The 958319-nt window shown below is 42.0% G+C and overlaps 3 protein-coding genes, 1 long non-coding RNA gene and 1 pseudogene across 11 annotated transcripts in view; 3 read left to right on the top strand and 2 right to left on the bottom strand.

The window, feature by feature from the left end:
- The window catches only part of WWC3 (WWC family member 3), a 230235-nt gene extending 111087 nt beyond the window's left edge, over nt 1-119148 (top strand). Inside the window, exons 2-23 of one of the 4 annotated variants that reach the window (XM_033949184.1) lie at nt 1-28; nt 3963-4136; nt 5198-5274; nt 9378-9457; nt 26031-26160; nt 31928-32077; nt 34106-34179; nt 55014-55256; nt 60657-60746; nt 62204-62781; nt 72655-72775; nt 75721-75795; nt 78604-78690; nt 86191-86383; nt 94882-95046; nt 98717-98868; nt 100998-101157; nt 103894-104058; nt 105961-106053; nt 109113-109343; nt 114813-114940; nt 118344-119148. The exon at nt 1-28 is cut by the window's left edge and continues 82 nt beyond it. In XM_033949184.1, the coding sequence (XP_033805075.1) occupies nt 1-28; nt 3963-4136; nt 5198-5274; nt 9378-9457; nt 26031-26160; nt 31928-32077; nt 34106-34179; nt 55014-55256; nt 60657-60746; nt 62204-62781; nt 72655-72775; nt 75721-75795; nt 78604-78690; nt 86191-86383; nt 94882-95046; nt 98717-98868; nt 100998-101157; nt 103894-104058; nt 105961-106053; nt 109113-109343; nt 114813-114940; nt 118344-118410 (3261 nt within the window). In that variant the 3' untranslated portion in view covers nt 118411-119148. Of the gene's footprint in view, nt 29-3962; nt 4164-5140; nt 5275-9377; nt 9458-26030; nt 26161-31927; nt 32078-34105; nt 34180-55013; nt 55257-60656; nt 60747-62203; nt 62782-72654; nt 72776-75720; nt 75796-78603; nt 78691-86190; nt 86384-94881; nt 95047-98716; nt 98869-100997; nt 101158-103893; nt 104059-105960; nt 106054-109112; nt 109344-114812; nt 114941-118343 lie in introns of those variants that run through there. The other 3 variants (XM_033949183.1, XM_033949185.1, XM_033949186.1) reach the window with 3 other exon arrangements.
- A 19762-nt stretch (nt 119149-138910) lies between these two features.
- Nucleotides 138911-225079, top strand: CLCN4 (chloride voltage-gated channel 4). Its single transcript, XM_033950642.1, has 12 exons — nt 138911-139354; nt 146423-146577; nt 157068-157167; nt 168621-168808; nt 175228-175350; nt 179304-179510; nt 182349-182429; nt 187365-187910; nt 191982-192168; nt 200169-200567; nt 214461-214677; nt 224506-225079. The coding sequence occupies exons 1-12, from the start codon at nt 139174-139176 to the stop codon at nt 224594-224596; spliced, it is 2475 nt and encodes an 824-aa protein (XP_033806533.1). The 5' UTR covers nt 138911-139173; the 3' UTR covers nt 224597-225079.
- A 163727-nt stretch (nt 225080-388806) lies between these two features.
- On the bottom strand, nt 388807-894403 carry MID1 (midline 1). 4 transcript variants are annotated; one of them, XM_033949016.1, is made up of 11 exons: nt 894290-894403; nt 554776-555509; nt 533610-533732; nt 491495-491590; nt 470391-470498; nt 462618-462766; nt 442947-443074; nt 433308-433451; nt 424492-424653; nt 398416-398623; nt 388807-389435 (listed from the first exon to the last, which is right to left on the bottom strand). In XM_033949016.1, exons 2-11 carry the CDS (start codon nt 555451-555453, stop codon nt 389087-389089), a joined length of 2145 nt encoding a protein of 714 aa, XP_033804907.1. In that variant the 5' UTR covers nt 555454-555509; nt 894290-894403; the 3' UTR covers nt 388807-389086. The 4 variants fall into 4 exon arrangements, with proteins under 4 accessions (XP_033804907.1, XP_033804906.1, XP_033804909.1 ...); XM_033949015.1 differs by lacking the exon at nt 894290-894403 and adding an exon at nt 623101-623530; XM_033949018.1 differs by lacking the exon at nt 894290-894403 and adding an exon at nt 568983-569120.
- Nucleotides 850342-850678, bottom strand: LOC117362520 (annotated as a pseudogene).
- A 1-nt stretch (nt 894404) lies between the features above and the next one.
- Nucleotides 894405-920766, top strand: LOC117362521. Of its 2 annotated transcripts, XR_004539907.1 has the most exons (4): nt 894405-894539; nt 900259-900392; nt 919285-919330; nt 920474-920766. It is a non-coding gene; the product is annotated as an uncharacterized LOC117362521 (long non-coding RNA). The 2 variants fall into 2 exon arrangements; XR_004539908.1 differs by lacking the exon at nt 919285-919330.
- Nucleotides 920767-958319: the final 37553 nt, after the last annotated feature.

Below are 958319 nucleotides of genomic sequence, written 5' to 3'. Positions count from 1 at the left end.
GGTGTTTATTACATGGACCATATAAATAGTAAGTAGCAAAATTCTTTTGAAGTCCAACATAATAGAAAAATAAGCATTTTCTATCTTTCTATGACCTGCAAATATAGAATGTCTTAGTGATAATATAAAGAGTGTCCCAGTAAGTATTTGGCCCTATGTGGCGAAACAGCCAAGGGTTAGCTAGTTACGTCTCAGTCCCTCAAAATTACTGAGCTATATGTGGAGAGATTCTGTCCATCACATCCTTTCCCCTTGGAGTAAATATGATATTTGGGCATCTCGAGGGATATTCTGCTCTGGCTGGAGATTTATATATTCATAAATCTATTTTGCACACAAAGTTTTTAGAATGAGGTCTCAAGTAGTAGTGTTTAGAAATACAGTTGTAGTAATTTTTATCTTGAAACAGCGTAGCGTGAAAGTCGTACTGCAGCTTTTTTCCCTTCAGTAGTAGGTAAGTTTTTTGTTTGTGTTTTTCCCCCTTACTTAAAGAACAAAAATTAATTCTAACTGTATAGTTTTTAAAGCGTCTGATCACGTAATATCTGCTTCCAGCATCTTTCCTATAGCTTATTAATGTCCCCCTCCCCCTTCTTAACAGAGCTTAGGCAGTGTTGGCCCTAAGGACTGACGGGACTTCCTACTACTACTACTACTACTTATCATTTCTATAGTGCTGTATATTAAACATGTAAAAAACAATCTCTGCGTAATAGAGCTTACAGTCTAATTAAAATAGACAAACCAGACAAATAGAGGTTAGGGAATTTCTCACAGAGGGCTTGATAAAACAGACATGGGTAATTTACTAGTGAGTGGGAGTTGGGAGTTAAACAGCTTCTGCTTTTAAGTTGGGATTTCTGCTTCAAGACATTACCACTATTTATGGCCATCAGGGTCAGCCACTTTTCCTTTCTCATTTCTTTCCCAGGATTGAATGCGTCACCTGCTTCACTTTTATACACTTGAGCACTTTATCAGTAATTAAGATATTGCCTCTTGGGGTACCTTAAGCTTTTCAGTGCTGCTGACATTTATACTTTGTGACCTTTCTCAATACAGTAGTTCCGTGTAATACAGCTAACTTTTATTTGATGGTACTTGTATATTGGAAAATATCAGAAAAAAGGTATACATACAATCCTGCCTCTCACTTATCTCCCCATCCTCTTGGCTGTATGTTTCCTTTATTTAAAGTTATGTCTCATTTACAGTTCTGTTTCTCCTCTCGGTTCTCTCCTGTTTGGTTGTTCTATTGATTCTTCATTGCTGGGTCTTTTTCATTTTATTGATTAATGGTTGTATGTTGTTTTTTTTTTTTTAAATCTATTGTAATTCGCCTTGATATTGTTATATAGTCGGTATATCAAATAAAAAAAGACTAAACTGAACTAGAACACTTTATACAGTAATGCTCAATTCACAGAATTTGTTAGTATTGTAATCTGGTTTCACTTACTCAGAAATGCTGCAGGTAAGGCAACCAGAGCAGAAGTGTGGGGAAAGAAAGGAAGTTATCTGAACATTAGAATTGGCCCTTCTATTAAGTGGACCAGACATCTACCTAGAGTGTCAGAAGTGATAAGAAGGGGGCAGGAGGGGTGGTGGTAGCAGCATGGAACTGGCATAGCATACAAGCCAACATCGGAGCAACAATGGGCATTTGAGAACTCGGACGTATTCAAGGCCTAAGTCTCACCCTCCTCTGACAGGAAGTCTGGGAAGAGGGTAGGATCAAGTTGTGAGTGCACATAGGTGCTCAAATGTCCCATGCTGTGCTAAGGTTTGTTCTCATGTAGGCTTAGATTGGGCAAAGGATGGAGTGTAGAGGTAGCAAGGGGAAGAGATAGTAAACATCTTGGGGAGAGGAGGACGGAAGAGGAGGATACTGGACATCTGATATGGGTAGGAAATAGAAGATGTTATATAATTTTGTGGGAGTATGATAGGAGAGTCTCTATGGGTCAAAATTCCAGGAGCCAATGGATTGGAAATGAAGATCAGCATCTACTATCAACCCCCAGGGCAGTCCGAAGAAATTGATGGAGAAATGATAGATGAGATCAAACGCAACTGCAAGGTAGGCAATGCAGTTATCATGGGTAATTTCAACTATCTGGGAATAGACTGGAACCTAGGCACCTCCAGCTGTGGTAGGGAGACCAAATTCCTGGATGCTGTAGGCGACTGCTTCCTGGAACAACTTGTCAAGGAAAACACAAGAGGAAATGCAATTCTGGACTTAATTCTAAATGGACTACGAGGATAGGTGCAAGATGTAGAAGTAGAGGGAACGCTGGGAACCAGTGATCACAATATGATCCGCTTCGACATGGATGCAGGGGTGAAACATCGATCCAGAATGACAGCGATGACACTGATCTTCTGAAAAGGGAATTACAAAGGGATGAGACTCATGGTGGGGAAGAAGATCAAAAAGAGGATAAGCACTGTAAAAATGCTAGTGGAGGAATGGTCCCTTTTTAAGGACACAATCACCAAGGTACAAAATCTATATATACCGCGTATCAACAAGGGATCCAAGAAGAAAAAGAAGAAAGAACCGGCATGGCGGCATAGCGGTGAAGGAAGTAATCAGATACAAGAAGACTTCGTTTAAGGAATGGAAAAGGTAAAAAATGGATGAAAACTGGAAAAAGCACAAACAGCATCAACACAGATGCCATAAAGCGGTAAAAGGGGCCAAAAGAGACTAGGAGGAAAAAATAGCCAAGGAGGTGCAAAACTTCAAGCCGTTCTTTCGATATATTAAGGGGAAATGACCCGCAAAGGAAGCGGTGGGACCATTGGATGATTATGAAATAAAGGGAGTGCTAAAGGAGGACAAAGCCATCGCCAATAAACTGAACACATTTTTTTGTCTGTATTTACCAAAGAGGATATACACAACATACCGGAACCCGACAAGCTATACGCTGGAGGCAAAGATGAGAATCTGACATGGTTGACTGGATGGCATCCATCCAAGGGTCATTAAGGAACTGAAAGGGACTATAGCTGAACTGCTTCAACTAATAGCCAATCTGTCGATCAAATCGGGAAAGATTCGGGAAGACTGGAAGGTGGCAAATAGTACACCAATCTTCAAAAAAGGTTCGAGGGGAGATCTGGGAAAGTCTGATCTCAGTACCGGGAAAGATGGTAGAGGCGCTGATAAATTCTCCTAAGGGACTAAAGGGATTAGGGCTCTTCAGCTCAGAGAAGAGATGGCTGAAGGGAGATATGATAGAAGTCTATAAAATCTTGAGTGAACATGTAAATGCTAAAACCTGCTAGCGCAGTTTAATAGAAGAGGGGGCAAGTTTGTAATTTACTAGATATTGTGGGGTAAAAATTCATTAGTGCCTATAGTAGTTAAACTTTTTTGTGAAGGAGCATATATCCTGAAAGTTCACCTTAAAGGCTGATGATGAGGTGGGTGTGTAAAGCTCATTGCAATGAAACAGAATTGAACAGTGAGTGACACTGCTGAAGAGCTTAAGAGAAAGAAGAGAGTGTAAAATGTGGAGTTAATATTGATATATATCCTCAGAATAGAGACGGTGATTGTATGTATCTTGGGATAAAATTTTGAAGTGTTGACTACATTGTGATGAAAGTTCACCTAGGAGAGCGGTGTCAAATGTCGGTCCTCAAGGACCGCAATCCAGTCGGGTTTTCAGGATTTCCCCAATGAATATGCATGAGATCTATTTGCATGCACTGCTTTCATTGCAAGCTAATAGATCACATTGGGGAAATCCTGAAAACCCAACTGGATTGCGGCTCTCGAGGACCGACATTTGACACCCCTAACCTAGAGCATAACATTCCCTTGGATTGGCCCTGCTCAGTATTTCTTGCATCCCGATGCTAGATTAAGAAGAATGAAAGTACTCAATAGTTTCACTACATGTTGATTTGAGGACTGCTTTCTTACTTCTATATTTTATCACTCACAGAGCTCACCCAAATCGAGGACCCGAGGGAGCAGTGGAGAAGGGAGCAGGAGCGGATGCTAAAGGAGTATTTAATTGTGGCCCAGGAGGCTTTAAATGCAAAGAAAGAGATCTACCAGATTAAACAGCAGAGGTTTGAGCTGGCGCAGGAGGAGTACCAGCAGCTGCATGAACTGTGTGAGGAAAGCCACTCCCATACCAGCTGTACGACTCTTTTTTTTTTTGTTACCGTTCTGCTGCATTCCTTCTTACCCCCTCCCCCTCCCCTACTTCCTTTTAAGCTGTACATACTTCCACTGAGATTGTGTTCCTGTTGCTGATGCTTATCTAAAAGTGCACCAACCTTTCAATGCAGGAGATGAAAAGATGGTTATATAGCTATCCTCTTCTAAAATGTGCATCATCGTATACCCCTTTATATTTCTGTGTATGCTTTTGGCAATCTACCCACTCAGGGATATATAGATAGATATACACCCCCTGGGTAGATAGGGTGCAAAACACATTGGGGGAAGGGGCATTCATCTATAACCCTTGACAGACTAAGTCAGCTTTTTTTCACATGCAAATTGGCTTTTGGAAAATCACCTATCCTCAGTGCAAATATCCCATAGTCCTGAACTAGTTGGGTGAGGAAAATAATGAGCATCAATTGCACTTTCAAATCTCTGCTTGTTGTTTTTCTTTAAAAATTTTCCTTGAAAATATTGTGCATTTACATACTGTACTTGAGAGAAAAAAATCCAAAGCCAAATCCTGTGCATAAGTTAGTTTTAATTATTGGCACAAAGCCTGTGAATAAAAAATATATGCAGTAGTTGCACCTGATTTTTTTCCCCTGTAGGGGTCATTTCTAAAGCCATTTATATGCATTTGGTTTGTTTTAGAATTTTGTTTATATATTTGTATGTTTATTATTTTGGTGGTTCTGCTTTTTTAATTGTTTTTCTGATGTTTGATGTTTTGGTTTTTAATTATCCAGTTCTAAACATTGTAAATCATTTGGAACAGGATTTTTGGCAGTAGTGACTGATAAGTTGAACTAAATGAAATTGAGGTGAATATACCAGTTTACCCTCGGAAGTCTTCTTGAAAGTTGACCCAATAATATTTTATGGCACTGTTTTTTCCCTTTCTTTCTCTTTCTTCCTCTTTCTCTTTCTTTCTGTCTAAATGGTCAGATATTTGAAGAATAGTCCAGAAGTCTTAGTAAAGTGGAAATATTTGCTACTTTTCAGCCTACTCTGGATTTTCAACCAACACAAAGTATGACCCTTATCAGATTAAGGCAGAAATAGCAGGTCGTCGAGACAGAGTAAGTACCAGTTTCTGTGCATTTTTCTGTTTTCCTGTTTATAGAAAACCATCTTCATTGATATGAGAGAAGAATCAGACAAGACAGTATAGTTATAACAGTATAGTTATAAACTAGTATTTTAGCCCGTTACATTAACGGGTGCTAGAATATATGTCTGTCTGTCTTTATTTCTGTCTCTCTCTCCCTCCCGCTGTCTGTCTCTCTCCCTGGCCCCCTTTGTCTGTCTGTCTTTCTGTGTCTCTCCCTGCCCCTATGTCTTTCTTCTTTTCTTTCTGTCTCCCTTCCTCCCGCTGTCTGTCTTCATTTCTCTCCCCCACTTCCCTGTGCAACAGCCACAGCAGCATCCCCTCCCCCTCCATTTCCCTGTGCAGCAGCATTTCCCCCACCCTACTTCCCTGTGCAGCAGCAGTATTTCGATCCCCCCACTTCCCTGTGCAGCAGCTACAGCAGCAGCATTCCTTCCCCCTCCATTTCCCTCCCCCACAACACTTCCCTGTGCAGCAGCAGCATTTCTCCTACCCCCCTTTCCCTTCCCACAATCTGGCCGGCTCCCTTAGTCCCTTACCGCACCCCCCCCCATCAGAGACGCAACAGAGCAATTCAGGGCAGTAGAAAGCCCCGAAGCAGCGTATGTAGAGTGCTACAGATGCTGCTGAAATTGGCAGGTTTGGAGTCGGGACCGCGGGAAGGGAAGGGGGGGTAGCAAAGGACTAAGTGGGCCGTTCAGACATCGCGAAGGGATGGGAGGGTCAGACCACAAAGAAATTACTTATGGAGTGAGTGGGGAGCCGGCAAAGCGGCTGGAGTCTTTTTTTGTCGGCGAGCTGCCACTGCAAAATACTTTATTAAGGGAGCCAGCGAGACCGTGAATGCGGGGCCGTTGTAAGCTCGTATATACACTCTTGCCGGCCATGGACATACGGATCAGGGAACACGCCGGTAAGAGTGCGCATGCATGGCTAGGGTTTTATTATATTAGATGTTAAATTCCGTTTGGTTCCAATAAATCGTTAACCAATTTTTAAGGTAATCTCCTCCTTAAACAGACCAAATCAAATAACTCTACTTCTCCCCCCCCCATCCCATATCTATGAAATCAGCACATCACAATTGTCACACTTAAAGGGAATTCAAAAGAGTGCTAACCTTCCATCAGAGAGGGCCTGGATGGTACTGGGAATGCATGCCAGCTCCAAGTTTTGGAGGTTAATTTTCAAGACCATCTCTCAGGTGGGGGGTAGTAGCTGACAGCGTCTTTCCTCCCTTGGTTCAGTCATGTCACTTTTGTGTTGTGCCTGGCTACAGCCAGCCCTAATGAACAGCAGGCTCAAACCAGAGTCTCTTGCACCTGAGCTATGGTGCCAGCCCAGCGGTAGGGGAAGGTGTGGTTCACTGGTAGAGCTGCTGCCTTTGCACCCAAAGGTTGAGAGATCAAATCCTAGTGCTGCTTCTTGTGACCCTGGGCAAATCAATTAATCCTCCAGTGCCCACCGCTTTGAATGTCAGCTTTGAAATACCAAAGACACAAAAAGGTGGCATACAAGTCCCCCTTCCCTTCCCTTTTATTTTACTATAACTCATATCCATGTACAGTATATATGTAAGTATGTGATTATACATGGGTGGGACTGAGAAAGCTTTCCATTGGCTTAGAGCAATGACAGATGTGCATGCTTTTTTCACATTTGCTTCAGACAGGATTTGACATCATACTCTTCTCCTTTGTGCCTGCGTAATTAGGAATAAATACAACCATTTTTGGTCAAAACAGATTTTATGTAATGTATGAATAAGGTTCTACCCTAGAATGTGGGAAAAGTCAGCCTGGAAATAAGGAGACAGATTTTAAAAAATACCTCCTTAAATTTTACATATTGTTGCTTTCACTATTTTTATAGGTTGTCTCTAGGTTAGGGGGGCTGGAGGAGGACTTCTGGCAGCTTCTTGCCATCAAACTGCAATTCTGAGGCATTTGTATCACTGCACCAGCCTGAAGGTTTTGTCACATGAACAAATACATAGCTTTGCAATGCTAAGATCTGTAGACAGATGAGCCCAGAGACTTCTTTGTTTAAAAAGGTTTTGATGGGATCAGATGTCAGAGACATGGAAGCGCATTTTGCTTGCCCAGTGTGGATCCTAGGTATATCAGGAGGCCATAAGCTGTTAAGGAATGAGCCAGAATGGGGGTCCCAAACCAACTTTGCTCTCATTACAACAAAAATTCCTATAAACGATACAGCAAATGACATGAAACAATTTTCTAACTCCCATCTCTAATAGCTATTAGAGATGGGAGTTAGAAAATTGTTTCATGTCATTTGCTGTATCATTTATAGGAATTTTTGTTGTAATGAGAGCAAAGTTGGTTTGGGACCCCCATTCTGGCTCATTCCTTAACAGCTTATGGCCTCCTGATATACCTAGGATCCACACTGGGCAAGCAAAATGCCTGTTCACTTCTGCCTATGGCTGTGCTGAATCCCAAATGGTAGCTCTTATCTCTCTCCATTGTCTAGGTTAGTGGTTCCCAACCCTGTCGGGTTTTCAGGATAGCCCTAATGAATATGCATGGAGCAGGTTTGCATGCCTTGCACCTCCATTATATGCAGATCTCTCTCATGCATATTCATTAGGGCTATCCTGAAAACCCGACTGGCCTGGTGGTCCTCCAGGACAGGGTTGGGAACCACTGGTCTAGGTTACTACTGCGAGATTATGGTGAGACTAGTGTTTAATCCTGTTAGATTAACAAGTGCTAGAATAGATGTGTAGACTTAACAGATAACAAAATTTAATGAAAACTTATCGTGTGAGCTGTCTGTCTTTTTTTCTTTGTCTCTCTCTCCTTGGCCACTGTCTGTCTGGGTTTTTTTCTTTCTCTCTCTCTCTCCTTGGCCGCTGTCTGTCTGTCTGTTGTACCAATTCTCCTAAGGGACTAAAGGGATTAGGGCTCTTCAGCTCAGAGAAGAGATGGCTGAAGGGAGATATGATAAAAGTCTATAAAATCTTGAGTGAACATGTAAATGCAAATTGATCTTTCAAAATGTACAGAGATTAGGGGACACACCATGAAATTACAAAGTAAAACATTTAAAATAAATAGGCTACTGCAATTTACAGTATTTCTGTATTGCTTCTAGATGTAGGCAGTACTGTACACAACAAAAAAGATGATTCCTACTTGACAGAGCTTACAATCTATTTAAGACAGACAGAATAAATAATAAATTAGGAAGTGTTATCATGGAAATAATTAAGACAACATTACATTAGTGATTCTATTCTGCCATTAGTGATTCTATTCTGCCATTACCTTGCGGTTCAAGGCGGATTACAAAAGACGATATCTGGGAATTTTCAAGGGAAGTAAAGAGTGGATCAGGATGCTTCGGGGAAATAGGAAGGTGCAAGCGGTATTAAGTCAATTTCAGGAATTTCTTGAACAGTAGTGTCTTTAAATAGGTGAACAAGGGGCTAATATTTAAATGCAGCCTCAAAATTGCGTAGTTAGACTCTGGAACTGATTGTCAGATGATGTGGTAAAAGCAGTTAACGTAGCTTGATTTTAAAAAGGTTTGGACAAATTCCTGGAGGAAAAGTTCATAAACAGTCATTAGATAGACCTGAGAAAAGCCTCTGCTTATCCTTGGGGGAAAGTAATATGAAAACTACCTACTTTTTGGATCCTGCCAAGGACTTGTAACTTAGATTAGCCACTGTTGGAAACAGAATACAAGGTTTGATGGACCTTGGGTCTGACATGGTGATTATATTCTTAATAAACCATAGCTCAGATCTGTAAGGAATGTTTTGGGGGCTATGTGGGAGTAATGAATTAAGAGTTTTGTAATTATTTATTGTGCCTGCCAAACCAGATAATTTTGTGTTGTACAACCCCCCCCCCCCCCCAAAAAAAAAAAGGTCTCATGCAAAATCTGTTTTTATGTGTTCTTGCAATGCCAGCTTGTGTTGTGTTTTAACAAAGACTCTTGTCAAAGGCACAATACAGTTCAGATTTTGTGGTTGAATGAATTAAGCTAATTTCATGTGCTATGGTTGCACATTTCTTTATTACTGAATGATTATTTTGTTTTTAGCTTTCTAGGTTGAAACGAGAATTGACCCTGATGAAGCAAGAACTTCAGCACAAGGAGAAAGGAGTGGAGACATTACAAGAGTAAGTTCAGAGATCTTCAATGGCTGGTGCAAGGAAGGGAGGTTCTGTAGGATGTTTTAAAGATGAATCTTTTGTTTAGAATTTCACCTTTGCAATGTGTAATGCTTTGGTTACCTCTTTTTGTTGGACAGCCAGGGTACAGTGCGGGTAAAGGCTGGTAGTCTCAATTCTTCATGGTTGGTGCTAGGTAGAGCAGGTGGCTGAAATTTTTTCAGGGCCCTACATTCTGTGAATGTGGGGTCACTTTGGAACTTTGCTTGTGGTCAGCTCAATATGTCAAGAAATAACATAACATAACTTATTCTTGTATACCACCCACCCATAGAGGATCCGGGCGGTTCACAGAAAAGAATAACTGGACAATCAGTGATGTTTACATAAAATAAGATTATACATTAGCATTAAAACAATAAGATCATACAAAGTAGCATTAAAAAGGTAGTACAATTGAAACAATAAAAAAGATTATGTAATAAATTTATCAAACAAATGTGTTTTTAAAACCTTTCTAAAAGCAATTTACAAATGATTTTGAAAAATCAAAGGACTCAACCAGGAATTCTGTTTGCCTAATTGAAAGGCAATTGCTTTGCTAAGAAATCTCTTGAAACAACATGACTTAATAGTAGGATACATAAACATGAATTCATTACGAGTATTCTTTGCGGAGCTATAAAACTTGAAATTTTTCCCACTCTTCCCTTTTGTTCTATTCCTTCCTCCCCCCCCTTTAGTATGTCTGTTCCTGTATTGTTTTTTATTCATTATTTTATTTTTTATTTTAATTTTACAACGTTTTGAAATGTAATGTAAAGCATTTTATCAAATTTTTAATAAACTATAAATGAAAGGATAAATATTTTGGGGCCAAACCAAAGAGAGCCTTAAAACAAAAACACCCCAAATTTAAAAAGGACCCGTGCCTCAAAAGGCAACCAGTGTAATTGTTGGTAGAAATAACTAATATGATCATATTTCTTTAGACCAAAAATTAGGTGTACAGCTGCATTTTGTATTAAACAAATACACTTTAAATTTTTCTTGGAAGATGCCAGGTAGATAACATTGCAATAATCAAGAATTGACAGAATTAAAGACTGTACTAGAAGTCTAAAAGAGTCAAATTCAAAGTATTTTTTAATAGCTCGTAATTTCCAGAGTCCGAAAACATTTCTTCGTCATAAGGCCCGTATGCTCTTCAAATGCTAAATATCTATCTAAGATAACAATCCCAATGTCTATATTAGATTCTTCAAAACAAATGTATAGCCAAGCAGAGGAAAACCAAAATGTGAAAAGAGTAAGGCAGAACAGATCTTCAGGTTCCTTGAGTTCTTTCCATTCTACTAGATCATCTATTGTTCTGGTTTTGATAGTCAAGGTTCCTCTTCTCAGATGTCCTCCACTATCCTGTTGAGTGTTTGAGTTGCATCTTTTCCTCATTGTAGCTTCATGGAATTCTCTCCGATTCCTTGGTTCAAGAAGCGTCTTGTATATGTGGAGCTACAAATCCATAGACCTACTCAAATAGGGAAAAGACTTTTGTCATTGTGCACAGACCAACCTGACCCAAGACCCACTATTTCAGTGTCCAGGTACTCTGGCTACAAGTTCTGGCCACTTAAAGGATTGAAATTGTTTTCAGAAGAACTTGTCTTTCACTTGGCTGCTCAATCACATAACATTGAATTCCCTTCTCTCCTACGTTCTTATGAATCTTTTTCTTTAAATTTACTGCACATCTTAACCATGAAAACAAAAACATTTTGTTTTTCTGCCACCTAGGATATTTGATCATGCCCCTGTAATACTGAAGTTGAAAGGTTTTGAAAGTTCCTTCTCCCATATTGGCAACGGGTTAATTATCTTTGGAATGTAGAGCACACAAAGTCATGTTTTTTAATCATTTTAACAAAGCACTCCAAAATGCTTTAGTGTTGCTATACAATAATGCAAACATCCCCTTACCTACCTCCAGGGTGTCTACGTGCCGAGTTTATGTTGTACATATGATTGATGTGTCTTTATACAGATAAGCGGTATCCTACTGTGGAACATTTTCTATATATCACTGTATACCTTTTCCATTAATAAAATGCCAAGTCTTTCCATATTGTTGACATGGTTCGTTCCAGAACCTACCTATTCCTCAGTGGTATTTCCCAGACTGAGAGAAGAAACACAAGGGAAAAACTGCAGGAAACACACAGTGGCCATTTCTTTGAATTCCCTCTGTGGTTCTGTTGTGGGTGGACGGTGCAGCTGGAATCTAGGAATTGATAAAGAGGCCAGTCTTCGAGCTTGCCCTGCAATTGTGTAGAAAAATTGCAATGTTCTGCCAGCTCTGTCTTGTTTCCAGCCTAATTTGCTGCGTATTGCTAATGCAAATATGATTGGCAATGATATTCCACTGTTCTTCCAAAATCAGATGTAAGGCACAAAACAACCCAATCTCCACTACTCTTTTTTTTTTTTTAATATATAGCCTCTGCCCCTCTCCTCCAGAATTGATGTTCCTTTTATCAATGTGTCCCGTTGCTATTTGGTTCTGATGGCTAGCAAAGGTCAAATTTTGCTTAGCCATCCACCATAGTTCGATTCAAAAGCTTAAGATGTAGCATTAGCATTCTGTACCCTTGTGAGATGAAAACAAAACAAACCTTCTTCTCGTCTAAATCAGGGCATATAGATACTATGCTTCATTTTGCCATGGTGAGCATTTTCTCTACAGGCCATTCAATCCTTGAATTTTTTTGTTCACGTACTGCCCCCATCGGCCTTCTCTCTCTTTCTGGAAATATTGCAGGCCAGAATCCTTGATGTTTTCGTTTTGTTTTTTTCCCCCCAGCTATGTTGTGCTTCCTTTCATGTAATGCCTGATTTTACAAAGTGCTGGGCATTATTGTGTTTTTGTTTCTTGGGGAGAGGGTAAGGGGAATTTTGAGAGGGAATGTGTTTTAGCTTCAGAACAGAATGACTTTGCTAATTTTTTTTTATTTTATTTATTTATTCAATTTTCTATACCGTCCTCCCATTGGAGCTCAGAATGGTTTTACATGCATTTATTCAGGTACTCAAGCAGTTTTCCCTCTCTGTCCCGGCAGGCTCACAATCTATCTAACGTACCTGGGGCAATGGGGGGATTAAATGACTTGCCCAGGGTCACAAGGGGCAGCGTGGGTTTGAACCCATAACCTCAGGGTGCTGAGGCTGTAGCTTTAACCACTGCGCCACACTCTCCCCTGGTTCAAGCTGGCCGTGAAGCTGTATGAGGCACAAGGCCAAGGCCCATGATAGAACATCTGATGTGGTCAGTACCCGGAGATAACAGGAGGCCACTGAGAAATTGTATGGGACCCCCCCCCCCTCCCAATAAAAGGCTACTGTTGCTGGTAAGGGACAGGTCCTGCTGAAAGAAATAAGAGTCAGGAAAGGAGTTCATTTTGACAGTATCTGCTGTTGGTAGAAAGCCTGCAGAAAGCAGGTTGTGGTTAGTGAAGGCAAGCTGCCAGGGCTGCTGATGTCAAGGGCAGGAGGCCATAAGAAAACTTTCCATTTTTTTAACTAGGTGTTCTGTGGCACCATGCAGGGCAAGTAACCTGTAAGGTTGGCACTGAATTTTTCCTTCAAGATGGTTTAAAAATAGTACTTTAGGTAGTAAATTGTACCATTGTGCTTTACGCTGTGCCCTGCCAATGAAACTTTACCTTATACTTAAAGTTGTGGGGGTTTTTTTAACGCTATCTGAGTACTATACAGATTTGTGTCCAGCTGTTTTTGGACTTTTTTGCATTTATCAATTATGACTTAATTGTGAAGTTGCTCTAAGAGTCACAAGAGTGAGTATTACCTTTTGCCAACTTTTGTGTTTGCCTTACTGAGTGTCAGCATTTAGTTTTGTGATATATAAATTTGTTGTAACTAAATAAAACAAAATCATAGGCAATGGCAGTATCTAACGTCCGGTGTGTAAATTCTGAAAGGGAAACTCCACCCTCTCTACACCTCTGCTCCCCCCTACACGCACGCAGGGGGAAACGCTGACATCTTTTCCTCCCATTTAAAAAGAGCATTGTTTTAGCAACTTAAGTTGTGCATAGTCTTCGTTCTTTGTGGATTAATCTGGTTGCATGATGTAGCCAGTTCTCGGATTCTGCATTGCTCACTGCACTAAAATAGAACACAACGGAGCAGTTTTGCTTTCTTTTTTAATCCTAGCGAGAGAAACATAAAAGGCAATATTTCTGTGCACAAGCTGTCTCATATGGCCTGGACCAAAGGGGAAAGACAAGAGGCAGAAGCAGGACTTTGGGAGGTGCAGACAGAGGGGGAGAGTCCCTAAGGAAGAGCAGAGAGAGGCAAGATCATAACAGAGGAGGGAGAGAGAGAAAGGGAGACCTGGAACAAAGGTACAAAGGAGAACTGACACTGGATCTGGGGGCACTAAGGACATAGGAAGGAGGCGCTGGGGACACTAAGGACATAGGAAGGTACTGGGGGCACTAAGAACATAGGAAGGAAGAGGGAGGGAATAGAAAGGGACAATTGTTGGGCCTGAGTGCATATCACCTAATAAATAATTAAAAATAATTTATTAGGTGATATAAAAATCATGGAGATATAAATATATTAATAATAAATTTTGGTGAAAAAATGCATACGGGCAGCCAATGATGAGGTGCCACGTAATTCTTCCCGCAATCAAGAATTAACATAGTGGTGGAGTGGTGGGGCTGAGGCTTCCGTTAACATATATAATAGACAACGGGATCTTATGTGAGTGGATTCGGGTTAAATAGATATTGAAGTTGTATGCCATTGATTTCTGAAGTCATATGGGCGACAGGCAGCAAATTCTGCACCCAAACAGTTCCTGCTGAGTGATGCAAAGCTAGATAGCTCAGGCACAGCATTCATCATTAAAGGTATTAAGGGTAGTCTATAAGCCCAGTATTAGGTGCCAACTGCGCATATAGGTTATAGAATACGCACATTGGTGCCAGTAATTGGCATTTACATGCATAAGAGTCAGCACTTCCCAATTCGGTCCTGGAGTACCCCCCCCCTTATCAGCCAGGTTTACAGGATATCCACCATGAATATTCATGAAAGAGATTTGCCTGTACTCTCTCCATTATATGCAAATCTATCTTATGCATATTCAACGTGGATATCCTGTAAACCTAACTGGTACTCCAGGACCAAATTGGGAAACAGTTTAAATATGTGCCAAATATGCATAGCATTAAACTGCAAGGAGGGGTGTACGTGGGAGGGGTGTACGTGTAGGAGGAGCATGGGGGGCCTTGGGCATGAGATGAAGGCAACTTATAGGATACTGTTAGGCATGCCAACTTGCATGAACCATTGATCTGTTGTAAGTGGATGCACCCTGAATCCGCGGCATTGCAATCTTGGCGCAAAGTTATAGAAGTGCCCCAATTGATGCAGTACAAGGGGAAGAAATAACTGTAATGGGTAATAGGCTTCCATGTTAATATATATATATATTTGTAAAATGATAAATGCTGGAAATTAGCTTTTTCCACAGTTTCTTAGAAAGCTGTTGTCAATGCCCACCCCTACCTTGTCATTGATGAGGTGAAATTTTAAAAAATGCTTTCCATTTTGGGGAACTAAATTGTGTTAGATTCTAAAACACAATGCTGTTTTTATCTAGAAGGGCAATAGGAAAAATAAGTAATTATAGGTGGGAAATATTCCTTGTCTATAATAAAAAGGCATCACCTTGATACAGAGTAGTCATTTTCAATTTGTTTTTTTTCTCAGTTTTTATGTGCGTTTTCAGGTGTTTTTATTTGTTTACACATGTATATTTAATGAATGCATTGTATGTATGCAGATCTTTACATACACAGATCAATTATATGTGTGTTAATTCAAAAGTATGCATTTGTAGAATTAATTTGTGCACACTAAATTTTTTTAGACCCTAAATTATCATTGAGGTGGAAGTTAAATTTTAGTGGGATGCAGATTTTGTGAAAGAGGATACATATTCCAGAGGGAAGAAAGGAGCAGAGCCTGTGGATAACTAGCTCTTGAGCCTGAGCAGAGCAAAAATCTCCTGGGAGTGGTACAGAGGAAATGACCATGAACTTTGGGCTGAAGCCTGAACCTAGAAGTTTTCTCAGCGACTGGAGAAAATGGGTCATATGGAATAGTGGCGTAGCTACGGAGGGGTCTCAGGGTCCCAACCCCCCTCCCTCCAAGTTGGTCTTGGCATCTCTCCCCCAGCCAGTCCCTTCCCTCTACCCATCTGCAGCCCTATGCTTTCATCTTTTCTTCATGCCTCCCAGCTTTGCATTTTTCTGATATATCAGCAGCATCACAGATCAATCAGGTGTATTGTCTGCAGACCCCGGAAGGTTTCCCTCAGCATCGTTCCACCTACATAGGAAAAGGAAGTTGTGCAGAGGGAAGATTTCTGGGGTCAGCAGGCAATGCGACTGCCTTCAGTCTGTGATGCTGCTGATATATTAAAAAAAAATACTAGTGCCTGGAGGCAGGAGGAGAAGAGGAAGACATCAGAGTTTGGGTGTGTGAAGGAAAGGGGAACATACTGGGTTGCTGGGGGCAGGGTGGATCTGAGGAAGTGATAGACAGATATGGATAGATGATGTACCCATGTGGGGAGGGGGGATAAAGAGAGATTTTGATGATGCACCCACGAGGGGGAGAGATCCTGAGGGTGGGAGAGAGATGGATGATGCATCCATGGGGAAAAGGAAGGGGAGAGAGATGGATAATGCATCTGTGAGGGGAAGATCCAAAGGTTGGGGGCGGGAGAGAATGAGATGGATGGTGCACCCTTGGGGGGGAAAGAGATGATACTTTCGCAAGGGGAGTGGAGGCCAAGGGAGCAAGAGAAAGAGATGAATGATATACCTGTGAGTGAAGGGAGGTCCAAGGGAGATGAGAGAGATGGCTGATGCAGAAGGGAGAGAGAGAAAGATAGGTGATGCATCTGTGGTGGGGGTGGGAGTAGGAGGAGAAGAAAAAAATGCCAGATTGTGGGGAATGGGGTTGGGAAGATAGAACTCGAATGAGGAGGTAAAGAAGTTGAATTCACAGAGGGAAAGAGTGAAGATGGACCCAGAGAGAGAGAGAGAGAGAGAGAAAATGGGACCTGGATAGTAAGTGGGAGACAGATATGCTGGGATGCGAGAGGTAGTAAGCAGAGGGAAAAGAGTAAGTTGATGGGGAAGGGGAGAGATGCTGGCCCTGGGGTTGGGGATGCAGAAGATAGAGAAGGGAATAAGCTAAACAAAGGGAAGGATGGAAATAAAGAGATATTGGCAGAGAAGAAATAACAAAACAGGAGAACCTGGAAATAGCGGAAGATGGATGGGATTGGGGGGTGGGGGGGGGGGGGGGGGAGAAAGAGAACAGAATAAAATATGGATGGGACTGGGAGGAAAAAGTTGAGTTTCTATTTAAGCATCTGTAATAATTCAGCTGGTTTGGTTTTCCAATAAACATACTGATGATCAGGGTCCCACTACAATATTTACTGTATTGCATTTTCCTAGGTAGGATCTTTGTTGTGTTTCTTCTGTAAGTCAGTGGTGTTATGGTAAAGTAGATTAACTCTATAGGTCCTCAGAGATTTGTGTAGCCTTTGTATTTTAGGTACATCACAATATGCTTGGAGAGGGTCTATGATTATTATTTTTTTTTTTTTACTGAGATTATAGTAAAATCTTTTTTTTGTATGTGAGTTCCTGAGGAAATGCCCTTTTTTTTGCTTTGTATCCATTCTTAGAGGAGTTGCTATGGGGGTTTCAAAATATAAGTTTAAATTAACAGCTTGATAGTCCAGTGTGTAGTGCTGAGACCTCATTTAGAATATTGTGTATATTTCTGGAGACAGCACCTTCAAAAAGATATAAATAGGATGAAGTCGGTCCAGAAGAAGGCTATTAAAATGGTGCATGGTCTTCATCATAAGGCGTATGGGGACAGACTTAAAGATCTCAATATGTATACTTTGGAGGAAAGGCGGGAAAGGAGAGATATGATAATCAAGTCTCTTTCATTTGAAGGGAAGCTCTAGAATGAGAGGGCATAGGATGAAGTTAAGAGGTAATAGGCTTAGGAGGAAATACTTATTTACAGAAAGGGTGGTAGATGCATGGAACAGTTTCCTGGAAGAGATGGTGGAAGCAGAGACTGTCTGAACTCAAGAAAGCGTAAGATAGGCACATAGGATCTCTAAGAGAAAAGAAGAGATGATGGTTACTGTGGATGGGCAGACTGGACGGGCCATTTGGCTTTTATCTGCCATCATGTTTCTATATTTAAACTGCTACTCCAAAGAAATTGTGTCCCTGGATACTATGAAATGTGTTGAGATGTTAACCAGACTCAAGTTTATATAATGGCAAAGTTTAAGTTATGGGATAATGTAACTATATTTTAAAATGCCAGTGTTCCAAAGTTTCCATAAGTGTGCATAGGGTTTATGTATGCAGGACAGCTGTTGGCAGAGTTTACTTAGAAACCTATCATCGAGTGCATTCTTAAGGTATTATTTATGAGTATACCGAGCATTACTCACACCTATATGCCTAGTGCCCCCCCTCCCCCATGTTGAGTTTGGGCACTCCCAAAATGTCAGTTCTGGCTATGTCACTGACATGGAAGGGATGACCTATGAAAGCAAAGACAGGTATAGAGAGTGCTCACTCAAAAATAAAGGTTCTAGACTTTAAAAAAACGAACGTTGTTCAGATGAGGGATTATGTGAAGGAATTGTTATCTGGAAGGAGTAGAAATGCAGTGGGCAAAACTGAAAGGAGTTAATGTAAGGACAAGACTTTTTTGTGAGGCAACTAAGTAAAAGTAAGAGGAAAAGGCCGCTTTGGTTTTCAAAAGTGATAGCTGAGAAGGTAAGGAATAAGAGATTAGCTTTTATAAACTACAAAAGATTGCAGAAAGAGGAAGACAGACAAAAATATCTAGAAAAGTTAAGAGAGGCTAGCCGAGTAGTCAGGAAAGCAAAGATACAAATGGAAGAAAAAATAGCTCATACGATAATATGGGGAGACAAAACATATTTTGGATATATTGGTGATAGGAAGAAGTACAAAAGTGACATTGTGAGACTCAAAGGTGAAGGGGTGAAATATGTAGAATTAATAAAGAAAAGGCTGAATTGCTTAACAAGTATTTCTATTCTGTGTTCACGGCTGAAGTGCTGGGAGCAGGACCGCAGAAGACAAATGCGAATAGGGATAAAGTAGTGGTAGACCCTGATCAATTTTCAGAGTATTACGTTCATGAGGCGCTAGCTAAAATAAAGGTAGACAAAGCAATGGGGCTGGATGGATGCTATGGTGCATAGGAAGAGGTATGGCCAGTAGGAAAAAGGAGGTATTGATGCCCCTGTATAAGACTCTGGTGAGACCTCATTTAGAATATTAGTACAATTCTGGAGACCACACCTTCAAAAAGATATAAAAAAGATAAAGTTAAGAGGTGATAGGCACAGGAGGAAATACTTTTTTACGGAAAGGGTGGTAAATGCATGGAACAGTCTTCCAGAAGAGGTGGTGGAGACAGAGACTGTGACTGAATTCAAGAAAGCATGGAATAGGCACATGGGATCTCTTAGAGCGAGGAAGAGATAATGGTTACTGCGGATGGGCAAACTGGATGGGCTATTTGGCTTTTATCTGCCATAGCACTGTTATAAATATAATCTGTTATCTTCATCTTATCGTAACTTTACGTTGCTATTTATCCCCAACAGGTCCTGTCGGACATTACCTACTAAAATGTACATATTACATTTTCGCTCATCAAATTGTATTTCTATACTATTGCCTCCTGAGGTCTCTGATCTGTGTATTTCCTCTGAATATCTACTTATTGTATTTCGCTGAATGTCCAGCACTCTTGATTGTAAACCGCCTAGAAGTCGCAAGATTGTGGCGGTATAGAAGAATAAAGTTATTATTATTATTATTATTATTATCATGTTTCTATTACAAATTTTACCAGGAGGTTCATGTCAGCTTTGAACTGAATTGCATCTACAACTGTAGGGACAGAACGCCTAGTGAAAATGAGTTTACCCCTCTTCACAGTGTTCTGTTTGTAAATCACTATTCTCAGACTGTCATCAGTCGCTGCTGTTCTATGGAAGACTGTATACCACGGGACTTCATTCTTTGCTAACCCAGGGTTTAATTCACCAATATTAGCATACCTCCAAATGTACTTAGTACTGTATTGATGTTCCTTGTTGGCCTCTGGGCAATCTCATAATGGACCCTGAATCTGGCCACAGGTGGTGCTGTTGAGTGATGAACACAGTTCTAGTCTTGGAAATAATGAAATGCAAAGAACCTGGGTTTTTAAAAAAAAAAAAATTTTGTTGAGGAAGCATTACCACTAGGCTAGTGATACAGCACTATAGGCCTGAAACTGGTTTGTGCATGTTTCATTTTATATGAGTTCAGTCAGCTTTTTTTTTCCCTTGAATTCAAGTTTCTATAGAGATGAGACTTCTACATGATATCCTTGCCTTGTAGCAGCACTGAAGCTGACAGAATAATTTTCATGGTATCACATCATTTATATTTTCTAATAAAGTGTTTGTTTTCTAAGATTATGACTCATGATATAATTTGAACCCCCCTCCCCCCAGAACCGGCCCTTAGTTAAGAGCAGTTGAGTCACATAACTACAGCAACATTTTCACATGGGTTCTTCTCACCTGCTACCCAGATTCCATCTAAATTAGTGACATTAATGTGACCTTGAATGAAAGCCAGGACTGGTCTGCATCTTTTTTAATAAACTCTGAGGTAGAACCCTCAAGTATCAAGACACCTGTTTATAATAGAGCCAGGCCTGGTCTTGGCAGGCTCCCCACTCAGTTGACATGCTGCTTTCTCTGGTTGTGGCACTTGCTTTTCATTTTCTCATTATAGAGCAGTGTAAGGTTAATGGGAGGGACGTTTCATATATGGTGATTTATTTATATGCAGTATGACAGAGCCTTGTATTACAATAGGCCTGTTAATAAGTAGGCTTTCTTAGCTGCAAATGTCTCCCTCTTGTCTTCCTTTTTACTACACTTCAGCACCCTGCCCTTTGTAAAATATCCACCTTTCTATAAAATAGGTAGATCTTTTGTTCTGTAGGCTCATGATGCACATGCATATCTATTCATTGTGCAGTAGTGTGTGGCACAGTGGTTAAAGCCATAGCCTCGGCACCCTGGGGTTGTGGACTCAAACCCATGCTGCTTCTTGTGACCCTGGGCAAGCCACTTAATCCCCCCATTGCCCCCAGGTACATTAGATAGATTGTGAGCCTGCCAGGACAGATGGGGAAAAATGCTTGAGTACCTGAATAAATTCATGTAAAACCTGTTCTAAGCTCCCCTGGGAGAGCTGTATAGAAAATTGAATAAATAGTGTGAAAGGTTTCAGCCTCTGATAACCAGAGCTGCTATTGTGACATCATAATGCCTACTTCCACCAGTGCCTAAGAACCAACGTCATCAGTGATGTCACAATAGCTTGATTGTCCTATACTTGGCTCACTTTTACTACATTTTGATTTCTAGAGTGTCGCAGTGGTTAAAGCTACAGCCTCAGCACCCTGCTCCTTGTGACCCTGACCTGGGCAAGTCACGTAATCCCCCCCCCCATTGCCCTAGGTACACCCCACCAAGACAGACAGGGAAGAATGCTTGAGTACTTGAATAATTCATGTAAACTGTTCTGAGCTCCCTTGGGAGAACAGTATAAAAATTTAAATGAATGACTGGTGCTAGAGGGTAGCAGGCTGCGGATCCCTTACTGCCTAAAGTAGGAGCACCTTGAGGACAGCTACCAAAGCAACAATGTTGGAGGCTATTGTGACTCATCATTTTGTGACAGGTTATTTTCCATTGGTCTCTTTTGCTTGAATGCCAAATGAATTGAGATCAAATTTTTTTAATGTTGTGACTTATTTCATTCCCAAAGTAGCTATAATAGTTAAAAAGATTTGGTTAAGTTGGGGAAAAATTAGATGAGAATGCAGCATCCACAGCTGAAGCGGAGACTGGGAAATATAGATTTTCTGGCATAACAAGTATAAAGGTACAAGAAGTATAACTATTTATGGTAGAAAGGAAACTCAAGAGCTAGGCAGAAACTAGGGACAGGCTGTCATTTGCAGCAAGAAGAGAAATGTCAATAACACATCCTGTGTTTGCATGTCGTTGCCAAATAAAAACGAGCAGTAAAAACACATTTTGAGCTTTGTCGTTCTCTAAATGTGCACTATATGGGAAGAGAGCGCATTCTTTCCTGATAGCAGAACTACACTTCTCCCTCAGAATCCATGGTTTCAGCATCTGCGGATTCGGTTATTCACAATTTAAAAAAAAAAAAAAAAAGCTGCATTCCGAACCTTCCCTGCCTCCCTCCCGCCTTCCCCCCCGGCATCCTGGACCTTACCTGGTGGTCTAGCTGGCTTTTGGGACAGGAGCGATCTTCCTATGCTCCTGCCCCGTGCAGATAACTCATACAAAATGGCTGCTGTGAACTCCCGTCGTAGTCTCGAGAGACTATGGGAACTCACGGCAGCCATTTCCTATAAGTGATGTGCATGGGGAAGGAGCGTAGGAAGATCGCTCTTGTCCCGAAAGCCTGCTAGACCACCAGGTAAGGTTCGGGAAGGCTGGAGGGAAGCGGTGGGGTGTCAGAGCCGGCCAAAATTTTATTGGTGAATTTTCAACATTCGCGGGCCGGCTCTGCCCCTAACCCCCTCAAATACTGAGGGAGAAGTGTACCACACATGGGTGAACCATTGCACATGCACAAACTTGAGCTGTCCTGTGTAATATATTGCTGGAAATAGAGTACTTGATTTCTGAAATAGTGCATACTATTTCTAGAAAAGGGCAAAATGGCCAGAAAAATCAGAATAAAAATGAAAATTTCTGTTAACATGGGAAAATGAAAAATTTCTGGCTGTGCCTCCCTAGTAGAAACCAATGCTATTAAAAAAAAAAAAGCCATGCCATGCCATGCCAAAATGTTTTCCATTAAGTAACATTTGCCTCTGCCATAAATGTTAAAGGTTATTGTACTATAACAAAGAAAAACTGGAAACGTTCTTAATAAAAAGTTTTAATCATAAATGTTCATCACAGATAAAAGTGATGCAGGCAATTCAAAATCAATCCAAATGACACACAGCCTCTGATTGGTGGTGCGATCCCCTTTGGGGTCCGATGGAAGTACACCACAAAATTTAAGTTTGCATGAAGTAATCCAACTGTGTGTGGACCAGGGTTCTTCAAGGCATCCAAGTACTGCTTCTTCCTCCATTGGACCCCAGAGGAAGGTTTTTCAACTGAAACACGGAACGTGTCGTGTCTGCACCACCAATCTTTGCTGTGTGTCATTTGGATTGATTTTGTATTGCTTGCATCACTTTTATCTCTGATATTTGTGATTAAAACTTTTTATGAAGAGCATCGTTTCCACAGTTTTTCTTTGTTTTTGGATTTTCCTTGTTTCCTGTTGAAGTTTTTGGTATTTTTGTTGTGGATTAAAGGATATTGTACTTTTGGGGGGGGGGGAGTGGGGGCGGGAAGACCAGTAGTTTCCTCCTATTCCTTTTGACCTGCCAGCTCACTTCTGTTGAACTATAGCACCATGAGCCTTCCTCCACAGTTATTTGTGGTTTCTGTCCTATTTTTATATCCCTCTTTTAACTCAGTATTGCAAATGCCTTTGGCTAGGGGCCCCAAACCACAGCTGCCTCTGGAAGTCAGCTAATGAAGACCCTGATCTGGCCAGAAGGTGTCATAGCCAGCTGAGGTTTCATCTTGTCTGGGCTTTTCAGTGTGGCCTCCAGAACATCCCCATCTTCAGAGGAAGCCAAACCTGGAATCAAACTGTTTTTTCTCAGGGGCGATGTCTGTGTGGCATCAGCAAATCCTCTTCCTTGTTTACAAACTATAGTTTGTTAAAGAAAAGTCTCTCGTGGTATTTAGGAAATATTCAAAAGGATGCAGAGGAAGAGTACTTTGATTTGTTGGACTGCTATGCTGGTGTTTTTGGCCCTGACGAAGTGGCGTTGTTGACCATGAAATGATCGTCGGCTGCACATAGCCTTTCCTTTACTATTAAATAGACACACAGTTTTCTTGTGGTGAGAAAATTTTTTATTCCTATGACGTTGGATTGGTAAAGTGAGGTTTCCTCACCATTAACACTGAGGCTTTTTCTTTCGCCTGAAAATTTTTTTGCCGCCATTAATTAATCAATAATGTGGAGTTTATTTAGCTTTTCAGTTATTTAATTCACCCCCATTTCTCCTTTAGTTTTTTTGTTTTATAAATGATAAAGCTATCACAAGACACTTGTGTTAAGTGCTCATTATTATGTAACACAGTTTAGTAAAATTGCCCTTTAGATTGTGAACCCACTAGTCACAGAGAAAGTACCCGAATATAATATGTAAGCTGCTTTGGTTGTACCTTTACCAATATACTGCAAGTGTGATTCAGATCATTCAAGATGGTTTGCAAGAATAATACAATAAAAGCATAATATAATAAATAGAAACAAGTTTAGGATATTGCTGTCTAATGGACTCCCATCCTTTAGCGGCCCTTAAAAACAGAGAGCATTGATTTTTCAGCTTCATGCTTATTTTGAGAGGGAGCTGTGCCATAAAATATGAGCTGGTAGCTTGGTTTATAGGCTATCATATTTCATTTATCCGTCCACTTCAGTGCACCATACATACAATAAATGCAGGAAAATATGGATGGAAAACAAAAGTGGCAAAACGCTGTAAAACCTCTGACTTTACTCCTTATGGCAATCTCATACCCTGCACTTACAATCCGAAGACCTGCTTGCTGTACTATCAGTCCTTTGAGATTGGTTAGAATTCACCAGATATTTGATGGGGCTTTTTTGCCTTGCCTCTTTCCTTGGGAATCCTCCTCCTACAAAGAATTTAAAGCTGATCTCAAAACATATTTCACTTTGTCCTATATAGAGAGTTGGCAGCTGAGATAAGTGGTGGCTGCAAGCAGTCTACAGTATCTGTTGATTCTCTTTGCTTTTGGCTCTTTATCACCTGATACTACTTCTATTTTCCTGTTTTTAATGGAGTTCTTTTGTTTTATTTCTTTCCTGAGTGCATTTTTTTAAACAGAGTGCATTTAAAAAGAAATAGAATTGTAGACCTGCTGCCATAGGTGAGAGGTGGTGTAGTAAATTTTAATAAAGATAATTCTGAATTTGCCTGATTTCTAGGCCACGAGACCCTTCACCCTGAATCTCTTTTCCTGCTGGAAAGAATTTCCTCAGTGCATTAGTTTAGACTTCCTTACATCTTCAGTAGCTCCAGCTGTATCTGAACAGAGATATGAGTAACCTTTTGCCGTGCTCAGTGGTGATTTTCCACCAACTTATACTGGGTGAATATCTGGAGCTTTTATGAGCTTTATTCCAGTTTTCCATTATAGTTGATATGGAAGGTGAAAACCTAGTACCTATATTTTATTTTTATAACATTTCCACTAGGTGTGCTATTGTCAGTAAAATCTAGTTGGCTCACTAGCATGCGATATTTTATTTTTGGGGGGGGGAGGTTCAAACCCCATGCTGCTCCTTGTGACCCTGGGCAAGTCACTCAATCCTCTATTGCCCCAGTTAGATTAGATAGATTGTGAGCCTGCTAGGACAGATAGGGAAAATGCTTGAGCACCTGATTGTAAACCGCTTAGATAATCTTGATAGGTGGTAAATACGAGAATATCTAACAAAAAATAAAATAAAAATACTTTTTGTAAAATATCTTTATTCGTTTTAAAGCCAAAAATAAGTGCAACATATTTTACAGACATTTTACTCTTTAACAACACTTAAATTCTATCAAATTATATTTATGACAAATACATATATTAACCTCCCCCTTTATACATACCCAACAATTGCACTCTAAATAAACATAACTCCCCACCCACCCTCCTTAGACGTGCATGATCAAAGGACCAAATCAACAATCACTCCTTGCAGAATTCTGTCAATGGCTCCCAAACATCCATAAATTTCTTATAATGTCCCTGTTGTATGGCCATCATACGCTCCATTTTAAAAGTATAACAAAGAGATTCCCTCCAGAAAATGTAATTTAATCTATCACAGTTCTTCCAATTCCTCAGAATAAGTTGTATGGCAACCCCTGTCATTATAAAGAAAAGTTTGTTATTTTGAGCAGTTATTTGACTTTTAGCCCTCATTAACGTACCAAATACTTCTTATCGACTTATGTTCTCCTAGGTCCTTATAAGCATGTTTTTTGTTGCTCCGTGGGCCCAAGTTCTCAAAGGATTTCTCCCTTTGCCTAATCAGGCTTCATGTCTATCTTTGAATTGCAAGAGGGTCTAAGTTCCTATTGATACTGCTCTTCACTGTCCTTTTGTTGAATAGAGTTGGAGCCCCACTTCTGTTTGATAGGGAATCAAAACTCACGAGCCATTACTTTAACTTCAAAATTGTGTAACTGATTTTGTTTCCAGGATTGATCGTAAAATGTCCGTTGCTCACACCAACTACCAGCTGGATGAAGCCCAGGCTATAATGAATGAGCTCCGAACCATACGCAAAGCCATTTACATGGGGGAGAAAGAAAAACGAGACCTTTTGCAGGTAAGACTTTTGTCGTGATTGGGCTTTCCTGGCAGTCATTTTGAGGGAAATTTTCAAAGCTGTATAAGTGTGGAAACTGTGATTTTTGGGTGTGTAACTTGGCTGAAGAAAAATTTTCCTTTGTTCATTATAGCTAAGTGTTCATATAATTCTAGGCTGATTTAGAACAAGTTTTAGGAGACATGCTCTTAGGTAAGAGATAGAAAATAACATATTTAGACTATATTGTAAGCACTAAGCACATTGTCTTATGTGGAAAAAACACCTGCACAAAAAGTTGGTGCAAATGTGCATAATGTTTCTAAGATTAAGCACATAGTTATCAATGTTGGCTTCCATTAAGGTGTGTTATTTTACCATTAACTTAGGCAGTTCTAATGTGATGAGACCTAGTTATTAATACCTAGGGTTAAACAGTGAAATAACATTTTAATGGTAACACAGATTGATAATCCCCCCTCCCCCAACAATAGCTGAAAATACACATACTCTTTGAAAATTGGTACCAAGTCCAAGAGTTAAAAGTCCACATGTACTGTGTTCTATTGCCGTTTGAAAATTGCCCCCACCCTCTATGTGTTTAGAGGAACTGATGTTGAAATTACATGCGGAGACGGGTGACTCAGGAAGTCCTGCACAAAAACAGGAGCGAGCATGGCGGTGACAAGTGATTTAAACGGAGAGGAAATGGAAAATAAAAAAGGGAGGGGTCTTGGTGGGAAGTACAAAGCTCTAGATCTGAGTAAGGGGGAAGTTAAAAGGCAAAATTAAGTGGGAACTAGAAGTCTTTAGGTAAAAGTGATGTAGAAATTACATCCCTTGATAAATTTAAAAGTAACTTGACGGCTTTTCTTTTTAAAGACGCATATGGTGTATAATAGCCCTTTTAAGGACGGTAATGGAAATCTATTCCTTGCCATCTTGTAACCTTTTTAGCTTATTTTACATAATTCTAGACTTTTTATACTTTGTTCCCCTTCCTATTGTTTTGATCCCTCTTCCCCTCTCTTTCTCTTCATACAAATTGTATTTCTGCCCCTCTCCATCTTGTATCGGTAAGTTTATGTTCGTCAGTGAGTTTGATTGTTTGTAACACTGTTTGTAATTTGTTTTTAATGCATGTTTTTACTATACTCTGTTTTTATATTATGTAAAACCGCTTTGAATTTTTAATAAGGCAGTATATCAAATTTTTAATAAACCTGAAACCTGACTTTATTGGCAATCCCCCCCAAATATGCCTGCATGCCTGTCACCTCTATTATATGCAAATTTGCCTCATGCATATTCATTAGGGATATCTTGTAAACCTGACTAGCTGGGGGTTCTCCAGAACAGGTTTAAGAACCACTGCTCTAGTGGATATATGTGAGAGATTTGCATGCCTACTACCCCTGTGGTATGCAAATCTCTCCTGAAATCCTGTCCCAATGGTGGCCTTAGAGGACTGGAATACACTTCTCTAAATTAGAGGGTTATCTCTCCTATATAGAGAAATGCAAAATAGGAAATATCTATTCTCCTACCTAAGAAGGCAAATAATATAAATATCCTTTGACTGGGAGGAGAAGGATGTACCCGGAAAACAGGTCTTTTCCTTACCAGCACTGCATCTCTCAGGATGCACCTGGGTAACCATTCTGAGCTTTCTTTTTACTTTTTTCCTTCCAGGCAGGTGAAACCTCAGTCACATCTTACTTTATTTGATATACCACAATTAACAAAAACGCTAAACCAAAGTGGTTTATAATAACCCTAGTTTGCATATTTTGACATTGGATCAAAAAATTTCTGTTTAGATGGAGGAGAGTGGGGAAGTATTCTGTGGATGGTATTGGATTAATGGTGCCTAGATAATGCCAATGTGTGGTGCTAATTCAGCAAATTTTAATAGACAAATATATTTTGATGACTTTATCCATTTAACCAGGACCATATAAATACCTTTCAAAATTTTAATGAATAACTTACCTATTTAATTTTCACTAAGCACTAATTTTACCATGAGCCAGCCCGTAGGAATTCAGTGAGTGAGCATTTATCTCGCCGTCCTGTGGTAAAATGCTCTTACATCGCTTAGCAAAAAGAGCCCTAAGTTTGATTGCATATTCTGTAGACTAACCTAGCCAGATAAACTGGCTGAAAGTACACTTGAAGATATCCAAATAATTATTACTTTTATAGTATTTTATGTTATTTATTAACCATCCCCCTCCCCCCTTTTATGAAGCCACATTAGCTTTTTTATCGCTGGCCGCGGCGGTATTGGCTTTGATGCTCATATGAATTCTTTGAGTTTCAGATCTAATACTGCTGCGGCCAGTGATAAAAAAGCCTAATGCGGCTTCGCAACAGCGGGGGGGGGGGGGAGGGTAAATATGTATGAATTCAATTTTATATGCTGGAATTGTATTCATGAATTGTTAGCATTGTAAGGTTCCTTAGATAATCTTTTTAAGCTTCAAAGTTAGCTTCAGTGTCTCCAGATAATTCCTTGTGCTAGCAAAATAGCTATTATCTCTCTATCATGTCTCAAGGTGTGCCAAACACTAATGCGTGCATGCTAGTCTATGGACGCATTAACGTTTAGCGTGCGCTAATTCAATTAGCACGCGCTAATCGATTAGCGCACCTTAGTAAAAGAGGGGGTAAGTTTGTAATTTTTTACTGGTTAAATAGTTGTGAAATTTACAGGAAGGATGTCTTTATGAATTTCTGGAGATACTCGCAATCTTCCCACAGGAAATGTTCATCTGCATCAGTGCTTCTCAACCTTTAAGTGTTGCCGTAGCAACATCTTCCTATAGGTCCTCTATGTCCAAAATAAGAAACGTTCTTGAGTCCCTGCTCCTTAGGTTAAACCTAAGCTGCAATGTGATATAAAGGAGGCTGGATTTCATTTTTATTTACAGGGCAAGAGTAGTCCCCTCTCAAAATGGAAGGGAACTCCTAAAAGAGTTTTGCATGAAGGATCTCTTATCTCTCTTTCACAAGGAGTCTAGTGAAATAAGAGAGACTTTGGCTGTGGTTATTTTACCATGCTGGGGGCATTGGGTTTCAAGTGCTGCTGAAAATAATCAGTTAGCTCCAAACTGCTAGGAGCCATTTCTGACCAGTGAAATCGCTTTGACTATCAACCCCTACAAATTTATTTATGAAAATTGTGGTGGCAGGGTGTTAACTCACCATTTTTCTACAGGTTTTCAATCTCAGGCAAGAGGGGACCATCCTTAGAATATGCCTTAAGACCTTTCACTTGATCTTATCCTAAACGGTACTGTGCTGAGACCTAATATGAAACCTCATTTCTGGTAAACAATTTTCATGATGGTTGGATGGATTTTCACAGCATTCTTACTTAAGTACGGGTGTCTCTGGAGAGCATATCTTGAATAAGATTTAAAATATGTAACCATTATTCATAGGATGTACTACTACAAATTAATTATGCAATTGGTTTGTGAATCAGACGTATTTATTTATAGCTCTTAAGTATAAACTGCCTTTACAGACAAATAGCAACTATAACATTACAGTAGTCTCAAGTGGTTCATGGGATGTGTTTGTTGTAATTATAAACACCCCTTTTTACTTAAGGTGTTTTTGCAAGGTGGAGTAGCATCCCTTTCTGTTCTCAACAATCTTGTTACCTTTTAGCATGGAAGAGTTTACATAATATAGATTAATGACTGGGTTGTTGTAGAAATGATCCTAAATTATAATACCAGACTTTTCATACACGTTTGAATGCTTTCATAAGTGGCAGTCCTTGAGAATTTAACTTGATCTACTGTATATTACATCAAGTTTTCTGATATGTTAATGAATACTAAATTTGCAGATTTTGGGTGTGTGCCATAGGCATGCCTTCCTGTAATTATGCAGTGCCTTGATTTTCTTCAGGGTTCCATTTTTGCTTATAGTTATTCTGTTGTACAAGATTGCGACTTACTTAGGCCTGGATTCTATAAATGTCACCGTTGTCAGTGTCTGCCTTAAAAGCAGCCACCAATTGCATGTCAATCATGCGATAGCGCCGTTTATAGAATTGCAGCTTCGGAAAAAGTAGGCGGCAGAAATGTAGGCCAAGGTTTTCAAGACCTACATTTCTGGCACCTACCTTTTACATGAATCGCACCTATGGAGGCACTTTTATGATGCCCAGTGCCACTTCTGGTGTTAACCACGCCTACAGTGGCATTAGGCATCATAAAGCACCTCTGTAAACGTGATTGCAGTGCCATTTTTTTAGGCACCAGTAAGGCGCCTGCATTTTTCTTTTAAGTACTTTTTAAAATGGCAATTTCAACTGAAGTTAGGCACCGATAGGGTGCCTTCTTGCGCCTAACATAAGGCACCATTTATAGAATACTTGACACACTGTGGTGATTTTATCTAGATGGCATTCCAGAGACTATCATAATCATAAAACTTTCTAAGACTTGAATGATTAAAAAAAATTGTAGCCTATCCCCAAGTGTAGGAGTTGTTACACTAAAAATCATGCTTTGAATAGTATCTTGTTTCATGTGATGAACTTAAGTATAACTAACACATTCTGTTGGGATGATCTGAACATTCTATTTAATGAGAAAGGGATTATTAAATGGGACAAAAACAAAATATATCCAGAGGAGAAACAGTCTTGTGTATCAGGATCAATCTTTGAAAGGTTGACCTGCTAACCTGTGCTCTTTTTTTAATAGTGGTGGGGCATGATCATATTAGCAAGCATCAGTGATCAGTTTCAGCACCATATTGTGAATTAGTTGCAATTATCTGGAAGCAATTGTCCTTAACACTCAAACAAAAGACAGTAGGATAGTCCAAGAAGCTTATCACTAGAGCATACACCAAAATTGTTGGAGCTTTTTAGCCAATAAGGATCCATAAATATCATTAAAGGACACTTTTTGAGGAGAGAGAAAAATGAAATTGAAAATTTAATTCTCTGTCAAATGTTATCCCCAGAATTTTAATGGTGTTTATAGGAAGTGTTATTCCTGACATTTGCAGCGTATTGGAAGGAAGCTGTTGCCATTCCTTGAAAAAAAAATTTATAGTCCTAGTCTTCTCAAGATTTTGAGTTTAGGCCTATTACTGGATAACCATTTAGTAATGATTGACAGTTGGTATAACCTCCCCTTAATATAGTGATATAAAAATTCAATAATAGTGATTGCCCCAATATCAAACCTTTCAAAATAATTCTGTAAAAATATGTAATTGTATATGTTTATGTTTATTGTTCACTTGATACCCCGCTAGTGCATAGCCTTCATGTGAGTTAATTATATGCTGATGCTTAAGGCTGTTATGGCCTGTAGTACAGTGCTGATTTTCACCTGCTTATTGTTCCCTCCAAGGAGCTTCTGCTCTAGGTGACCTGGCTGATCAGAACCGGGAATGGTGGGTATGGGGAGAAGGAAGTTTATTCCACTGATCAGTAATGTGTTTCAATGTAAGCTCTCTATCATACACAAATATGAAGAAAATCTCTTTAGACCTAAAACCAAAACTGTGAAATTAACGGCCTCTTTTACAAAGCCGTGCTAGCGGCCCCGAAGCCCATAGAGATTTAAAGGGCTTCGCGGCTTTGTAAAAGAAGCCGTAAATCTCTGTTGCCAATTCTGTTTGAAGTCTTGCATTTTAATTTTTAAAAATGTGGCATAGTCAAGATGGTAGTATTGAAATAATAATAATACAAAAAAAGCTTAAGAGAAACCTTCTCAAATGTTTTGTAATCCTTTCTTGCATTCTGTTTCAGAGTCTCGCCAAGTTAACTGGTGGCTTCAGGAATAGCTGTTGCATCACAGACTCTCTGCAAGATCTCCAGCACCATCCAAGCACATTGTATGATGTCGGATTACCTCAGCAGTACTGCGATGCGTGCTCTCAGACTGACAATGCTGGGGAGGTATATCCTTCAGTGCAATTATGTCATTGTTTGTCTTTTTTTTTTGCCTAAAGATATAGAATAGGGAAGGGGCCTTAGTAAATCAGTTTGTAAAGGAGCTACTTCTGATCTGGATGGAGAACCGCCTCCCCCCCAAAAATTCACTAGGCTCAATGTTGGAGGGATATAGAAGGATAATAGAAAAAGATCTCACCTGCTAGCTCCTAGGTTTAAAGAAAATTTGTCAAGCCCTGCTGTATTATATAGCTTGTGCCTTTTCATTGGTGACTCAATGCGAGTTTCATTCAAGTGCACTAAGTATTTCCCTACCCACAGAGAGCTTCCAATCTAAGTCTGAACATGAAGCAACAGAGGGTGAAGTGACTTGCCCAAGATAGAGTGTTTAAGTTGAGTTTAGTCTGCTACACTAAACTTGAGAGTTCTTCTCTGTTATATCTCTCCCCAACTATGGTCTGCTCCCCCTAGCTTTGTTTTAATTATACCTGTGAGGTAACTTCAGATGACAGAAGGGCAACCAAGAGGTTATGAGAAGAACAAAACCTTAAATTCTGTGACGGTCTCCAAATGGAGGAAAGAAGCTAAAATCATAAATGCAAGTTCTTATAGATGTGAAGACATTTTAAGAGAAATAAATATTAAAATACTATTAGGCTCGGTGGTTTGATGATTACAGTCTTTTTGGGACTCCATTATGTCAAGCATGAGTGCTCTAGAAATGAACTGGGGCTGCAAAAACCGAGGGAACAGTACAGTTTAGGGGGTGAAGTACTTTTGTACATTAAAGAGGAGCAGGACTTGGGAGTGATAATATGTGATGATCTTAAGGTGACCAATACTTTTTCCAGTTAAATAGGTGAGACATTCTAGACAGATGGATTGTGTCTCCATGGCCACAGGCCATCTGCAGAAGGAATCCACTCCGGATTTTTTTTCTATGCCTCTAGTGCACTTCACTGGACTTCTTAGCTCCACCTACAGTTTTTCTCTTCTGCACGCGTGCCAGCAGGAATGTGTTTGTTCTGCTCTCCCCATTTTATTATTTTATTTTGTGTTTTTTGTCCCATTTGGGGGGATTTCTTGGGCTTGGAGCGTTTATTCAGCTCTGCCTGCATTGAGATCACACAGACTTTGGTCTGTAGCTGACAGTCCAATCCCTAGTGCCTGTTAGCCAGCCTGCATTTATTTCACAAGCGCTTAGGGCTGTCCCCATCTTTCTCCTTCTGCCAAAGAAAGGTTTGAGCGCAGGATGTTGAATATCCATAGGAGACTCAGAGGTGTCTCGCAGGGCATTGGCTGCATCTCACCTCCACCTGTCCCTGAGCACATTCATCGGTCCGCAGGGGTGAAGGCATAGGGTCTGACTGGCAGCCTGAAGATCAGCATCGAAGGGGCACTCCTAGCATGAGGCAGTGATTTTCTGATTCCAGCTACTGTTAGAGAGCTGAGGCAGGCTGCAGCATATTTTCAGCACAGGTCACAGAGAGTAAAGGCTGTCACAGCCTTTGAGGTGAATATGCAAGAGGCAGATTTGCATGCCTGTCACCTCTGTTATATGCAAATCTGCCTCATGCATATTTATTAGGGAGATCTTGAAAAACCGACTGCTGGGGGTCCCCCAGAACAGTTTTAGGGACCATTGGGCTGAAGTAAAGATCCTGTATGGAAATAGCAGAGCCATCTGAGCTGAAGTACAGTATGGCCCAAATGAGCTGGTAGGGTATCCTGAAGCTACTGAGTCCAGGCATCCAGCATATGGAATCCCTTGACTCAGAAAACTTCAATACTGCTGGATTCTTCTTGACCAATAATGTTTGCCTGGTCTTAGGAGGCATCAAGCAGTATCCCTCTCATCATGCAATTGTCTTGAAGCATGGTGGTACCTGAACACTGTTAGGGATTTGTCTGCCAAAGAGGGATGCCAGGAGTGCCATATTGAAGCAAATCGTTGATGAGACCTTCTGAAAAGTGTGAGTTTCATTATTGGCAAGGATTACTTTTTGATTTGGTTTTCTTTCTTCCCAATTGAAGCTTGGCTTTGAGGATAAAACAAAATTGGTGGACAAAGTAAGACTTAAGTGGCAGTATGAAGAAGCAAAAAAGAGGTAAGAAATGAATCTTAAAACTGGTTGCTCACTTTTTTCTTTGCAAATATGAACGTAGGTTTGGGAACCATATAATAATTATTACTAATATAATATTTCACAAAATTTTGTTAGGTATAATTTTGTTCAAGAGAATTTGGATGGCTTAAGGAGAGCTACCACATGGTTTTGTTCTAAATAATTACAAAGAAACCCTGCAAACAAGCCACTTCTCATACATACTGGAACCCCATGTTACTGTCCCACCTGCCAGTGATGTCAGAAGTAACAGCAGCAGAGTGAATAACCTGCTCCAGGAGTGGCATAGCCACAAGGGAACATATTACTGTTAGGTGTGACCATTTAAAGCTAGCCATAGAGATGGTGAAATTGTCCATGCCTAAATATCAAAGATATACACTTAGGCCTGGATTCTATAAATAGCACCGCAATCGGCAGCCACCCACAAAGGGGAGGCTGATCATGTGTCGATCATGCAACGGCGCCATTTATAGACTGGTGGCTACATCACAGTTAGGTACCAGAAATGCAGGCCAGGGTTTTCAAGGCCTACATTTCCGGCGCCTGTCTATGATGAGTTCACGACTATGGAGGCACCTGCCGCCGCCTAAGGATACTTCCGGTATTAGTCACACTTATTTTACCCTTAACCCTTTCAGGACCATAAGGATCGTAGGCCAATTTTTGTGGTTTTGACGACATTTTTATGGTAAAAAGGGCTTGCAGATGCCAAAAAATTGATTTTTTTTGGTGAAATATCATTATTTTTTTTTTATAAAATCAAACTTCTGGCTTATGGACAGTGTGGCAAGTGAATCTTCTCGTCAATCTGGCAACGACGCTAATGAATGAATGTCGGAACCAGTTTGTTTACATAAAGGCAGTATCATATGGAATCCGTACATATCAAATTTAGAACTGTAGACTATCCCAATCAAAATTTATAGGATTTTAAATTTATGGTACAAATATGTCCCTTGGTCCTGAAAGGGTTAAGCGCATCTGCAGTCACGGTTCCAGTGCTTTTGTGGAAGTTCCATCTTTTTTTTTTTTTTTAAATGAGATTTTAATTGCTTTTAAATGGCATGATCAGTTATGTCGATTAAAGGCAATTAAGCAAGTTAAAAATGGCACCGTTAAGGCCCCTAATGGCACCTTACTAGTGGTGCTGTAAATAGAATTTGAGCAGGCCAGATTCTGTATAGTGTGACCAAAATTGCATGTGTGTGCTGCTGATTTGTGTGGGCTACTTAATTGTTAACAAGCTAATCAGCGCTGAAAAGTAGCAATTAACAAGTAATAATTGACACTTATTAGAAGTTATTCACACCACTTTCTAAGCACATTCTATAAAGTGGTGTGCATAAATTCTAGTGCGTGAATCTCAAAAGGGGGTGTGGCCAGGAGAGGCGGATTGTGGGCGTTCCTGAAAGTTAGATACACTTTTAGAGAATACACCCAATCTGCGCATGACTTAGGCGCAGGCATTTTGGCCTGGTTTTCATTGGCCTAAATGTTACGCTTAGTGCTCATACATGTGACTAATTCTAGAAATGGCGAGGACTTTTTACAAAATTGCACTAAGTGCTGTTTTGGTCGGCATAGATGTTTGTTTTGTTTTTTTTTAGGCACCATATATAAAATTTGGGGGTTAACTTTTAGTGGGAGGTTCACCCGTTCTTTGGGCAAACCCACTTGCAAATACACGCTATCCAAGATATATATATATGAATCACAATTCCTTCAAAGCAGTGTACAAAAATAAAAAACTGATCATTATCAGCGAAATTTCATAATATTCAGATTATAAAAATTCAGTTAACATGTTTAACAAACAATTCAATTTTTAATAACGTAAAGTGCATATTAGAGAGTTGCACGGGGACGGAAATCCCACCCATCCCCGCCCGTCCCTGCCAGGATCCTCTCCGTCCCCACCCGTCCCTGCAAGGAATTACCTCCATCCCCGCCCATCCCCATAAAAAGCAGCAAATACTTCTGACAAGATCATCAATTCCACAGTTTCTTTTGTGTTTGCGCTGCTGTTTTCCTTGTGGAATCTCTTTGGTGGAACCCTTTTTTTGTTTTCTGTTCAAGTAATTAACTTATAAACCCCCTCTTTTACTAAGGCTGATGTGTCCATTATATTACATGGACGAACTCTGCTTCCAAAGCCTTCCATCCCCGTGGGAGACCCCGTTGGCTAGAGGGGGGTCCACGTGGGAGTCCTGTGGGCCAGAGGGAGATCTCCGTGGGAGTCCCGTGGGTTAGGGGGGGATTCACGCAGGATCCCCATGGGACCCGCAGGATTCCCGCGATCCCCGTTCCCGTGCAGACCTCTAGTGCATATAAAAAGTAGAATTAACAAGAAGGGGGTGAAATTCAGAATCCCACAAAGCTGCTTGGTAAGCAAATTGCCGTCTGACATATCTTTTGTGTGAGCAACCTTTCACCGAAGGAAAATCGAAGAAAAAAAGACTTCGTGATAACATGTTCTAAAGATGCAAACAAAAATGCATCAACTAAATATTTTGGCAGTGAACCATTTAAAGCTTTATATAAAAAATACAGCCAAATTAAAAAATTACTTGTCCCGCTACTGAAAGCCAGTGCAGCTTTAGATAATAAGGAATTACGAGGGGAGTGCTGAAAGTTCTCAACCAAGAAGAGAATGACGTGGATATGGTTCAATCAATAATCTGAAACAATGTCAAAACATAGAGGGAGTCTTTTACTAAGGCACACTATCCGACTTACCGCATGCTAAATGCTAACATGCCCATTATATTCTATGGAGACGTTAGCATATAGCACGTGCTAAATCGACTAGCACGCCTTAGTAAAGATCGCCAGAATTTTGTTTCTGCAAATTTGCACTTAACAAAATAAGACGGCACTCTCTTCAGCTACAGTGGCAAAATAACGTTCAGAATTTTAGGAAGTTGATTGGGCTGAGAACTTTTCCGCCCCTCCCCCCACACCCCGTATATGTTCGTATTGTGACAATTTAAAAATCAACTGAGGACTGGGTTGAGAATCTAAGCCGAGAAGTCATGTGTGTGTTGTCATACATCAAATGAGCACTCAGGATTCCAGTTATGAGATGCTTACCACTGGCAGTGCACATCTTTTGAACACCGTTCTTTCTCTTACTATCTCTGTGGTTACATTCCTCATTTATCATGCATTCCTTCCTCTTAATTTGCTGGCATTTCTGTGAAGTTTTTATCTCCATTAGCGTAATTTTGTGTGTGTTGAACTTTACGTGACTTGTGAACTTTCTCCTCTTCATGCACAATGTGAGTGAAGGAATTTTGCTGCAGTGCATTTATATAGTTTTTAAAAACCCTCTGAGGCTGAAGTGCACTTCCCCCTCCGTATTCGCAGTTTCCGTATCTACGGTTTCGATTATTTGCGATTTTCTGCCAAAAAAATCATTTTCAATTTTTGGGCTATTTTAAGCCCTATGAGCCCCCCCTTAAGCCTTACCTGGTGGTCTAGCAGGTTTTCGAGCAGGAATGATCTTCCCACGCTCCTTCCCCTGCAGATCGCTCACAGGAAATGGATGCCTTGAGCTCCCGTCGCAGTCTCGAGAGACGACGGGAGCTCAAGGCAGCCATTTCCTGTGAGCGATCTGCACGGGGCAGGAGCATGGGAAGATTGCTCCTGCCCGAAAACCCGCTAGACCAACAGGTAAGGCTTAAGGGAGGGCTTATAGGGCTTAAAATAGCCATGGGGAAGTAGGGGTTAGGGGCAGAACCAGCCCAAATATTATTCACAGTTTTTAAATATTCGCAGGCTGGCTCTGCCCCTAACCACCGTGGATATGGAGGGAGAAGTGTAATGTTGATTCACTCGCTTCCTTTGGTGGTTCCTGTAGCTTTCCACATGAGAATGTTTTCTTCCTTCACTTTTCACAGATCCACTCCCTTCTGCTTATTGGAGAGCCAAGTATCTTTGCCCTCGCTTCTCAAAGGCAACACAAAATTCCAGTGGAGTCTTTTCATTTATATATACAGTGGAACCTTGGTTTACGAGCATAATTCGTTCCAGAAGCATGCTTGTAATCCAAAGCACTCGTATATCAAAATGAATTTCCCCATAGGAAATAATGGAAACCCAGATGATTTGTTCCACAACCCAAAAACTAATGTATAAAATAACCCCAAAACTAATGTATAAGATCAAAACTAGAAAGATGTCGAGTCGCCAGAGGAGGAGGAAGAGGAGAAGAGCTGCAGCTGGTGCTGCCTGCATAGAAACTGGGTCATTTGGGAGTCCTGAAGGTTGTCGGGCTGCTAGCACAGGTCCCATATTTGTCTGAAGTTTGCTAAAATTCTGCTATGGCCACTGTCCGTGCAATACATCATACCCTAAGCCTTTGCTGCTAAAATAAAACAAAGTTCATTCTCTGTAAACTGCGCACTCCCCACCTTCTGATTCTTATCCACCAACCCTGCAGCTCTGACTGGGCTCGGTACTGCTGCAGCTCACTGCCGTTGCCTTTGGGTAAATTATGCACGATGTGCTCAGCAATGCGACACGTGACAGCCATATATTGTGCATACAGTATTTGATTACTCATTTTGCGCATCAACGCTTGTTTTGCGAGTTAAAATTTGCTGGAGTGTTTTGCTCATCTTGCAAAACACTCACAAACCACGTTACTCGGAAACTGAGGTTTGTCTGTGTACAATTATTATTTTTTTAATTTCTGGATTGCTTTTCCCAGTTCAACTTCAAGTGATGCACAATATTTTTCAGATACAAGTACCTGACCCAAAGTTTATTGGTATGCCCCAATATGACTTTGAAGCCTTTAGACACCTAAATTCAGTCCAATGGGCTACATAAGAACATAAGAACATAAGAATTTGCCTCCACTGGGTCAGACCAGAGGTCCATCCTGCCCAGCGGTCCGCTCCCGCGGCGGCCCATCAGGTCCGCGACCCGTGAAGTGGTTTCTGACCTCTTCTATAACCTACCTCAAGTTCTATCTGTACCCCTCTATCCCCTTTTCCTCCAGGAACCTATCTAAACCTTCCTTGAACCCCTGTACAGAGTTCTGGCTTATCACCTCCTCCGGAAGCTTGTTCCATGTGTCCACCACCCTCTGAGTAAAAAAGAACTTCCTGGCATTTGTACTAAACCTGTCCCCTTTCAATTTCTCCGAGTGACCCCTAGTGCTTGAGGCTCCCCACAGTTTGAAGAATCTGTTCTTATTCACTTTCTCTATGCCCTTTAGGATTTTGAAGGTTTCTATCATGTCCCCTCTAAGTCTCCTCTTCTCCAGAGAGAACAGCCCCAGTGTTTTTAACCTGTCAGCGTAAGAGAAATTTTCCATACCTTTTATCAGTTTAGTTGCCCTCCTCTGCACTCCCTCGAGTACCGCCATGTCCTTTTTGAGGTACGGCGACCAGTATTGAACACAGTACTCCAGGTGCGGGCGCACCATTGTGCGATACAGCGGCATGATGACTTCCTTCGTCCTGGTTGTGATACCCTTTTTGATGATGCCCAGCATTCTGTTTGCTTTCTTTGAGGCTGTTGCACATTGCGCCGATGGTTTCAGCGATGTGTCAACCATCACCCCCAGATCCCTTTCAAGGTTACTCACCCCTAGCCGTGTTCCCCCCATATTGTAGCTGAACATCGGGTTCTTTTTCCCTACATGCATGACTTTGCATTTCTCTACGTTAAAGCTCATTTGCCACTTATTTGCCCAGTCTTCCAGTCTCGTTAGGTCCCTTTGCAGGTTTTCACAGTCTTCCGTGTTCCTAACCCTGCTGCAGAGTTTGGTGTCATCAGCAAATTTGATAACCTCACATTTTGTCCCCGTCTCCAGATCATCAATAAATATATTGAACAATAGAGGTCCCAGCACTGACCCCTGTGGAACTCCGCTCGTGACCCATTGCCAGTCCGAGTATTGGCCCTTTACTCCAACCCTCTGTTTCCTGCCTGCCAACCAGTGTTTGATCCATCGGTAGATATCCCCTTGCACCCCGTGATTCCACAGCTTTTTTAGTAGCCGTTTGTGAGGTACCTTGTCGAAGGCTTTTTGGAAGTCAAGGTAAATGATGTCTATGGATTCCCCCTTATCCATCTGGCTGTTTATTCCCTCGAAGAAGTATAGCAAGTTTGTGAGGCACGACCTTCCCTTGCAGAAGCCATGCTGGCTTGCCTTCAGTTGCCCATTTTTTTCTATGTGTTCGCAGATTGTGTCCTTTACCATTGCTTCCATCATCTTTCCCGGAACCGAGGTCAAGCTCACAGGCCTGTAGTTTCCCGGGTCACCCCTTGATCCCTTCTTAAAGATGGGCGTGACATTTGCTATTTTCCAGTCCTCTGGGATCTCTCCAGTTTTTAGGGAGAGGTTACATATTTGGTGAAGTGTCTCTGCTATTTCGTTTCTCAGTTCTTTTAGTACCCTTGGGTGGATGCCGTCCGGGCCTGGTGATTTGTCGCTCTTCAGTCTATCTATCTGTCTGAGGACATCCTCTTTGCTTACCTCTAGTTGTACCAGCTTTTCGTCATGTTCCCCGTTTATAATCACCTCGGGTTCTGGGATATTGGATGTGTCCTCTCTGGTGAAGACTGACGAGAAGAATTTGTTTAACCTGTCAGCTATCTCTTTTTCCTCCTTTATCGCTCCTTTCCTGTCTCCGTCGTCCAGTGGTCCCACTTCCTCTCTGGCTGGTTGTTTCCCTTTCACATACCTGAAGAAGGGTTTGAAGTTTCTTGCTTCAGTCCAATGGGCTCTAAGGTTATTTTGTTTCATTTTCCGATCTATGTGGTTTTACATACTTTCAAATAATGCACATTAGAATGATAAAGGTGATATTCCAGGAACTTTTGTGTTTTTTTGGCTATGACAAATGAATTTATGTTATAAATACATAACACCTTTCTGTTGATTCCAAATGTAATAGGTTTGATGTAGACCTCCAAAGCCAAGATCAGACTGAGGAAGAGATAACATAATATTCTCAATTCCACTCTGTAACTTAGATTGAATCAAGTTAAGATTTGCAGCAAGTGTCACAGATGAGGGACTGGTTCTTCCCAATATTTTTTGAACAGAAACGTAATAAGCAAAAATTAAAGAAAAATTCCCAGGTGTGGGCTATTTTCAGAGAGGATGTATGCTTTTGACAAGTCTAAACAATTAAGAGGATTCATTTGCAAAATCCTACTGGAGTGTTGTAGGAACCTTGGCACTGATTTCCAGGATTAAGCCTAAAGAGAATGTGTGTTCTGTACTTCCATGCCATACATAAAGTAATATGATACTAAGTCAAGCTCTTGCCATAAACTTTATTTATATCTTTTAGATCAGTGGTCTCAAACTCACGGCCCAGGGGCCAAATGCGGCCCACCAGGTACTATTTTGAGGCCCTCGGTATGTCTTATCATAATCACAAAAGTAAAATAAAACAGTTTCTTGATCATATGCCTCTTTAGCTATAAATTACAATATTATTATTAAGACTTAGCCTAAAGGAAAGATTTATAAACTATAAAGAGTTTTACTTCATGCAAAATTGTCATTTTTTAAATAAGACATTAACTATTTTTTCTGAGGCCCTCCAAGTACCGACAAATCCAAAATGTGGCCCTGCAAAGGGTTTGAGTTTGAGACCACTGTTTTAGATCATTGGAAATTGGTTGTCCCTTAATAGAGAATGTCTTGATCTTCTACCTTCATTCAGTCCTCATCGATCCATTTTCATGTTGTTATACAAAATCAGATATGCACTTAATTTGAATATTGATGAATAAATCTTCTCTCAAAAAACAAAGATCAAAATCCACGTGCAGGAGAGAGAGCAATCCAACATAGCACTGCTGCATCAGGATCAGAACTCCTGCAACTTCAGTTTCTTTAGCATCTGACGGAAACAAACAAAACGGGAAGAAACCTTCGGCACACAAATGTTGCATCAAAAGAGCAGAGGTGTCTGAAAAGAAGAATAGACAAACTAGAGATTTTATCAACTTTCTTTATTGCAGAAATAACCTTATACAGCCAGGTTTCAGCATAGGTGCCTGTATCAAGGATGACAAAGATTCCAAGAGGAAAGTGTGGTTCTAATGACACAGCAGTGTGTGGCTGCTCCTTCTGTCTCTAAAGATTCTTTAATTTAAAAACACATAAGAACATAAGTAATGCCTCTGCTGGGTCAGGACCTGTATAGTAATCCTCTATCTATACCCTTCTATCCCCTTTTCCTTCAGGAAATCATCCAATCCCTTCTTGAATCACGCCCTTTGGAAGCACATTCCAGGTGTCCACCATCCTCTGGGTGAAGAAGAACTTCGTAGCATTGGTTCTGAATCTGTCCCCTTTTAATTTTTCTGAATGCCCTCTCGTTTTCAAAAGTTTGACGAATCTGTCCCTCTCCGCTTTCTCTATGCTCTTCATGATCTTGTAAGTCTCAATCATATCCACTCTAAGTCTCCGCTTCTCCAGGGAAAAGAGCCCCAGTTTCTCCAATCTTTCAGTGTATGAAAGGTTTTCCATACCTTTTATCAAGTGGGTCGCTCTCTTCTGAACCCTATCATACCCTATCATAACTCGATGTAAACCGCCTTGAACTCACATGGGTATGGCGGTATATAAGAATAAACTATTATTATTATTATTATTAATATCCCCTCTAAGTCTCCGCTTCTCCAGGGAAAAGAGCCCCAGTTTCTCCAATCTTTCAGCATATGAAAGGTTTTCCATACCTTTTATCAAGTGGGTCGCTCTCTTCTGAACCCTCTCGAGTATCATAAAAACATAAGAACATAAGTATTGCCTCTGCTGGGTCAGACCAGGGGTCCATCGTACCCAGCAGCCCGCTCCCGCAGCGGCCCTCCAGGTCCTTGACCTGTAAGTTCCCACCACCTGAATTGTTTATGCCCTAATCCTGAAGTACCCAATTTCCGGGGCACAGACTTCGCACGCATGGGAGATTTCGTCCATCAGACGCTGCAGGACCAAGCGGAGACCGATGATGTAGAAGCTAAGTGGTTAACACTGAAATCAACCATACATGAAGCAACTAGCCGCTTCATAAAATCAGTAAATAAACGACAAAGAAACAATAAACCCCAATGGTTCACCGCGGAGATCTCGCACCTCATTAAGGAGAAGAAAAAAGCGTTTCTCTCCTACAAGCGCACGGAGAAAAGAGAGGCAAAAGTAGAATATAGGACCAGGTCTACAGCGGTCAAAATGGCAGTTAGGGAGGCAAAACTTCGAGTGGAAGAAATTCTGGCAAAAAACATTAAAAAGGGGGACAAATCCTTCTTCAGGTATATTAGTGACAGAAAAAGGAACACAGGCGGGATAGTACGCCTTAGAAGACCGGACGGAAGTTACGTGGAAGCAGATTCCGATAAAGCCGAACTACTGAATGAATACTTCTGCTCAGTCTTCACCTGTGAGGCACTGGGACACGGTCCCCAGTTGAAGGCAACACAAAGCACAGAAGACCCGTTTCAGAATTTTGAGTTCACACCAGGTGAAGTTTACAGTGAACTGGCAAGACTCAAGGTGAACAAAGCCATGGGACCAGACAATTTGCACCCAAGAATGCTCAGAGAATTGAGCGATGTCCTGGCGAAACCGTTGGCTGAGCTATTCAATCTCTCCCTAAGTAAGGGGAAAGTTCCCCTGGACTGGAAATTAGCTAATGTCGTTCCTCTGCATAAAAAGGGTTGCAGGGCAGAGGCTGCGAATTATAGACCGGTGAGTCTCACATCAATAGTGTGCAAACTCATGGAAACACTAATTAAAAGCAAATTGGACACGATCTTGAATGAAGGGAATCTTCAGGATCCCAGTCAGCATGGATTCACCAAGGGTAGGTCCTGCCAATCCAATCTCATCAGCTTCTTTGACTGGGTAACAAGAAAGTTGGACTTGGGAGAGTCTTTGGACGTCGTGTACCTGGACTTCAGGAAAGCTTTTGACAGTGTCCCACACCGCAGGCTGCTAAGCAAGATGGAATCGATGGGGTTAGGAGAGACACTAACTGCATGGGTCAATGATTGGCTGAGTGGCAGACTTCAGAGGGTGGTGGTTAATGGTACCCTCTCTAAAACATCGGAGGTGACCAGTGGAGTGCCGCAGGGCTCGGTCCTGGGTCCACTCCTTTTCAACATATTCATAGGGGATCTGACTCAAGGGCTTCAAGGTAAAATAACACTATTCGCCGATGACGCCAAACTATGTAATATAGTAAGTGAATGCAGTTTACAGAATTATATGGCGCAGGACCTGCTTACATTGGAAAGTTGGTCCTCAACCTGGCAGCTAGGCTTCAATGCTAAGAAATGTAAGGTCATGCACCTCGGAAGCGGAAATCCATGCAGGACGTACTTCTTGAACGGAGAAACTTTAACTAGGACTTCAGCAGAACGAGATTTAGGAGTAATCATCAGTGCAGACATGAAAACTGCCAATCAAGTGGAGAAGGCTTCATCTAAGGCAAGGCAGATATTGGGTTGTATCAATAGAAGTTTCGTCAGCCGAAAGCCTGAAGTCATAATGCCGTTGTACAGGGCCATGGTGAGACCTCATCTGGAGTACTGTGTGCAATTCTGGAGGCCACATTACAGTAAAGATGTGCGCAGAATTGAATCGGTTCAACGGACGGCCACCAGGATGATCTCGGGGCTCAAGGGTCTCTCGTACGAAGAGAGACTGAACAAATTGCAGCTCTACACTCTTGAGGAACGTAGGAAGAGGGGAGACATGATCGAAACATTTAAGTACCTCACGGGACGTGTCGAAGTGGAAGATGATATTTTCTTTCTCAAGGGACCCTCGGCCACAAGAGGGCACCCGCTCAAACTCAGGGGCGGAAAATTTCATGGCGACATCAGAAAGTATTTCTTCACAGAGAGAGTGGTTGATCATTGGAACAAGCTTCCAGTGCAGGTGATCGAGGCAGACAGCGTGCCAGACTTTAAGAATAATTGGGATACCCATGTGGGAACCCTACGAGGGTCAAGATAAGGAAATTGGGTCATTAGGGCATAGACAGGGGGTGGGTAAGCAGAGTGGGCAGACTTAATGGGCTGTAGCCCTTTTCTGCCGTCATCTTCTATGTTTCTATGTTTCTACCTTGTATAGTACCCCTCTATCTATACCCTGTAATCCCTTTCTCCTTCAAGAAGTCATCCAAGCCCTTTTTGAAACCCATTATTGTACTCTGTCCTATCACCTCTCCCTCTGAGTGAAGAAGTACTTCCGAGCATTTGTCTTGAATCTGTCTCCTTTCAGTTTTTCTGAGTGCTCTCTTGTTTTTGATGTCCCTGCTAGCCTGAAGAATCTGTCCCTCTCTACCTTCTCTCTACCTTTCATTATTTTATATATCTCAATCATGTCCCCTCTAAGTCTCCAGCTTCTCCAGCCTTTCGGTATAAGCAAGGTTTTCCAGGCCCTTAATCATTTTTGTTGCTCTCCTCTGGACCCTCTCGAGCATCATCATATCCCTCTTTAGGTACGGCGACCAATATTAGACGCAGTACTCCAGATGCGGGCGCACCATCGTCCGATACAACGGCAGGATAACTTCTTTCATTCTGGTTGTAATACCCTTCTTGATTATACCTAGCATTCTATTCGCTTTCTTAGTGGCTGCTGCGCACTGTGCCAACGGCTTCATTGTCTTGTCCACTATTACCCCCAAGTCCCTTTCTTGGGTACTCTCACTCAATGACAGCCCTCCCATCGTGTAGCTGTACCTCGGGTTTCTGTTTCCTACGTGCAAGACTTTACATTTCTCTACATTAAACTTCATCTGCCATCTCGTCGCCCACTCCCCTAGTTTGTTCAAGTCCCTTTGTAAATCTTCATAGTCTTCTTTAGTCCTAGCCCCATTAATTAGTTTGGTGTCATCTGCAAATTTTATTACTACGAACTTCGTCCCTGTTTCTAGATCATTTATAAATACATTGAATAGCAGCGGTCCAAGCACCGACCCCTACGGAACACCACTCGTGACCCTCCTCCAGTCCTAGTAGTGGCCCTTCACTCTTATACTTCTTGGAAAATTATGTTTTAAGAATCATTGAATATGAGCTTCCACTGTAATGCTGTTAGAAGCTCTGTAAAAATAATTGGAACAAATGTAAGAATAAAATTCTAAGTAATATGCAGAATTACCTTAACTCGTATTCCACTGAAAAGTTATCTGGTATGAGGGCTATGATGCTCAGTTTTTGAGAGAAGAATTATTTATCAAGAGCGTACCAGATTTTGTATAAAAAGGGGGTACTTGAAAGTGAAGGGGCCAGCGTGTGGCGGGGAAGGGGTGCCCCTGCCCCAGACGCCCCTCACCCTTACTACCCTTACTATGCCACTGCTAACCAGATAAATGTTCACTCTGCCCCTGGACCTCACACATATTAGCTGGTTATCCCAGGACAAGCAGGCAGGTATTCTCACTAGTGGGTGATGTCATCAGACAGAGCCCGATACGGACGTCTCACAAGCACGTGTTGCTTGTAGAAACTTAAAAGTTTCGAGATGCCCGCACCGCGCATGCGCCGGTGCCTTCCCGCCCGGAGAGCCGGGCGTGTCTCCTCAGTTCTTTTCTTTCCGCGGAGCTGAGAAGTTCAACTTCATCATGCGCTAGCTGAATTCAGTTAAATTTGCCTTCCTTGTCCGCGTTTTTCGCTTTCTTTTAATTCTTAATAGTACATTTCTTTTTCAGTTTAAAAAAAAAAAAGATTATTTCCTCCGGCGGGTCGAACGGGCCGGCCACGTGGCTCAGGCCCACTAGCTTCGACCTCGCGGCAGAGATTTTCCGGCCTATGTCCCGGCCAATCACCGGGTTTAAAAAGTACAGCAAGTGCCAACGCGCGATTTCACTCACGGACCCGCACCGACGCTGTTTGCAGTGTCTTGGTCCTGACCACATTCCGAAATCGTGCAGGCCTTGCTCTACCCTTACGGCACGCTCATTCAAACGGCGTTGCCTATTGTGGGAGTCGATGTTCAAGATGGACGCAGCTAAGGATCCTTCAGCTTCCACTTCATCTGATACCTCCCCGGTTCGTGCGAAACCGGTATCGACCCCTCCTGCATCGAGTGTGGTGAAACCGGCATCGTTCATCCCGACACCATCCACGAGCTCGACGTCGGTGCCTACCCCGGTCTCCTCGGTTCAGGTACCTCTTCCTCCCACAGTACCACCAGTGGTCATCAAAGTGCCGAAAGCTACCAAGCAGAAGCACTCGACCTCGAAGGAACGCGATGACCGTGCAGGAGGACCCCCTTTCGGTGCGGATCCCTCCTTATCGGCTTCGCTACGGTCCATGCTGGAAGCTCAATTCGTTGAGCTCATGCAGACCATCGGACCCGGGCTCATCGCTGCCATACAGGGTGACCTCCCGGTACCGGTCCAAAGGGGCGGTCCGCCCCCTCCCCCTCCCCCTCCCCCACGCTGGTCGACCTCGACAACCGACGAGGACGAACGGGGGAGGGCGGCGATGCCCATGCGGCAAGCCTCGCTTACTGATATGCCGCCATTAGAGCCCATTACGCCCCCGCGCCAACATGGGACCAGACCTCCGATCGATAATCAAAGCCCTGGGCATAGTCAGGAAGAGTTCTTCCGCACTCCTTACCAGACTTGGGTAGCATCACAAGAACCCGCATCGCAACCCCAGTTGCGATCCACCGCTTCCAGCCCTATCCATCACTTGGGGGCCTCGGGAGACCATGCGATGCACAGACGATCCCGATCTCCGTCCCGCCACCGAGACGGACATCGATCCAGACATTCATCTTGGCACTCTTCACGCCATTCGGAGGTGTCACCGCAGAAAAAACTGCAACGTATGGGATACTCCTCATCAGAGGTATCCCCTCCGGAGGGACCGGAGTACGAGGAAACACCCGTACCCGATTCTCCTTGCCATTCCCCGATGTCCATGGACCCGGAGGCCTCTTCCTCCTCCAGCCCGTCTCACAAACCGACGCTGGCGGATCAATTGTCTTTCTCATCATTCCTCCGACAAATGGCGGATGATCTGGATGTGACTCTTGACACGGGCTCCCGATACTCCAAAGAGTATCTGGACACCATGCATTTACCTAACCCTCCAACGGAGTCGCTTCGGCTCCCTCTGCATAAATTGCTGGATCAGACCTTCATGCAGTGTTTTGAAACACCGTACTCCATACCGGCGATTCCCAGCAAACTCGATGCTCGATACCGCATCGTGCACCATAAAGGGTTCGAGGGCCCTCAACTCTCTCACCAATCCCTACTGGTCGAGTCCTCTCTCAAACGCTCTCATTCCTCTCAGGTCTACGCCTCTGTACCGCCGGGCCGAGAGGGGAGAACGATGGACAAATTTGGTAGAAAATTCTATCAAAACTCCATGATGGCGTCACGGGTGCTGAATTACAATTTCTTTTTCTCTTCCTATCTGGAGTTCTTCTTGCCGGTGCTCCGCAAGTTCACTCCTTTCATAGACACCCAAGCTCGATTCGAGGAAGTGGTAGCCTCCTTCTCCCAATTACGCCTCCAGCTGATGCAATCCTCCTTTGATGCATTCGAACTCTCGGCACATGCTGCTGCAAGCGCGGTAGCCATGCGTCGCCTGGCATGGCTCCGTACAATCGATATGGATCCCAACCTCCAGGACAGACTCGCCAACGTACCATGTGCGGGAGCTGATCTGTTCGATGAGTCTATCGAAACTGTTACCAAGAAGCTGTCGGATCACGAAAAATCCTTTCAATCCATCCTGCGGCCCAAACCCAAACCTCAACAGTCTCGACCTTCCAGGCCACCCCTGATTTACCAGCGGCGTTACATGCCCCGACAAACACCCGCTGCGAGGCAACCTGCGAAGAGACAACCTCCCCAGAAGTCTCAGCAAAAACCCCAGCCACCGGCTGCACCTAAGGCTACCCAGCCCTTTTGACTCCCTTCCTGGGAGCATAACCGACACCGTTCTGCACCCCTCAGCCTCTCCCATAGGGGGCCGCCTCCATCTTTTTTACCATCGATGGGAGGCCATAACCACGGACCTATGGGTCCTCACCATCATAAGAGACGGATACTCTCTTCACTTCCATCGGGTCCCCCCGGACCATCCCCCAAGAGAGTATCCTTTAAGCTCGACACAGATCGCCCTTCTTCTTCAGGAAGTCCAAACCTTGCTTCAGCTTCGGGCCGTCGAGCCGGTCCCGTCAGACCAATTGAACCGAGGGTTTTACTCCCGGTACTTCCTCGTCCCGAAGAAAACGGGCGACCTGCGACCCATTTTAGACCTTCGGGCCCTCAACAAGTTCCTAGTCAAAGAGAAGTTTCGTATGCTGACTCTGGCTTCTCTCTACCCCCTCCTCGAGCAGAACGACTGGTTATGCTCCCTGGATCTCAAGGAGGCCTACACTCACATCCCCATTCACCCGGCCTCCCGAAAGTTCCTCAGATTTCGGGTGGGAAATCTGCATCTACAGTACCGAGTGCTACCATTCGGCCTCTCTTCGTCCCCCAGAGTCTTCACAAAGTGCCTGGTGGTAGTGGCCGCGGCACTCCGGGACAGGGGTCTACAGGTGTTCCCATACCTCGACGACTGGCTCATCAAGGCCCCGTCAGCCCCAGAGGTCACTTCGGCGGTCTTGACTACAACTTACTTCCTCCAGAATTTGGGCTTCGAGATCAACTTTTCCAAGTCTCATCTACAACCCACCCAGTCCCTCCCCTTCATCGGGGCAGTCCTGGACACCATTCAACTCCGAGCATTCCTGCCTCTTCAACGCATGGAGGCTCTTCTTCATCTCTGCCAGTCGGTGTCTACTCGCCAAACCCTACCGGCGAGACAACTGATGGTGCTCCTGGGCCACATGGCCTCCACAGTACATGTGACACCCTTTGCCAGACTCCATCTCAGAATCCCCCAGTGGACCCTGGCATCACAGTGGAATCAGACGTCCGATCCACTAACCAAACACATCGTAGTCACACCTGCTCTTCGGCAGTCTCTACTTTGGTGGATGACCTCTTCGAATCTATCCAGAGGTTTGCTGTTGCACTCTCCCCCCCATCAGAAAGTTCTCACAACCGATTCGTCGAACTATGCATGGGGGGCCCACCTGGATGGTCTCCGCACCCAAGGATTCTGGACCAGTGCGGACAGACTACATCAAATCAATCTACTGGAGCTCAGAGCCATCTTCAATGCTCTCAAAGCTTTCCAACACCTACTTCACGACATGGTGATCCTCATTCGCACAGACAATCAGGCCGCCATGTATTATATCAACAAGCAAGGAGGCACGGGCTCGGCCCTCCTTTGCCAGGAAGCTCTACGAGTCTGGGACTGGGCGGTGCGCCACAACGTCTTCCTCAGAGCTGTCTACATTCAGGGGAAGAACAACGTCTTAGCAGACAATCTAAGTCGTCTTCTACAACCTCACGAATGGACTCTCCATTCCAGCCCCCTTCACCAAATCTTCACACAGTGGGGGACGCCTCAGATAGACCTCTTTGCGGCTCCCCACAACTCCAAACTGCCTCAGTTTTGCTCCAGGATCTACACTCCTCATCGCCTCGAGGCAGATGCTTTTCTACTGGACGGGGGGAAATGATTTCTATATGCGTTCCCACCATTCCCACTGATCCAGAAGACTCTGGTCAAGCTGAAACTCGAACAGGCCACCATGATTCTAATAGCTCCTCGGTGGCCCAGACAACCTTGGTTCTCCCTTCTACTTCAACTCAGCAGCAGGGAACCAGTACCACTTCCAGTGTTTCCTTCACTACTTACTCAACATCAAGGATCACTGCTTCATCCCAATCTGCAGTCTCTCCACCTGACAGCTTGGTTCCTCTCAACTCACAAGAAGTGAGGGAGGTCTTGGAGGCTTCCAGGAAGCCAGCCACTCGACAATGCTACTCCCAGAAATGGACTAGATTCTCCTCATGGTGTGTTTCTAAATCAAAGGAACCTCAGCGAGCTTCCTTATCCTCCGTACTGGACTATCTCCTACACCTATCTCAATCTGGGCTCAAGTCTACATCCATACGAGTCCACCTGAGCGCTATTGCGGCTTTCCACCAGCCTCTACAAGGGAAACCCCTCTCGGCCCATCCGGTGGTCGCCAGATTTATGAAAGGACTCTTTCATGTTAACCCTCCTCTCAAACCACCCCCAGTAGTTTGGGATCTCAATGTAGTTCTTTCCCTTCTCATGAAGCCCCCGTTTGAACCACTCAACAGGGCTCCTCTTAAGTATCTCACCTGGAAAGTGCTTTTTCTTGTAGCCCTTACGTCTGCTCGCAGAGTCAGCGAACTCCAGGCATTGATGGCGGATCCACCATTCACAGTATTCCATCATGACAAGGTGGTCCTCCGCACTCACCCGAAATTCCTGCCGAAAGTGGTCTCCGAATTTCATCTCAACCAATCCATTGTACTTCCAGTATTCTTCCCTAAGCCCCATTCTCACCACGGAGAATCGGCCCTTCACACTCTGGACTGTAAACGTGCTTTGGCTTTCTACCTGGATCGTACCAAGCCACACAGAACCACTCCTCAACTTTTTGTCTCCTTTGATCCTAATAAGTTGGGAAGACCCGTATCAAAGCGCACCATCTCTAATTGGATGGCGGCTTGTATCTCTTTCTGCTATGCCCAGGCTGGATTATCACTCCCCTGTAAGGTCACAGCCCATAAGGTCAGAGCAATGGCAGCCTCAGTAGCATTCCTCAAATCAACACCAATTGAGGAGATTTGTAAGGCTGCCACTTGGTCCTCGGTTCACACTTTCACCTCACATTATTGTCTGGATACTTTCTCCAGACGGGATGGACAGTTTGGCCAAACAGTGTTGAAAAATTTATTCTCTTAAGTCGCCAACTCCCCCTCCATCCCACTGAGGTTAGCTTGGAGGTCACCCACTAGTGAGAATACCTGCCTGCTTGTCCTGGGATAAAGCAATGTTACTTACCGTAACAGTTGTTATCCAGGGACAGCAGGCAGCTATTCTCACGTCCCACCCACCTCCCCTGGGTTGGCTTCTCAGGCTAGCTACCTGAACTGAGGAGACACGCCCGGCTCTCCGGGCGGGAAGGCACCGGCGTCTGCGCGGTGCGGGCATCTCGAAACTTTTAAGTTTCTACAAGCAACACGTGCTTGTGAGACGTCCGTATCGGGCTCTGTCTGATGACATCACCCACTAGTGAGAATAGCTGCCTGCTGTCCCTGGATAACAACTGTTACGGTAAGTAACATTGCTTTTTGAACCCTTATGAGCATCGGCAGGAGAGTTTCCTTGCAAGTAAGGCTATTAAAAACAGTCTTAAGGAAACCTTTTGTGCATCGAGGCTCATGATTTCTCTCGTTTAGATATAGTTCTCCTAAAGTTAAGCATCTACAGCAGTATGCCTAGCCAATAGGTTTAATTGGCACGTAACACCTCATAATTGACGTATTGTTTTGAAAACCACTCTCACTATATCCAATGAAATGGGTAAGCTAGTAGAGAACTCGGGCAACCTGTAACCTGTTATGACCTCTTTGGGGAAAACGGGGGTGGGGAAACGGGATAGAAAACAAATTAAATAAATAAATAAAAGGGAAGCCGGCAGAAGACATAGGGAAGAGAGTATTCTGACTGGACATTTTCGAGAGGCAGTATAAGAACACCGAAATCAATAATATTATGTGTAAAGACGGCTAAAATTAAGTAACACTGGTCTGTACAAAAATCTTAGTGATAGTATATGGACCGCAATAATTTCCCTGACTGTTACACAGTTGGTTTAAGGCCCAGCACTCAGTTATTTAGCTGCTGGGAAAACCAGCTTTCCTTGCAATGCATTTCCTGAGCTCAGAACAAACTGTAGGGTGGGGTGGAGCAGAGGAAGCTCTGGGAGGAGGGGGCTCTCTTCCTGTTTGATTAGCAATGTAACTAGAAGCCACATTTAGGATGATAAGGGCTGTCCATAGAAAACCCAATATATTTGATCATTCCTGGCTTTTTTTTTTTTTAAACTTGTTTGTTAAATATGCTGATTTTCATGCATCCATGCGAGATCATGAGGAGTCTTGCCAGAGACTGATCTATCTTTTTCTGGAGGTTTTTTTTTAATTTCTTTAATTTTTACAAAAAGCAGTCTCTTCACAAACACAAAGAATTATTTCAGAGATTTTTTAACCAAAATTGAATTATTAATTTTATACTATAATTGGATGCGAGTTAGTTATATGGGTTTGATCACCATTGTTGTAAACCCTGTAGTATAAAATAATGGCATATAAAATTTGGATTAGATTAGATATGAAGGGGCATTTTCAATATGATGTCTATATCCAAGTTTAGATGTTTGATGGAAAATGTCCAAAAATCCAGTAGGGAAAATGACCATTTTTGAAACAGGAAAATATCTCTTTTAGTTTCAAAAACAGCCCATTTCTTAGATGTGTTTGATTTATAAAAAAAAAAAAAAATCCAAATAAAAAATGCGCAAAAAACATTCATTGAGACATAGGAGTAGGGTTACCAGATTTTTGTCTGGAGAAACTCGGACACGTCCCCCCCCCCCCCCTTGCAAAGTATCATCTTTGTTTTCCGACCTCCGGGCCCTGTCTGGAAGGTCTCCGAGCATGCGCGAATGCATGTGATATCCACGCATTCTCGGAGGCCCTTCAGATGTGGCCGGGAGGTCGGGGCTTTCCAAACCCCGGACAAACTACCAGGTTTGGAAAACCCATTCGGGCAACTGGACAGTCCTCTAAAAAGAGGACATGTCTGGGTTTTCCTGGACGTCTGGTAACCCTACGTAGGAGGGGCTAGCATTCTTAGAAGACTGGCCACACAGATATCCTGGCAAATCAGGGGGGGGCACTGCAGTGAACTTCAGTTAAAAGGTCCCAAGTACATATCTCATCATAACCCCCTTACACTGTATTGGGAGTTGCCAAAACTCGCCCAAAACCTACTGTATCCAACTTGTAGAATAGCACTACATGCAGTTACTGTAGAAGCCTAACTGTTATTTACCCCCCATTTGGGCACCTAAGGGCCACCTAATTGATGCCTAACTTGTGGCTTATGACAATATATAGAATTAGGGGGATATGTGGTTTGTATGTTGTAGCTCGGACCTTACATTAAGGGCTCCTTTTACTAAGGTGCGCTAGCGTTTTTAATGTGCGCTGCATTGCCGCGCGCGCTAACCTCACGCTACGTGCCAAGAACTAACGCCAGCTCAATGCTGGTGTTAACCTCTAGCATGCCTGCTAAAACCGCTAGCGCAGCTTAGTAAAAGGAGCCCCAAATCTGTTCACTACTACTAGATCATTTGCAAATTAGCTTAGTTCTCAGGTGCATGCAGCGAAGAGCACAGATGAAGTAGTATTTGGCAGCAACTTAACATTAATACAGCACTTATTTGTACTTGGATATGAGTGGACTGCTGTAAAACCAATGCATGCACAAAATGGAATGGTCTAATGAAAATAAATTAGGTTGTTTCCATTAACATGATAGATTTGAAAGCAAAATTGGCAAGATCAGTTCCAGGTGTAAACACACCGTCTGCTGATCTTATAAGACTTTCACTGTCAAAGGGCTTTAGTTTTGGATCAGTCAGGCATGGTTTGCTACTGAGACGAAAACCCACAGAGCATCAGGACTATTTTTTTAAAGACCTTTGATGCATTTAGTAATATCTGTAGGTACCAAACTTTTTGCAGTTTTTAAGCTTGTTCACCCTTTTAGGAATCAAGGGACAGGGAACAAGTTTTATGATGTAGATATTGATGTTTTGCAGATGTTTTCTTACCCTGTATGCTATATTTTCCTCTCAAAAGAGTTTCCAGTATCCAGCACCAGCTGGCCTTGCTCGATAATGAGTCTTGGCCAGGGATGGCCGAAGCGGACAGAGACCGTCTCCAGCTCATCAAAGAAAAAGAAGCCCTCCTTCAGGACTTGCAACTTATTAGTCGGCAGGGAAGGTCTGCTGAGGATGTTGCACAACTGGAGAAGGAAAAGAGGCGCTTGGAGGAAGAGATCCAGAGAGCTCTGTCCACATCTGCTCAGGGGGCCACTGAAAGGTATGTGCATTTTAACAGAATAATTTAAAAAAAAAAATATCTTTATTCATTTTAAAATCAAAAATAAGTGCAACATATTATGCATACATTTTATACTTTAACAGCACTTAAATTCTATCAAATTATATGACAACAGAATCATTTTCTAGTTTAGGGTAAGATTGAAATTGAAAGTGGGTTCTACATTTTAGGAAAGCATTCACTTTAACATATTTGATTTAAATCCAAAGTACCCAATTTAAATTGTTTGTTTGCATGACCAATGTGGTTGAGTTGCCATTGTTTGCAAGTAAAGGAAGACTTGATTTTAATGATAAAGCCAGGTTGGGCAGATATATGAGATTATTGGGATGATTTAAGTTGGCCTCACTGTCCATATCATTGTTTGGAGCAGATTGGTATGTACTAATCTTCCACATCAGGAAGGTTCTTTTCCTTTATCATATCTTAGAAAATAGACCTGAAGAAAGACCAGCCTTCTTAAACAATATAAATAGAGCTTAAAAACAAAATAGACATTAATTAGTGTCAATATTCAATGACACTGTCTGGTTAAGTGCCACAGAATATTGGTGGCTGGCCCACTGAGCACAATTTTTAAATGGGCAGGAGCCTCTCTTTCCCACTGAAATTATTTTGAATATCAGTCCTATTGTTTATTCTTTCCAACCCTTGGCAAAGGGGAAAGAGCCCTCCCTTCCCCCGGGATAATTTTCAGTGATGGTGGTGACCATCATAATTTAAATGCTGGCATCAGCAGCATTGAATATACTGTATATGTTACATCGTAATGGCTGCCACTGCTATCCATTTAGTTTGGGCCTGCTAAATCAACAGGCCTAAACTAACCATACAGCTTATACAGGCAGTGGCTAAATATTGCTGCTATGAAAATAATTTTTGAGTGCACCAGTTGTTCTACCTTTAAAAATCTGGTGCAATGGCATTAAATGTTTAGATACATTATTACATGTGGTTTCATTTTATTTTTTATTTTTTCCAAACCAACCGACATTCAGAACTGCCTCACTCATCCAGATTAGAGAGAGCGAGGCAACATAGAAACAAAAACACTCACACAGAGATACATACAAATAAAGGCGTTGGAAAGAATTCCATGATCTTTGTGTTGCACGTTTTCCCCTCATATGTTTTTAAGGCAATTGTGAGTATATTTTATAACCTTTTATGTAATACTCATTCCTTGGCATAAGTGATTTTTTTTTCTCATTTTGATTTGGTCTATTAAAGCCAAATAATAATAAATAATACACAAGTGATTAGGGAAGTAGTAATACTTGGCATGATTCCGTCAAACATCATATTTTCTCTTCTATAAATCATTCTCTTTCTTTTTCCTACCCATGTATTATGCCTTTTTTGCAGTTTAAAAAGTATGAATCTTTTATGATGATGACAACCTCTGAGACTGCAAAGTTTTGTTTTCAGAGCCCTTTTGTTTCAGGTGTATGATATGTTCTTGCTGTATGTATAGCAGTGAGCCTGCATAGTGAGTGATATTGGTTGTTAGGTTTCATATAGCAGGAAAGGCTTAATCAGGGGCATAGCCACAGGTGGGCCTGGACTGGTCCGAGTCCCTCCACTTTTGCCTCAGATCCAACCAACAATAGTACCTCATTGGTATAATTGGTGAGGATCATCAAACTCTGCCAACTGAAGCTAGCTGGATCCTGCTACCCCCATTGGAAAAGCACGATAGTGACAGCCCTTTGAACCTGCTGATATTGGCACCATAAAGATATTACAGAATAAAGCCTTAAAACATCTCCCCAATGTAAAACATTGAATAGTAAAGAATGAGGTAATTAGAAGATAAAACACAAAAATTCTTATCAGTCTCTAAACAATTTTTACCGTTATAATAACAAATACCATTGTGCATCTTATCTCATATGTTACTTCTGTATAGATTCTGTTATATATCGTTCTAATTTTTACTTTAATCTAAATAATCCATAAGTTGTTTAGAGATTGATAATAATTTTTGTGTTTATCATCTAATTACCCCATTCTTTACTATTCGATACTGGCACCATAGGCATAATTGGTTTCTGTGCAGGAGAACTGAGCATGCCCTCACTTTTGATATCAGAGGATCAAATTGATGCCACTTACTGACACATTTTTCTGAGTTGGGGTGTCAGGCTCTGGATGCATTATATTTGAAGTGGCTTAGGAATCCATACCAACTAAAGTATTTTCATTTTTAAATTTGGTGGAGGAGGTGGAAGGGGAGGATTAAGGAACGATGAAATGCATGCTACCAGTTGGGCCACGCACAAGTTTCTTTCTGTCTATGGTACTGGCTTAAGGGGGAGAAGCAGTCAATAGCTTATACTACTGAGAAAGGAACTGAATGGAAAGATGCTCATAATTAACAAGCTCATAAATGAAAAAAAATAAAATATTTAATTGGGAGAGAGGCGTCTATCTTCTTGGGTGCGAGTCTACAAAAGATAAGTGTCTATCGCATGGCACCTATTGGTTCCTAACACCAAAGTAGGCGTGTTTAGGGGTGAAGAAAGACTTGGATGCCACTAGGCACAGTTCTTTAAAGCACAGTTTTTCAACCGCTGGTCCGCAGAAAATTCTTGCCAGTCCGCGCAGGACCAGCGAGATCAATTTCTTCAATTTCCTGCCGGTCCGCGCAGGACCGGCAAGATCGAGGAGCGCAGGGCTGGAGAGATAATGGGGAGCCTCAGACTGTGCTTTCTTCCCTCCCAGCGGCTCTCCTTATAAGCGCAGCGATTCAGGAAGGAAGCCTTGGAGCTTTTGCTGAGTCGAGCCGCCTCTGATGATGCAACTTCCGCTTTCCTCAGAGGCGTGCGACCCAACAAAGGACCCGAGGCTGCCTTACTGAATCGCAGCGCTGGCAAGTAAGGAGAGTTGCTGGGAGGGGAGAAAGCTGCTGGGCATGGTGAAAAAAAAAGGGACAGCTGCTACTGGACCTGGAGAGGGAGAAGGAGAGAAGCTGCTGGGAGGGGAGGAGGGAAAGGAGTCTGGGAAGTTGCTGGGCAAGGGGAAAAAGGGACAGCTGCTACTGGACCTGGATAGGGAGAAGGAGAGATGCTGCTGGGAGGGGGGAGGGAAAGGAGTCTGGGAAGCTGCTGGGAGGGGGGAGGGAAAGGGACAGCTGCTACTGGATCTGGAGAGTGAGAAGGAGAGATGCTGCTGGGAGGGGAGGAGGGAAAGGAGTCTGGGAAGCTGCTGGGTAAGAGGGAAAAAGGGACAGCTGCTACTGGACCTGGAGAGGGAGAAGGAGAGATGCTGCTGGGAGGGGAGGAGGGAAAGGAGTCTGGGAAGCTGCTGGGCAAGGGGGGGAAAGGGACAGCTGCTACTGGACCTGGAGGGAGGGAGAAGGAGAGATGCTGCTGGGAGGGGAGGAGGGAAAGGAAAAGGAAGAGAGTTACTGCTGGACAGGGGGAGGAGGGAAGGGAGAAGAAAAAGGAAGGAAACAGCTTGCAGGGAGATTAGAGGAAGGGAAGGGGAGAGAGGAATGAGATGGGAAGGGGGTCAGCAGAGAAATTGAGAGGGACAAAGATGCTAGATCTGGTGTAGGAGAGATAAAAATGAAGAGAGCAGTGAAGCTGGAGTGAATTGTGTAAAAAGGAAAGAGGGGCATAGGCTGGATGGAAAGGGGAGAGGGGCATAGAAAGAAGACAAATACCATATGGAAGGGGGAGAGGTCAGACAGTAGATGGAAGGGGCAGACGCTGGAAGGAAGAGAGTGAAAAGAAGATGAAAGCAGAAACCAGAGACAACAAAAGGTAGAAACAAATAATTTTTTTTCTATTTTGTGATTAGAATATATCAGATTTGAAATATATATCCTGCTAGAGACATAACTGGGGACTGCAGTATTCTGTTAGCATGATATTTCTATGAACTTGGCTTGTTCAGTTTTCTTGATAGTAGAGGGGATATATGTGAAGGGGAGGGGAGACAGGGGTTTTGTTGGTCCGTGCTCTGTATATTTGTATTTATAAAATCACAATTGTTCAGAATATTGTTTATTTTTATACTTTAATAAAATACGTTCAATATAAAATCATAATTGCGGCTTGTGCAGATGGGATCAGATGGTTTGTGGGGACCGAGCTTGCGGAGATGGAGCGTAAACGGGGTTTTTACATTTTAGTTCTATTAGTTTGCCGATCCACAAAATAATTATTTTATTTCTGCCGGTCCACGGGTGTAAAAAGGTTGAAGAACACTGCTCTAAAGGACTTAGGCACCTTGAATGTAGGCCTTTAAAACCCTGGCCTAAATTACAGATGACTAAGTGTGGTTGACAAGAAATAGGCACCTAACTTTAGGTGCCTATCTTTTAGGGGTGACAATTACAGAATCTGGCCCTAAAAGCATACTTATTTCAAACTAGAAAAATGTTTTCGCTCTGCACAATTTCTGTAGCTGAGTTTTAAAAGGTTTGGACAAGTTCCTGGCCTAAATCCATTAAGGGTTATTAACCAGGTAGACCTAGACTAGATCTCTACTTCTTGCTGGGGAGTAAGCAGCAAAGTATTGAGAAACTGCTGAGAACTCTGGGTAAGATTCAGCGGTATATCAAATTTGAATGAACATAAACATTTTTAGTATCTGCCAAGTACTTGCAACTGTGCTCAATAGTCCATTAGCCTAACACAGCATGACAGTTCTTACAACTAGCAATATTTAATGCAGAGTTTCCTGAACCTGTCCACAGCTGATCAGATTTTCAGAATACACACAATGAATCTATACTTGAGATAAATTTGTATATTCCAGTAATCAAGTATATGGAAACTTTTAATGCATATTCATTCTGGTTATCCCGAAAATTCAACTGACCTTAGACGCTCCAGTACAGATTTGGGCAGTCCTGAATTAAGATGATCAGATTACTGTACTTGCTATACAGGACAGGATGAGCCAGTTCTGGTCTTACCTCTACTGCATATGTAAGCGTGTGGTCTCAGTTTCTGAAAATAGTAAAGTAGGATGACCAGGATGAGGTACAACCCAAGACTTGTCTCATCTTGTCCATTATGACATAGGCCCCAGAAAAGAGAGCAATCTGTCTAGTTGCTGTGAAAATTAGCATGTGCTAATGGTTAAAGTGGTGTCATAGTAGTTAACACATAGTAATTTCTGTGTTACCAGGTAATGTAGAACTGGACAGAGAATGGGCAGTGCAGTTAACACCATCTGAATTGGTGAAGCCTAAATGCATCCTTTTATCTACCACTTGGTTATTGTGTGGTAAAGAACTCAATGGAAAATAGTTAAAAGTCCTTAAGAATTAACACGGAACGTTTGCACCATTGCTTGCTAAGTTTTCACATGCTTTATTAAATAGATGGCATTATCTTATTTTTATTTTTTATTTTTCACAAATAGGTTGCTGATACAAGAAAAAAGAAACTGTCTTTGCAAACATCTGGAAGAAGCTACGCGCTTAACATCTTATTTACACTCCCAGTTAACAAGGTGTGTCTCTATTATCTCTCATCTGTATTTTGTGCATTGGCTTTTCTTTCTTTGAATAGATAATGGGTTGAATTTCTTGAATGCGGTCATCTGCTCACCAGTGTGCATTTGGCCTAAATCACTTGCAAAGTCAGAAGTATTGTAAAAGTCTATATCAAATGCAAAAATAGTTTTATTATAAAATACGTAGGAGTCAGTATTCAGCCATTGTGCAATGCGCATTTTGTTTACCGCTCACAACTATGTTCCCAGATATTTAAAACCAGGACCTTTACGGACTTTTTGTCTTTGAATATAGCTGTTTTTAAGCCATTTAAGACATAGCTGCATAAGCGATGAATGTTGACTTCAGTGGCCATGGGCTACCGCATAAATGCTGGGTTTTACTAAGCAGTGTAAGATCATTTTTTCATGGGCTGGCGAGGTAAATGCTCCGACGCTCATAGGAATTCAATGAGCATCAGAACATATACCTCACCAGCCCGCGGTACAATGCTCTGATACTGCTTAGTAAAAGGAACCTAAAAAATAGGAGAGACGTTTATGCAGTAAACCTGGTCACATGAGGGCTGAATATCGGCTCTTAAGTGGCCAAGTGCTGACTCCACCCGTGGAATGCCCCCAACATAGCCGGCTGTGAGTTCATCACTCACCACAAAATTTGGTGACACTTATCCCCCCCCCTTTTCTTTTTTTGTTTTACTAAGCCACGGTAGAGGTTTCTACCATGGCCCTGAGCGGTAAATGCTCCAACACTGCTCTGCCGCTCTTAGAATTTCTGTGAGCATTGGAGCATTTAGCGCTCTGGGCTGTGGTAGAAACCTTTACTGCAGCTTAACAAAAGAGGGCCTTACTGGTTAAGTGGCACTGAATATTTAGTGGCTAACTCCGACCAAGCGATTTAGCTGGTCAGCTGCTAGCTAAATCACTTTGAATATCAGGCCCTTAATTTTTGGGTCCCAAAGTACTGATCTCTCTCCTCTATAACAAAACAAACAACAACAAAAAAACAGCCAGGAGTGGAACCGGGAACAACACATAAATGTTAATAAAAATACTTTGACTCAGTTTTTCAAGGATTTTAAAAATTAAGATTTGAATTTTACAAATACCATGAATGGCTGCTTTTGATCCTTGTTAGTCTCTGCTCTGCCCTTAGCCTGGGTACACTGAAACATAAACTTAGACCATTCATGGAAACATCCAACCAGGTATCCGCTCTATGCCTCAAAACAAATTCATCTTTACCCCTGACAGAGATGCAGGCAGTAACCGAACTCAAGAAGGTACATGATAAGCACAGAGGATTCATAGTTGCAGAGAAATGATGGGAGGGAAGGGAGTGCAACTGGAGGCCTATGAAAATGGAACCAGTTAAATGGGCTGCTTTATTTTTATCTGCCTTCATATTCTCTATTCTCTGAAGAATGAAAAATGGTTTCTTTCATGTGTTTCAGTATATCTGCCAGCACTCTCACCATGTCTTCTAGCAGCAGTAGGGGCTCATTGGCATCCAGCCGTGGATCGCTGGCATCAAGCAGAGGCTCTCTCAGCTCTACCAGTTTCACAGACATCTATGGCCTCCCACAGTATGAAAAACCAGACTGCTTTGTGGACTTTGGACAGCACTTGCGCTTCGACATGATTTCCTATGATGCACTCTGCAGAGACGCACAGCTTTGTGACTCGTTCGGGCACTCAAACCTCAACAAGCAGAGGATGTCTTTGGACACGCCTCAGTCTCTGGCCTCCTTGTCTTCCAGGTCTTCTTTGTCGTCCTTATCACCTCCCAGCTCCCCACTGGATACACCCTTCCTCTCTGCCTCTCGAGACTCTCCCCTTGTTCAGACATCTGAAGGGTTTGAAGAGATTGTGGGTGGGGGGACTCTGGAGCAGCTCCAGCCACCGCAGAGCACTCTGGAAGAGGAGGTTAATGTGCAGCAGGCAATTTCATCTCGGACTCCTGAATGTCATGCAGATGGCAAAGGACCCAGAGAAAGGGGATCACAGACAGCAAGAAACCAAACTGCTACAGGTAAGCTTACAAGGCTAGGGAAATGGTTGCACTCTTTGGTTTGCCATGTTTTACATTTAAAATAACATAAAAATGGATTGGTTTTCTATGTATTACCTAAGATAGCATACAAAGCAGCAGATATGGTAGATAGTTTAATACAGAGATTTCCAAACTTTTTTTCACTTCTGGACCCATTTAAGAATTAAGAGTATCTCCTGTGGCCAAACAAGATAACAGTACATTAGAGATTTCTATTCCGCCAATGCCTTGCGGTTCAAGGCGGATTACATCAAAGTTAACAAGAATTACATTAAAAGTTTGCAGGAACAGCATAAGCAATGTCATAATATTTACTTAAAAAGTACCAAAGAGTTGTCGAGATCTTAAGGTGATAAATGTTGGTTAAAGAATTACCAAAGAGAAGTCGAGATCTTAAGGAGATAGGTATTGGGTAAATGAGAAGCATTTTAGACTATGTTGGGTAGATAGAAGAACATTAGAGAGTATTAAGGGTATAGAGAGGGTTGGGGGTTGGGTAGGGACTGGTCGTGCTAGATGGGTTTTATGTATTTTTTGAAGACTATGGTTTTAATATCTTTCTTGAAGGTTTTGTAGCTTGTTGGCGATGATAACAAGAGTGGTGATTTGCCTGTCCAGTTTAGCTGCTTTGGAGGCCATAACCCCATATCTTAGTGCAAATTATACGTTCATCGATACAGTACTATGACCAGTATTATGATTCCTTTCACATTAAAAATCAACCATGAGTAGAGTAAGGGGAATAGAGAAGGACTAACTACATGATAGTGGGCAAGATCCCAAAGGTTTAGTGTAGAAGGAAGCTGCCCAGATAGTTTTCAGTCATTTGGGTATCTTGATAAGAAAGTTTTATGCTCCCAAGCTTTTATGTTTAAATGTATTTATTAAAACAAAGTGCACAATAATCCACAATGGCAATACAACTTTTTCTGCATACAAAAGCACAAATAACAACCTCCCATCCACTCCCCCCATCCCCTCCCAACAAAACCCAAAGTAGGCACAAAATACAATTGAACAGAATATGGACCATGTATTCAATAGACGACTTCTCGCAAGTGGGGTAAGGTCCCCCCAAAAGGATGTCCCAAATCAGACGAAAGCGCTTTCTCGCTTCAGAGTCAAGGTCCACAAATCTTTGGTGTTCCAAAGAGGCCTTCACAAGCATTGTCAATCTCCACTGGCTGTAGGTTGGGGGCGCACTGGAAAGCCAACCTGACAGGATTATCTTTTGGCCTGGTAGCATAACTTGTACAATAAACACTGACATGCCATTAGGCTTAGGAGAAGCTATCATATAAAAACCAAACAGTGATCTTGGAGCTGGAGTCCATCGCCTGCCCCACAATGCAGATGTAAATTGTCTCAGGCAAGCCCAAAAAGACATTATAACTGGACACTTCCAAAACATATGACCCAAGGTAGCCTGGTCCTGACCACACTTGGGATAACCATGGGCGTGTGCGATTCCCATGCGGAAAGCCCGCATGGGTGAAATATAAAGTCTCAAAAGAAACTTCAGTTGCAATTCCCAGTGCAATACATGGCCTGTTAATTTCCGTGAGTTTTTCAATCGTTGTAATTGTTGGCCAGTAAGAGTACAATGTAAATCTTCCTCCCAGGTTGTGGCCAGAATCTCAAAGTTAGTACCAGGTTGGCTATCTACAATGCTTACGTGATGGAATCGTAAAGGAATATTCTGTTGAGCCGAAGCTCCTAAGCTTTTATTTTGTGCCATAGTATGAGGGCAGCAACCTCAAATAAACACTTTCATTTTAGTAAAGCTCTTCTGGGCCTGATTTTTCACGTGGAAAAAGCTATACTGGCATGCCATAAGACAGCTATGGGACCTTTCTCTTTAACCTGTAGTAAAATTACCAGAACCCACCACAAAATGGATAGCATGCTTCAGTCAGAATATATAAAATATGAGGCTAGGGACTATGGGGTGGCAAATGGGTAGCTGCCCCTATTTCCTCCTTTCCTTCCTTTGGTTCTCCACTGTCTCTATCCTTCCAGACTGAATGGTTAGCTGCAAGTTACCCATATTTGATTCCCCTCTTATCATCCATCCCTACAGACTAGCAGCAGGAGATAAGTTTAATGTCCACTACTTTGGAACCAATTCTCACAGAAAGAGTGGCAGCAGATGATGTCAAATTAAACCCATCTGCTTCTGCTCACCAATAGGGAGGCATGGAAGGAAGGGGATCAAGTGTATATAATCTCATGGTGGACGGAGACTTAGGAAGGAGGGGTGAGGGGGAGAAAAAAAATCTGAAGGACAAGCCAGGCCAAGAAAAAAGGAAGATCCTCTTTAGAGGGAATGAGTGAGAAAAGGGTAATAGCCTCAGTAGGGAAAAAAAGATTTTTAAAATGGCAAAATGCATCTGGAAGGAGGAGGTAAAAAGAGAGAAGAGCATCTAGGGAGAGGGAGAAGTAGGAGGAGGAGGTTTAGAAAGGAGGAGGAGACAAGGCAGTGGGAGACTAAAGACTGGAGAGGAGAATGAGAGAGAAAACCTAATTGGGTCTAAGATTTGAGAGCAGTCCTGCTTGTTTTGTTTTCTCAATATAGGTGTACTGATGCTCTGGGCCTGGTGTAATATTTAAAGTGCTGTATTTTAATAGATTGGGTTGCTGCAGTTTTAGTGGTGGGTTTTAGTACTGTCATGGTGAGTTCTTTGTATAGGTTCTTTGTATAGAATTTGTGCAGGGTTTTCTGCTATTCTGCAGTGTTTAGTAGCAAAAGGAGAGTTATACTGTTCTGAGTTGACAACACAATTTTTGTTTTGTTTTTGTGGGGGTTTTGTGTTTTTTATTCATTTTTAGTATGGTGAGCTGAAAGGGGAAATATATTGAAGAAATGAGGTGCAGGTTTTATATTGAAATTCTCTCTAATCCTGTCTTACAAAATCATTAGTTGAAATCTGCTATTTCAAGATATCACTAATGAATATGCAAGAGGCAGATTTGCATGCCTGTCACCTGTATTATATGCAAATCTGTCTCATGCATATTCATAGGGATATCTTGAAAACCTGACAGGCTGGGACTCCCCCAGGACAGGTTTAAGAATCACTGCTCAAATCAGTGTATCGCAACCTGTGTGCCCCAGCAGATTCCAGGTGTGCTGTGAGATGCCGGCAAAGAGGAGAGGTGCTGGCGCCAGCTGACTGCTTAAAGGACATGCCTCTCGTGGCGAGAGGCACGTCCTGTAGTCAGTCAAATGGGGCCTGTACCTCTCTTCCTCGCCAGTGCCTCTGCTCCTTCTTCTCACCTTTCCTTCTGCTGCACCCCCCATTGGCGGTAATAGGAGGCTCAGGGCTGCGGCTGGAGGACATCCATGGATGCGTGGATATCGACATGATGACATAACGCATGCACGCGACATCATTGCGTCAATGTCCATGCATTTCCGGGTGCCCTCCAGCCGCAGCCCCGAGATTAGTGTGCCGCAGCTTAAAGAGTTTGCAACCCACTGGCTTAGACGATCTGTAACATTTGAAGAAAGGCAGTTGGAAGATTTTTTTTTTCCAGCAAACACACAGAGAAGAATGATTTGGCACAAGTTAGAGGCTTTCAGGTAGCAGTTCCCATTTCACACTTGTTCAGCCATTTTCCTGTGTGCTGTACTAGGTGTGCCGAATAGGGCTGCATACTTTTTCAGTGATATTGTTAGACAGGACATGGCGTAATCTTTCTTTTTAAAGGAATGCCATTATAGGGAGTAGCTGGCAACCATGACCTGAGAAACGAAACTATAGTACTTTCTCTAGCATCATCTCCCTTCCTTCCTTTTTACCCCCCTCCTTTCCCTCCTAGCCAAGAAATCTTGTAGAGATTATACATTGCTTATAACAAGAGCTGTGCACTGGGGCTGAATTCAAGCAGCTTCCTTTATTAGTTCATCTGCTGCCATCTTCTGGCCCTGAAATACATTACACTTTCCCTTGTATCCAATGGCAGTTACTTGGTCAACTTGTCTTTTTTTTTTTTTTTTTTTAAAAAGCAGTTCATGTGTAGAAATGTGTTTCTCAATATGGGGAGTTGTTGACATTAACTGCAATCACCCATACTATGGACAGACTAGTAAGTCTGAAGTTTGTCCATTATATGTGTCTATCTCTGAGGAACACAAAGTTTAACCTGTTACTTCCATGCTGGAGCCTCCTCAATGGAATTGGCAAGGTTATGTGGTTGTGCTATAACCTGATATGATGTGTTTTGACTTGCATAACTTTCTCTTAAACGTTTGCCTTTCTAGGTCTGTTAACTTCTCGATTGTCTTACAGCAGAGCAAGATAACAGTATAATATCATAATACACCATACTGGTGAGCCCTCCAAAACCCATCCAAAACTTACTGTACCTACATGACACCTGCAAGCATAAGGGCTGTTGTTGTGGTCGATTTTGGAGGGTTCACCATACAACATAAGCAGGTTATAGTGATGTGTAACTGAGGCTTTTTAATGTGACTTTCACTGCGGTACCCCCTAGAGCAGTGTTCTTCAACCTTTTTACACCTATGGACCGGCGGAAATAAAATAATTATTTCGTGGACCAGCAAACTAATAATACTGAAATTTTTTAAAACCCCATTGCCGCCCTGTCCTTGCGAGCTCGGTCCCGTTAACCATCTGATCCCATCCGCACAAGCCTCAAATAGTTATGATTTTATATTGAACATATTTTATTAAAGTATAAAAAGAAACAATATTCTGTACAATTGTCATTTTATAAATATAAATAATACAGGGCAAGGATTAACAAAAACCCCGTCTCCCATCCCCTTCACATATATCCCCTCTACTATTAAGAAAACTGAATAAGCCAAATTATTACAGAATGCTACACAAATATCATGCTAACAGAATACCGCAGTCACACATGGCAGGAATGGTGTTAGGGGGAGTGCAACTAGGGCAATTGCCTCCTGGTCAGAGAGAGCCCTAAGCCAGCTGGAAGCTAAAGACGCACTGCCTGGGCTTTGCACTCCCCAGTTATGTTTAACATCAGCTCTAGCAGGATACATATTTTAAATCTGATATATTCTAATCACAGGATAGAAATAAAATTATTTTTTTCTACCTTTTGTCGTCTCTGGTTTCTGCTTTCATCGTCTTTTCACTTTCTTCCATCCAGCGTCTGCCCTCTGTCTCTTCAATCCAGCATCTGCCTCTTCCATCCACTGTCTGCCCTCTACCCCCCCTCCCATATGGTATCTGCGTTCTTTCTATGCCCCTCTCTCCTACACCAGATCTAGCATCTTTGTCCCTCTTTCCTTACTTTTCATCTGACCCCCCTTCCCAGCATCAATCTCTCTCTACCTTGTCATTCCTCTGTCTCTCCCCTTTCTCTCATCTGATCTCTCCATTCCATCCTGACTCCTTCCCCTCCTCTAATCTCCCTGCCCTCTAATCTCCAATGTTCCTCCTCCCTTGTCCAGCAGTACCTTCTCCCTTTCTTCCTCCCCTTATCCAACAGTAACTCTCTTCCCTTCCCCTTCTCCCCTGTCAGCAGTAGCCCCTTCCCCTCCCTTGTCCAGGAGTACCCCTTCTCCCTTTCCTCCTCCCCTTATCCAACAATAATTCTCATCCCTTCCCTTCCCCTTCTCCCCTGTCAGCAGTAGCCCCTTCTCCTCCCTTGTCCAGGAGTATCCCTTCTCCCTTTCCTCCTCCCCTTATCCAACAGTAATTCTCATCCCTTCCCTTCTCCCCTGTCAGAAGTAGCCCCTTCCCCTCCCTTGTCCAGGAGTACCCCTTCTCCCTTTCCTCCTCCCCTTATCCAACAGTAATTATCGTCACTTCCCTTCTCCCCTGTCAGAAGTAGCCCCTTCCCCTCCCTTGTCCAGGAGTATCCCTTCTCCCTTTCCTCCTCCCCTTATCCAACAGTAATTCTCGTCCCTTCCCTTCTCCCCTGTCAGAAGTAGCCCCTTCCCCTCCCTTGTCCAGGAGTACCCCTTCTCCCTTTCCTCCTCCCCTTATCCAACAGTAATTCTCATCCCTTCCCTTTCCCTTCTCCCCTGCCAGCAGTAGCCCCTTCCCCTCCCTTGTCCAGGAGCACCTCTACTCCCTTCCCTCCTTCCTTCTCCAGCAAATGTTTCCTCTATGTAGGCTAGCGACAGCTCTGTGTGCTTTTAACTTCGGCACACAGGTGCCCCTAAGCAGTATTTTAGCCGCGGTTTCATGAGGCAGCCTCGGGGCCTTTGGTAGGCCGGCCCGCTTCCATGATGTGATGTGGGCCGGCCTACCAAAGGCCCCGAGGCTGCCTCATGAAACCGCGCTAAAATACTGCCTAGGGGCAGCTGTGTGTCGAAGTTAAAAGCACACAGACCTCCCGCTGCTTTTCTGGGGGTGCGGAGACATACGCGGCAGGAGTCGGTGGTGGCAGGCAGGAGTGCAACAGGAAGTTGCACGTCAGCTGACGCCAGCACCTTTTTCTGCGGCGGGGTCCTGAATCCTTTGCGGACCGGCAAGATTTTTTTGCAGACCAGCGGTTGAAGAACTGTGCCCTAGAGTGCTGCTCTGCTCAGCTGTCTGTAACCAGTTTCCTAAGAATGCTGGCTGCTTGGGTGTCCCAATAGCTCATTTCTGTGCGGTTTTTCATTTGGATATCTTTGTATTCAAAAATGGCCAAAAAAGATAGATATACTAAGGCAGTGTTTTTCAACCTTTTTTGGGCAAAGGCACACTTGTTTCATGAAAAAAATCACGAGGCACACCACCATTAGAAAATGTTAAAAAATTTAACTCTGTGCCTATATTGACTATATATAAAGTAATTCTCTTGAATAGGAATCAAATAAACACAAAGAAAGTATTTTATAATTACTTTTATTATGAAATATTAAGTAAACAGAATAGTGAAAAATTATAAAATACTTTATTCAGTGCGAAACCTGGGCCTGTTTGGCTGAACACAAAGCTGATATTCTGGCTGGAATCGAAGAAAGACACACACGTAGCTCTTCGTCAACAGCTCTCAGTCTCTCTCTGTATTTGGTTTTTATAGCATACAAAAATAGACAAATATACCCTCCATCCTTTTTATTAAACCACAATAGCAGTTTTTAGCGCAGGGAGCTGCGCTGAATGCCCAGCGCTGCTGTTGACGCTCATAGGCTCCCTGCGCTAAAAACCACTATTGCGGTTTAGTAAAAGGTGACCATATTGTAAAATATAGACAGCAGATATAAATTCAGAACTGTGCATAGTAAGTGAAGGGAAGTTTTCATCTCTGGGAATTTGCCCAAATAACTTAATTTACCCAGTTAACCCAAATAAGGGAATTTACCCAGTTAACTATTAAGTTATTTGGGCAAATTCCTTTGAAAACTGTGGTAAAACTACCTCCACTTTGCTAAATTTAAAATAAAATCATTTTTCCTACCTTGTCTGGTGATTTCTGGTTGCACTTTCTTCTTCTGACTGTGCATCCAATCTTTCTTCCCTTCTATCAGCCTGTATGCTTTCTCTCCTCCACACCTCATTCCCTCCCCCAACTTTTTCTTCCTCTCTCCCTGACCTTTCTTTCTTTTTTTCTGTTTCTCTTCTTTCCTTCTGTTTCCCTGCCTGCCCCTTTCTTTCTTTCTCCCTGCCGTTCCCCAAGCCACTGCCACTGCCGCTGCCATCGGGAAGAGTGTCTTCACGGGGAACAGGACCCACCAATGGATAACAGGCCCCAAAGCCGACGCCGACGCATGCTCTCCCTGACGTCAATTCTGCAATCGGAGAGGAAGTTCCGCCCAGCCAGGCAGCGATTGGCTGGCCCGAACTTCCTCTCCGACTGCAGAATTGACGTCGGGGAGAAGAAGACTTATCGGCTCGATAGATTAGATCGCCAAGACAAAGTGAGTCCTGGGTGATCGACTCACTTTGCCTTGGCGAGCTACTGGCGCCCCTGCCTCGGGCCCCCTGTCAGCTCCGGGCCCCTGAATGCAGGACTGGTAGTACTGCCCTGATGGCGGCCCTGCGGCACACCAGGCAACATCTCGCGGCACACTAGTGTGCCGCGGAACAGCGGTTGAAAAACACTGTACTAAGGGCCTAAACATCTTGCTGTTTCAAAAATGGATATTTTCTCTACTGGATTTCTGGACGTCTTTCCCTAAATGTCCAACTCAGACTTAGACGTCCTATTGAAAATGCCCCTCCACATTTCTTCACAGACAGGTTGATATGTTTATTTGGTTTGGTTTTTTTTGGAGGGGGTTGTTTTATTTTATTTATAACCCACCTTTCCCAAGACGGCTCACAATAAAAAAAAATACATATAAAACACAAACAAATAAGCGACCAGCGCTTACACAATTACAAATGCCTTAGCACCCATATTTCATGTTACAGAATAGATGTCTCTTCAATAACTTCTTAAAATCATCAAAATAATGTACAAAGGTAGCCGTTTATAGAACAGCCTCTCAGTGGAGGCTACAAAGATAGAAACCATTACAGAAGACGTAAGTATAAGCAAAATAGAGAACTTGAGAAGAAATGAAGGGCAAGCTAGAGATCTTTTAGCATTTGAAGTTGCTGAAGAAAATAGAAGGCAGAGTGAATAGACCTTATAGTTCTTATCTGCCTAATGTTATAGTGATGTAGTGATGCCTGTTCCTTATCTGTATGGTGGCAATTGCCCTCTTTTCCCCTCGTTACCCGAAGTGTATCACTTAAGTGTACCCATACACACTTGATGAAGACTTGATCTTGACCGTAAGGTACCATAGTAACCAACTGTATTATCTAAGCCACAGAATATTTCTGCTCTCAGAAGTAATTTTGCCTTGACCTAAGAACAATATGCTCTCTCATTATGTGCCTCTCCTTTTGTATCCTGCTACTCCTGTTTGGCACATGAGCAGGCATCAGTGTAAGTGAACTTGGTAAATACTAGCTTGCCATCCTAGTTTCCATGCTTTGATGGTGATTGTGTTGTGTTGTGGCTTATGGCTTGCATGAAATTGTAAGAAACATTCAAACATCCACTTGACTATATAATAAAAGAATGATAACCAAAAAGCCAAAATATCAAAAAACAAAATGTGGTAATGGTGGAAAAAAGCCTCCTACATGGAGTATAGCACCACCTGGTGTCAGTATATGGTATTCATATTACTTCCCCTTTAATCACAGGCAAAAAAAACCCCCACCAGCCACCTATTAATCTGTTTTTTTTCTTTTCTCTACTTTTTATAATCTTTTTCTATAATCATTCAGTGCAAAAAATTCCCTTAAATATAATATTCACTCAATAGTATATAAATATAAAAAAAATACTATAGTTTCACTAGTAGACTTATATACATTCTCATTAGGCACAGGCCGAAGGTTGGTGTAAGTGATTGCACTTTTAATTAAAGAACATTTTCAGACAGTTACATTTCAAGTGTATATAGTAATTGCTATACTCCTCACCATTAACTCATCTAAGTAGTTTACTATCATTAAATATTAATAAAAAGGAGGATAACATATAAAAAGAGAGAGAGAGAGAAAAAAAAAATGCCATGAAGAAAAGTTACTCTAGTATAGGGCTTTCCATCATGACCCTAATGTGTGGAGTCACGACCTGAGCAAGAAATGTCATCAGCTCTGGGATTTGTGTGCTTTCTGTGGCCATGAAAGTTTCATAAGTACTGGTCTAGTAGTTTATAGAGAAAAGTAAATGCCTCTTTTTATTTCTAAAAATTGGCTTAATAAAAGGTGCATTAAATAGTGCTTTTAGTAGATGCCTGGTTATAAAATTATCATCCATGCATGCACACAGGGTAGAACATTGCTTCACATTTGGATGCCATTTAAGTGTACTGAATTCATGATACTACTTTTCTTTTCTCTTTTTAATCTGTAGCAGCAACCCTGCGAGAGGATGGAGCCCGAAAGATGGAGAGGAGAGCCAGGCGGGTTTCTGTGGGCCTGTCAGATGATTCGTTGGCCAGTGACAGTGGCGTTTTTGAAGCCTTGAGTAAAAGGTCTAGTTTCCCATTTATGAATTCTCACAGGGTCATTTTAAAATGTTTCTCTCTTGGTAAAGCCTGATGCACAAGTAAAAGTGTGTTAATACGCCATCACATACCACCACACCTCTTTTTTGGCACAAAAGTTTTTTATCCCCTAAACTGTTCTATTCCCTCGGGTTTTTGCAACCCTAATGCATGATTCTCTGTATTTCTTACCATTAGATCTTAGCTGCCAAATACTGGGCCATTCTTCAAGCTTCACTAGGTCCTTCCTCGTGTTTTCTACTCCACCAGGGGTGTCTATTAGTGCTGCCCAATTCACAATTCGAATCGATTCACCGATTCGAATCAGGTGAATTGATTCGAATCGATTTAATTTCCCAAAAAATCGGCCTCCCGACTCAGTGATTGACCCTTCCCCCGTGCCTGCCAAAAGCAGGAGCTGCAGCGCTGCCTCTTGCTGGCCATCCGCTGCCGCTCCTGCTTGAGTGGGAATAGTCAGTCAGAAAAGCCTCCCCCAGCTTCCCCACTCTTACCTTCTTAAGGTTAACATGGCAGCTTGCAGGCTCATTGGTGTTGTAGCGATCCCTGCAGCTGCCCGTCATCCTCAGCGGCACGTTCTCTCTGCTACTTCCTGCCCCTGCTCTGACGTCAGGGACAGGATCGCAGCAGAGAGAACGTGCCGCTGAGGACGACGGGCAGCTGCAGGGATCGCTATAGCACTAGCGAACCTGCAGGCTTCCGTGTTAGCCTAAAAATAAGAACAGGGAAGCTGGTGGAGGATACAGGCTTGAGGGGGGAGCAGGCGTTCGCGGTGGGGAGCAGGCGTTCGCGGCAGGGAGCAGGCCGAAGAGTGCCTTCACAGCAGGAGGGCAGGCCATTGCAGGGCGGGGCAGGTCTTCGCGGGGGGAGCAGGAGAAAAGAGTGTCTTCACGGCAAGGAGGCAGGCCTTTGCAGGGGGAAGGGGCAAGTCTTTCCGGGGGAGCAGGAGAAAAGAGTGCCTTCACAGCAGGGGGACAGGTCTTTGCGGAGGGGCAGGTCTTTGCAGGGGGAGCAGGAGAAAAGAGTGCCTTCACGGCAGGGGGCAGGCCTTTGCAGTCGGGGCAGGTCTTCGTGGGAGGAGCAGGAGAAAAGAGTGCCTTCACGGCAGGGGGGCAGGCTTGTGCAGAGGGAAGAGGAGGAAGAGTTCCTTTGCGGTGGGGAGGCAGGCCTGTGCAGAGGGAGGAGGAGGAAGGAGTAAGAGAGGAGAGGAGAGATGCCAGACCTGGGGTGAAGGGAAGAGAGAGACCAAACAAAAAAGAGGGGGAGGAAAGCAAAGGAGAGGTGCTGGACTAAAGGAGAGAGGGAGAAGAAATGCAAGACCACAAGGAGGAGGGTACAAGAGGGACAGACACTGCTCCAAAGTAGGTGGGCAGGGTGCAGGATGGCAGGAGAGATAGTAGGAGAAAGCCTGTACCTGGGGAAGGGGATACAAGAGGTAAGGAAGAGAGAAAGAGCAAGCTGGATATGGGAAGAGATAAGATGCTGGACATGAAGGGAGCATAGGAACAGGGACACAAGGGGGACAGTACTGGAGAGAAGAATAGGGACAGGGACACAGAAGAGAGATGCTGGATGAAAGGGTAGTTGAGAAAAGGAGAGATGGTGGATCTGGGGATGGTGGGGTTCATCGCTGCAGCTGCGGGGGAATGGAGATGAAAAAAAAAAGATAGATGCCAGACCTCTGGGGGAGGAAAGGGAAACAGAAGGGGAGCACAGAGATGGAAGATGGATGGTTAGCACGGAGAAAGAAGAAAGAAGGAGAGCCTGATCAGAAGACAACTAGACCAACATGGGACCAACATGATTTGAAAAATAACCAGACAAGAAAAGGTAGGAAAAATAATTTTATTTTCTGTTTTGTGATTATAATGTGTCAGATTTGAAATGTGTATTCTTCCAGAGCTGGTGTTGGACCGTGAACGTGAGCTAGGATTTAACAGAGAGAGGAAAAGTATTTTTTTATTTGTTTATTTTGTTTACACCACAGGACCAGTGTGGGTAGGAGAGGGCAAAGGGGGTGAAGAGGCTATAAAATAAACCCACCAGGATATTTGGAAAAAACCACCCAATTGGGCAGGAAAATCAAATCGAAAAATTGATTCAGTAGGCTGAATCGAATTGAATCAAATCAAAATTTTTTTTCCTGAATCGGGCAGCACTAGTGTCTAACCTATTGCAGACTTTGGTAGCATCCACAGATAGGCAAATCTTATCAGACAACCCTTAAGCAATATCAAAAATGTTTTGATTGTAACTGTAGAAAGGTGGTATATCAAATCCCCTCTCTGTTTCCCTTTCTTTTCCCTTTCATTATTTTCAATTGCCTTTTGAATCTTATTAAGTAATGTTCAGACTTTCTGCCTTCATGGCTCTTTGACACCAATGCTTACTATTTCCACGGTCTAATTGTACACTTCCTTCCTTGTAGCAAAAAGTTAGTGATTTTATATTTATTTTATCTGCTTGTTTTATTATTATTATGTAACCTAGGCCTTTCTGCTGTTAACTCTGATCTTTTATGTCTGTTTTAATTCTCAAGTTACTAGTTTATCTGTTCTTTTTTTTTTTTTTTTATTGTGAACCACTTAATTTTTGAATACCAATAGGTGATGTATCAAATTGAATGTGAGAGGGAGACATGAACAGTTTGAGTACTTCTGTCTTTGGCCGGAAGTGCAGCACAAATATTAATTGTGAATATCCTGAAACACTGACCTATCTGTGAACGTGAAAGTCTGGATTTGGGAACTACTGGTTTAATATATTTCATTGGATGCAGTTCTGTATGTTGCATTAAGATATTAGTCTAGCTTGGTGTCACTGTCCTTGGCAAGTGAACAAGTTTCTTCTGGATATGTTGATTTGTCGCCTGAATTGATCACTATATCTTACGGTGCTCCACTTTCTTCTCTCAGAATTGAGGAAGCTAAGGGACATGTCTACAATGATGCTGCCAAAAATGAAGACCCTCAGATACATGTGGGACTTTTGTAAGTAGGGACTGCTCATACACTGAACTGGCTTTAAAACATAAACATTTCTTTGTGTTGAGAATCCAAAATTGGACTTTTTTTTATTATAGTTTGGGGAAATTATGTTGGAGGGGTGGGATTATTATAGGAAAACAATGTGATTTTAAAAACCTTAAAATAAGAACATACTGGGATAGACCGAAGGTCCATCAAGCCCAGTACAGTATCTTGTTTTCAATAGTGGCCAACCCAGGTCCCAAGTACTTAGCTAGATCCCAAGTAGTAAAACAGATTTTATGCTGCTTATCCTAGGAATAAGCAGTGAATTTCCCCAAATCCATCTCAATTATGGCCCATGGAAAAAGTTGAAAAGCCATTATAGTGTGGGACCAATTTAGATTGTAGGCACCAATCCACATGGTCATATAGAAATTATGCCAAGTAGCGATTCTTCCATTCTGGGTATTTAAGCATGTAACATCTGTATGTAATCCAGTTCAATTCCTTTTTCCCACCTCAATATCTTATGTGAGCCTTCAACCCTTTTCCTACCTCTGTCCTCCATGATGATTCAAAGTATGCACTGAATCTATTCAAGTACTGGTCACATTTCAAAACAGCTTTTGAACAAGCCATAGAACTACTAAAACTAGCAAAGTCATTCTATAGTATATTTGGCCTTTCCATGCTTGTTGAATTTTTGAGTTAACTGTAGACGCTTAATGCAGGTTACCTCAACCTTCTAGGATATGGTCATACCACTATTAGTGTTGAAACAGACAGACATTCATGTACTATATACAGTACTCCCCCGATATTCACGGGGGTTCCATTCCAGGAACCGCTGCAAATGTTGAAAACCACAAATACGTTTTTTAGCAGGGGAGACAGGAGAGGGCAGCCGGAGCGCCGGCGAATGAAGGAAATCACTTGTGGTATGCTCTGACCGCTTCTTCCTGTACTAAAGTCAGGCCTCACCAATCAGGAGCTGTGTGTCAAAGCAGCTCCTGATTGGTGAGGCCCGACTTTAGTACAGGCTGCTGAGAGACACAAGTTACAATTTCTACTGTCTTAGAAAGGAGGAATCAGTTAAAAACATTTAATAAAGGAAACCGTGACTAAATGAAAATAGAGTTTGTAAATGTGAAAGTATGTCTTTATAAAACTGAAAGAGTAAAATTGGAAACCTAAATTTGTTTTACCTGGCTAAATTCCATTTTTTTAATCCTGCATGTCTGCTGAAGAATACTCTTTCAAACAAAAAAATAACTTGCTACTTTTAAATGTGTGATTGAAAATTATTTTGAGTGAAGCTTCAAATATTTTCTTACCAGATTTGTGAAGAAAAGCATTTTTGGACAAATAAACTGACATAAACTTTTGGGGAGTGTTTGGCAGAATGAAATTTGAATAAAGATTCTGAGGTTAGACTGTTGAAAACACATAATGGACGTTATTAGTAATAGAAAATGATACAGGGACACATTTTCCCCCGTCCCCGCAGGAACTTATTTTCCCATCTCGTCCTGGTGACTTTTTTTTCCTGTCCCTGCCCCATTCCTGCAAGCTCTGACCTCAACCACACAAGCCTCAAGCACTTTAAAATCATAAGTGTTCAAGGATTGTGTAGTTAAGACAGAGCTTACAGGAACGGGGCAGGGATTGGGACACCAACAAAACTTGTGAGGACAGGACGGTGAAATTGAGTTCCTGCGGGGATGGGGAAAAATTTGTCCTCATGTCATTCTCTACTTAGAAGACAGCAGGATACGTCAGACACACATATCCACACCCATCTTTCTGGGGAGTTGGCAGTTAAAGAGGGTTTCTTTTAAAGTAGCGGCTGCTTAGGAAGTCCCTCTGAGGGAGGACTCCATGTTGGTGCCATTCAATGATATCACCCACATGGGTGTCGGATGTATTCAGCTCTCTCTAGAGAGATCCTGAGTTACAGGTAAGCAATTTGGGTTTTTAACATTTCTTTCTAGAGGTTCTTTAATTCATTTTTAACCCATTAAAACTTAAAAATTAGCCCCCTCTTCTATTAAACTGTCCTTGCAGTTTTTAGCGCAGAGACATGCTGAATGGCCCGCGTTGCTCCCGACGCTCATAGGAACTCTATGAGCATCAGGAGTAGTGCGGGCCATTCAGTGCGGCTCACTGCGCTAAACACTGCGAGCGCAGTTTAATAGAAGAGGGGGGATAAAAGTTTTTGTCTAATCCTTTCCTGTCGGAGGATTTATGGTGGCTTTTGAATTTCTTGCCATAATGTACCAGTCTAGCTTTCTGAAGTGTACACCTAAACTGCATGCTGGAACATTTCCTGTCTGAACTTTGAAAAATGTCCAAACAGATCAATGTTGAGTAGTGATAGCACTACTACTACTTATCACTTCTATAGCGCTGAAGGGAGTATGCAGCACTGTACATTTTGACGTTAAATAGAAGAGCTTACAATCTAACTTGGACAGACAGACATGACACATAGGGTTGGGGGATGCAGAACCCAAGTTTGAGAGGAGTTAGGAGTTGAAAACAATCTCGAAGAGGTGGACTTTTAACTGGGCCTTGAACACTGCTGGAGACGGAGCCCTCTGTAGGGATTCGGGCAGCTTGCTCCAAGCATAAGGCGCAGACAAGGCAGAAGGGACGGAGTCTGGAGTTGGCAGTTGAAGAGAGAGGTACAGATAGGAAGGACTTACCAGTTGAGTGGAGCTCACCGTGGGGGGGGGGGGGGAACATAGGGGGAGATAAGTGAAGAGAGATAGTGAGGGGCAGCCAAGTGAGTACATTTGTAGGTCAATGACAGCTTCCTTTGTTTCCTAGGCACAATAGTGGCATTGATTGTCTCCTGCTCCATGTTTTGCACCTGAAGAACATTGATGGGCTTGCTGTAAAGGAAGACTCTAAAATGTAAGTTGTCCATTCAACATTGTATTTATTTATTTATGTATTGATTTTTAAGTTAATAATATACTGCCTGTCAATAGAGGTTGTCTAAATGGTTTACATTCTGGTACTCAAGCAATTTTCCCTATCTGTCCCAGCGGGCTCACAATCTATCTAATGTTCCTGGGGCAGTGGAGGATTAAGTGGCTTGCACAGGGTCACAAGGAGCAGCACGGGGCTTGAACCCACATCCTCAGGGTGCTGAGGCTGTAGCTCTAACCACTAGGCCACTCGTTAAATTGTACATTTTTAAGAAACTTTGACACCATGCTTTATTTAGACTTTTGCTCCTTATATTTGTGAAGAGAAAAAGATGTGATGGCATTTTATAAAATGAAATCCTTGGACAAATATGAAGTAAGGTAGCCAGCAATATTCTTGTGTGGTCTTAGGCAAAGATGGCTTAATGTAGCACCCTGAAGTCCCGAGACCATCAAAACCCATAGTCCCCAGCTGTACCTTTAATAAACATTATCGTGTATTTGTCTCCTCCAAAGTGTTTTTGTGAAGCTATTTTTTTTTCTTCTTTTAAGTAATACTTTGACCCTCAATCTGAACAGGCTATAGTTTTGTGAACTGGCAGGCAGAACTATCAAGAGTTTACCCCCCTAATTTTTATTTAGATAGTAACATAGTACATGATGGCAGATAAAAGACCTGAACGGTCCATTCAGTCTGCCCATAAGTTATATCCATTAAAAAATACATGATTAGATGATTCGATTAACTTGTCTGTTCTTTGATATTTCTAGGCTGTAGACTGTAAAGTCTGCTGTTGTCCTAGGTTCCAAATGCTGACGTTACCATCCAAGCTCACTCCAGCCTATCCAACCATCCCGTTGTTTGCAGGATATCTACCTTAAAGTCTGGCCAGTAACATCCTCATGTTCCATATCAGTGGAGTTCACATTGATGCCCATCCCAGCCCATCCTACACCGAAACACCATATATGGAACACAGACCGTGCAGGTCTGTCCAATACCGGCCTTAGTTCTTTAATTTACATCCTTCATTTTCTAATTAGAGATCCTCAATTTTTATCCCACGCTTTTTTGAATTCCTTCACCATTTTCCTCTACACCACTTCTCTTGGGAGGGTATTCCAGGCATCAACTACCCTCTCCTTGAAGAAGAGTTTCCTAACATTGCTCCTAAGTCTTCCTCCCTGTAACCTCAGATTATGCCCTCTAGTTTTACCATTTTTTCTACTCTGGAAAAGATTTGGTTCTATATTAATGCCTTTCAATTATTTAAATGTCTGTATCGTATCTCCCCGGTCCCTCCTCTCCTCCAGAGTATACATATTTAGGTCTTCCAGTCTCTTCTCATACTTCTTTTGGTTCAAACCTCTTACCATGTATTTTGAAAATTTCTATTCCGCCTGTCAACTAGGCAGATTACAGATTTACATACATAAAATAAATTACAGATACAAATTCAATAAGTAAAAGTAATTTTAAAATAATATGTTAGAACTTCATTTTAAATTAGTCTTTATGAGAGAACTACCAACATCTTACCTATAGAAAGCCTTAACAAATAGGTGAGTCTTCAACAGTCTTTTAAATGATCTGAAATCAGAACATAATCTCAATGACCCATGCATTGCATTCCGTAATCTTATAGTGGCGGGACTTGATCAGGAGCCACAGATCACAGGTATACCCAAAATCTGGCTAATAAATATCCCCTCTGTAAAATGACTGAGCGTTTCTACCACCACCTCCCCCAATGTGCCCAGCCAGCTCAGAGAACAGAAGATCAGAGTAAGGAATCAGATCAGATCTGTACTGGCCACAGAGCCATAGGGCTGGCCAACAAAACACTTTAGACAGGCAAGTTGTTCAGTATAGGGGACATAATCAAAACTTTGAAACATCTAAAAACTCACCTAAGTCAATACTTGGTTGTCCTAATAGCAGGGATGTACAAGTGCTGATAATCAAAACCAACTTTCTGGGTGTTCAGCAGCACTTCTAAGCTGCTGTGCGTCCAGAGCTCAAAGGGGCGTGTTGGGAGGTGTGTTATGGGCGGGTATCATGTGGGCTTAGACCTGGACTTCCTGAGGGAGTAACTGAAGCATTCCTAGGCAGAACTTAGACGCAGGGAATTAACCTATTTTAGTTGCGTCTAAATTTACCAAAGTTGCCCAAACTGACAAGAAGACCACTGGAGGGTTTAAGGCATGACACTCCCTTGCTCCCCCAGTGGTCACGATCCACTCCCACCACCCAAATAGGACATCCCCCCCACACCCTGCCAAAATATAAAAGCAAAAACACAAAGCCAAAAATAATTACCAGAAGAGGTATTATAAATCCAACTGAATTTTGGGCTCACTATGAATTATATCCCAAAACTTAGGAAATTCAGGATTTCCCTATAAGATTGGGAAAATTTAGCAAGGAAGTGTTAGACCAAATAGCACCATTCCAAACTTACAAAAAGAAATAAAGGGTGTTAAATGAGTGGTTCGATTCAGAACTACTAGTTTTTAAACGGGAATTGAGAAAATCAGAGAGAATCTGGCATAAAACAAATAAAGAGGAAGACAAAATACACTGGAAACTAAAAATGAAAAATATATAATTCAGTTTAAAGAGAAACGTTCAAAACACTACGCACAGAAAATAGGCACATCCAAAATAAATAGCAAAGAACTGTTTAAGTTGGTAAATAGGTTAACAGATACTACCCGGATCCTGCAAAAGGATAATGAGTGTATTCCATCGGCTGAAACCCTCACCAATTTTTTCAATAATAAAATCTTAGATTTAAGAGCAGCTATACCTTTGTCTACATATGACTTTGAATTCCAATTTGGATTTCATGAAAAGGAGTCAAGAGTGGACATGGACCATTTTGAGATTCCAAATTGGCATCAATTTTTGACTCTGTTCAATAAATATACTAAATCAAACTGCTTGCTGGACAAATGTCCTTCCAAGATCTTGAAAGCTGCAACACTCAATTTTAAAAGGGATTTATTTAATTGGTTAACAACTACTCTTACTAAAGGTATATTTTATGAGGAAATGGGACACATATTGATTACACCTATCCCTAAAGATCAGAAGAACTTGATAGCCCTGAAGACCAACTATAGGCCCATAGCGAGTATCCCCTTATTCACCAAACTACTGGAAGGACTGGTCAACTTGGAATTAGTGAATTACTTAGACAAATTTAACATTCTTAGTGAACATCAATCAGGATTTAGAAAAGGTTTTAGCACCGAGACAGTTTTAGCTTCAATTCTTAATCACCTTTACGGTCTTTTTAGTAAAGGTACAAGTGCTCTGATTTTACAACTAGACTTCTGTAGTGCTTTTGATCTAGTTGATCACGAAATAATGTTACACAGCCTAGATGCAATGGGACTTGCAGGAAGAGTTAGGAACTGGTTTCAGGGTTTCCTTACAAAAAGATCATACTGAGAGGTTAGTGATGGGACTTACTCTAACTCCTGGAAAAACCCTTCAGGGGTACCCCAGGGTTCCCCACTATCACCCACATTATTCAACATTTACATCTCATCCATAGGACACCTACTGCAAAAGCTAAATTTAAACTACTATATATATATGCTGATGATATTTCCATTTTAATCCCTTTGAATAGCATAACAAATGAAACTTTAGAATACATTTCTTATATTATGACTGAAATAGAACATTAGTCAATCAACTTTAAACTGAAACTAAATACAGAAAAGACAAAAGTTTTCTTAGCAAACCCAAAGGATAAAATTACTAGAACATCGCTATATCTAAAAGATCATGATCACCCAATTTCTAAAACTATAAAAATATTAGCAGTCACCTTAGACACACATTTGACTATGGTTGAACAAACAAATATAGTGGTGAAGAAGTGCTTTTTTGCACTATGGAAATTAAAGACCATTAAAAAATACTTTGACCCTGTATAAGAACATAAGAACATAAGCAATGCCTCCGCTGGGTCAGACCTGAGGTCCATCATGCCCAGCAGTCCGCTCACGCGGCAGCCCAACAGGTCCAGGACCTGTGCAGTAATCCTCTATTTATACCCCTCTATTCCCTTTTCCAGCAGGAAATTGTCCAATCCTTTCTTAAACCCCTGTACTGTACTCTGCCCTATTACGCCCTCTGGAAGCGCATTCCAGGTGTCCACCACTCGTTGGGTAAAGAAGAACTTCCTAGCATTCGTTTTGAATCTGTCCCCTTTCAACTTTTCCAAGTGTCCTCTTGTTCTTTTATTTTTCGAAAGTTTGAAGAATCTGTCCCTCTCTACTCTCTCTATGCCCTTCATCATCTTGTAAGTCTCTATCATATCCCCTCTAAGTCTCCTCTTCTCCAGGGAAAGAGACCCAGTTTCTCCAATCTCTCAGCATATGAGAGGTTTTCCATCCCTTTTATCAAGCATGTCGCTCTCCTCTGAACCCTCTCGAGTAACGCCATATCCTTCCTAAGGTACGGAGACCAATATTGGACGCAGTATTTCAGATGCGGGCGCACCATCGCCCGATACAATGGCAGGATAACTTCTTTCGTCCTTATTGTAATACCCTTCTTGATTATGCCTAGCATTCTATTTGCTTTCTTAGCGGCTGCTGCGCACTTTGCCGTCGGCTTCATTGTCATGTCCACTATTACCCCCAAGTCCCTTTCTTGGTTACTCTCATTCAATAATATCCCTCCCATCGTATAGTTGTACCTCAGGTTTCTGTTTCCCACATGCAATACTGTACATTTCTCAACATTGAACTTCATCTGCCATCTCGCCGCCCATTCCCCCAGTTTGTTCAAGTCCCTTTGCAATTCTTCGCATTCCTCTTTAGTCCCAGCTCCACTAAATAGTTTTGTATCGTCCGCAAATTTTATTATCTCACACTTCGTGCCTGTTTCTAGATCATTTATGAATATATTAAATAGCAGCGGCCCGAGCCCTGAGCCCTGCGGAACACCACTCGTGACCCTCATCCAGTCAGAGTAGTGGCCCTTCACCCCTACCCTCTGTTTCCTACCCGCCAACCAGTTTCTGATCCATCTATGTACGTCTCCGTCCACTCCATGGTTCTTCAGTTTCCGGAGTAGACGCTCGTGAGGCACCTTGTCAAAGGCTTTTTGGAAATCAAGGTATATGATGTCTATGGGGTCTCCTCTGTCCATCCGTTTGTTAATTCCTTCGAAGAAGTGCAATAAGTTCGTTAGGCACGATCTCCCCATGCAGAAACCATGTTGGCTTGCTATCAAAAGTTCGTTTCTTTCCAAATGTTCATCGATGTGTTCTTTAATCAGTGCTTCCACCAGTTTCCCCGGAACCGAGGTCAAACTCACTGGTCTGTAGTTTCCCAGGTCACCTCTTGATCCCTTTTTAAAGATGGGCGTGACATTGGCTATCTTCCAATCCTCCGGGATCATGCCTGTTTTCAAGGATAGGTTGCAAATTTGCTGCAGTAGTTCCGCTATCTCCTCCTTTAATTCCTTCAGAACCCTGGGATGGATTCCGTCCGGACCCGGGGATTTGTCAATTTTAAGTTTTTCTATCTGTCTGTGTACATTATCAAGGCTCACTTCCATGTTAATTTTTCTGCTTGATTTCCATTGAAGATTTGTTCAGGTTCCAGTATGTTGGTTGTGTCTTCATTTGTAAATACAGACGAGAAGAACATGTTGAGTCTTTCTGTGACTTCTTTCTCCTCCTTCACCGCTCCCTTCCTGTCTCCTTCGTCCAGCGGTCCCACCTCCTCCCTAGCTGGCTGTTTCCATTTAACATATCTGAAGAACGGTTTGAAATTTTGTGCCTCCCTGGCTAGCCTCTCTTCATACTCTCTTTTGGCTTTTCGAACCACACGGTGACATTCTTTTTGATACTTCCTGTGCTCCTTCTGGTTCCCTTCAGTTTTATCCTTTTTCCATTTCCTGAATGAATTTTTCTTATTGCCTATCGCTTCCTCACTATTTTAGTCATCCATACCGGGTCTTTTGTTCGACCCTTTTTGCATCCCTTTCTGAATCTGGGGATGTGCAGATTTTGTGCCTCGCTCACCGTGTCTTTGAAAAAAGACCAGGCATGTTCTACTGTTTGCCATTTTCTGGAAGTGTTTCCTAAGTTTCTTCCTTACCATATCCCTCATTGCTTCATAGTTTCCTTTCCTGAAGTTGAAAGATGTCGCTATGGTTCTCTTTCCGTTTGGTATTCCTACTTCAACCTTGAACTTGATCATATTATTGATCGCTGTTTCCCAACGGTCCCACTACTTCCACTTCCTTTGCAGGTCCCCTTAGTCTATTTAGGATTAGATCCAGAGTGGCATTTTCTCTCGTCGGTTCTCTAACAAGCTGCTCCATGAAGCAATTCTGTCTCCCTAGCGCATCTTGAGCTTCCAAGACTCCAGTCTATCCCAGGGTAGTTGAAGTCTCCCATAACAACTGTGTAACCGCTTTTGCATTCTTGCTTCATCTCGGCATCCATTTCTTTATCGCTATCTCCGGTATCTTAGAATATTGGTGCAGTCTTTGGTTTTATCCATATTAGACTACTGCAATATCGTTTATTTAGTTATACCTAAATAAACAGAACACGGCTGTCCACTTGATATTTGGATTGAAAAAAGCGACCATGTTAGTCCCTACTACAGACTGCTGTACTGGTTACCAATGGAGGCACAAATAATGTTTAAGTTTTCTTGTATTTGTTTTAAGCTAGTTTGGGGACTAGCTCCTACCTATCTTTTATCTCATTTTGTGTTATATAGTCCTACAAGGATAACCAGAAATTGTAAACTTTTTGCATACCCAGGCATTACTGGCTGTAAATACAAATCCTTTTTGGATAGGACTCTCATGTATCAAGCAAGTAAACAGCAGTCTTGGTTAGGTAACTACATTAATGGAGCTAGGCTGACCTACGGCGCCTTTAGGAAAGAAATTAAAACTGCATTGATTGATAGATTATCTCCTAAACAGAATTTACAGTAAATCTAACAATTTTTATTATGTCTATTCTTGAGTAATATGTTGTACTTTTATAATTTTATAATTTGCATATTGTAATTCGCTGATTGTCCAGCTCTCTTCAGTGTGAACCGCCTAGAAGTCGTCTGATTATGGCAGTGTAGAAGAATAAAGTTATGTTATGTATGCTCAGAATGACGGGCCTTCGCCCTCCCAATACATCTTGGGATGTATTAGGAGGGGCCTAAGGGCTTGATTGGCTCAAAATTGCGAGTATGTGACACAGTGATTAGAGCTACAGCCTCGGCACCTTGAAGTTGTAGGTTCAAATCCCATGCTGTTCCTTGTGACCCTGGGTAAGTCACTTAATCCCCAATTGCCACTAGGACAGATAGGGAAAAATGCTTGAGTACCTGAATGTAAATCACTTAGGCTATAAGTGGTATATAAATACTAAAAATAATTAAAAAATAATAATAAATATATTTTGTTAGACTGTTCTATATTTCTCTCTCTCATTAGACACATCCGCATCTATTTGCCCCCACTTGACAATAGCACACCCAGTGCTTACTGCTCTCAAAGTTTGGCATTCCAGAACCCCTTGATGATTAATGAGGTTTTCCAAATCCCGGCTTATTCAAGCATACTGAAGCTTAAGTCTTTGCAACTGTACATATGTTCTATTGACCGCCAGCTACAAGAAGAGTTGCTGGTGAGTGGCATTATTTTCTTATATGTTCCCATATGAGAAGAGGGCTGTGGCTTGGCACATGGAAGATTGGAAAATCAGTTTTGAAGTCCTAGGAAATGAAATCTCTCTGTTGCTCATTATCTGTGAGTCCATGGAAAAGTCAATGCAAGAGTAGCTCTAAGGTGGACAGTGATAAGATGATTCTGTTCCTGCCCTTTAGATGGATACTTTCAAGTTGTCCACATACCAGAAGTATACTGTCAGGCTGTAACGAGTGTTGCAATAATTTTATAATGTTTTATGGTCATGAGAATTGCAGTTTGATTGTGGCAAACCATACTGCTCAGTATCTTTCCAAAACAATACAGTTCTCTGCAAGGAATCTATGCAGTTTACAATAAGAATTAGATCAAGTTTTGGAAGTTACATTTTTAGGGGGGGAGGTTGTTGGGAGGAAGGGGTGAAGATAAAAGAGTGGTTATAGGGAGAAGAGGTATGTCTTTAGTTTCTTCCTGAAGACGAGGTATGTGCTGGGTTGACTTAGTTGTATTGGTAATTTGTTCCAAATGTGGGAAGCTTGGTATTCAAAGGTAGCCTCAAACATCTTCCACCATATTTTTTGAGGTGACAGGAGGGGTAGTTTGAAGCATTGTGCTACATGTAAATTGAAGAAGACATGTTCCTCCAAGTTTTTCCAAAGGTCGCTTTGTGAACCATGCAGGCTGTGTTGAAATGGATTCTCTTTTTCATTGATAGCCTTTGCAGTTGTTCTTTAGAAGGTATTTCTCCAGGGATCTCAAAGTCCCTCCTTGAGGGCCGCAATCCAGTCGTGTTTTCAGGATTTCCTCAATGAATATGCATTGAAAGCAGTGCATGCACATAGATCTCAAGCATATTCATTGAGGAAATCCTGAAAACCCGAAGAGGGACTTTGAGACCTCTGCTCTAAACCGTTTTTATTATATATTTTATAAATTAGGTCACACCTAAAAAAAAGTATGAGCAGTTTAAGTAGATGGTTGCTTGTGGAGTAGAAATGTTCAGGAGAGGAGTTTGGGCAGAGTGTAGGCAAAATCAGAACATATGCACGCGTATGCACCTAGGTGCTTAGGTGCACAAGAAAGACTAATCCAAATTATAGTTACCTGATGTTAGGTTCCACCTTAGGAGTTGGCACCAAGAAAAAGATCCTAGGTGTCACTGTGGGCGATATGCTGAAATTGTTTGTTCACTGTTAAGTGGTAATCAAAAAACAAACAGAATGCTAAACATTATTAGGAAATGGATAGAAAATAAGACAAACAATATTATAATGCTGCTGTATCACTCCATGGTGTGACCTCATCATGCATATTGCATGCATTTCCGATCGTCATATCTCCAGAAAGATATAGCGGAATTGTAAAAAGGAAAGGAAAAGAGTGAAAGAGAATGGGACTTGTATACCGCTTTTTTGTAGTTACACAACCACACTCAAAGCGGTTTACGTATATACAGGTATTTATTTTGTACCTGGGGCTATGGAGGATTAGGTGATTTGCCCAGGGTCACAAGGAGCAACCCTAGGATTTGACCCCACAACCTCTCAGTGCAGAGGCAGCAGCACTACCACTAGGCCACTCCTCACTTAGGTTCAAAGAAGGGCAACCAAAATGATTAAGGAATTGAAACTCCTCATGTGAGTAAAAGGCTAAGAGGTTAGGGTTCCAGCTTGAAAAAGAAAGAGCTGAGGGAGGAGGGATATGATAGAGGTCTACAGAACCCTGAGTGGTATAGAACAGGTTAAAAGTGAATCATTAATTTTAAAATTAATTATATTATATTAAATTAAATTAAAATTAATTAATTAATTAAAAAATATTAACATGTAACTTCATTGAGTGTCCCCCTAGTCTTTGTACATTTTGAAAGAATAATCAATGAAGTTAATATTTTTAAAATTATTAAGAGGAAATATTAGCTTTGGAACACATGGTAACAGCAATTAGCATAGCTGGGTTTAAAAAAACAACACATTCCTGGAAGAAAAGTTCATAGTCTGCTATTGAGATAGAAATGAGGAAAGCTACTACTGACCCTGGGATTGGAAGCATGGAATCTTGCTACTATTTGGGATTCTGCCAGGTACTTATAACCTGGATTGACCACTGTTAGAAGCAGGATAGTGGGCTAGATGAACCTTCAGACTGCCCCAGTACTACTTTTCTTATAAAATTATCCTCCTAATACTGAAGCTTTTATGAAAAGATAATTGAAGGACTAAAACACATCCCATAGTGATTCTTCACCTGTGAGTAGATTATTACTGAGCTCATTGGCACCAGTTTCTATCTTTTACTTATGGAACTGCACAAGGGAATATGTTATAAGTTGACCATCAGCCAGCTTCTAATTGGAAGATTTTTGTAATTACAGAAAATAGACGAAGTTCTCAAAAAATAAGAAGGTAGAGGTCATCAGTATCCCAAAATTGGTGTTTTGACTTTTTTTCTGTATTAAAATTATGTATTGTTGTGGCTTTCTACACATGGAGATGTCTCTTAGAAAGGATATAGAGAGGGGAATTGAGATGTCCAGGTTGGGATGTGGAGATTTCCCACAGTATTTTACAAGAGACTCAGCCAAATGCTACCCCCCCTCCACACACACACACACACACACACACCACACCTGATTTATTCCAGGTGTCCTTCCTTCAAAAAAGAAGAGTCTATACTGGAATCCTCTGTCAGACGCCCCTCATCCCCATTCTCAACCTTACTGGAGTCACTGATATCTAGTGGGAGCAAGAATGATCCCCACTGACCCCATTATTAAGGCTCTGGGTTAAAATATGGCCAGCATTCATAAGATTGGCAGCTATCAAACAATCTATATTTTTTGTTTTTCACAAGAACATAAAAACATAAGAATTGCCGCTGCTGGGTCAGACCAGTGGTCCATCATGCCCAGCATTCGCTCACGCAGCGGCCCTCTGGTCAAAGACCAGCACACTAACCGAGACTAGCCCTACCAGCACCCGTTCTTGTTCAGCAGAAACTTGTCTAACTTTGTCTTGAATCTTTGGAGGGTGTTTTCCCCTATAACAGCCTCCGGAAGAGCGTTCCAGCTTTCTACCACTCTCTGGGTGAAGAAGAACTTCCTTACGTTTGTACGGAATCTATCCCCTTTCAACTTTAGAGAGTGCCCTCTCGGTCTCCCTACCTTGGAGAGGGTGAACAACCTGTCCTTATCTACTAAGTCTATCCCCTTCAGTACCTTGAATGTTTCGATCATGTCCCCTCTCAATCTCCTCTGTTCGAGGGAGAAGAGACCCAGTTTCTCTAATCTTTCGCTGTACAAGGCCATCTGGACACCATATAAATTATTGAAAATTAAAAGAGATAACTCTAATAAATGCAGGTCATGTTCAAATGAGGTTGGCACACTAATGCATTTGTTATACTACTGTGATTATATATGTGTTTATTGGCAATGTATATGGGATACCATCTATACTTTACTAGAAATTAAGGAATCACTTATATTAGATGTTATAGTACTGGGCCATTTAGGACTTCAGCAGCCAATATCTGAATACCATTCTAAATTGCTAAGAATTTTACTTAATTTGGCCATCAAAATCAATTTGCAACACTGGAAGGATGCTTCAAGGGTGGAATATGTAACCTGGTGGACTACTGTTTGTCTAACTGCCAAATATGAACATGTTGTTGCAGAAAGATTAAATGGGTGAAATAAATTTAATAAAATATGAGAGCCATTAAAAGTCACGAGCCATTTAAACCATGATGATTCAGCCAGTGGCGTACCTAGGGTATGTGGCACCCAGGGCCCATCATTTTTTGACACCCCCCCCCATGTAAAAAAATATTTTTTGTAATGACCATGAAACGGAATAAATGGTCAGAATAGAAACAGGCAGTGAAAATTTTTTTTTATTGAACCTCATTACATTACATTGAACCTCATTACATTACATTACAAGCAGCGCTGTTACAAACATATTCTGAAGATCAATGCTAAGGTTAACAAAGTTTCCTTCCTTGGACCAGAAGGAGATACTGACAAACCACTGGAAGAGATCCCAAAACATTTACCTAGGCACAATACCCAAAGACCCACTCAGTGTGTGAACCAGTTGAGTGGAGTGGACTAACTGGGGGGGTGGAAATGGGCCCGGAGTTTGCTCAGGAGAATTTCCCAGACCACCTCTTCCTCTCAACACATTGACACACTGCCGCCACCACCACCACTAGGAACACCTCACTGGGTAGGCCAGCAATGCTTATAAACTTTATAAAACACATTATTATATTTTTTTATAAAGCACATATTTTAACTGAACTCTCTGACATCCTCTGCCTTTCCATTCACAAAAATAGAAGGAAGAAAAGTTCCCATTTCCTGCTGTCTCATGTCCCCGGCCTATACAATATTTTTCTTCTGCAGACCCTTCAAAAGTCTGACCAAATCCTCGTTTCACTTGCATTATAAAGTACTGAGGATGCCATCTCTCCCCAATCCCAGGTCCTAAAATCTAAGACAGTAACCATTATTCCAAACATAACATAACATAAATTATGTCTGAATTGTCATGACATCAGAAGTACATATGGAGTAATTGCAGGTGATGCTTGGGACAGTTCTGATTGTGTTAATTCGGTTTTATGTGTTTTTTTAATAGAAGGGTTTTTATTTCTTTTTTGAAGGTTTTGTAGTCTGTGGTCAAGGTCAATATTTGGGGGTCGAGTGTTGCAGCTCGAATGACTAGGAGGTTGTTGAACAGTTTTTTTCTTTTGACGTTTTTGGTTGGAGGGTGTGTGAATGATACGTGAGTTCTCCTATGTCTGGTTGAGGTGGATTGAATTATTTAGCTGAAGAAATTAGTTACCCCCCCCCCCCCATTCCACACACATTAATTCTCTTCCATTTTTGTTCCCATTATAAAAAAAACACTGATAAGTTCCCAGAAAAAAAATACATTAAAATAAGAAGTGAAATCAAAGGCCCCTACAGATGAGAACATAACATAAGAATAGCCTAACTGGGTCAGACCAATGGTCCATCATGCCCAGTAGCCCATTCTCATGGTAGCCAATCCAGGTCACTAATACCTGGTCAAAATCCAAAGAATAGCAACATTCTATGCTACCGATCCAGGGCAAGCAGACACTTCCCCCTTGTCTTAATAACAGACTATGGACTTTTCCTCCAGGAATTTGTTCAAATCTTTCTTAAAACCAGCTACACTATCTGCTTTTACCATAACTTCTGGCCACTTCATTTTTTAAGTTTAGATCTTTCCTTCCAAACAGAGACCTTGCTAGATGTCAAATACAGCACAAGGTAACTTCACACGGACTTAGCTGTGCAGGAAATGTTTTTTTCTTTCGATCACTACATAGCCTAATGCCATACAAGCAGCGCTGTTACAAACATATTCTGAAGGTCAATGCTAAGGTTAACAAAGTTTCCTTCCTTCAACCACAAGGAGATTCTGACAAACTACTGGAAGAGATCCCAAAACAACTACCCAGGCACAACACCCAAAGACCCACTCAGTGTGTGAACCAGTTGAGTGGAGTGGACTAACTGGGGGGTGGAAATGGGCCTGGAGTTTGCTCAGCAGAATTTCCCAGACCACCTCTTCCTCTCAACACATTGACACGCTGCCTCCACCACTAGAACACCTCACCGGGTAGGCCAGCAATGCTTATAAATTTTATAAAACACATTATTATATTTTCTTATAAAGCACATATTTTAACTGAACTCTGACATCCTCAGCCTTTCCATTCACAAAAATAGAAGGAAGAAAAGTTCCCATTTCCTGCTGTCTCATGTCCCCGGCCTATACAATATTTTTCTTCTGCAGACCCTTCAAAAGTCTGAACAAATCCTCGTTTCACTTGCATTATAAAGTACTGAGGATGCCATCTCTCCCCAATCCCAGGTCCTAAAGTCTACGACAGTATCACAAACACAGATTCAGGAAAAAAAATTTCGATTCAGCCTATTGAATTGGTTTATCGATTCGATTTTAATGCCCAATTGGGTGTTTTTTTCAAACATCCTGGTGGGTTTATGTTATAGCTTTTTCAGCCCCCTTTGGCTTCTCCTAACCACACTGGTGCTGTGGTGTAAATAAAATAAAGAAACAAAAAGTACTTTTCCTCTCTCTGTTAAATCCTAGCTCACGTTTGCGGTCTAACACCAGCTCTGGCAGGATACACATTTCAAATCTGACATATTGTAATCACAAAACAGAAAATAAAATTAGTTTTTCTACCTTTTGTTGTCTGGTTATTTTTCAAATCTTGTTGGTCCAAGGCTCTGGTTGTCTTCTGATAACTTGCTTGCCAGGGTCTCCTTCTTCCTTCTTTCTGCATGCTAACCATCCATCTGCCATCTCTGTCCTCCCCGTTTCCCTTCCCTCCCCCGGATGTCTGGCATCTTTCCTTTTTTTCGTCTCCCTCCACAGATCCACCTTTTCTTAACTACCCTTTCATCCAGCATCTCTCCCTCCTTCCCCACCACCCCAGGGTCCACCATCTCTCTTTTTCTTTTCCCAACTACCCTCCTAACCAGTATCTCTATTCCCCCCCTCCACAACATCCCTTGTGTCCAACTTCTCTCCCTTTCTGTTCCTACCCTCCCTAAAACCCATGGTCCATCATCTCTCTCCCTCTCCTCTATTTTCATACCCATTATTTCTTCCCACCCAAAGTCCAGCATATGCAAGTCTCTTTGAACCCCTGCCCCTTCCCTCCGTGTACTTCTGCACCAGGGCCCCCTCCCCTGAAGGCCTGTCCCCCCCTTAAAGGTCTGCATCCCACCCCTGAAGGCCTCTCCCCCCCCCCCTTTAAGGCCTGCACCCCCCCGAATGCCTGTCCCCCCCTTGAAGGCCTGCACCCCCCCTCGAAGGCCTGCACCCCCCCTCGAAGGCCTGCACCCCCTCTCGAAGGCCTGCACCCCCCCTCGAAGGCCTGTCCTCCCATTGAAGGCCTGCACCCCCTCTCGAAGGCCTGCACCCCTTCTCGAAGGCCTGCACCCCCTCTCGAAGGCCTGCACCCCCCTCGAAGGCCTGTCCCTCCCTTGAAGGCCTGCACCTCCCCTTGAAGGCCTGCACCCCCCTCGAAGGTCTGTCCCACCATTGAAGGCCTGTCCCCCCCTTGAAGGCCTGCACCCCCCCTTGAAGGCCTGCACCCCCCCTTGAAGGCCTGCACCCCCCCTCGAAGGCCTGCACCCCCCTTGAAGGCCTGCACCCCCCTAGAAGGCCTGTCCCCCCATTGAAGGCCTGCACCCTCTCTCGAAGGCCTGTCCCCCCCTCGAAGGCCTGCACCCCCCCTTGAAGGCCTGCACTGCCTCTCGAAGGCCTGCACCCCCCCTCAAAGGCCTGTCCCCCCCCCTTGAAGGCCTGCACCCCCCCTCGAGGGCCTGCACCCCCCCTCGAGGGCCTGTCCTCCCCCTTGAAGGCCTGTCCCCCTGAAGGCCTGTTTCCTTCCCCCCCCCAAGGCCGGCCTGCCTGCCCGCCCGCCCGACCCTGAAGGCCTGCATCCCCCCCTCCGCAGGACCACTCGCCCTCCCACCACCTCGAAGGACCGCTCATCCGCCCAGCTTGCCTGCACCATTTACCTGAAGCAGCCTGCAGCAAGATCGCGATCCCAGCGATCTTTGTGCTGCTTTGGCTCTGTTTCCTCTGCCGCGGTCCTGCCCCTCCTCTGACGTCAGGGGAGGGCGGGACCGTGGCGAAGGAAACAGCCGAAGCAGTGCAAAGATCGCTGGGATTGCGATCTTGCTGCAAGCTGCTTCAGGTAAATGGTGCGGGGAGGAATCCAGATGCGAGACGTCGGGGCTGAACCGGACGCAGGGGGGGGAGAACCGGACCGGGAGTACCCCCTCAGGGCTTGGCACCCGGGGCGGACTGCCCCCCACACCCCCTTGGTACGCCACTGGATTCAGCTGAACAAGGTGTACATCCATCCTATCCTTTTCGTTGTATCTATGATAGCATTATTGGTTGTTAATTGTCATTATAGCGCTATATTGTTTTGCTTTTTTTTTTTCTTCTCTATCTTTTCTTTTCTCAGTGAACATTTGACTCATGTTATCTTATACTGTTGTATTCATTTATGTATGATCTAATTAAATGTCATTAAAAATTATTGCACTAAAAAAAAAATGGCCAACACAATCCCTAGTAGTAATCTTGAAGTATTACTGTTAGGACTCAGACTGCAAATAGGGGTTTTGTAATTTATAAGACCCTTCAACTACATAGCATGACTTTGTAAATGGGATAGGGGCTAGGGATATGCAGTTGTTAACAACATTGAAAAGACCAAGGGTATTTGTTTTAATTCATGCATTTCGAACAAAAAAAATGACACAGCATAAGTGAGCTAAAAATGAGAAATAAAAAAAAATTGGGGGTAAAATGAAAATTTTCCATGCATATCTTGTAAAAACGGGCAGTCTTCTTACTCTGTTTGGGCTGTCATTTACCTTTTCCATAGGGCATTGCTCATGTTAGCTTGGCAGACTATGAATGCTCCAGTGACATGCTTCTTCAGTGGTACCCTGTCCAGATTTTTACAGGGGCAGAACCGCAGAGAGTTTACAGCAATCGTCAGGAGAAGGAGCCTGTTGAATCTACTGGAAATGGGGCTTCTGCAAACACGGTAGGTTTGTCATTAACTGTTTATTGTTTCTTAATGAACTGTGCTTTGTAGGGGTAAAGCAAAACAATTTACAGATTCTAAAATTAGAAGATTAAAAGTGGGAAATGAGCTCTGTAATATGCATTCATACAAAAGACTCATTACTTACCTATGTTCAGAATATAAACAATAACCGTGGAAGAAGAGATCTTGAAATTGTTTTATGATACCTGACTAAAGATTCTCCCTCTGTTCTTGCTTTGCCTATATCTGCTCTTTTAGCACTTATGGCAGTGAACAAGCACAGGAACACATTTATTGGATGATTGTTCAACAGCAGTAAATTATGAGGGTCATTTCATAAATAATGCACACTAGTTTTTAAAATTTACATGTTTTTTTATTTTTATTTTTTTCAAGTATTTCTTTACAATCCTTCAATATAGGCCTCCTTTTATTAAACTGCGCTAGAAGTTTTAGTGCGGGGAGCTGCGCTGAATTCTTTGCGCTGCTCCCGACACTCATAGGAACTCTATCAGGAGCAGTGCGGCTCCCCGTGCTAAAAACTGCTATCGCAGTTTAATAAAAGGGAGAAATAGTCTCCCTGCTTGCAAAGACCAAGTCCCAAAGTCCAGGAAGCTTCATTATTCCATCCAAGACACCATTTTTGTTCAGTTGCCAAATGGCTCGGGTAACGGCGGAAGAAAGCGATGTCCGCACATAGGTTGTTTCAACTTTGGAAAAAGGTCAGGCATTCTTGAATCTCATTGTTGCTATTGATGAAACGTGGGTCAGAGACTTTGAGCCGGAGCTGAAATCACAGTCCAACGAGTGGAGAGCTCCATCTTCCCCACAACCAAAAACATTTTGACGAGCTCAATCAAAAGTCAAACAAATTTTTTATTTTATTTCTTCCATTTGTGTGTCGCACATACCTCTAGGCAACATTACAGATGAAGGGGTTAGAAGAGGGTAGGGAGGACCATGGAGGGCAGGAAGAAGTGGAGAGGAGAGAAGCATGTAGAATATTTCATAGAAATTCCTAACTTTACAGATAGGAGCACCATCTATGGAAATGATATCTAAATGAATTAAAGTAATTTTAAAAAGGGAATAGAAGGGAGGAACCGTTAAACAATAGAATTCAGGGAAATTCAATTAATAAAATAAAAAGGAAAGGGGTAAAAACAATGGAATAAAATTTAAAATAATTCATAAACTGGGATAAAAAAAAATCAAATAAGTCTGACAGAAGTCCAATTTCCTGAAGCAGCTTTGTCACCTCAGCATATTTTAAATAATCCCAACGGCAAAAGTCCAGACGGGACAGATATCAGCTCGGGCTTTCCAGCTGCTGCAGCCCCAACTCATCGCTTCCAGGCAGAAGATGCACAGAGATAGAACAATCCAGCGCTGGGCTGCACTGCTCTCGGTGGATGACAGATGCTCATGGGCAGCTCCTAAAGAATGATGATTTTTGCTTATGATTATGAAGGCATCATCATCATCACAGACAAAGTTCCATGTGGAAGAAGTGTCATAGCAGTGTAATATTGTGATTTTTTACAAAAAATGTGTAGAAAAATACACAAGACTCGACCTCAGTTGCTCTTGGCTAGCCACTCATTGTTCACGACAATGCTCGCCCGCACACAGGGAATGTCGTCATTGAAAAACTACGCGAATATGGCTGGGAGGTGTTACCTCATGCTCCCTACAGATTTCGACCACCAGACTTCTACCTTTTTCCAAAGTTGAAACAACCTTTGTGTGGACATCGTTTTGCATCTCTGGAAGAGCTTTCTTCCGCCGTTACCTGAGCCATTCAGCAACTGAACAAAAACGGTGTCTTGGATGGAATAATGAAGCTTCCCAGACGTTGGGACTCGGTCATTGCAAAGCAGGGAGACTATATTGAAGGATTGTAAAGAAATACTTGAAAAACAAAAAATAAAACATGTAAATTTTAAAAAATAGTGTACATTATTTATGAAATGACCCTCGTATGAATAACAGTTGTGATAGTGCCAAAAGAGAAGACAGCAGTTTCTTTTTTATTCCTATTTCATCTCTACCTTTATATGTGGGGCACACCGCTAAATTTTTCGCAGTTCTACCCAGTAGAACAGTGTCCCGCAAACTTTGTTGAGCCACGGCACACTAAACGTAGTGGCCCCGGCTCGACACATCCAGAAATGCATGGACGTTGCTGTGATGATGTCATCACATTAATGTCTGCGCATGCACAAAGGCCCGCCAGACGGGCCCTGAGCTGCCAGTGGTGGGTGCCCGTAGCGAAGAGGGCCGGAGAGAAGGAGAGGCGCTGGCTCTGGCTGACTGCGTACAGGACGTTCCTCTCGCCGCAAGAGGCACGTCCTTAGGCAGTCAGCTGGCGCCTCTCCTCCTCCCCACTGTGTTGCGGGGGCATGCTAGTGTGCTGTGGGCATGCTAGTGTGCTGTGGCACACAGTTTGCTATACACTGCAGTAGAGTATTCCTTGGCTGGAGGAATGTTTGATGGCCTAGGCCAGTGTATCGTAAACTGTGTGCCCCAGCAGATTCCAGATGCCAGCAAGGAGGAAAGGCGCCAGTAATACTTGTTGATTTTTTGTCTGCATACAGTGGTACCTTGGATTACGAGCATAATCTGTTCCAGGAGCATGCTCGTAAACCAAAATGCTCGTTTATCAAAGCGAGTTTCCCCATAGGAAATGATGGAAACTCGCTTTGATACGTTCCCACCCCCGAGGACAGTGGCGCTGCTCTATCCCCCCCCCCCACGAGAACCGCATTGCTCCCCCCCTGCGATCCGGCATCCTCCCCCCCCCGTGATCCAGCACCCTCCCCCCCCCATGAACCGGTACCCCCCCCTGCTTCTTACTGTCATCTGGGCCTGGGCACTGGCATGTCCTGTGCGTTGGTGCTGGCATGTCCCTGTGAGTTCACGTTCTCTCCGAGATTCTCGGAGATCTCGGAGAGAATGTGAACTCGCAGGCCTTGAGCATGTGCAGATGCTCAAGGCCCAGCAAGAGAGGAGGCCGATCTTCGGGCACCAGCACCAACACACAGGACATGCCGGTGCCCAGGCTCAGATGACAGTTAGAAGTGGCGGGGGGAGTGCCGAATCGTGGAGGGGGCTGCAGGATCACAGGGGAGAGGGTGCCGGATCGTGGGGGGAGGGTGCCGGATCGTGGGGGGTGCCGCTCGCAAATCGAGGCACGCTCGGTTTCCGAGGCGCCAATTTTGCGAATGTTTTGCTCGTCTTGCAAAACACTCGCAAACCGGTGCACTCGTAATTAATGCATGGAATAGCATGAAATACCAAACATTATCAGTAACTTAACCTAGGGTTCATGCTCTAGGTCTCTAGAGTCCATTCTAGAATCATGTTGTGAATATTGTTTCTACAGCATGTTGAGTGTCAGTTGCCCTGGGGAATAGAATCCCAGGCCAGGAATCAAACCCAGGTTCTCTGCAGGGCAGAGTGCAATAGTCCCCCTTTGTCATCAGGCTGGCTTGGTGATTGCATTACTATTTGTTACCTAATTACAATATACACATAACATAATTTTTAGTTAGAAATAGTTGTACAGCATAACTTGATGGCAATCTTTATTTTGACTGTTCAATAGCTGTCTTAAACTGACTTCTAGTTAAGTAATCATCTCTTGTAATCCTCTTGCTTCTTCTAGGACGCAGTGTCGGCCCTGCTGGCTCGGACCACCGCTCAGCTAGAAGCAGTAGAAAGAGAACTGGCAGAGGAGAGAGTAAAGCTTGAATACACTGAAGAGGAAATCCTAGAGATGGAGAGAAAGGAAGAGCAGGCAGAAGTTGTATCTGAGAGGTGATGACATTTCATCAAACACATTTTCACTCGGAGGGGCTGTTAGCTTGTGATTTTGCATCTGCCAAGCACACTTGCCATCTTCATACATTTGCAAGAATGATGGACCAAGATCCAACAGCTTCAGAGAAGTACTGTTCTAGCTTTCTGTTACAATATCGAGAATAGATGAACCTGTGTGTCAGATGTTAAAAGGCAATTTTATAACTGGGCACATGCATTCCAGCCTATTATATAAGATAGCATATAACTGCTATAGTACATAACTGCAAGGGGATGGAGCATGAGCGGGGCATGGGCGTGTCTCGAAACTTATGGAATCCTGTAAGTTACGTGCAATGATTGACACACCAAGGCATGCCCATTTATGCCTGTCATTGACCTGGTGTAAATAGTCATGCCTTAATTTAGGAATGACCATCTGGGTTTCTGGTAGTATTTTATAATGAAATTGGATCTCCCAGATACTAATATAGAATAAATGCTCCCTGCCCTGCATTGGGGTACCCTGTTATAGAATTCCCCCGTTCCCCTACCTATAATAGTGAAATATTACAATTTAACATAGTAAATGATGGCAGATAAAGACCTGTGTGGTCCATCTAGTCTGCTCAACAGACACATTCATTCTCAAGGCATCAAAGCAGTAATTACTCATTTTACTGCCTAAGTTTCAGTATAAGATGTCCTTTCCCTGGATAGGTAAGACCTGTACTCAGACAATTTGAACACGGTATAAAATGCTTATAATTGCTCTTGATTCTTTTTTTCTGCATATGGGACAGAGACCGTAGAAGGCTTCCGACATTGGCTATTCCACCCCATACTGCTCCATGGCTGGAGTTGCCATAGCAGCTAACTCCAGCCCCCTCTCCCCCCCCCCCACCCCCACGATCTGTCTTGCCATATATGGAACATAGACCATAGAAATCTGTCCATCATCATCTTCCTTCCATGCTGCTGGGCTTCTATTTAAGCATCACAAAATGAAGATATAGTTTTTGTTCTGTCGCGTTTTGTGTCAAAACAATCCTCTTTCTGTTTAGGGATCCTTTGTGTTTATCCCATGCATTTTTGAACTCCGTCACTGTTTTTTGCCTCATCCTCCTCCAGAGGGAGGGCATTCCAGGCATCCACCACCCTCTCCTTGTAGAAGTATTTCCTGACATTACTCCTAAGTCTACCACCCTGCAACCTCATGTTATGTCCTCTAATTTTACTGCTTCTCCCTCCCTGAAATACGAGAGATTTGTTTGTAGATTAATACCCTTATAATTAAATTGGGTCTCCCAGATACTATTATAGAATAAATGCTCCCTGCCCTGCATTGTAGGCATCTTGTCATAGAATTCCCCTACCATAATGATCTTTTTTTCTTGGGGGGGGGGGGGGCTAGAATCTCCTCCTTTTTTATATTTGTAGCTCTTATGGAACTAGAGCTGGGATCCAGTGCTATGAGTCTTTATTTACAAATACCAGGGGAGGTTTGCACCCCCTGCTTTCTTTTTTCTTTTTATATCCCCTTCAATGTACTCTAGTCCCGTCTTCATGATGAAGAGCCTCAGCCAGGATCCCTGCAGCAGATCCCTTTCCGAGGCTTGCAATCATGGATCCTAGATCTGGTTACCCAGGTGTCACCATTGCACAATGAATATTGTTTTAACCCTCAGATGATTCAGAGAGTGAAAGACTGTGATGGGAATTTAGCCCAAATCCTCTCCATAGTAGTGCAGAACGCCGTCACTGCACCATCAGGCAGTCCCCATAACCACTGGTCTCATTGTATAACATAGTACCTGTGCTAAAATAGCACAAGTTGGTGGTAAAATAACATGCCTTAATGGTAGCTCATGTTGATAGCTACACTCCTGAGTTCTATACAAAATTGTGGTTTCTTAAGAGAGAGTGTACATGAGTTTTTGAAACCACAATGGCCTTTTTGGTGCTGGAATGGTCAGATCTGAAGAAGGGACCATTGATCTCAAAAGCTCTTAAGAACAATCTGTGGATGTTCCTTTACTGGTGTGGTCAAAGGTACCATAGCCTGCAGAACAAAATGTAATTTATGCATTTATGTTGAAACAGCATATAGGCCACTGTTCATATTTGTTCAAATGGCCTGTCTTTAGGAGCTGGCAAGCAGAATCTGTTGATAGTGGATGTAGTAACTGCACACAGCTCGGTCCCGCTTATCCGGAAGTGTGCTGTGGAGAACCTGTCCATGGGTATTTATGTGCAGGACAGTCAAGCCAATATAATTCTCGAACAATTCCAGCTCCACTGCTCAAGGTAGGTTGACAAAACGTAGGCCGAAGATTTTTGCTGAGGCAATTTTACTAGCTGGAAAATCACACCATAGCAGAATAAATGGGAATTTTAGTACTATGACAACTGAGTAATTGTGAGGGCTTGCCCAGAAAAATATTGTAACTCGTATATTGAAAAATATTGAAACTTGTATTTTGGTCACAATGGTATAGCATTACCACACAATTCTTTTTACTAAGGGCCCCTTTTATCAAGCTGTGCTAGAGGTTTTTAGCGCGAGCCGGCATGGTAAATGCTGTGATGCTCATAGAATTCCTATATGTGTCAGAGCATTTACCTCGTCGGCCCACGCTAAAAACCTCTAGCGCAGTTTGATAAAAGGGGAGGGGTAAATTTGGTTGCATTTATTACAAAGTTCTATTTGGCTTAGTACCAAAATATTTAATTAAACAACTTCCAAGTTTTATTATTTCTTTGATATACTATCAAAATATATCTAGACGGTTTACAATCGATAAAAACATTTTAAAACAAAAATAAAAACAGTATCAACATATTACAATTAAGTTTCTCCTAGTCTTTTCTTTTTTTGTTTTTCCGTCTTCAAAGGGTTGTCTGCGAAAAAAAATAGATAATTTTCTTACTAAGCTGCTTAGTGGGGCTCAATTTCATCTTTGGTTTTAGCTTCAGTTTCTTACATGCATTTTAGGAAGTTACTAAAAACTTTTTTGTATCCAAAATTTTTCTGGAATTATTTTTAGCAGTGTTCTATTGATACTTCTTTTTGGTGGATGTATATTCACTGATATATTCTGCTTATCCTTTATTAAACTGCATTGAACCGAAAGGTATTGCAATTTATATATAAAATTTTATATTATGTTAATATTGTGTATTTAAAGTCATGGGATAGGCAGTAATGTCCTTTTATGGAATGAGAACTGGTTGAAAAACAGAAAACTGAGAGTGGGTTTAAATGGTCAATATTACCAATGGAGAAGGGTAAATTTTAGGGTTTCCCAGGGGATTGTGCTGAGACCACTGCTTTTTAACATATTTATCAATGATCTAGAGATGGGAATAACTGGTGAGATAATTAAATTTGCTGATGACACAAAGTTGTTGAAAGTTGTTAAATCGCAAGAGGATTATGAAAAATTGCAAAAGGACCTTGTGAGACTTGAAGACTTGGTGTCAAAATGGCAGATGACGTTTAATGTGAGCAAGTGCAAAGTGATGCATGTGGGAAAGAGGAACCCAAACTATAGCTATGTGATGCTGGGTTCTGTGTTAGGAGAAACTGCCCAGGAAAAAGATCTAGGTGTCATTGTTGATAATACGCTGAAACCTTCAGCTCAGTGTGCGGCAGCTCCTAAGAAAGCAAATAGAATGTTAGGAATTATCAGAAAAGGAATGGAAAACAAATATGAAAATGTTATAATGCCCCTGTATCGCTCTATGGTACGGTTGCACCTTGAATATTGTATGCAGTTTTGGTCGCCATAATCTCAAAAAAGATATAGTGGAATTAGAAAAGGTACAGAGAAGGGCAACAAAAATAATAAAAGGGATGGATCGACTTCCGTATGAGGAAAGGCTAAAGTGGCTAGGGTTCTTCAGCCCTTTTTTTCTTTTCTTTTCTATTTAAATGGAGTTCTTTTCTTAATTTTGATTCAATTATATTGTAAACTGTTTGATCCTTTTTGGCTGTATATGTGGTATATAAAGATTTTAATAAACATTACAGCTGTTTGAGGAAGGCAGTGCTAGGATGGCCTTGGAAGTTATGTAGACATTGGCTGTATTCAATGCTGATGCCTTCATAGCCGGCCTGGCAAGTAGGACCATATAAACAGCAGTCCTGACTTTGTTCAGTAAGCTGTGTGGGTGCGGTTCTGAATATTAGCTGTACCTGCAGAACTTTTGGGTACTTTTATAGTACTTTTGGGCTCTTTTGCAGCTCTGTGCAACATTAACAGTTTTTAGCATATAAGTATTGTTTATGACTGCCATTTTTTGTCTGTTGGTCTGAAAATTATATGGTGAAGGTTTTTTTTAATGATAGATGGTAGTAGGAAGCAGAGCTAGAGGATCTCAGCTCACTTCATTAGACACATTAGAAATGGTTTTGAGTGCCTTCTGAGGCTTTTTCTCCTTCACCTATATTTTCTCTGTGATTATTAGTACATATATACCAGTTTACTGGCGTGTGGTTTATTGTGTCTTACAATTGCACTTGTATGTACCTCCAGCCTTTCCCTACTTTATATTTTGAACTTTTTAGTACTGCCATTCACTCTGATATTCAGTGCTGGTGCCTGGACAAGGCCTGGCCTTCAATATCTGGGTATGATTTAGCCAGTAGTGGTAAATTGAAGGGATTATTTCCCAAACCTGCTGTCTATTAGTTGCATTGGGCTTAAAAGGTTTTGGAAATAAGCCCTTCAGTTTAAAAAATGCTCATAACCACTGGCTTAATATAAGCTTCACAGTGTGTAACTGCTCTGAGCTTTATTTGATGCATTGTCAATAGATGTAATATATGTGTTGTCTAAACGATGGCTCAATGTCTCAGTTCCTTGAGCACATGGAATGTTTGCTTCTTTCCAATTATAAGAATTGTAGTGCCTTTCCTATTTCTATTTTACTTTGTATTTTTCTAGATTTGCTCTGCTACTTACAGTTAAAGGTGGTATAGAAAGTCCTAAATAAATATAATCTAATTGAAATATATTGTGTTTTTGTTATGACCTGCAGGTAGATAAGGAAACCAACACAGAAGATCTCTTCCCAAGGCAGGTAGCTCTTCTTCCAAAAGACAGGGCTAGCCGTAGGTCTCGTGGCTCCCCTTTTGTTCGGAGCAGCACTATTGTTCGTTCCCAGACTTTCTCACCGGGAGCACGAAATCAGTATGTTTGCAGGGTAAGTAAAAAAAAAAAATCATTATGGATTTTTTTTTTTTTTTTTGGGGGGGGGGGCAGAAGCAGGAAGTTGGGGTTGAAAGACCCAGCTAGTCATCACATTCTCTGTGGACTTGCAGCACAGTTTTACTTGTTGCACTCGATGACTACAGGGATTGTGGTAAAAGGAGAAAGAGAGAGACTGGAGGTTTCCAAATGTTTTCTGGGGTTGCCTTTAGTGAATATGCTTGAGAAAAAATTTGTATGTTTTGGGTCTCCAGTGGATGTAAATATGTGTTGTGTGCATTTAAAGATCAATTCTATAATCCAGGCACCCCCTTTTACACACCCAGATGCTGTTATAGACGAGGCTCTGATCGCATGTCCTCAAGGCACCCAGTTGTAGAATACTCCCCTCACTGTGGATATTCTGAAATCCCAAGGATATCTAATAGATTAGGATCCTGAAGGATGGGTTTGAGAGTCAGCGTTCAAGTATTAAGTACCAGTAGCTTTCATTGCCAGAGTGTTTCCTTGGCTAAGACACTCATCCTTCTTTAACTCCGTCATTGCTTGGTTGAAGGCCTCTGACTTCTGCCCTCTTCAAGGCTTGGCATGTGTGCCTTGTCCAGTAGATAGCTTGTGAATAAAAGTCAGTTCTGACATTTGGACCTGTCTTGGACAAACAGCATATACTAATGTTTCTTACAAATTATTTATGCTCCATAAGTACCTGACAGTGGACCATGGGAGGAGAGGGTGGTGTAGTGGTGAGAGCTATAGCCTCCGCACCCTGAGGTTGTGGGTTCAAACCCCGCACTGCACCTAATGACACTGGGCAAGTCACTTAATCCTCCACTGACCCAGGTACATTGGGACTTATATACAGGTACTTCAAGCATTTACCATATCTGTCCTGGTGGGCTCACAACCTGTCTAATGTACCTGGGACAGTGGAAGATTAAGTGACTTACCCAGGGCCACAAGGAGCAACGCACGGTTTGAGCTCACAACCTCAGGATACTGAGGCTGTAGCTCTAACTACTGCACCACACTCTCCAGGCCTATAGCCCGCTGGGACAGATAGGGAAAATGCTTGAAGTACCTGCATGTAAACTGCTTTGAGTCCCAATCCCTTTCCCTAATATATGAAAGGGTTTTTCCTATTATCTGTCTGTGGAAAAGAATGTCCACTACATACAGTAAGTCCCTATTTGAGTAAAAACAGGGCAATGTAGGTTGACAGCATTAGATTTAGTAACAAATATTAAATATTTTTATGGACTAACACCGGTTTCAAGTTCAGATCCTCTCCACGTGTCGGAGGTGGTCAGGCAATGTGCACCACAAAGGTGATATGCTTGATCCAAGGAGGAAGAGAACCGCAGTGGCTACAGTGATGGCCCATGGCAACTATAAGAGACTGGTGGCATAGTAAGAGAGGGGCGGAAGGGGGCGAACCACCCCGGACGCCATCTTGGTGGGGCGCCGGCACCGCTCCTCCTCTTCGTTCCCTCGCTACTTCCCTGCTGCATGTTCATCTTCAATTCCCTGCCACCCTCTTAGCCAGCGAGCAGCAGCTCCAACCTGTTGCTCGCACTGGACTTGGCATGCCCCTCTGACGTTACTTCTGGGTCCCCCGACTAGGAAGTGACATCAGAGGGAGAGCTGGCAAAGGCAGCAAGTTAGAGATGCTGCTCACACTGGGGAGGGAAGGGGAGCACGCATGGGAGGGGGCTGTCACCCCTCCCCCCAGGTGTCTCCCACCCTCACTATGCCACTGAGTGAGAGTTCTCCAGAACCTTGCCATCTATGGGACTGGATCAAAAATGAAGAAAATGAGTTTATAAAAACAAACTCCCTTTTTAGCTGTTATTGCATAGCTGTCTCTAATGTCTTGCTATCTATTCTCTTTCCTATCCAGCTGTATCGCAGTGATAGTGATAGCTCTACTTTGCCCAGAAAATCACCTTTCATCCGGAACACCTTAGAAAGACGAACACTGCGCTATAAGCAGGTATTGTGTAGTGTCAGCATGGATATTGGTTTGTACTAGGATTTACAGGGTATATATAAAGAGAGAGAAAATTAACCACTAAACCTGACCTGTTTAAAATTTCAGGGTGAAACTCAAGAGAATGATGGAGTTACTAGAGCAAGGCTGCCTTTGAATTTCATTTTTTACATATGATTAATAATACTGTGTTTCCCCGAAAATAAGCCCTAGCATGATTTTTAAAGATGCTTCTAATATGACCCCTACCCCCCAAATAAACCCTAGTTAAGATTGACCCCCTGACACTACCCGACTCCAACCTGACACTAGTGCTACCCAATTCACCAAAAAAAAAAATCAGACTTGTCGATTCAGCGACCCCCACCCTGGTGAGATCTGACATACCTCCGTTCCGAGGCCTCCTAAAGCGGCGGCAGTGCCCGCCGGGGCCTTCTCTCTGCCACATCACTGATGTCAGTGTTGCGACAGAGGGAAAGACCCAATGGGGAAGGCCACAAAGCAGCCCATTCAGAGCGCTGCCGCCACTGCTGTTTTGGGAGGCCTCGGAGGTACGGTATATCAGTCTCATGGTGGGAGGGTCAATGGGGTTCTGCTGCAAAAGGGGATGGGTGAGAGGGGAGGAAAGATGCTGCATATGGGAGGGGGGGAGAGAAAGGAAAGAGGAAGAATTGGTGTAGAGGAGAGGAAGGGAGAGAGGATTGTTGTACATGAAAAAAATAACATCCCCCCCAAATAAGCCCCAATGCGTTTTTTTGGAGCAAAAATTAATATAAGACCCCGTCTTATTTTTGGAGATACACGGTATATACCAGGCTAAAGGGAGGATGCAGCAAAAGTCTTTCAGTTGTGAGATTTCTTGTACAAAATATGAACAATCATATGCATCTAGGATAGAATTTTGCTGGCACAGTACATCTGGAGAGTTAAAGGTGTGTACTTGTCCTCCCCTGGCTTAAATACACGGATGAATATGCCACCTTTTAATGTGCAAGCTTCTAAACCACATTGAGGAGAGCTGGACTATTTTCTACTGGAAAAATACCTTTTACCTGAAAACAATTGCTCTGAAAACTGCACTTCTGATTTGCAGCCAGTGGTAAAAATGCTCTAGAACTTCTAGGCCCAAATTGCCAAAATATAAAATCTGATGGTACTAGAATAATTAGCAGAATTACATCTGGGTTATGGGTAATTCACACAGAGCTGTAGCTCTCTTGAATAGATTTGCCAGAAGGTTTCCTTGACATCAAATCTCTGGTACTTTGTAAAGTGATGACATTTATTCTTATACTAATATTGGCCCTCTTTTTTACTAAGCAGCGATAGAGGTTTCTACTGCAGCCTGGAACGCTAAATGTTCCAACACTGCTCCAATGTTCATTGGACTTCTATGAGCATCAGAGCATTTAGCGCTCTAGACCGTGGTAGAAACCTCTACTGTGGCTTAGTAAAAGTGTGTGTGGGAGGGGGAGGGAATTAAGAGGCAAATGATATATATCAATCAAACTCAACCATAACAAATACCACTCTTATTTAAACCGGAGGAAGAAAAGTCTCTGTAAACATACTGCTAATCTCTACCTCTGACATAAAATCCTCCTTGAATTAATCAAACTGAATAACTTGTATATGTGAATGCTATAATTTTATTTATTTACAAAATTTGTTTTCTCACTCTTTCTCGCTTTCTGGGTGGATCTATTCTATTCTATAACATTTGTACCCTACTCTAATCTCAAACTAGATTCTAGTTCTAGATACACTATTTAAAAACATTACTTCAAGATTTTCATAAATTCATACATTAAATCAATTAAAAATAAGTTTATACAATTTTTCAAAAAACGTAATATGAAAATTTTTTCCTTAATTCTGCTGGAAAATCATTCCAAAGCTTAGTACATACTTGCATTGAAAAAACATACAAAACAATCACCACTTCACAAATTAACAAATAGAAATAAAACAAATAGTGAGAAATAAGAAAATTCCATTTTATTGTACTAATCCATTTTTCAATTAGCTTTCAGAGGCCAAATCTTTCTTTACCTTCTTTCTGTTTCCGTGAAGGAAAGACCCGGCAGCGAGGAAGGCCCGAAGCAAGCAGGAGCAGCGAATTGAATGCCTCCCTCCCTGTCCTATCTCCTGCTGCCCTAGCCAGCAAGTGACTTCGCCCATGCTCCGGAGCTCTAACTCTGTGCTTGCAGGCTTCGTTTCTCCTCCCTCCCCCTCATGACGTAACTTCTGATTTCGTTGGAGAAGGGTCAGGAAGCCAGCAAGCACACCGTTAGAGCCCTGGAGTATGGACGAAGTCGCTTGCAGGCTACGGCGGGAGATAGGGCAACTGCCCTGTTTGCTCCCACCTAATGCCGAGCAATTTTGGGGGAGGTCACAGCCCCTGTGGCCCCCCTCCCCATTCTGAAGCCTATGCATACCTGTATATATTCAAGCGAACATGTTTAATCGTTGAATAACTAAGCTTTAAGACAGTTGAAAATTAGAAGCAATTTACTAGAAAAGATAGATACCTCAGTAAACCCTTTGGTCCCATACCATGTAATAATTTGTAGATCAGTACAACCAGTTTAAAATTGACTCTCTTCTCAATTGTTAGCCAGTACAATTGACTTAACAGTGGAGTAACCCAATCATATTTCTTTGTTTTAAAAATTAGATGGGCTGCTATATTCTGAAGCAGCTGTAACCTGTTTCTCAAATTCAATGTAAAACCACAATAATCCAACTAAGGTAAAATAATTGCTCTCACTGCTGTTCGAAAACTAAAGATAAAACAGAACAAATTATACACAGTTGACGCAATCAACCTCCCACCCCCCAACCAAATCATTTACTTGATTCTCAAAAGTCAGTCCACAGTCTATTATAATAACCAAGACCCCAGCTTTCTCTTGAATTAACTATGATTTAACAACCTGGGTCTGACTCATAAAGGTTCTATTCTCTGCTGATGTTTCTGCAGATGACAGTAATGTGTTCCCGCTTCTTTGTTGTTTTAGGGGGCAGTTAATATAATGTGCATTGTTTTATCTGTATTTCAGCAGTCCTGCAGATCTTCTTTGGCTGAAGTTATGGCTCGGACATCGCTAGACCTGGAGCTGGATCTCCAGGCATCTAGAACCAGGCAGAGACAGCTGAATGAGGAGATAAATGCTCTGAGAGAGATGAAACAGCATCTGGAGGACATCCAGCTCGGAGGGCAAGTTGAATTACCGCAGTGGGTTCTGCGGGATGAAAGATTCCGAAATCTGTTGAAGGAAGCAGAGAGACAGGTATGCCTATTTATTTATTTTTCAAATTTGATGTACCTCCCTCCTAGTATAGACCAATTAAAGTGATTTACAATAATTGTTCAGCCACAAAATCCCACCACTGTAGAATCTAAGCATACATATTATAACCACTATAAAACCTAAACATACACGTTATAATCGCATAATCTAGATGTAAAACAATCAATACACTTATTGTGATTTATTAGATTTTCCACATTGTTGCCTGTCTATGCACGCCCCTAACTACTCAATGCCATTTAAACCTTTCTTGAATTTTTTATTCTCTTGAAGGGAGAGAATGGAATCATAGTGAAATTTTCATGATTCTCCATGGGTAGATGAGGCATTAACTCAATAGCAGCAGCATAGCCAACATCACGAGAAAACCACACTCCAGATTTGTGGATTTTAAATCAGGGTGTTTTTGGCTTGTGTCATGACTTTATTTGCCAGAAAAATGAGCCAGTTTACAGCAGTAGAATTTTTATTTTTTTAACCTATGTTTGCCATAGAACAGGTACATTCTCCAAGCAAGGTCATATTCACTCTCTTTTTGTAGTCAGAAGTAGTGAATTGGACTGTGTGAATATATTGTATTTTTAAAGGCATTTCTATATGCTTGTTCACTTGAGGCTAACCAATAAAAAGGTAGATTTTGCTTCCTGATCCTGAGTACTGGCAAAATAGTTGAACAGAGCTTCTGCTTTTATAGAGACAAATTATCCACTTCTCTGGTTCAAATGCACTAGTTTTTGCATATTTCTAACCCCCCCCCCCCCCCAAGTTTGATATATTTTGTTATTACTCTTGGATTAATTTTGGTATGATGATTTCTTGCTGCTTCTTTGAAGTTCCAACTCAAAATGGATCCCTCTTTGATTACAGTTCTACGGGCCTTCATTTAAATCCAAACTTAACAATCCAGCAAGCAACTGCATGAGCAGGAAAGGGGGATGGAGGAGGGTTATTATGTGTTTACTCTGGTTCAGTCTTTCCAGGTTTTGTTCCATAGATTGCTAGAACTGAGGGATGATCTATTCCTTATATTCTGTTCTTTTTATGCCAATTGTTCATATCACACTATTTCACCTTGGTAGTGGATGTTTGAGACATGGACGTCCAATTATTCAGTACCACCTGGCAGAAATTATCAATTAACCTCTCCTCCAAAGAAGCTTATTAACTCACCATGTAGAGCAACACTGCTCTTTGTAGACCAGTCCAGTAAGAGTGAAATCCCAGCATGGTTTGAAAACATTATACTGGGAGCTCACCTAAGATGGCAGCTTGAGGTCTACATGAAGATGCTGTTGGGTTATTTCCATTAAAACTATTTTTATATTTACCTTATGGTAAAGAGAAAATCTAAATCCCGGGTTATCCCGAAAGAATCTGATATTCTAACCGGACCGATGGATGCCTTTCTGCAGCGAGGGACCTGAACACAGGAACCAGAGGGAGAATCCTCGGCGTGGAGAGACGTTCAGGCTGAGGCGTGTAATCTCTCTTTCGAGGGCGCCACCTTGTCTTCGGAGGAGTGCAATCCACTGATTCACCCTGAGGCAACGGAGGGAGTGTTGGAGAGAGAGCCAGCCCGGAACGTTATCATGCCGACTCAACAGAGTGCGGATTCCGGCTCTGGACAGGGGCTAGAGAAGCTTATTCTATCGGAGCAATCGGTGAGAAGGAAGGAACAGGATCACTAAGTTATTTCTATGATGGATGTGACTGCTATGGAATACAGATACTTTAATTCCTTCAGTTGGTACTGGAAACGAGGTTTTACCTCTGCAAAGGCCAAAAGTTTTCAATATGGAAACAATTTGGGAGGCAATATCAAGTATGCAACTCTCTTTAGGTACACAAATACAGCAGCTTTCTTTGTGTTATACAATGGTACTTTCAGAAAATTTGGATTTAAAAAATAAGGTGTCATCTTTGGAAAGCAAGAAGGAAGACCACGAGACCATATTAAAAACTGTCGAAACGCAAGTGTTAACATGGATTAAAGATAGTGGAAACCTTCATTTTAAGCTAGAAATGCTGGAGAATACTGCTGATGTAACTTGAGAATAATCCATTTTCCTAAAGTGTTTTCCATTACAGCACAATATGTTTAAAAAATATCTAAAATAAAATTCTGAAAGTACCTGAGACATCTTACCCACTTCTCTCAAAAATTTATTATCTACCAAGGAGAATTAAATCTTTAAATCCCAACCAGCAGAATTTATCTGCTGATAGTTTGGATTTAACAAATTTCCTAGAGAGGTCAGATAATGAAGTCCAGATCACATCTACTTTGTTGGTACAATTTGCCCTAGATTCAGATAGGGACTGGATGCTTAAGCTTTTTTTTAAGTATAAAGATATTCCCTTTATGACAAATATTATAAGGATGTATCCAGATGTATCTCGCTCTACCCAGAGAAGAAGAAAACAATTTCTAATTTTGAGACGCCAGGCAGTGCAGTTAGTGGAGACATTCGTTTTGAGGTACCCTTGTAAGTGCATTTTGGTATACAAAGAGAACCGTTATGTTTTCTTTGAGCCCCAGCAGTTATCAAAATTCATTTCAGCCCAAGTGTAATGTTGACATAAGATCAGTCTAAACCAGCTCTACCCTTAATTATTGTGGACTAACATTACATAGAATTATTTTATTGCCTTGTTAAATAGTGCAAGATATTATTGTACTGGTGACGAATGTATTCTCTTTTTCTTTAATCTGTGTAATTTCTTTTTACTTTGACTGATATGGCTGTCATTGTTAAAAATTATAAATAAAGAATAAAAAAAGAAAAAGAAAACATTATACTGCCCAATTGTGCATCTTGCACGCTAGACAATAAATTAGAGGAGATCAACAAACAGTCCAAGTCTGGCAAAATAAATGGTATGACTGAGAGAAGGTAAAATATGTCAGTAGGATGTAAAATCCTCCAGGGTTCAAATAAGTCCACCATGCTGATCAATGTCTAATAACCACTCATTCTGCCTGAAAGGGCTTAACAACAGAAGCAGATTGCTTATCCACTGGCTTATCCAAAGGCAAATTAAAATTATCTACTACCACTACGAGTACATTATTTATTAGCATTAGCTCTTTGGTAACTTCCTGGAAGAATGGCACAGATTTAGAATTAGAATAATTATTCAAAATTACCTGTTTTTGTCCATTCAGCTCTGTTCTTGTTGTTAGGTGACTTGATGAATTGCGTATCTAAAAAGAAATCAATTTTGTGCTAGTCCAGAAAGGTCCTTCAGCGTCATCCCTATGGTTGTTTCCAGCCATCTGATTGCAGGTCGCCCTCTATATCTGGTTCCTTTGATCTTCCCAAACATGATGTCCTTCTCCAGTGGTCTCTCTCTTCTGATGGTGTGACCAAAATAAGACAGTCATAACTTCATCATTTGGGCTTCAAGTAACATAGCTGGTTTGATCTTTTCCAGAATTGATTTGTTAGTTCTTCTGGTAGTCCACGGCACGCCTAAAATCCTTCTCCAGCACCACATCTCAAATGAATCAATCTTCTTTCTGTCTTGTTTTCATAGTGTCCAGCTTTCACATCCCTAACTGACCAATGAGAAAATGAGTGTGTGGTCAAGTCTGTTCTTCGTTTGGAGTGTTACCTCTTTGCCTTTGAATACTTTGTCGAGAGCCTTCATTGAAGAGCGAACAAGTGCTATTCTGCAGAGTATTTTCTCCCTCCATTCAGCTCTAGTACCACTAAAAACCATCTTCCAAGAGTATCAGGTTTTTGATACAGAATCTGCAGCACATTTATCTGTTTCCGGATCAACAAGATAATCCCATTCTTTTTGTGTTGCCTTTCCCTTACTCCAGGCAGAGAAGAAGCAACATTTTTGAACCCATGCTTGGTACAGCTTGCAGGCAACTGGGTTTCTTGCAGACAATAGACAGCTTGAATGTCTCACAAGTATGACAGTTTTCTGTCATTTAATAAAATGGTTCAGTCCATTAATATTTAAAGAAAAATTTTTAAGGCTATTCTTCATGACACCTGGAAGTTGATATAGGCACTAGCTACGTCTCATACTTGTCCTTACCACAGTAGATACAAGAGGAAGGAAGGACAGAACAGTAGTCCAGTTATCTAGGAATATGGCAAAGCAACAGAGAGTAATTAGTTCTGGTCAAAGGTAGAGACATTGGGCCCAATATTCAAAGAATATATGTTTCTAACTTAGGCCCCCTTTTATCAAGCTTTGCTAGAGGTTTTCAGCGTGGGCCAGTGCAGCAATTGCTCTGACACTCATAGAATTCCTTTGAATGTCAGAGCACTTATCTTGCTGGCCTGCGCTAAAAACCTCTAGCAAAGCTTGATAAAAGAAGGGACACAGTTACGGCCTCTTTGAAAATTTACTAGGACAGTCCATAATTTTATACTCAAAATTTCTGTAAACACCTTCATTTTGGAGCATAAAAATTGGGTAGGAGCAGGGGCAGATTTAGACTCATAAATTTAAGCAAAACACCAGAAGAACTGGTTCTCCACAATAATTGGTAAGCAAAAAAAGGAGTTGGGCTAACCAAAAGAAATAAGCTGGAGCTGCTCCAAGAGATCAACTAAACACAACTTCCAAGTATATCAGGCCACTTTATTCAGCATATCATTACTCGGTCCAAAGACTCGACACAGACTGTGTTTCAGTTATGCCTGCATCAGAAGTCCAGGGTTCTGTTAAATATCTCCAACTGGTGCAATCACATGTAGAGTGAGAATGTCTGGCAATCACTATTGTCACTAGAGATGTACTGTATGTACTTTACATGCATCATTACTTGTAGGCCTACGAGGGGGTGCTGAAAAGTTCTCAACCCAACTGACCAACTTTCTAAAATCTGAGCATTATTTTGCCACTTTAGCTGAAAAGAGTGCTCTCTTATTTCATTAAGTGCCAATCTGAAGAAGCAAAATTCTATGTTTTGACATTGTTTCAGGTCATTGATTGAACCATATCCACGTCATTCTCTTCTTGGCTGGGCTAAGAACCTTTCAGCATCCCCTCATAAATATATAGACATAACTTTTAAGCTCCCAGGACTTTTATCTGAAAACCTATACTTCTAAATTTGGCTTAAAATAGGCCACAAATTTAGGAGTTCAGCTTTTTCTGAATAGTAGGATCATTGTTTGATAGATTGTGTATGTGGAATCTTCTGCATTGGTGCTAGAGTTCCTACTCCCTGCCAGGTGGTTTCTGATATAACCCATTTTCAGGGACCAGTTTGTGAGCCCATATTCAATTCAGGTGGGGTGATTTGCACAATGGCTGATAACATAATACTTGCATTTTCTGCTTTGTGCCCCTTTTCCTGGGATATTGAAGAAAGTTTTGAAAAGAAGGATAATAATTTAACTTGTCTATTGGACTGAAGTGGGATATTTTATTCTTTTTTTTTTATTATTGAATACCTTTTATTTTTAAATTGCTTTTCAGACAAGACAGACCAAACTCGAACAACGCCAAGAACAAGCAGCTGAGAAAATGCTTAAGAAAGCATCCAAAGAAGTATATCAGCTGCGCGGGCAAAATCAGAAGGAGCCAGTCCAGGTGCACACATTTAGGTAAGCAGGATCAGGTACTAAAAAAATGGGACTTAGTATCAGTACCTGGGAAGAAAGTAGAAAAAGTTTAATGGATCTTTTTCTTCTCGTCTTTCCTCTTTTACTCCGTGGAGATACTATTATTTGAAAGCTCACAAATCAACATCATGGTACTATATCAAAGAATATAAAAGGAATTATTCTGATTAAAATATTATCTTTTTAATGCGTTGAAAAGAGATTTATAGCACATAGAGCAAGTGGCTTATTGAACCAAATTTTAAAAAGAAATCTAAAATACACAGGGTGGCTTTCAGAATGCAGCCAGTTGGCTAAATCTGGCCCAGTGCCAAGATCAGTCTTTTATTCAGGCCAACTGATGCCCTAAACACAGTCCAACAGTAGTGCCCCGGGGCCCTTCCATTGCTTAACTGACAAGACATTAAGAATCAAGTAAGTGTTGAGAAATATCATTATTGTAAGAAATAAAGCATTATATATATTTATTATGATTATAAAAACACTGAAATTCATGTTGGGTAATGGGTGTGGCAGATGACAACATAAGGATTAAGAGCATGAAAGCTTCCCATGGTGGCCAAAGCACAGCTTACCATATACAGTACATTATACTCAAAGATAAACCCTTCAGAATATAAACTGAGATAACATTTTTCCCTGAAAAAGGGAGGAAAAATGTTAACTCAAAGATAAACTGAGGGTTTATATTCAAGTACCAGACAGCTCTGCATCTACCCACCACAGGCTTCTCTCTGGGCCTCCCTTAAGCCTTGGTGATCCAGGTCAGGAGCAATCCCTCCTTCCCCTGAGGTGAAGTATTGGGTCTTGTCCTGGCCACCTGTGCACCCACTGCACCTCCCTCCCAGATCCAGTGCAGGCCTCTCCCTGAACCTAACTTAAACTCTGGTGGTCCAGTGATGAGTCATGCTGGAGTGATCCTCCTATGCTCCTGCCCATGCAATTTCATAAGTAAAAATGGCTGCCGTGGAAACTCACAGTAGCCATTTTTACTAGCGAGACTGCACGGACAGGAACATAAGAGGAAAGGGGAGGGATAGGGGAGTTATGATAGACATTTAAATACTTGAAATGTATTAATATACAAATAATTATTTTCCAAAGACTGGGATGCAGTACAACTAGAGTATATGAATTGAGGTTGCAGGGAGTAGGAGTAACTTCAGGGAGTACGTTTTCACAGAGAGCATGATAGATGCCTGAAATGCCCTCCTGTGGAACTGGTGGAGGCCAAAACAATGATAGAATTCAAAAATGTGTGGGATAAATACAAAGGTACCTATATGGAAGAGGATGGCATTGAAATAAAACAAAGCTTTGCGATTATTAGGTGGCAACTCCAGTAGTTCATAAGTAAGGCAGTGCCGAGCAGACTTCTGTGGTCTGTGTCCCGAAAATAGCAAGGACAGATCAAGTATGCACATTTTATATCTTATACTTACAGTGTATGAGATGAATATCTCGTGCGGGTAGGGGAAGTAAAATAGTACAATGTCAGCAACTTTGTTCAGTTGGTTTAATCAAGTATTGGCAATTCAATCAATGTGATTATGCTGCAACCAGAATGATAAAACCACTGTTCTAAGATTGCATCAAATATAAACTATCTATATGTGGTTGGCATTATGGTGAATTGCCAACTGCCCTGTTTGTATCTGATCATGAAGCAGTGTAACCTGCATCAAGTAGAAAGTATGGTTCTGACTGCCTTGTTGAGCAGACTGGATAGTACCGTGCGGGTCTTGATCAGCTGTCATCTACTATATTTACTATGATAAAGACACCAAACACTTTCTTTTCCTTCAGGAATAGAAAAATAATTAGAAATACAATTGCTTTCAAGTTGTATTCATTCATAAAATATTCTTTTGATTTTGAATTAGAACTCATGTAAGTTATGTTCTGATATCGAGGATATTTCCTTGCCTTGAGATAGTTTTTGGGCTAGATTGTTGCTGTTTAATATAGCCCCATTATTATCAGTGAAAACCATTTAATAATAATGTGTGCTATTGCAGAAATACAGGCCAGTAAATTTAGTCCTGTTTTGCCTTGGAGGAAGGAGGACCTGCCCACCAGGGGATACAATATCTTCTTACACTGAGGATGTGTCTCCAAGGGCTTCTGCCCAGGAGGGAAGGGTTAGGACAGCTGTTGTAGTTGGTGATTCTATCATTAGGCATATAGAATAGCTGGGTGGCTAGTGAGGATCACCTGGTTACTTGCCTGCCTGGTGCGAAGGTGACGTACCAATAGGAGGAAATATTTTTTTCACTCAGAATAGTTAAGCTTTAGGACACATTGCCAGAGGATTTGGTACGAGCGGTTAACCTAGCTGGTTTTAAAAAAGGTATGATCAAGTTCCTGGAAGAAAAGTCCATAGTCTGCTATTGAGACAGACATGAGGAAACCACTGCTTGCCTGGATTGGTAGCATAGAATGTTGATACTATTTGAGTTTTTGCCAGGTACTTGTGACCTGGATTGGCCATCGTAAAGATCGGCTATGGGGCTAGATGAACCATTGGTCTGACCCAGTAAGACTATTCTTATGTTATGTTCTTATGTTGTACCTGAGACACTGTGAGGAGAAATGACTTGCTCACATTCACAAGAAGTATTAATGGGTTTTGAACTCTGCCTTCCCTGGTTCTTCAACTGCTGTTGTAAACATCCCCCTCCTCCTCTAGGGTTTTCTATACACTTCCCCCTCCCCATTTTAGCAATTGCGATTTCACATATTCACGATTTTTTGGGGAGGGGAAAACCCCCCCAACAGTTTAGCCTTCCCCCCGGCATCCCGGCCTTACCTGGTGGTCTAGCGGGCTTTCGGGGCAGGAGCGATCTTCCTACATTCCTGCCCTGTGTAGATCGCCAATAGGAAATGGCTGTGGGGAGTTCTCGTTGTAGTCTCGAGAGACTACAGGAACTCACAGCAGCTATTTCCTATTGGCGATCTGCACAGGGCAGGAGCGTAGAAAGATCGCTTCTGCCCCGAAAGCCCGCTAGACCACCAGGTAAGGCCGGGATGCCGGGGGAAAGGCAGGAGGGAGGCGGGGGAGGGTCAGAGCCAGACCAGAAGATATTCGCGGTATTTCACCTTTTGCGGTCCGGCTCTGCCCCTATCCCCCGCGAATACGGAGGGAGAAGTGTATAGCTACAAAGACATGATTTTAATTGCTCCTCATTTGGTGATATTCATTGCCACGAAGTCTCTTTGATACAAATTCTCATCCATCCCAAATGAGATAAGACTTTGTCTGTGAGATGTGTGTACTTGCCCTCTTGTTGTCCTATACCCTTCACCTCCAACAACCCTACTACCACCAACACCACTTAAAATATGCATTTTTCTAATCAAAGCTGTTTTTTGCTTCCATTGACAGGGAAAAAATCACATTTTTTACACGACCAAGACTTAATGTACCTCCTCTGCCAGCTGACGACGTGTGATATGTTACGCTGTACACATGAAGTATTTATCTGTCCATTTTATTTCTATGAAATTAGTAGACTAGGTAAATTTATCTCTCAAAATAAAGTTTGTTGCAAAATCTATTAATATACACATTTTGTAAAAATTAAAAATAGAGGCAAACAAAATATATGCATACATATCTTTATCTATACTTGTGTGTACATATATATATATATATTATATACATATAAATATATATATTTTATAATTCTAATGACTGCAGCAAGGCCTGGTTTATCCTTGCTGTGACATTTTGACATCTCTGATGATGAGTTATTTTATACAAAAAGAGTAAAACACTTAAAAAATCAGCTATCTTGTTAAGTGTATACAGTTTTTAAGCTGTTTTATGTGACTTAATAAAGGCTGGAAGGCAGAAACAAAGTAAGTTCAGGCCATTTCACTGTATTGTAATTTATTTATACTGGGTTTTTTTCCTTGAAGGAAAATACCTACTTTAAGATGTATTTTAAGACTGAATTGCTTCTCCTCAGTATTTTGTTTGCACAGTTGAATGGATCGGCTGAGCTTGTGTAGTTTCTGATACCTAAAATGAAAATATTATGTGCTGGGCCCTTTCATTTTCATCAGCTTTTACTGTTTGTACCTTTTTATTATTTACACTGTAGTCTTCAGCACCGTCTTCTGTAACCTCTTAAAATATTATCACCTGCAATGTTTTTCATATGAATTAAAGACTTCATTAAATGTTGTGGGCTTGAATCCCTAGTCCTCTGAGAAAGCACAGACTGAGTTGCTTGTGTTGGTGTGTGTAACTGCTTGGATTTTGGCATGTTGTAAGCAAAAACTGCAGATGGTAAAAGGTAAATTATTGAGAATATCACTTCCTTTCTTTTGCTACCATCCTCCATCCCCTTCTAATTGGAAAATGATGGACAGAGAATGGAAGGCGAAGGGTAGTCTTGAGAGAAGCCGCTTCCACCCCTCTCTGTTTCATTTTGGGTTTATTCATTTCCATTTTTAATGTTATTATTGAGGGGTCTTTTGACTGAGGTGTAGTAACATCAGTGCTTAGTACTTTTTTTTTTTTATTGTCTTTATTAGCAATTGCAAAGGGAACATACAACCAGGATCAAACAAGCATAAAAAACATAGCCAGCAAGGAAAACAGCACTTGAAAACTATGACAGCAATTGTGGACAGCAAATATTTCACAATACAGGAACCCAATGGCTTAGTACATTCTAACATGAGACAACATGCTTTGTAGGCCTTTTTCTTCCTTTTTTGGCAGATCATGTGCCAGTTTGCATTAGCCTATGACATCTGCAAAAAAATAATGTGGAAGCACTTACCACCTCCTATTTAGGAGGCATTAAGGGCTTCCAACTCTATGCTATCCAGTGAGTGCTTGCTAATCAGAACTTGCTACCTGGATAACACTTCCACACCCATTTTCTGCCTATAATACTCCCCCTCCCAAAATTATTTGTACAAAATAGTTAACATATGTTTTAGTGCATGCTAATAGGAAAAATACCACTAAACACTATAATGTATTTTGTGGTAGGCCTGATTCTCTTTTGGACACCAACATCAGCGGCCGCTTCACGTGTCAATCACACATTGGCGTCCAAAAGAGAATCGTATCTACAGTCCCGGTCAGACACCCGAAATGTAAGCCAGTATTTTGCAGGCCTATATTTAAGGTGTCTGGCTCGTGTCGCGATGCTTCAGCCCGCCCAAAGCTACTTCCTGGTGAAGCCATGCCCACACCCCGCTTTGGGCGTACTTAAGCAGCACTATGTATCTACGTAGACATAATCTGAAGGCCTACAATGTGGGGCATCCTGACAAGTTTTTATTTTTTAAATGTGCGAACTGATTGGCTGCCAGACAGCGGTAGGATGCTTACCGCTGCCTGCCATCGGGACACGCGTTTTTGAGAATCAGGCCCTAACTATGCTTTGAGGCTTCACTCCCTTTAATAAAAAAAGGCACTGTAGTGGCTAAGAGCGCATTTATATAAGAAAGTGCCTAGACACAAAGGTGACTGCATATAGAATTACCCCAAAGAAGTAGCATAAGCTGTGGCTAAAATGAAGCCATACTATATACACTTATGCAGATGTAAATGTTTCTGCCTGTTTTATAGAGTAGATGGGTAAATTACAATTTTGCCTACTTATACCAAAGTTAGAAACATAGAAACATAGAAAAAAGCGGCAGAAAAGGGCTATAGCCCACCAAGTCTGCCCATTCCATGTATCCCCCCCCCTGAGTTTACTCACTTAAAGATCCCACGTGAGTATCCCATTTTCTCTTAAAATCCGTCACGCTGCTGGCCTTTATCACCTGGAGTGGGAGTCTGTTCCAATGATCCACAACTCTCTCGGTGAAGAAATACTTCCTGAAGTCGCCACGAAACTTCCCTCCCCTGATTTTCAGCGGATGCCCTCTGGTGGTCGAGGGTCCCATGAGCCGGAAGATATCATCTTCTGACTCGATGCGTCCCGTGATATACTTATACGTTTCAATCATATCTCCCCGTTCTCTTCTTTCCTCAAGTGAGTACAGTCGCAATTTCTTTAGTCTTTCCTCATACGTGAGATCCTTGAGCCCCAAGACCATCCTGGTGGCTGTTCGCTGTACCGACTCGATTCTCAGCACGTCCTTTCGGTAGTGAGGTCTCCAAAACTGAACGCAGTACTCTAAGTGAGGCCTCACCATGGCTCTGTACAACGGCATCACAACTTCAGGTCTCCTGCTGACGAAACCTCTGCGTATACATCCCATCATTTGTCTTGCCCTGGAGGAAGCCTTCTCCACTTGATTGGCAACCTTCATGTCCTCGCTAATGATCACTCCTAGGTCGCGTTCCGCTGTGGTCCTAACCAAGGTCTCACCATTTAGTACATAAGTTCTACGTGGGTTACTCTTTCCCAGGTGCATTACCTTGCATTTTTTAGCATTGAAGCCAAGCTGCCAAGTAGTTGACCATTGTTCCAGCAGCAGTAGATCGTGTGTCATATTATCAGGTAATAAGCTTCTGCCTACTATGTTGCAAAGTTTGGCGTCGTCGGCGAACAGCGATACCTTTCCCCTAAGTCCTTGCGTCATATCTCTTATGAATAAGTTGAATAGAATCGGACCCAGGACCGAGCCCTGCGGCACTCCACTTATCACGTCCGATGCTTCAGATGGAGTACCATTCACCACTACCCTCTGATGTCTGCCGCTCAGCCAATCCCCAACCCATGTAGTTAGAGTGTCTCCTAATCCTATCGATTTTAGCTTGTTCAGTAATCTTCGATGAGGAACGCTATCAAATGCTTTACTGAAGTCCAAATACACTACGTCCAGTGACTCTCCTGCATCCAGTTGTCTAGTAACCCAGTCAAAAAAGCTAATCAGATTAGATTGGCAGGATCTACCTTGGGTGAACCCGTGTTGGTGTGGATCACGCAGTTTTTCTTCGTCTAGGATTGTGTCAATATTCTGTTTGATCAGTTTGATCAGTGTTTCCATGAGTTTACACACTATAGACGTGAGACTCACTGGTCTGTAGTTTGCTGTTTCTGTCCTGCAGCCCTTTTTGTGGAGTGGGATTACGTTGGCGGTTTTCCAGTCCAAGGGGACCCTTCCTGTGCTTAGGGAAAGATTGAAAAGAACAGATAATGGTTCTGCCAGGACTTCCCTTAACTCCCTGAGCATTCTGGGATGCAGGTTATCTGGTCCCATGGCTTTGTTTACTTTGAGTCTTGATAGTTCGTCGTAGACGCTACTGGGTGTAAATTCATAATCTTGAAACGGGTCTTTCTGGTTATCTCCCGTCTGTAACTGTGGACCAACTCCCGGCGCTTCTCGGGTGAATACTGAACAGAAGTATTGGTTTAGCAGTTCTGCCTTCTCAGAATCTGATTCCGCAAAATTACCGTCCGATTTCTTCAGGCGTACTATCCCATCTTTGTTTCTTTTCCTGTCACTAATATAGCTGAAGAAAGATTTATCCCCTTTCTTAATTTTCCGTGCTAGCTCTTCCTCCATTCGGAGTTTGGCCTCTCTGACTGCTGTTTTGACAGCTTTAGATCTGTCTAGGTAGTCCTCCTTTGCCCCCTCCCTGCCTAGATGTTTGTAGGTGATAAATGCGTCTTTTTTCTGTTTAACTAGGTCTGAAATTTCTTTACTGAACCATTGGGGTCTTTTGTTTCTCCTGCGTTTACTTACTGTCTTTATGTATCGGTCTGTTGCTTCGTGTAGTATGGATTTCAGAGACGACCACATATCCTCCATGTTGTCAGATTTTGCTTGTTTTTGTAGCTCCCGATGGACATAATCTCCCATGCGGTTGAAGTTTGTACCTCTAAAGTTGAGAACCCTTGTTGCTGTGGTTGTCTTAGGGAAACCTTTCTTAAGGTTGAGCCATACCATATTATGGTCGCTGGAGGCCAGTGTGTCTCCTACTGAGACTTCCGTGACGCTATCTCCATTGGTGAGGACCAGGTCTAGTAATGCCTGATCCCTGGTGGGCTCCAACACCAATTGCTTGAGACGTGCACCCTTTATGGAGTTCAATATTCTTTTGCTGCTACCCGTAGTCACGGAGAGTGTGTTCCAATCTGCATCTGGCATGTTGAAGTCTCCTAGCATTACTGAGTCTCCGCGCAGCGTGATGTTCTCTATGTCCTCGATTAATTCCATGTCTTTGTCCTCCTGTTGCCTGGGAGGTCTATATATCACACCAAGGAATAGGCATTTTTCTTTCCCTCTGGCCAGGTTCACCCAGAGGGATTCCCCGGTGTATCTAATATCTGTGATTCTGGTGGTTTTGATGCTTTCCTTAGTGTATAGCGCTACTCCTCCTCCCAATTTTCCCACTCGGTCGCAACGAAGTAGGTTGTACCCTGGTATAACCATATCCCACCCATGCGATTCCGTGAACCAGGTTTCGGATATCGCTATCACGTCAAGATCGGCATTTGTTATCTCAGTCTCTAATTCTAGAATTTTATTGCCCAAGCTGTGTGCATTAACATACATAGCCCTCCATATCTGTGAAGAGATTCCTTTGTGAGTTAGTGTGGCTCCTAATTTATCAGTGATCTTTCTCCCTGAAATGTTGTGTGTATCCTTGGTGCTTACCTTAGACTTTGTAGTGTGAATGCCACTTGCCTCTTCAGGGTGGTTTCTTACTGCTCTGGGATATAAGTATATACCCTCCCCCAACTTACCTAGTTTAAAGCCCTATGGAGTAGGCGGGCTAATCGATGTCCAAATACGTTTCTACCTCTTCTGGTCAGGTGGAGTCCGTCTGGTCCCTGCAGTCCCTGGAGCGTCTCGCCGTGGTTCAGGAATCCAAAGTTCATTTCTATACACCATTCGCGGAGCCATTCGTTAGTCCGTTGAATACGCTCTTCTCTAGCTCTGCCTCTGTTTCTCACTGGAAGAATTGACGAGAAGACCACCTGCGCTCCTATCTGCTTCAGCTTCTTTCCCAGTGCTCCAAAATCTCTGGGGATGTTCTCTGTGTCGTTCCTAGCAGTGTCGTTTGTGCCTATATGGATGAGAAACATGGGAAAATGATCGTTAGGTTTTAGAATTTTGTCTAGGCTAGCGGTAATATCCTGGATCCTGGCTCCAGGGAGACAGCAGACCTCTCTCTCCTGCAAATTAGGCCTGCAAATTGGACCCTCGGTGCCCCTTAGCATGGAGTCACCAATGACTACCACTCTTCGTTCCTTCTGAGGGGGTCGGTCTGCATGCTCTGGATTTGACGTTGTGGGCTGGGTATCCTCATGAGCCTCTTCCGCTGTTTCCTCGGTGGTTCCATCCTGTAAGATCTGGAATCTATTTCTGAGAGTTAGCTGTGGTATAGATGAACGGCTATCCTGATGAAGAGAAAAAGAAGAAGAAGAGGGTGAGAATGAGGTGGGTTTATTTCGCTTGCCCGTAGAGGAGGTTACTAGTTGCCAGGGACCAGCATCTCCAATCATCTCCTGTACTCCAATCCTTGTGTTCAGTGCTGTGGGTTTGGGTGTATCTAGGATGGACCTGTCGTGGGTTCTCTCAGTGATGTGTGACAGTTCCAGGATGGCGTCGTCGATGAAGGCCTCGTCATTCCTTATGCTTCTTAGGCGCTGTACCTCCTCCCTGAGTCTCAGTAGTTCCTGCAAGATATCCTCGTCTAAGTTCCCTAGCTCCTCAGTCTGCGTAGAGACTGTAGTGCACTTTGGGAGGGGGGGGAAGGTCTCGGTCTGCACTGAGACCTCTGCCCTCTGATCCATGTCTCTCTCTGCCTTCTGTGCACAGACCTCGACCATCCCCTGGGTCCCTCTGGATGCTGGAGTGTCGATCTTGATAGTAGCTTTGGTACTCCGTGTCCTCCCCGCCATTTCCAAGTTAGAGGGATTTATTTCTGTAGAGAGAAAGGTTGAGATTTCAGAGAGTATGTAAGGAGAAAGATGTAGATAGAGATATTAAAGAAACCCTTGTTTGTTTGTTTTTTGTTTTTTTTTTTTTAATTATATGTAGAGTCTGAGAGGTTCAAGGGAGGATTGATTATCTGGTTGAGAGTGTTAGAAAGTGTATGGGTGTGTGAAGAAGAGAGGATGAGTGTGACTGATCGAGTGGTAGAATAAAGAGTTTAGATTAGGCCCTTCTCAAGGCCCTTCGCAAAGGCGCTCTCGCTAAGGCGAGCGCCTTTGCCGCTCGCCTTTGCCGCGCGCCGAACGGCTGCGCGCCGTTGGCCCGCCTCCTTTTATGGAGGGGCCCGGGCGCCTTCTGCTGATGCGATGGGGGTGGGCGGAGTTACTCTCGCCGCTGCCCCGATGGATGTACAAAAAAGTTTGCCGCTCGCCTCGCGCTTTCCTGGCTCACCACGCGCCCTCAGCCGCTGCTTGAATGAGACGCTGCGTCTCTCTCTGCCCTCTCCTGCTAGCAGCAGAAAGACAACCGTCGGCTCCTCCTTTTATGGAGGGGCCCGGGCGCCTTCTGCTGATGCGATGGGGGTGGGCGGAGTTACTCTCGCCGCTGCCCCGATGGATGTACAAAAAAGTTTGCCGCTCGCCTCGCGCTTTCCTGGCTCACCACGCGCCCTCAGCCGCTGCTTGAATGAGACGCTGCGTCTCTCTCTGCCCTCTCCTGCTAGCAGCAGAAAGACAACCGTCGGCTCCTCCTTTTATGGAGGGGCCCGGGCGCCTTCTGCTGATGCGATGGGGGTGGGCGGAGTTACTCTCGCCGCTGCCCCGATGGATGTACAAAAAAGTTTGCCGCTCGCCTCGCGCTTTCCTGGCTCACCACGCGCCCTCAGCCGCTGCTTGAATGAGACGCTGCGTCTCTCTCTGCCCTCTCCTGCTAGCTTGCTTTCTTGATGTGTTTACTTTTATGTGCTGGGTGATTTGATAAGAGGCATTTTACACACATAATGCCTTTAAAAAGTTACCCTTTTACTGAGTTATACATGAAATACATAAAGAAGCTCAGACAGCATGAGCTAAATACAGGCCAGATTCAAAACTAGGAAGTAGGAAGGAGAATGTGAGCTGAAAAGATGTTAGTTCAGAAGCTTGATGACAAAGGCCTAATAAGACTGTAGGAAAAAACTAAAACCGTATTGTGGGATACCAAATTTTAATAAACTTGGAAAAGGAACAACATGGTAAAAAAAGAGAGAAGTGGTTCCAGTATTAAGAAAATCAGGAGCAGAATCCTTCATGTTGAGGAGCTTGTATACCACTTCAAAATCGATGAAATTCACGTCTTCCACCTTAGTGTGGAAAAGAAGATTTTGATGAGGGAAACTGAATTATTTTGCTGTTTTTCCTTTTACAAACAGAGCAAACATGTTTTTGAACCCCTAAACGATGACACTACAGAACTTATGTTCCTACATCAGTTCTCGTTACTTCAATCATCATTACAACTTTGGCTCCATTTATTTTTTTCCCTACTGACGCAAAATGGGAGAGAAACTTTGTTACTTTGTTCTGCCTCCACAACTTCATGTTGTTGTGATACCTCATGCATAAATAAAATTCTTAAAATACAGATACTATACATGGTATAAACAGGGCTCTATCTTTGTTCTGGAAATAGGAATGCAAATTCAATTTTATGTTTCAATTGTGACCACAAAATGGGGATACTGTTGTATATATGAAAAATCAAAAAAAGAGAACGTACTATGTATTGGTTTAACAGAAAAACCCCACTCACACTCAATCGTAAATCAACAGACAAAAAATAATAATAGTGAATGTAAAAAATGGAGAAAAATAGGCCTCATCCACGATTGGCCGGGACTACACAGTACCCTAAGCCTCTCGTATCATCACTGGTCCGAAAAAAAAACTCTCTCTCTATATATATATATTTTCTTGCAATCAATCTTTCATTTCATAAGTTACTATTGTGACCACCTCAGATTCAACAAGATGCATGTTTATACCCCATTGCAAGAAAAACTACCTAAAAACTAATCATTCCTTATTTTGTTTAGCTTATTTAATAGTTTGAATGAGTAGCTTATCTCAGCTGGAATCTTGCATCTACATTTTGCAAAAAATAAAGTGTATATATGCATGATTTCTCTCAGAGTTACAAATGGAATTTTATGCAATGGCAGAACAATTTCATTCTATGTACGTTAAAAAAAATACAGTTCTGCAGTATTGGAAAATCTGTACAATTCCTAACCACAAAAGTGATGATAAATGAATTTGGAGGTCACCATTGGGTGTTAACTGTATAACTCAAAGTTCCCTCACCCCAATTCCCACTTCACTCCCCAGACTAAGGTCAAGTTCTTCCATGACAAGGTTCGCAAGATTATCCTTGAGTTGTCAATGGGCTCACCTCCACCTCTCCCTCTCCTGGTCCATTCTGTCAACCTCCCTTCAACCTGACTCAGTACGTCGACTTCCTTCTCTGGCAGTATTCAAATCCAGGATAAAATCCCACTTTTTCAAGGCTGCTTTTAATGCCTAACTCAGACCCACTTGTAAAGTACCCATGTCTATTTTGTCACTCCCTCTATAATTCCCTCCCCCAATTGCCCTGTTTGATTAGATTGTAAACTCTGCCAAGCAGGGATTTTCTCTTACATGGTTAATGTAATGTACAGCGCTGTAATAATGTACAGACATTTAAACACTTGAAAGGTATTAATATAGAACCAAATCTTCTAAGGTCTATGGCCCAGAAATAACAAAGAAAAAAAGACACTTTAATGTAATCATGAAATTGTAATGCATGTATTTAAAGGGCAGATTGGACGGACCAGGTCTTTATCTGCTGTTGTTTAAGTTACATTACTATGCTATAGAAATGATTAGTAGCAGCAGTATAAGTCCTGTGTTTTCAAAATTTGGGCCTGCCAGTTGCATACATTCTGGACAGTGAGACAGGCCAAAGGTTGTGCAGGAGGAGGCAAGATTAGAGGTGTTACAGGAGTAGAACCAGACGTTTGTAGTTAGCAGTAATAGCTATCTGGATAATATCTACACAAATTGTAGTCCTAACTTAAATGACTCTTATCCATTTATCTAAACAGAGGGTGGCTGAATTTCACATATAAAGATAATTTATTTCACTATCTGCTTATTTTTATATAACCACTTAAATAGGGCACACTCTCATATGCTTGGAAAATTTCCATTCCTTTCTTTTTTTTAAAAATGTATACAGGAGTAACTTACAATTCATTGCAGTTTACAATAATAAGATGACTGATTATGTCAGTAAAATACACACACACACCATATATCATTCCAATAAAAATTTGTTAAATAAGTTTTTAAAGATTGCATATAATTCTTATAAGTAGCACCTTTGTGATTTTACAGCGCTGTGTACATCTGGTAGTGTTCTAGAAATAATAGTAGTAGTAGCACTAAAATTCAGGGAATGGTCAGGTCATAAGTGCACTACCTGAAAGGACATCAGACGCTCAACAAATTGCTTTTGAGTTCTACCCCTCATGGAGGGGAAAGCAAACACCAAAACAGACCTAGAAGGTTGACTATAGATAGCAAAGACAAATGGTCCAGCAAATGGTTTGGCACTAAACCATGCAGAACTTTACATAATAGTCAGATTTGACCACAACCCTGGATTCCTATGGGAGGGGCCTGAAGCATCTGAGCCAATCAGGGCCTTAGGCCCCCCTCCCCGGTGCATCCCAGGATGCACCGGGAAGAGGAAGGCCCACCATTTTGAAGAGGTGGGTCTGCTGGCTGGAGGGAGTAGACATCCCTCGGGCTGGACTTCCTTCAAGAAAAGGGGTGGGGGATTGGGTGTCGAGGTGGGCTCTTAAGGGTGTCGTGAGTTATTAAGGTTCAGGGGTATTGGAGGTTCAGGGGTTGTCAGGGTTTGGGGCTGGTGTTGGGAGTTCAGGGAGGTTGTTGGCAGGAGGAAGTGGGCATCCCTCCTGTCAGTCTTCATTTAAGGAGGGGGGAGATTGAAGGGGCTGGCAGGAGGGAGTGGGCATCCCTCCCACCAGCCTTTGTTTGGGGGGTTGGGAGATCGGCAACAGGAGGAAGTGGGTATCTTCCTGCCAAGCTACAATTGAGGGGGGGGTTTGGGATGGTCAGTGGCGGGAGGGAGTGGGCATCCCTCCTGCTGATTTAGGGGTAGGTATCGGGAGGGTCCTCTGCTGCAGTCAGCTCAACTGATCGTGGTAGGGGTATTTTCACCCCGATCAGCTGAGCCAGCAGGACTCTCTGAAGCACGACTGGGCAGTCCTGCCAGCTCAGCTGATGGGGGATTCCCTGGCTGTGATCAGCTGATGGCAAGGGAACCAAAAGCAAAGACCAGGCTAAGGTGCAATTCTCTAACCGGCACCTGTGGGCGCTGGTAAGAGAATTGAGGGGTTAGGTGTCTGTCCATCAGGGCAGATGCAATTCTGTCTAGGATGTGGTACTCGATTCTCAGCCACTTCTTAGTCAGCCGCCGATACCAGCACCCTAATATCCTTTCAGGAATTCTATCCCCACCCTCCAATGTCTTTTGCATGAAGCAAATCATCTCGCCTGCACAGTACAGAGAAGGAGAAAGTGTTTGATTTATGTTTTTCTACAAAGGACAATTTTCAAAGCAATTGAAGAGCGAAAATCCTTCCCTAAATCCTGGGTAAGTGTACAAATGTATTTGCCCTATGGTACATGTACCTTCAACCACATTTTGAGGAGACGTTCTTAGAAGTATGTTGAAGTCACATGAAAGTTCATGCAGCTCCATTTTCAAATCTGTATGTGCTGCATTACTTGTGAAATATATCAGTTTGAAAAACTAGTGCAAACATCTGGGGGAAGGCTGTGCACATGGAAAGTTTCAAGGTGCAAAGTACGTGTGGAAATTCACTTTGAGAACTGTAACAAAGGGCTAGATTCACTAAGGGCATGGATCAGATCCGATCCGTGAGGGATCCGACCAGTGTCCAGGGGGGCTGATTCACGAATTGCCCTCATGCAAATGAGGATGATCGGAATCACGCCCCCAACCGACTGAATCAGATAGCTGAACAGCGATCCTTGAGCATGCACAGACCATCTGTAGAAGATCTGCGCATGCACTGGCCCTCCGTGCCCGGCAGAGCAGAAAATTCTTTTTCTTCCCAAGCCTGTGCTTTTAACCCGCATAAGTCCGCTGGTTAAAACCACAGGCTTGCACTGCGGGAAAGGGTAGGAGAATCGGGGCGGCAGGAGAGATTCGGTGCGAGAGCAGGGCAGCGAGTCGGGGTGGCAGGAGAGAATCAGGGCGAGAGCAGGAGATCGGGGCAGAGAGGATCAGGGCTGCCAGAAGATAGCAGGAGATCGCGGCAGCCAGGAGATGGGGCAGAGAAGCAGTACAGAGAGCAGGGCTGCAGAAGGCAGGGCAGTCAGAAAGGACCTCAGCGACTGGTCCTCAGCAGACGCTTATTTTTGGATCAGTCAGCCCAGTTGGTGTTGCTTTTTTATTTTAGTGAATCGCATCCTGCCTACATTTCAATGCCGTTCCCCCTCATTTGCATGCGTGGATCGGAGGATGATTGGAACAGAGGTTAGTGAATCTTGTTGGAGGAAAATCGGGTCATAAAGGGGTCACTAAGCGGTCGGAAATCGATCAGTGGGCTTAGTGAATCTAGCCCAGGGGTCTCCAAAGTCCCTCCTTGAGGGCTGAATCCAGTCAGGTTTTCAGGATTTCCCCAATGAATATGCATGAGATCTATCTGCATGCACTGCTTTCAATGCATATTCATTGGGGAAATCCTGAAAACCTGACTGGATTCGGCCCTCAAGGAGGGACTTTGGAGACCCCTGATCTAGCCCAAAGTCAGCAGGATAGAGAATGCTTGCTGATATTGCCTCAACTATATTTAGGAAGGTAGCTTTTTAAGAAATCTATATTTCCTTTTACCAGGAATAAAAATATTGGCTCAATATTCAAACAAATAAAGAAGAGCAAACAATGACAAAAACAGCAAAAGATAAGCTCTTAAATTTGTCCCCAATTTTTGGTTAAATTTAGAAGCTGAAAATTCACCTAAATTTAGGACTGCCATCTTGTATTAATCTAGATTTAGAAGGTTTATTTAGCTGCTTGTGTGTGTGCTTTTGAGTCAACCACTGACCCATGGCTGCATACACAATGAGGAATCTGCACTGTGATGTTTCAAGGCAGTGCCTTGAAGGAGTAGTTTGTCATTGCCTTCTCCCATGCAGTGTGTGGCTCCACTGTGTTGCTGTGGGCCAACATAGGGCCCTGCAGCACCTGGTATTTGAGTGGTCCCCCATTCAGGTACTAGCCAGGCCTGACTTAGTTTCTAATAGCAAGAGTGGGTCTACCCAGCCATAAGCATTTAGGTGCTTAGCACTGAAAATCAGTGCTAGGCCCATATCTTTTTCCCTACCTTAAATCCACCCATGATCCCATTTACTTTTTTTTTAGCTTAGTGATACTAGGCTTGTAAACTTAGGCACTGGTATTCTGCGAGTGGTGTTCTCTCTGCTTAGTCTGATGTGGAGATGATGAGGACACCCTCACAGTAGAAGTTGCATTTAAAACTTAGATGATGCAGAATGAAGAAGGGAACTGTAGTATGCTGCCTTTTTTTAAATTGTGGAAGAACTTTATAGAAACAAGTATCTTCATCTTCTTCAGCCATATGGAGATGGCACCAGCCATGTGACTGTATTCTCTCTCCAATCCTTCCAAGGAATGCATTATGAGTATAGCTGTTAGTAGGCTATATTTAACTTGCTCTTTGGAAGTGATGGTGGCATCAGACTAAGTCGGCACTTGGACAAACATTTCCCAAATACGTCCTAGTGCCGATAATAAAAATGGGTTTTGGATGTATTTCTAAATGGCCTAGGCCTACATAGTGCCGCTGAATGACCAAAGCTAAATGGGGCATTTTGGGAGGAGTGTCGAGGGCGGGAGTTGGGCAGAACGTGGGCCGGCTTAGACTTAAGTCATACAGCATGTATAACCAAAAGTTATACAGCCCACGATCGACGGAACTTGAACGTTGTGACTTAGACCATAACATGGTCTAAGTCACAAAAAAACCACCTAAAGTGACCAGATAAGCACTGCAAACACACAATACAGACCCCCCACACACTACCCCAGTGATCACCAACCCCCACCCCCATAAAAATATTAATCACACTTTTAAAATTCAGCCTCCATACCATCATCACCTGGCCGCCTAGCATAGGAAAGCCTAGTCATCCAGCACAGAGGCAGCTTAAGTCGTCTTGGGGGGGGGGGTTTAGGGACCTATAGAGAGGAGGACCCATGCCCATAAGCCCCTGTAATCACTGCCTTGAATCACTGCCTTAAACATGTGCACTCCCCTATACACCCCCAAAACCATTTCTTACTGGCATATAAGTGGCTCCTGCAGACATAAGGGCTATTGGGGTGGTAGATAAGTGGGACTAGGGGATTCTGGAGGTGGTTTGGGGGCTCACCATGACCTATAAGGGAGCTGTAGTGAGGAGAAGATATGGCACCCTTTTTTTGTGAAGTTCACAGCAGTGCCCTGTAAGGTACCCCACTATTTAGGTGGCATGTCTGGGTGTTCAATCCATCAATTTACAGATCCCTTCCACGTCCAACAGGGCTTGTTCTAGGCGTTTTTGACTTGGACGAAAAGTTGGATGAAAATGTAGTATAAATCTATCAATGTAGTGTTAAATCTATCATCTCTTAATATACTAATTCATTCCTTAGTAATTATTTGTATAGATTATTGTAACGCCCTCTATAAGGGCATCACTAAAAAGGAAATAAGGCGGCTCCAGATTATACAAAACACTGCTATTAAAATCATTTACGGTGCTAGGAAATACGACCATGTCGCCACCCTTCTAATTAATGCCGACTGGTTACCTGTCAAACACAGAATTAGCTATAAAATTTTACTATTAATCTTCACCACTCGTTCATTTGGTTTACCAGAATTTATTGACCGATTACTTATTCCCTATTACCCTGCCAACTCTCTTCGTTCTACATCACAAAATCTCTTAACTGTTCCATCTCTTAAGATTATCAATACTTTAAGAATCAATAATTTCGCTGTTACCACGCCTACCCTATGGAATTCATTGCCTCATCATTTACGAATGGAATCTTCAATAAAGCAATTTAAGGCAAACCTCAAAACTTTTTTATTTAAGAATGCCTTTGGATTAAAAAAAAAAAAAATTGTCCTTTTCAGGACTAAACTATGCTAGTCTCCCTACCTACCTTGTGTTTTTACCTTTAATGTTCTCTTTATTTAAATTATTGTAGTTCTTCCCCCTTTCCTACTTGTGTGTAGTCAACTTACGTGCTTCCTGTTTAACCCCTATCAGACTAACACTGTCTTGTTTTTATTATTTTAATACTAAATGTTTGTTTTATAAACTTTACTTTTTATTGCTGTACACCGCTTAGAGATTTGAATAAGCGGTATAACAAATATTTTAATAAACTTGAAAACTTGATGATTTAGTGACTTGGACAATCAGATCAGCAGGATGTATAGTTAGACGATTTTTAAAACAAAAAAATTTTGGACGTATTTTTCGAAAATGTGTCCTAGGCTGTTTTTTTACTTTTGACGACTTGTGACTTAGACAAAAACAGACTTAGATGTCCCTTTCGATTATGCCCCTCTAAGGAAATTACCCCTCCCTGGACACAGTCAATGAGTTGGATCAAATATTGAGGGTACTCAGGCACCCACAGAGCCGGCTACTTTGAGTAGGATATATTATTTCAGTGATAAGGGTAAAATTTGGGACATCAGATTTTCAGTGCAGTAAGATTTCACCTTTCAAGACTTTTCTCAGGAGCTCCAGAAAGAACACCAGAGCCTTTTAGAGGTTACATGCATGCTTCAGAAGAGAAATCTGAAATATGCTATACTGTACATAGGATGGCAGTAATTTCCTGTATTACAGAGAAGGTGCAATGTTATTTGGCTTTTCAGCAAAGGGGAGAAATGTTTTTGATGGAAAATATTTTGCATCAGCCTCTACTATTAGTTTCTATATGGGGATGATGTCAGGTCTCCTAATCGGTGAAGAAATTTGAGAAACTCTGACTCAGAATTTTATTCACTTTTTGCTTTGTTCCTTTTATTTTTTCATATCTTGTTTGCTTAGGGTGAGTTGTGGTGAGAAGGCACTAGAGAGCTGGGGTTTACCTTGTAGGGCTGCTCCCTGGGTAAGGAGCACAGAGAAGGGTGTAGGTGAGTACTCTGGTCTCCCTCATCCTTGATACTAGGCCTTAACAATCTGGAATGTATGGACCATGGGAGATGGGGCTGCACTGTGTTGGATAACTATGCAGATTGCCAATTCTACATATACTAGAGCAGTGTTGGTGGACCAGTGGCGGTCCACAAAAATTTCCTACCGGTCCCTGCAGAATTTGAAACATGAAGTTTTGCAACTTTTGCTTTTTTTTTCTTTTAGGTTTCATATTTTTAAGTTTATCAGTCTTTCTTTAATCCTTTTTATTTTTTGAAGATTTGAGACTATCGTCATCACGTTCTGATGACATTGTATTTTTGGCGCAAGGAGAAGAGCTTTAAATTAGTTTCATTTTCCCGCGTGGTTTCATTTAGCAGCAACGTCTTTCAGCTCAAACAGAAGCCTGCAGTGTTCTATAAATTTGATAAGCCTTTTTGGATTTGTTTTCTAACTTTGACTGCCTCTTTAAATATGCAGAACATCTTAAAATGTTTTTTTACAAGTGTTTTTCTTAAGCTTTCTTTAAATAAATCCTGAACTTTTGATTTAGCATTTTAAGGTATCACGTCAAGGAGCAGGCCCCTAACAGGATAATGCTCGCCTTTTTTCAACTTTCAGGTCAGTTTCTTCTGCCTGTGCTTACACAGCTTTTCCTTCTTTTTCTTTCTTTCTCATTGATTCTTTGTATGCTATATTCTAATTTTTGTTTAAAACGTATGTATTAATTGGACGTTTAATTTTTACACACTTACACCTTATATATTTTTGCTGGTACATAAAATAATTATTGTATTTCCGCCGGTCCATAGGTATAAAAAGGTTGAAGAACACTGTACTAGAGAATGACACAGGGACAAATTTGTCCTGTCCCTTCAGGACCTCAATTTCCCTGTGGGTTTTGTCATTGTCCTTATCCCTGCCTTACCCACACAAGCCTCGAACACTTATGATTTTTAAGTGTTTGAGGCTTGGGCAGATGAGGTCAGAGCTTGCAGGAATGGGACAGGGACAGGAAAAGAACTCGCTGGGACGAGGAATTCTATGAGTGGTGGGAGCAGCGCGGAGCATTCAGTGTGGCTCCCTGTGCTAAAAACTTATCACAGTTTAGCAAAAAAAAAAAAAAAAAGGGGGGGGGGTTAGTGCTTACAACAGGGAAAGTGTTTCTGATCTTATAGTGGGTGATCATTTTGACATCCAGTGATCACCATATGGTGTGGTTTATTATTAAAGACAGGAGTAGAGAAGACTCTTTCAAAAGTGAAGGTTCTAAACTTTAAAAACACTGCCTCCCCCCCCTCTCTTTTATGAAGCTGTGTTAAGGTTTGTTTGTTTTTTTATCACTGGCCATGGTGGTAAAAGCTCCAACACTTATAGAATTTATATGAGCATTGGAAATTTTAAAACTGCAGCCAGTGATTTAAAAAAAACCCTAGCGCGGCTTCATAAAAGGGGGGAGGGGAAGTAAATTTGTTCAGAAGGGAGATTATGTCAAGGAATTGTAGTCTGGATGGGAACATCTAGAAAAAGTAGGAAAGCAGTGGGCAATACTGAAGGGAGCCTATTGTAAAGGCAACAAACCGTTTTGTAAAAAAAGTATGTAAAAGTATGAGGAAAAGAAGGCTGCTTTGGTTCTCAAAAGTAGTAGCTGTAAAGCTTTCATAAGCTACAAAGGATCACAGAAAGAAGGAGACAGGCAAAAATATCTGGAAAAGTTAAGAGAGGCTGGTCGAGTAGTCAGGAAAACAAAAATACAAATGGAAAAAAAAACAGCTGACAGTAAAACGGAGAGACAAGCCATTTTTTATAGATATATTAGTGATAGGAGGAAGTGCAAAAGTGGCATTGTGAAACTCAAAGGTTAAGGGGAGGAATGCATAGAAGCTGATGAAGATAAGACTGAATTGCTTAACAAATAATTCTGGTCTGTTATCACAGCTGAAGTGCTGAGACTGGGACCATGGAAAACAAAAGCAGATAGGGCTGGAGGTATGGTAGACCCTGATTGATTTTCAGAGGATTGTGTTCATGAGGATATGAATTGAAGTTGTGGGGTGGTAGACTGAGAAGTAAAGTCAGGAAATTCTTTTTCACAGAGAAAGTGGTTGATGCCTGGAATGCTCTCACAAAAGAGGTGTTGGAGAGTAAAAATGGGGATGAATTCCAAAAGGATGATCTCTAATTAGAAAATGAATGGTATATTAAAAAAAAAAAAAACTTGAATGGTTGCACATGTGTTTGATATGTCAAGTGGTGCTTAGATGGCACCTCCAGCTGTTAAGAGCTAAGGCCGCCACTGGGCAGACTTGTATGATCTGTATCCTTTTATATGGTAATTCATTATAGGATGTGCTGGAGAGGGCATCAATGGAAGTTCCAGTAATTTGAAGCATACGATTTGTGTCCGGAAAGTGACAAAATGATTCAGCTAGGTTGGAGTGGGCTTAAACAGCAACTACATTAGTTGGAACCAGAGAATGACACGGTGACAGAATATGTCACAGTCGCCGTCCCTGCGGCTTACCGCAGGAAACAATCCTCAGTCCTACACCAGCATTTCAATGCAAGGCTTGAGGGTCAGTGACTGTGCCCATTCATATTCTGATTCTTCCTTCTCTCTTTAAAGAATGACTTGGGGATGGTGTTCTGTGGTTACCCATGAGGATGGGGACAATGACAAATTCTGTCACTGTGTCATTCTCTGGTTGGAACCTAAAAGAACTAAGGAACGAAATAGCGGGAACACTCTGACAAATTTGTAACCTCTCCTTGAAAACTGGGGAGATCCCGGAGGACTGGAAAATAGCAAATGTCACACCTATCTTCAAAAAGGGATTGAGGGGTGACTCGGGGAACTACAGGCAGGTAAGCTTGACTTCAGCTCCGGGCAAGATGGTAGAAGCACTGATAAAAGACAACATCTGGGAGCACATAGAAAAAAAATGGACAACTGAAAGTGAGTCAGCATGGCTTCTGCAAGGGAAGATCATGCCAGATGAACTTACTGCACTTCTTTGAAGGGATAAACAGTCAGATGGACAAAGGGGAACCCATAGACATAATTTATCTTGACTTCCAAAAAGCCTTTGACAAGGTACCTCATGAGCGGCTACTTAGGAAGCTGTGGAACCACGGGGTGGAAGGGGACGTATACAGATGGATTAAACACTGGTTGGCAGGCAGAAAGCAAAGGGTTGGAGTAAAGGGCCACTACTCAGACTGGAGGAGGGTCACGAGCGGTGTTCCGCAGGGGTCAGTGCTCGGACCGCTGCTGTTCAATGTATTTATAAATGACCTGGAAGCGGGGACGAAGTGTGAAGTTATAAAATTTGCGGATGACACCAAACTCTGTAGCAGGGTTAGAACCATGGAAGAATGTGAAAACCTACAAAGGGACCTAAACAAACTGGAAGAGTGGGCAATAAATGGCAAATGAACTTTAATATAGGCAAATGTAAGGTCATGGATATAGGGAAGAAGAACCCGATGTTCAGATACGAAATGGGGAGATCTGTGCTAGGGGAAAGTAACCTTGAAAAAGATCTGGGTGTGCTGGTGGATACAACAATTAAATCAACGGCACAATGTGCAGCAGCCTCAAAGAAAGCAAACAGAATGTTGGGTATTATTAAGAAGGGTATTACGACCAGGACAAAGGAATAATACGTAATAATGGCAATGGTGCGCCCGCATCTGGAGTACTGTGTCCAATTTTGGTCACCGTACCTCAAGAAGGACATGGCGATGCTTGAGAGGGTTCAGAGAAGAGCGACGAAAATGATAAAAGGGATGGACAACCTTTCTTACGCAGACAGGTTAGAAAGGCTGGGGCTTTTCTCCCTGGAAAAGCGCAGACTCAGAGGAGACATGATAGAGACTTTCAAGATCATGAAAGGTATAGAAAAGGTAGAAAGGGACAGATTCTTCAGCCTATTGGAAACCACAAGAACAAGGGGGCACTCAGAGAAATTGAAAGGGGACAGGTTTAGAACCAATGCCAGGAAATTCTTTTTCACTCAGAGGGTGGTGGACACTTGGAATGCGCTTCCGGAGGTTGTGATAGGACAGAGTACCCTACCGGGCTTCAAGGAAGGATTGGATAAATTCCTGAATGACAAGGGGATTGAGGGATACAGTAAGAGGTAGAGATAGGTTATGAAAGAGCTTAGATAGAAGGATAAGGGGATTTAAGGGTTTAGACAACGATCACCTTATAGGTCAGGGACCTGATGGGCTGCCGTGGGAGCGGACTGCTGGGCGCGATGGACCTCTGGTCTGACCCAACTTAGGCAACTTCTTATGTTCTTAAGGACAGTGCCAGGTGGACTAATATGGTCTATGTCCCAGAAGTGCCAAAGAAAGATAATTTAATCATGAATTAAGGAGTACAAATGATGGGCAAATTCAGTGGCATAGTAAGGGGGGGGGCAGTCTGCCTTGGGTGCTGTCTTGGAGGGGGCACTGGCACCTGTCCTCCTCTACACCCCTTCACTACCACACATGCTTCTTCCCTTCCCCTGTATCTCTGTAACGTTCCCGGCGTGAGTAGGAACCCCAACCTGCTGCTCATGCCAGCGTCAGCTCTTCCTCTGATGTTACTTCCTGGACCCGCGCCTAGGAAGTGACATTAGAGGACAAACCAACGCTGGCGTGAGCAGCAGCATGGGGTTGCTGCTCATGCAGGGAACGTTAGAGGTATTGGGGAAGGAGAGGACAGGGGTGGTTGATGGTGGAAAAGAGAGTGGGGGAGGGGCATTGTGGATGGACTGTTCAGGTCTTCATCTGCTGTTATTTACTACGTTACCACCACTGTGGACCCACTAGCCTTATGAGCTACTAGAAAATCACTTGACAAATAAAAGGAAATTTCAAAACAGAGGAGACACCCAGCACTAAAGACTCTGCAGTATCCACGGAAACAAGTGCTGAAAGTCCAATAGTGGGGCTGTCAGAAATCCAGCAGCAGCCGCCTAAAATCTCCCTCTTAGAACTGAGTAGCTTGGCAGCTCTGATAAAGTGCTCTCATTTTAAGCAGTGCCTGCATTGGTTTGCATGCTCAAATTTAACCCACTCCCAGAGGATTTTCAACCGGTCTCGTTCTATGGAACGTGTATGCAGTCACGTGACTGTTTACAGCTTCCTCCCTGTGACGGCATTGCCAGTGCAGCCTGTCAAGTGCAAAAGGGATGCTGTCTCATTGCCGGAGACTGGACTGAAAGATGTTGCATTGCAGGTAAGGGGCGGATTTCATGAACAATCTTGTTGGATCGGTAAAAATAAAAATTGTGCAGTGCGAGATGGAAAGCATGCAGCGTGTGTGTGTGCAGTTGCAGAGAAAGACTGCTACCTAGTACTCTGCAGTTATTTTTCCAGCTGAAATCCTTAGCCCAAACGCTGACACTTGATTCTGAAAGCCTAGGAAGCCCGTGGCCTAGGCTTTCATAAAGGTTCTTTTGTATGTTAGGGCTAGATTGACCGTTCAGCTTTCTTTCCCTGGCGTAATGAAAGTGGGCTCACAGCATTTATTTTCGTCTGGGTAGAGGGCCTCTCCATTTTTTTTTTTTTTTTTTAACACATGAAGCAAATTGGTACGATGTAACAAAATGTTTTCGGTATTTTTGAACAGTTATTGTAGCTATGAAGTAGAAAATGTGAATTTAGCCTTGTAGAAGAAAAAGATTAAGAAAACATTTTTGTATGATTTTTTTTTTAAAAAAAAAGCTTTGTAGAGAGAATGAACATATTCTGGGTCTCACGTTCTAAAGTGCACAATAACTTTGCAAACCTGCACTGCATGAAAAATAGCAAAAGCCAACTGGAAATATGCAAAAAACCAAAAAGCCAAGTCTCAGCATTTTGCATTTTTAAAATGTAAAGTGCAGGTTTTGCAAAGTCATGTCACAAAAGTATATATCACAATAATAAAATTGCTCATAATTTTTGCTTCTTATGAAAGTTCAAATTTGACAATAATGAGGAGGTTATTAATGCCAAGATGAGTAAAAATGTGTGTGTAACCCCCCCCCCACACACACACACACACAAAAGCAAAATACTACCCTACTGCAGGTGTATTTCTTTTTTAGGAGCTGGGGGGGACGACGACAAAATACCTAATTTTGTGCAGCAGCAATACTGAAAGAACCCTCATGGCCCAAATCAGAAGGATCCTACTACCCAGATTCCAATCTGGGGTCCAGTTCCTGGTAGTTCAGTAGCTGTCAACCTGTCAGAGCCTAGACTTTGGCCACAAATGTTTATAATGAAATGGTTACCTCAGATCCACTTTTCTCTCTGTTCCTCCCCCCCCACACACACACACACACACACTGGCCCTAGGGTCCTCAAACTTACTACCATGTTTCCCTGAAAATAAGACAGTGTTATATTAATTTTGGGTTAAAAAAATGCACAAAAGCTTATTTTCGGGGATGTCTTATTTTTTTCAAGTACAACAATCATCTTTCCCTTCCTCTCCTCTACCCCAATTCTTCCTCTTTCCTTTCTCCAACCCCCCTCCCCATACAGCATCATTCCTCCCCTCTCACCGATCCCCTTGTTTCAGCAGAACCCCACTGACCCTCCCACCGTGAGACTGACATACCTCTGCTCTGATGCCTCCTGATGCAGGGGTGGGAGTTGCTGAATTGACGAGTCTGATTTTTTTTCAGCAAATCAGGCGGTTCTAGTGGCAGGGATGGAGTCAGGGAGTATTAGGGACATTCAGGAGAGGGGAGCTTTGGAGGTCACCTTTAACTAGGGGCATCTTTAAAAATCATGCTAGAGCTTATTTTCGGGATAGGTCTTATTTTCGGAGAAACAGGGTACTTAGTGCACTAAGCTGAACTCTTCCCACCCCAACTTGGGGCATAAATTTTGGAGGAACTTGAAATCCCTTCTCTTTAGATATTCAAAGACTAATGATGGCTGATCCTGTCCCTCCTTTCCAATCTCACTGGGATCCTGATGTATCCCTGAGTTCCAGGGTATGTTGGGGACAGGAAGGATCCCTACTCTTTTCTCCTCCGATAGCTGCATGTGACACAATAAGAAAGGGCGATTCACTAAAGCCACAGATTGGATCCATGGCCAGGGGCTGATTCACGAATCTCAGAGCGATGATTGGGGCAGGGGCAGAAGCAGGGCAGCGAATGGGGCAGAGAGCAGGAGAGTAGGAGAGTTGGGGTAGAGAACAGGAGACTCGGGTCAAAAGCAGGGTGGCAAGAGGAGAATCCAGGCAGAGAGCAGGAGATGCAGTCGGAAAGCACGTGAGCAACTGGTCCCCAGCAGTTGCTTTTCTTATTGGTCAGCCAGCCCAGACGGTGTTCCAGATTTCTTTAGTGAATCGCTGCCTGCCTACATTTGCATGCCGTTCCTCCTCATTTACATGCACGGATTGGAGGTTGCTCGACACCAAGGTTAGTGAACCGGGTCAGGGAACAATCGGGTTGCAAAGTGGTTGGGACACGATCGGTGTCCTTTGTGAATCTAGCCCGATTTTAAGCTGCTGAATAAGGGAGTGTCTTCCTATGTGGCAACTTGGCCCTTAATGATAGGTGCTGTGACATTATTGCTAGAGTTCAGGTGGTGTTTTTTGAGAGCTGCAGCTGCTGAGGCAGTAACAACTGGGGTTTATTATGTCATGCAGTATTTGCCAGACTCCTTGAGTAGCTCAGGGTCCTAAGAAGTGTGTAGAAAGCGAGGCTGGCTTTTAGCTTTTGAGTGTTTTAAGAGATGTGACTTACAGTGAAGGTTTTTATAACACTATTGTCCTGAGGTGGGACTGAGAACTGGTACCAGGGTGCCACTAGACCAGTGTTTCTCAACTCGGTCCTGGAGGACCCCCTTGTCAGCCAGGTTTTCAGGATGTCCACAATGAATATGCATAAATTTGATTTGCATACACTGCCTCCCATTATATGCAAATTTATTTCATGTATATTCATTGTGGATATCCTGAAAACTTGACTGGCAAGGGAGTCCTCCAGGACCGAGTTGAGAAACACTGGACTAGACCACTAGTGTTTTGTGGTCCCCCCTAATGGACATTTCAGGGAGGGATCCTTTTTTAAACATTTATGCTCTGAGTCTGCGTTAGGGATGTGGGGATAGGGCAGCAGTAGACCACTGGAGAATGAAAGCACCCTGAGTAACTCAATGACAAAAAAAATACAATTTAAAAAAAAAGTTCACATGTGGTGGTCATGAATGTGCATACTTCCCGGCCATGATAACATGCAAAACATTTCTTGCACAATTTAACTATGGAGAGCCTGGAGCTCGTTTGCATCACATAGCCAATTTTTACCAAAACAAATGCTAATCTGTATGTTGAAATGGCTCACTACCTGCTTTTACAGTAAGCATTGAAGATAATGTTTTCATTAGAACATGTTGGTGAGCAAGCTTGGTCTTACTGATTATTTTTTTTATTTAATTTATTGGGAGTATTGGGAGCAGAGCATTCAGCGTGCTGACCTACGCTAAAAACTGCTATCGCGGTTTTATAAAAAGGGGGGGGGGGAATTGTTTTATTTTTGAAGTCCTTCATTGTCTATTTTGACCAGCTATTTCTCTCCCTCTCTTCTATATACACCCAGCTCACTTGTAATCAGGGCTGGAATTTGGTGCATAAGCCTTTACAACTATCCAGGGATTCCTACATCACCATTTCCCCTATCTGTTTTATAATGATGCTTCCTCCCTAGCAGAGAGAGGAATTTGACTGCAATCACACCTTGCTGTTAAATATCAGGAAAGAAATTCTGCCATTCATATCTGATTGATTACTTTGAATGGATGATTAGAGATCTAGATTGAAGTCGCATGCTGGATATGGTTTACTTCTTAAACCTGTCCTGGGGGACTCCCAGTCAGTTGGGTTTTCAAGATATCCCTAATGAATATGCATGAGAAAGATTTGCATGTCTGTCATACATTCTGTGGTATTTTGCCTGTTAGCGTGCACTAAACATGCATCAACTATTTAAAAATAATATTTTTTTTTTAGAGGTGGTATGTCATTGGTAGAATGGTTGTGGAAGATTTCAGGTGTGCCGTGGCACTCTAGGGAGGAGGAGAGGCGCAGGCTGACTGCCTAGAGGATGTGCCTCTCGCAAAGAGAGGAACGTCCTGTAGGCAATCAGCTAGCGCCAAGCCTCACCTTCTCTCCGACCCTTTTCCTTGCAGGTACCCCTCACTGCCAGCACAGGGCCTGTTTAAAGGGCCTTTGTGCATGCACTGATGTTGATGTGATGATGTCACAAGTGTGTGTGATATCATCAGGGTGATATTGTACACTTCTGGGTGTCTTGAGCCGCGGACAGTAGGTTTGGTGTGCCCCGGCTCGAGATTGATTGCGAGACACCGACTTAGGAGTAAGGAGGTGGAAAGTGAACCCCGGTTGTTTTTGCAAGTCCTGCATGACAATAATAATAAAAAAAATAATGCTGGGTCTGAATAATAATAATATAAAAGCCCTAAATACTGCGCTATTGAATCTGGACAGCATGCAGTTATTTCCTATTAAGATGCGCTAAGGTCAGATTCTTTTTGTTGTTGTTGTTTCTTTATCTTTGTTAATGAATTTGAAACTTTATACAATAAAAAATATTGCTACAGAAAAACAGGATAATTTCCAGAATAACACAATTAATACAGGAAAAATCCCAAGGGCTCCTTTTACAAAACCACGGTAGTGATACTGCCATAGTAAATGCACCGAAGCCTATTCCTTTGGGTTTCAGTGTATTTACCATGGCAGCATTGCTACCACAGCTTTGTAAAAGGGGCCCTTTAATTTTCTTGTCCTCTATTCTTATTCTTTTATTTTTAAACCAAGAGCTCACTTTCTTCTTGGTCAGTTGGTTGTTATTTTTGTTTGGACAACTCTAACTCACTTCTCACTGGTCTCACTCCTGTTTTGTGCTGCCTGCAATTTTTACGTAGCTATCTCTCGTCACCTCCTTTCACTGGCTATCAATTTTTGAAAGAGATGACTGAAAATTCTCACGTTTGTCGCAAGCTCACGGCTGCAAGGCCAAAGGGATGTGGCCAAAGGGGCACGATACGCCCCTTTTGAGCTCCTTCGGAGTTCCAGGGAGCAAGAGGTTATCGACGATTGATATCATGGGAAAAAGGAAGGCGAAGATAATTCCATCTCCTTGGGTGTGGGACCCATGGACCGTCATCTTCAGCCTTTAACAATACCTGCGCTGGTAGATAAGGTAAACTTATCCACTCAGTCTGCTTCCTTAACCTCAGGAGAACCATCACCACCTCCCCAACCTAATTTAAATTCTATTGGAGGGTTAGATTCTGGTGGATCACGTGGGGGGCGAAATGAGCGGGGTGGGGTGGGGGGTTGGCGGATCACACGGGGGGGCCTTCATGGGTGGGGGGAGCAATGCCGGTTCTTGGGGGGGGTAGAGCAGCACTGCTGGCCTCAGGGGATGGGGGTGGGTGGGAACGAATCAAGCGAGTTTCCCTTAGTTCCTATGGGGAAACTCGCTTTGATATATGAGTATTTTGGTTTACGAGCATGCTTCTGGAACAAACTATGCTCGTAAACCAAGGTTCCACTATATATTTATAGATCCATCTCAGCAAGAGAATTTTTTAAAAAGATAAACCATTACTTGAGAAAGTTTCTGAAACTATAACTGTGGTTGATGATAATAAGTGACGTTTAAAATAAGGCCTATATAAGTTTGCCTGTGACGATCAAATGATTACCTTCTGGATTTTTTTTATTAGTTAAAAAAAAAAAAAAATTATTTCCTGTAATTTTGGGCTCCTTTTACTAAGGTGAGCTAGCGTTTTTAGCGTGCGCTACATTGCCACATGCGCTAACTCCATGCTATGCACTAAAACTAATTCCAGCTCAATGGTGGCATTAGCATCTAGCGTGCACGGGCAATGCAGCTTACGCTAAGCGTGCGCTAAAACCGCTAGCGCACCTTAGTAAAAGGAGCCCTTTGTTTTCTCCAGATACTAAGGTATTAGACAGCCCTAATGATGTGGAGTAGGTCAGTAATAATATTTTATTTTTTATGTTAAATTCCTGATACTATTGATGTACCTAAAATTCTGTTATGTGTTGTATATAACAAATAATAAATAGAACCAAGGGAGGCTGTTAAATAAATCTATATCCACATAACACAACCTCAAAAATATAGGATAACAAGTCCAAGTGTTACTCTCAAGGGAGAAAAGACCTCAGTGTCTAATAGGGAAAATCAAAGCAACCCATATAGACAGGCTAGTTGCAAATATCACTTGCAGCCAGCAGATACATCCTCGGTCAAAAACTCCCAAAAAGTTGAGGGCACAATTTCACAGTGAATTTCAACAGTCTTAATTCTAAGTTTCAAAAAGTTTTCAAAAAAAGACTTATCTGAAAATTGTTGTCTTCTCAATCAAATTGCAAACACAAGAACGTGATCCTGGAGCTTGGAAGCAGGAGAAAATTACTTCATTGGAGACAAACTCAGAGCATAGCAGCTACTAAATATCACCACTAGCATAATCCAACAGGGTTCCCTGTTTCGCTGGTACGGTTCTTCAGGGATTTGAGCATCGATTCACACGCTTCAATTTCTGTCAAGAAAACAAATGTATAACAAATATACATATAGAACAAACTGAAAGTATTTAAAAAAAAATTCTCATGTTTGTTTAGTGAATGATACAGAGCATGTCAGAGTTGTAGAATTTCCAATTTTTAGTTGGGTACCATTGACAGAAAATAGTCTCATCCAGGTTTTAGAACTGTAACTTTCTGGTCTAAAGGCTTCAGATCTAGTAATCGACAGCACCCTTCAACCCCCCTATTCTTTCCCCCCTGCCCACCCCAGCAAAAATAGCTTTCTGTTGGTTATGATATTCAAACTTTGTTATTAGTTTAAGCCAGTGGTCTCAAACTCGCGGCCTAGGGGCCACATGTGGCCCGCCAGGCACTATTTTGAGGCCCTCGGTATGTTTACCATAATCACAAAAATAAAACAGTTTCTTGATCATATTTCTCTTTAGCTATAAATTACAATATTATTATTAAGACTTAGGTAAAAGGAAAGATTTATAAACTATAAAGAGTTTTACCTCACGCAAAATTGTCATTTCTTTAATAAGACATTAACTATTTTTTTCTGAGGCCCTCCAAGTACCGACAAATCCAAAATGTGACCCTGCAAAGGGTTTGAGTTTGAGACCACTGGTTTAAGCTTTACAAATAGTGGGTGAGGAGAGGGTTGGTAAATTGTATATTTCACTTTCTAACATAGATTTCATTACCCTAAAGGCATTACTAATATGGTTAATGTGGGAGAGATGAATGGTTTGGGAAACCTAATGGATTTCCTGGATGAACCACTTCCTGATGTCGGGACTTATGAGGACTTCCACACTATCGATTGGTTAAGAGAAAAATCCCGTGACACAGACAGACATAGAAAGGTAAGTGGAAAACTTTATTTGGTCAACATTGACTTGACAGCCTGTAACAACAGTAGCAGCATCTGGAAAAAAATTACCAGTTGTACTTATAATTGTGGTTCTTTTCTAAAATTAGTTGAACTGATGGAGCTCTTTGACCAAAAACACCTCCTGTCTGTGCTCATAAATATGAACCATTGCAGGGTTTGGATCAAGTTTAGACTCAATAAATATCCCTGTTTTTGTAGATAACCAGGAATGTCAGTCTGCTGATCAAAGAAGTATTCAATCAAAATCAACAAAGATCATTCAGAAAACCTAAACAATTATCTTAGAAAATCTGAGAAAAAAATGTAAAACAATGCCTTAGTTTTTCACATGTGTTATTTTTCAGCAGGTTTTTGCATTACGAGTATTTAGTTGGTTGCTGGGAGTCTCAAGGTTCCATTTCATTTAAATTGCTTTTTTTTAAGCATCCCAATATGTCACAAAGTGGTCCTTTCATTAAAGTGGGATAAGATTTTGTAGTTAGCACATGGGGAGCATAATGTCTATGTGGTAAATATTGAGAGAAAACTCAAAGTAGGGTCAAAAAGATAACATTTCTCCTGGGAATAGTATCCAAAAATGAAGTCACAAAACCCAGCATAGTACCATGTTTTACCTTCTTCAGGGGTTATCCAACTAATATTGGATACTATGTACAAACTATATACAAGGAGGACCATTTTCAGTAGAATTTCTTAAGTCTGCCCAAAGATGACCAGAACTGGACATCCAAAAAGTTGCAGCGATAATCGAAAAGACGTCCAGGAAGAATAATACATTTTGAAAATGTATTATATGTGTCTTAAAAATCACCATCTAAGAATCATTCGGGGACATCCAAGTGTTTCAATTATACAGCCTACAAGATGTCTAAAGTAAATGTTCCATAAATTGTCCCAGAAAATATCCCTGATGACATCAAAACATCACCGCGGTAGTAATAGAACATTTCTGATGTCCTGCACGTCTTTATATAGCCCTTCACATGGAGTGACATTTCTTTGTGGGTGTAGTGAAGAATTTGTTGGTGGAGAGAGGAGAGTTGCTATAGAGATAAAAATAGACTGAGAAAGTAAGAGAAAGAGAGACTGAGAGAGTGCTAGTATATGAGAGAGAGAGATTGTGAGAATGAAAGCTAGAGTGTGATAGAGATAGAGAAAATGAGAGACAGAGTGTAAGAAAGCGTGTGAGAGAGAATGACTTTTAGAGTGTATGATGCACCGGGGAATGGCCTATAGCCAGCATTTCACAGGAGCAGGTAGGAGGAGCAGGAGAGTCTGACTGGGCAACCCTGAAGGTGGGTGGGGGCCCAACGGCAGGAGGGAGTAGGCATCCCTCCTGCCATATCTAAGTTCAGCGGTGGGGTTCAGCAGGGGGGAGGGGGGAGTGGGCCGATGGCAGGAGGGAGTGGGCATCCCTTCTGCCATATTTAAGATCGGTGACAGTGGAGAACGTCTGGTGGTAGGAGGGAGTGGGTATCTCTCCTGCCATATTTGTGTGTGTGTGTGTGTGGAGGGGCAGCATCTGGTGGCAGGAGGGAGTGGGCATCCCTCCTGCCATATTTTTGGGTTCCGGGAGGGAGGGGGCTTTGAGAGGCTTTTTTTATTGGGCAGATATTTTGTGTATGTAATACATGCAAAATATCTGTGCTATTGCAAAAAAAAAAAAAGAAGAAAAAACCCCACCCCTTGGCTATATTTAAAAACAATTATAAGTGGCTTGAAAGCAAAATAAAACAATAATCCTATGGGTGTGGCAATCTATATGGAGAATGCACAGTCTATTGGATTAAGGTATTGCCACCTTGATGATGATTTCATTTTCACAACTCAAAGCAACTGACAAATGGTGTGGCAGTAGAATGGAATATATATTAAAAACACACTGAACAGAAAACTGCTAAGAACGCCAGCGCTGAGCAAGATCTTGAGGTTGGAGGTGAGGGCATTTTGAGTACACAGTTCACTGTGGCAAAGAGACGGTGAGGGTTGGAGCCGAGAGAGTTGTCAAATGGGTATAGTAGTCTTGTTTGGCAAGTGAAAAAACAGACTGGAAGGAGGTCAGGAGGAATTTGAACTGTATGAAATCAGCATGAGTACAGAATTTGAACCACAGATATCCTGCAGACCTGCTACAGGAAATTGACTTACAAGTGCATTTGCTCTGCAGCTCTTTAATATCTCTCCTCTCTTATCTCTCCCTATACTTCTTCTGGGGAACTTCATTTATTGGGCAAGTGTCTCTTATCTGTACCCATCTCCTCTACTGCCAACTCCAGACTACATTCCTTCTCCCTTGCATCATATGCCTGGAACAGGCTGCCTGAATCAGTACGTCAAGCTCCGTCCCTGGCAGTACTCAAAAGTCCACCTTTTTGAGGCTGTTTTTAACTCCTAACCCCCACTCGCTTGTATAATACGCATGCCTGAGAAACTCCCTAATCCCCTACTAGTCCTGTTTGTTTGATTAGATTCTAAGCTCTACTCAGCAGGGACTGTCTCTCGAATGTTATTATGTACAGCACTGTGTACATCTAACAACACTATGGAAATAATTAATAATATCTTCGTAAAATCCTAAAATAACTATTCTATCTTGTAATGGCAAAGGCTTCCTCTGCACTGCACTATGGGTTCATTTGACACTGGCTTACCTTTTCTAGATACCCACATAACAGATGATCTTTCCAAATTCAGAATTAAATTTTTTACTCTCTAGAACAGGCTTGTGGAAATTCAGTCAAGATCCGCAAGTAGGCTGTTTTCAGGTTATTCATAATGAATATGCAGGAGAGAGATTTGTGTGCAGTTATTACTAGTACATTTGGAGTTCTCAATGCTGATTTATTGTCTCTGATGTTATTAACATCCATCTCTTAAGCTGCAATGCATTATACTGATCAATTGTTCCAAGGGGACTTTAATATTCACTTGGATAACCCACCATAATGTTGGGACAAAGCATTTATTCCCGCTGTGGGCTCTTCCAACATTTTTACTTACCTATATATTCAGCAGGATTTACTTTCGAGTGGTTGTGATGTCAACTGAGGGGAAACTTCTAAAAAGAGCATGGTGGATAAAAAAGTTTAAAAGTTTTTTTAAAAAAGTTTACTTAAATAATGGCAAAAAAAGAATGTGATCCAATGAGGAATGAAAACACCAGTATTCCCACCAATATTGAACACTACTAAGGGTGGAGGAGGTGTATCTGAGGCCACATTTTGTTACATTTGAAATATATGAGAGTATGTTTAACAATTTGTAATTCTATGGAGGGGAACGCTGGATATTTTGGAGGTTGGGTAAAATATTGGAGAGTTGTGTTATATGATTCCCAACCATAAATGAAATAGATTTAAATAGTGCCAATAGTGTGAGTGCACAGTTTTAAAAAAATGTAAGCAGATTGCTCCACCGAGAAGTCACCCTCACACAACGACCTGTTGGAAAATTTTGAACGATAAAAGTAGGTGATCCTCTCTGTTCATTACACAGAGTGTTCACTTTAATACTAATGAGCTTGTTGTAATACATTTGTATAGGATTACTGGCAAAAGCCACACAGAACCCCTTTACGCATAACTTGTGTGCTAGACAGGCTACAACCAGTCAAAATTGAATGTTGCTAGCACAGTAAGCTTTAAGCATCAAGGCCTGTGTGATTTTGAATTGGTTTGCTACTCTGTGATTGATTTGGTTTGATCACATGATCATCTTTAGTTTTGTTTATTTTAGATGTTCCAGGTGCCAGACTCTTATCATTCAAGTTTCAAGTTTATTTAATGTTTGATATAATCGCAATATCTAAATCCAATGCGATTCACAAAACTAAAAATATCAAAACAATTTCAACAAACATGGAATTAAAAACATTGTGATTATAAAAATACTAAGAAAAAAAATAAGGGGGAAAAAAAATAAAATTGGATTAAATACAATGTAAAAATAAAATAAAAGGGTGGGTAGGACATGAAAAGGTTGGGGACGGTACCAACTTGATTTCTATTTAACAGTATTCCTTGTCCAGATAAGTTCTAAGAAAAAGTAAAATGATTAAACCAGAAAAAGGTCAGATAAAAGCATCCCTAAATAGCCAGCTTTTTAGTAAGCCTTTGAATTTAGCGAGTAGTTTTTCATCTCTAATATTGAGAGGTAGGGAATTCCAGATTTGGGGAGCTGTAACAGAGAAGATCGTGTCTCTCCTTGAATAAATAATTTTTAGTGAAGGAGTAACCAGCAGAGATTTTTCTTCTGATCTAAGAGATCTTGTAGGTATTAAAAATCTTTCTAAAAATACTGGAGCTTTATTTAGTAATATCTTATGTGTCAATAGAGCTATTTTATAAGTGATTCTCAGAAACTTGGTGTATTGGAAAGTCTTGTCTCTCACTGTTCCTCCTTTCCACTTGATTTTGCATCTATTCTCTGTCTCTCAAGGAATAGATTAGTTTGTGAAACTGTCTTTGGGGCAATGTCTTAGATAAAGTTGCCTCTGCTTCATCTCAACACCATGTAGGATTTGTCGTCTACTGTATCATCAAGGCCACCACCTTTTAAAAAAGACAAGGTAGGAAGGCTGAGAGATATTGGTGAAAGAATAAATCCTTGCAGGGAACAACAAAGATTTTATAGGGATTTGATAAAATTAACTAAAAGAACTTATTTACTCCAGACAAATTAACACCAATGATAATTATCCCCAAAATTGTATGCCTTAGTAAATAAATTGATTTCTTCACATCCTGGGATGATCTTATGGGCTGTTTCAAGCCCCACTACACAAGATTTGGCAAATCATCATGTTTCCAAGATCAAGAATTTTCAGAGAAGATTCACTCAGCTAGCTTTGACTTAATTGGACCCTCTGCAATTTGCAGCTCTTGGAATTCCATTAATCTAGTCCAGGGGTCTCAAAGTATGGCCTATGGGCCAGATGATTTTATCTGGCCTGCGGAAGAATTGTGTGGAAATGTGCCAATAGGACTAATTTTCCAATGAGAATCCGCAAAAATAAACCAAAAACATGGGGTGTTGATAGATTTCAAATGCATTAATTAAAATTGTGTTCAAAATATAATGATATTCCATATTTTGTTAATATTAATATTATTCACAACTTTATTTAATACTGAATCATAATTGTATACTTTGCGGTATTTCTTCGTACTTGTTCAGCCTCAATCGACAGTGTCAATTCACAGCGTTGTAGGTAGTTCTGATGCTGTGACTAATCTTTAAATTGAATCTGGAAGTTTGTTACTAGTCATTATGGTTAATTGTCTATAACAGGGGTGCCCAACACGTCGATCACGATCGACCGGTAGCTCAGGAAGGCAACGTGAGTCGATCGCAGAGCCCATCCCGGGCTCCGTGATAGACTCGTGTTGCCGTCCCGATCTACCGGGCCTATCAGCCTTCCTCTCCACGACGTCAAAGATGCCGACGCGGGCATTAGGCTGTTTTTGTCATTTCGGGTGAGGGGTGGCAGCGGCAGCAGCAGCAGCCTGAAAAAGAAACCATCCTGGCCGGAGTCGGTGTCATGCTCCGGAGCTTCTACAGCCTTCCTATCTCCCTCTCCCTTCTACCTGCTTCCAGCCATACCCCCTGCTCCGCGGCTCTCTTTGGCAACTCAGCAGCAGCGAACGACACAAGCTTCTGACGTCGGGGCCTACCCTCTGCGAGTCCCGCTTGTTTCAAGTTCCTTTTTCCACAAAGGCGGGACTCGTAGAGGGAAGGCCTCGATGTCGGCAGCTTGTCTTGATCACCGCTGCTGACGAGTTGCTGAAGAGAGCCGCGGAGCAGGGGGGTGTTGCCAGGTGCAGGTAGAAGGGAGAGGGCCAGATGCAGGACTCGTGGGTGAGGGAGGAGAAGAGAGAGAGAAAGAGAGAGAGAAAGAGAGAGGGGAGGGAAACAAAAGGAAATATTTCATACTGGGCTGGGCCGGAGTGGAGGGAGGGTGGAAAGATTCTGGCTACCGGGTGCAGTAACAAAGGAAAAGGGGGGAAAGCTGAAAATGGAGATAGTGACACAAAGAAGAGAAAGGGTAAGCAGGACCTACTGAATAAGGATAGAGATACAGAGGGGACATGAAGAGGAGGTGAAATAGAGACATAGAAGTAATGCTGAAAAAGTGTGGGGGGGGGGGGAGATAAAGACATTGAAAGGGCAAATGGTAAACATGGGGTAAAGACAAGGACAGAGACAAATTAAGATTCTGAAAAAGTGGTGAGATAGGGATATAGGTGAGATGGACACGAAGGGTGATGCTGGAAAATAGGTGGAATGGTAATTCTGACAAACACAGAAGGGAAATGCTGGATCAAGGAGAGATGGGGCTCAGGCTGGATGGAATGAGGAGAAATGCCTTGTTGGCCCGGAACTTCCTCTCCTACGTCAGAATTGACGTCAGGGAGCGGAATGCTGGTCAGCGCGACACTTCTGCAGGGAAAGCTTGGGACGGCGGTGGCTTGGGGGCTATTCCCCGATGGCGGTGGCAGCAAACTGAGTGGCTTGGGGGAGGGCACGGAGAAAGAAAGAAAGAAAGGGGGAAGACAGGGAGACAGAAAGAAGGGGGAACAGGGAGACAGAAAGAAAAAGTTGGGGGAGAGAATGAGGTCTGGAGGAGAGGAAACATACAGGAGGCTGAAAGAAAGGAAGAAAGATTGGATGCACAGTCAGAAGAAGAAAGTGCAACCAGAGACTCATGAAATCACCAAACAGCAAAGGTAGGAAAAATGATTTTATTTTCAATTAAGTGATCAAAATGTGTCTGTTTTGAGAATTTATATCTGCTGTCTATATTTTGCACTATGGCTCCCTTTTACTAAACCGCAATATCGTTTTTTTAGAGCAGGGAGCCTATGAGCATTGAGAGCAGCGCGAGGCATTCAGCGTAACTCCCTGTGCTAAAACCTACTATTGTGGTTTAGTAAAAAGGGAGGGGGTGTATTTGTCTATTTTTGTATTTTGTTACCGAGGTGACATTGCATAGAGTCATCTGCCGTGACCTCTTTGAAAAAACCCGGAATATGAATAATTAACATTTTCTCTGCCTTTCATTGTGCTTTGTGTTTTTTTAAAATTTTATTGTTGGTAGATCATTTTGACTTAGTCATTATAAAAGTAGCTTGCAAGCCCATAAAGTGTGGGCACCCCTGGTCTATAAGAATACTTGCAGTGGTGCAGTACTCAATTTGTAATTGCATTAATGTGCTGTATATTTAAAGGTGCGTATTCACTTATTTACATATTTGCTGGTACGGAGTTCTCGTGATTTCAATAAAACTCACATATCTACATTATTTATCTTTTTTTTTTTTAACCTCGGCCCGCTTAAAAGTGCTGAAGTACCCAATGTGGCCCTCATGGTGAAAATTTTTAAGACTCCTGATCTAGTCTCATGTCTTTCCCTTGAAAACATTATCTTGTCTATTAAGTAAATGATTTTTAAATTTACTGTACATTCTAGAACAGTTGTTATTTTCATTTCTTCAAGTGCTATGAATGTCCAATAGTACTATAAAATAATATTATTAATAATAAGCACTTCTTCTTTTCTGAGAAACACAAAAAGAGTTTGACTTTTTTTTTCCTGAAAACCCACAATAAAGGTCACCAACTTGACCTAGCAACCTTCTCCTCCAAAGATCAACTCCACCCCAAGATTCTCTGGGAGCTAGCCACTTGGACAGATTCCCTATTGTCAGAGCACCGACTATGCAACCTCCAACTTAACTGGCAAGCAAGACGTCACCCATCCTATCCCAAGCTGGAAAAAAGAATTAAGAAAATGATATCCACTAGAGCAGTGGTTCCCAACCCTGTCCTGGAGGAACACCAGGCCAATTGGGTTTTCAGGCTAGCCCTAATGGATATGCATGAAGCAAATTTGCATGCCTATCACTTCCATCATATGCAAATCTCTCTCATGCATATTCATTAGGGCTAGCCTGAAAACCCGATTGGCCTGGTGTTCCTCCAGGACAGGGTTGGGAATCACTGCACTAGAGGCTTTATAAACCCAATGGAATTCTGGTCACACTATGACCTCTCCTCCAACCCGGATCCCGACTCATTCACAGCTGACTCTTGGACCAGCACAAGCACAAGCACCAGATCCTAAACACAATGGCCCCCATTAAAAATAGAAATATGAGAAACAAAACTACGGATGGTTGGTTTGACACTGAATTAGGATCAGTGAAACGGGAATTACGGAAACTCGAAAGACTTTGGCTGAAATCTGGTGACAGTAAAGAGAGAACAAATTGGAGAACAAAATTAAAAGAATACAAAAAACTTATAACTACCAAACGCAATAACTTCTACGCACTAAAAATCGGCTCCCCTTACTCCGACATCAAAAATCTTTTCAAAATAGTCAACAACCTTTATGACATTCAGACCCTAACCCGTCCTACCTCAGAATTCCCTCCACCGGCCAATGCCCTAGCTGAGTTTTTCAACAGCAAAATCTCCAATCTGAGATCCTCCCTATCGGGCGTCACAGCCAACCATCTGAACTATCCAGTTGCTCAGCCCTTTGACGAACCTAGAGCGGATCTCCTCTGGAACAACTTTACAATCCCAACCTGGCAACAATTCTGCACGCTCTATTCAAAATGCGCCAATTCCCACTGCAAACTAGACTGTTGCCCACCTAACGTAATGAAAGTTGCCCCGGTCACCTTCAAAGCCAAGTTACATACTTGGCTCTCTTCCCTTTTACAATCGGGCACTTTTCCTGAGGACCTAGGCCAGATCCTAATCACCCCGATTGTAAAAACTCCCAAAGAACCCATCAACCTGACATCAAATTTCAGACTCATTGCGAACATCCCCTTCTTTGCAAAGTTAATGGAAGGTCTGGTCAACCAAGACTTAGTAACCTATCTAGACAAATTCAACATTCTAAACGACAACCAGTCAGGGTTTCGACCCAGTCACAGCACCGAAACAATTATTGCCTCTCTACTAGATTCCCTCCATTCCCTGTTCAGCCAGGGCACAAGTGCACTAGTCCTTCAGTTCGACTCAAGTAGTGCCTTCGACTTAGTTGATCATACATTCCTCTTAGACTGTTTGGAGTCAATCGGTCTCTCGGGCAATGTTTTAAAATGGTTCCAGGGTTTCCTAAGTAAAAGATCATACCAAGTTTACAGTGACAATACACATTCCTTCAGCTGGGTAAATACATGTGGAGTCCCGCAGGGCTCTCCTCTGTCCCCCACTCTGTTCAACATCTACCTGGCTGCACTAGGGAACCTATTGCAAAGCCTGAAAATCAAATTCTACATTTACGCTGACAACATTACCATAGTTTTTCCCCTAACCAGCGTAACTCCTGAGACAAAAAGTCACCTGGCATCTATCCTTAAGCAAATAGAAATATGGATGTCCGACTTCAACCTGAAACTCAACTCAGATAAAACCAAATTCTTCCTGACAAAATCAAAGACTCATCAATCTCCTTGAACGGTCAAGTCTTTCCCATCACAGATACCATAAAAATTCTAGGAGTGACGCTAGACCGCAACCTCACCTTTGAAACTCACACCGACTTACTAGTCAGAAAATGCTTCTCCACCTTATGGAATCTAAGAACCATCAAAAAATACTTCGATGCATCCTCATTCTGCTTACTGGTGCAATACTCCATCCTGAGCTTACTCGACTACTGTAACATTATCTACCTGGGATCCATCAAAAAAACCATTCAAAGACTACGTATCATCCAAAATTCAGCAATTTGACTGATCTTTGGACTAAAAAAATGGGAAACATAACTCCCTACTACCAAAAACTCCACTGGCTGCCCCTGGAAGCAAGAGTGCTGTTCAAGTTTGCCTGTCTCTGTTTCAAATCCATTCTTGGTTCTGCCCCCTTATACTTGGTTCCCCATTTTACCTTAGATTGTCCATCCAGACCCACTCGCAGAGCTCATCTCTTCAGCCATCCAACTCTAAAGGCCTGCCGTTACAAAAGATACCTGAACAGAATTCTAGCCTTCCAAGCAGGTCATCTAAACGATTGGCTGAGCAACATTATCTCGCGTTCCTCATCCTACCTAAACTTCAGAAAATTATTAAAAACTAATCTATTTAACCGATTTGTAGCCTAAGACCCCTTACCCGACCCTTGCCCCTAAGAACTCTTTTTTCTTACCTTCCTTCCCGCTCACCTTACATTTGACCCCTTATATTGTACCTGTTCCATGTTTACATATATTAATTGTATCTGTATCTGCTGATTGTACCCATTCGCTGATTGTCCAGCCCTTCTTTATTGTAAACCGCCTCAAACTACTATGGCTTTGGCGGTATATAAGAAATAAAATTATTATTATTAAATGGACTTTTATTGGTTTAGCCTTTTTTATTGTTGTTGCAAAGTCACTGTCAATAAACTTATTTATTTTTATCTTAAACCTTTATTTTATCTTTCCTTGTTGATTATTCACAGATAACCAGCAAAAGCAAGGAATCCTTGTTTGAGTTTGTCAAAGGGTTGCTGGATGCCTGGTCAGGATGGGCTGTAATGCTAAAGATTGGACTCCTGGCAGGTAAGTTTGATGTGCTGAAAAATTGATCCCTGGAAATGGAATTAACTGTTGTAATGCAGTTCTAGCTGTATGTCTTAATGTGACTTGCCCCCTCTTTTACTAAAGTGCGCTAACTGATTAGTGTACGCTAATTGAATTAGTATGCGCTAAACGCTAACGCGTCCATAGACTAACATGCACACGTTAGCATTTAGCGTGCATTAATTGGTTAGCACACCTTGGTAAAAGAGGACCTTGGTGTGAGAGTGATTTTGTCTTTGAGGTCTATGGCCCTGATTCTATAAATGGTGCCTACTGATGTAGACGCCTAACTTAATTTTTATAATAGGTTCAGTCGGTGCTGTTAATTGAACAGTACCATTAAAAACCAATTAAAAAATTATTAAAAAAATACTTTTCGGGTATATGCCTACATTGGCAGATGCAATGTAGGCATTTATACTGAGTTGCCTACACATGGATAAGTGCGGAGTTTGGGTGCGGATTTCCTTAGTTGCCTGTAGGTGTCCTTATTAGGTGCTGGTAAATTAGGCCAAGAAAACCCTGGCCTAATATACCGGCACCTAACATTATGAGGCCTACTGGCGCTTTAAGTCAAATTATGCGCCTCTAGAGACTTCCGGTGACGTCATCTGAGTGATGGCAGTGTAAGAGACGAGCTCCTCTTCACCCAGCATTTATTCACTTATATTTAGCATTTGGTGGACCTTTTCAGGTGGTGTTTGCCGTCCCGACTCTACCACTTGCCGTCCCGACTCTACCACTGGGCGTCGAAAAAAATTGCAGACTAATTTGCGCACTTTTGCTTTTCAAGCAATGGCGCCCGGGGATGTGGCCTGCACGTCGCGGCACTGCGGCAAACAATCGAGTGAGCACCGTGAGCTGAGTTTGCAACAAGCAAAGGGGACCCCTTTGGTGGAAACGCCCATGTCTCATCTGGAGCTTCAAGGTTGGTTTGCTGACCTTAAAAATACTATGATGGTGATGCAGAAGGAATTGCATTCCAATGTGGCTGCCTTGCGAAAGACTGGTGGATATGGGCCAGAAATTGGGTGAATTTGAGAAGCGTGTTATTGATCATGATGGTGATATTCTAAATCTGCAACAGCTATGCAAGGGAATTAAGGAAAAGTACGAAGAGCTTTTGTTAAACAACTTACGGGCCTGTGGAGTCCCGGAGCAAGCTAGTTCTCAATCGCTGGAGGAAATTATGCGTGCAATTTGTGGAAAATTTGTGCTAACCGCTGATCCCACTGTTGTCATCCCTTCTATGGAATTTGACAGGGTTCATCGGGCAGTTGGGGGGACTTTTCTGAATCGCCCACGAGATCTTATTGCTTGCTTTCATCGTTTTCCTTTAAAAGAAAAGGTACTTGCGGTAGCAAGGCAATTGAGCCATATTGAGTGGGAAGGCGTGAAAGTTGAGTTGTATGCTGATATGTCTGCCCTCACTCTACGAAAACGGCGGGAGTTTCGGGATATCACTAAGTGCTTGATGGCTCATCAGATTCGCTATAAATGGACTTATCCATTTGGACTAACATTTCCTCTGCAGAATCAAGTTCATAAAGTGGCGACGCCTGAGGAGACTAAGTTAATTTTGCAGCAAGCACAGATATGGTCGGATGTGGAGATTCCCCCAACTGTTGCCCAACCACAGAGGAGTAGGGTATTGAGTCAGTCCAGATGGCGGAGAGGGGAGAAGAGCAGTCAGCGTCTTCAACACCATTCTGATGCAGCTACAGCGACTCTCCCCACTTGATGTATTTTGGACTGTTTGGGGTTTAGTGTGTGTGGTGGGGCGAGCATGTTGGTAGTAAAGTTCAGTTTGCTCTATATAGTAGGGCTGGGGTTCTGTAGGTTAATTTGTGGGTTGGTTTCCTCGGGCTTGGGGTGAGAGGTGGAGAGAGGTCAGGTAAGTTAGACTATGGAGAATGTTTGGGGTAATTGTGTGTGGTTGGGGGACTTTGTGTTTGGTTTGGTATGAATGGAGGGGTGCTTGGATATTGGGCTGGGTGAAGGTGGAGGGGGGTAAGCTGGAAGTTCTTCTATGTGGTGGGTTTTGGAGTGGAGGGGGAGGTTTGGGGTTTTGGAGTGGGTTGGGGGTTTGGAGGGGTGGGAGGGAGAGGTGGGGGTTGGGGGATTTTGAGGTTCTGAAAGCGGGTTGTGGGTTGTTTGGATTTAAGTGGTGTTTTTGGAGTATTAGTTTGTTATCTTGGAGATCTCTGTGTGGGAATATTGTTTGTTTGTTTTTTTCTGTATTCTAGTATGGTGCGATGGATGACGCTTAATGTGAGGGGACTGAATGTTCCCAGGAAGTGTCAGTTGTTAGTTAAGGAAGCAGAACGCTTAAGGGTGGGAATTGGCTTCATACAGGAGACTCATTTAACATAGAAACATAGAAACATAGAAATAGACGGCAGATAAGGGCCACGGCCCATCAAGTCTGCCCACTCCAATGACCCTCCCTATCTATCTTTGCGGATAGATCCCACATTTGGCCTTAAAATCTGGCACGCTTCTGGCCTCAATAACCTTAAGTGGAAGACTATTCCAATGATCAACCACCCTTTCGGTGAAGAAGAACTTCCTAGTGTCACTGTGCAGTTTCCCGCCCCTGATTTTCCACTGATGCCCCCTTGTTGCTGCGGGACCCTTGAAAAAGAAGATATCCTCTTCCACCTCGATGCGACCTGTGAGGTACTTGAATGTCTCGATCATATCTCCCCTCTCTCTACGTTCCTCGAGTGAGTAGAGCTGCAACTTCCCTAACCGCTCCTCGTATGGGAGCTCCTTGAGTCCCGAGACCATCCTGGTGGCCATTCTCTGGACCGATTCCAGTCTCAGCACATCCTTGTGGTAATGTGGCTTCCAAAATTGCACACAGTACTCCAGGTGCGGTCTCACCATGGATCTATACAGTGGCATAATGACTTCAGGTTTACGGCTGACAAAACTCCTGCGTATGCAACCTATGATTTGCCTTGCTTTGGATGAAGCTTGCTCAATTTGATTTGCAGACTTCATGTCTTCCCTGACAATCACCCCTAAGTCTCTTTCTGCTTCAGTTTTCGTCAAGATCTTGCCATTTAGGGTGTAAATCTTGCATGGATTTCGGCTTCCCAGGTGCATGACTTTGCATTTTTTGGCATTGAAACTGAGTTGCCAGGACCTAGACCAGTGCTCCAGTAGAAGTAGGTCATGCATCATATCATCTGCCATTGAATTATTGTCTGTTGTGCTCTTGTTCACTACATTGCTTAGCTTGGCATCATCGGCGAATAATGTTATTCTTCCTCGGAGCCCTTCTGTCAAGTCTCTTATGTAGATGTTGAACAAGATCGGGCCCAGGACGGAGCCCTGTGGCACTCCACTTATCACCTCTGACATTTCGGAGGGGGTGCCATTCACCACTACCCTCTGAAGCCTACCTCCAAGCCAGTTCCCAACCCAATTTGTCAATGTGTCGCCCAAACCTAAAGAACTCATCTTGCTTAGCAACCTGTGGTGTGGTACGCTATCAAATGCTTTGCTGAAATCCAGGTAGACGATGTCCAAGGACTCACCAGCATCCAGCTTCCTCGTCACCCAGTCAAAGAAGCTGATCAGGTTGGATTGGCAGGATCTCCCCTTAGTAAATCCATGTTGGCGGGGATCCCGTAGTTTCTCCTTGTCCATGATTCTATCCAATTGGTGTTTGATTAGGGTTTCCATTAGTTTCCTCACTATTGATGTGAGACTCACTGGTCTGTAATTTGCCATCTCCATCTTGGAGCCTTTCTTGTGGAGTGGAATGACATTAGCTGTCTTCCAGTCCATCGGGACGTTACCTGTACTAAGGGAGAGATTGAAGAGCGCGGATAGCGGTTCCGCTAGGACATCACCCAACTCCCTGAGCACCCTAGGGTGTAGGTTGTCAGGCCCCATTGCCTTGTTGACCTTGATTTTTGACAGCTCGCAATAGACGCTGCTGGGTGTAAACTTGAAATTACTAAACAGGTCAACTGATTTAACCCTTGTCTGTGGCTGAGGGCCGATTCCCGGCGCCTCGCGGGTGAAGACTGAGCAGAAGTATTTATTTAACAGTTGGGCTTTTTCCGAGTCCGTTTCTACATAGTCTCCATCTGGTTTTCTGAGACGTACTATCCCGCCTGAGTTCTTATTTCTGTCACTGATATACCTGAAGAAAGATTTATCTCCTTTCTGGATGTTCTTTGCTAGAGACTCCTCCATGCGGAATTTGGCCTCCCTAACTGCTGCTTTGACGGCCCTTAACTTGGCCAGATATTTTACTCTAGAGTCCTGTGTCCCTGATTGTTTGTAAGAGATGAATGCTTTTTTCTTCTCTTTGATGATGTCCGAGATCTCCGTAGAGAACCACTGTGGCTTGTTGTTCCTACTCCGTTTGCTTACTGATTTAACATAGCGGTTTGTTGCTTCCTGTATGGTGGCTTTCAGAGTTGAGAGGAGCCGGCTTCATTTCCATCGGATTGTAAGAAGCAAGGAGACATTCGAAGATGGCATATATCCCCTGATGTAGCCTGTTTTTTGGCGAAACAGAAAGTCTTTTCTGTCGGGACGAGGAGTTGAAAGCCTCTGTTGAAATTTCACACTTTCAGATGAGTGTATTTCTTCCGTAATTGTGATTTTTGTGCTCCATGCCTCCGAAACGACTTACATAATTGAAATTGAGCTGTAGCCTTCACTATTAATATAGTCAAGCTTGGGGTTCTGGTCACTAATTGTTGACACGTATAATATATGGAATTGGGTGTTGAGGGTTGTTATCACACAAAAAAGTTCTGAAAAAAATGTGACTTGGTATGAATGGAAACCCTACTTATTTCTATGTATGCGGAGTTTTTTTATAAACCCGTGATGATGTGTTGAGGGCTGGGTACTTGTGTAGTCCCAACCTCTCACAATTGAGGTTTATTTTTCTCCGATTCAACACTATTATTATCATTTTGCACACAGTTTATGTTACGTCAACTACTTTTGTGTATGTGGCCTGAATGAGCCCCTGCTAGTAACTATATTCTACAATACGTATTTAATATATATTTATTAGTCACTACGATTGTATCCCAGAAACTTGTCAGGCTTTCAGAGTTGACCACATTTCTTCCACGCTGTCGGTGTCTGCTTGGCTTTGTAGCGCCTGGTGAACAAGACTTATGCATGAACATTATCTTCATCATAAAAAGTACCCACACATGTATTTGGCCTCAAATACTGTAGCAGGGAGAAAAAATAGGGTGGGAATTTTCATAGCGCGAGACTTAGCTCCTGAAGTACATGGGGTTGTTAGGGATAAACAGGGGTGATATGTAATTGTGAAAGTTACAATTGATCAGGAAGTATTTACTTGTATTAATATTTATGCCCCTAATAAGGAACAGGGCTGCTTTTTTGAAGAGTTGGGACAGGTGATGCAGGATTATCTTGAGGGACATGTGTTGGGGGGTGATTTCAATTTATCTTGGTACCCATCTTTGGATAATTCGGCGGGTGGGGTTAGTTATGGTCATCAGGAAAGGAAAAAACTTGTGGAATTTTTTGATCATTGGGGGTTGAAAGATCCTTGGCGCCACAGTAATCCTGGAGTTCGGGATTATTCTTATTTTTCTGAGGTACATAATTCTTACTCTAGGATAGATTTTTGGGGGTTCTCGGCGGAGGTGTTATTGTGGGTGGATGAGGTGGAGATGGCATCAAGGGTGTGGTCTGATCATTCTCCGGTGTGGTTTTCTTTATTGTGTAGGGAGGAGAGTCATGGCAAGAAATTTTGGTGTATGAATGAGGGGCTTTTGCTGGATCCTTCTAATGTCTCTCAACTGATGGAAAATCTTAAAGAATATATTCAGTATAATCTTACAGAGGGGATTTCTCTGGTAATGTTCTGGGAGGGATTAAAATGTGTAATGAGGAGGAGGATTATATTCTTGGGGGCTTTTTGAAAGAAGGAGAGAGATCAACAGGAGAAGAACCTCCGGGCGCAGTTGCTGAAGTTGGAGCTCAACATAAGCGGGAGAGGGGGAGTGCAGAGGTACTAAGTCAGATTCGGAAAGTGAAGGGTGATATTCAGGAGTTGGAGTTGCAAGATATTTCACAGCATCTTGAGATTTTGAAGAAAAATTATTTCAAATTGGGCAATAAAGCGGGGCGTCTTCTGGCACATAAGCTTCGCAAACAGCATCAGCAAAATTTTATTCTTCAGTTGAAGGGTCCTGATGGCGAGTTATTTAGATCATCAGGAGATATTGGAGATTTTCTTACCCAATATTATACTGAGTTATATAAGGAGGAGGATATAGTTTCGGAACAGGCGGTTAAGAACATAAGAACATAAACAATGCCTCTGCTGGGCCAGACCTGAGGTCCATCGTGCCCAGCAGTCTACTCACGTGGCGGCCCAACAGGTCCAGAACCTATGCAGTAATCCTCTATCTATACCACTCTATCCCCTTTTCCAGCAGGATATTGTCCAATCCTTTCTTGAACCCCAGTACCGTACTCTGCCCTATTACGCTCTCTGGAAGTGCATTCCAGGTGTCCACCACATGTTGGGTAAAGAAGAACTTCCTAGCATTCGTTTTGAATCTGTTCCCTTTCAACTTTTCTAAATGCCCTCTTGTTCTTTTATTATTCGAAAGTTTGAAGAATCTGTCCCTCTCTACTCTCTCTATGCCCTTCATGATCTTATAAGTCTCTATCATATCCCCTCTAAGTCTCCTCTTCTCCAGGGAAAAGAGACCCAGTTTCTCCAATCTCTCAGCATATGAAAGGTTTTCCATCCCCTTTATCAGATGTGTCGCTCTCCTCTGAACCCTCTCGAGTAACGCCATGTCCTTCTTAAGGCACGGCGACCAATATTGGACGCAGTACTCCAGATGTGGACGCACCATCGTCTGATACAATGACAGGATAATGTTTTTCATTCTGGTTGTAATACCCTTCTTGATTATGCCTAGCATTCTGTTTGCCTTTTTAGCAGCCACTGCGCACTGTGCCATCTGCTTCATTGTTGTTGATTATCTGGCTCAGGTGACCCTTCCTAAACTATCTCTGGAAGAGGTGACGTGGTTATCTTGGCCTATTGAGGAGGAGGAAACTTTGCTATCTATTAAGGCTTTACCTTTGGGGAAAAGCACTGGGTTTGGATGGGTTTTCCAATAAATTTTATAAATGTTTTAGATCCTTTTTGACAAAAAATGAAGAAAACAAAAAATTGTCCAAAAAACAAAAATCTCATATAACAGAGGACAAAAATAGATTCAAGTAACCAATAAACTACCAGAGCTTATGTTTCCCAAGGCATCAATTTATTCAAAACATTCTTTGCCCTTTTTTTGGGATAAACAATCAATTCATAGTCGTCTAGTAAAGTGATTTGTACTGTGCAAAAGATGTATTTTCAAGAATAAAGTGCTTAAAGTGCATAAAGTGCCCAAAAAAGGAAAGCACCAATTCTACTCGCCCGACGGCTGCCCAACTGTTTCAAATTTTCATCAGTTTTGATTGATGAAGTGGTGAGGATGTTTGAGGAGTATGGTGAGTCTGGAATATCTGGATGTGAAGCAATGATATGAACACACCTGACGCAGCGATTTGATGCGAAACAGAGGGTTCTCCATTGGGTGTAAGGACTGCCTGGCCTGGATTTGGAGGCCATTAGCAGCTAAGTTATTTTTCTTGCTTTTGCTGTGGATGTTATGAGCTGGACTATACTGCCTTTTGTTACATTCACCCACTGACTTTCATCTGTATCAGGTGTGCTGTTTGATACCACCTGGCAGGCTACTTTAGTTGCCTTGTTTTCTTGAACTATTTTTCAGCATTTACACATAAACAGCTTTTGTAGGAGTGGAGTTTTTTTGGCCAGATGAAGCTGAACTGAGGCCTTTTTCTCCACTTCTTTTCTTTTTCCTTTTTCCCTTTCTCTTTGGGGAGTGTGAATGTTGTTGGTTGTAAGTAAGGCCTTGTAGTGTTGCTGGGTGTGTGTATCGTTTGTCCGTGTGGGGCTTGTTTTTGAGTGAATAAGGGATAAATTTGCCCCCATGTCATTCTTTAATCAGCAGCTCCCATCACAAGCATACAAGTATCATAGTGAGTAAGGCTGTTACAGCCTAAGGGAAAAATCGGGAGGGGGGCTCTTTAAAGTGATATTGGACTGTTACTGAGGCTAGGGACAAGATTCTCCACCTGAGCCTGGAAGCCTACTTATTGTTCAGAAAGGCAGAGCTACACCTGCAGGCAATCTCCACGGTGCATGTTGCTAGAGTGGACAATGTCCAAGCCTATTACCTCATCAGGCAGACCTTAGACCTAGAGGAATGAATGTTATTTGTAGCAGCATTTCAGTCCATCATTCTTTGATGGAGTTGGCCAACTTTTGATCTAATGGCTACGGTAAGGAACAAGAAGGCGGACTGATTCTTAAGTCGAAGAGCCAAGCCCAGAAGTAAAGGGTTGGACACCTTAGTCCAGCCATGGCCAAAGAATAAGTTCTTGGTACGTGTTTCCTCCATAGCTCATGACAGGTCGAATACTTTACAGAATAGCAAACCACCCAGGCAGAGTGGTCTTTGTAGCTCCAGAATGGCCACACAGGCCATTGTGGACATCATGCGTCTTCAGAGGGATCAGGGTCTCAGACTACAGGTATAGCTTGATCTTTTATCTCAGGGCCTAGTGGTCATAGAAGATCCAGATCACTTTGGTCTTACAGCTTCCCCCATGTCTTTCTCAATGGACTTTTCCTCCAGGAACTTGTCCAAACCTATTTTAAAACCAGCTACACTATCTGCTCTTACCACATCCTCTGGTTTAACTATTCTCTGAGTAAAAAAAAAATTTCCTCCTATTGGTTTTAAAAGTATTTCCCTGTAACTTCATCGAGTGTCCCCTAATCTTTGTAATTTTTGATGGAGTGAAAAATCAATCCACTTATACCCATTCTACTCCACTCAGGATTTTGTAGACTTCAATCATATCTCCCCTCAGCTGTCTCTTTTCCAAACTGAAGAGCCCTAACCATTTTAGTCTTTCCTCATACGAGAGGAGTTTCATCCCCTTTACCATTTTGGTCGCTCTTCTTTGAACCTTTTCTAGCGCACTATATCTTCTCGTACTCCTTCTTATTATCTGCTTTGGAACAAACTGGCCCTCAGGAGCCCTCTGGAGAAGGAGGAGGAGTTGAAAACCTAGCAAGGCAAGAATCTAATCTCTTTATCTGTACTAAATACAATCACAATAAATAAATGTCACACTATCACTCTGACTCACAATAAAATCTGTTCTCCAAACAGTATAAATATCTCCAAACTTTATTAGTGCATAAAAGATTAAAGCCACAGTAACTATTTTTCATAAATCTGCTACCGCCACTCTTCTGGAACCATAGTTGACTATGAAATAAGTTAAACAGTCGGGGCGGGGTGGGGGCAAAGAGTAGGCATGTTCTGCATTAATTGGTCAGCTACATTGCTGCATGCCAACCAATTAGCATGTGGTTAGCATGGGAGCCCTTAAGGCCTACAAAGTAGGAGACAAAAGGGGCTTACATACTAATGGTGATGTGCTAATGGGTAAACTAACCTACAAGTATGTTCATTCTGCTGCCCCTCATTATCTCTCCTCTTTTCTCTCTCCTTATACACCTCCCAGAGAGCTCCGTTCCTCAGATCAGCTGCTCTTAGCTGTACCCTTCTCCTCTATTATCAATTCTAGACTTCATTCCTTTCATCTAGCTGCCCCATATGCCTGGAATAAACTACCTGAGTTTGTCCGCCAAACCCCTTCAATCCATTACCCTACTCCCCACTGCCTGGCCAGCAGATTAACTATTCCCCCTAACTGTATCCATGGCATCTGTTCGTCTGTTTGGATTGTAAGCTTCTCGAGCAGGGACTGTCTTCTTTATGACTCTGTACAGTGCTACGCACATCTGGTAGTGCTATAGAAAGAATTAATAATAATAATAGTAGTAGTAAATTAGCATGTGGTGGTTAATAAGAAAAATAGAAAATGGGACCATTTTATTTCTGTACTAAAAGTTGCCTCAGGCGAGTGTGATAGATCCGAATTGGCCACTTTTTAACGCAGCTTAGAAAAAGGACCCCATAATCCTTAATTAACTCTGGTGAAAAATTTCCCTTTTTGTTCTCTAATTGTGGGTAGCCTACAACAACAACAACAACAATTTATTATTTCTTTAGTACTACCAGGCGCATGCAATGCTGTACATTATACATGCAAGGCACGGTCCCTGCTCAGAGGAGCTTACAATCAAAGAATGTGTTTGAGATGGGTGGGAATTGGGAAAGGAGAAGAAAAAACAATGATTTAAAGTTTTTAGGCCTAGAAACACAAACAGATTTAATGAAGCAGCTGATGTTTCTTCAAAACAGTACTCACAAGTTGTGTTCACTCATTCCTTCAGTGCATAAAATCTTTCTCAAACATATTGACTTTGGCAATGCTGAAAAACAGAGCTGGGAAACACTGGTATACACTGCAGAGGGGTGAACAGTACGTGCTATATGGAGGCCTGCTGTTATCTTCACTTGCATTCTGTAGACCCTTTCTTAAAGATTTTCTACTAGTTGCTTAGCAACAATATGCAAAGGTATGAGACAGGTTATGCACATCAGTGCACATGTGTGTTCTATTATTTCCCACTCTTCAAAAGAATTGAAAGAAAGAAGATAGCGTGTGTGATTTAAAATGTTCCAGTAAGTGATTATTTTATGGATTTTAGTAAGTGATCAGAACATGTTTAAAACTGACTTTTCAATCTACATGTTTAATAACCCTGATTTGCTGGTTCTGTCTGTGCATCTGCTGTCTTACCTGTGATCACCAGAGGGTGCTGTGAGCCAACCCACATGGGCTTTGAAAGTTACAGGTGCAATGAAAAATACGTTTTCGGGAGGAGGTATTAAGATCAGTGTTGTTCAAAGTACTTAAGTAAAAGTAAAAATACATTTATTTTTTAATACTTAAAAGTAAAAGTACAGTGAAGAATAAATTTAAAAATTTACTTAAGTAAAAGAGTTATTGTCTAATATACCCCCTTTTACAAAACCGTAGCGTAATTTTTAGTGCCAGCCATGGCAGTAAGAGCATGATTTTTAAAAAACCCAAATTGATTCACCAAAGTGAATTGATGAATCGATTCAAATTGGCGAATCGGGCAGCACTGTTCTCAACACCTCTTCAGGACAAAAGCAGTTGGGGGTCTGGGTTACCTATTGTTTCTAAAGTAAAAGTGATGTCAGCAACACCTCCTGAATGAGCCACTATCAGGGCACTATTGTTAACTGAAAGGCAACTTCTCCTAACCACAACTCTAAAACATTGCTAATGTGCACATTTTTTATAGTTGGCAAGTCAACAAATCTAGAAGATGACATTACATGTGCTAAACTATTTCTATAATTTTCTCTCAGGCACTTTGGCAGGAGTGATCGATTTGGCAGTAGACTGGATGACAGATTTAAAGGAAGGTATCTGTTTGTCTGCATTTTGGTACAGCCACGAGCAATGCTGCTGGCGATCAAATGAAACAACCTTTGACCACAGGTACAAATGTCCCCAGTGGCAGACATGGTCTGAATTGATGGTTGGCCAGTCTGAGGTAAGCAGGACTTCATTGATAATGTTGATGGTAATAGAGTGGGTCTGAAATAGAAACTGCAGTACGTTGCCGGCATTAAGGGATCGCAACCAGGGTAGCTGTCCTAGGCCCCCATACCACCAGGGGCTCTAGCCTGCCCAAAGCAGAAGAAGACACAACCTTACAGTGGGTTTTAGGGACCTTTTCTAAGTTTCTGCCCTGTGCCTCACACTAACTCCAACTTCTCCATCCTCATGTGTTTTCCAAGTTTAAGTTTATTCTATATTTGATATACCAACCATCAGCAGGTACCTGGTCGGTTTACAATACTAAAATTAAGGTGCAATTTTAAAAGAAAAAAGGGAACATTTCATAAATATAACATGAGTGACTGACGAAACACAAACAATCTTGGTAAGAGAGGTTCTGGGGTAGGGGCATTGTGAAATACATCGAGATAAAAAATAAATTTTAAAAGGAAGGTAAGAGGGGGAGGGGATAAAACAAAGGAGGGGGTATCGCTTCTTAAAAGCGGTTCTCAGTCATCACTGAGCTTAAGTGGAATTAGCAGGGGATATGATCCTATCTCATATTTGATATACGTCCCTGAATAAAAATGTTTTGAGTTTGCTCTTATATTTGTCAAGGGATTCTTCGAGTCGAATGTTGAATGGGAGAGCGTTCCAGAAGGCCAGGGCTGTAACAGAAAATATAGTATTGCAAGTATAGAAGCTGAGAAAGTAATGAAAAAGAGGTTAGTTCAGGAAAGGAATAGAATGGAAAGCAAAGATGAAAATGCTATAATGCCCTTGTATAGCTCAATGGTATGGCCACGCCTCGAATACTGTGTGCAGTTCTGGTCACCGTATCTCAAAAAAGATATAGTGGAATTAGAAAAGGTACAGAGAAAGGCGACAAAAATGATAAGAGGGATGGGACAACTTCTTTATAAGGAAAGGCTAAAGCGGCTAAGGCTCATCAGCTTGGAGAAGAAATGGCTTAGGCATGATATGATAGAGGTCTATAAAATAATGAGTGGAGTGGAAACAGTGGATGTGAATTGCTTGTTTACTCTTTCCAAAAATACTAGGACTAGAGGGCATGTGATGAAGCTACTAAGTAGAAGATTTAAAATAGACCGGAGAAAATATTTCTTCACCAACATATAATTAAACTCTGGAATTCGTTGCCGGAGAATGTGATGTGAGAATGATTAGATTATCAGGGTTTAAGAAAGGTTTGGATAATTTCCTAAAAGAGAAGTCTATAGGTCATTATTGAGATGGCTTTCGGAAATCCACTGCTTATTTCTAGGATAAGCAGCATAAAATCTGTTTTACTACTTGAGATCTAGCTAGGTACTTGGGACCTGAGTTGGCCACTGTTGGAAACAGGATGATGGGCATGATAGACCTTGTCTGTCCCAGTATGACAATTCTTATGTTCATAAACTACAAAAGATCACAGAAAGAGGAAGACAGGCAAAAATATCTGGAAAAATTAAGAGAGGCTTGTTAAGTAGGCAGGAAAGCAAAGATGCAAATGGCAAAAAAATAGCTGACATAGTAAAACAGAGGGACAAGACATTTTTTTAGATATATTAGTATTAGGAAGAAGTGCAAAAGTTGAATTGTGAGACTCAAAGGTGAAGGGGAGGAATATGTAGAAGCTGATAAGTTTGAATTGCTTAATAAATATTTATGTTCTGTGTTCACAGCTGAAGCACCGGGAGTAGGACTGCAGAAAACAAATGCAAGTAGGGATGAAGGTGTGGCAGACCTTGATTGATTTTCACAGGATTGTGTTCATGAGGGGTTAGTTAAACTAAAAGTGGGCAAAGCGATGGGACCGGACAATGTACATTCGAGGGTACTGAGGGAAGTTCTGGCGGCTCTGCTGGCTGACCTTTTCAATGCTTCTTTAGAGTTGGGAGTGAAACCGGAGGACTGGAGAAGGGTGGATGTGGTCCATCTCCACAAAAGTGGAAGTAAGGAAGAAGTAGGGAACTACAGGCCGGTAAATCTGACTTCTGTGGCAAGTGAATTAATGGAAACACTTTTAAAACAGAGAATAGTGCGGTTTCTGGAATCCAGTGGATTACAGTACCTGAGGAAACATAGATTCACAAGTCTTGTCAGACAACTCTGATCAATTTCTATGACTGGGTGACCAGAGAATTGGATAAAGGTGTGTTTAGATATTAGCAAAGCCTTCAACAGTGTTCCACACAGGTGACTAATAAATAAATTGAGAGTTCTCAGTATGGACCTGGTTGAGTGAAAGGTGACAGAGGTTAGTGGTCATAGGAGATCACTCTGAGGAAAGGGATGTTACAAGTGTCATGCCTCAAGGTTCGGTTCTTGGGCCTGTTCTTTTTAACATTTTTTGTAAGCGATATTGCTGAAAGGTTGTCGAGTAAGATTTACCTTTTTGCGGATGATACCAAAATCTTCAATAGAGCAGACATTCCTGATGATGTGAATAACATGAGGAAGCACCTAGTGAAGCTTGGAGAATAGTCTGAAATTTGGCAGCTAAAATGTAATGCTAAGAAATGCAAGGTTATGCATTTGGGCTGCAAAAACCCAAGGGAATAGTACAGTTTAGGGGGTGAAGAACTTTTGTACATGAAAGAGGAGCGGGACTTGGATGTGATAATATGCGATGATCTTAAGGAGGTCAAATAGGTTGAAAAGTTGACAGCAAAAGCTGGAAGGATACTAGGATGCTTAGGGAGAGGTAGGGCCAGTAGGAAAAAGGAGGTATTGATGCCGTTATAAAAGATTCTGGTGAGACCTCATTTGGAATACTGTGTACAATTCTGGAGACCAGGATGGAGTCAATTCAGAGGAAGGTTGCTAAAATGGTCGGTGGTCTTCATCATAAGGCATATAGGGACAGACTTAAAGATCTCAATATACATACTTTAGAAGAAAGGCAGGAGATGGGAAATATGATAGAGAAGTTTAAGTACCTACATAGCATAAATGTGTATGAGGTGAGTCTTTTTTTCATTTGAAAGGAAGCTCTGGAATGAGAGGGTATAGGATGAAGTTAAGCTCAAAGAACCATCAGCACCTATTTAAAAGCACGAAGTCCACTTGTGTGTTTTCATAGAACTGTTGAAGGGTGATCATGGCTGTGCAGTTTATCAAAATTTTGGAGGCAGGAGTTAATGGGCTAGGGGCTGGAAAATAAATTAAGGGGGGCACATAAGGCTGAAGGTTTGCCTAGGGCAATGTTTCTCAACTTGGTCCTGGAGTACCCCCTTGCCAGTCAGGTTTTCAGGATATCCATAATGAATTTGCATAAACTTGATTTGCATACACTGTCTCCATTGTATGCAAATTTATTTCATGCATATTCATTGTGGATATCCTGAAAATCTGACTGGTGAGGGGGTACTCCAGGTCCGAGTTGAGAAACACTAGCCTAGGGCACTCAATTTTCTTTGTTTTGGAGTTTTTGATTAAAATACTTGGGATGTGAAGTTCTCTATAAGTGAGTGACTTTCTGAGTGTGTGTTACACTCTCGTTTCTCGCTGGAGTGCTTGCTGCTTACATCATAAATGGAATTATTTTCTAGGAATGGCTTATTTACAATGTACAGGTACAACCAGAATTCCTTAATGGCGCAGCCTCAGTATCACAAAACTTTATTCTTTACTCATATTAAAAACTCAAGTTCTGCTTCCATCGCATAACTGTGATTGAAACAGTGACAGAAATAATGCTTAAATATTATGTTTTCCTGGTAAAATCCTCTTAAATAATTACAATTTAGGGTTGTATAGGCATTTATTTATTATTTTATTTTATTTGAAAAAATTTATAGCCTGTGCTTTCCAATATACAATCACAACATATATCATAATGTGGAAAATATTACAAGCACAAAAAAAAAAAAATCCACAAAATAAAAATAAATCACATTAATAATCAAGTTATATTATTCATGTATACTTAGGCACATATTCTATAAACAGCGCCTAAGTTAGGTACCTAACTTAAGTTGAAAATGCTGTTTAAAAAATTTGAAAAGGAAAAATGTAGGTGCCTATTGGCACCTTAAAAAAACAGCACCTGCATTGTGCCTGCGGAGGCACTGTATGACATCTAATGCCACTGTAGGCATGGGTAACGCACCTCTTTAGGTGTGATTCACATAAAAGGTTGATGCCGGAAATGTAGGCCTGGCAATTCTATAAATGGCACCATCATTACATTACTGACTTCGATTCCGCCTGAACCTTGCAGTTCTAAGCGGATTACATCAAAAAGATAACTGAACATCTCCAGGAAGAGAATTACAATTAAAGGCGTTGTGACTAATTCAATTTTGAGGAGAGGTTACAAAGTGATACATGATCAACAGCTGTTTTTAAGGTAGCCACCAACAACGGCACTGTTTATACAAACTGGGCCTTAATGTCTTTAAAAAGTCTCCCTAAACAGGCAGGCTTTCAAGAACTTCATGAATCAAAGAAAGCTACCAGTACTGTACGCTTCAGTTCAACTGGAAGTAAGTTCCTAAAGCTTGCTCCTGCCAAAGTGGCTCCCAAACCTGTTCTGGTGAATCCCAAGACAGTCAGGTACTCAGGATATCTACAATGAATATTCATAAGATTGATTTGCATATTGTGCTTCCATTGTATGCAGATATATTCTATACATACAATATGTATTCATTGTGGATATTTTTAAGAATTGACTAGCTGAGATCAGCCTGTCAGAGATTTTTGGCTGAGACATGGATAGCTATTAAGAAGGGGCCCCTTGAGAATAAAATAAAATGGGGGGTGGGGGGAGTGGGTTGATATAGAAAGCCTTGCACTAGAGGCAGGACACTCCAACCTCTTTCCCAGGCCCCCTGACCCTGTATCTTAAATGAAGCAGGAGTGATACCCTCTCTCCCTTGTTTCAGATGCCATCAACTTCAAAATGTCAGTGCTTGGCCTGGTATGATGCATTCTGTGATGCAGTGTATGGAATCGGTCTGACTTATGGAGGTGATGCACTTTGCAGGGCTGGACACTGTCATTTTAAAGATTATGGTAACAGAGGCAGGACCAAGGTAGCCTTATTTCTGTCTCATGTAAGGGGAGGGAAAGAGGATAATGTTGGAGGGGGGTACCTAGAAACCAGGGATGATATTTAAGTAGCAGGGAGGGGGTTGGGTTCGGTGGAGTGGGGGTTGGATCAGCAAGATAGGGGTGCCAGTATACACTAGAGCAGGGGTCTCAAAGCCCCTCCTTGAGGGCTACAATCCAGTCGGGTTTTCAGGATTTCCGCAATGAATATGCATGAGATCTATGTGCATGCACTGCTTTCAATGCATATTCACTGGGGAAATCCTGAAAACCCGTCTGGATTGCGGCCCTCAAGGAGGGACTTTGAGATCCCTGCACTAGAGTAAGTTTCTTAAGTTGGGGAGAAAGGGAGTGTGGACAGATTGAGTCAGTTTGGGTTAGGTCTGTGGGGGAGGGGGGCAGTGCTGGTGCACAAAACTAGTGAGGCAGGGGTGTCGGGTTGGGCTACATTACCCTGGATCTGGTGAAAAAATTCTGACAGCAACTGCATATTGGAGGCCACTGTTTCCATTTCTGCATTGCTTTGCCATATTTAGTGGCCTCATCTGCGTTCATTTGAATGCAGTATGTGGTCAATCCATGCTTAACTCTGTTGCTTAGCCAGTAACATATGCATACTGTATATCCCCTGGTAACTGTGTGGCTGAGTGGTAGCATTCTGCATTGGCCCAGAGTACAGATGCTCAGAGATTAAGTTAGTTTAATTATCGCTACTTCAGGGCTATGAATAGGTTAAAGTACTCACCCCATCAAAACATCTAAAACATCAGAGAGACAAAAATAAGACAACGCAAAACAAGGAATTAATGAAAACCTGGGATAGGAATCTGACACAGGAGAGAACAATCTGGCGGAACAAAGCAAGAGATACTCTAGGAATCAGGAACAGGAACACTGACCCAAGGCTGAGCAGAAGCAGGTTTGAAGAATCCCTTGCTCCCTGAGCTGGACCCAAAAGACACATTAAGGCAAAACAAAACCCAGACAGGAAACAGGAGGAACCACATAGAACAAGGATAGGCCAAGACGTAAGAAAGCAGAGAAAACATTCAACTCCAGAAAGACACACAAGGAAAGAAGGGGAGAAACATGCCCTGAATGACAGAGGTCTAACTCTGTGCTGTGCCTTACACCACTAGAACAGATTTGGAAACCACTGTCTTAGAGAATAAAGGATCTCACATGTACCCACACACATCTTATATTGTAAGGTAGCCTCTAAACAGATAGGAAATTGGCAGAATGCCATCCTTTTCTATTGTCCTGTAGCATGCAACGTAATACTATTGGATAAGTGCCTGGAGTGTCTGGGAATGCATTTAACCAGGTGTTTTGCTTTTCTTTTTCCAGGGTGCCAGTGCTTATATTCTGAATTATTTTCTCTACATCCTATGGGCACTGACTTTTGCTTTCCTGGCCGTCTCCCTGGTTAGAGTCTTTGCTCCTTATGCTTGTGGCTCAGGGATCCCAGAGGTGAGATTCTTTTTTCCTTTAGTTGCAGTTCATTAGTATTTTCAAAATCACCATGGCTTTTCCTCCTGGTCGACACGTGTCATACAAGATTCTTCGAAAAAGGATGATTTCAGAGAAAAATGAAGCTCCTACAGAGTTGGCCACCTTTTTCACCCTTGTATTATGTTGTAACAACAAATGTTGATAGTTGGTTTCAAACCTTGAGTCACAGCTGCCTACAAATTTAGGTAGATTTTTCTTAGATAAATAAGGGTTCCTTTTACAAAGCTGCAGTGGCGATTCCCCCGCGGCAAATGACTCGAAGCCCATTCAGTTCCTAAGGGCTTCGGTGCATTTGCTGCATTTGCTGCATTTGCTACCACGGCTTTATAAAAGGGACCCTAAGGACTCGCATGTAGACATCACACTGATACTCTCAGAGGAGAGTATGGCATAGTGGTTAGAGCTATGGCCTCAGCATCCTGAGGTTGTGGGTTCAAACCTCGTGCTTGCTACCTGTGACCCTGGGCAAACCACTTAATTCTCCACCGCTCTAGGTACACTAGATAGATTGTGAGCCCACCAGGACAGATAAGGAAAATGCTTGAAGTACATTTATGTAAATTGCTTTGAGTGTGGTTGTAAAACTAGAAAAAGGTGATATACAAGTTCCAATCCCTAATCCTGCAGTAATCAGTTACATGTGCTGATGTGATGTACTGTTTAGCACAGGAATGGCCAGCCCCAGATACACTCCTTCCCCCCCCACTAAATACAAATTTTTTTTAAATGCCTAGATTAGCATGTGCTAGTTTGGCATTCTTCAGGATGCTTGAGCATATCCTGCAGTACACCATTTTAAGCGTTAGGTGTGTGTTAATGTCTAAGGCAGTTTAGTAAAGGGGCCTCTAAGTTGTTGTAAAGAACACTCTTTCATGCTTATTTTCTTTCAGTCCTACAGAATTATTAGTATTTAATGTTTTAGCAGTTCTTCCTGCTCAGCCAGATAAATGGAAAACTGATGTGGTGATGATACCTAACAGAATTCCATGCTGATATCACAATGATACAGACAGTATGAGTTCAGGAAAGAGATTGCTTTTTCTGTTCTACTTCTCTTTATTCCTCAGTAGTTTCATGACTGTTCACATGGGCCAGCAGTAGTGACTGTGGCGCCCTGAGCCAATTTTTGCACTGATGCCCTCCCCCACCCCAAATCTGGTATTTCTTTCATCTCCCCCCTTCTCTCTCATCTCCCCCTCCTGCTTGACCAGATGAGGTACTGGCTCAGGGCACTGATGATAAAGGGTTCATAGATTGAGCTGGCCCTGACCATCGCTCGATTCAAGGCCCAGAACCCCTTTGGTTATCATGAGCTTTCATTCACAGCTGTCAGGTGTTTTCTCTGACACAACCAATTCCTCACTTGCTCTGTTCCATCCTTCATCTCTAGTGTGGTTGGCACAGTGGTCCTTTTCCCAGACTGGTACGAGTCGCTTTCTGTCAGCGATCATGTATCACTGCTACATGACCAGCCTGATCGTCCTCCCTTTTTGGGATTGCAAAGGCTGCCTTCACAACCAGCCATCTGAGGAAAAGGGGTGGGTTCAGAAATGAGTCTAGGTCTCTTTTAGTACCTGAATGTAATTCACCTTGAGCTACTACTGGCTAAATCCTTAATAACCCCTCCTGTGATAGAGTGCTGATGCAGGTCTACTGGGACAGCCCAAGGTAGGCAACATACAAGTTGAGTTTTTAAAGAATACACTACTTAAATGGAAAGTTTTCACTTACAAATAATAATAAGCACTTTTCCATAAATACTTCCTGTTAGTGTTTCAGAAGGATGGCAATAGGTACTACAGTACAATGCTATCAATATTTATCCCACTTGCGTATTCATTCCATGGCTTGAAATGTTAAGATGGTGATTCTACAGTAGCAGACAAATAACCTACTACTGACTCTGTAGTTTCTGTGTACTGTTGCCTATCTGGTTTATTTTGTAGAAGCAAAGAAGATTACAAGGTAAAACACTATAGAATAGATTCAGTAGGGGGCACTAACTGATTTAGCATGCCCTAACAATTAGCATGTGTTAAACACTAAGACACCCATTTAGCACGTGGGAAGACATGTTGACCCCAAAACTACTGCAAGATGCCTGAGTGTGTCTTGTGGTGGTGCTTTTTAACCTGTGTTAAGCACACATTAGTGCTCACTGCAGATTAGTAAAATGGACCCTAGATGTTGAACTCATTTCTTTTATTTCAATTGCTGGAACTTTGCAAGCGTAGCATTTTAGAGCAGGATTCTACAAACGGCGCCGATATCTGCAGCTGCCTAAAAAAAATGGCTGCCAATCGAGTGTCAGTCACACAATGGTGCCGTTTGTAGAATCGTGGCTACCTAAAACAGAGCCATCCTCACAAGTGTTTAATAGTGTTCAAAATCAAAATCAACAAAACAAGAAAACTTCAATGATGTGACTAAGGATAAAGAACTTCCACTATGGGATGTCAGATTGACCATATAGAGTAATATAACTCTTAGGCCTGTCAATTCTTCACTCATCCCAAAGTATTTTTTTCATAGTATCTATTTTCTACTTTTGTTGTGCATTTTTCAAATCTTATACGACTAGAATAAATTATGTAGTTAAAATGACTTAGCTTTTTTTTAGATGCATATATTATTTAAACCATGCTGCACATGTTTTCTCCAGAGGGGAGCGTTCTTTTCAACGCTAGAGAAAACATATGCAGCATGATTTAAATAATATATGCATCTAAAAAAAAAAAAAAAAAAAAGCTAAGTCATTTTAACTACATAATTTATTCTAGTCGTATAAGATTTGAAAAATGCACAACAAAAGTAGAAAATAGACACTATGAAAAAAATACTTTGGGATGAGTGAAGAATTGACAGGCCTAAGAGTTATATTACTCTATATGGTCAATCTGACATCCCATAGTGGAAGTTCTTTATTCTTAGTCATATTACTGAAGTTTTGTTGTTTTGTTGATTTTGATACCTAAAACAGAGGCACCTTAAATGTAGGCCAAGTTTTTGAAGGCTTACATTTCTGGCGCCTGTGTTTGACATGATCTACAGAGGCGCCTAAGGTTGTTTCTGGCATTAATAACACCTACTTCTACCTTAGGCGATCTAAGGCACCTCCGTAGACGTGAAGATGGTGCCATTTTTGTAGATGCCTCTAAGCACCTACATTTTAAAAAATGATTTTTAATCTTTTTTAACAGCGTTGACAATTAAATTCCCCTTTTTATTTTTTTTACAAAACTATAGCGTGGTTTTTAGCGTCTACTGTGGCGGTAACAGCTCCGATGCTCATAGGAATTCTATGAGCATCAGAGCTAATACTGCTGTGGCCGGTGCTAAAAACCATGCAAGGGTTTTATAAATAGGGGGGTAAGTTAAGCGCCTATCTTAAGGCATCTTTTGTAGAATATGCCCCTCACCAGTACAAAATATGTGTATATATGTATGCCGTTATATCACTACTTTCATTTATTTTGGAATATTATAAAGAACAGTTTTCAAAAACAGATTCAAAAACCATTTTTGTTGTTATGGATTTTTTTTGCTAAGGTTATTTTTGTTAGTTTATATCTTATAAAAATTTTATTTATGTAATTTTTTGTTAAATAATACCCCTGCAGAATAAAGGAGCTTTAGCTTCACTTTGGGTCCTCAGGTCTTCCTGATGATGCACTGTCTCCCAAGAAATGTCTCCTTGGGTAGACATTATTCTGTAAGTATGTGAAGATCTCATTCCACTTATAATATTACGATCAAACCCATCAGTTATTTAGGGGCGTATTTGGATTTACTGTAAACACATTTTTCCAAATATTTATGTGGCACCGATTACAATTTTGGAGCTTTTTTGAATTGCTTACTCTAAGTATTGATGACTGTTCTTTTCTTCTATCTTGTTTTTTGTTTATCAGATAAAAACCATCCTAAGCGGTTTCATTATCAGAGGTTACCTTGGCAAGTGGACTCTTTTGATTAAAACCGTCACACTGGTATTGGTCGTATCTTCAGGCCTAAGCCTGGGCAAAGAAGGACCCTTGGTTCATGTGGCTTGTTGCTGTGGGAACTTATTTTGCAGCCTATTCTCAAAGTACAGCAAGAATGAGGGAAAGAGGAGAGAGGTGAGTTGTGGGTCTCGAGTACAGTTCATGGAGCACATGGGGAGCAGTGTTCTTCCAACACCAAAAAATTATAGGGCACATGACACTGCCCTGGGCGGGCCAGAAATATAAGAAGCCTGTGCAGGCTGAAGAAAAGAGAAATTTGCTTTGGCCTATATGGACAGACATGAGGAAGAAGCAGCAAAAGGTGGGAGAGTTACATGCTGGTGAGGGATTGGATTAATGTACTGCTTAACACAGTGTATTAAAGCGGTTTACATTAAAAGAAAAAAAAATGTATACAAAATCCAGCTATAACTAGCTGCTTCAGTACAAAATTATAAAATCGACTAATATTAAGACCAAGTCTAAACAGAAAAAAAAAGAAACCAGATTCATCAACAATAACATAGCTAGCTTCATAATAACACAAGATAGAGAACAAAAACTAAAGCAAATAGCTGTGTCTTTAATGTCTTATGAAACCTAGATAGCTTGTAATAGTGCTTATGGTGGCTGGAAATATATTCTACAATGAGGGGCCCAAGTAACCAAAAGCTCGCCTCCTAGTCAACGTCAACTTGACCATTCGAAGCGTAGGAAGCTTCAGTAAACACTGCTGAGAGGAATGCATAAAGAAGCGTTGTTGATCAAATCTAGCTAAAAGTATTTAGGGAGGAAGGGGGGAAGCTGTGGAGGTCAAAGGGAAGTCAACTTGACCATTTGAAACATAGGAATCTTCAGTAAACACTGCCGAGAGGAACCCATAAAGAAGCGTTGTTGATCGAGTCTAGCTAACACATTCGAAAGGTATTCAGGGAGAAAGGGGGAAGCTCTAGAGGTCAGTGGGAGGAAAGTGGGAGAATACTTAAGTTGAAGGAAAGAGAGAGAGCATTGAATTAGGGGAAGGAAGAGCGTGCTGAGATTTGGGGAGGGAAAAGGAGAACATTGGGAATGGAAAAAGGCTGAAAGGAAAGTGCTGGGATTTAGGGAAAGGGGAGAAGGATGGGTGGGTTAAAAGAGGGAGAGTACTGTATTCAGGCTTGGGGGGAGGGAGAGATAGTATAAGAGTGAAAGAAAGAGAATGGGTGGGAAGGAGGTAGAGTGTGTGCAGGAGAGAAAGCTCACCCATTTACTCAGTCTAAGCCAGGGGTGTCCAACCTTTTGGCTTCCCTGGGCCTCATTGGCTGAAAAAAATGTTTCTGAGGCTTCACAAATGCGCAAACGCTGCTGCAAGACAGAGGAGTACAGAATAACATGTTTTACTGAAGTAACAATTTCACCAATTTTCACAACTTTTACTCAGTTACATCTGAAGATAACTGTTAAAAATAAAAATTGCAAGGGAAATACAATATACAGTAAATGACGATTCCTCACTCAACCAACTGAAATAGCAAAACTGGGAACAGGATTTTGCTATTTCAAACCTCATTGCACATTTAGTGGATCATCTTATTTTAAATTTTGCAGTTCAGTGAATATAGCTTATAAGAAAGTGGAGTTGTCTATGTTTGTTGGACTGGTTTCTTACTGGTCTCCAGCCAAACAGAACAGTGATGAGTTGGGTCACTTTGAAGTGGAGATATTGCTGAAGCTGGTAGCAATTTCTAGGTGAACAGACTGCTGGTCATCCCAAGGGAAATTTTACATTGGGGTGACTGTCCACTGGATTGATAGAGCCATTAGAGAGGGATTTTGCTTGTATGATCTTGAGACTGAAGGGTTCCCACACGTTTGACGTTCCTGCATATTCAGAGTTTGCCATCAGATGAACCATTTTCAGAACAACAGACAATGATTCCAACTTTGTGAGAGCTTTCTTTATAATTGGACAGCATGGTGATGATAATGAAGATAAAGATGAATATGCAAGTGATGAGTTAGACAACAATACTTCTAATGTAGATGATAATGACAATGATGATGATAAAGTGCTCTTTGCTTTACAGAAGTCAAGTATTTCAGACAGATTCCCTTGATCAATACATTAAAAAAAAAAGTCAGAAAAGATCAGTAGTATTGCAGCCTCACCTGATTTGAAGGAACCCCTTTAAAAAAAAAAAAAAAATCAGACTGAACCAATCCACTTTCTGCTAGTGCAGTTGTTGAACAGCTTTTTAGCTGTGCTAATTTACCCTTCCCCCCTTTTACGAAGCCGTGCTGCCAAGCAGTGCGAGTTAAATGCCGAGACGCCCATTTTGTAATCCTGTGGGTGGCTTGGCATGTGGCTGCGTGGCTTGAGAAAAAAAGGGGGATTAATGAGTCGCAAGCACGCTCGCACGAGTGACACTGATTTTCCAAAAATTTAGTTTTACTAAATGCAAAGTAGATTGAATTGCAGAGCAATAAGGTTGTTGGGATAAAAATGTTAGCAATAGTTACATTCACTGTAGTTATATATTACTTAAGAAAAATTTTTTCAATTTGTTTTTCATTATACTTTTACTTTTAAGTTTTAAGTTTAAGTTTTATTAGGATTTTATATACCGCCTATCAAGGTTTTCTAAGCGGTTTTACAATCAGGTACTCAAGCATTTTCCCTATCTGTCCCGGCGGGCTCACAATCTCTCTAACGTACCTGGGGCTCTGGAGGATTAAGTGACTTGCCCAGGCTCACAAGGAGCAGCGTGGGGTTTGAACCCACAACCCCAGGGTGCTGAGGCTGTAGCTTCAACCACCGCGCCACACACTGAAGCATTAAAATATGCAATTACTTTTACTTAAATACTTTGAACAACGCTGCCTCTCTGCAGGGGAAATGTGGGTTTATTTTCATTTTGTTTACTTGTTTGCCTTTTAAAATCTTGCTCTGTGCCCTAAAGAACTCATGCTTTACTGCTAATGCTTGCCTTGCAGGTGCTCTCAGCAGCTGCAGCCGCGGGAGTCTCTGTTGCTTTTGGTGCTCCAATTGGTGGTGTGCTTTTTAGCCTGGAAGAGGTAAGGACATGAAATCATGTTGACTTAATTATTATTATAATTTTGACATATATAAAACCTTAAATCAAGGTTCTCTACACTAAATTACATTTTAATTTAATATAATTTATCAATTTATATCCCACCCGTCAAACGTAGCACTCAAGGCAAGTTACAATGAATCACAAAGAGCAAAAAGGAGAATTATCTGCCAGATGAATTAAAACAACCCTAATGACTATACATTCAGTTCATTTTCCATAAAGCCATCGAAGGAATACAATGAACATCAAATACCGATACACACAAATAGAAAATAATTAATCTAATCAACAGAAACATTAAGGGCTCCTTTTACTAAGCTGCGATAGCGTTTTTAGCGCGCAGAATTTTAGCGCATGCTAAACCCCGCGTTAACGCAGCTAGAGCTAACGCCAGCTCGATGCTGGTGTTAGCATCTAGTGCGTGCGGCAATTTAGCGCACGCTAAGCGCATGCTAAAACCGCTATCGCAGCTTAGTAAAAGGAGCCCTACGTAAAATTAAAGCTGTGATTAACAAAATTCATCAGTGAATCTGTAAAACTAAAGAAAGAAAGTTAGAACCTGATTTCACAGTCTAGGCCAGTGGTTCCCAAACCTGTCCTGAAGGACCCCCAGGCCAGTCGGGTTTTCAAGATAGCCCTAATGAATATGCATGGAGCAGATCTGCATTCCTGGTATCTCCATTATATGCAAATCTCTGTCATGCATATTCATTAGGGCTATCTTGAAAACCCGACTGGCCTGGGGGTCCTCCAGGACAGGTTTGGGAACCACTGGTCTAGGCATAAGTTATTCTGTGAAAATTCAGGTTTAACATTCTACCTAAAGCATACATAAGCTGGATCATTCTGCAAATTGGGAACAACCAAGGAAAACACGATCTAATTAGACAAATTGTGGTTCATGAAAGCGCCTCCCGAGAAGATCTTAAAAAGCAATTTGGATAATGCTAGGACAAATGCTTGTTATATATTTTGGCCCTTTTCCACTCACAACTCTACAGCTTGTCTGCATGCGTGCCCTCCTGTATCACTTCGGGAACTCAGGGACATAGGGCTCCTTTGATCAAGGTGCGCTACGGGGGTTAGCTCGTCGGACATTTCATCACGCGCTAACCCCCGCGGCACACCAAAAAACTAATGCTTTGTCAATGGAGGCGTTAGCGACTAGCACCGCAGGAGGTTGAATGGGCGGTTTTCCACGCGTTAACCGCCTACCGCAGCTTGATAAAAGGAGCCCATACTGTAAATGGTGCGGTGTTTAGCACCAATTCCTGCACTTAACTTTGGATGCAAGACTTTCACCTCCTGAAACCTGGTGTAAATGCCGGTGCTCAAGTTAGGGGCTCTATTCTGGGGCACTATTCTGGGGCTCTATTCTGTAACAATGGGGAAATAAGTCAAGAAGCAGACCATATGGAGAAAAGGTGTTTTAATTAGGGTGGCACATCAATTAATCATAATTAAAATTTTTAACTGCATAAAGCACCGCCCCCCTCTCAAATTTTCTTCGAGTCGTACAGTGGCAAATATAGACAGCAGAAGTAAATTCTCAGAACCGTCTTGTTTTATTTACCAAAATGAAAATAAATCATTTTTCTTACCTTTGTTGCCTGGTGATTTTAAAAATGAAACAAAATGATTAGAAAAATTAAATCACCAAGCAACAAAGATAAGAAAAATGATTTATTTTCATTTTAGTAATGAGAATTTACTTCTGTTGTCTATATTTACCACTGTACAAATCTAGAAGAAAATATGAGGAGGTCACTATATGCGATTAAAAATTTTGATCACGATTAATCGATGTGCAGCCCTAGTTTTAATCAATGCTCCCAGGAAGTAGTGCTCGACATGGCTGCGTTTCACCAACCAGGCTGTAGTTTAAATAGAAAGAAAAGATAAGAGATTTACACTTACTTTCGCTCTTCATCCATCCCACTGTTCCCTCTCCACCACCACATCTAACATTTCTCCCTCTCATCTCTCTCTTTCCCATGCATCTATACCTCATGCCTCTCCCACCACAATGTCCAATATTTCTTTCTCCCTATTAACAGCAAATCTCTTTCTTCATTTCCCCATGTACACCATCTCTTTTCCCTCTCACTCAGACACCCTGCCCAACAACTCTCCCTTTCTATTCCTTCCTCCACCTCAGCATCTCTTTCCCTTACTCCCTCCATTCTTCCATCCTATGTCTCAAGTTCATGCTCCCCTCCTTCCCTCTATTCTGTGTCCCAAGTTAAACTTTTCGATTACAGCTGCTGGATGACTAAGTCTAGGTCGGCCCACATCCCGCCCAACTCCTGCCCTACCCACTCCTCCAAAAACGCCCCTTTTCGCTCTGAGTGCACAGAGGCAGTAAAAAGGCCTAAGCTGGTTTTAGATATGTCTAAAACCCTGTTCGATTATCGATACTTGGATGACCTGTCTTTTTGATTGTCCAAGTGCTGTTTTAGGCGGGTTTTTAGATGTATTTTGATTATGAGCCCCATAGAGTACAACCAGAAAACAGAATAAGCACATTAGCTATTTCATATATCAATAGAGAAACATAGAAACATAGAAGATGACGGCAGAAAAGGGCTATAGCCCATCTAGTCTGCCCACTCTAACAACCCCACTCCCTTAAATTTACCCCCCTAGAGATACCACATGTGTATCCCCTCTACATTTTTTACCTCCCTAGAGATCCCACATGTGTATCCCATTTCCTTTTAAAATCCGGCACGCTGCTGGCCTGAATCACCTGAAGCGGAAGTTCATTTCAACAATTGACCACTCTTTTGGTGAAGAAGAACTTCCTGGTGTCGCCATGAAATTCCCCACCCCTGATTTTCATCGGATGTCCTCTTGTGGCTTGCTAATGTGCTTGCTAATGTGCTTGCTAATGTGTTTAACCTGTTTTCTGATTATACTCTATATATGTTTTTAGTCTTTGCTAGTAAGATTATATAATTTATTTCTCTTTTTAACTTTAGACACACAACATCTACCAGAACTGAAAGAAATGGTCCTCTTTTAATAGATCCACGATCACTTCAGTTCCGGTGGATGTTGTGTGTCACCAGCTGGTTGGATACCCCTGACACAGACTAGTTGGCGAAACGCAGTCACGTCAGGCACTACTTCCTGGGAGCATTGATTAAAACACCTTTTCTTTATATAGTCTACTTCTTGTCTTGTTTCCATGTTGGATCTAGTAGACTGTCTGCCTTGTTATTTCTTTACTTCTGTAACAACAGGCATAAGTTTTCAGAATGCCCCTGACACACCCGTGGCCACTCTTCCGTTTTGAATTACAGTATGTGCTATTAGAGATAAGCCCCATGCCTTATAGCATGAGTCCCCAACCCTGTCCTGGAGGGTTTTCAGGATCACCCTAATGAATATGCATGGAGCAGATTTGCATGCCTGTCACTTCCATTATAGGGCTAGCCTTAAACCCGATTGGCCTGGTGGTCCTCCAGGACAGGGTTGGGGACCACTACCTCATAGAATACATGCGGCTAAATTTGTGTACATATTATAATGGGTGCCAATTAATGTCAATTATCGGTTGTTATTTAGGTTAATTGGCTTGCTAGCCATATGGTTTGTGCACTATCATTACTGGACACATTAATTCCTTTTTCAGCATCTGGTCTCCTCCTGGATAAGCATGAAGTTTTTGTATTACAGGGCAGTGGAGGTGGTTTACTTATATGTAAGGCTTTAATCAGCAAAAAGACTATCCCCAAAGTACGGACTGTTATGGACCCACTCTCGTACCAGAGTTGTGGTAGTATGCTACACCATATTATGTTAATGGAGAAACAAAACACTAGTTTGTCCTTTAAACACACAAAAAAACAATTTTTGTTGGTCTGAGACTCCCATACACATTCTCTTTCTCCTAGGGCAGGGGTGTCAAAGTCCCTCCCCGAGGGCCCCAATCCAGTTGGGTTTTCAGGATTTCCCCAATGACTACGCATGAGATCTATTTGCATGCACTGCTTTCATTGTATGCTAATAGATCTCATGCATATTCATTGGGGAAATCCTGGAAACCCAACTGGATTGCGGCCCTCGAGGAGGGACTTTGACACTCCTGCCCTAGGGCCTGAAGTTTAGTGCTTAACTCATAATGTAGTAGACATGGGAAGGTGGCTGGGAGGGTGGATGCATCCTGCTTAAAGACCTTCTTTTTTTGGGGAGGAGGGGGGGGAAGATCAGTTGATAAGATGGGTTGGGGTGGGGTAGAAGGGAAGGGGAAGATATACAAAGGAGATCTAGAAGATGAAGCACTTCTGCTTTAAGGAGTGAGAGGCTATGAGACACAAGGCCTTTTGCTACAATTTTGGTTCAGCTAAGTCAATTGCTATGTAAGCTGTATACTCTTATTCTGATCTCCAATTGTTCATATTCTTTCTTGGATGCTATACTTTTTTTTGTATTTGTGAGCACAAATTATGTTTAAATCTTTTTTTGTTATTAATCTTGGGAGTGTGCCCACATTTTGGCGCAAATCTAGGTGCCATATATAGAATTTGGGGGATAATTGACATCACAATACTATAGGAGGTAATTTTATAAGTGGGAGTGCACCTTACTGCAGATCCAAACTGGCACCAATTAGTACCAGTTAGCACCCAATTGTTGACACTAATTGGCTCGTTAGCCTATTTAGTTGGGAATACATCTTGGATTGGTGCCCAAATATCAGCACCCAATTTTGGGTGCTGTATATAAAATCCTCAGGATAGTGATTGAAATTACATAGATAGTGAACATACATGTTCACTGGCCGCCAGTGAGCTAATAATTGCATATGAAAATAAGCTTGAATGTATTTAAGATGAAATAGGGATGGAATAAAAGTTTTTTTTTTCCCTTCAGGTAAATTTCTTATCTTCAGTACCTCTTGTTTTAGGTTAGTTACTACTTTCCTTTGAAGACACTATGGAGGTCATTTTTTGCTGCTCTGGTTGCTGCCTTTACCCTGAGATCGATTAATCCCTTTGGAAATAGTCGACTTGTTCTCTTCTATGTTGAGTATCATACACCCTGGTACATGGCTGAACTTATTCCCTTTATCCTGCTTGGAGTCTTTGGAGGCCTGTGGGGAACCCTTTTCATCCGCTGTAATATTGCCTGGTGCAGGAGACGCAAAACCACCAGGCTTGGCAAGTATCCAGTTCTGGAGGTCATCGCTGTCACTGCCATCACAGCTATTATTGCTTACCCCAACCCATATACACGGAGGAGCACCAGCGAACTTATCTCTGAGCTTTTCAATGACTGTGACGCTCTGGAGTCCTCACAACTATGTGACTATATCAATGACCCCAATATGACCAGAACAGTTGATAACATTCCTGATCGACCTGCTGGGTTGGGAGTTTACACAGCCATGTGGCAGCTGGCTCTGGCCTTGATTTTCAAGATTATCATCACAATATTTACTTTTGGTATGAAGGTAAGGAAGACAATGACCCTGACCCCTCCTCCTCTCCGCCCCTGCTCCTTCCTACTTATCCTCTCCCCCTCGCCATACGCGCACCTTCACTTCCCCCCCTCCCCCCACTGTACCTCTATCTCTTCACCAGTACGAGCAGCAATTCCAACCGACTGCTCATTCCAGCGTCAGCTCTCCCTCTGGGTCCCGCACCTAGGAAGTGAAATCAGGGGGAGAGCTGATGCCAATGTGGGCAGTGAGCTGGCGATGCTACTCATGTCAGGAAGGGGTGTGCATGCATGGTGGGGGTGGGGGGTGGGGAAGGAGTGGAGGAAGAACACTACCACCTTAGATGCCTCTCACCCTCACTATGCCACTGAGTGGATTGGGGAGGAGTTGGCCACTAGGAGCTAGTGATGGTTCTGAAACTATCCTTAAATTTATAGCCTGCCTATTTATAAGGATCCTAAGTAGCTTATAACTCTAAAAATACTTTTCTTAGGAGTACATTTCATAACAGTTCATTATATAAAAATAAATTACATGAAATATACATGTCTAGGAAATTACCTAAATCACAATGTTATATATGGTCCGGATATTACCTCAATATTTGCCACAAGTGTAGTATTTATCAAGACGCCTCAGCCCCACCACTCCACCGCAAAAGTTTCATTCAAATCGCGGGAAGTATCATGTGGTGCTTCATCATTGGCTAAAGGTTAAAGATCTTTTGCTCTTTAACCTTTTGGAGTCGGATGACGGCGGCGTACCTCGGGAGACCCTTGAAAAAGCACGATATACGTGCGAAACATGTCGGGTCTGGCTCCCCTAGTTGGCTGAGATAAGTATTATCCTTTAAGGATTTTATACTCTAATTCAAATGCAATTGAGAGATTCAATATTAATATAAAAAAGGAAAAAAAAGTTGGAAAAAAGTTAAAAAATTGTTTATGAAATCAAAGACAGCCAATGATGAAGCACCACATGATACTTCCCGCGATTTGAATGAAACTTTTGCGGTGGAGTGGTGGGGCTGAGGCGTCTTGATAAATACTACACTTGTGGCAAATATTGAGGTAATATCCGGACCATATATAACATTGTGATTTATGGTGTTGGCTGGATGAAGATAATTATTAAGGCCAATATAAATAGATGTTTTAGGAAATTACCTAAAGCATTAACAAATGTCAATCAAGGATTTTAACTCATGATAAATTGGCACACTGTATAGAAATTCACACAGAATTAACCCCATGATGATTAGAGCTGTAACGTGATCTTATTTTTACAAAATGACATCTCAGAGCCCTTTTTCATGCTGTCTAAAAAGCTATTTTGATTTCTGCCTTTTGATAAATGTGATCTGACCATGCATCAAGCAAGCTGACCTCCATTTGTGAAGCTTGCTGAAGCATGGATGGCAAAATGAGATTTTAGAAAGGGACACCTGATTTCATCTACTTTACATGCCAATGATAGATTCCTCAGAGTGTCATGCTTGTTATTGATTGTAAAATCCAAACTACTAACCTCCCTTTTATAAAAGCACGGAAGAGGTTTTTAGCGCTGGCCGGCTGGCAGCAGGGATGCCCATTCCCTCCTGACACTAGATGCCCTCATACCAGGACCCCCAAACCTCCCCCGTACCTTGTAATTTGATGACAGCAGGAGAGATGCATAGTCCCTCCCCCACAGATTGCCAGGAGGGAGGAGCCTTAGGCATCTGAGCCAATTGAGGCCTTAGGCTCATCCCTGTGTATTCCTAATGTGTCTGAGCCAATTGGGACCATAGTGCCCACCCTGTGCATCCCAGGATGCACTGGGAAGGGTAAGGTATGTCATTTGGCAGTGGCAGCCTACGGAGCAGGAGGAATTAGGCATCCCTCCTGCTGTCATCAAATTACAAGGTACTAGTGAAGTTTGGGGTGTATGAGATGGTGGTGGCATCCAGTGGCAGGATGCTGATTTTATTTTTAATGAAGGTGAATGGGCAAGAGGAGGAGAGGGGTCTGTGTGTGTGTGTGGGGGGGGGGGGTCGTCTGGTGGGGAGGATTAAGTTCAGTGGGGAGGAGGTCGCCACAGCAGGAGGAATTGGGCATCCCTCCTGCTGATCTTCAGTTGGGGGGGGGTCAGTTCATGGGGTGTCAGGGGTTCAGGAGGGCCAGTGGCAGGAGGGAATGGGCATCCCTCCTGCTGATCTTCAATTGGGGGGTCAGTACAGAGGTTCTGGAGGATAGGGGCCAGTGGTAGGAGGGAATGGTCATCCTTCCTGCCAATTGCGGTGTCAGTGGGAAGGAGGGACTATCAAGTTGTGTGTGACTTTTTTTAATGGGTGCAGATATTGTGCATGTGTAACATATGCACAACATCTATGCTATTATGAAAGAAAAAAGCCCCAACAGCTGAGTGACAGGAGGCTGCTTTGGGGCTTCCTCTGCCACTCAGCTGTTCGGGCTTCCCCAAACCGGCTATGTGCATGTGTCAGTCATTCACTCAGTTGCTGTCACAGCGATTGATCAGACGGGATTCTGACGAGCCTCCATGCAAATCATTTGCATGGAAATTTGTTAGAACATCAGTCGCTGTTCCAGAGTCTACCAAAATATCGGCCAACAATGACTCATACGGTCTCAATGACTGTGTTTTGTGCATCTGGCCCTCAGTGCAGTTTGTTTCAGTAATCATTAACAGTTTTGACATAAGCTTTGATGAGACTTGGAGACTTTGAGACTCAGAAGCAGCTCTTTTAAAATAGTATCCACTGGAATGATATATATGCCTCAGGCACTCTGTAGCTTTAGATAGTACAGTTTCCCTTAGAGCCCTGTGGTTATTCTTGGATCCCTAGTGGACAGGATGGAATCCAGGTCACCTTGCTGGAATAAATACACAGAACAGTCTCTCCTCGGTGTCTCAAGAAGGAGGGTGAGGGTTCCCCATGGCCTACTCCAACCACAGGACAGATGCTTAAATGGCTTTCTGACACCTTTCTACGCCTGGATTTTAACTTGCTGGGTGGTTTATAAGGCTTATTCTTAAGTTTGAAGTGTGTCCTCTTACATCTGAGGGAAATCTCTACATAAGAACATAAGAATAGCCTTACTGGGTCAGACCAATGGTCCATCAATCCCAGTAGCCCGTTCTCATGGTAACCAATCCAGGTTCCTAGTACCTGGCCAAAACCCAAGGCGTAGCAACATTCCATGCTACTGATTTAGGGCAAGCAGTGGCTTCCCCTATGTCTGTCTCAATAACAGACTATGGACTTTTCCTCTAAAAAGGTTTCAAAGATGAATCAAGGTTTTTACAGTCAAGGGAGTTTCCTTCGGACACATCTCTATCCCCTGGTTACAATCCAATATAATACAATTTTTATTTGTATACCGCCAATACCTCATTCAAAGTTCACAATGGTTCACAAACAATGATAAACTAATATAAGGTGCTTGGATAAAAAACATCCCTAGCTGTCTAATAGGCTCACAATCTAACAAAAGCACCTCAATAAATAATTGCTTACACACATAATGAATTACTTCCAACTTTTCCCTCTTTCTGGAAAAGGCCATAATATACACAAGTCAGATATTGCTGTGTCTGCTTTCTACTGAGGTCAGGAAGGAGATGAAATTCTATTGGTCGATTTGTTCAAGGCAGAGGCACTGAAAATCTAAGCATCATCCATACTACTAGATTTTCTGCTGCTCTACAGGTATATTAGCCAAATAAATGGCAAAATAGCAGGGAGCTAGTGATGTAGATTCTGTTGTTAAATTTTGTGCTATAGAAAAAAAATGGATTTCTGTGGTGAGAGCTTCTCTCTTTAAGCTGTGTAGTTGAATGTAAGATAAATTACATGTACGATAAATTATATGCAAGATAACTTGCAACACTGTATAAAATCAATTATTTTTGGCTCAGCATAAATTGACCATTAGCTTGATAGAAGTGGTCAATGGAACAGTGATAGAATAACTTTTATCAGTTATATGCTTCTCTTATAAGGATTGCTGAACAAACACAGCAAAGGATATAGACTCAAAAATTTAAAACCTTTCTGATGTTTGTTTGTTTTTTTTCTTTCAGATCCCTTCAGGGCTGTTTATTCCCAGCATGGCTGTTGGGGCAATAGCAGGAAGAATGGTTGGAATAGGGGTGGAACAGCTGGCTTACCACAACCATGATTGGATCATTTTCAGTAGCTGGTGTAGACAAGGGGCTGACTGTGTCACGCCAGGCCTGTATGCAATGGTGGGAGCTGCTGCTTGCTTAGGTATGATATATACAGTGCTTAATTTGTCAATGAATAGCCAAGAGTAAAGTACTACCGTGTTTCCCCGAAAATAAGATAGTGTCTTATATTAATTTGGGTCAAAAAAATGCACTAGGGCTTATTTTCGGGGAAATCTTATATTTTTCATGTACAGGGATCATTTCTCCCTTCCTCTCCTCCACCCCAATTTTTCCTCTTTCCTTTTTCCCCTTCCCCCCTTGTGCAGCATTTTTCCTCCCCCTCACCCATCCCCTTGTACAGCATATTTCTAACTCTCCCTCCCATCCCCCATGCAGCATTATTCCTCCCCTCTCACCCTTCTGTCCCTCCCTTCCATCCTCCAGAACCCTGCTGACCCTCTTGCCCATCTCCTTGCGCAACATTTCTCCATCCCTCCCTTCCATCCCCCCGCACAGCAGAACCCCACCGACCAACATACCTCCATTACAAACAGTAGCAGTGGCAGCACTCTGAACAGGCTGCTTCGCAGCCTTCCCAGCTGGAGCCTTCCCTCTGCCGCATGAGTGGCACTAATGCGCAGACAAACTTTTTTTCCTACTCACCAAACATCACTACCTTAGTCACTGACCAATGGGAGTCACCTGAAGGCTCTCTAAAGGCAACCAAAGCTATGTCTAAGCTCTGTCCTATGGCTCTGGACTTTCAGCAGCTGTTTGTACATCAGAAGGTTGACTCTGCAGTAGCCTAAGTGACCACGCGCACCTCCCTTCCTACTGAGGGTAGAGTGATGCTAAAGGATGCACAGGACCATAAACTGGTTGTGGTCCGTAAAAGACAATTTTTAGCACTGGCTTTGGGTATCAAATCTGCAGCAGTTGTCTCCTTCATGGCACAGACCTGTCATATCAGACTGTGGACTAGTTTCTCGGAGCTTGGGGATTCCTGTCCTCACATGTTTAAGGAGGGAATGGATTATGTGACTGATGCTCTTTATTATTTCATCTGAGTTCTGAGTAAAGTTTCGGTTTACTCCATTTCTGTCTACCGGATACTCTGGATCAGACAAGGGGCGGGCGACTCAGCTTCCAAGGCCACACTCAGAAGATTGCCCGCAGATGCTGTTTGGCAAAGGACTGGACAACCTCATGGCTAGTGTTGTGGATCACTGTCCCAAATCACTCCCGAACGGCAGGAGCCATCACTATACCGGGGACAGTAGAGGCAATTATCGTGCCTCTAGAAGATCTGGCCAATTTTCCTCTGGTGACTTGTCTCAGAGATCTTTTAAGGGGTCCCGACAGAGATTTGGCAGTTACAGGTGGTGGTAGCTTGGACCCCAAGAAGAAACAGTGACACCAGGACAACAGCCACCGTTCTTCATATCAGCGGGTGGCTGACAGCTTTCAGGAAGGAATGGGAACAGATTTCATCCAACCACTGGGTTCTGGACATTATTTGGGAGGGGACACAAGATTGAGTTTTCTTGGCCCCCTCCTGATCTGTTCTTCAACTTTCCTACCCGTCGGCTGGAGAAGGAGGTCAGAGTCAGAGCGACAGTGCAACGACATCGATATTTTTGGATGTAGAGATATGCATTCCACTTCTGAAATGGGGAATATGGGCTTAGAGTTTTGGCCTATTCTTATTCCTCCCAAAATACACTCAGAACACATCCCCTTTCCATATTCACATTTCGGTTTCAGCTTTAGGCATGCATATCCTGGTTTTATAAAATGAAATTTAGATGTTCATGTAATATAAACATATAAATACTGGTTTATGCATCTGGATAAATACAAAGAAACAATAAGCAGGTCTCTGAAGAAAGAGGGATTCATCACTTTGTGTTAACACAGCAGTGGAGAATTTCAACAGGATATTGAAATCTAAAATATGCTATTTTACAGCACACAGAGGGCAATTCTATAGAGTGTCCAAACTCTAGGTGCTAAGCTTGTATTCTATAACAGCCAATTTTTGCACCTAATTTGTTATAGAATACCTGCAGAAGTCAACAGTTAGGTACCTAAATTTACTCTTGTTCTATAGCAGGTACAAATAGGCGCACCTATAGGACAGTATTCAATAAAGTGCATTCTAAAATAGAACAACTGTGACCTGTCCATGTTATTCCCATGTGGGCACCCCCCTTTGCAGATATGTGCTGGAACACTTAGGTGCCAAGTTTCTAAGTGTCCTTATTCTTTGATATACTGTTTATCAAACCGGTACCTAAACGGTTTACATAGTTATAGCATAGGATTTAGGTGCCATTTCAACCCCCCCTCCCAATTTTGGTGCTTAATTGCTGTTTGAGTCCTTAAAGTTACAGTTACAATTAAATCATTTATATTCTGCTATTGCCAACAATACATATTCTATCTAAATTAGCTATACTGTAGTTATATGAGCAAATGTATTCCAAATCCTGTCTGCTAGATAATAGTCATTCATGAAAAAATAATCTAAGAATGAGATATCTAAATCCCAGGGTGTCACATGTATATGCAATTCTGCAAACAAATTATTTATCTTCATTTGAAAATAATGTACTAATTGAATAAGCGGTTTACAATAAAATACAGGTACTTAGAACTTCCCTATCTGTCTCGAAGGCTCACAATCTAGCTAAAGTACCTGAGTAAACAATTATTAAAATAGAAAAGATATAACAAAATGCCAAGAATTGGGAGGGAAAGGTACAATGCAAATAATAATGAAAAAACAAAGATAAAAGAAATAAAAAGAATAAAATTAAAATATTCAATTAAGTTTAAGAGATTGGAGATTAAGCAAAATAAATTCCAATCTGGAATTATAATGCTGCATATCTCCAACCTACACAACACTGCATATTATCAATAACTTCTCCTTGTACTTATGCCTATTTGTGCAAGCAGAAAGCCTGCAAAAATAAGTTGTGCATCCTGGGATAGGGAGGGACCTTAAGCTCCTGAGCCAATCAGGGCCTTAGGCCCCTCCTAGTGCATCTCAGGATACACCGGGAAAGGGAAGGCCCACCATTTTGAAGAAGCGGGCCTGCCAACTGTAGGGAGTGGGCATCCCTTTCAAGGGACTGGGGAGTGGGAGCTGTCCAGGGGTGGGTGGGCAGGGCCTGTCAGGAGGATGGCGGACCCCGGTGACAGGAGGGAGTGGGCATCCCTCCTGTCAATCTTGTACAGGGTGTCGGGGGGGGGGGGGGGCGTGTTGGGGACTCTAGGCAGTGGCAGGCAAGGTTGGGTGTCGGCGGGAGGAGGGACTTTTCTGCCTCTCAATCATCTGAGTCAGCAGGATTTGGGGAGACCTGCAGCTCAGTTTCATCAGGGCAGGGAGATCAGCTTTGAAAGAAGGGAGGAGCTGTGCTTAGCAATTGCTCTTCTGAGCAAGTGCCAGGCACAATTCCTCCCTTTACCAGCGATTCTCCGCACAAATAGTGTGCATATAATTTGCATGCTATTATGCCGAAAATCATCTATAAAAGAAAAGTTGCTCCCACTATGGTCACTACATTGACTCACCAGATTTTACAAGTGAATTTTGAGGATCCTGCCCTGATTCTTTTTAGACTGCATCAGGAATCCTCAGAGTTCAAAAACAGCCAGTGGAAATGAACTTACTGCCGGGAGGGGCAGAGTTGTTCTGCTGAGTCAGTTTCTTTGTCCTTAGCTGCCTACCAGCTGTACTTGAGTTCCAAAACAAGCATCAATGTCTCTATTTCAGGTTTTCACTCCATGCAGCAATTTGACAATATATAGCTTGCAAGCTAAATAAAAGAACAAATGCAAATAATATTAAGAGAAAATGGTAGGATTATAGTACAATTGAGTTAAAAGGCACTTCATATTAATTTTAGTTTGAAGGAGAAAAGCTGAGTCAGCATTAGGTAATCTATACAGTCACCACAAAAATGTGAAGTTGGCTCTTCTGTGCATTAGACTAATTAGTGTGTCTGTAAATCTCATCTAACTGACATCATCGTGGAAATATGCTTACCTTAAAAAACACTGAAAAGGACAAGAGCCTTCTCATTCAGAACATCTACTGGTCATAGGCTTTCAGAACTGTCTTCAGACTGCCACCACATACCCCATTTCTTTCCCTAGCTGGTCACATGCTCTGTGCTGCCTCTCACATACAAATTGCTATACTGGAACAAACTGAAGGTCCATCAAGCCCAACATCCTGTTTCCAACACTGGCCAACCCAGGTCCCAAGTACCTACCTAGATCCCAAATAGTAAAACAGATTTTCTGCTGCTTATCCTAGGAATAAGCGGTGGATTTCCCCAAGCCATTTCAATAATGGCCTATAGACTTCTCTTAAAGGAAATTGCCAAATGAATTTTGGAGTTTGATTACATGTTGTGTGAAGAAATATTTCCTCAGGTCTGATTTAAATCTACTACATAGTAGCTTCATCGCATGCCCCCTAGTCCTAGTATTTTTGGAAAGAGTAAACAAGCAATTCATATCTACCTTTTCCACTCCACTCGGTATTTTATAAATGTCTATCATATCACCCCTAAGCTGTCTCTTCTCCAAGCTGAAGAGCCTTAGCCACTCGAGTCTTTCCTCATAGGCAAGTCATCCCATCTCTTTTATTTTTTTTTGTCACCCTTCTCTGTAGCTTTTCTAATTATGCTACATCTTTTTTGAGATATTGTAACCAGAACTGCACATGGTATTCAAGGTGCGGCCATACCACAGAGCAATACAAGGGCATTATAGCATTTTCATCTTTGTTTTCCATTCCTTCCCAATAATTTCTAACATTCTATTTGCTTTCTTAGCCGCTGCCGCACATTGAGTTTCTGTTTATGTAAATGATGGTAAACCTGTCTACTTTGTTCTGGGCACTACCTGCAACAGTGTCAGCACGTGATAAAGCAGGGTTGCCCACACTTTTTTGGCTTGCGAGCTACTTTTAAAATGACCAAGTCAAAATGATCTACCAACAATAAAATTTTAAAAAACAGAAAGCACACTGTATGCAGAGGAAATGTTAATTATCATTTGTATTTGGGGTTTTCATCAGAGGTCAAGGCAGATGACTTTAAAATATGCAATGTCACCTCAGTAACAACTATACAAATATAGACAATATACCCCTTCCCCTTTTAATAAACTGTGATAGTGGTTTTTTAGCCCAGGAAGCTGTGCTGTAATGCCCTGCGCTGCTCTCGATGCTCATAGGTTCCCTGCGCTAAAAACCGCTATTGCAGTTTAGTAAAAGGGGGCCATAGTGCAAAATGTAGACAGCAGATATAAATTCTCAAACGGACACATTTTGATCACTAAATTGAAAAAATAATTTTTTCCTACCTTTTTCTCTGATGATTTCATGAGTCTCTGGTTTGCACTTCCTTCTTCTGTAAAGCCAATATTTCTTTCTTTCTGCCTTTCTTTCTCTCTTCCCCTGCCCCCCCTTTTTCTTTCTACCTTTCTTTCTCTGTCCCCCTGGGCCCCCCCCTCTTTCTTTCTGCCTTTCTTTCTCTCTCCCCCATGCCCCCCCTTTCTTTCTGCCTTTCTTTTCTCTCTCCCCCTGCCCCCCCCAAAGCCATCATGCTGATTTTCTCCACTTCCCCTATTCTTTCCATACCCCCAAGCCACCAACGCAGTTTCTCCCTGCTGCTTCTCCAAGCCAGGCCTGGCTCATACAAGTGACGGGCCCACAGGACTTCACTTCCAACGTCAATTCTAACGTCGGGGAGGAAGTTCCAGGCCAGCCAGGCAGCAATTGGCTGGCCCAGAACTTCCTCTCCAATGTCAGAATTGACATCGGAGGTGAAGTTTTGTAAGTCTGGTGCTTGTACGCGCCAGGCCTGACTTGAGGAAGCAGCAGGGAGAAAAAGATTGCAAAGGCAACCGCATTGCCTTTGCGATCTACTGGTTGATCGTGATCGACCATATGGGCACCCCTGTGATAAAGTACACACTAAGGGGGAAGTTCTATAAATGGCACTGGAGAAAGTTGATGCTAAGCGCAATTCCATGAAGGGCACATACCCTTTATAGAATAGCACATAATTTCTAATTTGTGCACCTAACTTTAGGCACCTGCTAAAACCTGATGTAAATACGGGCATCGAAGTTAGGAGCACTGAGGCAGTATTCTATAGCTAAGTGTGTAACCTTTTTGGAATACTCCTGGCCATTGCATGACCACACCCCATTCTGCGTGTAGAGTTAGGTGCCATGTGTTATAGAATAGGTGCAGCCGGATGTGCATGCAAATTTTAATTAGTGCCAATTAACTTGAATAATTGGTTGTTAGCTCCCTATTAACATCATTACACTGGTTACCAGTAGAGGCCTGCTTAGTATTCAAGCTATGTACTTAGTCCATCAAATTTTAGATGGTGTAACCCCATGCATATGCAAAGTGTAGTTGATCTACCTGGTAGAAATCCTAGAGCTGGCTCGAGGGAGTACTTGATCCTCCATTATCCAAAATGTAGTAAATTAGTTTATAAAACTGCTCATTCAGCTTGGTTTGTGTTCCAAGCTACTAAATGGTAGAATTAATCGCCTAGGGAAATACGATGCCAGGTTAATTATTCTTCTTTTAGAAAAATGTTAAACCCTTTTTTATTTCTTAGATACTTGTTTTAAATCTGATTAGACAGCTTAGGTAGATAAGGTGCTTTAATCTATTTTATTACCTGAGCTTGGTTTTCATGGGATTCTTTATGGGTTTTTTTTGTTTTTTTTTTAAGATTGTAAACTACATTGAATTATTATAGACTAATGTGGGATATAAATGTCAATAAATGTAAATTATTGATAGTTAAGGGCTTGTTACTCAATTCATTTTCCCACACATGTTGGGCATGCAAACCTTGGTGTCATTTGTAAATTTCAGGGGTGATTCCCCGACCATAACTACCCAATTTTTGCCCCATAACAGCATGTGAATTAGTGTTAATTGCCATGTTCATGTGCTAACTTTTAGCACTTGTTAATTCTATTAGGCCCAATTGCCTGTTTCTAAATTTATGCTGGCTATTTCCCTTTAAGCCATGTTTATCCATATGACCAGTAATTCTGTTCTAGCTAGGTACTTGGGACCTGGGTTGGCCACTGTTGGAAACAGGATGCTGGGCTTGATGGACCTTCGGTCTGTCTCAGTATGGCAATTCTTATGTTCACCTGATATCTGGACAATTACCGTTGACGTTCCATTTTACACTGAATCTTGGCTTCCCTCGGGACCTTTAAAAAAAAAAAAAAAAAAAAATTGGCACTACACTGGTATGCTGCAGCCATTAGATATAGAGGTAAATTTGAATGATAGAGTACAGTAGCAAGTCTTCTATTTAGTTTGTCAGTTTACTCTAGCACATCATGATTCACACTTAGTTCCTCTGAATTGTCACTTACAAAGAATGATTCCAGCATAGTTATCTCCCCCAAAGCAAAGAATTAATTTCAATTTTCTACTATGGCCTTATAATCTCAAAGTACCCCTTTTACTTCCTGGTCATCTAGAGGGCAAAACTGGGTGCCTCCATTTAGATACCCTGAGGATACATAGTAGGATCCTATTCTATAAAATAACTTGGGTACTCAGTTTCTTTGTAACCCAGTATAGGCTTGCCCAATGTTTATGGGCCTACAGTTATACCAGTCATGGATCTGGAATACTTGTGGGACAGTTTGTCCAGGTTTTGGAAAGCCCCAGCCAGCTCCAGCTGCGTATAAAGGACATGGATGACATCACACACATCTGTGCATGCTTGAGGCCTTCAAAACGTGGCTGGAGCTGGTTACGGAAGAAGAGACAAAGCTCTATAGGGGCAGGGCTGGGGATGGAACTGGGCGTGGCTGGGAATGGGACGTGGCTGGGAATGGGGTATAGCTGGGAATGGGGCGGGGTCATGTGTCCTGGTTTTGTCTCTGAAAATATGGTAACCCTACTTCAGTGATAAACAGACTGCTAATATCTGTACAATTCCTAACAGCAGAAAACATAGGCTTATAATTTTTCAGTGCCTAAATGCAGCAAGTGAGACAGATCTCTCCTTATCTTCCTGTGTTCAGGTGGAGTGACCAGAATGACTGTCTCACTGGTTGTGATCATGTTTGAATTAACTGGAGGCTTGGAGTACATTGTACCACTAATGGCTGCTGCAGTGACCAGCAAATGGGTGGCTGATGCTTTCGGGAAAGAAGGAATCTATGAAGCACACATTCACCTAAATGGTTATCCCTTCCTGGATGTTAAAGATGAGTTTACACACAGAACCCTAGCTACAGATGTCATGAGACCAAGACGTGGGGAGTCCCCTCTTTCAGTCCTGACCCAGGATAACATGACAGTGGAGGACATAGAAACATTGATTAAAGAGACCGATTATAATGGCTTCCCTGTGGTGGTCTCCAAGGATTCAGAACGCCTTATTGGGTTTGCCCAGAGACGAGAACTCATTCTTGCAATAAGTAAGTGGATACTTTTTACTAGATACTTGTAAAGAAATCGAATAATTTTATAAAAGGCACCTAACTTGTGCAGCAAGTTTCACAAATTTTCAGAGGTAAAACATATCCAGTGACCCATAAGACTCATTCATTTGGGAGGTCGAGCCTTAGATATGTTTTACCTCTGAAAATTTATGAAACTTGCTGCACAAGTGAGGTAGCCTTTTATAAAATTAAAATTTGATATAATCGCCTATCAAAAGATTTTTAGGCGAAATGCAGAAATAAAAACTGTACATTGCTAAAACTGCATAGACATAATTCCAAACTAACCAGACATACTGGAACATGAAGGGGAGACGGGGGAGGAAATACATTTGTTATAGGATAGAAAAACATTCAAGGTAAAAGCATCTAGGGAGGGGTAGTTGAAATTAAAGAGAATTTTTTATTATTGGATATGGGCGTTTAGTAAAGCTGTGGTTATAATGAGAAAGCATCTTTGAACAGGTGGCTTTTCAGTTTCCCTTTGAAAAGGTTATTTTTCTTCCCTTAAGTCAGGAGGTAGAGCATTCCACAGCTGAGGAGCTGTGACAGAGAAGATTTCTAAGCGTCTTGTACCGATTATTTGTAAAGAAGGTAGGTTAATCTGTGGATCTAAGTGTGTATAAATTCTGGCTTTTTTGAACTAATTATTTTATGTATCAACAGAATTATCTTAGTCTGAGTCTATGGTTCCAACCATCTTTCACAGAGGCGCTAAAGTCTCTGTACCAAAACACTAGGGCATTCTCCCTTGGTCATGTGTGCAGCCCGGAACTGCACCCAATAGCGTTCAAGTGACTGTCCTAAATAATCTAACAGTCTATTTAATGTTTTGATAATCAGCAGCCTGCTCAGCATTCAGGGTCTGGTATGCCTCTAAGGCTCGACCTCCCAAACATGGAATGAGCCTTATGGGCCACTGGTCCATAGGCCAGTGTGAGGCTAATGCTACCTGCTCAAAATCCAAAAGAAAGTCCTGAATGTCATCTTCCTGGTTTAATTTATTTAATCTTATGGGCTCCACAAAAGGAGCACCTACCAGACTGCTTGCTGCTCCAGTGGTGCAGGCACTTGTGGCGACTGGAAGTCGAGCCAAGTTATTTTATCGCCTAAACTTGGGCTCCTAGCTGCTGTAACAATTCAGTATGACGAGACTGCTGTGCTTGGTGCTCTCCATAAGTTCGACTGTGCCTTTAGCGACTCCTGAACATCCAAGTTTCCAAGTTTATTTAAAATTTCCTATCCTATCCTAGGGGAGAACCTTCAGGGTGGCTTATAATCTAAAACATAGTCAAATAATTAGTGTAGAAAAATAATCTATACATAGAAACATATAAAAAAGCAGCAGAAAAGGGCTATAGCCCACCAAGTCTGCCCATTCCAAGTATCCCCTCCCCTGAATTTATCTCCCTTAAGATCCCACGTGAGTATCCCGTTTTCTCTTAAAATCCGTCACGCTGCTGGCCTTTATCACCTGGAGTGGAGTCTGTTCCAATGATCCACTACTCTTTCGGTGAAGAAGTACTTCCTGGAGTCGCCATGAAAACTTCCCTCCCCTAATCTTCAGCGGATGCCCTCTGGTGGTCGAGGGTCCCATGAGCCAGAAGATATCATCTTCTGACTCGATGCGTCCCATGATGTACTTATATGTTTTCAATCATATCTCCCCGTTCTCTTCTTTCCCTCAAGTGAGTACAGCCGCAATTTTTTAAATCTTTCTTCATACGTGAGATCCGTGAGCCCCAAGACCATCCTGGTGGCTGTTCGCTGAACTGACTCGATCCTCAGCACGTCCTTTCGGTAGTGTGGTCTCCAAAACTGAAACACAGTACTCCCAAGTGAGGCCTCACCATGGCTCTGTACAACGGCATCATAACTTCAGGTCTCCTGCTGACGAAAACCTCTGCGGATACACCCCATCATTTGTCTTGCCTGGAGGAAGCCTTCTCCACTTGATTGGCAACCTTCATGTCCTCACTAATTGATCACCCCTAGGTCGTGGTCCGCCGTGGTCCTAACCAAGGTTTCACCATTTAGTACATAAGTTTCTACGCGGGTTTCTCTTACCCAGGTGCATTATCCCTGCATTTTTTTAGCATTGAAGCCTAGCTGCCAAGTAGTTGACCATTGTTCCAGCAACAGTAGGTCGTGTGTCATATTATCAGGTAATAAGCTTTTGCCTACTATGTTGCAAAGTTTGGCGTCGTCGGCGAACAGTGATACCCTTCCTCTAAGTCCTTGCATCATATCTCTTATGAATAAGTTAAATAGAATCGGGCCCAGGACCGAGCCCTGCGGCACTCCACTGATCACGTCCGATGCTTCGGATGGGGTACCGTTCACCACCACCTTCTGAAGTCTACTGCTCAGCTAATCCCCAACCCATGTAGTTAGAGTGTCTCCTAATCCTATCGATTTCAGCTTGTTCAGTAATCTTCGATGAGGGACGCTATCAAATGCTTTACTGAAGTCCAAATATACCACGTCCAGTGACTCTCCGGCGTCCAGTTTTCTAGTAACCCAGTCAAAAAAGCTAATCAGATTAGATTGGTAGGATCTACCCTGGGTGAACCCGTGTTGGTGTGGATCACGCAGTTTTTCTTCGTCTAGGATTGTGTCAAGATTCTGTTTGATCAGTGTTTCCATGAGTTTACACACTATAGACATGAGACTCACTGGTCTGTAGTGTGCTATCTCTGTCCTGCAGCCCTTTTTGTGGAGTGGGATTACGTTGGCGGTTTTCCAGTCCAAGGGACTGTGCTTAGGGAAAGATTGAAAAGAACAGATAATGGTTCTGCCAGGACTTCCCTTAACTTCCTGAGCATTCTGGGGTGTAGGTTATCCAGTCCCATGGCTTTGTTTACTTTGAGTCTTGATATTTCGTCATAGATGCTACTGGGCGTAAATTCAAAATCTTGAAACGGGTCTTTCTGGTTATCTCCCGTCTGCAGCTGTGGACCAGCTCCCGGCGCTTCGCGAGTGAACACTGAACAGAAGTATTTGTTTAGTAGTTCTGCCTTCTCAGAATATGATTCCGCACAGTTACCGTCCGATTGCTTCAGGCGTACTATCCCATCTTTGTTTCTTTTCCTGTCACTAATATAGCTGAAGAAAGATTTATCCCCTTTCTTAATTTTCCGTGCTAGCTCTTCCTCCATTCGGAGTTTGGCTTCTCTGAGTGCTGTTTTGACAGCTTTAGATCTGTCTAGATAGTCCTCTTTCGCCCCCTCTCTGCCTAAATGTTTGTAGGTGATAAATGCGTCTTTTTTCTGTTTAACTAGGTCTGAAATTTCTTTACTGAACCATTGGGGTCTTTTGTTTCTCCTGCGTTTACTTACTGTCTTTATGTATCGGTCTGTTGCTTCGTGTAGGATGGACTTCAGAGATGACCACATATCCTCCACATTGTCAGATATTGCTTGTTTATGTAGCTCCTGATGGACAAAATCTCTCATGCGGTTGAAGTCTGTGCCTCTAAAGTTGAGAACCCTTGTTGCTGTGTTTGTCTTAGGGAAACCTTTCTTGAGGTTGAGCCATACCATATTATGGTCGCTGGAGGCCAGTGTGTCTCCTACTGAGACTTCCGTGACGCTATCTCCATTGGTGAGAACTAGGTCTAGTAACGCCTGGTCCCTGGTGGGCTCCAATACCAATTGCTTGAGACGTGCACCCTTTATGGAGGTTAATATTCTTTTGCTGCTACCCGTAGTCGCGGAGAGTGTGTTCCCAATCTGCATCTGGCATGTTGAAGTCTCCTAGCATTACTGTGTCCCCACGCAGTGTGATGTTTTCTATGTCCTTGATTAATTCCATGTCTTTGTCCTCCTGTTGCCTGGGAGGTCTATATATTACCCCAAGGTATAGGCATTTTTCATTCCCTCTGGCCAGGTTCACCCAGAGGGATTCCCCGGTATATCTAACATCTGTGATTCTGGTGGTTTTGATGCTTTCCTTAGTGTATAGCGTTTACTCCTCCTCCCAAATTTACCCTCTCGGTCGCAACGAAGTAGGTTGTACCCTGGTATAATACATAAGTAGGGGTTCGAGGAAAGAAATACAAAAAGATTTAGCAAAAAAAGAAATTAAACATTTAGGGATATTCTTCTGTTTTCCAAGATACCAATAGTGCTACCTCTTAGACCTGAGAATATGCATCAGAGAAAAGATAAGTCTTTAAGTTTTCCTTGAACCTATTATCAATTGAGGTTATTGTTTTGAGTGCTAGTGGTAACAAATTCCAATACTCTTTCATCTGGCACCTTTCCACCTCCAGACCAGCCATGAATTTAGACAGCTCCGCCTGGAAAGAAACAAACAAAAGAACAACCTAGTGTGGCTCTTTCACCACTATATCTGACTCTCAGGCTTACTCCGATTGAACCCCTTACTCTAGTTATCCACACAAGCCCCTCTTTCTAGGTACTTTTACCTCAGGATATTTTTATTCCTCTTGTTCCTCTCCTATGGAATGTCTATAGATTTTCACTCAACGATTTAAACTTTCCATCCCTTCTAGGAAAGAAATTAAAGGAGTCAAGAATTTCAGCCTTTCTCTGGATTTTAAATTTCCCCAATTATGAAATGAACTTCCTTTAATTTTGAGGTGTCCCAGCTCTTTCCAATCTTTTCATAAATCTTTAAAAACTTTTATATTTGCTAAACATTTTGAAAATTAATTCCCGCATATTTTAGCATATTTTTTAAACTTATTGTTAGCCGTGTCGAGCTTCCTCTGGTTGAAGACCTGGTATATAAAGTTAAGTTTTAGTTTAGTTTAGTTTATCTCTGCTTTGGGATCTTAGGGCCTCCCTAGCCATTCAATTGTCCTCGACCTCTGGGACTCCTCTGGTCTGGTCACATGATCATCCTCAGCTACTCTCTCCACACAGGGTTCACTGCTGCCTGCTCTATACTCCACCTGTGGGTCTTGAACCACGCCCTCTGAGTCCTCTAATCTTCTGGACTTCCTTTTCCTTTCTGTCTTTCTCAAAATTTGAAATCCAATCGGGACATTACTCACAGTTTGTTCAAAACAAACAGGAAAAATTGCTCTACATATAATCTGGCCTCGATGGGTTTCAGTCTCTCTTAAAGTGATTAAAAAAACCCCAAACTTCCTTGGATTCTCAAATACTGTTCAATTCAAATTGCTGCAAAACTCAGTTCAAAATCACCACTCTCAATCTCTCCAAAGACAAAAAGACACAAAGGTGAAGAAAAAAAATCCAGTTCAAAATCCAAAGAGGAAACCCCCCCAAAACCCTCCTGTTGGTGTAATTCCAAAACCAGCCTGTGGGTGGCGCTGTATCCCACTTCTGACACCATACACTTGTTGCCGAGCAGGGACCTTCCAGCAGGGCAAGGCCTTGCTCGGGCCATGATCCTTTTGTTTAGCAGCTTTGAAAATGCCAGTGTTTCAAAAGAGTGAGTTTTATTAAACACACAAAAACCAAAATGATGTATCTTTTCCTTTTCATCAAAAATAGCCAAGACACTGCCTCGCTTCATGATTTCACACAGTTCAATGCACCATTCTATATTTGCAGTTCATGGCAGGAATCATTGCATTTTCACAGTCCAAGGAACTTCAATTCAGAACTCCTGCTTATAATTGTGTCCTTTTAAAGTGACCCTCTGTCCCAGACCCTTTGGCTTGCTGGCTGGGCTAGGCAGCAGCTTCTGCCAGATATATTCCTACTCCAATCTGACAGCAGGACATTTCTATACACATAACTTCCTTTGTTTGTAACTATTTTCTGTATTTATGACACTCACAGCACTGACCCGAGCCCTAGCTAGAAACAGCCTGTACGGAAACATGCCTCCCAGTAAATAATCAGTTGACCCTGACTCCCCCCCCCCCCCCCCCGTGTTTTCTTGTGTCATTCACTTTTAGAAACAATAAAGACAGCTTTTAGGGCTTTCTCTTCCTAATACAATCAGGGTATATCCCCTGCTTACTGGAGAAATATTAAACACACTCACACAATTTCACTTTTCCCCTCAAGGATGACGTTAGCCTTTCCAACACTGCTTTCACACACACTTTTTCCTTTCAAACCTCAATTCAGGATCATCACTTTAAACATAAACTATAGTTTTTTTTTGTTTATTTCTCACCCGCCCTTATCCAGGGTGAATTACATATTAACATAAGAAGATGCCTCCGCTGAGGCAGACCAGAGGTCCATCTCGCCCAGCGGTCCGCTCCCGCGGCGGCCCATCAGGCTCATTGCCTGAGCAGTGGTCCCAGACTATCCATATAACCTACTGCTACTCCTATCTGTACCCCTCAATTCCTTTATCCTCTAGGAACCTATCCAAACCTTCTTTGAAGCCTTGTAACGTGCTTCAGCCTATCACAGCCTCCGGAAGCGCGTTCCATGTATCCACCACCCTCTGGGTGAAAAAGAACTTTCTGGCATTTGTTCTAAACCTGCCCCCTTTTAATTTCTCCGAGTGCCCCCTTGTACTTGTGGTTCCCCATAATCTAAAAAATCTGTCCCTGTCTACCTTTTCTATACCCTTCAGGATCTTGAAGGTTTCTATCATGTCTCCTCTAAGTTTCCGCTTTTCCAGGGAGAACAGCCCCAGCTTTTTCAGTCTGTCATTATATGAGAGGTTTTCCATACCCCTTATCAGTTTAGTTGCTCTTCTCTGGACTCCCTCAAGTACCGCCATGTCCTTCTTGAGGTATGGCGACCAGTACTGGACACAGTACTCCAGATGCGGTCGCACCATTGCACGATACAGTGGCAGGATGACCTCCTTCGTCCTGGTTGTGATACCCTTCTTAATGATACCCAACATTCTGTTTGCTTTTCTTGAGGCTGTGGCGCACTGTGCCAACGCCTTCAAAGATGTGTCTACCATCACTCCCAGGTCTCTTTCAAGGTTACTTACCACTAGCCGTGATCCCCCCATTTTGTAGCTGAACATCGGGTTCTTTTTCCCTACATGCATGACCTTGCATTTCCCTACGTTAAAGTTCATTTGCCATTTTTTGGTCCATTCTTCTAGCGTCGTTAGGTCCCTTTGCAGATCTTCGCAGACTTCCATGGTTTCAACCCTGTGGTAGAGTTTGGTGTCATCCGCAAATTTAACAACTTCGCAATTTGTTCCAGCCTCCAGGTCATTAATAAATATATTGAACAGGAGCGGTCCCAGCACCGACCCCTGCGGAACTCCGCTCGTGACCCAATGCCAGTCTGAGTAATGGCCCTTTACTCCAACCCTCTGTTTCCTGTCCGCCAGCCAGTTTTTGATCCATCAGTGGACCTCCCCTTGCACCCCGTGTTTCCACAGCTTTTTAAGCAGTCTTTCGTGCGGTACCTTGTCGAAGGCTTTTTGAAAGTCAAGGTAAATGATGTCAATGGATTCCCCTTTATCCACCTGGCTGTTTACCCCCTCAAAGAAGTACAATAAGTTTGTGAGGCATGACCTACCCTTGCAGAAGCCGTGCTGGCTCGACTTTAGCTGTCCATTGTTTTCTATGTGTTCACAGATACTGTCCTTAATCAGTGCTTCCATCATCTTTCCCGGGACCGAGGTCAAGATCACCGGCTTGTAGTTTCCCGGGTCCCCCCTTGAACCCTTCTTGAAGATGGGCGTGATATTTGCAATTTTCCAATCCTCCGGGATCTCTCCAGTTTTTAAGGATAGGTTACATATTTGGCGAAGTGGCTCTGCTATTTCGTTCCTTAGTTCCTTGAGTACCCTTGGGTGAATGCTGTCTGAACCTGGCGATTTGTCGCTCTTTAGTCTGTCTATCTGCCTGAGGACATCCTCTTGGCTTACCTCTAGTTGGACCAGCTTTTCATCCCGATCCCCATTTACGATGCCCTCCGGTTCCGGAATATTGGATGTGTCCTCCCTCGTGAAGACTGACGTGAAGAACTTATTTAACCTGTCAGCTATCTCTTTTTCCTCCTTTACCACTCCTTTTTTGTCTCCATCAACCAATGGCCCCACTTCTTCCCTTGCCGGTTGCTTCCCCTTCACATATCTGAAGAACAATTTGAAGTTTGTTGCTTCCCCCGCCAGTCTCTCCTCATATCCTCTTTTAGCTTTCCTAACCACACGGTGACACTCCCTTTGGTGTTCTTTGTGCTCCTTTTGGTTATCCTTTGTTTGGTCCTTTTTCCATTTTTTGAATGATGCTTTCTTGTCACTTATCGCCTTTTTCACTGCAGTTGTTATCCACGCTGGGTTTTTTATTCGGTTTTTTTTTTGCACCCCTTCCTGAATCTGGGGATGTACAGGTTCTGTGCCTCTTGCACCGTGTCCTTGAGTAGGGACTAGAGAGCTGCACGGGAACGGGGATGACGGGGATCCCGCGGGTTCCCCCTTTGGGTCGTGGGGACGCCCCCTAGGGTCGCGGGGATCCCGTGGGGACGCCCCCGAGGGTCGCGGGGTTCCTGCGGGGTTGGATCGCAGTGCACTCGAGCCGCGAGGGTAGTCTCCTCCTCCTTACCTGCCCTGTCGCAGCACACAGCCGAACGGAAGTCTTCCCGATGTCAGCGCTGACGTCGGAGGGAGGGCTTAAGCAAAGCCCTCCCTTCCTCCGACGTCAGCGCTGACATCAGGAAGACTTCCGGTCGGCTGTGTGCAGCTGGGCAGGTAGGAAGAAGGCAATGGCGTACGAAAGACGGGGAGGGGGCGGTCCGCCCCGGAGAATGTGCAAAGCCGGTCAGGTCCCCCAATCGACTGACAACAGGCCCGGCCGACAAATCTCCCTGCCCTGTAGCCGCGAATCTAAATTACCTCTTACAGCAGCTTCACTACTCTAGCTGCTGTAAGAAGGTACTTTAGATTCGCGGCTACAGGACAGGGAGATTTGTCCCGACCGGGCCTGTTCTGTTGTCGGTCGGGTGCGAAAGCGCCACAAAGGGAGGGAGGAAAGGTAGAGTGGAGAAGAAAAGACGCTTAAGGGGGGAGAAGGCCGTTGAAAGTACTGGGGAAGACAAAGGGGTGGAGAAGAACGCTGAAAGGACATGGGGTAAAAGGGAGGAGGGGGGGGAAGGATGCTGAAAGCACATGGGGAAGACAGAGGGGGGGAGAAGGACCCTGAAAGCACTGGGGAAGACAAAGGGGTAGAGAATGCCACTGAAAGTACATGGGGAAAACAGGGGTGGAGAAGGCCGCTGAAATGACATGGGGAAAACAGGGGGGGGGGAGAAGGCCGCTGAAAGCACATGGGGAAGACAGGGGGGGGGAGAAGGACACTGAAAGCACTGGGGAAGACAAAGGGGTGGAGAATGCCACTGAAAGGACATGGGGAAAACAGGGGTGGAGAAGGCCGCTGAAAGGACATGGGGAAAACAGGGGGGGGGAGAAGGCCGCTGAAAGGACATGGGGAAGACAGAGGGGGGGAGAAGGCCGCTGAAAGGACATGGGGAAGGCAGAGGGGGAGAAGGATGCTGCTTGACAGGACATGGGGAAGATGGTGGGAGAGAAGGACACTGAAAGGAAATGGGGAAGAGGGAATGGGGAGAAGATGCTGGCAGGGAAGAAGACAGAGGTGCCAGACTATGGGGGGAGCGGAGGGAAAAAGATGGGTGCCAGATCAATTTGGGAGGGGGGAGAAAGGGAGAGGCACAGTAACAGAGCAAATGGAAGACACAGAGAGAAGAGAGGCAGTGGAAGGAAGGAATTGAATGAGAACATGAAGAAAGCAGAAACCAGGCAACAAAGGGTAGGAAAAAAATTTTTTTTTTTTTTTTTGCTTAAGGATAAAGCAGTATATTAGTTGTGTTGATAAAAATTTATAAACATTAGAGGCTCTGGTAGAAACCCGTTTAAAAGTATGTATTCTTCCCAATTAATATTTCCAAATTAATAAAGTCTTTTTGCTTATTTTTAAATGGGTTTCTACCAGAGTCTTTAATTCAGTAGCATAATTAAATGAAATAACTATTTCTGTAGTTTATAGGGACGGGCGGGGATGTAGGGGATTCCTCGCGGGGACGTAGGGGATTCCTCGTGGGGACGGGCGGGGATGGAGGGGATTCCTCGTGGGGACGGGTGGGGAAGGAGGGATTCCTCGCGGGGACGGGTGGGAGTCCTCACGGGGACGGGTGGGGACGGGTGGGATTTCTGTCCCCGCACAACTCTCTAGTAGGGACGAGGCTTTTTCTACAGACTCCATCTTCCTTGCGTTGCCGTTGAGTTTCTTTACCACCATTTTCCTCAAGCCATCATAATTCCCTTTTTTGAAGTTGAGTGCTGTCGCTGTGGTTCTTTTCACCTTTGATGATCCAATTTCCAGCTTGCACTGGATCATGTTGTAATCGCTGTTTCCTAGGGGTCCTAGCACCGCCACCTCCTTTGCAGGTCCCCCTAGCCCGTTGAGTATTAGGTCAAGAGTGGCATCCCCCCTTGTTGGTTCCGTGACCAGCTGTTCCAAGAAACAGTCCCTCGTGGTTTCCAGGAATTTGGTCTCCCTCATGCAGTTTGAGTTGGACCAATACTCCAGTCTATCCCAGGGTAGTTGAAATCCCCCATCACCATCACACTTCCACTTTTGCATACCTGCCTCAGCTCAGCCTCCAGGTCCTGGTCGAGTGCTTCTGGTTGTCCAGGTGGGCGATAGTACAGACCCAATTTTATGTCTGCTCCAGTTCTTCCAGGTAACATTAACATACAAAATAAAAGATTTATATTTATTGTACAAAACACTATAATAAATTACACTATAATAAATTACATACTTACATATCAAATCAAATTACATATAACATACATGTCGCATCAACGACAAATTTCATTTAAGGCCAAAGCTGGCCAAACACACATACATCAAAATATAAAATTCTTTAAGTCATACAAGATGCTTCAATAACAGACATCAGTAATCCAAATAAAACAAACCAGACCATCGAACACCTCCGTGACCAGCACTCGAGTCATCACTCCTTCACCATCAACCAAAACCACCCCCCACATCCCCAAAAAAGCCCCCACCCCCGAGGCCACTGGTGCGCTTCTACATCCCCCCCCCCGTGAACCGGCATCACCCCCCCGCTCACAAACGCGCCCCCACGTGAAACGGCATCGCTCCTCCCTTGCGAACGCCCGCCTGCCCAAACTGAAGCCTTACCCCTATCTGGCTCCGGTACACAACACCAACTCACAAGAGGTGCCAGTGCCCGAAGATCCTGCCTCTTGCCGGACTGGGCCTTGAACATCTGTGCATGCTCAAGGCCTTCTGGCTCCCGCCTCTCTCTGAGATTCTCGGAGAGAACGAGAGCCAGAAGGCCTTGAGCATGCGCAGATGCTCAAGGCCCAGTCTGGCAAGAGGCTCGTCTTGCAAAACACTCGCAAACCGAGGTTTGACTGTATTTCATTTTACAGAGCAGATGTCTTTTCAACAGTTTCCTAAAGCTCTGAATATTTTGCTGCTGGCGAATATATCCTGGAAGATTGTTCCACTCCCAGGGGCTGATGCAGTGAAAGACATTGTTTCTGGAAGAGGAAAAACTTAACTTCCTTTATTTCCCTCATACATGCACTCCTACTACATAAAATACCCTTGCTCAGGGGTGAAGTCCATATCCCACTCTGTGTCACTGGGCGAGAGATTGTATTCTTCTGTTTCCATAAAATCAGCTTCCTCACTCTTAGGTTCCCCACCTGTGGGTGAAAGGGCTTCTCAGAACTTTCTTCTAGTTACCCTCAGAGGAATATTCTTCTTCCCAATAAGGCTTAACTTTGAGTGGCAAATACCTGTCTCCCTGGCAGCTCTCTGCCTCCACTTTCCTGCTAGGTGCTGGTAAAGAAGCCTTCCTTTGTGGGGAGTCCGTATGCCTGCTGAGAGAAACTGCAATGCCTGGAGTTCTGAGCCGGGGATGCTCCTCCTGTCTCTGCACAGCTGAAGGGCATTTATTTACCTGCAGGGGCTAGCTCTTTCCCTCTACGTGCCTGAGGCTTCCTGGAACAGCTAGTACCTCCCCTTTCACTGATCTGCTGTTTGTGTGGCTGCCCTGCTGCTGAAACAAATTCAACCCTTCCCCTAAATGTGGGAAAAGAATAATAGGGAAGAAAGTTAGTTTTTGGAGCCCTCCCCACCTTGATTCCAGGTTTCTGTGTCTTGAAGGGACACTTCATCTTTCTCAAGCTGCTTGAAAGTCTTGTTTTCCCCCTTAAGCATAGGCTTGCTTTCAGCCTGGTCTCTGAGCTGGATTTTTAGACATGGCTGGTGCCCGCCTGCCACAATATATACATTCTCATTTTTAAACTACCCTACAGTAATTACCCATACAGAAATTCACCTGCTCTCAGGCATGCACAACTTTGATGGTTAGTTTTATAAAAATAAATTTACACATGAAAACTTTGTCCCTGGGAATGTCTTTGACTAGATCATACAAACTTATGCATATATAAAGTACATGTGTGTCTGTTTAGGCACCTGTACCATGGATAGTTTTATGGATGGGAGTGGGGAGTTGATATACTACCTTTCTGTGGTTACAATCAAAGCAATTTACATATTATATACAGTAGAATCTCAGTTAACCGGAAAAAAAATTGCTTGGGAAAAAAAAGTCCCCCAAAGCAGCAACAGTGGTCCTGATCCGTGAATCCCCTCCCTCCCTCAAGCACCGAAGCAACAACAGTCCTGAGCAGTGAGCCCCCACCTTCCTCTCACCCTGAAACACCAGCACGGCAAATTCACCCTCCCTCAAGTCCAAAAACAGCTGAGTCGTGAATCCCCTCTCCCTATCACCCCAAAACACTGGTGTGGCAGCTATCCTGAGCTGCAAAGACCCCTCCCTCAAGCCCCAAAGCAGCAGAAGCAGGTGGCAGTCCTGAGCCAGGAATCCCATCACTCCCTTTCTTACCTGAGTGGCAGCTGGTTAGCAGGAGGCAGCGCTCAAAACAGGCTGCTCATTGCCATCCCCGGCAGGGTCTTTCCTCTGATGCATCTGAAGTGACGCGGCAGAGGAAAGGCCCTGCCAGGGCTGGCCAGAAGCTACCTGTTTACTGGCGCTTTCTCTGCTCGCTGTCTGCCGCTACAATGTTGGGTGAGGGAGGGAAGGGGTTGTCTGGATCAGCTCTGCTGCTTCATGGAGGGAGGGAGGAGGTAGTCAGGGCTGGCTCTACTGCTTCGGGAATGGAGGGAAGGGGGTTGTCAGGACTGGCTCTACTGCTTCGTACAATATGTAATAGTAAAATTACCCCCCTTCCCCCCCTCACCATTGAACTTGTAAATTTAAGGGAAACAATGTCATCTAATCAGTACAATACTTTGTTAATGGCTCCCACACATCTTGAAATTTCCTGAAACATCCCCGCTGTATTGCAATAAATCTCTCCATTTTATAAACATGACATAAGGAATTCCACCAGAAATTATAATTTAATCTACTCCAGTTTTTCCAATTATACGTAATTTGTTGAATGGCAACACCAGTCATTATGAGTAATAATTTGTTATTATTTGTAGAAATCTGACTTTTTGCTCTCATTGCCATACCAAACAGCACAGTATCATATGATAATGCCACTGGGTTGTCCAATAAACAATTAATTTGGTCCCAAATTGATTTCCAGAAATTCATAATAAATGGACAATAGAATAATAAATGATCTAAAGTCCCTGCTTCGAGATGACAATGCCAACATCTATTAGACTTAGAGCTATCCAATTTTTGTAACCGAACAGGGGTCCATAATGCTATATGTAACAGAAAAAAACAAGTTTGTCTCATAGATGCCGACACTGTACATCTCATCCTCCAAGACCAAATTCGTGGCCATTGAGATGCAGTAATTTGATGCTTAATCTCAATGCTCCAAATGTCTCTCAGACCAGCTTAATGTTTCTGTTTGTATTTGCCAGTTCTCCTAATCTTTTGTGTCATGTAGAGAATGCAAGAAAAAGGCAGGATGGTGTGGTGAGCAATTCTATCCTCTACTTCACGGAAGATCCGCCAGAGCTCCCTGCCAACAGCCCTCACCCGCTAAAGCTTCGGCGTATTCTCAACCTAAGCCCATTCACAGTGACTGACCATACACCCATGGAGACCGTGGTAGACATCTTCAGGAAGCTTGGACTTCGACAATGTCTTGTCACTCGTAGTGGGTAAGCGTAACCAAAATATCACATGAAGTGCAAATCAATTTGTCCAATCCCTAGTCAGAATTTGTTTTCTTTATAAGTGTAAAGCTGCTGTGGTATATGTATAAAATAGAATGCTACTTTATTTTTTACATAAACTAGTTTTAAACTCACATTTATATATAAAATAAAGCATCCTGAATTCATTAATAATTCTACAGTATGATTCTTGTTTAACAGTCCCATCGATTAACAGCACATCTAAGGCAAAATTGAAAAAAAAGCTATCTATATTCAGACTTTTTTTTTTTTTATAAAGAAAACATAGTTGCCTGGGTGACTGTTTAAAAATGTCATCTAGACCCAGGCCCAGCTATGTAAGAATTTATATCTGTTCTGAAGAAGGCATAAATAATTTGTTCATATTCTCCATCCACATAAATAGTTTATAAAATATGCAATACATTGGAATTTTGCCTCTGCTCCAGCTACACTACATCTCTGAGCATGCCTATTCACAATCTACTTCAAAGGAGACTCTTTCAATGCATATATCTTTTACACATGCTACTGCTACTATTAATTATTTTTGTAGCACTACCTGATGTACGCAGTGCTGTACAGAGTCACAAAGAAGAAAAAAGTTTCAAGTTTTATTTAAAATTTGATATACCGCTTTAAATAAATTGTCAAAGCAGTGTACAATATCAAGACTATTAAAATCCGGGGGAAGACATAAAATAGCAAGACTTTACTGACTTACAAGATACAGTTTGGATTGAGGGGGAAGTACAATTTATAATAGGAAAGAAAGAACATAAAAGGTCAACACATTGGGAAGGGGATATGCTCTTCCTTCTATAGGCGATCTAGCATCTACTTGTCATATGCATCTTTAAAAAGGAAGATCTTTAAGTTATTCAATTTGTCTATTGAGATCTCTTCTCGAAGATGAGAAGGAAGAGAATTCCATATTGTTGGTGCTGAAACCGAGAAGATTTTTTTTCCTTGTGGTGTCATAGAATAAATGCCGTGGGGAGGGGAACCATCAGAAGGTTCTGGTTGCTAGATCTCAGTGTTCTAGTTGGGCAGTATGGGATAAGAAGTCCTGGAGTTCGTGTTAACTTTGTTTTGTAGATGAGTAGTGAAATTTTATATGTGAATCGATGATTGATCGGAAGCCAATGTGATTTAAAAGCAGGGGGATGACATGATCAAATTTTTTTGCATTATATATTAGTTTGACTGATGTGTTTTGAATAATTTGGAGTCTTCTTATTTTCTGTTTGAGAAATGCCCTGATACAGGGAATTACAGTAGTCAATTTGAGATATTACCAGAGAGTGTAGTAAGATATTGAGAGAGGAGGGTTCTAGTAGACTCATGATTGATCTGATCATTCTTAGTTTATAAAAACTTTTTCTGACCACTGCGCTTATCTGCTCGAAAGAGCTTACAATCTAAACAGACAAGACGGACAAACAGGATGTTTTGGATACAGTTAAGAGGAATGGCTGCTGCCGCCAGTGCTGTTTAGCACCTTTTCACATCGGGACAGGCAGTCCCGCTGCTGCCCGACCCAGCCAGCTGAGAGGGTCCTTGGGAGGATCCTTAAATCTTCGGATCAGCCGTGAGGGAGCCTGCCGCCAGTGCTGTTTAGCACCTTTTCACATCGGGACAGGCATTCCCACTGCTGCCCGACCTAGCCTGCTGAGAGGGTCCTTGGGAAGATCCTTAAATCTTCGGACCAGCCGCGGTACGCGGCCCGCGGTCGCGAGCCGAAGGGGCATCGCCAAAGGGGCTCGCCCCTTTTGAGCCCCTTCGGAGCCCAAGAGGAGTAGGGAGTAAGGTTATCAACTCTTCAATATGGGCAAGAGGAAGGCCAAAGCAATACCATCTGCTGGAACAACGGGCCCGATGGATCGCCACCTTATGGCTCCCATTTTGCCACATGCTGAAGAACAGGTAACTCCTAATATCCAAGCTGTCTCTTTATCCTCTGGGGAACCAACACCATCTCCTCAACCATTCCATACGGTTAGAAGAATCTCCCTCCCTTTTTAAGGAGGGAATAACTTCTTCTACCCCTCAAGTATCCTTGTTATCTGGACTGGAGGTTTCAAGTCAACCCTTGGGGCAAGCTAAAGAACTAATCCCAGTACAGATGGTTACTGGGCAAGGCTCGGATGTTTTCCCCAGCGATAAAGTGATCACTCTAAATGATGTTTGGCTTAGCATTAATAGAATAGAGTCATCATTACAAAAAAATGTTTTGAATTTATGTCAATTTTCATCTGATGCAATAGTTAAAATTAAAGAGCAAGATATTAAAATTGGAGAAACAGCTGTGAAGTTTGAAAAGTTAGATCAGGCAGTAGGTACTTTACAAACTAGTGCTGTTTCTAATATAAAGGATAGTATGATGATACATGCCAAATTAGAAAAAATGGAAAATTCTATCAGGGTTAAAAATCTTTGCTTGTTAAATTTTCCAATCACACATTATCTGTCCCTGATGGAGCTTTTGAGAATGTATTTTAAAGAGATATTACATTATACTAAAGTGGAGACCTTTGAGGTTGACAACCTTTGTTACATCTCAAGAGATTCTAAGGGAAGGGCAGATGAAGGTGAAATGGATAAAATAGTGTCACCTGATAGTCTGAATGTGTCACAGTTTTTAGAATCATCTAAAGACATAATAGATAAGCGAGCAACTCTTCTCATGACCTTCAAGACAGAGCTTGAAAAATAAGATATTCTAAAATTATATTTTTTGAAAAAACAAGAGATGTTTTGTGGTCAACGGGTAATAATGTTTCCGGATGTCTCTAGACAAACTCAGTTGAAAAGGAAACAGTTCCTTCAACTAAAGCCAAAGGTTTTGACAGTTGGAGCTACTTTCGTTTTGAAATTTCCATGCATATGCCTTATTTCGTATGGAAGTGATAAATATGTGTTTTATGATTCAGTTCAGTTAGAAGATTTTATTAAAGAGAAACCTTTGTTGAAAGTTTAATTTCTAATACTGATTTTACTTTTGGAGGATGATGTATAAATATACAGTGGTACCTCGGTTTACGAGTGCACCGGTTTGCGAGTGTTTTGCAAGACAAGCAAAACATTTGCAAAATCGGTGCCTCGGAAACCGAGCATGGCTTGATTTACGAGCACCCCTCCCGCAATCCGGCACCCCCGCCACGATCCGACCCCTCCCACGATTGGGCACCCCTCCGCCACGATCTGACCCCCGACCCGATTGGGCACCCCCCCCCCCGACATGATCCGACACCCCCCCCCCCCCCGCCGCTTCTTACCCTCATCTGGGCACTCTTGAAGATCGGCCCTCGTCTGCTGGGCCTTGAGCATCTGAGCATGCTCAAGGCCTGCAAGTTCACATTCTGAACGTGAACGTGAACTCGCAGGCCTTGAGCATGCTCAGATGCTCAAGGCCCAGCAGACGAGGAGTCCGATCTTCTAGAGTTCCCAGATGAGGGTAAGAAGCAGCGGGGGTGCCCAATTGTGTCGGGGGGGATGTCGGATCGTGTCGGGGGGGGGTGCCCAATCATGTTGGGGGGGGGTCGGATTGTGTCGGGGAGGTGCCCAATCGTGTCGGGGGGGGGATCGGATCATGGCAGGGGGGGTGCCGGATCGCAGGGGGGGTGCCTGATCGCATGGGGGGGCCTTCGAGGGGAGCAATGCCGGTTCTCAGGGGGGGGAACGCATCAAAGCGAGTTTCCATTATTTCCTATGGGGAAACTCACTTTGATAAACGAGCATTTTGGATTACGAGCATGCTCCTGGAACGGATTATACTCGTAATCCAAGGTACTACTGTATATAAATGCCATTTGCCTGTCCCTAGATAAGTAGACAGAAAGATTTGAAGTTTTATTTTAAAATACTGGCGACCAGCGATAATGTGGACTAGGACATGGTTGATTAATTGCCTAATATGTTTTGTTGTTCTTTATATGGAATTTGTATTTTTGTGGTCATTCATGAATATTTGTTATTAAGGTATTGTAATGATTAATCAAATAAATAAATTAAAAAAAAAAAAGAGGAATGGCTAATCAGCTGGCTGGGTTGGTGGGCAGAGGAGTAGGGTTAAGGATTGAAGGCTATATCAAAAGGGTGGGTTTTCATAAAACATAATTTGCAAACAGGAAAAGCTTTGAAAAATTACCACCAAAAGGGAATGTTATAAAATTTGTTGGAAATTTTAATTAAAAAAAAAATTCAATTAAACTGTCAAGACTTAGATACCAAAATATATTCTCTTAATAATTTTAAAATGTATATTGTAAGACTTCAGACTTTGGCAATACCAGCAATGAGCATAGTGTAAATAACAGCCTGTCTCACAATCTACAGTATGTATAAAAGAAATAAGATAAGAAAATAACAATGGTGGTGATATATATATATATATATATATAAATAAATAATTGCTCTTATGAGGATTTGAGGGGTGGGTGGAAGAAGAGTAGGGGGATTTGCTCTTTGCTTTTTCCTTTCTTTTTCTAGACCTTATTTTCTCTCTCTTTTTTTTTTTTTGTTTCTCATCGTTTTACAGTTTATCTTTGTTTCATAATTCAACATTAAAAATGCATTCTGGATGTTAGACATAAGTAAGGTACTGTAAGCTTCAGGTTGTTGTCAGTTGTATTCCAGAATGATTGCTAAAGATTGAATAATTAAAAAAATATCCATGTATGAAGTAGTTGGCATATGAAACAGAATGTAAAATACAGTTTAATTCAAACAGTTTAGAACATTTTACATTGTGTCTCAAAATGGTTAACTGCTGCCAGTAGAAAACAAACGAGAAATAACATTAATAATTTGTAAAGTCAAAAGCAGACCTTAGATAACAGGGATAGAGGGAAAGTTTACAGATGGAGGTATACAAACAGAAAAACTAGGAGACTTTGGGCTCCTTTTATGAAGGTGCATTAGGGCCTTAACCCGTGAAATAGCGCGCGCTAAAATGCCACACACGCTAGCCGCTACCACCTCCTCTTGAGCAGGCGGTAGTTTTTCGGCTAGCGTGTGCTAATCTGGTGCGTGCGCTAAAAACCTTCGTAAAAGGAGCCTTTTGAGTTGAAACCCGAGATGGTTATTAAGTAGGAGCAATTATTTGCAAGGAGCTGAATGTGTGTCCTGTCACTAGAACGGCTCTTTTGTACCCTTCCATGGGATGTTATTGATTTAAGACTAGGAAGTTCATGATAAACGGAGGATAGTATTTGGTTGCACCAAAATGAGATGTGCCACCAGATGTCACTGTTGCATTACATGAAAAAGTGGTGCAATCAAATCAAACTAAAGAATGGCATGAGGCCCACAGTCGTCATCACTAATGTTCTTTCATGACAGAGCAGGAGCTGAAGCCTTGATGATATTACCTTTCACAAACTGTAAACTCATGCTGATTCAATCACATCTCTGTTGCCATGTATCTCTTATACAGTATACTTGCCTTATGCATTTTTCTGTCCTTGTACTAAATATCTGCAAATAAGGACAAGAAAATAATTGAAGGTGATGCCGTATTGTTGGATTGGCTTAATATATCAGTGATCAGCTTTCAAAAGTTATCCATCAACTCAGTGAAGAAACAGTACAGTGACACTAGGTTTAAATAGTACAGTATATATAGTACACAGTAATCTAGGGGCTCCTTTTACGAAGCCACATTAGCGGCTTTATCGCACGCACCTTTTTAGTGCGCACTAACCCCCGCGCTAGCCTGCTCAAGAGGAGGTGACCGGCTGGGTGACGGGACTAAATCGCACGAGACAACGGCGCGCAGACAACTGAGTGCAAGGTCGACGGCGCGCCGAAGAAAAGCACTATTTTAAAGGGCTCCGACGGGGTGTGTGGGGGGGGGGAACCCCCCCACTTTACTTAACAGACATTGCGCTGGCGTTGTGGGGGGTTTGGGGGGTTGTAACCCCCACATTATACTTAAAACTGAACTTTTTCCCTAAAAAACAGGCAAAAAGTTTGGTTTCAAGTATAATGAGGGGGGTTACAACTCCCCAAACCCCCCACAACGCCAGTGCGATGTCTGTTAAGTAAAATAGGGGGGGGGGGGTTCCCCACCAACACCCCTCGTCGGAACCCTTTAAAATAGTGCTTTTCTTCGGCGCGCCGTCAACCTTGCGCTCAGTTGTCTGCGCGCCATTGTCTCGCGCGATTTTGTCTATGAACCGACCGGCTGAGATCATCTGAAGAGATGGAGGGAATAGGACCAGTTAAGGTTGCCATATGATTCCAGATTTGCCATTCCTGGGTTTTTCATGTCATGCAGAAGCTTGAAGTCTTGATTTTCTTAAGAATACAACTGAGAAGTCAGAACTTCAAATTCCAGCATACACTGGGGTAAACGTAGCACAGCATCAACCTAGTCAGGCAAATTGAGAATCAGTTGGCAACCCAGTATTCTAACCAGCCACCTAAAGCTGGAGAAATGGAGGCACAGGAAAATAAAGTGACTTTCCTAGAGTTGCACACTGAGTCAGTGGCGTGAGGGGGGGCACTCACCCTTGCGCCACTGCACTGAGTCAGTAGCAGAGCTGGATTAGAACTGAGGTTCAAGGCTGGGATTAGAAGTGAGGTACCAGAATAGATGTGATAAGGAGATTTTTAGAATTGTAATGTAATGTAGTCACAGTGACAGGAGGCAGGTTCTGGTATCAATTTTAATTTCTTAGCTTATTAATCACCTTTACAGAAATAGATCAAAGCAAAAATAAGCCAGACAGCACAATTAACATTGTCCATCCTATATAAAACACAGACAATAAATGAAAACAGCATAACAACATACAATAACTCAACCTCAAAATGCCTATCCCAAGCAACCAGTAACAGGATGACAACAATGATGCAACTGCCAAAGAATGGAAAATGACAGAATCACAAAGATTCACATTTGACAATACTTGACACATCTCATAAGCACAGAAAACTTACTCCAATTAAAAATACTTATCGTTGACCAAGCTTTGTTTCTAGCCTAGACCTTACACAGATGATGAAGCAAAGGAAGCATCAACGCTTCACAATCACGTGAGTGGCTAACACAGGGATTGGAAGGTGAGAGAATGTAAAACGAGGATCCCTGTAGACCCCACGCCATGGCCACTTTATTTGAAGACCATGTGCTTTGGATCCACGGATTCCTCATTTTACCCAATCTCCGTTATTTATCTGCCTCCTGTGTCCTGGGACTTATGGAGCAGGATTTGTGAATGAAGCCCGTCTAGCTAGCTCCCGAACACCTCCTCCACTCCTAGTAACCTACTTGCTGATGCAAGTATACATTGAGATATGCACAGCCGCCATTACATATAACCGTGGTCCAGCTGTGCCCCTAAATCCCGCGTCCTCTTCCCCAACACCTGACACAAAGCAGTCCCAGGGTCTCCTATTCATCACCAAGCATACTACAGACACAACAGCCTTCCTGTCCCACCTGCCTCTCAAGTACTTCTGCGCTGTCATCACCCCCATGAAGAGGAAGTTCCTGGGCCGAGAGAGCAGGTGTGCTTTGATGTAGCTGGAGGAGGAGCCCAATTGCTGTGCTGCATATTGATTGGTAAGCTTGCAGCATTCTAGGGATTCGTGAATCCTCTAACATCAGTGTGCTGAACAAGCTAAGTAGGAGGAGCTGGAAGTGAGCCCTGAGCCGGATGCTGCATATTGCTTCAGCTTTAGGGTAGTCATTGAATACCCTAAAGGTCCTGACTGCATGCCACTTCTCTTCACAAATTCAGGTTCCTCTGAGTCTCAGGAATAGCCCCCTGAATTTCTCCCAGTCCAATCTGTGCCCCACCACAGACAGATCCCACACAGGGAGTAGGGAAGATGCCCCTGCCCTTCTCTCTCTCTATCCTTACCTGGGGGTCCACCAGGTTAATATGTCCTCCAGGATGTCAGCAGTCCCTCTTCAATACTGCCTGGGTTGGTGCCTTCTCCAAAATGACACCTAACCTCCTAGTGGTTGTCTGATGTGGTACCACTGTAGTAGCTTGAGACAACCATTAGGGGATCAGATGCTACTTTGGAGGTGCTGACCTAGATGGCAGTGGAGAAGGCATAGTAACCCAGGGGTCAGCTTCCTGAGTGATGGTGGTTCCAGGGGGGGGGGAGGGCAGTAAGGTTTGGCTGTGTCTGGGGCAGGACTTTTCAGCAGCAAGGAGCCAAGTTGAACAGGGGGTGGGGGACAGACTGATTCTGGGACTTAGAGGAGCCTGAATTTGTAAGGAGGGGTTCGAAGTGATTGAGTAAGAGTGGAGGCTGGGTGTGAGTCAGAGGGTCAAGGTTGTGGCTTAGATGAGGGTAATTGTGTTGAGACAAGGCATTGGGAGAGGGACACTGAGTGAGAGGGGTCAGGAGGGCTGCTGCATTCAATACTGTCACCGTACTACTGAACTGCCATCAGTGGGGACAACTAGCGCGTGGTAAAGACCCATGTGCTATCACAGCGGGCCACTCTTCCTCCCATCCATGTTAGGCCCAGATCCAACCCACTCCCCTATTAGGCAGCTAACACAGTGTTTTTAACACAAAAGTCCATGTTTTAGCACAGAAGACATAAGCAGAGGCCTGTGCTACTGTATACCATGCTGATAAAATCATGTTAAGCTGCTTAATGCAGCTTAAGAAAAGGGATTTTCTTCTCATAGATATTAGACTTGAAATTTCCTTCAAGAAATTTAAGGTTGCCATTAAATCGTGGCTCTTTACTGATTTATGGGTTATCAAACTTTCTTATGCTAATATTTATTTAATTTTTTTCTATCCCGTTCTCCCCAAAGAGCTCATAACGGGTTACAGGTAAAACATATATAATATGCAATTAACAGGTTATTATTCACCATAGTTACAGTACAATTTTTGCAATACAAGTTTGTAGCCTAACTTGATACATACTAGGGATCTATATAATATATCAGTTATTTTATTTGACTTGTCTTTTTCCTTATTTTTTTCAATATATATTTGTAGTTAGTTTCTGTCCTTACCTAGTATTTCACTGTTTTATGCAAGTTTATTTAAAATTTCTTTTTTTTTTTTTTTTTTTTTTTGATTTTAAAGACTAGCATTAAAGTTTTGGTTTGTTTTTTGTTTTTTTTATATTATTTTATTTATTCATTTTCAAGATTACATTAAGTGTTAAAATATATTCAATCACATAAATAATGAATACATCACTTAGAAATAATCATTGGCATATCTCACATATTCTTATACCCAATCAAGCCTTCTAGACCAGTGTTTTTCAACCTTTTTACACCGATGGACCGGCAGAACTAAAAGAATTATTCTGTGGACCGGCATCGGTCCGTGGACCAGCGGTTGAAGAACACTGGGCTAAGTTGTGGGCCAGACCCTGCCCATCTCTACCCAATCTCCACCCCAGACCCTGCCCCCATAATATTACTAATTGCACCTTGCACGTCCCATGCCTCATCTAGAAGCCTTCCCTCTGACGTTGCAACGTCAACGAAGGCTTCCGGTTCAGGCACAGGATGCCCGTAGGATCTACTGCCCATGGTTTTGTGCACTGAATCAGTGAGGAAGAGGGAGCTGGCTCGAAGATAACGCTGCATCGATCGCATCGTGGACCGGCGGTTGAAGAACACTGTGTTGGGCCTGATGCACGTGCTGGCCCTGTGCCGGTCCACAGAAATTTCCTGCCGGTCCACGAGCCAGCTCCCTCTTCCTCACTGATTCAGTGCACAAAGCCACCTTGAAACTTGAAACTATACAAATCTCTGAGAATAAATACATTTATAATGAAAAATAACTATCTTTACTTTATATTTTTCCATTTAGAAGGCTTCTGGGCATTATAACCAAGAAGGATGTGTTGAGACATATGGCTCAAATGGCAAATCAGGACCCTGAATCCATCATGTTTAACTAGGCTGCTGAACAGTTCAAGAGCCAGAAGAAAACTACTGGATGTAATCTCCAGCAAGAAGGCCATCTACTTCATTTCATTACTATATATATAAAATATATATCATAACAGAAGGAAAGGCCATGGGCTTAAACTGAGGTCCCTAGGAAGGGATGAGTGGTGACAGTCTTTGAGTCAGATGCTCTCTTACGCCTGAAAAGAATCAGGTTGCATTTTCCTAACAAGTCGCACACGGAGTCTGCAAGGATGTGCAAAGCGGATGGCTTCTGTTGCAAAGGAGTGGGAGAAAAGGCACCAACGCATTACACAAACTCTCGGAAACAATACTCGGAGCAAGCACAAAGAGCCAGCCCTGATCAATAAGAGCATGAGCCAATGTGAAGATTTGCATTCAAATGTGTAAGAACCACTTTTTTTCTCTGCATGTGAATAGAAAGGACAAGCCGTGTTTTATTTGTTGTCAAAATAAAGTGAAATTCTTTTCAAGGTGAGAGGAATACCTTTGTTTGGTGGACAAATCTATTTGTAGATTTTAATTTTTATGTTTAACTACTGGAATTTAACTTGTGAGATTGTGGAGCGCCAACAAAAGGTGTATTCTGTAATCCCTTCTGGTTTTCTATCTTCTGTGTTAGCATTCTGTTCTAGATCTATCTATAGTTGACTATTTAGTACTAAAGAGACACTAATTTGTAAGACTGAGCCTCCCAAAATTTGCAATGCAAGTTGTAGCACTGGAATAAAAGTAGTTTAGATTTTTTCAAAGTAAGAAGGAAAAATATGACATTTTCTTTAATATTTTTTCATCTTACTGAAGCTGCTTTATTGATTTGTCCAGTTGTCATTGTCTGTGTGTGATTTCTGATCACCTGGAATTATAAGAAGAATATCATGTATGAAATATTTATTCTGGGGCTTCTGTACTAGTCATTTTGTTCCATGGAGACAAAAAAATTGGGAAAACCACTTTTGTCCTGCACATGATGGCCCTTTTACTAAATGGGGTCCTTTTACTAAGGCACAGTAAACGATTTTGCACGCGCTAATCGATTTAGCGCATGCTAAATCGATTAGCATGCCTTAGTAAAAGGACCCCTGTATTAGGTGCTAACATGCACCTAACACAGCTTAAAATGGCATACTATGGGATGTACTCAGGCATCCTGCAGTAACTGCCAAATCAGTGCATGATAACGGTGCACTATAAAAATATTTTAAATTATTTTTGAGGGGGCGGGTCAGATGGCAGGGCGTGTGCGTTCCTGCTCTAATCAGCACAGTTACATTACTATGCACTGACTAGTTAGTGTAGGATTACCATGTGGGCCTTTGAGCTAGATTTACTAACATGTGCTAATGTGAGTTAATGAATGCTCTATTATGGTCAATGGGCCTATTTACTAACTAAACACTTAGGCCCTGATTCTCAAAAAGTGCGTCCCGATTTTAGGCAGCTGTAGGCGTCTTACAGCTGTCTAATCAGCCAATCGGGATGCACGTTTTTTAAAAAAAATGCTCCCCAGGCAGGCCTGAAGGCACCTCCGGGAGCCTAGGGAGACCCGCAAGACGCCTAAGCTCGCCTAAGGGCCTTAGGCGAACCTAGGTGGCCCTACGCGTCTCCCTAGTAGAGGAAGAAACCTTAAAAATGTAGGCCAGCAAAATGCTGGTCTACATTGTAAGTAGACGCAGCTGCTATACTTATCGCGGCAAGGGATCTCTCTGCCGCTATAAGTATAGCGGGCTGCGGCCTGTCCGATCGGATGCCCCCCCCCGACACTACCGACCGCCCCCCCCGACATTACCGATCTCCCTCCCACCCCGACACTACTGATGCTGGCAGGATAGTGTCCAATCCCTCCTGCCCGAAGACGGCACATCCCCCCCCCGGCGCTAACAACCCCCAAACTAACCTGTTCTTCGGGCCAGACGGTTCTTTCCCGTCTAGCCGGTAAGCCCGCCTCGTCGAAATGAGGCAGGTTCGCCCCTTCCCGGCCCATCCCGCCGAAGCCTAAGGCCTGATTGGCCCAGGCTCTAGAAGCCTGGACCAATCAGGCCTTAGGCATAGCGGGTCCGCCCATCCCCACTTGGCCAATCAGACCTTAGACTTAGTGGGGATGGGCGGACCCGCTATGCCTAAGGCCTGATTGGTCCAGGCTTCTAAAGCCTGGGCCAATCAGGCCTTAGGCTTCGGTGGGATGGGCCGGGAAGGGGCGAGCCCACCTCATTTCGACGAAGCGGGCTTACCGGCTAGAAGGGAAAGAACCGTCTGGCCCGAAGAACAGGTTAGTTTGGGGGTTGTTAGCGCCGGGGGGGGGGATGTGCCGTCTTCGGGCAGGAGGGGGGGTGCCGTCTTCGGGCAGGAGGGATTGGACACTCTCCTGCCAGCATCAGTAGTGTCGGGGTGGGAGGGAGATCGGTAATGTCGGGGGGGGGGGGCGGTTGGTAGTGTCGGGGGGGGGCGGTCGGTAGTGTCGGGGGGGGGCATCCGATCGGACAGGCCGCGGCCCGCTATACTTATAGCGGCAGAGATCCCTTGCCGCGATACGTATAGCGGGCGGTGTCTAATCTAACCTAACCCGATTCTCTAACCAGTGTCTGTAACATGGACGCCGGTTACAGAATCGGGGTTTTAGTGTAGGCCGATTCTGAATAGGACGCCTCTCCTGGGCGTCCTATACAGAATCAAGGCCTAGGTGTCTTGCGGGCCTCGCCTTCAATATAGGCGGCCTGCCTGGGGAGCATTTTTTTTTAAAAAACGTGTATCCCGATTGGCTGATTAGACAGCTGTAGGACGTCTACAGCTGCCTAAAATCGGGACGCACTTTTAGAGAATCTGGGCCTTAGATTGTAAGCCCTATGGGAAAGAGATCTCCAACTATGCCTTCATTTGTAACCTGCCTGGAGAAAGGTGCGGAATGTAATACAAATTATTATTTTTCCTATCTAGTTTTCTGGTTAATAATAACAATTACATAGGAGCAAAGTGTATCCTTCAGTCTACACAGTTTCTGGCCAGTTAAAGAAGACCTGAATTTTGGTGGCCTCTGAATTGTCACAGTTAGCGGTGCTTCACTTTATTGTATATTCAGCAGCACCAGCCATTTAAAAAGGTGCCTTGAATATATGTTTTAATGGCGTTACTATGGAACCTCGGTTGTCAAACATAATTTGTTCCAAAAGGCTGTTTGGAAACTGATTTTTTTTTTAAACCATTTTCTTATAAGAATTAATGTAAAATGGATTAATCTGTTCCTGAACCCCTGAAGATTGCTTATTTAAACCTGTAAAACAGTACTTCATGCATAAGATCATATACAAAAACATGAAAATGCATAAAATCTTACACAAAATGAATAAAAACAATAAATAGATAAAATATAGAAAATTTAACTTTTCCTGTATGGGAGAGTTCATGGAGTAAGTGGAAGATGGTGAGGAAGGGGAGAGATGTTATTATTTGGATGGGGAGTTCCCTTCCATAAAAACAAAAGGTAACTGTCCTGGGGTTTTTTCCTCTTTCTCTTTTCTGTCTCTTGGCACTACTCAATTCTGCATGAGACTCACTGGGCCTCTTGTCTCACTAAAAACCTGTCCAATGAGATTTGTTTTTGCCTGTGTTTTAAAAAGTTTCTGAAGTATGATATGGCATTGTCATTATAAAGGTTTATGATACAGTTTGCTACAGCTTTGTCAGGGTGATATTGTTCCACAAAACTTTGCACCCTACCCAATTTCGCACACATTTTGTTGATCAAAGAACTAGGAACATCTTCCTTTCTTTCCTCTGTCTCTGAAGACATTTCCTCCACCACCATTTTTTGCTGCTCCTTCTGAAGGTGTTTCAGTTTTTGCATGGTGAGCTCATTCCTCCACATCTGCATTGTCATCTTCCAAGCCCATGCTTTTGCCCAGAGACACAATGTCATCGACAATACACTCAGTTTCAAGGTCCTCAATGTCTCTGTCTGCTACATAGTCAGGCCACAGTTTCCTCCAGGCCAAGTTCATGGTCCTGTAAATCACTTGCCCCCAGGCTTTGTCAGTGATACTTAAGCAATGGAGGATGTTGAAATGATTTTTTCCCAGAATTCTCTGAGTGTTAATTCTGTGTCAGAGGTCACTTCAAAACATCTTGTGCTTCGATGTAGAGTTTCTTAACGTTTGACCTGCTGGTCCATGGGCTAGATTAGAGGAGTCGTGTTAGGGGCCAGGAACTTCTCTGTGAGAAAATCATACTCCACCAACTCGTCCTCCAAGCCTGGAGAGTGAGCAGGAGCATTGCCCATCACAAGAAGGCATTTTATTGTTAATTATTTTCTCGAAGGTATTTTCTCACACTTGGGGGCAAAGACTTCATGGATCCACTCATTAGAAAATGGCCTGGTTACACAAGCCTTACTATTAGCACTCCACATAACAGATCATTTACTTTTCAGCAGGTTATTTATCTTAAACACCCTCAGATTCTCAGAGTGGTACACAAGCAATGGCTTGACCTTAAAGTCCCCACTTGCATTTCCAAATAGCAAAAGAGTCAGCCTGTCCTTCATTGGCTTGTGTCCTGGCAATACTTTTTCTTCCTGTAGGTCATCCTTGGTGATTTTTTTCCAAAATAAGCTGGTTTCATCACAGTTGAACACTTGATGTTGGAAGAAAACCCTCAGCCTTTTACAAAGTCACTAAATTTTTGCACATATTTCTTAGCAGCTTCTTGGTTCAAACTCGCAGCCTCCCCATGCCACTTCTCCTCTTAAATTTCTCAAACCACGCTCTACTAGCTTTGAACACTTCAAATCAGTACCAGCACTCGTACCAGGGATTTTCTTTAACAGGTCATCATGTATTTGCCTCGCTTTTTTACAAATTATAGCCTCAGAAACACTATCACCAGCTGTTTCTCAATTATCCAAATCACCAACAAATTTTCCACTTCTTCATTCGTTTGTGTGGTAAGAATTTTCTCTTCTTTTTCAACATCAGTTCCCCTGATTACCTCTTTATTTTTGAGTATAGTACAAATAGTTGATTTTACCACACCGAACAACATAGCAAGATTTGAGATACAAATACCATTTTCATGTTTGGAGATGATTTCTTTTTTTCACTTCTATCATCATTCTAACAACTTTTCACTTTGCTGCTATCGCTATCTCCATTGTTGCTTGCTTAAATAATAATTTATTTTTTTTAAAAATCACAAAGAAAATCAAGAAAAGGCACTGTAAATTCGAGCAGGTGTCTGGACTGAGTGGAAGCAGCAGTATAACCGATACTCTCTCAACATACATCTCAGCCTGCAGAGCACATGGTTGCTGGTTTGCCTGCTTGGGAACCGAGATTCTGTTTGGAAACTGGTGCATTTTTTGTCTGAAAATATGTTCGGGAATAGATTTGTTTAAGATGAGAGTTGTTTGACAACTGAGGTTCTGCTGTATATGTTGCTCCTTCTTTCCATATGCTAGGCCTGCCTTTTTGCTGGCCTGTATATGTGCAGAAGTTAATTAAAAGGAGGAAAAGAAATCCATATACAGTAGAACAGCAAATACGACCTTAAATTATTTCAAACATTCCAGAATGATTAAAAATAATTTCAAAACAGTTTCTATACTCCATTCCTGAAATGGCCAATGCTAGGCGTAAGGTAGCAGCCTTCAATTGAAGGCACTGACTGAATTTTGCCACTGTAGGTACAACTTTACTTCTTGTTCCTGCCAGCCCCAAACCTTATCTCAAGGTCTATGCATATGTTTTATGCACAGAATCCATGATGGCAGAATCTGTGCTTAAATCAAGCTTAGAATAATGGCAGATTGTCTTGATAAAGACTCAGTGGTGCAACCTCATCTTGAGAATTGCATTCAGTTTTGGTCTCCTTATCTCAAAAAAGATATAGCGGCACTAGAAGAGGTTCAAAGAAGAGCAACCAAGATGACAAAGGGGATGGAACTCCTCTCATATAAGGAAAGACTAAAGAGGTTAGGGCTCTTCAGCTTGGAAAAGAGACGGCTGAGGGGAGATATGATTGAAGTCCACAAAATCCTGATTGGTGTAGAACAGGTACAAATGGATTGATTTTTTTTTTATTGCATCAAGATTTTACAAAGACTAGGGGACACTCGATGAAGTTACAGAGTAATACTTTTAAAACCAATAGGAGGAAATATTTTTTCACTCAGAGAAATAGTTAAGCACTGGAATGTGTTGTCAGAGGAAGGGGTAAGAGTGGTTAATTAGCTAATTTTAAAAAATGGTTTGGACAATTTATTGGAGGAAAAGTCCAAAAACTGCTGTTGAGAGACATCGGAGAAGCCACTGCTTGTCCTGGATTGGTGGCATGAAATGCTGCTACTATTTGGGATTTTGACAGGTACTTGTGACTTGGATTGGGCTTCATGAAGATGGGATACTGGGCTAGATGGACCATTGGTCTGATCCAGTAAGGCTATTCTCTATTCTCATCCAGTAACGCTATTCTCAAGTTCTTATGCTTTTAATATTGCTATCAACCTCATAAACCTTTTTAAATATCATGGGGCAGAATGATTGAAGATACAGAAAATAGAAGCCTAGATTCAGTAAAAATCCTAAAACCAGAAAAAGAATCTATGTGGAAAGGCGGAAGCTCACAAAACCTCTGAGTTCCATTTTAAGTAGTTCTTCCTAGTGCTGCCCGATTCACGATTCGAATCGATTCACCGATTCACTTTTGAGTGAATCGATTCGAATCGATTCGTTGTTTTTTTTAAGAAAAAATCAGCCTCCCGATTCGGTGACCAATCCTCCTCTTGCCTTCAGGAGCGGCAGTGCTGCCTTTTGCTGGCAGTCCACTGCCGCTCCTGCTTTAGAATACCTGAAGGTAGGAGGAGGGTTGGTCACTGAATCGGGAGGCCGAGGGGGAGGGCCTGGAGCTGATAGTGGATCTCCGGTTTTACCTTAGCCTCTGATCCGAGTTGAAGTCACACACAGGTGGAGCGCTGCATTGTGGGCACAGATTCGCCTTAGTGTAACAGGACAGAGGGGAGCCAGGAAGTAGCTCCAGAGAATCAGAACTTGGGATCCCCTCAGGAGACCTGTAATGGATTCCCCCCGAATTGGGCAGCACAGAAACTCATTTCCCTGGTCCTGTTAGAGTGCTACTCCTTCCATCTTGCAGCCTGGCTCCTCTGTTACTGCACTTCCTCGGTCACTTCTTCATTTTGCACCCGGAGCTACCAGCAGCAACCTCAACATTCTATTATTACTGTAAAAAGACTCGGCAAACTTCCCCCTCTGCTGTAGCCAGCCAATAGGGAGGGAGAGGGAGGTGGGGCGAAGCGACAGGAAGAATCCTCCAGAGGGTGACTCTGTTGCTTACGATTGAACCTCGAGTGATTGGTGGAGGGAGGACTCAGCTGGCTCGGGATAGGCGGAGAAGTGGCAATGGGGATTAAGGATGATCTTTGTGGGTTTCTTTTTGGGTTTCTGGACTAGCGTTTTTTTTTCCCCAGTAATCTATTGTTTTTGGACCTGTGTTTCTAGCTGTTTCAATAGGAAATAATTTCTTAGTCTGCCCCTTATTCTTTTTTTTTTAAAGTATTTAAAGTAGCTTAAGCCAGACCTTTATTTTTGAGGAGCCTTAAGCCCACAGTAGGTGGACACAAATTTGGGCTTTGGCTTCTTCCCTGATCTCTATACCCTCCTACCCTCCCTCCCCCAGTGACCTCAACAGCTGAACAGGTTCTCCTCCTGAGGCCAACAGCCAGAGGCTCCCCAAAGCTAGCAGTTGTCATCACTTTCCATGGGCTGTCGCAATAACTCTCTCCCTCTACCACATACACCTTGTATGGTCAGTTTTTGTGCATGCGTGAAAGTCAAGCATGCTTGGGAGGGGGTGGTGCATGATGGTCCTTGAAAAATACATACCAGTGCTGCCAACCATGACTATTGAGAAGGCACCAAAGTAGCACTTGTGCTGGCAGGGCAGGGCTTTAGCACCAGGAAGCAACAGCATTGTTTTGCACACTACATAAGAATCTAGGCAGCACACACATCAGGTTCACTATTCCCTCCCACTACAGCATTGTAAACATTTTAGTGAGCAGTACAACATCAATATACCTATTGCACGGGTGTTAAACTCAGGCCTGCAGGGTAATTAAATTTGTCCCACGAGAAAATACCCTGTCCCCTCCATCTCATTGTCCACTATCTCTCTCCTGGCTTCCCGGTCTCACCTTCAAAGCAGCCTGCAGAGGACTGCTGGTTGGCTGTAGCGATCCTAGCAGGCTGCTGTAGCCTCCGCAGCATGTTCCCTCTGCCACGGTCCCATAAGTTACAGAACTTGGATACAAGGGATGGTATGGAGGGGGGATACAGATACTGGATAGGAGAGTAGTTGGGAAGAGAAAGGGAGAGATGGTGGACTCTGGGGTGTTGGGGAAGGAGGGAGAGATTCTGGATGAAAGGGTTGTTGAGAAAAGGAGAGAATGGATCTGGGGATAGTGGAGTCCATTGCTGCAGCTTCAGGGATGGAGACAAAAAAAGGAAAGATGCCAGACCTCTGGGGAAGGAGAGGACAGAGAAGAAAGATGGATGGTTAGCACGGAGAAAGAAGGAAACATAAGAACATAACATAAGATCATAAGCAATGCCTCCGCTGGGTCAGACCTGAGATCCATCGTTCCCAGCAGTCCGCTGACGCAGCGGCCCAACAGATTCAGGACCTGTGCAGTAATCCTCTATCTATACCCCTCTATCCCTTTTTCCACAGGAAATTGTCCAATCCTTTCTTGAACCCCAGTACCGTACTCTGCCCTATTACGCCCTCTGGAAGCGCATTCCAGGTGTCCACCAAACGTTGAGTGAAGAAAAACTTCCTAGCATTCGTCTTGAATCTGTCCCCTTTCAACTTTTCTGAATGCCCTCTTGTTCTTTTATTTTCCGAAAGTTTGAAGAATCTGTCTCTCTCCACTTTCTCTATGCCCTTCATGATCTTGTAAGTCTCTATCATATCCCCTCTAAGTCTCCTCTTCTCCAGGGAAAAGAGATCCAGTTTCTCCAATCTCTCAGCGTATGAAAGGTTTTCCATACCTTTTATCAAATGTGTCACTCTCCTCTGAACCCTCTCAAGTATCGCCATATCCTTTTTAAGGTACGGCGACCAATATTGGACGCAGTACTCCAGATGCGGACGCGCCATCGCCCGATACAACGGCAGGATAACTTCTTTTGTTCTGGTTGTAATACCCTTCTTGATTATACCTAGCATTCTATTCGCTCTCTTAGCGGCCGCTGCGCACTGTGCCGTCGGCTTCATTGTCATGCCCACCATTACCCCCAAGTCCCTTTCTTGGGTACTCTCATTCTACAAGATCCCTCCCATCGTATAGTTATACCTCGGGTTTCTGCTTCCCACATGTAATACTTTACATTTCTCAATGTTGAACTTCATCTGCCATCTCGTTGCCCATTCCCCCACTTTGTTCAAGTCCCTTTGTAATTCTTCGAAGTCCTCTTTAGTCCGAGCTCTACTAAATAGTTTGGTGTCGTCCGCAAATTTTATTATCTCACACTTCGACCCTGTTTCTAGATCATTTATAAATATATTAAATAGCAGCGGTCCGAGCACCGAACCCTGTGGAACACCACTCGTGACCCTCCTCCAGTCTGAGTAGTGGCCCTTCACTCCTACCCTCTGTTTCCTACCCGCCAACCAATTCCTGATCCATCTATGTACGTCTCCTTCCATCCCATGGTTCTTCAGTTTCCGAAGTAGGCGTTCATGGGGTACCTTGTCAAACAGCAGACCCTAGCAAGTGAATTATCAGAAGACAACCAGAGCCTGGAAACAACATGATTTGAATAATGACCAGGCAACAAAAGGTAAGAAAAAATAATTTTATTTTCAGTTTTGTGATTACAATATGTCAGATTTGAAATGTGTATCCTGTCAGAGCTGGTGTTAGACTATGAACATGAGCTAGGATTTAACAGAGAGAGGAAAAGTATTTTTTGTTTATTTTGTTTAAACCACAGTGCCAGTGTGGGTAGGAGAGGGCAAAGGGGGGTGAAAAGGCTATAAAAGGGTGAAGAGGCTATAAAATAAACCCACCAGGATGTTTGAAAAAAAACACCCAATTGAGCAGGAAAATTGAATCGAATCGAAAAATCGGTTCAATAGGCTGAATCGAATCAAATCAAAATTTTTTTTCCTGAATCGGGCAGCACTAGTTCTTCCTTTGTAGTCTTTTGTCATTTTAAAAATGTATAGAACCCATAATAATAATAATATTAAGATAGAGCTCCAAAAGCTCCAAACAGTGCTGTAGGTTGAGAAATTCACATCTGTCTTCAAAATATGAGGGTCATTTCATAAATAATGCACACTATTTTTTTTTTTAATTTACAGGGTTGTTGTTTTTTTTTTTTCCAAGTATTTCTTTACAATCCTTCAATATAGTCCCCCCTGCTTTGCAATGACTGAGTCCCAACATCTGGGAAGCTTCATTATTCCATCCAAGACACCGTTTTAGTGCAGTTGCCGAATGACTTGGGTACTGGCGGAAGAAAGCTTTTCCAGAGATGCAAAACGATGTCCACGCATAGGTTGTTTCAACTTTGGACAAAGGTCAAAGTCTGGTGGTCTATTATCTAGACTGTAGGGAGCATGAGGTAACGCCTCACAGCCGTATTCGTATAGAATTGCACTTAGGCCTGGGTTCGTGAACCAGCGCCAATATTGGTGGCAGTCTTAAAAGTGGCCACTGATTGTGTGTCAATCACGCATCGGTTCTGGTTTTGGAATCGCGGCGCCAGAAATGTAGGCCAGGGTTTTCCGAGCCTACATTTCCAGAACCTATCTTTGTGTGAGTTGTGCCTACCTAGGTGCTGTAAGCTGCCTAATGCCACTTCCTTTGTTGACCATGCATACTTTGATACATAGGTACGATTCTGCCACCGATTTTCTAGGCGCCAGTATGCGCCTCTAACCTTGGTTAAAAACACATTTTGGATGGCATTTTTAACATAGGTATGGGCACCTATCAGCAACTAGAAAATTGGTGACAGTTTGAGAATCCGGGCCTTAGTGTTGCTTCCTACTCCTAACTTTAGGTACCAGACTTACACTTGCTAAAACCTGGTGTATATGCTGGCACCCAAGTCAGATGTACTGATGCTATATATAACATTTGTGACTTTTTAGAATGCCTCTGACACGCCCATGGCCACGCCTCCTTTTAAGTTACATGCTAGTAGAGTAGGGCGCCCTGCCTTATAGAACAGCATGCAGCTAGATATGTGTGCAAATTTTTAATGAGTGCCAATTAACTTTAATAATTTATTGTTAACATTCAATTATTGTTAAGGGTTTGCTACTCATTTAAATTGTGTGTGCAAATCTGGATGCCATATATAAAACCTGGGGAGAACAGCCCATGCTTTAACTTTCCCTGGAATGAACGTGAAATACATTGCAGCATAGTTACATGTATTTGGAACACAAACAAAATGCTTTTCACGCTCTTTGGGGGGGGGGGGGAAGTTAAATAAAGATTATATTGTGTGGGCTGTGCAAATTGACCGTTGTGTTGCTGAATGAAAACAAGCCACTTTGGAATGAGACAATATTTGTCAAGTTAAATGGAGACTTGACCTGTTTATGAACTCATTTTGTGTTCTGTAAATCCATCTGTCCCCATTTACTGGGTTTCATTCACATAGTATTAGCACTGAAGGGATCATATTTAGAACAAAAATCTCTGCCCTAAGGCTTTAACAGATTTTACAGAAATCACATGCTTTTTGAAACTGAGCTTGACAGTTTAACAATGAGAAAAGTTGTTTTTAACATATGTATGTACCAGACAAACAGCATTTTCTTCATATAAGCAAAAGCAATAGAGTGTTTATTGATATTTCCAGCAGCTATTCAGTTGGAAAGAAGAAAAAAATGTGTGCCAAATATCCTTTGAAATACTTCAGTGTATTCAGCCTTCCCTTCAACTCAGTTTGCACGAGCTCTGGTTGATAAGGGTCTGGCTTCTGATGCTCTTTTGAAGTGATTTTTACAAGGACACATTCCACTCAAATATACAGTATACCGTAACAAAGACTGGCAAAATCACATCCTAGCTTCCACCATCATTGTAATCGATGTTCCATGTGAGCAAGTGTTGAGATTAGCTTAGGTTTTAAACAAGGACAACTTTTAATTCTGTATTAGGATGAATGTAAAAAACATTTCATATTTTTAACTGTGTACATGTTCTTGTTAGCACTTTATTTCATAAAATTGATGTTGGTCTCTATTTTTAAATAAATGTACTAGGACTACAGAAAGCTTTCTCTTGTCGGATGTGTAACATCTGTTTGTTTGTTTCACCTACGCTTACACCACTCTTTTGAGTTTTAGAAAGATGCCAATGGTTTCTCTTTGGAATTCTGTTGAAGTTGAGCCCCAGTGAAAGATTTGGGACACAGACTGAATAACTTGTTTCAAGGACTTGCTGAATAGCCTGGTCAAAAAGATATTGAATGAATATTTCTATTTGTTACATTGTGTTGATATAGAATCTTACTGTTTTGAAATACCTATCCTTCACCACCTATACAAAAGAACACTCGGCTATGCCATCAAGAGTTTTTCTCATTCTCTACCGATGAGAAAAACCTTTGACAAACCAGCTCCATGGAGTCTTAAATTTCTCCTTTCAAAACAACTTTCTCCTTTGGGGATAATCTTATAAACCAGTTTTGCACATAAAAGGCCTCACCAATTGGTATAAACTTATGTGTCATGACATGGTGACATGCACTTGGTCAGTAGTCATTTATGGAGGCAGAGGTTGAATGGAGGATGGGCCAAGTCTGCAAGCAAGTATATAGAGTAGTAAATTGCAAACTGTGTGCCGTGGTGAGATTCTAAGTGTGCCACGAGACTCTCCTCCTCACTGGTGTGCCACGAGACACCAGCGAAGACGAGAGTCGCTGGCACCGGCTCACTGCCTACAGGATATGCCTCTCATGGAGAGATGCATGTCCTGTAAGCAGCCGGCTCCAGTGCTTCTCCTCCTCCCCGGCACCTTTCCTCCTCTCCACACCTCTCCTAGGCACTTTAAGCTGCCTAATGCCACTTCCTGTGTTGCATTAAATTCCCAACGTATACCCAAAATAACGAATGTGATCTTCAGGATGCCAATGGAGTAATATAACTCTTATCAGTAGCAATTGTCATCAATTCCACATTTTGGCCCTGATTCTGCAAAGCGTACCTAAAGTTAGGCACAGTTTGGGCATCCAAGGTAGAATCGCACTCAGGGATGCTCAGCACTGTTTAGGCATCCAATTTTTGAGACGTCCTGTAGAGAATCAAATTTTAGGCAAGAGTTAGATGTCCAAACAATGTCCTTAATGTTATAATAGTTTATTATGATGATGTTATTAGAATGGCAATTTTATGGTGTTTTTCATTATAATTGCGATACCAGGAGTTTGATTTATTTCTCTTCCATCAGAGAGAGTGACTGGGATTCAGACCAGTAACATTAGGGTAGAAGGCTGTAGGTTTAACCAGTGTACTACACAGTGAGGTAGCAAGTTGCATAGCAATTGTAAAACTAGGTCCTATAGGGGTTTACTTTTCAGCATAGTTTGGGCTTTATATAGATCTGAGTTCTATGGAGGGAACTTAGGCACAGTTTGGACGTCCTTTATACCTGTGGCTCCCAACCCTGTCCTGGAGGACCACCAGCCAGTCGGGTTTTCAGGATAGCCCCAATGAATATCCATGGAGCAGATTTGCATGCCTGCCACTTCCATTATATGCAAATCTCTCTCATGCATATGCATTAGGGTTATCCTGAAAACCCGATTGGCTGGTGGTCCTCCTGGACAGGGTTGGGAACCACTGCTTTATACAATCTGCTCAATGGGTTTTTATTTTTGCTTTATTAAGCTCAAAATACATTTAATAAGGCACCACATAAACAGGGCACATCAAAACAGATATATTGCATGCAGAACCTTCTATTTTTATGAACAAACAGCAATGCTATTTGCTAATTAGAGGAAAAGATCCATTAACTAAATCACAGCACATGAAAAGCACAGCTTTATGTTTCTTGCTAAAAAGCTACCCCTTTTTTCTGACTAAACAGTGCTCCAATCAGCTCATTACTGAAAGCAAGAAAAGCACATGAAAAAAAATATAGATTGCATACATAACTTCATTTGCAAAAGCTTAAAAACTGAAGAACACCCCCCCCCCCCGATACAGACCTTAACATGGCTTCTACTTCATTGCAAATGGAGGTGTGCAGCTGCACAATGCTGACCTCATTGTGAGATCATCAAGGTGCACCTGCAAGGTCGAATGCCACAATTAAAATATGTGCTGGGATTTGAACCTAAGACTTCTTGAAGAGGAGCACAGAGCTTTTACCTGGTGAGTCACAGCTGCTTCCTTTTGGTTGTGGGGGTTCCTACCATGAAAGCTTAGTGTTCCTAGCCATGTGAAGGTGAAAATACCTGAGAAGATCTTAGCTTAGCAGATCCCTAAACTATCATTTCAGATGTGGGAAAGAAAGATCTTAGTGGAAGCTACTGCAGCTCAAAGGGTAAAAGCCCTGTTCCCATCTTACAGATTCTTACAAAGCCTAGTGGTAAGAGATTTGAGAGGGCTGAGGGTTGCATTAAATTTAAGAGTTGTAAGAATCAAAGAGGAAAATGACACAGTTAGAAATAATCTACCAGAGGAGGTAACAAAGGCAAATACTGAGCCAGAATATAGGAACACTTGGGACAGATATAAAGGACAGTGATAGGAAGAAGGGTGAGATGCTAAATTAATGACAATGGGGGAGTTTGCACTGGTTTTAGTAGGGAAGAAGAATCAGTGTGGAAGATATGTGTTATTTCCATTCCGTCTGTTCAACAATTAATCCCCACAGCTGCTCAGTCAGAGACCTCCATCAGTTTCTGCTTTACTTGGTATGCTAGGGAATGCCAGCTCATTTCAGAGTAAGACAGTTACAGAAAGGATTTATTTATTCCCTCTGCTTTGGATATATTTCCTTTAACCCAGACTTGATTCCCACCTGCTGACTTTACCTCTAACACACTTCATTCGAGATACACCTCAGGTCTGGATCCTCTTGGTGGGTTTCTTTTTTTCTAATTCTTTTCATTTTCAAGCATGTTTTGTAATTCCTTATTCTCATACCTGTTGTCAAATTCATCCTGCTTTCTTTGACTTCCCTCAACATTTCGTAATTACTATCCTTTGATATCATTAAAGATCTTCATTTGAAACTTTTATTGCCAAAAAAAGTAGGCATGATTTTGTGGAACATCCATTTTGACATGTGTATATTTGTGCATACTTTGATAACAGCCATTACAACAATTACTAAATTACACCCTTAGAGGATGTGGAGGTGCATTTTTAATATGACGTCCAGATTTGAGTATGGAAGCTTTGTGGAACATACACAAAAATCCAGTGTTTTGAAAATGCCATTTCTCAGATGTTCACAGTGCATCTTTCGTTTTTTACTATTAAAAAAAACAACAACACAGGTCCAAAAGAAAAACGCACAAAACAAGCCATTGGGATGTAGGAGGGGTCAGCATTTTTAGTAGACTAGGGGGTACTCTAGTGAACTTCACATAAAAAAGCCCAGGTACACATCTCACCATAATCCTCAAAATGCATGGTGAACTCTCCAAAACCCACTCAAAATCTACTGTATAGATTGCATATATGTTCATATGGCAAATGCAGATAGTTGTTCTTTAAATCTTTAAAGCCCCAGGATGCAGGAATTAGAAGGCGGTGTGATTTTTGATGATCTAAAATGGGAATATATACAGTATACATTTAAAAAAAAATTTCTGTGTCAACTTTTGTACCAGCTCCATGCCACACATAGATTATGTCAAAATGTTTCTTTCAGCCAGGATAGAGGGGTTAATTGTGCTTCCTTGGTATTTTGAATGTTAAACATATTTTTATTGAAAGTGAAAAAGGTCACAACCAGTCACAGTACAAAAGGTACATCAAGAGTGTAAAAACGTCCACAGATAAAAGATAACCAGCAAGAATAATAACAGCAGCCCCCGTAGCCGAAACCCCCCAGGCTCTCAGAAGGACAATAGAGCAAAATGAAACAGGGTTCGGCTCGTCCAGAGGAGGCGTAATAGGGCAAAAAGTACACTAAAACAGAACAGCAAACATCGCAACCTTCCACCATTTTGTGTTTAGGCATTTTGAATGTTAAAGATCACCTTTTGGGAATTTGCTCCTTAATGGAGCCCCTAGCAGTAATAGTTGTAGCTTTTATACTTATGAGTGTCAAAAATCTAATTTTCCCATATAATCATTTTCACATATGTATGTGGAAGTTGCTGAGTGATGCTGCATTTTTAGCTTTTTCATAATCACTGATTTTTCTATATTTTACTGGTAATACACATCCATTTTCTTATGTCCTTAGATGCTTTTCAGAAAAGGCTCCACAATTCAGCAGATCCTTCTGTAAAAATACTGGGGAAATTGAGAATGTTCTAACTTGAATGTCCCAGTCCTTCACATTAGATTTCAAACTTAGCAAGTTGAGTCGATTCCAAAAAAACAAACAAACCAAAAACAAGAAAATGATATGTTGTCCTACAGAATAAGATCAGATCCTAGCCCTTAAATTATAAGGAGTCAAAACATTGGAACTGATCAGTACAATGACAAGAAGTCTACCACAGCAAGAGACAATCTGAAATAGTTAATTAAGAACCTTGGCTGAAGAACTCCATAATTTTGTAGTTTGGTGGCCTACCACAAAAGGTTCCTAATCATTGTTGAAGACATTGCTGTTTGATACTGGAAATTCATTTTTAGTGCCATGCATTTTTGTAATTACATAACATAACATAACTTTATTTTTGTATACCGCCACAATCAAAAGAATTTTAGGCAGTTTACACAAGAGAGAACAACTGGACAATCTGTGAAGTACAATATTAAAATGAGAATACGGCATATTAACTAAAAGAACAATAAAAATTTTAATAAAAGTGATAAAATTATTACATTAAGAATGAAAACATCGAATTAAGAAATAAATTTATCAAATAATACAGTTTTAATTTCTTTTCAGAAGGCGCCTTTAGATAACATGGCTCCGCTAATATAGTTACCAAACCAGGACTGTTGTTTATTTGCTTGAAATGCAAGCATCTTGTCTAAAAAAGACCTAACTTTACAGCCTAATATCTTCGGGTATGCAAATAAGTTACGATTCCTGGTTATCCTCACGGGATTATATAGCACGAAATGAAATAACAGGTAGGTAGGGGCCAATCCCCAAACCAACTTAACACAAAGGCATGCAAATTTGAACATTACTCATGCTTCCACTGGCAACCAATGTAATAATCGATAATAGGGACTGATATTGCTTTTCTTCAGCCCAAATATCAGGTGAACTGCCATATTATACACTATTCTCAATTTTCTCACTACTTTCTTGAGTGCGCCCAAGTAAACAATATTATAGTAGTTCAATATAGATAGTACCAATGCCTGCACCAACAATCTAAAAGATAAAGGGTCAAAATATTTTTTGATGGTCTTAATTTACATAGCGCGAAAAGCACTTTTTCACCAAGAAATTTGTATGTTCTACCAAAGTTAGATGGGAGTCTAAAGTGACTCCTAATATTTTTATAGATTTAAAAATTAGGTAATCATGCCAAAGCGATGTCCTAGTTATTTTTTCATTTGGACTAGCTAGAAAATTTTATATCTTTTCTGTATTCAATTTCAATTTAAAATTGGTTGTCCATTGCTCTATTTCAGTCATGATATAAGAAATTTGTTCTAATTTGTTTGGAGGCGATTGTTTTTTTTTTTTTTCTTCATAATGAGAAAACATTGCATTGGTGGAGTTGAGGTTTGAACTGGCTCTGGCCTGGGACCCTGGGGACTACAGGGTGGTCAACTGTTGAGCCATGGCAGGGGTCCCTGTGGAGCTAGCACCTCCAACAGACTTTATCATTGCACGGAGGAGATTGTTTTTTTTTGGGGGGGGTCATAATAAGAAAAAATTGCATTAGCAGGGCTGGGGTTTGAACTGGCTCCAGCCTGGGACCCTGGGGACTACAGGGCAGGTACTCTGACTGCTGATCCACAGTAGGGGTCCCTGTAGAGCAGGGATCTCAAAGTCCCTCCTTGAGGGCTGCAATTCAGTCGTGTTTTCAGGATTTTCCCAATGAATATATATTAAAAGCAGTGCATACACATAAATCTCAAGCATATTCATTGGGAAAATCCTGAAAACCCGACTGGATTACGGCTCTCAAGGAAGGACGTTGAGACCCCTGCTGTACAGCCAGCACCTCCAACAGGCTATCATTGCCGAGGCTCAGAGGCGATTGTTTTTTTTTCTTCATAATAAGAAAACATTGCATTGGCGGAGCTGGGGTTTAAGAACATAAGCAATGCCTCCGCTTGGTCAGACTTAAGGTCCATCGTGCCCAGCAGTCCGCTGGGGCGGCGGCCCAACAGGTTCAGGACCTGTGCAGTAATCCTCTATCTATACCCCTTTATCCCCTTTTCCAGCAGGAAATTGTCCAATCCTTTCTTAAACCCCAGTACCGTACTCTGCCCTATTACGTCCTCTGGAAGCGCATTCCAGGTGTCCACCACACGTTGGGTAAAGAAGAACTTTCTAGTATTTGTTTTGAATCTGTCCCCTTTCAACTTTTCCGAATGCCCTCTTGTTCTTTTATTTTTCAAAAGTTTGAAGAATCTGTCCCTCTCTACTCTCTCTATGCCCTTCATCATCTTGTAAGTCTCTATCATATCCCCTCTGTCTCCTCTTCTCCAGGGAAAAGAGACCCAGTTTCTCCAATCTCTCAGCGTATGAAAGGTTTTCCATCCCTTTTATCAGACGTGTCGCTCTCCTCTGAACCCTCTTGAGTAACGCCATATCCTTCTTAAGTCACGGCGACCAGTAGTGGATGCAGTACTCCAGATGCGGGCGCACCATCACCCGATACAACGGCAGGATAACTTCTTTCATTCTGGTTGTAATACCCTTCTTGATTATACCTAGCATTCTATTCGCTCTCTTAGCGGCCGCTGTGCACTGTGCCGTCGGCTTCATTGTCATGTCCACCCTTACCCCCAAGTCCCTTTCTTGGGTACTCTCATTCAATAACATCCCGCCCATCGTATAGTTGTACGTCGAGTTTCTGCTTCCCACATGTAATACTTTACATTTCTCAACTTTGAACTTTATCTGCCATCTCATCGCCCATTCCCCTAGTTTGTTCAAGTCCCTTTGCAATTCTTCGCAGTCCTCTTTAGTCCGAGCTCCACTAAATAGTTTGGTGTCGTCCGCAAATTTTATTATCTCACACTTCGTCCCTGTTTCTAGATCATTTATGAATATATTAAATAGCAGCGGTCTGAGCACCGAGCCCTATGGAACACCACTCGTGACCTTCCTCCAGTCCGAGTAGTGGCCCTTCATTCCTACCCTCTGTTTCCTACCCGCCAACCAGTTTCTGATCCATCTATGTACGTCTCCTTCCACCCCATGGTTCTTCAGTTTCCGGAGTAGACGTTCATGAGGCACCTTGTCAAAGGCTTTTTGGAAATCTAGGTATATGATGTCTATGGGGTCTCCTCTATCCATCCATTTGTTAATTCCTTCGAAGAAGTGCAATAAGTTAGTTAGGCACGATCTCCCCTTGCAGAAACCATGTTGGCTGGTTATCAGAAGTTCGTTTCTTTCAAAATGTTTATCGATGTTTTCTTTTATCAGTGCTTCCGCCATTTTCCCCGGAACCGAGGTCAGACTCACTGGTCTGTAGTTTCCCAGGTCACCTCTTGATCTCTTTTTAAAGATGGGCGTAAGGTTGGCTATCTTCCAATCCTCTGGGATTATGCCTGTTTTCAGGGATAGGTTGCAAATTTGCTGCAGTAGTTCCCCTATCTCCTCCTTTAATTCCTTCAGAACCCTTGGATGGATTCCGTCCGGACCCGGGGATTTGTCAGTTTTTAGTTTTTCTGTCTGCCTGTGCACATCTTCAAGGCTCACTTCCATGGATGTTAATTTTTCTGCTTGATTTTCATTGAAGAATTGCTCAGGTTCCGGTATGTTGGTTGTGTCTTCGTTTGTAAATACAGACGAAAAGAACATGTTAAGTCTTTGCGTGACTTCTTTCTCCTCCTTCACCACTCCCTTCCTGTCTCCGTTGTCCAGCGGTCCCACCTCCTCCCTAGCCGGCTGCTTCCCGATAACATATCTAAAGAACGGTTTGAAATTTCATGCTTCCCTGGCTAGCCTCTCTTCATACTCTCTTTTGGCACGGTGACATTCTTTTTGATAGCAGGGGCCTGGGACCCTGAGGAATACAGGGCGGGCGCTCTGACTGCTGAGCCATGGCAGGGGTCTCTGTACAGCTTTACCATTACCGATGGGGACTACAGGTAGGTTCTCTGACTGCTGAGCCATGGCAGGGGTCCCTGTACAGCCAGCACCTCCAACAGACTTTATCATTGCTGAGGAACATTGCATTGGCAGAGCTGGGGTTTGAACCAGCTCTGGCCTAGGGCCCTGGAGACTACAGGGTGGGGGGCTCTGACTGCTGAGCTATGGCAGGGGTCCCTGAATAGGCTGTACCTCCAACAGGCTATCATTGCCGAGGCTTTGGAGGCGATTGGGTTTTTTTTCTTCATAATAAGAAAACATTGCATTGGTGGAGCTAGGGTTTGAACCAGCTTTGGCCTGGGACCCTGGGGAATACAGGGTGGGTGCTCTGACTGCTGAGTCATGGCAGGGGTCTCTTTACAGCTAGCACCTCCAACAGACTTTATCATTGCCGAGGCTTGGAAATGATTTGTTTTTTTTCTTCTTTATAATAAGAAGACATTGCATTGGCGGAGCTGGGGTTTGAACTGGCTCTGGCTTGGGAATTACAGGGTGGGGGCTCTAACAGCTGAGCCGCAGCAAGGGTCCCTGTACAGGCAGCACCTCCAACAGACTTTATTATTGCCGAGGATCGGAAATGATTGGTTGTTTTTTTTTTTCTTCATAATAAGAAAACATTGCATTGGCAGAGCTGGGGTTTAAACTGGCTCTGGCCTGGGACCCTGGAGACTACGGGGGGGGGGGGGGGGGAAGGGGGGGCTCTGACTGCTGAGCCATGGCAGAGGCCCCTGTACAAAGAAAAAAAACTTGTCTAATTAATTATCTCCAATCAAAATCAATTCATAGGTGAACTGTGCTCTCAGTGCTGATACTTTTGTGCTTCATACTTATATAAAGTGCTTTTGTGCAAGATTGAAAACTAAAACCGACACTTATCTCTTTATGACTTTAGTGCCAGTATTGTTGTAGCAATATGAAACTTATGCCCAAGGGGGATCCGTTTCACCTAATAGCGGCTTCTTCAGGGGTCTGCTTTATGACTACAACAAAACAAAACAAACAAATAACATGATCATTATTCACACCATATCAAAGATAATATATAAAACTCTATACGAGGTTACTCACTGTGCAGCTACGCTCTGGCTAAAGAGCAAAATGGCACTGTCAACTATCAAACAACAACGCATGCACTTATAAGCACTCAATGTCATTGCTATTATAGATGAAATCTTAGTGCATGGGTGTTGGAATATGTTAATTAACTTCATGCTGACTATGAATCAAAAATTATTGAAAAATAAAAGCGCAAATAAACTGAAGAATGGTGTCTAACTGTAGTTGACAGGATAAAGTTATCTGGTTAACATTAGAAAACTTATTTGTGCATCCTGCTTAACTGGATAACACTGGAATCAAACTATGCCTACAACACCATTCTCACTATCCTCCACCTACAGTTCTGCCTGTGGGTTGTGCTGTTTCACTATCACATTTTTAATAGTGATGGACAGGCAAGCACTTCACCTGTCTCTAGCCATTGAAAACATAATAGTGAGGCACCATCCCTGACTGGCTGCAATACAGTTGGAGGACTCACTTTCAGCTTAGAGCAGTGGTCTCAAACTCAAACCCTTTGCAGGGCCACATTTTGGATTTGTAGGTACTTGGAGGGCCGCAGAAAAAAACAGTTAATGTCTTATTAAAGAAATGACAATTTTGCATGAGGTAAAACTCTTTATAGTTTATAAATCTTTCCTTTTGGCTAAGTCTTAATAATAATATTGTTATTTATAGCTAAAGAGACATATGATCAAGAAATTGTTTTATTTTACTTTTGTGATTATGATAAACATACCGAGGGCCTCAAAATAGTACCTGGCGGGCCGCATGTGACTCCCGGGCCGTGAGTTTGAGACCACTGGCTTAGAGGGATCAGTAGCCTCCAGGCAGGGGGGAGGAGGGTGAGAGGGGTACAATTCAAATCTAAGACTTAGCTATACAAATCTTATCCCAGGACAAGCAGGCAGCATATTCTTAACGCATGGGTGACGTCACCGACGGAGCCCCGGTACGGACACTTTTAACTAGAAAGTTCTAGTTGGCCGCACCGCGCATGCGCGAGTGCCTTCCCGCCCGACGGAGGAGTGCGTGGTCCCCAGTTTCTTCGTTTCCGCGGAGCGAAGAAGTCGCATGTGTTTCAACGGCTGTTGAACACTTAGTTCTGCCTTCCCGCTCACGTACATTTTTCATTTTTTCAGTTTTTTCCTTTCAGATCCCGTTAATTTTCTTTAAAAAAAAAAAAAACTCGTCGAGTTTTCTTTATTTTTTCAGGCCGGCCCCGGCGGGGCCTGTTGCCACCATACAGGCCTCTGGCTTTGATTTTGCGGAGGCCGTGTTTCCCTTCATGCCCCCTCAACCGGGCTTTAAGAAGTGCCAGCGGTATGCACGCCCGATCTCTCTTACCGACCCGCACAATTGGTGCCTGCAGTGCTTGGGTCCAGAGCATCGGGCGGATACCTGCACCCGCTGTGCTACGCTTAAAAAGCGCACTTTAAAAAATAGGCAGATCCAGCAAAATATTCTATTCGGTACCGGATCTGCCATGGAATCTGCCGCGACGTCGACGGCACAGCAAAAGTCGACACCGACTACTTCGACTCCACCGGATCCTTCTTCGGGGTCGCTGGCCCCAGGTAAGCCAGCTAAGAAGCCTTCCACTTCCCTTGAGCGCCCTCCTGCCACGGTTGCGACACCGGCAACCCCGGCACCACATCGACCCCGCAAACGCTCCGCTCCGATATCGGTGAGTGCCTCGTCATCGGCCTCCTCATCGCCGGAGCGTAGAGCGGCACCTATGGTACCGAAAAAGAAAAAAGCGGTACCGGTGCCCCCACTGGACGACCGCATTGCGGCCATACTCCAAACCCAGTTACAGGAGCAGCTGCAGCAACAACTCCAACAACTGTTGCCGGCGTTACTGGCACCGCACCTTCCGGTACGGGACCGGTCCGAGCCTCGCACCGTTCCATCGGTATCGACCCCCTCGGTACCGCTCAACACTTCCATGCCGGTCCTCTCGGCTGAGCCTACGGTACAGACCCGCTCTGATGCCAATCCTTCTCAGTACCAAGTACGGCACCGGTCTTCCTCACCTGGTACCGCCTCAGTCCGCTCTGGCAAGTCTCTCTCCAAAACCCGCCATGCCGAGCCCTCCACACCGATGTCCCGCCATGCGCACCCCGACATCAGGGACCCAGACTTATGGGAAGAATCCCCACACGGTACCGAGGAAGACGCTTCCTCCACGGACAAGGAACCTTCAGTGACTGATACCGTTTCAAAACCTGAACAGTCCTCATTCACCAAATTCCTCAGGGAGATGTCTGCTGCTCTTTCCATTCCCTTAGAGTCCGACTCTAAAAAGTCACAGGCCTTTCTCGATGCCCTAGACTTTGAGCAACCTCCCAAGGAATTCCTCAAGTTACCCGTACATGACATCCTACAGGAAACTTTTTATAAGAACTGGGAGAACCCCCTCACTGTCCCTGGGGCCCCTCGCAAATTGGATAGCTTGTATCGGGTCATTCCCATCCCAGGGTTTGACAAGCCTCAATTGCCCCATGAATCTCTCCTGGTGGAGTCCACCTTAAAGAAAACTCAGGGCTCCAGTGTCTATGCCTCCACCCCTCCTGGCAGAGAGGGAAAAACTATGGATAAGTTTGGCAAGCGCCTTTTCCAGAATGCAATGCTGGCCAACAGGGCTAATAATTACACCTTTCACTTCTCCTTCTACATGAAGCATCTGGTGCAACAACTCTCCGCCTTACAAAAATACATCCCTGAACGTGAGGTACCTCTTTTTCAACAACAAATTTCCAGTCTACTCCAACTCCGGAAATTCATGGTGCGCTCCATTTATGACTCATTTGAGCTGACCTCTCGAGCGTCTGCCATGGCTGTTGCCATGCGGCGTCTGGCCTGGCTGAGAGTTTCTGACCTCGACTTAACCACCAAGACCGCCTGGCTAATGCACCTTGTCTTGGTGATGAACTCTTCGGGGAGTCCCTGGACTCAACAACCCAGAAACTCTCGGCTCACGAGACCAGGTAGGACACCCTGGTGAAGCCTAAAAAGAAGACTCCGCCTGCTCGCCCCTACAGACAGCAGTCTTCCTACCAACGCAGGTTCTCGGCCAGACCTCTCAACCCGCCTCAACAGCAGCCTCGCCGACCTCGTCAACAGCATCAAACTCAGGCTCGCTCACAGTCTCACCAACCTGCCAAGCCTCTCACTCCGTCAAAACCATCTCAGCCCTTTTGACTTTTTCCTCCAGGGCATAGCCAGTCTCCCACCATCATTGCCTCTTCCTCAGCCTATCGGAGGTCGCCTCCAAATCTTCCTCAGCCGTTGCGAGGTCATCACATCAGACCAATGGGTCCTCAACATCATTCGCCATGGCTACTCTCTCAACTTCCAGACTCTTCCTCCAGACAATCCTCCCGTAGAGTCTGCTTCTCACTCCTTCCAAACCCCCCTCCTCCTGAGGGAGGTCCAATCCCTCCTTCTTCTCAATGCCATCGAAGAGGTGCCTCCGGACCAAAGGGATCAGGGATTCTTCTCCCGCTACTTCCTGGTTCCCAAGAAGACAGGAGACCTCCGTCCCATCCTCGATCTCAGGGACCTCAACAAGTGTCTGGTCAAGGAGAAGTTCAGAATGCTCTCCCTTGCCACGCTTTACCCTCTTCTCTCTCAACACGACTGGCTATGTTCCCTGGACCTCAAAGAGGCCTACACTCACATCCCAATCAATCTGACTTCACGTCGCTACCTACGGTTTCAGATACAGCACCGTCACTATCAGTACAAAGTGCTACCCTTTGGCCTCGCATCATCACCCAGGGTGTTCACCAAGTGCCTTATTGTGGTGGCGGCCTTCCTCAGGTCTCACGACCTCCAGGTGTTCCCCTACTTGGACGATTGGTTGGTGAAAGCGCCTACATCTCCGCTTGTGCTACAAGCCACTCATCACACCATCTCACTCCTCCATCTACTGGGGTTCGAGATCAACTACCCCAAGTCGCACCTACTTCCCACACAGCGACTTCAGTTCATTGGCGCAGTTCTCAACACCACTCTGATGAGGGCGTTTCTCCCCTCCGACCGACAACGGACCCTGCTCCACCTCTGTCGTCAGGTGTTCCTTCATCAAACCATCCCAGCTCGGCAGATGATGGTCCTCCTGGGCCACATGGCCTCGACGGTCCATGTACTTCCTCTGGCACGACTCCACCTCAGGACACCTCAATGGACTCTAGCCAACCAATGGTCACAGACCACGGATCCTCTTTCTCATCCCATCTCTGTGACATCGTCTCTTCAGCAATCTCTTCAATGGTGGTTGAACTCCTCCAATCTTTCCAGGGGTCTACTCTTTCATCTACCCCTCACTCCATGATCATAACCACAGATGCCTCCCCCTATGCATGGGAGCTCACCTGGGAGATCTTCGCACTCAGGGACTCTGGACCCATCAGGAGCGTCAACATCACATCAATTTCCTGGAACTCAGGGCCATGTTCTATGCTCTCAAGGCCTTCCAGCACCTTCTCTACCCTCAGGTTCTTCTCCTGTGCACAGACAACCAAGTCGCCATGTACTACATAAACAAGCAAGGCGGCACCGGATCTCCCCTCCTCTGTCAGGAGGCCATCCGCATCTGGACCTGGGCCACGGCCCACAGTCTCTTCCTCAAGGCTGTCTATATCCAGGGCGAACAGAACTCCTTGGCCAACAATCTCAGCCGCATCCTTCAACCTCACGAGTGGACTCTGGATCCTCCCACACTCCATCTTTGCTCGCTGGGGCACTCCTCAGGTGGACCTCTTTGCAGCTCCTCACAACCATCAGTTGCCCCAGTTCTGTTCCAGACTCTTCTCTCCTCATCGTCTGGCCCCGGATGCATTCCTGCTCGACTGGACGGATCGGTTCCTCTATGCCTTTCCTCCACTACCTCTGATGTTGCGGACGTTATTCCAACTCCGCAGGGACAGAGCCACCGTGATTCTCATCGCTCCTCAGTGGCCTCGCCAACACTGGTTCTCCCTCCTGCTCCAGCTCAGCACCAGGGAGCCCATTCCTCTTCCTGTGTTTCCTACTCTACTTACACAGCAGCATCAGTCTCTACTACATCCCAATCTGTCCTCGCTCCACCTGACAGCTTGGTTTCTCTCGGGCTGACCTCTCCAGAGAATCTGTCTCAGCCTGTCCGTCGCATTTTGGATGCCTCCAGGAAACCAGCCACCCTCCAATGTTACCATCAGAAGTGGACCAGGTTCTCCTCTTGGTGTCTACTGCATCACCACGATCCCACCTCATTGGCGGTGGAAACTGTACTGGACTATTTGCTCTCTCTATCCGATGCTGGCCTCAAGTCCACCTCAATCAGAGTCCACCTCAGTGCCATCACTGCGTTTCATGAGCCTATCCTCGGAAAACCGCTTACGGCTCATCCCCTGGTTTCCCGGTTCATGAGAGGCCTCTTCAATGTCAAACCACCTCTGAAGCCTCTTCCAGTCGTCTGGGACCTGAATGTGGTTTTATCAGCCCTCATGAAACCTCCGTTTGAGCCTCTTGCCACTACTTCACTCAAATTTCTGACATGGAAGGTGCTTTTCCTCATTGCCATCACCTCTGCCAGGAGGGTTAGTGAGCTGCATGCACTGGTTGCCGACCCACCTTTCACTGTTTTTCACCATGACAAGGTGGTTCTGCGTACCCATCCTAAATTCCTTCCCAAGGTGGTCTCGGACTTCCACCTCAACCAATCCATTGTGTTGCCTGTCTTTTTCCCTAAGCTCCATTCTCATCCTGGGGAACTGGCGTTACACACGCTGGACTGTAAGCGCGCCCTTGCATACTACCTTGACCATACCAGGGCCCACCGCTCGTCACCTCAACTCTTTTTGTCCTTCGACCCTAACCGTCTAGGTCGTCCTGTCTCCAAACGGACGCTTTCCAACTGGCTTGCTGCCTGCATTGCGTTCTGTTATGCTCGGGCCGGTCTCTCACTGGAAGGTGCTGTCACGGCCCACAGGGTCAGAGCTATGGCTGCTTCTGTGGCTTTCCTCCGCTCCACGCCCATCGAGGAGATCTGCAAGGCTGCCACTTGGTCCTCAGTTCACACGTTCACTACCCACTACTGTCTGGATGCCTTCTCCAGACGGGATGGACACTTCGGCCAATCTGTGTTACAAAATTTATTTTCCTAATGGCCAACCATCCCTCCTCCCTCTCTGTTAGCTTGGAGGTCACCCATGCGTTAAGAATATGCTGCCTGCTTGTCCTGGGATAAAGCACATTTACTTACCGTAACAGGTGTTATCCAGGGACAGCAGGCAGATATTCTTACGTCCCACCCACCTCCCCGGGTTGGCTTCTTAGCTGGCTTATCTTAACTGGGGACCACGCACTCCTCCGTCGGGCGGGAAGGCACTCGCGCATGCGCGGTGCGGCCAACTAGAACTTTCTAGTTAAAAGTGTCCGTACCGGGGCTCCGTCGGTGACGTCACCCATGCGTTAAGAATATCTGTCTGCTGTCCCTGGATAACACCTGTTACGGTAAGTAACTGTGCTTTTTGAATATCAACTCCATATTATTAAATCATAATTGTGACAGGTATGCACACTTTTCTTTGCCACTCCTGATTGTGCCCTCAAGATCTCTGATTTTCTAGTGTATTATATTAATATACTGACTCTTATCAGACTTCTAGGCTTTCATCCTTTACATAGGTAGGTAAATCATAATTTGTGACAAAAGACACAACGCAAGGCTAGTTTTATTTACCTCATACTGGTGTTCAGAGAGTCTAGGGAGAACAACATTATTCAGGGAAGAAAACAAAATAAAGCTTCTCACTTTGGCATGCAATTAACTTTCTAGTTAATAAAACTTCCCTAGGGGGTACAGTCGTTTGATAAAATTCATTTACACACAGTTTCTGCTCAGCAAATTTGACACCTAAGGAGATGGAGAAAGCACATGGTGCAGTTAGTATGACTGTACAAATGCTGTGCATTCATTAATGGGTTATAGATTCCAGACTGCATTCACATGCCAGAATGAGGACATGGTCTGTGTAACACATAGTGGAGCTGTTTATGCTCTGTTGTTCAACAGGAAAGAGAAAATGGAAGAGATTCTTAGATGTACTTCACTGACAGATAAAAAGAACCGACATGGGCCCTGTTTCAGAGGATAACTGCTTGCTTCAGGGGTCACCAGTACTTGACGGATATTTTATTATGTTAAAAGAGGTCAAAGAGCAGAGTCTGCATTTGATAGTACCCACAGTGTGCTAAATAAAAGGCAAAAAAACCCCTATGCCGTCAGGTCTCAAAACTAATACTGCAAAAGCACCAGTGGAATTATTTCCAGATATTCATTGCCGGCCATGACTGGGCACAGGCATTGAATATCTGGGTTTACGTGGCTGGCTATCTCTTATGTGGTTAAGTACGATATTCAGCATTTCATTGCCTAAGCAACACTGCATAAAGATAGATCTGCGTTTTATGTGGTCTGATTTGGCTGCTCAGCTTTGATGGTGAAGTGCTGAATGTCGGCACTTAACTGACTCCGACCCTGGACTGCCCACAAAATAGTAGACTTTAAGCTTAGGTTAAATGCCACTGAATATCGGCAGATAGCCCTACACAAGTGAATTAAGCAGCCAGAAGCCTCTGCTGGCCACTGAAATCACTTTGAATATCGACCAGCTAGTGTTTTTCATTTTGTACTAGTGAGTAGTCTGATTTTCACCCAAAATATTACCACACGTTCCCCACAGAAGATGTCTTTCTTTGTCCTCTGCACTTTGACCTTGATTCTATAAACGGTGCCTAATTTATAAGTACCGTTAAGTTCAATTGTCAATCATCAGCTAGGTACCATTTTTAGGTCTAAATGATTGCGCCTAAGTTAAGCGCCTACTAGAGCTAAGTCAAACCTTGCCCAAAATCTACCCAGAATCTGCCCCTAACTACACCTACTTTCTGGTACGTGCCTCAGAGTAGTTGCCTTCCTTGAAGTGGTAGTTGCCTACCAAGTTAGGCGCCTACCAGATAATTAATTTTTCAAAATTGTTTTAAAATTATTTTTTAATGGTGTTTTCAATTATCAGCGCCAATTAAGTCAAATTGATTAAATTAGGTGCTAACCTCAAGCACTGTTTTTAGAATCTAGGCCTTCCTGCCTCTTTCAGGCTCACATTTACTAAGCTGTAAAAGCATTCAAAGCAGCTCATTAATATGCAAAAAAAGAGAGAATGCAACAGCACACACAAAACTTTACAAGTTGTGTTATTCCAGGATAATTAACTAAACCTCCACACTTTAGATGACCAGCAGACAGATGATAAATCTTACCTCAACATATTGCAAATTTTCTGGTGATCCTAGTGAAGCCCTGTAACCCTCTCTCCACTTCCACATAGATCTTAAAAACACCCTTGAAGCAACCAACCCTGTCCAGAAGCCTGCCTCCTTTTAAAAATGCCTCCTGTCTTCCAACCCCCCACCCTATCTCCAGATTTGTCAAACATTCTTGAGATCTAGTAAGGTCAACAGCACTCTCTTATTTTCTTTAATGTCTTCTGCTGATCCTACATTCTTCTTTGTCCAAGCTGATGTTAGAAAGGAGGTGTATTCAGAAAAGGGCAATGCTTCTTTGAACTTTTTAAAGGCTTGCATAGGGTGTGATGGGCTCCAAAAAGTGGCCTCAGTACCTGGGTAGCCCATGTACTAAAAACAGTGCAGGCCATTTTTAGCACAGTTTACTAAAAGGGCCCCATTGTGTGTAAATGAAAGTGGGGCATATACATATGAGAGCATGGACATGGTGAGGCTCCTACAACACATTTAACTTATAAATACTGTAAGTTACATGTGTTCACGCTGACTAGAATTTGTAGTTCTCTACTTCATATTATCTAGATCTTAGTTGTGGATCAAGTTCTGCTAAGTTACTTGTAATCCCCTGAGGAAGGCATAGCTGAAACGGGAATCCTAGTCGGGACTTCATCAGAAAGATTTGACTCCTAAATAAGTAACTGTATTTGGATTTCACTGGATATAGTTCAGCTTATGGACTTGATTATAATAAATGTAACTGTCTTTTTGATGGTTTAGACATCTTGCTTGCCTCTTCTGTCGTATGTATCAATTTATTTTGAGGCAAGTCCTTGTCTTCTCTCTTTTTGTATACAGCTACATATCCACAATTATGCCAGGTCTACGGCTGGTGGGTTACACTAGCATTTGATAATGAAATCTGGGCATCCATATACTGCTATAGAATAGGGTCCCACTGTGCATCCTTGGGGTGCCTAAATCAGGGGTGTAGCCAGACACCCAATTTTAGGTAGGCCTGGGCCCAAGGTGGGTGGTAAAAAGAACCAACAGGTGATTCAGTCTTCCTTTCCACTCACCTGCAGGGTATCCTGTTTCTTAACCCCCCCCCCCCCCCATGCATTTTTTTAACTTTAGATCTTTTCTGGCAGCGAGTAGTGACTGATATACACTGCTTGCACTGGTCCCACAGCCTTCCATGTATACCTGCATATATGGAAACAGGAGGTATATCAGAGGGAAGGTTGTGGGACCAGTGTGAGCAGTGTATATCTATTGCTGCTTGCTGCCGGCAAAGATCTTTTATTCAAGAAATTTATGAACTGATTGTTTTTATGATTTTTCAATATTGCCTGTTTAACCGGGTTTGTTTCTAGTTATCTGCCTTATTGCCATCTGTCTGGAACTCATAAGGACTATAGCGGAATATAAAAGCTTTGTAATGTAATGTAATATTGGAGGGAGAATGCCTGGCAGGACTTGGGAATGCCTGCCAGCTACATTATATGAGTGGACCTGAGTCCAAAGTGAGTAAGCCTAGATCACAGGCTTACCTGTAGCTACACTAATTGCCTAAATGGAAGTGCCTAGTTATAGAAATATCCCCAAGATGCCCCGAGAAGAAAGGAGGGTTCATCAGGGAGATGTCATCCTGTCCTCACAGAGGAGTGAAGAGAGAGACAGAAGCTATAACCAGTTCTAGATTCAAATAAGGGAAAAGAGTGGAAGCAGTGTGAGTACATACTGAAAGCCTGTGTTAAAGGAGGTGGGACCCAGCCCTAGAGGGATCCTACTTGGAAGACATACTAAGCCAAATTGACAACTTACAATGATAAATCACCTGGACCAGATGGAAACATCCCAAGGTACTGAGAGAGCTCAAACATGAAATTGCTTGATCTGCTGTTGGTGATCTGTAACCTGTCACTACAATCATCTGTAGTAACTGAAGACTGGAGGATGGCTAATGTTATGCAGATTTTTTACAAAGGATTCCAGGAGAGATCCTGGAAATTACAAATCAGTAAGCCTGACTTCAGTGCCTGGCAAAATAGTGGAAACAATTATTAAAAAAAAAATAATTATGGAACACTTAGGCAAACATGATTTAATAGGACAGAGCATGGGTTCATCCCAAGGAGGTCTTGCCTCACCATTTTGCTTGACTTCTTTGAAGGTGTAAATAAACTTGTGGATAAAGGTGAGCCATTTTATGTAGTGTATCTAGATTTTCAGAAAGCTTTTGACAAAGTTCTCATGAGAGACTCCTGAGAAAATTAAAGTCACAGAATAGGAGACAATTTTCAGTCATTTATTAGGAATTGGCTATTGGACAAAAAACAGAAAATAGGATTAAATGGCCATCTTTTTCAGTGGAGGAGGGTAAATAGTGGAGTGCTGCAAGGATCAGTATTTATAAATTATCTGGAAATTGGAATGCCAAGTGAAGCAATTAAATTTGAAGATGACAGAAAATTATTAAAAGTTGTCAAAACACATGAGGACAGTCAAAAACTGCAGGAAGACCTTAGGAAATTGGAAGACTGGGCATCCAAATGGCAGATGAAATTTAATGTGGATAAATGAAAACTAAAAACAAAAGGAATTGACCCCAAAATATCCACAAAGAAGAAAATCCAGAGAAAACCAAAAAAACTCTGTGGAGTGACGATGTTCCTAAATGGACTTTATTTGAAAGTGTCAAAGTTCCAAACGTACACTAAAATCATCCACATAAAATAATTCCATCCACATAAAAGTAAATCATCCACATAAGAGCCTTAAAGGACCTAGTCCGCTAGGGATACAGGACCCAACACGGTCCGCATTTCGACAAAAAGTCTTCTTCAGGGGTCCCTGGGGGTCCTATAAAGGTGCGTATGTGGGAAACAATTGTGGTGGAATTATTTTATGTGGATGATTTTAGTGTACTTTTGGAACTTTGATACTTTCAAATAAAGTCCATTTAGGAACATCGTCACTCCACAGAGATTTTTTGGTTTTTTAAATGAAAACTAATGCATATCAGGAAAAATAATTCAAATCATAGTTTCCTGATGCTAGGGTCTGCCTTAGGAGTCAGCACCCCCCAAAAAGATCTGGGTATCATTGTAGACACTACGCTGAAATCTTCTGCCCAGTGTGCAGCTATGGCAAAAAAAAAAAGCAAACAGGATGCTAGGAATTATTAGGAAAGGAATGGTAAATATGACTGAGAAAATATATAATGCTTCTGTATTACTCCATGGTGCATCCTCACCTTGAGTATTGCATAGTTTTGGTTGCTGTATCTTAAAAAATATATAGCGGAATTTTAAAAAGTTCAAAGAAGAGTGATCAAAATGATAAAGGGGATGGAACTCCTCTTGTATGAGAAAAGACTAAAGAGGCTGGGGCTCTTCAGCTTGAGAAAGATACAGTTAAGGAGGGCTATGATTAAGGTCTACAAAATCCTGAATGATGTAGAACAGGCAAGAGTAAATTTATTTTTCACCCATTCCAAACGTACAAAATGAAATTACCTTGGAATACTTTTAAAACAAATAGGAGGAAATATTTTTTTACTCAATAGTTCAGCTCTGAAACTCGTAGCCAGAGAAAGTGGTTACAGCAGTTAGCTAGGTTTACAATAAGTTTGGACAAGTTCCTGGAGGAGAGGTCATATATGGGGGAAACCATTGCTTGCCTTGGATCAGCAGCATGGAATGCTGCTTTTATTTGGGTTTCTGCCAAATACTGTGACCATTGTTGATAACAAGAGACTGGGCTAGATGGACCTTTGGTCTGAGTTAGTATGACAGTTCATAGACAACGGCGCGAAAGACAAAGGCACGCCCGGACAATTGAGCGCAGCGCGAAGGCGCATGCCGTTGTAAATGACTGTTTTTAGGGCTCCGACGGGGGAGGGGGCGTGGGGGGGAACCCCCCACTTTACTTAATAGACATCGCGCCGGCGTTATGGGGGGTTGTAACCCTCCACATTTTACTGTAAACATAACTTTTTCCCTAAAAACAGGGAAAAAGTGAAGTTTTCAGTAAAATGTGGGGGGTTACAACCCCCAAACCGACACAACGCCCCCATAACGTGGCACGGTCTATTAAGTAAAGTGGGGGGGTTCCCCCCCACACCCCTGTCGGAGCCCTAAAAACAGTAATTTAGAGCAGCGCGCACCTCTGCGCTGCGCTCAATTGTCTGGGCGCGCCTTTGTCCTGGCGCGCTTTTGACCTGACACCCAGTATGGCTGTTCTTAAAAATTTTTGGCCTCCTCTATCAAACTGCACTAGCAGTTTATAGTGTGGTGAGGCGCGCTGAATGGCCCGCGCTGCTCCCGATGCTCATAGAGTTCCTATGAGCGTCGGGAACAGTGCAGGCCATTCAGCACTGCTCTCTGCGCTAAAAACTGCTAGATAGAAGAGGCCCTTTATTTTTATTCTTTCACTCTTCTTTATTTCTTGTTAAATAACCTTTTCAGTAGATAGGAAATATGTATGAATCTTATATTCTCTATTAAACTCCCTTTCCCCTCCTCCAGCCTTACAAATGAGCAGTAGGTCTTGGTGCTTTGTAAAAACACCTTGAGGTTCAACTGAGTTCCATATGTTTTCAGGCTTCTATTATCACACCCCATGTTGTGTGAGGTCATTGCAACATTAAGACAATTTCTGCAGAAAGGAAGAAACATATGTCTCTGGATTTTTTTTTTGTTGGGAGATGGGGGAACATTTGGGTACAGTAAATTTCTTACTGGCATCACAGATTGATGATTAACACTTGCATCCTTTTTTGACAATTCATGCAATCATTTCGCATATGTTTTGACATATGAAGGGGTTCCAGTTTTGGTGAACAGTTTCTGCACAAGTGAAAGAAATGGTTTCAATTTTTCATGTCTATATAATTTCAAACTGATGCATATTTTAAGTACTGAAATAGATTTATTGGTACATTTTTTTTTGTTGTAATCTGCCTTGAGCATATGGTGAAATACAGAATATAAATTTAAATAAAGAAAAACTTTTGTGTGCCAGAAAAATTATTGACTAGAAATAATGTGAAAGATGTTAGACTCTGCTCATAATAGTACTATGGTTTTCATTGTGTATTTTTTAAACAATTGCACATAAAGGGGGGGAATTCTATAAATGACATTCAAAATTCAGTAATGATATATAAGGGAGCCAACAATACTTACAAATTGCGCTCATTATAGATCTATTTCTCCTGAAGCAGCAGGAAGCCATGAAACAAGGGGCCCTTGTCGGGGTTGTTTATCCTCTTTGGCTGGCTTTGGCTTTATAAGACTGCTTGAAAGAAGTTATATGGATCTGATGTGGATTTTTTTTTTTTTAATTCGATGGATATTCAGGATATTAAGATAAGTGTTCATATGCCTGAGGGGATTACAGTGACATTTTGTTGAACTGCTGGTGCTTTGCATAGGGGGGTTCTGATTTGGAATTAGGAAGTTGGGTTTTTATAGAACAGTCTTTTTCTCCTACAATACTGTGGAGGTTTTTTTTTTTTACTGTTCTGTTTTTTTTCTGACGATTAAAAGCAAGCTAGTGATATGAGCTAGGCTTCTGATTCTAACAGTGGTTTATTTTGAAGCCCATTTCCTGGTTTTGAGGCTTGCTTTTTGTTATTTTCCCGGATAACCCCTTTTGCAGTTCATCATTAGCAAACTTGTTGTTATTTAGTGCAATTTTATTGTAACTCAAAATTCAGCACAAGAAAAAAAGATACGATTCTATAAAGGGTGCACAACTTATACAGAATCATGCGTAGTGCTGATTCCCATGCTTAATTTTAGGTACCAGGCTTACGCATGCTGAAATGTGATGTTTCAAGTTTATTTATACTTGATATCCCGCAAATTATGTTACAGCTAAGCGGCTTACAATGAAATTATTATGGGTATGAATAACTAATATTATTAGAGAAAAAATACAGCAAACAATAAAATAATTTTAAAAATGTGCGACACAGAAGGATAAGAGGGAGCAGATATAATTTATAATAGGAAAGTTGGGGGAAGGCTAACACACTAGGTCTCCAACTGGTATAATCTGTATTATGAGTTATAAAATCGGATGCCTAAGGAAAAGCACCAGTAAATAAAAAAAGTTTTGAGATCTTTCTCACAAATATTAAGAGATGACTGAAGTCTGAGATGACTAGGAAGAAGTTTCCATAATTCTGGACCCTGAACAGAAAAAATTGAATTACATATGGAATCAAGAAATATTTCTCCAAAAAGTTTGCATAATAGGAACTACTAAGTGATTTCCATTGAAGATCTTAGAGATCGAGAGGGAGTATAGGGTGTTATGAATTTACTGAGAAATAATGGGATATCTGTAGAGCAGATTTTAAATACTAATAATAGAATTTTATAGGTGATTTGATGTGATATTGGTAGCCAATGGGCCAATTTTAGTAATGGTGTGACATGATTGTATTTTTTATGACCTGTTATAAGTAAAAGTTGCTGCCCAAATTAGGCATGGAAGCACTACTTTGTAATTATGTGCACAACTTTTCAGAATGTCCCTGACATACCACTGACTACACTCTCTTTTGAGTTATGTGTTAGCAGACTAGGCACCAGCCAGACACATGTACACATTGTAATAGGTACCAGTTAACTTTAGTAAATTGTTGTTAGCACCCAAATAGCTCGTTATCCAATTAATTTGCACACACATCTCAGGAGCAGGCCTAAATTTTGGCATGCAAATCCAGGCACCATATATAAAATCTGGGAGAAAATATGTAGGAAGACATTGAAGAGACTCTTCTAAAGCAATAAAGAGAAATGAAAAAAAGAAAATCCGAAACAGATAAGTCCACTTAATTCTCTTGCTTTTTAAATTGTTTTTTTGAATTGAGACTCTAAGAGCCATATTGTGGACTAGTGTGATGATTGAAAATGATTGCTTCCTCACTTTGATTGAAAAATAAGCACATATATATGAGCTACCTGTATGTTAACACTTATAAGGAGAAGAAATGCAGTAGTATCAAACCACTATATCAAAAACCAAAAGTGCATCTCACACTCACTCCGCAGAATGACTGACATAAATGATAATTTACCAAAGGGGCTCAAAGTCAGTCGAGATAATGACCCCAGGTACATAAAGCACCTCTAAGGAGTACTTACTCTAATCATCGGCCCACCCCGAAAAGCAACCATGCATATTCATTGGGGAAATCCTGAAAACCCGACTGGATTGTGGCCCTCCAGGAGAGACTTTGACACACCTGGTATACATTGATGAATCTTCAAAAAATTCTTTCAATCTGAAACGATGATTATAATCCAAGCCAAAAGCTTTCACTGCATGACAAATTCAACAAGAGTCCTTGTTTCGCAATCCACTGCTTCAGGAACCAACTTCCTCTTCACAACTTGGAACTTGGAATTGTTGGAAGTGTCCCCTGATGAAGGCATCATCAGTATCGAAACTTGGATCCTTGTTGGGAGTTTAATCATAATAAAGGTTATATTTTGGATGAATAGGACACCTCTCATGCCTTTTCCTTTTCTTTGGTTTGTTTGTCTTTTACAAGGCAAGTACTCTCTATTTGTTTTGCAGAAAAACTTCCAAGTCATAAGCCCATTTTAGTCCCGCCCACAACACACCTCTAACTACGGATCAACAATATAGATAGCTGTCTAGAAAATAGGTTTTTAAAAATAGCAAATTGGAAGGGCTTGGCAAGAAACCTGCTGCTTTATGCTACTTTTTGGACTTTTCTCTTTTGAATGTTCCCCAGAGTATTCTGTAAGTTGCATGCATAGATTAGAGACATGCCCACTTCCATTTTTCCTTTGCATTTATGTACTATGAACTTATCTGTTACCTTAAAGAATAGCATTTACTGCACCTAATGTGCATTAATGGCGCTTTTCTGTGCACTTATACATGTGAGGTGTATATAACTGCATGCACTCAGTTGCCCATATGGTGTTCAGATAAACTAGTTTTTAATTCTGTGAAAACTATTATGCAAACTTTTTGATCCTGATAAAACCTTGTCATACATTTTGACCAGTGGTGTGTCTTCTGTGCCAGAACAGATGAATGGCAGAACTGATGTACACTATCTGTGCATTAATAAAGGATGCACTATTATCTTATATTTTTTTTGTCCTTTGATGTTCTCATTTTGGAAGTCAATTTGGAGTAAGATAATATATATTCTTGAGGTACCCATACCATTATCATATAGAATGATATTGTCATGACTACATATTCACTTAAAAAACACAGAGATAATCTCCTTCTAATCATGACGGGTGTTGCCTTACAAATATTATGAGAAATTGGAAGCAATGGGATCAATTAAATTTATCCTTTTGGTTGGAGTCTCTTTGTTTATATTTTTGTTATGAGAAAATACTAGCAGAGGAAATTGGGGATTTCAAAAAATTTAAAGAAATCTGGGGATCATTGGAGTCTTATATTAAAGATCTCTAATAAGGTTGTTTGTTTCTGTCTGCTTTTGATATTCTAATGTCATTTCCAGACTTGGGTGGGAGTGGGGAGGAAGAAGGGAGTGGGGAGGTATTCTTACATTTAGGGCTCCTTTTATGAAGGTGTGTTAGGGCCTTAACGCGCGGAATAGCGCATGCTAAATGCCATGCGCACTAGCCCCTACCGCCTCCTCTTGAGTAGGCGGTACTTTTTCGGCTAGCGCACGCTAATCCGATGCATGTGCTAAAAATGCTAGCACACCTTCATAAAAGGAGCCCTTAGGGTATTATGGTAGAATATAAGTGCTTCTCTGTATTTCTTGTTCCATATTTCTTGCACTTTCTGTATGTATGTTGTGCATAAAATTAATAATAATAATAAAAAAGGATGCACTATTGACATGCTTATTGTTTTGAAGCATGTTTGCGTTTTTTTTAAGAAGAGCAACATTCATTTCTTAATTTTCAATATTCTGGCAGATGGATGTTTGTTAGCCTCATCAAATAAAAATATTAATATATATATTAATATATCTAATTTAATCTAATCCTTAGGTTTGTATACAAACATATTTTCTTACAAGTTTTCTTACCCTCCATTTGTTTTTTCCTTGTATGTAATCTTTACTATACTTATTGTAGTTCTCCCTACTTCCCTTATGTATTGGTACGTCAGGTCTGTTTGTGTTGGTTTTAGTTAATAATTAACACCCCATTTTTAATTGTAAATCGCTTTGAATTAATGATATTGCGATACATCAAAATTTTAATAAAACTTGAAACTTCTTAACACAGGAAATTAATATTTTTATTTGCTAAGGCTAACAAACATCCATCTGCCAGAATATTGAAAATTAAGAAATGAATGTTGCGCTTCTTTAAAAAATTATGCAATCATGCTTCAAAACTAAAGGTGTTAATGACAAGCATGTCAATAGTGCATCCTTTTTTTGATCTTGCATTGATTTTTATAATGCACATGACCCCCACATAACAGCAGAAGAAATCCCTGTTTTAGAAGCCCTTCAATATAGTTTAAGGCAGAGAGTAGCAGTTTATTCCAGAGGACAGAGGACAGCAGTTTCTCCAACTATAGCACAGAAACATCAACATTTTTAAAAATGGAGATCAAGAAATTACTCCTTTCTAACTGACTATCTTTCTCTCATGGTCAAATGTCCACATCATCCGTTCCTGATATCAAAATACCACCAAATGAGCTAGCCCTTTCACCTAGGTCACCTACCAAACTGACTACAGTAAAGTGGTACTATTATCTTGCATATGGCTGGTGGCCACCAAGAATCTTTTAGGTCTGCAACTAAATACCTATATCAAAAATAGAATACCAGTTATATCTGTTTTCAGAAAGCTATAGCCAACCTTATGGGAAAATACATCACACAGACAACTGATAAACTGTGCAGACAGGATGCCATAGATAATAGAAATGACCACCCAATTGTAGAAATTGTTTGCGAAGTCTGGCAGTTGCAAAATCTGGGACAAACATAATATTTGAATCCTTATAAGACAGATTTTTTGTTTCCTTTGCCACTCTTAAAATTTCTAAAACACGCTGAAAACGTAATAGGTGAAAAATGATTGGTCTAGGTCTCGTCTGGCCATGAGGTCTCCTTCCTGGGATCCTATGTGCCCATCTATTTCTAGTCAAACTATGTGAAAACGGCTGAATGTTTCCTTAGAAGACTTAATCAATTGTACCTAAGATTATTTCTAAGGTGCTTTACAATTCTCCTTCCCAATCCAACAACTACTTTAGACTATATATTCACAATGTTTTGAAACCCTTCTTGTTTTCATGAAACCTCAGAACCACCACTCCTCCGTCCCACCAAGGTGTAAACGCGGGGAGATACAAGCAGTGAAATCCTCACTGGTCTCTATTGATTTAAATATTGTGCATTTCTTAACATGTTATTGTTACTTAACTTAGCAATGGTGAAATCTCGCTTTTCATACGGACTATACGGTGAGACCCGACATGTTTCACTGAAGTTTCATCAGGGGTCACCACCGCAGCCGTCCATCTCATGTCCGTATGAAAAGCGAGATTTCACCATTGCTAAGTTAAGTAACAATAACATGTTAAGAAATGCACAATATTTAAATCAATAGAGACCGGTGAGGATTTCACTGCTTGTATCTCCCCATGTTTACACCTTGGTGGGACGGAGGAGTGGTGGTTCTGAGGTCTCATGAAAACAAGAAGGGTTTCAAAACATTGTGAATATATAGTCTAAAGTAGTTATTGGATTGGGAAGGAGAATTGTAAAGCACCTTAGAAATAATCTTAGGTATATCTATTTCTAGTGGCCCCTTTAAGTTAAGGGGAATCAGTTTTCGAATGATTTCTTCCAGAAAAGTTAATATATTCTTTCCTTCCACCCCTTCCTTTAAACCCAGTATCCTCACATTGTTTCTTCTTGCCTGATTTTCATAATCTTGTCATCCGCTTTTCCATTTCTTGAATAACCTTGTGATCCTTTTTCCAGTGCTGCTGCTCATTCTCCAGTTTCTCCATTCGGGTCTCTATCTGATCCATTCTGGTATGGACCATTTCCATTTTGTGTCCCAGATTTGTCACTTCTTCGTTCACCGCTACCATCTGCTCTGTAATTTCTTTCAAAGCCAATCTAATATTTCTCAGCTCCTCTAATAGCTCAATCATGTCTAAAGCGTCCACAGGCAGGGAGTCTTGGTAGGAGTGGGTGGATCTTCTTTTAGTCTTTTTGCCTTCCCACCTGATTTTGAAGCTGTTTCAGGCTTAGATTGCTTATTAGAAGCCATTATTTGAAAAAATTCCAGACTTTCTGCCTTTAAGGAGATAAGTTTTAAAGCTGAAACCCAACAAAAGGGTGCCTGGGGATAAGAGCTTCTCAGCTACACAGCCATTTCCTATGTCTCCAAGTTCCAGCTATTGGCTATTCAACAGGCAGACGATATACAGGGTATTCATTATGCAGGTCGAGAATATAAAGTCTCTGCATATGCAGATGATATTTTGCTTCATTTGAGGAATCCTGAAACTTTCATTCTGCATTTATTAGATTTGATCGACTGGTTCGGCAAGTTTCCTGTTCTTTCACTAAATGTACATTGTCCAAAAGGATTATTTGACACATTTCCATTTCTTTGGAAGGAAGAGGGTATAAAATATTTAGGTATTTGGATACAAAAAACGGAAGAGACAATGAAAGTAAATGAAAAATCTTTATTGCCGAAGGTCACAGAAATGTGTGAGCAATGGAACCCATTATTTTTGTCTTGGTGGGGGAGAGTTCAAACGATTAAGATGATGATTTTGCCTGTGGTTTGCTACCAAATGGGCATGTTACCAGTGTTTTTCCAGGGGAGCTTTTGCAAGAAATTAAATATTCTTACTAAATTATATTATTTGCCAAAAGCCAAATATCTTCCCATAATAATAAACTTCTATGTGTTATGAGAGGGGTTGCCATACAGCTTATTTTGAGGAATTGGAAAAACTGGGATCGGTTAAATTATACGTTCTGATGGGGATCTCTATGCCACATTTTTAAAATGGAGCATATGATGGTCATACAACAGGGACATTATAAGAAATTTATGGATGTTTGGGATCCATTGACAGAATTCTGCAAGGAGTGATTGTTGACTTTGCCCTTTGATCGTGCACGTCCAGGGAAGGTGGAGAGTTATTTCTATTTAGAGTGCAATTGTTGGGTATGTATAAAGGGGGAGGTTGATATATATATTTGTCATGAATATAATTTGATAGAATTTAAGTGTTGTTAAAGTATAAATTGTCTGTAAAATATGTTGCACTTGTTTTTGGCTTTTAAATGAATAAAGATATATATATATATAAAAAGAAATGACCAACCATTGACAACAATGGGAGTCAAACCCAGATGTCTCAATCCATCCTCCTTTTCTGGAGTCTCAATCCATCTTTCTTTTTCTGGAGCCATATGGTAACAATACCATGGCTGTGTTAAGCACTTAGTCTTGAAACTCAAATTGTCTGAAGACTTATGGACAGTGTTGTAGCAAGGGGCGGTGGCGCACTTCCCACTCTCTGTCCCCCGAACACCCATTGAAAGCAATAGAAGTAAAATCTGGATGTCTCAATCCATCCTCCTTTTTCTGGAGCCATATTCTTTAACTTCACCAACGCAAGCATAGAAACATGATGGCAGATAAAGACCTAATGGCCCAGCTAGTCTGCCCATCCACAGTAACCATTATCTCTTTCTCTCTCTGTGTCACCAATTTGCTGCCCACATTGGGTCAGCTCTCCCTCTGATGAATATATATATTTAATAACATAAAAACATGAGAATTGCCATACTGGGATAGACTGAAAGTCAATGAAGCCCAGTATCCTGTTTTCAGCAGTTGCCAATCCAGGTCACAAGTACTTGGCAAGATCCCAAAAGAGATTTATTCTGCGTTTCCTGGAAATAAACAGTGGATTTTCCCAAGTCCATCGTAATAATAGCTTATAGACTGTGGTTTTAGGAAATTATCCAAGCCTTTTTAAACCTTGCTAAACTAACTGCTTTCACCACATTCACTAGCAATGAATTCCAGAGTTTAATTACACATTCAGTGAATAAATATTTTCTCTCATTTGTTTTAAATCTGCTACTTAGTAGCTTCATTGCATGCCCCATAGTCATAGTATGTTAACCCTACTCTTTGTTTTCTTTTAACCAGTTCTTAATCCACAATAGGACATTAAGTTCTGGAACAGGATACTGTAACAATTGGAAACAGGATACTGGGCTTGATGGACTTTTGGTCTGTCCCAGTGTGGAAACTCTCAGGTTCTTATGCTCTTAACTATTTATTTCCTCCTATTCATTTTAAGAATATTACTATGTAACTTCATTGAGTATCCTTTAGTCATTTTTAAAGAGCAGAAAATTGATTCACATCTACCGGTTCTACTTTACTCAACCTGCCCCCTCTTCTCCAAAGTCTCCCTGAGCTTGAAGGAAAAGTTCATATCTACTATTAAGATAGACATGGGGAAAGCCATTACTTATCTCTGGGATAGGTAGTATGGATTCTTGCTACTATTTGGGATTCTGCCAGGTGATCTGGATTGGAAGCAGGATACTGGGCTAGAAGGACCATCAGTCTGACCTAGTAAGGCTATTCCTATGTTCTTATGATCTGATTATCACATTCCAGCCCCTTTAACCCTATATTTGGCATTGTTGCTCAGAAGCAACATTTGTTTCTTATGGCTCTTATGGGAGATCTGCGTCTCCAAATGCCTGTTACTTGGCACTGTTGCTCTCGTTCAACATCAAGTTACATAAAGCAGCCATTTCACCATCTGCCAATTAAAGGTTAAGAAGTACCTAAGAGCACAAGGCCAAGGCTTTGCAGCTCATTAATCCCAGGACAGGAAAAGCTGGTGGTATTTTTCCAGGAATAACACAGCTTGCGGTATTCTTTATCATCTATTAAGGGGCAAATAACATGTATTATGACTCTCAGAATGGCCAGTACTAACTGGAAGCCGAGCTTGATGAACAGAGCTAGGCAAGAAATATTGCTGTTTTTGAAGATAAAGTAGCTGTATAACATTACTAACATTCAGTGCTGAAATCTGCATGACAAAAGATATGGGGGAGTTATCGTGATCTCAAACATGCAAGGGTAGTATATTTTCATTTGTTCTTTTCAAAATTAGTTTCAGATTATCATGGATTTCCTCAAGCTGTAAATCACCCACCTCCACTGGGGAATGAGGTCACACCCCATCTGGAAGTGATTGTTTGAGAGGTAACCAAAGGCTTAGATTTCTGTTATTTATCAGTTTCACAACCTTATGAAGACATGTGGATGAAATACAAGTTCAAAATTTTTTATTTATAATCTTTTACAATAGATGTCAAGAACAAGCTATAGCAGAAATTAAATAAAGGAAAATAAAAATCAGAGTTATCCCCAAGCGACATCAAAATTACAGTTTTATTAGTCTTAATATACCGTCCAACTGCCAAGGCAAACACTGCGGTTTGCAATTAACAAGTATAAAATAATTAAAATCAGAAAAGAACTCAATTCTGCAACAGGACAGCCCCATAAAAGGACCCTCCACCAATCTTGAAAATGAAATAAAACACAAATCAAAAATCAATAAAGCCTGTACTCCACAACCTCACATTCCCTAATGTTATGACCCTCTGGCAAAGAGTACCCAAAGGCCTGATTTAAAAAGTGGGCCTATCTTTGGAGGGGAGTGAGAGTTCGCCTCTCACTCGCGCTGGTGTAGCTGCCAATGAACAAAGGGGGACATGGGCCTAGTATATTTGAGATACTTGTGGACTGTGGTTTGCAACACATCAATGAATGGTTCCGGGGCACCCAAGATTTCATTTATACAGATTTGGAAATCTCTCTATTATGAAAGAAACATGTCAGACTCTACTGGGGAGCTCAGCTATATGCGTTTTCAACCTTTGCAGTGGGTGTAGAGGTGGATATACCACTTCCATGATATTTACTCTACCTGAACGTCCTACGCAAAGGACATTATAGACCTGGCAGAGGTGGAATAAACAAGGGATTATTTATTTGTTTCACGTTATGAATGAAGATGACATATTGAAATCATTCCCTGCACTAAAGGACAAGTTTTGACTTTCTGCAAGGGGCTATTTTGCTTATATACAATGGTGGCATTATAGTCATCTCCCGAGGAACTCACTAATCATGGATACATAGGAGCTATTATCGACTGCATTCACTTTTGGCTCTTAAGAGCATGTCCCCTTGAGAATTCATCACATGTACATAAAAGAACACTCTCCAATGATGGACTTTGCCACTTTGCTCTACAAATAGAGGCTATGTCCTCTTGTGCGGTCTCCAAGTTAAAATCACTTAGATTCAACATGTCTTTATGGGAATTACAATATAAAATCATTCAGAGACTATACTGTACTGTATATTGTTCCTGACAGAGCCGACTGGTTGCATGTAGTGGCCACAGCTTCCTACCCGAAATGTGGACACATAGAGGCCTCCTTGAGGCACATGCTCCGGACTTGCACTAGGACTGTGGTTTTCTGGAAGCAGATTTTTCATTTCATCTCAAATATCTGCCCCCCCCCCCACACACACACAGAACTGTAATGGTGAGCATACTTAATTCATTTTGTTACAATGGAACGTTGTAATATTTCTGACTTTTTTTCACCACATGGTCAGTTTTTTCAGGCAACCTGGGAACCATTCTGGAATACATTAACACCTTTGGCCTGTAGCTGGATTTTGAGCTTATAAATGCTTTGATGTGCAGAGGTGGGTTGGTTTATAATATAAATGAAGGTGAGGAGGGTTTAGGTAGGGGAGAGGGATTTCAGGTGGGAGAAAATGAAAAAGTTGTATTTATTTAATTTGTCAGGCATTGTATATGTTCAGCAATAAAAGATTTAAACATAAGTGAACTTTCAACCATTTTCTAAAGCAAAACAAAGATGGCTCTTCATGCAAATCCCCCCGGCAGGGCATTCCACAGTATATGAGCCAAATTTTAAAAAAACCTCTCCCTTGCATTTTGTTTCCAAGTGTGTATGCCGAACTGCTGGAACTTGAAGAAACAAAGTCAAAATCGACCTTAAAGCCGGTATTGGCACATAGGGTATAACCAAATCACTCAATATAATTGGTTGCTTAGTATAAAAAAAATGTATATATTGACCAAATGTTTAAAACATATTGAATAGCACAGGCCAACAAAAAAAAAATTTCTTGGTGCCTTGGGTTTTTTGACATGTTCGTGGGGTTATTTGGGGTGCTGATTCACAAAATTGCATTGGATAGACTGGATCAGCTCTAGTTTCATAGATATGGTATCCTTGCTTTTTATGCCTTTGGGATAGTAGAGTCAAACATGAACATTGGGCAAAAAAAAATTGGCTTCCGAGAGAATATATGGTGGTTGGAGGACAAAATGTAATCAATTAATCTTTGGTAGCACAAGATAGAATCATACTGCCACCACTACATATAAAGCTAGGCCTGATGAAACAATTTGTAAAGGCTTTGAATAAAGACAGTTCATGCATTGTTCCTGACAGAGCTTACTGGTTGCATGTAGTGGCCACAGCATATGTTACCTGGATTTACCATGGAAAAACTGAAGGCAGGAATTTTCAATGGTCCACAGATCACACAACTTATAAATGATCCACATTTCATAGCATCAGTGAATGAAATCGAATCATGTGCCTGGTCTTCTTTTGTTCTTGGTGTGAAAAAGTTTCTTGGCAACAAGAAGACAAAGCTACACACAATTAGTAAAAGATATGCTTTTTCATTTCAACAAGTACCATCATTATCAAATTGAAATCGTATTGAACACTGCAGTGATTGGTTGGTGAGGCTGTGATATCCTACCTTCATGACTCTGAGCGGAGCTAGTTCAGAAGTCGATATTCACTTGATTAAGATTGCTTGATTTTGATCTTCAGAGTGACTATTTCATAATATTTGGACTATCTATTTTTAGTCACTCAACAACAAAACAAAAAAAAATTGTTGAGTCAATTGCCCTCTCTTTTTGATTATTGACTTTCATTTCAACAGGCTTGTGTTAAAGTCCATTATTTGCACGGTCGCTTAGATCGCATTCCAGAGAACCTTGGTGACTTAAGTGAAGAACCAGGTGAAAGATTTCACCAAGACATAAAAACAGTGGAACATGGGATGCAACCTGATGGCAGACTATTGTTGAAATCTTATGCAGGATTGTCCTGGCAGATCCCATTCTCAGACATCTTACAATAGGAGTTTCTTGTGTGTCGAATGACTGGAAATTTTGTATCATAAAAGGTATGAAATAAGTAGATTTTCATGCTGTACGTGTTTTTTTTAATTTTTTTAAATTATTTATTTATAGAATTGTATAATATTACCAAGCATAAACATCTTGTACAGCAAAGTGCAGTCAAAAACAAATAAGCTGAATTCCCAAAATCGAAATACACAGTTAAATTTAAAAATAAAATTACATAAAATAATATAAACTGATTTGATCGCACACTAGTCCTCAATAATTGGATCCAAGATTTAAAGAGTAGAACAAAATAAGTCAAAATAAATTATCAAGAAAGCCATGTCTACCACAGTACCTTAGGTTTTTTTTATTTTTAATATACTTCCTTCATGCTTAAAATACTACATTAAAATATCCTTTTTTTTAAATGGGTGAGCAGAGTGAAGAGTGGTATACAGCACATGTTCTGTATCTCAAAAACTAGAACTGCTGCTTGTTAGGAGAATTCACACGCCCTCCAGGCTTTACTTGATTTGTCAGATTCTCTCCGTCTTTGCATATGTAAATTTCAGACCACTGAGGAAGGAGTGTTTTCCAAAATATGGACCGTGTCGGGTCCAGTGGACTCACACCTGAGAACCATTTAAAGAATATTTTTTATTTACTTTTACTCATTTTTGAATGCTACATTGAATCTTCTGTAATAAAGATTAGGTGTTTACACCTTGTACATCGTATCTGCAATTTTTCCTTTGTTTAGGAGAAAATTGGTGCCATTTTTAGAATCCGCAGGTCAAATATATCCAGCAACAGGTCTAACAATTGAGGCACAAAAATGAGTGTTGGCCAGTGTAATACGCTAGCAACCAATGATGTCTAACAAAAAGAGGTAACGTTCAAAATAACCCACTGAACTCAACAGTCATATTGATCCACCAGCACTGTATTTGCATAGTCCAACTGAGTCATAAACAACACATGTATCAAAATCAAAAATGACAAACTGATTTTGGTGCAGAGTTTGTTGCCACTCTTTTTTGTGAAACTGTCAATCAAGCCTCGCACAGTATGTAACCTCCCCAAAGCAGTGTAGCCCTGCCAAGCCAAACCATCCACATAAGCCGAAGTGGTTATATTTTCATCAATCAAAGCCACCAAATATCTACAATAAGACACTACAGGCTGTACGGTAATTGACCAAATAAACTCACAGCCAAAGTAGGCAGCCCACAACATTATGAATCCGGCAAATAACAGGTTTTTTTTTCTACACTCAGTGACATATGATGGGATACCAACCAATTTTCCACTGCCGTCAAACAATTCAGTAAAGGAGGTAAGAACATAAGTACATAAGAGTTGCCATTACTGGGACAAACTTAAGGTTCATCAAGCCCATTCAGTGGTGTAGTGAGGGAGGTTGGCGGCACCCGGCATCACAGTGCCATGCGCCTACACCCTTCTCCAACACTTGGGTGCCCCCTGCACTGTGTACCTCATGAAGTGTTCACCTGCGTGAGCAGCATCTTCTACCTGCTCCTCACGTTGGCTTCGGCTCCCATCTGACGTCACGTCCTGGTGTGAGCAGCAAGTGGAAGATGCTGTGCAAGCCAGTGAACATTTAGAAAAGTACGTGGGAGGGAAATGAGGAGAGGTGCCGGTGTACCCCTTGAAGACAGTGCCTGGGGCAGTCCCCCCCATCCTTCCCACTTTCCCAGTTTTCCCAGTTTCCTGTTTCCAAAGTGGCCAACCCAGGTCACAAGTATCTGGCAAGATCCCAAAGAGTAAAACAAATTTTACGCTGCTTATCCTAAGAATAAGCAGTGGATTTCCCTAAGTCCATCTTAATAGCTTCTTAAGGACTTGTATTTTAGAAAATTATCCAAACCTTTTTTTAAAACCCTGCTAAGCTAACTGCTTTCACCACATTATTTAATTACATGTTGAGTAAAGAAATATTTTCTCTGGTTTGTTTTAAATCTACTACTTAGTAGCTTTATCGCATGACCCTAGTCTTAGTATTTTTGGAAAGCATAAACAAGCTATTCATGTCTACCCATTGCATTCCACTCAGTATTTTATAGATCTCTGTCATATAAACATAGAAACATAAAGGCAGATGAAGGACAAATGGCCCATCCAGTCAGCCCATCCCCAGCATCCACTATCTCCTCCTCTCCCCAAGAGATCTCACGAGCCTGTACCATGTGCTAGCTGTCGCAGTGAGCCACCCGTCACACTCTGATCGATGTTAGAAAGCTCATGATGGATTTTTACCACAACAGCTGTTTTTTTAGCACAGGAGACAGTAGCACAGTAAATCCTTGCACAAAATGCTTAATGTGACTTAGTTAAAGGGTCCTATAACTGATGTATCTATTTTGATTTTTTTTCCCAACCAAGCAGGCAGCTGATTCTCCACTTGATAAAATACACATATAACTTGCAAATCCAATCCTGTTCTGCCCAAATCCAATTCTGATCTGTCCAAATACCTCCAAGAATACCTAGTTTGCATGTGTATATTGTCACAAATGTTTAAAACAACAATTTTCTGAAGAAAAACATGCTTGACACACGAAATGTGATTTAAATAATTATAGCCCCATATATGTGTGTGTGTGTGTGTGAGCATTAAGGTTGATGTCTTGGTTGATCTTGGTTGATGTCTGAAATGCATTTTAGGAAGAGTGCAGTATCTATTTTGATTTTTAGCAGAACATGCACAGGGTTGGAAAAAATATTTGCTCCACTTTCCAGTGTGCACCTGATATTTCAACTTAAACCTCTTGTCAATTGTATGGGAACTACAGGATCTGAACAGAGTGTTTTGTTTAAGGCAATATCCAGAGTTCTAACAAGGCAATTGTAAATATCTTGTATGAATGGGATTTGAAAGTAAGATAGACTGTGAGGGGAGAGGTGTATACACTAAGAAAGATTTGTATCTTCCAAATGTATTCCCTATTTTGAATGTTTAGAGGGTATTTTACCATTTACCTAAGTCTAGAGGAATATGACCCATAATGTTTGACATTCTCTAATTCTATATATAGGGCTCCTTTTACTAAAGTGCACTAGCGTTTATAGCGCGCGCTGCCCCTGCGCTACGTGGAAAAACTAACGCCAGCTCAATGGAAGCGTTAGCATCTAGCGCGCGTGCTAAGCGCACGCTAAAACCGCTAGCACTGCTTAGTAAAAGGAGCCCATAGTGTTCAAAATTGTGTTGAAATTTAGGAATGCGCCCAAATTATGCGCACAATTTTAATTGCTTCACAAGATAATTAGAGCCAATAATTGAGTGCTAACAATCAATTTGTGCAAATTGGTATCAATTAAAATTTACACATGCATCTTGCTAGATGCTATTCTATAACAGTGCATCGCAAATTGTGCGCCGCACACACTAGTGTGCCCCGGCTGATTCCAGGTGTGCCGCGAGATACTGGCGAGGAGGAGAAATGCTGGTGCTGGCTGACTGTTTACAGGACCTGCATCTCGCAGTGAAAGGCACATCCTGTAGTCAGTAAGCCGACACCTGTGCCTCTCCTCCTTGGCGGTGCCTCTGCTCCTTCTCCTCACCTCTCCTTCTGCTGCATCCCCCCCCCCCCACCAGCGGCAATAGGAGGCTCAGGGCCGTGGCTGGAGGACATCCATGCGATATCAACGTGATGACATCATATCCTTAAAAGACACCATGCGCATGATGTCATTGCATTGACGTCTGCACATTTCTGGGTGCCCTCCAGCCACCGCCCTGAGGTTAGTGTAACACATGTTTGCGACACACTGTTCTATAAAGATGCGTGCGTTCATTCTTATGTTTGGATCTGAAAAGGGGGCATGACCTTGGGAGGGACATGGGCAAGTCATGAGTGTTTTAAGAATTTGAACGCACTGTTACAGAATACGCCTGATCTGTGCCTAATTTAGGCATGAGGATTTACACCAGAGTTTAGCTAGTATAAATCCTTGCACCTAAAAGTTAGGTGCAGTTCTCAGTCCTAAGTGTTATTCTATAAATGGCATCTTACAGAATACTGCTTGGCGCTCATTTCTTTGGAGCCATTTCTAGAATTTAGTCGCATATTATCTTCTAATAAAGAAAAAACTGGTGAAACACTTCCGCAATAAGAATGGCTTTGAGGGGTTGTATTTCCTATACAGTCAAACCTCGGTTTGCGAGTAACCCAGTTTGTGAGTGTTTTGCAAGACGAGCAAAACATTCTCGCAAACCGAGTGTTGACTCGTTTTGCGAGCACCCCCCTAATAACCGGCATCGCTCCCCCCCGGCTCGAACCGGCACCCCCCTCCTGCGCGAACTGGCACCCCCCGCCCGAACAATTTAAACTTACCCCCCCCCCGGGGTCTGGCACCGGCAAGCAGCCCACAGGACATGCCGATGCCGCTCAAAGATCTTCCTGCTTCTGCCGGCCTTGAGCATGCATCTGCACATGCTCAAGGACTTCTAATTCTCCCTCTTGCTGAGATTCTCGGAGAATATTTGACTCCCCCTTTAACGTCATTCTTTTAAAGTTGTTTCCGCTCTGAGTTACATGCTCATCAAGATATTTCTACAGAACAATCTCTGGACTATCCCCAAGTCATCTACTTAGTAAGAACGGTCTGTTATTCATTTGCTATTCAACTGTTTATGATGTAATAATACTCATCTTTTTTAAGCGAGGGACCTTTTCCACACTTATCACATACCGTGTTTCCCCCATTATAGGACCTCCTCCTTTAGTAAGACACCCCCCTTTTTTTCCCCACCTGGGAAATATAAGGCCCCGCCCCCGAAAATAAGGCACTATTTGGCAAGCATGTCTTGGCGATCCAGAGTACTGGTACAGTACCGTATGCGTGGTCACACAACTTCCTGCTTCCGCTGTCCAGGAAAACAAGCCCAGGAACAGCCTCTGTACACCGAGGCCCTGATTCTCCAAAAGTGCGTCCCGATTTTAGGCAGCTGTAGACGTCCTACAGCTGTCTAATCAGCCAATCGGGATGCACGTTTAAAAAAAAAAATGCTCCCCAGGCAGGCCGCCCGGAAGAGGCGTCCTATACTAAATGCCGATTCTGTAACCGGCGTCTTTAGAGAATCGGGTTAAATTAGACGCGGCCGCTATACTTATGGCAGCAAGGGATCTCCCTGCTGCAATATGTATAGCGGCCACGGTTGTTGCGGCCGCCTGTCCCATCACCGACAGGAGAATGCCTAACTCCTCCTGTCAGAACCCCGAGCCCCCTCCCCCCCAAACTCGTAATCGCCGACAGGAGGATGCCCAACTCCTCCTGTCGGAAACCCCGGACCCCCCTCCCCCCCAAACTCGTAATCGCCGACAGGAGGATGCCCAACTCCTCCTGTCGGAACCCCGGAACCCCCTCCCCCCCAAACTCTTAATCACCGACAGGAGGATGCCCAACTCCTCCTGTCGGAACCCCGGAACCCTCTCCCCCCCAAACTCATAATCGCCGACAGGAGGATGCCCAACTCCTCCTGCTGGAAAGCCCAACGACCCCCCACCCCAACTAATCTCCCTCCCCCAACTAACCTTTCAATGTTGGTCAGCTGGACGGGTCTTGCTGCCGTCCAGCCGACGGGTCTGCCTCGTGGAAATGAGATGGCACGCCCCTTCCCGGCCCATCCCCGCTAAATCTAAGGCCTGATTGGCCCAGGCTGTAGAAGCCTGGACCAATCAGGCCTTAGGCATAGCGGGTCCGCCCATCCCCACTAATCCTAAGGCCTGATTGGCCAAGATGCCTAGCCTGGGCCAATCAGGCCTTAGATTTAGCGGGGATGGGCCGGGAAGGGGCGTGCCGTCTCATTTCCACGAGGCAGACCCGTCGGCTGGACGGCAGCAAGACCCGTCCAGCTGACCAACATTGAAAGGTTAGTTGGGGGAGGGAGATTAGTTGAGGCGGGGGGGTCGTTGGGCTTTCCGGCAGGAGGAGTTGGGCATCCTCCTGTCGGCGATTACGAGTTTGGGGGGGAGGGGGTTCCGGGGTTCCGACAGGAGGGGTTGGGCATCCTCCTGTCGGCGATTACGAGTTTGGGGGGGGAGGGGGGGTCCGGGGTTCCGACAGGAGGAGTTGGGCATCCTCCTGTCGGCGATTACGAGTTTGGGGGGGAGGGGGCTCGGGGTTCCGACAGGAGGAGTTGGGCATTCTCCTGTCGGTGATGGGACAGGTGGCCGCAACAATCGCGGTCGCTATACATATTGCAGCAGGGAGATCCCTTGCTGCCATAAGTATAGCAGCCGCGTTTAATTTAACCCGATTCTCTAAAGACGCCGGTTACAGAATCGGCGTTTAGTATAGGACGCCTCTCCCGGGCGGCCTGCCTAGGGAGCATTTTTTTTTTAAAAACGTGCATCCCGATTGGCTGATTAGACAGCTGTAGGACGTCTACAGCTGCCTAAAATCGGGACGCACTTTTGGAGAATCAGGGCCTTAAATGTTTTTCTGGTTTGTGATACAGTTTTTTCTGGTTTGTGATACAGCTTTTCTGGTTTGTGATGACCTGTACCATATACAGGTAATAAATGTCTTTTTTTCAGCAATAAATGTGTACTGTATTCTTCTTCATGGAGAAATAAGACATCCCCCTGAAAATAAGACCTTGTGCATATTTTGGAGTTTTTAAAAATATAAGACAGTGTCATATATTCGGGGAAACAGGGTAATACTTCTTTTGTGCTTCTTTGTGCAATATACTCAGCTTTCTGTGAAAAGGATTAACTTTGGTTGAGAAATAGAAAAATGAGTTAAGGACCATTATTAAGACACACTAGGGCCCCATGGTGAAAGTAAAGCATGGTACCAGGTGCCTTGCAGCTCTGCCTCAGTGGCTCTAATAAATATTCCTGCTCTGGAGTTGAGGAGTAGCCTAATGGTTAGTGCAGCAGCTTTGCCTTGTGACTGGATAAATCACTTAACCTTCCATTGCACCAGGTGCAAAATAAGTACGTGCATATACAAGAGTAAATCAAAAAGTAAAGGCAAAATACATTTGACAGCTTTAACAGAAGTAACTGAGCAGTTTATCATATCACTTTTCCACATAGTCCCCATGCAAGATGATGCATTTGTTGTACTGTTCAACTAGCTTCTGCATTCTGCAGAGAAGACAATTTTCAGCTGTTATTGAAGCCAGGTGAGCACCACTTCCTTTACTTCATCATGCTTTGTCTTTTGCTCTCCAGGTAAAAGTAATGCCCCCATGTCTCGTCGCCGGTGACTCTTCTCCAGAACACTCGGTACTTCATATCATCTCTGGAACTGGGTCGCAACCTCCATCAAGCTTAATTACCAAATGTCGTACCCAGGGCTGGATTTTCCTATAGGCTAACTAGGCTTCAGCCTAGGGCCTCAAGATCAAGAGGGGCCTACATTCAAATTGTTAGCAAAATTAAAATTACATTATTCTAAAAACAGTGAACACTAAAACACTGAACCAAAAATAAGGAGAAATTCTTTGCATATGACTAATAAACAAACATAAAAATGTATTGGTTAAGATCAACGCGTTCGGCTCATTGGGTCTGTTCGTTTGTATATACTAGATTGCACCAAAGTATAGTTCATACGTTCACTGATTGCTATGGCAAATATTGACGTGCCTTATGCTACTAAGCTCTGGTTTGTTCTTGCATAAATAAAGTGCAGATTGGTGTAGATTGGAACAGACAAACGAACAGACCTATTGATATCCCGACGTTCGGTTATATTCGTGTTACTTCGATAATATGAAACACGTGTTAATGTTATTAGAAAAGATAATTATTATGAAATAAATTTATCTGAATTAAATTTGGTTTAATCTTCAATGTATTGAATATATTTAATTTAATTTTATAGAAAATATGATAATTTTTATTGCGTATTTTATTTTCATAGTCAAAGATTTTCATTATTTGAATTTTGTTTCTTTGTAAATGTTGTGTGTTATGTTTGATTAGTTATAGTTACAAGTACTATATATGGTGCTGAGAATAAATGTCCAAATAAGTGTTCTCGACTTTTTTTTATTTATTATCCGTGTCACATTTTTTATAAAGGTTAGTACCAATAACAATATGTTTCATTTAACATATTGATATATATCACAGTAATGATGTATTTTATTATCTCTCATGTAATTTACAAACTTAAAAATGGGAGGTGAAAGGGCCTCATAAGTGGAATAGCCTAGGGCTTCTTTTCATCTAAATCCGGCCCTGGTCGTACCACAACTGAAAATAGCAAACCTTCACCAACAGAATCAGGGCTGGTTTTTAGAAATGCTGGGGCCCCATGGGAGAAATTAAGGAGGAGGCCTCCACAATTCCTCTCCTTCCTGCCCTTCCCCAATTTCCCCACTCACCAAATGCCCTCCCATCCAGAATCCCTCCCTTCATTTTAAATTCAGCTGCTCCAGGGGGCCCCTAGGGGCCAAGATGTCCTTTCCTTCTCCCCACCCAGTTCCAAAGCCTTCCTCAACTGCAAAAATGCAAGGAGGTCACCAGCATGGCAGAAATTCTCTAACACTGCCTGGGGCCTCTTTGGTGCTGTTCTTTTGCTGCAGTCTGCCCAAGCGGAAACAGGAAGTTGCATCAAAGGGAGTAGACTGCGGCAAGGGAACAACACAGAGGAGACCATGGACGTGCTAGAGAATCACTGCCACACCAGTATCCTCCTTGCAATTTTATATGTGAAGGGTCTTTGGAACTGCGTGGGAAAAGGAAAGGAGCTCCCAGCCCATGGGGGCCCAGTGCATCTGTTCTGATTTCCCCCCCCCCCACTCCCACCAATGCTGGCCCAGAATGGAATAAGCAATGAGATCATATCCTTCTAGTCTATAATAACTCAATCTTTCTAAAGGCCAACACTAACTTATTAGCCCCATCTATTTATTAACATTGTTCATATAAGGACATTGTACAGAAGGATTTCACTAGGGAAGTAATATCATTAGCATAAATCTTCAAATCTAAGTGAAGTGATTGAAAAATGTTTAAGATCAAAATTAAACAAAGTTGCTGAAAAGGCAGATTCTTGTGTTATACACACTACAATGGCTTCCAGGTAGACTCAAATCCATTGCAAATTATCTTGAACAATGGCTTGCCAAGAGTGACTTAGGCCAACTTGGTACATAGTTGCTAATCCTAAAAGAACAAAAATAAGAAATTAATATATGATCTACTGCATCTAATGCTACAGAGATGCCAAGCATTATCAATAGCATATGACTCACTTGATCAAGATGTCATCTAATTGTGCCATTTGTAAGAATTAATTTATATATGCAGCCATGGGGAAAGCTTATTGAAACCCAGCCCTGACGCAGATTGCAAAACATGCATGTTGGCATGGGATTTGGCATTTAAGATAAGTAAAAATTACTACAAAAATATTATAAGCACTTTATATATTTATTGAACAAGATATTTAAGAAGTTATTATGCTTTCGGTGAGCTGGTGAGGAAGCTTGCGGATTTATACAAAAATCTATTGGGTCATTGCTCGTATGAAATAAGCTGCTTCTGAGGCACTATGGAGAGATATTTATCTCTAATTAGAGAGAAATAATAACTTGATATGTTAACACAATAAGAGTCTTTTTGAGAGGGTGATTGGTGTTTCTTGATATCTAATTGCACCTAGCATTCCAGCTATTAAAGTTTTCATGCTGTGATCTTTTTGAAAAACACATAGGCATTCATATAGACATCTGTAAACAATTCTTTAAATGCCACATCATATATTTCTCCAGAATCTTCTCAAGAAATGGAATGGAAAACAAAGGTGAACATATCTAATGCCCTTATATCGCTCTATGGTATGGCCGCAACTTGAATGGTTGCCGTATCTCCAAAAAAAAATAAAAAATTGTGAAATTAGAAAAGATGCAGAGAAGGGTGACAAAAATGATAAAAGGTTTGGGTTTGACTTCCCTATGAGGAAAGGCTAAAGCGGCTAGGGCTCTTCAGCTTGGAGAAGAGACGGCTCAGGGGTGATATGATAGAGGTCTATAAAATACTGAGTGGAGTGGAAAAGGAAGATATGAAACACTTCACTCTTTCCAAAAATACTAGGACTAGGAGGCATTCAATGAAGCTACTAAGTAGTAGATTTAGTTCAATCTGTTTATTAATTTTAGCAGGTAAAAACAGTAGAAAACAAGTGTGGTTCAAGAATGTTTACATGTATGAACAATAATCAGAAATATCCATTGTAACAATGATTTAAAACAAACCAGAAAAAAATATTTCATCACATAATGTGTAATTAAACTCTGTAACTCTTTGCCAGAGAATGTGGTGAAAATCAGTGGAATTTAAAAAATGTTTAGATAATTTCCTAAAGAGAAGTCCAAAGGCCATTATTGAGATGGCTTGGGGAAATCTCCTGCTTATTCCTAGGAAAGGCAGCATAAAATCTGTTTTACTACATGGGATCTAGCTAAGTACTTGGGACCTGGGTTGGCCACTGTTGAAAACAGGACACTGGACTTGATGGACCTTCTGTTTGTCCTAGTATGGCAATTCTTATGTTCTTATAAAATGGTAAGCTCACAATTGGATGATAATTCCGAGTTTGGTGTCCACTCCCTGAACCACAAAATGCACTTCTGTTTTTCTCAACTCCTCCGGAACTTTCCCAGGATAAAAGGAGTACTTATTGTAATAATCAACATCAAAATTGATTCAATAGACAATGCCTTTTGTTGTAACTAAAATATATGGATGCAACAGATCAAGGCAACTTATTCATTTTTAAAAATAAAGAATACAACTCAGTGTAACCAGCTGAATATTATTCAACCTGAGAACTTGAGGAGTACATTGTACTAATTCCATCATACTGTTAATGTTACTGAGACAAATTCTGTCCTAATAATTTCAACTTTCTGCATGAGAAGAAGGACCAATTCTTCAGCTGAAGAAACTAGATTTCTTAAAATTTGGGTTACATATCGTTAACCTCTTGACTCATGAAAATAACTCCTGAGGATATCTGATAGCTTGCCTCAACTTATTCACACTAAAACATCTATTTAATTTTCACATCAACAACAATGTATGTTCATCAGCTGTATTTGTACATACTGTATATATATTTTTTCAAACAGCCCAGTAACTTTGCATGTTTTGTCATATGGGGTTTTATCCAGATTTACGAGGGGCCTCTTAGCACAACCAAGAAGAGAATGATGTGGAGCCATGAAACTTGCAAGTTATTCCACACTTTTTTTGACACTTTTCATTTCATATCATTGAAATGAAAAGTGTCAAAAAAAAGTGTGGAATAACTGGTTCATAGACAATGGCGTGAAAGACAAAAGCGCGCGCCGACAATTGAGCGCAGCGCGCACCGCCGCGCCGCTCTAAATTACAGTTTTTAGGGGCTCCGACGGGGGGTTTTGTTGTGGAACCCCCCCAGTTTACTTAATAGACATCGCGCCGGCGTTATGGGGGGTTTGGGGGGTTGTAACCCTCCACATTTTACTGTAAACTGAACTTTTTCCCTAAAAACAGGGAAAAAGTGAAGTTTTCAGTAAAATGTGGGGGGTGACAACCCCCCACCCCCCACAACGCCCCCACAACGCGGCACGATGTCTATTAAGTAAAGTGGGGGGATCCCCCCTCCCCCATCGGAGCACTAAAAACAGTAATTTAGAGCGGCGCGGCAGCGCGCGCTGCGCTCAATTGTCTGGGCGCGCCTTTGTCCCGGCACGCTTTTGACCTGACACCGGAATAACTTGTAAGTTTCATGGCTCCGCATCATTCTTGGCTGGAACGAGAACTTTTCAGTGGCCCCCTCATATACTTAACCTTGAATCTGTAGACTCACGCTTTATTCTTCCTTCATCATCTTACTCAGTTTAACCCCATCAGATCTGGAACCCAAGGCGTAGGTGATTCTGTCCAGCAGTACAAACAGATTCTCCCATTGACCTGGTTACTAAATCTAGGAGAATGAGTTTTCACAACTCATGCAACAAAGCAGTATGTTGCAGCTCATAGACTTGTGGGACAGCAGCCTTCAACTGAGAAATGATTTTATTTGGTCATGGCCAAAATAAGTTCATTTGTTCCTAATGCTAACAAAAGTGAAAAAAAGCTTTGATAAATCGGTTCTATGTTGCTTCATTATGGACTGCTTAGATTCCTGCGATGCTATTTTATATGGACGAATGGACTCAAAGAGCACCTCACATCATTGCCAAAAACACGGGAATACTCTCCAAACTAATTTTCAAGTGGTCTCTAGTGTTAACTGAACTGGTACTAAGTTTCCAGAGCGCCACTTCCAAAGTTGCTAAGGCATGTTAATCTTAACCTGATTGGCTTGAGCTACGTGTTTACAATGAACTTCTGGAGGCCACAGCAATCAGTTTTTGAATTAAATTTTCTTTTTAGCAGACGATTGTGTGCCACATTTATCAAAGCTGAGCTAAATAAATAAAACAAAAAGATCTGAAAGGTTGGAAATTGAAGAATTTGGAATGTTCTTGAGTTTCCAAGTATCTTATGTTCTTATCTAGAGGGATTGTATATGGAAATATGCCAGAAATATTAACATTGTTGAATGACTTAGCTTTTCATATATGTTTCATTTACAAAATCTTCAATTTTTTAACAAATATCGATCACAGCACAGGATACAACAATTACCGGTATATTCTCAATTTTGGAACATTAGTTCATTTCTGTATATCTTGATACACTTACTACAACCTGCAGCTGCATTTCTCCAATCACCCAAAATACGTCCCTGCTGGAAATGCGCACAATGAATATCAATTCTTTTAAGCTTAAATGAGACAAAGTGACTGAAAAGACATTTTACTTCTGTTTGTCAGAGCTTGCCTGGATAGGATTGGTGGGGACACAGTTGGTGGTCTGGCCAGTCTTATCCTCTTCTAATCTTATGGGCGGACAATAAAAATAAATAATGGCTTCAGAAGGCAATGAGATGAGAATCTGCAAAAAAAAAAAAGGGACGGAGGCCCCTAGCCGTGCAAAGCTTGCAAAACCCCCTCCCCCCTCCACACCATGTATATACAGATAATCCACAGGGAATATCTGAAATGATGGCAATTTGTAGGAAAAAAAGCATCTAACAAGATTGGCTCCTCTGTAAATAATGGGGAAAACAGGGGCCATTGTTCAGAGCAAAAACATTTTGTGGCTCTTTATCAAACAATCCAAGGTTATCATTGAAATCAATCCTTGTGCTGCAGGGCCCATTAAGTAAGATTCCTTCTCTGCAAACCCATACTGGCTACAGATTTCCCTCAATAGCTTTTGTCTGACCTTCATGGTAATTGCTCAGGATGCATAATTTTGTTTTAAGACGTGCTTTGGATAAAGTGTTAAGCATTCAATATTTCTTTTCAAGAGTGATAGCATGAATATTTAAATCTGTTCCATGGACTTGATTGCTTCAACTGTTGTACAGGTCTCTCCGTAAAATAACTGTTGGATGAGATTTTTGAATTCAGGCAAGAGCTGTTCCCAAAGGCAAAATGTTGACGAGAAAGCCGTTTTCTTTTTATCAAATAAATTCTTTTTTTAAGGTTAAAATGTTGCAGTTATTTTGCATATACAGTACCTATATTTTTTCACTGTTATGAGATTTCTTAACCTTTAAAAATCACTAGTCAGAGTACGCACATCACAGGTGGAACAAATTCATTGTGCTAACGAGCAAAGGACTATTTCTCCTCAGTTGCATGAATATTTATTGAGGTTAAAGGGACTGACTTAGTAGAAATTGAAGCTCCATTGTTACAAAAGCCTTAGTGGAAGCTATAGTGAATTTACTGCCGCTGATCTGCACATGATTACAGACAGTAGGTAAAATGAGGATTTGGCAGAAGACTCAGGATCACAAGACACAGCCAAGTACTAAGATCTTTAACTAAAAGGGCAATGATTATGCCATTTATATATGACAGATCTGTGAGAACGGTTGCGATAACAAGAACATAGATTCACATAGAATACCTAGGGAGAAAGGTCACTATAGAAATAAGACAGCAAGCATGATAGAAGGTAATCATGTGTTGCCATTTCACTTTATCATCTTATTATCCACATAGTCAAGGAACAAAGAAGATTATTTGTGTGTGTTTTTGCTTCACATTTCTCTGAATCCAAATAACCTATAGGAATCGAGTGGTTTAGATGTTTAGATATATACCATGGTGCTTTCCCCTGCATCATTTTAAAAACTAACAGCCGGAACTTAAATTTACTATAAATAAGAGAGTGACTCAGGTAAATTATACCACCCACGAGATAGACCCGCTGTACAGTAACTCAGTTCAGAGACATGAAACTCTGAAGAGGGGGAGGTCACCCCCTCTTGGGGCAAGAGTTTACCATCCAATCATAGCTTGATCATTGATAAAAGCGGGTCCAACTCTAAGGTGTAAAACAAATTGTATCTGTATATATATCTCTCTTAATTAAAATGTGATATTCAATGATTTCCAAAAATTTTTGCACTCAGGTTAACACTGGAGACTTAAAAAAAGCCTCACTTAACTTGATTTCGGGGAAGAGCTCATCAGGGTCCCAACGCGGCCCCGTTTCGGTGTCTGCTTCAGGAGACCGCGCCAACTGAAAATTGTATTCTGCTAAGGAGTCACACCATGTTAAAGTTCAAAAACTGTGATCTGAAATGCAAAAACAATAAGCACAAGAATGTACACCAGATACGGGCACAGAAGCTCTAAAGGCCACGTAACCGTGCAAGTCAATTAAATATTTGTCGCTGCCACTTCAGAGAGGAAGCACGCACAGAATACATACCGGTCAAAAAATGAAAAAGTTCCGTGCAACGGAGAACGCCGGCACCCGCTCCGACTTTTAAACCGGAGTGGGAGGAGAAAACCGAGCGTAAAAACATGATGACATCATAAATTCACTGAACAGAAGCATCAAAAAAATTTTTGAAGAGGGAACCTGTAAAAGATAGGTCAGACGTGATCAGAGGAACGCTACCCACTCGATCTCATTATTGAGGCCATTTGGGTGGAGAGTGTTTAGATTGAAGATCCACTTTTGTTCTTTTCTCCACAGCATACGGGCAGTGTCACCACCCCTGGTGTTTAATAAGCAGTCCAACACTGTAAATTTAAGATCATTCAAAGTGTGATTCTCATGTTGTCAATGTTGCACCAGAGGGGCTTCCTGTACTCCTGTCCGTATTCGACTCATATGTTCCCCAATACGAAGCTTTAAACTTCGAGTAGTGCACCCCACATACACAAACTGACACGGGCATGATATTGCATATACTACATGATGGGAATTGCAATTGGTAACTAGCTGAGTGTACTTATGTTGAGTCGGTAGTGACATTTGTTGAATAGTGACACTGTGTTGACATACCTTACAATGCCCACACGGAGAATGTTGTCCCCGTGATGAATTTTGAGGAGATTGGCTTAAAAATTGAGAATGTGTCAGTTTTTGTTTAAGATTTTGGGATTTGGAAAATGCAAATCTAGGAACATCTTGAAAAGCTTCATGGTACTGCATAACAGGCCAATGATGTTTGATGATTTTCTTGATTTGGAAAGCATGAATGGAATATGGTAAAACGCAAACCAACGGGCAGGAGTCTGACTTAGGTTGTGACTGCAATAACAGAGAACGGTTGGCATAAAAGCCTCTCTTGTAAGCTTTCTTAAGTACTAAGGGTGGATAACCCTTTGTTAAAAACCTATACCTAACTTCATCTGCCCTATAGACATATTCTTCCACCGTGGTGCAGAGTCTTCTAAGACGTAAAAATTGTCCAGTAACTCTCTGAGTTACTGTACAGCGGGTCTATCTCGTGGGTGGTATAATTTACCTGAGTCAGTCTCTTATTTATAGCCAAGCTTCTTTTCTGACTCCTTTGATATATTGTCCCTGCTGTATTGGGAACTTAAATTTACTGCAAAAGGGATTGGAAACCATTCCAGCAAATTTTAGAGATGTGATTCATGTCCAGTCTTCCATTGACCCATTGGCTGCTTCATTTTTAAGAATTTGAAATATTCTTAATTCTTAAGAAGGGAAATACAGTAGTTCAGACTGAAACGGAACTACAGTAATCTGAAAAATCTGGCCCTGATGCTGTAAATGGCACCTAGCTCTTAAGCTAAGTTCAGCTAACTCTGTGGGTTGCAGTAAGGTTGATGTCAATGACTTGATATAAGGTTCCTTTTACTAAAGCACATTAGAGGTTTCTACTGTGGGCCTGCGAGGTAAATACTCTGATGCTCATAGGAATTTAATGAGCGTCGAAGCATTTACCTCACAGGTCTATGGTAGAAAGAAACCTCTACCGCAGCTTTGTATAAGCCTGTGATAAATAGGTTGAATCCTTGCCCCAATGTAACCAAAAGACAATTGATTGTAAATTTTCTATTTAATCTATTTTTATGATGGAAAACCAAATGTCCTTCTAGCAATTGATTCACCTTGATTTTACAAAAGAAGGCATTGAATGCAAAGAGCAGATGGGCTCTGCACTGATAAAGTCTTAAAGACAAAATAAGCAATCTTACATTTTTACTCCTGTCTGAAAGAGCGGACATTGATGATTTCAACTCGAACTCAATAGAATGGAGAATAGAGACTACCGATGGGAATTACATTGCTCACTAAAGCTTTTTTCTTAAGAGGTATAGACACATTTGACAGCTGTACTCTGAGTGGGTTGGTTGCTGAAAGGGTCCTGGAAACCTTTATCCACCTGGGACTGCTGACTGATGAGGCCCAATTGCGCTTTCTTCCAAAACTTTTGAGGTGTGGCTCCATGACTCACTACAATACCTATGAGCTTCTTATCATTTAATATACACTAACTCATTAATGTGTACAGTGGCATAGTAACATTGAGAGGCACTCCTCCCCCACCCTCTTCCATGTCCTCCCTGCAGCGTGCACCCCTTTCCCTGTACCTTTTTAACTTCTCCGGCATGAGCAGCTTGCCCACATTGGTGTCGGTTCACCCTTTGATGTCACTTCCTAAGCACGGGTCCTGGAAGTGACGTCAGAGAGAGTGTTGATAGTGATGCGGGCAGCAACCTCGTGCTCGGGAAATAAAAAAAAAAGTATGGGGAAGGCAAGGGGCATGTGCGCACAGCAAGGAGAGGTGTGGGGGTGGAGAGGAGGAGGGGCACCATACCATTAGGAAGAGTGACCACGGGGTGGACCATCCCCCGCTCCCCCCTCACTATGCCACTGAATGTGCACCAGATCCATTAGCACATCTTAGTAAAAGGTTTAAACATGTTTAACAATGAATTTTTGTTGTTTGGATTACATTTTAGTTTATTCTTCTGGACATATTGCACTGTGATTGCTAAATGCATAATTTTAAACCTAGTAGGTCTACATTATCAAAAGACAATAAGGCCACTATTATACCACAATTAATATTCAAGCAATTGTACAGTATACTATCACTGCTGCTGTGACAGGCTGCAGTTCTGTCAGGCTGTTTAAGAGTGTGCCTTGTCCCCAAGAGACAACAGATGGGACAGATTAAAGAAGGAGATGGATTTTGAGTCCAAAGGTTCATAGACAACGGCACGAAAGACAAAAGCGCGCGCCGACAATTGAGCGCAGCGCGCGCCGCTCTAAATTACAGTTTTTAGGGGCTCCGACCGGGGGTTTTGTTGGGGAACCCCCCCAGTTTACTTAATAGACATCGCGCCGGCGTTATGGGGGATTTGGAGGGTTGTAACCCTCCACATTTTACTGTAAACTGAACTTTTTCCCTAAAAACAGGGAAAAAGTGAAGTTTTCAGTAAAATGTGGGGGGTTACAACCCCCCACACCCCTCACAACGCGGCGCAATGTCTATTAAGTAAAGTGGGGGGGTTCCCCCCCAAGGCCCCCCCGTCGGAGCACTAAAAACAGTAATTTAGAGCGGCGCGGCGGCGCGCGCTGCGCTCAATTGTCTGGGTGCGCCTTTGTCCCGGCGCGCTTTTGACCTGACACCAGTCCAAATACCCATAAAAGAACTTTCCCCCAGATACTTTGCTAGCCACTTTGTTTTGAAATGTGACAAACAGCTGAGAATGTAAGCCAGGACTGAAAGATCATGTTGAATTGGGTCATATCTGGGGTGTGGTGGCTGTTCTGCTGAGTTCTCATACCCATTAAAAAGAGCTTGGTGCAAAGGCATTGGTCACATTATGAAGTAATGATACAAAAAGGAACTTTCTGGCAAGAAACTGGTTAGAGGGGCTGAAGCTAGGGCTACTCTGAATAAAGCTGAATGATAGAACTCTAAGTTGCATATGTCCTGAGAAATGAGGGATTTTGGGAAATCACCCTGATCTTAAAGAGTAACAAGCATTAGGGATACTGCAGACTAAACTCATTGCATTGTAGTTAAGCATAGAATGTGACTTTCAGTAATGTAGAAGCCTAGTTTGTATATCGTTTGAAGAACTCACCATGAGCATAAAGGATACTGAGAATTAGGGCTACTGCTAACTGATTTCATTATATTGTGGTAAAGCAAGTGGTTTTCAGTAAGGTAGAAGTCTAGTTTGTATTTCTTCTGATAAATGAGGGATCTTTGGAACTCATTCTGAGTTTAAAGGGTACTGAGAATTAGAGCTAGTGTAGGCTTAGCCCATTACATTGTGGCTAAATTAAGCTAGTGGCTTTCAGTAAGGTAGAAGCCTAATTTTGCATGTCATGAGAGATTTTGGGAACTCACCCTGAGCTTAAAGGATACCAAGCAATAGGATTACTACAGGTTGAACTCATTGTATTGTAGCTAAGTATATTGCTTTCAGTAAGACAGAAGCCTGTGAAATGAGGGATCTTTAGAATTCACGCTGAGAATTAGAGATACTGCTTGTCAAAAGCTTTTACAAACTCAGATGTTAAGTAGAATTCAAATCTTCATTAGATAATTTTTTCTCAGATAGCAGACAGTAGGGAGAAGGGGAAGTTTGGAAAAGACTGATGCTGATATGTACAGAACACAGATGGATGGTTTGAGCTCCAAAACCTAGGATGTGGTCCCTTAAGCAAAAGAGGAAGATCTTACCTGAAGTTGATAACACATAGATACATAGCTATGAGTACTTTGTATTGAAATTAAGACTCTGATGGTTTTGTCAGAGTTTATCAATAGCATTCAAAGGTAGAAAAAAAGATGATAAAATGTCAATGACTTACCATTAATAGGCTGAATATTTGCTCCAATGTAATTATAAGACAATTCATAAAGTTTTTATCTATTTAACCATTTTTAATTATGGAAAAGCTTCCATCCTTCTTCTAGTAATCCTAAATTCACCTCCATTTTCCAAAAGAAAGTACTGATTGCAAAAAGCAGATGGGCTCTGTCATGAGAAAGACAAGGACAAATCAAACATTTAGCTAAATTGAATCACTAACCAGTGAAGCTCTTTCAAAACAGGAGATAGTCTATCAAATTTATTTGCGCTTTAAAATCAGTCTAGCTGAAGTATTCTGCATCAATTCTAATTCTAATTTCAATAATCTAAATTAGGTAACAGAATAGCCTGAGAAATTCTACAAAACTTAGAAGCATCTGGTAGTTACAAGCTCAGCATAGTCTTTGGTTAGCAGTTTTCTTTTAATTTTCAGCTCTTAATCAGAGTCCAAATCATTATTAGAGAACTTTTCCCCCAGATGTTGACAAGTATAGAACACAGATGGATGGTTTGGCCTCAATATCCTGAGATTTGGTCACTTAAGCAGAGGAGGAGTTGATACCCTTCCCATCACCACAAGTTCAGCGGAAGATGTTTGAGACCTCTTTTGAATATCAGGAACCTCTTCTCTGGAAAAACTACCATTATAGCAAAGACAATCCACCTAGGCTTCCAGAAAAAAAACTTAAAACATTTCTCTCTAAAGACATTAAGAACATAAGACTAGCCTTACTGGGTCAGACCATATAGACATCAAACCCACTAATCCTTTCTCATGGTGGCCAATCCAGATCACTAGTACTTTGCCAAAACCCAAGGTGTAGCAATATTCCATGCTACCAATACAGGGCAAGCAGTGGCTTTCCCATGTCTTTCTCAATAACAGACTATGGACGTTTCCTCCAGGAACTTGTCCAAAACTTTCTTATAACCAGCTACGATATCCACTCTTACCACATCCTCCGGCAATGCGTTCCAGAGCTTAACTATTTTCTGAGTAAAAATTTTTTTTCCTCCTATTGGTTTTAAGAATATTCCCTGTAACTTCATCTAGTGACCCCTAATCTTTGTAATTTTTGATGGAGTGAAAAATTGATCCACTTGTACCCGTTCTACTCCACTCAGGATTTTGTTGACTTCAATCGTATCTCCCCTCAGCCGTCTCTTTTCCAAGCTGAAGAGCCCTAACCGTTTTAGTCTTTCCTCATACGAGAGGAGTTCCATCCCCTTTACCATCTTGGTCGCTCTTCTTTGAACCTTTCCTAGGGCCACTATATCTTTCTTGATATAAGGAGCCATCCTAATACCCAACCCAAACAACCACAAGACCAGGCTTAAATGTGCAACTTGATCTAAATCTTATTGTAAATTGCATTGATTCCTTGCAGAGAATTGGGTATATTAGACACTGTATTGTATTGTATCGATAACACATAGGTAAAAAAGCTTCTTTGTATTGCACACTATATTACTCATACTTAAGAAGCTGTTTTGCACATAATATTACTTATGTGGCATTTGCACACTTTAAGTGCACACACTTTAGTTGATTCAACAAACACATATTTACATTTCACAGTCAATCAATTGAAGTCTCTTCATATGCACTTTAAAAAAGTTTTTTCAAGCTATAAATTCATTGAATTTCCAAAAGAACTTTTTAAATTTATATGAATTTATCACATTAATACAAACTAATATTTTAAGTCTCTTATCTATTTGTCTTAGTCTATTTATCATCAAAAACAATATATATTATAATAATATCAAAATCAGTTATAATAAATTCATTAGGGAATAAAGTATTAATAAATTTATTAGGGAATAAAATTTAAAATTAAGTAGTTGAATAATAACCTTTTCCTATTGTAATAAATTTTACGTTACGCTGGTTCCAATCGTAATTATTTTAGCAAAGTTATGTATTATTCACCGTTATCATTTACGGCTATTGTAAACATAATGTAAATAAGTCATAAGTCTGTAAATTCAAATATTTTGTGTTCCTGGCTCTTTATTAGTCCAAAATAACAACAAAAAAGGAACAATAGTGAAAGTTATAAATATCTTTCTAGAGCGGCGCTCAGACTCCAAGAATGGAACTTGAAAGTTCAGCTTGGGGACCTAACCCCTACAGAAACTTTCAGTGAATCTATCATTGCACCGTCTAATTTGAAAGGTTATAAAATAACTTCATGAAGTGGTAAATGATTTTTAACTCTCAAAAAGTGCATAAATGTCCAGTGCTTAACAAGTGCAAAGTTCAAACTACTTAGCTTCAATGCTTAAACAGCGATGGTCCGGCGGGGTTCTGACGCATTTCGCCAAACCGGCTTCTTCAGAGAACCCGCTGTGCTGTAAGCCTCAAATATTAATACTTCCTAAACAAAAAAGACAAAGGTGATGCATTTCAAAATCATATACTTGAAAAAGCAAATTAAACACAAACTCACGACTCTGTCAGCTGGGTACCTAGTTCAAAAAGGAAGGACTCTCTCATATCCTTTATTAGTCCATACAGACTGTATGGCAACGACATTTTTGGAATGTCCCGTCATCCAGGACACACGATAGGAAAAGGATAAAATATTTTTTGGTAGGGGGAGGTGGACATATATGATTATAACAATATACAAGACAGGAACCTGTAATGGTATACATCATAGGAGGTTCCAAAGAATGAAGTCTGTATAATTTATGATATGTCCACCACTTTTGCTTTAAATATTTAATAGAAATATTGAATAGGAATTGTGATTCAGTATTAATACTCTTATGAATATTTACATAGCCTTTAGAAATCATTGATCTAAAACTTTACATATTAGATGCTATGATGGCTTTGATACCGTTACAAGCATAGTTAGAATTGATTGCCTCAATAAATTTCATTTATACATTATATTATCTTCCCTTCCAATTTCTCTTGTTATCTATTGTTTGAGTCTTAGGGATGATATATATTTAAGGCCTTATTACATATTATCTCTAAGGTTATCAATACTGACATTATTAAACCATAATCAATACATGGGTTTCTGTAAAGATGTTACAATACAGAGTTAGCATTTTATGAGATGGTTTTCAATACAGACATAGTCAAATCATAATCATCCTACTTATTTGTATATATATAATGATCAAACTAACAGCTTATATATATACACATATATTAGTATCATGTACTGTGTTCATACTACTCCTATTTCTTTGCATGTTTTGTATCTGTATCATGTTCTTTGTTCATCTTCAAAATACTAACTTCCAGATAATTCTAGCTATCTGTTCTTTATCTATCATATCCTCTACAATTTTGGGTTTCCCTAATGTGTTTATCCTCTTGTGATCCTAGTGGGGACTAGCCTATTTCTCTTCTATGTTGCATTAATGGCTAGTCTGTGAAAAGAATGGTCTTTATTGCTTTTTTCAACTTTCTGGTGTCCTTTTCTATTAACACAGGACCGGTAAAGAACAATGTGGGAAATGTCTCCCCCCCCCCCCCCCATAGTGGTCATGATAGATTTGTAGCTACCTTGCCTTACAGTAACTGCAAAATCTAACATATTTTGGTAAAAGGGTTTCTAAACATTAACCAGGTGTTGTAAAAATTAACCCCTCCCCCTTTTACTAAGCTGTGGTATGAGGAAACTGTACAAAAAGGGACTTACTGCCACAGAACAGTTTAGAGGGGCTGAAGAGATAGTTACTCTGCTTAAAGCTGAATGACAGAAACCTAATTTGCATATGCCTTGAGAAATGAGGGATTTGGGGAACTCACCCTGAGATTAAAGGGTACCAAGAATTAGGGCTACTGCTGGATGAACCCATTGATTGGGGATTTGTTAAGCCAGGTGTTTGTTCCCATTTAGCCAAAAGCCAATTCATAAAGCTTTTTATATTTAACCTTTTTTGATGATAGGAAACCTGGTTAAATCTTCTAAAATATGTAGCATAATAGTAATCTTAAAAATAATGTCAGAGAGCATCAAAAGCTTTCACAGATTCATTGCTTAGCCTTGACTTAGCAAACTCTAGAAACAATGGATTCAGCCAGCAATAGCCCTAATTCTTACAGTTTAAGCTCAGGATGAGCAAGATCCCTCATTTCTCAAGGCATATGCAAATTAGGCTTATGTCATTTAACTTTATGCAGAGTAGCCCTCCCTACAGCCCCTGTATACTGTTCTGTAGCTGTAAGTTCCTTTTCATATGGTTTCTTCATAATTTGACCAATTCCTTGCCGCTGAACTTTTTTTAATGGCTAGGAGAACTCTTTGGAACAGCCATCATACTCCGGAGACTACATAACTCAATGTGATCTTTTGGTCCTGTCTTCCATTTTCAACTCTTAATCGGAGTTCAAAAGAAAACCATCAAAGTCTTCATTTCATTACAAAGTAGCTTTATTTCCATATGTTATCAACACCAGGCATGAACCTCCTCATTTTCTTAAGGGACTGCACCCCAGGATTTTGAGGCCAAGACCATCCATCCATGTTTTATACTTCTCAGGATCAGTCTTCTCCAGACTTTCCCCTCTCCCTAACTTTGTCTGCTATCTGGGGGAAAGTTCTCTAATGAGGATTTGGACTCTGATTAAGAGCTGAAAATTAAGAAAACTGCTAACCAAATACTATGCTGAGCTTGTAACCTCCAAATGCTTTTAGGTGTTGTACAATTTCTCAGGCTGTTCTGTTACCTGATTTACATTATTGAAATTATCTATATTACATTACATTAGAGATTTCTATTCCGCCATTACCTTGCAGTTCAAGGCGGATTACAAAAGAGTTATAAAAGATGGGTTACAATATTGGATCATTGGTACGTTCAAGAAAAGTTGAGAAAGCGGATTACAAAAAGAGATATAAAAGAGAAATACATAGTGGGATACAGTAAATTATTGGTGAATTCAAAAGCAATTGAGAAGAACTGGTAGTATCTGTGGGGCGGGGTGAGGGCAGGAGGATGGACGGTAATTGATATGTTAAGAGTGATTCAGTGATTTTTCGAAGAGAATTGTTTTTATTTCTTTTCTGAAGATCTTGTATTCAGGGGTGGTTATCAGTAGGTTGGAGATTTGGTTATCCAGTTTTGCTGCTTGTGTTGCCAGTAGTCCGTCATACAATTTTTTCCGTTTGACTTCTTTGATTGGAGGGTGTGTGAAAGGGGTGTGTGTTTTTCTATGTCTGGGTGATGTAGTTTGGTTAGAGGCGGTTGTTTAGGTAGATTGGGCTGTCTCCATTTAACGATTTTAAATAGCATGCAGTAGAATTTTAAATAGTATTCTTTCTTGAATTGGTAGCCAGTGTGAGTCGATGTATGCTTCTGTGATATGGTCGTGTTTCTTCAGTGAGTAGATGAGTCTCAGAGCTGTATTTTGGATTGTTTGTAGTTGTTTAATCATTGTTGCAGGGCAGGGGAGGTAGAGGATGTTGCAGTAGTATATGAAGGTGTTTCCTTGAAACTTCTGATAAAAGCAGAATTGATGCGGAATACTGTGGCTACACTGATTTGAGGTGCAAATAAATTTTGTTAGAGTATTATTGCCTGTTAAGAAAGAGCTTCACTGGTTACTGATTCCATTCAGCTAAAAGTTATTGCATGATTTGTTCTTTTCTCAGGACAGATCCTATCTGCTCTTTGCAATCAGTGCCTTCTTTTGTAAAATGGAGGTGAATTGAGGATTACTAGAAGGATGATAGCTTTTCCATAGTTAAAAATAGGTTAAATACAAAAAACTTTATGAATTATCTTTTAGTTACATTGGATACAAACCATTTCCTCACCAATAACTTGTACTGTCTTAAGCCCTCTGGTTTCCTGTAGCTCACAGTAAGGGTTTTTCAGGCTCTTAACGAGAGAGCTGCTATTATACGCTAAGTTTTCTGCTACAGACTCTGTCTCTCATCTCTCTGATCTCCCTGAAGCTCACAGGCTCTATGCATGGGCCCATCCCCCAAGTAGCTCCCACACCACCCTGTAAGTCAGTGTGTCGCAAACTGTGTGCCGTGGCACAGTATCCGGGTGAGAGGCACGTCTTGTAGTCAGTCTGCCTGCACCTCTCCTCCTCGCTGACACCTCTCCTCCTTCAGAACCCTCCCCCCCCCCCAGTGTAGTGATAGTAAGCTCAGGGCCCCATCTGGAGGGCCTCTGCACATGCGTGGATGTCGATGTAATGACATCACACATGCACGTGACATCATTGCATTGACATCCATGCATTTCCGGATGCCCTGCAGCCACAGCCCCGAGTTTAATGTGCCGTGACTACAAAAGGTTTGCAGGACACTGCTATAAGTGCTCTAAATTTATTATTTTTTCTTCCTGTTACTCTTACTTTTCCAACCTGCCCCTGCAGCCCAGCCTTCAGCAGCACCTATTTCCTGTTCAGGAGAAATGTACTCGTGTTGCATACTGTATAAGTTGGAAGCAAGGACAATTTTCAAAGGGCCTATCTCTGTAAATAAAACTTATTTACCTGTGGAAAATCCTCTTGAAAGTCGCCCTTATAGGGGATAATTTTATAAGGAGGGTGCCAACATATAGAAACCAAGAATGCATGCAAAATGATCAGAACACTGGTATTGCCCATATGTGTGCATATACGGTAGGTGTATAAATGGCAATATTTTGGTAATGCATTATTCTATAAAATATTACCTCAATACGAAGATAAGTGGCCACATGGGAGGAGTTTGGGTGGGGCACAGAGAATCTGCATAAATTTTACATGCATTCTTTTTTTTAACAATCTAGGCACAAGTAATGACGTGTCCTATGGCTCTAAAGAAAAGTCGGTACCTACTTTCTTTTCTAGAATAGTCTCCAAATAGGTGTTTTCTTGGTCCATAAAATAAGTTCCCCTTAAATTTGATCCAGTCATATAACGATAGGAAAAGTTAGTTCTAATATTTGTTTCTAACAAAATATCACTGATAGGATATCTCAGTGATTGTAGAAGAAATAGAAATACAAGATTTTGCCTCTAACTTCTTCATGAAAAGTGAGGATAGTGCAGAGGATAGTCAGGAAATTGCCTAACTCAGGAGTTTAGCCCCACCCACGACAAAAATTTCTACCAGGCTATCTGTAGCCAGAAAGGAATAAATTCCTTGGATGTTCTGGTTATGCTAGGGACTTTCTGCATAACAGCTGTGACCTGTACTTCCCAGTTAAGAAAAAACTGCCAGAATCTGCACACCACTGTGCACTCCAAACTCGACTCTTTCCAGAGCTGGAGATTTAATATGAGCAGAATTGCTTCAGAATGTGGCTTCTCGCTTGCCAAAGGGCAAAGAGCTCACTTTCCCCAGGATTAAGTTTCAGTCAACCTCAATGATGTTAAACATGTTATATAAAGGAAAATAGGCTATGCACATCACTAAATTCTGTCAGAGGCACTTCCCTGTTTTCAACTACAATAAATCTGTACAAATGGAACTGATCACTTGAAGGGTCATCAAATTTTGACTGATCATTCTAAAATGGTACAAGCTCAATTGCAAAAAAATAAGCATTCCTTTTTATTACTCGCAATAATACGTATTACTAACTTAGGTTGGATAACCAGAGAAAAGACAGCAAGTTTTTAAATTGATGTATTTTTGTTTGCTTGTCTTTATAGAGCAAAACAGAGAGTTGATGTAGACAGGGAGGTTTCCTGTACCCCCCTCTTTCTTATGTTTATTATTACAGAGTTTGACATTGCTTTGGTATGAACTGAGGAGCTGGGGCACAGCTCACTGAGGAAGGAGATGGAGGCGGAGAAAAGAATGTGACTGATGCCTTCTGCTGAGTCTTGCGACCAGTCAAGGATAAAACCCAGTTGTTCAAGGCTCATATGCCTTTCTACTAGTGCTGCCCGATTCACGATTCGAATCGATTCACTGATTCATTTCGGGTGAATCAGTTCGAATCGATTCAAAAACAAAAAAAATCGGCCTCCTGATTCAGCGACTGACCCTCCCCCCATCGCCCCCTAAAGCAGGATCGGCAGCGCTGCCTCTTGCTGGCCGGCCGCTGCTGCTCCTGCTTTAGAGGGCGAGTGGGGAGTGTCAGTGCTTCTGTCCGGCTTCCCTCCTGGCCTCCCGGTGTCAATTTACCTCATTTCAGCAGCCTAGTGCTAGTGCTAGCGATCTTTGCAAGCTGCCATTGGATCTTCCGAGCTGCCTTCTCTCTGCCGCAGTCCCGCTCCTCCTCTGACATCAGGGGGGACAGGCAGGCCATGGGTGCAGGCCTTCAGGGGGGACAGGCAGGCCTTGAGTGCAGGCCTTCAGGTGGGACAGGCAGGCCTTCAGTGGGGACAGGCAGGCCTTGGGTGCAGGCCTTCGGGGGGACAGGCAGGCCTTGGGTACAGGCCTTCAGTGGGGACAGGCAGGCCTTGGGTGCAGGCCCTTCAGGGGGGACAAGAAAGGCCTTCAGGAGAACAGGCAGGCCTTGGGTACAGGCCTTCAGGGGGGACAGGCAGGCTTGAGTGCAGGCCTTCAGGGGGTCAGGCAGGCCTTGGGTGCAGGCCTTCAGGGGGGACAGGCAGGCCTTCAGGGGGGACAGGCAGGCCTTGGGTGCAGGCCTTCAGGGGGGACAGGCAGGCCTTGGGTGCAGGCATTCAGGGGAGACAGGCAGGCCTTGAGTGCAGGCCTTCAGGGTGGCAGGCAGGCCTTGGGTGCAGGCCTTCAGGGGGGACAGGCAGGCCTTCAGTGGTTGGGTGTAGGCATTCAGTGGGGACAGGCAGGCCTTCAGGGGAATGGGCCCAGGTGTAGAAGTACACGGAGGGAGGGAAGGGGGGTTCAAAGAGATGTGCATATGCCGGACTTTGGGGGGAAGAAATAATGGGTCTAAAAATAGAGGAGAGGGAGAGAGATGATGGGCAATGGGATTTAGGGAGGGAAGGAACAGAAAGGGAGAGAAGTTGGCACAAGATGGTGTGGAGGGGGGATAGAGATACTGGATAAGAGGGTAGTTGAGAAAAGAAAGTGAGAGATGGTGGACCCTGGGGTGGTGGGGAAGGAGGGAGAGATGCTGGATGAAAGAAACACCCAATTGGGCAGGAAAATCAAATTGAATCGAAAAATCGATTCAATAGGCTGAATCAAATCGAATCAAAATTTTTTTTTCCTGAATCGGGCAGCACTACTTTCTACTGTAACCCGTACTGAGCTCCTTGGGGAGGATGGGATAGAAAATGAATGAATGAATGAAATAGGTTTGGGTGACCATGAATCACCATGTTGAACAGCTAAGTGCACAGTCCATGCTTTTACTCTCATGCATAAGGACATAAAAAAGGCAGCATTTAATGGCTAAGTACACTACCTGTTGTTCTATAAGTGCTTTGGTAGTTTTACAACCACTCAAAGTGGGTCGCATACAGGTACATCAAGAATTTTCATTATCTGTCCCGGTGGGCTCACAATCTATCTAATGTACCTGGGACAGTAGAGGAGAAGTGACTTGCCCAGGGTCACAAGAACAACGTAGGGTTTGAACCCACCACTACATGTTTGGAATTTGTTTATTGGTTGTATTACTGAATTTTAGATTGTAAGCTGCCCAGAAGGATTGCCATAGGTATGGGATTGTAAGATTTTAATAAACTCGGAAACTTGGATATATGTATTGAGCAAAACATTTTCACAGAAATTTCAGAGAAAGAACCGATGCTGGCGTGAGCAGCAGGATGGGGTTGCTGCTCAGGCCGCAAATGTTAAAAGGGTACAAGGGAGGGGAAAGGGACATGTGCAGTGTAGAAGGTGGTTGGGGCAGACGGGAGGGTGGAAGAGGGGTGTTACCGCCTTGGGCTCCTCTCACCCTTGCTACACCACTGCCCAGGGTCAAAAGGTGCAATGTGGATTTGAACCCACAACCTCAGCATACTGAGGCTGTAGCTTTAACCACCGTGCCACAATCTCTCCAACATCTATATAGATGGAACATGGGCATGCCTCCAACATACATATATGAACTTACAGAATACTACAAGTTACACCCTTTCCATGTTACACTTAGGTGCACCCATTCAGTCAGCCATTGACCAGGAGTAAGTGAGCACACCTAATTTTAGGTTTATGCCAGTATCTATAACAGAATCTGGGTGTCCGATGCCATTCTAGAATAGGGGTTCCTCATTAAGGGCAATTTAATAAACTGCTGTAAATTTGGGTGGCTAAATGTTAGGCATGCCAATACTGGGTAACGTTACTATTCTATAATGGAACGTGTTTCACGTGCAGAAAAGATTCCGTGAAAATTTTTTGCCCAATACATACATCCAAGTTTCCAAGTTTATTAAAATCTTACAATCCCATACCTAGGGCAATCCTTCTGGGCAGCTTACAATCTAAAATTCAGTAATACAACCAATAAACAAATTCCAAACATGATTGTGAGGTTAAAGGTCAGCACCCTGTAGTTGTGGGTTCAAACCCCACCTTGTTCTTGTGAAAATTATAGTAAGGGATAGGGATAGGGATTGAGACTTGTATACTGCTTTTTTGTGGTTTTACAACCACTCAAAGCGGTTTACATACAGGTACTTCAAGCATTTTCCCTATCTGTCCCAGTGGGCTCACAATCTATGTAATGTACCTGGGACAGTAGAGGATAAATGACTTGCCCAAGTTCTTGTGACCTTGGGCAAGTCACTTATCTTCTACTGTCCCAGGTACATTACATAGATTGTGAGCCCACTGGGACAGATAGGGAAAATGCTTGAAGTATCTGTATGTAAACCGCTTTGAGTGGTTGTAAAACCACAAAAAAGCGGTATACAAGTCCCAATCCCGATCCCCTATCTCTTACTACAATTTTTATAGTAAAGGAGGAAAAAGGTAAATACAATTTGATAATCTTGTGTTCTTCAGAACTCCTCCAGCGCAGCTAAATCTGCCATACACTTCATTTTATTAACAGAGTCTATTATTATGTTTAATAAGCACCTGCAAATAAAAATGTTGTAAGGTCGGTCTTGACTATTTCTAAAGAATTCAACAATCTAAGAGATAGTGGTAAATAATTCCAAAATGTAGGGCCAAATTATTGAAAAAATAGAAATACTAACATGTTCGTGGACTATTTTTCGATATATTGGGATTGAAAGACAATTTTGAATTCCTGGTCTCAATCAGCCTCTTTTACAAAGCCGCGTTAGCGGCTGTGCTGTGCTAATGGCCCCGAAGCCCATAGAGATTTAAAGGTCTTCGGGGCTGTTGCCGCGTGACAGCCGCTAGTGCAGCTTTGTAAAAGAGGCCAAATGTCTTTAGTGGCATATATGGAGTTAGTAAACTCATAAGATATAAAGGTTCTCCTGTATTTAATATTTTTAAAATAAATAAAACGATTTTATAAGTGATTTGATTGTTTATAGGCAGTGGTGTAGCTAGCATATGTGACACCCGGGGCCCATCATTTTTTGGCACTACCCCCCCCCCCATCTGTACGAAAAACATGATTTTTAGTAACAAGCCACATTTCACACATGAGTACCTAGGAAAAGGCAGCATCTTACATACTGCAGTGAGCAGTACAACATCAATACACCCATTGTAAAACTAAACAAGCCAGACTAGTACAGATCAATCCTACACCATCAATCCTAATAGAAAACCATGTCTTTCGAACACACAGAACACAGAAAACACCTTCGCCTAGTATGGAATATGTCATCATAAACTAACCCCTCCCCCTTTTACAAAACTGTAGTGTGGATTTTAGCCACGGTGGTAACAGTTCTGATGCTCATAGAATTCTAAGCATCAGAGCTGCTACCACTACAGCTGGCACTAAAAAATGCTCCACAGGTTTGTAAAAGGGAGGATAAAATAGAAATACATAGACAACTCCTGGTTGTATGTTCCTTTGCAGTTGTTAATAAAGATAATTTTGAAAAAAAAAAAAAAAATTGAACCAGGAAGAAGCTGGATTCTGCATACAATGCAACACCACAGAAACAGTGACACATGTCTCCTAAAGCAATAAATAGAAAATTTTTTTTCTACCTTTGTCTTCTCTGGTTTCTGCTTTCCTCATCTTCTTGTTACTCTCTTCCTTCCATCCACTGTCTCTCTTCTCTCTGCATCTTCCATTTGCTCAGTTACTGTGCCTCTCCCTTTCTCCCTCCTTCCAAATTGGTCTGGCACCCATCTTCTTCCCTCCACTCCTCCCATAGTCTGGCATCTCTGTCTTCTTCCCTGCCAGCGTCTTCTCCCAACTCTCTCTTCCCCATTTCCCTTCAGCGTCTTCTCCCCACTCTCTCTTCCCCATTTTCCTGCAGCATCTTCTCCCCACTCTCTGTTCCTCATTCCCCTTCAGCATCTTCTCCCCACTCTCTGTTCCCCATTTCCATTCAGCATCTTCTTCCCACTCTGTCTTCTCCATGTGCTTTCAGCGTCCTTCTCCCCCCTCTGTCTTCCCCATGTGCTTTCAGCGTCCTTCTCCCCCCTCTGTTTTACCCTGTTTTCCAATCCACCCCACCTTTTCTTCCTTTCTCCCTCCCTGCTCCTTACCTTCGTGGTGCTTTCTCCCCCTCCCCCCGGCCAACAGGCCCGGTCGACAAACCTCCCTGCCCTGTGGCCGGTGATGTCTAAACTGCCTTCTTAAAGCAGCCGGAGCGTTGTAGTTGCATATGGCTGCCGTAAAGGTCGTCTCTGATGCAACTTCCGGTTGCATCAGAGATGACCTTTACGGCAGAAACATGCAGCTTCAATGCTCTAGCTCAGGGGTGCCCACACTTTTTGGGCTTGCGAGCTACTTTTAAATGACCAAGTCAAAATGATTTATCAACAATAAAATTAAAAAAAAAACCACAAAGCACACTGTACGCTGAGAAAATGTTAATTATCATTCCTATTCTGGGGTTTTTTCAAAGAGGTCAGGGCAGATGACTCTATGCACTGTCACCTCAGTAACAACCATACAAAAATAGACAAATACCCCTCCTCCCTTTTTACTAAAGCACAATAGCAGTTTTTAGCGCAGAGAGCTGCGCTGAATGCTCAGAGCTGCTCTCAACGCTCATAGGCTCCCTGTGCTAAAAACGCTATTGTGGTTTAGTAAAAGGGGGGCCATAGTGCAAAATATAGACAGCAGATATAAATTTAGACACATTTTGATCACTAAATTTAAAATAAAATTCATTTTTTCTACCTTGTTGTCTAGTGATTTCATGAGTCTCTGGTTGCACTTTCTTCTTCTGACTGTACATCCAATCTTTCTTCCCTTCTTTCAGCCTGTATGGTTCCTCTCCTCCAGACCTCATTCCCTCCCCCAACTTTTTCTTCCTCTCTCCCTGCCCTTTCTTTCTCCCTGCCTCCCTTTCTTTTTTTCTCTCTCCCTGCCCCCTTTCTTTTTCTCTGTTTCCCTTCTTTCCTTCTGTCTCCCTGCCTGCCCCCTTTCTTTCTCCCTGCCCTCCCCAAAACCATTGTCGCCGCCATCGGGGAACAGCCTCCCAAGTCACCGCAATCGGATAACATGCCCCAAAGCCACTGCCATCCCAAGTTCTCCTTCCCTGCATCTTCCCTGCATCGGGCCAACCAGCATTCCTCTCCGCGACGTCAATTCTGCCATCGGAGAGGAAGTTCCGCCCAGCTAGGCAGCGATTGGCTGGCCCGAATTTCCTCTCTGACGCAGAATAGACGTCAGGGAGAGGCAGGCTGATTGGCCCGGTAGAATTTTCCGGACCTGGCCGGCTGGGCACCCCCCTAAGGCTGCACCTGGAGCGGACCTCCCCCCCCTTGGTACGCCACTGTTTATAGGTAGCCATTGAGCTTCTTTCAAGAAGAAGGAGCACTTCAGGGCATACTGCAGTGAATGTCACTTCTTTATTCAAGTTACTTTATTCATGTTTTCTTCTGTTTGAGATTGCATTTATAAGAAGTTCTTACAACGACTGTTTGCCTATGTCAGTCAGTTGGGATAAGGAGTTACGAAATTTGTTTTTGCTGTCACATTTGTATATACATTTCAGAAAATGATTAAAATCAACTTTATTTGTAAGGTTTTTAGGAAAATAATAGCGATAATCGTCACTCCGTAGGTCACTGTGGTTGTTCGGTTTCTTGTTTTTCGATCTGAGATTTTGCGGTTTAGAAATGTAATGTAACGTAATGTAATGTTAACAAACTGGACCTCAAAAACCTGAGGATAAAACTCTTAAAGTCATCAGACTTCACTAAAGAGTATATGTCCATTCTGGAAACAAAACTGGAAAGTAAAAACTCCCAAATTACGGGAGAAAAGCTTTCCAGCCAAAAAAATGGGCCTTAATTAATCTGCATAGACAAATCACCTAACACTAAAGAGCTAAGGAGGAACAATAAACAAACTAAAGAGGGACATTGTATGCTAATTCCATCCCATCAGCTGAAATCACACACCCAAACACTTAAGGATGCAGTACTGTGAAATCGCTCAGCCAGTAGTTCAGCTGATAGTTGTAATTCAGAAAGCCTCTATAGGGATCCCCTTGTTTCTCCCATAATTCGGGAGTTTTTACTTTCCAGTTTTGTTTCCGGAGCGGACCAATGATAGTCACATATACTCTTAGTGGTACAATATCCCTGTGGAGGTGGAGGTGCAGATGGAGATGGAATATGGGGAGAGTGTGGCACAATGGTTAAAGCTACAACCTCAACGCTCTGAGGTTGTGGGTTCAAACCCACGCTGCTCCTTGTGACCCTGGGCAAGTCACTTAATCCCCCCAATGCCCCAGGTACATTAGATAGATTGTGAGCCCGCTGGGACAGACAGGGAAAACTGTTTGAGTACCTGAATAAATACACGTAAACCGTTCTGAGCTCTCCTGGGAGAACGGTATAGAAAATTAAATAAATAAATAAAATATGATTCCAAGAAAAGCATGGAATAAGTACAGAGGAACAGGAAGGGATTGTATCAATAGTAAAGAATATTAATATTTGATTGAATGCTAAAGGAAAGGATGGGTGGGAAGGGAATAAATTTATTTATTTGATGTTATACTAGAAAGAAATTCAAGTGATGTATTTAATTTTAAATGTTTTATTATTTGTACACTTGTTGTAAGACTTAAAAATGAATAAAGAATTTTAAAAAAATATGATTCCAAGAAAAGCATGGAATAAGTACAGAGGAACAGGAAGGGATTGTAGTGCTTAATAATTATCGGTGTGGCTTGGTAAACTAAAGTAGACAAAAATATTGATCCTCACTTGCCACCATTCTTCAGTGCTTCCGTTTTTCTAATGAACTTACGGTAGGTTTTCAAGGATATCCACCGTTTATTTATTTATTTATATACCGCCTAAAAATCTTAGGCAGTTTACAATCAACATACAAAGTAATTAAAAACAATACATCACATATTCAATAACAATGAACATGCATATCTCCTTTGTAAGTAAATCTATCTTAGGCAAATTCACTGTTGACATCCTTAAAATCTTACTGGCTGAGTATGTCCCAAGGACTAGGTTCCAAACCACTGCCTTAGAGGAAAGGAGAGTTTGGGGATGGGGGATGGGGGAGAGAGGTTATATGATAGAGACATTTAGATACCTCTAAATTGTAAAGTAGGAAGTGGAAACAAAACTTTTTCAGAGGAAGAAGGCTTTAGAACAAGGCCCCACAATGGTACACTCAATGTATTTGTATACTGATTTACACAAAGCAGGTTTACAAAATAAACCATACATAAAATTTAAGATTCCAGAGCCATATGTTAGCTATAACATGTGTTTCATTTTCAAAAGGATCTCAAATGTATTTGGTTTGTGCCTTTAATAATGCTTCTTGATTAAATGGATAAAAACATATTTCTCAACTTGGCAGAAACCCTGCCTTTTGAAGTACAAGCCAGGACCCTTTTTGGAGCAGTCACCACAGATAATGGCTGACCTTTTAGTTTTACACTTGGCAGTTTTCTTCTTTTCCTTTGAGATATCAGCTCAGTTGGAAATGAGGCCAGGATCTTCATTTATAACTACCGGTACCTAGAGATTTTTTCCCCCTTTCTATAGTTCAGCCATTGCTAATTCAGTCCTTGGGGCAAACCTAGCCCCACTGGGTTTTCAGGATATCCACAATGAATATGCATGAGATAGATTTGCATGCACTGCCTCTAGCGGCAGTCTCATGGCACTTCACAGTGGGAGGATCATATCATGGTTTGGGGGGGAGGGGGCAGAGGAAAGTAGGCATCTGATGGGACCATCCAAAAATGTCAAACGAAGAAAACTATATGACAACCTAATAGCCACCAAAGCAGCCAAACTGGACAGACAAATCACCAATCTGCTGTCCTCGACCACAGACTACAAAATCTTCAAGAAAGAACTAAAACCCTACTCTTCAAAAAATACATAAAACCTATTTAACACGACCAGTTCCTACCCAAACCCCACCTACCCACTCTATACCCATAACAAACCTAATATGCTTTTTATTACCCAACATGTATCACCTTAAGGTCTCGACAACTCTTATGTAATTCTTATGTAACTCTTACGACAACTCTTATGTTATGTTATAATTCTTTTAACCTCCTGACAACTCTTATGTAATCCGCCTTGAACCGCAAGATATTGGTGGAATAGAAATCACTAATGTAATGTAATGTATGTAGATGCCCTTATAGTAGTGTCCCATAAACTTTTTTGAGCCGTGGCACATTAAACATAGTGGCCACGGCTCGAGGCAATGTCTTGTTTTGTCCTCCCCATTTTTTATTTTTTTTAAATTGTTATACGCATTGAAGTATATGATATTGCGTAGATAACAAATCTTAATAAACTTGAAACTTGATCCGGAAGTGCGCAGACATCACCTTGATGATGTCACACGCATATGTGACATCATGTTGATATCTGTACACACTTGAAGGCCCTCAAGATGGGCCCTGAGACGCAGGGAAGCGTGCTGGAGAGGAGAGGCACCAGTGCTGACTGAATGTCTACAGGATGTGCCTCTCCTCCTCCCCAGTGTGCTGCGGAAAACCTGACATCTCAGTTTGCAATACGCTGCCTTACAGAGTGGAGGAGTAGCCTAAACAGATAGTGTAGCAGCCTGAAAACCAGGGAAACTGTGCTCAGTTCTCACTGCAGATCCTTGTGACTCTGGACAAGTCATACCACCAAGCTTTCGTCATGCAACATGGATCGTTGTGGTTGAATACTGATTCCACTCCTAATTCTCCCGTCTGGTTACAACTGGAAAAAAGTCTGCATGGTCACACTCGCCTTGCCTACACTCTATGTATTCCTTTACGGATAAAGGAGCTTTCCATTTCGCCAGGTGCAAAAGCTGTACCTGTATATAATGTATAAACTGCTTTGATTTTAACCACAGAAAGGCAATACATCAAATCCCATAAAGCTCATCCCCAGTATTCAGCCAGGACCCACATAAGCTCCTGCAGCCAGCACCTCAGCAATTAGGCTCAGATATTCATTGCTGGTGGCCAGACACGCCCACCATTGAATTTCTAGGCCTTTTTATGCCCACAGAACAGGCCTTGTTTTGGTTAACCTTGAAAATAAAGACTAGTATACCAAGAGACTGTGGGGACAGGGCTGCAGGAAGATTATTATTGAATTCGAAGAGACTTTTATTCTTAGTTTATAAACCCCTGATATTCAGCACTCTTTAACTGGTCAGCAACAGCCGCTGACCCCTTAAAGAGCATTTTATCGGCTATCTACGAATATTCAGCAGGGGATCATTGGTTATCTCTGCTGAATATTTATGGTTAGTGTAAAGTGGCTAACTGGCTATATTGCACAATATACTGTACAGTAGACAGTTAACGCAGATATTCAGTGCTGGGTTTAGCAGTTAAATAAGACTGCATAAATAGCAGTCCTATCTTTATAGTTTATAAACAATTTTATTGATGACAAAGAAATAATATGAACAAAGTAAGCAAAGGCATTCAGCCAAATACAATCAAAAGACAGCCAAAAGAACAGAAGTGCAAGACATCAAAAGTTTTTGCAATAAAATACACCCATCCAAACCTGTTTAAGATGCAACAATTTTGTTGGTAACAGAACAACAAATTTACCAAAATAAGTGCCAAAGAACAATGTACTGTCATCTAGTTGTAGACAAAAAAGAACTTACTCAAATCCCCAATCCCTAGAACCCAACAATCAAAAAAAACCCAGCAACCTAAGGACCCCAGCTTCTAAAACACAAAAATAAAGGTTAGAATTCCATCCACAAATCATTGATCAGCTGCAATTAAACAATCCATATTTTTATGTATTTCAAAAAAGCTATATGGACATCTTACAAAATCAAAAGCGATACATCAGATAAATGTTGGTCATGTTTAAAAGAGGCTGGCACTTTAATCCGTTCACAGTACTGCTGTGATAATATACGTGATTACTGGGCAAAAGTTTGAGACACTATGGGCTCCTTTTACTAAGCTACGATAGTGGTTTTAGCGCGCGCTTAGCATGCGCTAAATTGCCATGCGCGCTAGATGCTAATGCCAGCATTGAGCTGGCATTAGTTCTAGCCGCATAGCGTGGGTTTAGCGTGTGCTAAAATTCTGTACGCGCTAAAAACGCTATCGCAGCTTAGCAAAAGGAGCCCTATCTCTAACTTGCTGAGAATTAAAGAACCGCTAACATTGAATATTATCGTATTGGGTCATTTTGGGCTTTGGCAGCAATATCTGATGATCATTCTAAATTGTTAAGAATTTTGCTTACTTTGGCCATTACAATCGTCTTAAAGCACTGGAAGGATGCATCAATGGTAGAATATATAACCTAGTGGAATACTGTTAGGATAACTGCTAAATTTGAGTGTGTTGTTGTAGAAAGACTAAATGAGTTAAATAAATTTAATAAAATATGGGAGCCATTAGAACATTACAGTCATGCGCCTGTTAAACCATGATGATCTGTTTGAACGAAGTGTACATCCATACGGTCCTATTGTATTTATGATAGTATTAATGAGTAAGGGCTCTTTTTACTAAGGTGCGTTATGGCCTTAACGCGCGGAATAGCGCACGCTATATTGCCGCACACACTGGACCTTAACGCTAGCATTGAGCTGGCGTTATTCTAGAAGTGTACCTTGTGGTGTAGCACGCGGTAATTTTGTGCATGCTGTAACTGGCACTAGAGCCTAGCCACAGGACTCCACAGTGTCCCTAGTGGTTAGATTTAGAAAAAGCTGCACCGGCGTGTGACCCAGTATATGGAGTCACCCTGCAGACACTGTGTTAATATGAGTAAAACAAAGGAAAAAACAGAACCAATGCACACAGCTTCAGGTTCAGTTCTCCAAGAGAACATTTAATTGTCAGAATGGTAAAAGTCCAAAAACAATTCAATTTGCAAAATACAAAGAAAAAACCCAAAAAGAGAACTCTGAGAAAAGTTCAGGATTTCCTCCTCACCACAGTCAATACTTTGCTCTATGATTCTGCTCTCCACAGAGCTGCTGATAACAAGGCTTCCAAAGCCTGCTCCTTAGCATGTTGCAAAAAGAGTTCAGTACTCTGTTATACTGCTTCAAACACTCACAGTCTCTGCAAAGACACAAGCCTCCAGCTTATTTTAACACTGCTGGGAATAGGGGAGTGCCTCAAGTTTGCCTTCCACAAGCACACAATAGCTTTCAAAAATCCCGCCCAGTTGTTGACAAACTTCTCCCCACTAAAAAAGCACTCTCAGCTTCTTTCACAAAATGAGCAGAGAACAAAACAGCGCAGTAACAAAACCCCACAGTTTAAATATTCAATGAAACTGGCTGGAAAACAAAACCACCTAAACCAGAATAGCAAACAAAAACAAAACTCACGGTTCTTTGCTCAGTCCTTGAAAATGGAGGCCAAGCCTACTTCCATCGGCTCAGGAGCCACTCCCAAGCCCTCAGGTACCAGCTCTCCTTGTATCTCCATTGATAACTCCTGGTCTGCTTCAAGCAACCCTGAAGTAGGTCCAGCCTCTTCCACTTCCATGGAGTCACAGGTATTACCTGTGCTTGAGCTGGGGAGCTCTTCTTTAGGGAGAGACCTGAGCTTCCTCCCCAACCTGCCTAGTAGCTTGCTAACCTCTATTGGCCTTACAAGAGGGGAGCCATGCCCTGCTCTAGCTGAGCTTGCTCTCACCTGGGCTTCTCTCTGGTTCTCCGGTGAACAGTAGAGCAATACTATTCCTCCCATTCTGGTTCAGTGGCATCCTCAAGCAAGGCAGATTGGTACTGGGAGCTAGCCTTGGCAATCCCCTTTTTGGGCTTCTTGGCACCCTGTCTTCCTACTTTCATAGTGACCTTGGCAGGCACGGAGCCTGACTGGTCACAATGCGCTTAAAACACTAGCGCACCGTAGTAAAAGGAGCCCTAAATGTTAATTGTTGTTTGTAATGTTTCTTCTTTCTCTCTTTTATATAACTCTTTTATATAACTCTCTCTTTTATATAACTCATGATATAAAGTATTGTTCTGTATTTTGTGCAAATCCCAATAAAAAATATTGAACTAAAAAAAAGAAAAAGAAAATCTTCCACAGAATCAGGAGCCAGTATTCTTATGGCTCCTGCATCTAAAGGATACCCAAGGTCTTGTTTCACCCCTTCTAATGAAGTCCCCTCCCCCTCCCCCCCATCCCCACCCCCAAGAGAGAGTAGGTGAAGGTATCAGCGTAAACAGGACAAGACCAACCATCAAGACCAGAGTACTAAAAAACAAGTCTCCAAAACCTCTTGACACAGTCAGGACAATGTCAGCTGATTCAATATGTGACTACTAACCCTTGGGCTCAGAGAATGGATATACACTTCCCAGATAGCATAAAAGCACCTCTGCTGTTTGAAAGTAAGCTGTAAGGCTTTAAGCTCCATCAACAAAAGAGTTTGAAGTCTATTGCGTCAGTGTGAGAAGGAAGGAGTTGCATTCTGAGTCCAATAAAGAAGAATCGTCTTCACCCCCATCACATAGGCCTTTCGGACCCAAAATCTCTGCCCCCTTCCCCGAACCCGCAATGTGGACAACTGTCCCAACAATAATCCAGCAGGGTGTAAACCAAGGGTTTGACCCAAGATTCACTCTAAATAAGTAATAATCGATCGGCAAAAGGGCTGAATATGCACACAACCCCATAAGGCATGAACAAAAAATCCATCTCTGCTTTGACATTTCAAGCACACAGCCCTGTCACTGCTAGGAACTTAATCAGGTAGCCCTGGATATTGGCTTAACTGGTTATGTTCTGGTGACCAAAAATGAAACCAGAAATTCAGTGTCAATCAATGGATATGGGACAGCATTGAATTGTTGGGTTACGCCTGAAAAGGGCTTTAACCACACTGCCACCACCAGCTGAAAACGTATCAGTTCCAAAGTGTTTGTTTTACTTTCACCTCTTTCAGTGGCTGTGCCAGTTAATGGCCATACTGTAAACAAATGAAAGGAAGCAAACCCCTAAACTCCCTGGATGAAGGCCCGCTAAAGTCAGTGTCTTCGTAGGCTAAAGGTATGTATTTCTAACTAACCCCTTCCTTTACTAACATGTAGTGCGGCTTTTAGCAGCAGCAACGGCGATAACTGCTCTGACGCTCATAGGAATCCAATGAGCGTCGGAACACTGCTGCTGGCACTAAAACCCGTGCTACACATTAGTAAAGGAGGGGGTAAATGTGCATAAGAACCAATAATTTATTAATCCCTAAATTGACTAACCCATGAAAATAAATTTTTTTTTCTGATATGAAATCAGTTCACAGAGTTTCAACATACACATTCACACAGTATCGCAGCAACCTCAGCTTTATCTGCAGATCCAAGTATTTTTGATTCAGAAATAATGAAGCACCTCAGTGATTATCTCACAGTCTCACAGCTTCCCCACACAGATCCTGATAGTGCTGTATATCAGGAACACTAATTGGAAACAGCTCTGCACCGCAGAACCTCTCAGAATTCCAAGACAAGAGATCACTCTTAAATTTTTAGACCTTCAGTTCTAATTTCGGATTCTCCAAACTTCACAGAATGGTGTATACTGGTTATGGGTTCAGCAGATTAGTAATCAGAAAAGACTGCAGGAATGCACTCCAGCAGAAAAACAGCTGAATACTAAATTAAATACAAAACATTTGCCTTAAACACTAATAATGTTAGGCAATCCGAGTTGAATCAGTGGTCTTACACAGTGAAGGGATTAAAACTCTCTATTTCCCAATATTTAATACTTCTTTTTTAGCAACAGGAGTCACAAAAATCCAGTTTAAATTCTAAAACACCCTATGAAAGTTCTTATCAATTTTCCTTTGAAATATAGCTCCAAACTTAGGGCTCCTTTTACGAAGCCGCGTTAGCGGTTTTAGCGCACGTAGCTTTTTAGCGTGCGCAAAACCTGCGCTACGCAGCTAGAACTAACGGCCAGCAGTTTAGCACACGCTATTACGCGCGTCAAACTGCTAACGCAGATTCGTAAAAGGAGCCCTTAATTTAGAAATCTCAATAAATCATGAGAACTAGCAGGCATCAGATGAGTTCTTGACCCACACAAACTCAGATGCATCTTGCTTTGCAGTTTTCTCAGTACATACCTTAACTCAGCAGCCCATAAGCAAGTTTAATTTGCAGCATTTCTCATGAAATCAAACATTTACAGGAAATACTATTTCCACATACACACAACCTCCAGAGCAGACATACAAATTTTCACTCAGCAGTGACACACCATTTTCTCACCAATTCCATGGGTTGCCTTAAACTCTCTGCTCTCATAGCTCACAATAACAGTCCTGGGGCTCTTAATGAGGTAGCTGCTATTGTACAGCTTCTACTACTACTACTACTACTATTTATCATGTCTATAGCACTGAAAGGCGTACGCAGTACTGTACATTTAACATACAATAGACCAGGGCTGCCCAAGTCCGGTCCTCAAGATCTACTGGTAGGCCAGGTTTTCAGGATATCCACAATGAACATGCATGAGAGAGATTTGCATACCAAGAAGGCAGTGCAGGCAAATCTCTCTCATGCATGTTCATTGTGGATATCCTGAAAACCTGGCCTGCCAGTAGATCTCGAGGACCGGACTTGGGCAGCCCTGCAATAGACAGTCCCTGCTCAGAAGAGCTTACAATCTAATTTTGACAGGACAACTAAGGGTTGGAGAGATTATGGCAAAGGAAATGATATAGTGGGTATAGGTATCTGACAGCAGTGAGTGGGAGTTAAGAGTTGAAAGCAGTTTCAAAAAAGTGGACTTTTAGCTGCACATAGGCCTATCTCCCGAGCATCTCCCAGCACCCCTCGTAAGTGCTTTAAATTTATTATTTTTTTCTTCCTGTTACATATGGACATTATAAGGGTTTCATTCAGGCTGTGAACTAGGTTGAACTCTCAACTATTTTTAAGGATGTTTCTTCTTTTGGGTGGGGTTTTACCCAGGAGATATTTTTTATTTTTCTAAACCTGAGTGGGAGTTTTCCCTATTTTGGTCAATTCGGCCAATATGGCATAATTTACTGCTAAATGGATTGACCTTTAGTTTCCAAATGATGGAAGAGATGCCCCATCAGAGATTTACTTCCCTTTCCCACCCCATGGTAACAAGATAAGAACCCCCACATTGCACCCCACCCTCCCCATCCCCATCCCAGAACAGCAATCCCCCTCCTACCATTGCTAGGGTTTTTTGTTTGTTTGTTTTTACCAGAGATTTTCGCCAGAAGCTGTACACCTGAGGCTCCTTATACTAAGCTGCGATAGCGGTTTTAGTGCACGCAGAATTTTAGCATGCGCTAAACCCGTGCTACGTGGCCAGAACTAACGCCAGCTCAATGCTTGTGTTAGCGTCTAGCGCACACGGCAATTCTAGCGTGCGATAAAATTCTGCGTGCGCTAAAAAACGCTATCGCAGCTTAATATAAGGAGCCCCAAGTTTTTAGAACTTGTCTTTAAGGGATTATATCCTAGATAAAACACCCCAGGTGCTTTGAATTATAATTGTGCCTGTGTTCCTTTGTTATTCCTGAGTTTTGAAGAATTAAAACTGTGCTGCTGGAGTCCTGTGGAGTTAAATGGACTGCAAATGCACTCTGTCATTGGCCTGATTTTCTTTTTTTTTTTTTAGCATTGCTGCTTTCTCTAGTTCATTGTCTTACACTGCCTGCTTTCTGGTGTGCTGCCTTGGGCGTGACATCATTCACTCTGTGATCTCTTTTTCCACTGCTTTTATTTTTTTGAAAGATATTTTTTGATTAGCTGATTACAATTAAATCCAGATCCTAGAAATTGGAAGGGGAGAAGCAGAAAGGAGAAAAGGACAGAAAGATATTTGATAATGAATCACATCTACCCAAAAGAACTGAGTCATTTCCAGTTCTGGTCTGAACTTAATCCAAGCCACTGTGGCCTAACTCATCTCACATTTTAAGGAGAAAAGGATAACATTTTGATGGAAAAAAAATAAACGCTTTACTTTACTTTAAGAAAATGAAGCCTGAGTCACTTTAACATCAGGCCTGCTACCAGTCCTAGCTTAGCTACACACCATTTCCACAGCTCTCAGCAGGTGTGGCCTAGCAGTTTAGGCCTGCCTGCATTCCAAAGTTACTCCTTCTTCTAATGTGGCTGCAAGCTATGATCTTTGCAGCTCACCAACACAGCTGTCAGTGCCATGTCTTACTGGCAGCCATGCCATTGCCTGCCCCGGGTCTGATCCCTCCAGTTGCAGCTATCAGCCACAGCAGTCAGGCTGTCCTGGCCCAGCCTTTTTTTTCTGTCACAACACAGCCTCTGTACAATGTTTCCCCATTTTGAGCTGGCTTGACCTTCTTTGGACCTATAGCATCTCCAGAACCCATGCCAACTTGGGACCTGCAAACCCTATGGAACCCCTGCTAAATATTTTATTTTCAACATATTTTACACCTATTATGGATCTATAAATCCAAATCAGTTATCCTTATTGAAAGTGGTATGTAATAGAGAATCACACAGGGATAAATTTTTCCCGTCCACGTGGGAACTCATTTTCCCGTCCCCGTGAGTTCTTTTCCCGTCTATGTCTCATTCCTGCAAGCTCCATCCTCATCTGCACAAGCCTCAAACAATTTAAAATCATAAGTGTTCGAGGCTTGTGTGGTTAAGGCAGAGATTACAGGAATGGGGCAGGAACATGCACAGCGACAAAACTCATGGGGACAGGATAGGAAAATTGAGTTCTTGCGGGGATGGAGACAAATTTGTCCTCATATCATTCTCTAGTATGTAAGTGTCATTGTGCAAATACGCAATAGCAGGCTTAAACAGATAGCAGCAATGACTCTGATTGCAATAAAAGAACAGCAATGTGTTCATTAATTTAAAATTGTGTGCCTTTTCTATCAGTATTGTGGTTCCTTTTCTTTTCTCCCAAAGTTGTAAACAGCCTTGATGTTCTCAAGAGGCAGAAAATAAGACTCCAAATAAACATAAATATAAATGCCAGTGCCCAAAAATCCAGTTCAGGGTTATTTTTTTTTCTCATGAATGTTCTCAAGTGGAAGATTTGCTGTTTTTCACTTCAAGGCAAATGATTGTTTTTACACATCTGTGGTTCCTGCGACCAGCACATTTTCCTGCAATATTGTTGCAGATGGCAAGTGGGATGTCACTTCGAACAGAGCATTTTTCCCAGACAAATCATGAGAGGAAATGCTTTGTTAATTTCACAGGTAGGAAATAAAATAGAGGAAGCATTAATGAACTGGGAGATTTGGTTCCCTGATTTTATTTAATTTACATATCACAATTGCCTCTTTGTTGTAGGATTAAAAAGGAACTGTGGGAGGAAATTCTTTGTCTAGCAGTTTATTATATGCAGACTATGAGAATGTATTTTTAAAATGTATTATTTATTTATTTAAAAATTTATATACCGCATAAAAACTATGCGGTTTACAAAATTACATGCATACATATTAAGAAGTTGCCTCCGCGGAGTCAGACCATAGGTCCATCCTGCCCAGCGGTCCGCTCCCGCGGCGGCCCATCAGGCCCATCGCCTGAGTAGTGGTCTATACCTATCTATACCCTTCAATCCCTTTTTCTTCTAGGAATCTATCCAAACCTTCTTTGAAACCATTTAATGATTTGTTGTCTACAACAGCCTCTGGAAGCGCGTTCCATGTATCCACCACCCTCTGAGTGAAAAAGAACTTCCTAGCGTTTGTTCTAAACCTGTCCCCTTTCAATTTCTCCGAGTGCCCCCTTGTACTTGTGGTGCCCCTTAATTTGAAAAATCTGTCCCTGTCTACTTTTTCTATGCCCTTCAGGATCTTGAAGGTTTCTATCTATTAAAAATACTAAAACATGTTTTGACAGAACAAACACAATAAAACATTAACTAACAGTATCATTATTAAAACCTTTTTTTCAAATCATCCAAGATGGAAAGACAAAATCCCATAAAAACATTTACAGGATGATAAGGCTTCAGCAGCAAATAGCATTAGCACATGAAGGCATTAACAAATAATTGTGTTTTCAACATTTTCTTAACATTATTTTTTAAGTGGAAATGCAATTAATAGAGATTTTTTTTTTGCCAGACAATTTGGAAAACCAGTTATATGGATATATATAGGGGCTCTTTTACTAAAGTGTTTGAAACTGGGCTTAGTGCATCTTAATATGGGACTTTCCCACATGCTAAACCCATTTTGGAATTTTTTTTTCAGGTCACATGCTAATGTTGCTTTTTCTTGTGTTACCTGTAAAAAGTTCTCAAATTCAAGAAGACTCCACACAAGCCTTTGTTTTGGCTAGATGGCCTTCATCAGCAGTCTGAAACATTTTTAATAGAAGTTCAACTAGAACACATCAGAGACTTCTGTCAGAGTTTCCATATCCAAAGCAAAATCCAGAGTTTCAATATCCAAAGCAAAATCCATATCAATTTATCCCAAAAAATATATAATACACCAAAAAACAGTAAATAATAGTATTCAGCAAATTAACACCTGACACACCAGCAGCAATGTGATTCACAGTGTTGCAATTAACATCATAGCACCATCACCCTACTGCCAAAAAAGAAGATGTAAAGAAAAGTAAACATAACACATCTTGTTGGAGTCTTCACCATGCAGTCATGAAGAGGGTGGAATCACTATTCTTCAATGCATCTTGCTGCCAGTGTTAACTCCCAGTGAAAAAATATAAATGTGACCCACAAACAAAAAAACAATAATATAAAGTTTTTGTAAAGTTTTTCCAAATTCTTTTCCAAGGTGAGTCAACAATTCAAAACTCTACTATTCCTCTTCCCCTACATGAAATCGTGTTTCACTTTTGCTTCTTCAGGAGGAAGAATTCAATCAGAAGCAAAAGACCTTATCGTCAGCTGTGCTCAGGTATACCACATACCTTTGTGACTTGCACATGTGCCCCGTGCGTAAAATTACTGAGAACTGACAGTGTTGTACGCACCGCACATCAAAACATAGAAAAGACAGTCCCTGCTCAAAAAAGCTTGCAATGTGGTCAAGACAGACAAACTGAACAAGAAGGTGCATCAACACACTGTGCTCAGGAGGGGGAATTACAGATATTGGAGCTTAGAAGGTGGGTTTGTGTTTAGAATTGAAAGTATCTTCAATTAAGTGGGCTTTGAGTCTAGATTTGAATGCTGCCAGAGATGGAGCCTGACGTATTAAGTCAAGTAATTTGGTTCCAGGCAAGCAAGGTAAAAGGGATGGAGTTTGGAGTTGGCTGTACTGTAGAGGAAAAGGGTACAGATAAGAGAGACTTATCCGATGAGTGGAGTGCCTGGAGGGTGGGGGAGTGTGGGGAGAGATGAGAGACGAGAGATACTGAGGAATTCAGAGTGAATACACTTGTAGGTCAGTAAGAGGAGTTTGAACTGTATGCAGAAATGGATAGGGAGCCAATTAAGAGACTTGAGGAGAGGAGTAATGTGGGCATAGCAACACTAAAGGCATATGAGGTGTGCAGCAGAGTTCTGAATAGAATGACGGGGAGACTGATACCTACTGTATCTGAATGTAACTAGAAAAGGCATGAGCTAAATCCAAAAATGTATTCACCTTCTACACAAAGGGCCCAGTTCCTAGAATTTAAGTGTGATAGCTGAAAGCTTGGATATAGAGGAAGGTGAGTAATGTCAAAATGCTACAAAATAAAAAGATGCAACACAGAAACTATAAACTGTATAGAAACATAGAAACATAGAAGATGACGGCAGAAAAGGGCTACAGCCCATCAAGTCTGCCCACTCTGCTTACCCACCCCCTGTCTATGCCCTAATGACCCAATTTCCTCATCTTGACCCTCGTAGGGATCCCACATGGGTATCCCATTTATTCTTAAAGTCTGGCATGCTGTCTGCCTCGATCACCTGCACTGGAAGCTTGTTCCAATGATCAACCACTCTCTCTGTGAAGAAATACTTTCTGGTGTCGCCATGAAATTTTCCGCCCCTGAGTTTGAGCAGGTGCCCTCTTGTGGCCGAGGGTCCCTTGAGAAAGAAAATATCATCTTCCACTTCGACACGTCCCGTGAGGTACTTAAATGTTTCGATCATGTCTCCCCTCTTCCTACGTTCCTCAAGAGTGTAGAGCTGCAATTTGTTCAGTCTCTCTTCGTACGAGAGACCCTTGAGCCCCGAGATCATCCTGGTGGCCGTCCGTTGAACCGATTCAATTCTGCGCACATCTTTACTGTAATGTGGCCTCCAGAATTGCACACAGTACTCCAGATGAGGTCTCACCATGGCCCTGTATACATCTGCAAGGTAAGAGTATCCATATTCACAATTTGAGTACTAGTATAGCTTGTGTATACTACCAATGGACTCTGATACCCTCAAGAGACCATCTAATATGGTCTTTAAAAGCTGTTCATTGTCTAATGTACTTCCATTCCTATTTGCCTTCTGCAGTCCTACGTCCAACTCTTCACCTGTGAATATGGAACAGTAATAGTTAAGCAATTCGGCTTTATCTTTATTAGCTTCTACATATTTCTCCCCTTCACCTGTGAGTCTCACAATGGCACTTTTGTACTTCCTCCTATCGCTAATATATCTAAAAATTGTGCTGCCCCTCATTTTACTGTACTATTTAGTTTTCTCTTTGCTTTCCAGACTACTTTACCAGCTTCTCTTTGCTTTCCCAGGTATTGTTGTCTGTCTTTCTCCATTCTCTTGTAGTTTATAAAGGCCAACCCATTTTCCATACTTTTTCAGGTACTACTTTTTAAAACCAAAGCAGCCTTTTTTCATCTTACTTTTATTTAACTTCATCACAAAAAAAATAAATATTGTTGACCTTAAAATAGCTCCTTTCAGTTTTACCCACTGCTCTCCTACTTCTTCCAGATATTCCTATCCAACTAATGACTTTTTGGGATAATTCCCCCCATCTCAATAAACTTAGGGGCCCTTTTACTAAGCTGTGCTAAAAAGTGGTCTGTGCTATTGTTAGCATGTGGGCTTCCTGTGTGCTGAGGCCACTTTAATACTGCCATTTGTCTAACCACACTGAAGCAACTGCTAAACTCTTTTCTCTGCACCCCCAATGCTGCTGTTTGCATGACCACGCTGAAGCAAGTGCCAAACATTCCTCTCTGCACCCCTCCAAATGCTGCCATTTGCACAACCACGCTGATAAAAAGCACTGAGCTTTTTTCTTGGCACTCCAGGAATGATGTCATTCAGGGCGCAGAGTCAGCAAGATGAAAACCGTGAACAATCGAAGTCGCAAATGCTGAACCTGCAAATATAGAGGGAGAAGTGTGAAATCTGTTTGTTTTCAGTGTGTATGTACTATGGACTTCAAAAGGAAGCTGTGGAGAGTGCGAGCAAAAAAAATCTGAGTGATTAAGATCATACCCCACATTTTGGTTCAGGAGTGAGGTTCATTACTGTCATGGTACGCACAAAACTACCATGTAACTATGAGTACAGTATTTTTGAAATTACTTCTGAACTGATTGAGTTGTAATCCATAAACTGAATGTAAATATGTACTTTCTTTTCATACCACATGTACCTCTATTATTTCCCTGCAATTTATTATATATAGGAGAAACTTCCTGAATGTTTAAAACTTGAATGGATGAACATAAATATTGCATTAATAAACATAAATCAGAGACACCCCTAATTCAGCACTATTTTGATAAGAATCATTCTTTTCTGGATTCAAGATGTTGGGTAATTTACCAGATTCTGTCTATTCTAATCCATGAGGTGGTAATTTGAAGAAATCACTTCTTCAATGGAAACAACGTTGGATTTTTGGATTGAATACTAGAACTGACAGACTTAAATGTAGTGATTGAATGAAAAGCTTTCCTATATCAGAGCTTGGCTTCTGATATAGCCCCTCCGCCCCCCCCACCCCCCCTCCCACCCCCGTTCAATAACAGAAACATAGTACATGATGGCAGATCATTTTAATATTAATGACCTCGTTTGCATGGCAGTATCGGAGACTGCTAGAAAACTCAGAAAAGACCTCGGTAAGCTGTTTTGATAATCTGCTGCTAAAATACCTGCATGCTAAAGCGGCTAGAACCAGTTTAGCGAGCACGTTAAAGGCAGGTTTTAGTTTTGAGAATCTGCCCCTCGGTTTCCGGAGAGCGATTGCAATCAGCAACTCCCCATTAGAAGAATGTTTTTGTTTAAAGACAAGATTGTTAAAAGCACACAAGACCCAAGATAATCAGTGACATCGCAGTAAGAAAATGCAATAGGATGTAAGAAAATGAGTTGGCAGACCGTACGCTCTAAAACGCAGACGGTCTAAAACGTCATATTGTGTACAGGAAATCAGGCTTGCAAAAGATTTAACAAAACATGAAGGTCAGAATTTTGACAAAGATAAACTTTTCAGAGGCTGGCACACCATGAAGAAAATGAGTCAAACATAAACACTTGCCTATTGTTCCTTTTCTGCTCGTCTCAAAAATAGATTTGGTACTTGAAAGCCCCCATTTATGCCCATAATTCTGGAATATAGCCATTTCCTTAATGTATGCTTCAAAATATCCATTTACTGCTACAGTCCTCTACAACATTCCAAGTGTGCACATGAATGTGATGAGAGGTTTATAACACGTCATGTGTCTCTCCCAAATTCCCATTCTTATACTTTTCAACTAGTACAAGGGTAAATTAAAAGTAAAGGCAAAATGCATTTAACGGCTTTAATAAAAGTAACTGTGAGCAATTGAACATATCACTTTTCCACATAGTTCCCATGCAAGATGACACATTTGTTGTATTGTCCAACGAGTGGATCGATTTTTCAAAAATTACAAACATTAGGGGACACTCGATGAAGTTACAGGGAAATACTTTTAAAACTAATAGGAGGAAATATTTGTTGACTCAGAGAATAGCTAAGCTCTGGAATGCATTGCCAGAGGTCATGATAAGAGCAGTTAGTGAAGCTGGTTTTAAGAAGGATTTGGACATTTTCCTGGAGGAAAAATCCATAGTCTGTAATTGAGAAAGACATGTGGCAAACTTTGGGTTTTGGCCAGGTACTGGGGACCTAGATTGTCCACTGTGGGAATGGGCTACTGGGCTTGATGGACCATTGGTCTGACCCAGTAAGGCTATTCTTATGTCCCTTATACTCCTGAAGCCAGTTGAGCACTACTTCCTTTACTTCATCATGTTTTGTCTTTTGCTTTCCGAGTCACAGTGATGCACCCATGTTTCATTGCCGGTGACAATTCTCTCCAGAATCTTCTTTATACTGTCTCAGGAACTGGGTCGCAACCTCCACACGCTGTTGCTTGTACAGATCAGAAAGCTGTTTGGAAACCCATCGTGTGCAGACTTTCCTGTATCCCAAGTCATCAGGCATTAAGGCAAATGCAGATCCATAGTGGATATCCAGATCAGCAGCCAATTGAGACACCGTTATCCATCGATCTTCTCTAATCAAGGCATCCGCCCTGTCAATGTGCTCTTGTGTGTGTGATGATGGTCAACCAGAATGACCTTCATCGGTTACAGCTGTTCTTCCCACTTTAAACCTAGAGAAGAGAAGACTAAGAGGGGATATGATAGAACATAAGAACATAAGAACATAAGAAGTTGCCTCCACTGGGTCAGACCAGAGGTCCATCCTGCCCAGCGGTCCGCTCCCGCGGCGGCCCATCAGGTCCGCGACCTGTGAAGTGGTTACTGACCAATTCAATAACCTACCTCAAGTTCTATCTGTACCCCTCTATCCCCTTATCCTCCAGGAACCCATCCAAACCTTTCTTGAATCCCTGTACAGAGTTCTGGCTTATCACCTCCTCTGGAAGCTTGTTCCATGTGTCCACCACCCTCTGGGTAAAAAAGAACTTCCTAGCATTTGTTCTAAACCTGTCCCCTTTCAATTTCTCCGAGTGACCCCTAGTGCTTGTGGCTCCCCACAGTTTGAAGAATCTGTTCTTATTCACTTTCTCTATGCCCTTTAGGATTTTGAAAGTTTCTATCATGTCCCCTCTAAGTCTCCTCTTCTCCAGGGAGAACAGCCCCAGCTTTTTTAACCTGTCAGCGTATGAGAAATTTTCCATACCTTTTATCAGTTTAGTCGCCCTCCTCTGCACTCCCTCAAGTACCGCCATATCCTTTTTGAGGTATGGCGACCAGTATTGAACACAGTACTCCAGGTGCGGGCGCACCATTGCGCGATACAGCGGCATGATGACTTCCTTTGTCCTGGTTGTGATACCTTTTTTGATGATGCCCAGCATTCTATTTGCTTTCTTTGAGGCTGTCGCACACTGTGCCGATGGTTTCAGTGATGTGTCTACCATCACCCCCAGGTCCCTTTCAAGGTTACTCACCCCTAGTAGTGTTCCCCCCATTTTGTAGCTGAACATCGGGTTCTTTTTCCCTACATGCATGACTTTGCATTTCTGTACGTTAAAACTCATTTGCCACTTGTTTGCCCAGTCTTCCAGTCTCGTTAGGTCCCTTTGCAGGTCTTCACAGTCTTCCGTGTTTCTAACCCTGCTGCAGAGTTTGGTGTCATCAGCAAATTTGATAACCTCACATTTTGTCCCCGTCTCCAGATCGTTTATAAATATATTGAACAGTAGAGGTCCCAGCACTGACCCCTGCGGAACTCCGCTCGTGACCCATTGCCAGTCTGAGTATTGGCCTTTTATTCCAACCCTCTGTTTCCTGCCTGCCAACCAGTGTTTGATCCATCGGTGGATATCCCCTTGCACCCCGTGATTCCACAGCTTTTTATGTAGCCGTTCGTGAGGTACCTTGTCGAAGGCTTTTTGGAAGTCAAGGTAAATGATGTCTATGGATTCCCCCTTATCCATCTGGCTGTTTATTCCCTCAAAGAAGTGCAGCAAGTTCGTGAGGCACGACCTTCCCTTGCTGAAGCCATGCTGGCTCGCCCTCAGTTGTCCATTGTTTTCTATGTGTTCACAGATTGAATCCTTTACCATTGCTTCCATCATCTTTCCTGGAACCGAGGTCAAGCTCACAGGCCTGTAGTTTCCCGGGTCACCCCTTGATCCCTTCTTGAAGATGGGCGTGACATTTGCTATTTTCCAGTCTTCTGGGATCTCCCCAGTTTTTAGGGAGAGGTTACATATTTGTTGAAGTGTCTCTGCTATTTCGTTTCTCAGTTCTTTTAGTACCCTTGGGTGGATGCCGTCCGGGCCTGGTGATTTGTCGCTCTTTAGTCTGTCTATCTGTCTGAGGACATCCTCTTTACTTACCTCTAGTTGAATCAGTCTTTCGTCGTGTTCTCCGTTTATAAACACCTCGGGTTCTGGGATATTGGATGTGTCCTCTCTGGTGAAGACTGACGAGAAGAAATTGTTTAACCTGTCAGCTATCTCTTTTTCTTCCTTTATCGCTCCTTTCCTGTCTCCATCATCCAGTGGTCCCACTTCCTCTCTGGCTGATTGTTTCCCTTTCACATACCTGAAGAAGGGTTTGAAGTTTCTTGCTTCTCCTGCCAGTCTTTCCTCATACTCTCTCTTTGCTTTCTTGACCTCTTGATGGCATTTTTTCTGGTGTCTTTTGTGTTCTTCCTGGTTTTCCTTTGTTGGTTCCTTTTTCCATTTCTTGAAGGATGATTTCTTGTCGCTTATCGCCTTTTTAGCTGCAGTTGTTATCCATGCTGGGTTTCTAGTTCGATTTTTTTTTCTCCCTTTCCTAAACCTTGGGACGTACAGGTCTTGTGCCTCGAGCACTGTGCCTTTAAGCAGTGTCCAGGCTTCCTTTACGGTCTTCACCTTCCCTGAGCTGTTTCTGAGCTTTTTCCCTACCATTTTCCTCATGTCCTTGTAGTTTCCTTTTCTGAAGTTAAGTGCTGTCGTTGTGGTTCTTTTCACCTTTGGTGTTCCCATGTTTAATTTGTACTGGATCATGTTGTGATCGCTGTTCCCTAATGGTGCTAGTACCACCACTTCCTTTGCGGGTCCCTCTAGCCCGTTGAGGATTAGGTCTAGAGTGGCCTCCCCTCGCGTTGGTTCCGTGACTAGCTGCTCCATGAAACAGTCCCTTATCACCTCTAGGAATTTAGTTTCTCTCGTGCAATTTGAGTGTCCAATGTCCCAGTCTATTCCCGGATAGTTGAAGTCTCCCATAACCACCACCCTTCCACTTTTGCACTCCTGCCTCAGTTCGGCCTCCAGGTCCAGGTCGTTAGCTTCTGGTTGTCCTGGTGGGCGATAGTACAGTCCCAATTTGATGTCAGCTCCTTCCCCTCCTGTCAGTTTAACCCATAGTGACTCCAAACTGTCTGCCCTTGTTGTTTCTGTTCTGGATGAAGGAATGGAGTCCTTTATATACAGGGCTATTCCTCCCCCCTTCTTGTGTGCCCTGTCATGAAGGGCATAGAGAGAGTAGAGAGGGACAGATTCTTCAAACTTTCGAATAATAAAAGAACAAGAGGGCATTCAGAAAAGTTGAAATGGGACAGATTCAAAACGAATGCTAGGAAGTTCTTCGTTACCCAACGTGTGGTGGACACCTGGAATGCACTTCCAGAGGGCGTAATAGGGCAGAGTACGGTACTGGGGTTCAAGAAAGGATTGGTCAATTTCCTGCTGGAAAAGAGGATAGAGGAGTATAGATAGAGGATTACTGCACAGGTCCTGGACCTGTTGGGCCGCCGTGTGAGTGGACTGCGGGGCACGATGGACCTCAGGTCTGACCCAGCAGAGGCATTGCTTATGTTCTTATGTTCTTAACCTTTATACCCACTCATAAACCTTTTGTTGATTCATGGTGCTATATACAAACTGAGTCAATATCCGACAGTGAATTTCCACAGGATTCACTCTCTGTGCCCAAAGAAAGTGCACTACTGCACATTGTTCTTCGATGGTTCAATATTGCAGTGACGCATCCATGTTTCTGACGCCGTGGCTGCCACATGACTAAAGGCTGAGCGCTGCACTGTGCGTGAACAAACTATCCAACAGGCAATGTACGAATACATACGAATATGTACGAATACATATTGCATTTCGTTAACTCAGTTCCGGTTATTGCATAATTTAACAATTGCCTTTTATTTTTTATTCGCCCTCGTGTGTAGATGAAGTTTTGGAGCTGCAACATTTTATAAGAAAGTTTGCATAGAAATACGGGCCTATGACTATTGTGCACTGCTATGGGAGAGATCCAGAATAGATTCCTGAACCCAGCTTCTACTAGCCAGAAATAAGAGTAATATGAAGGCAGTGCTCACTGCTCCCAGAAGAGGTTGAGTAACTCTTGAACAATGCACCACAGCAAGGCCCCCCTGTAGCTAGCTTTGCCACTGGTTGATGGAATAGTATATATGCATTTCTGTTAAGCCTTAGAAGTCCTCATTGCTGTTTATACTAACCCCCTCTTCTACGAAACCGCGCTAGCGCAGGGAGCTGCGGTGAATGGTTCGCAGTGCTCCCGACGCTCATAGGAACTGAATGAGCGTCGGGAGCAGCGCAGGCAATTCAGCGCGGCTCTCTGCGCTAAAAACCTCTAGCTCGGTTTCAGAGAAGAGGGAGTAAAACTGCTCATTCAACATCCATTTTTAGCAATTAATACATACACACAAAAGAGTAAATGTCAGCTTAGCCAGTAAAGCTACATGGCCAATTAGAGTGGCAGCTTCTGGGGTATTGCAACAAACAACTGCAGTCAAAGCAAATCAATAGATCTTGACAGCCACATATAAGAACATAAGAGTTGCCCTACTGGGTTAGACCATAGATCCATCTAACCCAGTGGTTCCCAAACCTGTCCTGGAGGACCCCCAGGCCGGTCGGGTTTTCAGGTTAGCCCTAATGAATATGCATGGAGCAGATTTGCATGCCTGGCACCTCCATTATATAGTTGATGGAACACTGATAGTGTATATAATGTGATTTTGATCAAGGGAAAAAAGACCTCAACATACATAGTACATAGCACTAATGGGCTTCTTCAGGGGTAATGAAAAGGCTTATTAACTCCCCGACCGGCACGGAGGGGTGGACCGTGCCGGTCGGGGAGATCTTTGAGCAAAATGAAAGTTCAACTGGCAAGTTAGTAAGCCTTTTCATTACCCCTGAAGAAGCCCATTAGTGTGAAACGGACCGGGCCTCCGTTGGGGTTATTAGAGATAAATGCTTACTACTTTCTAAATATAAGCATGACGATTATTATGGTATTGAATCAATAGTTGCTGGTCATTTGAATGCTCATTTGTCAAGAAGGAAATATTGATAGGAAATTGATATACACTATATTTATCACAAAAGAAAATTTTAAAAAACTAATTAAAATTAAAAACATTAAAAAATCAAGGGTTTTTGACCTGTGATGATACCCAACCCCGAAACAGTTGTGACTTCATTGATCACACTATAGGGGTATTTTGAGGTCTTTTTTTCCCTTGATCAAAATCACATTATATACACTATCAGTGTTCCATCAACTTTGTTGGATTATATTATTATTTGGACACCACATTTTGTTTTCCATTTTTCAATTCAGTTGATACCTCCATTATATACACATTTCTCTCATGCATATTCATTAGGATTATCCTGAAAACCCGACTGGCCTGGGGGTCCTACAGGACAGGTTTGGGAATCACTGATCTAACCCAACAAGAGCGTCCCAAGCGGAAATCGTGGCCTGCATAACATGCCCCTGTCTTGCTCACTGCTTTGCAACCATTGTAGGGGAGACAGGGAATAGGGAGTGATTTTTGTGCTTTCATTTCCCTTTTCCTCTTATGCAGTACATCACTAACACACTTGAGGAAGCCCTGTAGCATAGTATCTGGTCTCCAAACGAGACAATCGAGGTCACAAGTTCCTGGTAGAGTTCCATAAAAAAATAGTAAGATTACATATATTAACCCCAAGGATAAGCAGTTCATGGACTTTAAATTCAAAAATGTACGCAAACCTTGTAAAACCCCAGCTACATTAACCCTATAATTGTATAAAAAGCACTGAAAATGGTGTGCACAAACTTGGGCACATATCCGATTTGCACATGGAATTGAATTGAATAACAAGCAAATTAGTGCCAATAATTAGTGTTTTAACAAACAATTACTGATGCTAATGAGAATCAATTGCAAGTTATGTACAAAAATTTAGGCGTGGGATCCTTGCCTAAATTTCACACCCTAGTAAAACAAATACGCAAGTCATGGGTGGATCAGGGGCATTCCTTTAAGTTACATGTGTAGTTATAGAATAAGAGCATCCATGCCTAACTTTAGGCATGGCCATTTGCACCATGCCTAAAGTTAGGAGTGGTTTCCAGTGTAAGCGCTATTCCATAAACTGCACCTATCTTTAAGTGCAGATTATAGAATAGTGCTTTTTTGATGCCAGTGTGTTAGGCACTGTATACAGAATTCCCCCTTAACTGTTTTTACTTTATCTAGGAATGTGAGTGAACATTTTTTTTTCCTATTTGTTTTAAATTTGCTACTACGGGGCTCATTTTCAAAAAAGAAAAACATAAACATTCAAAAAGCAGCACAAAGGGGCAGATGGACATTTTTCTTGTCCAACCCTTCCAATTCACTGCTTTCAAAACCTATTTTCTAGATGGTTTTCTATGCAGTTTGCTAAAAGTGTGTCTATGTTTATGTTTTATTGTTTTTTATATACCGCTCTTCGATTAAAACATCAATGAGGTGTACATCAATTAAAAAGGGAAAGGAACCCCAAATAATCATGATACAAGAATAAGAAGAAAAAGAAAGAGAATATTAAAATAAAAAAAATAAAAAAATCAATTAGTTGCTGTATTGAGAGGTGCCTAATTGAAAATTAAAACCAAATCGTAAAAGAAATTAAAAACATACTTAAACTAAAAGAAAACACACCAAAAACTAAGAGGGAAATACCAATCCAAATAAGTAAGTTTTTAGCTTGACTGTAAATGTAATATAAGTAAGTTCAATAAATTAATTCAGAATGCAAAATATTGATTTATTAGACATTTCTTGATTTCCTTATTTAGTTGATATAAGTAAGTTCACCATGAAGTTCATTAGGAAGTGAGTTCCACAAGAAAGGTACTGATGCAAAAAATGCAAAATTTTGAGTTGACTTAAGTTTAACCAGGAGGCGTTAGAAGCGTGCTCTTGGTGGGGTTAGGGTGGGTTTATGATTTGGACATTTTTCTATGATAATCGAACATTTTAGAAAATGTCAAGGGTGCAATTTGGATGTTTGGGTCTAGACCCCCTTTTTAACAATGAATAAGTGCAAAAAAGGTGGCCAAATTGACCAAATGACCACTGGAGGCATGCAGGCATGGCCGCCCTTATTGCCCCCTCCCCCCTCCCACCCACCAAAGTTGTGAATGAAACAGTACATACCAGCCTGTATGACAGCTTCAGATGTTATGGCTAGTCCTATTAGAGCAGCAAGCAGGTCTCTGGAATAGCCGGGTGGTCAGTGCAGTGCACTGCAGAGAATGGGATCTAGGCACATATCCCACTCCAGCTACTACATTTGTGCTAGAAAGTGTGAGCCCAAAAGGAGAAACTGCAGATACAATGTATCTCGATGCAGGTGCTTTATTAACACCAAAAGGATATTGTAAAATGTTCAAATTCGCAACAAATCAAATGCACAGATAAAATCCACATGTAAAAATTTCCATATAATCCACAAAAGTTGTGTCAGAAAAGGACCCAAGTGTGAGCTCACCAAAACCAACCAAAAACCTATTATACTGACATATAGGTGGCTATCAAGGACCCCTTATATGGAACAAACTGCCAACATAATTAAGATAACCTACCAAAAGTTATGCAGTTAAGTGTGGCAGTTTGAGGAAATTTGAGAAAATATAGGATTATTTACGTTTGATTGATATTTATGATTGATTGATGTTATATTTTTTTGGATTTTGAGTTACAACACCCTATGACTGACTTATTTTTTTAAAAATATTGTGTTAATACTAGTCTATGTTTTGTTAGAGTTTTGTTAGAGTTAGGGTTTTCTTTAAAATTTCAATAAGCTATTTGTGGGTAAGATAACCCACCAATTACCCGGACATCCAGAAGAAACTAAAACCATATCTCTTTTCTCTATAACCTACCTCAAATCCTTCACCTCTTCACTTTAACAATCATAAGATCTGACTCAAAAAACATGTAATTCTTATTGTAAACTGCATAGAGTCCTTGTAGAGAATTGTGAGACTCTGTATCGTATTGTATTATAACTGCAGGCATACAGGCTATTGGGGGTGGTATACATTTGGGTACAGTAGGTTGTGGATGAGCTTTGGAGGGCTCACCATACAGAGTAAGAGGGTAACGGTGAGATGTATACCTGTGACTTTTAATGTGAAGTTCGCTTCAGTGCACCCTAGGGTGCCCTGCTGCTCTGCTGGGATGTCTGTGTAGCCAAAGAATGTGGTGAAATCAGTTAGCTTAGCGGGGTTTAAAAAAGGTTTGGATAATTTCCTAAAAGAGAAGGCTATTGGCCATTATTGAGATGGCTTGGGGAAAACAACTGCTTATTCTTAGGCTAAGCAGCATAAAATCTGTTTTATTACTTGGGATCTAGTTAGGTATTTGGGACCTGGGTTGGCCACTGTTGGAAGCAGGATACTGGGCTTGATGGACCTTCAGTCTGTTTCAGTATGGCAAGTCTATGTTCTTATATCCCAATGGCTAATTTTTGTGCATTTTTCATTCGGATGGTTTTGGGGGTTTTTTTAATTCAAAAAAATAGATGCATTGAGGGCAAATACATCTAGAAATGGTCATTTTCGAAGAAAAAGAAAAAGTTTTTCTGTTTGGAAAATGGTCATTTTCACTAACAGATTTTTGGATGTTTCCCCCAAAACTTCTAAACTTGGATTTAGATGTCATGTTGAAAATGCCCCTCCATGTCACTTCATGGAATTTCCTCTAGTCAAATTCTAATAAAAAGAGCCATCAATGTGTATTTTTGTCAACAAGGAGGGTCAGCAATTTCAAATAGACTATTTATGTGAATAAAAAGCTTTTGTAAATTGCCCTCTTTGTCATGCATAGATAGTCCTATAAGTATGCATCAATATTAGTCAAAATTGAAGCTTCCATTCCAAAAAGGTATGAGTTCCTGGAACCAAGTTTCTTTCAAATAGTAGCTTCCTGGAGCAGAGGAAGCTGTTTAATGTGAACTAATTTGATAAACAAAACTGCAAATCAACTTTTCACATATTGAATGAAACAGTTCACCGAGCCAAATCTGCATTGCACAGGAACTGCTAAAATCATGCAAATATTAACAGAAACACTTGGAATGCGCACAACAGATTACAGTAGCAACATGTGGATCTTTATCATCTGTATCACAAAAGCTGCACCTGGCAGTCAAGCTTGACTTCAAATTTTAATTTGGAAGTAAATATGAAGTCCCAACACAAATGAAGGAAGTGAATTTGAGGCAACTAATTTCCTTCCTATGAAGACTTTAGGGCAGGGGTGTCCAATGTCGGTCCTCGAGGGCCACAATCCAGTCGGGTTTTCAGGATTTCCCCAATGAATATGCATGAGATCTATTAGCATACAATGAAAGCAGTGCATGCAAATAGACCTCATGTATATTCATTGGGGAAATCCTGAAAATCCGACTGGACTGCGGCCCTCGAGGACCGACATTGGACACCCCTGCTCTAGGGAGTTATAAATGTTCTGGTGGTTGAAACTGTAATGGGATCATACAAGGAAAACTATAGGTTTTAAAAAAAAAATTTGCCACCAGAAAGTGTGATCCGTTTGTTGCTTATTACTTAGGGTTCGTTTTACAAAGCCGCGATAGAGGTTTCTACTGCGGGCCGGCGAGGTAAATGCTCCGATGCTCATAAGAATTCTATGAGCAATTGGAGCATTTATCTCACCGGTCCATGGTAGAAACCTCTACTGTAGCTTTGTAAACACCAGCGTTAATCAAGTATAGGATTAGCTAAGTTGGGAAACAAGGACAAACTGTCATTAATGAACATTTATTTAAAAAATTTATATACCATTTAAAACTAAACGGTTTACAAAATTTACATACACAATATTTAAAATACACACATAATAAAAACAAATACATAGTTGAATAAAAATATAAAAAACATAAAACAGTCTTCAAGGAAATACCGAAATGTGGATAAGAAAGATCATGGATAGTTCATCAACTTTATCAAGAGTAACTAAAAAAAGGCATCTACAAATAGCTGTGTCTTTAGTAATTTTCTAAAGTTACCCTTTTCACAGAAACTTTGTATCTGACCCATAACTTAACTCCTGTGCAGCAGAAGGTCATTTTACCGGTCTCAACAAGTCTTGGGTTCACAGACGTCTTCAGTAAAGCTAAATTCTCAGAACGCAAAGATCTTATGGGTATATAACTGAGCATATTACTTTTAAGAAATTCTGGGATTTTCCGTACATAAATTGATGGCAAATCATCACTGCTTTATACTGGACTCTGAAGGTGACTGGAAGCCAATGCAATTTTTTTAGATATGGTCAAACCCATTATCAGATGTGCTGCTGCATTTTGTATGACCTGCAATGTTCTGCATCTTGCCTTTGTTATCCCAAGGTAAAGGGCATTGCAGTAATTGAGCCGTTTATACATTGTAGTTCAACTTGCCTGCCTTTTGTTCCTGTATTGTCAGAGTCTAAAATAGGTCACTTTTACTGATACCCCGTTTTTATACTTGTAAATCGCTTTGAAATGTGATATTGCATTCCATTGGATAGATCAATCTACCTGCTTTTAAATATCAGCAGCAGTGGGAGAACAACTGCTTTTACACCTAAGCAGCATTGGGACCAACCGTAACTACCAAGAGCCCATAGACCAGATCATGACAGGAGTGTGAGCTCCACACCTCCTGCAGTCCGCTAGGAAGATCAACTGCTTTAACACCTAAGTAGCAGCAAGACCAGCTGCCTATAATAGGAGCCCTTGCCCCGATCCAACCAGGCATGTGAGCTCCTCCCCCTATATCCCGTTTAAGAGATCAATCTACCTGCTTTAAATATCAGCAGCAGTAGAAAAACAACTGCTTTTACATACAAGCAGCAGCGAAACCTACCGCAACCACCAAGAGCCCACAGACCCGATCCTGCCAGGAGTGTGAACTCCTCCCCCTGCAGTCCATTGGAGAGATCAATCTGCCTGCTTTTAAATATCAGCAGCAGTGGAGATCAACTGCTTTTACACCTAAGCAGCAACGAGACCAGCCACAACCACCGAGAGCACACAGACCCGATCCTACCAAGAGTGTGAACTCTTCCCCCCATGCAATCCGCTAAGAAGATCGACTGTCGGCTCCGGGCGGCTTTCCCACAGAGGAGAGAATCCTGCATTCACCGTGGGCCTCATCTGGGGCAGCCTCCTTGGAGCGGCTGGGGCACGGGCAGTGTGTCTGGGAGGGAATGCATGGATGGGAGAACATCGCAGGGGAGGAGACATAGGCATCCTGGAACTGTCTGTCAAGTCTCTTCCCTGAAGAAGCCCTTTCTGGAAACGTCAATCGCTCCTCCTAAACTTACTTGCTCCACTTCATCACTGACGCTGAAACCGTGGATTGAAGACAAAGTTTTATTTTATTTTTCTTTCCAGCTTATGATTTATCTTTAATCTTATCTATTGTTTTGCCTTTTGTCTTTGTTTTGTTCTATTTCTATCATTTAAATTTCTCCAGAATTCTACTGTTCAACGGCTCCCCCTTCTGCTTCTATTCCTTTCTCTCCTCTCTTCTACCTTCCAAAGTATTTAGATCAATGCTGTCTTGTTAAAATGTTTATTTTATTTTTATTTTTCCTCTAACTCTACTTTTCACTTCTCTATTACCCTCCAGGTACTTTAGTTAGATTGTGAGCCTTCGGGACAGTAAGGGAATTTTTTCAAGTACCTTTCTTATTTCTAATCTTAATGTATATTTTCTGTAAACCGCTTAGAACCTAACGGATGTAGCGGTATATAAGAAATAAATTACATTACATTACATTACATTGCGATTACCGGTAAATCAATTTTTAAATAAACTTGAAACTTAAAAGGCAAGGAGGTTTGGAAAGTCCCCTTGGAAAACATAATAGTGACTCTATGTAATTCCTTCCTATCTCCATAATCCAAGAAACAGAGTAGACCAGAAGCAGCAGACAAGGACAGCAGGATTTCAATCTACAGGAAGCTAGACTAAACTAAATCTTGGGCTTATATACTGAGTTATCTCTGAGAAACAAGGTACGACTCGGTTAAAAGTAGTTGTAATTAATAGAGAGAATTGACCTCATGGAAACTTATCTGCTAGAAAACACTGAAACAGTACTTTTCAGGATTTTTCAAAAATCTTGAAAGGATAGACAGAATCTTATTTGAGAAGGTAGGTTGTTCCCCAAATGACTGTTAATAAATAGTGGAAGGAATTAACAATTTTACTGTTAGACCTGGCACCTTTTACAGTGGGAAAAGAAAGTTTAAATACATGGACAGCTCTGCAATTTGAGGATCTCGAAGAATTTAAAGCTAGAGGGACCAACGAATCAAAGATACCATGTAAGATTTTATAAACTATGCAGGCACATTTAAACTAAACTCTCAATCAAAAAGGAAGCCAATGAAAACTCCTTAACAGAGGAGACACATGGTCATACTTTGTTTTACCAAAGATCAGTCTTGCGGCGGTATTTTGAATTAACTGGCGTCTTTTTTCATTTCCTTTGCTCAAACCCAGGTAAATGGAGTTACAATAGTCCAGTTGTGCCAAAATGGATTGGACCAAAATTGCAAAATGATGTTGATAAAACAGGTGACGGACACTTTTCAGTGTATGCAAACTGAAGAAACATTTCTTAATCAGATGGTTTACCTGTCAATGGAAATAGAAGGAGGAGTCTAAAAAGACTCCCAACACTCTAGACTTCTTGTTTTCTCATCCCTTCCCTTTAGGGCTCCTTTTACTAAGCTGCGATAGCGTTTTTAGCGTGCGTAGAATTGCCACGCGCGCTAAACCTGTGCTACGCGGCTAGAACTAACTCCAGCTCAATGGTGGCATTAGCGTCTAGCGCACGTGCTAAAAACGCTATCGCTGCTTAGTAAAAGGGGTGTCAGGTCAAAAGCACACCGGGACAAAGGCGCGAGCAGACAATTGAGCGTAGTGCGGAGGTGCGCGCCGAAGAAAATTACTGTTTTTAGGGCTCTGACAGGGGGGGCGAGGGAGGGGGAACCCCCCCCCACTTTACATAATAAAGATCGTGCCGCATTTTGGGGCCGTTGGGGGGATTTAGGGGGTTGTAACCCCCCACATTTTACTGAAAACTTCATTTTTTCCCTGTTTTTAGGGAAAAAGTTAAGTTTACAGTAAAATGTGGGGGGTTACAACCCCCCAAACCCCCCACAACGCCGGCGCGATTTGTATTAAGTAAACTAGGGGTGCTCCCCAACAAAATCCCCCGTCGGAGCCCCTAAAAACAGTAATTTTCTTCAGCGCGCGCCTCCGTCTTGCGCTCAATTGTCGGCGCGCGCCTTTGTCTTCCGCGTTGTTGTCTATGAACCGTAAAAGGAGCCCTTAGTATTTCACCTAGAATCAAGAAACCAGTCAAGATTTAGAAGCAAAAGGCTTGAGTTGTATTTTCAACTGACATTCACTTTCTGGGTACCCAAGCAATATAATCGTTTCTGATTTCTCTGACTGTCCATGTGTGCCTCATTAGGCCAGGTACTGTAGCAATTGGATTCCTGCTGTGCCTGCCAGTTCAGATAGACAGTCTTAACGCTGGGATAAACTTTGCTTTGGCACTGCTATTATGCTGGATTAATTTAAGATTCATCCATTGCTATTCAAAATCCATGCAAACTGTTTTACAAATAATAAAGTAGGAGAGAATATAAAAGTAAAGAGAAATAAAGCAAAACATCAGTGCTAGGCTTTATAGGCTGAAACAAATAATAATGTCTTCAATCTGCTTTTAAAGTCAAACAATGAAGCTTGATCTCTCATATCCTGAGGGAGGGAATTCTAACTAAGTTCTCTTATAGTGGTTGTATTGAATTATTGTTTTATATTTTGTTTTAAATAAGAAATCAATCACTTAAAAATGAAAAACGAAATGCTAAAAATATCAGTGTCAACCCTTATTTATTACCCTTATTATTGGGGCCACACCTAGCCAGTCAGGTTTCCAGGATACCCACAATGAATATGCATGAGATAGATTTGCATACAATAGTGGCACTGCATGCAAACTTATATCATGCATATTCATCGTGGGTATCCTGGAAACCTGACTGACTAGGGGGTCCTTTTACTAAGTTTCGCTAACGGATTTAGCGCACGATAATCGATTTAAGCATGCGCTAATCAAATTAGTGCACGCTAATTGCTACGGTACCCATAGAATATTAGTTAGCGAACCTTAGTAAAAGGACCCCTAGGTGTATCCTAAGGAGTGGGGTAAGAACTCCTGCTTTAATTTAATGTGATTAAGTTTGCGAAGTCACACGATTCTTAACGGATTTCTGATGTAATCAAGGCAATAAACCCCATGGGATACAAGCAGAAAATGTCAAAGTAGGGATGGAACTATACACATCAACCAGAGATAAAAACAAACAAATAAATATTTATTAAGAACCAATAAACAATCTCTGTGATATATCGAATTACGCTATGTTGTATATTCAATGAAACAGTCTCTGTCACATATTGCATTGAACTGTGCATTGTAGACCTGGCAGGGTCCATATTTCGGCATTAATGCCTGCCTCCATCCAGTAGATGGCAGACTTATGAAATCAATGGTTGTTTATCACAAATAAATCGGGTGCAATGCTAAAGGAATGTATCCTGGAAATCAGGAGAGTATATAGCGATTTATCTCTCCTGTCGATCTTTGATTTGGGGTTTGTATTTTTATATTTTAATTTGCATGGGGGTGGGTCTGAGCTGTCAAACCTTACTTTCCTATCAGTGCCTGAGCCAATCAGGGCTCAGGCACTGATCAGAAAGTAAGGCTATGACAGCTCAGATGTGTCGGCAAATTTTGGCCGCATTTGTGGCACAATGATATTAGGGAATCGCTCGACGATGATAGAGAATTGCTCAGAGTGCTCATTTTAATAGTAATGACCTCGTTGTACTACATTTGCATGGCAGTATTGGAGACTGCTAGAAAACTTGGAAAAGGCCACGGTAAGCCATTCTGATAATCCACCACTAAAATACGTACCGTGTTAAAGGCAGCCTTAAGGTTAGAGAATCTGGCCCTGAGGGCAAATTCTATAAACAGTGTCCCGATTTTAGGCAGCAGTAGGTGTCTTACCACTATCTAACCAGTCAATCGGGACACACATTTTTTTAGAAAAAACCTACCTGAGGCAGGCAGCCTGCACTCTAGGCATTTCTGCGGGTCTAGGAAGATGTGTATGAGCACCTACGCTCGCCCAAGGCTAGTCATGGGTGTGGTTTCGTTAGAAGTAGCCTTGAGCGAGTTTAAGTGGCCCTAGGCATCTCCCTGGAGTTGCAAAAGATGTCTGAAATATAGGCCATTAAAATGCTGGCCTGCAGCTCAAATAGATGCGGCCGCTGAGCTGATTGCGGCAAGAAATCTCCTTGCAGTGATCAGCTTAGTGGTCTTGGCAGGGAACCCCTGAATCCCACCACAAGTCAGCCAGCAAGACAGATGCCCACTCCCTCCTGCCACCACCCTTGAACCCCCACCCAACATTGTACCCTGCAGCAGGGATGCCCAATTCCTCCTGCCAGAACCCCTGAAATAACCCCTCAATGGCAACAGGTAAGAGGCTGGCCACTCCCTCCTGCCACTAGGCTCCCCCAAACCCATGACCCCCCCAATCTATGATACACCTAGATTCTAACCTGTCATACCCCCCAGACCTGAACCCTCCAGCTTGGCACCTCATTACCCCGACCCCCCTGTACCTTTTGTAGTACGGCGGGCCAGAGGGAAGCCTACTACCTCTGGCCACCAGTCCTGCCTCTTCACAATGGTGGGCTTTCCCCTCTCCCAATGCATCCTGGGATGCACTGGGGAGGGGCCTAGTTGCCTAAGGCCCCTCCCATGGATACCTGGGCCAACTAGAGTCTTAGGCCTCTACCCCAGTGCATTCTGGGATGCACTGGGAGTGGCCTATATCTCTGATTGGCCAGATACCAAAGTCCATGGGTGCAGCCTTTGGTTTCTGGCCAATTGGCCTCCTATCGGAGGGGCCTTAGGCACCTGGGCCAATCAGGGTCTTAGGTTCCTCCCTGATGTATCCCAGGATGAACCAGAAAGGAGAAGGCCTGCCATTGTGAAGAGGCGGGTCTGGTGGTCGGTGGGAGTAGGCATCCCTCTGGTGCACTGTAGTACAAAAGGTAAGGGGGGTCAGGAGGGGTTGGGTGCCGGGGTGGGGGTGGGGTTGAGTCTGGGGGGATCCCCTCCAGGGATAGAAAATTACCTAAAGTATCTGAATGTAAATTGCTTCAATAGACTAAGAAATTATAAAGAAAGAAAGAATTACCTGGAAATTGCAAGTAGGGCTCCTTATTTGGCAAATTAAGAAGAAAGCACATTCTAGATAGTCAAAAAGAGAAAAATGCAATAGTGACCTTTAGAGAATAACATGTGCAGCTGTACAATTGAGATATCCAGAGAGAGCACAACTGTGTTGAAAGATTCAAAATGCCAAAAAAATCACAGATGAAGTAAAAAAAGACAATAAGGAAATCTCAGAAGAGGCTTATTAGTAATAAAAAATTTAGCTCTGGGGCAAACAGATGGGGAGAATAGATCCCCAGTGGAATTTTATTGACTTCTGGGTTGAGAATGTTAGCAATACAACCAGCTGATGTCCTTAATAATATTCTGATTACTGGTTCCCTGATGGAAACAATGAACTAAGCCAGTATCTCAGCTTGAAAGGCTCCTGTGCAAGCTGCAGACCTACCTCTGTAATATAACATGAAGTCAAGTTACTAGCAAAAATCGTGGTGGAAAGGATAAAAAAAAAAGCTAAGCAGAAGCTTTAATACACTAGCCAAAGTCATGGAAGACAGATCTTAGAGAATGTGCAAAACATAATTAATATTATACATGTAGCCCAGAGAGAAAAAGCAAAGACCTTGCTTATCTTGCCTGATGCAGGAAAGCTCTTGTCAAGATAGATTGGAAATACCTGTTCACACTGCTAGCACATAACAACTTGGGAATTAAAACTGTAAAATGTATCTAAGCCCTACATCAACACTAGGGCTAGACTAGAGAATGACACGGGGACAAATTTTCCACGTTCCCATGGGAGCTCATTTTCCCATCCCAATGAGTTTTTATCCAGTCCCTGCCCCATTCCTGCAAGCTCCATCCTCATCTGCACAAGCCCCAAACACTTTAAAGTCATAAGTGTTCGAGGCTTGTGAGGTTAAGGCAGAGCTTACAGGAATGGGGCAGGGACAGGAACAGTGACAAAACTCATGGGGATGGGATGAGGATATTGAGTTCCTGAGGGGAAGGTGAAAAATTTATCCCCGTGTCATTCTCGATTGCCCCTCATTGCCTGCAAAATTGAAATGAATGAGAACATCAAACCAATCAAAATAAGGGATAGAGACCAAAAAATGCCAATGACATTTACAAGATATGTAATTGCTCAATGAAATAACACAAGCTATAGTAAGCTTTGGTAAGCATGTGCTTACCATAGCATAAAAAGGCTTACAATGGGGCATTAATTTTGAAACGCATGCTTCCAAACTGTGCATTGAAAAAATATTTTTATTTTTTCACTGATAGGGTATGTCTGAGATGAACAGTGGGCAGGGCAATGGTAAAAAGTTAGTGCACTGGCATTCCCACATGCCAACTGATTAACTACAAAATGGGTAGCAGTAAGGGTTCACACACTAATGCCAACATAAGCGCCTGGCCATTAATGCCAACAGAAAAGTGGCCATAGCACACGGGAAAAGCACACTAAGGCCATTTTTTTTTGCCTCAGCTTGGTGAAAGAGTTCCTAAAGCAGCAATCTTAGAAGATTGTAAAACTCCATTTTTGGTTGATGCAAGAGTATTAGTTGGCCTATTTTATTTTATATGTTGTAATTATTAATCTTTGGTGCTCGTTTGTCTTGACTTGTTGCATTCTGTGTCTGTTTATGCTGAATTTGCTGTCCATTGGGGGAGGGGGAGGAATTGATCAATATGTGCTACTGTTAAGTTGTGCTATTTTAGCACAAGTTGTGCTATTTTAGCACAAGGTCTCATTGCATTGAATCTGCTCCTGTTTTAAAATAGCACAACTTGTGGTAAAATAACCCATCTTAACAGTAGCACACATTGATAAAGTCCACCCTTAGACGGGAATAAAAATAGTATAAAATAAATATGAAAATGACTTGAGGAAAAACTGCCGGTTTTTTTTGTTAACAAGTGAGTTTGAAGTATTAAGGGAAGGGGAGGAGGAGTTGGCATAGATGATTATACCGGGATAGCCGAATGTGGACCTGAGATAACATAGGTTATGGAAGGTCCTATGCACTGTGAGCCACCAATGACATATGATATGCCTTTCCTCCTAGTTGTTTCACCTAAGCCACCAAGAGAAGTTTTGTGTTAGATTTAGAGCAAGTTAAAACTATTAATGGACTTATCTTAAAAATTATTCTATAAATTGTTAAGCATGAGATAGCCTTTTTGATCTGTATAAAGAAGTTAGTACCCGGGAACCCTATTAGTTCACTAAAATTTATTTATTGGGTTGGGTTACATATAGAAGGATCCGTTTTTTTGGTAGTGACAGAAAATTGTAGAATATGGACCCCTGATACAGAAAATCAAGGTGGAATGAAATAAATGAAGCATGATGCCTTCAAACTGATTAGATTGTCCCAAAGAGAAATATTCCAGTATAATAATCTTGATACACTCCAAATTCATAAGGAGGAATGAGATACGCGATCCTCAGAGGGTCAAAAGCCCAAAAGTTCAAATGGGTAACAACCCATAGAACCCAATCTTCATGGGATCCAAATGTATCTTCTTTATTGTATTATTCATTTTATATTTTTTATACTTAATCTTCTATCCAAAAATAGATCATAAATAATTTTTACTTAGATTGTATTTAATTCATAACAGGGAGCGCCTCCACCAACATGTCCATGTTTCAGACACTTTCCTCAGGGTCGAGGCTCCCAAAACATACCTACAAAACATTTGAATATCAAACATTACTCCTAGGCCGTAAATAATTCAATTTTTAGTAATTTTTAGTAATTTTTTGATTATACAACGTTTAACCAAATGATAACATGTCTAATCAAGTTCAAGTTTCAAGTTTATTGATTTTGATATACCAACCATCAAATTAATATCTAGCTGGTTTACAATAAGATTACAGGATAGAAAAGAAAAAAAAATAACAATAAAAGTATATATATAATTAATTTAATAGTATTGTGTGAACATAAATAACATTACAAGACAAACTGGAAAGTGAGGGTGGAAGGGAGGGAAGGTTAAAAGTTACATATTGGAGATAGAAAAAGGTGACAGTGGGGTTAGGATAAAACATGAAGGGGGGGTCATAATATCAGAGCTATTTATTGTTTGCAAAAGAGGGAATAAATGAGACTCTATATGATATCAAATGCATCGCGGAAGAGGAAGGTTTTTAGTCCTGTCTTAAATTTGTCAATTCGTGGCTCGTTGCGGAGGTACAGTGGTATGGAGTTCCAGAGGGTTGGGGCAGTTACTGCAAAATTTACTTTTCGTGTATTGTAAAATTCTTTTATGGATGGGATGAATAATAGGTTTTGATCTGTTGATCTTAATGTACGTGGGGAACTATGAGGAATGAGGAGTTTATCTAGAAATAGGGGAAGATGAGAGAGTTTAATTTTAAAGGTTAGGATGATGATTTTATAGGTGATACGGTGAGTGATGGGAAGCCAATGTTCATTTTTGAAAAGGGGAGTTACATGATCATATTTGCCTAGTTTATAGATAAGTTTTATTGCCGTGTTTTGTATTAGTTGAAGGCGTCGGATTTCTTTTTGGGGTAGACCGTTGAGGAGTGAATTGCAGTAATCTAAATGGGAGATTACTAAAGAATGAATCAGGATAGTGATTGAGCTGGTCTCTAAGATAGAAGTTACAGATCGGATGATACGTAATTTATAGAAACAGATTTTGATAACTGAGCTAATGTGATCATGGAAGGTAAGATCTCTGTCGATAATGACGCCTAAAAGTTTTATTCTGGTATCTATTTGAATTGGTGTAGATTTGATAGAAATGTTACCTAATAAGGATTCCGTAGTTTTGATAGATAATAGCATACTTCGAGATTTATCTAGGTTAAGAGAGAGTTTATTTGTAAATAACCAATCGTAGATAATGTCTAATTTGTTATTAATTTCTTTTATATCAGAAATGTTTGATGTGTTAATAGGATGGAGAAGTTGAATATCGTCAGCATATGTGAAAATAGTAAATCCTATGGATTGGGCTAGTGTAAGGAGAGGAGCTAGAAAAATGTTAAATAGTAGTGGGGATAGGATTGAACCTTGAGGGACACCGTAGGATTGTGTTGTAGCTGCAGAAGTAGTATTGTTTACATAGACTATGTTGCGACGTTCATTGAAGAAAGATGTAAGCCATAATAAAGCTGTACCTGATATTCCACAGTCTTTAAGTCTGTTGATGAGAAGAGAGTGATCAATGGTGTCGAAAGCTGCTGTTAAATCTAGGGAAATAAGGACAACTTACTCATGCACACGGTAGAACTCGCTCCATTCGAGAAAATTTCATAGTGAATTGGGAGCGTCTGATGTCAGTTCCGGTATTTAAACCCTAGACTAGCTTACTCAGCAACTCTCATACCGGAAGCGGTCAGGATATTAAAAGGACACGTTATTCCATTCAAACTAAAGACATCCAATCGATTTCCTCGTTTAACCCATTAGGTGATAAAGCATTCAATTCAAATATCCATCTTTGCTCCTTGATGTTAAGAGCTTTTTTATAGTAAATCATTGGCGGGAAAAGCAGCACTCTTGGCATGATATTAGATGGCGCATTATTGATCGAGTAACAACAGGGAAGGAGGGTGGGAATTATAAAAAAGCTCTTAACATCAAGGAGCAAAGATGGATATTTGAATTGAATGCTTTATCACCTAATGGGTTAAACGAGGAAATCGATTGGATGTCTTTAGTTTGAATGGAATAACGTGTCCTTTTAATATCCTGACCGCTTCCGGTATGAGAGTTGCTGAGTAAGCTAGTCTAGGGTTTAAATACCGGAACTGACATCAGACGCTCCCAATTCACTATGAAATTTTCTCGAATGGAGCGAGTTCTACCGTGTGCATGAGTAAGTTGCCCACGATTTTAAATTGTCTTGATTAGACATGTTATCATTTGGTTAAACGTTGTATAATCAAAAAATTACAAAAAATTACTAAAAATTGAATTATTTACGGCCTAGGAGTAATATTTGATATTCAAATGTTTTGTAGGTATGTTTTGGGAGCCTCGACCCTGAGGAAAGTGTCTGAAACATGGACATGTTGGTGGAGGCGCTCCCTGTTATGAATTAAATACAAGCTAAGTAAAAATTATTTATGATCTATTTTTGGATAGAAGATTAAGTATAAAAAATATAAAAAGAATAATACAATAAAGAAGATACATTTGGATCCCATGAAGATTGGGTTCTATGGGTTGTTACCCATTTGAACTTTTGGGCTTTTGACCCTGTGAGGATCGCGTATCTCATTCCTCCTTATGAATTTGGAGTGTATCAAGATTATTATACTGGAATATTTCTCTTTGGGACAATTTATATATATATATTGATTCCAGTTTTTGTATAGCCATTCATTCAAGGACTCTTCAAACTGATTAGTGCATTTAAGGACAGCGAAGATGACCATAGATCCAGGGTAATATAATTATTCTCAGTGTTACCAAACAAACCCTCTCCTTTACTAACGCTTAGCGCGGGTTTTAGCGCCGGCAGTGGCAGTAACTGCTCCAATGCTCATAGGAATTCTATGAGTGTCAGCGCAGTTACCACCACTGCCGGCGCTAAAACCCATGCTACACGTTAGTAAAGGAGGGGGGAAAATTCCTATTAACTTCTTTACTAGACTTAACAAACTGATACGCAGATATATCTAGGAAGGGAAAACAGCAAGAATAAAATTAAGCTGCAAATGGCCAATAAAAATGGGGAAATAGTCTGTCCAAACGGATGTGTGGAAACTATTAACAAAATATTGTCAGGATTAAGTAAAATTATTTCCCTTATGTTTATCAGTTTATGAGGTAGGGAGGGGGGTATTTTATTATTACATATATCATACAATAATGGAGTATATGGTTGGGAGGGATGGGCGAGGGGTGGGGATAAGAATCTATGTAATATTCCAATGATTGTTTATAAGTGATGTACTTATTGTTACCGTGAATGAAAATATTAACACTTAATGTAATTTGTGAAAATGAATAAAGAATTATATATTAAAAAAAAAAGATGCAGTGCTTTTGGAACCAGACCTTCTTTTTAATGGTCAGTCTCAGGATGCTCAAAGTCACAGCTAACAGAGAGACAACTAAACAGAATGGAAAATTCTACAAAAAAAGTTATATGGAAAAAAAAAAAAATCAACATTACGGGGTATCCACTAAAATAGAACAAGTGGCACACCTATTGGACAAAATTCATACACATATCCCAACAGCACATTAAGGAGAAGACTTTAAGAAGATCTGCATATCACGTGTAAATTGGCATACATGTATAAATAAAGGTGCAAATTATATGCATAAAGAGATTTGAGAGGCGTGTTCAGAATGTGGTTGGGTGAGCCATCAATATGTGTATTCCATATTTTAGAATGGCAACTTCATATATCCCTCCCAAATTCTGTGCCTGCATTTACACTTATCCTAAGCCACACATAACTGTCGGTTAACTTCTCATTTGGACTGGGGTTTAAAGGAGCAGATGAGCAGGGAAGTATGTTTACCTATCTGGAATCAAAACCATTTGACTTGCCAATATTAGTGTTATGCTATTATCAATATTAATATTGGTGTTAATATTAGACCCCCCCCTCCCCTGTTCGCCTCATCGGTCCCTTGTAATCCATTACAAGAGCAGTGTGAATAGATTTATCTTTTTATCCTGTATATCTATCATAATTCGATTGTAAGCTCTTTTTAGTGGGGACCATCTCTTGCATGCTTAACGTACAGCACTGCATGCGTCTGATAGCACTATAGAAATAATAAATAGTAGTAGTAGTTTTAGAGGATGATTCCTTAGTCAGTTCCTAGTAGACATATAAGCTTCCAAACTTCAACACTTACATGTGTGAGTGTCAATACTTAGAAGTATAAGAACAAAGACCAATGCCTCCAGGACCAAACCTGGACCTGGAGGCACTCCAGCCAGTCGGAATGTGTCTCACCTCTGTCACTGAGCTCATGTATGCCAGCCATGAGTTGTTTCCAAGCCCAGAGAGGGCTGTATACACAGCTAGGGGATGCACAGTTTGTGACCTCTTCAGCATTTGTCTCCTGCAGAGAGTCTTCAACTGAACCCATGGTTACTGGGAACTCACAGGAGAAGCCTTAGGTATCTGAGCCAATCAGAGTCTTAGGTCCCTCCCTATGCATCCCAGGATGCATTGGGAAGGGGAAGGTCCACCAATTGGAAGAGATGGGCCTGCCTGCAGGAGGAAGTGGGCAACCCTCTTGCCGATCTTATATTTAAAGATGGTGGGGGTCAGGAATGTGTGTGTGGGGTGGGGGTGGGGGGTTCCCAGGTGGCCAAGGCAGGAGAGAGTGGGCTTCCCCCCTGACAGTTGTTTTATAAGTTCGGGAGTGGGGGAGGTGGGCCATTATTGGGGTGTCTCGGCATGATAATGGGCACAGATCTTGTGCTTGTGTAACACACGCACAACATCTGTACCCATTAAAAAAATAAAATTCTACCCTTCCTGCCCCAAACAGCTGAGCAGCAGGAGGCTGCTTCAGGGCTTCCCTTGCCACTCAGCTGTTTGGAGCTTCCCCTGCTGGCTCTGCACATGAGTCATTCACTTTCTCCAATGACTGATTGGATGGGATTACATTGGACCTCTGCGAAAATCATTTGCATGCAAAATTGTTTCAACATCGATCACCGTTTTCAAATCGGACCATTTACCGGCACCACAGCAACCCACTGGATTTTAATGCCGATTTTTAAAGCATCCAGCATCATGTATTTTAATAAAATACCTTCTGTTCCTAATGTAACTCACCTTGGGCTGCTGCTACTGAGAAAGTTATGAGCTAAAATCACGATATAAATCCTAACACACATGTTATCATTGAATGCTTTCTATAAAAACACACTTTCTCTATGAGATGCAGAAATTGCTCTTTTAAGATGATGTGTATTAGCACATAAATGGTTTTGAATAGGCACCTGAATGCTGAGAATAATAAAGAGCTGAGACCTCACTGACGTTGCATGTTTCTTATTACTCTATTAACATAGTGATGTCTTTGTTTGATTTCTTGTCACTGCTCACTGGAGCTTTTGCAGAACAAAGCTTGACTAAAACCATGCTGCATTTAGAGAAATTTGTGCCAGAAAAATAAGAGTAAATTAAATATACTGTAGGTATAGGCAATCAGAAAAGAATGCTATGGAAAATGAAAGAGGGAGCACTTCAAAGGAATAAATATCACTGGGGTAGAGAATTACAAGCAATTAAGGAGGGGGGGGGGGGAAGTTATCAAGGTGGGGTGAAGGTCAGGCTTTTACCTCAACTTTATTTACCACAGAAGGCACCAAGCACCATGTGGTACCTCAATAGTACAGATTGTTGATTCCAGTAGTAAAAGTATAACTCTACTTTCGAGCCACCTCACAAGCAGCGTTTTGCCGTGATCCTAGCAGCATGAAGCTCTCAAGCCATGGCTACATCTTAAAAGGGCTAGCACACAGTTCACCTGCGAGTGGGCTGAGTGCCCCTCCCAATCACAATGACAGACTCTTGTGTATGCAACATTGAGCCACTCAATCAAGTTTCCCCACCTCCAATTGAAGGCCTCCATCATGTGCTCCCAGGCAAGCCCCCACAATCAAACCCTTCCCCTCCCCCCCCTCAATCAGGCCCACTCATCAAGGTCCTCACTGTCAATGTCTCCTCCAGCTAGCTTTACCCAACTAGAAGCTTTCTTCCCAGAATGCCCTACTTTCAAACAGTCTCTCTTCAACCTCCGTCCCAAGAATCCTCCTCAATATGTACTACTTCCAAACAGGCCATCCCACCCCGAGCCTCTCTTATATCATCCTAACAAATCTAATGGGGGTCTGGGCATGAGTGACCCCCCTTGCTTCTGTTCTCAAAGGTATCTAGACTGAAATTGGTACCAGTGACCCTCTAGTGGTAGTCTCACAGTACTTTTGATAGGGGTCATATTTCCATATAAGGTAAGGTCTTGATATGGAAAAATGATCCATATGCTGAGATAACCAATAGGGGTCACGAGTGCAATTTTTAATCCCAGTGCCAGTGATGGCAGGAACAAAGGCAGATTTGCTTCTGTCTAGAACTCCATTAGATTCATAGGGATGATGTAAGTTAGGGTGGGGGAGGGGGCTATCTGAAAAGAGGCATGGGGGGGAGTGAAGAAGCCTTGGGGAGACCTTGATAGGTGGGGGAAGTCTGATTATTGGGTCTTCAATTGGGTAGACTTTACTAAGGCCATGTGATAAGGAGCCTCAATTGTGAACCTGAAAGAGAGGGCTCACTGGGAGAGGAGCTGTGATTGGGGGGGGGGGGGGGGTAGGGGGGTAGGGAGGCAATCTCCTACTCATATGCAATTTTATTAGGATTTATTTACTGCCTTCTTGAAAGAATTCACTCAAGGCAGTGCACAGCAATCTGAGTGCCAGCCCCTTTAAGCTGCAGCCCAGCAGTATTGCAGCTGGGGCAATAAGATAACCCTTGCTTTCAGCTAGGGCTATTATACTGGCTATACCAATGTTTATCAAACTTTTTTAGCTTTGGCACACTAAACGGAGCAAATGTTTTACGTGGCACACTAAACGCAGCAAATTTTTTCACAGCACATTATAATTGAAATTATAAAATTGCAAAACCAACAAAAAAATTTAATTTGAGAGTTATTTATTTAAAGTTCGTTAAGCTATGTATAAGTAATTGTAACAATGGTGAAACTAAAGTAGATAGAATAGAATTGCTAATCAATGTGATGGGTGTGCTTGTTTTTGAATACAAATTAACTCAAAACAAAGCTCAATAGTTGACAAGCAAACATGCATTTCATCATCCACCATCTGCAATCATTCTCTTTTTTCAGATTTAATTTTGGGTAGCCCTTTCAGGACCAAGGGACATATTTGTCCCATAACTTTAAAATCCTATAAATTTTGATTGGGATAGTCTACAGTTCTAAATTTGATATGTACGGATTCCATATGATACTGCCTTTATGTAAACAAACTGGTTCCGACATTCATTCATTAGCGTCGTTGCTAGATTGACGAGAAGATTCACTTGCCACACTGTCCATAAGCCAGAAGTGTGATTTTTTTAAATAAAAATAATGATATATCACAAAAAAAATCAATTTTTTGGCATCTGCAAGCCCTTTTTACCATAAAAATGTCATCAAAACCACAAAAATTGGCCTACGATCCTTATGATCCTGAAAGGGTTAAAGCTGAAAATTCAAGATAAGATAAGAAGATCCAAAAGGTAACAATGCCTTGATTGCTTTGTTGCTCAAATTAGGATAGTTACTGCATAAAAAATAAAACTAAAGTTACTTGCAGTTAGTGTTCAAGGACCAATCACATCAAAGAATGACACTTGTCTGGGCAGTTGTATCCTTCTGCACACAGATGCTCATAACATTGACAGACTCTTGTGTATGCAACATATATGTCATCTATTCTAATGGATAATTATAAAGGAAATTTATAAAATAAAGTAAAATTCTGAAATCTCTCATGGCACACCCAGAATCTCTTTGGGGCACACCACTGAGCCGTGGCACACAGTTTGAGAGACACTGGGCTATACTATATCTTCTGGTGTCCACTGTCCACCTATGCACGCTGTTAACCACAGTATGCTATTTATATAGTAATGAGCTGCTTTACAAGCAATTGCATGTTTTGCATCTCATTATTACCGTGTTTCCCCCAAAATAAGATAGTGTCTTATGTTAAATTTGGGTAAAAAAAAAACGCACTTATTTTGGGGATATCATTTTTTTAATGTACAACAATCATCTCACCCTTCCTGTCTTCCATCCCAATTCTTCCTCTTTCTTTTCTCCCCTCTCCATGTTCAGCATCTTCCCTCCCCTCGCACCCATCCCCTTGTGCAGCATCTTTCTATCCCTCCCTCCCATCCCCCTGTGCAACAGAACCCTGCTGATCTTCCTACTATGAGACCGACATACCTCTGCTTCGAGGCATCCAAAAACAGCAGCGGAGGCAACGCTCTGAACAGAAGGCCTCGGAGTGGAGGTATGTCAGCCTCATAGTGGGAGGGTTAGCAGGGTTTTGCTGCACAGGGGGATGGGAGGGAGAGATAGAAAGATGCTGCACATTGGGATGGGTGAGAGGGGAGGACAGATGCTGCATATGGGAGGGAGAATTGCAGGTGAATCGGGCAGCACTAGTGTCAGGGATGGAGTTGGGGAGTATTGGGGATATTTGGGAAGGGCTTCGGGGGTCGATCTTAAACAGGGCTTATTTTTGGGTACGGCTTATATTAGGAGCACCTTTAAAAATCATTCTAGGGCTTATTTTCGGGATAGGTCTTATTTTTGGGGAAACACGGTATATACTGCAGAGTAATTTGTTTAGCGCTGAGTTGGGGCACTGTCTGCACCCAGTGTTAGAGCTCTTTAGTCCGCCTTAAGGAACAAATAACAGGGGTTAGTGCCCTAACACAGCTCAATAACTTCCACCTTATGTCTACTTTTTTTGGCTCAAGTTGTGCAAATCTACCATCAGCTTTTCTTTGTTTGGAACGCTCTATCTTATTTATTTATTTTAAAAAAAAATTTAATCTGCTTAACACCTAAGCAGATTGCACAAGAACATACATAATAACATAGGAAATACTACATAGAAAATGACATCAACACTTATCCATTATACACCCTGTACTGCAAAGCTTATCCCAGACATAAGGCAAATACTACAGTCAAAAAATGCCTTAACAAAGAAGTGTTTTTTGGTTTTTTTTAAAAAAAAGCTTTTTAAACTGTGCAGTATTGCTGCAGAATCGTAAGATGCCTGCCAGAGCATTCCATAAGCGTGGGCCTGTCAACGGGATAGCTGCTGCATGAGTTTCAGCATACTTTGTTGCTTGCTTCCAGTTCATCAAGTGACAACTGCATCACCTTCTCAGATCGCACCTGCCACCCTGTCTTGTTCATGAATTGGGATTGGGATCACATGGATTTCAATGTGGTTTTACAGTTTGTTTTGGACAGTTTCAACAGACTATGATTCATTCTCTTCAGTATGGACTGCTGATACACATTATTGACTACTGAATATTAGAATTCCAGTTGATTTTTTTCTATCAGCTGAAGATAAGTCCTTTATTTATTTATCATCATTTCTTGTACACTTTTCCTGCTGAAATTAGATCATCGATGTTAGATCTGTTGATTATTAGTGTTTTCTGTCCTTTTCACTGATGTTCTAAGAATTTTATTGTATGTATTATTAACAATTTAATTATTTGCAATGTAGATTGATTTACTGGATTCTCTTGTTAAAATAAAATTAGTTTAGAGGAAAACATTGCTCCTCTCCTAATCTCACTAGGCACATTGAGCAGAAAGTTCACTATGGGTTCAAATCTCCTAAATTCTGAATCTCCATAACTTACAGTTTTTCTTTTCATCCTGAAAAGTCTCTCTCTCTCTCTCTCTCCAAATGTTTATCAATTTAATATATGGTAGGGATATGCACAGGCAAAATATTTCCATTTTGTTTAGGGATGATTCTGAATTTATTCCTGTTTGTTAGCATATTCATTTTCAATGCATGCAAGAGCAGATGAATTTTCTAATATATGAAGATTAAGGGGAAATTCATCAATGGGTGCCTACCGTGTTAGTGAGCACTACACTTCTCCCTCCGTATTCGCTGTGATAGGGGATTAACAGACCCGCAAATACAGAAAAACCATGAATCATTTTTTCATATGTTATTTGCTGTTTTCTATCTGTTTGGATTGGGGAACCTTCTCCATCCTTTTGGGACTGGAGGAATCGTTTGCATGCTCTGCTGCTGCTGGAGTGTAAAGATGCGTCTTACAGCTTACGACGAAGGCGACTCTTTCTTCGGATCTGGGATTCTTACCTTTTTTCATTATCACCACGGGCTAGAAGTGACATTCTAAATTCCTTGTGACTTTTTCTGAGACCTGGGCTTGTTTTCCATCTTTGAGGGGCACCAGGTATACAGTACTTCTCTTTCTCTTTCTTTCTTCTCCTTCTTTACTCTCTTTCTTTTTTCTTTCAGTGTTGGTGTTACTCATTGTCTTGGGCAGTGGGCTATCTGAGTCCAAGCCTACTGCATTACAATTTTTCCCGCTTCAGACTAGGGGGTTTGGGGAGGGGGGGTGGTGTGGGTGGGATTGTTGGATCTACTATTTTGTTTCTGATGTTTTCTTCTGTTACTGTGGTTCTGACATATTGGTCTGTTCTGTGTTATTTGATAATAAAAATCGATTCAACATAAAAAACATTGTGAATATGGTAAAAACCGCAAATAACATGGTGGGAGACCTGGTCTGTTCATGAAAGAGGGGCAAAACACGGTGAAAAAAGTGCTAGGAATCAGCGATTTTCTCTGTAAATGCTTGGAATCAGCGATTTCTCTATGCAAGCTAACGTAATTTGGGGGGAGGAGCCAGCAAGCTAAAAACCGCGAATAATCGAAACCGCGATTAATGAAACCGCAAATACGGAGGGAGAAATGTAATCATGTTAGTGCATGCTAAAGATGCCCATTATATAAATGCTCACCAGCGCAAACAGCATCTTCCATCTGCTGCTCGCTCCAGCTTCAACTCCCTTCTGACATCACGTTCTGTCACGGGACCAGCATGTGACATCAGAAGGGCGCCAAGGGCAGTGCAAGCAGCAGGTGAAGAGGCTGCTTGCTTCGGTAAACATTTACAGAGGTACAATTTCAATTATAATGTGCTGTGAAAAAACATTTGCTCTGTTTTTTAGTGTGCCGTAGCTAAAAACGTTTGCAAGACACTGGGCTATCTGCTACCATCTTCTAAACAGTGTCTCCATGCTGAGGTTATGTAAAGTCATCTGTAAAAATATTAAGCAGAATTATGTCAGGTCTTTTATAAATTAGTGCCCATATAATCTTGGGGATCAATCCTGTCAATAAATCTCAATAAACTACCTTCTCATGTAGAAATCTAAACCTTTACCATGGATTTACTAACTTAACTTTTAACTGGTTTTATTATTTAGAAGTCGGGAAATGATCTTATTGCTCCTTGCCACAGATTTTACAACCCTGCCACAGACTAACACATTTCATGCTGAATTTATTAACTATCTTTCCATTTAAAACATTTTCAAAGGTTTTTACAAACTCATAAAGATGTTTGATTTATAGACGTTCACTTTGTGCCAGTGATTCAATGATAAATCAGGACCCTATGGCGTTGCGTAAGGTTCCAAAGAATGCATTTTTAGACTCTTGTAAAGTTTAAGAGCTTGAGAAATGGGTGGTGCTGATGACCTGGCTCGTCATGAAGGATTCTGCCTTTGAGGCTTGCAACCTCTTGAACTTCAGAGTTCAGAGCTCTTCAGCTCACCACTTCTGGATGCTGCCTGATGTGACAGTGCACTTCAAATGGGAAACAAATCACCAACGGATATGTTTTCAAAAGGCTTCCTTGTGTTCTGGCATACCTCTGCAAGAAACAAAAATTAGAGAGGAATGGGCTTATACTCATACGTCAAAATTTTTTCAAGGGTAACCAGTATACAGCACTGTATGCATACCTCTGCAAGAAACAAAAATTAGAGAGGAATGGGCTTATACTCATACGTCAAAATTTTTTCAAGGGTAACCAGTATACAGCGCTGTTGTATACTGTATACTCACTGCTATCATGGCGGTTATTTTAGAAGTCTTATTTGCATTTGTACATGTAAATACCAGCATATATCGTGTATACTTGTAAAAGCCTCCCCTATTCTACTATGCAAATCTACATTACATGGAGATGTCAAGGGGGTGTGGTTTGGGCATGATGTGGGCAGGGCTTGGGAGGAACTAAAATCTACAAGTGTATTTCACATGTTGCTGGTACAGTGACAGATGCACAAACTTTTCCTCAAAGTGCTTTACATACATACAAGCTGCTGAAGTTCCAACTTCTATTCCACAAACTTGATGAAATAGTTGATCATTAAACTGAAAATAATTGCAAGTCATATTTAGAGTAAGCAGCTGGATCAATATAATTCAACCCTTGCAGAACAATCTGTTGGTATCAGATAAGATCATATAATTCCTACTGCTTCCAGTTGCAGCACATTTTTATATAGAGATGCGATTTTCAGAGTAACCATTAACCAACAATTTGGCCTACTGAAGAAACTAATTAAAAAACAAAACTGTAGAATCCTTCAAATACAAATGTCTTTGTGTCACCAAAAGTCTCAAAAATTGATCTATATCGAAAGCAGAGAAGTAGCTAGCACTGGACTTTGGGAGAGGTCCAGGGCAATACATTTCCTCCCTGCACCCCTACCCCTCACTGCCACCATCATGACATTAATCTTACCTTTGCTGGTGGGGATGCCCAATCTCTGTCAGTGGACCAGATCAGTTGCCTAAACTGCCTCAGCACTGCCTGAGCAGAAAAAGGTCAGCAGCCTCCTTTCCAGCCATTGATTTCTGCACTTTTTGCACGAATGAGCATGCACAAGGAATGCACAGACATTGCCGGCCAGAAAGGACACCACGGATTTCTTTCTGCTCAGGTCGCATTGGGGCAGCATGGGCAGCAGGTCTTGTCCACTGGTAGGGATTGGACATCCCCACCAGCAGGTGGCATAGCAAGAGTGAGAGGTGCCCGGGGTGGTGGCCGTCCCTCCCCCGCCCTCTTCTCCATCCCCCCATCCGCTCCTTCCTTGCCTCCTCCTGCCACACGTGCCTGCACCCCTTCCCTTTCCCCGTGCCTTTTTAACGTTTGGGACGTGAGCAGCAACCCCAACCTGCTGCTCGAGCCAACGTCAGCTTTCTCTGACATCACATCCTATGCGTGGGTCAGGAGGGGAAACTGAAAAACATAAATAATCCACATAAACACAAAAGTAACAACTCTCAAGCCACTCAAACCTAAAGCAAAAAATATACACATAATTACAATGAACTGTCTTATACATAATATATACCTTATAACAGCTTGTATTCTATGGTGAAAGAACAAACCAGGGTACAAATCCGCAAGCAAATCACAGAGAAAGCAGCGAAAACAAACCATTTAAATCAGTGGTCTCAAACTCACGGCCTGGGGGCCACATGTGGACAGCCAAGTACTATTTTGAGGCCCTCGGTATGTTTATCATAATCACAAAAGTAAAATTAAACAGTTTCTTGATCATATGTCTCTTTAGCTATAAATTACAATATTATTATTGACTTAGTCAAAAGGAAAGATGTATAAACTATAAAGAGTTTTACCTCACGCAAAATTGCCATTTCTTTAATAAGACATTAACTATTGAGACCCTCCAAGTACCTACAAATCCAAAATGTGGCCCTGCAAAGGGTCTGAGTTTGAGACCACTGATTTAAAACTCTAATGGTCCTCTGTGGTCTCAGTAGGTGTGTATGGTTTTAGCCAATGCCCTTCATTGCTGTGTAATGACGCAGTTCCTCTATTGGGGCTTTAAATGAGAGTTGTTACTTTTGTGTTTATGGAGGTTGTTTATGTTTTGTAGTATCCCCTCCTGAGGAAGCGAGATACTGCGAAACTCGAGTCGAGGGGTCGACTTGTGTTTCTCAGCTTCAGGAGCTCTGTTGCACGGTGTCCGTATAGGATATGCCCAGATGACGCGACCTCTTTGATCAACCAAGCATATACAGAGAAGTTTCTGGTTTCAGCTCTTTTGATTCTTATCTATGAGTGGTTCAGCGGTGGAAGGACAAGAATGTGCTATGATGGGCCGACTGGGCAACCTATGCTTTGTTCACTTCACATTGAACACTAATAGGTTGTGGGTCTGAGCACTATATATTCATTTAAGCATGATTTTTTTCATCTGTGATAGTGTGGTAGATTGAGTTATTTATCACAGTTGTGTAATTTATAACATTTTATTGAAGGAATAAAGTAAATGTACACTAATATAATACAATTACAATTAGGGCTCCTTTTATGAAGGTGCGCTAGGGTTTTTAGCGCATGCAAAAAATTACCGCGCGCTATAGCGCGCGGTGGCTGAAAATCTTCTGCACTCAGGAATTTAACACGTGCTATTGCGCACGTTAAGGCCCTAGCACAGCTATGTAAAAGGAGCCCTTAGATTTATAATTGTGATATTTCCATACATATTTCTGTCATTCCTCCAAAATATATTTCCATATGACCTATTCCATCCCACCCCTACACCCCCCTGTTCCCTTCCTCCCTTCCTCCCTTCCCTTCCCCCCTATTCTTTTTATTTCCAATTTAGCACAGTTGTTTAAAATAATGTTTTACTCCCTTGTTTATTTAGTTGAATTACAGTATCTTATGCAGTTAAGTGCTGAATTACAAATTAGCTGGGTTTGGTTTAGGCCAGGGGTGTCAAACCTGCGGTCCAAGGGCCGCATGCAACCCCATGAAGTATTTTGTGCGGCCCAGGTCTATGGCAATGCAGTGTTTTCCTCTGCTGCCCCTGGGTGTTTACCATCTTGTCGGCTCCCTCCTCTGTCTTACTGCAGCGTATGCGCAGCCCCAGAAACATTTTTTTCGGCCAATGTGGCCCAGGTAAGCCAAAAGGTCCCTGGTTTATTCATTAATCATGGAATATTCAGTGGCACAGTCCAGTTAAATGCAGCTGAATATTCATAGTTAGCCCCAGGCAAGCAATCTAAGCCTGCAGCCTCTCCTGGCTTTTTAAATTGCTTTGAATATAAGGAAAAGTATAAATGTAGGATCTTGCAAATGCAAGCAGTGTCTCACTTCCGGTTCACCACACAATTGGACCCCCAGGGACCCCTGAAGAAGACTTTTTGTCGAAACGCGGACCGTGTTGGGTTCTGTATCCCTAGCGGACTAGGTCCTTTAAGGCTTTTATGTGGATAACCCTATTTTTATGTGGATGAATTTATTTTATGTGGATAATTTCAGTGTACCTTTGGAACTTTGACACTTTCAAATAAAGTCCATTTTGGAACATCGTCACCCCACAGAGCTTTTTTTGGTTTTCTTTGAATATAAGGAGGCAAATTCTTTAGACCTGATTAAACCTTGTGTTAGTTCTCCCCCCAGCAATATTTCTATCTCAGCTTGAAGGTGGGACAGCCCCGAGAGAGGGGTGAACCCTATCTCTGGCCACAGTCTGGAATCCATCGCTTTCAGGATTTTTCCTGTGTTTAAGTTTGAAAGAAAATATAAAGACAAGTAATTTATCATCCTTCTTTAATAGTAGCTCATAACTTTGTGATGAATGCTGCCCCTTCCCACAGCTAAACCTTTGAGGTGCTGCGAGTGCTCTTTTTTTTTTTTTAGGTCTGGTTCAAATGAACACCATTTTCTGAATGTGAAGGAAATGATTTGTAGTGTCTTTTTGAACAGATGGTCTATATATAGAGGTGAATGTAAGTTTTTCAAGATTTTATGTATCTGTACTGTGTTTGATACTTGCACAGATTTTTTTTTTCTCCCTTTTATGTGGTATAATTTCCACTCAGGTAATATTATAAAGCCATTTTATTACTACTACTTATCATTTCTATAGCACTACTAGACATATGCAGCGCTGTACATCAAAACATAGAAGAGACAGTCCCTGCTCAAAAGAGCTTACAATCTAGGCAAGACAGACAAACTAGACAAGAAGGTGCACCAATACATAGTGCTCAGATGGGTAAATTGCAAAGGGCATGATAAGAAAGATCTTGGTGCTTAGCAGGTGGGTCGGAGTTTGGAATAGAGAGTTGCACAGGGATAGAAATCCCGCCTGTCCCCACCCCTCCCTGCCAGAATCCCCTCCATCCCTGCTCAACCCCGTAAGGATTCCCCTTTGTCCCCACCAGACCCCCATAAAAGTTACCTGTCCCCATAAAAAGCAGCAATTACTTCTGCCAGTTTTGATTTTTTTTAAGTCTTAGTTTATTGAAACCAACAATAAAACAAATAACAGTGAGCAGAAATAAGAAATGCATACATCATCGGAAAGAATTAGAATAGACATTAGATCATGTGACTGTAGGGTCAACCATTTCTTGTTAAGAGAAATAAAAGAGTTGGATTTTTTGGCACTATAAAGCTCATATCTGTAGAGCAAACAAATCTGGTTCCACCATCTGTTTTAGGTAACTTGAGACAGGTACTTCCATGAGCCACAAATAGTTTTTAATGCAGCAATGAGTAAAGAATCAAACAATACAGCATCAAAATCATTTAAAGCAGAATTGAGAGAGGCAATTTTCAGGACAATGGTTGCATAAGAAAAATGTGCCTAAACTCAACTGGAAACCCCAAAACAAACTCAGCAAGTACCTCATTTTGTACTAAACACAATTGGTGGTATAACCATGAGAGCAGGCTTGGCCTCCCACTTTGAGCTTAGCCCTCTCAAAATGAACATCTCCTTTGCTGCAGCTGGTGGGACATTTTGTTTTTCCATCATCTTGGTCCCAGTTTCAGCTTTGGTCTATCTTCTACTAATTCTCTTTCCAGGACTCTGGAATCCCCGGTTCCATCCCCGTGGGAGTCCTGTAAGCCTGGGGGGATCCCCGTGGGAGTCCCGTAGACCTGGGGGGGATCCCCGCGGGAGTCCCGCGGGACCCGTGGGATTACCGCAATCCCCGTTCCTGTGCAGACCTCTAGTTTGGAATTGAAAGCATCTTTAAAGAAGTGGGATTTGAGTCTAGATTTGAATACTGCCAGAGACGGAGCTTGACGTACCAAGTCAGGCAGTTCCATTTTCACGCATAGGTGGCTTCTTATAAAATACTGACCAGCGTATAAGTATGTGTAATTCAATAATAATCTTCCTTCAGGCCTGTCCGTGACAGGACCTTACAGTCTCGATGTGCACTAGTCTTTGTCTTCAAGGTTCATTAAAACCAGGCATGGCTCTGACATTGCTTCAAGTATTGAAATTCACACAGCTCCAAGATAAAACTTGGCCTACCTGAATTAAGCTTCTGGGCGCTGATTCTATATAGACGACTACAGTTAGGTACCTAGATTGGCACACCTAGATAATCCAGTTAATCTTTAAGGTTCATAGACAGTGGCGCGCAAGATGCCAGCGCACTAACAATCCAGCGCCGACAATTTGGCGCAAGACAGAAGCGCACATGGGGAAAAGTAATTTTTAAAGAGGTCTGACGGGGGGGTTTGGGGTGGCAACCCCCCACTTTATTGGTTAGTGTTCGCGCTGCTGTTGGAGGGGGGTTTGGGGGGTTGGAAACCTCCATTATAGCAAAAACGGAACTTTTTCTGATTTTTTTTTGGAAAAGTTCAGTTTTCTCTATAATGTGTGGGGGGGGTTCACCCCCCCACACCCCCCCCGCAACAGCAGCTCGAACACTAACCAATAAAGTGGGGGGGTTGCCACCCCAAACCCCCAGTCGGAGCTCTTTAAAAATTACTTTTTCCCCCGCGCGCTTCTGTCTTGCGCCGAATTGTCAGCGCTAGATTGTCAGCACACTGGCGTCTGGCGTGTGATTATCCCATCACCAATCTTTAACCTTCGTATATTCGATCATATTACCACTTTCTTGAAAGTAACCCATTGACTTCCAATTTCTCACTGTATCTATATATATAAAATCGGAGGTATGTATGTGTGTATGTATGTGTGTGTGTATGTGCCGCGATCACGCAAAAACGGCTTGACCGATTTGAACGAAACTTGGTATGCAGATCCCTCACTACCTGGGATGATATGTTCTGGAGGTCTCGCGGCCCACCTGCACACGTGGGCGGAGCTTCAAACATAAAATCAGATTTCACCCATTCATGTCAATGGAAAAAATGTAAAAAGCTGCCATTCTCACAGTAATTCAAAAACGGCTTGACCGATTTGAACAAAAATTGGTATGCAGATCCCTCATTACCTGGGGTGATATGTTCTGGGGGTCTCGCGGCCCACCTGCACACGTGGGCGGAGCTACAAACAGAAAATCAGATTTCACCCATTCATGTCAATGGAAAAAATGTAAAAAGCTGCCATTCTCACAGTAATTCACAAACGGCTTGACCGATTTGAACGAAACTTGGTATGCAGATCCCTCACTACCTGGGGTGATATGTTCTGGGGGTCTCGCGGCCCTCCTGCACACGTGGGCGGAGCTACAAACATAAAATCTGATTTCACCCATTCATGTCAATGGAAAATATGTAAAAAGCTGCCATTCTCACATTAATTCAAAAACGGCTTCACCGATTTGAACGAAACTTGGTATGCTGATCCCTCACTACCTGAGTTGATATGTTCTGGGGGTCTCGCGGCCAACAACTCTATGTTGCTTGCTCAAGGGTGGGTTCACCCAAGAATTTATATGTTCTTGCTCCAGGAGGTGAAACTAAAATTGTTGTTTATAATCACGTTTTGCGTTAGTTGTATTGTATTCATTTTGTCAAATATTTCACATTATTATTTGAATATTGTACTTTTTATTAAGCTGTAAAAAAATACTTTCATTCACCACTATAAAGTATCTTTATTTGAATCCATTTACAGTGTTATTGCTATAATTAAATACCCGTGCAACGCCGGGGCATCAGCTAGTTACTTATAAAATACTTTTACTAACTTTTAAAGTGTTAACAACAGGTGAACCACCTTATCTTGCATGGCTTTTGAGCCCCATATGCTCCACATAGATATCTTAGATCTCTTTTTACAGATGCTTACCCTAATAGATAGTTGTTTAGCTCCTGAGAACATTCTGCAAGACATGGAAAGTTTGACCCTAATTACAGAAAAATCTGTAATAATTGCATTTCGATTACTTACCTTATATGTTTGATATAATGTGATTTGATTATATTGTAACCTGATTTTAGATTGTACCCTTGGTGTGGGATAGAAAAACATTAGTAAACTTGGAAATTAAAAAACTTGGAAACTAGGTACCTAATGTTTTTTAATTGGCTTAATCAGCACTGATAATTGAAAGCACCATTGAAAACCAATTAAGTATTTAATTTGCTGGTAGTTGCCTACCACTTCGAGGTAGGCATCTAAACTGAGTAATCTAAATTGGGTAATATACGAGACTCTACGTTATCGTTTCAGCAGCAGATAAACAATTTACCCTCTTTTACCAAGCTGCGCTAGAGGTTTATAGCATTTACCACCCAGGCTCATGCCAAAAACTTCTATCTTGTTAGAAGAGGCCCTTTGTAAATGGTTCCTCAGTCTCCATAAATTCAAGTCAGTATGAGCACTATTTTATTCCGTCTATTGTATTAGCCCAGATGGACTACTACAATTCAGTATACTATAATGTTAGTAAAGGCAATCTGAAACAATTGCAGTTAATACAGAATATGGCAGCTCTTTTGATTTTTAGTAAAAACAAGTTTGAACATATCATGCCTCTCTTATGATCGTTACATTGGCTTCCTATTCAATCTAGAGTGAAGTTTAAATGTGCTTGTTTAACTTTTAAAATTGTCCATGGTCAAATAAGTGACTCGGTCATACCTTTGACATTATGCTCGTCACCGCAAAAATCATTCCAGATCTTCTACTGCTTATAAGCTGTTATTTCCATTTTTTAAAGGTGCTCTGTCTAAGAGTCAAATCTCCCGTTCTCCTTCATATCATTTTACCATCTTCTGGAATGAATTATCTGTCACTTTAAGATCATGCACTACTTATCTAATCTTTTGGGTGAAAAAACTAAAGGCCTTTTTGGGTTTTATTTCCTTGGACTAATTTTTAAAATAGTAACATATATATAAATGTATTGTAGCATTCTTTAAGTCTTAATATGAACTGTACTGAGCCCTATTTTATATGGATGATGCAGTATATTTATTTATTTATTCAATTTTCTATACTGTTCTCTCAGGGGAGCTCAGAACGGTTTACATGCATTTATTCAGGTACTCAAGCAGTTTTTCCTGTCTGTCCCGGCAGGCTCACAATCTAGCTAATGTACCTGGGACAATGGGGGGATTAAGTGACTTGCCCAGCATCACAAGGAACAGCGTGGGTTTGAACCCCCAACCTCAGGCTGCTGAGGCTGAAGCTTTAACCACTGCGCCACAGGAAGTTTGTCCTACCACAATGTACATTGGATGTCTGCATAGCCTCTTCATGATCCCCAGTGTTCCAGAGGCAAAGGCAGTAAATTCAATGCAAAGAAACCAAGAAAAACATGTTTTCTTCCATTTTCCCACAAATCCTTCCTTCTGCTATTGTAGCACAATATTACAGTCATTTATGTGTGAATGGCCACATACAGGCATGAGTGACCTCTCATAAAATACTATCCAGCACAAAAGTGTGCATTTTGTAATGATGGCATGTACTTTGCTGGTGAGTATACAGAGGAGTAGAGTTTAAGCAGAGCACGATATGCATGCATACATTATAAAAGACAATAACGTATGCATGTATAATGTGACCAGGGTTACCAGATGTTCATGTCCTCTTTTTAGAGAATTGTCTGGGTGCCGGAATTGATTTTCAAAATCCAGCAATTAGTCTGGGTTTTGGAAGGCCCAGAACTTAGGGACGTATTTAAAGGGCCGCTGAGTATGCACAGATGTGACACGATGAAGTCCCACATATGCGCACATGCGTGTGATGTCATCGCATTTGCATCCAACATGCTCGGAGGCCCTCCAGACTTGGCCTGGACTTGGGGAAGAAGGGACAAGGTTTGTGTAGGGGTGGAGCTGGGGGTGGTATAGAGCAGAGCTGGGAGCAGAAGGAGGCGGGGCCATGTGTCCTCTTTTTCATTAACAAATCTGGTAACCCTAATGATGACAAATATTGGCATAGACATTTAGGCCCTGATTCTGAAAAGTGCGTCCCAATTTTAGGCAGATGTACACGTCCTACAGCTGCCTAATCAGCCAATCGGGATGCATGTTTTAAAAAAAATGCTCCCCAGGCAGGCCACCTATATTGAAGGCGCCTCAGGGAGCCTAGGGAGGCCCGCAAGACCGCCACTCAAGCCTTAGGCGTAGTGGAGATGAGCGGACTCGCTATGCCTAAGGCCTGATTGGTACAGACTTCTAGAGCCTGGGCTAATCAGGCCTTAGACTTAGTGGGGATGGGCCGGGAAAGGGCGGGCCCGCCTCATTTCAACCAGGCAGGCCTGCCGGCTGGACGGTAGCAAGTACTGCCGGCCGGCCAACAATTTAGAGGTTAGTTGGGGGGGAGGTTAGTTGGGGGGAGGTTAAGGGGGTCATTGGGGTGGTGGTAGCGTGGGGGGCGTTAGCATGGGGGGTCCATAGAGGGTGCAGCTTTCTGGCAGGAGGGGTTGGGCACCCTCCTGCCGGCGATCAAGAGTTTCGGAGGAAGGAGTTGGCGTTCCGACAGGAGGTACTGGGCACCCTCCTGCCGGCGATTGGGAGTGTCTGAGGGGGCGTTCCAGCAGGAGGTGTTCAGCACCCTCCTGCCGGCGATTGGACAGGCGACTGCTATACTTATCGCGGCAGGGAGATCCCTTGTCGTAATAAATGTAGCGGACGCGTCTTTTCTAATCCAATTCTCTAACTGGCGTCTGTTACATGGATGCCGGTTACAGAATCGGGGTTAGTGTAGGCCCGATTCTGTATAGGATGCCCCTCCTGGGTGTCCTATACAGAATCAGGGCCTTACTGTATATCAACTCTAAGGCTGGTGGATATCTGCATGCCTGCCACTTATGGAAGTGTTTAGAAAGACTAGTAGGCACTTACTGGTCTTTATAAAACAGGCTTCACATAGGTGCCTTAATATATAAACAGTTTTATTGATGGTAATAATAAACAGTCAATGACAATTAAGCCAAATATCGCACAAAACAATAAACCAGAAAGCAACAATGTCAATGTGATGAAAGAACCGTCATACTTTTTTTTATACAAAGAGTGCTGCTGTCCCCTTCCCTCCCAAACCCCTCGAACCCCTAGTATTCTAAAGTATTCTAAAGTCAACCCCATTAGGAATCTGGACTCTAATGGTCCCTGGAAAATATCAACCCTCTGCCCCTTGCCCCCCCCCTTCCAGGGATTACATAGTTGCCTTATATGCCAGTGTAACTAGGCACCACTGTTCCTTCTGAGCTGCCAGTGGGTGGTGCTCTTTCATTATCCCATGATCAATAATGATTATGCAAAACACAATACGTTGGTTTCTTAATACACTTTTAATTAGCTCCAATGGCTTAAATATCTTTTTTTAAAAAAGAAGCTAAAACAATACTTCCACATAATTTATCTGTTTTTATATATTTATTTTTCCAATATTCAATAATAATTGATTGAAGCGGGTGGCGAGCGTTTGATGAACCTGATCTGAAAACTTTCCTGTTATGCTGCCACACATTGTAATGAAGGCGCTGTGAGCAACCGTTCCCTGTAGCTCCTACTGACGCCTTTGGAGTAAAACACAGTCTTGTATAGAGCGATTGCAGCTTACAGCATGTAGATGACGATTGTGGGACTGATAATACTTTGAAGAAAACGATTTGAAACATCAGCGTGTGGAACTTTTGGATTGTGTAACAGTCTTTCAAAGATCAAGTGAAATGATTTTGAACAGACTTTGGTTCACGGCAACTTGTTGGTTGTTTAGCGTGGGGAAGGGTGTTCATGGTGTTGAATCATGGGTATTAGGAGTGGTGCATTGTTAATATATTTATTGAAAATATATATATAAAAACAGATAAATTATATGGAAGTATTGTTTTAGCTTTTTTTTAAAAAAAGATGTTCAATAATGAGAGACAGGCAAGCTCTGCAGGACTCCAGGGAACCTGTCTGTCCCTAGTAATTGAAAACACAATAATGAAGAACCACCCTCCACTGACAGCAGTGCAGTTGGAGGATTCCCACTCAGCTTAAGTAGGGTTACCATATGGCTCCAGAAAAAGGAGGACGGATTGAGACATCCAGGTTTTACTTCCATTGAAAGCAATGGATGTAAAACCCGGATGTCTCAATCCGTCCTCTTTTTTTCTGGAGCCATATGGTAACCCTAGCTTAGAGGGAACAGTGCTAGGCAGTCCCTTATAAAATTAATGTCTTTAGTCAAATTGATGATCTATAAGCTTTCATAAATAAAACTAAATGAACAAAAAGTACAGGGCCATTCATATCAGCAATCATGGTAAAGTTTCAAATGCTCTTTGCCATTGTATATATCAGAATTATATCATGACCCATTGCCTCTCTAGCAAGTCTTTTTTTATTATTGTTATTTTTGCTGGATTAAATGTTTGTATAAGCAATTTGATTAATATAGCTTGCCCTAATATCTTATCCAGAAGACATCACCACAGTGGAGTAGATGGATAACATTTTCTCTTCATTTCTGACTACTCTGGCACCATTTTCTTGGAGAATGGTTAAAACTTTTTTAATGCAAGTTTTATTATATAGGCCTCTTAGTGCTGGCTTTGCATTCAGAGATAAAAGGTCACCTTTATGAGAGTTATTGAACACTAATGAATTTTCCACATGCTACAGAAGATGAAGCATGCCAAATGTCTAAAATGTCCCATGGCACTTCAATTCAGTTCTGATGATCCCATTATAGTAACACATGGGTAAAAGCCATACAGACCAAATAAAGGAAAACTCAAGTCTGCTCAAAAAAATTCAAAATCCAAATCTATAGAGAAAACAAACTTATGACATATAACTAACTTATTCACAAGGCCTCATACACCCAAGGCACTACTTGAATTTCTTTCGTGCCCTTACTGGGGTAGTGCATTCATCATTGGTCTTTTAGGCAAATACATATTAAATATTAATTTTTAATTTTGGGCTGTATTATACATGACTGAAGAGCACTTATTATACAAGAAGAGCACTTAACTTCTGTCCGCTGTCCTTGCTGGGATTCCAGGTTCTGTTTTCCTCTGGCTTTCTTCCTATCTCTCCCATCGTACTTTCAGTGTATGTTATGGTGGATCCTCCTCCGCTGCCATCCCACTGTCTATCGGTGTACCTCAAGGCTCTGACTTGGGCCCTCTCCTCTTCTCCATATATACCCGCTTTCTCAGAACACTACTGCTACTACTACTATTAATTATTTCTATAGTGCTACCAGACTCACGCAGTTGATCTCCCATGATTTTCAATATCACCTCTATACTGATGACCCCCAGATCTACCTCTCCAGACCAGATATCTCTACGGGAATTCAGGCCCGAATCTCAGCCTACCTGTCTGACATTTCCACAAGGATGTCTCACCACCTCTAAAACTGAATATGGCTAAAACTGAATTCTTTATCTTTCCACTTAAACCTACTTCCCCACTCCCACCATTCTTTATTTCTGTGTTTAACACTCTCCTCATCCCTGTCATGTCAGCTTGCAACCTCAGGGTAATCTTTGACTCCTCTCTCTCCTTCTCTGCTCAGATCCAACAAACCGCTAAAACCTGTCGCTTTCCTCCTCTATAATATTACCAAAATCCAACCTCTCATCTCTGAGCCCACTACCAAAACCCTTATCCATGCTCTCATCATCTCTCACTTAGACTACTGCAACGTACTTCTCTCAAGTCGTCTGCTCAACCATCTCTCTCCTCTTCACTCCATTCAAAATGCTGCTGCACAGCTCATATTCCGTGAGAGCTGCCACACTCAGATTACCCCTCTTCTCAAGTCACTGCATTGGCTCCCCATCTGTTTCTGAATATAGTTCAAATTCCTCATACTGACTTACAAATGCATTCACTCTATAGCCTCTCAATATCTCTCCTCATTTATCTCCCCCTATGTTCTCCCCCCATGAACTCCATTCATCGGGTAAGTCCCTCTTATCTGTACCCTTCTCTTCCACTGCCAACTCCAGACTCCGTCCCTTCTTTCTTGCCGCGTCGTATGCCTGTAACAGGCTGCCTGAGTAAATATGTCATGCTCCGTCTCTAGCAGTATGCAAATCCAAGCTAAAAGCCCACTTTTTTAAAAAGTTGCTTCCAACTCTTAACTCTCATTCACAGTCAGATACCAGCCAACTCCCCAACCCTGAGATGTCCTGTCTGTCTGTCCAAATTAGATTGTAAGCACGTCTGAGCAGAGACTGTCTATTGAATGTTAAATATACAGCACTGCATATGTCATTCAGCGCTATAGAAATAATAATAAGTAGTTTAGTAGTAAGGAAGCTTAATGACCATGTTTTGAATATTATATCAACATCTGGTTTTCCAAGCTTATTTTAGTTTTTTAAATGTAATAGAGATATGCATTTGTTATCACACATTTGGTTCATTAAAATGCTTTAAAAAATGTTATCACCTGATAAATTGGTTTAATTCATGTTAACCTACATATTAGCATGTGCACAAACAATTTGATTTACATGTGTTCAAAAAATGTTATCCATTCAAATGCATGAAACAAATTGAGAAAACATCTGAAAATTGGGAAAAACATCCTAAAATGTTGGGGTTGGGCAAATCCCTGAAATATAATATGGGCCCACCAAATTCCAGGAACAAACTTACATCATTGTACTGTTAATTAACACTGTTTGAGACTTCAGCCCGGAATCCTGGACTTATCTCTGTTTTTCATGTTCATCCGATTGAAGTATAATAATGTCTCTTGTATATCGGATTCAGAACCCTGTTGAGATGTTTAGTCTATTGCATAATGTCCAAAATCTGTGATTTAACTGTGGTTTTACTTATGTTGTACTTAAATGACAAATTGTCTGTCAACCTATGGTGGATGTTCTCTTGTAACCTGTTCTGGGCTGTTCTTGGAGGAGGGGATAGAAAACCAAATAAATAACGTAAATTAAGTAATAAGGCGTAACAAAGTGCTGTAGTTTCTGTGCTAAATGTCATGATGACTTCTACCGTTTGAAGCCCCAAATCATTTCATGTGAAATCTCTGATGGTAAGCAAAAAGTCTGGTAGAAATTCGCACTGTGCCTTTGTAAGCAAGAGGGCCTTGTTGAGAGGAAATCATTCACATCAACTTAATTTTGTATGACTTTCTGGGATCATTTTTCATCTTCTAGACATAAGCTCTGGGCACTAAGGCATTCCAGATGTCTTATCCTATGGATGTCCCACTCACTTAGTTTATAACTGCTGATAAATGTATTTAAAGACCTTTTAACACTGATAAGTTACTTGGGAAAATATTTTTGGAGAGCCTGTCACCTGTATTCCACAAAATGTAAGAAATGTAAATAAAATACACTGCTTCAACAGCAAAGTATTTACGTGAAAGGACAATAATTCCTTTGCAGTTTGCAATCTTCTTTACGGGATACTGGTTCCAAGTGACACATTCTAATATGACAAAGATCTTTTTAATGCTGTGGGAATATTGGAAGTCTAGGCTGGCAAAAGCTAATTTTTATGTTAAAACATTTTTATTGAAGGAATAAATACATTTATATTATACATAAATATATTCTTTACAAATAATTTCACAAATGTTAAAATTCTAATCCATATATTCTATAAAATTCTATCATTCCTCCAAACATTTTATATAATAAACCATAGTCCCCCATCACCCCCTCCCTCCCCTTTCCCCCACCCTTCCTCCCTCCCCCACCCCTCCTTCCAAATCTTTTCAGTTCCCCCCCACTTCCAACCCACTTCCATCCCATAATCCATTCCCCCTCCCTGTATGAAAGGTGACAACCCCCCCCCAAAAAAAATAAAAAAAAACCCTGGAATGCAATTTAGACAACCATAAATTCAATGTAAATCATTAAGAATTAAACTTCTTGCTCTAGGTGAAAGGTTTTGAATATAAGGATCCCAAATGTTCATAAAAAGCTGCTTTTTTATTTATTTAAAAATTTGATATACCGCCTGGAGTGGGAAAGAGAATTAGAAAGGAGAACCAGAGAAGCAGACAACTGCATGTAGAGATAAGAGATACTTGGAACACTCAAGGAAGGGAACAGGAATCTTCAATTTAGAGGGGAATCTTTAGATTTTGCATTGTGAATCACTGAATCCTGTAATGTGAATATGTTGCTATACATTGCAAGGTACCAATCTCTGCATACACGGAGGGCCATTTTCGAAAAGGACGTCTAAGTCCAATTTGGTTGTTTCCTGCTAAGTATCCAAAGTCAGAAGCACAGAAACATTCATTTTTGAAAGCCAAATTGCTAGACGTCCAAAAATATTTTTTTCCAGAAAATTGTCTGCTTGGATGTCTAGGCTGAAAGGATATTCAATCTTAGGACACCTAACTTTAAATAAAATAAAAGACAACTATGTTGAAGTAACTTGATAATTGTTAAGAGATTATGGACTCAATTAATTTGGTTAATAAAGGTATATTAGCAATATTGGGTGATAATTTGTCGGAACAGATTGATCTAAGGATAGACCTTTCAATAAAGAGGTAAGAACCACATGACTCATCAATCTAGAAAACAGTTTATCAATGAAGTTGACCAAGAAATAGGCTGGCCTGGAATATCTAAAAAAATATAAGATGGACATGGATCCTGGAGAGATTTCAAGCATTTAGTAAGGGTATAAACAATAGTCCATCCATTCAGATAAGAAGGTTGTTGTTCCCATAACACTTGAGATAGGCATAAGATCTTAAATATTGGTTGATATTTAATTGGTAACTAATGAAATTGCCTTAATAGGGGACGGAAGAGGATAAAGATAAAGCTTTGATATTGAGAGAGTGGCCTGCAAAACAAGGTCTTGCAAGGTCTCTTGAAAGATTATAGTATAGTAGAGAGCTTTGCAAATTTTGAGAATATTATAGACAGCTTTGCAAATTTTAGATTAGAAACATCATTTGATCTGGACAAAGGAGAAAATACAATAATAATAATAATAACTTTATTTTTCTATACCGCCAAAGTCAGTCGACTTCTAGGCGGTTCACATCGAAAGAAGGCTGGACATTCAGCGAATTACAAATGCATGAGGGGAATGTTACAGAAGAAAAGGGTTGTAGGGGAGGGAAAGTAAGGGGGGGATGAAGGGGGGGGGGAGTGAGAGGGGTAGGAATTGCCTGAAGATTGCTTACAATCACTGATAGACTTATAAAGAAGCAGTAGAACTGGAAGATAAATGACTCCTGAGCTAAGTAACTACTATAAATTTTGATATCACTTTTTTGTGCTGAATAATCTTTATGAACAATCTAATTCAGCCTGTTTTTTCTCCTTTAAGCAAAAGGGAGGTTTTTTTCTCTGGTGTTTCCAGTAGTGGACCAATGATTAAAGGATGACTCTTTAAGGGAGCTTAGTTCTCCCTATTTAGTAGATACTTTTTGTTGTTCGATTGATTACTGAATACAAATAGTGGTAGACACATTTGGGGCTCCTTTTACGAAGCCACGTTAGCAGCTTTATCGCACACACCTTTTTAGCGCGCGCTAACCCCCATGCTAGCAGAAAAACTACCGCCTGCTCAAGAGGAGGCGGTAGCGGCTAGCACGGCCGGCAAATTAGCGCATGCTATTACATGCATTAAACCGCTAATGCAGCTTCGTAAAAGGAGCCCTTAATGCATATGTTATACGTAATGGGGGTGGGGGGGTAACATGGTCATATTGTGTAGAAAAACCTAACATTTTTATAGCCACATTGTGCAATGTTTGTAGTCTTTTTTGCTGTTTCACTGGCAGACTTACATATACCACATTACTATAATCTAATTTTGACGTAAATAATGTATCAGCAATGTCTGAAATGCTGTTTGATCAAAATATGTTCTTTTTGATCTCAACTATCAAAGGACAAAAACCCCTGTTGTCACAACTGAATTAATTTGTTCATTAACCCTCCCCCCCCCCTTTTATGAAACTGCTTTAGGCTTTTTTATCGCTGACTGCAGTGGTATTAGCTCCAATGCTCATAGGAATTCTATGAGCATTGGAGCTAATACCGCCACGGCCGGCGTTAAAAAAGCCTAATGCAGCTTCATAAAAGAAGCCCTAAAATTTAAATTGAAGTCAATCCAAACCCCTATTTATTTAAATTTAGGTTCAGGAGTGAACGGAGTGTTAAGTAATATTGGATTAACATTGGGAGGTCAGCATGACCAGTTAACCATCAGACTGATGTCTTTTTAATATTAAGTACCAATTTGTTATCATGTAACCAATCTTTCATCAGTTTCAGAATACCTTGCAATGCACCTAAATCTAATGTTAGTAGGGTAGATTTTGCCAGTATACGACATAACAATAGGTATATCATTACTATGAATCAATGTTATCAGCAGACTAAGATATATATCAGTAGCATGCGGTGAGGTCTTCCAGGGGATTCAGTGAATCCCCAACTATACAGCTCTGAGGTTTTTCTTTGTATGCTTACTTTTTGCTTGATGCAGTTTGATTTGTTGAATAAGCATCCTGTTTAACCAGTCCAACTGCATCAAACAAAAAGTAACCCCCTCCCCCCATTAAAACAGGGCTTTTGGGCTGGGGATTCTCCAAACCCCCTGAAGGCCCTGAGAGTACGGATCTGAGTTTGATTGGCTGAGCATCATCTGCCTGTTGCCTGCTCAGTCAATCAAATTCAGGGCAATGCTCTCAGGGCCTTTAAGGGGTGGGCCAAATCCCCTGAAGGCCCTGACCACATGCCACTGGTATATATTAAACAGTAAGGGTAACAATTCTGATCCCTGAAGTACTCCACAATCCAGATGGAATTCATTACTATATCCATCATTCCCTCTAAGTACTAACATTCTTTCTGTTAGAAATTATTTTTTCCATGTGAGAGCTTTTTCTTTGACAACCAAATCAGAAAGTCTCGTTAACAGTATGTTATGATCCACAAGATCGAAAGCTGCTAATAAATCCAATGATACTGCTAAAGAGTAATACCCACTATCCATCATTTGCCAAGTGTCACTAAGCACTGCAGTTAAAATGGCTCTCAGAAGGACCACTTCCAGCATACCAGCTCTGGTGCTATCCCCATCCATCCACAGGCAAAGCATTCCCTGCTTGGCCACAAAAATAGCAACATAGAGGAAACGCCAGTGGTCCACACCCAACTCCTGGTCCAGCAGCTCGGCATCATGGCCCAATACCAAAATTCCATAGGACCATTGAACCGGCACCCCCAGGATATTGACAAGGAAATCCAGTACCCCATTCCAATAAGTGCCCAGGACGGGACATTCAATGATCATATGCAATAAGGTCCCAGGCAGATGCCCACATTTCACACAGTCAGCAGTCTGTTCCTCTTCATTAGAGCTGTTTTGGGATTTGACTTGTGTACTGCTTTGTTGCCATACACTGTGTTTGGATATCGTTTGGCTGTTTTTGCTCTGTTTGTTTGTTTGCTTCACAATAAAGATGTGTTAAACAAAAAAAAAAAAAAAAAAAGGCTTCTGTGCTATGGCTCCTCCGAAATCTAGACTGTTTCGGATGTGGAGCCCGTGTTGTTTCCATAAAAGTTTCCTAACTGCTCCAATATGACTCCACAAATGTAGCTTCTAAGTTAAGATCAGATACAGGTCTATAATTTTCTGCTAACTCTGGTTTCAGTTTGGGTCCCTTCAGTATTGGATGTACCGAGGCACATTTTCAGTTAGCAGGCAGAATGGCACTGTGTTGGGGGCTGCTGTCAGTCATTTGTACAGCCACACCTAACATGCTGGGTTTGCCAAAGCATTTTCTTCCTTCTGTCTCCTTCAGTGCTTAATCAAGACCTTCTCTTCTCTCACCCTGCTCTCCCCCAGAATGCACCAGAATACACTAGAATGCTTGCTAGTGTTGCTGTTAAGAAATGGCAGCAGAAACAGTCTCTGACTATTGCAATATTTCTCCTCATGCTAAATAGGTTATCAAACGTCTTTTCCAGGAGCCTTCCTACTTCCATATAAGTTGTAGGAGTCAATCAAAGCAGGTCAGCTTTCAATTGTTTCAGCTTCCTCAAGTATCTGCACGGGTTCTCAGGACTTGCATATCATTTAACGCCCAGGAAAAACATCCCTGTCTCTGGGATATCACCTCCTGAACCCAAAGGCAAGGAATTCACTTCGTTTCCCAGAGGTGTCAAGTATATCTATCGCTCATTTCCCACTCCTGTCCTTTAATTGTGCCACTGTTTCCTTTCCTTTTATATTCTTTTTTTATTTTTTTAATCTTTATTGATTTTCAAATTAAAACAGTGCAATACAAATAAAAGAACAATAATTACTACATACATTGCACTATTAACTGCACAGGTAACATATATATCATTCAAAATTCTCCCATTTTTCCTACTTTTATTAGTAACACAACATAGGACATAATATGTAATAATAAAATTAAATTACCCAAGTGTAACCATCAAAATTTATTTCCCTCCCTCCAACCCCCCACCCTGGATGTGTAAAGGTAAATATGAAGAAGAAAAGAAAAGATAAATAAACATTATTATAATTTTACAAATTTAGTCAATGGGCTCCACACTTTATTAAATGCACTACTAAATCCCCTACATTCTGCGTTCATTCTTTCATATCTGTACACATTCACCCACCAAAAAGTGTAACTTAGTCTGTCATGGTTTTTCCAGTTACTTGTGATAGCTATACCTGTCATAATCATAAAAAGACGGCTCTTATATTTGTCTAAAGTGGGCTTAACATGTAGTATCATTCGACATATTATGGCTTCATATGTTAATGGAACATTTGATTCAAGAACAAGATTTATTTGTCCCCAGATTGACTTCCAAAATATAAATATCAAAGGACAAAAATATTAACAGATGATCCAAAGTCCCTACATTAATATGACAATGCCAGCATCTATTAGACTTAGAGTCATTTATTTTATTTCAACGATCTGGGGTCCAGAAAATCCTATGCAATAAAAATAACCATGTTTGTCCCATAGATGCTGACACTGTGCATTTCAATCTCCAAGTCCAAATTTGTGGCCAACGAGACACAGAAATATACTGCTTTATCTCAATACTCCAAATGTCTCTAAGGCTATTTTTTGGCTTCTTATTTAAAAGTCCAGAAATCAATTTGTACCATTGGGCAGCCTGATGTCCTACTAGATCTGTTTGGTAGCAAAGGGTAGCTGCCGTGAGTTCCCATAGTCTCTCGAGACTACGACAGGAACTCCCCACAGCCATTTCCTATTGGCGATCTACACGGGGCAGGAGTGTAGGAAGATCGCTCCTGCCCCGAAAGCCCGCTAGACCACCAGGTAAGGCCGGGACACCGGGGGGAAGGCTAAACTGTGGTTTTTTTTTCTTTTTTTCCACCTCCCCCCCAAAATCACAAATATGTGAAATCGCGATTGCCGTAACCGCGAATGGGGAGGGGGAAGTGTAATGTCCTAATACCTGCTTGCATCCAATTCTTCCAAGCAATCCCAGCACCACCTATTCGAATCTTGGAGTTTAACCATAAGCACTGCAAAGTAGATTTCATTATAGGAACATCTGTTAATTTATCAATAAATTTAATTGTTTTCCATGTGTCCAATAAAATTATGTTGTCCTTGGCATAGCTAGGTATTCTGATATTTAATATATGAGATAATTGCATGGGGGACATAATCTTACATTCAAGATATAACCAATCTGGCTGATGTTCCAAGAGCTCAGGGAGGATCCAATACATACCTTGACACATTATATAGGCTTGATGATACCTATAAAAATATTAGTTGAAATGGAAAGGAAATTGATTTATGCAGTTACTAAAGAGAATACTTTTATGTTCTTTTTACTGTTTGATTTTAAAATGTTTTTGTTTTTTTTTAATATATTATTTCTTCCTATGTCTGTTTATATTTGATGGTGTAGTAACTTGTTGCTTTCCAGTATTGGCTTTGCCCTTCCTACTATTTGTCTTCCAAAATAACTTGTCCCACTTGCAGCGCTACAGTCTCCCTTGCAGCAAACCTTAAGACATACCAAAATGATGTATTAACCACACTTTAAGTACAGATTCTGCTCCAAAAAGTCTCCTTTGTGTCAAATATGTTCCAGCCCTTATAGCATTAAGAGACGCTGCTGTATGCTATTTGGAAATACCACTGAATCCCTTTCTCCCAGAAGAAGACAACTGTGAAATTCTACATCAAGTGAAACCAAATAGTCTGTAGCATCCCACAAGTGACCTCACATGAGCATGAGAAATTGAAAAATAAAAACCCAGCCCCAAATATCATGACCTGCCGAGGAATGCCAATATTTTCGTAAGGATACCATTTCACAAAATAATATATCATTTATATTCATGCAAGGAAATCTCTAAGTACTGCACTTTGTTTAATGTGCACCAGGACTGTGTGTCCTCTTTTCCCTCTTCATAAAAGAAGGAAAGAAATCTGAAACATAAGAAGTGGTCAGATATCCAAGAATTTTGGTGGGGACGCCTCATATGTTAAGTATGATTTCCCTCTGAGGGTTGTAAAACAGTTCAAAAGATTCTATTATTTTGATAGTCTGTTATTTTTTTTCAACTAATAGCCCCTGGGGGACTATTTTAATATAATATTTAAGCTCTTTTGAGAGATGCTGTAAATGGCCCACACTATTTAGTTGGCAACCTGTTTAATACTTTTTCAGGTCTTTACAGATCTAGCTTAGCAGAAACATTAACACATGTACTTAACGTGCCACATTAGGGTAATGGTTTAAATGTTTGTTAAATGTATCCTTAATTCTGAAAGAGGTTAATAGAAATATGTGACCTGGTCTGATGAGCCTGCAAAAAGTTTATCGGTTCATCAAATTGTTTTTCAAGCTATTTACTCATACGGGTGTTTGCCCATTTTTCTTTTTATTTAAAGCTTACTTGTAAAGATGTCACATTTCACAGAGATAAATTTTGTGAGGTCTGGAGAAGACAGATTCAAGATGCATGTGTGCAAGCATTTGTGTGTGTATATAGAAAACTGGACATTTCCCCTAGTAAATCTGGGGAAAATGTGAAAATTCTTGATCTGTTCCCTTTCCTCCTAGTCTTATTCCCTTCTCCTTTTCCCCTATTTAAGTAATTTCAAATGCATTTTCATTTGTAAGGCTTTCAAGCTTGGCATATGAGGCTGTTCATGGCATCCAGGAAATGGAGATTTTGTATAACTTACAAGAAGGAACATCTTTGGCTTATTCTGATGCTGGCTCAATAAAAGTATCAAAAACCAACAAAGAATCCAACTTATTCCAAAATCAATACAGCTATTAAAATTGTGGTCTAAAAGACCTCCTCCCCCCCCACCCCATACAGTTATCATGCTGCTGTAAAGGTTATCATGCTGCTGTACTGGGCCATGGTACGCCTTCACCTGGAGTACTGCGTCCAGCACCATTTGCCGTATATGAAGAAGGACACGGTGCTACTCGAAAGGGTCCAGAGAAGAGCGACTAAGATGGTTAAGGGGCTGGAGGAGCTGCCGTACAGCGAAAGATTAGAGAAACTGGGCCTCTTCTCCCTCGAACAGAGGAGATTGAGAGGGGACATGATCGAAACATTCAAGGTACTGAAGGGGATAGACTTAGTAGATAAGGACAGGTTGTTCACCCTCTCCAAGGTAGGGAGAACAAGAGGGCACTCTCTAAAGTTGAAAGGGGATAGATTCCGTACAAAACGTAAGGAAGTTCTTCTTCACCCAGAGAGTGGTAGAAAGCTGGAACGCCCTTCCAGAGGCTGTTATAGGGGAAAACACCCTCCAAGGATTCAAGGCAAAGTTAGACAAGTTTCTGCTGAACAAGAACGTGCGCTGGTAGAGCTAGTCTCAGTTAGGGTGCTGGTCTTAGACCAGAGGGCCTCCGTGTGAGCGGACTGCTGGGCATGATGGACCACTGGTCTGACTCAGCAGTGGCAATTCTTATGTTCACCCCCCCCCCCCATGCAGTCCTTGAAAAGACTGAGAAGTTGATTCTGTATTTGGCACCTTCCGCAATAGGCATCTAGAAAACTGGCACTTGCCGCGTGTCAATCATGGACAGATGCCACTTCAAGAATCGGAAACACCAGCACATAACAAGGACTTTAGGCAAAGGGTACCAGATTTGTACTACTGTAAAATCTGGACCCATGGCCCTGCCCCCAGGCCCATCCAGATCTACCCAGCTCCACCCTGTTTTGCCCCAGCCTCGCCCCTTCAACCTGTTTTCGTGCTCTGAGCCACGTCAAGAGGGCATCTGTGCATGCGCAGGTGTGATGTCACCATGTTGCATTCATGCATGCACAGATGGCCTCCCGACACGGTCCCGAGTTGGAAGCTTTTCAAAACTCAAAGTGCCTCTAAAAAGAGGACATGTCTGGGTAAATCCGAACATCTGGTAATCCTACTTAGGCACTGGAAATGTAGGCCAGGGTTTTATAGGCCTACATTTCCAGGGCCTAAGGTTCTTGCAGAATTGCGGCTAGTGGCGCCTAGTGATGCTGAAGTCCGGCGTTGCCCCTAAACATGCCCACTTCTGCTGGTCCCAGAGAGCACCTATTGGTGCATAATTTTTTTTTAATGAGTTTTTAATGGCACGACCAATTATTGCACCACTTAAAACCAATTAAAACACTTAAGTTAGGCTCCAGCAGGCATGATCTAGTAACTTTCAGCAACTTTTAAAGAATCTGGGCCTAATTATTTTATCAAGTTTTTATCGCCCTAGCTGGGCCCAGTTTAATTTCTTTTCTTCTGCAGCTTCTCTCCCTTGGGGATATTCTTATTCTACTCCTTTCCTTTTTGTTCTTTCTCTGGTAAGGTTACTAACTGGATGCAAATGTGCCCGACAGGTTTGGTCCAGTCCTGGGTTTACCCCCATTGCATACTGTGATTTGTAGTTCTGATTTCCCCGACATGCAATGGGGTAAACCCAGGACTGAATAATTCCTGTTGGCTGAATCTGGATCCAGTTGGAACCTTACTCTCTGGCTGTTATGTGACTGAATCTATAATGATTTTTGGTTATTTTTATGTTCTGTGTGTCCTGTTAAGTACTTTGTTACTATTATATGTCAGCTCTGATGATGAACAACTCCTCCTCCTCCTTTGGTTATTCTCAAGGTGCTTATCTGTTTTGCTTATGAATTTTTGGTTCATGTACACTACTTTGCTGTTCTTATGAAAGGTGGTTAAGCAAATCATTATGAACAGTTTGCGCATGCTAGCACCATTATTGTCCATTATCTACTACTTGTGGAAACCAAAAGGAGTGGAAAAGGGACACTAGTCAAACTGCTGCAGAGACAATATGACCATATCTTAAAAAATTGCATTGGCTTCCATTCGCCTTCAGAGTCCAATATAAAGTAGTGATGCTTTGCCATCAATTTATGTATGGAAACATTCCAGAATTCCTTAAAAGCAATATACTCAGTTATATACCAAAAAAATATTTGCGTTCGGAGAATTTAGCGCTACCGAAGACATCTTTGAACCCAAGACTTGTCAAGACTAGAAAAATGACATTATTCAAGTTTATTCAAAAATTTATAAACCGCCCAATTGGCCTTCTAGGCGGTGAACATTATATTATAAACATATATGGGGTAACTATACATCCTTTAAAACAATAGTCATAATTCAAAACATTTAGAAACATTACAAAAACAAACAGGAACACAATGAGAAAAAGGATAGAACTACAATTTATCAAATAAGAAAAAGAACATATAGGGAAAGGACAAAAGGGAGGATATCCAAAAGTAGATTAAAACTACGTAGCCCTAAAAAGGGCATTTAGGTCTTGAAAGCATCAAGAAATAGAAATGTTTTTAGTTTTGTTTTAAAATGGTTAAGATTTGATTCTTCCCGTAAGTGAACCGGAGTATTATTCCAAAGAGATGGTGCGCTGACAGAAAAAATGGTAGACCTCATTGTATTGATAAACTTCAGAGATGGAACAGATAGCAAGTTTTTAGACGAAGATCTTAAAGATTTAGAAGAACTATAGGGAATAAGAAGGTTATTGATAAGTTCTGATTGACTATTATGCTGCACAGGAGTTAAGTTATAGAACTCCTTGATGGGTCAGATACGAAACTGCTGTGAAAAGGGTAGCTTTAGAAAATTACTAAAGATGCAGCTGTTTGTTGATGCCTTTTTTAAGGCATTTTTGACAAAGTTGATGAACTATCCATGATCTTTTTATCCACATCATGGAATCTCCTTGAAGATTGTTTTTATGTTCATTTTATTATATGTTTTTTAACTACCATTTGTTTTTATTATGTGTTTATTTTAAATACTGTGTATGTAAATTTTGTAAACCATTTAGGGCTCCATTTACAAAGGTGCGCTAGTGGTTTTAGCGTGCGCTAAAATGCCGCGCGCTAGCCGCTAATGCCTCCTTTTAAGCAGGCGGTAATTTTTCAGTTAGCGCACGCTAATCATGTGCGTGCGCTAAAAACACTAGCGCACCTTAGTAAAAGGAGCCCTTGGTTTTAAACGGTATATAAAATTTTAAAATAAATAAATTTCAAAATTAAAATTACGAGCTTTCATATATAACATATGCACAGGATGTGGCAGGCATACACAAGTCCTTTATAATAAAATATATACTGGACCCCATTCCTTCAGATTGTAATGTACACTGGACCCCTGCCACATCCTGTGCATATGTTATATATGTACTAGTGTTTAAGCCCTTTACATTAACTGGTGCTAGTAAAGCCTCCTTCCCTCACATGTCCCCTATTTTCAGCCCCAGCTCCAGCTCCAAACCCATTTTTACCCCCACAGGCCCCTTCTCCCATCTTTTCCCTTTCAGCCCCAGCCCCCTTTTCTCACCAGCAGCATTTCCCTCCCCACTCCACATCCCTGTGCAGTAGCAGCAGAAGCATACCCTCCCCCTGCATTTTCCTGTGCAGCAGCAGCACCATTTCCCTCCCCCAACCCACTTCTCTGTGCAACAGCACCTCTTCTGTGCTCCCCATGTCCCTCTTCCTGCTCCCCCGGTCTAGCAGTACCTCTTCCCTGCTCCCCTGGTCCCTCTTCCCTGCTCACCCGGTCCAGCAGCTCCTCTTCCCGGCTCCTCCTCACTGCCTTCCACACTTTGTCCCTCCCGCACCCTCCGAAGCCAACCTTCCTGCCAGTAGAACCCTCTCCCCCCGCCACTATCGCTGCCGTTCATCCGACCCCACTGAGCCTCCCACCGCCAGACGACCGTCGAACCTCCCGGCCCCAGCAGCGGCCGCATCACACTAAAGATGCTTATTCATGGCCTTCCCATGCTCTGATTTCTTCTGCCACGTCTCTGTTGACATCATCAGAGACGCTGGCAAAGGAAATCAGAGCATGGGAAGGCCGCAAAGCAGCGTCTTTAGTGTGATGCGGCTGCTGCTGGAGCCAGGAGGTTTGTGCGTCTCACTGTGGGAGGGTCAAAGAGGGTTCGTGTGCACTGGGAAAGGGTGCACGGGGGGAGGGGGCGACGACGGTGGTGAACTTACAGTGAAGGAGGGAGTAGAAGCGCGCATACGCACTCTTGCTGGCAGTGCCCTACATCTCATGGAAAATGGAACCACGCAGGTAACAGTGCGCATGCGCGCTTAGGGTTTTATTATATTAGATACTTGCAATTTTAATTTTGAAATTTATTGATACTTTAATAAATTGATTGTCTCTGCAGCAGTTTGACTAGTGTCCCTTCCCCGCTTCTTTTGGTTTCCACATATACATGTGGGGTTGTACTTTTCCTTTGCATTGTTTGATACATTATCTACTACCTGTGCAAGGTTCATTGCAGAACATAACATGTGATAACAACATCAACAGTTTGTAGATGACTCCCATGGATGGCTCCATGAGCTTTTAGAGGAAAGTATTGGTTTGGAACTGAATTGTGCTGAAAGTGAGGTGGATTGTGGAGAGCAAACTACGAGTACGCAGATGGTGTTCTCACCAGTCCTCCCTGTCGAGGGTCAAGATCAAGGCAGAGAAGCTTGCATCCTTGAGATCAATGCTGTATGGATGGTGTCATTGAGAGTGTTATGGTTTCCTGGATCATGGGATGGTTTTCCAAGGGCTACTGAAATGAGAAGGTGTGCATCTATCAAAGAATGGAAGAAGTGTCTTCATCAGCAGACTGGTTAGCCTACTGAAGAGGGCTTTAAACTAGAATTGGGGCCAGGTAATCAAAACTCCCAGGAACATATAAGCCCTCAGGTAAGTGAATCTTATCTACCTCGTTACACATGGGAAAAAGGAGCAATGTCTGGAAAGCAGTATATACTAATGCCCATACTATGGGAAATAAGATTCTAGATCTCCTTATCTTCTTGAAACTCCTTCTATTATAGCTAAATACTATTTAAACCACATTGAGATCATGTCTAATGTGGTATAACAAGAATAAACTGAGACTTGAAACTTGACCTAGAGGCTGTGATGATTTGACCAATAAAATTGCACACTAACAATCTTCTGGACCTCCATTGTTTGTTCCTACTTAAACCTCAGACATTTAGTTTGGTGTGTTCATGACTGCTGCGGTGAGAGTGAACACCATGGTGAGATCAAAAGAGCTGTCTGAGGCCTTCAGAAAAAAAAAAATTGTAGCAGCTTATAAGTCTGGTAAGGGATTTAAAAAGATCTCGAAAGAATTTGACATTAGCCATGCCCCGGTCCAGAAAATAGTATACAAGTGGAGGACTTTCCAAACAACTGCCAACATGCCCAGGTCTGGCCATCCAAGCAAGTTGACTCCCACAGCAGACTGCAAGATGCTAAAAAAGTCTCCAAAAGCCCTAAAATGTCATCACAAGACCTACTGTGCATGCCTTTACAATCAGAAAGAGACTGTACAAATTTAACTTGCATGGGAGGTGTGCAATGAGGAAACCTTTGCTCTCTAAGAGAAACATCAAGCCAGACTGAAGTTTGTCAGAAAGAACTTAGCCAAACACCAGGACTTCTAGAATAGTGTTCTATGGATAGATGAGTGTAAAATTGAATTATTTGGACACCAGAAAAGAGAACATGTTTGGCGTACACCAAATATAGCATTCCAGGAAAAGAACCTCATACCAACTGTGAAGCATAGAGGTGGAAGTGTCATGGTTTGGGGATGCTTTGCTGCAACAGGACCTGCCTAGCTCACCATCATAGAATCCACCATGAATTCTACCGTGAACATGTGAGACCATCTGTAAGAAAATAAAATCTGAAGCAGAACTGGACCCTGCAACATAACAATGACCCAAAACATACCAGTAAATCGACTGACTGGCTGAAAACTAAGAAATGGAGAATCCTGGAGTGGCCGAGTCAAAGCCCTGATCTTGATCCCATTGAGATGCTGTGGGATGATTTGAAATGGGCTGTACATGCAAGAAATCCCTCAAACATCTCACAGCTGAAAGAATTCTGCATTGAGTGGGCCAAACTTTCCTCACACCGATGTCAGAGACTGGTAGATGGCTACAACAAATGTCTCACTGCAGTTATTTCAACCAAAGAGGGTAACACTAGCTATTAGGGTATCCTAATTTATTCCTCAGTTAGAATACACATTTTTGTGGATATCTTTTGTTTCATGAGTAAATCAAGGAAAATATTTGTTGTTTACCTGCTTTCTTTTCCAGAGATAAACAAAGATTTGACATCGATATGTGAACATTTCTTAAGAAAGAACTGAATATTTCATGGGGTGTCCTAATTTTTTCACATGACTGTTATGTGGCCTTAAACAGAATGACATGGTGACAATATTTGTCACCGTCTCTGTTCCCGTGGATAACCACGCGGAACCATCCCCATGTCATTCTTTAAGGAGAGAGGGAAAAATCAGAGTCACTGACCCTAAAACCTTGCGTTGAAAAATGCTGGTGTAGGACTGAGGTTGAGATAGACACTAAAGAATGACACGGGATAGTTTCCCGTGGTTATCTGCGGGGACAGTGCCAAATTCTATCACCATGCCATTCTCTATTATCTTTAGATAATTATTATTGGTAAAATAAAAGGTATCAATTTGCAACACATCAAGTCATCAACTCACTCATTAGTTCTTTATTGGCGTGGAAAGAGTAGCAATTCCTACTGATCCAGCATTACTCCTTCTTGCTACAACCTTGAAGATTAGTCTCCCATTCACACATTAGGAAAACCAAATCCCACCCAGCTTCTGAGGTCTCATCGGGTCAAAGCCTAATGCACTACAATTCACATACTATAATTACCACTTACTAAAAATCATTTTTCAAAACACAACAGAGAAAAACAGAAGACTGCCGTATGAATGCATTTATTGTAACATCAGGAATTGCATTAGACACTATAAATTAAACAGATTTAGTGATCATTTTCAAGTTTCCATAGCAAATGAATAGTCAAATGCTTGCCATGCCATTGCTCTCTGAGACCATACTGAAGAGACCACACTTACAAAAGATGGGTCTGGAGTTCAGTTGCTACCAGTTGAATTCATTTCCGTATTTACTGCATATCAAGCACTGACCAATGTGAATTCTATGTTGTATTACCAGTAGTAGCAGGGTTCTGGGGAGGATGTAGTTTGGTTGACAGTAGGATTCAGTATTGCATTAAAAAACCTGTTACGACTCTAGAAAGCAGACCGTTTTTCAGCTGAAACATGGTCAACTTTTGAAATGAAAGGAAAATGATTGACAATAAATCATGTAAACATGGGCTGTGTACTCAATCCAGCCTGATCACAGTTTGCAACACACCATTAGTATTATTTTGAATTCAGGCTGATGACAGATTTGCTACATTTTTATGAAAAAGAGTTAAGGAACATTGCAGAAATGTGGTCTATTAGGCATGAAGTAAATGATCTGCTATGGATGTTAGTGTCCAATGTTTCTTCCCTTCTACTCCATGATTTTGTAGCAGCTTATTCATTTAAGCTATAGTTCCAGTCCTTAATATTAGAGAATGACAAGGGAACAAATTTGTCCCCAACCCCACAGGAACTCAATTTCCTCGTCTCCGCGAGTTTTGTCATTGTCTCTGTCCCATTCCTGTAAGCTTTGCCTTCACTGCACAAGCCTCGAACACTTATGATTTTAAAGTGTTTGAGGCTTGTGCAGATGAACAGAGCTTAGGCATTGGTGGAATCAGGCATTATGACATCACAATCTGAGCTCTAGAATGTTGCTATTTATGATTTAAAGCAGGGGTGTCAAAGTCCCTCCTCGAGGGCCGGAATCCAGTCGGGTTTTCTGGATTTCCCCAATGAATATGCATTGAAAGCAGTGCATGCAAATAGATCTCATGCAGATTCATTAGGGAAATCCTGAAAACCCGACTGGATTCCGGCCCTCGAGGACCGACTTTGACACCTGTGATTTAAAGTGTTTAAGGCTTGTGAAGATGAGGACAGAGCTTAGGCATTGGTGGAATGAGGCATTATGACATCACAATCTGAGCTTATGATTTAAAGTGTTTGAGGCTTGTGCAGATAAGGACAGAGCTTGCAGGAATGGGGCAGGGGCAGGGGCAGGAAAAGAACTTGCAGGGATGAGATGGAAAAATATGATCCTCTGATCCACATTGTACTTTTCTTCATAGACTATCTTTTGTGAAATAACTTATTATCCCCCCTTTTACAAAGCCGCGCTAGGCTTTTCTTTTTCACCGACCGTGGCAGTATTAGCTCCAACGTGTATTGGAATTCTATGTGCATCAGAGCTAATACCGCCATGGCCGGCAATAAAAAAGCCTAATGCAGTTTCATAAAAGGGGGGTATATTGGGTTTAGTTGTTTAATGGATATCCTAAAAACAATATGATAGATTTTATTTTTCTTATTGCCTACAATATGCTGCTTTAAGTAACAGGCTGGTGTTTTGGAAATGTTTCATGGTAGAAAAATGTCTTCCCTTTCTGCATGGAGAAAGACATCTCCATTCATAGAACGTTGGTCAAAATCTGGCTCATCTGTAAACAGTCCCTGGGCATGTGACCTGAAATTTCGATATGTATTTGTTTAGAAACAAGCCATGTAAGCATGATTCTGCTCAGAAGGTGTTTAAAATACTGTAGTATCATACGGCAAACGTTTGCTTTGAACTTTTGTATACCTACTTTAGAAAGCTACATCCTAAAACTCTGAAGCTACCTCCTTTGATTTTGGGCTTGTTTGTTAACAAAGGGGTCCTTTTACTAAGGCGCATGCGCTAAATACTAACGCGTCCATTATATTCTACGGATGCGTTAGCATTTAGCGCACGCTAAATCGGCTAGCGTGCCTTAGTAAAAGAGGGGGAAAGTGCATTAAAGGACACACAAAGCAAGATTATAAAACAAACAAACAAAAATTATTAGAGACCACTTTTTGTTCAAAAGGAATTTTTAAAAAATCATGTTACACATCATCAACAAATCTGTCTCAATGGGAAAATATTTCTTTCTAAAGGTTTGCTGTCACATGTCATTCCAAATCTCCCACATTTCCCAAAATAATCACACATGCATAAACATTACAGTAAACATACTGGGTCCTGTAATCTAACAAAGATACCAGTGTAAGGGAAAAATACACAAATTAATGATCATGCAGACAGCTTTCATCTTTAAAGCCCTATTAATAAAAGTCTAGCAGTCTGACAAATAAATACCACACTTCTCCCTCCGTATTCATGGTGATAGGGGATTAACAGACCCGTGAATACAGAAAAACCGTGAATAACTTTTCATATGTTATTCACGGTTTTCTATTAAAAACCAGTGTGAATATGGTAAAATCGCGAATAACATGGTGGGAGACCTGACCTGTTCCCGAAGGAGAGGCAAAACAAGGTGAGGAAAGTGCCCGGAATCAGTGATTTTCTCTGTAAAAACTTGGGATCAGCGATTTCTCTATGCAAACTGATATAATTTTGGGGGAGGAGCCAGCAAGCTAAAAACCGTGAATAATCGAAACTGCGATTGCTGAAACCGCGAATACAAAGGGAGAAGTGTAATTTTCCATGTCGTTAGCCTCTTTCAAACTGCTGCTTTATACTGAGTTTCTGTGCTCCTCACACACTACTCTGCACAAGAATTTTTTGCAAAAGATGCAAGGGCTCTAATTTTAAAAAAAGATCTTTTAAAAGAAGAGCCAGCATTGCAAAATGACTAAAATTATGTTGTGTCATAGATCTCTATGAAAAGTAAAGTGAAACCCAAAGTATGATTCTACAGTAACAAACCTGCCTGCTGCTTTTCAACCCTGTCACAAACAAACTTTAGCCTATGCTGGAATGAACACCTGTCATAGAAAATGGGTGAGGTTGGAACATTTACATTAAGGCTTACCCTGGCAAGCAACCTAACACACCTTTAAAGCCTCAAGATCCAGAAGGGAAAGGGCTTGAAAAAGATATTTGGTTGATTGCCGCTTGGGTTATATATGTATATCACTGGTGTGTGTATATATATATATATATATATATATATATATGTGTGTGTGTGTGTGTGTGTGTATGTTTGCATAACTCTATCAAAACATTATCAATTTCACAAAAAAATTGGAACATATACTGAATAAATCTGCAATAAGCCTACAGCAAATGTTCAATGTTGGTATACATCATGCTCTTGGTAATATGTACACATGCTTGGAGTTATTTTCTCCATTGATCAACCACAGTATCAATGACACCCTGACTCAAGCTGGCCAACACCTCAGCCAGAAGCTGCTGAGGTTGTCAGTGTCATGAATAGAGCTTTCGTAAACACGCTGCCACATAAGTCCCCAAATCCTGTAATCAACAGGATTCAGGTTGGGATTTTTAAGGAGCAACAAGTCTGATGAAATGAAATCAGAGTCATTTTCTGTAGCAGGTAAATGGTTTCATGAACACGATGTGCACTGTCTTCCTGAAACAGATAAATGTTGCCAGCAATACATTGAATGGCCAGTAGCACTTGCTTTGATAGTTAAATTTAACAATAGTACTCTGTTCTGCCCCCATTTTATGTGGGTATTTGCTCAGTTTCTTGTATAGGAACTAGTATAAGTGTATAGTGTATAGTAAAGTGTGCTCTGTGGACTTAAATCCCCAGAGATCTTTGCTTCTTCTAGACAGCTAGGTTGCATCCACAGAGCTGAAGCCCCGCCCTTCTTCTCCAATGTGAGCGAGAACAGTTGCCATTGTTGCAGACCGCATGGCTATTTGAGAACTTGAGTTAGCATTATTATCCCACCAGGTTTTGCACCTTTTATTTCTAACAATCTAACACAGCTTAGTTTTATATCTAAGTCTGGAGATCAGTTCCCAGCCCATTTTTGGATAGGAGAGCTGGTTGAGTGAGAAGATTCTATGACAGAGTTAAACTGCCTTGACGTCATCAATTGTGAGTGTTTATTCTTTATTTCATGCCATTAAAGAAAGTTGCTCAACAAATACAGTCTGGCTGGTAACACTAAGATTACAGAAGTAAGGGTTGGATGAATGGGGAGCTTCTTACAGTTGCCAATATAACTCAGAGGAGTCCCTGCTTTCAGCACAAAAACATGAGAAAATCTAAGGTTTATATTCAAGCACATACAGATCCTCCTGACTGAAAACTATTGTAACTGTTTATGCTTAAAGCAAGATGATGCCTATGTGTTATGACAATAATCACTAGGTTTTGGTAACTTTGTGTAGGTGAGGTGGGTGGCATGTCAGCTTATTTCAATCTTATTCTGGATGATGTAAATCAATTTTATCGAAATTGGTTAAGTTTTGACAGAGTTATGCAGAATACCAGTTTTGTATAGTTAAAAAAAACACAACACAGTGTGTGTGTGTTTCTAGATATGCTAATACTTACCTACATATATGATATTTTCTTTTATGTGAATCTAGTCAACAAGGTATGGCCCAGATAGAAGAACAAAATACGTTGCATTTCCATTACAGTGGTACCTTGGATTACGAGCATAATCCGTTCCAGGAGCATGCTCGTAATCCAAAATGCTCGCATATCAAAGCAAGTTTCCCCATAGGAAGTAAGGGAAACTTGCTTTGATATGTTTCCACCCCCCCACCTTCCCCCCCCCCCAAGGCCAGCAGCGCTGCTCCCCCCCCCCACGAGAACCGACATTGCTCCCCCCGAAGGCCCCCCTGCGAACCGGCACCCCCCGCCGCCTCGGGCACCTCCCGCCGTGACCTGAGGTCCCCCCAACCCTCTTCTTACTTTTCTGTAGCATCCACAGCGGCACCGGCACCAGCATGTCCTGTGCATGGTGCCGGTGCCTGAAGATCTGCTTCCTGTGCTGGGCCTTGAGAGTTCACGTTCGACGTGAGAGTTCACGTTCGACGTGAACTCTCAGGCCTTGCACAGGAAGCAGATCTTCAGGCACCGGCACCACGCACAGGACATGCTGGTGCCGGTGCCTCTGCGGAGGCTACAGAAAAGTAAGAGGATTCGGGTGGGTTGGGGGGACCTCAGGTCGCGGTGGGGGGGTGCCCGATGGCGGCGGGGGGGTGCCGGATCACGGGGGGGGGGGGGAGGGTGCCGGTTCGCATGGGGGGTGCTCGCAAATCAAAGCGCGCTCGGTTTCCGAGGTGCCGATTTTGCGAATGTTTTGCTCATCTTGCAAAACACTTGCAAACCGGTGCACTCGTAAACCAAGGTACCACTGTAATTTTAATGCCAAGTTGACATCTCTTTTTGCATCATCAGTTTTATAGCTATTCTTTGGAACTGCTACAGTATCTTAATCAGAATAGATACTAGTCTCAGAGATCAGCTGAGATGAATGCATTCACCCAACTGGCCTTTCAGGGACCATTTTTTTCTCTCTCTTCCTCAATATATAAAAGTATATATACATACATATATATAGTATATATCAGTATATATACATACATATATATAAGTATACATACATTGTATCTACAAACAGATGCAGGATGGATTCTTCAATTTGAGCAGCAAATAAAAAGCCTCATTTTTTAATTTTTTATCTTCACTTATACTTTGATGGTGAGGAGAGTTGCAAAGCTGCTGAAATCTGTACTGGCTTTTAAAATTCTGGGTTCCATAAATGTGAACAAAAATGCATCCTTTTGGCACAGATTGCACTACATAAGTTCCCTGTGAGCAAGTAAAATATATATGTGTACGGTATATATACGTAATGGGATTATAAAACTGTAATGACCTGGGCCTTTAATGTGCAAAAACATGTAACTTCTACAAATTTCAATTCAGATTTTTTTTTTTTTATAAATAAAATTTATAAATCTTCCTATAAGAGCCGAAAAAAAAAAAAAGTTCAGAGAAATCAAAGCCATCTCTTGTGCAAAATGCACAGAATACAAACATAGTTAAAGTTCAAAGGCGGACTCTTGGACAATATATAAAATGTATTCATGGAAAGAAAAAGTCAGTTCCAGGCAGATTCCTATGAATGTTCTGGAACCTGGTATTAATCATGGCAGCTGCTCTATGCAGTCCAAGTGATCTGGTATTGGAAGGCCTGTTAAAACTGTCAAACCTTTATTCCACACAGTGAGTGTGGGGCACACGGGCTGTGTGAATGATATGTCATAGGTGTAAAGATGCATGGCATTGACAGCATCATAGAACGCCAGTGAACCATTGTCATAGTCCAGCAGAATGCCGATACGACGGAGATGGGGCACTGGCTCTATAGCATTCTCCTTGCTGTTGTGCCTTACTACCCAGTTATTATTGCAGCGACAGAGTACCCAAGAGGCAGAATTTTTCCCGATCCATTCATGTTTTGGAGCCGATTTATATGCAATCCCAATAGCATACCTGAAAAATAAAAAAAAAAGAAAAGCAATGGATCATGACATACTAAGTCCCCCAGACCACCGTGGTATTCGAATTTGAACTGCATAGCATAAACAAGCCTGCTCATGTTATGGTGCTTCTGGCTTGGCTAATGTTCAGTGAAGCTTTTTGTCAATTTCAAATCTTCATTTCTTACCATTTTTTAACATCGTCATTCATTCTTTGGTTATGTCTAGGCTTGATTATTGCAACACATTGTATCATGGTATAACCCAGAAAGAAATAAGAAGACTACAAATTATACAAAATACAGCAATAAAAATTATTACTAACTCAAAAAAATACGATCATGTCACCCTCTTCTCAAAAAGAACACTGGTTACCAATCTCGCATAGAATAATTTATAAAATTGCACTTTAAAATCTGACAAACCAACGCACCAATATTTCTGGATCGTTTTCTGATACCATATTCTTCAGTTAGGACACTTACCGTATTTTCACGCATATAACGCGCGCGTTATACGCGTTTTTACCTACCGCGCATACCCCTCGCGCGTTATATGCGTGAGCGCGGTATACAAAAATTTTTTTACATAGCTCCCACCCCGCCCGACGCCCGATTCACCCCCCCCAGCAGGACCGCTCGCACCCACACCCCGAACGACCGCTCGCACGCGCTCCCACCCGCACCCGCATCCACGATCGGAGCAAGAGGGAGCCCAAGCCCTCTTGCCCGGCCGACTCCCCAATTCCCCGACAATATCGGGCCAGGAGGGAGCCCAAACCCTCCTGGCCACGGCGACCCCCTACCCCCACCCCGCACTACATTACGGGCAGGAGGGATCCCAGGCCCTCCTGCCCTCGACGCAAACCCCCCTCCCTCCAACGACCGCCCCCCCCCCAAGAACCTCCGACCGCCCCCCCAGCCAACCCGCGACCCCCCTGGCCGACCCCCACGACACCCCCACCCCCCTTCCCCGTACCTTTGGTAGTTGGCCGGACAGACGGGAGCCAAACCCGCCTGTCCGGCAGGCAGCCAATGACGGAATGAGGCCGGATTGGCCCATCCGTCCCAAAGCTCCGCCTACTGGTGGGGCCTAAGGCGCGTGGGCCAATCAGAATAGGCCCTGGAGCCTTAGGTCCCACCTGGGGGCGCGGCCTGAGGCACATGGGCCCAACCCGACCATGTGCCTCAGGCCGCGCCCCCAGGTGGGACCTAAGGCTCCAGGGCCTATTCTGATTGGCCCACGCGCCTTAGGCCCCACCAGTAGGGACAGCGCACGGAGAGTCGGGGCAGTGCACGGAAAGTCAGGGCGGGTGAACGGAGAGTCGGGACAGTGCACGGAGAGGCGGGGCAGTGCACGGAAAGTCAGGGCGGGTGAACGGAGAGTCGGGACAGCGCACGGAGAGGCGGGGCAGTGCACGGAAAGTCAGGGAGGGTGAACGGAGAGTCGGGACAGCGCACGGTGAGTCGGGGAGGGCGAAAGGAGAGTCGGGGAGGGCGAAAGGAGAGTCGGGGTGGCCAGAGGAGAGTCGGGGCAGGCGAAAGGACAGTCGGGCTGCATGCGCGGTATACCCGTGAGCGTGGTATACAAAAGTTTTTGTACATAAAATCGTGGTTTCTGCGCGCTATACCCATGTGCGCGTTTTACACGCGTTATCTGCGTGAAAATACGGTAGATCAACAGAACAGCATTTGCTGACTATCCCTTCTTTAAAAATAATAGGTACTAGGAGATCTACCATTTTTTTGGTTATAGCACCCCAGCTCTGGAACAATTTACCAATTTACTTTAAAAGCTCATTAAAAAGTTACGGGGCTCATAATCGAAAGAGAAAAACGTCCAAAAACCGGCCTAAGTCGGCACTTGGATGAACATTTCTCAAAAACGTCCAAGCACTGATAATAAAACCGGGTTTTGGACATATTTAAAAACGACCTAGGCCTTCATAGTGCCGCTCAATGTCCAAAGCGAAATGGGGCATTTCGGGAGGCGTGTTGAGGGCGGGAGTTGGGCGGGACGTGGGCCGGCTCAGACTTAGTCGTACAGCATGTATAACCCAAAGTTTTACAACAGAGCCTTGACGGAACATGGTCTAAGTCACAAAAACCCACCTAAACTCACCAGATAAGCACTACAAACACATAACACTGACCCCCACACACTACCCCAGTGATCACCAACCCCCCCCCCCATAAAAATTTTATTCACAACTTTAAATTTCAGCCTCCAGACCATCATCACCTGGCTGCCTGGCATAGGAAAGCCTAGTCGTCCAGCGCAAAGGCAGCTTAAGTCATCTTGGGGGTGGGTTAGGGACCCATAAAGAGGAGGACCCATGCCCATAAGCCCCTGTAATCACTGCATTGATACTGAAACATGTGCACTGCCCTATACACCCCCAAAACTCTTTTGTACTGGCATATAAGTTGCTCCTGCAGCCATAAGGGCTATTGGGATGGTAGATAAGTGGGTCTAGGGGATTCTGGAGGTGGTTTGGGGGGCTCACCGTAACCTATAAGGGAGCTGTAGGGAAGAGAAGCCATGGCCCTGTAAGGTACTCCACTATTTAGGTGGCATGTCTGGGTGTGCAGTCCATCACTTTTCAGACCCCTCCCACGTCCAACAGGGCTTGTTCTAGGCATTTTGGACTTGGATGGAAAGTTGGACGGAAATGTGGTATAAAGATAGACAATTTAGTGGCTTGGACGATCAGATCGGCAGGACTTATAATTAGACAATTTTCGAAGTAAAAAAAAGTTGGACGTATGTTTTGAAAATGTGTCTTAAGCTGTTTTTTTACTTTGGACGACTTGCGAGATGGACGTAAACGGACTTAGACGTCCCTTTCGATTATGCCCCTCCACTTGTATAAGGACGCATTTGAGACATAGATAGGATAATTCATCTATCATTAATGCTTATGCTCTAATACCTAATCTTAATCAGATCTTATGTATAGGTCCCTTACCCTCTCCTCTAGTCTTAGCCATGTTTTCTAAATTATTCTTTGTTACCCTCCAGATGTTTTTTCCCTAAATGTATCTTTATCTTTTTTAAAGATTGTAGTTCACCCCTCTCTCCTTTTGTATCGATAATTATTTGTATGTATACATTGTACGGTTATTTGTATAAAATTGTTTTATTTTTTGTTTTCTAATTTTAAATTGTCATACGCATTGAAGGACTTGATATTGCGGGTACAACAAACTTGAAACATCCAGATCATGCAGACGTCATAAGGGGCCTTTGTACTAAAGTGCGCTAAGCAATTACCCCCAGATTCTATAAATGGTGTCTAAAATTTGGTGCCCAATTATAGACTAGGGTCAGTTACATGCATAACATAATTGCATAATTGGCACTTAATTTGAAATATGTAGCAACAATTGGGATTAATAAGCAGTAATTAGCAGTTGCACGCATAAATGTCATGGGATAGCATGGGTGTGCCAGGGGTATTCCAACTATTCCTGCACACACTGTATAGAATAACTGAACTTATGTGCCTGAATGCTGATTTTTCGGTGCCAGCATTTATGCCTGCTACAGACATGGCACAAGAGGCCATGCTTAGCATTTGGCACATATCTGCTGACTTGTGCTAGTATTCTAAAGCAGATTTGGTATACAGCTCTGCTATTATAGAATGCTAGTTTAGTGCCCAGTTTGTTAACTTTAGGCCTCATTTATAAAATTCTCCCTGAGCATGGATTTGAACATGTTCTAGCTGTTAGCACACAGCCACGCTAATGTTTGCCATGCACTAATTAAACAGGGGAAACAAAACCACAAACACAAAACCAAAGTGGAATTGTCCCAATCAGAATGGTGTGCACTAAACAAAAGTGTCCTTCAACTCATCTGATAAATCCAAATGCCTTTATTCATCCAAAGTCTCATAAAAGACCTCCAATGACTCAATGACCCGACATGCACATGTTTCGGCCTAACCGGCCTGCCTCAGGAGTCTTGCGAGTCTTCACCGTGTCCATTCGAAAAACCGTACAAAGTACAGAAACACACACATCCTCCAAATGCTAAGTGGTTTGTCAACACTTGCTTATCATCTGCAGAGTCTCATTTAATTATTTTGTAGCCATGTGAATGACAAGGTGGGATTATGAGTCATTGGATGTATTTTATGAGACTTTGGATGAATAAAGGCATTTGGATTTATCAGATGAGTTGAAGGACACTTTTGTCTCAATTCTGATTGGGACAATTCCACTTTGGTTTTGTGCCATGCGCTAATAACAGCCGGTGTAGTATAAACCTTGTACATCCTACTTAGTATGGGACGGGGCAGTGACTGAGTGGGGCAAGGACAAAGATTGGATATTGCAGCTATGTAATTAGTGCACGCTAATTGGCTAATTTTCAAGTGTGCAGTTAACATGGGTGCACTTAATAAATACCCCCTCAGGAGGTGACGTCTGGTCCATCTGCACTAATTGCGCTCAACATTAATGCGCAATAGGGAAGTTATCCGTGCAGTAACTGCAGGGAGAATTCTCGACAGCCGCCAACAATTACTGCACAGACTTTGCAGTTACCAGACACTAGTTGCGGCCTCTAGTGCATGGCAAGTGCAAAAGCTAACCACACTTTATTAAAAGGGCCCTTAAGTCAGACAGAACGGCAATTCAAGTTATTTAATTCGTTCTCTATCCCGTTCTCCCCAAAGAGCTCAGAACGAGTTACAAGTTAGACATACATAATACACAGTTAACAGGTTATGATTTGCCATAATTACAATACAAGTTTTATGATGCAAGTTTTTAGCCTAACTTTTTTATTTTTTTATTTTATTTTATTTTTTTAAATCTTTATTCATTTTTAAACTTATAATAAGTGTGATAACATATCCATACAAATAACCAAAAATATATCACTTAATAATCAACAATGATACATATAATATTCTCTTATCTCCCCCCCTTCCCCACCCTTATCTATCATATAATCAATACTTATATAACATGTAACAATAAAAATACCCTCCCTCCCACCCCATAATTAAACTTGTAAATTTAAGGGAAACAAGATTTTTCTAATCATTACAATACTTTGTTAATGGCTCCCAAATATCTTGAAATTTCCTGAAACAACCCTGTTGTATTGCAATAAGTCTCTCCATTTTATAAATATGACATAAGGAGTTCCACCAAAAATTATAATTTAATCTATTCCAATTTTTCCAATTATATGTAATTTATTGAATGGCAACCCCAGTCATTATAAGTAATAATTTGTTATTATTTGTAGATATCTGACTTTTATCCTAACTTGACACATACTAAGTTCTATTACTAATATACATAATATACAGTTTACAGCTTACATTTTGCCACAGTTATCCTTACAACGCAAGTTTTTTCAATAAAAGTTTTTATCCTAACTTGCCTAGGAAAGATGCTTTCATGATGATCTCCTGAGGCAAACTGCTGGCCAGTTCATTACTTGGGACTCAGTTGGAGAGTGAAGGACAATGCAGAGTCAATTATCTCTGCGCAGTCACAGACCATCTAAAACTCCTAGCTTTCTGAAATAGGTTATTCTGGGAAATGAGAGTATGGTGTAGTGGTTAGAGCTACAGCCTCAGCACCCTGAGGCTGTGGGTTCAAACTTCGTGCTACTCCTTGTGACCCTGGGCAAGTCACTTAATCTTCCACTGCACCAATTTCATCAAAAAGGATTGTGAGCCCACCGGGACAGATTGGGAAAATGCTTGAAGTGTCTGTATGTAAACAGCTTTGAGTGTGGTTGTATAACTACAAAAAGACGGTATATAAGTCCCAATCCTGTGCAGTAGTGTCTTCCTTTGTTGGTGTGTGCAGGTATGCACCACGCATATAATTTAGGTTCAGTAGTGAAGGAAAGGGGAGATGAGATTTCCTTCCCTATGCATTTCTCATTAATATTCCCTTTGCCTTTTTTAAGGGAGGGAATTTGTATGTGGTTACACTAGGGTTTGACACATGTTAGTGAAAGAATGTGAGCACCTTTATGTAAGCGTGTGTATGTGTATCTTGCATTATGGGCTGATTCTAACACTTCACTGTTACCCACCACCTACTGCTTTGGATTCCATCTTTCGCCTTTTCCCCTCATTCTCCTTACCTTTCTCTTCTCAGTTTCCATTTGACCCCTTTGTTATCTCTTTTCACTCTACCATAGTGTTTTACATGTTTCACTTAACTTCCACTCCATTTTTATCTTATAATTTATTTTTCCCCATCCCTTCCACTTCCTTCTCTTATTCCACTACCTTCATAACGATCTTTATCCTTATTATACCTTCTTTCCATCCCTCCACATCTTGCTTCCACCAATTCTTTAATGTCTCTTTCTCAGTCCATCTGATCCACTTCTGTCCTTTCCCAGCATCAGCTATCTCCACCATCTTCCTTAGAATCTGCTCACATCTGCATCTCCTACTTTCCACCTTATCTTCTTTCCCCTCTTCTTTCTCTGTCCAGCGTCTGGCCCTCTTAGCATTTTCCCCTTACCCAACATATGTCCTTGCTGTTCTCCACTTTCCCAATTTCTGCTTCCATACCTCTTTAACACCACTATGGGTTATTCTTCATTCAGACAGCTGAGAGGGATGGATGAGGATGTTGTTGAGCCTTTGAATTATGTTTAATTTGGGTTGATGGGAAGGAGGGATGGGGGAGGGGGGGTATCAGCCTCATAAGTCATTTTTCATTTGGGCAGTTGGGAGGGAGACATGGAAAAGCTCTGCAGATTAATCTTTGTTCATTTGGTAGGAGGAATGGAAGTCTGTTGGCCTCGTGGGTTATTTTTCATTTGGGCAGCTGGAGAGAGGGATAAGGGAGGTAGTGCTCCGATTGCGTATTTATATTTGGGATGATTTTCAGCACAGATCAGTTAAGTTGTCTCCCACCCACTAGCAGTCTGACTTTACTATGAGACCAGTGGCTCTTGCAATCCCTTCCCATCTGCCTGAATGAAAAATATCCTATGGGACTGACAGCCCAAATCCCTCCCAAACATCCACATTCCTCCCCTTCAACTGCCATAAAGAAAAAGAGAACAAAAGCACCCACATTCTTTCCAGGTACATGAAAGATTTTCAGTACTAGCTGGCTGTTTAGGTGCCCAAAGATGAAATTAGGTGGCTATGCTTTCACTCCCAGATTCTATAAAGGTTGCCCAAACTAGGGTACAGATCCCAGATCGAAAGCAAGCTAATTCATTAATGAACCATTAACAATGTTAACTGGGCACTAAGTAGGATTTCCATTTGGATCTGCCTGCATGCTATTCTATAACTCTGTGCACCTAAATTGATTTGCATACAGCTCAAAAGGGGAGGAGGCCATGGGAGAGGGCATTGGCAGGTCAGGGGTGTTCCCCAAATTTAGGCACAGTTTTATAGAATAGTTGCCATCAGTTGGGAGCCAGGATTTACACAAAGTTTCAGCAGTCCTTGCACAAGAGGGGAATTTGGATTGGCATACTCTCATAGAGGGTCAGGGGAAGAGGTGAGTTTTAATTGCTTTCCTGAAGCTCAGCAGAGCTTCTAATGATCTCATGTGGGTAGGTAGTTTATCCCAGAGGTGCGGTAGGTAGTGTGAGTAAGTTCTTTTCTGGGTGTTTTCAAGATGAAGGGTGTGTCCCGAGGGCATGCATAATCCTTTTTCATCTTGTCAGCGGAGCACTCGATTCAGGGCGTAGGGTAGAAGTTTGTAGGCCATATAGATCAGTACCATGTCATGGAAGAGTTTGTAGGCCATTACTAGGCCTTTGAATATATATCATCTGTCGATCGGCAGCCAGTGGACAGTGTGCAATTGGGTCTAGTATGCAGAGGTTCTTCAAGAGTTGGATGGCAGCATTTTGTACTCGAAGTCGATGGAGGTTTTTTGCAGTAAGCCCGTTTAGGAGCATGCTGCAGTAGTCCATATGTGAGAGGACAAAGGTGTAAAGTAGTTGTGAGAAGTCCAGCTCTGAGAAGTAGCATCTGATTTTCCGTAGTTGTCAGAGATGGCAGAAGGAGGCAGATACTACTTGGGAGATATGGTCAGAGAGCAAAAGGTCGCCATCATGGATTACCCCTAGGCCGTGTACTTTGTCTTTGGCCGTGAAGGTGGTCGATTCCCAAGAGATCGACAGGTAGGCGAGTTCGGGGTCACTTCCCCGTATACAGAGGAGCTCGTTTTTTGCCACGTTTAGTTTCATCTTGTTTTGGGACTTTCAGCTTTTTTATTTCTGAGAGGCAGTTGTGTAGTTTGGAGATTTGTATTCTTCCTAGCACCTTATTTTGAGCTGCAATTATAGAATTTTTCCCTAACTACTTGGATTTAGGAGAGGGGGGGTACTTGAAAATATAACTGGCTAAATGTGTCTTAAAATCAGCCTAACTTGAGGGCCCTGTTATTATATCTTAGCATGCTCTATTGCGCTAATGTCCTTTAATGCACATTAAGTTTTAATAAAAGAATCTTTTTGCTAGCCAAAATTTAAAGAGCTGAGTTGGGCACATGGCCATTTTCAGAAAATTAGCTTGTTAGTTACCCAACAAAATTACTTTGAAAACTGGAATTTGCTAATTGGCTTGTTAACTAATTAAGCTGCACATGCAAATTGCCATTATACACACCTTTGGCTGCAGTATACAGAAACTGGCCCTAAATGCATAAAATTAACCCATTTAGAGCATGACTATATCTTTTGTGTAGAATGAAGTTGTTAGGATTCACATCATTCCCAGGAAAAATAAACTCTTTACAGATTACAGCACTTCTTTGGGACCAATCTAGTAATTATCCACAGATAGATCCCTTCTTTGGCTGTCTAAACCCCACAAGACCTATCATCTGAATAATTCTTAGACTGAACCCTTAAAAGTATCAAAACCTACAAAGAATCTAGCTCTGAGCCGCACGTGTTTATTTTTAGTCTGAAAACAAGGAACACGAATGCATGAACATTAGCAAAAATAGCCACCACCAAACATTACATCATACCATGTACTTCCGGTAATTGCTACCTCCCAGTAATGGCGTCCGCTATCAATAAATACGTTGCCAGCGACCCCGTAGCTTCCTTGGCTGCTAAAGCGCTCTGGTGTGTGGCTTTTCTTGGAGGAAGTTTCATCGCGTTCAACTGTCAGGTTATCGTGAGACACCTTCAATTTTCGGTGGGCAGTTTTAGGGTCCAGCTTGAATGGTTGACCTAAAATAATAAAAAATGAAATACATTTTTGATGAAATTTGCCTAAGCCTACTGTGCACTGTATAAGAGATTTTTGTTGCAGGCAATGTTTTTTGTTAATCAGCAATCATCATTTCATCTTTCTCACAGCAGAAATGAAACAGACATGGGGACAAATTTTTCACCATCCCAGCAGGAATTCAATTTCCCCGTCCTGTCCCTGTGAGTTTTGTCCCTGTCCCTGCCCCATTCCTGTAAGCTCTGCCTTAACCGCACAAGTCTAAAACACTTATGATTTTAAAATGTTTGAGGCTTGTGCAGACGAGGACAGAGCTTGCAGTGATGGGGCAGTGACAGGAAAAGAACTTGCTGGAACAGGAAAATGAGTTTCCGTGGGGACTGGGAAAAAATTATCCCCTTGTCATTCTCTAATTTTATGTGTGTGTGCATTGGGAGGGGGAGGGGGCAAAGGAGGTCTTTTCACTAGGTCACAGTTACAACTAGTGAAAGCAGTTTTGTGAGGAAGTGAATTTAGCATTTATTAAGATCAGATGAACCATAAAAAGTAGTGAAAAGTAGTGATTTGTAATTATAGCATGCAAATAAAAAGTCAGCATTGTAATTTTTTTTTTTAACACAACGCTACACAGTGTGTTAAAAATTCAATTTCCCCAAATCAGGAGTTGTCTGAGATCATTTCAGGAAAATCAATTTTTAACAAAGATACCTGGAAAAGGAACGCCAGTTATAGGTATTGCAATATTAATTGTGACACCTAATTCAACACAAAAGAAAGGGTCAGTGGCTAGAGGTCAATTAACAATCAAAAAATCGAATAATTATGAAGGCTGGAAGAAAACATACATAACAGACTTACTGTAGATTTCATTTGCAGGGAAATTAAAAAAAAAAAAGTGCTTCCAGCTGGAGATCACCAGGACATAATAAAAGAAATTCCCTTCAATGTTTCTGAGTTCCCTTGGTGACATCAGGAAATGTCCTGATCTTATAGTTAAGAAACAAGTCATCCCCTGTGCTTGAAAAAAAGATGTATGAGCCAATTGTGATTTGACTTCAAAACAAATGAAACTACCAGAGCAGCAGTTATTACCAAGTCAGTGTCTGAAGTTTCCAGAACACCAGAAACATCTAAATTCCAGGAAACAGCCCCTAATTCTCCTATATTTGAGATCTTAGCAATAGGGAGGTAGCATGGTTTCTCTTTATTCTTGTTTTTCTCTTTCCAAATGTTTTACTTGGTGAATGTAATGCTTGAAAATTGCAATAATAATACAAGAACTTCAATTCCACCTACAATGTGTGAAAAGCTATCCTGCCAATGATGCTGCTGTCTATTATAGAAACATGATGGCAGATAAAGGCCAAATGGTCCATCCAGGCTGCCTATCTGTAGCACCCACTATCTTCTCCTCTCCATAAAAGATCCCATGTGCCTATCCTATGCTTTCTTGAATTCAAATGCAGTCTTTGTCTCCACCATCCCTACTATGAAACTATTTCACACATCTACCACCCTTTCTATAAAAACATATTTCCTTAGATTTCTCCTGAGCCTATCACCTCTTAACTTCATCCCATGTCCTCTCACTCTGGAGATTCCTTTCAATTGAAAGAGACTGGCCTCATGTGTATTTATGTCATGTAGGTATTTAAATCTATCTATCATATCTCCCCTCTCCCGCCTTTCTTCCAAATATACATCTTTAAGTCTGTCCCCATAAGCCTTATGATGAAGACCAATGACCATTTTAGTAGCTTTCCTCTGGACCAATTCCATCCTGTTTTTATCTTTTTGAAGGTGCAGTCTCCAGAATTGTACGCAATATTCTAAATGAGGTCTTACCCGAGTCTTATTCAGGGGCATCAATACCTCCTCTTTCCTACTGGCCATTCCCTATGCACTCAAGCATCCTTCTAGATTTCACTGCTACCTTTTCAACCTGTACTGTCACCTTAAGATCCTCTATACCAGTGTTCTTCAACCTTTTTGCACCCGTGGACCGGCAGAAATAAAATCATTATTTTGTGGACCGGCAAACTACTAGGACTAAAATTTAAAAACCCTGTTTACGCCCCATCTCCGCGAGCTCGGTCCCCGCAAACCATCTGATCCCATCTGCACAAGCCGCAATTATGATTTTATATTGAACGTATTTTATTAAAGTATAAAAAGAAACAATATTCTGAACAATTGTGATTTTATAAATACAAATATACAGAGCACGGACCAACAAAACCCCTGTCTCCCCTCCCCTTCACATATATCCTCTCTACTATCAAGAAAACTGAACAAGCCAAGTTATTATAGAATGCTACATAGAAATATCATGCTAACAGAATACTGCAGTCCCCAGTTATGTCTCTAGCAGGATATATAATTCAAATCTGATATATTCTAATGACAAAATAGAAATAAAATTATTTTTTTCTACCTTTTGTTGTCTCTGGTTTCTGCTTTCATCTTCTTTTCACTCCACCATCTGCCCGTTTCATCCAATGTCCCCGTTTCTATGCCCCTCTTCCTTGTCCATCCTCCTCTCTCCTTTTTTCATCATTCATTCCAGCTTCACTGCCTTCTTCATTTTTATCTCTCCTACACCAGATCTAGCATCTTTATCCCTCTCTCATTTCTCTGCTGACCCCCTTTCCAGCATCAATGTCTCTCTACTTTCTCATTCCTCTCTCTTCCCTTTCTCTCATCTGATCTCTCCATTCCACCCTGACCCCCTTCCCCTCCTGTAATCTCCCTGCCAGCTGTTTCCTTCCTTTTTTCTTTCTCCCTACCCTCCTTCCTTTTTTTCCTTCTCCCTTCCCTCCTCCCTTTATCCAACATTAACTCTCTTCCCATCCCTTTCCCTCCTCCCTCCCAGCAGCATCTCTCCTTCTTCTCCCTTCCCTCCTCCCTCTATCCAACATTAACTCTCTTCCCATCCCTTTCCCTCCTCCCCTCCCAGCAGCATATCTCCTTCTTCTCCCTTCCCTCCTCCCTCTATCCAACAGTAACTCTCTTCCCATCCCTTTCCCTCCTCCCCTCCCAGCAGCATCTCTCCTTCTAACTCCCTTCAAGTCCAGTAACAGCTCTCCCTTTTCCAGCACCTTCCCAGCCTCCTACAGTGGCTTCCTCTCCTTCCAGCAGCTCTCGGTACTTGCCTGCAGGAAGTTGTCGGTAAATCACTGCCCTGGCAAATTGGAGAGCTGATGGGAGGAGAGACAGCCACTGTGAAGGCTCCCCAGGATCTTGTTCGCACACACTGACCATCTCCCTCCACCTGCACCTGAATCTGCAGCTCTCTCCGGTCTAATCGCAACTTCCCGCGGCCCTCTTCAGCAACTCAGCAGGGGTGGCGATCAAGACACGCTGCCAACGTCGGGACCTTCACTCTCTGAGTCCCGCCTATTTTGTTTCAACTTCCTGTTTCCGAACAGGCGAGACTCACAGAGGGAAGGCCCCGACGTTGGCAGCCTATCTTGATCGCCTGAGGCTGGGAGGAACATTAATCAGCAGGAACCGCAGTCAGGAGGAACCGCAGTCGGCAGGAAATTTAACTGCCGACTTGATCTCGCCGGCCCTGCGCAGACCGGCAGAAATTTTCTGCGGACCGGCAGCGGTCCGCGGACCGGTAGTTGAAGAACTGTGCTCTATACCACAAAGTGCAGAAACAGAGATCCTAATTTTTTAATAGAATGATTAGGTCAGAAAATAGACATTTGTGCATTCAAAATCCACTAATATTTTATGGAAAGCAGTTATCTAGTTATAACTCCCCACTTATTCCCACTCTCATCCTACCTACCTATTCCCATGTTCCAATGAGTTACAAGTTTAACAGATAGCATATGATTCCAAATCAGTGACCAAGTCTATTGGTATATCCTCCATGTCCTAGGAGAACCTTGTCTAGCACCCAGTTTTTCCATTTTCAATAGATAATAAATCTAATTTTCTACGCTGTCATTGTAGGAGGGCATTGTTGTTGAAAACAAGCTGGTATGCACTTTCTAGCCAAAAGAAATACTTTTTGCAATAAAGAGTGCCTGTTCTAGTTCCCCCTTTGCCACAACATTTGAATTGTATACCCACTTACAATGGTATACTCCGATCAAGTATAACATTAAAAAGATCATTAATTATTTGCTACCAAAAATCTTGAATTCTCTCATAAAACCAAAACATATGTGAAAAAATGGCTGGAGAAGTTTGGATATTTAGGATACTCCACTGATTCCAAAATGTTTGCTAAAAAGACTCGATAAACTGCTATAAACATACACAGCAAAAACTGTGTTGTTCCTGCAAAACTGCATATCTTGAAACTTTAGTATTTTTTTTATTAGGATGCGTAAGCCATCACCAGTTATCAAGTTATTGCTTGCCAGTTCCCTATTCCATGCTGCCAACCACTTGATCTCCCATTTCAGAACTATACTACTTAGACTAGCTCGACAAAAAGGATGCACTGGGAAGACAACCCCCCCCCCCCCATTTTGAAGAGGACCTGCTGGTAGGAGGAAGTGAACATCCCTTCTGCCATTTCTTCTAGTTAAGATACAGGAGGTTGAGGGACCATATGAGGGCCCTGAGGCAGGAGGGAGTGGACATCCCTCCTGCCGATTCAATTTAAAGGTGGGGGGTTGTTGGGGGTCCCTGAGACAGGAGGACATGCTCACTTCGCAGAGCCACTTACAAACCTTTTTATCAACTCCTCATCAATATCAGCCAGAAAACTTAAAACATTTCAATTGATCCCTCCCTCTCCCAAAGATGTAAAATACAAACAAAACAAAATCCAACGAATCTGCAGTAGTTTTCGAACAGCAAAAAAAACAAAAGAAACTACAGGAATGATGTACAAGATGCTGAAACTATTGAAATCAATAAAATTTTGTTGCCCAAGGAATAATTCACTTTAGTTTGAAACCTGGACCTGACACTGTCCATGTTTTGAAAAAAACCTTTTTCCTCAGGGGTCCAGAAGGGAGAAGGGGAGCAAGACGGTTGGCCAAAAGACGAGAAAACAATTTCAAATCAACATTAAGTAAAGAGATCGGGCGGTAAGACCCCGGGTTGTCAGCTTCCTTACCCGGTTTCAATAACAAAGTTACCAACGCCTCGTTAGCATAACGAGGGAAGGAGCCTTTAGTTATAGCTGCATTGTAATAATCAAGTAATGGCTCACAAACACGATGGGAGAGAATATGATAAAACTCGCCAGAAAACCCATCAGGACCAGGAGCCCGGCCCGACTGAAGAGATTTTATGGCAACCTGCAATTCCAACGCATGAAGGGGTTCATTAAGACGGGCTGCGACGGCCGGAACCAAACGTGGCATGCCCGACGATTGTAAATAATCAGAAACGAGGTCCCCAGAGATCTCATCGGGAGCAGCATACAAGTGAGAGAAAAAAATCAACAAGCCTCTCTGCCACCTGCGACGTTTTCGTAACCCGACCCCCACCTGGTGTCTTGAGGGTCAGGATTGGTTTGCGGCCCAGACGAGCATCTACCAGGCAGGCCAAAAATCGCCCCGGCCTGTTACCAAATTGGTGAAATCGATATTTGTGAAAGGCCACCCATTTCATTGAACGTGAGTGGAGCAACGAGTTAAGCGTAGCCTGAGCAGACAAATAGCGTTCCCGTGTCGCAGGAGAGGGAGAAGCCTGAAAGGCACGCTTAGCCGCGCGAAGATCACGCTGGAGGGTCAAGATACCACTGCTAATGCGTCGATGTCTGGCACAGAGGAAGGAAATAATGTGACCTCGAAGCACGGTCTTGGCGGCTTCCCAAAACAAAATGGGATCCTCTTGATGGGGGCCATTATGGTGTAGATAGTCATCCCATTGTGACTCCAAAAAGGTTTTAAACTCCTCATCTTGGGCCAAATAAAAGGGAAATTGCCAAGAGGAAGAACGAACATAGGACGGATCCAAATGAATATCAATCCAAATGGGAGCATGATCAGAGACTGCCAGGGGGCCTATTTCCGCTGACGACACCGAAGAGAACAGACCCACCGATATAAAAATGTAATCAATACGAGACCAGGTATTGGGAGCTCTAGAAAGATGGGTATAGTCACGGACCTCCGGATGTAAGAGACGCCAGGGAGAGTGTCACAAAGATCAGCAAGAAGATGCCCTCGAGTCCCAAGAGTGGCGGAGGAAGGTCCCGACTTATCCAGGACAGGGTCACCAACCAAACTGAAATCACCCACCAAGAGCAACGGATCGCCAGCATATCAGAAATGGAGAGAAACCAAATCACGAAGAAACGGCTTCCGACGAGTTAGGGCCATACACCACCAGTAACAGATAACTCCGGTCCCCCAACGAGATTCGCAACAGTAAGTGGCGAACTTCCGGAGATTTATCGAGGACCTGCACTCCAAGCGGGGAAGATTTCCGAATCAGTACCGCCACGCCCTGATGACGTCCCGGAGAAGATGCAAAATAAACCTCCCCCACCCAAGAACGACTTAATTTAAGATGTTCCTCATCAGTGAGCCGGGTTTCTTGTAAACAGGCAATATCAGTATGGTGACGTTGAAGCGCGGCCAAAATTTTAGACCTCTTTATCGGGGAGGTAATACCTCCCACATTCCAAGAAGTAAGCCTAAAAGGTAAACTTACAGCAGCCAGAGGAGAGAAAAGAGAAGACCTATGTAAAGATAAAACCACCAATCAAAAACCCCAGGAGCCCAGCCTCCCCCAGGATCCACAGCACCACTGTATGGCAAAACAGGGAACGAGAGGAAAAGAAGAAACTCAAGAATCAACACATTGTGTAGGCTAGAAAGAAGAAAGAAAGAAAAAGAAGAAAAAACACAACCCCCCAAACACCCCAGAAGGAGCAGACAATGCAACAAAAGATATAATCCCAAAAAACAAAACCCAGCATCAGTGAGAGAAAACCACCCCCTTCCAAAACCCAGCCCAATCGAACCCAACCCACTCCCCCAGAACCAAATCCCAAGTCCCAACATAAGCACACTCCGTGTCCCACGAAAGCAGGACAGAGAGAAGGAGTCACGAACCAATGTAACCCAGGCCCCAGATCCCCCACCCCTCCATCAATAGCACTGATCACATATGAGCAAAGAAAGCCAGTCACATACATACTCCCCCGACCCCAAAACTCCCACAACACCTCCCCATACCCCAGCCCAAACGAGCCCAAAAGTAGAAAACCGAATCAAACTGGAGCAACCACATGGGGAAAGACCCATCAAACCCAGAAGACAGCCTCCATGTGACCCATCCCTTCAAACACCCCAAACACCAAGCTGCAAGCACTCAAGAAGATGCACCAAGCAGGGAATCCCCAGGGCAGTCTAAAAGCGCCCAAACCCAGCCCCGCACACAAAATGGCCCAGCAGGATCCCCATACAGGCGACCAAGAGGGAAATACCAAGCAGACAGGAGTTAACCTGTCTGAAAATGGGCACTATAAGGACTAGCTAGCCCTTATGACAGGCAAAGCAGGCCCCAAGGAAAAACAGAAGCAAACAGCAAAACCAACTGCAAACACACAAGCCTCATCCAACCCCAAGTCTCACACAAACAGCACACCACACACCAGCAATCACACAGCAAACCAATACCCCATAGAAATCAAGCCTCCCCCACTGAAGGGCGAGAACAGGGAAGCTGAAGAACACAGGTCCATAGTCCACAAATCCAGAAACAGTCATTCCAAAGCAGAGAGGCAGTGGTCCCGGGAAGGATCAGCAAAGAGCCATGGCACTCAAAGGGCTCTATCAGGGCGCCGATGAGGGACCCGGGTCAGCCGGCAGCGCATCCAAAAAGTCTTGAGCGGCTTCCACGGTGGTATAACTCTGCCATCCCGCGCTGGTCCATATCTTCAGGTGTGCCGGATACTGGAGCATAAAGCATTGCTTACGGTCAAATAAGGCCGAGCACACCCTGGAGAAATGTCTCCGACGTTCTTGGAGAGCCAATGAGTAATCCTGAAACAACCGGATCGGAGAACCCTCATATTCAAGGGTGTTACGCCGCTGTTTGTAAGCTCTCATCAAACAGCACTTGTGTGCAGAGTTGTGCACCTTCACAACACAACCCTGGCTCTAGTCAGATCTTCAGAGCACCGGCCCAAACGGTGAGCCCAGTCCAAACGAAGAGGCCCCATTCCAGCCGGCAGGGGAAATTCTTTTGTAAGCCAGGCTTCCAGGGTGGGCAGAAGACGAGGGTCTGGCACCATTTCTGGAAAACCAATCAGCCTGATGTTATCCCGTCGCGACCGGTTTTCCAGATCATCGATTTTCTTGGCTTGATGCTGCACAAGCTCTCTAAGGGAGAGGAGGTCAACCGCTGAGGAAGTGTGCGCCTCCTCCACCAGCACCACTCTAGATTCAAGCTCCCCCGTGCGCCTCGTAGTGTCGGTAAGCAGAGTCTCAAGAGTGGTAAGCTGCCCCGACAGGCCATCAAAGCGCGAGTCCAGCGCTTGGACACGGATGCGGAAAGGGCCTCTATATGCGCTTCAGAGAGGGGCAGCGTGGAACCCGCATCAGCGGTTGCCACCGCCGCCATTTTTGCGACAGATTTAGAAGGCTGCGGCTCCTTATCTCTGTCCTTCCGCGTGGTCCGTCCGCTCATTGCTAGGCTAGTGGATTGGACAAACCGGTCCATACACCGACCCGATCCCCCGAAAGGAGCAGCGAAAAGCAACAGCAGGTTAGATGAGGCGGGGAGGATCATGGGGCCCAGGAGCACGAGCTAGGCACGTCCTGCTCTGCTCAACACATCACGTGACCTCCCGTTTGCACTTTTTATAAGTTTTCAAAATTAATAAAGATTAAAAAAAACAAAAACAAAAACCCCCAAACCCTTAAAACCATAGGGGCATTAAAAGTATGAGGGCTTAGATCAAAAATATAAAAGAAAATGAAAGCACTCTTATAAAAGGAGAACTGGAACCAACTTATGAGCTATAGGTGGTGGGCACCAAATCTTTGAAATAAAACAGATAAAAAAGGAAAGATCGATACCGTAGTTTCAGTTGTAAGGGCTCAATACCACCCACAATAAAACGGGTGCTTTAAAAGCTTTGGGGCCCGAACATTAAAAACTAAAGCTACTAGTGTAAAACCTAGGGCTCCTTTTACGAAGGTGCATTAGGGCCTTAGCGCGCGCTAAAATTCCGCGCACGCTAGCCGCTACCGCCTCCTCTTGAGCAGGCGATAGTTTTTCAGCTAGCGTGCGTTATAGCATGTGCTAATACGGTGCGTGCGCTAAAAACGCTAGCGCACCTTCGTAAAAGGAGCCCCTAGTGAATCCTGATTATATGTGAACAACTGGCAATAAAAAGGAATTTAAAACATGCTTATCGTGCCAGAGATGTGTACGCTAGGAGCGAAAGAGAAAACACGCCGCCGGAAAAGCTAAGTTAATAGAAAAGTGGCGTGATGACGACAACCAGCGCGTAGTGGCGGTGTGAGGGGCGTGTGAAAATGATGTGGGGCCAGAACTTATGTGAAAGCACTAAGATCCAAATAAAAAAAACGAGATGACAGATTTACTTTGGGCGAATTTTACGGGGGAAACAGAGTGAACAGATTACAAATCATTAAATATGTATCTGAGAACTAATCGGTTGTGTGTTATGGAATGTGTGCTCTGATTTGATATGTGTTATGGGTCTGAAGACTGGATGCTAAGTATTAATGTGTATGGGATGTGCGAGTCTATGGGAATGGACGACGAGATGGTAGATGAAGTTCAACGTTGAGAAATGTACAGTATTGCATGTGGGAAACAGAAACCCGAGGTACAACTATACGATGGGAGGGATGTTATTGAATGAGAGTATCCAAGAAAGGGACTTGGGGGTAATAGTGGACATGACAATGAAGCCGACGGCACAGTGCGCAGCGGCCGCTAAGAGAGCAAATAGAATGCTAGGTATAATCAAGAAGGGTATTACTACCAGAACGAAAGAAGTTATCGTGCCGTTGTATCGGGCGATGGTGCGTCCACATCTGGAGTACTGCGTCCAATATTGGTCGCCATACCTTAAGAAGGATATGTCGATACTCGAGAGGGTTCAGAGGAGAGCAACACGTCTGATAAAAGGTATGGAAAACCTTTTATACACTGAGAGATTGGAAAAACTGGGACTCTTTTCCCTGGAGAAGAGGAGACTTAGAGGGGATATGATAGAGACTTACAAGATCATGAAGGGCATAGAGAGAGTAGAGAGGGACAGATTCTTCAAACTTTCGAAAAATAAAAGAACAAGAGGGCATTCGGAAAAGTTGAAAAGGGACAGATTCAAAACAAATGCTAGGAAGTTTTTCTTTACCCAATGTGTGGTGGACACCTGGAATGCGCTTCCAGAGGGCATAATAGGGCAGAGTACAGTACTGGGGTTCAAGAAAGGATTGGACAATTTACTGCTTGAAAAGGGGATAGAGGGGTATAGATAGAGGATTACTGCACAGGTCCTGGGCCTGTTGGGCCTCCGCGTGAGCGGACTGCTGGGCACGATGGACCTCAGGTCTGACCCAGCGGAGGCATTGCTAAAAAAAAAAAAAAAGAATGTATGGCATATGAAGCAATGCCTAGGACAAATACAGCATGACAAGATTTGTACAGCATATAAAGCAATACACAGGAAAAATACAAAATAATAAAATCCACAACATGATAGAACATAATTGTTTTTTTACAATGCTTGAAACAATGAATAGCCATGAAAAATATATAGTATATGTCACCGATGGGTATGCTTTTTTGATTTTTGATTAGGATAATGTGCAGCCAGATTGCGAAAGCATGCACAGTGTGTATGGAGACCTATGTGATATGGCATGTACATAGAAACAAACCATAACCATAACTTAGGCCCTCTTTTACTAAGGTGCGCTAACCAACGTGTGCATGTTAGTCTATGGACACGCTAGCGTGTGCTAATTCGATTAGCACACCATACATTATTAATATACCACAATAAATTATCTGGAAAGATTTTGCATCATAAATGGATACAAACTGTGGTCCCGTATATACAGTAATTTAGAACACAAAGACATGAATTGTCTTGTTCCAATATACAGACTGGATATGATGACGCGCATGTATGGATGTGAAGCAGAAAAAACAAGCACTAATCACTTAATATTCTCTGTCTCTCGTTTTTAATGCGTTTGCATAGGGTTCTTGGTGGCTGCTACAACCATTGGTAGCAGCAACCACGGAGAACCCTTTTCCGCATCTGCAAGAAAGACTGGTTAAAACCAGTTTTACTTGTAAGGAAACCTTTTATGCATCAGGGCCCGAGCCGAGTCTGCTGTTGTGCCCTGTCAGCCAAGGGCGGTCCTTGAGAAGGAAGTATACTGGGAAAACAGCTGCTGGAGAAAACAAGTTCACTTTTTCTTCAGCCTCTCATTAGTGGTGAGTCATAGCACAGCACTTGCCTTGGCACAGATACCAAAATATAGAGTTCCAGAGAGCCTAAAAAAAAATGTGCCTGGAAATCAGTTCTACAGAAATACCTTCTGAGTTGGTGTCCATGGTATTATGCTAGAATTTCTTTGTGCTTGCATAGTTCTTTCTAGAGACTGACCTCTAATTGTCACTTTGAAATGGTGCCCACACATTACAGTATTAGTACCGTGCATTCAAATGCAGGAAATGAATTAAAACCCAGTAGAAATAATATGGGAGAGAAACATTTCTGTTGCTATTGGCAAGTATTTTATGCTTTGGAATGGTTCTTTTGGACAATAACAGGATGTAGTAAGATGGGATGTCTGCTCTGAGCCAGACAAGCTTCTGCTATTGTGCAACAGATTAGAAAGACCCTTTTTGTCTCTGCCAAAGAAGATGCTTGCACCATTTGGAGGAACATATACGATGCATGTGACCCAGAAAAGCTTTGTCAACTAGTCCCACATGTGGGAATCCTTTCATTGATCCAAAACTAAAAGGTCCTAGTTGATGCTTTTTTCCCCCCCTGTATCTTTTTCTTCTGTTGCCAACATTTGATTCTGTGCACTGGATGCCAAGAAAGACCTTCCTGAACAGTCGTGCTGTGAACTATCTCTACCATATTAAAATCCTAGTAAATTCTATATAGTCCCCCTAAAGTTTGGTGCCTATATTGGCTTCCTATCTAATGGCGTAGTATTGTGTGTGTGTGTGTGTGGGGGGGGGGGGGTGGGTGGACAACCCCAGGCACCAACTTGGTGGGGATGCCGGTACCTCTCCTTTTCTCCACCCCTGGTCCTATCCTTCCCCTTCCTGCCGCGTGCATGTGCTTTCCCTTGCCCATATGTCTCTAACTCTTCACCAGCTCCAACCTGCTGCATGTGCTGCCTTCAACTCTCCCTCTGAAGTAACTTCCTGGTTGCGGGACCAGGAAGTGACATCAGAGGGAGAGTCGAGGCCGGCGTGGTCAGCAGGTTGGAGATGCTGTTCGTGCTGGCAAAGTTAAAGAGGTACGGGAGAAGGGGTGTGTGCGCATGTAATGGGGGGCAGGGAGAAGGTGAGGAGGCGGAGAAGGAAGGGGAGTGCCACCACCCCAGACGCCTCCCACCCTCGCTATGCCACTGTACCTAGCCAATGCAAGCACCTAACTCATTTGATTAATTGGCTAATAGGTTTAATTGGTGCTAATTGGCACTTAACACCTCATAATTGTCATTAATCGGACTTAATTAATCTTTATGAATTTTAGTAGCATGAGAAGGCAAGGAAAAGAGAAACGGTGGGATTTTTTTAAAGTGCCTATACCGATGCCTAAAACTCTGAATGCTTGGAAGGCAATTCTAGAATTTGATGCCAAGATGTAGACGTATGGACATCTAATGCATAACCACCTGACCTTCCAGATAAGTGACTGTATTACTGAATAAGGATGGTGGTGGGGAACAATGAAGTGTAATGATGGTTCCCATGTTCCTTTCTTTTCAGTAGGAGAAATATATGGCACTGAGCACTTCTTTCACTAATAATGTTTCTTTTTGAAGACATTTTAGCACATGGGTGGTGTTTATTTATTTATATTTTATTCTTATTTTTGAAGTCCTGAAAATTTTACCAAGATGTAGATGACAAAATGGATCATGCTTAGTACTAATTCCATAAAGGCACTTAAGCGCACCTGTACCACCACAAAATACCAGAACAAAGCTGCATTATTCAGAACAGTGGCATAGCAAGGGTGGGAGGTGCCCAAGGCAGTGACACCCCCCCATCCTCTTCTTCTCCCCCCCATTATGCACACATGCCCCTTTCCCTGTACCTCTATAACTCACCAGCACGAGCAGCAACTCCAACCTGTTGCTCACGCCGGCCTCAGCTCTTCCTCTGACATCACTTCCTGGTTGTGGGGCATGGAAGTGACATCAGAGGGAGAGCCGAGGCCATCATGAGCAGCAGGTTGGAGTTGCTGCTCGAGCCTATGAAGAGTCAGAGGTTCGGGGGGGGGGGGAGTGAAGGCATGCACACAGCAGGGGAGGGGTGTGAAGGAATAGGGTTACCAGATTTTCCATCTGGTAAAGGAGGATGTGGGGCCCCGCCCCTGGGCTCGCGCCATTACACCCCCGGGTCTGCCCCAGCCCCACGACCTTCTGCCCCCAAACCCAGTCCCACACAAACCTCTTCGGGCCGGGGCTGGAATGCAGCTGCGTTTATGCACCCACTACAGGTCAAAGTGCATCATGCAATGTATGTAACTGATAATGTTCTATAAATTGCACACAATTGGCAATCTGACCATGATCTCTCCATGCTCCGTCTACATGTATACCCCATTGGAGATAAACGCTAAGCAAATTTGGCACGTGCTTTATAAAATACTTATGCGTTTACATGCATAAGTGCCAAATATTGGCACCTTTGATACACGTGTACTAGAATTCTGAACATTACTTATGCACTTATTTATTTATTCATTCAATTTTCTATACTGTTCTCCCCAGGGAGCTCAGAACGGTTTACATGAATTTATTCAGGTACTCAAGCATTTATCCCTGTATGTCCTGGTCGGCTCACTATTTCATGTAACTGGGGCAACAGGGGGGATTATGTGACTTGCCCAGGGTCACAAGGAGCAGTATGGGTTTGAACCCACAACCTCAGGGAGCTGAGGCTGTAGCTTTAACCACTCTAGAAATCAAAACATGGTAAAAGTGAGCCAAGTATGAATCTATTGTGACATCACTGATGAGGTTGGCTCTTAGGCATTGGTTGAACGAGGCATGTTGATGTCACATTACTAGCTCTGGTTATCAGAGGCTGAAACTTTTCACACTATTTATTCAATTTTCTATACTGTTCTCCCAGGAGAACTCAGGATGGTTTACATTAATTTATTCAGGTACTCAAGCATTTTGATCTGTCCGTCCTGTCGTGCTCACAATTTATCTAATGTACTTGAGGCAATGGGGGGATTAAGGATGCTAAGGCTGTAGCTTTAATCACTGTGCCACACTCCCCCACCCCCCAATTCTGTATAAGTTGCCCAAATTTGGGAGTGGATCCTACATTCCATGCATCAACTAATTATACAATTAGATGTTAACAATAATTTTTATTAACAAGTATTTAATTGGAAATAATTAGGAATTACGCACAAAACTGCCTAAAACCCTATTCTATAACGCATGCACCTAAATGTTTCAGAATACCTGCATTTGCACACATAACTGCCATCAGCTGGGAATTAGCATTTACAGCAGCCTTTGATAGGCTTAAGTGCTTGAATCCAAAGCTAGGTGAAAGTGTACTAAGCTAGTATTTTCTAAAGGGCACACTTCGCAGAGTGCACTTTACAGAATTCTATCTTAGGACAGACCATAACAGCACCTAATTTTGGGTGCCATTTACTGAATCTATCCCTTGATGCTCAATGGTACTACTACTACTACTACTACTACTACTACTATTTATCACTTCTATAGCGCTGAAGGGCATACACAGTGCCATACATTTTGACATTAAATAGATGGTCCCTGCTCAGAAGAGCTTGAACAGACAGACATGACATATAGGGTTGGGAAAGCAGAACCCAAGGTGAGAGGAGGAGTTGAAAGCAGTCTCGAAGAGAAGGTCTTTTATCTTGGACTTAAAACACTGCCAGAGACGAAGCCCACTGTAGGCATACGGGCAGTTTCTTAAAGGTATAAGGCACAGCGAGACAGAAGGGATGGAGTCTGGAGTTGGCAGAGTAGAAGGATACATATAGGAGTGATTTACCAGCTGCGTGGAGCTCACTGGGGTGGGGGGAGGGAGTACATAGGGGAGATAAGTGAAGAGAGGTAGTGAGGGGCAGCCGAGTGAATGTATTTGTAGGTCAGTAAGAGGAATTTGAATTGTATTCAGAAACGGATGGGGTAACTTGAGTATAGCAGCTCTCATGGATTATGGGTCGTGCAGAGTTTTGGTAGTATACTTGAGGAAAGGTCAGATTTTGATAGTACAGTATTATAGAGGAATAAACAGCAGGTTTTAGCGATATAATATAATATAGAATGGACATCTATGAACCATTTTTGATAAAGCATTTACTCTCTGCCAGTGTACAAACATGCATGCAGTTGAAAGGTCAATAGATCATAGGAAATCCTGTAGCAGCTTGAAATGTGCTAATTGGAAAATATTCCTCAGTAATTTGCAGAAAGTGTACAGCCTTCTTCTCTCCCTTCTTAAGCTTCTCAGGAAACTGTCTGATAAGTCTGTCAAATTGTACGAGCACCATGAATCATGGATCAAACAGTTGCCAAAGCACCAATAAGAAATATCAAATGCTTAAAATCACATGCATCAGGATAAAATCTTTTTATCACAAAGCAGGGTCTGTCTGACCAACTAGAATCTCACGTAGACCGTCCTGGTATCCCCTAGGAGAGGTAATCGAAATGACCTTTTAAAGTCTTGCCTTGTATGTTGCTGTGTACAAACAGAATGGGCAGCTGCTATTCTGAAATGGAAAGGACTATATTAAATCTCAATGGAAAATAATTCAGACCAAGATGTTGCTATTGCTGGTATGTGGCTGACGTCCGAAGATGTGCAAAATCCCCCAGATTCTATAAATGGCACCCAAAACACTTTTCTATCAAAGGTAAATGCAGAGTTTTGCAGTTTGGATGCAAGACGCCGCGGGAAAGGACTGTTGAATAACTGATGGAGCACCGCTTACCATTTAAGCAAACTAAGTGAGTTTTTGATTTTTCTGTTGTTGCCTGCTATTGGAGCTGATTTACCTGTATAGTGCTACTTTGCATTATAAGGACATTGGAAATTATTGTTTTTTTTTTTTTTTTTTATTATGCTGAACTAAAACCTACAGAAGAACTTATTTGAGCATGGGAATTTTTTTGGCCAATGAAGCTCATCTGAAGCCTATTTTCGCCCAACTTTTATATGCACCCTCCCACTTAAACAACCGCCTAAATAGGAACCTCTATTCCAGACAAAGGAGAACCCAGTCCCCTTTCTCCTACCCCCCTTATAAAGGAACTAAGCGCAAAAAGATGTACGACAACCTACTAGCAACACATGCAGCTAAATTGGACCCCTCCATCACCAACCTACTGACAGCTTCAACTGACCTCAAAGCTTTTCGAAAAGAAATCAAAACCATACTATTCAAGAAATACATTCTAATTTCCTAACCCCACTCCTCTCCCCTCTCTCCCCTTCTTAGGATCCTCCCTTCAACATGTGATTTAGACCTAACGCCTTTAACTGTATTCCTCTTCCTGAAAACGTCCAGCTATCGTTTAGATGTATTAGGCCCTACGTCGTTAATTGTATTCCTATTCCTGGAAATGTCCAGTTATCTTTTTGTTGTAATCCGCTTAGAACTGCAAGGTACAGGCGGAATAGAAGTCATTAATGTAATGTAATGTAATGTAATGTGCGGGGGTAATAGTAAAGGAGCAAAGTAATTTTACTCTGTTAGGAGGCTAGCTCCAGAATTTTCAGCATACAAGTTAGATGGGGCACAAGAACCCCCACCCTTCCTGCTGGCATCTCTCCCTCCTTTCGCCTAGACAATTGGGGGTCTCTTAACCCTACTCCCCCAAGTCCTTGTACCTTTTAAGTTCTTTTGTACCTTGCTGGTAGTGAGCAGCGACTCATACTTTTTGCTTGTGCTAGCCCTGAGCCTTCTTTCTGATGCAACTTCCTGGTCCTGCGCGCTTAATTAAAGACCCACCAAGGACCCATCTACACATATAGCTCCTTTCATTTACATGCTGGACCATTTGTTTGCATGTTGCATGCTGGCGGCAGGATGGATGAGGACGTTCAAACTACAATGAAGATTTTAATTATCGGCGAGAGTGGGGTGGGAAAGTCCAGATAATCCCTTCCTGAGGAAGCATGCATATCGCGAAATTCGAGTCGAAGGGAGGACTTGTGTTTCTTGGCTTCCAGGAGCTTTTTAACAATTTGTATGAGCACTTTACAACATGTCACGTGACCATCCACTGCGAGTTTACCATCATAAAAGATAAGTCATGATGCTATTATTTTTATAGATTGGTTAGAGATTTGTGTGGTGGTACAGACATAAATGGTGTTATGATGGTCTGATGGCAGCCTGTGTTCTGTTTTATACACTTGAACACTATGGGGCTCATAATCAAAAGAGAAAAACATCCAAAAACCGGCCTAAGTCGGCACTTGGACGAACATTTCTCAAAAACGTCCAAGCGCCGATAATAAAACTGGGTTTTGGATGTATTTAAAAACGACCTAGGCCGTCATAGTGCCGCTCAACGTCCAAAGCTACACGGGGCATTTCGGGAGGTGTGTCGAGGGCAGGAGTTGGGCGGGATGTGGGCCGGCTTAGACTTAGTCGTACAGCATGTATAACTCAAAGTTTTACAACAGAGCCTAGACAGAGCTTGGACGTTGTGACTTAGACCAAGTAAAACATGGTCTAAGTCACTAAAATCCACCTAAACTCACCAGATAAGCACTGAAAACACATAACACAGAACCCCACACACTACCCCAGTGATCACCAACCCCCTCCCACCCCCATAAAAATTTTATTCACAACTTTAAATTTCAGCCTCCAGACCATCATCACCTGGCTGCCTGGCATAGAAAAGCCTAGTCGTCCAGCACAGAGGCAGCTTAAGTCATCTTGGGGGTTGGTTAGGGCCCCATAGAGAGGAGGACCCATGCCCATAAGCCCCTGTAATCACTGCACTGATACTTAAACATGTGCACTGCTCTATACACCCCCAAACCCTTTTTTACTGGCATATAAGTGGCTCCTACAGCCATAAGGGCTATTGGGGTGGTAGATAGGTGGGTCTAGGGGATTCTGGAGGTGGTTTGGGGGGCTCACCGTCACCTATAAGGGAGCTGTAGGGAGGAGAAGCCATGGCATCCTTTTTGTGAAGTTCACAGCAGTGCCCTGTAAGGTATCCCACTATTTAGGTGGCATGTCTGGGTGTGCAGTCCATTACTTTGCAGACCCCTCCCACTTGGACTGAAAGTTGGACGGAAATGTGGTATAAAGATGGATGATTTAATGGCTTGGACGATCAGATCGGCAGGACGTATAATTAGACGATTTTCGAAAGTCAAAAAAAGTTGGACGTCTCTTTCGAAAATGTGTCTTAGGCTCTTTTTAACTTTGGATGACTTGCGAGATGGACATAAACGGACTTAAGACGTCCCTTTCGATTATGCCCCTCTATAGGTTGTGGGTCTGAGCACTATTTAAAAATTTTTTAAATAATTGATATATTTATAATATTGTGATGTGAGTGTTGTTATGTAGAATAATACCTAACATGTGTTTGTGCACATTATACATGCATAAGTCTAGTATTCTATAACTTATTCGCAATCAGTACCTAACTTTAGGTGTTAAATTATAGAATAAGGGGCAAATGACTTTCACACTTCAAAAAAGGCAAACAGAGATTTAATCTGACCATCTTCAAAAATATATCAGTACAGCCACAGTAAGTAGTTATCTTACCGTTTTGCCAAACTTCATTCTATCTGGCTTAAACAATGCATTAAGGTCCTCAGCGGGCCACCACACACTCAAGTTGTTTCATTGTGTCTGGCTTTATGCTCCCATTCCTCATCGGACCAATAGATATTTTTATAAATATTTTAAAGACTTATTAATTTAAATATAATTTTAAATATATGCTAAGAATACTTAGCTTTGTATGTTCGACGCTAGTCGGGAGGGAACAGCAATCGCCAACATGTTTCGCCCGTAAAATTCCAAGGGCTTTATCAAGGCTCCCTCTCCCTAAATAGATATAAAATACACCCAAGTGTTCATAAATATTTTAACCCAGCATATATATTTATAACATACTTCATTTAGATCCTTACAACGTTAAAAAAATTTTTTAGCTCTCACCATTCACACAGCTCTCTCCACCATTGCGTCAGGAACGAAATGGCGGTCACGCTCTAAGTCAGCTGATTTATGCGTAGCCCCGACAGTGACGTCAGGAACTAACGTCATAATAACTACAGTTTTAATAGCATTTTTTAGCAAATGTAGTACAATTTAATGGATGACAAAAAATGGGGAGCCCCCGGGGGCATCTATTATATTAAGGAGCCCCACTCGAGCTCATTATTTAGACCATTTGGGACTACAGTATTCAGACGATAAATCCATCGTTGTTCAAGTAGATTCAGTTTACCTTCCCAATCCTCTTCATTTTCATCTTCACTAATACTGTCAATAATTCTCCATTTCAAATGTTGGATACCATGCCCTTTATCCACCCAGTGCTGAACCATCCATTAAATTGTACTACATCCATCCATTAAATTGTACTACATTTGCTAAAAAATGCTATTAAAACTGTAGTTATTATGACGTTAGTTCCTGACGTCACTGTCGGGGCTACGCATAAATCAGCTGACTTAGAGCGTGACCGCCATTTCGTTCCTGACGCAATGGTGGAGAGAGCTGTGTGAATGGTGAGAGCTAAAAAATTTTTTTAACGTTGTAAGGATCTAAATGAAGTATGTTATAAATATATATGCTGGGTTAAAATATTTATGAACACTTGGGTGTATTTTATATCTATTTAGGGAGAGGGAGCCTTGATAAAGCCCTTGGAATTTTACGGGCGAAACATGTTGGCGATTGCTGTTCCCTCCCGACTAGCGTCGAACATACAAAGCTAAGTATTCTTAGCATATATTTAAAATTATATTTAAATTAATAAGTCTTAAAAATATTTATAAAAATATCTATTGGTCCGATAAGGAATGGGAGCATAAAGCCAGACACAATGAAACAACTTGAGTGTGTGGTGGCCCGCTGAGGACCTTAATGCATTGTTTAAGCCAGATAGAATGAAGTTTGGCAAAACGGTAAGATAACTACTTACTGTGGCTGTACTGATATATGGTTATATTCTTCATTCAAACCTACGTTAATACTGCCAAGGGGTTTCATCTTCAAAAATATACATACTGAGATCTTTAAGTCTGTCCCCATATGCTTTATGACGAAAATCACTGATCGTTTTAGTAGCCACCTTCTGAACTGACTTAAGAACATAAGAATTGCCATATTGGGACAGAAAAAAGGTCCATCAAACCCAGTATCCTGTTTCCAACAGTGGCCAACCCAAGTCCCAAGTACATAGATCCCAAGTAGTAACATAGATTTTATAATGCTTATCCTAGGAATAAGCAGTGAATTTCCCCAAGTCATCTCAATAATGGGCTATGGACTTCCCTTTTAGGAATTTATCAAAACCTTTTAAAAACACCGCTAAACTAACTGATTTCACCAGATTCTCCAGCAAAGAATTCCAGAGTTTAGAAGAAATATTTTCTCCAGTTTGCTTTAAATCTACTACTTAGTAACTTCATTGTATGCCCCCTAGTCCTAGTATTTTTGGAAAGAGTAAACAAGTGATTCACATCAGTATTTTAAAGACCTCTATCATATCACCCCTAAACTGACTCTTCTCCCAACTAAAGAGCTCTAGCTGTTTTAGCCTTTCCTCATAGGGAAGTTGACCCATCCATGTTATCATTTTCATTGCCCTTCTATGACTTGTGCTCAAATCCTGCATCCTGTTTATATCCCTTTGAATTGTACACAGTGATTTAAATTAGGTTTCCCCAGGGACATACAGAAGCATTATCATCTTTTCCTGCTGGCCATTCCTTTTCCTAGGCACCTAAGCATCTTTTTGATTTATGTCATCAACTTTTCTGCCTCTTTTGCCATCTTAAGATCATCAAAAGTCCCACTCTTGTTTCCTGCACAGAAATTTTTCACCTTCTATACTACTATATTTTTCCCTCCATATGACACACTTTTTTCCCCCAAAAAAGTGGGTGGAAAAAAATGTGTGTCCTATGGAGCGAATGGCCAACCTCCCCCCCCCCCACCCGGTTACCTTATTTAGATCCTCCGGCGGTTCAGCCCTTCCATCTGGCTGACTCCCAAACTAGCCAAGCCAGACAGAGCCCCCCTCCCCCCGAACGCCCCGTACCTTATTTTAGTTGGTCCGGCGGTCCTGCCTTTCCCTCTAGCTGAGCTAAGCAGCATCAGATCGGCCCAAAAGGCAGGGCAAGCTCCTTCCTTCCGGCTGAACTAAGCAGCGTCAGATTGGCCCAAAAGGCAGGCGCGTGCTACCTTGTCCTGCCCCACTCCGTGAATGGCTGCAGTCAGTTTTCGCGAGAACTGACTGCAGTCATTCACAGAGTGGAGCAGGACAAGGCAGTGCGCGAAAAGCTAGCACCTTTCTTTTGGGCCACTCTGACACTGCTTAGTTTAGCCGGAGGGAAAGGCAGGACCACCGGACTGCAGGACCAAATAAAATAAGGTACGAGAGGAGTTCGGGGGGGGGGAGGGCTGCTTGCCTGTCTGCCTGCTTGCCTCGGGGTGGTGGCCCTGCCTGCCTGTCACTAGGTCACTAGGCCTGCCTGCCCTTTGCCCTGTCCTGGCCTACCACTAGACCACCAGAGAGGGGACAGGGTACAGAGCCTGGCAGGGAGAAGGGACAGAGTGCAGAGCCTGGCAAGGAGTGTGGGGTTGGGTGCAGAGCATGGCAGGGAGAATTTGGTTCAATCTGTTTCTTTTCTTGTTTTCTTCCTCTAAATCTAGGGTGCGTCTTATGGACAGGAGTAAAAATACAGTATATTGCCCTCTTGGATTTTTGCAGTGCAAATGCATGACCCTGCATGTTTAGCATTAAATCTTAGCTGCCAAGTTTTAGACTATTCTTCAGGAATTGCTAGATCTGTGCTCATGTTATGCACCCCATTTGGGACATCTATCATAAGGTTATCATATGGCTCCAGAAAAAGGAGGATAGATTGAGACATCTGGGTTTTACTTCTATTGAAAACATTGGAAATAAGGAGGATGGATTGAGACAATTTGGGTTGGTTTTTTTTAAAAAAAAAAAATTATTTATATTCCGCATATCCTACAATTCTATGTGGATTACAATGAAAGCAATGGAAGCTTACACTCGGATCTCTCAATCCATCCTCCTTTTTCTGGAGCCATATGGTTACCTTAATCTATCATATTTCAGATTTTGGTATCATCTGCAAAAAAGCAAACCGTATCAGTCTTTCCACAATATCACAAGTATTTAAAAAGAACCGGACCTAGAACTGATCTCTGTGAAAGATAATAGGCACTTCCATCTCATTTTATCCCTAAATACAGATTCAGAGCAGGCTAACAATAAAAGTAAACTGAAACATAAATCAAGAAATTACATCATTAATCTAAACTTATAATAAGAACTTTGAAAATAAAAATAAAACTTCAAAGATTTACGAAACTGAAAATACTATGAACATAAATGAAAGTTCTGTGCTATTGCATTCCAGTGTTTTACCAACTTGAAATAAATAATATTTATTATATAAAGACTTCAGCCTAATACTTTTAAAAGAGGGATATTGTAATATAAGATAGATAGTTTTCATGATAGCTGAACTCAGAACTAACAGAGTAATTAATTGAGTTAAGGCTGTTGGACAGTTGCTCTCCAATGTTTTGAAAATTATACGGGCCTTATTGGTAACCAGTGAAAGGAGACCAGCAATGGAGAAATATGATCACATTTAGCCTTATGAAAAATCATATTAGTGGCCGTATTCTGAATCAATTGTAGTCTGGTTAATTGTTTTTCAGTAGTATCAACATATAGTAGAATGAATTGCAATAATCACGCTGTGATAAAATCAATATGGGTGGGAGGGATGGAAAAGGGGAAGGGATAATAATTTATGAAATGTATCAATGATTGTTTGTAAGTGATGTATTTATTGTAAATGTGAATGTAATTTTGAAAATGAATAAAGAATTTAAAAAAGAATAAAAAAAAAAATCAATAGTTGTATAAGCATTATAATATGACTAAGGAGAAAATAAAAGAGTAAAGTAATTACAACTGTTTCATTTTACTACTACCAATCATTTCTATAGAATTGCTAAATGTATACAGTGCTGTACATATTACAATAGACTCTCAGTTAACCTGTACCTAAGGGGATTGGTAGATGCTGGATGAATGTAGTTTCTGGTTGCTTGAGAGTTACTATTAAAAACAAGCCTAACTAATACTATACCCCATATCATACCATAAACCCTGTATTGACTTGATATTAATATTGAAATAGGTAAATAAAAGCAAAGACAAATAAAGACAAAATACAGCTTTGTGGATGCAGTGTGTAATTTAGTTAAATGACAGTCAATAAACTTTTCAGCTTAGTGAACTTCACTAACATAATTTTTTTAACTTCAAATAACTTAAAAAAAAACCCCCACACTCATACACACTGGACTGAGTCACTCACTCTTCCTCTCCCTACTACCACTTGTAGGTCCGGTATCTCTAAATCCCTTCCCACCCTCTTTTCTAGTCAGGGTCACTTTATCTCCAGCCACCCCCCACCTTATGGGTCCAACATCCACCAATCCATCTCCCCTTCCCTCCCCTTCCTCTACAGGACCAGCATCCATGTACCTTCCTCCCCCCCATACTATTGGTTCACCTACCCCCCCACCCCCGAGACTGCCTTCTCTCCCTCCATGCAGGTCTGGCTTCCAACGGACCCCCCTCTCCCTGTAGAGCTGGTATCGCCGAAGCCAACAAAAGTAAGTGTATGTGTGTGTATGTGTGTGTGTGCATGTGTGTGTGTGTTTGTATGTGTGTGTGTATGTGTGTGACAAAGAGAGAGAGAGAGGGAAGGAGAGGGCAAGAGAAATGTTGCACCCAATTGGGGAGAGAGGGAGGGAGGGATTGAAGGAGGGAAGGAAGGAGAAGGAAGACCAGGGAAGAGAGATGCCAGACAATGGGGAAAGGAGGAAGGAAATACAGAAAGAAAGGAGATACCAAACCGGGGAGGGGGAGATGTCAGGACATGGGTGAGGAAAGTGAAGGAGATAGAGATGACAGACCAAGGGAAAGGAAGGAGAGGAGATGCCACATCATGGAGGGATGGGAAAGATAGAAGGGAAGGAGAGGAGAGAGATGCCAGGGCATGGAGGAGGGAAGGAAAGGAGATAGAGATGCTAGACCATGAGGTGGAATGAGAGGGAAGGAAGGAAGGAAATGAGAAGAGAATGATGACAGAGCATGGGGAGGGGTGGATACAGAGAAAGAAAAATGGAGAGGGGGTGAAGCTAAAATGAATCATGTACAAAGGAGAGCAGGGGCACAGGTTTGACAGTTTATGGAAGGGGCATAGAAAGGGGGAAGATATCATATGGAAGAGAGAGAGAGATAAGGCAGACAGTGGATGGAAGAGGCAGAGAGAGGACAGATGCTGTATGAAAAGAAGAGAGTGGAAAGAAGATAATTAAAGCAGAAACAACAAAAGGTAGAAAAAAGATTTTTTTGTTGCTTCGAATAAAGTAATGTTGTAGCTGCGGTGACTCTTATGTTATGTTCTAATAAAAGTTTATAAACAGGAAATGGAAATCAGACAATCTTTTTATTGGACTAAACCCCCTTCCTCAGATCAGGACAGGATACCTTAACAGTACTGTACTGATCTGAAGAAGGAGAATTTGGCCTCTGATAGGTAATTGAAAAAAATGTATAAACCACCTAAAATAAGTTTTAAAAAGCTTAAGTGTGATAAGGATGGTGGTGGTGTCAAATTCCCAAGCTTGACAAATTTAAGTCAAAACTAAAAACTTTTCTATTTAGGGGTGCTTTTCAGACCTAAGAAAGGACGCTTTACACAGCTAACATGATCAACCTTAGTAATTAATAAGAACCATTTTTCAGACGCAACTTTCCCCCCTAATGTTCTTTCCATCCCCTTCTATCTCCCTTTAAATTTTTCTTTTACCTTAATGTATTTTTCACCATCCTGCCCTCTGATTCCCAACGTATCAATGTAACTCGTCTTGTCTGTCTATCTTCTTTATACATTTTTTCTTTTAAATTTAGTATATCAAGTATAAAATAAACTTGGATCTTTGTCCTGGATCTAATGTACAGGTAAATATAACTTTATATCTAGGGACACAATGTATATGTATATGTAAATATAAATTGATAAATTTACAATATATCATAATGCTATAAATTTTTATTTTGAAGCTGGTATGTTTTTACTGACTCCACCTAAAATTGCTTCTAACTCCAACGCCGACTCCAAAGCCCTGGTATCCTGTCTCAGCTGCTCATGAAGCAGAATCCAGGCCTTCTCTATGGTGGTGCGCAGCAATGGCCCTTAAGTCACCAGCTAGCCCACAAGAAACAATTTCCTACCAGATGTTTTGAAATTGCAAAGAGCACTTAGTGTTTCTACAGTAAGGTTCTTTTCTATCTTCATCAATGCATTTTCAAAAGCAGCTCAGAACAAAACCCTAGAAGGCAGTGCTGGTCATTGTGTCACTTACTATTGGTTTTCAATTTGCCAGGTTCGCTGCTCCTACTGCCAGCCTGGTTAATTGCTTTGACGATGAAAATGTATTTGGTGCCACTCTGGAGCCCATGCACTGTGTAGTGGTTCTGTTTGATATTTGGAACAATCATCCAGCTGTCGGCAGAGTTGCATAAGCCTGCAATCCCAAGGGAAGATGTTGGGTCAAAACAAGCACATTATAAGGATTAAGAAAATGCTCACTAATTCACTGTATTTTTTTCCCCATTTTTATTTACATAGTTAGAGCTGAAACGATACAGAACTCCCCCACCCCACAGTAAACTAATCTACTTTACATAATGTAGATAATTCTCTAAAGTTGCCAAAGTTAGGTGCTTAAATGCTAGAATTTATACAACTTAGATCTATCCAGTAGGTATCACGTATTACAATAACAGCATGCCATGCTGAGAAAGCCAATAAATCCCTTAAATGTGGTCATTATCTTTTCCAGTTAGCTCAATAACATCCATTAATCCTTAAGAGCTAGCAATAATATCTAAAGGTCATTATCAATCAACTATTTTCAATACCAAAATATCTTATTTTCCCCTTTTCAGGTTTCAGAAGTGATACTCTTGACCAAAGTCTTATGTCTTGAGCTTCCACTGCTAAGCTTCTTCATGTCAGATTTGCATACATTAATTGGTACTTGTTTTTATATTCATATTCCATTCAAAATCACTTATATGAATATAAAAACAAGTTTCCCGCAGTCAAGGGGACTCCCTCTGGTTCTCCCTTGGACAAAGAACTAGCCTTGTCTCTCGGGTCTCAAAGAGACTGGCTTTTCATTTCTGGCAGCATGGGAAAATCGGTACAGGTCCCATTTTATTGCTGGGACAGGAGGGATCCCATCCGTCTCTTGTCCCAGCCGACTCTAATTTTAACCTTTTCCTATCGTGTGTCCCGGATGATGGGACATTCCAAAAATGTCGTTGCCATCATGGATAAACAGTCTGTCTGTATGGACTAATAAAGAGCCAGGAACACAAAATATCTGAATTTACAGACTTATGACTTATTTACATTATGTTTACAATAGCCATAAATGATAACGGTGAATAATACAAAACTTTGCTAAAATAATTATGATTGGAACCAGCGTAACATAAAATTTATTACGATAGGAAAAGGTTAAACTTTTACCTCCCTCCCTCTCCCCGGTGTACCTTTAAAATCCCTGGTGGTCCAATGGTGGGCCAGGACAGCAGAGATTCTTCCCGCCTCCTGTTCCAGCCAATTATAAGAATTTTTACCTCCCTCCCACCTTCATCTGTGTACTTTTAGAATCATTGGTGGTCCAGTGATGAACTGCGGCAGGAGTGACCTTCCTTCACGACTGCCTGTGCAGAGCCACTAGCTGATTGGCTGGTGCAAGTTTTTGCGGTTCCGTGAGCTAGATTTTTTTTAAAAGCATCTAAATGCCAAAATGATACCCAAACTGACTAGAAGACCACTGGAAAGATAAAGTTATGACCCACTCACATCCCCCCAAATCTGAATGAAACAGTGCATACCTGTCAGCAGCACCTGATATGGGAAATTCTAGTAGAGCATCACACAAGTGTCTTAAGTAGCCTGGTGAGTGAGCTAGTGAGCCATAAAGAGGACGACCCAGGCCCATAAGCCACTCTAACAACTACATTTATGGTAGAAAGTGTGAGGCCAATAAAACCCACCAAAAAGCTACTATACTGCCATACAGGTGCCACCTGCAACCATAAGGGCTATTGGGGTGATAGACATGTGGGTATAGTTGGTTTTGGGAGAGTTTTGGAGGGCATTCCATACATTAGAAGGGGGTTATGATGAGATGTACTTCTGACACACTTTATGTGAAGTTCACAGCAGTGCCCTCTAAGGTGTCCCACTGCTCTGTTGGAATGTCTATGTGGCTACAATGTTACAATGCTGGCCTTTCCCCTGTCCAAATGGGCTGGATTTGGACATTTTGAACCTGGAAGGTTTTATTGTCGAAAATGGTGAATACAGTTCAACGTCCTAAGGGTTGAACATCCTGGTGGCCAAGATGTCTAAGTAGGTCATTTTCAAAACAAATTTGGATATCTTGTGGTGTTGCCGGTTTCGAAAATGGCTAATTCTCTGCCTCTGACTTTGAAGTCTTGCAGGAAACATTCAAATTTGGATTTAGACGTCCCATTAAAAATGGCCCTCCACATTTATGTCTAGTATGGCACTTCCAAAGTCAATACAACATCTTAATGATAAAACACTTAATGACAAAAAAATTGCACAAAAATGTATATGTATCATGAGCATATCCTGCTATAATATTTTAATCAGAAAGACCCTGAGTCTATAAATTGCACATTAAGTTAGGTGCCTAACTTAATTTTTATAATTAGCTAAATTGGTGCTGTTAATTGAAAGTGCTATTAAAAACTTATTAAAAGATAATTTAAAAAATTGAATTAGCCAGTAGGCTCCTAATTCGGTAGGCGACTACCACCTTGTGGTTGGTGTTTACACTGAGAAGTCTCCCATTGCCTACACAGAAAGTAGGTGTGGTTTAGGGGCAAGGTTTGGTATGGATTGAGTTATTCACTGGTAGGCATCTACCTTAGGCACCTGTATATTAGGCCAAGAAACCCTGGCCTAAGATTATATCACCAGCACTTGGCCTGAGATTATGTACCAGCACTTGTTATCTGCCACAGGTCCCATTTTATTGCTATGGGCCTATTGCACTGTGACTTGTGTTTAAAAGAAACACCTACTGAGGTGTTTAAATATTGACCCATATGTTACCAAGCAAGAAAGGATGATAAGATTTTTTGTATCATTTGAGGGGATCCATACTAATGGCCTCTTTTACAAAGCCGCGCTAGCGGCTGCTACATGGCAACAGCCCCGAAGTCCTTTAAATCACTATGGGCTTCGCAGCCGCTAGCGTGGCTTTGTAAAAGGGGCCGTAAGTCTCTGATTCATAACATGTTGTTCAACCAAACTTGTAAGTTAGAGAAACAGGAGCAATAGGTTTCTTTTGTCTCCAAAGGTTTATCAAGGGTTTGTTAAGGAAAATGTGATCTTAATCCTTCAAACTAACGCTGGCTTTTAAAAATCTAGGGTAGAGGTTTCTACCATGGGCCAATGAGGTAAGTGCTCTGATGCTCATATTATTCCTATGAGCTTCAGAGCATTTACCTTGCTGGCCCATGGTAGAAACCTCTACCGCAGCTTTGTAAAAGGAGCCCTAAATGTTTAGAAAATTCTCAAAGAAGATACAATTTTTGAATGGTAAGTTTTCCTCAGAATCCTGTGATTTCCATTCATAAAATGTTCAGAAAATATTTTGTTAGAAATTTTGAAGCATTTTGCCGAGATGTCCCATCTATTGCAAAACATTTTCTATCTGCCACAGAGGTAAGCTACGCTGACTTTAGAGGAGGCTCCATGAGTTGGACAATTGATGTTGGACAGTCTTGATATGTCCCAGTTGTGACAAAATTTCTTTAGTTTCTGAAAATATATCCTCTACCTTAAGGATTTTCATTAGTTAAGCAAAAACCAAAACCTTTCTTGTAAAAACTACCTGAATACGATGCAACAATTGGTCACAAAATATAAATTATAGTTAGGGCTCTTTTACAAAGGCGCGTTAGGGCCTTAACGCGCAGAATAGCACACGCTAAATTGCCACGTGCGCTAGCCACTACCACCTCCTTTTGAGCAGGCGGTAGATTTTCAGCTTCCGCGTGCTAATCCGGTGCATGTGTAAAAAATGCTAACACACCTTCGTAAAAGGAGCACTTAGTGGGGGGGTTTTAAGGTTTATTTTCTTTTTGAACTGTTAACAATTCAAAAAGAAAAAAAAAAACATTAAACATAATTTTATTATTTTGTGGTCAATTGTTGCATCTTATTCAGGTAGATTTTTACAAACAAAGTTTTGGGTTTTGCTCTCAGTGGAAATACCTCCTTTGTTTATTTCCTATTGAATTTCTGGATAATTTTCATTAGTTTAAAAATGAGCTGTTTCGACGGCAATGTCTCTAAATGGTTAGTTTTGTGCATACCAATAACGAATATTACTCCTAAGCTTTGTATAGTTTGTATCTGTTGGAATGGTAATGCCAAAGGTGATCATAACCTCTATTTTCCATAATTCTCTTAAGGACTTGATCCCGATGCTTTCCTGATGCAGCAAAATTGTGTGTTTCTAGTAAAATATGTAATTACTAGAAATGCATGCTTTTCTACTGCTGGGACTGATCTATGGAATGCCCTTTCTGGCATTTTGAGATTCTGTAGGAACTTATTACAATTTAGAAAATGATTGAAGACCTATTTTTTTTTGCCCAAGCTTCTATCTTGGTATGAAGAGATTAGATTTATTTCGGCTGATATATTTTTGATACTTCTACGTCTTGTAAAGCTTTTAATGAGAATGTTCTTTTCATTCGCCTTCCACAATTTTATTATTTTTGGTTTTCATAATTGCTATTGTTATGCATTTTTACTGTGTATGTTTATTGTGAGCTTTGGTTTAAAGCGGAATATAAATGTTTTAAATAAATAAAGTATAGTTTCCAATAGATGAGATGAACCACCTTATTTTGCCTTTCTGTATAGAAACTTTCTTCCATCAGAACCTTGTAGCCAGCTTTAAGAAGTACACTTCTCCATCCGTATTCGCGGTTTCTGCAATCGCGGTTTCGATTATTTGTGGTTTTTAGCTTGCTGGCTCCTCCCCCCCCAAATGACGTCAGCTTGCATAGAGAAATCGCTGATTCCAAGCGTTTACAGAGAAAATCGGCAATTCCCAGCACTTTTTTCACCGTGTTTTGCCTCTCCTTTGGGAACAGGCCAGGTCTCCCACCATGTTATTCGCGGTTTCACCATATTCACGATGATTTTTAACAAAAACCACGAATAACATATGAAAAAGTTATTTACGGTTTTTCTGTATTCGCGGGTCTGTTAATCCCCTATCACATCGAATACGGAGGGAGAAGTGTAACTGTTTCCATCTCTTCCTTACAGAATCTACATATGTCTGTTTCATCAGTTTTTTTTTCTACATTTGTTGTGAACTATCTCACCCATAATCCATTAAACTGAAATATCAATCTCTAATCCTCATGTTTCAGCTCATGGCTCCTTAACCATGTAAACTGGATTAGAAACTGATTGACTGACAGATGTCAGAGGATGGGTGGTAAATGCAATTCAAAGAAAGAAAGGTGAGTTGTGTAATGCCTCAAGGATTGGTATCGGGGCCGATTCTGTTCAATACTTTTGTGAGTGACATTGCTAAAGGGTTAGATGGTAAAGTTTGCCTTTCTGCAGATGATACTAAGATTTGCACCATAGTGGACAGCATGAAAAGTGATCTGAAAAAATTAGACTGAGCTAATGTTTGGCAGTTAAAATTTAATGTGAAGAAGTGCAGAGTGATGCACTCTGGGTTACAAATCCAAGGGAGCTGTTATATGCTAAGAGATGAAAGGCTGATATGCAAAAGGAAGACGAACCTTGAGGAGATAGTGTCTGAGGATCTCAAGGTGACAAAACAAAGGGAAAAGTTGGTGACTGTAGCCAGAAGGATGCTGGGTTGCACAGAGAGAGGTACAACCGGCAGAAGAAAGGAGGCGTTAATGCCCCTGTACAAGTCATTGGTGAGGCCCCACTTGCTATATTGAGTTCAGTTTTGGACGCCGTATCTTACTAAAGCTGTAAAAAGACTTTAAAGGATTCAGAGGCAACACAAATGGTGTGGGTTTGTGCCAAAAGGTGTACTACAAGAGACATGAAGACTGAATATGTATACCCTATAGGAAAGAAGACACAGATGTTTAAATACTTGAAAGGTATTAAAATACATCAAATCTTTTCCAGAGATGTGGAAGTGGTAAAACCAGAAGACATGATTTCAGGTTTGCAGGATGGTAGACTTAGGAGTAACATCAGGAAATATTTTTTCACGGAGAGGGAGGTTGAAGCCTGGAATGTCCTCCCAGTGGAAATGGTAGAGACAGAAACAGTGATAGAATTCAAAATGATGTGGGATAAACAGAGAGGCTCCCTAAATAGAGAAAGGATGGTATTATAACAAAATGTAAATGACCTCATGGACGTTGATTTGTTATGATGGGCAGGAGTAGTACTTAGATGGCAACTCCAAGGCCAGTGCCAGGCAGATTTCTACAATCTGTGGCCTCTATAAGGCAAGACAGATCAGCTTGGGCTGGAGTAGGTTGCAATGGAAACCAGTAGTTAGGAAGTAAGAACAGTGCTGGGTGGACTTCTATGGTCTGTGTCCTAAAAATGGCAAAGACCAGGATCAATTATGCGCATTTTATATCACATTCACTGTTTGTTTAATCATGAACTGAAAATGAATGTAATTGTTGGACAGACTGGATGACTTTTCAGATCTTTATCTGCTGTTACTATTATGTTTCTGTGTCCTGCCATTCAAATATTCATAAGAACATAAGAATAGCTTTACTGGGTCAGACCAATGGTCCATCGAGCCCAGTATCCCGTCTTCACGGAGGTCAATCCAAGTCACAAGTATCTGGCAAAATCCCAAATAGTAGCAGCATTCCATGCTACCATCCCATGTCTGTCTCAACAGCAGACTATGAACTTTTCCTCCAGCTACATTAACTGCTCTTACCACATCCTCTAGCGACGCATTCCAGAGCTTAACTAGTCTCTGAGTGAAAAAAATATTTCCTCCTATTGGGTTTTGGGGTTGTGGTTTTTTTTGGTAAATATTTTTATTTTGAAAGTCAAGATAAACAATACAACACTCTAAAAACATATAACCATAAACCAAAACTCAGGATAAAAGAGTCTACCACCTGGTTTCTTCGCAGGGACTAAAGAAACCCTACAGGCAAAACAGAGCAATATTCCTATTGAGTTTAAAAGTATTACTCTGTAGCTTCATCGAGTGTCCCCTAGTCTTTGTAAATCTTGATGCAGTAAAAAAAAAAAAAAAAAATCAATCTACACCACTCAGGATTTTGTAGAATTCATTCCTATCTCCCCTTGGCTGTCTCTTTTCCAAGCTGAAGAGCCCTAACCTCTCTAGTCTTTCCTTTTTCTTTATATATGTGGGTAGTTTTCTTGTTTCTTTCAATTACATCTGTCCTGTTCTCTCTACTTTGTGATCTAGGAGACGTTTGAATTTTATTTGTTAATCATTTTACTTAATTTCCCTTTTTTCTGAACAAAGAAAATATCACTATATATCCCACATTGTATATGTGATATATTTGGACATTTACTATAAAGGAAAGTAAATATGTACTTCTGAAAGTGCTCTTGAGGTTGAAAACCTGTTGCCACCCATTCTTCCCTCACAATTGTGGGGCAAAATATCAGGCACTGCAAAGCTAATTTTGTTATGTCTATAATCAGTAGCCAGAAAGGAAAACCACATGGTTATGCCTGGATCTGAGCAAAGCTTTGTCCAAATCATTTTTATTAAGACTGTAAAGAACTGACATTATTCTATACAACCCTAAAACATCTGGATAAAATCAAACTATAAAAGCTGTAAAATTATATTTTAATGCTGTTAAGCCCCTATGGGATTGATTTTTATTGCAGATTTATGAACTCCATTTTGGGGGGAATTTTCATATACGTTGATTTACACGTTTCTTTAAGTGTACGCAGGTGTGAAATTTGGGATTGAGCAAATACTTTCCCAGGTGTTTTGATGTCTCTCTTCTTGTTACATTTACTGCAAACAGATGTAATTCTTATATAGAATTAGCACTCCAGGATAATTACGATAGGGGCCCTTTAAGTAAATGGCAGTAGGATTTGGGCCTAGATGTCTTAACACGGGACAATCCTGTCTGCTAAGCTCAAATTCAATGCAGCATATTTAGGGCATTTAAATTTTTTAATTTTATTTTGCAGAGCCCATGCTATTTTTTTCCATTAGTAGATGATACTTGCAAAAAATGAATGTGGAGCTTTAATACAAATGCATTATCTGGTTAACACTTCCTTGCCTATTCTCTACCCATTACATGCTCCCTCTAAAAAAATATTTTAAAGAAAAAGAAAAGGGATGGGATTTGATATACTGGGGTATTGCATTCAATTCTGGTCTCCTTATCTCTAGAAAGAAATAGCGGCACTAGAAAAGGTTCAAAGAAGAGCGACCAAGATGGTAAAGGGGATGGAACTCCTCTCGTATGAGGAAAGACTAAAAAGGTTAGGGCTCTTCAGCTTGGAAAAGAGACGGCTGAGGGGAGATATGACTGAAGTCTACAAAATCCTGTGTGAAGTAGAACGGGTACAAGTGTATCGGTTTTTCACTCCATCAAAAATTACAAAGACTAGGGGGCACTCAATGAAACTGCAGGGAAATACTTTTAAAATCCAGTTCGTGTTGAGTCTCCTGATTATGCAATAAATTAACCAAGCTGAACGTTATTGTTGACTGTTTTGGCTCTTAATCTCCCTTGCTGTGTTGTTGCTTGCTTCTGGACTTGTGGTGGATTTGTGTTCTGATTTTTGTTTAACACAACTAATGCAACATTTTTAATTGACTAATTACTACATGATTTATAGTGGGTTATAAGTTGTGTAAAATAGTTATACCAGGAAAACAGTAAATACAGATATAATCATTTTGTTCTAATTTCTCCACTATGAAAAAAAGCAGGAATGCTATGAGGCCCTCAGGCCTCTAATCATTCTTTTATCATGGTTGCATGACTGTTTATCTTTACAGCAAGAGATTATGGCTTTTTATTTCTAGAGAGTTTAGGTGAGGCCACAGCCTGTTTTACTTACTCACTACATTGGCTTGCCCAGTGAAGATAGTGTACTGAAGCTCATAGGAGACCACACTAAATTCATCATCTGATGTCCAGTGGACGGTGATGGTGTCATAAGAAGCTGTACAGAGTTCTTCTCTAATAACTGGAGGACTGGGGGCTGTGAGAGGAAATAAAGCATCAGCTATTCATTTGAGAAATACAATAAAATATCTTACAAATAAAATATGTACATATAGTTAATCTAATATGTGAAAAATATGACATTCTTGATTTCTATGGAGAATTAATAACAATGGCCTGAATTCTCTAACTGGTGCTGATATATTAGGCGCTGGTTGGTGTCCAAATTTAATAAAAAAACACTGTTGAAACGTCATTTTTAACTGAATTTCAAGGCACTAAAAATTGGTGCCAGAATCGTGCCTCCATAGGCGCTTTAAGCCACCTAACACCACTGTCGGCATGGCTAATGCCAGAAGTGGCGTTTGGTGGCCTAAAGCGCCTATGGAGACGCGATTCACATCATAGGTTAAACGCCAGAAATGTAGGCCAAAATCTATACAAATATACAATGTAACACACATAATAATTAAGAAAAACAAACACACAGTACTATGCACTCTTCCATGTAACTCCTTTCCCACTGCTCAAAGCTCAAAAGCCCTTTGAAACAAATTTGCCTTCAATGTTTATAAAACTGCACGAGTGAAGATACTTAACGAATCGAGTCTGACGAGGCATTCTACAACTATGGCCCTACAACCTGAAATGCCCGCAAATGCAGACTTCTCAAAGGAATATAAGCAACCAAAATATCAGACACAACAGTGGGCAGATCATGGTATACTGCTCTGTACTGGTAGCATCACAGTGCACTTTAGAATTTAAATTCACTATTTTGCACCACAAACGTTTTCTATACATCTTTAAGATTCAAACATGCTGCATTTATATCTTAGTACCAAACATCTCATTTTTCTGTCAGTTTCTAACAGGTATTGATGCTTTTCAGGTACTGAATGATGTTAATGTTGCTCCTCTATCTATGTTTTATCCGTTTACCTTCCTGAGTATTATACATATTACAGTGATTGACTTGAATTAATTTGCTATGTTTTTATCTATATTTTGATATATTTATGTTTATATGTCTTTCAGTTATCTTTTCGCAGTTTTCAAATGTATATTAACATGTTTATTGTATTTAACTGGGCTAATTTACTTATTTATTGGGATATCCCAATTTATTGGGATATCGATTATCTATTTTTGATAATTTAGACAAATTCAGTTACCCCCCCCTCCTCTTTTACAAAGTCGTGTTAGTGGCTGCTGTGCGGCAAAATCCCCAAAGCCTTTTAAATCTCTATAGGCTTTGGGGCAGTTACCGCAGTGGCAGCCGCTAGTGAGGCTTAGTAAAAGGGGAATTAGATTGTTTTTATTACACAATCTACTCTGTTTTAACACATAACCTATTTTGTATTATTGCTTTGGTTTTTATGATTTAATGTTAGAGTAAATGTATTTTATATTGAATTTTGATGCATTTTTTAATATTATTTTGTCTTTATGTATTCAGACTTCTGATGCAGGTCTGGTGTAATCTGATCAATTTATTAGTTCACTAGTCTTTAAGCCCATTATATTAACGGGTGCTAAAATAGATTGTGTGTCTGTCTTTCTTTCTGTCTCTCTCTCCTTGACCGCTGTATGTCTGTCTGTCTTTGTTTTGGTGTGTGTCTCTTTTAATCTGTCTCTGTAGCCCCTGTCTTTTTTTTCTGTTTGTCTCGCTCTCCTTGTCCAAATTTTTGTTTTTTTTTCTTTAAATCTGTCTCTTTAAACCCCTGTTCTTCTGTGTGGTTTTTTGACTGTCATCTTCTGTCTATCTCTTTGGCTGCTGTCTGCATTTCTTACTTTTGGTCTCTCTGTCTGTTTGTTTTGGTGTTTGTCTCTTTGGCTGCTGTATGTGGATTTTTTTTTTTTCTGTGTCTCTCTCTCCTTTTGTCACCTACCTTTTTTTGTGTAATAACGGAAGTTTCACAGAGTAAGTTGTTTGAATTATTTCCCCTCCATTTCCCTCCCCCCACATTACTTCCCTGTGCAGCAGCAGCATTTTCCCTACCCCCCCTTTCCCTTCCCGCGGTCCCAACAAACCTGTGACTCCAGCAGCGTCTGCAGCACTCTACACACACTGCTTCGGGGCCTTCTACTGCCCTGATTTGCTCTGCAGCGTCTCTGATGATGTCATCAGGGACATGCCAGAGTAAATCAGGGCAGTAGAAGGCCCCGAAGCAGCGTGCGTACAGTGCTGCAGGCTGCTGGAGTCAGCAGGTTTGGAGTTGGAACCGTGGGAAGGGAAGGGGGCGGGAAGGGCCTAAGGGAGCCGGTCGGATCGCGGGAAGGAAGGAGAAACTGATTAGTCTGTACTGCATACTCTCTCTTGTGCTGGAGCTGGATGAGCCTGAAGCCGCGAGTATGGGGCCGTTTCTGCAGCCGCGAAGTGGAGAGGTGGTGAGCAGGGAGGCTTGTCTGCCGCGCATGTGCACTCCTACCGCTACAGCTTGAACAGGGATCAGGGAAGCACGCGGTGAAAGTGCACATGCGCGCTTAGCATTTTATTATTATAGATACAACAGAACTCAACACAATTCGTGTTTCAGCCAAAGGTCTGCATCAGGATTCTGGAGCATGAAACTGAATAACTTTTATGCACCACTTTAACCCTTAGTTTAGGCCATGAGATTTCTTGCACTTGGATACATTTATATTTGCACACTATACATTATATTTACACTATACATTTATATTTGTACATCAATTTCATGCTCCAGATTCCTAATGCAGACCTTTGGCTGAAACACGAATTGTATTGAGTCTTTTGTATGAACTAATAAATTGATTGGATTACAGTTCAGTGGTTTGTGTCACCTTCGTGTGGCGCTACCAGTGTGTTTTTTTTGGTGCAGGATTTGTGTTCTGTTTTCATCTGTACTACCCTGTATACCAACACCAAAGATTTAAACTGGATCTTCCATGATATTGGAAACAAATGTAACTCAGCTAACCGTGGGGAGATGTGAGCTGTTTGTGATAGATTCCCACTAACTCATGCCACAGAATTTTGGGCTATCTGCAATGCTTTTAACGACTTCTACGGAAGCCCACAAAATAATGCACTGCAGTTGTCCAAATGCAGCAACACAAAATACTGCATAACCTGTCAAGAATTCATTTCAGAGAGCAGACTGCGGAACCTTAACACCAAATGCACCTTAAAAAATACTGAGCATAAGTCATTTATTTTAGGTATTTATATACTTGCTTATATGCTCCCACAGGGATCCTAAGCGGTTTACATTATATGGTAGTCAGGTTCTTTTATCTTCCCTTTTTGTCCTGGTGGGCTCGCAATCTAATTACAGTACCTTGGGCAATGGAGGCTTAAGTGACTTGCCCAGGGTCACATTGAGCAGTGCTGAGATTGAACCTCTAACCTTGGGGTGTGATGGCAGCAGCACTCACCACTAGGCCACTCCTCTAAACCATTTATGTGTGCAACTGCTAATTAGCATCAATTAGTGCTCGTTAATGCCAATTATTGATACTTATCTCTAATTAACTGTCAATTTTTTTTTTTTTTTGTTTGAAATAATTTTTATTAAACAGAAAAGCACAGCACATCCAGAAAAAAAAAACAGTGCAGTACAGTCAGAACCGGAAGCGGGCAGAACAGCAAGCAAAACCAAACAATCAAGATAATCAAGATAGCCCCCCCTCAAGCGAGGGGGGGGTAGCCAGACCCCATATAGGGCTCGGCAGGTCAGAGTCTGCCCTATCACGGCCCGCAGAACCGAAAGGCTCAGAATGCAGAAAAGCTGAGCGGTGCAAATCAACATTTTCTACTAACAGCGGAATTCCCAAAGTAAACACTCAATCACACCACCTCTTCCAATCACCAGTCGCACCCCAGTCAGTCCATCATACACCCACACACACCTTCAACCAGCCAAATAGACGTGAAAACAGTAAACAGAAAACAGAAACCCCCCCGTCCCCCCCAGTTCAGTGAGAGAGTGAGTGTGAATAAGACACTTAGTCATTCATAAAGAACCAAGTTCCAGCACAGTAGCATCCCATAGAGAGCGGTACAGGCGCCTGGGCGCCAATAGCGGTTAGTGCCAATTAACTAATTATCCCCCGCTTTTATCAAGCCATGTTAGAGTTTTTTTTATCGCAGACCAAAACAGTAAAAGCTCCCAACACTCACAGAATTCCTATGCGTGTCGGAGCTTTTACCGCTGCAGTCTGAAATAAAAAAAACGTAATGCAGCTTGATAAAAGGGGGGTATGTTAGATATGAACTGACCCTATTCCCTAACTGGATGCCTAATTTTAGATACTATTTATAGAATCTGGGGGTTTTTAGTTTAATTTAGGCCTGCTACTTAGCAGGTCTATACTAAACCTATAAGTTATTTTGATAGTGGCTGGATATCACTGCTCTCCAGATAATTCTTTAGCCTGTGCTTGCTCACCCTCCCTTTGCCCCCCTTTTTTTTTATACCGATAGTATCAGGCCATTTGGTCAATTTCAGTCCAGTACTATCCAAGGTACAAAAATCCCTGGATAAACCACCAATGAATGTAGAACCAGCTTTGTATATTGGCCCCTTGGGATTTATCCTACATTATTTCAGAGGCATAAATCCATCATTGAATTTAAAGTTGCCGCAAATTTGAGTAGTTGGAAACGACGTGAGCAAACTGGTCCCCAGCAGTCGCTTCTTTGTTGATCGGCCAGCCCAGTCGGCGTTGCAGTTTTTGGTTAGTGAATCGCTGCCTGCCTACTTTACATGCCGTTTCCCCTCATTTGCACGCGCAGATCGGCCACAAGGTTAGTGAATCAGGTCGGAGGGAAATTGGATCGCTAAGTGGTCGGGACTTGATCAGTGGGCTTAGTGAATCTAAGCTCTTAGTGGGTAGTAATACGGCTGTGCCGATTCATGCTGTCATGTCCACTCTCCACCCCCAACACCCCCTCAGAGAAAAATGAAGAAAAAACTTTTACTGCATGGTTTGTGTGCGCACATTCGCCTCACCACTTCCTGTGGTAAGCTCTTTTAAGCTGCAGTAAGCATGTGCTAGTGCTTACCATAGCTTAGTAAATGGAGCCTTAAATATCTCATTTAACTTCATGGGGGTTCAGATCATGCCAGCAGTTTTAAGGCTATACAACAGCTTAGCAAATTAGCTCTCACAGATGCCACATTCCAGTCAACCTGCTTTTGTAGAACTCCAGCTGGGGGTGGGGGAAATGGTAGGGTGGGGAGAGGGGGTGGTCCTGAATAGTTTAGCTGTTTCACAAATGCTTTTTAACAGCTGACCAGCCCAAATGTACAGCCTTAGCTTGCCATTCAGCAGCGTTCACAGGGGGTCTGCTGTTCAGTGTATGCTTTGTAAATGGGCTTTAGCTATGGTGGTAGAGACGGTTTGGGGGAAGGGGACAGACTAAAATAACGGCATTTATTCATTAGGATTTATGTACTGCCTTTTTGAAGTAAAAATTTCAAGGCAGTGTACAGCAAGAATAAGTCAAACATAAGCAGTAGAGAATTACAGGAGTAAAAACAAAAAATCAAATTACAATCAAAGTATGGCACAGTATGCTAAATTACAATGTCGTAATAAACCCACACAAAGGTATCAGTGCACTAAATTATTTTCTTGTTTTTCTTTCATTCATTCAAAGCACCAGACATAGTACTGTAAGGGAGTTCAGATTTCCACCCAAATTAATAAACTCAGGGTGGTGTGGTTCGTCATTATTCCCAATACAGCGTTTAGGAATTGTTTTTCTTTGAATTAATTTACCATTCTTTAATACTAAAGTTTTCTCTATTTCATTTTAGTTTTCTAAAATAAACTAGAGAAAACTTTAATATGAAAGAATGGTAAAAACTCCTAAACGCTGTATTGGGAATAATGACGAACCACACCACCTTGAGTTTATTAATTTGAGTGGAAATCTGAACTCCCTTACAGTACTATGTCTGGTGCTTTGAATGAATGAAAGAAAGACAAGAAAATAATTTAGTGAACTGACTGATATCTTTGTGTGGATTTATTACAAGTTTGTGCTGATTGGATAAATTGTATTAGTATCACTGGAAGATGGCTCAAATGCAAATTACAATGTCAACAGAATACAGGGTAAAACATGCTGAATTTGTGACCATTTGATATCCATCATTGTTTCTGGACATTTTGAGAAACTGAGCAATTGGATATATCGTGAATACAAACAAATGAATTGAAACACTAGAATATTTAGTATTATTGAGTGAATTGAAAATGAGTAAAGTTGTGTATTATTCATATGCTTGTAAAATATTGTTATTTTCAGTAGTTTGTTAACTAGAAAGCAAAGAAACATGAAATGTTTCATGAGATTGGTTGGTTCAGTAGGTTTGAAGAAGACAAACTAAAGTTCATTATGGTGATGAATAAAACAGATTGTGAAATTAAATTAAAGCAATGGGCATTAAGATAACACAGCAGTTGAATGAGAAAACAAAAGTACTTCAGATTTTGAGAGCATTGCTTGGAGGTACAGACATAATTGTTCCCTTAACTGATACTTTTGGTAATGTAAAACATTTTAATAGACAACATAGGGTTCCTTTTACTAAGGTACGCTAGCGTTTTTAGCGTGCACTACAATGCTGCGTGCACTAGACGCTAACGCCTCCATAGAGCTTGCGTTAGTATTTTTAATTTAGCGCGTGGTTTGTGCGTGCTAATCTTCAGCTTGCACTAAAAATTATCCTATGGACACGTTTAGTGTTTAGCGCATGCTAAACGCACGCTAAAACGCTTAGTGCACCTTAGTAAAAGGAGCCCATAGGGTATAAGCAAAGATGGAAAATATAAATAGATAAGATAGACCCCCTCTTTTACTTAGGTGCGCTATGCTTTTTAGCATGCGCTAAATATTAGCGCATGCTAAACACGCGCTAAATGCTAACACATGCATATTATCCTATGGACATGTTTAGTGTTTAGCGCACGCTACACGCACGCTAAAATGCTTAGCGCACCTTAGTAAAAGGAGCCCATAGGGTATAAGCAAAGATAGAGAATATAAATAGATAAGATAGACCCCCTCTTTTACTTAGGTGCGCTATGCTTTTTAGCGTGCGCTAAATGCTAACGCGTGCATGTAATCCTATGGACATGTTTAGTGTTTAGCGCACGCTAAACGCACGCTAAAATGCTTAGCGCACCTTAGTAAAAGGAGCCCATAGGGTATAAGCAAAGATAGAGAATATAAATAGATAAGATAGACCCCCTCTTTTACTTAGGTGCGCTATGCTTTTTAGCGTGCGCTAAATATTAGCACACGTTAAACACGCGCTAAATGCTAACGCGTACATGTAATCCTATGGACATGTTTAGTGTTTAGCGCACGCTACACGCACGCTAAAACGCTTAGCGCGCCTTAGTAAAAGGAGCCCATAGGATATAAGCAAAGATGGAGAATATAAATAGATAAGACCCCCTCTTTTACTTAGGGGCACTATGCTTTTTAGCATGCGCTAAATGCTAACGCGTGCATGTAATCCTATGGACATGTTTAGTGTTTAGCGCACGCTAAACACACGCTAAAACGCTTAGCGCACCTTAGTAAAAGAGGGCCAGAGTTACAGGGGTAAAAAAAGAAGTTGCATATGAGGTCAGAATAGTGCTTGAGAATGCTCAGCTAGGGTAGGAGTGGATACGCATGTCCCGCTATAGTATGTGCAGCTGCTGTCACTCCTGTGTGTGTCTAGGAAGTTATTTACGGCACTTTTCCTATTAAAGGCCTGGTTGAAGAGCCAAGCCTTTACCTGCTTCTTGAAGTAAAATAGCTATGCCCATTTGTTGAAATGAATTGTGGTGATAGTGTGTGTGTGTGTGTGTGGGGGGGGGGTTGCAGGGGAATAGCCATTCCAGTCATTTCATCCCAGGGTGCTATATTCTCTATGCAGTGGCATAGCGAGGGTGAGAGGCACCTGGGGTGGTGGCTCCCCTCCCCCTCCCCTCGTCCGCTTCTTCCCCGTCCCTTCCATTCCCCCCCATAAGCTCTTTAATGTTTGCAGTGCGAGCAGCAACCTCAACCTGCTGCTCACGCCAGTGTCGGCTCTTCTTCTGATGTCACTTCCTAGGTGCGGGTCCAGGAAGTGATGTCAGAGGAAGAGCCGAGCAGCAGGTTGGAGTTGCTGCTCGTGCTGTGAACGTTAAAGAGGTTTGAGGGAAGGGAAGGGGCATGTGCTGTAGTAGAGGGGCGGGAAAAGAGCGGGGGGGGGGGGGGGCGGAGAGGAGGACTGATGTCGGAGCCCCCATCAAGACAGCGCCCAGGGGCAGGCCACCCCTCCCCCTTACTATGCAACTGTCTCTAGGATACAGCATCCAGAAGCTAGTTTTCATTCATAGTCTTTACTGAATGAACTCTTCCATTGTAACTGACAATGAAATGCCACCTGGGCTCTTTGCTTCCGTTTTCCCCACAGCAAAAGCACAGAAATCTTAAGCAGGTCATTTTAAAGTGGTGCTGTTTACATTTCAATAATGCGTATCTCACTCTCTGCCCTTTGAGTGGCTTTTACTCATTTCTAGGTATGTATATGCAAATAATAGTAATACTGAACCACTGGGCACATTTTACTGTTTGAAATTAGACACTCAGAAGGAACTCTGTGGGGCTTCTGAAAAGTTCAATGGGTCCGGATTTTACGTAAGTAAAATCTGGTAACCCTACACCAGATCTATAGTTGTTTTAACTGCAGGAATTTAAATGTTAGGTACGCCAATACTGGTTTACACTAGTATTCCATATGAAATCTGGGAGCCTAGATACCAATACAGAAAAAGTTCTCACCACCCAGCAATGAGGAACCTAAAAAGGAGGAGCCCAGTTATAGAACAGCCTCTTAAATTTAAGTTGAAGCTGTAAGAAACTGCACCAAAAGTCCACTGCTCCCTCTAAGCTGAGTGAGAGTCCTCCAATTGCACTGCTGCCAGTAGAGGGTGGTGCTTCAATACAGTGTTTTTAATCACTAGAGACAGGCAGGTTACCTGGAGTCCTTCAGAGCTTGCCTGTGACTCACTATTGTAAATGTGATAGTGAAAAGAAGCACCCCCACTGGCAGCAATTCAGTTGGAGGACTGAATTGCTCAGCTTAAAAGGGAATAATGCAGAACGCGCATCAAAAGTGTTCCCACAAACAAAACAGAAAATAGTTCTTGCATAAATTAACTCTTATAGCCTGAAAAGTTTTACAGTGGCACCAAAGTCTGAAATCTATTTTTTTCTTAATTTCAGTGAAGTATAAATGCAGTGGGCCACCAAATGCTGTTACATGAGAAAAGAAAGGAGAACTCAGAAGAATACCAGTAGGGGTAGAAATAAGTAAAAACAATGGATGATTCTGTTGAACTACTTTACCTATGTGCCTTTTTGAATGGGCTGACACTTGGTTTTCCATCTAAGTGCTGCTTCCCATCCTCACCATAATTGCAATGTGCAGGTTATGTATGAAATACAGTAAGAAGAAAATCCAGACAGTGCTGTGTACGTTTAGTAGCGCTATAGAAACAATTAGTAGCAGAGTACCTGTGAGATAATCCAGACATTCCAGCAGTTTCTTCTCCCTCGAAAAATCTAATGCAAACGTGTCAAATGTGTCATTGAGATTAATTTCTGGAATTAGAACCTGGGAGGATGCAGTCGCCATACAGACCCTGCAGGAATAGAAAAGAAAACCTCATTTCCTATTACAGGACCAGAGATAGCTTAGACACTGCTTTGTACATTTGCCTAAATAGCTAGACTTCTTCTTTAAAGGGCATATCAAACATACACTTGCAGGGGGAGGTAATATTCAGCCTACAGCGGTAAGTGGCTTGTAAGTGGGGTCAGTGGTGGAGAAGGGGTGGAGGTGACGAGCATCTCCCCCATTGGAGGGGGGGGTCTCAAAAGTGCATTTGCACTTATCCATACCTCTTGTACTAGTTACCAGCATAGAAAAGGGAGTCTCTCCCCTTGCTTGTGCCAACTGAGCTTGCCCTCTGTTACCACTTCCTGGTTCTGTGAACAGGAAGTGACATCAGAGGGAGGACAAGATGTATGGGTGGGAGAATACATTTTTAAGAGGCTCCCCCATGCCAAGGAGGAGGAGAGATGCTGGCACGCCCACCAAATTGTCCAGGGCACTCCGCTCAACTCTTTACTATGCCAGTGAGTGGGGACATTGTTAGACGTGCTGGGACCCAGAGCAGAAATTAAGAAAGGGGCCCCTCTAATCTCCTCTCCTTTCTGTCTCCTTCCCCGATTTCCTTACTCACCTTTATTACTACACATAAAATAAAATACAGAACAAGTGATCACAAATTAGAAATATGAAGACATAAATTGAATTCACAATCCCAATCTCAAGTTTTGCAACACTGGAGAAATAAAGACAGAAATGAAGTCTTGGAGGGAAAAGTTATCAAAGTCCACATTTTTCAAAAATGTTGCTAACGTTGCTTAACTCTAATGTTTATATTCAGAACTTGTCATCAGTATTGTCATTAGTAGGCAGCAAATCAAAAAGTATATCAAGCAATTTATTTTTTTAAATACTCTCTTAACATACATAATCAAGTCTTTAGAATTTTGCAGTCATTTTTCTCAGAATTCCACTTTTTTGGACATTGATCATTCTTCCCTCTTACTCTTCAAATGTATTTCTTAGACATCTGTGATGCACATATCCTAATACTAACATATTCCAGTTAATACAATCAAAATAAAACACTTATTTATTTTTCTATACCGTTCTCTCAAGGGAGACCAGAACGGTTTACATGAACTTATTGAGGTACTCAAGCATTTTTCCCTCTCTGACCCGGCGGGCTCACAATCTATCTAATGTACCTGGGGCATTGGGGGGATTAAGTGACTTGCCCAGGGTCACAAGGAGCAGCGTGAGTTTGAACCTACAACCACAGGGTGCTGAAGCTGTAGCTTTAATCACTGTGCCACACACTCTGGATATTTTATTTTTCCATCATGTTGATCCCAGTTTTCTCTTTTGCTGCCAGTGGCAGTGATTCTAATACACTGCCTGCTGCCAGACCTGGAGCTTTTCCTCTTTCGTCATCTGCCAAGGTGGAACCAGGAAGTTGTGTCAGAGTGAGGTGAGATGCAACAGGGGAAAAGCTCTAGGGCCAGCAGCAGGGAGCATATTAGAATCCCTGCTGGTGCCGAAGACCCCTGTGAAGAAAAGCATATTTTAAAGCAGAGCAGGGAAAGGGAAGGATAGGGAGGAACATGTAAGACCCAGAGATGCTGGACCATGGGAAATAGGGGCTTCCTGTAGTTGTGGGGTCCAGGGCAGCTGCCTTATTTAACCCCCCTTGTAAGCCGCTCACATCTGCAAGATGAACTAATCCTACATATTCAATGTCGGAGCAGTCCAACAATGAGAACATAGGTATGTGTGCTGCCCTGGAAGTTAACAGGGCACTAGCTGATATTCAGACTGATGCCCGGCTAATTCAGTGAATATAGTTAGGGCAGCCTTTTTGCTGTCTGAATGTGATTACTTAGCCTCTTAGCAGACCAAATATCTCTGCTAACCAGCTAAGTTTAGACTCTGTCGAAACTCCATCCTGGACTGACCCAAGCTTGTTAGGGAATGAGTGGTTAGTGGAAATATTGGGCGACACTACCCAGTTAAGTGCTGTGACCAGCCAGCTCAGTGGGGTTTTGCAGGGCAGGAGGACACTTTGAACACTGGTGGAAAGCTGCTTGACTTTTCACGACTGCAACAAACATTTGGTATTGCGAAGTCTCAAGTATATCAGTGGTTGCAGTTGAAGCAGGCCATTCAGAAGGCGTTCCCTGATTGGCAAAATCTTAAAGATCAGTACAATTTGCCGATCCTATGCTTCCAGACAAACTTCCTTGGACATCAGGCCGCTCAGTGGTACATCTGAATTTTTTAATAAGAAACCAAAGACTTCGTGACATTTGGAGCATTGAAATAAAGCAGCAGATTTCTCCGTCTCAATAGCCACGAATTTGGACTGGGAGGATGAGATGTACGACGTCTGCATCTATGAGACAAACTTGGTTTTTCTTGTGACATAGATCTTTTTGGACCCCTGTTCGTTTACAGAAATTGGATAGTTCTAAGTCTAATAGATGCCGGCACTGTCATCTCGATGTAGGGACATTGGATCATCTACTGTTCTATTGTCCCTTGATACTTAAATTTTGGAGATCCATTTGGGGTCAAGTGAATAAATTATTGGGAAAATCCAGTGGCATTGATGTACGATACCGTGCTATTTGGCACGATAATGAGGGCTAAAAGCCAAATATCTTCCCATAATAATAAACTTCTCTGTATTATGACAGGGGTTGCCATACAACTTATTTTGAGGAACTGGAAAAACTGGGATTGGTTAAATTATGCTTTCTAGTGGGAATCTCTATGCCACACTTTTAAAATGGCAATACAACAGGGACATTATAGGAAATTTATGGATGTTTGGGAGCCATTGACAAAATTCTGTAAGGAGTGATTGCTGATCTTGCCCTTTGATCATACACATCCGGGGTGAGTGGATACTTTTAATTAGAGTGCAATTGTTGGATATGTATAAAGAGGGCGATGATAAATGTATTTGTCATAAAATATAATTTGAGAGAATTTAAGTGCTGTTAAAGTGTAAAATGTCTGTATAATATGTTGCACTTAATTTTGGCTTTAAAATGAATAAAGATATTTTTTAAAAAAAATAATATTGGTAAAAAGAAATCACAGTTTATTTTATTTATTTGTAGGATTTTATATTCCATACTATCAATCGGTTTCTAGGTGGACTACAGAATAGTAATCAGGTATTTTTCCTTGTCTGTCCTGGCAGACTCACAATCTAACTGTATCTATTATTTTTATATCACCCTGTCTTCAAGGTCTTACAAGGACTGAGAATTGAAACGATTCCAGATATCATTAAAGCTTCAGTCACTTGTAAACTGAGAATCTGCAAGAACCAGAATGGCTTTTTGGGGGGGACATATTTCAACAGTCTAGTTTATGCTCCCAACTCAGCCCATAAATTGTCTGTTTAAATTTTCCTGAGAAGATAGACTGAAAACTTTTAGACCACCTGCCTGCAATCATATATCAAGAGGGTGACAATCAAACAGCTGATATTGGTGCAAACTCCATAGGTCGGTTTTACCCTTGTAATCTGGACCACCTAATCAAAGCAAAACTAGTCACGAAAATACCCACAGAAATTTCCACCTTCTCTCGCTCTATACAGGCACTTTTTTTCTGGCTAAAACATGCATAGTTCTGAAAATCTGCACATTGCTCTCTCCCCCAACCTAAGCACCCCCACGGGAATGCTTCCACATTATAAAGATAATTTTGGAAAAGTCCATAAGGCACCTATTTTATGTCTATTCTAAAGGCAACATAGGATCCTTTATTTATTTATTCAATTTTTTTATACCCAAGGGAGCTCAGAATGGTTTACATGAATTCATAGGCGTCAGAACAGGGAAGGCCATAGGGACCATGGTCTCCCCAAAAATTTGCAGTCAGAATAGTCAGCTATGGCTCTATTCCCCCACCCACCTCCTCCTGGCTGCTGTAATTTTAAAGTTTCGGGCAGCCACCATGCAGCATCGCCACAAAATGAAGACTTTCGGGGAAGGCCTGCTTGTTGATGCTCAACGGCGGCTGTCCAAAGATTTAAAATTACAGCGACCGGGAGGAGTTGGGAGTCAGGATCTTTCTGGGTCTAATGCGGAGCTTTTGGTCCCCCCTGCCTATGCCTGAATTTATTCGGGAACTCAAGCATTTTCCCATCTGTTCCAGTGGGCTCACAACTTACTTAATGTACCTGGGGCAATGGGTGCATTAAGTGACTTGCCCAGGGTCAAAAGGAGCAACCTTAGGGTGCTGAGGCTATAGCTTTAACCACTGCGCCACACTCTCCCCATCCCCTGCAGGAGCACATAGATCCCCAGGCACAAACTTACACCTGCTCTAAAGGTAAAATGGGTGCATATACACTATCTCCTCATTCCCTAACAAGTCACTTAACTATACACGCCTACCCCCACATTCTGTATATGATGCCTTAAGTTGTGTATGCAAATTGGTGCATGGAAATGCATTTGTGTGCTTATATATATGTTAAACAAGAAGAAAAGAAAAAAGAAATTGGTTTAATTAAGTAATTTCTAAAATAGTGAAGCACTTAGGGAGTTTTTTTTTAGAACCCATGTTGGTAGAGTAGTGTCCCTAAGCAATTGACCTGGGGACTCCTGTTCACTACCGAGGTCCTTTTCTCTCTTGTTCTAGTGAGTGAACATTCAGATTATCTGGATTGATTATTATATTTTTTGATAATAATTTTCCTCATCTAAAAATACATATACCCTTTAGCAGAAAATGTGGCCCCTGACACTCTTTGTGACTTTGGACAACTTACCTATTCCCTGCTAACTCAGATACTCACTTACCCACTCTTTATATATCAGGTGATGAAATTTACGGACCTATTATGCACTTAAATTTACAGAATACTGCCATCCTCATGGGTAAATGAACACTTGCAAAAAATGAAAGGAATTGACCCCAAAATATTCACAAAGAAGAAAATCCAGAGAAAACAAAAAAAAACCTCTGTGGAGTGCCGATGTTCCTAAATGGACTTTATTTGAAAGTGTCAAAGTTCCAAAGGTACACTGAAATCATCCACATAAAATAATTTCATCCACACAAAAATAAATCATCCACATAAAAGCCTTAAAGGACCTAGTCTGCTAGGGATAAAGGACCCAACACGGTCCGCGTTTCAACAAAAAAGTCTTCTTCAAGGGTCCCTGGGGGTCCTATAAAGGTGAATACGTGGGAAACAATTGTGTGGTGAGCCGGAAGTGAGACACTGCTTGCATTTGCAATAGAAAGGGCACACTTGACACAAATGGCAGCTGCACAACTAACCAAGATTCTATGATTACATGCTGAAATGGCATAGTGTGTAATGGTTAGACAGGTGTTCACAGGGAACAAGTCTAGGTGGTCCATAGGCAGGGCCAACATTTATGTGAGAAACTTACAGAATACTTAAGCAGTGCATGTAAATACCATATCTAGGTGCTAACATTTATGTGAACCAGAGGTTTATAAAATAGTGAGTGGATTGGAAAGGGTAGGTATGAATTGCTTATATACTCTTTACAAAAATACATGGATTGGAGGGGGGCACCATATGAAATTACTAAGGGCTCCTTTTACTAAGGTGTGCTAGCGTTTTTAGTGCATGCGCTAGCCGAAAAATTACCGCCTGCTTAAAAGGAGGCGATAGCGGCTAGCGCGTGCTATTCCGCGTGTTAAGGCCCTAACACACCTTTGTAAAAGGAGCCCCAAGTAGTAAATTGAAAACAAATCAGAGAAAATATTTCTTCACTCAATATGTAATTAAACTCTGGAAATGTTCTCCAAAGAATGTGGTAAAAGCAGTTAGCTTATCAAGGTTTAATAAAGTTTTGGACAGGTTCCAACAAGAAAAACCCATAAGCCATTATTAAGATGGACTTGGGAAAATCCACTACTTATTCCTGGGATAAGCAGCATAAAATCTGATTTTATTCTTGTGGGATTTTACCAGGAGCTTCTGACCTGGATTAACCACTGTTGGAAACAGGATACTGGGCTTGATGGATCCTGGATGGCAATACTTATGTTCTTATGTTAGTCCTACAATTAGAGATGCTAATGTCAGGTTACACTAGTGTTGTATAATGACTCTTATACTGCTCCCTCAATATTCGTGGGGGTTAGGGGCACAGCTGGCCTGCGAATATTGAAAATTTGTGAATAACTTTTGGGCTGACTTTGACCTGCCCCGCCTCCCTCCCACCTTCCCCCCAGCATCCCAGACCTTACCTGGTGGTCTAGCGGTAATTCGGGGCAGGAGCGATCTTCCTGTGCACCTGCCCCATGCAGATCACTCGCCCAAAATGGCTTCCATGAGTTCCCTTAGTCTCTCGAGACTATGATGGGAACTCATGACAGCCATTTTGGATGAGTGATCTGCACGTGGCAGGCGTGTAGGACAATTGCTCCTGCCTCGAAAGACCGCTAGACCACCAGGTAAGGTCCGGGGAGGTCTAGGAGGTGGGAAGGAGGTGGGGGGGAGGGGTGATTCTGGTTTTAGGAAATCGCGAATAATCGAAATCATGAGTCCTAAAACCGCGAATCGGGAGGGGAGGGGAGTGGACAAATGCAAAGTGATGCATATTGGGGAAGAATAACCCAAATCATGGTTACCAGAAGCTAGGGTTCACCATCCTTGTGGATTAGCATCCATGAAAGAGATCTGGGTGTCATTGTGGACAATACAATGAAACTTTCCATCCAATGTGTGGCGATGACCAAAAAAGCAAACAAGACGCTAGGAATTATTTTAAAAAGGGATGGTTAACAACATTAAGAATGTTATAATACTTCTGTATCGCTCCATTGTGCGACCTCACCTTGAGTATTGCATTCAATTCTGGTCACCTTATCTTAAGAAAAATATAGTAGAACAAGAAGAGATTCAAAGAAGAGCAACCAAGATGATAAAGGGGATGGAACTTCTCTCATATGAGGATAAACTAAAAAGGTTGGGGACTCTTCAGCTTGAAAAAGAGATGGCTGAGATATGATTGAAGTCTACAAAATCCTGAGTGGTGTACAACAAGTACAAGTGGATCAATTACAAAGACTAGGGAACACTCAATGAAGTTACAGAGAAATATTTTTCAAACTAATAGGAGAAAATATTTTTTCACTCAGAGAATAGTTAAGCTCTGGAACACATTGCCAGAAGTTGTGGTAAGAGCGGTTAACATAGCTGGTTTTAAAAAAGGTTTGGCGTTTCCAGAAGGAAAGTCTGTAGTCCGTTGTTGAGACAGCCATGAGGGAGCCACTGCTTGCCCTGGATCGGTAGCACAGAATGTTGCTATTATGTGGGTTTTTGTCAGGTACTAGTGACTGGATACCATGAAGACGGGCTAGTGGGCTAGATGGACCATTGGTTGGCCCAGTGAGGCTATTCTTATGTTCTTATTTTCCGTGTTTCTGAGTTTTACAGTTTTTTCAGAGGCACAGAGGTGTCTTTCAATCATTTGTTAGCTAAACAGGCCCCTGAGATACCATAATATAAAATGTACAATTTAATTTTAAAGTTTAATCATGATTACTTGGCACTTAAAGTAAATGAGCTCATATGATCAGTAAACCTTTGGCATACAGGCAGCAGAGAAAGACACGTAAGCCTTTCAGATTTTTTTTTTTCGTAAGAAAATCTGCAGATTTCCTGTAAAAATGTAAACATATAAACATTTCCAGATATTTTGGATTAACCCTGAATATTAAAACAACCTCACACTTGCTGGTGACCTGGAGCTTGGAGTGCAGGGAGAAAGAGGTTTGAACTATTTGTTGAATCTTTTAAAATTCATTTCAACATCATCAGAAAAAAAGGCCATGAAGGGGTTTTCTTTGCCTCCACTTCAGCTGTTTCTCTGAGACTTTCATGTTTGTCATGTGTGTTTGTCTTGAACAGACTGCAAGTTCTGTAGACCAGAGATCATTTCTCTCATGTGTCTTTGTACAGCTCTGAGTAGGCCTAGTTGTATTTTAGAAATGAGAAGTAACAATAGCAGTATCCTCATCTGGAATACTGCGTTCAATATTGGTCGCCATACCTCAAGAAAGACATGGCGGTACTTGAGAGAGTCCAGAGGAGAGCAACGAAACTGGTAAGAGGGCTGGAACACTGCCCATACGCCGAGAGGTTGGACAGGCTGGGGCTCTTCTCTCTGGAAAAAAGGAGGCTCAGGGGTGATATGATAGAGACCTTCAAGATCATGAGGGGCATAGAGAGGGTGGATAGGGACAGATTCTTCAGGCTGAAGGGGACAACAGGTACGAGGGGGCATTCGGAGAAACTCAAGGGAGATAGGTTCAAAACAAATGCAAGGAAGTTTTTCTTCACCCAAAGGGTCGTGGACACTTGGAATGCGCTACCGGAGGAAGTGATCGGGCAGAGTACGGTACAGGGATTCAAACAGAGACTGGACAGATTCCTGGGGGATAAAGGGATCGTGGGATACTGAGAAAGTATAGAAACCCAACCAGGTCGTGCATGTGCAAGACCGGAGGGCTAGGACTTCGATGGGAAGATAGGACTCATCAGGAAACCAAGGTAGCATGGGGACCCCTTCTGATGATTTAGACAGGTCATGACCTGTTTGGGCCGCTGCGGGAGCGGACTGCTGGGCTGGATGGACCTATGGTCTGACCCGGCGGAGGCACTGCTTATGTTCTTATGTTCAGTAGCAGTTTCCTTAAATTTATTTATTCAATTTTCGATACTGTTCTCCCAGGGGAGCTCAGAATGGTTTTACATGAATCTATTCATGTACTCAAGCATTTTTCCCTATCTGTCCCGGTGGGCTCACAATCTATCTAATGTACCTGAGGCAATGGTGGGATTAAATGACTTGCCCAGGGTCACAAGGAGCAGCATGGGTTTGCACCCACAACCTCAGGGTGCTGAGGCTGTACCTTTTAACCACTGCGCTACATCTGCTGGGAGGGAATCTGTTTTCATCTCCAGAAAATTTGGGATACAATCAGAGCTGATGCAAGGCTATTAGGCATTTTACTGTAGGTCAGGGGTGTCAAACTCGGTCACATAAGGGGCCGAAATCTAAAACATAGGCCAAGGGCTCCTTTTACAAAGGTGCGCTAGCGTTTTTAGCGCACGCACCAGATTAGCACGCGCTATGGTGCGCGCTACCCGAAAAACTACCACCTGCTCAAGAGGAGGCGGTAGCGGCTAACGCGCGCGGCAATTTAGCGCACGCTATTCCGCGTGTTAAGGCCCTAATGCACCTTTGTAAAAGGAGCCCTACGTCGCGGGCCAAATTTTTCATCAAGATACTCAGGGGTCCTTTTATTAAGGTACGCTAGCTGATTTAGCGTGTGATAAATGCGCACCTTAATAAAAGGACAACCTCTCCAACCTCACACCGGCTATGTGATGTAAACAAAATAAATAAAAAATACTTTTTTCTCTCTTTTAGGACCTAGTTCACACTTGCAGTCTAACACATTTCAAATCTGACATATTGTAATTACAAAACAGAAAATAAAATTAATTTTTCTACCTTTAGTTGTCTGGTCATTATTCAAATATAAAATTTTTTTTAAAAAAGAGTAAAGTGTGAGACGTAAAAGGAATCACGCTGTCATGGAAATCGGAACTACCTTTACCTTGAAGTAACAGAAAACTATTGATCTGTATCTAACATCTAGTTATGTAATGGATATTGCATATTCAAATCTGTAAGGCACAGAATTAAAGACACAGCCTTTAGTCAACTAACTACAACAAGCCTATTACTACCCACTACAACGGTTGTAACGGTTTCCTTAGCCCAGTCATGATCCCTCGTCTGTTGTGCTGTTCCCTGACACCTATCCTCACCTCATTCAGGTCCACATAAGGCCCCACATCCTCCGAGAACATTTCATCCATCGCCGGCTTCATAGCACACACAGCTTCAGGCAAAATAAGAACACCACCGAGCCACAGACACCTGAACGCTCTCTTCCGGTCAGATGACCTCAAACAAGCAAACGCTTCCAGAGTGAAGGCGCGGGGCAAGAAAAACAAAAAGCCTCTTCAGGTTGCTTTAATGTCCGAATCTTCCTCCTGAGTTCTCAGATGCTCGTGAAGAGCAGCGGCAGCGGTGATTACGCTGGCAGCAGGTAGGGTGCAGGCAGCCAGGAGGACTAGGAAGCAGGGATGGAGGGAGGGAAAGAATGGCGGGCCAAATTGCAGCGATAGCAGGAATTGTCTGGCAGGCCAAATTTTGTTACTCCGCGGGCCAGAGTTTGACATGTTTGCTGTAGGTGAACCTTCAATCTTGTACCTCCTCACCCCATGCCCTTTTCCTTTCCCTCAGCAGGATGCTATCTCACCACTCCTTCACTTTATTCCATAGTCCAAGATCTTCCTGTTCTCCCCTAGCCTCTCATGGACCAGCTATCTCCCCCCCCCCCCCCCTTCTCTTTGCTTTTCCTTCTCTCCCCTCATTCCTTACCTGGTGGTCCACTATCTGCTTTTTTCTTACTTCCACACCGTGCTGCGCTGGGCAAGCAGAATAGCCAGATGTAGGCAGGTAGGGTGATAGATAAAACAACAGAGAATGACAAAAGGACAAAGACTGTCCTCAACCCTGCCCTGTCCCCGCAGGCTCTAGCCTAGGGTTGCCAGATTTTCCTTTCTCCGACCTTGTCCCTTGGGCTCTGTCTCCACCCTATAGTTAACTGCAGGAACCCATCCCTGTGTCATTCTCTACTAAACAACAAAGAAGCCTACTCTATAATAAGAAATTTGCATCGGAGTAGGCAAGGGCATGGCAGGCCTTCCTTATCCATGTGCTGAGGCTCCACACATCCTAGTTTAGCTGCCAGCCTACTTGCTAGTTCTGCCCACCACTGACTGGTTCAATTCTGACCTGAAGCTAATCATGAATCACTGTTTTAACTTCATACATTCTTTCCTACAATTGAAGTCTGATCTGCAAACAAGATAGAAAGTGTAAGGAAGTGCTGGATGGGAACTAGGGAACAGAGCTACTTTTACTGCCTTTACAAAGTATAGATTCCCTTTCCCTCCCGCAGAGATCCTCTGTATTTGTCCCATACTTTCTTGAATCCAGATACTGCCCTAATCTCCAGCCTTACTGGGTCATCTCCACTGAGAGGTGGTATTCCACCTGTCTACATGGCTTGCACTTTCAGAAACATTTGGAAACTTTTGCATTTGTTGATACTTTCACCCTCTAAAGAGGCAATTTTCTAACAGGACACCACTATATGGTTCATGGGTTGGGGCCTCCATTGGCAGGAGGGAGTGGGCATCCCTCCTGCTAATTTTCTCTCGCATGGAGGGGGGGAGTCACCATGACAGGAGGGAACTGGCATCCCTCCTGCCTTTTTGCTGCTGTGTGTGTAGGGGGGGGGGTTGGATCCCAGTGCCAGTGCGTTGGGGGGGCACGTTGGAGAGGGCCATTATTGGAACGAGGGGTGTGTGTGCTTTTTTTCTTTTTTTACGGGGCAGATATTGTACATGTGTAGCATGCACAGCATCTGTGCCCATTTAAAACAAGGGCTAAACTATGATTACCGTATTTTCACGCATATAACGCGCGCGTTATACGCGTTTTTACCTACCGCGCATACCCCTCGCGCGCTATATGCGTGAGCGCGGTATACAAAAGTTTTAAAACATAGTTCCCACCCCGCCCGACGCCCGATTCACCCCCCCCAGCAGGACAGCTCGCACCCCCACCCCGAACGACCGCTCGCACGCGCTCCCACCCGCACCCGCATCCACGATCGGAGCAAGAGGGAGCCCAAGCCCTCTTGCCCGGCCGACTCCCCGACGTCCGATACAGCCCCCCCCCCCGGCAGGACCACTCGCACCCCCACCCCGAAGGACCGCCGACTTCCCGACAATATCGGGCCAGAAGGGAGCCCAAACCCTCCTGGCCAGACCGCTCGCACCCCCACCCCGAACGACCGCTCGCACGCGCTCCCACCCGCACCCGCATCCACGATCGGAGCAAGAGGGAGCCCAAGCCCTCTTGCCCGGCCGACTCCCCGACGTCCGATACATCCCCCCCCCCGGCAGGACCTCTCGCACCCCCACCCCGAAGGACCGCCGACTTCCCGACAATATCGGGCCAGAAGGGAGCCCAAACCCTCCTGGCCACAGCGACCCCCTAACCCCACCCCGCACTACATTACGGGCAGGAGGGATCCCAGGCCCTCCTGCCCTCGACGCAAACCCCCCTCCCTCCAACGACCGCCCCCCCCCAAGAACCTCCGACCGCCCCCCCAGCCGACCCGCGACCCCCCTGGCGACCCCCACGACCCCCCCACCCCCCTTCCCCGTACCTTTGGTAGTTGGGCCAGAAGGGAGCCCAAACCCTCCTGGCCACGGCGACCCCCTAACCCCACCCCGCACTACATTACGGGCAGGAGGGATCCCAGGCCCTCCTGCCCTCGACGCAAACCCCCCTCCCCCCCAACGACCGCCCCCCCAAGACCCTCCGACCGCCCCCCAGCCGACCCGCGATCCCCCTGGCGACCCCCACGACCCCCCCACCCCCCTTCCCCGTACCTTTGGTAGTTGGCCGGACAGACGGGAGCCAAACCCGCCTGTCCGGCAGGCAGCCAACGAAGGAATGAGGCCGGATTGGCCCATCCATCCTAAAGCTCCGCCTACTGGTGGGGCCTAAGGCGCGTGGGCCAATCAGAATAGGCCCTGGAGCCTTAGGTCCCACCTGGGGGCGCGGCCTGAGGCACATGGGCCCAACCCGACCATGTGCCTCAGGCCGCGCCCCCAGGTGGGACCTAAGGCTCCAGGGCCTATTCTGATTGGCCCACGCGCCTTAGGCCACACCAGTAGGCGGAGCTTTAGGATGGATGGGCCAATCCGGCCTCATTCCTTCGTTGGCTGCCTGCCGGACAGGCGGGTTTGGCTCCCGTCTGTCCGGCCAACTACCAAAGGTACGGGGAAGGGGGGTGGGGGGGTCGTGGGGGTCGCCAGGGGGGTCGCGGGTCGGCTGGGGGGGCGGTCGGAGGTTCGTGGGGGGGGCGGTCGTTGGGGGGGAGGGGGGTTTGCGTCGAGGGCAGGAGGGCCTGGGATCCCTCCTGCCCGTAATGTAGTGCGGGGTGGGGTTAGGGGGTCGCCGTGGCCAGGAGGGTTTGGGCTCCCTTCTGGCCCAACTACCAAAGGTACGGGGAAGGGGGGTGGGGGGGTCGTGGGGGTCGCGGGTCGGCTGGGTGGCGGTCGGAGGTCCTTGGGGGGGGGCGGTCGTTGGGGGGAGGGGGGTTTGCGTCGAGGGCAGGAGGGCCTGGGATCCCCCCTGCCCGTAATGTAGTGCGGGGTGGGGTTAGGGGGTCGCCGTGGCCAGGAGGATTTGGGCTCCCTCCTGGCCCGATATTGTTGGGGAGTCGGCGGTCCTTCGGGGGGGGAGGGATGTATCGGACGTCGGGGGGGGGGGCATCAGGCTTTCAGGATGGGGACAGACCTTCAAGGGGGGACAGTGCACGGAAGTCAGGGGGGGTGAACGGAGAGTCGGGACAGCGCACGGAAAGTCAGGGCGGGCGAAAGTAGCGTCGGGCAGCATGCGCGGTATACCCGTGAGCGCGGTATACCAAAGTTTTTGTACATATCATCGTGATTTCTGCGCGCTATACCCGTGTGCGCGTTTTATACGGGTGCGCGTTATTTGCGTGAAAATACGGTAATAAATAACTTTACATTTCTTCTTAACCTTTTATTTTCTTATTTGTGCTTTTATTCCCTCCCTATTGTTGTAATCCTGAAATATAGAATTTGATACAGAATGTAACCCTTTAAATATAGTTTTCCTAGTGTTTCATGATTGTAAGTTTTTGTAATTATGTAATATTATTTGTCTATGTAATAATTACCCCAAGTTTTTATTTATTCATTATTGTTTGTATATCGTCTAGAATGTAGAATAGGCGATTAATCAAATTGCATAATAAACTTGAAACTTGAAACTTAAACAGGTAAGCAAGTGACTGGCCTTGATCAGTCACTTTTTTTGGATCGCTAAAAGAAATCCCTTTTTATTTTTTTTTTTTAAACAACGGGAAGCCATGTTAGAGAATCAATCGCTTTGCTAGTTTATATGGCATTTCAACATTATTGAGATTATTTGCATGGTCGGATTAGAGAATGAGCGATCGTGAAGAAAACCGTGTGGTGAGCCATTTTTTGGCATCGGATTGGTAAAGGCAATCGTCGCTAAACCAGTCAAAACTGATTTAGCAAAGATAGTTAGATGATCTGAATGGAATGTGCAGACATGAATTCCGAGGAAGTTAACACCCGCTCTCTGTTCCTCTCTGCATTGCTAAGAACACAAGAATAGCCTTACTGGGTCAGACTAATGGTCCATCAAGCCTAGTAGCCCGTTCTCACAGTGGCCAATCCAGGTCACTAGTATCTGGCCAAAATCCAAAGAGTAGCAATATTCCATGCTACCGATCCAGAGGAAGCAGTGGTTTCCCCCAGGTCTTTCTGAATAACAGAAACCTTTCTTAAAACCAGCTATGCTATCCGTGTATAACTTGCATAGAATCTATGGTAACCATTTGGCTAGGTCTGCAGTAGCTTTCTGCATCAGCTCCTCAGTTTGCCTAATATGCATTGTCATTTCATGTTTTTTGATGTAGAGGATTACTATCAGGGTGACAAAGCTCAAGATGGCCCTTGCATTGTTGTAGTCAACTCTTCAAGGGCATACATTTTGCCTGAAGCCCGGAGCCTGTGCTGATTTTACTAGCGAGAGAGGAACTGAAGGTCAAAGCTAAGTTCAGTTCTTGTTTAACACGATCTTGGAATGCAGGAATCGAGAATGATTTATATTGACTACAGTCGCCAAGTAACGGGAGTTTTGGAAAATAAGTAACCAAGCCTAGCTCAGAACAATAAAACTATTGTCTGAAAAGCAATTCGTGACAGATGTACTGAAGGGTTTATATCTGTTTCAGAGCTTTTGAACTGATGGAGAATAAGGTATTGAGAAAACATTACATGCAATTTAAGGATTAGTAACTCATAAACTATTTTTTCTATTTCTAAAACATTTCTCCTTTCTTTTCTGAACAAATGATATAAGGCACTATGGAACAGGTTTTTGGCTGCATTCCCTCATAAAAGTGGCTTAAGGTGTCTGAACAGGTTGACTCAGGGAGACTAATTGGCCAATTCTATCATTCAGAATGTATAATCCACTCTGTCAGGGATATATTCCAGATCACAGAAATATTAATCAGTTAGTTTAAAATGAGAGATTATTATGGTACTAGTAAATGTTCATAGGCACTTTCACTGAAAGAACAGTCAATGTACTGCACAGCTATGTCATTTCAGAAGCACTTGTGCAGTCATATCTTGGATGGACAGCTCTGAACTATCTGTCACAACTCCTAGAGAGCAATTAAACAAAATATTATTCTTTGAGAGTTACGGAAGGGTAACCTGAGGAACACAGCATCACTGTAAAGAGATCTTACTCAAGCTGCAGTGCAGCTGTGTTCACACGTGCGTTTTAGTACAGCAACAAATGGTCATTCTCTCTAGACTAGGTTTTGCCATCGTTCAATCAAAGGGAATATTGGAAAGTATGCTTGCCTTATTAGATCAGTAGCTAGAACACAATGGCATGGCAAATACAAGGGAGACAGTTGCTTGTTACTCTTTTCAAAAATACTTGGACTAGAGGGCAATTAAATCCTGGAATTCGTACAGAGAAGAGTGACGAAAATTATAAAAGTTTTGGGATGACTTCTCTATGAGGAAAGGCTAGGACTCTTCAGCTTGAAGATGAGACGGCTCAGGGGTGATATGATAGAGGTCTATAAAAAAACTGAGTGGAATAGAAAAGGTAGATGTGAAACGCTTGTTCACTCTTTCCAGAAATACTAGGACCAGAGGGCAATTAAACTCTGGAATTCGTTGCCAGAGAATGTGGTGAACCAGTTAGCTTAGCAGGGTTTAAAAAAGGTTTTGATAATTTCCTAAAAGATAAGTCCATTATTGAGATGGCTTGGGGAAATCCACTGCTTATTCCAAGGATAAGTAACATAAAATCTGTTTTACTACTTGGGATCCAGCTAGGTACTTGGGACCTGGGTTGGTCACTGTTGGAAACAGGATAGTGGGCTTGATGGACTTTTGGTCTATCCCATTATAGCAATTCTTATGTTCTTACAAATCTGGCACTTGGCACTTTTTGCTTTTCATTAAAACAACAATAGTAAAATACCAACCTTTTATTCTTCAACAAGTATGGATTCATTAAAGGCTTTAGCCACAAATGCTAATTACAAACATCTTAGCAATCAACCAAATACAAACATTTTCAAATCTTAACAATGTACTATTGCATATCAGCTTGGTAACACTTAACTTCTTAAAAGTTTACACATCTTATCCAGCCTCATTATCCTTATTCTCCTGAGGAGGTGCCGTCCAAGCTGCCCCCTACCATTAAACCACATCTTTTCCTTGACTATTTAGTCCATGCCTCTTCTCATCCCATCTAAGGATGGGCCCCATCCATCCAAGTTATTCTAACATGCCAATGCCACAAGGCCTCCATGCCATCCAAGCAGGGAGACATGCCTCTTTCACTGGTCTTATTACATGTTTATGCCATGCTATATGTTACAACAATATATTTCATTCTCACCAGTATGACTTTTTAGCCGGATGCTATGTACCCGCCCAATTTCAACACCTGTCAAGGCCCGGGATAGCAACACCTCGCTTGTCCCGAGCACCCCGAATGTATTACAGCTGTGGCCCTGCTCCCACCATAACAGCTTCTATGAAATCTTGCAGTGTACTATTAAAGTTGTTCAATAAATATGTCAAATGGAACTGTTTGCTGGACGATTGTCCCCCCAAACGTAATGAAAAATGCTTCATCTACTTTTAAAGCGGATTTATTTAAATGGGCTACTTTTTCTTTGATTAAGGGGCTGTTTCCTGATGAATTGGGTCAAATTTTGGTTACCCCTATTCTTAAAGATCAGAAGGTATCAATTGCCACGAAATCTAATTATAGACCCATAGCAAGCATTCCTTTGTTTACCAAATTACTGGAAGATTTAGTTCATTTAGAATTAGTAAGTTATTTGGATAAATTTAATATCCTTAATGAACATCAGTTGGGATTTAGAAGAGGATATAGTACAGAGACCATCTTAACTTCAATGCTTGATTATCTTTAGCAAAGGCACTAGTGCAGGGCTACCCAAGTCTGGTCCTCGAGATCTACTGGCAGGCCAGGTTTTCTGGATATCCACAATGAACATGCAATGAACATGAGAGAGATTTGCATACCAAAAAGGCAGTGCAGGCAAATCTCTCTTATGCATATTCATTGCGGATATTCAGAAAACCTGGCCTGCCACTAGATCTCAAGGAGCGGACTTGGGAAGCCTTGCACTAGTGCCTTAATTCTTCAGCTAGATTTTAGTAGTGCCTTTGATCTAGTAGATCATGAAATATTGTTGAGTTGTTTAGACACAATAGGACTTTCAGGAAGGGTCTGGAACTGGTTTCAAGGTTTTTTGAAGAAAAGATCTTATCAAGTGATTTGTGATGGTAACTATTCTCATTCATAGAGCAACCCATCTGGGAAGAAAAATGGTTGACTCGAATATAAGTCAGGTGGCTTAATATTCAAGTGTCCTGCCTGCCAGGATCTGCACCCAGCACCCCTTTCCTCCCCTGTCAGGCTCTGCACCTAACCCCCTTCCCTCCCTCTTCTGTCAGGTTCTGCACCCAGCAACCTCCTCTGTCGGGCACTGCACACAGCCCCCTTCTGTTCCTCCCAGGCCCTCCATCCTGTCCCCCCTCCCTGCCCTGTCCATCATACCTCCTCTGCCGCTGGAATCCCTAGTGGTCCAGAGGTGTAGCGGGCATGAGCGAGCTTTCCATGCTCCTTCCCTGCTGCTAACCTGGTCGGTCACTGCCATGTGTTATGGTTTTAGCCGCTGAGCGGTACAGAGCAGCAGTGTGCTTTGGTGCTGCTGGTTGGTGCCAAGTGGCTTCCTGAATGGCTTCTGAATGGTTTTGCTATTTAACACACTTTGGGCTCCTTTTACAAAGCTGTGTTAGGCTTTTTTATTGCCAGCCGTAGCGGTATTACCTCCGACGCTCATAGAATACCGGTGATAAAAAGCCTAACGCGGCTTCGTAAAAGGGGGGAATTGTTAATCCCTTAACACATGCTAGTACCTTTCCCCCTTAATGTGTGCTCAAGAGGAAGATTGCAGGAAGGAGAAAGGGAATTACCATCACACTCTGGGATGTATTCAATTAAAACAGAAAGGACAGAATGGAAAGAACAACAACATTCAGTGTGTGTCCAAAATTGATATGCCTACCCTACCTCCTAAAGGAGGAAAATTGGCACCTAGGAGAAAGCTTTATAAGAAATCCAGAACTGAATATTGTAAAGAATCTAAGAATTAAAGCTGCTGTGGGTAATTTGGATTTGTGAGGACTGCAAACTACCGTATTTTCACCCATATACCGCGCACCCGTGTAAAACGCGCACACGGGTATAGCACGCGGGGAACACAAATTTATGTTAAAAAATTTTAATATAGCGCGCACACGCGTATACCGCGCATGCTAAAACCTCCTCCCGCCTACTCCGAACCGGCATCCTCCCCCCCGCTCGCTTACCCGAGAGAGCATTTTTTTTTTCATTCGAATCCGGCATTCCCCCTGCGAACCGGCATCCTCCCCCCCCGCTCGCGTCACCCCTCCTCCCCCGCGATACTACATCCCCCCCATCTCTTACCCGATTGGGCACCGGCACCGGCACCAGCACCAATGCACAGGATGTGCCAGTGCCAGAAGATCCTCCCTCGTTGGGTTGGGCTGGGCTGGTCTGGGCGGTGCGATGCGAGAGAGATCCTCCTTCTTCCTGCGCCGGGCTGGACTAGGCTTTGAGCATTTGCGCATGCTCAAAGCCTTCTGGTCTCGCTCTCTCCGAGATAATCTCGTGCATTGGTGCTGGTGCCGGTGCCCAATCGGGTAAGAGATGTTTTGCGGTGCTGGGGGGGGGATGTAGGATCGCGGGGGATGGGGGGTGACACGAGCGGGGGGGAGGATGCCGGTTCGCAGGGGGGATGCCGGATCGGATTGAAAAAAAAAAAAGTTGTATAACGCGCTCACACGTATAACGCGCATGGTTATGCACGGTTTGTAAAAATCGTGTATAACGCGCGCATTATATGCGTGAAAATACAGTAATCTGGTTTTAGGATATTCACAATAACTACACATACACTACATGGACTCTTTCTCTACTGTATACAGATATGTATTTATTTATTAGGATTTTGTTCACACCTTTTTTATCAGTAACTTGAGCATTATATTCAGGTACAGTAGGTGTTTCTCTGTTTTGAGAATCCAGGCCAAAGCTCCTTCTTGGGGAACAAAATAAGGATAGGATGTCTAAAGCACCTTTTGCATATGTTCTGAGAATACTTTAGTAGCCAGTCTGCTATATTTGATTCTACATTGTGGTCTCCTCAGTTTAAAATTTACTTTTTTTATTTATTACTTTTTTTTTTACCTTTCAGTGATATTTTTAGCTGTTTGTAGAAAACGGGCATGGTCGTTCTCCTTCAGAGACTGCTCAGCTTGTGAAATGAGAGACGTCGAGCGCTCGATGCACTGTTTGCAGTTAGATATCTGCTGTGCCAACTTCCTCAGCCTCACCACCTTAGGCAAAAAGAATAAGAAAAAAGATTTAGGAACATTATATTGATTTAACACTAGCATAAACAGAATATTAATTTCACCAGTTCAGCCACCATAAAAGTCCTCTTTTAAGATCTCCATTACATACTGCACTGTAAAAGCCACATGCTAATTAATTTACAAGAGGAAAGTACATTTCTTTCCATCCTTTAGCTCTTTCCATACGTACAGAAAAAAAAAGAGTAAAGAGTCAAAACAAGCACAATAGATTTATTTCCTTTTAGTGAATATCATTTCCTTGCAGTCTTTGGCACCAATGCTCAAAAGCATGCTCTAGAAGTAAGACTGGAAGTAGCCAGTCATACTTGTAAGGCAGCTCAGCCTCTGATGCACAAAAGGGTTCTTGGGAGTTTCTATCAATCGTGGTAGCAGCCACCGAGAACACCCATCTCCTACCATGCAAAAAATTCCAGCTGGTCTGGAGCTGCAGTTAAGTTGTTTGTGCGAATGTGTATGCCTTAGCTATGGTGAGAATGCAGCTGCCAGACACGGGACACAAGGTCCCCTTGGTTTCTGCACCCCCTCCAACTCAATGCCTCCCCACCCACCCAAAAACAAATGGCAACTCCCTCCTGCCACCCCCCCCGGACGCCCCCTCCCCATACCTTTAAGGGAGCAAGAGGGATGCTCAATCCCTCCTTCTCCAATGCCTCCCGCAATGAGTCTGAGGCCTTAGGCCCCACCCTGGTACATCATGTGATGCACGAGCAGGGCCTACGGCTCTGATTGGCTCAAGCGCCTCGGGCTCCTCCCTCGGTAAGCACCTAAGGCCTTAGACTCGTCGCGGGAGGCATTGGAGCAGGAGGGATTGACCACCCCTCCTGCTCCTTAAAGGTACTGCTCCTGCTCCTTAAAGGTACTCCTTAAAGGTACTGCTCCCCATCCGGGGGGGTGGGGGGGGTGGCAGGAGGGAGTTGGCATCCCTCCTGCAGTTTGTTTTTGGAGGGCCATCGGTGTGAGGGGGGCATGAACGTAAGGGGGGGGCTTTAGTGCGGGGGGTGGGCATCGGCACGGGGAAGAGGGTTATAATTACAGGCTGGCAGCGTTTTACAGAATATATAAAAAAGGAAGAATTCCTTTTTTATGCATTCTGCAAAAGCGCCATTGCCAGCCTGTGGTTTTAAAGGGCAGGAGAGTCAGTAAGAAGTGAAGCGACTGGTCCTCAGCAGTCACTTCACTTCGGATCGGCAAGCCCAATCGGTCTTCCTTCTTCTATTTAGTGAATCGCGTCCCTGCCTACTTTGCATGCACGGATCAGAAGTGAATAGCAGGAGAGGTTAGTGAATCGGGTCGGAGGTAAATCGAGTAGCAAAGGGGTCGTAAACCGATTGGTACACAATCTGTTTGCTTTGTGAATCTAGCTCTTAACCAGATAAGTGTTATCTGGTCATGAATGCTGACCCCTTAATGAAAATCCGAACATAAATTTAGAAATTCAGTCCTGGTAAATTTTCAGGTCAGTTTAAGAGCCTAAATTTCAAAGTTAGGAGCATAAACACAAATTTTGGCCTCTAAATCCAGTTTAGGATCATTAACATATGTGTAAGAATAGCTTTTATACAAGCAAGTGATCAACTGCACTGTAAAATAGATTTACTTTAACATTTGCTACACTGAATACTGCTGTGCAGAATGATTGAATAGGCCATACAAGAGAGATAGAGAAAGAACTGCGTGGCCTTGGTAACGCTAAACATTTTGAGACTCATATTTCTAGGGTCCTGCCCCAGGTTCTCATATGTACTCTGTCATTTTGCAATTTGCAGAAATTCCTCTACTGACATTTCACCTCTGAGAAAAGTGGTTTTCAAACACTTCAAAGTCTGACATTACCTACATTTCAAAGCTAATTGGATGAGCTTGACAACTAAGTGAAACATTTACAATGCCCTGAACTCTTATTCCCTGTTTAAGCTAACCCCCCTCTTCTGAAGCTTCTCTTCAGTAGGAATATCTCTTATCTAATCAGGTGTTCTTTGATGTGGAGGATAGTTTTATCTTGAACAAGGTGCCTACACTGTGAAGGCATATGCACAAATGTTGTGCCTGTTTTATAAAAGTAACATTTTACCTAAGGCCCGGATTCTCTCGTGGCACACCCAGAATCTCTTCGGGACATACCACTGTGCCACGGCACACAGTTTGAGAGACACTGTTCTATATTGTAATACCACAAGACGAAGCACTAGATACATTGAATGAATGTGGTGGATTACGATGAGCACCAACAGATTTTTTGATAAAACTTGCAAGAATAGCTATGCAAAAGGTTTTTTTTGTTTGTTTTTGAAGGAAAGTTTTATCAACAAACATTGGGTGTAGCAATTGGAACCATAATGGCTACCTCCGTCATGAATTTGTATATGGCTCACTTTGAGGAGCAATGGATTTTGAATTCTCCTTATAAACAGCACATTCTACATTGGATCAGATTTATTGATGACATCTTTTTCTTCTGGCATGATGACGGATCTTGAAGATTGTGATGACTTGATCAGACACAGATCTTATTTTTGGATGTGAAACTGATAAGGAGTATACAATAGAATACAATCTTTATTTCTTCCTTCTTCCCACTAACTTTCCGACTCCCCGAAATTACCTGATTTCCTCTTTATTATTTCCTGGAAATGACCAGATATCTTCTTTTGTATTCCACCTTCTATAACTCTTTTGTAACTCGCCTTCAACCACAAGGTAATGGCGGAATAGAAATCTCTAATATAATGTATTTATATACCACCAATATCTCCATGAAGTTCACAGGGGTTTACATAAATAATTATGAAGATACAAATTATTAAAATAGTATTACAATATTTATAATTATATTTAATACCAAATTCTTGAAATAGATAGGTCTTTAGGTCTTTTTTTGAAAATCTTAAAAGTACATTGCTGGTTAATATTATATTATATTATATAATATTATAGTTGGTAACATTTTCCAAAGTTTTGTTGCTTGACAAGCTCATGTGGAGTTAAAAGATCTATTGTATCTTAAATTCTTAATGACTGGATACCAAAAAGTGTCATTATTTCTCAGATTCAATGATTGATTATTAGATAAATTAAAGAGTAGAGGCATATAATCTGGAGTTTCTCCAAAATGTATTTAAATAGTATACAATAGAATGATCAAATTGAAACCACTATTTTTAGGAAAAGTACTGATCAAAATACTTTTTTTTACATTTTAGTAGCTTTCATAGCACACATCTTAAAACAGACTTTACCAGTTTCTCAGTTTTTGATGTATTGCAGGATATGTTCAACTCAAGATGATTTCAGGACCCAAGCAGCGGAACAAAGCACTAGACTGTAACAGCGAGGATACTTGATACGAGTGATTAGAAAAGCTTTGAAGACCCGGATGCATTAAAACTTCTAGACACTTTCTAAATATTTTATTGATTTGCTGTATTAACCATACCTACATATTGTTCCCAATCTTGATCAGCCCATTAGACAAGACTACCCTTTTATAACATTTGTGAATTTATTCCATATTCTATAGAATTTTACTTTGATATTAATTTCTATCATACTTTGAGCTATGTAATAACTGGGAATACAGCCGCTTGTTCTTATTACTGCTGTTTATTTCTTATTGGTTAAGATTTCTTTTGTAAATCTGTTGAAAATCTAATAAAAAAAATTTTTTTGGGGAAAAAAAGAAAAGCTTTTAAGAGGGCCTTGAATGTGGATAGTGATCTTTTATTAAAAGAAGGATGAAAATGTAGAAGGCATGGTGACTTGTGAATTTAATTTTGATCAGAGGACACAATTGGGACATATTCTGAGGAGACAATGGCACCTGATCTCCATGCTTCCAGCATTTGCAGGAACTTGGTTAAGGGGTGCATATAGGAGAGGTTCAAATTTTAAAGAAAATGACTACATCTATACAATAGGAACAGACATTTACACCTGCCACAGAACAGGTGCAAGGGTGCAAATTTATACAAGAACATCTGTATCATACCAAGGGTAGTTCAGAGAGCCTATGGGGCTCTTTTACTGTGTTATGGCAAAATCTGGACTTAGCTTGTGCTAATGCAGGAATTTTCTACATGCTAAGTGTAGATTTACCATTACAGTATATTAAGGAATTTTCCAATTAATATTTTGGATGGAAACAAAAAGAAAATCCAACAGTTCTGCAGTGGATTGCAAGTAACAAAAACAAAAAAGGAAAACTGCAGAGATGATGCACAAAAATCAGGAATTTTATTAAAAGAGTCAACAAATGTTTTCCAAATAGTTGTTTTACAAATAGAACACCGGGACCCGACACAGTCCATGTTTTGAAGAAACACTCCTTCCACAGGGGTCCTAGATGCAAATTGTACTAGGTATAATAAAAATCAAATGGAAATACAAACCATAAAACATGTATTTCTCAAAAATACATGAAGTATAGCTCCCATAGGAAACGCTGGCCATCACAGAGCTGTTTTTTTTTTTTTTTTTTTACTATCAATAAATATTTTATTACTAGTCTTTAAGCCCATTACATTAACAGGTGCTAGAAGAGATGTGTGTGGCTGTCTTTCTTTCTCTCTCTCTCTCTCCTTGGCTGCTTTCTGTCTGTCTGTCTGTATTTCTTTCTTTCTGTCTTTGTATTTCCTTGGCTGTCCACCACCATCCCTTGCCTTGTCCGGCAGCAGCCCTTCTCCCTTCGTTTTCGTTTTACCCCCCCCCCCCGTCCAGCAGCAGCCCTTCTCCCTTCGTTTTACCTCCTCCCTGTCCAACAGCACATCTTACCTGATCTCCCTGTCCAGCAGTAGGCCTTCTCCTTTCCCTGCTCCCCCTGTCCAGCATCCGCTAGCCCGGGCAGCCTCGGGGCTTTTGCTAGGCCGGCCCACCTCGCAGTATCGAAGTGGGCCGGCCTAGCAAATGCCCTGTGGCTGCTGTGTTTGCTGGTCCGGGGGTGAGAAGAGGCGTCCAGGTAGCAGCAGCGCAGGAGTCAAACTGCCACTGCTGCTCAAGCTGCCCCACACGCCTCCAATCGAATTCGGCACGGAGGCAGACATCACGGCGGCAGGGAACACAACCTCCTAAGTGCGCATACACGCTTAGGGTTTTATTATAAAGGATAACACATATAACAATTTTATTACTCCTCACCCTCTGGAATATATTTAATAAATCTCCATTCAATAATCAAACCTTAAAGCATCATATCACAACTGAGGCAGACACCTCAGCACCATAGAAAACCTAGAAAATGTGTTCAAAGTCCACTGAAGATCAGTTCAAATTTGGCTTCCATTGTACTTATTACACTCCTTCGGCTTCAAGCCAATGATGGTTGTATTAATGAAATGTCACTGGTTTGCCTCTAATAATTGCGGCAAAGATGTATTCAGCCAGCCCAATCATGGCAAGATAGTATTCCATCAGCCCAGCCCGACACAGCACTGCGTTTTGCTAAATTAGCGTCATCAGGAGCTGAAACCGCTTCAGGTTTTCAATTTTTATACATCCGTAGCATCTTAAATCCTTTTACTTTGTCATGGTGCAACAACAACAGGGACCCAACGCCTCTGTCCCTGATCAAAGGAACAAGCCATTGTCATCGTTATACTGTAAGGGGCACATGTTCAAACCCCACTATAAAGCTTTATTTTTTGTAAATGTGATCTTTCCGGGACCTGAATCTATACCACTTCAGCTGTTATTGCTCACTGGCAGGCAAATTACTGCAAAACCCCTTAAAGCATTTTATGGTAAACCTTTTTTCCACAGGTTAAGTGTGCGTAAGAATGCAGTGCATTTTAGAAAAAGGGACCACGAGCTATGTTTCCTCTAAGCGGAGCGCATGAGCAATTGCTCATACATTCTAGGGGCATCACTCACAGATTTTACATGGTCACTCACAAAAATACTTGCAAATCTGGAAAATTGTTGGTTTTTAGAACTTGTTGCTCAACCAAAAAAAAAAAAAAAATGTTTTAGAACTTGTCACTCACATGAAAAAAAATGTGCACATACCCGGCCAATCCTTAGAGGAAGCACTACTCATGAGCCTTGTAAAATTAGGCCAAAAATAGGTGTAAAAAAAAAAAATTTAGGTGCTTTGTTACGAAATTAACCCCCTAAATATCTATCATCAAAATACAAGTTTAAACTCTCCCATAATCTTCTGAGAATAAAAGATCTCTTTCAAAGTCAGTCCATGGCAGAAGAATAGCCTCCATTAGAATATCTTTGTTTTATTATTTGTACACTTGTTGTAAGATTAAAGAATGAATAAAGAATTTTAAAAAAAGAAAAAAGAATATCTTTGCTAAATAATTTAATCTCGTCTGGAATGAAATACATATATGGAAAACTATGCTACAAAAAGTGACAGGCATCATCTCACTAATTAACTGCAAAGTTCATATAGTCTGTCTTTATGTTTATTATCTTGAGAAATACCTTTGATAAGAATCAATGCTGGCTTTGTGAATCTAGCTTGCTAAGTCATGCTACATAGACAAAAATGTCTCAAAACATTTCTTCATAAGCTGAAACTTCAAAAAGATGTCAAGAACCTGAATCATGTTCAATATCTTCTGAGTGATAGCCGATGGTTTACTCAAATTTGAATAGAGAGTAGTCATACAGGAATGAACACCAGGGCTGTTTTTTTGGTGTTAGGTCAAAAGCGCGCCGGGACAAAGGCGCGCGCAGACAATTGAGCGCAGCGCGGAGGCGCGCGCCACAGAAAATTACAGTTTTTACGGCTCTGACGGGGGGGGGGGCGTGGGGGAGGGAACCCCCCCACTTTACTTAATAGAGATCGCGCCGCGTTGTGGGGGCGTTGTGGGGGTGTGGGGGTTGTAACCTCCCACATTTTACTGAAAACTTCACTTTTTCCCTGTTTTTAGGGAAAAAGTTAAGTTTACAGTAAAATGTGGAGGGTTACAACCCCCCCAAACCCCCCACAATGCCAGCGCGATCTCTATTAAGTAAACTGGGGGGGGCTCCCCAACAAAAACCCCCGTCGGAGCCCCTAAAAACTGTAATTTTCTTCGGCGCGCGCCTCCGTCTTGCGCTCAGTTGTCGGCGCGCGCCTTTGTCCTTTGCGCAGTTGTCTATGAACCGTTTTTTTTTTCTTTTGGTGATTTCTGTATATTTCAATATCTCCTATTGGCACAGCAGTGCGTATGTGTACATGCTAAAGATGGTTCTAAGAGGTCCTTGGTTCTACAGGATGTGCTGCATTTCTCTAAGGGCATGTTTATAATGCTGTGAGTAAGCAGGGCTGGCTCAACCATTAGGCATGACTTGTGGTTGCCTAGGGCAGCAGCTTTTAAGAGGCTGACAAACCCAAACCATCAATGACAATTGTTTACCTGCAAAAAATGATCATGATGTCTGTTTGTGCACTTTTATTGAATTGCTGTAGGATACTCATGATTATAGAGCTTAACTATCAAAATGTTGGAGGTGGGAGAAGATGGACTAAGGACCTGAAAATTAACTAATGGAGGTTTAAGACTGGTGGTTCATCAAGGTAAGTTATATAGTTCAATGACAGATGTTTAATAGGAAAAACTGCTGAATCTGAGAGCTCCTGATGCAGAGATCTTACCTTCCCTTCTTTGATTTTTGTTCCGATGATTTGTCGTCTCTGCTGGATGATTTCAATGAGTTGCTCACTTTCCTCCATTAACTTGGTCTCTTGCCTTGATGCATTCACCTACAAAACAATGAACCGATGGTTATGGAAACCGATGGTTATGGGATTTTCCTTTTTCATCTTGTACATCCGGTTCTGAAGTATGGAATGAAATGACCAACTCCAACTTATTTATTTTTAAAAAACCAACCTTAAGAGCAATCAGCCAGTCAGTTATAAAGGCTGATCAGAATTTGCTCTGGAACTATGGAAAAATTTATTTTTATTATTTATGCATAACTTTTAAATAAATACAAGTAAATACTTGACCATTGCAAATACACTCTACACTTTAACGGTGGTTAAAGCTACAGCCTCAGCACCCTGAGGTTTTGGGTTCTTTGTGACCCTGGGCAAATCACTCAATCCCCCAATTGTCCCCAGGTACATTAGATAGATTGTGAGCCCACTGGGACAGACAAGGAAAAATGCTTGAGTACCTGAATAAATTCATGTAAACTGTTCTAAACTCCCTTGGAGAACGGTATAGAAAATTGAATAAATAAATACTTGATCATTGCAAATACACTCTCTCTAAAAGAAAATAATAGTAATCACAACATTTAAGACAACTTCTTTGGAAACATTGAAAGAGTATATTTAACCACATTTCAAGGAATCTAAGAAATAAACAGGGGACAATTTAGGGAAAATGAGAAGGTAGGAGAAACCTTGCCATAAACAGGCAAACAAAAAGAAAACTCTCCCAGAGCTGGGGTAGTGTTAAATACTCAACAGTACCCCTGCTCTGGGAGAGTTTGCTTTTTGTTTGCCTGTTTATGGAAGGTTTCTTCTACCTTCTTATTTTCCAGAGCTAATATAGGAGAGGACATAACAACTTACACTGGGGTGCCTTGTGTAGGTGTCTAACAGCGCCTAACAAAAAAATAACACCGATCCACCCCTAACCATGCTTACATAATATTAGGCTCCTATCACCCAAATAACCTTAATTTTTTGTCATTAGGGGCTTGTTAAAACTCATTGATGATACCATTAACTTTAATTTTGAAATTGATTTTTATTATTGAAGGTGCCTACACTTTAGACACCTACAGCCCTTATAGAATGCCCCCTCCCAACTGCCTACGTCTCTCCCAAATCTTGCGTTAGCATATATACTTCAAAGGGAATTTATACATTTATATTCCTCCTTACCTTGAATATTCTCCTTAAAAAAAGAGAACTTTTTGAGTGTTGATGCTGTGCTAGAGATTTTTTTGAGAGATAAACGTTAACCTTTTACCATGTTAGACAAAGCGCATATGAAAGGAGCTTTCAACAGCCTGAATTAAATATTAAAACTCTAAAGGCTACACAGATGTTTCACAATGATTGTAGTGTTTTAGCAACATCAGCCCTCTTTAAGAAAGTTTCATGGCAACCATACATCCTTCACTTCTTTGATCTGTAATTAAATGTAAAACAAAAGGAAACCAAGCCAGGTTATCCGAGTTCAAAATTCAGTGACCATCTGCTATTGTGGAAATAATTATGGAAACATTTTGTGGCTCACTGATCTCAAAATAACTCATAGTACCCGGAACAACGAGCTTCTCTCAAAAAAGGGGGTAAATGGTTATGATGGGGTTGTTGATTGGGTTATCTTGTGTAGGTATTGGGATGCACATTCTTCACCAGTGATTCTTGGATTCACTGAGTTGTGGGGAGGAGCTATTCTAAAATTGTAAAAGAAAATAGTCTCACCTCTCTTGCCACTTTCATCCTTTTCCTCACCCTTTATTACTTCTTCCCTCCAACCTCCTGCTAACAAAGCGCCAGAAGACGATCTTACTCCTAATTCTTACCAAGCAACTGGAATCAACTACCCTCACAGAAGAACTCCTGAACTTTAGGAAAGCAATAAAAATGTACCTCTTTGACTAATCCCTTGCCTATTCCTTTATAAGGAACACTGAAGGAAATGTATATTACTTTTAAGTAACAATGAAAGAAAAATGTACATTAGAACTAGATCCTCTGTATAGGTAAGTTCAGATATAAACATAGAAACATGATGGCAGATAAAGGCCAAATGGCCAATCTAGTCTGCCCATCGACAATAACTATTATCTCTTCCTCTCTCTAAGAGATCTCACATGCCTATCCCACGCCTTTTTGAATTCAGATGCCATCCCTATCTCCACCATTTCCTCCGCGAGACTGTTCCACACATCTACCACCTTTTCTGTAAAAGAGTATTTCCTTAGATTATTCCTGATTATCACCTCTTAACTTTATCCTATGCCCTCTCATTTCAGAGCTTCCTTTCAAATGAAAGAGACTTGACTCATGCATTTATACCACGTAGGTATTTAAATGTCTCTATCATATCTCCCCTCTCCCACCTCTCCTGTAAAGCAGTGGTTTCCCAACCCTGTCCTGGAGGACCACCAGGCCAGTTGGGTTTTTGGGATAGCCCTAATAAATATACAGGAGAGAGATTTGCATATAATTGAGGTGACAGGCACGCAAATCTGCCCCATGCATATTCATTAGGGCTATCCCAAAAACCAGACTGGCCTGGTGGTCCTCCAGGTCAGGGTTGGGAACCATTGCTCTAAAGTATACATATTGAGATCTTTAAGTCTGTCCCTGTATGCCTTATGATGAAGACCATGCACCATTTTAGTAGCCTTCCTCTGGACCTACTCCATCCTTTTTATATCTTTTTGAAGGTATGGCCTCCAGAATTGTACACAATATTCTAAATGAGGTCTCATGAGAGTCTTATACAGGAGTATCAATACCTCTTATTTTCTACTGGCTTATACCTCTTCCTATGCACCCTAGCATCCTTCTAGCTTTCACCATCACCTTTTCAACCTGTTTGGCCACCTTAAGATCATCCTTACAATCACACCCAAGTCCTGCTCTTCTGTCATGCACATAAGTTCTTCACCCTCTAAACTGTACCATTCCTTCAGGTTTTTGTAGCCTAAATGCATGACCTTGCATTTCTTAGCATTAAATTTTAGCTGTAAAATTTCAGACCATTCTTCAAGCTTCACTAGGTCTTTTTTCATGCTATTTTATTTATTTGTTCTATTTTCTATACCATTCTCCCCAGGGAGCTCAGAACAGTTTACATGAATTTATTTAGGTACTCAAGCATTTGTCCCTGTGTCCCGGTGGGCTCACAATTCACACCATCCGGGGTGTCTACTCTATTGCAGATTTTGGTATCATCCGCAAAAAGGCAAATCTTTGCCCTTCAGCAATATCGCTTATAAAAATGTTAAAAAGAACAGGCCCAAGAACAGAACCTTGAGACACACCACTGGTAACATCCCTTTCCTCAAAGCGATCTCCATTAACCACTACCCTCTGTTGTCTTATTTTGTTTTGTAAATGCATCAACTGTATCCTGTCTTGACAAGTCAGCCTGAGAGCTCATCTTGACAGGCACAGATAACACGGGGCTGGAAGCCTGAGTGTGGGCCCGTTGGGATTGGCTCCCGGAGGGTTTAGGGGCAGAAGTTTTGGGGAAAGTGCAGTGCGATTGGCCAGTTTGTCTCCTGCTTTGTGGGACAGTGAGGATAGGTTGCAGTGGGTGAAGAAGGGGCAGGACTTTAGGCTGCAATGGCTACTTCGGGACCAAGGTTTTTCGGGTCTGTATTCTATGTATGTTAACCTGTCATGTCTTTTTTCTATGTATATTAACCTGCAACCCGTTCTGAGCTCGTTGGGGAAAATGGGATAAATTTCACACAGTTCCTCTCCCTGTCCTCATCTGTTTGTTTTTTCAGCCACTTATCTTTGTATCACTGTGCATTAGTACTATCTGATTCAGGAAAAAAAAATTTTGATTCGATTCAGCCTATTGAATCGAATTTTTGATTTGATTTTTCTGCCCAATTGGGTATTTTTTTTTTTTTTTTCAAACATCCTGGTAGTCTTATTTTATAGCCTCTTTACCCTCTCCTACCCACACTGGCACTGTGGTGTAAACAAAATAAACAAAAAAGACTTTTCCCCTCTCTGTTAAATCTTAGCTCACGTTCGCGGTCTAACACCAGCTCTGGCAGGATTCACATTTCAAATTGTAATTACAAAACAGAAAATAAAATTATTTTTTCTACCTTTTGTTGTCTGGTCATTATTCAAATCATGTTGTGGTCCCAGGCTCTGGTTGCCTTCTGATAACTCTTGCCAGGGTCTCATTCTTTCTTCTTCCCTTCTATTTCCCTTTTCTCCCCCGGAGGTAAAGTAGAGTTAGAGGGTTGGAATTAGTGAAAGACTGGGGAATAAGGGAAATGAGAAGTGTGGTGTGAGAGACAAGAGATAGAAAGCTGTAGGTGGACAGTAAAAAGAGGGAAATTGAAGACTATAGAGTAAGAATGAAGAGGGGCAGAAAAATAAACTGAAGAACACCGAGAGGAAAAAAACCTCCCCCACCACCACACACATGGGCTCGTGCTGGTCTGGAAAGCAAGACGCACAGTCATTGGATTGATTTTTAAAATGTGTTTCCTGGACCTTGCTGAGGATACTGGATTGGCAAAATATGCTTTTTACTTTCTGAATTTTGCCGCTGCAGGGTAGCTCTGCCTCCTTTCTCCTGGCACACCCAATGAGAGGCAGCGAACTCTCCCTATGCCAGAGATGATGTCTGAGAGTACAGGGGAGAGCTGGATAAGGGAGCAGAGCAAAGCGAAGGCCGTGCTCCTTCTGGGCAACCATCATGTTACCAGTGGCATGCTCGGAGGGCCATTACTGCTGGCATATCTCCACTTTTTACTTTCTTCCTGACGGGAAGTTCCTCACGAAGGAGCAGGAGGTCACGAGGGAAGCCGGAGGATGCTGCAAAGAGCATCTAAGCACTGCAGCACTTCCCGACTGGCCCTCCCCTCTCGCCCCTAAAGCAGCAGAGGCAGTGGATGGCCAGCAAGAGGCAGCGCTGCTGCTCCTGCTTTAGGGGGCGAGGGTAACTGAATCAGCAAGGCTGATTTTTTTTTTTTTTTAATGAATCGATTCAAATCAATTCACCCAATTTGAGTTGGTGAATCGATTCAAATCAAAAATTGGGCAGCACTACTGTGCATGCCTCCCCCAGATTGCATTTAGTTCTGCTGTTCTCTCTTTTTCATTCCATATGTGTTCCCTCAGCCTCTCTTCCCCTCACAATTCTTTAACAACACTGCAGATCTTCTCTGTTGTGTGCTGTTAGTTCATTGCTCAGATTCTTTAGCCAGTCAATAAGCTGCAGAGGAGATAGGACCAATTGCTTTTGAGACATCAATCTTTAGTTTGGCTCTTCCCTGCAGCCTACTGGCTAGCTAAGGTTCTTTAGGAATGTCTGACCAATGGGCTGCAGTTATCTTTGTATCAGTTTTAATTTCAGCTATGTTCTCCCTTTTACATTCCCTATCTCTTCCCTCAGCCTATTTCCCTCAGAACCCCTTTGCTACAGAGAGTGCCTTAGGAAATGGAGTACTTCAAGCAGTCACAACTGTGTGTTCCTCCTGCCGTGATGGCTCAAGGATGTTGGGCCTATCAGTCAGGAAACCTATTGACTGCAGCACACTGTTCCACAGTTGCAGTCTGGTACTCTTAACAGTCTTTCTTATTGCATTCCAAACCTCACTCTGGTGCTCTGACAGTCTTTCTCAGTGCATTCCAAACCTCACTCTGGTGTTCCAATACTACTACTATTACTTATTTCTAGAGCACTACCAGATGTACAGCGCTGTACAGAGTCATGAATGAGACCGTTCCTGCTCAAAAGAGCTTACAATCTAAACAGACAAGACAGACAAACAGGATGCCAGGGTGGGAGATACAGTTAGGGGGGATGATTAATCTGCTGGCTAGGGTGGTGTGCAGTGGCGAGTAGAGTTATAGATTGAAGGCTATATCAAAAAAATGGATTTTCAGTCTACTTTTAAACAAGGTAAGGTGAGGGGCGTGACAGATGAACTCAAGTATTTTATTCCTGGCATACAGGGTAGCTAGATGAAAGGAAGGAAGTCTGGAATTGGCAGCGGAGGAGAAGGGTACGGAAAAAAAGCAGCTTATCTGAGGAATGGAATTCTCAAAGTGTATAAGGAGAGATAAGAGCTCTAGGAGAGCTATTGAGGCGATGTGGCATGAACACACTTGTAGGTTAGTAATAATAGTTTGAAGTGTACATGTGGAGGCGGATAGGGAGCCAGTGAAGTGATTTGAGGAGAGGGGTACGGTGAATATAGCGAGGCTGACAGAAGATAAGTCATGCGGCTGAGTTTTGCACAGATTGCAGGGGGAAGAGGCAGTTCATAGCCATGCCTGTTTTGACTTTAGTTGACACTAGCCACCATGCTGTAGGCGTGATTCCGGCACCTACCTGACAGGTATTGGCACCTCCTTTCTTTTAACGAGTTTTTAATTGGTTTTAAATGATGTTGTCAATTACCACACCAATTAAAGCAATTAAGTTAGGCGCCGGTCAGCTCTATCAAGCCACCTACCAGCGCCTAACTTACGGCACCGTTTACAGAATATGGGCCTGAAAGCTTTGTATTTTAAGTCACTCACTCAATGTCAGGATAATTCTACCTTGCCCAGCACCACACTTTGCATGAAAACATATCAATGCTCCAACAGTAATTGGAGAAAATTGCTAATTTCCTAAATCTTTTTCCCTTGTAATTTCCATAAGTTGTGCTTGTCGTAGTTTATCGTGTCTTTGTTTTTTTTTTCCAGAAAACCTAGGCTATCTGTAATACTATTATTTACCCTTATAATCAAGTTTTATGTGTGTGTGGGGGGGAAGGGGGGGGGGTCAGTGTGTTCTAGAATTTCTAATTCTATAAGGGGGGGGGGTATTTTATTCTGAATAATCAGCACCAGTGGAAAAAATTGGTGCTAAGTGCTATTCCATTAGGAGGACGCTGGATTGAACATCTTTTTAGAACACTGCTTAGAGCTGGTTGCTGGTATTTATGCCAACTGAAACCTGTTGTGAAATGCTGGCACCCAACTCATGGTATTTGTGCACGGGTGCTATTCTATAAAACTGGCATAACTTTTCAGAATGCTCCTGCCTCTCCTCTGTACACCCCCCCCCCTTCTAAATTGTGTGTTAAGGGTTTTGGGCACCCAGTCATATAAAATAGTATGCAGACTGATGTGAACACAAATCCCAATTATTGCCACTTGATTGCAATAATTGATTGCTAACATATTAATTGCTAATTAATGGCTCATTAATCAATTTATTTGTACACACATCTTTGCTCTGCGCTGAAATTTCAGCGTCCAAACTTGAGCACCATATATAGAATCTGAGGGCAAATGTATAATATTCTAGTTTCTTTTTTAAATGGTATTGGAAAAAAAATTCCATCCTTGACTTGCATTTGGCTGAAATGTTTCATAGGTTGGAAAGCAGTGGCACTCATTTTGTCCAAAAACAATGAAGGAGGGGAAATGCCATCTCTTCCTTTTTTCATTAACTGAGCTCTTTAGGAAATAAACTCTGCAAATGTTCCCTCCAGGACTAAGTCAGGCAGGACAAGCGGCAGTAATTAATGAAAGAGTAATAACTCCTCTTGCCTCTTGACAAACATTCACCCTTCTCATACAGCTAAGTTTGATTACACTGAACACAAAAAATCTGGGGTCATATTGATGAAAGGATGATTACTCAAACCACAGAAAAATCAGTTCATACATAGAAAAGATCCTTCAACCATTGTTGTCAACAACATTCACATGAAAAATAATAATAAAAATAATGGTGATAATGAATGATAATAATAGATGAGTTGCACTTCCTTCTGTTTGTGTTCTTAACTCTGTTTCCAGGGCCGCCTTATACATTTGTTGTTTTTCTCTCCTTCACTTTCTGCCCTACATCCATCTTTGGTATCAACTTTTAACATTCAACTTTCTTCCATTTTCCTGCTTCCTCCTCAAATCTATCTACTTTTCCATGTCTTCCCTTCCCATCTGTCCATGTACACTATCTCATCCCTCTGCCCTTCCCCACCATCCATGTGAGCCACCTCCCCTCTTTCTTCTCTCCTATTCCCATCTGTCCATAAACAGCATTGCTTCTATCTTTCTTCCCTTCTCCACCCCTCCCACCCCTGTGCATCATGTCTTCCCTCTCTCTCTCCCCTTCTCCTCCATCCCTGTGTTCAATCTCCTCCCTCTCTTTCCCTCTCCTATAGTCTGACATCTATCTTCTTCCTTTTCCTCTCATATAGTCTGGGATCTTTATCCTCTCCTTCACAGAAACTGCCATCTCTCTCCCCTTCTTCCTTTTCCTTCTGTCCCCTTTGTGGTTGGCATCTCTGTTTTTCCTTTCCCCTCCCCCTGCCTCAGTCTGGAATATCACCCTCCTCCTTCCTTTCCCTGATCTGGCATCTATCTCTTCTCCCCTCCCCCTTCCCCATCCAGTGGTCTGCCATCTCTCTTCTTCCCTTCCCCACCTCCCATGGTCTGTTATCCGTTAACTGCCCCTTCCCTTTCTTCTCCTGGCGGGTCTGGCAGCTTTCCTTCCCTTTTCTCCTCAGTCTCATGGTCCAACATCTCTCTTATCTTCCCCATGCTATTCCCCCCCCACACCCCACGGGATCCGATGCTTGCTCACCGTTCTTCCTAGCAGTGGTGCTGTAATTCTTCGGGTCACCGGCAGCGGGAGTGAAATAAACATGCTGCCTTTGGCAACCCAGAAGCTTTCTCTCTCTGCCTTGGCGGGAACAGGAAGCAGTAGCAGAGGAAAAGCTTTCGGGTCACCAAAGGCAGCGTGTTTACTTCACTCTTACTGCAAGCGGCCCAAAGTGTTAGAGCAGCACCGCTTGGAACGAGAATGGTGAGGAAGCACCAGATCTCGCAGAAGGGGAATGGGGACTCTGGATAGAAGGTCTCCACGGGACACCATTGGCTTATGGACCTTGCAATGAAGACCACTGCCATAATGGGTCAGACCAAAAGACCATTTGGCCCAGTACCCAGCTTACTCCAGGAATAAGCAGAGTATTTTCCCAAGGTCACCCACACCCTTAAGCTATCTGTTCCAGAACCCCTTGGGCTGAGTACCCCTGGATCAGGCAGAAGCCATAGGAAAGTCCTTGAGCAAAGGTCTTCATGCTGCTCAATTTACCATTCTCCTGGCCAATAATTCGTACCTGGTCCAGTAAGGCATCCAATGGCATCCTTCTCTCACCGCTACCATCTTGTAAAATGACAACATCAAATAAGGCAGTGTTTCATAATATGAGAGGCACTGCCTTATGTGGCAGACTGAACCATAATGGTATATCTGTGCACATTTCTAGGGGTCAGTCTACCACATAAAGCAGTACTTCCCACACTAGAGGTCAGTCACCACAATTTGACCAGATGGGGGCAGTGAAAGAAGGATGCTGCTGGATAGTAAGTGTTGTTATCCAGGGGAAAGATCCATGCCAGGAGTTATAGAGGCTGTCTGATTGCCCCACTAATCTAGGGTACCTGGTTAAGGGGTGCACTGACTCAGGGTTTTCCTGGTAGTTAGTCCTGGCTATAGGAGTTGAGGAGAGTCCTTTAAGGGGCCTGGGGGTCCAGGGTCCATCAGGAAATTTTTGCTAGTGGGGGTAGTGGGAGAATGCAGGCAATCTGTGTAATCTTTTAAATAATGTCTCTGTATCTGTCAGTGTATTAGCCAATCCCTGTTAAGTGCCCTGCCATATAGAATAACACTCAATCAGATGTGCACGCAAGTTTTAGTGAATGCATATTAACATCAATAATTGGTTGAAAGCTCCCAATTATTGATACTTAAGAGCTTGTTAACTGATTAATTTGTGTGTATATCTTGGCAGTGCCCCCAAATTTGGGGCCATATATTGAATCTGGGGACAAGCCCTTTGGGGAAAAGCACCTACTATGAGGGGTGCTGAAAAGTTTTTAAAGTCCAACCAACCAACTTCCTAAATTCTGAGCATTCTTTTGTCACTATAGCTGAAGAGAGTGTCATCTTATTTCGTTACGTGCCAATTTCCAGAAACAAAATTCTATGTTTTGACTTTATTTCAGATCACTGACTGAACTATATCCACGTCATTCTCTTCTTGGTTGGGCTGAGAACTTTTCAGCACCTCCTCATATACCCGAATGCAAATTACCCTGCACTACCATTGAAAAATGTGAGCTAAATCATAATAAATAATCAAAATAATTAGATAGTGGAGAAAGCGAGCAATGTTGGAGCTTGAGGTGGAAGGGAGGAGAAAGGAGGAGCAATGATGGACCAGAGGTTGTGGGGAAGGAAAGAGAAGGAGCAATGTTGGACCCAGAGGGGGAGGGGAAGGAGAGAGGGGGAGCAATGTTGGATCCAAAGGTAGAAGAATGGAAAAGAGAGGGAGCAATGTTGGACATGGAGGGAGAGAGAAGGAGAAAAGTTGGACCTGTTTTTGCTTCAACTTATATATGAGTCACAATAGTTTTGGTTACTTTTAGTCCCAAAAATGCCTTTGACTTATATACAAGATCAACTTACACATGAGTACATACAATAGCTGTCACCACTTATTCCCCATGCATGCTGGATAATAGGGCTTTACTATATAAAAGTGTGCTAGCAAATAAAAAATAGAAAAATAAAATACGGTTATTATAATTTGGACTAGTGAACAGATCATTTTTTTCCTCCCATCTCTATGTTCCGCCAAAGGTTATCTGAATAAACAGAGGCAGCAGCAGAAGCTTAAATTTGAACACATAGTGGCAATATTAGTCACTATTCAGTTAAATTTGTTTAAGTAGGATCACATAATTGTCATAACTTAAAAAGGTAGCATTCATTAAAATTTAGGACCACACATTCTATGTCAATGGATAGCCCAGCTGAAAATATGTATAAAGATAAGAGAATTAGTTACCTTTTTATCTTTATGCAGAGACCTTCTACTAAATATTGACTTTATATCCATAATATTATCAGCTTAAGGAGTAGACTAGACAAGGATAAACATCTCAAAGATATGCCAGCGCTGCAAAATATATAAATATATAAATCTGTAGTGCATTCCAGCTAATGAAAAGAACTTTATTCACTGGTGGAGAGGGGGGGGGGGTGTCTCTACTTGCCTAAGCGAATGCTAGGAAACAGCAAAGGAATGCAATAGCTTCTCTATCAAATTACAGCAGTGACCAACAGAATTGTAGATGGAAAACTCTCCTCCTAATATTGAGTTGCATTGATCAGTTTCTTTTTTTTCTAAATGCTAGCCGTCACAGTTATAAAAAACCAAAACCAAAATAATACTAACACATTACCGGCAGTCACCCCCCCCCCACACACACACATACTTTTTTTACAAATCCATAGTGTATATTTTAGTGCTGGCCGCGGTAGTAACATCTATGACATTCATAGAATTCCTATGAGTGTCAGAGCTGTTATCGCCACGGCTGGCGCTAAAAATCGCACTATGGTTTTGTAAAAGGGGGGAGGGAAGCTTTGAGTTTGTTTGAATTTGATATAATTTTGCATTACACAGAGAGCTTTGATAGAAATGGAGGAGGTCTTTTTATTGCAAAAGGTGAAGTGGGGAAAATATAAATAAAGTAGTGCAAAAAAAATTTCACTTAAAGGCAGCTGAGAGTCTGCTCAAATGGAAGAAAAAGCCTCAGGTTTTTTTATGCCACAGAGGTAATTGCCTTTTAATTCCCTATCACTCGCTGTTGTAATGAAAGCGTGGCCCTGAAGCTTTTTCCTCTTCTTATTCTGCTGTATGTACTTTGTGCATTAAATATCCATTGTCAGCATATTTAAGTTTCTGTTTTCATTACATTGCACTGAGCCATCAATCAGGTCAGCCCATTTTCCTTCAATGCATTAACAGAAGCAATTTTTGTTTTATCAACAGAACTCCAAGTAAGTGCTACCAAGGCAATTCTACAAGATCGTACAAGATCCATACAAATGTAAGGAAGTTCTTCACCCAGAGAGTGGTAGAAATCTGGAACGCTCTTCCAGAGGCTATTATAGGGGAAAGCACCCTCCAGGGATTCAAGAAAGGGTTAGATAAGTTCCTGCTGAACCAGAACGTACGCAGGTAAGGCTATACTCAAATAAGACACTGGTCTTTGACCTAAGTGCCGCCGCGTGAGCGGACAGCTGGGCATGATTGGTCTGACCCAGCAGCGGCAATTCTTGTGTTCTTATCGTACCTAGAACTATGCACCACTTACATGTGTCAAAAGGACCTTTCATTGGTGTTTTCATGCATAAGTAGCACCTATAATGTGTAGCTCCAAGGTGGGTGTAAATATGGGAGGAACTTAGGAGGAGCATGGCCATGGGTATGGTGCCAACTGATGCATGTCCTGGAAAAAATAGTGCATCACCACCATTCTTTTTTTTTAAATAAGTTACTGACCCTTCACCCGGCTTCAGGAAAAGCCATAGTACAGAAACTCTGCTAGTAGTGTTCCATAATACCATTATGACTTTGCTAGATCAATTTACCTTGTGGTGGTAGTCTCTTCTTGCCCTGTCTTCTGCCTTCGACCTTGTTGACCATTCACTTCTTCTCCTGTGCCTGCAGTCCATTGTATCTCAAGCACTATCTTACAATGGTTTCATAGCTACCTCTCCAATTGTACATGTCAGCTGGTGCACCATCACTCCTACTCCCCCACTTTGCCTATTCAGTCTGGAGTGCCTCAAGGATTGATACTTACTGCTACACTATTTAATGTTTTTTCTTGCTCCGCTTCTCACTATAATTCAGCCTAATCACTGCCTGCCTTTCTGCTATCCAGATGACATTCAGTTCCTTTACCATGTTCATTCCTCCCCATTGTATCTAACTGACCTTAACTTCTGGTTTCAGAAAATTGCTTCTTGGCTACATGACCATCATTTATTCCGTAACTCAAAAAAATTGTAAAGCAATTCACTTTCCCAGTCCTTTTATTGACCAACATCTTCTTGACTTTCAAAACTTAATACTCATACTACTAGTAATCATTTCTATAATGCTACTAGACATACTCCGTGCTGTACATATTGAAGGGACACGTGACACGTAGCTTGTAGTTTTCCTTAAGCTGTGTTTGAAGCTGTAAGAAAACCAGACCCTGTTTGTTTTTCCTTCTCTGAAATACTGCAAGGCCATTTTATGTTTGAGAAGATGTGTGTTCTTATCTTGTTGTGAAGTGAATTCAATTGTTTTCATAAGCTGTATTTGTAAAAAGCTTTAGATAACAAAAAGTGTCTGCGATGCAGAGCTCCCTGCGGACTTCAGCCTTTAGATAGAAAGATGCTTGTTATTTATTTAAAGTTTCATGTGACCTGTGTCCATATATGGTTTGTATTTACTACTACTACTACTAATAATAATAACTTTATTCTTATATATCGCCAACAATCTTGCGACTTCTAGGTGGTTTACAATAAAAGAAACTGTAAATACAATCAAGTGAAACTTTACAAACAGCTAATTAAAGAGTATAGCAGTGTATATTTCATACAACGAATTAGAGAATATAGCAATGTACATCTGATAACATTAATCATGTTAACGTCAGTTTGTGTGTTGCAAGGCCAGGAAGTGCCAAGTTGTTTACACAGAAGTAGAAATATTCCGTAAGTTCATAGAGTGTTCATATTTAGCGAATAGGGGTTGGGGTTAGCAGTTTGCACGTTCCGGTATGTGGTGATGTTACGAGGGGGGTTGATGTTCCGGTTCGTTCCCTAGGTATTTCAAGAATAGGTAAGTTTTTAGGTGTTTCCTGAATTCTTCATAGTTGTTTGTGTGCATAATTAATTTTTCTAGGTCTTTACCCCATATGGCTGCTTGATATGATAGCAATTGTTGATGGTGTCTCTTATATTTGCACCCTCTAGCTGGTGGGGAGACAAATTTCATGTGTGTTTTTCTTTCATGTCTGTTGGTTGGGAATGAGAAGAGGTCTGTAATGTATTTTGGGGCTAGACCATTTAATACTTTGAAGCAGAGACATCCTAGCTTGAACTTCGTGCGCGCCTCCATCGGCAGCCAGTGTAGGAGTCGGTAGGAAGGGGTTATGTGATCGGACTTCTTCAGCCCGAAAATCATCCTGACTGCTGCATTTTGTATCAGTTGTAGTCTTTGCATTTGCTTCTGGGGGATTGTCAGATGGGTGATGTTGCAATAGTCCAGGTGGTTTAGTATTAGGGATTGTACTAGAATTCTGAAAGCTGAAGTGTGGAAGTACGCCTTAATGGACTTAAGTTTCCAGAGAGTGAAAAACCCTCTTTTGATTAAGGAGTCTATGTGGTCTTTCATGGTTAGTCCTTGGTCTAGTATTACTCCTAGAATCTTCATCGTTGGTTGAATGGGGTAGTTTAGATTGTTAATGTGAAATGGTATTGTCGTATTCTGTGCGTGTGGCGAGGCTATGAAGAATTTAGTTTTTTCTGAATTGAGCTTCAGTTTGAAATCTGTGGTCCATTGATCCATCGTGTTTAGCGCTTCAGTTGCTGTGGGGGTGATTTCAGAGGGGGATGTTGTAAACGGGATTATGATTGTGAAGTCGTCTGCATAACTGAATACTTTTATGCCTCGCTGGGTTAGCTTCGTTCCTAGTGAAGCTATATAGACGTTGAAGAGTAGTGGGGATAGCGGGGACCCCTGTGGAACGCCTGATGGGTTTCTCCATGTTTTAGAGAGGTTGTAATTGAAGCGAACTTGATAGGTGCGGGTCGTAAGGAAACCTCGGAACCAGTCCAGCACTTCGCCTCCTATGCCGATTGAATCTAGACATTGTAGTAGTTTTTTGTGATCTACCAAGTCGAAGGCTGAGCTCATGTCGAATTGCATCACTAAGGCTTTGTGGCCCTTACTAAATAAGTTACGTAGGTAATTTAAGATTGCTGCTATCACCGTCTCAGTACTGAACAGAGGTCTGAAGCCTGACTGGGTTTCATGTAGCAGTGAGAACCGATCTAGGTAGTCCATCAGTTGGGTTTGTACCAAGCCTTCCATTATTTTTACGAAAAATGGGATGGATGCTACTGGTCTATAGTTGGTTGCTGAAGTTAGGGGTAGTTTATGATTTTTTGGGATTGGGGTGATTATAATGTGACCGTTTTTTGATAGGAATTTTCCCTTTTTGAAATTGTTGGACATATGAGTCACATGCTGACGACATTGACTCATGTAAAATGATATAAAAAGAGATACAGAACATTCAATAAACTGGACATGTTTGGGAGATAATTTCTTGTCTCTAAGATACTGTCCCCAGATGCATCTGTCTTGCAAATGACAGAGAGAGAATATGGGGCAGTAATTGGGACCTAATCCTTTTCACATATTATAAACAGATATTTTCTCAGTTCCTAGTGGGCTCACAATAAGTTTTTTTACCTGGGGCAATGGAGGGTTAAGTGACTTTCCTAGAGTCACAAGGAGCTGTAGTGGAAATTGAACCCAGTTCCCAAATGTCATAATCTGCTACAATAACCATTAGGCTTTCCCCCCAGATTTAGTGAAGATTCTCAGCATTTATTTTGATAGTCATCTCACTTTTATAACTGAAATGCTGTCCTCAAAGCTTCATTTTTTGCTCTTCATCATATCTGTGCTACCCATCCCATTTCCCCTCTCACTGCCATCTGTTCCGATCTCCTCTCCTTGGTAATTACATATTTAGCCTATTGTAATTCCTCGTATGCTGGTTTACCCCTTTACTCTCTCAAACATCTACAACTGGTCCAATCGATTGCAGCCCGTTTACTGCAAAACTCTAAACCCTTCATGTTTCTCCACTCTTTTGCTCAGAACATTGGTTACCCCTCTGTACACATCCAGTTCAAACTTGATTCTTGTTTTCAAAGCTCGTCTTGCATCAACATCTGATTACTTATCCTGCCTCTTCACCCCTTACATTCCCTCCCATGCTAGAGCAATTTGATTTCGTCCACGTCGATTTGGCTCTAGCATTTACTTCAGAGGTTTAAATCATTCATAGTTCTGCTCCCACGATTTGAGTCTATGTTCTTTTGTGGACCAATTTATTCATACCAACCACAAGATTTTTAAGACTCATGAGGCAGGCCATCTTGGCCGAAACATGTACATGTCGAGTCATTGAGCTACTTTTGGATGAATAAAAGGATATTTTTGAAATATATTTGAGTCCACCAGTCTGTATAGGACATTTCCACTTCTTGTCTTGCGATATTGAAACTACTCGCTCACCCCACATACAACTTACTTCAGTACTTACCGTATTTTCTCGCATATAACGCGTGCGTTATGCGTGGTTTTTACGTACCGCGCATACCCTCGCACGTTATACGCGTGAGCGCGTTGTACAAATTTTTTTTTACATAGTTCCCCCCCCGACGTCCGATTCACCCCCCGCAGGACCGCTCGCACCCCCACCCCGAAGGACCGCTCGCACACACCCCCACCCCGAAGGACCGCTCGCACGCACTCCCACCCGCACCCCCACAGCCTCCCGACCCCCCCCATCATGTAGAAGCTCCCACCGGTGTCCTGCTGCTTCCTCTTGGCGGTCCCGACACCCGACACGATCGGGGCAAGAAGGAGCTCAAGCCCTCTTGCCCCCCCGACTCCCCGACACGATCGGGGCAAAAGGGAGCCCAAGCCCTCTTACCCCGCCGACTCCCCAACTCACCCGACAATATCGGGCCAGGAGGGAGCCCAAGTCCTCCTGGCCCTGGCGACCCCCCCCCCGCTAGTTGTTCGGGCCAGGAGGGAGCCCAAACCCTCCTGGGCACGGCGACCCCCTACCCCCACCCCGCACTACATTACGGGCAGGAGGGATCCCAGGCCCTCCTGCCCTCGACGCAAACCCCCTCCCAATGACCGCCCCCCCAAGAACCTCCGACCGCCCCCCCCAGCCGACCTGCGACCCCCCTGGCCGACCCCCACGACACCCCCACCCCCCTTCCCCGTACCTTTGTGTAGTTGGCCAGACAGACGGGAGTCAAACTCGCCTGTCCGGCAGGCAGCCAACGACGGAATGAGGCCGGATTGGCCCATCCGTCTCAAAGCTCCGCCTACTGGTGGGGCCTAAGGCGCCTGGGCCAATCAGAATAGGCCCGGGAGCCTTAGGTCCCACCTGGGGGCGGGGCCTGAGGCACATGGGCCCAACCCGACCATGTGCCCAAGGCCCCGCCCCCAGGAGGGACCAAAGGCTCCTGGGCCTATTCTGATTGGCCCAGGCACCTTAGGCCCCACCAGTAGGCGGAGCTTTGGGACAGATGGGCCAATCCGGTCTCATTCCGTCGTTGGCTGCCTGCCGGACAGGCGGGTTTGGCTCCCGTCTGTCCGGCCAACTACACAAAGGTACGGGGAAGGGGGGTGGGGGTGTCGTGGGGGTCGGCCAGGGGGTCGCGGGTCGGCTGGGGGGGCGGTCGGAGGTTCTTTGGGGGGCGGTCGTTGGGAGGGGGGTTTGCGTCGAGGGCAGGATGGCCTGGGATCCCTCCTGCCCATAATGTAGTGCGGGGTGGGGGTAGGGGGGCATGTGGCCAGGAGGGTTTGGGCTCCCTCCTGGCCAGAACAACTAGCGGGGGGGGGGGGGTGTCGCCAGGGCCAGGGGGACTTGGGCTCCCTCCTGGCCCGATATTGTCGGGGAGTTGGGGAGTCGGCGGGGCAAGAGGGCTTGGGCTCCCTTTTGCCCCGATCGTGTCGGGGAGTCGGGGGGGGCAAGAGGGCTTGAGCTCCCTCTTGCCCCGATCGTGTCGGGGGTGCCGCTGTTGGCTGGGGCAAGAGGGCTTGAGCTCCCTCTTGCCCCGATCGTGTCGGGTGTGCCGCGGTTGGCTGGGGCAAGAGGGCTTGAGCTCCCTCTTGCCCCGATCGTGTCAGGAGTGCCGCGGTTGGCTGGGGCAAGAGGGCTTGAGCTCCCTCTTACCCCGATCGTGTCGGTGGTGCCGCGGTTGGCTGGGGCAAGAGGGCTTGAGCTCCCTCTTGCCCCGATCGTGTCGGGGAGTCGGGGGGGCAAGAGGGCTTGAGCTCCCTCTTGCCCCGACCTTGTCGGGGGTGCCGCGGTTGGCTGGGGCAAGAGGGCTTGAGCTCCCTCTTGCCCCGATCGTGTCGGGGAGTCGGGACCGCCAAGAGGAAGCAGCAGGACACCGGTAGGAGCTTCTACATGATGGGGGGGGGGTCGGGAGCCTGTGGGGGTGCGAGCGGTCCTTCAGGGTGGGGGTGCGGGTACGAGTGCGTGCGAGCGGTCCTTCGGGGTGCGGGTGCGTGCGAGCGGTCCTTCGCGGTGGGGGGATGAATCGGATGTCGGGGGGGCATCAGGCTTTCAGGGTGGGGACAGGACTTCAAGGGGGAGAGGAGAGTCGGGCGGCGACAGGAGAGTCGGGCAGCATGCGCGGTATACGGGTGTGCGCGGTATATAAAAATTTCTGTACATAGATTTGTGTTTTTCGCGCGCTATACCCGTGTGCGCATTTTACACGGGTGCGCGTTATCTACGTGAAAATACGGTAATCACCCCAGCTGCTGGACATGTTTCCTAATATCTAACATACATTTTTTCTGTTACAATTAAACCTGTTCCCTCTTGGTCTATCCCTAGGCACAGGGTTATCTTTAAGAGGAAGGGGACATGATCTGGGGTGGCTGCTCTAGGCCCTATTACCACCATCTAATATCACTCTGGAGTGCCAGTTGGTCAGGAGCAACATTAGCCCACAGAATAGAAATATCAGCAACAAGTCAGGGGGTACAATGAACCTCTCTCCTATTAGCTCTTTCTCTTCAGCATTGGGGGGAGGGGAATCTCTAGCTGACTTATCCCAGACTTGAATGGAGATGGAGAATACTTAACCCCCATCTATGTAACCCTGTTATGTGCTGGAGCATGGAGGTAATGACCTTAGTCATCTCTTCTCTAAACTAAATACAGTAGAAGTCAATGCATTCTACCACAGGCTTGATTAAAATGAATTTTCAAACACATCTAGATACATTGCCTATACATGTTACATCTTATGAACTCCAGAAGGATACTCTCTTTAACATGATGAAAGTACTATAGCAAGCCTTAACAGTACATGTAACAGACTGAGATCATGCTCCACTTATCCTGACTTGAAAATGAGATTCATTTCTGTTATGGCATGCACAACACTTATCTATTTGGAGACACTGCTGACACTGAAACAGTGTAGTAATGAAGGATCAAAAGAGCTGTAGAACCTTGGAGATAATTTCACCTTCTACTCTCAAATGAGCCTGTTTAGCTTGTTTAGCTCCAGAGATTGCTTTTCAACAGGTGTCCGCTAGTGCTGCCCAATTCACCAATTTGAATAGATTCACTTAAAAAAAAAAAAAAAATCTGACTCACCAATTTAGTGAGTCCTTCAGTCTCCTGACATGTCCGGGTCTTGTCTGGGTCTCCTAAAGCAGCAGCAGCAGTGGTAGCAGAGGTCAGCGGGCAGAGACAGGCGGTGAACAGATCAATCCTGACCTGCCCCGTGGGGGTTTTCCCTCTGCCACGTCACTGATGATGTGGCAGAGGGAAGCCCTAGTGGGAAGGCCACGAGCAGCCTGTCTCTGCCCGCCCGTCAGTCTCCGCCACTGCTGCTGCTGCTGCTTTAGGAGGCCTGAAAGTTGAGGTCTCATGGGGGACGGGGGACGGGGGGGGGGGAGGGGGTTTGATCGGGAAGTGCTACACAGGAGGGTTGGAAGGCTGCTGCATAGTGAGATGAGAGGGTGGGATGGAATGGAAATCTGCTGCACCAAGGGAGAGAGGGAGGTTTGGAAAGCTGATACACAAGGGGATGGCAGTGAGGGAGGGATGGAAAGCTGCTGTACATGGGGGAAGAGAGGAGAAAGGAAGAATTGTTGGAGATAGGGTGGAGATAAAGGGAGAGATGCAACAAAGAGGTAGAAAGGGATGGTTAAATAATTTATTTCTGTCATTCTTAAATTATCTTTAGTTTATAATCTTCTCACTGCCTCTTCTCACTTTGTTATTGCTGCTAGGTTACTGCTCCTAGGTTATCAATTTATCTATGCTGCTAGTTAAATAATTTCTTTTTGTCATTCTTAAATTGTCTTTAGTTTATAATCATCTGTAAACCACGTAGAACTTATGGTTACGCGGTTAAGAAGCACGATGTTATGTTATGTTATGAGAGGGAAAAATCCTGCATATGGTGGAGGGGAGGGAGACATGCATGGAGAAGAGAGAGGGAGAAATGTAGGACATAAGGTGGAGGGCAGGGAAGAGAGAAAGTAATGTTGCACATGATAATGGAGGGGAATAGAGAGATTTGACCCAGGGCACAAGGCAGAGAGAGAGAGATAGAGATGGTAGACAGTGGGAAAGAAACAGAAATGTTGGATATGTCAGTGGAAGGGAAGGCACAGAGATGGAAGATGAATAGTGAGCATGGAGAAAGAAGAAAACGTCAAATGGGCAGGAGACTCTAGTGAGCGAATTAACAGAAGACAAACAGAAACCAGAGCCTGTGTCCAACATGATTTGAATAATAACATGACCAGACAACAAAAGATAGAAAAACTAATTTTATTTTCTATTTTGTGATTACAATATGTCAGATTTGAAATGTGTATCCTCCCAGAGCTGGTGTTAGACAGTCAGCATGAGCTAGGACCTAACAGAAAGAGGAAAAGTCTTTTTGGTTTGTTTATATTACAGTGCTAGCATGAGGCTTGAGAGGACAAAGGGGGTTGGGGTGGGTGAAAAGTCTACAAAATAAACCCTCGAGGACATTTGAAAAAAAAATGCCCTATTGGGTGGGAATTATGAATCGAATCAAAAAATCAATTCAATAGGCCAAATCGTATCGAATTGAAAATTTTCCCTGAATCGGGCAGCACCTGTGGGTCCCAACACAAGCAATCTCACTTTATATACTGTCCAAGGCAGCCTGAACAATCAGGTTCTAATTTCACATAGATTTGGTTTCCAGCTAACCACGGGGAGACATTCCCATAAGACCAGAAATCATTGGCTTGAGAAGTTTTTAGAACATCTACATAGTTATTTCTAGCATGTGTTCCCAGGTGACTCAGGTATAACCTCATGCTTCACACAGCGACACTCACCTCTATGTGGTGGCAGATCTGAATCAGTTTAGCCAGCAGAGTTTCCAGCTCAGTGTTTCTCTTGATTAGGCTGGTAAGGTTACTCTCCAAATTTTGCTGTGTAAAGAAAACAAGAAAACAGTTCACTTTTCTAGGGCAGGGTTTAGCGGAAGGCCTGCAAACAGACTAGAAATTTAGAACATTTGTACAGTTTTCAGAATTTGTTCCTATTGCATATTTCTTTTGGATTTTTAACAGTCGGATGACTGCTTGAAACAAAGTAAAATAAAAACAAAAAGAGACTGTTTAGTATAAAAAAAGAGATATTCAGTGGTTCATTAAAACTAACAAAAACCTTAAGCTTCTTCTTTTCATTCTGATTTCCATTTAACTTCAGAGGAGAGTGTGGTCATTGTGAGCCACCTCCCCAGTCTACATTCCAAACGGAACAAAATGAGGGTTTGGGGGGGGGGAGGAACTGTGTTAAGCCACATTAGAACCGCAGGCATGTTTGACATAGCTGAAACACAGATACAGCCTGAAAAGCTGAAGGGTGGATACAGAGAAATAAATCTTTTAAAATAAGAGAAAAAGGGGCTACAAAGATTGATGCCCCCTTAGATTGCAAATGGACAATAGAATATAAATTAAATAAATTAGAACGAATCATGAAATCTACAAAAAAGGACCTAGAAAGACCAACTTCTAAGCAAGACAAGGCTAGAGACAGAGAATCCTCATTCAAGGGCAAAGTATGTCTGAAATCTCCACAAAAATAAGTAAAAATAATATTTTACATCAAAGTGCAGCTGCCCCTACTGTGCACTCGCATAAAGGTTGAAAACCAGGCACATCTATATTTTTACACACAAACATGTTCACATTAAATGTCACCTGACTTTAACTATTTGTGAACCGAGTCGAGCTCTACCATGAGATGACCCGGTATATAAACTGAATATTAGACTAGACTAGTATTTTATAATGGCTTAAATATGCCATAGAGCCATAGACTAGGTGCTAAGTCAGCCCCATTGGATGCCTGCATCTTGGCACCAATTTATAGAATTGCACATAATCCTCTTAATTAGGATTAGCAGATGTCCGCGAAAACGTCCTCTTTTTAGAGGACTGTCCGGAACGTTCCAAAACCCGGCATTTGTCCAGGTTTTGGAAAGCCCCTACCAGTTACGGTCACATCTAGAGGGCCTCTGAGAATGCGCGGATGACGCCACACACATCTATGCATGCTCCAGGCCTTCCAGACGCTGGTTGTAGAAGACAGGAGGCTTGCCCAGGGAGGGGCTGGGGGCAGAATAGGGTAGGACTGGAGAGGAACTTGGCGGAGTCAGAGGTGGAATGGGGCAGGGCTAGAGGCAGAACTGGGCAGGGTTGTGTGTCCAGGGTTTTCTTTTTTAAATATGGTAACCCTACTCTTAATCCTATAACCTTACACTTCCAATTTTGCACGTAGGCCCTGAGGGTCAGATTCTATACATGACATCTACATTGTAGGCGCCAATAGTTGTAGTTGCCAATCAGCCTCTAGGTGCTTTTATAGAATCCTGCCTAGCAGGGCTTAGATGTCGCTAGGCATCCTGGATGTAGGCGCCGGTATACTAGGATAGGTTTTATAGGCCTAATTTACTGGTGCCTAATTCGGACGACTAGCGACACCTAAGTCAACCATGCCTATTCTCTGCCCCTAACAATGCCTACTTTTCAGGTAGGTATCGTCAGGCACTGGAAGGCTTCTCTAAGCACTATGCAGAAATAAATACATGCCTAACTTTTAAATTTATTTTTTTAAAATTACTTATTCAATGAAATTCAATAGCACACTAGTAAGTGCCTACTAGTGTTGCCTGATTCAGGAAAAAAAAATTGGTTTGATTCGATTCAGCCTATTGAATCTATTTTTCGATTTGATTTTCCTGCCCAATTGGGTGGGGTTTATTTTATAGCCTCTTCACCCCTTTTGCCCTCTCCTACCCACACTGGCACTGCGGTGTAAACAAAATAAACAAACAAAAAAGACTTCCGCTCTTTGTTAAATCCTAGCTCACATTCGTGGTCTAATACCACCTCTGTTAGGATACACATTTCAAATCTAACATATTGTACTCACAAAATAGAAAATAATTTTTTTTTTACAACCTTTTGTTGTCTGATCATTATTCAGATCATTTTGGTTCCAGGCTCTGGTTGTCTTTGGATAACTCGCTTGCCAGGGTCTCCTGCCTATTTGTCGTTTTCTTCTTTCTAACCATCCATCTTCCATCTCTGTCCTCTCCTTCCATTTCCCTTCCCTCCCCAGAGGTCTGGCATCTTTACTTTTTTTCATCTCCATCTCCAGATCCACCTTTTCTCAACTACCCTTTCATCCAGCATCTCTCCCTCTTTCCCCAGCACCCAGGGTCCAGCATATATCCCTTTCTCTTTCCAACTACCCTCCTATCCAGTATCTCTATCCCCCTCCACACCATTCCTTGTGTCCAAATTCTCTCCCTTTCTGTTCCAATTCTCCCTAAATCACATTGCCCACCATCTTTCTCCCTCTTCTCTGTTTTTAGATCCATTATTTCTTCCTCCCAATCCGACATATGCATGTCTCATTGAACCCTCCCTTCCCTTCCTCACTCTGTGTACTTCTACACCAGGGCCCCCTCCCCCGAAAGCCTGTCCACTCCTGAAGGCCTACCCCCCCCCCCCTAAAGGCCTACACCCTCCCGAAGGCCTGCACCCCCATCTCTGAAGGCCTGCACCACCAACCCTGAAGGCCTGCACCACCAACCCTGAAGGCATGCACTACCAACCCTGAAGGCCTGCACCTCATTGAAGGCCTGCACCTCGCCCCCACCCCCCCCAAAGACCTGCGTGTTCCCCCGTTGCCTCCCGGTCTTACTTTTACTTAATTCCATCAGTGGAGCAGCCTGCAAAGAGGATTGCTGGTTCTAGCGATACTTGCAGGCTGCCATCGGCCTCCGGAGCTGTCTTCCCTCTGCTGCGGTCCCGCCCCTCCTCAGATGTCAGAAGCAGGATCACAGCAGAGGAAACAATAGCTCTGGAGGCAGATTGCAGCTTGCAAAGATCGCTTGCACCGGTAATCCTCTCTGCAGGCTGCTCCGCTGTTGGAATTAGGTAAATGGATGCATGGGAAGCCAGGGGGGAAGCCGGACACCACAGCACTTCCCAACTGACCCTCCCCCCTCGCCCTCTAAAGCAGGAGTGGCAGCGGCCGACCAGCAAGAGGCAGCGCTGCTGCTCCTGCTTTAGGGGGCAAGGGGGACGGGTCAGTCACCGAATCGGGAGGCTGTTTTTTTTTGTTTTTAAATCTATTCGAATCGATTCACCCCTTAGTGAATCAATTCGAATCATGACTCGGGCAGCACTAGTGCCTACTGAGTTTGACCTTAACAGCTAATTAATTTTTCTAATGGTTTTTTTAATTGTTTATTTTTATGGCGCTTTCAATTATTATCGCCAGTTAAGCCAATTAAGAAAATTAAATTAGTTGCTTAGATCTAGGCCAGGGGTGTCCAATGTCGGTCCTCGAGGGCCGTAGTCCAGTCGGATTTTCAGGATTTCCCCAATGAATATACATGAGGTCTATTTGCAAGCACTGCTTTCATTGTATGCTAATAGATCTCATGCATATTCATTGGGGAAATCCTGAAAACCCAACTGGATTGCGGCCCTCGTGGACCGACATTGGACATCCCTGATCTAGGCGCTTAACTTTAGGCATTTTTTTATAGAATCCGGCCTTTGTTTGCAAAGTTGCATGTGCAAATTATAGAATAGTTTCAATTGCATGCGTAATTTAATAATTTGTGTCACTAACAACTGATAATTGGCTATAATAATTGCTCGTTGGTGCTATTTGGCACTAATTAGTAGTTATGCACATAATTGCTATTAGTTGGCACTATATAAATTGTACACGCAAAATCTAAAGCATGCAACTGCAAGGGAGGAATGGTTCTGAGAGGGGCAGGCAGGGAAATACCTACCATTAAGTACGGGTTGCAAAATCATAGCAGTTATGCGTTAGGCGTAGTAGTTAGGCGTAGTAGTTAGGCGTTAAAGTTAGGCGTAAGCACTTAAACCAGCCTTTGAGTTAGCATAAGTGTTTGTAGTCATGGTACATGGGCTTGTTGTTCCACTGGGGCTTACACGCATTTCAGAAGCTGAAAGGTGTACCAGCAGGGCCTCCCAAAGCAGACAGGTTTCAGCGGAGATATCAGACTAACAATGTACCACCTATCTGGGTAGCAGCAGATGGGCAGTATTATAATAATAATAATAATAATAATAACTTTATTTTTGTATACTGCCATACCCAAGGAGTTCTAGGCGGTTCACATTTGTTTATCAAAAAATTACAAGTGGTTCACAACAATAGAACAAAGTTAGAAGGGACGAAGTAGTTGAGGTTAGAGAGAGAAGGGAGTGTGTAGGTTGGGGGGGGGAGGATTGAGGTGGGTAGGCTGGGTAGAGAGGTGGAAGGGGAAAGGGGGAGGTTGTGGTTCATTGGAGAGGGGTGTTAGGTGTCTTGTTCATGGAATAGGTGAGTTTTGAGAGATTTTCTAAACCCGAGGTAGGTGGAGGATCAGGTTTAATGCAACAATGGCGACAACATTACATTTATACAGCGCAGAAGAAAGGTTAGGTCTCTTCAGCTTGGAAAAGAGAAGGCTGAGGGGAGATATGATTGAAGTCTACAAAATCCTGAGTGGAGTAGAACGGGTTCAAGTGGAATGATTTTTCATGCCATCAAAAATTATGCACATATATCAAGTTTTATTAAAATTTTGTTATAACACTAAATCAGATTTCAAGGAAATGTACATCCAAAGGTTAAAAAGTACATATATTTACAAATACAAAGTACTAAGTTTAAGGTTGTCGTAAAAAGACTTGAGAAAACAAACAGACAAACTGGAACAAGAGGGAACTAATAGAATTACATTATTTAAAATAGAAAACACAAATGAAAGAACAGGAATCAGGTGTCATTTAAGTCAATAAAGTTCAGGAAGGTCACGTCCTTAGCAGGACGGTTATACATTAAAAATGTCTTTAAATGGGTGGGTTTTTAATTTGGACTTAAAGTTGGTTAATGACATATCTTCTCTTAGGTAATTCGGTGTAGCGTTCCAGAGAGTAGGAGCTGTAACCGAGAAAATGTTTGAGCGCATTGTATTGATGTGTCTCAGGGATGGAATCGCGAGTAGGTTTTGAGATGTGGAGTGGAGGGACCTTTGGGGGGGTGTATGGAATAAGCAAGTCTATTCATTAAGTCTGGGGAATTGGTGGAATGGATTTTGAATGTTAATAGAAGGATTTTATATGCTATTCTGTGTTCAATAGGAAGCCAGTGAGCCTTAATGAGTAGTGGCGTGACATGGTCATATTTTTTAGCGTTGAATATAACTTTGATTGAGGTATTTTGCATGATCTGTATATGACCACATATGAAAAGAACTTTATAAAATTACTAGTCCATACCAAAACAAGAAAACAAATCCAACGAACAACTTACAATGAAAAAAAAAAAAAGGAAACGTGCCTTATCCTTGGTTGATGTGTACAGTTCCTTCCCCAACTTTTCGGGGGGGGGGGGGGGGGTTCTTTATAAAATTACAACACATGCCTCGTTTGTTCCTCAACGCAGTCTACAGTGTATTTCCAGTTGAATTCTATAGCCATCTGAGAGAAACTGACAATCACGGAGAAAAGAGGGTTGCCACCTCACTTGGTCATGTCCTGGTTTTGTTTCCATTACATGGATAGAGATACAGTCTCGCTTTTTTTTTTTTTTTTTTTTTAGGGAAATGAGAGTTACATGTCTACATAAAGGGACCAAATTAGGACTGGATTAGCCTTCTGGGTGAGGTGGCATCCCTAGGTAATTTAGTTCAGATGGCTTTGAAAGGCACAAGGGAAAGACATTTTAAACTCATTTTAGGGAAGGTTAAAAGAAAACTCAGCTTTAGTTAATAACAGATTGCAGGTACTGTAGGTATGAAGTCAGCTTAGAAAATGCTATTTAGACTGTTTCTAGCTTTGTTGTCTTCTATAAACATCTGCTTGCCTGTGGCTTTTCTTAGCAGATACATAATGAGAAAAACTTGCATAATCAACTCACATATATATATTACTACACTTTCTGGCTGAAATTAGTCAGTCTATCTTGATTCCATAGGGTTTATATAAGTCAAACAATGCACAGATTACACATGCCTAAAGAGCTAAGGAGGTGTCTGCTAGGGCAGGGAAGAAAGAGGGGAAATAAGGTAGACTACTACCCCATGACCTCTGTTTCCTCATCAGACCAATGAAAGTGGCATAAAAACTCATCAGTTTTCAAGACCTCGTTGCCTCAGGGTAAGTAAGTTTTATGGTACAAGATGTCCACTGTTAGAATACCAGACTAACTTTTGACATACAAGGATACTATACTACTCTACAGGAAAAGACTGTCAAAATATTTTAATAGAAACAATGGTGAGGATTAGATTCTACTATCAAGACATATCACAATACAAAAATTACCCTCTAGTACCGCAATGCCTTGTAATTATGAAGTGAAAATATAGGAAGAAAAGCCTCAGACCCCACACAGGATCATCTAATCATCAGCATAAAAACCTCCTTTCTTTGTGTAGACACGCATGGCTGTGAAAAACAAAACAACAAATGTGGTGATTTAATTTTTATTGTTTTTATGTGGTGATTTAGATGTATGTTTAATTGTTATCCGCCCAGAAATGAGTTGATAGAGCGGAATAAAAAAAATGTAACCAATAAATAAATAAATAAACAATACTTTATCTTCACTGTGCTCAAATGAATTGTGACACATTGGTCCTTCCAGTGGTGACCAGAGTTTCTCAGACTCACCACTGCTGCTTCAGGAAATGCCACTTATGTTTGGTTAAGTTTTACAAGTAAGTGTTGATAGAAAATGTTCCACAAAGAAAAAAACTAAGGGGTCCTTTTACTAAAGCACGCTAGCCAATTTAGCACGCGCTAAATGCTAACACGTCCATTATATTCCATGGATGCGTTAGCATGTAGAGTGCGCTAAATCGGCTAGCGCGCCTTAGTAAAAGACCCCCTAAGTGATGAGCAGAAAACTCTGTCGGCTCATAGCATTGCCCTGAAGCAGCAGTAGTGAGACTGTGAAATGCTGACCACTGTAGAAATTGTATATCTCAGTTCTTTTGAGCACACAGAACTTAAGAACATAAGAAGTGCCTCTGCTGGGTCAGAGCGGAGGTCCATTGTGCCCAGCAGTCCGTTCACGCGGTGGCCCATCAGGTCCAGGACCTGTATAATTATCCCCTATCTATACTCTTCTATCCCCTTTTCTTTCAGGAAATCATCCAATCCCTTCTTGAACCCCCGATACCGTACTCAGTCCTATCACACCCTCTGGAAGCGCATTCCAGGTTTCCACCACCCTTTGGGTGAAGAACTTCCTAGCATTGGTTCTGAATCTGTCCCCTCTCAATTTTTCCGAATGCCCTCTTGTTCTTGTAGTTTTCAAAAGTTTGAAGAATCTGTCCCTCTCCACTTTCTCTATGCCCTTCATGATCTTATAAGTCTCTATCATGTCCCCTCTAAGCCTCCTCTTTTCCAGGGAAAAGAGCCCCAGTTTCTCTAATCTTTCAGCGTAGGAAAGGTTTTCTATACCTTTTATCAAGCACGTTGCGCTTTTCTGAACCCTCTTCAGCATCGCCATATCCTTCTTAAGGTACGGTGACCAATATTGGATGCAGTACTCCAGATGAGAGCGCACCATCGCCCGATACAATGGCAGGATAACGTCCTTCATTCTGGTTGTAATACCTTTCTTGATAATACCTAGCATTCTGTTCGCCTTCTTAGAGGCCGCTGCGCACTGTGCCGACGGCTTCATTGTTTTGTCCACCAGTACCCCTAAGTCCTTCTCTTGGCTACTTTCACCCATTACCAGCCCTCCCATCGTATAGCTGTACATCAGGTTTCTGTTTCATACATGTAAGACTTTACATTTCTCTACATTAAACTTCATCTGCCATTTATTCGCCCTCTCTCCCAGCTTGTTCAGGTCCCTTTTTGTAAATCTTCACAATCCTCCTTAGTATTAACCCCACTAAAAAGTTTTGTGTCATCTGCAAATTTTATAACTTCGCACTTCGTCCCTGTGTCTAGGTCATTAATAAATATATTGAACAGCAGCGGTCCGAGTACCAACCCCTGCGGAACACCACTCGTGACCCTTCTCCAGTCCGAGTAGTGGCCCTTCACTCCTACCGTTTGCTTCCTGCCCGCCAACCAATTTTTGATCCATCTATGTACGTCTCCTTCCACCCCATGGTTCTTCAGTTTCCATAGTATGCATTCATAGGGTACCTTGTCGAAGGCTTTTTGGAAATCCAAGTATACAATGTCTATGGGGCCCCTTCGTCCATTTGTTTTTTAATTCCTTCGAAGTGCAGTAAGTTCATTAGGCACGATCTTCCCTTGCAGAAGCCATATTGGCTTGTTTTCATCAGTTTGTTCCTTTCTAGATGCTCATCGATGCTGTCTTTTATCAGTGCTTCCGCCATCTTCCCCGGGACCGAGGTCAGACTTACCGGTCTGTAGTTCTCTGGGTCACCTCTTGATCCTTTTTTAAAGATGGGTGTAACATTTGCTATCTTCCAATCCTCCGGGATCATCCCTGTTTTTAGGGATAGATTACAAACCTGCTGTAGTAATTTTGCTACTTCTTCCTTTAGTTCTTTCAATACCCTAGGGTGGATTCCATCCAGGCCCGGAGATTTGTCAGTTTTTAATCTATCTATCTGATTGAGTACCTTTTCGAGGCTTACTTCCAAGGATGTTAATTTTTCTGCTTGATCTCCTTTGAAGATTTTTTTCAGGTTCTGGTACGTTGGCTGTATCCTCTTTTGTAAATACTGACGAAAAGAACCTGTTTAGTCTATCCGCCACTTCTTTTTCCTCCTTCACCACTCCCTTCCTATCTCCTTCATCCAGCGGTCCCACCTCCTCCCTTGCCGCCTGCTTCCCTTTAACATATCTGAAGAACGGTTTGAAATTTTGTGCTTCCCTGGTTAGCCTCTCTTCGTATTCTCTTTTTGCTCTTCTAACCACTCGGTGACATTTTTTTTGATGCTTCCTGTGCTCTTTCCAGTTTTCCCCGGTTTTGTCCTTTTTCCACATCCGGAATGATTTTTTCATCTCCTATTGCTTTCTTCACTTCTTTAGTTATCCACGCCGGGTCTTTTGTTTGGTTCTTTTTGCATCCTTTTCTATATCTGGGGATATATAGATTTTGCGCTTCACTCACCAAGTCCTTAAATAAAGACCAAACTTGCTCCACCATCTGTGATTTCTTTGAGCTGTTTCTAAGTTTCTTTCTTACCATTACTCTCATCACTTCGTAGTTTCCTTTCTTGAAGTTAAAAGTTGTCGCTGTGGTTCTCGTCCCCTTTGATGTTCCTGCTTTGACTTTGAACTGGATCATATTGTGATCGCTGTTTCCTAACGGTCCCACTACTTCCACTTCCTTTGAAGGTCCTTTTAGCCCGTTGAGGATTAGGTCCAGAGTGGCATTTCCTCTCGTCGGCTTTCTGATGAGCTGCTCCATGAAGCAGTCCTGTATAGCCTCCAGGAATCCGGTTTCCCTAGCGCATTTTGAGTATCCAAGATTCCAGTCTATCCCAGGGTAGTTGAAGTCTCCCATAACAATGGTGTTACTGTTTCTGCATTTTCGCCTCATCTCAGCTTCCATTTCTTCATCGTTTACTTCGGTTTGCCCAGGTGAATTGTACATGCCCATCTTTATCTAAGGCCCATTTCCTCCTGGTATTTTAACCCATAGTGATTCCAATTTGTCGGTCATCGCTGCCGTGTCCACTCTGATTCAGTGTATGTTATCCTTTTTTTATAGGGCTATTCCTCCTCCTTTCTGATCTGACCTGTCTTTGCGACAGAGTTTGTACCCCGGTAGTACTATGTCCCATTTGGTTTCTTCATTCCACCATACTTGAGAGACCCCAATGATGTCTAGGTTCTCTTTTTTGTCCATGACTTCTAGTTCTCCCATTTTGCTATTGGGGGGGGGGGGGGGGGAAGAGGAGGGTATTTCACAGTAATGCATGTCTACACGAAGAAATAAGGATTTTTTTTAATGCCAATGATGACACCTGAGCACCTTGAGTGCAGTTTGTGAGGTTTGAGCCTTTTTCTCCAATATTTTCACTTCATAGTTACACAGTACTACAGTAATAGTGGGTAATTCTTATACTGTGATAAATTAAATTATTTTAATATAAATACAAAACAACACTGTAATTTCAGCAGTTCAGAGTTCACAACTGAGTGTTCCAAAGTCAGCAAAATTTAATATGCAGCATCTAGCTAGCTGTTGCCGATATACATATTTTTTCATAAAATACAGTAGATTAGATTTTAAAAAAATTAGCAATGGGATAAAAGCTGCATCAGCTACAGGAAATTACATGGTAAATGCTATATGGCTCCCATGTGCAAAATCTCAATCCTATACAAAGAAGACACTTAAGTGCAGTAACAGGTCTCTGATGTGTCAGATAGCGCTGTGCAAAGTTGGGATATCTTATGCTGGGACGTTCTTCCATGTCTCATTAGAGCATACCATGGAAAAACATAAGACACTCAGCATGTGTCACTCACTATGAGGCTGGCCCATATACAGGAAGTTGAAAATCTCTTGTGTTAAGCACTTCCTATTCTTGCTTTCAGAAGGAAGGAGAAGAGGAGAAGCTTGCTGCATTTGTTCCTTATATCCGAGAGGTGGACAGAGGACAGGAGAAGGAGGAGAGAAATGGAGAAGCCTGCTGCATCAGCTGCTTGTACTTGGGAGGCAGGGGATATAAAAGGAGCAGCAAGAGGGCTAAGAGCGCGGGCTATACTGCTGTTGAATTCTATCAACCAACCCACTGTGTTATACTGTTGTCCTGGAGGTAGGGCTAGGGCAAGATTGGAGGCAGGACTGGGGTGTAATGGAGTGGGGAGGGGTCGAACTGGGCAGGCCTGGGGGGAGGGTAACCCTACACAAGTACACCTACCAAGGTAGGGTTACCATATAGCTCCAGAAAAAGGAGGATGTTTTGAACATAATGAAAGTAAGGAGGACAGATTTTGACATCTGGATATAACTTCCATCGAAAGCAAGGTATCAGCCACAGGAACCATTATTCCCTATTGCACTAATTCATCCAGCTGGATAGATATATTGAATGACTTCCTAGCTGCACCGGTATTTATACAGAGAAGTGTTAGGCAGTGGGCACCTACTGAGATCGGCATTTACTGCCCAATTAATTTTAATTTAAGCCAATTGTAAGATGCTAATTGCTTGTTATTGGCACTCATTAAGCGTTTTAAATAATTAAGTTAGATGTCTAGATTGGCGTCTTTTGTAGCATCAAGACCATAGAGGTCAATGTTTGGCAAGAGGCTCCTTCCCATTCAAACTATACAGAGTAGGCTGGCTGCTGATATTCACTGGCACTTAACTGGGCAGTGCCATTGAATATCGGTTCTGTCATGGCACTGCTGAGGTCATGCCAGGGAAGTCTGTAAGTGGAACCCGGGGTGTGTTGGCAGCTATGTGGACCCTGGCCATATTCGGTGCTGGTCCAATATTGGTCGCCGTACCTTAAGAAGGATGTGGCGATACTCGAGAGGGTTCAGAGGAGAGCGACACATTTGATATAAGGTATAGAAAACCTTTCATACGCTGAGAGATTGGAGAAACTGGGTCTCTTTTCCCTGGAGATGAGGAGACTTAGAGGGGATACGATAGAGACTTACAAGATCATGAAGGGCATAGAGAGATTAGAGAGGGACAGATTCTTCAAACTTTCGGAAAATAAAAGAACAAGAGGGCATTCAGAAAAGTTGAAAGGGGACAGATTCAAAACGAATGCTAGGAAGTTTTTCTTCACTCAACGTGTGGTGGACACCTGGAATGCGCTTCCAGAGCACGTAATAGGGCAGAGTACGGTACTGGGGTTCAAGAAAGGATTGGACAATTTCCTGTTGGAAAAGGGCATAGAGGGGCCTGTTGGGCCGCCGCGTGAGCGGACTGCTGGGCACGATGGACCTCAGGTCTGACCCAGTGGAGGCATTGCTTATGTTCTTATGTGTCTTAGCAGTTAGCAAGCTGACAGAATCACAGAAAAGGCACCAGATATTCAATCCTGGTGCTCAGATAAGGGTTTAAATTTTTCCTGTGGCTTTCAGAGGTTTAAAAACTGCTGATGGCCAGGGGTTGGCTATTGGCATGAGCGCATATATGTCTTGCTCAGTTGCAGAAAAGCTATGTACAGTAAAAAAAACCCTTAGCTGTAGATTTGGTTTCCAAGGTTTCAGGTATCCGTGGTTGGTCTTAGAATGCATCACCCGCGGATACTGGGGTTCTGCTGTATGAACCAAGCAGCCAGGCCAGATGTATGGATTATATATGTGAGTTACAATTCTAAGTATACTTACGGTAATACTTAGAAGTGCTAGTATTTGGGAATCTCTAAGCCTCTTTCAAGGTTTATTATTTGTTTTCCTCTTTATGTAGTAAAAGTTGTTTAGAACCACACAGCCTATAAACTGATCTACAATGTTTTGCACCGAATGACTTACGAGTAAGCACCCAGAAAATCTATTTGAAACAGGATTTGTCTTTCAGGTTTGGAGATGCTGGCTATTTTGCGCTCCTAAAAATTATTATACATTTCCAATAACGGGATCTATTTTAACGAGGGACCACTGTACAGAATCTTTTTTTTTTTTTTTTGTCTTTGCCGTTGTATGGTATTTTATGAATGCCAGTCATGCATGCTTGTTCCATTGGTAACAACCCCCTACCACTTAGAACTGATATTTCATATTTAATGATTTAACTTTTTCAGACAAATTTAATATTTATGCTACAATTTCAGGTGAGCAGATTCCCTAAATTTTGTATCATGAAACATTCTATTGCTGTGTGCATTTCTCATGAAGTGGCATGCCCTCGTTTAGATTTGACCTTGCCTCTAATATCCAGGTCACCTCAATAGCATGGATGAAAGAATGCAACTGCAGAGTCCACTATAGTATTGGCAATTCTCAACACAGTTTGGGGCCCAGCTCTGGTCAGCCAGGTTTTTAGCATATCCAAAATGCACAGAAGAAAAGGAGCAGTAAGGCAGCTTTAAAAGGCTCAAATGACGTTTTATTACATACAATAAACAGTGCAAGCCAATGTATCTCATGCCTATTGACTGAATCCACTTGGGCACATTGCTACAAGCTGGAAAAGCTGTTTTGCAGTTTTATTGCAGTGTCATTTGAAGGCTCTTTTTCTCTGTGAAATGGTACCTTATAAAAATTGGATATACAGTATTATCATTTGACTCACTATTCATGTAATATTTACCCCTAATGCAGGCGCTGTGGACCTCAAAACAATTTGGGCTGTTAGATTGGAGAGAAATTATTTTTGTTATCATAAGAATCAAAAGACTTTTTGTTCAACATTTTTTACATTGACACTTTTTGACTAAATGAATTTTACTGTGTGTGTGTTCTAATAATGGGATCCAGAAAGAACTATTTGTGATATTCAGTGGAATTAAAAAAAATATATTATATTGTATTGTTTCAGCCTCCCTTCTAAATCTGTGGCACTGTCTCTGGCAGGGATCCTCAAGTCCAGCCAATAGAACAGGTCCTCCACCAGAATCCTGGCAGGCAGCGGCACGTTCCCTGGGCTACTGCCACACCAGTCCCTTTCTCTGCAAATGCTCATTAAAGGGGAAGGGACATGATGTAGTGGTAGTCCTTGGAAGGTGTTGCCAACTGCCAGGTCATCAATGGAAGACCTGTTCCTCTGGGGGGGAGAAGGGGGGATGCTTGATGGGGGAGGGAGGTATCTGCCAGCTCAGGTATTTGAAGGTCACAGGGGAGGGGAGCAGAATGGGGACAGACAGAGGGCAGAGCAAAACTTTATGCCTCCCATTTTGGGCTCAGGCTCCCACCCCCAAACTGAAAGTCTGGCTACTTTCAATTGTGGGGGGAAGGGGAGCTTGGGTTATTCTGTAATACATTCTATCTACTATATTTTTATGTCACATCCATTGGCATCACTTATGCGAATGGCCTTTAGCTAAAGGTTACATGAATTATAGTTTGTTTAACTGTAGGTTAGTTGAAAGTTTTACAGCAAGGAAACGCCATTTCTGCTCAGCAGCCACTGCACTGGTTGCCTCTTGCTGACCGAGTTTAAACTTCTGTCACTCTTGCAGAGAATTATGATTGCCGTGTTTGTCCACTTGGACATGTGGAAATTAGACTCGGCAAACGAGTTGTAGGTAAAACCTTTTTAATTGGACTATCTTAATGTATCTTCGACACGCTTTCAAGAGTTAGTCCAATAAAAAGGGATCATCTATAGCCTCATTGTTGACCCTTATTTCTACATGTCACTCATGCACAAAAGCTTATGGGGCCTGGGCCCAAAGTATTGAGGGGGTCAGATGATGCTATATAAACTTTAAAGGTCTGAGGTCTACTGCTAAATGTTATGTCTCCCTGCTTTCAAGGATGCACATTACACCTCTACAATTCTTGAAACAGAGCTCTCTTTGTCCTGAGCTATAAGAGAGAGTGAGCATTTTATTAGTTTTTAGGAAAACAGTCTAGTCTTAGCTGTTTTAAGATATGTTTTACAGACTCTTAGATTGAAAGAAAACAAATATAAGATCCTTATTTATTTTGTTTTGTGGAGTTTTTCTTTTTATGTTGTAATTGTAAATTAGTGTTTTAGAAATGTGAATGGAGGGTAGTAAAGAAATGGAGTGATAATAAATAAGAAAATTAAGTAACGCTGGCTTTTACAAAGCTGCAGTAGAGGTTTGTACTGGAGGCCAGTGAGGTAAATGCTCTGACACCTGTAGAATTCCTATGAGCGTTGGAGCATTTACATCACCGGCCCGCAGTAGAAACCTTGTAAAAGGACCCCTAAGTCAGTACATCAAGAAAAAAAATCTTTCAGCACTAGGCCAAAAAAAAAAAAAAGTAGCTGCTAATATGGCTTTCTAAAAGAGGATGAAAGTCAGAAACAGTAGCTCACCATTAAGAACCTAAGAACTGCCATACTGGGACAGACCGAAGGTCCATCGAGCCCAGAATCTTGTTTCCAACATTGGCCAGCCCAAGTCTCAAATACCTAGCTAGAACCCAAGTAGTAAAACAGATTTTATGCTGCTTATCCTAGGACTAAGCAGTGGATTTCTCCAAGCCATCTCAATAATGGCCTAAGGACTTCTCTTTTAGGAAATTATCCAAACCTTCTTTAAACCCTGCTAAGCTAACTGATATCACCACATTCTCTGGCAAGCTAACTACAAAGAGTCAGTAATATCAGACAAGATACTACAGGCTTATTGAAAAAGCAATTAATTATTTTAAAAAAACAACAAAAAAAACCTACCAACACAACAGCAGCCTGATTTTTGAGCCCAACTTTGAGAAGTAGGGCATTCCAGAGGAAAAGAACATGGTTGAATCAGTTTCACAATTTTAAAAGATATGACTGCCCCATTCTATTCTATCACTTCCAGCATCATCCATGTAAATTGCACTCCATTCACAATTTCTTTTCTTAGGTTTTAAGTATATTTTCATACACATTATTTTATGGGTCCTGGTATACATCTCACAGGTAGAGCTCCTCTTAAAAGCTTCTTCTCACACTTTCAAGAAACAAAACCTCCCCACAGGACAGTAAGTTTTATTTCCTCCTAGGAATCAAGAATAATCACACACATGAATAAAAGAATCCAAGGCCTCTTGAAAAGACAACCCTTGGCTCTATTAGCTTTAAGCACCAAATGCTGAAAGAGGAGAAAAAGCCTTTACATTGTCTCAACCTGCCTGGGTGGCCTCCCTCAACAGCTTCAGTCTGACTCCTAAGGACAGTGGCCCCTTGTTGGAGCTCATGTCTGAATATAATGAAGTCTTCTAAGTTACCTATGCTTTAATTAACTCTTTGCAAAGAGTCCTAAAATCTCGCATGGCAAACAGCCCCAGTGTTTGAGTTACAATGAAAAGAGCTGCAGTAAATATGGGCCATCGATCCATCTTTACACCAAAGCAATGCAACAGCTTGAAAATGTGTGGTGGCCCTACCTACTTTGGTCACATCCTATCTTTGTCCAGTCAGTTGTAAATTTAGCCACCCAGAACCTCTGGGTTATGGGAAGCAGATAATGTTATATTTTTTATGGCACAAACAGCATTTTAAGCATTTGAGCTCCAAGAATGCATTAATCCTAGACTACTGGATAAGCCTTAACCCCCCCCCCCCCAACAACTTCAATATGTTAAACATTCTTCTTTTGAATAACATGTGCCCAGCTTTTAAGGATTCTCTTTTGTACAACGATCTTAGCATCCCCTTAACAGTATGAGTTCAATTTTTGAAAGAGTGCACAATAAGTACCGTAATCTAGAAATTGACTATTACACACTAATCCAGGGGTGGGCAACTCCGGTCCTTAAGGGCCGGAATCCAATCGGGTTTTCAGGATTTCCCCAATGAATATGCATTGAAAACAGTGCATGCAAATAGATCTCCTTCATATTCATTGGGGAAATCCTGAAAACCCGATTGGATTCCGGCCCTCGAGGACCGGAGTTGCCCATGTCTGCACTAATCTCAACTATCTTCATATTTATTTTGGATGCAATCTTTAAAATGAGATGGGACACAATCGCCGACTAAACTTCAGGAAGGAAAATGAGACAGAAAAGAATGCTGCTCAGCAACTAATATTTTGTTTGCATCTCTTTTGAAAGTTAGCTATCTAATATTTAGCCAGCGGTGATCAGTGTTTTTTAAATGCTGACTATCATAGCCAGAATTAGGCCCTGAGAAATACATGGGGAAAGCCACTGCTTGCCCTGGATCGGTAGCATGGAATGTCGCTACTCCTTGGGTTTTGGGCCAGGTACTAGGGACCTGGATTGGCCACCATGAGAACGGGCTACTGGGCTTGATGGACCATTGATCTGATCCAGTAAGGCTATTCCTATGTTCTTATTCTTAAGTTCAATGGCAGGCCATGTCTGAGCACTGGAACTGAAATTTGGGGATGACCAGCCAAGAGTTTTCTGTCAGGGTAGTTCCTGATGAATATTTAGCTTGTCACCCATATAAGATGCTTGTGTAGCTGAATATTGGCTGTGACCCACATAAGGATGGAATGGGATGACTCAGCGCAGCCACTTCAGTATGGCCAGTTCAGTGTGAATTTTTGGTTCATAGACAACGGCGCGAAAGACAAAAGCGCGTGCCGACAATTAAGCACAGCGTGGAGGCGCGCGCCGCACAAAATTAGTTTTTAGGGGCTCCGACAGGGGTTTGTTGGGGAACCCCCCCAGTTTACTTAATAGACATCGCGCCGGCGTTATGGGGGGTTGTAACCCTCCACATTTTATTGTAAACTGAACTTTTCCCCTAAAAACAGGGAAAAAGTTCAGTTTTCAAAAAATGTGGGGGGTTACAACCCCCCACACTCCCCACAACGCCCCCACAATGCGGCGCGATGTCCCACGCCCCCGTCGGAGCCCTAAAAACAGTAATTTAGAGCGGCGTGCGCCTCCGCGCTGCGCTCAATTGTTTGGGCGTGCCTTTGTCACGGCGCGCTTTTGACCTGACACCGAATTTTTCATCACAACCTTTTCATCGTGGGCCATTTCATCACAGTCCTATCAGTATGGGCCCTCTCATCAGTGAAGCATATGCACCTCTCGTTAATTCTTCTGAAGCATACAATAGAGGCAACAGGTGCACACAGCATCACCACAATGAAGGAAGTAAAGATCGGCACCCCCAAGAGTCAGCGTACCATTGAAAAACATCTCCATGATATCCGGGTTTGCTCCAACCAGAAAAAAGAGGGCAGAAAAACCAGGTAGGAGTAAAATGCAGCAAGGACAAGGGAACCAAGCAGCTCACCCCCACAAGAAGGTCAGCATAGGCCATAGTCTGGACATAATAGTTGGTATTGTGGTGGTCCAGTAAAAGTGCACAGTGAAATGGCCGTAGCCATGTTTCATTGTTCACTTCCAAGATGCAAACATTGATTGCGTCAAAATAGCCGATTCCCAAAAGGCAGAAGGGCCAGCTGCTGTTCTCCCCATGCAGGGAAGAGTTCATGAATCATGATGTTATTGAGTTCCATGTCTTACAATCATTTTCAAAAGCAACTGAATCGCAAATTAATCAATTTTCTTTAGTTTGTATTATTTGTTAAATTTTATAAACCGCATCGAACTTATCAGTTATGTGGTATAGAAATGACTTGTTCTGTACTGTTCTGTTAAGCACAGTGACAGTGTTCAGAGCTTCATGCTTGTGCCTGACAGCTGGCATCCTTTGGCTTTCTGAATGTCACCATATGGCCGATTGCAGGGTTCTTGCACATGCTGCTGTGGATTGTCTGCAGTGTAATGTCGCTTTAAATCCGGCAAGCGGAGCCTTCAGCCTCACCATACTGGCACTGAACAATGCTGCTGTGGCCAGCCCCCCGCCATAGTGCGAGCAACTTTCCAAATGCCAAGAGGCGGGAGAAAAGGAAGGCAAAACCCAGACTGAACTTAACACAAAAGCCTGTAGTCTTCTGGAAGGTCAATCCATCTGGGGCTCTCTTTGAGTCGAAGGGATTCTATCTAGCTTCAGTGAAATGCTTTAATTCTATTCAGCTGAACAACTGAGAGAAGAAAATGTGAAAGGGTTTTACAGCATCTTGGAAATCAATACAAAGGTATTTCCCTCAGTAATAGTTAAATCTAATTTAAATACAATTTTTGACACTCTCCTCCAGCCCAAAAAGAACTAAATGAATTCAAGCTTTCCGTATCATGGCTATATTTCTCCTCTATGTCATTTATAAAAGTATAAAACATAGTTATGTATAATATTGAAATTTACTGCATTTGAAACAGATCATCCCAAAACAAACCATTGTAATATTTTTATTGCACAAAATCATAATACAACTAATCCAGCTAAGTACTCAGATGAAATAAAGCTTTAGTAATTACCTTTGACTTATAAATTGTACTACACCAGCCATATTCCATATAAATCTAATAAATACTAAGAATACAAATTTTAAGAGTCTGTACTACAACGTTTGAAATGTTGTGTGCCATAGGACAGAAACACTACACTCATTGTGCATACAATAGTGGGATTCTCCGCGATGAAACGGCCGCGCGGAACTTGGCGGGTTGAAATGGTCACACTGAACTGGCCACGGTGACGCGGCTGGGATGAACTGGGCACGCTAAAAACGCTGCACTGAATTGACTTAGACTCCGTAAGGATATGTGGTCAGCTTCTCTCCCCTCCCACCAACCCAGGTTCTAATGCCACCTGCTTTCCTTGCCTTTCTCCCCATGAGCACTGGAACACTAACCTCTGCCATACTCTTTCTTCTTTCTCCTGATACCTTCCTTGCGAGAAGAAATATCATCCTCCAACCCCTATAGGGCCCTGGGGCCTGCCTTTAGAACCCTTAATGGTCTAGGGTTCAAAGTGCAGGAGCACGGCCCACTTGCTCCTGCACATTTGTGGCTCTGACATCAAAATGGCTGCTGTAACCTCTAACAGCAGTCTTGCGATACTAGGACTGCTTTTTATGTGGTCCTATCTTGCCGCTTAGCTACACAGTTCTTTTTTGCTTTCAGTTGTCTACTTCTCACTGTGGAACCATTTGGTGACCTTTGCTGTTTTTTTTCATGTAGGCACACTAATTTAGGCCAGGATAATCCTGTCATAAATAGGGTGCACCTAAGGTTAGGAGGGTTATCGACACCTAAGCCCACTTTAGGCACCACTGAGCGTGATTTTATAAAGTCTGTCTTTTATAGAATCGAGCTTAGTGCCTTTCATAGAATTGGGGCCTAAATCGATTATTGACACTGACTGATTGGCAAGAATTTGGATATACGAATGCATCTCACTAAATGCTATTCTATAAAGATCAGTGCATAAATCTTTTAGCGTGCAACTCAAAAGGGGACGTAGCCACTGGAGGAGCACGGGTGGGTCAGGGACATTCACCGACGATATGTGCAGTATTATAGAATTTGGGAGGATCCCTGCCTAACATATAGGCAAGATTTGCACCTATGCGCTATTCTATGAATGGCACGCAACTCCGAGCTCTCTTTATAGAAGAGCACTCCACACAGATTATTTTCAGCATCCAAATATGGACGCCATTTCCTGAACCTAGTCCTTTAGTAAACAGGTCCTGTGATGTTTCTTCCCATCTACCAAGCAAAAAATGTTGCCATAGGATCCAGTGAATCCCGTGGTAATTTTCCCATGATAACAGCACTTTTTTTTTTTTTTTTTTTAATCTCAGCTTTGAAAATGGGCTTTCTTGGGACAATGAAAGACCTCCTCTACTTGAATATATTCAATGTTTACAAGGACTCGCTTGACTGCATTTTCACAATGAAACAGTGAAATTAACAAAAATTTATGCAGATACAACAGCACCCTCAATTCTCGCCACCAAGCAGCTTCTTGAAAATTTACATTCAAATGCTTTGTACGGAAGCAAAATGAACTGGACTGCACTTTTGTTGCATTTTGGGCGACATGCTCCAAACATCTGGCACATGAATCAGAGGGCAGGGTCCATAAAGTGAAAATGCCTGAAGAGTTTTCTTTTTAGAGATGTATTTGAGATTGGACATACTTAAACACGCCCCTCCAATTTCTCAAGCCGCACTAGTCAAAATATTACAATGCTGCAACTTACAACTTAAGCCTCAATTTGGCAGCTTTTTAAACCCTTTACCCTATTGTTATTAGCCCTTTGTGTTCTTTTCGGTATAAATTTGTAGTTCTGCCCCAACTCTCCCTGAGACTCAAGTAAGTTATAGTCGATGTCTGTCTTTCTATGTTCCTTTCCCCCTGTTTTTATTATGTAATCACTTAGAACTTTTAATAAGCATTGTATCAAATTTATTTTTATAAAACTTGGAACTTTGAAGAGGTTAATCGACACTGTCACTCTCTCATTGATTGCCTTTACTTTCAAGAAACTAGAAACAAAAATTTACACAATCATATTTTATGGGTTTATTTGAGTGCTTCGGTTCTTCCTTTCAAAGCTGGAGGTACTGAGAGAGACAATGTAACCTTGAGGCTATTTAAAAATAAACACACTTCAAACAGAAAAATATAGCCATCACGTTTGACCATCTGCTGTCATTTTAAATCTTTGTGCAGATGGAGAGGTGTGAACATCAATATTTCATACAGAATACATAAGTTACTTTCAAGGCCACAAATGTTTTCTTTCATGCCAAAACCAAGATGTTCGATAGCCATCAATTCTATATGCCCTGGCTCAGGGGTAAGGAACTGGTCCTCGAGAGCAGTATTCCAGTCGGGTTTTCAGGATTTCCCCAATGAATATGCATTGAAAGCAGTGCATGCACACAGATCTCATGCGTATTCATTGGGGGAATCCTGAAAACCCGACTGGAATACGGCTCTCGAGGACCGGAGTTCCCTGGCTGGAACAAAGCTCCAATCAGCAGAACTTCTACTGTACATCGTAATCTTGCACAAAACTGAGCTGTGTGAAAGGCTGATAATGCAGATCCAAATACAGTAAAACCTTGGAATTGCACGTAACTTGGTACGCAAGTGTTTTGCAAGACAAGCAAAACATTTTATTAAATTTTAACTTGGATATACAAGCAAGGTCTTCCAATACAAGCACATACAGTATACACACATCACATTAATCACAATTGAGCCGAAGGTTCTTCTCTCTCCGACGCTGCAAGAGTGTAATGACTGTTCTAAACAAGCAAAGTCTTGCAATACGAGTACATACAGTATACACGCGCCACATTAGCTGATGGGTCTTCTCTCTCTGATGCTGTGGGAGTGTAGAGTCTGTTCTAAACGAGCAAGGTCTTGCAATACGAGTACGTATAGTATTTTGTATTAAAGTTTTTAGGTTGTGGAACAAATTGTCTGCGTTTCCATTACTTCTTATGGGGAAATTTGCTTTGATATACGAGTGTTTTGGATTACAAGCATGTTTTCGGAATGAATTATGCTCATAAACCAAGGGACAAACGCGCACCGACAATGGTGCGCAAGACTTAAGCACGCCAGATTAAAATAGTTACTGTAAGCACTCCGAGGGTGTGTGTGTGGGGGGGGGGGGGGTGGAATCCCTCCCATTAAAAAAAGTGCTTGCGCTCTGTTGGAGGGGTGTAGGGGGGAACCCCCCATTACAGAAGAAACTGCTGATTACCCCCCAAAATGAGGTAAAACGGCAGTTTCCTCTGTAATGGGGGGTTCACCCCATCCACTTCCCCCCTCACACACACCCTCGAAGCGCTTACTGTAACCGTTTCAATCCGGCGCACATAAGTCATGTGCGTGATTGTCAGCGCGCCATTGTCGGTGCGCATTTGTTCCACGCATTTTAGTTAGTGTAGCAGGTATTACTGTACTGGTTCCTGTCCAACCTGCACATTCTTCACTTATATATATATGGATGATATAGGAAATCCCATGTCGTTGTTTATCGCTAACAAACAAAATTGAGCAAAAAAGCCATGACATTTTTGTGTGTTGTTAATAGTTTGTACACTCTTTGCAAACAATGAAGTCCTTTTATTAAGCTGTGCTAAGCACAAATGTATGCTTACTGTACACGCTAGAGATGCCTACCGTGGGACACACTGAGGCGTCCCGCAATAAATTTGCTGATTTTTATGCATACACCGTGTGCTATATATTTACCACCCCCACCCCACCCCTTTTACTAAGCCACAACAGAGGTTTCTATCATGGCCTGGAGAACTAAATGCTCCAATGCTGCTCTGATGCATATAGAGCATTTAGTGCCCTGGGTCGCGGTAGAAACCTCTACCATGGCTTAGTAAAAGAGGGCCTTAGTATTTTGCAGGAGGGAGCATTTTGGGGGTGGAAAGTGAGCCTGAGAGAACTACTCAGCATGTGGGGCATTGATACATACTAAGGGTCAGATTCTGCAAAAGCCGCTGAAATTTAGGCAGCGGTAGCCACCCTACCACTGCCTAATGTACTTGGTTTAATTGCCTTTAATCAATGTGATCACTGATTGCGTCATTTAAAAGCAATTAAAATGCCATAAAAAAAAGACAGTGTGTCTACAAACGGCACCGAAACCATTACAGAGGTGCCTACTGGTGCCTAAGAGTAAAATAGGCCTGGTTAATGCCAGAAGTACCCTTAGGCATCGGTAGGTGCCTCTGTAGTCGCAATTCTCATCATAGACAGGCGCCAGAAATGTAAATCTTGAAAACCCTGGCCTACATTTCTGGCGCCTGTGATGTAGCTGCAATTTTATAAACAGTGCCATAGCGTGACTGACACGTGATCAGCGGCCATTTTCTAGGTGGCTGTCAACCAGGGCACCGTTTCTAGAATCCAGGCCTAACTGATTAGCATGGGGTTAGCATGAGGGCCCTTAGAAGCTGATTCTGTAAGCGGCACCTTCTACATGTCAATCATGGATAGGCGCTGCTTACAGAATCACGGCTAGCAAGGATTCTAGGAAATGTAGGTCAGGATTTTACAGGCCTACATTTCCGGCATCTAGGGTTCCTGCAGAATCGTCCAGTGGGACCACCTAAACTTGCCCACTTCCGATCTATGGCGTCACTAGGTGCCAATAGACGGTATGGACCCAGGCGCTGGTCCTGAAGGGTACCTAGCGGCACTTCATTATTTCACAAAACAATTTTCTAATTGGTTTTTAATGGCCCAACCAATTATCATGCCACTTAAAACCAATTAAAATACTTACGTTGGGAGCCAGTAGGCACAATATAGACGCCTGCCAGTGCCTAACTTTTGGTAACTTTTTCAAGAATCCAACCCTTACTGCCTTCAAAATGAATGGCAGCAATGACTCACGTAGTAATATTTTTAATGGCCAGGTGCTACCCCCCAAATTCTGTATATGACACTAAGTCATGCAAGCAAATTAGCATACACAGCTAATTTATCCACAAAACATAATTAATTGGCCTAATTGGTGCCATAATTTGGCAATTAACATCTTGTAATTGACTCTAATTGGCACTAATTGAAAGTTATGCAAAAATCTTTGAAAGCACAATTCTATAAAAAGCATGAGCCAGTTACAGTCAAAGAATTTGAAAAGGGGACATGGCCAAGGAAGGATACTTAGGTGCAGGCATTTAGGCCTGGTTTCAGGTGGCCTAAATTGGTGATCCTAAAAATTATAAGATGCCCAGACACTTAGCATGATTCTATAAAAGGTATTAGAATCACGCTAAGTGCTGTTCTGATTGGTGCTGATTTTTTTGGTGCTATATATAGAAACAGGCCCTAAATGCTATACAGTGTTCCCCCAATCATTCGCAGTTGGCGGTCCCGCTCATTCGCGGTGTTTTCCAACTGCGAACCGCCGACAAGGAGAGGGAAGTGGGAGAGGCAGGAAAGAGCAGCTGGAACGCCGCGAGTGCAGGAAATCACTCGCGGTACGCTCTGACCGCCTCTTCCTGCACTAAGTTGGGCCTTATCCAATCAGGAGCTGCTTTGACACGCAGTTCCTGATTGGATAAGGCCCGACTTAGTGCAGGAAGAGGCAGTCGGAGCATACCGTGAGTGATTTCCTGCACTCACGGCGCTCCAGCTGCTTTCCTGCTGCCCTCTTCAGGCTCCCCCATGAAAAACCATATTTGTGGTTTTTCGAGATTCGTGGGGGTTCCTGGAATGGAACCCTCGCGAATATCGGGAGAGTACTGTATATAGAAACAGGCCCTAATTGCAGAATTAGGCCATGGCCATTAATTCTGGAAATAGGAAAATTGGCCAATTTCCAAGTATGGCACAAGTGGCCTTAATGCATGGGAAAGATCCATGTAAGAGGTGTAGCGGCTTAGTAAAAGGACCTCAATGTGCACTATTTACAGAGAAAGAACTCTTTCAAAAAAGTTCATAGTGCAGGCAAGTGAATGTGTGAATTAGTGTATCTATATGAGCTCTTTGGAAACTGCATTATGGGGTAATTTTATTAAGGTCCGTTAACTGATTTAGTGGGTACTAAATGCTACGGCATCCATTATATTCTATGGGCGCCTTAGAATTTAGAGCAAAATTTAGTATTTATAATTCTTCCAGAAAAGAACAGAATTATCTCTGAAAACACAGAGAGATCACGACTCCCTCCACAAACTGGAAAAAGGAAAGAAGCAGGCTCTCATTTTCATCCTAACCCTGAAGAACTCTAGAGCAGTCTTCTTAATGAGGACATCTTCCTTGCTATCAGAAACTACAGGAAGAATATTCTTAAAAACATCACTACATATAGCTAAACAGTGGCCGACAGCGATATGCATCACAGTTAGCTACCACAAGAGCACAACTTCAAAGCTGGTTAAATCCATCCTAACAGATGCACACTGTGTCCACGCATCTCACTGACACACGATTAAATTGGAAGCTAAGCTTGCCAATGACCCCAATTTTTGATTTGTAAGAGGGTTCCTGAGCGTCAGGTTTCAAAGAATTAGTCAGTAGCTATTGTAAAGCACATGCATGAAGCAAGATATTATCTAATAGCAGTTGGGCTTACATAGGTCTTAACGGATGATATTGCTCGGGCTTAAATCCGTGCTAGGTTTTTAATGCAAAGCATTAGCTGCTGGACACATTTTCAACTGAACACACAGGATCTGCTTGGTTTCCTTCTACAACATTATGAGAAATGCTTCTAAGCCACACTCACAGTACTCATGTAACACCTATGCTTGTAAGCAAAGTCGTTATGAGAATCATGTGGCATAATGTAACCCTGCACAGATTTTCTCCTAAAGAAACGACTGAAAGATCATCATACTAACAGGCATCAGAGGATAGAAGCCCGGTATTTAAAGAACTTTCCACGCAAGTCCCCTTAGAAAGGCCACCTAAATTGAGTGGTTTTAACTGTAGCGTAATTACATCCCAAAAGAAAGGAAAACTTCTTAAAACAAATCTATTAGACTTGTAATACAGTAATTGACACAACGATGTGCTTGTTTAAAAGTTGATCTACATACTTAGTTTTGGCGAAGATGCTTCATCCAAACACAAAATGATTTCTTTGCCTTAAGAGTGTAAGGACGTGTTTTCCATGAGCAAATGTGTAGACCACCTGTCCACTTACTTGCAAAGATGCCAGTAGGATGCCTAAGTGCTATTCTACAAGGGCACATATAAGTGGCATAGCATGTAAAATCAATGGAGTGCGTAGATAGGTGGAGCTAGAGAATGACACGGGGACAAATTTTCCCCCATCCCCGCGGGGGACAAATTCCGTCCATCCCCCCCCACCGTCCCCACAGGGACTCATTTTCCCATCCCCACAAGTTATTTTCCTGAACCCTGCCCCATTCTTGCAAGATCCGTCCTCATTTGCACAAGCCTCAAACACTTTAAAATCATTAGTGTTCGAAGTTTGTGCTGTTAAGGCAGAGCTTACGGGAATGGGGCAGGGGCAGGGACAGGGTCAGCAACAAAACTCGCGGGGGCGGGGACAAATTTGTCCCTCTGTAAATTCTCTAGGTGGAAAATAAGTGGGACATGGATGGGGATCCCACTTACATAAGTAACACATTTACGTGACAACAGTTATGCCATGTAAATGCAGGTGCACTAATAGTGGTTACATTAGTATTATACAATTTAATTTGGATGTCCAGATGTCGTTCTAAAATAGGTTTTTACCATGCAGCGCTGGGGCACTGAAATGGTGGAGTCCACTTACGGAATTGCTCCACTCTCCCTCCAAGCGTACTCTCAAGCCTTCTCAGTACTCTGCTTATATGTATTTGACGACTTTACAGTGTGCCTATTTTCGCTGATCGTGCATTGATTGTTCCAGCTCCTCTTATCTCTGTATCCTACTTACATGTATTCAATGACTTTTCATTGTGCCTATCATCGCTGATTGTCCAGCTCTTCTTATTGTAAACCGCCTCAAACTATTATGGCTTTGGCGGTATATAAGAATAAAATTATTATTATTAAAAAGTCCGAGAGCTAGTCTCGACGGACGGCTCTAATGCGGAGCTGGAAGGCCCGCGGGGCCGTCCGCCGAGTAGGTTTCGGGGAAAAAGGGGGGGGTTAGGTAGGAAAGGAAATTGGGCAGGCAGAGGCCGTCCCGCCGAGGGACTGGCCTCTGATAAGTCAGTGTCGCGGCCGTGGGGGGGGCGGGGGGGGTGGAGGGATTATTTAAGGAGGGTCTCGGAGGACCTTAACGGTTTCCGGTCCTCCGAGACAACTTTCCTGCCCTCCCGCCCGTTAGTATCTGGGGTGTGAGTTTGCATTGGTAGGCGGTATCCCGAGCTACTGGCGGCTGGTCTCATCATGGGGATGAGCGGTGGGCCGGTTGGGAGCCGTGCCTGGTTGGTCAGATGACCTTGGACAATGGGGTATGTGGGGACATGCCACCCCTCGGACCCTTGCTTGGATGGCAGGGTCGGGGGCCATTTACATCTGTGTCAGTAGCTCGGGATCTGGGTCACAATGGTGATACCATTGTGAAGGTTTTAATAGATAAACGGTTATTTAAAAGTTGATTGTATTTAAAAGTTGATTATTTATATTATTTAAATGTTATTTAAGTATGTTAATTTGCAATAAACAGGGCTGCGGCCAGGTTTCACCACGCACGTTTACGTGTCTTCTTTGGGGATTTGTTTAAGGGTTTGAAGGGCTGGATGATGTTACCATTAAGAAAGCGGGCCATTCCAGCTTCCGCTGTTATAAGATTTCCTTTAAGCTAGTATCTCAGCTCTAAAATCAGGCATTATGTACAATTTATTTCTTCAATTCTAAGGGGCTCATTTTCAAAAAAATGAAAGATGCCCAATTAAACTATGTGCTGGGATTTGAACTTATGACCTCTGTGAAGATGGGACAGGGCTTTTACCCTTTGAGCCGCAGCTAGAGAATGACACGGGGAAAAAAATTTATCACTGTTCCCACCCCGTCCCTGTGAGCTCATCCCTATCCCTGCCCCGTCTCCGCAAGCTCAGTCCCCATCTCTGCCCTGTCCTCGTGAGCTCAGTCCCCCGTCCCCGCCCCGAAAGTTCAGTCTCTGCCCTGCAAACTGTCGGATCCCATCCGCACAAGCCTCGAATAGTTATGATTTTATACTGAACTTATTTTATTTAAAGAATAAAGAGAGACAATATTCTGTACAACTGTCATTTTATAAACACAAATAATACAGAGCAAGCATCAGCAAAACTCATCTCCCCTCCCTTTCACAAATATCCCCTCCACTAATGTGAAAACTGAACAAACCAAATTACTACAGAATGCTACATAGAAATATCAAGCTAACAGAATACTTCAGTCACACATGGCAGGAATAGTGTTAGAGGAGAGCAACTAGGGCAACTGCTCCCTGGTCAGAGAGAGCGCCCTAGAACTATGTGGTATGGTGGTATACAAAAATAAAATTATTATTATTATTTTGAGCTTAATAAAGCAAAAATAAAAACCCAGAGAGCAATTTAGCATATCTCATTAAGAATGTCCAAATTGTGCCTAAGTTTCGTCCACAGAACTGAAGCCCAAACTATGCTGAAAAGTAGACTTCCTTTACAATGTCTATAGGACCTAGTTTTACAATTGCTATGCAACTTGCTAGCTCACTGTGTAGCATACTGGTTAAACCTGTGGAGGGGCATAATCGAAAGGGACGTCTAAGTCCGTTTCCGTCCATCTCGCAAGTCGTCCAAAGTAAAAAACAGCTTAAGACACATTTTCAAAAGATACGTCCAACTTTTTTTTCGTTTTGAAAATTGTCTAATTATACGTCCTGCTGATCTGATCATCCAAGTCACTAAATCGTCTATCTTTATAGCACATTTTCGTCCAACTTTCTGTCCAAGTCCAAAACGCCTAGAACGCCTGTTAGATGTGGGAGGGGTCTGCAAAGTGATGGACTGCACACCTAGACATGCCACCTAAATAGTGGGGTACCTTACAGGGCACTGCTGTGACCTTCACAAAAAGGGTGCCATGTCTTCTCCTCCATACAGCTCCCTTATAGGTGATGGTGAGCCCCCCAAACCACCTCCAGAATCCCCTAGACCCACTTATCTACCACCCCAATAGCCCTTATGGCTGCAGGAGCCACTTATATGCCAGTACAAAAGGGTTTTGGGGGTGTATAGGGGAGTGCACATGTTTAAGTATCAATGCAGTGATTACAGGGGCTTATGGGCATAGGTTCTCCTCTTCATGAGTCCCTAACCCACCCCCAAGATGACTTAAGCTGCCTCTGGGCTGGACGACTAGGCTTTCCTATGCCAGGTGGTCAGGTGATGATGGTCTGTCTGGAGGCTGAAAATTAAAGTTATGATAATCATTTTTATGGGGGTGGGGGGGTTGGTGATCACTGGGGTAGTGTGTGGGGGTCTGTTTTATGTGTTTGCAGTGCTTATCTGGTGACTTTAGGTGGGTTTTTGTGACTTAGACCATGCTTACATGGTCTAAGTCACAACATCCAAGTTTCGTCTAGGCTCTGTTGTAAAACTTTCGATTATACATGCTGTACGACTAAGTCTAAGCTGGCCCACTTCCCGCCCAACTCCTGTCCTCGACATGCCTCCCGAAACGCCCCGTTTAGCTTTGGTCGTTCAGCGACACTATGAAGGCCTACGTCGTTTAGAAATACGTCCAAAACCCGTTTTTATTATCGGCACTTGGACGTTTTTGAGAAATGTTTGTCCAAGTGCCGACTTAGGCCGGTTTTTGGACATTTTTCTCTTTCGATTATGAGCCCCATAGCCTTCTACCCTAATATTGCTGGTTCAAATCCCAGTCACTCTCTCTGATGGAAGAGAAATAAATAAAAGCATTAAATAGATCCAACTCCCAGTATCACAATTATAATGAAAAACACCATAAAATCACCATTCTAATAATGTCATAGTAATGAAATATTATAACATTAAGGACATTGTTTGGACGTCTAACTCTCACCTAAAACCTGATTCTCTAAAGGACGTCTAAACAAGTTAGATGTCTAAACAGTATTGAGCGCCGCTGAGCGCGATTCTACAAAGGACGCCTATCTTGGACATCCAAACGGTGCCTAACTTTAGACGTGCTTTGCAGAATCAGGGCCTATATATATATATATATATATATATATATATATATATATATAAATGGTGCACAAATCTTCTAAACTTCACTCCATAGTCCAAGAAACAGCGTTTCCATTGTACTCATAAATGAAAAGTAATAGACAAGAAAGGTAGATGGAAATGAATGAGGAGTCCTATGAAGAATCTGGGTGTCGGGTCAAAAGTGCGCCGGGACAAAGGCGCATGCAGACAATTGAGCGCAGCGCGGAGGTGCGCACCGCAGAAAATTACAGTTTTTACGGCTCCGACGGGGGGGGGGGCGTGGGGGGGAATCTCCCCACTTTACTTAATAGAGATCACGCTGCATTGTGGGGGCATTGTGGGGGTTGTAACACCCCACATTTTACAGAAAACTTCACTTTTTCCCTGTTTTTAGGGAAAAAGTTAAGTTTACAGTAAAATGTGGAGGGTTACGACCCCCCAAACCCCCTCACAATGCTGGCGCGATCTCTATTAAGTAAACTGGGGGGGCTCCCCAACAAAACCCCCCGTCGGAGCCCCTAAAAACTGTAATTTTCTTCGGCGCGCGCCTCCGTCTTGCGCTCAGTTGTCGGCGCGCGCCTTTGTCTTTCGCGAGGTTGTCTATGAACCAAGAATCTGCCCTTGGTACCAAATTACCACCAAATTAACCTCTAAGACTGGGAGGGGGGTGGAAGTTAGGAAATATAAGAAAAGTAATACATTAAAATATTGTGGATTTTCAAGGGATCCTTTAGGCTCTTCTTGTACATGAAATTGGGGTCTTATTTCAATAACGGTGTGCCTCAAGAAATGTTACTCTAAATGTGGAACCTGCAGCTTTCAGCATCAAGAGGCTGTGGAAAGGGTTTATCGATAGCAGCTATGAAATATAATGTTTATTATTGTGCAACTACCTTTCAGCAGCTCTAATTTGACTGGAAACCAGCTTTGACAAATCAGAAGCATGTTGGGCTCAGATGAATGAAAGACAAAGAGGAAAAAAAATGCAGAAATTACACCTTAGCAAATCTCGGCAATGTAAAAATTTGGAGGCCTTTTGGCTAAGTTGCATTAGGTGGTAATGTGCACCTAAGGCAACTTAATATGGCCTCCTGCAGGACATCCTGTGTTAACTGCCAAATATGTGCATGCTAATCACATAGTAAATAATTGGGGGAAATACTATAACCTGTGCCTAAACTTAGAAGCCGGTAGGCGCCCTGCCAGTACTTAATTGAAGAATACTGTTAGAAATGGCAAGATTGAAGCACCTACCGGTGCCTAAATAAAAGAGGGCAGAATCATGCCTATGTAGGCGTTTAGGTGACTGAATGCCAAATTAGGCGTGGCCAACACCGAAATTGGCGTTAGGTAGATGCAATTCACACAAAGACAGACGCCAGAAATGTAGGCCCAGAAAATCCAGGCCTACATTTCCAGTGCCTATCTTTCCCATAGGCGGGATTCTGAAACCAGCGCTGATGCGTGATTGACATGCGATTGCCAGCTGCTTTTAAGGCGGCCGCCAATATTAGTGCCAGTTACAGAATCTGGCCTTTTATACTTTTTGAGAGAGCTTGTCAGGGATAGAGAGTAGGTATTCCTACGGTAAACAGTTAGTACATCTACATTAGCACATACTGACTGGTTAACAGAGCAATACAAAACGGGTGGTAATAAGTGCTCACATGGCAATTTTTAACAATGACCATGCACTAATGGCATGGCTATTAATACAAAAAAATAGAAAACTGGCCATATCAGGGCTACAATAAAAATGGCCTTTGCATGTAGGAAAGACCTATCTATGCAAGGGTGTGCTAAGGCCACTTTTTACGGCAGCTTAGTAAAAGACTTCTCACCTCCATAAAATAAATAGATATGTATATATACTATCCATCAGCATAGCCATCTGAGCTATTCACAATCTAATTAGGTACTCTAAGTATTTTCCCCATCTGTCCTGGCAGGCTCACATTCTAACTATGGTACCTGGATAAATGGAGGGTTAGGTGACTTGCCCATTGTCACAAAGAGTGGCGCTGGGATTGAACCCAGAAACTCAGGGTGCTGAGGTTGCAGCAGTGACATAGTAAGTGTGTGTGTGTGTGTGTGCGTGTGTGTGTGTGGGGGGGCGAACACCCAGGCACCGTCCTGGGGGGGGGGGTGGCACCTCTCCTCCTCGCATCCCCTGACGTCATAGGGAGAGCTGACATCAGCATGGGCAGCAATTTAGAGATCCTGTGCACGCTGAGGAAGACCGACACCGAGCACCTCCCACCTTTGCTACACCACTTTAACCACTAGGCTACTTCTCCACATACACTGAAACATGCACATATGGCATGTATTAGCAAAGAATTTCTTGCTTTTTTTTTTTTTTTTTCTTTAATTCTCCCGACAGGATGGATTTTTTTTTTACCTTCTCCTTCCTTTTAACCTGGGTTGAAACACTTCCTTCTGTTCTTTTCTGCCAAACAATATCAGAGGAAATGTCATAGAGCTGTTGTTGGTAGTGCTGGTGGTATATAAGTTAGTCACACTTCATCTATAACTTGATCTGTGCCCAGTCGTTCACATTTTCTTTGCTTGTCTACAGCTGATTTATGTTTCAATGTGCAAGTGAAAAAGGCCGACTCTTCCGATGAAAACTTGAAAGAGTTCCAGGGAAAGAATTCTTCCACTGGGAGCTCAGCAGTGCATAACTACAAGCTCGTGTCACGAGATGTTTCTGATGCACACTTAATCATATGACATGCACTTCCTGTAGACTCAAGTGGAAGCACATACAGATTTAAATAAAGGTCAAAACCTCTGCACTCCAAGAGGCAAAACACCTATTAAAGTCAATTAAATGAAACAGACAGCAGAACAAATGAGCCTGTAGAGATGCTGATTTATTTAGAACATATTTCTTTTCTAGGTTTATAGTAGATATTTTTTTTAACTTAAGTGAAAGATGTCATTTAGCATAAGGATTAGATCCTTTCAAACACTTCAAAATAGAACAGTCTATTTCCTTTGTGGTGCACGCAAGCATGATCATGTCAGCCCTCTCTTGCTACAACTTCATTGGCTACCCATTAAATATAGGATCAAATTTAAAATTCTCATTCTTACCCAAAAGGTTTTTCACTCTGGGACCCCCTTCATATCTCTCATCCTTGTCTATTCCTTATAATCCTTCTTTGTTCTTTGTGTTCCCTAGATTCTCACTGAATGGTCCTTCCCAGGCCCAGACAAGCACTATAAGGGAATTCACCAATGTGTGCACTTTGGGGGGAATTCATCAATGTGTGCTTCTCTTAAAATGGGATATTTTACTACAAGTCATGCTATTTTAGCACAGTGTCCCATTTTATCCTAGTGCTAAAATAACACAGCTTATGGTAAAATAACCCACCTTAACAGTAGTACACATTGATGAATTCCCCCCTTATAGAGTCGACTAGGAATGCAGCAATTTCCTGGCTCCTGCTCTGGGGAATTCTCTTCCAGGACATATCTGCTCAGATCAATCTTTTCCCTGATTTAAAAAATTCTGTTGAAGACCCATTTTATTTCCTTAGCTTTTAGCCCCATTTAATCAGTGACTCGAGTCGGGGGAGACTTGGAGGTTGGCAGGATGGTTGTTTAAGCAGTTTTAAGACTATTATTATTTCATCTTGTTTATGTGACCTAACTGACATTTTATTAAAGCTATAATGATGTTAGGAGACATGACCCCTAGCAGGAACAAGCTGGACTGAGCCTCACTCCTGACTCCGATCCCCCCTGGACCACCAATGCTACTTCACAGGTAACCCCTGGGGAAGGGGTGCTGGGACTGAAGGGTACCTTCTCCATGCTCCTGGGTGGGAAAATAATCCCAGCAAAAAGGTTATTTTATTGTGGTTTTTAAGCCCTAGTATATCTGCATAGTGATGAGATGCAAACCATGCATTTGCCTATTTTGCATCTTATTATTAACTAATTCACAGTGACTTAAATATTGCTATGATATTTTAAGTGACACAGCATTAGGGCCCTTTAGGTTGAGTTAAGGGCTAAATAAATACATGTTAAGTGCCTAACACTGCTTGATGAACCCCCCACCCAAAAATAACTATAAGCTTAACAAATATTGTGTTGACATTGTAAGTAGCATACTATGCTGTAAGGTGTACTGGTAATATTTTACTATTGCAATTGTTTATTGCCTAAGTCTGGGTTATAATCTTTGTAGAAAAAAAATCTTCTGAGCAGGGATAGATCAAAGACTTTCCAGAAAAAAAAAAAAAAAAAGAGAGAGAGAAAAAAGTCTTTAATAAAAACACTATCCCCACCTTTTTCAAAACTGCATTGGAACTTGATTCAGGGTATATATGGATAGTTTCTTTTGGGTTTTATTTTATTTGAGTATTGGGTGGGGGGGGTGGAAATTTAACTGTATGTTAATGTCTGAAAGTTTATTGTGCTTGTCTTGCGATATTTTATGTATATGAATTACTTATTGCACAATTGTAGCTTGAAAATCTAATAAAGATATAAAAAAACAAACAAACTGCACAAGAGGTTTTTAGCACCTGCTGGATTGCTGAATGCTATGTGCTGCTCCAACGATCATAGAGTTCTTATGAGCGTCGGAGCAGCGCACAGCATTCAGCGTGCTAGCTGGCACTAAAAACCTCTTATGTGGTTTTGTAAAAAGGGGGTGGGTATAAAAGGCCAGAGGTCAAGGTAGCCAAGGCAAGACAAAGGTCCACCAAAGGATAGCACAAATAAAATCATTGGACCCGACACAGATCTTTGCTTCAGGAGTCATAGTATCAGACTTCTTCAGGGCCTTTTCTTCTGAACCAAAGTGTTCCAAGAGACAGGATATACTACTTTTCCTATCTGCAAACTTCTTCATCTGTTCCTACTGAAACTACATTGCCATAGAAAATTTTCCAATCTCAAAATTATGAAATGCTTTTGAAAGTTAATTCCTGTGAGACTTCCTTTTCTCAGAGCTTCCTCTGAAAAGCGTCTCACAGATCTTCTGGTTATTCCTTGAACCATGACTGCCATTCCTGGAAGCTGCAAACACAACCCCAGACACCTTCTTCTCCTTGATGTACACCACCTTGGGTGAAGTTCTTCAAAAGTCAATTTTAAAAGTCTAATTAATAATAACAACAATTGTATTATTTTAATGATTGTCCATTTCTTCCAAATGCTCTGTAGCTGACCACCATGGTTCCCTAGCAGTTGAGCCCTGTAGCCCATTTGTTGACTTATGCTCAGGACACAGCTCTTGTTGCCCCAGGTGATGATGGATCTGATATGGATTCTTTTGAGAGAATTTTGCCATAGTTATGCCAAGGCTAGTCAAATTTCTACAAAACCTACAACACACTTCCAAAAATAAGGTTTTGATGAGTTCAAGCTACATTTTGCAATGATACCTGGATAATTCCTAAACTTCTGGATGAAGGCTGAATTCCCCAGTGATACAAGACAAATTTTATTTTGAGTTGTATGCCATGTAATCATAATCATAAGAAACATCTTTACCATTAACTAGATTGACAAAAGGCACACAAGGGCTGATATAAAGGCAATCAATTAGACTAGTGGTTCTCAAACCTGTCCTAGGGGACCATCAGCCAGTGAGGTACTCAAGATACCCCTAATGAATATGCAAGTCACAGATTTCTATGCTGGAATCTGTCACCTCCATAATACATAACTCTCTCTCATGCATATTCATTTGGGATATTCTGAGACCCAACTGGCTTGTGGTCCCTCAGGACAGGTTTGAGAACCACTAAGCTAGACGACAGTCCAAGATGGAATGACCAATTCACCAAAATTACGGATTATCCAGATAACAAGGGAAAAAAATACCCAAGGTTTTCAAGCTCTTTTAAATTTCAAATAATTAGATTCACCTCTTAACTCAAGAAGCAGCTCATTCAAAAGTAAAGCAAGACCAGGTAATCACTATACAATGAGTCTCCTGAAATGTGATCCTGAAACAGGAAGAATGAAGCCAATTCTGTAGAAAGGCTCTTCAAGACAAGCTGAGGTATGCCACGTGTTATGAAGATAAATAATAAAGATGTTCCTTATGAAAACTGGATCCTAAAAAAGGGAGCTACTGCTGCTCATAGTGGCATTCCATTGTCTCACTTTCTGGCTTTATAGAGAAGATTGATGGTTATAGTTTGTATAACACAAAGCTTCTTCAAAGAACAGACAGATCATCCTGTCAACAAGGAATTACAATAATCCAAATGGTTCAAAAGTAGAGAATGAAAAAGACATTGTAGATAGAGAATGACATCAACACACAGATTGACAAGGGGACAAATATTTCTCCATCCCTGCGGGAATTCATTTTCCCGTCCCGTCACCGTGAGTTCTTTTCCTGTCCTTGTCCCATTCCTGCAAGCTCCATCCTCGTCTGCATAAGCCTCAAACACTTTAAAAACATAAGTGTTTGAGGCTTGTGCGGTTAAGGCAGAGCTTACAGGAATGGGGCATGGACAGCGGCAGTGACAAAACTCATGGGGACGAGATAGGGAAATTGAGTTCCTGTGGGTTCTTACCTTCTAGCAGAAATCAAACTTCATGGAGTTTTCTCAAATTAAAAAATGAGGATCAAACAAGTGAAGAAATATAATTCTCAAAAGACAGGGTAGAGTTCAGTGTAACTTCTAACACCTTAACAGAATCCCTCAGAATCAGAGGAACATCCTGAATCTGGGGAGCAAGACTCCCCGGTGCTTTCTTTCATGCTCATCAATATTAATTTTTAGCATGTGTTGTGTTTATATGTATGACAATTTCCATGTGTAAACACCACCTAAGCCTTCTAAAATCACCTTCTAGGCTTTTTAAGTACTGTTTCAGAAGAAATTAAGCAAGCAGAAACCATCTTTACATTATGATCTATGATTTTCTGGTAGATGATGCAGTAATTATGATAACTCATGAAATCTAGGCTGGGAGGAGCATGTATCATTTACCTAGGGGTCATGAGTTTCAGGTCACATTTCCTGAGCTGAAATTCCATGCAGGAAATATCCATATGACAGATGTTTCAACCCTTCCACATTATGCTGTCCACAGATCTTACATAAATGAAACCAGAAGGCCTACTATTCAGCTAATCGAAATACCCCCCCACCCCGCATTAGTTGGCCAATTCTGAACCATATTCAACAATATTTATACCGCAGTTGGAACTCTCATACTACTATTGGCAAATCATATGGCGAGAGTTGCTCCCAAACAATCTACAGATTTCATTTGATTTTGCCATCTGCAATTCAGGAAGTGCTTTACAAACTGATTTGGCATTTGTAAACTTGGCTGGTATTCAGAAAACAGAACACATGCTATTTTGCAAAGAGAAGGAGAATGGAAGTCAGCATAGAACAATCCAATAGTATCATGTTGTACATAGAGGAGTAAATGTTATATATATAATCAGAAAAAATAAAAATCAGCGCTTAGCACTATTCTGTAAACTGCCTCGGAATTTGGTGTGGTTTATAGAATCGTGCATAGTGCCTGTCTGCGCAACTAACATTTAGATACAAGCATTTATTCCAAGAAAACCAAGCCTAAAAGTGCCCGTATCTAAGTTTTGTTCAGATCAAGTATATTCTAAAACACTACACCTAATTTTTAGGAACACCCAATGACCCATGCTCCTTCCTGATCACGCCCCTTTTGAGATCCATATACTAGTATTTACACTTAGAAAGTTGTATGCATACTTTCTAGTGCCAATAATTGCTTATTAATAAGTAATTATCAGCACTGATTGGTTTGTTAACCAATTAAGTTGCACATGCAAATTTGCAATGCATGCAGATTTGTGTGTGCATCTTTGGTCGTAGTAAACAGAATCCGGGGAAGCCTTAGGGCTTTTGCTGAGTCACGGCCCGCCTCTGATGATGCAACTTCCTCTTTCCTCAGAGGCAGCTCAACCCATCAAAGGACCCAAGGCTGTCTTAGTGAATCGCTGCACTGGCAAGTACGGAAAGCTGCTGGGAGGGGAGAAAGTCACTGTTGGAGGATGGGAAGCTGCTGAACAAGGGAAAATAAAGGGACAGCTGCTACTGGACCTGAAGGGAATGAGAAGGAGAGATGCTGCTGGGAGGGGAGGAGGGAAAGGGAAGGGGAAGGGAAGAGAGTTACTGCTGGACAGGGGGAGTAGGGAAGGGAAAAGGAAGGAAACAGCTGGAAGGGAGATTAGAGGAGGGGAAGGGGTCAGTGTGGAATGGAGAGATCAGATGAGGGAAAGGGGAGAGATGAGAATGAGAAAGAAGAGAGATTGATGCTGGGAAGGGGGTCAGCAGAGAGGGACAAAGATGCTAGATCTGGTGTAGGAGAGATAAAAATGAAGAGAGCATTGAAGCTGGAATGAATCATGTAGAAAGGAGAGAGGGTGTGCAGGCTGGATGGAAGGGGGAGAGAGGTATAGAAAGAAAGCCGATACCATATGGAAGGGGGAGAGGGCAGACAGTGGATTTGAGGGGCTGATGCTGGATTGAAAAGACAGAGAGGTCAGACGCTGGAAGGAAGAGAGTGAAAAGAAGATATAAGCAGAAACCAGAAACAACAAAAGGTAGAAAAAAATAATTTTATTTCTATTTTGTAATTAGAATATATCAGATTTGAAATACATATCCTGCTAGAGCTGGTGTTAGACATAACTGGGGACTGCAAAGCCCAAGCAGTGCTTCTTTAGCTTCCAGATGGCTTAGGGCTCTCTCTGACCAGGGGGCACTTGCCCTAGTTGCACTCCTCTAACACTATTCCTGTCATGTGTGACTGCGGTATTCTGTTAGCATAATATTTCTGTGTAGCATTCTGTAATAATTTGGCTTATTCAGTTTTCTTGATAGTAGAGGCGATATATGTGAAGGGGAGGGGAGACAGGGGTTTTGATCCTTGTCTGTATTATTTGTATTTATAAAATGACAATTGTACAGAATATGGTTTCTTTTTATACTTTAATAAAATACATTCAATATAAAATCATAACTGAGGCTTGTGCGGATGGGATCGGATGGTTTGCGGGGACCGAGCTCGCGGAGACGGGGCGGAAATGGTTTTTTAAAATTTCAGTCCTAGTAGTTTGCTGGTCCAGAGGTGTACAAAGGTTGAAGAACACTGACCTAAAGGATATAGTTAAGGGACAAAACTATGAGAGATATTCCATAAAGGCAGGAGATAGATAGTTCTACCTGGAGTTGTTTTTCAACCAAGTAGATCAAATAAAATTATTCAAATGTTGAGGTAAGCATACTCTAACATACTCTGGTTTATTCTTTTTACAGTATACAAAATTAACCAGTCTTGAGACAATGCCTTAAGTAGCTCTTTCAATCAAAGGAATGTAAAAGAAAAATTAATTTCAATTATAGCTCAAAACTTGCAATGCTCATAACTTAGGGCTCCTTTTATCAAGGTGCACTATGGGATTAGCACGTCGGACATTTCATCACGCGCTAACCCCCGCTGCAGCCTAAAATCCTAACGCCTCGTCAATGGAGGCGTTAGATACTAGCGTGGCAGGCGGTTTAACACGCGGTATTCCGCGTGTTAAACCGCTATTGCGCCTTTGTAAAAGGACCCCTTACTGTGCCTTTAATGTTCGACAGTAAACCAGTTCTAACCGGTTTAGCATGCAAGCATTTTAGCTTCTGATGCACAAAATAGCTCTGTGGGGTCTTTTCCGTACCTCGTAGCTGTCTCAGAGAATACTATGGAAATGTAGTACAAAGAGCTAATTAATATTAAAATGAGTACTCTGGGCAACGATCAGACATTGCCAGGTGATGTATAAAATGAACTCTTTAACACTCCAAAATTATAGGTCTGAAGGTGCCAGTAGAATTGAACCACGTGCGTTAAAAGCATATATCAGCAGGTCTGGGGCTGCTGATTTCATGAGAGGTAGAAGCTAAAAAAAAAGAAAGAAAAAGAAAACGGGATACTTTCATCATAAGCATATATATCTTGCTATGTACGTGTCTCAAATATGTGTGTTAAAAGGTCTGGGGCTGTTGCCCACATGAGAGATAGAAGTTTACAAAAAAATAAGGGATACGTTCATCAGAGTAGAAAAATAGCATATATATATATCTTGCTTTTTTCACATTTGCATGATTTTCTGGTAGTTCTCTGCCCCCCCCCCTCCACCACCATCAGTGGCGCTTATGACATGGGCCTATGATGCACTACAATAAAGCATGCATATTCATTATGGATATCTTGAAAACCTGCCTGGCTGGGGTTCCCCCAGTACAGGTTTGGGAATTATTGCTGTATATAATAACAATGTCAATAGTAAATACCTGGTAGACTGAGCTTCGCTTGGAGAAATAGGGTGAGTAAGCTGCAGGGGGAGACGGGAGCAGTAGTTACAGAGATAATGCCTTAGCAACTTTCAGTCCTACTTTTTCCTGCAGCCTGTTGTGAGGCTAAGCTTCCTTACAAATGTCTGACCAATGGACTGCAGGGAGAGGCAGAAGCAGTAGCTACAGAGACAGTTCCTTATAAACTTTCAATGCTGCTTTTCTCTGAGGCCTGTTGGCTGGCTAAGGTTTCTTATGAATGTCTGACCAATGGACTGCTGTTATCTTTGTATCACTTTCCATGCCTCCCCCAGCTTGCATTAACTTTAGCTTTGTTCTCCCTTTTACATTCCATATCTGTTCCCTCAGCCTATCTTCCCCTCACAACCACTTAAGTACACTGCAGCTCTTCTTCTTTAGCCAGCCAATAAACTACATAGGAAACAGGACCAATAGGTTATGAACCATCAACCTCAGTCCTGGTTTTCCCTGTAGCATATTGGCTGGCTAAGCTTCTTTAGGAATGTCTGACCAGTAAGCTGTAGAGGGAGGCAGGAGCAGAGCAGTAGCTACAGAGACACTACCTTATCAACCTTTAGGCCTACTTTTCCCTGAAGCCTATTGGATGGCTAAGCTTCCTTAGGAATGTCTGACCGATGGGCTGCAGGGGGAGGCGGGTACAGTAACTACAGAAACAGTGCCATAATAATCTTCAGTCCTGCTTTTCCCTGTAGCCTATTGGCTGGATAAGCTTCCTTAGGAGTGATCAATAGGCTGCAGTTATCTAGCATTAACTTCAGCTGTGTTCTCACTTTCACATTCCATATCTCTTCCCTCAGCCTCTCAGAGAGATAGTGAAGTTTCAAGTTTGTTTTTATTTTGATACTAGTCTTATAGCCTGTTACATTAAAGGGTGCTAGAATATATGTGTGTGTGTCTGTCTTTATTTCTTTCTCTCTCTCTCTCCTTCTTCTCCTCTCCTTCTGTATTTCTTTCTGTCTTTTTCTCCTCGGCTGTCCACCCATTCTCCCTTCCTTTTACCTTCCCTGTGTCCACCACCACCCCTTCACTGCTCCCCTTATCCAGCAGCAGCCCATCTTCTTTTTTAATCTCTCCCCTGTACAACAGCACCTCTTTCCTGTCCCCCATGTCCAGCAGTAGGCCTCCCTTCCTTTTTCTACCCATCTACCACCCCCCCCCCGTCTCTTCCCCTTACATTAACGGGTGCTAGAATATATGTGTGTGTGTGACTGTCTTTATTTCTTTCTCTCTCTCTCTCTCTCTCTTTCTCTCTCTCTCCTTCTCCTCTCCTTCTGTATTTCTGTCTTTCTTTCTCCTCAGCTGTCCACCCATTCTCCCTTCCTTTTACCTTCCCTGTGTCCACCACCACCCCTTCACTGCTCCCCTTATCCAGCAGCAGCCCTTCTCCCTTTTTTATTTTCTCCCCTGTCCAGCAGCACCTCTTTCCTGCTCCCCCATCCAGCAGTAGGCCTCCCTTCCTTTTTCTACCCCCGTCTCTTCCCCTGCCCAGCAGCACCCCTTACCTTGCGTCTGCCCTCCGCCGACAGCCACGGCAGCAGACAGCCTCCGCACAGCCCGAAGTCAACATCCGCCTTGGGAGAGAGAGATGCGTGGAAGCGCGCATGCGCATTCCTACCTGCGGGGACCTACAGTGCACAGAAAACGGGAGCACGCAGGTAAGAGTGTGCATACGCGGCTTAGGCTTTTATTATATTAGATACTGCCTATCTATCAATCTAGGCAGTGTACATACAAATTTAAAAGCAAAACATAGTTGTTGAAGGGCAGCGTAAATACAGATGTTGGACAGAGACTTGGTACAAGAGGTAGGGAGGAGATACTAGTTACAATAGTTGCCTATTAAAACAAAAAAAAAAGGTAGTGACACAATAGGATGGGAGAATGTGTCTATGCAGAAAAAGAAAAAGAAGAGCGTAGAGAATGTGTGATAGGAGGAATTAAGTAGCAAAAGCATCTTTAAATTTAAAGATTGGATTTAAAGTTGCTCGTTGTCTTCTTTCCTAAGGTAATGGGGAAGGGTGTTCCATAAGCTAGGGGCTGTAGCAGATTGTTTTCCGGGAGGTATCGTAGAAGATGTGGCAAATCGAGGGGACTGAGAGAGGATTTTGTTCGGCCAAGTGAAGTGATCTGGATGGGAAAAATGGTATTAGCATACTGTCGATGAATGCAGGTGTGTTCAGATCTTGTTTTAAATGTAAGCAGGAGAATTTTGTATGATATCCGATGAGTTAAGGGGAGCCAATGGGTGTTTTGAAGTAGTGGTATGTTGTGGTCATACTTTTTTTCCTGTGAATCATTTTAATGGCAGTATTTTGGATACTTTGGAGTCTTCTAATCTCCTTTGAGTAATCCATTGTTGTGGGGAATTACAATAATCTAGATGAGAGATCACTAAGGAATAGATTAAAATATTCAGTGATTGAGGTTCAAGAAGAGTGACAATAGAGTGTATCATCTTTAATTTGAAAAAGCATTTCTTAACAACTGTACTTATTTGATGGTGGAAAGAAAGTTTGTTGTCTATGGTAATGCCAAGAAGTTTAATGGTATTATGTAATTCAATTGGTGTTGATTTTATACTGATAGGGATCATAAGGGTTTTGTGGTCATTAGTAGGATAGAGAATTGCTTTGGTTTTAGTAATGTTGAGAGAGAGCATATTCTCTGTGAGTCATTGATTTATTTTATGTAGTTCGTTAGAAATATCCTGTATATCGCTAGCTGCATTTGGTTGAATTGGGTGAATGAGTTGTATGTCGTCTGCATAGGCGTCTGTGAAGCCTACAGATTGGGCTAGGGTGAAGAAGAGGTGCTAGAAACAGATTGAACTGCATGGGTGATAGTACTGATCCATAGCAACCTTCAGTCCTGCTTTTTCCTGTGTTCAAAAACAGTTTTCTGCACATCAGCGGTCAGTCCTGCTTCTTTCTCCACATCGGAATTTACAATTTGGAAACTAACTCCACAAAATAAACGTATTATTAAACAACCAGACCCTTGCGAAAGGCTTTGTTAGCCGAAACATGGCCCGTGTCGGGTCCATTAGTTTCCTATATGGTTGATGTGGATATTTTCTTATCATTGATTGAAGAAATAAAGGAAAGTCAAGAACATTGCATTTTGTCCAGTTTGTTTCATTGTTGGATTGCTCCTTTTTCTGTGGAATATTGGGTCTTCCTTTTTTTTTTTTTACTTCCAATCCTTCTACACCATAAGGTATGGAGCAGTGCATTGTTTTGTTTGAGAAACAATATTTATAGTACAAACATGTGGGAATGAGTAACATTTCCCTTGAATAGTGCAAGCTCGTTGTGTTTTGCTTTAGGAGAAATGAGTGTGATCAAATGTATTCCTAGCCAAGGTTTATGGATACGGTTGCCAGCGTCTTCTCCTGTCCACGCCTTTCATTTTTTCAGACCCTCTTTACAGATGTAAACAAGGCAGCTGAGCCCTCTCAAGAGACTAACCAGTTTAGGGTTGTTGCACCTGACAATCTTTCATTTGCATACATGAACATGCAAACTTCAGTGAGCTCACAATAATGTCTTCAGACGCTTTAATGAGCACATTAATCTTCCTGCTTGACTCATGTACACAAGGGCTAAATTTTATTGCTTTGGCCCAAAAATTGATTGCAAACAAAAACAAAGAAAAGCTATTCATGTGGTTCACAACTGTACCTACAAATAAGCAGAAACAGTCACTTTGGGCTGGATTCTACGAACATTGCTGGTTTCGTCGGCTGCCTAAAAGACAGCCATCAATTGCGCATCAATCATATAATGGTGCTGTTTGTAGAATCGCAGCTCCCTCAAACATAGGTGCCGGAAATGTAAGCCAGGGTTTTTGAGGCCTACATTTCCAATGCCTATGTTTGACATGAATCATATCTGCAGCAGCAGCAGCTAAGGTTGCCTAAGGTTGTTTCTGGCATTAGCCACACCTACTTCGACCTTAGACACTGTCAGCCTAGCTATCGCTACCATTCAGCATTTTTAGTTGGCATTACTTATGTCAGCGAAGGCCTATGGGAAATTATATCAATCTGACTCTGGCATGTGAATGCAGATAGACCCTGAGGGCAGGGAGACGGTTTTAAGTATCCCTGATATGTTTCAAGTAGCTCTGATTGAATCATGATTAGCTAAAAGGTGTTAATGTCTGATTAAGAGAGGGCTACTTGAAACATATCAGGAATACTTAAAACCGTCTCCCTGCCCTCAGGGTCTATCTGCATTCACATGCCAGAGTCAGATTGATATAATTTCCCATAGGCCTTCGCTGACATAAGTAATGCCAACTAAAAAGGCTGAATGGTAGCGATAGCTAGGCTGACAGACACCACTTAAGTACCGGGTTTGTAGGCACCTCTAAGTACCTAAATTTTTGGTTTTTAACAATTTTAAGGTGGTTTTTAAATGGCTTTGCCGCTTGACACTTAAATTATGGCGTCGTTTATAGAACATAGGCCTTTGTTCTTAACTTTAATTCTGTCTGTTGCTTATTTTGTAATAGACAGTTTATAGACACTTGACTGCACATATTTTGAGAAATTATATAGCCTATGGGCTATATGATGCAGGAAAAAGTGGCCTTAGCGAACCCTTATGCAGGTCTTTCCTGCATGCTAAGGACATTTTTTTCCCATAGCTGGAAAATGGCCGATTTCCTATTTTCGGCATTAATGATCACACCCTAATGTTGCCATTAGCGCAAGGGCATTAAAAGAGATTAATGTATGAACCCTTACTGCTGCCTATTTTGTAGCTGGAAAGGGCTCATATGTGAATCATGCATGAAAAAAAATAGAGAATTCTCTTTAGCACTTGGTGTGCACATAGAGTGCAAGATTATTGTGGGACATCTCGGTGCATCTTGTGATTCTTACGGCCAATTGTTCTGTTTTGTCTGTTTGATTAGACTGTAAGCTCTGTCGAGCATGGATTATCTCTTACATGGTAAATGTAATGTACAGTTCTGCATGCGTCTGGCAGCACTATAGAAATGATAAGTACACTTCTCCCTCCGAATCCGCGGTTTCAGTATTCACGGATTCGATTATTCACAATTTTTTTAAATTTTTTTTAAAAATAAAGATGCATTCGGGACCTTCTCCGCCTTCCCCCCGGCATCTCAAAAGACTACGGGAGCTCACGGCAGCCATTTCCTATGAGTGATCTGCACGGGGCAGGAGGGTAGGAAGATCGCTCCTGCCCCGAAAGCCCGCTAGACCACCAGGTAAGGTCCAGGATGTCAGGGGGAAGGCAGGAGAGAGGCGGGGGTGGGTCAGAGCCGGCCAAAACGTTATTTGCAAATTTTCAACATTTATAGACCAGCTCTGCCCCTAACCCCCGCCAATACTGAGGGAAAAGTGTAGTAATAGCATAAGCAGCTTAGTAAAAGGACCCCTTTATGTGGTAGGAACCTTGATAGCACTATGAGCTGTTGAAAATCCCTAAGACTCAAAAACATTGGCCATTACTGGTTTAGGTACTGATAAACATTAAGACAAATATCTCCACATCTGTCACTACAAATGCCATTAATGTCAGGCCTGAGCACTGACTGCCCACCAGGATTTCCCTAGAGTAGTCTATCAATTATGTTAAATTATTGCAGGGCACAGAAATAGCACACTGGGTATAACAGAGTGACCTAGTACAGGGGTGCCCAAATGGTCGATCGTGATTTACTAGTAGATCGCAAAGGCAACACGAGTCGATCGCGTTGCCTTTGCAATCTTTTTCTTCCTGCCTTCCCAAGCAAGGCCAGGCACGTACAAGCCCCGGTCCCACAAGACTTCACCTCTGACATCAATTCTGACGTCAGAAAGGAAGTTCTGGGCCAGCTAATTGCTGCCTGGCTGGCCTGGAACTTTCTCTCCGACGTTAGAATTGATGTTAGAGGTGAAGGCTTGTGGGCCCTATGCACCAGGCCTGGCTTGGGGAAGCAGGGAAAAATCGGCATGGTGGCTTGGGGGGGGGGTTAGGGAAAGCAGTGGCGTACCAAGGGGGGGGGGGGGGGGGGGGGGCGGTCCGCCCCGGGTACCAAGCCCTGAGGGGGTGCTCCCGGTCCGGTCCAGTTACCCCCCCCTGCGCCGGGTGTCGCGTCTGGAAACAGCCTGCAGCAAGATCGCGATGCCAGAGATCTTTGCCTGCTTCGACTGTTTCCTCCGCCACGGTCCTGCCCCTCCTCTGATGTCAGAGGAGGGGCGGGACCGCGGCGGAGGAAACAGCCGAAGCAGGCAAAAATCTCTGGCATCGCGCGATCTTGTTGCAGGCTGTTTCCCCAGGGCAGTAGCGTACCAAGGGGGGCGAGGGGGAGGTCCATCCCGGGTGCCGCCTTAGGGGGGGGTGCACAGCTGGCCCGGTCCCTATCGCGCTCCTACCCTCCCAGCGAAAGCAGCATCGGCGCCATTATCGAAAAAGGTAATGGCGCCAGGCCTTGGAGCACCAAGGCAGACCGCTTCTCCCCCCTCCCAGCCGAAACCCCGCTGACCATCCTATCTCTCTCCCCCCCCCAAGTGAACCTTTCTGACCCTCCCAGCGAAAGCAGCAAACCTCCCTCCAGTAGCGTCGGCTTTATCCTCCCTCTGCCGCATCACTGATGACGTCATCAGTAACGCGGCAGAGGGAAGAGAAAGCCGCGAAGGAGGTTTGCTGCTCTCGCTGGGAAGGTCGGAAAGGTTCACGGGGGGGGGGGAGATAGGAGGGTCAGCGGGGGTTCGGCTGGGAGGGGGGGAGAAGCGGACTGCCTCGGTGCTCCATTACCTTCTTCGGGCAGCAGCAGCGTTTACAATTCGCTGCTGTTGCCGGCTTCAGGCCTTGTTCTCTGCCGGGTCCTGCCTACTTCCAGTTTTCATGAAGACAGGACCCGACAGAGAGGAAGGCCTGAAGCGGGCAACATCAGTGAATTGTGAATGCTGCTGCTGCCCGATGAAGTTCAGGACATCGGGGAAGGAGCAGGGAGAAATCGGCTGCTGGCTTGGGGGTGAGGGTAGGGAAAGAATCGTGGAAGTGGAGAAATCGGCACGATGGCTTTGTGCAGGCTAGGGGGAGAGAGAAAGAAAGGAAAAAATAAAGAGGGGGGGCCAGGGGGAGAGAGAAAGAAAGGCAGAAAGAAAGAGGGGGACCAAGGGGAGAGAAAGAAAGGCAGAAATAAAGAGGGGGACCAAGGGGAGAGAAAGAAAGGCAGAAATAAAGAGGGGGTCAAGGGGGAGAGAAAGAAAGGCAGAAAGAAAGAGAAGGGCCAGGGGGAGAGAGAAAGAAAGGCAGAAAGAAAGAGGGGGACCAAGGGGAGAGAAAGAAAGGCAGAAATAAAGAGGGGGGTCAAGGGGAGAGAAAGAAAGGCAGAAAGAAAGAGGGGGGCCAGGAGGAGAGAGAAAGAATGGCAGAAATAAAGAGGGGAGCCAGGGGGAGAGAGAAAGAAGAAGGATCAGAAGAAGGACCAGAGACTCATGAAATCACCAGACAAAAAAGTAGGAAAAATGATTTTATTTTCAACTTAGTGATCAAAATGTGTCCGTTTTGAAAATTTATATCTGCTGTCTATATTTTGCACTATGGCCCCCTTTTACTAAACCGCAATAGAGTTTTTTAGCGCAGGGAGCCTATGAGCGTCGAGAGCAGCGTGGGGCATTCAGCGCAGCTCCCTACGCTAAAAACCGCTATCGCAGTTTAGTAAAAAGGGAGGGGGAATATTTGTCTATTTTTGTATAGTTGTTACTGAGGTGACATTGCATAAAGTCATCTGCCTTGACCTCTTTGAAAACCCGCGGAATATAAATGATAATTAACATTTTCTCTGCGTACAGCGTGCTTTGTGTTTTTAAAATTTTATTGTTGGTAGATCATTTTGACTTGGCCACAAAGGTAAGGGGGAGGGAGGGAGGGGAACTGCTGAAAGACATCTAATAATCCTTGCAGGCTTGACTGCAGGGAATTATTTTTGTAAAATCATGTTTTGTTATGTGACTGGCATTATCTAGACTTTAATTTCTATGAATGAATAGAATGAAAATGATATAAAATTACTTGCTTGTTTTTATGTGCGTGCGCTGAAGGAAAGTGGAGAGAGAGTGGGCTGAGGATGCTGAAGGGAAATGGGGAAGAGAGTGGGGAGAAGACGCTGATTTATAAATTGACAATTGTACAGAATATTGTTTCTTTTTATACTTTAATATAAACAATTCAAGGCTTGTGTGGATGGAATCAGGTGGTTTGCGGGGATGGGGACCGAGCTTACGGGGATTAGTCCAATAAAATTGTATTTTTTTATATCTCATTATTTGTTTTATTTTTATTTGTTAATTTATAAAGTGGTGATTGTTATGTATCAGTTTTTTCAAATTTACATCTACTGTCTTTATATTTTGCACTGTATTAGAGGACATGTGTTACTGTTTTTTGTGGTGTTGCATTGTATCCAGGGTCTGGTTTCTTGGAGGATCAGTTTAACTTTTGTCTACATATTTCTATTTTTAGTTTGTGATTATTCCATTTTGGGCGAGGGTGTATCTCTGTTCTGTGTGTATGAAAAAGACATAGTTTTCAGTTGGCATTGACTACAGGACCAATTGACTGTGCGGGATCTGGCTTGTTTAGTTTTACAATGTATGTGTTGGTGTTCTAGTGCTCACTGCAGTGTTTAAGATGCAGCCTTTTCCTAGGTACACTCTTGTGGTGCGATATGTAGATTGGTACTAAAAATCATATTTTTCATATAGATGGGGGGGTGTCAAAAAATGATGGGCCCTGGGTGCCACATACCCTAAGTACGCCACTGCCTGCAACTACTCCATATGTACTTCTAATGTCATGACAATTTAGACATAATTTATGTTTTGTTATGTTTGGAATAATGGTTACATATATGAGGTTCAATAAAAGAAAATTTTCACTGCCTGTTTCTATTCTGACCATTTATTCCATTTAATGGTTATTGCAAAAAAAAAAAAAAAAATTTTTACATGGGGGGGGGGGGTGTGTCAAAAAATGATGGGCCCCGGGTGCCACATACCCTAGGTACGCCACTGAGGGAAAGAATCGTGGAGTGAAGAAATCGGTGCGATGGCTTGGAGGGGGGGAAGGGGGAGAAAGAAAGAAAGGCAGGCTGGGGGAGAGAGAAAGAAAGAGAGAGAGAAAGAAAAGGGGAGGGGGCAGAAATAAATAAATATTGGATTTACAAAAGAAGGAAGTGTAACCAGAGACTCATGAAATCACCAGACAAAAAGGTAGAAAAAATGATTTTATTTTCAATTTAGTGATCAAAATGTGTCCATTTTGAGAATTGATATCTGCTGTCTATATTTTGCACTATGGCCCCCTTTTACTAAACTGCAATAGTGTTTTTTAGTGTCGGGAGCTGTGAGGGGCATTCAGCATAACTCCCTGCACTAAAAACCGCTATCGTGGTTTAGTAAAAGGGGAGGGGGTATATTTGTCTATTTTTATATAGTTGTTACTGAGGTGACATTGCATATTTTAAAGTCATCTGCCTTAACTTCTGGAAAAAAAAAAACCCCGAATACAAATGATAATTAACATTTTCTCTGCGCACAGTGTGCTTTGTGTTTTTTAAAATTTTATTGTTGGTAGATCATTTTGACTTGGTCATTTTAAAAGTAACTCACAAGCCAAAAAAGTGTGGGCACCCCTGACCTAGTAGTTTAAAGCAGCAAGCTGAACCATGAAAGCTAGCATTCAGATTTCACTGTTTCTTCTCATGACCTTAAGGACTCACTTCACTCTCTCTTGCCTCAGGTAGAAATTTAAATTGTAAGCCTTGTGGGGACATGGAAATACCTACTATACCTGAATGTAACTTGACCCAAATTGCTATTGACAAGGCATGAGCTTAATCCTCTGTGCAAGCTCAGTCACAGTGTTGCAGAATGACAACCACAGGCAACCAATTATTAGGCCACAACTTCAAAAGGTTCCAAAATTACTGTTGTGGAAGAAGTTAAGTAATGTGCACCTCAGATCAGCTAAGGCCACAAAATTCACTTTGTCAATAAAACCAGATTTAGATTTATAAAAGCCCCTAGTGGTGATGTGATGTAATTATAAAAAATTTAATTATTACAGTTAAATATATGCCAATGCAAAGGTTACATATTAAAAAATTTGTTTTATTTGTTGCAACTTAAAAAAAACCCCAATAACAACTGAGTGTGAAAAAAAACTAAATAGGTATGTCCAACAACTGTTGTTCTGCCCCCATGTTATGTGGGCATTTGCTCAGTTTCTTACATAGGAACTAGTTAAGTGTTTGTAATGGATGTGTAAGTTATGGGTGCTCTGTGGACTTGGGCTTTGCTTTCCTGAGGGCTGGGTTGCTTCCACTGAGCATGGGCCCACCTCTTTCTCCAGTCTGGGGGGAGCAGTGGCCATATTGCTGAACACATGCCTGGATGAGAGTCTGAGTGTGCTGTTGTTCTCCCACCAGGTTTTTTCACCCCTTCAATTCTAACGATCTAACACAACTTAGGTTATTTTCTAAGTCTGGAGAATGGTGTCATCTCCACAGGGTGGACACTCCCAGGATAGCTCTGATATGCTGGTAGAGTGAGAAACCAACAAGAAGGCAGTAAAGATCAATTGGTTCTGAGAGAGACTGTTTGCTGACCAACCTGTGAACACCAATAGTGAAGAATCACGTTTGAAATTAATATAATTTGATAATTGTGTTCCCTCAGTGTGATAAAGCAGCGAAGGGAGCATTGCTCCTACGCTTCACATCTGAGACAAGGGTCAACCAGACCCTGCCCCCACACCATCATAGGGTACTACCGTGATGTGTGTAATAAATAAATAAATCAAAACGTGAAAAAGTGCAAAATAAAGCACAATAATAACACAAGTAAGGACAAGCAAACAGTCACTCTGAGAACCTCCCCCAGAAAACTCCCAATAAAGCCAAAAAGCCGACTTAGCTGAAACTGATGTTAGAAAGTAGAACGGCCTCCCAAGACAGGGAGAGCCGCTGTCTTGGGAGGCCGTTCTACTTTCTAACATCAGTTTCAGCTAAGTCGGCTTTTTGACTTTATTGGGAGTTTTCTGGGGGAGGTTCTCAGAGTGACTGTTTGCTTGTCCTTACTTGTGTTATTATTGTGCTTTATTTTGCACTTTTTCACGTTTTGATTTATTTATTTATTACACACATCACGGTAGTACCCTATGATGGTGTGGGGGCAGGGTCTGGTTGACCCTTGTCTCAGATGTGAAGCGTAGGAGCAATGCTCCCTTCGCTGCTTTATCACACTGAGGGAACACCATTATCAAATTATATTAATTTCAAACGTGATTCTTCACTATTGGTGTTCACAGGTTGGTCAGCAAACAGTCTCTCTCAGAACCAATTGATCTTTACTGCCTTCTTGTTGGTATCTTGTTAAGTTTCATTGGCAGGCGTTTTGGAGTTATTATTTCTTGGTAGAGTGAGAAGACATGTAACAGGCTTGAACTGCATTGAACTACCATCTGACTGTAAGATGTTAACTTCATCTATTAAAGAACTGTTCAATTAATTCAGAGTCTGGCTGGTGACAGCAAGATTACAGAATTAGGGGTTGGCTGAACAGGAACCTCTTACAGTGGCCAGTGTAACTTAAAGGAGTCCTTGCTTTCAGCACAAAAACCTGAAATCTATACAGAGAGCTCTATCTGTATAATAGGAGTTAGACAGCACAGCTGTTGTTTAAACCAGGTAAATTAAATTTAAATAGACAGCACAGCTGTTGTTTAAACAAGGTAAATTAAATTTAAATATAAATGAATAGCAAAGTGAATTTACCATTCACATGTGTTCAAGTTTATATTGATGACACCATTACAGTTAGTGATAATATTCAAACGTCAAACATGTCATGCCTTTTAACTTAATTCCAACTATGTCCCAGGATATCCAGAACCACAGGTAAGTATTTGACTGGGTGACTCTTAAAACCAGAGAGTGTTTCTCAGTCCCAAAGATCAATAAAATAAAATGTATATATGTGTGCACACAAAAATAATGGAACATCGGTTTGCGAGTAATGCGGTTTGCGAGTGTTTTGCAAGACAAGCAAAACACTCAGCAAACTTTTATCTCGCAAACCGAGCACTGCCCCGATAAACGAGCACTTACAGCTGCAGGAAGCACCGCTTCAGGAGGATTCCTCTTCCATCCTCCGGCCAGCCTTCCACACCGGGTGCCTTCTGCATGTTGGAGAGCCTCTGCCTGAGCCTATGCAGCCGAGTGCCATCCCACCTGCACATTGCGTATGAACATGCACGTCAATCATCGACGCTGTGCGTGATCATACGTAATGTGCAGGTGAGACAGCACTCGGCTGCTTAGGCTAAGATAGGCTCTCCAACATGCGGAAGGCACCCGGCGTGGAATGCTGGCCGGCGGACAAAAGAGGCATGCCCAGAAGCGGCACTGCGGGGTTCTCTAGCGGCTGGCGGGCATTAGAGGCATCCCCCTGAAGTAGCACTGCGGGGTTCTCTAGCACCTGGCGGGCATTAGAGGTATTCCTCCGAAGCAGCACTGCGGGGTTCTTCAGCGGCTGGGGGACAGAAGAGATGGCGCTGCAGCACCCGGCACCCGACAGGTGACCCCTGGGCCACCCCTCAACACTTCCTCGGCACCTTTTGCGTTCTGGAACAAATTGTCAGTGTTGCCATTATGGCCTATGGGGAAAGTTGCTTTGATATACGAGTACTTTGGATTACGAGCATGCTTCTGGAATGAATTATGTTCGTAAACCAAGATACCACTGTATTAAAAAAAAAAAATCTTTCACTGGTATCGCTGCTTTCTTGCGCTGGGTACCGCTGAGTTGTTATCCTGTCACTTGTCTGGAACCAGCAGCTCTCTGAAGATCTAGATGTTTGCTACTATCCTATCTGTAAACAAATGAAAGAAAAGAAAACCTAATCTCTCTGGATGAATGCAGGCTAAAGTCAGTGTCTTCTTAGGCCATGTATTTCTAACTACATGTACAAAAGAATAGGTAATTATTTTACCCCTAAACTGACTCTTCCATGAAAACAAACAAAAAAAAATGCTTCTGATATGAAATCAGCTCACAAAGTTTTAACACACATTCACACAATATCTGAGCAACTTTGGCTTTATCTGCACATTCAAGTATTTTTTGATTCAGAAAGAAACTCTTTAGTAATTATCTCACAGTCCTATTGAGCTGTCAATGTATCAGAAATACTAACTGGAAACAGCTCTGCTCCACAGAACCTCTCAAAATTCCAAGACGAGACCATTCCTAAAGTTTTAGACCTTCAGTTCTCAGATTAAATACAAAAACATTTGCCTTAAACACCAATAACAGGCAATCTGAGTTGAATCAATAATCTTACACAATGAAAGGATTAAAACTCTGTTTCCCAATACTTATACTTCTTTTTAGCAACAGGAGTCACAAAAATCCAGTTTAAATTCTGAAACACAGTTTAAAAATTCTTATCAATTCTCCTTTGAAATATAATTCCGAATGTAATTTAGAAAGCTCTTTCACAGCCTTCTCATTACACACCTCAGCTCAACAGCCATAGCAAGTTTAATTTGCAGCATTTCTCATTAAATCCAACATTTATAAGAAGAGCTCACCCAGCAGCTACAAACCATTTCCTCACCAATAACTTGTGATGTCTTAATCTCTCTGCTCTCCTGTAGCTCACAACAGCAGCTCTGGAGCTCTTGATGATAGAGCTGCTATAATGTGCAACTTCATCTAAACTTTGTGCTGCAGACTCTCTGTCCCTCATCTCTCTGATGGCTCTGCAGTTCATAGGCTCTGAGCAGCTCCCATCCCTGCCTCTCCCCTATAAGTGCTCCAAATTTATTATTTTTTTCTTCATGTTACAGATTGAAAATCATAGCCTCTGTATACTCGTGCAGTGAAAAGAAGATTATCCTTTAGATGCCCCTATAGGTGTAACTGGGTAGGTTGGGAGACTGACTGATTTGAGATATATTTACCTAAACTAAACTAAGCCTTAGGTTTATATACTGCATCTTCTCCACTGAAGTGGAGCTCGACACGGTTTACAGAGTTTAAAAAATATGGGAAGAGAGAAGAGAAAGAGTTTACAAAGCATAAAAAGAGGGGATGTAATCAGGAGAAGAGATTATTATATGTTAGAGAAAAGCTCTACTTATGTGGGGGGATTTGGGGTAAATATTTTCTAGCTGTCCCTTCCTGAGAAAGGAATGCAGAGAGCAAGTTAACTTTGTTTTTAAGGATGAATAGTGTTCTGTTGTATTGATTGTTTTTATGTTTTTTAATGTTATAAGATGCTTTGGAGAAATACAGTACAGCTTAAAAAAATATATAACAATATACATAAGAAAATAATTTTAAGATCTGTAGGATGCTTCCATGAAACTCCCTTGAACCCTGGGAGCTGCTATCTAGATTTGATTCATTCAACATTTGATAACTTATCTCAAGATACATACTAAGAGAAGAAAGGAAAAAAAGTAAGCAGAAAGGAAAAAGATTTCTCAGCAACTAAAAAAATATCTTGCATAGTCAACTGCTTTAACATATGTTGATCTTGTTAATTCGCATGTATTAAAGTTCTAACATATGTGTTAATCTTTTTAAATCAAAACAGATATGTGAAGCAAACAAAAATGTCTAAAAACTAGAGGAAGGGGCTACATTCATCATTATATGAGGGTGAATCAAAAATTACAGGCAATTGTTAAATTACTCAATAACTGAAACAGAGCTAGCAAAATGCAACATATATACTTATATATTGCCTATTGGATAGTTCGTCCACGCACAGTACAGCGCTCGGCCTTTAGTCATGCGGCAGCCACAAGGTCAGAAATATTGACCCTCCATTGCAAGATTGCACTATCGAAGAACAACATGCAGTAATGTGCCATCTTTGGGCAGAGGGAGTAAAACTTGTGGAAATTCAGTGTCAAATATTGACTGAGTATGGACATAGCACCATGAATCAACAAAAGGTTTATAAGAACATAAGATTTGCCGCTGCTGAATCAGACCAGTGGTCCATCATGCCCAGCAGTCCGCTCACGTGGTGGCCCTTAGGTCAAAGACTAGTGTCCTACTAGAGTCTAGCCTTATCTGCGTATGTTCTGGTTTAGCAGGAACTTATCTAACCTTTTCATGAATCCCTGAAGGGTGTTTTCCCCTATAACAGCCTCTGGAAGAGCGTTCCAGATTTCTACCACTCTCTGGGTGAAGAAGAACTTCCTTACATTTGTACGGAATCTAGCGAGTGCCCTCTTGTTCTCTCCACCTTGGAGAGGGTGAACAATCTCTCTTTCTCTACTAAGTCAATAGTGGGTAAAAAGGTTTAAAGTGGGAAGAATAGGTGTAACCAACAAAGGATGTTCTGGTTGCCCATCAACATTGCGTACACAAAAGCACATTGATGCCTTGATTAGAGAATACCGATGGATAACGGTGTCTCAGTCGGCTGCAAATTTTGGATATCAGCTAGGATCTGGATTTGCCATAATGCATGATGACTTGGGATACAGGAAAGTCTGTGCACGATGGGTTCCCAAATAACTTGCTAATCTGCACAAACAACAGTGTGTGGATGCTGTGACCCAGTTCCTGAGATGGTATGAAGAAGATACGAGTATTCTGAAGAAACGAGACTTCAGCGCATCACTGCATACCGGAAAGCAAAAAAGACAAAGCAAGATGAAGTAAAGGAAATAGTGGCTTCGGGAACAGCCAAAAAACTTATCTGCAGGAAGTTTGTTGAACGATATAACAAAAGTGTCATCTTGCATGGGGACTATGTGGAAAAGTGATATGTTCATTTGCTTATAGTTACTTCTATTAAACTAATTAAATATATTTTGCCCTTACTTTCTGATTTATCTTCATACCATAATATACTATAGTAAACATAGAATTTCCCAAAAATAAGGGTTACTTTGTTTTTACCACAAATAAATTTGAGATCATCTGTATCATAAGGTATTAATCCTCTTTCAATCCCAAGAAAAAGCAGAGGGATAGCTGCAATAACAAATTGATGATCCTCTTGATATAGCATTAATTCTTGATCTTAGGCTTAAGATGGGTTTTGTCACAAAAACTTTGCTTCTTCAAACGAATTACAATTCTCACTGTAACCCAAAAAAACTTTAAGCTTAAACAGCATTCACAGTGTCATAGCATAATTTAAATATGTGATTATGTGTACACTGAAAAAGCTTAGAGGGACATTTTAGATAGGGCATCTAAGTCCAACTTTGGATGTATTCTGCAAGATGTCCAAATATTGGGATGGAGAAACATCCATTTTCGAAACTGCTAGATATCCTTTTTATTTTTTTTTTTAAATGACCTATTTAGATGTTTTGGCCCCAATGGACATTAACTTTTTTGGCCATTTTTGAATACCAAAATGTCCATTTTCAAAACGTCCTAATTCAGACAATTTGGATGTGGGAGGGGCCAGCATAGTAATGGATTGGCCACATCGACATCTCAACAGAACAGTGGGGCACCTTATAGGGCACTACTGTGAACTTCACATAAATGGTGCCAGATGTATATCTCATCATAACCCCCTTATAATTTATGGTAAGCCTCCAAAACCTCTCCAAAACATACTATGCCCACCTGTGTACCACCCCCAATAGCCTTTATGGCTGCAGGTGGCACCTATATGGCAGTATAGGAGGGTTTGGGTAGGTTTTGATGGGTGATATTTTGGAGTTCTTGGGGTTTTTTTTTTAACTTCCATGCAAAAGTCAGCCCCAGCCCCATGTGCCTGAGTCCTGCTTTTTTTAACAGTACTGTATTGGCATCCCAGACCAGCTGGTAATTTTGGAGCATTAAAAGTCAGCGCTTCAGTTTGTGCATCACCAGGCAATATCAGAGCATTGTCCAGAGAGCTCATTTTAATATTAATGAACTCGTACTACATTTGCATAGCAGAGTTGGAGGCTGCTACAAAGCATAGAAAAGAACGTGGTGAGCCTTTATGTGCATTAGAAAGTAAAATACTTTGATGCTAAACCAGTAAGATCTGGTTTTGCGTCAGTCGTTAAAGGCATGTTGAGTTTAGAGCATCGGGCCCATAGTTCAGTTAACTGCAGGTGTGGCAAGTGAGAGAAAAAGAAATACAGAATGACCTCAGAATATGTAAGTCCATATAGACCTCTAGAAAGCCATGACTCCATTGTCCCTATTCCAGCCTAGGGTAATGGTGTTAACTTAAGTTTTTGATGAATTTCAATTCAACAGCTTCACGCTTGAATGTCCTTTTGAAGTTTTTTTTGTAGGAGCAAGGCAACCTGGAAGTTAAACAGTATCCTAGAAGGTTAAAAATGTTGCTATTTCTAATAACAGATTTATGTCTATTTATTCTTTTTCATAGTGACTCAGCTGCTTGTCCTGGCTAGAAAGCAGAGAGACATTGCTAGCAGATGATGGTATATACTACATTGGAAGAAAAGCAATGTTTTTCCAAAGTGTTGTCTGACAGAGGTAATGTAAATACTGATGATACCAAATAATCAAACTCCACAGTACATCCTGAAATGCAACGACTGTCGACTGGATCTTCAGAATACCAGCATACCAGCTGGCTGGGCTCGTCATTGATCCTGTTGCTGTAATTAATTACTTTTTCTTCTTTTAAAGTGCTTTTTTAATATTTTACTTTGTACAATGAATAAATTAATGATTCAAAGTTTTGTTACTTAGCTTTGCAACGGCACTTCACTCACTTTCATCAGGGTTGAGGTGAATCAAATGTATAATGCGCGTCTAGCACTGCTCTTTACATCCAACAGTCGCAAAGTCAGCCATGAGCTTATGCAAAGCTAAGTAACAAAACCTTGAATCATTAATTTATTCATTGTACAAAGTAAAATATAAAAAAAGCACTTAAAAAAATAAAAAGTAATTAATTACAGCAACAGGATCAATGACGATCCCAGCCAGCTTGAGTTACGCTACTCTGCTGGTATTCTGAAGATCCAGTTGACAGTCGTTGCATTTCTGGATGTACTGTAGAGTTTGATTATTTGGTATTATCAGTATTTACATTACTGATGTGGTAAAAAGGAAGTGACTTGTTTAACGGTCGACAGAGGTGACATCCTCTGTATCGCGATTCTTAATATGATATCTATAAGTTGATTCTGGTATTTAGCATTTGGCTTGTTTCACCGATGTAACATGCCTCTGCACTTTTTTGCACTGAATGATGTATACCACTATAAAGACACTGATATTTGTCTACATTTGCTTTTTTATGATCTGAAGAAAGGTTACCTTTGAAAGCTCATCATAAAATACATTGAGTTAGTCCAATAAAAAAAAGGTATCACCTTATTTCCTTTGTTTTATTTCTTTATATTAGTTAGTAAATCAGTTAAAATAATGAGTTTTTAAAATTTTTCAAAAGATAAAACATGAAGAAACTTTCCTTAATTCAGTAGGAAGATTATTCCAAAGTTTGGTTGAGAAATCATCTATGTTAAAGAGTTTGGACAAAGCCATTATTTTTGTTAGCAGTGATATTCAGACCACTAACCGGTTAAGAGCCATATTCTATACATGGCACCTATACATGGTTCCTTCCTCCAGCACTGCTATCTTGGAAGCCCTTAAATGGCAGTAGGACTAAGGAAGGGCGCTACCATTTTCCAAGATGGTGCCTGATACCCTTTGGATTAATACTGGTTTTTGGTCTATGTACTTACATCTTTGCTGGATTGACTTTTTATTATATATTACTGATATTATTTTATAGAACAGAATTTGATTGATCTCTCTTGCTAGTTCTACAGTGCTCCTTTATGGTTATTTTCATGCTACATACACATGTAAAATATCCTCTTATAAAATAATCGACCAGCATAAAGTATGTGCAATGACATAATGGCATGTACTTTGCCAATAGGCCCATACAGGGGTGGACAGAGTTTGCAGGTACACATGCAGATTATAAGATATCATAATCTGTGTACTTGCATAATCTAGGCATGGATATTTAAAGCAGATCTAAGGTCCAGGGAGGGTGGGTGGATGGGGGAAGGGAAATGTACGTTGAGGAGTTAAATTATTTAATTATAATATTGAAATCACATCATATGTATTATTGTATTAATAATTAAGATGAGGATGGGAGTAAATGATTGTCTAATGTAATAATTGTATAGTTAGTGCGTTTTATGCAGTATTTATGATTTATCAATTGTATTGCGCTATCAAAGTCTGAAAATCAATAAAGATTTAAACAAAAAATAAATAAATAATAAAGCAGGTCTAAGCGTTCACACCTACAAAGTAGGCACAATTTCTGATGCTTAATGCTGGTTTATAAAGATACATACTATAGGTGTCTATGGTGTTTATTTTTAGAAGATCTCTTTGTATTCTAGACATCTGAAAACTGGCATTTAGATATTCATATTGCATGGTTGTCCAAATACAAATTTTATAAAGCCAGAATATAGATGTCTAGAATTGCTCTACGTCTATATTGCAAGGAGGTGTGGTCTGGGCATATTTTGGGCGGGACTAACATATATGGTTGAGCGCTTTGTATTAACATGTCATTCACAGGTATTCCGCAATATTAACTATTTTGTATTTCCTTCAATTCGTGGTCAATCCTACTGTAATTACATTGAGAAATTGCTGGCATTTCAAGCTGTGCATTTTTGGAGGGAAATATTGTACTATTGCACTCCTGTTGATTCTTATTTAACCGTTAGGCATCAGATTAAAACGTAAGTATTTAAAAATGGTTTTTATAACTGGTGTAATTTTTATGTATGTTTTAAACTTCTTGTTTTAATTAGAGAATTGTAAATTCCCAATTTTGTATTGGTTTGTTCTTATTGCAAACATCTTTGAACTTGTTGGTTGTAGCGATCTATAAATAAAGAATTATTATTATAATTCTTCGTAGGGAAAGACTAACCCCTTCTTTTACGAAACTGCGATAGCAGTTTCCAGCACAGGGAGCCGCGCTGAATGGCCCGCGCTGCTCCCAACGCTCATAGGAACTCAATGAGCATCGGGAGCAGCGTGGGCCATTCAGCGCGGCTACCCGCGCTAAAAACTGCTAGCGCAGATTAATAGAAGAGGGGGTAAAAGATGGACATTCAACTCCAACTGCAGAAGTTTAAATTTGTCATATCCATTTGTCATATATTTGTCATATTTGTGATGTATTTATGGTTAATGTGATTGAATATATATATACACTTAATGTAATTTTGAAAATGAATAAAGAATTTAATAAAAATAAATAAATAAATAAATTTGTCATATCCATGTTACAGAAAATTGTGCAGATTGAGCAGTTCTTCACTGAATGGAGTAAGAGAAGTCAGTGAGTATTTTTCTGGCCCTGAATGGCTAATAATAATAATAATAAAAAGAACCAAACAAGCAAACAAATCCTATCAGCATGAGAAGGTCTCATATATCTGCTTTAAAAGATAGCTACTCGAGTCCAAGCGACTTGATGAGTTACAGAACAGATCTAAAAAGAGATTGATTTTGTGCTAGTCCAATAAGGTCCTCCAGCATCATCCCCATGGTTGTTTTAAACATGTCCAGCCATCTGATTGCAGGTTGCCCTCTTGCAGGTTCCTTCAATCTTCCCAAACATAGAGCTCCTTTTACTAAGCTGCTGTAGCGTTTTTAGCGCGCACTGCAGATTAGCATGCGCTAACCCCGCACTATGTGCCAAAAACTAATGACAGCTCAATGGTGACGCTAGCGTCTTGTGCACGCTAAAACCACTAGCGCAGCTTAGCAAAAGGAGCCCATAATGTCCTTCTCCAATGATCTTTCTCTTCTGATGGTGTGACAAAAATAAGACAGTTGTAACGTCATCATTTGGGCTTTGAGTGACATAGCCAGTTTGATCTCTTCCAGAATCGGTTTGTTACCTAGTTCTTTTGGCAGTCCAAGGCACACATAAAATCCTCTGCAATGCCAAAGCTCAAATGAATCAATCTTCTTTCTGTCTTGTTTCCGTAGTGACCAGCTTTCGCACTTGTAATTGACTACCTGGAGCAATCCATCTGGTGTGCCACAAGGGTCACCATTATCCCATTGCTTTTCAATGTTTACATGTCTTTTTTAGGTGTGCAATTGACCCAGCTAGGGATAAAATTATTTAGCTACGCAGATGACTTTACGATCATTATCCCATTCGCTACCTCTCTATCGGAAGTTACTCCTAAGGCAACAAAAGTATTAAATTTGATGGCGTAATGGATGACTGAATTCAGACTAAAGCTTAATTTGGAAAAAACAAAATTCTTTGCAGCTTCGCCACACCCGCTCGACACAAAACATCATTGTGCATCAATAAACTTAGTTATCCTATTCAACCTACTATGAAGGTATTGGGTGCTACATTGGACCAGAGCCTAACCATGAAAGACCAGGTGGACTCCTTGGTTAGAAAGGGCTTTTTTACTCTCTGAAAGCTTCAGTTCATTAGAGCATATTTTGATGTTTCATCATTTAGAATTCTGGTACAATCCCTTATACTGAGTCAATTTAATTACTGTAATATCGCTTATTTGGCAATTTCCCAGAAGAATATGCGGCGATTACAACTGGTAAAAAATGCAGCGGTCAAGCTAATTTTTGGGTTGAAGAAGTTCGATTATGTAACACCTTCTTACCGACTTCTGCATTGGCTGCCGATGGAGGCACGGGTGACGTTTAAGTTTGGATGTTTTTGCTTTAAGGTACTATTCGGTTTAGCCCCTAAATATATAACGGAACTTTTCTCTCTCTCAACCAACAGACATAAGAGAAGCTCACACTTGAATTTTGTTTCTCCACCGGTTAAAGGATGTAAATTTAAAAGACATCATCATCTTTTCTCACATCAGGCAGCACTATGGGATAAAGATCTGGAACAATTGCTTATGCCTACTACTTACGGGGAATTTAGGAAGCACCTAAAGCCAAATCTGTTCCTGAAGTATTTAGGTAACTGACCTGGATAATCTTACTCCACAATAACTGATTTCTTCAGCTGTTAATCACTAGCTTTTAACTTTGTTAATTCTACTCAATTTGTAGCGTCTTTTAATCTTTGTAAACCGCATAGAACTTAACGGTTCTGCGGTATATAAACTGTTATTATTATTATTATTATTACTGAGAAAATGAGTGCATGGAGAAGGCTGATCTTCATTTGGAGTATTATACCTTTGCTTTTGAATACTTTGTCAAGAGCCTGCAATGAAGGCTCTTGACAAAAGATAGCTAGTGCTTCTATAAAATATAAAACACGTATCATATTGTCAACCTCTGAATATCAGACAGCACTCATTAAAGATGTATAATTTCCTTGTTTGCCTTGAGTGTGAATTATTATGTATTTTCTTCACGTGGCCATTTCTGGGATTAGAGCACGCAAGTTGAAAGCAATGCTTTTTTTTTTTTTTTTTACTGGTCTAGTTTAATACATTTGTCCTTAGCTCTCATGATTTACACAGTAGCACATATTGATAACTACTGTACACCCCTAAATACATAGATGCATATCATCAAATATTAACCACATTTTACCTTAAAATGAGATAAGAACTATTTACTTTTGAAACTTGATCTAAATAACAATATTTTTTAATGAGATAAGATGAAAACAGAAGAGGAGTACTAACCTTCAACTTGTCATATCGCTCACTGAGTGCTGCCACTTGATGGTCACGATGCCTCCCAACCAGTTTACACAGAGCACAGATTAACTGGTCATCAGTTACACAGTACATGTTGACTTTCTCATCCTCATGCTCCAGACACATTAATCCCCTGATGTGCGAGTCTGGAATAGGCTCAATCAAACGATGGCCTGTGAAAGGCTTCTTGTTGGGATGAGTGGCTTTCAGACACTCCTCACAGTAGGACACCTCACAGGTGACACAAGTCTTCACGGCATCTCGTGCCGGGTCCTGGTCGCAGAACTGGCAGATAACTCTCTCAATGGAGGTCATGCTGCTTCCGCCGCCGCTGTGATTGCTATCAATAGGCCGTTCTCGGCGGGTTTCGCTTGGGGAATTGGGGCCACTCACACTCGCCTTCTGGAACCTGTCGATAATATTCTGCAGAGTAACGTTCCGCTTCAGCCCGTCTAAGCCACGCTGACTGAGGGTAATGACATACCGACAAGTAGGACACTGGAAAGCGCTGATGGACTCCACCGACTCGTTGGTGGTGCAGTGGGAGACTAGGATGCGATGAGCGCAGTTGAAACAGAGACTATGAGCACAAGGCAACAGCAATGGGTCTTCAAAAAGCTCCAGACAGATAGGGCAGGTCAATTCAGACTCCAGTGTTTCCATCTTCAGGCTAAGCTTTCCTGTGACGACTGCGAAATCCAGGAAAGCTGGTCAGCTATCTGGAAACACAACACAAAATATGATTAGCTGGGAAAAGAGAAAGGAAGTCTACAATTTTCGCTGCAACAAAACTAGGAATAAGTGTCTTTTTACATCCCTATAATGATGACCCAGCATAATAGCATTTGAAGATAATTTCTTAGCAATTATTAATAAAAAAAATAAAAAAATGAGACAGGCTTCAAGATGAATATCATGGAAAATGAGTAGCTGATGCAGTCTGCATTCAGTCAAATAAAGACCCCTTCCCAACATACATAAACACCAAACAGAACAATGATCTTTCATAGCATTTTAAGCATATAGGGGTAGATTCAATAAATGGCACCCAAAAATCTGCACTGAAAAAAATTGGCACACAGTGCTATTCTACAGTATAATAATAATAATAATAAATTTTCTTATGTACCGCCCCACCAGCAGTTCTGGGTGGTTCACAACAAGAATAAAACTGAGCAGTTCAGCGAATAATATACAATTCTACAGTGGTAGTACATCATAAACAATCAATACAGCAGTAGCTACAATTTAAAATCCTGTAATCTAATGAAATATATGCATAATGTAAAATACAGCCTGCAACAAATTCTACTAAAGACTGGATCAACTCTAGTTAAAAAACAATTTAGACAAAATTTTAAAAATTGAAGATAAAGAAATACTAATTAAACACATCGCAGTTAAAACCATCATTCTAGTTTATCAAATAAATAATGGGCATTCAAAGACAAGCGCTGATTTTACCACCTAAATTTAGGCACCGGGACTTGTGTCTGCTAAAAACAAGTATACGGTAATTCCTGGTGCCCAGACTAAGCGCACATCCCTGGTATTTTATAACAATGTGTTTTTTTAGAGATGGCCCTGACCCGCCCATACCACTCCCAGGGCCACATCCACTTTTGGGTTACATGCTATTGGATCTGGGCACACATTGTTATAAAATAACGCATAGCAACATGTACATGAAAATGTGCCAATTAGCTCCTTTTCCTACTTTTGCATGCACGGATTGGAGGATGGTCGGCAGAGAGGTAAGTGAATCGGGCCGGAGTGGAATTTGGTCCCTAAGGGGTCGCAAACCGATCGGTTTGCTTTGTGAATCTAGCCCAATATCAGATGTGCACATTGCAAGGTGGACCTAGACACATCAGCTTATGCCTGCCATTGATCTGGCATAAGCTATCATGCCTAAGTTTTGGTGCTCCAAAGCAGCTTTGTGCTACATTTCTACAATGGATCAGGCATGTCGTAATGCTGTTATAGAATTGGTGCTAAGCATGCTCCTTTGTAATGCCTACCTTTTACATCACTTTATCCAATTGCCCCATAAACAATAGAATTATAGACCACAAAGTTAATGTGTTTTCAGATGTACTAAAGTAGGTCATGTATGATAAGATATTTTACATTTGGTTTAATACAGAACCAATAACAGCTTTTTTTTCCTGCCACTTTATAAACTTCATCAAGTTTATTAGGTTTTTATATACCGCCTATCAAGGTTATCTAAGCGGTTTTACAATCAGGTACTCAAGCATTTTTTCACATGAGCAGGCAATACTAAAAGGGTCACATAGGTGGCTATAATTTTTTTTATTGGATTAATACTTATGCAGCAGTACTGGTGTTAGTAACATGACTGAGCAAAAAAAATCTGACTCGCTATGTGATAATGTTAATCATATGCAATACAAATTAACTTAAAAGGATTAACCCTCTGATTCATAACACTTGAAGGAAAAAAAAAAAAGCATAACCAAATAATACCCTGTGACAGAATCTCTAGTTAAAATACAGCTCCACTCTAATTAAGATCTTATTAAAAAAGACTTTGCCCTGTTTGGTATATTCGGGGTAAACCTCTTATAAACCAGTTCCTTTGTGCTTATGCAAATAAACCCTCATTCCAAATGATGAAGCTGCTGGAGGTTTCCATGCTACAGAGCTGCAATAAATCACTTCATATTTCTTTTTCCTTACCTCTTGCCTGCACATTAAAGGGATGATATGTAATATGGCTCTCTCTACCTTTGCCCTCAAGAGTCCATGACTGCCAAAGCAGACAGAGCGATGAAGCGGAAGGAACACTTATGGCCTTGTGTTTCTCTATAGCAAAGCCATAGAGGATTTGTTACTCTTAACCCAAGGGAGCATCTTCAGACAGCCTAGCTATGCAGTCTTCACACTGTATGACCTATCTTTAGCTGGAAAAATCATAAAAGGTCTACAGCCACTACTCCAGAGGGACAAATTATTGAAAGAAATATTCCCAGCTCCACCCATGCTGGCCTTCTGACAGCCACCCAGTCTGAAGCAGAAACTGGTGAAGAACACACTCACACAAGGAAGAGAATGTCACATTTCCCTGCAACAAAACTAGATGCAAACTATACCAACATATTTCACAAGACCCACAGTCGCCCACATGGGAAAAACATTCAACATAAGGGGATACTTCACATGCTCATCTTCAGATGTAGTTTATATCATTCAATGCAAAATGTGTAGAGAAGGATGATATATTGGAGAAACAAGCCAGATGCTAAAGACTAGGATCAATTTATACAGATATCATTAAAAATTACATAGCCAACCAGGATATCACTTCTGTGGGACAACATTTCAGAAAACCAGAACACTGCATTAATGGTTTTATGGTGAAAATATAAAAAGGAAATTTTAAGACATTCCAGGAATGCAAGACCTTTGAGATCAAAATGATAAAACATTTTGAAACCCACCAAACAAGACTTACCATATCTACTTGCATATAAACTGAAATTTTTGGGCCCAAAAATAGGGGTCTTAGTTTATATGCAGGTCAGTTTCCACTCACCTTCCTCCCAGACCTATTACAGGCCTCCACTGGGCCTGCCGTAAGACCTGGTGGTTCAGCGGTGGGCCGAAACAGGAAGGATCCCTCCTTCCTCAGCCGACTCAACAATTTTCACCTCCCTTCTGCCTCCCTGATTAGTAAACATGGTGCCTTTAAAATCCCTAGTAGTCTAGCAGTGAACCAGAACAGAAGTGATCTTCCCCATGCAGAACTACAATCTAAATGGGCTCTGCGAGTTCTTGCTGTCTCACGGTTGCCACAAGAGCTTGCGGCAGCCATTCAGATAGTGACTGCACAGGGTAGGAGCATAGGAAGATTGCTCCTGTCATGGTTCACCACTAGACCACCAGGGATTTTAAAGGTACCATATTTACTAATCAGAGAGGCGGGAGGGAAGTAAGAATTGTTAGAGTTAACCAGGACAGGAGTCAGAAGGGATCCCTCCTGTCCTGGACCACTGCTGGATCACCAGGTCTTACGGAAGGACCTGTGGAGGCCTGCAAGGCATCAGGAGGGAGGGGTGACAAGGTGCAGAGCCTGGTAGGGCAGGAAGGAGGACAGGGTGCATAGCTTGGCAAGTCATGGAGGGAGGGGGGACAGGGTGCAGAGCCTGGCAGGGAAGGAGGAGAGCTGGGTGCAGAGCCTGACAGGGCAGGGCACTTGAATATAAACCCCTCTGTTTATATTCAAATCATCCTTTTTTCTTCCTTTTTGGGGGGGAAGGGTTACCTCAGTTTATATTTGAGTATATACGGTAACAAAGATGCTGACTTTCTCTTGCATTACAAAACATCATTTTTACTGCTCTGACACTTCATGTAAGACTGTCATTTGAATACCTTGATGTTTTACTCTTAGGTATATACTGATAGCTGTCTTCATTTGCTTATCTCTGATCTGAAGAAAAAGGATTACGGTACCTTTGAGCGTTAAACTAACCATGATCTAGTTAGACCAATTATAAAGGTATCACTTGTATTATTTTTGTTTTATTTATTTTTATTTCTACATATTATCTTTAACAAAGGAGGGAATATGATCATGCCTAGCTAGACCATATAATAGCTGTATAGCAGAATTTTATGTAACCTGAAAAGCATGAATCAGTTGTTGCCCCCTACTTTGGGGATGCAAGTTTTGCTAAAGAAATAGGGTTGGTTCATAGTTTACAAGTTTTAAAAGGCATTTAAAGACTTTGGGCATGATTTTCAGCTCCGATAGGCACCATTTTAAATTAAGCCTGACACTGCTGCTTAACTTAAATACAAAGAAGGCAATTCTATAAAACTGGGCCTAACGGCTACACACTTATTACTTGAGTAAATGTTTAGAATAATAGCACTTACACAATTATGAACAGAGATGTAAATGCCAAAATTCCACCTGTGTTATTTTTGTAAAAACATGCTTCACTTACATATTTGACGAGTAGGTGTACATATGGAGCCTGGGCAGAACTCTCATTTATCCAGGTCTAAATGCCTGTGCCTAAGTTCTTTGCGGATCAGGTGTTTTCTATAATAGTGTGTTTAACTTGTAGGAATTGAAAGTGTATTTTGCTTTAATGTTTGTGTCTGTTGGAGCACTCAATAATAATAATAATTATTATTTATTTCTTATATACTGCCAAAGCCGTAGTAGTTCGAGGCGGTTTACAATAAAGAAGGGCTGGACAAACAGCGAAAATAGGTACAATCAGCGGAAGAAGATACAATTAAGAGGGCTGGACAAGCAGTGCATTTTTTGAACAGGATACAGGTACAATATAATATAAGAAGGACAGGACAATCATTGAATGAAAGATGCTACTATTAAAGGGAAGCAGGATACAGGTACAAAATAATAATGGGGGTCATATGTAAGGGTGGGCAGGGAACAGGGGGGAGGTAGAGAGGTCATGGGAACATGGATGGGTAGAGGAATTAGGTTATAAATCGGTTAAATAGGTTAGTTTTTAATAATTTCCTGAAGTTAAGGTAGGATGAGGAGTGTGAGATAATATTGCCCAGCCAATCGTTTAGTTGACCTGCCTGGAAGGCAAGTGTTCTAGTCAGGAATCTTTTGTAACGGCAGCCCTTGAAAGTTGGGTGGCTGAACAGATGGATTTTGCGTGTGGGTCTGGCAGGGCAGTCTAAGTTAAAATGGGGGATCAAGTATAAGGGGGCCGAGCTGAAGATGGACTTAAAACAGAAGCAGGCAAACTTGAACTGTGCTCATGCTTCCAGGGGTAGCCAGTGGAGTTTTTGGTAGTAGGGGGATAAATAAATGATAAATCTTTTAAGTGTGTTACTCAGATGTCTCATTTATGAAATTGGCAAGACAAACTAAAGTGAAATTTTAAAACATATCCGTAGTGTTGTAGAACTAATAATAATAGTAATACCCAATCTAAACAAGCACATCAAGGTGGTTTACAAAATTAATACTACTATTATTTATCATTTCTATAGCGCTGAAAGGTGTACGCAGCGCTGTACATTTAACATACAGGATGTGAAATGAAAGGGCAAAGGTATCAACAGAAGAAGAGAGATTGGAGTTATAGGACTACTATTATTACTTATATTGCACTGAAAGGCGTACGCAGCACTGTACATTTTGACATTTATAGACGGTCCCTGCTCGGAAGAGCTTACAATCTAACTTAGACAGACAGACATGACATACAGGGTTGGGGATGCAAAATCCAAGGTGAGAGGAGTCGAAAGCACTCTCGAAGAGGTGGGCTTTTAACTGGGCCTTGAACACTGCAAGAGACAGAGCCTGCCGTAGGGATTCGGGCAGCTTGTTCCAAGCATATGGTACAGCAAGTTTAGAAGGGATGGAGTCTGGAGTTGGCAGTTGAAGAGAAGGGCACAGATAGGAGGGACTTACCAGCTGAGCAGAGCTCACGGGGAGGGGGGCACAGGGGGGAGATAAGCAAAGAGAGATAGTGAGGGGCAGCTTAGTGGGTGCATTTGTAGGACAGTAAAATGAGTTTGAATTGTATTCAGAAACGGATGGGAAGCCAATAAAGTGACTTTAGGAGAGGGGTAACCTGAGTATAGGAGAGGACAGCGTCATTGACAGGCTTCTGTGACACAGTAGTAGAAAGGAGGGATGAGACAGTGGTACAGAATGTGTCAGGGTTAATAGCCTGAAAATTCCTAAATGTATGGGCAGTGATTGTTGTCGTATGGGGAGGAGGGTGATAAGTTGTGAAGGTTAACCACTGATGGTCAGAGATGGTAAGTTTCAAGGTGCAGTATGTATAAACTTTAAATCTTTTGGTAGCCCTCAGAGCTTTCTTGTATTCAAATTGTGGCCCTTTATATGGCAAAGGTTGGAGACCATTGCTTTATAGAATAGGCTCCTCTCAGGCAGCCTGTAACAGAATAGCCTTCATACCCCATAAATCTATAAACTCATGTGCACAATTTTACACAGATTGGGTAACATTCTATTTATACTAAAATCCACACTTAGTGCTATTCTATAAACCACATCCAAAGTTAGGCTCAGTTTATGGAATATGTTTCGCACCCTTCCTGCAACTAAAATTTAGGTATGGCCATTTACGCTAATGAAAACCTGGTATAAATTCAGGCACCTAAATTGTGCACAGATGAGGCATATTCTATAACAATGTGACTTTTAGAAACACCCACGACCCGCCCAAACCCTTCCACTGGCCACACTAGATACACAGTAGAATTTATATGCATGTTAGTGTGTGTGTGTGTGCGTGTGCACTGACAGGAAAGTTGACATTTAGCAATGAGCCTATAGATTACTGTCAGGATTTTATGTGGTAGCAATTTGTATGTTCATTAATTAGAGCACTTGATGATTGTAAGCACTGATCCTACAGTAGAATTTACAGAAATATAGATTTATGTATTTACCTAAAGACCTGTTTTTGTAAAAATTATACAAGCTGGCTAATGATCCATTGTGTCCTCTCTCTGGCCTCACATTTATGGTAAGCATAGTAGGCTCCGAATTTAACTTTACAGCTGAAGAGTAACATGCATTTTAACCTACTTTAAAATAAAATTGAGGTGAACTGTGAAGCTTGGACGCTTTGTACAGTTCAATGTACAACTTAAGAAAACAGAATGGAAAAATCAGCCATTCCATTTGAGGGAAAGCTAAATGAACATCATAGTGTGCCAATTACAGGCTACAGACCGAGTTATGCTAAATGACTTTATGAGGTACATAAATGGTTTGAGAAACTATGCTTAACACACTGAAAGATAAAAAGCCACCCATGATGGAGACCGCTGAAAAGCCCACAATCAGCCTGTTCCTCCCAAGCTTGCTACCAAAAAGACAAAGTGATCCATGCCAGCCTGCAGGACCCTTTTTTTTTTTTATTCTTCCATCAGAAATGGGTCGAAACAATGAAAATGCCTATCCTGTCTATTTGTATTGGGGGTCAGCGAGTCTTGGCTTTTGTCAAGGACACCTAGACTTAAAAGCCAAATCTACAGTCCAATTGACTCTCTCTTTGTTCTGTGATAGAGGGAGCTCCTGATACATAATCATCTTTTGTTCCCCCCGTGCTCTCACCCCAATCAGTGGCGTAGAAAGGGGGGGGGGGGCGAGGGGGTGGTCCGCCCTGGGCGCCATGTTGGTAGGGGCGTCAGGTACCCCTCCTCTTCTCCACCCCCCTCCATGAGCACGGAGAATAGGTGCCTAAGTATATGAGCCACTTTCTGCCCTGATGCAGCTTTTGTGCAATTCTATAAAAGGTATGTCACCTTGTAGAATGGAGTTAAGCGCCATTCAACCTGGTCCCAATTTTTGGGGCGCTATATATAATATCAGGTTCTTATGAAATGGCTCCCTGAGTGGTCAGTTTGATATATGGCACCAAAATGCGGACACGAAGCACTATTCTATAACTTAATTTGAGTGTCGTTAGAGGCAGTGCATACAAATTTCTCTTATGCATATTCATTGTGGATATCCTGAAAACCCGATGAGACCAGTAGTGCCCTGAGAACTGGGTTGGGAACGGCTGGAATAGAGAATAAGTTGGCATTTGCACAGCAACATCTAGACACAAGCTCTTATGCCTGGTCTATGGCAGGCATAAATTTGCACACTCAAATGCTGCACTTATGTGCGTAACTTACTGTATTCCATAAATTTCACTTGCAAGTGTGAGTGCTGTCCACATGCATGTCCCTTGCAGTTACATGCTATATCATATAAGTGCTAACTTATAGAATTGTGTCTAAGTGCAGTTATGCGTGCAACAGCCAATTCAATCACTTGCTGAGTCTAACTGCATTTATTATGCCTAACTGTGTGCCAGCTTATAGAATGAGGGGGCTGGTTTCTAAAAAGAAGAATTTCTGTGAGGAGTCAGAAGGAAGACTGACAGGCAAACAAACAATCAGCAGAGTTGATGCTGTAAAGAAATTTAGTAGAGACTCATCTGTAGATGTTTAAGGAGAGAGTGCATCCAGCTTTATAGGTACCCAAAGAGGGAAACTAAGGAATGGTTCTTCTACAAAGAGGGCCTTGGCTGTGGAGTGGCTGACGTGTGCAGATTTTCAAATGACCACTGTATGCATATGTTTTGACTGTATGTCTTTTGATTTTCTCTATGGATGGCACCCAACTTAAAATCATTTGCAGCAAGTAACCCAGTAAACTATTTTCATTTGGAAGAACCTCAAACAGCTGTGTGGCATGTTTTGGGTTTTCTGGGACTTTGCAGGAGGATTTTTCCACAAGCCTAAGAGCTTTGAAAGATTTACTTCTTCCGTGTCAGGCAAGAAGTCTGAGATCATAAGTTACTTGATGGCACTGAATCCTTCCAAGTACTAACCAGAGAGTAGAGCAGGGGTATATGGGGCAAGGAGCAATTCTATTTATGAGTGTCAATGGCAAATGTCAATTCTATTTATGAGCAGGTCAATGGCAAATGTACACAGGCATCAGTGGCGTAAGGAGGGGGTGGACCACCCCGGGTGCCATTTTTGCAGGTGCACCAGTGCCTCTGATCACCTCTGTCCTCTCCCTCCCCCCCCCCAATACCTCTTTACGTGTTCACCAGCGCGATCAGCATCTTCCACTTGCTGCTCATGCTGGCCCCAACTCCCTTCCAACATCACTTCCTGGTCGGGGGACCAGGACGTGACATTTGAAGAGAGTTGAGACCAGCACGAGCAGCAGGTGGAAGATGCTGCTCTCACTAGTGAACATTTCAAGATGTATGGGGGGGTAGGGCAGGGGTGGAGAGCACTCAAGCGGTGGGGAAGATTGGGGGCATACTCAGGTGGTAGGTGCAGCACAATCCCAGGTGCCAACCTCCTTTGCTACACCACTGATGGGCATGCCTAAGTGTAGCATGCAGTGTGCATAACTTACAGCCCCATGTCTTTCTCAATAACAGACTATGGACTTTTCCTCCAGGAACTTGTCCAAACCTTTCTTAAAACCAGCTCTCAATAGTCACCAAGAAGATAGACTCAACATGGGGGCCGTGTTTTGGCATTTTAAACTTGCCTCAAAAGTCATAAATCTTATGGCGATTGTGCAGTCATATAGTGTAAATTGAGAGTGTACAATATGGGAGGTGCAGCCCGGCACAGCTTTGGTGACTGCAGTGTCAATCACAGATGTTACGGTCTGACAGTGAAGACCAGACTTGAGGATCAAACTAGGAATCTGTCTGATAACAAGTGCCACTGAGCCATCAAACCAGCCCTTGACTTTTTAAACATTACCTTCCTGAACTCACTTCTGAGGTTAAAGTTAAAAGACACCAATGGTGTAATATGCTGAGTAGATAGCCAATAATGTACTAAGAATGTCTAGGAATGTGACATATTGAGAAACAAAACACCTAATGCATTGGAATTTTGCAATATAAAATATAGTTCAAAAAATCTTATTAATTTTTTACAATTTACCTGTACACAAATTCTTATTTATCCATTGAAACAATATACATTGTAACAAGGAGAAAAAGGGCAGCATTAGCATATCTATGATTGTAGATCAGGGTAAAATATAATACTGTATAGATATTCACAAGAATATCAGTCTTAATTTTTCATACTTGTACTACATAGCTGCATGGTTTGAACAGTAACCTTGCAATCCTTAGAATGGGAGAACAAACACAAAATCTGTAAAACATCAAACAGTAAGTTCAATCAAACCTCTATGCTGGTAACAAAAAGAGACCTCCCACTTAAATAATCAAAACAGTACTAGATATTTCTAGGCTGGGATAGCCTGCTACCCTTTACGTCAGAAATCCAGAGACGGAAGTCCTCATGCATCCTCCTATAGGAACACCTAGGCATGCAACCCTCACATTTTCCCAAAGACATAACAACTTGACCTACTGACATGTTCTTCCAACCAGATGCTGCCAGTTCCAGGAATTTCTGCACAGGGGATAGTGTAATGTATCCCACATGGAATGCCCCAAACTAAAACATTGTAAGATGCAAAAACTCAGCTATCATCTCTAATCATCTAACCTTTTTCAACCTGATTAATGCTACATCCACTGTAACAGTATCAGCTTAGACACATGGATTTATTTAGGAATGGTTTTCCCCTTCCACAGAAAATAGAAGAAAAACTTATTGCACAGAGCCTATATTTATTTTATTTTTTATTTATTTATTGAATTTTCTATACCGTTCTCCCAGGAGAGCTCTTCCCTCTCTCCTCAATAACAGTCCTCCCGACCTCTTACCCTTTTCCTCTCTCCCTTCTTAAATCCGCATAGAACTCTTGGTTCTGTGATATATACAAATTGTTATTATTATCATATCGTAATTTTCGCTGTACTTTTTGAATTGCACAGCCTTCTCCTAACAGGCCCACTTGGAAATTTCTTCCAATCTGTATACCTTATACTCTCGCTCAGCAAATTGTATATCTATAATTTTGCTTCCTAAATGTTTGTGCACTCTATATTTCCTCTGACTATCTGCACATTGTAACTCGCTGAATGTCCAGCTCTCTTGATTGTAAACCACCTAGAAGTCACAAGATTGTGGCAGTATAGAAGAATAAAGTTATTATTATTATTATTATTATTATTAATACATGAGTTTATTCAGGTACTCAAGTATTTTTCCCTGTCTGTCCCGGCGGGCTCACAATCCATCTAATGTACCTGGGGTAATGGGGATTAAGTGACTTGCCCAGGGTCACAGGGAGCAGCGTGGGTTTGAACCCACAACCCCAGGGTGCTGAGGCTGTAGCTTTAACCACTGCGCCACACTCTCCCCTGATACAGAGGAAACTATTAGATTTCAGAAGCCCGGTCTATAACTGGAATATGTCTAGGTGAATCTCTTCATAAAGGCGGTTAATAGATCTCAATAAATAAATTAATTAATTAATTAAGGCATTATATCTTTACAGAAAAGTTCATACTTTGAAATTTTTCATCTACTGACTTATCGTCCCAATCAAAGTGAGGTAATCCAGAAACATTTCATGTTGTTTAATATACTAAGTACAGCCTCGGACCACCTGAGCAAGTAAATCACGGCGTCTGCAACTATTAGATTCTGCATCACTTTGAACATACTGTCTTCTAATTTAAGAGCTTATCTTTTATCTTTCTGAGACCATTACAAATGGGCGGTTTTATCAGCTATTTTTTTCATCGTATGTCTCATTCTTTTTCTTAACAGAAGCAAACTACAAACAAATGAACATTTACCCACTGTTTTCCTAAGGTGTGCTAAGCGTTTTAGCGTTCGCTAAATCTACGTGGGCGCTAAACCCTAACACATCCATAGATTAATATGCACGCGTTAGCGTTTAGCGCGTGCTAAAAACCATAGCGCACCTTAGTAAAAGGAACCCTTAATATCTTTTAGAAAGGCTGAATGCTGCAATTAGTAATAGAAATGCCTATGAGAGCTACACAGCTACAGAACAGAGCTAAGGAGCAACCACTTGGCACTTTTCACTTAAAGAATAAGCTCACATAACAGAGTAAGACACACGAGCCAGTCTTCAGGGATTTATTTCACACCAGAGCACTAATTGGTAAGAGACTAGATGCCAATGGCACACACAAAAAAATATTGCTGAATCTTTCCAGACATCAGAAGCAGTAGTACTCCTTTTTTCAAAAGCTCATGCTTCAATAAATTGGTTATATCAAGTAAACAGTAACTTAACATCTCTTCATAGAACCTCAGCAGCACAACTCTGGGCTCAATTATTTCATTGCCCTAAGCTTTACGTGCCATTTTTTCATCAGCTCTTTTTAGGACTCCTTTTACGAAGCCGCGTTAGCGGTTTTATCGAACGCAACTTTTTAGCGCGCGCTAACACCCGCGCTAGCTGAAAAACTACCCCCTGCTCCAGAGGAGGCAGTAGCGGCTAGCACGGCTGGCAAATTAGCGCACGCTATTACGCACAGTAAACCGCTAATGCGGCTTCGTAAAAGGAGCCCTTAATGTTTCTCTTAACATTTTAATATTTTTAACTTACAATGAAATTAATATTTTTTTTTAATTTCACTTAGCTTATAATTGATTCTCATGCGCCTTTACTCAAAATGTGTCTCCTGTTCAACATGTTTTGCCAAATGCTTTTTCAAGAGCATTCATTATGATAAATAGGGAGAGGGGATAAATTGGTGGAGAAAAGAATCAGCTGGTAAATTTAAATGTATAAATACACGCCAGCGGATGCTGCCGCCATCTTGTCCCGTAAAGAGTGGAGACTGGATGTTGAAGGCGCATTTTTATAAAGGTAAACAAGCTATTTTTATATTAATTTAAAGAATGTTCAGACAACTTTAAAAACTGATAAGAGTTTCTGTTTATCATGGGGGATGTTCTTGAAAAAGCATTTGGTGAAACATGTTGAACAGGAGACACATTTTGAGTAAAGGCACATGAAAGTCAAATATAATCTAAGTGAAATTTTTTAAAAATTGTAATTTCATTGTAAGCTAAAAATCTTAAAATGACGAGAGAAGCATTAAAAAGAGCAAATGAAGAAATGGCACTAAAGCTTAGGGCAAAGAAATAATTGAGCTCACAGTTGTGCCACTGAGGTTTTGTGAAGAGCTGTGTTTATTTGAGGAAAAACTTTTGGTATATTATTGATTATACTCCTGCAAGTCAAATAACTGCCTGGGAAGAAGATTCAATAAATTGGTACCAGCCTCTCTGTTAGTTTTGCTGCTCCAGATAAAAACAGCTGTCCCTCTGGAAGTGCTCCTTATTTGCTTCAATTCCTTGTGGATACAGCAAGCAAACTTTTGAAAGTGTATCTCATAAAATAAACATAAATATTCACTGAAAATGGACACAAGGAAATACAGTATCGATAGAATAATATTCTGGCTATAACCGTCCAAATTTCTATCTCCATATAGTTAGACATACAACATGATTTACAAAAACTCATCCTGGGCTCATCATAGCCACAGAATGGACACCGTGAATGATCACGAGATAAATTTGTATATAGTGGTTTCCAATATAGACATATCTACCCCATATCTACGCTATGCACATCAATAATTAATAGGAGTAGTAATACTAGCCCAACTTGTTGTGGGGCCACCAGGACCCTGGGAAGCAATGGTATAAATATACACATTCATACATAAAGTGACTAAATCAGCATGAATACTCACCGATGGATTTCGCCCTAGGTTCCTTTGTTGAAACATTGCTACAGAAAAATGACACTGACCCAATAAAACACTGACAGGCTGGCAGGCCAGATGGTAGCCGCTTTGGAACTCTTAGTAATCCTGAAGCAGCATTGTGGCTGTTACTGTGAGGCAGTTAACACTGAAAGCACAACAGGAAAATCTGCTCTACAATTCCAGGAAAGCCAGCTCCACCCAATCACCTCCGTCAGAGTTTATGCCTCCAGATTTCACCCAGCAATCTAGCTGCTTTGTCGTGGACCCGAAAGCTAAACTATCCACTTTCTCCCTCAGCATTCAGCTTAAATTGAGTGAAAATAAAAAGCTGCAACAGATCAGGTTTTCTGACAGAGCATCCCCAGCCCAGATGACAATGATGGCTTGTGTTAGGGGCTCTGGGCTCTGCTACTATTGCAAAACTGGAATAAGCTCAGCTAGCTGTGTAATTAATCTGGGGTGAATAAAGATCTACGGTTCCCAGGCTCATAACAGGAAACTGACCTGAACTTCCAAAGTCTGCCACACAATGTATACCCTGGGGATAGGGCAGGATGGAGTGATCCTATGAAAAATATGATAGCAAAGAAAAAAATACACAAGAGTTTCATGTTATATCCATTATGAGAATTGGTCCCCCCAAGTTTCATCTGGCAATACATGTTTCAATCAAGTAAAAGATCACCAAAAATGTAGGATCTCTCTAAAACCTTCTTGTTCTGTTGAGAATTCTTTTCTATGAAATAACTGAGCAAGTTTCATCTCTGTACTGCCAGTCATATCTAATATTCATTTAAATTTCCATAAATTTATTGAATAAAGTTAGGGAAAAAAAACCCCATTTTAAAAGAGCTTTGAATATTTTTACCTGCAAGTCTTTACACCCTTTCATCTGAAAATCTCTATATTGAGAACAAGTATTTAGTATAAAACCAACAGAGTACAAAACAGAGGGGCTGATTCTATAAAGAGCGCCTAACTTATCTCCCCTTTTTTTTAATAAAACTGCGCAAGAGGTTTTTAGCGTGGGCCAGCATGCTGAATGCTCTGTGCTGCTCTGACAGGGCTCCTTTTACTAAGGTGCGCTATGCATTGTAGTGTGCGCTAAATACACGTGCACGCTAAATGCTAACATTATAACTGTATGGACGCGTTAGCATTTAGCGCAGGGGGATAGAGTTCCTATAAGCATCCAGCATGCATCTTGTGCAGTTTTGTAAAAAGAGAGGACAAAATACCCTTAACAGCCTCAATAATTGTTTTTTTTTTTTAATTTAAAAGGGTGATTGGCGCTTATCATAATGCACTTAGTGGCGCCTAATGCCTAAGTGGGCTTTTCTATAGGTGCCACTAAGCTCGATTCTCTAAAACTTAGGCTCCTGAAATGTAGGCCTTTAAAACCCTCACCTACATTTCAGGCACCTATGTTTTTACCTAGGTGCCGCTAGCCATGATTCTGTAAATGGCGCCTAAGTGTGATTACATACATGGCTGATGCCATTTTTCTAGGTGCTGGCCGATTTAGATGCCATTTATAGAATCAGCCCCACAGAGTATACTTCTCTTTCAGGAAAGCAATAGAATGATGTACAACTAAAGCTCAATAATGAACCACCACAGTCAACATTTTTTTAAAATGCTAACTGTGGTGATCAAAAAATGTATACAGTAAAACCTTGGATTGCAAGTAACTTGGTTTGCAAGTGTTTTGCAAGACAAGCAAAACAGTTTCTTAAATTTTAACTTGATATACAAGCAATGTCTTGCAATACAAGTACATACAGTATACACACATCGCAACTGAGCCGATGGTTCTTCTCTCTCTGACACTGCAATAATGTAGTGACTGTTCTAAACAAGCAAAGTCTTGCAATACGAGTACATACAGTATACACGCGTCGCATCATCACAACTGAGCCGATGGTTCATCTTTCTCTGACGTTGCAAGAGTATGGTGACTGTTCTAAATGAGCAAAGTCTTGCAATACTTTAGACCTATCGCCAATATCCCTCTGGCAACCAAAATAGCAGAAGGGGCGGTAAATTCCGAGCTCACCACATATTTAGAGAAACACAACATCTTACATGACAACCAATCTGGTTTCCGGTCAGGTCACAGTACCGAAACAATTATAGCTTCTCTGTTTGATTACCTTCACCTACTTTTCAGCGCTGATATTGCAACTTGATCCGAGTAGTGCATTTGACTTGGTTGACCACGCTATTCTGCTGGACTGTTTGACATCTATTGGAATCTCAGGCCATGTTCTCAATTGGTTCCAAGGGTTCCTGGGAAATAGATCCTATAAGTTGTTTAAGGACGATACTATCTCCTACGGTTGGGACAACCCTTGTCCCACAGGGCTTCCCCTTGCCCCCACCCTGTTTAACATATACCTTGCCTCCCTAGGAAACCTCTTGCTGAGTCTAAAGCTCAAATTCTTCATCTACACAGACGACATCACCATAGTCATCCCGCTATCCGGCTTTACATCTGAGCTGCTAAATTCCCTATCATTAACTCTAAATCAGGTTGAACTTTGGATGTCAGCGTTTAGATTAAAGCTAAACTCAGAAAAAACTAAATTTTTCTTGGCAGCCCCAAATGACAAAATCAAGGAAACTACACTACATGTAAATGGGCTGGATTACTGTATTGAGCAATCCTTAAAAACACTAGGAGTCACCTTAGACAAGCATCTCACTCTGGAGAAACACTCTGACCTAGTATTTAAGAAGAGTATCTCGGGTGCTTTGGAAACTCCGCACCATTAAAAAATACTTTGATGATGCCTCCTTTCGCCTGTTGGTACAATCTGCTATTCTGAGTGTTCTGGATTACTGTAACATCATATACTTAGGCGCCTTCAAGAAAATCACCAGGAAGTTGAGGTTGGTCCAAAACACCGCCGTCCGTCTCATCTTTGGCTTGAAGAAATGGGAACACATAACCCCTTTCTACCACAAGTTGCATTGGCTGCCGTTCGAATCCAGAGTTCTATTTAAGTTCTCATGTATCTGCTACAAAACAATATTTGGTCTGTCACCGGATTATCTTTACCCACACTTCAACCTGTGTTGAAGTGTGGGTAAAGGTTCTGCTGCATGGGGGGATGGGAGGGATAGAAACATGCTGCACAAGGGGATGGGTGAGAGATGATCATTGTACACACACAAAAAAAAATCCCCCAAAATAAGCTCTAGTGCGTTTTTGGACCCAAAATTAATATAAGACAGTGTCTTATTTTCGGGGAAACACGGTATTTATGAGGTCACCTGAGGCCTTGTAAATTGCACCCACAGACCCTCCAGAGCCACTCTCCAATTCAGAAGTTAACCTGACTCAACCGCTCCTTTAATCCACTGTACCATGGATAATTTTGAAGCTGCATCACCCTTGCAAAGACTGCTGAACAGAAATAACCAGTCAGACTTCTGAAAGGAATTTGTGACCTATAAATAGTGACTCAACACCCTGAGGACATTCAGCTTGTGTAGACTTCACCACCTCATCCTTCCTTCTCCTGGAGAAGCCCAACATGGAGATGAATTGGATGAGATGAAAGAGAGAACCACTTTAGGCAAGAAAGATGGAACTGTGTGGAAAAGATACCAAGAATGCTTATAGAAATCACCGTGACCTTGGAGACGGTTCTGAAGCTGTCACAAGCCCAAAGGAGAGTGCCTCAAATTGAACATGCCTACTTGCCTGCCTATGACCACATAACTGCAGAAATCACCTGTTTCTAGCCTTAATCGTGATGCGGAAAAATGTCTCAGACAAATCCAGAGAGGTCAGAAACTCCCCCAGTCTGACAGTATCACAATAGTATTCTTCAAGCTTTGCTAGGTCTTTCCTCATGTTACTTACACCATCAGAGGTGTCTACCCTATTGCAGATTTTGATATCTTCGGTAAAGAGGCAAATCTTACCTGAGAGCCCTTCAGCAATATTGCTTACAAAAATGTTAAAAAGAACAGGTCCAAAACCCGAACCTTGAAGCACACCTTTCCTCAGAGAGATCGCCCTTGACCACTAACCTCTGTCACCTTCCACTCGACCAGTTCCTGACCCAGGGGAAGATTCTCAAATGTTTGCAGTAATATCCGATGGGCAGCTGCCGCAGACACTACTGTAATGATTTCAAAAAGGCGAGTCATTCTTAAAAAATCATGCATGCAAATAAGGTTCATGGAGGGTTGCTAAATTTGCATGTGCCATTCACTGGTGATAACGATTGGCACATGCGCAGAATAAATGCACAAAAAAAGACCCCAAATTGAAGATCGGCAGGAGGGATGCGTGTCCATTCCCTCCCACCACCGTCAGGCAACCCCTCCCCAGCAGCGGGAGAGATGCCCACTCCCTCCCACCATCATGCAACAACCTCTGACATCCCCTTCCAGCAGCGGGAGAGATACCCACTCCCTCCTGCCACCAAGAACCCCCCCCCCCCGATACTCCCCGGCAGCGTGAGAGATGCGCACTCCTTCCCGTCGTTGCTGTTGTACCCCTGACAAACTCTCCATGCCTCTTTAACTTGTTTATGAAGGCCAGTTGTAGGGATGCCTACCCCCTCCAGCCAGCAGGGCTGCATCTTCAAAATGGCAGGCCTATCCCTCCCCAGTGCATCCTGGGATGTGGCTGGGAGAAGCTAGGGTTCTGACTGGCCCAGGTTGCTTCTAGATCAGGTTCCACCATCTCACTTCTAGGTATAGATTACTAATATCAATTAAAAGCCTGGACAAAGAAGTATGTTTTAAGCAATTTCCTGAACTGTAAAACATTTTCACAGAATCGTAGCCTCAGTAAAACTTGTCACTTGAGAGTAGTGCAGGACATGCAAAGCAAGCTGTCCAGCTCATCTTTGTGACTTACAGAAGGGACATTTTGCACTGTGGCTTCCTTCAGATGAAATGAACTGACAACTGTGCAAAGCAGGGACTATTTTCCTGAGCTTCAAAGTCAGGCTCATACAAAAGTTGACCCTACTTAAAATACAGAAACCACAATTCTGATATTTGCGAGAGGCGCTAGGTCAAAGCAATTGTTTTTGTCACAGCAAAAAAGGGCAAACTTAACATTGCTGCGTGCTCACTGGAATCACGTGCTTTATGAAAAGAAAAGAAACTAAAAAAATGGAGAGCACTTTAACTTCATTGTTCTAAATTATATTTCACTACTGATAGGCACAGATTAAAACAGAAAAGGCAGAAGGAGAGGCTAGTATTTATTTTAGTATTCATATACTGCTTATAGCCTAATTGGTTTACATTCAGGTACTCAAGTATTTCTCCCTATCTGTCCCAGTGGGCTCACAATCTGACTAATGTACCTGGGGCAATGGAGTTTTAAGTGACTTGCCCAAGGTCACAAGGAGCAGCACTGGGCTTGAACCTATAATCTCAGGGTCCTGAAGCTGCAGCCCTAATCACTAGGCCATTCCTCCACAAGTAACATGCAAAATGATGTAGATCGCACAGAAAGGATTAATTAGAATTTTTTAAAAAAATCTTTATTAACAAAGATGCCCAATGTGGCCATACTCCATCCACATTAGGACTGCATCAGGGATCAATAATGGGGATTCAGTACATATATACCCTCTCAAAAGTTAAATCACCAGCAGAATAGCATTCAGCAGTGACAGCAAACAGTCTCCTTTCCCCATTGAGCTCTTATTGTTCTATATTCCCTGTAATTGTTTGCTTAGATTATTATGTAAAATAAGTGTTCTTTGGGTCCGCCCAGCTAGAAAATTTCCTAGATGCTAAGAAAATACTTGCTCTGGAACTCAATGCAAGAGCATGTGGTAGCAGTGGTTAATATTCTCATAGATGGGTTTTAAAAAGGTTTGGACAACTTCTTGGAGGAAAAGTTCATAGTCTGCTATTGAGACAGACATAGGGGAAGCAGCTGCTTGCCCTGGGATTGGTAGCATTGAATGTTGCTGCTACTTGGGTTTCTGCCAGGTACTTATCACCTGGACTGGCAACTGTGAAAACAGGATAGTGGGCTAGATAGACCATTGGTCTGACTCAGTATAGCCAATCTTAAGTTCCTATGATGTGACTTAACCATGCATGGTCCTCATATTGCAGTATAACTCTGTTAGCCCAGAATTTGACACATAATTTTAATGAAAAAACATAGACATTGACCCCGAATTCTACAAAAAGCACTCAAAAATATATACACAAATTTGGGCACGTATCCAAATTTGCATGCACAATCGAATAATGAGAATAATTAGAATCTTAATGAGCAATTATTTGCATTAATTGATTTTAATTAAAATTTAGGCACAATATCTGCTTCTAAATTTTACATAAGAATTCAAAAGGGGAAGCAGAAATGGTAGGGTCATGGGTGGGTTAGAGGCATTCCTCCAAGTTAGAGAATAAAGGAGGGGATCTGTAATTAATTTAGGCACAAGGATTTGTACCACATTTCTCTTGGTGTAAATGGCCATGTCTAAATTAGATGCAGTTCCTAACACAAAGTGTTAATTTGTATATGGTGGGTAACTTTGAGAATAGTGCTCAATGGGGTTTTCGGAGCCATAGAGCCACTTGTACACAATTTAGTCTCTGCTATTGTCTCTACCGCTAATAATGACATAAATGGTTTATAGTGGTTTCATCGGTATCTTCAGTCACATATATGATGCTGAATCAATTTGAGCTAAGTAATGTTGATCAGACTGACCAAGCCTGAAGGGGTTTGTCATCAGCAAACTACCCCGACAGATAGTTGACTGAGACCTGGGTGATTAACAGCCTAAGAAAGCAGATGGAACTGTCCTATTTCAAACAATAAATCAGTCATTGCTGAGTGGTAACATTACATACCCCATGTTTTAAAATAGGCATATGCGTGATATTCTGAAGAATGCTCAAAGTGTACTTCAGAGCTGTCAAATTATTGCCCTATTTCTTGAATTTCTTTGTTGAGAAAGTTGACTGAACTTACAGTTTTTTTTGTTGTTGATAACAACAGTCTGGATGACTCTCAGTTTGGTTTTCATCCACAGCATGGAACTAAAAGTGTTATTGCCAATGATGGAAGAAGTTTATTAGGGCTTAGATATGAATATGTCAAATCAGTTCTTGTTTTTAGATATCTCAGCAGCATTTGATATAGCCCCCCATGACATAATGATAGATAGATTAAAAGAGGTTAGGGCAGATAGAACTCTAATTCAATAGGTTTCTTTCTACAGAAGATTGACACCCAAATCTCTGCTTGGGTATTGCTGGAATGAAGTTTTCTTCATGATTCAATTCTCTCTGCATTTTTGCTTAATCTATATCTTACTCCATTGTGTAAGCTTATTATCATCCACAACTGCCAACAGACCTATTTCTGCTCCATGATCCTTTCTAAAACCTGATTATGTTGGGTTCAATAGTCCTCCAAATCCATAAAATCTGCAAGCTGTCCAAAAACTACTTTCTCGAGGATTTTTCCCAGAAACAGGAAATAGGTCAATAATTACTCAAAATGTCCTTCCCTTCTCCTGATTGAATTAGCAAAGACTAAATAAAAGTCTTCTTAAGACTTGCAATAATCCCCCTAAAAAAGGGAGGCATTCACACGCAACTCCAACCCCCCCAAAAAAAACAAATTACTGGTATCTTTTACTGGCCATGCAGGACAGAGATCATCTAAATATTATACAATCCACATGCTGCTCACAGACCTTGGCACAACAACAGACGATAAAGTTTTAGAACTTACCCAGTTCTCCATTCCCTAATAAACTTCCCACACTGGTCATTTTCACCCTTCCACATCAGATCCCCTCCCTCCTTCCCATTTGACATATTCATACTTTGCCATACCATCTCAACATTTTCCTGGAAAAATTCTACAAACCCATCACATACTTTCTTGCAAATCCCCATCATGGAAACTATGCTCACCAGTACCACTTAAATGTTGGAGTGTCCAAAAAAGGTACTAAAAGCAGTTTTCATTATTTTCTATCATCCCTGTCTAAAGGTTTCTCTTGGCCATTTTCAATCCATCCACATACACTGAAATGCAATGCTTATAATCCAACTTAAAACTGAACTGAAGGCTTCTTGTGCCATTCCCACTTTGTCCTGCAGGTCCCACACTTCAGGACACATAGCTCTTCCGCAAACCAAGAAACACTACATCTAACTACTCCACTCCTGCACTTTCAAGACAAAATCCTCTCACTGCCCCCACCAACCCAACTACAATACTCTACAACTCAACCAAAGACTCCTTCTCTCATCAACCTTAGACAGAGGCAACCTTGTTTCTTCCTCAAACATCCTAGTGTCAATTCCCACAAACAAAATTTTTAACTGAGACTTCTTTGATACACTGCTCAAATTCTTTTATATTGAAGTCTAAAATGAACTCATTTATGGTCTGATCTAGGGATCACCTCCATGTATCCTTGAAATAAAAAATCCATATTCATATGAGGGCTAAAACAAAAATCAAACACATTAACATCACTATGGGCTCTTTTTACTAAGATGCGCTAGCTTTTTAGCATGCGCTAACCACGTGCTAAATGAAAAATACTAACGCAAGCTCTATTGAGGCGTTGGTATTTAGCGCGCCTTTGTAAAAGGACACCTATGTGTTGGAATCCCACCAACAGCTCAAGGCCTTATGCAAAACAAAGACCATACAACAAATGACTTTTCCCATCACTTTCATCTTAACAAGGGACATTAAAGTCCCCTGGTACAAATAACTAGTGAATGCCAACACAGTCTCCACAATGAAACCCATCAACTTATCAAATAGTTCCTTTGACTCCTAGAAGTCCTATATACACTAACTACTACTACTATCCACTCAGTTATGTCCAACCCTTGGATATTCTGTAGGCCAGTCCTCGCCATGCTTCCCTGTTTTCCATGACTTCTTTCAATTGCTTGATGTTCATTCCCGTGTCATTCTTGATTGTACAAAATAAATACTTACTACTACTACTAATATCCATTCAGTCATGTCCAACCCTTGGATACTTGTAGGCCAGTCCTCACTAGTCATGACATATGGCTGTGAGATATGGACACTTACAAAAGCAGATAGAAGAAAAATTGATGCTTTGAGCTGTGGTGCTGGAGAAGACGTCTATGAATCCCATGGACAGCTAGGATCACCAACAAAGATGTTCTTGATCATATAAACCCAGAGTTGTCCCTGGAAGGCAAGATTACCAGACAGAAATTGATCTATTTTGGACATATGATGAGGGAAAATTCACTAAAAAAGAAGGTGCTACTTGGAATGGTCAGTGGTAAAAGGAGGCAGGGGAGACCAAAGACCCACTGGCTGGATACCATCAAGAATGATACAGGAATGAACATGAAGCAATTGAAAGAAGCCATGGAAAACAGGGAAGCATGGCAAGGACAGGCCTACAGAGTATTCAAGGGTCAGACACGACTGAATGGATAGTAGTAGTAGTAGCAGCAAGTACTTATTTTGTACCTGGTGCAAAAGAGGGTTACGTGACTTGCCCAGAGTCACAAGGAGATGCAGTTGGAAGTGAACCTAGTTCCATTGATTCTCGGACCACTACACTAACCATTAGGCTACTCCTCCACTCCAGTTAGCTTTGTCTACCACGCCTCTATTATCAAAAGCATATCCAGTCACCTATCTACAATCAAGTCATTCCTTTATATCTACAATCATTCCAGTCACCTATCTACAATCAAGTCATTCCTTTATATCTTCCACAATACACATTAAGCAATATACCCCAAGGTCCTTCACATAATTCCCTGGATAAATCTTATTCAACAATACCAATGATGCTTTTGAATAATCTTGCCCTTCCTTCCATTCATATTCTTCTCCTATACTATTCCTTCCCTACCCATAACCACTTCTACATGATTACATATCTAAAAGTACAGTAACTAGCACACACTTCCCTTAACTCTACTCCTTCTTCCTATGCCTAACATATCACTTCCACTTTCTCCACCATACATCAATCACTTTACCTCTCACTTCAAAATACACACAAACAATCACTTACTGGGGAATTCTATAAAGTTCATCTAAAGTTAGGTGTCTACATTGGCATGCCTAGCCAATGTAGACGCCTAACTTAATTAATAGGCTTAACTGGTGCCTATAATTGGCACTTAACACCTCATAATTGATGCCTATTTTAATTAATTAGGCACCTAAATTGGTAGGTGTGATTCTCTAAAAGGTAGATGCCTAGTCCAAAGCACCTACTTGAAAGTGGGCATGGATAAGATTGTGGGCATGATTGTGGGCATGTTTTGGAGTTAGGAACACACATTTTGGTTAAGAAAACCCTGGCATAAATACAGTGCACCTAAAAGGACATCTAGCAATACCTAAAGCCGCTTAGGCGATGCTCAGTATGTTTCTATACAGTGAGTCGTGCTGAATTTTTAGGCAAACTATATAGAATTTGGCTCTTAATGCATAAGCAAAAAAAGTAAACAGTAAATTATCCAAAAGAATGCCTAATGAATGCAACCTTTGGCACACCCCTTCAGCATAATTCAGGGGTCTCAAAGTCCCTCCTTGAGGGCCGTAATCCAGTCGGGTTTTCAGGATTTCCCCAATGAATATGCATGAGATCTATGTGCATGCACTGCTTTCAATGCATATTCATTGGGGAAATCCTGAAAACCCAACTGGACTGCGGCCCTCGAGGAGGGACTTTGAGATCCCTGGCATAACTCTTTAGAATGCATTCAGATTCTTCATCTCACCCACTCCTCCCCAACCCCTAGGCAGCTGATGCCTTAAAGAAGCAAGGCAGTATAATCTTGAAGAATGAAAGAACTCAAGGTACTTCTTAGCACATCTATTAAGTCCTCTGGCACATGAAAATTTACTCTCCACCATCAGTAATTAAGATCTTGAAAATGATTTTGTTCATCTTAGCCTCCAATGCTGTGTGTACAGAAATCAATGTCAGCAAAGAGGTCACAGTTGTCATTGCTAAACATATTAAAAGGTGTAAATATATCACCATGTTCTGATTTAAAAAGCTGCCCATTGGTTTGCTGCTCAAGTGGGAGATAATTGCAGAGGCATAGGGCAAAACTGACCTTTGAAAAACAAACTTTATGACAGATCTTAGGAACTTAGAAAGTTTCCCTCCTTGGTTTCTCCAAATCACTCTTATTCCACTGTGTGAGCAAGCTTATGAAAACACTGCCTGCAAAATCAAACATCTAACTCTCTAGTGATAACTGGAATTTTAGATGCCTGCAAAATCTTTCCTAGAAAAAACATTTGAGGTATCTTGGGAGCGAAGCTTACACAATGAACTGCTGATACTTTTGTAAATTTCAAAAATGTCAAGGAATATTGTCACAAAAAGGTAGTGCCTAATAATGAGCTATCACTCAAGAAATAAACTCTTCAGTTCTGCTGGTACAGAAATAATGGGAAAGGAAATACTTGAAGATAAAAGAAAATTCAAGAGTACTTTTAAATCTGTACAAAGGGGAAACAGTAACACAGTCAATGAATCCTAATAATAATGGCAGAATAGAGCCAGATGGTACATGTTTGATGTTGTTCCTGGGCAGGAAATTCTGTCTACGAAGAAAGAGACCCTGGTCATCAGGTCCATAGAGAGAACTTGCTTCCAGCTGACCAGGCCTGAAAACAGTCACATGGTATATATTGCCTGTTTATTTTATATTTCAGCTTACATGGAATTGTTCCAATAATAGATGGAAATGTTTTTCCTAAAACTCTAAATACAAGATGTTGATATAAGAGCCATCCACATTACTTATATCGAGGGGGGGGGACAGAAAATGGCAGCTGATTTTTTAACTGTGATCATTTGTGAGATTATTTTTTTATGAATATGGTGTTTTATTTTGTTTCTACTGCTTTTGTTTTTAGGTTTATGTATGTAATGATGTAATCTGCCTAAGCTGAAGGCAATCAAGAAATGAATAGCTAAGGGGGGAAGTTATCAACATTAAATTGACTTTTTTTCCACAAGTTTTAGCACAGCATGACTTGCGGTAAAATAACCCATCTTAATGATAACCCACATTAATAACTTTAATTGATCTGAATTTAAAGCTGACTGGAACTCTATTATAAGATGCGATTTTAAAGAAGTAGAAAGACTGGTGTTCTAATTAACAGAGTCAGGCTCCTAAATTGGCCTCTTTGGCAATTTAGTTGGCTCAAGATCCTAATTTTATGTTCAAAACTTCAATAAAGGGGGAAGTTATCAATGGGGGCTACTGTTAAATCAGGTTATTTCACCAGAGTCCCATTTTATGCCATGAGACCTTGTACTAAAATAACTAAATTGTGGCAAAATAATTCAACTTAACAGTAGCCTATGTTGATAACGTCCCACCTAAACTCCTATATTGAGGAGCTTAAACATGGTTGGCCAACATGAGTGGATTTAAAGTTAAGAAAAGTTAGGAGCTTAGTAGTGCTTTTCAACACTAGGCAACTTAGGGACCCTTCTACTAAAATGTGATACGTTTTGGGCTTAACATGCTATAACACATAGTGATAATAATGTATCAGATCTTCTTTTTAGTCCTCAGATGGATATGGATTTTTATGTCAAGGATACATAGAGACAATCCCTTGGCCAGACCATAAATTAGTTCATCTTTAGCTGATATGGCAATTGAAACCTGTACTGACTGAAGGTAATCTAATAAAATTGGTGTATGCTTTAGTCACTAGCAGGCAAGACTATTAATAATAATAACTTTTATTTTGTATACCGCCATACCCAGAGAGTTCTAGGCAGTTCACAACAATTAATTAAGATTACAAACGAAGATAACATTGGAATTAACAATTTTTGGAATGTACTCTCTTTTAATTTTAATATTGTAACTCTCTTTTAATTTGATTGAGTAAAACTAGTCTACAACACTTGCAACTGGTTCAAAAATGGCCGCTTAGTTGATAACTGGGTCTATGAGATCTGACCGTATCAACCGTATTGGTGGCCAGTAGCAGCTGTGACTGGTATACAATAATGAATTAATAACTAGCGTTTCAAAATATTCAATTCTGAGAGGGTAAATAACCAACAATCCTAGGAGGCTGGCCTACCTCTGGCCACCTCTTAACTACCCCCTCTGATAAGATAAATCTTCAGACCCTCCGAAATGCCACCAGATACTCAAATGTGCTTCATAGTATCTGTCTTTACGCATTTGATCTTCACCGGTAACAGGGTTCGGTGGTCGTGTCGTGGGAAATCAATCCTAACAAAGGGATTGTAGCCCTTATTAAACCCTTCCAGGGTGAAACATGTTGGTGATTTATCCCTTTGAATTGACCACCCAAGCTAAGTATTTATTTCACCATTAAAATTTTGTGAATGCCTAAAAGATCCACTACATTCAAATAAAAATTGTTATAAGTGACCCGGTGAAGATCAAATGCGTAAAGCCAGATACTATGAAGCTCATTTGAGTATCTGGTGGCATTTCTGAGGGTCTGAAGATTTATCTTATCAGAGGGGGTAGTTAAGAGGTGGCCAGAGGTAGGCCAGCCTCCTAGGTGTCTGGTATACAAATCATATCATTTGGGATGTCCAGTTTATCATTCTATAAGCTGTCAAAATCTCTCTTTCAGCAGGAACAACACACCTCATAAAAGAGTCTTGTACAGCTCCCAGATCTTGATGTTACTAAGCTTATAAGAAGCACAAAAAGAGTGCTTTCATATGCTGGACCTTTTCTCTGGAATTATTTGCCCGAAGAACTTCATAAAGTTGCCTTTCATAGACTTTTAAAAATCTGGTTGTTTCAGCAGTATTTTAACTGATGTGTTAGAGATTTTATTATAATGGTATTGTATGTCTGTAATATTTTGAACTGAAATTAATTGTAAACTGCTTTGGCACTAAGGCCCTCTTTTATTAAGGTGCGCTAACCGTTTTAAACGCGCATTTAGCGTGCACTAAATCAACGCATGTGTTAACCGCTAACGTGTTCATAGAATAACATGCACACATTAGTGTTTAGTGCGCGCTATTTAGCGTGTGCTAAAAAGCACAGTGCACCTTACTAAAATAGGGAGTAAAGCATTTATGAAATACATAAAATCAATAAATCCAATCAAATCCAAACCAACCCAATTTTAATGTTCTCAACCAAAACTGCTGCTATATCAAGAAGGGACATTCCCACTATTTTTTGTATTGCAGATCATGTTCTAATATTCAGATATTTAGCTTGCTTCGATTTATTTTATCTCCTCCTGAGGAAGCCACTTTCGGGTCAAACTTGGGTCTAAGTTGAGGAGCAGTCAAGCTATGTATACATTATGAGCACGAACCACTTTGAAGCGGCTAAAAAAGCAAATAGGATGCTAGGAATTATTTACAAAGAGATGGTTAACAAGACTAAGACTGTTATAATGCCCCTGTATTGCTCCATGGTGCAACCTCATCTGGAGTACTGTGTTCAATTCTGGTCTCCTTATCTCAAGAAAGATATAGTGGCACTAGAAAAGGTTCAAAGAAGAGCGACCAAGATGGTAAAGGGGATTGAGCTCCTCTCGTATGATGAAAGACTAAAATGGTTAGGGCTCTTCAGCTTGGAAAAGAGATGGCTGAGGGGAGACATGGTTGAAGTCTACAAAATCCTGAGTGGAGAACAACAGATATAAGTGGATCGATTTTTTACTCTGTCAAAAATTACAAAGACTAGGGGACACTCGATGAAGTTACAGGGAAATACTTTTAAAACCAACTGGAGGAAATTTTTTTTTCACTCAGAGAATAGTTAAGCTCTGGAACGCATTGCCAGAGGATGTGGTAAGAGCGGATAGCGTAGCTGGTTTTAAGAAAGATTTGGACTAATTCCTGGAGGAAAAGTTCATAGTCTGTTATTGAGGAAGATATGGGGGAAGCACTGCTTGCCCTGGATCGGTAGCATGGAATACTGCTATACTTTGGGTTTTGGCCAGGTATTAGTGACCTGGATTGGCCACCGTGAATGCCTACTGGGCTTGATGGAGCATTGGTCTGACCCAGTAAGCTATTATGTTCATAAAAGAAAAAAAAATGTCTTTGCTGGGGCGCTATGTAGCTATACTGTATCAACAAGATCAGTTACTTCACACAAAGATAAGTGCTACTATTTTTCAATCTCATTAATTAAGGTAGCAGTGAAACAGTTTTGATACAGAAGTAACTGTTGTAGTAAAACACCTGTGATGGGACTAAAGAGTGGCATGATGGTCCCAAATTTGTTCTCTTAGTGGCACCGAACTTGCAGGAGACAAAGGGCACTGAGCACTTTTCACTATATATATATAATTTAATTTTAATTGAAAAAGACATATGCTGGTATATTGATAACAAAGAAGCACTTACTGGCAAATTCTACATAGTCCACGTAAAGTTAGGGGCCTACATCGGCATGCCTAGCTGATGTAGGAGCCTAACTTAATTGGTTAATAGGCTTAATTGTCACTGATAATTGTCACTTAACACCTCATAATGGCCTTAAATTGGACTTAATTGAAAAGTTAGGTGCCAAATCTGAAAAAACAAGATTCTATAAAAAGTAGGTGCCTATCTAAATGTGGGCATGGTTAGGGGAGGCTTGTGGGCATGTTTTTTAGTTAGGTGCCTCTTGGTGCAGGCATTTAGGCGAAAAAAAAAAATGCTGGTATAAATATGGTGCGCCTAAACGCTGGCTTTTACTAAACCATGGTAGAGCTTCTTACCATGAGTCGGCCCGTGAGCGTCGGCCTTGAAGCATTTACCTCGCCAGCCCATGGTAAAAAAAAGCTCTACCATGGTTTAGAACAGGGGTGTCAAAGTCCCTCCTCGAGGGCCACAATCCAGTCGGGTTTTCAGGATTTCCCCAATGAACATGCATGAGATCTATTTGCATGCACTGCTTTCATTGTATGCTAATAGATCTCATGCATATTCATTGGGGAAATCCTGAAAACCCAACTGGATTGCGGCCCTCGAGGAGGGACTTTGACACACCTGGTTTAGAAAAGGGAGCCCAAAGTTAGGACGCCTAGCGACGCCTAACATTGCTTAGGCAGCACTAAGCATGATTCTATACAGTGCATCTAACTTTTATAGAATTGCACTAGTTGTTGCTGATTTTTTTTAGTCGACCTATATAAAATTGGGCCCAGCTCCTCCCATTTAGGAGGCAGTGAGTAATCCTATATTAATTCAGCATTAGCTAGTTCAAGTGGAACAGATGCTGAAAAAAAAGGCACTTTGAGTGCTGTTCGATAAATGACACCTGATTAGGCTGCCATTCATAGAGTGCATAGCACCAAGATCTAGGCCCAATATTTGGTGCACAAGGATTTACTGAAACTGAAAACTGTTGACGGACTAGTGCAGTGAAAAATGTGTAATGCCTATGAATCCGTCCCTGAAGCAGCGGTTTAAATAAAGTACATCTCCGCGAAACACCGGCCGCGTTGGTATCTGTTGAGAGGCATTTTTTGTGACCAAACATTAAGTTAAGTAATATTCCAGTCACTTTTTTCAGTCTAAATGGAGTTGTGCACACAATAAGAAAGGAAACATAGAATATACATGAATTATACTAGTTTTTTAAAAAAAATTACGTATTTTATGGCACATTAAGTGAATAATATTGAAAAAATATATTTTAAAAAATTAATGGGTTTTTTGTGGCCGATGACTGGAACAAGGAGCATAGCAACTACGCTGATCTTTTCAGTCTGTGACTGCGCGTAGGCTCCATTTCTGAGGCTTTTTCCCGTATAAATAATCAAACTGAGATAGATAAAAAATTAAGATAAAAAATTAAGTTAGATAGTGAATGCACTTCTCTGACTAAGTGGGAGTTATATATTCTTTTTCATTATATTTTGATTATACACACCACTCGGGTTAGTTTAGTTAGGCACAAGGATTTACACCAACTGAAACCTGGTGTAAGTCCTCATGTATAAATTAGACACGAATCCCCCCAAATTCTAGAATACTGTGCACATCTTTAGTGAACACCCCTGACTGGCCCATGCCCCTACCAAGGCCACACCCCTTTCCAGCTAAGCATTATAAGATTTTGTGTGTGCATCTTTATAGACAAGAAACTTCCAAAGTGGAGGAACTGGGGGGTAAAAGAGAAACATAGAATTCTAACACACCACCAGTTATGCTGTATTTTCTTGCCAGAAATTTCACTCTGCCATAGATCACAAAAGCCAGATAAGGCCTTTTCCCTTATCTGGCTTTTGTGATCTTTATAGCAAGATATGTGTGCAAATCTAAATTGTTGCCAGTTAATACCAATAATTGATTGCCCAATCACTGCTGTCACTCATTACTCATTTAATTTGTGAGCACAATCTGGTGCATGTCCAAATTTGTACTCAAAATTTCTAGCATCATATATAGTATCAGGGGGTATTTGTGATGCACTAGCTGGTTAATATTTCCATGCCCTCTCTCTGCCCATGCTGTGCACCCTGGCAGAAAAATTCTGAAACATTCAGTAATGCATGGTTTAATGGACAATTACAGGCAAGCTACCACAAAACCCCTTAACATGGTCACATGGTACTCCTTTTCCACATATTAATCACATATTAAAAATGCTTAATAACCTTTAGTAAAAGGGCTCTTAAATTAGGCCTAAATTTTGGAGAATAGTTGAGCTCCTAACTAGACCTATGTCCTATTTTCTATTTTCAGCCAAACTTAGGCCCCCTTTTATCAAGCCACGTTAGGATTTTTCAAAGATTAATTATCATGCCTGGTGGAATAATCTATGCTTGGTCAGTAAATATGAAAAAGTGATGGCTGAACGATCAGCTACTCTTCGCAAATATAATAACATTTGGTCTCCCTTACATAGATATTGTTCTGACTCCTGAACAGATTTGATATGTATATATTGTCAAGCAACCGTTTTAGTTCATTCTCACACACACTTATTCAAATTATAATCGTGCTAACATCTCTACTTATACTGCTCCAATATGTATGTATCCACCTACCCTACAAGTCAATGGTAATGCTTAAGAAGTTGTATCACCCATGTATATTATGTCAAATAATCTTTGTTTCTTTCTGTTTTCTCCTACATGCCTATGTCTTTGTTAACCCTTGTTTTTGTAAAACTCAATAAACTATTTTGAACAGTAAAAGCTCCGATGCTCATAGAATTCTTGAGTGTTGGAGCTTATACCGCGGCGATGAAAAACCCTAACGCAGCTTGATAAAAGGGGGCCTTAGGAACCTAAGGGATCCTTTTACTAAAATGTGTAAAGCAGTTAACATCTGAATTAGCATACTGTTAGTACATATGAGTGGTAACTCTTCCATGCTGGCATAATTAGAGCACACTAATTCACATGTTAACTACTTAACATGTTAAGAGAGTGAGCTAAGTGGGTTACAGGAGAAGAATGGGCATGAACTGCACATAGCAGTCAATGGTGTATTAAGGGTAAGAGGCGCCCAGGGCGGTGGTGCCCCTAACCTGCGCCACCCACACCCTCCTCTTCGCGCCCCCACTCCTTCCGTGCCCCTCGGTCCTTCCATCCCCCCACTCCACACTCACGTGCTCATTCCCCACGTACCTCTAAATCTTCGCCAGCGTGAGTGTCTTTTCCAGCACGCTCCTCGTGCCAACGTTGGATTTCCCTCCGACGTCACTTCCTGGCCCCATGACCCGGAAGTGATTCAGAGGGAAACCAGGCTGGCACGAGCAACAGGCAAGAGAAGTAGCTCGCGCTAGTGAAGATCTACAGAGGGGGGAGGGATGGCACGTGCATGACATGGTGTGGCAGGGCAGAGAGGTGCCGGCACCCCCACCGACATAGTGCCCGGGGCGAGCCGCCCCCCTCCCCTCTCACTATGCCACTGATGGCAGTTAGTGCATGGTCAAGTGTGTAATTTTCAAAAATGCACTTGATACCTGATCAAGGAAGCTTCCTCTGCACAAACCCTTGGATTCTCTAAAGGGCACCCAAAATAGGGCCCAGATCCCAGATAGACACCCAAAATAATTAGTTAATGAGCTCCAATTATGGCTTGATCTGGTTGAAAGCTATTCTGTAACAACAGGTGCCTAAATTGGATTGTGTGTAACTCAAAAGGGTGTGTGACCCTGGGAGGGGCACGGGCAGGTCATGGGCATTCACAAAAGATGTGCACAGAATAATGAGGATCTGTTCTCAAACTGTGCACCAAAATTTACACCAGATTTCACCTGGCCTAAGTCTACGCTCCCAAAGTTCAATACGGAATTTGGTGTTCAGCCGATATAAAGAGCACTCATGCTGGATAGACTTTTACAGAATAACATTGAGCACATCTATAGAATTTGCTGGACACTTCCCCAACAATTAATGTACAACCTTTGTATCTTCCACGTAATAAAACCATACTTGCTGTTACAGTGCAAGTGTAAAAATCTACTGTACTTCATCAAAAAGTCTGTTTTCAGCTGAAAATTTACCTAACTTACATACATTAATTACAGATTGGCACCCAAATCATAAATTTGATATTTGAAATCCAGTACCCCTTGCTCCAGTCAAATTCCTGTTCTCAAATATCTCTTTCTACTTCATTATTGCTGAAATGTTTGAAAAAACAAAATTATTATGTATCAAAATTATGGTCAAAATTTAATAAAGAACCAGCATCTTATTGCCAACATTTTTTTCAACCATATAATTTCATATTGAGATCTCTATAACAGCTAAATGGAATATGAAAATAAACTGTATCCACTAGCACTAGGTTGCCAGCTATCCTTTAGAATCTTTGCCATGTACATACAGTCCATTACCCAGCATGCACATCTGTTGCACAGACATGCACTAGAGAGCTTGCTCACGCTGAAACTGTTCCTTCAGATAAATAATCATGTTAACTCATTGCCTCTATCTTTACAGTGAAAAGCCAGCAATCCACTTTTATATACTGTATTTCTTAGGATTATCAGCTTTTCAAATTTTTCAGTCAAATGACCACAGTAACTTAAAAGGGCACACACAATGGGTATAATAGTCCAAACACCATTTATGACCATCTCTGAGAAAAGGTGACTAAAGTAGTAGATCCAAAATATTAAGAATGGCTGATTTTTCATACTATGGATCCATGAGTAGTATGCAAAAGTTATATATATGAACCTCTGTAACTTTTATTTTTGGCACATACAAGGATGGGGTTTGGACTGTAGTACAAATTGTTTGCTCTATCAGAATTCAATAAAACCTCATTTTTGGTTTCTGGTGACTTTAGTCACTTTGGGCCGGATTCTATAAACAGTGCCAAGTGGTGGTGCCTCATTGTAGGCATCGCTCGGTGTGGTTGTTAATCCACTAATAGGTCACACCTAGCAATGCCTAATTTGGCAGTGCCTATGTTGGACGCCTAACTCAACCATGCCTATTCTCCACCCATAATCATGCCTACTGTTTGAGATAGAATCACAATTAAAGGGATGGTATGATTGAACCTCCCCTAAATACCTTCTATGTAAATATAATTCTTCAGGCCCTCAGAAGTGCCACCAAACGTTCAATAAACTTTCATAACATTTGGCTTTATGCACCCTATCGTCATTGGGTCACTAGTTTAATGATTTATATCTACAATGGCTATATTAAATATTCGATATATAATATAGCCATTGTAGATATAAATCATTAAACTAGTGACCCGATGACGATAGGGTGCATAAAGCCAAATGTTATGAAAGTTTATTGAACGTTTGGTGGCACTTCTGAGGGCCTGAAGAATTATATTTACATAGAAGGTATTTAGGGGAGGTTCAATCATACCATCCCTTTAATTGTGATTCTGAGTCAATCCTTCTATTGAAATTGAATATTCTAAGTCTATACAGAAATTTACTGTTTGAGATAGGCATTAGAGAATGACATGGGGAAAAAATCTGTCCCCGTCACCGCCCCGTCACCGGCCCACCATCCTCTGCACCGCCCCGTCACCGCTGTTCCCTTTACCGCCCCGTCACCGTCACCGCCATCCCTTTCACCGCCCCGTCACCGTCCCCGCTGCATCCATATAAGCCTTAGTACTGTAATATTAGCTTATTCCTTTCTTATAAATCAAAGTTCCTGCTGCTGAACTAGAGAAAGAGATGTTCAGCTGGCAGGGCTTTGTTTATAAATTTTTATCAACACAACTAATATACTATTTTATCCTAAAGCAAAAAATAAATAAATAAATAGAATTTTTTTTTCTACCTTTGTTGTCTGGTTTCTGCTTTCCACATCTTCTCATTGAATTCCTTCCATCCACTGTGTGTCTTCTCTCTGCGTCTTCCATTTGCTGTTACTGTGCCTCTCCCTTAACCCCCCCCCCCCCAATTGGTCTAGCACCCATCTTCTTCCCTCCGCTCCCGCATAGTCTGGCATCTGTCTTCTTCCCACTCTGTCTTCCACATTTCCCTTGGGGGTCTGTTCCTCTCCACCCTCCTTCAATGTCTGTTCTATTCCTTTCCACCACCACCCTTCCCTCCCTCCTTTACCATCTGTTCCTTTCTACTACCCTTCAGCTCCTCTCGCGTGGCCTATCTACCTTCCTTCCTCTTATTTTCATGGCACGTTACAATGTAATTTGTGCAAGCCACTGGAGCCTGCAAGCTCGGTCCCTGTCCCATCCCCACAAACCATCTCGCTTCTGTGCTCCTATTTTCTCCATTTCTAATATCTCCCCTATGTATCTGTCATTGCCCCCCCTGTGTCCATATACCATCCCCATGGCATGTCCCCTTTATGTCTCTGTCCCTATGCCCCATGCACATAATTTCCCCTCTTTCTGTTACCTTCCTGTGTCCAGATTTCCCCTATCTTCCTCTTCCATACCAGTGTGTCTCTTCTTTTCAACCCCATCTAGCTTTTTTCCCTCTTTCTTCCCCCCCCCCCCCTGCTTCTAGCATCTGGCTCACCTGCCAGTCCTTCCCTTTCTTTCCTGCTGTGGGTTTTTCTTTCCGACTTCATCCCCTTGGCCCAGAATCCTTTTCCCTTTCACTCCCTCCTTCCAATTTGAGCCGGGAACACTAGCGATCGCACGGTCCCCGCAGCCACTACCTGCCTGCCCAATCGATCCTAGTGTTTAGCCAGCTCTCTCCCTTCGCCTCACCTTAGTTTATAGGTTTTCTTTTTCGGTGACCTGCACGCTTTCCCAAAGAGCCGCGCATGCGCAGCTGCTCAGTGTTCAATCTTCTGCTCTGCTGCAACTTCCTGTTTCCGGATGCGTCAGAGCAGAAGATCAAAACTGAGCAGCAGCAGGTGCGCGGCTCTCTGATAGCATGCGGGTCGCTGAAAAAGAAAATCTACAAACTAAGGTGAGGAGAAGGGAGAGAGCTGGCTAAACACTAGAATCGATTGGGCAGGCGGGTGTGAGCTGCGGGGACCGCGCGATCCTTCATGCCTCACTGCGGGGACAAGACCATTCACCGCCCCGCAGGCGGTGAATGGCCTTGTCCCCGTCGCCGCAGCGACTGCTAGTTTTCTTCCCCGTTTTCGGCGGGTGACCCGCGGCTAAAATGCGGTGGCCGCGGGTAAACCGCCACCGTGTCATTCTCTAATAGGCATCCTTAGGCATGGGAGGGCGCCTCCACTTAGGCATTACTAGGCATCCTAAGAGTTTGGTGCTGAACTCTCAAATTGTTTAATTAATTTTTTTTGGATTGGCTGAAAACTGGCATAGTCAATTACCACACCAATTAAAAATAAAATTTAGGTGCGGATCCCAAACCTAGACATCGCTAGGTGGCTGCAAATAGGGTACGTAACGGCGTCTATTGTGGACACTGTATATAGAATATGGCCCTTTGGGCCTGATTCTGTAAGCGGCAGCTGATGTGGAAAGCACCTAGAAAATGGGAGCCTGTCGCATGTCAGTCATGATCAGGTGCCGTTTACAGAATCATGGCTAGCAAGGACCCTAAGTGCCGGAAATGTAGGTTGGGGTTTTACAGGCCTACATTTTTGGCACCTAGGGTCCTAGTGATGCCAAAGGCTGGTACTGCCCCTAAACACATCCACTTCAGGCTTCGGTATCATTAGGCGTCATGGACACAGGCGCTAGTTCCAGAGGGCGCTTCATTTTTAAAATGTGTTTTCAATTGTTTTTTTAATGGCACAACCAATTACCACACCACTTAAAACCAATTAAAACACAAGTTAGGAGTCGGTAGGTGCGATCTAGGTGCCTGCTGACACCTAACTCTTGGCAACCTTTGCAGAATCAGACCTTCTTTCCCAGGAATGGTCACATTCCTCTCACACATACCAAGCTTTATTGTCTAACTTTGACAATGCACATACTTTTGTCCACTGAGCCTGGAGGCGGCACCAAGATACACATGTAATTTGGATAATCAAACTACATGCCTGTTTTTGATGGAAAAATTGCATGCAGGAAAGACAGGTGCGCCCTCTGCCTGCAAAGCTCCCCAGATCAATAGTCAAAAGTAAAGTTCATATGCCTTTAGCTTTGTTTGCTGATGTAAACCTTGGAGGGAAAAACGCTCAAAGATTTTTCACTGATGGAGCCATTTATCATTATTGCCCACAATGATTGTAATATCTAAACTTACTTTGGCTATTCAGTATTCTGACAATGTGCATAAAGCATTAGAACACAATTTAACTGCCCAAATTCAGCTGCCCATGGCCAAATGGATAAGCAAATTATTTCATATTTCAGAGCTGAAAAGCATTTTTCAAAGCACAAAACTGAAGTAGAGCAGATAATGGAGGTTTGCTAAAATTTGTTTATACATTCCCCTAGGGGGAAAAAACCCACAACAACATAAGAACATAAGAAATGCTGCTGCTGGGTCAGACCAGTGGTCCATCATGCCCAGCAGTCCGCTCATGCGGTGGCTCCCAGGTCAAAGACCAGTGCTCTAAATGAGTCCAGCCTCACCTGCATACATTCCAGTTTAGCAGGAACTTGTCCAACTTTGTCTTGAATCCCTGGAGGGTGTTTTCCCCCGATAACAGACTCTGGAAGAGCGTTTCAGTTTTCTATCACTCTCTGGGTGAAGAAGAACTTCCTTACATTTGTACGGAATCTATCCCCTTTCAGCTTTAGGGAGTGCCCTCTCGTTCTCCCTACCTTGGAGAGGGTGAACAATCTGTCTTTATCTGCTAAGTCTATTCCCTTCAGTATTTTGAATGTTTCGATGATGTCCCCTCTCAGTCTCCTCTTTTCAAGGGAGAAGAGGCCCAGTTTCTCCAATCTCTCACTGTACGGCAACTCCTCCAGCCCCTTAACCATTTTAGTGGCTCTTCTCTGGGCCCTTTCGAGTAGTACCGTGTCCTTCTTCATGTACGAAGACCAGTGCTGGATTCAGTACTCCAGGTGAGGGCGCACTATGGCCCGGTACAGCGGCATGATAACCTTCTCCGATCTGTTCGTGATCTCCTTCTTTATCATTCCTAGCATTCTGTTTGCCCTTTTCGCCGCCGCCACACATTGCGCAGACGGCTTTATCAACTTGTCAATCTGAACTCCCAAGTCTCTTTCCTGGGAGGTCTCTCCAAGTACCGCCCAAGACATCCTGTATTCGTGCAAGAGATTTTTGTTACCTACATGCATCACTTTACACTTATCCACATTGAACCTCATTTGCCATGTCGATGCCCATTTCTCGAGCTTATGTCATGTTGCAGATCTTCACAGTCCCCCTGTATCTTCACTACTCTGAATAACAAATTCCATATGACATGAACATTCTGTCTATAATATTGGCACACATACCTTAGCTACTATGCATACATCATATTCCATATCCAAACCCAAGGATTCCACTACACACTTTTATCAGATGTCAAAATATTTGGCAGCAGCTTTATTTAATTACGTACAATTAAATTTAAAACTCAGCTCTCAAAATTGTTAAACACAACTTATTACCAGTAATTCACACTAGCCATAATATTCCCCCAGTGTAGCTGAAAGAATCACTGGAGCTATTCAGTATTAAAACTAGCTCCAAAAATTTGAACAATATCTTCCATCAAGACCTCTTGTGACATACAGTGTCGTCAAGTAACACGTCAACTTGTGGTGGTATGCTGCCCATGAGCAATTATTTCAATTAATCATATATTATTTACAATGACCAGTGTGACATGGACAAGAGGACATAGACTGAAGCTGAGGGGGGACAGGTCCAGGACGAATATCAGGAAGTTCTGTTTCATGCAGCGAGTGGTGGACACCTGGAATGCTCTCCCAGAGGAAGTAATTGCATAATCCACCGTTCTAGGATTTAAGAGTAAATTAGATGCACATCTCCCTTGAGAAGCATACAGTGATATGGGGACTAAAACTAGGCCAGGGTACACCTGGCGGGTCCTCCGTGTGTGCGGATCACCGGACTTGATGGACCCAGGGTCTGATCTGGAGATGGCAATGCTTATGTTCTTATATATCCCAAAATTATAATTCCAGCCACTACTGAAGGCAATAAGTCTCACCTACCAACCTAAAATCATCTGAAGCTGCAACCTGCCCCCTCCCAAATCCATGTTCAGATTATGAACTCCCTTTTCCCACAACCCACAGAAGAATGCACTCACCAAAATGCCAACAAACAGAAAATAACAACCTAGGGGTGGGTAGAAGGGAAAACTTCCTTAACTGTTCAACCTCCTCTACCTGTTCCAATTCCAGCACAAATGTTTATCCCCTAGCCCTCCAATTTTCTCTGCCTCCCTCTACCCTCACCCTCCCTCCACCACCCAAATATCCCCTTCCCACCAAAATCCCCTTTGCTCTTGTTACCACCCAACACCACCTAAACTTTCTCTAATTTTTCTAGACAACCTGCACTTCCTCCCTTCAAGCCTAACCTCTTCCCCACCCCACTATACTTTTTCCAAGTATCCTCTTCCTCTTTTTAGTGGCCTCCTCTTGGCCAATGCTAACAGCCACCCAGTTTAACCTGGGTGTCTCTCTAATATATGGAACCTTTAATCTACCCAGATGCTGGCTTTGATGTTGTATTACGAGTGAATGAAAATCAATAGATGATGCTACAGAAGAAAATAAACAATGTAATTTGATGCCCGTGTAGCTCATATCAACTTACATATTATTCTATTATTTCAAGGTCAGTAACACAAGTAAATCCATAGTGAACTATACCCTTAATTCTATTACATAGGTAGTTTAAAAAATCAAAATCAAACATGAGACACCGAGGAAAGGTTGGAAAGGGAAAGCGTGCCTGTTTGTAAATGATATGAAAATATGCAGTGAAGCAAACATGAAGAGAAGGTAGATAAAAAGACCAAAGACTTTAAAACTGGGAGAAAGGTATTTTTACATAATAAAAGTTGAAACAGAAGGTACAACCAGTAAGACTATAAAACGAGGTTGAATAAAATTCCACTATACAAATTGGTTAATTAATAATTCCAGGAAGTCATGAATAAAGTACTGTGCCGTGTTAGTTCATGTTAAAGATAAAACAAATATCCCTTAACACTTGAGGTCTTTTAGCCTAGAAAAAACATAAACCCTACAATATATATAAATATATATAGCACTACACAAAAGAGCAGTAGGCTTTGCGTTAAAGAACTCTCTTTTATACATCAACATTTTAGGGATATTTGTCATAGACTTTATATAAGAAAGATAAAACAAAGCCAAACAAACAAATAAAAGAATAATGATATCTACTTCTATATTGTCATCTCTTGCTCATTCCTGACCTGAGGAAGAAAGTTTTCCTTTCAAAAGCTTGTCAAAAGTGTATTTTAAACTAGACCCAAAAAAACCCAAATAAATCATAAAGTACAGGCTCAAAATCATCAGTGCCGAAGCAAGAAAATCCTTGACACAGGGTTAGGCAAAATCAGCAGAGGCTTGGGATAAAAACGATGTTTATTCAAAGCAGCTTTAAACTTCAGGTAGGATTTATCACAGAGCACAAGTGGCAATGCCTACAACACAGACGGAGCAAAGCAGGAAAAAAGTGGAATGATGTTTACTGTCCATGAGAGCCAAAGATCGGAAGAGTAGCCTAAAGATTGGACAACCAGGGAAACCCGGTTCAAATCCTGATGCAGATCCTTGTGATCTTGGACAAGTTGCTTAACTCAGAGGTAGGCAATTCTGGTCCTCGAGAGCCGGAGCCAGGTCAGGTTTTCAGGATATCCACAATAAATATGCACGAGATAGATTTGCATCCCAAGGAGCCAGTGCATGCAAATCCATCTCATACATATTCATTGTGTATATCCTGAAAACCTGACCTGGCTCCGGCTCTCGAGGACTGGAATTGCCTACCCCTGGCTTAACCCTTCATTGCCTCAAGTACAAACGTATAGGGAAATTCCATAACTGTGCGTATAGTTACATGCGCCATCCCCCTAATACTACAAAAAGTGCTGAAAATTGTGTGTGTACCCAATTTGCATGTGTAATTTAATTAACAAGCTAATTTGTGCCAATCACTGGCATTTCAACAAGCAATTACTGGCACTAATTAGAATTAATTATAAGCTATGAGTGTAAAATTAGGTGTGGGATCTGCTCGAGTCAAAAAATGAGGTGCAGAAATGGGTGGGTCATAGGTGTCCCTTTAAGTTACACAAGTAGTTAACAGAAAGGGCATCGGCACAGGTTTTCATTGGGGCAAATGGCCATGCCTAAAGTTAGGTGTAGTTCCCTGGCACCCTGAAGTTGTGGGTTCAAGCCCGGCACTGCTCCTTGTGGCCTTGGGAAAGTCACTCAATCCTCCATCGCCCCAGGTACGTTAGATAGATTGTGAGCCCACTGGGACAGATAGGGACAAATGACTGAAGGGTAAATTCTATAAGAAGCGCCCAAAGGTTAGGCACCGATATAGGCACTGTTCAGCGTGATTCAAGTAAAATGGGGTGCTGTTTAGTGAATCCCGCTGAGCGGCACCTATTTTGGAGGTGCCCATTAAATAGGCCAGCTCTAGGCACAACTAAAAGTTAGGCACCCTTGCGAGCGCTTAAGCACGCTTAAGATCAGTGATTCTGTAAGAAGGCACCTAACACGTAGCCACGCCCACGCCTAACATGCATAGCGCCTATTTTCTTGAAGGCCGCCTAAATTTTTACAGACGCCTTGTTACAGAATCGCACTTTCTTGATAGGTGCCTATGTTTCAATCAGTGCTGATTAAAAAGCTTAATCGAGCTTGTTATTCAATTTAGATAGGCGCCTATCTAGTTGGGCGCCTCCGAAGTAGGTGCCTAACTTTAAGTGCTGGTTACAGAATTTGGGCCTAAGTGCCTGACTGTAAACCACTTAGACAATTAATAGGTGGTATATAAATAAAGTGCTATTCTATAAGATGTGCCTAACTTTAAGCGCAGTTTATAGAAGAGCACTTTTTGCAGCACTGACTTTTTAGGCGCCATACTGTATATAGAATTTACCCCCCATATGTGCATAAGTGCTTAGATAATTGACATTATACAAGTATATGCACTGTGTCCTATTCTATAAATTAGTACAGAGCTACATTAGCATGTAACTGCAAGGGGGTGTACACAAGGGAGCGTCTCCATGTTATGTGTGTAACTTGTACAGAATATTGTTGTGGTTACTTCAGAAGCTCTATTCTTGTTTTGGACATCTGAAAACTGCCATTTTGACATCCATATCGCATGGATGTCCAAACCCCCAATTTTGCAATGGTAGCATATGGACATTTATCACTCCAGTACATCCATATGACAAGGGGGTGTGGTCTAGGCACACATTAAGCAGGATTAGCAGAGCCCAAAATATGGACATCCTGCTCCTGTCACAGAAGGGGAAAGGACAACCAAGTCTAAAAAATATGGGCATCCATATTTAGATCCGAAACTTGTCTCATTCTGGTTACAGAAAGGTGTTCTGATTGAGCAGTTATCCTCTGAATGGAGATGAAGGAAGTCACAGTGGGTATTTTTCTGTACTTGGAGTGCTCACAATTAAAAAAAAAAAAAAAAAAAGAAAGAAAAAGAAACAAAAGTTGCAAAAAGCTCCAGTGGGACTTAAACGAGCAACCTTGGATCTCTGCTCTGGCTCTCAGCTGTCTGGCCATTTTATAATATGGATGTTCCTCTGCTGCTATAAAGACATCCATGACAGGTTTTCTACAGCAGTGTTTCTCAACTCGGTCCTGGAGAACCCCCTTGCCAGTCAGATTTTCAAGATACCACAATGAATATGCATGAAAGAAATTTGCATATAATGGAGTGTGTATGCAAATCAAGTTTATGCAAATTCAACGTGGATAGCCTGAAAACCTGACTGGCCAAGGGGTACTCCAGGAACGAGTTGAGAAACACTGCTCTACAGAGGCCTGGATTGCATTTGCTTTTTACAAGGTTTGCTTACTGGAGCTATGAAGGGCTTTTCCCGCCTTCCCACCTAGTGGCTCCTCCCCCACCCTCTTCTCCGCCTCCCACCCCCTCCAACCCCCTGCCGTGCACACGCACAGCCCTTTCCTTCTCCTGTACCTCTTTAACGTTCCCAGCGCGAGCAGCGTCACCAACTTGCTGCCTACATCGGCGTTGGTTCTCCCTCTGACGTCACTTCCTAGGCACGGGTCCAGGAAGTGATAGAGAAAGAGTCAACGCTGGCACGAGCAGCAGGTTGGGGTTGTTGCTCGTGCTGGGAGCGTTATAGAGGACTGGAGAAAGGGCGTGCGAGTGTGTTAGTAGGGTAGCAGAGAAGGAGAGGAGGACAATGATGGACCAAGATGGTGCCTGGGACGGACCTTCCTTTTACTATGCCACTGCTCCCACCTCCAAACCCCAGGGTCCCCACTACTTGGGTAGAGATGGTGTTATAGGAGGCTCATCTTATTTTTTCCACCCAGGGTTCATTTAATTCCAGCTATGCCACTGCCAAGTGCAAGATTTGTTTGAATATACGTGCATTTTCATTGTACAATGAAGAATAGAATTGTAAATAATAGTTTTCCCAAAAATCACCTTTTAGACATTATGAGATCTATACCTGTAAAGGCTGTTATTTCCACATGTATAACTTGTGGTAGTCCATTGCAATGGTTGATGAACACAGCAAATTTCGTGGTTCACGTGGAAAATATGCCAGTAACCCCCGGGCAAGTAAGCAGACAAAGCACCAGACTGAAACATTTGCAAACTATTTCCAAGATAAGACTGATCAGTTATTGGCTGCTTTAAGTCTCTTTTCATGAGTGAAACGGTATGGTGGCCATGTTAGTCTACTCTTCTAGATAATATATAGAAATGAAACAAAAACAAAGAAAAAAAAATTATTTTTATTGGATTAATTTAGGGCTCCTTTTATGAAGCTCTGTTGAGGTTGTTTTTTTTTTTTAAATCGCTGGCTACAGTTATATTGACTCCGATGCTCATAGGAATTCTATGAGTGTAGGAGCTAATACGATCACGGCCGGCGATAAAAAAGCCTAGTGTGGTTTCATTAAAAGGGGATGGGGGGGGTTAATGTAGTTTATGATTAGCTTTCGAAGGTAACCCCTTCTTCCTCAGCAATCTCTTTTCATGAATTAAAATAGAAAAAGCAATTGGATTAATACATTAAAATGTCTTGAGATTTTTTTTTTTCTTTCAGCGACTGTTTATTTTTATGTTGACTTGTCTTCCTGAAGGGGGAACAAACTGTCCGTGGCATAAGGTGATAAGATTAGACAAATTACTTAATAAGTATTCCTGTTTATGGGAGGAGTGGGAAGGCCAAGAATCTCTGTCACTATGAGAATTCAATTTGAAATGGTACACACCCAGAGGAAATTTCTAAGAGTTTATTTTGGCTAGAGTGTAATTGATAATTGGCTCAGTTGATGACTCCAAATCTTTCACTGTTCTCAGATCATAACCTTTAATGGTATTCCTGTTCAGTTAGCTGTTGGTTTAACCCTTTAACTAGAGTGCTAATTTAATCCAAACAGGAAGACGGAAGCAAACTGTCAATGGTATAAATTCTGCAGTTTCATAAGCTTCTGATTGAAAAAGTACTGTCCTTTGACACTGTAAAACTTACAGTGCGTGTGTGTGTGTGTGTGGCTGGGGGGGGGGGGTGTTTAAAACTACTTTATGTATTAATCTAGCAACACTAACAATTCTTTATGTCTTCTCTTTTGTAGCCCAAAACAAAAAAGAAAGGACCTTTGTTCCAAAAACCACTGGCAAATCCCAAACAAAACAAGATGGAACAATAGTTTCTGGGTGTCACAGGAATGCACTGTTAGCTAAGCCCTGATGCAGCGACTCGGCGGTTGCGAAACTATGGCCACCGTCAGCAAGGAGAACTGTTGATATGTAGGGAGGCATGAAAAACAAAGAGAAAGGCATGGAGACTAAGCGGTGAGGAGAGAAAGTAGCATTCACAGCTGGCAACCTGTTGGCACTGGAACTGATATACAGTTCAGATAAGTTTTTGTACTTTATCAATTGAATATTTTGTACAGAGGAGTGAAGTCAAAAGCACAGCAGACATTTAGTTGGCACAAGGAACTGATATCCAGATAAGTTTTTGAACTCCACTAATTGAACATTTTGTAAAGAAAGGTGAAGTGGAATGAGTGAAAGGAGGTTTTTTCGCTGATGATAAAAGTTACGAAGGGAAGCTAGTGTGAGAGCTTCATTTTTGTAGCCTTGAAGGGGTGTTTTCCCTGGGCTTCTGAGGCTTTTTCCTCCTGTTAGAAGAGATATTAGATTGGTAGTATAATAATATATTTATTGTGGAAACATCACTTAGCTCTCTTTAATTTTACTTTTTACTGAAAGCATCAGAAGTAACCAGGTAAAAGGAGTAAAAATTAGTGAAATTATTATTTTCGTAAAAATAAAATACCAAAATGTTTCCTGCACTTCTTTACAAATAAAAGTGACAAAACCTTTAGTTATGTACACTAACTAATTACATTTTCTTAGTTACTCTACAAGTATGGTATATATGTTTTATGGAAACTCAACATGATCTCTGCCTCAGGCCCTGGAAGACCTCTGACAAGTCATTGTATCTCCCTGCGCCACCAAAAGCTGGCCAACATACCTAATGATCGATATAATCTGGCTTTCACAGTCTACAAGCTTATAAAATGTTACATACTCGTACATGGTTTTAGATCAGTTTTGTTTTATATGTATTATTTTGTTCTGATATGAACACAGAAACCCACAGATTCTATAAAAGGTTGCCCACAGTTGGGTGCTGGAATTTGCAAATGGATCTAACTGAAGCTGTGTGCTGTTCTATAACTTTGTGCCAACTCTTTTTGTGCACAACCCAAAAGTTGATACCCATCTATGCCTATCCCATGGTCACGTCTCCTTTTGGGTTGTGCACAAGAAAGTTAGGCAACAGTTGGCAACTTAATCGGTGCTATCTCTTCGTTAAGTTGCATACAGATCTTGGATCTATGTGCAAATTCCAGTGTCCAACTGTGGGTGACCTTTTATAAAATCTGGGCATTTCTGCGTTCATATCAGAACCAAATAATACATATAAAACAAAACTGATATAAAACCATGGACTTATGAAACGTTTTATATACTTATGGACTATGAAAGTCAAATTATATCAATCATTAGATGTGTTGTCTCAAAGGTTAGGTGCTAATTTATAGAAAAGGATTGATCCATGCCTAACTTGAGCATTAGACTTATACCTGTTTCTATCAGGCCCAAATCTAGCACCCAAAATTAAGTGTGACCTGCGTGCTATTCAAGTTGTTTATAAAGGTTGGGTGCCCTTTATAGAATAGAGGTTTAGTGTGGATCTTTTCAGTGTCTAACTCTCAGAGCTATGTATAGAATCCCTTCCAAAACAACTTGATCCACCCAGTTTGCCCATTCATTCTTCTAAACACAGGTCTTACAACCCCCCCTACATACACACACACCCTACACACATGGTAAGATCCCTTCAAGGATAATAGACACATATAAGGAATCCTAATAAATAAATATTGGTGAACTAAGATGACCATATGTCCTGTTTTGAACGGGACCGTCCCGTTTTCAGGCCCCCCTGTCCCGTTGTCCCCACACACAACTTTGGGACGCCGAAATGTCCTGTTTTCAGGGACAGTGTCCCAAAGCTATGCTCGGGGACAACGGGACAGGCGATCACTTCCTGTCCGTACCTGCCACACACACACACAAAAAAAAGACTCCCTCCTTCCTTTACCCCGGTCCGCTGCTATCTTACCGCCCTGCTGCTGCTGCTGCCAACGCCGACACGAAGTTTTCTTTCCGACGTCAATTCTGACTTCGGAGAGGATGTTCTGGGCCAGCAAATCGTTATCTGGCTGGCCCAGAACGTCTTCTCCAACGTCAGACGTCGGAAAGAAGACTTCATGTTGGCGTTAGCAACAGCAGGGCAGTAAGATAGCAGTGGACCGGGGGAAAGGAAGGAGGGAAGCCTTTTTTTTGCGCATGCGGCAGGGAGGGAAGGAGGTAGGCAGGCAAGCAGGCTGGCTTCGGGGGTGGGGGTGGGACAAAGTCTGGAAGGTAGTGAGAGGGATATAGGAAGGAGGCACTGGGGGCACTAAAGACATAAGAAGGGGCACTAAGTACATGGGAAGGAGGCACTAAGGACATGAGAAGGAGGCACTGGGGGCACTAAAAACATAGGAAGGGGCACTAAGGACATGAGAAGGAGGCACTGGGGGCACTAAAGACATGGAAAGTGGCACTAAGGACATGGGAAGGAGGTACTGGGGGCACTAAAGACATGGAAAGGAGGCACTGGGGACACTAAAGACATAGGAAGGGGCACTAAAGACATGAGAAGGAGGAACTGGGGGCACTAAAGACATGGGAAGGAGGCACTGGGGCACTAAATACATGGAAAGGAGGCACTGGGGGAACAAAGACATGGGAAGGAGACACTGGGGGCACTAAAGACATGAGAAGGAGGCACTAAAGACATAGGAAGGGGCATTAAGGACATGGGAAGGAGGCACTGGGGGTACTAAGGACATGGGAAGGAGGCACCGGGGGCACTAATGACATAGGAAGGAAAGAGAGAGGCAATAGAAAGGGACAATTATTGGACTTGAGTGCAGAAAAAAAGAAAGACATGAAAGAAAGGATGCACAGTCAGAAGGAAATGCAACCAGAGACTCATGAAATCACCAGACAGCAAAAGTAAGAAAAATGATTTTATTTTCAATTTAGTGATCAAAATATGTCAGTTTTGAGAATTTATATCTGCTGTCTATATTTTGCACTATATTTGTCTATTTTTCTATAGTTACTGAGGTGACATTGCATATTTTAAAGTCATCTGCTTTGACATCTTTGAAACCCCCCAAATATAAATGATAATTAACATTTTCTCTCCATATAGTGAGCTTTGTAGTTTTTTTAAAATTTTATGGTTACCATTATGAATTAATAAGATATTATGTGTACATGAAAAATGAATGGAAGAAATTGGGGGTGGGATTGGGGGTGGGGCTAGGATGGGATTGGGGTGGGGATAGGGCGGGATTGAGGGCGGGACTGACAATTAATATATGTCCCCTTTTGATGAAAAAAATAAATGGTCACATTATACAAAACCCACTTTAAACTAGAGGTTGGGATATATCAAGTTGGCAAAATACCTTTAGAGATTGAATATTCAAATGTCCATGCACCCTTTACAGTTTGGACTATGCTCTCCTGCCTCAATGCAGACATAAGGTATACAGCTATGCTGTACCCATGTTGCACATTCTAGTGGAATTCTCAAAGAGAAATACCACATGAAGACTTCATGCCCCGTGACAACTATCATTATTTCCCTCTTTGCTTCTGACCCAATCAAGTTCAAATTATGCCACTTTTTTGGCTTTCATCATTTTTTGTCAGGTCTATTCTAGGTTTCCATCATCCTCTGAGTAAAAAGGTATGTTTTTCCACACTGTCGCTTCACTTTTATATGACTGCTTGACAATTATTGTCTACCATTTTCATCATGTTTATAAAAACATCCTGGCATTCTTCTTGCTTCAGACTCAACCATGAAGGCACACATGAGGTCAGCAACTTCTCAAGAACATCAGCCATCATGTAGATTAAGGTTTCTTCTCCTACCAGATGACTTCAGAGTTCCTATCCAATCATTAATGCTTAAACCTACTGTGACTCATATCCTGCTCTTCCACAATCTCTTCTGAAATCACAGTAGCTAATTTAAAAAAAAACAACAAAAAACTACTACTTGTGTCAACAGATGTCATTCCAGAGAGCATTTTCCTCCTAAATAATACCTATAGTATTCTCAAGTCCAGCTGCTGGTGATGTGTGAGCAACAGGTGGCACAGTGGAGAAGACAAGTGCTTTAACTGCTAGAGAAAACCTTTAGCAAAGTGAGGAATGATGTGGCAGAAGGAATGAAGCCTGAGGCCAGGGCCATTAGCCACATCCCAGCAACTTGAAGACTAGTCCCTCACTGTAGAATATGGCTTCACAACTCAATACTGCTTTTGTATCAAGTTTATTAAAATTTGATAAAATTGCTTTTTCAGAAATTTCACAGTGATGAACATTAAAAATGGGGAAAACAAACAATTTATTGGGGGGAACACTGACACACTTCAAACGAGAGGAAAGTAAAAGGAATAACTACAATCAGTATAGGAAAGAGAATGGAGAAAGGAAATGACAATGTATTCTATCATGCTTGCTCCCTGTAGAACTCCAGATACATATAATAAAATCTTCATTTAACAATCTTTAACAAAAATTTCCACATCTTGAAATCCACAAAATCATAGCTTCAGTCTTTACAAACAGAATGTGAAAAAGTATAAAGAAAAGCTGCACTATGGTCCTCTTTAACTAAGCTGCGGTCAACACTGCTCCGAAGCTCATAGGAATGCTATGAACATCAGAGCAGCATCAGGCCCGTGGTAGAAACTTCTACCATGGCTTAGAAGTATGTTTGCTGGTCAGTAACAAAAATTACACCTTGCTATTAAAATCTAGTCAAAATATGTTGTTGTTTTCTTCAAGCTATATCAACAGATGAAACATACAGTAGGTTTGGTACAGGAATACTTATGGATGGGAATATTGCTGGTATTATGACACACAAAACCACAGCCTGTTTTGCGTCAGCCTTGTTGTTTCTGCAGTATCAACAAAAAAAAATGCTTTGGTTAGCAAACCTGCCACGAAAGCAGAGGAGGAAAAAAAGATCTACATATCTCAGTCTTGTTTATTCTAGTGGAACCAGCTTTACCACAAATATACTTTGATTTGTCTTTTTAGTCTATGGTCAGTTAGAAAAACAAAAACGAAAGAGAAATGAAGAACAGTGAAAGAATGAACAAGGCCAAAGTCAATACCATACATATCTATTAAATTTTGGTTGCTGACTTTAGAGCTAATGTCTTCCAGGGAATTGTGCATATTTTTCTAGTGCAGGGTCTTAATAAAAAGAAACATTTTTCATTCAAAGTACACAGCATGTATTTGAGCAAATGCAGTACCCTGACAAAAGGGAGGCCTCAATGCATCAGACTTGTACCCACACATAGGGGTCTCTGGGAGGGGGGTTGAGCTTCATGATGGCCTTCCTTAGGGTTTCCAGATGTCCTCTTTTTAAGAGGACTGTCCAGGTGTCTTGACAGATTCTCAAAACCCAACAGTTTGTCCGAGTTTTGAAAAGCGTTGAGCTTAGGGGCATGTCTGGAGGGCGATGCAATAATGTCACATGTATACACACTTGCATGTGATGTTATCACTTCACATTTGTGCAGATACCCTCCAGACATGGCCCCAAAGAGATGAGGTTTGTGTGGGGCTGGGGCTGGGGCAGGGCTGTGGGCAGAACAGGGTGGGGCCACATATCCTCTTTTTCTGAAGGACAAATCTGGTAACCCTAGCCTTCATAGGTCAGGAAATAATGGGAGGAGGTGAGTTGGGTATTTGTTAGGGGATCAGGTGGTAATGGAGGGTAGGATGGATGCCTGTTGGAAGATCAAGTGATGGCAGGGGGCTGTTGAAGGGTGTTGGTGAAAGGTGGGAAGGCATCTTCACAGAGTTAACCATAAATTTTACATCTTTAAGCCTGAAATACATTCGTAAAATCCAATTCCTGTCATATTCTAATGCAAATGTAGCAATAAGGGATGCTTTATTCAATACCATATCAGATTCCTCCAATAAGCCAGTAACATCAAGACTGGCCTCTTGGTTCTGAGTTAATATAATAAGCTTTTGTTATCGGAGGCATGGATTCAGCAGAAATTTGTAAGACTTCCTTCAGAAATTTCTTTAACTTTTCTATAGGTTGCAATAAAGAAGACTGAGGAAAATTCAGAAATCTTAAATTTAGGCTGCGTTCATAATTTTCAGGTCTCTCCATTTTCTAATGAATGTTTAAATTATCTTTTACCAAAGTTAATTAAGTATCTTTTACTCCTATAATTTTCCCCAATTCATGAACTTGGGAGTCAACCTTGGTAGTAAAGTCCCCAGTTTGTTTAACATGTAGCTGTACCATTTCAGGGAGTTGCAAAACTTTATCTAAATGTTCAGACAATTTCACCTCCAGGGCATCGACTGCCTCCAATGTGATTTTCTCTGGTCTTTTCTTCAACCTGGTGGAGCTCTCAATTCCAGCCTCCTTGGCTCTAGTCGCTGCAAGTCCAGGCCCCTGGGGAGCCTCCCCAGGACATCCTGCCGCTGCTCCCGCACCAAATTTCCCTGGCTGGTACTTGGGTGAAGTAGAAGTGACGTCCCAGAACTGAAGCTCTCGTCGGCAACCTCTCCGGTATCCACACCTAAGCTTCCCATCAGCCTTTCAATTTCACTTCCGGGTTTGAGTGGAGTCTCGCGGTCTTCGGGGCTCAGCCACACTGAAGGCGAAATCCCCTGTCTGCTGCTCGACTCTCCTCCGAAGATTCTCCTTAGAACTGGACAGTAAGAGGAAACTCTCCAGTGTACGCTGTCCCGATACCGGAGGGGGGGAGGAGGGAAGGGGGAACCGGGACGGCCGTGAACAGTCACGGTTTCCCTTTCCTCTTTACCATGCTATCAATAGGCGGTATTCCGATGCTGTTCAGAACGTCCTCTCACCGATCTGTCTCTGCTGCCATCTTGCCTCCCTCAGCAGCCATCAGGGATGCATATGTATACTGGGGAAGGACAGGCTTGAGAGTTAGAAGGGCAGATGCCAGGATGCTGCAGAGAGAGAGGTGAGGGTAAAGTGATGCCATTGCTGGGAGGGCCCCTGCCCACTTATAGCTGTGACACTGGCACCTAATTTCTCTTGCACACAAATGTAAAGGGGGTACTAACAGGGGAAGGGGAATGGGTACATCAGGAGCATTTCAACTATTCTTCTCTGCAATTTATACAATAGTTGCATGTACATACTCAGCCATTTATGCCAACCATAGACACACCTAAAGTCTGGCATGTACAGACTTACATTTGTATTCTAGAACAGCGGTCTCAAACACACGGCCCAACGGGCCGCATGTGGCTCTCCAGGTGTTATTTGCGGCCCATGGTCTGGACGCGATCAACAGCATTTCTCTTCCCTTTTCCCTTCCTTTTGTAGCAGCAGTGTGTCTGGAGGCTCCTCACGCTATCCACTCCTGCATCAGAAGCCTCTCTGACGTCACAACATCAGAGAGGCTTCAGACGCAGGCGCGGATCTTGCAAGGAGCCGCCACCCACGGCTTTGAATGGAATGAGCCGGCCAGACACGCTGCTGCTCCACAAGGAAGAGAACGGAAGGGGAGGGGAAAGAGAAATGCTTCTGCTAAATAGGAAAGAGGGACCCTAGGGAAATGCTGCTGCTGCTGTACAGGGAAAGGGAGAGGGAGGGAAAGGGGAAAGGGAAATGCTGCTTCTGTTGCTGCTGCACCCAATTGGGGAAAGAGAGGGAAGGAAGGAGAAGGGAGAGGAGAGGAACAAGAGAAAAAGCCAAGTTCATGGGAGGGAGGGAAGGAAAGGAGATATCAGACCATGGAGGGGGAGGGAGAGATGACAGGTCATGGGGGAAGGGAAGGAGATAGATGCAAGACCAGGGGAAAGGAAAGAAGAAGGGAGGGAGAGAAAGGAAGGAAAGAGATGCCAGACCATGGAAATAGGACGGAAGAGAGAGATAGGAAGGGAAGGTAAGACATGGAAACGTAGATTTTGAAAAGAAAGCAGAAAAATTGAAAATTAAGTTAATGCCAAAGATGGATGCAAGGCAGAAAGTGAAGACAGAGAAAAAAACAGTCAAAAGACAAGAAGGCCCTGGAAACATAGTTGAAAGCACAGAAAAATAAATTCACAGACAACAGAGGTAGGGAAAATGATTTTATTTTCAATATAGTGATTGAAATGAGCCAGTTTTGAGAAAGAAAAGATATTAAACTTTAAATGGGAGGGCTGCAGAAAAAATAGAGTACTTGGAGGGCCGCAGAAAAAATAGTTAATGTCTTATTAAAGAAATGACAATTTTGCATGAGGTAAAACTCTTCATATGTTTATATACCTTTCCTTTTAACTGTTAAAGGAAAGTTTTATAAACTATAAAGAGTTTTACCTTATGCAAAATTGTCATTTCTTTAATAAGACATTAACTATTTTTTTCTGTGGCCCTCCAAGTATCTACAAATCCAAAATGTGGCCCTGTAAAGGGTTTGAGTTTGAGACCACTGTTCTAGAATAAATTTGGTGCACAACTCTGCCATTGTAGAATATTAGCTTAGAACCCAGATTTTAGATGCAGTGGCATAGTAAGGGTATGTGTAGAGGTAGACCGCCCCGGGCGCCATCTTGGTAAGGGTGCCAGCACCTTTCCTCTTCTCTACCCTAATCCTTCCCCACCCCTCCCACTGCACACTCCTTCCCTCCTCCTCCCCCCGCCCCAATGCATCTAACTCTTCACTATCATGAACAGCAGCTCCAATCTGCTGCTCGCACCAGCCTTGGTTCTTCCTCTGAAGTCACTTCCTGGTTGCAGGACCAGGAAATGACATCAGAGGAAGAGCCAAGGCTGGTGTGGGCAGCAGGTTGGAGATGCTGCTTGCACAGGCAAAGTTAGAGGTACAGAGGAATGGATGGGGCATGTGTATGTGGGGGGGGGGAGGAAAGGAGCAGGGGGTAGAGAAGAGGAAGAGGGGTGCCACCGCCCCAGACGCCTCCCACCACCCATTTAATAATAGATTACAGGTTGAGGCAAAGGATAACATCAGCTGCCAATAAAATATAGGATTTGTTTTAAAATGCCTTATTTGGTGCATAACGGTTTAGGAAAGGAGGGGTTGGGTATCTCACTCAATTTTTACTGTGGTTATCAGCAGGGGGCGAGATCTTTGCTCTCTGAAGAAAGTTCCTTTAAAAGAGACCCCAGTTAAAGACATTAGTAATGTTGCATTTAGATATCAAGAGCCAAAACTGTGGACTAGCTTGCCCCTGGAGAGCCAAATGGTGAAGGATAGTTGGATTCCAGACAAAAACTTTGAAATGTTTTCATTTCAGAAAGCTTTAGGGGTGGTAAACAAAGAGCTGAAGGATGATTCATGTAGCTGAGAACTGGGAAATTTTGAATGATGAATGATGATTAATTAGAAGAACTGTTCTATTTTATTTTTATGTGACTGTATGTCTTGTCTTAAGTGAGAAGCAATGTGTTATATGACATATGGTTTTCTTTTTTTCTTTTGATTTAAGCTTCAATACCCTGCCTTGAAAGCTAGTTGTCAGGCAGGTAATAACCTGAAACAAAACAAATTCCTTTTTAAGAGTAGACTTAAAGAAAAGGAATATTTATAAATTGGAGTATTGCCAAAACGAAGGTATGTTCCTTCCATTTCAAAACACATAAAATGACCAAGAAATCTCCAACCCAATGAAACCAAGTGCAGAAGCAGCAAATGGTATGAAGACTTTGAAGAATGCATTACAAAACAAGCAGGGCTAGTTATCTTTGTTGATTTTCTTAAAGGACATAACCCTAAATAAAGACTTTATTTGCCGAGGGTAGAATGTGGATCAGAATCCAAGGACATTTTGTGCCCGACCTCTAAAATCAGCCTCAGGAACCCCCATGTAGGAGTAACAGAACCTGGGTGGGGGTGGGAATACCAAATGATATACAGCGAAAGCAACTGTGATGTTAATCTGCTCAACCATGGGTGATGATATAAGTAATCCTGACATTGCTTTCAAGAAGCTGATCAAAGTAGGTCAAATCACATTGACCTGACTTAATTTAACATGCTTTGTCAGAGATATACAGGGTAGACTCTGTCCGCAGGCAGTGATACATTCTGCTATCAATGTAGAATTCTGTCACAATAATAGGATATGCTGTGTTAATTAGACCATAAAGATATAGGACCAGATTTTGTAAATGGTACTCAAAAAATGGGCATTGAAACAGTGGCGTAAACGAGGGGAGGAGGAACCCCCCGCGCCCTCCTCTCCAGCCCCGCGCCATACTCATACTCTCCCTTCCCCCCGTACCTCTTTAAATCTTTGTCAATGCAAGCAGCTTCTCCGGCCTGCTGCTCGCACCGGTGTTGGCTTTCCCTCCAATGTTGCTTCCTGGCCCAGCGATTTAGAAGTGATTTTAGAGGGGAGCCAGGACGGCACAAGCAGCAGGCTGGAAATGTTGCTCGTGATTTAAAGAGGTGGGAGTGGAGGTGGGAGTGGGGTGGGGAAGGGAAGGCACAAGCTTGGCATAGGGGGTGAAGAGGTGCTGGCGCCCCCACCAAGATGGCGCCAGGGGTGGTCCACCTCCTCTGCTCGCCTTAGTATGTCACTGCATTGAAAACAATGGGCACTAAGCTCTAAAGGATGAGCACCCCTTACAGAATAATGCTTAATGCTAATTCTCATGCCCTAACTTTTGGGCATCAGATTTATGCCTGCTGAAACCTGATGCTAAATGCTGGTGCCCAAGGTGGGCATGCTAAACCAGTATTCCATACCTACATATGTAACTTTTTGGAATGCCCCAGCCCATCCATGCCCCCCTTTTGAGATACATCCTATGAAAGTTGGGCACCTTGCCTTATAGAATAACATGCAGCCAGGTACACACACAAATTTTAATGAGTGCCAATCAACATTGATAATTGGTTATTAGTACCCAATTATAGATGATTCAGAGCTCATTATTAATTCATTTCCATATGGCATGCTCAAATTTGGGTCCGCAGATTTGGTTGCCATATATAGAATCAACGAGATTGTGCTAATTTGAACTGGTTTCCAAATTCTAATTATCCTTTACAGCACACACTTACCCCTCCCTTTATACAAAGCATAACACGGTTTTTAGCGCCAACTGCAGCGGTAACAGCTCTGGCCCCCATAGAATTCCTATGAGTGTAGAAGCTGTTACCGCCATGGCCAGCTCTAAAAACCATGCTATGCTTTTGTAAAAGGGAGGGGTAAGTGTGTACTATTTATTTATTTATTTTTGGGGGGAAGGGGCGTGTCAGAGGCGGAGAATGGGCATAGATGTGCTATCAGCTAGCATACTGACATTTACTGCTGTGCTAATTGGTTACCATTTTCATAATACCGGAGCCCTTAGCATCATCTAAATAGGGAGCGGTAAGTGCTCACACACTAATTTCTTTCAATGGCTGCAAGCTAATGCTAATGTGGTCCTTTTAGCGCTAAAGATTAGCATGCGCTAAATACTAAGGCACCCATAGAATATAATGGGTGCCTTAGCATACGTTAATCTTTAGTGCACACTAAATCGGTTAGTGCGCCTTAGTAAAAGGACCCCCAATATTAGCACATGGCCAAAAATGAAACAAATAAGAAAAAAAAAAGCCCTTTTTGATGGCCAAGCTAGAAATGAACTTAGCATATGGGTAAATCTGTGTAAAAGCGTACCAAGCCTCCATTTCATAGTACAGCTTAGTAAAAGGGTCCCTAAATTATTTATTATTACTACTTATGTTTTATCATTTCTATAATGCCACTGGATGCACTCAGTGCTATACACAAACACTTTAAGCGACGGTCTTTGCTCAACAGAGCTTACAACACATCTCCCCTGAAAAGCTACCCTTTCCTCCCTCATCTAATACAGACATCTGCTCACTCCTCTCACTTCCTGACCCAGCAAGGTGGCAGGAGAGGGAGAGCAGCACACTAGTGCTGCCCGATTCAGGAAAAAAATTTTGTTTCGATTCAGCCCATTGAATCGATTCGATTTTCCTGCCCAATTGGGTGTTTTGTTTTTTTTCAAACATCCTGGTGGGTTTATTTTATAGCTTCTTCACCCCCTTTGCCTTCTCCTAACCACACTGGTGCTATGGTCTAAACAAAAAAAACAAACAAAAAGGACTTTTCCTCTCTCTGTTAAATCCTAGCTCACGTTTGCGGTCTAACACCAGCTCTGGAAGGATACATGTTTCAAATCTGATATATTGTAATTACAAAACAGAAAATAAAATTAGTTTTTCAACCTTTTGTTGTCTGGTCTTTATTCAAATCTTGTTGGTCTCAGGCTCTGGTTGTCTTCTGATAACTTGCTTGCCAGGGTCTCCTTTTTTCTTCTTTCTCCGTGTTAACCATCCATCTGACATCTCTCTCCTCCCCTTCTGTTTCCCTTCCCTCCCCCGGAGGTCTGACATCTTTCCTTATTTTCGTCTCCATCCACAGATCCACCTTTTCTCAACTACCCTTTCATCCAGCATCTCTCTCTCCTTCCCCACCACCCAGGGTCCACCATCTCTCCCTTTCTCTTCCCAACTACCCTCCTATCCAGTATCTCTATCCCCTTTCCACACCATCCCTTGTGTCCAACTTCTCTCTCTTTCTGTTCCTTCCTTCCCTAAATCCCATTGTCCACCATCTCTCTCCGACTCCTCTGTTTTTAGACCCATTATTTCTTCCCCCAAAGTCCGGCATAAGCACGTGTCTTTGAACCCCCCTCCCTCTGTGTACTTCTACACCAGGGCCCGCCCCCCTGAAGGCCTGGGCCACCATCCCTGAAGGCCTGTCCCCCCCTTGAAGGCCTGCACCCCCTGCCCAGCTGTGCCCTGCCCGCATGTACCCATTTTATTATTTACTTCTTTTCTCCTTCTTGCTTCCCTACTTCTCCTCTTCACTGTTCTCTTTCTTTCCCTTTCTCCCACCAGAACTTTTTCTCTGCTCACTCCTTCCCTCTCTCCAAATACTCTTTATCCTCTTTCCAACTCTATATTTCTCTTCCTGTCTCTTTTCTCATTCCCATCCTTCATTCAGTACTTTTTCATTCCTTTATAACCTAGTCCTATTGGCTCTTCAACCCTTGCCACCTTCCCCTCAGCTCTCCTCTCAGGCTGCCTACACTTGATCTCTCTCTCTTTTTTTTTTTTTTTTAATCGTGCAGCAGTCTGATGGCAGATCCTCCCTTCCTCCCCCTGAAGCCTGCCTGCCTTCCCCCAAGCTGACCTGCCACCGATTCCACCTCCCGCCACTCACCCCCTGCCCGCCGCCGCTAGCAGACTCCATTTAACCCCCCCCCCCCCCGGCTGCTGCTGCAACTCTAAAAGGGCCAGGCGCATGCAGCGATTGCACCCGCCTGTCCATAAGCCTTCCCCCAACTTCAATTCTGACGGAGAGAAGGCTTATGGGCCGGCGGAGTGCAATCGCTGCACGAGCCTGGCTCTTTTGGAGTTGGAGCAGCGAGCGGAATTAAATGGAGCTGGCGGGCGGGTCGCAAACAAGCAAGGACCAACAGCAGCATTGTCTATCAAGGCCTGCAGTCATCGTAGCAGCCCATCGGGCCCACCCTTTAATCTGGCTCTGGATGCGCAGGAGGCTAGGGGGGAAGCCAGACACCAGCACTTCCGACTAACCCTCCCCCCTCGCCCTCTAAAGCAGGAGTGGCAGCGGTCGGCCAGCAAGAGGCAGCGCTACCGCTCCTGCTTTAGAGGGGGAGGGGGGAGGGTCAGTAAGCGAATCGGGAAGCCATTTTTTTTTGTTTTGAATCGATTCGAATCAATTCACCCGAAGTGAATTGGTGAATCGATTCGAACCATGAATCGGGCAGCACTACAGCATACCTCCAAATTGCTTCAAAAAACCCACAAAACACAACTGCAGAATAAGTAGTATAATGATGGAATTGTTATTATATTTGATCATGACATTTATAGTAAATTTTGAAATTGATGATGGTTTGAAATTATGTATGAGTTATTTAAAAATATTTATTTACACATATTTCACATGTTTTGCATAGAGTATAATTTATTAAGAGATGAGTACATAACAATTTAGCTTCATTATAGAGTGGTGAATAATGCATATACACAAGGTAGATTTGCATGCCTGTCATCTTTATTATATGCAAATCTGCCTCATGCATATTCAGTAGGGACTGGCTGGGGATCCCCCAGGACAGGTATAAGAACCACTGTTCTACAGGACATTGCTGTTCAAGCTGGGCAGCACTTTGACAGTGTCACCCCTAGGGTTACCAGATTTTTGCTTGAAAAAAACAAGAGGATGCATGGTCCCGACCCATTCCTCCCCCCCCACCTAGCCCTGCATCATTCTGCCCCACAACCCCGGCCCCACACAAAGTTCATCTCTTCGGGGCCGCATCTGGAGGGCATCTGAATATGTACAGATGTGACGCAGTGATGTCACATGCATGCACACATGTGTGTGATGTCACTGCATTGCATCTGTGCATGTTCAGATGCCCTCCAGACAAGGGTTACCGGACATCCGGATTTTCACGGATAGCTTTTCAAAACCTGGCACTTTGTCCTGGTTTTGAAATGCTTCCAACGTCGTGACGGCATTCACAAACGCGAGGACGCAACACGGTGATGTCACATGCACACGCGTGACATCATTGCATCGCATACATGCAACGTCATCACGTTGCATCCAAGCATGTAGTCCCGACGCATGAGCAGGTTAAGGGGGCATGGCCATGGGTCTGGATTTTCCTTTGGGAAAATCTGGTAACCCTACTCCAGACATGGCCCCGACCACAATACTTTTCAAAATCTGGACAAAGTGCAATTTTAAGAAGCCATCCAGATGCCTGGACAGTCCTTTAAAAAGAGGACATATCTGGGTAAATCGGTGACGGGACTAAATCGCGCGAGACAACGGCGCGCTGACAACTGAGCGCAGACAACTGAGTGCAAGGTTGACGGCGCGCCGAAGAAATGCACTATTTTAAAGGGCTCCGACGGGGGGTGGGGGGAACCCCCCCCCCACTTTACTTAACAGACATTGTGCTGGCGTTGGGGGGGGGTTGGGGGGTTGTAACCCCCCACATTATACTTAAAACTGAACTTTTTCCCTAAAAAACAGGCAAAAAGTTCGGTTTCAAGTATAATGAGGGGGGTTACAATCCCCCCAAACCCCCAACGCCAGCGCGATATCTGTTAAGTAAAATAGGGAGGCTTCCCCTCCAACACCCCCCGTCGGAACCCTTTAAAATAGTGCTTTTATTCGGCGCGCCGTCAACCTTGCACTCAGTTGTCTGCGTGATTTTGTCTGTGAACGTCTGGTAACCCTAGTCACCCCATAGAGGAAAAAAACACATTTTCACTGTTGCACTTCCTTGGTGAGGTTAGAGAAGAGAAGCTTGCCCCTTTACTTCTCTGCATTACTTACATGAAGAGCACTGTTCCAAGCTGAGTGGGAGTCCTCCAACTGCATTGCTACCAATGATGGGTGGTGCTCCTATACCTAGGGTCACCAGATTTTACATCAATAAAATCCCGATCCTGAGACCTGCCCCCAGGCCCGCCCAGTTTCACCCATCCCTACCCCATTATATCCCAACTCCGCCCTCAGCTCCGCCCCCACTGCCTGTTCATTGGGCAGGAAGGCATCTGCACATGCACGGATGCCCTCTCCCGCCGCGATTTCTTTTCAAAACCTGGACAAAGTGCCAGGTTTGGAAAAGCCATCCGCACACGTCCTTAAAAGGAGGACATGTCCGGGAAAATCCGAATGTCTGGTAATCCTACCAATACCGTGTTTTAAATTGCCAGGGACAGATAGGTTCCCCGGAGTACTGCCGAGCTTGCCTGCCCCTCACTATTGGAAATATTACAGTGAAACAGCATCCCCTACTGTCAGGACTGTAGTTGGATGACTCCCGCTCAGTTTAGAGGGAACAGTGATGAAGAAGCATTCTCTTCTCCCCCCTCACCTCCTAGAAGTGCTAAGAAAGTAACATTTATTCACCCAGGTCCCCAACCTGATCAATGAGCAGCAAGCTAATCCCTCTTCCCATGTCACGGAATTTCATCACAAAATAAACAGCAGCACAGTCAAAATTCAAAATATTTTAGCCTGTGGTTTAGCTTTCTTAAACGGAACTTTCCTGTTTCATGTCATTTCTTACAAGTGCCAGCCCTCTCAATTAGCAGATCTAAATATGGGCAAAAACAATCAATTAAAGCTCTGGGAACCAATACCTAGAGCTGAGCATTTGCTGGCCCAGCAAAATCTTCACTTAAATACCAAAGGATGCAAGGAGAGAAAGAGACAAATATACAGATTGTTTTGCCCTGAAAGGGTGGTGTTTAAAAAAAAACAAAAAATCATAAAGACACGTTTGTATGAATATAGCAGGTTTATCTAAATACTTTGGATTGTATTTATATGATGATTTTTTTATTTATTTTTTCATTCTGAGCTGAAAAGAAAAATGTCTCACAATTAAGCTCTTTGTTGATGTCTTATGAAAATCACAGGTTTATGTGGGATTTTCTCAGAGACCAGGGGATACACAAGCACAGACACACACATATACCAAAGAAAATAGTAGACAATCATAGAAAAAAACCTAGACAACAGTGAGAATTTTAGCGATGAAAAGGGCAAACAGAATGCTAGGAATGATTAAGAAGGGGATCACGAACAGATCTGAAAAGGTTAGCATGCCGTTATACCGGGCTATGGTACGCCCCCACCTGGAAAATTGCATCCAACACTGGTCGCCGTACATGAAAAAGGACATAGTATTACTCGAAAGGGTCCAGAGAAGAGCAACAAAAATGGTTAAGGGACTGGGGGAGTTGCCATACAATGAGACTAGAAAAACTGAGCCTCTTCTCCCTTGAAAAAAGGAGACTGAGAGGGGACATGATTGAAACATTCAAGATATTGAAGGAACATAAGAATTGCCGCTGCTGGGTCAGACCAGTGGTCCATCCTGACCAGCAGTCTGCTCACGCGGCGGCCCCAAGGTCAAGACCAGTGCTCCAAATGAGTCCAGTCTCACCAGTTTAGCATGAACTTGTCCAACTTTGCCTTGAAACTTTTGCCTCTTCCTATATAACAGACTCCGGAAGAGCATTCCAGTTCTCTACCACTCTCTGGGTGAAGAAGAATTTCCTTACGTTTGTGCGGAATCTATCCCCTTTCAACTTTACAGAGTGCCCTCTCGTTCTCCCTACCTTGGAGAGGATGAACAGTCTGTCTTTCTCTACTAATTCTATTCCCTTCAATATTTTGAATGTTTCGATTATGTCCCCCGATAGATAGATTGTTCACCCTCTCCAAGGTGAAGAGAACGAGAGGGCACTCGCTAAAGTCAGAAGGAAAAAGATTCTGTACAAATGTAAGGAAGTTCTTCTTCACCCAGAGAGTGGTAGAAATCTGGAACGCTCTTCGAGAGGCTGTTATAGGGGAAAACACCCTTCAGGGATTCAAGAAAAGGTTGGATAAGTTCCCACTGGAACAGAACATACGCAGGTAAGGCTAGACTCAAATAGGGCACTGGTCTTTGACCTAAGAGCCGCCGTGTGAGCGGACTGCTGGGCACGATGGACCAGTGGTCTGACCCAGCAGCGGCAAATCTTATGTTCTTATGTGAACTGCTTTTGGTGTCAGTAAGAACTGCAAAGGGTGCATTCCCATGGGAAAGGCATGGATGGCTCATGGGAATTCCAGAAAATGACATGCAGTATTCTCGAATAGTACGGATGCGCATCCAACTTGTGCACCAGGATTTGCACCTAGTTTCAGCTGATGTACAGCCTCATGGCCCAAGAGCATTCATCGTGAAGCACACTTTATTGAATAGAGCTGGGTGCCATTTTGCTGAATTTGACCCAAAGTGTCCAGAAGAATAGGACCTTGAAAGTAGTCTTCTCCACCACTGCCCCTTAGGACTAGAAGGTAAGTAGAGTCGCCTCCTCCTTCCTTTACTAGATAATGCTAAAAAAAACCAGCAATGAGCAACCAGAGTGTACTCACGAATGGACGTTTTTCTTAAAAAAAAAAAAACCCAAAAACCTAAGGCATGGCCATAATATGAAAGAATACAGGAAACAAACAGCGAAGGAGACTCTGGTGCCCAATGCCCTTTATTTTGTACCAAGACTTGACACGATCGTGTTTTGGCCCCAAATGGGCCTGCCTCAGGAGTCTGAAATCTGAATGATGGTATGTGTACTATTCTTCAAAAGGAGTCAGGAAACAATAGTATAAAGCATAAAACGTGGCTCTTAAAGTCAACATGGCTGTCCTAACAAAAGCTTGGCGGCAATCTCTGTGAACAACTTTTTCAAAAGGAGCAAAAAAAATACAGACTGTCCGTAGACTACTGCAATTGCTACTAAACATAAGACCAATGGTCATCTAGCCCAATATCCCGTCTTCACAGAGGCCAAACCAAGTCACAAGTACCTGGCAAAAACCCAAATAGTAGCAGCATTACATGCCACCAATCCAAGACAAGCAGTGGCTTCTCCCATGTCTGTCTCAACAGCAGTTTATGGACTTTTCCTCCAGGAACTTGTTCAAAATCTTTTTTAAAACCAGCTACATCCTCTGGCAATGTGCTCTAGAGCTTAACTATTCTCTGAGTGAAAAAAAAAATTTTCCTCCTACTTGTTTCAAAATTATTACTCTGTAACTTCATCGAGTGTCCCCTAGTCTTTGTAAATCTTGATGCAGTAAATAAAATATATCCACTTACACCCATTCTACACCGCTCAGGATTTTGTAGACTTCAATCGTCTCTCCCCTCAGTCGTCTCTTTTCCAAGCTGAAGAGCCCTAACCTTTTTAGTCTTTTCCTTGTATGAGAGGAGCCCCATCCCCTTTATCATTTTGGTCACTCTTCTTTTAACCTTTTCTAGTGCCTTTCTTGAGATAAGGAGACCAGAACTGAACTCAATATGCAAGGTGAGATCGCACCATTGAGCGATACAGAGGCATTTCTATGGCGCAGAAAGGCAATACGCAGCACTGTACATTTAAAATTCAAAGCATGTTCTCTTGGTGAAAAAAATAAGATATATACAGTATATATATATATATATATATATATATATATATACACACACACACATATATATTTTAGTGCGCAGTTTGTGGGCACATTGCAAAACGTGTTCTGTAATAAGCTTTCAGCTGTAGTAAGCATACACTAGTGCTTACTGCCACTTTGTAAAAGAACCCCTTAATTAGGGTTACCAGACGTCCGAGATTGAGGCCGGGGCTGGAGTGCATCTGCGCATGCGCAAAATGCGATGTAAAGACATTGCACACATTCATGCATGCGTGCAACATCACCATGTTGCATCTGCACAAGCGCAGACGCACTCCATCCCTGGTCCGAGGAGACGAGATTTTTGTGGGGCTGGGGGGGCGGGGCAGAACAGGGCGGATGGAAAATCTGGTAACCCTACCCTTAATGTGGGGAAAAAAGGCTTCCTGCAAAACATTTTAACATGTTTTTGTGGTAATTTGCCTGTCAGTGCAAGCTAATCATGCATATTTATTGTTCTAAAATATTTTTTCAGGAGGGTGTGTGTCTTGGGCAAGAAGGAACATCATCAAGGTAACGTGTTTGCGTTATTGGCACACACTATCTGGATGATGCGGACTTAACGGAAGCAGCTCATATATCCTAAAGAGGAGGTGGTAAGTACACCTGCATTAATATTATTGGAGGTCTCATGCAAAAAAAAAAGCCCTATTTGGGGGGCCATATTACAAATGGGCTTAGAACTGAAGTCTACATATTGGCCCAGATTCTGTAACCGGTGCCGTTGTTGATGGCCGCCTTAAAAGTGGCTGCCGATCACGTGTCAGTAAAGCAACAGCGCCTGGTACAGAATTGTGCCTCCAGCAAAAGTAGGCCCTGGAAATGTAGGCCAGGGTTTTCCTGGCCTACATTTCCGGCACCTACCTATGTTGTGAATCGCACCTCTGTAGGCGCTTTAGGCTGCTTAATACCACTTCTGGCATTAGCCACGCCCACAGTAGTTTTAGGCAGCCTAAAGCGTACTTAAAGTTAGACTTGGTTTATAGAATAGTGCTTACACCTAGCAAACATGACTAAATTTAGGCATGGATGCCCTCATTCTATTATTACCCATTTCTGTGCCCTCTTTTTTGATTGCATGGAGTAATTGATTCTAATTAGCATCAGTAATTGCTTAAAATGCTGATATCAGTACTAATTAGCTTGGTATTCAATTAAATTGCACATGCAACAAAATTTGTACATACAATTTGAACACATTTTATAGAATTAGGGCATTAGTGTGCAAAACATCCCGCATTAAAATGCACTACACCTATTTGCTAATGCATTTTAGTAAAAGGGTCCCTAAATTCTTTCTTTGCGTTTTTTGTTTCTATAAATGCAAATATTTAACAAATCTGTTCAGACACAATGCACAATTATCATGGGAAAATGTTCTGTTTTTCTAACACTAGGAACTCTGTTCCATGAAATTCAGAGAGGCACATAAAATTAAACTCAAGCACATTTTTTGCACAACATAATCAAATATTTTTGAATCAAACCCAAAATCTTTTTTTTTTCCATTATGGGAAAGATATATTCGGATAGTTATGAGGCTCCAGAAGTTTGCATAATTAGAACTAGGCACAGGTCCCATGCAAGAAAGCAATTGATGGATATTAATTATAGAAAAGAAGTGCCAAGTTTCAACACAAATCTCAGAAATCTCTAAACTGCTAATTTATTTAGACATACCAAATTAATTCATCCAAAAAAACTATACTGCATTTCTGACATTCTCAACATCTTAATGTTGGTGGAATATATTTTGAAATCAAAAGGGGGTTTGCTTTTTTTTGTGCTTATGGTAAATTTTGTCCCTAATTTATTCCCTCTGGTTGGGCAGGATTAAAATAATTTGTTTCATTCATGAATCTCAATATAAAATGCTTAATGAAATGCAAAATGACATTTGATTCTGAGCAGAACAGGGGGTAATTAATTGCAGCAGACCGCATATCTCTCCCTCATGTCTTGGGCTGTAAACGTCTGCCCTGGATCCCGTCGAACGAATCTCAAGTCTGACCCCTGCAGGGAACTAAACGAAACACATCTATTTTCAATTTTGTTTTCAAAATGCTTAGAGAAGGTGCAGAAACCGACCACTAATAGCCTTCTACAAATAAATTATAAGCAAAGGTTTTATCCCGAGATTCTTAACTTTTTCATAAAGTCCTGTCACTATAGAAATACACGGAAAGGCAGCATTTGGTTTTGTTATTAACTTCACCAAAAGGGAACATATAGGTATATAAAACTGTCAAAGTACTATAGTAGGGTGTTCTTTACAGGAAGTGCTGTGGTAAGCCGTGCGTCTATGCCAATTTCCTCCTGTTCCCCTTCAACTTATTCACGCAAATCGATCTGCAGCAAAAAAGCTATACATTTACATGGAAAAGGCACACAGATGGGTGCTGGCAAAGATATACATCCAGGCACACACGCATGCTAATTTTTCCCGACACATACGGCCTCTTTTGTGACACACCCACACAGCCAAGGAAACCATCTGTCACCAACACACAAATAAGCTGAGCCTCGCTCTCGAACAAAGATTCTACCTACACCTCTCGCCTCCCTGTTTCAAGCCCGCACAGAAGCCACCCTCTTTCTGTCACTCTCACGCGCACGCACAACGCCACTTCACCCGTTTGCACTCTGAAGAAAAAGAGTCCCTTTCACCGCGCGCGCGCATTGCCTTTCCAGCCTCGTTAACTCTGCGCAGTGCACTCGCATTGTCTTTCAACTTGCTGAATAAACTCATTTTCTCTCTCATCAAAAACTACTTATAAAAAAACAGATGCTAATTAGTGCCACCGTCCCCCCCCCCCTCTAATCATATAACCAACTAGTCTAACAAACTACTCTTTGTCCCTAGCTTGAATTCTCCCTGTTCCCACAAACCTACAGCACCGGTTACCATAACTACGCGGTACGTCTATTTACCACCTAAGTGATCAAAGCAGGCGAGCAACACACACACACACACAACTTGCCAGACTTCCTAGTCCGAGCAGTAATTAACCAATACTCTCCTTGCCTATGGACTCCTGGTCCACCCTGGCAACATTGTTAGCAATAATAAACACCCATTCCTCGCCTTGAAAGAAAGTAGTAGCCTGGGGATAGTTCAGGAAGACTTCCAATAGCCACTTTTTTTTTAAAACGACACTTCCTGGGGATGCAGCACACCAGCTCTCTGGGGTTATTAGTCAGGAATGCATTAAGGATTCCGGCTTCCAAAGAAGCTGGGCTCCTCTCCGGGCTTTCTAAAGCTAAGCTGTGAAATTATTTTTTTTTCAGACCATCCCTGGGGCTTATTTTCATGTTTGCTAATAACTAAACTGCAATTTGCTTGGCAGCTCTGTACAGAATACAGCTGCCTTGACTTGGAATATATTTAGATTTAAAACACAGGTAGACCAATCTTTTTTTTTTCCGGATTTTACTGATCATTTAGCACAACAGGGGAAAAAAAAGCGAATTATGCTAGACATAAAATCAATTATATAAAAGTAACTGAATTCACTCTCAGTTAATACCTAGGTTGGCAAGGTAAAATTAAAAACTAAACTAAGGAAACTCACGCTTGATTTTGTTAAACACAGCTGGTTCAGCTTTCAGAAAAAAATGCAGTTACATGATGGGATACTGAACATCACGACAGATTTTAAAATAAGTAGCAGAGGAGGACTCAAAACTGCCATTTTTGTTTTTAGACTAATACCACATTGCTAGAAGCGTAAACTCAACAAAGAAGTAAGTACATGCCGCCAAACACATCAGACCTTGCTCTGGAAATGAGTCCATTTAGTTCACCGTCCAGCAAGATTTCCTGTCTGCGCCTTACCTGCCTCATGTTGAGAATCCCATAATCCATATAGCATAGGAACAACGTGGTGTGACCGGGCTCTCACTGTACTTTCACAGTGACTCCCATACAGTCAATCCATCAACATTTTCCCCTGCAGGGCAAGCCCGCGAGCTTCTTGTCCTTCCCTCTCATGGCACTTTCACTTTGTCCTCTTCAAACTCTCTTCCTGGGACAATGTCAGATCTCTGCAATCTGTCCTCCTGGTCTATCAAAAGTCAGGAGCAGGAAGAAGCAAACGTCCGCCTTTCTCCTACTTCAAAAACGCGCAGCTCGGAAATGTGGTAGCTGCCTGAATTAGGCCGTGCAATAGCCTCACCAATGAGCAGGGAGGGGGCGGGAGATGGAGCAGTGAAAAGCTGCCGACACTAGGATTAAGGGGTTTCCAAGGATCTGAAAGACTGGAAGCAGCTGGAAACGGTGTCCAGGGTTAGGAGAGAAAAAAGAAAGAAGCCAGCCTGCCTGGACCAAAAGAAATCTATTTCTGTTAACTCACAAAGCAGATCCGCTTGAGGGCCCAGGAGACTTAAACTTATTAAAGGGTGCCTAAAAATATTTTGCACAATTTCAAGAGTTGGCAGTGCAACTGGTGGAATCATGGGAGCCAACTTATCACAGTTATTGGAGTAGGGTTAACAGATTTCACCCAAGTAAAAACTGGTACATGTGTCCCTGCCCCCCTCCCCCCAGCCATGCCCCATTTCACCCCAGCCCCACCCAAACCTCTTAAGCTCATGGCTGTATCTGGGAGGGCCTCCAAGCATGCGCTGATGTGATGAAATGATGCCACATACACATGCATGTGATGTCATTGCATGTGATGTCATTGCATCACATTCACCCATGCTTGGAGGCCCTCCAAGACACAGCTCCGAGCCGAAAACCTAGACAAACTGGTTACAAGTTAGAAAGGCATCCAGACACGCAGACAGTCCTCTAAAAAGAGGACAAATCCAGACATCTGGTAACCCTATATAGGAGTGCTAAACCCAATGGACATAACCTTTACCTAGACATAGTCAAGGAATATGTTCAATATTGAAGGTGCTCAATCACCCACAGAACTGGATCTTATGGATTGAATAGCTTCTATATAATAATTACTTATCACCTGTATCTATTACAGTATAACACACTCTTCAATCTTCTACACAACATAAAAGTGATTTTGTGAAGTGCTCAGACCCAAAAACCAAAACGCCTTGTGCAATGACACAGTGCAGGTTGTCTTAGAGACCATCATAGCCTTCACTGTCTCTAACCACCAATAACATTTTTTTATTTTATTTTAAATATCTTTATTCATTTTTAAACCATACATAAGTGCTACATATTATACAATCATATTACACTATAAAAGCACTTAAAATCAATCAAATTGTAATCTATGACAAATAGATATATCACCCCCATACTCAGATTCAAAAATTGCATTCAAATTAAAGGATTAAAAATATTTTCCAACCTCCCTCCCACCCATCCATCCTGGACGTGCATGACCAAAGGGCGAAATCAACAATCACTCTTTGCAAAATTTTGTCAATGGCTCCCAAATCTTCAGAAACTTTTTGTAATGGCCCTGTTGTATAGCCATAATATGTTCCATTTTAAAAACGTGACATAGAGACTCCTACCAAAAAGCATAGTTCAATCTATCCCAGTTTTTCCAATTCCTTAAAATAAGATTTATGGCAACCCGTCATAATAAAGAGTTTACATTGAATTGATAGAATAGCTGTTAAACAGGATTTATTTTTTCAACCATTACTTTCTAACTCTTCAAACCTGGACAAGGCAATACAATAGAAACATACAAGGTGCATTATACTATACATCTTGAAGAAATACATAGCCAACCAGGGATGGCTTTCCCATTATGCACAGCAAGCACCTAGGTATGGTTTTTAGTGCAGTGCAGATGTTATGGATTAAAAGTGGCATGATCCTTACTCATTCTTTCATACCCTGGCACATTCCTCCCCCTCTCTGGTTATGCTTAGGGATACATGAGGTGTAGATCCAGCTCTGTGAAAAGCAACAGATGATATGGTATAGGTATGAGTCATGCCTTTGTGTGCTAAATCATATGGAAATCCTGCCTTATGTCAACCCCTGATTTTTCATACCCTGTTTTTGGGCAGGCCTGAGGAGTTGACTGGGTGGGACTGACCCATGCATTTCTACTCTGTCCCCCACTGCACCCCGCTCCGCTATGCCAAACAGTAAAAATAAGTACTTTGGCTGCCAGGGATCCCTGGGCCCCACCAGCTAAAGAGTCCTTTCTGGAGTCCCAAGCAGACTCAACCTCCTGGCAGTCAGCAGCATGTTTCCATCTGCCAACACGAGCATTGTCTCCCACCCTGGTGCATGCTCAGTTCAACCAGCATTCCCTCATGCATGCATGCGCAGGGGTTCCAAGTGAACTGAACATGCGTGGGAGGGAGGAAGAGTGTTGGCATTGGGAGCTGGAAACGCACTGCTGCGTGCTGGGAGAATGAATCTGTTTGGATCTCTGAAAGGAACTCTTCTGTTGACAGGGCACGGGGATCCCCACCAGCTACATTAATAATGCTTGTTGCCACTGGGTGGGCCCCTGCCCATCCATGGCTACATCATTGTTTTATACTGTGTATTAATTATTATCCTATTTGTGTGTTTTCATGCAATAATTTGACCTTACAATAAATCAACACTTAATTGGCCAAATGCTGACTTTGTCCCTGGAATGCCCTCCAAAATAGCTGGTTTTGAGTTTGGCACTAAGTGGTTAAGTGCCGCTGAAAATACCGGTTAGCCCCAAACAGGCAATTTAACTGGCCAAGAGCCTGGCTGTGGAATCTGTTGCTGGAAGATGTGGTTAAGGGAACTAGTATTGCAGGATACAATACTGGTTTGAACATGTTCCTGGAGGAAAAATCCATAAACAATTACTAGTCAGGTAAACTTGGGAGATCCATAGCTCATCATCCATTTTGGGAATCAGCCAGGAACTTATGACCTGGACAGGTCACTATCAATCAGGACGCTGGGCAATGGTGTAGCGAGGGTGAGTGGTGCCCCTCCCCGCCTCTTCCCCCTGTCCCATGTGCGTGCCCCTTCCCCATACTTTTTTTTTGCTTCAGCACCAGCAACCACCAACTTATTGCCCACGTCAGCTTTGGCGCTCTGACATCACTTCCTAGGCGCAGGTCCCGGAAGTGACATCCGAGAGAGCATCGACGCCGACGCGGGCAGTAAGTTGGTGGCTGCTGACGCTGAAGTTAAAAAGGCACGGGGAAAGCGAAGAAGCGCGTGCAGCAGGGGGAGGAGCGGGAGGGGGAAGCAGAGAGGAGGAGGGGTGCCGGTGCCCCGAGGAAGATGGCGTCCGTGGTAGACCGCTCCTCCCCGCTTTACTATACTACTGACGCTGGACTTGATGGAATTTAGTCTGACTTAGCTCAGCCTTTTATATGATCCTAGAACAGCAGCACCTCTTTGCAGGAAGCACAGTTCACAATTTAATCACACTTGATATACCGCCGTTTGGAGATACTGTCATGGCAGTTTACAAAATATAATCATAAAATAAAGTAATAAAAGGAAATGTGAATTTCATATAGGAGAGAAAAGAAACAGCTGCTGGGGGACACCTTGCTCTTGTTGAGCTCCAAACTGTCTTCCCTACTTGTCTTACTGCAATTTCAAGGTCTCCTTGTAAATGTAAAAGATCCTTCTTGATTCAGTCATTTCCAAAGGCATCCCAAAATACTTCGGGACATTTTTCAGCTCATGGTGGTAAGCAGCTGGTAAGCCTCTTTCAGCCACAGACTCAACTAATCCTGGATTTTGCATGCCAGGGCATTCGCAGCTCCCAAAATTGAATATCCGGGTATAACCCACTGGCCTGGAAGTTAACTGGCTGGTGCTTTTCTACATTTCTTTATGAAGTTACTTAGCTGGCTAGCAGACTATTACTGCCAACTGGCTAAATTGATGCTCCAGCCTAACTCTACCTCCAGCCTACTCCTAATCTAGGCAGTTAGGGGGATGGCTGGTTAGTGGAGCTATTTAGTGGCACTAATCAGTTAAATACTGCTAAATATCCGGTGCCAGCTTGCTCAGCAGACTTTAACCAGTTAAACTCTTGAATATCTACCCTTTAATGTTTTCAAGTTTCAGGTTTATTTAAGATTTCTTATACCGCCTAATCAGACTTCTAGGCGGTGTACAATAATTAAAAGCTCTTCTTAAATGTCTGATAAGATGATTAAGGGCCTCTTTTATCAAACCATGATAGAACTTTTAACTCGCTGGCCAGCGGTAAAAAGCTCTACCACAGTTTGATATAAGGGGGCCTAAGTGAATTGTCCCATAGAGAGGAATCAATTACACAAAAGAAAGAAAGGTGGGCCCAAGAACTTGTCTCGATGGGCGAGAATAACACAGGGCTGGGAGGCCCGTGTTGTCACCCATTGAGTAAGCAGGTAGGCAGGGGGCTGGCTGGTGGGTTATTCCTGCCAAGCAAATTCAACTTGATTGGTGGGGGCACGGCCACGAGGGATCGTGGGGCAAAGTAGAAAAACTGGGACTTCGGAGGACTTGGGTCTTAACTGGGCCTTAGAGGCAGCTTTTCATGCTCACCCGCCCCTGTTTGGGTCACTTGGTAGCTCGGGGGGGGTGGGGGGGGACTGTTATCCCGAGCTACCGGTTGCTGGGGATGATCTGGAGATGAGTGGCAGGCCAGCTGGGAGCCATGCCTTCAGGTCAGGTGACCCTGGTTAATGGGGCACAGAGGGACATGTCAACACCCCAGGACCCTTGCTGACATGGCAGGGACAGGGGCCATAAATATTATGAGTTAATTTTGGTAGTTCAGGAACTCTTCTGTTTGTAGTTATGTTTAACTTACGGTTGTCAATAAACAGAGCTGTGGCTATTTTACCCAAAAAGAGAGTTGTGTGTTAAAATTTTATGTCATGGTAAAGGAGGAATGGTGTTATCTGTATCAAGGATTGTAAAGGTAGGGGTAATGGGGACAACTGAGCCTGTCCAGATCTCATAGTTATGGTGAATTGCAGGGCTGGATTAACCTATGGTCCAGGTGAGGATATGGCTAAGGTTACCAGACATCTGGCTTTTCAAAACTTGGCACTTTGTCCGGGCTTTGAAAAGACATCGTGGTGGGAGAGGGCTTCCGCACATGGCAGATGCAATGCGGTGACGTCACGTGCCCATGTGCATGCACATGACGTCATTGTGTCACATCCGTGCATGTGCGGGATGCCTTCCTGCCCGATGAATAAACAATGGGGGGCAGGACAGGGGACGTAATAGGTGGGACTGGGCAGGCCTGGGAGCGGGTCTAGGGGGTCCAGATTTTACTAACATAAAATCTAGTAACCCTAGATAAGGCTCAGGGTGTCAGCACTAATGGATGCTAAATGCCCTGGGCGGTAATGTCACCAGCCCATAAGTTAAACTACGAGATGTGGTTTAAACACTCTCCGATCCTGCTGCCCAGTCCTGACAGGATGCAGCTTCCTCCTCCCTCCTGACACTGACATTGGCTCTCCCTCCTTGTGGCAGCTGGCCTAAGAAACTACATCTTGTTGGGGTTGGTCTAGGGTTACCATATTGCTTTCAATGGAAGTAAAACCTAGATGTCTCAATCTGTCCTTACTTCCATTGATTTTCAATGGACGTAAAACCCGGATATCTCAATCCATCCTCCTTTTTCTGGAGCCATATGGTAACCCTAGATTGGGCAGTAGCATCAGAGGAGGGGAGCCACAACTGAAGTGGGTCCAGGGTGTGGGGTGCAGGGCTTTAGGGAAGGCACCAAAACAGAAGTGGGTCTGGGGTGCCATGGCATTTTAAACCAGCCCTGGAATTTCATAGATACAGAGCCATGCAAAAGTTTTGCATCACCTCCAAGTAATACATTGTTCCGTCTTTCTTGCTGGATCACAGCAATATTTCTGACGTCTACTGCTGCATATTATATATCGACGTGTTCAGAATTTTATGCTCTATCACCCTGTACATTTTAAATCGATTTAGGACTTCAGATTTAAAACTGGTAATGCATAAACTATGGTATGTTGAAAATGTCGATATTTTGTATCAAACCTGGATTGAAATGGTCCAATCAGATTACTCCGTTTTCAAACAATGGTTTTGAGGAACCAATCACAGCGCAGCATTCAAGCGCATATATGGCAAAGCGGGAAAATCAGTTTTCATAACTGTCTGCTACTCCAGTGACAGCATAATTGCAACATGGGAAAAATTTAGAAATCTTTCAAAAGAAGAAAGTGTAACAGTGGTTGTACTTAATGAAGAAGGTCATTCAAGCCGGTAAATTGCAGCCAGGGTGAAGTGCAATCAAAGTACAGTCATGCGCTTGCTCAGTAAGAAAAAAGAGACAGGAAATGTGACTGACAGGGCTCAAAGTGAAAGACCACGCAAATCCACTTTGTGAGAGGACAGAGTTGTTCGCTGGATCTCAGTGGCAGATCACAAACTCACATCACTAGAATTGTCAGCCAAGTGGCAGGAAATGTGTTCAGTGAACATATCTGCTGCAACAGTACGTCAGTGGTGCCTGGAGTTTGGCCTAGGTGGCTGTAGAGCAAGAAAGAAGCCATTGGTAACGGTGATGCAAAGAAAGCAACAGGTTGAATGGGCTAGAAAGTACAGCATGTAGACTCCAGAGGTATGGGAAAACGTTCTCTTCAGAGATGAGTACTTTCTGTGTATTAGGAGGCCAGTGCAACACTTGTAAGATAATTTAAGAATGAGGCTTTCAAACCACAGTGCCTGTAAAGCATCCAACAAAAATCATGGTCTGGGGCTGTATGTCAGCCAATGACACTGGACGCTTTCAGGCAAGTGATGACATGATGAATGGTGCCAAGTATCTCTTCACTTTGCAAAACATAATGGTTCCATCGGCAAGCAGTCTCTTCCAGGGTGACTTCCACTTCCAGGATGACAATGCACCCTGTCATCGGGCAAAGATGGTGACAAAGTGGATGACATCGAGCCATATTCAGCGACTGGAATGGCCAGGGCAGTCACCAGATCTCAATCCAATTGAGAATTTGTGGAATAATCTTGCTGTCAAGGTGTTCAGAAAACACCCCAAAACAAAGGTCGAGTTGATTGAAGCACTGATTAATGCTTGGCACCATGTTGTACAGCCAGATGAACTTCGAAAATTGGTTCACTCCATGCCTCAATGCTGCAAGCTTTTGATCAAGAACAAAGGCTGGCCCATACGTTATTAGAATAGCAGAAAACAGCCAGCCCTTTTCAGGGCTTCCTCCTCTTGAAGGGGGTAACAGTTAAAATACAAATAAACTTAGTATGTATTGAAATAGCTAATGTAATCCATTTACGAAATATCAATATTTTTTGACATTCTGCAGTTCATGCGTTACAAGTCTTAAATCTGAAGTCCTAAATCAATTTAAAATGTGTAGGGTGATAGAGCATAAAATATGCAGTAGTAGGCATCAGAAATATTGCTGTAATTCAGCAATAAAGACGAAACAATATATTACTCGGAGGTGAGCGGGCAAAGGGCAGTGGGTAGTCAGCCCATGTACCCCCAACAAGCGGCCCACGTACCCTGCGTTGAGAAACCCTGCTGTAATAGACAGTCCCTACTCAGAAGAGCTTACAATCTAATTAGGACAGAAAGACAGAACAAATGGGACAGATAAGGGTTGGGGAGTTTCTCAGGAGAAAATGATAAGACAGACATAGGTATCTTACAGTAAGTGGTAGTTAGGAGTTGAAGGCAGCCTTGAAAAAGTGGTCTTTCAGCTTGGATTTGAATACTGGTAGAGACGGAGCCTGACATAATGACTCAGACAGTCTGTTCCAGGCATACGGTGCAGCAAGATAGAAGGGATGGAGTCTGGAGTTGGCAGTGGAGGAGAAGGGTATGGATAAGAGGGACTTAAACGATGAACGGAGTTCACGGGAGGGGGGAAGCAAGAGTGTGAACTGTATTTAGAAATGGATGGGGTGCTTATGAAGTGACTTGAGGAGAGGAGTAATGTGACTTTGGTGAAATATAAGCCATGCGGGAGAATTTTGAAAAGACTGAAGGGGAGAGAGATAGGCAAGTGGAGGACATGAGAGAAGCAAGTTGCAGTAATCTTGTTTAAAGGCCCTAATCAAAGCTGCTATTTGACACTACAGACACATCTGTCTTCCCCCTCCCTTTCTGGGCTGGAATGCCACCACCTCTGTGACAAACCCAGGCCCAACTGGCATTGACAGATGGATCCAAGCCTAGATCCCTAGTAGAAAACTATGCCTTTGGAATTGTAGAAAAAAAAATGACCTTGAGGTTCTGGAAAGTATGAAAACTATCTTTTCTGAATCACCTTTTTGTTATTTGCTGTAAATGTGATTACCTTTGCATGTTTTACTTATTTATATGCCACTTAGAAAGCTATTGTTTGGCAACACAAAATATGAGCAAGAAGGCAGCCCCCCCTCCCCCCCAACACTTTACTTTGAAAGCCAAATTTGAGGAGCAGGCAACAGTGGGAGCTAATGGCTCAAAACTGTTACATTTTCCCTTGCATGTAGCTTTATTTTAACCTGCATTTCAGGATGTATATGGCCCTTTATGTAGGGCATTTTGCTATCTGGTCAGAGATCAGGGATCTCTTCCCACCCTAACCCTTTTCAGGCTTTGCTCTGTCTTCCCAAGGCTGTTGATAAAGAGGGAGTGTTCACACTGCAGGAGAACGGGTTGATTGAAGGACAGTGAGCATGTGTGTAGAAGGAAAAGTAAATTGGTAGCTGAAGTGTGCTTGCCAGAGAAGACATGCATTCCTCATGTAATCATGTCTCCCACACCTATTGAAACAAACCACTGCAAGGGAACAGCAGCAGCTGAAGGAAATGATCATCTCTGGTGAATAAATCCTGGAGGTAAGGAAAACCTTTGGCCATTTAGGACTCCTCATGTTAGAATATATATTACAAATAAAAAGGGGGGAGGGGAGGGGGCCAACAAAAATTCAACACCACAAGGGATGCAAAGAAAAGCGAAACAAAAAAAAAAAACCCTAATCTGGACGAATGGAGGAAAATTTATAATACTAGTTTAATTGAAGAAGTCAAAAATAAAAAAAGCATTGTAACTGCACTTGACTGTAGGTGATGTGCAGTGATATATTAGGACCAAACACAATACAATACATGGCTTCATCAGGAGTCCTCCACATATCCAGGAGAAACTTCAACTACATATAACATGTTTTTAGTAGACTGGCCACACAGACATCCCAACAAAGCAGTGAGGCATCCTAGGGGGCAGTTCCGTGAACTTCTCATAAAAAGGCCCACAACCCCCTTAATATTGCCAAAACCCACTCAGACCTACTGGACCCAAATGTACACCACACCAATAGTTCATATGTCTGTAGCTGTTACCTATATGTTGGAATAACACCAGCGCCTCAAATACTCTAAAGATTTAATAATAATAATAATAGTGGGGTTTCAGTATGGGTTATTATTATCGGGGGTAAAAGCCTTTATCAATTGTTTTGGATTAGTTTTCTATTTTATTGGTACTCTTTTTTGGTTTTTTGAAGCCTATTTGGTAAAAATTTACCTATATGTTGGTACCGTGGGATCTGGGTGGATTTTGGAAGGCTCACATATTCCACCATAAGTGCAGTAGTTAGAGTGGGATATGGTCCCGAGTCCCCATCTCTATAGCTCACTGCATTATGTACTAGGCTACTCCAGGAACCTGCTTGCTGCTCTAATAGGACTACCCACAACATCTGAAGCCGTCCTAAAGGCAGGTATGTACTGTTTTATTCACATCTTTGGAGGAGGGGTCATGCTTTTATCCTTCCAGTGGTCAGTTTGGGCAACATTTTGGTACTTATTCATTGTTAAAACAGGTCTAGCTCCGAATATCAAAACTGTGCCCTGGGCATTTTCTAAAATGTTTGCCCCAGATCATAAGCCTGCTCTTGTCCCGCCCAAACCACTCCTCCTACACGCCCCCTTGAGATTTAGATGCATTGCAGATGAATAGCATATAAATCTTTCTACAAAATGGGTTCTGAAAATAGCAAATTGGAAGGTTGTGGTGAGAAAAATGTCCATCTGCCCCTTTATGCCACTTTTTGGACATTTTCTTTTTTGAGAAAGAGGCCCAAAGTAACCTATGGAACTTTGTAATAGAGAATGACACGGTGACAAAATTCATCACCGTTCCCGTCCCTGCGGATAACCGCGGGAAACCATCTTCATGTCATTCTTTAAGGAGAGAGGGAAGAATCAGAGTATAATTGGGCACAACCACTGACCCGCAAGCTTTGCTTTGAAGAATGCTGGTGTAGAAGGATTGAAGTTGAGATAGACACTACGGAATGACAGTCTCTGGTATCCAGAGCAGATATTGTGATATCATAATGCCTCATTCCACCAGTGCCTAAGAACCAATCACATCAGTGATGTCACAATGACTTCATTATCCTTGGCTCACATAAGAATCAGAGTATGAATGGCCACAACCACTGACCCGCAAGCTTTGCTAAGAGGAATGCTGGTGTAGAAGGACTGAAGTTGAAATAGACACTAGAAAATGACATGGGATTATTTCCCGCGGTTATTCGTGGGAACGGGAACGGTGATGAATTTTGTCACCGTGTCATTCTCTACTTTGTAAGTCTAAGGGATTCGTAAATGATCCCTTTAATCACAAAAACAGGTTTACATGGAAGACAACACATTATATGGTAATCTTTCATGAGCAAACTGAAATTGCTGAGATAATAGATGAAACAATTATTTTCAGAAAATAGGCGCCTGCCTTCATTAATGCAGCATAGCCCTGGTACCCGATACACGCCAAGACCACAACTTGAATCAGTTTCAGAGTGCTTTGCTCTCTGCCAAAGTTTTACTGTCAGACATGCAAATCTGAGAAAACTAAATTATTAAAGAGCCATAATTTAATATGACATTACCCTGGTGAAATGCTTTCATGCTCTCTACAGCATGTTCAAAGAGTTACTATTAAAAGACCTGACAGTTTAACCTTAATTTCACCCTTGTCAATCTTCTTGAGAATTCCATTTCATGAGAGCTTGACTTAATTCTCTCGCATTCGTTCTCTAATTTACATATTTTTTATGCTGGCCATATTTTTTTTAAAAAAAGCATGTTCAGTAATGTTTTGGTCTACTATGCCCAATTCATCTAAGTTACTTGGAACATATCTGTTGTGTGTTTGATAATATCAAGTAAATCAGAGACCATATGTGCCAAGCATTGTTCCCAGATACAAAACTAGGAAAACCTCATCTCATCCCACCACTACTACTTATCATTTCTATAATGCTGCTAGAGTATGCAGTGCTGCACATTAAACATGCAAGAGACAATACCTCCTCAATAGAGCTTACAATCTAATTAACCAAACAAACAGGACAAATAAGGTGAGGGAATTTCTCACAGAGGGAATGATTAAAAAGACCTGGGGAGTCAGGAGTTAAAAGCAGCCTCGAAAAAGTGGACTTTTAACCTAGATTTGAATACTGTCAGAGATTGATGTATGGCCTCAGGCAGTCTGTTCCAAGTATACAGCGCAGCAAGATAGAAGGGACGGAATTGGAAGTAGAGGAGAAGAGTACGGATAAGAGAGACTTACCTGATGAACGGAGTTCCTGGGGAGGAGTATAAGGAAAGATAAGAGAGGAGAGATACTGAGGAGCTGCAGAGTGAATGAACATGTGGTAGTCTCAAATCTGAAGGGACGAGGTTATTTAATTTTGCAGCTGAGCAAGTGATAGAGGCCCTGGGAGAAGATAAGCAACGTTTCTGGACTACCGCTCACCCTATCCATTTCTGCATTCTTTAATCTATAAATAGTTTTGGCCCCCTTTTATCAAGCCGCGTTAGGATTTTTTTATCATCAGCCACTGCAGTAAAAGCCCCAATGCTTCTAGAATTCCTATGAGCATCAGAGCTTTTACCGCAGTGGCCGGTGATTTTTTTTTTAAAAACCTAATGCGGCTTGATGAAAGGGGGCCTTTATTCCCTGGTGAGTTTTCTTTCAACTAGAATTCTTTTGAGTGGACATTATCTCCCCAATTTTATAAAAAGCGCTAAAAATTACATGTGTTTTTTTTGGTCGCATACCCAAATTGCACACACAATTGAATAACGAGCTAATTAGAATCAATAATTGGCTTCTTAACAAGCAATTATTGGTGCTAATTAAAATTAATTTTGAAGTTATGCACCTACATGTAGGCAAGGGATCCACACCTACATTTTATGCCCAAGTCAAAAAAATGGGCAGGTCTTGAGTGGGTCATGGGCAGATTGGGAGTATTTCAAGCACAGTTATAGAATATGGGCATCCATACCTAAATTTAGGAACAAGAATTTGCACCATATTTTCTTCAATGTAAATGGCCATGTCTAAATTTAGGGTTCCTACAAAGGTGTGCTAGTGATTTCATCGCACGCACTGGATTAACGTGTGCTATAGCACGCGCTAGCCAAAAATCTACCACCTGCTCAAATGGAGGCAGTAGCAGCTAGCGCGCACGGTAATTTAGCACGCGCTATTCCGTGTGTTAAGCCCCTAGCACACCTTCATAAAAGGAGGCCATATTCACAGTTGTAGAGCATAATCGCTATTCTATAAACTGTGCCTAACTTTAAGTACAATTTTTTGAGCACCATAAATAGAATTTAGCCCTATGGGACAATTCTATAAAGATCGCCCAAATATGAGCACCAAAAATGAAGAGTGATGAGTGGAAATTCCATTCAAACTACCATAAAACTACTAGGAATGACTATAGACCGATGCTGCACCATGCAACCACAAATAAATAAAACAATACAGAAATCCTTCGCAGTGATGAGAAACCTAAGACAAGTCAGGAAATTTTTTGAAAAAACACAATTCCATCTTATAGTACAATCCCTAATCCTAAATCCACTAGATTACTGCAACATCCTACCTCCCCTGCCCTGCTCAATGACTACACAACTACAAACAATTCAAAATACAGCTCTGAGACTCATCTACTCATTGAGAAAACACGACCATATTACAGAAGCATACATAAACTCACATTGGCTACCAATCCAAGAAAGAATACTACTTAAATTCTACTGTATGTTATTTAAAGCCTTAAACGGAGACAGCCCAACCTTCCTGAACAACCGCCTCATCCAAACCACCTCAATCAGACATAGAAAAACATACCCCCCCATTCACACACCCCTCAATCAAAGAAGTAAAACGGAAAAAAACTATATGATGGCCTCCTGGCCACTCAAGCAGCTAAACTAGACAACCAAATCTCCAATCTACTGATAACAACAGTAGACTACAAGACGTTCAGAAAAGAAATAAAAACTATACTCTTCAAGAAATTCCTGAATCAGCCATAACTTCAGAAAAGAAATAAAAACTACATTCTTCAAGAAATTCCTGAAACAGCCCTAACTTCAAATTTATCGTCCTTCCCCCTCCCTCTTCCCGCCACACAGAAACTAAATAACCTACTCTTTACCTCTCTAGAAAGGACAAATGTTCTTCCATTGTAACCCTCCATTTTTTATCTCTTTTGTAATCTGCCTTGAACCGCAAGGTAATGGCGGAATAGAAATCTCTAATGTAATGTAATAATGGCATCTGGACACCCAAATTCTGCCCACATTAATTAGATTGTAAGGTCTGTTGAGCAAGGATTGTTACTTACATGGTTAATGTACAGTGCTGTTTATGTCTAGCAAAGTTATATAAATGATAAGCAATAAATACTATGTATGCCCCTCGTGCAGTTGCATGTATCACCCTACCTCAATAAAAAGTGCTAAAAACTATATGCACTCCCAATTTATGCAAAAAATTTAATTCAATAACGAGTCAATTAGTACTAATTGGGAACTTAAACAATTACTGGCAGTAATTGGACTTAATTAAAATTTATGCATGTGTTTTTGGGTGCAGGATCCGTGCATAAATTTTAGGTGTTCAGTAAAGGGGGTGTGACCATGGAAAGGTCATGGACGGATCATTGGCATTCCTCTAATTTATGTACGATTATAGAAAAAGGGAGGATCTAGACCTAATTTCGGCTGGAGGATTTGCACCACTTGTTAGTTGACATAAGTACCCATGCCTAAAGTTAGGATAAATGGTGCCTAACTTTGAGTGCTGTTTTCAGAATAGCGCTTAGTGCTATTTTTTTCGGTGCTATTTTTTTTCGGTGCTGATTTTTTAAGTGCTACTTACCATAATCTTGCCCTATGCGGGTTGTAGAATCTCACTTATCGCCCAACCGGCACTTAAACATATGAATGTAATAATCACATTTATAGGTGTTAGTATTTTATAATTGTGGAGGAGCATAATCAAAACAAACGCCTAAGTCCAATTTGGACATAGGGCTCTAGTCACTCAAAGTTGGCAATGGCAAAATGTCAATTCTCGAAAAGTATGCCCAAATATTTTTTTCCCAAAAATCGTCTACCTGTACGTCCATGCGTCTATCTTTATACCATATTCTCGACCAAAAATTTGTCCAAGTCCTAAATGCCCAGAACAAGACTTTTTGGATGTGGGAGGGGCTAGCATTGTGATCGACAGGCCACCCAGACATGGCAAGAGAGCAGTGGGGCACGTTACAGGGCACTGCTGTGAACTTCAAAAAAGGTGCCACATAAACATCTCACCAGAACTCCCTTATAGGTCAGGTGAGCCCCCCAAAACCTACTATATACCTACTTGTCTACAACCCCAGTAGCCCTGAGGGTTTTGGTGGGCTCACATGTTCCACCATGAATGTAGTGGCTAGAGTGGCATATGAGCCTGGGTCCTCTTCTCTAGGGTTCACTAGCCTACCCCCCCCCCAGACTACTTAAGCCACCTCTGTGCAGCTCTGCTAGGCTTTCCTATGCCAAGTGCTGATGCTCCGGAGGCAGGTATGTACTTTTTTATTCTGAACTTGTGAGGGTGTGATGGGGGTCAGTGGATATGAGGTATGTGTGTGTGGAGGTCTTTACTTTGTCCCTGCAGTGGTTCTCTGGTCTTGGATACCTTTTGGGCATTTAAATGTATAAATTCCATGTAGGCAGTCTCGTCAAACCTTTGATTATCCCTGCAGGATGACTAAGTCTAGTTCGGCCCACATCCCACCCTAACCATTCCTCCAAAAATGCCTCTTTCAGCAGTGGGTGCACAGCAGATTTCAAAGGCCTAAAAACTCCCTGGATATGTCTAAAAAGTTGTTTCGATTATCGGCACTTGGACGACCTGTCTTTTAGATCGTCCAAATGTCAACTTGGGTGAGTTTTTTTCCCAGTTTTGCAATTCTTATGTCTTATGTAACTTGTATGTGCAGGGCTTCAGGATTGTCAACCACTAGGCATCCTAGCGACACCTAGGTAGACTTAGATATTGCTAGGTGTTGTTGAGGTAGATGCCGATATATTAGGCCAGGTTTAATCTGGCCTAATTTACTGGCGCCTAATTCACAAGCCTAGTGATGCCTAAGTTTACCACACCTATTCTCCGCCCCTAACCACGCCTACTTTTCAGATGGCCATTGTTAGGCATTGGAGGGCGCTTGGACTTGGGCATCACTAGGGCCTAGATTCTCAAAACTTCGTGGTAAAAACCGACAGGCTGGTGTCACTGAAATCTTTTTCTCCTTAATGATTAAGAAGTCTTGTATTTTATTTATTTACTAGTCTTATAGCCCGTTACATTAACGGGTGCTAGAATATGTGTGTGTGAGTGTGTGGTTTTATTTCTTTTTCTCTCTCCTTAGCCGCTTTCTGTATTTCTGTCTTTATTTTTTTTTCCTTGGCTGTCCACCACCACCCTTTCTCTCTTCCTTTTTCCTTCCTTGTATCCTCCACCACCCCATCACTGCTCACCTTATCCAGCAGCAGCCCTTTAATTGATCTTTTTATTTTTTATTTCATTCTTATTTCTGTTTCCGGGTTCAACTCTTAGTTTCCATTCTTTCTTCTCCAACCACGCTTTCTGCGATTACATTCTTTTCTCCTTCTAAAAATGCATTTCCTGTTGCCTGTCTCCATTCTTTTAATATTCACACCAGACCGTCTTCCTTCCAGTATCCTATTCAATTTTTCCCCCTCCTTCTAGTTTTTCCATTGCTGTCTCCTAGTTCCATTTCTGCCTTTTCCTTTGGCCTCACCATCTAATTTCTCATCCCTTCCTCATTTCTCCTTATCTGACCCTTTATCCTGGTCTTTCCTTTCCCCTACTTCATTGCTTTTTCTTTTTTCTCCATCTTATTTCTCTCCCCCTTTCCTTACCTCATCATCATTATTACCCCCAAGCCAATTCTCTTCCTCCCTTCCCAGATCGGATCCCCAATGAAGCGTAAAAGTGCTTCATTACATGTCTGCCTTTTACAGCTGCCCAGGCCACAATTTCACTTTAACCCTAACCCTAACCCTTCTCGAGGGGGCGGGACAGGCTGGTGAGGAGCTTCGGGGGCTGCTACTGTTAGCCCCTGCAGAGACGGAGCGGCCAAGCTGAGCTGGCGGCAGAGCCTTCGTTTGTGTCCCCCCCCCTCCCTCCTTGGTGCCAGCGCCGTTCTCCCTCTCAGCGGGCCGGGCTGGACCGCGGCTTCTTTGTTCCAGAGCTTGGCAGTGGGGCAGAGAGCGGGCGCAAGGGGATCGGGGCCATGCTGCCAGCGGGACAGCCCCAGCCCTCTCCCTCCTCCCCTCGCGGGCTTGTGGAGGCAATCGGTGGCTGTGGATCTGCTGCAGGCCGGAGGTTTGTGTTGCGGTGGGAGGGTGGGCAGCACGGATCGGATGCGCACGGGGCTCTCCTTGACCCGGGGCTTCGACGCCATCGACGGAGAGAAAGAGGCGCTGTGGAGGCGATCGGCGGCTGGCTGTGGTCCCGGCTTGTGGAGTCGATCATGGTGACCGTGCCCTTTGAAAGCAGCGCTAGGTGGAGAGCAGGGAGGCTGTTGTGAGGTAATAAGCGCACATGCACACTCGTGCGGCCACATCCCGACAGAAAAGGGATCAGGGAACACGCGTCGCGAGTGCGCATGCGCGGGCTAGCATTTTATTATTTAAGATTCAGTTTTCTATACCATTCTCCCAGGGGAGCTCAGAATGGTTTACATGAATTAATTTTTCCCTGTCTGTCCCAGTGGGATCACCTAATATAATTGGGGCAATGGGGAGGTGAGGGTGGAATTAAGTGATTTGCATGATAAAGTTCTGAGTGTACATAGCATTTTCCAGTCGAGGGACTGTGTTTTAGCCTTACTGAAATTACATCAAAGCATTAATATAATTTTAGTTTCTTATAATATTAAATATGCTTTTAGAACATTTTGCAGGGTCTAATATGTGTTGATGTGGTTGTCTTATAGCAGATTTTTTTTTGTCTGATCCAGTTTAAATTATAAGACACTGCCTCTGGGGGGGAGTGTGTAAGTGATTTAGGGGTCCTTTTACCAAACTGTGGTAAAAAGTGGCCTTAGCGTGCCCTTACATGGGTAAAAGACATACATAATTAAAACCCTAATAACTGGGGGAAAATGGGCATTTTAGCTAATTGGGTTGGTTTCAGTCTCTCCTTTCTACTTTTCTTGTGTCAGTCTTCATCTAACTTATTTTCCAGAGTCTTATCTCCATTTCTCCTTTCTTTCCTTCACTACCTGTCTCTGACTTTGATAATTTCATTTCCTGGTTTTGTCTTTCTTCCCTGCATCAGTTTCCCCAGTGCTACTTCTTACCTACCTCCAAAAGTTTCATCTTTCACTATTGTACCCTCCTCAGCCTTCATTTGTCTTCTTGCAATTCTTTCCTCCATCAATCTCAGCTTCATACCTGTTACTTAACCTCTTCCAGAACATCTATTCCATATCTTTTTTTTCTCCTAACCAGTTTTCCACCCTTCTCTTTCCCCATTCACAAATCTCTCTCACTCCTTCCAAAGTATTTTGTCTCTATATTGCTTCTTAGTTCTTTTCCATTTTTTCTAGATCCTTCGCTACTTCTTCCACTTTTCCTCCCTTCTACCATTTTCCTCCTCACCCTCTCCCTCCCTCATATACTTTTCTCCCTGCTCACCCCACCATTCTCATTCTTTCCCTCCACTCTTCCTCATTCTTACCTCTTTTCTTCTCTTTAACCCTTTTTACCTTCTCCTTCCTACTCCATTCTTCCCCTTTCTTACATCTTTCTTGACAATCTTCCCATCTTCTCATCTTTCCTTTCTTTTTCCACTCCCTCGTCTTATCTATTCCTCTTTCCAGACACTCTTCTCACATTTCACCCCTCTCCTTTCTTTCGCTCTACCATTCTCATCCCTCCCCTCCTTGTACTCTCTCCTCATCCCTTTCTCCTTCCACTTTTACCCTATTGTACCTCTTCCCTCTTTGCAATTTTCCCCTTCTCATCCCCTCCAGATACATTCCTTCTTCTCGCTGCCTGTCTACTTGTATTCCCTTCTCAACTCTTCTCTTCTTCTCACCCCCTTCCTTATTCCAGTATGAGCGTTTTCTTGCCTCCTACCCCAGCTCTACTAGCCCTGCAGTAAAATCCAAGTCACAAGCCCCCACCCATGAGATGCATAAGCCATATATTTAATTGCACATCATAATCTTCTGCCATTGGGCCAGTTTCACTGTTATGAGTCTAGCTCTGCAGCAGTAGGGAACGATATAGAATTAAGTGTGTGTTCTGTTATCAGATGAGGAGGAATGGACCAGTCTGCACTACCCTGGATAAGATCAGGCCAGGGCTTGGATTACCATGGGTTACCGGGGCTTGGGATCTCATGGAGTTGTAGGTTGCTTTTCAGGGTGGGAGCACTTGCTACCTCATATCAACTCCTTAAAGTTGTTTTTTACTTAAAAGCCCTTTGTTGTACAGGACTCAAAGCAATCACCTTTTGCCCAAAGGTGAATAACAGGGTTGCCGAATAATCCAGATTTGCCTGACAGCATTCATTCAGTCCTGGGTTTACTCCACTTGTGCAGGGTCTTATTTTTCTTAGGAAATACAATGGTCAAATCAGAACTACAAGTCCCTGAAAACAATAGAGTAAACCCAAGACTGTATCAACATGTCAAGCAAATCTGGATCCAGTTGGAAGCCCTACCTGCTAATAATCTAATAGCTATCAATACACACATGGTTTTTGTACAACATCTGGCCTCTTAAGTTGCCTGCATAGGCTATGGACAGACCAGACCATGTAAGCTTTTGCATTTCCAATTGCTAATAAATTCTATTATCACAAAAAAGTGTCATCAGATAAAGGAGAACTACAAATAAGAAATGACAGAATAACATTTTAAAAAAACCCAAAGGATCTACCTGTAGAAACCAGTTTTTCTTAAAGGTGTAGATAAGATTTCCCTGAACAGCAGTCAACTTTCTAAAAAAAAAAGCTGAAAAGAGATGCTCAAAATCTTGCATATGCACATGCTGTATAATGCTTTTCAGCTTTCACTATTTTCCCTTCCCCGCAACATAAAGAAAAGCATTAACGTCTTGCATTTGGTAAAGCTTTGTGTATTTTGTAATTGCCACTGATCAGGTTCTGGTGAATTTCAATAGGTAAACGCCAGAATTGTGGTAAGCCTGATCTCCTGAGCAGTGTAGTGTAATAAAATACACTTTATACCTGCAGATCAGGGTTGGTGTTAGGGATGGAGGTGCAACCAAGAAAACTACCCAGAGTTGCAAGGTTATCAAGTCCAAGGCTGGAGGCTTTGGGGCCAGTCTTCATTTTTAGCTTAAATCTCAAAATACTATGGAATTTGCAATGCCTAGTCCTGCCCATTAAAATCAGTGCTACATGCCCCGTGATGCACCAGAATGGGAGTGGTCAGAAAACCAGGACTGCCCCAACATCTCCAGCCTGGAACTGGGTAACTTAGCATCTCTGTACCCTGGGCCTCTGTGTCAAAGAAACTAACCTGCAGGTGGGCTTTGGGACCCCAGCAAGCCTAACACTCGCTTTGCTCCCAGCCCAATTGAACCCCTGTATAAGCACTTTTTAGCTATTTTTGAAAAGATTTAAAACGAACAGATTTAAGAAAGGTCTGGACAATTTCCTGGAGGGAAAGTCCATAGTCTGTTATTGAGACAGACATGGGGGGAAGCCACTGTTTGCCCTGGATCGGTAGCATGGAATATTGTTACTACAGTATTTGGGTTTTTGCCAGGTGCTAGTGACCTGGATTGGCCACCATGAAGATGGGCTACTGGGCTAGATGGACCACTGGTCTGACCCAGTAAGGATATTCTTATGTTCTTATATCTTCCTGACCTAATTTACCAGCACCTAACTACGACGTCTAGCAACGCCTAAGCCAACCATACCTATTCACCCCTAACCAAGCATACTTTTCAGGTAGGCATCATTAGACGTTGGACAGCATGACTTAGGCATTGCGAGATGCTGCACCGATATCCGAACGTAACCTTAATTGATATATTTTTAATTGTTTTTAATGGCATAGAAAATTACCAATCCATTTAACCCATTAACAAACAATTATGTTGTGTGTCGATTTAAGTTAGGCATTGCTAGGCATCCATGATTAGTACTCCTAGCACTACATAACCTAGGCTCTTTGGGCTGGATTCTGTATAGGATGCCCGGTCTCAGAAGCTGCCTAAGCGGCTTTGAGAATTGCGCACAGGCATCCTATATAGAATCGTGTCTATCCTCACTGACAGACACCTAAGTCCGCTTAACACCACGATTCTCTAACCAGCATCCACGTCACAGGTGCCAGTTAGAGAATTGGGTTGCCACTGAACTGATTGCGGAAAAGGAATTTCCCTGCTGCGATCAATTTAGCAGCCATGGCAGGGAACCCGTCCGTCCCCCTTGTGAAGACGGCCAACAGGAGGGATGCCCACTCCCTCCTGCTGGAACTCCCAAAGCCCCCCACACCCAAATGTCCGCGGCAAGGGGAGTGCCAAATTCCTCCTGCCACCCCCCCCCCCGATACAGTCCCCCAGGAGGGATGCCAACTTCCTTCTGCCAACCCCCCCCTCCCCAAAGATATCCCCTGGCATCATTTAAACTAATGGGTTGCTCCAACTTACTAGAAAAGACGAATAAGAATTCAGGCATAGAAAAAAATAAAAATCCAAAGATGAACCATGAAAAAGAAAAAAAAAAACCCCCACAGGAGGAGCAAACAGTATGTGCAGAGCAGAAATTAACAAGAAACAAAAAAAGCCAAAGTAGGCAAGCAGCTAAGAGCAGACACAAATTGTTACAAGAAAGAAATCTGAAACCGAAGACAAGAGACCTTCTTTATCCTCTACAGAAGAATGTAAAGCAAAACACATGGAAAGTATTTAAATAAATAGAACAGTTACTCTGCTGCGTTTCCTCTCCCGAGAGTCTTAACTTCAGCCTGATAAGCCCAATGTCAGCAGTTCAGCAGGCGATTTGGTGCTGTTCAGCGTTAAAAAGGCAATTCAGCCAGACTAAAAAGCAGCTGCTCTTTTCACCAACGAGTCCCAGTGCCACCGTGAAATGAACCCAGTGCTCTGAAAGCAGTCTCAGGTGGCCCTGCAGTCAACCTCACCAGAACATCCAGTTTTTCCACTGGGCCCTGCATGGCTATAATTTTGTACTAAACAATGTAGCTGGCAGCTGTACTGAAGGTGACTGAATTGGTATGGAATTCCTTTAGGTCAGACTGGGGACCAGCTGCAAGCACATTCAAACACCATTATGACATATTGGTTGTCAATAAAAAGGACTTCAGTTTTCAACGCTGCTACCCCCCTTACACATCCAAACATTCTACCAAAAATTTGATTTAAAAAAACAAAACCCCAGTACAGTTCAATAAGCCCTTGGAAATGATTCATGGAAATAAACAGGGACTTTTTCGACAACATTGACTTTTCAGTTCTAAATCTGTCATTAAAAAAAAAAAAAAGTCTCTCAGTTTTCTCCTGCTCCATTGGGATTTTAGCTCATTTGGAACCTGGCACTACTGGAGTTCTAGCAGCATACACAGCCACCTGCGGTTTTTCCTTTATTCCTTTTCTTTTCCCCAGTCTCAAGCCCATCTCAGCCCAGTCATTACATTTAACAACCCTCCAGCTGATAAGCAAGGGTTACCTCAGAGGTGCCCACACTTTTTGGGCTTGTGAGCTACTTTTAAAATGACCAAGTCAAAATGATCTACCAACAATTAATTTTTTTTAAAAACCACAAAGTACACTGGAAGGCAGAGAAAATGTTAATTATCATTCATATTCTGGGTTTTTTTTCAAAGAGATCAAGGCAATGTCACCTCAGTAAAAACCATACAAAAATAGACAAATATACCCCCTTCCTTTTTACTAAACTGCGATAGCAGTTTTTAGCGCCAGGAGCTGCGCTTGAATGCCCTGCTCGTTATTGCGGTTTAGTAAAAGGGAGCCCTAGTGCAAAATATAGACAGCAGATATAAATTCTGAAAACGGACACATTTTGATCACTAAATTGAAAATAAAATCATTTTTCCTACCTTTGTTGTCTGGTGATTTCATGAGTCTCTGGTTGTACTTTCTTCTTCTGACTGTGCATCCAATATTTCTTCCCTTCTTTCAGCCTCCTGTATGTTTCCTCTCCTCCAGACCTCATTCCCTCCCCCAACTTTTTCTTTCTTTTTCCCTGCCCCCTTCTTTCTTTCTGTCTCCCTGCTCCCTTTTTTTTCTCTCTCTCCATGCCCCCTTTCTTTCTGTCTCTCTGTTCCCACATTCTTTCTATTTCCCTTCTTTCTTTGTCTCTCTGCCCCCCCTTCTTTCTGTCTCCCTGCCTGCCCTCTTTCTTTCTTTCTCCCTGCTCTCCCCCAAGCCACTAGGTTTGCTGCCACCGCCATCGGGGAACAGGCCCCCAAGCCACCGCCGCCCCAAGCTCTCCCTGCAGAAGCGTCGCGCCGACCAGCATTCCGCTCCCTGACGTCGGAGAGGAAGTTCTGAGCCAACCAGGCAGCGATTGGCTAGCCCAGAACTTCCTCTCCAGGGAGAGGAATGCTGGTCTGTCTGACGATTCTGCAGAGAGAGCTTTGGGCGGTGGTTGGGGACGTCGGGGAGAGGAAGGCTGATTGGCCTAGTAGATTGGGACGGCAACACGAGTCTATCATGGGATGGGCTCCGCGATTGATTCATGTTGCCTTCCCGATCTACCAGTCGATCTCAATCGACGTATTGGGCACCCCTGGGTTACCTTTTCCTCTCGAACCCTGTATAGATCTGCCATTGGAATCCTTTGGTAAGTGTCACTGAGCAACGAATAAGCTTCAGTCCTTCTATCTGAAAGGCTGAAACCCCAGTTCTAGCAGCTTTGTAAGCCCTACTGAATAGCAGAAGGAAGCCCAGTTTGGCAATATGGCAGTATGGCAGTATGGCAATATGCAGCCCTGCCTCTCGGTCATCAGGCTGAGGGGGAAGGGACACAGTTATTTATCCTCTACAACTGATATAGGTAATCAGTTTTATTGCCTTCAAATAATAGGGCTTACCCCCCTTCCCCCCCAACCCCAACCACAAACTGGTAAAATTATCAAAACAGTTTACATATTATATACAGGTACTTATTATTTTACCTGGAATAATGGTGTCTTAAGTGACTTGCCCAGTCAAAGGGAGCTGCAGTGGTAACCATACTCAATTTCCCTGGTTCTCAGGCCACTGCATTAGTCATTTAGGCTACTCCTTCACTTCAATTACTGGCAAAGTGTGTTACTAGACCTACATAGCGCTGTACACTATATACAGGTACTTTCTGTCCCTAGTGGACACACAAACTAAGTTTTTGTATCTGGTTCAACAGAGGGTTAAGTGCCTTGCCATGGGTCACAAAGAGCAGCAAACTGACCAAAACTTTACAGGAAAATTGATGGGTATTGCAATATCATTAAATACTGGGAAAAGTTTTGAGTTTATTTGCCATATTTGGAGTTATTTTTAATATTTGCCATGTTCACAACCTTGATGTGCATTTTTGAAGAGTAGTTACATTTCAACACAAAAATAAACATAATGGAATGTACTGCAGAACAGGGCAGAGTAGACCCATGCCACTGGATAGTGGCATAATGAGGGTAGGAGGCACCTGGGGTGGTGACGCCACCCCACACCCTCTCTGCACCCCCCCCCCCGCTCCTTCCCCACCTCTCACTACAGATTCATGCCCTCCCTTCCCCCACACCTCTTTAAATCTTCGCCAGCACGAGCGGCTTCTCTGGTCTGCTGCTCATGCTGGCATTGGCTTTCCCTCTGAAGTCACTTCGTGGTCCTGCAACTAGAAGTGATTTCAGAGAGGGAGCTGGGTGTTGATCACGGCCTCCTTCTCAATGCATTGTCCTTGCTGGGATTCCGGGGTTCTGCTCTTTCTTGGTTTTCTTCCTATCTCTCTCATCGCACCTTCAGTGTATGTTATGGTGGATCCTCCGCCGCTGCCATCCGGTTGCCTATTGGCGTACCCCCAAGGCTCTGTCCTGGGCCCTCTCCTCTTTTCCCTATATACCCGCTCTCTTGGTACACTGATCTCCTCTCATGGTTTTCAATATCACCTCTAGGCTGACGCCTCCCAGATCTATCTCTCCACGCCAGATATCTCTACGGGAGTTTAGGTCTGAATTTCAGCCTGCCTGTCCGACATTGCCACTTGGATGTCTCATTGCCATCTCTTTTTTTTTTTTTTTTTTAAATCTTTATTCATTTTAAAGCCAAAAATAAGTGCAGCATATTATATAGACATTTTACATTTTAACAGCACTTAAATTCAATCAAAATTATATTCTATGACAAATACATATATCATCCTCCCCCTTTCTACATATCCAAAAATTGCACTCAAATTAAAAGTATCTTCCCACCCACCCTGGACATGTATGATCAAAGGGCAAAATCAACAGTAATTCCTTATAGAATTTTGTCAATGGCTCCCAAATTTCCATAAACTTTCTATAATGTCCCTGCTGTATAGCAATCATATGTTCCATTTTAAATGTGTGGCATAGAGATTCCCACCAGAAAGTATAATTTAACCGATCCCAACTTTTCTAGTTTCTCATAATAAGTTGTATGGCAACCCCTGTCATAATAAAGAGAAGTTTATTATTCTGGGAAGATATTTGGATGACGGGTCTTAAGTGCATGAGACAGACGCGCGCCAACAAACAAGCGCCGATAATTCAGTGCAAGACTTCAGCGCACTGCAGAAAAACCTTCATTTAAAGGGCTCCGACAGAGGTGTGTGTGTGGGAACTCTCCACTCTATTTAATAGGGATCACGCTGCCGTGTTGGGGGGGGTGGGAGGTGTAACCCCCCACATTATACTGAAACTTAACTTTTTCCCTAAAAAATAGAGAAAAAGTTAAGTTTCCAGTATAATGTGGGGTTACAACCCCCCCAAACCCCCCCAATGCCAGTGCAATCACTATTAAGTAAAGTGGGGGGTTCCCCACCAACAACCCCCGTCGGAGCCTTTTAATAGAAGGTTTTTCTGCGGCGCGCTGAAGTCTTGCGCTGAATTGTCGGTGCTCGTTTGTCAGTGCGCGTCTGTCTCGCGCGCTTAAGACTGTGAACCGATATTTGGCTTTTAGCCTTCATTAACGTACCAAATAGCATAGTATCGTATGACAATGCCACTGGATTTTCCAACATTTTATTCACTTGACCCAAAATGGATCTCCAAAACTCAAGTATCAAGGGACAATAGTACAGTAAATGATCCAAAGTCCCTACCTCACCGTCATCTCAAACTGAATATGGCTACAACTGAACTCCTTATCTTTTTGCCTAAACCTGCCTTCCCTCCTCTCGCTGTTCTCCATTTCTGTGGATAACGCTAACCTCTTCCCTATCTCGTCAGCTCGCAACCTTGGAGTGATCTTTGACTCCTCTCTCTCCTTCTCTGCTCAGATTCAACAGACCACCAAATCCTGCCGCTTCCTCCTCTATAATATTACCAAAATCCATCCTCTTCTCTCTGAACACAAGACCAAAACCCTTGTCCACGCTCTTGTCACCTCACACTTAGACTACTACAACGTGCTTCTCTCGGGCCTTCCGCGTGCCCATCTCTTGCTTCTTCAATCCGTTCAAAATGCTGCTGCGTGACTCATATTCCGTAGCTATTGGCGAATCAGGTGTGTATCCAGAAATTAGGCATGATGTTATTTATGCATCTAACTGCTATTAATTGGGCACAACAAAATTCACAGACTTTAAACCTCAAGGAATTACATGTTTTTTAACATCAAAAAGGAGATTTATTTTAATGTCACGCATCTCATTCTTCCTGTCATCTTTGATCATTACATATTGTCTCAAGTACTGGATATAGCAAACTTCTACAGTATATAACAATGAAATTAAACATTTCAGCCTTTGCTGAGGGTTATTTAGAGGATCTCTGGTTTCTTTGTCGTCTTTATAGTTTTTTTACACTTTTTGTATTTAATAAATTGTGTATTAGAGACCGAGTGAACTTTGTTTTTGGATTCAGTAATAAAACCAGCCTGAAATTCAGGCTCAGGTAAACTAAAACCCTTCTGGACCCACCCTGCAATCACACTCACCCCTTCCCTCATGGCAATCATTTTCTCCCACCCCTGAGGCTGTAGTTCTAAACACTCAAGTTTGGTTGTGTGAATGTGAACAAGTGAGAGTCGCTATGGATTGTCAGAACTTGCAGTTTGCACTCCTCTGCTAAATCCACAGTATCCAAGTCAGAACATACTAATTTAAAAAATGAAAGACTGTATTTTACCTCTAAGCAAAATAGACTCAACACACACAGATCACAGCTAATGAAAACTGAAGCTAAAAGCCATGGTACTCATAGTGACAGAGAGACTGATTCCTAAGGAGCATAGTAGTCCAAATTTACAGCCCTAAAATCCTGTTAAAGTTTTGTATCAAAATAATTATATGGAGTACTCTATTTACCATATAAACTATTGCACAAGATCATAACTTCATTATTTGCAATCACAGTACAAAAATAAAAAAATAAAATAAAGAGAGTAGCCCCCTTCCCCAGTACTACTTTACAGTAATCTAGGGTAGTCAAGGCAGGAGTCATACCCCAGTTATGGCAGCCATCTTGACAGCAGAGCTGGAATGGTCAGGAGTAACTGGAGATTGCCCAGGAGGGACCTTGGTTGTAACATAGCGGGAGTCCGGAAAGAGGGAGAGGGGGAGGGAGGAAGACAAATGGGATAAAGCACAATTTTTCAACTTCCACCAAAAAACACATGGCTATTGTTCAGCCGAAACTGAAAGCATGGTAGGAAACTGAAGCAACCTTTTCTCTGAATCTGAAACTGGGCAGAAAAATGATTTGGGGACAGTTTTGATGCCATAGCTGAACCCAAAATTTGGTCGGCCTCTATTCACAACTTCTGTATGGGGGAAGGGGGTTAATATACTATTACTCTATAGTGACATCTATTGGTCAGACAGGGTTTACATCCACTGGTTTGTTGTGAAAAACAGAAAAACTCCCCACCCTCACCAGTTACAAATAAATGCTTATGGCAAGACAGACCAGTATCAAAACGAGTAAGAGGAAACCATATTTAAAATAAGAGAAAAAGGTAACCATAGAAGAGGTTATTGTAGCCTCTGTTTACTACACATTTTAAAATTCATCTAACTTTCTCCAGATAATGAATGTTGGCATAGAAAACATATGAATCTTTTTCTAAAATGAGTACGGTATTATGTGTATACAGAATGAGATAATTTTGAAAGCAGCCCATCGGCTCCTCATTCCTTATATCACTTACAAAATACTTTTATTGGCTTTCAAAGTAATAAAGATGGGTGAACCTCTATATCTTGCACGATTTTTGATTCCATATACACCCTCAAGAACTCTTAGAACAGATATATCTAAAACTACTGCAACAATTAAAAGCTATGCTGACTGCAGATAATGTGGCAAAATTAATTCATGCTTTTATTACTAGTTGGCTAGATTACTGTAATGCATTATTTTTATGGTTAAGCATAGCCAACCTCTCCTGCCTACAGCTAATCCAAAACACTGCGGCCAGGCTTCTAACAGGCACACGCAGTACTGCCCACATTACGCCAGTGCTATTCAAACTACACCAGTTGCCAATAACCAAACAAATTGAATTTAAGCTGTTTTGTCTAGTTTTCAAAACTTCCAGAATATTTAATTGACACCTTGAAAACCTTGAAATTTATTAGCAAATTAACAGATACTCCAGTAGAGAAATCCACTTATCAGTCCATATTGCTAAACTCCAAGATTCAAATTGGGATCTTCTGGAAGCAATGGATGCAAGCAGGTATTTGAACACTAGATGATGGGAAAATGCTTGAGTTTTCATGACTGCAATAAAAATTTGGTCTTGCTAATTCTCAAAATTATAAGTGGTTGCAGTTGAAGCAAGCCATTCAGAAGGGGTTCCCTGATTGGCAAAACTTAAAAAATTATTATAGTTTGCAAATCCTTTCCTTCCAGACAGATTTTTTTAGGACATCAGGCTGCTAGGTGGTATAAATTAATATCTGATTTCTTGAATAAAAAACAAAAAAAAGGTCTTCGTGACATTTGGAGCATTGAGATAAAGCAGTATATTTCTGCATCTCGATGGACGCGTATTTGGACTTGGAGAATGAGATGTACAGCATTAGCATCTATGAGACAAACTTGGTTTTTTTTTGTTACATAGATCTTTTTGGACCCTGGTTAGGTTACACAGGTTAGACAGTTCTCAATCTAATAGATGCTGGCACTGTCATCTAGACATTGGGACACTGGATCATCTGTTCTATTGTCCTTTGATACTTAACTTTTGAAGGTCAATATGGGGTAGGACTAATAACATATTGGAGTCCTCAGTTCCACAAACATATGAGTCGGTCATATGTGGAACATTGTTACATGTTAAGCCCCCTATGGATAGATATAAATGCCGTCTTTTCCTGATCATGACCGGGATTGTAATCCTGATGATAACCTGAAATTGGAAGAATTACGATCGTTTAAATTTCCCTTTCTGGTGGGCAAATATGTGCTCCAGCTACAGATATGAAAGAATGAATGCCGATAGTTTGGGGCACAGTAATTTATTTAAATTGGGTTGGGGGCCCATTGACATCTTACATTTCTTCACTATAGTAGGTCTTTGATTAAGAGTCAGTTTTTGTATGTTTTCATACACATCCAGGGAAGGGGGGAGGTGGGATTATTTCTGTCTTAATTTTGTTCTTTGAGTATTTGCATCTGGGGGTGGATGGGAGGTTGGGAGGATATTATTAATTAAAATAGGGTAAGGTTTTTGCGATAATCTGTGTTTTTGTGTTTTAATGAATAATCATTGGGTGGGTGGGTGGGAGAAAATGGTTGGTTATGAATACTTGTAAGTTGAATGTGCTTTTATTGTATTATTATATGTTACATTTTTATGTATTGCACTATTGAAGTCTGGAAAATCAATAAAGATTTTTTTTAAAAAAACAAAACCTTCCAGAATATTTGTACAAGATACTGGCCAGATATCAACCTAATAGAGCTCTAAGATCATCTCAACATGACCGAATTGAAATTCCAGGCCTGAGAGATATAAAACTGCAATCAACTAGAAAGAAAGCCTTTTCATATGAGGGTCTATGGAACTCCATACTTTAAAGGTTCATTGAAGAAATCTCCTACCTTTCCTTCCAGAAACAACTGAAATCAACTCTGTTCCACCAACACTATGGAAACCTATGTGATTACTCACCATAGTCTGTGTATGTCTGCTCTGTCTTATGTTGCCTTTTTGTATGCCTAGAGTATTCACAGTATACCTCTTTCTTCTCTTCATATTTCTCTAGCATGTATTTAAATATTTCTTACATTTGTGAGCCCACTGGGACAGAGAGGGAAATTTACTAATGATTGAAAATGTAACCCTCATTTCTAATGTATTAGTGTTGTAAACCGCTTAATACTCATGTACAGGCGGTATATTAATTATAATAAATCCAATCCAATCCAAAGTCAAAGGTGTCTTATAGTTCCAACATATCGAGAAATTGTACATGAACATTTAACTACAAGCTAACTTCAGTATTTAAACTGGAACTTACACCTAAGCACTATTTTACTATTATGAACCACAACCATTGTGATAATTTTTTGATATGGCACACCACCACGCATCAGAGGAAAGGCCTTGCTGGAGCTGGCCGCAAGCAGCCTGTTTTGAGGCTGCCTCCGGCTGATCACTGCGCTTCAGGTAAGGAAGGGAGAGAGGGAGGAAGCAAGGGGGTTCGTAGCTCAGGACCACTGCCTGCTTCTGCCACTAAGGGCCTTGAGGGAGGGAGGGAGACGGGTTTTGCGGCTCAGGATCACTGAAGCGCTGGTGCTTCAGGACGGGAGGGTGGGGGGGGTTAATTTCTCAGCTGCTTGCATGAGGGAAGGAGGGGGGATTTGTAGCTCAGGACACTGCTACTATAGTTCATCAGGGCTTGGGGGAGGGAGGGAGGTTTGCGGCTCAGGACTGCTGCCGCTGGTGCTTCAGGGGACTTTTTTTTTTTCACCAACAATTTTTTTGCCGGTTGGGTGAGAATCCTGGTTAACTGAGACCCAGTCAACTAAGATTCTACTGTAGATACAGACTTATGCTAGTCTTCTGCTGTTATAGAATTTGAGCTCAGTGTGCCTAATTCCAGTGCCTAAATTTCAGCACCATTTATTGAATTTACTGATTGCAGAAAAGGCTCCATATTCAATTTTTTCCTTTAGTAAAATACTCTGCAAATTGTGATCATGCCAACCTGGCCAGCTCTTGTCTAACCTAGGTAATCTATATAAAATGTATTTATTTATTTCGATTTCTAGCCCGTCCTCCCCGAATCTCAGAATGGGTTACATAAGGACAGACACAATGCAGACATTTCACAAAAGCTAAGGACATGACTGGTCATAAGGTAGTGGGTACAAAGGGGGAGAAAATTGTTGAAATTTCACAGACTAAGGGCTCCTTTTACGAAGGTGCACTAGCGTTTTTAGCGCATGCCAGCCAAAAAACTACCGCCTGCTCAAGAGGAGGCGGTAGTGGCTAGCGCGCGTGGCATTTTAGCGCACGCTATTCTGCATGTTAAGGCCCCAACGCACCTTCGTAAAAGGAGCCCTAAGGTCAAGATTGGTCATTAAATAAAGGGGCACATAGGAGGGTTACAGAAATTTGGCTTCTTGTGTTTTTCTGGTGTCAAACGATAAACAATTTGTTCAAAGAAACAATCCCTTTTAGTCCTTTTCATATCTACAATGATCATTTTTCCATGACAGATCTCTTTCCCTTTAAGGCCAGTATATCAAGGAAGTACCTAAAGCTGCCTCTTTTAAGCAATGGTCTCTTTTAGCTGTATTTCCAATTGTCTTTATCAAGAAGCTCTGTTGAACCTGCACTAACCAAAATGCAGTACTTATAAGTGCTTTTTCTTCCCTGGTTTATATAGCTCATTTCGTATAATAGATAAATGCAGGCAACAGATGTAATTTATATTGCTCTCAAAAAACAGCTTCAAAGAGGAAACGGGGCTTTGTTTAGAACTTCAGAATTCTCATTTTTCCTGGGCTCTTCTGTTGCTCCTCAAAGGCTTTGCTGAACATTACTGGAACTCCCAAGGGTCCTTCTTTCACAACCTGGCATTTCATTATGTTATAAATCAGTACCATCCTGAGCTCCCAAGAGGAAGACATGGTCTTTATATTGTTTGATCACTGAAACCTGAGAAATCCACATACATGCACAATGCATACCTCATTTTGGATAAAAATGTTATAAGTAGCTTAACTTTAAAAAAAAAAAAAAATAAATTTGAATGGGAAATAATACACAAGAACTCTGAAAACATTCTCCCATATACAGAATATCCATTTGGAGAGAAAGCATCTTTCTAGTTACATTTTGGAGGAAGTCATCAGAAACTCATGCAAGGTTTGTACGTTTTATACTTCAGAAATGTATAATTGCTGAAGATGTGAGAGAATACTTGTTTCCTCCAATTATCAGCTTTTCCGCTTTTTTTTTTTCCTGAGTTGTTAGGCAGTGGCACCCAGTGACACCCAGGGCCGAAGATTTTTAACACCTACCTCCATTTTTAACACCCTCCCCCATACATAAAAATATTTTTATTAATAACCATGAAATGAAATCATCAGAAAAGAAACAGGCAGGTAGCCTTGCTTTCCCTTCCATAAGCTTTACTCAATCATCAGCTCCAGTCTTGAGAAAAAAATATTGGGATTCATGAACATTCACTTCCTTTTTCTTTTCTTGTTTGAGTCCTGCTTTCCTGCAGACTTCAGACCGCCAGCAGCTTCAGTCAGTGGAAGACGCCACCAAAGGCGACCCTGGAAGCTTTCCCTCTCTGTTTCAGCTTCCTATCCCCACAGAGGCAGGACGCTGTAGACGGAAAGCTTTTGGGCCGCCGATAACAGCGTCTTCAACTGTTGCTGCCAGCGGCCCGGTCTGCAGGCTGGTGATGACAGCTGAAACAATGGGGAGCTAAAGAGATCAGAGGAGTACCCCTCTAGGAGCTGCAACCCTGCCTCCCCCTCCTTCGTACACCACTGCCTGAGGAAGGGGATTTTGTCTCCAAAAGTTAGTAAAAAAATGTATTAAAATTAGTCCAATTAAAAGATTACTTTTTTCCATTTTCAATTTATAAATGTTTATAAATACAGCTACAATACTACTTTATTCTAAAGCAGCAAGAAAAATCTTTATTCTACCTTTTGTCATTTCTGTTTTCTGCTGTCCTCATCTTTTCTTCACTCTCCATTCCATCCAGCGCTTGCCCTCTTTCTCTGTCCCTTCCATTTTTCTTTCTGTCTCTACTTTCTCCCCCATGCTCTGGCATCTCTCTCTTCTCCTTCCATCTCTCCCTCTCCCTCCATGCTCTGACATCTCTTTGTCTTCCAAATGGTCTGGAATCTCTGTCTCTTTCCCTACCCCCCCCCCCTTGGCATCTTTCTCCTCTCCTTCCCTTCCTTCTCTCCCTCTCCCTATATCTCCATTCTATATGGCATTTCCTCTTTCCTTTCCCTCCCTCCCTTCCCCATGGTATAGCATCACTCTCTCCTCTCCTTCCTTCCATTCCTTCTCCCCAATTGGATGGTTTTCTTCCTTACCCCTCCCATTAATCGGGTGAATGGTGCAGCATTTCTCTACCCCCCTCCACGGATGAGTACCTCTCTTTTCCTCATTTTCACAACTTGCTGCTCTGCCAGCATCAGGCTTTCCTCTCTGCTGGGTCCTGCCTACATCCTGCTTCTGCAAAGGCAGGATTCAACAGAAAGGAAGGCCCAATACTGGCAGAGCAGTGAGTTGTAAAGACTCAGTCTGCTGGATGGGGAAGTTCCCAGACCATGACGCTGTTGCTGACCCCGAGAGCACCCTCTTATGGTCTTCACCCGGAGTAGACCACTCCCCAATGCCCCTCCCCCTTGGTACACCACTGAGTGGTAGAATCGCTGTTTGACTTTTAAACAGATAATTATACATTAAAAGTTAAGCAGATTTTCATCTGCACTTGTATATCTAAGTAACCTTGAATAGATAGCTATCAATGTGGAGGTTCTACTGGCACTTAGATGTATAAGCTACTTATTTAAAGTCCCGTTTTGCACTGAATGTCACATGAGGAATTGAGACATTCACATCAGGACATGCTCAATGTTCCTTATATTTTGCCAGATGTTCTGCCAAACACAAAGCCTCTTGCAAAAAAATGTATAAGAAAATACAAGGGTTTTTGCTGGCATCCCTACTGGGGGTAGAGAATTAAAATATTTAAAAAGAGCTTCCTGAATTCTTGAATTAGCACTGCTGCAGCCAAGAATATTGCAAGTTCTTAGCTGCATCAGCGAGATAGCAGACCTTGGCACAGGCCTATTACCTGTAAAAGGAGACAGTGCAGGCGCAAGTTAGCCCTGGATCCTCTGACATCTGGTATACCTTTGTTTTACCCTCCTCCAGAAACACTCCCAACATCAAACGCACTCTCCCATTCCCTTGAACCCCAAGATATTTCCCAACATCAATCATATGCCACACCCTCTGGATTCCCCTCCCCCCCACCAGGAGTGTCTTTGGTATTTGTGAGTGGCAGGATCCCCAGTTCTTTCTGTCCTATCAGGTATATAATCTCATTGTACTACCGCTAGAAAGTTAGAGGTGCCTGACATGGTAGTGGGGGTATGCTTAATCCTAAGGGTGGAGGTTGGGGAGGAGGTTGGGGAAGAAGGTAATATATTGGATGTTGGGGGATCCAGTAGGGTACCTGGGCATGATGGATATTGAGGCGTTCCAGAAGCATAGGGTATGCTTGATGACAGGTAGGGGGGGCTAGATGAGGGTGGGAGCCTGGGTGTTATACTTTACGTGAGGAGTCCAGAGGGTATGGATGAGGCGCTGTCAGCTTTTGCACATGCCCTTTTTTTGAGATCCCAATCTCATCTGGGAGCTGGCACTTCCATATGCCTCAAGGCAGATGGAAAAGGTGTAAATCTTGATATACAAGTGTAAATCAAAAAGTAAAGGCAACATACATTTAACAGCTTTAATAGAAGTAACTGTGATCAATTGAACATCTTTATTTATATACCTCTTATATCCTAAGTGGTTTTACATTCAGGTACTTTATCATATTTCCCTATCTGTCCCAGCAGGCTCAAACTCTATCTAGTGCACCTGGGGCAATGGGGGGATTAAGTGACTTGCCTAGGGTCACAAGAAGAAGTGAGGGATTTGAACCCACCACCTCAGCTCTAACCACTGTGCCACACACTCCCACATATCATTTTTCCCCACATAATAACAGACAGATTTGCACATGTAATAAGGAATTTGTCCTGATCCCTAACCCAGTCCTAGTGGAGCCTCTAGTCAGTATGCACTATGAATATGCATGTAATATATTTGTATGTACCAATGGACTGTATGCAAATGTATGTCATGCATATTCACTGTATATAGCCTGAAAATTCATTGGCTGAAAATCCCTAAGGATGAGTTTGGAAACCAAATTTAAGGTCTCTGGGGACAGGACAGCACCCATGACAGCAAGAAGGTATGAGCTAAATAACTAATAAAAAATAAATAACCATATAGAGTAAATAATGTTGCCATAAGAAACTTAAAAGAAGAAAGTGCCACTGAATATTCTAACTTGCCAGCTTGCCTGACCCATTCACCTGTGGCAAATCAAACAAGAGGATGTAAGATCCAGGAAGATTAACAAGCAAATAGCTCTATTTAATGAACTGCATTCCCCTCTGCTGAATGTAAACAGATTGAAAATAGAGACAGCACTGGGAAGCTTAAAAGATCTCAGAGCAGAAAGAACCCCCCCCCCCCCACCACTATGCCTCTCCAACACGATCCCTGGTTTATGTCCTTCAAGAACAAAGGGTTATCTGTTGAGGACGTAAAAAGATAATTTAGCTATCAAGACACTGCTTATGTAGGTCAGTTTTAGAGCTGACCATGGATTGCAATTATAAACCTTGCTCCTTCCCTACAAAAGGGTTTAAAGAATTGTGATTGTCAACTGTACCAAAAATTGTTTCAAGCCCGAAAGCTTTTGCTCCTCATTTACACTAATCTGTGAATTTAAAAAAAATATTTTATTCTCACTTTTTTATTGAATTAACTAGTATTTAAGCCCATTACATTAACAGGTGCTAGAATAGATGTGTGTGTGTCTTTCTTTCTTTCTCTTTCTCTCTGCTTGGCCGCTTTCTATCTGTCTGTTTGTCTTTCTTTCTGTCTCTCTCTTTCCTTGACTGTCCACCACCAACCCTTGCTGCTCCCCCTGTTCAGCAGTAGCCCTTCTCCCTTCCTTTTACCTCCCCTGTGTCCAGCAGCACCCCTTCCTTGCTCCCCCTGTCCAGCAGCAGCCCTTCTCCCTTCCTTTTACCTCTCCCCCTGTCTAGCAGCACCTCTTCCCTGTTCCCCCTGTTCAGCAGTAGGCCTTCTCCCTTCCTTTTATCTCCCCCCCTGTCTAGCAGCACCTCTTCCCTGTTCCCCCTGTCCAGCAGTAGGCCTTATCCCTTCCTTTTACCTCCCCCTCTGTCTAACAGCACCTCTTCCTTGCTCCCCCTGTCCAGCAGTAGGCCTCTCTTCCTGTTATCTACCCCCTGTCCAGTAGCACCTCTTCCCTGTTCCCTCTGTCCAGCAATAGGCCTTCTCTCTTCCTTTAACTCCCCCCCTGTCCAGCAGCACCCCTTACCTGCTCCCCCTGTCCAGCATATGGCTTCCTGGTCATTCGTGTCTGCCCTCCTCTTCAAAAAAGCCTACTGAGGATAGCGGCTGGCAGTAGCGAACCTCACAGGCGCTATGCACCTCGGTAGCACGTTCCCTCTGATGCAATCCGGTGCGTCAGAGGGAACATGCTACTGAGGTGCAGAGCAGCCTGCGAGGTTCGCTACTGCCGGCCGCTATCCTCAGTAGGCTTTTTTGAAGAGGAGGGCAGATAGAAGAGCCGCTTCAGTGGACTGGATGGAGGACTGCCGCTCGATGCTCGGAGGAGCAGGAAAGCAGGGAGCTCCGCGCTTTACAATTTCTCTGCCAGTAGCGCGCATGCGCACTCCTGCCTGCCACGGACATACGGATCACGCAGGTAGGAGTGCGCATGCACGCTTAGCATTTTATTATTATAGATAGATACAGCGTCAAACAAGCAGATGCACATTTACGAGATTTTCAAGGTGTATCAGATATAGCACAACATTGCTGAAACCACTCTTAGGTGGGCGTTTTTACTATGGCGTGCTAACAGATTTAAGGGAGGATTCATCAACAGGTGCTGAGCAATTTAGGATGCGCTAACAATTAGCGGGTGCTAAATGCCATCATATTACTATGGGCATCTTAGCATTTAGCATGTGACAGTCGTTAACATTAGTGCACGCTAAATCGCTTAGCACCCATTGATAAATTCCGCCCCCCTCCTCCCCTCCTTAGTGTGCCACCCCTCAGTTTTAAAGTAATGAAGGTTGGAATTTATGCCTTTCCACAAATCAGCACATATACAGCAGAAAAATGAAGGTTACTGCCTAGGCACACTCTCGGTATACAAATGGATTTGCAGCATTTAGGAATAGATTATTTAACCAGCGTCGCTGCCGGCGGCCGCCTTTATGCGACCACCAATTATATGTCAATTATGCGGCAGTGCCAGTTACAGAATTGCACCCTTCCCCTGTATCTCTTTAACTTTCCCGGCGCGAGCAGCATCACCAATATGCTGCTTGCATCGGGGTCAGCTTTCCCTCTGATGTCACTTCCTGGGCGCGGGACCTGGAAGTGATGTCAGAGTGAGAGCCAACGCTGGCATGAGCAGCAGGTCCGGCAAAGAACCAGAGGTACGGTGGAGGGGAAGTGAAGAGGAGAGAAAAGTGGGAAAGGAGAGGGGGGGAGGGGTGGAAGGAGGATGGTGCCGGCATCCCACCAAGACGGCATCTGGGGTGGCCTACCCCCCTGCCTCCCCATTACTATGCCACTGCTTACACATCATCCTGCTAGTCCGTGTGGTAGCTATGGGTTCTAAATCATAAATCTTAGCTACTCTCTGCAGTATAAATTTGTCATTAAAAAACAAAACCCCCTAAATAACTCGATTTTTCTGGAGGAATATAAACCACACATTTTCCTGAGGAGTTGTTTATGCTATAAAAAGGGCTGCGCTATAGCACTCAGTTTTACAACCGTGCATTCTTGAGTGAAACATAAACAGTAGAGGACTTACCAATTAACAGACAAGAAAATGAATGTCAAATGATCTCACACACATAAACAGTCATTTTCTTCCTAACATGTCCAATTTTATTATTCACTGATTTGTAGCCCCGGGGGAAGGGGGCAGCTGTTTTATTAGTAATCAAAAACATTTAGGATTGCATCCCACTGACTCATCACTAATTTAGAACCCAGATTGGTGTCAGGTGCAAAGGGTTCAGGATGTAATTTACTACCACAGGCGGTCCCAGCTCCGAGAGGCAGAAATCTATCTCAACTAAATGAGGGGAAACATTATCAAGACAGAACTCATAGTGGTGACTCCATTACCCACCTCCCTCTAAAGATCTTATACATTTATGAAGGCATTTCATAGCATGGAAACGTCTAGTTATTTTTTACCCAAGTGGGAAAGAATATTGTGTTCCCTAATGATCTGCCCCTGAATAAAAGGCAAATTAATCATTCTTGGGGAGCTTTGTGCACTGCTGTAGGTGAGTTACTGATGCCTGATATGTTTATTTTAGCTCAGTCTAACCCAACTATAATAATAATCTGATTTGTAGTGTCCTGACAAGACACCCATAATTGAAGAAGTGAGTTCCAAAACCCAAGAACAATTTTTTTCTCTCAAAAATGAGCTCATATCTGAAACCAGTTGCCTCTACAGACGTGTGAAATTTGGACTAAATGGCCTTTGTTCATAAGGTATATGATCTTCAGTGAAAAGGGCTGTGTTTTGTTGGCTAGAATTCTTTAAAATTGCATTTATCCTGAGTACAGCGTTTTGCACTAAAAAGTTTTGGAATTCACTTCTTCAGTTGTACTTACAGCCACAGTAGCACTGGGTTTAGACAGGCCTTGAGCCCAGCATTAAAACACAGGAAGGAGCAGGAGATAATTTCCCATTTGACTACAGATGGAAGATATTTCCCACAGCTGATTGTACAGAGGCAGGGGAGACTGCCCTGTCTCTACACTCCCAGGACAGAGTCCAGAAAAAAACAAAGAGTTTCTTTCCCATCACATTCCAGAAGTTTCTACTACTCCTGTGCCTATATTTTTTGAAACCTGAAACAAAAAAGTGACAAAATGGAAAAAAGAAACAAAAAATTGAATTAAAAACAATCCAATAAAACTATATTTAATATAAGTTAGGAAATATTAAAGTTAATTTAAGTTAGCACATATTAAAGATACTGTCTTAGAGTTGTCCTGGTAAGTCAATGAGAACAGTTGTAGCAGAAAACTCAGATTTGATTATCTGGCCTGCCTTTTGCTCCCGGGGGGAGGGGTTACATCTTAGTCATTGCTTAATAGTGACACCTACATACTGGGGCATACAGGAGTAAATTCTATATATCGTGCCCAAAAAATTGGTGCCATAAAAATAACACTATTCTATGAATGACACTTACAGTTAGGCATAGCTTAGAGAATAGCGCTTACGGCCAGGAACCGCGACCAAATTTAAGTGCGGCCATTGGTGCAATTGCCCATGCCTAAATTTAGCTATGGAGCAGTGGTGTAGCGAGAATGAGAGGTGCCCGGGGCAGTGGCGCACCTCCCTGCCCCCCCCCCATGTACACCCCTTCTTATTCTCCGTACCTTTTTAACTTCTCTGACGATAGCAACATGTCTGTGTCGGTGTTGGCTCACCCTTTGACATCACTTCCTAGGCACGGGACCCAAAAGTGATAGCAGAGAGAGTGACGATGCCGACAGCAATGTTGCTTGCACCGGAGAAGTAAAAAAGGTATGGGGAAAGGCAAAGGGCGTGCATGGCAGGGGGAGGAGCAGGGGGCGGAGAGGAGGAGGGGTGTTGACGCCCCTAGGAAGACAGCACCTGGTGCAGACCGCCCCCTGCCTACCCTTACTACGACACAGGTATGGAGGCCTTAATTCTGTAATTATGCACATAATTTAAAGGAATGCCCCCAATCTTCCCATGACCTGTCCATTACTATGCCCCCCTTTTTTGACTTGCATGTAAAATTTAGGCATGAATGCCATGTCTAAATTTAAGTGCATAACCCTTAATTGATTCTCATTAACGCCAATAATTGCTAGTTAAAATGCCAATTATCAGCACTAATTAGCTTGATATTCAATTAAATTGTGTGCACAATTTGGGCATGTGACCAAAATTGTGCATACAATTATTTAACGCTTTTTATATAACTAAGGAGAGAAAGTACATTTACTGTGTTTGAGAGGGAGCATGCCTAGTCAACTGTCACTGCAATGATTTGGCTTGGTATAGGAAGGGATTTTACAAAATTAGAGGTAAAAACACTTCTGTGTCTGTACCTAAGAAATATGTACTGTATGTGTTTATCAGCTAATGCAACTGCTATTCTACACTGTGGCACCGATTCTATAAATTTTATACACCACACAAGGATTATGGTTTTATGTTTTATTAGAGCATTGTTAACCCCTTTCATTTGCAATGGCATGTCGAAGCAGTATACAAGTACAGTAATGGTCTAAAAATAAAAGTAAAGGGTAAGAAAGGAACGCCAATAAAATTCTAGGACAGAGTCGGAACACAATAGTCACAACATTCATAAAAGCATAAAACTGATACAAAAGTTATTACCATCGAAGGACTCCTTTTACTAAGGTGCGCTAGTGTTTTTAACGCACGCAGGATATTACCGCGCGCTATGCGGCTAGAACTAATGCCAGCTCAATGCTGGCGTTAAGGTCTAGCGTGCACGGTAATTCAGCGCGCGCTATTCCTCACATTAATTCCCTAACGCACCTTAGTAAAATGAGCCCTAAATCTCCAGTTAACAAACAAAAGCTTTCATTAAAATAGTACGTTTTCAGAAGTTTCATGAAAAGACTACAAACCCATTTGGAACGCATTAAAAAATGGGGGTGGGGTAAGTCATTCTAGAGTTTATGGGCTTGTGAAGGATTGGATAGAACCAAATGATAATTGTTCAAGGAACATGAATTCCAAGGAGGAGCATGGAGGATGAGAGAAGACAAACCGTAGCGTGATTTTTAGCGCCGGCCTGGCAGTAACAGCTCCAATGCTCATAGGGATTCTATAAGTGTCGGAGCTGTTACAGCTACAGCCGGCACTACACTTTTGTAAAAGAGGGGGAAAATCAGGGATGTCAGATTGAAATATCTTAAAGGTCAGTAGCAATATTTTAAATTGGATTCGATTAGCATACCAGAAGCCAGTGAAGTAGCTTAAAAAGTGGAGAGATGTGGGCTTGTCTTTTGGTAAGACAAATAAAATTTGGAGAGATTGTAGACTTTTTAGTTCTGACTAATGGCTCCTTTTACTAAGGTGCACTAGCGTTTTTAGTGTGCGCTGCATTGCCACGTGTGTTAACCCCACTCTATGCGCCAAGAACTAACGCCAGCTTCATGCTGGTGTTAGCGTCTAGCATGCGTGGCAATGCAGCACACACTAAAACCGCTAGTGCACCTTAGTAAAAGGAGCCCTAAGTGATGCCAGTATAAATCATGTTACAATAATGAAGTTGAAAAAAATATCCCCCCCAAAGGTGTGTGTGGTAAAGTGAGTGTAGTGAATTAGGAGCCAGAAAATTATGGGTTGACCTAAGTCTACAAGGGGAGAGGGAACTTGCTTTCAGAATAGCAGAATGTGTTCAGTAAAAGTAAGGCATTGAAGGTTACACTTAGAGAGCAAAAGGAATTTACTGGACTAAGGGGAGAGTCAAAAATCAGTACAGTGAAGGATGGGGGAATAAAATGACCTATACACTTTTCCCTCCGTATTTGCGGTTTTTAGCTTGCTGGCTCCTCCCCCCATATTACATCAGCTTGCATAGAAAAATCGCTGATTCTAAGCGTTTACAGAGAAAATCGCTGATTCCCAGCACTTTCTTCACTGTGTTTTGCCTCTCCTTCAGGAACAGGCCAGGCCTCCCACCATGTTATTTGCGGTTTCACCATATTCACGATGGTTTTTAATAGTTATTCGCGGTTTTTCTCTATTTACGGTTCTGTTAATCCCCTATCACAGCGAATACGGAGGGAGAAGTGTAATCAAACAAGCTATTATTTTGTATGGGTTAAACAGGTGGCTTCTTAGCTTTCTGCAATGGCATCAAATTGATGTTAGAGTCATCTGTATAATGCTACTACTATTAATTATTTCTAGAGTGCTACCAGATGTATGCAGCGCTGTACAGTCATGAAGGAGACAGTCCCTGCTCGAAAGAGCTTACAACCTAAACAGACATGACAGACAAACGGGATGCCAGAGTGAGAGATACAGTTAGGGGGGATGGTTACTCTGCTGGCTAGAGTGGTGAGAAGCTGGGAGTGAGGAGCAGGGTTATGAATTGAAGGCTATATCAAATGGTGGGTTTTCAGTCTACTTTTAAACAAGGTAACGGAAGGGGCGTGATGGATGAACTCAAATAGTTCATTCCAGTCATATGAGCAGGGCACCTAAATGAAAGGAATGAAGTCTGGAATTGGCAGTGGAGGAGAAGGGTATAGATAAAAGCAGTTTATTTGAGGAACAGTACAGAGAAAGGCAACAAAAATGTTAAAAAGGATAGGACAACTTCCCTATGTGATAAAGCTACTAAGACTAGGGGGTATGTGATTAACCTACTAAGTATTAGATTTAAAACAAACTGGAGAAAATATTTTGTCACATACTGTAACATGTAATTAAATTCTGGAATTTGTTTGCTGGAGAATGTGGTGAAATCATTTAGCTTGGCAGGGTTTAAAAAAGGTTTGGATAATTTGTTAAAAGAGTCGTCCATAGGCCATTATTGAGATTGTTTGGAGAAATCCACTGCTTATTCCTAGGATACGCAAAATAAAATCTGTTTTACTACTTGGGATCTAGCTTGGTACTTGGGATTTGGGTTGGCCACTGTTAGAAATAGGATTCAGGGCTTTATGGACATTTGATCTGTCCCAGTATGGCAATTCTTATGTTCTCCTGATGATACTGTAAAGCTATGTGAATATGACATTTTTTGTGTGCAACAAAATAATTCATATTTTGGTATAGAAAACAAGCTGGGTGGGGAGAAGAGAAGGTAATTTTCCAAAGAATTTATATTTTTGCTTTAAATACTTTATATTTTTTGCCTTCATAAAAAATAGGTGGAAAGCTGAGTTAGAAACACTTGCAGACTTTGCCTAAATGAGAATGTGAAAATGGTACCAGCATATGTTGTGCAGTATCTCAGCAGCACATGTAGTGAATCAGAAGGATGTCATCAGCATAGACACAAAAGCTGATTCTGACAGACTGAATCAATGTGACTAGGGAACTAAGATATTAAAAAGAATAGATGATGGAATAAATCCTTGAGGGACACCACAGGTGAGCAATTGAGAAGAGATTGAAGACCTTGATGAATAGACTTTGAAGGAACAGTCTGCAGAAAAGAAGAAAACCAGCATAGAGCCTGACCCGATATACCAACAGAGGACAACCTTGTATAAGAAGTGAATGATGGACCAAGCTGAACACAGCTGAAAGATTGAGCAATATTATTAAAACAACAAATCCTTTTTTGAAATGATCATGAATCTCAATAAGAACTGAAGTCATTATGGTCTCAGTGTTATGGACAGCATGGAAGTCTGACTGCTGTAGGTAAAAGAGATGAAATGGTTCGGCACAGGACAGAAGTTAATCATAAATAATTATTTCAGTAAGTTTAGATAGCAAAGGTAAGCTGGATACTTAGTGATAGTTGATAGGGGTAGTAGGATCACGTTTAGGATTTTTCAACTTGGCATGAACGATTGCTGACTTCCAAACAGGTGGAACAGATCCAAATGAAAGACTATGGCAAACAGTCTACAAAGCTACAAGAAAGATATTCAGTGAGGGAAGCTTGCGCCAACTGGATGGAATAGGTTCCAGTAAGCAAGCTGTCAACCTTATACTAGACAGGGAGAGAGAAGAGTGGACACATTAAAATACTTTGCATTTTGGTAATTTTTAAGCATCAAAAATAAGCCAGTTCAGCTCTAGGGAGTGTTCAGGTGGAGTAGCATTAGGGAGCGAGGACAGTTGGGATATATCAGCAAAAAGCTTCCGATTTGGATTAGTTGAGGAGAAGATACGATTAGAGACACAAAATCTTAGCACTTAGGGCCTAATTCTATATATGATGCCTTACAATTAGACACGACTAGTGTGACAGACACTAAGCATGATTCTATAAAAGTTAGGCACCATTATGGAATCACATGTGGAGGGGCATTTTCAATAGGACGTCTAAGTTCAACTTTAGACTTTTTGAGAAAAATGTCCAAAAATCAGGTGGAGAAAATGCCCAACTTCGAACCCACAAGTTGTCTACCTTTAAAAAGAAAAAAAAAATGGCCCAGCTAGACATTTTTGCTCAGCTAGATGTCTAATTTGATTTTGCAATTATCGAAAAAAAAAAAAAAAAATCCAAATTAAAAATGTCCAAAACATTCTATTTGCATGTAGGAGGGGCCACAAAGACATGCCAGCAGAGCAGTGGGGCACCCTAGAAGGCACTGCCCATACATTATATGGTGAGCCCTCCCAAATTTCCCCAAAACCTACTGTAACCACTTGTCTGCCATCTGAATAGCCCTTTAAGGCTACAGGTGTCACCTATATGGCAGTACTGTGGGGTTTTGGTGGGCTCGCACTTTCCACCACAAGTGTACTAGTTAAGGTGGCATAAGGGCCAGGGATCCCTTCTCTGCAGTCCACTGCACTGCCCACCAGACTACTCCAAAGACCTGCTTGCAGCTCTACTAGGACTGGCCATAGTATCTGCAGCTGTCAAAGAGACAGATATGTACAGTTTCATGGAGATCTTTGGGGGTGGAAGGGGTCAGTGACCACTGGAGGAATGCGGGGGAGGGGGGGCATATTTTCATCCCTCCAGTGGGTCAGTTTGGGTACCTTTTGGGCCCCTATTTGTTTTGAAAACAGGTCTATTCCTAAACGTCCAAAATGTGCCCTGGATATTTTGTAAAATATTTGATTATTGCTGTAAAATGTCCAAGTGCTAAGCCCGTTCTAATCCTGCCCAAAACATCCCCCCCCCCTTACGATTTAGAAACACTGGAGACAAAATGACCAGAAAGACGTCTAAAATGTCAGATTTGAAAATGCCCACTTTGATATTTTAACTAGTAAGATGTCCAAGTGCCTGTTTATGTCATCTTTTGGACATCTATGGTTTTTTTTTTAAATGAGCCCTTTAGTGTCACCTAAGTGGGCTTAGGCATTGCTAGGCGCACTGTATTTATGCCAGGGTTTTCTTGGCCTAAATACCTGCACTTAAGTTAAGCGCCTACTAATGCCTAAATCCAAAACAGGTGTCTACACACAAAATATGTCCATGATCCGCCCCTAACCATTCCTCAAAGTGGTAGGTGCCTACCAAGTTAGCCATTAACATCCAATTAAGTGCAATTAACGTCAATTACAAGGTGCTGATTGTCAATTATCAGCACAGATTAGGTTTATTAAAAAAGTTAGATGCCTGCATTGGCTGGGCGTGCTGATGTAGGTGCCTAACTTTAGGTGGACTATATAGAATTTACCAGCTAGTGCCAATTTGATAATAACTTAAAGGTGTGTCTAAGCCTTTATTGAATATTAACACAAAGGTGCATTAGCACACCATAAGTTAGACATGCCTACCTAGAACAGGTTGATGGCTGGGGTAAGTGGGCACTCCTAAACACACCATGCTATAAGGACATAATATTCTATAAGTTAAGTATATCCAGGGCCGGATTTAGATGAAAAGAGGCCCTAGGCTATTCCACTTATGAGGCCCTTTCACCTCCCATTTTTAAGTTTGTAAATTACATGAGAGATAATAAAATACATCATTACTCTGATATATATCAATATGTTAAATGAAACATATTGTTATTGATACTAACCTTTATAAAAAATGTGACACGGATCTTGAGGCCCTAGGCTGAAGCCTAGTTAGCCTATAGGAAAATCCGGCCCTGAGTATATCATTTGAAATGCCCATGCTGCACTCATGTGTATGTCCCCCCTCGACAGTCTGTGTGTTAAGCAATTTTGGTGCACTGCTTGTAGAATTCTTTGCAGCATTCTATAAACTAGGTGTACTATTGGCATCTAAATTGAGATCTGCTAACTCTGAGCTGTGATGAACACTTTCAGACATTCAGATTTAAAAAAAAAAAAAAAAAAAAAAGTAATTTCCTTTCTCTAAATATTTGCACTGCAAAATAGGGAGAAAAATCCTACAACACTTAATGGTAAATTTAAAATGACGGATTCCATATGTCACTTCTGCCCTGCTCTGCAAATTGTTCAAGAACCTGAGGAGCAGGTTTTTATGATTGACAGCTAGGGTTATTAAGATCTGCTGCTGTGTTATCGCATGGGTGGGACCCGGGGTAAAATAATGCATTAATGTGTACTAAACAGAGGTGCATATTGGTGTATAGAATTGCTTTTTGTGTGTTCACACTGTGGCTTTATGTGTAATAGAGTGGGGTCCTCTAGGCCCAGAATCTGGTGTCTGTGCACTGATTCACAGCCACTAAAAGCCCTACTCACCATGACAGCCTAAGAAAGGGCAAGAGCAATCCCTCATAGACCACACTACAATGTAGGAGAGGGTCCAAATGCACCAAACAGGCCAAATGCAAGAAAAACAGCACCAAGAGCCCTCAGAATTAGGGACAGCCAAAGGGGTATTATTGTAGGACCCAGAAAGAAATAAAAAAAACAAAAAAACCAAACAAATAATACAAATCCACAAATGATTAAAAAATAATTATATATAAACATAAATAGGAAGAACTTAAAATAAAAACTGGTGCCTGAGTGACTCCAAAAAAATTATTTTTTTAAAGAAACTATGGGCTCCTTTTACGAAGGCACGTTAGGGCACGCTAAAATGCCGCGCGCTAGCCGCTACCGCCTCCTCTTGAGCAGGCGGTAGTTTTTCAGCTAGCGCACTAATCTGGTGCGTGCACTAAAAACGCTAGCGCACCTTCGGAAAAGGAGCCCTATATGTGTGTTGAATGCACACCCCGAATGCACAAGCTGGCCATGGACATTTTCTTGAGAGAAAGCAATAAACGTGACAGCTTTCCAAAAGCAAGACCCCCATCATCTTGGGCAAGTCATTTACCCACCCCAAATCTCAAATATAAACTTAGAATGTAAGCCCTCTGGGGACAAGGAAATACCTAGCGTATCTGAATGTAACTCACCCTGAGGTGCTATGAAAAAAGTGTGAAATAGTAAAAATAAATTAAAAGTACTGCAAAACCATAATTTGCTTGGGATTTAGGTCATTGAGCATGCAAATTCCCAGAAAGCCTTTGTCTCACACAGGAGCCCTTTTACTACAGGGCAGTAAGCCCTAAAGCAGGGGTGTCCAACCCTTTTGGCTTCCCTGGGCTGCATTGGCCAAAAAAAATGTATCTGGGGCCGCACAAATGCGCAAACGCTGCAGCAAGACAGAGGAGGGAGCCGGCAAGACGGTAAACACCCGGGGACAGCAGAGGAAAACACTGCATTGCCCTCGACCGGGGCCACACAAAATACTTCACGGGGCCGCATGCGGCCCTCGTGCCGCAGGTTGGACACCCCTGCCCTAAAGAGTGGTTAGTGCACAAGAAAAGGCTTCCTGCAAAACACAAAGGGCCAGATTATCAAAAATTGGTGTGAAATACCCACGAGGCGCTGTCACAAACATTTTTGTAGCGATTTCGAAAATGTGAGCCATTCTCAAAAAATTGCTCATGCAAATGAGGTTGGCAGACAGTAGCGAAGATTCGCTGGTGATAGCAATGAGCACATGCGCAGAATAAAGGCAACCCCCCTCCCCCCCCCAAAAAAAAGTTGAGCTGCAAATAACCCTCTCCCGTCACCAAGCAACATCCCCATCCCCCTCCTAGCAGCAGAAGAGATTCTGGAATGGTGTGTCGGTTGGCAGCGGGAGAGAGTGGGTATCGATCCTGCTACTGAGGGGGGTTATAATGCACATGCTCAAGAAGCGTGCTTTTACTACTCCCACTGAAAAAAAAAACTGCAATTTTTATTTTTTGTCATTAGCCACAGTCAATATACACACTTTTAACAGCGCTGGCAGTGTACCGGCACCCCCGGACCAGTCGCTGATTTTTGTTGCTAACAGCTGACACTGCTCTTTGAGAATGGCTCGGCGATGTTTAAGAATCCACCAGAGTACTCGTTTGAATACTGAAAAGCCCATTTGCATGGTAGTATCAGAGACTGCTAGAAAGCTCACAAAAGAGCGCTATAAACCGTTTTGATAATCTGCCGCTACAATGCATGTAGGCTAAACCAGCTGGAACCAGTTTAGCAACTGCACTATATGCCGATTTTATTTTGAGAATCTAGGCCATAGTGTTTTCTGGTAATTTCCCTGTTATCACATACTAAGGCCCTGATTCTATATAGTAAATAGTGCCTAACCCCAAGTGCAATTGTCAATCATCCGCTACATGTCATTTATAGAATCATAAAACAAATCAAAAGATGCCAAAAATATATATATATTACTCGCCAGAGATGGGCTACACAGTCCCAATAAACATTTCATCAAAAGGTGGAGAAAAAGCCTCAAAATTCATATGTCAGATTTATAGAATCATACCTAGTGGTGTTTAAGCGGTTTTAGGCACCGATAGGCATTGAAACCTTAGGCGCACTCCCATTTAGGCCTAAATAAGTGTGCCTAAGTCAAACCACGCTCAAAATCCACCTCAAATCTGCCCCCTAACCACACCTACTTGCTGGTAAGCACTGCACAGTAGATGCCTACGTCAAAGTGGTAGATACCTACCAGCTAGTTAATTTTTAAATGGTTTAAATTTTTTTAAATGGTGCTTCCAATTATCAGTTCTAATTAAACCAATTAAGAAAATTAAATTAGGTGATTAGATTTGCTAGATACGCCAATCTTAGCGTCTAACTTTAGGTGTCTTTTACAGAATCTGGGCCTAAATGTAAAGCAACTATTTTTTTTTTAAATAGCTTTGGAGGCACTGTGTCATGGGCAGAGTGGGCATTCTTGCACTATCTAGCTAGTGTGTTATGATCAGCGTAGCCTAACTGAATAATGCAGTGTTAATGCGGGAGCAGCTAGTACCACCTAAATTGGAGGTGGTAAGTGCTTCCACATTAACCCCAGCAGGAATTGCACACTAATGACTTCATTAGCACACAACTTGCATTAAAATAAATAAATAAATAAAATATATATATTTTAAAGCATGTTTTGTTTTTTTTTCGATGCAAGTTGTGTGCTAATGAAGTCATTTTGAAAGTAAGCATGCTGATACATTGGGGCCGTACACCACCAATAATCGAAAAGGTCTACCAGGTCCCACTACTTTCACCAATATGTATCTACCCTGAGGGTCTCACCGTTGTACCTGTATTTCACATGCCAGACCCTTTCTAACAAGAATGGCTACCCCCGCCTTTTTCCCTGGGGAGGAGACATAATGTAAGTCACCCACCCAACTCCGTTGTAATTTTTTATGCTCCTGGTCAGTGAACCTAGTCTCCTGGAGACAAGCAATATCAGCCCGATGATGTTTCAATAGGGTATGCTTAACAGGGGACGTGACACCAGACACATTCCAATAAATTATTTGAATCAGATGGTCACCTATAGGGCATCCCACTAAGAAACCAAGGACAAGCCATCAGCAAGGAAACAATAGTCTCCAGGCGCCCAGCCTCGCCCCAAGACTTAGAGTATAGATTCCAAGCATACAAGACACTCAACCCCACGCATACACACACAAGGATACACTTAGGTCCCACCACAGCAAAAGTCAACATACTTAGTAACAATAAGGCCACTGCCACTCCCCAAGAACAGATCCCCCCCAAACCCCAACAAAAATCCCCAGATATCCTTACCATGAAGGATAAGAACAAGTCACGCTATAACGCTAAACAAAGGGGCTACCCCGATTAGCAGTAAATATTAGCCTCTATAGAACAATAAGTCTAAGAATCCACTAATTCAAGAAAACTCAACAAACTAACAGTGTGCAAGACCCACAGAAATCCATTACAATAAAAAATAACAGTTATATTTCCCCAGAGGAAGCACCACAAATGGTCTTAATAAAGTCCCCAGCAGCCTCCGGTGTTTGAAACGATTTCCAGACACCATTATGGTGAACCCGGAGAAGAGCTGGCTAGTTAAAGTGGAACCGCTATTTAAGTTCCACGAGCTTGGTGCACAAAGGATAGTAGGGCTTCCTTTCTCTTGTAGTGCCACAGAAAAATCTTGACTGATACGAACAGGAGTTCCATTGTACTACAGCACATCCCGCTTAGCTCAAAATTGATGTAGGATTTCCACTTTGTGGCGAAAGTTCAAAAGTTTCAGGATAACTATCCGCGGGTGGGTCTCCAGGCCCGCTCGAGACCCCAAGCGTTGCGCCCGCTCCAATCTCAGAGGACCCAACGACGGGGGTAGCGGCAATTCGTTCTGCAACCAACGCTCCATTTTATCCAGCAAAAGCCGATCTGAGATAGTTTCAGGTATGCCCATGATGCGCAACTTAGAGCGGCGCGATCGGTTTTCTAAATCGTCCAGTTTCTCCAATTGAGCGTACAGCTGAGTTTGAAGCCTCGTCAGGTCTGTCGCGTGTGTCGATGAGGAATCTTCAAGCGTCGACACACACTGTTCTAGCTCTGCAGTACGCGCCGTTGCCGCAGACAGGATGCTCTCTATATGAGTTATCAGAGAAGAGAGTTGCTCCATTTTCGGACCCAGGACTTCTGCGAATGCCTCTTTAATATCGCTCAAGGCCGCATCCATAAGGTGCGACACCGCCGCCACGGGACTAGCCGCCCTCTTGCCCTCAGTAGGCCGCGCACGTTCACAATCTTTCTTAGCGGTTTTGGATGTCATAGGGTCCTGGGATCGGGTGATGTACCTGTCCATAAATAGGGGAGCCTTCAAACAAAGCAACACGATCCCTGAGAGGCCAATAAGTCCAGTAAATGTAAAAGATTTAGCGGGGTTGCCCCGGAGCAAGCAGGAAGCCATCCTCACTCGCTCATAGCGTCACGTGACTCTCCTAAAGCATGTTTATTAAGGGACAGCTGGAGAAGTTTTGGGGATAAAAGATAAAATAAAAAATATATTTTAAAAAAAGTCTAAAACATGCTGCATAAAATCTGGGCTTAGCACACGGGAAAACCCTGCATTAAAGCACGCTAAGCCCAGATTTCAGCGCACTTTACTAAAAGGAACCCAAAGTTCAAATGTGCACTATTTGTTTAACAAATATTAATGCTACTAGAATGCATTATTTTAATCCAAGTCCCGTTATACGCAATGGGACCCATGCAATAACACAGCAACACACAGTGGCGTAGTAAGGGTAAGTGGTACCCCTCCCCCGCCCCCTCTGCTGCGCATGTGCCCCCTTCCCTTTCCCCGTACCTTTTTAACTTTTCCGGCGTAAGCAGCATGCCCACGTCGGTGTCGGCTCGCCCTTTGACGTCACTTCCTAGATGCGGGTCCCGGAAGTGACATCAGAGAGAGCGCCGATGCCGACAAGGGCAGTAACCTTGCTTCGGGGAAGTAAAAAATGTACGGAGGAAGGCAAAGAGCACGCGGCAAGGAGAGGAGTGGGGGGGGGCATTGAGAAGGAGAGGTGTCGTGCCCTTAGGAAGACTGTGCCACTGGAAGCACACTTTACTAACTTTAGCTGTCAATCGTGCAAACCTGCTCCCCAGTTTCTTAAACAATTTGCAGAGTGCTAACTCCAAGGTGGAAGTGACATGTGAAATCGGTCATTTTTAAATTTACAATTAAGTGTTCTAGCATTCTTCTCCCTGTTTTGCAGTGCAAATATTTAGAGAAAGAAAATTATTTATTTATTTTCTCAAACTCTGATTCTCTGAACTTGTTCATCATGGCTCAGAGTTAGCAACTCTCAATTTACAACTTTGACATGTTTTTTTTCTTCTTCAAGATTCATAAACTTTCATTCACTCTCCCCCCACCATGTCTGAATCACTACAGATGTTTTCATTACCAGAATGTTTCCCTAACAGATGAGAAGATGGAAGGAATATGTGGGAAAGTTTGAAGGTGGGGTCTCTTCTTAAGTTTACAGCTGAGTGCTTTACAGGGCTTTGCATATGTGAAGCAATGGTAGAGAGCGCCAACCCATTCTGTAGCAATTTGAGGTTTGCTGGCTTAGCAGGGGTTTCCACTGCATGAGCAGGCTTGAATTGTTCCAATTCCAATCCTATACAAAATCTGAGGGGGTGGGGGGCATCCTCTGATTCTACGTGTCTAGAATAATAATTAGTCAAACAATATGAATGTAACACACTCTTTCCACTCTATAGTTTCTGGAAGATAGGGCTAAGCCCACTGATCAAGTCCCGACCACTTTGCGACCCGATTTTCCCCCGACCCGATTCACTAACCTCAAGGCCGATCATCCTCCAATCCAATCCACGCATGCAAAAGAGGGGAAACGGCATGTAAAGTAGGCAGGCAGCGATTCACTAACCAAAAATTGGAACACCGAGTAGGCTGGCCGATCAACAAACAAGCGACTGCTGGGGACTAGTTGCTCACGTCGTTTCCGACTGCATCTTCTGCTCTTTGGCCTACAATAACCACTCAAAATGCTTTTTTTTTTTTTTTCTTTTCAGCTATTTTAATGTGCATTTCTTAATTACACAGTGCTCAGATCCTTCTGGGTACATTGTTTAAAACAATTTATCTTATAAAAATATTCTAACAGTCCAGATTATAGTAATCAGTTACCTTTTCTGGGGATAAAATTGTCTCAGGTGCAAAGTCCTGCCTTTGCTGGTTTTATAACTAACTGTCCTAATTAAACCAATTAACAAAACCTAGAAACCAACTTGAAGAAAAAACTCCCGCCCCTCCCCCCAGCTTTTGAGAAATTTGCAGTTGCTCTCAACAATAAGACCCACTCGGGCTGACTGGGATTAGGGCTAATTAAGATGTTGATCAAGCCTATGCTAATCATGCTTTAACAGACTCAACTGGATTTACATGTAAATTGGTTAACTCTGCTCTGAAACTGTCCAACGGCTGAGGTCTAATTACCGACCAGACAGAAAAAAAGAAGCTGCGTTTCTACTACATTTAATTATAGAAGTAAATGTCTGGAGGAAAGAAAATCAAGATGCAGTTGTGATTAGGGGGAAAAAAAGTGCTTTCCTAGCAACATATATATATATGCCTTTGTACACCTGTGCAAATAGAATCCACACAGGCAGTGGTGTAGTAAAGGGGGGAGGGGCAGATCTCCCCGGGTACTGTTTTGGTGAAGGTGTAGTCATCTCTCCTCCTCTCTTCCCCCTGCTCCTCCCCCACCATGTGCGCACCTTCAATTCACCCCACCATACCACTAGCTCTTCGCCAGTGCCAGCAGCAGCTCCAACCTGCTCCTCGCACTGGCCTCAACGCATCCCTCTGATGTCACTTCTGGGTCCCATAACTAGGAAGTGACATCATCAAGACAGCGACATTTTTTAAAAATTTATACTCTTTTTTTACTTTTTTAATTTATGCAAGCCCAGCGAGCCTGTGATTTTAACCCGCTTTAAACCCGTGGATTAAAACCATGGGCTCGCACTGCAGGGGAAGGCCAGGGCAGAAGCAGGGCAGCGCTCAGGGCAGAGAGAGCAGAAGAGTTGAGGGCAGTGAGCGCAGGAGAGTCGCAGCAGATACAGGGCAGCGCTCAGGGCAGAGAGCAGGAGAGTCAGGGGCAGAGAGCTGGAAAGTCGGGGCAGATAGCTGGAAAGTCGGGGCACAGAGCAGGAGATGCAGTTGGAAAGCAGTTAACGACTAGTCTCCAGCAGTCGCTTGTTTGCTGATCAGCCAGCCCAGTTGGTGTTGCAGTTTTTGGTTAGTGAATCGCTGCCTGCCTACATTTGAATGTCGTTCCCCCTCATTTGCACGAGCGAATCAGAGGATGATCGGGACAGAGGTTAGTGAATTGGGTCGGAGGGAAATCAGGTCTCAAAGGGGTCGCAAACCGATCAGTACACGAACGGTTTGCTTAGTGAATCTAGCCCTTAGTTTTTTAAATGATAGTTCCCTGTATAAAAGACTTCGCAGGATGGAGTAGAATCATAATATGCAGATTTTAGTCTGGAATGGTGAGATGAAATTTATTGAATAATCAGAGGAAAAAATTTATATATACGGAATAATTAATGTAGATAAATATGACAGTCTCCCCTTATGGAGTGCCCTAAAGGCAAGCATCAATATTTTAAATTTAATGCATTTTAGGCACAACCGCTTAAAGCAGTCATAAAGCTGGTGCAAAGATTTAAACCTAGATTGCCAAGAAATGCGCAGAAATTATATTATTCAATAATATATGTATATAATTGTCTCTCTCACAGTCCATGCAAACTCCTCTCATGCAGTATGCAAACTCTGCCTATGTGAACTACCCCATCAAAGATTGGTGCACACTTACAGAATGTGTGTAGCTGGAATATTTGTCAATTATATGCATTGAAGCCCATAAGAATTGAATGGGGAGCATCGCTACTGCAGCTTTGTAAAATGGGCCCTATGTATCAGAACTAGGAATTTTCTTGGTATTATCTAAAAATTACCCACATGCTTATTAAGCTCCAACTCTGGATTCTACATTGCATTGCTAGTTTTTAAAAAATTCAGTTAAGTATCTATAATTTGTTAAGTAGACAATATCGAAATGGCTTTTTGGATGTATCCAGGGACATTTTAGGCCTCTGAATCCCACTGTGCACCCAGGGGAGTTTTTGGAGGAGTGGTTAGGGCGGGATGTAGGCCGACCTAGACTTAGTCATCCTGCAGGGATAATCAAATGTTTGACGAGACTACTTAGATGGAACTTATACGTTGTGAGTTAAACAACGTAAAGACACGTATAAATGCCCAAAAGGTATCCAAAGTGACCAGAAAACCACTGCAGGGCCAAAGTGAAAATCCCCACATACATTCCCTGTGTTCACTGACTGTCACACCTCCACAAAGTTCAGAATAGAAACGTGCATACCTGCCTCCGGAACATCAGCACCTGGCATAGGAAAGCCTAGTAGAGCTGCACAGAGGTGGCTTAAGTAGTCTGGGAAGTGGGCTAGTGAACCATAGAGAGGAGAACCCAGGCCCATAAGCCACTCTAACCACTACATAAATGGTGGAAAATGTGAGCCCACCAAAACCCTATTGGACTGCCATATAGGTGCCACCTGCAGTCATAAGGGCTATTGGGGTTGTAGACAGGTGGGTATAGTGGGTTTTGGGGGGGTTCATCATGACCTATAAGGGAGTTGTGGTGAGATGTTTATGTAGCCACTTTTTGCGAAGTTTACAGCAGTGCTCTGTTAGACACCCCACTGGTCTGTTTAAATGTCTGGTTGGCCAGTCCATCACAATGCTGGCCCCTCCCACGTCCAAAAGGTTTTGTTCTGGATGTTTCAGGCTCATTTTTGGTCGAGAATGTGATATAAATAAAGACGAAGTGGCGATCTGGATGATCAAACACCTGGATGTATAGATAGACAATTTTCAGGGAAAAAAAAATATTTTGGAAGTACTTTTCGAGAATGGACATTTTGCCACTGCCAACTTTGGACGACTAGCACCCCAGGTCCAAATTGAACTTAGATGTTACTTTTGATTATGTCTCTTTGTTACAAAAAAATAACCTTTGAAAAATAATTTGAGAACAGTTAATTGCATCAGCATTATTTATCAAAGCCTGTTAATCTTTTTCATCCTTATATCCCACACATTCACAACGTCAATGACAAAACACCCTTATCATAAAAAAGATGAATAGAGGAATGGTTTCCTTTCAATAAATTAGTCGACTACTACTTAAATCTTCTTATATCTTGAATCTTCTTATAATAATTAGACTTAGTGCTTAGGACCAATTATGGTATCATATGTCTAACTTTTTCAACTGGAACAATGAAATATGAGGCTTATGCAAGCTAAGTACATTAGTGAATTATAAGTATTATTAGTCTATAGGGGGACTGTTGAAACCAGTGATAGCCGGCAATAGGCAGATTTGACTAAGACTAGTTATTAAAATCAAACTTCCGCGAGCACTTGAGGTTTTGTTATCCCCAGTTCAATTGCAACTTCAATCACAAGTGTTATTAGTTGAATATGAATGATACCATAATTGGTCCTAAGCACTAAGTTCTAATCATTATAAGAAGATTCAAGATATAAGAAGATTTAAGTAGTAATCGACTAATTTATTGAAAGGAAACCATTCCTCTATTCATCATTTTTATGATAAGAATCTTTTTCACCCTTCCATGCAGATGATTGTTTATGAATTATTGGAATTAGTAACAGCATTTGCACTTGACTCCTGTTATATTGCTATGTGTCCCTCTTTTTCTTGGAATAGACACCAAGGCCCTGATTCTCCAAAAGTGCGTCCCGATTTTAGGCAGCTGTAGACGTCCTACAGCTGTCTAATCAGCCAATCGGGATGCACGTTTTAAAAAAAAAAATGCTCCCCAGGCAGGCCGCCCGGGAGAGGCGTCCTATTCAGAATCGGCCTATACTAAACGCCGATTCTGTAACCGGCGTCTTTAGAGAATCGGGTTAAATTAGACGCGGCCGCTATACTTATGGCAGCAAGGGATCTCCCTGCTGCAATATGTATAGGGGCCGCGGTTGTTGCGGCCGCCTGTCCCATCACCGACAGGAGAATGCCTAACTCCTCCTGTCGGAACCCCGAGCCCCCTCCCCCCCCCAAACTCGTAATCGCCGACAGGAGGATGCCCAACTCCTCCTGTCGGAACCCCGGACCCCCCTCCCCCCAAACTCGTAATCGCCAACAGGAGGATGCCCAACTCCTCCTGTCGGAACCCCGGAACCCCCTCCCCTCCAAACTCGTAATCGCCGACAGGAGGATGCCCAACTCCTCCTGTCGGAACCCCGGAACCCCCTCCCCCCCAAACTCGTAATCGCCGACAGGAGGATGCCCAACTCCTCCTGCCGGAAAGCCCAACGACCCCCCGCCCCAACTAATCTCCCTCCCCCAACTAACCTTTCAATGTTGGTCAGCTGGACGGGTCTTGCTGCCGTCCAGCCGACGGGTCTGCCTCATGGAAATGAGACGGCACGCCCCTTCCCGGCCCATCCCCGCTAAATCTAAGGCCTGATTGGCCCAGGCTAGGCACCTTGGCCAATCAGGCCTTAGGATTAGTGGGGATGGGCGGACCCGCTATGCCTAAGGCCTGATATGTCCAGGCTTCTACAGCCTGGGCCAATCAGGCCTTAGATTTAGCGGGGATGGGCCGGGAAGGGGCGTGCCGTCTCATTTCCACGAGGCAGACCCGTCGGCTGGACGGCAGCAAGACCCGTCCAGCTGACCAACATTGAAAGGTTAGTTGGGGGAGGGAGATTAGTTGGGGCGGGGGGTCGTTGGGCTTTCCGGCAGGAGGAGTTGGGCATCCTCCTGTCGGCGATTACGAGTTTGGGGGGGGAGGGGGTTCCGGGGTTCCGACAGGAGGAGTTGGGCATCCTCCTGTCGGCGATTATGAGTTTGGGGGGGAGGGGGTTCCGGGGTTCGGGGTTCCGACAAGAGGAGTTAGGCATCCTCCTGTCGGTGATGGGACAGGCGGCCGCGGCCGCTATACTTTATTGCAGCAGGGAGATCCCTTGCCGCGATCAGTATAGCGGCCGCGTATACTTACAATGTAGACCAGCATTTTGCTGGCCTACATTTTAAGCGTCTCTTCCTCTACTAGGGAGACGCGTAGGGCCGCCTAAGTTCGCCTAAGGCCTGTAGGTGAGCTTAGGCATCTTGCGGGTCTCCCTAGGCTCCCAGAGGCGCCTTCAGGCCTGCCTGGGGAGCATTTTTTTTTAAAAAACGTGCATCCCGATTGGCTGATTAGACAGCTGTAGGACGTCTACAGCTGCCTAAAATCGGGACGCACTTTTGGAGAATCAGGGCCCAAAGATCTTTTCCAGATAAGCCCTGCCACTAATGGAAAAAGTGGATGCGCCAAAAGTTAAGCCCCGCCACCTTTTGCCAGTGCACGCAACCTTAACCAGTGAAGTTCTCAGCACTACGGCCCCACAACGCGGCGCGATGTATGTAAAGTGGGGGAGTTCCCCCCCACGCCCCCCCGTCGGAGCACCCAAAAAAGATTATAAAAAAGAGGATATAAAACTTAACATTATAAAAAAATAGGATAAACTGTCGACCATTTTTTTAAAGGCTCCGACGGGGGGGGGGGGGATCGCGCCTCTTTTTTATAATTTTTTTGGGTGGCGGGGGTTAACTTTTTGGCGGGGCTTATCTGGAAAAGATTTGAAATATTAATTCTTTCTAAGTCCTCTCTCCTCTTTTGTTGAGCACATTCTCTCTTGTCTACAATAACTAGCAGAAACTCAACATTCCATGCTACCGATCCCAGGGCAAGAAGTGACTTCTCCCATGTCTGTCTCAACAGCAGACTATGAACTTTTCCTCCAGCTATGTTAGCCACTGTTACCACATCCTCTGACAATGAGTTCCAGAGATTAACTATACTTTTGAATGAAAAAATATTTCCTCCTATTTGTTTTAAAAATATTTTCATGTAATTTCATTGAGTGTCCCCAGGTCTTTGTACTTTTTGAAAGAGTGAAAAGTTGATTCACTTTTACCCATTCAATACCACTCAGGATTTTGTAGACCTCAATTATATCCTCCCCCTCAGCATTGGTTAAACACTATTCCATACAGTTCCTTCAACTGTGTCTGTGATCCTTTACACTTTTCTTCAGTCTTTAGGTTTGTGATTTCCTGGGCATTGGGTAAGTCTAGTCCCTTCAACACAAGTTTGTGCTTTCTCTTGTGCTTGTAGGCCAAGTTTTAGTGTTTTAATCCTGATTTTGCAGTTAAGCTGAGCGGATGGGTAAAACCTCTGACTTCTTAAGTGCACTTCAGGAAGGACAATAACTTGCAACTCAAGGAAGGCCCTCTTGAAAACCTACCTTTTCCTTTTTCTGTTCAGCTGGACGATTCAGAAGTCATGAGGGTCTACTAGGGATGCAGTTTGTTAATTGTTCTTAACCTTTTTTTATTTTTTCTCTTGCTTTGCTATCCCTTTTAATTTGTATTTATAATTCTATTCTAATTGTATATTTTATTGTTACTGTAAATCACCCTGCTATTGCCTGAGGAAGGGTGGTATATGAAATAAAATTAAACCATAAACCAGTCATCCTAGGTGGGGAAGCCATAGCAAAATGATACAGCATGTTTGGAGGCATCAGGAACAGTTGCAATGGAAAGTGAACGACAGAAGGGATGACAGTAGGGGAGACAGAGCTGAGTAAATTGGTGGCAATGAGATCAGATAGTGAGATTGAAGGAGGAAAGAAAATGTGCTGTTTCCTCTTTAGTGATTTTAGAAAAGGAAGAAAGGATGGCAGGAGGTGAAGGAAGGTTGTTAAAATGAATTGGGGGGGGGGGGGCAGTGGAGACAGGTGACCTGATAAAGAACTCAAGATTAATTTTGTGAATATTATCATGGACAACCATAGTCTGGGGCGAACATAAAGGGAAGAGGGTTGGAGGCTAGAGACACTATGAGGAGGGAGTCCAGTGTGGCAAAGAGATGGCAACGGTTGGAGCCACGAGTTTGTGAAATGGATATAGCAGTCTTGCTTGGTAAGTGTAGGAGATCTATATATATTATTATTGTCACACAGTCACACCCTGTCCCCTATCACTCCTCTTTCTCAGCATTTAAAAGCGTTGCAAAGGGCAAGGCTAGGATGTTTCTATTCTTCAGCCCTCCCACCCAAGCAACCTCTGGGGGGGGATCCTTCTACTCCAACAAACTCTGGTGAAAACTTTGGAGACATCTGCTTTAGATTATAGCTCTACCTAAAACATCGGAGGTGACCAGTGGAGTGCCGCAGGGCTCGGTCCTGGGTCCACTCCTTTTCAACATATTCATAGGGGATCTGACTCAAGGGCTTCAAGGTAAAATAACACTATTCGCCGATGACGCCAAACTATGTAATATAGTAAGTGAATGCAGTTTACAGAATTATATGGCGCAGGACCTGCTTACATTGGAAAGTTGGTCCTCAACCTGGCAGCTAGGCTTCAATGCTAAGAAATGTAAGATCATGCACCTCGGAAGCGGAAATCCATGCAGGACGTACTTCTTGAACGGAGAAACTTTAACTAGGACTTCAGCAGAACGAGATTTAGGAGTAATCATCAGTGCAGACATGAAAACTGCCAATCAAGTGGAGAAGGCTTCATCTAAGGCAAGGCAGATATTGGGTTGTATCAATAGAAGTTTCGTCAGCCGAAAGCCTGAAGCCATAATGCCATTGTACAGGGCCATGGTGAGACCTCATCTGGAGTACTGTGTGCAATTCTGGAGGCCACATTACAGTAAAGGTGTGCGCAGAATTGAATCGGTTCAACGGACGGCCACCAGGATGATCTCGGGGCTCAAGGGTCTCTCGTACGAAGAGAGACTGAACAAATTGCAGCTCTACACTCTTGAGGAACGTAGGGAGAGGGGAGACATGATCGAAACATTTAAGTACCTCATGGGACGTGTCGAAGTGGAAGATGATATTTTCTTTCTCAAGGGACCCTCGGCCACAAGAGGGCACCCGCTCAAACTCAGGGGCAGAAAATTCCATGGCGACACCAGAAAGTATTTCTTCACAGAGAGAGTGGTTGATCATTGGAACAAGCTTCCAGTGCAGGTGATTGAGGCAGACAGCGTGACAGACTTTAAGAATAAATGGGATACCCATGTGGGATCCCTACGAGGGTCAAGATAAGGAAATTGGGTCATTAGGGCATAGACAGGGGGTGGGTAAGCAGAGTGAGCAGACTTGATGGGCTGTAGCCCTTTTCTGCCGTCATCTTCTATGTTTCTATGTTTCTATTATAGAGGCCTGTGATCCCTTCTGAAGGAAAATATCAACTAATCAGGGACCAGGTAAAACTAATGTTCGAATTCCAGTAGTAGATAAAAAAAAGAGAGAAGAAATAAGTTGAAACAAAGTCAAATAATCATAAGTCAACAAAAATTTAAACTAAGAAAAGCAGATGTAGCCCTGGTGTCCTGCCCTGCCTGGACTTCGCCATGCAGTGCAGGGCTCTGGCTCAATTCTTCTAGTCGTTGGGGGGAAGGAGGGGTCACCAGCCTGACACCAGGGCTCACAAAAAGATATATTTTTGTCCTTATTTGTTTCTACAATGATGGTGGTTACAATCACTCACGGATTCACAGATCACACTCGACCGTGGGCATAGGCTGGGGTCGGACAGAACCAATAGGCCGGATGGGCAACTCACCTCACCCAAACTCCTCACTCTCTTTCTGATATAATAGACAGCTCAGTCCGAGGTATGAGTGAAACAAACTGGAAATGTATTTAAAGTTGATTTGAAGAACAGTTTTTGAACTATTTGCATTCACTCAGTGAAAGACAGATACTCATTAGTTTCATCAAAAGATTTTCCCCTATCGCTTTCTTTTCATTTTAGAGTCCATTATTTACGGTCTTGTCAGTTCCCTCCCAAAATAGCTCTGAGAGTCTCTCTTAGTCTTGGGCTCTGGCGGGAGAGAGGAAAAACTAAATGAATCATACTCCTTCCTTCATAATCATACTAAATGATCATACTCCTTCCTTCCTTTTTATAACCTCTCCCCCTCCCTCCTTGGAAAAGGGCCTCCAGCTCCTCCCACAAATCATCTCTAGCCACAGTCAAAATTCAGTGACCACCTAAAAAATCCTCCACCACTGCTTTTACAGTAGAGGCCTGCATGGGAACTGGGATTGCAGGAATCCCGGGTCCCACAGGGTTCACCCCCAGGACTACAGAATTCCCACAGAGAAATCCCCCAGGTCCACGGGACTCCCAAGGGGAACCCCCCCAGGTCTATGGGAATTCCACGGGGATCCCCCCCCCAGGCCCACAGAACTCCCACGGGGATAGAACTGGGGTTCCCAAGGCCTACCTAATGTTCCGACGATCCAGTTGCTGATTGCCATACATCCAGTTGGGGAGACACAGCTGGAGCTTGATGTCCAATCAGAAGCACTTCCTTATAGAGGTGCTCCTGATTGACCATCGGGTTCCAGCTCTTTCTCTCAGACTGATGGAGTGAGCCTTGGCAACGCGTAAGACCTCCCCTCCATCAAGGATCTTGTGATTAAGCACCAGCACTCACTGCGGCTGTGCAGCACAAGAGCGCGGAAAAGACTTGGCAGCAACAGTATGCTCTGGAGCCAGACCTATCCTGCAGCAGGTACCACCAACTTAAATTTTTTTTTTTTTTTGAAGCGAAAAATTCTGAAATCGTGAAAGCCTTTCCGAGAACCTTTTGGTATATGTCCAAGAGGAGGGTATTGTTTGCACCCCTGTGGGCTCTGTTCTGACCTTCCTCTCTGCCGGGAATCATATATGCTTTTCTTGGATAAAGAGAGATTATACTGAATGTGATCTTTCTCTTTTACTGTCAGTTGGAATGTATTCTTACCAGTACGAATGGGAATAACTGGGCAGAATGAATGGGTCAATTGGATTGTTTTCTGCTGTCTACTGTGCTAATGTATATTGTCTCTGATAAGTAGTAGTAGGCAGTGCTGGCACTGGACGAGCAGTAGATCATATCTAAATAAGGACATATGAAAAGGAAATTTTCTAAACTAACGGGGATAGCAAACCACAATGCTAACGACCAAATGCTTATTTCATTTTAGAGATGAAATGGATGCTTCTTGCTTATTGTACTAAACAAAATAACATATAAAATAACAAGGAAACTAGATCATCGTCTGGACCACACGACAGAACCAGGATCATTTTGTCTGTCAGCCTAATGCTTGTGTTACAAAAGTATAAGCAATAAACACCAAAATTGCTTCCTGGTGAAAGAATATATTCCAAAATGTGTGTAATCTGATCAGGCAATACCAGACATTAAGACTAACTTCAGGACTGCTCTATCTCTTTTCTACCACCCCCGCTTGGTGTGGCTGTGCATTTGTTATTGTGCTAAGGCTTGTCTGGGCCTTAAAACATTTTCATGCATGCAAAATGATTTAACATGTGCTAACTTATGAATTAACATGTTTCCCATTGATATGCATATGTTATAGGGTGGATAAAAATAAAATATTTTTTTTAATTGGGTTTTTTAAAATTTAAATTGGATATTTTTATTTACCCTTTGTACAAAACCGCATTAGGTTTTTTATCACATATCATGGCGGTATTAGCTCAGATGCTTATAGGAATTCTATGAGCATCGGTAATAAAAAAGCCTAACACAGCTTCGTAAAAGTAGAGAGGGATTAAATTGTTTTTTTTATTGAAATAGTTTTTTTTTAAAATAATCATGTTTATTAAGACAAGAAACACATGGGCAGCCCCTGCCCTCCACAGCACGCAACATAAGCAGTACATGTGTACAGGAAAGCTGTGCAAGGTGAGTTCAAACAGCAGATCAATAAGCAGAGTCACAACCAGTCTGAAACAAATGATTGTACAGCGGAGGGAGGCACAACACCCCTGTACAGGACAGGATGTAAACAATAAAAGAACAACATGCTGTCCAGTGCTCCTCGCCTACATTTTCTGAATAAAGAGAACTGTGACAACGAGGATAAATAGTTTTTTTTTTAATAAAATGCTTTTTTGAGGGAAAATATATCTAAAGATAAGTTTTCTATTTAAGTTACCTTACATACTTGAATATAAGTTGATCTGAATATAAGTCGAGACCCCCATTTCCCCCAAAAGGAGGAAAAACAGTTGACTCGAATATAAGTCGGGTGGCTTAATATTCAAGTGCCCTGCCCTGTCAGGCTCTGCACCCAGCCCCCTCTCCTGCCAGGCTCTCCGCCTAGCCTGCTTCCTTCCCTCCCCTGTCAGTCACTGCATTCAGCCCCCTTCCCTCCCCTGTCAGGTTTTGCACCCTGCCCCCTTCTTTTCCTCCCCTGTCAGACTCTGCACCCAGCCCCTCTCCGAGGCTCTGCATCCTGTCCCCCCTCCCTGCCCTGTCCGTCGTACCTCCTCTGCCGATCCCTGGTGGTCCAAAGATGTAGTGGGTAGGAGCGAGCTTTCTGCGCTCCTGTCCCACTTCTAATCCAGTCGGTCGGTGGCTGCTGTGAGTTCTGGTTTCTTCAGCCACTGAGCGGCACCGAACAGGAGTGCGCTTTGGCGCTGCTGCTTGGCACTGAGAAGCTTCCTGACTGACTCCCTGATTTGTTAGGAGTTGTGGGTATGTGGGCATGGTGGGTGGATTGGGGGGAGAAGATGGGAGTCAGCTGGGTCTATCCAGATCCCACCTAAGTGACTCACAATAAAACATACATATCAATAAAACAAAACATAACTATCAAAATAAATAAAAACAAAAAGAATCATCTTTTCTAATTTGATCTTACTCTCTTCTTCAGTCCACAGTCACTCAACTAACAAAGGGTTTTGGTATCAGTTAAAACAGGGGTGCCCACACTTTTTTGGCTTGCGAGCTACTTTTAAAATGACCAAGTCAAAATGATCTACCAACAATAAAAATACTAAACATATACTGTGGTGCGCTAGCCGATTTAGCGTGCGCCCATTGTATTCTATGGACACGTTAGCATTTAGTGCACGCTAAATCAGCTAGCGCGCCTTAGTAAAAGACCCCCATATTTATTTATATATATATATCGAGTGCACCTCTTCTGTCCTCCAGACCTCGCTCAATTCTCCAACCAACATCTTTCTGTCCTTCCAGCTTTTCTTTCTCTCTCCTCCACCCCTATTGGCAACATGTCTCCCTCCTCTGTTCTGATCTTGCAACTCTTTGTTCTTCCTCAGGGTCTCTCCCCTTCTGTCTCTTCTGTCCCATTGTCCAACATCTGCCCCCTCTCTTCTGCCTCCCCTTTGTTTCAGGTTTCTCCCTCTCTAGCTTCCTTCTGCTAACATTTTGAGTCCTCCCACCTTTGGTCCAGGTCTTTGTGTCTCTCACTCTCTTTGTCTTCCCCCTCCCCAGGGCCTGGCATCTCTCTCTCCTCGGTTCAGAGTGTTTCAACCTCTCTAAGCCCTCTAGAAGTCCAGGTCTGCCTTATCTGCCTTGTCTTCCCACTCCCTTTTTGTTCAAGGCTGCTTTCCTGCCCCTCCTCAAGGTCCTTTTGTCTCTTCTCTCTCCCCCCCCTCTCCAATCCAGCGTCTCTAAGGCAATCTCCCTCCTGCCAGAGCCCTCGCAATGGGCCCAATTTTACCCCGACGTGTGGGACCTTATCTCCGCTGCTTCCCTCAGACTGGATCATCGAGCTGCTTCCTTAGACTGGTTCCCTCACCTCCGTTCTTCCCTCTGGGCCTACCACAGTTAAAAGTTCATTACGGCAGCCTGCAGAGCGAGCGCAGCATGCTGCCATCAGCTTTTGTAGCACGTTCCCTCTGCCATGGTCCCGCACCTCCTCTGACGTTGGGGGCGGGACCGCGGCAGAGGGAACATACTACAGAGGCTGACGGCAATCTGCTACGTTCGCTCTGCAGGATGCCATAATTCCACTACTTTAAAGGTGAGACAGTGACCGGGGGAATGCTAGGGAGAACATTGGCTCTGCGAGCTACCGGCATTGCCTTTGCGATCGACCGGTAGATCACGATCGACGTTTTGGGCACCCCTGAGTTAAAAGCTTGAAGAAAGAAATGAGCCTGTATGTAGTTGATTATATGTGCTTTATTGTAATCCACTTAGGCATTAAGTGGAGAATAAATTTTTTTAATAAATAAATAAAGCTGTACTTGATGTGGTTCATCCTTCTAAAGATGTCTGCAAGCATTCTCAGTCTGATCCAAAATAGCAAGTTGGGAGATAAAATGGGTTCTCTGAGGCCAATTCTGTATATTTGACTACAGAGCTATTTTCTGAGACTTTTGAAGCTCTCCCCCCCCCCACCCCGACATATGTCCTTTCTATGGATGAAGCCTTAACCAGAGGTGCAACAGTTTCTCCTTTTGTTCCCCAATTCACAATATACCACTGCCAGAGCAGGAACTGTTTTTTCTCCAATATTATGGGATGCTGATATAGTTGGGGGTTGCTCAGCATCCAGTGTCCTTCAGAGTTAGGTTTTGGCAGATTTCCCTCCCTGGATACAACTAGGTCAATAGTATGTCAGGGTTGGGTTAGGCAACTTGTAGACTCTCCTGTGATACCATTACTTCTTTGTTCCAATTCATACTACCAGAGCAACATAGTATAGTATAGACAACTCAAAAAGATCAAATAACCCAACCAGTCTACCAAGTTATTCTATTTTAACTCTGCTAAGGATATATAGCATCTCCCAGCAATACAATATGACCATCCTTCATATACAAAATATCTTTTGTACTCTACCTATATGGATAGTTGAACATTTAAAATTCCATATTTTGTTTACAGTCACCACCCCTCCCAACATTTCAATGACAAATCCAGTCAACTATCCACATGACCACACCAAACATCTATAGCCCAAACATTTGGTGTCTTATGTTCTGGATGGCTACCAGAACAATACATATGGCCAACCAGATAGGCATGGCTATATAGTGCATAAACGTCGGTGTTTCCATTAAAACTTTGGCTGTTACTGTACTTGCAACCTGCCAGATTCAGCTGCTAGCTTTACAATTAAGGATTTTCTGTGCTTATTTCATGCTCTTATGAAGTCGTGAGGGAATGGATCAACACAGATAATCTAACATGGTGAAAAGTGATAGATTCAGGAGTAATATAAGGAAACTGGCCTCCCAGTGAAGGTGATGGAGACAAAGACCATATCTGAATTCAACAAAAATGTGACAAAAATAAAGAAATAAGCAAAGCAAATCAGAAAGACTTCTTCAGGCTCGCTTGCACAAGTAAAAACAAAACTGAAGGGGCAGCAGGGCCCTCTGATGAAGTAGGAGGGATTCAAAAGCTGGAGTGGATTCCTTCTGCATAATTTGCAGGCACTAGGATATTACCCTTCCATCCAGAATGACACGCCTATTGCACTAGAAATCTGAATTCAAGAAGGCAAACAGCAATCGCATAGGATCTCTAGAGGAGAAGAAGCGATTGTAGACTGTACGAATGTGCACACTAGATAGGCTATATGGACTTTATTTAGTATGACAATATCTGCTCTGGACAATATTTAGCCTACAGGAGTCAGTGTTTGTTTGTTTTTTTTAATACTGACCATCACTGGCTAAATTAACCCTGGAACAATGTTGGGCCATGTTTGGGCACTGGCAATGAATATCTAACTCTCACCGGGAAAGTTTTGCAGGTTCTGGCTAAATATCAGCTGGGACCCACATAAGAGGAGTCCATGTATTCTCTCTCCTTCTCCCCAGACATCACTGATTCCCTCTCCCATCCCCCAGGTCACAACAGGCACTCTGAGCCTAGCTGAAGGGATCTGGTGGTCTAGTACAGGCCTTCTCAACCCAGACTCATCAGATTTTCTGAACATCCACAATGAATATGCATGAAATACTATAGATTGGTATACCAAGAAGTAAGTGCATGCCAATCTATTTCATGCACATCAGGTTTCATCAAGTTTTCAGGACAAATTAGACACATACATTTTTGACCACCTTCGTAGGGATTGACACTTATATTCTGCATTAAAGTGAAGGAGCCCAAGAGGTAGCAGATGCATAGAAAGTCCTTCTAGGTTTTTATAAGCTCTGAGAAAGTCACCCATGTTGACACTATTAGATGACATCAGCCACTTGTATATCTGATTTGTCCTACTGTCTATGAAGAACCACCCATTATAGGTAGGAAATTTTGCTATAGCTGTCACACTCAATATTCTAGTCTCCTCATAATGCTTGGGTGTATTTATTCCCTGTCATGTCAAAAGTATATCAACAACTTCTTCTTATAGCTATGGTCTCATCAATTCTACTGACATACAACTATAGATAAAATTGTTTTGCTGCTTGTTTGCGGAGTAATGTGGCTTACCAAAAGCAAAGGTTTAGATTCAGTAAATTGTGCCCAAATTAGGCACTGGGAAAAACTAGCACTAAGCACTTTTCAATAAAGGGCCTGTGCGCTTTATCGAATAGCACTTAGGCCCTGATTCTATTTTACAAAATGCCTATCTAGGTACCTAACTTAATTTTTTAATTGGCTTGATCAGCGCTGCTAATCGAACAGCACCATTAAACGCCAATTAAAAATAATAATTTTCTGGTAGGTATCTACACCGAGGTGCCTGCCAGCAAGTAGGTGTGGTTAGGGTCAGGTTTGGGTGGATTCAGAGTGGTTTGACATAGGCACCGATAGGCATCTACCACGACATCCTCCACGCAGGTAAACTGGGAAGATCCCTCCTCTCCAAAATCACGGGCCTTTGGAACGATCTCACTGCCCTGCTGCGGAACCTGGGCTCCCTCCAACTTTTCCGAAAACAACTGAAAACCTGGCTTTTCTCTAGCATATAACATCTCTTCTCCTGTTTACATCCCCCTTTCTACAGACTTTTGTAAATCCTTCTCCTCTCTCTTCCTTATTTTTATACTTTGTAAACCGTGTCGAGCTCCACTTCCGTGGAGATGATGCGGTATATAAACTTAAGGCTTAGTTTAGTTTACCGTAGTTTAGTTTAGGTGTACTCATGTTCTAAATGACAGTGCACCTAAGGATTCAACACCTACTTTGGTGCTGTTAGACATGATTCTATAAATGACGACTAGAGGATGATCGACAACTGCACTGAACACTGCCTATGAGTTTGACGCTGTTTATAGAATCAGGCCCTTAGTACTGATTTCCACACCTAACTTTGGATGCCAGACTTATGCCAGCTGAAACCTGGTGTAATACTGGAGCCCAACTTAGGTGCAGAAATGGCAGTATTCTGTAACATTGCACCCAACAGTTGAGAATGCCCCTCCTATTGCTATATCTCTTTTTGGGTTGCACACAAGATATAGGTGCAGTTTTTTACAGAATCATGCATAGGCAGTTACACGTGAAACCTCAAATTTGTGTAAATTAGTGCCAATAACTAATTGTTAGCACTCAAATTATTGGTTATTAATGGCTCGTTAAGGAATTTAGAAGCATGGTTGTAAAGGCCTTCCGGGAGGGGGGTCAGTCCTTCAAGGGGGGGGTGTTGTACAGGCCTTCAGGGGGGACAGGAAAGCCTTGGGTGCAGGCCTTCAGGGAGGATAGGCAGGCCTTGGGTGCAGGCCTTCAGGGGGACAGGCAAGCCTTGGGTGCAGGCCTTCAGGGGTAGGGTGCAAGCCTTCGGGGGGGATAGGCTGGCCTTGGGTGCAGGCCTTCAGAGGTGGGGTGTAGGCCTTCAGGGGGGACAGGCAGGCCTTCAGGGGGTGGGGTGTAGGCCTTCAGGGGGGGTGAAGGCCTTCAAGGGGGGGGACAGACCTTCAGGGGGGTGCAGGCCTTCAGGGGGGACAGACCTTCAGGGGAATGGGCCCTGGTGTAGAAGTACACGGAGGGAGGGAGGGAAGGGAGGGTTCAAAGAGACATGCATATGCCAGACTTTGGGGGGAAGTAATAATGAGTCTAAAAATAGAGGAGAGGGAGAGAGATGATGGGCAATGAGATTTAGGGAGGGAAGGAACAGAAAGGGAGAGAAGTTGGACACAAGGGATGGTGTGGAGGGGGGATAGAGATACTGGATAGGAGGGTAGTTGGGAAAAGAAAGGGAGAGATGGTAGACCCTGTGGTGGTGGGGAAGGAGGGAGAGATGCTGGATGAAAGGGTAGTTGAGAAAAAGTGAATCTGTGGATGGAGACGAAAAAAAAGGAAAGATGCCAGACCTCCGGGGGAGGGAAGAGAAATGGAAGGGGAAGACAGAGATGAAAGATGGATAGTTAGCATGGAGAAAGAAGGAGACCCTGGCAAGCAAGTTATCAGAAGACAACCAGAGCCTGGGACTTGAATAATGACCAGACAACAAAAGGTAGAAAAAATAATTTTATTTTCTGTTTTGTGATTACAATGTGTCAGATTTGAAGAGTGTATCCTGCCAGAGCTAGTGTTAGACTGCAAATGTGAGCTAGGATTTAACAGAGAGAGGAAAAGTCTTTTTGGTTTGTTTACACCGCAGCGCCAGTGTGGTTAGGAGAAGGCAAAGGGGTGAAGAGGCTATAAAAGGGGTGAAGAGGTTATAAAATAAACAAAATCTAATTGAAAAATCTATTCAACAGGCTGAATCAAATCAAAATTTTTTTCCTGAATCGGGCAGCACTAGCACATAGCACACATTAATGTTTGTTAGCGTGCACTAAGTTTTAGTAAAAGGGTTCCTTTATTTTATTTTGACTGAATTCAGGCAAAACTCTAACAAAATGCTCTTTCGCCAGTAACCAGTTCACTTTGCTGCCTGGCATGTCCCCAAACATTTCAGGCATGAATTCCTAGGAGGACAGCAGGACAAAAAGTATGTGCCATGAAATTCCTAAATCACTGCCCTGTGAGAAGCAGTGGAAAACTACAGAGCATTTTCCTTTTTTATGTGCTCTTTCTGGTAGAACGATGCATTAAGGCATATACAGTTTAATGGGGTAGGATACCACTTTTATTTTGCCCAACAAACCATCAGCAACTACAGAGTTTGGAGGCAGGGCTAGAGACTAGTTCTTTGACCCCTTCAATCTTAAAAGTGTCCACTGTCCTTACATTGAAAACTATTTGTGCCTTCATTCAGTCGATACAACCATGCTTGCATAGAGAAGGAACAACACGGTGAGATGAATTAGTGTGTGTTTGTCTTTATATATATACAATGGCGTAGTAAAGGGGGGTGTGGGGGTTGGGCAGTCCATCCCGGGCGTCGTCTTGGTGAGGGCGCAGGAACCCATCCTCATCTCCGCCTCTCCGCTCCTTCCCTGTCCCCCTCACTGCTGCATGTCTGTACCGCTTCCCTTTCCCCGTACCTCTGTAATGTTTCTTGCACGAGCAACAACCCCCAACCTGCGGTCATGTCAGCATAGGCTCTTCCTCTGACATCACTTCCTGGACTCATACCTAGGAAGTGATGTCGGAGGAATATCCGGCGTTGGCACGACAGCAGCTTGGGGGTTGCTGCTCTCACCAGGAATGTTACAGAGGTATGGGGGAAGGGAAGCGGCACGCGCGTGGCAGGAATGAATGGGGAGGGAGCATGTGGGGGGGGGGGGGCTGAGAAGAGGGCAGGGATGGCATGCCACCTCCCCGGGCGCTTCTCATCCTTGCTACCCCAACTGTATATATAAGACGGCCAGCACATGAGGAATTCATGAGGAGCGTCTTTTCATCTGCTTACCTTTTTGAAACTGGCAAGTCAAAGGAATTAAGGTGATTTTGAAAAATAAGAATTGTGCTCGACTTCCTGAAGTAGCATTTGCGAAACACGGCTCATGTCGAGGCCGGGGTTCATTTGGAATAAGTGTTTGAAAACCACAACCTTATAAATATGAACACGCATTAACAGCAGAGTTGTTTAGCAATGCTACTGACTTCTTGTGATGCCTATGTGCTGTGATTAGAACATAAGATGCACCACTGGTAAAAGGAGCATTTACCGCACGGTTGCCCTGTGAATAATAATTCTATGAGCACATGAAGAACTACTTTAAAATAGTGTGACACATATGTATAGATTGTGGAAGCTGTTCATATCTTTGGGGACTCTTTTTGATGCAAAGTTATTATTTCTTCCTCTTTGATATTTACTTTATTTCGTAATTCCCCTTTTAGTTATGGAATAGTATACCAGCAAATGAGGAGTTATATAAACAGACAAACCTGTGTGAAGGTGAAGTGTGTACTTATGGAGCTAGGAAGTAATGACCCAAGGAAAGGGTCAGAGAAGAAAAACTAGCCTGAGAAGTCTAAGGCATTTCAAATAACGTGTAAGAAAACTTGCAAAGAATGAATTTGGGATTTTTCTGTAGTCTAAAAAGGAGTGCACATTTTCAAACGTGTTTAAAGGAGTTCAGGGCTGATTGTTTTCCCTGCACCAAGCCAGAGAAAACGACCCTTTCTTTCCGGTTCCCACCTTAAAAATCCATGCTCAAAGCAAAGGAATTTTCATAACGCACACTTTTCTCAGTTGTAGCTGGAGGCAAATTAAATTTAGTTACAGTAGGTAATTTCCTGTTCCCGGAGAGTTCACAATCTAAATTTGTACCTGAGGCAATGGAAGGTTAAGTAACTTGCCTAAGATCACAAGGAGCAGCAGCGAGAGTTAAGCCAAGCTTTCCTGGTTCTCAGTTTACTGTTCTATCCATTAGGGAAAGGGATTTGTATACAGCTTGTTTAGTAGTTTTACAACCACATTCAAAGTGGTTTACATCCAGGTACTTCAAGCATTTTCCCTATCTGCCCTGGAGGGCTCACAATCTGTCTAATATACCTGAGGCAGTGGAGGATTAAGTGACTCGCCCAGGGCAAAGGCGCCAGCTCTGTGGGTGCCCAAGCACTCCCAATATTTTTGGGACCTTATGTGACCAGCACCGGCTTCAGGTCCGGAATCTCTTCCCCTTTCGACCTCCCCTCACCTTCCCCTGCAGTTTCCAAGGGGGTGCTACAAAGACTAGCGTCATAAGCTTCTTCTGGCAGCAGCAGCGTTCATTGGCATCAGGCCTTCCTTTCTGCTGGGTTCTGCCTAATTCTTGTTTCCGCAAAGGAAGGACCAAGCAGAGAGGAAGGCCCGAAGTTGGCAAGAGCAGCGAGTTGTGAATGCTGTGCTGCCGACCGGGGAGGGAAGCAGAGAGGGAGACAATTGCTGCACCCGACTGGGGAGAGGGCGGGAGAAGGAAGACTAGGGAAGGGAGAGAAGAGGAGAGGAAGGGAGGGAGGGAAAGGAAGTAAGGAAAAGAAATGCCAAACCATGGAGGGGGAATGAGAGATGCCAGGCCATGGAGGGGGAGGGGGAAGTGGAAGGGAAGGAAAGGAGAGAGATGTCAGGGCATGGGGGAAGGGAAGGAGATAGATTCCTGACCAAGGGGAAAGAAAGGAGAGGAGATGCCAGAGCATGGAGGGGGAGGGGGAAGGAGAGATGGAAGGAGAGGAAAGAGGTCATTGCCAGGCCATAGGGGGGAGGGAAGGAAAGGAAAGGAGAAGAGAGAGATTCCAAAGCATAGGGGAGGGGGTGGATACAGAGAGAGCAAAATAGAGAGGGAGTGAAGCTGAAACGAATCATGCACAAAAGAGAGAAGGGACACAGGATAGACAGTTTATGGAAGGGAAGATGCCATATAGAAGGGGGAGTGGGTGGACAATGGGTGGAAGAGAGAGAGAGGGTGGACAGTGGATGGAAGGGGCAGAGAAAGAGGGCAGACAGTGGATGGAAAGGGCAGAGAAAGAGGGCAGAGGCTGGATGAAAGGGTCAGATGCATGGAAGGGAGAGAGAGGACAGACGCTGGATAGAAAGAAGAGAGTGAAGAGAAGATGATTAAAGCAGAAATGACAAAAGGTAAGAAAAAGACTTTTTATTGCTTTAGAATAAAATACTATTGTAGTTGTTTTGATAAATATTTATAAACAGAAAATGGAAATAAGGTAACCATTTTATTTAACTAATACTGTACATTTATTACTAACTTTTGGAGTCTAAATCCCCTTTCTCAGGTCAGGACAGGATACCGTAACAGCAGTATACTGTACTGACCTGAAGAAGGAAGTTTTGGCGTCTGAAAGCTAAATGAAAAATGGATTAGTCCAATAAAATGGTATTTTCTTATTTTCAAATTTTGTTTTAACTTTATTAATTTGTAAAGTAGTAATTGTTACTTGTCAGTTTTTTTCAAATTTACATCTGTTATCTAGAGAGGTCATGGGGCGGAGTCATGGGCTGAACAGGGTGAAGCTATGGGTGGAGCCGTGGATGGAATGGGGCAGAGCTGTGGGTGGAATGGGGTGAGGCCACATGTCCTCCTTTTTAAAACCCAGGCTTATACATGCTTAGAAAATAGTGCTGAGGCAGAAATTTGGCATGTACCTGTGCATATGCATACATATGCTAGTTTCTAAACATTTACACATGCAGGATTTATGCCTTATGAAACCTCGTATAAATCCTAGCGCACAAACTGCACACGTAACCCCAACATTCTACAACACTGTGATGAAATTTTTTTTTTAACTCCCTTGATTTGTCCATGCCCCTCCCATGGCCACACTCACTTTTGGGTCGCATGCGAGACAATTTAGATGCTCAAAAAAGAGAGCCAGGTATGGATCTCAACGACGGCGATGGCGATGGCGAATCTAGAAAAGGGGACATCGTGAGGCAAAGGATGTCGAACACTCAGCGATGGGTTATTCCAAAGTGTACTTTATTGGAGAGCAGCACTGTATCAAACAGGTGGACCCCGGCACTGGCAGCGTTTCGGCAAGCCTGCCTTTGTCAAGAATCAGTAATAGCTGTTCTGTCTTCTTATAAATGCTTGTATGGACACAAACTGAAAACGTGTGAATCAAACATGGCTACGGCAAGCTTCCGAGTCACAAGTAGACAATTTAGGTCCACATTGTTACAGAACAATGGGCGGGCAGATTCATGTGCAAATCCCAATTAGTTCTCATTAACTCATTAATTTGCCGGCACATCTACCCCAATGCATCCAACTTTGGGTGACCTATACAGAGTATACATATATGCTTTTGGAGAGTGTGGCGCAGTGGTTAAAGCTACAGCTTCAGCACCCTGAGGTTGTGGGTTCAAACCCACACTGCTCCTTGTGACCCTGGGCAAGTCACTTAATCCCCCCATTTGCCCCTGGTATATTACTTAGACTGTGTGCTCACCCAGACAGACAGGAAAAAATGCTTGAGTACCTGAATAAATTCTTGTAAAACTGTTCTGAGCTCCCTTGGGAATAAATAAATATTCCAGCTTATACCACCTGAGGAGAATTTCTTAAAAAATGCAGTTAAGGGCAGGGCAGGATTAATTCATCGAAGGCCCCTAGGCATACAAGTATACTGGGCCCCCTGCCCCGCCCCACCCCACCATGCGCCCTGGCGGAAACAGGAAGCTACATCAGAGGGAAGCTTTGGGAAAGCAGCACCGCTTGCACAATTACAGTTCCCGTTGCCTTTCTTACCCGCATTGCTTGCTTATCTTACTTTCCGCTGATGGGGGGGGGCGCGTTGCCAATCGATGCTGGAGGGGCCCATCGCTGTTTGGAAAAAAACAACGTTGATGCCCTACTTCATCGGGCCCAGCTGACCATTTCTGGCCCTAGGCAAGTGCCTACTTGGCCTATTGGTTAATCCTGCCCTGGTTAAGGGGGTTATACATTCAAATACATTAATTCTCCAACCATTAACAAACAAATCAAGACATATTAGAATGCCTTTTCTGGGCTCTAACAGTTTGAATTTAAATTGTAATATCTTTCCCAATTTTGAAATGAAAATGCACACGACATATGAATGTAAAATTATCCATATCCTCCTGTCTCTCCCCCCCCCTCTTTCTTTTTTGAAGGTGGGGGAAGGTTGGTATAGAACGGGGGAGGGGCAGAACCGATTCCTATTGTCTGTCTCCAGTAGAAGACATGTTAGAGTCTCCTCTTTGCATTATGCTGAAGACCGTTACACACGTCTGTGCAGCCATGCCAGAAGTTGCCCTGAAGGGTATACACTAAAACAAGCCAATAAATGAAGAAATGGAACAATAAAAAGCACATAAAAATTTTACACATGAAACAAATTGGAGACACTCCAGAAAACCAAACTGATTGCCACGCGTCCTATCAAAGCCACCAACATTTTCCAACAAAGTCTATGCAGCTATGAAACTGTGCCTACATGTGTTCTGGCCTGTGAAAAACAAAACCAAGAAGAAAAAAAAAAAAACCCATCAGAGATGAGAAAAGTAAAGTTGTACTAGAGAACTGAGTCCCGTACACAAAACAGCAACTTATCATACAAACAGCTGTGCAAACATAAAACAAAGCTGGAGTCACCCCAGCAAGCTATGCCTCTCCAGAAACCGGCACCGTAAAGAAATAATTACAGGCGTATCCAGCAAGAGCCGCAAATCATAAAAGAACAAAACAGACCGGCTTACCCAGAGCTTGCTGCGCAGATAGCAGGGGGGAAAAAAAAGAGAAAGCAGAGGGAACGGCCGCCGTGTCCCATGCAATTGGCCTCTTGGAATGAATGAATGGAAAGGGGCTGCTGAGAGGCAGGAAAGTCTCTTACAACCCTATGCTTAGAAGCTGTCTCCAGTTCCCTCTCCAAGCCAACCACAGGAAAACAGAACACACCAAATGACTTCTGCAGAAGTGATTCTCCCGGGCTTTCCTCCACCCCTCCCTTTGTGCTGGCATTCAACCATTACACTACGGTATGTTAATCTTTGGGCAGGGTATCCAAACAAGGTCCAGGACACTGGCTGGCCGTTTAAGACATTTGGAGATCAGGCAGTAAAACCACAGCCACCCAAAAGTCCGATTCTCTCTGACTTTTCCGTCCCATTCTGTGTCACTGGCGAAGAAATAAAGATGAGTAATTTAATGGTTTTGTTAAGGCATCAAAATCAGTAATATATGGTAGGAGGATATCTGGTCAGCTGCTAATCTAATTGCAGAAGTACCGAGCCATGTTTACAGTTAAGCATGGACTTAAGCCTTGCAAACTTATCTGCTTCTGATTTGATGATTCCCTGGACTCATATACTGATCTTCATTACAGCAACCACACTTGCTACAGTAGAGTTTGACTGTGAGGAATACTGGGCAAGCCGCTAACAGAGAGTCTTTTTGTCTATTATAACCTAGGTTTGTTATAAAAACATTTGGTATAGGCAGAATATGGGAAGGGGTAAAACGCGGACCTCACGGATCTGAACTGCACGTCCTTAAAAATCCAAGGTCTGTGCCACTTTTGGGGCTCCTTTTACTAAGGTGCGCAAGCGGTTTTAGCGCACGCTACAATACCGCATGTGCTAAACGCTTACGCCTCCATAGAGCTTGCGTTAGTATTTTTCATTTAGCACTTGGTTAGCGCGTGCTAAAAACGCTAGCGCACCTTAGTTAAAGGAGCCCTTAGTCTCAGCATAGGGAGGGAAAAGCATTAGGATCCATCAGAGCTAAAGTGTCATAGAGGTCTGTCAGAGCCATAACCTATGCCGAGACTAAAAGTGGCACGGAACTCAGATTTTTAAGGACGTGCAGTTAAGATCCGTGAGGTCCGCGTTTTAGCCCTTCCCACCAGGATGTATCTTGAAGCAGGCTGAGCAGCTGCTCCCTGCAGTCCTGGGTTCCATCCACTCCCCCCCCCCCCCCCCCACAGTCAGTGGGATTCATCTCTGCAGTTTTTTCATCCTTTGGGCAGCCAGCAGCGTGAGTAAACACTTGCTGCCATTGGAGGTACAGAAACTTTCTCTCTGCTACTGCTTCCTGTAACCTGTTCCCTCATAGGTGGGAAGCATTAGCAGAGGGAAAGCTTACAGGCTGTCGAAGGTAGCATGTTCACTCACGCTGTCGGCTGCCCGAAGGATAACGGTTGCCTTACCAGATCCTGTGAAGGGGAGGAATGCAAGGCGGTCAGGTTGCTGGGGGATCATGGGGGGGGGGGGCATTAGAGAAATGCTAGACTGAGGGGATAGAGAGGGAAAAAAGAAAGATGCCAGACCTCTGAGGCAAGGAAGGGAAGGGGAGGACATAAATGCCAGACCATGGTAGTGTATTGGAGGAGGAAAGAGAAGGAGAGATATCAGACCACAAGAAGGGAGAAAAGGAAGGTGAGAGATGGACTACTGGAGCGAGAGGGAAGGAGAGTGAAAGATGCCAGACCAGGGAAGGGAAGGAGGAGAGATATTCCAGTCTAGAGTAGGGAGGAAGAAGGAAGGAAAGGAGAAAAATACTAAATCACATGAAGGGAGAAAAGGAAGGAGTGAGATGGACTACTGGAGGGGGAGGGAAGGAGAAAGAGATGCCCTACCAGGGAAGGAAAGGAGGGGAGAGTGATTGAGGCCAGACTGGAGAAAGGAGAGGAGAAAGATGTCAGACCACTAGAGGGGGGGAAGAGAGAGGGAGGAGATGCTGCATAGGGATGGGAGGGGTGGGGAAGGGAAGAGAGATGGAAAAAATGCTGTTTCAGAAAAGTTGAGAATAAGGGTGAAGAAAAAGAGGGAATATGGTACACATGGATGGAGAGGAGGGGCAGGGCAGAGATAGGGAGGAGATAGTGCACATGGATAGATGGGAAGGGAAGATATGGAATAGTAGATATAATTGAGAAGGAAGAAGAAAAATTGAAGAAAGTTGAATATTGAAAGTTAATGCCAAAGATGGATTTAGAGTTCAAACAAAAGAACTGTCTTCTCATTCAAATTGGTAACCAAACTTTAGGATTGCAACCGTCACATTTGAAAGTCACTCAGAGGTATAGAGTTCTTCAAGAAAAGAGTTGCGCCCTCTAGTGATGAACCAAAGTATACTTTTCAGTCGTTGCAACTTTATTAGTGCTGGTTACGCTCCAAGTTTGATTACAAAAATAAATAAATAAATAAATGTCTTTACAGTCTTTCAAACACTTGTATGAAAATACTTTGTTTCTTCTTATCTTTACAAATCTTTTCAAATGAACATCGCTCTGTGAGAAAATTGAGAGCAGCTTGATAATTCAGTTTATAACAGGTTCGGGGTCTTTAGTACACGCTAAATCAGTTAGCGTGCCTTAGTAAAAGGATCCCATAATTTAATAAATGGCCTTTTTTTTTTTTGTTTAAAACAGCTTTAGGCACAGAAAATTCTATAAAATTACCTCCGCTTGTAGCTTGTGTTTCCTGATCCTCATATTAAAGTTTTAAAGCAGGGATGTCAAAGTCCCTCCTTGAGGGCCACAATCCAGCTGGGTTTTCAGGATTTCCCCAATGAATATGCATTGAAAGCAGTGCATGCACATTGATCTCATGCATATTCATTGCGGAAATCCTGAAAACCCGACTGGATTGCGGCCCTCAAGGAGGGACTTTGAGACCCCTGTTTTAAAGGGTTACCATATGGCTCTAAAACAGGGATGTCAAAGTCCCTCCTCGAGGGCCGCAATCCAGTCGAGTTTTCAGGATTTTCCTAATGAATATGCATGAGATCTATTTGCATGCACTACTTTCATTGTATGCTAAAAGATCTCATGCATATTTATTGGGGAAATCCTGAAAACCTGACTGAATTGTGGCCCTCAAGGAGGGTTTTTGACACCCCAGCTCTAATAAAAGGAGGACGGATTGAGACATTTGGGTTTTATTTCCATTGAAAACAATGGAAGTAAAACCCGGATGTTTCAATCCATCCTCCTTTTTCTGGAGCCATATGATAAACCCTAAATATTAGGCCATAAATGGGATAAATACTGTATATTCTGGTTTGTGCTTAGGGTAGATGAAAGTACCTCTGAAGTTTTCAGCTCGATATAAGGTTATAATTGTTACATTTCTTATTGGGTCATACATAAGATTATAACAAAAATTTAAACTATCCTGGATTCAAGATTCGAGAACTTTATTGACATGACAATTTTACATGTATTGCCAAAATAATTTATAGATTAGGGGGAACATATTTGTTTGTTTTTAAATACATATATTCCACTCATTCTGCTCGTTCACAGCAGATTACAATAAACTATTAATAATAAAATAACATTACAGGGTGCAGCTGGGAGAACAGGGACAATTTTCAGGTTCTGGTGCTGGTCTATATTGTCTCTTCGTTCATGTATTGTCACAAGCAAAATGATAGAACCTCCCTTTCCCTCCCACCCTGCCACCAGCACCGCAAACACATGCACACAGCTGAAAAGCAAACAGTACAGCTTTACATGTGAAATGATTGTTTTTAATGTTTGAGTCATTATTTATAAGTGGGATTATTTGCACTCCAGCTGTCTTTTCCTGTGCTTGGTCTCTGCCTCTATTATCAGCAGTATACCATTTGGGCTATCTAAACAACAGGCTACTGGCTTTCTAGATGGCCACTTAAGAGCACCGGTTCAACCTGAGACATGCCACTTTATTTCTTAGTGACCTTGCACAGAGGTGACGGCTTGATGGATGGGGTCCTCCTGAAGACAATGAAGGTTGTGACATCAGAGCTTCTTTCCCCATTGCTGCTCATGCATGACAGTCAGTACTAAGCTTTTCTTGAAATTATTATGGAACAGAAGGACAATAAACCAATGTTCTGTGACAATGAAAGAAATCTCTCCTGATGTTTTCTGCTTTTTAGGTTCAAGCAGAATTATTTTGTAATTATCAGAAGAGTAGTACATGAAAGGATAGTAAAGGGAATGTTAAATGCTGAGGAAGTCAAGTGATGCTGTACTGGGCAATAAAGAATTTTTTTTTTTAAGTACAACTTAATAAATATTTTTAGCCAAATGCAGAAATAAATAATTTTAACTGTCTTGTGCATTTCCTCAGTATCGCAAGGTGAACAGGGTGTTGCATTTGGTTCCGAGTTAGACACCTCCGCTAAATATAAGGGGGGGGGATGTTTAGAATAATGGCATTTATTTAGCTAAAATTTAGCCTAAGTGCTATTCTGCAAATGTCTGCTTAATTTACATAGGGCAGATTTGCAAGGGGGCGTACACAGAAATGGATCATGGGCAGAGTTCACAGACATGACATAGAATCAGGGCTGGTATTAGACATGCTTGAGCCCAGGACAGAAATTAAGGAGGGGACCCTCCCCCCAAAGTCCTATCCTTCCTGCCCCCCCTCAGATTTCCCCCACCCACCAAATACCCTCCCATCCATCATCTATGCCTTCCTCCTCCTTCCCTCCCCCACCCCTCAGGTCTACCATAAGCCCTCCCAACCATATGCCCTTCCATCCGTTTAAAAATCAGCTCCTTCAGGGGCCCCTGTGGGCCAAGATGTCCGTTCCTTCTCTTCATCCCGTTCTAAAGCCCCACCTCACCTTTTAAAGTGCAAAAGGGTTGCCAGTGAGGTAGTGATTCTCTAGCGCTGTTCATGGCTTCCTGGCACTGCTCCTCTGCTGTGGTCCACCACATCTGCTGGAACTTCCTGTTTCCTCATAGTTGGATCATGGCAAAAGAACAACATAGAGGAAGCTGTGAGCAGTGCTACAGAATCGCTGCCGTGCTGGAGATCCCTTTGGATTTTTAAAGATGAGAGGGGCTTAAGAATGCAGTGCGAGATTGAGGTTGGTTTCCAAGGATTAAGCATGTATACATCTGGTTAGGCTAGTATCTTATAAGGAAAGTAGGTTACTATGTTCCTTTATATAACAATATTCATACTGGGTCAGACCAATGGTCCATACAGCCTAGTATCCTGTTTCCAACAGTCACAAGTACCCAAATAGTAGCAACATTTCAGGCTACCAATCCCAAGGCAAACAGTGGCATTCCCCATGTCTGTCTCAATAACAGACTATGAACCTTTCCTCCAGGAACTTGTCCAAACATTTTTTTTTAACTCAGCTATGCTAACCACTGTTACCATATCCTCTGGCAATGAGTTTCAGAGCTTCACTATTTGTTGTTTTAAAGTTATTTCCATGTAACTTTATTGAGTAACTCTTAGTCTTTGTAACTTTTGAAAGAGCAAAAAATCGATTCACTTTTATCCATTCTACACCACTCAGGACTTTGTAAACCTCAATCCTATCTCCCCCACCCCCCACCCCAGCTCTACTATAGAATTTCTACGATAGTGATGCTGAATATTTGCATTGATTTAAATGCAGCGATCGGTATTTAAAGTATAACACTGTCCACTACTGCCAAACATTACTCCCATGTTTTCTTCTGGAGCATTCTAGTTTCCTATCATCAGATAAACTCGGAGGTCCTTTCATTAAGGTGTGCTAACTAATTTAGCCAATGCTAAATGCTGTGCAGCCCATTGTATACCTATGAGCTGCATGGCACTTAATGTACACTAATTCATCAGTGTGCACTAAATCTGTTAGCACACCTTGGTATAAAGACCCCTTAGATTGTAAGCTCTCTTTAAAAGATGTCGAGTATGGGAATAGCAGGTTCAAAATGGCTTCTTCATTACCACCTTTGGTTAGATCTTTCAGTTTTCCAGTGAGATTATGTTCTTTCCTTGCCATAATCAAGAAGCAAGTTTCTGGACCCCTGTTCATTTGCAAAAGTTAGACAGTTCTAAATCTAATAGATGCTGGCACTGTCATCTAGACATTGGGACACTGGATCATCTATTGTTCTCTGATAGTCGATATGGGGACAGATTAATGCTATACTCGATTCATCATTTCCACTGACATATGAGGTAGTCATATGTGGTACTTTATTGCATGCTAAGCCCCCTATGGACCGTTATAAATGCCAGCTGTTCTTAATTAAGACGGGGATAGCCATGCAGATGATAACACATAATTGGAAGAACTATGATCGCTTCAGCTTCCCTTTTTGGTGGGCAAACATGCTCCAGCTACAAATATGAAAAAATGAATGCTGAGATGTTAGGGAATAATAAGGTTTTTAAATTGGTGTGGGGCCCGTTGACAGCTTTTATTGCTTCTATATAATTGTCATTTCTCTTTATTTTCTGTTTGATTTCCATACACATCTAGGGTGGGAGGGAGGGGGTGGAATGTATTACTACTTTAAATAAGAGCGGGTTATTGGAAGATTAAGTGTATTTATATCATCGATTAAGTAAAAGGGGTGGGTGGAAAATGTTTACTTTGAATATCTGTAAGTTAAATGTGCTTTTTTTGAGTTGTTATACATTCAGATATATGTGTATTGCACTGTTAACACTTGAAAATTAATAAAGATTAAAAAAAAAAAAAAAAGAAGAAGCAATGCTATTATTAATTCTGACATACCCTGAAACATACTCTCATCTGTTTGCTTGATCGGATAGGATGGCAGATGAAAAGTGAATGCCATCCAGGATAATTTGAAGAGAGTGAATGCTAGACAAGCTTAGAATGGGTTTGGACAGATCCTAGATACCCTGCTCGACCCGTGTAATTCCAGATGATTTGCAGATCAATCAACATCATTTTCATGGTTTAGATCCTCTGGACTTGGGCTGGAAACACATTCACAGCTTCAGTCTTAAGTGGTCAAAAATGCCTCTGAAATTCAGCCCATGGCAGTCATTGGTTTTAAAACTGCTAACAGCCACAGGAAGACCTGAGCTTGGATAGTCAATGCCTATGTCAAGCATTGGCATTGAACAGCCAGAATCAGACACCAACCCAGAAATCATGCAGAAGCTGGCCAATATTCAGGTATTTATTTATTAAGGGGGATATTCTAGAAATGGCACCTAAATTTAGATATATATCAATGACTCTGGCTAAAATTAAACTGGGTAATGAATACATATCTTTTTAGTTTGGAAAATATTCAGGGAGCGCCTCCATCGACATGACCTTGTTTCATAAGTTTTTCCTCAGGGTCAAGGCTCCCGTTACATCTGGAGTATTGTGTTCAATTCTGGTCTCCTTATCTCAAGAAAGATATAGGGCTCCTTTTACAAAGGTGCGCTAGCGTTTTTAACTCACGCGCCATATTAGCGCGTGCTAGCCGAAAATCTACCACCTGCTCAAAAGGAGGTGGTATCGACAAGCGTGTGTGGCAATTTAGAGCACGCTATTCTGAGCGTTAAGGCCCTAGCACGCCTTTGTAAAAGGAGTCCATAGTGTCGCTAGAAAAGGTTCAAAGAAGAGCGACCAAGATGGTAAAAGGGATGGAACTCCTCTTGTATGAGTAAAGACCAAAATGGTTAGGGCTCTTCAGCTTGGAAAAGAGACGGCTGAGAGGAGATATGACTGAAGTCTACAAAATACTGAGTGGAGTAGAATGGGTACAAAAATTACAAAGACTAGGGGACACTTGATGAAGTTACAGGGAAATAACTTTTAAAACCAATAGGAGGAAATATATTTTCACTCAGAGAATAGTTAAGCTCTGGAACGCATTGTCAGAGGATGTGGTAAGAACGGATAGCATAGCTGGTTTTAAGAAAGGTTTGAACAAGTTCCTGGAGGAAAAGTCCATAGTCTGTTATTGAGAAAGACATGGGGGAAGCCACTGCTTGCCATGTATCGGTAGCATGGAATTTATTTTATTTATTAATTTTTTAAATTTCTATACAGTTTTATCCAAAACAATTTACAAGGAGTTACATACATAAAATGTTAAAAGTCTATACAAAATAAGAAATAAAACAGACATATTCAGTCTAGCATAAAATCAATTGCTCAGATAAATGCTACTCCTTGGGTTTTGGCCAGGTACTGGTTACCTGGATTGGCCACTGTGAGAACGGGCTACTGGGCTTGATGGACCCTTGGTCTGACCCAATAAGGCTATTTTTATGTTCTTATACACTTCTCCCTCTGAATTTGCGAGGGTTAGGGGCAGAGCCAGCCCACGAATATGGAAAATCATGAATAACTTTTAGGGTTGACTCTGACCCACCCCACACCTCCTTCCTGTGTCCCGGGTCTCCCCAGACATTTCCTGGTGGTCTAGCGGTGACACGGAGCAGGAGCGATCTTCCTACGCTCCTGCCCTGTGCAGAGCCATCAACAAAAATGGCTGCTGTGAGTTCCTGTTGTAGTCTCGTGAGACCACGGGAACCACAGCAGCTATTTTTTTTGACGGCTCTGCATGGGGCAGGAGCGTAGGAAGATCGCTCCCGCCCCGCTTCACCACTAGACCACCAGGTAAGGTCTGTGGAGGTCTGGGACGCAGGAGGGAGGCTGGGATGGATCAGAGGCAGCCTTTAAAAATTAGAAGGCAAAAAATTGTGAATAATCAAATTCGTGAGTTCTAAACCCGCAAATTTGAAGGGAGAAATGTAGTTCATTCAGAACTGGTGTTAAAAGATAAGTTATATGATTTTAAGGATTCACATGACTATATTACTATGCATTGCACAAAAATATAGATAAAATAAATGGATTCTTTGAAGATAATGACTTATGCGATCTCTACATGAAAGGCATAAAAGAGCCTACTGAGGTTCTACTAAAAAAGTTATATATTAATTATTGCCTGGGTTAACTAAATTTAGGTGCCAGTAAGCACCTAAGTTAATTAATAAATACCATTTAAAATGGCAAAACACGGCATCATTAAAGCACCTAAATCATACATGCTGGAATTATGCCTATATAGGTGCTTTAGGCCCCCAAATGCCACTATGGGTTTGGCTAAAGCCAGAGGTGGTGTTAGATGGCCTTAATCACCTCTGTAAGTGCAATTCACGACAAATATAGGTACTGGAAATGTAGGCCCAGAAAACCCTGGCCTATATTCTGACACCTATTTTTCGCAGAGGCGTAGTTCTCTACAGGGTACCATCATGTGATTGGCGCTCTATAGAGAATCTGAGCTTAACTGCCTTTTTCATGAAGTGGTTTACAGTGCATTGAATAGTTACTAGGTACTCTTAAGTATTTTCACTATCAGTCCTGGCAGGCTCACAATCTAACAGTGGTACCTGGGGAAATGGAGGGTTAAACAACTTGCCCAGAGTCACAGAGAGTAGACTGGGATTGAACTCACAGCCTCAGGGTGGTGAGGCAGCCGCTCTAACCACTAGGCCATTCCTCCCCTTAGTAATGGAGATGGGACACTGACTGATTTATTTATTCAATTTTCTATACTGTTCTCCCAGGGCAGGGGTAGGCAATTCCAGTCCTCGAGAGCAGGAGCCAGGTCAGGTTTTCAGGATATCCACAATGAATATGTATGAGATAGATTTGCATGCACTGCCTCCTTGAGATGCTAATCTATCTCATGCATATTTATTGTGGATATCCTGAAAACCTGACCTGGCTCCGGCTCTCGAGGACCGGAATTGCCTATCCCAGGGGAACTCAGAATGGTTTACATGAATTTATTCAGGTACTCAAGCATTTTTCCGTCTGTCCTGATGGGCTCACAATCTATCTAATGCAGTGATTCCCAACCCTGTCCTGGAGGAACACCAGGCCAATCGGGTTTTCAGGCTAGCCCTAATGAATATGCATGAGAGAGATTTGCATATGATGGAAGTGATAGGCATGCAAATTTGCTTCATGCATATTCATTAGGGCTAGCCTGAAAACCCAATTGGCCTGGTGTTCCTCCAGGACAGGGTTGGGAACCACTGATCTAATGTACCTGGGGCAGGGGGGGGGGGCGGGATTAAGTGACGTCCAGGGTCACAAGGAGATACAGAATCAGAGCACTTAGTGCATCTAGCCCTGTGTTGTCGACAGTCCCATTTTATAATATGCGTTAAGGAGGTTATTTACTAATGTTGTATGCAAATGTCATTAACACATTATTTGACACAGCTACAGAGCCCATTCTATAAAAACAGACCTCACAGCACATAATGCACATTAGTGGTGTCAGCACACACTGATAAATGATCTGCAGCCCCATTAATTTGCACTAACACAGTAACACACATGGGTAATTCTAGCTCACAATGTTATTTTTTTATTAAAATACTCATAAAAATGTAAGCATTTTATAAACTACTTGCAGCTAATTGTGGAGCGATTCCGATGACTCCCTTTGCAAACCTCATTGTTTATTCACATTGAAATGTGCCTGGGAACTCATTGCAGAAGACAGGATCTGCCTCTAACATTTTCATGGTTCAAAGAATGTAAACATTAAAGAAAACAAATTGTATTCTGCATTTATGTTCCCAAGCATCAATTGATGTTACTCCATAAAACATATCATTTGCGCATAATTAATTTTATCTTGGGCTCTCTTCTCTGTAATCACAGATGCCTTGTTCTAACTCGTTTTCTTGACTTCATCTTCAACCATGAAATGCAGAAGGCTCTAAATGGGACAGATATATGCAAATCCTCTTGAGAATAGCAGTGGTAAACCAGTAACTAAACCAGCAAAACACAGGCAACCTATAGGGTCCCAGGACTGCTGTAAGGCTTTTAGAAGCCTTAAATGAATCTTCAACTTTGTGCCCTCCCCCCCCCCCACACACTTCCAATTATTTATTTATTTATTTTGATTGCTATCCCATTCTCCCAGAAGCTCAGAATGGGTTACAAATTGACATTCACAATCGGTTTAAAGACAGACTAGTCATGACAATGAACAGGTTACAGTTAGACAATCACAGATCTTATTCTAGAGTCCAGACTGGTCACAACAAAGAGAACTGATGGCCCAATTGTCAGAAGAGGAAGGTCTTCACTGCTCTTCGAAAGGTCATTAGTGAGTCCAGTGACCTTATCTGTGTGGGCAGCTGGTTCCACAGCTGAGGGAGGAAATGGCTCTAGGAGCGTTTGCCCGCAGTGCTCGTCCGGAGGGATCTTCCTGCGGGAATGCTGAGTCTTTGCTCTGTTTTAGAGCGGAGGGGGCAGTTGGGGGTGTATGAGCATAGCTTGGATGTGTACTCATGTCCTGATCAATATAGGCTGGGGTTTTGTGGTAGAATCTCTTGTGGGCTATAACCAGGGCCTTGAAGATGCAGCACTTTTTGACTGGTAAACCAGTGGCCTGCATGGAGCGCTGGAGTGATGGGGTCAATTAATTTTCCAGCCGCTAAGCCCCTGTCATCATATCTTCCAAAAGGATACAGTAACACAGATGACAGTAGATAAAGGCTTGTATGGTCCACCCAGTCTGCTCAAACAAGATAAATTCATAGTATAAGGTATGATGTGAAACTACATATACTCAGTCTCTGTTTTCAGGGCATAGGGCACAGAACATAGAAGTCTGCCCAATACTGGCCGTTTTTTCCAACTACTAAAGTAGTCATCAAAACTCCCTCCATCCCATCCAAATATATCCAGCCATGATCAGGGCAGACTGTACAAATTTGCCCAGTACTGGCTTTGCTTCCTAATTGCTAGAGTTCCTATCTAAATACTGCTGAGTTTATTTGATTCCATTCTCTTTCCATACAGGATTCCTTTGTTTTTATGTTTATCCCACACATTTTAAATTCTGGTACCATTTTCACCTCTTCCACCTCCTGCAGCAGGACATTCCAGGTATCTACCTCCCTCTCTGTGAAAAAGTACATCCTGATTCAGGAAGAGCAGGTATCGCTGCAACTTCAATCTGTCTTCTAGTTCTAGTTCTTTGGAAAATGATTGTTGGTAGATTAAGACCTTTCAAATATTCAAATGTGTAATTCATATCATCCCTTTCTCTCCTTTCTCCAGCATATAAATCTTCAGGTCATCAAGTCTCTCCTCTTACATCTTATGGTACAAACCCCATACCATTTTTGTTGCTTTTCTCTGAACTGCTTCATATATTTATGTCCTTAGCAAAATAGGGCCTCCAAAACTGAACTTAATACTTCAAGTGAGGCCTCACCAATAACTTGTACAGGGGCAGCAACACTCTTTTGCTGGTTGTACCCCTCTCTATGCAGCCTAGCATTCATCTGGTCATGGCCACTGTCTTGTCACATTGTTTCATCACCTTGAGATCCTCAGACACCATCATTCCAAGGTCCCTTTCCTAAGCTGTGCTTAGCAATCTCTTGCCTCCCATCTTGAACATACCTTTTGAATTTTTGCAGCCCAAATGCATCATTCTGCACTTCTTTGCATGAAATTTTAACTACCAGACTTTGACCATTCATCTAAATTTTAGAGATTTATTTTCACTGTATCTACTCCACCCCTCCCTCCTCCCCAAGGTATCCACTCTGTTGATGATCTTTGTGCCATCTACAAAAAAATAAACACTTTAGCAAATATATTAAACAGAATCAGGTTCAGTATTGACCTTGAGGCACTCTACTACTCACCTTTCATTCCTTTGAGCACATTCTATTTACCATTATCTTCTGTTGCCTATCGGTCAACCAGTTTCCAATCTAGTTTACTACTTTGGGTCCTGAGTTTAGCCCTCTCGGCTTATTCAGGAGTCTTCTATAAAGAACTGTATCAAAGGCATTGTTGACATCTAAGTACATTATATCTAACACACATCCTTTACCCAGTTCTTTGGTCATCCAGTCAAAAAAGTCAACACATTCAAAGGGTAACTCAAAGCTTTCTACATGGGTAAACAGCTGCTTACCTATGGTAAAAATTTAATTGAAAATTGCCTTCAAATCTCTGCATTGATCAGGACATGAGTACACTTATCTTCCCCCCCCCCCCCTTTTTATGAAGCCGCGTTAGGATTCCTATGAGTGTAGTAACTTTAACCACCACAGCCAGCGATATACCTAACAGGCTTCATAAAGGGGGGGGGGGGAGTAGTTAGGTGCCATTGACTCGTGCTTGAATCCTAGCAATTTGATGAATTACAGATCTAAAAAGAGATCATTTTTGTGCTAGTCTGGTAAGGTCCTCCAGCATCATCCCCATGGTTGTTTTCAACATGTCCAGCCTCTTTGCCAGGTTCCTTCGATTTTCCCACATATAATGTCCTTCTCCAATGATCTTTCTCCTCTGACAGTGTGACCAAAATAAGACAGTCGTAATTTCATCATTTGGGCTTTTAGTGACATAGCTGGTTTGATCTCTTCCAGAATCAATTTATTAGTACTTCTGGCAATCCATGGCACACATAAAATCCTTTACCACCAAAGCTCAAAATGAGTCAATCTTCTTTCTGTCTTGTTTTCGTAGTGTCAAGCTTTTGCATCTGTAATTGACCACTGACAAAATGAGTGTGTGGACAAGTCTGACCTTTGTTTGGAGTGTTATTTCTTTGCCTTTGAATACTTTATCAAGAACCTTTATTGAAGAGCGACCAAATGCTATTCTGCGGAGTATTCTTCCCTGCTAGTTGCTTCTTTGTTTATGAAAGAGCCCAGGAGACTGAAATCCTTTACAACTTCTATTCTACCGCTTTCAAGCTCAAAATCTTAATCATTTTCCGTGTTCATGCCTTTATTTATGTTCAGTTCTAATCCCATGTTATGACTTTCAACTTTGTCTTTCTTAGTAGATACGGCATGAATACACTTAATTGTCACCAGAGAATGACACGATGGTTGTTACCCACGGCTAGCCGCGAGTAGCCATGGGTAACCCGCCAAAATGAGGAAAGAAAAAATAGTGGTCGCTGCGGGGATGGGGACAAGGCCATTCACCACCCTGTGGAACGGTGAATGGTCTTGTCTCCACAGTGAGGCAATCAAGGATCGTGCGGTCCAGCAGCCTCCACCCGCCCGATCGCAGCATTCTGCCATCTCCCTCCCTCCACCTCACCTTATATGCAGAGTTTGCCGGCTTTCTTTTTAGCCCAGCCGCACGCTTTCAAAAAGCCGCGCATGCACAGCTGCTCGAGGTGTTCAATCTTCTCCTCTGCTGCAACTTCCTGTTTCCGGTTGTGTCAGAGGAGAAGATTGAACAACTGAGTAGCTGCGCGTGCGCGGCTTTTTGAATGCGTGCGGCTGGGCGAAAAAGAAAGCTGGCAAACTCGGCATCTAAGGTGAGGTGGAGGGAGGTAGATGGCGGAACGCTGCGATCGGGCGGGTGGGGGCTGCTGGACCGCACGATCGCGCGTGTTCCCGGCTCACACTAGGAAGGAGGGAGTGAAAGGGAAAGAGATTCTGGGCCAAGGGGATGAAGAGGGAGAGAAAGAAACCTACAGCAGGAAAGAAAGAGGAGGACAGACAGGTGAGCCAGATGCTGGAAGCAGGGGGGGGGGAAGAAAGAGGGAAAGAAGCTAGATGGGGTTGAAGAGAAGAGACACATTGGTGTGGAAGAGGAAAAGAGGGGAAATCTGGACACAGGAAGGTAACAGAAACAGATGGGAAATTATGTGCATGGGGGCATAGGGACAGAGACACAAAGAGGACATACATGCCATGGGGATGGTATATGGACACGGGGGAGAGGGGCAATGCCAGATACATAGGGGAGATATTAGAAATGGGGAAAATAGGAACACAAAAGCGAGATTGTTTGGGGACTGAGCTCGCAGGCTCCAGCGGCTTGCACAAATTACATTGTAAAGTGCCATGAAAGTAAGAGGGAGGTAGATACGTAGGTAGATAGATAGGCCGCACGAGAGGAACTGAAGGGTGGTAGAAAGGAACAGATGGTGAAGGAGGGACGGAAGGGTGGTGGTGGAAAGGAATAGAATAGACATTGAAGGAGGGTGGAGAGGAACAGACCCTGAAGGGAAATGTGGAAGACAGAGTGGGGAGAAGACGCTGGAAGGGAAGAAGACAGGTGCCAGACTATGGGGGAGCGGAGGGAAAAAGATGGGTGTCAGACCAATTGGGGTGGGGGTGGGGTGAAGGGAGAGGCACACAGTAACAGAGCAAATGGAAGACGCAGAGAGAAGACACACAGTGGATGGAAGGAATTGAATGAGAAGATGAGGAAAGCAGAAACCAGACAACAAAGGTAGAAAAAAAATTCTATTTATTTTCTTTTTCTTTTCTTTTTTTTTTTTTTTTGCTTTAGGATAAAGTAGTATATTAGTTGTGTTGATAAAAATTTATAAACAAAGCCCTGCCAGATGAACATCTCTTTCTCTAGTTCAGCAACCAGAACTTTGATTTATAAGGGAGGAATAAGCTAAATATTGTAGTACTGAGGCTTATATGGATGCTGCGGGGACGGGGACGGGGCTGTGAATGGGATGGAAGTGACGATGACGGGGCGGTGAAGGGGATGGTGTGCCAGGGACGTGGCAGTGATGGGGACAGATTTTTTTCCCCGTGTCATTCTCTAACTGTCACCAAAAATGGCAGAATCCCAGGGGAAAGAGGTTAGGGGAAGAAAAATATTCATGGGTCTTTCACTTTGAAAGCTCCATGAACATGTCTGCTGCATTTATCTGTACCTTCTTTAAAGCAGTTGCAAATATATAAAGGGCTATTGAAAATGCTGCTGCGTGCCTCATATTCCACCAGGGTTGTTATATGCACAGTACTCCTCTCCTCAAGTCATTCACTAGCTCCCTGTCCGTCTCCGCATACAATTCAAACTCCTCCCTATATTTCCCCCTCTTCCCCCAGGAACTCCATTCAGTGGATGTCTTTCCTGCTGGTACCCGTCTCCTCTACTGCCAATTCCCTTCTCCATCCCTTCTATCTTGCTGCGCCCATGCCTGGAACGACCTGCCTGGCTCATTATGTCAGGCTCTGTCTCTGGCAGTATTCAAATCCAGATTGAAAGCCCACCTATTTGAAGTTGTTAATGAACTCAGCGGCACAATTAATTACTAATACACCTAGAATGGTTCACATCTCGCCAGTCCTGAAACAACTCCACTGGTTACCAATTAAACAACGACTACAGTACAAAGTTATGACCCTGATCCACCAGGCTTTATACAGATCGGCACCTGCGTGGTTTGGTGCCCTGTGGGAGATCTATAGACCTGGTAGAATGCTGAGATCAGAGGGAGCTATGAGATTAGCTGCGATTAAGGAAAAAAGTGTATGATACGTTGCTTCAGAATCAAAAATGTTTAGTATTGCTGGGGTGTATCTATGAATAATATACCTAGACATCTAAGATTATGTACGAATTGTACTATAAGAAGCTCTTAAAGACACAACTTTTTGTTGAGGCCTAATTGTTATGAGGCTAATTTCATTCTAACTGCCTTGATATATCGTCATCATAGAAGATGAAATTTTGAGAATCTTGGTCTTGCATGTTAATATGTTTATGGCAAATTTTATGTGTGTTGGCTGTTGGAAACCGCTTAGATATTAAGCAGCCTATAAATGTTTTAAATAAATAAATAAATCCTAACCCTACCAACATATCTGCCTTTCATCCCCTACAACCTCATCACCCCTTCTTTTTTTTTTTAATATCCTTTTTATTAGAGTCAACCAGAGAAACAGGCATGATACAGTAAAAATAGATGCAAAAAGAAATGGCTGGTTAGGTTATCTTTAAGAGTGCCAAGATTCTAGAGATGGGAAAAAAACATCAGGGAGGTATTTTAAATTCTCTATCTTCTCTCCCTGGAGGTCTACCTAGAGCTTACCCTAATGGCTTAGCCCCCATGGCTAGCAGGAAGGAGGAGACAATAATAGATTCTCTTTTGCTCAGGGTCAATCTCGCAGTTCCATAACTTTGCGGCTCAGACCACAAGACTGGCTCCACATAGCAGAGGAAGGTAGCATGTGCCGGTTACAGGGTTTGGGCAGCTGAAAAGTAGTGATAGGTTAGGGTGAGGAAGGAAAGGAAATTAAAATACTTGCCCAACACTAGAGTGTGAGCGAATATGGCACAGTGGGTTAAAGCTACAGCCTCAGCCCCCTGAGGTTGTGGGTTCAAATCCACACTACTCCTTGTGACCTTGGGCAAGTCTCTTAATCTCCCTCATTGCCCCAGGTACATTAGAAAGATTGTGAGCCCACTAGGGCAGACAATGAAAAATGCTTGAGTACCTGAATAAATTCATGTAAACTGTTCTGAGCTCCCCTTGGTGCTATAATATGTTATTCCTTTCTTCATGTGAGCCAGTACAAGGGGCTGCTGAAAAGTTCTCAGCCCAACCCACAAAGTTGGAGCACTCTCCATCGAGGGCTATACATCTAGTCCAGCAATTTTTCCTCTTTTTTTGTTCTATATTTTTTCAACAGAACAAAAAAAGTGGAAAATCATTGGACTTGGAACCGGGAGCAGACAGGGAGGCTTGCCGGCATGGGAACACACTCCGCCCCTTCCCCAACCCGACGTGACTTCGCTGAGCCAGTTGGGAGGCTCAGCGAGTCTCCCAGCGCCTTTTGTTAATTTAATTTAATTTTTTTTCGTTGGCCCTGCCACTTGGAACCGGGAGCAGACAGGGAGGCTTGCCAGCGTGGGAGCGCACTCTGCCCCTCCTCCAACCCAACGTGACTTTGCTGAGCCAATAAAAGGCTCAGTGCCTAACGCGGCATGCTGTCGAAGGCACATGTCAAAGGCGCCTTAGCAAGCGCCTTTGCGAAGCGACCCACCCCCACAACACTACCAAAAGTAAAACCAACTATAAAACAGCAGACAAATCACCAAAGATCCCCCACCAACTATTACCTACCTCTAATCACCAAAAATGAAGCTAACATCATGTGCCCAGCACTTCCTACTGATAATCCTTCTTTTAACCAACTGGAAGACAACAGCAAATAACCTCCTCCCAACACCCGCTACAGATATAAACAAAACTCTCCTCCCAAATGGGAGAACTTCAATTGACAGAATTTCAAACCTACAATCTAACACTCAACATTCCATTACCACTGCATGGGGAAGAAGACCAACACACACTAAGATTAAACCACATATATACCCAAATACAACTCATAACTATCACACAGAGATAACCACACTCAAATGTGCCTACTTAAACATCAGAGCGCTAGGCCCAAAAACAGAACTTATAAAAACCTGGATAACACATGAAAACCTGGACTGTCTTTTCCTCACAGAAATCTAGCTAACTTCTGACACAGATCCCAGAATAACTGAAGTCTGCCCACAAGATACAAAATAATGGTGGTCTTCAGAGAGAGATAAAAAAGAGGCGGAGGACTAGCAATCTTAATCAAACAAGACCTAACCCTTAATATTATTGAAAAAACATCTAGCCCATACATGGACCTATTAGCCTGCCAACTCTCAAGCACCACACTAAAAGACGCACTAAACTGCATGCTCTGTTACATAGCGCCGGGAAATTGGGCTATAGCAAGAACTGAAGTGGATGACTTCATATACCACAACTCACTAATAACAACCTACAACCTACTCCTAGGAGTCCTAAACCTACACCTAGAAGATCAATCATCCAAACAAGTAGACAACTTTCTCTCATTTCTCAAAGCCTTATCCTTCCAAATGCTAAATCCAAAAACAACTCATGAAAAAGGTCACCAACTTGATATTGCAGCCTTTATGGCCCACCAACCATCCCTAACAGAAATTCATACATCTAACGGAACATGGTCCAGATCCATCTGGTCAGACCACTACACTTACACCTTCAACATCAACTGGACCAAAAACAAAAAACCATAACAAAACTCAATAAAACACGTCACGTAAACACATCGAACCTTCCAAATTCTGGACTACATTAGATGAAACAATTCAAGAAAACAACCCCGAGGACTTCATCTCACAATGGGAAAGATTATGCATCAACACCCTTGATGAACTAACCCCATTGCAAACCAAAACCAGAACCAGCAGAAGATCAGATCAATGGTTCGACTCTGAACTGCTACAACTCATAAGACAATGTAGACGACTAGAAAGAAAATGGAGAAAATCGAACTCGGATCATACAAAATCCGCCTGGAAAAAAATCAACAAACAATACAAATCACAATTAAAGGACAAGAGAAAAGCACACTACACCAACATAATAGGCACTGAAACCCAAGACACCAAAAAGCTATTCCAAATTCTAAAAACCTAACTGACACCAAACTTACCTGACCACTAACAATACCACTCCCCCCTCAGCCACTCTATTAGCAGAACACTTCCAAAATAAAATCACAAATGCAAGATCTACCCTCAATGACACCCCTACCCCTCTTATCGAAATCTCAATTCTCCCCAACTGCAGCAGACAGAATATGGTCTCAATTCCCCAATAGTCAATGGCCCGAGTTCATCAAATATTACAAAAAAATACAGCCATGCTTCCTGTAACCTCAACAACTTTCCAACATATCTCCTAAAAACATCCAGCACAAAATCCATGCTTTTCCTCTAAAATGGATACAAATCACGCTCATAAGTGGCCACTACCCAACTAACCTCAGCGAAATCATCATCACTCCGATCCTCAAAGACCCTAAAGAACCAAAAGACTAAACATTCAACTACAGACCCATTGTCTCAATTCCCTCTATGCCAAAATAATAGAAGGACTAGTTGCCAAATTCCTCACCAATTACCTAGAAAACCAAAACATACTACATCCCACGCAATCCAGTTTCAGAACCAATTTTAGCATAGAAACACTACTAGGATCTCTCTTAGACACAACCAGACAACATCTCAGCACAGGAAAAAAATGATGCTCATACAACTAGACCTGACCGCTGCATTCGACCTGGTGGACCATAGCATCCTACTACAAATCCTAGATACAATAGGTATCACAGATAAAGTATACTCGTGGTTTGAAGGATTCCTAAAATCAAGAACCTAAAGAGTAAAATCAGACAAAGAAAACTCTGAACCTTGGTCAAACCCCTGCAGAGTTCCCCAGGGATCCCCTCTATCTCCTACACTCTTTAACCTCTATACTGCCTCCCTCAGCTCCCACCTGGATAAACAAGGCATAACCTCATACAGCTATGCAGATGACATCACCATTCTCATACCCTTCGATCCACCAAAACCCTCCATGACAGATACATTACACCAAACACTAAAATCAGTAGCGACCTGGATGAAAGATCACAAACTGAAATTGAACCCATACAAAACTAAATTCATCCTCCTTGAAAACAAGAAAATACCAACCATAACCAACATTGAAATCAACGCAATCAACTACCCAATACAATCAACTCTAAAATTACTAGGAATAACAATCGACAGATGCTGCACCATATAACCGCAAATCAATAAAACAATACAAAAATCATTCTCAAACATGAGAAACTTAAGACAAGTTCAGAAATTCTTTGAAAAATCACAATTCCAGCTCATAGTACAGTCCCTAATACTAGGCCTACTAGACTACTGTAATATCCTCTATCTCCCCTGCCCTGTAACAATAACAAAACAACTACAAACAATCCAAAACACAGCACTAAGACTCATCTACTCATTGAAGAAACATGACCACATTACAGAAGCATATCTCAAATTGCACTGGCTTCCAATCCCAGCAAGAATACAATTTAAATTCTACTGCCTACTATTTTTTTTTTTTATTCTTTATTGATTTTTAATCAAAAACAGTGTCATACAAATGAAAGAACAAAATATATTTCACATATTCCACTATTATCTGTACAGGTAACATAAATATCATTCAATAATTTCATTTTCCTGCATATAATAATATCATAATATATCCTAATATACATTATATACTGCCTACTATTTAAGACTTTATACGGAGACAGTCCAAACTACCTGAACAACCGCCCCATCCACAACACCTCAACCAGACATAGGAAAACTCCTACCCCATTCTCATACCCCCAATTAAGGAGATCAAACGGAAAAAAAAACTATATAATGGCCTACTAGCCACTCAAGCAGCCAAACTAGACAACCAAATCGCCAATCTACTGACAGCATCCCTAGACTACAAAACTTTTAGAAAAACAATAAAGACCATACTATTCAAGAAATCCCTGGAAAAGAAATAACAATGCAAGTATCAAACACCGCCTCTCACTAAAGCCAATTACCCTAAACAAATTTCTTACTCTCTTTGAAAATGACCAAATCTCTTTTTGGTAAGATCTTTTTGTAATACTTCCTTGATAATTCTTTTGTAATCCACCTTGAACTGCAAGGTAATGGCAGAATAGAAATCCCTAATGTAATATAGTGTAATGTAATGTAAGTATATAGCCCTCAATGGTGGGAGAAATTGGAACATGAACATTTTAATCCTGAATTCAATGTAGAATCTGAACAAAAGGCAAATTGTGCTTTGTTAAATTTAATTCACCGAGTTCTTTATCTTTATAAACATCATTAGTCTATTTTATAAACAAAGAGACAGATTTCACCTAATAACCTTTTGATATGCCAAACAGTCTGGTTTCCCATCTTACTCTCCTCCCCTCATTTCCCAAATATTCACATGGAGATAAATGTGAAATCCTTTTCCTTTCGAGAAAACTATCAATCCTGTGGTTTTGCTTTGCTAACTTTCGGAACATGTGAGATACTCGGAGTTTCTGGATTCTAACCTAAGAGAACTGGAATGCCTAGTACTTTCATCCAAAATGGTTCACACGCGGCAGAGATATTCTTGGGAGAAATCCAGGGGCCGCATTCCTGTCACAGCTGGAGAAGAGAAAGGTTGCCTTTCTGGGCACGTTAGGAGGAAGAAAATTTAAGGAAGGGATAACTGAGCAAGCTGGGATTTTTGTTTATATATACTGTATATCAAAGGTTGGGGGTTACATATAGTTCTTGTTTTCCAGGTAACCAACTATACAATGTTACCTTCAAACCTAAAAATAGGCCTTTTTATAGCTCTTGAGGAACAAGATCATACTTCTCTCTGTATTTATACTTTGTTTTGTTACTGGGATGCTTCTAGACCTATGAAAGAGCATCTATTTTACAAAGTTACCCCTATATGTCTTGTCTGTTCATATTAAATTGTAAGCTCTTCTGAACAGGGACTGTCTATTACATGTTACTTGTACAGCATTGCATATTCATTTCAATGCTACAGAAATGATAAATGGGAGAGTGAGGAGGCACTTCTGCTTGGGAGAGAGGAGAGACCCTGTGGCTTTGCAGCTTTTTCATCCTGTCAGCTGTTCCTGACTTCCCCGTGCTGATTTCAAGGGGCAGAGCTACATCGGAGTTAAGAACTTGCCACTTCTTGTAGCTGTTGGAGAGTGAGGAGGCACTTTTGCCTGGGAGAGAAGAGAGACCCAGTGGCTTTGCAGCTTTTTTCATCCTATCAGCTGTTCCTGACTTCCCCGTGCTGATTTTAAGGGGCAGGGCTACATCAGAGTTAAGAACTTGCCACTTTCTGTGGCTGTTGGAGAGTGAGGAGGCACTTTTGCCTGGGAGAGGAGAGACCCAGTGTCTCTGCAGCTTTATTCATCCTGTCAGCTGTTCCTGTCTTCCCTGTGCTGATTTCAAGGGGCGGGGCTACATTGGAGTTAAGAACTTGCCACTTCTTGTAGCTGTTGGAGAGTGAGGAGGTACTTTTGTCTGGGAGAGAGGAGAGACCCAGTGGCTTTGCAGCTTTTTTCATCCTGTCAGCTATTCCTGACTTCCCCGTGCTGATTTTAAGGGGTGGGGCTACATCGGAGTTAAGAACTTGCCACTTCCTGTGGCTGTTGGAGAGTGAGGAGGCACTTTTGCCTGGGAGAGAGGAGAGACCCAGTGGCTCTGCAGCTTTATTCATCCTGTCAGCTATTCATGACTTCCCTGTGCTGATTTCAAGGGGCGGGGCTACATCAGAGTTAAGAACTTTCCACTTCCTGTGGCTGTTGGAGAGTGAGGAGGCACTTCTGCCTGGGAGAGAGGAGAGACCCGGTGGCTTTGCAGTACTTTTCATCCTGTCAGCTGTTCCTGACCTCCCCGTGTTGATTTCAGGGGGCGGGGCTACATTGGAATTAAGAACTTGCCACTTCCTGTGGCGTGGCCGCAGGGCATGGACAAAGGGGCATGCCCCTTAGGAGCCCCTTTGGCGCTCTGGTGGAGTTCCATTGCAGTAGAGAAAATGGTTTGAGAAATTTGCCTATTTGTTGTTCCTGTTGTGAGTATGGGGAAGCGTAAGGTAAAGCCTAAATTATTACCAACTAGTACTCCAATTCTCCCAGGCCCTATTGAGAGACACTTAGTTTTGGCATCTAAGCCTACTCCTTCATCTCCTATCACAGGAAATGTATCGGGTGCTTCATTAAGTTCTGGGGAAAGAATTTCCCTGGGTCCACCTGTTTCCTGTTTTGTCCTAATGGCAGTCTTCTTTTAGGAGAAAACACAGCTTCAGACCTATTGGTACAACCACCACAGCTAAAATCCCCATTAGAGTGTAATAAAATCCAACCAGTTGAGTTTCCTTTTGGGAACTTCTCTAATGAGGAAATTCCTCAGAATATAACTTTAAAAGATATATGGACAGTGGTTAAAAGGTCTGAAGCTTTACTACAGGGTCCATTACAAAAGCTTTGTGTTTTTTTCAGATCAATTAGTGCCTAAACTGGAAAAAACATATGAAAAAATTATTCACTTGGAAGGAACAGTTAAAAAATTAGAATCTCAGATGGGTACTCTACAACAAACTCGTACCTCTGCAATCAAGGATAGTCTTTGTTGCACAGACAGTGTGAGATTATGGAAAATCATATGAGAGCTTCTAATCTGAGAATTTTGAATTTCCCAAAATGCTCATTGCTCTCTCCTGAGATACTACTTAGAAAATATTTTAAAGAGGTTCTACAATTAGGCAATGCTTAAACTATTATCTTGAATAGATGTTTCTATCTCCCAATAAGGGGATCGGTTAACCAAGAGGATGGTACATCCGATGAATCTAACCAGAGGAAAGATCCATTGGAAAATTTAACATTATTTCTTGAAACAAGTTACGATGATATTTCAGATCGTGCCACCCTCTTGGTTACCTTTGCCTCAGAGAATTGTAAAAGTAGGGTGTTGAAAAATTATTTCTTGAAAAAAGATTTCCTCTTTTGTGGGCAGAAACTGCAAATGTTTCCAGACGTTTGTAGAGCTACCCAGTTTAGGCGGAAACAATTTCTTCAATACAAATCTCGTGTATTATCATTGGGAGCAACTTTTTTCTTAAAATTTCCTGCTAAATGTATGATTACTTATTCAAATATGTCATATGCATTTTTTGAACCTGATCAGTTGGAAAGATTCCTGATAGATAGGGAAACGGGTGTTCAGACTAAAACTTAAAATAGAGATATACAGGCTTTTTTTTTTTTTTCTTTTATTTGTTGGTTATGTATGTTCAAGAAAGATCTCATTCTCTTCCTTGATGTGGACTCATATTGCTTTAGAATACTGTATGTATTATAATTGTTATATTTAAATAAAATTTTTTAAAAAAATGATAAATCATAGTAGTACTGGAGAGAATATTTTATTTATTTATTTAGATTTAGCTCACTGGTAGGTCAAGGTGAGTTACATTTAAGTAGAGAGGATTACAGTTAACCTCATTTAATTACTATAAGGGTGTCTTTTATAAAAGATTAGCACAAGTTATCTATAGAAGGGCCTGTAGGAATAAAATGGGTCCTGTGACAAATAGCGTGCACTAGCCTTTAGTAAAAGATCCTTAAGTAATGCAGGCCTTAAGTAATGCAGGCCTCTTTATAACATAAAAAACATTTATATACAACAAAACCTCTCCGTTCGATGCGGTTAACAAATGCAAGAATTGTGCATGCACAGGGAATTACATATTTAAATTATAAAATACTTATTTATAAAATTTAGCAAAGAGATGAATTTTGAGCATTATTACCGAGGCTTGAGATACTATGCACTTTACATAAAAAGCACAAAGTTGGGGGGGAGAGGGGGAAGAGAAAGGAGAAGGGTGGGAGAAAAGGAAAGGAAGCCAGTTTCTATAAAGGTCACTCAATTTCAGGTACCCAAAATTGGACGCGGATTCTAGATCTGTCCGCAAAATAATTCATTAATGGGATCCAATGATTTAATTTTGGGAGTTAGCAATCACTTAATTGGCAACCATAATTATTGCTGATCTATCCGCACGGTATACTAAATTGGATAATTTGCACTTCAGAAGGGGGCATGGCTATGGGAGGAACCTGGGTGAGCCAGGGGCGTTAACAAAAGATGTGCGCAGTTCCGCACCCAACGTGTTCCCTAGGATTCACAGCAGGTTTTAGCTGATGTAAATCTTCAAGGCTCAGTGCTACTCTATAAAGAATGCTCATCCCAGAGAGTTCTTTAAAGAATACAATTGAAGTTACATGGAAATACTTTTTAAAACCAATAGGAGGAAATATTTTTTCACTCAGAGAAGAGTTAAGCTCTGGAACACGTTGCCAGAGGTTGTGGTAAAGGCGGATAGCGTAGCAGGTTTTAAGAAAGGTTTGGCCAAATTTCTGGAGGAAAAGTCCATAGTTTATTATTAAGACATAGGGGAAGCCTCTGCTTGCCCTGGATCGGTAGCATGGAATGTTGCTACTCTTTGGGTTTTGGCCAGGTACTAGTGATCTGGGTTGGCCACCGTGAGAACGGGCTACTCGGCTTGATGGACCATTGGTCTGACCCAGTAAGGCTATTCTTATTACATTACATTGGTGTCTTCTATTCCACCAATACCTTTTAGTTCTAGGTGGTTTACAACATGAAATTAGCCTGGGCATTCCCAGGGAGATTACAAGGTTGATAGCTATAGTATGCGTTGGGATCTGGGAAGGGTCGATGTGGTTTGGTTAGATCATTTGACAAATTTCCTGAATAGTATGGTTTTCAGTTCTTTACTGAATGTTTTGTAGTTGGGTATCGTGGTCAGCAGATTTGAACGGTGGCGATCTATTTTCGCTGTTCTGGTGGCTAGTAGACCGTCATATATTTTTTTGCTTTGCATGCCTTTGATTGGGGTCGGGTAAAGTGTGCTTGAGTTCTCCTTGGTCTGGATGCGTTTTTCCTGATTAGGCAGTTGGTCCATTTCCATTTAGAGCTTTGAATAGGGTGCAGTAGAATTTGTGTTGTATGTGTGCTTGTACTGGGAGCCAGTGTGAGTCTTGGAAAGCTGGGGTAATGTGATTGTATTTTTTCAGCGAGTATATTAGTCTTAGGGCTGTATTTTGGACTGTTTGTTATTGTTTTAGCGTATTGGTGGGGCAAGACAGGTAAAGTATATTACAGTAGTCCAGGAAGCCTAGGATTAGTGCTTGAACTATGAGTTTGAATTGTTCGTTGTTGAAGTATTTTCGGATTTGTCTTAAGTTGTGCATGGTTGCGAATGCCTTCTGAACCATTTTGCTGATTTGAAGTTGCATGGTGAAGCCTTTGACTATCATTATTCCCAGCTATTTTAGGTTGGGTTGTAAGGGATATGTGATGGAGTTTATTTCTAGGTTTGTTATGGTTGGGGTTTTGTTTCTTTCTAGAAGTATGAATTTGGCTTTGTCTTGGTTCACTTTTAATTTGTGGTCTTTCATCAATTTTGACACTGTTTCTAGTGCAATGTATAGTTTGTTCGTTGTGTTAGGGGTGGATTGGTCAAAAGGCAGGAGGATGATGATATTGTCTGCGTAGCTGTATGATGTTATGCCTAGTTTGTATAAGCATGTGCCAAGTGTGGCTATGTAAAGGTTGAAGAGTGTTGGCAATAGTGGGGAGCCTTGGGGGACTCCGCAAGGGTTATTCCAAGATTCTGATTGATCATTGTTTGAATCCTTCAAACCTATTGCCTCCAGTGTTTGTAGTGGGATGTCTTGATCTACTAGGTCGAATGCTGCTGTGAGATCGAGTTGTATGTGTAGTATTTTTTTGCTTTTGCTTAGGTTTTGTTTGGCTGTGTCTAGGAGAGAGACTAATAGTGTTTCTGTACTGTAGTTGCCTCTGAAGCCTGATTATGAGGGGTGGAGTATGTTGTGGGTTTCTAAGTATTCGGTGAGAAGTTTTGCTACAAGGTCTTCCATTAGTTTGATGTATAGCGATATTGAGGCTATAGGTCTGTAATTGGATAGCTGATCTGTTGCTCCCTTTGGGTCTTTCAGAAAAGGGGTTATGATGATTTTGGCGAGTTCTTGTGGAAATTGGCCCTATGTGAGCATGTAACTAATCCACCACATGAGGTGAGTGTAGAATCTAGTGCTGGTGGTTTTTAACAGATATGAAGGACAATGGTTGAAGTTGCAAGCTGTATGATTGTATTTTTTGTAGTGTTTGTCTAGGTTGTACCAGTGTGTCTGGGAAGTCTGACCAGTTTCTGTCTGCTGCGTAGGTCTCGTTTTCTATAGGTAGTATCAAGATTTCATCAAGGTGGTTTGAGGTCTCGGTGAAGGTGTTTCTGGCTGTTGAGATTTTGTTTCTGAAGAATTCAGCCAATTGATTGGCTATGGGGGAAGGGGCGGTTTTGGTGGCCAGGTAGGGTTTGGTGTCTATGAGTTCCTTTAGTAGTTTGAAAAGTTTTTTGGCGTCTTGGATTTCTGTGCCTATCTGATTGGTGTAGTATGACTTTCTTTTTTCTTTTGGCTTTTGTTTGTATTGTTTGTTCAGTGTTCTCCAGTTGTTTTTGTGTGTTTTCGGTTGTTTTTTCTCCATTCTCTTTCAAGACATCAGCATTGTCGTTTGAGTTGCAGTAATTCATTGTCAAACCATTTATCTGAGCATCTGCAGATTCTGGTGTTTTTCTGCAGTTGTGTTATGTCTTTGAGGATGGATGTGTTTAAGGTTTTCATTTTGTATCATGGTGTCTACTTTGTTCCAGAATTTAGGTGGGTTAATCTTTTTGTGTGTTTCGTATGTTAAGCTTTGGTTATTTTGTTTGGTTTTGCCCTGTGTCCAGTTGATTTTGAAGGTGTATATGTAGTGGTCTGACCAGAGGGTGCGTGACCATGTTCCGTTTATGGTGTGAATTTATGGTGTGATGGGTTGTTGGTACATGAAGACTGCTATGTTGAGTTGGTGGCCCTTCACGTGTGTGGTCTGTGGGTCCAGGATTCTGTAAGATAGGGTTTTGAGGAAAGAGAGGAGGCTTTATGTTTGGTTGGAAGATTCGTCTTCCAGGTGTAGGTTAAGATCGTCTAGGATTAAGTTGTATGTTATGTTCTTATGGCACCATTTATATAATTTTCTCCTGTGCTCTGAACTCAAATGTATGCTTATTCATAAATAGGAAATGTCAGTGATACATCCCCTGTTGTGGATATTAACAAATGAAGATTAGCAGGAAAAACACAAAATTGTGTTGTTGTTTTTTTTTGTCGTTTGCACATAATAGTGTGCATTATTTGCATATAGGTCTCACTATTTCAGAAAGTGTTTGCATTTCAGAGAAACAGAAATATTGAAGTCCACACATCAGGAAGATCAGAGAGGATCTCATGGAGTCAATGCCAATGCCAATGGTACCCTCTAGCCATGACGGATGAGGTGTGAACTCATCCGAAAACATGAGAGCAGATATACACACAGGTTTTCACGTCATGTACAGTGATGAATATATACAGTGCCCCTGTGAAAAGATCTATGTTGGCTGCACTTTTTGATCAGTAAAAGTGTTGTTTATGGAGTGTACACAGACAGTGATATGGCTCCTATTGTTGAACATTGGAAGATGGGACACACTCTACAAGATATTAGATGGTAGATAATAGATATGGTACATGTAGGGAGGGAGGGAGGGAGGGAGGAAACTACAAGAAAATGTTGAATTTAAAAGAACAAAAAATGGATATTCTACCTTAGCACCGGAAAGTCTTAACAAAGAAATTGGTTGGATGTCTATTGTGTGAGAATGTTATTTACTGGATTATATTGAAGGAAGAACAGCTTTCCTGTGGTGGGAAATTCAGTCCAATCAAACTAAATTAAACTATACCTTAAGCTTATATACCGCATCTTCTCTATAAGGATAGAGCTCGGCATGGATTACAAGAGTTTTAAAGAAAGGAAAATATAATAAGAATTAGTGATTATATGGAGAGCAGTGGAATTTACATTTTTGAAAATAGCCATGTGGTTTATATCACGGTACAGAGATTTAACTTATGGGAAATGACGTCAGACTCTGTCATTTCTATAAGAATGCTGAAGAGAACCGTTGAGTTGGGCAAAAAAATCCTGTATAAAAAATAATAATAAATAAAACACGCTGGGAAAGAAAATAATAAGTAAGACAGATACGTATTTCTTTTGAGTTAGCAATTACAATATTGAATAAGAATCCTTAGGAGTTGCAATGGTTTTTAATTTGAACTTTTTATTTTCAGTAAACAACGCTGGAGGAGTTTTGACCCTGAGGAAGTATAACTGAAACATGGACATGTCAGAACACATGGTAAACTCCAAAGAGCTAAATATCACTATGGTATTTGGGGGATATTATTGTATTATAAGTGAGTTGGCATATCTTACATAGAGCATATTTTACACTTAGGGTGGAGTCTGGGTAAAGTATGGATGGAACTCCCACTTCTGTGCATAACTTATAGAATACAATAAGTTATGGACTACAATAAGTTATGGGTGTATGTCCAGCATTTAGGTGCACGCACATACAAAATTTTTATGGCTGGCATAAGCCTTAAGCTGTCAACTGGATCCACATTTGCAGGACAAGGTTGATCCAGCCCTGGATTTATCCCAGTGCATTTTGAGACTTGTAATATTCCTAGTAGGAGTGCAATGGGAAAATCAGAACTGCAAGTTCCTGAATGCAACAGGTTAAAACCAGGACTGGATCTATCCTGTCCTGCGAATCTGAATCCAGTTCGCAGCCTTACATAAGCCCTTATACCTATAACATAGGCATGTGTTTCATCTGTTAGAATAGAATTCTATGAAAGAAAGTAGGTGGCTACTTTCCTTTATGTCAGGGGTTCTCAAACCAGTTCTTGGAACAACCAGCCAGTTAGATATGCAGAAAATCCACTGTGAATACACATGAGATAAATCTCTATGCACCACTACCATTGTATTCAAATCTATCTCATGCATATTTATTGTGGTTATCTTGAAACCTAGACTGGCTTAGTGTGTCCTAAGGACTGAGTATAGAAAAGGTGTTGTCCAAAAAACAAGGAGTCCATGGAGACAAATCCTTAAAAACATTTATTCCAAATGGTCAACAGTCGCCATGTTTTGGTACAAAAGCCTGTGTCAGGGGTCTGATCCACTATCAAACTATGTTGCCAATGATAATGTAAATTAAAGAACTAAGGCCGGTATGCACGGTCTGTGCACCATATATAGTGATTCAGTGTAGGATGGGCTGGGGTGGGCATCAATGGGAACTCCACTAACTTGGAACATGAGGATGTTACTGGCCAGACTTTATGGTAGATTTCCTGCAAATAATGGGATGGTTTGATAGGCTGGAGTGAGCTTGGACAGCAACTTCAGCATTTGGAACCTAGGACAATACCAGACTTTACAGTCTATGGCCCAGAAATATCAAAGAAGAGACAAGTAAATTTAATGATGTATTTTTTAATGGATATAACTTATGGACAGACTTATGTTACTATCCATGGTTCATAAAACACAGCATTTTACTGAAATATGACCCCTGTTGAGTCATATTTCCCATTGCACAAACATGACCTTTAATTGGTACTGTGTTGACTAGAATAAATGAGAGTGTTTTTAAGGACTTGTCTCCTTTGACTCCCTGTTTTTTGGACCTCAATTGTATGCTTCTTGGTTTACACCCATGAGGATCTTCCTCTTCTTTTACTGTGTCTTTTCTATAGAATATATGCCCACTGGGTGCCTCTCTATGGGCACACTGTTATAGAATCGTCCCCACTATACAATATATGTATGTATATATATATATATATATATATATATATATATATATATATATATATATATATATATATAATCTACAAAGTAGAAACTGGAGTACAGTGTGATAGGAAGGATGTACCCTTAAGCAGGGGTGGACTGATGGAACTGGGCCCTCAGGCAATAAGGGTCATGCTTTCGCCAATCTCCCATCTAACAAAAATTACAGGTTCTAAAACACACTTTAGACAAAAAACCTGATGTAGAAATATACCAAATCATTAAATATGCTAATCATGCTTCCAGGATATACATTTGGAATGATTTGTATGCTGTTATACTTTCTAAATGCTGCTGAAGCTCAACCTTTTCATTTGGATACACCTGACGGATGATGTTCACATATGTGACACACTGCATACATGACCCTCATGAAACTTTGATCCGACACCTAATAGCAGACCACTCTCACTCATCACCTTGATAACTCCCAATGGCCTCTCTTATATGTTTCCAGCATTCCCAGTATCTTCTCTCTCTATCTCTTCATCCTTATAGCCAGGGCTGTGGGGTCAGTACACCAAACCTTCAACTCGGGCTCTATTTTTCTACTGTACAACTTCAGCTCTAATTCCTACTGATATTAGGCTTTAAATTTTTTGTTCTGGATCTAAAGTACTGGTTAATATAACTTTAGATCCAGTCCAAAGATAAAGCATGAAATGATAAATTTACCATACATTATAATGTTGTTGCTTTTTTGAAGCTGGAGTCAGAGTTGATACATGTTTACAGATTCCAACTCCACCTAAAATTGCTTCCAACTGTTGACTTCACAGCCCTGCTTTAGCTCAGCATCTCCTCCCTCTCTCCTTATTTCTCTCTTTCTTCCCCAGGTCCAACATCTCTCCTCACCATTATCATTTATTAAACTTGATATACCACCTTATTTGTAACGCAATTCAAAGTTGTGTACAATAAAAACCACTTTCAAAATAGAAATAGAACACCATTAGTTATAGGTCAGAATCACTCATTACTAGATAGGATAACTCATTCATACCAAAGAGCAAAAAGATATAACAGTACAAAATAACAAAATAGCATAACATGTGCTTCTGCCATGGGTCCTTAAGACAAATATGCACTTAAAAAGGCAGATTTAACAGCTATGCAAGTTAAACACACTGCTTTCACCTCCCGTAATAATGTAACAAAAAACAATAATAATCCTTAATTGAAATGCAGTTAGAGAAAAAAAAAGTTCAAAGAGTTAAGGAGAGGTTACTGCTACTACTTATCTCTCTGTATCCCTCCTGGAACACCAGGAATGTGAATTACGAGGAACTTGTTCCAGACTTATTTTTCTGTAATTTATTGCTTTAAGTGTAGGATTAATAGTATTCTCTCAGTTCTATTAAGTAGCTTGTGTGTGAGAAAGGAGTGCATTTAATGGCCTTAGTACTCAAATCTGCTTTTACAAAGGCGCATATGTCATGAGGTCTCCAGAGTTAAGTTGTTTGCTTTATGGCAGTGTCATGGTAAGCAAGCAATGGCTTCAGCTGCCAAGGTTAAAAGTTTAAATCACTTTGCAGCAAAGTTTTTTTTTTCTTCTCTTGAACAAGATACCCCAAACTAATTACATTAGATGGGCTTATCCATTTCTGATCCAAAATCATAGATAACCATCAACCCATTAGTTACCAATCACGGATAGGCATCATGCTTACCATCCTTAAGCAATAACCTTGACTCGTTCTCACCAGGGCTGTGAACACTGCAGCATTCCCAGCTCCAGCCTCTGCCTCACTAAACAAAAAATCCAACTTGGAGATCAACCTGGAAACATAGGTGCTAGCTCTCTGGGTGTTCTGGGTGCTTCGGCACCCCCAATATTTTTTCAAGCATTACCCAGATATCAGAGCTGAAAGCTTTAGGATACAGAGTTGCAGGGGAAAGCAAGAAGGAAAGCTGTCTCCTAAGCTATATTGCCACCGCCCCTTGAAGCCTATTGGCTGGCTAAGGAAAGTCTAACCAATGGACTAACAGGAAAAGAAGAGATCTTTCTGCTTTTGGTCTACCATAGAGGCGGAAGAAGTGCTGAAAGTGTAATGGGAAGCTGATAGAGGGATGGAATGGAAGGGATGTGGGCCAGAGGACCTATGAGGAGTACGAAAGAGCTGGAAGAGGGGATACAAGCTATAAAAGAGGGTCCTGACTATGAATGTTTTCTTCGATGCAAGGCCTGAGGAACAGTGGTGGTCCTCGGGACCCCTGGTGCAGCCCATGCAGTGGCTGGGTTTTTTTGTCTTCAATCAATTAATTAATGTTTGGCACCAGGTGGCTGTGGGCTTTGTATCGAACAACACTTCTCTACTGCTCATGTTGGGCCTCTCTCATTCCCCTACCCCCTTTTCCCTCTCCCGCAGGTCTAATATTTCTCCCCACCCACTGTCCCCCTCTTCTGCTGGGTCTGGTCAGGTCTTTCCCTCTCATTCTCCTCATTCTTCTCCCTCTACCCTTCAGCAGGGCTAGCTCTTTCCCTACCTGCCTACCTCCCATCTACAATCTTACAGAGTTGGGTTTTCCCAGCAGCGATTCAGTCAGGCTTCTTCTGGCCACCCTGGGGATCTTCCTTCTGCTGCAATTTCCTGTTTGTCTAACATTATAGCATACTAGTATTGGTCAGGCTGGTGTAAGAACTAATGCCTAACTTTAGCAGTTAGGTGTGCAACTGTATATATTTTAATACATTAATTTGTCTATTGCTTTTAGGTGCACTTGATATACCACTTCTTCTGGCAAACAGGACAAAGCCCTGGGCACAATCCTGACCCACCCATGCCCCTCTTCAGTCCATATCCTTTCACAGTTGCATACTATGAATGTTGTGTACACGTCATGAAATACCAAATAATAGGCTAGATTCAATAAGCAAACCGATCGTGTACCGCTCGGTTTGCGCTCAATTTCTGGCCCTGGCTCAATTCACTAACCACCCTCCAGATCTCATCCACACCGTATGCGATCAGCGCATGCAAATGAGTAAAAATACATACAAATTTCTTAACGCATCAATTCATGAAACCATTTCCTCCAAACCGACTGGCCTTTCCGTTCCAAAAAGTTACGACTGCTGAGGACCAGTTGTTTACATCCTCACCGGCTATTTATGCCTTGCAACTGACGCATGCATGTTAAGAACCCCATCAAAAATATATATCTACCCCTCCAAAAATCATAAATTTATCAAAACTTTTAAATATATGTAAACCTTCATGTACATATGCATTAGAAATATTTTTTTCTTTTTTGGAATGCGCATAGCGAGCGTGGGAGTGAATCTTGTATTTGTAATGCACATTGCGAGAAAATCACGGATTAACCCTGTGCTTTCCTTGCGCATTGTACATTTCAAATATCAATTCCAAATAACCAAAAAAAATCTAAAAATCAAATAAAACTTTTATGGGCCAGCTATCCCTCCCCCCTTCCTTCCAGCTGGATTGTCGCGTGCATGTGACGTCAGGGTGTCGCTAGTGGTTGCTACGTGCTTCACAGCAGATAGAGCCGCACAGCCTCCTGGGATTCGTAGGCTGTATATAACAGCGCCTGATCCCAGCGCATTCAACAACTGTTAACTGTTGTGCCTTCTAGCAACTTGAAAGTACTTTTCCTGAGAGAAATGGACTGCGCTCGTCGGTTACAGTATATGCTTCTTTTGGAATATGAGTTCGCCGAGGAAGATGAGGCTAGAGCTAGAGAAGTGAGAAGCGCACAAAACTTCGAGATCGATCCGTTAAAAAAGGACGAACTTGAAGAATTCAACAGCTCACTCACAAGCCTCCGATGCTAAAAATTTTCAAAAAGCTACGGTCACAGCTTGTACAGCTAGCAACAGTACTTTAGAAAAAAAAGAACGGTTGGTAAGAATACATCCTTATTTATTGCCTTTTTTACGACAACAATGCTTTGCAGTAGGCGCATTCGGAGCCCGCTAATGATGTCTGCTATTAAACCACGCCCCATTCCTACGCAGTGAATTCCTAAATAGCTAGCGCATGCGTTATGAGCTTCTAAACCAACCAGGATACAGTGCGCACGCGCGTTGATCGATGTTTCAGTGCTAATAGCGGCGTGCTTACGATTGGATCATTTGCATGGACAAACTGTACTGAATCGATCGGCTACAATGACTCGGAAATGGATAGGATACGAATAGGGTAGATTTCGGGACTTTAGTGAATCCTGCCCAATGTCAGTAGCGTGTGTAACTGTCAATTAGTGCCAATTAACACTATTTATTGCCAATTATTGCTAGCTAACATCAATTATCAGCTCATTATTATGTGAATCAGGTTGGGCAGACTGGATGGACCATTCGGGTCTTTATCTGCCGTCATCTACTATGTTACTATGTTACTATGTGTGCAACTGACCTTATTCTGCAATTTGTGTGCCCAACTTTGGGCTAGATTCACTAAGCAAACCGATGGCCATGAGTTTTTCTTATGCTCTGAGTTCCTCTGAGCGTTGGAGCAGCACAGAGCATACAGCGTGACGGCCGGCGCTAAAAACTTCTTGCGCGGTTTTCTAAAAAAAAAAAAAGGGGGGGGGGTAATTTCTTGTATTGAGAACTGTAATTTGTCTTAACTGTATTTATGATCAATTGGCACATTCTAGGGTTGAATAAGTGAATAAGGAGGATCTCTTCTAGCTTTTTGGGTTAGTGAGAATCCCAAGAGTTCTACAGGCCTGCCATCCTGAGGTAATTCGCAGTATAAAAGGTTAAGTCAAAAGGATATTAGTCGTCTCCAATTGATTCAGAATATAGCTGTTAAAATTATCACAAATTCAAAGAAACACGATCATGTCTCTCCTTTGCTCCATCCTTTTGAAAAATAAAGTACTCGGAAATGTCTCAAATCTCAGGCAGAAGACTGCTACAGTAGGACATTTTTGAGTTATTTGGAAAAATGTTGGGGTCTTTTTCCAGACACCGCATAGACTCCAAATCTATTCAATTAAACAGGCCAATACTATTCAGGATCAACAGCTGATTCATTTTTGGTTCATCAATGACTCTGAATTAGACATACAAAACTGGATAGAAATAAATTCTGTATATAATGAAAAAACTAAGCACCATCCAGAAGACATTAATTCCATTAAATATAGTGATATGGCATTCCTTTATTCCACAGCTAGTATACAGGTTGTAGGAGTAACACATCAAACTTTGCAAGGTTTCCAAGGCAGCCATTACAAGTCTTTTTGACATTTTTTTGAAAGTTCTAAATATTTTATAAGGATATAATTCAAGATGTCAGGAGGAAGGCCAGAAAGGAAATAATAATTGATCCACCTGATTATTTCTAAATAGGCCCCCTCCATGCACCCAAGTTTGTTAATCTTAAAGCAAAAACGGTGACTATCAATTAAATAAGGATATATGAAATTACAGCAAAGATTGATGACTTCCCATTGCTCATCAAATTACATACAAAATTGCTCTTCTTACTTTCAAATCTCTGAAATCCAATGAGCCGGCATTTATTCATAGACTGCTGATTCCATATGAACCTTCTAGAACTTTAAGATCGGCTTTGCAGCATACTCTTCATGTCCCCTCATTAAAAATTAGTTGGACTCGCCGCGCTTTAATTTTTTATGTTACAGCTCCTACTATTTGGAATTCCCTTCCATTACACATTAGAGCAGAACAAAATTTAGATAAATTTGAGGGCAATTTAAAAAGCTTTCTTTTTAAAGATGCTTACGAGTAATTCACCATTTGGATATTTTATTATTTTTAACTTACCTACCTCCCCTCCTTGAGGTGATTTCCTTTTATGTTCTTTTTTTCTATAATTAATGGAGTTCTGCCCCCTTTCCTTTTGTTTTATATCCCATCCCAGTATGTTAGTAGCTGTACTAAGTCATGTTTGTTTTAATATAAATTCCATTTATTTTAATGTACAACGCTTTGAATTCTATGTTAAGCGTTTAATCAAAATTTTAATAAACTATGAAGATCAGTGGATGCAGGTTAGAAAAGCAAACAATATGAATTCACGTCTCTTATATCCCAGAAATTCCTAGATCACAGGGAGCCTGCATGGGGTTTTTTTCCACACCCATCTCTAACATCAAGTTATGAATATCCACACAAGCTGGCTCAGATGGAATGTGAACCTTCTCATCCTCCTTAGACCTGGAGGATGTGAGAAGGTTCATTTAATCTGGAAGAACCAAAACCCATTTTGGTCTCAGTCTGGATTTCATTTAAAATTAATGAAAAGCCAAAAGTGGACGACAAAGCAAAGTCAAACTCATGCTGAGCTCTCTGCCCACCTGGCTATACAGTAGAATGAATGAATTAACTTGGGAGATCTAAGCAGAGTCCCGGCAGAACTCCCCATTTCGTTATGAAACAGCAGGTAACCACAGAAAAGAATAAAACCTTTTCCTTTACACAACATATGGCGGTTTTACATTTGAAGTAGAAATAAAATAAGAGTTTTTCACTATTAACCTGGAGAAGTTATTTTAATCTTCCAGAAACCCTGCTGAAGTTACAAGAAAAGACGACATATTTTATCCTTGTAACATGAGTCAACCAGACATAGCAAACAGAATAATATTATTAAAGAGAACAAAACACATTGGGAACAACATTAGCTATAATCTGACAACTGGGCAGCGAAGATTATTTCTTGATTTACAATAACTAGGCAGCATACTGAAATTGGAAAGGGATAGTACAGATCTGAAATGGTTGAATGCCACAGAAAGCAAAAATAACTCTTACAGTGCTTGATGCTGGCTAAGGTTAAAGCAACCAAGCTGTTTCTTAACAAAGCGTGAAACCCATTAGTGTTTGAGTGTTATCGCATTCTTGCATGGTAGTCAAAGTGGATTTGGAACATTTATCTAAATCTACCTCTGGAGGGTAAGCACATTACACAGTGTATAGGTAAGCATTTTTGGGACTGCTGAAGCAAAATTTAACAGGAATCGCTACTTTGATAGCATTGATAATCTTGTATTTATATAATGGGTTTCATTCAAACAGAATCCCAGTTTGCTTTTTAGGATTACAGTACTTCAGAACCGCATATCCGTAGTGAAGTGTCCTGGATTTGAATGCCAGACCAGTTTCAAATAATGAATACAAACAGCTCAGGTTCTTAATTATGAGGCTTTCCAAAGGGAAAGCTTTTGGAGTAGGCTATGTGGAGAAAGAAGATAAATTCACTAGGGGTGTGCATCCCACGGAGTTTCATATGTCATTTCCTCTGTTGTTTCTGGGAATTTTCATCTTATTCGGGCTTGTTTCCCTTTTTTCCCCCCATTATGGGAACAATACCATTGCAAGAGCACACTTTCAAAAGAGTATCCATTTTTCACAAGGAATGCACATTACCAGCCAGATTCAATAAATAGCGTACAAAGTTTAGGCTCCAGGATGATCTGTGCTAAGCTCTTATTTTGTAAAGAGCACTCTGCAGGGAACATCCTTTTCAGAATACTAGCTTAATTTGCATTTCAGGCCTGATTCTATCTATTGCAGCTAAAAAATTGGCGCTAACCTATGCGGCACTAAGCACAATTCTCTAAAAGTTGTACATATGTTATAGAATCAAGCTTAGTGCTGGCAATGCATCATAACTTTTAGGTACACCTAGGGTTACCAGACATCTGGATTTCTCTCCCTGCCCGACAAGAGCAGACAGTGGGGTGGGGGTGGGGCCTAGGGTGGGACGGGGGCGGGATTAGGGCATTACAGGGCGGGGATGGGTGGAACTGGGTGGGTCTGGGGGGCAGGTCTAGGGGTCCGGATTTTCTGATTGGAAAATCTGGCAACCCTAGGCACATCCATTTAAGCCAAAGAAAACCTGGCCTAAATGCCTGTGCCTAAGTTGTGTGCACATCGGTGCATAAGCTTAAAACTTGGGTATAATTTGAAAGAACGCCCTCGATCCACCCCTAATCATACCCTCTTTTCTAGTCTGCATGCTCGAATTGACGCATAACATTTTGGGCAGTGCATATACCAAGTTGCGTGCACAGCTTCCAATTGTCAATTAACATCAATTATGAGGTGCTAATTGCCAATTATCAGTACCAATTAGGCCTATTAATCAATTAAGTTGTGCACATACATTGGCTACATGAAGCAATGTACTGTATGCAATCAATTTTAGGCACTATATACAGAATTTGGTGGTTCACATCTAACTTTGGGCATTTTTTGCCCGCTAAAAGCCTGGTGTAAGTGCTGGTGCCCAGCTCATGGTGGGTAGGTGCACAAATGCAGGCATTCTATAACATGGCACTTAATTTGTGAGAACACCTGTGACCCACCCCTCCAATAGCCATGCCCCTTTGGAGTTGCACGCTATGAAATTTAGGTGTGCATGGCATGGAATAAGGAGTAGGGCAGAACTGTGTGTGATTCCTAATTACTGCCAACTGCTTGCTAATACCAATAATTGATGCCTAATTAGTTTACATATGGCTCTCGAATCTGCACCCACCTTTGGGAGATCTATACAAAATATGAAAACATTTTTGTGCACTCAACCTCCTATAACTAGGCAGTTTTACAAATAAAAAACAACAGTCATATAAAAATAAAAAAAACAGACAACACGTGTTATACAAACAATAAATATAGCAATTCCTCCATATCAGCCATGATTTACGGCACTCAACAACGTATCAATACAAGAGCATTCATGAGCCAGGAAAGACATTTATTGAAATGTTTCTACAAATAATGTAGTTTTGAGGAGTTTCTTAAACTTCTGAAAATCTACAAGAGCTCTTAGTGGTCCAGTCAACTTATTCTACAGCATTACCCCATGAAAGAGATACTGGAAAACCTAATACTCTTATAGTGCACTGCTGAGAAGCCTTTCAGCGACAATCGTACTACCCCATCAGATCACAATGCTCTGAGTGGCCTGGTGACTCTCTCCACCAAGGAACAGTCCAACCCCACCTTCTACTGGAAACAAGGCAACTGGTCAGACTCTCTATGGTCTGACCACCGGCTATGCAGCTTCACCATAGGATGCCAACAAAAACCCCCCCAAAATAATAAAACCAGAATCACCAAAACTCACACCACCAGAGGAAAAATCGACCCTACGGAATTTTGGTCCCACTTCGAAATCAACACTAATCCAACTGAAGAAACAGAACAACTCATGAGCACCTGGATCAAAGATAGTACCAATACACTAAATGAGATAGCCCCTCTCAAAACCCGCAGAATTAGATCCACTAACAAAGAGGGCTGGTTCGATTCAGAACTGCTGATAGCTAAGAAGGACCTCAGAAAAGCAGAAAGAATATGGCAAAAATCCGGAACCCTAGAACACAGATTGGCCTGGAGACAAAAACTAAAAAATTACAAAAACCTCACTAATGAAAAAAGGAAAAATTTTTACTCCCACAAAATAGGCAACACTAAATCCAACAGCAGTAACCTCTTCAAACTGGTCAATGACCTCTACAACATCGAGACCTTCACAAACACAAACGAAGAATCAACACTAACTCCAAACTCACTTGCACTATTTTAACACCAAAATCCAAAAACTAAGGTCCATACTGTCCACCATACCCAATCCCCTCGAGCAGTTCCCAATTTTCCCGGTCCCGGATTTATCTAACTCTGACCCAGGAACCAGAACAGACCTTAGCTGGAAACAATTTAAAACAATCGACTGGCACACCTTTAATACCTAGTACAACAAATACTCACACACCTTCTGCAAATTGGACACATGCCCTCCGAACATTATGAAAGCTGCCCCGCTCCACTTCAAAGCTAATATGATGACATGGGTTACCTCCCTTCTATCCACAGGAAACTTCCCGTCTGAGCAAGGTCATATCATGATTACCCCAATCATAAAAAATGTGAAAGAACCACCGGATTCCCCATCCAACTACAGACCGATCGCAAGCATTTCCTTATTTACCAAAATAGCAGAAGGGTTGGTAAAGGCGGAACTTGCAGCATATCTAGAAAAATTCAACATCCTAAGTGACAGTCAATCAGGTTTCCGCGCAGATCACAGCACCGAAACCATCATAGCCTCCCTTCTTGACCACCTCCACACGCTCTTCAGCCAAGGCTCAAGTGCCCTGATAATACAACTGGACCTCAGTAGTGCCTTTGACCTGGTCGATCACACCATTCTCCTAGAATGCCTGGCACACATCGGCATTTCTGTTCAGGTCCTCAACTGGTTCCAGGGATTCCTAAGAAATAGATCCTACAAGGTTTTCAAAAACAATGCCTTCTCATACAGCTGGGACAACACCTGTGGGGTCCCTTAGGGCTCCCCCCTGTCACCCACCCTGTTTAATATCTACCTAGCCTCCCTAGGTAACCTCCTACACAACCTCAAGCTCAAATTCTTTATATATGCAGATGATATCACAATTGCCATCCCTCTAACCAATTTCTCACAAGAACTACTTAACCACATCACAAATATTCTTAACCAGATTGAACTTTGGATGCTCTCGTTCAGACTGAAACTCAATCCCGACAAAACAAAATTCTTCCTAGCCACCCCCAATGACAAAATCAAAAACACCACTATTCAATTGAAAGGAATTACTTTCCCTCTTGAACCCACCCTAAAAATTCTGGGAGTCACTCTGGACAAAAATTTATCCTTAGAAAACTACACTGAACACGTGGTCAAGAAAAGCTTCTCCGTACTATGGAAACTACGCACAATAAAAAAATACTTCGACGACTCCGCTTTCCGCCTACTGGTTCAATCTTACAGCCTCAGTACTCTTGACTACTGCAACATCATTTACCTAAACGCCACGAAGAAAACCACCAGGAGATTAAAATTAATCCAAAACACCGCCGTGCGTCTCATCTTCGGCCTAAAGAAATGGGAACATGTCACCCCCTTCTACCACCAACTACACTGGCTGCCATTGGATTCAAGAGTCCTTTTCAAGTTTGCATGCTTTTGCTACAAATCGGTTAATGGTGCTACTCCAAGCTACATCAACCCCCACTTTAACCTCTATCACATAAACGAGAAATCCCGTAGAACTCAACTGTTCGCCTTCCCCTCGCTAAAACTCTGCCACTATAAAAGATTCATAGACAAAACCTTCGCCTACCAAGCAGCCAAGCTCAACACATGGCTGGCCCAAATGATACTCGAGGCCCTCTCCTACTTCGACTTCAGAAAATCTCTCAAAACTTACCTTTTCAGCAAACAAGACCCCTAGCGGCCCCACCCGCTCACATTTTCCTCTCCCCCCCCTGCTCTCACCCCCCTTTTTCAGCTCCTCTCTTCCCCGTCTTCAACAACCTCCCGCCATCCTCTGTCAATTTCAGTTTTACTTGTTACTGAATTGTTTTATTTGTTTGTAAATCTGCTTGAAAACGTAGATCCTTTTTTAATTGATGTAAACCGCCTAGAACTCACCGGGTATGGCGGTATATAAAAAATAAAATTATTATTATTATTATAATGTGCCATAGCCTGTGACAGATAACATGGGATCCCTTGGTAAATGACCTTAAATACCAACACTATTGTCTTAAAAATAATATGTGATCGTACAGGCAGCCAATGAAGTTTTTGAACCACATTTCAACTGTATAGCAGCATTTTGAATCATCTGCAGGGCTTTACATTGTATGGTCATAATCCCAAGATAAAGGGCATTGCAATAGTCTAATTTAGAAATGACTATTTCCTGCACCGCAATGCGAAAATTAAACATCGACACCATCGACTTTAATCTTCTCAGCAGTCATAACTGAAAAAAAGCAGATATTACTACAGAAAGTATCTGATCCTTCATACTAAGGGTACTGTCCAACCAGACCCCTAATATTGACAGTGGTGGCAAAAAGAGTGCTGAAATCCAAACTAGAGAGATTAACACAGTGGGTCCCTAAAGGGCATGAGATTGGAAACCAAGAATAGAGCTCAAAACAGCTATGAAATGACTGTTCTTATTCCAAGAAAACATAGGTGAAAGTATAATACCTCTCCCCCCAAATAAAAAATAGCTACGGAAATAGTAACCTGCACTATGCAGCAGGTACTGCCTGGGTCCAAAATCTGGGGTCTCAAAATCTCAACTATTTTATGAGCTCCATGCGCTGGAGCTCCATCCTTTTGAAAAATCAAATACTCGTAAATGTCTCAAATCTCAGGCAGAAGACTGCTACAGTAGGACATTTTTGAGTTATTTGGAAAAATGTTGGGGTCTTTTTCCAGACACCGCATAGACTCCAAATCTATTCAATTAAACAGGCCAATCCTATTCAAGGTCAACAGCTGACTCATTTTTGGTTCATCAATGACTCTGAATTAGACATACAAAACTGGATAGAAATAAATACTGTATATAATGAAAAAACTAAGCGCCATCCAGAAGACATTAATTCCATTAAATATAGTGATATGGCATTCCTTTTTTCCACAGCTAGTACACAGGTTGTAGGAGTAACACATCAAACTTAGCAAGGTTTCCAAGGCAGCCATTAGAAGTCTTTTTGACATTTTTTTGAAAGTTCTACATATTTTATAAGGATATAATTCAAGATGTCAGGGGGAAGGCCAGAAAGGAAAGAATAATTGATCTACCTGATTATTTCTAAATAAGCCCCTCCATGCACCCAAGTTTGTTAATCTTATTTTAGACAAAGCAAAAAAGGTGACTATCAATTAAATCAGGATATATGAAATTACAGCAAAGTTGAGGCCAAAACAAAATCTTTACCCTTCCTAGGCTTCAGATGCTGGATTAAGGTCAGATTACTCTGATATTTTGTTAATAAAAGGACTTAAACCTAAATATTCCTAAAAATGGAAGGAAATAGCACTAATGTTATATTTTCAGCAGGTGGCCACTCTATTAGTGAGATATTGCCCTCTAGTGAAATCTACATTTACAAATAATTTCTGTGCCTAAAGTGTTGAAAACCAAAAAAGTATACTTATGAAATATCACAAGAATAGCTAATTCCAGTTTACAGGCAAGTGTGATAGCTGAGCAAATATTAATAACAGGCTTAATTTGAGAAACATGCACGTAGAGGCAACTGAGCCTGCAGATAATAAAATGCTTTAGGGAGAGGTGTTGCTGCTAAGCAAGCAATGAATCGATTTTCTATTAAATTATGAACTGTTGCTGAGAATTTAAAAAATGAAATAGAAGAATGAAGTAGAAGATAAAACTATTAAGAAATTGGAAAAAAGAAAAAAAAAGTTAGATTAACCTATGTGAAGAGTTCAGCCAGCATGGGTCTTATACCTCTGCTGACATACTAAAGACCCTGAGGTTTTAGAAGAAAAAACATTTGTCTATTGGCATGCACTATTCTATAAGAGGCATACCTAAATTTCATAGCATGCAACTCCAAAGGGGCAATGAGAGGGGCATGGATAGGTGAAGGGTCTTCCCAGGATTTAGTCATGTAGTGATGGAACACTTGAACTTGCACACCTGATAGAAGTTGGGTGCAACCATTTTCACTAACCTGTGGCAAGGGTCTGGGTATCATTGTAGACAATATGATTAAACCTTCCGCCCAATGTGCGGCAGCAGCAGCCCAAAAAGCAAACAGGATGCTGGGAATTATTAAAAAAGGAATGCCCCTGTATTGCTCCATGGTGCGACCTCATTTGGAGTATTGTGTTCAATTCTGGTCTCCTTATCTCAAGAAAGATATAGTGGTGCTAGAAAAGATAAAGGGGATGGAACTCCTCTTATATGAGGAAAGAGACGACTGAGGGGAGATATGATTGAAGTCTACAAAATGCTGAGTGGAGTAGAACAGGTACAGTGGATCGATTTTTCACTCCGTCAAAAATTACAAAGACTAGAGGACACTTGATGAAGTTACAGAGAAATACTCTTAACAAAAATAGGAGGAAATTTTTTTCCACTCAGAAAATAGTTAAGCTCTGGAACGTGTTGCCAGAAGATGTAGTAAGAGCAGATAGCGTAGCTGGTTTTAAAAAAGATTTGGACAATTTCTTGGAGGAAAAGTCCATAGTCTGTTATTGAGAAAGACATTGGGAAGCTACTGCTTGTCCTGTATTGGTAGTATGGAATATTGCTACACCTTGGGTTTTGGCCAGGTACTAGTGACCTGGATTGGCCACCGTGAGAACGAGCTACTGGACTTGATGGACCATTGGTCTGACCCAGTAAGGCTATTCTTATGTTCTTAAGCTTAATGCTCACAGGATTAACAGATGTCTGGGATGAGAATTGCATCTACAGAGGCGCCTACCGGTGGCTATGTCCACTTGTGTCGCAAACCACACCTACTTTTCACATAGGCACCGATGGCATTTTTTGTAGGCACCTGCAGACGCCTACATTTTTTAAAAGGTCAGTTTTAAATGACACGGTCAATTACCATGTTTTTTATTTCCAATTAAACCAAATTAAGTGGTGGTAGGGCATCTACCTCCACCTAACATATGGCGCAGTTTTGAGAATCAGTTTTGAGAATCAAATGTGTACTATGTTAATATTCTGCAAAGGACGTTTCACACGGATCACCCTTTACAAAATGTCAACTTAGTGCAGTTCATTCTAGTGCCTTCTTTGGGTGCCATTTATTGAATCTAGTCCTATATGCATTCAGTGCAAATTCTCCTTAAAGAATGCGCATTTGCATATATTACCTCCAATTCTATATAAGGTGCCTTAAGTTGTGTAGGTTACCTCCTCTGTGACTTTGTTTAGAATTGGACCTAGTTCATTCCCATTCCAGCCCCCAGAGAGCAATTTTCAATTTGCCTAAATGGAAAGAGGTAGAGTGAATGAGGGACCGATTTATGACTGGATAGGAATTAGGTAGGTTAGTAAGAGGGTGGAATAAGAGATAGGAAAGTGGGTGGGTTAATGAAAAGGTGTGAAAAGAAGTGGATGGGTGGAGAGTGTGGAAATTCCTTTGTAAGGCTAGCCCTGCCCAGTGGGATAGTGTACCAGAATTTTGAAGATGACAATGCCTGAGGCAGGAGCGAATGGGCATTTTTTCTAACACATTCAAGGTTTGAGAAGCTGGGGGTTCAGGCAAGGGGTCACTTAGTGGATGCCATAAGACACCAGGGATTTAATTTTTGTAATCAAAAAGGAGGTTGTGGAAGGGCCACTAAACTACCAGGGAAAATGTTTGGGTAGAGAGTTTGGGTAGGGGAAGGAGAGGGCCTTTATCAGGGTTCTGTAAATATCGAGGAAGGGGGAGGGCACTAGACTACTTGGAAATTTTAGAAAGGAAGTGGAGGGATGGGACCATTAGACAACCAGTGAGGCAGAATTTTTCTTTTTAAATATCATGGGGACGGATATCGGGGCTAATAGCACACATTTTTTTTTTTTTTAAAGTCACCCTTCCTGTCATTGCTTGAGCTAATCACCGCTCAGGCACTGATAGGAAGGGTGACATTTTTCCATGAGCTGCAGATTACTGCTGTAATTTTAATGTGGCAGTAATTTGCAAGCTCATTGCATGTAGCATACTGTGTTATTTTGGAGCAATAGTTTTGCAGTAGAGCTGGCTTTACCTTGAAGCTTTCTGCATCAGCCCCTTAGATTATAAGCCCTCTAAGGGCAGAAAATTACTTACTGTACAATAACACACCTTGAACAACAATTAATATGTAGCTACGGGTGAGCCCAGGTGAGCAGAGGCCCACCCAGTTTCCATTCAGACCTACCCTTCAGCAATGAGCATGGTCAGTGTAGCTAGTGGGGATTCCAAAGCCCCGCCAACTAGAGTCCTCTCCAGAGCCTTCCAAGCTGTCTTAAACCCAGGGTGGTCGGCGGTACACCTCCAGCCACTAATTCTGATGACCCCTGTACATACTCAACTTGTGTGCATGAACTAAGCATGCAGGGGGAGCCATTGGCATTGGCAGTTGGAAGTATGCTGCTGACTGGCCTGGGATTGAGGCAGTTTGGGGGGAGGGAGGCCCCAGAAAGGATTCTTCAATTACCAGAGTTTCAGAAATCCCTGCCAGTCCATGTATTTGGGGGGGTTTTTTTTTGGGGGGGGGGGGGAGAAGTATGCTAACAGGCAAGAAGAAATGACCACCCCGTCCATCTCTAAACCCTCCTAGAAACTGAGCTTTGACTATATTACAGGCTACAGTTGACAAAGGTGTGAGCTAAATCCAAAATTCTTCCCTCCCCTTGTTTGCATACAAGGCAGAGAGATATTGTGCTCCAAATTGTTTGAGGAAAAATCTCATTAATGTTCTGTAGATGAAAAAAAATCATAGAGGATTCATCACAAAACTAATAAAGCATATACAGTAGCACTAGAGTTACGGCAAATCACAAAACAAAATTGTAAATGTCTCCATAATCACTGAATTTTAAGAGCTCCTAATTAAAGACCACAAAACACCCTATTGTGCATTAGAAAAACCGCATTAAAATTCACATGAATTTACTTGTTCATTTTCCAAACAAACAAATTTTATTACACAATGCTGCAGGAATTTTACCCTAATCTTAAATCTATGTTACAATATTAATACCTGGAGCATGATTAAAATGGATTTCTATTCATGGGTGAAAACTGTGCATACCATCTTTGAGATTTTTCTTGTGAATACACACTTTCTTGTTATTACTTTCTTATCATGTTTCTAATCCTTTTATTTTTATCTCTGAACATGAAAGAGAAAAGAAACAGAGAAAGTCTACAGAACAAAACAAGTCAGAGGACATGTAGAACATGTATTCCTATGCTTAAAACCACGATGACTCATACCACATATGAAACGTGATTTATAATCGCACTTCAACCCAGTATAAATGACTGAACATCTCTTAAATTACATCTGCTTACATTAATGTGACATCTCAGGCTTTGTAATAAACATCATCCACATTACACGCAGTGAGCTGACATGGGAAAAGTGTATTAAGAAACACATTCACCACAGAAATATTTATCATGCATTATCTGCTGCAGGACTCGGGGGAGGGGCATGTGAAGGGCAATTCTATATCTCAGTGCTCGCGTTTATATATGATGTACGCATGTAAACGTACTGAATAGCTGCATTTTTGTGAGTAGACGATCTGATGGCTTGACTCTAAATCAGGTGTGTCAAAGTCCCTCCTCGAGGGTCGCAATCCAGTCTGGTTTTCAGGAATTCCCCTATGAATACGCATGAGATCTATTAGTATACAATGAAAGCAGTGCATGCAAATAGATCTCATGCATATTCATTGGGGAAATCCTGAAAACCCGACTGGATTGTGGCCCTCGAGGAGGGACTTTGACACCCCTGCTCTAAATAGAGTACTTAAAAAATTGGCGCCAATCAGACCAGTACTTAGTGTGATTCTATAAAAGGCATGTACAGTGGTGTAATAAGGGGGAGGGTGCGGTCCACCCTGGGTGCCATCTTGGTGGGGGCACTTGCCCCTATCCTCCTTTCTGCCCCCCCGCTCCTTCCTGACCCCTTCCTGCTGTGCATATGTACCCCTTCCCTTCCCTCGTACCTCTTTAATTTTCCCGGCGTGAGCAGTTTCATGAACTTGCTACCCGCATCGGTGTCGGCTCTCTCTGACGTCACATCCGAGTCCCACGCCTAGAAATTGACTTCAGAGGGAGAGCTGGCACAACGCAGGGAGCAATTTTGTAATGCTGCTCACGCTGGGAAAATTAAAGCGGTACGGAGCAGGGAAGGAGGTGCGCGGAAGGCAGAGGGTGGTCGGCAAGGAGCAGGGGGCGGAAAAGAGGATGGGGGAGGAGCGCCACTTACTCTCGCTACACCACTGGGCACGTACCACATATAGAATTGTGCTTAATGGCAGTACATGTCACTAACATTTATGGACGCCTAATTAGGTCAAGAAAAGTCAGGCCTAAATACCTGTGCCTAAGTTGTACACAGATCGGGTGTATTTTATAACAGTGCGTTAAAATTTTTAGAATATCCACAATCCACCCGTGCTTCTCCACTTTATAAAATGAGCCAACCAAGTTGTGCATGTAACTTCTAATAAATGTCAATTAGTATCAATTATGAGATGTCAGTTGTCGATTATCAGCAGCAATTGGTCTCGTTAAGTAATTTAAGTTGTATGCACAAATCAGCTGTGTGCACTGATTTGCACATGCAACCAATGGCACTATATACAAAATTTGGGGTTGCATACTAAAGTGAAAAATGAAATTTTGTTTTTGTTCTATTTCATATTAAACAAACAAAAAAAAGTTTGTAACACCTTTGAATGTATAAATATAATCATCTTTAATTTATGCAGATTGAGCAATTGTATATGATTTTATCTTGTTTTCTTACTTACAGAATACATGTTATATTTTAATCAGTATGGTATGAATATTCACATTAGTTGAAAAGATTTTTGGAAATATGTATCATCATAGGTAGTGATATCTTTTTAATTACACCTCCCCCCTTTTATCAAGCTGCACTAGAGGTTTTTAGCGTTGACCAGTGAGGTAAGTGCTCCAACGCTCATAGGAATTCTATGTCAGAGCATTTACCGTGCCAGCTCATGCTAAAAACCTCTAGCGCAGCTTGATAAAAGGGCCCTAAATTTTCATCATTTATTTCCTCAATTATGCATTGTTTCTATTTTTTTTAAAAATTCTGTTTGCATTATTCCTAATTTATTTTATGTTTTATTTATTTAAACCCCCTCCCCCTTTTACAAAACCACAGAAATGGAATTAGTGCAGGCCGGCTCGCTAAATGATGTGCTCTGCTCCTGACGCTCATAGGAATTCTATGATTATCAGAAGCAGCGCAGAGGATTCAGTGCTCTGGCCTGCGCTAAAAACCACATTTGCGGTTTTGATTAAATAAAAGGGGGGTTAATTATTTACATATTCTTTATTCCTAAGATTTACAATATTTTACTCCAAATGCAGGCATTCATACCGAAGCATGGCCATGTTGAGTCTTGTTTCTCTATTTGTGAGGTTTTATTTGAAGCTTGAACTGTTTCTTCTTATATGTGGTTTGATGAATAAATTGATGTGACCCTATTTACACTTCTTTCTTTTTTTTACACTACAGTTTTATTTGCATCTATCTGTGAGGATCTTGTTCTATGAGTTTCTACCCTATTACACAATGCATGTCAACCAGGCAAATGCTGCTTTATTCACTTCTGCAAACATTTGGCAGAGAATGGATACCTCATATGCTTCTTCCTCATATATTTTAATACGATCATTTCTCAAACAACTGAAAAGTGGAAAAGATTTACAGGTAACCATTGGTGGATTGCAGCTGAATATTGACATACTGCTGTGCAAAAAAGTGCAGGAATTCAGGTATCTGTGGATTCTGTAGCTTGCTCTTAAATTTATTTCTTGGAAACATAGAAACATGATGGCTGATAAAGGCCAAATGGTCAATCCAGTCTGCCTATCCACACATTCACTATCTCCTCGCTTCCCTAAGAGATCCCACTTGCTTGTCCCATGCTTTCTTGAAGTCAGAGTTCCTTAGATTACTACAGTCTTCAATGTTTTCACTTCATCCTATGCTCTGTATTTTCTTTCAATTGGAATAGACTTGTCTCCTGTACATTAATTCCATGCAGATATTTAAATATATCCATCATATCCCTTCTCTCCCACTTTTCTTCCAGGGTATGCATTTTGGGTCTCTTTCTATACTCTTTATAGAGTATAAAAACAGTAGATGGAAACTACTGACCAATGTTGTAGCCGCCCTCAGGATCAACTCCATCCTGTTTATATCTCTTTGTGCAGTCTCCAGTAAAGAGGTCTGCATGGGAACGGGGATCGCGGGAATCCCCCCAACCCATGGGACTCCCATGGGGACCCCCCTCTGGCCCATGGGTCTCCCACAGGGACCCCCTCTATCCAACGGGACTCCCATGGGGATGGAAGGCTTTGGAAGCAGGGTTCGTCCATATAATATAATGGACACGTCAGCCTTAGTAAAAGAGGGGGGTTTATAAGTTAATTACCTGAACAGAAAACAAAAAAAAGGGTTCCACCAAAGAGATTCCACAAGGAAAACAGCAGTGCAAACACAAAAGAAACTATGGAATTGATGATCTTGTCAGAAGTAATTGCTGCTTTTTATGCGGACGGGCGGGGATGGAGGTAATTCCTTGCGGGGATGGGTGGGGATGGAGAAGATCCTTACAGGGATGGAAGGGGAAGGAGAGGATCCTGGCGGGGATGGGTGGGATTTCTGTCCCCACGCAACTCTCTACTCCAGTATTCAAAATGGAGCCTCACCAGGCCACCATCATCTCTTTCTTCTCGCTGGACCTTCCTCTCCCTATGCACCCGAGCATCCTTCTGTCTATGGCTGCAATCTTTTCTATCTGTTTGGTCACCTTAAGATTAAGAACATAAGAATAGTCTTACTGGGTCAGACCAATGGTCCATCAAGTCCAGTAGCCTCTTCTCACGGTGGCCAATCCAGGTCATAAATACCTGGCCAAAACCCAAGGTGTAGCAATATTCCATGCTACCGATACAGGGCAAGCAGTAGCTTCCCCCGAGTCTTTCTCAATAACAGACTATGGACTTTTCAGCCAAGAACTTGTCCAAACCTTTCATAAAATCAGGTACGCTCTCCGCTCTTACCACATCCTCTGGCAACATGTTCCAGAGCTTAACTATTTTCTGAGTGAAAAAAAATTTCCTCCTATTGGTTTTAAAAGTATTTCCCTGTAACTTCATCGAGTGTCCCCTAGTCTTTGTAATTTTTGATCATCCATAAGTACCAACCAAAATATTTTCAGGGTTTTTTTTTTTTCTGATTTTGGGGTAATCTTTGCAGTTCATTTCACTCACAACTTTTCTTTGTAATGAGCGCAGATCAATTGTGTATATTTTAACAGAGGTTAATGCATTTTAAATCAACTTTTCACGCACCAACAATTATATGACACTTCACTGAACTGAGGTGTGTTAATTAATGCACATTTATTACCTTGCTCTATTGCCTTTGTGCAGCAAACCTGATTCAGACCAAAATCTTACCTTACTCATGAGAACCACTTTTAGTTGTAATGGTTCATCTAGCTTAGGGCTTGAAATAACAATAGCATACAAAGGCATGTCAGTTAAAAGCTGAGCTAGGATCCAGCAAAGCTGGTTTTGGAATCCTGCCCTTCACAATATATAAAGGTGACTGTGTACACTCATTTTAAAGTGCCTTAATGGCACTGAGCTCACTTATGAAGTATTGTGCTAATTTCTCTAGTGGATACAATCCAAGCAAGTTTGCATATGAGCTGCAAAGCACACTGCAAGTCATGTTTCTTCTGCTGGAATGCCTTCAAAGTTGAATGCAGAAAACTTATGAGGAATTCTAGTCATCAGACATAGTAGAGAAATCCTTACAAAAATCACATTATTGTTTGTAGGAAGAAGGTGAAAGGGAGCAGATTCAGAAATAATCTAAGAAAATATTTCTTTTTTTTTAATAATTTATATTTTGCATATCCTACAATTCTGTGTGGATTACAAATTATTCAGGTACTCAAGCATTTTCCCTATCTGTCCTGGTGGGCTCCCACTCTATCTAATGTACCTGGAGCAATGGGGATTAAGTGACTTGCCCAGGGTCACAAGGAGCAGTACAGGATTTGAACCCGCAACTTCAGGGTGCCAAGACTGTAGCTCAAACCACTGCACCACACACTCCCACAAGAAAATATTGCTTCATGAAGAGGGTAGAGGGACATTCTCCCAATGAAGGTGGTGGAGACAAGGACTGTATCTAAATTCTAGGAAGCATGAGATAAGCATAGAGAGTCTCTGAGGGGGAGGAAGGGATGGGCAGACTGGATAGGTCATATACCCCCCCTTTACAAAACTGCAATAGAGGTTTTTAGCACAGGCTGGTATGCTGATGCTCTGCGCTGCTCCCAACACTCATAGAGTTCCTATGAGCATCGTGAGCAGCGCAGAGCATTCAGCACACTGGCCTGCGCTAAAAACCACTATTGCGGTTTTGTAAAAGGGGCAGGGATAGTTCTTTATCCCAGTCGTTTTCCATATATTTATGTCTTGGAATCAGGGAGAGGGCAAGCTCATGAGAAAGCAATCGTCTAAGCCAGTGCATTTTTTTTCAACTGTGTATCTTTTTGCTCAGACAGGGTATGTTATCTCAATAAAAGCAGGCAGTTTTGCATAAGGATGAAAGAAAAAAATATATAACCCCTCCTTTACAAAGCCGCACTAGTGTTTTTAGTGCCAGCCGCAGCGGTAACAGCTCCGACATTCACGGATTCCTAAGAATCCACAGCTGGCACTAAAATCGTTAGCGCAGCTTTGTAAAGGAGGAGGATAATAACAAAAAAACCCAAAATAGCCCATAAATGACAAGGAAACTAAACAAAATGAAAATGTTTGACCTGCACACCTTAAAGGTTAACATTCATTTATTTGACTACTTCATATCATCTTGAATATTACTCCATAAGACTACTTCAGATCATCTTGAATATTATGTACATTCCAGAATGGTATTGTTATTTTTCCTGTACAGGTTGAATATGTAATGACAAGCAATTAGTTTCCTGGAAGATAAATGAAGTGCATAGCCCAGAAAAAAAAAAAGTCTTCTTATGTATGAAATAATATAAAGCTGCCATTTCTTTCATTTCTGGAGACCCATTTATGACACTCAAAGTGAAAAATTAGTTAGGAGTTGGGTTAAAACAAACTTTTCCACTGTTTGCACTTACTGAGAGAGAAAAGGGATGCATTGTTATAAGTAGGAGAGGCCTCAAGATCTCCAAACACACCCAAAATTTCTCACCTAGAGAGGCAGGTGCAGAAAACTTCCCATGTGGCTGCCATAGGTTTAATTCAACTTTACCGTGGGATAACAATTCAGAAAGGGGGTCAGCGTGGGTGTTAACTCATGTGGAGACCCTAACCACAATTGCATTTAAATGAATGCAAATGAGGTGCATTTCCTATTCTGCAATATGCAACACCCCTTCAAAAAAACAAAAGCTTTGCTCGCACAACTATTGTGGAAAAAATAATGCCAGGGCTCAGGGCAGTGTGAATGGGTGACCAGAGAGTTGGACTGAAGGAGAGCCCTAGATGTAGTGCATTTAGATTTTAGCAAAGCTTTTGATGTGGTTCTGCAGATTTCAGATGGGTCAATATTCAAAGTTATTTAAGCAGGCAGGAAAGGCACTTACTCTCTTATATCCTCTGGGGCCACTTAACCCTGATATTCAGTGACACTAAACCCAGTAATGCTGATGAATATTTTGCCTCTGACCATGAAAAAGTTGGGTAAGTCAGAGGCGGTACTGGGGGTAGAGTAAGGAAGGAGCTCTGGGTTCTGTATGTGGCGAGAGACCAAATCCAGCATGGTCAGATCAGAGTGGCCAAATACAACATGGGGAAATAGAGCCTGATGCCAGATAGACTTGTTCAGTCTAGTGGGGAAAGCATCTTGACTGGTACACTGAATACTGTTAGCAATTCGCCATGTAGCACCCCTTCATGTTTGGTTGCCTATATGGTTGGCATAACCATAATTTAAACATGGGTGATATGAGCATACAAAGAATGGTGACTGAGGCTCTGGACTATCTGCTAATCCCTGGTGGTCCATAGTGTCGTTGGAGGCAGGAGCGCAGTCCTCTTACTCCTGTCCCTAGCAGCTGGCTTCACAAAATGGCTGTTGCGACATCTTGCAGCAGTTCATGGTATTTTGTAGCTCATGGCAGTCATTTTGTGAACCACAAAAAACAGAGAAACACCTCTATGAAATACCATACTCAATCTACAAAAGTAGAGATGAAAGAAATGCTTCAACTGGGACTTTATTGGACTAAATCAAACATCAGACTCAACTCAGCCTGTGTTTTGGCACCATAGTGCCGAAACACAGGCTGTGCTGAGTCATTTTGTGAAGCCATCTACTAGGGGCAAGAGCAAGGGGGCTTTGTTCCTACCCTAGTGATCCTCTGAACCACCAGGGAGGGGGGCCTATCTACAAGTGCTGGTGTTGGGTTTAGGAGAGTGATTTTGCAGTGGTGGTGGTGATAGGGGGGGGTTAAACTTGGTTTGGGTTGGGAGATGGGGGAACTAGGGAGGCCAGGATAAGAATCATGACACTTGAAAAAATTATTGAGCTATGCAAGTGCTGCCCCGATATTCAGTTGGAACCGCATAACTGTCTAATGTGGCCCTGGTTGAATATCCGTTGAGCCCACATAAGCTCAGGTAGCCTGTCTATCCATATTTAGCCCCCAATATTTAGTGCCTGTGCCTAGTTGTGGCCTAGTACTGAATACTGGGACTAATTTCAGCCAGCAATGGTTATCGTTTTAAAAAAGCATGAACCACTACTGGCTGACTATCTGGGGGTGAGCGCCCTAAATTGACTGCGCTAGGAAATGGTTGAGTGAAAGCTGACAGAGGTGTGCTTTAAGATTTAGTTTTTGGGAAGTTCTTTTGAACATTTTGTAAGTGATATTACTAATGGGTGTCTGGTAAGGTGTGTCTCTCTGCAGATAATACTAAAATCTGCAATAGGGTAGACACCTCTGATGGTATGGATAGTATTAGTAGGAACCTAGCAAAGCTTGAAAAATGGTCCAGAATTTGGCAACCAAGCCTTAATGATAAAAAAAAAAAAAAAGAATGCAAGGTCATGCATTTGGGCTGTAAAACCACAAAGGAGTAGCACAGTTTCAGGCTGAAGTACTTCTGAGCCTGAAAGAGGAGCAAGACTTGAGAATGATTGTATTTGATGATCCTAAAGTGACAAAAGACAAAGGCAATGTGGTATGTACAAAAGACAAAGGCAAAAGTCATTTGGATGCCCAGTCTTCCAATTCCCTAAGGTCTTCCTGCAATTTTTCATAGTTAGCATATGTTTTAACAACTTTGAATAGTTTGTATCATCTGCAAATTTAATCACCTCACTTGTCATTCCAATTTCCAGATCATTTATAAATATGCTAAATTGCACCGGTTCCAGTGAAGATCCCTGTGGCATGCCACCATTGACCTCCTCCATTAAGAAAAATAGCCTCTGTTTCATGTTGAATAACAAATTCATAATCCACAACAGAACATTGCTTTCTATCCATGACTCTTTCATTTTCTCAAGAGTGTCTCATGAGGAATCTTGTCAAAAGCTTTCTGAAAATCTAGATATACCTGGCTCACCTTTATCCATATGTTTATTCACACTTTCAAAGAAATGAAGTAAGTCGGTGAGGCAAGACTCCCCTTGACTGAACCTGTGCTCACTCTGACCCATTAAACCATGTCTGTCTAACTGTTCCTAGCGGGGAAATCCATAATATGCTATTATGATAGACATCGGGAAAGCCATTAGTCATTCCTGGGATAAGCAACATGGAGATTTGAGATTCTGCCAGGTATTTATGACCTGGTTTGGCCACTGTTGGAAGCAGGATACTGAACCATCATTCCACTACCTTGCCCGGAAATGAAGTTAGGCTTACTGGTTTCTAATTTCTGAGATCATCCTGATGAGGTGATCTCAGTTGAAGTCCTGACCCCACAGTTTGTGAATCACTGCTTTAGCATTTTATCCATTCTCTTCAGCCCCTGCAGAAACTATAACTTGATATCTAATTTGCAAACCCAATCATAAGTCCTTAGGTTTTCCTTCCCCTTCAGCAGGTTCTTTTGGAGCAGTTTCCAACTTTCCACAAATATTCTTAGCTGTGTTTAATTAAGCTTACCAAGCATCATTTTTACAGCATTTCTTTCCAAGATGCATTTGAATTTGTGACCTTTCACTGTTATATTATGCAGTCTTTTCTATGGCAACAGCATGCTTTTACATTACAACCACTGGAAACTGATTTTCTTTCGATATTGAGGATGGAGTTTCTTTCATGTGGAAAATATTTCAGTAAAATCATTAAACATGTAACAAAATTGTGATCGAAACTAAGATAACAATAATGTTATCCAGCATGCTTGGATATTTTTGGAAAAGAAGCTTAAATGTCTTTGTATGTCTCAGTGACTTTGAGCTATTAACACATATTGAGATATTCAAGTAAAAAAGGCTGCCACGAAGTAAGACATTATTAGCATTTATTATTATGTAATGCACAACTGGACTTTCTCTGCATTAATAACTATATACAGTTGTAGAGTTACTCTATTAGACAAGATTCTTCTGCTGACTGGAAGTTGAATATTCCTTTCAACTGTGAAGTTGCTATAAATTACTTAATTTCCAGAGATTGTTCTCTAGTACAGGGGCAATAGGGTATTCTCAACATCTGGCAAGTTCTTTTTTTAAATTCTTTATTGATTTTTAATCAAACAGTGTCATACAAATGAAAGAATAAAAGATATTCCACATATTACACTATTATCTATACAGGTAACATAAATATCATTCAATAATTTCATTTTCCTGCATATAAAAATATCATAATATATCCTAATATACAATACAAATAAAGAATAAAGTTACCCAAATATCTTTTTTAAAATCCCATCTCTTGAAAAGAAACAAATAGTCTCCAAGGCAGACATGAAGTTTGGTGTTTATTCCCCTTTAATAACAATCAACTCTAGTTTCTACTCAAGATCCTCCTGGATCCAAAGCTTATACCCATTCCATGTTAGCCTGGAGAATTTATTGCCAAGTTTCAGTCTAATTCTCTAAGAACATAAGAATAGCCATACTAAGTCAGATTGATGGTCCATCTAGCTCATTATCCTGCTTCCAACAGTGGCCAATCCAGGTCATGAATACCTGGCAGAATCTCAAATCTCTATGTTGCCCATCCTAGGAATGCATTTTGGTTTTCTCCATGTCTATCATAATAGCAGATTATTGATTTCCTTTCCAAGAACTTGTCGAAACCTTTTTTGTATATGGGTGTCCCGGTACTAGTCCCAGGTGTTACATACCCTAGGTACACCACTGTCCATAAGGATTATTCTGTCTGCATAGTGGTCTGCTATAAGACTTTTACTTAAAAGGAGTGCCCCTAGCTTTGGAGACAATGAGGAAGTGGTTGCCATCTTGAATAAAGTCTAAAGGATGAATGTCAATATCAGCAATTAAGAAACCAAAGAATCCAAAACTAATACACATAAGTGGTTTTAAAAAATTCTCTGTACTTATATAGAAAAATATCACTGTGGAAATCCTAATGTAGAAATATTTATCAATATACAGGCCAGGAGACAGCAAAAGATTTATGCTCTAAGTGGTGAAATTTGGTTGCTCTTTGCATTACTTCTACACATGAATTAGTTCTAGAAATAGTAGGCTTAAGGGTTCAGTGCTGATATATAACTGCAGTAGTGCCATTTCAACAATGGTGCTGCTGAATATGTATATTGTGACGATGCCGGGGCCTGCGGATATGTTAGGCTCCAGCCAGTGCACACGATAGCTCACCTCTGACGTGCTTCCATAAAGTTGGAAGTCCTGCTGGTCTCAAGGTTCACTCATAAAGTGGAAACAAAATCCAAAAGAGTCAGTTTATAGTTCATGCCAACAACCACTTTATTGTGGGCTTATACTGGGAGTCAACTTCCAGTCAGTCCGGACTCCAAGTAACCAACATAGGTTCCCAAAACAAAAACAGAGCTGATGAAAAATAATTAAGTCTCAGCTCTCACCTTTATACAGGTAAGTAACAAAAAATCACTTTGCAAAATAATTGCCATCAGAAGCCGAGAGATAACTCTCCAACAAAAAATGTTGTTATCTTTAAAGTCAGACAGTTAACTAAGACTGCCACTAGCACTGCCTGTATTGCTGTGCCCAAGCCTGAGAGGTAAGTAGGCTTGGCCCCAGCCAGCTCCAAAGGAGTTGGTGGGGGGAGGGGAGTAAGTGAATCCACAAAATATTTCTGTTATAACAGAATGCCCAAATGGCCCCACAAACCCATCCAGTTGTACAGTGGATTCTCCCCAAACTTACTTCCTCATTCTTCAGCATTCAAAATCACAAAATATAACTTAACAGTGCAGTTCCCATCAGTATAAAAAAAAAACGTGTTTTTTTTTTTTTTTCAGGCTCCCTTAAAGGGAAAAGTTCAGCACTGCTCTCATTCTTCCCTCAACTGCAAACAGCTGCTGAGAAGCAGTCTAAACAATTGCTCACCTGAGCAGGAAGACAAAAGTCCCACAAATATGTAACCTAATGTTCTTCCATAGGCATACCTTCAGAAATATAAACAGTTTCCTGGCAATCCATAGGTTCTAGCTCTGCTGGCTGGTTAGCCACAGGGTCAGGGTCAAAATCTAGCATCTCAACATCAGTAGAGCAGTGAGGATCAGGAGCATTGTCCTGGACACCTCCTTCCTGAGCTGGCTCAGGGCAGACTGCTTTCCTTCCCCTCAGAGCAGCTTCTAATACGTTTAGCCGGGCACGCCCAGTTCTCTGAGGGGGAGGGGCAGCCTGCAGCTTCTGCCTAACTCTCTTAGGAGCAGCAATCAGCTTCTGCAGCTGAGAGTTAGCAGGTGAGGTGGGAGTGATCTGAGGCTGTTCCCGGCTGTTACGCTCAGCATCCTCCACTCCCTGGAGCTCAGCTAACTGAGATCTAAAGGGAAATGAACCCCCTTCCCTATTCTTTCCCTCTGGCTTGTCACATTGATCAGCCCTTCTCAGGGCTGGGATAGGTTTAGACAAACCCCTGCCTGGCACAAACCGAGCTTTAAGGCTAGGGGTGTGACAATATATATTAGCTAAATGATATTTAGCTATTATGTATATAAATATAAATTATGTTAGTATCTTGTGTTAATACAGGTTGGCTTTAGAGCCAACACTAAGGGGCTCATAATTAAAAAAAAAAAGTCTAAAAAGTGGCCTAAATCAAAAAGCCAGATCATCCAAGTACCGATAATCAAAACTGGTTTTAGACTAAAACCAGCTTAGGCCTTTCCCCTGCCTCTAAATGCCTAGAGAGGAAAGAGGTGTTTTTAGAGGAGGGGAAAGGGCGGGAGATGGGCAGACCTAGTTTTAACAGGTTGTCTAGTCAGCACTTATATGTTTTGATTTAGACCAAGTCAAAACAGATATAAGTGCCGAAAAGGGGGCGAGATCAGCTCAGCTGCCCCGGCAACCTGCCCATCTCCCACCGCAACGATCATGGCAGGAGAGATGCCTCATCTCTCCTGCCACGATCCTCCCCCTGAAGTGCCATGGTTCAGGGGGGGGATCGCCATTGTGGCAGGAGAGATAGCCAATCTCTCCTACCAAGAATTGAGCCCCCCACCCCCCGATCTAATACGGGCAGTAGGGAGGCCAACCCCTCCTGCCCCTGTGACCCCCCCATCCCTGATCCGATATGGGCAGGTGAGAACACAAGACCTCCTGCCCACGACTCACCCCCCCAAGCCTTAGGCACATGGGCTGAGTTGGCCCCATGTGCCTAAGGCCCAATCAGGCCCTTAGGCCCGCCATTCGACGGATGACGGGCCTCCTGGGCGGATGGGCTTGAGACTGGTCCGGCCAACTGATTTTAGGTAAGGGGGGTGTCAGGGGTGGGGGGGGGGTTGGGGTGTCGCCAGTTGGGGGAGTCAATCAGGGGTTCGGGGGGAAGTCATGGGGGGTTGAGTCGTGGGCAGGAGGGCCTGGGATCCCTCCTGCCTATATTGGATCGGGCGAGTGGGGGGTCACCAGAGCAGGAGGGGTTGGGCTCCTTCCTGCCCATACCGGTTCGGTGGGGGGGGGCAGATCGCAGCAGGAGAGATTGGGCATCTCTCCTGCAGCGATCGCGATCACCCCTCTACTCGAACTGCCACGAACCATAGCAGGAGAGATTGGGCAGTTCACGGCAGTTCAGAGGTGGGCTGATCACCATCGTGATCGCGGCAGGGGAGATGAGCCATCTCTCCTGCCGCAATCATTACCGGGGGGGTGGATCTGTATCCGGTGTTTTTGACAAACACCGGTTACAGAATCCAGCTTTTAGGTGAAGGAATGGCCCCTCCTTCACCTAAAAGATCTGGTTTTGGGTGTTTGGGGCTTAGGCTGTTTTTGGTATGATAATGTGTTGTAAGTGTAGACGTAGTGGTGGTATGGCCGTTTAAACTGCTGAACATAGAGGTAGTTTTAGTGCAATACCAGTGTGTTAGTTGTTAGTTCTAACACCAACCCTTCTTAATTGATAGCAAAGATAAACAAGGTTGGAATATTCAAAAGTAAATGGTTTTTCTAAAATATCTCAGCCCCACCACTCCACCGCTATGTTAGCTTCAAAACAGCGGGAGATTTACGTGGCAACTCATCATAGGTATTAAATTTATCTAAATGCTGTGATAGTTTTACAAAATTATTATCATTTTTATAAACTAATATATTTTTATTGGTGTGTATACTTAGCTTTTAACCACACAGCTGGACCTGGGAGTCAGACCCGACATGTTTCGCACAAACAGTGCTGTTTCAAGGGTCTCCCGAGGCCGCCGTTGTCATCCGACTCACAAGTACAACTTCTGTGAAAAGATCACAGCATTTAGATAAATTTAATACCTATGATGAGTTGCCACGTAAATCTCCCGCTGTTTTGAAGCTAACATAGCGGTGGAGTGGTGGGGCTGAGGTATTTTAGAAAAACCATTTACTTTTGAATATTCCAACCTTGTTTATCTTTGCGAACATAGAGGTAGGCCATTCTCAAAAAAAACCTCATTTTGGACGTTTTTTTGAGAATGGACATTTTCCCTGGTTCTACTTTCAGCGTTTAGGGCTTTTTTTTATTATGCCCCTCCACATATATTGGTTTTTGGTTTGGGTTTTTTTATTGTAAAAGGTATTGTTTTAAGAACTGCTGTTGTAATCTATTTTGTGTATCATTTGTTGTTATTCATCCTTTGCTATTATTTGAAAATTCTAATAAAAATTTATTGAACATAAAAAAATTAATTAGCTAAATGATATTTAGCTAAATATCAAACCAAATTGTTTATTGTGAGCTTCTATATTGCTATTAATGACAGTTCAGAGCGTTTTGCATGAGCTTCTGTAGCGGTGTTACAATACAGAGCTATTAATACCGGCATAATTATGGCATAATCAATCATCGTACTTATGTTACCGGCACATCAATTGTCCTACTTATATGCATATGTTCATACCAAATCAGTCATCCTGCCTATATTCACATCTAAAATTAGGTTTACTATTGCAGCTAAGCACACAATATTTACACAGAAGTTTGGACTATTCAACCAAATATAGTCTATATACATGTATCTGTATCGTGTTTTATGTTAATATTTGAAGTATTATCTTCCTCAAAGTCTAGTTTTCTTCAGCCCTTGGTCTATTTAATGTTATTTCTTGATTCTGGTCTATCTTATGTTATTTATGGATTCTGAATTTTATTCTATGTATGGAATTTTATACAGTATTTAGAAAAATAAAACGAAACAAAAGTCACAAATACACAAAGCCAGATCGGACGAAGGCCCTATATATTCTGAATGTACATTTTTGGTAGTCACTATGATGGCCTAATGAAACATAGCAAAAAAATCCAGCTTTCTGCACTTTAAATCTCTATCTGTCTATATCTAAATCTAAATCGATATCTGTCTATATCTAAATCTATATCAACTTTGTTTAAATACAATCTTTCCTTCAGTATTCAGCATATCTGGCACCAGAAAAGCACAGCAATAGACTATGAAGCAGTTTGAAAATAACTGATCGATCATGCTGAAAAGCACTTCAAAATTACAGTAGAGCTTAATGAAAGAACTTCAAGAAGAAAAGACTTATAGGATGTGGCAAAAGAGCAAAAAAAATTAGTTTGTACGCTCGAGACTATATCAAACACAGGCATGTTATATCCATGACTAATGTGTGAACAATACCAAGCCTTTGAAAATATTTGTGTAGGAAGTCACTGAAAAATAGAGATGAGAGTCATGTTCCACTAATAAAAAGAAAACACACAAGAGGCTCAGAGCATCTGGAAATATTCAGCATTTGAGAAGCAGGAAAACTACAGAGTCACATTCTGCCGATTCCTAGGCCTGCCACAAACTAAGAAGGAACAGAGGGGGGCGAATGGCTATTTTAGAAGCTCTGTTCTGGTTTTGGATGTCTTCATGCTGGTATTTACAGTAGACGTCCATCTTGCATGGACATTGAAATCCCAATAATGTGAAGCCAGGATATGGACATCTAGCACTATAGTAATGACATGGGGACAAATTTGTCCCAGTCCCCGCAGAATCTATTTCCATCCCCATCCTATCGCCATGATCTCTGACCCTGGCCCTGCCCCCATCCCAGCAAGCTCTGTCCTCATCTGCACAAGCTTCAAACCCTTTAAGATCATGTGTTCGAGGTTTGTGCAGATGAAGACAGTTCTTGAAAGAATGGGGTAGGGACAGGGACAGAACTTGTGAGAAAGGAACGGGGATGGAGATAGATCCCATGTTGTTGTAATCTATTTTGTGTATTATTTGTTATTATTCATCCTTTGTTATTATTTGAAAATTCTAATAAAAATTTATTGAACATAAAAAAATAAATTATGAATATGTATATAAATTAGCTATGAATATAAATTAGCTATGAATATGTATATACACTTCCCCCTCCCCATTCGCGGTTCCTGCACTCGCGGTTTCATATAATCGCAATTTTTTCTGGGGAGGGGGAAAATTAAAAAATGTAACAAAAATCCATCTTTTTTTCCTCTCTTCCGCCTTCCCGGCCTTACCTGGTGGTCTAGAGGGCTTTCAGGCCAGGAGCGATCTTCCTACGCTCCTGCCCCGTGAAGATCGCCATGAGGAAATGGCTGCTGGGAGTTCCCGTAGTCTCTCGAGACTACGTCAGGAACTCTCTACAGCCACTTTATGAAATTTTTTGGCCATTTCTCTCTTTTCAAAAATGAGTCCCATAGTGCAAGAAGGCATCTAAGAACATAAGAACATAAGCAATGCCTCCGCTGGGTCAGACCTGAGGTCCATCACGCCCTGCAGCCCGCTCACACGGCAGCCCAACAGGTCCTGGACCTGTGCAGTAATCCTCTATCTATACCCTTCTATCCCCTTTTCCAGCAGGAAATTGCCCAATCCTTTCTTAAACCCCAGTACCGTACTCTGCCCTATTATGTCCTCTGTAAGCGCATTCCAGGTGTCCACCACATGTTGGGTAAAGAAGAACTTCCTAGCATTTGTTTTGAATCTGTCCCCTTTCAACTTTTCCAAATGCCCTCTTGTTCTTTTATTTTTTGAAAGTTTGAAGAATCTGTCCCTCTCTACTCTCTCTATGCCCTTCATGATCTTGTAGGTCTCTATCATATCCCCTCTAAGTCTCCTCTTCTCCAGGGAGAAGAGACCCAGTTTCTCCAATCTCTCAACGTATGAAAGGTTTAACAATACTGACTTACTGTAGTCTCTATTCTATAACAAACCAAAGAAAATATTTCTTCACACAATGTGTAATTAAACTCTGGAATTCATTGCCAGAGAATGTGGTGAAATCAGTTAGCTTAGCAGGGTTTTAAAAAGGTTTGGATAATTTCCTAAAAGAAAAGTCTATAGGCCATTATTGAGACAGCTTGGGGAAATCCACTGCTTATTCTTAAGATAAGCAGCAAAAAATTTGTTTTATTACTTGGGATCTAGCTAGGTTCTTGGGACCTGTGTTGGCCACTGTTGGAAACAGGATACTGGGCTTGATGGACCTTCGGTCTTATTAGAATGACATAGAACACCTAAACCAAGGCATCAGTTTCTAGAATCACCAGCAAAAGAGTCCAGCTCTTTATTTCCAAATCAAATAAGGCTGCTAGAATTCCATTGCTTCCCATTTTAACTTAGTCAACACTTTCATTTAACAGGGCTGTTTATATATCCTGCCTTTCAAGCCACCAGCAATAATTTATTATCTGTAAATCCCCTCATTTATTTGTACTGATTTGTCTCTCTGTTCAACAATTTACGCTTCAAGCTAGCACATACCACCCAGGCATGAGAAAAGTTTTGAAACGGTTCCTCCGTAACAGATTATCAGGTGACGTCAGGTTTTTGGAGGCAGGCTGACCATTTCTGTATCCCTTTTCCTGATTTTTCTAAGACAAACCAGGATGACCAGTCACTAGATGAAGTCTGATACTATCAGGCTTAGCTGATTCTTTTTGAGAGGATGATCTGTCACCATACACTGTAGGGTCAAATTAAAAAAAAAAAAAAAAAAGGCAGAGTGTCTGCCTAATTTATAGTTGGTGACCATGAATCAATTCAGGACATATAGGCAGCCATAACAAGCGCATCTAAAGACACTCATGAAAGAGTACTTCCAGAACAACTTAAGAAAGTGGCAAGACCAAAGGGATGAGCGTGTTAAAAGCGAGGAGTATTTTGAGGGAGATCAATGACATTGTGCCCTTTACTGTAATCATTTTTTTTTTATTTAAACATTCACACTATGAGCGTCGGAGCTTTTACCACAGTGGCCAGTGATTTTTTTTTTTTTTTTTTAAACCTAATATGGCTTGATAAAAGGGGGCTTTTGTTTTAGAGTAAAAAGATAATCCAAGTCCTGCAGTTTTGGATGAATCTATTGCTGTTACACTGTCCTTCTAACGATAGTAATGCAATAGACATTTTCCTATTTTTTCATCTGTATTCCTAGGGTTCCTTTAACAAAACCGCAGTAGCAAACCCCAGAGTGCCAAATGAGATGCAGACCATAGGAATTGAATGGGTTACATCACATTTGCTGCGTGGGAATCACTACCATTGGCTTTGTAAAAGGGGGGCCCTTAGTTTGTTCTTTCAATATTCATTTCCTCGTATAAGTTTTGACTTGAGAAATGTATGAAAATGGAAAAACAAAACTCTATAACAAAGAACAAGTTACCACGGTAATCTTTTATTACCCCATGTAATCTCTCACCAGCCTCGCCTAAAATTTGGCTGGATAAGAGTGGTAGCATCTACAATCCTACAATGGACATCTTTGGTGATATCTTGCCGTCACTTGTTCCAGGTTTCTGTCTGCATTTTTGGAGCCCTGTGTGCAATTTGCTAATTCAGGGCACTGGGATATAGAATTGGTACATGTGTCCTGTATACCCATATCTAATAGCAGCTTGTTTCTACACTACTGAAGTTAAAATGAAGACCAACCAACATCACTTACATCAGCCAAGAAAGGTAACAGGAAAGAAATATCTATCTATACAGTATACTAGACAGAAATAGATACAGAGAGATGTTTTCAGTGTCAAATAAATTATAATAAATTGTGTCCCTAGTTGAAGGCTAGCAAGGTAATTTGACTCTTTTTTGTTCATTTTTTGTAGATTTTGTAGATTTTTTCAGTAGTACAGGCTGTGCCAGGTAATTATTTTTACCTAAATGAGTGGTTATATTGTTGTTATCAGCATGCTTATTCTCTCCTAATGATGTGATTCAGAGTCACTGGCAGAAGCAATGTCTGATACAAGTGAGAGACTGGTTGGCCTTGGCTAACATTAAAGACCATAGCTACTAAATCATTACCAAACATGCCTGCATTTATACAGTATCTTTATTCAAACTGTTGTACAGCGCCTAGAAAAGATTAAGGGGGTAGTTTATTAGGATGCAGCAAAAGGTCATCTTTTATTGCACCTTAATTTACCATTGGAGTCATTAAGCTGCAATATCTTAGTACCACAGATTACTGACTCCAGCAGTGTATGAAGAACACAATTTATGATGAACTTGGCTAGTTGCATTTTTCAAGCTTCCCAAGAGCTTCGGGCCATTGAAGCTGCTTCTCACGCTCCCCAAAAAAGAGAGTTCCTATGATCTTGACTCCCTCTGCATATATGTAAGTAGACATAGTGCTTCCTTCTTCTTGAACAGGCTCCCCTCCCAAAGACACCGCCCCCCCCCCCCCCCCCGGTGTCCCCTGAGTGTACTTGAAGGGTTCCCTGGTGGTCTAGTGCAGACATGGGCAACTCCAATCCTCGAGGGCCGGAATCCAATCGGGTTTTCAGGATTTCCCCAATGAATATGCATTGAAAGCAGTGCATGCAAATAGATCTCATGCATATTCATTGGGAAAATCCTGAAAACCCGATTGGATTCCAGCCCACAAGGACCGAAGTTTCCCATGTCTGGTCTAGTGTGAGGTAGGCAGGCATGATCCCCAATTACTCTGGGTCCAAGATTACTGTTAGGGATTGCTGGCTGCTGGCACCATTTTGAACCTGGCACCAGACCGTAGGGAGATGCCAGATAAACCTGATGGGTCCTTCATGTGGGACTACAGCCCCAGCACTCTGGGGTTGTGGGTTTAAATCCTACACTGCTCCTTGTGACCCTGGGTAAGTCACTTAATCCGCCAGTACCCCAGGTACATTAGATAGAGTGTGAGCCTGTCGAGACAGATAGGGAAAAATGCTTGAGTACCTGAATAATTTGTAACCTGCATAGAATTGTAGGATATGTGGAATATAAATAAAAGATAGAAATCTTATTTGAGGGGTTTTGTAGAGTGGATGAAATTGGGGGCGGTCCTGAGTGGAGATGTCATTCAGGGGGAAGCTTTTTAGCAGAGGGGATGTTATTGTTGGGGGAAAGGGAAGACGTATCTGCTGATTGTGAACACGTGTATATTGGTCCATTATGCATTGAACTATGACACTGCAAATATTCCAATTTAGGTTGAATGGAGCTCAATTTAATCTGGTACGTTTAGCACATGGATACACACTCTAATGCAGCCCATTTCTTATAGATTTCAAACCCCCACCCCTTTCCTGTAGACATGTGCTTCAACGAGCAAATCATCGTGAATAACATTTTTGAACAGACCTAAAATTTATGATGTTTCTCTGCTCCTCCACCTATTGCTTCTAAAAGATAAAATCTGCTATCGAGAAGGGGAGTAGGCCATTAATATTGCTGTCACCTGCCATCCCTTTGGTTATCTGCTAGCTAGAAATTGTAAACTTGCAACTAATTAGAGCCCAGAGCCCTTCTTAAATTTCTTAGGTTAAGAGCAAATGTTATTGAAATCCTGTAAGCTAGGCTTAGAATATAGCATGATAATAACTAATGAGATCATTGGGATATTCCCTATGAGTTGGTAGATATGAATACCCCCTACCTTTTAACGCACCATCTTATGCACTTAAAAAATACTTCATGATGGACATAGCACTTAGGCTGAAGATAGCATGAGCTTAATACAGGGGTTTTCAACCCAATCCTTGGGTCTCATCAAGTCAGTCTGGTTTTCAAGATATTTATCATATGAACATAAGAATAGTCTTATTGGGTCAAACCAATAGTTCGTCTAGCCCAGTATCCCATCTTCATGGAGGTCAATCCAATTCACAAGTACCTGGCAAAACTCCAAATAGTAACAGCATTCCATGCCACCGATCCAGGGCAAGCAGTGGTTTCCCTCATGTCTGACTCAACAGCAGACTATATACTTTTCCTCCAGGAACTTCTCCAAACATTTTTAAAACCAGCTACATTAACCACTCTTACCACATCCTCTGGCAATGATTTCAGAACTTAATTATTCTCTGAGTGAAAAAATATTTCCTCCTATTGGTTTTAAAAGTATTACTCTGTAACTTCAAGTGTTCCCTAGTATTTGTAAATCTTGATGCAGTAAAAAATTGACCCACTTGTGCCCATTCTATACCACTCAAGATTTTGTAGACTTCGATCATATCTCCCCTATGCTGTCTCTTTTCCAAACTGAAGAGGCTTAACCTCTTTAGTCTTTCCTCATATGAGAGGAGTTCCATCCCCTTTATCATCTTGGTCACTCTTCTTTGAACCTTTTCTAGTGCAACTATATCTTTTTTGAGATAAGGAGACCAAAACTGAACGCAATACTCAAGATGAGGTCACACCATTGAGCAATATAGAGGCATTATAACATTCTTAGTCATGTTTACCATCGCGTTTCTAATAATTCCTGGCATCTTGTTTGCTTTCTTGGCCGCTACTGCATATTGGGCGGAAGGTTTATGCATATTGTCCACGATGATACCCAGATCTTTTTCTTGAGTGCTGCCCCTCCCAAGTAGACCCTAGCATCTGGTAACTATGATTTGTATTATTCTTCCCAATGTACATCACTTTGCAATTGGCCACATTAAATTTCATCTGCCATTTGAATGCCCAGTCTTCCAATTTCCTAAGGTCTTCCTGCTGTTTTTCACAGTCTGCATGCATTTTAACAACTTTGTGTTAGATTCACTAAGCAAACCAATCATGTTTGCGACCCGATTTTCCTCCGACCCAATTCACTAACCTCTCCTCAAATCCGATTCCGATCTGTGCATGCAAATGAAGGGAAATGGCATGCAAAGTAGGAAGGATGCGATTCACTAAACATTTTTCTGGCACACAAGCTGGCTGGCCGATCCAAAAACAAGTGACTGCTTGTGCAAAAACCCTGCTCTCAGCCATGATTCTCCTGCCTTTGTGCCGCCCTGCTTAGCCCCGATTCTCCTGCCTTCGTGCCGCCCTGCTCAGCCCCGACTCTCCTGCTCTGCCTCTCTTCCTTGCAATGCAAGCCCATGATTTTAACCCGCTTTAAACCCATGGGTTAAAACCACAGGCTCGCGAGTAAAAAAGTAAAAATAAAACTAAAAAAAGCATGGACAGCAAACGCATGCACAGCCCATCTACAGGCAAAGAAGATGGTCTGCGCATGCGTCGGGATCGCTCAGTAGCGATCCATGCAATTGGTGGAGGGCGTTCCTCCATTTGAATATTTTACCGTTGTGAATTGGTTGGTCCTATATGGTTCGGACACAGATCGGTCACGATTGGGCAAGTAAGTAAATGTAGCCCTTTGAACAGTTTGGTGTCATCTGCAAATTTAATTACCTCACTTGTAGTTCTAATTTTCAGATCATTTATAAATAAATTAAATACCATTGGTCCCAGTACAGATCCCTGTAGCACACCACTATATACCCTCCTCCACTGAGAAAAATGGCCATTTAACCCTCCCCTTTGTTTTCTGTCTGATAACCAATTCTTAATCCACAATTGAACATTGCCTACTATCCCATGACTTTTAATTTTCTCAGGAACCTCTCATGAGGAATTTTGTCAAAAGCTTTCAGGAAATCTAGATACACTACATCAACCGGCTCGCCTTTATCCACGTTTATTTACACCTTCAAAAAAGTCAAGCAAATTGGTGAGGCAAGATCTCCTTCAGCTGAACATATGCTGACACTGTCTCATTAAATCATATAAATATGCATGAGAGATTTACATACAATGGAGAAAGTACATGTAAATTTATCTCTTGCATATTCATTGTGGGTATCATAAAAAACTGATTGGGTGTCTACTGAGAACTGGGTTGAGACCCTCTGATTTAATACATGGAGGGGCATTTCAATAGGATGTCAAAGTCCGATTTTAGACGTTTTAAGAAAAATATCCAAAAATCGGGTGGAGTGAATGTCCATTTTCGAACCCGCAAGCCATCTATCTTTTTTAACAAAAACGGCCCAGTGAGATGTTTTTTTCCAGCAATTATAAAAAATAAAAAAGTCCACATTAAAAACATCCAAAACAAGCCATTTGCATGTAGGAGGAACCTGCATTCTTAATGGACTGGCCACACAGTCATGCCATTAAGGGTGCCAGGTACACATTTCACCATGCATTATATCTTGATACCTCCAAAACCCCCCAAAAACCTACTATACCCATTTGTCTGCCACCCTAATAGACCTTAAGCCTACAGGTTTCACCTATATCAGTGGTTCCCAACCCTATCCTGGAGGACCACCAAGCCAGTTGGGTTTTCAGGATAGCCTTAATAAATATGCATGAGAGAGATCTGCATATAATGGAGGTGCCAGGCATGCAAATCTGCTCTAAGCATATTCATTAGGGCTATCCTGAAAACCCAACTGGTGGTCCTCCAGGACAGGGTTGGGGACCACTGACCTATATGACAGTACTTTGGTTTTTTGGTGGCTTTTGGTGGGCTCACACTTTCTACCACAAGAGTACTAGTTAGGGCGGCATATGGGCCTGATCCTTTTCTCTGCAGTCCAATGCACTGCCCCACCAGGCTACTCCAGAGACCAGCATACAGTTCTATACTACTGGCTATAGTATCTGTCATAGAGACAGATATGTACAGATATTCTTTTTTTTTTTGGGGGGGGGGGGTCAGAGGGTCAGTGACCACTGAGGGAGTATGCGGAAGCCATATTTTCATCCATCCAGTAGTTATCTGTTCAGTTTGGGTACCTTTTAAGTTATTATATGTTTTAAAAACAGGTCTAGCCCAAAATGTCTAAATTGTGCCCTGGACGTTTTGTAAAATGTTTATAAATGTAAAACATCCAAGTGCTAAACCCACCCAAAACCCAACTCTAGCATGTTTCCTTAAGATTTAGATGCACCAGAGAGAAAATGAACAGAAAGACATCTAAAAAGTCTGATTCAAAAATGCCCACTTGGACGTTTTGACTAGAAAGACATCTAAGTGCTGGTTTATGTCTAATCTTTTTTTGAAAATGAGCCCCATAGGCCCAAGATTATTGTTTATAAGTGATATATTTATTGTTACTGTGAATGAATATATTTTACACTTAATGTAATTTTGATAATGAATAAAGAATATTAAAAAAATAAATAAATAAAATTGGAAAAAATCCTAAATATTCTCTCAGGGTTTCCACAGCTGGCATCATGTTTGTTGCAGGTTTCCAGGTTTTTCTGTGTCTTCTCAGGTAGAAACCAATGTTTCAGCCATCATGCTATGGCTTTCTTCAGGGTATGATGTGAGGTATGCAGTATGCTTTATATAGAAGGTCCTCAAACCTGATTGGTTGTGGCTTGAGGTGAATGAAGCAGTAAAGTCCGTTGGTCACCAATTTGAATTTTGTGAGAAAGTCAATTGGTCTCAAATTTGAATTTTAGTGGGAAAATCATTTGGTCTTTTTTTTCCATAGAATGGAAAAGTTGCTGGTGAGTTTTAAAAAATGTTCTCCATATGAAGCTAGGTTAAATTTTTTTCTCAGTCTTCCGCAGTTGATATCATACTTGCTGCAGGTTTCTGGGTCTCTCTGCATTTTGTTGGGTAAAAAACATTTCTGCCATCATGCTGTGGCTTTCTTCAGGGTATACTGCAAGGTCTACAGTTTCCCTCAAACTCAGTTGACTGGGGCTTGAGGGGAATGAAGCAGGAAAGTCTGTTGGTCACAAATTTGAATTTTAGTAGAAAAATTCATGGAGCGAACATTTTTTTAAACTCACCAGAAAGTTTTCCATTCTATGGAAAGAGACCAACTGATTTTTCTACCAGAATTCAAATTTGTGACCAATAGACTTTCCTGCCTCATTCACCTCAAACCCCAACCAATTGGGTTTGAGGATCTACTTTTATAAAGACAAACAGCAGACCTCACAGCATACCCTGAAGAAAGCTACAGCACGATGGCTGAAATGTCGGTTTTTACCAGACAAGACACAATGAGACCCGGAAACCTGCAAGAAGCAAAATCCTAAATGTCTCTTGGGATCTCCATTTCACTCTTCTTTTTATCACCTCTTCTAATCAGGCCCATGGCTATTAGCTGTCTTCTGGTTCAAAACAGCCCATGACACAGTCTTGAAAGTGACTCAACAATGGTCCAATTATTCCTTTCCCAATTCTTGAGGACCATGAACATGCCAGGTTTTTAGGATATCCACAATGAATATTTATAAGAGAGATTTGCATACAATGGAAGTAGTAGGAATGCAAATCTCCCGTGCATATTTATTAATACAAAAAACCCCCAGTAGGACTTATAAAATACCTTCAATAGCTCTGGCTAATTTACAAAAATTCAATACAAAAAGAGCTATACATTCAAACTAATAAATATTATAATAAATATTTGTATTTTATTTAAACAGTTTTTGTTGCACCATAAACTTTAAAAATTCAATTAAATGACATATCTCATACACTTCATACACACCACAACAATATGTGTGAAGCCCTCCCAGTCTACCCTAATTATTCTAAAATTTCATAAAAAGTTCATCCACTATATGAGAAGTACTGCCCAACCAGCAGATCATAAGAAATCTTCATCACTGTGCCAACTCTCAGTTTCCTTTTCTTTTACTCCATTGTTAATTCTTCACCATATTGCAGAAAGCCTGATCAAAATGAGTAAATCAGCCCAAAACAGTTCTGCGTTTTGCCCTTTGGCAGCGTCAGGGGCTTTAGACTACTGACAGCTCCATTTCTTCACAAACTCTATAATACATAATGTCATTTATTCAATATCCATTACACCATATCAACTTACAATGTAAACAAATCAACCACAATAAATACACATAAATAACATTTTCATACCTTGCAATTCATAATACTTTGTATATTGGCAACATACAAAAATGAGAAATCCAAACCAGGACCTTTCCCCAGCTCAAACGCTGGTAAAACTGAGTTTCTCTCTATTGAATCATTTCCTTATCCTTATTTAAACTCCATCCACACCTGCCCCTAATTATAGTAGGTGCCACTCAACTTCTTTATTCAAACCACAGGGCTCAAGTAACTGTTCCCCAGGAGTGGATTAATTTTTGCTCATTTCATAATAATATATCTGAAACATTACTACCTCGAGCAAGCTGAACGGTAATCAATACCACAAATCTTAGATCATTCACCTCATGCTTATATTGAACCCAATGAGCTACCAAAGAGAGATCCGTCTTCTCTAACCGCAAATTGCTCACATGCTGAGCAATGCGCTGTTTGATTTTCCTCCTTGTCTGACCTAAATACCACAATCTGCATGGGCACAAAATCCTGTACACTACTTGACTACTTATGAAATTTTGGAATAATTAGGGTAGGCTGGGAGGGCTTCATGCGTATTGTTATGGTGTGTATGAAGTGTATGAGATATGTCATTTAATTGAATTTGTAAAGTATATGGTACAATAAAAATTGTTTAAATAAAATACAAATATTTATTATAATATTTATTAGTTTGAATGTATAGCTCTTTTTGTATTGAATTTTTGTGCATATTTATTAGGGAAGTCTTGAAAATTTGACCTACTGGCCATCCTCTGAGAATAAATACCAGGTTTGATTAAGTGTAGCATAGACCAGTGTTTCTCAAGCTGGTCCTAGAGTACTTCCTGGTCTCTCTGGTTTTCAATGAATATGGATGCCTACTATCTCAAGACCCTGTTCTGGGTTAGAAATCAGATGACGATTGATGGCCATGGTCTTAATTAGAAGAGAAAGAAAAGTGTATTCTAGAAGCCAGTGTGTCTAGGGAAGCCATAGGACAACTTGAGAAAAACTAGTATAGACAAGGCCCCAGCTTTAAGATTTAAGTTTAGAAGTCTTACTTCAGGTTCTCTATCCTCAAACACAATTTCTCTACCAGTATCCAATTTAGAATGAGCCACCTGCAAAATGCCTCATTAGTTCTGTTCCTTTTTCAACAGAGCATCAGTGCTTGAATTAGGGGTTAAGAGAGGGGTGGTGACTTTTATTATGCACAGAGAGAAGGGGTTTTCAGCCCCCACCCTTTTCCCCAAACATACAAACACTTTAAAAATTGTGCCAATGCCTGAGAACTGGTGTTTGTATGTGTATATGTGCGTAGGTATGTATGAGATATGTGCATGAGTGTGCGTGTGTGCGTGCTTTATCAGTTCTAAATACATCCTGTCACTTTAACAAAGCAATTCAAGAGAGCTGAATAGTTTTCACAATGCACTCACTGGAGGAGAAAGAATTCTGTCATGAGCAAGGCCTGGGATTCTTCTTCCTTCAGCTCCCTTAGTTCCACCTTAATTGGAACCAGTAGGGGGTCAGAGAGCCCAGAAGCACAGGAAAAACAAAAACTACCTAAATTCTGAGATTCTTTATCAGTTTTTTTTTTAAACTCTTTCACAGACCTTGCATTCTCTTTCCCCATGGGAGATATAGAAATATATATACTGGCAACAAAGCATTCCTACATAGCATAAATAAAATGGCATGGTCCTCGTGCGAGAGCTGCCTTTTGGTACAGATGAAATGTTGTAAGGTTATGCAATCAAGATACAGTAACTATAAGCCTACATCTACTCTAAATAGATCCAAAACCTAAGGGCTCCTTTTACTAAGCTGCGATAGTGGTCTTAGCGCGCGCTGAATTGCTGTGCATGCCAGACCTTAACGCCAGCATTGAGCTGGTGTTAGTTCTAGCCGCCGTAGCGCGTGTTTAGCGTGCGCTAAAATCCTGCGTGCGCTAAAAACGCTATCGCAGCTTAGTAAAAGGAGCCCTAAGTCTTAAACCCATCCATATGGCCCAAGGGGTTCCTACGTTGTAGAATTAAAGGTCAGTTTTAGAATATGTATTTCCTTATTTGTACTATAGACAAATTATGTTCTGATTTACCCATTAAAAAAAAAATAAGGAGCCAACATTTTAAAACTGGAAGCATTAGTTTGATTCAGCAGGCACTGCAGGAACTTCAAGCAAATCAGTTAGCCTTTACAGAGACAAATTTGAATACCAAGCATTGGGGTCCTTTTACTAAGGTGTGCTAGCCTTTTTAGTGTGCGCTAATTAGTGCATGCTAAATGCTAATACGGCCATTATAGTCTGTGGATGCGTTAACGTTTAGCACGCACTAATATTTAGCATGTGCTAAAATGGCTAGCATGCCTTAGTAAAAGGACCCCATTATTTTGGAGGCCCACGCACACACTGCAATCAAAATTTCAAAGGGAAACCACATATATTATGCAGTTGCAAAATATGGGGCCCTTTTACTAAACCTTAGTAAAATTTGCAGTTACTTCAGCTTAACGTTGGACTTCACCATATGCAGAGCTCACATCATACTCTGAAGAAAGCTACAGCTGACAAGACGCAACGAGAACTGGAAACTTGCAACAAGCAGAAAAATGTATCTTCATCTAGCTATCTGCTTCAGTTTTGACTGCTTTTCTCCCAGAACAGATCTAAGGGCCTGATTCTATAAACGGTACCTAGTGGTGCCTATCTGTTCAGCAAAGTTGTCATTCAACTGCTAGACGCCATTTGTAGAATCTCGCCTAGTGGTGCCAAACTTGACTTAGGCATCGCTAGGTGTCATAATGTTAGGCGCCGGTATATTAGGCCAAGATTTTCCTGGCCTAATTGACTGGTGCCTAACCACACCTATTCTCCGCCCCTAAACATGTCTACTTTGCAAAAACGGAGTGCAGTCTTTTGCAATTAGAATCAAATTAGTGGTTATATGTTTATTTTTTTTTATATCCACATTTGCTTTTCGGGAGTAAAACCATTATTCAGGACCCCTGAGGAAGGCGTGCTCGCCGAAACACAGACCACGTGGGACTCATGTGGATTGTTATTGACTGAACTCTGGTTTCAATAAACTTTGATTAAATAAAGTCTGCATCAGGAACATCTCTTTCCACAGCCTCTTTTGTTTTTATTTTTGGACTTCACTTTTGCTGTGGAAATATTGGGTCTTCTTTTGTTGCGGAAAATGGAAGACATTTTTTGGGGGCTGTCAGTTTTTTTTGCTGGTTGGGAGTGCTGGTTAATTGAATGCGGGTTATCCAAGATTCTACTGTACTCCTACACCTCCTGAAACTATCAAAGCCCTGGGTTCGATAGTTAATTTACAGAAAACTAAGGGGTCTTTTTACTAAAAGGACATTAAGCCCTTAATGCAGCATGAAACATGTGAAAACAGGCTACTGCAAAAGGCATTAAAGTGTTTTGTGGTATTTTGCCTGTTTTCAAACACTAAGCATGTGCTGAATTGTAATTTAATTTTCTGTTATAAGGATAGCCTGGGAGTTAATCATTTGTGGTGGTTTTAAAGTTTATGATGTATTGATGCTTTATTGCTATGGTAATTTATGTATGTTTTATTGTAATCCACATAGGTTTCAAGCAGAACAGAAGTTTTTATTGTTGAAGATTGGACTGAATTTATGCATTTTTTGGTTCCTAAATTGCAATATTTAAGAGGTCTTCCCCATTGATTAACTAGGAAGTAAATGTTAGGTTTAATAGTTTTCCATGCCTACTCTGCATACCAATATTTGTATTTATTATTAAAGTAATATATAATAACTAGTCTTTAAGCCAGTTACATTAACGGGTGCTAGAATAGATGTGTCTGTCTGTCTGTGTTTCTTTATCTCTCTCTCCTTGGCCACTGTCTGTATCCTTCTGTCTCCCCCTCCCCCCCGAGCAAAGCTGTCTGCCCCAAGCACCCACTTCCCCCCTAAATGTCTCTCCATGGCCCTCTTCTGTCTTCCCCCCCAGAGCAAAGCTGTCTGTCCCCAGCACACCTCCCCCCAAAGCAGCCCCCTTTCCCTATCTCTCCATGGCCCCTTCTGTCTCCCCCAGCACACCCCTCCCCCCAAAGCAGCCCCCTATCCCTCTCCCTGTCTCTCCATGGCCCCTTCTGTCTTCCCCCCCAGAGCAAAGCTGTTTGCCCCAAGCACACCCCTCCCCCCCAAAGCAGCCCCCTTTCCCTCTCCCGCTGACTCTCTCTCTCTGGCCCCCTTTCTCTGTCTGTCTTTCTGTCCCTCTCCCTGCCCCTGTGTCTTTCTTTCTTTCTGTCTCCCTCCCTCCCGCTGTTTGTCTGTCATTTTTCCCCATTTCCCTGTGCAGCAGCATTTCCATCCCACTTCCCTATGCAGCAGCATCAGCATTTCCCTCCTATCCCCCCCCCCTTTCCTGTGTAGAAGCAGTAGCAGCATTTCCCCCCACTCCCCCTTTCCCTTCTCTTACCTTCTCTTCCCTGCTCCATTCGGCCCCTCCCCCTTCTTTTACTGCCGTTGTCGATCCGGCCTGCTCCTGACCCTCCCACCGCCAACAAACCTCGGGGCTCCAGCCGCGTAGGCAGCACTTTAAACACGCTGCTTCGCGGCCTTCTACTGGCGATTTCCTCTACCGCGTCTGTCTCCGATGTCATCAGAGACGTGGCAGAGGAAATCGGCAGAGAAGGGCGTGAAGCAGCGTGTTTATAGTGCTGCCTACGCCGCTGGAGCCGGGAGGCGACGGAGAGGGCAGGGAGTGCTAGCGGCCGGCAGTCGCCGCTCCGCAGGTGGAGAGCAGGGAAGGGCGCGCATGCGCACTTGTCTTGCCTCGCATGAGGCCAGACCATAAGCCGCGCAAGCGCACTTCCTATGGGTTGCTACAGCTCACGGAAAATGGACGCACGCATAGGAAGTGCGCATGTGCGGCTTACCGTTTTATTATATTAGAAAATAATAATAAAGAGGCCCCTTGTAATGTGAGGCCCTAAAGCAGTATTCTTACGACCTGGGGACTAATGGCAACCCCTGGAGATCTCTGAGGCAGCCTTCATTATCATTCTGGTGGGGGGGGGGGGTTTGTTTTGTTTTTTCCTGCTACATTTTGCCTCTTTACCCAAGCAGACGGGAGAATGAGCCACATGCTTGAAAGACAAGGCATTTCTCAATAGACAAAGAGAATATGCTTGGAAATGCCCACGTCCTTGAGAATACACACAATAAAAAGGTTGCAGGCATACTGGTGGGATGGACATCATTGACTTATACTGATCAGCAGTGTTGAGACCTTGCAAGGGAAATACATTTGGTAATAATCCATCATGGAAAGTGGAAAAATATATTGTAAGTGTGAATTTGTCCAGATGGAAAGGGAAGTGGGGGGGGGTCACAAAGATTCCCAAAATTCCTTGATTCAGTATACCCCGCAGTGTAATACTTCAGTGTTAGACAACGGTATGCAAACTTCCTACTGCTCCGGCATATCAGTGGCGGCTTGTACATTTTTAAAGAGCCAGCAAGGCAGGCTTAGAGGTCAACAGCGAACAATGGTTGTTTCTGTTTTGCTCTCTACACTTTAAACACCTTCTTCTCTCCCCAGCCTTGATTCTCTCTCCCCCCCCCCCTACCTCCCCAACCCTACAAGTAAAACAGGGAACTGAAAATTCAAACCTTCTATATAGATAGAGTGTTTAAAAGAAAATGTACACTGCAGCCCCTTTGCTATACCTTGCTGCCTTTCCTTCCTTCTCCATCTGTGTTAATCAGTAGGCTTAGGCTACTGCCCAAGGCACTGCGTACTATACTGTGGATTCTTTTCGATTAAGGAAATGTGCTACGGACATACTTTTATTCCCAGACTTATTATCATTTTCCTGTGATTGGCAAAGTAATACATACTACTAATAAAGGTGTTCTTTTATATAAACCAGGTGTCATTAATTTAAAAAATTACACCCTGAAAATGATTGATATACCTCCTATGTTAAGCCTATGAGTTCTGGCGATATAGTCTCCGTCTCCCATTGAGCACCAGACACAGGTTAAACAGGCTGGTTTTACAAATGAGAAAAACATGTTTTATTTTCCATAGATATGAAGTGAATAAAATGTGCAGCTAATACATTAGCTGGAAATTCATCCCCTCCACCCCAAGACCTGCTGAAAAATTCAGAAGTGTGCAAAAAAAAAGTAGACATGAGTAAAACTCCATGGGACACAATTGAATATTTCCTCAGTTCTAGAACCGGAGCTATTACTGCAACACAAGAAAAAAAAAAAAAAAGATTGCTTCATACCAAATATATATAGATACTTAATCAATTATGCAGGCTTTGCTACTCAAAAATTCATGTGACAGCAGGGCTGTCTACAAACCTGGGACACACTGGGGACAATTTCATGAAGGGTGCCAGAAGTTAGGTGGCAAGATGCAGTGCACAAAGCACTAAGGCCTAGATGCACTAAGAGGATCGGTAAGAACATGTGGGTCTGCACGAATCTGATTTTTTTAGCCAATCAGAAAGAGCTATTGATGCACTAAAAAGTTTGCATGCAAACGATTCACGTGAATGATCGTCATAATCTCTGACTCTGCCGTCTGATGATTGCCGTGAGAGTCACTCTCACACATGCGCAGAGCTGGCACGGGAAGCCCGAACAGCTGAGAGGCAGGGAAAACTTTGAAAGCAGCCTCCTGCTACTCAACTGTTCGGGACAATTAGCCTTTTTTTTTTTTTAATGGCACATATGCTGTGCGTGTTATGCACAATATCTGTCCCATAAAAAAAAAAAGCACACACACACGGCCAATGATGGCTCTGACCAACAAACCGGCACCACGAATATTCCCCCACACCACCCTCACAAAAACAGCAGAAGGAATGCCCACTTCCTCCTGCCAGGCTGAACCTACCCCGTGAAAGAAAATTGGCAGGAAGGATGCCCACTCCCTCCTGCCATGCTAAACCCCCCCACTCCCCCCCTTGGCAGCAAAACGGCAGGAGGGATGTCCACTGCCACCAAAGGCCCACCCCTGTGCCAGGCGCCCCACAAACATCCTATACCCTCCCCCTTCCCCCCCCTGTCAAATAAAGGCAGGAGGTCCCCCCAAACCCCTGCCCCTGAACTCCCCGGTACCTTTTTAGAGATGGTGTGGGAGGGAAGTTCAGTCTGTCCCACTTGTAGGCCCACCAATTCAAAATGACAGGCCTTTCCCTAAGGTATTGATGGTTCAGATGCCTAAGGCCCCTCCCTCTGTATCCTGGGATACAATGGGAGGAGTCTAAGGCCCTGATTGGCTTGACTGAGCCAATCAGGGCCTTTAACTCCTCCCTCTGCATTGGGAAGCCATGTTAGAGCATCAATCATTCAGGGAATGAGTGATCGTGTAGAAAACCAGGTGGCGAGTCATTTTCTGCATTGGGTCAGCAAATGAGATCATTGCTAAAGCTGTTAAAACAGGTTTGGCAATGATCACTGGCTTTAGTGCATCTGGGCCTAAGTGTCCGATTCTATATAGCCCGCCTAAAAAAGTTAGTGCTGATTAGTATGGTGTTAGCGCAAATCTACTGTATAAATGTTAATCACTATAAAAAAGCATACTTAGTGCTATCTTTACTAGGCATCTTATCTTTGTGTGTGCATGTCTTTGAGTCAACAGCTAACAAGTTTCAAGTTTCAAGTTTTTATTAATATTTGATGGATCGCTTATTCAGTTTACTAAGCAATGTACAGCTTCATAAAAACAGGGTTGTGAAACTTCAGACTTTCCAAATAAAATTTACATGAGTCGTGGCGGGTAGGGGGGAAAGGTTACAATTCTTTGTTAGAGAGAAAAAAACAAAAAGGGGAAGAACGAGAGGGAGGGTAAAAAATTTCAGGACCTAAAACTTCTGGACATTAGTCAGAAGATGAAAGGTTGAAAGCGTCTTTAAAAAGGTAAGTTTTTAAAATTTTTTAAAAGATGAAAGGTCTTTTTCTTCTCTGATGTACTGTGGTAGTGAGTTCCACAGTTGATGGGTCATAACCGAAAACATATCATGTCTTCTGGTGCCTATAATTTTCAGGGATGGAACGGTTAGGAGGTTCTGAGAAGTCGAACGGAGAGACCGGGAGGTGTTATGAGGGATAAGCATCCTGGTGACAAATTGAGGTTCGTTAAAAATTAAAGATTTAAAAACTAAAAGTAGTATTTTAAAAGTGATGCGATGGCTGATTGGGAGCCAATGGGAGTTAATCATAAAGGGCGTGACGTGATCATATTTTTTAGCATTATGAATCAGTTTAACAGCCGTATTTTATATTAATTGGAGCCTTCTTTTTTCTTTTTGTGAAATGTTGAGTAAAAGGGAATTGCAATAATCAATTTTGGCTATTACCAGAGAATGAATTAATATGTTGATGGACTTAGGCTTGAGGAATTTAGATATCGAGCGTATCAGACGTAATTTAAAAAACCATGATTTAACTATATTACTGATATGCTCGTGGTACGAAAGTTTGTCGTCGATGATAATACCTAAGATTTTTAAGGAAGGCACCAGCTCTAAGGGAGTGCACAGTGAGGAATCCTTCCTGTGATATTTCAAGACAGAGTACAGGAGTGGTTTGCCATTGCCTTCTCCCATGCAGTGTGTGACTCCACTAAGTCACTGCTACCCAACATAGGGTCCTGCAGCCTACAGCACCTGGTGCTCCCCAGTTGTCCACCATCCAGGTACTAGCCAGGCCTGACTCTGCTTAGCTTCTGATAACAAGACCAGGCCTACCCTGGGCAGCCAGGCCACAGGCAGCTTAACTTTAGGCATACCCAACTTACACCTGTACTTAAGTTAGACACCTAACTTGAAAACATGCCCATGATCCATCCCCTTTTAAGTAGGCACTATAGAGTGGACTCCTACTTTTTTTTTTTAATAGAATTGTATTTTTCAAATTAGGTGCCTTTCAATTAAATCCAATTATGAGGTGTTAAGTGTCAATTATTGCTCAATTATCAGTGCTAATTAGGTCTATTAATCCATTAGGTGCCTACATCGGCTAGGTGGCTAACTTTAGGCAGACTTTATAGAATTGGTCAGTAATTCTATAATTAAAAAATCCTACAATCACACATTTGAACGATATGGATTCAACAAAAATAACACTGAGGTGCATAAAGTGTAAAGTATGCTCAAAGATCAGCTTTTCAAAAGAGCAACCATGAAGTTAAACAACTAGCAGTTCACTTTCTGTTCTAATCATAGCACACTGCTTTCAATGTAACATGCAAAATTTTACCACATATGCCAAAAATATAAAAAAGGTTTTTTTAACACTTATTTTGTCTTCTAAATAAAGTTGAAACTCTGGTCCGGACAAGGACCGCATTTCGCAATAGCCACTTCAGGAAATTCTCAGAGAGGGTAGGAGCCGGCAGGCCTTTGAGAATGCACAGAAGCCCACGGCAGCCTATATCCGTGGTGTCAGCTTCTTTGAAGCACCAGAACAGTAAGCATAATGCCAGTTGGGCAGAGGAAGATGGCAGCACCAGTCATTGGGAAAGAAAGGTTTGTAGATGAAAGTGGAACCTGTCATTGGGGGAAGGTTGTGTTTGTTGAGGATGGTAGGGTTTAGTCATTGAGGGAGGGGGATGGAGAGGGGGGTTTGTGGAGGACAAAAATGCCAGGCATCAGGAGTGAACAGCACCGCCGCTGATCATCGAGTCAGGCTGAGAGGACAAAAGTGATATAAACCGAGACCCCCATTTTTGGGCCATTTTTATGGTCCCAAGATCTCGGTTTATATTTGAGTATGTATGGTAATGTCTATGATTAGAATAGAAAGTGGACAAGCTAGTCGTTTAACTTCATGGACGTTTCTTTGAAAAACTGATCTATGAGCATACTTTATGCACCTCAGTGTTATTTTTGTTCAAAACAAAGCAAGCTTAGGCAGCCATTGTGGCAAGAGAGAATCAATCGTCCAGTGCAACGCCACAGTGGTTGCTTAAGCTAGCTTTGTTTTGAACACAGGGCCCAGATTTTCGTGTACATTTGTTTTATATTCACTTTGGCTTCCATTTTTTCAAATACATATTTTTCTGGACTCCTGAGGAAGTTTTAATCGAAACACGGACCATGTTGGGTCCTTACCTCCTAAAGCACATGTGTATTTTAGCTGTTGCATGCAACTACACATCATTTTATTGACTGAATATAATGCCTGCATTATGTACATAAAAACATAAGAATTGCCGCTGCTGGGCCAGACCAGTGGTCCATCGTGCCCAGCAGTCCACTCACGCAGCGGCCCTTAGGTCAAAGACCAGTGCTCTAAATGAGTCCAGCCTCACCTGCGTAAGTTCCAGTTTAGCAGGAACTTGTCCAACTTTGTCTTGAATCCCTGGAGGGTGTTTTACCCTATAACAGACTCTGGAAGAGCGTTCCAGTTTTCTACCACTCTCTGGGTGAAGAAGAACTTCCTTACGTTCGTACGTTCAACTTTAGAGAATGCCCTCTCGTTCTCCCTACCTTGGAGAGGGTGAACAACCTGTCTTTATCTACTAAGTCTATTCCCTTCAGTATTCCCACATCTTAACCGCAGTTCCTTTTTGTATAACTGTAAGGATCACATGCAGAATCTGATCATAAAGTTATAAAATGAGGAGGAATGATTTTAGGGATCTATACATGCCAAGTAAAGGGTCCAGCACAATTCTGATGAATGGAGAAATGAAAAAAAATATTTGAATCTAGTCAAGGTCATCATAACCGTCAGGTAGGTCAAAGTATTGTAAAGCACTGAATAACCCAATTGACAAAAAAAGCCTCAGAAAACATCATACCTCATCTTTGTTGGTTTGTTAAGTGTTTTACAGGCAGAGAGATTTACATGAGAATATAAAAAGCCCTGCAGATTCAGACTAAAGTCCATCAAGCCTGATTTCTTAGCTCCCACACTGGCTAGGCTTGGTTCCAAATTACTCAGCAGATCCCTTAGACCTGTTTCTTACAACTCGTTTCCAGGGCCACATGATGCATTCCCAAGTAAGTCTAGCTAATTTGTCACGGACCCCTTGTCTTGGAACTCGTCCAAGCCCCTTTTCAGCTCTGTTATGTTGTAATCCTTTAGCAGCACAATCCACAGCTTTAATCATGGGTGTCATAAAAAAAAACCTTGCTGTGATTTGTAATTCATTTCTGATCATCAGTTCTTAGTTTCAGTGGGCGTGCTCTTGTTTTAACGGTGCTTGAAAGTTTAAGCGACCACCGTCTATTTAAGCATTCCATCACACTCGTGATTTTATAAAATTCTATCATATTCTCTCTCAGTCATCTCCTTTCCAAGCTATCCTGATTAGTTTTTCTTCAAAGGAGATATGCTTCATCCCCTTTATCATTTTCTGGCCCTTCTCTGAATCTTTTCTAATTCCACTATATTCTTTTTCAAATGGGGCAACCGGAACTATACACAAGCTGCAGTCATACAAGCCCAAATTACATGCACAATTTATTGAATAACAAGCTAATTAGTATGGAAAAGCCTAGTAGAGTATCACACAGATATCTTAAGTAGCCTGGTGGGTGGGCTAGTTGAGCCATAGCGAGGCGGACCCGGACCATAAGCCACTTTAACCACTATGTTTATGGTGGAAAGTGATAATCCACCAAAACCCATCACAATCCTATTATACTGCTATATTGGTGCCACCTGCAACCATGAGGGCTATTGAGGTGGTAGACAGGTGTGTCTAGTAGGTTTTGGAGGGCTCACCATACATTCTAAAAGGGGTTATGGTAAGATGTACTTCTGCCACCCTTTATGTGAAATTCACAGCAGTGCCCTCTAGGTGTCCCACTGCTCTGTTAGAATGTCTGTGTGGTGAGTTCATTACAATGCTAACCCGTCCCTTGTCCACATGGTCTAGGGATTCAAGACAAAGTTAGACAAGTTCCTGCTGAACCAGAACATATGCAGGTAAGGCTAGACTCAGTTAGGGCACTGATCTTTGACCTAAGGGCCACCGCGGGAGCGGACTGCTGGGCATGATGGACCACTGGTCTGACCCAGCAGTGGCAATTCTTATGTTCTGCTCTTGGATGTTTCTGTAATTGAAAATGGCAAATGAATTTAGGGGCCCTAAGGTTGGACATCCTGTCAGCCAAGATGCCTAAGTAGACGATTTTCAAAAGAAAAAAATTTTGGACATCTAGCAGTTTCGCTGGTTTCGAAAATGGGTATTTGTTCATTCCTGACTTTGGCCATCATGCGGGAATCCTCAAAGTCAGACTTAAGACGTCCTATTGAAAGTGAACCCTCTACATTTTGGATGGCCACATATGCCTGGATATTCAGTGCTGGAGCGTCGAGTATCTGAAGATAAAACCAGCTGGGATCAGCAAAATGCTGACTGCTGCCAACTGAGCATCAGGCCCTATATCAGTACCATGTTTGAGGATTTATCATGAATACCTTTAAAGATGCCACTGCTACCCTAACTGCGCATACTTGTAGAGAGGGTTGACCTTCCTCAAGGCTGGCAGACTTTCCTCTATGTCATTAATGGGATAGGCGTCTAGTGGCCAGCCAAGGCACCTATTTGATATCAGGCATCCTCTTTGCCAGACCTCCCATAAAGGTCTTTCCTCTCTTTTGGCCTCTTTTCCTGAAATCCTTGGCAGTGGCATAGTATGGGGGGAGAGGGGCGCTCCTTCCCTGCCCCCTACTGCTACACGTGTGCGCCGCTTCCCTTCCCCCGTACCTCTGTAATGTTCCTGGCACAAGCAACCCCCAAGCTGCTGTCGCGCCAGCGTCAGCTCTTCCTCTAATGCCACTTCCTGGACCCGTGCCTAGGACACGATATCAGATGAAGAGTCGACGCTGGCATGGGGGGTTGCTGCCAGCGCCAGGAATGTTACAGAGGTACGGGGGAACGGAAGTGGCATGTGTGCAGCAGGAGGGGGTGGGGAAGGAATGTGTGGAGGTGGGGGGAGGGGGCGAGAAGAGGGCAGGGGAGGAGCACTACCGCCCTGGGCACTTCTCATCCTTGCTATGCCACTGCTCCTTGGCTTTTGCCCCAAGTGAGGACCAGCCCTATATGCACCTAATAAACCTTTATACAGGTTTATAGTAAGGGGCTGATCCATGAAGAAGAGAGGATTGCACATACTCAGTGCTAATATACAAACACTATTAACACATCCTGTCAAAGCTACTACTACTATTTATCATTTATATAGTGCTTAAAGGCGTACTAAAGCTGTATTGGTTAGGATGCATGCTAGTATTGCTCATGCACTATGGAGGTTGCATTTTGACATACAATGGCTCATCCAGGAATTGATGTTACAGTGACCGTGTTTAATTTTTTTTTAGTCACTATGAATTTTTTTAGCAAGAGTTTTAGTACATCAGCTTGTTAGAAAGAAAAAAAAAAAAAAGAAAATTACTCTTTTTTTTACACTTTGAGGGTTTTTTTTTTTTTTTTACTAAGCTGCAGTAAGCACTAATGAGTACTTTTCACAGATTAAAAAACACTTTCATGGGGCGTGCTCTGGAATCCCACAATAGTTTTGGGATGGGCATGCACTTCCCATGTGCTAAAAAATAGACTATTCTATTGACTTTTCTGACTATTTTATATTGTTGTTATGGCATTGGACTCTGGTTGATAACATAGGTATGTCTTTTTCTTCTTTAATAAAATACGTAACAAAATTTAAAAAAAAAAAAAATTAAAATAGATTTTTTTTTGCTGATGGAGAGAGTCTTGGGGTAGAGAATAGGTGTTTTTTTCACTAATTGGTTAGCACAGCTATATAGAAACATAGAAACATAGAAGATGACGGCAGAAAAGGGCTACAGCCCATCAAGTCTGCCCACTCTGCTTACCCACCCCCTGTCTATGCCCTAATGACCCAATTTCCTTATCTTGACCCTCGTAGGGATCCCACATGGGTATCCCATTTATTCTTAAAGTCTGGCACGCTGTCTGCCTCGATCACCTGCACTGGAAGCTTGTTCCAATGATCAACCACTCTCTCTGTGAAGAAATACTTTCTGGTGTCGCCATGAAATTTTCCGCCCCTGAGTTTGAGCGGGTGCCCTCTTGTGGCCAAGGGTCCCTTGAGAAAGAAAATATCATCTTCCACTTCGACACGTCCCGTGAGGTACTTAAATGTTTCGATCATGTCTCCCCTCTTCCTACGTTCCTCAAGAGTGTAGAGCTGCAATTTGTTCAGTCTCTCTTCGTACGAGAGACCCTTGAGCCCCGAGATCATCCTGGTGGCCGTCCGTTGAACCGATTCAATTCTGCGCACATCTTTACTGTAATGTGGCCTCCAGAATTGCACACAGTACTCCAGATGAGGTCTCACCATGGCCCTGTACAACGGCATTATGACTTCAGGCTTTCGGCTGACGAAACTTCTATTGATACACTGCTGCATACTAACCAATTATTTCTTTATTTTATTTTAATTTTATTTTATTAGGTTTTTCTATACTGCCTTGATAGGCAGTATATAAAAAACTTAATAAAAAAATTTTTAAAAAACAAACCTCCAGTCATGGTACTTGGGCATGTTACACCACTGGGGCTTGAAAGCATCAGTGAAGCTTAAAGTTATGCCGCCTGTAGTTTCATTACCAGTAGGGCTTCCCAGTGGGCAGGTTACAGTGGAGAAGTCAGATGATGTACCACCCATCTGGGCAGCAGCAGATGGATCACATTTGGTGCGATAACAGCAACAACATCAAATTTATACTACACAGAAGAAAGGCCCCTTTGTATTCTGCCATGAAAACTTGGTGATTTTCATCAAATCACTAGGACTCAAACATGAGTCGATTGCACCTAACAATCAAGGTTATCTAAGTGGTTTACAATCAGGTACTTCAAGCATTTTCCCTATCTGTCCCAGTGAGTTCATAATCTATCTAATATACCTGACCTGGGGCAATGAAGGATTGAGTGACTTGCCCAGGATCACAAGGAGCAGTCGGGGTTTGAACCCATAACCTCAGGATGTTGAGGCTGTAGTTCTAACAACTGGGCCACTCCTTCCTCCAGATTTAGTGTGTAAATTCTTACCACCTAGAAATAGGTGTTGGTGAGAGCTAACACACTTAATAGCCATATGCTAATGTGGAAATGAGCATGTAGTCATTAATAGAAAAACTGGAAAAACGAGGCCAATAACATACAGGAAAGCCATGCGCTGGCCACTTTTTTAGCAAAGGGGCCTCTTTGTAATTTATCTGTTTCTGTATTTCTATAACTTGGTAACTAGGAAAAGCAGTCCTCAAACCAAAGTTTATTTTTTCAATCAGGTCACACAGAAGGGTCACACATATTGTCTTCTGTTTTATAATTGACCCCTCTGTTACTTTGATCCAACTCAGTATTTCCTGATTCTCCTTGTGGTTCATCTGCACATCTTTTTATAATTGTGTATTCTCTCTGCTGTTTATTCTATTGGGCCAATAAAATGTGTCTGGCACTATTATATGAAATATAAAATTTTAAAAAAAATTATGTCATATTTGTTTTCAGAGTATTAGCAGACATGGTGGTGGTTTGTATATAAAGCTGTCAGACTGGAGATGTCTTTTTAATCCCAATAACTATCACTGTGAAAACTGTAAAAAATAAAAAATAAAAAAGTTACTATCTCATGCTTAAAAGAACCTACAGCATTAAAATCTGCTTTTTCATTTGCCTCCTGCCTTTTCAACTCAGAAATGATCACCTGAGGCAAGTGGGTCACTTCAGAAATAGCAAAACAAAAGGGATTCTCCTTTAGGAGCTTCTTCAAGTATGACCAAGAGAAACAGGGCTTTGAATATTATCTTATTAGAAGACAATATTACAAGTTGAAGGTGGAGGGGCTTAGCCTGGAGGATGAAATTGTTATTTGCATTTTGAACTTCTGTGTCATATTGCTGTGCCCAATCCAAGATGAGATGTGGAAGGCGGGACACAAGATATGTATTAGTTATTTTTTAATGAATATAGGAACATAAGAATTACCATACTAAGACAGACCAAAGATCCATCAAGCCCAGTAACCTGTTTCTAACAGTGGTCAATTCAGGTCACATACAAAAAGTAAAACAGATTTTAGGCTGCTAATCCTAAGAATAAACAATAGATTTTCCCCAAGTCCATCGTAATAATGGATTATAAAAGCCTTTTTTAGAACCCTGCTAAACTAACTACTTCCATCACATTTTCTGGCAACAAATTCCAGAGTGAAGAAATATTTCCTCCTGTTTGTTTTAAATCTACTACTTAGTAGATTCATTGCATGTATCCTGGTCCTAGTATTCCCTAATCTTAGTGTTTCCCCTCCTCCCCTACACCTTCCTCTAGGACACAATTTCTTGCTATGGGTCTGCTTAACACTTGCTCCTTAAAACACAAACAATGCTCAAAGACCTAATACAGATGCACCATTTAGATCTCCTATTTCTTACTGAACATGTCTCCTGGGTAGAAATCAAGCATATCTAACCTTAGCATGCCCTGCAGGCTATCAGTCCTATCACATCAAGACAGAAAAGGTGAAGGACTGACAATTATTTTTTCTACTCACCTTCAACCACAATTTAGGTCCTTTACACTCCTTTTCAATCTTGAATTCCTCTCAATTTATCTTCCTCAACATACCTTGGATTTCTTTTATTATGCCATCCCCCCTCCCTCTTTGTCCTCTCTCTCTGTTCTCTTATCACAAATCATTAAATCACATTGCACTACCCATTAATTTTAGGAGATTTCAATATACATCTTGATGATCTACATCATCAAGATGTATATTGCACTGGCTGCCAATGGAGGCAAGGATCATCTTCAAATTTGCTTGCCTCTGCTTCAAAACCTTAACAGGTTCGTCTCCAATTTACCTGTGGGATCACTTTGAACGTTCAGGCCTCACCCGCACTCGTAATACCCACCTGTTTGCCTTCCCGTCCCTAAAGGGCTGTGTCTACAAGAGATTCCTTGATAGATCTCTGGCATTCCAAGCAGGCAAATGGAATAAATGTCTTACCACTCTCATTTCTAGCTCACCCTCCTACCAAACTTTCAGGAAATCAATCAAAACCTATCTCTGACAAATTTCTCTGACTCCCTCCCCGCCTTGTATCTCCGATATGCCTCCGGATTTCCTGACTACTCCTGACTTGCTAAGCTAAGCTGATTGACTTGTTTGTAACATCACTGTCTATGTTAACCGCTCTGAACTCTTATGGTACTGCGGTATACAAAAATAAAGTTATTATTATTATTATTATTATTATCACTCAACACCATCATTATACCAACCCCAACTCTTTTGCTTTCCATATCATCAGTCTTAGATTTTCTATGGATAGATCATTAATTACTATCCTTCTCTATATAACATGTTCAAATTCCATCTTCCCTCCCCCCCCACCATCTCTCCGTTTAGCGACTACAGTCTTCTTACTACTGACTTAGTATCCTCAAATTTCTGTCTCTCTTAGATTCCTTTTGCAAACTGCCTCTCAAGGAACAATCCACTCATTGGGAGACAACATTAAGCTCGCTACTAAATGTGACAAATCCTCTCCCAAACCAAACGAGACCTCTCCCCAGTCAAAAGGACCATTGCTACAACCCTGCCCTAACACTGCTCAAACATCAAGAGCTGATGAACGCAAATGGAGAAAATATAACATTATAATTTTCTACATCTTATGCCTCCCAATACAAATCTGTAATTCAAACAGCAAAAAGGAAACATTTTTCACGCTGAATTGCTAAAGCTAGAAATTCATCCATTCTATTCTCCATTTTGTGCTCTCTTACTAATCCACCCACACTCATGAATTCATCTTCTCTACCTACATTACAAGATCTTGCTACAGCTTTTGCAAATGAAATAGTTACAGTATATTCTGCACAGGCTTGTTCTTCACATGTTTACTCTCCTTCTGATCCACCTCCATTGATGAGTAGATTATCTGCATTTAACATACCAACTCTAGGAGAAGTCAATAAAATTGTATCTAGTATCTGCCTAACCACAGCTCCACATGATCCAATACTAGCTTCTATACTAAAGCACTTCATATTAACTTTTTCTCCCTTTATGCACTCAATGATCATGAACAGTCTCAACACTGGTGAACTTCCTACTTCCTGAAAGGATGCAGTAACATGACCAAAAAACCCCAACAAGCATCTGTACAAACTACTGCCCTATCACAAATCTTAATTTCCAGGCAAAAATCGCAGAACGTATAATCTTCCTACAGTTAAGTTGACTTTCTTGACAGAACATACATTAATCAATATGGTAACATACATTAACTATCATCTTGATCATCATCAGTCCACTCTTCTCATCTTGTTAGATTTTACCGCAGCTTTCGACACAGTAGATTATGATCTGATGCTTATGTTATATTGAGTTGGCATTACCAACACTGCTCAACTGATTCAGTTATTACACTTATCGTGTACTTTTCCAGGAATCCCTAGTTAATACTTTTTCTCCACCTTGTGGGGTTCCCCAGGGCTCCATTCTCACTCTATGATTGTTCAATATTTTCCTTGCACCTCTTCTAACTCTTACTCAAACTCTTGGATTCACTCCTTTTGTATACGCAGATGATGTAAAACTTCTCTGCCCCATATACCCCACAAATGTTTCTGACATTCAGAATATAAATCAGGCATTCACCCAATAACATCATGGCTTAATGAAAATTATCCCTTAACTCTTCAAAATCAAAAGCTATACTATTTACTCATGGGGAATCTCAGAACCTACCAATCCTTCTTGGAAACTCTGTAGAATCCAAGATTTTCCTCCATCAAATTTCTCAGAATCGTTATGGATGAGAAACTTAGTTTTCATCTTCAAATTTCCAAAGTTGTGCAACACTACTTTTACAAACTCCATATGATATATTCCATCAGGGCTGTTCTTGAACCTTCAGCTCTTAATATACTGATTCACTTGTTAGTCATTACATACTTCAATACTGTAATTTCCTCTACTATGGCTTATCCCCTAAGGAACTCCACAGATTAAAATTAATTCAAAACACTTCCATCAGAATGATTAAGGGAGTGCATAAATTTGATCATATCGCTCCTCTGTTAAAAGCCTCACCGTGGCTTCCTATAACTCATCGATTAGCATTCAAGATCCTACTTCTAGTTTTTAAGATTGAACAATCCAATAAATCCCTTTTTCTTGACCGATATCTCAATCGTATGGAATGAGACATCGGACTCTTCACTCATCTCAGCAAAACCTGCTAGTCATTCCAAGTTCAGGTCACATAACATACAACATCACACATCATCAAATCTTCTCTGTCATAGGGTCTTCTCTTTGGAATAATATTCTATTAAAACTAAGAATTGAAACATCTCTAGATAAATTCAAATAGCAGTTTAAGAGTTTCATTTTTCCTGATGCTTATAGTCAACGCTCATCTTTTATCTAATTAGCTTTAGATTCTTCCTTCTTTTCTCTCTAGCAATGACTGGGGGATGGCCTGTTAGGACAGGCAAGCACCTTCCCCTCGTCTGTCCACTATTCTATCAGATATTGTAGTTCCTTCTCCTGTCCACTCTTATTTCCCTTTTCTACCCCTCGAATTTCTACTCTTACTTTATTTTTTCATTTTCTAAATTGTAATCCACTAAGAAGCTCCTGTGAGTACACAAGCGATTCACATCCACCTATGTTTTTATATTTTTATTATCTATCATAAGCTGCTCTGAACAGTCTTTGTTGCACTGGAAATTTAGGGTACAAGACTAAATGCATATAAAAACAGAAAATGCAAATTCCTTGCACAAAAAGGTAGAGCTAAGCTATGCAAATGAACTAGCACAGTGCTGTACAGATCCAGGGCATGATGCATATTGTACATGTTACTACTGCTCAAGCATGGGTGACCAAGTGTTCAGGCATGGTGTTAAGAACCGAGATGAAATTATTGTATGATCAATTATGTACTGCTATAGAGTTAGCCGGCTGGCATTTAAGACCTACAACAGAGTAAGATTTTATAAATGCAACAATGATAACCCCTCCCCCCCCCTAAATTCTATCTATTCTACTGAAGACTTCATCTGAGGAATAGACATTCAGAAGATCTAAGAGTACAGAACATGCAGAGTAAATATTCTACATGCAATATATATGAGATAAGTGGCGTATCAAGGGTGAGCAGCACCCGGGGCAGTGACATCCCTCTCCCATCCTGTTCCCTACTCCCCCCACCCCCGGCCGCACATGTGTGCCCCTTCCCCGTACCTTTTTTATTATTATTATTTCAAAGCAATGAACTCTACTGAAATTCTCAGTGAAATTATTATAAGTAGTAACACTCTTCAATGACAAAAGTAGAAGGAAAAAGCCCCAAAAACTCAGTCACTGCACCATCCGTTTAACTTCGGCACAAGCAGCCACAAACTTGCTGCCCACGTTGGCTTTGGTTTTCTCTCTGTTGTCATTTCCTAGGCCCGGTTCCCGGAAGTGATGTCAGAGAGAGCACCAAAGCCTACGTGGGCAAGTTTGTGGCTGCTCACACCGAAGTTAAAAAGGTACAGGGAAAGGGCGCACATACAGCAGGGGGAAAAATGGGAAGGGGCGGAGAGGAGGAGGGGTGTCGGCACTCTGAGGAAGACCACGCCCGGGGTGGACCGCCCCCGCTTACTACGCCACTGTATGAGATAACAGAACAGCCGAATCGTGCACACACTGAAATGTGAAATATAAGATCTGAGGATGAGTAGCTGCCTTGAATTGTAAATGAGTATTCTGTCAAAATGGTTATTTCCGCTAAACTGTAATTTTAGTCACAGTATGTTGAATAATTGCAGTTGTTCTTCAAAAAACATCCTTGACCCAGGAAAGTGCTTTAAGGTGAGGAGCATTTACATGAGAAATGTTTATGCTGTTATATTTTGCATTCTTTGTCTCACCTTTTTCCACTGCTTTAATAAGACCTGTTTGGCATGCATCATCCTATCGCCCTTTCAAAAGTGTTCTTGTGACACATGCAATGAGCGACCTTCAAGATTAGAGGGCACAACTGAAAAAGCCTCATGGATGAGAACAAGAAAAGAGCAGCCCTGGATTAACCATTAAGCATATGCAGAGGGCATCAAGAGAAAGGGGGGCACCACAGAGATTTTTAATCCTAGGCACCTTACCATCCAGATAATTCTTAACAATTTTGTGTTGCTAATTGCTCATTATTGGCATTGATTAAGCTTTTTAAATAAGTTTTAAGTTTTATTAAAAATCTGATAAATCATCTATACAGAGTTTCAAGGCAGTGTACATCTAAAAAAAAAAAAAACAACAGGTTTTTTTTTTTTTTACAATGACCTATACATAAAGTACCACAAATAGGATATATAAACTTACAAATACAATAGGAAAAAATGGGGAAGCACTACAATAAGTTAGGTGCCTAGATAGGCTAGGTGTGCTGACCTAGGTGCCTAATCTTAAGTGTCTTTTAAAGAATGTGGGCTGAAGTATCTGATATCAATATGGCCGACTTCTGTACAAACCTCTGGTGTAGTAAGGGAAGTGCGGGGGGATGGGGGATGTTCCGCTCTGGGCATTGACTTTATAAAGGGCGCAGGCATCCGTCCTCTTCTCCTCTCCCCCTCCGTCGCACACATGTACCCTTCCCTTCCTTTGGATCTCTTTAATTTTTCCTGCGCAAGCACCATTATGAACTTGCTGCCCGTTTTAGCGTCACCTCTCTCCGATGTCACTTCCGGGCCCTGCACCTTGAAAGTGACATCAGAGGGATAGCCAATGCGGGCAGCAAGTATGTGCTGTTGCTGCTACCTAGAAAATTTAAAAGGTAGGGGGGAAGGGGGATGTGCACAAAGTGGTGGGGGGGGGGCAGGAAGGAGCGGGAGGTGGAAAAGAGGGTGGGAGTAGCGGGGTGCCACTTACCCTCGCTACGCCACTGCTTATCTACACAGCAATTGCTGCTAAAGCAAAGCATTTCAAAAACTGCTTTGTATAAATCACATCTACAAAATCTCTCTGCGCTGCCTGGCGCTATTACTATCCATCCCCATGTCATTATCAGCTCCTTTTCCCATCTGTGAGATGGAAATTTGGCAACTGAGGAATTCTGAAAAAATTAAACACTCAGATATTTATTGATTGATTGATTGATTGGGATTTATTAACTGCCTTTATGAAAATTCAGCACAGGCAGTGTATATAAAAACCTGCCATGTCCACTGATCAACAAGATATTGGGCTGAACGCAAACATTCAAGCAGGTATGAATACATAAATAAATTAATACGGTTAGGGCGCTTCAGCTTGGAAAAGAGACGGCTGAGGGGAGATATGATTGAAGTTTACAACATCCTGAGTGGAGTAGAACGGGTACAAATGGATCGATTTTTTGTTACGTCAAAAATTACAAAGACTAGGGGACACTCGATGAAGTTATAGGGAAATACGTTTAAAACCAATTGGAGGAAATTTTTTTTCACTCAGAGAATAGTTAAGCTCTGGAACGCATTGCCAAAGGATGAGGTAAGAGCGGATAGCGTAGTTGGTTTTAAGAAAGGTTTGGACAAGTTCCTGGAGGAAAAGTCCATAGTATGTTATTGAGAAAGTTACGGGGGAAGCCACTGCTTGCCCTATATCGATAGCATGGAATATTGCTACACCTTGGGTTTTGGCCAGGTACTGGTGACCTGGATTGGCTACCGTGGGAATGGGCTACTGGGCTTCATGGACCATTGGTCTGACCTAGTGAAGTTACTCCTATGTTCTTACGAAATACTGTAGCTTGTCAAGATATGAAAAACTTGTGGTAGCTTTCTACCAGAAAAGATGTTAATAATAGTCTTAAAAACAAGTGACTGAATTTCTTGCTAAGAAAATGGTATACCTCTAGGAACCATCAAAAGTAACAGAATGTCCACAACTCTGGTGGTCCTCCATCATTATTTTAGACAAATTCTGAAAGATCACCCACTGTTAATGTTTAATGTGAAAGTTAATGAAGAACCATTAATTGGACTATTTTTAAACAATAAAAGAGCTTCACTTATTCAATCCAAATATTTTTACATTCAATGTTTATTAAAAGTCTATTCTGTAGACTGGCATAATTATCTAGTCACATATTTGGATGTATTGGTTAGGGTCAAGTGCTGTGATTTTCATGATGGTGGGTCGGGAAATGAATTAGTGGGTGTTAGACCTGTAGTTTACTGGAAAAGTTCTTTCTAGAGTGAATTAGGAGGAAGATAGGCTGGGGGAAAAGAGGTCCTCAGTCTAATAACCCCCCTCCCTTTTTTTTCTTTCTTAATTTAAAGTTTTATTAATTTTTATTTATTAATTACAAGAAAATTACAGACATTCAGACAGCATCAGGAAAATAATACCAACAAATAAGAAATCTCACTAAACAGAATACAGACTTCAAAAAATATCATGCCCCAGCTGAAATTTAACAATGAAAAATGAGGAGAGACAGAAACAAAGATAAAGAGAAAAATTCTCTATTATTGCCCCTGAACCAAATTTCACAGTATCATGCCCCAATAGAGGCATCTCCCGGTTCAACTCTCTGGGACCAAATGAACTCCTGTAATTGTGAGGGATCAAAGAAAACATAGGGACCCCAATTAATGATGTGTTCAAAATTTTACAATTACCCCATGGTAACAGCAAAGATTAATGTGCAGTAAGTGGAGAGGGTGTGCCCTACATCTGCCCAGTATGAATTGCATAGGTACACACATGTAATGCAGTCTTGGCACTGTCTATATCAGGGGTCTCAAAGTCCCTCCTTGAGGGCCGCAGTCCAGTCGGGTTTTCAGGATTTCCCCAATGAATATGCACGAGATCTATGTGCATGCACTGCTTTCAATGCATATTCATTGGGGAAATCCTGAAAACCCGACTGGATTGCAGCCCTCAAGGAGGGACTTTGAGATCCCTAGTCTACATAACATTTGGCTGGGGTGTCACAACCTGTTAGTATTCTCCTCCAATTAACCCCCACCCCGGATCCCCTTACACACATCCTAGGGGGCCCTTTGATCCCTCCTCCTGATCTCAGCTCTCCCATCAATCCTATCCCATACCTCCTAGGGGACCCTCCAATCCCCTAAACCAGGGGTAGGCAATTCTGGTCTTCGAGAGCCAGAGCCAGGTCAGGTTTTCAGGATATCTACAATAAATATGCATGAGATAGATTTGCATCTCAAGGAGGCAGTGCATGCAAATCCATCTCATTCATATTCATTGTGGATATCCTGAAAACCTGACCTGGCTCCGGCTCTCGAGGACCGGAATTGCCTACCCCTGCCCTAACCCAATCTCAACTCTCCCCCAATACAGCCCCCTTCTGTTTTACTCCTACTCATATCCTAGGAGTCTTTCAATCTCCTGAATCTCAGCTTCTTTCTGATATGTCTCCCCCAGGTGTTTATGTTTATTAATATTGGATATACCGCTTAGACATATTACAGATCAAAGCAGTTAGCATAAAATATAGGTACTTAAAACTTCCCTATCTGTTCCAAAGGCTCACAATCTAGCTAATGTACCCAAACAAACAATTCTTAATATAAAGAAAAAGCATAAAAAAAGAAAGAAGATATAGCAAAATTCCAAGAATGATGAGGGGAAAATAAATAGTATCAGATCACAATAAAAGATAAATGTGATCTCCCTCACACACATCCTGGAGGTCCTGAAGGTCTCCCCATATACAAAGCCTTTCCCCTTCACTAAACCCTGCCCCTCTGCCAGCAAAATCATGCCCCCCCCCCCCACACACACACACACAGAGGCCTCATTCTCCTTCAACTCTCTCTGAAGTCCTCCCAGAGATTTATATGGAAGTCAGCAATTAGAGAGCTTGGCGGCAAGCCAGAGACTGGTTTATTTGGCTATTTCAACCAGAAGGATATTCTGCAACTTATAGATGCATCTCACAGTAAGAAAGAGGTATTACGATGATGACCTGGAACCACACCCTTTTTCTAGTATGAAAAAGCAGAACCATATGGGAGTCATGAACAACGCGCATGCTGTAGGTTGGCATTTGATTTAAATTACATTTAGCAGGGGAAGTTATCAAGGTGGGCTCCCATTAAGACAGGTTGTTTGTGTCTCAACCCATCGAATGGAACCCTCTGCCACAATAGTACAACTTGTGGTAAAATAACCTGTCTTAACAGTAGCCCACTTTGGTAACTCCCCCCCTTAGTGATGGAGCTGGTTATGTATTTTCTATTTCCCTTTTTAAAATTTTATTTAAAATTATCTATATTCTGCCAATCAGTTCTGATTCTAAGCACATTCTATATCAAACATGACAACATGAAAATGCATGTATAAACATACAGCAGAGAAAGGTTTGAATCAACCAGACGAGGATGGTCCAGCTTATACAAGGTTGTGTTTCTAATTACTTTTCAGTTGAATAAACAGGTGCTATGCATTTGAGAGCTTGTCAGAGCATGATAATCTTGTTGTTAAGTTCCTATCTGCAGGGGCGTTAATAGTAGCCTGTCAATCTTAAACATGAGCGACTTTGAATTAGTTGCTAATGAAATGATAAACCCTTAGGAGCCATGAAAACTAACAGAACACCTTCAACTCTGGTGGTCCTCTAGTATTATTAATCTAAACACATTTCATAAGATCTTTCAACAAGTTAATGAACTTAATTTAAAAGAATAAATGGAGAATCATTAACTGGACCATTGTAAACAATGCAAAAGCATTATTTTGTCATCCTTTTTTTATTAAATTGAAGACTTGTTTAAAAAGTCTTTTGACTAAGCCAATATATTCAACTCGTCACCTTGTAGATCTCCCCTGTCTATACAATAGCTGAGATTTAAGTAAAACCTATAAAGCTGGTCCCCCAATGAATTAGAGTTCAGGATGACCACTGGAGAAGGGTGCACACTATGTTTGGTGCACTCTTCTGGAAAATTTAAATCTCCTCCAAAATCTTCTTCCCAAGCACACAGAGAATGTTAAAGTATCAAACGTACTCGTATTTACAGTTCTTGACCTTCCTCTTTAGTGTACTTGCTCCTCTATTTTCCTGCATCTACTGTGCTCCTTCATTGATATAGATAGGTTTTGTACCCTCTCTGCTCTTGGAAAGTGCCTTTTCTTTCTCAGGACTTCTAAGTCCCCATCTCTTCTTTCTAGATAGTTTTAGGGCATGGGATATTCCATGATTTCCATTGTCAAACTCCTCTCTTGTTCCTCATAAACTATGCAGTCCTTCGAAGGGTTAACAAAGTTTCTTTCCTCCTCTCTAGGATTTCTCACTCCTTAACAACAACTCCTCATGCTCACCCTCTCTGGACTAGACAAGTTGGATTCAATTAGACCTTGGGTCTCACCTCCTATCATAGAGGCTCCCAGCATGTAGGCACACCACCCTGATTCTCTAGTCCGCCTAAAGTTAGGCACCAATACTGGCACCTAATTTAAGCAATAGGCTTAATCACTACCTAAATTGGCACTTAACACCTCAAAATCAGCTTTAATTGAAAGTTAGGCTCCTAACTCAAAAAAATTAGATTCTATAAAAAGTAGATACCTAGCCCAATGCACCTACACTAAAAGTATGGGTGTGTTTTAGAGTTAGACACCTATTTGTGAATCAGGTGCCATTAGGCTCTGATATCGGTGCCTAACTAGGTACAGAAAACCCTGGTATAAATTGAGGACACCTAAATGTTAGGATGCTGAGCACCGCCTAAGCACACTTAGTAGGGTTGCCAGATTTTCCAGTCAGAAAATCCGAACCTCTAGACCCAACCCTAGGCTCACTCAGTTCCGTCCATCCCCTCCCTAATCCCGCCCCCAGTCTCACCGCAAATCGCATTGGGCAGGGAGGAAGTCCACGCATATGCGGATGTCATGCGATGACATTGCACGTGCGTGTGATGCCATCACATGGACTTTCTCCCTGCTCGATGCAATTTGAGGAGGCTTTTCAAAACCCTTCTGGCAACCCTAACACTTAGGCAATGCTAAGCATGTTACTATAATGGGCACCTAAGTTTTATAGAATCAGTGCTTATATGAGTGCCAAACTTTAGGCAGACTTTAGAATCAGGGTCACTGTTTCTGGGTAACAGTCCTTTCCCCAATTCAAATTTGGAATGGTTGCAACTTTTCTCTCTCTAGTTCTTCTTGAGAACAGGAAGAAATCTCCCAAATGATGCCTCTCATATGATGAGCAGAAACCCCCCCCTGAAAAAAGTCCCCATACAAACCTCCACACGAACACCAAGAAAATAGGGATGAACACTGGGCCTCCACAGTTCACTCAATAAAGGACTTCTAAGGGTGCAATCCAAACAAAAAATTCTTGAAAAGCACCACTTGGTGTTAAAAGGACTCGTCACAGGACCATGTATCTGAGTTTTAAAAAGGTTTGGAGATGTTCCTGGTGGAAATGTCCATTGTCTGCTATTGAGATAGGCATGGGGAAAACCATTGCTTGTCCTTGGGATTAGTAGCATGGAATTTTGCTACTATTTGGGATTCTGCCAGGTACTTGTGACCTGGATTGGCCACTGTTGGAAGCAGGATAATTAGATAGATGGGTCATTGGTCTCAGCCCCTATTTGGAGTGCAATATATTTTTTAACCTCCCCCCCCCCCCCAATATTCTCCAGCTCCCAAATGTAAAGTAAAGTCTCTCAAACAGACATAAGACTCTTCTTCAACTATAAGATACGAGGGAACATCCATTAATCTTATATTTGGCAAGCATTCAGGGCACATTTTTTTTACAGTAAATCTTTCAGAAGTCAGTGGAAAGCACCATTTCTTTGATTTTCCATGACTGCTGTAATCTTTTAATGATGACATTTTTCTTTCTGAGATTTTGAAATATTTCTTCTGTTGGGGATAGTTTTGATATCTGTGAATTGTTTATCTTCTAGGAGGCTGCCCAAAGCCTGTGACACTTTTCAAATACTTATGTAGGGTTCTTTTGCACCCCCCCTCCCCCACTTCAAAAGCACACCCTTTGCTAGTGCTCCAGAAAGATATTTGAATGTAAATCTTGCAAAGTAAAGGTATTAGTTATGAATAGAATTTATTCATCAAATAGAGTTAGGGATTTCTGGACACATGTGACAAAGAGATTAAGGGGAAACATTTCAACATAGACTACCATTAGGATGTATTATTTTACTGTTAATACCGGTTATTAGTAACTAGATCGCATTGCACTAGTTGTCGTAAAGTAACCTGTCTTAACGGTTCATAGACAAAAATGCTGTTCGGAGAATATATATCATGAGATAACGTAACCATGGTAATGAAAATGCATTCACGTGGCTTATATTGAAAACGCAAAGAGTCAAGGGAATCATACTGAACACGCGTTGACGTGATCACGTGACACATGACGTGTTCACGTGCTGTATGTGCGCGTGTCCTTCGATGGGCAAGCGGCCTCTAGTGGCGCGCTGAATTGTTATTGCGCTGAGTTATCTTGCGCTAAATTGTCTGACGCTGAGTTGTCGCTGCGCTCAATTGTCTTGCGCTCAAATGTCTTACGCTCGGTTGTCTTTGCGCTTGTCTTAACGCTGAGTTGTCTTTGCGCTGAGTTGTCTGCGCGATTTTGTCTGCGTGCGATTGTCTTGCGCGCTTTTGACCTGTCACCGTCTTAACAGTAGCCCATATTGATAACTTCCTCCTTGGGTGGGGGAAGAGTAACTCCTGAAGCTACACAGAGAGATCATTTGAATATTGATCTCTCAGGCCCGGATTCTGTCTGCGGCCACCTTGAAAGTAGTCGTCGATCGCATGTCAGTTATGCGACAGTGCCAGGTACAGAATCACGCCTCTGGCAAACATAGGCACCGGAAATGTAAGCCAAGGTTTTCCTGTCCTACATTTCCGGCGCCTACCTATGATGCGAATCGCACCTTCGTAGGTGCTTTAAGCCGCCACTTCTGGCATTAGCCACTCCCATAGTGGCATTAGGCGGCCTAAAGCACCTACAGAGTTGCAATTCCATTGCTGGTTTTTTTTAGGCACTGATAGGCACCTTAAAACTCAGTTAAAAACATTGTTTCAACTGCATTTTTGCTGAGTTTGGGTGCCTAAAAAATTGGTGCCAGTTAGAGAATCTGGGCCTCAGTGCTTTAGGTCAGTGGTTCCCAACCCTGTCCTGGAGGACCACCAGGCCAGTTGCGTTTTCAGGATAGTCCTAATGAATATGCATGGAGCAGATTTGCATGCCTGGCACCTCTATTATATGCAGATCTCTCGCATGCATATTCATTAGGGCTATCCTGAAAACCCAACTGGCCTGGTGGTCCTCCAGGACAGGGTTGGGAACCACTGCTTTAGATCATGTGTATTATTTGTCTTACTCCCCATAAGGTCTATTTTTTAAAGTTTTAACCTACTCTTTTTTTTTTTTTTTTTAAATTTGTACACCGCTTAGAAGTTTGATTGAGCAGTATAAAAAATTTTAATAAAACTTAAAACTTGATGTGTCTATATACTGTTTTCAACACAGTGGCGTAATAAGAGGGGGTTGTCCACCCCAGGCACCATGTTGGTGAGTGGCGCTGGCCCCCCTCCTCCTCTCTGCCCCTCATGCTCTTCCCTTTCTTCCCCTCACCACGTGCGTCCCCTTCCCCGTACCTCTAGTTTTTCGCCGCCGCGAGCAACTATTTCAAAGTGTTCCTCGCAACCGCATCAGCTCTCTCGCTGATGTCACTTCTGGTTGCCGCGCATAGGAAGTGACTTCCGGGGGAGAGCCGCAGGGGTCGCAAGGAGCGCGTTGAAGTTGTTACACGTGGCGCTGAACAACTAGAGCTACAGGGGAAGGGAAGAGGATGTGTGCATGGGGGGAGGGAATCGGGGAAGGAGCAGGGAAGTGGCGCCTCGCACCTTGGCTACGCTACTGATTCTACATACTGAAAAGCTGAGGTTAACAAAAGAGGGAAAGATGTACAACGCTGATTAGAGAGGATCAGGTCTTCATTAAATCTTTGTATCTGGTCTCTAACCAGCTGCACATTCTTAACCAAGTAAAATGAAGAGCTTAACATAAAATCATCTCTTATTACTGATCAGTTCTGACAGCTGCTTCCTTGAGGCCAAGAGACTACGTATAAGACCTTTACGGTTACAAGAAACATGCACAGTAGTGAAATTAAACCAAAGTTTTCAGATCGTTTATTATGTTAATTAACTCCTTTTGATCATTCTTTCTTCAGCAAGAAAGCAGCTTAATTGGAACAGAAAACAGATCATGGAAAGCTTTCATGTTCTTTTTTCCTTACATGGCTACTGGAGAGTGTTCTAGTATTTTTTTTTCTCCTTACAAGTGAACCTAGAACAGGAACTTGTTGACCAAAGCAGGTAGAAATGGTACAGTGGTTGTCTCATATGGTGACAGTAATGAATTCCTTTCAGGGCCAATGCAAAGGTATTAAACATCCCAGGCAAACCTTCAGTTTGTACTCCCTCCCCCCACCCCCCATCATTAACCTTTTGGCCCTTAGGCACTCATCCCTCTAAGCCAGTGGTCTCAAACCCAAACCCTTTGCAGGGCCACGTTTTAGATTTGTAGATACTTAGAGGGCCTCAGAAAAAATATTTCATGTCTTATTAAAGAAATATAAATATATTATCATTGAAACATACTATATCTTCCACCCATATATTCTTATATTCTATTTACTCTCTATTGCACTATAGGTGGATAAATAGCCTCAAAATAGAGTGACCATATAATCACGTGGAGGGGCATAATAAAAAAAAACAAAACATCTAAGTCCCCTTTTGGCCTAAGGCCTTAAACGTTGAAAGCAGAAGCAGGGAAAATGTCCATAACCAAAAAAAACATCCAAAAGGAGCCTCTACATTCAGCTGTTTAAATGCCCAGTCCACCACGTCTACACTTATACTCCATAATGAACCAAAAAAACACCTAAGCCCCAAACGTCCAACACAAGGGCTTTTAGGCGAAGGAGGAGCCAGTCCTTCGCCTAAAAGCTGGATTCTGTAACCGGTGTCTGTCAAAAACAACACCGGTTACAGAATCCCCCCCACCTTAAAACGATCCGGGCAGGAGGGAGCCCAAGCCATCCTGGCCCACGGTACCCCAAACCCCCGACTATGGTCAGGGCAAGAGGGAGCCCAAGCCCTCTTGCCCCGCTGACTTCCCAACTCCCCAACAGCATCGGGGCAAGAGGGAGCCCAAGCCCTCTTGCCCCGAGCACCCGCGGCATACCCGGCACCCCCCGATTACGATCAAGCCAGGAGGGAGCCCAAGCCCTCCTGGCCTCTCACCCCTCACCCCCCTACACGATCGGGCAGAAGGGAGCCCAACCCCTCCTGCCCAAGCGGACCCCCTATCCCCCACCCCCCACTACAATATGGGCAGGAGGGATCCCAGGCCCTCCTGCCCTCGACACAATCCCCCCCAACGACCGCCCCCTCCGAACCCCCGATCGCCCCCCCCTGCCTACCCACGACCCCCCACTGACCCCACGACCCCCTCACCCCCAATCCCACCCCCCATACCTGAAATGTTGGCTGGATGGACGGGTACCAAGCCCACCCATCCGGCAGGCTAGCCGGCTCCAGAATGGGGCCGGATTGGCCCATGCGGCTGAAACCCCGCCCACAGGTGGGGCCTAAGGCGCCTGGGTCAATCAGAATAGCTTTTCAGCAGGCGGTAGATTTTCGGCTAGCATGCGCTAATCCGGTGTATGCGCTAAAACCACTAGCGCACCTTCTTAAAAGGAGCCCTATGTCACCTGGGCTGCAGAATAATGAGATGGAAATCATGCAAATGCATGTAAAGCAGCTCATTACTATGTTAATTCTATAATACCACTTGGAGTCTGATCGAGGCCACATGTACTGTAGATGTGATCCGGGCAGTGTACAGGCGCTGCTCATGGGGGTGGTGGACTGTACTGTGGGACCTTTAAGATGCAGCCTAGGTAGTGTTACCAGATGTCTGGATTTCCCTGGACATGTCGTCTTTTTGAGGACTCCGTCGGGCATCCAGGCAGCTTTTTCAATTTGCTACTTTAGTCTGGTTTTCGCCATTTCAGGGGACAGTGGTGGTGGCAGCAGCCTGAAAAAGAAATTATCCTGGCCAGGGTCAGTGTCATGCTCCGGAGTTCCTACCTCTTCCAGCAGCCTTCCCATCTGGCCCTCTCCCTTCTACCTGCACCCGGTCACACCCCCTGCTCCATGGCTCTCTTCGGCAACTTGTCAGCAGCAGCGATCAAGACAAGCTTCTGACGTCGGGGCCTTCCCTCTGTGAGTCCCGCTTAATTTGTTTCAACTTCCTTTTTCCACAAAGGTGGGGACTTGAAGAGGGAAGGCCTCGACGTCGGCAGCTTGTCTTGATCACTGCTGCTGACAAGTTGCTGAAGAGGGCCACAGGGCAGGGGGTGCGGCTGGATGTAGGTGGAAGGGAGAAGGCCATATGCAGGACTTGTGGGTGAGGGAGGAGAATGAGAGAGAGAAAGAGAGAGGGGAGGGAAACAAAAGGAAATATGTCATACCGGGATGGGCCAGAGTGGAGGGAGGATGGAAAGATTCTAGCTACAGGGTGCAGTAACAAGGGGGAAAGCTGAAAATGGAGATAGTTCCACAGAGATGAGAAGGGGTAAGCAGGCACTACTGAATAAGGATAGAGATACAGAGGGGACATGCTGAAAGCAGGGGTGGTGGTGGTTTAACACAGAGGGAGAAATCCTGAAAAGGGGTTACATGGGTTTATAGAGGGAGGCAATGCTGAAAGAGGATAGATTGGCACACAGAGGGAATAATACTGAAATGGAGGGTTGATAAGGATACAGATGGAGCAATGCTGAAAAGGGGGAGAGGAGATAGGGACACAGAGAGGGAGCAATGCTGAAGGGAGGTAGTGCTGAAAAAGAGGAGGTGAAATAGAGACACAGAAGTAATGCTGAAAAAGTGGGGGGGAGATAAAGACATTGAAAGGGCAAATGGTGAACAAGGACAGAGACAATGAAAATTCTGAAAAAGAGGTGAGATAGGGATATAGATGAGATGGACACAAAGAAGGGTGATGCTGGAAAAGAGATGGAATGGTAATTCTGACAGACACAGAAGGGAAATGCAGGATCAAGGAGAGATGGGGCTCAGGCTGGATGAAATGGGGAGAAAGAGGAAAGAATTGAAAAGAACAGACATTGGAAAGAATGAGAGAGTGAAGAGAAGATGAGGAAAGCAGAAACCCAAAGACAACTAAGGTAGATAAAAGTTGTTTTTTTATATAGCTGTGTTAATAAATGTTTAGAATATGAAAATAGAAATAAGGTGAACTTTTTATTAGACCAATTTTAATATATTTTTGACTAGCTTTAAAAGACCAAAACTCCTTCTTCAGGTCAGGAAAGAATACCGTGAAGGAGATTATGGCCTCTGAAAGCTAATAGAAAATGTATTAGTCCAATTACATGGTATCTTATTTTCCATTTTTTTTGCTATGTGGTGATTGGTATTTGTTAGTCTTTTCAAATTTACATCTGCTGTTTTTATATTTTAGACAGTACTAGAGGACATGCATCGCTGTTTACGTGGTGCTGCATTCTATGCAGATTTTGGCTTCTTAGGATGCAGTTTCATTGGCGACTACATATTTTATTTTTAGTTTGAAGTTACACTCTCACCCAGTATAGAATAAGTATCTGTGTTATGTGTGTGTGGAAAAAAGACATGCTTTTCTGTTAGCATTGACCGTGCAGAATCAATCTATACCAGTGGTCTCAAACGCGTGGCCCAGGGGCCACATGCGGCCCTCTAGGTACTATTTTGAGGCCCTCAGAATGTTTATCATAATCACAAAAGTAAAATAAAACAGTTTCTTGATCATATGTCTCTTTAGCTATAAATGACAATATTATTATTAAGACTCAGCCAAAAGGAAAGATTTATAAACTATAAATTTCTTTAATAAGACATTAACTATTTTTTTCTGAGGTCCTCCAAGTACCTACAAATCCAAAATATAGCCCTGCAAAGGGTTTGACTTTGAGACCACTGATCTATACTAACCTGGCTTGTTCAGTTTTACAATGGGTGTACTGACATTCTAATACTCATTGCAAAGGTTAAGATGCTGCCATTTCCTAGGTGTGACTTGTGAATTATTACTAAAAATATTTTTTTTTTCTTAGAGGAGGGGGTGTTTAAAAATGATTGACCCCGGGTGTCAAATATGCTAGGTATGCCACTGATGGCTGGACTTGGAGTTCCAGACCCGATGCTGCAGCAGTCAGTGCCGACGGTTATTGCAGATAAACAGCATGCACCAGTATAGGTCAGCTCAGGTCACACCAGTCACCTTATTTTCTGGTGCGTGCTGTGCGGCAAGCAAAAAGAACCTCATTTCTCCTCTGATCTTTTGCACTGCACATAGCCAGTAGCCACCAAGGCCCAAGGAGAGGAGGAAAGATTGAAGAGGCCAGCTGAGATCCAGGAGGGACTTACTGCACAGACAGTGCAGGTGCACCAGTGTTCTGCTAAGTTAGCCTGAAGTTGGGACAAAATAAAATAAATACTCTCTGTCCTAAGATTAGGGGCAACTGAAAGGACGATATATCAGGAAGTTCCTCCCAATTGCCTGTTCCTTGGGAAAGAGAAAAAGAAAAGGCTATGGATTGGCTGCCAGGTCCTCAAGAAATAAACTCCAATGGAATTGATGCTATGGATTTAAGATAAGTAGAAGATTTTTTTTGTTTTTTGACAATCTGTAACTTGTGCTCTGCATGTGTTACTAAGACCCTTGAGGCTGTTAGCTATATTTGACCATTTGCTAAATTTTTTTAAAAAAGTTGAGAGGGAGAGAGGTACAGAACCTGACTATGGTCAGGAAAGAAAGCTACTTTCCCTGGATAGGCCTTGAAATAAAGGCCACAGAGCCTGCTATTTTAGTGTTTGGTTGGTGTTCTCAATTGCCCCTGATGCTTTTGATCTGTTAACAGCTGGAGGACTGTTTAATGTTGTTTCCACATGGTTATCAACTTTTTTTTTTCAGTTCAAAAAAATTTTATTGAGTTTAGTAGATGAAGTACAATAAATGTTAACAAAGCAAGAAACATGCATGCCATACCAATGCAAAGATTTACAAAATATTATCTACATAATGTAATACAGCAGGCAGACCTATGCCTATCTATAAGGAGGAAAGTAGCAGCACAACATGCAGCCAAAAGTACATGTAAAATCCAAAAACACAGAGCACAGAGAGACACCGGAGCCATACACCTATAGAAACACTGGGAGTGAGCCATAAAGAGCCAGGTTTAGATGATGATATCCATGTTTCAGCACATGAACTGAATGTCGTCAGCCTGTGTTGCAATAGGAGTTAACCGGACTCCATCAACTTAAGGGTTGGTCCACTCCACTCAGTATTTTATAGACTCTGATATTTCATGGGTGCAACACAAGAAAGGTCAAGTCGCACGGAATGCAATTATAGCTTGCTATGACCCTGCCTGCACACCGCAGGCAACCGCCTAGGCAAGGGGTGGGGCAAGGGGCAGGGCAAGGGGTAGGGCCAAGTGTCCTCTTCTTTTGGCTTCACAAATACAGTAACCTTAGGCCTAGGAGCATTGAGCTACACTTTGAGGCTCGATGATCCCAGGCTGACAGACTAATGGTAAGTGCAAAGTCGTTCACAGGCAGTGTTGGTCCTTTACCACAGGAATCATCATCCTGCAGTAAAAGCTCCCTTTTTGCCACATCTTTATAACTTCCTCCATCAGTGGTCAGAAGGAGCCAGAAGCTCCAGGAGTTGCATGATTGCTCTAAAGCAGTGGTTCCCAAACCTGTCCTGGAGGACCCCCAGCCAGTCAGGTTTTCAAGATATCCCTAATGAATATGCATGAGAGAGATTTGCATATAATGGAAGTGATAGGTATGCAAATCTCTCTCATGCATATTCATTAGGGATATCTTGAAAACCTGACTGGCTGGGGGTCCCCCAGGACAGGTTTGGGAACCACTGCTCTAAAGCTTCCAGCAGTGTTGAAGGAATGAGTAGAACTGGAGGTTTTTTAAGTATAATTTCTAAATTGCTCATGTCCTTTTCTTAGAGGTGTCTGGGCAGCTTTCTACAGTGTTCTTTCACCTATCTCCTATCTCCTATCTTTGGGCTGGCCAGCTGCAGCAGTACTTCCTGTTCCTGTGTAGGTGGAATGTTCCAGAATGCTCCAGAAAGAAGGGAACAAATTAATGGACTTGAGGCATGTTTTCATCCTCCAGAAGAACATGAGTTAGTGGACTAGCTCAGGGCTAGGCTTGCTGTGGAATGATTCATTTTCTAGGGAAAAATATGCCAGGTAAAATTGTGTTCTGGCATGCCTGGGGATTTGCTTCTGCCCTTTGTGTAAGGATCCTGACAGTCATCTGAAAATTGAATTTACTGTAGTGGAAACAACAAAGCAAGTGTTCAAAAGTGAATTTTCTTCATGAATATGGTCATTGCACTGCTACCTTGATTTTTTTTTTCATTCTTATTTCCATTGTTCACCTTAAGTGTTTTATGTATTGATTTACCAGGAGATGGTTGGATAATCTTTTTGTTGTTGTTAATTTAGAGCAGGGGTGTCAAATGACGGTCCTCGAGGGCCGCAATCCAGTTGGATTTTCAGGATTTCCCCAATGAATATGCATGAGATCTATTAGCATACAATGAAAGCAGTGCATGCAAATAGATCTCATGCATATTCATTGGTGAAATCCTGAATACCCGACTGGATTGCGGCCCTCGAGGACCGACATTTGACACCCCTGATTTAGAGCCTGGTTGACTTTAAATGGCAGTGTCAAAATCAAGCTTTTTTTCTTCTTTTTTGAATTAAATGTAACAAACCCTTCTCTTGTATTTTTCTTGTGATGTCGACGTATATGATTAAGGGACCCTTTTACAACGCTGCAGTAGTGATTCCCGTGCAGCAAATGTGATGCAGCCTATTCGGTTCCTATGGGCTGCATCTCATTTACCATACCGGTACTTGCTATCATGACTTTCTGCAGTAAAAGGGGATCCTAAATTCTGAATTTCAGCTGATAAATATTTCAGCAGAGCACATCCTGAATCGCTGTTACTGGTCCTTGCACAAACTTGTCTTACTTATGTCATGCACAAAATTATATCCCACTGAATCTTCGCAAATCGTACTTCTAGGTGGGTTACAAGCAGCATATTGCTACATAAAGTTATACACAGGTGGGGCAAGGAAGGGGCAAAACTGATGAAAGGTGGGGATGGGGCAGGGGTCATGTGTCCTCTTTTTTTTGACTTCACAAATATGGTAACCCTAAACAGACACGAATAACATAAGAATAACTTTACTGGGTCAGACCAATGGTCCATCAAGCCCAGTAGCCCATCCTCACAGTGGCCAATCCAGGTCACTAGTACCTAGCCAAAACCCAAGGTGTAGCAATATTCCATGCTACCGATTCAGGACAAGCAGTGGCTTCCCCATGTCTTTCTCAATAACAGACTATAGACTTTTCCTCCATGAACTTGTCCAAACCTTTCTTAAAACCAGCTAAGCTATCCACTCTTACCACATCCTCTGGCAACGCGTGCCAGAGCTTAACTATTCTCTGAGTGAAAAAAGTCCTCCTATTGGTTTTAAAAGTATTTCCCTGTAATTTCATCGAGTGTCCCCTAATCCTTGTAATTTTTGCATTTGTATACAGACCTTATTCTGTTTTTCTGGATTACATTTATTTATATGGATTTATTTCCATCCTCCCAGAACAGATCACAACGGGTTACAAGTTTACATACATAATAAAACATAACAAGGTATAGTAATGTAGAGCAGTGTTCTTCAACCACCGGTCCATGGACCAGTGCCGGTCCACAGAAATTTCCTGACGGTCCACAGGGCTAGCACGTGCATCAGGCCCAAAACAGTTTTCTTCAACCGCCGGTCCACAGTGCGATCAATGCGGTGTTATCTTCGAGCCAGCTCCCTCTTCCTAACTGATTCAGTGCACAAAGTCATGGGAGTGGCTCCTACGGGTATTCTGCGCCTGAACCGGAAGCCTTCTCTCCGACATTGCAACGTCAGAGGGAAGGCTTCCAGATGAGGCACGGGACGTGCAAGGTGCAATTAGTACTATTATGGGGGCGGGGTCTGGGGTGAAGATTGGGTAGAGAAGGGCGGGGTCTGGCCCACGACTTAGCCCAGTGTTCTTCAACCGCCAGTCCACAGAATAATTCTTTTATTTCTGCCGGTCCATAGGTATAAAAAGGTTGAAAAACACTGATGTAGAGAGTGATAGTACATTTTTAGTCATGATATTATAAACGTATGTGCTAAAAAAGAATACTTTCCTTCTACAGCTATACACTGTAAAGCAAAGATTAATGGATCACAAACAACAGATAACTATGTTTTTCCTTCCCAGCATAAAAGCAGTTAAACTAGTTTTCTTCAAGCTTTCCCCTATGTTGTCATAGAACCCATTTGATAAAGCCAAATTTCTATTACTTACCAACATGTAAAACCCTCACTGTCTCCATTCCAAGCAAGCAATTAAAATCTTTCTGGGCAAGTTACAAATCCTTAATGCGAAGGCAAAAGCCTTCAATGCTTTGATCTGCCACATGGAAACTTGGTAAAGAATTTGGGCGTGTACTCTCATTCTCAGACTAAATGAGCTTAATCTTGCAGAAGAGAAGCTTTCTGGGATGGTTCTGGTATAAATGATCTCATATTTACATAATTTATAGCACTCTATAAGCTGCATGTGTGTGTAAAACCCTGCCCAGGCTCCTCTCCCTTGCATACCCACTGTGCAGGATATGTGTGTTCAAAGTGGTTTATATATATACAGGTACTTATTTTGTACCTGGAGCAATGAAGAATTAAGTGATGTGCCCAGAATCACAGGGAGAGTGCTAGGATTTGATCCCACAACCTCTGCGTGCAGAGGTAGCAGCTCTACCCCTAGGCCACCCCATATACCTCATAGACATTAACACCTTAGAAGTTATGCATGTTCGAGTTGTGCTGCTGTAACCCACCTATACTGAGCAGTAGTGTTGTACGGTATCACATTACAAGTAACGCATTACAGCAATTACTTATTCTTCCACATAAATCAAATGAACATTTAACTAATAATTAACTATAATAACAAAGTTATTATGATTTTTTTAAAATCTTTATATTTTTATTACATTTTTCAAAATAGCATAATAAAGGGAGAATTTTGTTACAGAAAAACTATGAGACTCAAGGAACAAAGTAAATCAACAGGTTATCAGTGGAAACAAGAAAACCAGCCAAGCCTTGAGTGGGGGGAGGGGGCTTCAGAAAAGTGGGAAATATCTAATATAATAAAACGCTAGGCCGCGCATGCGCACTCCCATCGCGTGGGTCCGTTTTCCATGAGCTGTAGCAACCCATAGGAAGTGCGCATGGGCGGCTTACGGTTCTTTGAAAGACGCAGCGGTGGCTACTCTCACGATCCCCGCCTGTGTCGGACTTTCGATGCAGGTGGGGATCATGAGAGGAGCCACCGCCGCGTCTTTCAACAACAAAAAAAAATACGGCAAGGCGGATGTCGGCTGCGGCGGCTGTCGGCGGCTGCAGGCCGCGGCAACTGTAGCCCGCCGCGGCCGAGCACAGAGACGGGCCGAAGTTTTTTTCAACTTCTCAAAGACGCTGCAGCGGCTCCTCTCAAGAGCCGCTCCTGCGTCGGAGAAGGCGGCGATCGTGAGAGGAGCCGCCGGGAAGTTACACTGCTGGGGGCTCGGGCTGTTAGGTCTGTGCAGGCTCCTCTTGCGGTAAATAGAGGGAGAGGGAATGCTGCAGCTGCTGGACAGGGAAGTAGGGAAGGAGATAGGAAGAAAGACACAGGGACAGGGGCAGGGAGAGAGACAGAAAGACAGACAGACAAAGGGGGCCAGGGAGGGAGAGAGACAGAAAGAAAGACAGCGGGAGGAAGAGAGACAGAAAGAAAAAGACAGAGGTATGGAGAGAAACAGAAAGAAAGACATATATTCTACCACCAGGGGGAGGAAGGGAGACAGAAAGAAAAGAAGAAAGACACAGGGACAGGGAGAGACACAGAAAGACAGACAGACAAAGGGGGCCAGGGAGAGAGACACACAGAAAAAGACAGCAGGACAGAGAGAGACGGAAATAAAGACAGACAGACAGACATATATTCTAGCACCCGTTAATATAACGGGCTAAAATACTAGTTATCAAATAAATAATGTTCTAGAAATTCATATTAATGGAAAAATGATTAAAGGATTCTTCATAAAATTATCCCATTAGTTATCTAAGAGGTCTTATCATTCAGAAGGATTTGGTAATGCCTTTTTTCCTTTTTTTTTAACAGTTATGTCAACTACTTTCTTGGTGGTAACAGACAGTAATTCAGGAGGATTACAATGTATGTTACACATTTTCCTTTGCTTCTCTTTTTCCAATAATCTCTCCACTCACCTGAATTCAGCATCAAATTGAAAAATAAGCTGTACCTGATACACTTTGGGCTTTCCCTCTATTTGACCCCGCCCCCTAAAACAGGAAGTTGCATCATAACCTATTATCCCCATATTATTTTCTTGCCAGGTGTTTTTGCAAGTTTAGCATTTGGAGAGGGGGCATAAACCAATGGGTGAGATGGGGGCAACCCCCCTATTCTTTCCACTTGCGTTCTACTCAATAGCAATTTTTACCAAATCCTAGAATTTGCATGTAGTATTAATATGGCAGATCTGCACCTAATTTAGGTGCAAGGATTCACACACTAATCTCACTTGATCTCTCTGCGGCTTTTGACAAGATTGACCACCAACTTCTTATAGACAGACTTCAATCTATTGGGATCACTGATCAAATTCTTTCATGGTTTATATCTTATTTTACAGATCGTTCTTCCTCTGTCCTTTTTAAAGACTCAAAATCTAAATTTACATCAACTACTTTCGGGGTTCCTCAAGGGTCTATTCTCTCTCCATTATTATTTAATATTTTTCTTGCTCCTTTGATTACCTTGTGTCAATCTGTAGGTTTTCAAGTTTTCGCATATGCAGATGATATTCAACTCCTGCATCCAATAGACACAAATAAAATATCTGACATTCAAGAGATCAGTGAGAAACTTGACCAGGTTCATCAATGGCTAAATACAAATAAATTGGCTCTTAATATTATAAAAACAAACGTGATGCTCTTTCCATGGAAAGAAAATTCCACACTCATTGCTCCTCTCACCATAAAAAATGTCCCATTACAAATAGTCAATAATACAAAAATTTTAGGGGTAATTTTTAATTCCATACTGAATTTCCATGATCACATTAATAATACCGTTAAAATTACTTTCTACAGATTGCGTAAAATTAGGTCTATTTCAAAATTTTTATGTCCAAAATCATTAAATATTCTCATCCACTCTTTAGTGATATCCAAACTAGATTACTGTAATGCTCTTTTTAAAGGTATATCATTAACTGAACTCAAACATTTACAAATTATCCAAAATGTTTCCATAAAACTCATTACCAAATCTATGTTACACCTCTCTTAAAAAACGCACATTGGCTTCCTGTTATCCATACAAACTTTGTTTGCTAACTTTCAAGTCTCTACTGTAAAAGACTCCTGCATTCATATATAAATTATTAATACCATATCACCCAACCAGAACCTTAAGATCTATTGAACAGAATTTACTGACTGTTCCATCACTAAAAATTATAAACACCAGACGGCAGTTTATATTTTCAGTAACTGCACCACAGACCTGGAACGCTCTTCCAATTTTTTTACGAAACGAGCAAGACTTGGTAAAATTTAAAAGTAATTTAAAAACATTTCTTTTTAATGATGCTTTTAATACTTAATTTAATAATTTCTTAAAGTCAGTAATTTTAATAGTTTACACCTTAGTGCTTAAATGTCTTCCCTATTGTGTTTTTCCTGTGTTTTGCTTTTACTTAACAAATGTATTTCAATACCCTTCTTACCCTATGTAATGTAAATATGTATTACCCAACGTAATTATTTATAGTTTGTACTGTTTGTTTCTTATTGACTATCTTTTTAATATGTACATCGCTTTGAATTTGATTAAGCGATTAATTAAGAAAAATAATAAACTTGAAGGTTTCAGTTGGTGTAAATCAGGGATGCTCACACTTTTTTGGCTTGCGAGCTACTTTTAAAATGACCAAGTCAAAATGAACTACCAACAATGAAAATTTCTAAACAAGTGTTCCCTCTAAGGATTGATGAGGTGTGTGCAAAAAAAAATATGCATGAGCGACAAATTACATACTCCACAAATTTATGAGCAGGCGCAGAGGACGCATTTTTAAACAAATGTAGTTTATCCTTGTACTCCTTATGTAATTTTAATCATCTATGGATATGTTTGTATGTTTATTGTTCAAATGGTTTTATTTATTTCCCAAAATTTATTTTTGTTATACACATTGAAAATATTTGATATTGCGTTTAAATCAAAATCTCAATAAACTTGAAACTTGAAACGAGTGCCCATGAGATTGTGGGAGGGTTAAATACTCAAAACTTAGAAGAATAACAATTTACTTAAAGTTTTTGCTTCGCCAGCTTTCTGGTATCTTTACATAATGCAGTGGTGTACCTAGCATATGTAACACCCGGGGCCCATCATTTTTTGGCACCCCCCCCCCATCTGTACGAAAAACGTGATTTTTAGTAACAAGCCACACGTCACACATGAGTACCTAGGAAAAGGCAGCATCTTACATATTGCAGTGAACAGTACATCAATACACCCATTGTAAAACTAAACAAGCCAGACCAGCACAGATCAATCCTACACCGTCAATCCTAACAGAAAACCATGTCTTTCGAACACACAGAACACAGAAAACACCTTCGCCTAGTAAGGAATATGTAATCACAAACTAACCCCTCCCTCTTTTACAAAACTGTAGTGTGGATTTTAGCTACGGAGGTAACAGCTCTGATGCTCATAAAATTCTGAGCATCAGAGCTGCTACCACCAAGGCTGGTGCTAAAAACGCTTCACAGTTTTGTAAAAGGGGGGATAAAATAAAAATACATAGACAAAGGTTAAATTGAACCAGCAAGAAGCTGGACTCTGCATACAATGCTTCACAGAAACAGTGACACATGTCTCCTAAAGCAATAAATAAATAGAAATTTTTTTCTACCTTTGTCTTCTGTGGTTTCTCCTTTCCTCATCTTCTTGTAACTCTCTTCCTTCCATCCACTGTCTGCCGTCTCTCTTCCCCTATATGGCATCTTCTCTCCTTCTATGCCCCTTCCAGAAACTGTATGCCTCCCCCTTCCATCTCTCCTTTCACCCCATTGGTCTGGCATCTCTCTCCTCGCCTTCCCTCTCCCACACCTCTCCTCATAGTCTGGTATCTCCCCTTCCCTGATTCTCTGGCATCTCTCTCCTTTCCTTTTCTTCCATCTTTCGCTCCCCCTCCATGCTCTCACATCTCCCCCTTCCTTTTCCCTTACACTGGCATACCTTCCTCCTACGCTCCAAGCCCTGGCATCTCCTTTAATTCCCTCCCTCATCTTCCTTCTCCCTCCAGCTGGGTACCGCAACACTCTTCCCTGCAGCTCTGCACTTCCCCACAATTGCCATGCTTCGGTTCCTCTTCTTCCTTCCTTCCTCCCCCCCCCCCCGCGGGACCCTGCGGCACCATCAACTCTTACTCCCTCTAATGTCGGCCCTGCAGCTCCAGACTTCCTCGCACCTTCTCCCCTCCCCCTTTGGATCGCTATTATTTTAAATGTTATAGCCGCGGAGCTGTATCCATCAGTGGAGATGTCTAACCTCGGCCTGCCCCGGAACTCTTACTGCAGCAGCCGCCCGTCTAGGCAGGAACAGGAAGTCACTGTTGCAGTAAGAGTTCCGGGGCAGGCCGAGGTTAGACATCTCCACTGATGGATACAGCTCCGCGGCTATAACATTTAAAATAATAGCGATCCAAAGGGGGAGGGGAAAAGGTGCGAGGAAGTCTGGAGCTGCAGGGCCGACATTAGAGGGAGTAAGAGTTGATGGTGCCGCAGGGTCCCGCGGGGGGGGGGGGGGGGGAAGGAAGGAAGAAGAGGAACCGAAGCATGGCAATTGTGGGGAAGTGCAATCCCCCCAATGCGTCCCCTTACCTTACCTCCCCTTACCTTTGCGACGCGTGTGTGCGCTGTGAAGAGAAACTTGTGCGCTGCGATGTAATATTTTGTGCGCCAGCGCAGGCCAGCGCAGCTTAGCGGGAACACCAAGTATACTTTTATTTAAAATATATATTGTTTACCTTGCATAACAGCATGTGCGGCCTTGTGTACAAAAGACGAGAACTCAGACTGGCTGTACTGTATTTCAATCAAGTGCCAAATGCCACAGTGGGGATGGATGGTAGACTAACAGCTATTTTTTAATAACATGCGATCTACCCTCATTACCCATACTATAGTGTATTCTGTGGCTCGCGGTTCATTCGTTTTTACATTGTGCAGTCTCCTGTGCATGGTAGAGTTTATTTTGAAAGGCAGGGCTCTATGATCGACTCGCGTTTCCTTTGCGATCAACTGGTAGATCGCGATCGAAGTGTTGGGCACCCCTGTGTAAATCCTCATGCCTAAAATTGTGTATGGATCCCAGTGCTAAGCACTATTCTATAAATGATAAAGTTTACACATAGAGATGCTTATAAAATAGATTCCATAGTCTATCAGGCCTTTTAATTCTAACCAGGCAGCTCCACCAATGAACTAGATAAGACACTGGCTTAGGGTGTCCGTGATAAAGGTCACCAAAATCCCAATCCAGCATCTCTTCCTCTCTCTCTTCCCTTCCCTCTGCAAGTGGGGCAGCGAGGAGGGGGACAGATACCAGTCCAGGATTTTGGTGCCCCTTTATCATTGTGTGTAGGGGGAGTGGGGAGACTTCAGAAAGATAAGTTATGATAATGTATTCATTTATTTAAAATATTTATATCCCACATATTCAAAAATCTATGTGGGTTACAAAAAACGCACATAAGCATAGCATAAAACCCTGATATCCAAAACGAACATAAAACCCTGACATCCAAAACTTATTATATAACTCCATAACACACACAAAAAGGAAAATAACCTAATCTGCTATATATACAAAAATCACTCATTACATATTAATTTAAATACAGAAGAAATAATTACTCCTATTACAATTTTTTTAATGCATTCTGAAAAAGGTAAGCCATCATTCGAAAAAGAAAGAAAGAAGAGATCTGACGAATAGCATCAGGGAGGGCGTTCCATAGTTGAGGGCCTATTACCCCAAAGACATGAGAACGAATGGATACCTTAGCTATACAATGTACAGAAGTGACAACCAATAATTGCTTTGTTTGAGACCTCAAAGAACTAAGCAATTATTGGTAGTCCCTTATGTACGTTGCATAGCTAAATCTTCCATTTGTCTAAGGGTTCATATACTAAGCTGTTGCTAAGGCCACTTTTTACCACAGCATAAAAATGGCTGATTTTAGTAAAAGGACCTCTTTGTGCAGGTTAAATGCATGCTAGTGCTTGTTGCTAAATGTGAAAACTCACCACAGGAACACCTCTGACCCAGCACCTACGAGGGTCTGCTGAAAAGTTTGCAGCCCAACCAAAAAGAGAATGATGAAACTTACAAGTTATTCCACACTTTTCTTGACACTTTTCATTTCAATGATATGAAATGAAAAAGTGCCAAGAAAAGTGTAGAATAATTTGTAAGTTTCATGGCTCCATATCATTCTCTTGTTGGTTGGGCTGAGAACTTTTCAGTGGCCCCTTGTATATGTGGCTTTGCAATTTTAGCTATACAACTCTAGCTAACTAAACAGGCCTAGTAAACTTGCCCTGATAAAAATTCACACTTTAGGCATGCACATCTTTGAATGTGCTAGAGAAATTTGCTTTTTTATTCATTCAGTGTTTGCTTTTGTTCATTCACTAATTTTTTTTACACTATAGTTCACTTCTTTTTATATGCACATAATTTTTCATCTATATCAATCATTCAAACAATTCATCTATATCAAGAAGTCAAACTATGCTGATTAGCATTTAAAATGCTATACGGTGATGTCCTTAATAGCTTCCCCAGATTTACTGTACTATTGGTTAGATCTGCTGATCAACATAACTCTACCAGCCTGACCCTATCATTCCCAACTCTGAAAGACATAAAATGCATGAAGACAAAATATTGTGGAGAATCAATGTCCAAGATGATGGCTTTATTAAAACAAACACGTAATCCACATGAATACGTCTAGGGCGGAACCTCTGGAAACATATGGACCTTACACAATCCGTGTTTCGACACAATTGTCTTCCTCAGGGGTCCCTACTGGTCCTAAAAGTAACCTAGTGGATTAAAGCAAAAGTTCTCTACATAAAACCAACACACTCAAACCGACAGAATCGTGCTACAAGCTCCCAGGCTCGAAAGCTTGTAGCACGATTCTGTCAGTTTGAGTGCATCGGTTTTATGTAGAGAACCTTTGCTTTACTTTTAGGACCAGTCTGGACCCCTGAGAAAGACAATTGTGTTGAAACACGGACTGTGAAGGGTCCATATGTTTCTAGAGGTTCTGGCCCTAGACGTATGCATGTGGATTAAGTATGCATGTGTTTTAATAAAGCCATCATCTTGGACATTGATTCTCCACAATTTTTTGTTTTCTTGTGTACACTTTTTGTGGAGTGAACAGGGTCAATTTCTTTTGTTGCTTCAAGAGACAAAAAAACGCAAAAGATCTCGCAGCAAATCATTCAACTACCAAATAGCAAAAGTATAGAACTCACTTCCCAGTGTAGTTCACCCAACTACAGAATATTCACTGTTTCATAAAAATCTAAAAACATGTTTTATAAGAAATCCCTACCAGAGGTCCAAAGAGGCTCAGACTAATAATACAAATCACCAGAAATAAAGACAAAATTAATGGTCAGCTGCTATTTTTGAAATGCTACCTCAGACTGTATGCACAATTTGATAGCATATATAATAATTCTCTATCACATGTCTCATTTTATTTATTTTTTTATTTATTGGGATTTATTAACTACCTTCCCCCCCCCCCCTCTTTTGAAGGAATTTGAAAATAGGCAATGCTGCTGGGTGAAAATTGAAAGTTTGTGTGCTATTTAGGATTAATGTCCTCAGTTTCACTCAGGAGGGCACAGTCTCTGAGAATCCCCGGATGAAGATCGGAGGGATCAAAACTATTATATTGGACAGTTTGTGAGGGAAACACGTATGTCCAAGCAACAGGAAATTATTAATTTAGCCAGCCCTGGAGTCTGAGAAGACTGTTAAGATAAGTGGTGCTGGGTTTGTTTTTTTTCAAAGAAAGTAGAGCACTCTTTGTTGCTCAGTTTGCACATAGACTTCACCTATAGGTGGTTGGAGGACTTGGACAGACGATTATAACCTGTTTTTCAGGATAAGGATCTGAAATGGCTTGAGTCATAAGAGATTCTGTGATCTGATCCTTGTGTTATTATGATATCCTTCTCCTCCTTTATTATACTTTATTTGTTGAAGAAGCAGTCTTATTGCAGTTTACGTTAAAAAAAATCTTATTTGGTTAATTATTACCCCTTTTTTCTTGTTTATTAAGCCATTGTGGGTAATATTTTGTTTGAGACCTTTTTGCTTTGAGTCTACTAATGGAATTGAATGAAAGCACCTCCCCAATCAATACAAGGGGGTGCTGAAAAGTTCTCAGCCCAACCAACCAACTTCCTAAATTATGAGCATTATTTTGCCACTGTAGCTGAAAAGAGTATTATCTTATTTCATTAAGTGACAATTTGTAGAAACAAAATTCTATGTTTTGGCATTGTTTCAGATCATTGATTAAACCATATCAACGTCGTTCTCTTCAAGGTTGGGCTGATAAGTTTTCAATCCCCCCTCATATCAATCCACAATGAATGTAGCTTGCAGAGTACAACGTAGGTACCACATCACCATGAGAGATGATTTTCCTGCCTAACAGAACAGGTTTTCAGTAATATGTTATTGGACACTGAGAGATGACTGATTTTACACTGCTGGCATGTTCACACAGTATCCTAAGAAAATATTGCTGTTGATCATTTAATTACACAGAGGGGTTCCACAATATAATTTCCCCGAGCCATTAGTTTTTGTAACTCATCTGTAGAAAGCATACATTAACTCCAGCTGTTTACCGAAGAACCTTTTGATAACATAGGCACTGCAGACAAGTGGTAAACAACTCTAACTTCCTGTAGCTCAGATTACAGGAAGAATATTTTCTGAAATCAGGATTATCTGTTTACAAATGGTGATAAAATGCTCTGGTTTGATCATTAACAGTACATTTTTACAGCACATCTCTGTTCTTATTTGTTCATTGACAGGGGCAGGGAAACTGTTAGAAAGAACGGAGGCCTGGTACAATGGTTTTCCTTAGCGTACTTCCCGACCCTGCCGGTATCTGGATTAGAAAAACTAAGATTAGTATAAATACGAGTCGACAGGGTTAATCTAAGTAAACTGAAAATACCAGTTTCATTAAGAGTGAGACCTGCAGATTAACTAGGGGTTAACAGATGTTTGGATTTACCCGGATTTGTCCTCTTTTTTTTTTAGTTCATGAAAGTTTTTATTAAGTTTCAAAAACATAATATAAAAATACATATGGCATCATTCTGAAAATACAAATACTTAAGAGTATAAAAGAAAGTTACGCCATAATGCATCAGTGGTAACGTAATAAGTAAATAAAATAAAATCAGAAGAAAGGGAAAAGAAAAGAAAGGAAATGAACAAATTATGAAGACCTGAGAATAACTCTAATCAAGAAGACCATCCGGATGGATTTTGAAAATATGGCACTTTGTACAGGTTTTGGAAGGCCCCAGCTCTGACAGAGCTTAGGGCCACATCTGGAGGCCACCAAGCATGCGCAGATGCGACATGATAACATTACACGCATGCACGCATATTTGTGACATCACCACATCACATCCACACATGCCTGAAGGCCTTGCAGACCTGGCCTTGAGCTCGGGGAAAAGGAGGAAGTGAGGTTTGTGGGGAGGGGGGGTTAATGGGGCAAGGCTTGGCCAGAACAGGCAAAGCTAGAGCAGAATGGGGCAGGGCACATATCCTAAAAATGTGGTAACCCTAAGATTAACCAACACATTGGACTAGATTCAGTGAATGGCTTCCATTGGTCACTGAAAAGAAAGAAAGGAGCTCTAAGCATGATTCTATGAACAACGCTCAGAGTTGGGTGCTGCTTAGAGAAGACTGCTTATCGCTGGGATCCACGCCCAGTTTTTGGTCATAAAGATTTACCCAAAGTGAACCCTAGTGTAAATCCCTGTACCTAAAGCAGGTGTGGATTCCTCGGTTTCAAGTTTTATTAAAATTTTGATGTATCGCAATATCATTAATTCAAAGCGATTTATAATTAAAAACAAGGTCTTAATTGTTAACTACAACAGAAACACACGAACATAAAGGATACTGATACATAAAGGAAGTAGAGAGAACTACAATAAGCATATTAAAAGACACATGAAAGGAAAATACAAAAAGGAGGGTAAAAAAATTTGAAAAGAAAATTAAGAACTATTTTTTTAAATTAAAATTTTCAGAGCCTAAGACAAAGGACATGTGTGTTTATGCAGAGAATAGTATTAAAAGAGACTCCGATGATTAGGTCTCAAAAGCATTCTTGTACAACCAGCATTTTAACAGTCCTTTAAATTTACTTAGTGATTTTTCTTCCTTAATAAATGTTGGTAAGGAGTTCTATATTCTGGGCGCTGTAACTGCAAAGATCGTATCTTGTCTTCTATAAACGTGCTCATGTGACCTCAAGGCCACACCCCCTAAAAATGTACTACAAAAATGTACAGACTCATCTTTATAGAATAGCAGCTAGCAAATTATGCGTATAAATCCAAATTGTTGCCAAATAGCACCAATAATTGCTTATTAGCAGCCAATTATTGGTGTTAATTAGCTCTCTACTCAAATTACATGCACAAATTGGGTGCACACCCAAATTTGAGCACACAATTTTGATCACCATTCATAGAATTTGGGGGGCTTCTGTGCACAAAGAGGTCAATTCTATGAAAGGGCATCTATATTTAGGTGCCTAATAGCAGCCTATTCTATAAAGAAACTGCATGCCTGCTTTCCTTTATAAAACTCTGGTGCCAGGAATATACATTATACTCGCATGCAGTTAGGTAGGAGCACTTATACCTGCTGTAGAATTGATGTAAATGCTTGTGCCTATATTCCGTAGATATATTGTAACTTATTCGTCTACCCGCAAGCTATGAGCTTCAGAATAGTGCATAGCCAGATTGCACTATGGACTCAGATACATGTATATACTGTATATATGCCACTGTTCTGGTCACTTAAGCACATATTTGATGCCTAAATGTTGGTCAATTCTTTACAAAAGTATTCTGATACTGTTAATCTATTAATTAGCTTATTTGGATGTTTATTGGCTATTTAGATAATGGAGAGGCTGTTTATTTGGTGTTTTGATCATGGAAAGTGCATTATTATCTGCTATCAGTGCACAGCAGTGGATTATATTACCACAGAGAGCAAAATATGTACTACTGCTTATTTCTATAGTGCTACTAGAATGTATGCAGTGCTGTACATAGTAAATTGTTTATTGAAAGTTTCTATACTGCTACTAATGACTGGGGAATCAATTCAGAGCAGTTTGCATGAGCTTTAGTAATGGTGTTACAATATAGGATTTAGTAATAGAGTGTTTCTGTAAAAGTTATCTATACCTGTGCTACAGATGGTGTTCACTGATGGTTTTGGTGCTTTTGGACATCATGGTACAGTGTATTTACATATCCTTTACTGAGTATATAATATTTACCACTAAGTTTACAATATATATATATATGCAGGTACTTTCTCTGTCCCTAAAGGGCTCACAACATAAGGTGTGTGGGTTTGTTTGTTTTTTTTGTGGGGGGGGAGTGGGGTTGGGGGGGGCTTGAACCTGGAACAATGGAGTGTTGAGTGGCTTACCCATGGTCACAAGGAACTGCTTTGGGAATCAAACCCAGTTCCCAAGGATCTTTGTCCACTGTGCTAACCATTAGGCTATTCTGCCACTCTACTATGTGTGTTAAGGTGGCTGGTACCCCCCAAACTGTGTTGACAATAATCCATGTTATTAGCTGCTTAATGTGACTTAAAAGGCTGTAGTACTGGGGGCCAGATTCTAATAAGCAAGTGAAAGACTGGCTCTTCTCCCAAGTCTTTAATACATAAGATGACTGACTATACTGTACACTCATTCTTCACCTGGACTAGTTAGATCAGTTCCTTATACCTTGTTTAACCATATAAACAACTTGCCTTGAGTTTAGCCACCCATCCTATCCCCCATCTAATATTTGCACGTGGTCCCTCAGCTATATGATAAGCTGTTTTGTAGAAAAGCATCAGCATCATATCTGTTATTTAAATGTTCTACTGTGTGCCTACTAGGTGTCTCATAATTATTATGCTGACATTGTACAATGGCCATTTTTAAAGTAACAACAAAGTAAGCACTTTGGACTGGAACATTGTCAGGAACAGATCTAGACTTGGCTGTAACTGTGCCTATCAGTGCCAAGCTTTTCAGTGCATCAGATGTAATTTCACAGACGTATTTCATTAACCATATCTATCATCAGTCCCCTCCAATTGTGAGGTATGATCGGTAATTTGTTTTTTAAATGCAAAAAACATTCACCGAGCTGAAATTCATTGACAGCTAATTGAAGTGTATAGTGAAGTTGTAATGTTAAAATCCTTGGTGTCATAATTAATGATAAACTACTTTTCACTCACAAATTTGTTCAGTGATCAAATAATGCGTCTATAAATTATGAATGATCAGATCAATTTGAAATCTTTTAGAGCCACCATCCCTTAATATTCTTCTCCACTCATTAGTAATTTTGCAATTGGACTATTGTAATTCTATAGATCATGGAATCGCTCAAAAAGAACTTTGAAGATTACAAATCATCCAAAATACCGCTCTCAAATTAATACATAAAGCAAAAAAAATTTTGACCATGTGACACCCCTTCTAATAAAATCACATTGGCTACCAATCACCCACAGAATTACTTATAAAATCTTACTGCTTACATTCAAAACAAAAATTTTACATACACCGGGTTTTATCGTTAGATTAATTGTCCCCGATTGCTCCTCAAGAACACTAAGATCCAGCAATCAATCCCTTTTACATGTTCCATCATTAAGTTACTTTTTCAACGATACAACCCAAAAACACATTTTTTTCAGTTACCGCACCCACACACTGGAACTCACTACCACTCTACTTAAGAGAGGAAGAAAATATAGATAAATTTAAAACTATCTAACCCCTCCCCACCAAAAAAAAAAAAAAAAAATTGAGCAGCACTATACCAGGCAGTGCCATCGAATATCACTGCTGACCAGCCCTAAAAAAGTGGGTAGGTCATAGGCAGTACTTGAGGCGGGGTTAGAGTGGAGGTTATTCTGGGGTTATTCAGGTGTCAGCAATATTTAGTGCCGGCACCCACTTAGCTAAGTGGCTTAATTTAGAACAGCTCAAAAGATGCCCTAAATTAAGCTGGGGGCCTCAGCACTGAATATTGGCTGGGTCCCACATAACTAATTTGGTACTGGAAATCCAGCCCCGATCCCCTTCCCAACCTCCAAAACAGCCTGTGAGAAAGAAACTCCTTCCCCTGGAATGAGCCTTCCCACTTCCATCCCATTAAGGTGCCTTTGCTCTTGTCTTTCCTGCAAGCTGGGGGGAGGAGGGATGTTTGGGAGGCTGGGAAAGGGATTTGGGAGACTTTACTGAACCAAATTAGTTATATGGGTCCTTATTGAATATCAGCCGGGTCCACATAAGCTCTGGTAGCCAGACCACCTGAAATATTTAGTACCAGTGCTCAGACATAGCCCAGCACTGAACATTGGGGGCTAATCTAGTCAGCAACAGTAAGGTCTATTTTCTGTTAACAGTGCCTAAATTGGTAAGCACCTACAAAATTGGTGCCGGCCACATGTCAATCATGCTTAGGCGCTGTTACCAGAATTGCGGCTAAGGGCGCCTTAGGTACCAGTAATGTAAGCTAGGGTTTTAAAGGCCTATATTACTGGTGCCTAAGGTCATCTCCACCCCTAACCATGTCTATTTGAACCTTAGGAGCCACTAACCGCCAAGCTGTAGGTATGATTCAGGCATCCACCCCGAGAGATACCTAGTGGTGCCTATTTTTTTTAATAGGTTTTTAATTAATTTTAAATTACACAGTCAACTACCACACCAATTAAAGCAATTAAGTTAGGCACTAGTAGGCACGATCAAGGCATCTACCAGCACATAACTTACCGTACAACGCCATTTATAGACTATGGCCATAAGCATTACAAAATATGCAGCCAATGCTGGCTGAATATCATGGTGGAGTATGTTTCTTTTCTTTTTTTTTGCTCAATTTCATTTGTTAATGACATGGGATGTTTCATTTAACATAATCCCAAGCAAACAAAAAACAGCGGAGATGACAAAGAGGCAAACCACAGTCCATGGCGCTTTCAAAGATGAGTTTATTACATGGACTCAACATGATTCGTGTTTCGGCCCTAAGACCTGCATCAGGAGTCTGATGTTGATGGAGAAATGTTTAGTTGGAAAAATGCATCAACACCTGTTGAAAACGCTCAAATATATCAGTAGGAAATGGAAGTTCAGCATAATCTTGCTAATGATGTCACAAAACTAAATATTCCATTAACACAATCCCCACATAGTAAATGATAGCATATCCCCATTGTGGACATTTTGTAGCACAATTCATATAATAATATTAATAAAAAAAGAGGAAAGACACAAAAGTAGCTAGCTGTATTTGAAAGTTTATGGGGCCAATGCCCAACAGTGGTTGGTTCTGATTCAACCTGAAGCCTAAGAAAATTTCCAGGCTAACAAAAAAGACAACATTAAAATTTGTAATGTGTTAAGAGGACCCCTAATAGAAATCACCTAACCATAAAGATGTGCACTGTGTTTTATCACTTGCATACAATTAGCTGGGAGAAAAGCACTGGTATCCCTTTGATGGACTTTAAAGCCTGAGAAGAGGAGATATCTTGCCCATAAGAGTGACCTAAGGTTAACTGGCTTTGAACATTAACTCCCTGAGGCCATCTTCCATCAGCATTCCACAGCCCATTAGGAGAAAAATGAGCATGAAATAAAGCAAAGTTAGCAACAATGGCAGTGCCTAAAATGAAACCAGGTAATGATTTCAAAAAAGGAGTACATCTGAATCTTGATGATGATCTATTTCTAATTATTTCAGCTCTCTTAGAGTAGCCAGTTCCTTCTATTGTATTATTCATATATAATAGGTGAGTACTATTGACAGGGCCAGTGGTAGGGGATGGCAAATGGAACAGCTGCCTGAACGTCATGTAGCAAGGGGCATCAGGCAACACTCCCTTAACTCCTTCTTTCCTGAATTCTCCACCCTCTTCATATTCTCAGGCTGATTAGGCTGCCACATAGCACCCGCACTTAAGGGAATGGGGACTTGTACACTTCCTTTTGGTGACTTTGGCATTTCACAGCTGATATTCAAAGTGGTGGGCACTGGAGAATTAAGTGACTTGCCCAAGGTCACAGGGATTTGATCTCCCAACCTGTGGGGGCAAAGACCGCAGCTCTACCAGCAAGTCACACCTTCCAACCGTGTATTACTACAAGCCATCAGAGGGGACACATTTATCATCTCCTGCTGTCTCAAGGGCTGATGCAGAAAGCTTGCACAGATGGAGCCGTCTTAGTGCAGCGGGTGTGAGATTTTATGGGCATGCAATGCAAAGGAGCATTTCCTGCAGAATCCACACATAGGACGCTGGCACACAGCACATTAAAATGAATGTTAATAAAGGTAATAGCTATTTAGTCCTGATTCAGAGAAAGGCATGGAAGACGTTATGACTGAGCTCTGTGAGGATTTAGGCATAGATTCTGTAAATGATGTCTAAAGTTAGGCACTTAGATCGGTGTGCCTAGCAGAGCTAGGCGCCTAACTTAATTATTTAAAAAGCTTAATTGGCACTTAACTTGTAATTGTACTTAATTGGATATTAGGCACCTAACTTGATAGGCACCTACCACTTTGAAGAAGGCATAGTTAGGGGGAAGATCATGGGCATGTTTTACATGTGGCATCTATTTTGGACTTAGGCACCAGTATTTAGCCCAAGAAATCCCTGGTATAAATATGGTGCACCTAAGATTAAGATGCCTATTGACACCTAAGCCCTCTTTAGGCACTGCTAGTGTGATTCTATAAAGTGAACCTAATTTGTATAGAATTGCGCCTAAGCAATGCATTACTAGGAGCCTGAGTTTTAGGTGCCATTTATAGAATCTGGGCCTTAATGCCAATTTCTTCTTTTTGCTCCAAATGCCCCCAGTCTCCTTACTCACAAAATAATCCTCTAATCCCCTCCACCCCCTGAGATAATACCCTGACCCCCCCTTCTCTTCAAAGATCCCTTAATCCCACCCCTGAGTTAACTCTAATCCCCTGACCCTCACCCCAAGATATAAAACCTAAACTCATTGGTGATCTAATGGGCCCTGCCCCCATGACCTTACCAAATGGTCTGGACTCCTCATGCACCTAGAAGATAGGTGGCAACTCACTTTTGCCCCTTTGCTGCCATCTTGCAATATGGCAATGCCTGACTGAATGGTGCATACTGGGATGAATGCAGGTTCAATTTGTCAAATGATCACATTTGTGTCTTATATGTAAGGCTCTACCTGAGTAGATATGCATGTACATATGTGGTTAAATGCATATATATGGTTAGATACAAGCACTTATTCAGCCATAGAATTGAACAGTGTGTCCCATGATGCACCATGTGGGGGTTAAAAATCCACCATTTTGCAAATTACTAGCAATGAGCATTCATTTGGAACATTTGCCATGTCATTTCATGTTGTTATTAACCCAAAATATGATATTTTGGGTTTTTTTCCCCTATATGCACTACCGATAAATAGTTTGCTCCACTGACCAATTCTGTGACCTATTGCTTAATATTGTTTCTTACTGTTGAATAATGTACACTGTTTATAAATATAGATACTACTGCGCAATAGGGCATACTATTACACCATAGTGCACCCTATTACTCAATTGTGCAAACTATTTAGCAATATGGTACATTAGTTGAGCAACAGTGTGCACAATTAACGTTACAATTTGTTATTCCACATTACCACAAAGTTCAAGGTGGTTTACAATAAAATTGACTGAGCATACTCAGGAAATTCCATTACCTAATGAAACATAAGAACATAAGAATAGCTTTACTAAGTCAGACCAGTGGCCCATCTAGCCCAGTATCTCATCTTCACAGAGGCCAATCCAAGTCACGAGTATCTGGCAAAAACCCAAATAGTAGGAGCATTCCATGCCACCAATCCAGTGCAAGTAGTGACTTCCCCCCAGTCAGACACATTTTATTTACCTAGCCCATACTTCTGAAATAAAAAAAAGTCTATAAAAATTTCCTAAACCTACTATAGTCAGTCATTTTTCTTAACATTCAAGGTAGAACAATCCAATATTTCACAGTCAAGAATATGGGGGAGAATGATCTGATCTTATTCACACTGGGGTATTTAAGCATTAGAAAATGTTTAGCAGATGCATTACAATTTCTTGTAGAGATCCCATCCAAATTGGACATATATTCTAAGGTTTTTCCATAAATAATCAAATACACTATGGTACAGATTTTAAATACCACCCTTTGCTCTATAGACAACCTAATGCAGTTCAATCGATAGTGGTAAGGCGCTATTAACCCAGATCCCTAATAAATAAAGCAGGCTGCTGTATTTTGTCATGTTTGTAATCTGTACATCAATTTTTTTGACCACCTGAATATATCACATTACAGTAATCTAAGTAAGTTAGAATCAAAGTTCTCACCATCAATTGAAATATCTCTACAGTGAAATTGGAATATTGCTCCCAAAATGAAAACGTAAAAACAAACAAACAAACAAAAACCTGTATAAATTAAAATAGCCAAAACTAAGCAGAAAATTCCAGAAACTAAGCAAAAACAATTTTTGGGCCTACACATCCCTATAAAATACACATATCTTTACCTCTCAAAGTATACAGGTATGTAAGCGAACAAGTCTATAAAGAGATGCTTATAGGGAACCCATGTGGAATCTCTTTAAAGGGATGTAGGTGCCTACTTAAGCAAGCATAACTGAATAGATACACATTTATGTGGTCGGCACATGTATACTGTTAGGAACAAGCACTTACACCAAGCATAGAACTGGAGACATGTGTGTAATTCATAATAGTCTGCGTCATGCTAGTAAGTGTGAGCTCCATCCACAATCTACCCATGTAAACTATATGCTATTGAATGGCGCCTAGCCAACTTATTGACACCAATTTTCTCCACAAGACAGAATTATGAGTATTCAATGTATTTGCATAAATCTTATGTAAATATGTCCCAGGAATAACTCGTACTTCTGAAAATAAAACAATCATCAGCAAAATGCAAATGGATCCCACAATCCACATTTCTCACATGAGATATGCAGCACCTCGGAAATAATTGTGGCCCAGCAGCAAGATCTTTTCCTATCCACAGTGTATGAAGAAGTCAGAGCCGGATGAGTCAGGTTTGGCAGGCTGTCATCCAACATGTCAACCATCGGGCCTCCTGTCCAGGAGAGGTAAGAGTCTGTCTCATGGTTTACTCAGGAGCTACCTTATAGGCCTTGAAAAGGTGGATGATGGAAGGCACACCATGGGGAATATGTATATGTAATGCTTATGATGCTGTGGTACTAAGAAGAAAGAGAAAAAAGCTGCCCTGAATGCAGACAAATCTAGCAGCTTGTTTGCACCAAATGCTTTTTATAATCAATCATGAACTATCCAAATGTAATCTCAGTCTATCAGGAAGAGGATGACTTTGGGGGATCATTTTGCGTTCATTGGAATCCAGAAAATTCTTCCGTTTACTAATCTGGAATGATCACTCTTTCACTATTCCTAAAAGAGAGAGAGATTCTCCAAGCCATAAGCCTAGGACAGGAATTTCTGACTTTTTCAGCTCTAAGCCCTCATCCCTCTCAAGACAAAATAACAATGAAGTGATCTGGGAAATTTCCTTTCCCCTTTCTCCAAGAAACAGAAAGATGTCAGATCTGGAAGGCATACTTCCTGTGAACTGCAGGTATGAGTCCTAGTTCAAGGAGGTCTCTAGGATTACACAGACAAGATGCTGAGTGCCAAGTCATGGAAGAAAGAATTGTCTTTACCAGTCACTGCTCTCTGGGTGTCAGGTTACTCAGCCCTGGCCTTCCTTTTGGGGAAGGTTCTCTGAAATAAAGTAGACAGGTAACTGGAACTCTAAATTTAATGATAACCCAATAGGCAATAGGGTCTAATTTCAAGAACAGTAACAATTCAAGACGAACAGTAGCAAACAAACTTTTATGTTAGACTATAAAGCAGTTTTATCCTCTTCAACTTCTGGAAAGATACCAGTACTGTTCTCACTCACTTTTCTAGGTATTGCAGGCAGGTTTCTGGGACCTCAGTTGAGTTAGATCAGGGGTAGGCAATTCCGGTCCTCGAGAGCCACAGGCAGATCAGGTTTTCAGGATATTCACAATAAATATGCATAAGATAGATTTGCATCTCAGGGAGGTGGTACATGCAAATCCATCTCATACATATTAATTGTGGATATCCTGACAACCTGACCTGCTTGTGGCTCTTGAGGACCCGAATTGCCTATCAGTGGTATAAACTCCCATTCACTTATGGGCTGCTTTCTCTGGAAACTGAGCCACTTAAGACTTTAATGCTTCTTCCTCTCCTCATTTTAGATTTGGGGGGACCTCTCTGGCAGCCCCTCCTCTTTCATTTGTTTCCCCTCATTAAGGGTTCAGAAACCCCAATGGCTTTGTCCAGCATTCATGCCAGTTTGGTATAATAAGGACCCTTTAAAATGGTTGCTTCTTCCCTGTACATGGGGTGATGCTGAGCCAGGTATGAGAGCCAAGTCAGAGCTTTCATGTCAGCTTACAGAAATAGATAGCCTGCCAGTTCTCTTATTTTTCTTTATGGAACAGATTGTGTCTTTATCCCAGGCTCTGCTACCTCAGTGTGCTAGATAAGGTGAATTAGCTTGGACTTCAAACCTTTGAGCTTTCCAGGTTCTGAAAAAAAAAAAAAAAAAGATTGCTTGCATCCAAAATCATGGGTATAGTCTCAACAACTAATCTCTCTGTCTCATCTATAGGGCTGGGCTTCATAGCTGCTCTGTGAAAAAATTACTAATAGTAGACTTATGCTGATTCCAGGATACAGAATTCACTGCAACACACAAGACATCCAGAGCTAGTGGCATGAAGAGGAGTGAAGGATTTCTCCGAGATGGCTTATGGTTCTCTCCTTCGCAAAAGATACTATTGAGCTACGTTGAGAAAATGTCTTCCCTCTCTTCTGTTAGAACAGGATGGAATCCTTCCTTACCTTATGTATGCTGCTTTACTGTGGGAATGAGAGATTTCTCTAGCTTGTCTATCGGATTACATTTTGTATTGTCAGATCATGGGGGCAATTCTGTAATTTGATACCAAGAAATACGCAGCACAATAGGGCATATATAGTACCAGTTCTATGATGACACTTAGGCATGCCTAAGTCATTATAGAATATTAAGGCAAACCTGCTTTGGTATGCCAAATGTTAGATGGGATCACTTACACCAGGTCAATGGTTGGTGTAAGTGGGTGTGCCAATCAACACATGCAATTGATAGTATTCTATAAGTAATGGTATTGTTTGATGGCCTGCCCATCTGGCCCCCATGCAATTATGTGCTATAGCACTTAGGTAATATTTTATGAATAGCACCTAGGGCCAGATTCTATAAACAACGCCTAACTCAGTAGGCACCTAGGAAAACAGCATCTACCTCATGTCAATCAAAGTTAGGCACCGTTTATAGAATCACGCCTACTGGTGTCTAAATCAACTTAGATGCCAGTAGGCGCTGGTATTAAGGTAGATTTTTTTTTGGGGGGGCCTAATATGCCAGTGCTTACCTGAATCCATGCCCAAACTTCACCCCAAATCAGCTTCAAATCATGCCTACTTGCTAGTAGGCGCCTTGGTATAAATGCCTACATCTAAATGGTAGGTACCTACTGACAAATTAATTTTTTTAATTGGTTTTTAATGGCACATTTCAAGTTAAGTTTATTCAAGTTTATTTGTAATTTGATATACCGACCATCACAAGTATCTGGTCGGTTTACAATAATATGTTCCCTGATCCCTGTTCTGTTGGGGTGTGGCAGCACGAGTGCGCATGCGCGCTTAGTACATCACTGGCGGGGATGGAGAGAAGCAGCGTTGCTGGGCAAGGGGCCATCCTCGCCCGCCCCCAGACCAGGGCAATCTCAAGGTGCAGTGGCCATGCTAGGGGTAGGGTAGGAAGGAGGGCTATGAGGCAGGTGGCTGTCGGTGGAGAGCAGCCGAATGCAAGAAGCGAAGTGGCCAGGTAAACAAAAAAACAACCAACCAAGCAAGCCGGGCCGCTGAGAAAGCACGGGAGGCCTGGCCCGTGCTGCAGATGGGGACGGAGCTCGAAGGAGTCCGAGTCCTTTGCCGCTCACCCCCCTTCCCGCGGACCTGACTACCTTGGCGATTCAAGCAGCGTGTACAGCAGTCTACACACGCTGCTTTGGGCCCTTCTACTGCCCTGATTTGCTCTGCTGCGTCTCTGATGATGTCATCAGGGACGTGCCAGAGTAAATCAGGGCAGTAGAAGGACCCGAAGCAGCGTGTAAAGACTGCTGCACACGCTGCTTGAATCGCCGGGTAGGTAGTCGGGTCTGCGGGAAGGGAAGGGAAGGGGGGGTGGCAAGGACTCAGGGGAAAACGGCAGACACCGGCCCTGTACTAACTCCCGTGGACAGGGGGAGCAGGAAGAGGTGCTGATGGACGGGGGGGGGAAAATGAAGGGAGGCCTATTGCTGGACAGAGGGAGCAGGAGGAAGTGATGATGGACAGGGGGGAAAAAAATGAAGGGAGGCTTATTGCTGGACAGGGGGAACAGGAAGAGGTGCTGATGGACAGGGGGGAAAAATGAAGGGAGGCCTACTGCTGGACAGGGGGAGCAGGAAGAGGTGCTGATGGACAGGGGGAGGAAATGAAGGGAGGCCTACTGCTGGACAGGGGGAACAGGAAGAGGTGCTGATGGACAGGGGGGCGGAAATGAAGGGAGGCCTACTGCTGGACAGGGGGAGCAGGAAGAGGTGCTGATGGACAGGGGGGGGAAATGAAGGGAGGCCTACTGCTGGACAGGGGGAGCAGGAAGAGGTGCTGATGGACAGGGGGGAAGGTAAAACAAAGGGAGAAGGGCTGCTGCTGGATAAGGGGAGCAGTGAAGGGGTGGTGGTGGACACAGGGGAGGTAAAAAGAAGGGAGAATGGACAGGAAAAAGCAGCTAAGGAGACAGAGAGAGAAAGAAATAAAGACAGACACACATATATTCTAGCACCCGTTAATGTAACGGGCTATAAAGCTAGTATATATATATATACTAGTCTTTAAGCCCGTTACATTAACGGGTGCTAGAATACTGTTCACCCTCTATGTTGCCCCTTCCATTCACTGCCCTCTCTTCTCTTTCTATCTCTCTCTCTCTCCCATATGGCCTCTCTCCATCTCCTCCTTCCTTTTGCCTTGGTCTGGCATACCTTCCTCCTTCCCTCCAAGGCATTCTCTCCCCCTCTGCTCCCTTTCCTCATTTAACTACTTCATTGGTCAGCAGCAGCATTCACAATTCATTGCTGTTGCTGGCTTCAGGTCTTTCTCTCTGGCCGGTCCTGTCTTCATGAAAACAGGAAGTAGGCAGGACCGGCCAGAGAGGAAGGCCCGAAGCCAGCAACAGCAGCGAATTGTAAACGCTGCTGCTGCCTGAAGCACCCGAGGCAGACGCTTCTCTCCCCTCCCAGCCCAACCCCCGCTGACTCTGCGACCCTCCCAGCAAGATGACTTTAATATCATACCTCCCTCCAGCGTTGGCAGTCGCTGCACGTTAAACAGGCTGCTTCTGCTTTCTTCTGCCGTTGAGGCTCTCTGTTGCATCATTGATGACATAATCAGTGAAGCAGCAAAGGGACTCAACTGCAGGAGAAAGGCCGAAGCAGCCTGTTTAACGTGCAGCGAGTGCCAACGCTGGAGGGATGTTTGTACCGGTGCAGAAGCGATATGTCTCTCCCCCTCCAGTACCTGTGCAGCACTTTGCTGCGGCGCATCCTCCCATGGGGGAGGGGGGGTTTGCACAGTGTGAGCGGGTGAGAGCGGCGATCTCCAGTTGGGGGAGGGAGGGGGTGAGAGCGGCGATCTCCAGTTGGGGGGGGTTGCACAGTGGGAGCGGGTGGGAGCGGCGATCTCCAGTTGGGGGGGTTGCACAGTGGGAGCGGGTGGGAGCGGCGATCTCCAGTTGGGGGGGAGGGGGGAGAGCGGCGATCTCCAGTTGGGGGGGGTTTGCACAGTGGGAGCGGGTGAGAGCGGCAATCTCCAGTTGGGGGGGAGGGGGTTGAGAGCGGCGATCTCCAGTTGGGGGGGGTTTGCACAGTGGGAGCGGGTGAGAGCGGCGATCTCCAGTTGGGGGGGGGGGGTTTGCACAGTGGGAGCCGGGTGAGAGCGGCGATCTCCAGTTGGGGTTTTTTAATTTTTTTTGTTTTAAGTTGAAAGCCGGCGCTGCAGCTCCTCTCTCGATCCTGGTGCAGTTCGAGAGAGGAGCCGGTACCATTGACAGTGAGAGGCGGGGGTGAGGAAGGCCGCTGCAGCTGTGTAATTTTTTATTTTTATTTGAAAGCCGCTGTGAGCAAGTGGTGACGTAAAACCCGCGCATGCGCAATCGTGTTTTCGCGACAGATCAGGGAACACGTTTTTTTTAGTGCGCATGCGCGGCCTACCATTTTATTATATTATATATATATATATATATATATGCAAGATATTTAAAATTGCATAAATAGCTAAGAAACAAAATGGGGAAAGCTAATGACAAAACAAAGACATAATTGAGACAAGTGGGTGACGATAAGAGGGAAGGGGAAAGGGAGGTTGTTAATTACATTATGTAAATGAATAAAAAGGAAGGGAAGAAAGGGAAGGGTAAAACAAAAGGGAGAGGGGAATGTCACATCTTAACAGTGTTTCTCTGTTTATTAGTTTTTGTTTTTCTTTTTTTGGGTTCTCAGTTGGAGTTCAATTATCAGCGCCAATTTAAAAAAAAAAAAAAAAAAGTTAGGCACCTAGATCAGCACAAGTGGATCCCATTTATACAACAGTTATATTTTTTAAGCAGACTATTCCACAAAATGGCCTGTGATCTGCTATTTAAGTGAAATGAGGATCACAGATATTGAATCATCTTATCTCCTGTTCTACACTAGGTTACAACTGAACCCATAATGGCAGGTAAAGCAGATAAGAGATGAACCTTGCATAGCCTAGCTCCAGTCTATGGAGCTTTTTGAAATGCTTCCAATCCTGTATTTACAGGCCCACTTAACCAGAAGAAACATAATAACTATGCATGAGTTTTGCATATGTTAGAAACCTGGGCAAATATAAATAAACCTATGCAAATTCATTATCACTGTCCTAAAAATTAGACGGTTTATGTGTGCCTCTAAAACTGGCTTGGGAAACAATGGTCTGTATTAGTGCACATTTGTCAAAATGCAGCAGAGAACGTCCATTTTCTTGTACAGCCGAAAAAGGTGATACAATCCAGATGCTACAGTGCAATCCCCAAGCTGTACTTTTTTCAATTATTGCAGTTTAGAAAAAAAAAAAGCTCAAACTATGATAATATATCCCCCTTGCAGCCATAGATTTCACAGGTGCCAACCTGAGTTATAGTGACATGAAACTTGTAAGGCGATGTGAAGACCAGTGGGCCACTTGCAACAGTTTTTGTGGGTTGGGTTACAGTCAGCAGCTCTTCATCAGCAAAACATTGTGAAATACTGCTCGATTCATAGCTGTTAACGTTGTGGGCTCATATTACTCATTGATTACAAGATGGATAACGCTGATCCCGTTCATGGACGAGGCTTGTGGTTTACTTTCATGTTAATTAGAAAACAAATGTCATGAACTTCATTCAAGAGAAGCCTATGTTACCTTCGTTTCCAACTGGTGAAATCTGTCGTCGGTAATTTGGTGCATTATATAATTAGTCCCACTTGAAAAAAAAAAAACCATACAGCATGCCTGCTAGCTTGATTGTGAATCTTTAACGGATATTTTTCTTAAAAAGGATTCTAAAACCGAGAATGATTTTCAGTTCTGTCCTATCGAGCTGTCAGACTATGGCAGGCAAGTTTTGACAAGGAAAAGACATTAGAAATGTGATACCAAAGGCTGTTTCTGGGTGTACGTATTTATTTCTAGATCAGGTGGGAAGCCAAAACTTTGTACACTCAGGAGGGAATTTTAAATGGCTTACATGTGGTCAGTGGTGTACCAAGGGGGGGGCGGTGCGCCCCGGGTGCCAGCCCTAAGGGGGTGCTCCAGGCCTTGCCATTCAGTCCCCCCCCCCACCCCCGAAGGACCGCTCGCCCCACTGACCTTCCTGCACCACCTGTGAAGCAGCCCGCAGCAGGATCGCGAAGTCAGCGTCAGCGATCCCTGCGCTGCTTAGGCGCTGCTTCCTGCACCGCGGTCCCGCCCCTCCTCTGACGTCAGAGGAGGGGCGGGACCGTGGCGCAGGAAGCAGCGCCTAAGCAGCGCAGGGATCGCTGATGCTGACTTTGCGATCCTGCTGCAGCTGCTTCATAGGTGGTGCGGGGAGGCCAGGGGGGCGAGCGGTCCTTCGGGGTGGTTCGGGGCATCAGGCCTTCAGGGTGGGGCGGGCAGGCAGGCAGGCTTTCAAGGGGGAGGGGGTGACAGGCAGGCAGGCAGGCCTTCAAGGGGGGACAGGCCTTCGGGGGAGGAGTGCAGACCTTCAAGGGGTGCAGGCCTTCAAGGGGGGGCAGGCAGGCCTTCAGGGGGGTGCAGGCCTTTGGGGGGGTGTAGGCCTTTGGGGGGGTGCAGACCTTCAAGGGGGTGCAGGCCTTCAAGGGGGGAAGGCAGGCAGGCCTTCAAGGGGGGGGACAGGCCTTCGGGGGGGGTGCAGACCTTCAAGGGAGTACAGGCCTTCAAGGGGGGGTGCAGGCCTTCAAGGGGGGGGTGCAGGCCTTCAAGGGGGGGAAAGGCAGGCAGGCAGGCCTTCAAGGGGGGACAGGCCTACAAGGGGGGGAGAAGCTACAAGGGGGTGGGACAGGCCTTCAAGCCTTCGGGGGGGTGCAGGCCTTCAGGGGGTGCAGACCTTCAAGGGGGGGACAGGCAGGCAGGCCTTCAAGGGGGGACAGGCCTACAAGGGGATGGGACAGGCCTTCAAGGGGGGTGCAGGCCTTCAAGGGGGGACAGGCAGACCTTTAAGGGGGGACAGGCCTTTGGGGGGGACCATGATTTAGAAGTACACGGAGGGAAGGGGGTGTTCAAAGAGACGTGCATATGCCAAACTTTGGGGGGGGGGAAAAATAATGGGTCTGAAAATAGAGAGGGAGAGAGATGATGGACCATGGGATTTAGGGAGGGAAGGAACAGAAAGGGAGAGAAATTGGACACAAGGGATGGTGTGGAGGAGGGATAGAGATACTGGATAGGAGGGTAATTAGGAAAAGAAAGGGAGAGATGGTGGACTCTGGGGTGGTGGGGAAGGAGGGAGAGATGCCGGATGAAAGGGTATTTAAGAAAAGGTGGATCTGTGGAGGGAGATGAAAAAAAGGAAAGATACCAGACTTCCTGGGAAGGGAAGGGAAATGGAAAGGGAGGACAGAGTTGGCAGATGGATAGTTAGCATGCAGAAAGGAGACCCTGGCAAGCAAGATATCAGAAGAAAACCAGAGCCTTGGACCAACAAGATTTGAAATATAACCAGACAACAAAAGGTAGAAAAATTAATTTTATTTTCTGTTTTGTGATTATAATATGTCGGATCTGAAATGTGTATCCTGCCAGAGCTGGTGTTGGACTGCAAACGTGAGCTAGGATTTAACAGAGAGAGGAAAAGTCCTTTTCGTTTCTTTATTTTATTTACACCACAGCGCCAGTGTGGTTAGGAGAAGCCAAAGGGGGTGAAAAAGCTATAAAACCCACCAGGAGTTTTGAAAAAAATCACCCAACTGGGCAGGAAAATCGAATTGAAAAACCAATTCAATAGGCTGAATCGAATCAAAATTTTTTTTCCTGAATCTGGCAGCATTAGTTTGCGCTACTGTCTTAGACTTTAGGACATGGGATTGGGGAGAGATGGCATCCTCAGTACTTTATAATGCAAGTGAAACGAGGATTTGGTCAGTCTTTTGAAGGGTCTGCAGAAAAAAAATATTGTATAGGCCGGGGACATGAGACAGCAGGAAATGGGAACTTTTCTTCCTTCTATTTTTGTGAATGGAAAGGCTGAGGATGTCAGAGAGTTCAGTTAAAATATGTGCTTTATAAGAAAATATAATAATGTGTTTTATAAAGTTTATAGCATAGCTGGCCTACCCAGTGAGGTGTTCCTAGTGGTGATGGTGGCAGCGTGTCAATGTGTTGAGAGGAAGAGGTGGTCTGGGAAATTCTGCTGAGCAAACTCCGGGCCCATTTCCACCCCCCAGTTAGTCCACTCCACTCAACTGGTTCACACACTGAGTGGGTCTTTGGGTGTTGTTTTGGGATCTCTTCCAGTGGTTTATCTCCTTCTGGTCCAAGGAAGGAAACTTTGTTATCCTTAGCATTGACCTACAGAATATGTTTGTAACAGCGCTGCTTGTGTGGCATTAGGCTATGTAGTGATCGAAAGAAAAAAACAGACCTTTGCACATTTTTGCACTATATGGTGGGTGTATGAGGAGATTCACATTTCCTGCACAGCTAAGTCCATGTGAAGTTACCTTGTGCTGTATTTGACATCTAGCAAGGTCTCTGTTTGAAAGGAAAGATCTAAACTTAAAAATGAAGTGGCCAGAAGTTATGGTAAAAGCAGATAGTGTAGCTGGTTTTAAGAAAGATTTGGACAAATTCCTGGAGGAAAAGTCCATAATCTGTTATTAAGACATGGGGGAAGTGTCTGCTTGCCCTGGATCGGTAGCATGGAATGTTGCTACTCTTTGGGTTTTGACCAGGTATTAGTGTCCTGGATTGGCTACCATGAGAATGGGCTACTGGGCATGATGGACCATTGGTCTGACCCAGTTAGGCTATTCTTATGTTATGTTCTCATCTGTAGGGGCCTTTGTTTTCACTTCTTATTTTAATGTATTTTTTTTCTGGGAACTTATCAGTGTTTTTTATAATGGGAACAAAAATGGAAGAGAATTAATGTGTGTGGGATGAGGGGGTAACTAATTTCTTCAGCTAAATAATTCAATCCACTTCAAACAGACATAGGAGAACTCACGCACCATTCACACACCCTCCAACCAAAAACGTCAAAAGAAAAAAACTGTTCGACAACCTCCTAGCCATTCGAGCTACAACACTCGACCCCCAACTCTACAACCAATTGACATCGACCACAGACTGCAAAACCTTCAAAAAGAAATAAAAACCCTTCTATTCAAAAAACACATAAAACCGAACTAACACAATCAGAACTGTCCCAAGCATCACCTGCAACTACTCCATATGTACTTCTGATGTCATGACAATTCAGACATAATTTATGTTATGTTATGTTTGGAATATAAGAAAATTTTCACTGCCTGTTTCTATTCTGACCATTTATTCTGTTTCATGGTCATTACAAAAAATATTGTTTTACATAGGGGGGGGTGTCAAAAAATGATGGGCCCCGGGTGCCACATACCCTAGGTACGCCACTGCATGTGGTTTAAGCACAGAAAAACTGGAGGAATCTGCTCACCTGAAGGATTATATGCATGAAGCAGTTTTAAATATAAAGAGAGTAAGAGAGAGGTTTAGGCATAGATTCTGCAAAGTGTGCCTAACTTTAGGCGTGTGTTAGGCGTCCGATTTAAGTGGATAATGAGCGATTTAAAGCGTTAATTGGAACTTAGATGGACTTAGGCGTCCTATAGTTGACCTTAGAGCACAGATGTGAGATAGGTGCAGATTTAGGGAATAGTCGCGTCTAAGTTTGTTGACATGGGTGTAACATGGGCGTGGTTAAGGATAGGCACCACATAGATGGTAGTTAGCGACAGAGGGCGTCTAAACAGTGTGGAAATGTAGGCGTTAGAGACATCTATACGATGTCTAAACAGTGCCTAAATAACGCCGATTGCCACTTGCGCTACAAGGACGTCAAGGCGCACTTTACAGAATCTAGGCCTTAGGGTCTACTGAGTATATCTCAAAAGTATGCATTCAATAGTACTGTATCTTGTAACACCCACTCATATATAGGTCATCAGAACGTGCGTACATATTTAACCTGCTATATAAGAAGACTTTTGAGATTCTTTGAGGTAGACTTTTGAGATTCCTTGAGGTAGAGATTGTCGTACCATCCATTTAAAGAGGTAATTTGGTACCGCTCAGAGGATTTGCGGGAAGTACAGTAAATGAGTAATTAGGGGAGGATTACATATAGCTAGAGAGCTAATATGATTCAATGAAAGATGCTATGAGGTAGTTAGAGTCTGTAACAGTCATTAACTAGTGGTGATCTGTGTACTTGGTTCCATGGTGGTAAGAAGGCAAATTGTGGTTCCGTGGGTCTGTTTCCCTAGGAGTTTATTGCGTTTGATCTTGTTCAGTGCTGATGGAAGTTGGGTTTAGTTTGGGTCTAATTTAGACAGTGGCAGTCAGCTTTTAAAGAAATACTACCAGCAACGGAATATTGCCCCCATTTTTATTTTTTGTATTGGGACCTGGTATTGGAATAGAGGATTATGCTGGAAAGTTGCCTGTTCTTGATCATTGCTTTTCAGTCTTTGTATTTCTCTGTCCTCTGATCTTACTCTTTCTCTCCCTATTTTTTTTCTGCTCTTCTGTTCTGGTCAGTGTCATTCTTGGTCTTTCCTGTTTCCCTGCTTGCTCTTTGTGTCTGCTTTCCTACCTGGTCTGTGGGTGTGAATATGGATTTGGTAGGGCTTTCACATCTGTGTTTTTGTGTGTTTTGTGTTAATCTTTGGTATCTGGGTTGGGTCTGGGTGTGTTACTGGTAGACCTGAGTTTATTAGTGATGGGAAATGTATCTACTGTAGATTAAGGATACTGAATCGGTTTTACGTGTAAGCTGTGGCTTAGTGTGGGGAGAAACAAGTCCACGACCCAGTTCATTGATTTGTCAGAGAAACAAAGCCTATACAGGTTTGATAAGCAGCCTATTTTCTACCTTTGCCAGAAGTTGCATGGTAATCTGTAGCCTACTGTAGGAGAAGGCCCATTATGTCTATGTACACGTAGGTCACCTTAGCTCTCACCTAGGTATTGTATATCATGACTATCAAGGTAGAAAATAAATATTTAACTTGGAGCAGATGGCTGCCTTTGGGATTGGGATTAAGGGGCAGATTCTCAAAACCGGTTTAGCATGCATGTATTTTAGTGGCAGATTATTAAAACGGTTTACCATGGTCTTTTCTGAGTTTTCTAGAAGTCTCCGATACTGCCATGTAAATGAAGTACAATGAGGTCTAAGCGATTCTCTATAAATTGCCGAGTGATTCCCTAACCTTGAAATGCCACATTTTCAGCCAAAATTTGCCAACAGGTCTGAGCTGTTGCCTTACTTTCTGATCAGTGCCCGAGTGCTTATTGGCTCAGGTACTGACAGGAAAGTAAGGCTTGACAGCTCTGACCTGTAAGAAAATTTTGTTGCCGTCAAGCAACCCCCCCCCCCCCCGACATCCCCTTTCCCCTGGGTAGCAGGAGAGATGCTCACTCCATCCTGCCACAAAGCAACAGCCCCCACCCCACCCCACATGGAATCTTGCCACTTTGGGGGATTCTGCCAGGTACTTGTAACCTGGATTGGCCACTGGTTACTGAGCTAGAACCCTTGGATTGATGAATCCTTGATTTGACCAGTAAGGCAACTCTTATGTTCATTATTACTACTACTAAATTGTGCTTTCAGAAAATAGAAAGCTTATCACTATAAACCTAGCTTAAGAATTAAAGAAGTGACACTTCTTAAGATAAATTAGAACACTTCTAATAATGGTACCATCTATGTCCAATGACAACTTTCAGTGTTACTGTCATAATCACATTCAAATAAGTAGCCTAATTGCGTTTTTTTCTGAGGAATAATACCTTTATCCTCATGAACATTCAGTGAATCTCATATGTTTATTTTCCTCACTCACTGACATGACTAACTGCTAATGAGATAATAACTCGGCAACCAAACCAAAGTGGCTGGAGTAGTGATTGCATAATGGTGGGGGGGAGGAGTCACCAGGTTTTGTCTCAGAAAAAGCCCACAAAGCCTGTGAAATATTTACTGACAAAAAAAGAAAAGAATTAACTGAAAGCTGAATAATATGATTTAACTGCCTCCAAGTTTGCTGGCATTATAAAGCTTTTAAGTCGTCCTCATCAGCCCAAAAGACATTCCAATGCACCAATGAAAAAAGTATTTTAATACCACTCTTCCCAATGTCTATGTTGTAATCCTAAAGCAAACAGCCTAAGTGTTCTTATAATCTGTTCTCCTGCTAGATGGCTGGACAAAAGCCCAATGGAGGATTTCTTTGCAGAAATGCAAAGTTGTTCAGAAAGATGGTCTATGGTGAAGGCTAGAAAAAAAAACAAGAACACAATTCTTCCTCCATAAATGCTAAACATCAGTAAGCTTAGTCTTTAATAGAAGAAAAGAGAACAGTGGGCTTTAGATGAAACATAGAAACATGATGGCAGAGAAAGGCCATATGGTCCATCCAGTCTGCCCATCTGCAGCATCCACTATCTCCTTTTCTCCCTAAGAGATCCCACGTACCTGCCCCATGCTTTCTTGAATTCAGACACAGTCTTTGTCTCCACCACCTCTACCAGGAGACTATGCCACACATCTACCACCCTTTCTGTAAAAAAATATTTCCTTAGATTAATCCTGAGCCTATCACCTCTTAACTTCATCCCATGCCCCCTTATTCATCACCCTGAAGTTTCCTTTCAATTGAAAGACTGGCCTCATGCATGCCACATAGGTATTAAAATGTCTCTATCATATTTCCCCTCTCCCATCTATCTTCCAAAGTATACATATTGAGATCTTTAAGTTTGTCCCCTTATGCCTTATGTCGAAGACCACCAACCATTATAATAGCTTTCCTATGGACTGACTCTAACCTGTTTATATCTTTTTGAAGGTGTGGTCTCCAGAATTGTAAAATGTAGAAATTGTAATGTATCAAAAGGGTTTTGTGGAAGGTTTCAGATTTGATACCAAAGTTGAGTCTTCTGCTCTCTGAGGCCAAGAGGGTAGAAGTCATGGTCCTTTCAAGGAGCCCTGGTCCACAGCTCCTGGTCTGAGATTTTTCTTGAAATAACTAGACTAGGTATGTTAGTGCAGGGAAAACTCTGGCTAGTCGGAATGAAGACTTATTGCAACAAATCCCTGTTCTGATTCCAGTTAAGATGGGATTACTAAAGAATAGGAGCAAAATATAAGATACAAAGGTAAACTGGAAAACTACTTCAATTTCATAATGCAAATAAATTTATATTGCAGAATATGCAAATTTATTCAAAATTAAGCAAATGTTCCACACAATGACCAATTTAATTTAAAAAACTTTGTAACAGTATTCTATTTCTTCACACAAAATCCATCCATGTGCTGCCCCAGTAAAGTAGAGGTTTGTTACTGTTGTAAACTCTTCAAAGAAAGTAAATTCTCAATCAATATCATGTACATATTCTCTATCTAAACCCGTGGATGGGCATAATCAAAACATGCATCTAAGTCCAATTTGGGCGTATGGCACTAGAGTCTAGCCATTTTACAATTTTAATGTATAAAAACAGCATAAAATTGGCATTCTAATGATGTCATAATGCAAAAATGCGATAACATTATACACGTTGTGAAGACATCTATGCGACGCCTAAAAGGCGATTTTATAAAGCATGCCTAACTATATACTGTAGATGCGCTTACATTCGCTGAGCGCCGCTGAGCACTATTCTCTATTTATGCATAATAGAATCGTGCTGAGTTTTCCGCTGCTGGACGTCTAAATGATGCCTAACTTCTAGTTGTCCTTTACAGAATATGCCCCTACATTAGTAAGCATGGGGCACATAAATTGGTTTTACAAGGGAGTGCTGAACAGTTCTCAGCCCAAACAACCAACTTCCTAAATTCTGAGTATTATTTTGCCACTGTAGCTGAAAAGAGTGTTATCTTTTTTCATTAAGTGCCAATTTGCAGAAACAAAATTCTATGTTTTGACATTGTTTCAAATCATTGATTGAACCGTTTCCACATCATTCTGTTCTTGGCTGGGCTGAGAACTTGTCAGCACCCACTCAGTCACTGGTAACCAGAGCTGAGGTTGTGATGTTGTAATGCCTCATTCCACCAATAAGAGTAAACCTCATCAGTGATGTCACAATGGTTTGATTGTTCTATACTTGGCTCACTTTTATTACATATGAGGGGGTGCTGAACAGTTCTCAGCCCAACCAACCAACTTCCTAAATTCTGAGCATTATTTTGCCACTGTAGCTGAAAAGAGTGTCATCTTATTTCATTAAGTGACAATTTTCAGAAACAAAATTCTATGTTTTGACATTGTTTCAGATCACTGATTGAACCATATCCACATCATTCTCTTCTTGGTTGGGCTGAGAACTTTTCGGCACCCCCTTGTAAACAATGCTTTAAATCTTTAAACAAAAAGTTAGTATGTCAACAAGTGAAATGAAGTTCTTGGAAGTATTTAAAAACTTTTAAAATACTCCTAGCTATAAGCCAAAACTCGCATAGACTAAACATCAGGCGTCTTCTGAATGCAGGGGGTCATGGAGTGCCGAGACCCTCTTTTCCTCAGAGCATCCTTTCCATGCAACAGATGGCCGGTTTAGTCTTCCCCTGAAAGAAGTGGAACTTAGAAAATATGGGCAAACAGAAAAAAAAAACCCACCCCTACTTAGCACCAGATGCAAATTTAAATACTCACATACTAAGGAAGAGCCCATTTCAGTATAAGGCTAAACACTAAAGAAACGATCTGCTTGAAAGAAGCTGGAGTATTACTGCTAAAACCGTTGGTGCTTACAAAACATTCTGTTTCAAATCCTGCACATAAATGGTGGCCTTTGTTCTCTCTGTATGTTTTAGGAGTGGAATGCAAAACACATTTTGCATTACAGATGCTTTGTGGACATGAAGTAACAATTTAATAATTGATACTTTGCTAATTTCATTGAGTGTGCACATTAAACCGATTAGGGAGATATCGGAGACATATAAAAGCTTTACAATGCCATATCCCACTAAGTTACACAGACTTTAAAGGTCTTGGATGCACATGTGAATTTGTTGATTAAAATACTGCGCAGCATCTAAATGGAAATTAGGGCAGAGATATTTTATGAATACGACAATATTTTGCAAACACTGATGTGGCTGCGCTTATCTAAGTTCTAATTTCTGTGCCAAGCTATACACTGAAGATTGTGGCTGCTTTGTTATGTCATGCGCAGGCTTAAGGGTTCTTTTTGAGGAGGTTAGAAATGTGTGTGTATGTTGGGGGGGGGGGAATTATTCTTCAACACCTACCCATGAAGAACCTTTCACCTTGACTTCATAGCAAGGTAGATAATGTAGGAAACAGTCATGGAAAACAATCCATAAACATCCAGATGCTTCAAACAATACTGAAACTTCTCTGTTCTAGATGTCAGGCAGTAGGAAAGCAACTCCATCTCTCACTTTTCCAAACCTTTCTTTAATAATACCACATCCAAAAGCTTATCTCTTGCAATACGGCATCCTCCTGTGGCCACTGAAAAACTCGGCCCATCCATCCCACATTATCCTGGAATGTATTTCCCCACTTGGATTTTACTTGTAGTTCTTGCATTAGGTGAAGATTACCTGGATTTAAGACTCTGGAGAGTCATGTGTTGGTGGCCCTTGATGTACCTTCAGTGTTCTATACCTTAAACAGAGAATGACACGGGGTCAAATTTGTCCCTATCTCCGTAGGATCTTTCTCCATCCCCATCTCGTTCCCGTGAATTCTGTCCCTATCCCATCCCTGCAAGCTCTGTCCTTAGAGTTTCAGGCTTGTGCAGAGGAGGACAGAATTTACAGGGATGAAACAGGGATAGAACTTGTCCCCGTGTCATCCTCTAACAGTAATCCAAAATCATCTATTGAATTTAGGCTGAAAGAACTAGCCCCATACAAAATTAATTCACTTGTTGCGTTATCTTTAAAGATTTCTATTGTGGGTGGGAAAAGTCTTCAAGTGTTCATGGGGGCTGCACATTAGAATGAACTAGTGCATTCTAGTGTGAGCTATCATTAGTCTTGAAACCCCCTCCCCCCATTTATTTGCTTATTCAAATTATATTTCTGCCTCCACACACTATATTACTACAAGCACTTAGCCGTAAATGAAGATTGCAGGTTCAACAGAGATTCTGTTTCACTTCCATGGAATCTTCTTCAGGAAACAGTCTTCCTTCATGACTAAAGAACTGAGCTTCATTTCAAAAGAGCTATGTTTGTTATTGACGTGTCTTTAAAGACGCTCTCTTCTCAAACCATGGCTTGCTGATATGACACTTGAATTTTAAGGTAACTGATTATGTAACTCATCTACTCATTGAGGAAACACGACCACATTACAGAGGCATACCTCAACTCACACTGGCTTCCAATTCCAGAAATAATACTATTTAAATTCTACTGTATACTATTCAAAACTATAAACGGAGACAGCCCAACCTACCTGAACAACTGCCTCATCCAAACTACCTCAACCAGGCATAGAAAAATTCACACCCCATTCACACACCCTCCAATCAAAGAAGTTAAACGAAAAAAACTATATGACGGCCTCCTAGCCACTCAAGCAGCAAAACTAGATAATCAAATCTCCAATCTACTGATAACAACCCCAGACTACAAAACGTTGAGAAAAGAAATAAAGACGATACTCTTCAAGAAATCCCTGAAAAAGTCTTAACACTACGAATACCTTCCTTCCTCCCATCTTCTTCATGACCCCCCCCCCCCTGAATCAACCTTCACTCGCTCTGGAAATGACCAGAGATCTTCTTTTGTAATCCACCTTTTAAATCTCTTTTGTAATCCGCCTTGAACCGCAAGATAATGGTGGAAAAGAAATCTCTAATGTAATGTAATGTAATTTTTTCCCATTTTTGAAAAGGCGTAGGCAGCAGGAGCAATGGGAAGATGACATTCGATTGGCAAGTGATTACAAATAGAGTACCACAAGGATTGAGATAGCTTCCTTTATTTAACATTTACTTGAAACCGCGCCATATGCTTGGAACAAGCTGTCAGAATCAATACGTCACGCTCCGTCTCTAGCAAACTAAAAGTCCACTTTTTTGAAGCTGATTTCAACTCTTAACTCCCACCCACTGTCAGATATCTATACCCATTGTATCATTCCTTCTACCAGACTCTCTCTCCCCAACCCTGAGATGTCCTGTCTGTCTGTCCGAATTAGATTGTAAGCTCTTCTGAGCAGGGATCGTCTATTGAATGTTAAATGTACAATGCTGTGTATGCCTTTCAGCGCTATGGAAATGATAAATAGTAGTGGCTCTCTCAGAGGGTTTTCATTGTTGCTGTTGTTTTAATGACAATACAAAAATCTGCAAATAAGCTACTGCTATTAATAAAGTTTTGTGATTTTTCAAGCAAAGGCTGAACTATGATTGTAATGAACTGATTTCAAGAAATGTTAACACACATTGGAACATTCTCAAATTGATTAGATGCACTAATTTGTTGATTAATGCATGTTACATCGATTTTGCATGGACTATTTATTTTTTTAAGGCATGCAAATGAACTGAATGCACGCTACCATCAGGGGCATAGAGGGTACATAAAAAGCATGAGACAGGAGTTATATAGTGCTCTGCTCTCTGTGACAAAAAGTTGAGCAAAAATGGATAAAGAGTCCAAAAACCCCTGTTCTCTGTCCCATCAAAGAGTCCAAAAACTCTTGGATGGGACAGAGAACAGGGGCAAATTAGCATCAATTTTTAGGTGTTAATTGCCAACTATTGGCACCGATTGGTTTGATGGACCTTCAGTCTGTCCCAGTATGGCAATTCTTAAGTTGCGAATGCATTTTGTGGTAGTGTGTTTTTAGCATGTTAACCATATCAGGGTTTAAAGCCTCTTAGTAAAAAGTTCCCAAAAAAGCTTGTAAGACCGATTCCCCTGTAGGAAACTGGGCGAGGGGACTACATATGGACTAGGTTTATCTTATCAAACTTTGTATGGCCAGAAGTCGAAATCAGTCAACCACCAGTTCTTTGTATTTCAGTCTATTTGATGGTGTGTCATTTACAAGTTGCCAGAAGGCTTTATGAAAGTGTTGCAACATGTGGTGGCTATGCTGTGGTTTAACTATGAAATTCATGGGTTTGCTGTTTGGAAAATGGCAAGCAAATCATTTAGAATTAAGGTGCCCCAAAGCCATGTCTATAATAGCATCCTGGTGCCAGATCCCATTAAAAGAATACTCCATCTAAAATATGTAAACCTCTTTGATTGTAACCACATAGGGAGAGTAGGAGATAGTGGATGCTGCGGATGGGCCATTTGGCCTTTATCGGCTGTCCTGTTTCTATTGTTGTGTCTATGGTTAGGACTGTTGTTGCATCGCACACTCAGTTTGAGAATCTAATCTACACAGGCGTTTGTTTTACACCTTTTTATTGCGGTTCATTTTATACCTTAGCCACCATGGACCCCTGAAGAAGGCTTGTTCTCCGAAACACGGACCATGTTGGGTCCCTTGGTTTGTAATAAGGTGGTATCATTAACTGCATTAAATATTTGGTATAATAAACATTGCCTGCATCTTGTACATATCAGCCTGCAGTTTGTTTTTTGCTTGTTGCCTGGTGTACTGCAGGGTCTGTTGGATTTTTTGGGGTGTTGTTTGCTATGGTTAGGAATCAACAGTTATACCAAGTCAATGACAATTATAATTGTGGGTGCCTATTTGTGCCCTGAAGTACGCATAAATTATTGTGTTCTATAAATTTTGCACATATCTCTGTGATATGCGCATGAGCTGCCTAAACTCCGGCTATGTTAGCACCAGGCGATTTTGGTGGAAAAATTCAGAAAATCCTAAAAATGAGCCAAACATTTTTTGTCTGTGCTTTTCTCTACCTGACAATTTTGGTGGAGGAGTGACCTAGTGGTTAAAGCTGCTGCCTCAACACCATGAGGTTGTGGGTTCAATCCCAGAGTTGCTCCTTATGACCTTGAGCAAATCACTTAATCCTCCATTATCCCAGGTACCATAATTAGATTGTGAACCTGCCTGATTACTAATCAATATATATAGGAAATGCATCTTTTTAATTTCTTATAGAACAGTTCAGCTCTGTTGAAATCTAAAGGAGATCTGGAAAATTGTAGTATCAAGTTTTGGGGTTTTTTTTTTTGGAGCAGCTGAAAAATCCTGTTTATTCTATACACTATCAGTGTCAATGTAGCCCAAGATGGATGGTGTTTTCTTTACATTAAACCAGTACTTGAGCACTAGATCTTCACTTGACAAGATCCTTCAAGTAATTCCAGCCATCTTGGGTGTATTCAGTAATCTTAGCTGGAGCTAAGTCAAGCGCTGACACAGTCTTGTCTACTCCCCAGTTCCAGAATTCACACAAAGAGAAGTTCAACTTTGGGAATAGACGGAAGCTGTATGCCAATATTGTCTGCCCATTCTTGTACTGTTGGTGTCAAGCTTGCCTTGGCTCTTTGGAGGGCTGCTTCTGCCTGGCTACTGGTCCCTAAGAGCCCTTGCTCTTTAGCAACATATACTGCACCTCCAGCCAGACCTAATTTGGTAACAAGCTTCAGCAGCTGGAAAGTCGGGGAACTCATAGCGGCCAAGAAAAGATGTTGTACACATCGCCGGTTTTTCACCTGCAAGGACACAGATAAACCTTCCTCCCTACTATTTGTTAGTGCCTGTCCAATTTCACTTATTATCTGGGTTCCAATAGAGGAAAAAGTGTTGCTAATGCTTAATGATGTACTTGCTATACAGAAATTCACATAATAAATGTTGTCATAACCAATTTATGTAGCATGGAAACCAGGCAACGTGAAACGTATCACCATGTTTTATTACAAGTATCACCATGTTTTATTACAGCTCACCGTTTTCTCACAGATAAGGTATTCTTAAACCCTTCCTGATCTGCAAAACTTTACATTACGCCCATGCAGAGCCAGCCTGCCTTATTTCTTACCACTATCTCAGCTGGCTTCATTATTCTCATTCCCAAATGTAGAAGATAATATCATCTCTAGCAAGTGATTCACCATCAAGGAATCACATGTAATGGAAAGCAGAGGGGGCTTGGTCTGTGTGGGAAAGTATTTCATTAGATAACAGAGGAAGCCTTGTTAATCAGCACCTATGAAAAGACATGCTAGATGGGCATTTGTTTATCCTTCTTCGTACACTGGCTCATATCAAGCTAATTAGAGGGGAAGGGGCAGGAACAGAAACGTATTTTGAAAATATGCACAGCTATTTCATATTTCAGTTGTGTTATGAATGGGAAGAATGTCATTACTAAGTGCCCCAGTTATATCTAATTATTTTATTCTTTCATATTCTAACTTTTTTCCATCTCCATAACATAGGCACTTGCACAAAATCTCTAAATCTACAGAACAACTAACACATTATTTCTAAAATGACAAACACCATATACAGCTTAGCAATCAGCCATCCCCACCCTCACACCAGATCAGCTCTTGAAATTAAGATATAATGCAAAGACAACTGTTGAACTCGGCTTCCTAATCAGTCAGTGATAACCTGATTGTAATGAGATAGCTATCCCTGGACTCTTGTATCCCCACAATCTGTGGCATCACTTCAAGGGGCCACTGAAGTGTTCTCAGACCAACCAAGAAGAGAATGATGTGGAGCCATGAAACTTACAAGTTATTCCACACTTTTCTTGGCACATCTTGTTTCGTTTCATATCACTGAAATGAAAAGTGCCAAAAAAAAGTATGGAATAACTTTTAAGTTTCATGGCTCCACATCATTCTCTTCTTGGTTGGACTGAGAATTTTTCAGTAGTTCCTCGTAGGTTGATAATTACCAATCTCCCAAGTTCTGGGTAGAGCTCTAGTAGTCATAGAACTCTATAATAGTATAACACATAGAACCTGATCCATCCAGAATCAGCAGAATAATCTTGGAATCAACAATGCTATTAACTGAGGGGGTTTAAACCTTCAATTCTACAACTGGAACACTGGAACCAACCTCCTTTCCCTACCCTTTGACAATTCCTAGTTCTCTCATTTCCTCATGCTTGGGAGGATGAATTGGACAGCACATGCCCTCACAGCCATCCATCCAAAGGCTCAGCAGACATTAACCAAAGAAAATCCACTCAGAGCCCCTGGGCCACCCAGATGTGAATCTCCTCACTCCTGCTGGCAGGAACAAATCTTTGTGCCCAATAATCTGGTCTTTGCCATCTTAAATGGCTACCAATGTGGTTAGGCATAAGGAAAATGTTAATCCCTTTCTATGCTACAGTAGTCTTGTAGGAGAAACCACACATTGTTGGGGAGTGATAGTTTAGTGAAAGAGAAGTTTAATTGTACAAGGTGAAAATATAGGGCCACATAAGTGCTACTTTCTTAGAGCTGCATTATACATAGGGCTTTTATTTGTAGGTGGTTATAAAAATGTTAGGGGGTCAATAGTCAGTGGGATTTACCAGGTACTGCTGCTGAAAATCTGAGCAAGCCACCTCAGTAGTATTCAGGCAGTGTCAAAATGGTCCAAGGAGGAGCAAGAAGTTACCTGGTAAATATCCTCCAGATTCTATAAAGGGTGTCCACATATCCATGCCTAATTGTGAGTGTGATCCAGAGAAGCGCATGTAACCTAATTGATTAATGAGCCAATTAACATCAATAATTGGATGTTAACAATATTGATTTTAATTGACACCAATTAGGGATTGCATGCATGTCTAGCTATACACTATTCTATAAGCCTGGGTACCAAAATTCCCTAACGCGCAACCCAAAAAGGGGTGTAGAAATGGGAGGAACCTAGACAGGTCAGGGCACTTTCTAAATATTTGTGCAGTGTTATAGAATTCCTGCTTACACACTGGGATTTATGCCAAGTTTGAGCTGGTATAAGCTCTTATGCACAAAGTTGGGCATGGGAATCCTCTCTAGGTACTATTCTATAAGGGCCACTCATCCTGAAGCACCCTTTATAAAGTAGTGAGCAATGATTTTTCTAGGCACCTATTTTTCAACACAATATACTGAATCTGGCCCTATCTGGCTCGCTGTCCTATCTGGATAGTATTCTGGGCAGGATTGTGAAGTAGAGAATGACACAGGGAAAAATTTGTCCCCGTCTTCGCCCCATCCCCGTGGGCTCAGTCCTCATCCTATCCCCCAAACTATCTGATCCTATCCGCACAAACCATCTCACTTCTGTGTTCCTATTTTCTCCATTTCTAATATCTCCCCTCTGTATCTGGCATTGCCCCCCCCCCCCGTGTCCATATACCATCCCCATGTATCTCCCCTTTATGTCTCTGTCCCTATGCTCCCATGCACATAATTTCCCCCCCCATGTATCTCCCCTTTATGTCTCTGTCCCTATGCCCCATGCACATAATTCCCCCCCCCATGTATCTCCCCTTTATATTTGTCTCCCTCTTCATCCCCTTGGCCCAGCATCTCTTTCTGACATGCCAGCAGCCCCCTCCCTCCCAATCGCCGCATCCCACCATCTCCCTCCCTTACCCTCACCTTATGTGCCGAATTTAATTTTTCTTCTCGCAGCAGCACGCTATCAACAAGTCGTGCGTGGCTGCTTGAGTTGTTGAATCTTCTCCTCTGACCCAACCGAAAACAGGAAGTTGCGTCAGAGAAGATTCAACAACTCAAGCAGCTGTGCATGCACGCAACTTGTTGAAAGCGTGCCGCTGGGAGAAGAAAAATTAAAATTTGGCACATAAGGTGAAGGGAGGGAAGAAAGAAGATGGCAGGACGTGGCAATCGGGTGGGAGGGGGCTGCTGGAATGTGTGATCCATGTTTACTTTACTGCGGAGACAAGACCATTCACCGCTCCACAGGGTGGTGAATGGCCTTGTCTCCGTCCGACCACTATCTTTTCTCTCCCTGTTTCTGTGGGTTACTTGTGACTACCCATGGCTAGCCTCGGGTAACAGCGACCATGTCATTCTCTATTGTGAAGTTGTAGTCAGAGTTGGAAGCAATTTTTGGGCTGTGGAGTCGGGGGTCAATGAAAATGTGCCAACTCTAACTCCTAATAGAGTTAAATTGTATGTCATGCAAATATTGTAATGCTTACATCTCTTATTTGAGTGATAATAAATTGATTAACCCTTTTGTTTCAGGATATGTTTTATTTTTAGAATATATTTTGATAACAAGTTCTTTGATGATTTAAAATGTAATATATTTTTATGATATTTATATTAGTGAAAGTGGCACTTAGAGAATGACACTAGGACAAAGTTTGTCCCTGTCCCCACCCTTGGAAACTCCTCTAGAAATAAAGGAGTTGGCGTCGAAGTGGAGATACCAAAAATAAAGGAGTTAGAGTCGGAAGGTTTTGTTTACCGACTCCACAGCCCTGATTCTGGGTATTAGTAGGAATAACTTAGGTACCTGGAAACACACTAAGGGGTCCTTTTATTAAGGCACGCTAACCGATTTAGTGCGCGCTAAAGATTAGCACATGCTAAGGTATCCATTATATTCTATGGGTGCCTTAGCATTTAAAGCGTGCTAATCTTTAGCATGTGCAAAATCGATTAGCGCGCCTTAATAAAAAGGCCCCTAAATTTTTATTTAGTTATTTATACGGTTTTATATCCCATTCTCCCAGAAAAGCTTAGAATGGGTTACAAGTTTACATACATAATAAAGTATATTTATACAAAGTGATGGCAGACATGGAATGGCGGGACATTGTTAAAGCATGGTGAAACATAATATGGCAAACATGGTATGGTGAGACATGAAGAAGGACACAGCACTACTCGAAAGGGTCCAGAGAAGAGCGACTAAAATGGTTAAGGGGCTGGAGGAGTTGCCTTACGCTGAGAGATTAGAGAAACTGGGCCTCTTCTCCCTTGAAAAGAGGAGACAGAGGGAACTTGATTGAAACATTCAAGATAATGAAGGGAATAAACTTAGTAGATAAAGACAGGTTGTTCACCCTCTCCAAGGTAGAGAGAACGAGAGGGCACTCTCTCAAGTTAAAAGGGGATAGATTTCGTACAAACGTAAGGAAGTTTTTCTTCACCCAGAGAGTGGTAGAAAACTGGAACGCTCTTCCGGAGGCTCTTATAGGGGAAAACACCCTCAAAGGATTCAAGAAAAAGTTGGACAAGTTCCTGCTGAACCAGAATGTATGCAGGTAAGGCTAGACTCAGGGCACTGGTCTTTGATCTAAGGGCCGCCGCGTGAGCGAACTGCTGGGCACAATGGACCACTAGTCTGACCCAGCAATGGCAATTCTTATGTTCTTATAGCATGATGAGCATCGTATAGCGAAACATAGCATGGCAAACATAGGGCTCCTTTTACTAAGGTGCGCTAGCGTTTTTAGTGCACACTATCCTCGCACTACGTGGCTAGAACTAACACCAGCTCAATGCTGGCATTAGCGTCTAGGGTGCGCTACTCCATGCGTTAATGCCCTAACACAGCTTAGTAAAAGGAGCCCATAGTATTTCAAGCATGGCTAATCTAGTATTTCATGATAGTATGGCACGTAGCACGATAGATATATAAAACACCAACATCAGATATATAAAACATTTTTGAAGTATGAAGAGTTAAATTAAACCACTGCATACACTGAAGAAACAGACTGGACTACATAAAGAGAATCAGAACAGGGGGTTAGATCTCAAAAAAAAAAAAAAAAAAAAAAGACGCTAGCTGCTTCTTTTGACTTACAGGACAGCTGAGGCAAAGGTAGGGACTTTGATATGTCTTTTATTCTCTGGTTTTCTTTCAAAAGACACTAAAGCTCCTACAACTCGACAATGGCTGGGAAACATCGTGTTTGTGTCCAGATGGAGAGAGTGATCCTAGGTTCCATGTGCAAGACATCTGCAGGTTGAATCCCTCATGAAATAAGTGAAGGAACTGAAAGAGGATATGGTGAAGCAGTTCCGTAACTAAAGCACACAGGTCAATGACGGCTGACAACTGTGCACAGGAAGATTGCGTGCCACCATTTCCAGCAGTTTAACAGCTTACTAGGAGCGTTTTGAGGAGGATTGGGGGGTGGAATCCCCCCCAGTACACTTGTAAGTGGTCGCGCTCCCATTGGATGGGGATTTGGGAGAGTGAACCTCCAAATTCACTGAAAACTTCTGTTCTCTCGCTGTTCGGGAGTTTTTAGTGTATTGGGGGTTCCCCACCACCACCCCACCCCCCAGCAGGAATGCAAGCATTTATAAGTATGTGGGGGTTCCCCCACACACACCCCTCCTCAAAACATTCCTGGTAAGCCGTAAAAGCATTGAAAATGGTAGCACACAATTATCCTGTGCGCAGGCGTTGGCACACCATTGTTAGTGTACCATTGCCTGCACACGATCGACGGGCCACCGATGAGGCTGGAAAAGCATCAATGACAATGAGAAATACAGCAACAAAATGCTTGTTGATGCATCAAGGATCACCAGCAAAAGGTAAGGAGAAGTGCTAAAAGAGAACTGGAAAGAGATTAACAGAGCCTGCAGAATCAACACCATGATTTCACCTTCCCTCAGACAAAAGAACCAGTATGCGGTCATGAAAGTGGAGGAACAGGAGTAACTGAAGCTCAAAAACACCAAAGCAGTGAAAGGAGATAGGCTCAGAAGTAACCTATGGATGTTTACATTACATTAGACATTTTTATTCCGCTATTGCCTTGTAGTTCAAGGCGGATTACAAAAGAATTAAAATAAAGGTATTACATGAAGAAGATATCTGGTAATTTCTAGAGGAGATATGGAGTAGATGAGGTTGCTTTGGGGAATCGGGAAGGTATTAGGGAGTGGTATTGGGAAGGGGGAAGGAGCTAGCGGTATTAAGTCGTTTTCAGGAATTTCTCGAAGAGTAGAGTCTTTATTTCTTTTCTGAATGTTTTGTAGTCTGGGGTCATAATTAGTAGATTGGAGATTTGGTTGTCGAGTTTTCCTGCTTGTGTGGCTAGGAGGCCATCATATAGTTTTTTCCGTTTGACTTCTTTGATTGGAGGGTATGTGAATGGAGTGTGGGTTTTCCTACGCCTAGTTGATGTAGTTTGGATGAGACGGTTGTTCAGGTAGGTTGGGTTGTCGCCATTTATGGTTTTAAATAATAGACAGTGGTTTGTCTACTAAACATCCAATAATGTATTTATTTATATACTTATTTTCATCAGGATCTCTACTTCTTTCCTTGGTTGCAAGTCAGATGACAGTATCGGCCACGGTAGGAGTATTGCACTAAATATATAGTTTTTGAATATAAGTAATAAGTAAAACATGGGATAGAAACTGATTTCTATGTTTTCTTTTATTATAGGGGGACCCTTGAAAAAGCACGTTAGTGCGAAACATGTCGGGTCAATCCCTCCCGGGTCATATCAGTGTTAAGATAAGTGGCTGAAAACAAGGCTTAAAGTTTTAATCTTTAATACAATCTTCAGTACAATAAGAATTTAACTTATGAAAGGGTATTTAATGGTATTTAAATAAAGAAAAAATGAAAAATAAATTAATATATGGCTGATGATGGTCTTAAAGAGCATAAGAACAAAGCTAAGTACATTAAGCTCTATGAGGTTTAAAAGTTTACAGCACATATGCACCTTTTGGAATGGCACTCTGGGCTCTTTTTATCAAGTCGCGCTAGCGGTTTAATGTGCGTAATAGCGCGCGTTAAACCGCCGGCCGCGCCTCTTGAACAGGCGATAGTTTTTGGCCAGCGCGGGGGTTAGCACATGAAGAAAAGTCACGTGTGTTAACCCCGCTAGCGTGGCTTGATAAAAGGAGCCCTTTATGAAATGGCACTTTTAACTTTAAGCACTAGTACACTTTTGCACTATTGCACTTTCTGTCGGTCCAGAGTCTCTGAAATGAACTATGAGATTTAAATAGTCTGTATTATGAATGAATTACACAGTCCCTTTAGTATCAAATAGCATTAAACAGTATTAAATAGCAGTTTTAATGAAAATTATTGAAGAAATAAAATGTATACTTAGGGCTCCTTTTACAAAGCTGCTATAGTGTTTTTAGTGCACACTAAACTCACGCTACGCGGCTAGAACTAATGCCAGCTCAATGCTGGCGTTAGCGTCTAGCGTGCGCGGCAATTCAGCATAGGCTAAAACCGCTATCGCAGCTTTGTAAAAGGAGCCCTTAATGTTAGAAAGAAGGTAGGGAGGATGGGTTCAAGCCAGTGATGTGAATGTGAGTAAGAACCCTGAATGGGTGAAAATCTAATACTCAATATTCTGAGGCTTGTCCCCATCTATTAAAAAAAAAAAAAAAAGAGAAAAGAAATTATCTCCAGTGTCATTTTGGTTTATTTTGGTGGTTCCATATATTGTATATAATGATGAAGGTCCACATAATTCTTCACGCTATAAACTTATACTAGCGGTGGAGTGGTGGGGCTGAGGCCTAAGGATACTTATATATAGAAAAATAATCCAGATTATTGCAAGGAATTGTAAAACTTAATACCAGCATTGGAGAAAAATTAACGGCAGACTAGCAGCATGTTAATGTGCGCAGAACGTTCAGAGGGCTCTAGTGCAGGAAACAACATGTGCGTCAAAGAAGACTGCACATGGTATCTAAATGTACTTAAACAGAGGTTGGTGAGATCATTTGGTATTCCCTCCCAATGCTCAGGGAACAGTTTAGAAACAAATGCTGCCCTTAATTAGGGTTACCAGATTTTCCAAACGGAAAATCCGGACCTATGGCCACACCCTCAGGCCCGCCCCATTCCGGCTGGCCATGCTCCGTTCTGCCCCCAGGCCTGCCCCATATCCTGCACGAGCAACAAGTGACGTCAGACGGCATCTGCGCTTCCCAGAAGGTTTTCAAAACCCGTACTTATCAATATCCCTGCATAAAAACACATCAAATGAAATCATGTGATCTTGTCTGCCTAAATCAGAGTATCTCAATTTCAATTCACAATTTGTCCATGTATATTTTAATTATATACTCTGGCCATTTTACTGTTTGGCTATTTGATCTTTTCTACAAAATTCCACATGTCAAAATATTTCCAAGGAGAAAATTGTGTAGGAACAGAACATTATAAGCAATATGTGGCATAAAAGCAAACAGATGTTTCCAGTTTTACCACTGATGGCGGTGGTATGGCAAATTATCAAAGACAAAACATTGCATAGTCTGAATTACTCACTCCTTCTGCTTTAAGTGAGTCTGCATAGCTTTGAATCCACAACCAACTGAACCATCCAAAATGCCTCATCACATATTTCTAGGCTTAAAACAGGAGTTCATTTTATACCAGCCATAGAACTTATCTATAACTACATTTATGTGACAGGAGTGTAATTTTGGAAGAGGTTTTAAATCTTAGAAATCTATAAATGTTGTCATTTTATGAGATTTTAAAATATTGTCTATGAATTATGCACACGGAGAACCTAATTTCAGGCACAGTGGGACTGAGAGACTGTCAGCTAGCATGACAGATTTCAAACAGGGTCTCAGTGATGTAAAACAGCAGTGATAGAGAGAAAGGTGTTTCAAATGGACATGGCTGGCAATCTAAGCAAATTAAATTATAACCTGTTATCTTGTGTCTATTTCAGTCCTGAAGAGAATATCGTCTGCAGTTGAAAATGTTCTTCTTCATTTGATAGCCTCAAGTAAAATGTTTGATTTATTTACATTTATTATTATTTTTTAGTTCTCAGAAATCTGCTTTTACATTACATTACATTAGTGATTTCTATTCCGCTTGTGCCTTGCGGTTCTAAGCGGATTACAAATTAGAAGATATCTGGACATTACCGAGAGAATTATATAACAGTGATTCTTGTACATTACATAATATAGTTGAGAAATTACATATAAAGATTCAAGTAGTTAACATGGAATGGAAGTTATGGAATTCTTTGTCAACTGAGATTCAAAAGGAGCAGAATTATCTGACGTTTCAGAAGTTATTGAAAAGCTGTCTGGACCCCCTGGACGTATCCGGGGAAATCCAGACTGTCTGGTAACCCTAGTTCACCCAGAACAATGGCTCCACTTTGTATGTTTTGAATTTCCTCACATTTGCATGGAACATCGAGGTCTCCCTCCTTGCTTGTGTTTGCGCAACTATCGATATTCAACAGCACTAAACTGGGCAATACCACTGAATATCACCTCTGACAACCTATGTTGAAAGTAGGCAGGTCAAGGGTGGTACAGGGGATGGTACTCGGAAGGAGCCTGTGGTTATGAGGGTGCAAGAACTTGCATAGATAAACAACCAAAGTTAGAACAACTCAAAAGTCGGGGGGGGGGGGGATGTTCTAAGGGGGGAGGAAGGGATTCTTATTGTTGAGGGCTGGAAAGAGGGGAATTGATTTGGGATTCTGGAAAGGAGCTCAGAGGAGGATAACAATTTAAAAAATAGTTATGTAGGCCCTGGCTGAATATCGACCAGGACCCACAAAAGCTCCAGCAGCCAGGGCTCTTTGAATTAGCTCTGGATATTCAGGTCCAAAGCCCAGACATGGCCCAGCATTGAATATCTGGGGCTAGCTGTCCACTGCTGGCTGAGTAAGAACATAAGAAATGCCTCCGCTGGGTCAGACCTGAGGTCCATCGTGCCCAGCAGTCCGCTCACGCGGAGGCCCAACAGGCCCAGGACCTGTGCAGTAATCCTCTATCTATACCCCTCTATCCCCTTTTCAAGCAGTAAATTGTCCAAACCTTTCTTGAACCCCAGTACTGTACTCTGCCCTATTATGCCCTCTGGAAGCGCATTCCAGGTGTCCACCACACATTGGGTAAAGAAAAACTTCCTAGCCTTTGTTTTGAATCTGTTCCTTTTCAACTTTTCCGAATGCCCTCTTGTTCTTTTATTTTTCGAAAGTTTGAAGAATCTGTCCCTCTCTACTCTCTCTATGCCCTTCATGATCTTGTAAGTCTCTATCATATCCCCTCTAAGTCTCCTCTTCTCCAGGGAAAAGAGTCCCAGTTTTTCCAATCTCTCAGTGTATAAAAGGTTTTCCATACCTTTTATCAGACGTGTTGCTCTCCTCTGAACCCTCTCGAGTATCGACATATCCTTCTTAAGGTATGGCGACCAATATTGGACGCAGTACTCCAGATGTGGACGCACCATCGCCTGATACAATGGCAGGATAACTTCTTTTGTTCTGGTTGTAATACCCTTCTTGATTATGCCTAGCATTCTATTTGCCTTCTTAGCGGCCGCTGCGCACTGTTCCGTCGGCTTCATTGTCATGTCCACCATTATCCTCAAGTCCCTTTCTTGGGTACTCTCATTCAATAACATCCTTCCCATCGTATAGTTGTACTTCGGGTTTCTGTTTCCCACATGTAATATTTTACATTTCTCAATGTTGAACTTCATCTGCCATTTCATTGCCCATTCCCCTAGGTTGTTCAAGTCCCTTTGCAATTCTTCGCAGTCCTCTTTAGTCCGAGCTCCACTAAATAGTTTGGTGTCATCCGCAAATTTTATTATCTCACACTTCGTCCCTGTTTCTAGATCATTTATGAATATATTAAATAGCAGTGGCCCCTAGCACCAAACCCTGCGGTACCTCACTCGTGACCCTCCTCCAGTCTGAGTAGTGGCCCTTCACTCCTACCCGCCAACCAGTTTCTGATCTATCTATGTACGTCTCCTTCCACTCCATGGTTTTTCAGTTTTCGGAGTAGGCGTTCATGGGGCACCTTGTCAAAGGTTTTTTGGAAATCTAGATATATGATGTCTATGGGGTATCCTCTGTCCATCCGTTTGTTAATTCCTTCGAAGAAGTGCAATAAGTTCGTTAGACACCCTTGCAGAAACCATGTTGGCTGGTTATCAGAAGTTCATTTCTTTCAAAATGTTCATCGATGTTTTCTTTTATCAGTGCTTCCGCCAATTTCCCCGGGACCGAGGTCAGACTCACCGGTCTGTAGTTTCCTGGGTCACCTCTTGATCCCTTTTTAAAGATGGGTGTAACATTGGCTATCTTCCAATCCTCCGGGATCACGCCTGTTTTCAGGGATAGATTGCAAATTTGCTGCAGTAGTTCCGCTATCTCCTCCTTTAATTCCTTCAGAACCCTTGGATAGATTCCATCCGGACCCGGGCATTTGTCAGTTTTTCTATCTGCCTGCATACATCTTCAAGGCTCACTTCCATGGATGTTAATTTTTCTGCTTGATTTCCATTGAAGAATTGCTCAGGTTCCGGTATGTTGGATGTGTCTTCGTTTGTAAATACAGACGAAAAGAACATGTTAAGTCTTTCTGCCACTTCTTTCTCCTCCTTCACCACTCCCTTCCTGTCTCCATCGTCCAGTAACAGTTGGAAATACTGCAGTTTAGAAAACATCATCTAAACACACTTATGCAGTACGCATAAAAATCAAAAACATATCAGTCCTGTAGCATGGGGACTCCCCTTCTTTGAGACGCCCACTGGCCTCCTGTCCCGCACCGCATCACCTTCAAAATTCTCCTCATTATTTAAAAAATAAAACAATCTAACATTCCATCCTTCATCGATAAACATCGGATCCCTTACTCTTCAACCAGAACACTATGTTCCAACAATTAGAATCTGTTAGTAATTCCTTCCACTCATGAAATATTCTATGATTCCACCCAAAAGGCCATTTTTCTCAGTCACTGCTCCTACACTTTGGAATGCCCTTCCCCTCCACATCAAGCTAGAACCTTCGCTTTCAAAATTCAGACCCCCAAATCAAAACTTTCCTCTTCAAGGATGCCTTTAACACCTAAGCTCCCCTCTCCTTTCCAAACAAAAACTTCCTCCCTGCTCAATGTACTTTTTCCTCCCTTAAGTCCTTTTCCTCATGTCTGGTAAGTCCAATTAGTCTTGTGCACTCTCTCTTTATCTAGTTTTAATTGCCATTGTTTTATTTTTATTTTATTATGTATATTTTTTTTATTCAATTATCATTGTAAACCGTTTAACTATTCAAACAGTATATCAAATTTGAAATAAACTTGGAAACTTGGAACAGGGCAAGGCATTTTAAAAGATGGAATTCATTATTCTTCCAAACCATTGACCCCCCAAAAAATAAATAAATAAATAACCCCATACCTGCCACACAACTCTGTAAATTACTTCATCCTCAAAAACTACACTCATTGCAACTGTCCTATGACCCCACAAACTGCATCATGCCAAAAGTCTCCCCCAATTACTGCCACATCACCTCACAGACTGCCCCATTCCCAAAAACTAACCCCTCATGCAACTGCCTTACTATTCCACCAACTTCCAAATCCCTGAAAACTAATCCTGCAACTGTCATGCCACCTCTTATATTACCCCCTCCCCCCAAAAAAATCCCCTATAACTGCCATAAAAACCACCACCAAACTGCCTTCACCCCTAAAATTACTCAGCATTGATGGGCACAACTTTTCCTTTAGAGCAGTAGCTCCCAAACCTGTCCTGGGGAAACCCCTAACCCATCAGGTTTCAGGATTTCTATGATAAATATTCATAAGAGAGATTCGCATGTACCTCCTTCACTGCATTCAAATCTCTCATGAATATACATCATGGATATCCTGAAAACCTGACTGGCTGGGGGAACCACTGCTTTGAAGACATTGCTTACTATTTTCCCAAGCACCATATTTTGTGCCTCAAGCCACACATTTTTACCTCCAGCAAATTCATAAAATGAAGATTGCACCAGTTAGGATTCTTGCAGGGTTTGGATTGGTTTTTTTTTTTTGTTTGTTTTTTTTTTGCTTGACCATATTTCATTAACCTAGAGCTGAGTGAGCATGTGCTCATCTGTCCTGCAACCTTCTGAGTTCTCCATAACTTTTATGATTATATCACCATTTTTTAGCAATTGTTCTTTCCTGGCTCCTATTGTATTCATACTTCACTGCTATAAGGTGAAAGTCTGTCTTGGTTTCTAATAAGAAACAGTAGAGAGTTTTTCTCATCCAAAATGAAAACAAAATCCAACTGAGAAAGACTTTTTAGAGACTGATATAAGAAATAACTGTTAACATCAGCTGTGAATACATATAAATCTTGTGGCATTTATCATGCAGATTAATTAATGATGTTAATGAGATGTCGGGGTAATGTGCATTACTATAGATGCTTAAGTGCATACATATATGCGAATGATGTCACAAAATCTTAACGACAGCTCCTGGAGATATAGTTGGATTTTTATTTTTTTATTACTGAACCTGGAAAATATTTTGTGCATGTCCTTTTCCACTACACTAATCATTAATGAGTTGTTTAGCATGGTTTTGCATCCCATTATCTCATTAACATCAGTTGACATTAAAATTATAATAAATTGTTTATGCACATTTGCTGATGTTGCAAGTACAGTAGTTAACACATAGCAGCAGTGTGTAGCAGGATCCCAGAAAGCTCCCTCTTGATTTACGAAAAGGTTTGTGTGCCTAGCTGATATAATGATGGACGAGTCTAAAGATCCATCACTGTCACTGGACTGGCCTGTGTTTGGGAGGACAAATAAAAGGCCCTATTAATCTTGTTTTTGAAGAACTTTTGCCGAGAAAAGGTAACATGGGCTAAGGATCAGAATCCTCTCTGCATGGCCAGCAAGAATGTAAGGATGTCCTCTAGGCCAACTTGGTGTAAAAGAAGAAGAAACAGAGAAAATTGAAGGCAGATAAAGGCCATATGCCCCATCTAGTCTGCCTAATCATGCCATCTACTATCCTTCCTCTCCCTTAAAGATCCAATGTACTTGTCCCAAACTTTCTTGAATTCAGATACACTTGGAGAGAGCTAGACCTAAAGAGAGTCTGGAGTGGTGTATCAGCTGTATGTCCGTTTTTATGACACCCAGTATTTTCTAGAACTGGGGTAGCTCTCATATTGGATCTCAAATCAGAGAGAAAACTGAATGGTATAAATCTCAAGCCCATAGGCAGTTGAATTCTTTGGCTGTCTAAACCATTGTGCCATCATAATGTGTGTTTTGACTTTAAGCCACTGCACCAGGCAAGGTTTACAGAATTGGCTATTTAAGCCAAAAGCCAAAGTGCCACTAAAGTATACTAAGAGGTCAGGGGCATGAGTAGGCCTCAGAGGAGAAGAAAAGGTTTCAGTTGATCCTAGAAGTGAGCCAAGAAGTCAAAGGAGAAACATAGAAACAGGTTGGCAGATAAAGGCCAAATGACCCATCTGGTCTGCCTATCTGCAGTAACCAGGCCCTCTTGAATTCAGACACAGTCTCTGTTTCCACCACCTCTTCCAGGAGACTACCTGGAGACTACCACCCTTTCTGTAAAAAAGTATTTCCTTAGATTACTCCGGAACCTATCACCTCTTAACTTCATCCTATGCCCTCTCATTGCAGAGTTTCCTTTCAAATGAAAGAGACTCTAATCTAACCTTCCATTTGTGAGTCACACATACCTATACAGGCTCAAGGCGACAGATCAAAGAGGAAGGGGAAAGAAAAGGGGAGGGGCATGGAGACGTGATGGGGTATTTTGAGGATGGCAGGTTTAGTAGGAGAAGTAAGAAGAGGGACCTAGAAGCAGGGGGTGTTATATATAGACTAAGACAGTTAATTGTAAAAGAGGTGAGTCTTCAGTTAGGGTGCTGGTCTTTGACCTGGGGGCCGCTGCGTGAATGGACTGCTGGGCACGATGCATCAATACCTCTTTTTTCCTACTTGTCATACCTCTCCCTATGCAACCTAGCATCCTTCTAGATTTTTCAACCTGTTTGGCCACCTTAAGATCATCACACACAATCACACCCAAGTCCCACTCTTCTGTCATGCACAGGGTCTATGGGAGAGGAGAGCCCAAAACCACATCTGAGTCGTGTCCAGAAACTGCAAAGTATTTGACAGAAATGGTGCCCAGAAGGGCCACATTTAAAGCAAACCTTTTTTTTTATCATCCTCCAAAGAAGTAATATAGCAAAGAGCTGGAGAAGATGGGATCCCCACGATTCTAAGGAGAATCCCAGAGGACGAAGAAGAGGAGTTGTTGTACCCCAGGACAGAGTAGAAACTAAAGAGATGAACAGTCACTCTTACTATCTTATTCTTTGGCTTTTGATTGATTTCTTTTATTGTTTTGACTTTAATGTTCAAAGCAAATCAGAGTCTTTGCAATAAATTTGTTTGTACAGTGCCACAGATTGCTTTTGTTTCTTCATCTCCTCCGCTGTTTGTGCTGTGCTTTTGATTTATGGTGTATTTGTCTTCTGTCGCTTGTTCTGTCAGAACAAACCCTGGACAGGACTGTGAGTGATCCCAGGGCCAACAGCCTCCCAGTATAAGGTTGTCCCATCTCAGAATTCTGAAGTTCAAGTGTGTAATATTAAGCCAGACGGTACCACCTTTCCTGAAGTATGTGCTCCTGGTCTCGTTGCATAGATATATGTACCCAGGGAGAGACGCCCAAGTCAAAGGGCTACATGACTGTGGGCATCTGTGTACTTTTGGGGGAGATTCTGGCACATAGAAGCCTATGTTACTTTTATAGAATAGATTTTAAATAGGTGTCTTTTTTTGTACTTCTTATTTAAGCACATTGTTATCAAATTATCATATTAATGTACCTGAACCTGAGAGGTCTCTACACCAAACTTGCTTCATTAATTCTTTGTACTCATCGCAGTGCGTGCTTCATCAACCACAGTCTTTTTTGTTGCCGATTCACCAAGGGCTCCGACATTCAAGCATTTGAACATGTCTTATTACATTATATTCTGATAACATCTTCCCCCCATCTCGTTCACTTAGCTCCAGGTCATAAGGCAAAGGTGAGTCAGTTCTGACATTTTAAATCCCTTGTAAAAATGAAACTTGAATGCTTTAAAAGAGAACGTGAGTAACAAAAAACTTGCACTGACTCAGTACCAGCCATATGAGTATCGTCCATAGCAGCTGCCAGGACAGCAATGACACGACATGATCTAGGAGAGCTGGCCAATACTCCAGACATATTGACAAAGTTCTTGGTTAGATGTTTAGATGCTAATGAGCTGCCCTCCAGCTCCAGCCTCCCTGCAAGCTCCCTCCAAGCTCCCTCTCTATACAGATCTTCCAAATTGTTAAGTTAAACATAGGATTTTTCTTTACTGCTGCTCACTGTTGAATGAAAATGTGATCTGTATTGACAATACTTTTGCCTTCCTCTTGGTTTTCCCCATGGCTCATGCAGTGCCAGACAAAGAAATACCTTTGGGTTTGATCATCACTGCCTTTCCCTGTACCCATATTGCCCATATGGTATGTTGTATCCCCCCCCCCCCATAGAGTTATGAAAGAAAACCTGATCAGCTAGTCAGGCCACTACTGCAGCTTCCTCTGTATCCCAAATACTGAGGCTAAGAAAGTCAAGATGATCCCCCCAACCCCCACCCCCACTATAACCAACAGAGGATTGGTTCTCATCCTTCTAAATCCTGGTCCTGCTCTCACCAGTGACTTTCCACTGTCTTTGGCACTGATCCGATTTACATGGGAGGGAGAAGAGAAACATTGGTAGGAAGAGGAACAGTGCTGGGGTTAAAAAGAAAAACAATCACCCTGGTCTCCTATTTGAAATATGAATGCAGAAGTTTGGAAAAAAAAAAATTAATAAATTACAGATCAAGGATGGCATAAGGCACTGAATACTCTTACACCAGCTCTGTTTATATATCATACCTAGTCTCTGAATTATACAGCTGTCTTTATGCTTTCCTCTTAATCCTAGAAGTCAGGCTGCCTTTTGCCAACAGAAAGTTGAGCAAAAGAATGTAATGCAGTACTTTGATCCCACTGACACTTGTCTATCTTGAAAGCTATTTCTAGAGCCAACACAGTTGCTGATGGTGCTTTTTGATTAAATGTATGCTTTGGGGGAAGGGAAGGAATTTACTTAGGTCACTTCAGGGCAGTGAAATTACACATACCAGATAAATTGGTCATACAATAAACAATGGCATAATGGAATTACAAAATTCTTAATAAAATCCTATGACTCTTTACAAAAATGCCATAGAGCATGAAATTTGCACGGCATGGTCATAATACTGCAACGTTCTTTGATTACAATTTTACAAGTTCCAACAAGCATTCTGTTGGCTCCGATTGTTTGCTGTGTGTATCCAATGGTCATTTTTCTGTTTAAATTAGAATGAACTAACCCGTGAAAGGAGACATGGAAACTAATGAATGCCTGGAGTGCTCATTTCAAGGTATAATACACAGGCTTTTCCAATGTAGTTGGCGCTTGACAGTGATTAAATCCAAAAATAAAACATTTGCCTGTAAAAAGGAATCCCTTGTCATTAATGCTCATTATTGTTAGCACAAATACTCAGTATTTAAAAATCATAATGTTCCTCCAGGTTAATCCCTAGCCTCCCACTCACATGTGCACTCGCGGAGTAGAAAGTGAGTAATCTCCTACTGGAGTTATACCTTTTATATTAGAGGACCTAGAGAAGAGTTGGTATTTTGATATCCAGGGCTGCACATATCTTCAGAGGGCACCGGCTACTGGTTATTCCTCAGAAACAGCACACAAATAAAACACAGTCCTTACCTCAGAAATCTAATACCAGCTCAGAACTGGCATTAGGTTAGGGTTTTAAAGGGGAAGGGCAGTCCAAAGAAACTGATGGAGAAATGACAGACGAGATTAACACAACTGCAAGGGAGGCAACACAGTTATCATGGGCGACTTCAATTATCCAAGGAGATACCTAGGCATCTCCGCCTGCAGTAGAGAGACCAAGTTCCTGGATGCTGTAGGCGACTGCTTCCTGGAACAACTTGCCAAGGAAAATACGAGAGGAAATGCAGTTCTGGACTTAATTCTAAATGGACTATGAGGGTCGGCGCAAGGTGTAGAAGTAGAAGGGATGCTGGTTAGCAGTGATCACAATATGATCCACTTCAACCTGGACACAGGGGCAAAACATCAATCTAGAACAGTGGTCTCAAACTCAAACCCTTTGCAGGGCCACATTTTGGATTTGTCGGTTCTTGGAGGGCCTCAGAAAAAAATAGTTAATGTCTTATTAAAGAAATGCCAATTTTGCATGAGGTAAAATATGAATCTTTCCTTTTGGCTAAGTCTTAATAATAATATTGTCATTTATAGCTAAAGAGACATATGATCAAGAAAATGTTTTATTTCACTTTTGTGATTGTGATAAACATACTGAGGGCCTCAAAATAGTACCTGGTGGGGCGCATGTGGCCCCCAGGCCACGAGTTTGAGACCACTGATCTAGAATGACGGCCATGGCACTGAACTTCCGAAAAGGGAATTACGAAGAGTTGAGAATCATGGTAGGGAAGAAGATTAAGAAGAGGATAAGTACTGTAAAAATGCTAGAGCAAGCATGGCCCCTTTTTAAGGACAAAGTCATCGAGGCGCAAAATCTATATATACCACGTATCAACAAGGGATCCAAGAGGAAAAAGAACAAGGAATCGGCGTGGCTCACTGTAGCGGTGAAGGAAGTGATCAGAGACAAGAAGACTTCGTTTAAAGAATGGAAAAGGTCAAAAACGAATGAAAACTGGAAAAAGCACAAACAACATCAAAGCAGGTGCCATAAGGCGGTAAGAGGGGCCAAAAAAGACTGCCAGGAAAAAATAGCCAAGGAGGCAAAAAGCTTCAAGCCCTTTTTTCAAAATATTAAGGGGAAATGACCTGCGAAGGAAGCGGTGGGGCCATTGGATGACCATGGAATAAAGGGAGTACTAAAGGAGGACAAAGCCATCGCCGACAAACTGAACACATCTTTTGCATCTGTATTTACCGAAGAGGATATATACAATATACCAGAAGTCAACAGGCTATACGCAAGAAATGAAGACGGGAAACTGAAGGGTTGACTGTCAGTCTAGAAGAGGTATGCAGGCAGATTGATAGGCTTAAAAATGATAAATCCCAGGGACAGGATGGTATCCATCCGAGGGTAATCAAGGAACTGAAGGGGGTTATAGCTGAACTGCTCCAACTAATAGCCAATCTATTGATCAAATCAGGAAGGATTCGAGGGGAGTTCCGGTGACCCTGGATACTGGGAAAGATGGTAGAGGTGCTGATAAAGGACTGCATCATTGATCACTTTGATGGACACAATCTGATGAGGACCGCCAGCACAGCTTCAGAAAAGGAAGATCTTGCTTGACGAACTTACTGCACTTCTTTGAGGGAGTAAACAGGCAGATAAACAAGGGTGATCCAGTTGACATTGTATATCTGGATTTTCAAAAGGCATTCGACAAGGTCCCGCATGAATGACTACTTCAAAAAATTGTGAGCCATGGAATCAAGGGTGAAATACTCACATGGATTAAAAACTGGTTGGCGGATAGGAAACAGAGAGTGAGGATAAATGGACAATACTCAGACTGGAAAAGTGTCACAAGTGGAGTGCTGCAGGGTTCGGTACTTGGGCCCATGCTCTTCAACATATTTATAAACGACCTGGAAATTGGTACGACAAGCGAGGTGATTAAATTTGCAGATGATACAAAGTCATTCAGAGTAGTGAAGACACAGAAGGATTGCGAAGACCTGCAATGTGACATAAATACGCTTGAGCAATGGGCCGCGACATGGCAAATGTGATTTAACGTGGATAAGTATAAGGTGATGCATGTCGGTAACAAAAATCTTATACACGAATACAGGATGTCCAGTGCAGTACTCGGAGTGACTCCCCAGGAAAGAGACTTGGGAGTACTGGTAGACAAGTCAATGAAGCTGTCCGCACAATGTGCGGCGGCAGCGGCAAAAAGAGCAAACATAATGCTAGGAATGATTAAGAAGGGGATCACTAACAGATCAGAGAAGGTTATCATGCCGCTATACTGGGCCATGTACGCCCCCACCTGGAATACTGCGTCCAGCACTGGTCACCGTACATGAAGACGCACATAGTACTACTTGAAAGGGTCCAGAGAAGAGTGACTAAAATAATTAAGGGGCTGGAGGAGTTGCCGTACATTGAGAGATTAGAGAAACTGGGCCTCTTCTCCCTTAAAAAGAGGCGACTGAGAGGAGACATGATCGAAACATTCAAGATAATGAAGGGAATAGACAAAACAGGTTGTTTACCCTCTCCAAGGTAGAGAGAACGAGACAGCACTCTCTAAAGTTAAAGGGGGATAGATTCCGTACAAATGTAAGGAAGTTCTTCTTCACCCAGAGTGGTGGAAATCTGGAACGCTCTTCTGGAGGCTATTATAGAGGAAAATACCCTCCAGGGATTCAAGACAAAGTTAGGCAAGTTCATGCTGAACCAGAGTGTACGCAGGTAAGGCTGGACTCAAATAGGGCACTGGTCTTTGACCTAGGAGCTGCCGCGAGAGCAGACTGCTGGCCATGATGGACCACTGGTCTGACCCAGCAGCGCCAATTCTTCAGTTCTTTTTTTTTAAAAAAAATTATACTTTATTGATTGTTATTACTAAAAATAACAAAATACAGAAAAATTAAACAGTGTTATATATAAAACAAAATCTAATCAGACAAAAAAGAATATCAATTCCAGTCCACATTAATGGAGCCAAATACTACTTCACTCTAGTCATATAAAGAAAAAAAATGATATAGAGTATTCCTGGAAGGCAAATTAGGCCTCAATTAAATATGTCACTTTTTATATTCTTATGTTCTTATTGGTGTACACACATTTCAGCTACAGGTATCCCAGCCCAACATTCCAGCCATTAAGCTGGAGGGGGCACAGAACACACCGCTCCATGCATCGTCATCATCACCATCATCTTTTGCCCCTCTTCTGGCCCGTCACCCCCCTAGTCCCACCCTTGCTGATCTTCCCACTGAGAGAGAAGTGGTAAGACTTCCCCTCGGAATGACGCTGCAGATTAGGAAACAGCCGAGGGTCAGGTCACCAAGCACTGTAACCCTCTCAGTCGTCAATGGCAAGGGCTCCTCCTCCTACTGGGCCACCAACGCTGCTTCACCGACAAGTATGGGTCATCCTCTTCTCAGCTCTCCCAGCTTTACAGGTTGACTGGGCATGTGCACAAGAGCTTTGCTTACCATTCAACTCTTTTGCATATGAACCAGGCAGGTTCCAAAAAAATAACTTCCAGATGCCCTACATGTATAGCAACCAAACACGAATCAATGACCACCACCATTTGTTCAAAAAGATTCTTATAAGTGTCTTCATAGGGCTTCAGACATGCCAATTGGTCACCACATTATCCGTGGTTTCCCACTTTTTGGCTATAGCTTCTTTACTAGCCCACTTAGTAGTTTTCTCGTTTTTAACTATTATTTATTTAAAGTGCTAAAAGTGCTTGCTCTTAATCTCAATAACTTAGTAATAATCTTAATAACTTAGTAATTAAAAACTTATCTTAAATATTTGACTGTTTTTCTTTTCTCATTAATGTTCTTATCACATCGGGAAGGGGACCTGTCACATCGACGTTTCGCCGCTAGGCTGCTTCAAGAAAAGCCCCCTATAAAAACAGGAAAACCATAGTCATGGTACACCCATAAATTTACTGGTTCTAATTCACAACTTCTAAGGGTAATGGCGTCTAAAAATAATCTTTTATCAAACGCTTACCCCTCTCAAAACTCATCTGCACCATCCCGATCCATATATCTCTGTTAGGATAAGATGGCCGCAGCATCTTTTTTGCCTCTATAAGTACCTCCCCCAGTCTGATGTCACTACTAAATTTTAGCGAATCAGGATCTTACACCAGAGAACCCCATTCAATTTCTTGATTTAAGCCTCTAGGTGTCACTGTGTTTAATGAGTAAATCCATTTTTGTTCAAGCATGTTCAATTTTTGTTTATAATTTCCACCCTCCCACCCTTCTTGTACTTGATCTATGACCCGCCAGCTGATATCTTCTAACGTATGAGCATGTAACTTCCAATGCTGGGTTAAAGGAGCTTCAACTACTTTGTTCAAAATTCTAGATTTATGTTCGTTCAATCTGATGTTGATCGGGCGACTCGTCCTCCCCAAATATAAGGTCGCATGGACATATTATAACGTAAACCACATTATGGGATTTACATGTGGTAAAAGTTTTTGCAGATATTAATAGGTCCCTTTGTGGAGGCTGCCAGTCCCTACCTTCCACTGTGGTAGCACACCACTGGCATCTTAGGCACTTTGTATGTCCTGCAGCCCTCTGTTCTATGTTATCAATGGTTTTATATCTATAGCAGGCTAGGCGTTCACAAATATTGTTCCCCCTACTATAAGCTATTATGGGGAATTCATCAAATATTTCGGGAACCACCTGCATTACATGCCAGTATTTTTTCATACTATTAACTAGGATATTAGACCCAGTATAATAAGGGAGCACACAAACTATTCGTGAAGTGCTAGGATTTTCTTCAGATTTATCAATCTCTCCCTAGATATTAACTTGCTGGTCATTATTAGATGGTTTCAAGAGTAATTCTCGGTTGGCAAACTTTGCTCTCAGGAAAGCTCTTTGTACTGATTTTTTTGGGTACCCTCTTGCAAGAATTCTAGATTCAAGATGTTTTGATTGATGTAAGAATTCTTCATCATCTGAACATATACGTTTCAACCTGAGGAATTGTCCAACCAGTAAGTTAAATTTCAATTTATATAGGTGGTGGTGTGAAACTTTAATAATGTATTTCTAGATACTGGCTTTCGATATAATGTAGTACTAAAACTACCAAGTTCATATCTAATCGTCAGATCCAGAAAGTCCACTCTTCCAACATTGTATGTTAAAGTAAACTGAATATGACAATTCAAAGTGTTCAATTCATTCACAAATGCCTTTAAAGATTCTTCAGTATCTGTCCACATCAAAAAGACATCGTCCAGAAATCGCTTCCAAATCAGCGTTTTTCCAAAGTTTTGAAGCGGATAGATCATCCTTTCCTCCATTCTGGCCAAGTACAGGGTCGCCACCGACGGGGCCAACGTAGCCCCCATGGTGACCCCTGTATTTGTAGGTAGAATTTTCCATCAAACCAAAAATAATTGGCCGAAATCACCAATTCAGCTAGCTTTAATACAAAATCAGTTTTTATCCTGGGTTCATTTGTTCTAAGGACTAAAAAATAGCCAATAGCCAATGCTGCCTGCTGTGGAATCATGGTATACAACGACATTATATCCAAGGAGGCCAGAATTGGGTTTTCCACTTTAACTTCAAGATCTTGTAATGTTGTAATAAAATCATAGCATGCATATGATTTGCATACTGTTACTGCTGAACATTAGAAAGTTATTTTACGTGTTGCTCCCACAGTATTTTCCTGCGCTGTACAGGAGTTCTGAGCATTGGCCTGTCTGAGTCTCAAGACTTTGAATAACTTGTCTTGGGTATTGCTTTTGCTTGAAGTAACCACTGTGTGATCTTTTATTTTGGGAGTGTTTTTATTTACAATTGTTACTTTTGTCATTTTGCTTTGTTTTTGTTTCTTTTCCTGTTTTTGCTCAGTTTAGACCATGAGCAAAAGTCTTCCCCTATCCTCCTGGGCCTTTTATTTCCTTTTAGATGCTCTGCTTGCAGTTTTTTGTCCATTGTTCCCCTGTTTAAAGTGACAGTCACCCTTACAAAGTTTCTTTTGTGCAACACCTCCAGGGTTACCCTCACCCCCCTCAGTGAGAGGTCAGTTACAGTTTTTACCTTGAATACTAAGAAGAATTAGTCACACTACTAATACTGAGAAATGACTGAGCCTCGCAACCATGGCATGCAGACCAAAATTCCAGTTCAGTCATGTGTTACGCTCTTATCGAGTCAAAGTGGTTCTGTTTCACTTCAGTTCCATTCTCATGTTTAGACAACTCAAGGTGATGCTGAAAGTACACACACAGGAAGTTGATTGAACCTAAAATGAAGTTTGATTCAATGCGCTGTTTAATACTATACTTAAATTTTCCTTTTCAATAGAAACAGAAAGGGAGTCAGATAAAAGATAAACTATTAGCTATGGAGACATAGGCAATTAAACTTGGTTCAAGTAGTACAAAGACATTCATAAGGCATTACAAAACTCTGCTCATAATCTTAAATCGCTTGGAGGAAGCAGCTTACTTAGAGTCAGCGAAAATCAAAAATGTCAGTGCTTGCCCATTTATGCATTTACTTTCTTTGGATTTAGCTTGCACCAATTTAGTAGTTGTTTAAGGCGAGTTATATTCCAGTACAGTGGATATGTCCCTGTCTCTTGAGGGCTAGAGGCCTTGTCCTACCCCTAAGTGGATGAAAAAATGAGGACAGTGTCAGAACAGGTTGATATTTGGAATACTTAACAATAGCATTAGAAAAAAAATGGCCCCTCTAAAGAAGATCCTATGCTCTACAAACAAATGTTCCCCATAGTTCTCCCCAAAATTAAGGGTTCTTAAACATTAAGGATGTCAACTGGAAAGAAAATGGCAAAAAACATCACCTAGATCAGTGTTTCTCAACTCAGTCCTGGAGTACCCCCTAGCCAGTCAGGTTTTCAGGATATCCACATTGAATTTGCATAAACTTGATTTGCATACACTGCCTCCATTATATGTAAATATCTTTCATGCATATTCATTGTGGATATCTTGAAAACCTGACTGGCAAGGGGGTACCCCCAGGACTGAGTTGAGAAACACTGGCCTAGATGAAGATACGCTCAACTGTAAGAAACACATGGCAATGTACAACCAGGCCTTAACAACAGCCAAAACACAATATTTCTCTGAAAACATTGAACAACCTGCAAATTCAACTAAGCGACTGTTTAAAATAGTAGACTGCCTACTACAAACCCTGCAACAGAACCAGCCCTCCCAGTTACAACTAACTTGCACTGATTTTGCCAAATATATTGCCAAGAAAGTTAAAGGTCTCCACCAAGACCTACAGACAATCCCATCAAAGCTTCCACCAGCTAATTAAGAGAACATTCCCCTCCCCCCCCACACACACCATGTACAACCATCTGGGACTCATTCAACCAGGTCACAGAGAAAGCTCTTGAAAAAACCCTGAAAGGCCTACAACCCTCAACCAGCCCTTTTGTCTCCTGTCCAAAGATAGTAGAACAAGCGACTATAGGCCTCCTTTAAAGGCCACTAAAATTGTTAACTTCCAGTTGTGGAAGGACAGCTTCCAACATTACTAAAAAGAGTTGTGGTGCACCCCCTACCCTCCAAAGAAAGAGAGTTACCTTGAGGAGAAGCTCAAAAACTACTGATCAGTCTACCATTCCTTTCCTGCCAAAACTTATAGAATGGACAGTCTGCATCCAACTCGACTGGCTAATCTAGTTTCAGACCTGGGTACGGAACAAAGACAGTTCCTGTGTCCCTCTAATGATCTACACAGAAACCATGACAGGGGATCTGCCTTAGTACTAGTGCACCTGGATTTCTCAGTAGCCTTCAACACTGTGGATCATGATATCATGCTTACAAGACTGGCAGAAACAGGTATCTGTGGCACAGTATTTACTTGGTTCAAATCCTATTTGTTAGACAATCAGTTCTGTTCAGCAATAGCACATCATTATCTTGGGCACTGAACTGTGAGGTGCCACAAGGATCCATAATACCTTAAGCTACTGGCTGAGCTGCTTCAGTCAATGACACAAAATTCTATATCTATGGTTATGATGCGCAACTACTCATACCTACTGAACCAGATCTACCTCACAGCCTTGAGTAAACTGACTCCCTGTCTATCTACAATTCAGGAATGGACAAACAGCAAACTCTGCGTGAACCCAAGCAAAAAAGAGATCCTTTGGGTTCCTAACACGTGGGCAAAACACTTGACTTCAAAATATCTTTTGGGAAGTATGAACTCCCCCTATAATCACAGGTCCGGAATCTTAGGATACTGCTAGAATTATCACACTCTATTCCCTCTTATTCAAACAACCTTTAAAAAGTGTCTGAGATTGTGTCAGGTTTTAAGTATCAAGTTTCCGAGATTATATAAAGGACAATAGAATTTTGATGGATCCATAAGTCCACTTGTCAGTCCCTATGGCTGAACTCCAAGATTCAAATTGGCGGGTTTAAGGTCATCTGGAAGTATTGGTTGAAGGCGGGTATACGCACTTTGGATGATGTAATATCAGATGGTAAGCTGCTTGACTTTTCACGATTGCAATACACATTTGGTCTTGCTAAATCTCAAAATTATAAATGGTTATAGTTGAAGCAGGCCATTCAGGAGGGGTTCCCTGATTGGAAAAATCTTTAAAAAAAATCAATATAGCTTGCCGGTCTTATGTTTTCAGGCGGATATCCTGGGACATCAGGCCGCTCAGTAGTATAAATTAATATCTGGATTTTTTAATAAAAAACCAAAAGACTGGTCTTCGTGACATTTGGAGTATTGAGATAAAGCATCAGATTCTGCGTTTCAATGGCCACAAATCTGGACTTGGAGGATGAGATGTACGGTGTTTGCATCTATGAGACAAACATGGTTTCTCTTATTACATAGAGCATTTTGGACCCCAGTTCGTTTACAGAAATTAGATAGTTCAAAGTCTAATAGATATTGGCATTGTCATCTTGAAGCTGGGACATTGGATCATTTACTGTACTACTGTCTCTTGATACTTAGATTTTGGAGATCCATCTTGGATCAAGTGAACAATTTATTAGAAAATCCGGTAGCATTGATGTACAATACCATCTTATTTGGTACATTCATGAGAGTTAAAAGTCAAATATCTGCTAGGAATAATAACCTTCTCCTTATAATGACAGGGATTGCCATGCAGCTTATTTTAAAAAATTGGAAGAACTGGGATAGGTTAAATTTCACATTCTGGTGGGAATCCCTCTGTTATATTTTAAAAATGGAACATTTCATGGCCATACAGCAGGGACGTTACAGGAATTTTATGGATGTGTGGGATCCATAGGCTAAATTTTGTAAGGAATGATAACTGATTTTATTTCATTGACCTATAAACATACACATCCAGGGTGGGTGGGGGGAGGGTGAAGGGAATTGCACTGGAATTTGATTCAGGGAATTTATGGCTAGTTTCTTGAAGGTTTTCATTTTACTTGAATATTAGGTGGGAGGGTGGGGGGGAAATATAATCGTACATTAATGTCTGAAAGTTTATTGTGCTTTTCTTGTAATATTATATGTATATGAATTATTTGTTGCACAATTCTAGTTTGAAAATTCAATAAAGATATACAAAAAAAAAAAGCGTCTCTATACAATCTTCAGCAGCTATGAAATCTCTCTCTATATTTTGAAAAGAAAAATCTAACTACAGTGGTCCATGCCATGATAACATCATGACTAGACTACTGCTATTCCCTGCTATACATTGGTCTAACCCAAAAAGAGTTTCAGAATATTGCAGCACAACGGACAGAACATTGCAAGAGGTGTGACCACATCATACCCTTCCTACACAAACTACACTGGCTACCAGTACCTTACAGCAGTGGCGTAGTGAGAGTAGGAGACACCTGGGTGTCTGCCCCCACTCCTTTTTCCCCCACCATGTGTGCCTTACCTTCACCCCATACCTCTTTAACTCTTCGTCAGCGTGAGCAGCATCTCCAACTTGCTGCTTGCGCTGGCCTCTGCTCTCCCGCTGACATCACTTCCTGGTCCCACAACCAGGAAGTGACTTCAGAGGGAGAGCCGAGGCTGATGTGAGAAGGAGGTTGGAAATGCTGCTCACGCCGAAAGAGTTAAACAGGTACAGGGGAAGAAGAGCTGAAGTGATACAGGGGCAGAGAGGAGGAGAGGTGCTGGCAACCCCACCAAGACAACGCTCAGGGAGGTCTGCGCCCCACCTCACCCCCATCCCACATTTTACTGCGCCACTGTCTTAAATTTAAATCTCTATATTTGATTTCAAGGTCCTTACACAAAATGGGCCAGAATACTTAAAGAACAAGCTAGTCCCTTATACACCACTGAGACCTCTGAGGTCCTATTAAGGAGCATCACTATCAAAAGAAATTGTACAATGTGATATCCACCAGTAAGCCTTCTCAGGAGTAGCCCCCATGCTCTGCAATTTACTCTCAGAGGGGCTACATCTAACTCCAGCCTACCCCTGCTTCAGGATGCAGGTGAAAGTCTGGCTCTTCACCTAAGCTTTTAATACATAGTGTTATTGACTATACACTCAGTCTGCACCAGGACTAGCATGCCACACACACTAACTAAATCAGTTCATTATACCTTGTTTAACTATATAAACAACTTGCTTTCAGTTTAGCCTCCCATCTGTTTATCCCAACACACTCTGCGTTTGACCCCTTGGCTATAGGATAAGTTGTATTATAGAAAAGGTTTTTTTATTCAGATTAGTTTGGGGTCCATTAACGACTTTTTATTATCTCTTTTGTTTTATTCCTTGATTGAATGTACTGGAAGGGAGGCGGGGGGGGGGGGGGGTAATTCATTATGTATTGTTACTGATGGATTGTAAGTGCTGATTCTGATTATTAATGTATGTATAATTTTATGCACTTTGTATTAGCCTTGAAAATTTAATAAAGATTTTTTTTTTAATAAAAAAGAAAAGCTTTAGTGTCATATCTATAGGGTTACTAGATTTTCCGGAATGAAAGCAGAATTCTGAACAGATTGAAGGGAGAGAGAGATAGATTAGCGGGAAACCCGTGAGATGCATGTTGCAGTGATCCAGGCAAAAGTGGGAATTCAGTAAAGATCGCCCAAGGTCCCACATGGAACTGTCTTTATAGAATACCGGATTAGTGCACAATTTTGTACCTAACTTGAGGCGCAAGCACTTGTGCTAGCCAAAATCTGGTATTAATTCTTGTGTCCCAGTACTGTCAGACACAGAAATTCAAATATTCTATAACCGCATGCCTAAATCCTGGGAATGCCCCTGACACACTCCTGCCCTGGTCATGCCCCCTTTGAAGTTGCACACGAGATAAGTTAGGTGTGCAAGTTATAGAACAGATCTTCAAATGCACAACTTAATCACTTATAGGGAGCTGTGATACATGAACACTTATCACCTGATAGTATAATTCTCTATCAGCTTATTGCATCCCTTAACTCTATTAGTATTACCGTATATGGGATCCTCAGCGCCACCACTCAGAGCTCAAATAGATTTCATAGCTCTAAGCTTTATGTGTCAGCTCCTCATTGGTTCCCTGTTATTTATTTCATATTCTTAGTATATGCTTTTGTAATGTTTTGTATTATTTTATTTTATAAATACGTTTTTATTAATAATAAATTATTTAAGTACTTAACTTTGACTTGTGGTCTCTGGCTAGGGGAAACATAACACCGACATGTTTCGCTCCTTGAGCTTTATCAAGGCTTGCCCCTAGAAATAAAACAAAAGCTATCAGCTATTATTTGGTCAGCTAAAGACAAATAGTGACAGAACTTGAAGTAATACATTTCTTTTACACTGTCCTGCCTATTTGCTTACCTATAGTTTTCACCGCCAAAACCTGCGACCACTCTATCCTGCAGATATGGCGGCGGCGTTTCTACTAAGGTTTTAAAGACACCAAGACCCACCTAGAACGTGACTGCGTCATTACGTTACTAACGCGTCATCCTGGGTTCCCGATGCTATACTATTAAGAAATATATACTTAAGAAGAAAAGCCTAAATTCTAGCTACCTCCTCACTTTGAAGTTTACTACTTCATATGGATGTTACAACAATGAAGCCCACTCTAATTCGGCATTTAAGCCATGCGGGATCACTGTATTAAGGGTGTGGATCCACCGTTGTTCTTTATAGTTCAATAACTCCTCGATATTGCCTCCCTCCCGTCCCCATTCTATCTTTTCAATTACACGCCATTGAATTTGATCAATGGTGTGTTGATGTTGTAAAAAATGTTCTACCATTGGAGCTTGTATATTTTTTGTTTTTATACGTGATTTATGCTCATTTAGTCTTATATGTATGGGTCTGGACGTACGGCCCACATATACAAGGCTACATGGACATATTATGATGTATACGACGTGAGTTGACTGACAAGTTGTGTTAATGCTTGCTGTGATAACTTTCCCCGTTTGAGGGTCTTTCCATGTGGTGCCTACAATAGTCATGGAACACCATTGGCAATGTCCACAACTTGTGTGTTGTCCTGTCAGATTTATTTTATAATTCCCTAGTTTCTGCTGTATTAGAATCTGCCCAATGGTTTTTCCTCTCTTGAAGGCAAACATGGGAATTTCTTTGAAAATTTCATGCGTTTGCAACACATGCCAATATTTTCTAATATTTGCAATGAGCTCTTTTGCCGCTTCTGAATATGGCAGCACACAAATTAATCTTTCAGTATTTTCTTTTTCAGATTCTCTTTCAGATATCAGAAGATCTCTATTTGCGTATTTAGCTCTTGCAAACGCTTGCTTGATGGCTTTTGCAGGATAACCTCTGGCTTTAAACCGGAGTTTCAACTCTTCCGCCGATTCCATAAAGTCATATAAATCAGATGATACTCGGTGAGTCAATTTTTAAGACTCCGAAGAGTATCATCTGATTTATATGACTTTATGGAATCGGCGGAAGAGTTGAAACTCCGGTTTAAAGCCAGAGGTTATCCTGCAAAAGCCATCAAGCAAGCGTTTGCAAGAGCTAAATACGCAAATAGAGATCTTCTGATATCTGAAAGAGAATCTGAAAAAGAAAATACTGAAAGATTAATTTGTGTGCTGCCATATTCAGAAGCGGCAAAAGAGCTCATTGCAAATATTAGAAAATATTGGCATGTGTTGCAAACGCATGAAATTTTCAAAGAAATTCCCATGTTTGCCTTCAAGAGAGGAAAAACCATTGGGCAGATTCTAATACAGCAGAAACTAGGGAATTATAAAATAAATCTGACAGGACAACACACAAGTTGTGGACATTGCCAATGGTGTTCCATGACTATTGTAGGCACCACATGGAAAGACCCTCAAACGGGGAAAGTTATCACAGCAAGCATTAACACAACTTGTCAGTCAACTCACGTCGTATACATCATAATATGTCCATGTAGCCTTGTATATGTGGGCCGTACGTCCAGACCCATACATATAAGACTAAATGAGCATAAATCACGTATAAAAACAAAAAATATACAAGCTCCAATGGTAGAACATTTTTTACAACATCAACACACCATTGATCAAATTCAATGGCGTGTAATTGAAAAGATAGAATGGGGACGGGAGGGAGGCAATATCGAGGAGTTATTGAACTATAAAGAACAACGGTGGATCCACACCCTTAATACAGTGATCCCGCATGGCTTAAATGCCGAATTAGAGTGGGCTTCATTGTTGTAACATCCATATGAAGTAGTAAACTTCAAAGTGAGGAGGTAGCTAGAATTTAGGCTTTTCTTCTTAAGTATATATTTCTTAATAGTATAGCATCGGGAACCCAGGATGACGCGTTAGTAACGTAATGACGCAGTCACGTTCTAGGTGGGTCTTGGTGTCTTTAAAACCTTAGTAGAAACGCCGCCGCCATATCTGCAGGATAGAGTGGTCGCAGGTTTTGGCGGTGAAAACTATAGGTAAGCAAATAGGCAGGACAGTGTAAAAGAAATGTATTACTTCAAGTTCTGTCACTATTTGTCTTTAGCTGACCAAATAATAGCTGATAGCTTTTGTTTTATTTCTAGGGGCAAGCCTTGATAAAGCTCAAGGAGCGAAACATGTCGGTGTTATGTTTCCCCTAGCCAGAGACCACAAGTCAAAGTTAAGTACTTAAATAATTTATTATTAATAAAAACGTATTTATAAAATAAAATAATACAAAACATTACAAAAGCATATACTAAGAATATGAAATAAATAACAGGGAACCAATGAGGAGCTGACACATAAAGCTTAGAGCTATGAAATCTATTTGAGCTCTGAGTGGTGGCGCTGAAGAGTTATAGAACAGAAGCATAGGGTAGATCCATGCATACCTACTGACTGCCAAGTAATGCTTCTTAACACCAATAAATTGATCACCTATTTAGCTAATTAGTTTACATGCAGATCTGCGATCCATGCCCAAAATTGTGCACCCAATTTTGAGTGATCTATATAGAACCCAACGGATTGTGACACTGAATATCCAAGAAAAGCAGAGGCTAAGACATTTATCCAGATAAATGGATTTTAATATTGCGTCTTAAGTTTGTACCTGAGGCAATGGAGGTAAAGTGACTTGCCCAAGGAGTATCAGTGGCTTGCTTAACACTCAGTTCACTGTTCTAACCATTGGGCTAATCCTCCTCCCAAACCAGCTGAGATGATCTAGTGATTGAGGAGTTACTTGATTGTTGATGCCTCTGTAACGACAAGTAGAATTAGGCCTTTCTGATAAATATGTATGTATGTTAGACTTTTATGCATGTTTTTATGTAAACTATGTAGGTTTTATGCGATATAAATTTTTAAAAAAATAAATATATGATGTTTACAATGCCATTCGTGGGGCCCAGAGACACCAAAAAGGACAAAACCTTTTCCTGTGAAATGCCGAAGCAAGAAGAGTCCTCCAACCTCATGGTAGTTATAGCACTGGAGGTCTGAGTGAGAGATAACAGTTACAACAGAAGGTGAAGTACTGTAGAAGAAAAATTCCACAATTGCACCAGGTTCAAAATAAATATCTGTACATAATATATGAAGCACTTTGATTGTAAATGCAGAAAGGCGGTATATCAAATCCCATCCACAAATAAGTGGGAAGATGAACATACTAAAATATTACAGAAGCCACAGAAATAGGAACTTGCTGCCAGAGAATATGGTAACAGTGGTTAGTGTAGCTGGGTTTAAAAAAAAAAAAAAAAAAAAAGGTTTGGGCAAGTTCCTGGAGTAAAAGCCAATGGTCTGCTATTGAGAAAGGCATGGAGGAAGCCACTGCTTTCTCTGATATCGGTAGCGTGAAATGTTGCTATTAGTTGAGTTTCTGCCAGGTTCTTGTGACCTGGGTTGGCCACTATTGGAAGCAGGATACTGGGCTAGATGGACCATTGGTCTGACCCAGTATGGCTATTCTTATGTTCTTATGTTCTAATGGCCTAGTCAGTGGCGTAGTGAGGGTGGGAGGCACCTTCTCCACCCCCGCTCCTTCCCGACCCTGCCACTCATGCTCCCCTTCCCTTCCCCTGTGCCTGTTTAGATTCCCCGGCATGAGCAGCATCTCTAACTTGCTGCCTGCGTCAGCGTAGGCTCTCCCTCTGACATCACTTCTTGGTTGCGAGACCCAGAAGTAACATCAGAGGGAAGCGCCGAGGGCAGCAGCAGGTTTGAGCTACTGCTCACATGGCAATGAGCTAGAGGTACGGTGGCGGTGAATTGAAGGCGTGTGCATGATGGGGGGAGGGGTGGTGGAGGCAGATACAAGGAGAGGTGCTGGCACCCTCACCAAGACGGTGCCCAGGGCAATCCACTACTTTTAAATCCACCACTACTTTTTAAAAAACTGCTTAAGACAAAGTTATGGCATGATATTTTTTTCTAAAGTTGCTCTTATTCCCTAAGTTAAAGCAGATGGTTATTTTTTTTTAAGCAATGTAAATGGCTCCTTCTGGCTATCGGAGCAGTGCTCTTGGATTGTTATGTTTAAATGTACGTGTATTTTTATGTTTTTTATGTATGGAATCTTGGAAACTGCTGAGATTTTTGGAAGTATAGAAATTTTAAAAAAAATTAATACATCCCCCCCCCCCTCCCACTGGGCCTAGTATCCTAGAATTGTGGGAATCTGTGGGAATGATAGGAGGAACAAGAGAACTGCCTGCATCTCGTGCTGGTTGGAGAGCTACACCACAAACAGCCTCACGAAGAACAATCATGCCTGGGAGCTGTACAAATGATTAGTATAATTACATCTGGCTGTGCTTATCTCTCTATGATACTCTACCAGGGGTAGGCAATTCCAGTCCTTGAGAGCCACAGGCAGGTCAGGTTTTCAGGATATCCACAATGAATATACATGATATGGATTTGCATACACTGCCTCCTTGAAATGCAAATCATATTCATTGTGGATATCCTGTAAACCTGACCTGCCTGTGGCTCTCGAGGACTGGAATTGCCTACCCTTGCTCTATATCTACACCACTGACCAGATTACAGGAAAGAAGCAAGTCTCAGAGCTCCCCTTCCTGTCGTTCTCTCCTTAATTGTATCCTATCCTATTTCAATTGTTATTTCTTCTCACTTTCCTTTTGTCTCATGCAAGTCTTGTACTAGATGTTCTTGACTAGTAACACCATTTGAATAATGTTGGTTTTACTCTTTTTAATTGTATTGCTAGTGGCATTTTTTGTTTTTATTTCTTTTCCCCATTATTTTCAAAATCTGTATCTCGCTTAGAAGTTGGATAAGCGACAGTATTAAATTTTAATAAAAACTTGAAACTTGAACCTGACTATAAAAAGGAAGAGATTTCAGTAAACTAAAGAGATTTTCTATATCTACGTAGTAAAGTAAAATCATACACTTTCCCTACATGAAATATGGTTATTGTCTAAGATATACGAGACTTTTTCGTGACAGACTTGGTAAGTACGTGGTTTGTGTGAATTTTTGGAGGATCCTCGGATTGCCATTTGAGTAAATAACATCGATCCTCATTCATTTTCAGGTGTATATGTCATTTACTTTTTGTTATGTTTTTTTCAAAATTAACAACATAAGAATGCAACATAATAATAACAACAATGATGAATTTTGAAAAAAACGTATAACAAAAAGTAAATGACATATATACCTGAAAATGAATGAGGATCGATGCTATTTACTCAAATGTCAATCCTAGGAGCCTCCAAAAATTCACACAAGCTATATACTTAACAAGTCTTTACGGTTCTTAAAGTTTTACAGAAGATATATCATTTGATATTTTGATTTTGAGTAGCCTTATTAATCCCCCTCCCCCCCCTTTTACTAAACCACGATATTAGTTATTAGCACATGGAACCGCGCTGAATGCTCTGCGCTGCTCCTGACGATCATAGAAACTCTTATGAGAGGCGGGAGCAGCATGGAGCATTCAGCGCAGCTCCCTGCTCTAATAACTGCTTTCGCAGTTTAGTATAAGGGGGTAAATGCAGTACAACATTACAATGTTGAAACAATACATGGTAAAAACATTTTAATATACAGCATAGGGTGTAAGCAAAAAAAGATAAAGTAACAGGAGTAAGAAAATAAGGAGGACTAATTTAAAGAATTTGCACATGAGGTCGGAATGGTAGTTTTAGCGCAGGGTATATGGTAGGAGCATATTCTACAGAGAAAAGTAGATACCTACTTTCTTTTATAAAATACAAGCATAATGAGTGTATACTGAATGAGCACAAGCAGTTAGGCACTTACATCAGTTGTCTCTGTTCTCTCTTAAGCGGAGTGGAAGTCCTCCACTTACAGCCTGGCCAGTAGGAGTTGCTGTTTCACTATCACATTTTCAATAGTGAGGGACAGGCAACCTGCTTGTCCCCAGTAAATTGAAGCCGACACCAAGGGCTCCTTTTACTAAGCTGAGCTAGCGGTTTTAGCGCACGCTTAGTGCGCGCTACAATGCCGCACGCATTAGACGCTAACGCCGCCATTGAGCTGGCGTTAGTTCTTCTGCGTAGCGCGGGGGTTAGCGTGCGCTAATCTGCACCACGCGCTAAAAACGCTACCGCAGCTTAGTAAAAGGAGCCCATGAGTTCCACAGAAAAAAGGAAAAATCCAAAACAAAAAAGACTGTGGAACCAGTGCCACAGCCAGGATGAGAGGTGACCGGGGTGGTGGTGCCCCTCCCCTGCCCTCATCTCCACACGCTCTTTTCTTTAACGTCACTTCCTAGGCTTATATAGGCCTGGGTCCTCCTCTCTATGGTTTACTAGCCCATCCCCCAGACTACTTAAAACACATGTTTGCAGCTCTACTAGGTTTCCTATAGCAGGTGCTGATGTTCCGAAGACAGGTATGTATTTTTTTATTCTGATATTTGTGACAGTGTGAGGTGGTCAGTGATCACTGGGGAAATGTGTGTGTGTGGGAGGGTCTTTATGTTGTCTCTACAGTGGTTATCTGGTTACTTTGGATACCTTTTTGTCACTTATACCTGCTTTTACATCATCTATGACACAATGTTTTAAATTTCATCCACAAAGTCTTGTAAAACATTTGATTATCCTTGCAGGACCTCTAAGACTAGGTCGGCCCACACCTCACCCAAATACCGCACTAACCACTCCTCCAGATACTCCCCTTTCAGCTCCGGGCACAAAGTGGCATTCAGAGGCCTAAAAAGTCACTGGATAAGTCCAGAAATTCAGTTTGATTATCAGCACTGATATGAAATTCCCCTTGACTTCATATCAGTTTGGATTTTATCGCTATGGATGTGGAGAGTGTATGGATTATTTTTCTGATGCAGTTTTGAATTTGATTTTTCACTGAAGAGTTTTGGGGACAGGGAAACACCAGATTTAGTTTGCCAGATGGGACAGGGCGCCATGGCATTCTAACTATTGCCTTCCTGATCAGGAAAGGACATTGGAGAAACAGCTGAGATAAAGTATTATTCTTATCATCTTACTCTGCTTATTTATATATGGAGGGTTTTTTTGTATGCATGGGTTATTGAATTTACTTGAATTCTCTTGTTTTGTAACTATATATTTTTGAGAATTTAGTTATATATTTTGTCTTTGATAAATCTTTCTCTCGATTGTAGTTATTTTTGTAATAACAATAATCAACATATAACTAACAGTATGGATGTACATTAAAAAATTTCAACAAAATAAGTCTGCTACGTCACTATGGGTCCTTTTACTAAGCTGCGCTAGCGGTTTTAGAAGGCGCTGCATTGCTGCACACACTAGACGCTAACGCCAGCATTGAGCTGGCGTTAGTTCTTGGCACGTAGCACGGGGTTAGCGTGCACGGCAATGCAGCACGCGCTAAAAATGCTAGCGCACCTTAATAAAAGGAGCCCTATATTTTATGAGAGGTTTCCATATCTTACGCCAGTGGTTCCCAACCCTGTCCTGGAGGAACACCAGGCCAATTGGGTTTTCAGGCTAGCCCTAATGAATATGCATGAAGCAAATTTGCATGCCTATCACTTCCATCATATGCAAATCTCTCTCATGCATATTCATTAGGGCTAGCCTGAAAACCCGATTGGCCTGGTGTTCCTCCAGGACAGGGTTAGGAATCACTGTCTTACGCTATATGTGCAAAAGCCCTTTCAAATTTAGCTATGAGACATACAGAAGTAATATATTCAATCCTCGTAAAATCTTTCCAATGGCTAAGAATTGTCTTTATTGCTAAATTTAGTAAAATTTGCAATAATTTAGTTAGTTCATCTGTAATTGGGGCCTTTAGACCCTTTAGACCTATTCTACCCAACAGAATAACATTTATGGTTAGTTGAATGTTAACAAACAAACATCAAACAGTTTTTAAGTCAAACACCTCCAATGCAGGGGAACAAAAAGAGTCTCTAAATTGGGGCTCGACAATCTTGAAAATATGTAGCACAATCCTACCATTGAGGCTTCTTGTTATATAAACTGTCCCTGGCATAGTAAGGAGGGTGGTCCACCCTGAGCGCTGTCTTCCTCATGGCACCAGCGCCCCTCCTTTTCTCTGCCTCCTTCCCCTGCCCCCTTTCCCATTCCTTCCCCATACTTTTTTTTACTTTGGCCAAGCAGCAAACTTGCTGTTCACGCCAGCTATGGAGCTCTTTCTAACGTCACTTCTGGGAGAGAGCTCCAAAGCTGACGTGGTCAGCGAGTTCATCGCTGCTCGTGACGAAGTTAAAGAGTTATGGGCATGGGCTTACACGAGCATGGCAGGGAGAGTGGGGAAGAGAGCAGGAGAGGGGTGCCACTGCCCTGGGCGCTGGTCACCGTCGTTACGCCGCTGGCTCCATAAAAAAAGGAGGAGAGACTGAGACATCTGGGGTTTACTTCCATTGCTTTCAATGGAGCCATATGGTAACCCCAGTTCTAGCTGTATCACCTATACCAGGGGTAAGCAATTCCAGTCCTCAAGAGCCGGAGTCAGGTCAGGTTTTCAGGATATCCACAATAAATATGCATGAGATCGATTTGCATCTCAAGGAGGCAGTGCATGCAAATCCATCTCATACATATTCATTGTGGATATCCTGACAACCTGACCTGGCTCCGGCTCTCGAGGACCGGAATTACCTACACCTGACATATACACACACAAGCAGGAGGAAATATCCACCCCCCCCCCCCCCCCACATACACTTATAATGGTTCTAACACAGTTAAAACTTGTCAGACACAAATCAGGGCTTTAATATCGAAGTAGATATGAAATCTTGTTTGGCCCTTTCTTCAGACAGTTCCCCTTTCTCAGGGTAAATTGACAGAATGAGGTGGGGAGGCATCTAGCAATTGCAACACTTACATGTAAACTCATATAAAGGATCCTATAAACATAAACTGATATTCAAAGCTGTTTGCATGGATTATGCCACTGGCTCATGGTAACACACACAGTGAGGAATCCACCCTGTGATGTTTCACAGCAGAGTATAGGAGTGGTTTACCATTGCCTTCTCCTAGAAACATGATGGCAGATAAAGGCTAAATGGCCCATCTAATCTGCCCATCCATCCATCTCCTGTGCAGTGTGTGTCTCCACTATGTTGCTGCTGTCATATAGAGCCCCTCAGCCTAAAGCACCTAGTATCCTGTAATGGTCTCCCATCCAGGTACTAGCCAGGCCTGATCCTGCTTAGCTTCTGATATTAAGAGTAAGTCTACTCAGGGCAGCCAGGCTTTAGGCTTCGAAATTGTTTAATCAGCCAGAAATGGCTTCTAACTGGTTAAATACCTTGTATGAGGCTTGCTCCCAATTAAATTTTATTTTATTCAGTTATGAGCTTGCTATTCATTATTTAAGCCAATTCACTAATTAACATCCCTCCCCCCCCCCCACCCTTTTTACACAATCGTGCACCGACCAGCATGCTGAATGCTCTGTGTTGCTCCAACAGTCATAGAAACTTTATGATCATCAGAGCAGCGCAGAGTATTCAGTGCGCCGGCCGGTGCTAAAATCCTCTTGTGGGGTTTTGTGGGGTTAAATTAGGTGTTCAGCTAAGCACCTCTTACAGAATTTCCCCCTAAGTGCTCTGCATTCTGGTGCCTCACTTTTGGCATGCTTTATAGAACTGCACCCATTTAGTAGAGAGACTCCCTGCTTCTTCTCACTTTCAATCAAACACAGACAAAATACGCGTGGGCTGGCTCCTTAGGTTAAAGTTGTATGACTGGCTACAACAGACGAGGCCTCTTGAAACTCAGGATACTGTGGAGTCTATTAGTGAATGGAATCCAGCTGAAGATGAGGCCTACTCAACCAGTTAGGTGAATCAGCAATCTTTTGAATACCAATTCTTTTTTCCATTTTTCTTTCAATTTTCAGGAATGTTTGAAGAACTGACTTTATTGATTTTTATAGTCTTGTGAACGAAGTAAAAGAGAAGTCAGCCAATGCCTTCCCTTAAATACCACAGACTCTAGGTTCAGTGTATGCCAAAAATAATATTCTGTTATAAATGTTAAAAATAAAGCTGAATATTTGTTCCAGAGACCAAAAGGTGTGGAGAAGACTGTTTCTAATGTTTCACATATGAGTTATCTCTCAAAGAGGAGCACCAGCAGATTAATGTGCGATAAAATCACTCATCTAGTCATTTAGACTTCTGCAACTGACATCCCAACTTCATTTTTAAAATACGTAAATCTGAAACAATAGATGAATGTTATGATTGTCAGTATGCCTGTTTTCCATTGCAAGGGTGTGAATTGTTTGGGGTTTTTTTTATCACCACTAAATTGTTGTAGTGGTAATTATTCCTTGATTTCAGACTCTCTCCTTTTGTGTACTCTTGTGTTAACACTCAGTTTTGAACTTCATTGCCTTTAATCCAAATCAATGACATAAATCCAGCTGTCACATGAAAACATAACCTGTCACATAACAGCTCTTGCATAAACAAGTCTTCCAGGATTACGCCTTCTATCCTATCTTCATCATGAGTCTCTCCTATGACAATGCGGGCTTTCTCCCATTCTTTATGGCAAAAACAATCATTAAAAAAAAAAAAAAAAAGATACCCACAGACACTCCCTTAAGGAAGGTATAAATGCTTACGCTTTTGGTATAGTTACCTGTATAGATATCACACACAGCATTTGCAAAATGACATCCAAATCTGAATTTGGACATTTTGTGGAACACACACAAAAATTCAGTAGGGAATATGACCATTTTCAAAACAGAAAAATGCCTATCTTTTTGTTTCGAATATGAACATTTCTCAAATGTGCTTGTTCTCAGTGCATCTATCTTTTTTAATCATTAAAAACATCGACCTACACAACATCCAAAAGAAAAACAGCCAAACAATTCATTGGGATATAGGAAGGGCCAGCATTTTTAGCAAACTGTCCACACAGTCATTCCAGCAGAGCAGTGGGGCCCTTTAGGGGGCACTACAGTAAACTTCACATAAAAAAGACCCAGGTACACATCTCACCATAATCCCCTTATAGTGTATGGTGAGCCTTCCTAAAACCACCCAATACCTACTGGACCCAACTGTACACTGTCATCAATAGCCCTTATGACTGCAGGTGTCACCTATATTTAGGAACAGTAGGATTTGGGTGGATTTTGGAAGGCTCACATACCCCACCATAAGTGGTTGACTACACCACCCACTAGCCTACTCCAAGAACCTGTTTGCTGTTCTACTAGGACAGGCCATAACATCTTCAGCTGGCATACAGGCAGGTATGTACTGTTTCATCACATCTATGGGAGGTGGGGGAAGGGGGGGTCACTGATCACTGTGGGAGTATGTGTGTGTGTGATTGTGTGGGGGTAGGGTGAGGGGGGTTATGCCTTCATCCCTTCAGTAGTCATCTGGTCAGTTTGGGCACCTTGTTGGCACTTATTCATTGTTTAAACAGGTCTAGGCCCAAATGTCCAAATTGTAACCTGGACATTTTCTAAAATGTTTGATTATTGCAGAAAACCATCTAAATCATAAGCCCACCTAGTCCCACCCAAACCACGCCTCTACTATGCCCCCTTGGGATTTAGACGTATTGCAGACAAGCACCATAGAAATCCGTCTACAAAATATGTTTCAAAAATAGCAAGAAAAACATCAATCTGCCCCTTTATGGCGCATTTGGGATGTTTTTCTTAGGTGAAAATGAGCCCCATAATGTTCCAGAAGACTTACCAGTAACTGAAACTGAATGCAAACATCTAGAGGTAACATCAAATAATTCCTGCCCTTCCTGATGATGTCAGATCAAAAACATTCCAGGGATTGTGTAAAAAAATAATATATATATATATATATACACACACATTTAAGTAGATTCAAACCTATGCTTATAAACCAAGGTGACCAATCAATGAAGGCTTCCTTTGGATCCACATAACAAATATATAGCATAAACAACAGTGTAAAAGAAAACCCTACTTTTTATGTTAAACTGATAATTCTGCATGTTTAACTAAATCACAAAGATTCAATTTTGCCGATACACTTTATATACATACATACATGCAGGCACTCAAGTAACAAAGAGTCCCATGCAATCTACTTTCTGAAATAAGTATTCAGGTATGACAGTGGGGATATGTAAATGAAAAATAAACTACTTCCAGGACACTTAATGCAAAAGTTATAGGGGGGAGGGGAGGGCATAGAGAAACAAAGGAAAGCTATTCCATAAGTCTTCTTGCCTTCAGATGCTAAGCTAAAATATCAGGATACAGAAGATGCATACAAATAAATATAAATACATGCTAACCATATAAAATAAGCGGTAATCAATGAAAACTGGAAAGCATAAATTGAAACCGTCTAAAGTTAAGTAAATTATGGCTTCATCAAATAAAGTTCACATCGGTCTTTATGCATGGCTACTAGCTGTACAAATTATCCAAAGGGAATACCGTATTTATAGGAATTTCTGTCCTCGGAGCTGCTTCTCTCCCGATGTTTTAGGAAAGTTTGCTGCACTATTTCAAGCAGCTGCCTACATACAACAGCCATACAAATACTGACCCTTTAGAAATGCAGATTGCACTAAATAACCCCCACTCCTATTGAAACTATACTCCAGACCTCTTCTTTCTGTACTAGTAATTACTTGCTACACTTTTACATGGGGGGGGGGGGGGAGATTTGAGTTTTTCTGGAATATTAGGTCGTGAACCCATGTTTAAAATTCACAAAAAGTTACCAGTTACAAAGTTTTGCAATTTTTTTCAGTGGCACATTAGTTTGTTCCGCGAAAGCAGAACAGAAGAGGAATCATCTGATTTTAGACTCTTGTGCAGACAACTCCGAATCTTTTTTCTCTTTTTCACTGGTTATTGTTTGGGTAGGAAGTTTCCTACCCTAGATTTCCTTTTGCGGTAATGATGGTCAAAACGCATTAATACTGCTGTTAATTGCCCAGCTCATTGGTCATTGTTACCCAATTGTTTATTTTACAAAACTCTTCAATAAAGATGATTGAACTAAAAAAAAAAATCACAGTAGAATTGTAACAATGGTACATGCAAAATGTTGAAATTATGGTACAGACTAAGGTGATTTTAAATCTCCATTTTAACCAATAGGACTAAAACTCCCCAACTGCCTATATTTTAAACAGGCTTAGTTCTCTAGTCTAATCGGTCATGCTCCATCCTCACCGGTGTAATTTACTAATAAGAGAGTTATAGCCTTTCTGGCTAATTAAAGATATTTGAGGGGGTGCTGAAAAGTTCTTAGCCCAAACAACTTCCTAAATTCTGAGCATTACTTTTCTACTGCAACTGAAAAGAATGTTATCTTGTTAAGTGCTAATTTGCAGAAGTTAAATTCTATGTCTATGTCTATTATTATTATTATTATTTTATATTGTTTCAGCTCATTGATTGAATTATACATATCCCCCTCAATCTCTTCTTGGTTGGGCTGAGAACTTTTCAGCACCCCCGTGTATCACAAGCAAGCATCCTGGGCTATTTGATAAGCCGAGACATTTTAAAATAAAGGCTCAGGAATAGAAAAACCACACATTCAAAACAGGCAGAAGTCTGAGAGAAATTAAACAACCATAAAAGTCTAGCTTTAGAATGTGACTGAAAGTTGCTAGCTCTCCCCCTGACAGATATCCTGTCCCTTACCTGCGTCTCCATTTTCCTCGGTTCTGCTCCGTGAGTTCTGCTGAGGAACAAAAACTTGAGATTGTGTAGCTCTGGCAGTCCCAAGAAGCCTGCTCTCTCGGAGGAATCAGCTGAACTGCAGCTGGACTCGAGCTCAGCTCTGTCCAGCCTACTGAGCACTCCCACGCTCCAGGCTGTGTGTGTGTGCATGCATCTCTCTGGCTCAGAGCTACCCGAGGGGGACTAAAGACGAACAGGTTTCCTTAGAAAGGTAAACATGAACTGTATTTCCTCAAAGAGCAACTCTCTGGAACTAACTAGCAAGTTAATCCCACAAAGAACCCCAAAGTATAAAAAGGCATTTAGCCAGCCATCTTAGCTAAATATTCATCCGGTATGCTTATCAGATGGAAAACAATGTTATTAATCAAGATTTATTCTCTCACAAAATAAACGTGAAATAAAATGTTAAACAGTGGATTTTTTTCCTCTCCTTACATTTTCAGAGCAATTGGGTAACTTAGGGTATTTAAAATGCTAACAATATTTTTTTCTTTTCTTTTCTCCTTACATTTTCAGATTAATTGAGTAATTTAGGGTGTTTTAGAGCAAGGGTGCTTAGCCTAGTTTAGAAATATGTGGAAAGTATGTACATCTTTTTCTTATATTAAAGACCCATTTCACTAATGTGTAACAGAGAAAAATAGAAATGATGTCAGATTAAAGACCATAGACCTACCCAGTGCATTTTTTTCTAACAAAAAAAGGTGCCAGCACTCAAATGCCAGGAGTGGGGTGATCACCGAAGGACCCACCCCATAATAGACAAGCCCCATAGATTCTATAAAAAGGCAGAACTGGTGTGCATCTGAGCTCTTTCATTAATACTTAGGGACAATGAGTCAATTTTAGCAGGCAATAGAAAAGGTGCCAGTACTCAGTATCTTTGAGCATCCTCTGAAAAAAAGAAAAACCCTAGTGGCTGGGCCTATCCATTGCATCTACTATCCCTTCCTCTTCCTTAAAGATCCTATGTTCTTGTGTTAAGCAGTTACAGAACAATTATACACGGTTGACAGTGGCCTAGTAAGAGGAGGGTAAGGGGGGGGGGTCCGCCTTGGGTGCCATATTGGTGAGGGTTCAGGCACCCCTCCTCCTCCCTGCCCCACCTCTTCCCACTCCTTGACTCACCAGACACGTACTTTCCATTCCCTTCCCATGTACCTTTAGTTATTCACCATCATGAGCAACAAATTTAACGTGCTCCTCACGACTGTGGCATCTCTCCTGCTGATGTCACTTCCTGGCACTGTGCATAGGAAGTGATATCAGAGGAAGAGACAATGGGGTCGCGAGGAGCAAGTTGAAGTTCTTGTTGCTTGCAGCGGTGAACAACTAGAGGTACGGGGAAAGGGAAGGGGGCACATGTGTGGCAGGGGGAGTGGGGGGGTGGAGACGAAGGGGGGCACTACCATCCTGGATGCCTCTCATCCTCGCTACACCACTGATGGTTGAGTCGCATTATTATGACCACCACCTACCTCCGACATGAAGGATGCTGTATTGGCAACTTCCTGACATCCCACCTTAAATGCCCATGAAGTCTGCATGTCACTTGAATGCACATGTCACACGCAGACTTCATGGGTATTTAAGGTGGGATATCAGGAAGTTGCCAATACAGCAACCATGGCTGTCATGGGGGAAAAGCGTGATTTATCAGACGTTGAAAAAGGCATGATCATCGGCTACCGAGACAAGGGCAGCAGCATTTTGGAAACGGTGGAGTTTGTGAACTGTTCATGGGCTGCTGTGGTTACAGTTTAGTATGAGTGGACAAATGAAACCTTTTCGATGACCTGACTTGGTACGTGGGGCAGCATGAGCCATCGATGCGAGAGGTGAACTTCCACTGTGCAAGTTGGTGCAGGCCAATCAGCACACTAGCGTAGAGCAACTCACCATCCAAACAAACCAGAGGGTTTCCAGATGTGTGTCCAGAATGACTGTGCAGCGAACCCTGTTGCGATTGTGGCTCCGAAGCGGATGGCTGGTGGCTGCACCCATGCTCATGAGGGTTCATTGCAAAAAAACAGCTGCAATTTGCAGAGGAGTACTGACATTGGACTTGCACCAACTGCCAGAGGCTGCTTTTTTCGATGAATCACATTTTGAGCTCCATCAAACGGATAGATGTTGGCGTGTCAGGCGTGAAACTACCAAGAACAAACACCCAGCAACTATTGTTAAATGTGCACAAGCTGGTGGCGGTAGCATTATGGTCTGTGGAATATTTTATTGGTATTGTCTAGGATCCTTTATACCTCTGGAAGGCACTCTCAACTGATATGGATATCTCTCCAACCTTACCAATAAAGTACACCCATATGTATTGACGGCCTTCCCTATGGCCAATGGGATCTTTCTATAGGACAATGTGACATGTCATACTGCCAGAATTGTTTGCAAATAATTTGCAGAGCATGACCAAGACTTCCAGCTACTTCCCTAGTGTCCAAATTCCCCAGACCTTAACCCAATCGAGCGCATTTGGGACCACCTCGATTGACATGTTCGATGACTGGATCCACCATCACGCACATGTCAGCAACCGACGGACGCACTGCAGTCTGCATGGTCCATATACCTCTAGCAACCACCTAGCATTTTACTGAGTCACCCCCATGGTACATGGTTGTTATCAATGCTACCAGAAGAGGTTTTTCTGGATATTAGCAAGTGGTCATAATAATGTGACAAGACCTGGTGTAATCTTCCCTCTAAAGATCGAGTTGATGTAAGCAAAACGTATTCTTCGCAGAGAACTGAGTTGACGTGGACGAAAATGTTCTATTACCTCACTTTGTGTGAGGTAATTTTCTATTATCTCACTTTACAGACATGCACACACTCACAGGGAAGTTGGAAAGAATTCCATGACTCGTACTCTGCATGCTTACCCTACTTATTTGTGTGTAGTTTATAGCTACTCTGAGTAAAATTCAGATACTGGATGTTTAGTGCAACTTAAAAAGAACACTGTTCCCCTCCCTGTATGAGCACCAAAAAAAAGGGACAGTAGGGGTTCTTTTGAACTCAGCAGAGAAGAACCCCTTCATTATCTACCAGCTGCCTCTCGCAGTACTTCTATTACTATGGGTTCCTTTTACTAAGGTGCGCTAGCGTTTATAGCGCGCGCTAAAGATTAGCACGTGCTAACCGCGCGCTAAATGAAAAATACTAACGAAAGCTCTATGGAGGCGTTAGCATTTAGCTTGTGCAGCATTGTAGCGTGAGCTAAAACCGCTAGGGCACCTTAGTAAATGGAGACCTATGTGTATTAAAATTTGATAACCTGCTTTAGCTTACAACAGATCCAAGTGATTACAGTCAAAATATAAAGAAAGGAGCTCCTTAAAATTAGTAGAAAAGACCTCCATAAAATTAATTTATTAAAAGGCCTCAAGCCACAAATACCGAGCTAAAATTTTCTTTAAGTGTAAATGTGCCTCTACTATATTCCTCTGAACCAGTCAGTGGCGCCCTAGACATGTATCAATAGATGTGACCATCTTGTGAAATCTCTATATTGAATGCTTGTTGGAAAAAAATAGGTCTTCAAAAGTATTTTAGAGCTTTTCTTTTATAATTCTCCTTTAATTTAATGAATTTGAGCAATTGATTTCATAATGCTGGTGCTAAGTAATAAAAAGCTTTGGATCTTGTTGATTCCTACCTGGCCTTTTTTTTTTTTTAAATTGTATGTATCAGGTGTTTGACAGTGCCTTATGGGTTAAAGTCAATGTTTTGAATAGAATTCTATAAGTAATCAGGAACCAATGATAATGTATATAAAGGGGAGTAACATGGTCAATTTTTTTTTATTATTTCCCAACATCTTCAGAGCTGTATTTTGTAATATTTATAGATACCTCACATTCATCTTAGAAGTGCCTGCATAAGCAATGTTGCAATAGTCTAAACATGATATTAGAAATGCATGGGTAAGTGTATGAAATGCTGATTCCTCAAAGTATAGTCTATGAGAGTATAACAACCTTTAAGTATAAAAACCTTTTTTGGTAATTTCTGAAATCTGATCATTAAAAGAAAGCTGATAATCCCCAAATATTTAAATGTACTTACTAAAGGAATAGGTTTCCCAGCTAGTGAAAGAGTAATTTGGGGTTGAGGTCTGGAATTGGTGATCCAACATGAGGTTCTAATGATATGCTCCAGGGAATTATCTACTGGCCATCAGATAAAGGTACAGGGGGTGTTCAGTGGGGTTTTGGGGATATCAGGGGGATCTTGGGGATCTTGGGGAGTTGTCAGGGTGGAGTCAGTGAGTGTCAGGGGGATCTTGGGGTGTCAGAGGGTTTTTGGGGTGTCAGGGTGGAGTTGGGAGAGTGTCAGAGGGATGTTGGGGTGTCAGAGAGTGTCAGGGGTAGAGTCGAGGAGTGTTGGGGTAGAGTTGGGGAGTATTTGGTGGTGTTTGGGGGATGATAGGGCCAGCGGCAGGAGAGAGTGGACATCCCTCCAGCCCTGGATGGTGTTGGGAGAGTTTGCCATTGCAACAGGAGTAACTGGGCAGTCCTCTTGCTTTGAACAGTTGGTGGAGGGCTTTGGGGGGTTCCGGCTGAAGGGAGTGGGCATCCCTCCTGCTGGCCAACATCAGGGGGGGAACGAGTTCCCTGCTGCAGCCACTAAACTGATCGCAACATGGAGATTCCCTTGCGGCCATCAGCTCAGTGGCATTGTGATTCTATAACCTGTGCCTGTGTCATGGATGCCAGTTAGAGAATCGTGGTGATTAGGTGGAGTTAGGCGTCTGTCCATCAATTCTCAAAAACCACTTAGGTGGCTGCTGAGGCCGGGCTTCCTATACAGAATCAGGTCCTGAGGTTATACTTATACCATTACAAAATTTTTTTTAGATATTATGGTCAAATTTTTTACTCATGTGCCTGACACATATTAACATTACACGCATTGAGGATTTGTTTGTAATGACTGATATGAGGTTTTTTTGTATTAAATTTCTACCATGATATCCTCAGCATGCTAGGCGGTGACTGTGCTTTCTTTATAACATCATCCTCATAAGGGGTAATTCTGTACAGATTGCCTAAAGTTAAGCACTGGAATGATATTCTCTAAGTGCAAATTCTATATGCATTCTTAAGATGTGTACAGTGTTATAGAATAGTGCATGCCAGAATTTATACCTGGTTTCAGTTGGTGTAAACTGTAAATCCTAGCACCCAAAACTGAATGTGGATTCTGGCACTATGCACTGTTCTATAGAGGATGTCCATCCTGGAACACTCTTTACTATTCTGCACTGATTTTTGAATGTTGAGTGCCATTCACTGAATTCAGCCCATATGGCTCTGACTGAAAGTTGCTGCTGTGACACAAAAATTACATGCAGTGCTGAAACAGATAACTGGCATGACTCCAAACACAACTTTCAGATTCATCAGAGAGAGGCCCTTTAGGCTGACCCGCACATTTGTTGGAGGAGGAAATTCAGATTCAGTGTTAACAACCAAATCACCTTGTTGATCACATTGCACAGATTTCTAGACATGGAGGAGGGAGGAGAATCGGTGGGTGTGATGATGTAAATTTTTGAAGCTTACACCCAATCCCCATATTTGGAGACGGGATAGAGAGGGGTGTCACAATTTTTTTTATTGCATTTCAAAATTGTTTTGGATTTTCCTCCTCTTTCCTATAAAAAGATCATACTCGGACCTTTTTAATGGTCCAAGTTCAGCTGTTGACTGCCTGTTGAAAGGAGATCAGCTGGGACTCAGGCAAAGCACTCAAGCACTTCACTTTACAGCTGTGCTGATGGAGCAGCCCAAATCTGCAGTTTTGCTGCTATGCTAGATATGGATTCAATATTTTTCTTTACATTTCAAATTTATTTGATATACCATGAATAATAATTCCTCTCTAAACTAAACTAAATTAAACCTTAGGTTTGTATACCGGATCTTCTCCACAATCGTAGAGCTCGGCACAGTTTACAGGAATTGGGAGAGAAAGGAATTCCAATGAAGGTTAAAGGATATAGTGAGAAGAATATGTGGAGGGCTTAGGATGCCAAGATGGAGTAAGTATTACATTTTTGAAAACACTAAGAAGTGTATAATAATTTTAAAGGTATATAGTGAGAGAAGAGATTAGTTAGGAGGCCTAGGTCACAAGGAATGATTATAAGAGGTGCAAATTTACCTAAGATACAAAAGGAAGAGAAGGATAAATAGGGGTGAACAGCTTCTATGAAGGGTCATGCCCACCTCAGGAGGAAACAGGTAATAAGTCAGCCAGTGGGAAAGGCCTGTTTAAAGAAATATATTTTTAGAGCTGGCTTAAATTGTTGAAAAGAGTGTTTAGAATGAATATCCTAAGGCTCAGTCTCTGGCAGTGTTCAAGGCCTAGTTAAAAGCCCACCTCTTTGAGAGTGCTTTCAACTCCTAACACCTTTCAACTTGGGTTCTGCCTCCCCAACCCTATATGTCATGTCTGTCTGTACAAGTTAGATTGTAAGCTCTTCAGAGCAGGGACTGTCAATGAATGTCAAAATGTACAGCGTTGCGTACGCTTTTCAGCGCTATATGAGTGATACGTAGTAATAGTAGAAGAAGAGAATTTCAAAGGGTAGGTGCTACGACCCCACTCGTACAGCAGGAATGTTTTGCAAAATGTAAACGGACTTGTAGATTTAATTTAATTTAATTTAATTTAATTCTTATATACCGCTAATAACCATGAGAGGGAACAACCAGAAAACCTTTATTCTCAGGTCAAAAAGATTGGTTAAGAATATATGGTACAAGGAGGCTAAATAGAAAAGATGGAATATCAGTATGGAGAGGCTGATGAGTGAGGATAAGAATTTTAAAGGAGAAACTGTAAGGCATATTCAGATAACCAATGTTCCCCTATAACAGGGGTGTCCAATGTCAGTCCTCGAGGGCCGCAATCCAGTCGGGTTTACAGGATTTCCCCAATGAATATGCATGAGATCTATTAGCATACAATGAAAGCAGTGCATGCAAATAGACCTCATGTATATTCATTGGGGAAATCCTGAAAATCCGACTGGACTGCGGCCCTCGAGGACCGACATTGGACACCCCTGCCCTATAAGAACGAGAATAACATGAACAAATTTCTTTACCATACAATAACTTTACTGCAATAATTGTAGTCTCCTTATATGATTGTTTGGAAGACTGTGTAGACGGGAGTTGTAATAATTACAGAATGACACAGGGACACATTTTTCCGTCCCATGCCGATGAGTTTTTTTCCTGTCCCTGCCCCATTCCTGCAAGCTCTGTCCTCATCTGCACAAGCCTCAAAATCATAAGTAGCAAATTCTAGAGCTCAGATTGTGATGTCATAATGCCTCATTCCACCAATGTCTAAGCTCTGTCCTCATCTGCATAAGCCTCAAACACTTTAAAATCATAAGTGTTTGAGGCTTGTGTGGTTAAGGCAGTGCTTACAGGAATGGGGGCAGGGACAGCAACAAAACTTGTGGGGATGTGAGAGAGAATAAAGCATGGATACATCCCGGAAAGTCCTGACATTAGACAGGTGAAGGGGGATGAAAGGAAGACAAAGATCACTTTTCTCTTTACAGAAAAATCTGCTCTCGGCCCCTGCAACTGACATCTACCTTATCTATCTCTGCAGATGATAGAAACAGTAGATTAACTATGGAAAGATATTTCACCATTAACTGAAGAACATGCAAAGATGGAGAAATACACTGTTTTATGAGTTCAATTAGCTACTGTAGGAATAAAACTAGAGAAAAAGCAACAGGTCCTGAGGCTGTGGGCTAGCTGTGGTTTTACACCAAGGCCCACCCAGCCAGATACCATAAAGAGATAAACAGACTGTGGTCAGAAGACAGAATTCTCAGAAGGAAGAATTCATAAGAAATATCATCTAATAGAAAGTATCAGAGATGTTTAAAGTTGGGAGGGGGGCTTGTGCTCGGAAATACTAATATGGTGGGGAAACAGGCATTTTGGGGAAAAGGTAGGTTTTACGGAAAACAGAGTAAAACATATAACATGACGTAGGTGAGAATAGCCAATAAATGAATGTAGTTAGGCAGTAATGCATAAGTAAATAACCAATAAGGATGTATCATGTGATGTAAACCAACGTGGTGTTGGCCACTAAGAAATGTATAAAAACCAGGCCTTTAGAAGGGAGAGGTCAGAACAGACATCGGAGGACCTCTGGGCCTAGAGGTCATCACCTTCTGTTACGCTATATACTATATGATCTATACTTGTAAGCTGTTATTGATTGACTAAATAAATATATACTTATTGAAACCAGTATATAGCGTTCGAGGTCTCATTACCGAGGTAGGCCTAGACAGCGGCCTATCTACCTCAGATGGTACAGGGAAATTGAGTTCCTGCGGGGACAAATTTGTCCCTGTGTCATTCTCTAGTAATAATCTACCTCATCAGCATGGCAAAAGATGAGGCCAACAATGTATAATTTGAAACATCTAACGCAGATGCCTTCAAAGTAAATATATATTCAAGCATTTCTCCTCATTTAGGGGTCCTTTCACTAAAGCTGTGCTAAAAAGTGGCCTTAGCAAACTCTTACGTGGGTCTGTCCCACACGCTAAGACCATTTTTAGCTCAGTCAGAAAATGGCTGATTTTCCATTTGCCAAATTATTGGCCACACACTCCCCCTCTTTTACAAAGACATGCTAGCGGCTGCCGTGTAGCAAAAACGCGGTAAAAACCCTAAAGCCCTTTAAATCCCTAAGGGGTTTGAGGCAGTTACTGCTGCGGCAGCCGCTACCATGGCTTTGTAAAAGGGGAGGACTATTTTGTAGGCAGTAAAGCTCACATGCTAATCAATTAGCACATAGGAATGCAGATGTATTGACTGAATAGTGCAGAAATGCTCACTTTCAACCCCCTAGGCATGGCCCTTTGCAAAATTACCACAGGACACCTCAGCAGGCAAGAAAGACAGTGAAAGTGACCTTAGGTGCTCAATTTCTTTATTAAATCTATTTGGGCTCGACACGTATGTGTTTCGGCCCTATGGCCTGCTCCAGGAATCTACAGATTAAAATGAACAAACTTAAACAAAATAGCATTAAAATGTAAAACAACATAAATGCTTATAATAAGCCAATATTTAAAACATCAGTATTTAAATTTTTTTAAATTTTGATGTTGTTTTGTTTAAGTTTGTTCATTTTATTCTGTAGACTCCTGAAGCAGGCCTTAGGGCCGAAACACTTACGTGTCGAGTCCAAATAGATTTAATAAAGAAATTGAGCACCTAAAGTCACCTTCACTGTCTTTCTTGTCTTTCGACCTTGAGAAGGTAGCATCTCCTGTTTCTTCATGGTGACATCTAGCAGGCTCCATGGTAATCCCTTTACAACCATGACAAACACATGCTAGTGTTTACCACAACTTTGTAAAAGGACTCCTGAGGCACTACTCCTGAATATATGGCCAGATTAGATGTATAAATCTGTTATTTATGGGGGATATCTAGGTATTTAATTTAGATTTCTCGGTTATCATTTTATAAAGGCTTTTTCATATATATATGCAGAATATTTGAGAAGTATTCAGAAAAGGGAAAATGGTAAAACTAGAGGGTTGTGATTGTGGGGTGGTAGACTTAGGAGTAACGTTAGGGAAATACTTTTTCATGGAGAGGGTGGTGGATGTCTGGAATCCCCTCCCTAGGCAGATGGTGGAGAGGAAAACGGTAACAGAATTCAAAAAAGCACGGAATGAACACAGAGGATCTCTAATCAGAAAATGAATGGTACAAATTGAAGAACTAAAGCCGGTACTGGGCAGACTTGCATGGCCTGTGTCCCATATTCGGCAATTCGGTTTAGGATGGGCTGGAAGAGCTTCGACTGACACTCCAGTAATTTGGAACATGAGGATGGTGCTGGGCAGACATTACAGTCTATGGCTCAGAAATATCGAAAGAAAAGACAATTTAATCATTAATTTATAATGTATGTAAACTATTAGACAGATTGGATAGAGCATTCTGCCTTTATCTGCTGTCATATACATGCCCCTTATATAATCAATTTGACATACCAACTTTCTGTGGTAACAATCAAAGGAGCTGCAGTGGAAACTGAACATAGTTCTTCTTATTCTCAGATTGCTACACAAACCACTAGGCTATGCCTCTACTCCAGTTACCCAAATAAAAGTACATGTGATGCAAAAATGCATGCACTTATTTGAGACCTAGGCGTAAACATGTTTGGTGCTGAATTTGGGTGAAACTTGGTGATCAGAGGATTTATATGCCCAAACGGCGCAGCTCACATAATGCCTCAAACCCCACCTCATTTTTGAATGAATAATTTTGGTTCTATAATGGCCATTGCCAGTAGATCAAAGTGCACTTTTTCTTCAATACTTGGGCTCTGTTGCTGAATGGTTAGCATATAATGGCTTGAAATGGAATCCTGCCAAGAGTTAAACTATTATTCTAATCTGGCTCATCTCCAAAAGCGCATTGTTCTCCTACAATACAAGAATTTCTCAATACTTTTTTTTTTTTTTTTCATAATTCTGTCACAGTAATTGGAGTGGCACAGCAAATATTTAACATTTGATCATCACATTTCTAATGTAATTAAAGACCTTTCTTTACTCTGAGGCAACTGCATGCAGTTTACCTCATACTGGAGAAGGCTGGGCTTTACATCTTATTCGTTCTTTTGTTCTTTCACCCCTGGACTACTGTAACTCAGTTTACCGAGGCTTTCCTTCGTGCCAACTCTGCCAATTTCAATTAGTGCATAACACCACAGTAAAACTGTTGTAAAAAGCCAAAAATTCCAGACACACACCCCTTCACTAAAGCTGCGTTAGAAATTTCTACCATGGCCTGGAGTGCTAAATGCTCTGATACCACTCCGACGCTCGTAGAAATTCTATGAGCATCGGCACATTTAGTCTGTCTTAGTAAAAGGCTTAGTAAAAGTGGATTGATAGATGACCCCTTTATTATAAATGTAAGAACACTGGTTTCCTTTTGCTTTTCATATTCCATTAAGCTCTTCCCAATTACCCACAACACTTTCTATTCAAGGTATCTTATTGTTTTTTTCGGTTCATAGACGAAAGCGTGCGAGACAATTGTGCGAGGACAAAAACGCTAAGACAAATGCACGTAGGATGTCAGCACGCTGGATTAAAAGGTGCTTCAAGGGGAACCCTATGATTTTACTTGGAAGTGTTGGGGGGTTTGGGGGTAAGAAACTCTCCCATTATAGAGGAAAGTGTTATTTTTTCCAGTGATTTGGGGGAAATTACAGTTTCCTCTATAAGTGGGGTGGGGGCTTCTCCCCCCACCCCACCCAATGGCAGTGGCAACTCTGCTAAGTAAAGTGGGGGATTCCCCCCCCAAAGCGCTTTAAAGTTAGCTTTTAATCCAGCGCGCTGACATCCTATGCACATTTGTCTTAGCGTTTTTGTCCACGCGCGATTGTCTTGTGCGCTTTCGTCCCATCACCATTTTTTCACAGTTCACTAGTAGCACACTCAACCAGCATGTGCATTAAGACTGTCAAAGGTGCATTTCTTATTTTTTTCCCTCACATCATCACGTTTGGTTAGACATTTCTCGGCAATATTGTTTTAGTGGCATGGCCCCCCACACTGGAATGAATTACCAATTGAACTTTGATCAAAGCTCTCACTTTCAAAGTTTGGAAAGGCATTGAAAACCTGGTACTTTACCAGAGTGTTCCCTCAGGACTAAATTATGGACTTGGCTGAGCGTTTTGGAGATCCATGGCAACCAGGGCAGGATTAATTCGTCGAGTGCCCCTAGGCACACAAGTACACTGGGCCCCCTGCCCTGCCCCACCCCACCATGTGCCCAGGCGGAAACAGGAAGCTGCATCAGAGGGGCAGGGGGCTCAGTGTACTTGTGTGCCTAGGGGCCGTCGACGAATTAATCCTGCTCTGGGTGCACAGGGAGAGGAATGGCCAGTAGGAAAAAGGAGGTATTGATATCCATTTATAAGACTCTGGTGAGACCTCATTTAGAATATTGTGTATAATTCTGGAGACCGCACCTTCAAAAATATAACCTGCCTCCCCCACTGAGGAAAATACCCACTTGTTCTGCAAATCCTTGTAGTCAGTCAGCAGAAATTTCCCCAGAACAAAAAGAGCCAGGTTTACATGAAAATTTAAACATCACCTAAACTTTTAATGAAAACGGGTAAAATAAAGTTTTAATAAAATTAGGGAATTACAAGTATGAAAGACCAAAGGTGAATCACAACACAGCAATCAACGACAATTCAAGTGCAGAGAGAATGTATTGCATTCTTAAATTTCAAAGCAGTTAAGGAAATCCGAAAGTGTCAAGAGACTCTAAGGGCTCCTTTTACAAAGGTGGGCTAGCGTTTTTAGCGCACGCACCGGATTAGCACGCGCTACCCGAAAAACTACCGCCTGCTCAAGAGGAGGCGGTAGCGGCTAGCGTGCGCTATTCTGCGCGTTAAAGGCCCTAATCCATCTATGTAAAAGGAGCCCTAAATTGTTTCAAATAAATAGTTTAAAAAATATATAAATATATATTTCTAAAACATATTCTCTGCTGGCCAGTGTTACAGTCTAACAGCAGAAAGCTTGAACAATGTTCATTTTGCTACTAAAGTGACAAAATTTATTTTCATAAGAAACACTTTGGGGTCCTTTTACAAAGGCGCGCTAAACGTTTTAGCGCGCGCTTAGTGCACGCTACAATACCGCATGTGCTAAACGCTAATGCCTCCATAGAGCTTGCGTTAGTATTTTTCATTTAGCGCGTGGTTAGCACGCGCTAATCTTTAGCGCATGCTAAAAACGCTAGCGCACCTTAGTAAAAGGAGCACTTAGTACAAAGTGAATCTAAATTTCAAAAGTGCTTGCAGACAGAGATGTCCGACACTGTATATGCATGGGCTAACCCCAGCTTTATGAGAAGTCTTTTAAGTCAGTGTTTCTCAACTCGGTCCTGGAGTACCCCCTTGGCAGTCAGGTTTTCAGGATATCCACAATGAATATGCATGAAAGAAATTTGCATGCACTGCCTTCATTATATGCAGATTTCTTTCATGCATATTCATTGTGGATATCCTGAAAACCTGACTGCCAAGGGGATACTCCAGGACCAAGGTAAAAAACACTGTTTTAAATCATCAGTCCCATAAATCTTAAATCTAGAAGTCTTCCCGCTTGCTTGAATTTCTTTAGTGCTTCTCCTTTTTTGAGCTGATTTGCTCCTCTTGATCTTCACCCTAAACCTATCTTAAATAAATGATCCCCCTTTGTGAATTCACTGGATAAGTAACCTGTCAGGAAAGCCTAAATAGTGAAATTCTTGCTTGAATAATATAAAATAAAAGTACATTTTCCCTTTCTTGAAGATCCTAGCTACTCTATCTTATTTTCCCTATCCCTACAGTGCTGCTGGCTTCAATTGCTCTGGAACCCACAAACAAGCACTCACAGTTTCATACTTCTATAGAAAAAATGTATAGAAAATTGGGTTTTTCTTTTCTCTTTTAAAGATCCAGAGCCACTTTCACATATTTGTTTCTAGTCCCTAAGAGAACCTTCACAGTGAAGCTGTTGAGGTTTCAGTAACCTCTAATACTAAGGTTCTTTTCAAACAACTGAGTAACAATTATAAACTCTTTTATCTTTCACCACAGTGATGTTGTATTAATTTCCTTTAATTCCATCCCTCAACTCTGAGAGAGACAGGTAAAACTTAAAGTAAACAGCAAATGTTTTAATAAACTTTCCTTAGGTTCTTAAATACTTTTGTTGGAAGTTCTGCACTTCTTCGGGAAACCTCAATCTATCCTTAGATCTCCCCCACCTGCTGTGAGCTTCAAGAGCAATACTCCAAAGTGTCTCACTCACACTACATGAACACAGACTTTATTTTGCAGTCATCTATTCTCACATATACCATAAATTCCCACTTTTCACTCAAATATTCAGTCAGTCAAACTGCAGCAACTCAAATGGTCCCTCTCTCCTTCACTGTGGCAGTTACTCTCCAACTGTAACTTGCAGCAAGCTTTCTTGACTTGTACTGCCAATCAGCTTCATGCATTGAGATTCTATAGAAAGTTCATGTCTACACGTTTACAGTGTTACCGGTATATTGCTGGATAAAATTTTAAGAAGCCTTTTAAAAAATTTCATTCTTTGTAACCACTGGTTACAAAAAGATATAAACAGAATGGAGTTGGTCCAGAGGAAGGCTACTAAAATAGTTGGTGGTCTTTGTCAAAGGGGCATATGGGGACATGCTTAAAGATCTCAATATGTAAACTTTGGAGGAAAGGCAGAAGAGGGGAGATATGATAGAGATGTTTAAAAACCTATGTGGCATAAATGTGCAAGAGGTAAGTCTCCTTCATTGGAAAGGCATGAGAGGGCATAGGATGAAATTAAGAGGTGATAGGCTCAGGAGTAATCCAAGGAAATACTTTTTTACAGAAAGGGTGGCAGATGTGTGGAATAGTCTCCTGGTAGAGGTGGTAGAGACAAAGACTGTGTCTTCCATCCACAGTAATCATTATCTCTTCCTCTCTCTAAAAGATCATCACTTTATAAATTAACAAATAACTCCCTTCCCCCTTTATGAATCTGCGTTAGGTTTTTTTTTTATTGCAGGCCGCAGTGGTAAAAGCTCTGGTGCTCAAAGAATTCCTATTAGTGTCGGAGCTAATATCGTCACAGCTGATGATAAAAAAGCCTAATGCAGCTTCATAAAAGAGGGCCAAATTGGGGAGGGGGGGAGAGGAGAAAATAGTGGATGCTGTGGATGGACAGACTGGATAGGCCATTTGGCCTTTATCTGTCATCATGTTTTCATGTTTCTCTGTAACTTAGACCTCCCAAAACTGATTTCCTCTTATTTTTATGTTCATGTTGTTTAGTCCCCCTTTAAATGATTGCAACCCACATAGATTCTTTAGATAGGCAGTACAACACATATTAATAAAAGAAATAAATTTATACCTCAAAAATTATCCATGTATTTAGTTTAGTTTATTCCAACATTTGGCATACTGCCTTACATCTCAACAGCACCAAAGCTGTTTAGAATACAAGGGGCACTTCATAATTTATCTACCTAAGTAGGAAAGAAAAGAGTTTTCAAAAACGTTTTGTTTTATTTTTCAATATAGTCCCCTGAAGGCTTCAATGTAGGGAAATGCAAGGTCATGCATATAGGGAAAAAGAACCCGATGTTCAGCTACCAAATGGGGGGATTAGTACTAGAGGGAAATAACCTTGAAAAAGACTTGGGTGTGCTGGTGGACACAACAATGAAGTCAACGGCACAATGCGTAGGAGCCTCAAAGATGTCAAACAGAATGTTGGGTATTATTAAAAAGGGTATTACAACCAGAACGAAGGAAGTAATCATGCCGCTGTATCGCGCGATGGTGCGACCACATCTGGAGTACTGTGTCCAATATTGGTCGCCGTACCTGAAGAAGGACATGGAGATACTTGAGAGGGTTCAAAGAAGAGCGACAAGAATGATAAAAGGTATGGAAAACCTTTCATACACTGAGAGGCTAGAAAGGCTGGGTCTCTTCACCTGGAAAAGCAGAGACTCAGAGGAGATATGATAGAGACTTACAAGATCATGAAGGGCATAGAGAAAGTGGAAAGGGACAGATTCTTCAGCCTATTGGGAACTACAAGAACAAGGGGGCACTCAGAGAAATTGAAAGGGGACAGGTTTAGAACCAATGCTAGGAAATTTTTCTTCACTCAGAGGGTGGTGGACACCTGGAATGCGCTTCCGGAGGCTGTGATAGGACAGAGTACATTAAGGGGATTCAAAGAGGGATTGGACAAGTTCTTGAAGGATACGGGGATTGAGGGATATAAATAAAGGTAGAGATAGGATCTTAAAAGGGTATAGATAGAAGAATAATGGGAATTGAAAGGTTTTAGTCAAAGGATCACTTACAGGTCATGGACCTGATGGGCCGCCGCGGGAGCAGACTGCTGGGCGCGATGGACCCCTAGTCTGACCCAACGGAGGCAACTTCTTATGTTCTTATGTTCCTTTGGCTTTTTCCCCTTTTGTGAGAAATTTTAAGCACTGAACAGTGCTACAAATCTAGGAATTATAAATAATGGCAGACCAGTTTTAGGTAAAATACAATAAAGAGTAAAAAACTGGATATTTCCTGACGTTATAGATAATAAACATCGCAGATTTTTTTTTTTTAAACACATTACAGTTAAATAACCCTTGATTTAACATAAGTTAATGTATTTCTGAAATAACATTGTTTTTATTTCCCTCTGGAAAACTCTGTAATCTGGGATTTTGAAAAGTACATTAATAATTTCTGTATCCAATTTTGCTGCTTGAAATACCCATAAATCTTCTATCAATTTCAATCTCTTTGTTCCCTTAATTGGGGGATAAGTAAAAAAAAAAGTTCTGAATTCTCCTTGATCTGACAATTCAGTCAGTACAGGTAAGTATGTGCAGATCCAGGTAGAACTTTATATAATAATTTATTTAAATTATATTTAAAATTCAAGCTTGAACAGGAAGTCAATGTACTTTGAGATTAAATTTTGATATATGGTCATATTTGTTCAGAGAAAAAAAATCAGTTCTAAAGCCATGTTTTGTATAGTCTCTGTTTTATCATAGCTGTTTCGCATGGTAAATACAGGATATTCCACATAAGGGAGTGACATAAGGACCCCACAAAGATGCAAATCACAAAAAAAGTAGGAATGAACAAGATGCTTCCATATGGGACCTTTATTGATAGAGAATCTCTCAATGAGTCGAGTCTTTTCATTGAGAGATTCTCTATCAATAAAGGTCCCTTACGAAAGCATCTTGGTCATTCCCACTTTTTTGTTTCTGAAATATAGGATATTGCAATAATCCAACATTCCCAGAATCTGGGCCTGAACAAAGAGATGAAAATGAGGCACTTCAAAATATTTATGAACGGTTCTTAAGTTTTGCATCATCAGAAAGGATTTTTGATTTACCCCCTCTTTTACAAAGGTGCGCTAAGCTTTTTTAGCGTGCGCTAAACAGGCGCTAAATGCTAATGCGTGCATGTTATCCTATGGACGTGTTAGCAGTTAGCGCACGTGTTGATTTAGCATGTGCTAAATCCACGTTAAAACGCTTAGCATGCCTTTGTAAAAGGGGGCCTTAATATTTCTACATTTTGTTCATTTATCTTATAAAATTAATTAATAAAAATAATTGAACTAAAAAAAAAAAGGATTTTTGAACCGATTTATTAACTTGCAGTTGAAAAGTGCAACCTCTATCCACTCTGATCCCTAGTAATTTTAAGGAGGAAACTAACCCCCTCTTTTACTAAGGTGCGCTATGTTTTTTAGCACGTGATAAATAGCGCATGCTTATCATGTGTTAAACACTAACGCGTGCATGTTATCCTATGGACACGTTAGCGGTTAGCTTACGCATTGATTTAGCGTACGCTAAATGCATGCTAAAATGCTTAGCTCACCTTAGGGCTCCTTTTACAGAGTTGCACTAGCCGTTTTAGCGCATGCTTAGCGTGTGCTAAATTGCCGCAGGTGCCAGACACTAACGCCAGCATTGAGCTGGCATTAGTTCTAGCTGCATAGCGCGGGTTTAGCACGCTCTAAAATTCTGTGTGCGCTAAAAACGCTAACGCAGCTTAGTAAAAGAGGGGGTAAAAGGTAGGTTACAGCACTGATCATAAGTCTAACGGCAGAAGGTAGTTTATCTCCATCCATCAGTAAAATTTGTTTTTTTCTGTATTGTTTTAATTTGTGGGTCTTCATCCAATTGCCCATTATTTCAAAACCGTCTTTTAGGGCTCCTTTTACTAAGGTGCGCTAGCCGAAAAATTACTGCCTGCTTAAAAGGAGGCGGTAGCGGCTAGCATGTGCGGCATTGTAGCGTGCGCTATTCTGCGCGTTAAGGCCCTAACGCACCTTTGTAAAAGGAGCCCTTAATGTCTTAATTACATTATCTAAGGGTTGCTCAACTGGCAGTAGGAGAATAAGGTCATCAGAGTATCTAAAAAAAAGTTATAGCTAGCACATTCAATGATACAAATTGAATAACATTGGGGATAGGAGAGAGCCCTGGGACACTCTGCAAGAATTAGCCATTTATCCCATTACCTTCAGGAGTTAACCAGATAAAATAGGTCATCATAATATTTGGCAACCACTGACCAGTTAACTTTTAGTCAGACAACTTGATGACTGACCACAGTTGAGCCAGTTGATAGAGGGAGGACTTTTTAGCACAAATATTAAGTTGGACTATATAAACAGTTAGGGCCTGGAAAAAAATATATATATGTAATGTAATGTAATTTATTTCTTATATACCGCTACATCCGTTAGGTTCTAAGCGGTTTACAGAAAATATACATTAAGATTAGAAATAAGAAAGGTACTTGAAAAATTCCCTTACTGTCCCGAAGGCTCACAATCTAACTAAATATATATGATACATAGGGCCAAATTGAGTTTACTTTTTTTTTTTTTTTTTTTAATAATGGAAGCATTGGCAATTTGAAATACAGGAAAGACAGATTAAAAAAAAAAAAAGAATTAAGACTAGTTCACTGATATTCCTGCTCAAGATTTTACTCTGTATTTCCTATCTTGCAAAAATCCGCCCTCAAAATTATAAACTCTCCTTGTTATACCTATTGCCTCCAATATCTGCAGTATAAATAATTAGTACTAATAATATGGTATGATCTACCAAATCAAAGGGTGAGGATAGATCAAACTGAGATAAGATAGAAAAAGTAGCTAAGTAAAATCTTAAAATCATTTTTCAGTGGCATCTCATCCAATTAAACACCAACAAAATATCCAGTTAATTGGATATTTAGCCACATAACTGGTTATGTGGCTCCTGAATATTGCTAAAGTTAATCAAATAAAGATGTATACTAAGGGCCTGATTTTTAAAATGAACATCCCAATTGCAGGTAGTGATAGGGGTCCTACTGCTATCTGGCAGCCAATCAGGATGAATATTAAAAAAAAAAAAAAAAATGTTTGCAGAAGGACGCCTACATTGTAGGCATCTGTAGCACATCTACAGAGACACATAAGGATGGTTAAGCGCACCTTTGGGCAGGGCATGGGCGTTGTTTCACCCGGAAGTGGGCATGGGTGTGCATAGGCCCGAGACAGATGCCTTAAATGTAAGCCTGCAGAATGATGGCCTACATATAAGGCATCTGTTCAGCGATACTGACGCGATTCTCTTTAGGATGCCGATGCACGATTAACACGCGATCGGCATCCTAAAGAGAATCAAGCCCTCACTGTTTATATAGTCCAACTTAATATTTGTGCTAAAAGGTCCTCCCTCTATCAACTAGCTAAACTGTGGTCAGTCATCAAGTTGTCTGACTAAAAGTTAACTGGTCAGTGGTTACCAAATATCATGATGACCTATTTTATCTGGTTAACTCCTAAAGACAATGGGATAAATGGCTTGAAATATCAACCCTCTGATTTGTATACAAGAGGGGCTAACTCTAACACAGAAAACTGAACAAAACTATCAGCTAGGCCTGTTTAAGCTAAACCAGGATCCAAGCTCTTCCCATGACTTTTCATTACAGAAAATAGAAAGGAGGGAAGACCCGACCACTGTGAAATATAAAGTAAATTAAGGAATGGGAGGTTTTTTTTTTAAAAAAGGCCATACTTGTTTATCATTTAAGTTTATCAATTAAGGATAATCTCTGCAAACATTATTACACCACTTTAGTGTTCCCAGCATTTAGACTCAGGATTTTTCCCTGAGCAGCAACATTTAATAGTTATTCAAACAGGTTTTACATTGATGAAACTGCTTATTACCTGCACCCTGCATAAAGGGAGCAGTCGAAGAGGGAGGGTGGGTTCGTAGCAAGATGCCAGGATAAAATTCACTTCTCACTTGTTTTGGCATGTCCAGTCTCAAGAAAACAATCTGTTTGAAATAGGTTAGAATTTAGCTTGAGCCATAATATCTAGGTGATATCAACAAGATGCAAATACAGTTATAGATGTTACAGAAAAGAAAAAATGATATTATTGAGAATTCATATAAACTTCAATAGGAGCTCTTTTTTTATTATAGAGATACCAATATCACACATACAAAATGAATATTTAATAGAAATTGAATAAACACAGGTTTGCTCCTTCCAGTCAGCGTTCTCATAAAAGAGCAGCACATTTTTCTGTACTAGTTAAGGTTAATTGCAAACCGAAGGTTAAAGATCATGGATCATCTAGTGAGACATTAAGTGGCAGTGGCCCACCTCCCCCTACCATCCTTAAACACTCCAGGTCATATTGCACTGACTCATTGCTAGTGGTTTTCTCAATAATGCAGACTCTGCTTCTCATGTGAAACAAAATATTGCATAAAGTTCTCATAGCTCTGCTGGTCTTATTTTCAAAAGATAGAAACAGAGAAACATAATGGCAAATAAAGGCCAAATGGCCCATCTAGTCTGCCCAGCCACAGTAACCATTATCTCTTCCTCTCTCTTAAGAGATCCCATGTGCCTATCCCACGCCTTCTTGAATTCATACACAGTCTCTGTCTCCACCACTTCTTCCGGGAGACTGTTCCACACACTCCTCCCCTCCTCCTCCTCCTCCCTAGTCTGGCAGATTCCCTCGCACAACCCTCTCCCCTGATCTACCTTTAACCATAGCTTTCTCTGCTCTAGAGTTGGTCGGCAGTGTTAGCAATTCAGATAATGATATTGCCATTTCTGCATCCACTTTCTCTGACTTAAATTCCTGTTTGTGCAGGGGAGGAAGAATGGCAGAATTGTCAGCATTATGTGAAACATTAATGCTTCTAGCCACCTCTTGAAGAGAGAAAGAGGAGTTTAAATGTATATTAGGAGAGAGAAAAAGCTGACAGAACATGTGGGGAGGAGGTTGGGGAGAGGAACTGCTGATAGTGGGTGTGGAAAGTGTAAGAGAGGCCAGGGAGCTGCTGGACAACAAGAGGAAGGAGTGGTTGGACTGCAGGTGAGGAATAATTTGAAAGAGAGGGAGTTGGGGGGGGGGGAGTAAAGAGAAGCAGAGCAGTAGGACAATGTGAGGAAGGAGGTTTGATAGAGAGGGAGCTGCCAAGCCATGGGAGGCATTTGAAAGAGAAGGGAACTGCCTTATCACATATGGGGGTTTTAAAAGAAGGTGGGCTGTTGGACCCTAGGCAAGAATGGGGGTTGAGAGAGGGAGAATGTTTGACCTGGATATGGAAGGAAGAAGGGAAGAGAGGGGAAAAAATTTTGGACCCAGGGGCAGAGGGGAGAGTTGAAGAGAGAAAGGGAGAGAAGTTGGAACAAGGAAAGGGAGGAGGAACAGATGAAGGAAAGAGAGCAGGAGAGATGGACCTGGCGACACAGGAGAGAGTGGGAGGGAAGATACTGGACATAGGGAGAATAGAAGGAGTTGTTAGACAGGTTGTTTAGATAGATATTGATAGGTATTTAGATGTGGAATACAATGAGAAAATAGGGAGGTGGAGGAAAATGCTGGACATGGACACGGAGAGGTAAATAGAAAGAGATGAGGAAAAAGTGCAGATTCAAAATATGAGAACAGATCAGTAGATTGCAGATGGTGGAGAGGTGGGTATTGGGAGATTCTGAATATAACAGGATATAGGGAGATGAAAGGAAGAAACTAAACACGGAGGGAATTCATATGAAGATGGAAGAGAGAAAGTGGGCATGAGAAGTGCATAGGAAGATGTTGAACACAGAGGCATAGGAAACAAGGATACAAAGGAAAATGGGAATTTAATGCTGGACATTGGAAGGAATGAGAATAAAGTGCAGATGCTGGTCATGGGAGGTAGGAATTGAGACGAGATGATGCCAGACTCAGGAACATAGGGAGCTGGAGAACAGATGCTGGACAAAGGAGGAGAGAGAAAGAGGGGAGGAATGATGGATGTGGAGGGAAAAGGGAGAAAAAGGGAGAGATGCTTGGAGAATTTATTTTTCCCATATTACTGGCAGTTAGGAGGAGATAGAGAGAGGGAGATGCTGAAAACATGGATGGGAAAGGAAGGGGGAGGGGAAACACTAACAGAAAGAGGGAAGATACTAGATGGAGGAGGGTGGGGGGAAGATTCTGGACAGAGGAGGAGAGAATGGGAGGCTTGCTGGACATGGAAGAGGGTAAAGTTACTATGTCATTGGTACCCACATGCACCAAGACATCAGTTTCCTCCCCAGCACTGTCTAAATTCTTATCTAAGTGACGCGTGAGGTCTGCCACCAGGCAGGCAAGTAACCAAGCATCCTCACGTCCACCAGACACCCAGCTATTTACATTTCTAATGATCAAATCTCCCACCATAACGTCCGTCCTAACCCTTTCCTCTTGGGCAGAAGTCCCTGAAGACACATCCTCAGTGTATCCCCTGGTGGGAAGGTCCAGGCTACAGGGTTGTCTCCTACTTCACCAGGGTGATGCTCTCCTATAAGAAGATCTCCCTACTCCGAGGCAGCGCAGAGGCTGCCAGACTGGAGGTGGAATTTTTCTACAACATCCCTTTAGGTCTCCTCTACGTATCTCTCTCTGTCTCCTTCAGCTCCTCCAAGGCTGCTACTCTAGTCTCAGATCGGGCCCATTCCCTGAGTGCTAGGAGCTCTTTACACCGTGTACACACATAAGACCTCTCACCAATTGGGAGATGATCAAACATGTGACACTCAGTGCAAAAGACTGGATAGCCTCCTTCTTGCTGCTGGACAGCTGCCAGCATCTTAATATTGATGATTTCTTTCTTAAGTTGCTATGGGAGTTGGAATATATATTCTAAATTCCCCTAAGATTGCTAGTTATATGTTAGGTTATAGTAATATTTCATTTTTATTATTATTTTGCAAGGTTGTAATTGATAGGTTACCTCTAAGAATTTCTCAGACAAGTTCTTAAGAGCTAATTACTAGCTAATTATGTGTTTAGCCTTCTAATTGGTTCAAGAACTATAAATCAGAGCTCAGGAGAGAGTGGGAAAATAACTTCTCCAAGCTAATTAGCTAGGAAACAATTCTATAAATTAGTGCCTCCATTTAGGTGTGCCAATGCCATGCACTGGATGTGAATTCTATAACAGCATCTGTGTGCCAATATACCTCAGTGTAGGCATGACCACTTGCACCATGACAATAGCAGGTGTGAATAACTGATGAGTGTAACTGATATTATTCTATAAAATTACTTGCATCATTTGGAGAAACATCCATGGCTCACCCTTGCTCTGCTATATACAGTATATACCCCTTGCTTCAGTTATGCGCTATAATATTTAGATACTACCTTATAGAATAGAACCTACCAATTATTGATGAATATGATGCATGTTAAGTATGTCTGGGTATCACTTTAAAGAGTTCCATCCTAAAAGCATAAATTGAATCTCTGAAAAATGTCTTCCCTGAATCTGGCTAAAATTATGTGCAGGGCTATACAATGTACACAACAACAATACAATACAATACAGTGCCTTTTATTCCACAATTTGCTGCAAGGAATCTATGCGGTTTACAAAAGGATTTAGATCAAGTTCTTAAGTTACATTGTTAGCAGGAGCATTGGTTTAGGAAGGAGGTGTGAAGGGTAAGAAAGTGACTTTAATGAAAAAGAAAAATGCATGTCTTTAGTTTCTTCTGGAATTCAAGGCAGTTGATGGGTTGTCTTAGGTGTACTGGCAGTTTGTTCCAAATGAGAGGTCCCTGATATTTGAAGGCAGTTTAGAATATCTTCTTTTGCTGTACTTGCTGAGGAGATAGGAAGGATAGTTTGCAGCATGTGAGGGAAAGGGAATGGGGACTTGTATACTGTCTTTTTGTTGCTTTAGTATTTCAAAGAAGTGGGCATTGGAGGATTAAATGACTTGCCCATGGTCACAAGGAGCAGCACTGGGATTTGATCTCACAACCTCTGGGTGTAGAGGCAGCAGCTCAACCAGTGAGCCGCAGCCTTTAGTCCCTCTGAGTTCTCTCCATAGATCGTTTTGTGTACCATGCAGGCGCTCTTGAACTGGATTCTTCTTTTTTCATTGGCAGCCAGTATAGTTGTTCTAGTAGTGGACTTGCCTTCTTGTATCGGTTCTTTTTGAGAAGTAGTTTTGCAGCTGTGTTTTGTAGTAGTTGAAGCTTCTTGCATTCCTTTCCTGTAATGCCACAATGAGTTGCAAAAGTCCAAGTATGGTATTAGAATAGATTGTGCTACTGTCCTAAAGCTGGTAAGGTCAGGCCTGGTCTTATTGTCCTCAGTTGTCTCATCTTAAAGAAGAATCTTGGGCCTGGTCTTATTGTCCTCAGTTGTCTCATCTTAAAGAAGAATCTTCTGAAAATGAAGTGCAGAATGCATTTTAAATATGACATCTACAGTAAGTCCAATTTGGGACATTTTGCAAAAAACATCTCAAAATAGTCTATTTCACAGCTATAATCAAAGTAGAAAAATGTCTAAATTTCTGACTTGATAATGACTTCAAGGTAGACATTTTCAGGCTGAACCCATCCATTTGTAAGTATAGTTTTTGAAAAATGGCAGCATTCCTAGTGAACTGGTCATACAGCCAGTGCAAGTTAAATATTCATATATCTACATACAATTTTCACTCACTCGGAGTTTCTTTAAAGATTTCTGTCACGAGTGGAAAAAGACTTCAAGTGCTCATGGGTGCTGCACGTTAGAATGAAGTTATGCAGTCCTCTACGTGTGAATTATCGTTAGGCTTAAAAAAATGTTTTTATATTGCTTAATCAAATTGTAATTACAATACCACACACTATATTTTTAATGTATGGAAAAAAAACACTTAGCTGGAAATTAAGACTGGAGGTTCAACGGAGCTTACGTTTCACTTTTCTAGGAGCTTCTTCAGGAACCAATCTTCCTTCATGACTAATGCATTCCAAGTAAGCTATATTGCCTATTAGCTTATCTTTGTGGATGCTTTCTGAACGCTCATGTTGAATTGCTAATGGTGGCTAAGCAATTTCAAGATTTTGAAATATTCATATATTACATTTTATGTTATGGTGAGACTGGTGGTCAGTTGGGTTCTATAGAAATCCTTCTGGAAAGGTCTGAGAGGGGTAAAGGGAATTAAAAAAAGAAGAAAAAGAATGCAGAGACCTAATAGATTAAAATAGGCCAAATTACTTCATTAAACCATAAGCTGATTTCACTGGCAACATTTTTTTTCTAAAGATTTGCTTCCTTAAAACAAACTGGTAATTATGAAAGACCCCTTCAAAATGAATACAAATATAATCTCCCACCCACTGTATCACATAGGAATTTTGAGAAACACGATGGTATCTTTAATTGACTATAACAGTGGTTCCCAACCCTATCCTGGAGGACCACCAGGCCAATCGGGTTTTCAGGCTAGCCCTAATGAATATGCATGAGAGAGATTTGCATATAATGGAAGTGACAAGCATGCAAATCTGCTCCATGCATATTCATTAGGGCTAGCCTGAAAACCCGATTAGCCTGGTGGTCCTCCAGGACAGGGTTGGGAACCACTGGACTATAACATGTTTTAATGCAGTTTCTGATACGCTGTGATAGTTCATCATGGCTAAAAGTATTTTCCTGCTGATTTTCGTTTGTACTCAGTGTCCGGTGCATCTCGTCGCAGTGTCCAACAATAGTCAGCCAGCATGGATGGATTCCAGTTGCCCAGGGATCTTTTTCCATAGTGGCAATGTCCTGTTGTACCTTTTGCCATATTCATCGCTGACTGGACCAAGATTTGTGGGGCAGAAGTCCAAGTGCGAATGTAGAAAGTGCATCTTCAGTGACATGTTGCACGTCATGGTTTTGTATGCTCTATTAATTTATCAACCAAGCCCATGTACAAGCATGCCCAGACTGCGTCATTTCCATGGATGTTATGCAACCTGCCCTGAATGTACGCCTGGACATGCCCACACTATATCCAGCAAGGTATAACATGAGCAATAGGCCTAAATTAAGAATTGTAAAAAAGTACTTTTTTGTTAAAACGGTATGTGATATATAATTTCAAATGTGATCTTCCTTCCTTGCAGACTCCCACGCCGAGGGGCTATCGATCCTTTCTGAGGAGGGCAATTTTGATGGGGAAAAATGTGATCTTGCTTAACTGGCTCCTCCAGAGTCCTCCCTCACTTACACAGTGGAGGATGCAGATGTTGACTTTACTCAAGCTAGAGCAGGTCCAGATCCAGGACTTGGACTCCTTGCATGGACGTAAATTTAAAAGATCTTGGCGTGCACTTTGGGACACTTTAACCCTGAGGATGCGCAGTTGTCTTCTGAACCGGTAGCTTTATTATTTGTGGTTCCTTCACTCCTATGTTGTTCAGTGTATTGTACTGGGCGGGAGGGGTATGGAAAAAGAGGGGGGGAGGTCCTCACTGCATATTTCCTGTTGTCTGTTTATTGTATTGTTTTTTCAATAAAAATGATTGTTCCTTAAAATGTGATTTTCCTGATCAGCAGCCCAAAATCTCTAAGAGAAAGTGTTGAAGAAGCAAAAACTTTGTTGTCCAGTGACAATGAGACCTATGCACTATAGCTAAGGTTACCATATGGCTCCAGAAAAAAGGGGACGGATTGAGACATCCGGGTTTTACTTCCATTGAAAGCAACCAAGATGTCTCAATCTGTTCTCCTTACTTCCATTGCTTTCAATGGAAGTAAAACCCGGATGTCTCAATCCGTCCCCTTTTTTCTGGAGCCATATGGTAACACTAACTATAGCGTGCAGGGAAATTAGTGTGCACACCATAGAAAGTTTGTGTGATTACTAACGAGCCTGATAAAATGCAGTTTACATGATATATATGTTGTTTAAAAGTGGCAGGGAAATGTTAAAATATTTGGATTTCATTTCTGATCTACATGACACAAAAGACAGCTACTTTTCATTTAATTTCTGACTCTTAGCATGCCTTCAAATATTTAGTGTACGATAAGATCAAAACAAAACATAAAAACAAAATAAATCAAAAACGCTTAGGGGTGGATATTCAGCTGGTGGCAGTCAGAGGTCTTTTGGCCACCGCTACAACTATAAACCGTTCTGAAAGTAGTTTTCTCTACAGCAGTCTATTTGATTTGATTTATTCGCTTGATATAATGCTTAAAACTAACGGCCTCTTTTACAAAGCCAAGCTAGCGGCTGCGCTGCGCTAACGGCCCCCCAAACCCATAGAGATTTAAAAGGCTTCAGGGCTGTTGCTGCGCGGCAGCCGCTAGTGCAGCTTTGTAAAAGAGGCCGTAAAGCTTCAAAGTGGTTAACAAAGACTTACATTTTTTTTTTTTTTTTACATCATATACAGTGAATCGATGAACAATTTTCTCCTGAGCCAATGATATGGGTTGTTACATCATATACAGTAGATCGATACACAAATATTATATATTTTATTCATTCAATTTTCTATACTGTCCTTCCAGGAGAGCTCAGAATGGTTTACATGGGTTTATTCAGGTACTCAAGCTACAGTTACTTTGATAAAATACCCTCAGCCTCCTTTGTTGGGTAACTCGGGTAGCTTCTCCTGCCCAGGGACTGTTGAGAGAATTCTAAACTACCTCCAGGAACCCTTTAACTATGTCTTGTGAACATAGTAACATAGTAGATGACGGCAGATAAAGACCCGAATGGTCCATCCAGTCTGCCCAACCTGATTCAATTTAAATTTTTTTCTTCTTCTTCTTAGCTATTTCTGGGCAAGAATCCAAAGCTCTGCCCTGTACTGTGCTTAGGTTCCAACTACTGAAGTCTCCGTCAAAGCTCATTCCAGCCCATCTACACCATCCCAGCCACGGGAAGACAGCGATGGAGAAGATTCTGAGATCTGAGCCACAGATACTATAAATATTGTATTGTAATGCCTCAGGTGATCACCCTCAGTCCCATCTATTAGAGAGTCAGCTACACTATGAACTCCTGCAAAAGAACAGATTGGAACTGAACTATACAAGAAATTATACCTGGTCCCCATTTGATCAGCTACTGGAAAAGGAATGGACAAACTGGTCGTTCATTTTTTAGCCAGCTCTAAATGGGGGATTTTATTCTAAACTATATCCAGTACGACTACAATTTGTTTTTATTTTTTTAATTTGGTTTGTTGAATGGCACAAGGATGGTGCAAAATTGCATATTTCCTTAACTTTCAAAGCTATTGTAAAATGCTGCACAAGTCATAGTAGGTGGGGCAACTGCTTAAACCCAAAAAATTTGTACGCCTCACTGCCACGTGATGAGTCCATTAAATCTGAACTAGCTTGTTCATAAAGCACAAACCAAGGTGAGCTAAGAGCATATCTGAGCTAGCCCCCCCAATCTAAATTTCATTCCAACCTCTGCATTTGAAATAGTTTGGAAAAACAAACAGAAATCGGCAAGCCTAATCTCAGTCAGCATCCAAGCCAAGCCCCAGCTTTTTCAGTCATCCCTATTCTGCACTCTTGATGGTATTAAGAGACTCTAGGCAGAGTGTAAATGACATTTTAAAGAGAAGAAATATTGCCCATCGGTGTCCATTGACTCATTACTAGGGATCCTCTCCTCTGGCAAACGGTGTCAGGTCAAAAGCGCGCCGGAACAAAGGCGCGCCCAGATAATTGAGCGCAGCGCGTGCTGCCACGCCGCTCTAAATTACTGTTTTTAGCGCTCCGACGGTGGGGGCGTGGGGGGAACCCCCCCACTTTACTTAATAGACATCATGCCGCGTTGTGGGGGCGTTGTGGGGGGTGTGGGGGGTTGTAACCCCCCACATTTTACTGAAAACTTCACTTTTTCCCTGTTTTTAGGGAAAAAGTTCAGTTTACAGTAAAATGTGGAGGGTTACAACCCCCCAAACCCCCCATAACGCCGGCGTGATGTCTATTAACTAAACTGGGGGGGTTCCCCAACAAAAACCCCCGTCGGAACCCCTAAAAACTGTAATTTAGAGCGGCGCGCACTGCGCTTAATTGTCGGCGCGCGCTTTTGTCTTTTGCGCCGTTGTCTATGAACCCTGGCAAACTGGTTAGCTGATTTTTCAGGTTAATTGAAGTTTTTTATTTTGACATATAAGGTTATGCTACTTTTCAGTTGGGCTGGCCTAATTATTTGGCTAAATTGTCACCTAATTTGGGGGGTCTTTAACTAAGGCGCACAAGAATATAATGAGTGTGTTAGCATTTAGCGTGCGCTAAATTGGCTAGCATGCCTTAGTAAAAGACCCCCCCTCCCCATAGTGTCTTTTAGGTGGGCGTAGGAAATAGCAAAAAGCTACAGTCAAGGTGAAATCAAATCTAATCTGAATTTTGTATCACACTTATCCAGAATAGGTTCAAGGTAATTTACAAGTAAAAACAGTGACATTTTGAATTCAAATTTTTTTAAAGTTTTACAATAGTGTATAGGGAAGTTCTGACATGTAAATTACAGTTTTGTTTTGTTTGGTTTTTTTTTTTTTTATAAAGGTTATCCATGGTGAATATGTGGAGGGGCATTTTCAAAACATACATCTAAATCTGATTTGGACGTATGGCACTAGACGTCCAAAGTCAGCAGTAAGAAAATGACTTATTTTCAAAAGGCAAACCACCATATGTCTAGAAATATATATATATAAATTCTCTATCTGGTTTAATCCAGTCAGAATCAGTTAGATCTGATCTGAATGGTGGGGAGTTTTGTAGAACCCCCCTCCTCTGACTTTCCCTATAGACTATAATAGCCTTATTGTGTCATGCGGTGCCTGCCTTGGCACAGGATTTTCAGCTAGAACAATTGGAGAACAACTCTGTCTCACAGATTCACTGGACGAACCTGGTCTTTTGGCTGTCAGTCGCACTGAACCGCAACCCCTGGAAAACCTTACCGTGAAAGGTAGACCATGCAGCTGGCCCAATGTTAGCTCTAGCTGAGCTGGGAAGGAGCCAAACTGCCTGTGCTCAAACTCCTGAGTACATCTAAACAGGGGATGGCCCCTGGGCTCAAAAAATATAAAAGCAGGCTGGTGTCCCCAAGGGCTGATCCTGGTAGCAGCAAAAATACGTCGTATTGGTCTGTGTCTTCTCCCAGGCAGAGGTCCCAACAAGTGGGAACCTCTGGGCACCGAGCCTCCAAACAAACACTTGGAGATTAAAATATATCAGTTCCTGCCAAATGGAAATGAATAGTCTGAATGCACAAGGCAGGGTCCTTATTTCTTCACCTTTTTCTCAAATTTTATAATTCCCATCTATTTTTCTCATTATTCTATTCCTCTCATTTCACCTCCTGCCTCTGCGCCAACAGCCACTTCTATCTATTCCATAATTAGTAATTCACTTATACAATTACAACACAAAACAAAACTTTCCTTAATGATATATACATATTGTTACCATAATTACTTTATTTTATTAAGAACTGATAGAAAACAGATGTATGACTTTTTGAACAGTAACATGTATATTACAAAGTCCCTTTGTATACACCAGTTGTTCAACTGTTGTTTTAAATGTTTGGAAAAAATGATACCCTGAACAGACATGCTGCAGTTTCCAAAGAATGTCTTCAGAGAGAAATGGAGAAAGGCGAGAAATCCAAGTGCTTGAGCAGTTATAGAATTGTGTAATTTAGAATTGTGCTATCATGAGATATCAAGATGGTGCCAGCATAAGTGGACATGTTTATGCGAGATTGCGAGCCTGTCCCCCTTTTTGGCCTAAAACCAGTTAGAGGTTCATAATCGAAACAGAAGCACGTCTAAAAACCTGCCTAAATTGGCACTTGGACGATCCAAAAGACAGGTTGTCCAAGTGCCGATAATCAAAACGGGTTTTAGACGTATCTAAAAGCAGCTTACGCCTTTTCACTGCCGCTGTGCGCCCAGAGTGAAAAGGGGCGTTTTTGAAGGAGTGGTTAGGGCGGGAGGTAGGTGAGATGTGAACCGACCTAGACTTAGCTACAGGATCACTGAGAGACAAAGCCAGGCTCGGAGCAAACAATCTTATGGGCCCCACCATCAGTCAAAAGTAGACCCTCCCTCTCCCCCTATGCAGCATCTCTATCATTGTCGCCCCCTCTTCATGTCCAACACTGCTCTCTCTCTCTCCTCTCCCATAGCATTTCTCTCCTTTCATGCCCTCATGTCCAACAATTCTTCTTTTATCTTCCCTCCCTCTCTCAGTCCTCTATTGGGGGGCATAGCTACGAGTAGGCCAGGGCCCACTCAGCAGCTGTATACATGCAAACTAGACTCCTTCCCCCTTCCCTTCATGAACCTCTCTCTCACAAAAGGGGTTTCAGGCAGCAGTGACAACAACATTCACAGGCTGCCTACAGCTGGCCTGGAAACCTCCCCTCCTGCCTCCCTCTGACGCAACTTAACAACGTGGCAGAGGAGAGGTTTCCAGATCAGGCAGTATTTGAGAGCCACTGCTTCCACTGCCAGCAACCCCTTGAGAGTGGGATGGTTTTTCTATGACCAGCACCGAATACCCCTTGGAGGTCAGGCCTAGGGAAATCTAGCTCCCTTTTTCTCCCCCCCTTAATAGACCTGTTTAAATGATTAATGCAGCTTCATAAAAGGGCCTCTGAGTTTGAACCTGAGGCAATAGAAGATTAAGAGATTTGCCCAAAACTGAAGGAGCTAGAGTGGGATTTGAACCAGGCTTCCCTGGTTCTTTCCATGACTTTAATCATTGGCCTACTCCTTTACTCCTTCTGCATTTGCTTCCACTGCAATGAGCCTGCTCAGTAGAGTATTAAATACTTCCATCCAATTTTCTTGGCTGAAAGGGTACATCTGTTATCCAGGAATGTTCTCTTTGGTTTAAGAAGTTGGGGGGAGGGGGGAGCAAAGAAAAAAATAAGAGTATAATCAGAGTCTCATATTGATGAGAGTTTATTTATTTAATTTATTTTCTATCCTATTTTCCCCAATGAGCTCAGAACGGGTTACAAGTTAAACACACATAATGTACAGTTATAGTTAACAGATTATGATGTGACAGATGCAGTATTAATTTACGGTGCAAGTTTTTATCCTAAGTTGACACACACTAGGGGGTCTAATACCAATATACATAATAGACAGGTTACAGATTAAATTCGCCATAGTTACAGTGCAAGATTTTTTAATACAATATTTTGCAAAGATCTCACATTAATCTTCCCCTCCCCTTTTATTAAGCTACGCCAGCTCGTACTACAAACCTCTAGTGCAGCTTGATAAAAGGGGCCCTAAATAAGTAAAAAATTAATTCCTAAAAGCAAGGAATATGTGAAAACTGTATTGCATCTTACTTGCCTATTTGTGGTAATATATAGAAATAAATGAAAAAACAAGTTTACTCCACCAATATCCCTGTGGGTGCTTCTGCTTGTTGCAAAATTATTCGACCCTGGGAAAGTTTATTCTGCTTAAGTGATTTTATTATAATCATGCAATGCAATCATAGTAACATAGTAGATGATGGCAGATAAAGACCCGAATGGTCCATCCAATCTGCCCAACCTTACCCACTCTTTAAATTACTGATTCAATTTAATTTTTTTTCTTCTTCTTCTTAGCTATTTCTGTGCAAGAATCCAAAGCTTTGCCCGGTACAGTGCTTAGGTTCCATCTACTGAATTCTCCATCAAAGCTCACTCCAGACCATCTAAACCATCCCAGCCATCGAAGCCCTCCCAAGCCCATCCTCAACCAAATGGCCATATACGGACACAGACTGTGCATGTCTGCCCAGTACTGGCCTTAGTTCTTCAATATTTACTATTATTTTCTGATTCTAGATCCTCTGTGTTCATCCCATGCTTTTTTGATCTCCATCACCATTTTCATCTCCATCACCTCTCTCAGGAGCACATTCCAGGCATCTACCACCGTCTCTGTAAAGAAGAATTTCCTTACATTGCTCTTGAGCATACCACCCCTCAACCTCAAATTATGTCCTCTGGTTTTACCAACAGCTAATCTCCATGCACACTTGAAAAAGTCCAAAAAGCTTCTTTATTTATGCATCAACAATTAAATACTCCACCATGAACAAAAGAAACAAATAGACTGTTTTACAGTAGGGGTTATTTTTTTTTTAATGGAATAGGTCAAAAGATTTACCTCCATGTAATCATTTTAGCCAGGAAAAGGTAAAAAGCCTCACTCATATTTAACTGTAAGTGGTACACCAGAACAGAGTATTCTGTCATGTATGTATTTACACTATGAGCCTGCTACTCGTAAAGAATTTAAGAATGCATTAGTCAAGAGCTCATGCAACTGGAATAATTAGCTTTGTAATCATACAAAAAAAATTTCACTTCAGACAGCTTCCAACTCTTCTAAATTCTAATCAGGTCTCCATCTCTCTCTCTGTAGCAACAACACATTTCATATTCTAGGATTTGCCAAACAGTAAGAATGCTCAGATCACCCAAGCTCGGGGGTTATGGTGAGATGTCCCCCCTGGGACCTTGTATATGTATGTGAAAGTCACTGCAGTGTCCTTTAGACTACTCCGCTGGGATGTCTGCTAAAAATGCTGGCCCCTTCTACATCCCAATGGTTCATTTTTGTGTAGCCTATAACCTGTTCTGATATTTATAGGGAGGATGGGCTAGAAAATGAAATAAAAAAAATTTTCATTTGCACTTTTTTTTTAATGGTCCACAAAGATGGATGCACTTAAGGCAAATATTTAGAAATTGTCATTTTCCCGAGGGGGTGGGGGAGGGGGGAGATATATGTGTTTCTGCTTAGAGAATGACACGGTGACGGTTTACCCGCGGCCACCGCATTTAAGCCGCGGGTCACCGCCGAAAACGGGGAAGAAAACTAGCAGTCGCTGCGGTGACGGGGACAAGGCCATTCACCGACCGCGGAAACGGTGAACAGGTTTGTCCCCGCGGGCCAATGTACCCCCTTCTAGGAACCGCTATTTACCGCCCGACGCCCGATTCACCCCCCCAGCAGGACCGCTCGCACCCCCACCCCGAACGACCGCTCGCACGCGCTCCCACCCGCACCCGCGATCGGAGCAAGAGGGAGCCCAAGCCCTCTTGCCCGGCCGACTCCCCGACGTCCGATACATCCCCCCCGGCAGGACCACTCGCACCCCCACCCCGAAGGACCGCCGACTTCCCGACAATATCGGGCCAGAAGGGAGCCCAAACCCTCCTGGCCACGGCGACCCCCTAACCCCACCCCGCACTACATTACGGGCAGGAGGGATCCCAGGCCCTCCTGCCCTCGACGCAAACCCCCCTTCCCCCCCCAACGACCGCCCCCCCCCAAGAACCTCCGACCGCCCCCCCAGCCGACCCGCGACCCCCCTGGCGACCCCCACGACCCCCCCACCCCCCTTCCCCGTACCTTTGGTAGTTGGCCGGACAGACGGGAGCCAAACCCGCCTGTCCGGCAGGCAGCCAACGAAGGAATGAGGCCGGATTGGCCCATCCATCCTAAAGCTCCGCCTACTGGTGGGGCCTAAGGCGCGTGGGCCAATCAGAATAGGCCCTGGAGCCTTAGGTCCCACCTGGGGGCGCGGCCTGAGGCACATGGGCCCAACCCGACCATGTGCCTCAGGCCGCGCCCCCAGGTGGGACCTAAGGCTCCAGGGCCTATTCTGATTGGCCCACGCGCCTTAGGCTCCACCAGTAGGCGGAGCTTTAGGATGGATGGGCCAATCCGGCCTCATTCCTTCGTTGGCTGCCTGCCGGACAGGCGGTTTTGGCTCCCGTCTGTCCGGCCAACTACCAAAGGTACGGGGAAGGGGGGTGGGGGGGTCGTGGGGGTCGCCGGGGGGTCGCGGGTCGGCTGGGGGGGCGGTCGTTGGGGGGAGGGGGGGTTGCGTCGAGGGCAGGAGGGCTGCAGTGCAAACATAAGCCTTTCATTAAGACAATCCTGGTTCGCTTTTCCAAGTTAAAACAATTAGAAAAATATTTCTGGAGTGCTGTAATAAATTAAAATTAATAGTGCTCAGAACCCCCAAGGTAACTTCAGGCATCATTTTGAAGCTGGGGGGGGCGGTCGTTGGGGGGAGGGGGGTTTGCGTCGAGGGCAGGAGGGCCTGGGATCCCTCCTGCCCGTAATGTAGTGCGGGGTGGGGTTAGGGGGTCGCCGTGGCCAGGAGGATTTGGGCTCCCTCCTGGCCCGATATTGTTGGGGAGTCGGCGGTCCTTCGGGGGGAGGGATGTATCGGACGTCGGGGGGGGGGGGCATCAGGCTTTCAGGATGGGGACAGACCTTCAAGGGGGGACAGTGCAGGGAAGTCAGGGAATTTATATTAATTCATTTTTTCTCTGCGTGTTTTGTTTTTGTATAGTTATTAACTAATATTTAACTAAGTTTTAAAGTTTTAAAGAATGTTTCCTTTATACGTAAATAAAGAAAAGTGAATGGGATTGCAGTGGCGGTGACGGGGCGGTGAATGGGGTGGCAGTGGCGGTGACGGGGCGGTGAAGAGGATGGTGAGACGGGGACGGGGCGGTGACGGGGATGGTGAGACGGGGAAGGGGCGGTGACGGGGATGGTGAGACAGGGACGGGGCGGTGACGGGGACCAATTTTTTCACCGTGTCATTCTCTATTTCTGCTCTTCTAGGACTCTTAGATCGGCTGATCAGAATCTACTGACCATACCTTCCATCAAATAATTCTATTAGTTCCTACTTTATGGAATGCCATGCCACTTCAACTCCGTCTTGAAAATTCTCTAGACAAATTCAGGATTAAACTAGAAATGTTTTTATTCAAAGACACATACCATAGCATTTAAATATTTCTTCTCCAACAGCCAGCAAATTAAATACGAACCGCTTTTAAGAAACGATCCCCTCCCCTGATGTTATACCCTCCCTCTATCTTTCCTCTCTTTTAAATTGTTTTCTTTTTACCAATGTATTTATCAACTTCCCTTTTCCCCTTCACCCTCAAGCTCACGTTTGTACTTGTAATTTGTCCAATTAATGTTTACACTTCTCCCCTCCCCCCTTTTTTTTTAAAAAAATAATTTACTCTTAACTTTTCATTTTTAACATTGTAAACCGGCCAGGTATCTGTCAATGGTTGGTATATTAAAACTTAATAAACTTTAAACTTGCCTTTTTTTTATACTGGATTTTTGAACATTTTTCCCAAAACATCTAAACTCGGATTTAGACATATTGAAAATGGCCCTTCACGTGTCTTTATAAAGTAAGCTAAAAATAGGTACTTCCTGCTTTATTAACTCTGGTGCCCTATTATAAAATTTCCCTCTAAGAAAGTGGTCTCAAACTCAAACCCTTTACGGGGCCACATTTTGGATTTGTAGGTACTTGGAGGGCCGCAGAAAAAAATAGTTAATGTCTTATTAAAGAAATGACAATTTTGCATGAGGTTAAACTCTTTATAGTTTATAAAACTTTCCTTTAACAGTTTTACCTTATGCAAAATTGTCATTTCTTTAATAAGACATTAACTATTTTTTCTGCGGCCCTCCAAGTACTCTATTTTTTCTGCAACACTCACATTTAAAGTTTAATATCTTTTCTTTCTCAAAACTGGCACATTTCTATTACTAAATTGAAAATAAAATCATTTTTCTACCTTTGTTTGGTAATTTCATCAGTCTCTGGTTGCACTTTATTCTTCTGACTGTGCATCCAATATTTCTTCTCTTCTTTCAACCTCCTGCATGCTTCCTCTCCTCCAGACCTCAATCCCTCCCCTAACTTTTTCTTTCTTTTTCTATGTCTGTCTTTCTCTGATTCCTTGTCCCATTTTTTGCTTTGTTTCTGGCTCCTTGTCCCCCCCCGCCTTCTTTCTTTTTTCCTTCTGGCTCCCTGCCCCGCCCCCCTTTTTTTCTTTTTTCATTCCTGCCCTCCCCCATGCCACCGCCGGCGGGGAATAGGCTGCTGCTGCTGCTGGCGCCATCGGGAACAGGCCGAGATCTCCACGGGGCCGACCAACTCTCGCCGCCCGACGTCAATTCTAACGTCGGAAAGGACGTTCCGGGCAGCCAGGCAGCGATTGGCTAGCCAGAACGTCCTCTCGACATCAGAATTGAGGTTGGGCGGCGAGAGAAGCAGGGAGATGAAAAAGCATGGTGCCGGCGGTGAGAAGGGAAGGTTATCAGTTGGGCATCCCTGCTCTAGACGAGCCGCGAGCCTAGAAGAACAGGAAGAACAGTGGAGGGTGACCAGCTGTGCAGACCAACCCCCCCTTGGTACGCCACTGGAGCAGCAGCGTGTCTGGCCGGCTCATTCCATTCAAAGCCGCGGGTGGCGGCTCCTTGCGAGATCCGCGCCTGCGTCTGAAGCCTCTCTGATGTTGTGATGTCAGAGAGGCTTCCGATGCAGGAGCGAATAACGCAAGGAGCCGCCAACCCGTGGCTTTGAACGGAGCGAACCGGCCAGATCCGCTGCTGCTCCAAAAGGAAGGAATTATCCAGTCCAGACCGCGGGCCGAAAAAAAACTTGGAGAGCCACATGTGGCCCGCGGGCCGCGTGTTTGAGACCGCTGCTCTAAGAGGACCATTTTCAAACTGCAGACATTGCAATTGTTTATCAATGTGAAAAAGTATGTGCCTACTATTGCTTTGAAACTAGCCAGATGTTTGGAACTGCTCTTTCTGTGGGCACTGTTTTCATTGAAATTAATTCAATCCACGTGTCTGCTTTTCATCTCCTGACCTAAAGACCAGTATGACCCATCTGGGATACCCAATAAGGTGGTTAGAGCTGTACCTACTCTATATGCCTTGTTTAAAATGTGAAGATCACTGAAGTTTTGCTTTGATTCCCTCCTCATGCTATATAGGGATCTTCGGAGTTTATTCTTGGCCTTATTAAATTCTGTCACTGCTTTCCCTATCACATCCAACACTCCACTGGGAATACCTTCTCTGTCATAGAGGGAAAGTCATTTTCACTCAGTTGGTTAACAAAGGTATAATACCATGTTTTCACACATGTCACTTTGAATATTGCTTTCTAAATCATGCAATAAAGAAAGATAATCTTGATTTATTCATCATACCTATTTATACTTTCTTTTTATTTATATTCAGCTGGAAAGTGTTTTTGTATAATCTAAGAACCACATGTAGAAATGCTTTGTTATGTCTACTGGGCACAGACTCAGGGTTCTTTCCATAGGTAATGGAGATACTGATTTGGACATTTGATTGAAGACAACCCTTGACTTTTGCAACAGAAACAGCACTTCACTCATAGATTTGGTGTGCCTAAGGTCTTACAGTTTATTTCTGAGGCATAAATGTTGCAGATACTTACATCATTGAGACAGGACTGCCTATTTACCATCAATATAATATTCCTGTTAGTGTGGAACAGGTTTTCTCTTTTATATCTCTATGACAGATTCAGAGGTTTTCACTCACTGAAGGCACAGTTATATGCCTGGGCAGCAGGAGGCATTAGACAAATCTGGTGGAACTACCTGTCCCAGAATGCACTGCCCTTTGCAGCTCAGTGCTGAAACCCATTAAGGAAGTAAAACAGCCCTGCTGAGTTGGGGAGGGAGGAGACTCAGCTAGGAGAAAGATATATGACTTGCTCAGAGTTATTCAAGATAGGTCCCTGAGAGAGGTCCCAAGGAAGAGACTTCCACTAGAGAGCCCTTCACTAGCTGCGTGTTGAGAAGAAACCTGGGAAGCAGAGGAATTCTTATAAGACTGTGAGAAAGACAGAACTCTTCCCTAGCTGTGGGCCGAGGAAAAGCCCTGGGAAGTCATGCATCTAGCAAGGTCTATTAGAAGAGCTGACAGTATGAGACTTTTGGTACATGATTGACTAAGATAAGTCAACCTTATTGTACTGAGGATTGTGGACTATGTGTGGGTCTGGCTGGGACTAGCCCTTGAACCTTGCATAAGAAAAACTGTTTATCCTTGAGCTGAGAAAGGGTTTTGCCATACCAGAGCTTGCAAGAATGTCCAAGCTGTTTGTGTGAGTGGGCACAGGGTCCAGGAAAATTTGGACTGGATTCTGCCATAATCCCCTGTTTTTTTGTGATAGAAGCTAAAACCTCGCAGAATGATCAGAGCCTGCCCAGCCACTAGGTGGACTAGGCCTCCACCTAGGGCAGCAACATTTGTGGGGAAGTATTTCATTCTAACTTTCCAGGTGGCTCCAAATGTACGCAGCACCAGAATGAGACCATTCAAAAGAGACCTGCGCTCAAGCACTGCCATATAACACCCTCTCCCCCCAACAGGAAATGCATTGTCAGGTAGAAGGCAGAAGTGCTTGAACGTGGGCATCAGTGCTGAGTACTTTTGGAGAGGGCCAGGAAGAGGCAGAGCAGAAGCAATAGTGGCAGGAGAAAGTAAAGAGAGGCAGGGCCGGATTAACGGATAGGCCCAGTAGGCACGTGCTTAGGGCAGTTGAGATTCCATTAATGTCTAGCCCATGTAGCTCTCCCATCTTTTATCCAGTGTGCAGTGGTAGCCAAAAAGGCAAACAGAATGCTAGGAATTATTAGGAAAGGGATGGTAAATAGGGATAGCAAGAACCAAAAAATGGGATTTGAAATTAGTCTGGGTATTTATACCATCTCAGTTTCCCTCAAAGGAGTGTCTCCTCCTACCATTGTCAATTACAGGTAAGCAAGCCAACCCCTTGTTCCAGAAGCTGGGGGGGTATATAAAAGTCAAGTATAATACTTACCCCCCCTCTTCAATTAAACTGTACTAGCAGCTTCTAGCTTGGGGAGCCGCGCTGAATGGCCCGCGCTGCTCCCGATGCTCATAGAGTTCCTATGAGCATTGGGAAGGGGTTAGAGTCACTAGAAGTCTACAAGTCTTTAAGGAAAGAGTACTGTAGGGTTTTTACACAGGCATTTTTCAGTCTAGCCTGATTATCTGGTGTCCTCTGCTTGCTGTTTTGTCTCTCTGACTGGTCTCGACTCTATTAGGCTAATATCCAAAAGATCCAAGTACCCAGCTTTGAGAGAAAGATGCCTAAATTTTCCTAAATAAATTATCTCCTTTCCAGCACCTAAATGTAGATGCTTTAAAAAATAAAAATAGGAACCTCAATTTAAGACCTGAAAAAAATGGGACCAAAGGCACGATCAGATCAGAGGAATGAAGATAGATGTCAACACTGATTTCCAGTACTAGCCACCTAATTTAACTGAATAGCTATTCTAAAATTTTGGGGCATTCAAGGCTCCTTTTACTAAGCTGCGATAGCATTTTTAGCGCACGCTGCAGATTAGCACGCACTGCGCCCCGGGCTATGTGGAAAAACTAACACCAGCTCAATGGAGGCATTAGTGTGCGAGACATTGCAGCGCGTGCTAGATGCTAACGCCTCCATTGAGCTGGTGTTAGTTTTTCCACGTAGCGCGGGGGAAGTGCGCGCTAATCTGCAGCGTGCGCTAAAAACGTTAGCGCAGCTTAGTAAAAGGAGCCCTCAGTCTTCAGATCCGACAGTTAAATGCTTATTTTCATGTAAAAACCTAGGCACCCAATATTGATTGAAAATAAGCACTTAACTACGGACCTAATTTGAAATGATGAGAAATTTCTGAATAATTAGTCTATGGGATCCTTTTACAAAGGTGCAGGAAAATGTGGCCTTACTATGCTTTTATGCCCATACACTAAGGGGCTTATAATTAAAAAAAAAAAAGTCTAAAAAGTGGCCTAAATGGGTACTTGGACGATCAAAAAGCCTGATCGTCCAAGTACCCATAACCAAAGCTGGTTTTAGACGTTTCTAAAACCAGCGTAGGCCTTTCCCCTGCTTCACAGAGCGAAAAGAGGCATTTTTAGAGGAGGGGAAAGGGCAGGCGGTGGGCAGGAAGTGGGCCAACCTACACCTAGGCATACAGCAGGTATAACCAAAAGTGTTAACAGGTTGCCTAGTCGGCACTTATACGTTTTGACTTAGACCAAGTCAAAACAAATATGTGCTGAAAAAGGGGCAGCTGATGGTTCGGCGGCCCGGCAACCTACCCACCCCCCACCACAATCATCGTGGCAGGAGAGATGGCTCATCTCCCCTGCCGTGATAGCGATACCACCAAGTGCCGCCAAACATTTTTTTTGATAATGGACATTTTCCCTGATTCTACTTTCAATGTTTAGGGCTTTAGGCCAAAAGGGAACTTAGAAGTTTTTTTATTATGCTCCTCCACAGCTATTTTTCCCTTTAGCTGGAAAATAGCAAATTTCCCATTTTCAGCATTAGTGGTCATATGCTAATGTTGCAACTAGCGTGTGAGCCCTTACTGCCTCTTATTTTGTAGGCAGAAAGGGCTCATGCTCTAATTTGTACATTGACGCTAACTTATTAGTGTAGACACACCCACTCTCTACTCCCAGACACACCCCTCTGCGTTAGTAATCACCAAAGCATAGTAAAAGGACCCCCAAATGTTTTCTAACTGGACTAACCCAATAGCCATATTACTTTCTTCTATTCCACGGAATGAAAACTGTGACCCACTCAAAAAAGTTAAACGTGTAGTAGGCAGAAATATCAGGCTATAAGTCTTCAATGCTTTTAAACATAATTGTCTGGTGTTTAAACAACAAAATGTCAAGACTCCCAAGGAAGGTATCCTGAGTACTGAAACGCATACAGCGTTGAGCCATTGAATGTTTTTATGTTACTGACAATAAAGACCCCTACTGAAACATCTCTTTTTTCTTTTTTTAAATCTTTATTGACATTTCAAACTTTATAATGTATACAATTGAAGGATTGGAAAAAAGCTGTATGAAAATACATTGTAATCACCACAATTACATTAAACAATTTTTATCCCCTTCTTATCCTAATTATAAACAATAAAATTATATATTATACTATCAATATAATAAAAAAGAATTAATTTTACTCTTCCAAATAAATATTCCACCCTCCCACCCTCCCTGGGTGTGTAAAGGAATCTAACGGAAAGAAGAAAAAAAAAAAGAGAATCATAATTTTAATTGATCTTCCCACTTTGCTTTGTTGATTTGCTTGGAAGAATTACGGCCTCTTTTACAAAGCCGCACTAGCAGCTGCTCTGCGCTAACGGCCCCGAAGCCCATAGAGAATTAAAGGGTTTTAGGGCTGTTTCTGCGCGGCTTTGTAAAAGAGGCCGTTAATATATGAAACATATACTGATTAAAGCTACTGACTTCTTAGCAATAGTGTGTTGCTATTGTAAAGAACTGTCACATTCTTGGAATACAACCTTTTAACAGTTGTTGAAAAAAAGAAATTCCCTTAAGGACAGATGGCAAAAGAGTCCTATCATGCCAGTTTCTTGTGTTGGAGCATTCTGATCTTCCTTGTGTTTTTGCCTTTTGCTCTGTATGTGCCCGATAGGGCGATTTTCGCTGGATTGCTGGATGTTCCTGTACAATGTTCTGTTTTGTGTATGCTGGTTTGCTCAATAAAGAAATATTATTATTAAAAAAAAATAATAATAATTCAGAGAGCTTGCAAATTGTACAGCGGTTGATCCATTAAAAAAAAAAAAAAAACCCAGCATTTCCGAGACCTTTTGGAGAACATTTAAAATCCAGTCTTGGCTATAAACGTAGAAATGCCATACATTACACTACTACTACTATTTATCATTTCTGTAGTGCTGAAAGGCGTATGCAGCACTAAACTTTTGACATGTAATAGACAGTCCCTGCTCTGAAGAACTTACAATCTAATTTAAGCTCTGAAAGGATCCTCTATTCAAGAAACGCAGTGCATGTAACAGCTTGTCAAGTACTTCTGTTAATAAATGGCTCAGGTCTTCCTGAAGAGCTGAGAGATCTATGATAATATAGCTTCTAGCCTGTTTCCACTGATGACCTCTTCCTGCATTATCTCAAATAAGTTTGCCCTTTTGGTATTCATTGTCCTCTGTTTGTTCTGGTCCTTTCGGCATTCTGCCCTCTCAGCAAAAGCAAACAGTGCTTTTACAAAATTGCTATAATGGATGCCATTTTAACAAAGCACTAGAAGAATCCTCTTCCATTGACCAGTTTTATCACAGAAAGAAATGAACATAAAAAGTGGCTTTTCTTTTAACAACATATAGGGGTCCTTTTTATTAAGGTGCACTAACCGTTTTAGCGCACCCATAGAATTTAATTGATGCCTAGTATTTAGCGCGCGCTAATCTTTAGCACACACTAAATTGGTTAGCGTGCCTATCCCCAGTGTAAGTTTGTCTGATGTGCTGGGGACACTTAGTGCTGCTGGGAAATGGTCATTAACACATGAGCACTTACTGACATCTATTTTATAGGCAGTAACTGGCAAACTCTATTTGGAGGACCATTATTGACAGTACGTCTAAGTTTGACTTTGGACCTTTCCCGCAAGACGTCCAAAGTCGGAAACGGAGAAATGGCCATTGACAAAACTGCTAAATGTTCAATTTTTTTAAGGAGAAAATCGCCTACTTAGATGGGGGGGAGTAGGGATTGAGGACAGGGTTTTCTAGTAGGGGGTAGGGCTTGGACATCTTACTGACTTACAAGTGCATTCACTCTGCAGCCGCTCAATATCTCTCCTTACTTATCTCCCCCTATACTCCCCCCCCGTGAACTCCATTAATCAGGCAAGTCCCTCTTTTCTATATCCTTCTCCTCCACTGCCAACTCAGACTCCATACCTTCTATCTTGCTGCTATGTATATCAAGTTTCAAGTTTATTAGGTTTCTTGATTAATCACTTAATCATACTTCTAAGCGATGTACAGTTTAAAATTTTCATTTGTTAGGTGACAATACAATAAATAAAAATATTATGCATCTAGAAGTTATAGAAGATCATTTTATTAAATTTTTCCATGTGCAACGTCTGTTTAACATGCAGAAAAGGGAGACAGGAAGGTGTGGCTCACAGGTAGAACTGCTGTCTTTGCATCCAGAGGTTGTGCAAACAAAACCCAATGCTGCTCCTTGTGATCCTGGGCAAGTCACTTAATCCTCCAGTGCCTTGAATGTCAGCTTTGAATGCCAAAGTCACAAAAAGGCGGTATACATGTCCCCATTCCCTTTAATTTAATTGCACGACTGCATTTGCATGTGAAGCATAGGCGCATGGAAAGTGTGTGCCTACATTATCATAAAGGTATCTCTGCATAAAGGTATCTCCAGAAGCATGGTTTGGTTGGAGCAATGGTGGAGTTGTGTGTACATAGAGGACTGACATGCATTTATGCCAACTATGTGTGTGTATGTGTGTCTTTGTGAACGTGTGCACTTTTTCTGAAGAATGTGCATTATTAATTGCATGTTCTCCCCCCCCCCCAAAAAAAAAAACAAAAAAATCAGGATTTTCCTTTCATTTCAGGCAAAAACAACACAATATGACAGGGAAAATTTTGTTGACATTTTCCATGTCTGTTTACCTGAGTACACATGAATTTGAAACTTCTCTTTTGAACTCTATAAGAACAGAATACACTTTTCCTAAATAAATCCTCATCCAAGGATAGATTCTCCTGCACAGTTATCCTGGCAGGTTCCTCCCCCACCCCATATTTATACCACCGCAGACTTTTCTTCTGGAGACAGTTTTAAATCAGAAATGTCTTTTGATGTTTTCTTTTTGCAAGCCAGATACATCTCCAAAATGTCAGTGGTGCTCTCCCAGGGTGCTCAAATGGTATTCCATGATCATCTTCAATTTAGCTGGTGCACCCTCACCCTCTCCCCCTTTGTGGACTAGCTCATTTGCAAGCTTGCCAGATGTGAATAAGTTGTAATTAATAGGAAATGCGAGTTTCTGTGTAAGAAGGTATTCACAGTGCTTTTGACCAGACTGAAAATGAGTACTGAATTCCATCATCAAATGAATACAATATGGAAAGGTAATGATTTCATGCAAGGTCCCTCAGTGACTTTTTACTGATTTACTATCCATTGAAATTCATAAAAAATGACATAGGTGTTTCAGAAACAATCAAAATATGTTTTTTTTTTCAAATTGGAGCACTCCTTACGTCCTGAAAGCATCCACTGTACTACTAGTGTTAATTATTTCTATAGCGCTACCAGACACACGCAGCGCTGCACAGTCACAAAGAGTAAGAAAATAGTCCCTGCTCATAGAGCTTTTAATATAGCCCAAAAGGATTGAACTCCTTTCCATTTTTATTCCCACTGAACAGGGAAGGCTATTTAAAAAGGCATTTTCATGCATAAAAACAGGGCTTTATATAAATGCAGAAATGGGGAGTTTGAACACTGCTCAGTGCATGTATGTGTACAGTTATGTATGTATAGCCAAGACGCACACGATGGTACATGCATTTCTGGGAGATGTTTCTGGATCAGATCTGGGTAGAGGACAGGCTTACGTACACATTTTCTATTTCCAAAAGCATGTGCCTAAGTATACACGGGCAAAGTATCGACCCAAAGAGCTGGGCCATTTCAGTGTGCGTACATTTACTGAGTTAAAGTAAAAACGACTACTAGTAGTACCAAAAAAGTACTTGCAGATTTGGGGGCAAATGATAGAATTGGGGCCTTTTATAGAATTATGCCTAGTGGCACCTTAGGAGCTGTTAGGCATCCTAAAGGTAGGCGCCACTCCATTAGGACAGGTTTTACCTGCACCTATATCAGATGCCTAATGACAACATAACTTAACCATGCCTATTCTCCGCCACTAACCACAACTACTTTTTCAGACAGGCATCAGTAGGCATGGGAAGATACCACTATATAGGCATTGGTAAGCATCCTAAGAAGTCAATGCCAAATTCATAAATTGATTTTTTTTTTGGGGGGGTGGGATTAGCTGAAAACCAGCGCATTATATTCTAGGAGAGCCACTTTACTCACGTTACTCCTCTCCTAAAGTCACTTCATTGGCTTCCCATCCATTCCCGAATACAATTCAAACTTCTCTTACTGACCTACAAATGCACTCACTATCTGTCTTCACCGATCTCCCCCTATGATTTCCCCCTCCCCCTCCCGCCACGTGAGCTCTGCCTAGCTGGTAAATCCCTACTTTCTGCGCCCTTCTCTTTGGCTGCCAACTCCAGACTCCATCCCTTCTGCCTTGCTGCGTCGTATGTTTAGAGCAGGGGTCTCAAAGTCCCTCCTTGAGGGCCACAATCCAGTCAGGTTTTCAGGATTTCCCCAATGAATATGCATGCACTGCTTTCAATGCATATTCATTGGGGAAATCCTGAAAACCTGACTGGATTGCGGCCCTCAAGGAGGGGCTTTAAGACCCCTGGTTTAGAGCAAGCTACCCAAATCCCTATGACGGGCTCCGTCTCTGGCAGTGTTCAAGGCCCAATTAAAAGCCCACCTCTTTGACAGCGCTGTCCAAATTAGATTGTAAGCTCTTCCAAGCAGGGACCGTCTATAAACATCAAAATGTACAGCACTCCATACACCTTTCAGCGCTATATAAGTGATAAGTAGTAGTAGTAGTAGTAATAATTAGAATTCCACATTGTCTGTGCATGTTTGCCTCAACAGCTTCAAATTTTGCTTGTTTTGGATTCTAGATATACCAAAGTTTCTCAGACTAAGCAGATACTACAATAGTGTTGAAATGACCTTCCACTTTGCCAATTAAAGGGAAGACCTCATTACAAATATTGTGATTTCTAACAAGGATATCTCTATCATGCATCTTTTAAAAAGAAAAAACAAACCCACTTCATTGTCGCTGCATGCTTCTACCTAATTAGATTCAGTTTAATCCCATTAGTACCATTCTGCATGAGAAATTGTTGGGGAAGCAGACCTCCATCTCTTCATCAGCCACATGAAGCAGTCCATTGCCATGCTACAGTACCTCTCGCTTTGAAGCAGTTTACCAGAGGAGCCAGTGGTGTGCCATTATTCACTTTCTTCCCTATTAAATTTGATTTCTTGTACTCTGTATTTTGCATTCAGAACCCAAGTTGGCTCAACAGTGTTTCTGCACCCGCTTTTTCGTGCATCTAATTTAAACTTTTATTGTTGGTGGTTAATGAAAAGCAGAAGAAAAATAACAAGAGCAGGGCAACAACAATGGTAAAAGGGATGGGACAACTTCCCTGTGAGGAAATGCTAAAGCAGCTAGGGCTCTTCATCCTTGAGAAGAAATGGCTCAGGGGAGAAATGACGGAGGTCAATAAAATACTGAGTGAAGTGGAACAAGTAGATGTAAATCGCTTGTTTATTCTTTCCAAAACTATTAGGACTAGGGGGAATGTAATGAAGCTACTAAGTAGTATTTATTTATTTTGATTTCTAGCCCATCATCCCCGAAGCGCAAAACGGGTTACATCAGGACATTCACAATGCACACAGTATACAAAAGCGGGGACATGACAGGTCTTAGGGAAGTGGGTATGATGAGAGAAAATTGTTTAAATTTCACAGAGACTAACCCCCTCTTCTATTGAACCGCGCTGATGCTCTGTGGAGCTCTATGAGCGTTGGGAGCAGCGCAGGCCATTCAGCGCGGCTCCCCGCACTAGAAACTGCTAGCGCAGTTTCGTAGATGAGGGGGTAAGTTTGATATTGGTCATTAAATACAGGGGCACAAAGGCGGGTTACAGAAAAGGGGAGGCATTCTGTCAGAGTCTGTTTAGATGAAAAGAACAGTCTTTGCTGCTTGTCGCAGTTCAGCTGAAAAGGATGGTCTTCTCTGCTCTTCGAAACGGATGGTCTGCACTGCCTTCCGGAATGTCATCAGTGAGTTCTGAGATCTAATCTGATTAGGCGACTGGTTCCAGAGCTGAGGGATGAAGTGACTGTACAAGTGTTTCCGGGCTGTTTCCATCTGGAGAGATGCTCCATGGGGGATGCACAGTCATCTTTCTGCAGTTGAACAAAGGGGGCGATTAGGGGGTGTACTGGTGTAGTTTGGAAGCTATGTTTGTAGGGGTTATGATGTGGAATCTTTTGTGAGATTTTATTAAGGTGCCCTAGCATTTTTAGCGCACGCAGGATATTACCGCGCACTACACCGTGCGCTACGGGGCTAGAACTAACGCCAGCTCAATGCTGGCATTAAGGTCTAGCGCATGCAGCTATTCTGCGTGTTAATGCCCTAATGCAGCTTAGTAAAAGGAGCCCTTAAAGCAAACTGGAGAAAATATTTATTTATTATTTGTTTAAAAACTTCTATACCGTTTAAAACTAAACGGTTTCCATAATTTACATACATAAAACAAAAACATGATAAAATAAACATGCAAACAATCCTCAAAAAAATCATGACTACAATACCATAGCTTGCATGATAAAGATCATGAATAGTTCATCAACTCTGCCAGAGAGGAAAATTATTGGCTAGAGAAAGGCATTGACAAATAACAACGTCTTAAGAAATTTTCTGAACATGCCCTTTTCACGGCAATTTCGTCTCTGACCCACCAGGGAATTCCACAACTTAACTCCTGCACAACAAAAAGTCATTTTACCAGTGCAATTAAATGTGCAATTAAACTCTGGAAGTTGACGCCAGAGAATGATGAATGATGTGAAAGCAGTTAACTTAACAGGGTTAAAAAAAAAAAAAGGTTTAGATAATTTACCTAAAAGTCCATAAACCATTATTAAGTTGGTTTGGAGGAAATCAACTGTTTATTCCTAGGATAAGCAGCATATAATTTGTTTTGTTCTCTGGGATTTTGTCAGGTACTTGTGACCTGGGTTAGCCACTGTTGGAAACAAGACACTAGGCGTGTTGGACTTTATGGTAATTTTTGTATTCATATGTAATTGTCTGCTTCATGCATTCTGTATCCAACAATTAACACTAAGATGTGCAAATTAAGGTCTCCTCCCACAATGGGTATAGATATAAGACCTTTTTAGATAGGACCCTAGCATTTCAAGCTGGTAGGCAACAATCTTGGTTAGGTAAAAATATTCAGCAAGCTATGTTATCCTATTGCTGTTTTCGGAAATTAATTAAGACCACTTTGTTCGTTAAGTTTATTATTTAGTGAGTTTTATTATTGAAATTCTTTTTTTACAAATATTTGTATTTTTTACTGTATTATTATATTTCACTGATGGTCCAGCTCTTTGTAGTGTAAACCGCCTAGAACGTTTGGTTATGGCGGTATAAAAGAATAAAGTTATTATTATGATTCGACTAAAAAAAAAAAAAAAAAAAAGATGTGCGAAAGTCCTCAGTTGCATTCCCGCATTCAAGGGCAGTGTCTCAAAATGATGTTTTCTGTTGTGAAAGGCCAGTAGATCCCCCAAAGTCCTGCACAGAGAATGCGGTATTGAAGCACGAGGCAGGAATGCAGGCAGATGACTCCCACTACCTCCATGTATATGATATATAGAAATTCCTGTGTACATCAAATATTGAAACTACATTCACAGGTCCTAGTAAGGTGTGCTACAGTAAAAGTTTATTCTGTAAATAAAAGCCCGACACAATTCGTGCTTTGCCTCTGGGGTCTGAAACAAATTATTTGAAGAACCACATACCAATCACGAGTCAGTAGAGCAAAGATGACATAGCAGACAGTCAGACTGTGCATTCGGGTTTTTGCTTTAAGCAATTATCATATTGGTCTTTGCTACACCAACTCATGGTTGGTCATTTTAAAAGTAAACTAAAAAGCTTTTTATTTAAGGATGTTTTTCCATCTAAATTCAATATAGCCTTTTTATGGTAATGATGGAAGGGGGAGGGAATTTGTAGTTTTTGTATAGATACTGATTGATTATAAGCGCTTGGTTGATTATCATTATTTGTATATACATTGTATTGCACTTTTTGTTGGCATTAAAAACTAAGGGCTCCTTTTACTAAGCTACGTTAGCATTTTTAGCGCACACGTTAAACATGCGCTAAACCCACGCTACGCGGCTAGAACTAACACCAGCTCAATGCTGGCATTAAGGTCTAGTGCGCGCTGTTCCATGCATTAAAGCCCTAACGTGGCTTAGTAAAAGGAGCCCCAAATAAAGTTAATATATATATAGCCTTTTTATGCTTCCATTATTTATTTATTTTTTTCTTCTTCTTCCTCTTTCTTTTTTTCTTACATTTACAAGAACATTTTTCTTCTTTATCCCTACTCCTAGCTGTGTTTAACCTTATATGTTTTTCTATCCTATTACTCCATGTTCCGGTTTGTTTTCCCACGTTGAATATTTATGTATTTTGTACTTTTTTTGTATCTTATATACTCGTATTGTTTTAACCTGTATTTTATATATACTTCTACTTTGCCTAGAAATTTATGGATAGGCGATTATAACAAATTTTAATAAAACTTGAAACTTGAAAACTTGAATTAGAGGGGAAAATGTGGACACTGCCCACTGACAGTTATTATAAAGCTATTTGAAGCAGTGGCTTTCAAGATAACCCTAATTCCTCTTAAACTGCATGTTATACAGGCTGTTGTGGCCTGATTGATTACTGGAGTATCTAAGTATATGCATGTGACTCCCACACTGAAGCAATTTCATTGGTTGTCTGTGTTTAGCAAGATCCAATGTATTGACCCTTTTTCACCAGGCAATTTATGAGACAGCACCTTGGGCTAGATTCACTAAGCCCACCGATCAACTTCTGACCACTTAGCGACCCCTTTACGACCCGATTTCCCTCCGACCCGACTCACAAACCTCTGTCCCGCTCATCCTCCGATCTGCGCATGCAAATGAGGGAGAACGGCATTCAAATGTAGGCAGGAAGCAACAAATAAAATAAAAAAGCAACACCGACTGGGATGGCCAATCCAAAAATAAGCGACTGCTGAGAACCAGTTGTTGAGGTCCTTTCCGACTGCCCTGCTTCTCAGTTCTCAGCATCGATCTCCTGCCTGCCCCGAATGAATCTCCTGTTCTCTCCTGCCTGCCCCGATCTCCTGCTCTTGCCTTGAAATCTCTCCTGCCACCCCTACTGGCTGCCCTGCTCTCGCCCCGAATCTCTCCTGCCCTTCCCTGAAGTGCAAGCCCGTGGTTTAAAACCACGGGCTTAAAGCAGGTTAAAATCATGGGCTCACAATAAAATTAAAAACAGTTAAAAAAAAAAAATTCTCTGTTGGGCTCGGAGGGCCAGCGCATGTGCAGACCATCTACATTTTGTAATTTAGGAGAGAAACCAAAAAAGAAATTCCCCAGGAAAATGGAAAGAAGAAAAAACTATAAAAGGCTACTGTCACTCCTATTTGAGTATGACCTGAAGAAGGAATAGGTGACAAGGCAAAGATTATTTTATTTCGTTGCATGCACCTTGGAGGTCATGTTTTTGCTGCTCTCTACTTTAGACCCTTGCTTGTAAGTCCACAATAACTTGCTGCTTCAGCCTCATAATATCACAAAGTCTGCATTGCTCAAAGTATTTTTTTCGATGGAATCTGCAGTTCTACACCACATGTGGTGGTGGACACATGGAACGCGCTTCCGGAGGTTGTGATAGCCCAGAGCACAATGCAGGGTTTCAAGGAAGGTTTAGATAAGTTCCTAAAAGATAAGGGGATTGAGGGTTACAGATAAAAGAAGAGGTAGGTTACAGAAATGGACAGGAACCACATTACAGGTCATGGACCTGACGGGCCGCAGCGGGAGCGGACCGCTGGGCGCGATGGACCAATGGTCTGACCCAGTGGTGGCAACTTCTTATGTTCTTATGTCAGCCTGTGCATAATTCTGAAGGATAGATTTCAGAAAGGTGGTAGTGATATAGAACTTAAGTTTTGGTTTTTTTTTTTCTCACATCAATAGAGAAGTCAAAAGGAGAAGTAGCAAATGTTATAGGTGGCTCTCAGAAAGTGACCAAGACGTGACATCGTTTATCACAAATAGCACATTAATCTTGGTTAAAGGTGTTTTGCTTAGTCCTTGAGAGCCTGCCTCCACTGTATGCAAATAGATCTCATGCATATTCATTATGGAAATCCTGAAAACCTGACTTGACGAGGGCCGAGGTGGGTCGCCCTTGCTTTGGCTCATCTACATACTGAATCCCCTGCTATAAATGTCACCACACACCACTGCCTGACACAGCTGTGTTTCCGAATGAGAAATGCATGCTTCAGGGAAATTTTCAAATTTCAGCATTGAAGTGACATCTGTGGTCAATTTGACATGAATAAAAGAAAGACTTGCCAATTCTTTAACAGTGAATCCAACCTACAATTGAAGAAAAAAAATGCCAAAGAAGGCTTGCTAGATGTGGTGAACATGTTATCACAAAGTTTGTTATAGTTAAGCCAGATAATCATTCAATAGCAAATGTAAGGAAAATTTATCTGAATGAGCTGTATGCAATGTAAGCAAAACATTCAAAAAGCAGGAGAAAATAGTTAAATAAAGAAGGGACACTGAACTCTGTCCTTACAAACACCCCACACCCACCCCTAAAGTCTGAAGCAACTTCTCTACAATTTTGAATTTTGGAGCCATTAGGGCAGGAAAGATTAGATATCACTCTTGTTCCTGAAGATCTTGACACTTGTAATTATAGTTCAATCACATGCTTTCTTTGATGGATTTTTGTAATATAGTATACCTGGAATGTGTAAAGGGACTGTTAAAGAGATTACAGACAGTACAGAATCTTTTCGATCTCTATATATGACAGAATTGCATTAAATATTATTAAATTACATTGACTGTCAATACACGCAAGGAGAAATTTTAAGCATTGTGTGACGGCCTTTAATATTTTATATGGTCAAGGACCTTCGTATCTGCTGGAATTTGTCTCCTCATTAGTAGGCAGATTAGGACACGCTTTAAGGAAGCAGTTTTACCTTCAATTTCTCTCCCCCACACAAATTAGGCCATTTACGCAATGGAATGCATCATTTTATTATCAGGCACCTCTAATCTGGAATGATTTACTGTTTTTTAATTAGATCAGAAGTTTGTTGTATGGTTTTTAGGAAGCTTTTAAAAACAATTTTTATCTTGAAATTGATTATGATTTATCTTTATTGTATTTTAAGGAATTTGGTAGTATAATATGTTTAACTAGATCTGTTTCCAGTAGTTGAATTTATTGTGATCCACCATGAATACAAATGGTAATGTAATAACAGAAGGGAAAGGGGGTGGTTAAAAATGGGACATAGGTACCGTGTTTCCCTGAAAATAAAACATGGTCTTATATTAATTTTGGGCCCAAAAAAGGCACTAGGTCTTATTTTCGGGAATGTCTTATTTTTTTCATGTACAATGATCATCTCTCCATTCCTATCCTCCACCTCAGTTCTTCCTATTTACTTTTGTTCCCCCACATGTGCAGCATCTTTCCTCCCCTCACCCATCCCCTTGTGCAGTATCTTTCTATCCCTCCCTCCCATCCCTTGCAGCTTCTATCCCTCCCTTCCTCCCATCCCCCTGTGTAGCATCTTTCTATGCCCCCCCACCCGCTGCGCACCTCTCCCCCCCTCCCCTCCCCTCCCCCCCCGCCGACCCATCTCTTCCTCTTATCCGAACCGCAAGACTAAATGTACCTTATAACAAACCTGCAGTGTTGGCAGCAATGTAGACAGGCTCCATCACAGCCTGGACCGTTCCTCTGCGGCGTTGCTGATGATGTCATCAGCATTATGTTTCTGGGTTCAACAGCAGTTGGTTCAGCAAAATGCAGATCACTGGTGGCTGAATTTTGAACCTATGGTTTTTACAGGGATTCCTCTCACAAGTGAAACTTCAAACACTAGAAAATACAGTAGTTCATTTTTGGTGTCAAGCCTGTAATTTTGTACATATTTCCTTCCTGTTGTTCCATTTGCTTTGGCTTCCATATTTCATGTTCAATTTAAGATCCTCATGTTCATCTTTAGGGCTGTGCATGAAAGTACATACTCCTAGTTACCTGACATCAGCAGTCGCTCCCTGTTCCATCACATGCCTTTCAATGATTAAATGACCATCTGTCGGTACTTCTTTCTTCAGCTTCGGCACACCTTGAATCTATTAGAGTACATTTTATTTTTTAGCACTCTTTCTGTGGCACTGCAAGCCAAAATGTCATTCAGAATTTTAAATAGCACTAAAAACAAAATTCTTTCAATTAGACTTTGAGGTTTCAGGACATAGGCCATAGAGTTAATTGGTTACCTCTTATCTCTTGTCTTTATTTTTAATATGCATCTCTTGCCATATGTTATAACACTAGACAAACTCCAGTTATTCATGTGCTAAGTATAGTGCCGTATTACTTCCCAACTATAAATACCAGCTGTAATACAGGGAGGAAAAAGGCCTCAGAAGCCATGGAGTGCAATGCTGCACCAGAACTATGAGAGAGTGAATTATGCATTTCAGGTTCCTTGATTTGTACATCCAAAAATGAAATTACTGTAGGGCTACACACCATAGGCGCCAGAACAGGGGATCACAGGGGCTGTGGCCTCCCCCAAAATTGCTACTTACTCACTTACTTTTATTCCTGGTGGTCCAGAGGTGCAGTGGGCAGGATCCCACTGTTAACCCAGCCGGTCGCGGCGGGTTTCTTCAGCCACTGAGCAGCAATGAGTGGGAGCGCGCTGTGGCGCTCCTGCTCGGCGCTTAGCGGCTTGTTTGACTGGCTCCCTTAGTAAAAGGACCCCTAAGTTCATTGTAGTTATTTAATTCTGAGAGTTCTTAGACTAATGCTCAATTAATCTTTGTATTGTAACTCCCAATGAAATAATTTTGGTATTTACAGGCTATAAGCTCTGTATGATAATAATGATATAGGAATAAACCTACCTTGACCTATGGTATCAGACTCACCCAAATGTATCTTATAATAGGGGGAAAAAAAAAAAGATTCAAATGCAAGTCACACAAAAATTAAGATGATAGGGAACAAGAACAAAGAAAATAAAAACTAAAATTTTGCTCCCGTGTTGCTAATTCAGGCAAATACCCAGTGGTCACTTATCTGATCACCTAGCCTAGCCCGTGCAGGGAGGATGACCACCTAGGATGGTTATTAAATCATATGCTATGACTCAGGGTTCTGTAGAGAGACATGAGCTCAGTGAGAAAAGGCCAGCAGGAAGGGACTCATCATTTTGATCACCCAGCTGGTATTCTGTGCATGAAATATCAACTTTAAATATGTCTGCAACAATAGACCTTGTCAGCATTTTAAGGCACAAAAGAGAAATCATGAAGCCATAGATAAGACCTCCACCTCTCATGCTGTTTCTACCCCTCCTCCTTACACTTCCTTTCAGCATGAGACTTCTACGGTGTATGTCCCGATTAGAATGTGCTGGAATGTTAAAGGGCAATGTTGGGTGGTCCATTTCCTCTATATGGAAAAGCAGACCAGGATCAGCTGGAGTGAACTTTGATGGCAACTTCAGCAGCTGGGACACAAGGACGACACTGGGTGGACTTCTATGGTCAAATATATGGATGTTATAATTTCGGTCTTTCTCTGCCATCAACTAATATGTTACTAGTTACTATACTTATGAACACAAGTAGTATTAGCTGTGAGCCGAGTTTTACATGTATTGTTTTATTTATAGTGGTTTCGTTCTAAAATAGCTTGCACATTGTTCACTGTTTATCATGCCGCAGTGTCATGATCATAGCTCACGTTCTGTACTTTTTGATGATTTGTTTGTATAATGCAATGTCTGGATGCACTGTTAAGTCTAGCAACATTGCTTTGTAGTATGATGAAAGTGCATGTCTGCTCTTTAGATCAGTTCTTTCCAAATGTGTCCTAGGGGATCCCCAAGTCAGTCATATTGTCAAGGTAACTGAAATAAATATGCATGGGAAATTTGCATGCAATACTGGCCGTGCATGCCACTTTACCACATGCCTATGAATTGTGGGTAGCTGCAAATCTGAATAGCTGGGACAGATTTTGGATCCACTGCTCAATGTAATGTTTTTGTATGTAATTTATGAGGATTTTTTTGCAATATTTTCCATACCTACTGCCTGGATTTGTCTGGGTGAATTGTTCATACGGTTAGGCATAGAATGTTCTGTCAGTGTTGCCCAACGTGAGTGAGCAAGTGATTTGAGTGAGTGGAACAGTTGAGTTGGAAGCAGCCTGTTCAGAGTAAATATAGGTTGCTGTTAAACGAAGAGAGAGCAGAAACAAAAAAAAAAAAAAAAAAAAGGGCTGGGGTGGGGATAAATGGCAGTTAAACATCTAAATACACTTAGGTACTATTCTATTAGTTAGTGGATTTGTAGGTACTTGGAGGGCCTCAGAAAAAATAGTTAATGCCTTATTAAAGAAATGACAATATTGAATGAGGTAAAACTCTTTATAGTTTATAAATCTTTCCTTTTGGCTAAGTCTTAATAATAATATTGTCATTTATAGCTAAAGAGACATATGATCAAGAAACTATTATTTTACTTTTGTGATTATGAGAAACATACCGAGGGCCTCAAAATAGTACCTGGCAGGCCGCATGTGGCCCCCGGGCTACGAGTTTGAGACCACTGAGATAGACCTAGTAGACTTCCTCTATGTACAAGGATTGCAACACAAAGGTGGTTAGTACTTTCCTAAAGACTACTCTGAACAAACCTATTTCTCATATTTCTGAATGTGAATTTTTCTCCCAAGCATTTGCATTAAGTGTGAGCCCTAACATCAAGGACTGGGAAAGAAAAGAATGACAGGGATTTCAGCTCCAGCTGTGAACCTCTGTTCTCCTCTTTAGTTTTGAACCTATGCACATTCAACCCCACCCTATCTGTTATCAAGACCATAATACCACCATCAGGTCAGTGATGCCAGTAAATGGATGCCACCATCAACTTGCTGACCTGCAAAGTACTTCTTCCTCCTACACCATCTAGTCTCTACACCTATTTCTGCTACCTCCCACCTCCTCTAGATCCTAGCCCTCAACCCCTTTTCCCTGCCTATCCCCATAAGCCTTTCCTATTTTTTTTTCCATACTCACCTGTGTTCCTGCTGCACATCCATCCCTATCCAATTGGAGTACTTCTCTGCATGAGTCCAACCACCTCTCAATCCCTAGGTGCAAGCATGCATGTGTGTGTATGTAAATGAGGCGATGTCCGTTTCTGTTGCTGCAGCACTGTGTGTGAGTCTGGGTGATGGTGATGGTTAGAGTTGTAGGCCATGAGCCATCAAACTTCTGGGCTGTTGAGGTCATGTTCCATGAGGAATATTGGGAGGAAAGAAGGGCCAACAGACCACATCCTTACCACAGGATATTTATGCCCTGGACACAGTTCCTTGACCTCACATGAAGAGCACTTGAAAAGGCAGCCATTCACCATCTTGGCCAACAGTTGGAGCCCCTCCTCTGCCCTGCCACTCAGAGAAGATGTGGGTCTATACACCTCAAAATCACCTTTGCATTAGCCTCTCTCACAACTGGCTGTTTCCAGACTGTCATGGCTGCCACTGCATGCCTCAGCTAGTCATCTCCCAGTTCCTTACAGCCTTTCTCTCTCAAACACATAACTGACGACATAGCATCCCCCTAGACCAGGGGTGTCAAAGTCCCTCCTTGAGGGCCGCAATCCAGTTGGGTTTTCAGGATTTCCCCAATTAATATGCATGAGAGCTATTAGCACACAATGAAAGCAGTGCATGCAAATAGATTTCATGCATATTCACTGGGGAAATCCTGAACACCCAACTGGATTGCGGCCCTCGAGGAGGGACTTTGACACCTCTGCCCTAGACTAAACAACTAATCTAATTCTATGAGGTAGCCCATTTCTCCTCTATCCTCATTATCTTTGACTGAACCCATATGGCCCTCAGGATCCCAAAAGGAGAGAGCCCACCTATCACAAAAGAAAGGCATCCATTTTCTCAATATGCAAGTTAGTTTCCAATGCACAGGGGAGATCACTGATGCCTTCCCACGATTCCCTGGATCCGGCCATGATTCATACATCCCGGCAAGCTCTGGGGCTCCATGACTACTTTGAGAGTGGAGAAATCACTGATGGCTGGTTCATAGGTAAAAAGCGCAGACCGATGCCACCACAATCTTAAATGTCCTTGCCAGAGCCTAGAACATATCACCAATGTGCAGGCAAGCTGGCGAAGTAGCTACTCACACAGCTCAGGTCTCTCACTTATCCCATGTCCATTTTTTCACTCAATGGTGGTGAAGTGGGTGGGGCACAAGAGAGTGAGCCACAGAACACAACTATAGTTTGATAGTATCTTGTTCCACTATACTTCATCCCATTCGTATGCAGGGATACAACTGTATCAGTGTATGATGAGAGCCTTGGGGAGGATGTATTGCTGGCTGCTCCGTTTCTGTCACTCTGCTGTCAGAGTCTAAGACACTACTTCTGTGGCTAGCTCCATTCTTCCTTGCAAGCCATTATTCTGCTACTTTATCAGCTTCTGAATCCCATTTCACAGTCTTTTAATGGACTCCACTCTAACTGGGGCTATCACTCCACTGCTTCTCAGCTGCTGCCCACTGCCTACGACTTCTCTTCTGTTGTCTCTTAAACACTGGAACCCATTCTAACTGTGAACCATCACTCAGAGGTCATTGTTCTATGATCTCTAAGCTATTGGGATCACACGTCACTTGGAGTCTCTACCTTGAAGCCACTAGACGCCACTCTACCTGGACCACATTTCCCATCATATCACAATCTTGGCATGACCCCTCCCCCCCCTACACACACACACCTTGTATTTAGCAATGCAAGCACCTCCGTTACAACAAAACATAAGAACAGCCATTCTGGGTAGGATCAATGGCTCATCTAGCCTACTATCCTGTTTCCATAGTGGCCAATCTAGGTTACAAGTACCTGGCAAAAACCCAAACAGTAGCCACATTCAGTGCTACTGAACCCAGGGCAAACAGTGGCTTCTCTCAAGTTTACGGACTTTTCCTCCAGGAACTTGTCCAAACTTTTTAAAAACCAGCTACGTTAACCACTGTTACTACATCCTCCAGCAACCCGTTCCAGAGTTTAACTATTCTGAGTGAACAAATATTTCCTCCTATCGGTTTTAAAAGCCATTCCCTGTAGCTTCGAGTGCCCCCTAGTCTTTGTAATTTTTTACTTCACTCTTTCAATAAAACAAACAAAAAAAAACATTGCAAATACTTTATACTTGTACAAAAAAGAAGAAACTGGCATGAAACCGTTACTAACAGTAGATACAGAAGAATGAGCTAACTTTACCCTCCTCCTCAGACTACAAGCTAAAGCCCCAGTATTAGAAAATTGTGGCATGCATTTGGTTTTCATGTCTTCCATGCAGCTCTTTGCATCTTTGTTTAATATCTAATGCATTCCTTACCATTAGATTTAAATGAGCAGGAAACTGCAGAGAGTGCATTTGAAGAACTGAGATGTGTGGGCGAATAGGTGGCCAAACAAACCAGGAGAAGTATCTCTACAATTCAAGCAGAAACAAACAAACCACAGTGGAGATATGAAAAATGTTGGTGTGCAATTTATTCAACAATCATAAAAGTCTGTGCGATGGCTCGACACAATATGGCCTGCCTCAGAAGCCTACAACATACATGAATAGGTGACATCATCAACAATGGGGAGAGTGTGGTGCAGTGGTTAAAGGTACAGTCTCAGCACCCTGGGGTTGTGGTTTCAAGCCCACACTGCTCCTTGTGACCCTAGGTAAGTCACTTAATACCCCCATTGCCCCAGGTACATTAGATAGATTGTGAGTCCACCAGGACAGACAGGGAAAAATGCTTGAGTATCTGAATAAATTCATGTAAACCATTCTGAGCTCTCCTAGGAGAACAGTATAGAAAATTGAATAAATAGTGTGAAAGGTTTCAGCCTCTGATAACCAGAGCTGGTATTGTGACATCATAATGCCTCCTTCCACCAATGCCTAAGAGCAGCTTCATCAGTGATGTCACAATAGCTTGGTTGTCCAATACTTGGCTCACTTTTGCTACATTTTAATTTCTAGAGTGGTGCAGTGGTTAAAGCTATAGCCTCAGCATCCTGAGGTTGTGGGTTCAAACCCACACTGCTCCTTGTGACCCTGGGCAAGTCACTTAATCCCCCCATTGCTTCAGGTACATTAGATAGATTGTGAACCCACCGGGACAGACAGGGAAAAATGCTTGAGTACCTGAATAAATTCATGTAAATTGTTCTGAGCTCCCCTGGGAAAACGGTATAGAAAATTGAATAAATAAATAAAATACGATATCACTGGGCGAGACGGAAGTTTGAAGCCATGCAAGGCAGCCAGAACCTCACACCATCCTTGACGGGTGCCATAGATTCACCATTGCTGCCTCAAAAGTAATTTTATAGGGGTCCTTTTACTAAGGCATGCTAGATATTTTAGCGAATGTTAAATATTAGCGTGAGCTATACGCTAACGCATCCATCGACTATAATGGACGCACTAGCATTTGGCATGCGCTAAAACGGCTAACAAGCCTTAGTAAAAGGACCCCATAATTAGGGACATTCAAGTGACCCTTTACCTTGTCAAGGAGAGAGATGGTAGACTGGCAGTGCGAGTGGAGAGCTAGCATGATGCCATTTAAATGTCTTTTTACTTTCTAAACTTTGCAGCTGGGCATGTTTCTTATATGTTTGCTCTCGCTCTCTCTTCTTTTTTCACTGCGCCTGGAATGTAATTATTTTCCCATTCAGTTGATTCCAGCCCTGCAGCTATACTTAAGGAGATGGAAACAAAATAGCCTTAGCTGAAATTATGTGCTTTCCTCTTTCTCCTCTAGTAGGCTACTTAAAAATAGCATGTGGAACAATTATGAGGCTAAATGAAACTGAACATTACAAAGTAAACGTTTTCTGTTCAGTTTGCGGACGGAGTTGATGGTTATCTGAAGACAAATACAAACACGTCTGCCTTAGTTTTCTTGTTATATCAGCTCACTTGGCAGAAAAAAAGGGATTATAGAACTAGTTTCCCTGATGACCAAAATCAATAGTTGGAGATGCCCACCCAGGTTACTTTGGCTTAGGATGACATCATGAATTATTTTAGTATACTTCTTGCAATTGTGCAATCAAATTGATATACAAATCTGCTTCTTTTGCTACATTACATATTCTAGATTAGGGATATGCAATTCCGGTCCTCAAGAGCCACAGGCAGCTCAGGTTTTCAGGATATCCACAATGAATATGTACGAGATGGATTTGCATGCACTGCCTCCTTGAGATGCAAATCCATCTCGTACATATTTATTGCGGATATCCTGAAAACCTGACTTGCCTGTGGCTCTCGAGGACCGGAATTGCCTACCCCTGATCTAGATTAATGCATGCCTTTTATAAAACATGAAGAACATTTATGCTGGCTTTTACAAACAACCCACGGTAGAGGTTTCTACCACGAGCCAGCGAGGTAAATGCTCCGACGCTCATAGAATTCTTATGAGCGTTGAAGCATTTACCTCGACAGCCCATGGTAGAAACCTCTATCACAGCTTTGCAGAAGGGGGGGAAACCTTGTGGCACTTCAATCTAAAGTTCCATCCGTTATACAAATCCACTCCAAATATATTTAAATATTTCAACTTTATAATAATGTGTATCAACTTTATAATAATGTGTATGAAGACGACATCATAATTAATACTTTTAAGGTTGTGGTTGTCAACCCAGACATCAGGACACATCTAGCCAATCAGGTTTTCAGGACAGCCACAATGAAGATGCATGACACAGATTATCATACAATAGAGATAAACCCCTGCTCTGAGATCACCATCTCTTACAAGTTTGCTCTTATTTCAAGTCCAGACCCTCAACAACACGTTTTTTTGTCATTTTTTTCTCTCTTTCAATTACATTTGCAAATTGAAGAGAGTTCATTCCTAGGAACCCTCTTCAATTTGCAAATGTAATTGAATGAGAGAAGAAATGACAAAAAAAAGAGAGAGAATGAATATACTGTATATACATATATAGGATCTTCAAAAGTTATATACGAGAGATACACCTATGGTACTTTGTATGTCTAAGTGCTTTGAAATGAGCCCCATATATATAACAAAAATCATAGTGCACTGTCATACTAAAATATAACTTTAGTAACTAGATTTGATTTACCACTACTCACCACATTAACATAGTAAATGACGGCAGACAAAGACCCGAATGGTCCACCCAGTCTGCCCATTAGTTATACTCATTAAAAATATATGATTAAATTGTCTCTTTTCTTTGATATTTCTGAGCCATAGACTGTAAAATCCACCCGGTACTGCCCTATGTTCTGAATTCTGGAGTTGCCGTCCAATCTCACTCGTCTAACCATCCCGTTGTTTGCAGGATACCTACTGTAAAGTCTGGCCAGTAGCGTCTTCATGTTCCAAGTTAGTGCAGTCCCCAGCCCATCCTACGCCAAATCAACATATATGGGACACAAACCGTGCCAAGCCTGTCCAGTACTGGACTTAGTTCTTTCATTTTTACCATTCAGAGATCCTCTGTGCTTATCCCATGCTTTTTTGAATTCCGTCACCCTTTTCTTCTCCACCACTTCCATCGGAAAGGCATTCCAAGCATCCACCTCCCTCTCCATGAAAAAGAATTTCCTAATATTGTTCCTAAGTCTTCCTCCCTGCAACCTCAATTTATGCCATCTATAAAATTCTCATGCGCACAAGGTGAGGTTCACATATATTCCAAATGATCCTTCATGTCACATAGCTGGTGACATTTCTAGAGTGCTGCCATGCTGCCTATGAGGTCTGACAATTAAGTTCGTGAACTGGCCTCCGTGTGCTTACGTTGGTGGCACTGTACAAACAATTCGGTAAGATTTCATAACCTGTCTCACAGCTGCGTTCGTGTCGATGTGTGGCAGTATCTTGCTGAGTGGCGTTCATTATTGTGGTTGTGTGATTTTGTATGCCGTCACAAGAATGACAGAGCTTGAATTAAAGCAAAGAACAAACATTACATTTCTTATTAAAACTTGGCAAAAAAAACTTGGAAGTGAAATCAGGGACATATGATGCGAGTCCTTTATTAGATGTATTATCCTTATTGTTTGTAGAAGAGAGTGGGTATTATATCTTTCCCTTGCTCTTACCTCCAAAGTTCTGCATCAGCTGGTGTCTTTGGTGTTCATTTTAAATGGCACCTATTAGTTGGTTGAGGGAACTATTTATTCAGTCTTTTTCTATATGTGACCTACACAACAGACCTTTTAATTCTGAACATCTACAAAAGTAGGTACTGTTTGCTTCCTGGTGCAAACTACCATATATACTCAAATAAAAACTAAGATTTCTGGGCCCAAAAATGGAAGTGTCGGTTTATATTTGAGTCTACTACTATAGTTTTAAAAAAATATCCAAATTTAAGCCTACTGGGAGTCGAGGGGCAGGCCCGACAGGAGAGGCAAACAGATGATTCCTCCAGCAGTGGCCGCGGCAGTCCTCCATGCTGTTTGCTAGCCGCAGGGAGGAGGGGGGAGTGAGGAGTCAGTGGTGCATCCAGATTATGAGCAGCCCTGCGTCTTCCGTCCAGTTCCATGTGGTAATGTCTCGAAAGTAAATTTATTTCATGTGTCTGAGAAGGGATGAAGAAGCTTATATGTGCTGTTTAGGGGTGACCAGCTGCACTTCTTGGAGGAATAGTTGGGCTCAAACAAACATACTTACACTTGATGCAGTGGCCATACAAATCTATCATATACTTGTTTATAAGGGATAGGCTGAAAATCTAGTCAATTTTGGCCCTCAAGAAATACTGCCAAATCCTCTTCCTATAAGTAATTAGCCTGATAAAGTTTTATATAATTTAGAACACTGGCAGATGTTCAGAAGCTCTGCCAGCAAATTTCTGTGGACTCACTATGACAGCAATCAAGTCTGAATAGTTTTAAGAAAATGTTAGAGAAATACCTCTTCTGTAAGATGAAATATGGGACTTGATTTATAATTTTTTGATGCGAGGCGCTGGTAGCCTCTTTGTAATTTTAGGAGGCTTTACATTATTATTATTATGCTATATTGATGTTCGATTTGTTGTACTGCATGTGATTCTGTTTGTGTATGTA

The sequence above is a fragment of the Geotrypetes seraphini genome, chromosome 6 (genome assembly GCF_902459505.1).
Source record: "Geotrypetes seraphini chromosome 6, aGeoSer1.1, whole genome shotgun sequence".
Classification (NCBI taxonomy): domain Eukaryota; kingdom Metazoa; phylum Chordata; class Amphibia; order Gymnophiona; family Dermophiidae; genus Geotrypetes; species Geotrypetes seraphini.
This window is presented reverse-complemented; position numbering and strand designations above follow the sequence as displayed.

What these genes read in the sequence shown, in the direction of transcription:
- MID1 (XM_033949016.1), bottom strand. Translation starts at nt 555,453, where the DNA reads ATGGAAACACTGGAGTCTGAATTGACCTGCCCTATCTGTCTGGAGCTT. An exon ending in AGCGATATGACAAGTTGAAG is followed by an intron (nt 533,733 to 554,775) that starts GTTAGTACTCCT and finishes TGTGCACTGTAG; the next exon opens with GTCCCCGCAGGTAGGAATGC. An exon ending in CAAAAATCAAAGAAGGGAAG is followed by an intron (nt 462,767 to 470,390) that starts GTAAGATCTCTG and finishes TTTTTGCCTAAG; the next exon opens with GTGGTGAGGCTGAGGAAGTT.
- CLCN4 (XM_033950642.1), top strand. Translation starts at nt 139,174, where the DNA reads ATGCTCAAATTTAACCCACTCCCAGAGGATTTTCAACCGGTCTCGTTC. An exon ending in TATTTACTTTTGGTATGAAG is followed by an intron (nt 187,911 to 191,981) that starts GTAAGGAAGACA and finishes TTTTTCTTTCAG; the next exon opens with ATCCCTTCAGGGCTGTTTAT. An exon ending in TGTCTTGTCACTCGTAGTGG is followed by an intron (nt 214,678 to 224,505) that starts GTAAGCGTAACC and finishes TTTTCCATTTAG; the next exon opens with AAGGCTTCTGGGCATTATAA.